Here is a 1153433-nt window from a genome sequence, read left to right on the forward strand (position 1 = left end):
ATTTATTCATTTTTTAATCACTCGAAGTTAATATCTACTGCTCACCTCCTGCCTACAGGGGCATCACAACTATTCATCCAGCTTCCTTCCTCTCCCCTCCTGCCAGCTTTATCTCCTTTCCTGCCTCTCTTGTCAAATCCCACACAGCTCCCCCCTGTATTAAAATAAATCTTACTGATTAAAGCCGTTTTCTCACTCAAAACTGAGGTTAGACTGTATTTCTAGGTGTACCGTGGGGGATGAGATTGGTCTATAAACTGTAGGAGGAGATGTACTGCCTGCTTGAATAGTCCCCAGCATCTCCAGGTACGGGTTGGGAAAGACTCCCTTCCTGATGTCCTGGAGAACTTCTGCCAGTCAGTGCAGGTAATACAGGCCTAGATGGACCAAAGGTCTAAGGCAGCTTCCTATTTTTACCAATATGCTACTGATAAAGGCTGATGTGCCTTAGGTCAAGGGAATCCAGAGTCTGTGAGTTCAAATCCCCGCTCCTGTCTCCTGGCTGTCAAGGGCCAGCTAAAGATCATCCCACAGTGAGCGTCTCAGGGGTTACGTGCCCTGCCACCTGTGCAGCCGTGGGCAAGCTGCATAGTCCCAAGGAGCACAGTTGCCCCCCAGCTGGCAGTTGGGGACAAGGAAGGGGCTGGCTTCTGCAGCTGTGGCAAGCTGAGCAGGCCCTAACCAGCTGGGGAGGACTAGCCTCCGAGGGAGGCAATAGTAAACCCCCTCTGAATACTGCTTACCATGAAAACCCTATTCATAGGGTAGCCATAAGTCGGGATCAACTTGAAGGCAGGCCATTTCCATTTCAAGAAGTCCGCAGTTCAAATCTTTCCACAGTCACACACTCACAACCTTTGGCAACCCATTCTTCTCTCAGCCCTGGCTTTAAGAGAGGAAGAGGGCAACAATGCTGGCCAAGGACTACTGAGATAATGCAACATTTGAAAACTGTAGGAGTGTATCAGTAAGAGCACTGCAGCAGCAACAACACTACTCAGCATTTATATAGCACTGTAGAGTGCTAAAAATACCCACTGCACTTACATTAAAACCAGCTCTGGTAAGTTTAGCTTCTGTGCAAGTTAAGATAAGCAAGAGAAATCATGTTGCAAAAGAAGAGGTCAACTGCCTTAAGCAATGCAAGAACACAAGAAGATGTGTCTGCTGGGCAGCTTAAAATACAAAGGCAAAATGTTTTAAACTTTTTTTTTTACTGATACCATGTATTTAAGGTGAGCTTCAAAGTGCCAACATTTTCTTAAACGTGACCAAATTTAATTGTTCAATCCTATACATCCTATATATGTCTATTCAGATGTCTCATTGGGTTCATTAAGACTTACTCCCAGGTACATGTTTACAGAATTGCAGCCTGGATCTGTTTCAGCCTAGTAGTTCAAAGAGCAGTTTATGGTAGGAAATTTCTAAGTCTGGTGGTAGCTGATCAACTACTTGTGAATTTTCATTTAGGCACGAAGGGCACTGGAGCTTGCACAGAAGAACTTCCCAACTGATTGGGCCCATTGTTAGTAGAGTTATTTATAATAAGTATTTTTGTAAACATCTGATGGTGCATATTTTTGTCTTTTTGACAAGCTGCACCTGTTCACTTTTTAAAAAATGAAACTTCTTGTAACATTCCCAAGTCTGTCACAGATGTCTAAGGAGAATTTTTAATACAATTTGATCCCCAATTTTATTCTCATTCTGAAAGTCAGGAAAAAAAGTGGGGGAATGTATTGGCCACTACCTACTACAATAAAATTCAGTGTGTCTTGAGACACTTTGTATACTACTTTTTGGCCACTAGTAGCAAGAAGTCTGAGATCAAGACTGGAAGTTCTGATAACAGGAATCCAAATAATGAACTCATTGATGGTTGATATGTTTTTACTCCTTGTGGCCCTCTAGCTGTTAATCTGTGACTAACCTGTGGCCCTCCAGCTGTTGTTGGTCTGCAGCTCCTATGAGTCCAAGCCACTATGGCCAATTGTTGGGGATGGTGGGAGTTGTAGTCCAACAACAGCTGGAGGGCCACAGGTTAGTTCAGCCTTTCCCAACCAGTGTGCCTCCAGATGTTGTTGGACCACAACTTCCAGCTGCCTCAGCCAGCATTGCCAATGGCTGAGGCTGATGGGAGTTGTGGTCCAATAACATTTGGAGGCACACTGGTTGGGAAAGGCTAGGTTAGTTACTCCTGACTTAAAGATTGTACCCCTTCCCATTTTCCTACATGATGAAATATTTAAAAAGAACACAGAGTTATTTCACAATTAGATTAAAGTCAGTTGCATATGTTTGGACTGATGGACAAAGGTTGTATATTTTATTGGTTGATTCATTCTAATAAAATCTCTTTCTTGTCTCTAACATACATGCTTCATCTCCTGTAGAAGCCAAGGGATTGTGTCACCCCTTTTTGTGAGATATTTATAATTTTTACCTTGGCTCATTGCTATTTTTCTTGTGTGATTCTTACACACTCTTCAGTTTTGGTCTGTCTCATCTGCCATCTACAGCAGTTATAGATAAAAACTGGAGCATAATTCACTGAATTTTCAGCATGAAAATGTGTGACTTTTGAATGGTTACCTTTGGCTAGACAACTATCCAACTAGTCATGAGACTGTTTTTTTTTTAGTATATAAATAGCTTTAAGAAACCATAACATAGCTGCTTGTGTGTTCTATATGTTCTGTATAAATGTGCAACCCTCATAATTCCTATATGGATACAGATATATCCTTGCAAAAAGTGAGCACAGGAATAAGAAAGGAGATCAAGTCTGAAACATGATGGCATGGTCTGCAGGTGTTTTTAGAAGGTTGGCAAAATGAATGCCTTAATTGCAGTGAGAGCTGTACTATGTGGTTAAAAAGTCACATGTAATTTCAGTTACCTAGAGCGATACGATGAATCACCAAAAGCAGGCAATCAGTAGCTAGAACTGAAGTTATCAGCTGATATCCAGAATCCCCCCCCCATATCTGTCCTCAGAAACTATGGGTAGGCAAATGCGTGTACTATGTGGTATGACAAAATGCACTCTCTATTCTGGCTGGAACAGTTTACTTGTTTTTATAAATGCAACTGTTTTATCTGTTTTTATAACTGTATGTTATATTGTTGTAACAGGCCCTAGGACCTAATGGTGAAGGGCAGGTAAGAAATCTTGTAAATAAAAGTAAATGAGTAAATATATGTCAGAGGTGGGGAACCTGTGGGACCTCCAGATGTTGTTTGACTCTAACTCCCATCAGCTCCAGTCAACCTGGCCAATGGTCAGGAATGATGGGAGCTGTAGTCCACGAACATCTGGAGAGCCACAGGTTCCCACCCCTGTAATACATGAACAGCTCACTGTGCACAGCAGCCACTAAACAACTGGATTTTTAGGAGTCACAATGCAGCCATTTCTTCCTTTAAATTGACTATGTGCTATATGCAGGACTATTCATATGAAAGCTGCCTTACACCAAGTCAGACCATTGGTCCATCCAGCTCAGTATTGTTTGTTCTGAGTGGCAGTGGCTCTCAAGCAGGAGTCTTTCCTATAATCTACTCTTTGATTTCCCACCCCCTTTAACTGAAGATGCTGGGGATTGAACCTGGGACTTTCTGCCTGCAAAGCACATGCTCAGCCAATGAGCTGTGGCTCTTCCAATTTATACTTTCTGTTTCAAATTCTGCACCAGAATAAATCATGAAACTCTCTCTCCACAGCCATGAGAATGATAAAGTTGTCTTTAAAGAATGAGAACTGAGATCTTCTGGAATCTAATTTATGTGGCAGATTTTACATGGGATTCCATGCAAGAGGAATCACAGAAAAAGAACAGCTGTGTGTGACTGTAGGGCACCATCTAGTATAGAATAGAATAGATATCTTCATTAGTCATGTATATGCTTTACTTTCTCTTTGTTGGCTATATAGAGTTAAAGTCTTTTACCCAACTTCCAGTAGGTACCTGCTCTGCCTTGGAATCCACATGCCTGGAGATGTATCTAATGGAAGCCAGCTGTGAAGGTGGCTGCTAGGGGCAACTAGGCTTGATCTGGATCTGGATTCTGCTTTTCCACTGACTTCAGCAAGAGCTCCACTTACAAAGGGGAGAGAAGATTGGTCCATTCGTGTTATTTTTGCTGGAATGTAAAGGATCAGCAAATGTTCTCAACACGTTACTGGAACTAGTAGCCTCCCTTCCTCACCCACCCCCATTTCAGTATATGAGAAACATCCATAAAACCTCGCTGAAAATAGGACAATCTGTAATTTAATTGCTCTTTAATAGTTTGTTTACTTCGCCATCTGCATTAAATTTGCTTGGAAGGATTTCACAGATGAAGTGCTGGCCATAGTTTGCATGGGATGGAATTTCTTCTTACTGGTGGGGGCAATGTTTCTTCAAATAAGGAACCTATTTCCCCCCTTTATTCTCTATTCCTGTCTTGACAGAAAGGATTTCCTCTGTCAACATCTCACCTTTCCTTTCTTCCTGTCCCTTAAGTAGCTGTTATTATTTTTTGTTTGAGTGGTGCAATGGACTTATTTGCGAATGGTGCCTTGCCTCTGGGTGATCTCACTTGATAAAGACAGAAAGTTGTATTCATGGAAACTCTAATCATTATATCATATCTATCTATCTCTATACATATAGTATTTTTGTAAGACATCACCCAGCTTGTACACTGACAGTACATGGGGTGCAGCATGCCAGTGGGATGCAGTGGGTGAGAGGCAAGGGCTTGAGGAAAGCAAGGATGTGGGGTGAGTGAGGCAGGTGGGTGCAGCGCAAGCGAGGCAGGCTACTGTGCGGCCTAGGTGCAATACATGGTGGCAGTGTTTGTCCAGGGTGATGTGGGGCAGCAGTGTGGGGTGGTAGAGGAATAGGTGAGGCAAACAGGTTGGCAAGGGGAGTAGGGTTGCCTGGCCGGGGGTGCAAGCGGGGGTTGGCAAGCAGAGTGAGCCAGGGGCACAGCCCTCCTAGTTGTATTAATGTAAAATGCTAAAACAGAAATGGGAAACCTGTTGTTCTCCAGATGTTGTTAGACTCCAGTTCCTATCAGCCCCTGCTTGGTCATCCATCCTCTTGAATGATCAAGAGATGGATGTCACTGTAAATTGGCCCGATCAGCATGGTACAAGCAAGATGGAAGGGGCCGTCCCTCCTTTGCTTGACCCATGAGGCTGTGGCGTTGCTAAACAGGAACACTGCAGCACCGGAAGATCTGGGCAAATTGTAAATTGTAAATTTGTAAATTGTAAATTTAATTTTTAGGTCGCCTATCTGGCCAAAGCCACTCTAGGCGACGTACATATCAAATTTCAATAAAATACAATAAAATACAGTAAATACAATAAAATACAATACAGTCAGCAGTAATAAAGCAACAGCATATACAGTACAAAACAACGGGCATTCAGTATGTAATTAGCCCATCCTGGTGGTCCCAAAGGCCTGTCCAAACAGCCAAGTTTTTAAGGCTCGGCGGAAGGTGTCTAGGGAAGGGGCATGCCGAAGATCAGACAGGAGGGAATTCCAGAGAGTGGGGGCCGCCACCGAAAAAGCCCTCTCTCTAGTCCCCACCAATCTAGCTGCTTTTGTTGGTGGGATTGAGAGAAGGCCTTGCGTGGCTGATCTTGTCGGGCGGCATAATTGGTGATGCTGGAGGTGCTCCTTCAGATACACTGGGCCGAGACCGTATAGGGATTTAAAGGTTAACACCAACACCTTGAATTGGGCCCGGAAAACTACTGGAAGCCAGTGTAGATTAAATAATACTGGCGTAATGTGATCACGGTGACGACTGTTTGTAAGTAAACGAGCCGCCGCATTCTGTACCATTTGAAGTTTCCGGACCGTTTTCAAGGGTAACCCCACGTAGAGCGCATTGCAGTAGTCTAATCGAGAGGTGACCAGGGCATGAACTACCAGTGGGAGCTGATGAACAGGGAGGTAGGGTTGCAGCCTATGTATGAGGTGTAATTGGTACCAGGCTGCCCGGCTCACTGCCGAAATCTGAGCCTCCATGGACAGCCTGGAGTCAAGAACAACCCCAAGGCTGAGGACCTGGTCCTTCAGGGGTAATTGTACCCCATTAAACCTCAGGTCAACAGGACCCAACAAAGGTTGCATTGCCTGTCTGTGGAGTCACTACGACCACATCATCCAAGCACCTACCAAAGCTTCCTTGAAGTAGCAGTGGTGGAAGTGGAAGACCCTGGAATACTGTAAATTGCCCCAGATTACCCCTCTAAGCACTGGCTCTGCTTTCCCTGGCTACCTGCCCAAACAGGAAAGAAGAAGCCTGAGAAAAATGAAAGAACTGGATTGGAAGTATAGAGGGTCTTTTCCCAACCTGGTGCCCTCCAAACATTATTGGTCTCCAGACTCCTATCATCCACAGCCAGCATGGCCAATAGTGAGTGATGATGTAAGCCATATTCCAGTGACATCTGGAGGGCATCAGGTTGAGAATGTTTGGGATAGAACAAGGAACTGAAACTTGTGGGCTGAAAGGAGGAAGGAGCAGGAGTCCTCCCCACCCATCAAACCACCCCCCCCCGTTTGCTATTTTGGTATTCTAACATTTCACTGTGGCGCTTAGGGTGGCATTTTAACTGCACATATAAAATAAGTTCAGCCACAGAGTACTTACAGAAATCAGGAATACTTTGTGTGTTTCAAGGCCTCTGAGCTCAGACAAGCCATGTTCTTTTCACCACTGTTACATCACACCACATATTGTTTCTATCACAGATCCTTGACATCATTCCAAGGAAGCAAAATGGCAGGGCTGAGATTAGCACTCCTCAAAGCCAAACACAAGGTTCATTTGGCCACAAAAATGCGCCGAGTTAAAACTTCTCCCTCTGGCAAGGAATCAGAAACAATGTAGTGGTGAGAGCACAAGGCAATAAGCCAATGGCAAAATTATGGCTTTCGCGTCATCATCTAACCTTGGGTCCACTGTGTGAGCTTAAATATCAACAGCCTCTGCCTATGAAAAAAGATCTAAAGCAACTGAGTTCCCCCACTAAGCACACATAGATCATAATGCAATATGTAAGGGAGTACCTTTTACTGGAGCAACTCATAGTGTAGGAATATCAAAGCAGATAGGTACAAAAACAATAACCACCCTAAAAATAAGGACTAAACATGCTACCATCCCACCCACCTGCACTGTACTGTTCTATCAAGAAAGCTTGAACAGAAGACCTGACAAAGGACTCATCCAGGGTGAAAAAATACATTACTTATCTGGACAGGAGGTAAACTGCAAGGCTGATTGAAATTTTCCAATGAAGAGTTGTGTGCATAACTTGAAAGGCGGCACACTCTTATACCAACTAGTAATGCCCCAAATTCCCTGAATAACTAGGCTGAAATGCAGATTTGGGGAGTCAGGATGAAGGAAAGCATCTTGCCCCCCCTCCATGCACTCTCACTGACATCATTGGGGGAACACTGGGGTTTAGAGCCCTTGCCAATTCTTAACAGGCTCATTTTTAAAAAAACAAGTTAATTTGGAGTGTCCCGCAGATGACCTCTTAATTAAAACAATTTAAATGGGCCAGTTATGAATCAGATTCAGGGAAGTCTGCTCATCTCTGTTCACCATCTGTAGTTGATCCTATAAAAATGTAACATTAGTTTCTTTGAATTCCCACCTACTGCTGTAGTGGTGTGCAGTGGTTAGGAATGATGGACTAGAAGTGGGGAGATCCAGGTTCAAATTCCCACTCAATCATGAAACTCCCTGGGTGACTTGAACCTATCAATCTCTCTCAGCCTAACCTACTTCACAGGGTTGTTGTGAGGATAAAAGGGAGGAGAGCCTTCAGTTCTTTGTGGGAAAGACAGGATATATATTTGATAAAGAAAACAAGTAACGAATGTGGATCTACATGGGAACAACTACTGATAAGGAGCTGTTATCCTTGGCCAAACGCAAGCATGCCGAAAGTTGTAATGACAGATCATTCCCCAACAAATTCCTACTTAGATAGGGTCAGATTTCTCACTTGGGGAAATTTAAACATAAGGATAGATAGAATGCAGAGAGAGAAAGGGAGTTGCTTGACACAATTGGTTTCCTCCTAAACTTGCAAACAGCTGTCAGCTTAATTAGCACCTTGGATGGTTAGCCATTGTTCCACCTGTAAAATCAATAGCTTTGAGTCTGGGAAAGGGGAGCAAAAGGGAGGTGAGGAGGAAAGTAGAAGGAAGTGACCTTCTGGTTCTGAAGAGGTTTCAGAGTGGGCCAAATTAACAGCCCGCTTTCAGTCTTGGTTGTCTTCACACCTACATGGTAGTGGAGCTGCTTTGGAGGCTCATACATGACACATACCGTGCCTGTTAACAAGTCTGGACAGCCTTTTATTGCATTGCCTTTCATTTTTTTCAAGACACATTTAAACCTATTTGATACTATTATGTCAGTCGCAATGCGATATTGTTGTTCATATAAGATTTTAGCTGGTAACCAATACTTTGTTTTATATTACAGATAACACGATGGATCCTAAAATCTGTGTTTTGATGCTTAACCAGCTTCATTGTGACATAATTAAATACCTGGCATCTATAGAGCACTTAACGATTTGTGGAAAGCATCTCACATACATTATCTTCTTGTAACCCTTACATCATTCCTGTGAGGTTAGCCAATATTATTATACCCATATTGCAGCAAGGGGGGTACTGAGGCTGAAAGTGAGTAGCTTGCCTAAGGCCACCTGGTAATGCCAGAACTGAACAGAGGACTTCTCCTAAGCCAGCATGTTCCATCAGCTCTAAGCATGTAATATTTACTTGTAGGTTACGCTTGTAACTCACTTTTCCTCCTGGAAGCTTAGAGTGGCATTTGTAGCCTCAGAATTCTGAGGTGAGTCAGGCAGAAACAGACAGTGATTTGCCAAAGGCCGGCTAGCCAACTTTGTAGCTGCGTGGGAACTTGGATTACCATTTCCCATGCCAGGCTAGCTAGCCCTGATTTACTGGGGTTCTGGATGACCAGGAAGCCCTCATCTCCTGGATGCCACTCCAGGTCAGGTGTGCTCCCGCTTCCTTCCTTGTAATGTTTGTTATTAAATAAACTAAAGATCGGGTTTTTAAAAGCTACATCCGAATACAGGGTCTCATATTCAGATTAATCAGCATTATTATAAAACCATGACAAGCAGATTCTTCTCTCTCAATCTCCCGCCCCTCCTTCCCCATTGCTTTAAAGCTGTAATGTGTCTGAGAACCATCAGGGGGCAGCTGTGACCAGAAAAGCAAAATCAGAAGAATTCAGCGCGAGAAGAGAGAGCGAGAGAATAAAAAGGAGGAACTGTTTAAAAAAGGAAGGGACAAAGTTTTTTTAAAAAATGGCACGGGGACAATCTACTGAAAGAGCAGATGGAGAGAGGTAGAGAGAGGCAGAGATAACACAGAGATAAGACACAAGTGAAGAAAATAAACTAAAAAATAAGCAAATTAATAAAAGATAAAATTTAAAAAGCCAATTTAATCAGGTTGAAATACGCAACCATATTAGGAAGGGAATTAAGCACTGCAGAGCTGAGAAGGCGTAAACCTTTCGAACGTTCCTGCGCGAGGGGGGGGATTGGGAGGGCGCCCCATCTTTAGAGTTAATAAAAAAAGCTTTCAGAATCTCAGCAAGCTGACTCAAGAGGCCTGAATATAAAGGTGCCAATATTATTTCTCTCAATAGCAGCAAAAAAGGAGGCAATGGATCTCTTTCTTTTTAAAAAGCCGCTTCGGTATAATCTGAGGCTTTCAAGGTGCACTTCATCCCAACCGCTCTCTTGGTTCCAGCAGGTTAACTCCCATCAGCCGCTTTCATGTTTGCTGGGATCCCCTACTGGGTGGCTACATTAGGCAGAGAAAACCCCTCTGCGGGAGGATTGTAAGCGGATGTTTTACACCGGCGAATGGAATGCATGGGCGGGGATTTCGGGGGGGGAGGGGAGAGAGAAGAGGCCTTGGCCAGGAGACGGATCTTTCAGGAGCTGTCAATTATACTCCGCACCTCAAGGCCCACACCCGGGGGGCGGGGGGAAGAGAACACGACCCAGCCTTGGGGATTTGAAACGCAACTGGATGAGAATCTGAGAAACCTGGATTCTGAGGAAGAGACGCGCTATGTAGTCTGCTGCCACTGACCTCTCTGTCATAAGGAATCTAAATGGATGGTACTTCCCTTCTAGTTCCATCGCTTATTATGCAGCAGCTGGTGTCTCAAAGCTTTATCACCGGGCTCCCCCCGCCGCCGCCTCCTTCTTGCAGAGATTGGAGGAGTCACTCGAGTGAAGTTTTCCTCTTGTGTTCAAAATTCATTACATTCCTCCAAGGATGGGGCCGAAATCAAAGGGCTTGACAGGACTAGTAAATTAGTCCCCAGGTACACAGAGGAGAAGAGAGAGAGAGAGCTGCCCAAACATGTATTAGCCCCAGGTTATTTCATGCACTCCAGCTCTATTTGCCAGGGACAGTTACCTCCCCCACCCACCCCACTTTCTAAGGTTACATTTTATCCCCATTTTTGTCTTTTGGAGATGGTGTGTAAACATTTTGTTGGCATCAGTTACTCAAGTTGTTGTGCAGGATTCATGGTCTTAGATTAAATCTCTGGCCATACCCACATGCCACAAAAAGCTAGAGTTGCTGGCTTATCAGGGTTTACTGTGCACAAGCAGCATGCCTGTGCACACTGCCCAACTGCTCCCACTTTGCTTCTCCCCTGGCACAAGTGGGACAACCAGGAAACCGCAGTTCAGCTTGGCTTCCCAACAAATCAGGATTCTTAGTGTTGATGTCACAGGAAGCCAAGCATAGCTGCAGTTTCTTAGTTTGCTTCTCACACTTGTGCCGGGGGACCAGCAAAGAGGAAGTGATTGGGCAATGTGCACCAGGGTGCTGCTCATTCTTCATAAATCATGGTTAGCCAGCAATCCTTTCTTATCTTGATAGGTTAACACAGCCTCTGGGCCAGGTGGATGCATCTAATCTCTAGTGCACATGCACATAAATGGGTGCATATGAACACTTAAGTGGCCTGCAACGCACAGCCTCCCATTTGACGAACTGCAGTTTCTAAGGCGGAGATTCTTAACCTTTTTTGGGTCATGGACCCCTTTGAGAATCTGATGAAAGCTATGGACTCCCATAATAAATATAATTTATTTTATTGCATTGATTTTTTGTGGCACCCAGTTCACAGACTCTTTGAAGCCCATTCATGGGCCCCCAAGGGGTCCATGGACCACAGGTTAAAAACCCCTGAACTGAGATGCCATATTGTTTAGGCAATTATATTTTTCTAATATATCTGTAACCAGAAGAGCAAACATAATCTTGGCTTTCAAATCAGTGAATAGGCAAAGTAAAGGAATACAGCCATGAGTAATTTGGAAAAGGGGATCACCAATGCATAATATAACCATCCTACTTTCCCCCCAAGGAGCCCAAGGAGATATACATGGTTTTCCCCTAATTTAATTCTCACAGTTATCCTTGGTGGTAGATTACGCTGAGAGATAAGGACTGGGGGGGTGGCTCAGGCCCAGGGGCTGCATGCAGTCCTCCAGCCTCTCCACCGGGCCACCCAGCCTTTCCCAGGCCACACACCCCTATCCTCAGGCAACACCCCTCAATGGCCCTGCTCTGTGCCTTCCTTGAGTATTTGTGCCTGGCTGAAAGGTATCCTAGGACTGTTACAATGCCTCTTGCTTGGACGGAGGACAGAGAGGTTTGGGGGAGAGGGAGTATGTAGAGTCCTCTGGCTTTTACTGCACAAAGGTCCCAGGTTATGGTCTGGTGGCACATGAGACCAGCACCTGCTGAAACTAAGCAGGATCTGGTCTGGTCAGTGCCTGGATGGGAGACCGCCTGGGAACCCTATGTAAGCCGCCTTGGGTTTTTATCGTGAAAAGAAAGGCAGGGTATAAATGTAATAAATAAATAAATAAAACAACTAGGAGTCACACCTGCCACTTCACTCACGTTTGCCTCTGGCCCAGCATCTTGAAAGTGGAAGGCAATTTTAATCTGTAAGCCACGGGGTTAATCTGCGCCTCCACCTCGAAAGGCCCTACACGCCGATCCTGCAGCTTATGACACCGGCCAGGCATAGGTAAATAGCGTGTAGACACTCACACCTTGTCTCCCGCTTGAATGAGGACTCCCTCTTGCCGATGCTGGTTGGCTGCACGTTTGTAATCCGTCTTGGCTGGTTCCAGTTATTCCTGGAGTAGATGTTGCATAGAGTGAAGTTCTTGCAGGAAATCCTTGGTGGCTGGGATGGAGAGGTTGTCCTTTGGGGCAGGGAACGCTCGGGGGTGGTAGCCAAAGTTGGCAAAGAAAGGAGTCTGTTGCGTGTGCGAACGCACAGCATTATTATAGGCAAATTCTGCTAAAGGCAGGTAGTGTCATGAACCTGTAATGGTCATGAGTTATTAAAAATCTAATAGCAATACTTTGGCTCCAGTAAGGGACTCTGGGAGATGGTTACAGTTAGAAAAGACAAGCCTTTGCCAATTTGCAAATTTGAGTTTCACTTCCCAGCTGAAGATGGTTAGAGAAGCCTTAACAAGCTGCACCTGTTTATCTTTGCTGATTAGCAAGTGCCTGGTACCCAAGGTCATCCTTGGCCTGTACAGTTGGAAAACACAGTTGGGAGGGGGGCCTGAAGGCGCGAAAATGTGAGAAACATCGAGAAGAAAGTTACATCAGCCAATTCCTGATTGGTCAATTAATTTTGGACCGTTAGGATCCTTTTCCCTTAAGTATAGGGCTAGAGACCCATAGCCTTTGTTCTCTGTTCTCTGCCTATGCTGACTGGCACCAGAGTTCCAAACCTTTCTGCCTTATGGTTCCAGGGGTTGCTTATGGGAAGGCAACCTATGTCTGGTTCCATTGCTTTATGTTGAACATCCATCTCTCTTAGGAGAGGTGCCACGCAACCAACTACCTCGTGTGTAAGTAGTTAGGTGAGTTAGTTTGTTATTTTCTTGTTGTGTGTATGAATTCTCTTGTAAGAACCTAAACCCCTGTTGGGTGAATGGTCTTAAAGGATTACTTGCTGCTATATGTTATGTGCACTTATATATCTTAATAAAGCTACTTCTATTTAACCTGGTGTGTTCAATTGAGAGAAGGGGTGGTTCTGGATTCAGTAACTTGACCAATCTCAGTCACTAACTACCAAAGAGGGTTAAGAAGTTAAAGGCTTGGGTTTTAAGTGTTAAACCAGAGGTGCCTGGCAAGGAGTGTAACTGTGACTCTTGCCTTTTAGGACCTTGGTTTTATATATCTTTTGGGCTCAGAGATCCCCTGGCTCTGAGTGGACCAGTATACAGGGGTGGTGGCAGCCTACCTTCTACCTTGCAGGGTTGTTGTGAGCGTACACAGCCTTGGCAAGGGTGAAGTAATAGCTTTTTGGTTCCAGTCTCATTTCCCTAAGGGTGGGGGTCTGAGTCTGATGCATGAACCCAGTACCTTGAGGGTCTGGGGGTCATGACAGGTAGGACATCCAATTGTCCTGCTGGTAACCCACGTAACAACGTAAATATTGTTCCAAGATTGCATTCACCCTCTCGGTCTGCCCATCCGTTTGAGGATGATGAGCGGACGACAGTCTTAATTCACTCTGCAGTACCTTCCACAATGCTTGCCAAAAACACGCAGTAAATTGTGTTCCCCGGTCGGAAACCAAGCTGTCTGGCAGTCTGTGCAGCCGGTACACATTTTGAACGTACAACTTGGCGGTGTCTTGAGCGTTTGGGAGCCCAAGCGTATGAAATGAAGTGAGCCGTTTTTGCGAAGGCATCAACTACCACCAAAACTGGTTTTCCTTTGAGAAGGGGGAAGATCTGTAATAAAATCCATGGTAATCATCCACCAGGGTCCTGGTGGAGTAGGAAGGGGTTCCAACAGCCCCGACGGCTTCCCAGTGGCATGTTTGGCCCTCATGCAAGTGGGACAGGAGCGGACGTAATGCTCTACATCCTTCTTCACCTTGGGCCACCAGAACTCCTGGGTGACAGCTTGAATGGTCTTAAAGACCCCGAAGTGGCCTGCTGTGGGGGAGTCATGTCAGTGACGTAGTACTCTGGCTCTCAGTTCTCTGGGGGGCACATAATTAGCCTCCTGATGGCGCAGTATGTCATCCTTCCATGTAAAGTCATTATCTGTTTCGGGCTGTGCGCCCACTCCGGCCCGCTGTCCCTGTGTGAAGGGGTCCTGTTTTTGCACCTCATGCACTTCAGCATCCCAGGAGTCTTGGCAGGCCTCAACCACTCCCCTCTCAGGGGGAATAATGTACTGTAACAGTCTTGGGGTGGGATCCTCCAGATATTCCGGTTTCCGGGACAGGGCGTCAGCCCTCTTATTCTGCGTTTGGGATACATAATGGATTTTGAAATGGAACCATGTGAAGAACTGGGCCCAGCGCACTTGCCGTTGATTGAGTTTGCAGGCGGTGTGTAGACTCTCTAGATTACGATGGTCCATGCACACCTCAGTTTCATGCTGCGCCCCTTCCAGATGGTGTCTCCAGGCTTCAAAAGCATCTCTAATGGCCAACAGCTCCTTTTCCCACACGGTGTAGTTTTGTTCAGAGTTGGTTAACTTTCTGGAAAAGTAGGCACAAGGTTTCAGTCCTCCCCCTTTCTGGGCAGGTTGCAAAAGGACGCCTCCAGTTGCTATCTCTGATGCATCTGTCTCTACCACAAAAGGGAGTGCCGGATCTGCATGTTGTAGAATGGGTTCGGTAGCAAACCTTCGCTTCAGGCTCTCGAGGGCCTCCTGGGCAGCTTCTGTCCAGCGGAAAGGTCCTGAGCCCTTTAGGCAATCCGTGAGCGGCGCAGTCTGCTTGGAGTAATTGGCTATGAACCGATGGTAATAATTGGCAAACCCCAAGAAGCGCTGCAAATCCTTCTTGGTCTTGGGGGGCTGCCACGTGAGTATGCAACGGACCTTCTGTGGGTCCATTTCTACTCCTGCTGGAGAGACCCGATACCCCAGAAAGTCCAAAGTGGTCAGGTCAAACCCACATTTCTCCAGCTTAACGTAAAGGCGGTGTTCCCATAACTTCTGCAACACTGCATGCACATGTGCGTCGTGTTCTTCTGGGGTATCCAAGTAGATCAAGATATCATCCAGGTACACGGTCATAAAGCGGTCCACAAAGTCCCTGAAGATGTCATTCATGAAATTCTGGAAGACTCCAGGGACCCCCGACAATCCAAATGGCATGACTACATACTCATACTGACCGCAACGGGTCTTGAACACAGTCTTCCACTCATCCCCCTCCTTGATCCGCACCAAGTTATAAGCTCCTCTCAAGTCCAGTTTTCTGTAAATTTTGGCGGAATGTAGCTGCTCCAGCATTTCCCTGATGAGCGGCAACGGGTAACTGCTGGGGATTGTGATCTGGTTGAGGGCTCTATAGTCATTACACGGGCGGAGCTCCCCCCTTTTCTTAACAAACAGCAGGGGTGCACCGGCTGGGGACTGTGAAGGGCGAATGAAGCCTTTCTTCAAGTTGGTGTCCAGAAACTCCCTTAGCGCTGCCAACTCTGGTTCGGATAGAGAGTAGATCCGCCCGGCGGGGATGCGCACCCCAGGCATCAAATCAATGGCACAATCATAGGGCCGGTGAGGAGGGAGTTGTTCCGCTTCCTTTTTGTTGAATACGTCCCGAAAGCCCCCATACTTGGCGGGCAAAGTTATCTCCCTTGGGGAAGGCACCCCTGCCAACATCTCTGGCTTCTCCTCGGGCTGGCAGTGTTGATGGCAGTAAGTGGAGGTTAAAAACCACCACAGCTTCATCCCAAAAGATTGTGGGGTTGTGCCGGACCAACCAAGGCATGCCCAGCACCACCAGAAAGCAAGGATGCTACGTAGAACGACAGGTCTTCCTGATGTCCAGGGACCATCACTTCCAAAGCCTCAGTCACTCGGGTTACTTCCCCAGACTTCAGAGGCCAGCCATCTATAGTTTCCACTGCCAACGGCTGACTCAGTTCTCGTGTGGGGATGGCGTGATGTCATGCCAATTCTCAGTCCATGAAACAAGATGCTCCGCTGTCAATCATAGCCTTGGCTGAGAAACTCTTGCCCGAGGGTAGGGTGATGCGAATGGGTAACAGGAAGGCACCTTGGGACGGAAGGGGTCGTGGCAGAGGCTCAGTGTCTGTGGCACCCCCCAACTCTCTAGCCTCTACGAGAGCTGGGATGTGAAGTTTTCCGGCAGCTGGGGTCTCCCGGTCTTGGCTGCACAGTTTCAAGCGAGGTGTCCCGGCTTCCTGCAGTACAGCCACAAGCCTTCCCTCTCCTCCTCCATCAACCGCGGTCTAGCCCCCCCAATCTGCATGGGCTCCTCTCCCGAGAGCATAGGGACGCCCAGGTTGGGTACAGAATGCGTGCAGGGCAGTGGAGCAGTAACATGGGTCCGGGAAGGTTCCATCCGCCGTTCCAACTTCCTCCCTTCCAGACAACTGTCTATCTGCAGACTCAGTTGAATCAAACCCCTCAGGGTGTGGAGTGCACCAGTTTGTCCAAAACTTCTGAACTCAGTCCATTTCTGTAAAAGTACATCAAGGTGGGGTCGTTGTACCCTGTTTCTTGCGACAAGACATGAAAAGCATTGGTGTACGCTCCCACGGACCCCTTTCCCTGTCTCAGGGTCTCTAGTTGGCGGGCTGCCATTTCCTTCCTCTGGGGGTCTCGGAACATTTCCCCCATTGCGTTCTTAAAGGCATCAAACTGTTGCAATATCTGGTCATTGCGAATCAGATACGGGGTGGCCCATTTGGCCGCTTCACCTTCCAGTAAACTGATGATGAATGCCACCTGCACATCATCGGTCGGGAACTCAGCTCTGCGCACCTGAATGTACAACTCACATTGGGCTAGAAACGTCGCAAACTGTTCACTCTGGCCCCCGTATTGAACGGGGAGCCTCACCAGAGATTTGACAGGGGCTGCCGCCGCCCCGGGCGGCACAGCCTGGACTTGGGCAATCAAGGCTCAGAGATTCTGGTTATCCACTTGCATGGCTTGCGTTGTGGTTCCGAGGTTCTGGTTCTTGGTTTGCAGGGCTTGCATAGTCGCTCAGAGGTTCTGGATCTCGGTATACAAGGTTTCCATGGTTATGGGTATTCCCCCTCTTGCTCCATCCAGGTCCATGTCATCTGCCATGGAAACAGATTCGAGTAGGGATGGTGGCTGAGTCAAACTGTCCTGTCCAGAGCTGGAACTACGAGGCTGAGACACGGGTGCAATTAAATATTTTATTAAAGTAATGGATACATCAAAGGCATTGCGCTTCATAGAAAAACCTGCACTAACTCACTAAAATCCCTAACTACACTCTAGACATGCTCTGCGGTGTATGAAGGAAGTTGACTCAGCAGCTCCCCACTGTGAGCGGCAAGCTTAAGTAGGGAACGTCTTCGATCGTAATCTCTGACTCCTTTGCAAGTCCTGTCTCTGCCAGTCCGTTTCTCATGGCGGCGGGGGCGTGTCTCTAACGGCTCATCGGAAGACACCTGCTCCTGAGTAACGGGCTTGAGGTCAGGGGGCTGCATCATGCTGGTGGCATCCTGGGAACTGCTTGGTAAGGGAGGAGTTGGCACTTTTGCCGGAGCCTCCCCCAACAGGTCTTCAGCAGCAACTGAGGGCGGCGCGCTCTCCTCCTCGGAGATTGCGCCATCCGTGGGAACTGGCTGGAATTCAGGCTCGCTTCCTCCCCCAAGGTCCCACACGGACTCAACAACTCCCAAGTCTTCTGCGTCTTCTGGCAGTGGAGGCGCCTGAAACTCATGCCTCCCCCCTTGCTGTCCCTTCTGGGAGAGCTGAGGCTCAACAACCGTAGAGGGGAGGGTGGGGAATCTGGGCTAAACAACAGTGCATTCTCATCCCTGAGACGTCTTTGAGCCTAAATTCCCCCTTCTCCATTGTCTTGGCAGGAAAAGGAGGGCTCTATCCAATAGGAGCCATGTATCCTGTTTTGCAGAGGACTATTCCTCTATTTGAAGAGCTACCCAGTCCAAACAGGGACCTTGAAATGGCCCATCAACAGTTAGCACCTGGATGGCAGAATGAGCACACACACGAGTAATCTTTACTGTCTTCCCCATTATGGTGAGATGTATTTTTATTTAAAGTATAGTAATTATTTCAAAAATTGGCACCTATACATATAAATTTAGTTGTGCAAATATTACGCAGATCAGTGTGCTTTTGTTTTTGGTGATGGATTACTGGCCTCCCTACTTCATCAAGGCAACCCTTGTAGGGAGATAATTCCTCTGCAGTGTCCCCCGCTCTCCCCAGGGAATTGCACAGGGTCCTCAAGCACTTCCATCCCCGATTCTTTAAAATACTCTGGTTTTTGTTTTGTTTTGTGTTTTAATACTGAATATACTTAAGGGCAGACAGCCAAGAAATTACACCCGAGTGGAAAAGGGTGGATGCCTTCACCAACACTTTCTATTGATACCCTGGAGGTGCAAAGCAGAGACATTGATAAATTTTGGTCTGAATGATGATGTGGATCACAGCAGCACACTTACCAAGATTTGAAAGGGGAAAATAGGCCATAGTAGAACACAGTTTTCCCAGTATGTGAGAGAAACATTCCACATGTTAATGTTAGGAACACAGGAAGCTACCTTATACCAAGTCAGACCAATGATCTATACTGACTGGCAGTGGCTCTCCAGAGTTTCAGACAGGGGTCTTTCCTAGCTCCACCTGGAGATGCCAGGGATTGGACTGGGGACCTTCTGCATGTAAAGCGGATGTTCTACCACTGAGCTATGGCCCACTGGTCATTTCTTTTGGGGTTTTGAATGTTAATACCACACCTCTGTCTCCATGGTTGTCAAATTCTTACACTTAGATGTTTCCAACTCAAGTATATATCCTGATCAACTTGAGGGAAAGGGGTGGTGGAATCTGTTTGTATGGCAAAAATGCATACACTTCCAGCCCCTGGATCAACACAAAACCTTGTCATGCCATCCTAGATTTAAGGCACAAACTAGGCAAAGTTTTAGAGTCTCACTCATTCAAGCCATTGCTTAATTCCCCATTTGGAATCAGGTAGACTCCAAAAGGAATAACGTTAAATAAGCACATCCATTTTCCTACATCAAATATTGGAGTGAATGTGTGGCTTTTGTAGTTTTCCTACATCAAATATTGGAGTGAATGTGTGGCTTTTGTAGTTTTGATTTTGCCAGCTGAATATGACTTGGCTCACTTGCATGAATAACCACAAGCTATTGCACTATATGAGAAACACCTCTTGACATGCACTGGCTCTTTGCTTGTGTCTAAGCTTAATTTCAACATCAGAAAATGGAGGCTTTCAGATTTTGCAGTTTGTGGAAAACAGCCAGGGGGAGAAGACTGAAATAAGTCCCCCTCTATCTTTCACCTCATGAAATGAAAATCAGCGAAGGGAGTGAGCAAACAGAGTCCAACTAACCTGCACCGCCCACCACGGCTGCCAGCTTCTCCATCCAGCCCAGCCGGCTAGCGAGGCCAAGACGTCTGGATAATCCTTGCCGCCGCCGCCGGGCTCTCTCCAAGCCGGAGGAGGAAGAGGAGGCCGGCGGTTGCTCCGCCGTCTCCACCTCACTGTTCTCCTCCTGGCTGTGGAACCCCAATCAGCCTACAGCACCCACCATACGGTCGCCGGCCTCTTCGTCCATCTTAGCCTGCCAACGAGAGAGAACTTTTGCCGCTGCTGCTGCCAGGCCCTCATCAAGCCAGAGGAGGAGGAGGAGAAGGAGAAGATCGGCGGCAGATCCACACTGCAGCCGCCCGTGGCACTGGCCTTAATCCCAGTGGGTTTACTCTGTGCGGAGCAGCATCGCCTCCCTTTTGTTGGAGGGCCTTCTGAAGGGACCTGGCGGCGCTGCCATTCAACCCCGCCACTTTTTGGGAGGGCAGTTTAACGGCGGCGGAAGCTAACATTGGGGCATGTGCTACTCACAGGGGAGTGAGGGGGAAAGGGTGGGAGGCCAATGTATACCGAGGCTGAGCGGCAGACGCTGGTGGGGAGCTAGGGGCAGGTCATGTCAGGTAAGAGGAATCAGAGAGAGATGCGTAATATCTGTCCCTCGTTCCAGACCTGCCCGGAACCAACAGATAGCTGGGGGATGCTTGACTCCATACTCCGGCCTTCGAGTGCTGCTGTGCAATGCCAGGTCTGTCGCCCAAAAAACATCCCTCATCCATGATATGATACTGGATGAGGGCGCAGACCTAGCACGTATTACGGAAACCTGGCTGGATGAAGCTTCCGCTCCTATTCTGGCTGCCATGTGCCCAGCTGGGCTTTCGTATGCACAGCAGCCGAGGGTCGGTAGTCGGGGAGTGGCAGTTATTTATCGAAGGTCCTTGGTTCTCACCAGACCCCCACTCTGTGAGACCAAGGTGGCCGATTGCATGTACTGGAGGTTGGGACCAAAGGGCAGTTTAGGGATTCTGCTCGTGTACCGTCCACCCCGCTGCACGACGGACTCTCTGGCCGAGGTGCTGGGGGTGGTCTCGGATGTACGGATGCAGTCCCCAAACCTTTTGGTATTGGGGGACTTCAACGTGCATTCGGAGACCAGTCTCACTGGAGCAGCTCGGGACTTCTTGGAAACCATGGCTTCCTGGGAGCTGCACCTTATTTCAATGGGTCCCACCCATGTAGCCGGTCATGCACTCGACCTTATGTTTGTCTCGGGAGAAGAGGGGAGTGGTCTGAAAATTGGGGATACATCCATCATCCCCTTGTCATGGTCAGAACACTACCTGGTGAGGATGGACCTTTTGTTGCCGCAAACCCTCTGTGGGGTTGAAGGGCCCATTAAGATGGTCCGCTGCAGGCGTCTGATGGATCCTGATGGATTCCTGAATGCGCTTGGGGATACTTTGGAGCAAGCACACAGCCACTCGGCTGAAGCCCTGGTGGAGGGGTGGAATGCTGCGATCACCGGGGCACTAAACCAAGTGGCTCCAAAACGCCCTCTCCCCCTGAATAGAACTCAGATGGCACCGTGGTTTACCCCACGGTTGCGAACTCTGAGGCGGGAGGTGAGACGGCTAGAGCGCCGGTGGCGAAAGTCTCGCTCTGAGGATGATCGAACACTGGTTAGAGCTGTTGTTGCAGCCTATCATGTGGCAATAAGGGCAACAAAAAAGGATTTTTATGCTGCCTCTATTGCATCTGCAGAGTGCTGTCTCAGGAGACTATTCCAAGTGGTCCAGAGCCTGGTCGGTCCAGTTGCTCAGGAACCGATGGAACATGATAAGGTCTCCTGTGACGAGTTTGCTAAACGCTTTGCGGATAAAATCGATCGTATTAAAAGCGATATTCCGTACACTGTGGATACAGGGAGTGAGCCAGAGGTGATCTGTGTTGCGTCGGTGGCATGGGATCGGTTCTAGCTTCTTCCTTCTGATGAAGTGGGCAAGGTGCTTTCAACTCTAAAGCTGACCACCTGCCTACTTGAACCTTGCCCTTCGTGGCTCATTATGAGCTGCAAAGATAGACTGGGAGAGAGGATCAAGCTGATGGTAAATGCATCGCTTGAAGAGGGAGTAATGCCATCTGCGCTCAAGGAGGCGACAATAAAACCAATCTTAAAAAAGCCCTCCTTGAACCCTCAAGATTTGAACAACTTTCGCCCAGTCTCAAATGTGCCATTCTTAGGCAAGGCAGTTGAGCGGGTGGTGGCTAAACAGCTGCAAGCACACTTGGAAGAAGCGGATTATCTGGATCCATTTCAGTCAGGCTTCAGACCGGGACATGGGACTGAAACAGCCTTGGTCGCCTTGGTAGATGATATGAGAAGGGCATGGTATAGAGGTGAATGCACCTTCCTTGTCCTCCTCGATCTCTCAGCGGCTTTTGATACCGTTGACCACGCTATCCTCTTGGACCGCCTGCAGAGGTTAGGTATTGGGGGCACTGTATTGCAGTGGTTCCATTCCTTCCTCTCTGGGAGATACCAAAGAGTAGCACTGGAGGAGGAGGTTTCAGATCCCTGGCCCCTCATTTGTGGGGTGCCACAGGGTTCTATCCTTTCTCCAATGCTTTTTAACATCTATATAAAGCCGCTGGGAGCAATCGTCAGATTTGGGCTGCAGTGTCATCAGTATGCGGATGACACGCAGCTCTATCTCTCATTTAAATCTTCACCAAGGTTGGCTGTGGAAACCATGTCCAAGTGTCTGGAGTCGGTGAGTGGCTGGATGGGAAGGAATAAGCTGAAGCTGAATCCTGACAAAACCGAAGTGCTGTTTGTGGGAAACAAGGGAAGGCTGGGAGATATAGACCTGGTGCTTAACGGGGTACGACTGCCCCTGAAAGACCAGGTCCGTAGCCTGGGGGTCATTCTTGACTCCCAGCTGTCCATGGAGGCTCAAGTGTCGGCTGTGACCCGGGCAGCTCTGTATCAACTTCATCTGATACGGAGGCTACGCCCCTACCTTCCCAATCATCTGCTCCCACCGGTGGTGCATGCCCTGATCACCACTCGCCTAGAGTACTGTAATGCGCTCTATGTGGGGTTACCCTTGAAAATCGTTTGGAAGTTACAGCTGGTACAGAATGCAGCGGCACTTCTGATTGCAGGCAGCCGCCGTAGAGATCACATCACTCCTGTGCTGAAGGAGTTGCACTGGTTACCGGTTGTGTACCAAGCCCAATTCAAGGTGTTGGTCTTAACCTTTAAAACCCTATACGGTTGTGGCCCAGCTTATCTGAAGGAGCACCTCCAGCATTGACAGCTCAACAAGATCAGCCTCAGAAGACCTTCTCTGGATCCCACCAGTCAAAACAGCTAGATTGGTGAGGACTCGAGAGAGGGCCTTCTCAATAATAGCCCCCACCCTATGGAATTTTCTCCCAAATAATCTACGCCATGCCCCGTCTATAATGAGCTTCCGCCGGACCCTGAAGACCTGGTTTTTTAGGCAGGCTTTTGGGACGGATTAGTTTTTACTGTTTTTTAAATTTTTAACTGTTTATGTACTGTTTTATCTTGTACGTCGCCCAGAGTGGCTGGACAACTAGCCAGATGGGTGACTAACAAATTTAATAATAAATAATAAAAAAATAGGATTGCATAAGTTGATGTGTGAAGGGATGACCAGCGAGCAGTTTTTGGGTGGAAGAGGGAAGAAGTTGGAGTATCTAGTTTTCCCATATTGATTTCCATGGCCTAAAGGCAGCTTAAAAATGTAAATGCACTGCCTTCAAGTCAATTCTGACTTATGGCGACCCTATGAACAGGGTTTTCATGAGGCTGAGAGGCAGTGACTGGCCCAAGGTCACCCAGTGAGCTAAGATTTATCTTTGTGAATCACTACACTTTTAATAATAAAGGAATTTTCAGAGCATCAGTCATTGGTTGCCAGTACAGATGCTGTTACCGGGTCATTGACCAGCTGAATATTACTGTTTAACCCATTAGTATTTTCATTAAAAAATATCACTCAGAATAACTCAGCTTCTTCTTAGGGCAAAAGAAACATGCAATCTGTCTCTGCAATTACAGTTGCTAAGGAATTGGAATGGAAGCTGCTGTAACTCATTACGGCTACTAATTGGACACTCATCTGACAAGTACCTTATTGCTTTGCTAGGGAAAAAAGACAATTAGAGACAAAACAAAATTAAAAATCTCTTTATGGCTGTAGGTTCAATCAGATTGTTGGGGTTTTTTGCATAGCTACATACTTGTACATTAAGAAGCAACAGCTAATCAAATCTTGTTTAGCTTTTTTGTCTTGGATGCTTGAATCCTTCATGCAACCCCCCCATAGTGTCACAGCATGAGAGATAAAGCAACAGTGAGGTTCAAAGGTGCTGATTGCCATCAAAGGACCATTGACTCATCAGGAATTGCTGGTTCCCAACACATGTGAAAACCAGTCTAGAAAACCTTTGAAGAGTTTTCAAAACAAGTATGTACCTTTATTTTTCTTGGCTTAAGGTACCATCCCCTTACTATAAAAATTAAAAGACTTGTTTTTTTCTGCCATAATTCACCAAATATCCCACACCAGAGTTACCAGTAATCAATTTTAGTTCTATGGCACGTATCCCTGGCTGTGTGAAACACACAAACAGCTGTCATTCCAATGGATATTAATTTATATTGTTTTTCATTCTAACCCTTGGTGCACCAGCATACAAAGGGAACGGGGTGGCAGTGTGAGCTTTGCATAAAGACATCTGCTTAAAAGGCGCACAGTAGCTGTAATGGAAAAACTGCACCTGGACTTCCGCTTAATTTTTTTTAAAAATGCTGTAAGTGTGTTGCTTCTTGGCTCTGGGCTTTGCAACCCACCTCAGCTTTCAGTCCTTCTATACTGCTGCTGCCCCTCTCTCTTTCTTTTTGATCAGCCAGAAGGAAATTAAGTTCCAGAATGTGTTCTGGTGCCACGTGTAAATGAAAGCCAGGATTTTAGTGCCATGTGGATTTGATTCAAAACAAACCGATAAAAAAGAGGGGGGGAGGGAAAGGAGGGGGGAAAGCTGGTTATCTGGAAATCAGCCGTGTCCATCTGACATAAAAAGGCTTTCCAATAAATAAGCTCTTGAATATTCCCATGGTGGTGGTGATGACCAGATCAGTAGCCTGACCAGCTGTTTTGCATTTCAGGAAAAAAAGTATTTCTTTTTGTATCCCACACACACCTCCCTTTCCTTGGGTTTAGGATGTACATATTTTCATGGGCAGAATTAAAATCTCATTGCCTGTCAACCTACAGCAGGAAATAGGGAGGAAAACATAACAGCACCTGATCATTGGGCTTGTATGAGGACTTGCTCTGGGCCACTGGCTTCAAGTGGGGAACAGGGAGACTGCAGATTCCACTGCTGCTGGAATCCCTTTGATCTCCAGAGATTCGGATTAGGAGGCTCAGGATGTGTGCACAAAGCTTCTTCCGATTCTGCACTCCAGTAGATTCTTTTGGTACCCCAACAAGGGAACCATTAATGTGGTATGGAAAGAAGAGAGAAGACAAAGAGAAGACAAATCCTGGACCAGGTTAATTTCCTTGGTGCATTTGTAACAGGCAGTTGTGTCATCAGGGCAGGACTTTGGGGCATACATCTAGGACCCTCACTCAGTAAAAAGAGCAGGAGGGCCCTCAAACGTACCACATTTTGTAATAACCAAAATAATTTACACTGTCATCTAAACAGGTGGCCTCTCATAAGACAATTAAGACTTTAAAAACCACCTATTGGCACCACCGATAGGGATTAATTAACTGGAGGGCCCAGGGCCTAAGTACCATCTGTGCCCCACTTGCCAACCCCAAAAGCAAAATGTTTTTGTGGAGCAAGATGAGACTAGATGCTGGCAGTCAATTTAGGGTGGAAATGGGGGCAGGCTGGCTTGCTACCTTCAATCTGCTCCTCTAGTTCAACATCACTGGTAGGCATGGCTGACCACTGCCAGCCCAGGGATCACATGAAACTCCTCCTCCTTGCAGCTCTCTTCTGCATTGCACTGAGTGGAGTTGACCATTCTCCTCTGTTGGCCATAGTGACTATAAGAGCTGCTTCACATCCATGTGCCACGGTGGCAATGGTGATCCTCCTTTCTCGTTGGTCCCTGCCAGTGGAGTTGCCCAGGGTGCAGAACAGGGTGGTGGGATGCTTTCTGACAGCCCCACTGGTGAAACAACTCAGCAGAGCCCATAGGACAAAATTCAATGCTTCTGCTGCCACTACCGCCACTATGCAGCTCAGACTGGGAATTGGGGCTGAGGGGCAGCACTCAAGGAGTTCCTTCATTCACGATCAGCAGCATTAAATGTTGCAATCCCGGCAACAATACATGTAGCAGCCAGTGGCTGCGTTCTCTTGATGCTCTTCTCAGAGACAGGAGAAGGGTGATGGATCCTGATTTGGGGAGGAGGGTTGTTTTCAAAGACCATTCATTACTAAATAGGTAATCAGCCCAGCCTCACGCATGAATAGTCAGCTCCCTCTAAACCAGGCCGGGGGTCCAAATGCAGCCATGCATGCCCCCTCCCCCCAGGTCATACCCCTCACTGTTCTTGCCTCACACCCAGCCTCTCGCTTGAGAGATGTGTGAGGGTGTGTAGAAAATAGCCTACTGTACAAAGGTCAAATGTTCATTTGTTGCTGCATCCATTTTTCACTCTGACTGAGCTCACCACCAGCATGTGGCCCCTGGAAGATTGCTCAGCAGGGAAAGTGGCCCTTTGGCTTAAAAAGGTTCCCTGCCCCAATCTGCCCTGAGCCAGAAGATGGAGGCACCACGGGAATGGAGGGAGTTTAGGGGAAAATGAATCTCACCTCAGTTTTTTTCAGTTGTTCTTTCTGTGTGCTTGGCTTAAAAGGAAAATTCTGAACAAAAATCCTGCATCGTGATCTGGGCATTTTAATCCTGAAAGAGAGACACACTGTTAATACCGGGGGGGGGGGGCTGGCTTTGGGATTTGTGTTTGTAACCCAATCTTATCTGTACAAATTTACTTGGAAGGAATCCTTTCCTGAGCTCAGTGGGGCTTACTTCCAAGACACTGTGTGTAGGCATGGAGCCCTAACTCTTATGACAAATTGTCACCTTAGTAGCAAAGGTGAGAAAGAGGTAGAGGAGGAGCCCCATGGTGAGAAAGGGCTGATAATAAGAGGGTGGACAGTAGTGATGAGGACAACTGAGAGCCCACACAAACCTAGCGCTAGCTTTACCTGTCTTCAGAATGGCCCTATCTACTCTTTAGTTTTCCTGTTCTGTATCAAACCCGTCTCTGGCTGAAGGTTTGCCAGCAACCTATGGATTGGCTCTTGTACACAGAGGTCCCACAAGGAGAGGCCAGAGTGAATAATAAATGATAGCACAGCTGGGAGCTGCTTAGGTAAGCTACAGATTTATTAATTGCAAGGGGCCTGGGTCAAAGTGTGCAGTCTTTGCAGAGAAATGCTTCCAGGCATCCCAAGTGCAGCCTCCCCTGCACTGACCCACCTACCTTCTGTCTTGTGTTTTCATTCCTAATTTCCCAACCCACATTTTACTCATATGGGATTGAGGGGAGGGGACCATCTGCAGGGGAAATGGGGGGCAGGAGAGGGCATAACTTCCCCCCTTCCACCAATTCTCCTCTGCACATGTCTCCCCCAGGGCAATTTGGGAGCCAGCATGTTGTGGTTAGTGTTGCTGGACTTGGACTGGGGAGAGACTCAGGTTCAAATCCCCACTTAGTCACAAAGCTCACAGGGTGACTTGAGCCAGTCATCATATCTCAGCCTAACCTACCTTACAAGAATAAAAAGAGAAGACCCTCATGAGCTCCTTGGAGGAAAGGCAGGATTTAAATCTAATTATTAAAGTGTTTTTTTAAAGTCTTTAACCTAGCCAGGCTCTGGAAGCAAAATCAACTCCAGCTTTTCTCTTTTGTTTGTGTGTGTGTGTGTGGGGGGGGATGACTGGGGAGGGAAGAATAAATAGATGGAGGATTTGAGAACAAGCATCTCCTGAGGCAGCATGTAGTTCTGCCCTGATGATTTCTTGCATGTTTACTTTGTTTTGTCAGTTTATTCCAATGGTAGGATTTGGGTTGCTTTAAAAAAAGAATTTTGCCTCAGGCTTGCGAAAGTAGGTGTGACACCAAAGGGCCTTATACCTCCCCTTTCCAGCCTAGGCCTCACCTCTGTTAATGATTGCTCCAATTAGTGACAGCGTACAGCAGAGGCCCGTTGGTATACAAGCGCTAAGATCCTCGGAGGAATAGTTCAAAATGGCCTGCTGGCAGGGGAATGTCGACAGACCACGATGGGGTAATGGGGGTGGGGAGATGGGATCCCTCCTGTGTTGTTTTTGTGTGGGGGCAGGAAGGAGGCGGGAGGGTTGTAATAGAGAGGGAAGCAACAAATCAGAAAGAAAACACCAGCCTGTGTCTACTATGAACAGATGACTGGAGCCCTCTCGGAGGTGGAAGACACCCTCCCCGCATTCCCCGCTCCGCTTTCCCCCTGCCGCCAATCTGGTACCAAATTAGAATCAAACTTGGCCCTAGCACGTTAAAGTCTCCCTGTTTGAGATTATTACGGTAAAGGGATAATGAGTGGATGAAAGGGGCCTCTTTAGCTGAGCTTGTTTTCAAGGAGACATAAGACGAATTAACTTCAGAAGCAGGGAGAGCATTTTGCAATGCCCTGTTCACGGGGGCTGAGAACAGAGGGCACCCGGCTGGTGTTTGCCTGCCGTAGTGTATTAGAGGGGGACTCCACGGGGGCCGCAAGGAAGGAAGGAAGTTCACAGGGAAGCTTCATTGCCAGCTGCTGTGAAGCCAAGAGCTTCATCGGTGGGAGATTTCAAAAGGGGAGGTGAAGTGGGGGTGAGGACCGGGACAGAGAAAGTGCGGCCCTGTTGGGTAACCACATTCTTCTCAAATTTGCAGAAATGTGAAGCGGTTGTCGGCATATCAATAATATAATGGCTGATCAAAGTGTCTGTGAATCAGCGCCCTTTCTCATTCCAGCTTGCAGCCAGCGGTCTCTTCCCATTCAGGAGGTCCTCAGGCTGTGTACACTGGTTCCTCTCTTCCCCCCAGGCCTTTAGCTTGAAGCCTTCTTCAAAAGGGCTCCATTTTCCAGGCAATTCCTGCTTTATTTTATTTATTTGTTGTTATGTGCCTCCAAGTCGACTATGACTTATGGCGACCCTATGAATCAGTGACCTCCAAGAGCATCTGTCATGAACCACCCTGTTCAGATCTTGTAAATTCAGGTCTGTGGCTTCCTTTATGAAATCAATCCATCTCTTGTTTGGCCTTCCTCTTTTTCTACTTCCTTCTGTTTTCCCCAGCATTATTATCTTTCCTAATGAATCATGTCTTCTCATGATGTGTCCAAAGTATGATAACCTTAGTTTCATCATTTTAGCTTCTAGTGATAGTTCTGGTTTCATTTGTTCTAACACCCAATTATTTGTCTTTTTTGCAGTCCATTGTATCCGCAAAGCTCTTCTCCAACACCAGATTTCAAAGGAGTTGATTTTTCTCTTACCAGCATTTTGCACTGTCCAACTTTATTTATTTATTATTTGATTTATATACTGCCGTTCCTCCCAGCAGGAGCCCAGGGCGGCAAACAAAAGTGCGAAAAACACATCAAAATATCATAAAAACAGACCTTAAAATACAGTAAAACAAAACAACTTTAAAAACCTTTTTTTAAAAGCTTTAAAAACATCTTTTAAAAAGGATTAAGAAACATATTGTTTTTAAAAAAACATATTAAAAGCAATTCCAACACAGAGGCAGACTGGGATAGGTCAAAAGACTTGTTCAAAGAGGAAAGTCTTCAAAAGGCAGCAAAAAGATAACAGATGGCGCCTGCCTAATATTTAATATTTAATCTTGAAATGCCTGAGTGGGATCTTGAGTCCCTAGGCTTTGTTTAATCTTATAGGGGAACAGAACGGAACCCCGCCCCACAATATAATGGGGGATATTGTTGTGTACCACCCCAATCTCCAATCGGTGATAGATCTCCAGGGTTTGCTTTCATTGGAAAGAAGGCCAGCAGAGGCTGTGGTGTCTTTATGAAATATTGTTTATTTATTTACACACATTCCAACCTGAACTTAAGATGGAGGGGTTCAAAGTATCAGCAGTACAATAGATCTTGCATTTTCCATCAGGCTTACAGGAGGCACCCTAAAGCCATGGTGCACAGAGCCAGCCTCTCTGTCTATCTCTAGCTCCCAGCCTTTCCTCAGACTCAACTAAAAACAAGGCTCTCCTAGGCAGGGCCAGCCCCAGGCATGCCGGGGCCCTTGGGCACCAGCCTACCCTGGCACATGCACGCATGCCCCACCTACCTACCTACCTACTAGGCAGGCAGAGGAGCAGAAGGTCGGGTGAGCAAGCAGGTAGGTGGGTGAGTGGGTGGGCGGGGGTGGGCCAGCAAGTTGGTTGGCAGCTCCCTCCCTGCAATCCATGGCAGGAAGCCTGCCACGAAGGGGAGCATTACTCCCCCAACATAACGAGGGGCCCTTGGGCGGGCGGGCGGCTGGGGGAAGGATGAGCAGGGGGGCAGCTCCCTCCCTGCGATCCTTCCTCACAACAATGAGGGGCCCTTGGGACAGTGAGCGAGGGAGCTGGCAGGGGCAGAGGGCAAGCGAGCGGCGTGGGTGGGACAGCGGGCGAATGAAGGAGCTGGCAGGGGCAGAGGGCAAGCGAGCGGCGTGGGTGGGACAGCGGGCGAATGAAGGAGCTGGCAGGGGCAGAGGGGGGGAGAGGGGGAGCGAGGGAGCCGGCAGGTGCAGAGGGTGAGTGAGGGAGTGAGCAGAGCAGGGGGTGGAGGGCTGGCCCGGGGTAGAGCGGACGTGGGCAAGCAGGCGGGCAGCTCCCTCTTTGTGATCCGCGGCAGGAAGCCTGCTGCAGAAGGGGAGTGCTGCTCCCCCACCACAACGAGGGGCCCTTCAGGGGGCCCTGTGTGCTGCAGGGCCCTCAGCCGGGGCCCCACCTGGCCACCCTTTGGAGTTGGCCCTGCTCCTAGGCTCCAAGAGGGGGAGGCTCTCCTGAAGAGTTTCAACAACAATAGGATCTCTTTGGCCCATTCACCAGTTAATGGGTGCTTGACAGACCCATTAACCCACCTGGCCATTCTATTCGATTAACAAAAGAGACTCATCTGACCAGGAGCAGGTTTCTCTGCTGCAGAGCCCACCTCCAAGTACAGGGTTCCAAATCAGAGGCTGGAAGGGGCACTCATAGAAATCATCCATCCCAAACCTATAACAATATATTCAGCAACACTATACTTTAAAGCACATTTTCCCCCTCAAAGAATTCTTGGGCACTCTAGTTTACGGCTTGCTGGGAGTCATAACTGTGAGGAGTAAACTACAGTGCCCAAAATTCTTTGGGGGAAGCTGTGTGCTTTAAGTATCTAGCCTGTATGCTAATTAAGACTTACTCCAACCTGTAGCTGTTTTGCAGGTGAGGTTCAGTTGAACACCGGAAAATTTGGGTTGCACCATTAAAGTAGTTTTGGTATTCTTGTGCAACAAACCTGCTTCGAGAAAGAAAACAAAAACCCGGACTTTCTGCAGTAATGAAAGTGTACAAGAAAGTGTGGGCTAACAGCTGACGTGATGTGGTATAGCCTCCCCTCCAACAAATCAGAATTAATGTTCAATAAGCAGTTGATGTTCTATTACCTTTCCACAAACGATGTGCAAACAAACTAGGATGAATGCCAAATGAAAAGTTAGTCTGAAAGTGATCTGTGTTTACCTGTTGAGGGAAGGAAAAGTGATCTGTGTTTACTTGTTGGGGGAGGAGCTTGTGCGTGTGTAATAACCATTCCTTGCTGTCAGGGTCTGATTCTCCCTTCCATTTTTCTCTTCCTCATCAACTTGTTCTTGATTGGCCAGTGTAGTTTGTTTCAGTCTAGAGATGATCTCAGCAGAGTGCAACTGGCTGGAAAAGTAAAAGCTATAAAGCAGAAATCTGTGAATGTCAGTCCTATTGCTAGTTTTTTTTATTTTGGTATCAGTGTGCTATATGTTTTTACTTACAGATGTGGTATGTACTGCACAAATGCTTGTTAAAATCAGAAGTTGTTGTGATGTGAAGTCACACTTGTTCCACATGATATAGTGTGTACCTTTTGATGATAATCCTTGGGATCTTTTCAGATGTTGTTTTGAAGACTCTCCTGTTTTCTTTTGTGTCTTGTCCTAAAAGGCAGCACAGGTGAATAGATAGGTCCATATAGGCTTAGCAATGCAACACTGATTTCTTGTGTTGCCTTCTCTATCTATAGGCGCCAGGCAAAGACCTTCCTTTTCACTCAGGCTATGCGATCTTAGGCCTTTTTGTCTGGGTTTTAAATTTTGTATATTGCAGGTTTTTAAAACATGTAAGTCACCTAGAGACCACTGGGTATGAGGTGACTAACAAATTAAATAAATAATATTAAAATAATAATGTCTTCCCATCCTGTTGCCAAGGGCAGGAAGGAAGCTAACAACACAAAAACTGCCTTGCCAGAGGCTCCTTTATCCAGCATTTCCATTTTTAAAAATGGCAGGCCAGGTTTCTGGGCACTCATAAGCAGGGCTGCCCGTTTTCTGTCCCCAGCATCTAGCATTCAGAGGCACAGTGCATCACACCATCTAAGGCTCCTCCAGTTGACCTGCTTATTCAGCATTCATCCTGATTTGCTTGTACAAAGCTTACACAGTGCTTAGACAATACCTGGTCTTTATTGAGCATTCCTTCTTCTTTGTTTACAGGGTGGTTATATGACAATGAACATTCAATCTGATTTGCTTGTGGGGGTGTTTATACATCTTTCTGTTAACAGTTCATTCATTCCATGCTTTTCAGTACATTTCTCTGTCACTTCCTTAACTGCAAAAAGTCAGTTTTTTAAAAATTGGTATGCACTTGAATCCCTCCTATAAGACAGTGACAGCCTGAAGGTACCCTAGGCAAGTGATCATATTCTGCAGTCAGTACAATATATTGATTATATGAAAAAGGAGAGGGGTGAGTTGGCCAATATCTACCCATTTTGGTTGGTGGCCAACCATGTGGCCAATTGCTCCACAGACAAAGACAAGGTTGGTTTAAATCGCTCAGCCTGAGAAATAGTTCTTTATGGCTCTGTATTGTAGCATTTTAACGAATGGTTGATTCAATGAAAGGTAAATGTCTCGAAATGGCTGTGTGTTATCTAGATGGAGGGCAGAAGAGTGAGTGGGCTGAGCTTTCTCTTTGCATGCAGCTGATGTAACAGTTGAAAAGAAACATTTGTGGGAGAGATGTATGAACTCTCTTCTGCCTCGGGTGTGTGCACATGGGTCCCTGACTCCCTGCAAATTTATTTTCAGACCATTACAAAGGCTGTGCAAAAACAGGAAGTGCAGCTCACCCATGGTTCCCCTTTTCCTCATCCAATGTCCTCTTTCCTTGTCTGGGTTTCATATCTTGCAGGAACAACATGGTTATAAAGACTTTGCAAGGACATTCCAAAGGTATCTGCCAGGGAATAAGAAATGGAGAAGCAGATCCATTCATAAAGTCTGGGCTGCACCTGAAGCAAGTCAAATATACCCAAAACCCTCAAGTCAAGACTTATAAGGCCTGTCACACCCTTGAATTGACATTGCTCTGCACTGTGAGATGGTTGTTTCCATTTCTCTCCCCACCCCCTCAGTGTAGAGGGAACAGCACTTTTCCTGTCCTCTGCAGAGGAGTATTGCAGTATAAGCAACTTCCTAAAAAACAACAGCCTCCCCCACAAAGCATTGTAATCACAAAGCATCCCACTGTGAGCTCCTACCATTGATGTAAGATAAGACTTGTATCCAGACCTTCCTATTGTTTTTCTGTCATCACCCCTGCTGGGATTTAGCAGGCAGTTGTGGGATAAGAATGGATACGCAGGTGGTACAATATGATAGAATAATGCCCTTAAGTGGTTAGCCACTTTGAAGCTAGGCAAAGAGCAATGCTTAGGATAGCTTAGTTCCATCCCCCACCCAAACCTCAGTGGGGAGTCTGTGCTCTGTACCAAAAAGATGTTAACCCACAAGGAGGGCAAAGAAAGTGTGGCCCTACCCCCTGAGCTTCCTCCCTTCCAGCACAAACACCATGAACTAGGAGACATCATCATCATCTATGTGGTTTGCTGCAACAAGCCAAAAGCCTTGCCTCCTGAGTAAAATTCTTCAAGGCAGAAACGATTATTACTTATAGTGACCCTATGAATCAGTGACCTCCAATAGCATCTGTTATAATCCACCCTGTTCAGATCTTGTAAGTTCAGGTGTGGCCTCCTTTATGGAATCGATCTATCTGTTGTTTGGTCTTCCTCTTTTTTTTACACCCTTCTGTTTTTCCCAGCATTATTGTCTTTTCTAGTGAATCATGTCTTCTCATGATCTGTCCAAAGTATGATAACCTCAGTTTCATCATTTTAGCTTCTAGTGATAGTTCTGGTTTAATTTGTTCTAACACCCAATTATTTGTCTTTTTCGCAGTCTATGGTATGTGCAAAGCTCTCCTCCAACACCACATTTCAAATGAGTTAATGATTTTCTTATCTACTTTTTTCCATTTTGGTTAATGACTGTGCCAAGGTATTGATAATCCTTGACAAGTTCAATGTTCTTGTTGTCAACTTTAAAGTTACAGAAATCTTCTGATGTCATTACTTTAGTCGTCTTGACGTTGAGCTGTAGCCCTGCTTTTGTGCTTTCCTCTTGAACTTTCATCAGCATTCGTTTCAAATCATTACTGGTTTCTGCTAGTAGTATGGTATCTTCTGTATATCTTAAATTATTGATATTTCTCCCTCCAATTTTCACACCTTCATCTTGGTCCAATCCTGCTTTCCGTATGATATATTCTGCATATAGAGTAAACAAATAGGGTGATAAAATACACTTCTGTCTCATACCCTTTCTGATTGGAACCAATTGGTTTCTCCATATTCTGTCCTCACAGTATCCACTTGTCCAGAGTATAAGTTGCGCATCAGGACAATCAAGCATTCCATAGTTTTTCATGATCGACACAATGAAAGGCTTTGCTGTAATCTATAAAGCACAGGGTGATTTTCTTCTGAAATTCCTTGGTCCGGAAGGCTCACAAAATGGTAGGGCACATAGGTGAGGACTAGGGAAGCAACCTTGGTTCTCTTTAGAGCTGTTTGTTTATCTGCGGAAAAAAAAATACTTAAATGCTGTTCACAAACTGGTATGGGGGAAGGGATCAGGGTCAGTGGTCATCAGTGATGGCACAAGCACTATTCCATAGGTGCCTCTGATAATGGTGCAGCAACCTTCCACACATTTTATAATTTTAACAAACCTGCGGGGAGGGGGAGGAATCACATTTTCTCACTAACAAATGTGTATGAGTGAAGGAATCACATTTCCCCATTGACAAATCCCACATTCATCCTTCATTTCTCTGCAAGTAGAGGGCCAAGAACAACCTCTTCAAGCTGAGTGCCCTCTCTCTTCCTCTCGTAGTCTTAAAAACTTTCCCCCAAATAAAAGCATGGTCTGTTAAGCAACAATAATTCTACATGGCCCATTAACACAGCATATTTTGAACTCACAGGCCAAACATCTATCTTCTGAACTCAGACTTGTTTCGTTTCCAGTGAAATTAGCACTGCCTCATCTGGTGCTATGTGGCCTGGTACCCTGAGTTTTAAGTTCCCAGATTGCCTAATGGCATTTTAAATTCTTTTAACACATATGTGCCTAAAATTATAAGACTGTATCCAGTTAGGAAAATAAATGTCCTGGCAAAAATAACACCATCCTGAATTCGTTTTCATCTTGAACTTTTCCTATGTTTACAGTCCTACAATCAGAGCTTGGCAAAGTTACTTTTTTGAACTACAACTCCCATCAGGCCCAGCCAGCATGGCCACTGGATTGGGTTGATGGGAGTTGTAGTCCAAAAAAGTAACTTTTCCAAGCTCTGCCTACAATGCAATGTTTATGCACTGGATGATCAGGACAAAGCAAAATCTCTTGGTTTGAGAATGCTGGCAGAAGGAGAACGCTCTCACTGGAGAGACTCCACACCCAAGTGAGCCATCAAAACACTTTCTAGCACACATGAAAAATGTGCCACAAACAAAGGCAGCTGGAGAAAAGTCTCAAATAAGGTTTCCAATGCAAAATGCCCCAAATTGTGAACTAGGATTGCACATCCCCAAGCTAACATGCTTTGAAATCTATATTTTAAAAATGGGTATTCCTTTGATTATTCTGCATATGCATTACCTAGCTTTTGAAGAGTCCAGGGGGGAAAACTACAAAATCTTTTTGAGGAACTTAGCCAGGTGTGGGTGTGCAGAGATGATACTTTCAGCTAAGAATCAGGGTTCAAGCTAAATCTTTTTATTTATTTGTTCAATTTATATCCTGCCCTGCCTCCCAAAGGATCCCAGGATCTAATGGATGTGGCAGTTGCTACAGGAGGTGTCAAAATGCGAGAAGGAAATGGCAAAAGGTAACAGGTGGGAAGCAACGAGAAAGCAAGATGAACAGACAGCTCAGGATATTCAGGGACCCAAGTGGAACACTCAAAAGGCTTGGTGCCACCCCCTATTATCATAAAAATATGATTTTTGTCTATATTTTCTTAAAAAGAGTAATTCAAGTGCTTGTTTTGACCTTTAAAGCTTGGTACCAATGTACCTGAGGGGCTGCTTATGCCCATACGTACCTGCCCGTGATTTAAGATCAGCTAGTTCTGGTCTCCTATGCGTGCCTGGAATGAAAGATATTAGACTGGCAGACACGTGGGAGGTAGCCTTTTCAGCTGTGGCCCCCAAACTCTAGAATACCTTACCGCAAGAAGCCTGCTCTGCTCCCTCCCTGATGGTGTTTCAGAGACTTCTGAAAACCATCTTGTTCCAAAGAGCCTTTGGGAGGGATTGAAGGTATAGCTTGAAAATGATGTTATTCCCCCACTTTCTAGTTTCACCTCTTAAGCGCCCTTTTAATATCACTCCCCTTGAATTGTTAACTGTACTTTATGTATTTTGAATCTATTTTAATGTTTTATTGTGTTTTTATTTACTGTGTACGATTCCATTCTGAGTCACCCTGAGTGCTCCATTGTAGGGTAGAAGGGTGGAAAAGAAAACTTTTAAATCAATAAATTGCTGTCATTTAATGGTATTGTGAAAACTACAAGTAAATTGCCTTATCCTACCTAACAATAGGCCCAGCTCTAGTGCTGGAACAGGGAGCAGCCTCTTTCAGAGGAGAGAGGGAGAGAGCGCGAGAGAGCATAGGCACAGAATGTTGGCAACAGGCTCCGCCCTCATCCTACATACATTCATGTGGAATTCTGGAGTGAGCCTTCGCATTCAAAAACCCTTTTCATCACATCTTTTAATCAAAATGTAATTAATAGTATTAAAATTACTTTCATATATTCAGCATAAACGTCTTGTTCTAACTTTCAAAGCCTTACATGATCCAGATTCCCCTTATCCCCCAGCCCTTATTTCTTATTACAGCCCTACTTGGGATCTTCATTCTTTGAATTCTATGCTTCCTGCCCATCCTGGGGTTTTTTGTTCCCTAGCTTGGCTTTGTCCATTTCCCCTTGCCGCTCCATACTCCTGGAATCATCTCCTGGAGCACTTGTGGACTGCTCCTTCAGTTACTGCTTGTCTCTTTTCCAAAGCCTATGGAATTTGGCTTTAGGTTTTACTTTTATAATTCTGCATTTGCAAAGTATGTGTGTCTGAAGAGTTTATCTTGATCCCTTCCTGTTTTAGTCCCTTCCCTTCTCTCTGTGGTCCCCCTTTATTTTATTTAGATTGTACGCTTCTTAGTAGGGACGTGTTTTTACTGTTTTATTTTTTCTGTATGTGCATTGATCGGACTAAATAATAATAACAATAATAAAACAATACATCATCTTTGATTTGTTTTGGTTGTAGTAGGGAGTCTTTTTGTGTGCTGATGTTGTACGTATTAGCAGGAGATTTTCCAGAAGAAGTCTATAATAACATATCAGCAGTTTGCTTTTCTTGCAGACAAAACCTCAAATGTCATTATTTTTGTCAGTATTGCTGTCATCTAACGTGAGCCTGTGGCACAGGGAAGGCTATAAATTTGAATTTAACCCTTACATTTGCTTGGACTTTCTGAGGCCACTGCTCACTGTGACGGTAGAGATAGCCATTGTGACTAGCAATGCCCCCAGAGCAGTCATTTTGTGACTAGCTGTGCTCTCGTGGCTATCATTTTGTGGTAGTGCTCACAACATACTTTTTCACAACACTGTTTCTCAAATTTCCAAATGTGCCCACAGACCCCAAAGGGTAAGGATTCCATCATATCCTCATCTAGGCCCAAGCCTGATACACTGTTTAACATTCTCCTTAGATATATATATCCTGTGATATCATCTCAAACCTTGTGCTATTTTGTTTTTGGGAAACTGAAGTTATATACATTTAGCACTTCTTGTATGCTGCCTACAAGAAGCCGGAGTCACAGTGGAAAATTGCCAGATACTTTCTGCTTAGTTGAACTAGGCAAATGATTACTGACTGAGCCAAGGAACCAGCCAGATGTTCTCCTCATACTGGCATTGCGGGAATTTGCCTTGGAATGGTACCTCAGCCACTAGCCTGATATCTACGAACACTTCATCTGTATAAAATGATAGGGATGACAGGCTTTTAAAAATTATCTACAAGGAAAAAGTGACTCCAGATTAGAGCTTCAGGGGTCATCATGCAAAGTTCAAATTGTCTGGTCCAGCATTGTAAATACTTCCTTCCTTCAGGAAACAACTTGTCTGTGAACTGCAGAACATTCTGGGGCATTTTCTAAAGTTCTTTTAAAAATATATATTTTATTCCTTTTGCAGTAACAATATTTCAATCATCAAGTATAAATAAAATGCAGAGAACAGGTATCACACCAATCCCCGATATCAAGCCATATTCATGTAAGCAGAGACCAATAACATTAAAGAAGCTGACTGCCAGAGCTACCCACTTCACTGTGTAAAACTGCTAGATACATTCTAGCCTAGGATTCTTAATTCATACAGAGAACTGGCTTGGGTGTATTCAGCCTCATCATTGTCACACAGGAACAGAAGGGATCACTCATAGTCTGCACACAACAGACCCTGTGGTTGTGCATTACAAGGAAACCTTGGTTGAAACTAGTTTGTTGTTGTTATGTGCCTTCAAGTCGATTCATTCATTCATTGGCGATCACTTGTGGCTGAGTAAGATTGTCTTCCAAGATAAGGTCTTTAATGGTGGGTCCATAAGTGACTGTGGAGGCCAATTCTGGATCCACACAGCCTCCCACAGTGAGGACATAGGTTTCCAGATGGAAAATGGTCACGATGAGGATTTGTTTGACATGCCTTCTGCTTAGCTCATTTGTCCCATTCGCCCTCTATTCATGCTTCTTTGAAGTCCACAGCACCTTTGATAATAGTTGACCTCCATTTGGGACGTTCCTGGGCCAAGACTTCCCAGTTCTTGATGCTCATGTTACATTTTTTTAGATTCACTTTAAGAACATATTTAAACCTCTTTTGCTGTCCACTGATATTCCATTTTCCATCCTTAAGTTGGGAGTAAAGTAGCTGTTTTGGAAGACGGTGATCAGGCATTCGAACAACATGGCCAGTCCAGTGAAGTTGATGTTGAAGGATCATTGTTTGAACACTGGTAGTCTTTGCTTCTTCCAAAATGCTAACATTAGTCCATCTGTCTTTCCATGTAATTTGCAGAATTTTCCTGAGGCAGCGTTGGTGGAATCCTTCAAGAAGTTGGGAGTGGCGTTTATAAATGGTCCATGTTTCACAGACGTACAGTAAGGTCAGTAGTACAATGGCTTTGTAAATAAGCATGTTGGTCTCCCTGCGAATATTCCGATCCTCAAACACTCTACACTTCATTCGGGAAAATGTGGCACTCACAGAGCTCATATGATGTTGAATTTCAGCATTGATGTCAGCTTTTACAGAGAGATTGCTGCCAAGATAGGGGAAGTGATCAACATTCTCCAGTGTCACACCATTAAGCTGGATTGATGGTGCTACAGAGGGACTAGTTCTCACCTGTTGATGAAGCACTTTGGTTTTTTTAGTATTAAGTGAGAGCCCAAGCTTTCCATATGCTTCTGCAAAGACATTTAAGATAGTTTGAAGATCTTTCTCTGAATGTGCAGAGACTACATTATCATTGTCGTATTGAAGTTCTATGACAGAGGTTAACATTACCTTTTTGCTTTCAGCCTACTGAGATTAAAAAACTTTCCATCTGTTTGATATATGATTTCCACACCAGTAGGATGTTTCCCCTCAATAAGGTGTAGAATCATAGCAATGAAGATAGCAAATAAGATAGGAGCAATGACATATCCCTGTTTTACGCCTGATCCAACTCTGAATGGATCGCTTTGAAAGCCATTGTTATCCAAAATTGTTGCTGTCATGTTGTCATGAAGGAGTCACAAAATATTCACAAATTTATCAGGGCATCCAGTTTTCAGAAGGATGGTCCAGAAAGCAGTTCGATTCACAGTATCAAAGGCCTTAGTCAGATCAATAAACGCTATATATAAAGGTCAATTCTGCTCCCTGCATTTTTCTTGAACCTGTCGTGCAGTGAAGATCATGTCCACTGTCCCCCTGAAAGGGCGGAAACCATTTTGAGAATCGGGAGGGCATCCTCTGAGATCGGTAGGAGGTGAATTGCGAAGATCCTTGTAAGGATTTTACCTGCAGTAGCAAGAAGAAAGATACCTCAATAGTTCCCACAATCTCTTCTATCACCCTTCTTGAAAAGGGTCATAGTTATGATGTTCTTAAAGTTTCAGTGACCTCCAGTAGCATCTGTCATGAACCACCCTGTTCAGATCTTGTAAGTTCAGGTCTGTGGCTTCCTTTTGTTTAGTTTTTCATACTTGTTGACAATTTTTTGTCAAAATGTGGACAGATTCAGTCTCAGTTGAAACTAGGTGTGACCTTAAATGTGTCTTTGCATTTGACATGCAATTTTTTCCCAAAGGGAATAGGATCAGATGGGGGAAGACTGATAACTATCAGGATTAAAGCAAGCATGGAGGGGGGATTTAACCCTTTCCTCCCCTGATGTGCTCCTGAGGACATTTTCTCTCCACTGAAGTTGATGCCTATAGGGATTTCCTTCCAATGCAAATAGGTTGTTCAGAAGACACACTTAATATAGCAAGGGCTGCTTTAGGCCAGGGTATAAAGGAAGCCACAGACCTGAACTTACATCTGAACAGGATGGTTTATAACAGATGCTATTGGAGGTCGCTGATTCAGAGGGTTGCCAGAAGTCGTGATTGACTTGAAGGCATATAACAACAACAACATGAAGAAGGTAGATCAGGACCTACTGATAGATTTCTGGGTGATTTGCAAAGATTTCTGACTCCCACTTGTTTAACAATAGCTGCAACAAATAACCTCCAAATTAGACTGCTGAATGAAGGAAGATTGAAGGAACCAGAAATGGATTTTGTTTGGAAGAACGGTGGGCTCAGAAACAAATCCCTGTGCTCAGCAGCACCCTGCTCTTTAAATTTAGATATATGTCTTTTGTATCTGGCTGCAGTTGGTGAATCTCAGACTTTGACTAAAACCCGTAGTGTAGTGGCAAATTCAGGAGTGCAGGGTCCCTTCATGATTGATACTCCACACCCCTCACAGCCACACCCCCAGGATTCACTGGCTCTTCTGCAATTACAGAATCATAGAACTAGAATAAAACTGCTGTGTGCATAGACACCCCCTCACCATTCTCTCTCTCTCTCTCTGGGAGCTAAATGTTGCCAGATACCTTTTGATTTTAAGAATTCTGAAATCAAGTCAAGTGTGGGACTAGGGTTAGGGAGACCAAGGTACTTTGTCATGAAGTTCACTTCTCACCTAGGAGCCAATCAGCATGCAAGAAGAGTCTTCTCAGTGACTGACTAACCTCCTTTCACTCTGATTGGTGGCTAATATGCTTCCCCTTTACACTGATTGGCTTGTACATAGGGACTCTGTTTCCAAAAAAGTAAGGGGTTTATGACCCCCTGCAACCTTGGATGACTATACTCCTGACTAAAACACACAAGTAGATCCTGCAAGTCTGAAATCCCTTCCCCCACTCTCGGCTACTGGGAGAGTCAGATACATGTTAAAGGCATCTTGGCAGACCAGAGCTACCTCAGGGCAAGTTCGTGACCACTGGACTAGTTTCTGATCTTATCAGAAGAAGCTCAGGGCAGCAGACATGGGGCATCACCCCTTTGTTCTGATTTTGTCCTAATAACCCAGGTCGTAGTTCAACACCTTAACCACTACACCACACTGGCTCTCTTTCCATTTTGTCAACCTGATAACGTAGATTTGGCTGAGATTGACCCAAGGTCACCCAGTAAGCTTTAGGACCAAGTGGGATTTGCCGTTGGATGTCCCCAGTTCATGTCTTTATCAGTTATACTACACCTTCTGGACCCCTTATAGTTCTGTACTGGTAAAGCCCATTACAGCTAGTTGTGGGTAAAAGATGTGTAATATGGGATCTATACTATAATTTGCTAACAAGTCCATTTTTCCTTGCATCAGTACTTTGAGCTATAATAAAACAAAAAGATAAAGGGAGAGTTGCTGATGGAAATTGTTTCGGTATCTTAGGTTTTACATCTCTACAGCCACTTTGTGCCGGGTCTGAAAATGAAGCTGTAATGCTTTATGATATCAGAGTCATTTTTATTGCGGTAGATGGTGGGGGAATTGCTGGAGAAAGGTTAACCATATGCCACTTTTTAATTAGGAGTCACCTCCAAGTAACTGATGGCTCTGCTTGGATATCTGTCTGAATTTTTCTGGCATTTTCTTTCAGGTTCTCTGGAAAGCTCAGGCAATGGGCTGTGTCACTATCCACTCCCCATGCAAGAGGGTGCAAAACAGAGACTTTTGTTTGTTTGAGCTGGTAATTCAGGAATGATGAACAGTTCTACTACTCTATAATGTCTTCAAAACAAGCAAAGGGATTAAGGACGACTCTTGTTATTATTGCTCCTAAAGAAAACAAGCCGAATGAAATACCTTCTCATTTTTATGCTCCAGTATCCCCAATTAGGTATGCTAAGCTCATTTCAAGAGTCTGTGTTGTTCTACATCTGAAATTAAGCAAGTTCCCATCATTAGAATCCCATGGAGACTTTTGCAATTGAAATGAATAGAAGTGAGGTCAGGGTGAGGCTAGCTCCAGTTTGTAATGATATCCCAACACAGGGTGTAGAATATGTGTTACTAGATCTAATTGTTGTGTATGGAGTGTAGGTTCTAAATGCCTGGAAATTAAAGGCACTCTATCACCCCGAGAATGATGTCTCAATACAGCAAATGCTTGTCATCATTTTGACAGTGTGCACAATGCTATAGGCACTGTAGTTACCAGTGTTGCTAATAGCAGGGATCCCAACCACCATACGCAGTTTTCTACACATGGTTTGTTGCTTCAGCCCCCCACATTTTAGCAGCAGCTCCCATGCCCACCTCCAGTTGTGCAATACCCCAAAATCCGAGCAGTGCGAGACTTCCAGGGGTCCCTGCGCTTTCCCAGGGTTTGGTTTCCTTGGAAAGAAAGATCAGCAGAGATGATGGTATCTTATAACACATATGGTTTTTATTTACACACATTCCAATCTGAACTTAAGATGGAGTGTGCAGAAGAGCTTTCTGCTTGTGCACAGGGCGGAGCTGGTTGAATCTTGCACAATGTCCTGGGTGTTTCCATAAGAAGGCGCTATTGGGTGAGATCTCAATGCTGATCTCACTGTGCCACCTTCCCCAGGTAGGACACGAGCTGGAATTGAACCCTGAATCAGGTGAGGAAGGAAAACCCATCCAAACACAATAGAACTTTGATCAAAGGTTCTAACTGCCCCAAAGAAGCTCTCAGTCCAACCGAGAGTGCAACCTTGGTCAGAAAGACAACTTTATTCAGGAAATAGCAACAATTTATAGATCAACATGGCATGGCAAGCAGTAAACATTGCAAAAGACAGAGTCATCAAACAAGGATGTAAACAGATGTAATATAGGGAACATATGTATTCAAAAGAAACAGAAGGTAAAGTCTCATCCTTTCTGTCTTCCTGTTCTTGTTAGATCTTACCCTAATGTTATCACCCCTTCTGTGATCAGTACAGTGGAAGAGCATGTTTAGTTATTTTCCAGGGTCAAATACCCATTTGAAATGCATATCTGAAAGTCACACATTCCATTCTCTGCCTTTGCCCCAGAGGGAGGAAGGCCACTTCAATGAATCCTAATTGCCAGTACCTTTACGAATGAATTTGCACAACACTGGGAAAGTCTTTTCTTTTTTAGAGAGAAACACTTTTGTTAGAACAGAAGTCAGAAAGGGAAAGCTTTTTAGATCCAGTAAAATAGCTTCTAAGGCGCTAATATTTTTCACGCCAACAGCGCCACAATGTGTGCATTTGCCATGAATTGGAGTAGGAAACTCTTTCCATTACTTGCAAATGAAGCAGTAGTTTGCATTTTCACCAGTCAACAGAGCTTACCTTAATTTACCACTGAAATTTTTATTGCTGATGGTGTTAACTCCTTCAACCATTATCAACACAGGGGTGGCCTATTCCTCTGTGCTGCTATACAAAGCATCCCCTTCATGGGTTAATGATAAGCAGGGATCTTGTGAGCATTCATGGACTGAATAAGCAGAATCAAGGCATGCAGGAACCCGCAGCTTGCTATGAGTCCCACTGTCCCGGCTTTCTTCTCTCCCCAGCTCTGAGGCTTCCTTTGAAGAACTTTCCGGACTTGCATTGGGGAACTGGAAGGAGGCACAAGGTGGGCAGCAGTGGTGGACATTCCCAGAGCCCCAGCGTCAAGTACCTTCTGCTGTCAGGGATGGTACTCAACCCACCTGCCCCAGGGCTCTATATGCATCATTTCTGTTTGGGGGAAAGGCCTTTTGGAGGACAAGAGCGGTCGCCTGGAGCAGGGGAAGAAAGGGACAGTGGGAAAAGGTCAGGAAGGCAAGAAATCGAAGAGCAGCAGAGAGGAAGAGGAAAGGTAGGGATGGAAAGAGCTGTCCATTTCGCTTCTCTGTTTCTCATTTTTCCAATCTTAAATTCAGTTCTCTACATTTCTGCAGCAACTTGCAATTTTTTTAAAAAAATCCTCATGAAAGTTCTCCACCATTTTAGTGTGAATTTCTCCTAATAAACACATTTTTGTAGGCAGTTTTGACTCATGTGCACATTTTGTAAGCCATTTCTCAATGCATTTTTGCATGCTATTTTCACTCATATACTCATTTTTATCCATACTTTCCCCTAACAGATGTGTGTTTGTAAACATTGGTTGGCTGGCAAACTGCATTGCCAAATTAAAAAAAGGGCACATCTGAAAGGATGGCTGTGTATCGGTTCTCATATTTATTTGGAAAGTGCAAATTTGATAGATTCCTCTTGAAATGCAAACTGCATCAAAATTCTCACCCTTTCCTATGTGGAGCTGAAGGATGACAGCAGGGAGAAGTGGCCAAAAAGGAACACAGGCACAAACAAGGGGGAAATAGACACAGGGAGAGGACAAATCCCTTTAAAAGGATTTATACACAGAATTGGGTGGCTCCAACCTGAATGAGCTTTGCCCACATCAGACCCCTCTTGCATTGAGCACCACCTGTCTGAGCCACTTGTGCGTTTTTTTTAAAAAGTCCAAGTAATTATAAACATACATATAATACCTATAAAAGAGTCAAGCCCCATGCAATGCTATGCTTTTGCAGAATACTTTTGCAAGTAGTGATATGCAAGTTATGCAGTTATATATAGTGTTGTATGTATCTGTTTATGTGTCGGTTACTTTAGGAAACCTGGAGGGTATAGGCACATAATTATTATTATTATTTATTATTTATTATTTATTAAATTTATATACCGCCCGACTAGCAATAGCTCTCTGGGCGGTGAACATAAAACAGCATAAAAATACAATAAATAACAAAACAATACTAAAATACAAGCAACAATCCAACACAATAAACATTTTTAAAATTAAATCAGTGTAATTTAAAATGCTTCAGAGAATAGGAAGGTTTTGACCTGGCGCCGGAAGGAGAGCAGAGTCGGCGCCAGGCGTACTTCCTCGGGGAGACTGTTCCATAGTTCGGGGGCCATATAATATTATAATAATATAATATTATATATATAATAATGTGTGTAATGATGCATAATACATGTGAGAATTGTTCACATTTTTAGCAGAACCCATTTTTTTAAAAAAATTGCTTCTCATTGAGATCAAAGAGTGAACTGGACATTAGAAAAATTCTGTGGAGGCTTTCACAAAATTCCATCCCTACCCAGGATCAGCTTAGGCAGGAGTCAGCATATTAATTGACCTGCGCAGGGGATTTCTATTCATTTGTTTTATTTATTTTAAATTATGGGACTCAGTGAGAAGTTGGGGAAAAGAAGGGAGGCCCCAGAGATGTTACTTCCTAATGCCTGAGCCCAGGGTGGTGGTGGTGGAGGAGGAGAAGCTGGAGTAGGAGCTCTAGGCAGACTTTTCATCTCCACCTTTTAGGAAACAGCTCACATAGAGCTCTACACCTTCCTAGCATTCTCTGCGATGGAAGGTCTTTTGTTGACTGTAGCCCAATATAGACATGTGTGCCTCTTGGGCAGTCTGTGGGCACCCCATAGAACTCAATAGGACTTCCGAGTAGATAGGGTTAGGCTTGTGCTGTTAGTAAGGCTTGACTAGGGGATTCTCTGCAGAGATATCTGTACCCAAGCAGGGTTGGCTACCCCTGCATGGAATACCCTGCCTGCCTTTTAACATGGCTGCTCCAAACTTCTTTACAGACTTGACCTTTCATTGCAGAGAGTGGTTTGAGAAAGAAGATTCTTTACCCTTTCCTGCCTACCCTGTAGGCTGCTTAAAACTCACTTTGACAGCCAACCCTATTCCAGTGAGTAATTGACAAAGAGAAAACACACATGGTTTGATCTATCTTCACAGGCAGTAGCTTGGAAACAACAGCAATTGCAGTCACACTTCCCAGTATGTGAATTCTCTTTTACCACTATTGGGCAAGAAACACACCATTGTGCAACCAACAAGGTGCATCATTAGTGGGTTTAAGAGGGTTGAACTGAGGGCATGAAACCACTGTTGTTGCTTCTATGGACATAAAGGAGTGAGGTCAGAGGTAAATGAAATGCAAATAGAAAAAGAAAAACAAGACCGTGCTGATTTCCTGAAATTATTCTTTTCAATTCACTAATGAATGCACAGCATACCTAGGGCAGATCCACACCCTGCACATTCAACACACATTTGAAATCTCACCACAGATCAGTGGGAACCATACCTTGTAAAGGGTGGTGGGAACTATAACTGTGAAGGGAAAATTACACTCTTTGGGGGAAGTAATGTGCTTCAAATGCGAGTTGGATGTGCGTTAAATGTATAGTGTGGATCTGTGTTTACTTCATCTGCATATGAATAGTTTTAATTAATTTTTAAAAATGGAAATCAGCTACAAAGTTTACTAGGTGACCATGAGCTACTCTCCATCTCTTAGCCTAATCTTCCCCTCATGGTGAAAACAACAGAGGGGGACCATGACCACCCCAAGGAAGAGGAGCACCCTTAGAGGAAATAATAATGTACAACCATATTGTGAAATCAGATACTTATCGAGACATAATATGAAGAAGTATTGATATAAGCATGACTGTCAAAATGTTATTATTTACACAACTGTAAATATATTTGTAGTGCAATCCTATGCAAGTTTACTGAGAAGCAAGTCCCAATGTATTCAGTGGGGTTTACTTAAACAGGGAAGAAACAGGACTGCAACCTCACCCAACCTTCACTCACCCAACCCCAAATTCAGAATCATGCCGCTTTAAGCTGTTTAAACTGTTTCATACTTGTTTTTATGGTTATTGGATTTTAAATGGATTTGTTTCTCCTTGTAAGCTGTCTTGGTTTCTAGTCAGCAACCCTACCTCACAGGGTTGTTGGAAAGAAAACACACACACACGTCTCTCTTAAAAAATAGGATTGGAAGAGAAGAGAAAGATTTACAACACAATCTTTTGCTATGTTCACTCAAAAGTCCCATTGATTTACAACACAATCCTAACTATGTCTACTCTAAAGTAAGTCCTATTGAATTCAATTGGGTTTACTCTCAGGTATGTGGGATTAGCATTGCAGCTTTACTCCCAGAAAAGTGAGTATAGGATTAAAGCTTCGTATTGGGAAGATTTTCAAAACAAGCTGTGAATTAGTCAAATAAACTGCCTTCTTCAACAGCCCAGGAAAATTTAAACTTGTTTGACTCCTTATAATTAGAAAAGTATAACACATTGTAGTGGCATCACAAGATGTATGTACAGTACACTTTTTAAACATTTCTGTTCAAAAATATTTGAAATATAAAATGTATAATATGCCATTTTTGTAAGTAATGAAAAACCTGCTTGTACATTTATTATAATCATAACTGAAATTGTTCACTGTGCATGCCTACCAAGATCCTGATGTGATCTTCAGTTCTAGATCTCCTGCTCAATTATTGTGCAATATATGCACACAGAGAAAAAGGCACTGTTCCTGCTGCTGAAAGCTATAAACTTACTCAACTTGTGATGTGCAGATAAGCAGGAAAAGGAAGCAGCTATTTTCAGGACTTGCAATGGGTTCTAGCTATTGCCTGGATGTCAACAAGCCCCTTGAAAATCACAATGCTGACTTCACTTATTGGCTAAAAACCTGAAAGGGTGGGGATTCAAGCAGCAGGCTATTAGCTCATTTTACAGATGTTGCTGGGGGGATGACATTTTGGTGTATGTCTTTTGAACCAGACCACCTAGAAACTTAATTTTTTTAAAATGAAAGTTAACAGGCCAGCGCTTGGGGTGACTCACCCAAGACCTGAAGGGTACCCCCAAAAACCAGAATCTCCAGGTGAAAACCATATTAAGTTACTATTGTTACTAAAATTTCTCTCCCCCACCTTATCCTCCCCCATTAGATTTCATGAGATTTTCCACTTCTGCTTTTCATGCCGCTTATGCTTTCCACACTCAGGTCAGATGATGCCACACGGGCGAACTACAAAAAGGAATGAAGAAGGAAAATAAATACATAAAAATGCCCACCCTGTTGCTAACTTGGCTACGCTCCACGTGAAGTGAAAGGTGCCTTATCGCCCCCTTAGAAACCGTGTTAGAGAAAATCCTTTTGCTGAGCACCTGGGGCCATTGCTCTCTAAGGTGTGGGTAGTTGGGAGATAGGACTGGATCTCTTTCATCCTATAGGTCAACTTCCCCCAACCAGGTGCCGCCAGATGTTGTTGGACCCAATTCCCATCACAACCCTTGGCCGTGCTTTCTGGGGGTTTATGGGAGTTGTGAGCCCAGCAACATCTGGAAGGCTCCAGGCAAGGGAAAGCTGCTGCAAGTAGGAAGAGGGAGGAATTCCTTTGGGCCACATTTTGCAGCAGACTCTGCCAATCTGATGTTCCTGAACTTGTTTGTGGATTGGAGCACAACTATCAGTTAGACTATGCTGTTCTCTGGATTTTGTGATGCTGTTTTGGCCCCTCAAAATTCACAAACAAATACATATTTTACATTGAAATGGGGAACATAATGCCTATTTTAGGTGTGCAATGCATTGAAATGCTTTGGGAAATACTGTTTTCATGCAAAGATTACATACCATTTACATGAGGATTTTTGAGTGTATTCTTTTGGAAAGTCTGGAAAAACCTGATGGAATGGACCATGGAAGAGACTTAGGCTGGCCTGTCCATCCCTAGTTGTAGGTAGTTGTCTGCCTAGGTTACAAGGATGTTCCTGCTACCAAAATAGATCTCCACTTCACTGCAAGCCATGAACTAGGCAAATTACACCACTTTCCCACTTACTTATATGGTTGAAATTACATCAGTACTAAATAGGATGCGCTGATTCAGTGAGAAAAACAGCGGCAGCTCTCACCTGCTTCTCTCCCCCCCCCCCGCCACCACTTGCCCCGCTTGGATAAGCAAGCAATTTGGGCCCAAAGTGACAAATATGCAGTGAGACATTTATTTCCCTTCTTATTATTTTAAAGCCATCTTTTCAAACCACCTTTCTCTTTACAGAGAAGGAAAACTACCCTCTGGTGCTGCTGTGAAACAGAAGAAACTCCAAGTTCATGGCATTTCTTCTGTGTAGATGATCACTCGGTGCAGGTGAAGCTTGGCAGGAGGAAGGCCATCTCACTCTCCTACAAGTTCAAGAAGTTTGGAAAGAACAGAGCAGATTCTAATGCAAGTTTACTTTTCCTGTTCTAATGAATTTTCATGGCGGTGTTCACCCTGGCTGCTGCAATTCATAAGAGAAAATTAAAAACCTGCCTTGAAACCTGGATGACAATGCAGCTAACATCTTGCAGTTGCTGGCATTATCCTTTGAGAACCTTTCAGCTCCATTTCTATGCCACATTGTTTTCCCTCACAAAAACATATTTTAAATATGAAACATTGAATGTTCATTGCTTCTTTATATCATTTTTTATTCATTGTGTGTTGGAGGCAAAGGCCATGGGTTTTATACAGCAGAATGTCTGATTTTGCCATTTTATTTGACGGCACAGATTCCCTAAGAAATCTATTTTCTTTTAGGTGCAGATGTTCTTCTGGGGATGGGGATTGCAAGTTTCTACTAGGGGCTACCAGATCTCCACGGATTCTGAGATAAGGGGGCAGGGTCCAGTAGTTACTGGCAGGTTAACAAGGTGGGACAGTTGCAGAAGCTCTTTCTTCAGCCTGCTATTGCCAACTTCTCATAAGCCCCATGCCAAATGGTACCACTCACATATAATATCAGCCCAAGACCAGCTCCAGGTTTGGGGGGGGGGCTGGCAAAGTGCCCTCCTTCATCAGTGGGTCCTCAACAGCCATGGGCTTATTTAGTGGCAATAGCAAGCAGCCACAAAGTATCATTTTAAGCTTTCTACAATGCTCAGGTGCTCTGGGGCACTGTGGGAAATTTAAAACAGCAGCTCATAGCATCCCAGTACCAAGGGGCTCAAGGCATGGGTTAGTGCTGGAAGGCTTTGGCAGGGTACCCAAGGGTGCCAGGTGCTGATGCTGGGCCTAGAGCAGACTTCCACAAACAAACCAGCACAGTTCAGAATACCTGTGTGCTGCAAGCAGAAATCAATAGCTAATAAAGGGCGTGCATGGTAAATCATTCCTAATGACACCACACTCTTCTGAGTTAAGCTACAGATGACAGGGCATATCAAAATACATGTATGCACACATATATGTAGCATATTGGTAAGGAAATAAGCTAGGCTTGCAAACTGAACTACAGAAGCTGCAAGCCCCACTTTTTACAAATAGCCCACGTTTATTATTATTTTATTATATTAAATTTATTAGATGGTTGCTATCCGAAGGTCTCCAAGTGGCTTACAACATAATTAAAACCGCAAATAATATATCATATATAAAACAAAAGGAAAATAAAATAAAAAATAACCACCCCCATACAGCTACAGAAAGCTTTAGCAGCACACTAATCCTAGCTGCCAAAGCAAATAACAATAAGAATGATAATAATGATACTCTTCATCCACTCTCCAGCAGATAAAAAATAAAAAGCACAAACATAAACACACACAAAAACATATCTCCCCTGCCCAAGGTCAGGTGTGTTATTCTGGGAATTTGCTACCCCTCCCCACCCAGGAATCTTTGCTTCAAAGCCAGCTGCTTCATTCACTGGGGAAGTGGGTTTTCCTCCAGGGATGGGCTGATAGCTCTCCTCTCCTTTCAGAGAGGGCAGTAGCAACATGCAGAGCGGTAGCAGGTGGCAAGAAGTTTGTTCTGCAGATGTTCTGGCTACTGTACCTCTCCTGTTGCTGATAATCTGTGCCAGCCTTTGAGTCATAGTATTTGGTATCTTCCTCCACTCATAATCACTTGATTTCTGTTCTCATATCTGACAGACATGTGAATCATGGCAATTTCTGCTCCGATTTCTGTTTCTGATGGCATTTTCCAACACTCATTAATGTTGTCTTGCCAACTATGGGCTTTCTGAAACTTTTTTGCTTCATCAGTCAGTCTCTTTAATCCCTGGACTTGCTTAGCCAACAGACCCTCAATGTCCTCTGTCACTTTTCCCCACTATTTTCTCTGGGATGTTCTCTTACTTCGAACAGGTTCTTTTTTTCATTGTAGATCCATTTGAGCCACCAAATAGCCTCATCACTCCATCAGTCTCTTGCTCTAGCCTTCTGGCCCAGTACTGCATTTTTCTCCTCCCTCAAGAGGCATCCTCTTCCATACACTTGCATACCAAAACAAGTAATTTGCGGCATGCCAAAAGTCTGAACAAAACAAAAATACTGTATCTCCTCTCATCCAGTTTCCAAAAAATGGCCTTATTTGTTCAATGAAAGCAAGTAAAAGCAGGGCAATCTTTATAAGTCTGAATCCAGCATTTCCTATACCCGCCAAATGTTGGAGATGTGTATGGCTAAGCTGTACTTAGTTTCACCTCTGTATGCCCCAATGCATCCTTGATCTTTTGTTTCCTGGTCTATTAAAGCCTGTCAGACTTTGTCTTTTTTCTTAGTGATTGTGTGTCTGTGGCAAAAAACCAACAAACTCTCAATAATACCCATAAGAATAGTGGTAGCCAATGTGGTGCCTTCCAGATGTTGCTGGACCACAACCCCCATTATCCCTAACCATTGACCATTCTGGCTGCAGCTGATGGGAGTTATAGCCCAACGTAATCTGGAGGACACTGTGTTGGCTACCCCTACATTAGAGAATTCATGATTCAGCTCCGGTGCCTAGGCCATTTGGACTGCTTGGGTGGGAGTGGAACAGTGCCCTCCCCATGCACGCACAACCACATAGCTGAGGTGACATCCACATAAACACCCAATTGTGCAGAGGCTCCATTTATGTGCTTCTCTTCTCCTTTTCGGAGGAAAAGATGTTACTCAAGTGGCGTGGCATTCATATGGAGATCCTGGTTCTGTGGTGGGAAATAGAGTGCCCGTTGGCCTCCCGGTGCCCCAGGGGGCTGCCATGGTGCCCATGAGGCTATCAGCTCCCCTCTGTGCCATATTCCCCCTTTCTTCCCAAACTGGATTAAAATGGTCTTCCTGTGCTTCTAGCAGCTTGAAGTACCTTGCCAGGCCTTTGCTGCAAATAAGAAATAAATACGCTTACGGCATTTGGGGATTTTTTCCCTCCTACTTTTTTGCGCCTTGCTGCAAATACCCACATTCTGATTGGATGGCAGCAGGCCTCTGGAATGGTTGGAAGGAAGAGGAATAGACCAGTGGTGGCTGAGCTGGGGGCCTAGAAAGTGAAAACACATGGGAGAAAGGGCAGGAAAGAGGGAAACCGGAGCAATGGGGTGGGTGGGAGGTAAGAAAATGAGAAGGTTGAAGCCCTTGGAGAGAGGACGAAGAGAAGTGTGCATGTGTATTAGAGGAACTGGGTGAATGGATGGGTGGGGTGTGAGGCGTGTGCATATAAGAGAGTATAGGTGAGAGTGGGGTGATCCTGAAAAAGAATGGGATTGTGGAAATAAATTTATTTAGAGGTATTTACACCACCATGGGTGTTCACTGTGCAGCAGAAAACTGGTATTTTTCCAGTTTTTTTCCAGAGTGGCAAGATCCCAGCTCTGCCTTGAACTTAATTTTTTGGCCCAGTTGCCTCACCAGTTAGCCACCTTTGAAATGGTTTTTCACAGTTGCAGCAGAGGACTGGGGCCAAAGGACCCCAGGCTCTGTGTTCTGGGGTGGAGACACCAGCTGTATCTTGTACACCGTTTCTTGGGCAATTTACGCGTCCTTTGGGATTAGCCAGGCCCCCACAGCAGCCATTTTGTGGTGGTGCCCATTATATCATCTGTGCATTACATCATACATTACATCATCTGTGCAGTGGAGGGGAGGGGATGGGCCCTTCCACTAGAACACAAACGCCCCAGCAAATGATGTTTGACTGCATCACTGACACAAGATTATTTTCTCCTGGATTTGGAACAGCATGGTGCATACCTTTTGGGGCCCAGTTTCCTATAAGTCAATTCTTATGCATGCACACACATCCACATAGTATAGTGTATGTTTACAATAGGTAGTATTCTCCATCTCCTGGAAGAAGATCTGTCTTCTGGAGAACAAGGATGTTGAGTGCCTTTTGTAAGGAAAGCCAAAGTATACCTTCTGTGTACCTCACTTACTGTGCATATGTTTTTGCATGGTATTCTTCCTCCCTCTCTCTACAGTGTATAGGTTTGTATTTTGCAACAGGTGAGATTATTGAATTCCTTTTCTCCTGGATTTCAATCTGCAAGAGCACGCACCATGCAATTAAGCATTTGGATCAGATCAGCCAGTGGAACACACCATTCAACTAAAGGTGGAAGTACAATGGATATAACAGTATGCTTGCATGGTTCATGCTTTTGTATGTTTCGTCTTCCAACCCCCCCCCCTTTTTCTACTTCAGATGTCATTCTCCATCTGGAGTTAGAACTGCAAAGGCATGTTCCATACATTTCAAGAAGTAAGACGGGCCCTGCCTGCAGACCCACAATCTAATTAATGGCAGCACACAAGACAGAGGAAAGGGAAAGGAGGGTAAGTCAAGAACCGCTAGGGAGAAGAGAGACCTCTTAAGGAGGTGCATGCCATTGATAAGAGAGAAGGAAGCAGGGTGAATGTCCAGTCGTGGAGCTTCCCAGTAATGGGAAGCTGCAATGGGAAAGGAATGGTGGCAGAAAATAGAAGTCCTGGTCTAAGGTTTAACTAAGAGTTTGGTGCCAGCTGAGTGAAGGGTCCAGAAAAAGGCATATAGAGTAAGAGAAGAAAAAAATACAGATGTATGCCATATCTGAAAGTACACACAGGACATTTAGAGTGAAGACAAGCAGAAAGAGAAAGTCACTTGAAAATAATTATTATCAACTTCCTAATTTTCCAAGCAATCAGACGTTTCAAGGGAAGCACTACATTTGTTTAGTTTTCTTTGGATGAGAGCAAACTGGAGACAAATGTCATCTTTGTAATATTTGCTTGATTTTCTAGGAGTGTGGATTGAATTTGGACAAATCCCAAATTCCAAGGTGAAGGGGGTGCCTCTGAGTGATTTTTGGTTTGTTAGATTTGAAGCAGGATCTGTACAAGGTGGCATGAATTGAAATGGGGACTCCTGAAGCAGTTTGTGGTGCCTTGGTGATCCAGATAGTTTTTTAAAAATGCTGCAGGCAAGGATTAGCTGAAAGCAAAAGTAACGGGTTGTAGTAAACTAAGTTCTACTCAGAGTAGACCTATTGAAATTAATGAACAGGAAAGGGCTTAAGCAGTTTCTTAAAAATAAAGGGTGCTGTCATTAGGCATATTTTCCCAGCAAAAACTTTGTGTACAGTCATGTGTGAAAATGGTACAAGTGTCCATTGTGCAATGATTACACACAGTGTACTGAATTGCTTTCATTTTTGATGGGATTCTAAATACAACCCTTGTCTTGCTAATAAAGACAATTTTCAGGGATTCCTTCCTCTCCCAACATCCCCCATCCATATTGTTCAGGACACCTTGACCCTGTGGGGAGGCTTTTTGGCTGTGCAGGGTTCAGGAAGTTTCCTTCTATGAAATTCCTCGTTAACTAATCTTAGGATCCAAGCTTCTGTGTTTAGAAAGCTGTTGTGGCAGCAGCACGAAGAACAGAAGATTTAAGAGCAGCTTTAAAAAAAAACACAGTCACCAGGAACTTTGTGCTTAAAAGACTCGTTTCTAGTTCTTTTGATTCATCTGTTTATATCATTAGCAAGAAAGGGGGAATTAAAGCATTAGAGCTTTATCTACCTATGTAGATTTAGCTAAAAGTGAAACACATTTGACAGAAATCCCCTTCAAAATTGCTGTCTACATGGATTATCATTTAATATGTGCTAAAACCAACGTAATGTTCCCTGTGCCTTGGGTATAAATGTCAAACTCTGCATATATATGTCCTGGATTTTCTTGAGCACTGAATAAGTTTGAATGAATCCAGTCACAACCTTGATGGATTTGAAGACCTTATCATGTTCCAGTGTTGAGGTTTTGTCATCATTCCTTTTTTTTCTATTTAATATCATAAAGGAATGCTTTATTTAGAGTGGAATAATCTCTTTAGTGGCTGCTACCCAAGAATTCTATTTTCTTTCTTTTTTGTTTCTTTGTTTTGCCAGGCCACATCATCTCAAATAGCGGCTCTAAGCGCTCAAAGATGAGGACCTGTATCAAACATTCCTTTGACTCAAGTCTGATTACTTCACCTTAATGTTTTGAAAGCAGATGTAGGAAAGGACAGCCTTCCCACTGACAACCTTGGTTGGTGAGTTTACTTATTACAAACAGCAGATCAGAAGCTACAAGACTGGAAGGGAAGTAATCTATATGTAACTGAGACTACATAAGGGATTGGGGTAGATAAAAAGGTGCCCCATACTGGACCATGCTAGACCACATCTAAACTCCTATAAAAAGTGACAGCAGCTTAGGGTAAGTGAGCTAAACTTGGCAACCACTCAGGTTAGAAATGCAATGTGTCTGTCATATTAAGCCCATTCCATTATTTTGGAAGAGTGAACTGGTAGTTCTGAAACTAAGCATGATAGCTGCATAGAAGGAAACAATATCTTGTACATGAAAACAGTGACACCCTGTTGAGTACTTCTAACACCACTGTTCTCACTGTCTGATTACTCTGCCTCCAAACACATACACACTATTGCACATTGTTACAGGCTTGCTGCTTTTCTCTGCTTGACATATGTTGCATTTATTTATTCTTTAATAGTCTGTCTCAAACTACCTTCTGAAGCAGAGTCATGTATTTAAACTGACTATAATTTTCATTTTTCTCTCCTAACAAGCAAGCAAGCAAACAAAAACAAATGAAAAACCCAGCACTTAAAGGTATCTATTCTCCCAAGGGATCTGGTTGTCCTTATAGAACAGGAGCAACTCGAACATATTCGGTAACATTTACTATCACAGTATGTACTTTTTGGGTTTCACATTGGCTGGAAGACAAACAGTAGTTTGGCATTTTGGATTTAGACAACCAAAAAATAATAGCCGCAGCTCATCTGATTTAAAAGTAAATACTGTGTTTATTTTTGGTTGTAGTAGGAACAATTTTTGTCGTAGGCTAGACTGTCCTTCTTAAGCCCTCTCCTGCTGTTGTTCCTCAGTGACTGATATTTGGAGGTATGTTGCCTCTAAACCTGAAGGTACAGGAAGGCCATGTGCCCTCCTTTACAGAGGACAGTCAGACAACAACCCTCCATCGGAAGAGCTATCTGGTACAAGCCTGGTTGAAGGAACCTTAAGAAGGGACAGGAGAAGTTGCTCATCAACACCTAGCACACGATAGCAGACCTATGTGGTCACTGGCACATAAGTCACCTAGTCAGCCTTCCCCACTATGGGGAGATGTATTTCTATTGAAATTCTAATAATTATTTCTAAATTGGCATCTATACATATACCAGGGCCCACCAGCTTCAGGTGAATGTTGTTCCAAGTATGTATACTTAGGTTTGCTTGGTATCTTTATATGTCTTCATAGACATTTACAAAAGCCGCTCTGGGCCAGTCCTTCCATGGGATAAATGCAGCCTGAAAGTTTGTGGCATGCAAAACAGTGACAAGAAAGAAACTAACTACTACCACATCTGCCTGCATCCCCTTGTGTTTCTTCTCAAAGAGTGTCTGCTAAGGTCTGACCACAACTGAAGGGAATCAAAAACTCGAAAAAGGGCCCTTGGCAGTTGTTCTTAAAGCCTTTATTTTAATGCAAAATAAAACTGTTCAGCATTTACAAGGTGATATGTAACCAAAAAAAAGCCAAACTTTATCTTGTGGTACCAAATGATCACTTAACTGTCTCCTCTCCAGCCAATTTCCCAAATTTTTAAACAATTCAAAACACACAAATATAGGTATGTGTGTGTATCCATATCCATCCATACACACACACCCAACAACACCAAGAAAATACAGGAAAGGGCAGCAGTAGTGTGCAAATAACAGCAATTCCCATTACAGTTCAACTGCTGAAGTCAGTGGCATTGCACCAGAAATAATCTGAAATGGATGGCTTGTGAATTAATGATTTTTTAAAAAAAGGACAGAAAAAAGGTTCTGCCCTCAAGTAAGTGCACAGATGGTTGGAATCGTTTTGCAAAGAGTTATATACTCAAGAGCCTGATCTGGGAAAGCTGTACAAGCATCTTAGCTCCCACAAGGGAGCTGAAGTTCATCTTGGAGCACACATATAGAACACCTAGCGTTTAAAAGGTAGAAAGGAGGATGGTAGCATTTTCAACACTATACCAAAATTAGGCAGCACATGAAGCCGTCTCTAGTTAAGGGCATTTCTTGGAATGTGAAGTTTTTGAAGAGAATCTGGAAAGTTGTCTCCAGTTCTCTTCCTTGGCCTTTTTCAGTTGCTGCAATCAGAGTTAATTCTCCTCCCAACCATGAGCTTAATCTCAATAGATGGTTCAGGAAACTGCTGGTGTCTATATTAAATATTTAGTCACTCAACAGTTAGCACATACAATCCAGTTTTTGTAAAAACAATAAAAACATTTTTAAAAAAGCAACCAGAATTTGATCCAAAGTACACTGACGTTTCCAGTAAGTTCTATGGGCTTTCAGTCAGGCTTTTGTTGCAAATGCAATACTTAAGCCAAGCTCATTATTCAGGGAATAAATGTACAAAGCCGTATCTAGGGCCTTTGACTGCTCTGGTCTGAAACTACTGTTTGCAGCCCATCCCTTGTGCTGTCCTTATGATTTCTCCACCAACATGCACAAAATGTTTGCTCTCTTTACTTTGGAGTGTTGTTCTTCAAACAGCCAGCTGTCAAAGAAAGCACATAATGGTTGGCTAGCATCTGCAGTGTGCTCCTTAGCCTTTTTTGAGTTAAGAGCTCATGAGGTGGGTAGGTACAGATGACCACTGCAGCCTGATGACTGGTAGGTAACATTCTTCCTACCTCTTGTCAGGAAGATACAGACATTAGTTTGTCATTTGTACAGATTTGTTCTCTTGTGCTTTCTGCTTTATACCCTTACTGCTTAAAGCAGGGAGAAACGGGTTGTAGCAGGAGGCATCTATTTGCTTAGTGCGCCAGATAAACATCCCATTTCTTCATAGGGTGGGCCAACACTGTGAACCTATTCAACAAGGGTAACCTATTGAGTCCCATCCTTAAACTTGGTGTGAAAATGCAGCAAAGTGTTCTACTCACAGGGGCAGATCAAAGCTACACAGAAAACCCCAAATCGCTTTGGGGATGGCTCCTGCTGGATTGGCATATTTTTACAGAAGTTTTGTGGGAGGCATTTGTGACTATAAAAGGACCCATTCAGATCCATAATATTCACAAACATATGGGCACATGGGGAAAAAGAGCAACTTGTTTCTTAATGGCTCGTGGGGGGGGGTTGTGAGCAAGTGATATATTTTCATCCATCAACTACAGCACCTTGTGATATATGTATGTGCTACACATTTGCATGCAATATGGTGCTGAGACAGTTTGTTTTACATTATTGCAGAGAAGCAGGCTCTCTCTATATTTACATACGTACACATGCACATATACACACCTCTGTGAGTCAATTAAAGCAGCCAACTGCTTCTCCCTGCCCCCCCCCCCGCCCTCCCCATCAGAATCATGGCACTTTACACTGATTGGGAATGACATACCTTTGGCTCCTGTCCCCAAAGGCAGGCCAAGAGTTTTAGTCCCCTTCAGAGCTACCCGTAGAGTATGAAGGATCTACACACTGTACTGTATCTGATTTGGGTTTTTTTAAAGGGGAAAAAGTCTCCTGTAGATCTGAAAGCAGAAGTATTGTTTAATAAGGCATTGGCTAAGATTAACATCTGAGAAGGGTCTTCTGGTGACCTGCTTTGCCCTACCAAATGGAGCTGCTGCAGTCACTAGGAGTTTTACGGGGGTGTTTTAGGTTACATGGAAACAATTGAACACAAGCTTCAAAGGCCATAAATAACCCAGACAGGCTCTTTCCATTCAATTTGGATTTATCCCTAGCTCCTGAAATGCTGTCAGTTATCTTTGTAAACGGGAATGAAATGGCACAAAAAAGGGGTTAGGAGACAGGTGATTTATAAGGCGGGAGCTTATCTTCCAAAGCTCCCCTTAATTGTGATCAGGAGAGATAAAGAGATAAAGCCACCGTCATCAACATTCGTTTCTTCCATTGAAGGATCCAGTGTGTCATAGGTTATATTTGTACAAAAACAATGTACATTTAAAAAATTTCATCTCAATCCTAGTGGCTGTTCTGCACCCCTTGAATATCTGCCAAATCTTTGTTCATCTGAGGATCCTTCAGCTTATATGGTTTATTTTACAGAAGTAGAATGCTTTGGGGAAATAAGCACATGCACTATGCCCCAAAGGTGAAAGGGATGCTTTTTTTTGGGAATGGCCTCCCCAGTATCAATCTTGCTTCAAATTCAAAGTTGACACAGTCTCAATTAACTGCTTACCTGCATACATCCAAGACAAATTTCCACACCTGTGCTCTCCAAAGAGGCGAGGGATAAAGTGAAGGAGGATTTCATCACAGAGGATTTCCCCACAGGCTGGGTTAGATGACCAGGATCAGTTCTGACTGGCATCTTGTTTGGGACCCAGCATGCACTCTAGAAATGTCATGTACTGGCAGTTCAAAGTAGATTAAGACTGGGGTTTGGGGTAACTTTCACTGTTGCTGGTAAACTGTAAACAATCCCAAAATGCCTGGCACAGACTGTAATGCTATAGAAAGTGGAAAGCAAAAAAGCTTCCTATGTTTCTTCATAATGCACTGCATACATCACAACAAGAAATAGCTTTGTACCCCCACTAAAGAACCACAAATCAGGCCAGAAGGATGAAAGTAAAGTTGAAACATGATTGAATCAAGTCACTATACATCAGTGATCACAATATGCCGTTATTTGCTGTCCTCCTTGTGGCAGCTTACCTCACTTCAGATATTCAACAAGATATAAGAACTTAGGCTTAGCAAGTAGTAAACAACTCAACATCCACTCCTTATTTAAACCTGCAATTGTTAAGGAATACCTGACTGCACTGGGGGAAGTGGTGGAGGGACTAGCTGCTCACTTGAAAGTAGAATGGACAAGATTTAAGCACGTTTATATAGATATAGTTTCCAGAGAAATGTCAACATCTGACAATTCCTTGCAATTCTTCCCTGGTTACTTGTTCACAGCCACCTGAAATTCATCCACCAGAAATAGATATTGGCCTTTACGTGGCTGTGTTACTATTTACCATTTTTAGGAAGACATAATCAGAATAATTACAGGGAAAAGTCACTTCTTGGTGACATTTTCTTGTTAAAATTAATAATAGAAACACAATTGGTATCTCTCCTCACTAAAGTTGTTTCCTGCTCAGTCCTATCTAGAAAGTATAGGACATACAGTCCTAGGAAAGGATATGATCCAAAGCCTGCTAATTCTCACTGAGTGATTCCGAGGCTGTGAGGTTTTTTAAAAAATAATTATCTGAATATTAATACTTGCAACAACAATATTGAGCCTGTAGATTCCATACCAAACCCTCAAATCTTTCATGGGCACTGGAGCAGCTGGTACTTGGAAATGCAGCAACACAAATTTGTGTGTGAGAGAGATTCACTACGCACTAAGTCTCTGGAGGCCACCCAGTATAATAAAGCCATTTCAGAAAGGGTAAATGATAAATGGCTCTGCCTGGCAGATGACCCCTCTGTGCCATATATAATAATTATGAGACGACCTGTGCAATGAATCCCGTTAATTTGCTGCATACCAAAAGAAAACCAACAGATCCTTCTGCGGCCAAGCCCAAGGTCTTTCCCTTGAAGGGAAAAGGGCTAAAGAACAGCCTTGAAATGCATCCAAAGGATGTAAAAACATGGGGAATTCAAAAGACATGCTGGAGCAGCTCAAAATTCCTAGCTGAAATAAGTTTCAGAAGCTTCATTAGATGGGGTGGCAAATAAAAAGCTACAGAACTTTAAGGACACCCCCCCGCCATACACACAAAGTAAGCAACCTGCAGGTACTACCATCTCCCCCACTCCTTCCTCCCTTCCCTCCCTCCCCAACTCTGACCTCCCTTCCAGACGTGCAAATTGGAGCACCAAGAAATCATCTGAGTAAAACCGCAGCATCCTCTCCTCTGCCCTCATTGTTTGCACAAGATTGGAAATTATTAAAACATGATTGTAATCCTGCATCCCCTAACCTTTGGTATTTTTTTTCTTTTTAAAAACAGTATCCTATCTGACACCCACACTATTATCCATCATTCTAAAAACAGTAGAAGCCTCCCCTCCCCCCCAAACCCCCAAGTGTGGCGGTCCTGCAGAATTTCTGCCATGCAACAGTGAGCACTGTTTGGCTCTTAGCATCCACCAGCCCTTCAAGAGCCTGACCATCCTTTCTGAGATGGGATCTGCAGAAGAATGGCTTTCACAGGCGACATTTTCCAGAAAAAAAAAGCAATGGAATCAGATACTCAGGTTGCACACACTTGGTCAGCAAGTAGTTTTATGGGAGGATCAGACTCCCGCGCTCACTCCCCCAAAGTGGGCTGCTGTTGGTGAGTTTCCACTGCCTCCCTCCCTACAACTCTCCCACCAGTTGGTATCTGTGGAGGAGACTTAAGAAGATCCTTCAAGGGTTAGGCCTGGTCCTCTAGTTGCTGCCCCCTAGCTTACAATTATTAACTGATATGCGGCAGGCACTTCTGACAACATTACCAATAGGAAACCGGCTCTTTCCAGATATATACACAATTGCCAAATGCGCTAAAACTCCCTACTGTTGGGAAACTAGAGGCAAGGCAAGATCCAGGATCCCTTACAATACAACACTCTGAGGCATTTCTATGAACTATTAAGTACGACATTTTCCCATTTGTCCATCTGTACTCTTTGTAATTAGAAAAATAAAAAAGAAATCTTGACATTAAAAAAATGAAAAGGAGGATACAAAATGGAATATCTCAAGGGGCAATTAAAAATATTACTGAGGTGAGATTAAAATGAGAGAAAAATACAGTATTTCCCCACCATGATAGCAAATACAAATGACAGGTCACACCATGAGCACATCTCTGAGGACAATGAAGCTCTTTGTAAACTTGCCAGGAAACACAGGATATTACTCTAATTTCTCCAATTATAGAAGATCTTAGTAAAGAAAAGTCTGCCATACTGAGTGCACACACAGTGGTACCAAGACGATACCTTTTCTGAAACTATTTCCAAAACAGATTCCTGCAATATAGGCGTCTTGTATGTGCCTGTGTTGTTGGTTGCAAATCGCCCTGAGTGGTACTTTATGGGGTGCTTAGAAATTCTGCTCACTCTTCATCTCCCACCTTCTACATTCAAGCAAGCTTTTTTTTGTTTCAAACAACACTCTGATACAATGATACCCAAAAGTCACTGTACCGCTTTTTATGAGCTTGTACTATGTTTAGGAATGTGTCCTGGATGCAAACTGGCCAGACTTAAGTGACGTCTGCCCTGGGATAGAAAGGCTCAGTGGTACCAGCTGCAAGATAACAATATCAACAACAGTCTAGCTTTAGGCTATACAGCTGCAGTCATGGGGTCCTTCTGCCTGGGATCTTCATGTCTGTATTGGGATTGATCAGGGCCGGTTCGACGATAGCCAGGTCTGCCCATTTCATTATAAGGCAGACCTCTGTGGCCCTGAGGTGGTGATGGTGGTACATCTTGGCGGAAGGGTCCTTTGTGCTGGCCTACTGGCTGCGGTGGGATACCATACTGAGGATACCACAACTCTGTTGTTCTTGGGCCATCTTGTGGATGAGCGTAGCTCCCTTTGGTAGGATGAATTGCAGGTTGGCCTCCTTGACAGTAAGGAAGATCTCTCTCTTTATATGCTACCCGTAGTCCTGTTAAATACTCCACTGGTTCTATAGGTCCATGCCTGGGAGACGAAATAAAAAGAAAAGAGCTGTAAATAGAAAGACTTGCATCACTTTCATTTAAAGTTCTCCATTTGTTTGGGACAAGAAATGCCACTCGCTCTAACAAACTGGCCAGCATGAGTCCAAACAGAAGAAAGACTTCCCCAGCTGCACGCTGCTAGATTGGTAAACCACGCACAGGATGTTGGCGCAAAGGTCCAGCACACATCACAGCTCCTTTACAAAAAGGCACCCTTGGAATCCTCCGGCTCACAATGCAAGCTACTCATGATCCATTTGCAATAATGGAAAACAAAGACCCTTTCAATGATGTGCGTTTGACTGTGTCTTATCTAGCCTGAGGATAAACAGATGAGTTCCGTCTGTATCCCAGCAAGCCCCAGAAGGCTCACATACACCAATATTCACACCTCAAAGCTGTTTTGCCAATTTTCTTGTTTCAAACATGTCAGTCCATAAAACTCTCTAAGTCTTACAGTTGGAAAGCCCTGGAACTCCCCGAAGAAAACATTAAGGATATGAGAATTCAGTCTCTATGCTTACTGGGCCATCTGCCAATAACATTTCAGGGGGGGAAAGAATGCACGCATGCGCACGCACGCACACACACACTCGCATACACACATGCACCTGAGTAGGAGAATCTTAGAGCCAGCTCTGTAACTTGTTTGCCTCAATAAGGATTTGACAAGCTCTGGTGCATGTGAAAAGCAACATGTGTGACCATGTAATGTCAAGGGGCCTGATTATGGAGTCATTTCTGTAGTTTTCTCTCTCTTAATTCCAGGATTTACATTAATGAGGGATTCTCCCTAATAAGGGTAAAGCCAGGATAAGTGTTACATGGAATAAATAACTGTTTTATGTAGATGTCAATGCAGAAGCCACAAAGACTCAATATGATTAGGGGTTGTTCTCTTCAGACAGAAATATTTATTCAGATATAGAAAGAATACTGACTAGTTCTTCAGAGAACTGCGAACTGCAATATTTTTGTAAGATGCAAAACAAAAATAGATACCATGATTTCTCAAGTGTCTCAGTGCAAGGTTCCAACATCAACCTGCAATACATGATTGCATATTTTCCACACCTATGAGCTTTCCTTCTTGGACCTGCAGCATTTTTTTTTTTTTTAAAACCATTCTTCTTAATAAATACTGAATCTGTGCAATTACACCCCTTCTCCTCTCCCCTCAAAATTTAATCCAGCCTCCCAGAGAAAGGGGTAGAACCTTGGAAGGCAGCCAGATTTAGCTCCTGCTGTAAGCAACCTCGGTACATGGATACTCAGATATAAGGATGTCAATTCATCACAAGTAAATAGGAAGCAGACTCTAATAATATGGAGGACTTTTGCCAGAAAGAAAGCTCACTTTTTTTGTTTTGTTTAACCAATTGTGGAAAAGCTTGTTTCTTCTCAAATCCCTCACAAGATTAACACAAACAACCTGGAAGTAGAACTTCAAAAGGGACAGATCTCCAAACTGTTCATCCTTATTGGCAGATTCTGGGGAAAACAAAAACAACCCAGAAACAAAGCCCTGATGTTCTGGATGCATCTTAAAAGCATCTCTTGGGGATACATATGACTTTGGTGCAACTAGACAGAGCCTTATACATTCCTTATTTGGTGCTATAGCATGCAGCTAAACACACATTAACTGTACAATCCTATACCTATTTACGCAGAAGTCCAATTGAATTCAAGGAGACTTACTCCCAGTGAAGTGTGTGTATAGGACTGCAGCCAGCTGTCCCAGGAAAAGGCCACCAGGACACCCTTGCACTCATTGTGAGAAACTGCATCCTATAGCTATCTGGGCCAGCTCGTCATCTGCTGGGAACCAATGCAGCCAGAGGCATCACTAGGCGGGTGCGGGGTGTGTGCACCGCACCCAGGTGACACCATGAGAGGGGTGACAACCAGATCCGCCCCCATCGCGGGGCAGGGCGCCGTTGCCCGGCAAAGGAGCCAAGAAGCGCTCCGGGTCGGCATCGGAGCAGCCAACTCCTCCTCCCCAGAGTCAGGCAGGCAGGCTGCAGGCGGACGGGTGAGACCAGGAGCAGTGTCGGCGGGGCGAGGGAGGTGCGCTGGCATTCCCAGGCCTGCTTCTCGTGCCAAGGGGGCGCAGAAAGTGGTGGGCGAGTGCGCGTGCACCATGGAGGAGCCGGGCAAGGGCGCGATCCCAAACAGTAACTATGGTGGTCTTCAATGGGGAAGGCAGGAAGTGAGCAAAAACAATGAATAATTAAGTGAGCTTAAAATGGAAAGTGCACGTGCTCAGACTATTATCTTTTTCTTTGTTAAAGTTGGTAGACTAGTTTCGTTTTTGTTTTTGCTGTAAGTTGTGAAACAACAGGTGCTCAGAAGGTTGGGTTTTTTTGGTAATCCATAAAAGCTTATGCCACAATAAACTTTTATGCCTAAACTTAAGGTACCACAATGCTTTCTTTGAGGCACCTTATTTCATGCTTTTCTATCTGTGGGAGGGGAGGTTCTATTTTGGAAATTAGATCAGGACCCTCCAACTGTCTTAATCTGGGGGTGGTCTGTTTTATTGAGACTTGCCCTTTTGATGCCTGTTGCAAGATGTAATTGTGACTACAAGTTTAGATAGGTTTAAATGAGGATTAGACAAATTCATGGAGGAAAAATATATCCGTGGTTATAAGTCATGAGGACTAGAACCTCCAGATTCAGAGGTGGTATTGTTGATGAACAAAAGCAGTTCTATTGCACTCATGTCCTGGGGGTGAGCTTCCCGGAGACACCTGATCAGCTTTTGTGGTAAACATAGTGCTGGACTAGATAGATGCAGGTCTGATCAGAACAGAGCTTGGAAGTAACTCGTTATTTTTAACGAGTTACTTGTAATTCGTTACAATTTTAAATAACGAGTGGGTAATTCCATTACATTTGGCAAGTAACGGAACGACTAGTAATTTCCCTACTTTTCAGCTGCAACTTTAACGTTTCCACGTTAGGTTGGACGTTACTTGGGGGTGGGAACAAGGGGAAGTCAGCTCCTGGCTGTGATTGGTTAACACAAGACATGTGCCTCACACTGATTGGACCTCTGCGCAGACTGTCTCTTCCCTCGTGATCAGTGTTAGGAGGCACGAGGGAAGAGGTGAATAGGCAGGGCCTGCTAGCGTCTGAGAGGAAAAAATGGATGCCGGAGGAAAAAGCCAGGGCAAGGACAACGGAGAAGGCAGCAGCAGAATGGCGAAGACCTGTAGAGGTGAGTGACGATGATTTGTGTGTGTGTGTGTGTGTGTGTGCCCCCCCACGGCCCCTTCCGCCCCCATGGCATTTTTGCCCCCCCACCCCCCCACGGCCCCTTCTGCCCCCCCACTGCCTCTCCTTGCCTCGTTGCCGCCCCCTCCATCAATCACAAGTCACTTCTGAAACTTCGGCCGCCCTACTTCTCTTCCTTTCCCCCCTTTTTGAACTCTCCCCCTTGTTCCCATGCATACTGTGCTGTATTTATCCAGACAGAGCACTCCTGCCTTTTAAAATGCCGGCTAGCTTTTTATTGTATATTTATTTGAACTCCATCTTTCTTTTTATTTGTATTTTTGTCCTGTTTAATCACAAGACTGAATTGTATGTGGGACAAAAACTGTCTCAGTAATAAAAATAATAATAATAAAAATAAAAAATCATTAGGCGTATAATAAATGGCTTAAGGCTGATTTTTTTGTTCTTGGCAGAGATGAGGTGAGAAGTAGGGTCCTTGCAGCTCCTCCTCTCAGTCCCCCAGCTCTCAAACTCATGTTCTGTGAGAAAGAGAGAGATTCCCAGTCCCAGAGAGAGATAGACTGTTGACAATCTCTGCTAATATCTATACAAATGTACATAACATGCATCACCTCATTGCAAATGAGAAGCAATAGGGTTTTATATTAGTTCTGATTGTCTATTGGGCTATCATAGGTTATATGTTTTTTTCATTTTCTATGGCAAAAACTCCAACTTCAGTGGAATTTATGTGATGTGTTCTAATCATTTGAATTTGGCTAATGAATGCTTTATTCTTTCATCAGAACTTTAGCAGTAGTACTAAAATATTAATAAAAAAGAAAAGGGAAAGAAAAAATACTTTACATACATCATTCAGCTGTATTGCTAATTATAGATATAGATATAAAAGATAAACGGCATTTTGTCAAAAGTATTTTTGTCTACATTTTATACCTCATCCTTGGTTTTCCAAGCTTGGCATGGAATGCTTCTCATACAGAATTAATTTGAAATGCTGCATATTTATTATCATAATCATCATATTCAAAATAAAAAATATATGTACCGCCTTCAAGTTGATTCCAACTTATGGTGACCCTATGAATAGGGTTTTCATGAGGCTGAGAGGCAGTGACTGGCCCAAGGTCACCCAGTGAGCTTCATGGCTATGTGGGGATTTGAATCCTAGTCTCATTTTGTTCTCACAACAACCCTGTGAGATAGTAGGTTAGACTGGCCCAGGCAGGGTTATTCAGTGAGCAAAAATGATGCAAATAGGATCTCTTTTAATTGTGCTATCGACCTGCTTACTTCCACTCTGACTGGGGCATCTTGCAGCATGGGGAAGAGATGGGGGCACATCACAGCTGAAGTTCACCCATATAGGAGCATTATCTCTTGTTTATTACAGAGACGCCTGTTGCAGGTTTTGCTGCTGAGAGCAGCAGTCAGTTAGTGCGGCCACTTGAGTCACAGCTTGTTGATCCTGAGGAGGCAAAACTAGAAAGTGAGGTTCAGAAAGGAGGCCCTGTGCATGAGGAGGAGGAGGGCATGAAGCAGTGCCGGTTGCCCACAGCCACATCTGCAGAACAGCAAGTACCATGGTTTGGCTTTGAGAAAGCTTGTACATTTGTGAGCCAGAGTGGGGAAAATGTTGTTGTACGATGCAATTACTGCCTTCCAAGGATCAAAAATCTGAGATCAGCTGTTTCCTCCTCATCCAATGTGAAGAAACATTTTGAGGTAAGCCTTTGTCATGCTGGTTCTCAAAGAGTGTCCATTGTCTATTTATGTTTAAATTGTGAAGTTCCTCTTCCATTTTTTCTTGGATTCATGCTTTGTTCTTCTTCCTCAGAGGGCACACCCTGAGAAGCTGAGAGCAATTGAAGAAGCAATAAAGGCAAGGAGACGTGGCCTTCCTGAACCAATGCATGACACCCCTCCTCCCAAAATGCTGAAGCAGCAGCAGACAACCCTTGAGAGGTGGGGATCTGGCAGGAAGCCTGTCACCCAGAGTAATCTCGACAGGAGAATCATTGATTTTTTGTAGAGGAGACATTACCACTTCAGACTGTGGACAAACCATCATTCATTAATCTGGTTCGCATTGGACTCCCCAAAGATCTCACCATCATATGTGCCAAGACTCTGAGAGACAGAATTGAGAAGAGAGCATGCCACATGAGAGAAACTCTTGCAAACCGAATGGGTGCTGTGGCATATATAGCAACCACTGCAGATTGTTGGACCAATGGCAAGAAGAGTTACTTTGGGGTAACAGCCCACTGGATCAACCCAACTACCCTGAAACGTGAGGTCGGGGCCTTGGCTTGTAAGCGTCTGAAGGGGCGCCATACATACGATCTCCTTTCAAAAGCACTGCATGATGTACATGTGCAGTACAGGATCCACAACAAAGTTATGTGCACTACTACAGACAATGGCTCCAACTTTGTGAAAGCGTTCAGAGTTTTCATGGCCAAAGAACCAGTGGAAGCTGCAGGCACCAGTGACGATGATGGTGATAACCAGGAGGAGGAGGAGGCTGAGGTGGAGTTTGTGCCTATCTGTGAGATCCTGGACACAGGACCTGAGGCAGAGGAAGAAGCTGCAGACTCAGGAGAGGATTTTGTTTTACCACCACACCAGAGATGTGCTAGCCACACCCTCAACCTTGTGGCAACACAAGACATAGAGGCCATGCTTTCTGACTCCTCCAAAAGTAGTCTTCTTGGTCCTTTCAAGAAACAGTTTCGTTCCTTGATGGGAAAGTGCAGCAAGTTGTGGTCCAAGCAGAACCAGTCAGCCCAGATTGCTGAGTATATCCGTGCGCAATGTGGTGTGTATCTGAAGGTACCGAATAAGACCAGGTGGAATTCCACCTTTGATGCGTTGAAGCAACTACATGAGCTCCTGTCAACTGTGCCACTAAAAATGCATGCCATAATGGACCGCTGCTCCTTGTCCAGGATCACAGCTGCTGAGATTGAAGTGGTACAGAAATACACAGAGATTACGGAGCCACTAGCCCAGTCCCTAGATATCCTGCAACGGGAGAACGGCATGTTCATGGGGTATTTGCTACCAATGCTCTGCAATCTGGACCGCAAGTTAGAAGGACTGGAAAACAAACCTGAGAGGTACACATACTGTTTTCAGCTGCTGAGAGGTGTGCGCGAAGCCCTAAGAAAGCGGTTTGCAGCTATCTGGGAGGACAAGAGGCTTCTTCTGGCAGCCTGCCTACACCCTCGCTTCAAACTAGATTGGCTGGAATCGTGTCAGGCCACCACCCATACCAACAAGTAAGAACATTAGGGAAGCCCTTTGGGTGGATTACTCCAAGGGAAATGTTGTCTCAAGGGAGGCATCAGAGGGCTTAAGGTGGTAGGCAGGGGCTGGGCCTTTTCTTCCTGGGGCTCCTCATCACAACCTTGGGTTGCTGCAGGTAATTTTTAAGGGTCTGCTGTGCTGCCCCATGAGTGTGGTGACTTGGTCACCTTCCTACCTTCCATGTCATCATCCACAGGCTCAGGCTGGACCCTGAACCAGGGGACATGACAAGCATCAGGAAATGAAGAGCAGATGATGGTTTCCTAACATATATGTGTTAACATATCCTCTCTCTTTCTTAGATACACAATGGAAGCCTTGTTGAAAGCTGAAATAAAGATGGGTGTACTTAATGAGGACAGTGATCAGTCTTCAGATAAAGACCAGGAAGGAGATGACTTAGAAGATGACTTCTTTAACTTTCTGCCCCAGGGCAAGAAGTCAGCAGTGGACACTGCTGAGGAGGAACTGGTGAGGTACCTGAGGTCTCCCAGCAGGGAAGTGTCATCACTCCATGGCTTTCCACGTGTGCTGCGGTGTTTTTTGCAGCACAACACAGGCATGCCTTCAAGCGCCGCAGTAGAACGCCTGTTCAGTACTGGTGGCAACATGACTGTAAAAAGACATTCCTTGTCTGACATGCTCTTTGAGCATCTTGTTCTTTTGAGACATAACAGAAACGTATTATAAAAGCATTTCAAGTGTAAAATTTGATTTCAAGAGTTGGGGTATCTTCATTGCTTGGGGGGATGTGAGATTCTGTTATGCCATTATGTTAATCTTATGGATAAATTTTTTTATTCTACTACCCCCTGTGTGTGTGTGTTTATTTTTAATATTGTTTTAGGCTTCTTAGATGTGCAGCAGCCAAGGCCAGCACCTTGTAGGAGTTTTTTTAAAAAAGTAGCTGAAATGTAATTGTAGTGATTACGTCTGAGAAAAAGTAAAGTAATCAGTTACTTTCAGAGCAATTGTAATTGCAACGGTAATCACTACTTTTTTGGGCCAAGCAATTGTAACTGTAATTTATTACTTTTTAAAAGTAATCTTCCAAGCTCTGGATCAGAACTCCTTATGTTTGTACTTAACACATTATTTGCCTGACTTAGCTTACTACAGTAGTAAACCAGTGAAGCTTCAAGGATTCTACAGCACTCTTGGGAGTAGAGATGTGGAAACTGGAACATTTTGGGGGGGGAAGTTCTTTTCCCATATTGGGGAGGAACTGGAAAAAATTGGAGGGACAGTTTTTCCCCAACCGACTTCACAACATTATTTGGGAGGCACACCAGTTAATTCTGGTAATATCACAAAGGTTCAGTCCTACGATAGAATCTTCCTCAAGTGAGTGCCACTGGTATTTTCCCTCTTTGACCACATTTGCATAGTAATATTCTTGCTAATAAGGCAAGTAGCTGAACACACAAACCACTTTCCACAGGCTCAGCAGTTCCCTATCCATGTAGCTATTGGTGAATGAGACTTCCCAGACTTTCTCTTGGTGCCTCAGGCAATTCTGAAAAGCAGGATGCTTTCCCCCAGATCTGCTTTATTCTATTGGAAAAAAGAAAGGGGGTGGGGAGGTAGGATGATCCCAAGCCATTGAAAGAGATTCTTCTAGAACTGTTTTACAGCAGCTGATGGGTGGTAGAGGTCAGCCTCCAGCCTGCTTCCTAAGAGGAGGATCCATCTCCAATCTCCTTTTGCACTCATACCTGAAGTGTAATACAGCCCTTCTCCAGGTGTATACACACAGCGGTTTAGTGTGTATTTGATGCTACCCATGTGTGCATGTTTTCATGTTGTCCTCAACACCATCCCCATCCAAAGCCAGCCCATACTTTCCCCCCAATTTTGACACTTTTTCCTCATATGATAATCTGATAAGAAAATAAAAGATCAATTTGCACTGAAAAGTAAGATCAGTATAAGTGTGGACCCCAAAGCGCAATCTGAAATAATGTTTATGTGGGTGTCATCACATTCTTGGTGTTCTTGTTCACCATCTGTTTTCATCTGAGGAGACCTCAACCATTTTCTTTCTAGGGACCTCAGCCTTGTTGTTGTTATGTGCCTTCAAGTTGATTACGACCTATGGCAACCCTATGAATCAGTGACCTCCAATAGCATCTGTCATGAACCACCCTGCTCAGATCTTGTAAGTTCAGGTCTGTGGTTTCCTTTATGGAGTCAATCCAACTCTTGTTTGGTCTTCCTCTTTTTCTACTCCCTTCTGTTCTTCCCAGCATTATATTTTCTAGTGAATCATGTCTTCTCATGATGTGTCCTAAGTATGAAAACCTCAGTTTCATCATTTTAGCTTCTAGTGATAGTTCTGCTTTAATTTGTTCTAACACGCAATTATTTGTCTTTTTACAGTACCACACCACATTTCAGATGAGTTGATTTTTCTCTTATCCACTTTTTTTCACTGTCCAACTTTCACATCCATACATAGAGATCGGGAATACCATGGTCTGAATTTTCCTGACTTTAGTGTTCAGTGATCCATCTTTGCATTTGAGGACCTTTTCTAGTTCTCTCATAGCTGCCCTCCCCAGTCCTAGCCACCTTCTAATTTCTTGACTATTGTTTCCATTTGGGTTAATGACTGTGCCAAAGCATTGATAATCCTTGACAAGTTCAGTGTCCTTGTTGTCAACTTTAAAGTTACATAAATCTTCTGTTGTCATTACTTTAGTCTTATTGAAGTTCATCTGTACTTGTGCTTTTGTGCTTTCCTCTTTAACTTTCATCAGCATTCGTTTCAAATCATTACTGGTTTCTGCTAGTAGTATGGTTGAATATCTTAAATTATTGATATTTCTCCCTCAAATTTTCACACCTACTTCATCTTGGTCCAATCCCGCTTTCCGTATGATATGTTCTGCATATAGATTAAACAAATAGGGTGATGAAATACACCCCTGTCAGACACCCTTTCCAATTGGGAACCAATCAGTTTGTCCATTTTCTGTCCTTACAGTTGCCTCTTGTCCAGAGTAAAGGTTGCACATCAGGACAATCAGATGCTGTGGCACCCCCATTTCTTTTTAAGCATTCCATAGTTTTTCATGATCTACACAGTCAAAGGCTTTGCTATACTCTATAAAGCACAGGGTGATTTTCTTCTGTAATTCTTTGGTCCATTCCATTATCCAACGTATGTTTGCGATATGATCTCTGGTACCTCTTCCCTTTCTAAATCCAGCTTGAATGTCTGGCATTTCTCACTCCATATATGGTAAGAGCCTTTGTTGTAGAATCTTGAGCATTACTTTACTTGCATGGGATATGAAGGCAATAGTTCAATAATTACGGCATTCCCTGGGATCACCTTTCTTTGGAATTGGGATGTATATGGAACTCTTCCAGTGATATACGGGAATTACGATTTACAAGTAACATTAGTACAAAAAACATTACTAAGGATTTTGTATGGTCTGGTACGGGAGGAGGTCCATGGGGGTGACACCATGAGTTACCACACCGGGTGACACCAACCCTAGTGACACCACTGAATGCAGCCTGCATATAAAGACCACAGAAGGACAGGGGATGCTGAACACAGTGGTAATAACTGGGGGAGTTTTCACATTCATAATTTCATTTCTATTTTTAGAATTTTAAGTTTATGTCATATGGTTGCCAGGTCAGAAGCATCCCAAACCCTGAGATTTAAGGGGCGGGCCCAAGTGATGTCATGGGGCGGCCCTGAGTAATGTCATTAAGCATGATACATTAAACATCAACCACAGTTGCTTGGCGCATACAATTCAAACAAAAACATTTCTCTGATTGGAAATTAAGATAGAAATTTAGCTAAATGATGGAGCCTGGGTAAGGAACATTTAATCTAGCCTATTAGCTTCTGGCAAAAAGGGTTTAAATGCCCTCAGGCCAGTCCAGTCCCCAGAAGGCCATTGTAGGAAGCATGGAGCCTAGTGTTGTGGAGATATTAGATGGGAGCACTCAGGAATAAAGATGGATGCCCCTGAAGGCTGCAATTCTAAACACACTTACTAAGGGACTAAGCCCCATAGAACTGAACAGGACTTACTTGTGAGTAGATATAGTTTTGATTGTGCTATTGGTAAAACTTAACTAGGGATCCTCTGCAAAGATATCCATATCCCAGCAGGGTTGGCAACCCCCTGCCTGGAATGCCCTACCCCTGCCTTTTAACATGGCTGCTCCAAATTTCTTTACAGATTTGACCCTTCACTTCAAAAAGAGGTTTGAGAAATGAGTAAGAGTAAGAAGATTCTCTATCCTTTTCTGTCTAACCTGTGGGCTGTTATAAACTCACTTTGACAGCCAACCCAATTCCAGTGAATAATAATTGACAGAGAGAAAACACACATGGTTTAGTCTACCTTCACAGGCAGTAGATTGGGAACAACAATTGCAGCCACACTTCCAAATATGTGAATTCTCTTTTACCACTATTGGGCAAGAAACAAACCATCATGCAACCAACAAGGTGCATCATCAAGGTTTAAGAGGGTTGAGCTGAGCACATGGAATCACTGTTGTTGCTCATATGGATGTAAGGGAGTGAAGGTAAAGATAAATGAAATGCAAACAGAAAAGAAAAACAAAAGACAGTAATGATTTCCTAAAGGCAATACTATACCAACCATGTCCGTTGGCCATGTTCTATTGCAGTGGTTCCCAGCCTAGGGGCTGGGACCCCCAGGGGGCCCGTGAAGTAATCCAGAGGGGGCCATGAACAGTAAAGAAATGAATTATATATTAATTTTTTTAAAAAAGTCTTCACTCCCTCTTCATTGTCTGCTTTCCACTGCGGCTGCAGATGACACCTCCCCCTTGCTCCAAACAAGAGGGGAGGCCTTTTCTGAAGCTCCAGAGCGTCTTTCAGGCGCACTAAGGGCAAGCATCTGCCTATAAAATACATGGCAGATGCCAAAGGAGGCTGAGGGTGGAGCTACCAGGAAGAAGAGGGGATTACTATCACTGATTCCCGTCTCCTTGCACTGCCGCTACTGGCAACAACCTTACTTAGAATGAGAGGAGAGTGCTTTTTGTGAAGCAAAAAGAAGCAACCCTGCAAAGAAAGGCTGCTTTCCCCCCTTCCTTCCTGGCAGCCAGCCTGCCTCCCTGGGGGGAGGGGGTGACATTTTTTTCAGCTTATAAAGGGGGTCCCATGCTCATAAAGGTTGGGAACCACTGTTCTATCGGTTTGTGTTTTCTATCATGACCTTCGACTTTCACTTATTTCCCCGATTTTACAAAAAATCCCAGGCAGGGACGCTGCATTTTATGTTAGATACCTTTTAGCCGACCAAATTCCCCAAGCCTTAAGTAAGGTTGTGAGTTTCTGTGCTGCAGCTATCACACGTCGAAGAGCACTGCTAACTCAACAGCTCACACAGACTTGAGAATCGGCTTTTAAATAGATTTAGCATGAAAAATGTTTGTATTGCACTAATATTTCTATAATGTTTTGATCTTTTGTAATTTTATGCTGGTCTCCGCCCGTAATAAATCATAATGCAAAATTCAAATTCATACCAACCACAAGAAAATTCCTGTGAGTAAGACAGAAAACTCAGCATCCCACAAACAGTCAGGATTCATAACCAAAAACCAAAACTAAAGAAATCCTGGCAGCCAGTCAGCCAAGAAACTAGAAAAACAAGGAATTGAGAACCAAAAAAATAGACTCAAAGCGAGTCAGCCAAGGTCACAGAAATCCCCATGCAGCACAGCCTGACCCGGGGGCTGCAGTTAATGCAGAATGCTGCGGCACAATTGCTGACATGAGTGAGACCCTATCAGCACATAATACCTCTGCTCTGAAATCTGCACTGGTTGTTGTTGATTTGCTACCAAATGAAGTTCAAGGTGTGCTTTCCATGTTACGGGTGCCACAAAGTACTTCTTCTGCTCTTGGTAGAAATGAGTCCTTTAGTGTGGCAGCACCTATACTTTGGAACTCTCTGCCTATTGACAGTAGGCATATGCCTTCATTGTACTCTTTTCAGCACCTGCTAAAACCATTTTTGTTTAGGCAAGCCTATCCAGGCATGTAGACACTGTTATGTTTTTTATCTGTTTTTAACTCATTGTTGGTTTTATTATTTTGAATGTTTTTAAATACCTGTCTTTAACTGGTTTTGCCAATAATTTTATTGTTTTAATTCCTCCTGTAAACCACGTTGAGATTTTTTACAGTAAAGCGGTATGTAAATGTTTAGGAACAAAGGAATATGCCTTATACTGACTCAGGCCATTTGGTACCATCCAGCTCAGTACTGATGACATGGACTAGCATTGGCTCTCCAGGATTCCAGGCAATAGTCTTTTCCAGAAATTGAATTTTGGACCTTTGCATGCAAAACTGAGTGCCCTACCAGTGAACATAAGAACATAAGAAGAGCTTGCTGGATCAGGCCAGTGGCCCATCTAGTCCAGCATCCTGTTCTCACAGTGGCCAACCAGGTGCCTGGGGGAAGCCCGCAAGCAGGACCCGAGTGCAAGAACACTCTCCCCTCCTGAGGCTTCCGGCAACTGGTTTTCAGAAGCATGCTGCCTCTGACTAGGGTGGCAGAGCACAGCCATCATGGCTAGTAGCCATTGATAGCCCTGTCCTCCATGAATTGGTCTAATCTTCTTTTAAAACCATCCAAGTTGGTGGCCATTACTGCATCTTGTGGGAGCAAATTCCATAGTTTAACTATGCGCTGTGTAAAGAGTACTTCCTTTTGTCTGTCCTGAATCTTCCAACATTCAGCTTCTTTGAATGCCCACAAGTTCTAGTATTATGAGAGAGGGAGAAGAACTTTTTTCTATCCACTTTCTCAATGCCATCCATAATTTTATACACTTCTATCATGTCTCCTCTGACCCGCCTTTTCTCTAAAGTAAAAAGCCCCAAATGCTGCAACCTTTCCTCATAAGGGAGTCGCTCCATCCCCTTGATCATTCTGGTTGCCCTCTTCTGAACCTTTTCCAACTCTTGAGCTCATGTTTGCCAATGGCAGCAAAGGGTCTCACCGCTCTGAAAATTCAATCCCATCCTAATTTAAATTCTTGCAGAAAATACACTGTGTTTTCCAGTTAGAGGACAGAAGCAAATACCAATGCAGGTAGCAGGAGACCACCACCAATCACAGATGCTGTGTGAGTGCATCATTGGGATATATGCATCCAGAAGGTGGGCATGCACAGCAATTTTATAGATACATGTAAAATGTTTTTACTTGTATAAATAAAGAGAGAGAAAAGGTGTGAAGCAGCTCTTAAAATACCAGTATTTAGCTGATTCAGTTCCAGCTCATTTTAATTTGGTTGGGAAAGGGTTACACTTAGAAAGGACACTTCTGCTTTTAATGTCTAAAATTAAATATAAAATTAAGAGCTCATATATGTGTATAAGCACCATGCCATCACTCGGATACCACAGGTATTATATATCTCCAGTTCCTAGTGCTTTGCTTCTGTAAATGCCCAGATTCCAAGGTAGAGTCATCTTCATTAGGTGTTGACCACTGACATCTCAGTGGTATAAGTATGACTGGAGAAACAAAACAAAAATGATAGCAAGGCAGAAAATAAAAAAGCCACAGGACAATTGAAGCAGACTCGCGCTTTAATGCAATTCCACTCATGGAGCTACCTGCACAGCCTCGCAAGCCTGCTGGTGTCAAAGCACAGCAGGCAAGACTATAGTATGAGCCCTGCTGCCACTCTTTCTTCTGCAGTCCCAGCAGCACATTATCTCAGAAAAAAGGCCCATACTCCCACCTTCCAGCTCAGGTTTAGTCATCACTAAAGCGACAGCTTCTACTTGACAGATCTGAGACTGGTCCACTGATTGAGCCAGAGAGGCTACAAATAGGAGTGGATGCATGTCACTATGCCTATGGAGGGCAAAGTCTCAAAATAGTATAAATTGGTTAGAGCAGAGAACGGTCCGTCTGGCATTCAGAATATCAGGGGAAAGCACATCATTCTGTTATTTAACACCTCAGTGGTTTTAGTCATAAACTGTCAGAGAGGAATGAGATTGGCTCTTTTGCCAGTGAAGCAAATGTGCTCTCAAACCAAAATGATTCCTTCCTATTGTCTGTTAAAGAACCCCAGGAGAGGGACTTTGAAAGGAGCTCAGTCACCAAAGACTGTATTCAGAGGAATGATCCCAAATCTAGAGATCTTCCAGATGATTATGATCATAGCCATGTCAGTCATTGACATTTTTCATAGCCCCACATAATGATGAGATCAGAAAATGTTGGGGAAGGGCAGTGAAAATACAAGTATGATATACCAGTAACCACAAGCTCTGGTTAGCCGTTTCTCCTGTCATTCTACCAACAGCAAGCCAGACCACTCACTGCCAAGGTAACTGGGATAACTCCCATGCACATCCACGGTACAAAGTTCAGCTGATGATCAGGCAGTGAAGATCTGGCACAAAAGCCTACTATGCTTATCCTGGCAAAGGGAGATCTTTTTACCAGAGTGTGAAGACCCCGACTAGAACTTATGGCCTTAGTGCAAGCACCACTCAAGCCATTGGGCCTGGCATTGTTCCTGATGGCCTACAATATTAAGCAAACTCTCATGGGACTAAGCCCCAAATAGGACTTGGTCCTTCTGAGGAAGCAAGCAAAGATTTCCTAATGTTTAATAAATCATTTTATTTGGTCAAATATTGTCTGCCCATGGTTACAATAATATTTTTAATCAACATATCAATACTATCCAGATCCATAATAGTTAAAAAAATCTTTATGACAGTCATATGTCTATGATGTAACAGTCTTGGTCAATAAACCAATGTTTATTTGACTGAGAATGAGCTTTGTGTCCACATAGTCCTTCCTCCCTTTTTTCTCAGACCTCAACTCAATACTTCTGGGATTTGTTAGACAAGTTTCTTGCTGCAGCTGAACTGTGAAACTGTGGTTTAATCTTGGACTACAAACCAGGTTATCAATCCATTTGATACCCTGTCTTGTAGTCTGAAATTAAACCAGTTTCCCGGTTCAGATGTAATGAGAAAGTGGATTAGCAAACCCCAGAAATCTTGAATTCTGGTGTTAGAGGAGAGAGTGCATGGGCACAATGTTACTACTCAGTCTAATTTTATTTATTTATTTATAAATATATTTGTATATCATTTAAAAAATCAAAGTGGTTACACGTTTTTAAAAAAACACATGCAGTAAAACCATTAAAATACAGTAAAAACAGAGGTCACCTTTTGCAAAAAGACACCTTCTTAATTGCCTGCTTAAGCCTGGCGGAACAGTAAGATTTTCAGCAGGCGTTTAAAAGCTAAAACAGAAGGTGCCTGCTGAATTCAGACATCAATCCACAATAATTAGACCACAATACAGTCCACACTAAATATACCCATCCTCCAGCAAAGGGAACAAAACAAACAGGCAGGCATCCCACCTCATCTCTCACCTGGGGCATATACAATCACCATAATAAACCATAGGTTATATTATCAAGTCTATTATGTCCAATCTGACTCCGAGGTTAAGGAGCCAGTCTAGGGTACTGCACTACAGCACTTCCCCATTATTTTGTATGTAAGCATAGAACAGCTGTAAATGTTACCTTCCTTGCATATAATACAAGCTTCTAATCTTAAAGAAAAGGATCTAAAATGCAAGCAAAAATACGACTAGGCAATATACTGATTTGGTCCACTTTTTGTATGCGATAGAAACAGAACAATATCCAGACTGCTTCTCAAATGTGGGTTTTGTAGGGGTGCAAGCAAGCGATAGTAGCTGTCTCAACACGGGTGCGTTAGGAGTCCTTTTAGTATCTCTCAGGGTAGCTGCAGGCCCTTCAGCACTTTGTCTGGAGTTTCTCATGCAGAACTGGGAAGGCCTGTCTTTTATAATGTTCTGTTTTTAAAGTGAAAAATATCTAGGGAAGGACAAGGGTCCTGAAAGTCCAAGGTCTGGAATTCTTTCTTGCTTTCTTTCCACATTAAACAGGAAACATTTGCACTACGCAATTCCAGGGGGAGAGTGTAGGTTCATTTCATGGCAGATAATGTTAGTACACTGCCTACAACAGTGATTTGTCCTATGGACTTTAGTGAGCGGGGCGGGGGGGGAAATGCACATTGTGTTTCACTTCATGCCAAACAATTCTTAGTGAGACTGAAGCACAGGTTAGATACTAGTAGATTCGCTCATGGGGGGGGCACTATACCAACCTGACTTAGCTCTCAAATATACGGGGGGGGGTGTTCCTAGACAGAAAAACCAACAACTTGCCTTTTAGTAAAATTATTATGTTGTCAGCTACAGAACAGCTTAAATTTCACAAGCCAAAAATAATTTATAATGGATCTAAGTGGGGACATGACTGGCTCATAACTATATTCTCAAATCAGAGATCATCTAGATTGGTTACTTGCACCAAACTGCACTCTGCAGGTGGTTTGAGGAGAGAGCACTAAGTCCCCCTAGAGTCTAATCAGGTGGATGACAAAAGACCAGGCAGCAGGATTAACAGGATTTATGGTTGTTTATATGTGAAGCACAAAAATTGACCTTGTTTGGGTTTTTGTTTAAATGGAATAGAGCAAGGAAGGATATTTAAGCCTACTGAGACTAGGAAGGCTCCCAGGATGGACTTTGTAATCCTCCTCTTGAAGGGTTTGATCAAAATTTTGCTGAGGCTCTGGAGATCCAGAATTAACCTACTTGTTTTTATTTCTCTCTGGGACCATAAATTAGGCTGAGTGTACACCTGAGCTAATTTGGGGAGGAAGTGTATCTATTAACCTTTGCTGCTTGGAAGGTGTTGGGATTGCTACTGTCATTACAAACATGTATTGTAAAGGAACATGACACAATAGGGCATCTTAATTCTGGCTGGCTCCTTCGGCACAGACAATATGGACCTCTGAGAGTTTACTGTGACTGTGTTGAATTCCAACTCTTGTTGAGGCCATGGCTAACCCACACACACAAAAAAATATTCTGCTTTTAAATATAAATTCTCCATCAAAATAATCTTGTATAAATTATGCCCATTTTAATTGCATCATGATACTATTAAAACACATTTCTATTGAAAATAGCCTTGGTGCACTCTGTGTGAAAAGGGCAGATGTAAATTATATATATATATATATATTCACTAATAGGCAAAAAACCCTTAGGGTTTAAGAACATAGCCAACAGATATTTCTATCAAACTTTAAAAAGCAGGGAAATTGGGCAGCTATACTGAATGCACCAGGGGAGCAGGAGACCTGACCTCTCTGAGATATTGTAATGCCCTACAAATGTGTCAAAATGCAAACACAATTTGGATTGGTCTTTCACAGTCCAATCCACTTCCTGTGTAGCTTGTAGGAATTTGGTAATGTGCCTCTGAGCATATGGTGAGTGGTGGCAACACCTGCAATCAGCTCAAATAACAGAAACGAGACATGTGCTGTGCTGATCTTGTTTTAGCAGAGAGGAAGCAGGGAGGAGGGGAGGTTTGATCATTTGCATGTTTATTGAATTCAGTGGGATTTACTCCTGTGCAATCATGCTTAGGATAGGTAAAATTGACCATGGGGAGGGAAGCCTGGAGTGAGCAGGGGAAGATGAAGAAGGAAGAGGGGAGGAGAAGAAGAAGGGAGGAGGAAGGGAGAGGAGAGGGTAAGGGGGATAAAGGCAGGTCTGACCATTTGCATAGTTATTGAGTTCAATGGGATTTACTCATTCCCTAGCAATCATGGCTAGGATAGGTAAAACTCACCATAGGGGAGGAGGAGGGGGAGGGGAGAGTAGAGGGAAGGAAGAAGGGGGAGGGGAGCAGAAGTGGGAGAGGGAAGGAGGGGACTGGAAGGGGCAAAAGGGAGGTGATGGGAGGGAGGAGAAGGAAAAGGCAGGTTTGATCATTTGCATACTTATTGAGTTCAATGGGATTTACTCCCGTGCAATCATGCTTGAAAATGAAATGGACTGCCTTCAAGTCAATTCCGACTTATGGCAAACCCTATGAATAGGTTTTCATGGTACAGCGGTATTCAGAGGTGGTTTACCATCGTCTTCCTCTGAGGCTGAGAGGCAGTGACTGGCCCAAGGTCACCCAGTGAGCTTCATGGCTGTGTGGGGATTTGAACCCTGGTCTCCCAGGTCATAGTCCTAGGATAGGTAAAACTGACCATGGGGGAGGATGAGGGGGAGGGCAGAGGGAAAGGAAAGGAGGAGGAGGGGATTGGAAGGGGTTAGAGAGGGGAAGGGAGGGGTGAAGGAAGCGAGAGGGAAGGGGCAAGAGGAAGGGGATAAGAGGGAGGAGGAGGGGAGGCCAGGTTTGATCATTTGCATGCTTTTTGTGTTCATTGGGATTTACTCCTGTGCAATTATGCTTAGAATAGGTGAAACTGACCTGGGGGAGGAGGGCAGGAAGGGGAGGGGGAGGAAATTGGATGGGTGGGCACTGGGCAGAGGGGAAGCCCCTTTCCTTTCCAAAATGAAAATATTGTGAACAGTATCATTATTTTTCAGGGTTTCCCCACCTTTTTATTCTACAGCAGGCACATGTAGCCTCCCATCCAAATTTAAACCAAGCTGTCACTGGCCACATCCACACCAGACCTTTCTTTCACTTTAGACAGTCATGGCTTCTTTCAAAGAATCCTGGGAAGTGCAGTTAGCGAAGGGCGCTGAGAGTTGCTAGGAGAGGCCCTGTTCTCCTCACACAGTCAGAGTGGCTGACTATTAAACCACTCTGGCCACTTGAACTCTCTCAGGGGAATAGGAGTCTCCTCTCAGCACCCTTCACAAACTACACTTCTCAGGATTCTTTGGGGGGAGCCATGACTGTCTCAAGTGAAATAAAGGTCTGGTGTGGGTGTGGCCCCCTGATTAGCCAAGCCCAGAAGCTGTGAGTCTGGCTTTTAGAACACTGACAGTTGGTTCTTACTGAGAGTGTCCAACATTATCATTCAGTTCAATGCAAAATTTCTTAAATTAATTAAAAATCAGCCAAGCATTTTTTAAACTTTTAAACTGCAGAAGATGAAGGTCAGAGTATGGGGTACTCTGTGATTTTTTAATTCGTTTAAACAGATTAGGAGAACTCTGACAGAAAAAAAGTCCAAAAGGGGTCTGGTTTATTTTATTTATTTATTTATTTATTTATTAAATTTATATACCGCCCGACTAGCAATAGCTCTCTGTCTCTTTTTACACTTTGAACTCTTGATTCTCTCTGACTGTTTTGTGCATCACCATGAAAATTGAGAGGGTTGTTAAGCAAGTGTTTCTGAGCAGGAGTATAAATTTTGTAAAGTTTTGTTCTGAAATGAATTTATGGGAAGCATCAGAACGGCATGGGGGTATTTTCAATTTAACATTGTAGAATGTGAAAAATCCATGCTGACTATAGTATACAGCCACTCTCGTGTCTGTATAATATATGGGGAGACACAAAAAGCTACAAAGAACACTGAAGCTCTACTCCCCAGCCCTTACTCTGCAGTATTAAGGGTGATTTGAAAAAAAAGTGAAAATGGAGATTATCCTTGGAATGCTAAATTCTGTAAAGAAAAGAGCTGAAGAGCTATGGCAAGGCAACCCCCCCAATGACAATCAGAGGGCTAGATTATGTGAGGAAAAATCCAGAGGGAGACAACTTTACCCTCCCCATATTTTTATTTTCAAAATCACATATTTTTGGTCAGAGTTGTGAGTTGCTGAGCTATGGCTTCTAGCAATGTTGTGAAGGTAAAACAGAAATATCTAAATTTGCAATTGGAGCGGTTTGCCAGCTCTCATGTGATACGTTTTCCTGCCCTTGTCACAGGCAGCAAATGATGCAAAGGGGTTGGGGAAGTGCACATGATGATATCAGGGCATGCTGCAGCACAGTAATCCTTCTAAATTTTAAGAAAGGGACCTCGATACAGGGATGTTGCTTTCTGCTGCACTATGTTGACCGTAACATGCAGTCATGCCCTCAGATATCAGACTGAAGACTGAGATCACACCCCACTAAAACTAGAGTAAGTGCTGGGATAGATTTACAAGCAATGCCCACCCCCAGGTAAAAACTGCTAAAACATTTTAAGTAAACATTATCCTAGTTTGAATCTGTATTGGAATGTTTTTAAAGGTCCTTCTAATATGTTTTTATTGTTTATTGCTTGTTTTCCACCCTGAGCTGCTTTGGAAGAGCGGGATATACATTGAATAAAACAAATAAATAAATCGAAGAAATTACAGCTGTGCACACTATCACTGGTCCTTACACAAAGCCTAACTTGTTACTGCTTTTCCTAAAAACCAAACTCACTCTGAGAGAGAGAGAGAGAGAGAGACAGAGTGTTCACGTGCATGCCGTGGTGACCCCTTTTCTCAACATAAGCAAACAATACTGCATTTTGTCTCTGACAAGACCTAATGAATTTTGTTCCCCCCTCTTCTTGTTTTTGTTGACTCCTGAGGAGCTCAGAGTTCAGAACCTGGTTCATGCCTCCCCAGTGACCCATGGTTTGGAGGGTACACATGTCTGTCAGACCAACAGTGAGAAGCAGAAACTGAGTGACCCCTGGGACACGCTGAGTGTTGCATGGCCAGCCCCTCCCAAAACCATGTGGGGAACTCTCCTCATAACAGGTTTCTTAGGGTTCCCTCATTGAAGCCTGAAAAGGAACAGAACGCAGGCCAGAGAGGATTTAGGAACATAGGAAGCTGCCTTCTACAGAGTGACATTCATGGTCTATCTAACTCCGTATTGCCCACACTAACTGGCAGCAGCTCTCCCGGGTTTCAGGCACAGCGTCTTGCCCAGCCCTTTGTTCAAATGCAAGAGATTGAACCTGGGACCTTCCGCATGCAAAGCATGTCCTCCGCCACTGAGCTTCACCCATTCTAGATTTGACTGTCCAAAAGGATGGTGGAAAACTGAGAGGCGGTTTGATGTACGTTGTTATATCCATAGAATCACTTCTCTCTCAGGGCTGGCAATCTAGAGTCAAGCTAGCAGATGCAGCAAGTTTCTGAGATTAAGGAAAGCTATCATGATGGTGGAGAGACAAAGGTCACATCCACACCATACATTTAAAGCACATGGCTTCCCCCAAAGAATTCTGGAAATGGGAGTTTATCCTTCACAGAGCTACAATTGCCAGCAACCCTAACAAACTATAGTTCCCAAGATTCTATGCAGGGTGAGGGGAAGTCATGTGTTTTATATGTATGGTGCAGATGTGACCCTTAGTGCCTGGATCTGCTGTCAGAGTCTTCCGGTTTGAGGCACCAGGCACTTTTCACTGTCCTGTTGTAACAAAGGTTGGCCCCGCAGACTCCCAATTGAGATGTGCAGGCAGAAAATCCAGAGGTGCAGTTTCCCCAGCACTGTGATGAATTGAGGAAAGAATCGTGCTGCCATGAAAAGCATCAGACCTGTAATGTGAGTAGGAACTCAAGAGAATTAGATACGGTTGTATGGGGAATCAGTTGGGGATGGGACCAGTTGGAAAATGAAAGCAGAGCTCTTGGTTATGCTGCACACACTGTTAAGTAAAGTTTGTTCCTTCTAACCTGCATTTGTGGTTCATTTCAAGACTTGCAAATATACCATGGTGTCAGAAGACTACCTAAAAACATAAGGCAGTGAAAAATGGACCAGCTGAAGCCTCCAGGAAAGTTGGTGTTTGAAGGAAATGCAGCGGAGAACTGGAGAAGAAGGAAGCAAGGGTTTGAATTATACTGCATTGCAAGTAGAGCAGATAAGAAAGATGAGAGACTCCAGACAGCATTATTTCTGCATGTAGCAGGTAAAGAAGCAAGAGGTATTTAATACTTTCCAGTTTGATGATGATGCAGATAAATATAAAATTCAAGTTTTGATGAATAAATTTGAAGCATATTGTGTGCCCAGAAGAAATGTTACTTATGAAAGGCACAGGTTCTTCACTAGAATACAGAGTGAAGGAGAAAGTATAGACCAATATGTGACTGATTTGAAGCTTTTGGCTCAGACCTGTGAATCTGGGGAGCTGTGTGATTCTCTTATTAAGGATCACATAGTGTGTGGCATTCAGACAGACTGATTGAGAGCCAAGTTACTGAGAGAGAGTGATTTAACCCTTGAGTGTGCAGTGAATATATACAGGGCAGAAGAAGTGGCTGCAAAACAGATGAAAGATTTTGGGGCAACAGAAAAACAAATGGATGCCTTACAGGGCAAAAGTACCTTTGAAAAGCTAAAAGTAAGCCAGCCTCAGAGCAAATGGAGCCCTGGCACTACTACCAGCCCCCAAGAAAAGGAAATGCCACAGAGGCCTGTAGTAGCAGCAAAGGCCTGCTCCAAGTGTGGTATCAGTCATCATGACATAAATGTTTGTCCTGCATATGGGAAGGAATGCAGAAGATGTGGCAAACTTAATCATTTTGCTAAAAAGTGTAAAACTAGAGATAGAAAACGTCAAGGCAGACAAATGTTCTCAGTAGCAGATACAACTAAAAATGCTCATGATTTCTTCATTGGCACATTGAATTCTACAGCTCTGGAACATGAATGGTGTGTGGATCTTCTCATAAATGATCACAAGTATGTGACCTTTAAGAATGACACAGGAGCACAGGCTAATGCAATGTCTTTAAAAACATACAAAGCCTTGCAAGCTGAACCACTTCAGCATTCAAATACCAGATTAATAACCTACTCTGGAGAAAGACTACATGTGTCTGGTAAACGTAACCTGGATTGCAAATATAAAGATCAAAGAGCTGAGTTGGAATTTCACATAGTAGACTGTGATGCACAAGCTGTACTCGGTCTCCGGGCTGTGACTAATTTAAATTTGGTGCAAAGAGGTAATATAATGAAAAGAGCTTCAGTAGATCAATAGGATGTTGCAGTTGAATACAAAGATATATTTGAAGGCTTAAGTTGCTTACCAGAGAAATACACCATCAAAATCAACCACAGGTTCCACCTGTAATTCATGCACTTCGGAAGGTTCCAGTGGCACTAAGAGATAAAGTCCAAAAGGAACTGACTCGTATGGAGCAATTAAAAGTCATAGTTAAGGTAGAAGAACCTACAGAGTGGGTGAATTCAATTGTGGTTGTAGACAAGCCTGGCCGGGACCAGATAAGAATATGTTTAGATCCAAGAGATATGAACAAGGCAATTTTAAGAGAACATTTTCAATTGCCTACTGTAGAAGTAATTACCAGTAAGCTAGCAGAAGCAGAATTGTTTACTGTTCTTGATGCCAGTAGTGGATTCTGTCAAATTCAGCTAGATGACAACAGTTCCAGGCTATGCACATTTAATACACCTTTTGGCAGGTACCGATTTACAGGAATGCCATTTGGTATCTCTTCAGCTCCTGAGGTCTATCAGAGGATGATCCAACAGACATTTGAGGGTATTGATGGGATCACATGCTACATAGATGATATTCTGGTGTGGGGGAAGACCAAACAGGAACATAATGAGAGACTGAAGAGAGTTCTGGACAGGTGCCGAGAGAGGAATCTGAAATTGAACAAAGTGAAATGCAAATTTGCCATGACTGAAATAAAATATCTAGGACACATCTTAACCAAAGAAGGGCTAAAACCTGATTCATCTAAAATAGAGGCCATCACTGAAATGCCCAGCCCAAGTAACAAAGCTGATCTTCACAGATTTCTAGGAATGGTGACTTACCTAGCAAAGTTTATCCCAAATTTATCAACAGTAACAACCCCTTTAAGACAGTTGTTGGCCCAAGATGTTGAATTTTGCTGGATGTCAGTTCATGAAACAGCATTCACACATTTGAAAGAACTATTAACAAAAGCTCCTGTTTTGAAATATAACGTGAAAGAACCTGTAACTCTGTCAGTGGACGCTAGTTCTACAGGCTTAGGTGCTATACTATTGCAAAGAGGTGCACCTGTTGCATATGCTTCTAAAGCAATGACTGCGGCCCAATAGAACTATGCTCAAATAGAAAAGGAAATGTTGGCAATAGTGATTGGATGCACAAGATTCCATCAGTTTCTCTATGGCAAAAAAGTGACTGTGGAAACAGACCACAAACCATTGGAGGCAATTTTCAGAAAACCTTTGCATAATGCACCTCCAAGAATACAAAGATGGCAGTTAACACTGCAGAAATATCAATTACAAGTGCACTATAGACCAGGCAAAGAATTAGTCATTGCTGATACCCTGTCCAGAGCATATCTTGAACAGGGTGAAGGAATAAGTTTTGAAGAAGTTGAGGTTGCTGTTAACCTCATGTTATCTTATTTACCAATCTCCGAATCAAAACTGAAAGAATTTCAGGTGGCTACTGAAAATGATAGCATTTTGCAAATCCTGAAAAATGCTATTTTGCAGGGGTGGCCAGATAGAAGAGCAGAAGTTCCAGAGTGTATACGTGTTTATTGGAATTACAGAGAGGAATTAAGTGTTCATGATGGACTCATTTTTAAAAGTGACAGAATCGTAGTACCACAAGATTTGAGGAAAGAGATATTGAATATTATACATGAGAGTCATCTGGGTGTAGAATTATGTAAAAAGCAGGCACGAGAAGCTGTATATTGGCCAGGTATGTGTGCCCAAATTGAAGAATTGGTACTGTCATGTACCACATGTCAAACCTTCAGAAATAAAAACCAAAAAGAACCAATGGTACCTCATGAAATTCCAAGAAGACCTTGGCAGAAGCTAGGAATGGACTTGTTTGCATTTCAAAGAAATGACTATCTACTTTTGGTTATTATTCAAAATATGTGGAAATATGTTTGCTTGAGGACACTACAAGTAGGTCAGTAATTTTACACTGCAACTCTATATTTGCAAGACATGGTATACCTGAAGAGGTTGTCAGTGATAATGGCCCTCAATTTTGCTCTAGAGACTTTAAAATGTTTGCCAAAGGTTGGAACTTTGTTCACACAACATCCAGTCCACTATTTCCTCAATCAAATGGAATGGCAGAAAGAGCGATCCAAACAGTAAAGAGGATTCTTAAGAAATCTAGTCAGAATAACACAGATCCTTATCTTAGTTTATTGGATTACAGAAATATGCCTACAGTAGATACAGCCTCACCTGCACAACTTTTAATGGGGAGACATTTAAGAAGCAGGTTGCCTACCTCAGCACCGTTGTTACTACCTCAGCAGGTAAAAGGTGACATACAGACACATCTGAAGAGAAGACAAGAAAAACAGAAACTTTACTTTGACAAAGGTTCAAAGCCTTTACCACCTTTGCAAGTTGGTGATTCTGTTAATGTTTGGGAAGATGGAGTGTGGAAACCAGCGAGAGTGACTGAACAAAACATGACTCCAAGATCGTATTCGGTTCAGACGAATGATTTAGCTGTCTACTGAAGGAACAGAAGAGATCTTCAAAGCACTCCAAGTTGTGAACCAAAAATGGATGAGACTACTGAGACTGCAACTGCACCTCCATCAGAGGTAGACCTATCAGAGTCTCAAGGCAACAAAAGTGGAACAGCTGTAGCACAAAGTGCCAGTGATATACCAGAAAAGATTTTGGACTCTGAGTTACCTGTTACTACATCAAGAGGCAGAGTGATCAGAAAACCAATTCGATATAGATAATAGTTTCTATTTTTTTTGTCTTTATAAAAAAAGGGAGATGTAATGTGAGTAGGAACTCAAGAGAATTAGATACGGTTGTATGGGGAATCAGTTGGGGATGGGACCAGTTGGAAAATGAAAGCAGAGCTCTTGGTTATGCTGCACACACTGTTAAGTAAAGTTTGTTCCTTCTAACCTGCATTTGTGGTTCATTTCAAGACTTGCAAACATAACAAGACCCATGTACTGAAAAGAGTGGTGGATGACTGACTGATCTGAAGATGTGCTTATAACGTCAAGATTATTCACATGGGCAAAGGAAAAATCCCCCAAACTCCTGTAGCAATTTTCTCAATAGCTTTCGATTCAGTACTATTTCTTCCAATACATGAATCTACAATGATAAAAACACAAGGAAAACTACTAACCCTATACATTCTTTCTTCCTATGAAAGATTCTGGTGGAATGGGCATTAAGCAATATGGAGAGAATATGGTGCCATCTCTATTATCTTCTCTGTGCCCTAATGAAAACCTTCCTTTCCCAACAAACCCTTTAAGCGGAGTTTTTTTTATCCCAGCGTGTATCAGTATTGGACTTGAAACTGGTTTTAATATATGTTTTTATTGTTGATACTTTTATCATTAAATCGCTGCAGGATGTTTACAACCAAGAACTGTGCTTTCTTGACCAAAAGTCTTAATGGAAAAGCTGCAGGCCTGATTCACCTAATCATTCATTTCAAGGAAGTAAAATTTGTGTGTGTGTGTGCACGTGTGTGTGAAAGAGAGAATGACTGATTTTGTGAATGCACCAGAAAGTGTTGAGATCTTGACTATCCCTTTTTTTCAAACAGCATTAAAAAAAACCTTTAAGGCATTTTCAAAAAATCAATTACATTAAAATGGTACGCGTTACCATTTACTACAGCATTCATAATTAATGGTTATATTTTAAAGGACATTCAGTACCATGTCAAAAATGTTCATGTAGACTGGACCTCTTCGCATAAACTGCAAGATCATATCTAGTAAGCAGTTGTAAAACCAAATCAGAGGGAAAAGTGGCATAGGCCCATAAAACCATTTGCAATAATGTATTCATGCAAAAGTGCTAAAAAGAATGTGAACGCATGGTGTATAGCTACTATCACCCAAGAGAAAGAGCTTTGATCCTGGATCCGGATGACCTTGCTTCAAGCCCTACCTGGGTCACAGAGTCACTATGGGGCCTCAGTATCAATTTTTCTCTCATCTTCCATCCCCCATTTGTAAAATGGGATATCTCAGAGGCTTGTGAGGGCAACCTCACTAAAAATTATAAAGCACTTTGCAAATTAACAATGTTATAGAAATATTGGTTTTTCAGTGGTATTTCTAATGTGGATTTGTGAATGTGAAAATCTGTACTAGCTTGCAACGTCATATGGATGACGGTGAATTAATGAGGACACAAAGCAATAACATTGCAGATTATACAGTCATATGGATGGGCCCCTTTGTCACCCCCCAATCCCAGTTCATTTTTTCAGAAAACCATCAGGGCGATTATATGGTTTCTATCATGAAAAGGCGGGTATAAATGAAATAATAAATAAATAAATAAATATGTATCTGTGATGTTTACTTCTTGGTATAATCAAGAACAATGGATGGCATTCAATGTTAGTCCTGCTCAGAGTAGACCCATGGAAATTAATAGACATGACTAACGTAGGTTCATTCATTTCAATGGGTCTACTCTGAGTAAGTTGCATACAACCCTAAACTGATATAACCAACAGTTATATCACAAGGGAAGAATTTATATTAGGCCTAGTTCCCACTGAGGTAGTAAACTTGCACATTAGTTGTTTCATAACGGCATGCTAAAACAAAAACTCCCTGTGCACAGAACACTAGATATTATGGAAAAGTACTCTAGCCTTGTCTTTTCCTTAAGAAAATAGTCTTCCATGTACAGGGATTATTTTTCAGTTGGAGAGAGATTCAATCACATGAGCTGCACTTGAAGTCAAAACACTTGAAGTCAAAATATCCTAGTGAATACTGGACCTTAGATTAGTGCTACTTGCAATTTGTAGTACTGGTTCTCAAGGCATTCTTCCTTATATTGTGCAAAATTGCTGAAGCAGCAGCAGTTACAGATATTCAGTTAGGAAATCATGTTTCTAAACTGGTGATATTGTATAACCTTGTGCATGATCAGGTGCAACCATTCCTATGCTAACTAGACTCCACCCTTTTAAAAATGAAATTGGGTTCTCAGATAATCCATTACCACCCCAATGGGAGTGGTAAGGAATGCCTACAATAAACATGTGTCTCTGCACTATCCATACCCTACAGAAAGCAGGCATATTGTTCAAAACACAGACTATACCAGCAGGCTTGCAGAGTGAAGAGATGGTTGCTTCCATCACACAGTTCCTAAGAATATCAGGGAAGCTGACAGTCAATGCAAATGTGGAAATTCTGGCTCAGGCAAAATCTTAGGAATACTGAAGTAACTTAAAAAGGGACATTATCCTACCTAAACTGCACTATCTGAGTGTCTTCAGGTTAGATGTTTAGTATTATAATTTGCTCAAATAAGCCCAAGTTCAGAGGGGGGGGGGGAAACTAGTGAACAAAAAAATTGCAGGAACATAAATGAACCTTGGTGCTAAAAGAAAAACACAGCCTATGATGCATTGTTCTTTTTGCTACTGCTGATATCCAAGAAAGACTGTTGTACCTCCTGGTACAAAACAGATACCTAGCAATGTAATCCTAACCTCAAGCACACGCCACACACATATTATTTATGGGCTCCTCTGATACAGGTACTTTCTTCTCCTGTACTTTATCACCAATGAATGGCTAACCCCCCACTCCCGCTATTAATGTAAACTAATGTAATGTAAACTAATACAAACCCAGGGCTCTCACACAGTACAGGCCAGGCAGTAGGGGAGCTGTTTTTAGTCTGAGGATTGTGCTTGGGATTCTTACAGTGTCAGATTTCCCGTTACCAGACCTAGAATCCTGGGTCCAGGCACGACTGCGGTTGAGCAGTATTCACAGACCACTCTGCGACTTTATGTATTACATAGCTCTGACTTCTCAAGGCTTTACAGATCCACAAAAAAATAATGATTTTATGACCTAGGTTACTGAGTGGAAAAAGAAAAGCCTTCACATATCCTACCTATATTTGCTTTGGACTGCATGAAGCTGTAGTTCCTTTACTGTCTGCCGGCAGTGTAATTAATTCAAGCAAGGGCACAGTTTTTGCAAAGTTGAGAGATAAGTGGCTGACTCCTCATTCACACACCTGCACACAGCTATAACTCCAACACCACCATGGCCATCCCCAATTCATCTTCAGTGTGAAAAAAAATCCGAGATGCTGTGCAGATCCAAAATATTTTGCATCCTTTTTCTGTTCCTGTCTACAGAAAGAAAACGAGTGCTGAAAAACTTCACCTATGCTTACTGGGAATAGCCGGTGCCTGATTAAAACTTCCTAAAATGGCAAGCGGAATTCATTCTTAATATTAAGGGCTGTCAAATAAAAATCATTTAACGTGGCTGTTTTAACTAGTCGGCACCATTTGATTTGAAAACTCAATGCTAACCTACTTAAGGACATGGACAGACTGCTCCAGCAAAGTAATGAGATGCAAAGGAGAACCAGGGCTCTTGTCAATTTAAAAGTTGTGTAGAATAATTTCCCTCTTCCAGACAACCATTATTATTAAGCTATTGGAGATATTAGTCTACACCCGGTTACCCTGTCCCCCAGAGATGTTAAGTATCCAGTTATGAAAAGTATGCACAGGCGCACAAAGATATTTTGGCCATTGTACTTTACCATTGGTTTACTGCTGGAACTAATGAGTTCTCCTGCCACTTTAGTGCACTCCGCCAGTAGTTTGATATTAAATCAAATGTGTTTTCAACTGGAAAATCAAGCAGTAGTATCCCTGGGGAACAAACATTAAAGAGGCTGCACAGACAGTTCTTAGATTTAATTGTAACCTACTTCTGTCCTGCCACAGTGCCATAGCTGTCTAAGGTGTCTTGTGTCACATGTTGCTTAGTGTATGCTCCTTTCATTTCTTTCTCACTACAGGGGTATGTGAGAGAACCATTCCAAAATATGAGAATGGAGGGAGAGAGAAAAGAGTGCAAACAGAAAACAACTGTATCAGAGTATTTGCCACATAACAGGTGAAGCTCAAAACTCATTACTGGGTGAACTGAATCAGATTAGCAAGGGCCATAGCTCAGTGGCAGAGGACATGCTTTGCATGCAAAAGGTCTCAGGCTCAATTCCTGGCACCTCAGGTTAGGGCCAGGAGATATCTCCATCTGAAACACCAGAGAGCTGCAGCCAGTCAATGTGAACAATATTGAGCTAGATGGATCAATGGTCTGACTCCCTGTAAGGCAGTTTCCCCCATGTTCCTACATGTAAACTACTCCAGGAGAAAAACATTATGAGTAATGTTGCATTTATTTGGAAATATCCCATCGAAATATCCCATTGAACCAAATGTGGCTTCCTTGTGAAGAAACATACCTTGGGTTGGACTGTAAATGCACCCGGTGCTCACTCCACATACCCTAGGACTCCACCCAAAACATCTCAACACAAAAGTGACCAAACCCAAGAAGTCAGAAAGACACCTTTTATTTAATACTAACATTTTTTCTTGTGTTCAAGCTGGACCTCAATGGTGGCTGCCATGCTATTGTGATCCTTAGTGAAATAAAGGCAAGAATAAGACATGAATGACATAATAGATTTTGGACTAAGGCACAAAAGAAAGGGACCATTCGGATGACTTTCTTTAGCCTACCGACTCTTTATATTCAGATCATCCCATGCAATGCTAGCTTCTTCTCTAAGAGGGTCTGTGGAATTAAAGAACCTATGCAGCTATTTTGTGACCTTTTCAAGACGGAAAGGGGCAAAAGTAGATTGTATTGACTTACTACTTAAATTAACAACATGTGTCATTATGTATGTTGCACATTATTCCACCCTGCATAATACCTTGAGAGTCATTAACCTCTTGCCACCAACAGCTCCCATCTCCATACTAACTAGTCAAGCTTTTGTGTTACAACCCCTTTACCCTATTTAGACGAGCCAGGATTAGGATTGGGGTCTCTCTCTGGCCTTTTGTTCCTTGGATCAGCATGGTTGAGGCCTTTATGTAGAGAAAAACACTCAGCTGTGTGGAAATAGTGCTTTGCATCTCATTGAATTAACCTTTCTGCTCAGTCTAGAGATGGGGCTATGAAAGAAATCTTACCCAATCTCTTTTGGCCACAAAGGAGGCATTTTTGCTTCACATTTTGGTGGGGTGGTGATGATTCTCTGGCCGCTTTTATCACAGCAGCAGATGGAGGACACTTTCCCATCTCAATCTGGGCTTGCGACATGTGATTTGGTTGCTCACGATGGATGGACAGAGGGCCTGACGAGATTGGGGACAGGCAACCACCAGTCAGCAGCAGGAAATGTAGGTGAGGCCTGGAGCCCGCTTTTTGGTACTATATTTATAAACATGAAATTGTCAGTAGCAGGCAGGAGACAATGGCAACCTATTGGGATCTAGGTTCTGGAGGGATCACAGATAAATTCACTAGGCAAGTCCTAGTGAATGGGGAAAAAAGTAGAAAAGATTCTTATTTGGGAGGAGGAATCACTGCTGTAAAATTCTCATCTTGGAGATGTTGAAATGGAGGAGAGGAGGTAGCAATGAGGATAATGCAGCAGCCTGAAGAAAACCAAACAGATCTCTAGAGCTCACTTGGTCGCCCTACAATAGCGCAATGGGCAAGGGGTGCAGGAGAACACGAGATGTAATTGCAAGAAAAACAAGCCACTACTGTGCCAGAATGAAGCCTAGATCCCAACAGGTTGCCATTGTCTCCTGCCTGCTACTGACTTCCCCCTTGCTGTGCGAGTAACTAAACAGCTAAATAGAAAAGGCTATAGGAAGGAGGATAAATTGGGCTAGTACGTGGGGTACATCTTGCATAAAATCAAACTAAGTCAGCAAAGAATCAGATGACAGAAAATTAGTCCAACAGGCTAGAATTCTGTATGCTGGGAACTGCCAAGATCCCAAGATGATGTTGTTTCTGTTTTTAAAATAAGTAATTCTGGTGTGTGGACAAAAATATCTACTCTCACACACAAAGGAAAAGAGCAGCTCTGGCTCTAAGGAATGGGACTGCAGAAGAACTATTGCAATGTATGTAATAATTCTCCCTTTTGTCTGTGCATTCACTACATTATTAGTATCCAAATCATTCTATAAAGCACTTTGAAAGTCACATAAAAAACACATTTTAATCAGTTCTCATTTTACACATGAAATGAATTTAAAACACAATGAACATTCAGCCACATTGTTAAAATGATTTTCAACAAATAGAAGCCATTAGAGAGTCTCCTTAAGTAATGACAACTGGTGCAGAGGCTCTAGCTATTCAAATATTGTATTATTATTAATACACAGCCTGATATTTAGAAGCTGCATAAAACACTATAAGAGGTTATTAATGCTATTACATAACGTTTATTTTTAACATTATCTTTCATCTAAATTAAAGCATTTTTTGCTGTTTTCCCTCCTTGCTGTCAGTGCTCTCCCTCCTTGGCTATATTCTGTGATTAAAAGAAATATGCCTCAATAAATCACAAACATACAGGGACAGAACAGATTGTATTTTCCCTCTGCTTTATTATTTTATTTCTAGATATAGTAAACTCAATCAAACTCATTGAAATCTACCCTCTTATTTTCCATCTTTGCAGTAAAAAAACAAAACAGCTTAAGCTCAAAGGGAGGTCACTTTTTTTTTTTAAAAAAGAAGCTTTGTCATTGGTTTTATTTAGATATTTCAATGCATGCTTTTGCCTAGGTCTCACTGTACAGCTATGCCCTTAAGCAGGTAACAAAAACAATTAATCATGTTTCTATTTCTGCTAGTTCATGTGTCACTCCTATCTGCACACATAAAGGTGTTTATGTAAATACGAAGGTATTTTGGAAGGTAACAGCAATCTCAGCTTTATACTCTTGGCAGTCATTTTGCTGGTGTCCAAAATCTTATTGTGGACTCCTAAGTTCACATGACTTCACCAGTCGAGTAACCAACTTCCCCCATACTTTAATTTTATTTTTTTTAAAAAGATGTTTTAAAGATTTATTTTTAAAGATGTTTTAAATGTGTGGTTTTTTTAAGCTGTTTTAAAGATGTTCTTAGTGATTTTGTTTGCTGCCCTGGGCTCCTTCTGGGAGGAAGGGCAGGATAATAAATAAATTAATAAATAATACTACTTCAAGAGAAACCAGTTCCAATGAAAGCCAAGCAATTTGATGAAAGTAAACATTGTTGCTGGCATCCTTTCTTTGCCTATCAGAGAATTATGATTCCCATCAAGAACTTCTACTTTCATACCAGAAAAGCTTTCATAGCTATAGCAACTGAAGAATAGATTACTATTTTCCTCTTAATCAGACAAAACTCAGATGGTAGATTTGAAGGGAGGGAGCCATTCACCTTTGATAATTCACTGATATTTACAGAGCTTAATTTGTTAAAGAAAACTGATTGCATTAATTAGCAATGATATACCGGTGTTAATAACTACAATCAAGAGGCATTAAGTACACCAGTGATTCATGATTGGTACATTTAACCTCTATGGTCATCAGTATGCATCTTTGCACTAACCAGAGGACACAGCTGGAGGTTTCTTGCATTCCTAGATCCAGAGAAGGCAGAAACTCTAATTGTATATTGGTTGGCACAGAAATGCAGTATCTCTGATCTTCATAGTCACTAACAGAGGTTGGGAAAGCATTCCTACCTGCCCCCCGCCACCAATATTGCTGTACCTTCATGGTTATTTGACGGAAATACACTTTTCATACAGAGTGCTTTTCTTTATTGTCCACCCACCAATTCATCCATGTATATGTGTGGATAAAAGAGCAGTTCTCCATGGGCTAACTTTAGTCTGTCAGTAAAAGACAGGGTGTCCGCTCTGTCCTCTATCACCTGGTTCACCCTCCTTTTTTGTGGATTGGTAGCACTCCCTCCCCGCCATCTGCTCAATTGGAAGTTTCATCACAGAATGATTAGTTGCATTTTGAGATTATTTTGGTCTGATTTTTTAAGCTATTTTTGAAAAGGTGGAGCAGAAATAGTTAACGAGGTGGTAATTTTAACCTCAAGAACCTGTTCGAAGATCATGAAATATGTGACGTAAGTGTGTTTCTGAGTATGTTTTGAGTGCTAAATGTCTGTTCAGTGGTAATAGGTAATAAAGGATGTCTTCTAATCAAAGACTTGCTTTGCATTGTGAGCTTTAAGGCATAAACGAGTTGCCATTTTTCACTTTTGATACTGAAGAGGGATTAGTGCTACAAGGTATAAAGCTCGCCCCTGTCCCGAAATGATATTTGCTCCTTCTATAGTCCTCTCTTACTCTCTCCACACACAGAGCTTGGAAGTAATTAACTAGGGAAAACGAATTACTTGTAATTTATTACTTTTTTGAGGAACGAGTGGGTAATTCCTTTACATTTTGATTGTAATAGAATAAGGAGTGATTTTATTACTTTTGAGGTGTAATTGTAATGTTCCCAGCATTACTTTTGGGCATTACTGGGGGGGGACAAGGGAAGTCTTCTGCTTCTCTGATTCATGGATAAAAATCATGTGGGTCAAACTGGGCTTCTGGGCTGCGTTGCTCTTCCCTTGTGCTCTGTGGATGTTTAGGAGGCAACAAGGCAGGAGGTGGAGAGCAAGATGGGGGGGAGTGGAGAGAAAAAATTGTTAAAATGGACAGTGGTGGTGAGAAAGAAGCTGGAGGGCAAGGATGTGGATGAAGGAGGCAGCAGCAGAATGGATATGAAGAACTGTGGAGGTGGGAGACAAGGCGTGCGTGCGTGTGTGTTAATACTGTGTTTGTACTTGGTGTGCCAAGCAGCCCGTGCTGCCCTCCCTGGCTTCTTTGCTACATTTGCAGTGTTTTAACTTCTTTGCACCCCAGGGGAAAATGTCTGCTTGGGTGGGTGTGCCTTAGTTGGTGGCAGGGCAGGATCCGGGAGGTGGTTGAGTGAGGGAGACGATGCTTGCTGGCTGATTGTGTGTGTATGGGGGTGTGTGTGTACTTGGTTTGACATGCAAAGAGGTGGCCTCTGCCTCCCTCCCCATTTCCCTTACCAGCAGAGAGGCCACCGCTGCTATCATGTATTTAAACATTTATTCTATTACCCCCCTTGTTTATTTTAATGTTGTTTTAGGCTATTTAGGTGTGCGGCAGCCAAGGTCAGTACCTTTTATAAAGTAACTTAACTATAATTGTAGCGATTACTTTTTAGTACTGTAACAGTAAAGTAATCACTTCTGTTCAGAACAATTGTAATTGTAATTTATTCCTTTTTGAGGCCATGTGACAGTAATTGTAATTTATTCATTTTTAAAAATAATATTCCAAGCTCTCTCTCTCTCTATATATATATGTATATATTCTGGGGCTGCAACTGGTGATCTTTCCTGATGCTTCCTGCTTCTAAGCAGGAAACATCAGAGAGGGTGTGTGAGTGTGTGTGTGTGTGAGAGAGAGTGGGTGTGTGTTTGACAGACTGAGAGAAGAAGACTGAGACTGAGTGAAGGGATGCACATTGATGCACTCCCTTCAAGGTGCATCTTCCCTCTACAATTGCTCTGATGCCCTCCCATTTAGAAAGACCAGATGGAATCAAGGTTCCAGCATGCTCTGGAAAGTAACTTGGCTCTCTGCTGCATGGAGCATTGGACTTAGGAGGATACAGTAGTAAAGATGTTCCCAAGGTGTCTCCAGCCTTGACTCTTCATGACCTTGATGCACAGTTTGCGAGTTTCCTTGCAAATTTGCATATAAATAGTTGCTATGCGTTATCTGAGTTATTTATTGTTTTCTTGGTATGAGTTTGGTTTTGTGTGTGGATTTACGTATTTATTTTAAAAATTATATCCCACTATCTTAAAAATTAATTAAAAAGTGATTAAAAGTCCCCTAAATCCAAGCGTTAAAATGGAATGTCACAACAAGAGACAATAAAGCAGTGTTATCAGAACAACCAAGTCCTTATCAATACACGATAATAGCAATAAAAAGGGTGGGTGGGTAGCAGTAGGAATCAACAGCAGCAGGAGACCATCAAACTGACATTCATCAACCAACTCTGACCTTCTGGAAGAGTCAGGTCTTTGGCAGACATCAGAAGACACCAACTCAGTAAGTGAGCCTCCCTGAGAAGAACATTCCATATGACTCTGCTTCTTGTAGCCAATGACCAAACTTCAGTTGGTAAGGGAATGTGGTTAAGGACCTCAGATGCTGAGTGGATTGCACAGGGGGTACATATATGATGAAGTGGTCCTCAAGATATCCAGGCCCCAAGCTGCTTAGGGCTTTAATGGTAAGAACCAGCAGCACCTTCAATTGAGCCCAGAAACAAGTGCAGGTTGAACAGCACTGAAGAAATGTCTTCTGAACACCCAAGTCCCAAACAACAGTATGGTGGTGGCATCTTGAACTAACTGACCCTTTTTAAGGGTAGCCCTATGTATGGCATATTATAGTACTCCAGTCATCACTTCCATCCAGAGCTTGGAAGTAACTAGTTACAAGTAACGAATTACTTGTAATTCATTACTTTTTTGAGCAACAAGCGGGTAATTTCTTTACATTTTGATTGTAATAGAACTAGGAGTAATTTTACTACTTTTGTGGAGTAATTGTAACGTTTCCGGAATTACTTTTGGGCATTACTTGGGGAGGAGCAAGGGAAGTCTTCTGCTCCTCTGATTTGTGGATGAAAATCATGTGCCTCCAACTGGACTTCTGCGCAGTGTTGCTCTTTCCTCATGCACTGTGGATGGGTAGGAGGCGACGAGGGAGGAGGCAGAGAGTGAGACGGGGTGGAGTGGAGAAAACAATTATTTTAAAAAACGGATAGTGGTGGTGAAGAATGGAGTGGACGGGGAAAGGATCCGGAGGTCAAGAACATGGATAAAGAAAAAGGAGGCAGCAGCAGAATGGAGACAAAGAACTGTGGAGGTGAAAGATGACAACGTGTGTGTGTGTGTGTGTGTGTGTGTGTGTGAGAGAGAGAGAGAGAGAGAGAGAGAGAGAGAGAGAATACTGTGTTTGCACTTGGCACACAAAGTGGCCTCCAACACCCTCTCCAGCTACTGTGCTGCATTTGCAGTATTTTAAATTTTTTGCACCTCAGGGGAAAATGTGTGTTTGGGTGACTGTCCCTTAGTTGGTGGCAGGGCAGGGTCTGGGAGGTGGTTAAGTGAGAGAGATTATGCTGGCTGGCTGAGTGGGGGGGATTGCACTTGGTTTGACATGCAAAGATCTGAGTAGTGGCCTCAGCCTCCCTCCCCATCACCCTTACCAGCGGAGAGACCACCATTGCTATCTTATGAATAAAAATAATTATTTTACTATCTCTGTATGTGTTTGTTTATTTTTAATGTTGTTTTAGGCTACTTAGATGTGCAGCAGCCAAGGCCAGCACCTTGTAGGCATTTTTTTAAAGCAACTGAAATGTAATTGCAGTGATTACTTTGGAGGAAAAATAAAGTAATCAGTTACTTTCACAGCAATTGTAATTGTAACGGTAATTACTACTTTTTAGGCCATGTAACTGTAACTTGTAATTTATTACTTTTTAAAAGTAATCTTCCAAGCTCTGCTTCCATCAGATCGTATCACTTCCAATCTTTGAGCCTACCATTTCACGGAGTACGCCCTTGTTATGTATTGGCCCTCCAGGCTTGCCATACCAGGAACAGCTGAATCTGTCCAAGGGTATCGCAGTTTTGTTTCAGTTCTGAGTTGCAGTTTTGGCCTACGAGCAGCACCATGCTGTGGGCCTTGTTCTCTTCATATCTTTAGTTATAGTAAAGTTCTTGTATATACTCTGTGTGGCCTTTTCCCTTCAGAATACTTTTTAGACCTCATCCAGGGCTGGCTATACATCTATCCCTAGATCAACAAGCCCACCAACCCATATTTCATTTGGGTTGTTTCAGTTTGTTTCCCCAAATCAGATTCTTCACCATCACCAGACATGAACTGCGAATACCAAGAGCTACAGCCCTAATATCAAAATCTGAATGCATAACAGCCAATCCAAAATATATATCTACAATATTGATAATCAGCACCAATCAAGTAACAATCAGATAGCATTTGTGTATCCCAAATGGCAAGAAGCAGTTTTCACCTCAGCCAGCTAGGCACTGCACTCTAAATATTACGTTAACAGGCTTGCGTATAACTCTTCTTCAACAAAAAGACAGATCTCTGGCAGCCAAAGTTAAGACCTTCTAGGTCCTATCCATATGAGAGAGCTTTGCTTAAGTACATGGGACTCTTTCATGGAAATAAACAGAATATAAAAGTAATTAACTCTGTCTGGTTTGTCTTGTTCATGAGATTGCAATCCTGTTCTCTTGATATGGCTTTGAAGAGATTCTCTTATGCCAGTGTGTGGTGTTGTTTTAACCCCACCTAAAAGCAGAGCTTGGAAAAGTTACTTTTTTGAACTATAATTCCCACCAGCCCAATCCAGTGGCCATGCTGGCTGGGGCTGATGGGAGTTGTAGTCTAAAAAAAAGTAACTTTTCCAAGCTCTGCCTAAAAGATACACATTTGCCTACATTTTCCTACCTCACACATTTTATAAATACTCCATCTAATAACTCTTCCCAGATTGTAAATGAAATGTGAATGTAACATTCCCATTATCTTCTGTGTTTACAAAGTTCTGGCAACATGGGATGATCTCCTTATTTCATTCTGTGAAGAAGATATGCAGTGCAATCTTATGCATGTCTACTCAGACATAAGTCCCATTGAGCTCAGTGAGAATCCTAAGTCCATTTACCTGGGAGTGCTGCTACTCCTGGGTAAGTGTATATAGGACTGCAGCCTTACAAAGCTATTCTGTAGATGTCTGCTCAGAAATAAATTCCACAGAATTCAATGGGGCTTACTCCAAGGTAAGTGGCTATAGAATCAGCCTTAGAAACCAGTGAGAATAAGACTCCTCATGATACTAGGTGGAAAAAGCCCTGAACCCACCTTAATTCCTTAGTTAACTTCCAAATGTTCCTATTATATATTAAATGCACTACATTACATTAGGCTCTCCTTCATTCCTGTTTATTAATGTTTAGATACAAATTGCTCAATCACAAATATTTTGTACATTCTCTGGCCAATATGCTTAATTTCCTAGGGGAATGTGCTTATCTCAACTGCATTTGGTATAGTCTCTAGTCTGATTAGATTTAATTGTGTTTTTATTATGTGAACCACTTTGATAATTCCTTATGGAAGTGAAAAGCTGTATATAAAATCTTTTAATAAATAAATAAAATATGTAAATTGTATTAACAAAATGTTAACTCAAATTAAAATAAAATTCACCAAACTCAAGCTGTACTGCCCAAGTCAACTGGCTCCTTATGTGAATATACTATTTTATTGTAATATGTGATATAAATATAGGCCAGGATCCAATCACCAGTCAAATGCAAGTAGGAAATGCTTCTGCATGCACAAGAGGGGAAATATTTCCTTCCATGGACAGCCCCCCACACCTCTTGGATGACACTCCAGAGGGGCCCTCGCCTGACCTTGAAAGGGCTTTTTGGGAGTATGGGGGGCTGCAGCTGGAAGGGGAAGCTGAAAAGCCACCATGCACAAGTAGACCACCACCTTTGGTGTGGATCTGATCTCTCTCTCTCTCTCTCTCTCTCTCTCTCTCTCTCTCTCTCTCTCTCCAAACACACACATTGTATCTCAAACTCCTATGGATAAGATCCAGTCACACGTGTGTGCAAAAAGTATGGCCTATTCACAGATAGGAAAACTAGTATCACTGATTTTTTAAATGTATATTTTATTATTTTTGCAACAACCAAAAAACAGAACAAACAAAATTGGAGTACTTAATAAAACAAACAAACATATCAAGGACTCCCAGAGGATGTTAAGACACAAGGTATAGATAACAAGATAACAAAAAGAGCTTCTTGCTCAGGCAACCTCCAGTGGCGCACCGAGCCTCTCCAAAGGGATACATGGGATATTGGAGGCAGAATAATATGCGAGTCGCAGTTTACAAAGCACAAAAAGGGATACCAAACAATATCAAACTTGTTTTTCTTAGATCCCACCCCCGTTTACCTTGCTATGTTGCATTAAACGTTCTGATAAAGCAATATCCCATCCCATACCCTATCAAACCAATTTTTGCAAGGTGAGGTCACTCCCAGATTTCCACTGAAGGGAAATTTCCATCTGGGCAGCTGACATTAAGAAAGCCACTAATTCCCTATGGAGTACCTTAGGGTTGCTACCATTCTCTCTGATAACAATGCAAGTGCTGAGTTGGAGGATAGGTGTTGGCTTGCAATATCTGAAACAGTATCAAAAATCAAGTCTCAGGAGGCTTTAATAGGGACCCATTCCCACCATAGAATAATTGATTTTTCAATGTGCTTAAAATCATTGCATTGGTCCCATTAAGAAATGTTTGATCTTCTCAAGGAAATGTTAATCTATAAGTCATGCTCATTATCAGCCTCATCAGGTCCTAAGCACTTCAGGACAGCAAGTGGATTTCTTTCTTGTGCAGAGTAGCCATAAAAATTGTGATGTAAAAAAGAAAATAAATTTGTCACCCAGAAACAACAACTGTGCTACTGCTAAACCTTTCTTTCAATACCAGCAGTGTGCTGTGTATTTAGATTACAAAACATGGATCAGCATTCCAGAGTGCTGGCTAAGACCACGGTTTCATGTAATTTGGGAACAGGTCCAAGCTTTTTTCTCATACCTGAATAGTGCCAGCAAATGTATGATGCCAACATTTTCCTTCCCACATCATCTTCCTTCTCAATCAGCAGATATAAACAATTTAAAACTCTTTTGCAATAGCGTAATGTTGTACAAAACCTTGTTTGATGTAACTTCTAATTACAAAAATAATTTATTTCTCTGTTATGTGGCTTTCTTTAGATAGAAACAGTCTTTGTGCGGGTTATATTTATGTTGTACAAATTAACAATAGTTAATATAAACATAAAACAGGATCAAAATCTCAATCCCTATTTTCTGTTTAGCTTTTACAAGCTTTCTTTTCCATATTGTCTTTTGTCCTTGTTGAGCCCCAGTCCTCTTGCGAGGGCCTGGAGGGGGGGGAGATATGAGTTTCAGGCTTCTCAGCTGTCAGAGGGCGAGGATGGCCCAGAAGTTGTTGAGATTCCGCCAGACCTTGAGAGAGGGAGTAAGGAGGAGGATTTCAGGCCAATTCCCACGGACTATGCTGTCCCAGCCGGGGAGACCACGCAGCCCCCAGACATGTTGGAGGAGCAGCTGGATGCTGAGCTGGAGCGGGCATTAACTCCCCCTTCACCCAGTGGCTCGCGGGATGAGTCCAATCCTTCGGGCCCCCCTGCCCTTGAATCTCTGGCTAAGGAGCAGGTTCCTTCAGATGAGGTGTTGGAAGCATGCCCCCCTTCACCCCACTCTCGACGCAGGGAGAAACGGACAGGTCAAAGGCAAGAATTGCACAGGAGCCAGAGAGTACGCTCCAAGACCATGCCTATTTAAGCCTGCCACTTCCGGGTTGGAGCTGCTGAGTCAACTTTCTTTCAACATTGCAGAGCATGCCTAGAGTGCAGTTAAGGTATTCTAGTGAGATAACTTAGGGGTTCTATGAAGCGCACTGCTTTTGATGTTTCCATTACTTTAATAAAACACGATTTAATTGCACCAGCGTCTCAGTCTCGTGGATCCTGCTCAGAACCGGACAGTTTGACTCAGCCCGCAGCTCTCCTTGACTCTGTTCCCATGACGGATGACATGGACCAGAACAGGGCAGCAGGGGGAAGACAAATAACCATGGAAACCCTGTACGCCGAGATCCAGAACCTCTGAGTGACCACTCAAGCCCTGCAAGTTGACAACCAGAACCTTCAAGCCCTGATTGCCCAAGTGCAAGCGGTGCTGCCAGGGGCAGCGCCGGCTCCAGTCAAATCTCCAGTGGGGCTCCCCATTCGCTACGGGGGCCAGAGCGAACAATTTGCTATGTTTCTAGCCCAATGTGAGTTGTACATTCAAGTGCGCCAAGCGGAGTTCCCGATCGATGATGCGAAGGTGGCGTTCATCATTAGCCTCCTGGAAGGAGAGGCGGCCAAATGGGCCACCCCTTATTTGATTCGCAATGATCCTGTACTGCGACAGTTTGTGGCTTTTAAGGACACCATGGCTGAGATGTTCTGAAATCCACAGAGGAAAGAGACAGTAGCCCGCCAACTGGGAACCCTAAGACAGGGATGAGGCTCAGTACACTAATTCCTTTCGCGTCTTGTCCCAAGAAACGGAGTACAATGACCCAGCCTTGATGTATTATTACAGAAATGGACTTAGTTCGGAAGTTTTGGATGAGCTGGCATGCTCCACGCCGCCAGGCACTCTGAGGGTCCTGATCCAACTGAGTCTGCAAATCGATAGCTGCCTGGAAGGGAGAAAGCTGGAACGGAGGATGGAACCATCCTGTGTGTTGGCGTCTGCACCTCTTCCCCGCGTGGGCCCCTCGCCCAGCATGGGAGTCCTGGCTTCGTTGGGGGAAGAGCCCATGCAGATTGGGACCCCCCGGCTGCATTTAACGGAAGAGGAGAGGAAGAGGCGCAGAAGAGAGGGGTTGTGCCTGTACTGTGGGAAGCCAGGCCACATAGCCTGAACCTGTTTGGCCATGACAGGGGCGGAAAACTTCACATCCCAGCACTCGTAGAGGCCAGAGAGCTGGGGGGCACTACAGACGCTGGGCCTCTGCCACGACCCCTTCCATCCCAAGGCGCTCTTCTGCTACCCATCCAAATCACCCTGCCCTCGGGCCAGAGCTTCCTGCCCAAAGCTATGATTGACAGTGGAGCATCTTCTTGTTTCATGCACAGGGATCTGGCGCGACAGTATGCTATCCCCACCCGCGAACTGAATCAGTCCTTGGCCGTGGAAACGATTGATGGTCGGCCCCTGAAGGAAGGGGGAGTGACCCGGGTGACGGATGGGCTGGAGGTGGCAGTCCTGGGGCATCGGGAAAGCCTGTCATTCTATGTGGCATCCTTACCGCGCTTCCCGGTTGTGCTGGGAATGCCGTGGCTGGTACAACACAACCCCACCATCTTTTGGGAGGAAGCAGTGGTGTCCTTTACCTCCAAATACTGTCATCAACACTGCCAGCCCGTGGAGAAACCGGAGGTGGTGGCAGGAGCACTTACAGCAGGGGAAATAATTTTACCCGCTAAATATGGGGAGTTTCAGGATGTCTTCAACAAAAAGGAAGCAGAGCAGCTACCCTCCCACCAGCCCTATGATTGTGCCATAGACTTGATGCCAGGGGCACGCATCCCCGCCAGCCGGATTTACTCTCTGTCAGAACCGGAGTTAGCTGCGCTTAGAGAGTTCCTGGACACCAACTTGAGGAAGGGCTCCATCCGCCCCCTGAAGTCCCCTGCCGGGGCGCCGCTGTTGTTTATGAAGAAAAAGGGAGGGGAGCTACGCCCGTGTAATGATTACCGAGCCCTCAATCAGATCACGATCCCCAACAGTTACCCCCTGCCACTCATCAGAGAGATGCTGGAGAGGTTGCGATCCGCCAAGATCTACATGAAACTGGACTTGAGAGGGGCTTACAATTTGGTGCGGATCAAGGAGGGGGATGAGTGGAAGATTGCCTTTAAGACCCGCTATGGGCAGTATGAGTACCTAGTCATGCCTTACAGATTGTCGGAAGCACCTGGAGTCTTCCAAAATCTTTAGGGACTTTGTCGACCGCTTTATGATTGTGTATCCGGATGATATCTTGATATATTCAGTCTCCCCCAAGGAGCACGAGGTACACATGCGAGCCGTGTTGCAGAGGCTGCGAGATCACCATCTTTATGTGAAGCTAGAGAAGTGTGGATTTGATCTGACCAGTATAGATTTTTTGGGGTATCGCATTTCACCAGCAGGAGTAGAGATGGACCCCGGGAAGGTCCGTTGCGTACTCACTTGGCAGCCCCCCAAGACAAAAAAGGACTTGCAGCACTTTTTGGGATTTGCTAACTACTACCATTGCTTCATAGCTAACTACTCAAGGCAGACTGCGCCTCTCACTGACTGCCTGAAGGGCTCCGGACCCTTCTGCTGGACAGAAGCCGCTCAGGAAGCCTTCGAGCAGCTGAAGCAGATGTTTGCGACAGAGCCCATTCTGCAGCACGTAGATCATATGCACCCTTTCATGGTGGAGACTGATGCATCGGATGTAGCGATCGGAGGCGTCCTTTTGCAATCAGCGGTGAGAGGGGGACGGCTGAAGCCTTGCACTTACTTCTCAAGGAAATTAACTGACTCTGAACGAAACTACACCGTGTGGGAAAAGGAACTGTTAGCCATCAAAGATGCTTTTGAAGCCTGGAGGCACCATCTGCAGCATGAAATCGAGGTGCGCACGGATCATCGCAATCTAGAGAGCTTGCACACCGCTCACAAACTCAATCAGAGGCAAGTGCGCTGGGCCCAGTTTTTTGCACACTTCCACTTCAAAATCCATTATGTTTCCACAGCTCAGAACAAGAGGGCGGACACCTTATCTAGAAAACCTGAGTATTTTCAGAACCTCACCCCTAAACCACTGCAGTTCATTATTCCTCCCGAGAAGGGAGTAGTGGGGGCATGTCAAGACTCCTGGGAGTCGGAATTGAGTGAGGCGCAAAAACAGGACCCGTTTGTCAAGACGTGTCGGCCGGACTTAGCTGCGCAGTCTGAGGTAGCACAGGAGGTTTTTACATGGAAAGGAGACTTACTGTATCATAAGGATGCGGTCTATATACCCCCTGGGGAGTTAAGGGCCAGGGTCCTACAGCAATGTCATGACACCTCCATGGCAGGACACTTAGGAGTATTTAAGACTATACAAGCAGTAACCCCGGAATTCTGGTGGCCCAGACTGAAGAAGGATGTGGAGCACTATGTTCGTTCTTGCCCCATTTGTATGATAGCCAAACATGCCACCGGGAGACTGGTGGGGCTATTGGAACCCCTTCCTACTCCACAAGGACCATGGCAGATGGTCACTATGGACTTTAGTACAGATCTCCCTTCTTCTCAAGGGAAAACCACAGTCTTGGTAGTGGTAGATGCCTTCTCGAAAATGGCTCACTTCATTCCATGCGCTGGGCTCCCAAACGCTCAAGAAACTGCCAGTTTGTATGTGCAACATGTATACAGGCTACACGGACTGCCAGACAGCCTGGTCTCGGATAGAGGAACCCAGTTTACAGCATGTTTCTGGCAAGCGTTGTGGAGACTATTACAGAGTGAACTAAGACTGTCTTCTGCATATCATCCCCAAACAGATGGGCAGATGGAAAGGGTGAACACGGTTTTGGAACAGTACCTACGTTGTTACATCAGTTACCAACAAGACAATTGGATTGCTTACTTGCCTTTAGCAGAGTTCGCTTACAACAATGCTGTGCATTTGCACACGCAACAAACTCCTTTCTTTGCCAACTTAGGATACCACCTCCGAGCGTTCCCGCTTCCCCAGAGCAATCCTTCAGTCCCTGCAGCCAAGGACTTTATGCAAGAACTTCAAGCTATGCAACAGTTGCTCAAGGAACACTTGGACTGCACCAAGGCGGATTACAAGCGAGTAGCGGACCAGCATAGTCAAGAGGGGCCCCTCATACAAGTGGGGGACAAGGTCTGGGTCTCCACGCGTTATTTACCCATGCCATGCCAGTGTCGTAAGCTACAGGACCGCAGACTGGGTCCTTTTGAGGTAGAAGCATAGATCAACCCAGTGGCTTACGGGCTTAAGCTGCCTCCCACCTTCAAAATACACCCGGTGTTCCACCTGGCGTTGCTGACAAAGGACTGTCATCCCGACCCTCACCGTCCGCAGGCCAAGCCCTCCCCTCCCCTCCTGGTGGATGGAGAGGAGGAATACGAGGTGGAACAGATGTTGGACTCACGAAAGTGCCAGGGCGCCTTCAGTACCTGATCCATTGGAAGGGGTATGATCCATCTGAACACTCATGGGAAACTGCAGAGGATGTGCACTCCCCAGAGTTGGTGAGAGACTTTCATGAGGCATACACAGAGAAGCCCAGACACCAGGGGTGGGAGAGATTAAGGCATGGAGAGGGAGATGATGTTGAGCCCCAGTCCTCTTGCGAGGGCCTGGAGGGGGGGAGATATGAGTTTCAGGCTTCTCAGTTATCAGAGGGCAAGGATGGCCCAGAAGTTGTTAAGACTCCGCCAGACCTTGAGAGAGAGTAAGGAGGATTTCAGGCCAATTCTCATGGACTACGCTGTCCCAGCCGGGGAGACCGCGTAGCCCCCAGACATGTTGGAGGAGCAGCTGGATGCTGAGCTGGAGCGGGCATTAACTCCCCCTTCACCCAGTGGCTCGCAGGATGAGTCCAACCCTTCGGGCCCCCCTGCCCTTGAATCTCTGGCTAAGGAGCAGATTCCTTCGGACAAGGTGTTGGAAGCACGCCCTGTGATGTTCCTGTATTAGTGTAAATAGGGTAAGTGCTGTTTGTATAGGAGATACATGGTAAGTAGAATGAAAGAGGAAGGCGGAGTGAATGGGCAGTAGAATGCTGGATGATTGGCTGAATGTTTAAAATGGCTGACAGTATAAAAGGAAGAATGACAGGTAAATCTGAGTGGACGTTGGTGGACTTGAGAGGGTTGTTTTGGTGGGTTTTGAGAGGAGATTGTGTGGAGAGTTGGTGGATGTGAGGAGAGGGTGGAGTTCGGATTAATACTAAGACCAGTACCTCAGGAATAGATGTAACCATATGCTTAAGTGCCTTTTAAAGAAATCTTGTTAACTTTGTTATTCAATAAATACTTTTGGTTTACCAAAGGCCTGATCCTTGGCTGGGGTTTCAGAGACCAGAAGGGAGGGTAAGGTAAATACCAAGGCTGAAGGATAACAAATGGTGGCAGCGGGGAAGGGAAGAATAACACCACAAGCAGTCTGAGTAAATCAAAGGGATTGGGACAGCTTAAGCACGCAGTCACAGAGGTAACCTAATTGAGGGAGACTCAGGCCGAGTCTCTGGGACTACTGGTTATAGGACATGACTGGTGGTGCTGCCTAGCAGGGGGATCTGTTGAGATCTATGCTAGAGCGGGGAGAGAAACCATAAAAAAGGACAGTCCGGACTGGTGGAGTCCCTGGTGGTGCCTAGTGACAGGCAGTAACCACGAGCAGGTAGGAACCTGACAGGGAGAGCCAGGGAAGGGTGTCACACGCCCCCCTTCACCCTGCTCTCGACGCAGGGAGAAACGGACAGGTCAAAGGCAAGAATTGAGCAGGAGCCAGAGAGTACGCTCCAAGACCATGCCTATTTAAGCCTGCCGCTTCCGGGTTGGAGCTGCTGAGTCAACTTTCTTTCAATGTTGCAGAGCATGCCTAGAGTGCAGTTAGGGTATTCTAGTGAGATAACTTAGGGGTTCTATGAAGCGCACTGCTTTTGATGTTTCCATTACTTTAATAAAACACGATTTAATTGCACCAGCGTCTCAGTCTCGTGGATCCCGCTCAGAACCGGACAGTCCCCTAGTAAAATCTTAATTGTTTTAATATACCTCAGACCCATGTTTACTATGGAACAGTATTTTTCTGTTTTATGTATCAGAAAAACATTTATTCTACTTTGTAAAATCTAATAAATACAATCTACTTTGAAAGGCCTGGAACAGAGATGACATATCCTCAGCAAATAATGGTATACAGCTAATGCATCAGTGCAAACCCTCAGTGTTGCAGGGGGCTGTTCTCCTTGGCATGCTTAAAACCAGCTCAACCCACAAGGGGGGCAGTTCACATAAGCTGCTAACTGTGTCATTTGTCTTTTAGAGAAGGGTTGCAACTCCATGGCAGAGCACATGCTTTTCACACAAGGGTCCCACACTGAATCCCTGGCTTCTCCAGGTATGACAGGGCAAGATGCCTGTCTGATACCCTGGGGAGCTGCTGCTAATCAGATTTCGATCAATACTACGCTAGAGAGATCAGTGGTCTGTATAAGGCCAATTCCTATCGGTCTCCTTGACTGTATTGCAACCAGGTTGCTAATGTAATTTACAGTATGCATGAAGAATGAGGAACATATTGTATTCCCAAATACAGTGGTCTGCTGTACTACTGGATGTTCTTCTGTATTCCACTTAAATGAATGCCTCTCTGCTTATGTCAGGCCATTCATCTCCCATGAAAGTATTGGGCATTTCTGATGACTTTGGAGAGAAACCTGAAAAACTGAAGACACCCCCCCTACGAAAAAAAAGGGGATTTCCCCCCTGTTTTTTTTTTTCTGGTTTTCTAATTGCAGGTTTTCAGTAGCAAAACATTTTTTAGCAGTTCAAAGGCTGACTACAACCCACTGCCCCCTTTACCTATCAGATAAGCCCACACCCCAAATATTTAAGAAATTTCCCCAAGTCTCGGAAGCTCACAAAAATTGCCCAACCTACAAAAATTACTTGGTAAAGTACTTCAGCTCAGTGTTAATTCTACATGCTTTGATTTGCATTGATGACAATGGTGCTGTTGTTATTGCATTATTATCTATAACTTTGCATGCTCCCTTATCAAATGTAATTTCCCCCTGCTATCTCCAGTCTCTGTGTTGGAGAGGTACCAATGCAGTCCCGAGAAGCATAGGGAATGTTTTCCTGTTGTCACACTCCTAAGTAGCCTTTAAAAAAATAAATCACAATTAATTGTGCTACAGTAAAAATGGATCATATTAGAACAGTGGTATCACATGAAAAATAAGCAGAAGAGACACATTTCTAACTCTCCTCTCTACTACTAGAATGTGGGGGCGGGGAGGCACATGAAGACTTTGAAATCTGATTCTGGCACCTAGAAGAATTCATAATGCTTTGCCTGACATGCCCCAAGAAAGGATTCAAGGAAACAATCAGCTCTGATCAAAAAGAAAAGTTGCAGGAGTTTTTGATTGCACATAATTTAGCTTCTTTTGAAGGAATTTTGACTTTCTTCAACATAGTGTAACTTTCACTGCCCTAACATTGATTTCCAGATGTCTTGAGGGCAGACCAAAAAGATCCATATTGCAAACACCTCAACTCTCACTGAAGCACTTAGCACCTAGTGCAGTCAATTGGCTGTGATTGGCTATTCCAGATTATTTAGACAGAGGCTTCTATATAAATGTCAGGTGATCTGATTTGAATTATTTGTGTTTTTAAAAAATATGTTGTTAAGTGGCAGGAATTATTCAAAGCCAGAAGTTGCACATCACTGATCAGTGCATTTCCTTCTTTTTACCAGGTCTTGAATACTATCCACAAAAATCCATATCAAAGTGCACAACATTCTTTTTCTCGTGTTTATTTTTCTCCTACTTCAATAAAAAGCTCTACTTTAAAAAAAAAATGAAAATTGATAACGCAAATGTCAAATGCTGTAATATAATACAGGTACTGTACTGTATCACCTCGATCCAAGTAAAAAGTCATTTGCACGGAGTTTCAAATGTGAAATCTCACTGAGATTTCTTGTGCTTGCCAAATTTTGTTGCTATCTGTAGTAGAAAGTACAGAGCACCTTGTTTCACCAAGAAAGCAAAAGGCTCTAAATAAAAACATGAGGCTTCCATTTAGTATCTCATGATACACCCCTGATTCCCTGGGTGCTCCTCTAAGCCATTCTCTGTATCAGGAGCCACTCTGATTTAATACATGATTTTGCTTTCTGGGCTCCATAGATTATGCAGTATAGCCATTTCTAAAACATGGCCTAAAAGATAGCTGAATGTGCAGTCCCCATTCTCCATACTAAATTAACTTTGAAGTGGAACAAAACTGGTAGGTAGCTCACTTTCCTTCAAGGGTAACACCCTCTTTCGTCTCACTTCCTATGGCTGTTAAGTCGTGTACAGCATGTTCTGATGTTTTTTCAGCTGTTGCAAAAGTACCGGATATCAATTACTTTGCTTATGGAGGATGCTGACCTAAATAAGGGCTCTCCGTTTAACATTACTTCTCACCTCCCTATCAACTACTCTTTAAATTTAAATGCATTTAAATCCATGCCTTCTGGACACCTCTTGAATCAGGGCTTCATGACTTCCCTTTCCCTTTTATTTTATTGGTTCAGAGGAGATTGACTCTTTTAAAACTAACATTTGTGCAAGAGTCTCATAGGACTGCATGCATTTCAGTCTTTTGAGGAAAAATAAGGAGTGAAAGGCTAGTAATGTGAGATTCGCATTACTATTACAGATGAAAGTTAAGCAGCAAGAAAGAATTTTGTTAAACACACCAACACTTTATCCATAAGTGGATAAAGATGCATTTTAATTTAGTTATATATCACATAAAGCTTTTCAGATCATACTACCGCCACCATTACAAGCTCTTAAACATTTATTAATTTCTGTCTTTTGTACAGGAAAAAGCTAAAAAGGTCAGTGTAATTGAAAGTAGTACACAATACCACATGCATGCTCAGAAACATATACGACAGCAATGACATTCAGGAATCACAGGAATATTTACAAAACAGAAAGCTGTATTCTCAAGCAAGCTAAGTACTTTTGTCAATTGTTTCCCCATGTGTCTCAATTTGTAAAAGAAAGCCATTTCTGAATGCTCTGGATGCCTTACTTCCCCCTCCCCTTTGTCTATTGACAATGGTTTAACATGTAGTCTGATAATGCACAGGATTCCCCACCCTCTGCAAAAGTTATTAACATAAAGTGTTATTTGGGGTGATAACTTCACATAATGCAAGTGTCTAAATCAGGGCAGATTATTTATTTGTGGGGTGAGGGGTTGCATACTTAAGCACCCATCATTTCAAGGGGCAGGATATTTGCATGCTCCATCGTGCATGAAGGATAGGATAATGTGTATGAAGTGCCCTTTCCTCACCAACAAATAAATACAGACATCCTCCAATAGTTCTCTACTTTTAAAATTACAAGTGCATCTCTCTAGTCCCACATGCCTATCAGCTCTCTCTCTCTCTCTCTCTCACACACACACACACACACACACCTCTCCTTGTGTGCCTTGTGACTCCCTGCCTCCACTCTTTCATCCACATGTCTCCTCACTTTCTTCTCTATTCTGGTCAGCATTCTGGACTTCATTATTCAGACTGCCCCTTGCTATGGTCTTATCTCACAATGCCTCCAGCAGTCACAAATGAATCTCTCTCACCTCATGTTTACCCAGCAACGGAACAATATATTTACTACAAGAATTGCCTCCACCCAGCAGTTCACTGGGTGCTTCCAGACCGTCACTATTTTCAGGTGGGATTCAATCACATCCCAGGAAATTCAGGCTGCACAACTGAAGCTGATTTGGAGCTCTTGCGAAACCCACTTCCTTCCAAAGATCAGATAATTCTAATAAGGGAAGTGTCAAGAAAATGCATTGGAAAGCATGGGATAACACTTAACTTTGATGCTGAATCATCTTTTCTTCCCAAAATAAAGCGGGATGAATGCTCATTAAATAGCCAGCCTCGTCTAAACTCTCTGCCAACAAATCAGGCTGAATGTTCATTAAACAGGTTGTCTGGAAGCAACCATTGTCTCTCACATGGAAGAACGTAAGAGCTGAGAAAGAACTAGTTGATATGTTTAAAAGTCCCTGTGTGCTCATTTGTTATACAAGGCTATCGCCCTCATAGATTTGTGGTCTAAAGAACTGCATAGGAGATAATATCAACCAGTGCCTCCATGTAGAGCTGTTGATAAATTTCCCAACATTTGTGATGATGACTGCTCAAAAAATGGTAACTGAACATTGGAATGGCAAGGGTCATGTAGACTGCTTCATACATTCAGTGCTACAAACTTAGCAGCTGAAGGCAGTGAACATCGGGTGGGGATGGTATCCTATTTTATCCTTATGACAACTCTAGAAGGTAGCTTTGGCTAAGAGCATGTGACTAGTCCAAAGTTAACTAGTGAACTTCATGAAAACACTAATCCAGTGTGCAGCAGCTGTGAAAAAAGTGTTAGGGGTCATTTTAAAAGGGATCAAACTTAAATTGCCAATATCATAGTGCCTTTATATAAATCTATTGTGTGGCCATACTTGAAACACTGTGTACAATTCTGGTCACCACACCTCAAAAGGAGTATTGTAGAGCTGAAAAAGGTGCAGGACAGTGAACAGGACTGGAGCAACACCCTTAATGAAGATAGGTTACAACCTTTGAGACTTTTTAGGTTAGAAAAAAGATGAGAGTTTTTTTGGGGGGGACATGATAGAGGTTGATAAAATCATGTATGGTGTGGAGATAATAGAGAGAGAGGTTTTTCTCCCTCTGTCATAAGACTAGAACCCAGGGTCATCAAATGAAACTGAATGATGGGAGATTCAGAATACACAAAAGTAGTGTTAGCTCCATGTTTTGAAGCCTTCAGGGAGTCTACCTCCTCACTGCAGTGGGTCTAGGGGGCTCTTGTCAGTGGGGTGTGTCAGCCTGCACAAATGAAAGTAATTCCTTAAACAATGTGTATTTAATCTAGCCCAATGGCAGCCCAATGGCTGCCAACTTGGACACATTTAAAAGGAAATTAGACAAATTTATGGAAGATAAGGCTATCAAATGTCATGAGAACTATATGTTACCAAATTCTTCCAAGCTACACAGGAAGTGGATTGGACTGTGAAAGACCAACCCAAATTGTGTTTGCATTTTGACAAATTTGTAGGGCAGTACAATATCTCAGAGAGGAGGTCAGTTCTCCTGCTCCCTTGGTGCATTCACTATAGCATGCCCAATTTCCCTGCTTTTGAAAGTTTGATAGAAATATTTGTTGGCTATGGGTACGTTCTTAAACCGCAAGGTTATTTGCCTATTAGTGAATCTATTTCTGAGTTGGTCTATGCACTCTGTTTCGATCTATAATGTCACTCCTAAGCTGCTCTGCATAAAATGAAACTCTGTGTATCCTAGTCACTATAACGATGAATCTAAATGTGGTAGTAACTTTTCTCCCTTTTGTTAAAAGTGGATAAAAGGTACAGGCACAGGAGCCCCTCCAGAGTAGATTAAGTCTGCCAAATTGCAGACAAATAGTTCCAGAGGCTTTTTTGCTGGGGAAATAAAAGAGATTCATTTCCCTCCATAATTCCTTATGAGGTGAGGGGAAAGTATTTGTCATGTGCTCTTTCTTATCTTAAAATAATTAAGATGTGTCCAAGGGGTGTGTATTCTTGCTATTGCATTTTACAAAAATGTTGCAGCTTCACACTGGCCGTAGTTTCCGAAGTCCTCCAATAGGCCTTACAGGCCTTATCTGTGTCCTCCAATCAGCCACAGGCCTTGGATGCAGACCTTACAACATGGCGCTGTCTAGAACTCTTGATGGTTTCTTTTGTTGTTGTTTAAGCAGACAAATTAGGATTTTTTAAAAAAAACTTACATGAATCTTTTAGCTTCCTTTAAATAAAAAAAAAAACTTCTGCTATCCGGAGCTGTTCAGTGCTTTACATTTTAGAAAGACTCTTTGAAAGCTCATGAACCTAGAGAAACAAAGAGATACACGAAAACACACAGCTATTCTGTATAAAACGTGCAGAAAAATGGAGCGACAAAGCGCTAAATAGTTTTGTGGGAGTCCTGATCTGACTCGTGGTGACAGTGGTTACTGACACTGTACTTAAACTGGGGGGGGGAGAAGAGAAGACCCCCTGAATCATTCTGATTTGCTTCATTATTTGGTCCTCATTCAGATCTGATGCACACCTCTATTAAATGTGTCTTTGGTCTGATCCAGCAGGTCTCTTCTTACATATGTAGGGGACCCAGGCCTCCTGGGTCCAACACCCATCCTCCACCTCAATGCTCTAGACCAGCCTTTCCCAACCAGTGTGCCTTCAGATGTTGTTGGACCACAACTCCCATCAGTCTCCCATTGGCAATGCTGGCTGAGGCTGATGGGAGTTGTGGTCCAACAACATCTGGAGACACACTGGTTGGGAAAGGCTGCTCTCCTCCAATTTTACACATACCCTTCAAGCAAGCCAGCTGAGCGTCTCAATCTGTTATCTCCTGTACAATTTCAATATCTATGTTGACAATGCCAAGGCTGATTTTGTAGCAAAACTCTATTTTTTCTCCGCATGCCAACCTGTTGATATGTTCTATGGGACAAATACTTTTGTTTTTAATGTAATATCACCCTTTTTAATTAGCATCTAATTATCTATTTTTCAGAGATCCTTCCTTTTGACCAAAAACATCTTCTATTAATATCCGTGTTTTTTTCTCTGCAATTAATGTTTTGTTTTCAAAAATGATTTTGTTCCTGCACTTCTGTGGTTACATGCTATTCTTCTCTTAATGATTTAATGCTTCTATAATTTCTCTGTTTATATGTTCTAACATGCCTTTTCAGGGAGTGTGGTTTTTCCTACATCTCTTCAGGGCTGTCTTTCCTCCTACCTGTAGTTAACAGTTTGCTCTGACTGAGAGGGCCATATGCCAACATAGATAAAACTCTATGTCACCCAAGAGTTTTGTTTTATACTACTGTACCACTTAGGGAACAATTTTTAAAATTTATCCCTTTTTCTATTTACTTAACTGTTTAGTTACAAGAAAGCAATTGACTTTTAAACCATTCCATTTATATCAACTGGTTCTTGAGAGAGCAACTGACAAAATCCAATTCTCTCTGTTCCTTTCTGATCTTCGTCTACATCTCCGAAGTATTCTTTTGGAACAACTGGTTTTAAAGGTTTCAGGGGGGTTTGCTTTGGTATAAAGGAAATGTCCTCATTGATACTAAGTCCCCCCTTCCTGAAATTTCTTTAGTTACTCCCTTGGAGATTACAGATCTGGTTGAACAGCTGCACTCCATGACTTGACACTTTGACCTTGTGACCTCCTTGACTTCCTTAAAAAGAATGCTTTTCAGTATAAAAGACCTAATTCAGCTTTCAGAAAAAGCAATTTGTTAATTACAGGCTTTGTTCCACTTTACATTAAAGGAAGCGCAAATTATTATTCTTTCATTATCAGGCAAACCCTTTTGCTTTTTGTATTTCTACGCTATATCAAATTTCCACTTCTCCTTAAAAGAGAAAGTCTTTTGAATTTCAAACACCTCGTAATATATGCAACAAGTGTCTTTCCAGTTTTATGTTTGATTTGAATACGTTGTTCTAAGGGAACTTCATTTCAAGAAAATCCAGAAAGTTTGATCATGGTGCAATCCAGAACCAGGTGTCCTCCACACTTATGCAAGTGGTTCATTTGGACACTGGTTCATTTGAACACTGTAAAAGACTGGAAAGGGGAAGTAAGATTAGTATTACCCATAGCAGGGGTAGCCAAACTAGAGATGAGGTTACTTGCATGAATGCAATTTAACATGATTTGTTTTAAAAGTTTAAACAGCAGCTGGGTGTGGTGGCAATGTCAGGATTAAGGCTGCGATGTACAGCAAAGTTTTTAACTTTCCTCCACACACACTGTGTCTGAATGAAAACCATCACCCTCAAAACTGCTATTCACCCCAGGAAGAAAGATTGCTTTGTAGGGAAAGGAATGTTTTTAGCCTGGACAGTGGTGGGAGAAGGGTAAAACCTCACTCTTAGTATGCTGCAGTCCTGATCCTAATTTGGGGGCTCTGCAGCTGCAGCTGGTGCAAAATGCAGTGGTGAGACTGCTCACTGGGGCAGGGTATCGCCAACATGTCACTCCACTGCTGAAAGAATTGCACTGGCTGCCCATTTGCTACCGGGCCAAGTTCAAGGTTCTGGTTTTGGTGTACAAAGCCCTATACAGCTTGGGACCAGGATACCTGAAAAACTGTCTTATCCCTTACATACCCAGTCGATCACTGTGCTATGCAGGTGAGGGCCCTTATCAGCAGGTCTGTTCTCCACAACATAGGAAACAGACCTTTAATGTGGCGGCACCTACCCTGTGGAATTCCCTCCCCTTAAATATTAGACAGGCGCCATCTCTGTTATCTTTTTGGTGCCTACTGAAGACCATCCTCTGACAACAAGCATTTTAAGTAGAGGCCTTATCCTCTACTGTGTCAGTGTTGGAATTGCTTTTTAATATGTTTTTACAGCTTTTTTAAAAAAGATGTTTTGAAAGCTTTTTTAAAAAAAAGATGTTTTGTTTTAATATGTTTGTAAGGATGTATTGTTGTCATATATTTTAAAGTCTGTTTTTATGATGTTTTAGAGTGTTTTTAGCGCTTCTGTTTGCCACCCTGGGCTCCTACTGGGAGGAAGGGCAGGATACAATGTAAATCTAATAAATAAATTGTAAATAAATACGTTCCAGCCATGCAAAAGTCAGAGGCATCTATGCCCACAGCTCTCCATCCAGGCAAGCATGAGGCATTATCAGAGTTTGAGGACCCCTTCCATCCAGGCAAAAGCATGCAAGGAAGGCGCAGAGCAGGGTCAGTGCTGGGTGTGTGTGGTGTGTGGTTTGGGAACAGTCCTGGGAACTGGATAGAGAGGCTTGGAGGGTCCTACATCCTGGTTTGCATAAAAATCTCTTGAAATAATTCACATTTGCATTGTTCTTCCCCTCAGGCCTTTCCCGTTCTTTAAACTTTAGCAAAACTTAGGTGTAAGTCTGCATTATAGCAAATGTTTCTTTAATTCTTTGCCCCTTACATCACTTGTTGCAATCTTTATTCTCCTTCTGCTGGTGGGCTGTTATCTTTTCCATGCCTTTCACAATGAGATGGTGGGTAGCTAAGTTTTGTAATTACAATGAGTTTCTTATCAAAGGCATTTTTCCCTACAACAGGCAACTTGTCTTAAACTGACATGTTACACTTTCAGTTTAAAGGATTATTCACACTACCCATCTATCATTTCACTAAATGTAAATGTACTGCCTTCAAGTTGATTCTGACTTATGGCGACCCTATGAACAGGGTTTTCATAGTAAGTAGTATTCAGAGGTGGTTTACCATTGCCTCCCTCGGAGGCTGAGAGGCAGTAACTTTATGATATACCAAAGATAAGGTGGTAATCAGAGAATAAATGGTTTTCTTAAGAAGTACTTTATTTAATATGAAGTAATCCACATAATGAAGTTTAATTGAAAAATGATATTCATCCCTCAAAGTCAATGAGATGAATGTGTTTTTGCTGAATCCAGAAACACAGAACAATGTGGACTTCTCAGACAAAATCTAGGAAAAACTCATTTATACAGGTCTTTAGACAGTGACTGTATGTCATACATTTCTAGGATGACCTAAGGTAGAAAATTAGTTAAAATTGGTCACAACAGTCATTGATCAAATTTCTGTTCATGCTTACATTTCCTTGGCTGCATCCAAAACCTGACATGTTCTGATAGTAGAGATCACTTGCATAAAGGCCCCTTGATGGCCTCCAAGTCTTACGGATAAAAAAATCCTCACGTCACAGCTGAAATTCAAATGTATAATCCATATTGGTTGGAATTTACATTGGATGGGTTTCAGAGTTTCTGTAAGCGGAACTCTGTCCTGCTGGCAGAAGAATGGGCGGGGAGAGAGTGATTTTTGCCTATTCCTCCATCTCCCCGGAGCCTCCTAAAAGTGTGCTCTGGAGGGTTGTGGGACCCCTGGAACAGCATGAAAAGTGGTGTAGGGGGCTGCAAGGGAAAGAGGGGGTGCACAGAATCCTTCAAAATCAGCTAAAAAGTGTGTGTGTGTGAGTGTCTTCAAGATGCAACTCATTATATTTAAAACTAGCTATCCTCCTGTTTCAGCCCAGCATTAACAAAGGTACACAAGAGGCCATTATATACTGAAAAGCATCCCTTGTATCACTAAAATCAAGGTAGGGACAAAAATTATAACTCCAGCTTATATAAGTACCAGATGACAGTTGCTCATGATATACTAATCTTCTTACGACTGATGAATAGCATTGCTTTTACCATTTAGATTCAAAACAAATCTAGATTGCTTCCTGTTTCTGGTAGTTTGATTGTAGCCTTAATAACTGGCACAATTCTCACACCAGGTCCTTACATTTCTTTCCCTTCAGCAACAATTTATTTCTTTTTATTTATTTAGACAATTTATATATTGCTTATATTTAAATGAAACTACAATGGAAATCTATAAAACAAAACTAATTACTGAACAGAACATCCTCTTTAATATCAACATTTAGTTAAACATTGTAAAACAATTAAAACTGCCAGATCCCTTTATAATAGCAAACAGAACGTCATCTAGCTATAGTTGGAAATAGGTATCATTCAGTTTACTCAAGCACACCCTTACAAGATCAGCACGCCCACGTTAATCAAACGTATCAAACATATTAACATTCTAAATCAATGCACTCAAATCTACTATTTTAGCACACCTCAAATCACAACTCCCTCACATGTCCACAGCATAAGAACCAGTCAAATCTAAATACATACAAACAAGCAACAATACACACACACAAAATAAAACATTCATACCAAGCACTTCCTCTCGTTTCTCACTCAAGGGGCAGAAACTATCACCAATACACTCTCACCTTGGGGGTACAGAAACCACTTTTTCTAACACAGTAGGCAATGACACTTCCCTCCTCTCTCACCCAAAGAACCAAAAATTATTCAAGTATCAAGTTTTCACCTAAAAAAGTAAAAATTGCTCTTCTTTGCACTGTAGACTTAGTTCTTGCTAGCAGATGAAGGGCTAAAGTTTTTTTTTTAATTACTAGGGCTCTGTCCCTGTGTTCACATGCTGATCCCACCACTGAACCCCAGGCATCCATCACCCACAGTGCCAAATTGCCCAGTGGCACTAGGTGCTGCTGCGTGGCCACCAAGGCCTCACTTGCCTGATGCTGGTTGCTTCCCCCAGGTTGCCAAGGCACTTTCCCCCACCCCAACCATCTCCTGCAGAAAAGAAAGGAGGCATGCAGCAGAGGCAAGTTACACAGAAAGGGCAGGTGACACAGGCCTGGGCAGCTTTGCAGCAACCACCCTGCTCTCCTGCCGATTTCCTCCTCCTTGCCCTTCACTGGTGAAGTAGATAGTTATGGTGGTGGTGATGATGGCGGTGGTGCCGGCGGCAGCAGCAAAGCAGCATGCTTGCTGAGGAGCTGCCCTGCACCTTGCCAGGCTGCCGCCCACTGCTCATTTGCTCTCCCGCTTCCCACCCAGTCTCACCTCTCTGCCCCCACACTCCCTCCCTCTTCATTCAGTCACCGGCCTCAGTATCTTCAGCTGGCCTTGGCAGTAGCAGCAAAGCAGGATGCTTGCTGAGGAGCTGCCCCAGCCTGTTGCTCCATGGCTCACCCAGCCCACAGCCCCCCACTGCTGCCTGGTCTCTCTCTCCTCCCTCCCTCTTCGCTCAGTCGCCAGCCTTGGTTCCCACCACTGCCATGTACCCACAGCAGTTAGAAGGCTCACATGACTACAGGTGATGCCTTACAAGAATATTATATAGGTAGAAAGATAGTGCTTCAGACTCTAGGTGTGATGTCACAAAATTAAGTGTTCCTCTACTGCCCTGTACATAGAAAACTGCTATGTCCAGAGAAGATGAGCATAAACCACTTTTCTCTGATATCTCTGTCTAATAGGATAATATTAAGGCTAGAACATTCCTCATAGCAGGACAGATCTGCTTATGCCTTAGTTCAGGGGATGGGAAACCTCAAATGGGGGCAGCATGTGGCCCTTGAGACTCTCTCTATGCCATGCACCCTCCTCAGGCCATACCCCTCACTAGCCCTGTTCCACACCCTCCTCAAGAGCTTTTGCCTAGTTGCAACATGTACTTGAACCTTGATGCCTCTTGTCTGCCTGGACGGAGGTGGGAAAACCTCTGGCTTTTGGGGGCTAGAACACAGTCAGATGCATAAAGATAAGGGTCACATCCATTCCTCTGCCCTCTACTGGTATGCAACCCCCAGAAGGTTGCTCATGCAGTAATGCAGCTCTTGGTCTGAAAAAGGTTCCTCAACCCTGCCTTAGCCACATCCTGATTAGATAACAGCCAAGCACTCTGTATGGGCTGCCTTTGAAGGGTTTCTGGAAACTTCAACTGGTCCAGAATACAGCAGCAAGTCCTGGTGGGCGCTTATCCTTGGGAGAAAACGATGTCCAAATTACAACAGGTGCACTGGCTCCAGTTAATCTCTGGGCCCAGTTCAAAGTGCTGGTTATCATTTTTAATAACATAAATAGCTCAGGCCCATGTTATTAAAGGACTGCTTCCTCTCATTTGAAGTTGACTTCTTGTTAAGATCTAAAAGAAAAGCCCTTCTCTGTGTTCTGCCAGTGACAAAGAGGTGAGACTGGATGGGACATGGGAAAAGAGCCTTCCCTGTGGCTTTACCAGGCTGTGAACATATTTGGTCCCTTTTGTGGAGTCTCCCGGATTTCTGTTTTATCTGCTGTGATCTGCCCATAATTCTCTCCCCCCCCCCTCTCTCTGTGTGAACATTTCTATGTTTTTCTTCTTTGGGTAGGGGTAATATTAATATTAGCTGCCTTGAATGTGGTGGTTACACTCTAAGGGTGGGATATAAATCTAATCTCCATTTGAAGGGCCGTCTTGTTCAAGTCTGATTTCAAGATAAAGAACCCTTAGAAGGGAGGACAGGTGCCTATAAGTTGCCTATCAACAGCTATTTATCTATTTAAGGTATTTATATATAGCTCAACATTCAGAATGTCTAAGCAGTGCACATATAATATTTTTAAACACACAAAGAATAAGAACAATTAAAAATCATCATAGAAACAAAAGCTATATTAAAATGCCTGCTGAAATAGGAAAGTCTTTGTCAAGTGCTTGAAGTTCAGCAGGGAGGGCCCCCACCTAATCTCAGTCGGGAGGGAGTTTCACAGGTTTGGGCCTACAATACTGAATGCAGTGCTTCTGGTATTTACAAGCCGTGCATTTGAACAATGGGGGACCACTAACACAGCCTCCACCAAAGATCTCAGTGATCGGGCAGGTATATAAAGGATCAGGTGAACCTTAAGGTATCCTGTACCCAAGCTGTTAAAGGCCCTGTAGATTAATACAAGAACCTTGAACCTGAGTCGGTAAAATGGGGCAGCTAGTGCAATTACCAGTGTTATGTGCTGGTAGTAGTCTGTTCATAGTTAGCACAACACCAATATCTGATGTAAGCAGCCAAGAAGAACCCTCTCTCCTTCAAACATGGTACAGTCAGGTGTCTCAGGGACAAAGCTACAAATCAGCAAGTTCATAGCTTAAATCTTGCCCCTACCATAAACATATCTGGTGGCTTTAAGCAAGCTACTTTTTCTAGCTCCAGCCCCTCCCTCCATCTGCTAATATGATCTGCTAATTAAACAAGAAGCAGTTTGCAGATGGCTAGCCATGCTAATCTCTTGCAAGAAAAGCAAAAAGGACTAACAAACATATTATGAGATAGGCTTTCAAGGACTACAAGCATCTCATGAAATGGACTAGTCTACCAGACTTTATGCCATAATACATTAGTTAGTCTTTAAGGTGCCACAAGACTCTTTGTTGTTTTTACAACAAGAAGCAGTTTGAACACACTAAAGCTCTGTCTCTCTATACTTAATAATAAATAATGTTTTTTAAAAGGACTGCAAAGCTCCTATTCCAGATGGGCTGTTGCCTTGAATATGAGCACCCTTAGGGGTGGGGATCACTGCAACACTGTGTTGCAGGTTCCACTAATTATAATGATGTAGTCAGTTCACCATCTGCCATCACTACTGCTAATTTCAGAGAACAACAAATGCAAACAGCAGAGAGAGAGAGAGCTGGGCTAAGCCATTATTATGGCTTGCAATTGTAAGACTCATGTGTGTGTTATGACCCACCACCTTGGGGGAGGGGCTTCAGGGAGGGGGATTCTGACTTTGAGGACTGGGGAGATGACTTGAGGGAGGAGGGCTCACAGCGCACCCAGTCACCTGCCCCCCTGCAGAAGTGCAGCCTGGGCAGTCAGAGACTGCTCCTTTGGACACTCCCCCCTTGCCCGCACCTGAAGCGCCTCCTTGCTGATCCCCAGCTGGGCACCCAGCCGCTTCCCACACCTGAACAGATTGTTAGCCCCCATCATTTGGAGGGGGAAGCTAAGGGCCAGCCCCTTTCACCCCGTTCCCGCTTCTGAGACGCGAAGCGCAACGGTCAGGATTAAGGAGGAGCCGTCATCTTCGTGCAAAAGAGAAACCTATTAAGTGGGCACTGAAGGGGGGTAAGTTGCTACGTCAACATCTGTGATGTTCCTGTATGTGAATGTAATGTAAATATGGTAAGTGCAGGTTTATTATAGGAAATATGGTAAGTGGAGTGAGTGAGAAGGGGGAGTACATGGGCTGTAGAATGCTGGATGATGATTGGCTGTGTGCTTGAATGGCTGAAGGTATAAATGAGAGGATGACAGTTGAGTCGTGGTGGGGGTTGGACAGGGTGGTTGTGGACAGGGAGGCTGATGTGGAGAATAAGAGGTGGCTGTTGAGATATTGGATTGGGAGTTCTGAGGCAAACAGTAGGAATTAGGAACATAAGAGAAACATATATAAAACCATATGCTTGTCAATGAAATCTATAAGTAATCTTGTTATTCTTAGTGTTATCAATAAATATTTTCTTGGTTTACTTAAAGCCTGATTCCTCAGCTGGGGGGGCACAGACCAGGGGGGAGGCAGAGTAACCAAGGCTGAAGAAGAAATAGTATCGAATGGTGGCAGCGGTGAAGGAAGAGATATTGTATCAACATCCAGTACCAAAGAGCAACCCAGAGCTGTGAGGTTCATAGGCAAGAGGCTTTAGGGGGGTTGGGAATTACCTATAAACACAGACACAAGGTATCAGAATAACCAGGAAGAGACTATGGCACAGTCTAGAGGTTATATTGGATACACAGAGTGTTGGGTAGTGTGGCCTAGCAGGGGGATCTTTTGAGATCTGTGCTAGAGCGGAGACAGGTAAAAATAAACACGACGATCCTGACTGCTGGTAGCCACAAGTGAGAGCAACACAGGTGGTGCCAGGGAAGGACGTCACAGCTACGTCAACATCTGTGGCTGCAAAGCCATGCTTAGTCAGTGTTAGAGAGGGAATTAATTCCTAGAAAGCATAGTTAGGTGATGAGTCCAAAAGCTTTTGACATAACTGTAACCTTAATAACCATCACCGCCCAGGGAGGGAGAGCCATCTGCCTGCTTTGCTGCTGCTGCTGCTTGGCCAACATCTCTGCTCTCTCCTTCTTGGGCTCTTGCTCTGCACGTGGGCACCTTGCAGGACCAGGCTCCAGGTACTCAGCCAGCTGTGCCTGATACTGTTCCATCTGTCCCTTCTTTGGAGGGGATATATAAGCCGACTGGCTGAGGGGGCTTGGGAGACCCATTGCCTGCTGTCCATCGCTTTTGGGGCCCTATTACATCAGCTACTACGGACTGCCGGTTGCTGAAGCCCCTCGGATGCTGCTGTGCTGTCTGAATGTATGAGTGGGTTGTATGAGTGAGTGTGTGATTGTGTGTATATGCCATGAGTTTTATTATTTATTTTATTTTTATTATGTGCCTGGGCGAGAGGACAGTGTTGTGGGAGGGTGGACCAAAGGGGGCCCCTATTAGTGTAGTGACGGGTAATGGGAGGTATGGCGCTGTGAGTAGGACATGCCAGTTAAGGGGAACTCACCCCAGACAACTGGTGGCTGTGACGTGTTCCGGTCCTCCCCACACCCACAGGATTGCTGGTAGTTCTATCAGCCAACCCTCGGATCTCCAGTTGCTGCTTTTCAATGCCAGATCAGTAAATAATAAAACCTCCCTCATCCATGACCTAATTGTGGATGAGGCGGCTGATCTGGCATGTATTACCGAGACCTGGGTGAACGATCTGGGAGGTATTAATCTCTCCCAGTTGTGCCCACCTGGGTATTCGGTTCAGCATCTGGGTAGATCCGAGGGTCGGGGAGGGGGAATTGCTGTGGTCTATAGAAGTTCCATCCCTCTTGTTAGGCACCCTATCCAGGTGGCTAATGGTTTAGAGTGTCTACACATAACGTTGGGTCAGCGAGACAGACTGGGAATACTGTTGGTGTACCGTCCACCCTGCTGCCCAACAGCCTCCCTAACTGAGCTGACAGAGGTGGTCTCGGATCTATTGTTGCGTTCCCCCAAACTTTTGGTATTGGGGGATCTCAACATTCATGCTGAGGCCGCTTTATCTGGAGCAGCTCAGGACTTCATGACCTCCATGACAGCCATGGGGCTGTCTCAATTTGCTACTGGCCCTACGCATGTGTTGGGGCACACTCTGGACTTGATTTTTGCCTCTGGATTAGGGGATGGTGATCTGAGAGTGAGGAATTTTACATCTATTCCTTTGTCATGGTCAGATCACCGCCTATTAAGGTTTAGACTCACATTGTCTTCTCCCCTCTGCAAGGGTGGAGGACCAATTAAGATGGTCTGTCCCCGGAGACTAATGAATCCTGAGGGTTTTCTGATGGCTCTAGGGAATTTTCCGGCTGATAGAATTGACGGTCCTGTCGAAACCCTGGCCATGCTGTGGAATACAGAAATGGCCCGGGCAGTTGACACGATCGCCCCGGTGCGCCCTCTCCGTTGCAGAGCTCAATTGGCTCCCTGGTTTACCCCGGAGCTAAGAGTGATGAAGCAAGAAAGGAGACGGCTTGAGTGCAAATGGAGGCGAACTCCCGATGGCTGTAATCATGCACTTGTGAGGGTCTCTACCAAACTCTATGTGAAGGCAGTGAGAGCAGCAAAGAAGCAATACTTTGCTGTCTCTATTCAGTCATCTCTTAACCGCCCAGCGGAACTTTATAAAGTTGTCCGGGGACTTTTACACTCTGGTCCCCAGGACGCAATAACACCATCAATTGCCCGCTGTAATGAGTTTGCGCGACACTTTCGTGATAAGATCATGAACATCCGCCGGGACCTTGACTCCATTATTGTAGCAGTTGATCCTAATGAGGTGTCCAGAGCACAGTCTTGTCCTGTTTTACTGGATGAGTTTCAGTTGGTACAGCTCGAGGATGTGGACAAGGTGCTTGGACAGGTGCGGGCGACCACTTCTGCTCTGGATCCTTGCCCCTCATGGCTAATAAAAGCTAGCAGGAATGGAACAGCCGGCTGGGCCAAGGAGGTGATTAATGCCTCTTTACGAGAGGGAGTGGTCCCACCCTGCCTGAAACAGGCGGTGGTGAGACCGCTCCTAAAAAAACCCTCCTTGGACCCTGATAATTTGGACAACTATAGGCCGGTAGCAAATGTTCCATTCCTGGGCAAGGTCCTAGAGCGTGTGGTCGCTCGCCAACTCCAGGCTCTCTTGGATGAAACTGATTATCTGGACCCATTTCAATCGGGCTTTCGGCCGGGGTTTGGTACAGAAACGGCCTTGGTCGCCCTGTATGATGACCTCTGTCGGGAGAAAGACAGAGGGAGTGTAACTCTGTTGGTTCTCCTTGATCTCTCAGCGGCGTTCGATACCATCGACCATGGTATCCTTCTGGAGCGACTTACGGATTTAGGAGTGGGAGGCACTGCTTGGCGGTGGCTCTGCTCCTATCTCGGGAATCGTCTCCAGAAGGTGATGCTGGGGGAACATTACTCGAGTCCCTGGGTACTCCAATATGGAGTCCCGCAGGGTTCAGTTCTGTCCCCCATGCTTTTCAATATCTATATGAAGCCGCTGGGTGAGGTCATCAGGAGTTTTGGAGTGCGTTTCCAGCAATATGCTGATGATACGCAGCTCTACTACTCCTTTTCATCTTCGTCAGGTGAGGCTGTTGATGTACTACACCGCTGCCTGGCCGCGATAATGGGCTGGATGAGAGCTAATAAACTGAAACTCAATCCTAACAAGACTGAGATGGTGTTGGTGGGAGGGCCCTCTGCCCAGATGGTTGACGTTCGACCTGCCCTAGATGGGGTTACACTCCCCCTAAAGGGGCAGGTACGTAGTTTGGGGGTCTTATTAGATCCTCTCCTGTCACTTGAGGCTCAGGTAGCCTCGGTGGCACGGAATGCATTCTACCAGCTTCGGCTGGTAGCCCAACTACGACCCTATCTGGACAGGGAGAATCGCACCTCAGTTATCCATGCTATGGTAACCTCTAGATTGGACTACTGTAATGCACTCTACGTGGGGCTACCTGTGAAGACGGTTCAGAAACTTCAGCTAGTGCAAAATGCTGCGGCCAGAGTTCTCACTGGGACAAAGAAATTTGACCATATAACACCTGTCCTGGCGCAGCTGCACTGGCTACCGATATGTTTCCGGGCCAGATTCAAAGTGTTGGTTCTTACCTATAAAGCCCTAAACGGCATCGGACTGCAATACCTGGTGGAACGCCTCTCTCGCTATGTACCTACCCGTTCACTACGCTCGACGTCGAAGGCCCTTCTCCGGGTCCCAACTCATAAAGAGGCCCGGAGATCAACAACTAGATCTAGGGCCTTCTCGGTGGTGGCCCCCGAACTATGGAATGCCCTCCCAGATGAGATACGCCTGGCGCCTTCTTTGTTATCTTTTCGGCGCCAGGTAAAAACCTACCTTTTCGCCCAGGCTTTTTAAACATTTTAAATTTAATTTTAAACCTAATATGGATTTTAATTTATAAACTCAATGGCAATTCTATTTTGGATTTTTATCATGTTTAATGTTTTTATAATTGTATTATATTTTTCACACTTGCTCATATTTTAATTGTGATTTTATTTGTTGTACACCGCCCTGAGAGCTTTCTGCTATAGGGCGGTCTAGAAATGTAATTAAATAAATAAATAAATAATAAATAAAAATAGAAAACCTCACAGAAACATGTGCGTCTGCATCTCTCATGTTCAGACAGGACAATGTGTCAGAATTGTTGTTGTTGTTTGTACCCACTTTCTCCATCTTGATTTTGCTATCTCCCTTGAGCATTGTAACAGAAAAGTGGGTTCTAAACCAACCATAACAAACAAACATCATACAGCTGCTCTAAACAACCATGATGTGGCCCTTGCTGGGAGAACTGAATTGAGCAGAAAGTAACAATTCCTTGTACTGAGTTTAAGAGACAAAGGCTCAACAAAAAGAGATACAAAACATAAAAATTGTGGTATGCCCAATATGATGAATGAAACATCCTAGTGAAAGCAAAATCAATCTGTCCTTGAGCTCATAAATTTGACCTATGCAGAAAAACGATGACATCAAAAGCTGCAGCTGGACTGCAACATCATCTCATATGAACAACTGTTGAAATGACTTGGTTAAGAATGCAATTCTATGATGACAGTGTAGTCTCATGTACAGATGTTCCCCATCACGACTACAGAGAAGTGTAGGATGCTAGTTTATATTAAGTCAGAATATACTGTAGATCCATCTAGCTCAGTATTGTCTTCACTGCCCAGAAGGATAAGTAGCTTCCTCCTGCCCCACTGTGTGGCTAAGGATTCGTCATGGGGCAAGGCCCAGGCCCCCAATCCCGAGCTCCTGCAGCCGCCGCCCAACATGAACCATCACCACCAGCAGCAGCAGAAGCCTGGGGAGCAGCAGCTGAGCGAGCCCGAGGACATGGAGATGGAAGTAGGACTAATTTCCCCAGAATGCTCAACAAGGACAAGATCATTGATCAAGATCAATCAATCAATCATTTATTGCTGTCTGGCCATAGGCCGCAGACCGATAATACACTTTTAAAATCAATTAAAATCATAGATGTTATTACATACAATGTTGCCTCTTAAAAGTCTAACTGGCGTGCCCTAGTTCAAGTAGACACTTCCTTCTCAGCTTCTGCGCTGCTAGGGCAAATAAAGCTACCCTATAAGTAATTCCAGGGTCTCTGTCTGAAAGAAGAAAGATAATGCGTGAGGGTATGTCTTCAGGTGCGTGAATCAATGCCTCATCCAAGAATTTGGCCCGGGGATGTTTGTAAAGAGAGCAATTTAACAGATAATGTGGTAGATCCTCCACCTCGAGAGCTTTACAAATGCACAGTCTTTGATCATGGGGAATGCCGTTATGGCGACCGGCCAAATAAGCCATGGACATTGACTGAAATCTCAGGGCTGTATAGGCGTGACGCAGATTTACTGAGGTGAGGAAATCTAAATAGTTTGCTTTTGTTTGATCAGTTTTAAATAGATTGTACCATATTGAAAAGTTGGAGTTTGTTAAAGCTAATCTGTCTATCCAGGCTGTGTGGAGAAGGATGGCCTCCTTAAAGCTGGTTTTATTAAGGGAATCTTGTAACGCTTTGCGGTCAATATGATACAGTTGGCAAATTTTCGTGAGTTGGGCAGACAAAAATTTGTCCGACCATGTGTCTGATACACTGATTTTTAGAGTTTGACGTGGGAGGGGTTGTTTGTCTACTTTCCAAAAATTTATCAGGGCAGAATGGATCATTGCTCTGACTGGCGGGGTCCCAGTTTCTGCCCGGATTAGAGCCGCTGGAGTGGCTGAAGGGAGAAGCAGGATTTTTTAAAAAAAATTATTTTGAACTGTCTCTAGGTGATCGAGTAGCGGATTTTCCCATCCCCAGATTGGGGCTCCATATTGGAACATCGGTATAACTTTACTCTGGAATAATTTTAAAGCTGGAGAGACTAGATTGCCCCCTGATGTACGATAGAAGTTCAGAATAGAACCACTAATTCTTAGTGCGGCTAATTTTATGTGTTCAATATGTTTTCTCCAAGAGAGAGAATCGGCAAAGAGTATACCAAGATATTTAAAGGTCCGACACTGCTCGATTGGATGTCCATTTATTGACCATTTATGTATTGGTGACCTATTGCCAAACACCATGATTTTTGTCTTGGCACAATTTATTTGTAAATTTTCAGTGGTACAATAAGATGAAAGCCTTGCCAGGGCCCTCCTGAGACCATTGCGGGTTATTGATAATAGGGCCATGTCATCCGCATATAAAAGTAGGGAAACTTTTCTTAGGCCCAGGGAAGGAGGATCAAGACAACAAGGACAAAAGCAGCAACTGCTGAAAGGATGAGAAGCCATCTTGTTACTAGACCTGAAAGACCTGCTGCTCAGGATGTCTATAGGCTACTGGGGATATATTTCTAAGGAGTTCTTTGGGGGGTCAAGGTCTAATTTTAGAGGTTCACTTTTGCTGTTTTAGGGGGTATAGCTTTGTATTTTTATTGTCAGACATTATTATGAAGTATGTGGAGATTGCTTAATTTTATTGTATATTTATAGAGATGTTTTCATTAGTTTATTGCTTATGACTGTGGTTTGACTATATTTTGTTTTACTTTTGTAACTGTTAGAATGAATCATGTAATCTTTCGATGTTGTAAGCAGCCTTGAGCATGGCTCAGCTGTGGAGAGGCAGCATACAAATAAATGATGATGATGATGATGATGATGATGAAGAAGAAGAAGTGCCCCTCCAGGTTTTCAGATGGAAGCCTTTCTCAATGTAGAGACATACTCCATGTTCTGCTGGTTCTAGTGCACCTCTCTTTTCTGAAAATGGGGGTACACAATGCTAGTCAAACCCCATCCCTTTTTACTGTAAAACCTGGTGGGAGCAGCTCAAGTGCGTTTTTTAAAATCAGCTTCAAACAGATCTTGCTACTGATGGGCAGATCAATGCGTTGCCCCTCCAGGTGTGGCCCACGGAAATATCTTGCTGTAGGCAGCTAGTGTGCTTACAGCCTCAGTCCTACCTAGAGATGTTGGGAACTAAATTTGGGACTTTTTGCATACAAAGAAAGTGCTCAACTGTTGAGCTACAGCTCCTTCTCAACAAGTAGAGGTGAGGATGAATGTCTTGCAAACATTCCTTCCCAGTAGTTACATCTAGCCCAGATATTGGTGAAAAGTGTCTTAGGTATCACTTTTCAGACAGGAATATGACTTCAATAAGTAGAGAAATGCAGAATTGGCTTGTCAGCATGAGGATCAATGGAAGGATAAGAGAGCTTAATCTCACAGGGCGGTATCCGACACAACAGCTCTGCTAATGGAAGCATTTTTGGCTGCACAAAGGAACTTCCCCTCCCTCTCCACACGTGCCCCCTAAAATTGCTCCATAGGGTTGGGGGATCCTAAAAACATATTTAGGGGGCATGATGGAAGATGCATGGGAAGAGGAGAACTAAGCACATAGAAGAACAAGCCTTGCTGAAGCAGAGCCAGCATGGCTTCTGCAAGGGAAAGTCCTCTCTCAGTAACCTATTAGAATTCTTTGAGAGTGTCAACAAGCATATAGATAGAGGTGATCCAGTGGACATAGTGTATTTAGACTTTCAAAAAGCGTTTGACAAGGTACCTCACCAAAGGCTTCTGAGGAAGCTTAGCAGTCATGGAATAAGAGGAGAGGTCCTCTTGTGGATAAGGAATTGGTTAAGAAGCAGAAAGCAGAGAGTAGGAATAAACGGACAGTTCTCCCAATGGAGGGCTGTAGAAAGTGGAGTCCCTCAAGGATCGGTATTGGGACCTGTACTTTTCAACTTGTTCATTAATGACCTACAATTAGGAGTGAGCAGTGAAGTGGCCAAGTTTGCTGATGACACTAAATTGTTCAGGGTTGTTAAAACAAAAAGGGATTGCGAAGAGCTCCAAAAAGACCTCTCCAAACTGAGTGAATGGGCAGAAAAATGGCCAATGCAATTCAATATAAACAAGTGTAAAATTATGCATATTGGAGCAAAAAATCTGAATTTCACATATACGCTCATGGGGTCTGAACTAGCGGTGACCGACCAGGAGAGAGACCTCGAGGTTGTAGTGGACAGCATGATGAAAATGTCGACCCAGTGTGCGGCAGCTGTGAAAAAGGCAAATTCCATGCTAGCGATAATTAGGAAAGGTATTGAAAATAAAACAGCCGATATCATAATGCCGTTGTATAAATCTATGGTGCGGCCGCATTTGGAATACTGTGTACAGTTCTGGTCGCCTCATCTCAAAAAGGATATTATAGAGTTGGAAAAGGTTCAGAAGAGGGCAACCAGAATGATCAAGGGGATGGAGCGACTCCCTTACGAGGAAAGGTTGCAGCATTTAGGGCTTTTTAGTTTAGAGAAAAGGCGGGTCAGAGGAGACATGATAGAAGTGTATAAAATTATGCATGGCATTGAGAAAGTGGATAGAGAAAAGTTCTTCTCCCTCTCTCATAATACTAGAACTTGTGGACATTCAAAGAAGCTGAATGTTGGAAGATTCAGGACAGACAAAAGGAAGTACTTTTTTACTCAGCGCATAGTTAAACTATGGAATTTGCTCCCACAAGATGCAGTAATGGCCACCAGCTTGGACGGCTTTAAAAGAAGATTAGACAAATTCATGGAGGACAGGGCTATCAATGGCTACTAGCCATGATGGCTGTGCTGTGCCACCCTAGCCAGAGGCAGCATGCTTCTGAGAACCAGTTGCCGGAAGCCTCAGGAGGGGAGAGTGTTCTTGCACTCGGGTCCTGCTTGCGGGCTTCCCCCAGGCACCTGGTTGGCCACTGTGAGAACAGGATGCTGGACTAGATGGGCCACTGGCCTGATCCAGCAGGCTCTTCTTATGTTCTTATAAGTCCTGTTGCAGAGCCGAAAGTGCTTGTGCTAGCAGAACTGTTGAGTTGGATACTACCCCAAAATGTCCGTGAACATAGTTTTCAAATAGAAGCCCCAGCATTTACTGGGGTGAAAAAGCTGATCAATTATAAATGTCTTGCCCAGCAATTTATCAAGCCTAATAAACAAACAAAAATTAGTCATGTATATATCTTCTAAGGCAGATCTAAAACAGCCTGGTAAGTTAGGGGATGGCAATGAAGCACAGACTAGCAGCTGTTATCACAAACTTACATCTACATGTAACCTTGCAAGAAAAAAAGTAATTGCAGACTCTGCATCTTGTTCAACTTCAAGGGGAATATTCAGAATGGTAAGGTGACTCCAGAAGACAAATGCCTTCTACAGAGCAAATTAATTTTGCACAATAGCATGGGAGAGGCTGGTTGGGAAGGGTGTATATGTAAGAGAAAGAACATGAATCTAACAAATCTCAGGGTGATTACAGACATGAATTAATGTATTATTTCAGGGCTTGGCAAGGATGTCCCATTTATGCAAATACAGCAGCTGTATAATAGTGTTGACTCCCCCTTTTGTCAAGTTATTACTTAATCTCCCCCCCCTTAAATTACAATAACAAATTATGCTGCAGGGAAGCCTGTGGTCCCCTGGGACATTCACTAAACTTACCTTATTTAGTAGCCAGGAAAAAAACAGAACAGCATGGCATATCCTGAATGTCAAACGCATTAGCTACTGCAAGACAAACTGTTTATCTGAGTCTGGATGTTCTTCTTAAGGCCCACTTTAAACTTAACATTTAATGAACCTGTGAAGATGGGAGTGTCACCCTCCCTAGGACCTCTCCTCCTTTTCTTCACTGCTCCAGAAGTGATTTGAACAATGAGATCTCACCCCCAGTGTCCTTTATGGTACAACACGTTGTTCTTGAATCAACACAAGGCGAATCGAACATTGATTTTTTAAGAATCAGCATTTCTTGCTAGAAAGGTGCCTGAGGCTCAGGAGATATATCATATTAATACCAATCATTAAATGTCTTAGTGACTGACCTCTGCTTCTGGTCAAGAGTCTATTTCTGGGTCCAGAAGGAGAAACTTTTCATATCCAAAGACATCAACACTTCTCTACCTCGGGATGCTCCTGATAAAATTGTCCCTTGTATTAAAGGAGTTGGCAATGAAACCAAAATGGGAAAACAAGCCAAATTTATCTAGGGATAAAGACCAGGTACTATCCATAATTAGTCATATCAAAGAGTAAACCCACTGAAATCAATGGACTTCAATGGGTGTATTCTGAGTTTGACAAACATTAGATTTTACTCATTAAATGGAAATCGTTTTCACGTATTTACATGCCACTGATAGAACTAGAAAAAAGTTACAAGTTATTTTTGGGGGCAGGGGGAAGATATTTTTACAGCCTTATGGTCAAATTCCTAGGGTCAAAATAGCACTGCAGAATTGGCAAGAATCATGCTATTTTCTTTCTAAGTGAGAAGCTTTAACATTATTGAATACTATTCAGCAATGGTTCACCTTAGAGCCCTAGAGCTACTACTGAGCACAAAGAACTCTTTTCTGCAAATCCTTTGCTTTTGCTTTTACTCTTTTCCAGGGGTGTAGTCATCCAGGGTCTCGGGGGGTCTTAGACCCTTTACTTTTTTGGGAGCAGGATCCCAGTGGGGTCCCTATATCTCCAGCATCCTATGAGCCAATCAGCATGAAAGGGGAGTGTGTTAGTCACTGAGAAGAGTCTTCTAACATGTTCCCCTGTCTTTTTCTGTTGATTGGAGCCAATCAGAGCGAAAGGAGTTGAGTCAGCCACTGACAAGACACTTTTCAGTAGCTAACACTCTTCCCTTTCATGCTTATTGGCTCCTAGGGACGTCTGTTGCTTTGGGAGAAGGCATTAACAAGGATTTCATTTTCAACCCTGCAGCAAAAAGGGGAAAGGTATGTGGCTGTGACTATCATGAAGGGATCCTGCATTTCTCAATTTGCCACTGCGCTACTGCTCTTTCCCTTTCCCTCTGGACATTAAATAACACAATTCAGTATGAGAATGAGTACCCATCACTTCTGAACCCTTGGGAAGATCTGAATGTTTTCCACAAAAGTTTGCCAAATAACGACTGTACATTTTGATTATTGTTCTTTTTTTTAAGTTATGTGATTGATTTTATTCACTCCTGGTTATTTTCCTTTACAGCTTTTTATAACAATAGAGAATTCACACCAGCTTAGGAGCCATGTTCCATTAACTCTGATGCTTAGAAAGTCACCATTAATTAACAACAAAAACTTCAAAAGGAATTGCCAAAGCAAAGCATTTATCTCTGAACTGAATTTATCTGTTGGTTTGAGTCTATTCGTTTAGGGAGAAGAGGTTTCTGCCACCTTTCTGGCCCCCACACCATAACTATTAAATTAAGATAGCAAAGCTAGGAAGATTGTGCCCTTGCCTATTACTGAGATTGTGAATGGCCACTATGTTTATCTTGTGTACATTTGAACTTTGTATAGGAGTATCACAGGCTGACCCAATGGCATTGCATGAATTTTGGCCTTACTACATTCCCTCCCTCCTCACCCCCACCCCCGCTCTGTAATAGAGTGTGTTTGAACACATTCATACACATATTCACACTTTCCATTTTGTCAGCTGAGGATAACACTTCATGGATTTGATGAAGTAAGCTCCAGTCTATCAATGCTTATGACAACACAATAAATCTGTTGTTCAAAGTACCACAAGACTCCTTTTTGGTTTGATTCAGTTAAATTGAATTTAGTTTTGAATCAAGTAAACCCCTTAAAACAAGGGGTAGGGAGGAACATATATCTAAAATACACCCATTTATTTTTATTTTCTGATTTATTTTTTTAAAAAAGAATCTTACTGATTTTAAGGTTTGTTACACTATCAAATGAGGGACACCACACCTTTATGAGGTGGTCACATATGTCATGGCTATGTTTATGCTACACCAGTGTTTACACAAAAATGTGAATGGCAGATGTGCATTATTAAAATCTATATACAGTGCATGTGTGTGTGCAGGGAGCATACCACAGCTAAAACCAGGTTCTCAACTGAGTGTACAAATGTGCATAAGAATATGTATATTCCATTCACACATTATGGGTTTGTTGCAGTTAACTCCCGTATACAGCAGGCAAACATGATTCCAGTGTAAAATGTGAAGTGGCCCTTGAATGCCTCAGATTGCTAATGCAGGCTACTGTATCAGTGAAATGATACAACCCATGGCATGAGAGTAAGGATGTTACTGTGGTATTGTAGGCATTCTGTTTTCTTGCTCTTTTCATTTCTCTAGGAATTAGAAATTTATGGGATAAGCAATGCTATTCTCATTTACATTTATTATTTATTTATTATTTATTTCTATCCTGCCCTTCCTCCCAGCAGGAGCCTAGAGCGGCATTTACATCTGAGCCATAATGCCCTAGGTCACTCAAACGCCATGAACTAAAATTGTAAATATAAGGCAAATCCTTTATATTTGTAGGAAAAACTATGGAGTCAAATCTGGGCAATATTTCAGATAATTATGTCTCTCCTTCTCTCTTGTCTGCTCTCAGCCCATTATTGGAGCCAACAGACAAATACATTTCAGAGGGTTGCTAATGTTTTCTTCTCGATACTTTCTGTCCTGTATTGCTTCCGAGCATGATTCCTGACAGGTACCAGCAATTCATGTACATCTCATTATTGCTGCAAATGTGCAAATATCCACCACTTCCCTGCACTCCTCCATGTAATGGGTCAACTCAGCTAAACTCAGGATCAGTTTAAGCATATAAAATGCAACAGCAGCAGCAGAGGCAGACCAATGGCCTCCATCTAGGCTGGTGCTGTCAAATTTGGATGAGCAACAGGTCTTGCATCAAGTTCTCAGGCAAAGAGCTTTCCCAGCACAAGATTTTATCCTGGCAATCAAAGAATCCTCTAGTTCTAACCTGGTCCTCTATAAGATGCAGAATGCCATCCTATTGCATTCATGGGGATTCTGTGGCCTTTCTAACACTGATTACGACTACCTCTAGTGTGTGCACAGCCTCGAGGGAGAGTGTGGGGTATTCTTCTCCCAAAGAAAGTGGGGCTTAGGTATTCTCCTCACACATCTTCAATCAGAGTGGCTGACTGTTAAACCAGTCTGGCCACTGGAGCTCTCTCAGTGGAACAGGAGTCTCCTCTCAGTACCCTTCACAAACTACACTTCCCAGGATTCCCTGAAGGAAGCCATGACTGTCTCAAGTGAAATCAAAGTCTGGTATGGGTATGGCCCCCTGATTAGCCAAGCCCAGCAGCTGTGAGTCTGGCTTTTAGAACACTGACAGTTGGTTCTTACTGAGCATGCCTGATGTTATAATTGGGTTCTAGCCAAAATTTCTTAAATTAATTAAAAATCAGCCAGGGATTTTTTTAACTTGTAAACTGCAGAAGATGAAGGTCAGAGCATGGGGCAAGGTTATTAACAGGATTACAGGTACTCTGTGAATGTGGCTGACTTTTGATGAATTTCAACAGATTATGAGAACTCTGACAGAAAAAAGTCCAAAAGGGTTCTGGGTTTTTCCCCATTCTTTTTAGACTTTGACCTCTCTATTCTCTCTGACTGTTTTGTGTATTGCCATGAAAATTGAGAGGGTTGTTATGCAAGCATTTCTGAGTTCAGGACTATAAGTCATGTAAGGTTTTGTTTTGAAATGAGCTTATGGGAAGCATCTGAATGGCATGGGGGTATTTTCAATTTAACATTGCGGAATGTGAAAAATCCACGCTGTGGATAGCCACTCTTGTGCCTATATAATATTCAGGAATAAGTGTGCAAACTGAATAGGTTTATGTAATATAAATTCACCTAAGATTGATTTGCTAATTTTATTTAAAGAACAGTGTTTCAGATATTCTTATGTAAACTAGAGGCTGGCACATTCACTAGCTCTAATCTTACAGCTGACTGAGCTGAAATGAAACCCCTTTTACCCTCACAAATGCAAAGGCTGTGGAAGATCTTGATTGCTTCTTAAATCCTTTCCAAAAACATATCCCAAATAGAGATAAAACTGAAATTTGGAAAAGCAGAGTGTAAGATTAATGACCTCATTTAGATAGAGGGGTGATTAGTTGATTATTGAGTGTGGTTTGTACTGGTTTTATATTGTATTTTATTTTATTATGTCAATGTACGTCGCCTAGAGTGGCCGTTAATTCGGCCAGATAGGCGACTCAAAAATAAAATTGTATTATTTATTATTATAGAATCTATCAGGAAAGGAGATCTTTTGGTTCATGTGAACAGTTCAATGTAAGTCTACTAAATGTTCAGCAGAGCTGCAGTCAAAGTAGTAAACAAGGTAGAGAAGAAGTGAATGGAAAATAATATTTAAAAAGCTCTAATGTAATATTGGGCTCCTGCTGGGAGGAAGGGTGGGATATAAATCAAATAATAAACAAACAAACAAATAAACAAATAAATAGTACATGCACAACTGGGTACTGTACTCTGTTCTGATGATCTATTACAGAGCAGATGTAAAAGAAATAGAGGAGATTCAGAGATGAGATGGAAGACAGCAGTGGCTACAGGCTTAGAAAAGACTTGAACTTGAAGGCAGAGATTGAACGGAACAGACCTGTTATAACCAGAGAGAGGAAATGAGTGAGAGTATGCAATCAAAGAGCAGAAGGAAAGAACTAGGCAGAGGGGTATATTTGGTTCTGTGTTTTAAGCTGCTCCTTTATGGAAACTTAAAGTGTGGTAACTTGTTACAATGTATAATCAGACAGTGGAACTTGCTGCTCAAATGGACAGTAGCAGAAAAGAATTTTTGAAGATTAAAATGAGTCTTGAAAATATCCTCATTACCTGAGGCATGAGGGAAAACTGCGGGGAGCCAAACTAAAGTTTTAAGAAAGATAGCTCTTCTGATTTTGTTAGCAAATTATGGCCCACATTAGTCACAGACGTGAATTAAAGAGATTGCTTGAAATGCAAATATCCCCTTTAAACTAGAGAACATTATGAACAGTTCCAATATATATTTAAAGAATGTTAAAGCCTGGGAAAACTTTTCTTATAGGAGAGACCTAATAAATCAATCTGATATTCTTAATATTGTTTAATATAAGCCATAGGCTTTGGGAAACCTTATTCAACCCAAAGAAATGTAATGAAACATGACTTACAACTGATATACTTATAAAAAACATACACAACTAAAATAATGCTGTACATCGCCACTGCCTCTAAATTTAAATTTATTTTTGGATTACTTCTAAAAGGTAGGGATTTATTTCTTATTGTGAGCTGCCTTGGTTTCCATTCACCAGTCCTACCTCACAGGGTTGTTGGAAAGACTCCACATATATATACACACACTGCAGATGTAAAAATACATACATCCCATATAATAGTTTATTGTCAAAACCAGTTGGTCATTTTTTGGGGAAAAAAATAAAATCAGTATTAGTTTCCTACATAATAAAAGCAGTGATACGTATGTAAGCACTGCCTAATTGCTTTAAAAATAGGATTGGAGGGGGAGAGAGATTTACAATACAAAGATAATTCTTTGCTATGTTCACTCACAAGTCCCATTAACTTACAGCACAATCCTAATCATGTCTACTCAAAAGTAAGTCCTATTGAATTCAGTGGGGTTTACTCTGGGAATGTGGGATTAGCATTGCAGCTTTACTCCCAGAAAAGCAAGTATTGGATTAAAGCTTCATATTGGGAAGGTTTTCAAAACCCTGCCCTCTTCAACAGCCCAGGGAAATTTAAACTTGTTTGACTTCTGCACACAAGAGAGAAAAATACTGAAAACTATATAGTTACTCAGTTTATGAAACAACCATTTTCAGGCCTTGCAACATGATCTTTGTAATGCCTGGAGGTCAACACTTATTGGCTACAAACCTGAATGGGTGGGGGCTAGCTACAAGCTCGTGTAACAGACGTTAGTGGGGTGGCTGACGTTTTGGTGTATATCTCGAGAACCAGGCCACCTAGAAACTTAATATTTTTTAAATGAAAGCTAAGAGTCTGGAGATTAAGGTGACTTACCTGGAGACCCGGAGAGGACCCTCAAAATCCAGAGTCTCTGGGCAAAAACTGGACATCTGGCAACCGTAGAACATTTTGTCAACCTGGACTATGGGCAAAGGGCATAGCTCACTGGCAAAGAACATGTGATCCATGCAGAAGGTCACAGGTTCAGTCTCTAGCATCTTCAATTAAAAAAAGGACCAGGTAGCAGCTACTGGGCAAGACCCCTGCCTGAGAGTTAGCGCCAGTCAGAATAGACAATGATGAACTAATAGTCTAACCTGGTATGAGGCACGTTCTTATGGTGTACTGCCACAGTTGTTTTAACTACCATAATCTAAGATGTAAGGTGAGAAACAGGACTGACCCCTTTTGTATGTGAAAGGGTGCGTGGCACTCCCACCTCACCAAAGGAGGTGTGTCTATTCTCTATCAGTATCTGTACAGCTGTTCTATCATGAGTGCAATGAACCCAAGGTATTAGGCTGTGATGCAAATAGTATGTCTTTGTGATTTTTGACAGGAGATATGCCCCTCTAAAAGAGGAATGCTGTCAGAAACACAATTTAAACACAAGCATCACCTGACTTCTAATTCTGCTCTACTCCTTTAACTCCATCAGATTTGTAACAATAGAACTTTAAAAAGCTGCCGCTTCCCATCTGTATTTCTGGATCCATTTACGTTTTAGCAAAGTTAGACAGGCAAATAATTTATATTTCCCTTATCCCTGTTCTTAATTTCCTTTCCAACTTCGCTAATTTTTGTATGCTGTTATTATGACTTGCACCAAAGAACCGTATGACACAATTCCTAAAAGTCTTGATTTTTTGTCCTGCCTCACCAATTCCTTACAAAAACAACTCTCTCTTTTATGCTTTCCTAAACTAGGAATGCCCTGCCTGCTATAATGGACATGAGAAGCTGGCAGCAGGGAAGGTGATGGAGAACAAATTGTAGGAAATTGTTGCTGACTTGCCCATGAACATCACCAAGAACAACTACAGGGGTAGTTTACTGATACTTGGAGGTGGCACTACAGAGCTGTTTTTGTTTAGAGGACATACATCAATTTAGCATGTGCCGCTGTGACCTCTGGTCAAACCAGTTTTATAGGGTTTTGTAGCACTTCCGAAATTATCCTAGGAAAGCAGAAACAACACAGATGTGAGACTAGGCATGTGGTAGTCATAGAATCATAGAATAGTATAGCTGGAAGGGGCGTATAAGGCCATCAAGTCCAATCTCCTGCTCAGTGCAGGGATCTAACTTAAAGCATACCCGACAGGTGGCTGTCTAGTCATGAGTACTATCCAATAGGTGCCTGTTATGAATATCATTCAGTATGCCTAGAGCACTTTGGAACTGATTTGTGAAGGAATAGAGTGATTGTGTAACCCTTTAAGAATTAAAAAGTGCAAAGTTTTGCTTAGGAACGCAAGTGACTAGACCAGAAAGTGTTTGTGACCTGGTCTAGTCAATTCATGTCTCCTTTGAATTCTATGGGACATAAGAAAATAAGAACATAAGAAGAGCCTGCTGGATCAGGCCACTGGCCCATCTAGTCCAGCATCCTGTTCTCACAGTGGCCAACCAGGTGCCTGGGGGAAGCCCGCAAGCAGGACCTGAGTGCAAGAACACTCTCCCCTCCTGAGGCTTCCGGCAACTGGTTTTCAGAAGCATGCTGCCTCTGACTAGGGTGACAGAGCACAGCCATCATGCCTAGTAGCCATTGATAGCCCTGTCCTCCATGAATTTGCCTAATCTTCTTTTAAAGCCATCCAAGCTGGTGGCCATTACTGCATCTTGTGGGAGCAAATTCCATAGTTTAACTATGCGCTGAGTAAAGAAGTACTTCCTTTTGTCTGTCCTGAATCTTCCAACATTCAGCTTCTTTGAATGTCCACGAGTTCTAGTATTATGAGAGAGGGAGAAGAACCTTTCTCTATCCACCCTCTCAATGCCATGCATAATTTTATACACTTCTATCATGTCTCCTCTGACCCGCCTTTTCTCTAAACTAAAAAGCCCCAAATGCTGCAACCTTTCCTCGTAAGGGAGTTGCTCCATCCCCTTGATAATTCTGGTTGCCCTCTTCTGAACCTTTTCCAACTCTAGAATATCCTTTTTGAGATGAGGCGACCAGAACTGTACACAGTATTCCAAGTGCGGCCGCACCATAGATTTATACAACGGCATTATGATATCGGCTGTTTTATTTTCAATACCTTTCCTAATTATCGCTAGCATGGAATTTGCCTTTTTCACAGCTGCCGCACACTGGGTCGACATTTTCATCGTGCTGTCCACTACAACCCCGAGGTCTCTCTCCTGGTCGGTCACTGCCAGTTCAGACCCCATGAGCGTATATGTGAAATTAAGATTTTTTGCTCCAATATGCATAATTTTACACTTGTTTATATTGAATTGCATTTGCCATTTTTCCGCCCATTCACTCAGTTTGGAGAGGTCTTTTTGGAGCTCTTCGCAATCCCTTTCTGTTTTAACAACCCTGAACAATTTAGTGTCGTCAGCAAACTTGGCCACTTCACTGCTCACTCCTAATTCTAGGTCATTAATGAACAAGTTGAAAAGTACAGGTCCCAATACCGATCCCTGAGGGACTCCACTTTCTACAGCCCTCCATTGGGAGAACTGTCCGTTTATTCCTACTCTCTGCTTTCTGCTTCTTAACCAATTCCTTATCCACAAGAGGACCTCTCCTCTTATTCCATGACTGCTAAGCTTCCTCAGAAGCCTTTGGTGAGGTACCTTGTCAAATGCTTTTTGAAAGTCTAAGTACACTATGTCCACTGGATCACCTCTATCTATATGCTTGTTGACACTCTCAAAGAATTCTAATAGGTTACTGAGACAGGACTTTCCCTTGCAGAAGCCATGCTGGCTCTGTTTCAGCAAGGCTTGTTCTTCTATGTGCTTAGTTAATCTAGCTTTAATCATACTTTCTACCAGTTTTCCAGGGACAGAAGTTAAGCTAACTGGCCTGTAATTTCCGGGATCCCCTCTGGATCCCTTTTTGAAGATTGGCGTTACATTTGCCACTTTCCAGTCCTCAGGCACGGAGGAGGACCCGAGGGACAAGTTACATATTTTAGTTAGCAGATCAGCAATTTCACCTTTGAGTTCTTTGAGAACTCTCGGGTGGATGCCATCCGGGCCCGGTGATTTGTCAGTTTTTATATTGTCCATTAAGCTTAGAACTTCCTCTCTCGTTACCACTATTTGTCTTAGTTCCTCAGAATCCCTTCCTGCAAATGTTAGTTCAGGTTCAGGGATCTGCCCTATATCTTCCACTGTGAAGACAGATGCAAAGAATTCATTTAGCTTCTCTGCAATCTCCTTATCGTTCTTTAGTACACCTTTGACTCCCTTATCATCCAAGGGTCCAATTGTCTCCCTAGATGGTCTCCTGCTTTGAACCTTAAAACTGTCCTGCCTGAAAGCAAGCCTCCTATTGCAATGTACCATTATTAAGCTAACATGCTGGATCAGGGCTAGTGCAGGGGTACAAATAAGAAGAAGTCTTTTGCTGGTCTTCAAAAGAGTTTGGAAATGGAAAAAACAAGTTCTAACAATCCTCCTCGCTAGCAATGCTCTTTAGTCACAGAGCACACTTAACAGTGCAATCCTGTGTAGGTCTGCTGGGAACTTATTCCCAGGTAAGTGGGTATAGGACTGCAGTACTGGAGAAAGACACTGAGAATCAAGTTTCATTCATGCAGCTCTGGAGACATGAACTGCTGCACTGGGGATTCTTCACAGCATCATTCTGTCATTGCTAGATATGACTGTTATCATTGCAAACTCTGTCTCAGTTAGGCCTAGCTAAGACCTGTTATAACTCTTGCAGAATAAGCTTCCTCAATGTCATGTTCTTCCCATGCAGATCATGACTCTTGCTGACATATTAACTGAGAGAGACTTTATGCCCCCCTCCCAATTTGCTGGCTAAATTATTAACACAGCTATAAAGATGCCACTAAATCATCAGCAGAAGAGCAGCACGACAACATTGCAGCACAATCTCTCGTTTCATTCCCAGATGTCTAACGCGGATTTTGCCGAACAATGCTACAGTTCAGGAAAATCTCCCTGTATGTGGAAGGAGTGTGTATCGTGCATGTGTGCATTGACACAAGAGAGTATGTAAATCTAAAATAAAAGTTACCTGGGTAAGGAGGCATATTGTCTTTCTATTCCCTCAAATTGAAGATGGTGTGAAGTCCCATCTGGACTTTTTCCAGACACCTGTGGAGAATAGCATAATTAGAGATCAATTATTCAATTCAACTACTGACAATGTTTCTCAAATTGATAATCAGAGAACAAATGGTGCTCCAGCGTGCCAAAATCAACAAAGAAGAAATGCTGAGGTTCAAGAGGAATCCACATTAATCTTACCACTATTAATATTTTAAAAACCCACAGCAAAAAAATATTTGTGTTTTTATTGCTATTCCTTTTGCAGTCCAGAAGAGATGCTGTAGATTTGCACAGAACATGGGGCAATACAAAATATGTTCTATATCCTAAAGTCCATAATAAATAAGAAAAAGAAATCAAGAAAAATATTGGATGAATTGAAAACAATCCTTGAATGTTATGGGCCAAGTTAAGACTTGGGCCCCCAACAGCTGTATCTGAATCTTGATGCAGGCAATCGATAGGATGCACAAGTCTCTCTGCCTCAGTTCTCCAATTTACCACTGGGAAAATGGTTGGAATGGCTGCATAAAGGAATGCAAAAGATTTTGTATCCCAAAAGTATTACAGGAATGAATAAATCAACAGAAACATGAATGGATCTAATTACTACAGGCTGAAATGTTCACTAGTATTTGAAAATCCTGCTGCAAATAAAAGCCCCTTCCCTCCTTTCAAAGCAGTTGCAAAACTAAGGAATAAACAAGATCTTTTGTGTACATTTATCATGTATTGCAGAGTTGATACAAGCTACTGGGACTGAATCTGTCCAAATTTTGACTAAATTCTGTCAAGAAATATGGAAAACTAAACAATGGCCCACAGACTGGAAGCGTTCAATATACATTCCAATTCCAAAGAAAGGGGATCCCAGGGAATGAAGTAATTATCAAACTATTGCCTTAATATCCCATGCAAGTAAAGTAATGCTCAAGATTCTACAACAAAGACTCTTACCATATATGGAGCGAGAAATGCCAGACGTCCAAGCTGGATTTAGAAAGGGAAGAAGTAGCAGAGATAATATCACAAACATATGCTGGATAATGGAACAGACCAAGGAATTTCAGAAGAAAATCACTCTGTGCTTTATAGATTACAGCAAAGCCTTTGACTGTGTAGATCATGAAAAACTATGGAATGCTTTAAAAGAAATGGGGGTGCCACAGCATCTGATTGTCCTGATGTGCAACCTATACTCTGGACAAGAGGCTACTGTAAGAACAGAATATGGAGAAACCAATTGGTTCCCCATCGGAAAGGGTGTGAGACAAGGGTGTATTTTATCACCCTATTTATTTAATCTGTACGCAGAACATATCATACGGAAAGCAGGATTGGACCAAGATGAAGGAGGTGTGAAAATTGGAGGGAGAAATATCAATAATTTAAGATATGCAGACGATACCATACTACTAGCAGAAACCAGTAATGATTTGAAACAAATGCTGGTGAAAGTTAGAGGAAAGCACAAAAACAGGACTACAGCTGAACGTCAAAAAGACTAAAGTAATGACAACAGAAGATTTATGTAACTTTAAAGTTGACAATGAGGACATTGAACTTGTCAAGGATTATCAATACCTTGGCACAATCATTAACCAAAGTGGAGACAATAGTCAAGAAATCAGAAGAAGGCTAGCACTGGGGAGGGCAGCTGTGAGAGAACTAGAAAAGTTCTTCAAATGTAAAGATGTATCACTGAACACTAAAGTCGGGATCATTCAGACCATGGTATTTCCGATCTCTATGTATGGATGTGAAAGTTGGACAGTGAAAAAAGCTGATAAGAGAAAAATCAACTCATTTGAAATGTGGTGTTGGAGAAGAGCTTTGTGGATACCATGGACTGTGAAAAAGACAATAATTGGGTCAGCCTTTCCCAACCAGTGTGCCTCCAGATGTTGTTGGACCACAACTCCCATCAGCCTCAGCCAGCATTGCCAATGGTCAGGAAAGATGGGAATTGTGGTCCAACAACATCTGGAGGCACACTGGTTGGGAAAGGCTGAATTGGGTGTTAGAACAAATTAAACCAGAACTATCACTAGAAGCTAAAATGATGAAACTGAGGTTATCATACTTTGGACACATAATGAGAAGACATGATTCATTAGAAAAGATAATAATGCTTGGAAAAACAGAAGGAAGTAGAAAAAGAGGAAAGCCAAACAAGAGATGGATTGATTCCATAAAGGAAGCCACAGACCTGAACTTACAAGATCTGAACAGGGTGGTTCATGACAGATGCTCTTGGAGGTCACTGATTTATAGCGTCGCCATAAGTCGTAGTCAACTTGGAGGCACATAACAACAACAAAAAATCATGTATTGCAGCTGTTTAATCAGTAATAGCACAATTTCTTTGCTAGGAAAAATTCCACTACGGAATTTTATCCAGAAAATGCAAGGAGAGTAGGTTGCTGAATTGAGATGCTCTGAGTTCAGAAGGGTCTTTTCAGTTTCATCCACTCAGTGTCTCAGTCAAAATGTCACATCAAATTCTGGTTTGCTTTACATAGCTCAGAGTCCAAACTATGATTTAGAGCTACACATCTGCTTTTACTTTCCATCTCCTCGTAACTCCCCCCCCTTTTTTTTACAAGGCAGCAGCCTCTGGAGGTATGGCTGAAGCTATGGTTTGTCAATTCAGACATGAAAGCCATGGTTTCCAAACCATGGTTTGGAAACTCACTTCAAACCATGGTTTCTGATTCTGGTTTGCTGGTTGATTTCAAAGCATGACTTGTCAATTCGGCTTTCTTAACTATGGATTGGCACAATGTCTTAACTGAGACAATGGCCTCATTCAGATGTATGGGTTATCATAATGTGAAGCAACCTCAGGCTCATGAGCCCCTCCCCTTTTTCTCTGTCATGGCCACAATGAGATCAGAAGCTTTTGCTTCCATTTTAAACTAATTGTGGTTACTTATGTCTGAATCCTGATGTTATTTATTTATTTGTTTGTTTGTTTGTTTGTTTAAAATGTTTATAGCCTGCCTTTTATTTGGAGATCTCAGGGATGGAAATAATAAAACTACATTTAAAAACAGCGATCTGTAAAACATAAGAGCAGACTAAAATTCACATTACAATCAATCATAAAATTGCAGAACATCTACAAATTTTAGCAGAACATTAATATCTTCCAAAGTGATGGTCATGTTTTATGCTGGTGTCAAAGTGAAAATGGGGGGGGGCTGTCAGATTTCATAGAGGGAGGGAGTTTCACACCTGGGACACCATCATAGAGAAGGGCCCCTCTCGCATCATTGTGTCATGTAGGACTCCTGGTGGCAGGATGCTAAGGAGGGCCTCCCCAGCTGTCTTAACATCAAGGCAGAAGTATATAGGCACTCCTTCAAGTATTTAAGTCCCAAGTGATTCAGGGCTTTATAAGTCATCAGCAATACATTGAATCCAGACTGGAACTGTATTGGCAGCCAGTGCAACTCTTTAAGAACCAGTGCAATATGGCTTTGACTGGTTATTTCACTCCACCAAGCTGCTGCATTTTGCACCAGCTTCAGTTTCTGAGTTGTCCTCAAAGACAGCCCCACACATTTATATCCCACTTTTCTTCCATCATGGGATCCAAGATGGAGTACATGGGTTTCCCAAACAACTTCAAATCATGGCTTACAATACTGGCTTGTTTCCCCAAACCAGCATTCCCTAACCTGATGCCCTCCAGATGTTGTTAAAGCCAACTCTCATCAGCCCTAGCCAGCATGGCCAATGGTCAGCATTAATGGGAGTTGTATTTCAAAAAATCTGGAGGGCACTAGGTTTGGCAAGGCTCTCCTAAACTATAGTTAAAATTAATGACAGTTTTAAGCTTTGACATAATGAAGGATCATGGTTAATTTAAAATGGAAGTGAAACCTTTTAATCTCCTCAGCAGAAAGGGGGCAGATGAGCTGGGGTTTATGCATGTAACACTAAACCACAGTTTACCACTCTGAAGCAGATCAATGTTTCAACGCACAAAGGAAGTTGTAATTCTTCTCCAGCAAATGCAGGAGTTGAAGTGACTGGATTCCCTGTTTCTTACATTAGTATGTGTGCCTATTCTCATAATGCTTGAATCAGCAATTTCACAAAGCAATGTACTAAGGGGCCATTTAAAATCTTTCTCTTTTACTCCCATGTCCCTGTTCTAGTGCAGATTAATGGAAGAAGAAGAGGAGATGACTGAATGTATTTAAAAACATTGTTAACAATTTCTGCAAACTGATTTTTATATTGTATTTATTTCCTCCCTGTATATATTACACAGTGCACGCACAATCTAAAATTAATATGTCCTCATGTTCTACAGGTTAGACAACACTTCTACTACTCTTGTAATTTATGCACATTTTGTCAAGTTTTTCTGAAGACATTTAAAAGCTGCTGTGATGGAAAGGCAACACACTCCACAAGGGATTACTCCTCTGTATGTAAAGGTTTCCTGCACAAATGCTTCTGGACACATTTACCTGGACACCAACACCACCAATACATTATTCTGTTAAAGCAGTGGTACCCTGTGAGACAAACCAAAGTGAGATGATGGTGGTGGTGATGGAAAAAGAACCCAAGACATTGTGGCTGTGTACACACCTGAGTGGTAATGCGCACATGGGTTGCAGAGATCTGAGGTTTCCTAGGTATGCTTTTGCGCATGTTCATCTGCACATGAGCACTTTCAATTGAACTCTGTATCCACGTTTCCTGTCCACACTACTGGGTGGTGCTTGATGGGAAGTATTTGCACTGTGTGTTGATATTCCCTCTCCTCTGTTAGTAATTCCCTACCCTCCCTGAGTTTTGGACATGAGATCCATTGTGGATGTGAGCACGAGCACAGGTATTTATTTATCTGGGTGCACAACCTTTTTTTTTTTTGAGGTACAAGTTTTCCAATATACCAGAATTGTACAAAACAGCAGGTTAAATAAACAAACAACTATATGCATGTTGGGCCAGGCCCCACCAGCAGCCCACCAAGGAGTGTCTTGTCAATGGATGTAGGGAGTGTGGTGATAGATGGCACCTGCAGACATAAAAACTCTAGCCAATACAATGCACTTCAGTACGTCCACAGTTGGGTATCGTGATTTTTTGTTGGATTCCTCCTCCCCTTACAGCATTATCCATGGATTGGGAAAATCCCAATTAAACCAGTGAGGGTAGTATGGGCTGTTATCTGGATGAGGACATCATGTGGATAATGTGAAAAACATGCACATGTGTGATGCATTGAATCCACTTTAAACTGACATATGGACACAGCCTGGGAGAGTTCTTGAGGCTCCATGAAGGGAGAGGATTCTGCACTAGAGTCACCTTTCTCCCATCAGCAGAAGCTGAGCCCTGCAGCCATCAAAACGGCTAACATAATCATGGAAGCTTCAGAAAGGCAGGACTCACAGCAGCTTCTCCTTGATTGGCTGGGTTGTTTTCAAAGGGACTTTCTATTCTAATACTCTCTGAATGTTAGTGTTGGATTAGGGCCACAATGAGTGAGGGTGCCAAAATTTAGAAGCAACATTCATTCATAACAGTGAACCGATTATGAGCAAACTCCAACAAAGTTCTGGTTTAGCTTATAAACCAGTGTTAGCACCCAGCGTCCTTGAACAACTGCCAAGGCCTCAGCAATGCCAATGCCTGCCCTGGCCCCCCTTTTTTATTACAAAAATAAAAACAAAAATCTGGCCCAAGAGCACCAGTCAGCTAGATCTAGCTTCCATTTGAGTTTTCCACCATGCCACAAAATTTCACTGAGGAAAATTGAGAAGGGCAACCTCTAGCACTGCTGGGAGCTTAGCTGCTTGAGGATAGCTGCTTTATGCTTAAGCCTGTATTTTATCTTTGAGATAAAAATTAAAACAATTCTAATATCTGAACAAGAGCTTTTTGAGGAATGGAACAACAGAAGTAGCCTCTGCTATCCACATTCCCATTCCAAAAAACTGAGCAGGCAGGCACCAGCACTGCTGCTTGTCCATAGCACATGGGCAGGGAGGGACACTGCCTCTCTCCTTCCAGAGCATGCTAGGAAGTCCCATTGAGGCACACAGAGGGACATTCTCGTATGTGAAGCTGCAAAGAACGCATATGGTAGAGATGCAAGAGAACAAGCTGCCTTGGGAGGGCGTGGGAGCTCCTTCCTTAGAGGATCAGGGATTCTTAAGTGCAGGAATAACAGAGGTTACAAAACCTTTGTTCAGATTCAATCTCATTATCTAAATCACATCTCATCCATTCATTTAATTCCTTGCATTTCACAATTCCCACCAACCACGACCATTGCCAACCAACAGTTGCATTAACAAACCTGTAGGCAAGCATGTCAATACCTAGTGATGCTTCATCTTTCAACTTATGGTCATTTCATGGAACAATGACAGCAGAAGGTATTATAGTAGGTGTTCATTAAGAAATCTGATTGCATTTTACAGGGCTTGAACAAGCATTATGGAGTTATTATGGAGTTATTCCCCTACTATAAAAAGTAACCATGCTTGCTTATTGTGTTCATGGTATGTTTAATATAACCAAAGCCATCCAAGGAACGTTTAGGAGTCCTTTATCAGCTTGATGATCAAAGTATACTTCACTTTGAGATGACACTATTTTTCTACCATTATATATTATTAATCACTTTTGTCTTCTGCATTTCTTCCAAGAAGCTCAGGATGGCTTACATGGGGCTGCCCATCATACCCTCACAACAAACCTGAGATGTAGGTGAGACTGAGAGATTGTGATTGGCCCAAAGTCATTCCTGAAGAGGTCAAAGCCCAGGTTTCCAACACTGTGTCTGCTACATGTGTGGCCTTCAACCCTGTCAAACTTGGAGCCCATCCTTCAACCCAACCGCTATATGGAACTTAGTTTTCATTTCTTATCATATATGTCCAACCTTCTATTGCTTTCTCTTTTCCCTTTCTCCTTATCTCCTCTTTCCCCTATTCTTAATTGGGGAATCCTAAAGAAAAGAACAGTTGCACTCCTGGTGTGATGAACCTAAGGTTGGCTCACAACACAGCCTTTGGTCTCCAACCCTCTAATTGAGGACTCCAGTGTGCCACATCTTACCGGCTTTCTGTCTTAACAAAATCCTGACTGAGGGTCAGAAGATAACCAACTTCTTGGATAATTATTTCACCAGAAAAGCAACAGGTGTTTCTAGGGTGCAAAAACAATGAAAAACACAGTCACTGGTACTTATCACACTTCCAATTTAAGGAGTTAAAATGCTTTACATAACCGGGAATGCTACTGACAGACTGTACGCTATTGTACTCATTTTTGTTGCATGGGGGCTTGTTTTGTGGAAAAGGAAAACAATCCCATGTTCTATAAGCCAAGGGAACAAGGAAAGCAAGGAAATATTGTCTACCTGTTTGATCAGGAACACCCAATTAATAACATGCAATGGCAGAAGATTTGCAAGGAAAATGGTCTACAAAGTCACTAATAATGCATTCTAAAGCAGAACAGTAGTTTGGCGATATTATTACTTCTCAAATCTACCAAGAATAAGAAGTCCATTAGTGTACAGAAACACTAAAAACATGAGAAATGTATTGTTGCTTACCAAGGCAAGCCTACACAGCTGCCATGTAAGAAAAAAGTGCTTACATTACCCGCATGCTTTGTAAAAGCCTGTACCATCCAATTTCTGATTGTTTCTTACTGAGGAAAAAGAAGTGGGGGGGAATCCCCCTGCCAGTTCTGTTTGTGTATGTGCTCTCAGTTACAGTTGCCATAGAAACTGATTGTAGATACAGTTTTATGAAATTTGGCTCTACATGGCTGATAGATTGTTTACCAGCCAATGAGCTCAAAGAGTAGACTAAGGTTCCTTGTCTCTCATTAGAGGCTCAACCAAGCCTTCTTCCACTCACCATCTGTCTAGACACAAGTCAATGAATCAGGAGTAAAAGAATATCTGACCTGAAAGGGGGGGGGACAGAATAATTTATGGAATTGGAAGCATCTGTCTACTTAGGCTGTCATTATGGCTACTTGTGCTAATAACTGACTTTTACATGGGGCATTCACAGGTTTATCTTTGAGGTGGAGGTCAACCACACAAGAGATATTAGCATAATGAGTTTAGAACCTTGTTTAGTTTAGAGATTTTTCTTCTCCCATCTCCTTTATGGAAGTGGTTAGCTGAATCCCCAAACACTAAGGTAGTTCCCTCTGATTTACCCCCCTGGCCGCCAGTTACATGTGCAGATATTGGAGACTTAATATCCTCTCTCCGACCAGGGAAAGCCCCAGGAGAGGACATGATTCCATCTGAGTTATTTTTACTCGATCCCTTATGGTGCAGCCCCATTCTCGCAATACTCTTCACAAAGATCAATGACACCGGTACCATTCCCCCAGGCTGGCACACCAGCATTGTGATACCCATATTTAAAAAAGGCAACCCCTCTGATCCATGTAACTATAGACCGATCAGCTTGCTGGACGTGACATCTAAATTATATGGGCGATTCTTACTAAATAAATTACTTGAGTGGGAAAATAGCCGTGTTTGTATTACAGCACCTTATAAGCAAGATCAAAACAGGGGCGTTTAAGTCCCTATATTTGGCATTTATCGATTTCTCAGCGGCCTTTGACTCTATCAACAGGACACTACTATGGCAGAAACTCAATCAGGCAGGTATCGAGAAGAGATTACTGTGGCTCCTCCAAGTCCTGCACCAGGATACATTCCTAAGGATCCGCTTAGGTCTAAACGGATCCCTCTCCCACAAAATCCCCGTTAAAAGAGGCGTAAAGCAAGGATGTATCCTGGCCCCTTTTTTGTTTAACTTCTTCATTAATGATATTATTCCCTCAATGACCTCCCCTGCCTTTCCCCCCCCACAGTAAAGCTCAGGAAGATCTCGGCATTACTTTATGCCGATGACCTGGTTCTCCTTTCATTAAATAAGATTGGACTCAAAAGAATGCTGTCTCGACTGCAAGAATATAGTGGGGCCCAACATTTACAGGTCAATCATACTAAATCTAAAATCATGGTCTGTGGGAAGTATAATAGAACAATGTCAATTTGGACCCTAGATGGTCAGCCATTAGAACAGGTAAATACCTTTAAATATCTTGGTATTTGTTTCAGCAATAATCTGGTGTGGACCCCCCACTTGGAATGCGCTAAGCTTCAGGCCTCCAGATCTTGCGGCCAACTAAAGAAATTCTTTTATTCCCATGGTGGCCAATTAATAAGACCAATGACCAAACTCTTTGTGGCCAAAATTCTCCCCAAAATCCTTTATGGGATAGAACTGTGGGGGTACCCTGTATGCCCTAATCTTGAAGTTCTTCAGAATTCTTTTTTGAAACAGATTATGGGGCTTCCTAAAGGCACCCCCTCAGCACACATCAGGGCTGAGCTTGGCCTACCATCTTTACTGGCCCGGACTGACCTTGCATTCCTTCGTTTTTGGAAAAAAATGTCCTTGTTGGAGACCCCATCTCCTGTGAAACTGTGTTGGGAAGACCAATTGGAGAAAGGGGGTTGGGCAGCTAAATTGGATGAGCTAGCATCCCGCTACGATCTCACTCATAATAATCTTAAGAACTTTAACCATGCTGAACTGCGCTATAGGATCTTTGATTATGATGCGCAGCAAGACAGGGCTTTGATAGCCACTGCACCCTTTTCCTTATGGTTCCCATACATTAAACCTAACCACGCTTGGGCTCCCTATCTTGATATTTTGACATGTGCACCTCTCCGCAGGGCCTTCACGGAATTAAGATTCCAAACCATGCCGACTGCATTTTTACAAGGCAGGTATGATGGCACACCACATGCAGAACGTCACTGTATCAATGGCTGTACGGTCCCCGAAGATCTAGTCCATTACATGTTTTTCTGCCCTTTATACCAGTCTCCGAGAGAGAAATTTATAGTCCCTCTCATAGATACGGTAGAAGGGATTCCCATTGCCCAACTGGTAATTAGTTTATTGTCGGCCCCACATAAGCAAATCATAATTGCAGTTGCTAATTTTGCGTTGGCTGCTAAAAAGATTAAAGCTGCATTTGTTAAAACTATCTGAGATGTACAGAATTCTTCTCTCATGCTGCAAATTTTACTCTGTATAGATGTTTTTAACCTTGTTGTGTTGTTTTATTTTTATCTGTTTATGTTGCAATGGCTTTTTGGCTATATGCAATAAATATACTTTACACAAATCTTTTGATATATGGTTTTCTAGTCACTGAACAAATCACTTATATATAAGAAAGAAAACTCCAAACGCCAAATTTCTACATCCAAGCCCGTGTAGAGAGAGAAAAAAAGTATGACAACACTCAATGATGGGTCTGTCCATGTGGCACAGTATACAGCCTTTAAAAACTTCCCTCTTCTTGCCTTATTTAAATTAACCTTTGTTGCGATTTTGCTACCCCTCTCCTGCTAAATGCTGGACATACTTTACAGAAGGTACCATTTCAGATTGGGGTAAGCTCTTGGAGAAAAGTGTGAGTAATATGAATTGTACAGTGAGTCTTACAGGACATAAAGCTACTATTCACATACTATCGAACTATTGCCTTAATATCCCATGCAAGTAAAGTAATACACACAATTCTACAACAAAGGCTCTTACCATATATGGAGCGAGAAATGTCAGATGTCAAACCTAGATATAGAAAAGGAAGACGTACCAGAGATCATATCGCAAACATAAATTGGATAATGGAACGGACCAAGGAATTTCAGAAGGAAATCACCCTGTGCTTTATAGATTACAGCAAAGTGTTTGACTGTGTAGATCATGAAAAACTATGGAATGCTTTAAAAGAAATGGGGGTGCCACAGCATCTGATTGTCCTGATGCGCAACCTATACTCTGGACAAGAGGCTACTGTAAGGTCAGAATATGGACAATCTGATTGGTTTCCCATCAGAAAGGATGTGAGACAGGGGTGTATTTTATCACCCTGTTTGTTTAAACTATATGCAGAACATATCATACGTAAAGCAGGATTAGACCAAGATGAAGGAGGTATGAAAACTGGAGGGAGAAAGATCAATAATTTAAGATATGCAGACGATACCATACTACTAGCAGAAACCAGTAATGATTTGAAACGAATGCTGATGAAAGTTCAAGAGGAAAGCACAAAAACAGGACTACAGCTGAACATCAAGAAGACTAAATCAATGATAACAGAAGATTTATGTAACTTTAAAGCTGACAACGGGGACATTGAACTTGTCAAGGGTTATCAATACCTTGGCACAGTCTATAACCAAAATGGAGACAATAGTCAAGAAATCAGAAGAAGGCTAGGACTGGGAAGGGCAGCTATGAGAGAACTAGAAAAGGTCCTCAAATGCAAAAATATATCACTGAACACTAAAGTCAGGATCATTCGTACCATGGTTTTCCTGATATCTATGTATGGATGTGAAAGTTGGACAGTGAAAAAAGTGGATAAGAGAAAAATCAACGCCTTTGAAATGTGGTGTTGGAGGAGAGCTTTGTGCACACCATGGACTGCGAAAAAGACAAATAATTGGGTGTTAGAACAAATTAAAGCAGAACTGTCACTAGAATCTAAAATGATGAAACTGAGATTATCATACTTTGGACACATCATGAGAAGACAGGATTCACTAGAAAAGACAATAATGCTGGGAAAAACAGCAGGGAGTAGAAAAAGAGGAAGGCCAAACAAGAGATGGATTGATTCCATAAAGGAAGCCACAGACCTGAACTTACAAGATCTGAACAGGGTGGCTCATGACAGAGGCCGCCGATTCATAGGGTCGCCATAAGTCGTAATCAACTTGAAGGCACATAACAACAAAACAAAAATTCACATTTGTGCAGAATGCAACAGAACCTTTTTATTTTAAGAGCCTTAAAGCTGACACTGACACACTTGACTGGATTCTAAATAAAGCAGTTACCTCAGGGAAAATGGGTTGGGCTACTCTGAGCAGAGTAGAGTGGCGCAGAGTGGTAAGCGGCGGTAACACAGCCGAAGCTCTGCTCACGGCCAGAGTTCGATTCCAACGGAAGGAGGAAGTCGAATCTCCAGTAAAAGGGGTCGAGGTCCACTCAGCCCTCCATCCATCTGTGGTCGGTAAAATGAGTACCCGGCATATGCTGGGGGGTAAAGAGTAGTGCGAGTCGTTCCTTCCCCGGCCTTTCTTTCTTTACCTCCCAGCATATGCCGGGTACTCATTTTACCAACCACGGATGGATGGAAGGCTGAGTGGACCTTGACCACTTTTACCAGAGATTCGACTTCCTCCTTCCGTTGGAATCGAACTCTGGACGTGAGCAGAGCTTCGACTGCGTTACCGCTGCTTACCACTCTGCGCCACGGAGGGGAGATAAAAATAATAATGGGTGCAATCCAACTGCTGTTTATGCCAGGCTGAGGTGAGTTGCATCTGGCAGACTACCAGCTAAGCTGGCTGGGTCTCACCTCAGCTGGGCCCCATCAGGCTCCGCTGGCATCAGTCCCTCGTCCTAGCACAGCTGGAGGTCCACTGAGGAAGCCCGGCGTACAGGGCGCTGACAGATGCTGGTGGAAGGCCTGCAAAAAGGAGCGTTCCAGGAATGTGTCGGAGGAGGGACACGATATCCAGGTCCCATTAATTATGACATGAAGCTTTCAAGGCAAAGTAGTTAAGAATATGCAACTAAAGGCCTAACATTTTGCTTCACTCAAATTAATGTTTCTTGCACTGGTTTTTGCAAAGCAGTAAAGAGGGATCCACAGATGGGAGATCATACCACAGGCAACATGAACAGGATCAGCATCCAAATCTGGAATGATAACTGCAAGCCTCGGGCCAGGCCAACTTGTTTTCTGCATGATTAATACTACTATTGCTTTTGGAGTATCATTTCAGATCACCAGCCATTTTCATCAACAGTTTTTATTATTGTGGCACTATAACTTTTTGCAATAAAAATGGACATTTTCAGAAAAAAATCAATAATGCTTTAACACCATTTAATAATAAAAATAACAAAATGGCAATAGACTAGAGGTAGATACGGAAGAAGTAAGATGGGAAGAAGTGAATGGACAATCTGTCTTGCAATGACTTTGAGTCTATGAGCATTACCATGAGAAAGAGAGAAAACAGTAAAGTGTTGGTGTCATGGAGCACAAGATTCTAATTCCTCAAGAGGTGGAGGAATCAGAAATGGATCTCTATTGCACATTATATAATTCAATCCAAGAGAAATTGCGCAAAATAAAAGAGAGTGAGAGAGAGAGGTGCAGGTGTAAATGTAAGGTATGGCCCTGTCAACTGTGATAACTGTATGGTGCTTTAGCTGAGGCCTGTAATAAGAGGAGGTGATAGTCTGGTTGTAAATAATCTCTCACAGCCTGACAATTCTCTCTATGAAACCTCCCCAGGAAAAAAAACAAAACCATGCAATATGAATGTATGAGAAGAAGGATCTGTACACTAAGTGGAAAATACTGCATATCAACTGAGGTTGAATGCAGAAATATTATGGTGCAAGGGCAACAGGCCTTGACCACTAAATACAGAATAAGACAGGTCTCTTCTACATTTTGAGGTGCAAGCTAAATTGAGTTAAGTTTGTTTAAGTTCGTTTGAAATCAATAGGACTGAGGTATACACAACATTTTCTGGAATGAGCCAATGGAGATTAGGTTATTTGGGGAAAAATTAGTCATGGACTGACTTCAAGTTGATCCCGACTTATGACGACCCTACGAATAGGGATTTCATGGTAAGTGGTATTCAGAGGAGGTTTACCATTTCCTCCCTCTGAGGCTAGTCCTCCCCAGCTGGCTAGGGCCTGCTCAGCTTGCCACAGCTGCACAAGCCAGCCCCTTCCTTGTCCACAACTGCAAGCTGGGCTCCTTGGGACTATGCAGCTTGCCCACGGCTGCACAGATGGCAGGGCACATAACCCCTGAGCCACTCACTGTGGGGGTGATCTTTAGCTGGCCCTTGACACGCAGAAGGCACAAGCAGGGATTTGAACTCACAGACAATAATTTGTGGGAGGATCATCCTGCTGAACATTTGGTTGGCACTGTCATGTTTGGCAGCACCACACACCAAGGAGAGCAGGCATGTGGGTGATAGTCCTTTCCCAAAACTGATAGCGCCAGCCATCTATCAGCAGACATGCACACAATGGCAATCTAGGCCAATGATAGTTCACCCCAGGAGCCAATGTGGTTTTGTACATTTTGCACATACATGCCCAGCAAGGCGAGCTGACCTTGACCTACAGGAAAATTGCCCTTGTTGAACTGTGATGAAAATGGTGTTCCCGCAGCCTTTATAACAGGGTAGTTGCTGCATGCTCTAGTATTACGCAAGAGAAGGATTAGAGCTGCCCACTGCAAGGCTCTTGCTTACTTATAGTGAAATAGCTCTAGCAGCTGCTTATAACTATTTTTGCAACTACCTAGTGATAGACAGCTATTACCTCTAGGTATTAAATCTAAGGGTAAAAAGCAATGTGCAGCTTCCCCACACCCAGCATCAAAAAAACTGTATCTCTACTTCATTTCTACGCAGCTTGTGCTGTGTAGTGCCAAGGTCAAAGGACTCAAAGGTCAAAGGACTTAATCCAAAGGAGTACTGATGCTCAGTGAAGCACTGTTTCCATATCACCTCAAACTTTTATTTAGCAAACCTAGAAAGATGGAGTATAAGAAAACTGCAATTTGGAGGGAAAGAAATGGACTGGCAGACCCGAGCTATCCAGAAGGGCTACGTGCATTTGTTTGCTTTTTAGACCCACTACTGCAATATTTTGCAAGGGCATGATGAGGAACATATTCTGCAAAAAGCAAATCTAGTCAGGGCTTTCAGATTGCCATAGGTAGCAGAAACCAAGAAACCATTCCACATGAGAAGCTGTTTAAATGCCACTGACTTCATGGGTGTTTAAGCAATTTAACTGTGCACAGGACTGTGGTCATGACAGGCATCACTTACTAACTCTATCGACCTTACAGTTCTCAAATCTACCAGCTGCTCTTTTGTGTTGAAGTGTCATCTTCCTGGCAGTGAAAGGTGACATTTGCAATTCTTCCAGTATCTTCTTTACCTTTGCCAGACACAATAACACTGCCCTTTCTAGCAAAGTTTCACTGGTTTTTACTGCCCATCCTCATTGTGGTAAGGGGTTTAGCCACAGAAGGCCTCCTGACCTATCTTCTTCAGTACCCTTACCCCCCCCACTGCAACCCCTCCACACTTCTGATCAAAAGGTGAAAAGAAAAGGCATGAAAAGAACTATGAAACTATGCAGAATTTGCTCTTTGCCATCTCCTCTCTTAGTTTTTATTTTCCACTTAGGGAATGTTGGTGAGAGTGGACACGGAGGTAGATTAAAACAAAAAGGTACCTTGCCCTGCCCACCCAAAGGTACACTAACCTATGGAAAAAGGAAAAAGAACATGTTGAATTTATCATAAATATTCCTGACAATTGCATAGTAACATAAATAGCAGTCTTGAAATGAAATGCTATTTCTTCATGTATGTGTTTTTGTACCATGGAAAAGTACAGACTGAATCGATGCTTTTTCTCTATCTTTAGATTCCATGACACATTGTTTACTAAATCCTTCAGGGTTGGTCCACTTGCCTTTTTATTTAATCAAAAAGATGCAAATTAAAATTTCAAACATTTTGTGTTCATAAAAAAAGAGAAAAGATAGAAAGAAAATAATGCTGGTGTTTTCTTTACACTGGGGAGGGGTGCATTTTTACCATCCTGCTTCTTATGATCAAAGTTGAAACAGTGATTTGGCATTATTATAACACTCATCATTTCTGCCTCTAATTTGGATGGTTTTTAATAAAGCTCCATTGATTCCACTGAATGAAATCCCTCTTGGCAAATGCAGAACACACACACTGATTACTAAATATGCAGCAATTATCATATTGAGCAGCGCACTTTAATATCTTATTTATAGATGTATCTGTCTATAATTTGCTTTAATTAAGTTGCATTGATTTTAATGACAGGAGTCATCTCTTGAAGATGAAGCTAGCGTTATGTGAACCCACCAATACTGTTGTGCCATTGTTTGATGACACGTTTCATACTATTCAACTGCATACTGTAACTTGCCCTTTCCTTGTTGAAGGTGCACAAAAAAAGGTAAGAGGAACACTTTTAATTGGAGCAATTATTGTCAACAGAGACATTTTTGAGTTACATAAAACTAGGTCTGCATACTTAGTCAACAGATGAACCATATAGACCAGCTTTGGTTATCTAACGGAAAGAATTAGACCTGAGAGGACTATGGATTAAGCTAATGTAAATGTACTGCCTTCAAGTCGATCCTGATTTATGGCGACCCTATGATTAAGGTTTTCATGGTAAGCTGTATCCAGAGAGGGTTTACCATTGCCTTCCTCTGAGGCTGAGAGGCAGTGACTGGCCTGAGGTCACCCAGTGAGCTTCATGGTTGTATGGGGATCCGAACCCTGGTCTCCCAGGTCCTAGTCCAACACCTTAACCACTATGCCACACATTTTGTTTTAAGCTCTCATCTATATGTCAGAGATTACATGGGTACATGAACAACACATGTTTGGGTCTTTAATCAAGAGTCAAGGTGTGCCATTGAAATTGGGCCTCTTAATTATAATATTTTAAGAGACATGAGTCAAAGATTAGAATAATCCAATATGTAGTTTATTACAGAACTAGAACACAGAGTAGGTCAGCAACTATTTTGTTAAATCATAGAATCATAGAGTTGGAAGGGGCCTTGTAGGCCATCGAGTTCAACCCCCTGCTCACAGCAGGGAATCCACAGCTAGAGCATCTCCCGCAGATAGCTGTCCAGCCTCTGCTTGAAGACATCCAGCGAAGGGGATCCCACCACCCCCCTAGGCAGTCGGTTCCATTGCCGAACCGCCCTTACTGTCAAGAAGTTCCTTCTAATGTCCAATCTGAATCTACGCTCCTGCAACTTAAAACCACTAGACCTAGTCCTACCCTCTGGGGCAGCAGAGAACAAATCTGTACCCTCCTCTATGTGACAGCCCTTCAGGTACTTAAAGAGTGCAATCATGTCACCCCTCAGCCTTCTCTTCACCAGACTGAACATGCCAAGTTGCTTCAACCTTTCCTCATAAGACTTATTCTCCATACTGGCTATCATCCTTGTCGCCCTCTTCTGAACCTGCTCCAACTTGTCTATATCTTTCTGAAAATGAGGCGCCCAGAACTGAACACAGTATTCCAGATGAGGCCTGACTAATGCAGAATATAGTGGGACTATTACTTCCCTCGACCTGGAAACTATAGCTCTGTTTATGCAGCCCAAAACCACGTTTGCCTTTTTTGCCTTAGCATCACACTGCTGGGTCATGTTCAACTTGCAATCCACTACAATTCCAAGGTCCTTCTCACACGCACTACTGCTAAGCCGGGTATTTCCCATCCTGTATCCGTGCATTTTGTTTTTGTGGCCTAAATGCAGAATCTTGCATTTGTCTTTATTGAATGTCATTTTATTAATTTCAGCCCAATTTTCTAGTCTATCCAGGTCCCTTTGGATTTTATTCCTGTCTTCCATTGCGTTAGCTATCCCTCCCAGTTTCGTATCATCCTCAAACTTCATAAGCCTTCCCTCCACCCTGTCATCTAAGTCATTGATAAAAATGTTGAAGAGTATCGGCCCCAGGACAGAACCCAGTGGCACTCCACTCGAAACCTCCTTCCAGTCCGAAGCAGAGCCACCGATGACCACTCTTTCAGTACGGGTTTCCAACCAGTTGTGAATCCACCTGATAGTATTTCCATGTAGTCCGCATTTGACCAGTTTGCTAATCCAAAGGTCGTGGGGGACTTTGTCAAATGCTTTGCTGAAATCTAGATAGATGACATCTACAGCATTTCCACCATCTACTAAGCATCAAAAAAAGAGATGAGATTAGTTTGACAGGATTTTTTCTTGACAAACCCATGCTGGCTCCTACTAATCACAGCATTGTCATCTAGATAGTTGCCAATGGACTCTTTTATTATCTGTTCTAATATCTTTCCCGGTATTGAAGTCAGACTGACCGGCCTGTAATTCCCCGGATCTTCTTTTTTACCCTTTTTAAAGAGCGGGACGATGTTTGCCCATCTCCAATCCTCCGGCACTTCTCCCGTTCTCCAGGATTTCTCAAAGATGATGGCAAGAGGTTCCGAGAGTACATCCGCAAGTTCCTTCAATACTCTGGGATGCAGTTCATCAGGCCCTGGAGATTTGAACTCATTTAGGTTAACTAGGTATTTCCTGACTATCTCCTTATCAATCTTGAACTGCAATCCCGACCCCTTACTGAGATTGCTACCAATGCAAGGTTGCACACTGTTCCCTTTTTGGGAGAAAATGGAGGCAAAATAGGCGTTGAGCAGTTCTGCCTTTTCCTTGTTATCTGTCAACATTTTGCCATCCTCATTGAGCAGCAGTTCCACTGTTTCCTTGGTCTTTCTCTTGCTTCGAACATATCTGAAAAACCCCTTTTTGTTGTTCCTCGCTTCCCTCACCAGCCTCAGCTCATTCTGGGTTTTAGCTTTCCTTACGCTATTCCTGCAAGCCCGAGCCGCTCGTCGGTACTCTTCCTTGGTGATGCGTCCTTCCTTCCATTCTTTATACATACTCTTTTTTATTTTTACCTCCTCCACCAGTCTTCCGTGTAGCCACATTGGCTTTTTCCAATGTCTTCCATTTTTCTTCCTCTTTGGAATTGTTTGCCATTGCACTTTTTGTAATACCTTCTTCATGAACTTCCACGCTTCTGGGGCTCCTTTTTTCTTTAGTCTATCTAGCCACGGGATCCTACCCATCATTTCCCTGAGCTTGCTAAAATCGGCTTTCCTGAAATCCAAGGTCCATATTTGACTATATTCTTCTTTGGGTTTCCCCAGAATCACAAATTCCAGCATTACGTGGTCACTTTCCCCCAAGGTACTGACCGCTTTAATTCCCGTGACCAATTCGTCCCTGTTAGTTAAGATCAGGTCCAGGTCCCTTGTTCCTTCTTCTACTTTTTGAAAGAGGAAATTATCAGCAAGGCCCATCAGGAATTTGTTGGAGGTTTTGTGCTTCACAGAGTTTGTCTCCCAGCAGATATCCGGGTAGTTGAAGTCCCCCATCACTACTACTTCTTGCCTCCTTGAGATTTCAGAGATTTGTTTGAGAAAGGCCTTATCTACCACCTCTTCTTGGTCAGGGGGTCTGTAGTAGACACCTACTACCATGTCGGTTTTATTTGTTTCTCCATTTATTTTTACCCAAATGGTCTCTACCGGACCACAGATCTGGGGTGTGAAAACTTTTTTTTTTTGGACTGAGGATTGCATTAGCCTCTGTCAGGGGCTGCACTCCAAAGGAGGTGTGACCAGACCCACACAGTCACAAGCAGACAGTCACATAGCCCCTCCCAGACTCTTCAGCTGATTTGTGTAGCTCATTTCAGGGGTATTTTAATCCCTATTGCAGGGCTGGCTTGGGTGGGGAGTTCAAAACCTCTTCACCCAGACCCACAATAAGGATGAAAATCATACCTTCTCACCTTTTCAGATGACTGATCTGAGGAGCAGGGAGGACCCTATTTTCAATTGCATCATGGCACTAGGCTCGATGGAGAGGTTGAAACATTTCAGCCTAGCCCTGCAGTGAGGAGCCCTGCACTTGGGCAACAGTGGGAGTAGGAAGTGGCAAACACTCCTCCTTCCTGACAGATGGGGCAAGAAGCAAGTGCTGGTGGTATGGCAAGGCTGGAGAGAAGAGGGAGGGAGGGAGCTATAGGTGTCAGATAGAGATAGGGAACTCACTTGGTTAGTAGGACGTAAATAGCACACTGCTGGTAGACAGCATGGGTAACTTGCCTAAGAAAGTCAAAAGGGAAGAAAAGAAGCAGACTTAGAGAAGGAAAAGATACCAGTGTGCAGTTACAAGCTATCCCAAAATGGAGGAGGAAAGGGGTCTCTTTTTCTTTAAGGGGAGCTGTAGATCAGGAAAACTGTGTGCAAGAGGAGCTTTTGCAGAAGCCTTTTACCTAGTACATTATTAGGAGGCCTTTTAGGTAAAAGCTTGGTGGAGGAACATGAGGTTGTATATTCCTTTGGAATCATGATTAAAACTGAGAACAAAATAATAAAAATGGAGGTGAGGAAGGAGAACAAGGGTAGGAGGGTGAGCAAAACTAATGAACATTACTACAGTCCAGAAGGACTGGTCGAATGTTTACGTTTGAGATCCTTCTTGAAAGGTTTGATTACATGAGGGAGGATCTTTTCCTAGCTGAAAGAGGGAGTGTTTTATAATAGAGGAGTTTTTTAAAAAATTATATATTGGAATAAAAAGTACAAGATAATGCAGATCCACATGTGTTAGTTGGTATTACATAATATGACTTTCAAATGCATTATATATTCATGAGAAATTATCATCATCATCAATGGGAAATCCTATGTTTCTAATTCTTAATATTGATGTTTATAAACTGATGTTTATTGCTTTAAAATTGTTTATTTTGTTTAAAACAATTTTGTTTTTTTTAAAAAGAGATACCTAAAAAAGTAAGGTCTCACCATTGGTGATGAGTACTACAGTGTGTGTGGTACAAGTGGGGCTCCATGTGTGCAATTTGGCTGGAAATCTCTAACCTTGACTGGTGCTCATGTTTTTACCAGTAGTTGGCATAGTGCTTCAGGCATGGAACATCTCCTGGTCAGGGCTCTGAAACCAGTCAGGAGGTGTGCCATGATGGCTTCATTGCATTAGGAATCAGGCAAAGAGAAAGGTATCTGCATATCCCAGAGGTCTCACACCTTTTTGCATAATGAGCGAAAGTCATTCCTATGATGAATGTTAACAGAGGGGCATCAATATGCAATGCTACTTTCCTGTAGCCTGGATTCTTGAGCTTGGGCTTAGCATGGTCTTCTAGGTTAAATAAGATTTCTTGGGTTCAAGGTTCTAGGCGGACATTCAAAGTGACAGTGAGGCTGAACCTTTGAGTAGCCAATGGTAGTCTTTGTTTAATAATTTGTCATCTTACACTTCCTTCAGTATATAAAAAGGCCACTAATAATGTGGCATTTTTACTAAGCAAACATATTCATTCTGTTAAAGGGTAGATGATTAATCAACTAAACATTATTTAGTCATCTGACAGCTCTATACAAAACTCTTTGCTGGGCACAATGGAAAAGAAGTTAGTTAGCAAAATCAAGAGAGAATAGGTCATAAATGCAAATATTTTAGTCACTTCAAATAGATTAAGGTCTAATCACAAAAACAGTGTTCACCTCCATTATATATTAAAAAACACACATACTAAATGAAAGTTACAGAATACTGTCATGAGCAAAGAAGTTAAAAAATCTCTCTCTCAGCCCAGTTTGTGAAGCTTGATCCTAAACATTTTTAGGAAATCAGTTCAACTGTCCAATGGGGCTTACTCCCAGGTACCTGTTTAAAGGATTGGAGCACAAATCTTTTACTTTTGAAGAATCAGGACTGCAACAATGATTCATGATTATAAAGTGGATGTGACATCAGAGCAAAATGGTGTTCAACAGAAACCATTTTTATTGTATCTTTTTATTTGCTTGATATCACCATTACATTCTAAAAGGTAAAGGTGTCCCCGCACTTGTAGCGCGAGTCATTTCCGACTCTTAGGGTGACGTCTTGCGATGTTTACTAGGCAGACCATATATATGGGGTGGGATTGCCAGTTCCTTCCCCGGCCTTTCTTTACTCCCCAGCATATGCCGGGTACTCATTTTACCGACCACGGATGTATGGAAGGCTGAGTGGACCTCGACCCCTTTTACCGGAGATTCAACTTCCTCCTTCCGTTGGAATCGAACTCCGGCCGTGAGCAGAGCTTCGGCTGCGTTACCGCCGCTTACCACTCTGCGCCACGGAGGATCTAGGGATACATAAAACAGTGTTTTAGAATTCAACACGACCCCCCCCCAAAAAACACCTCCATCTGAACAAAATTTAAGCTATAAAAAAAATGAACATTGTAGCATCTTATAGAAAGCTTTCTACAAAAGAGCACAAGTTTATTGGGGAATCAGTTTTAGTGGCCCAGAACCCACTGACATCAGATGCATGAAGTATTATTATTCTTATTGTTATTATAATCATACCAAAGGTCCCAGGGCGGATTACAACAATTTTAAAATACAACATTAAAAACACTTGAAAAATAAGCTATTGTCTTTGTTACTCCTCGTTGGTGCATATTACCATCAGCTGTGCTAGCTGAGGCTGATGAGAGCTGTAGTCCAAAACGACTAGAGGGCACCAAGGTGGCAAAGGCCAATGGAAAGAAAATATGTACATATGGGTAGTGGGGAACTGTGTAAAACGTGTGATGATGAAAATACTATTAAATGTAAGAAACAACAGTAGATATTTTTCAGACGTAACTCCACAACTTTCATAGCTTTTTAACCCCACTGTTTACAATCCTAAACCCTGTAAGTTTATTCCACAATATATCTGTTACTTTAAAAGACAAGAAAGCTCTTTTTTTTGCTGCCCCCCCAAACAACAACAACACTTATCCCTCTGAATATATGATAGGTTTATCAGTGAATCATTCCTGCACTTGTACGAGAGGGGAAAAATCAATTACCACCACACCAAATTATTTGAGGGTCCAATGTGCCTACAAGCTCCAGGCACGCAGGAGATAACCCAGCTGAATTCAATATTGGGTGAAACCATGTGTGAGTATCCCCAGTAGGCATACAAATCTTTGCCTGGCACTACGGCACTACAGCAGCCTCTAATTAAGCAGCGCTCTATGTTGTGAACACATGGAAGCTGCTTTATTGGACCTAATGTGTGTGTATGTGCGTGCACGTGCATTCACTTTGGATGAATCCCAAATCAAGAACCAAAGCAAGAGAGTTTTTGAAGCAAAGGAGATTCCCTATGAAACAGTCCAAAGTGAATCAGGCTGCTGTTCTCAAAGTTCCATCACCGAATCAGAGGCAAAGTGTCTCCCCCCATCTATAATACCATGAATAGGAAGGGAGAGGAGGTTTGTTACTGACAGTTCTACCTTCCAACCAGGGAAGGATTTTACTGGGGTACTTCTTTCCTGGTTATTTCCAATCATAGTGCTTCTGGGAGAGACACAGAAGGAACTTACCTGAATTGTTCCAGCATTTTTCACTGTTTTTTTGTGTTTGTGTGACTGTGTGGTGGCCAGAGCTTGTAAGTAACTCGTTATTTTTAATGAGCTACTTGTAATTCGTTACAATTTTAAATAACGAGTGGGTAATTCCATTACATTTGGCAAGTAACGGAACGACTAGTAATTTCCCTACTTTTCAGCTGCAACTTTAACGTTTCCACGTTAGGTTGGACGTTACTTGGGGGCAGGAACAAGGGGAAGTCAGCTCCTGGCTGTGATTGGTTAACACAAGACATGTGCCTCACACTGATTGGACCTCTGCGCAGACTGTCTCTTCCCTCGTGATCTGTGTTAGGAGGCACGAGGGAAGAGGTGAATAGGCAGGGCCTGCTAGCATCTGAGAGGAAAAAATGGACGCCGGAGGAAAAAGCCAGGGCAAGGACAACGGAGGAGAAGGCAGCAGCAGAATGGCGAAGACCTGTGGAGGTGAGTGATGATGATTTGTGTGTGTGTGTGCCCCCCCATGGCCCCTTCTGCCCCATGGCATTTTTGCCCCCCTGCCCCCCCATGGCCCCTTCTGCCCCCCCACTGCCTCTCCTTGCCTCGTTGCCGCCCCATCAATCACAAGGCACTTCTGAAACTTTGGCCTACTCAGAGCTTGGAAAAGTTACTTTTTTGAACTACAACTCCCATCAGCCCTAGGCAACATGGCCACTGGATTAGGCTGATGGGAGCTGTAGTTCAAAAAAGTAACTTTTCCAAGCTCTGGCCTACTTCTCTTCCTTTCCCCCCTTTTTGAACTCTCCCCCTTGTTCCCATGCATACTGTGCTGTATTTATCCAGACAGAGCACTCCTGCCTTTTAAAATGCCGGCTAGCTTTTTATTGTATATTTATTTGAACTCCATCTTTCTTTTTATTTTTATTTTTGTCCTGTTTAATCACAAGACTGAATTGTATGTGGGACAAAAACTGTCTCAGTAATAATAATAATAATAATAATAATAAAAATAAAAAATCATTAGGCGTATAATAAATGGCTTAAGGCTGATTTTTTTGTTCTTGGCAGAGATGAGGTGAGAAGTAGGGTCCTTGCAGCTCCTCCTCTCAGTCCCCCAGCTCTCAAACTCATGTTCTGTGAGAAAGAGAGAGATTCCCAGTCCCAGAGAGAGATAGACTGTTGACAATCTCTGCTAATATCTATACAAATGTACATAACATGCATCACCTGAACTCACATGATCTAGAGTTACCTTAGATCTTGCAAGATTTGCAAATGAGAAGCAATAGGGTTTATATTAGTTCTGATTGTCTATTGGGCTATCATAGGTTATATGTTTTTTTCATTTTCTATGGCAAAAACTCCAACTTCAGTGGAATTTATGTGATGTGTTCTAATCATTTGAATTTGGCTAATGAATGCTTTATTCTTTCATCAGAACTTTAGCAGTAGTACTAAAATATTAATAAAAAAGAAAAGGGAAAGAAAAAATACTTTACATACATCATTCAGCTGTATTGCTAATTATAGATATAGATATAAAAGATAAACGGCATTTTGTCAAAAGTATTTTTGTCTACATTTTATACCTCATCCTTGGTTTTCCAAGCTTGGCATGGAATGCTACTCATACAGAATTAATTTGAAATGCTGCATATTTATTATCATAATCATCATATTCAAAATAAAAAATATATGTACCGCCTTCAAGTTGATTCCAACTTATGGTGACCCTATGAATAGGGTTTTCATGAGGCTGAGAGGCAGTGACTGGCCCAAGGTCACCCAGTGAGCTTCATGGCTATGTGGGGATTTGAACCCTAGTCTCATTTTGTTCTCACAACAACCCTGTGAGATAGTAGGTTAGACTGGCCCAGGCAGGGTTATTCAGTGAGCAAAAATGATGCAAATAGGATCTCTTTTAATTGTGCTATCGACCTGCTTACTTCCACTCTGACTGGGGCATCTTGCAGCATAGGGAAGAGATGGGGGCACATCACAGCTGAAGTTCACCCATATAGGAGCATTATCTCTTGTTTATTACAGAGACGCCTGTTGCAGGTTTTGCTGCTGAGAGCAGCAGTCAGTTAGTGCGGCCACTTGAGTCACAGCTTGTTGATCCTGAGGAGGCAAAACTAGAAAGTGAGGTTCAGAAAGGAGGCCCTGTGCATGAGGAGGAGGAGGGCATGAAGCAGTGCCAGTTGCCCACAGCCACATCTGCAGAACAGCAAGTACCATGGTTTGGCTTTGAGAAAGCTTGTACATTTGTGAGCCAGAGTGGGGAAAATGTTGTTGTACAATGCAATTACTGCCTTCCAAGGATCAAAAATCTGAGATCAGCTGTTTCCTCCTCATCCAATGTGAAGAAACATTTTGAGGTAAGCCTTTGTCATGCTGGTCCTCAAAGAGTGTCCATTGTCTATTTATGTTTAAATTGTGAAGTTCCTCTTCCATTTTTTCTTGGATTCATGCTTTGTTCTTCTTCCTCAGAGGGCACACCCTGAGAAGCTGAGAGCAATTGAAGAAGCAATAAAGGCAAGGAGACGTGGCCTTCCTGAACCAATGCATGACACCCCTCCTCCCGAAATGCTGAAGCAGCAGCAGACAACCCTTGAGAGGTGGGGATCTGGCAGGAAGCCTGTCACCCAGAGCAATCTCGACAGGAGAATCATTGATTTCATTGTAGAGGAGACATTACCGCTTCAGACTGTGGACAAACCATCATTCATTAATCTGGTTCGCATTGGACTCCCCAAAGATCTCACCATCATATGTGCCAAGACTCTGAGAGACAAAATTGAGAAGAGAGCATGCCACATGAGAGAAACTCTTGCAAACCGAATGGGTGCTGTGGCATATATAGCAACCACTGCAGATTGTTGGACCAATGGCAAGAAGAGTTACTTTGGGGTAACAGCCCACTGGATCAACCCAACTACCCTGAAACGTGAGGTCGGGGCCTTGGCTTGTAAGCGTCTGAAGGGGCGCCATACATACAATGTCCTTTCAAAAGCACTGCATGATGTACATGTGCAGTACAGGATCCACAACAAAGTTATGTGCACTACTACAGACAATGGCTCCAACTTTGTGAAAGCGTTCAGAGTTTTCATGGCCAAAGAACCAGTGGAAGCTGCAGGCACCAGTGACGATGATTTTATTTATTTATTTATTTATTTATTTAATTACGCTTTTAAACCGCCCTATAGCAACGAGCTCTCAGGGCGGTGTACAGCAAAATAAAACCACATTTAAAAACGAACAAGTGTGGATTAAAACATACAATATAAAACATATTTAAAAACAAAATTAAAATACGAATAAAATAAAAATACAATTACAGTTAAGTTTAAAATAAAATTAAATTTAAGTTTAAAAGTTTAAAATGCCTGGGCGAAGAGGTAGATTTTTACCTGGCGCCGAAAAGATAACAAAGAAGGCGCCAGGCGTATCTCATCTGGGAGGGCATTCCATAATTCGGGGGCCCTAGATCTAATTGTTGTTCTCCGGGCCTCCCTATGAGTTGGGACCCGGAGAAGGGCCTTAGATGTCGAGCGCAGTGAAAGGGTAGGTACATAGCGAGAGAGGCGTTCCATCATGGTGGAACCATGATGGTGATAACCAGGAGGAGGAGGAGGCTGAGGTGGAGTTTGTGCCTATCTGTGAGATCCTGGACACAGGACCTGAGGCAGAGGAAGAAGCTGCAGACTCAGCAGAGGATTTTGTTTTACCACCACACCAGAGATGTGCTAGCCACACCCTCAACCTTGTGGCAACACAAGACATAGAGGCCATGCTTTCTGACTCCTCCAAAAGTAGTCTTCTTGGTCCTTTCAAGAAACAGTTTCGTTCCTTGATGGGAAAGTGCAGCAAGTTGTGGTCCAAGCAGAACCAGTTAGCCCAGATTGCTGAGTATATCCGTGCACAATGTGGTGTGTATCTGAAGGTACCGAATAAGACCAGGTGGAATTCCACCTTTGATGCGTTGAAGCAACTACATGAGCTCCTGTCAACTGTGCCACTAAAAATGCATGCCATAATGGACCGCTGCTCCTTGTCCAGGATCACAGCTGCTGAGACTGAAGTGGTACAGGAATACACAGAGATTACGGAGCCACTAGCCCAGTCCCTAGATATCCTGCAACGGGAGAACGGCATGTTCATGGGGTATTTGCTACCAATGCTCTGCAATCTGGACCGCAAGTCAGAAGGACTGGAAAACAAACCTGAGAGGTACACATACTGTTTTCAGCTGCTGAGAGGTGTGCGCGAAGCCCTAAGAAAGCGGTTTGCAGCTATCTGGGAGGACAAGAGGCTTCTTCTGGCAGCCTGCCTACACCCTCGCTTCAAACTAGATTGGCTGGAATCGTGTCAGGCCGCCACCCATACCAACAAATAAGAACATTAGGGAAGCCCTTTGGGTGGATTACTCCAAGGGAAATGTTGTCTCAAGGGAGGCATCAGAGGGCTTAAGGTGGTAGGCAGGGGCTGGGTCTTTTCTTCCTGGGGCTCCTCATCACAACCTTGGGTTGCTGCAGGTAATCCTTAAGGGTCTGCTGTGCTGCCCCATGAGTGTGGTGACTTGGTCACCTTCCTACCTTCCATGTCATCATCCACAGGCTCAGGCTGGACCCTGAACCAGGGGACATGACAAGCATCAGGAAATGAAGAGCAGATGATGGTTTCCTAACATATATGTGTTAACATATCCTCTCTCTTTCTTAGATACACAATGGAAGCCTTGTTGAAAGCTGAAATAAAGATGGGTGTACTTAATGAGGACAGTGATCAGTCTTCAGATAAAGACCAGGAAGGAGATGACTTAGAAGATGACTTCTTTAACTTTCTGCCCCAGGGCAAGAAGTCAGCAGTGGACACTGCTGAGGAGGAACTGGTGAGGTACCTGAGGTCTCCCAGCAGGGAAGTGTCATCACTCCATGGCTTTCCACGTGTGCTGCGGTGTTTTTTGCAGCACAACACAGGCATGCCTTCAAGCGCCGCAGTAGAACGCCTGTTCAGTACTGGTGGCAACATGACTGTAAAAAGACATTCCTTGTCTGACATGCTCTTTGAGCATCTTGCTCTTTTGAGACATAACAGAAACATATTATAAAAGCATTTCAAGTGTAAAATTTGATTTCAAGAGTTGGGGTATCTTCATTGCTTGGGGGGATGTGAGATTCTGTTATGCCATTATGTTAATCTTATGGATAAATTTTTTTATTCTACTACCCCCTGTGTGTGTGTGTTTATTTTTAATATTGTTTTAGGCTTCTTAGATGTGCAGCAGCCACGGCCAGCACCTTGTAGGAGTTTTTTTAAAAAAGTAACTGAAATGTAATTTTTTAATAAAAGATTTCTCACATCTTTCCCCAGTTTTTGGTGGTAATTCCTAGGCACAAAAACAAAACAACTGGACAATCCAAATATCAATATGCAAATAAATTTCATAATATGCAAATAATATGCAAATACTTTGCATAATATGCATAATATGCAAATTAGCCTGCCCAGATTTGTGGAACTGGAATATGGCAACCCTATGTACTGTACATAGGGAGCCTTGCCTCCATGTGAGAAGGCTGGAGTGCAGAAATTGCCCTTGTGTCAGGCAGAGAAAGGCTTCTAAATAGGGGTATGATCAAAGGGCAGGTGGCAGTTAGAACAAAGAAAGAAAGGGAGGAAGAGATGAATCAAGGGGTGTGGCTGGCAGGGAAGAGATACCATTTCCAAGGGAGAGGAAAGGTTGTACTGGGGACTGAAAGAGAGGGAGGGAGCAATAAAGGGGTGTTGTTTAATCAAGAAACATGGGAGACAAAGGACAAGTAGCTGCAGAGCATAGTTACAGGAGGGGGTGGAGGTGGGGGAAGGCCCACACAGCATTATAGGCTGGGGGGAGCTTGTCACCTTCCTGAGCTTAGCAGTACTCCAATTTGTTCTCCAAATGTGAAGACCTTACCTAGAAGGAAGGGAAGGGAAATATTTCTCCTGGGCCACAAGAATCTTTCCCAATACTAGACTTTAGTTTTGGTTTTGCTCACTGTATGAGGGAGAAACATTCAACCAGGAACTTTATCCAAGTAAGGCTACAATCCTAAATGCGCCTACTAGGGAACGCTTATTATTTCTTAGTATTATTTCTGAGTAATCCTCCACTTGTGCTGTAAGTACAGCAGAGAGAATCTAGGATCCCTCTACTTTCTGGCCAAACCAAACCCACATTGTAATAGGCCAGTTTGAAAATGAAAGACCTGTGGTGGGTTTATTAAAAGTAGCCCGGCTCTTAATATGCCCAGTGTGCAAATCTAATATAAGAATAGACAATGAATACAGCTAGCTCAGACTTGGCATCCAGAAGTGCATGCACATTTCCTAGGTGTGTCTTGGACATATCATTCCTATGATGTGTTTAAAAATAAGGGAAAGTGACTCATGAAATGTTCGTCCAAGTCTTTGAATCTAGTCCTCAGCTGGCTGCTCAAACACTTGAGTAAGGAAGCATGCACCTTCATGGAAAAATCTGTCCTATCTTGGTTCAGTGTTTCAGCGCCAAATCTGTAAGCATTTACAGGAAAAAAATAGGAACAATATAAGCACTACAGAATTCTGTGTCAGCACTGCATGGTTGCTATGACAGCTTAGCCTGCACCATCTCTATCTGCTATGCAGACATATAAGGAACTAGCAATGGATTAGTTCAGGGAGCACATGGAGTGGGGCAGTTAGTACATTTAGTTGCTGAAAAGTCCCCTGTGTCCTTGTGTCCTAAGTCAAAGATGAGTTCATGTTTGCTCTGTAGATGTGTGCCATTTGGTACCAGGCACAGAATTCAGCATCTTCACAGTCTCATTTTAAGAAACAGACAGTTCCAGCCCTTGTGGCTACAAAAATACGCTTGTGTCTTTGACCCTGCAGATGTCGCTGGACTACAGGTCCCATCATCCTTGACTACTGGGCATGCTGGCTAAGTTGGAGTCCAACAACATAGGCCTTGCGACATCTCAGCACAGGCCAAGGCTGGGGGGATGGAGAGGATTTCTAGTGGTGAGTCACCAAATTCATCTGCTGGGCACAGAATTATTATTACTACCGTTATTATTACTGCACACAACTCTTCCTGAAGTCAGTAGAAATGTCTTTTAAATAACCAGCTATAGTGATTACAAAGCTTCATTCTGCAATGCTTGTTTTAAAAAGGGATGGATCTGACTATTTCTTGAAATCACTGCATTATAGAATGTATCAACATATCTGTGTAAGCATTATCCATCTAAAAATGCATGGGCATGAACACTAAAGTCAGGATCATTCAGACCATGGTATTCCCAATTTCTATGTATGGATGTGAACGTTGGACAGCAAAAAAAGAGGATACGAGAAAAATCAACTCATTTGAAATGTGGTGTTGGAGGAGAGCTTTGCTCATACCATGGACTGTGAAAACGACAAATAAATGGGTGTCAGAACAAATTAAACCAGAATTATCGATAGTAGATAAAATGGTGAAACTAAGGTTATCATACTTTGGATACATAATGAGAAGACGTGATTCACTCGAAAAGACAATAATGCTGGGAAAAACCAGAAGGGAGTAGAAAAAGAGGAAGACCAAACAAGAGATGGATTGATTCCATAAAGGAAGCCACAGACTTGAACTTACAAGATCTGAACAGGGTGGTTCATGATAGATGCTGTTGGAGGTCACTGATTCATAGGGTCACCATAAGTCGTAATCGACTTGAAGGCACATAACAACAACAATGATCTCAAAGGGAGAAAAAAAACTTGCTAAGGCAGTTTTATTGGTGCATTTTCAGTTTCTCATTTTTCATTCACTGATTACCGCTATAAGTGTTGATTAATAAATAGATTCATGTCAATAGAACACACTTTCTATGGGTCAGGAAAATATCCTTGAATAAAGTATCTCAACAGAATAATCACACCATCCTTCTAGTTTGCCATAAAAGACTGACAACAGACTTGTGCATTGAAGTTACTGATGATCTTGGTGTCTCCGGTTAGCAGTTCTGAACTCTTCTACTGAAAAGCAAAGTGTCCCTTTAATCTCCGTCTCCCACATTTTGAGAAAGCAAGACAGTGAAAAAAATACATAGAGTAGTGCTAATAATGACATTTCTAATATATTTAAATTTCAGCTTTTTTCTCTGTACCAGAATTATTATTATTATTATCTTTATTTATACCCTGCCCTTTTCCCAAACAGGAACTCAAGGCGGCTTCCAGATAAAAATAAGTACATATCATTTAAGAACCTATAAAAATATAAAACATATAAACATATAAAATCAGCATTAAAACAGGATTAAACTATTAAGATGTTAAAACCAATTAGATATACACTTAAAATACTGCAACCCAGTTTAGGAGCATACAAGCAAAACAATAACATACAGCATCCTCTTCAGTTGCTACCCTTAAAGCCTTCAGTTCCAAAGGCCTGCCGGAAGAAAAAAGTCTTTAGCTGTCGGCGGAAGGACTGCACAGAGGAGGCCATTCTTGCCTCCCTAGGGAGGGAGTTCCGGAGCCTAGGGGCAGGCACTGAAAAGGCCCTATCTCGTGTCCCCACCAGTAGCACTTGTGAACGTGTTGGGATTGTGAGAAGGGTCTCTCCTGAAGATCCAGCAGCATGAAGCTTCTGAAACCATAGTATGCCAACTTTATTCTTTCAATATTTCAGCATTTCTCATTAATGCAATATCTAGACTTGGACAGAGAGCAGTTCTGAAGAAAGAAAGCAAAATGCACATGGGAATTTATGGCAGGAAAAATAAGAGGAAAACCCAGTGCCTAAAATTGTATCAGTTGCCAGTAGAATAGCTGAGGGCTAGGTGTATAACCCTATATAAAATATTCAGCTTAACGGATTATATAGCAAATCCAGATGCAGGTGTATGCAAAACGCAACCGAAAAGATCTAATTCCTGAGTATATTGGCTATTCTGCCCAAAATCTCAAGTTTAATAAGGTTCTGAGTCAAGATCCTTATAGGTTGTCTCTGTTTCTTTTATCTATTACAGATGAGATCATGGGCTCCTCGTGCCCTTCTCTCTGGGTGGCTTTTCTTCCCATTAATCCAATAATTTGTTTTTGTTAATTTGACCCCTTGATTGTTTTAAATGCACACCAGATTGGTGAGCCTCTCACACTTGCAATCCAACCCTAAGATAAACTAGAAAAGCAAACAGGAGACACCTTCAGCTTAATGCAAAAAGTACTTCTATTTCAAACAAATAGAAAGGTTTACATATACTGTTCCCCCTTTTCTTCAGACCACATTAGTAATATTTTAGCATCTTAACAGAACATGGAACTCAGACAAAACAATTAGCCTCTTTCGAGGCATCTAAAAGAGCAGCAATCACTCAGAATGGCCAGCTTTTGTTTATTTCTTTTAACTGGATGGACATAGTTTATTTAATACAGCCATGACAATCTGCCCCTTTGGCTCATACATAATATGAAAACCAACCTTTTGGCATTGCCTGTGACTGAGAATGAACCCCTTTTGTTCCTCCACAGTCTTGCATTCTTCTCTCCTCCTTTTTCTTCAATTAGTTTACTATACAATTTATCCAGATAACTGCTGCTTTCAGATTACAGACTGCTCCCTCTTCCAAGTCAGCTCATTGTCTTGGTAACATTTGGAATTGTTATCTGTACTTCCAGGCTCTTATAAGGCATTTCCTCCCATTACATTAGCTTTTAACCAAAATCACCTCGAGCTCTCAGCACTCAGTGCTATCTCCCAGGCTCTTAATTTTTCAGTCCAAGCCATGCAAAAGATCTTTAGAAAAGTCAGCAGAGAAGTAAAAAATGGTGGGGGGGGATAGGGAGAGGAAGGGCACTAAAATGCTTCTGTTCATTAACTTGGGGGTGGCCAACTGAAGCATTTATTCCATTTTAAATAGCTAGCACAATTTTGATGTACTGCCATACCTATCGTGGAAATGCTGCTGTGAGAATATGTACACACACCTACATACATGTGCATACAATGTAATAACAGGGCATAGGACAAAATGTCAAATCTAGTACTAAGGGGAAAAAATGAAAATATCCCTATAGCTAGGAATGCACACAAGGGAGCCAGCACCTTTCATTGACTGAAGCAGGAGAGTCTAAACTAAGGGCCTCTAAATGTTGCTGGACTACAATGCCCATCATCCATGAACATTGACTATGCTGGCTTGATGGTCCACAACATCGGAAGGGCACCATGTTGGCTACCCTTAGCCTAAAGTAATCTTGCCTTGCTGGAAGCTCTCATGAGTAGCATTAACTCAAAGAGGCAAACCCTTCATGACTATAGTGATACTTTCTAAATATTTAGGAATTGCACAAATCGGGAAAGAAAAGAAAAAAACAGCTGAACACAGAACTCCAAATTCTTTATGCATGCACTGCCTGCAAGTCGATGCCAACTTATGGCAACCCTATGCATAGGGTTTTCATGGTAAGCCATATTCAGAGGGGGTTTACGATTGCCTCCCTCTGAGGCTGAGAGGCAGTGACTGGCCCAAGGTCACCCAGTGAGCTTCATGGCTGTGTGGGGATTCGAACCCTGGTCTCCCAGGTCGTAGTGCAACACCTCAACCACTACACCACACTGGCTCTCAAATTCCTTAAACAGTGATAAAAAAACACCTGTATTTTGGGGCAGGGGGAAAAACTTCAGCCAAAGATTTGCTGTTAAATTTTAACCCCGTATGTTTTTATTCTAATCTAACAACAAACCAGACCAGCGCTGAAGGAATGTTAACGGCTAGAGAAGTAAATCCACCTTAATCCTAAAAAAAAGAAGAAGTAAGAAATGCTCCCTCTTCTCACTCTGCTTCCCACCTTAAATAATGGTGAAAAAACTCTCCAAACTTCACCTACAGTGTGTCAACAAAACACGAACAAAATCCCGCAATTCTGCATTAACATTTATCAAGGCCATCAGCAGAAGATGAATTTGAGAATAGTTGTATTCCATATGCCACACCATTCGGCCTTTTTTCTTTTTTTGTGGATCTTCTTGGTCCCAGCTTTCCAAATGATAGATATAATTCCCTTAAGCTTGCTGCCATCATTGGGAGGCAACCTTCCTTTCCTTGCAGATACCAATTTGGCAGTTGGTATAGTATTTCTGCGATCTGGTACTATCTGTCATTTGTTGGTACCAGATGGATGCCAGATGGGCAATACTGGGCTAAGCCTTCTTTGGCACTCCAGTTCTAAAAAACACCACAGACAGGGTCAAGTCTTGTCAGCTGGTTGACTCAAATGGCACTTCAAAGTAAGACAACTGGGGGAGGGGATTTACAACAACTGCTCCTTACTCCTAAGAACCCTAAAAAAAAAGATGATGGGTAGCCAAGCTCCCTTTTAGCCAGAAGTTAGTATCCAGATGCAGAAAAAAGTACAAGCTTCCAGCTGATACACTTTGCCTAGTAACTGGCATGCTTTTCAACCACCAGCGTCAGCTCTGAACGCGAAGTATAATCAATATACTTTTCTCTTGTGATTGAACCACAAAAGGCCCAGAGACTGAGCAGGGCAGCTTTCAAACTCAATGTGTGTGTGTGTTGGTGTGTGGGTGGCAAAATAGAACAACAAGAAAACAAAAGTTTTAACTGCTTTTGAAAAAGCTTTTGAAAAGCTTGAGACAGCATGGGGCAAGCAGGGTCTGGAGGAAGAAAGCAGTAGAAGAGGCCTGTTAGAGGTATTCATTTTTATTTATTCTTTCAGAAGGCTGACTGTCTTTTAAACTGGAATGGAAACATAGAAAAGGTCATTTAATGGTTCTGAATGAAGCCTGAGGCAGCTAACTCAAATGCAGTTCTGCAAAATGTCCCATTCCCCCCACTTTCTTTATGTATAAATGAAAAAGTTTAAGAGTATTGAGTTAAATTGTCTTTAAGTTTAGAAGGTTGTCTGCAGGAAAATACAGCTAACATCAAAGCATGCTTTCCACTCTGCAATTTGCTTCGTGGAGAAGTTATAAACAGGTTATGTGGTTCCCTAAAGTTACCATGGAAACCTTTTCTTTTCAGCCCATCATTTCCAAAGGTACAATTTGCATTAAAATGACATAACTTGATTCCCCCCCCAAGACTCAAGAGGGGTCATGGTATCACATATTATAACTATTATTTCAAAACTCACGAACATACTGTTCAAGGGAAAGATCTATTAATCCACGTAAACACCTTGGTGACCATAGTACACTTTAATTGCTGGCTTGTCAGGTATTTCCCTGATAAATTATCAGGGAATATTAAACTTCGAATGCAAGAATAAAATTAAAGATAATTCATTGGTTGTATCTAACAACTACTTTTTATTCTATTACCATGTTGAAGTTTTCAAAAACCCATATGAGCTTTGGAGTTTGGATGATGGCAGGTCAGTCATGTAAAATATGACTTCATATGTCTCACAGAGCTTCACATTTCTGAATCAATAAGTTAAAAACACTTCTTAAAATGGCAAATGAGAGCAATACGAAGTCATTGTGATATGAGAACTCTGAGGCCTTTGCTGGTCTCTTTCTTCTGTAGCTCTGAATTGTTCAGGTGCGTTATATACAAAACACACAGATTTTTAAAAAAATACATAATCACTAGTAAAATGATCACCTCTGTGTTTTTTACATAAGTGATTAACAGCTCAACAGATTTTCAAATGCAACAGTTTCCCTAAACACACAGAAACAGCTTCTCTTGATCCAGCTTATAGTTGCAGTTTTATTTATTTATTTATTAGATTTGTATCCTGTCTGTCCTCCCAGTAGGAGCACAGGGTGGCAAACAAAAGCACTAAAAACACCCTAAAACGTCATAAAAACAGACTTTAAAATATATGACAACAAAATATCCTTAAAAACATATTAAAACATCTTTAAAAACATCTTTTTTAAAAAAGCTTAAAAACCATCTTTTTTAAAAAAGCTTTGTTGTTGTTATGTGCCTTCAAGCTGATTATAACTTATGGTGACCCTATGAATCAGCGACCTTCAATAGCATCTGTCGTTAACCACCCTGTTCAGATCTTGTAAGTTCAGGTTTGTGGCTTCCTTTATGAAATCAATCCATCTCTTGTTTGGCCTTCCTCTTGTTCTACTCCCTTCTGTTCTTCCCAGCATTATTGTCTTCTCTAGCGAATTATGTCTTCTCATTATGTGTCCAAAGTATGATAACCTCAGTTTCATCATTTTAGCTTCCAGTGATAGTTCTGGTTTAATTTGTTCTAACACCCAATTATTTGTCTTCTTCACAGTCCATGGTATGCACAAAGCTCTTCTCTAACACCACATTTCAAATGCGTTGATTTTTCTCTTATCCACTTTTTTCACTGCCCAACTTTCACAACCATACATAGAGATTGGGAATACCATGGTCTGAATGATCCTGATTTTAGTGTTCAGTGATACATCTTTGGAAAGGACCTTTTCTAGTTCTCTCATAGCTGCCTTCCCCAGTCCTAGCCTTCTCCTGATTTCTTGACTATTGTCTCCGTTTTGGTTAATGACTGTGCCAAGGTATTGATAATCCTTGACAAGCTCAATGTCCTCGTTGTCAACTTTAAAGTTACATAAATCTTCTGTTGTCATTACTTTAGTCATTTTTACATTCAGCTGTAGTCCTGCTTTTGTGCTTTCCCCTTTAACTTTTATCAGCATTTTTTTCAAATCATTACTGGTATGGTATCGTCTGCATATCTTAAATTATTGATATTTCTCCCTCCAATTTTCACACCTCCTTCATCTTGGTCCAATCCCGCTTTCCGGATGATATGTTCTGTGTATAGATTAAACAAGTAGGGCAATAAAATACACCCTGTCTCACACCCTTTCCGACTGGGAACCAATTGGTCTCTCCATATTCTGTCCTTACAGTAACCTCTTGTCCAGAGTGTAGTTTGAGCATTAGGACAATCAGATGCTGTGGCACATCCATTTCTTTTAAGGCATTCCATAGTTTTTCATGATCTACACAGTCAAAGGCTTTGCTGTAATCTATAAAGCACAGGGTGATTTTCTTCTGAAATTCCTTGGTCCGTTCCATTATCCAATGTATGTTTGTGATATGATCTCTGGTAGCTCTTTCTTTTCTAATTCCAGCTTGGACGTCTGGCATTTCTCGCTCCACATATGGTAAGAGCCTTTGTTGTAGAATCTAAAGCATTACTTTACTTGCATGGGATATTAAGGCCATAGTTTGATAATTACTGCATTCCCTGAGATCTTCTTTCTTTGGAATTGGGATGTATATTGAATGCTTCCAGTCTGTGGGCCATTGTTTAATTTTCCATATTTGTTGACACATTTTTGTCAAAATTTGGACAGATTCAGTTACTTGTAGCAACTCTATTTGTATGCCATCTGTTCCTGGTGATTTGTTTCTTCCAAGTATTTTAAGAGCAGCTTTCACCTCACATTCTAACGTTTCTGGTTCTTCATTATGTGGTTCCTCCGTGAATGAATCTGTCATCCTTGTGTCTCTTTCATAGAGTTCTTCAGTGTGTTGCTTCCATCTTCCTTTTATTTCATCTCAGTCAGTCAGTATGTTCCCCTGTTGATTATTCAACATTCCTACTTTGGTTTAAATTTCCCTTTAATTTCTCTAAACTTTTGGAATAGGGCTCTTGTTCTACCCTTTTTGTTGTCCTCTTCTATTTCCATACAATAACTACTGTAACAGTTCTCTTTGTCTCTATGTACTAGTTGCTGTATTGTTGCATTTAGGGTTCTAACCGTGCTTCTGTCTCCTTTTGCTTTTGCCTTCCTTCTCTCTTTAATCATTTTAAGAGTTAGTCAGTCATCCATTAAGGTCTTTCTTTTAAACTAGAGATCTTTTTGCATTCTTCCCTGATAATGTCTCTGACTTCACTCCATAGTTCTTCTGGTTCTCTGTCAACTAAGTTTAAAGCCTCAAATCTGTTCCTTATTTGATCTATATATTCTTCTGGGATGTTATTTAAATTGAATTTTGGCATTATGATTGCTTTGTTGTTGTTGTTTTTAGCTTTACTGTGATTTTCGATATGACCAGGTCATGATCTGTACCACACTCTGCTCCTGATCTTGTTTTTGCAGAAAGTGTGGTACTTCTCCATCTTCTGCTGCCAATTATATAATCGATTTGATTCCTATATTGACCATTTGGTGAGGTCCACGTGTACAGTCGCCTTTTTGGTTGCTCAAAAAATGTGTTTGCGAGAAACAAATTATTGGCTTCAGGGCTGGCGCCAGGTATGCCAGACCCCTTGGGCACCAGCCTGCTCCTGGGCCCTGGCACCTGCACGCATGCACGCCCCACCTAGCTACCTACCTACCTATCAGGCGGGGGACAGGACGGCAGGCTGGTGAGTGAGCGAGCGGGCCAGGGGGCGGGATGGCAGGTGAGTGGGCCAGGGGATGGGATGGTGGGCAAGGAGGCAAGCAGGCATGGGGGAGGGCAAGCAAGCGTGCGGAGGGGAGGGCGAGTGGGCAGATACGAGCAAGCTGGCAGACAGCTCTCTCCCTGTGATCCTTGGCAGGTACCCTGCCACGGATCGTAGAAGGGGAGTGCTACTCCCCCACCCTAATGAGGAGCCCTTCAGTGGCCCAAGTGGGCTGCGGGGCCCTCAGCCAGGGCACCACCTGGCCGCCCTTTGGTGCCGGCCCTGATTGGCTTCATAGAATTCAGTAAGCCTTTCTGCTACTTCATTTCATCTAACCCATTGTCATGGACAGATCACCGCTTGCTGAAGTTTAGGCTCACAGCGACCCTTTCCCTCTGCAAGGGTGGGGGACCTATTAAATTGGTCCGCCCCTGGAGACTAATGGATCCTGAGGGTTTCCAAAGGGCTCTGGGGGATTTCCCGACTGAGAAGACTGGCGCTCCTGTCGAAGCCCTGGTCAGATTGTGGAATACGGAGATGACCCGGGCGGTTGACACGATCGCTCCCATGCGCCCCCTCCTATGTAGAGCTCATACAGCTCCATGGTATACCGTGGAGCTGAGAGTGATGAAGCAAGAGAGGAGGAGGCTTGAGTGCAGATGGAGGCGAACTCCTGACGAATGCAATTATGCCTTGGTGAGTGCCTCTTCTAAGCGGTATATAGTAGCGGTGAGGGCAGCAAAAAAGAGATATTTTGCTGCCACAATTAAGGCATCTCTCTCCCGCCCGGCGGAGCTCTTTAAAATCGTACGAGGGCTTTTACATTCTGGCCCTTGGGACATCATAGATTCATCTGTAGCCCGCTGTGATGAGTTCGCGAGGCACTTCCAGGATAAGATCGCATGCATTCGCCGGGACTTAGACTCCAATATTATGGCAGTGGGATCTAATGAAGCATCCAGAACACGGTCTTGTCCTTGTTTATTGGATGAGTTTCAGTCTGTACAGCTTGAGGATGTTGACAAGATCCTTGGACTGGTGCGGGCGACCACATCTGTGCTGGACCCTTGCCCCTCTTGGCTGGTGAAAGCTGGCAGGACCGGAACCGCTGGCTGGGCCAAGGAGATAATAAACGCCTCTCTGAGAGAGGGAGTGGTCCCTGACTGCCTAAAAGAGGCGGTTGTGAGACCGCTCCTGAAGAAACCCTCTTTGGACCCAGATAACCTGAACAACTATAGACCTGTGGCGAATGTTCCGTTCCTGGGCAAGGTGCTAGAACGGGTGGCTGCCGGCTAGCTCCAGGGGCTCTTGGATGACACTGATTATCTTGATCCATTTCAATCCGGTTTCAGGCCCAGTTTTGGCACCGAAACAGCATTGGTCGCCCTGTATGATGACCTTTGTCGGGAGAGGGACAGGGGGAGTGTGACCCTGTTGATTCTCCTTGATCTCTCAGCTGCTTTTGATACCATCGACCATGGTATCCTTCTGGGAAGACTCACGGAGTTGGGAGTTGGGGGTACTGCTTGGCAGTGGCTCCGCTCCTACTTGGTGGGTCGCCACCAGAAGGTAGTGTTTGGGGAACATTGCTCGATGCCCTGGGCTCTCCATTGTGGAGTCCCGCAGGGATCAGTACTGTCCCCCATGCTTTTCAACATCTACATGAAGCCGCTGGGTGTGGTCATCAGGAGTTTTGGGGTGCGTTGCCATCAGTACGCTGATGACACGCAGCTCTGTTTCTCCTTTTCATCCTCTTCAGGTGAGGCTGTTAACGTGCTAAACTGCTGCCTGGCCGCGATAATGGACTGGATGGGAGCTAACAGACTGAAGCTCAATCCAGACAAGACTGAGACGCTGTTGGTGGGTGCCTTCTCTGCCCAGATGGAGAATGTTCATCCTGTTCTTGATGGGGTTACACTCCCCTTGAAGGAACAGGTGCGTAGCTTGGGGGTTCTTTTTGATCCTTCCTTGTCTCTTGAGGCCCAGGTGGCCTCGGTGGCACGGAATGCTTTCTACCATCTTCGCCTGGTAGCCCAGCTATGTCCCTATCTGGACAGTGACGACCTCGCCTCAGTTGTTCATGCTCTGGTAACTTCTAGACTGGACTACTGCAATGCGCTCTACGTTGGGCTGCCCTTGAAGACTGTTCGGAAACTACAACTAGTCCAGAATGCAGCGGCCAGATTGCTGACGTGGACCAGAAGGTCCGCTCATATAACACCTGTTCTGGCCCGTCTGCACTGGCTTCCTGTTTGTTTCCGGGCTAGATTCAAAGTGCTGGTTTTGACCTATAAAGCCCTACACGGCATGGGACCGCAATACCTGGTGGACCGCCTCTCCCAATATGAACCTACCCGGACACTACGCTCAACATCTAAGGCCCTCCTCCGAGTGCCATCCCATCGAGAAGCTCGGAGGGTGGTGACTAGAACCAGGGCCTTTTCCGTGGTGGCCCCTGAACTGTGGAACAGCCTCCCCGATGAGGTGCGCCTGGCGCCGACGCTACTATCTTTCCGGCGCCAGGTGAAAACCTTTTTATACTCCCAGGCATTTTAAAGTGTGTTTTAATAGCATTTTCATCATTATTTGTATTTTGGATGTTGTTTGGTTCTTTTATTGTTTGTTTGTTTTGTTTTCTTGATTTATTGTATTTATTGTATTTATACATTGCTTGTTTTTTATCTTTTTGTACACCGCCCAGAGAGCCTTTGGGCTTAGGGCGGTATATAAATAAAATAAAATAATAATAATAATAATTTCTATCTCCTAAGCCCCATTTCCCCACAATTCCTAGTTCTTCTGTGTTCCCTGCTTTTGCATTCCAGTCCCCTATGATTGTCAGCACATCTTGTTTTGGTGTGTGATCAATTTCTTCCTGTACTTCTGCGTAAAATCTCTCCAATTCCTCTTCTTCTGTATTTGTGGATGGAGCTTAGACTTGGATGATGGTTATGTTAATAGGTTTCCCATTAAATCTCATTATAGCTCTAAGTTGGTTTTGCTATGTCACTTCTCACTATTAAACCAACCCCATTTCTTCTTAATTTCTCATTTCCTGCATAAAATATTTTGTAGTTGCCTGACTGAAAATGTCCCATTCCCGTCCATTTTAATTCACTCACAGCAAGTATCATAATGTTGATACATTCTATTTCTTGCTTGACAATTTCTAACTTTCCCTGGTTCATGTTTCTCACATTCCATGTTCCTATTGTGTGCGTCGTACAACTCCGGACTCTCCTTTTGCATCTGTGCGCATCAGCCTCTGGGCTTCATAGATCATAGAATAGTAGAATTGGAAGAGGCCTATAAGGCCATCAAGTCCAACCTCCTGATCAATGCAGGAATCCAAATCAAAGCATCCCCCACAGATGGCTGTCCAGCTGCCTCTTGAATGCCTCCAGGTTCGGATAGCCCGCTATTATTATTATTATTATTTATTATTTATTAAATTTATATACCGCCCAACTAGCATAGCTCTCTGGGCGGTGAACAACAAATCAATACAAAATACAATAAAATCCAATAAAAACGAACCACAAAATATAGAGAATGGGAGATCTAAAAACAATTACAATACAGTTTAAAACAGAATTAAGTTAGATTAAAAGCCCTGGAAAAGAGGAAGGTTTTAACCTGGCGCCAAAAAGACAACAGCGTCGGCGCCAGGCGTACCTCATCGGGGAGACTGTTCCACAGTTCGGGGGCCACCACCGAGAAGGCCCTAGTTCTTGTAACCACCCTCCGAGCCTCCCTGTGGGTCGGAGCTCGGAGGAGGGCCTTTGATGAAGAGCGCAGTGTACGGGCAGGTTCGTATTGGGAGAGGCGTTCCAACAGGTATTGTGGTCCCACGCCGTATAAGGCTTTATAGGTCAAAACCAGCACTTTGAATTTAGCCCGGAAGCAAATTGGAAGCCAGTGCAAGCGGGCCAGAACAGGTGTTATATGTTCGGACCGCTTAGTTCTTGTTATCAGTCTGGCAGCCGCATTTTGCACGAGCTGTAGCTTCCAAACTGTTTTCAAAGGCAGCCCTACGTAGAGCGCATTGCAGTAGTCCAGTTGCGAGGTTACCAGAGCATGTACCACTGCTGTAAGGTCCTCCCTGCTCAGATAGGGACGTAGGTGGGCCACCAACCGAAGATGGTAGAACGCATTCCGTGCCACCGAGACTACTTGATCCTCTAGTGACAAGGAAGGATCTAAAAGGACTCCCAAACTATGAATCCGCTCCTTTAGGGGGAGTGTAACCCCATCCAGGACAGGGTATATATCCACCATCTGATCAGAGAAACCCCTCACCAACAGCATCTCAGTCTTGTCAGGATTGAGTCTGAGTTTGTTAGCTCTCATCCAGTCCATTATCGAGGCCAGGCAACGGTTCAGCACATCGACAGCCTCACCTGAAGAAGATGAAAAGGAGAAATAGAGTTGCGTGTCATCAGCATACTGATGGCAGCGCACTCCAAAACTCCTGATGACCGCTCCCAACGGCTTCATGTAGATGTTGAAAAGCATTGGAGACAAGACCGACCCCTGCGGGACTCCACATTGGAGAACCCACGGTGTCGAGCAATGTTCCCCAAGCACTACCTTGTGGAGACGACCCGCCAAGTAGGAGCGGAATCACTGCCAAGCAGTACCACCAACTCCCAACTCCGTGAGCCTCTCCAGAAGGATACCATGGTCGATGGTATCAAAAGCCGCTGAGAGATCAAAGAGAATCAACAGAGTTACACTCCCTCTGTCTCTCTCCCGACATAGGTCATCATACAGGGCGACCAAGGCTGTCTTGGTGCCGAAACCAGGCCTGAAACCCGATTGAAATGGATCTAGAAAATCGGTTTCATCCAACAGTGCCTGCAGCTGGCCAGCAACCACTCGTTCCAAGATCTTGCCCAGGAATGGAACATGCGCTACTGGTCTGTAGCTGTTCAAATTATCTGGGTCCAAGGAAGGTTTTTTCAGAAGTGGTCTCACTGCCGCCTCTTTCAGGGGGCCAGGGACCACTCCCTCTCGTAAAGAGGCATTTATCAACTCCCTGGCCCAACTAGCTGTTCCATCCCTGCTAGATTTTATTAGCCAAGAGGGGCAAGGATCCAGTATCGAAGTGGTTGCACGCACCTGTCCAAGCACCTTGTCCACGTCCTCGAGCTGAATGAACTGAAACTCATCCAATAAAACATGACAAGACTGTGCTCCAGACACCTCATTTGGATCAACTGCTATAAACTGGGAGTCTAAGTCCCGACGGATGCAGGAGATCTTATTTTGCAAGTGTCCAGCAAACTCTTCACAGCGGACCACCGATGACTCAGACATGTCCTGAGGGCCAGGATACAGTAGCTCGGACAATTCTGAAGAGTTCCGCTGGGCGGCAGAGAAATGACCTAATAGTGGCTGCATAATGTTGTTTTTTTGCCGCCCGCACCGCCTTTGAATACAGTCTGGTGGAAGCACTTACCAAATCATAATTGCATCCATCGGGAGTTTGCCTCCACTTCCGCTCAAGCCGTCTCCTATCTTGTTTCATTGTTCTCAGCTCCGGGGTATACCATGGAGCTGTATGAACTCTACACGGGAGAGGGCACGCAGGAGCGATCGTGTCAACAGCTCTGGTCATCTCTGCATTCCACAGTTCGACCAGGGCTTCGACAGGAGCGTCAGTCTTATCAGCCGGAAAAGCCCCAAGAGCCCTTTGGAAACCTTGAGGATCCATTAGTCTCTGTGGGCGGACCAATTTAATAGGTCCCCCACCCTTGCAGAGGGGAAAAGCCACTGAAAGTCTGAACCTCAGCAAGCGGTGATCTGTCCATGACAAAGGGAGAGATGTAAAACTCACCACATCCAGATCACCATCCCCATGTCCTGTAGCAAAAATAAGATCTAGAGTATGCCCTGATATATGTGTTGGGCCACTAACATATTGGGACAGCCCCATGGTTGTCATGGAGTCCATGAAGTCCTGAGCTGCCCCAGCTAAAGTAGCCTCGGCATGGATGTTGAGATCCCCCAGTACTAATAGTCTAGGGGATCTCAGCAATACCTCCGAGACCACTTCCGTCAGCCCAGTTAGGGAAGCCGTTGGGCAGCAAGGTGGGCGGTACACCAACAAGATTCCCAGTCTGTCCCTGAGACCCAACACAAGGTGCAAACACTCCAGACCAGTAGCTACATGGACACGGTGCTTGATGAGTGAGATGGAACTCTTATAGACCACAGTGACCCCACCTCCCCGACCCTCGGTTCTACCATGATGCTGAACCGAATACCCTGGTGGGCAGAGCTGGGCGAGGCTAACTCCTCCCTGTTCGCCCACCCAGGTTTCAGTTATGCATGCCAGATCGGCTGCCTCATGCACAATTAGATCATGGACGAGGGAGGTTTTATTATGTACCGATCTGGCATTTAGGTAATTGGTTCCATTGTTGTATGGCTCCAACAGTTAGGACGTTTTTCCTGATGTTCTGTCAAAATCTGGCTTCCTGCAGCTTGAGCCCATTATTCCGTGTCCTGCGCTCTGGGACGATCAAGAAGAGATCCCGGCCCTCCTCTGTGTGACAACCTTTCATGTACTTGAAGAGTGCTATCATATCTCCCCTTAGTCTTCTCTTCTCCAGGCTAAACATGCCCAGTTCTTTCAGTCTCTCCTCATAGGGCTTTGTTTCCAGTCTCCTGATCATCCTTGTTGCCCTCCTCTGAACCCGTTCCAGTTTGTCTGCATCCTTCTTGAAGTGAGGAAACCAGAACTGGGCACAGTATTCAGGATGAGGCCTAACCAGTGCTGAATAGAGGGGAACAAATACTTCACGCGATTTGGAAACTATACTTCTGTTAACGCAGAAGCATTTGCCTTTTTTTCAGTCACATCGCACTGTTAACTCATATTCAGCTTTTGATCAACAACAATTCCAAGATCCTTCTCACATGTATTGTTGAGCCAAGTATCCTCCATCTTCTAACTGTGCATTTCGTTTCTTTTTCCTAGGTGTAGAACTTTGCATTTATTCCTGTTGAATTTCATTCTCTTATTTTTCAGCCCAATGCTCCAGCTTATCAAGATCCCTTTGAATTTTGTTTCTGTCTTCCACGGTATTAGCTGTGCCCCCCAATTTTGCATCATCTGCAAATTTGATAAGCATGCTCTGTACCTCCTCATCCAAGTCATTAATACAAATGTTGAAGAGCACTGGGCCCAGGACCGAGCCCTGTGGTACCTCACTCTTTACTTCTGCCCAGTTTGAGAAGGAACCATTAATAAGCACTCTTTGAGTACGATTCTGGAGCCAACTGTGGATCCACCTGATACTTGTTCCATCCAGCCCACACTTAGCTAGCTTGCTAATCAGAAGATCATGGAGCACTTTGTCAAAAGCTTTGTTGAAGTCGAGATATAATGTCCACAGCATTCCCACAGTCTACAAGGGACTTCCTTTCTGCATCAATGTCACAGCACTACTTGTACTTGTCCTTTGTTCTTCCCCAGTAGCTCAGTGAGTGCCTTCTGATCTGGGGGTCTCATCTTCCAGCACTATCTCGTGTTGCATTTTGGATACTCTGTTCATAGGGTTTTTGTGGCAAGAAATATTCAGAGGTGATTTACCACTGCCTTACTCTGAGTTTGGATGCATCTTAGTTTGGTGTCTCAGCTTTGACCATTCTGCCTTGGGTGCCCCTGCTAGGAGTCTAGCCTCTTGGTCTATACATGTCTCACTAGAAAGAAAATGGTTTCATGTGAAAAGGCCAAAATATTGCAAGAATATACATGGTTTGACATTGACACATGCATGTTTCGCTTGTTATAGACAATTTAGCACAAATATTTTGAAGTATCTCATGAATGCAAGATGGCTTTGCTTGAAAAGACTAAAATATTGTAAAAATGCAGATCATCATAAAAAAATTCAAAGAAATGATTCATAGGCATATCATTGAAAGCATGGCAGATTTTGGAGTGATTTTGAGTGGTTAGGAGAATCTTTGAACTAAGTGACAGACTTGCAACATTCAGCCTGAATACATTTGTTCAAATTCAGCAGTAACTCTGAGAATGTGTGTGTTGAGCTGCTGAGCAAATTCCAGAAGTTGGCATTTTAGCCTATGGCTAACCTCTTCAAATAATCAACAGAAAGAAGCAGATGGTGTACTGTGGGAGTGGCATGGAATAATTCCCTCCACCTTGCTGTGGTACTCAACAAAATAAAAGAACAAAATAAAAATTAAACAAAAGAGCAAAAATAAAAATTCTATAACCACTTTCAATACTAAACAAAATTTCACTGTGGGGACCTGAAGCCCCACAAATGAATGGGCTTCTTATTCACTCATGTAAGGACAAAATGGTCTGCAACTGACTAGAGATGGTGGATTGCAGCCAAGGGGAGCAAAGCTGGGACAATGGCACACACTTTTTGAAGTCAATGAGCCTTGGATTCTCAACTACTTGTCGTATTTATGGCTCTATCACAGCCAATTATAAAATCCTAGAACAGTTTCCCGAAATACTTTATTTACTATGACTGTGATTGTTTACAATGATTTTATTTACACAATGCTTTTTGGGGTTAGGATGAATAATTTCACTCACATATATATTTTGCTACTACAAATAATACTATATATTCATTCCACTGCTCTGGCCATTTTTTAAAAAGAGAAAATTATTATTTTTAAAAAACATTGCTTTTGGAACAGTTACCACAAGAGCAAGGCCAATTTCTTTCACAGTTGAATTGACAGCTTTTGCCTATCTGATCCTGCCAAAAAAACTCCACCCCCACATAAATCACAAGGCTCTGTCCCTGATTCCATCCTAGACTTGTTCTGTGGTCTGCCTCAAGCCTCAAATAGGTACTAAAATTTATTTTAGAAGTTAGCAATCCTACTCAGGTGGGCTTCTCAGGTCCTTACTGACCCAACATCAGATACTTTTGATCCTCTTCCCTCTAATTTGCTATCAGATTCTAGTAATTTCCAGAATTCAGAGGCAACTCTAATAAATATATAGGTCTCTCATACCTTTTCTCAACATAGTAAGAACAATGGGAAAATTAAGTGCGGATCAAGCCATCTACCATGCTAACTTGCCAAGATTATACATCATATAGGGCTGCAGAGTCGTGCAAAATATGGTTAATACCCTTGACACAAAACACTACAAATAAAAGCTTAACATCATAGTCCATCCTTTAAATGAGGTTGTATTGTTAAAGTGTAGGTACTTATGATTCTACTGTAGTTAATCTCCCCCTCTCTCTTGAGCTGGAAAAGTGTCAAAAGCACAATATACAGAGGCACATCTAAAAAGATTTTTAAAATTACAAGTACAAACAAAATGGAATTACCTCAGAACCCGAACAAATGCTTTTAACACAAAGCATTTGTTGGGTAGAATAAATCACATTTCCATCATTAAAAATGGTGGGGTCAAAATACCTTTTCAAATTTTCACTAGGTATTAACGCCATGGGCAGGAAATTGAAAAAAAGAGAGAAAGACACACACAGAGAGACTTTTTTGACAGAAGATCTAAGTTTGTATAATGCCAGGGGTTGATTTACCAAATGAAGTTTTCTTCTCTCCTATTTTGTTCTGTACTTTAATGCATTCTTATTAGATTAGCATCTGCACTGCAGACCCTGAAGTGGGAACTAATAAAGTTATCCACACAATCTCTAGGTGTCTGTGCCACTGACTTTATTTTTCATTTAAAATAATTATAACAATGCCACTTGTTTGTTAAAAAGCCTTTTTATATTCACAGATAATTGCCTTATACAACACCCAGGAATACATTCTAATTTTCACATCTTTGCTGAGAAGGGGGGGGGATCACACTCTTTAGAGTTTGCAACAACTTGACAACAATGTAGCCACCACACTTTTAAGCCTTGAAGTTAAACAAGAGCAGCAGCTCTGTCGATTAACAAGCAGCTGGCAGTTGCAGAACACCTTTGGTGGTAATATATTTTATCAGCCACGGGACTATTACCACTGGAAATGTACGGCCTGACCTATTCCAAGGAGTTAGAAAGTATATATGATAAACATGCACAGTACACATGTAGGGAAAGTATATATGATAAACATATATAACCTACTGTGTCACTGGAGCTGATGTTCTGTAGCACCCCATTTATCTAAGTGAGTCAAGTTAGCACAACGGTGGACTCCATGCAATACTATCTGCACCATCAGTTCAGGTTGAGAATCATGACAACAGCAACACAGTCTATATTATTTAGCAAATCTTGCTTGATTTAAAGCAGGGGTAGGGAACCAGTGGCCCTCCAGATGTTGCTGGACTACAACCCCATCATCATTGACCATTGGCCATGCTGGCTGGGGCTGGTGGTTGGTTGTTGGGTTACAACAACATCTGGAGGCTCTCCACTCCTGCTCAAAAGAGAGGAGGTATCAAGCTAGAGCTTCTTTTATTCAATGCCTACAGAGACCAAAAAGGCTCTTCCCTGAACTTCCTGCCTCTTCCAGCAACCCAGCTGAGATGGGGCAAAGGCTATGGCCTCTATTATGTTCTGGCTGTCTGCCAGCTTCACCTCTGTGCTTATCATGCAGTGCTCTGGCTTCCTGTCAATCATCTGTTATCCTCAAATCATCATGCTAATTAAAAAGTATGTATAATTGTTAGCCACAGTGAAAGTATGGGAGAAGTTTCATCCCTAGCTAGTTCTGCATTCAAACATGTAGATGAATCCTAGATTTCATTCTTAACTTTGCATAGAAAGCAGTAGTCATGATGGTTTACACACACACACACACACACACACACAAAATCCCTCCAAAATCCACAGTTGGGCAATGCCTTTATTGGGAACAACCTAAAAGTCATAAACCTATGCCTTTTGAGTTCTCCATTGCTTCTTCATCCAAGAAACTTAGGTGTGTAACCTGATACCTGTAGCACCTGGGAGGGACTTCTTCAGCCTGCAATCTCTGTCTTGGAACTGAGTCTACAAACTGACCTCATGCTGCTTATTTTTGGAGTGAAATTCCACCCCCTACTCCCTGCTTTGTCTAACATCTTGCCTGATGAAGAATTCTGGAGAGCCTGAATGTTTGCCAGCCTTTTGTGCCACTTTGGTTGGTCCCAATAAAAGATATTGCCCAACTGTGGATTTTGGAGTTTATTCTTAATTTCAATATTTTAGGGCTTATTCACATGACTTTTTAAACCAGCGGCACCTGGGGGAGGGGGAATCAGCTGATGCAGACTTTCATGCACATTAGCCTGCAACAAGCAACTACCATATACTAAATGCAGCCAGGGTTGTTTTTACATAGCATCTCAAATATTCAAAAAAGGTACATTTGACATGACATGAAAAAGAAAAACTTGGGCTAAACTCAGCATATCTGATGAAGTGTACATGCATGGCTTAGCATGAGGAAACATGGTTTCAAGTCAGCAAGGACTGTCTTTCCCCCCTACAGCTGCCTTAAAATTTGGACTAAAACAGGGATGGGGCACTTGTGGCTCCTCAGATGCTGTTGGACTCCCCCTCTCATCATCCCTGACATTGACCATGCTGGCTGGGGCTGATGGGAGCTGGAGTCCAGCAACATCTGATGAGCCAAAGGTTCCCCATAACTGCACTGAGGCAAAAGGATTTTTAGAGAAACCCCCCCCCGACTTCAGAATAGTCTAGTCTGGAATGGGATCTTACCTATTTTGTGTGCTCTATTTTGGACTAGAGGTGTTCCTTTGATAAGAGAAAGGAAACGGACAAATGTCTGATCACGGCATATTCCAACCCGGGTCTGTATGGAAGAGTACCTTCTCCGGCAAACTACCTGCAAAATTTAACTGTTCCCAAATATAGAAAAGCGTTTTCCTCAGCTAGGCACAATGTACTTCCCTCTGCCTTATGTCATGGCCCCGTCGGAGGACTCATCAGATGAGGATGACTCGGGAGTAACAACAGCAGACCCAGAAGTAGCAGACCCAGGAGGAGAAATGGAGGAAACTCCTGAGAACCCAGCTCCTTCTCCCCCTCAGCTGCAGAGCACCCCAGACACAGCTGAAGCCCTTCAGCCAGACGCAGACAATGAACAGGATACTCCCCCCTCACCTGCAGAATGTAGACAGCAGAAGGTCAGGCAGAAGAGGGGCAGGCCTGTCCACTTAAGGCCAAAACGCTGAGGGCTCACACCTGCTGACAAACCTGCTCCTTAAAGACAAACCTTGGGTTCAGCTTGTTGCTGACTACAGCGTCAGGCGTGGCTTTGTGGGTTTCCAGATTCCCTGAACCTTACCTTGGACTGACCCCTTGGCAATTGAACCCGGACCTCTACTGACCTCGCTCCTGGACTTCTGGCTTGGCATGTAAGCTTGGAAAGGGCCTTGCCCTTATCACGCTTCATCCTCGTTAGCCTGCCAGATTTACGACCAGGCTGCCAGCTAAGGACTTTCCTGCCCTTGTAAATACCCAGGAATTTCCAGCCCCCACCAGCACTGCTGTCTTGGTGCAGAGCTGACACCTTACTGGAAGGTAGATACCATAGGATTCCATACTCTGAGCGGGCTTGCCCTTGTGGGTCTGGGGAGGTGGAATCAGTAAGTCATGTACTTTTGCACTGCTCCCTTTACCGCGACCTGCGGCAAGTTTTTATTACCCCCATTCTACAAGCCCTTCCAGCAGAATCTGTAGCAGGTTATTTGAATTATTTGTTGGCGGATTGTGATCCTGTGGTCACTATTAGTGTAGCAAAAGTTTGTGCAGCAGCTATTATTTGCAGGAAAAAGTTACTACAGACAGAGTTAATATTTTAATTGTATTTTAACCTTTTATATTATTCAGTTCCTAGTTTTAAATTTTCCTGGTACTGCTCTTGTTTACTTTGTATTTTGTACTTGTACTACTCTGGCTGGTCGGTGACCGAAATATATATTGATTGAGGCTTACACGTTACAGTATAATGAAAACTGCACTGTAAGAGCTAAAGACAGTGAGTACTGAATACTGTTTCCTAGAGCGGCAAAAACTGCTGCTGCTGAGGAACTGAGCAGGAAGTAAGAAGCAGAGAGAAATGGAAATGATTTTTAAAACCCTCTGCCAACAATAATCTAAGACCTTAAAGAAGAATCCCATAGAAAAAAGTGCCAGGAAGGAAAAGAGCAGGAGGGAAAGAGATATCAGGAAACAGATTTTGAAAAAGAACACTGAGAGGAAAAAAGGCTCAGAAACCTTCTGGGGATACAAACAGAAGATTCACCAAGAACAATTGTGTTTGTAATTGTGTTTCAAATAGGCAAGTGAAGGCTTAAATGGAGAAACATCAGGAATACATCTTGTTGATTTTCAGGAAGACAATGTTAAAAGCCTGACCAACTTTTGCTATTTCTTGGATTCATGCTCTTTTGGAATATACGGAAATGTGTGCTTCAATTATGTTAACACATGTAGGCTGAGCTCTGAAAAGCTGGTATATAGAGAGCTTTGGATTTTGGCCTTCAAATACACAAAAAGTTCTTAGGGGCTCATCTAATCATGAAAATGTACATGGAGCAACAAATCATAAAAGAGGGCAAGAAGGCTCTGTTTGGTCAGACCTGGCTCCATCTGAGTGCTGGTGCAACATTTACCATTGAATAAGTGAGTGGCACTTGCTGATGTGGTGCATGTATATGGAACTCAATTGACCTGGTTTGGTCTCTCTTGTGGTCAGTGACTCTGTTCTCCTTTGTTAAGTAAAAGGGGTTGGATAGGACTCATTACAAAGCTTTGAGGAAACAAAACAAAATAAAATATGACTTATTGATCTGTGGTTACAATTTGTGGGTGGAAGGAAATAGTTAAATAGAAACTGGTAAATAATTAAAAAGCAAATCTGTGGATTCCTTTTAGCATTGCTGTTTTGGAAAACTATGAACTGTGGGGAACGGAGCACAGCTCAGGATCAGGACTTTGTTGCACAGGGAGGGAATTAACTGTTTCTTCTGTACTGTGTGACCCTGATTAAAATCCCCTCCCACAAAAAAACTGTGATTTGCCAAAGTAAGAGGGAAGCTGTATCAGTATCAATAGTAGCTCCCTTTCCACAGCAGAAAGCAACTTGGAGAGGGGGATGTTCATCAGAAACATGGCATGAGGGAAAGAGTTAATTTCTCTCTCTGTTCATCATGGTCCTGATACTGACCATCTCACAACCCATGGTAGCTAATGGGGCCAAGGAGGTAATAAATGCCTCTTTAAGAGAGGGAGTGGTCCCTGACTGCCTAAAAGAGGCGGTGGTGAGACCGCTCCTGAAGAAACCCTCCTTGGACCCAGATAACTTGAACAACTATAGACCTGTGGCGAATGTTCCGTTCCTGGGCAAGGTTCTGGAACGGGTGGTTGCCGGCCAGTTCCAGGGGCTCCTGGATGACACTGATTATCTTGATCCATTTCAATCCGGTTTTAGGCCCGGTTTTGGCACCGAAACAGCCTTGGTCGCCCTGTATGATGACCTTTGTTGGGAGAGGGACAGGGGGAGTGTGACTCTGTTGATTCTCCTTGATCTCTCAGCTGCTTTTGATACCATCGACCATGGTATCCTTCTGGGGAGACTCACGGAGTTGGGAGTTGGGGGTACAGCTTGGCAGTGGCTCCGCTCCTACTTGGTGGGTCGTCACCAGAAGGTAGTGCTTGGGGAACATTGCTCGACACCCTGGACTCTCCATTGTGGAGTCCCGCAGGGATCGGTACTGTCCCCCATGCTTTTTAACATCTACATGAAGCCACTGGGTGTGGTCATCAGGAGTTTTGGGGTGCGTTGTCATCAGTATGCTGATGACACGCAACTCTATTTCTCCTTTTCATCCCCTTCAGGTGAGGCTGTTAACGTGCCAAACCGCTGCCTGGCCGCGATAATGGACTGGATGGGGGCTAACAAACTGAAGCTCAATCCAGACAAGACCGAGATGCTGTTGGTGAGTGCCTTCACTGCCCAGATGGAGGATGTTCATCCTGTTCTTGATGGGGTTACACTCCCCTTGAAGGAACAGGTTCGTAGCTCGGGAGTCCTTTTCGATCCTTCCTTGTCTCTCGAGGCCCAGGTGGCCTCGGTGGCACGGAACGCTTTTTACCATCTTCGACTGGTAGCCCAGCTACGTCCCTATCTGGACAGTGATGACCTCGCCTCAGTTGTTCACGCTCTGGTAATTTCTAGGTTGGACTACTGCAATGCGCTCTACGTTGGGCTGCCCTTGAAGACTGTTCGGAAACTACAGCTAGTCCAGAATGCAGCGGCCAGACTACTGACATGGACCAGAAGGTCTGCTCATATAACACCCGTTCTGGGCCGTCTGCACTGGCTTCCTATTTGTTTCTGGGCTAAATTCAAAGTGCTGGTTTTGACCTATAAAGCCCTACACGGCATGGGACTGCAATACCTGGTGGAACGCCTCTCCCAATACGAACCTACCCGTACACTGCGCTTGACATCTAAGGCCCTCCTCCGAGTGCCATCCCATCGAGAAGCTCGGAGGGTGGTGACCAGAACTAGGGCCTTCTCGGTGGTGGCCCCCGAATTGTGGAATAGTCTCCCCGATGAGGTACGCCTGGCGCCGACGCTGCTATCTTTTCGGCGCCAGGTGAAAACCTTTTTATACTCCCAGGCATTTTAAAATGTATCTTAATAATTGTTTTTATCGTGTATTTTAAACAGTATCTTATTGTTATATTTTGATGTTGCTTGGTTGTTGTTGTTTGTTGTTTTGACTTTTGATTCTGTTATATTTACTGTATTTATAAATTTTGCTTGTTTTATCTTTTATGTACACCAGCCAGAGAGCCTTTTTGGCTTAGGGCGGTATATAAATAAAATAAAATAAATAAATAAATAAATAAATAAAAAGATACACTATATGTGACCACATATTTAATGTTAATACAGTTGGGCCCCGCTTTATGGTGCTTCACTTTATGGTGCTTCGCTAATGCGGCGGTCTCAATTACACGCAATTAGAATAAAGCCCCACTCATACGATGCTTGTTCCACTTTTACGGCGGTTTTTGGGCGTCGCACACCATTCTATTCAATGAGTTCCGCTTTTTGGTGGTTTTTGCTTTTAGGCAGGGGTCCGGAACGTAACCCGCTGTATGAATGGGGCCCTATTGTATAGTTTGGTCCTAAGATTCTTATTAGACACCTATATTTCCAGAGCAGAGCTTGGAAAAGTTACTTTTTTGAACTACAACTCCCATCAGCCCCAGCCAGCGTTATGCTTTAACGTTATGCATAACGCTGGCTGGGGCTGATGGGAGTTGTAGTTCAAAAAAGTAACTTTTCCAAGCTCTGATCCAGAGGAAGCATCAAGTGAGCTAGCAGTGATGGTACTGCAAGGAGTACTCGGGGGGGAGAAGGACAATTGGGAAGAGGATGGGCCTAGAGATCTGGGGGGCTCACACCTCCCAGAGGGTCCAAAGAGCCAGATCTTCAGTTGGCAGCGGTGGCTGCTGCTTCTTCAATTAATTAATTAATTTTTATCCTGCCTTTCCTCTCAGTACGAGCCTGGGGTGGCAAACATAAGCACTAAAAACACTTTAAAACATCACAAAAATAGACTTTGAAATATATTAAAACAAAACATCTTTTAAAACTTTTTTTAAAAAAGGTTTAAAAACATCTTAAAAGGTTTAAAAATATCTATATTTTAAAAAGTTTAAAAACATTAAAAAGCAATTTCAACACAGACGCAGACTGAGATAAGGTCTCAACTTGAAAGGTTTGTTGAAAGAGGAAGGTCTTCAGTAGGCTCTGAAAAGATAACAGAGATGGCGCCTGTCTAATATTTAAGGGGAGGGAATTCCACAGGGTAGGTGCCGCTACACTAAAGGTCCGTATCCTATGTTGTGCAGAACAGTCCTCCTGATAAGATGGTATCTGCAGGAGGCCCTCACTTGCAGAACGCAGTGATCGACTGGGTATATAAGGGATAAAACAGTCCCCAGACTACGGACCTGCTCTTTCAGAGGGAGTACGACCCCATCCAAAGCAGGCAACTGACCAGTTATCTGAACTTGGGAACCACCAACCCACAGTGCCTCTGTCTTGCCAGGATTCAGACTCAGTTTATTGGCCCTCATCCAGCCCACCACCGAGTCCAGGCAGCGGTCCAGGGCTTGCACAGCCTCACCCAATTCAGATGTCACAGGGAAATAGAGCTGGGTATCATCAGCATACTGCTGACACCTCTCCCCAAATCTCCTGATGACCGCTCCCAAGGGCTTCATACAGATGTTAAACAGCATGGGGACAGGATGGTACCCTGTGGCACCCCACAGCACAACTGCCAGAGAGCTGAAAGACAATCACCCAATGCTATTCTCTGAAAATGACCTTGGAGATAATAAACTAATATTAGTTTTCCCAAAACGAAAGGACCTGTCTGCCCCTCCTCCTAATTTGTTTTGTTCTAGCTGTTGCAAAAAAGCTTCCTTCGTTTCTCTTTCTCTAGTCAGCATTTCTTCTTTTCCCACCCACTCTCTCCTTGCCACACAAAAATTCAAGCTGAGGACTGGTCTCCTGTCCAGAAGACCAACTTCCCACCAGTGCTTTTCAAACAGGTGTTGTCACCCGCTAGAGAAAAGCTCATGGCTTCTCTTTGCTGGCAGGCAAGGATAGCATGCCCTATAATATCATTTTGGAGCAATGCAAGTCATAACATATCTTCATTAAAGGAATACTGCTATGGCACATTTCAGAATTGAAGGGTTCAACATTACTCTTCTAAAAATGAGTTAAGGAGGAGTAAAAGGAATAAGGACAGTACAATTGACTTTACCTGCCAAAAGGCTTTTAGAAATGCTTGAATTCATAGGGTAGTACTGCAATGGCTTCCAGTATCACATAAAGTTGTCATTTCCCTCATCACACAAGAAGAGAGGAATGCCATTACTCTCCCAGAGCGGGAATGCCCTTTTTAAAAACTATGATCCAATGCAAATGTTTGTGGCTTTGGGGAGCCTAACCTCCTTGAAACTCAACATCCTAAAGCTGGAATTAATTGTTCATTAAATGCACAAAGAGCTCTTTTCTCAGTCCAAAGTAAGCATAGAACCTTTTGACATGTTATGGAAAAAGAATGCAGTTCTCAGGCTTCTTTTTCTCAGTTTTATTTTTTTGGGCATCTGGATCTGTGCCAGATGCACAATAAACTCTTTGGCCTTTCATACAAACTAGCATGATCCTTCCTCGTTTTGTAACCTTAATTGGGAACTGACAAAGCTGAGTATGTTACCAAAGTGTTTCTGTCAAAAACCTGTTGACAGACCATATGTTTGGGCCAAACTACACAGATTTGACACTGGGAACGGCTGAAAGTAGATCAAATAACAAAACATGTGATTATTTTTAAAGATGTTATTTATCAACATTTAAATCTTACTTGCAAAAGAGAAAGAAAAAAGAGTTATGAGACTGGATATAAACAAGGCATTATAAGAGGAAATTGCCATGCTGACTGCATCTACCCTTCCAGTGAAGAACTACACAATTACTGTGTTTTATGCAGTTCTTGAAGACGAAAAGATAAGCAAGGGAGGAAATTAATGCCACACCGAAGGACAGGGCTTAAGATTATAAAGTAACCAAATCTTTGTGTGAAATCTGTAAACCAATTCCCACAAACATGCAAAGAGATTACTAATTCCTAGTTATTTTAGGATTAGTGGGTGTGTGCAGATATGCACATGTATATTCAGTGGTTCCAATCTAACAAACTATGCAGGGAGCAGCTAGGGCTCTGTAAATGGATCACTTTTCAAAAAGGGCAGCTGTTGGATTGAGTACATACAGTATATCTCCCCCCACTGTCTTTCTCTCTTTGGTACCCAGCCAGGAATAGGTGTGTGGAAGAGTACTTCAGTGAGTGGATAGTCCCTAGCTGGATTATGGCAACAAATACCATCTTCAGCTTACAATGCTTCTCTTAACTTCACCATAATGTCCTGAGCAGGAACACAGAAATCCTCCCAAATATACCAAGGCACCAATATACTCTCAATTTCCTGTAATTTTCTATTTGTTTGTGGTCTAAGTTAATAGAAGGAAGTACATTGAAATTAATAGGAAATTCTGTGTTTGACTTCAAAGGATTTTAGATCAGATCCCTAAAAGCAGAGACAAAAGGCTGCCTTAAATTATTACAGAGCTATCAGAGCACAATATACAAAACATATTGATACCAGACTAGTATATTTTTAAATAAATCATTTGTACCTGGGAACACATCTTGATTTTTATTTTTAAAAGCAAGTATTAAATTTATAACAACACCCTTGCCTGCTCTGAATTACAGAGATGGCCAAAGGTTAGCTAAAATAAATTAATTATCCAGATCAAGAAATGGTACAAGCACTTCCATAATTCCATTTCTCTTCACACAAAGAAAGCAGAAGTGGTACAGGAGAGAAAGGGCGGTGTAAATAAGAAAGCAAGCAAAGAAAGAGTAAGTAAATGTCAGCCTTCATTTGGGGGTTCTTCACTACTAGACTTTCTTACTGGTACTGATCACATCAAAATTCTGAAGTTTTGTTTTCAAAAAATAATAATCCAGAATCTGTGCATTAACAGAAAGGAAAGTTTAAAACAACAAAAAACACCCTCAATGGAATAAACATTTCATTTATTTCTAGGGAACTGAGATCTTTTAAAATAAGAAATGTGTACTTTAAATACAATAGAGATCCTCTGCTACAATTTCTGCCACCTAAAACTTGGACACCGAACATTAACAGGAATCCAGTCCTAGAAACCTTTCTCTTATCAATAAACAGAGTCATCAACAACCACACACCAACTCCTACTCACGACAACCTTTCAAAAGAAGAAAGAATAGCCCTAAGGAACCTTCAGATGAGAAGGGATGTTGTCATCAAGCCTGCAGATAAGGGTGGTGCTGTTGTGGTACTTAACACTACAGACTATATAGCAGAAGGTCAAAGACAACTAAAGGATGAAACAACATATAGATTTCTTGACAAAGACATCACCACAGATCTCAATACTTGTATCATTACATCTATACAAAACCTTACAAGTAGGAAACTTCTTAAAGAGGAAACTGCTGATCTCCTTGTTAATCCAAATCCCACCCCTGGAAGGTTTTACATGCTGCCTAAAATCCACAAAGGCAACAATCCTGGTCGCCCAATTGTCTCAGGTAACAACACAGCTACTGAAAGGATTTCTCTGTACATTGTCTTAAATTTACAAAACATGGTGCAAAACCTCCCATCGTATATCAAAGACACCAAGGACTTCTTGCTTAAAATTGAGTCTTTAAACAAGCAGTATCAATTCCACAACAATACTATACTAGCTACTTTAGATGTCACATCTCTTTATACCAATATACCACATAATGATGGGATTCAGGCTTTAAATGAGTTCCTTAACACCAGAGATATGAACAATCCTCCAACAGAGGTTCTCACAACTTTAGCTACGCTAGTCCTGACTTGTAACAACTTTACATTCAATGGAGAACACTACCTGCAACTACAAGGCACAGGTATGGGGACTCGCATGGCTCCATCATGTGCAAATCTCTTTATAGGTAAACTGGAACAGGAGATCCTCAAAAAGGCCATCAACAAACCACTTATATGGTGGCGATACATTGACGACATCTTTATGGTCTGGACGTATGGTAAAGAGAGTTTGGAACAATTTAAAAATTACATCAACTCTATCCATCCCTCTATTAAGTTTACATTTAATAGTACAAATGACAATCTGCACATCCCTTTTCTGGATGTCCTTCTTACCATTGAAAACAACAAAATAGCCACTGATCTGTACAGCAAACCCACTGATGCCCACACCTATTTAAACTGGAAATCCTGCCATCCTAAGCATATAAAGAAGAACATTGTGTATAGCTTAGCTCTGAGAATCAAACTTATTTGCAACACTGAAGATAAATACCAGAGAAGGATCAGTGAACTTAAAGAACACCTTCTTCGAAGAGGATATTCTCCACATATTATGAATTGCAACGTCCACCGAGCCTCCATTCTGTCCAGAGAAAACCTCATCCATCATACTGAGGTGTCAAAGAGCAGAGAGAAACGGATTCCATTTGTGGTAGAATTCCATCCAGCATCTCCTAACTATCACCGAGCAATCAAGGAGAGCTACCCATTGCTGGCAAACTCTGAACATCTTACCAGAGCCATCAGCAGGCCTCCTGTTATAGCATTTCGCCAACCTCCTAATTTGTGCAGACTGTTGGTGAGAGCTGTGCTTGAGCCACCTATCACCAATCCAGGGTCTCATCCTTGTCACTCCAAACACTGTATCACCTGTGTGTACCTCAGGGAGACAGCCACTTTTACAAGCACTAGGACAGGCAGGACATATTACATCAAAGAGAACATCACCTGCAGGTCCTGCAATATAGTTTACATCATCGAGTGCAAAAGACCAGGATGTCATATCCAATACGTAAGAAAGACCACAACTGACCTACACACGCGCTTCACGAACCACAAGTCGGCAATTTTGACAAAAAAAGTGGAGCAACCAGTTGCAAAGCATTTTAACATCGAGGGTCACAGCCTGTTGGACTTTTCCATTACAGCAATAGAGATGCCAGCAGATCCAGCAGCATTGACCAAAAGGGAGAACTTTTGGATTTACTCTCTGGACACATTGGCACCACATGGCCTGAACCTGGAGGACAGTACCACCACTATTTAGCTTCTGCCAATGAAGCCCCTCTGAGCATTCCATCCTCAAAGCTCTATAACTGCCACCTTGGTAACAGCATTTGTATGTTGGCAGCTGATGAAGGCGGAAGCTGAAACGTTTTGTTAATATAATAAAAACCTCTGTTTGGTTAATCACAATTACGTTCATATATATATTTTAGGTGATTAATGGAATCCTTATAGGGATCCAGAGCAAGCTTCAGTGTAGTTCTGTTTGTTGCTTTCAAAACTGTCTTATATATATATATATATATATATATTGAGCTAGAGTGGTGAGGCACACTTGCAGAAAGAAAGCCTAAAAAAAACCTAAAAGGAATATACATTATTTTTCTTCCAGGCAAGCATGATGTATTTATTTATTGGAAAATTACAATGTTGATGGAGGGGGGAGGCGGAATTACAATTTTCAACTTTTTATTTTTATGTTCTGGAGTGTTCCTTTGAGTTATATTTTTATGTTGCTCAAAGGAATGAAAATTTATTTTCTTCCAGGCTGCAGAATAAAACAAGCAAGAACAATCTCCAAAGGGATAAGCACTTTTTTCCTTCAGGGAAATAGGGAACTTTTCTTTTGTGCATGCGTAAAAATGTACAATCAATATTCCAAAATTCTCCTTTCTTACTAAAAGACTGGGGTGGAAGCCAGAGTATAACAGAATGGTGGAACAATGGGGTGGAACTGGGGAAATTCATTCATCCTTAGAAAAAATCTATACAATAACAAAAGTATTATTATGATTACTACTACTTATACCCCGCCCTTTCCTCTCATGAGAGTCCAGGGTGGCTAACACTAAGAATATACACCATTAAAAGCAAAAGTAGAACCACAATACAAAATTCAACATGCAATAATAATAAAAGTTACAATATACAAATGATGTCATTCCTGTTAGGCTCCAAAGGCCTGCTGAAACAAATAGGTTCTGAAGCTGCTACCTGACTGAACATAGTGTGGCAGAATGGAATCTTTAGAACTATGTAGAATCATGGAATCTTTTCCTTTTATAAAACTGGATTTTCAGCTGGCACTTTTAACTTGATGTATCCAGAACGTTCTTTAAAAAGTGATTGTTAGAAGTACTTCTTCTGTCAAAAACCCTAACCTATTATGTTGTCAGCAAAACACCAGTTGTTAACATCAGTTTATTATTATTAATAATAATAATTAGATTTATATCCTGGCCTTCCTCCCAATAGGAGCCCAGGGCATCAAACAAAAGCACTAAAAACACTCTAAAACATCATAAAAACATACTTTAAAATATATTACAACAAAACATCCTTAAAAACATATTAAAACAAAACATCTTTAAAAACATCTTTTAAAAAAGCTTTAAAAACATCTTTTTTTAAAAAAAGCTTTAAAGTTTTATCCTTGGGTTCCCACAACGACACACATTTTTATTTGTGTGTCTGCACATAAACAACGTTCTAATGTATTTGAAAGAAGACCCATTTTGAGTCTGTGGATTTATGGCAGATACCATCCAATCTGAACACTTTGTTAGATAATAAATAGTGATTACAGCGGTTGCTATACATTAGCAAGACATTACAAAGGAAAGCTGGCTTAGGTAACATGGCTAACTGACAAAACACAGGGAGAACCTAGCTAGTAATAACAATACATATGAGGAGGTCACCAGCTGCATTCTCCCAAGTGAATCCCCTATACAGGGAAAGGGAAAACTTCTTAACAGCAGGATTTCCTCCTGTCTCAGTATTATGTGCCTTCTTCAGAACAAAGACCTGGAACAATGTAAAACTACAGTAAGTTTTCATCACAATTCTGGAATGAGCTTTTCTTTTCCCTTATACGAAACAAGTCAGCTGTTCCTCAATCCCTGTTCCCTAGTCAGAAAATCTGTCTGCTAGTGATCATGGTCTACTGTGCAGATATTATCAAACCAGGTCCTTTACCACATGGGACAGAGAAATATCTACACAAGAAAGTACAAAGTGTTTAATTATGGGGGGGTTGCAGCTGGATGCAGCAAAGGCAGCAAAGAAGCATATACAAGAATGTTGCCATCTGCATGTAGTTCAATGGCTTATATGAATCTAATGACCTTGCGTTTAAACAGAGACCATAAATAGGACCTTGTGGGAAAACTAGTGCCTTTAATCCAGGTAGGTAGGATGCGTGACAGAAGTAATGAAGTGTTGGGCACCAACATGAAAGGCCTAAGATGAGTAATGAGAAATGGAGGGCAGGCCAGAGCTGCAACAGCCAGGTTTCTGTTCTAATCCTCCAAGCAGAAGAAACAGCTGATAAAAGAATTCTATATAGTCTTATGTGAAAAGTAAAACCGGTGTGACTGTATCACTTCTAATTGTAGCTGTGGACTGGTTGGGCTCTAACAGTGGAGAGGGCCAAAAGGAGATGTTTGAGGGTCATGCTGGGGGCGAATCATTCCAATACATTCCCAGAATAAGGGGAGGGGAGAGCGAGAGCGAGAGAAAGCATCACTGACATAAGTGTTTTCTCCCTCATTGGGGGAAAAAATCCTGTTTTAAAAAAAGTCTCCAAAGGAAGGAAAAAAGGAAGACTTACAACCCCTCCAACTTACAACTTGTCTCTGTGAGCTCAACAGGGCTTTGGAGGTTCATCTGCCAGCTACATCTTTCCCCTCCACCTAGTAGCATGGCTGTGCCCAGCTGCAATCCCAGGCCTAGTTTCCTGGGACGAAACCTCAATTGAACTTACTTTTGTGTAAACATGCCAGGATTGCACAGTTGCTGTTTTATACATTGTAGTTTTACAGTTTATAATTATGCTTAATATTATTTTTTTATTTTTAAATATGTAGTTAGCCCTGAAAGGCAGCCTATAAATATTTAAATGAAATAAACAAATTACAGCAAGGTGGACTCTCCTTTGTTAGAGGCTTTGGACACCTGTCAGGGATGGCATGGTAAAAGATTTCCTGCACTGGCAGGCGGCGGGACTAGATGGGTTTTGAAGTCTAATCTATGATTTTATGAAATGTTCTCTCTCTTCAGAGTATGCTTGTGTTGCTGTTAGTTTTTGATATAACATCAAATAGCACTGAGAGTGAGGAGAACCTATGCACTTTAGAGTGTGCTCAAGAAGCAACTGAACACCTTAAAAAAAGAACATGCTGGTAAAGTTTTGTGAGTGTGTGTGTGTGTGTGTCCTGACTGCCCTTCTTGCATCAGAGCCATAAAGCTAATGTTAGCACAAATGCATTTGAATGAAAAATGGAAACAATCTTGAGACTTCTGATATTAATCCAAGGGACTGAGAGCTTTAAAGCTATCTTGGGTCCTTTGATTAACAACTTCTTCTCTCACAGAAAATGTGTAGCCTTGGGAATCTGTAATCTTAGGGTATTACACTAATAGAAACAGCTTAAAGGGGATTACCCAGAAGAGACCTTTGTGAATCTTTGGAGACTATATAGGGCTATAAGTCTGAGTTGCCTCAGCCAGGTAATAAAGCCCTTCAAGGTTTGATAAGAAATGGGAACCCTCAGCCTGCTCCCAAAGCTTCATTGACCAGCTCTGGGATTATTTGCTGGGATATCAATTATTCTTTAAACATCTACCTTGGAGCACAGTCATGTTATTTATGAGCATGTTTTGGTGAACAGCTTTTAAAAACCTAAGTGTTAAACTTTTGTAGATTTGCCAAATAAGGTTGACTTAATAAAGGAGTGTGTTAAACTGATTCATTTAGCAGGCATCCCAACAAGAACATCTCTATTAAGACCAACTAAAAAGTCATTATACAGTGAGCTAGTTCACTGGGCAAATATCTGCTTAATTCTGGCCCCGGCCTCGTAGTCAAAATTAAGCAATTTTTCACACATCCCAGCCTGAAGCCTGCCTTTTGCCCAGTGGTGTGGCACCGTCTTTTCCTGTTCCTCTTCCTCCTCTGCAGGCTAGCCCTGCTTGGGGAGGCTGTTGCCAAGGCCTCTGCTCTATTGTTCATCCTGGACACTCCTCTCCTGCCTACTTCTCTGTGCTGGCAGGGGTAGTGAATTGGAGGGGACCAGGAGGGGGCTGCCTGCAAAAAAAGTAATGGGACAGGACTACACACCTGATACCCATAGCACAGACAAATGTAGCTTTAGCAATGAACAATTTTGATTTTTTATACAGTTTCATAGCTGGATAATTACTTGTTCCATTAGACTGTTTTTGTGACATTTGGACTTCAATAAACCTAAACATACTGCTTGACTTATAAAGCAGATTCCAAAATCGCTGTAATTCAGAAGAAGAGTCTAGTACAAAGATAACACAAAGGCTCCATACAGAAACAGCATATTAAAGGGATGACAAAATGTTTCACATATAAAATGGATCACGAACTGTTTGAGATATAAAAACACGTTAAGACTTCCAGGGACTATTTAATCATAGTTAATGACGTACAAAATTACGCAGTGATTCAGCATAGGTCCAATCTGTGTCAATTTGATCTACCAACAGTGAAAAGCATAGTACAGATACTGAGGTCAATGGATGAGGGGGGTGGTAGGATTTTTTTGCAAACAGTTTTGCCCCTTTGAAAAGTGCTCCATCTTTTGATGATTTGGTAGAGAGGCTGTAAACAGATCACTCTGAATTGGCTTGTGATGTCACACCACCATATTTTATTGGCTATGTTGTATGGTGGCATCATCATGCTAACAGCATGACCCCTAATTATCTGGGATCATGTTGCCAGCAAGAAGAATTCAATATATTGGTTAAAAATGATGGCAAAGCAGCTGCTAATTTATTTATTTATTTTTATTTTATTCAATTTTTATACCACCCACAGCCAGAAGGCTCTCTGGGTGGTGCACAACAGTAAGTAAAATAGAATAAAATCACATGAAAAACACTAAAAGGTGAACATATTAAACAATTAAACAATCTGGTACATATTAAAAACTAATAAAATATATTAAAATGCCTGGGAAAATAAAAAGGTTTTGACCTGGCGCCGGAAAGATAGAAGTGTAGGCGCCAGGCATACCTCGTCGGGGAGACTGTTCCATAATTTGGGGGCCACCACTGAAAAGGCCCTGGATCTTGTTACAACCCTCCGAGCCTCTCTATGGGTCAGAACTCGGAGGAGGGCCTTTGATGTTGAACGTAGTGAGCGGGTAGGTTCGTATCGGGAGAGGCGTTCCGCCAGGTACTGTGGTCCCGCGCCGTGTAAGGCTTTATAAGTCAAAACTAGCACCTTGAATCTGGCCCGGAAACGAACAGGTAGCCAGTGCAAACGAGCCAGAACAGGTGTTATATGTGCGGACCGTCTCATCCTCGTCAACAGTCTGGCTGCCGCGTTTTGCACTAGCTGTAGTTTCTGAACTGTCTTCAAAGGCAGCCCCAGGTAGAGTGCATTGCAGTAGTCCAATCTAGAGGTTACCAGAGCATGCACAACTGAGGTGAGGTCATCGCTGTCCAGGTAGGGGCGTAGCTAGGCTACCATCCAAAGATGGTAGAACGCATTCTGTGCCACCGAGGCTACCTGAGCCTCGAGGGACAGGAATGGATCGAAAAGAACCCCCAGACTATGAACCTGTTCCTTCAGGGGGAGTGTAACCCCATCCAGAACAGGTTGGACATCCACCATCTGGGCCGAGAAGGCATTCACCAACAGCGTCTCAGTCTTGTCAGGACTGAGCCTAAGTTTGTTAGCTCTCATCCAGTCCATTATCGTGGCCAGGCAACGGTTCAGCACATTAACAGCCTCACCTGAAGAAGATGAAAAGGAGAAATAGAGTTGTGTGTCATCAGCATACTGGTGACAACGCACTCCAAAACTCCTGATGACCGCACCCAGCGGCTTCATGTAGATGTTAAAAAGCATGGGGGACAGAACCGATCCCTGCGGGACTCCACAATGGAGAGTCCAGGGTATCGAGCAGTGCTCCCCAAGCCCTACCTTCTGGAGACGATCCACCAAGTAAGAGCGGAGCCACTGCCAAGCAGTACCTCCAACTCCCAACTCCATGAGTCTCCCCAGAAGGATACCATGGTCGATGGTATCAAAAGCAGCTGAGAGATCAAGGAGAATCAACAGAGTTACACTCCCCCTGTCCCTCTCCCGACATAGGTCATCAAGAGGGACAGCAAAAACCATGAGAAAGGCAAAGACCTCCATAGCATTAACTAGTTGGGAGTCTTTCAGGAAAAGTTTGGTCCCACAAAATTCCCCCTCTTTCATATAAAATGTTTGCTTTATGAACATTCAGAACAGCCTTAATGTTAAATCAACTTTAGTTTTGGCAATATGTTTGTGTAATAGCTGCAGAATCCTCCAGGATACTTCTCTGAGGGTATTTACAACTTCAAATGTTATGGTATCATAACAATCAGGAGAAATTGTTTTAACAATTTCAGTAATCTCCACTCTTCTATAATGTGACAAGAGAACAGCCATGTGAGTTTAAGACTGGGAGAATTTAGGAGTCTAGCACAAGGTGCAGAATCAGAGATGCTCCTTTATGCCTACACAATCACAGGGGCTCTATAGCTTATTTAGCATAATGCCCAATTTAGTCCTGAAAGCTTCTGAGAGTTTCACAGGCCAGTTATAAACTTTGGGCAGGAAAGAGGGCTGATCGTAGATCTAGAGCAGCCTTTCCCAACCAGTGTGACTCCAGATGTTGTTGGACCACAGCTCCCATCTTTCCTGACCGTTGGCAATGCTGGCTGAGGCTGATGGGAGTTGTGCTCCAACAACATCTGGAGGCACACTGGTTGGGAAAGGCTGATCTAGAGAAAGGAAATAAAATGTCATTACTTACTTTCATATGAACATGTAGAAACATGGCACATAAAGGATTTTTTATTTTTATTTTTAATAGTCTTAGAAAAACTTGCTAAGACAAAGGGGTAAAAAAGTTGTCACATGACCACTGCAGATCCCTGGGTGAGGTTGCCTACTGTCTTCCTTCATTTGAACCTGTGACCATTGGCCTAATTGAACATGCAATGAACAAAAGCAAAAAAATAAAAATAAAAAAATGGAATACATTAATGTAATGTTCAACCATTAAACCATGGGGTGGTAACAATGGCTGTTCCTTAGCTACCAATATCTACACACCAGCCTTGTATTTATGCACTCGCATAGTAGCCATAGGCTACAAAAAATAGTCCAGGGAGTCCCATCTAGATGATTGAGAAAACAGGTAGAAAGCGTGGGCTACCAGAAGAGGGAAGCCCCCTTCCTTCCACACCTAGCATAGAACTGCAGTAGAGTGGTGGAGGAGAGATGGCACTCTCTGTCCTTACTCTGCTAGCTCCCAGGAGGCTAGTAATTTTTTTTCACAGGTTAGTAACTTTTATAAGCTTATTTACATGGCTGGCCAACATATACTTCTCAATGAATTATTTGGAAAATACAACAAATTCTTTACGTTGTCACTTAGAACTCAATTAATATTTATTGATTAGACTTCAGCTGAGCACCTACCCAGTGCTGATCATAATCAGATGGCCTTCCTCTGCCTTCCTCTTCATCATAGAAAGATAAGCCTTCCCGCCTTGCCTGATGGTATTCCTTCCGCAACTTCTGGATACGGTCTGCCGTTCCAACAGTCAAATGGTCACTGGATGAGGAAGAAAATGTGGCATAAGTATCTGAGTGCATTTCATCTTCAGAAGATGTAAGCACATGATTGAACTTATTCAACAGATGGATTTTTTTCACTTCAGGTTGTAGTGAAAACTTTTGTTTTGGAAACATACATGTGCATGCTAGTGAGGGCTCCTGCTTGTATCATTATACTTTACATCCAAGCCACAAATTTCAGAAAATAAAATATTTAGGAACTTAAATGGAATAGTAGTTAATATTTATTTCAGTTTGTTTACATTACAAGTTTATTATGGGTTACTGCAAAGCTTAACCTGAAGCATCTACATTCAAGACATTTGGAAATAACTGCAGGCATCTGGGTTCAAGTTATTCCTCTTGGAGGGGGAGGAGTCAATTTTCCTGCTACAGCTTATAACCTGCTACTTAAAACAAATGCGTATTTTTATGAAAAATTCTCCAGCTTGGCTGCAATGATTGCTATGACTCGGCTAGCTACTTCATGAGCCCCCTTGACTTTTCCTCCAGCTCTGTTTGCCAGTTCCACATGGTACTTGTGCCACGTTGTTGATTTTATCAATTTAGTTATCCCTTCCCTATGTCTTTCATTATTCTCACTTAACAAATTTGTCCACAGTTAAAATTTTGGAGGAAGTTATATAGTTTAAAGGACTGAGAAATCACTGGTAGGCTGAAGGAGGTGCATGATCTGTGGTGCCTCTAAATTACAGTAATGTTAAGCTTGCATTGGTTAAGACGCATAAAGCAAAAAAGAAACAAAAGCAGCAGAACAGAAAAAAAGACTTATGTGGCTGAAAGTTACATTTCTTGTGTTATGTGGGCTTAAATATAAAAATACTAAACCAATTCGATTCTCAACGACATTTATGAACACCATATATACATTTCCTACATCTGCCCCATGTAGGGATTAAATTTCAAGGAAGAGGGAAAGGTTTTGTGCAGGATGAAGGAGACCTTATTGGGGAAATAATATAGCCACACTGTGGAAAAAAGTTCCAGAATATAAACTATATAAATGGAATGTACAAAGAACTCCAATGTATACAACAGAATTGAATGAATTGTTAAACAAAAAAGATCACCTGTTTCATAGCACCCTACAGAGGCAAGCAGAAAAAGTTCCATTCTTTCTAATATTTTGCAACATATCCTATCTGGATCTTGAAGTGGCTTCCTAAGGTGTACAAACAGTAAAAACCAAATGTGTGCAATTGTCACATGTAATAATCAAATGTTAGTTTCAAAAATATCCACATGGAAGTGCTTCCTAGAAAATTTGCAATACTTGGAAGTGTCTTTCTCAGTGTTTTCATGGTTTACTGACACAACTTTTATTTGAGCTGGTTAATGCAATTCCTCTCCTTAGAAACCACAGGGATGTATCCAGTGCCTTAGCGAAAAGCTCATCAGCTTCTGCAAGACTGAGCACCCCTTTTTTTGCTGATTTGCCTTATCCAGTTAAGCTCTGCAGCTCCCTGAAAACAAGTTTCTGAGGTTTGGGGTACCCTCCTGAACAGAGCGGGATATAGCATGGAGAAGCCCTGCAGTGTGTGTGTGGGGGAAGTCCATGAAAATTGGATGCCCTGATTTCCATAAGTGAGAGCACTTTTCACTAAGGCATACAGCTTTTCGTGTTCAGACACCAGACTGACTGTATAAGGTTGCAGGCACCCACATCTTCACATTATATTGTGAGAAGCTGTACTGGGTGGAAAGGCTGTCCGTAAAATATGAAGATCTCTCAGAAAATCTATGACAAAATAGTAAGTTGGCTTTGCTGGCAATTTTTGGGGGGCAGCAAACCTCTTCTGAGATATCCTCTGCAGGATAATTGCAAGCTTACCCTGGTCCATAGCCTTAAATACTAGGGGCTATATAAAAATCCAGCTGCTGTATGCTTTAAATGAATTGAGTGACCTTTCATCAGCAAATCACCCATAACTTAGCTGCAAGTTAGAGCTATGAAGCTTCACACTAAAATAAGAACTAAACTTTTCTGAAAGGGGTGGGTGGAAACTATTTATCTGATGAAGGCCAAGCTTTGCAGTATACCCCATTTTATCCCCCGAGCACAAAATACCCGACACAGCCTTTCAGGGATTTTTCTCTATCTGTCCTCACCAATACAGTACTGGCCTTTTAAAGAGTTAAGTATAATTGAGGCAAGGAATATGAACTGAGTATCCAAAGTGAAAAAATCCCACTTTCAGTCCCAAGCAATGTGAAATGACTGTGATGCCCAATCATTTAACTGTTCTGAATTTCAACTTGGCTCCTGAAAATTACATGAATATAAGAACCACATTCAAACTCCCCAGATGAATTCAATCAGGGCCAGGCAAATATCGCATACATAATCTATTAGTTTACCCCAAAGAAACCGAAGCATTGAATTCAAACAGAATGAAGTCATCAGTAATAAAAAAAGCAACTGATAAGGCAATATTAAGAAAAGGATCACAACTTTCTCACATTTTCAAGAAAAATCATACTTTGACTGCAACCTATTCTCTCATCTGACTATAAATACATATATTTAAAAGTATAGGTTTGGTCAGATAGCCTTTCTAGAACAAAGGAATGGAGGGAAAAACAAATTTCAGCTGCATCGGATAAACAAATGTCCTGAAAAGAACCCAGATTTTACAAAAGAAAAATATATTAAAAATGCCAACTTCAAAAAATAACTTTATATAATAGTGTCTCACTGGAATGCATCAGTAAGACTTGCGATCAGTGTTTAATTATAAGATGGTTAAGGGAGCTGCATTATCTCTTTTCTTCTAAGGCTGCCATGAAATGACAGTTTTGGAATGGAAAGGGGATGGGGCACAATTGAACCCATCACTGCCTGTATCCCTGAATTGCCTTTATCTCTTCCTAGTGGCAAACTCTCATTGTTCAACTGGTCAGACCACAAAACCAACAAGGTCTAAGACTCCAAACATAGTGAATGAACAGTTCATGCAGTTCCATACTCAAGCACAGATGCAACTCAAAAGGTTCCAAGAGTCAGCAACCAAGAGACACAGTAGGACCCCCGGCAGTGGTCCCCAAGGACAGGAGCTCACACCTCAGGACCACCTGCACAGTGGGGTTGTTGCTTTGCCAGCAGTTGCCCCCCTGTCCCAAAAGCACAAAGGAACACTGGCTACTTTAGGGAAGATGTCTTACTTCTGAGTGGGCCATAATTCCACAGTGAGCAGTCGGACAGAGTTCAGAATTTTATTAGAGCCAAGGCTAAGCTTCTTCTGGAGTCTGCCTGGGCATAACTACCAATGACAAACAAGAGAAAGTAAAGTGAAACCGAAGTAACTGTTTTCAAAGGGAAACTGAAGGACAATATTACTAAACTGTGTCATTAGGGAACATCCCCAAATGCCATCAAGAAACAGACATCGCAATATAACATCCTCCTCTATTTTAGATCCAATTTACAGATTTAATCTGGTGGGTGCCATAGTCGGCTCAGTCTCCACAGGCCAGTCACCTTATTAATTTATTACGTTTCTATCCCACTTTTCCTCCCAAGAGAGTTGGCCAGTGGATGTTCTTCGCCTCCATTTCCTTGGGGCTCTTGCTCCTCAATCACTTCTTGTGTATGGGGCTCTATGGGGGTTGTTTCTGTCATCATCTGATGCCTTGCGCCCCCACATCTCCTCTGTTTTTGTGGATGCTGCAGATCTGGTTCCATCCCATTTCCTTCTAGGTGCTCTAATGGTGCCCTTTGGATGTGATCCAAATGTCTTTTAATTTTCAGTCCTGAAGAGAGACCACCCCTGTTTGCCTTCTTATCACCCCAGAAGGCAGATACCCAGACTTGCTTATTCAGTTTAAGGGTACATGGAGCAGATCTATGGAACTGTCCTAAGTGCATAGCTGCCTGGCCTTGCCACAATTGAGTGGGCCAATACTGAAGACTACTGTATTTAGGCAAAAACTAGTAATTCTGGAGGCCCAAATAGGCTTTTAACTCTGAAACTGGTTGAAGTTTTGGCACTTCTATGATGGTACATACATCTTCTCAAACACTGGATAGAAAGTTTCTGCATCAATAATGTGCCACAAATACTCTACAAAGGGGACTATAGAGAAATACTTATGCTTACATACAGCCTTCTGACAATGTTCCAGGACCTCCTGCAGCATTTCTAAATAGGATTCCTGATCTTCCCTTAATAACAGAATATCATCTAAAAGATCCGTGTTTGGGGAATTCTCTGTAACACCTGTCCATTGCCCTATGAAAAATCTCAGGGCAGAAGACACTCCAAAAAGCAGGGGTTCTCAAAGTTTCTACCCCAGGGCCCATTGGCAATGGCTGAAAATTGCTGAAGCCCACCAATTACAAAATGGTGGCAGATGAAAGCAGAGTTTGGCATAATCAGCTGGCAATTACTGGCATCATTTTCTTTTATATTTTCTCCTTCCCACTACCACCTGCCTCTCAGAGCATTTTTACCCATCTATAATTTCTTCTCTCACTCTTGTTTCACTCAACTTGTACCTTATTCCCTCCTTCCCCACCCTCCAAAACTCGGCCAGGTTTTTTTTATCCTTCCCTCATTTCCTCCTTGAATAACAGCTTTCCTCTCACCCCTTCTTTTCTATTCCTAGTTTATTTATATATATATTATTAATACATAATAATAAATAATAATCCGTTATCACTCTTTCTAATTTCCTTCAACACCTCCTCTGGCCCTCCTCCCCCCTTTCCTCCCATGCCTTCTGGACACCTTCACTCAGCATGCAAGGAGTTGCTGGTGCTGGATTAGTCCAACCAAAAGGCAAGAGGATAGGGCAGGCAAGTGAGGAGGCTGTGGCACTGAGGCCCACTAGAAAGTGCCCCAAAGGCCTGCTGTTTGAGAGAAAATGCCTTAAAGTAATGTTCCAGACCACACAAATACAGGCATCACACTGTTGCCATGGTCACTGTACAATAGTTTTATTCACATCACCAGTATAATAATGTATAACACATTACCATGATCACTGTAATTTTATCCACGTCACCAGTATAATAATTCCACAGGCAGGCAGTCAAACTGGGTTGAGAACTTAATCAAAACCAAGTTTGGGCTTCTTCTGGTGCCTGCCTGGGCATAACTACCAACCACAAGCAACAGAAAGGGATATGAAACTAAACTAAAATAACAGCTGTTTCCTTACTAAACTGTAGTTGGGGAGCATCCCCAAATTCCCAAATGTCAACAAGAAATATGTATCACAACAATGTAACACTCTTCATGCTAGTTGTTCCATGCACTATCTCTGATATTTTGTGAGAATGCACAGAAGGCCATGGATGTCATATAAGCTGGTTCAGTTAGACTCCTTCAGTATTTGTAATGCATATCATTACTAAGTGTGTAAAAAAACTTTAATCTAGTGCTTAATATTTCTAGGAAGCAATCAACAAAGGAAGGAAAAAACATTCTTTAACTCCGTTGTAGTATTATGAGATGTCATTTCATTTTGAAGCATTTTGAGCACTCGGAGAAATAATCAGTGGGCCAATGGCACTTTCATAACACAGATGCTTTTCTTTCATGTTATCAGTTCAATATCAGTGGCATACAATATATATCGCTATGCCTCAGGTACCACACAAAGATACCTTGGCTGCTTCACCTCTGAGAATCTCATCTGGATGTCAATCAACAGAGCAACATCTGATGTCTTACTGGACTCTCTATAGCAAAACAATGTTCAATCAAATGGGCTCAGCTACATCTTATAGACGTAAACGTCGCAAGACGTCACCCTAAGAGTCGGAAACAACTCACACTATAAGTGCGGGGACACCTTTACCTTTTTTTTACATCTTATAGAGACATATGTGTTTTTCAAAGTAAATATTTTGCTCCTGGATATTTCCAATCTAGATTCATATTATTGAACTCATACTTTCAGGCTCAAATTACAGATTTACAGCAGAACTCTTGGTTTAAAGTTAGGTCTACCCCGGTCATGTATCAAGTGAGGGTTGGAGGGGCAATTTCATAGCAAAAGAGGAGCATGGGTGAAATGGATTAAAGCCTCTCCCTGCCTGTAGGGTACCTCTCTGGACCTCTTCCCTAATGACACCTCTATTCCAGCTGGGCTCTGACACCAGAATTGAGTCCACCTAAGAGAAAAGCACCTGGCTGGGGAAGCTATAAGGAGATTTCACTCTTCATCAGCAGTGCAGCCTTCTTACTCTAAAACAGTGTTGTTTTTGAAACCGTGGGGCAGGTTCTCAAGGGTGTGTGAAGTTCCATGGAGGGAGAGGGATCCTGCCCAGGTCTGGCTCTACCAGTAGGCAGAGTGAGGTGGCTGCCTCAGGGGAAGAGGGACTAAACTTGGGGGGCATTTCATTAATCTTGCTGGAATTTGTACAGGTTTAAACGTTGATGACATTTTATAGCACGTAAGTGTTCATATTTTAAGTTTTAACTGTGGTGGATGTTGTGGTGGGACGGTAGCGCTCATCTGCCTCCTGGCAGCTGAGTTGCTCCTGCTTACTGGGAAGGGAAGGGGCGAGGCAGTGGGGAGTTTGGTGCAGTGGCAATGTACCAGCAAGAGCTGGATGCTTATTATTAACAACTAATTAATTAATTAATTAATATACTGCTTATTTGCCAAAATAGCCACTAAGTGGTTTACAAGTGAAAAACCAATTGTAATCATCAAGCTGCATCAAAACTAACCAGGTTCCATTTGCTGATATTAATGCCCTTACCAGAGAGTTGAGGGGAAGATGGTTTTTCAGGTAACCAGGTCCAGAGTTGTTTAGGCCTTTATATGCAAGTTGCAGGATCTTGAAAGTCAACTGGTAGCTCATAGGCAGCTGCCAAAGATCCCTTAGGGCTATGGCATTTTGCACCAGCTGTAGCCTTTGGACCACTCTCAAGGGAAACTCCACATAAAGCACATTACAATAGTCTAAATGTGAGGTTACATGTCACAGTGGCCAAATTATTCCTGTCCAGAAAAGGGTGCACTTGATGCACTAGCTGAAGCTGGTGATAGATGCTCTTTACCATCCATGGACAAAGTTGGCTCCAAGAGTACCATGCCCACCCCCTGGCTTGCCTTGCCCCTCTCCTTCTTAGTAAGAAACAGTGACTCCGCTGTCGGGAGGTCAGGTGAGTACCAATGCCCCACCATTTTTAAATATGGTGTAACCAATCAGAGATTTTAAAAACCACCATAAAAAAATAAAAAAATAAAACAGTTGTGTAGTCATTAAAGGAACATGCCGATTCCACCAGTAACAATGCTGTAAAAGTAAAAACAGAACAATATCTACATATAGGAATGTGTTTGTCTTGTAAGTACATAAAATGTGTGGGAAAGCACTACTGAGTAGTGTTGTTCATTTATATATTTCTCACTTAAGAAATCAAGACCAATGTATTTCAAAGGGTTGTTACAAAGGCTACATTATAATGCCAGCTAAGTTTATTTCAGAAATCTTGACTTAGCAGCTTCAATAATGTTGTTGTTGTTATGTGCCTTCAAGTCGATTATGACTTACGGTGACCCTATGAATCAGTGACCTCCAAGAGCACCTGTCATGAACCACCCTGTTCAGATCTTGTAAGTTTAGGTCTGCGGCTTCCTTTGTGGAATCAATCCATCTCTTATTTGGCCTTCTTTTTCTATTTCCTTCTGTTTTTCCCAGCATTATTGTCTTTTCTAGTGAATCATGTCTTCTCATTATGTGTCCAAAGTATGATAACCTCAGTTTCATCATTTTAGCGTCTAGTGACAGTTCTGGTTTAATTTGTTCTAGCACCCACTTATTTGTCTTTTTCACAGTCCATGGTATGTGCAAAGCTCTCCTCCAACACCACATTTCAAATGTTGATTTTTCTCTTATCCGCTTTTTTCACTGCCCAACTTTCACATCCATACATAGAGATCGGGAATAGCATGGTCTGAATAATCCTGACTTTAGTGTTCAGTGATACATCTTTGCATTTGAGGCCCTTCAATAATAGGATAATAATAGCTTCAAAAATAGGAGGAAAGAAAAAGAACAGTCAAAGAAAAATGTTAAAAATAAAGCCCACAGTAAAAAAAAAAAACACAAAAAAACTCTCCAATATTTCAAGCTTTCATCTTTGTCAGCCATAGAGAGAAAAGATAGTTTACAAGGAAATGAGCTTTTGATGTTTACATCTCTACTTGAGCAAATGAATGATATTCCAATAGAAGAGCTCTTTGAAAATTCTGTAAGATAACTGAAGTTAAAATTAAAATAAAGAGTACTTTCACATTTCACAGCGAAAATCTGCTACAGGCTTCTCTCTTTTTTTAACCAGGAAAAATCCATGAACTAGTGAAAAAAGAGGCAAAAAAGAGTGAAGGAATCACATTACCAAAATGGAGATTCCATGCCATACCTCATTACTGCAATGGCAAAACAAATGCTTGTAAATTTAGGCATTTGCGATGCAACAGTCCAGCAAGGCACTACGTTATCTAGGCCTAATCCAGCAAAGAACATGATCCTTGAACACCGTTGGAAATATGCCTGGCAGTAGACTAAAATGGCAAGGCTTTTTGGCCCAAGGGCTGCATTCAAGACTCACCAACTCTTTGCATGACACATTCCAATGGCGACTGCAGCAAGAGTGGCCACTGAGCATGTACTCAGTCTTGCACATGTACACTACTCATCATGTATAGAGACCAAGCTCACCACACATAAAGACCGCAAAGACCACACACACTCACCACTAATGCAGACCATACACACACACAGAGGAACACGTCTCTCTCTCTCTCTCTCTCTCTCTCTCTCTCTCACACACACACACACACACACATACAAACCACTTTCTCTTCCTTCTTCACATGTGCCGGCACTCACCACACTCATCCCCATCACTGCTGTGGGCTCAGAGAAGATGTTTAAAAAACCTCTTTATTTAGCCCAGCACTGTGATGGGAAAATCACTCCAATGTTTAGCAGCTAACCATAGTTTGTTTCAAATCAAGATGCCTGGTTCTCACATAACACTAAACTGAGATTCTTTGAAAATAAAAATAAACTCAGCAGAAATTCTCCTCCTGTGTGAATGGGAGAGGGGAATGTGGAAGCCTGTTTGGGCTCTCTGATGCTCACCTGTATAGTAGTAGCTAAACCATGGTGAGAGGTATTATATAGGAACATGTGGAACACTTTATTAGTGAACACTTTACTAGTGTTTCCAACGCATCACCTATGCTTTTTATTGTAGAATAGCTCTAGTGTGATGATGGGTATGGGGAAGGGGCAGCATACTCTGAAAAAGCATTTTGAAAGGCAAATTTAGACAAAATACTTTGGGCACTTGGGGAGCTGCTGAAAGGGAAACTAGGAGGGGAAGGCATTTGCAGAGGCTCTCTTTCAGCTGCTCTTGAGTACTCAGAGTGCTTTTTAACTCTGGAGAGTACAGAGGAATGTGGTGCTGTGGGGTGATTGCTGAAAGAGAACCTCTTAGAAAACTGGCGTACTCACCGCAAAATCACAATTGCTGTCAGCAGCATTTGAAAATGTATCTCTGTAACCATGAGACCAATAAAGTTTTAAAAATGGAAACCTGAGAGTATTCAGAACACTATTGTGGGTGAAATTCTTTTCAAGTAGAGTCACAAAGCTAGACATCCCTGAAAATTGGAGCTGACAGAAAGGTAACCCTATATTTAGTCATATGAATGAACACAAAATGAATAAAAAAATAAAGAGAAGATTATGCATAGAGATTTGTTTGTAAATAGATGTTGGCTTTAACTTGCACTGGAAAAACACAAACAGATCATGATCTAAATTTAAATACTTTCCAAAACCAAAAACAAATGTGGCACCTTTTAACCCTACAAACGTGCATAAAAGCATTAGAGCCACTTTGGTCCAAAAGGTTAAGGATTCCTAAAGCTACACATGACTGTCATTTATCTGGATGAAAATTGAGCCCCAGTGACCCTCAGGATCACTTGTGACTCTTTGACTTTAAGAGGCAGCTTAGTGGAAATGCAGCAGCTAATATTATTATGGCTCCCAGGGATTAATTAAAAAACTATAAGGCTCTTCTTTTACCTGAGAAGAATTAAATGTCAGCTGCCTGAACTAGTTGGCAGCAGTGTTTTTGCAAACATCTCAGGATCTTTGTATAACTTAATGTGCTTGAATAATATTCTCAAGTGCTTTCTCAGTACTAATACACCATGAACTTCTTCCTTCAAGCTTTTTTCCTACTCTGCCTCTGCTCCAACCCATGCCCCCTTGATTCTGTAACCCACAGCTGGCCATAGACTTCTCTTACAACTGATACCTCTAAGAGAAGTCTGCAGGAAAACATATGTCAAGATTGGCTTAGGTTAAATGAGTTCTACGTCCTGAAGACCAAAGGGTAGATCATCTTTTTTTGAGGGGAAAACCCTTAATTTTAAAATGGGATGAAGTCCACAGGAATGTAGGAAGCTGCCATATACTGGGTCAGATCATTGGTTCACCTAGCTCAGTACTGTCTAAAGTGACTGGCACTGGTTTTAACCTTCCCCAACAAGGTGCCCTCCAGATGATTTGGACTACAAGTCCCATCAGCCCCAGTCAGCATGGCCAAAGGTTGGGGTGAGGGGAGTTTATCATCATTTATTTTGTATGACACCTTTCCATAGTTAAAACCATGCTCAAGGTGGCTTGTAGGTGGGAGTTGTAGTCCAAACCTTCTGGATGGAACCAAATTGGAGACAGCTGCTCTAGGGTTGTCTTCCCAGCACCACCTGGAACATTCTGAATGTTTTTGATTTCAGATTTAGAAGGAGGTTTTAATTTCAGATTAAGAAGGAGTAAATGGCAATAATGGAAGTGACAGAAGTGTCTACATCTGATTGGTAACATCGATGTATTGGCTCTATAGATGCATTTTATTGCAGTGTTTTCTATATCTCATTTAATAAAGGTTAAAGAAGATGCACAGAATGGAGGATTTCAACTGGTAAAACTTTTTAAGCACTAGGATGGACAAAAATTACTCCTTGCAATTTTTACTATGAACAGCACAAGGGAGCCTGTTCCATAGTGAATAGGGCAAGCCTGCTTGAAAACCAGTAAGGTCCTGGGAAGGTACACTAGAAAAAGGATAACCCAGCCTGCCTTACTTCACTGAATGCAGTATTTGGTATAACAAATGTTTAATTTTTAGCCTCATCAGACCACTAAGCACCAAAGAGGGGAAAATGTGATTACTGAGTAAATTGGCTGCTTGTGGTCATATGGATGAGAGAAAGAGTCATTTGGTAAAAGACACTTCTTGGGCTGAAAGATTCTTAGCAAAAATGTGCCTGTTAGGGGGAAACAGAAGATTTTCATTAAAAATAATATGAAAGGGGTGAAGTTTGAGCTAGTTAAGGGAAATGTCTGAGGCATGAATGTTCTCGCTGGTTGTTCTACTATGAATGAATATGTAAAGGACTACAAAGAGCATGATGATGAAGGGACTCAGGTGCTGTCAACAACTGAACTTTCCATAGCCAATGAACAATGGCAAATAACAAAAGAGTGACTCGGATTTTTTTTTTCTCCCAGGCAATGCTTCAGTTTCTGTTTTATACTATAAAAATGGCATCAATGATCTTAATGAGATACAATAGTGGATGGCAATCTCTGTATGGCGGTTTCCTTAAGATACACACGGCAGAATACTTAAAATTGCCTTATTCTGGCACCCTCTCATTTTACATTTTTTAAAATTATTATTATTATTATTATTATTTTAAAAAACTTTACTGAGAGAAAGCAGCTGGCACATTCATAACATACAGGTCACACCAACACAGAGTGCAGATTTTCAATCCTCCCACTCAATTTACAACAGCTGTAACAACTCAACCAAGCAAACACTGAATGCTAATTATTGCAAAAGGTTGCTATTGCATTTCTTACACCTCTCCCCTAAGAACATTTATTGAGGCTGCAATCCTATACACACTTACTTGGGAGCAAATCCCACTGGACTCCATAGGACTTGCTTCTGAATAGAAATGCATAAGATTGCACTGTTACAAGTCAACATAATCTGCTCTCACGTATGTGAACTTAGTGTTTCAGCCTTAATGCATATTGCTCCTGTATATCATTATATGCTAACTTTGAGAAGTTTTTATTTCCAATTTAAATTTTAAGAAATTGAGTCTAATACCTTTAAGATGTAACAGAGATAAAATTTTGATGTAGGAAGCCAGCAGTGCATAGAAGGGATTTTCTCACTGTATAACCCCAAATAGTTAGGGATCACATAGTGAATGTGATGACACCAGAATATTACATAGCCAATTCAGATGAGCCCCGGTATTGCCCTCATTCTGAATGGAGGAAGATGCACAGCTCCATCCAGGTTTCATACTCTGTGTGACTAGAATTGGTTTTAAGATGAACAGACATCCTGGTGCACATGGCTAGTAGGCAGTGTAACCACCAACCTGCCAAGATTGGGGTGGTCCAGTTGCATGGAGGAAAAAATTGAATTTTGTCTTGCCATGAATTTCTGTTTACTGGGATGACATTCTTGATAGGGATGATGCTTCCTATTGGAAGAAACAGGCAGGGTCCACTTAAGCCTTTTGCCTCCTCTCCAGTGGGAGGAGTCATCCCTTTTACCAGACCGACTGGCAGAGCAGACAACTCCTCGACCCCATACCAACATTCCAACTTCAACTCTGTTGATCACTGAAACCTAACTTTGAGAAACTGTATGAAACAGAAAAAGAGAAACCAACAAGGAACAGAGAAGCAGAGCAAAAAAGGGCTTAACCACACCTAAGCAGAACAGCCACCCCTAAAGCCCAATGGAGCACACACATGTAGAAAGGACAGAAAAATGCCTAACCATTTGTACAGCAGTGGCGGGAGCCGTAAACCACACTCCTCGGGTTACCTTAGGAAGGAGAGGTGGGTGGAATGTCATCCATCATTCTCAGTAAACAGAAATTCACAGCAAGACAAATTTCCATTTTTACCTGAGGATGGTGGATGGCGTTCTTCATAGGGATATTACAGAGAAGTCTCCAAGACCTGGGTGGGCTTCCTCTGCTCCTCTCCTCACTGCCTTACAGCTTTCTGAAGGACCTTCCTATCAAAGGCTACAGATGATAACAAAAATGCACCAAGTTTATAGCCTCTCAACAAAGTGGGAAGCCCAAATTGCTGCTCTAGAAATTTCCAGCACAGGAAAGCTACCCTAACTGGCTAGAATGCTGATTAAAACGGCAGCCTCTATTTTAATGGTGCTGTAGCCCAGCCCCTTATTTACCCCCTCCTGGAGAAAACCTCCCAGCACATTAACCTCTTGAGTTGATGGATCAGCCTCAGAAGAGAAAACACCTCAAGGTGGAGCTGGATACCCCACCCTGTTTGAAGCTCATTTCGAGACAAGTAGTGTGTCTAAACCTTGGATCAACAAATGAGCACCTTGAACATCCAGAGTGAAGGACTTCAGGCAAATGACCCAAAACCCTTGGCCGCTGTCCCCAGGGTGACTATTTGGGTGGGAAGACCACCCCAATTGAACAGACTGGCATCTGTGGTCAGGATCAGTCTCCGCAGCTCCTCCCACTCACACACTCCATTAACTGGAGAGAAAACAACTACCATTGTACGTCTGGAATGGGCACCTGAATTATTACCTTTGCTGGTGAGAATGGAATCTTAGAATGGAAGCTGCTGAAAAGACCAGGAGAGAAACCACAACCATCAGACCAGCTTATAGCCCAACATCATGAGGTGTTGAGACGCCAGGTCATATCCTATGATCAGATGAGAAAGAACATGCCTAATAGACACTAGTAAAGTTAGCTAACTATACTCCAGAATGGTTTATCATCAGCCAAAGCTCTGAAAAAGAAGTTTCTCCAGCTAGATGAAGCTTCTCAAATGTATGTGTGCTGGCAGAAACTTGCCATGCCATGGAAACCTGTGCAATGCCAGTCATCTCCATAATCAAACTTTAGTGGTTCTTAACCTGGGATGCATGCACCCTGGGGGTGTGAGACACCTTTTCTAGGCGTGCGAGGCCCAACCAAAGATTTTGGAAAACTGTCATTTATCTTAGCTAAGTTAGGCTAAAACAACATTAAAATTAAATTAAATTTAAAAATGAATGGTATTTTTTCAGGGGGTGCGAGAGAATATTTTGGAAATCCAAGGGGTGCTGGCAGTGGAAAAGGTTAAGAACCACTGGTTTAAAGGGACATAAAGAACTAGAAGGATTAAGGCTCCTTTTCTTTTTAATTAGACAATATAGAAATAGGCATCTTCTTTTCCTTGATTCTATTAAACCTATCCTCAGAAAGGGATTATCTGTGAAAGAAAGGAATTAAAAAAAATGTTATATTTAAAGCATACATTTTATTCAATACCAAACTGTCAAGGTTTAGGCAGAAAAAAAAGAATAGCATCTGAGGTTGTATGGGCCATCATGTGCAAGCCAAGTTACACCTATGGTATAGAACAGTGTTTCCCAAACTGTCAACATGCGCGTACCCCTTTTGAGACATTGATTTTACCAGCGTACACAACTTTCACAAAAATAATTGGGAGAGGGGTAAGGTATTATAACACATTCGTAATTCCTATAATTTTATATGAAATGTTTGTAAAAAAAATAAATACAAATTAAACATTTTAATAATAGAAATAATATTTATATAACAAAAATATATAATCAAAAATATAGAAATAATTCATATACTAATAATTAAAATAACTATTATTCAAACAAAAAAACCCATTATGGAAAAAAAGACACGGAGGAGAGCCCCCAAAACCGGAAACTCCAGCTGAAAATCATGCAGCGGGTTTACAGAGGCAGCGCTTGCCTGGGCTGGAGGTTTGAATCTCCCGCTCTTTGGCTGCAGAGCGGTTTTTCCCCCATCCTGCCTGGGAAGCCACTCAGGCACGCAGCCCAAGAGCAGGCAGGGGATTCAAACCTCCCACCTAAAATTCACAGCTGATGAGCGGGCAGGCCAGGCAGGATGGGGGAAAAACCGCTCTGCAGCCGAAGAGCAGGAGATTCCCCAAGAGAGAAGTGGCTGGCGAGATGGCCGCTGCAGGGCTGAAGATAGAGGAAAACTCCACTTCCCCGCTTCCCGGTGTGAACATTTTTGTAGTCGAGCATACGCATAAATATCTTTGTGGCGCCATCTGTCTGTTTATAGAAGCGTTTTTTGGTGGCCAAAGTCATTGCGAGGGAGTCCGAGTCTTATGAGAAACTGGAGGGGTGCACGAAAAGACAAGGAATGCATTGAGAGCAAAAGAGACTACATGTTGAATAACATTGGGATAAACCACTGTTATATTGATCTTCCCTCACATGATTGTGTGAGAAACTGGAAAAATCACAAGAACTGTATTTTCTCTTAAAAGAACACACACACACATTTTTTGCCACTAAAACCCAATGATAAAGTACAAAAAAACCATTCAGCCGCATACCCCTTGAAACCCTTTCGCGTACCACCAGGGGTACGCGTACCACACTTTGGGAAACACTGGTATAGAAAATTGAGCTGTTCTGAATCTGTGTATACCTTAAGCCAATATATTGAAACCCTAATAAAATAGAGGCAAATGTGCCTTTTCAATGGCTAAGGACAGAGCCTCATGAAACCAGAAAAAAGAACAAGCCCATATTTCAGTTTCATGCACCAGGATAACTAACCACTAGGGGAGGCAATCATCTGAATTTATTCCATACTGTAGCTATTGAGAAGAGCCAACTGCTCTTGTTAGTACTTCCACATATAAGTATTGCAGGGCCTTCTCCAGGGTGTCTAGGGTAATATCTTTTTGAATCCTCAAGAAAAAACTTGGGAGATTTCCATTTATATATAGTATTTACAGACTGTGGCCACCTAGAAGAGCCAACAGGCTCTTCTGCTGTTGTCTTGGAAACACTCCCTGGGCCCTGACTTTTCAAGACTTGAAAGTCAGCTCTCTAAAATGTGTTGAAACTTTTAAAAAATCTTTTTTCATATTGTATTTTAGATTTTGTAACCTGCCGCGGGACCTATTAGTGAAGCTTGGGCAATAAATAGAATTGGGAAGCAATTTGATACTATATTCTAGCACCTCCAGGGAAAATGAGCTAGAAAACTCCTCAGCTAGGGCCTGCTACCAGATTACACACATCCCTGACTGTTCTGAGGAACTATATCTGGAACAGGAGGGAACAGACTTAGCCAACCTGAAGGTTGACAAGGTTGAGGAAATCACTTTGTGTAATCCCTCCACACAGAGGAAACACACTGGGCCTTCAGATAACCACAGTGTGCCATGATATATGGCCCTTCTCCAGTGAGTACACTACATATATCCACAGCCGCATGCCTTGACCTAAACCCCTCGCATCAGGGCTAGAACACAAGGAATAGGGGATACATTGCCACCTATAGTGGGTTCTAATTTTAGGGATTACAAACTTGAGTGATTAACACAATCTCCCAAATCTTGATTAGCGCTGTTTGCTCCAGCTGACAAACTCTGGGTAAAGGGACCCCACATCAGCTATCAAGGCAGAAACAAGGGGAAACTAAACCATTTCAAAAATTGGAGAGAACTCTCAGCCCTCAAACTCTATTGAAGGGTTGTAGGAAAAATAAACAAGCACTGTAGGCTTTTATTTTATTTTATTTAAGCACCTGTAGCCAGTAACTGAGATGAGGACTCAGGTGCCACAGACTGTTCCTTAATTTACAGCAAAATCTGCCTGGCCATAGCCAAGGAGGCAGGGGAAAATTTTCAGGTACAGATTCCAATTCCTCCCCTGAAAACTCAAAGCAGAAGCAGCCTCAGACTTCTTACTGGCTGGTTCCACATAAACTGGAGAAAAACTGCTAAGAAAAGCTGCTGCAGGAGATAAAATAAAATGGCCGCTTGAAGGAGATCTGTGGGATCTCCTCCAAATATGACTTGTAGATCCAAGTACCCTTTGCCCCTATGTCTCCTTCACATGGGATATCTCCCCCAAGGGGGAGGCCCCTTAATTTCCTGGGAATATAAATAACCCCTAACCAGGACAGAGATTTAGGAAAATACCTTCTGCAGGGAAGGACACTGGCACACCAAAAAGGGCAAAGGTACTCACTCCTCCATGCTGATAATAGCACAACTGATTCATGATCAGGCAGCAAAATTATCATGTTTTGCAGCTATCCTAGAATCTATTTAGCCTTGTTAGGATTAGCCCATTCAGCTTTCCAGATAGCAACAAAAGCCAGAGGAAAAGAAACTGTGATAGGTTTACTAGAAGTGGACAGGAAGTCTTCTCTGTACCCATAGCTGGGGACTGAGAGGAGGCATCCTTCAACATCAGTAAGCTGTAAGGCTCCATGCTTTTGCCAGTAAGGGCTGAAGAAACGTCAGCATGGTTGAGGCTGAACCAGTTGCACATCTTCCTCAGAAAGCCCACCCTGCTCTCCAGATGGTTCAGAGAATGAATGATGAGTCAAGGCAGTGCTTCCTCTCCCCTTCAGGAAACCACTGAAGGAGAAAGCATGATTAGCACCATCCACCCTCTCAGCATGTTTCTTAGCTGGCTCCAGAAAGACAGGAGCTCAGAATAGGTGGAGGAAGGAGAAGCCACAGAATTGCTGCTTGTGGGATCTCTTTCTCTTATGTCTCCTGGAATGGTGCCTTACTCACCCCTTGCACCCACATTCTTTCTTTTATGGGCTTTCTATGAAGAAGACCTCCCCCTTCTCTGCTACTATGAAGGGGGAGTCTTTAACTCTTTAAAGAAGAGGGCAACCAGAATAATCAAGGGGATGGAGCGACTCCCTTACGAGGAAAGGTTGCAGCATTTGGGGCTTTTTAGTTTAGAGAAAAGGCGGGTCAGAGGAGACATGATAGAAGTGTATAAAATTATGCATGGCATTGAGAAAGTGGATAGAGAAAAGTTCTTCTCCCTCTCTCATAATACTAGAACTCGTGGACATTCAAAGAAGCTGAATGTTGGAAGATTCAGGACAGACAAAAGGAAGTACTTCTTTACTTAGCGCATAGTTAAACTATGGAATTTGCTCCCACAAGATGCAGTAATGGCCACCAGCTTGGATGGCTTTAAAAGAAGATTAGACCAATTCATGGAGGACAGGGCTATCAGTGGCTACTAGCCGTGATGGCTGTGCTGTGCCACCCTAGTCAGAGGCAGCATGCTTCTGAAAACCAGTTGCCGGAAGCCTCAGGAGGGGAGAGTGTTCTTGCACTTGGGTCCTGCTTGCGGGCTTCCCCCGGACACCTGGTTGGCCACTGTGAGAACAGGATGCTGGACTAGATGGGCCACTGGCCTGATCCAGCAGGCTCTTCTTATGTTCTTAACCTCTTGGAAAAGCATGGGCATACCCATGAGAGAAATACTGGCAGAAAACCCCATGACTAACATAGGAAGCAGCGTGACTCATTCCATCTGCAGAAGCTCCTGCCTCAGAGCACCAGGTACTGTCAGAGAAGGAGGCATTTGAGTCTGACCAGTTCCCTCATGGACAGCCACTGAGGCCAGTGGCGGCAAAAGCAACAGGCAAAGCCATCGAGGCTATGGCACAGCTCTCCCTGCATAGCCAGTAGCGGGGAGCAGCAGCCATGTGGGGACGCTGTCTGCACGATGCTCAATCTCCTAGCAATTCTCAAGCCTGAGGATGTGGAAAGGGCAAGAGAATGCTGAAATTCAAAGCCTCGCTGATTGAAGATGCAGGAAGGGGGGAGCAATCAAGCAATCTTGCAGGGATCTGGTATGCTCAAATGCTTGATTAATGGAGCAGTTGGAGCAACATGATAATCAAATAGAAATGGCGCTCCCACTTAGCTAGATTCTTTGCGGGACTCGCCAAGCTCCATGCCCTTCAGGAACCAAAATCAAGCAATCTTGCAGGGATTGTATACTCAAACACTCGATTAACGGATCAGTTAGGGCAGGTGAGGTCAGCTCAAAGAGATGGCAGTCACACTCAGTAATTATTATGGGACCCACCAAGCTCCATGCCCTTCAGGAACTGAGAGAAGAGCTCCCTCCAGGGAACTCTGATGAAGGCAAAATGCCCCTTGCAGTGACCTGACACTTCCCCCCAGACCACACAGGGAAAACAGGGGGAAGGGAATAAAAAAGCCACGAGATGCACACACAGACACAGGACAAATGAAGGAGTAATGTACTGAGGTACTGCACCCAGTATAACAAAAACTGTAATAACATCAAAGGGGGAGAGGAGGAAGGATAGTAAAAAAACACAGACTCAGAAAACAGATGATAGGAAAGGCACAAGACCAAGAAAAGGCAAATAAGAACAAGAGGACCTAACCATCACCAACAGCAGGCAGGGTCGGTCTGGGGAGAGGGATGACTCTTCCCCCTGGAGAGGAGGCAAAAGGCTTTAGCGGATCCTTCCTGTTCCTTCCTGTAGGAGGCATCATCCCTATCAGGAATGTCATCCATCATCCTCAGGTAAAGGAGTATGTTCCAGGGGGGAACATATTCCTTTTAGCTTCATATTGCCATCCACATTCAGTCATGACTAGCCAATCAATGCCACTAGATCCGGGTGGCAGGGGCTGCAGGATGGAAACATACCCAGCAACCAACAGCAATATCATACCTCAGAGAAATCAGTCTGGAAGAGAACTTTTGCTCCCTTCTGAGTGAAACTGACTGGACCTGAAGCTGCTTTCCAGTTTCTTCTGGTGAAGTAAAACAACAGTCCTTCCCCTTGTGCATATCTGCCATGACAGAGTTCTCTGGCTAACTTCCTAGATGTTGGTCTAGGATACCTACCTGTGAGTGGCTCTTTTAATAAATAAGCAACCTACGCTGCCTTTTCAAGCAGCAAGCTTGGTAGGTGCAATGCTTTTGCCCAGTCATCATGAGAAACACTGCAGGGGGAATCAGCATTCTGTTAAAGAGACACCCAGCTGCTCAGCTGCAAATCCTGGACAGAACCCTAATCAAGAGACACCATCTAAGGATGTGGTGTGGATAACATGATATATCCCAGGGACAGCTCAAGAAAAACAGCTGCTGTAGACATACCTCCAAGAGTTCAGTCACAGAGGGAGGCAGAGAATCTTTAATAAATTGCTGAAACAGTAAACATACAGTGTAGGATTTTGTTTTTCCACCATGGGAAAAAAAAACTCTAGGTCAATTTGTATGATGTGTTGAGATCATAAATTCCAAACGATCACATATCAAACAGTTTCTTTTGCCTTGTCAAAAATTATATTCAGGCAGAAGTGCTGTTCATGGTAGCAGGAATTACCATGTGATATATAGGGATATGTAAATAAAGGAATGTCATGCTAATCTCAGGAGTTATGGCTATACCTGAAAGTACTTGAAAATGAAAGTGTGAATACTCCTACATTTGGGATGGAAACCGTACATTTTGCTAGTTATGAACCCATAAATCAATGTCACTAGAAGAAGTTTAGTGTCCCATTATATCATGTTCCATCATTTTATAATAATCCCTAAGTAGAAATATCATATGCATATACGGCCATAGCAAAGTATTCTTAAATTTTAAATTAGTAATCCTGAAGAAATAATTTGCTTCTCTCTTCTGTAAAGGTTATTTATAGGCTGCCTAGGATGTCAGAGGAAAGTAGATAGCTCATATGGTCAAAAAGCATCATAATAAAAGAAAGCTTTTAATGGATGATGGCTACTGGGATAACATTAATCCAGTATTAGGACTTTTCCGGGAAAACATACAAATGTAATTTATCTTTTTACCTGTCAGCTGCATTTCTTTAAAATCTGTAGCTTCCAGGGGCCCTTTGTCTTTCTGCCATGGCAGGAATATCTTGGACAGCTGTAAGAGCTTTGTAAGCTATCTTTCTCAAAATCCATTAGCGAATTCAAGGAACCTAATTAGAGCTGCCATTTTGATGAAGCATACCAAGTCCTTAATACAAACTAGTAACACCATCAGTGTTTATTAGAAGTCCACAGGAAACAAAACTCCACTGAATATAATAAAAACGTGATAGACATAAGCACAGAATTTGTAAAAACATGCATGTTAATGACTATAGAAATGGATACAAAGGAAATGAATGTACATCTCTTGGTGGAGTAGAGTCACACACTAAAATGCACAATTTTATATAAATTAGGAATCTTGGTGGGGTACTGTGGCAAAAAGAGGAGTCTCCTTGCTGCCATTTATGACTGTTTTTCCTTTTTAAATATGTAATTTAAAGATCTAATTTATAAAAATTGTATATCACCCATATAGCATAGCATTCTGGGCAGTTTACAAATCTATTAAAAGTACAACAAACCAAAACCTGTAGGGGGATAATTTGGTGGAAGAATGGAGAAGCACCAGATGATTACTGTAATTTAAAGGTCTACATTGACAGAGCAGGAACATTTAGGATTAAATGTTAGCAAAGAATGTAAAGCTCCAAATTTTTTAAAGGTCACAAAACGGACTACAACTGTAGATTGGAGGGAGGGCAGTTGTGATGCTCATCAGTGATGCCATGAGCCGCAGCCCAATGATGCTCATGTAGTTGATTGTAGTTGATTGACTGGAAAACCCTCATATTTACATATTATAGTAAATTGCCATGAGCTCTTAATTAGGGTACACATCAAACCTCAATGTCTATACTGTCTATTTTATTGTAAAACAAAACAGTACTAAATATATCAATTCATTGAAGGGAGCTATGGTTCACAAAAGCTTATGCCACAATAGCCTTGCTAGTTTTTAAAGTGTTACAAGACTGTTTTTTGTTGTTGTAACAGACTCAGGATTAAATTACATGTGACATAGGAGAAATTTGTGACTGGGTCTTCTAGCATCTTTTTAGCTTTAAAAGCAATGGTGTGGAGGTGATTTAGATTGGCAAGCTGAGAGAGGTTAGTTAACCCTGTTTGCCTCCCCCATTCCAGCTGCTTGCTAAGGCTAAAAGGGGGGGGGAGAATTATTATACGCTGGAACTTACACAGCAATTCCTTAGGAAATTTTTATTAAATCTATGACTCACTCTATAACACAGATCTAATTAGATAAAACTCTTATTTATTGCACTTTAATGAAAAAAGTGATTTGGATTATTTTTTAACATATGTTTTCAAATTCAGACCCCTAACATTGCAAACAATGGAAGGCCTGGCATACCATATCAGAGTATGCAGAGATGCATTTCGAAACAAACATCTAATTATATCTCAATTCCGCTTATATGTTCAACCAAACAGATGTAAAAACAAAATCAGCATCTTTTCTACAGAAAGAGAGCAGATGTTCTAGTTAAGCCACTAGTGAGCAGGAGGTGAAAGGTGCAAGCCTTACAAGGAAAGAATGAAGCATTCTAACTGCAATTTAACAAGGAATAGCATAAACAGCAAATGAAATAATCTGTAAAGTATTTCATTAGCTGTCAGCATAAGACGTGAGGCAGGATGAAAGCGTGCCAGGTAGTAGCTGCGCATGGCAGAATAGCTCTTACAGAATACAGAGCTCCTCAGAGTATTTAATCAGTATTATAATTATTGTGATACTGCCTCAGGAGTCTTAAGCATAGGGACCAGAAGCCACTCTTTTAGGCATTACTCAAAGATATCACCAGTACAGTTCTTAAGTAGATGGTGGTACATACCATTTTCAAGGAGCCTTTGAAATTGATGAAACATCACACGATAGAAAAAAGACGAGCAACCTTTCAATCATTAAGGAAATTATAAATCTGTGGAATGCAGAGATGACCCGGGCAGTGGACACGATCGCTCCTGCGCGCCCTCTCCTTTGTAGAGCTCATACAGCTCCTTGGTATACTCCAGAGCTAAGAGCGATGAAGCAAGAGAGGAGACGGCTTGAGCGGAGTTGGAGACGAACTCCCGATGAATGCAATTATGCACTGGTTTGTGCTTCTACCAAGCTGTATGTAGGAGCGGTGAGGGCGGTGAAGAAACAACATTTCGCCGCCACTATTAAGTCATCTCTCTCCCACCCAGCGGAGCTTTTTAGAGTTGTCCGAGGGCTACTCCATCCCGGCCCACAGGACATGGCAGATACATGTTTCCGGGCCAGATTCAAAGTGTTGGTTCTTACCTATAAAGCCCTTAACGGCATCGGACCGCAATACCTGGTGGAACGCCTCTCCCGCTATGTACCTACCCATTCGCTACGCTCGACGTTGAAGGCCCTTCTCCGGGTCCCAACTCATAGGGAGGCCCGGAGAGCAATAACTAGATCTAGGGCCTTCTCAGTGGTGGCCCCCAAATTATGGAACACCCTCCCTGACGAGATACGCCTGGCGCCTTCTTTGTTATCTTTTCGGCGCCAGGTAAAGACCTACCTCTTTGCCCAGGCATTTTAATTTTAATTTTAATTTTAATTTTATTTTAATTTTTGTCTTAACTGTGTTTTTAAAATGTTTTTATAGTTGTATTGTACCCACATTCACCTGTATTTTAATGTGGTTTTATTCTGCTGTACACCGCCCTGAGAGCTTGTCGCTAAAGGGCGGTCTAAAAGTACAATAAATAAATAAATAAATAAATCGGTAGCCCGCTGTAATGAGTTTGCTGAGCACTTCCAGCATAAGATCTTATGCATTCGCCGGGACCTAGACTCCCATTTTATGACAGCTAGTCCTAATGAGGTGTCTGGAGCACAGTCTTGTCATGTTTTGTTGGATGAGTTTCAGTCGGTTCAGTTCGAGGACGTGGACAAGGTGCTTGGACAGGTACGTGCAACCACTTCGGTACTTGATCCTTGCCCCTCTTGGCTTATAAAAACTAGCAAGGATGGAACAGCTGGCTGGGCCAAGGAAGTGATAAATGCCTGTTTACGAGAGGGAGTGGTCCCTGGCTGTCTGAAAGAAGCGGCGGTGAGACCACTCCTGAAAAAACCTTCCTTGGACCCAGAGGACTTTAACAGCTATAGACCAGTGGCGAATGTTCCATTCTTGGGCAAGATCTTGGAATGAGTGGTTGCTGACCAGCTCCAGGCGCTATTGGATGAAACCGATTATCTAGACCCATTTCAGTCGGGTTTCAGACCTGGTTTTGGCACTGAGACGGCCTTGGTCGCCCTGTACGATGACCTATGTCGGGAGAGAGACAGAGGGAGTGTAACTCTGTTGATTCTCCTTGACCTCTCAGCGGCTTTTGATACCATCGGCCATGGTATCCTTCTGGAGAGGCTTGCGGAGTTGGGTGTTGGAGGCACTGCTTGGCAGTGGTTCCGCTCCTACTTGGCGGGCCGTCTCCAGAAGATAATACTTGGGGAACATTGCTCGACCCCGTGGGTTCTCCAATATGGGGTCCCGCAGGGTTCGGTCTTGTCTCCCATGCTTTTTAACATCTATATGAAGCCGTTGGGTGCGGTCATCTGGAGTTTTGGAGTGCGTTGTCATCAGTACGCTGATGACATGCAGCTCTACTTCTCCTTCTCATCTTCTTCAGGTGAGGCGGTCGATGTGCTGAACCGTTGCCTGGCCGCGACAATGGACTGGATGAGAACTAACAAACTGAGACTCAATCCTGATAAGACTGAGATGCTGCTGGTGGATGGTTTCTCTGGTCAGATGGTGGATACATACCCTGTCCTGGACGGGGTTACACTCCCCCTAAAGGAGCAGGTTCGTAGTCTGGGAGTCATTTTAGACTCTTCCCTATCACTCGAGGCCCATGTAGCCTCAGTGGCACGGAATGCGTTCTACCAACTTCGGTTGGTAGCCCAGCTACGTCCCTATCTGAGTAAGGAGGACCTTACATCAGTGGTTCATGCTCTGGTAACCTCACGTTTGGACTACTGCAACGCGCTCTACGTAGGGCTACCTCTGAAGACGGTTCGGAAGCTACAGCTAGTGCAAAATACGGTGGCCAGACTGCTAACAAGAACTAAGCGGTCTGAGCATATAACACCTGTTCTGGCTCGCCTGCACTGGCTTCCAATATGCTACCGGGCCACATTCAAAGTGTTGGTACTAATCTATAAAGCCTTATACAGCACGGGACCACAATACCTGCAGGAACGCCTCTCCCGATACGAACCGGCTCGTACACTACGGTCTTCTATGAAGGCCCTCCTCCGGGTCCCGACTCATAGGGAGGCCCGGAGGGTAGTAACAAGATCTAGGGCCTTCTCAGTGGCAGCCCCTAAATTGTGGAATAGTCTCCCCGAGGAGGTGCGCCTGGCGCCGACACTATTATCTTTTCGGCGCCAGGTTAAAACCTTTCTCTTCTCTGAGGCATTTTAATCTTAGTTAATTTAAGTAAATGTTGTAATTTTATTTTAGATGGTGTATTTTTATATATTGGTTATATTGATCCTGTAATTTTATTATTGTACATGTTTCTATGTTCACCGCCCAGAGAGCTGTTTGCTAGTCGGGCGGGATATAAGCTGAATAAAATAAATAAATAAATAAAATATTCAAGTGGAGTTTTGACATCCATAGAATAAGTATAATAATGCAGTTAATATGGAGGCCAACTTGTGGTTCACTAACCTGACTAAAATTCAAATTTCCCTGTATGGTGGCCAAACAGAGGCTTGATAATCACCCTAGTTTTTGACACCCAGCTGGTGCTGCCAAGCAGCAGATAGGCCACCATCCACAACTGATGGGCTGCCATGGGCTTGGTGGGTCCCAAGCTGAGTAAGCCTCATGTAGACTCTGAAGAGGGCTTTTAAGACAACATTTTATTAGAGTTGCCTCCAAAACTGGCTTATTTATAATTATACCTTCCCTGCATTGAGGGTCCAGGATGTCATATCAGTTTTCATCACAGTTGTCATTGGGTGGTATTCAACGCTAGCTCTACTCAGAGTAGGCCCACTGAAGTTAACAGACATGACTAAAGCCCTAAACAACTTAGGTCCCAAATATCTGAAAGACTGCCTCCTTTCCTACAGACCTTTTCTGGTGATGAGATCAGCAGAGGAGTCCCTTTCAGTAGCTCACAAGTTCAGGGGTGGTGGTGGCCCAGGAGGGCATTCTCTGTGGCAGCCCCAAAGTTGTGGAACTCCCTTATCACTGAGGTGTGTCTGGCAACTTCACTGTCCACCTTTAGGCGAATGCTGAAGATGCACCTCTTTACCCTGGCCTTTGACACCTGAGGTGTACATATTTTAGGACCCACCATATTTTTTATATTTTTTAGGGCCCACCATACTTTGTGCTTCCAGTTGTTTAACACTGTATTTTAAGGTTGCTGTAACCCACCCTGGAACCCCTGGGTGAAGGGCGCTCAATAAATGCTAATAATAACAATTTAGGGTCATTCATTTCAGTGGATCTACTCTGAGTAGGACTTGGTTGAATACAACCCATGGTTTCTAACAAGCTCACTTGGTGAGGTCATCAGGGAGGTTGCAGTTGGCCGCCATCAGTATGCTTCATATTGATTTGACAAAGGCTCTGTGGCCCGTATCCAGGATTTAGGAAGATTACTTGCTCTAAACACGGTTGTATTGCCCTTGAAGGACAGTGCACAGTTCCAAAGGACTTCACTGTCACTGAAGGCCTTCATGGCCCAGAGTGTTTCAGTTAGTCCACCAGCTACAACCATTCTTAGACAGGCTACACTCTGATAACCTCTTGATTGGATTATTGCAATTATTTGCTATATGTGGGGCTGCCCTTTGAAGATGACACAGAATCATAGAATAGTAAAGTTGGAAGGGGCCTATAAAGAAAGTTGAAAGGCGAAGTCCAGAGGGTCAAATCACTCTAAAATTCTTGGGAGTTGTTTAAAAACACAATATTAAAGCTCAATTGGAGTGTAAACCACAGATCAGGAGAGGTACCACCAGAGGCGATGCCAGCATGGTTAATGAGCAAAATAAAATACGCTATTAGAGACAAGAAGGCTTCCTTCAAAAAATGGAAGTCTTGTCAAAATGAGGAGAAGAAAAAAGGCAAAAGAAATGCAAGCAGACAATAAGGGATGATAAAAGGCACTTGAGTACATTGCTAAAAACATAAAGACCAACAACAACAAAAATCATTAATACATTAAAAGCAGGAGACCATCTAGGGAGGCAGTTGGATCCTTGGATGACAAGGGAGTCAAAGGTGTGCTAAAGCAGGTTAAGAAGACTGCAGAGAAGCTCAATGAATTCTTTGCATCTGTCTTCACAGTGGAGGATATAGGACAGATCCCTGTGCCTGAACTAACTTTTGCAGGAAGGGAGTCACAAGAACCTAAGAAGAGCTTGCTGAATCAGGCCAGTGGCCCATCTAGTTCAGCATCTTCTTTTTATAATGGCCAACCAAATGTGTACAGGAAGCCCGCATGCAGGACCTGAGTGCAAGAGCACTCTCCCCTCCTGCGGTTTACAGCAGCTGACAGAGCATATCTATAATGGCTAATTAGCCATTGATAGTCTTATCCTCCATGAGTTTGTCTAATCCTCTTTTAAAGCCATCCAAGTTGGTGGCCATCATTGCCTCCTGTGGAAGAGAATTCTATAGTGTAACTATGTGCTGTTTTACTTTTGCAGGAAGTGAGTCTGAAGAACTGAGGCAAACAGTGGTGATGAGAGATGACGTTCTAGGCTTAAAAGACAAAATAAAAATGGACAAATCACTGGGTTCTGATGGCATCCACTTGGAGTTCTCACAGAACTTAAATGCAAAACTGCTGATCTTCTAACAAAAATATGTAACTTGTCCCTCAGATCCACCTCCATACCTGAGAACTGGAAAGTGGCCAATGTAACACCAATCTTTAAAAAGGGATCCAGGGGGAATTCCAGAAATTAAGGCCAGTTAGCTTAATGTCTATTCCAGGAAAATGGGTGAAAAGTATTGGTGAAGATAAAATAACCAAGCTTATAGAATAATGAGCCTTGCTGAAGCAGAACCAGCATGGCTAGAACTCTTAGAGTTCTTTACATATAGATAGAGGTGATCCAGTAGACATAGTGTACTTGGCATTTCAAAAAGCTTTCGACAAGGTACCTCACCAAAGACTCCTGAGTAAGCTTAGCAGTCATGGAATAAGAGGAGAGGTTCTTTTGTGGATCAAGAACTGGTTAAGTAATTTCTTCATAAACGATTTAGAGTTAGGGGTGATCAGTGAGGTGGCTAAATTTGCTGATGATACTAGTTTGTTCAGGGTTGTTAAAACAAAAAGGGATTGTGAAGACCTAACAGGATCTCTACAAACTAAGTAAATGGCTGATAAAATGGCAAATGCAGTTCAATTCAAACAAATGTAATGTTATATGTATTGGGGCAAAAAAAATCTTAATTTCACATATACGCTCATGAGGTCTGAAATGGCAGTGATTGACCAGGAACAAGACCTTGACAGCTTGATGAAGATGTTGATCCAGTGTGTGGCAGCTGTGCAAAAGGCAAATTCCCTGCTAGGATCATTAGGACAGGAACTGAAAATACAACTGCCAATATCATAATGGCATGATATAAATCTGGAATGACTGTGTTTGGAATACTGTGTACAGTTCTGGTCACCTCACCTCAAAAAGGATACTGTAGGTTCAGAAAAGGTTCAGAAAAGGGCAACCAGAATGATCAAGGGAATGGAATGACTCCCCTATGAGGAAAGGTTTCAAGATTTGGGCTTTTTCATTTACAGAAAAGGTGAGTAAGAGGTGACAAGATAGAAGTGTATAAAATGATGCATGGCATGAAGAAAGTGGATAATGAAAAGTTTTTCTCTTCCTCTCATAACACTAGAACTCATGGACATCCAATGAAGCTGAATGTTGGAAGACTCAGGACAGATAAAAGAAAGTACTTCTTCACACAGCGCATAGTTAAACTGTGTAATTCGCTCTCACAAGAGGCAGTGATGGCCACCAACTTGGATGGCTTTAAAAAAGGATTAGACAAATTCATGGAGGATAAAGCTACCAGTGGCTACTTGCCATAATGGCTATGCTCTGTCTCCATGGTCGGAGGCAGTATATTTACAAATACCAGTTGCTGGAAGCCGCAGGAGGAGAGGATGCTCTTAGGTCTTGCAGGCTTCCCACAGGCATCTGGTTGGCTACTGTGAGAAGAAGCTGCACAACTGGCCTGATCCCGCAGGTTCTTCTTAGGTTCCGATACCTGATAGAGCACCTGTTCCCATTCTGTCCTGCCTGAGCATTAATATCTGCTGGGAGGGGGAGAGGGCTCTTCTTTGTGCCCTGTGGAGATGTAGAAGAGGACCTTCTCTGCTGCAGTGCTGTTGTGGAATTTTCCTCCTCATGGAAGCTTAGGCAGAAGCCAAGAACAGCTTCTTTTTTAAACTAAACTAAAACCAGGCTGTTCATGCAGGCATTTGGGAGTTGCTGCTGAAATTACTGGGTTGGGATTTGCCTATTAGTCTGCTTGACAGTTGACCGATTGTGATTTTGTGCTGTGATTTTCTATTGTAGGAGCTGTATTTCATGAATGTGCACCCCACCCTGAGATCAAGTGATATAGGGAGGGGCAGAAATATTTTAAATAAATAGTAAGAATCTTCTTGGATACATCCAATGTACAAAATGCATAAGTGTGGGGTAGACATTTGCATGGAACTTGTAGTGGGCAAGCATGTGTTTAACCCTTCTTGCACCTCCCACTATTCCTCTCTCCCCAGCAGCTTCCCCCTGTTTGACTGTGAAACCTGGCCTTGGAGAAAGCTATGGGAAAAACTGCCTGGGAAGGGATTGCAGAAGAAAAGCAATGACCAGGGGAAGGATTATTCCTCCTTTGCAAACTGGAGCCAAATCCACAGTTCCTCATTTGGTGTCAAATATCTAGTTTCACCCTTAAATGCCAGTCTTTTAAAAAATAACAATGAGTTTATATTTTTTCTGTCATTTTAAGAATGGGTTTTTATTGTTGATTTTTTTTATCTAGTGTTTGTTTTTATGGGTACTATTTAACTGAGCAGAATAGCAAGGGCAGAAATTTCAAAAACCAAAACAAATAAATGAATAATATAAATATACACACTGAGATCTTTATTTCATTTCACTGGCTGTAAGGTAAGAACACCAAACACCACATGCTTGCATACTGTTTTGAATATTATGTATTGTGCATGTTCATATGAACTTCTAAACAACCAATGAAAAATAGAATCGCCTCCTCCTGTGCCCTGAAATAGAGTCAAATTATATGCTGGACGATGCTCATATCTGAAATCCTTTGTAGCACCAGGGATTATGAAATGCATGCACACTGTCCAGTCTCAAGGATACACTAGAAAATTAAACTGACAATTAAAATTCATTATAGCATTATCAACTGGGGGGGGGGTCTGGGGTGAGGCAAAGGGTGAAATAACAAAAATGGCTTTGCTCTGCCTGATATGGAACTGACCCAGCTTGGCAACTTCTATAGTAGCTCATGTAGTAACAAGACCAGGAACGATGCATAAACAACCATTCAGATGCTCTTCATGTTATTTCTCATTCCACAAACAGAAAATATACCTCAGATCCTGACTAGAACCCTCAACTCTTGCTGTTATGTAGCTCAGAAGCTCTGTGTTTAAAAGCCTTCTTCCCTTTCTGCTTTGTTATTTATGCACTCAGCAATGTGCTCTTGCTAAGCAAAAAATAATGGTAAATGGCATTGACTAGTTGCTGGTCAAAGAAGTGTTTGTTTCTTTTTGCTTGTACTGAAGTTTGCTCCTGCTGACTTAACCCAGAATATGTTGGACCCTTTGTGTTTGCTAGAAAGCCAGTTGAATGAATTCTGATTTTGCAGGACAGTCTATGAATCCCTGGTTTAGCTTTGCTAGCTGTTAGGAGTCAGGACTTTGTGGTATAGCCACACACAGATGGGAAATTGGAAATGGGAAGTATTAGCTGAAGTATATACCGAAGGAGGCATGGCTTTGTTTTAGATTACTGAAAAAAGCATTGCTGATTTTCCATAGATAGATGAAGTACATGGGCAACCGTTTCCGGCAATAAGATGCTTTGAAAGGGGAAAATGTTTACTTTTTGCCTTTAAACAGTTTTCATTTTGAAATGCATCTTAGAACATATTTTAAAAAGTTAAAAGTGTGCTCCCTTTTACGTTCCACAATGTTGTACATTCAAGGGAGGAAGAAGCTAATATTAACTCCAGCTCTCTCATTTCAACCCAGACTTTACTGCTTTCAGACTATTTATCTTTTTTTATAACCAGAATAGTTGTCACATCCCCGTTCCGCGCCCACTTACCGGGCGAAGGGGCGTGTTTGCAGCCGCCGCCGAAGCCGGGCCGCCATCTTGGGGTGTGTGCGTGCACGCAGCACGCAGGCGAGCTGACGTAGCATGCAGCGAGGGGGCGGGGCGGCAGACAGCCATTTAAGGCCGTGCCGCCAGGCGCCCTCCCTCACTGCAAGCTTGGCGGCAAATTCAAATGGCGGCAGGCTCCGGCATCGGCGGCGCGACTCATCGATTCGCTCGCCGACGCATGCGGCTCTTCAAGGCTCCTACGGGCCAGGCCTTGGTGCTGGGTGGCTGGCGGCGAGGAGCGGTCGGCGCGCCTTGATCGCGGCGCGGCGAGGATGGCGGAGAGGCCCGGGCGCCCTGGAGGGGCAGTTGGGACTAGGCCTCCGGAGGGGTAAAGGGAGACTAAGCAGAGGCTTGTCCCCCTTTTGTGGCAAGGAAGCGTGGGGGAAAGGTTAAAAGGGAAAGGGCAGCTAGGTGACACCTTTAGGCACCTTTGGGGGTGATTGGCTGTCCGGGAGCCTGCACCTCAGGGCTATACGGCCCGGGAGCAGAACACGGGCCGCTTTTGGGGCCAATGTGCCTCATCCGCTCGGAGTTTTAGGGCTCCGGGGGGCGGTGATGCGGGTTGGACCCCCTACACATCTTCAGGGTGTGGCCAGAGCTGGGGCCTGGCACAGGGCAGCCCCAGGCTCAGGCAAGGTTTGGTTGCCCTATAGCTGCAAGCAGGCTTCGCCTGGATCAGCAGAATTCCCCCTCACTTGATTGTCCCTCTGCAGGTTCATTGGTTATAATTGACTCTGTTTTAATAAAGTGGCCCATGATTTAACCCAGTGAATGGTGTCTGTGTTTATTTCGGCAATAGGCCGCAAACAAATAATACTTGGACCTTATATGTTAAGCTACAGTTAATTAATTTAACAATCTATTTATTTAGCATTTATATACCTGGGAGGTAGACCTTAAATGGCTAGTGGGTTTTGACAGAGGCAGCTGATATCATGCTGGTGCAGCATATATAACAGACCAGCGCATGGAATAAAAGAGCCCTCTGAACATGGCTACAATGAGCAGAGCTTGGAAAAGTTACTTTTTTGAACTACAACTCCCATCAGCCCCAGCCAGCATGTGCTGGCTGAGGCTGATGGGAGTTGTAGTTCAAAAAAGTAACTTTTCCAAGCTCTGACAATGAGTACATACATAAGTCCTTTTTGGTGGCTGCGATACAACTATCCACTCACTTAGAAACAGGATGAATACACAGTTTGGCTTCTGCCCTCCTCGAAGATCATCTTCTTTTAACAAAACCTCTCATGATAATCACACAGTAGCACACTTACCATTAAGTAAACATCTTTTTTCTGATCACTGCCTCCCCATCCCCATCATGGAGTCCATTAAGAGTGACCCACAGTAAACAAAGAAACAAAAACAACAGAAGAAGACATTTTAGGCTACACATGTTTGTACAAACTCAGTGTGACATTGATTTCCCCCCCCATAAAGCCTCCCCTACTGCAATGCTGCATTTGAAACTACTTTCAAGTTAGAAAGAAGCTACAGATGGAAACCCATTCTGTTGCAGCAACTCCTAATAAGATCCCTTCATAGGCCCTTGGTACCAAGAAGACTAATTTGAAGACAAGCAAAAATATAATATATTCTATCCTGTAGCTTTTCAAAAGGCCTGGAGTACTTAATTCCGAAATAGGCTTAATTGTTTGTAGTGTGGTCATTCAAGCTTCACCAAAGAGGGGAGAAATGACACATCTGTGCATAAAGTGTGCATGTGCTGCATCACATACATACATATATATACACATGCAGATGTAGAAATGATGACTATATATATATATTAAAATACTAAATATAGCCACCATAGTGGGGGTGGCGACCAAGTAACCCGTGTGCCTGCTCAGCCTGTTGTCCAAGTGCCCAGTGCTGAAAGGCAACTTCAAGGCCTCTCCTGCTCTCTCTTCTTAGGATTCTTTTATCTTTAAACCAGGCTTGGGCTGAGCAGTCCTTCAAACAGAGGGCTCCTTCAGCTAGAGGACTATTCTCTGAAAAGCAGGACACTTGGCCACTATAATTGTATGGGGCAGTCACAGCTCTATGCATGTAATTCTCCATTTTAGAATATTTTCTGCAGGAAAACTAGGACTACTTCAGGGGATCACACAGTATCTTTTTTTGCACCAGAGGGCACTGACCTGGGATGGGGCCTTTGAACACTCACGTAGTGTAACTATCAAACAGCCATAGTTCTGTTTTGAGGCTTTGTGAGTAGATAGCTCTTGTGCTTCGAATGAAGCTGCAGCCAGCTTAATGAGATGGCTAATTGATAAGCACCACTTCCTTCTCTTGTCCATTAAGGTAAATAGAACACGTGGGCATCTCAGCTCATCAAAGACAAGAAAAAAACATTAATCTAGAGAGTTGGGGAGGTGTTAATAACAAATCTGACACTGTCTGGCAGTTTTTCTTCATTTCCTTTTCTTTGATGGACACTGCGCTCACAAGTTACAGAAGATCTATTTTCTCCTACAAAATTGCTACTTGAGTGTGTGCGTGGTACATAAAAGAGCATGAGGAAGCATCAAAATACAGCAACAAGTTATTTTATTTCACTTAGGAAGCCTACTCCGTGAATATTGGCTAGTGTGAGCAAGCTACTCATTCAAACCTGCACTGTGCTGTATTCATGAATTTTATTATAAGAAAGAAACATGCTGGCTGCTTGTTTGGTGTCGTTGGTATTCTGTTCAGGGGCACTCCTCATTGTAAATCCCTTTTACTATCCTTTTCTCCCTCCAACTGAAATTTGTACAGGCTCAACTGAGCTACTTCTAATAATTTTTCATCACTAACAGATTTTCATGTGTGTGGGTGTTATGCCTTTGCCTTTGGGATGGGGAAAGGCAAAGGGCAGAAGGCAAAGCCGCTTTAACTGCCCTGAAAATGATCTTCCTGAATCTGGGCCTCATAAATCCTATTAAATGTTATATTTCATCAGCAGACTGGGAAAAAAGGCTTTCTTTCTTTCTTCTTCTAGGCAATGATGAAACCTAGCCTTTAAATTTATGGTTTCATTTTAGAAATGGACTATAAAGAGAGCCTGGCTTTGCTGTCTATCAAAGTGACTCCAACACGAGCAAGTTTTTTTTTTTAAACCATGTATTGTGTGGCCCCTGGGCATAGTCCACACTGGGAATGATAACTTACTTACAGACATACCTATAGAAAATATTCTTGTCCAAAGGACTGTGCTCTGCTTGTGCCAGTAAGGAGCCTTCTACAATAATTCCATTGTTTACTCAAGTAATAAATGGGGGAAAATCTTAGTTTTCTCTTTCAGTCTGTCACTTCTATCTGCCTTTTTCACATGACAGCCTCTTGAACCTCTCTAGAATGTTCCTGCATCATTGATATTTACAGGCTCTGCCCTTTTCCTTGGACTGCCTCATGAACGCTGCCTCTAAAAACTACTTCGTAGTTTATTGAGCAATTGTGATTGCCATGACTACACCAATGTACACAGTAAACACGTAATGTGTGGAAGGGCGGTGCACTTTGCTAAACCACCAGGAGCAGACAGTGGAGGATCACTGATTTGCCATGGCTCCTAGGCACTGCATGCAGCCACTGCCAACAGGATTGCTGGATAAAGTGGCTCTAACTGTCTTCAGATTTTGTTACCCACCTGAAGAATGTTTAAGGAATGTCCATGGGTGTGTGTGTGGGGGGGGGTGACAAAAGGAAACCAGTATTTGGGCTTGGAGTAAGCTCCGTGTTCCTGCACCCCTTGGGCTTCTTGCCTGTACTGTGGTTGCTCTAAGGCAGGGATGGGGAACCCCTTTCAGCCCAAGGGCCACATTTCCTATTTGGCCAGTGTTCCATGACAGTGGCGGAATGGTACAGAGGCAAATGTGGGTGGAGCATCAGATGTGACACACACCCACGCACACACAGTCCTCTATGCAGGCAAGCAAGAGGCATTGTCACAAGTCACGAACACATTCCAGTCAAGCAAAAGCACTCAAGGGCATGGAGCAGAGCCAGGGAGAGATGTGGGCATGCGGAGAGTCACAAGGGATGGATAGAGAGGATGAAGGGCTTCATTTGGCACCCAGATCTGAGTTTCCCAAGATAGGGCACAGAATTGAAAAAGACTAAAAGATTTTTGGGGGGGGAGAAACTATGGTGGTGTCATGCCAAAGTCCAGACTCTTACATGCCATTCTTTTTCCTCCCAGAAATAAAGGCTATTTTTTTTCAAACCCATGTATTCAAAGTAGTAACACTGCCAGAAGAGGACACATTAGCATGATAAAATAATGTTGATGGTCTTGCAGATGAAGGATTTCTATGCTTGGCTTATAATTTTGGGAGAATTCAGCAATTTACATCCAATTGTTGCTAGGTGAACAAAGAACCTCATGCACTGGCATCACAATGGAAGTGGAAAAGAAATTCATATAGGAACAGAAAATAATGTAGAAAATAATTCCCTTTTGTTATTGACATACTCCCCACTCGGTTAAAAAGTAAAGAGTGGTTGTGGTGGCACATAAAGGCTGTGGGTCTTATTCTTCATTATAACACAGTGTGAAAGTTAGCCCCAGGGAGCCACTGGTTGAAGGTGAATAGTGAAGAGAGATAGACAATAGTACTGCTGGGGGGAAATGTCCTTGGGCAAGAGTCAGAAAACAAGGAGCAGCTTCTCTCTTCGTTGCTAGAGGGGGTGTCAAAGCTGAAATTAAATACTGAAAACTACATGGAGACAGTGTGGAAGATCATACGTAGATTTAAAAAATCTACTAAATGAAATGGAGGATCCTGACCAGTGCTATGCAAATTTATTCTTAGAGTTACAAGCAGCTCATTTTCTCAGTCCTTGAGCAAATCCAAACCAGCCCATATATTTAGAAGCTGAACAATTGGTCAGGACCAAATCTTCCAGAGCTGGACTTTGACTGAACAAAAGTGGGTATCGGGGTACATTAAAGATTGGACAAAGTTGGGAAAATTGCAGTAGCTTTATGCCACATTTAAGCCCATATATTCTAAACAAAAGTGTTTACTTCCCTTTCCTTAAACATGAAAAGAACATGATAATGGAGTCACTGGTATTCAGATTTTGAAGAATTTGCTGTCAGTTTTCAAGTGACAACAGAATTCTTCTGAAACTCCTGCAGCAGGTGGCAAATCACTCATAACAAGATCAGTTTCACACAGGTTTGATAGCAAGTCTCTTCCTGCGTAAGCCCAGAAAAGACCCAAGACACATATAATCAATGCACTGAAGTAGAACTCTGAATCATTCCAGGCGCTATTCCTTTTCCGTGGAAGCCATTTGAGAGTGTCTCACAGTGCATCTTAATGAAGGCATCATTTTTGTATCAAAATGTTTACACGCTCAGTATTCATTAATAGTATGATATTCTCCATCCCTCCCTGCAAATGAAACTGAAGGCAAGGATGGAAGCCAAATCAGCTGGTTTCTTCCTTGAAGAAATAATTTGATATTTTATTGTAATTAAGCACACTTCTCATGAAGATGCTTTAATGTGTACTATCCACCCTATATTATTGGCTAAAGGTAAACAGTCATTCTGATGAGTAAATACCGAGTAATCTATCTGCACTTTCCACAACAAAGGAGTAGAAAATCTGGTTAAAATGATATTTAAAGCCTTCTTGAATGCAACATAAAGTGGATTCTAGAATTTCTTGGCAGCACAGCATCCATTCCTCCATTTCCAAATAGCTGTGCATATCAGCATGTTAGTGATGCTTTCGCAAAGAAGGTTTGACAACAATAGAGAGTTCCCCGCCTGCTGAACAAGAAGTGACAACTCCATTTGAAAGCTGTCCCTGGATGTGTTTTATGTACAGAAATTATCTGTGACAGTTCAAATCAAAACAGAGTTTTCATTTCTCATGGGAGGTAAATGGACGATAGAATAGATTGCTTTAAATGCTATGGTCTAGTGCAGCGTTACCCAACCTTTTTTGACCCAACGCACCTTTGCAAAATCTTTTTGTGCCCAACGCCCCCCTCAGATTAAGTATATGCCAATGCTTCCTATTCTTCTCTTAAAATATGAGTAATGCATAAAAGGTATTTTCAATGATTATTACTGTTTTTATCATGCCTTTTTATTGCACTTAGATTACACATTGAATTCTTAGTATGATTTATTAATATACATACATAGTTATAGTTATAGAAAAGTAAATAAAATGAGATTTATTATAAAATACTAGTGTGATCCTTGAACTTGATGAGTTTTGGCTAACTTCACAATATCTGGAGTATACTTGGATAGTAATAGTCTTACACTGTGTTACTTAACAACAAACTCATTCAGTTTACCGGCATTGTTTTGTTAAACAAGTTCATTTAAACATCACAGAAACGACAGGTAGCGAGTGTGTCCCATTCCTGAAGAAAACCAGCAAATAACTGACTGTCTGCGTCACCCGTTTGCACACGGCACTCATCCGTTGGAAGAATGTGCCCTCCACCAGTACACCCAGCTTATCAAACACTCTGTCGTGATTGGTTCCAACATCCCTCAAGACAGCATCGGAACATTACCTAGTGCCGGGGCGTGGCTAATATCCTCATTGCTTGATATGACATTGGCCGCTATTCAGAATTTCTTTACTAAAAAGCACACACTATTTATAGTGTTATTTCCATGAATTGAGACTATTAAATACATTCTAACTGGGGACAAAACAGTTTAAAAATTAATGATTTGTGTATTAAATAAAATTAAACTTAAATGCTTCAACTGTCACATCAGACCGCCAAATGTCAACGCCCCCTAATGAACCCAAACGCCCCCTATTATTATTATTATTTATTATTATTTATTAGATTTTTATACCGCCCGACTAGCAATAGCTCTCTGGGCAGTGAACAACAGAAATACAATAAAATCACACAATATAATACAACAAAGCATATAAAAATAAAACAATCTAAGAACAGTTACAACGCATTTAAAACTAAATAACTTAAATTAAAATGCCTCAGAGAAGAGGAAGGTTTTAACTTGGTGCCGAAAGGATAACAATGTCGGCGCCAAGCACACCTCCTCGGGGAGACTATTCCACAATTCGGGGGCCACCACTGAGAAGGCCCTAGATCTTGTCACCACCCTCCGGGCCTCCCTATAAGTCGGAACCCGGAGGAGGGCCTTCGTAGTAGACCGTAGTGTACGGGTCGGTTCATATCGGAAGAGGCGTTCCGACAGGTTTCGTGGTCCTGCGCCGTATAAGGCTTTATAGGTTAATACCAACACTTTGAATCTGGCCCGGAAGCATATTGGCAACCAGTGCAGGCGAGCCAGAACCCCCTAAAGTTTGTAGTCACGCCAACGCCTCCCTGAAAGGCTGTAACACCCCCCAGGGGGGCGCTACCGCCCACATTGGGAATCGCTGGTCTAGTGCAATTAACGTTGCAGAAAATTTCTTTTGGGGAGACTGCTCATTGCTAGCTCTGAACTTTGAGGAAAAGAATGTTAAAAGTTATTCTCTCTAAAGGCTACACTTTGAAAAATCAAACCAGAATAAAATATAACTACCAAAAACGAGGCACAAACTTTCTGCTTCTGTGCCAAAGCAGTGACATTAATCATAGAGATAAAGAAGAAAGCAACTTCATTATTATTTTAACAATTACTTTCTCAGTCTAACTTTCCAATCTACTATTTGAGTTACAAATACATGTGCAATTCTAGAAATATCAGCTACTTTTTCAAGGACTTGAATACAATAAATTAGAAAAGAATATGATTTCATTCTGTGTGGGACTGTAACAGTATGGTAGAACAATACCTTTCATGGAGAAGGTGCCCGGGTTCAATTCTGGGCATCTCTAGCTAAAGGGACCGCAGGTAGCAGAGCTGAGAAAAACTAACCTCAGACCTGCCAGTCAGAGTAGACAGAACTGGGCTGGCTGGAATATTGATATGCTTCATATGTTACACTTCTTATTAATATACAGGTGTATAAAATGTGTTATACAAATATTCAAATAATGAATATTTGTACTTCTATGGAATTAACACTCTCGCTTAATGTATACCCTTGTCTATGAAATTTTAGACCAACAGATTGGGTTTTCTAATATTTCACATAGTTACTATAACTGGGGAGATATCCTTGTTCCAGTTTCCATCCATGTTTTAAAGTTTTTCAACTTCTCTGATTACTCTTGCCATACCTCATAATACAGGATTGATGCTCTGGATGACAATAGTGAATGCCACTCCATGCAGTTCTCCAAGGGGACTAGCTGCAAATTAATAATTTGTTGGTTTGTAAATGTGTAAGTGCTTCATAAACATTATATGTTATTAGATAAGTTGTGAAACAGCATCTTAGGCTATCTGTTGCAAACAACAACAGAGCCTTACAGTATTATTTTCATTGTTATCTCATTTAAGAAAAAACATTCTTAAATGTTCTACCACTTTAACTATGTACCTGTGAAACATAATGTCTTCACGGAGGACACTTCGAAATAGCAGCTTTCTCTGCCTTCAATTTTCCACTATAATTAAAGATGTAAGAGTGTAAGAAATACTTTGCTGGATTGTATTAAAGGTTTATTTAGCCCAGCATCCTGTTGCTGGCAGAGATCCACAGTGACCCACCTCCCAAATGAATTACTGTAATGTGTGGTGCTGCCGTGGAAGACAACTCGGAAACCTCAATTAGTGCAGAATGCAATAGCCAGTATTTTTACATTACGCCAATCCTAAAGGAATTACATTGGCTGCCTAACTTGGATGGAGGAAGGGGTGGTCTGGAGATAGGAGGGGGTCACCCATTGTCATGGTCAGATCACTTCCTGGTGAAGTTTAGACTTATGGCTCCGATCCTTCCCTGCAGGGGTGGTGGACAGATTAAGATGGTCCGCCCCCAGAGACTAATGGAATCCACTGGATTCCTGAATGTCCTGGGGGAGTTCCCAGTAGATAGAGCAGGTGACCCTGTTAAAGCCCTTGTCACACTGTGGAACAGCGAAGTGCATTGGGCTCTTGACACAGTTGCCCCCGAGCGCCCTCTCCAGCACTGTGGAGCCCAGCTTGCACCGTGGTACACCAGTGAGCTAAGGGCAATGAAACAGGCTGGACGACGGCTAGAGTGTAAGTGGCGAAAGACGTGCTGTGAGGCTGATCAGGCACAAGTAAAACATCATAACAATGCCTACTGTGTGGCGGTGAGAGTGGCGAAGAAGGCGCACTTCTCTGCCTCCATCGCATCCTCAAGTAGCCATCCTGTGGAGCTCTTCCGTATTGTCAGATGTCTCTTGACATCAACTCCAGGAAATGGAGTCTTAGACCCTTCAGAGGCCCACTGTGAATTATTTGCAAGGCACTTTGAGGGTAAAGTTGCTCGCCTCCATAGCAGTCTTGATGCCCCCTCCATATCTACTGTAGTCCCCAATGAGGTGTCCAGTGCAATGTTCTTGGGAACGGTTTCAGTTGATGCGGCCTGATGACATGGACAAGGTACCTGTGATGATGCGGCCAGCAACATGTCCTCTCGACCCTTGTCCTCCTTGGCTTATTAAAGCTTGCCGAGGGGGTCTGACCGAGTGGATCCAGGATGTGGTAAACGCATCATTGCGGGAGGGAGTGGTTCCAGCCACCTTGAAAGAGGCGGTGATCCAACCACTCCTGAAAAAGCCCACCCTGGACCCATTGGTTTGTGACAACTACCAACTTGTTGCAAATACCCCCTTCTTAGGGAAGGTGATTGAGAGGGTTGTGGCGCAGCAACTGCAAGTACTCTTGGATGAAACAGATTATCTTGACCCATCCCAGTCTGGGTTCAGGCCTGGTTATGGGACTGAATCGGCTTTGGTCGCCCTGATGGATGACCTTTATCGGGAGAAGGATAGGGGGAGTGTGACCCTGTTCTTCTTACTTGATCTCTCAGTGGCTTTTGATACCATTGACCATGGTATCCTTCTGGGCCAACTTGGTGAGATGGGTATTGGAGACACTGTTTTACCGTGGTTCCGATCCTATCTCCAGGGTCGCTCTCAGAGAATAGCACTGGGTGCCTGTCTTTTGGCCCCCTGGCAGCTGTGCTGTGGGGTGCCGCAGGGCACCATCTTGTCCCCCATGCTGTTTAACATCTATATGAAGCCCTTGGGAGCAGTCATCAGGAGTTTTGGGGCGAGGTGTCAGCAGTATGCTGATGATACCCAGCTATACTTCTCCATAACATTTGAATCGGGAGAGGCTGTGCAAGCCCTGGACCGCTGTCTGGACTCGGTGGTGGGCTGGATGAGGGCCAATAAATGGAGTCTGAATCCTAGCAAGATGGAGGCGCTGTGGGTTGGTGGTTCCTGAGTTCGGATAATTGGTCAGTTGCCTGCTTTGGACGTGGTCGTACTCCCTCTGAAAGAGCAGGTCCATAGCCTGGGGGTGCTCCTGTATCCATCTTTGTTGGTGGAGGCCCAGGTGACCTCAGTGACTAGGAGTGCCTTTTACCAGCTTCGGCTGGTAAGACAGCTGCGGCCGTTTCTGGACCAGGATAGCCTGACCACTGTTGTCCACGCACTGGTAACGTCCAGGCTGGACTACTGTAATGCGCTCTATGGGGGGCTGCCCTTGAGGTTGGTCCAGAAGCTGTAGCTGGTGCAGAATGCGGCGTCAAGACTGCTCACTGGGGCAGGATATCACCAACATGTCACCCCGCTGCTGAAAGAATTGCACTGGCTGCCCATTTGCTACCGGGCCAAGTTCAAAGTTCTAGTTTTGGTGTACAAAGCCCTATACAGCTTGGGACAAGGATATCTGAAAGACCGTCTTACCCCTTATATACCCAGTCTATCACTGCACTCTGCAGGTGAGGGCCTCCTGCAGATACCATCTTATCAGGAGGTCCGTTCCGCACAACATAGGAAACGGACCTTTAGTGTGGCAACACCTTCCCTGTGGAATTCCCTCCCCTTAAATATTAGGCAGACGCCATCTCTGTTATCTTTTTAGTGCCTATTGAAGACTTTCCTCTTTCAACAAGCCTTTTAAGTTGAGACCTATCCCAGTCTGTGTTGGATTTGCTTTTAATATGTTCTTAAACCTTCTTTTAATAATGTTTTTAATCTTAGATGTTTTGAAAGCTTTTTTTAAGTAACATTTTTGAAGATGTTTTGTTTTAATGTGTTTTAAAGTCTGTTTTTATAATGTTTAAATGTTTTTGGTGCTGTTGTTTGCCACCCTGAGCTCCTGTTGGGAGGAAGGGCGGGAAATAAACAACAACAAAAATAATAATTTAGCACAGGATTTTTCAGTGGTCCGCACATTCTCCATCTTTGCTTCATATTTCAGCAGCTTTCCACTGGCACTGGATTTTTTTACCCCTCAAATATATTGTTCTTTAATTGATTTTAGTCACAGCATAGCACAGCAATACAGCTCTGTGTGTGTGTGTGTGTGTGTGTGTTTGCGTGCGTGCGTGCGTGTCATTCCCTTCCACTTTAATAATCCAAGCTCCAGGGAGGAAGCAAACTAAGCCTATAATAGTGATGGAGGAATTACCATCATCATCATCATCTTTATTTATACCCCGCCATTTTTCCAAACTGGAACTCAAGGCGGCTTCCAGATAAAAGTAAGTACATATCATTAAGAACATATGAACATATAAAACATATAAACGTATAAAAATCAGGGAAGCCACTTCCCTTTCAAAATATCGATAATTCCTTTCAAAATATCTATAGTTTCTTTCAAATTTCAATAGTTTCTTTCAAAATATTGATAATTCCGTTCAAAAATATTTTCTTTCAAAGCATAGATATTAATGTTGATTTTTTTTAGGAGAAAAAATCAGACCGGTAAAAGCAATGTCTAGCACATGAAGAATCAATGTGATTTGATACTGCCTGTTAGGTTGGAATATTTTCATAGTGGTACTGGCCAATGGATCCCTATACATTGATAGACCTATCCTCCAATGAATTGCCCTAATGCCACCACTACCACCACAAGAAATTGGTCTGTAAACTCAAGGCTGGGCATTACTTTTATTAAGGACAAGACCAATCCAAATGTCACAAAACAGTGAGCAAGGTTTTGAGTTCAGGCTGGATGTGAAGCAAAGTGGAAGTGACAGTGGGTGGAGAGAAGAAAAAAGATGACTTGATGCTGAAGCCACAAACTCTGCATTTAGTCACAGTCTCAAGATGGGAATGAAGGACAAGAGAGCAGATTTGTTGAGCAATCTTATATCACATCTTACTATTTTGTCTAAGATCAAGTTGACTGAGCAATCCTATGCATCTTTTCTCAAAAGTAAATTCTCAAGTAAGTGTGCATAGGACTCCAGCCTTATTTGGACAAGGCTCCACTAGATGCTACACAGGTTTCAGAATATATTTAGATTGCTGGGACACACATTATTTCCATTTCTGGAATCGTCCAAATGTTACCCAGATCTGCCTCTAGCCTTAAGTGAAACATATAGATTCCTTGTTAAGCTTAGAAATGACATTGGCGATCACTCGTGGCCGAGTAAAATTGTCTTCCAAGATAAGGTCTTTAACAGTGGATCTGTAAGTGACTGTGGAGGCCAATTCTGGATCCACACAGCCTCCTACAGTGAGGACATAGGTTTCCAGATGGAAGATTGTCGCAATGAGGATTTGCTTGATGTGCCTTCCGCTTAGCACGTTTGTCCTGTTCACCCTGTATTCATGCTTCTTCAAAGTCCACAGCACCTTTGATAATAGCCGACCTCCATTTGGGACGTTCATGGGCCAAGAGTTCCCAGTTGTCGATGTTCATGTTACTTTTTTTAGATCGCTTTAAGAACATCTGTAAACCACTTTTGCTGTCCACCAATGTTCCTTTTTCCATCCTTAAGCTGGGAGTAAAGTAGCTGCTTTGGAAGACGGCGATTAGGCATTCGAACAACATGGCTGGTCCAGCAAAGTTGATGTTGAAGGATCATTGTTTCAACACTGGCAGTCTTTGCTTCTTCCAAAATGCTAACATTAGTCGTCTTTCTTCCCAAGTAATTCACAGAATTTTCCAGAGGCAGCGTTGGTGGAATCTTTCAAGAAGTTGGGAGTGGTGTTTATAAATGGTCCATGTTTCACAGACATATAATAAGGTCGGTAGTACAATGGCTTTGTAGATAAGCATTTTGGTCTCCCTGCAAATATCCCGATCCTCGAACACTCTACGCTTCATTCGGGAGAATGCGGCACTCACAGAGCTCAGACGATGTTGAATTTCAGAATCGATGTCAGCTTTTACAGAGAGATGGCTGCCGAGATAGGGAAAGTGATCAATGTCCTCCAATGTCACACCACTAACCAGGATTGATGGTGCTACAGAGGGACTAGTTCCCACCTGTTGATGAAGCACTTTGGTTTTTTTAGTATTAAGTGAGAGCCCAAGCTTTCCATATGCTTCTGCAAAGACATTTAGGATAGTTTGAAGATCTTTCTCTGAATGTGCAGAGACTACAGTATCATCGGCATATTGAAATTATATGACAGAGGTTGACATTACATTACTTTTTGCTTTCAGCCTACTGAGATTAAAAAGCTTTCCATCTGTTCGATATATGATTTCCACACCAGTAGGAAGTTTCCCCTCAATAAGGTGTAGAATCATAGCAATGAAGATAGCAAATAAGGTAGGAGCAATTACGCATCTCTGTTTTACACCTGATCCGACTCTGAATGGATTGCTCTGAAAGCCATTGTTGTACAAAATTGTTGCTGTCATGTTGTTATGAAGGAGTCGCAAAACATTCACAAATTTATCAGGGCATCCAGTTTTCAGAAGGATGGTCCAGAGAGCGGTTCGATTCACAGTGTCAAAGGCCTTAGTCAGATCAATAAACCCCATATATAAAGGTTGATTCTGCTCCCTGCATTTTTCTTGAACCTGTCGTGCAGTGAATATCATGTCCACTGTCCCCCTGAAAGGGTGGAAACCATTTTGAGATTTGGGGAGGACATCCTCTGAGATCGGTAGGAAGTGATTTGCAAGGATCCTTGCAAGGATTTTACCTGTGGTAGCAAGAAGAGAGATACCTCAATAGTTCCCGCAATCTGTTCTATTACCCTTCTTAAAAAGGGTGATAATTATGGCATCCCTAAAGTCTTCCAGGATCTCCTCCCTCATCCAGATTTTTTCGATGAGCTTATGAAGTTGTTGTGTAAGTTCAGGCCCATCTTCTTTAAAGACTTCAGCAGGAATCCCATCAGGTCCACTAGCTTTGTTCTTCATTTGATTGATGGCTTTAATGACTTCATCCAAATTAGGGGATACTGCAAGCTTGTCTCTAGTTTGTTGCTGTGGAATTTGCGAGAAGACCTCATCAGCCACAATAGTTACAATTAAGGAGGTCATGGTAATGCTCTTTCCAGCACAGTGCAATAGACTCTTTATCCTTAAGAAGTTTGCTACCATCCATTGAACATAAGGGATTTGTACCGTAATTTGTTGGTCCATAGATGGCCTTTGTGGCATTAAAAAAGCCCTGTGCATTGTGAGCATCTGCAAAGTGCTGTATTTCTTGAGCTTTCTTTATCCACCAGGCATTCTTAAGTTCTCTAGTTCTTCTTTGGACTTCAGCCTTTGCACTGGCATAATTTTTTTCTTAACAGCACAGTTAATGTCTTTCTGCCATATCTGGAAGGCTTTCCTTTTCTTGTCAATGATATGTTCAATCTCACTATCATTCTCATCAAACCAATCCTGATGTTTCTTAGTTTGGTATCCAATAGTTTGTTCACATGCTGCAATGATGGATGTCTTCAGCTTAATCCAGTGATCCTTGACATTTTCAGGGAGTTCCATAGGTAGATGTTTCTTGAGAGTTGTTTGAAAGCAGGCTCGCTTAATAGGATCTTGAAGGGCATGGATGTTCATTTTACACCTTGGTTTTCTTCCTCGGAGCCTACATTGAGGAACAATATTAATGGCCATAGTGGATGAAATTAATCGATGATCTGTCTAGCACTCGTCATGGCCCTAGTGAGGAGTACATCACGACGATCTCTGGCACGGGCAATTATGTAATCCAGGAGATGCCAGTGTTTTGACCGAGGGTGCTTCCATTATGTTTTAAATGTATTTTTCTGATGAAAGAGTGTGTTTGTAATAACAAGATTATGCTCTGCACATTTAGTCAGAAGTAGAATGCCATTCAGGTTGCTATTGCCAATTCCTTCTTTCCCAATGGTTTCTGGCCGTAAATCGAAATCACGCCCAACTCTTGCATTGAAATCACCCAAGAGGATAAATTTATTCTCCTTAGGTATCTCTGATAAGATGGTGTGCAGCTGGTTATAAAAATTTTCCTAATGTTGGTGCATAATAAGCACTTAGAATAGTCGCCTGCTGGTTTTTGGCAAGTTTTAACCAGAGAGTTGAGAGTCATTCATTAATGCCAATAGGAACTTCTGACAAGAGCTTCAGAAGATCATTTTTAATAGCAAAGCCTACTCCATGTATTTGTCATTCTTGTTCAGGCAGTTCTTTCCACAAGAAGGTATAACCTCCTTTTTCTTCCTTCAGTTGTCCTTCTCCTGCTCTTCGAGTTTCTTGGAGTGCCGCTATGTCAATGTTAAAACATCTCAACTCCCTCGCGATGATGGCAGTCCTGCGTTCAGGACGTTCACTATCTGTATTGTATAGCAATGTCCGTATATTCCATGTTCCAAAATTCAATTGTCTTTTGTGACTGCTAAGTGGTGACCCCACTGGATGCGGTAATCCAGTCAGGGAGAGAGATGAGGCAGACTATGTTTAGGGAACCTTTTCTAGCCCCCTCTCCATATGGGGTGAGCAGAGTGGATCCTGAATAGGACTGCTCAGTTGTGGATGTAGCTGCCGAACTACTCAACTGCCTCAGTCCTTGAGCCAGGACAACTGAGTCTGTATGCACCGCCCATATGCCAGTCCATGACTAGGGGCTTCCAGATTTCACAGTCCTGCCCCCGTCGCCATTCGCTGATCGCCATGGGACTTTTGGTTTGGTTTGCTTGGAAGATGCCTGTGCGTGAGTTTGTTTTATGTGAGATCGGCGCACGACGATCAACACACAATCTTGACAGAAAAAGGCTTTGATCCAATGGCATGGGATACCACAGTGACTGGAAGTCTTTTATCTGCTGCAGCCTTCATCTGCCTTCACAGCTGTTGTAATGTACACATTGTTATCCTCCGCCTGTTCTGCCATTGAGGACTTTCTTGGATCGTTCTTTGTCTGGTTCCTCTCCCTTGACGTAACCGCCATGGGTGACCCTGCTGGGAGTACATGATTCCCAATGGCATTGCTCACAGGGTTCATTGGAACAAACAAGCCCACTCACCACTACAAGGTGACGATCCAGTGAGGGGCTTAGAAATGTAAGAGAAGCATGTAAAGAGTTTTTATTAAAGAGTTTTTAAGCTGGAGGTTAATTTTAGGTGGTGTAAAAAAAGTCAACAGAAATCAAACTGGGTAGCATTACCTTGTCTTTATTTTTTGATGGTCACATTCCCTCTAAAGTCTTATCTTCAGGTGGTAGAAAATTACCTCTCTCCAGTTTTAATAACAACATAGCTCTTTAGAGCATTTAAAGCATTTCCCAAGAATCCTTAGAACAATTTTGGAAAGTAGGTCAGTATCATTCCAAGACTGTAGATTTTTGGGAGTGGAATTGGGGAAGTGAACCTGAAATAAAAGCTTCTCTATTGTCACCTAGTGAGTTGATGAAAAAAGCATGATTTGGAATTGTGGACTTGCCAATGCTCATTCCTAGATAAAAAGCTAATGCAACTATAGCTATCTAAAGCTAGTGATCATCTCTAGATTGTAAGGCAGTAACTTCCAAAAGTTAGTTACATGCAGGATGAAGCAGTTATTTCCTTCTGTCTATCCTGAGCATGGCAGCAATCAGTTGCATTGGAGTGGCATAAGGTCATAGTCTCTTAGTTTAATCTGCCTCACAAATTTGACGGGAGGACTAAAAGGGACTGGAAGCATGTATCATGTACTGAAGTTCAAAACACATTATGTGTATAGCAATAGCCTGATGATTCCATTAAATGAGAAAAATCTCCTTCTAGGAAGAGAGGAGATATGTGTATGTGTGTGCATGTGCGTGCGTGAGACAGAGAGAGACTTCACCCTTTTCCTGCCCAAAATTTCTTTGCTCCAGAACACTTCTCTGCCCCCAGCATTCTTTTTTCAAACATGATTTTAAATGCACGTTTTCCCAGAAGTGACTTTTCCTTATGCAAAGAGACTATTGTGTATGTAATATGGAGTTTGAGCCTTGGCTCCTTGCATGAAGGGTGGGAGCAGAATGTAACAAATAAGCAATAAAACAAATTACAGTACCTGCAGTGTCTAAAATCGGTTTTGCTTTGTTAAATAGTTGGTGGCCACAGAGTTGACTTTTTAAATGACCTTTTTCTCCTGTGGTCCCAGGATAAGAATGTAAGAACATAAGAGCAGCCCAGGTTCAAAGGTCCATCTAGTCCAGCCACCTGTTCTCACAGTGGCCAACCAGATACCTATGGGGAGCCCACAAGCAGAAAACGAATGAAGCAGCACTCTCCCCACTAGGGCTACCCACTAGGCTACCTACCCTAGTCCTACTGCCTCTGATACTGAAGGTAATACACAGCCTCCATCATGGCTAGTAGCCATTTACAGGATTATCCTTTTTTCCCCATATTCACCACAGGAGACCAGCTGTGGGGCCATGCAGTATGCAATAGTTCCCATTAACCACACAGACCAGTAAAGTGCCAAACCATGCTGGTTGTTTGTACTGAAACATCACCATTTCCTGAGCACCTGCTATGGGCCACTGAGTCACTCTTTGGAGCAGGGATGACCATACATGTTGTGGGGTTTAGCTTTGCTTAGTTCTATGGCAGGGTAGAGTCTGGACATGGTGGCATGCAGTGTATGGCAAATGTTCCCAAGCTGAAACAGCTTGCCCCTCAATTTTGGCCCATGATCCTAAGATTTTACTTTATTTGAAGGGCTCTCCAGTTGAAAGATAAAGAACAAACCATGAGAAGGGAGAGCAGGAGGGGCCTCAATGTTACCCATCAACACTTGGCACCTGGACAGCAGACTGAGAAGACACACAGATCACCTTGTCACTGTCTTCCTCACTGTGGTGGCATGTATTGTATTTCTATTTAAATCATAGCAATTATTTCTTAATTTGCCTCTATACATATAAATCAATCCTGACTATGATTATTTGAACAGAGCAACTTGTTTTTCTGAGCCAAAGCCCTCCAACTTCAGGCAACTTTCTTCTTCTCCCAGGCATTTTAGCATGTGTTTTTAAATTGTTTTTTATTTTTTTTAACATTGTGTTTTTAAATTGTTTTTTGTCTTTTAAAATTTGTATATTTGTTTTTATTGTTTGTAATTGCTGTAAACTGCCCAGAGAGCTTCGGCTATGGGGCGGTATATAAATGTAATAAATGAATGAATGAATGAATGAATGAATGAATGAATGAATAAAACACTAAAACCCAAGAATCCCAAGGAAATGTTCAAGTAACAATCTTAAAGAACCTTATTTCCTGTGTATCTCTCCCCTTTTGGAGCAGGAGAGTAGCTATACAAATGTCTTAACCAAATCATGTTCAACCCCAAGTTTGCAAAAATGTGTAGGATTTTGAGCACTTGAGGGCTGCTTGTCACACTATGTTTTAAATTCACACTGAGACACCGTGCTGGTTCTTTCTATGCCTACACAAAGTTGCAAACATCTTGTTTGAATGCACACCCAATTAGTTTCTCAATAGATCTATGCACCATAAGACTCCTGAAGTGGCTTTGTGCTCTGAAATAGTTTAATAAGATAGGAAACGAAATGAAAAAATGAAAGAGAGCAGATCAAAGAAACGAAGCTCCGCTCGCCGCGCAGCTGACGAGCGGGGCATGATTGCAGGTGGGGGTGAAGACGCTGCCCCCATCTGTTAATGGGGCAACGTCGCACGTCGCGCCCGTGACGTCAGCACGACGTGCAGCGTAAGGGGCGGGGTCTATAGGACTATTTGAGTCCAGCCGCCCCTTCCACCTTCCTCTTCTGCTGCTCGACGAGATATTCCAAGGGGGCACTTGTTCCTTCCTGGGTGAATAATGCTCCCAGCTTTCATTTAAAAAATAAAAATAAAAATAGTACGTTTCTAGCATTTGTAGAACCTGAGACAAAACGTACAAGGGAAAACAAGTGAACAGGCAGAGGCTGATCTCTGGCAGCAGCATAGGGCCTAGTCCTCAGCATGTGCTGTCTGGGGTTATACTCTTTTCCCCTGCCTCCTTTCTCTCTAGATGCCCCTTTGTCCCAAGTTCTCTTTGCCATGCCAACTAGAGGGGGGGGCAGAGGCAAGAGCAGTTGCCACCTCCTCTTCCTCATTTGCATTGTCTCCCGTGGCAGTTCAGTGCTCCTCATCCTTGCTGTTACACAGCCAGGCCTAGAGCAAGAGGGCAGGCGTGGCACTGGAGGCAGTGGCAACTGCTCCTTGCAACACTACTCACTTTCTGAGGCGCGAGAGCAGCAATTGCCCTGTGCCACCGGACTTCTGAGAAGGAGGTGTTGCTGTGCATGGCACAAAGTGGGGGGGAGGCATAGCAGACAACCACCCACCCACGCAATGGGGCTTGTAACTCCAAGGAGCTGCTGCTCCCAAGTAGTGTCTGTGAGTTTACCTGAGGCAGTGAGATCTTAGCAGCTGCCTTACAGTGCCAATCCCTGGAAAAAAGGGTTGATGCTAGCACCATAGAATCATAGAGTTGGAAGGGGCCTTGTAGGCCATCGAGTCCAACCCCCTGCCCACAGCAGGAAATCCACAGCTAGAGCATCTCCCGCAGATAGCTGTCCAGCCTCTGCTTGAAGACATTCAGCGAAGGGGATCCCACCACCTCCCTAGGCAGTCAGTTCCATTGCCGAACTGCTCTTACTGTCAAGAAGTTCCTTCTAATGTCCAATCTGAATCTACGCTCCTGCAACTTAAAACCATTAGACCTAGCCCTACCCTCTGGGGCAGCAGAGAACAAATCTGTACCCTCCTCTATGTGACAGCCCTTCAGGTACTTAAAGAGTGCAATCATGTCACCCCTCAGCCTTCTCTTCACCAGACTGAACATGCCAAGTTCCTTCAACCTTTCCTCATAAGACTTGTTCTCCATACCGGCTATCATCCTCGTCGCCCTCTTCTGAACCCGCTCTAACTTGTCTATATCTTTCTTAAAATGAGGCGCCCAGAACTGAACGCAGTATTCCAGATGAGGCCTGACTAATGCAGAATATAGTGGGACTATTACTTCCCTTGACCTGGAAACTATAGCTCTGTTTATGCAGCCCAAAACCGCGTTTGCCCTTTTTGCTGCAGCATCACACTGCTGGGTCATGTTCAACGGATATGTGCAACAGGGAGATAGGAGGCAAGAGGCCTTCAAAAGGGTAAGAAGGAGCCACCGGCTGCTTAGGGACAGGTGTCCCTTCTCCAGTTAGACTCCGGGTACTATGAACTTGGTTAGCAGGCTACCCGGTTTAAGGGGAGGTTTGTTATGTTATGGTGTTTGCCTTTTGTTTCCCAGTCTCATACCCCAACTCCTGGCTGGCCTTCATGGCCTCCAACTCACGGCTGGCCCTCATGGCCTACAATCTTCACCCCGTTTAGTCATGGCAATAACGGCTGTGGTCAGAATGTACAGAAGTACACTTGGTCACGCCAGTTTTATTCAAAGGGGCAGGCAGTGAGGGGTCCACACTAGTTAGTCTAGGATCAGTGAGCTGCACTCCATCATAATAATGCGCGCATATGCCTTATGCATTTGTAGTGGCAGAACATTACCTACGGAATGCTATAATTCTCGCATGGAGTGCTTCAGAGCCTTCCGTGAGGGGGCAGTCAGGAGACAAGTGGGCTCCTAAGCAGTGGGGCACTATCTGTCTGAGTGGATGTTCATAGGTATGGCAGCTTGTGGGAGGCATGTTAGCACCTGAGGTTTCAGCTTATAGTATGAAGGATCCTGCCCCGGTGTTCACATTTCTGTAACAAGATTGACTCTTGCCCAGGGCTGAAAGCTGCACAGGGGCAAGCTTGAACCGTCCCAGATGAGATTCTGGATTGGGACCATGAAGTGTTTCCTTTCGGCCCTCTTGATGTTAGGGGTCTTTTAATGGGGTTATTATGCTATGATGGGGCTTGAACACCCATACTACGAATTCAGGGTTATGGTTGCCTTATGCACCGACCTGGCCGTGTGGTTCCCTTTCCTGCGGTTGCAAGCCTGGATTCGGGAAGGGGTTTTAACTATGAATGTTACCTTTCATTAACTCTTTTCCGGGGTTGGAAGGTGACTTTTGGACAGAAGAGCTCATGGCCTGGGGTCGGGTCTCATAACTCTCTTATAATTAGGAACACTAGAATTCATGGCCCTTGCCTGTCCCGTTGTTCTGGGAGAAGTTTATGCAGGGAGTCAGAGAAGGCCATAAGCCTATCTATTGCCCTAGCATGATCACCAGCTATCAGAATGCAGAATAGGGCAGCAGGGGCAGTGTGAAGGGAGGCTAATCCCGTGAGCTGCGCGCTGGAATTCCCTTGGATTCAATGGGTTACATTGCCCCCAGCATGCTCGCCAGCTTCCAGAAACAGGTATTCAGGAATTCTGGGCCGGCAAGGGCTATATGCCAGAGTGGCCTTTCCGGTGACTCACCTGCTGATATTCCTGATAGACGGCACGGCAGGAGAAGGGGCACGGCAGTGGGAACACTTAGAGGTAAGCTTTCTTAGCCAGGCTGGCGGTTTTTTCCCTATCCCCATCGACCCTTCTCGCTGGACATTTTATGGGTGTTAGTGGACCAGTGGGAAACGGTCTGTTCCTTCAGTGAAGACCCAAGCTATTCCAGGCAGTGGCTCATACACTGTTTTGAGGCTTTCAGGAGAAAAGAGGTGGTGGCTGGCTCTACGTGAGACCTCTCTCGACATCCCCTCCAGTTTTGATGTTTCCAGGGAGGGGGGGTTATGCTTGCTCAACGTGGAAGGTCTAGAACGGACCAGAGGTGTAAGGGAAGGCACGTACGGTTGACCTTGCCTCAGCGCCCAACCTCTGCCGAAGGATATTTATTCACCCAGGCTAATCTGGAGCCCCTAGCTATAGGCCATATATGCCTGTCTGGGTCAACAATACCAGTTTTGGCGTTAACAAAACAAGCATTGCAGGGGCTGGGGTATGACCCCTTCCAGTCTGGAACCTATTCAATTAAAATGGGAGCTGCTTCTATGGCAGCAGGTTTTTGGTTTCCTCCCGGCACTGGTACAGGATGTGGGACTTTGGGCCTCTGATGCATATAATGGCTATATTCCCCCCTTTTAGAGGGCAGGGGGATGCGGCAGCCTCACAAAGGAGCATTGTAGGGGCTGGGGTACGACACCTTACAGTTGGAACCTATTCATCTCGAATTGGGGCTGCTTTTACGGCAGCAGGTTTTAGTTTCCCACAGGCACTGGTACAGGGCGTGGGACTTTGGTCCTCTGATGCGTACAAGGGCTATATTCCCCACTTTTAGAGGGCAAGGGAATGTAGCGGCCTCACAATCTTCATTGTTTTGATAGGTTGCTGGACAGGGATAGAGCAGATGCACATCCTAATATGCGGCCACAGCATGGTCTTCCGGGCACCCTGGAGGGCAGCGAATTCGAGCATGGGCTCGCAGTTGGGCCTCAGTAGAGGGGCTGTTGTGCAGTGGCTGGACTGGCAAGGAATGCATGGGGAGTGGCTCCTACCCGCTCTGTTCCAGCAAGGTGTGGTGCGGATATTTCCGCAGGCAATGGTCATCCACCTCGGTGGTAATGACCGCGGCGTGAAGCAGGGCAAGGCCCTCAGCGTACAGGCATGTAAGGACATGCAAGTGATAAGGCAGCGTTGGCCTTTGGTGCGTCTGATGTGGTCAGACATGGCGCGGCATATGGGATCCAGCTGGAATTGATCATGCATGGAAGAAGGTCAACCGGCAAATTCGGTGGGCTCTTCTTGGGCAGGGGGGGTTGGCCATTCCGCATCCCCGCATTCAGCACTGGAAGGGTGAACTGTACAGGGCCGATGGCGTTCACCCGTCTCATGCAGGTAATGACTTATTTTGGGCGACCTGCAGGGGTGTCTGCGAGAGATGTTTCTCGGCAGTGGGGTAAAGGGGGACTAAATAGAGATTTGTCCCTTTTGTGGCGGGAAGGTGCGGGAAGGGAAATAGGTAAGGACAGCTAGGTGGCCCCCTTAGGCACCTTTGGAGGTGACTGGCAGTTCCAGAGGCCTGTCTCTCAGGGCTTTACAGCTCAAGGGCAGGATATGGGCTGCTTCTGGGGCCAACTTCTGGGACCGCAATACCTGGTGGAGCGCCTCTCTCAATATGAAACTACCCGTACACTGCACTCAACATCTAAGGCCCTCCTCCGAGTACCATCCCATCAAGAAGCTCGGAGGATGGTGACTAGAAATAGGGCCTTTTCGGTTGTGGCTCCCGAACTGTGGAATTGTCTCCCCGATGAGGTGCGCCTGGCGCCGACGCTGCTATCTTTTCGGCGCCAGGTGAAAACCTTTTTATACTCCCAGGCATTTTAAAGTGTATTTTTACAGTATTTTATTACTATGTTGTATTCTGGATGTTGTTTGGTTCTCGTATTGTTTGTGTGTTTTTGTTTTTTTGAGTTATTATATTTATTGTATTTATATATTGTGCCTGCTTTTACCTTTTATGTACACCGCCCAGAGAGCCTTCGGGCTTAGGGCGGTATATAAATAAAATAAATAAATAAATAAATAAATAAATAACTTATCCTCATCTACCCAGGGGTTATACGGCCCTGGGTGGGGATGATGTGGGAAGGCCCCCCTACTCACCTGCAGGGTGTGGCTGGGGTAAAGGGTAAGCAGATGGGCTTGCCCTTGCCCCAGCAGGGACTGGTCGCCCGAGAGCTGTATGGCAAGCTACTTGCTTATAGACAGTTCCCGCACCTAGGTTTCCCTCTGCAGGTCACTTTAAATTGGGTTTTGTTTACTATAATTTAAATAAAGTGGCCCTTGTTCAACCCAAGCTGACGTCTCTGTGTTTTATTTCACCCCTCAACTGCAAACAAAATGAAAAGTGACTTAATAGGACATTTTAAGTGGCACCACAACCTTAGAAGACATTTACATGGTGACATACAATTCATTATAATGGAACTTCCTTTATAGCAAAACATGCCAAGGATGGCAACTTGAAGCAGGTTTAACTTGAAACAGTTGAGCAGTAGTTGCAGTTAAACAGACCAAGATATTTAAAAGTTGGCATCAGCACTCAAGGCATGAGAATGAGATTTTCTGATTGTTCGGCTCTACAGGCAGTGACTATTGCTCAAGATGGAAAAGGCTTTTTAGTCTCTGGAGCATGGAGGTCAAAGCATCAACAGTGATGCAGACAGTAGCATTTACTGGGAAAGGAGGAAAATATCAGTTTCCCCTCCCCTCCTTTTAGTGGCAGCAGCTGCATAAACATCACTATTTGTTATACAGGTGCAAAATAGCTGCCTCTGTATTCTTACAAATGAGCAGCACTTGCTGAAAATATCAAAGGAAGAAAACTAGACTTCCTTCAGGTGAGGCAGTTGCATGGGCTACTGCCCCACAATTTGTGCACTTAACAATCAATAACAATTAGGGACAGGCTTGTTGCTGATTTAATACTGCTCCCTAAAGCCCCCTTCCTGACTCCTCTCACCACTAACCCATACCCCTCCATCACACTGCAGAAGTAGCTGCTGATTTGTAAAGCAAGGACTTGCCTTGCAACAAGCCGTCTCTATCATTACCTGCGAATGGATCAGAAGCACTTCAGGTTCCCTGGTTAGCACAACACTTACTGCATAGAAGTGCTCAATTAAAGCAGTCCATTCAGGCAATTATTGAGCATTACAGTGGCTCAGACACAGAAAATAGCACTCCCTTTTACTCTGAAAGAGTGAATTTTTTGCCCCTTCCATCAGTGCATTATACTCTCTCCTTTTTTAAAAACTACATATGTTGCAGCCACTTTCAAAACTCAAAAGATTATTTATAAACACTTTTGGCTTATATCCTTAAACAAACTGCACATACAGGCTATCCCCCCACTCCATTAATAAATTAAATGTATTCCCTTTGACACATTTTAATCATTATATAAGGGTCCTACCTACTTATGAGGTAAATGCATCTTGGGCTGAATATGCTTGAAAGCCCAAAGGCAGAACTGTTTAAAGGCGATAAATTCAGAAGCTAGTACAGGCTATGTTTTCACAAATTACTGAGTTGACAGACAACACCCTGAAGAAACTATTACACTGAAAATTAAAATTTAAATGAATCAAGCACAACAGTGGACTGTCAAAAGGGCTGATTATTCAGATTATTTGTAAAGACGGTAAAAATATTGGCACCTCACTGCCCTTTCCTCCGTTGTTATTGTACTCTCATCTAACACCTTCCTGGCAAGATTTGAAAGCTCGGATTCCCTCAGAGATGAATCAAAAGGGAGGGACACACACTGTGATAATAATATGTGACAGTTGTACAATGGAGAGTGTGGAGACTTTTGTCCGCTGGGGTTGGGGAGGGGGGCTGTGAGGGGGGCAGTGAAGAAGAGGGAGCATGGAAAGAGGAGTGGAGGAGGCATTAAAATAAAGAACAGTGCCTCAATAATGTCCTGTGGCTTCAAGTGTACATGGCATCACCCTACTACTGGAGCTAAGCAGGTCTGGCCCTGTAAGTTATTTTTATGCCTATAACAGTTTTCTCCTCAAATAAAGAATTTGAGCAGCAAATTGTTAAAAGACATTGAAAACCCTCAACAAGTGTTCCTTTAAACACACCAGGAGAAGAAAATCAGCCAGGAAGGTGTTACAACGTTGCCACACCTTAGCCCCCTTCACATGTTAATTGTGTAAAGGGGTTCCATGTAATTCAGGTAAGTGCAGAATGCACTGCTAGGCTGCCCCAAACATTGCCTCACTTTTCCGTCCACATCTTCTTCATTTATAAAAACATTTGTATATCACTATTCGTAATTTTTTTACAACAAACATAGATATGCATAATAAAAACAACATAAAAATTTAAAATGAGAAATCATTAACTATTACAGAAATATATTTTCTTAATTGTCTGCACAAGCTTGGAGACACAGAAAAGTTTTCAGCAGACATTTCAAAGTTAAAACAGAAGGTGCCTGCATTCTTGACTGTTTGTGTGTGTGAAAAGCCTGTGCACATAGATTAGGATTCAAGCTCATAGTGATATTGAAATGCATAGCCCCTCACCCCAGACATCTATGCTCAATGCATGGATGTTGGAAATTGGGAACTAGGGTTGCCAGGTCAGAAGTATCCCAAACCCTGCAATTTCAGGTGTGGGCCCTAATGATGTCACAGGGCCAGGCTCTACTGACGTCAGCGGAGAGGGCCCTAGTGATATCAAGCATGATATATTATACAGCCTTATAGTCAGCATGGATTTTTCACATTCTGCAATGTTAAATAGAAAATACCCCCCATGCCATTCTGATGCTTCCCATAAGCTCATTTCAAAACAAAACCTCACAAATCTTACAGTCCTGAACTCAAAAACGCTTGCTTAACAACTCTCTAAATTTTCATGGCGACACACAAAACAGTCAGAGAGAAACAAGAGTTCAAAGTGTAAAAAGAGAGAGAGAGAAACCATACCCCCTTTGGACTTTTTTCTGTCAAGAGTTCTTATAATCTGTTGAAATTAATTAAAAATCAGCCATGTTCACAGAGTACCTACAATCCTATTACTGATCTTGCCCCATACTCTGACCTTCATCTTCTGCAGTTTAAAAGTTAAAAAAAATGTCTGGCTGATTTGTAATTAATTTAAGAAATTTTACATTGAACTCAATGATAATGTTGGGCATGCTCAGTAAGAACCAACTGTCAGTGTTCTAAAAGCCAGACTCACAGCTGCTGGGCTTGGCTAATCAGGGGACCACGCTCACACCAGACCTTTGTTTTACTTGAGACAGTCATGGCTTCCCCCAAACAATCCTGGGAAGTGTAAGTTGTGAAGCATGCTGAGAGGAGACTCCTATTCCCCTGACAGAGCTTCAGTGGCCAGAATGGTTTAACAGTCAGCCGCTCTGACTGAAGTTCTGTGAGGGGGGCAGGGCCTCTCCTAGCAACTCTCAGCACTCTTCACTAAATACACTTCCCAGGATTCTTTGGGAGAAGCGATGACTGTCTCAAGTGAAATAAAGGTCTGGTATAGATGTGGCCAGGGACAGCCTTGGTTTAAATTTGGGTGGGAGGCTACATGTGCCTGCTGTAGAATAAAAAGGTGGGGGGAAACCCTGAAAAAGAATAATACTGTTCACAATGTTCACAAGGAGCTTCACCTCTGCCCAGTGCCCACCCACCCAATCTCCTCATGATTTCAGCCTGCTATGCTTAAACTATTCCACTTAAGGAAAGTTGGGCACGGTCAATTAAAAACATAGAGCACACCTAGAATTGTACCAGAATATATTTCACCTCCCACTGTTTTATCTTGTGCAAACTGAGACACTCCTCATGTCCATTGGAAACTATTATGCAGAACGCTCAGTGCCATTGTTCCACAACTGTTTTTGGAGCTTTTTTTTTAGTGTTGCAAAGTGTTGATGTACTTCACATATTCACAGAAACAGAAGCAAAAGAGAATGATTTACTATAGGAAATTTCATTAAAATTGCAAAGTAAATCAAACATATTTAAAGTGACTATCTGAACTCTATCAACTGTTTTAATATTGTTGCTTCCTCCCCGCTAAAACAAGATCAGCACAGCACATGGCTTGTTTCTCTTATTTGGGCTGATTGCAGGTGTTGCCACCACTCACCATATGCTCACAGGCACGTTACCAAATTCTTCCAAGCTACACAGGAAGTGGATTGGACCAATTTCCCTGCTTTTTAAAATTTGATAGAAATATCTGTTGGCTATAGGTACGTTCTTAAACCGTGTTTTTTGCCTATTAGTGAATTAAGCATCAACCACAGTTGCTTTGAGCATACCACTCAAACAAAAAAATAGTCTGACTGAAATTAAGATAGAAATCTTAGCTAAATGAGTGTGCTCCCAGGTCCAGCTGAAATGATGGAATCATTCCTTCTTACCTGCTTAGGGAGTCTGGGTAGGGAACATTTAATCTAGCCTACTTGCTTCTGGCAAAAAGGGTTGAAGTGCCCTCAGGCCAGCCAGTCACCAGAAAGAAATTACAGGAAAAAGGGAGCTAGTGTTGTGAGATGTTAGATGGGAGCACTCAGGAGTAAAGATGGATGCCCCTGAAGGCTGCAATTCTAAGCACATTTATTAAAGGACATTTACTAACCCCCATGGAACTCAATAGGACTTACTTCTGAGTAGATATGGTTAGGATTGTGCTGTTGGTGCGGCTTGACTAGGGATCCTCTGCAAAGTTATACATATCAAGGCAGGGTTGGCAACCTTCTGCCTGGAATGCCCTGCCTGCCTTTTAACATGGCTGCTCCAAACTTCTTACAGACTTGACCCTTCACTGCAGAGAGAGGTTTGAGAAATGAGTAAGAGTTAAGAAGATTCTCTACCCTTTTCTGCCTACCCTATGGACTGCTATAAACACACTTTGACAGCCAACCCAATTCCAGTAAGTAGAACTGTCAGAGAGAAAACACATGTGGTTTGTCTACCTTCAAAGGTAGTAGCTTGGGAACAACAGCAACTGAGGCCACACTCCCCAGTATGTGAATTCTCTTTTACCACTATTGAACAAGAAAGAAACCATCATGCAACCAACAAGGTGCATCATCAGTGGGTTTAAAGCACATGGAACCACTGTTGTTGCTTCTGTGGATGTAATGGAGTGAAGTCAGAGATAAATGAAATGCAAATAGAAAAACAAAACCAAAAAAACAGTGATGATTTCCTAAATGGAATACCATACCAACCACAACAAGATTTCTGTAAGACAGAAAACAACCCACAACCAGTCAGGATTCCTAACCAAAAACCAAAACAAAGAAAACTGGCAGCCAGTCTGCCAAGGTCACAGATATCCCCATGCAGCACAACCTGACCCAGGGGCTGGTTAGTGCAAAATGCTGTGGCACGATTGCTGACATGAGTGAGACCCTGTCAGCACATAATACCTCTGCTCTGAAATTTGTACTGGTTGCCGATTTCCTACCAGGCCGAGTTCAAGATGCGTTTTCCATGTTATGGGTGCCACACAGTACTTGTTTTGCTCTTGTAAGAAATGAATTCTTTAGTGTGGCAGCACCTATGCTTTGGAATTCTCTGCCCATTGACATTAGGCAGACACCTTAATTGTACTTCTAGCACCTGCTAAAAACATTTTTTGTTTAGGCAAGCCTACCCGGGCATGTAGAAGATATTATGCTTTTTATCTGTTTTTAACTCATTGTTAGTTTTATTATTTTGAATGTTTTTATATATCTGTTTTTAACTGTTTTGCCAATAATTTTATTGTTTTAATTCCACCTGGAAACTGCTTTGAGTTTTTTGAAATAAATTGATATATGGTCTGCGCATATAACACCTGTCCTGGCCCGTTTGCACTGGCTACCTATTTGTTTCCAAGCCAGATTCAAGGTGCTGGTTTTGACCTATAAAGCCTTACACGGTGTGGGACCACAGTACCTTGTGGAACGCCTCTCCCGCTATGAACCTACCCGTTCACTTCGTTCAGTATCTAAGGCCCTCCTCCGGGTACCATCTCACCAGGATGCCCGGAGGATTGTTACCAGATCTAGGGCCTTTTCTGTAGTGGCCCCCGAATTGTGGAACAGCTTACCTGAAGAGATACGCCTGGCGCCTACGGTGCTTTCTTTTAGGCGCCAGGTTAAGACCTGGCTGTACTCCCAGGCTTTTTAATGTTTTTAATGTTAATGTTTATGTCTACGTTTTATTTTAATATTGTTGTTGATATATGTGATTGATTTTATTATAATATTGTATTTTTAATCTGTTTTGTACACCACCCAGAGAGCTACTAGCTATGGGCGGTCTAAAAATGAAACAAATAAATAAAATAAATAAAAATAAATATAAATGTTGAAAGTAAAATACATAAATAAATGTCATAGTCACTGTGGCCCTTGGGTCTCTGTCCTCTTCTGCCTTATATGGACTCAGACCATTTGGTACAATCTAGCTCAGCATTGATGACATGGACTAGCATTGGCTCTCCAGGATTCCAGGCAACAGTCTTTTCCAGAGACTGGATTTTGGACCTTTGCATGCAAAGCATATGCCCTACACTGAGCTACAGCCCTTCCCCTGTTTAAAAATTATCTTTTAAAATTTATTTATTTATTTTATTTGTTTCATTTATAGACCGCCCATAGCGAGTGGCTCTCTGGGCGGTGTACAGAAAGGTTAAAATACAAAATATCAACAATAAAATCAGACAACACACAATAAACACAAGCAGCAACTAAAGAAAAAAATAAAAAAGAAAAAATTTAAATTATAACATAAACGCTTAAAATGCCTGGGAGCATACCAGGTCTTAACCTGGCGCCAAAAAGATAGAAGCGTAGGCGCCAGGCGTACTTCTTCGGGGAGGCTGTTCCACAGTTCGGGGGCCACTACAGAAAAGGCCCTAGATCGAATGGCTCTTTTCAATTCCCTAATGAATGCAGAACATACCTAGGGGAGATCCATACCATGCATTTAAAGCACATTCAACATACATTTTGAAGCACATGAATCCCAACACAGAATCATGGGAACTGTAGCTTAAGGGTGGTGGGAATTATAACTGCGAGGGGGAAACTACACTTCCCAGGATTCTTTGGGGGAAGTCACGAGCTTTAAATGCAAGTTGGATTTGCTTTAAATGTATTATGTGGATCTGCATTACTTCATAAACTTTGCCTGCATATAAATAATTTTAATTAATTTTTAGAGAGCCAGTGTGGCGTAGTGGTTAGAGTGTTGGACTACGACCTGGGGGACCAGGGTTCGAATCCCCACACAGCCATGAAGCTCACTGGGTGACCTTGGGCCAGTCACTGCCTCTCAGCCTCAGAGGAAGGCAATGGTAAACCCCCTCTGAATACTGCTTACCATGAAAACCCTATTCACAGGGTCACCATAAGACGGAATCGACTTGAAGGCAGTCCAGTTCCATTTCAATTAATTTTTAAAATGGAAATTAGCTACAAAGTTTACTTGGTATGGGCTACTCACCATCTCTCAGCATCATCTGCCACTTGGGGTGAAAGCAATAGAGGGGGACCATGACCACCTCAAGCAAGAAGAGCACACTTAAAATGTAGAGGAAATAATAATGTACAACCATAGTATAAAATCAGATACATATCAAAAAATAGTATGAAGAAATATTTGTATAAGTATGAATGTAAAAGATGTTTATTATTTACATAAACTATAAAGGCATTTATAGTGCAATCCTATGTTTGTTTACTCAGAAGCAAGTCCCAATGTATTCAATGGGAGTTACTGAAACAGGGAAGCATGCACAGGATTGCAGCCTCACCCAATCCAAAATCCAAAATAATTGCACTTTAAACTGTTTTGCAACTGTTTTATACTTGTTTCATGATTATTGGATTTTAAATGGATTTATTTATTATGAGCTGTCTTGGTTTCCAGCCCTAACTCACAGGGTTGTTGAAAATATTCCATATACACAGACACTGCAGATGTAAAAATACATATACCCCATATAATAGTTTATTGTCAAAACCAGTTGGTCATAAAGCTGATTTTTTTAAAAAAACACAGCATTAGTTTCCTACCAAATAAAAGCAGTGACACCTAAGTAAGCCCTGCCTAATTGCTTAAAAGAAGGATTGGAGGGGGAGAGAAAGACTTATACACAATCTTTTGCTATGTTCACTCAAAAGTCCCATTGATTTACAGCACAATCTTAACCATTTCTACTCAAAAGTAAGTGCTACTGAATTCAATGGGGTTTACTCCCAGGTATGTGGGAATAGCATGTCAACTTTACTCCCAGAAATGTGTATATAGGATTAAAGCTTCATATCGGGAAGGTTTTCAAAACAAGGCCATCTTTGACAGCCCAGGAAAATGTAAACTTGTTTGCCTCCTGCACACAAGAGAGAAAAATAATACTTTTGCTACTGCTGGAACTTACTCAGTTTCAGATTTACAGACAAGCAGGAAAAACAATTTTCTGGTCTTGCAATGGGTTCTAGCTATTGCCTGGAGGTCAACAAATCTGGATTTGTTGAGTCAGGCAGGGATTTTCTCTGAATCCAAGGTCAGGCAGCAGGTTCCAGTCCTTGCACCACTTACCAGGGACCTCAGCTGTCTTCAGAGACAGCAACCCAGAGCAGCAAGCAAACAAACACCCAGATGCTCAATTATTCACTTCCAGGGCAACTCCCCAGTCCTGCAGCTATTCTCTGTTGCCCAGTGCTCTTATAAGTGGGGCTGCCATTGAAGACGGTTCAGAAACTGCAACTAGTGCAGCATTCAGTGGCCAGATTGTTGACTGGAGATAGGGAGTTGATCATATATTAGTGATCCTGGCCTACCTATATTGGCTACCAATTAGTTTCCAGGATCAATTCAAAGTACTAGTTTGGACCTATAAAACTTTATGTGGCTCAGGACTCCAATACCGCAGGGACCACCTTTCCCCATATAAACCTACCTAGATCTTGCATTCATCATTTGAGGGAGTTGAGGAGGGTGGTAACACAAGATTGGGCCTTTTCAGTGGTGGCTCCTTAACTGTGGAATGCTCTCTCCAGGGTAATGCACCTGACACCATCACTATCAATCTTTAGGTGCCAGGTGAAGACTTTTTATTCACCCAGGTATTTGGCTCTTAATTGGTGTTCATTTTTTAGTTGGGTGGGGTAGGATATGTCCTTTTTGTGTTGCTGTAGCATGAACACTTTTAGTTAATAAAGTTCTTTTGTCTTTTGATGTGTTTTAAATTTTCACACTGGATGCTTTTTTAAAAATTGCAAGTCACTGTGAAACAAAAAAAATGTATAAACAAACACAACTCCCATCATCCCTGACCACTGCCAATCATGGCTTGAGTCCCACAAGATCTGGAGAGCCACAAATTTCCATCCCTGTAAAAGCTTTATAAAATTATGAAAGGTATGGCAAAAGTTGATGGAGATATTTTATTTTTTATTATGATATGAAGTAAGATAACAAAAATAGGATTGTAAATAAAAGGAATTTTTCAGTTCTTACAGCTTAATCACGAACATGAAAATAGATTAAGAGACTGTATTCCAAAGTTATATTTCCAAAGTTACATTTCCTTATTTCTACAATACTTTTTCCCTATCATTCTTCAAATCACAAGGTTAAGTGAAAGGCAAACAATATTGAATAGAATGAATGAAGAGATTTTATTCCTCTATATTGTTAAATTTGGGGTTACTCAAATTTGTGGCTGGGAGTAGTAGTTTGGAAGCTTCTGCTTTTGATTAACCACAACTTCCTGTGATGGCCAGACCTAGAACTCTGCCCAATCTTAACTAAAACAAGCAGCTTCAGTCAGGGGCGTCAGTCAGGGTGCGGGGGGTGCGGATCGCACCCGGGTGACACCATGAGGGGGGTGACACCCAGAGCTGCCCCGCCCCATGCTGTTGCCCGGCAAAGGAGCTGAGAAGCGCTCCGGGTCAGTCAGAGCAACCAACTCCTCCTCGGAGGCACGCAGGCGGGCGGGCGAGACTGGGAGCAGCGTCGGCGGGGTGAGGGAGGCATGCCAGCATTCCCAGGCCTGCTTCTCTGGCTGGGTGCCCCTCCGGCGCGCACCCTCCCAGGGGCATGGACGGGGGTGGCTGGCCTCGCATGCATGTGCGTGCTCAGCACAAGATTTGGGGGCTCGCCAAGGGTCCCCCGGCACCCAGTCCGGTGTGCACCAAAAGCAGGCACCCGCTTGCTGGCGGTGAAGCCTGGATGGGCCTTCCACCATGAGGACTGGGAAGAATCTCTTTGGCAGAAGTATGGCGAAACTCATCAAGAGGGCTTTAAACTAAAGCCTCTGGGGGATGGAGATGATAGCTTAAATACCGATCCAAAGACAGAGGGTTGTAAACACAAGGATTTGAAGGGTACAGGAGACACTGGGAGAGAGAAAGGGATGCATGGCAAAGCTCATGGTATATTAATGGAGGAATCCAATCAGGACAAAAGAGACTTCTGGTGTCTATATACCAACGCACGAAGCTTGGGAAACAAGGAAGAGGAGCTTGAAGTCTTAGTGCATCAAGGCAAATATGACTTCATAGGGATAACAGACTTGGTGGGATGACTCCCATGATTGGAATATAGCCATTCAAGGATATAAACTCTACAGAAAGAATAGAAGCAACAGAAAAGGAGGGGGAGTAGCGTTATACGTCAAAGACAAATACACCTCTATGGAAATCCAAGACAGCGAACAAAGTAGTCCGGTAGAGACCATTTGGGTAAAAATAAATGGAGAAACAAATAAAACCGACATGGTAGTAGGTGTCTACTACAGACCCCCTGGCCAAGAAGAGGTGGTAGATAAGGCCTTTCTCAAACAAATCTCTGAAATCTCAAGGAGGCAAGAAGTAGTAGTGATGGGGGACTTCAACTACCCGGATATCTGCTGGGAGACAAACTCTGCAAAGCACAAAACCTCCAACAAATTCCTGATGGGCCTTGCTGATAATTTCCTCTTTCAAAAAGTAGAAGAAGGAACAAGGGACCTGGACCTGATCTTAACTAACAGGGACGAATTGGTCACGGGAATTAAAGCGGTCGGTACCTTGGGGGAAAGTGACCACGTAATGCTGGAATTCGTGATTCTGGGAAACCCAAAGAAGAATATAGTCAAATATGGACCTTGGATTTCAGGAAAGCCGATTTTAGCAAGCTCAGGGAAATGATGGGTAGGATCCCGTGGCTAGATAGACTAAAGAAAAAAGGAGCCCCAGAAGCGTGGAAGTTCATGAAGAAGGTATTACAAAAAGTGCAATCGCAAACAATTCCAAAGAGGAAGAAAAACGGAAGACATCGGAAAAAGCCAATGTGGCTACACGGAAGACTGGTGGAGGAGGTAAAAATAAAAAAGAGTATGTATAAAGAATGGAAGGAAGGACGCATCACCAAGGAAGAGTACCGACGAGCGGCTCGGGCTTGCAGGAATAGCGTAAGGAAAGCTAAAACCCAGAATGAGCTGAGGCTGGTGAGGGAAGCGAGGAACAACAAAAAGAGGTTTTTCAGATATGTTCGAAGCAAGAGAAAGACCAAGGAAACGGTGGAACTGCTGCTCAATGAGGATGGCAAAATGTTGACAGATAACAAGGAAAAGGAAGAACTGCTCAATGCCTATTTTGCCTCCGTTTTCTCCCAAAAAGGGAACAGTGTGCAACCTTGCATCGGTAGCAATCTCAGTAAGGGGTCGGGATTGCAGTTCAAGATTGATAAGGAGATAGTCAGGAAATACCTAGTTAACCTAAATGAGTTCAAATCTCCAGGGCCTGATGAACTGCATCCCAGAGTATTGAAGGAACTTGCGGATGTACTCTCGGAACCTCTTGCCATCACCTTTGAGAAATCCTGGAGAACGGGAAAAGTGCCGGAGGATTGGAGACAGGCAAACGTCATCCCGCTCTTTAAAAAGGGTAAAAAAGAAGATCCGGGGAATTACAGGCCAGTCAGTCTGACTTCAATACCGGGAAAGATATTAGAACAGATAATAAAAGAGTCCATTGGCAACTATCTAGATGACAATGCTGTGATTAGTAGGAGCCAGCATGGGTTTGTCAAGAAAAAATCCTGTCAAACTAATCTCATCTCTTTTTTTGATCGGGTCACTAGCTTAGTAGATGGTGGAAATGCTGTAGATGTCATCTATCTAGATTTCAGCAAAGCGTTTGACAAAGTCCCCCACGACCTTTGGATTAGCAAACTGGTCAAATGCAGACTAGATGGAAATACTGTCAGGTGGATTCACAACTCGTTGGAAAACCGTACTCAAAGAGTGGTCGTTGCTGGCTCTGCTTCGGACTGGAAGGAGGTTTCGAGTGGAGTGCCACTGGGTTCTGTCCTGGGGCCGATACTCTTCAACATTTTTATCAATGACTTAGATGACAGGGTGGAGGGAAGGCTTATGAAGTTTGCGGATTATACGAAACTGGGAGGGATAGCTAACACAATGGAAGACAGGAATAAAATCCAAAGGGATCTGGATATTTTAGAAAATTGGGCTGAAATTAATAAAATGGAATTCAATAAAGACAAATGCAAGATTCTGCATTTAGGCCACAAAAACAAAATGCACGGATACAGGATGGGAAATACCTGGCTTAGCAGTAGTGCGTGTGAGAAGGACCTTGGAATTGTAGTGGATCGCAAGTTGAACATGACCCAGCAGTGTGATGCTACGGCAAAAAAGGCAAACGTGGTTTTGGGCTGCATAAACAGAGCTATAGTTTCCAGGTCGAGGGAAGTAATAGTCCCACTATATTCTGCATTAGTCAGGCCTCATCTGGAATACTGCGTTCAGTTCTGGGCGCCTCATTTTCAGAAAGATATAGACAAGTTGGAGCAGGTTTAGAAGAGGGCGACGAGGATGATAGCCGGTATGGAGAACAAGTCTTATGAGGAAAGGTTGAAGGAACTTGGCATGTTCAGTCTGGTGATTGCACTCTTTAAGTACCTGAAGGGCTGTCACATAGAAGAGGGTACAGATTTGTTCTCTGCTGCCCCAGAGGGTAGGACTAGGTCTAATGGTTTTAAGTTGCAGGAGCGTAGATTCAGATTGGACATTAGAAGGAACTTCTTGAAAGTAAGGGCAGTTCAGCAATGGAACCGACTGCCTAGGGAGGTGGTGGGATCCCCTTCGCTGGATGTCTTTAAGCAGAGGCTGGACGGCTATCTGTGAGAGATGCTCTAGCTGTGGATTTCCTGCTGTGAGCAGGGGGTTGGACTCGATGGCCTACAAGGCCCCTTCCAACTCTATGATTCTATGATTCTATGAGCCTAGAGTGTGTGGTGAGTGTGCACGCACGCACGTGAGACCAGCCACTCCTGTCCATGCCCCTGGGACGGCGCGCGCCGGAGGTCCGCACCCCACCGCACTCCCGCTAGTGACGCTGCTGGCTTCAGTAACTATAGTTTGAAGTTGCCTGTTTGAAACCAGCCATAGTTAATAAGTTTGTCAGTCAGGAGGACACAACAAATCATGGTTAAACTAAAGGAGAAGTGAAACCTTCTGAACTCCTCCTGGCTCTGTGGGAGGAGGAAGTGCACATGCTGAAGGCTTGCTGTTGCTCATTCCTGCTCATTCACATTGTGCCATGATGGTCTTATTTAGATATAAAATGTTGATAATCAGAGATGGTAGTGGAAATATATATAAGGAAGCTCTCTTTTAAGCCACCTAGACTAAGAGAGCTTGAATGGACCATGGGCAAAATTGAGGACATTTGGTGTTATGCCTGGTTGCAAATAAACACACATCTGTAAACCCCATAATTCCACAAATCAGGAAAAAGATGCTTGCTATTCAGGGTTCAAATGACTGACAATACCTAATCTACTCTGGAGATGTCAGTACATTTGTGTGTGTGTGTGTGTGTGTAATATGAATTGTCTGAGGAGTGAATTGGTGAAGACCACAACACTTCTCTGCATATGCTGGATTGATGCAGTGCCTCTCTGCTTATTCACATAATACTTTGATGTCAATGTCTGTTTGTCCATTGTTGTCCATCACTACAGGTGCCAAAGATATTGGTGCATTTCTAACTGCCCTCACAGTTCCAGCACATTGATGTGAAGAGCTTTTACCTTTTTAGGCTATCTCCTATTGATCAAGTGCCTTGGACAATAAGCTCCCCACCACCATCTTCCAATAGTCAAACTCAGTGGAACAATCTTTGTAGCAGATGCTGAGTCTCACATCAGTATCTCAGGAGGAATTTCCTGTGGTGTTGATGTGTTGCAATATAAGCATGAGCTCTTTTAAACTCATAATGGATTTTGGCTACCAGAATTGGTTGCTATGTCTGAAGATTCTATTGTTGCTGTCTAATTTGTTGTATTCTACCTTGGTACCCATGTGGATGAAGGGTGGTTTATAAATAATTTTAATAATTTTAAAAAGTCTATAAAAGTGGTACAATTTCCCACAAAGATAACCATGCAGACTTTTGCAACTGTGACACACTTGTTCAGTGCCCTCGAGTCCAGTGTAGACTCTTTCCTTCTTTGTTGATCAGAAAATACCTCAAATTTATCAGGTAGGCACTGATTTAATAATTAGGCAATGGTTTATTTATTTTATTTTATTTATTAAATTTATTAGTCGCCCATCTGGCTGGTTATGATGGATTCCACAGCTCTTTCATCCTGCTGGAACCGAGGGTGATCACCTAAAATAATTGTCAGTGAATCAGGAAGAATATGAACAAACTTATTTAACTTCCAGAAATTATTCAGAGAACCCACTAGTTTGATGTCATTTTTGTCCGAAGGTCTCAAAATGGGATATCTTGTTGCTGAAAGATAGGTAGGCAACACATCTGTTGTGAATCATAGTCAAAAGGTCAGCTTAGAAATCAAGGAAACCTCTCCAGGGGAGTCTGAATGTTATTCCCCTTTAGGTTTCTGGATCTGACAGCAGCCCTGTTGCTGGTGGCCATACTGAGATTTATAATGGATATTATATTGCATGAATATCTGTTCTGTCTAGAATGATGAATCTGAGGTGTGATAAAACACCTCAAATTTTGTACTAGTGGAAGAGGAGTTGTAATCTTTAAGGACTGAGCTGTAAGCCTTAAGAACTGAGCGATGAACCTATTTTTCCTGATCTTTTCCAGAGACTCATCTTTTTGGGACACTAAACAGTAAGATCTTCCATCTTTGCCTTCAGTGAACTTCAGCCAAACATGCCTTCTCAAAAACACAGCTGTTGCAGTATTTCTTACAGTACAATCCACAACCTGGCAGGGCATATTAATTTGTTATTCTAACAAGAGGATTGCCCCTCTACTTATAAAAATTAGCCCATTGCCTTTTTGTCCCAGGAATGAGATCTAGCTAAGATGACACACACTTCTGCAAAAATACGAGATACCTCCCAATAATTAGCTATATTGATTATCTTGTTAAGTTGGTACAGAGAAGAACATATTTCTCCCTATCAAGTCCAGTGTTTTCCTTCCTTCTCTCTCTACAGGACCAGACTGAGCACATCTGTTTTCCTTGCATGCTGCTTACTATATAGTCCTCACTGAATGGTACAATTAGTTAGGACCCCTCCTCTTTGCATTGTGTCATCAGGCAATGATTCAGAGGACAAATCTGATTCTGACATAAATCACTTTCATGCTCCACCCACCAACTGCAGCTGAGGTTGGATATTTGGATCTAGTGCAATGTCTTATCCATGCTGATCTTCCTTAGATTCCACAGCAGCCCCACAGCACACTCAAAGCTTTCCTAGGTCTTGAAAGCGAATCTTTCTGCTTGGATTTGAATTTAATTTTATGTATGTGGTGGTGTTGTTTTAAACTGTTTTTATATTTATAAATGTTTCTTAAAACAGTGTTTTAACTGTTTTTATATATGTAACATAGATATAGTATTATATTGTAAATTGCTTTGGGATGCCTCATAGCAAGCGATTCATAAATGAAATTATTAGTATTAATAATACTAAAATCGACTATAAGATCTTTAGAAATACTGACGTGGAAAATGATAACATTAAACCATGTCTCAGCCTTTCTAATTTAGTTATCATACTATAGAGAATGATGATATTGAGGTTCAGCATAAGGATCCCACACTGTCTGATTAGCTCTATATTCTACATAAGGGCTGTCAACTGACTAACTTCCACCAGCACCACCAGATTTATAAGGCTGCCTTTGAGGTCTGGAAGTTGCAGCTAGTGAAAAATGCAGCAGCTCAACTGCTCACTAGGGCAGGATATCACCACCATGTGATGCTGCTGCTGAAAGAATTGCACTGACTGCCAATTAGCTAGTGGGCTAAGTTCAAGGTCTTGATTTTGGTGTATAAACCTTGGGACCAGGATACGTGAAAGATCATCTAGCCCCTTATATTCAATCACTGTGCTCAGCATGTGAGGGCCTCTTGCAAATACTATCTTATCAGTAAGTCCATTCCACACAACACAGGAAGCAAACCTTTAGTGTGGTAGAACTTACCCTTTGGAATTCCCTCCCCCGTCACCTTTTCAGCACCTACTGGAGACCTTCCTCTTTCAACAAGCCTTTTAATAGGGACCTTTATCCCAGTCTGCATCTGTATTGGAATTGTTTTTAGATCTTTTAATTGTTTGTATGTTGCTTCCCTGGGCTCTCTTTGGAAACAAGAAAGGGACAGAAATGTAATTTATCATCATCATCAAGTACAACTACCACTACACTACTATTACTATCCTCAGAACTGAGCATAAGACTGAGCTTGCTCAGCCTTAGATACAAATATTCATGCCTTTGTGCTGTTCAAATGTTTCATCAGAAATAACTTGTCCATAGCTGATGCACCCTCAAACTTCAATCTCCTCTCATACACAATTTCAGTGTCAAAAGCAAATTTTAAAAACAGCAGCCCTAAAATGTGGAAATGGTGTTCTTGGCAAAGGAATAATGTCTCTTATCTTGTTTAACACCCATTTGTTACTTTATCTCTAATTGTGAGAACTCAGCTCTTTTGCAGACTTGGATTTCTTCTTTTCTGATGGTTCCAAAGGTGATCACTCCTGACCTTTGCCCTACTCTGAGGAAATGAAGGGGACCACACGTTATGCTTACCTTTAGCTCCTTCTATAGCACAATTCAAATAGGCAAGGGATATAACTGTATTGCCCTGTTTTTGTACCACACCAGGCATACCTTTGCTAAAGTCACATTTGTGCCATAAAATCCTGCAGTCAACGCCAATGGACCAAAATCACAAATTTGGACGGCCACCTCTTTTAAAGAACAAATGAAACCAAAGTAAACTAAAGAGAATCCTGTTAAGCCTGAAGTTATCAGAAAACACAGCCAATCATTCAAATGCCAGAGGGACACTCAGGAGCTCTTTCCCAAAGGTGGCAATATAAAAAACTGAAGAAGGTAGTGTGCTTATTTTTCCCTCCGCAAGAAGGAAAGAGAGTGAAAATTGGGCTGGGGGTGGGTGGGGGGAAGAGTGAGAATGAGAGAACTCTGTACATTTCCATGGCTGGCATGTACATGCATGGTTCCTAGTGTTGGACTGTACAGAAGAACTGTTTCACATGATGCATAGCTAACTTATAATATCCTCTGCCACAAGTGGTAATGGAGTTACATCGACCAATTGCTGTTAGCCATCATGGCCAAATAACACCCATGTTCAGAAGCAGTGTACCTCTGAACACTGGGAAACAAAGAGCATGTAAAGGCTACTGCCTTCCTATCCTGGCTGTGGGCTTCCTGGAGGCATCTGCCTGGGAAACAGGCTGCTATATTAGACAGAGCATTTGGATGTTCCCTCCAGCCTGGCTCTTATCTTCTTATATATGCATTTTTTTTGAAATATGACTCAGTTTGCACACAGCATATATCAGTAACACTATATACACAAAACACATATAGTAAAAGTAATAACTTCAGACATTTGCGGCAGACATTAACAATGATTTGCTTCTGTCAAAAACTGAAGCACAAAAATGCATACAGTGGGAAAATGCTACACACTCCTCTACCTCTCTTTAAAATCAGACACAGTAGCCAGCTCAGGTGGCCTTCATTGTAGCAGTGCAGGATCCAGGGTGGGTGTTGCAGCTGTTTCCAGCTCACTGTCATCTTAATCATCATTGTATGTGTCTTCCTCCTCCACTTCATGCATTAAGACTTTCCATCACTGTCTAACAAATCTTTTGGAGTAAGCGGCATGTAATAATTGCCAGGGGAGCTCTCTTGGTTGCTCCACACTGACCTCACGCTTATGAGGTCACCTGGTCAACCAAAGTATTTATTTTGATATAGATGGGAGAATGAGGCCTGACATCCCTGCTTAATAATGCTAATCACTGTAGGAAAGAACTCAAGATTGGAAATGGCTTGGAAGGCTTTGTATTTTGCTTCTCCATCAGACTGGAGGTTTATGATGTTATCTGTGTCCACAAACTCTTCATAGCCACTACCTGTTGGGAATGGGAATATCTACTTTTTAATTTTCATGACTATAATTTGTTTGCTGCATCACAGACTGACTTGGAGACCATTCAGGTGTGACAGTTACAATGAATTTTGTTAAGGGATAAGCTTGTTAGGCATGCTCTGCCATTGACAGGTATGGTATCAATGGGGTAAGAAAGTTTTAGCAGATTATAGTTTTCAGTTTGTCAGTTCAACTTGTAACCATGGTTCAACATAAAAATCAACACTCTCTGGCATGGCTTCAAACAGAATACAAGTAACTCACAATACAAGTAACAACAAAATAATATTCAGGCTACACAGTAGGAATGAATGATTTTACCCCAGTTGTACCCAAGTCAAAATGCTTCTTTGGGTGCTCTAGCTACTCTCACTGTGCACTATGATGAACTACATGCTTGGAATGAAAACTGTACATTAAGGTCTTTCCAGAAGATCATTTTATTTTATTACACCAAAAAATTAAATAAAAATAAAAATGTGCAGCTGCCTTGCAATCCAAACCTTGTTTCCCCAAGCTAGCACTTTTTGCGAGAACACTGCATTTTCCAGCTTTGAAAAATAGCAGATTTTATTGCTGAGAAAATGTGATTCTTATCCCCATCCTCAGAACACACGTTAGCTGAATACTGATGGAACAATGAATTCAAAGTTTTATCATTTATTGTATGACATTTATTTAGTATTAATGTATCCTGTATTAAAACCTTTCTGACCATGCATGTATGCACTATGCTAGAAAGATGTATTTTTTTTGTTTGAGGGGGAAATGCTCTATATGGCTTGCTAGATGGAAATATCACAGCCTTTCAGGCTCGCACTTTCACTATAGAAGCAACTGGCCTATAAACAAGATTTCAGCAGGTTCGCTTTTGAACAACTCTGACTATTTAATTAATCTTCAAGCCATTAACCATTCATTTAAAATGCCACTTACAAAATCTTCATTTTGCACATTATCAGCTGGTTTGCAAATAGCTATCCATGAGCAGAGGTGTAATGATCTCCCTCTCCCATTCTTAGAGCGCACCAGCTTCATAGTCAATTTTGGCTTCTTAATTGCCCACACACATATTAGCATTTAAAATTAAGTGGCAGGTTTTTAAAAACTTAATGTGCACATGCACAAAAAACTTAACATTTTTATTACTGGGCTGCCTATTAAAGGAAGCACAACCTATTTTTGATTAAAGGACGTGTCACTGTGGAATTTTCTTCACAATGAAAAAATATACAGGGAGAGAAACCATGGCTTGGAGAGGGTTTGCATCATTTGCCTGGAAATTCTAAAGTTCAAACTATGGATTGGGATCAAAACAATGGTTATCAGAAACCATGATCATGGAGTGATGTCTGAAGTAAGCTACTGTATGCTTGTAAGTAAATTACAGTTACGCTTATTATTACTGTTTGGCATAGTGCTGGCCATACATGTGATATGAGGAACTACACTGACCCATTTCTATGCATTTCCTGCTCATATCCTGTGCTGTTGCCCATGCCAGCAGAACAGAAGGCAGTCGAATTCTGTAGTGGGAGGTCTTTTTGTGCTGCTAAGCCTTTCATATTTGTGAAATGACTAAGGGCTACACACACCCGGCCCCCAAAACCTCAAATGTAGTGCGTTAACAGCAACAGCCATTCACACACTGCATTCCACTCACTTTTCCTTAAGCAAGTATTGAGCTCCATATGGGGATTGTTTAATTGTATATTGAGATGTTCTCATTAGTTTGTTGTTTATTATTATTGTTTGGCTACTTATATACTGTGTATATTTATATGTTAAAAATAAAAATGCTACTTATTTGCTGGGAAATTGAAGATTTTTATCTAGGCCTTTTTATAAAGTGTTTGGTTCTCTTATTGTGACACATTTAAATGTTTTTTCATTTCTTTTAATAATGTTATTTGTTATTTAATTTTGAGAATTGCATTATTGTATTTATGCTTTATGATGTGTTATATTCATGTTTTTGTAAGCCGCCTTGAGGGCCTTTTGGCCATAAGGCGGGATATAAATTTAATAAATAAATAAATAAATAAATATGGGGAAAATCACATGTGAAGTGGCATTGAGATGAAGACAGTCATGCATTTTCCAGCTAAGATTGAGAAACAGAATGATTCATCACATATATTTGTATTACACCCTTCCTCAAATAAGCAGCATCCACCTAATAAAGAGAGGGCCAACCCGCCCTATTTTAGTGCTAAAACCTCCTGTAGCTAAGCATATCTATAGAGGGGTGTGTGTGTGAGAGAGTGTGTGTGTGTGTGAGAGTGTGTGTGTGTGAAAGTGTGAGTGTGAGAGTGAGTGAGTGAGTGAGTGAGAGAGAGAGAGTGAGAGAGAGAGAGAGAGAGAGAGAGAGAGAAGTTGATACACAACAGGAAACAGGTTTAGTAAAAAATGAAAGGAATTCCTTTTATTCTCCTTTTGTGCGTAAGAGAAGGGGAACATGTGAGCCCAAGGGCTTCCTGTGGTTCATTTGAGGTCATCTTCATTTGAGATTCTAAAACAATGTTTAGAAACCTAAAGTTTAGATTATTGTCTGAACGTTCCTTTGGCAAATTGGGAATGCTTAGGTTCATCAGTCTCTGCTTTGCTCCTTTAAAGGGTGTGACTGGAAGCAGGTATTTGCCTCTATTCCCAGAATGGAACCAGTGTGGAATTTGCCTGACAAGGAAGGAAAGTAGCATGTATAGCACCACTCTTAACTGAAATTAGTGTAAGTGCTTGGTGAACACATATAGGCCTAACACTGAGTCAGATAATTGGTCCTTCAACAGACAGACTCTCTTTAAACTCTGTATTTTCCAGTCGAAGTATCTTTTCACTGGACATGCCAGGGATTAAACCTGCATGCAAAGGGATCTATCACTGAGCTGTGGCCCTTCTACAATGAGGTTTCAAAGAATGTGAAGAGTGCCTTAGCTAGATGGAATATAATAACCCACCAAAGCCCAGATAACTGAATTTTTACAGACTGTATATCTTCCTCCAGTTATACACCATGGGATTGCATTGAAATAAAACAGGACTAAGGTGTACAGAATAAGGCTCAGGTCTGTATGCAAAATGGTAGTCCTGCTTCTCTGTCAGGAATTTGGATGAGCTAAAGAGAACCTAAATAATTTATTTATCAGATCCTTACATTTTGTGTCACAGATTGTGAGTCAAATGGGGAAAACACATACAACTGTGAAAAAAATTAATTTTGGCCTCTCTGGAATGCTATCTTGTGCCCCTGTACTCACAGTGTCTAAGCCTACCTCATTTAAAATGTCATCATTTTTGGGGTCTTTATCCCAGGGGGAGATTTGTTCCAAACCGGGCACTCCTCAGCTCCTGTCGGCTTTCCCCCCTAAATCAGTTTAAAGCTGCTCTGCCACCTTTTCGATTTTAAGTGCCAGCAGTCTGGTTCCATCTCAGTTCAAGTGCAGCCTGCCCCTGTTGTATAGGCCTGGCTTGTCCCAAAATGCTCCCCAGTGCCTAACAAATCCAAACCCCAAAACCACTGCCTCATCCACACATTGAGATTACAAAGCTGTACCTGTTTATCTGGCCCTGCGGATGGAACCGGTAACATTTCAGAAAAAGCTACCTTGGATGTCCTGGCTTTCTGCATCCTACCTAGCAACCTAATTTTTGCTTCCAGAACCCCACAACTGCATTTCCCCATGTCATTGGTGCCATCATGCTCAACAACCACTGACTCCTGCCCAGCACTATTTACCAAGGAACCTAGCCAACAGGCAACATCTGTAAACTTCGCGTCAGGCAGGCAATTCACCTTGTGGTCTTGCATGCCCATCATAGACCCCAGTATCTATATTCCTAATGATTTAATCACCCACTACCAAGATCCCTCCACCCCCTGGAGAAGTACCTTTGGCATGAGAGGTTATCTGCTCATCCTCCAAAGAATGGGTCTTTTCTAAGGGATCGTTTCCCTCTTCCTCGGTTAGATGCTTTCCTTCCCTGAGAGCCTCATTCTCCATGATAGCAGGAGAACTGTCATCCTATACACAGCTATAATGTCCCCAAAGGCCTCATCCACAAACTTCTTATTTATTTATTTATTTATTTCATTAAACTTATAGACCGCCCCATAGCCGAAGCTCTCTGGGCGGTTCACAAGAACAAGAACAACTTCTCTGCTCCTCTCAGCTTTTCCAGGTCTGCCACCTTGGCCTCAAGGAAACAAACTTGCTTCCAGAGAGCCAGGAGCTCATTGCACTGAGGTCATACCCACGACTTCTGTCCAACAGGCAAATAGTCATACATGTTACTGACAGTGCAAAACACTGGAAACAATTTTTAATTTTCTTACAGAGAAAAGTCTCCCTTTCTGCAGCCGTCTTCATTTTCAAAGGAACCATTTGGTAAAGATTTAAGGCTGTGGTACAAATATATAAAAAACTTTCAATATAGTCCAGTTTTCAAACAGATTTAGGCTACTACCAAGAACAAAACAACAACCATAGAAACAGCAATCTGCCATAAGACAGACACAAGCAATAGTATGCATCTAGATATCAAGTTTTTAAAAATTCAGGGTGCTGGTAAAGAAAGAAAGAAAGAAAGAAAGAAAGAAAGAAAAAGAAAGAAAAAGAAAGAAAAAGAAAGAAAGAGAAAGAAAGAGAAAGAAAGAAAGAAAGAAAGAAAGAAAGAAAGAAACTTGAGGGTTCACAGCCTGAGATTCTGCTAGGAAAAAAATGGCCTGATAGACCCTGGCCTCTCATTTGCATCACATCTTTATGATAATATACTCATCCTATTTCATCCTCTAGCCTAGCCTAGCCGGCATTATAAAACACAGCAATAAAGCTCTGCGAAGAAGTTCCTAGCTTGGAAGTACTGATGCAGAATGAAAGACTGGGATCACTGATGAACAACATTGCACTATTTAGGTCACCAATGTTAGTTTCTTTTAATTATCAGTACTGATTTTAAGATGCTGAATTACAATATATTATCAAAATTATCATTCAGGATGTTGAGTCCATACAGCACACATACACAAATATTGGGTATGAATAATTTAATGTTGATTTATTTATTTATGGCACCTCCTTATGGTCCCATAACATAAAGTTCTCTGTATATCTTACAGTGTTACTGGATTTAATATGGGCATTTGCTGGCTATTTCTAATTTAAAAATAACACACTTAAAAAAATATTGAAATTTGTATTTCATACACTATTAGCCTCAGAAACTGACAATATTTGACCCAGAAAGAAGTTTTGAACTTCTTTCAAATTTGACACTTTAGCAGACAAAAGGAGTTCTAAACTGGTTGATTCCTGTGAAACAGTCTTAAACAAATGCATATGGGTTCATGTCCTGGCTCTTGTTTTACCTTCCATTGATTATGAGTGTGTGTGTTTGTGTGTCAAACACACCTTGATAATATTGTAAAAAATTCACCAAAGTGGTGTAAATCTTCCACAACTCCATTTTTGAGATAGTTCCCAACCACTCTGGGGCATAAAATTGTCACATGGTGTCTCAGAGCCCTTCTCCTTAAGTTAGTGAAAAACGAATGCTTTTATTCTTATGGGTTTTTGGATCTATTCTATTGGAACTACTGAGAAAACAGAAAAAGCATTTAAGGAGCTGGGGTCAAAGTGACCCCACAAAATGCTGTTTAACCTTGTTAGCTACTAGTCATGTCTACAGATGCTTACCCCAGAATCTATTTTTTCTCATAAGAAATGAGGATGTAGAGCATGAAAAAACACTATTTTGTCCTTTCCCCCCAAAAGAGATAAATTGTTTCCCTTATCATCATCACAAACATATCAGGTGTCAATGATACCCCACAGGTTTACAAAAGCCCTTTATGAACTCAAACTGTTCAAACATTTTTGTTCCAGTTAGTGGAACATCTAACCAGCAAAACCTTTTTCCCAATCACAACCATAATTTTATGTAAAACTTACCAGTTCAGCTTTTGGGGTCACTGAGATTCCAGCTACATCTCAAAGCAACCAGCACTCTAACTTCCAGGTGGCCAGACTTAATAGCAACTCTGAGTCAAGGATGTACAGGTGATAATTCTTCTCTGTTCATGGAAAGATCTTTGCAAAATGTGTTATCAGGGGTTGCCCTCAACACTATCAGGGCACAATGTCACTGGCTTCCTTCAAAAGTTTTGATTATTGGCTTCAACATCAAACTACCAATGTGTGAGACTGTTGGAATGGAAAACAACAATGCTTATACTTAGTTACCTGAACCAGTGGGCGGTGATGGACAGAAAAAGTAAACCTTGTGTCCCTCTCACTGACTTCCTCTTTTGCAACTAAGAAAGCTACATTTTTTTTGCCCCATTTTCCCTTCTTCACTAAATCACTTTCTTCTTTGGTCTCTGTCATGTGTACAGACATGCTACCCTGAGCTTCTACACAGAGACGGTTTTCTGAGCTAGAAGCAAATAAACCTTTAACTTTCTTTCTCATCTTCACCAGTGGTATTAACAGACAGTTTATTGTTTGCTGACTTGCAATAGAGACGAGCTTGTCCCTATGAGCAACCTGTGGGATATGTTTACCCCTCCCCCCAATGCTTCAGGTCATATGAGAATCTTACAGTTGATGAACAATTAGTGCAATTCAAAGAAAGACTTTCACTGAAGCGGTATAAACTAACCAAACCCATAAAGCATGGCATACAATTCTGGCTGTGTTGTGATACATTTTATGATGCAGACATATACATGGAGAATGAAGAAGGTGCCCCAGAAGCACAAAACTAAGGCTAGACAGTGGCTGAGAAATTTACAACCATTTACAGGGTTTTGGATGGAAAATAAAAATTGCCAGAGGATTAGCTAAGAAAAACCTGATTCTGGTTGGCAGATAGAAAACCCAACATACCAGAAATTTATCCAGAGTTCTTATCCACCAACCAGAAATATCAACAATAATATTTTTCATATTCACTTGTTTGTGCCAAAAACAGGAAGGATAGTGATTCTCCTTTCTTCAGTACATAATGATGCAGCAACCTCAGATCAGGATTCTATGCTTGAAATAATTCTTTATAATGTGGTGGACAGATTAAGATGGTCCGCCTATGGAGACTAATGGAATCCATTGGATTCCTGAAAGCCTGAGGGGAGTTTCCAGTAGATAGAGCAAGCGTCTCTGTTGAAGCCCTTGTCACACTGTGGAACAACCAGATGTGTCGGGCTCTTAACCCAGTTGTCCCTGAGTGCCGTCTCCAGCATTGTGGAGCCCAGTTTGCACCTTGGTACACCAGTAAACAACCAAAAAGTGAGCAACCAAACAGATAACTGTACATGTGGACATCACCAAATGGTCAATATAGGAATCAAATTGATTATATAATTGGTAGCAGAACTGAATTGAATTGAAACTTTATTTTTTCCCTCCCCTTTTTCCAAACTGGAACTCAGGGCAGCTTACAAATAAAACTACATGTAGTTAAAAACAGAAGATGGAGAAACTCCATAGTTTCTGCGAAAACAAGACGAGGAGCAGACTGCGGTACAGATCATGAACTGATAATATCGAAAATCAGAGTAAAGCTAAAGAAGAACAACAAAGCAATCATAATGCCAAAATACAATTTAAATAACATCCCAGAAGAACATAAAGATCAAATAAGGAACAGATTTGAGGCTTTAAACTTAGCTTACAGAGAACCAGAAGAACTATGGAGCGAAGTCAGAGACATTATCAGAGAAGAATGCAAAAAGACAATACCTCTAGTTAAAAAGAGAGAAAGACCTCAATGGATGACTGAAGAAACTCTTCAAATGGTTAAAGAGAGAAGGAAAGCAAAAGCAAAAGGAGATAGAAACACAGTTAGAACCCTAAATGCAACAATACAGTGACTAGCACAGAGGGACAAAGAGAACTATTACAACAGTTATTGTATAGAAATAGAAGAGGACAACAAAAAGGGAAGAACGAGAGCCCTATTGCAAAAGATTAGAGAAATGAAAGGGAAATTTAAACAAAGAATAGGGATGTTGAATAATCAATAGGGGAACATACTGACTGACCAAGATGAAATAAAAGGAAGATGGAAGCAATACACTGAAGCACTCTATAAAGGAGATGCAAGGATGACAGATTCATTCATGAAGGGACTGTATGATGAAGAACCAGAAATTTTAGAATGTGACGTGAAAGCTGCTCTTAAAATACTTGGAAGAAACAAATCACCAGGAACAGATGGCATACCAATAGAGTTGCTACAAGCAACTGAGACTGAATTTGTACAAAATTTTGACAAAAATGTGTCACAAATATGGAAAACTAAACAATGGCCCACAGACTGAAGTGTTCAATATACATCCCAATTCCAAAGAAAGGAGATCCCAAGGAATGCAATAATTATCAAACAATTGCCTTAATATCCTATGCAAGTAAAGTGATGCTCTAGATTCTACAACCAAGGCTCTTACCATATATGGAGCAAGAAATGCCAGATGTCCAAGCTAGATTTGGAAAGGGAAAAGGCACCAGAGATCATCTTGCAAACATACGTTGGATAATGGAATGGACCAAGGAATTTCAGAAGGAAATCACCCTGCGCTTTATAGATTACCGCAAAGCCTTTGATTGTGTAGATCATGAAAAACTATGGAATGCTCTAAAAGAAATGGGGGTGCTACAACCTATACTCTGGACAAGAGGCTACTGTAAAGACAGAATATGGAGAAACCGATTGGTTCCCAATCGGAAAGGGGGTGAGACAGGGGTGTATTTTATCACCCTATATGTTTAATCTATATGCAGAACATATCATACGGAAAGCAGGATTGGACCAAGATGAAGGAGGTATAAAAATTGGAGGGAGAAAGATCAATAATTTGAGACATGCAGACGATACCATACTACTAGCAGAAACCAGTAATGATTTGAAATGAATACTGATGAAAGTTAAAGAGGAAAGCACAAAAGCAGGACTACAGCTGCATGTCAAGAAGACTAAAGTAAAGACAACAGAAGATTTCTGTAACTTTAAAGTTGACAACGAGGACATTGAATTTGTCAAGGATTATCAATACCTTGGCATAGTCATTAACCAAAATGGAGACAATAGTCAAGAAATCAGAAGAAGGCTAGGACTGGGGAGGGCAGCTATGAGAGAACTAGAAAAGGTCCTCAAATGAAAAGATGTATCACTGAACACTAAAGTCAAGATCATTCAGACCATGGTATTCTTGATCTCTATGTATGGAAGTTGGAGAGTGAAAAAAGCGGATAAGAGAAAAATCAACGCATTTGAAATGCGTTGTTGGAGGAGAGTTTGCGCATACCATGGACTACGAAAAAGACAAATAATTGGATAAAAATGGTTATAATTGGGTGTTAGAACAAATTAAACCAGAACTGTCACTAGAAGCTAAAATGATGAAACTGAGGTTATCATACTTGGGACACATAATGAGAAGACATGATTCGCTAGAAAAGAAAATAATGCTGGGAAAAACAGAAGGGAGTAGAAAAAGAGGAAGGCCAAACACGAGGTGGACTGATTCCATAAAGCCACAGACCTGAACTTACAAGATCTGAACAGGGTTTATGACATAGGGTTCATAAGGTTGCTGTAAGTCGTAATCGACTTGAAGGCACATAACATCAACAACAACAAAACACAAATGAGCTAAGGGCTATGTGTGTAAGTGAGGGCGGCATAGAAGGCCCACTTCTCTGCCTCCATCACATCCTCAAGTAGTCACCAAGTGGAGCTTTTTTGATTGTCACAAGTTTGTTGACATCAATTCCAGGAAATGGAGTTTTAGACCCTTCAGAGGCCTACTGTGAATTGTTTGGAAGGTACTTGGAGAGTAAAGTTGCTTACCTCCACACCAATCGTGATGCTCCATTCACATCTACTGTAGTTCCCAGAGAGGTGTCCAGTGCAACATCTGCTGCAAACTCTTGGGATACGTTTCAGCTGATGTGGCCTGATGATATGTGGCCAAGAACATGTCCTCCTGACCCGTGCCCTTCTTGGATTATTAAAACTTGCCGAGGGGGTATGACTGAGTGCATCCGGTGTGTGGTCAACGTGTCTTTGTGGGAGGTAGAGATTCTAGCCACCCTAAAAGAGGCAGTGATCTGACTGCTCCCGAGAAAGGCCACCCTGGGCCCTTTGGTTTGTGACAACTACTGCCCAGTCACAAATACCCCCTTTTTAGGTAAGATGATCAAGAGGTTTGTGGTGCAGCCATTGTAAGTACTCTTGGATGAAACAGATTATCTTGACCCATCCCAATCTGTCTTCAGGCCTGGTTATGGGACTGAATCAGCCTTGGTCACCCTGATGGATGACCTTTATCAGGAGAAGGACAAAGGAAGTGTGGCCCTGTTATTCTTACTTGATCTCTCAGCAGCTTTTGATTCCATTGACCATGGTAACCTTCTGAGCCAACTTGGTGAGATGGGTATCAGAGGCACTGGTTCCGATCCTATCTCCAGGGTTGTTTTCAGATAATAGAACTGGGTTATTGTCTTTCAGCTCCCTGACAGTTGTGTTGTGGGGTGCCACAGGGTACTATCTTGTCCCCGATGCTGTTTAACATCTACATGAAGCCCTTGGGAGCAGTCATCAGGAGATTTGGGGTGAGGTGTCAGCAGTACGCTGATCATACCGAGCTCTATTACTCTGTCACATCTGAATTGGCAGAGGCCATGCAAGCAATGGACTAGTGCCTGGACTCAGTGGTACGCTGGATGAGGACCAATAAACTGAGTCTGAATCCTAGCAAGACACAGGCACTGTGGGTTGGTAGTTCCCAAGTTCAGGTAACTGATCAGTTGCCTGCTTTGGATGGGGTCACACTCCCTCTGCAAGAGCAGGCCCATAGTCTGGGGGTGCTCCTGGATTCATCTTTGTCACTAGAGGCCCAGGTGACCTCAGTGGTTAGGAGTGTCTTTTACCAGCTTCGGCTAGTAAGACAGCTGTGGCTGTTTCTGGACCAGGATAGCTTGACCACTGTTTTCCATGCACTGGTAACCTTCAGGCTTACTCTAATGCGCTCTATGTGGGGCTGCCCTTGAGGTTGGTTTGGAAGTTGCAGCTGGTGCAAAATGCGGTGGTGGGACTGTTCACTGGGGCAGGGTATTGCCAATATGTTACCCTGCTGCTAAAAAGAATTGCACTGGATGCCCATTAGCTACCAAGCCAAGTTCAAAATAATGGTTTTAGTGTACACAGTCCTATGCTGCTTGGGATACCTGAAAAATCATTGTACCCCTTATATACCCAGTCTATCACTGTGCTCTGCAAGTGAGGGTCTGCAAATACCATCTTATCAGGAGGTCTGTTCTGCACAACACAGGAAACAAACCTTTAGTGTTGTGGTACCTACCCTGTGGAATTCCCTCCCCTTAAATATTTCACAGGCACCATCTCTGTTCTCTTTCTCTTTCAACAGTCTTTTGTTTTTAAGATGTTTTCGAGTGTTTTTAGTGTTTTTGTTTGACCCCCCCCCCGGACTCCTTCTGGAAGGAAGGGTGGGATATAAATTCAATAATAAATAAATAATAAAATGAAAAGGTGAAATGGACAACTTCCAAATGCATGATCAAATATTAGCCAATAGTGGATTTTTTCAAATATGGTTGACATTGTCTCCTTTGAAATTGGTTTTTATACAAGTAGTAAAAACAAAATTATCCCACCAGGTGTTTTATAACCTGCGATCAGTGACAATTACAAATGTTGCTATACAGTTTTTAAATGTACAGATGTTGGTCTGCTTCTTTGTCCTGATTTGGTTGTGTTTGGATTTTAATGGCTGTATGTTTCATTTTTCTGAAGTTTCTTTGTTGTATATGTATGTGTAGGATCTGCCTTGTGTTTGAAATGCCAGAATTTCTCACACGAGGGAAAGTCCACAAGATCGAGCAATGATTCCACCTTGGATCCCAACTTATGACCTCACTTTGCAATATTTCATGGAAAATTACATATTTTCTGTAATTTTATCTAAAGGAGCGCCTACAACGCCACCAATTATGCCGCCCAACAAGATCGGCCACACAAGGCCTTCTCTCAGTCCCGCCAACCAAATCAGCTAAGCTGGTGGGAACTAAAGAGAGGGCCTTTTCACTGGCGGCCCCCACCCTCTGGAACTTCCTCCCACAAGATCTTCGGCACGTCTCTTCCCTGAATATGTTCCGCAAGGCCATAAAGACCTGGCTTTTTCAACAGGCTTTTGGGACTTCTGGGGAGGCTTAATGTTCTTATGTTTGAAATGCTTCCTACTCTGTATTCTGCTGCTATTATAATTTATAATTTATATTGTTATAGTGTATTTTAGTGTATTGTATTTCGCTGTATTTACTATATGTACGTCGCCTAGAGTGGCCATTGGCCAGATAAGCGACACACAAATTAAATTTTATTATTTTATTATTTATTATTATTATTATTTCTTGCCTAGTTAACTAAAACACCAACTCTACAACATGAACATTGGTGATAGGATGAACAAAGACAACAGCCATATCTAAAGCTTCCTGCTCACTGAAGTTATGAAGATCACAAAGATTGATTATACGGGAGAACTGGAGAGTTGTCTCTCCAAGAACAAATCTCCCTCCAATGCTCCTGGCAACAATGACCAAGCCAAAGCCTATTTAAAGCCATACTATTTTGTAAAAAACATTTGTATATACATTGTAGGGCTAAGTGACAGGGCTGGCAAACCAAATTATATAAGTCTTAGTAACAATTACCCCTTCTTACTCTTCCATTATGTTCAGCTATTTGTCTTGGTTACACATTCACATACTGCCTCCCCCCCCCCAGATGTCTTGATTTATTTTAACACACAAGAAACCTAGTCAAGCACTGTATTTCTTTGTATTCTCAAATGCCAGCTTTCAGAATCTCATGGTGATGGCTCCATGGCTGCGCCTAGGAATGTGTGTTTTCTTTTTTAACTTATATATATAGAGAAAAATACTGTATTTCTTATTGCTATCAACCTGGAAGTTTGACAGTAAGGATTAAAAATGGCTCCTTTCTCCCCACTTGATTATTGGAAAGACCTGAAAGGTAATCTGTCTTGCAAAGCCACGCTTTACAGTCTGCATAAAAGTGCCATGATTCTCAGTCCTCCCTCCAACTTAATTGAAAGTGCATAATTTCACACAACAGGGGAAATGTAAACTGTAAGCATACATAGTAAATCACTGCATATGGTACAAAAGCTGGTTGCTAATGGCACCAAGTGATCACGGGGTCCAAAAAACCGATTTGAACACACAAGTCTTTTACACTGCAAAACAGCAACCTCTTAAGAGCAGGAAAAAAACCATTTATTTGGTAGCGCTGCAATTGGATTGGAGTCAGGTCAATTCAGTCAATTTGTGAAGTAGGAGCCTTTTTATAAAGATTTCAATTTTATCATGATCTTGAGTAGTGAGACTGATACTGGTGGAAATGTAAAGGAAATATATATATATATATATATATTTAAGCAAATATTCCTTGATCATTCAAAACCACTCAACCAATCTGAGTACAATTACAGAATTGCTTACGCAAATTTAATAATCTGGATCTCTTTTTTTGTAAAAAGTAGATTTAGGAATTATGGAATCTGAAGCTTAGTTTCTTAACATTCTGATCATAACCATGCCCACTAGTTTATTTCCCTAGCATGATAAAGTTCTCATCATGCTGGCAGAATGTTACAGTTTGCAGTGGTGTTGCAATGGTACTACTATCCATGTGCACTATCCAAAGTACTGATATACTCATGCAACAAGACTTAGGGGCAGGGCATTAGACACATAACTAGTCTTCAAATAATAATATGGGTGCTATGCTATTTAGTTACATTTGTAAATTTTGACAGATGCATTAATTTCCACAATGTGACAATTACCTCTCAAGAGGAGCATGCTGATAAGGTGGCTTGTTTATCCTTGCATACAGTCCTTCCAGGTGGTCCCTGTCCATTGGAGGGTTATCGCACCTAAACTTTTCTGACACAGGTGGAGAAGATGGCCCATAAGCACTGACAACTGGATACATTTCTCGGAAGTGATTCACTCGTGCATAATTTGGGTCTGTCTCATCATCGTCAATATCTGGTGGTGGACCCACAGGGCCAGTGGAATACTCAGGAAGTCCTCTGGCCTGCTTCTGCCGTAGCTCCTGATGCTTTGCACCAATCCTAAGAGATGAAACCACCAAGGTTAGTATTCACTTCAACGTCTAGTAAAGTAAAAAGAGCCTATTTCAAGTTAGTTTGTGTACTGCATATACAACAAAAATACCAGCTAAAACGTTAGGGAACGTTTTATTCTTTATAATCATGCTCTGACATTTAACAGAACATATCAAGCAAGCATGTCAATCACAAACCCACCACGCTTCACAACAGATAAGCACCCAATCCACATCCAAGTATTTGCAAAGTGGTAGCACATGTGCTCATATACATTACCAATAACTGCACAAACATGCATTACTTTGAGCATTATGAAAAAGGCATCTCTACACCAGCTCCATATTAAATCATAGATGCCTATCGAAAACATCTTTTTTTTTGCATCTGAATTAACCAATAACATTATCAGTGGCATTTTCTCCATAGCTTCTCCCAAATACATTCATTTATAAGAAGTGCAATAATATGGAAATATAAATGCAGAGGGGGCTTGGTTGTCTGAAGTGTCAAAGACCAGAGGCAGTTTACTTGGGATTTCTGCAGTTCTCTCCCCCACTTAAGTGGGGGACATCATACCTCATTATACAGAGGCTAGGGACAGAGTAAGATAGGGAAGAAATGAACAGAAGCTTGACAGAGATGAATTGGTACATATAAGTGAATTAAAGACTATTACTGGGAGTACTCCACTGTGATAAAGCTTTAAGTGGTATTACAAAATGCTGCTGCTAATCAGTGCCATTGTGTAATCTGCTGGGAATAGGAATAGTAAAAACATACCTAGGTATAATTTCAAACCTTGCCAAATTCAGATGATTCAACATTTGCTTTGCAACTGAAAACTTTAAACAAGGCACTATTCATAATATGAAACTTAAACGTTCAGCTGCCTTACTCCATAATTAAAGCAACAGAAAAGATCACAGCAGCAAGATGAGCCTGGTATAGAGAGAGCAGGGAATGAAAAGCAAGAGGGGGATTAAGGCATAGGAAAGCTGCCAATTAAAACACCAGGATTTACCCACCATTATTACATTCTGAAGAACAGAAGACGCTCCTGGAAGCAAACAGGTATAGAGGATGTATAAAAAGAATGGCAAGAGAATAATAAATGTTTTAAAACCACCAACTTTTGCAGTTGGAAAAAAAATAAGAAGAGTAAAGTCATAACTGGATGGCAGCTAGGCAGAGACAGCGAAGAAGGAAAATAGTTGACACAGAAAAATGCCCATGGAACATGAGCACACATGAGAAGGAATGAAGACATCAAGGTCCATTCAACACTTGCTACCCAGTAAAATAAATAAATAAATACATAGAAAAAGTGCTTTAAAATAATTATACAAAAGTGTCTTTTACTAAGAATTGGGTGTTGCAATTTTTATCGTATTGTTCTATTTATTGTATTGAGTTTTGCTTGGTATGCTTTTGTACTGTTATCTTGTGTATATGTTTTTGAGATTTTTCTTTTTTGTAAGTCGCTTTGAGTTTCATTTTGGAAAAAAACGACTAATAAATATAATAAATAAATAAGAATGAATGTGAAATCAGAGGACCTCTTGGCACATTAGAGACTTTAGATATATGACAAAGATTTTTGTTGTTATGTGCCTTCAAGTCGATTATGACTTACGGTGATCGTATGAATCAGCAACCTGCAATAGCATCTGTCACAAACCACCCTGTTCAGATCTTGTAAGTTCAGGTCAGTGGCTTCCATTATGGAATCAATCTATCTCTTGATTATGTACATCTAAAATTGAATGTGTGGACCTCAGGTTACAGATGTTTGCAACCCATGCATGACACAGGTACACTATGTCAGACAGCCTTGACCAGCACCAGCTCTGTAGGGTGTACACTCAGTGGGAAACTTAGGTTTACTGTTGTGAGAATAGCCAGAGTACAAATTGCAGTATCTGATTATTTTGCATGCCAGTTTCTCATTAGGTGCTGGGAAACTGGAGGTGAGTGCAGGTTATCTAACTTATGCAGAGGCATAGAACCCCATGTGTGCAATCGTCACATGCAGGGATCCATAAATTTTTAGAGAAAGTGGAGTGGGGAAGAGAAAACCACAGTTTCTCAGTAACTAAATATTATACTTGTGCAAATATCTCTGCAAAAAAAAAAAAGCTGCTTCAAGAAGTCCATATTTTCTGTAAGAAAAAAGTAACAACTGTGCATTTTTATAAGATCTTTCTAGACAAAATTAATTTATCCAGCATTCTCTACCTTTTAACTAATATCTAAGTTCTTTCTTGAACATTTCTTAATCTTAACTACACACTTTGACCCCCCTGCACCTAGTAGTCTAAAACTCCAGCATAGTAGTGTCATACAATGGTCCATCACGATTTTGAATGGGCTGCAGGATTGTGTGGCATCTTTTTCAGTACCCTGTCAGGTTTGAAAGCTTGTTTCCAACACCTGTTTAACAGAGAGCCCAAGTAAGCTCTAACCCATGGTAAGGCCAGTGCCGACATAAAGGCAGTTGGAGCTTGATATAGAAGCAAATAAATCCTTTAATCATGAAACCCCCCTTCCCCAATTACTGTAATGCCCTTAACTGGAGGCAAGAACAAGCCTCCAGGATGGGTGGGGAATGGGGGCACATTCTTCAGATGCAAGTAATCCCCAGAAAGTTGGAAGAGCTGTAAAAAAACAAAAATAGGATTAAGCAGAGGCTCTGAGGTTACCACAGATGAAAATAAAGAATGAGCATTTCCTTTTATTTCTTTAATGTAACAATCCCTAGCACACAAGCAATTAGTGAACAGAGTTAAAAACTGCAAGAAGCTTAATTCTCCAAGGGTCTGAAAGAAAGATGAAAGGAAGGTCACATAACAGGGAGACAGAAGTAGAGGCCCAGCCTGCCCATTCAATGTCCTCATGCAACAAACACATGGATATATATGTGAAAAGTTAAAACCCAATCAATTTTTGTCAACAAAATGTGAGAGTGCAGGTTATGGATCCCATTGTCAGAGAATGCCTGATGCATGGCAACAACCAAGATAGATTTCCATTGCAAATAAAGGTAAAAACATAAATACAGAAGGAGATTGGCGGTGTGTGTATGTGTGTAGGTGAGGGCAATTGAATGGATGCTCTCTATGTCTTCTCTTATACATGGAGTGCTTTCAAGATAAATTATGAAAAAAATGGACTGCCTTCAACTCGATCCCGACTTATGGCTACCCTATGAATAGGGTGTTCATGGTAAGCGGTATTCAGAGGCGGTTTACCATTGCCTCCCCCTCTGAGGCTAGTCCTCCCCAGCTGGTTAGGGCCTGCTCAGCTTGCCACAGCTGCAGAAGCCAGCCCCTTCCTTGTCCCCAACTGCCAGCTGGGGGACAACTGGGCTCCTTGGGACTATGCAGCTTGCCCACGGCTGCACAGGTGGCAGGGCACGTAACCCCTGAGCCACTCACTGTGGGATGATCTTTAGCTGGCCCTGGACACCCAGGAGACACGAGCAGGGATTTGAACTCACAGACTCTGGACTCCCAGCCAGGCTCTCCTCCCCACTGTGCTATTCCAGCTGTTATAAGATAAATTATAATGTAGAAAAATTAATATTTTACACACTCTACTATGAGGCTGTTTAGAAATAAAGTTTAATTTAATCTGACTTAATTTTATATATCAGTTCATTAGCATCTGTTTCTGAAAGCTTCAGTTTTCTGCCATCAGAGTTTTGCATGGTAACTGAAGGGGGCAAAAAGTATCTGGCTGCCTGAGGTCTGAAGGTCAGAGTTTTAGTTGACTTCCACTGAATTACCTCCACTGACTCATGTATTATACTTTATATCAAGAGAGAATCTTGTCCATTTACTACATAGTGTCAGCTCTGCACCGAGACAGCAGTGCAGGCGGGGGCTGGAAATTCCTGGGTATTTACAAGGGCAGGAAAGTCCTTAGCTGGCAGCCTGGTTGTAAATCTGGCAGGCTAACGAGGATGAAGCGTGATAAGGGCAAGGCCCTTTCCAAGCTTACGTGCCAAGCCAGAAGTCCAGGAGCGAGGTCAGTAGAGGTCCGGGTTCAATTGCCAAGGGGTCAGTCCAAGGTAAGGTTCAGGGAATCTGGAAACACACAAAGCCACGCCTGACGCTGTAGTCAGCAACAAGCTGAACCCAAGGTTTGTCTTTAAGGAGCAGGTTTGTCAGCAGGTGTGAGCCATCAGCGTTTGGGCCTTAAGGGGCCAGGCCTGCCTCTCTTCTGCCTGACCTTCTGTTGTCTACGTTCTGCAGGTGAGGGGGGAGTATCCTGTTCATTGTCTGCGTCTGGCTGAAGGGCTTCAGCTGTGTCTGGGGTGCTCTGCAGCTGAGGGGGAGAAGGAGCTGGGTTCTCAGGAGTTTCCTCCATTTCTCCTTCTGGGTCTGCTGCTGTTACTCCCGAGTCATCCTCATCTGATGAGTCCTCCGACGGGGCCATGACACATAGTTTTTGTCAGAGCTTGGAAAAGTTACTTTTTTGAACTGCAACTCCCATCAGCCCCAACCAGCATGGTCACTGGATTGGGCTGATGGGGGTTGTAGTTCAAAAAAGTAACTTTTCCAAGCTCTGGTTTTTGTGCTAATTCAAGAAAAACTTACACGTATTAGAAAATTCTCTACTAATATTAAAAATGTATATTTTGTGCTGCAAATTACACAACCGAAAATGTAATGATGGAACTATATACTAGGTTAATTTCTAAAATCAAGAAAGAGCTCTTGGATGGTTACAAGTATGGGAAGAGTCAAACTAACAAATTGGATAAGAATCCAACAAGGTAGATGAAGTTGTAACAATAATCAGAAATGGCTATTTTGGAGGAGGAATGTGATGTCTTCTTAATAATATATCATTTTACTCTTTCTAGATTTATCTTCTTGATAGTTTTGAAATGCAATCTTAAAAGAGGATTAATAAAAATAGGAACTCCTGCCTAATTATATTATCCACCCATTAGATCTGTACAACAAGGGCACAAAGAGATGGTTTTCTGTGCTTGGTCCACTGTAATGGAACTGCTTCCCAAGTGGCCTTGTATGACAAACATATCAGCAAATGATTTTACAGCTTGCATCATTTAATATGCCAGTTTACCCTGTCATACAGGTACATTGGAATTTCCTTCATAGGGCTCTGATCGAATCATTCCACACCAACATGCATATTATTGAGCAGGCATTGCTGCTTTATTTTATTTATTTTAATTATAACAGCACTTCACTCTAGAGTAGTGCCCCTGATAGAAGAAAACTAAAACTATTCCAAAACTAAGTAGCTGGGAAAACTGACACCTTAGGAGAAGAACCCAAACATGCATCTGAATGCACACGATACTCACAACTCAAGAAATGGGATTTCATGTTCATTTGAGAATAAGCTGCTTAGGGTGATGGCTCAGTAAATACTGCCTGAAAAAGGGGAAATGGGAGAATATGTCTTGGAAAGGCCAGGTGATGCTTTATCAATATGAAACATGTCATCCTTTGGTCAAACTCATGTTTCACTGACAGCCACTGTCTACGTTACATTTGATTGGATAACTTTCCTGGTAGACTGTGGGAATGTTGTGGATGTAATATATCTTAACTTTACAAAGGACCCCATGATTAGCAAACTAGCTGAATGTGGGCTGGATGGAACAACTATCAGTTGAATCCACAGTTGGATACAGAATTGTACTCAAAGAGTGCTTATCAATGGTTCCTTCTGAAACTGGCGTGTGGTAATGAGCGGGGCACTGCAGGGCTTAGTCCTGGGCCCAGTGCTCTTCAACATTTTTATTAATGACTTGGATGAGGAGGTGCAGGGAATGCTTATCAAATTTGCAGATGATACAAAATTGGGAGGAATAGCTGATACCCTGGAGAACAGAAACAAAATTCAAAGGGATCTTGATAGGCTGAAGCACTGGGCTGAAAACAACAGAATGAAATTTAACAGGGATAAGTGCAAAGTTCTACTTTCCCAAGTGAACAGTTATAAGATGGGGGATACTTGGCTCAGCAATACCTCATGCAAGAATGATCTTGGGATTGTTGTTGATCACAATCTGAATATGAGTCAACAGTGTGACAGGCCGCAAAAAAGGCAAATGGTATTCTATGATTACCACCAACTAACTTTACATTGTATTTGGACTTTGGTACATGCACATGCATTTCAAACAATGCTATCAAATTCCATCCATGCCATGGGAACTATATGAGTTAGGGTGTTTTCTCCCTCCTGCTTTTGCTCACTGCAGTGGCGTCACTAGGGTTGGTGTCACCCAGTGCAGGAGGGAGGGAGGGGCGTGGTTGCCAGGCAACAAGGAGAGCTCTTCCTCCCTCCCTCCATGCCCCCCCCTGCTCTTTTAATCTCTCTCACACAGACCTACCCGGGCGGGCCAGTGCGGGTATCCCTTCATCTTGGCGAAGACGAGGTCTCCGGCCTTGAAGCCGTGCGGCATCTTGGCAGGCGTCAAGTGGCGAGCAGGCCCCAGCCAGGCCTCAGGCTTCATCAGGCAACCAGGAGGGGGGGTGGATGCCGGCCTCGCAGGGGGAGGGAAGGGAGGCCAAAGGTAAAATGGGAGGGCACAGCCGAGTGGCCCTGCAGACTGCCTCTCCTCTGGGGGTGGGCCCACACTGGCTTATTGGCTGGGGGCCGCTTATCTCTCTCTCCCCCTCTCTGGCACGCCCTTTGTCATTGCTGCTACTGACTCCGTGGGTCAACTGCCCTGCTTCCTGGTGCCTAGGGGCGGGGTGGCTCTGGGTGTCACTCTCTCGGATGGTGTCACCCGGTGCGGTCCGCACCCCCCTAGTGACACCACTGGCTCACTGCCTCCCTCTTTGGTCTCCCTAACAGTAGCTCAAATCTAAATGATCTAAATCATTATTCGGCAAGTGCATCCAACTGTCTGAATGGCTCATGTACACTTTGGTATTAGTTTTGCTGCTAGGAGGAATTGCTAGCCAGTTGCTGATATGAGAAAATGTGTGTTGAAGTGTAGGTCAACATTTAAGTCCTAAGCAGCGTCCTTTGTCTACACAATAATTCACAAGATCAATTACAAACTAATGGAGAATGTAGTACAGGGCACAGCATTCAGGATTATGAGAATTTCAGTCTTTAACTAAAAATCTAGATTCTAGCTGTTCTGTCTGGAACGAAATGCTGAAAGCCAATGGGTAATGCTTGCTGAAAAGTCAAGGCACCACAGCATGGTGGTGGGGCACCACTGCCCCTTGCAACGTGTTCCTTCTGGACTACAAAAACAGAATTAAAAATTATGCAAAATTAGAGAAATCATGCACATTTGTTCAATTTGCATAAGTTATGCATGTTGTGAAATAAAGCTTTCCTTAGCACCTAATTTGGATTGCCTAGGCACAGCTTTTAATTAAGATAATAGTAATTATTATTTAGTGTGGAGTAAAAGTATCAAATAAGTGCCAAAAGGCAGCATACCTCTTTTTGCATGTTATTTATTTTTATATTTCTAGTTTGCCTTTTGACCAAGCTGGGTCTTCAATATGGCCCTCAGCTATACTGAATATATAATTAGTTAATACTGGATCTTTTAAAGAATTTTGCTGAAGGCAGTACTGGAACATACATTAAAAGGTGCTATCAGTGATCTCAATTCCGTTCATAACAAACTTGTATTGAAAACAATTATTTTATATTGGAGCTCAATTGCCCAATGGCTATTTCTTCCAAGAAAAGGCATGGCCAAATTTGTTGGTGCTACTGCCAAAAGACTCTGATCCAGTGGGGGCTTTCAATAGCAGAAAGAAAGGAGAAGAGATGTTTCACTAATTCTGTTCCAGAAGGGCTGGAAGAGTCTTTGGAATAGAATGGAATGTGGCACAGGGGACTGTAGGAGAAAGGGAAAATTCACAAAAATCATCTCCCCTTTCTTCAGCTATCACAGCCTTTCCCAACCGGTGTGCCTCCAGATGTTGTTGGACCACAACTCCCATCAGCCTCAGCCATTGGCAATGCTTGCTGAGGCTGATGGGAGTTGTGGTCCAACAACATCTGGAGGCACACTGGTTGGGAAAGGCTGAGCTATCAGAAGCTTCCATTGGATCAAAGAGCCTCCCATCAGCAGAGGGACACAACCGGTTACAGCCATATGTATGAAGTATTCTGAAGTCCTTTTAGTAGCTAAAGTGAAACTTGCGTTACAAGAATAAAGTTAATATGCTGTTGAGTATTTTATAGATTGTTATTATGTGTGTATGCTCAGAAGCCAGTTCACTAAATTCAATAGGGCTTACTCTCAAGCACATGTAGTTAAGGAGTAAATGTTAAGTAAGAGGTGTTAGAGAGTGGGTGTGAATATTGTTATGTGCCCCGAGTCTTTGGGATACGGGGACTAAAATAGGGAAAGGACATTTAAGTAGTGATGCCATAGTTGGCCATAAGAGGAAGGTGAGAGAAACCCAGCAGAACCTACACCTGGTTGCTGTGGCCTCCTGCAAAACTCCATCTGCAGGCTTCCTCAAGTGTCAACTGCTAACCCCTTGCAAGGCCTGGGTGCCAGCTGAAGCCAGTTGGGGCTAACAAGGGAGAAGACAACTGCCAGAGGGTGGGGAAGAGAGCTCCCCTTCATGAGAGCCACTTCTAGCCAAGGCTTCCCTCCCCCCAGTGTCAGGCTTCTTTTAACATGTGCCGGGGTAGGAGTAGCTGGGGGACTGCTATTGAGGTAATACTGGGCAGGGGGTGTAATAGTGGTGGGAGGCAGACTGGCCATTACAGGGGAAGGGATATAAGACATCTTTGTGCTTGCTTCCCTTCTGGCTCCCCTTCCATCCCTTGGGACACTGGTAGCTATGCTGGGAACTCCCTGGATCTTACTGTCCTCCTGATGAATGCAAGGTCAGTGACTAATAAAACCACTTTAATTCAGGACTTAATCCTGGATGAATGCGCTGACCTTGCTTGTATTACCAAAACCTGGCTAAATGCCCAAGGCGGAGTAGGTCTCTCCCAGCTCTGCCCACCATGTTTTGTGGCACTCCAGCGGTCTAGATCCAGGGGACGGGGAGGTGGGGTCGCAATTGTCTGCAGGGAATCTATCTCCCCTGTCAGGTACCCTGTCCCTAACACCTCCAGCTTTGAGTGTGTGTGCCTGACATTGGGTCAGAGAGACAGAGTGGGGATTCTGTTGGTGTACCGTCCACACCGCTGCCCAACAGTCTCCCTCCCTGAGCTGGTGGAACTGGTCTCGGCATTGGTGTTGCAATTCCCCAGGTTGATGGTCCTGGGTGACTTCAACATAAATTGCTGAGATTAGACTCACCGGTCCAGCTCAGGACTTCATGGCTGCCATGACAACCATGGGGCTGTCTCTAATATCATCTGGACCAACGCATGTGGCAGGACACACACTTGATCTTGTGTTCTGTTTGGGACAGGAAGAAGGTGATCTGAGGGTGGAGGAGTTCTTAGTGACTCCATTGTCATTGATAGATCACCACCTGACAAGGTTTAGACTTTGTGCCCTCGGTAACCTTCGCAGGGGTGAAGGGCCTATTAAGATGGTCCGCCCCCGGTGACTCATGGATCCAGATGGTTTCCTGAATGCTCTGGGGGATACTCCCAGCATGGCTGGCGATACTGCCGAAGCCCTGGTCAATCTCTGGAATATGGAGGTGACCAGGGCGGTAGACACTATTGCTCCAAAGTGCCCTATCCCACCAGGGAAGGCCCATGATACACCTTGGTTTACTCAAACCTTGGGCCTGATGAAACGGCTGGGACGACGGCTAAAGCGATGATGGAGAAAAACTCAGTCCACTTCCGATCAAACACAGGCTAGAGCTCATTTTTGAGCCTATCATGTGGCAGCGATGGCAGCGAAGAAAGTGCACTTCTGTGCCACCATTGTGTCTGCTCAGTGTCATCCGGCGATGCTTTTCTGGGTGGTCTGGGTCTTTTGGGTTCTGGCCCTACATTCGACTCTGAGCCGCCAGTCGCTTGCTGTGACATGTTTGCGAGGCAATTTGCAGATAAAATTGCTTGCATTCAGACTGACTTGGACTCCTCATTAACTACAGTTGTACCAGTTGTCCCTGAAGCTTCCTCTGGTCATTTTTCTATGGATACTTTTCAGCTTGTAAAGCCTGAGGATGTGGACAGGATTCTGGGAGAATCGAGGGCCACTACTTGTTCCCTTGACCCTTGCCCATCCTGGTTAATCAAATCTCCCAGTGGCTGACTGGTTGGCATGTTTAATTACCACCTCCTAAGGGAAGGTTCTATGCCAACATTGTTGAGGGTGATAAGACCTTTGTTAAAAAAGTCTTTGTTAGACCCTGTGGATCTTAACAACTTCTGCCCAGTCTCTAATCTCCCCTTTCTGGGCAAGGTGATTGAGCGGGTAGTGGCTGCTCAGCTCTAAGTTTTCCTGGATGAATCGGACTATCTAGACCCTTTTCAATCAGGCTTCAGGCCCAGTCATGGGACAGAGACTGCCTTGGTTGCCCTGCATGATGACCTACGCAGGGCATCAGACAGGGGAAGTGCATCCCTGTTGGTGCTGCTGGACCCCTTGGCGGCCTTTGATACAATCGACCATGGTATCCTTCTGGGCCGTCTAGCTGGGATGGGATTGGGAGGCACTGTTTTACGGTGGCTCTGGTCCTACCTGATGGACAGGACTCAGAAAGTGGAGCTGGGAAACTACTGCTCGACCCCCTGGCCATTGGCCTGTGGGGTACCGCAAGGTTCCATTCTGTCCCCCATGCTCTTTAACATTTATATGAAACCGCTAAGAAAAGTCATCAGGGGATTTGGAGTACAATGTCATCAATATGCTGATGACACTCAGCTCTATCTCTCCCTACCACCTGATTGCAGGGAGGGAGTGCTCATCCTAAACCGGTGTCTGGAGGCTGTGAAGGGCTGAATATGGGCTAAAAACTGAAACTTAATCCAGACAAGACAGAAGTACTGCTAGTCAAGGGAAAAACTGTACCAGAGACGGGGCTGCAACCTGTTCTGGATGGGGTTGCACTCCCCTTGAAGGAGCAGGTCCGCAGTTTGGGAGTCCTCCTGGATCCTGCCCTGCTGCTTGAATGTCAGGTGGCTGCGGTAGCCAGGAATGCTTCTGGCCAACTCAAACTGGTCTACCAGCTGTGTCCGTTCCTGTAGGCAGTTGACTTGGCCAGTGACACATGCATTGGTGACATGGATATATGTTGCCCTACACTCTACTGGGGTTAGCCAACAAACAAGCAGACTGTTTAACTTTAGGATTGTGACAGCACCCCAGCCACCTTGGGTCTTGTGCCACCAGAGAAGGGAGACATGGCCAAAGAGCGTGCTCTGGCCACCTTTCCCTTTAGACTTTGCTGCCACTGGATGTTTGGTTTTTCTCCTGCAAGAATGCCAATAATCAATCAGCCTAGGATTTCCTTGGGTCTCTCTGAAGCCTCTCAAGTAGCATAGCTAATGGCTTCTAGGTGTGTGGGGTGTTTAAAATAGAGACCACAACAATTTTATGAACAAAATAAAGTTTACTAAAAGATTTTAAAAATAAGTTCTTAGAATATAGGCATACAGGGAAGGGTTGCTAGCATACAAGCAGCTTTCCAATGGATAAATATTAAAATGCCACCAATTTCCCCTGAAACTAAGCAGACCTTTACCATACCATTCTCTGTAGAATCTTCTTTAGAATCACAGCCCTTCCTTCTTTGTTCTTATCATGCTGAGTTCCACCTTGAGCTAACTCTCAATAGGCCAGCTACCTCTAAAAATAGCCTCTGCCTACCTGCCCCTGTCAATCATAGGCTCTGCTCAGCTAGAGGCACCAGGAAGTATTGGAGCCCAGGTTATAGGCACCAGGAAATACTGGAGCCTTTAATTCCAAGCTCTCAGACAAGACAAGGAACATGACATTCTCTCTACATCCTCAACTGAGTTCTCACTTCCCATTTGAGCCCCAAGGCAGGGCAGGTATGGCAAGTTAACCCTATAATCCCTAAAACAACATACAGGCAAGAGTTTACATGTTCATGTAACACAAATGATCTTATAAAAGTTTGGTCCATACAAAGTCCATTCCAGCAAAGTCAATTTCCTTCACAAGGATGAACTCTATCTGTCTTTTCTTACGGTAACCCGTATATAGCAGTCTTCAAAAGAACTAATATCTTGAATCCCCAGCCCACTGGTTCTGTCTTCCTGCATAACTTTGTAGTCTATGGCAAGTTCCCAGATAAGCTTACCATAAAAAAATACTGCCGAAGTCTTTAAAAAGAAGGAAAAAGCTATCCTGGCTGGATTTCACTCTGTGTTTTTTGTCAAAGAGGTAGAGAGACAGCTTGGATTTTTTTAATCTGCAGGAGTAATTTATGCTCACAACAGATCTCCTGTAATCAAGTTAGCTATAAGTCCCCCAACTATAAGCTATGTCATCCAGGGAAGATGTTAAGCTTTGAAACATTTTCTTCTTCTTCTTCTTATGTGTAAGTAACCTACCACCCCATAGCTAAGATAACCTGCATGTTTTGATCTGGGAAAATTCTAACAAGCTCATTTTATTTTACATGAGTACGGTTTACCCTTTTGGTCAGATTTATTAATGAAGTGTACTACAATGTATTGCAATAGATTTGTGTTGCATGGTGCTGATATGTGGTTAGCAGTTGGAACCTAAAGACTCAACAGATGGACACTGAAACCAACACAACTAAAAAAATGAAATCAAAATATCAGAGTCCTGCTGCTTTAGAGTTTTTTTTTTAAAAAAAGCAGATGGTGGCAAACTGCCAATTTATAATGTGTTTTTGTGTGGCTATAATCCCAGCAAACCCTGTCATAACCAGGCTGTGGGTGGAAAGTACGGTCTTGGATAGGACTGGAATGGGAGACAGGACAGCTTAGTTAACATTAGGAAGCAGTTGTATCAAAGTAGCCCCAGAGAGTCAACCTGGAGTCCAAGTTTATCATAGGCCAGGGGCCCAGAAGAGGAATCTACTTGAGGGAAATTAGAAGAGAAATGCAGGGGAGGATCAGACAGAAACAGAGGCAGCTAGCAAAAAAAAAAAAACTGGGAAGGGAAAGGCATGTGCAGATGCACCTAGAAAGAGACAAATTCAGATTATCTTTTACTCAGGCAATGGCTTCACCAACAAGCATTTATAGCCAAATTAAGTCAAGGAGAACAATTCCCACATTTGTGTGAGGGGGAGCCATGCTGGCATCTAAAAACAATTACTATCCGTTCTTCATGTCCCTTGGAAACTGAACTGTTTCATCATAAGACCATCACAATACTACAAGATGCCTGGTATAAGTCCTGGCTGATACTGAAAACCTCTGCATTAAGTCTGTCTTTGACTTGAGTTTGGAGATCCTCATACTCTATGCAATAATTCATAATGTATTTATTTATTACATTTATATCCTGCCCTTCCTCCCAAAGGGAGCCCAGTAAAGCAAACAAATGATAAAGCCCTAAAAACATCTTAAAAAACCAAACTTCTCAATGCATAGAGTCTTTATGTGTATCTTTAAGACCTGATACAATAATGTAAACTACGTAGCTGACCTCTTTTTTCTGAGCACTAATCAGCACAAAATTATTGACCAATGTAAACTATATAACATTTAGCCAAATATTTGTTTAAGATTTGATTCTATGTTCCATTTTTACACTTCATGGTGTACTGCCTATTTGTGAACTGCTCTGAGAACTTTTTGTTAATGGGTGGCATAGAAATGTAAATAAACTCCAAGTGAGGAAAGAGATACATTGTTTCAAATTTCATAGTTTTGTGGAGTGGTTAACAAAATCAAGTTAGCTGCCATTTGTTAATGAAAATATGGAGAAGGGAGGGAAATCCTGTCATATGGAACGTATTTTGAAAATTTAGTTGTAGCTACACAGACCCAGGTTATGCGTATGTCATGAAACCAACGATATGATGCCGTTCCAAAAATCATCAGGTGGGCACCAAGAGAAGTGTTTGTAGGTACGCCTGTGGGTTGATGAGCAACATGGTCTTTTTCTTTTTTTAAAAAAAGAAAAGAAGAATGTTAGGGTACAAATCCCCTCTATTTCCATCCCTACTGAAGATGTATGAGAAAGGTGATCTGTGGTGAAGTGACCCATTAAATATTCATCGTGAGGCTAGAGAAATAAGAGTACCAAAACAGGAGGCTGAAAGTAGTGCTCTATATTGCAACAGTATAAAAGATTTATCACCAGTTAAACACACACAGTGTGATATATCTCCCAGTTTTGTAAAACATTTTGGGCTTTAACAGGAGCACCAACAGAGCTGCCTTTGCAAGGTTCGGAATGTCATATTCTCTTCTGATTTACAATTACTATAAATCATCATTGTTTATTTTCAAAGTGAGAGTACTATGGAGGAAGATACCTGACAAGTGAAAGATCAATAGAAAAGTGATCTACTGCACACATCCGTTTTAATTCAATTCAAATGCAAGCACAATTATCTTAACTCTCACAAGCATTTCCCAGGTATAGGTCTCTGATGAAGTGTGTTGAATTCACAAATGATGCTGGGAAAATGCCTTGGATGGAGTACTAGTGAATACTGTTAATGTGGGATGGAAAACTGGAAGACTCACACTTGGGGAAAAAAAGTATATTCCAATAAACATAAGTTTTCCATTCCTGGATTACAGAGACAATGCAAAAATACAACACAAGTAAAATTGATTAAGAGGAATGTAGTACATCTTTCAAATCCCAACTCTGCTTTAGTCAGCCCAGAGGCTACTACTTTATTCTAAATGCTGTGTCATGATCTATGGAGAGAAAGGCACTGAATAGTTTACAATGGTCTGTACGTTGACTGTTTTCCATAAATGACCAATGGGGAAGTGAAACTGCCGTTACACATCCTGGTGTATACACTAGCAGAAGATCTAAAATGAGAATTGTCAGTCAGAACTATACTATCCTTTTGTCCAGTGTTACTGCTGTCTCTTTGGAAACCAGGAATCTGATAACTTCGTGTAGTCAGCATAAAATACGACAACCTTATTTAGCACACCATCCAGTATTTTTCCATGAATTGCACACACATAACTATGCTGCTATGATCTAATAAAAATCTAAAAGTAATTAACTGATTTTTTAAAAACAAAAACCAGTGCCTTAATCAAATATGTATTCTTATCAGGGTTCTAAGGCAGCAGTAAATTGGGACATTTAAAAAACTGGGACCTCATCCAATCAGTTCTGATCAGGGTTCAATGGCTATAATAAATTGGGACTATTAAAACTGGGATCTCATCCAACATTTTATTTTGTCTAAACCACAGAACCTAGCAGTGCTGCTAAGTCAGGAATATTCAAATGAACAGAAATGCCGTGTTGAATTCTCTTAGCAAATATAATGCAAAATATACAAGAGTTTCAACACAGATACACTCATCCTAAAGCTGAATTGCAGTTATAATGATGTTAGTTAGGTCTGATTAGGAATTCAATAATGAAAATAAAATTTTCTATTATAATATCCGTCTAAAATATCAGTCTACTTTATATAATCCTAAATGGTTATGCTGACATAAATTACAATGATTTGCTTAGGCTATAAACATAAGTAACTTTGGATTACAACCCTGTTGTTTTGCCTGTCCTCACCCAAATTTCAACAGATAGAATATTGAAACAGAGCTTCATAAGGTATACAAGTTCAAATTTTAGAATTTACTATATAATTTTATTTTAGAAACAAAAAAAAAATCTATTACTGCTTCTCTTTCCATACACAACCTCAAGGATGGTTTGCCTTAATACTGATTTCCAGTATCACCTAATATTTTTGGAACATTTAACAGAATAGAAATAGAGTTTCTAGTGATCTTTCAAATATATAGGCTTGATTCACACACCACAATAAGCCAAACTGTGACTTATTACCCCAATATCTGTTGGGAGACATATTCTCCCAAAGACAACCTCTCCAAGAAATTCCTGACTTGTGTTGGAGATAACTTCCTCCTACAGAATGTAGAGCAAGCAACTAGAGGATCAGCTGTCCTTGACATGATTCTAACTAATAGAGATGACTTGGTAAATGAAGTGGCAGCTACGGGAACTCTGGGGGAAGTGACCATGCTATACTTGAGTTCTTGATTTTAAAGGAAGCAAAAGCTGAGAGTAGTCATATGTATACCCTGGACTTCAGGAAAGCCGTTTTTAATAAACCCAGAACAATGGTAAGGTTCCGTGGCAAGTGACCCTAATGAGAAAAGGAATCCAAAATGGGTGGGAGTTTCTAAAAGAGGAAATACTAAAGGCAAATTGCAAACAATTCCATCAAGGAAAAAAGTGGAAAGGCTGCCAAAGAAGCCAATGTGGCTTCACAGAAAGCTTAGAGATGACTGAAAACAAAAAAGGACACATACAGGAAGTGGAAGGAAGGCCAGACCACAAACGAAGAGTACAGACAGGGTAGTATGGAATTGCAGGGATGGTGTCAGGAAGGCAAAAGCTGAGAATGAGCTGAGGTTAGCGAGGGATGCTAAAAGCAACAAAAAAGCTTTCTTCAGGTATGTCCATAGTAAAAGACAAAGAAAAGAAACAGTGGCACAGCTACTCAATGAGGATGGCAAAATGATAACAGATGACAAAGAAAGGGCAGAAGTGCTCAATTCCTACTTCGGCTCAGTCTTCTCCCAAAAGAGTGTCTATGACCCTCCCGGAAAACATGAAGTAGTAGGGGCAGGATGCCAGCTTGAGATTGATAGACAAATGGTCAAGGAATACGTAATCACTTTGAACGAGTTCAAATCTGCAGGGCCCGATGAACTGCATCCTAGAGTATTAAAGGAACTGGCTGAAGAACTCTCAGAATCGCTGTCTATTATCTTTGCAAAATCATAGACAATGAGTGAAGTGCCGGATGACTGGAGGAGGGCTAATGTTGTCCCTATCTTCAAAAAGGGCAAAAAGGAGGAACCGGGAACTACAGACCAGTCAGTCTGACATTGATCCCTGGAAAATTCTGGAGCAGATTATAAAGCGGTCAATTTGTAAGCACCTTGAAAACAATGCAGTGATTTCTGGAAGGCAACATTGATTCATCGAGAACAAATTCTGCCAGACAAATCTTATCTCATTTTTTCATTGGGTACCCTCCCTAGTAGAGTGTGGGAATGCTGTGGACATAAAAATCTCGAATTCAGCAAAGGTTTTGACAAAGTGCCCCATGACAGTCTGATTAGCAAGCTAGCTAAATGTGGGCTGGATGGGACAACTGTCAGGTGGATCCACAATTGGCTACAGAATCGTACACAGAGAGTGCTTATCTATAGCTCCTTCTCAAACTGGGGGGAGGTAATGAGCAGGTTACCACAGGACTGAGAACTGGGCCCAGTGCTCTTCAACATTTTTATTAAAATAGATGAGGAGGTGCAGAGAATGCTTATCAGATTTGCAGATGATACAAAATTGGGAGGGATAGCTAATATCCTGGAGGACAGAAACAAAATTCAAAGTGATCTTGATAGACTGGAGCACTGGGCTGAAAACAACATAATGAATTTTAACAAGGATAAGTGCAATGTTCTACGACTATGACCTGGGAGACCAGGGTTCAAATTCCCACACAGCCATGAAGCTCACTGGATGACCTTGGGCCAGTCACTCCCTCTCAGCCTCAGAGGAAGGCAATGGTAAACCCCCTCTGAATACCGATTACCATAAAAACCCTATTCATAGGGTCACCATAAGTCGGAATTGACTTGAAGGAAGTCCATTTCCATTTTTCCAAGAGAAGTAGTTTCCAACTCATGTGAAGTATTGGTTCCCCTCTATTAAGCACTGGTTAGACTTCATCTTGAGTACTGCATCCAGTTCTGGACACCACACTTTCAGAAGGATGCAGACAAACTGGAGTGGGTTCAGAAGAGGGCATCAAGGATTAGGGAACTAGAAAAAACGCCCTATGAGACTGAAAGATCTGGACATGGTTAGCCTTGAGAAGAGAAGAGTGAGGGAAGATATCACACTGTGAAAGGTTGCCACACAGAGAAGGGCCAGGATCTCTTCTCAATCACTCCAGAGTGCAGGTCATGGAATAATGGCATCAAGTTATAGGAAGCCAGATTTCAACTGAACATCAGGAAAAAAGTCCTAACTGTCAGAATGGTACAACAATGGAACCAATTACCTAGGGAGGTGGTGGGCTCTCCAACACTGGAGGCATTCAAGAGGCAGCTAGACAGCCACCTGTCGGGTCTGCTTTAAGTTGGGATTCCTGCATTCAGCAGGGGGTTGGACTTAATGGTCTTATAGGCCCCTGACAACTCTATGATTCCATGTGAATGTGCAGGCTTTCAGAGAGGAGCTCTTGGACACTTTGCTGCTCCCTGGTCTTTTTAACCTGCACGACACACTGAGCCTAGCCAAGATGTGGCTTAGCAGGGTGTCTGAACCCATGCTTGCGGTTAATCTTTACCCTCACAAGTTGTAGCCAAGATTGGTGCAGGAGTACAAAAGACCAAGCAGGAGCAAAGTGGCTGTGAGGTCCTCTTGGGAAGGCCGCAAGCTCATGTAGTCCTGGTAAGCTATAGTTTGGCTTACTGTGCCGTGCAAACCAGGTCACGGTGTGTGTGTGTGTGTGCATGTATGCACACGCAAAACATACACATATTCACTAACAGGCAAAAAAGCCTTACAGTTTAAGAAAGTACCTATAGCTCACAGATATTTCTATCAAATTTTAAAAAGCAGGGAAATTGGACAGCTACAGTGAATGCACCCAGGGAGCAGGAGACCTGACCTCCTCTCTGAGATATTGTACTACCCTACAAAATTGTAAAAATGCAACACAATTTGGGTTGGTCTTTCACAGTGCAATGTGCTTCCTGTGCAGCTTGGAAGAATTTGGTAACGTGTCTCTGAGCATATGGTGAACATATGTTTAAGGGCAGGTTTGATCATTTGTATCCTGATTGAGTTTAGTGGGGTTTACTCCTACGCAATTATGCTTAGGATAGGTGAAGCTGACCTGGGGGAGGTGGAAAAGGGGGAGTGGAGGAGGAGATGGGGAGAAGAGAAGGGGGAGTGGAAGAGGAGGAGGGGAGAAGAGAAGGGGGAGTGAGAGAGGGGAAGGGGAAGTGAGAGAGGAGCAGGGGAGAGGAGAAGAGGAAGGGAGGGGAGAGGAGGAGGGGGCGGGAAGGGGGAGGGGATGAGGGGGCAGGAAGAAGGGGTAGGATGGAGGGAGAAGGGTTTGATCATTTACTTGCTTATTGAGTTCAATGGGATTTACTCCTATGCAATCATGCTTAGGATAGGTGATGCTGACCTTGGTGAGGGGCGGGGAGAGGAAGGGAAGAAGGAGGAGGGGAGAGGAACGGAGGGAGGCGAGGAGATTGGGTGAGTGGGCAATGGGCAGAGGGAAAGCCCCTTTCCTTTCTAAAAGGAGAACACTGTTAACAGCATCATTATTTTTTGGAATTCCCTCCACATTTTTATTCTACAGCATGTAGAACAGTCTTCCACCCAAATTTAAATCAAAGCTTTCCCTGGCCACATCCACACCAGAAATTTATTCCACTTTACACAATCTGGCTTCCCCCAAAGAATCCTGGGAAGTGTAGTTTATGGAAGGGTGTTGAGAGTTGTTAGGAGACACCCTATTCCCCTCACAGAGCTACAGTCACCAGAAGAGGGGCTGACTGCTAAACCTTTGTGGCCGCTAGAGCTCTGTGAGGGGAATAGGAGTCTCCCAACAACCCTCAGCACCCTTTCACAAACTACACTTCCCAGGATTCTTTGGGGAAGCCATGACTGTTTAAAGTGGAACAAATGTCTGCCTGTGAGTGTGGCCCCCTGATTAGCCAAGCCAAACAGCTCTTAGTCGGGCTTTTAGAACACAGAGAGTTGGGGAGACTCACGGAGTTGGGAGTTGGAGGCACTGCTTGACAGTGGTTCCGCTCCTACTTGGCGGATCATCGCCAGAAGGTAGTACTTGGGGAACATTGCTCGACACCTTGGACTCTCCATTGTGGAGTCCCTCAGGGGTCGGTTTTGTCCTCCATGCTTTTTAACATCTACATGCAGCCGCTGGGTGCCGTCATCAGGAGTTTTGGAGTGCGTTGCCACCAGTACGTTGATGACACGCAGCTCTATTTCTCCTTTTCATCCTCTACAGATGAGTCTGTGGATGTGCTGAACCACTGCCTGACCGCGATAATGGACTGGATGAGAGCTAATAAACTGAGACTCAATCCAGACAAGACTGAGACACTGTTGGTGAGTGCCTTCCCTGTTCAGATGGTGGATGTTTACCCTGTTCTAGATGGGGTTACACTCCCCTTGAAGGAACAGGTTCATAGTCTCGGGGTTCTTTTCGATCCTTCCTTGTCTCTTGAGGCGCAAGTGGCCTCGGTGGCAAGGAATGCATTCTACCACCTTCGGTTGGTAGCCCAGCTACGCCCCTATCTGGACAGGGATGACCTCGCCTCAGTTGTTCATGCTCTGGTAACTTCTAGGTTGGATTACTGTAATGCGCTCTACGTAGGGCTGCCCTTGAAGACAGTTCGGAAGCTTCAGCTAGTGCAAAATGCAGCAGCCAGACTGCTGACGAGGACCAGCCGGTCAGCGCATATAACACCGGTTCTGGCCTGTTTGCACTGGCTACCCATTTGTTTCCGAGCCAGATTCAAGGTGCTGGTTTTGACCTATAAAGCCTTACACGGCATGGGACCGCAATATCTTGTGGAACGCCTCTCCCGCTATGAACCAACCCGGTCACTTTGCTCAGCATCTAAGGCCCTCCTCCGGGTACCAACCCATCGGGAAGCCCGGAGGACAGTTACTTGATCTAGGGCCTTTTCTGTAGTGGCCCCCGAACTGTGGAACAGCCTCCCCGAAGAAGTACGCCTGGCGCCGAAGCTTCTATCTTTTCGGCGCCAGGTTAAGACCTGGCTATGCTCCCAGGCATTTTAAGCGTTTAATGTTATAACTTTAAATCTTTTATTTTTTTGTTTGCTGCTTATGTTTACTGTTGGTAGTTGATTTTATTGTGATATTCTGTATTTTAACCTTTTTGTACACCGCCCAGAGAGCCACTCGCTATGGGCGGTTTATAAATGAAACAAATAAAATAAATAAATAAATTCTTACTGGGCATGCCTGCGCTGTCATAGACTCTGATATTAAATTCCTTAAATTAATTAAAATTCAGCTCTGCAGTTTTTTAACTTTTAAACTGCAGAGGATGAAGGTCAGAGTACGGGGCAAGGTTAGTAATACTCTGTAAACATTGCTGATTTTTAATTAATTTCAACAAATTATGGGACCACTGACAGAAAAAATTCCAACAGGGATCTGTTTCCCCCCCCCCCATACTTTACACTTTGAACTCTAGATTCTCTCTGAGTGTTTTGTGTATCACCATATAAACTTGGAGGGTTGTTAAGCAAGCATCCAGGACTATACATATTGTAAGATTTTGTTTTGAAATGAGCTTATGGGAAACAACAGAATGGCATGGGGGTATTTTCAATTTAACATGGCAGAATGTGAAAAATCCCTGTTGGCTATAGTATACAGCCACTCTTGTTGCTGTATAATTCAGGAGAGAGTTAAAGTGTTTTCATTTCTGTGGGATGAATTTAGCTTGTGCAGGATGCTCACAGCTGCAATATTAAATTGAACTTTCTAAAACATATGTATTGATTTAAAGTATATTAGCATGCAGCAAGGCTCAAGGTTGATAAGACAGGGGAGAACAATTCTACAGTGTTGGAAGGCTTCCTAGAAGTAAACCACAAACTTGAAATCATTTACAAAGTCCTAAGTATGAGATTCACTCTCTTAAATACTCATTTCTTGCCAGCTGCTGAAAATGAGACCCAGATGCACATTTAACTTACTTTTCTGTTTGTAGACTTATTTTCTCCAGTGAGAACCCAAAGAGACAAGTATTTTTATTAATATAATGAGCACTCCACATATCACAAATGAACCAGCATGAAGATGTAACTAGGCCTATAGAGCAACTTTGGGTTGTATCCAATACTGTGCCAGTGGGGTTGTGCTAGCTCAACAGGACTTGTGCTTCCTCTTCTTTCCCTGCGAGCCCTCCAAATATGCTCCAGAGGATCCCCAACTCTATAGAGCTAATTTTGAGGGGGCACAAAGGGACAGGAAGCTCTAATTAGAAGTTAGTAGTGGCAGTGGTACTGCAGCATTGGCTGTAGCCCATTTACAACTTATATTCTATTGTACTTTTCATGAAAAAAAATCAATCAATTACTACAAACATACATTCATGTGTGTGTGTCCATCTATATCTATATGGGGAGAAATTACTTTTTATAATATGTTTCCCGAGACATAGTTTGTGTTATATGCAACTGTAATGTTCCTCCCCTGGCACCACCTGTGATACTCCCACTCGTGGCTACTACCAGGGAGAAACGTAGTTTTTATTTTTCTTTAGCTCACCCTAGCACATATCTCACAAGATTGCACTGCTAGGCAGCACCACCAGCCACTCCCTGTTTCACAATATTGCCTTAGGACTTTGCCTTAGTCCCCTTCCGGCTTATTGCTACTCTGTGTCTGGGTGCACTTGTAGGCCACAACCCCCCTGTACCTTTGTCTATAAAGCATACAGCCCTGGGTTGCCCTAGATACTTGATGATATACTATCTCTTCACCGCTGCCACCATTTGATACTGTTTCCCTCCAGCCTTGGTAATTACCCTGCCCTCCTTTCTGGTCTGTGAATCCCCCCCTAGCCAAGGATCAGGCTTTTGGTAAACCAATAAAAGTATTTATTTGATAACACCAGGAAATACCAAGATTACTTTAGGAATGTTCAACAAGTGTATGGTTTCATTTAGTGTCACTCTTTATGTTTCCAGTCTTATATTCTGCCTAAATACCAGCCAAATATAATCCAACCCACAACCAACTTCAATCCACACTCCACAACCAACCGCCCACAACTCCCCCACCAAACAGAACCCTGAACCAACTGTCATCCTCTCATTTATACCTTCAGCCACTCAAACGCTCAGCCAATCATCATACAGCATTCTCCAGCATTCTAACCCATGTACTCCCCCCTCTAACTCAATCCACTTACCATAAATACCTTAATAAACCTGCACTTACCATATTTACAGTCATAAAAATACAGGGGCATCCCATTTCCCCCCTCTTTAGATAAAAGCAAAGTATTACTCCTGTACCCAGGAATAACATGACGTGTTATATATAAGTGCATGTCACTCAGGGTTAGAGTGTCCTTTCAGTCACACATCTTGATCACGTGACTGCAGTATCAGCAACCTGCCTTGAAAGTCTGTCCGCCAACACATTGTCCTTTCCTTTGATGAAAACGAAGTTCAAGTGATATTCCTGCAACGCTGAGAACCACCTTTGCAGCATGGTGTTGTTGTTTCTCATGGTGTTCAGCCACAGCAGCGCTCGATGATCCGTGATGACCGTGCATCTTCTTCCCCACATGTAGGGACTCAGCTTGCTCAGGCCCCAGACTACCGCCAAACACTCTTTCTGTACAGATGAGTAGTTCCGTTCTCTCACTGACAGTTTTTGACTCAGATATGCAATAGGATGCTTGATGCCATCCTTCTCTTGCATCAGCACAACTCCAAGAGCTAGATCAGACACATCTGTCACCACAATGAATGGCTGCTCAAAGTCCGGAGCTATCAACACTGGACTCTGGCACAGTGCTTGCTTCAGCTGGTCAAAAGCTTTTTGACACCTTTCATCCCATCTCACGCACTCAGCACACTTTTTCTGCGTTAACTCATGCAGTGGGGTTGCTATTTCTCCAAACCCCTTTATAAACTTTCCATAAAATCCAGCCATACCTGGAAATGCTCTCACTTGTTTCTTGTTTATGGGAACAGGCCAAGATTGGATAGCCTCTACTTTATCCCATAAGGGAGTGATCTTTCCACTCCCCACCTTATGCCCTAGGTAAATTACTTTGTGTAACCCAAACTGGCATTTTTTTACTTTGATGGTTAAACCAGCATTTTTAAGTGCCTCCAACACTGCTGTTAAATGTTGAACATGTTCAGGCACCAACTTGCTGAATATAGCTATGTTGTCTATGTATACTACAGCAAAATCTGACATGCCTCTTAAAATAGTATTAATTAATCTTTGAAAGGAACTTGGTGAGTTTCTAAGCCCCATAGGTAGTGTTGTAAATTCATACAACCCATCAGGTGTGTTAAAAGCAGTTTTAGCCCTGGATTGCTCTTCCAACTCCATCTGCCAAAACCCTTTGCACAGATCTATTATGGAGATGATTGTGGCTGTCCCCAACAGTTCTAACATGGTGTCTACCCTAGGCATGGGGTACGCATCCAGAACTGTGATTTTATTTATAGCTCTATAATCAATACAAAATCTGATTGTCCCATCTTTCTTTGGTATCAGCACTATACTAGAGGACCAGGGACTAATTGATTCCCAAATCACACCCAGCTATAGCATATCTCTTACTTCCTTTCTGATTTCATCCAGCACTCTTCCATTCACTCTATAAGGGGTAGATCTAATTGGGGGGTGATTTCCAGTGTCAATAATATGTTTTGCTACACTGGTTCCACCAGGTCTAACATTAAAGAGATCCTTATGTTTGCTCAGAACACTTTGGATTCCCCCTTTGACCTTGTCATCCACCTCCTCTGCCTTGCTTTTTTGTACCAAGACTGGCAAATTAGGACCACTCCCTTTCAGCATTCTGTCAAATCTTTCTGTTAACCTATTGGTTGCTGGATGGTATGTGGTGGTTTTTAAATGTTCAATCCACAACACTTCCACATACATTGCATCCCTTCTCCCATAAATACACTGCCTTGATCAGTCAAAACCTCATGTGGAAAACCCAGCCTCATAAAGATTTTCAGCAATGCCTCTGCCACTACAGGGGTTTCCACTGACCTCAGGGCCTCAGCATCCGGGCACCTCGTTGCAAAATCCACCACCACTAATATATATTTCCTGCCATGCCTTGTGGGTTTAGAAAAAGGACCCACCAAGCCTATTCCCACTCTATAAAATGCTTGTCCTATTATAGGAAGGGGCTTCAATTGAGCTTTTGTTTTTACCCCACATTTTGGCATAGTTCTCTCTCTCCTTAGGTAACCACAGTCTATACAGTACACCATTCTCCCACACAGTTTGATCCCTCAGGGTCTCTGTAAATGGGATTCTTTGTGTAAGGGCTTGTTCCTTTGTTGGATTCAAACTGCTATCCTTCTCCAACTCATCCCTGAACTGTTGTGTTTCTGCAGGAGAAAACATCCATAACAAAGTTTCATTCACTCCAGGCACACTAGTGGTTTCCATGGTGACCTCAGGCTCGGTTAGAGGTTCCACCCTGTTCTGTTCAGCGTCAGATAAAATGGCTTCTGCTGCTTTACACATAGATTTTTCCTTGGGATCCCATAACATCTCTGCCCAAAATTACAGGTTCATGTTGCTGGGCATTGATACCCACTTTATAAGTCTCTTCTTTTCCTCTCCAGTTTAATTTTATTAGGGCCATGGGAATGCTTTCTGGCTCACCTCTCACACCTTGGATTACCAACTTTTCCTGAGGTAAAATTTCTTTAGATCTTATCAAATCTGGCCTCAGTAAGGTCTGAGCAGCACCAGTGTCCAGCAAAGCCCAATATTTTGCCCCTTGCACACATACTTCTTCTCTCAAGCTTGAGTCAAAATCTTGAACATTTGACTAGCTTATTTGACAGAATTGTACTTTCTTTATTTCACCCTCTCTCAGTTCACTTTTCACTGCTCTTCCTTGAACAGGATTACTGATAGGGTTTGTAGCTTCACATTGAAAATGGAGATGTCCTGGCTTACCACATTTGTAGCAGAGTTTCTCCTCCCTTTTAGGATACACAGACCCAGACTGAGGTGTCCTGTGCCCTTCTGATTTTATTTGAGGGTTTAGTCTCTGTGGTACCACATCTTTTCTGCCATTATTATTTGGTTTTGATTTAAATTCTCTTGGTGTTTTCCCCATCCAACCAGATCAGTTTGAGGTAAAATGGTCTGCCAGTTCTGCTGCCTCCTGCACAGACTTAGGGGAACGATCTTTGACCAGCAATCTAATTTCTGATGGCAGTTGATGATATAATTGGTCTAATATCATGAGGCTTTTCACCTCTTCCACAGACTGAGCTTTAGCACTTGTCAGCCATTTTTCAAATATGTCCATCAGTTTTGCTACCAACTCCACGAAAGACCTCCATGTCTGTATCTGGCAGTTTCTGAAAAGTTTTCTGAAGTAATCAGGCCCCAGTCTAAATCTTTTAAACACTGCTTCTTTGAATTCAGCATATATGTCACTGGCCTGTCTGAGGGGAAATACTGATACACTTCAGCCAAATCCCCTTTAATTAAATTTGATAAATACTGCATGTATTTATCTTCAGGTAGCCCCCACATCTGAGCTGCCTTTTCAAACGTTGTGAGGTAAATTTGTGGATCTTGACCAGGCTCATACACAGCAAAGTATTTTGGAGTGACTTTTATTTTTGCTTCATCTCTCTTTTCTTGTCTCCTCATAATGAATTTTCTCTCTTTCTAATTCCAACCTTTCAGACTCCAACATTCACTGCCTTTCCTTCTCCTCAGCCTCCATTCTCACTCTTTCAGTATCCATTCTCAACCTTTCAGTCTCCAACATTCGCTGCCCAGACTTCCGGTTGCCGTGGGATCCAGTAAGACGCCGTTTATCTTGACCCTTACTGTTTGTAATCTAAAAATTCCTAAAGTTCCTTCTTTTCTACGCTAACCCAACTTGATATGAACCTGACATTGAAGGCAAAAGACTGCAGCACATTTTGAGACTGCTTTGTTTAGTACTAAAGCTGCCTAGCTGATACAGCAAACATAACAAAGATAACAACTGCTTTCGGCTTTTGCTCTAACAGCTGTCTCCCAGCAATAATATAGCCATTAACAAGACGAGTGACAGAGAACAAACAGGCCATAACAGTGAGAAATTATATCTCCTGACCTGACACCCAAACTAAGACAGAGTGAATTTTAAGTGATATTTCCAAACAGAACAAAACAGTCTATACGGAAATTTAAAAAAACTGGTTCTAAGGCCTTAAGCCTCTGGCTTTGAATCTGGCGGCTGTGTCCGCTTTAAGACCCACCTTAAAGTTGTCTCAATGGTACTTACAAGAAAGAAATGCCAAGAACTTAGCATATTGGTAGACCTGGAAAAATTCTCTCCTTTAATCTCGCAAGTGAAGATAACACAATTTTTCCATTCGAAGTCAGATACTCCCGTCCCCCCACCCACCTTATTAAGCATCTCAAAGACTAATTTCCAGTGCTCAAGCCTGCATGATTGGTCATTGGATCATCAGCTAAAAACCCATCCTGTCAAAGAGAATAAGCTCCACAGAAATTTAGCTGAAGAGCTACAGGATGCCGGCTTCAATTGTTCCCTCCCTTCTGAGGAGTTTGAATATCCTTCAGAAATAATCACAATTGATTCTCTAGCCGAATCCCAGGAATCCAAGGTATTTACATCAGAAAACTGCCAGACAAATAAACCATTAAATAATTCGAATGCCAACGGCATCAATTTACCATCGCTGGGATGGGCGAGGGCAGTAATGGAAGAACTGACCCTTATTAAAGCTTTTATATCCGAAACGAACAACTTATTAACAACGTTGACAAAGTCCATGGCACAACTCCACTCTATGAAATTTAATTCTGATGATACCGATAGTGCCTGTAACTTCTGGGTTTCTTCACCTCAGGTACCCGGATCAAAAAGAAGTGGTGCCAAGAAAATAGGCCGGCCTTCTCCAAAAGCTAAAATACAAAGAAAATCGAAGAACATCAACAACCCTAAGCCTGCCCTAATAAGGAAAATGAATTTCAATCCTTTATTTAAACTCTTGGATGATCCATCTAAACAAAAGAAAGCAACCACAAGAATAAACATCTCGAACCCGAATATATCGTCTTCCTCCACTCGAAGTGACCAAGCTCTAGCTATGACCGTCACTGAACCGACAGAAAATGTCACTCACAGTCAAGACTCGTATAAGCTTCACAAAGCCTCCCCTCATCAAGCCACCCTCGGCAATGCTTCAGATTGGAATTTACAATTGATAAGAAACAAGCTAGCGGTCACATTTCACCTCAAGACTCAAGAATATTGGCCAACTTCTTCAATAAGACAGTTTTTTGAAAACTGTCTACAGTCACATCTACCGGTTTTACAGCGGAAGAACTACATTAAACATGTTACTCACCTGTTTTCATATAATTTTGAAAAACGTGTAATTTTGACCATACATTCGGCACATATTGCAGACCAGATTTATAAATTCAAAGATGAATTACGTAGCCAAGGGATCTTGGTGCATCGCTATTTTGCAAACAAGGCTCCACCAAATCCGCTTTTTGGCTACTCTCAGACTCAACCGGTATATGAAGAAGCACGTCCACAAGTCCTCAATAGTAGCATTAGAAGCCAGGGACATTTATCTACCCCTCACTGGAGTAATCAAGTTCAACATCTGGCGGCTAATACTGTAGTTGCGGAAGGAGCATTGAAACATGAGGATTATTTTCCTGAAGAACACCTACTTTTGAAATCATACGGCCGTCTGCCCCAGATTGAACAGAGACAAATTGTTAATAGATTACTTCATCTTATTCAAAAATTAATGAAGGAACATTTTGACGTGAAAGGAACCGTCTGCCCGCATTGTCTTCCCACAGACTTAGAGGATCTTATCGATTTGACATCCACAAATTTAGAAAAACAATCTCCTTCGCAACCTTCAACATCAAATAATAATAATGGCCCTCCAATTTCTGATAGGAAGATCTGTCCATCTTGCTTCCAGTATAGCAAAACAACATCAAGCCCCTCGGTGCCTACGTCAAGTCCCACCTGGCTTGAGATGCGCCAATTACAACTGTCAGAACTGGGCACCCCAGACAAAACTTGAAAGACCAAATCTGACTCCCTGAGGGAAATAACTCAAGCTACTCGAGTCAACTCAATGTTAGTGTATTATCTCCACTTGTAAAAATTATCACCCCATGTCCATGACAACGGCAAAATACACTAATCAATGTAAATGACTCCGCGTTTATTCTAAGACCTGGCAATGAGCCCAACGAGCTGAACCTGTTGTCCTCGAGATCCTTATTGTCTGTATTATCCCGGAACATAGCAGGCTGGAAGAATAAAATGGCAGATCCGTCATTTCTACAGTTTTTAAAATCCTTTGACATCATTCTTCTTCAGGAAACATGGCTTACCTCTGAGGAATTAATTGGACTGAGGGGCTTCAAATCTTGGTGGAAACTTGCAACAAAATCAGCCCTAAAAGGCCGAGGGAGAGGTGGATTGGCAAACTTGATTGCTACCCACCTCACTGGCCATGTAATAGAGTTAAACGCAGAGACCCCAGTTTGTGCTTTAGCATTGGGCCTGAGGATCCCTGGCTTTCCGCCCCTTATTTGTCTAAACATTTATATCCCTCCGTCAAATTCCTCTCAACCAGAGTCCCCCTGGATCTTGCTAGAATCTTACATGGATTTGCTCCAAGCTAGATATCCTTCTTACGAATTCCTTCTTGGTGGAGATTTCAATGTCAGGATGGGACCAATTTTCCCTAAGGCCGATGACAACTCTAGCGAACTGTGTTTGGATATTCCTTTTTTGAATAGATCTGTCAGAGATCTCATAACCAATAAATATGGGCTTGCTCTTCACCAATTAATACAAAAATTTCAGCTGGCCTGCCTAAACGGATCCTCCCTGGACCTCTCGAAAGGCAATTTCACATACCTAGCAAGAGCTGGGACCAGCTTAGTCGATTACTTTATAGGCTCCCAGTTATTAATAAACAGGATAAACCATTTGGAAGTACTCTCGAGACCAGAAAGTGATAATCTCCCCTTAAAGTTAACCCTTAAGGGCTACAGTAACAGTAACGTGGTCCTCTCAAAAATTTCTGACATTGATTCCCAGCCCGGCCATAAACGCCTTAAGTGGTCACAGGAGATAGGAACAAGGGCCCATAATATGTTGCTAGTAAGCCCCTTCCCCTCCTTGCACCATATGGCTATAACAACTTCTCAGATTTGCCTTAGAGCATACGAATCTATAATAGCTGAACTCAGCCCTCGTATGACAGCCATAACAGTCGTTCCAGCTCCCTTACACTCAAGAACTTGGTTCGACAAAGAATGTAGGACTTCAAAGAAACATCTTATTAATTTAATCAAATTATTCCGAGAAAATAATAACCCTACCACTTTTCATCAGCTAATAATACAAAGAAGGGCCTATAAAACATTACTCAAAATTAAAAAACAACTTTTCTATCCGGCAAATTGGAGGGCACTTGCAAAAGCCGCTCTTGCGAAGAACGAGTCAGAATTTTGGAGACTCTTGAAGGGGAACTTAGAGCCAGCGTCCCACATATCCATCCCCCCTATTGTACAAGAAGAATGGGTGGCCCATTTCTCCACTATCTTTGGCTGTCTACCACCTCCAAGCCCAGTCGAGATAACTATGGAATTGGCCGACCTCCCGTCCTGGCCACCAATAACTCCTGAGGAAGTCGGCAAGCTCATATCTTCCCTGAAAAAAGGGAAAGCTCCCGGGGAAGATATGTTACCCCCAGATTTCATATTACAAGATTCTTCATGGTGGGCGCCTTTACTTGCTGCACTTTTTACCTATATAAACAATACAGGCAGCATCCCACAGGGCTGGTTAACTAGCATTGTGGTCCCAATCTTTAAAAAAGGGGACCCGACCAAACCAGCAAACTACCGCCACATAAGCCTCCTTAACGTAACATCGAAGCTGTATAGCAGATTACTCCTAAATAAGTTAAAGGATTGGGACCTGTCCAACTCGATCATATGTGAAGAACAAGCAGGTTTTAGACCCAAGAGGAATACAGTTGACCAGATCTACACTCTATACCATCTTATGAAAAAAACAAGAGCTAAAGTCTATCCATCTCTATATCTAGCTTTCGTGGACTTCTCCGCGGCTTTTGATTCAGTGGACAGGGAGCTTCTTTGGCAAAAACTGGCCAAAACAAACATAGACAAAAGGGTATATTGGCTGATTAGGGCCCTATATCAATCTAATGTGGCCCGGGTGAGACAAGGGAGTAATGGCTCCTTGTCAACTAAAATTCCAGTCCAAAGGGGTTTGGCTGTCTATTGGCTCCTTTTTTATTCAATTTCTTCATAAATGATATCGTGGGAACACTATCTTCGCCTTCCTTCCCCCCCCCCCGCTATTGGGAATAAAAAGATCGCCACTCTCATATATGCTGATGATGTGGTTCTATGTTCCTTAACAAAAATCGGGCTCAGGCGAATGATCCGCAAACTGGAAGAATATTGAGACTCCCAGAATCTGAAAATTAACCAAACTAAATCTAAAATCATGATATGCGGAAAATTCATGAAAGCTAAGAACAGCTGGCCTCTGGATGGAGCTCAAATAGACCAAGTTTCAACCTTCAAATATCTCGGTATCCATTTGTCTAATAGCCTTTCTTGGACTTCACAAATTAAAGCAGCATCCCTTGCTGGTACCCGAGTTCTGGGCTCAGCTAAAAAGTTCTTTTTCACTCGAGGGGGACAACAAGTTCCCCCAATGTTAAAAATAATGAAAACCGAAATATTGCCCAAAATATTATATGGGGTTGAGCTATGGGGAACCACTGCCAGAACCAAACTAGAGACCATCTGTCGGAAGGCAGAGCTGGGGTCCCAATCCCGGGGAGCTGGATCCCGGAGAGTTGGGAGAAGAGTATTCGGATGGATGGCAGAGGGAAGGGGGAGGAACTTCCCCCCTTTGGAGCGAAGATGAAACAGAGGAACTGCCAGTGATAAGGTCGCTTAGCAACGGGGAGCCTGAGCCCTCCCTGGACATTCTCACGCCTCCCCCTCTTTCAGGCTCAGAGCAAGAGGGGAAAGAGGGAGGGCTGCTCACAGCCGAAAAGCAGGGAGGCAGTTTACCATCAGCCCCTCCCCTATCCCCCATCCTGGAATCGGAAACTTCAGAAGAGGAGGGGGTGATGCTTCCCCCCTCACCGCGCACACGCAGACAGCTGAAAAGACAGGAGAGAAGGGGGGGAAGGCGGGCAGTACCTGAGGGGCAGTTAAGGAGGAGCGAAAGATTGCGCGCCCGTTTGGCCCCTTCTTAAAGAACAGGCGGGAAGAAGTCCCTTGCTCTGTCAACTTTCTCCCAATGCCGCAGGACCTGTATCCCTGTATTGCTTCATGAGAAAATGCAGTCTTTGTTTGGACATTACACTAATAAAACACGAATTAACTACAGCCGTTGGTCTGGTTCCTGAGTCACATCCTGGGCCTGACAGCTTGACAGAGCCACCTAAATCACCCTCAACGCTCTCTTCACTTGACTGGGACAAGATGTCAAAGGGAGCAGCGGGGGGGACGAACCCCACTTCTGAGATGGAAGAAGTGGAACTCTTGAGGACTAAGGTAGCTGATTTGCAGACGGATGTTCAAGCCTTGCTAGCAGCAGTCAAGGCGCTGAAGACGGATAATCAAACCTTGAAGGCCACGATAGACCAGATGCGAACAGCCCCTCCAGCTGCCGTAGTAAAGGTTCCCATTGGATTGCCCCCAAAATACGCGGGACAAAGTGATCAGTTGGCAACCTTCGTGGCTCAATGTGAGTTATATCTGGATGTCAGGCACACGGAATTTCCAGACGATGGGGCTAAAGTAGCTTTCGTGATTAGCCTCCTGGAGGGAGAAGCTGCAAAATGGGTGACTCCGTATCTCGTGAGAAAGGATACTGTCTTAGGAAGGTACAGAGGATTTATACAGGAGATGACCGAGATGTTTCAAGACCCGCAAAGGGCTGAAACAGTAGCGCGGCAACTAGGCGCTCTGAAGCAAGCTAAAGGGACTGTTTCCGAGTACACTAACGCTTTTAAAATTCTGTCCCAGGAAACTGGTTACAATGACGCCACCCTGATGTTTATGTACCGGAGTGGATTAAATGCTGAAATCCTGGATGAGTTGGCCAGGACCTCCCCCCCCCGCTGACCTACCAGGGCTCATCCGGCTATGCCTACAGATAGATCACCGGATGGAAGGAAGGTGCCTGGAAAGGAAGCAGGAGGTCCCGAGATACTCAGCCTTGGCATCCCGCAACAAGACCCTTCCCACTGCAGGGATGGCAGGTAATGCAACTGAGGGACAGGGAGGGGCTAGGCCAAGACTGTCGGAAGAAGAAAAGGAAAGACGATGCCGGGAACGTTTATGCTTTTATTGTTCAAAGCCGGGCCATGTGGCCAGAGACTGTGGACTGAAAGGGGGGAAAGCCGAGCCGTCGGGAAACTAGAACACCCAGTCCACGTGCAGGCCGGTGGACTGGGGGCAGCGTTGTATAAAGGCCCCCCAACGATCCAACCTCCCTCAAAGGGGGTGTTGGTCTTGCCTATTCGGATTACAACTTCCAGAGGAGTGGTGTTTAATTCCACTGCCTTAATTGACAGTGGAGCCTCCACAAATTTTATTGATGCAAAGTTAGTCAAGCGTCATGGAATTTCCCGGTGGAAACTGGACGCTCCCCTAGCTGTGGAGACTATCGATGGGAGACCCCTGAAGTCAGGAGGGGTGACACAAGCCACGGAGGAAGTGAAACTTCAAATCCCTGGGCACGAAGAGTTCATTTCGCTATATGTGTCAGATCTCTCGAACTTTGAGGTGATTCTGGGAATGCCCTGGCTAGCAAAGCATGAACCCAAAATAAGTTGGAAGGAGGCGGTGGTGTGGTTCACCTCACAGTATTGCCAGGAGAACTGTCAACCTGAAGGAATCAAGAACACCTTAGCGGGGGCAGTGCAAGAGATCGAGCAAGTGACCCTGCCGCCAAAGTATGAAGAATTCAAAGATGTGTTTGATGAAAAAGAGGCAGAGACTTTACCCCCCCACCGCCCTTACGACTGTGTGATTGACCTAGTGCCAGGAGCCAGCATCCCATCAGGGAGAATCTACTCTCTCACAGATAATGAGAGGGAGGCCCTGAAGGAATTCCTGGATAAAAATCTGAGGCGAGGATTCATACGCCCCTCACAATCCCCTGCTGGAGCGCCACTATTGTTTGTGAAAAAGAAGGGGGGGGACTCAGACCCTGTAACGACTATCGCGCATTGAACCAGATCACCATCCCCAACAGCTACCCGCTGCCCCTGATCTCAGAGTTGCTGGACCGACTGCGCTCTGCAAAAATCTTCACGAAGTTGGATTTGAGAGGAGCGTACAATCTGATCAGAATGAAGGAGGGAGATGAATGGAAAACAGGATTCTTGACCGCTTACGGACAGTATGAATACCTGGTCATGCCGTTCGGGCTTTGTGGAAGTCCAGGAATTTTTCAAAAATTCATGAACGACGTGTTTAGAGACTTGTTGGACACGTATGTAATCTGTTACTTAGATGATATCCTGGTGTTCTCAAAGAACCAGGAAGACCATGACCAGCATGTGAAGACGGTGTTGAAGAGACTGAGAGAAAATCACCTGTATGCTAAATTAGAGAAATGTGGATTTGACCTCAAGTCTCTAGACTTCCTTGGATATCGAATCTCAGCGGAAGGCGTGGAGATGGACTCAGGGAAAGTAAGCTGCATATTGGACTGGGGCCAACCTGTCACCAAAAAGGATGTACAACGGTTTTTGGGGTTTGCCAATTATTACAGAAAGTTCATTCCAGGGTTTTCCAAATTAACAGCTCCTCTGACTGACTGTTTAAGGGAGAAGAAGAAGTTTCAATGGACAGAGAACGCCACCGAGGCCTTTGAGGAGCTGAAGAGAAGGTTTGCTACTGAGCCCATTCTGCGCTTTGCTGATCCGAACCGCCCTTTCGTAGTGGAAGCAGATGCTTCAGATTTTGCCATCGGGGGGGTCCTGCTACAATTAGACCAAGAAGGGAAGGAGCTGCACCCCTGTGCGTACTTCTCTCGGAAGTTAAAGCCTGCAGAGAAGAACTACACAGTTTGGGAGAAGGAGCTGCTGGCCATCAAGGACTCTTTTGAAAACTGGAGACAATACCTAGAGGGGACCTCTCATCGAATTGAAGTGCGCTCCGACCACAAGAATCTTGAAAGCCTCCAAACAGCCAGAAAGCTGAACCAGAGACAGATAAGATGGTCCCAGTTCTTCACTAGGTTTAACTTCCAGATTACTTACCATGCCCAAGCCAAAAACCAGAGAGCGGATGCCTTATCCAGACAGCCACAATACAAAGCAAGTGAATCCGAGGACCAGCCTCAGTACGTAATCCCGCCAGAGAAATTAACGTTGGGAGTATGCCAGCCTTCATGGGAAGAGGAACTCAAAAAGGCACAACAAGAAGATGCAGACATGCTAAAATATCAGCAGGAGACGGGACAAGGTTACTCAGAAGTAACCTTTCACTGGAGAAATGGACTGTTATGGTTCAAAACCACCAGATATGTGCCAGAAGGGGAATTAAGGCTCAGAATCCTACGCCAGTGTCATGATTCCATCACAGCGGGACACTTTGGGATTTACAAGACCACTCAGAACGTGGCCAAGGACTTCTGGTGGCCTAAAATGCGTCGGGATATTGAGAGTTATGTAAAGTCCTGCTCTGTCTGTCTGCGGACAAAAACACAAACAGGGACACCAGCAGGACTGTTACAACCGTTGTCTGTCCCACACGAACCCTGGAAGGACCTCTCCATGGATTTTATAACTGATCTACCCAAGTCCCAAGGAATGACAGCCATCTTAGTAGTGGTGGATCTACTTACCAAAATGGCACACTTTCTTCCTTGTGCAGGGGCCTTAGAGGCTAAAGAAACGGCCAAGTTATTCATAAAAGAAGTCTACCGGCTGCATGGATTGCCAAACAGCGTAGTCTCAGACCAAGGAACTCAGTTCACAGCCAAATTTTGGAGAGCAATGTGGAAACAGTTGCAGACGGAATTAAAACTCTCCTCCGCCCATCACCCCCAGACAGATGGGCAGACGGAACGCTTGAACGCCGTTTTGGAAAGATATTTACGAAGTTATGTGTCCTATCAACAGACTGACTGGGTATCATATTTGCATTTTGCAGAGTTCGCCTACAACAATTCTCTGCACTCCAGCACTCAACAAACCCCGTTCTTCGCAAATTATGGATTCCATCCTAAAGTCTTTCCAAGCAGCTCAGAAGGAATGCTGGTACCGGCAGCTGAGAACTTCCTTAAGGAATTGCAAGCGGCGCAACAGACACTGAAACAGCAGTTAAACGAAGCCAAAACTGAGTACAAGCGAGTTGCTGACCTGCACAGGAAGGAGGGGGCCCCCCTTCAACCGGGAGACCAGGTATGGCTGTCCACCCGCTTCCTCCAGATGCCGGGCAAATGTAGAAAATTACAAGACAAGAGGGTGGGTCCTTTCGAAATAGAAACTCAAATCAATCCCGTGGCGTACCGACTGAAGCTGCCTGACACGTTTAAAATACATCCTGTGTTCCATCGATCCCTCTTAACGAAAGCCGCCCCTCCCAGTGAGTTACGGCCGGAGGAACCTCCCGGAGCTCCACTCCTGGTAAATGAGCAGCTTGAGTTTGAAGTTGAGGAGATCTTAGATTCCAGGATCAGACGCCACAAGCTGCAGTACTTGATTCACTGGAAAGGCTATGGGGTGGCTGACAGATCATGGGAAGATGCAGCTGATGTGCATGCTCCAGAATTGGTAAAACTTTTCCATCAACGTTTTCCCCACCGTCCCAAGCCAGACAAGGGGAGGGGGGCACAGCCTGGGAGGGGGGATGGTGTCGGAAGGCAGAGCTGGGGTCCCAATCCCGGGGAGCTGGATCCCGGAGAGTTGGGAGAAGAGTATTCGGATGGATGGCAGAGGGAAGGGGGAGGAACTTCCCCCCTTTGGAGTGAAGACGAAACAGAGGAACTGCCAGTGATAAGGTCGCTTAGCAACGGGGAGCCTGAGCCCTCCCTGGACATTCTCACGCCTCCCCCTCTTTCAGGCTCAGAGCAAGAGGGGGAAGAGGGAGGGCTGCTCACAGCCGAAAAGCAGGGAGGCAGTTTACCATCAGCCCCTCCCCTATCCCCCATCCTGGAATCGGAAACTTCAGAAGAGGAGGGGGTGATGCTTCCCCCCTCACCGCGCACACGCAGACAGCTGAAAAGACAGGAGAGAAGGGGGGGAAGGCGGGCAGTACCTGAGGGGCAGTTAAGGAGGAGCGAAAGATTGCGCGCCCGTTTGGCCCCTTCTTAAAGAACAGGCGGGAAGAAGTCCCTTTTCTGTCAACTTTCTCCCAATGCCGCAGGACCTGTATCCCTGTATTGCTTCATGAGAAAACACAGTCTCTGTTTGGACATTACCCTAATAAAACACGAATTAACTACAGCCGTTGGTCTGGTTCCTGAGTCACATCCTGGGCCTGACACCATCCAAAATGTCTTTATGAGGCAAATACTGGGGCTCCCGCAGGGGACTCCAGCCGCCCACCTTAGAGCCGAATTGGGTTTGCCTTCAATAGCAGCTTGCATTGACTTAGCCTACTTGAGGTATAGGCTACGTCTCATTAACATGGACGATACAACTCTGGCCAAGAAATGTTGGCAAGAACAAATGCAGTCAGCTAAGGAAGCTATAGAATGGCAGACGAAACTTTCCAAATATGACCTCTCTCCATCAAATTTGCTGGAGCTAAGTAAGATTGCCCTCCAAAAATGGATTTTTGACTATGATGCTGCCCAGGATCGAGCATCTATAGAGATGGCCCCCTTTTCAAGATGGTACCCTAATATCAAATTAAATCATTTCATGTCAAATTATTTAGAAGTTCTGGATCGAGCACCCATTAGAAGAGCATTTTCAACCCTTTGCTTCCAAGTAATGCCTACGGCTTACTTAGAAGGGCGATTCCTTGGCATCCCAGCTGCCCAGCGTCATTGCATCTATGGCTGTAAGGCCATTGAGGAGATCGCGCATTATTTACTTCACTGCCCTCTCTATGACGATCCTAGACAAAAGTTCTTATCCCCAATTTTAATTTTTTTAAGCACTTCCACTGATAGAGAAATGATAATTGCCCTTCTAGTTGACAACTCAAACTTAGTAACTACCGCTACCGCTAATTTTGCAGTAGCGGCCCAAAAACTGCGAGAGTCTTTTGTTTCAGTGATGACAGCCAGGACAAAATCAACACAAGATGTTCTGACCCATGATATGTCTTTTAAAAATGTTTGTTTGTATTTTGCACATGGCTTATGGCTAAGTTTGCAATAAAGTTTTACTTACTTACTTAAAAAAAAAAAACATTCGCTGCTTTTCCTTTTCCTCAATCTCCATCCTCAGTTTCATCATCTCAATCTCTCTGTCCTTATCTTTTTCCTCACGTTCCCATCTTAACTTCTCTCAAATACTCCACATAGGCAGGATTACTTAAGCACCCTTCTGGGGTCTCCTCTCTCACAGGTTCTTTGGTTTGGACTGACATATACATTATTAATGCCACCCCCAATTCATCCACCCCTTTACCCTCATGAGGTAAATGAACAGCTATACATTTTCCCACCAGCTCCTCTCTTTTCATTTTCATGAACTCAGCCATGTTTCTTAGAGCTCAGACACTTTTACCACACACTCACAAGTAATCTTTATTTGTTATTCCTTTCACAGTCACACCACTTTTTAGGGACTCTCTTTGGTTCGTATCCCACCCCTACAGCCACCACATGTAATGTTCCTCCCCTGGCACCACCTGTGATACTCTCACCCGTGGCTACCACCAGGGAGAAATGTAGTTTTTATTTTTCTTTAGCTCACCCTAGCACAGATCTCACAAGATCCCACTGCTAGGCAGCACCACCAGCCACTCCCTGTTTCACAATATTGCCTTAGGACTTAGCTTTAGTCCCCTTCCGGCTTATTGCTACTCTGTGTCTGGGTGCACTTGTAGGCCACAACCCTCCTGTATTGTTGTCTATAAAGCATACAGCCCTGGGTTGCCCTGGATTGCCCTGGATACTTGATGATACACTATCTCTTCACCGCTGCCACCATTTGATACTGTTTCCCTCCAGCCTTGGTAATTTCCCTGCCCTCCTTTCTGGTCTGTGAATCCCCCTAGCCAAGGATCAGGCTTTTGGTAAACCAATAAAAGTATTTATTTGATAACACCAGGAAATAACAAGATTACTTTAGGAATGTTCAACAAGTGTATGGTTTCATTTAGTGTCACTCTTTATGTTTCCAGTCTTATATTCTGCCTAAATACCAACCAAATATAATCCAACCCACAACCAACTCCAATCCACACTCCACAACCAACCGCCCACAACTCCCTCACCAAACAGAACCCTGAACCAACTGTCATCCTCTCATTTATACCTTCAGCCACTCAAACGCTCAGCCAATCATCATACAGCATTCTCCAGCATTCTAACCCATGTACTCCACCCTCTAACTCAATCCACTTACCATATATATCTTAATAAACCTGCACTTACCTTATTTACAGTCATAAAAATACAGGGGCATCACAGCAACATCTAAGAATTTACAGTGTATGTGGGTTTATATAAAGGGTTAAGTTCAAAATACAAAGTATCCGCTGGTGGCTGGCAGTTGGCAATTATAACTTAGTTCCATCAGACTGACTTGGGAAGCAGGTTTCTTTTTATATTGTGTTAAAGACTATTGTAAAATTTCACTTATGCTTGGCTAGCTGGGTAGAAATTCTTGGTCAGTCATTGGATGGGAAAAGTGGTCTGATGAGATGGGAGAATTCTATGCCACTCAGGCTGGCTGGAACATAAAAAGGACAGTTCTGCCACTGCGCTGTTCAGGGTCAGAGTGAGACAAAAGGGAAGACTGCTGACCAGAAGAAGAGGAAGAAAAAGGAGGAAGAGAAGCAGCAGCTGGGAAAGGAGTCTGAAGTCTGGAGCTGAGGCAGGTAGAAGACAGACAAGAGCCTACTGAAGAGCCAGGAAAAGCCTGGAAGTATAGTCTGCCTCAAAAGAGATGAATCACCGGCTTAAGCTGAAGATTGGCAGAGAGGCTGTTAAAGTGCTGTGAGCAGTGAGGAGAGTTCAGCAAGGAACTTCCAGAGTCAGCCAGAGAAAGAACTTCCTGCAGGCCTGGCTCACAGAAAACCAACAGAAGTCCTCTGTACAGTAGGGCCCCACTCATACAGCTGGTTACGTTCCAGACCCCTGCCAAAAAGAGAAACCTGCTGAAAAGCAGAACTCTGTCAATAAAATGGTGCCCGACGCCTAAAAAACGCTATAAAAGTGGAACAAGTGCTAAATTAGTGGGGCCTTACTCTAATTGAAAGCTGCCATATTAGTGGAATGCCGGAAAGCGGGCCTCCGAAAAGCGGGGCCCTACTGTACTTGGTTGTGGTGAGACTGACTGACTAGGGAAGAGGGACTAAGGGAAATAGACAGATACGTTTGATAGGGGGAGGAGCTAAGCCTTACCAGTCAGTCCTGCATAAGCTTCTGAATTTACAAGCAACTGCCATTTGCTAGATAGTGCTGGAGGACATTCCTCAATAGGGATGACTCCTCCTACTGGTCGTGACAGGCAGGGTCTCTAAGCTTCTTGGTATCCACTCCTGGAGGAGGAGTCGTCCCTCTCTCCAGACCGGCCCTGCCTGCGGTCAGTGAAGGTCGGGAGTTATTCTCTCCTCTCTAATCTCAGAACTTCTGCCTTTTGTTTTCTGCTTCTCCCTCTTAGCGTCTTTTCCTATGCTAATCTTCTCCTCTCCTTACGTTTGTTTTACATTCTCCCTGCCTGTTTCCCTCCCCTTCCCTACCTTCCCTCCATGGGTCTGGGGCTTGTGAGGTTAGGCTGAACCCGGCTGGGTTCACAGGCGTCGGAATGGAGGCCGAAGAAGGGCAGAGCACGGCTAGCTGCAGCGTACCAGCAGTAGCAGCAGTCGCCCAGACGGTAGACTCTCCCCTCGCTCTGTGAAGCCGCGTTTCTGCAACACTTGCATTTAGCGGGATCGCGGCTCCTGGCTCCCCCCATCACCAAAGGCTTGCCTCATCATCAGAGAAAGTCTCAGCAGGGGGTTGAGCGGCGCCCGCTAACACAGTTCGCCTGTGAAGCGACTTCCCGCGCTTTCCCCTCATCATCAGGGAGTCAAGGCCACCATATTATGGCCTCACCCACTTCCTCCCTGCCTTCCCCCCAAGAGCCCTGCCACGTGGGGGAGGCAACGGACCTAGTGGACTCACAACAATCAGTCTTCTCTCCGTCCCAGAGCTTAGACAGCGGGGGGATGAATCTCCTAGAAGAAGGTATGGATGTTTCCCCCCCCCACTCTCAGTTTCCCAAATTTATGACCTGGGTTAAAGAGCTCATTGCCTCTGAAGTCAGTGGCTCTCTCTCACACGCACGTAAAAGTAAGAAGCGTAAACATTCGAGGAAGCGTTCCCACAGGGGAAAGCGGAGGCGCTTATCCTCCTCCACAGACTCTAGCAGGGAGGACGGACATGGCAGCTCACCTTTGAGAGAAAGCCATTCCAGGTCCTCTTCCCTTTCCAATCAAGCCATGAGGCAGGCGGGCTCGCCCCCACCCTCCTGCATTTTACACAGTGAGCCGGCTAAGGATGCACCAAGGGGTGACAAGGAGCTCCCTGGTCATAGCGCTTTGGGGGGGTAGCAAGGCGATCCTCCTCACAGACTCATGCAGGTCCCTCATCCTCTATGGCTCCGGCTCAGCAGGCGCAGGCACAGTCACCCAGGCAGGCCCCTATCCAACAGGCGGTGCTGTCAGATTCTGAAGACCTACTTGAGCAGGACAGGGAAGAGGGGGAGCTTTCTGGTGAGGAAACAGAGGTCACCCAGATGCAACCCAGACTCTTTGATCCAGAGGTTTTTCAGCCGCTCCTTTCCAAGGCCTGCAGAGTGCTGCAACTGCCAGGGACTGAGGTGGGAGGCGATGCACCCACTCAGTCAGCCTCGGCAGGTGCAAAAAAAGCCTTCCCCTCCATGGACACTAAGCAGGCTTCAGTTCCCTTTCCCCAGGCGTTTGATGACATGTGGGATGCTGAATGGTCATCACCATGCAAACCAAAGCCACCTGCCAAGTGGGCAAAGAAACATTACGTCTTTGCCGACAGGATCATGGCAAGACTGCGTTTTCCCACAGTGGACCCGCCTATTGCTGCACTTGCTAGCTCTGCAGTGATCCCAACAGAAGGGGAGGGGGGGGCCTAAGGACCAGTGTGACAAGCGAGTCGAAGGGGCTCTTCGCAGGAGCTTTGAAGCAGATGCAGTCGGCTTCAGAGCTGCAGCCACTTCCTCCGTTCCTCCGACAGTAAGAACAGAGCTCTGGTGGTGGCTGGAGCCTCAGAGGTTGGTCCATGGCGTTAGCCTGGAAGATCCTCCACGCATAATCATGACCTCAGATGCGAGCTTGTACGGATGGGGGGCTCACCAGGACCACAATGTAGCCCAGGGGACATGGTCTGCAAAGGAGGCGGAGCTCAATATAAATATATTGGAGTTACGGGCCATCAGACTGGGCCTACAGGTCTTCGCCCCAGAGATCAAGGGGAAGCATCTCCTCATACACACCGACAACTCATCTGCGAAAGCTTATGTCAACAGACAAGGGGGCACGAGATCGAAGGGCCTAATGTTCGAGGCGGAGCGTCTGTTCAAATGGGCGGAGAGGCATCTTGCCTCTCTGAAGGCCGAACACCTGGCGGGCACAAACAACTTTGTAGCCGACTGGCTCAGCAGGACAGCCATCAAGGAGGCAGAATGGCAACTGAACCCAGAAGTTTTCCAACAGGTGGTGCGCAGGTGAGGAGAACCAGTAGTGGATCTCTTTGCCACACCCGCAAAAACACAGCTAGACAGGTTCTTCACAAGAAATCCATGTCACCAGGCTCAGGGCACAAACACACTAGTCACACAGTGGCCACAAGCTCTCCTGTACGCCTTTCCTCCATTTGGGCTGATACAATGCACGATCCAGCGGGTTCGGACATTGAAGGCAGAAATTATTCTAGCGACACCCTATTGGCCTCGACGTCCCTGGTTTCCGGACCTACTGAGCATGTCAGTCGAGACACCCTGGCAGGTACCCTTTCAAACGGATCTTCTGATTCAGGGACCAGTCTGCCATCCTCGACCAGAGCTGTTCTGGCTAACAGCTTGGAGACTGAGCAGTTGTGGTTGAGCGATAAGGGCTTTAAGGGGAAAGTGTTTGACATGCTACTAGCCTCGCGTAAACAGTCCACAAACAGGGTTTACTCCACATTGAAGGTTTTCTTGTCCTGGTGCTCTGCAAACACGGTGGAACCTTGGTCTCGAGACGTCAGGGGTCCCCTAGGGTTCCTCCAATCGGGCCTAGATAAGGGTCTCAGCGCAGCCACAATCAAGAGACAAGCAGCAGCTCTTAGTAGCATTTTGTTATGCCTGGGGGGGGCGCTTTCCTCCAACCCATTCCTTAAAAGTTTTTTGAGAGGGGTGACGCTGGTTTCCCCACCAATGATTCACAGGTTTCCAAACTGGAACCTTACCTGGGTGCTGATGGCGTTAACAGGACCTCCATTTGAACCAATGCCTACCTGCCCCCTGAACCTCTTGACATTCAAAACAGTTTTTCTGGTTTCCATTACATCGGCACGCAGAGTTTCCGAGTTGAGGGCATTATCTTCGGACCCTCAACTGTGCGTGTTCCACCAGGACAAGGTGGTCCTCCGACCAGACCTGGCATTCCTACCTAAAATCAATCCTGTTTTCCATAGGTCACAGGAAGTGGTTCTCCCTTCATTCTGCCCCTCTCCCTCCTGTGCCCAGGAACGTAGGTGGCACTCCCGTGATGTGAGGAGGGCTCTTTGTTTCTACCTGGATCGTACCTTAGAGTTCAGGAGGTCTGAGGCCCTCTTTGTGGCCTTCTCTGGGAAATCAAAGGGGTGTAAGGTGACGACCTACTCTATCTCACGCTGGCTCAGAGCGGCTATAGCACATGCATATGAAGCACTGGGTAAGGAACCTCCACTGGGTACCACAGCACACTCAATTAGGGGGGCGGGGCTTCAGCAGCATTTAAGGGGGGGTTCCCCATAATGGATATCTGTAGGGCGGCTACGTGGGCTTCCCCACACACTTTTATCAGGCACTACAAAATAGGCTCATTCTCATCAGCCGATGCTGCATGTGGCAGGAAGGTGCTCCAGAAGGTGTTGCCCCCTAACTAGAGGAATCCCACCCAGAGTTCTAGTACACTGCTCAGTCATACCCCTACTGAGGAATGTCCTCCAGCACTATCTAGCAAAAATGGAAATTTTACTCACCGTGAATTTCTATTTGTAGATAGTGCTGGAGGACATTCCACCCACCTCTCATTCCTCTGCTTCAACCTTCTGGAGCGGGAGGGGGAGTGGGGGAGTTAGGGCTTCTGCCAGCACCTTACATTTGCACACGTTGTTTAGTATTGTGTGTCTTCCTTCATGTGTGACCTTTCCTCCAGCACGTTGGTTCCGTGTTGGTCTGTCTCTTTTCTTCAGCTATTTCCTAGTATAGGCTTCCACTTTAGGGACGTCTGAAAAGCTGCGGATATGGGGCCTGAGGAGTGTTCTTGGCTCTGTTAGTTTGGTCTGGAGAGAGGGATGACTCCTCCCCCAGGAGAGGATACCAAGAAGCTTAGAGACCCTGCCTGTCATGACCAGTAGGAGGAGTCATCCCTACTGAGGAATGTCCTCCAGCACTATCTACAAATAGAAATTCACGGTGAGTAAAAATTCCATTTTTAAAGTGACAGCAAGCATAAAGCTGAAAGCAACAGTAATCAAATATCAGATCTTGGAAAAGTTACTTTTTTGAACTACAGTAGGGCCCCACTCATATGGCAGGTTACGTTCCAGGCCCCTGACAAAAAGTGAAAACCACTGGATTAGGCTGATGGGAGTTGTAGTTCAAAAAATAACTTTTCCAAGCTCTGTCAAATTATATATATAATTTGAGGTTTTTATTGTAATACCAAAACGTTTCGGCTTCCGCCTTCATCAGCTGCTAACATACAAATGCTGTTACTAAGGTGGCAGTTATAGAGCTTCGAGGATGGAATGCTCAGAGGGGCTTCCTTTGCACAAGCTAAGAAATGTTTGTACTGTCCTCCAGGTTCAGGCCATGTGGTGCCGATGTGTCCAGGGAGTATATCCAAAAGTTCTCCCTTTTAGTCAATGCTGCTGGATCTGTTGGCATCCCTATAGCTGTTATAGAAAAGTCCAACAGGTTGTGACCCTCAATGCTGAAATGTTTTACAACTGGTTGCTCCACTTTTTTTTGTTAAGATTGCCGATTTGTGGTTTCTGAAGCGTGTGGATAGGTCAGTTGTGGTTTTTCCTACGTATTGGATATGACATCCTGGTCTTTTCCATTCAATGACATAAATATTTATTTCATTTATAGGTGATCTTTCCTTCAAGGAGATCAAGGTGGCATACAAACATGGTCCTCCCCTCCCAATTTTATCATCAAAACAGTCCTGCAAGGTAGGTTAAGCTGGGAGACAGTGACTTGGCCCAAGGTCACCCAGTGAGCTTCCTGGCCGAGGGGTGATTTGAACACTGTTCTCCCAGGTCCCAGTCCAGCACTCTAACCACTATAGTACACTGGTCCTTATTTTATTAGTTTTAAATTTTATTAGTATTTACTCTATTTTACCTTTATTGTTTATTTACTTATAAAGTGAGCCTGGCTGGTTTTGTGTCATGTCTCAAGTACCACAGCTACTAGGTTAGAGATTAAGGCTTTAGTAAATAGCATAGTGTAGTATGGTGGCAGTGGTTAGAAGGATGTGGAATATATGTACAACGGTGGAAGTGAGACTGAGTAAAATAGGCACTCTTCTGCACATGGTGAATCAGCTGTGGTAAATAGAAGCTGGTTCTCTGCATGTTTAGTGGTGTTATGGAGAGATGAGGAGTAGAAAGGATCAATATATCTCTTCCTTCACAGACAGTTCCTCTACACTATTTATCAACAGTAATAAGGCTCTCCTGAAAAAAAAATTCTCAGTAGGAATGCATAGGTGAAAAAGATAATTAACCAGGAAAAACAGCTGTCTTTCAGAAGATACTAATATTAAATATAGTTAAAAAGGACATAAATTATGGCAAAGCACAAGCTACTTGATACATCTGTTTTCTTTAGAAAGATCTTCAAAGGCAAGAATATTAAAAAGCAACATGAGTTGCCTTATAGGTAGGAATGAAGGAGGCATTTTTCATTTTAGAAAAGGGAAGTCTGCCCTTTTCCATAATGAATGTCAAATCTGTAGTGTTTAACTTTAAGTCTGAATCATCTCAATTAAAAAAAAATTATAGTGAAAACAATGTTTTCTTTTTATGGATAGAGTATTAAGCCTTTGAAGATGATCTAGCCAAATTTTGAAAAGCAGGAGCTACATGGTGACTTTATATATACTATAAAACAGAGATCCAGTCTGATGGGTTGATAACTTGGATTAGGAAGGGCTAACAATCTGCACTCTGGATTGATTCCATTTATAGCCCTGCAAAATGAAAACAGTAGTGGCTTCCTTAGGGGGAACTGTTTTTTTGGCCACGTCACTGATGTGTTAAGTGTGTTATCCAAACTTTTTCCAGCATATTGTTAGCTGAACCAATCAATGTTCTCCAGTCTCAATGACTAGCCAATTGTCATTTGACTGGTTGGACCTGACCCTTGACTCCCAAAGATGAGCAGCCTCTTCTAAGCATAACATGCACTGAACATTTACCTGTAGCTTTAAATGACTGTAGCTTAGCTATGTTTCCAATGATGATCACACAGTCTGTGCCAGCATCTCCACAGTGACCTCTAAAGCAGAACAAGTCAATACTGGCGGGGTAAGGAGGAGAAGAAATTTGCACAGTTGAATTTTGGCTGAAAAGAAAGCCAGATCCAACCACAATCCCAAAGACAGGTAAATACAGAAAGGCATAGAAAAATGTGATGTCTGTGACTATGAGGGATGTAGAAATAAGAAAAATCTAAAGAATACCCACATAGTAGTATTGCACCTAAAGAATACCCACGTTGTGGTGTAGTCATGCATTTAAATAAATAAAGGAACAATTTTCTGTAGCTGTTTTTGTCATGGAACTGTTTATCATGGAAATGCTGCTGCTGAGCCCAGTCGAAACCAAGATGACTGCTTTCAGCACAGTCCTCTCCTCTTTGCGCTTTGGAGGCATTTGCTTCTCTGAAGGAATTGCTTTGAGTGAGAGCAAGAGTTGGTTCTGACTTTAGGGGCTTTTCTGAATGATTTCACTCCTCATTTCTTGACAAGCAAGGCAGGAATGAGGGAGAGCTGATCAGACAGGAAGAGCCAATTCCCTCTTTCTGCAGTCATCTCCCCATTAACACAATTGGGTGGGGAATAAAGGAAGATAGCAAGTTGCTTTTTCACACTTTTCTGGTGTTCATGTTAGACCAAGGCATCTTCCTGTCTCAATGGCTGCCTGGACTGGCCAATTGTCATCTGACTAGTTAGGCCTGCCTCCTACCACCCAAGGAGCAGCTTCTTCTTTGAGGCTTCTCTCTCCTCAGTGGACAGTAATTGCGCTTTCTGTCCGAAATGCAGTTTCTATCTAGCAGTAATCTAGGAACAGGGGTCTTTGATATCTGAAAGGCTGCTAGACGTGCAATGCATGTGAAACTATGCAGAGGTCAGAGCAACTAGCATGTCAAAATGACTTGAATCTTTAATCCTATGACACCCACATACAAAATCAGCTACACTATCATCTTCCATCAGTCCCTTTTAGCAGCGGTCTCCGTCTGGGGGGCGGGGGTTAGGGGTATTGGAACCTTTCTTCTGAAAAACAGCCCCGAGTTAGGTCAGAATGCCTGGCCTTGGAATAATCCTCTCCCTTTACCAATACAATAACAACAAAATCTCTCATGTTATTATGCATGGAAAGTTAGCAGTAGAAAGCTAATGAACTTTTATCAATGACAGTAATTAGAAGAGCAATTAAAATCGCATACAAGGCCAAGTTGTTTGTGTGGCTTTTGCTCACCATATGATTCTCCTTCCATCTCTAGGCACTCCAATTGTTAGTTTTACTATAAATTAATTTCTCTCCTAATAAGGAATGAGCAGCTGAGTATGCAGAATCTACATTCTACTAAATCTTTTCTGAAGCTCAGTCCATTCGGAAGGCAAGTTGAAGTATGCAGCTAGTGAAGTCATAGTGGCAGCAAGATCTATGGCACAGACTCACTGTAGTTGTCGTTGCCAATATGTGCATTAAAATCTTAGGCCTGAATTACATTATACATTATGGGATTAGTGAATCTTGGGACAGAATTATAAAACTCATCTTTACTGTCTATGTAAGTCATCATTAGATTAACAGTCAATAACAACATAAAGCACTAAAGTTCCACTCAACTGGATAACTTGGAACTTATCTTGCAAACACTCCTGCAATTGTTTTCCATAGTAATATGTCACAAGGAAAGCAGCTTTCTTTTTTTATTATTGATAAAAACATCTGCTCCCTTTTCAAACGCTGAGCAATAAATTATTTTTATCTGCCCAAACTAGGCTCCTGAGTTACTCCAGACTTGTTTTCCCTAGGGACTGGTTCACATATGCATGTTCATCATTTGATGACTAAAGCATCATGTAGGCGATTTGTATCTGTAAATGAGCTATCAGAGGTAATGGTCTTCATGACTTATTTTATATCCCATCCTTCCTCCTGTAGGAGCCGAGGGCAGCTAACAAGAAATATACAAGTACAGTCAGCATAAAATAATCATTGGGTGGTTGCGGGCAGCAGGGATTTGAAGCACACCTGGATAGGAGCAAGGTGGCTGCCAAGTCCAGTTATTTATTTGTTTATATATATTAAATTTATATCCCACCTTTCCTCCCAAACAAGCACAGCATGACATAAATCAGGTGTGGGGAATCTTTGGTCCACCAGATGTTGCTGAACTACAACTCCCATCAGCCCCAGAAAGCATGGCCATTGGCCAAGGATGATGGGAGTTGTTGTTCAAACATTTGGAGGGCCAAAGGTTCCCCACACCTGGCCTAAATGAATTCCTGCTGCTCCCCCACATAGCTGCCTGGCTCAGTAGTTAGAGGACAAACTGTGGAGCTGCATGTGTAGTGACGTATGCACTAGAATGAGGCATTCATATACTTTGGAATGGAACTGTGACACAGTTGTTAGCCACCACTGCTCTAAGCCTTGTGAACCACCATTGTGAACTTGAAGTAAGGTTAACATGGTATGTAGGTGTGGCAGAGAAAAAAGAAGTAACCTGCTCGCCTATGCGGTGTAATCTCAAGGCATCCTTTGGGAATTCATAGGATAAACATTTTTCTTCTTAAAATAGAATTAAAGGATATGAAATTGCCCAGTGGAAAAAGGTGGTATTTCAGCTTTTGTTAATTGTGAGATAAGAATTAAATATATGAGTTAAAAATATCATCTAGGTTCATCAGCTTCTAAGCACACCTGCTGTTCTCCATTTCAGTCTCAAACATTTCCAGGTCAGAAAGGTGAATAATTATTAGAGAAGATAAACCAGAATTATAAAGGAATTGAACTGACTGTTTTTAATAGGTTCTTACCAATTAACTGTCACTCCAGGGAATACATTCAATTTCGAAAGAGAATTTATCACTAAAAGAAATGTTAACAACAATTACTCCATGTTCAGCTGGAACATTAGCCCTAGAAACAGACGGAAGCATTCCTTTAAGTCTGCCAACATTTTAGCAAATGACACTGGCCCTTTAACAGATGGGAGACATACTTCTTAGCTTGCCAGGATCCTAATAAAAGACATTAGCTTCTGTAAATGAAGGACACATACCTCTCATATTGCCAGCATCCAAACTGGGAGTCAGAAGTTTAAAATAAAGAAGGGACCCAGGCTAGCAATACCAGACATATGTTACAGAAATTTCAGTTCCACTGGTGCAAACCTTGGCCAAACCCTAATTAATTCGTAAAAACCACTGAGCATGTATATTCTGAATAAAAGTACCATCTTTACCAGACAGGCTGACACGTTGTGCCACAATAGATGCTGGGGGTAGTGTTTTGCTTCTCAGCTTGTTTTGGAATGACTGCTGATATTGTGCTTGTCAGATATTGTTGACTGTTTTCATCAGTCTATAATGCTTTGCTCATATTTTTATTTAGTAAATTATTTTATAAATAAATCAAAATAAAACAATTTGCTGCACTGAGCAACCAGAATTAATTATCAGGTTTAATTCTGTTTATTCTTGGTGATTTGGTCTTGTATTTTATGTTTCTATGATGTTATGATATTTTAATAATTTTATTGTACTTTTTGGTGCTCACTGCTGCAATATTTTTCTTATGAGTTGGCAGTATATAAATATGCTTTCAAATAAAACAAAAAGCAACCATTAGCCTTACAGACACAGCTTGTGAGCCACCAAGCCAAATACAGTGCATCATCTAGACCAGCCTTTCCCAACCAGTGTGCCTCCAGGTGTTGTTGGACCACAATTCCCATCTTTCCTGACCATTGGCAATGCTGGCTGAGGCTGATGGGAGTTGTGGTCCAACAACATCTGGAGGCACACTGGTTGGGAAAGGCTGATCTAGGCACAATAAAGAACCTTTTTTGCTCCCTGGAAGATCAGGGTTCTAAATCATATATGAAGCCTAGATACTTACAGCAGACTCCTGGCTGCAGACATTACATTTACAACACCCGGTCCGCAGCCTAGGGGTCATTCTTGACTCCCAGCTGTCCATGGAGGCTCAGGTTTCGGCAGTGAGCCGGGCAGCTTGGTATCAATTACATCTGATACAGAGGCTGCGACCCTACCTTCCTGTACATCTGCTCCCACGAGTGATACATGCCCTGGTCTCCTCTCGCTTAGACTACTGTAATGCGCTCTACGTGGGGTTACCCTTGAAAACGGTCCGGAAATTGTAGCTGGTATAGAACGCGGCGGCACGCTTGATAAAGCAGAGCCATCGCCGGGATCATATCACCCCAGTGTTGGTAGACCTACACTGGTTACCAGTTGTTTACCGGGCCCAGTTCAAGGTGTTGGTATTGACCTTTAAAACCCTATACGGTTTCAGCCCAGTTTATCTGAAGGAACGCCTCCAGTATCACCAATTATGCCGCCAAACAAGATCAGCCTCACAAGACCTTCTCTCGGTCCCACCGGTCAAAACAACTAGGCTGGTATGGACCAGAGAGAGGGCATTTTTGATCATGACCCCCACCCTCTGGAACTCGCTCCCTTTTGACCTTCGACGTCTCCTCCCTGATGGGTTTTTGCCGAGCCTTAAAGACCTGGCTATTCAGGCAGGCCTATGGGGTTTCTGGGGTGGATTAGTTTTATGGTGTTTTAATTGAAGGAGGGTTTTAAATGGACTGATGTTGTAATTTGTTGATTTGTATATTGATTTATGTATTTTGCATTGTTGTACGTTGCCTAGAGTGTCCGTTAACTCGGACAGATAGGCGACTAACAAATAAATTTTTATTTATTTTATTTTATTATTTTACATGAGTGGTGAATGGACCAGGTGACTGTTATGTGACAAAGGAAGGAAGGCCCAGGAAGCATGACCCCACTCTCCCACCCTCACATGACTGCAATTGTGTGATGGGGAACAATTACCTGTACTGGGGATTTATATAGCACCCTCCCCCCATGCTGTTTCAGTTTAGAAAAATACACAGTGCTTGAATAATGGGTGCATTTTTACTTGAATTTTGTTGTATTTGTGTGTTACCCTCTGTGAGTTGCCTTGAGGGCCTGGTTTGGCTGACAGGCAACACAGAATAAAGAATAACTATTAGGGGCAGAGTTAAGGAAGGCAAATTCTAGCTGCAGTCAGTGAAAAATCTCCCAGTTCAGCTGATATGTGAATGCAATAGATAAGTTGTTTAAGAGTCATGCCATGGGCAAATAGGATCTGTCCAGATTTCTAGACTTGCAAAAAAAATAATGCTGCACATGTATTTGCCGGATGCCCGCAACTTTGATCATCCCATTTTTGCACAGAACCCTTAACCAACTCATTTTTCTGGCTGTTCTAGTGAAGGGAAGATATAAATACTGCATAGCATGTTTTACAACCATCTCCAAATTATTCACCATTTGGACTGAAATGGCAAAGCATGCAATCAGAGATGCAGCACTGTGACAGTTACTATATGGCTGCACAGAAATGAACATGGGGTTTGAGGGTGAAAGGAACTATTCCCCCTTTCCCATGAAGACATCAAGGACTAGTCTTATTAATGCTGTAGTGAATGGTAGCTAACAAAGGAAACAAGACAATAAAAGCCATGTGAAGGGAAAGCAAAATGTGACTTATTATGGTGCAAGAGACCAACAAGAGATGGAAGAAAGGTAAATTACATGCTTGTCTTAATAAGAGTAATGACTGGCAATAATGGCTGCAGGATGACTGGGATGCTATTTTAGGTGTTACTGCTCTGCCCATCCCCTCCCCATCCCCTCTCTTCACTGAACATTGGACAAAATGATACATCTTTGCTCATCTCACCTTTCACGCTCCTCCTTCATCTTTTCCAGGTCCTCCTCTTTAAGAGTGCCATGCTTGGAGTTTCCCTTCTGGTCACCTTTTGCACCTCTCTCCTCTTTTTTCTTGCCAAACCTTATTAAGAAATTAGGAAAGGTAATATTAAAAGAGACCAGGAATAATATAGAAAATAGGGAAATAATAGTGGAGTGCAATGGGCTTCTGTTTCTGCTATGACTTCTAAGAGAAAGCTGATACACAACTAAAAATTCTTCCGAGTATGAATTAACTAATTTTCCATACACTTGGAAGTTAATTTTTCCAAGACACATGAGTAATGCATGCTAGAAATTTCTCAAGATGTGAAATGAATGGAGTTTTCAATGTTAAACTATTATTAGCATAAATTTTAAAGCAGCTGAAGGGTCTTCTTTCCTCAAGGACAGCTTGTGTATCAGTAATGCTTGGCTACCTTCAGGCTAACACAAGGAACTACCACAGCATATTCTAGTCTCATCAGTAAAATTTGCTACTCATCATGCTCAGCCTAGATTACACTCAGCATATCTTTAAAATAAAACTAGCATCAAAATAAATAATACTACATTGCATGGACAAAACAATGCTACTTTAGGAAAACCACTTTGCTAAACCCAAGACTTCATTATGGACAAATGACTTGAATACAGTAATGACTTAAAAGGTCCTGCAAATCGTAGTTTTCAAGTTTGATAAAATCGATATCCCACATTGCAAAACCTGCTAAGCAGTATGGAACAGAACAACACCTTTTATTATCAAAACTAATGCCTACAGTTTGAACACCATATCTTCTTATTCAGATATATGCATTATGCTACTTTTGCTGACTCAAATTTGGATGCAGGACTGTTTCTTTGAAATTTTGACCAAACAATACAGGATTTTAAATGAAGGAATGCAAATGATATGGATAATACAAATCAATAAGTAATTTGTGCCAGTACCTCTCAGGCCAGAGGACATTGGGGTGCTCTTCAGAATGACAATTTGATTTTTATAGCAAGAATCACAACATTGGAAACTCATGGAACAGACTCAATTCAACAAGGAAAACAAATGTCACAGATAAAATAAGATTTTAGGAATCAGTTATTTGCATAGCTCAATACATGTTGAAAATTTCATATTTTATCCACCCTTTTAAGGGAAGGCATTTGTCCTCCTGCTTTTCATAAAACTAGGAATTAGAATTGAGGTGTAATAGATGTGAACCACCGTCTCCCTTCGTCCAAATGCTAGCTTCTGCCTACAGTTCCCTTGCAGATAACTTTACATAAAACTACAAGTCCCCAAAATTACCCAATTTCATATTCTTTAGATGATTTTTCAAATACTTTTTTTGTCTGTCTAGAAAACGTTTTTATTCCTTAAGTAGCATGTTGGCTGAACTACATTTCTCATATATATTGGCATTTCTCCAGTGACCAACGCTGGGTTTCATTGCAACCTTACAAAACTCAAATTACTAATGAATTCAAGCAGCAAGACTACAGAACAAAAATCTAGCTCCTAAAAGGCAACATGCTACCACAGACAATTCCCCAAGTGTTTATAAATGTCTCGCTAGAAAGAAAAAAATGCCACATCTCAATGGGTGTACAATACCTGTACAAGATGGACATCATATTGCACAAATGGAATGTGTGTGTGGTGGATAATCCATATCCTGAGTGGTGTGCAGCCTGCTCTAGATGAGGTCACACCCCATTGGAAAGAGTAGGTCTGTAGAGGTCCTCCTGGATCCAGTGCTGTCACGTGAAGCACAAAGACCTAGGTGGCATGAAGTACCTTCTTACCAGCTTAGACTAGGGGTCCAACTACCACCCTATCTGAATAGGGATAACTTGTCTTCAGTAATCTATAGGCTGGTAAGCTCAGGAATGAATTACTGCAATGCAAGTTACATGGAGCTGTCTTTAAAGCCAGTTTGTAAGCTGCAGCTAGTGCAGAATGTGGCTGCCCAATTGCTGACAGGCTTGAGGCAGGCTGACCATATCCCATTGATCCTGGCATACCTGCCCTGGCAGCTGGTATTTTTCTGAGCCCAATTCAAAGGGCTGGCTGTGACCCGTAAAGCCCTGTATCTCCAAGGATTCCCAATATCTTTCAGAGTGCCTCATGCAATATGAACCTACTTAGACCCTTAAGTCTTTATCTGAAGCCCTCTTCTGGATGCTCTCTCTGAGGGAGGTTTGGAGGCTGATGACAAGAGACTGGGACTTTTCAGCTATGGCTCCCCATTTGTGGAATACTCTCCCCAGTGAGGTCTGCCTGGGGTCATCATTAACCTATTTCTGGTGCCTGGTAATAACCTACTTCTCCCAGGTATTTTGCAGGTTATGTTAACTGTTCTGTTGTTCACTGATTAAATGTTTTCTGCTGCTGAAGTTTTCTGTTATTGCTGTGTCGGTTGTATGAGTTTGCAATATTTTTATTTTAACATTTTGTTGTCTCTTTACACACACCTATGACTCTCAATTTTTTGTAAGCTGCTTAGAGACTTTTTAGACATTTAGAGTACAACTAGGGACAACACTCCTTTCTTGCCTGTCTCTCACACCCTCACTGTCCATGCTTGGAATTATTCCAGTACCATTAGGTAGGGCGAGTCTGCTTCTCTCATGACAAAAGATGTGAAGCACCTGAACAGATTATTTATTTATTATTTGATTTATATCCCGTCCTTCCACCCAGCAGGAGCCCACCGCGGCAAACAAAAGCACTAAAAACACTTTAAAACATCATAAGAACAGACTTTAAAATACATTAAAAAACAACTTTAAAAACATTTTTTAAAAGCTTTCAGGACATCTTTTTAAAAAAGAGGTTAAAAGCATATTGTTTAAAAACACAAAAAAGTTTTAAAAAATATTAAAAAGCAATTCCAACACAGACGCAGACTGGGATCTCAACTTAAAAGGCTTTTTGAAAGAGGAAGGTCTTCAATAGGCAGTGGCGTCACTAGGGTTGGTGTCACCCGGTACAGTAACTCATGGTGTCACCTCCATGGACCTCCTCCCGTACCAGACCATACAGAATCCTTAGTAATGTTTTTTGTACTAATGTTACTCGTAAATCATAATCCCCGTATATCACTGAATGTAATGGCAATAATAGTGACATAAACAACTAGCAAAATTAAAATTACACCTTTAAATTACAATATCATACGCGCAGCCTAAATGTATTTACATTTATACATAGTCTCATGTGGTTAAAGTGAAAATTCGGTAAGAAAATAATAGAATTCAAAGTAAAAACATTTAAGAACTACATCAAAATTATGTTCATTTTAACACAAACACAATTCTTTGTTATGTTTACTCAGAAGTCCCATTAATTTACAGCACAATCCTAACCACGTCTACTCAAAAGTAAGTCCTAATGAATTCAATGAGGTACATGGGATCAGCATTCCTTTACTCCCAGAAAAGCAAGTATTGGATTAAAGCTTTCATATTGGAAAGGTTTTCAAAGCACTGCCCTCTCCAACAGCCCAGGATCTGACTGTGTGCTACACACAAGAGAAAAAACACTTTAACCCAAATTCTTATTATGTGGCCCTGGGTAGATCTATTGCCTTGTTAAGCTGAGTTGGGACTCTGAAAAATGCTTGTCAAAGTTGACTTTGAAAACTGGGCAGCACTTGACAGTGAAGAACTTGGAGGTGTGTGTCTCTGTGTGGTCACTTCTACTCCTTGTTTTTGAAGTATCCTGACAAAAGTGGTGACTTCCTCTTCAGTGCACAGTTAAACTGGATTTGCCCACAGATGTAGTTATGGCCATCAACTTTGGTGGCTTTAAAAGAGGATTGGACAAATTCATGCAGGATAAGGCTGTCAACAGCTACTAGTCCTGATGACTATTTATGACTTCCAGTATCAGAGGCAGTATGCCTCTGAACACCAGTTGCTGGGAATCACAAGTAGGGGGAGAGGGCTACTACAGACAGGTCCTGCTTGTGGGCTTCCACTAGGGTTGCCAGGTCCATGGCCTGAGACTGATCCTGTATCTTTAGGACAGCCTTTCCCAACTAGTGGGCCACCAGATGTTGTTGGACCACAACTCCCATCAGCCTCAGCCAGCATTGCCAATGGTCAGGAAAGATGGGAATTGCGGTCGAACAACATCTGGTGGCCCACTAGTTGGGAAAGGCTGCTTTAGAAGAAGAGAAGGTCAGCCAAGTGCAGGTGTTCTTGCAACTCTGTAATGGGAAAAACCACAAGGTGGTCTCCCTCTCCCCTCCACAACTTTTAAAGATACAGAAGACCTCTTGGTTGCCAGGCCCGGCCTCCAAGAGGTCTTCTGTATCTTTAAAAGTTGTGGAAGGGGGAGGGAGAATTCCACCTTGTGGTTTTTCCCATTACAGAGTTGCAAGAACACCTGCACTTGGCTAACCTTCTCTTCTCCTAAAGATACAGGATCATTCTCAGGCCATGGACCTGGCAACCCTAGCTTCCACAGGCATCTGGTTGGCCGCTATGAGAACAAGATGCTGAATTAGATGGGCCTTTGCCCTGATCCAGCAGGGCTCTTCATATATCATATATTCATATATGTTGTCCAACCAGCAAGCAAGAAGCAATCATCAGTTTTTCTGGGGTCAGAGCACCTCAGACAGCCTCAATCATGAACTTCTTAAGATGTACTGATGTCTGGAGCTAAGCTTGGAGTTCATTTGTTTTTTCATGTTCTTTCCTGCAGTGCTGTCCCATAATGGCTCACTTGCGGCTCTCAGAAGTGTAGCCCTGCAAAGAGACTATTAAGTTGCAGAAGCCCAAGGCAGTGCCTAGCAACCATTTGCTGTACCCTGCGAGTACTTACCTGTTTTTATCGGCCTACCTGCTTGTCAGTCTGTTTTCAGGCAGAATTGTTTCCACCTGCAGCTCTCAGAGGTGTGGCCTAGCAAGAGGATATGTAGCTGCAGAAGCCCAAAGCAGTGGCTAAAGGACAGTGCCTGTTTGGTGCCAATGAGGGACCATGCTTATACAAAGCTGGCAGGGTCTACCTCAGCTGGGGTGAGGGGCTTCTGCTGGTGTAGGTATATCCTAGTTCCCTCAGCCTGGCATAAATACAAGTTGGATTGCACCTTAATTTGTCTAAATGTATGTCCATTTAAAACTGCCTTGAATATTGAGGATAAAAAACAAGCAATAACAATGAGGGAGATAAAGATGAAAAAGAGGACAGACCTCCTGTACCTTTAATTAGTATCATTTGTAGACCACTTCCCATCCAGGATCCCAAAGTGGCATACAGAATAAAATCCAACATTAATATGTTAAAAACATATAAAATCAAACAAGTACTGAAATATATATAATATTAAAATATCAACAGCAAAGAACAAACAAATGCCAGGGATATGCACAGTATCTAAAATGGGCCAGTGACCCAGCTGGGGAAAGCCTGAGCAATCCAATGTGCTTTTCACACTTTTTCAGAAGCACTCTACTGTGGATGCCTCCCCTATAGGAGTGGGGGAAAGAGCATTCCAAAGCATGAGTGCCACTACAGAGAAGGCTTGTTTCTAGGTCATCAACAAGCAACACATCATAAAGTGGGATGACCCTAACAAGGCCTCTTCTGATGACCTTTATGTCCTAGCAGGTCTGTATAAGGTGCTCTTCTAGGTATCCAAGTCCCGGGTTCTTTAGGGCTTCATACATCAGCAACAAAACTTTTAAAATGGTTCAATAGCTAATAGGCAGCCAGTGCAGTGCTTTTAGCACAGGCGTAACATGTGCACGACTGGATTACAACAAACATCTTGTCTGTGCCCTCAAGCCTCAAAAACTGAAACAGATCCCATAAAACTAGGTAAGACTCCATTGGACATCCATCTGATACTGTATCAATAGTATCAATTCAAGTTGGCATAGGTTTTATCTTCAAAGTGTTTTAAAATTTGTTACAGCATGATTCAAGAGTGCAAGCATTCAATTTGCTGGGGTATATGAGAATAATCACCGTACCACTCGGAAAAGCAATGCTGGATGGCTACTCAAGGCTGTCATGGAAGCAGCAAAACAAGCTTCTCTGCAGCTTTCACTGCCATGCAGTAGGTGCAATTATGCGCTCTAGCACATGTCCAGTTGGCTTCACTTTGAATCTTACACCACTTGCACTTTAGTTTTCGTTGTTCTGGTATACCGCAGAAAACCAGGAAGCAATCTGGGCTCTACAGTGCAGGACAGGACAATTGGGAGCAATCATGTCAAGTGCCCACCCCATCTGCATTCCATAGTGACACAAAGACCTCAACAGGATCACCACCGGCTTTGGTTTTGGATTCCATACGTCTCCAAGGGCAGACCATCTTAATAGGTCCCCCAATTCTACCGAAGGTGACTAATACTATAAGTACAAGCTTTACCAGAGAGTGGTCTGACAGTAACAATGGGGTGAGTTAAGTCCCCCTCAATGCCCAGATTGCCCTGTTCGCACACTGAGGCAAAGACCAAAACAAAGGTATGCCCTTCCTTACACTTTTGGCCCAGACAGACAGCCCCATGGTTGCAGGCCATGAAATTCCAATGCAGCTTCAGTGTGGATACTTAAGTCCCTCAAAACAAATGTAATGGGGTTCTCAAGCTTGAGACCATCTCTGCCTGCTCAGTTAGGGTGGACAGTACACCAACAGCATCCCCAGTCTGTCTCATTGCCCCAGTGTCATGTACAGGCCCTCATAGCCAACAGCAAGCCCCCCCCACGCGTCTCTCTTACAGCCCTGCCTCCAACAATGGCCCAATATAGAAGGCTGCTGGAAACTGCTGATTCACTTGTAGTCCCCTCCAACAGAAGCCCTCTGACCAGTTCAGTAAGTCTACTCAAGAGGAAGAAGATGCCACAAAGAGGTAGCAAGCAAATAACAAGCACAGTCTCTCAGTTCAGGCGGCTGGTCTTACTTCTTTCCCTCCTGCTGCTCTGGCTTGAAGCTACACCTGCTGAAATTCCTTCTTTTACACAACTTTTAAAGGTGACATAACCCTGCCCTTTATTTTGGATCTGGCTACTCTAGTGACAAAATGAAATGTAAAAATCAAACAGATTTATAACTGGTTTTCAAAGCACTGCTCTGTCCAACAGCCCAGGGTCTGACTGCGTGTTACACACAACAGAAAAAAAATCTTTAACCCATATTCTTACTTACTCAAACTGAAGACCTCAAAACTACCATTTTGACGTTGTAATGAAGCCTAAGCACTGCCTGGGTCAACAAATCACAAGCCTGGCTCCCCTTATTGGCTACAATCCTGAAAGGGCGGGATTAGAGGCCAGAGCCTGGAAAAGTTATTTTTTGAACTATAACTCCAATCAGCCCAATCCAGTGGCCATGCTGGCTGGGGCTGATGGGAGCTGTAGTTTAAAAAAGTAACTTTTCCAAGCTCTGGCTAAAAGCTAAATACAGATCGGTTAAAAAACAGATTAAACAGTCGCGGGGGGGCTGACGTTTTGGTGTATATCTCGGGAAGCTGAGAGTCCGGAGATTAAGGTAGGGGCGGCTCTGGGCGTCACCCCCCTCTCGGTGTCACCTGGGTGTGGTCTGCACCCCCCGCACCTGCTTAGTGACGCCCCTGTCAATAGGCACTGAAAAGATAACAGAGATGGTGCCTATCTAATATTTAAGGGGAGGGAATTCCACAGGGTAGGTCCCACCACACAAAAGGTCCATTTCCTATGTTGTGCAGAACGGACCTCCTGATAAGATGGTATCTGCAGGATAGATTGATAAACTTGATTGATTGATTGATTGGTATCTGCAGGAGGCCCTCACCTGCAGACATCTCACCCTTCCTCCCAGAAGGAACCAAGGAAGGTAAACAAAACGCTAAAAACCCTCTAAAACGTCTTTAAAACAAAAGCCTTTAGAATATATTAAAACAAATCAGGAATGTTGTGGGTTTTAGTAGAAGGTATAAAATGATGTGAGAAAAGGGTTGATCACTCAACATTTCTCTTCAAAGGAGTATGAGTTAGCTGCAACAGGGGCAAATTGTTTGAAACTGAAAGCTTGGGAGAGCACTGTCAAGAACTCAAGGTCAGACTCCTCTTCTTTAGGAGATAAAGCTGGGGATTCAGAGTGGGAGATGGAATTAATCTCAGGGTCAGTCCCAGATGTACATAACTAACCAGAAGCATTTATGCAAGAGGAGCCCATTCTGCCACTGCCTCTCTCCCTCTCACTCAGAACCCCAGCTCAAAAGTTCTAGTATAACCATAGTGAAACTACTGGTCCATCAGGGTCAATGACTGTTAAAGCAGTCTGGGCTCCTTTAAATGAAAGTCTCACTGAAGGCACAGCTAGCAACTGGTAGAGGGGTAGCTTCTATTTAAGACTCAGTCTGAGGACAACTGCTGCTGAAGCAACATCTGAAGTCTGCTCTTAAGGAGTCTCCACCTAAGCCTTGCAAGAAGCTGTCCAGCGTACTACTGAAGCCTAACCTCTGTACTGCTGAGGCCATCATTCAAAACCTTAGGCACAGCAAATTGTTTATTACTATTGTATTTTTACTGATAGGGAGTGGGAGATGTACTTGTGAGATTTTTTGCCTCAGGTACTAGAAAATAACTTTTCCTGTCTTGAGTACTATGCACCTTGACTGGTGTGTGTATGTGTGAGAAGGTTGGTCCTGCACTTCAAGCAACAAAATATCTTGAGTTGGCCATGCTAAGTGTGTGCGCATCTATGGGTGCATATATACACATTGGGGAACTCATTGCTACTTACTGTATGCTGTGATGTTTAGGCTGTTGCAGATTTTTTATTAAATGTATAGCTGCTTAAGTCGTTGGACAGGTTTTTCAGGGTTCTGTCACTTCTTATACCGCAATTGAAAAATGGGAGAACCTCTGGCCTTCCTGATGTTGCTGGACTACAACTCCCATAATCCTTTACCATGGGCAATGCTGAGGCACTGGGACTTGTAGTCCAACATATGAAGGACCACAGGTTCCTCATTCCTGGTCTATGTGCTACTCCTCTCTTTGGTAGCAGACATGGAAAATAATTATCTACCTGTAAAGCAGGGGTGTATTCGTCCAGAGTCTCAGGGAGTCCTAGACCCCTTGCTTTTTTTGGGAGCCAGGTCCCAGAAGGGTCCCTATGTCTCCAGCATCCTATGAGCCAAACAGCATGAACGTGTTAGCCACTGAGAAGAATCTTCTAACTTGCTTCCTTGCTGTTTCCTGCTGATTGGAGCCAATCAGAGTGAAAGGAGTTCCTATTATTTCCTACTTCAAAAAGCCAAGCTGTGGAGAGTGAGAATTCTGTAATTGCAGATAAAATACAGTGAATCCTGATGGTAGCATCCCATCTACATCATCATGCAGTTTGGTAGCAGGAGATAAACATGTAGACAATGAATTCAGGAATTCAATCAATATCTGTGACAGTGAGAAAGGACAGACAAATGGTGACAGTGACAGAGAAGCAGAAAACACTATTCAAGCTTGGTCAGATTATTCTATAATATTAGAAGGTCGTACAATCTTAGAAGGGGACATGGCTGTGACTATCATGAAAAGACACTTCACTTCTGAATTTGCCACTACGCTACTGCTGTAATGTCTCTGCAGACGTTTTCAGTGGCTCTCCTCCTTTCACTTGCCTTCCTTTAAATGTGGGGTTCTTGCCTGCCTTTGTTCAGGCAAACTGAGGCACTCTTTTCTAGATTTCCCACCAAGTGGAGTGCTTGCTGAGCACAAGGAATGGAGGAAAAAAACCATCAGAGAAACACCAACAGAAAACATAAAGAGAATGAATCAGTGGAAGGAGAGTACTTTCCAACTTGAGCAGGAAAACCACCTCCCCCCCCTTTCCTTTTGTGCCTCAAAACAGAAGGGGAAAAATCAATGAAACGCAGAGTAAATCCGCTTTGCCTTGAAAGATCATCAGAAGATTAAGTGTTTTGAAAATGCTCCAGATCAACATACACTCCCCCTCTAAGGGATATGGGAAGCTCACACTTCAGCAGAGTACTCAGAATACATCCTTTCACCATTTTATATATTTCATGAACACAAGGAGATTATAAACTACACATGCTTATGTCTACAGCTTTCTATGCTCAGACTCCTATTATATGTCAAAACGTAAACACAGAAAAGAGAATTTGAACGTAACCATATCATACAACTGTGCAAGTATTATGAAACGCATAGTGTAAAATAGTCCTCAAACCAATTGTGGAAAAGTCTGAATCTAATAGCAGCTAGGAAGAGAGCTTTTTTGTCTAATGCATACATATTCAGTGGAAATCTCATTTGTTTCTAGACAGTCCACATTATTCCTTGCCCCCTGGCCATGTTCCAGAACATACATTTGTTCTACCTGCCTTCATTTCCTTCATAGTTTTATTTAAAAAAGCCCAGAGTCCAGTATTTGATTTTGCATTTATAGATTTTTAAAGAGTTATTATTGCTTTGGTGTTTTATATTATGATAGGGGATAAGGCAAACATAATAATATATATTAACACATGAAGGAACATGTTGCATAATAAAAAGTCATGCAACAGCTACAGTTTACTTTTGCTGCCTCTTCAAATCTGAATACCGTTTTTTGCATAGAAGAAAAAAGCTTTATTTTAAAAGATGACAATTTTAATTGTAATAACTTCTGTGCAGAAGCATTGCTGCCTGGTGGTATAGTATCTGTTGTCAGAAGAAACTGCTAAGTTCAAATGAGATCATAAACTAACATGTGGTTAGTAAATCTAGAAGAAAATGCATCTCACTGCTATTTTTGGCTTCACACTGGAGCTGTGTGAAGATGTACAGCACACTTGCTCTATTAAATATACAATCTGTATTTGTCTTTTACTAAACCCTTAAAAAGTTATTCCTTTTAACTTTACATCAGAGCAGAAAAGTGGACAAACATCTGAAAACATGTCAAACCTCCTTTCATTCTAGTTCAGAATCTGAAGGGTTGGATCTAAGCTTAGAATAGGTCCATTGACATTGCACAAGATAGTCATGACCAACTCATATCCCACTGATTTCAGTTAAATAGGTCTGGATTGAACTCACAGTATTACCTTACCCCCTTTCCCTTATTCCACACTTCGTTGCATCCTTTGTGCAATGGAAGCAAAGAACTCCCTTAATTTATTTATTTATTTATTTCATTTTTAAACCGCCCATAGCGAATAGCTCTCTGGGCGGTGAACAAAACAAGATTAAAATACAATATTACAATAAAATTACAATAAAATCAGCAACAAGTTAAACGGAAAAAAAAATTAAATGAAACACATTGAACATTAAAATGCCTGGGAGTATAGCCAGGTCTTAACCTGGCGCCTAAAAGAAAGTACCGAAGGCGCCAGGCGTATCTCCACAGGTAGGCTGTTCCACAGTTCGGGGGCCACTACAGAAAAGGCCCTAGATCTAATAACAATCCCCCGGGCATCCTGATGAGTTGGTACCCGGAGGAGGGGCTTGGATATTGAACGAAGTGAACGGGTAGGTTCATAGCGGGAGAGGCGTTCCACAAGGTATTGTGGTCCCACACCGTGTAAGGCTTTATAGGTCAAAACCAGCACCTTGAATCTGGCTCGGAAACAAATAGGCAGCCAGTGCAGGCGGGCCAGGACAGGTGTTATATGCGCAGACCAGCGGGTCCTCGTTAACAACCTGGCTGCCGCATTTCGCACTAGCTGAAGTTTCCGAACGGTCTTCACATGTGATGCGTCCTTCCCTGGCTCTCCCTGTCAGGTTCCTACCTGCGCGTGGCTACTGCCTGTCACTAGGCACCACCAGGGACTCCACCAGTCCGGACCGCTCTCTCTTATGGTTTCCCTATCCGCTCTAGCACAGATCTCAACAGATCCCCCTGCTAAGCAACCACCAGTAACGTCCCAATACTAGTATTCCCAGAGACTCTGAATACTGGTATTGTTACTCTCTTCACTGCTGCCACCATTTGTTACAGTTCCCCTTCAGCCTTGGTCATTACCTTACCCTCCCTTCTGGTCTGTGAAACCCCAGCCAAGGATCAGGCCTTTGGTAAACCAAATTAAGTATTTATTAAAGATAACAAAGCTAACAAGATTAACAAGATTTCTTCTTAAGGCACATAAGCATATGGTTTTACTCAATACTAATCCGAACTCCACCTCCCTCCTTCTCCACGCTCTCCTTAAAAAATATTGTATACTACATGCAGGAAGTATGATGCATAGCTCATAAATACATTCAGAAGTGTAAACTGTTTTGGTCTGTTGCAACAAATGTGAAGGAGTCCTGGGGCATATCTTTAAGATGCAACAGGACTCTGGGGTGTCATGTATGGAAGGATATTAACCGCCTATGGAAGGCAGCCCAGAAACAGTAAAAGGAACTGACTGTTTTGAACAGCTACAGCGGACAGGTCTCTTCATCTGGTGGCCTTTTTGTCACTGGTCAAATTAGAAGGACAGAACTTCATTATACAGTATCGTTATACAGAACAGAGATGTTAAGATGGTATGCTGAACAACAGTAGATTTCTGAAAGGCAGCTTGTTGCATGAACATGGTTGGAACTAAAAGGAAGCAGCAGAATTGGGGTCAAACTGTAGACTACATTGTCTGGTAGATTTTGCCCAATGTTCCAAATATTGTCCATGGTGTCTACTTCCTCTCTGGAATAATGCAATCAGAGTCATTTTCATGATCAGTGCAAGCATAGTGGCATATGATGGGTGCACTTATCAAGTGTAAGTGCAGCCAATATTTAAGGTTCCAATAGGGACCAGGAATCAGAGTGCCCTCTGATGTTGATGGGAAGGGGGTGCTCTTGAAAAGGATGGGAGTTGTGAGCAGCAGAGCGGAGGAGGTGAGGAGGTGAGTTGGGGAAGAATTGTGCATATCCAGAAAAGGGGCACAATTTTTAAATGGTGGGAGACAATTCACTGCAATGTCAAATATAAACAAAAAACTTTTGTGTTTTCAGAGTATTTATTGTTATTTTAAAAAGACACAATAACCAGAGATATAAATATTCCTGAACTATGGGAGGAGTGGCAGAAGGGAAGGGGGATTGGTAACTGCCCCTTGGTCTCCCCCTAAATGGTACCCTTGCAGTCAACTCTTCAGCCAGAAATTGCTAATTCTATGATCAGAGAAGAGACTTAGAAAAGATGAATAAATCAGTTGGACGTTTAATATGTTAAATATTTCAGAACTGCTTTTTAAAAACTACATTAAAAAGAGGGGAATATAAAGTTATGAGTGTTATGGCCTCATGCCATTCTGTACAGTGTTTTGGTGACACAGAATGATGTTTGTAATGCACTATGAAGGCAGCTGTAGCTATAAAGCCATTAGTATGCTGCCTACAATGGAAGGGCAATATTCCAAATGCATTGTGCATACAAGGTACGCATACAGAAGCAGGATGGGTTTTCTTTTATGTGGCTGGCCACTAGGAAATAAAAAATGGGAGTCATCCTCATGGGAAAACCAGTGGTGTATTGTACTTAGAAATAAGTAATGCTCACCATTCCCATTTTTGATATTAGCTTTAACACCAAGACCTTGAGAACAAGAATTAACCCAAGTTCTGAAGGTCCACTTTTGGCTACAGGAATACAAATCAGTGGTACATGTCACAACAACTTAAGTAGTAGCTCAAGCCAGCCTTCCCCAATCTAGTGCCCTCTACTTGTTGTTGAACCACATCATACAGCCCTGGCATCATACGATTGGAGATGGTTGCCTTACACATATCACCTAAAACAGAGATTCCCAAACTGTGGTCCGCAGACCACCAATGGTCCACAAGCTTCATTCAGGTGGTACAAGGAATGTCTGTTGATTGAAGGTTGTGGTTGAAGATAGAGGTGGAACATCCATTGCATTAAATATTCACTTTGATTTTTAATTGTATTCTGTTGCTTCTTTTATTTCTTATACATTTTATTTATCACAATTTGAATTTCCATGAATTTCCATATATTGCATTTTATTGTGTTACAATTTGAATTTCAAAAATTTCAAACTGTAATACAGTAAAATACAATATATAATAAATAAAAGAAATAACAATTTAAAATTTAAATTTAAAAATCATACAGCAGCTAGCACAGTGCACTGCAATTGCTAAAACAGGCAGAAAAAACATGAAGTGGTCCACCAAGACCCTCAGTGAATTTCAAGTGGTCCATGGGAAAAAAAGTTGGGGAGCCATTGACCTAAACCCCTTGATTATGCTCTAAAAAGCAGGGTTGTTCCAATGCATTCTGCACATTCTGGGTATAAGGCACCGGAAGATGCTATGTTAGCAACAGTCACCTCCCCATCCTGCCCAAACTGCAGTTGGATCACCGAGTTCAGGCTACAAGCATAAGAGGCTCATAGGATGAAAGCTTCAAGATCTTCCCCCACTCCATTGCCATGTAATGGGTTTGGCTTTCTCTGCTATTGCACCCTGATAATGAAATGCCCTCCTTTGGAAGGCCCACTTGCCGATGACACTGGCTTCATTCCAATGTCAAGTCATGACATGGCTGTTTATTAGAGCATTTGGGTCTTGCTGACTGTTGTTCAGTATCTCTGCTTGTGTTTACTGCTTCTGCTGATTGTTTGATTTTATGATATGATTATTGCTTTATGATTATATATGTTGAACTGTGGTTTTACTGACTGTGCCCCAGTCTTAGATCAACTGATATGGGGGTGGGGGTTAGAAATATTTTAATAAAATAATAAATACCAATCTGAATACCAAATACATGATTGAGTACAAGAATATTTGTTATTCTGCCTTACTGATGTACATGGAGACAGTATTTCTGTTTCTGTGTCGACTGTCCGGACGATGCGAAGAGCTGATTATTATTCACCCCAGTGACATCATCCTTTATTTGTTTCCTTTGTAATTTTGAGGCAGGCTTAATATGAACTTGCTGCTCTGTGAACTTATTTTGTTGCTCCCGCAATGAATTTCTTACACGCAAGACCCAAGAGCGGTGGCCATGGTTACATTTCACTTCTGTGCTGAAGAGCCAGTTTCCACATCTCGAATGTGTTGATATTTACTTTGAGGATTAAAGAGCAGGGAGGTCTACGAAGTCCCCAGACTTCTAATGCAGGAAAAACATCTGCTGGACAGAGTCCTAAACAGATTGCTAGCTAAATTCAGCAAGTGAGAATTCTTTTGGTTAATTAGGTCTCCCGTATCAGTAGATGTCACAGCAGCTATCTGAGAACACAATGGCATTTGAAGCATTTTGTGAGAAAGGAACATTAATTCAAAAGGTCACACAATAATGGGACGGGAGGGGGAGCAGCAACATCAACAACAGAGCTCACACTTAAATGGTGTCATCTGTAGAAGTGATCTGTGCTTTAATAAACTCAAAGTGATTTGTAAATTACATCAAGCAAAATAAATAAATAAAGGGGTAGGTTGGAGGGAGAACACCATCAAACTTATAATCACACCTGCTCCCTGTTTCATTTGGGACTGGCTTTATCAATGGTAGGCTTTTAAAGGCTCCATAATCCTAATGTAAAACTGTGGAAATGGCCTCTGGCCAGCTGATAACAAAAGGATTTTCTACCCTTTTTTATTGGTAGATTCATGTGACACGTGCTGCAGGGCTTAGACTAGAAGGCCTATGAGTCAGGTGCCACTGGAACCACCCGTTAGAGGAGGAACAGCTGACAATTCTACCTGGGATACTAACACCACAGGGCGGTAAACTCAGAGCTTGGGGATTCAAGTTTTCCAAGATGACAAATCCCTTACAGCTGCTGCTATATTGCTCCAACAAAATTTGTTGCACTTTATTAGTCTGGCCAACTTGTTACAGAAGACACTGGGCCACCTTTCTGCAGCTCCAGATCTGTCATCCAGAAACCCAGTCTACTGTATATACGTACCAGTTCTCTAGTTGTCAGGAGATGGGCCTTGCTGTCAAGTCTCTGCTGGCTGCATGAGGTGATATTATGATGCTGTAAAACAATTAGCCGGTAGCTGCCTATGCAGGGACATCGTTGTAAAACAGATAAGCAAGGGAGAGGGTCAAGGAGTCTCAGTGCCCATACAAGGTCATCTTCCAAAAGGCAAAGTCAGTGAACAAAGCAAGGTTCGATATTCTAACAAAGGTAATCCGGGTTTTGAAGCATGGCTGGTGAAGGTCTGACACTGGCATCTTGATGTTGCTTCCAGCAAAGGGCAATCAGTATCTCACTGCCTTTTAAGCTCCCTTCCCTGGTTCAGGTGCTAGCAATCAGCCCTCCAACTCCCAGGAGCTTGTAGCCTTAAATGGCCAGGACGCCTGCATTGTTCTGCTACTCGCAGATATCTTTGCTCTACAGGGAGTGGAGGGGCCTCCTGTTTACTCTCTGAGTCTAACTGAGGGGCCCCAGCTGTATCCTGAACATCTTCCAGTGGTGGGAGGTCTGGAGGTGCTTCTGGGGTCAATCTGCTTATTCCCTCTCCTGGGTCTGCTGTGCGAATCCCCTGCTCATCTGATGGAGGCATGACACTTGCCAGCACTCAGACTTCAGTGTGGTAACAGGGATCCTGATATTTGTGAGCTTTGGAAGTAGCCAAGCTGGGCAGAGTGCATGCACATCTATGCACACATACTAAGGGATGGATAAGTACAAATTTAAATTTGTGTGCCCCCAACACACAGTGGAGTGCTGAGTAGGAAAGAACACTGGATGATTTTTGATTGCACATGTTATTCTCAGTACATTCATGCCTGGTTCAGGCTTGTTGTGTCCTCTACATTATCGCCTATAGGAATGTTCAGGCTTGTGATCTGAAGGGGAACACAGGGAGGCCCTGATTTTATAACTGGGACTCCCTCATGGGGCCTACAATCCAAAGACTACAATATATAGGCAGTCATCTGGGAGATACATATTCTGTAAAAATGCCTGGCACAGACATTTCTTTTGAGGGCAGAAGTCAGGGTGGTATCTAACTAACTTGTTCCATCAGTGAACATAAGAACATAAGAAGAGCCTGCTGGAGCAGGCCAGTGGCCCATCTAGTCCAGCATCCTGTTCTCACAGTGGCCTACCAGGTGCCCGGGGGAAGCCCGCAAGCAGGACCCGAGTGCAAGAACACTCTCCCCTCCTGAGGCTTCCGGCAACTGGTTTTCAGAAGCATGCTGCCTCTGACTAGGGTGGCAGTGCACAGCCATCATGGCTAGTAGCCATTGATAGCCCTGTCCTCCATGAATTTGTCTAATCTTCTTTTAAAGCCATCCAAGCTGGTGGCCATTACTGCATCTTGTGGGAGCAAATTCCATAGTTTAACTATGCGCTGAGTAAAGAAGTACTTCCTTTTGTCTGTCCTGAATCTTCCAACATTCAGCTTCTTTGAATGTCCACGAGTTCTTGTATTATGAGAGAGGGAGAAGAACTTTTCTCTATCCACTTTCTCAATGCCATGCATAATTTTATACACTTCTATCATGTCTCCTCTGACCCGCCTTTTCTCTAAACTGAAAAGCCCCAAATGCTGCAACCTTTCCTCGTAAGGGAGTCGCTCCATCCCCTTGATCATTCTGGTTGCCCTCTTCTGAACCTTTTCCAACTCTATAATATCCTTTCTGAGATGAGGCGACCAGAACTGTACACAGTATTTCAAATGCGGCCGCACCATAGATTTATACAACGGCATTATGATATCGGCTGTTTTATTTTCAATACCTTTCCTAATTATTGCTAGCATGGAATTTGCCTTTTTCACAGCTGCCGCACACTGGGTCGACATTTTCATCGTGCTGTCCACCACAACCCCTAGGTCTCTCTCCTGGTCGGTCACCGCCAGTTCAGACCCCATGAGCGTATATGTGAAATTCAGATTTTTTGCTCCAATATGCATAATTTTACACTTGTTTATATTGAATTGCATTGGCCATTTTTCCGCCCATTCACTCAGTTTGGAGAGATCTTTTTGGAGCTCTTCGCAATCCCTTTTTGTTTTAACAACCCTGAACAATTTAGTGTCGTCAGCAAACTTGGCCACTTCACTGCTCACTCCTAATTCTAGGTCATTAATGAACAAGTTGAAAAGTACAGGTCCCAATACCGATCCTTGAGGGACTCCACTTTCTACAGCCCTCCATTGGGAGAACTGTCCGTTTATTCCTACTCTCTGCTTTCTGCTTCTTAACCAATTCCTTATCCACAAGAGGACCTCTCCTCTTATTCCATGACTGCTAAGCTTCCTCAGAAGCCTTTGGTGAGGTACCTTGTCAAATGCTTTTTGAAAGTCTAAGTACACTATGTCCACTGGATCACCTCTATCTATATGCTTGTTGACACTCTCAAAGAATTCTAATAGGTTACTGAGACAGGACTTTCCCTTGCAGAAGCCATGCTGGCTCTGCTTCAGCAAGGCTTGTTCTTCTATGTGCTTAGTTAATCTAGCTTTAAGAATACTTTCTACCAGTTTTCCAGGGACAGAAGTTAAGCTAACTGGCCTGTAATTTCCGGGATCCCCTCTGGATCCCTTTTTGAAGATTGGCGTTACATTTGCCACTTTCCAGTCCTCAGGCACGGAGGAGGACCCGAGGGACAAGTTACATATTTTAGTCAGCAGAGTGCAAGGATTTGTGCATGTATAAGAAGAACTTCCCCCTCCACCCTGCCCAAATCTGCTCTGGAGAGTTGTGGAATCTCCCAGAACAGATTTCGGGGTGTGCAGGGGGAGGAGAAGGATAGAGTTCTGTTGTGCAAGCATAAATCCTTGTGCTGATGGAGCACGTTAAATGGATACCACCCTCCCCTCAGTCTCTAGTAATAGTTTTGTGTCTCACATTGAGTCTTTCAAGTTAAGATTGATTATAGTCAAAAACTATAAACACGAAGTTTCTTGTAAATATTAGCTAGGTTAAAACTAAGTAACTGATATAAGCATATTAGTCCTACAGTTAATGTCAAATCTGAACCAGTGCCTCTACAAAATACACTGAATTAAATGACATATTTCTATGTACATGAAGAACTAATTTGATCATTTCTCAGATATGAATATTTATACTCCATCTACCTATCATAGGCATTTCATTTTCACCTGATGAAAATAAACTGCTTTAGTTTGCCCAGTATCTAATCAGACCTTATTCTGTCTGTTCAGTCATGAACATTTCAATTTTGTTTGCTGAAAAGATGACAAAATCTCCCAGCGCACAAGTCCCTATACTTTGATACTTAACCTCACAAACTGTCATGGGGGCTGGTTATTAAGACAGACCCTATGGTAGAATATTTTGAAGACACTCCCTATATAGGTAAAGAAAAGTAAGGCTTTAAAAATATACACTGTGAGATACAAGACCTGGTTGTAAAAAAAGACAACAAAAGAAACATTACTTTATTTAGTTATAAATTACCATGGTTTAGTAGTCATGTTTGCACTGTTGTTCAGGAAATATATCCACGGGAAGCTCGATTGAAATCAATCCATTCTTTTCTATTTCTAGGCAAGCGAAATAAAAATACACCAAAACAATTTCAATATTTAGAAAAAAATGTATATAGAAAAAAACCCCATTGTAAAATGTAAGTAAAAAGTGAGTGAGAAAGATAAAGATACTAATAAGGTATGATTTTCAGGTCCACACAGGGACTATAAAAAGCTTATTAACTGCCACTACTGCCGTGTGTTTTAAGTTATTTTATCACTCTGTTTTACAGCAGGAGAAATATTCTCTTGGAGCGGCACCACACTTTGATTAATTACTTTCATACATAGGCTTTTACAGGGTATTACTGCAGGAGTGAGTCAGACTGGCTGCCTGTGATTACCAGCTCAGACTCATTTTACATTTATGTTAATAGGAGTGTTAATGAAAGAAATCTTTTACATTTTTAGTGTTTTTCTAACTACCTAAAAGCTTTCTGGTTATATTCTTACTTATTGGACAGAAATTACGGGTGATGTGCGCTGTAATTCTATGGTTCTTGCTGGAATTATTGCATTGGGGAGGGTGGTGGCAGAGAATATGCACAGTAAATCACAGTGAAACCTGCTCACATTCTGGGAACAACTGACCAGACATCCAATCCTTCACCTTAGGTGAGAACTATAATACGATAACATAAAAATGAAAGCTATATAAGCTACTCATTGTTCAAAATAAAGCATGGCCAGACAACACTTAAATTTCTAGATTTCTTCAGCTATGGCAAATATATTGCCATCTTCCTTCATTCTGAGGTCTGAAGCTAACACAAACAATTGTTTCTCAAAATGCCAGGCAGCTGTTTATAGTCAAATTAAATGTCAGTAGAATGTTTTTTTTGGGTCAATTCACTTTATTCTAGTGAATTTTGGAGAACTGGGTTCAGTTCTAGCTCAAGTTAAATACTGAGGTCGGCACTACATGTGGGTGCTGCCAAAACCAACAGACCCTCTTTCATCTAGTAATACAAAACATGGGATGTGCCATAATCACATTGCCAAGCTCCTTCATCCCCCTTCCATACATACTTATGAGGGCAGAAAACATTGCAACACATTACCAGAGGAGTCATGGGGCTGTTGGTTTTAGGTGACAGGCATGTGAATGCTAGAACTAGATACTCCCCCCCCTCCAAGTAATATAAAAGGAAGTGCCTGGGCAGAGGTGCAAGCAGAAGGATGAGACTTAATGGGTTCTTGCTCTGTGTCTCTTACCCTGTGACACAAAATTTAGGTGATCTGTCCAAGACCAGCAAAGATAGGAGCTGTTGCTGTTTCTATAGCTGCCCCATCCCTCCCAGCCCACAAAAAGCTCTAGCCCAGTGGATGCTAACTCTTTGCCCATTAAAAAGGTAAGTTTCTAGCCCTCCAAGAAAGAAAGTTATGGAGCAAAATGTGCTGACAAAGTTCTAAGCGATTTCTGTGAAATAAGACAGCCTGGCTGCTCCTACCTATCAGTGTTATTAACCAATGAGCAAAGTCAGAGCTGTGATTGACAAGTGAATTATTTGGACACTAGACATCAGGAATCCCTGGGGTCCTAAACAACGGCTGTTTTGCTCTCTCCTTTAATGAACTTTTCCTGCTTCTATCTTCTTTTTTAAAGTCCTTGGAATCTCCATAGTTTGCCCTTCCTTTCCTTTAGCAACCAGGATACATCTTTCCTGTGCTGGATTTGCCTGAGATAAGGTAATACCTAGGAATTATTTTCTGCAACTACTACTATTACTACTACTACTACTAAGTGAGGGTAAATATAAAAAAATTCCCCTGCCCCCAAAAGGCAAATGTGAAAACCTTGTAAAGACGCTTAGACATGTCTCCTGTTTTACAGGACTAAAGACTGGGAGTCACTAAGAATTCACTGTAAAGTTAACTTACAGTACAATGTATATATGTCTACTCAGAAGTAAGTCTCTTTTTATTTAAAGGGGCTTACTTCCAGGTAAGTGGGTATAGGATGGCAGCCTTAGCTATAGTTTAGGGGTAGCATTGGGGGAAAATTGGGTTTTTGTGCCTTTAACAGCTGTATGGCAGGCAGAAATTATATAGAATGTAATGTTCCCCCAGGCCCTGGCCCTGCTTTACCTATGGACTGACTGGATCTCAACCTTGGACTGATCTGACTTTGCCTCTTGCCTAACCTTTTGTTGTGAACTCTGCTTGTCTGTACTCTGACTTTGGACCAGCCCTAGAATTGCTTTGATAGTTGTCCACACTGATGTTGCTGCTGGCAAGTCTCCTCTTTATTCAGGAGCCCTGTCAGAACAGGGTGATCTCTAACCCTGATACGTTTATCCTACAAAAAAGGATAAAATAATGACCAACACCACTTTGATCAACCATATGAGAGAATGAAAAAGAGCAAGACATTTCACATTTTGAATGAGCTGTATTGGGGGGGGATATACTGAAATAGTGTGGCAGCTAGAAAATATAAGAATGAAAGAAAATTAAATGATCCAGTCCCCTATGGTTAAATCTTATTACTGCTTTCAGTAAATCACACTAAAGATATACAATAAATACACATTCAGTGATGCCAAAAAAAGCCCTCTTTTGAGAGCTGGTGTAGCTAAATGTCTGAGCAAGGCATCTCCCATTTCAAATTTCACCTCAGTCATAGGGGTTACTGAATTATAGTAGAGGTTGCTGAGCCAATGTTTGTGAAGAACTTTAAACACTCAAAGCATTATATATCTGGTAAGATTTCTTCTGGAAACTCAAAGACTGTATAGCTTATGCAGCTTCCAATTTTCAGATGCATTACAAGAATGGTGCTTCAAGTGTATGAATGTTCAGTAGATGAAGTCAAGACACATGCTACACATGCTACAGAAATAAAAGTATCAAAGAATTCAACTGGGCAAGTTGAAACAACTGTATTGGAAGAAGCTTATCACCATTTGATTAAAGCATTTAAAAACAGAGTTTCCAAGCAGAAATGCACCTATTGACTCTCTGCATATTTTAAAAAGGATGGAGGACAGAATGCGATGAACCAACGAGGCCAAAACTGGAGAGACATGAAACTCAGCTAAAAAAGAAAGAAAAGAGAAAAAAACTATGTATTAACACTATATAATTGGAATAAGTGGGACTTGAAACAGAATGTTACTATGTATGGGACCCCCTCTCTGTTCCAAGAATGGTAGTCCTGTCCAGGACTCCAGCCAATCTGGAACAGGAGCCTTGTAGTGCTGTTCAGGCCCAGTGTGTGACTTTAAGGATATGGGGTGGGGGTGGGAGGAAAGGCAGGAAGGACCCTCTTTTTCTTTCCACCTCCCAGAAGTCTTCTCTTGCAATCTTATATAAAATCAGAGTAGTGATCTGAGAGAAATACATTGTGTCCCAAAATACTTAAGGATTACTCTTTGTGGCATAACAAACTAATGAGACAGGAACCTAGGTTCTGGACTCTCTGACAAACGTCAGCATCCTTAAGTCAAACAAAAATGGTATTTAATGACCACTAGCTAAAGAGGGATTATATTATCATGTCCAGGCAAGGATATGTATGATGAGGCATTGAATGTATACTCTTGGAAAATACAGCGCTGTATGATAAATTTGTTCTTTAACTATTTCTTCCAAATGAGCTGTAGATTCTTATAGATAAAATAGATTTTCAAAACAGGAGCAGTATTACTTTGATGGACAAAAAATTCAACTATATGCAATAATAATAGATATCTCTCTTCCACTCTCATGAAATACAAAGACAACAAAACATAAAACAAATTAAAATATCAAAGCCTAGCAATGTAGATTAAGAGAGTATTGAAACAAAAACAAGCTGAAATGTTTATTCTCTCAACTACTGGCATCATCCCCTTATCACTGAAATGTAATTACGAAAGAATTCTGATCTCTCAATGCATTGCAACAATTTAAAATAAAAAAACTCTCCAAATTTGCCATCAGACAGTGGTATTCTTAGGGAACACATGACAATTAGACTCATATTTAACTTGCTGGAGAGCTGCATCCCTAGACTGTTATTTAATCCACTGAACAATAGAAAAACAATTAAAGTATGGCCCTTACAGTGCATCTCTGCCCATATTATGCCTATTCTTGCATGCATTCACTTATTTTATCATTTTTAGAGACAGAAATTAAAAACTAGTATTGATTATAGCAGTAAAAACAAACAAACCCCACCCCACTGTACTAGATAGCAACCATTCCCTGTGTGTGTGTGTGTGTGAGAGAGAGAGAGAGAGAGAGAGAGAGAGAATGAGAATGTGCAGTAAGTTCCAGTCCCTTATGAACTTGTTGTGGAGTTGATGGGACCTTTATGGGAGCCCACGCCTCCCATGTTTTAATAAAACAAATAAACAAAACTCTTGACAGGATGACAGGAAAAATACTAAATAATCATTAACAAAGCAATAAGTAAATAAGTCCTCCTTTCAATAGTGCAGCCATTTCGAGTAATCTAGTGGCTATAAAAATCAGGTTGAAATTTCTGCTTGAGTCTTGTGACACTGTGGCCCAGTTTCAATGAAATGAAAAAATCTTACTTAATAAACCGAAATATGTATGAGCCTTGGTCCTATACACTTTATTCTTACACTGGCCTTTCTCTTGACACACTGAAATGAACCTAGGCAGTCTTTCATTTAACCATAGTCACATTCAAAGCACGTAACTATGATCTGAAGTTGGTTTAAGACTAGTGTGTTCCAAACCTGGTACAAGGTGAGATTTGTATGCCTGAACTGTAGCGTTGCCATATTGTCCGGTTAGCCAGGTTTTATCCGGATTCTTTGTATGCCACCCAGCACCCGTTTAGCTCCTTAGGTGGCCCGGATTCTCAGCTTTAATTTTTAAAAAAAACGTTTCTAGGTGGTCCGGTTCTTGACATATACATAAAAACGTCAGCCACCCCCCACTTTTAAATCTTTTTTTAAAAAACAAATCTGTCCTGTATTAGTACTTCGTAGCTCAGTCTAACCCCGCCCATTCAGGATTGCAGCCAATCAGTGTGAAGCCAGTTTGGTTGACCTGGGCAGTGTCTAGAAAACCTCATTGCAATGCCAGAAAATTGTGGTTCCCCCCCTCCCTTTTATCTGAAAATCTCATAAATTGGGTAAGTATATACATTTTAGGTTTTTTTCCTCTTGTGTGCAGGAGTCAGATCCTGGGCAGTCTTTTCAAAACCTTCCCAATACTTGCTTTTGTGGAAGTAAAAGCATGCTAATCCCATATGCCCAGAGTAAATCCCATTGAATTCAATAGGACTTACTTTTGAGTAGACATGGTTATGAATGTGCTGTACATTAATGGAACTTTTGAGTGAATGTAAAAAAGAATTGTGTTTGTGTTCTAACTATTTCTGTCCCCCCTCCAGTCCTATTTTAAAGCACGTAGGCAGGTATTACAGTTTTTATTCTGTAGGAAACTAATACTGATTTTTTTAAACTAATACTGATTTTTCTGCAATGACCAACTGGTTTGACAATAAACTATTATATGGGCTGTATGTATTTATACATCTGCAGTGTGTGTGTGTGTGTGTAGTCTTTCCAACAACCCTGTGAGGTAGGGGTGGGCAACCAAGGCAACTCACAAAAAGAAATAAATCCCTTTAAAATCCAATAACCATAAAGCAAGAATAAACAGTTGGAAAACAGCCTAAAGAGGCATGATTCTGAATTCTTGGGTGAATGAAGTTTATTTATGTATTATTTGATTTATATCCTGCCCTTCCTCCCAGTAGGAGCCCAGGGCGGCAAACAAAAGCACTAAAAGCACTTTAAAACATCATAAAAGACTTTAAAATATATTAAAACATCTTGGAAAATGTTTTTAAAAGCTTTAAAAAAATCTTTTTTTTAAAAAAAAGAAAAGGCTTAAAAACATATTAAAAAGCAATTCCAACACAGACTCAGACTGGGATAAAGTCTCAACTTAAAAGAACAAGTTGAAAGAACAAGTTCCTTATCACTTGAGGCTGTAGTTCTCTGCACACTTCCCAGTTTGAGTAAGCCCCATTGAATACATTGGGACTTGCTTCTGAGTAAACAAACATCGGATTGCACTATAAATATCTTTACAGATTGTGTAATTCATAAACATATTTGATAGTCATGTTTATATGAATATTTCTTCATACTGTGTCCCAATAAGTATTCTATTTCACACTATGGTTGTAGATGATTTTTTCCTCTACGTTTTAAGTGTGCCCTTCTTCCTGGGGGTGGTCATGGTCAGAGCTTGGAAAAGTTATTTTTTTGAACTTCAACTCCCTTCAGCCCAATCCAGTGGCCATGCTGGCTGGGAGCTGATGGGAGTTGTAGTTCAAAAAAGTAACTTTTCCAAGGTCTGGTCATGGTTTTCCATTGTTTTCATCCTGAGGGGAGGATAGGCTGAGAGATGGGGAGTAGCACATTTAAGGTCTCGTCACCTCCCCCCCCCTTTTTTATTTGTATTTATTTTATATTTCTCCAATATCTTCCCCTGGCTGTTTTTATGTATTTTAAATATTTTTAGATTAAATAAATAGGAAATCATAATTGTGAACCTTCCTAAAAGCAATTTACCTATCCTTATGTTTTGGCAAAGTGATGGTGTGAAGGCATGCTGGTAGAACAAGAGACCATGTCTGAGGCATGTTATAAGGTGTTTGAGAACTTTGTCACACATTACTTTTTGAGACCTGTAGATTCATGTTGGAAAGAAAACGTGAATGTATTGAATGGTGGCTTGGGTGCTGTTTTTTCAGTCTACGCTGCATGCGTAGGGAAGGTGATACATCATCTGGCAGCTAGCTTCATAATGAAAAACATTTGGATCACCATTCACTTGTTTACTTTTCTCACTATTGAGACCACTTCACATATTACTTTTTCATACAGAGAAATATAATATTTGTATAGGAAAAAGTATTTTGTAAAATATGAAGGACAGTGGCTGCCCAGTCAGTATAACCACTGTACAAGATCTACTCAACCACTGTAATTACCTTTTTGTTTTGAGTGCCCTGCTGTCTGGGTCTTGGTTCAGGTGTGTATCCAACTTTGATGTGATTATGGAAGGGGTGTGCAAGTAGTGCCCCCCCCAAGTGTGTTATGGAAAACCAAAGTCTGTGTGAAAGTACATATTTGGGAATGCCATCAGTGTAATCCTAAGCACACTTAATAAATAATGTCATATTGAACTTGCATGTCACAAAATATTTTAAGGTCATGTCCATAAGCACCAGGAGGGTAGTCGCCCAGGGTGTCTTAGTCCCTCTGCTTTTTTGGGAGCAGGGTCCCTATGTCTTCAAGCATCCTACAATCAGCATGAAAAGGAAGTGTGTTAGTCACTGAGAAGAGTCTTGTAATATGCTTCCTTGCCTTTCCTGCGGATTGGAGCCAATCAGAGTGAAAGGAGGTGAGTCAGCCACTGAGAAGACTCTTCTCAGTTGCTAACGCTCTCCACTTACATGCTGATTGGCTCCTAGAGATGTTTGTTATTGTGAGAGAATGCATTAACAAAGATCTCATTCTTAATCCAGGAGCAAAAAAGGGTGTATGTGGCTGCAACTGTCATGAAGGGACTCTGCACTTCTGAATTTTCTACTGAACAACTGATAAATACCTATGTAACTTTGTGTCTGGAGACTTATTATTAAGAATCACTTTCCATAATTGTTAGGAGGTATGTCCACACGCATGCATCCCAGGCACCTAAATGAGGGGAGAGAGCAGCATAGGGACATAAGCAGATGTCTTATACCAGGGGTTCCCAAACTTTTCTTCTACATAGACCACTTGAAAATGGCTGAGGGTCTGAAAGTATCTGAAAATTTACTATGGGCATATGCAAGATAATTAACTCCCATTAGTGATAAGAGCAAGAATGTATAATTATTATTTTAATTAAACAAGAGGCTTATCAGTACTTTGAAGAGGTTGTTGTTGTTGTTATGTGCCTTCAAGTTGACTATGACTTATGGCGACCCTATGAATCAGCGACCTCCAAGAGCATCTGTCATGTACCACCCTGTTCAGATCTTGCAAGTTCAGGTCTGTGGCTTTGTTTATGGAATCAATACATCTCTTGTTTGGTCTTCTTCTTTTTCTACTCCCTTCTGTTTTTCCCAGCATTATTGTCTTTTCTAGTGAATCATGTCTTCTCATGATGTGTCCAAAGTATGATAACCTCAGTTTCATCATTTTAGCTTCTAGTGATAGTTCTGGTTTAATTTGTTCTAACACCCAATTACTGGTCTTTTTCACAGTCCATGGTATGCGCAAAGCTCTTCTCCAACACCACATTTCAAATGAGTGGATTTTTCTCTTATCCACTTTTTTCACTGTCCAACTTTCACATCCAGGACTGGGTCTTTCATGATGCCTGGTGGGGGGGGGAGCAGGAGAGTAGTCGATAAGACAGACATCCTGGCATTGGTAATCTAATTAGCAAGGTATGTGTGGGGTTGTTGCACACTTCCAGGCCCAGTTTCATTTTGAGTAGGGAGGTGCAACCTGTGAAGATGTGGTTGATCAAAGGGAGAAGAAATTTTGAGTTAAGCAAAGCCCAATTCAAGGTGTTGGTTTTGACCTTTAAATCCCTATATGGTTTCGGCCCAGTCTATCTAAAGGAGCGCCTCCAGTATCATGAGCTATGCTGCCCAACAAGATCAGTCTCAAAAGACCTTCTCTCCATCCCATCAGTCAAAACAGCCAAACTGGTGAGGACTAGAGAGAGGGCTTTTTCAGTTGTGGCCCCCACCCTGTGGAACTCCCTCCCAAATGATCTCCGCCATGCCCCTTCCATGATGAGTTTCCGCAAGGCCTTGAAGACCTGGCTCTTCAGGCAGGCTGTTGGGGTTGGCTAGATTTTATCTTCATTGTTTTTAGTTTTTTAATGTCTAGGTATTGTATGCCAATTTTGTATGTCGCCCAGAGTGGCTGGACAGCCAGCCAGATGGGCGACTAATAAATTCAATAAATAAAATTCAATAAATAAATAAATAAAACCTAAGAAACATACAGATACTTTGAATGTCTGAATGCCTGCACCAGTGGAATACTGGAGGAACTTGTAAAACTTGCTGTAACAGTATTTAGAACTGTATTTAGTATTTAGAGTATTTCATGTGGTGTGAAAGACTCCTTTTTCTAACATTGTGGCTTCTTGTTTTTCTCCACCCACCACATCTCTGAAATATATCATATATGTAATGGTTAACCAGACTGGTGCCCTGACTTACTTTATGTTTGTTGCTATTTTGTGTTTTTATTGTGTTTTTATATTGATTATGTATTTTTATTGTTTTTATTATATTTGTAAGCTGTGCTGAGCTCTGTTTTTAACAGCAGAAAGGCAGGATATAAATCCTCTTAATCAATCAATAAATATTCCATAGTGTTGGAAACTAGGGTCTCAGCATTTAAGGCTGAAAATGTAATTTTTTTAAAAAAAGATTTCTCACATCTTTCCCCAATTTTTGGTGGTAATTCCTAGGCATAAAATCAAAACAACTGGACAATCCAAATATTAATATGCAAATAATATGCAAATATTTGCATAATATGCAAATTAGCATGCCCAGATTTGTGGAATTGGAATATGGCAACCCTACTGAACTGGGCCATTCCATATATCTCAGCAAAAAAATCTCAATAGGCTACTGTTAAAATTTAACTAGACAGGATATATTTTAATCAGCCCTGAATCCTTGGTATAGGGCACAGAAAATCTAAACAGGAGCCTTCCAAACTCATGTTTTCTAAGAATATGTTTAAAAAGCAACCCAACAGCTGACTCAGGCTTTTTAGATTTGTTGTTAATTATTTCAAAAGTTAGAACATATGCATTGAGACCACCAACTGAGATATTGCATCTGCTGTGGTTATGAAAATAATATAAGTCAACATGAAAAACATGCACGAGTACCATGGCTGTACTGAAAGCTCACTGGGGGGAAAAGCTCTGGATGATGCAGCAATGAAAAAGTTAGTATTAGGCATTAATAGGAAAGGAATTTAAGATATAACAGCAGTTCATCACAATGCCATTTTTAAAATCAGGTTGGCTCACCTGTCGTCCTCCAGGTGTTGCTGAACTACAGATCCCATCATCCCTGACCACTGGCCGTTCCAGCTGGGGTTACTGGGAGTTGTAGTTCAGCAACTTCTGTAAGGCCATACTTTTAGCCCCCCTCCCCCCATTTAAATCTATAAAAATCCACATTTAGAATATCATTGTTAAAAACATGCTGCATGGTATTAGAATTATCATATTGAGCTCTTATATTTCTGTAAGGACAGGAGACAAGCACATCCATCTGCTTCTATCATTATCTTAATCTTCTTGACCTGCTACATACAAGTAGACTCTCGTATGTAAATTATATAAATTAAGCTCAATGATCTTGCTTCAAATATTCTGAATTTCTGATCGGGCAACTTTGTGTTCACAAAGGTAAACAAACATACAGTTCTTGCTGCCTATAACTCAAAAAGATATGTTAGAGCAAGAAAAGGTACGCAAAGGGCAACTGAAATGACCAAGGAATTGGAAGCATCTTCTTTGTCATGACACACAAAAGTCATGATAATTTATAATTGAATTGAATTGAAACTTTATTTTTACCCCGCCCTTTTTCCAGACTGGAACTCAGGGCGGCTTACAAATAGAACTACATGTAGTTAAAAACATAGAAAAACATACAATTAAAATACAATTAAACTATGCACAACCTCAAAACCATGAAAGGCACTTAAAAATCTAAAAACAATTTAAAATAATACAAATAATAATATAAAACAATAAAACAAGCCTTGTAAAGCCCAATCCTAAAAACCTTCTATCCCAAAAGCCTGTCGGAATAAAAAAGTTTTTACCTGCCAACAGAAGGATGGCATGGAGGGGGCCATTCGTGCCTCCCTAGGAAGGGAGTTCCAGAACCTAGGAGCAGCCACCGAGAAGGCCCTATCTCGCATCCCCACCAATCGCACTTGCGATGTTGTTGGGACTGAGAGAAGGGCCTCTCCTGAAGATCTCAGGGCCCAGGCAGGCTCATATAGGGAGATATGGTCTGATAAATAGCCTGGACCTGGGCCGTATAGGGCTTTATAAGTCAAAACCAGCACTTTGAATTGTGACCGGAAACAAACTGGCAGCCAGTGGAGCTTGTTGTAACAAGGGAGTTGTATGGTTCCTGTAACCAGCCCCTGTTAATACTCTGGCTGCAGCTTTTTGTACCAGTTTAAGTTTCCGAACATTCTTCAAAGGCAGCCCCACGTAGAGCGCATTACAGTAGTCTAAATGGGATGTAACTAAGGCATGCATCACCATAGTCAAATCAGGCATTTGCAGGAATGGACGCAGCTGGCGCCCTAGTCTTAACTGGGCAAAGGCACTCCTGGCCATAGCCGAGACCTGGGCCTCCAAGTTCAGAGCTGAGTCCAAGAGCACACCCAAACTGCGAACCTGTGTCTTCAGGGGGAGTGTAACCCCATCCAGCACAGGCTGAATCCCTATTCCCTGATCTGCCCTTCGACTGACCAGGAGCACCTCTGTCTTGTCTGGATTTAGTTTCAATTTGTTCGCCCTCATCCAGTCCATCACTCATGCCAGGCACTGGTTCAGGACCAGGACAGCTTCCTTGGCTTTAGGAATTAATTAATTTATGTAATATGTTACTGCTAGCTTAGACAGCTACAAAAAAGGATTAGACAAATTAATGAAAAATAGGCCTTCTATGTAAGTCAACTAAACTGAATCTCTGTCTTCCAAGACAGAAAAACTTATGAGTGCTCGATTCTGAGAACGAAACCGCAGAGGAAGGTCATCAGCAGTGGACTGAATCCCCCAAACCATGAAAAAATGGAGAAAATGTATTTGTGCTGTTCCGTGAACTCTTGCGCAACCAGCAGAAGACTTCTAACAGTGCAGTACTATAAAGTACCTGGGGTTGTGTTGTTCTATGAGAAATGGGAGGTGAATAAGAAAGGTAACAAGGTTAGGAGAAAGGTCTTGAGAAAGAGCATAGCACAAGGGCCTGTGCAAACAGAATAACTTATCTGGATTTGAGGTCACTTTTCTCACACATCATCCTTCCACTAGGTTGGGAACTGACTTTCCATGAATGGAAGAGCACCTTTGGATCCAAGCTAATATGCTTTTGCTAGTGAGTTTCAGAGATATCTTATCAGCCACTTCTGTAGGCAAAATGCTGGACTCTATAGGCTTTTAGTCTCATCCATCAAGGCAATTCTTTTTATGTCAAATATACTGAGTGATTTATTGTGTTTGATTGGTAATACAATTCTAATATTCCTCAGTTCTCACCCATGACTTAGGTGGAGTCATTTCTAAGTAGGAGGTGTAAAACTTCAGGACTGACAACATCTAAGACACAATCACTCAACTGCTTGATTATCACTCAATAATCAGTTTTGTGAGCAATTACAACCTGACTGGAATTAATTAAGGAAACTGAAAAGTCATGGTGGCATTTCAGTATCTCAAATTCATGCATTATCAAATCATTTTTAGAAAGAAACCGGTTGCAGTAATAATATTTACTATTTATCAAGAAAAACTGAAAAAGGAACAGTTAAGCAATTCAAAATATGATCTGAAGATCTATAAAATTTGAAGCAGCCTCATTAAAAATAATCCTCATTATCATCATCAATATTGGCTGGCACCATGTCTTATAACAAGAAGATAGCAATCCTTCCCCACTCCACATTCAGTTGTGGGGAACAAGACCAAAATGACTAAGTTCCTAGAAAGTCCAATGGGAGTTACATCTTTTTCAAAAACTCTGATTAAACAAAAAGAAACTACTACAGTACTTTGATGCTCAAATTAGAATATTTTCAACAAGCTATATTAATTAATAGAATGACAAAAGAATTAGTCCAGATAGGATCAAAGCTGGAACTATATTTATTTAGAATTTTAAATGAAAAACACAGAACATTAACTCTGTAAATCCCATCCTATCATGTTTGTTTAAGTGTGCAGAATATGTTACAAACAGAACCATCAGACTGTTGCCAGTGGTCTTCTGAAAACATATCAATTCAGCAAGAAATCTTTGGAGTCAGGGTGGGTGGTATGGAGTTGTTGAGGGGTTTTTTTGGTCTTCTTGTTAAGTAATTTCAAAAGCATCAATATAATTGAGCAACGGAGATCTCATGAAGAATACTTAATTTGAACGATTGCTCAGATCATTATTTTAATTAGATCTTAGGCCCAATTTTAGCAACCCTCTTTTTCTCATGTGATAGTTACAACCATATTTTAGTTATAACTGCCTAGTTGTGTGAAATGGCTGTCACGGATTTTAACTTTATGGCTCAAAATAGCATTGTTCAGTGTGTGTGTCATTTATATATGTTTACATTTTGCATGTTCAAATGTGATTTCACGCATCGTCTCATGCCTACATTTGTTTTCTTAATAGATATAAGCCATGGGTTTAGGCTCCTCTGCATCTAAAAATGCTTCCACCCAATCATAGGCACAGAGCAATAGACATAACTAGTTGGCATCAATACATGTTGCTGTAACCCTGAATGAGGGCATCTGGGAAGTAAACTTGATTTAAAAACCACATACAGATGGAAATATTGGTATAAAGTAGGATAATATAGGCTTGATGTCCCAATAGCATTATAACAAACGTGGGTGTCTGCAGGAACTTTTCTAGGAGGGTGGGACAAAGTTTATACATATATCAGAGAGCATAAGTGTCAGAGAACAGGTCTCAAATTTCTGGAGAAGACTAAAGCCTAAAGGAAGCCCCACTGCTGCAGCAAGTGATGAATGAGTCAAGGTGTGACCTGGCCAACAAAATGACACTCTTGCTGAGCAGCTTTGTGAGCTAAACAGAACGTGAGGAAAACAAACAAATACTGAAACTAAGAATAGGAATAAAAAGGATATTAGGGATAAACAAAGAGAGGAGACAATGAGAAAAACACACAACAAAAATCAGGAGCTCTGAAGTAGACTGTACCAGCTCCAACCTGGATGGTGTGGGGAGTGGGATGGCTCCTCCCCTTAGTGAGAAGGTAGAAGATTACTGATTACCCTGCCTGCTCCATTTAGGGAATATATAAGAATGAGGCCCATCAGCCTCAGGTAATCTTGTATACTAGATCCACCTTTCCATTGTTTCTCAAAGGATAGTTCTAGTGCCTATATAATGTCCTTCCACCTGTAGCTGACACCCTGAATTATTTTCCTGACTCCCTTTACCCCATACAACTCTTAATTAATTGCGCTATTGCTACAATCGACTTCACGGTGCCCTCCTGCATTTCCCTTAAACCTTTTTTTAGGAGACTCGTTAACACTGGACTACACTGCAGGCTTGTCATATGCTACTGTGGCCTTAAGGTGAAGGCCGGGATACAAATCCTAATTCTCTTGCCCCTAAGGAAAATGGGTATAATAGTGGGCCACTTTGCAGGACTGGCATAACTAACATAACTTCTACAAGGGCCACCCATGGGTATCACATTTATCTGCAGACGCCTTCCTTGACACCTTCACAACTCCCACCCCCATGCTGAAATTAGACTTGAAACAGGCATTCTATTATAGAAAACAAAATAGGTTGCAGTGTGTGTGGTGCCCAGGGCATTTTCTTCAACTTGCAAATATGCCCACAGGGCACATTTGGGCCTATAGACACAAAATGGTTGTTGATCCCCGGGCTAGGGACTTGTGTTTTTTTTAAAAAAAGTTTGGAATCTTTTTTAGGGATTACTGCCTATTGGGGGGGCAAGTGCACTCATTGCCACCACCCAAACACCCTTAATATTTAAAAAATGATATAGGCTAGGATATAAGAAAATTCTTATTACTTCATCAAGTTGCATAAAATGGATGTCAGTCAGGAAGAGTAATGGTACCAGAAGCTCTGAGGATTTATTAAATGAAAAATTGTCATTAAACATGTCAAGAATCAGAAAAAGAAGCCAACTTACTCTTCGTGTCTATCTCCATCAACACTTTGGAGGGAATAGCATGTTTCCTACACCAACATATTTTCTCACTTGTTTTCCCTTGTAGTACTCTGCAGTACATCTGGTATGCCAGGCACAGCCATCATCTGGTTCAGGATAATTTAGCCATTGTCGTCCATGCACTGGTAACCTCGAGACAGCATTATTGCAATGTGCTCTATGTGGGGCTGCCCTTGGGACTGGTCCACAAGCTCCAGCTGGTCACAATGCAGTAGCTAGATTGCTGATGGAGGCAGATGGCCAGCAGCATGTGACACTGTTGCTAAAACATCTGCATTGGCTGCTCGTATCCTAGCAGGCCAGGTTCAAGTCTGTTGTGTTGATATACACAGCCCTGAAAAATGTGGGTCCAGGATCTTAAGGATCGCCTGAGCTCATATGTAGCCATGAATCACTGAGATCATCTGGAGGAGCACTGTTAGTTGTCCCCTGTGTTACAGAGGTCTGACTGGTCTCAACCAGAAGTCAGGCATTTAGTGTTGCTGGACCCATGCTAGGGAACACTCTTCCAGCAGGCATTCAGCATCCATCCTTGCTTTTGACTTTTAGGTATCTTTTTTTCTGTCAGTCATTTTAATTATTGTTTCGTATTGTTTATGAATGTTGCTGTACGCCACCACGATATTGCAAGAGGACAATATATAAATACTTTTATAAATAAAGAAAGAAATCACAAGTTGCCTCAGATGTATGCTGTAAGGTCTCTTTACTCAGGTTGGTATAGATCTTTGTGTGTTATCTTCAACAGCTGCCTCACTATGGTATTGTTGTGCACCACCCCAATCTCCAAGCGGTGAGATTTCCAGGGGTCCCTGAGCTTGCCCAGGGTTTGGTTTCCTTGGGAAGAAGGTCAGCAGAGACTGTGGTGTCTTTATGAAATATGGTTTATTTATTTACACACATTCCAACCTGAGCTAAGGATGGAGGGGTTCAAGGCATCAGCAGTCCAATACCCAGCTTTTCCATCAGGGTTACAGGAGGCACCCCAAAGCCATGATGCAGAGAGCCAGTCTCTCTGTCTGCCTCCAGTTCCCAGCCTTTCTCAGCCACAACTCACTACACAAGCCTCTCCTCGGACCCAGGAGGGGGGTGGAGGCTCTCCTAAAGAGTTTCAATGACAAAAGGATCTCCCTGGCCCATTCACCCGTTGATGGGCACCTGATAGACCCATTAACCCACCTAAACACCTAGATTAACAAAAGAAACTCATCTGACCAGAGCGGCTTTCTCACCTCCAGGTGCAAGTCTCCAAATCAGAGGCTGGAAGGGGACTCATAGAAATTATCCATCTCAACCCCAAACCCACAACAGCATGTTTTCTCTTTGCTCTCTCATCTTTTTGCGTTATTGTTTATCTAAGGCAGTGGGAGTGGGGGAGTGGAAGGGAGACGTGCCTTTGGTGTAAGATAGTGAGTTTATCTCTTAAGCCTATGCTTTGGGGTAGTGTCCACTGCACCCATGCAATCTTTCCTGCTCGTGGGTCTTTTGCCTCAGCTCTCCCGGCTGCCTCATTCTGGCCAGGATTCTTGTTGCTCTTCCTTTCCTTCCCACATGCCATTTTCCCTTCATCCTGGATGTTTTAATGCCCCATTGCCCCCTCCTTTTCTATCATGCTTCTCTCCAGAATGGATAAAACATTGAGACCAAAGATTGGCCTTCTATGTTCCAAAGAAACACTAGAAGCAGAAACACAAGTGAAGTGTTTCTTTTAAAGTAACATATGAGGAGAATTTTTGTGCAGATGTGCACAGTGCAAACCCTGATCACCTTTTTAAAATGAAAAAACCTTCTCTGAGCAATGTTAGAACTCTGGAGAAAAAGAACCCATATTAGCATTCACAGTGGAGCTCTGTAGTTTATCTGTAATTAATCTGAACCTTGTTTAAGTCCAAGCTCTCTGAGCTTGTTTATATGTAGCAAAGTAAAACAAAACAAAAAATAAAAAATTATATATATATTTAAAAATCCCACACATTGTTCTAATGCAAATGACATGTCTCAATACCATAAACATCTAATCTTTTAGCAGCCTGGGAGTTGTTCTTGATTCATCCCTGTCACTTGAGGCTCAGGTAGCCTCGGTGGCCCGGAATGCTTTCTACCAACTTCGGTTGGTGGCCCAGCTGCGCCCCTATCTGGACAGGGAAAATCTCACTGCAGTTGTCCATGCTCTGGTAACCTCCAGATTAGATCACTGCAATGTGCTCTACGTGGGGCTGCCTTTGAAGACGGTTCGGAAATTGCAGCTCGTGCAAAATGCAGCGGCCAGACTATTGACACGGACAAGGCGGTCCGAACACATAACACCGATTCTGGCCCGCTTGCATTGGCTGCCTATATGTTTCCGGGCTCGATTCAAAGTGCTGGTTTTAACCTATAAAGCCTTACATGGCTTGGGACCACACTACCTGATGGAACGCCTCTCCCGGTATGAACCTACCCGTACACTGCGCTCAACATCAAAGGCCCTCCTCCGGGTGCCTCCTCAGAGGGAGTCTCGGAGGATGACAACAAGAAAGAGGGCCTTCTCAGTGGTGGCTCCCGAATTGTGGAATGATCTTCCTGACAAGGCACGCCTGGTGCCAACATTACTATCCTTTCGGCGTCAGGTTAAAACTTTCCTCTTCTCCCAGGCATTTTAGTATTTTGTATTTTAATATGTGTTTTCGTCTGTCTTAAAATGTTACAATTTTGAAATTTGGATGTAGTTTTAAAATTGTTTAAATATGTGTTTTAATTGTAGATGGAAGTTTTAGTTTGTGCACCACCCAGAGAGCTTCGGCTATGGGGCGGTATAGAAATTTAATAAAATAAATAAATAAAAAGGCTGCATGATAAATAATATCTTCCATCCCTGGCTATAACCATGGCACTATCATACATTTCTAATTAGACACAGTAGAATGTGGTTAATATCATTCCCATGAGATTTATTGTTAGTTTGTAGATTTTTCTCCAGTTGAATTCTGCTAATGCTGAGGACCACTGGAGTCCAATCACTTGAAGCACTGGCAAGACAAATCTGTGCACCTGTCAAAAGGGTGACTATCAATTATAATAAACTGTAAATGTATTTTTCTTACATTTTCTTTTATTGGTAGCTGAGTTTTTAAGTGATGCATGTGGGATTTGAGAGACTGATTTTGTATTAAACTAGAGAATCTTAAAATAAAGAACTGATCTACCTATAAGGGGTGCGGAAGTGAATGCTACATACACACATGTTTAGAATAATTGTGTTGAAAATACTAGAGTGCTAATTTATACATGCATCCAAATTATTTTAGAAATCCACTGAATGCGACATATTAACAAATCTCGGTCAGGCTCACTCTCGTTAGATGGCTTAGCAAAAATTGCAAGACAGCTGCTAAATAGAACAGGAAATAATGAAACAGTTGAAAAACACAGTATATAAAAGCTAGCAGAAGGATGCAATTATACTGCTCAGCAGAAGAATCTAATTTAGGGAAAAACTCAGGAGCAAAAGTAGTTGTTTTTTCTTTGATACAAGCACACAACTCTCATTAGTGTTAATAAGACTTATGTGCACATATCAAGGGGAGTATGCTTTTCCAGAGATTAACGCTATATTGTTATGTGGACTAAAGGAGGTTCTGTCACTCAAAGACTGTGTCTCTGCTGGTTAATTAAGCAAGAGCCTCTGTTGTCAATCTTGGGAGGATGCACTTCCTCTTCTACTTCCAGTCAGGTTGACACAAAACCGATTGTCAAATGTCAGGAACAACAAAATGGATAATAGCAGAATTAAAATAAAAGTATTAGAGACAAGCTCCAACCTCTCACTGCCCTAGGCTGAACTGAGATGGGCTTCGACACAGTTACTAGAATACATATTGATTTCTTACAGATAAATTTGGGCTGTGGACATAACGGCTAAAGCTAGCTTCCAAAAAAAGAATTTATTAAATAGCAACGTTGAATATTCATTATCTTGTCTCAGGGATAGGCCAAGATGTATGAATAAGGATCAAGCCAGTCTAAGATAACAAAGATTCTTCCCCTTCTGAATGTCTGGTACAAATATTATGCCAGGAAAATGTCCAGTCAATAAAAACAAAAGCCCAGGACAATGCTCTATAATCAACAAGATGACTTTCTGCTCTGAAAGTGAAGAGCTCCAAGACATGGATGAATTTGTTCATCTGCTACATACAGAGACTTCTCCAGGATGTCAAGAAATGTAAAATTTTAACCATTCTACCAGAACAAGCTTATATGTTTAAAAATGCATCTCAAAACAACAAAGAACTACAGTAGTGAATAGTTTTTAATAAAGATTGATGCTTTTTAGATGCTATATTTTAACATTTCATGAATGAATAAAAATAATGACACAATAACCTGGGAACAAACAAGCCATATATAGAGATTTAGAAAATTAAAGATGGTTGAATAAAGGACTGCAGGATTAGTATTTTTTCAGCGTTAAAAATAATATAGGAAGAAAGTGATCTGTGGAGCTAGTGTACCATACTGCTTTGTACCAGCAGTTAAAAAGTAGTAAGCATTCAAAAACAATTCACATATTACATTCTTTCTGTGCTAAAAGATCTGATTCATACCAAAACATTACTGGCAGCCATAGGCAGCCAATGGAAACAGATGGCCCTAGTGACATAAGCTGTAGATGTTTGTTACAGACTAGAAAGGGTCTATGGGTCTGGCTCTCATGCAGAGTCAGCACTGTGCTCCAGGGCTCAGTAGACTAGAGGAAAACTATCCACAAACCAGAAGCACTCCATATGTACAGTAGTGTGGCATTATCTCATCCTTTGAATTACATTTGTCAAGAAGCACAGCTTTAGAAAGAAGTGAGAAGGGAAGGGAAGGGGCAAGGAGGACCAAACAGGCACATGGACCATTCCTAGTCCAATAAACACGAATGGAGCCTGATTTGGGGGGGGGAGTGAAATCTTTATAACACAGCACAGCAAAACACACAAACCCCTTGGGATAGAATGTGACAATAAAACCCAGAGAGATATTTTAAACAAATACACAGTATGCTACTGTGACAGAAAAATCAATATTCTAGATGAATGAGAATTTGTTGATAAATACCACACATCTGAAACCAATTTGTTCATAATTCAGCCCCTGAACAGAGCTCTTCTCTCTATTGTCGGTCTGCCTATGTATTAACAACCAAAGTTCTGAATCTGCTCATGATTAGCATCTGCACCTCAAATCCATTGGGCGGCGGCGGAGGGGGGAGGAGAGGGCAGTAATAATCTAAAAGAAACCTTCCCCTCTCCTTCCATGAGCCCAACATTTGCTATACAAGCAAAGCTGTTTGGAGAATGGTATAATGATACAAAATGGTTGAGACAAGGCAGGCAACCAACAACAACATATACGGCTGCTAGTAAATTGTGCCAGCATAATTCAGGTCAAGATAATGCAATTGCATCAAATGAGAATATTGTTCTGAAATTGCAGGCAGTATTACTGAAATCTGCAATGCTTTTGTCAATGCTGCTAGTGTTCCTCTATGAAGTGTTAGAGCTTTCAATGCTACACAACCAATGTTCTGTATTTTTAAAAATATTTTAACCCATTTATGTCAAACCATCTCATATAAATCACATCCAATCTCACATCATCTTTCTGTGCCAAACATCAGTTGAAAACTTTGAAAATTTACTTCCTTCTGTTATCACAGATTAGAGGCCAGAAGCTTCAATACAGCAAAACCATGATGAAACATAAGTGAAATACACATGAGCAAACATTTATCAGATCCTGAATAAAAATGAACCTAGAAAGCACTAAAGGTTTTAAGCACACACAGAAATGGGTCATGAGGGCTTTCTCAGTGGTAGCCCCCAAATTATGGCATGATCTTTATGCCGAGGTGCGCCTGGCGCCAACACTGTTATCTTTTTGGTGCCGAGTCAAAACTTTCCTCTTCTCCCAGGCATTTTAGCATGTGTTTTAAAAACTTTTTTTGAATTGTTTTTAAATTTGTATATTTGTGCATTTGTTTTTAATATTTTTAATTGTTGTAAACTGTCCAGAGAGCTTCGGCTATGGGGCGGTATACAAATGTAATAAATAAATAAATAAATAAATAAATAAATAAAAATAATGAAAAGTTTGGCAAAAGTCTGTTACTCAAGTCCATGGACATGTAATTGGCAATAGAATTACTCCTGTGGGTTTTGCACATCCCTAGAATATGCTTAAGTACAACTGACAAGTAACTGAGAAAGTCTGTTCTTACGATAAAGTCTGGTTTTATGATGTTTTAAAGTGTTTTTAGTGCTTTTGTTTGCCGCCCTGAACGCCTACTGGGAGAAAAGGTGGGATATAAATCAAATCAAATAAATAAATAAATAAATAAATAAAGCCAACTTGAAGCTGCACTCATTTACCTGGGAGTAAACCTCACTGAACTCAATGGGACTGACCTCGGAATAGACAGCTAAAAAAATGTACTGTAAAACGCTTTATATGCTGCAGTGCAGAAAGAAAAAGCCTTGATCCTACAACAGAATGAAGTCTTTCATCTGCTGTGTCCAATGGCCTGGTGTGTTTTATACGATATCAGTTCATACTGCTTCGCTTGCTATCACCTCTTATTAATTTAACTAGCCTCATTTTTTTTCTGTCACTCCCTCCATGTAGACTAATATTCTATGGGCTTTGTATGGCTAATATTTGTTCATCTCTTGACCCCTTCTGTTTCAGTTTTCCTGGTGAAAGCATACTATTGATTTATATATGAGTTTAACATTTCCAGCATTATTTTTTCAAGCTATAAATCTCAGTCATATTCTCTTCTCTCCCCCACTAATAAAGATGGGAATGAAATCCCTTTTTCATTCTTTTCCTTCAGTCATACAATTTCCTGTCACCTTAATACTCCAGTTCTATGACCATACTGGTGGGAATTGTGAATAAATTGGCCAGTGATATTTAGCGGTAAAGAACAGCAGGATATAGGAGCAGAAAGTGGAAATCATGATAAAATCCAAGAGCCTAAAAATGCAACAGATGGAAGCTTTATGTCCTGAGATATGGGAAGTAACCTTGGTCAGTCATAAAACCTGAGATTTAACAAACGTCTCCAAAATATCAAGATTTTTCCCTCCACTGTTTTTGAAATAAAGAACAATAATGAAATGGTTCCGCTTTCATCGTCATTAGGTTGTTCTGAAACCCAAGTCAATTTTTTGACATTTGAAACAGCAACAATTGGAAAGACTTTATTTCTGAAACATTGAATCGGTACATTTTGTACACCCTTATTTAGAGATTATTACCATGCAGAGATGCTAGCTACCCCTCACCATGAGTCCACTGCATGTGTCACCAATGTGCCCCACAATGTATATATATTAAGAATTGCACTTTTGTATTTTGTACTTTAAAGACACAACCCTAATAATCCATGGGTGGGGAACTGCGGCCCTCCAGATGTTGTTAGACTCCCATCACCCATCAGCCCCATTGGATAAAGGAGAATTTAATTGCAATTCCCATTTAAAAGTGAACCTATCTAATCTGCAGTTTTTGAAACAATATGAGAACCAAAACAAAGCCATCCTTCAAAATTTGCACTTCTCCACATTTTGCAATGCATTTCTTCAGCCAAATAATTTGGACATATATCCTGGGGGGAAAGCGTCCATAAAATATATACAAAAAAAGGTCCAAAATACATTACTTCAGGGCAGGGGTGGGGAACCTTTGGCCCTCCAGATATTTAATTATTTATATTTCATGTTTACATGTACAGCCCATATTTCCTCGAGGAGCTCAAGGTGACATACAAACATGATTCTCCCCCTCCTGAATTTATCCTCACAACAATTCTGTGAGGTAGGTTAGGCTGAGAGACTGACTGGCCCAAGGTCACCCAGTGAGTTTCATGGCCAAACAGGGATTTGAACTTTGGTGTCATGGGCCCCAAAGAGAAACTTTGGCAAGATTGAGAGGATGAACAGTGGGTTACAGATGTTATGGAGGGGACTGGGGAAAACACAGGATAAATGTTTCCAGAAGTCTCTGGCAACTCTGAATTTAGTGAAGTTACTATAGCCCCCCCCAATCTCTGACAACTGACACATGCCCTCACTGGCACCCAGCCCAGACCTAGCTGCTGAACAGATAAAAATTAATGAACAACCTGGAGTCTTCAAGAGAGAGGAAAACAAAAGCAGTCTGTCAGAGCCTGAGTTTACGCTTTTGCCAAGATCATGGAGATTCAGAAAATGCTCTCAGCTCCTAGAAGGAGCCTTCGCCTTGCAGCAACAGCAAGAAAATACTAGAGAATGTTTGGACTAGTATGTGACTGCCCATCTCTCTTACATTAGTTTGGGGGAGAAGGGCCATTTTCTGGCTGAACCTTGCTTTTCATCATATAAAGTTTTTGTTTGTTTTTTACTTTTTTTTTGAGTTGCTGAATCCAAATCTGAAGAGTGCCACTCTCTAAACCTTGGGGAAATTTCACATTTCAATTCTAAATTTCTCAGTATAGCAGATTGAACCTTTTTGTTTTTCTTTTATACTTCATTTCATTCAACTGCATGAGGACAATCTAATTTGGATTATAAGCATCTTTAAGAATGTTGAGGACATTGATCAGCAGTAGATCCAAGGATTCTGTTGGGGGGGGGGGTTACACTTTTCCGGCAGTACTATTTTAAGCATTAGAAAGTAGTTTTGTTAATATATTTAAGCATTAAATTACTATAGTTATTTCTATTATTAATTTTAGATATCTGCACAAATATCTTTATCACTGTCATCCAGATCATCATGCATAATTCCACTGCTGCATTCACCTTGGCAAGTGGAGAATGTTGTACACCTTAATGGGACTTTACTGCACGCACATGCAGAACTACAACCTTTGGTGCATGAACATTTGATAAGATTCAGTATCATGTTAGAGGGGTACTTCGAGGCAGCTTGCAAGGTGTGTACTCCTCTGTCGTGGCTGACAAAACCTCCCATCCAAAATCCAGAGGGTCCATTGGAGGTTAACTAATTAGATAGGCTGACTTCCATAGTGCTGTTTGGAGGTGTGCTCGTTCATAGTGTTGCTGCAGCGCACCGGGTGTTGGAGGCAACTTAGAAAGTGTTTGTTACTGTTTTGCTGGCCATATGCTTCTTCCACAAATGAGCATGCAAGCCTTCTGTCAAGGTCTCCCCTTGGCTGTATAAGTCAGCAACAAAGGTGTCATGCTTTTTCATTACAAATGTTTCTTCTGAAGCAGTCACCAACAGTTTTAAATGTCCCTTTAAACTTTTGGGGAATGTTTAGCATGCGACCTTTACCAATCCCAGAAAGAGTTAGAGCATGGACAGCTAGCATATGTTATATATGGGTTGTGAGCTTTAACAACATCACTTATTTATTATTTTATTTGATTTATATACTGCCCTTTCTCCCAGCAGGAGCCCTACTTATGTCAGTTATTGATTTGGACTCACAACATTCTTCCACTGTAATTAGTGTTAATATGTGTTGGGTATATGCATTATGCTAGCAGCAGTAAGACATCAGTGTTATCACACTTCACTCATATTGGACAATCTGGGGTATCTGCCACCTCCCGCACGGCTATGTACACAATATTTAAATCAGCTTCCTCGTGTCTTGTTGATGGGCCCCATAATCCAGCATCGACTTCCATTGGTGATGGCTTTGAACCAGGTAACATCAGTCTGTGAATTTCTTTTTGGTAGTGGGGAACCCAGAGAGAGAGGTATTGCATAGAATTTGCCACGACATACACCACAGCATGGCACAGCCAGAAAAAAATAATTGTGTGGGTTAGAGAATGGATCGTTTCGATCACTTCTTGTGACAGCAACTTTTCCTTTGAGCACATTCATAGGTGGTGGCCGCATCTCACCATCTTCATTGAAGAAAGCAGTAGGCACTGGGGCACATTCATGACTAAGTACATCATCCATGTTGATGTTTTGAGATGATAAGAACAATCCCATTGTGCAAGCATAAATTAGAGTATGATCCACAACCACTTCATGACTACCTGCTGCTCCCAGCTTCATGGATTTGGGGACTGCCATTATTGTTTTAATTTTTGTTGTAATAGCTCCATGAAAACCAGAGGACGTGTGGCTCACAAATTAACTGTACTAACTACTCCCTACAGCTACTGCATTATGCACATTTAATGAGCAATCTTTCAGAATTTGGCCACAGCTATGTTTGTTAAACCATTCACTGGGTTACTACTTTATTCAAGTAGATTGATACATATTGATAAACAATCCCAAATCTTCATGAGATCTGCACAGTCAACCTTGATACATAGATCAGCCTTTTCTTTGTGATAGGTCATGACATTCTCAACATTCTCTTTCTTCCATGTCTTCCAAGTCTTTTAAAATCTGACCAAAAATGTGTTGTCATAAAGCCCAAACAGCCAAAATCTTTGGTTTCAGAGTGAATCCAATAATGCCTCCAGGATCATGACCATACTGCATGTATGTTGATAAAATGATTGATCTATAGCCCATTCCAAACACATTTCTTGCAGCTGACTATATGTTCACCCGCCATGAACTTTATATATAACTTCTGATCAAGTTTTTGCATAGCTTTCAAGTAGTAGGAATCATATCGTGTATAGCTGACATGGTCTGTAGTGAAGAAATATGGGAGCATTGACTACTGCATATAAATGCAGTAACCACCTTCTCTCTCTGCACAGATAAAATTAATCATAATAAAAACAGGCTTCAGAAAGTAGTAAACCCATATCTTTGACGTCTGGCTACTTTCAGACTTCTTATCAATTAGTTCCACCATATCATTCATAGATGCATCATCTGAGAGGTCACTAATAACTCCCCACAATATTTCTTCTGCGATCATCCTAAGAGCTCTCATGTTTTGAGGAAACTTATGTTCTGAAAGCATCTTTAGTACCCCAGCAAGCACACATCTTCTAGTTCACTACCATTCATTAGTGTACCGACAAAGAACATAAGCCTCAGTAAGACATAATTAAGTAATGGCCGCTCTACCCAAGTTAAATTGATAGCAACTTTACAAAGTTGTTGATCAGTGGTGAAGATAGTCCATTTCTGACCTGCTGTTTCAGTTATTTGCATTGCCTAAGGTTGAAGGTTCAGTCTGCTATGCCTCCATCTGCTAGTTTGTATCCTGAGATATGTAGTCTGCTATTGCTTCAATTTGCCAAGTTTGTATCTGGAGAGATGCCTAGCCTGTTCCAGAGATATGCTGTCGAGCCCCAGCTCTCTCTGGAAGGGCAGGGAGGGGGAAGGCATGAGTTGCAGATGCCTCAACTGCCAGAAGGTTCAGAAGATCCAGCTGTTATTGTGTCTATTCCAGACATTAGGGAAAGGAGTGTGTTAGATGCGCCGCCAATTCCCACGGGTGACCCAGCCCCCCTTGGGGACAGCACTCAGCCTTCAACCATCCCAACGGATCAGTTAGGGGAGGATTCTGAAAGAGCAGTAACTCCTCCTTCACCAAGCCGTGAATTAGCAGTAACCCCCCTTTCGTCCCGCAGTAACTTAGAGACGCCTGACGCTTCTCAGCCCTCTACTTCCTGGACTGCTGATAAGGACCCTGTTTCGTCTGATGAGCCCATGGAAGCTCGCCCCCCCCTTGCTCTCGGCAGTGGGAAAAGCATACCGGGCAGAGGGCAGGTGTGCGAAGGAATGAGAGATTGCGCTCAAAACCTTTCCCTATATAAGTCTGCTGAGTATTGAAGGGGGTGTTGAGTCAACTTTCTTCTTACATCGCAGAGCATGTCAAGAGTGTAGTTAGGGATTCCTAGTGAGTTAATGTAAGGTTTTCTATGAAGCGCACTGCTTTTGATGTATCCGTTACTCTAATAAAATGAGATTTACTTGCACCAGCATCTTAGTCTCCTGATATCGACTCTGGATGGGACAGTTTGACTCAACCACCATCCCTACTTGACTCTGTTCCCATGATGGAAGGCATGGATCAGAACGGAGCAACAGGGGGTATAGCAATAACCATGGAAACCTTGTATGTCGAGATCCAGAACCTCCGAGTCACCACGCAAGCCTTGCAAGCCGAGAACCAGAACCTTCAACCCTTGATTGCCCAAGTTCAAGCTGCGCCGCCTGGAGCAGCACCAGCCCCTGTAAAGTCTCCGGTGGGGCTTCCCGTTCGGTACAGGGGCCAAAGCGAACAGTTTGCCACGTTTCTAGCCCAGTGTGAGTTGTACATCCAGGTTCGCCAAGCTGAGTTCCCAACTGATGATGCGAAGGTGGAGTTCATCATCAGCCTGCTGGAGGGGGAAGTGGCCAAATAGGCTACCCCATACTTGATTCGTGGAGATCCTGTACTACGACAGTTTGATGCTTTTAAGAATGTGATGGGGGAGATGTTTCGAGACCCCCAGAGGAAGGAGACGGTGGCCCGCCAGCTAGGGACCCTAAGACAGGGCAGAGGCTCTGTGGGAGCGTACACCAATGTCTTTCGTGTCTTATCTCAAGAAACGGAATACAACGACCCAGCCTTGATGTATTTCTATCGAAATGGACTTAGTTCCGAGGTTTTGGATGAACTGGCACGCTCCACGCCTCCCAACACCCTACGAGGCTTGATCCAATTGTGTTTGCAAATAGACAGCCGCCTGGAGGGGAGGAAGTTGGAAAGACGGATGGAACCTTCCCGGGCTCAGGCTGCTGCCCCGCTACCTCGCGCAAGCCCCGCACCCAGCACGGGCGTCCCAGCTCTCTTGGGAGAGGAGCCCATGCAGATTGGGGGGGCCAGACCGCGTTTGACGGAGGAGGAATGGGAGAGGCACCGGAGGGAAGGACTGTGCCTGTACTGTGGAAGGCTGGGCCACCTAGCCCGAAACTGTCCAGCCAAGATAGGAAAGCCTCAGCTGCTGGAAAACTCCACATCCCAGCTCTCGTAGAGGCCAGAGAGTTGGGGGGGTGCCTCAAACTCTGAGCCTCTGCCACAACCCCTTCCGTCCCAAGAGGCTCTCCTGTTACCCATTCACATAGCCCTGCCCTCAGGCGAGAGTTTCCTAGCCAAAGCTATGATTGACAGCAGAGCATCCTTGTTTCATGGACCAAAGTTTGGTGCAACACCATGCGATCTCCATGTGCGAATTGAGCCAGGCGTTGGCAGTGGAAACTATAGACGGACGGCCCCTGAAGTCCAGGGGGGTAACCAGGGCAACCGAGGGTTTAGAAGTGTCGGTCCCTGGACATCGAGAAGACCTGTCGTTCTATGTGGCTTCCTTGCCTCGCTTCCCAGTGGTGCTGGGTATGCCCTGGTTGGTCCGGCATACCCCCACAATCTTTTGGGATGAAGCTGTGGTGGTGTTTACCTCCAAGTATTGCCAGTGACACTGTCAGCCTGTGGAGGAGCGGGAGGTAGTGGCAGGAGTGCCTGGCCTTGGAGAAATAACTTTGCCCGCCAAGTACGGTGAGTATCGGGATGTCTTTGACAAAAAAGAAGCAGATTAACTCCCTCCTCACCGGCCCTATGATTGTTTGATTGACTTGATGCCCAGGGTGTGCATTCTTGCTGGGCGAATCTACTCTCTGTCCGAGCCGGAGCTAGCAGCACTAAGAGAGTTTCTCGACACCAATTTGAAGAAAGGGTTCATTCGCCCTTCGCAGTCCCCAGCTGGGTCGCCACTGCTGTTTGTCAAGAAAAAAGGGAGTGAGCTCTGCCTGTGTAATGATTACAGGGCCCTCAACCAGATAACGATCCCCAACAGCTACCCCTTGCCGCTCAGATGCTGGAGCGACTGCGATCCGTGCAAATTTACACAAAACTGGACTTGAGAGGCGCTTACAACTTGGTGCGAATAAAGGAAGGGGACAATGGAAGACCGCTTTTAAGACCCGTTATGGTCAGTTTGAGTACTTAGTAATGCCATTCGGATTGTCGGGCGCATCCGGAGTGTTCCAGAATTTCATGAATGACATCTTCAGGGACTTTGTGGACCGCTTTATGATTGTGTATCTGGATGATATCTTGATATACTTGGACACCCCCGAAGAACACGACGCACATATGTGCGCAGTGCTACAAAAGTTGCGAGACCATCGCCTGTATGCTAAGCTAGAAAAATGTGGGTTTGACCTGACCACTCTCGACTTTTTGGGGTGTCGTGTCTCCCCGGCAGGGGTAGAAATGGACCCAGACAAGGTCCGTTGCATACTCATGTGGCAACCCCCCAAGACAAAGAAAGATTTGCAGGGCTTTCTGGGGTTTGCTAATTACTACCATCGGTTCATAGCCAACTACTCCAAGCAGACTGCACTGCTTACGGACTGCCTGAAGGGCTCAGGACCTTTCCGTTGGATGGAAGCCGCTCAAGAGGCGTTCGAGAGCTTGAAATGGAGATTTGCTACCGAGCCCATTTTACAACATGCAGATCCCACGCTCCCTTTTGTGGTAGAGACTGACGCATCGGACGTAGCAACGGGAGGAGTTCTTTTGCAACCGTCGCAGAAGGGAGGGGGGTTGAAGCCTTGTGCGTATTTCTCAAGAAAGTTGACAGACTCAGAACAAAACTACACGGTGTGGGAGAAAGAGCTATTAGCCATCAGAGATGCTTTTGAAGCTTGGAGGCATCCCCTGGAAGGGGCGCAGCATGAAATCGAGGTGTGCACGGACCATCGTAATCTAGAGAGTCTACACACCGCCCATAAACTCAATCAATGGCAAGTGTGCTGGGCCAAGTTTTTTGCACGGTTTCATTTCAAAATCCACTACATCTCCCAAGCACAAAATAAGCGGGCTGATGCCCTGTCCAGGAAGCCGGAATATATGGGGAACCCCACCCCAAGACCCTTACAGTTTGTGATTCCTCCTGAGAAGGGAGTAGTCTGGGCTTGCCAAGACTCTTGGGAGGATGAGGTGCGTGAGGTGCAAAAACAGGATCCTTTCACCCAGGCGGAGCGGGCTGGAGTGGCCACACAGGGCGAGGCAGAACAGAAGTATTTCCCATGGAAGGGATATATATTGCACCATCAAGAGGCTATTTACGTGCCCCCAGGAGACTTGAGAGCCAGAGTGCTATGTCAATGCCATGATTCCCCCACAGCCAGGCACTTTGGGGTCTTTAAGACTATTCAAGTTGTCACCAAGAAATTCTGGTGGCCCAAGGTGAGAAAGGACGTAGAGTATTATGTCCGTTCCTGTCCTACCTGCATGAGAGCCAAATATGCCACTGGGAAGCCAGCAGGGTTGTTGGAGCCCCTCCCTACTCCTTCGGGTCCTTGGCAGATGATCACTATGGACTTTATTACAGATCTCCCTCCTTCTCAGGGGAAAACCAGTTTTGGTGGTGGTCGATGCCTTCTCAAAAATGGCTCCCTTCATTCCATGCACTGGGCTTCCGAATGCTCAAGACACAGCCAAGTTGTACATTCAACACGTGTACCGGCTGCACGGACTGCCAGACAGTCTGGTCTCTGACAGAGGAACACAGTTTACCGCGCGTTTTTGGCAAGCGCTGTGGAAGTTACTACAAAGTGAATTAAGACTGTCAACTGCTCATCTTTCTCAAATGGATGGGCAAACTGAGAGAGTAAACTCGGTCTTGGAACAGTATTCACGCTGTTATGTGGGTTACCAGCAGGACAATTGGATGTCTTACTTGCCTTTAGTGGAATTTGCCTACAATAATGCTGTGCATTCACACACACAACAGACCCCATTCTTTTCCAACCTCGGCTACTACCCCAGGGAGTTCCCTGCTCCACAGGACACTCTCTCCGTTCCCGCTGCTGAGGATTTCATGCAAGAACTTCACGCTATGCAGCAATTGCTTCGGGAGCAGTCAGAACGAGCAAAAACGGATTACAAGAGAGCCGCTGATCAGCATCGTCAAGAGGGGCCCCTCATACAAGTGGGAGACAAGGTATGGGTGTCTACACGTTATTTACCTATGCCTGGCCGGTGCCGCAAGTTGCAGGACCGGCGTGCAGGACCCTTTGAGGTGGAGGCACAGATAAACCCAGTGGCTTACAGACTCAAACTCCCTATCACTTTTAAAATGCATCCAGTTTTTCATCGTGCATTACTGACGAAAGACTCTCTTCCCAACCCGCACTGCCTGTGGGTCGAGCCAGGACCACCGGTGTTAATTGAAGGGGAGGAGGAATATGAAGTGGAGCAGATACTGGACGCGAGGAAGAGATGCGGGCACCTCCAATATCTCATTCATTGGAAAGCGTACGGTCGATCAGAACATTCGTGGGAATCAGCGGAGGATGTGCATGCACTGGCTTTGGTGAGAGAATCCATGAAGCTTATCCCGCAAAACCCAGACCTCGGGGGTGGGAAGGGTTAAAGCATGGAGAGGGGGATGATGTCAAGCCCCAGCTCTCTCTGGAAGGGCAGGGAGGGGGAAGGCATGAGTTCCAGACAGCTGTCCGGTTCAGAGCCGGAAGGACGAGGTGGGAGCATAGGTGCGAGCAAATATCGTTTTATTAGAGTAATGGATACATCAAAGGCAGTGCGCTTCATAGAAAACCCTGCGCTAGCTCACTAGAATTCCTAACTACACTCTAGACATGCTCTGCAACGTGTGAAGGAAGTTGACTCAACGACTTCACACTGTAAGCGGCAAGCTTATGAAGGGAATGTTTTCGCACGTAATCTCTGACTCCTACGTAATTCCTGTCTTTGCCCTGTCCGTTTCTCGCGGCAGCGGGCGCACAGGGACAGAGGGCGTGCTTCCAACGGCTCATCGGAAGACACCTGCTCCTAAACAACAGGCTCAAGATCAGGGGGCTGTGCCACACTGGAATCCTCCTGGGAACTGCTTGGCAAGGGAGGAGCTGGCGTTGTCTCTGGAGCTTCCCCCAACACATCTTCTGCATCAGCCAGGGGCGGTGCTCCATTCCTCGGAGAGTGCGGTAACCGTGGGAATTGGCTGGTGTGCATGCTGACCCCCACCTGCAAGGTCCTGTTCAGACTCAACAATTCCCAACTCCGCTTCCTCTGGCGGCGGAGGCACCTGAAACTCATGCCTCCCCCTTCCCTGTCCATTCTGGTTTAGCTGAGGCTCAACATCATCCCCCCCTCCATGCATTAACCCTTCCCACCCCCGAGGTCTAGGTTTCGCTGGATAAGCCTCATGAAATTCTCTCACCAAAGTCGGAGCGTGCACATTCTCCTCTGTTTCCCAGGAACGTTCAGTTGGAGCGTAACCCTTCCAATGAATCAGGTACTGAATACGCCCTCAGCGTTTTCGCGAGTCCAAAATCTGTTCTACTTCATATTCCTCCTCCCCCTCTACCCACAAGGGCGGTGCGGGCTCCACTTGCAGCCGGTGAGGGTTGGGGGGAGAGTCCTTGGTCAACAATGCCCTGTGAAAGACTGGGTGTATCTTGAAAGCTGACGGCAACTTTTGTCTGTAAACCACGGGGTTAATCTGTGCCTCCACCTCAAACGGCCCTACATGCCGATCCTGCAGCTTATGACATCGGCCAGGCATAGATAAAAACCGTGTAGAGAGCCAGACCTTGTCTCCCGCTTGAATGAGGTCTCCCTCTCGCCGATGCTGGTCAGCCATGCATTTGTAATCCGCCTTAGCCCGTTCCAGTTGCTCTTGGAGTAGCTGTTGCATAGCGTGAAGTTCCTGCAAGAAATCCTCAGCGGCTGGGACTGAGAGACTGTCCTTTGGGGCAGGGAAGGCTCGGGGGTGGTAGCCAAAATTGGCGAAGAAAGGAGTCTGTTGCGTGTGCGAATGCACAGCATTATTATAAGCAAATTCAGCTAAATGCAGGTACCCCTGCTGATACCCCACAAAACAATGTAAATATTGTTCCAAAAGTGCATTCACCCGCTCGGACTGTCCATCCGTTTGGGGATGATGGGTAGATGACAGTCTTAGCTCGCTTTGTAGCAACTTCCACAACGCTTGCCAAAAACACGTGGTGAATTGTGTGCCCCGATCGGAAACCAGGCTGTCTGGCAGTACGTGCAGCCGATACACATTTTGCACGTACAACTTGGTCGTGTCTTGAGCGCTTGGGAGCCCTGCGCACGGTATGAAGGGAGCCATTTTCGAGAAGGCATCGACTACCACCAAGACTGTGGTTTTCCCTTGCGAAGGGGGAAGGTCTGTTATAAAGTCCATAGTAATTATTCGCCAAGGTCCTGCGGGAGTAGGAAGGGGTTCCAACAGCCCCGGTGGCTTCCCAGTGGCATGTTTGGCCCCCATGCAAGTGGGACAAGGGCGAACATAATGCTCTACATCCTTCTTTACCTTGGGCCACCAAAACTCCCGGGTAACAGCTTGAATAGTCTTAAAGACCCCAAAGTGCCCGGCAGTGGGGGCGTCATGGCACTGACGAAGTACTCTCGCTTGCAGTTCTCTGGGGGGCACATAAATAGCTTCCTGATGGTGCAGTATGCCATCCTTCCATATAAAGTCCTTCTGATCTGCCTTGGGTGGCATGTCCTCTTCGACCCGCTGCTCCTGCACGAAAGGGTCCTCTTGTTGCGCCTCACGCACTTCATCTCCCCTAGAGTCTTGGCAGGCCCCTACCACTTCCCTGTCGGGAGGAATAATGTACTGTAACGGTCTTGGGGTGCGACATCTGCCCGTTTATTTTGCGCTTGGGAGATATAAAGAATTTTGAAATGGAACCGCGTGAAGAACTGAGCCCAGCGCACTTGCCGTTGATTGAGTTTTCGGGCGGTATGGAGACTCTCTAGATTACGATGGTCCGTGCGCACCTCAATTTCATGCTGTGCCCCTTCCAGATGGTGTCTCCAGGCTTCAAAGACATCTCTAATGGCTAACAGCTCCTTTTCCCACACAGTGTAATTTTGTTCAGAGTCGGTTAACTTTCTGGAAAAGTAGACACAAGGTTTCAGTCCTCCCCCTTTCTGGGCAGGTTGCAAAAGAACTGCTCCGATCGCTACGTCTGACGCATCCGACTCTACCACAAAAGGGAGCGCGGGATCGGCATGCTGTAGGATGGGTTCAGTAGCAAACCTTCGCTTCAGGCTCTCAAACGCCTCTTGCGCAGCTTCTGTCCATTGGAACGGTCCTGAGCCCTTCAGGCAATCTGTGAGCGGAGCAGTCTTATGGGAGTAATTGGCTATGAACCGATGGTAGTAATTGGCAAACCCCAAGAAGCGTTGCAAGTCCTTCTTGGTCTTAGGGGGTTGCCACGTGAGTACACAACGAACCTTTTCTGGGTCCATCTCTACTCCTGCCAGAGAGACCCGATACCCCAGAAAGTCCAACGTGGTTAGGTCAAACCCACACTTTTCCAGCTTCGCGTAAAGGTGGTGTTCCCGTAACTTCTGCAGCACTGCACACACATGTGCGTCGTGTTCTTCGGGAGTATTTGAATAAATCAGAATATCATCCAGATACACTATCATGAAGCGGTCCACAAAGTCCCGGAAGATGTCATTCACGAAGTTTTGGAAGACTCCAGGAGCTCCCGACAGCCCATATGGCATTACTAAATACTCGAACTGACTGTAATGGGTCTTAAGCGCAGTCTTCCACTCATGCTCCTCTCTAATCAGACCAAGTTGTAAGCTCCTCTTAAATCCAGTTTCGTGAAAATTTTGGCAGAGCGCAACTGCTCCAACATTTCCCTGATGAGCAGCAGCGGGTAACTGTTGGGGATTGTGAGCTGGTTTAGGGCTCGATAATCATTACAGGGACGGAGCTCCCCCCCTTTTTTCTTCACAAACAGCAGGGGTGCTCCATCTGGGGATTGCGAAGGGCGAATGAAACCTTTCTTCAAATTGGCATCCAGAAACTCTCTTAATGCTGCCAACTCTGGTTCAGATAGAGTAGATCCGCCCGGTGGGGATGCGTGCCCCAGGCACCAAATCAATGGCACAATCATAGGGCCGATGAGGAGGGAGTTGTGGGGTTGTGCCTAACCAACCAAGGCATGCCCAACACCACCGGGAAGTGCGGCAAGGACGCCACATAGAACGACAGGTCTTCCCTATGTCCAGGGACCATCACTTCCACGGCCTCAGTCACCCGGGTCACCCCCCCAGACTTCAGAGACCAGCCATCGATAGTTTCCACTGCCAACGGCTGACTCAGTTCTCATGTGGGAATAGCGTGGTGTAGCGCCAACTCTCGGTCTATGAAACAAGAAGATGCTCCGCTGTCAATCATAGCCTTGGCCGAGAAGCTCTTGCCTGAGGGTAGGGTGATGCGAATGGGCAACAGGAGAGCCCCTTGGGATGGAAGGTGTCGTGGCGGAGGCTCAGTGTCTGTGGCACCCGCCAACTCTCTAGCCTCTACGACAGCTGGGATGTGAAGTTTTCCAGCGGCTGGGGTCTTCCGGTTTTGGCTGCACAATTTCGGGCGTGGTGGCCCGGCTTCCCGCAGTAGAGACACAGTCCTTCTCTCCGGCGCCTTTCCCTCTCCTCTTCTGTCAAACGCGGTCTAGCCCCCCCAATCTGCATGGGCTCCTCTCCCAAGACAGTAGGGACGCCAGGATTGGGCACTGGTTGCACACGGGGCAGCGGAGTAGCAACCTGGCTCCGGGAAGGTTCCATTCTCTGCTCTAACTTCCTTCCTTCTAGGCGGCTGTCTATCTGCAGACTCAGTTGCATCAAACCCCTCAGTGAGTCTGGGGGGGTGGAGCGCGCCAGTTCATCCAACACTGCTGGACTCAGTCCATTTCTGTAAAAGTACATCAAAGCTGGATCATTGTACTCTGTCTCCTGAGACAAAACACGAAAAGCATTGGTGTACAATCCCACGGACCCCTTTCCCTGTCTCAGGGTCCCTAGTTGGCGGGCGACCGTCTCCTTCCTCTGGGGGTCTCGGAACATGTCCCCCATCGCATTTTTAAATGCGTCAAACTGGCACAATATCTGGTCGTTGCGAATCAAATATGGGGTGGCCCATTTTGCCGCTTCCCCTTCCAATAAACTGATGATGAACGCCACCTTCGCATCATCAGTTGGGAACTCAGCTCTGCGCACCTGAATATACAACTCACATTGGGCTAGAAACATGGTAAACTGTTCAGTCTGGCCACCGTATTGCACGGGGAGCCCCACTGGAGACTTCACAGGGGCTGCTGCCCCATGGGGCGCAGCCTGGACTTGGGCAATCAAGGCTCGGAGATTCTGGTTATCCACTTGCAAGGCTTGCGTTGCGGCTCTGAGGTTCTGGTTCTCGGTTTGTAGGGCTTGCGTAGTCACTCGGAGGTTCTGGATCTCTGCATACAATGTTTCCATGGTAATGGGTACTCCCCCTCTTGCTCCGTTCTGGTCCATGTCATCCGCCATGGGAACAGATTCGAGTAGGGATGTTGGTTGAGTCAAACTGTCCCGTTCAGAGCCAGAAGGATGAGGCGGGAGCGTAGGTGCGAGCAAATCTCATTTTATTAGAGTAATGGATACATCAAAGGCAGTGCGCTTCATAGAAAACCCTGCGCTAGCTCACTAGAATTCCTAACTACACTCTAGACATGCTCCGCAACGTGTGAAGGAAGTTGACTCAACGACTTCACACTGTAAGTGGCAAGCTTATGAAGGGAATGTTTTCGCACGTAATCCCTGACTCCTACGTAATTCCTGTCTTTGCCCTGTCCGTTTCTTGCGGCGGCAGGCGCGCAGGGACAGAGGGCGTGCTTCCAATGGCTCATCGGAAGACACCTGCTCCTAAACAACAGGCTCAAGATCAGGGGGCTGTGCCACACTGGAATCCTCCTGGGAACTGCTTGGCAAGGGAGGAGCTGGCACTGTCTCTGGAGCTTCCCCCAACACGTCTTCTGCATCAGCCAGGGGCAGCGCTCCCTGTTCCTCAGAGAGTGCGGTAACCGTGGGAATTGGCTGGTGTGCATGCTGACCCCCACCTGCAAGGTCCTGTTCAGACTCAACAATTCCCAACTCCGCTTCCTCCTCATTCTGGTTTAGCTGAGGCTCAACAACGCCTCAACTGCCAGAAGGCGCAGAAGATCCAGCTGTTGTTGTGTCTATTCCAGACATTAAGGAAAGGAGTGTGTTAGATGCACCACCAATTCCCACGGGTGACCCAGCCCCCCTTGGGGACAGCGCTCAGCCTTCAACCATCCCAATGGATCAGTTAGGGGAGGATTCTGAAAGAGCAGTAACTCCTCCTTCACCAAGCCATGAATTAGCAGTAACCCCCCCCCTTAGTCCTGCAGTAACTTAGAGACGCCTGACGCTTCTCAGCCCTCCACTTCCTGGACTGTTGATAAGGACCCTGTTTTGTCTGATGAGCCCATGGAGGCTAACCCCCCCTCACCTCACTCTCGGCGGCGGGAAAAGCATACCGGGCAGAGGGCAGGTGTGCGAAGGAATGAGAGATTGCGCTCAAAACCTTTCCCTATATAAGTCTGCTGAGTATTGAAGGGGGTGTTGAGTCAACTTTCTTCTTACATCGCAGAGCATGTCAAGAGTGTAGTTAGGGATTCCTAGTGAGTTAATGTAGGGTTTTCTATGAAGCGCACTACTTTTGATGTATCCATTACTCTAATAAAACGAGATTTACTTGCACCAGCGTCTCAGTCTCCTCGTATCGACTCTGGACGGGACATATGCCTAGTTAGTGTTTTGTATCCTGAATCATGCCTAGAATTGCATGCTGCATTTTTGTACTGACTTCTGGAATAAAGCTTTGTGTAAAATCCAGACACGGAGTCCTGAGTCTGCTTCTCTGGTTGGGAGCCAGGACACCAGGTCCCAGTCCAACCACCACACTCTGCTGGCTGAACTATATCTCCCATCAGCCCCATCAAGCATGTAATATGGATAGGGATTATTGGAAGTTGCAGTTCAGCAACATCTGGAAGGCCAAACATTCTCCAAAACCGTTTCAGGGGAAATTGCATTGCAAAAATGTGTGTATTAAGATAAATTCACACTAAAGCACTGACAAATTTTCATGAGGAATCTTTTTTTTTTAATTGCAGTTTGTTTCAGAACTGTAGAGAACTGGATTTAAGACTGGAAAAATACAAACTGGGAGAACCAAAATTGGCAGCTTCATCCATTCCTAGCCACCATGGCCAATGGTCAGGATGATGAGAGTTATAGTCCAGCAACATCTGGAGGACTACAGGTACCCCACCCCTACAAGGTATCCTTAGAGCCCACAGCGTAGAATGGATCTTCCTCTACACCTGTGGAAAGGGGGCCCACTGCAGAGAAAGAGATCTGGGATAATGGGAGGGAAAATCCAAAGGAAAAATAAAACATCAGGGAGAAGATGGTGAAAATAAAAATAAAAAAATGTTGTTCCCCACCTTCTGCCCTGCTAGCATGCGACTAGTAGAGCTTTGGATGTGGCAGTTCCCCCACAATTTTTGATTCTCCCCACTCCTTGATAGCATTGCCTTTCTCCAAAACTGTCATCAACCTCTTACTATTGAAGGGACTTGATTAGTATTAACTAGCTGTGTAATTTGAAAGAGCAACAGACCTCCTTAGTGGCTACCAGTATTCTCCATTCAAACATCACTAGGAACAGAGGAAGAGGTGCTGTATAAGATTTCGTCACTAGAACAAAGAACAGCCTGAAATATGTAATGTTTAGTCCAGGGTATGGTCAGAAGGCACATGAAGCCACCACCTTGCTGAAGCTAAGCAGGTCTGGGTCTAGCCTGTGCCATGATGGTAGGCCACCTGGGAACCATATGTAGGCCACCTTGGGTTCTATGATAAAAGAATATAAATGTAATAAATAAAGAATATGTTTTAGCAAAGAATATATTAAATACAACCACAAACTGGAGATGAGAGGAAAAATTATGAAGGTGTGATCTTGCTTAAACTAGCTGTTACCAGCAGCCGTGAAGCCAGAAGCCTCAAACCAGCCGTTGGGGGGATTGTTATGATCTTGCTTAAACCGGCTGCTAAAAGCCGCCGGGAAACAGAAACCTCAAGCCAGCAGGGGGTGAGTGAGTTCCATCCCTGTCAAGCCTTGCAGGCCTCGCTCATGAGGCCCGCTCCAGCCGCAGCCGCTCCTTCTACAGCACCCCCAAGCCGGAGCCGGCTCCACCCCCCCATGGGGAAGCAAAGCAGCTGAAATCGGCCCCTAATGAGGCCCATGTGCTGCAGAAACCAAGCGCCTAAAATGGCGCCGACCGTGTGGCCTTAACAGAACAGCCGCTGCCATTTCACCGCGCTGCGTTCCCCTCTGTCCCTCGTCGTCCATGTCGTCCACGTCGAGCAGCAGAAGAGGAAGTTGGAAGGGGCGGCTGGACTTAAACAGTCCTATAGTCCCCGCCCCTTACGCTGCACGTCGCGCTGATGTCACGGGCACGATGCACGACATTGCCCCATTAACAGATGGGGGCAGCGTCTTCACCCCCACCTGCAATCATGCCCCGCTCGTCAGCTGCGCGGCGAGCGGAGCTTCGTATCTGCCTAGAGTCAACAGCTTAGTATGCCCTGGACTCTGGCCACTGGAGAGGAAGGACAATAAGAGGTCTTCCTGAGGTCTTCCTGAGCTGTGGCATGTTCCTGTATTTTCTTTATTGACTTCTGGCTTGTTCTTCTATCCTGCCTCTCAGTTTGTCCTTTAGTTCTGACAAACTACTGGCTGTCCCATGTTTCCTAGTTCCTGGCTGACCTTGGATTGCTTTTCATGGCCCAGCCCTAACACTCTGAAAGCATAGAGTTCACCCACTCCCTTTACAAGTGAAGGTTAGCATAGCTAGAATGTTATGGCTGGTACGCTGCAGGGTTCTACTTTGTTTGTAAGGGTTTAGGGGGCAAGGGTTAATCAGAGCCTAAAGGGAAAGTGGCAGCTCTCCAGAATAAAATGAAAAGCTGGTTTAGAGGCATTTGAAGATATGCTCATGTACCCTGGCATGAACTGCAACAGGGGCCTTGGAATTATTTTGAGGGTGGAAGGTGAATCAAAGCCTGTTTCTGAGTGAGTGGAGGTTCTGAAATTTGATTTGCTGAGAACATATGGAAGGAGGAACAGTGGCTGATTTTTTAAAAAGAGAAGTAACGGGATGAAACCCTGCTTGCAAGTTATACTCTGGTTATCTTCATAAATAACAGCAATATGGAACCTGCTTCTTTGTAGTGAGGTACCAAAACAAAACAAAACTGACAGAGGCCATGATCAATGGTCACATTAATTATATTAATTCACCAACAGCATGGTATTACACTATCTGAAATGTCTACCCATGCCACTAGGTGGCCATATGTCCAGATAATAGTGGGTTGGCTTGTGAGGAAAAGACACTCAGCAGATTTTCAGAAGCCTTCCAGCCTTTGGGCCATTTTCTTTAAAAAGCAAAAGCTGGCAAATCAAAAAGCACACTTAGTCTTGGCTATAGCCAGTTCTTCACCGACATATCAAGACAAACAGCCTTGTCTTAAAAAACAAAATAAATCCCCAGCACATTTTTTGTAGCTTTTAACTAATAACTTCCAATAAGTACGTTTATTTTTCCAATGCAGTTCATAAAATAAAGCTCATGTTTAGGGAGAAATGTTAAAAGAATTCTACATCCCTTCGTAAGCTGTTTTGTTACGGCTGCCGGGAGAGAAATTCTAGGAAATAGCTTTCTAGCTTTCTTTGAAGGACTCTTATCCTAGACCTCTGAGAGTCCTTTTACAATTGCCCAACTCTTAATGCTTTAATGCATTTGAATGGACCTGATATATGGATGAATATATATAGAAAGAACCAAATGAAGTCGATAGGATTTCTGATTCTCTGAAATGTAACATACATCTGGAATCCTCATGTCATTAGAAAACAACAGTTTGGCTGGTAGATTAAGAGTTTCTTTTCTAAATGCACATAGGAAAACTAAAACAAAACATTCTTTCTGCTAAATCAGATTAGTTTATTGCCAACCACAGAACTCTTTGATTAGAAGCCATATGTCACTGAGTTTAATTGGCAGTCTCTAAAAAGCACATATTGCTACCACACAGAATTAGAGTTTTTGTGCAGCGTGCACCTAATGTATAAACCTGATCCTCTTTGATATTCAGATGTTGGCAGACTGAGAAAACATTGCCAAAGCTGTTTGAGCTTCACTGACAGCAACTGAGTTGCTTATGGGGCCAGCCAAGACCAGAAAGGGGAAGCAGAGACCACGTCTTGCTTTTCTAAAGAGAAGACAGTTATACCTGTTCAATGCTGAGAAGGTTTTTCCTACAGGCAGCCCTGGCTACAAACACACACTCTGCACTCTCTTTTGAAAGCCCCACAGAATAAGGCTGTAGTGGTAAATTAGGATGTGTCTGGTGGTAGAGGTGAAGAATGAGAAATGACTTTTCTCTCACATCCAAAACCAGAATCTTGTATATCATTAAGAATCCTTATTTTCTATTTTCTCATGTTTCATTTCCTGAGAGAGAGAGAGAGAGGGAGGGAGGGAGGGAGGGAGGGAGGGAGAGAGGGAGAGAGAGAGAGAGAGAGAGAGAGAGAGAGAGAGAGAGAGAAATGTGTTAGCTGTTCCTGCTGATGTGCAATAAATCAGGCAGGACTGGAGTGAGACTTCCATCGTCAGCAGGCAAAACTTCACCCAGCCACATTCTTACTCCTTCTCTTATATTATCTTTCCTGATTCTCCCACAGAGCAAAAGGTGCATTTACCTATGAGAAAAGGGAGCATCTTATTATTATTACTGATAAGACCAAACTTTTTCTATAAGTTAGTAGAATAAGCCAGTGTTCTGTCAACATTAAATTAAATATGTAAATCACTCTGCAATACATATTCATAAGTGGATAGTGATACACTCATGGTGCCAGAGGAGGAGATTTATAATCTTCATATACAGAGCTGGCAAGGATACTGGAGTACGTTATTGATAACTGATATCAGGCACACTGTGGAACATTTAGCTATAAATTTGTTGACATTTTTCCTGTTTATGTTTTCTGCTTTAACCTCTGAAGGCTATTGGTCTAGTTGCTTGGGGAATATAAATATAACCTGTTACTAAGTCCTTCTCCCTAATGCACAAATCTTATCATTATGAAGATGAACCTTCATTTGTGATATTGCCATGGTTAGCGTCACAACCCCTTTCATAAAGGGAATTAGCTATCTTGAAACAAGAAAGTTTGACAACTGATTTGGTTATAACTGCAGCCCTAGATTATGGGAACTATTCAGTGTCTGCAGGGTGGCTCTCAGCAATGCACTTATAAGCAATATACTGCAAATTAGGATTGCTAAACTGATATGGAAGTCAGTGCTGTTGTAATATATATGGAATAAAAATAAAATTGTTATTGCTTAAAGTCTCTTCAAGTTTTAACATGTCTTTCAAGGCATAACAATAAAAACTGAAAACAACAGCACTAAAGTTTAAGAACCGACTCAAGGCTACCAATTATAAAAGCTCTCTATAAACCATTTGTCTCACTTTTACCTGATTAATTAATGAATTAAAATATTATAGAATCTCATCACATATGATTTGAGAATATGTAATGAAGACAATAGATTCAACTAATTTTAAACACATTGCTTGGATTAAAGGAAAGAAGAAAGAGGGCTTCTGTCACTAGCACTAAAAGTCTTTATAAATGGAACAGATCCAATTCACATCTGAAAGTCTGTGGTTAATGAATTAACTAACTTGATTCCAACTTTCATATTTAGTCTTTCCCCTTTCAAGCCTGATTTAAGGAAATGAATGTATATTCTGCCCACTCATTTTTAAGCTCCTGAGTCACCCCAGGACCTCGGGTATCAATTCAAAACTGAAGGGACCTTTACAAGCCATCTTAGCTGCTGAAGCAGCTTGCTCTCCAGCAGCCCATGCCATGCCAACCTCCCAACTGCCCCCCTGCATTGTGGCTCTGCCCCACCAGGGAAACTGCATCTACTTAGATGCATAAGATCAACTTTTCTGCTAGCAGCTCCCATACCACTGGGGTAACTTTTCAATAACTAAACTATGTGAGTGATAGCAAGCATCAAGTATATGGATCCTAATCATGAAATCAGCACTCCAGCAGAAAGGATTATCAATTCTTTTGGAAAGATGTAGCCATTAGACCCTACCCTGGTTGCCGAGTCATCCAACCATTACCTCAGCTGTATGGGAGCTGCTTGTAGAGCAGCAGCTCTCTGTTCCCACACAGTTTAGATGACATGTAAAGTGGTGCTGCATATAAGACCGCAGTTACTAGCTTGTTGTTTTTACTAACCTGCCAAGAGTTTAGTAGTTTGCATTTCCATGCTGGCCATGGAGGAGGGGAAGCCCCTTCTGCAGCCAGCGTAGAAACCAAGTGGACTGGCAGAGGAGGGATAAAGTCTGTCCCTCTGCCATCTTGCTTACTCACCTACATAGAACTCCTTGTCACCTACAAAGACCAGGTGAGCTCTAAAATTCAAGGCTGATGTAAAGGGCATCAAAGAGTCAGGAGGGGGAAAAGGAGAAAAATAAAAGTTCAGAAGAAATCAAGACAAATATTCATTCTGCATGGTATTAAGGGCCCAACTAAAACTGTGACAGAGTTTCAAAGTTATAAGTAACCATGTGAAAGCTATTTATCCAGGACACAGAAAATCAGAGGGGCCTGCAATCAATCCGTCAATCAATCATCTATCTATCTATCTATGGCCACAAAAGATAACCTATAGATGTGCATTGCAAAATAAAGATCATCTCCAATTTTGCTCCTGCACATATGGTCTAAATACCTAGCCCTATGTGCATGCAAACCTCATACATAGTCACACAAGAATATTACTAGACAACATGCAGAAGTTCCCAGCAGTTGCAAATTTTCCTCCAGCTATTACAATGTAATAGAATTGTTTCCTGTTACAGAAAAATCTTGTTCTTCATCAAACACCTACTAATGTCTTCTCGAGAAAACCGTGTTCACATATGTAAACCAGCAGCTTGATCTAAAGTACCTGGAAATGTGTTTTGACTCCTAGATATTTAGAGTGTAAGCCATCCTAGCATTTTCCTAATTAAACAACACAGGAGAAATGATTTCTGTATGGGAAAATGATCAAGCATTACAGGGAAATATTTGGAGAAAGCAATGGGCCCCTCTGCATTGCAAATGCACCAGAATGTACCACATATTTTAATTTATCAGTCACACTGTTCAGGTGTCATGGAAATGCACAACAGATTATGTTCAGTTTGATCCTATACATTAAAAATTAACTCATTCTCTGAGTGTGGATCCTTATGCAGCCAAAGCAGCACCATCTATGCACAAGAAAGAAACATTAGCAAGCTTGGTTTGCAGAAGTACAACAACATATTTAAGAGGGGAAAACATGAACAGTGTGTGTGTATGTAATGAGAATGTGATCCATGTAGTATCTAGTAAATACCAAAGCTTCATCATACAGTATTCTTGCAATTCAACCATCTTTTACAAAAGCAAAGCCCAACCCAGTTTCAGTAGCAGCAGTAACTGTGGGCTTAAAATGTCTAACTCCCTGCCCTTCAGCACCACCCCTAAACTCAGGGCAACATCTTACCAGCAAGTGGGTGTCCGTGATAGTGTTAATTAGTTACTGCTGCAGCTGCTGTATAGAGGCAGGGCAGCTGGACTCTATTCACCGTGAAGTTGTATTTTGAGATAGAGAGAGCTAAGCTGGGCACCCTGCAGGCATGGGAAGCCCCTTTGTGGGGCAACTGGAGGCGGGATGCTCCTCCCCCTAAGTGGCAGTGGATGGCAGAAGGACCCTGAGTGAGAGACAGTAAAGGGGAACTCTCCCAGGGTGAAAGACTGGGACAGGAAAGGAAAGCTCTCAGCTGAGAGCTGGGACGGTCCATCATTTTGTGCATGTGTTCGGGTGGGTGGATTAAGAGCTAGTACAGAGAGAATTATAAGCACTTTGTGCATTGTTTCTGCAGTTTAGATATGCAGCTACTTTTTCTAATTTTTCATAATGCTGCTGTTGTTAAATATGCATTATATACTGCATGCATTATATATATATTATGTACAAGCATTATATATATATATATATATATATATATATATTATGTACATAATACACCTTCTGGGAGGAAGGGCGGGATACAGATTGAATAAATAAATAAATTATGTTTTATAGTTGTACCTGAAAAGAGTAAGGGCCAAGTTCAAGGTTCTAGTTTTGGTGTACAAAGCCCTATACAGCTCGGGACCAGGATACCTGAAAGACCGTCTTACCCCTTATATACCCAGTCGATCACTGCGCTCTGCAGGTGAGGGCCTCCTGCAGATACCATCTTATGAGGAGGTTCGTTCTGCACAATATAGGAAACGGACCTTTAGTGTGGTGGCATCTACCTGGTGGAATTCCCTCCCCTTAAATATTAATTATTTAATTAATTAAATAATTAAAAATTAGGCGCCATCTCTGCTATCTTTTTGGCGCCTTTTGAACACTCCTCTTTCACAAGCCTTTTAAGTTGAGACCTATCCCAGTCTGCATCTGTGTCAGAATTGTTTAATATGTTTTTAATAATGTTTTAACCCTTTTTTTAAAGTTGTTTTTTTAAAAACAATGTTTTTAATGTTGTTTTGTTTTAATGTATTTTAAGATCTGTTTTTATGATGTTTTAAAGTGTTTTAGTGCTTTGTTTGCCGCCCTGGGCTCCTGCTGGGAGGAAGGGCGGGATACAAATTAAATAAATAAATAAACAAACAAATAAATAAATAACAACTTACATTATTAGACTGTTATATTTCATAGGGATTGAGTTGTGGTGTTTATTGCTCAGTTGGCATTGTGAATAATTTAATACTGCTACTGATTATGTATTGATTATTATTATGGAATGTACTTATAGCTTTTCATTTTTTGTATATTATGGATATTATGTTATCCATTTACACTACGTTGTTTGTTATGTTATTATGTTGTAAACCATCATGTAGCCTTTTGACAGAGGGGAATATATAAATGTATTAAATAAATACATAGCCTGATAGGGTTCCCAGGTGAGAAGCATCCCAAACCCTGAGATTTTGGGGGCAGGCCTGAGTGATGTCATGGGACAGGTCCAAGTGACATCATGGGACGGGTCCAAGTGATGTCATTAAGCATTATACATTAAGCATCAACCACAGTTGCTTGGCACATACAATTCATAGAAAATTTTTTATCTAATTGGAAATTAAGATATCTTAGCTAAAAGATGGAGCCTAGATAGGGAACATTTAATCTAGCCAATTCGCTTCTAGCAAAAAGGGTTCAAGTGCCCTCAGGCCAGGCCAGGCCAGTCATCAGAAGCCCATTGTAGGAAGAAACGAGCCTAGTGTTGTGGAGATGTTAGATGGGAGCACTCAGGAGTAAAGATGGATGCCCGTGAAGAGCTGCAATTCTAAACACACTTACTGAGGGACTAAGCCCCATAGAACTCAATAGGACTTACTTCTCAGTAGATATGGTTTGGATTGTGTTGTTGATAAAGCTTGACTAGGGATCCTCTGCAAAGATATCCATATCCAAGTAGGGTAGGCAACCCCCTGCCTGGAATGCCCTGCCCCTACCTTTTAGCATCCAAATTTCTTTACAGATGTGACCCTTCACTTCAGAAAGAGGTCTGAGTAATGAGTAAGAAGATTCTCTGCCCTCTTCTGTCTCTCCTGTGGGCTGCTATAAACGCACTTTATCAGCCAACCCAATTCCAGTGAATATAATTCACAGAGAGAAAGCACACATGATTGGTCGACCTTCATAGGCAGCAGCTTGGGAACAACAATTTCAGCCACACTTTCAAATATGTAAATTCTCTTTTACCACTATTGGGTAAGAAACAAACAACAAGGTGCATCATCAGTGGGTTTAAGAAGGTTGAACGGAGCGCATGGAACCACTGTTGTTGCTTCTATGGATGAAAGGTAGTGAGGATAATGTAAATGAAATGCAAATAGAAAAGAAGAACAAAAGACAGTGATGATTTCTTAAATGCAATACCATACCAACTACCACAAGATTCCTACGAGTAAGGCAGAAAACTAAGCATCTCACAACCGGTCAGGATTCCTAACCAAAAATATGAAAAATGAAGGAGTATTTGTATAAGCATGACTATCAAATATATTTATTATTTACACAACCTGCAAAGATATTTACAGTGCAAACCTACCTTTATTTATTCAGAAGCAAGTCCCAATGTATTCAGTGGGGCTTTCTCAAACAGGGACAGAACTGTAACCTCAAGAGATAAGCAACTTCATTCACACAACCCAAAATTCAGAATCATGCCACTTTAAGCTGTTTTGCAACGTTTATACTTGTTCTTATGGTTATTGGATTTTAAAGGGATTTATTTCTTGTTGTGAGCTGCCTTGGTTTCCAGACTGCAATGCTACCTCACAGGGTGGTTGGAAAGATTCCCATATACACACATACACTGGAGATGTAAAGATACATACACCCCATATAACAGTTTATTGTCAAAACCAGTTGATCATTGCAGAACATGAAAAAAAAATCAGTATTAGTTTCCTACATAATAAAAACAGTGATACTTAAGTAAGCCCTGCCCTAATTGCTTTAAAAATAGAATTGGAGAGGAAGAGAAAGACATACAACACAAACACAATTCTTTCCTATGTTCACTCAAAAGTCCCATCAATTCACAGCACAATCCTAACCATGTCTACTGAAAAGGAAGTCCTATTGAATTCAATGAAGTCCAATTGAATTCTGGGTATGTTTATTCTGGAAAAGCAAGTACTGTACTGATTATTATTATTATTATTATTATTACTACTACTACTACTACTACTACTACTACTACTACTACTACTACTACTACAGTGGGGCCCCACTCATATGGCAGGTTAGCTTCCAGACCCCCGCCAAAAAGCGAAAACCGCCGAAAAGATCAGCTGAAGCACGGGGGTCTGGAACCTAACCCGTTGACTGCGCCGGAGAAGATCAGCTCGAGCGTGGGAGTCTGATCGCGCCAGAAGAGGAGATCAGCTGTAGTGCTCTACAGCTGATCTTCCCCTCCTCCGGTGAGATCAGCTGGAGCACGGGGAGCTCCAGCCCCCCCTTCAGCTGATTGCTCCGCTGGCGCCATATTAGCAGAACGCCGAGAAGCAGGGCGCCGGGAAGCAGGGCCCTACTGTATTTATTACATTTATATACCGCCCCACAGCTGAATCTCTCTGGGTGGTTTACAACAATTAAAAACATTAAAAACAAGTATACAAATTTAAACCATTAAAACTCATAAAAACAGATAAGCAAGTTAAAAACACATGTTGTTCAAATGCTGTTAAAATGCCTGGGAGAAGAGGAAAGAGGATTAAAGCTTCAATTTGAGAAGTTTGCAAAACACTGCCCTCTTCAAAATTTAAACCTGACTCCTACACACAAGAGAGAAAAAGACTGAAAGCTTAGTTATTCAGAAAAGCAGGAAAAAACACATTTCTGAGTCTTAGGCCAGTCACTGCCTCTCAGCCTCAGAGGAAGGCAATGGTAAGCCCCCTCTGAATACTGCTTACCATGAAAACCCTATTCATAGGGTCGCCATAAGTCAGAATCGACTTGAAGACAGTCCATTTCCATTTCCAGGTCACCATAAGTCAGAATCGACTTGAAGGCAGACAATTAAATTTGACTCTACATTTTTGCCTCTATAGTTCCTTGTCAATCACAATCCTGATTTCTTATTGGCTAAAAACCTGAATGGGCAGGGATTAGAGCAGAACTTAGAGCAACTAAGAAGTTGTGGGGGGGTGGCTGACATTTTGGTGTATATCTCTGGAACCAGACCACCTAGTAACTTAATTTTTTTTAAATGGAAGCTGAAAGTCCGGAGATTAAGGTGAGTCACCAGGAGACCCTGAGGGGATCCCCAAAAACCAGAGTCTCTGGCTGAAAAATGGAGGTCCGGTAACCCTATAAAGTAATCCTACATGAGGTGGGCATTAGAGGTCCTAATTTTGGTTCCGTTGTCAGTTTTTATAACCAACAGCTTCAGTTTTATGCTGGACTTCTGGATTTTGGGCTGCTGTATTTTTATTGTTACACTGATTTGATCAATTTAAAATTTACTTATATAGCTGTTTTACTTGGTTTTGTGAGATGCTTTATAAAAAAAATTATATTGAAAAGTGGAGTACTTGAAATTACATAATAATTAATCCTACAATTTCTTCAGCATATCCCTAACTTACACATATATACTTCACTCACATTCATAATGTGTCAACTGATCATGCTAAGATTAGCTCTAATTCCCAAGATGAACGTCAGCAAGAAAGAGCAACAAATATCTCAAGTTCTTTCTCAAACTAATCACAATGAATGCATCTGGAACATTCTATGGTAATTCCAGAGGCAGACATGGGAAACATAGGCTCTCAATATCAGGACTCAAGGGGAACACTCTCCTGTTTCTATGTTGCCCCAAAGTTAACAGTATGTTTCAAAGTGATCCATCTGCTTATATGAAAAGTTTTGTGGTATACCTCCAAGCTGAAAACTGGAGGCAAGCAAACTATCTGAGATAACAGGATGGGGAAACACAGCAATATTTTGTTAAGATTAATTAACGGTCTGCACCATAACGTTTAAAGAGCTCAGCTCAAGTGAAGTGGAAATTAAAATGGAGAGTACATTTGGGCTTCATAGCCTGCCAGTTACAGATCCTCCACAAGTTTTATTAGTGTTAAAAAGGTACAAAGTACATTCTCAGGCTAAGAGGCTTCTGTTTCAGAGACTCAAGGAACATTTGAAATGAAATACTGGTAAGTTGCGGGCAGGGTGAAACAAGGACTCTGCTGAGTGTATATTACCATATCAGTAAGAAAAAAGATTTGATAATATATCAATAGCCAATTATGATTTGAACCTATAGCTTATACAAAGAAAAATGCATAGAAAGATTGGTCTTCAAAAACCCTAGGAAAAACGAAAAAAAAGAAAAAAGACTGGTGCAGCACAGCCAGTCTTGGAGTATGTGCAGCTGAAGTTGTAAATTGATACCACATGCTGTTTTGCCTGTAACAGTCTGATTAGAATCCTTTTGGTGTAAAATTATACATAGGATTAATATGGTGCTAAGTGGTAAATGCTCATTCAATTTTAGTATATTAATATTAGGCTGTGTACCAATTGCATGGAATCAGAGCTTGGAAGTAACTAGCTACAAGTAACGAATTACTTGTAATTCATTACTTTTTTGAGTAACGAGTGGGCAATTCCTTTACATTTTGATTGTAATAGAACTAGGAGTAATTTTACTATTTTTGTGGAGTAATTGTAACGTTTCCAGAATTACTTTTGGGCATTACTTGGGGGGGAGCAAGGGAAGTCTTCTGCTCCTCCGATTTGTGGATGAAAATCATGTGCCTCAAACTGGGCTTCTGTGCAGTGTTGCTCATTCCTCATGCTCTGTGAATGGGTAGGAGGCGACGAGGGAGGAGGCGGAGAGTGAGATGGGGTGGAGTGGAGAAAACAATTATTTTAAAAAACGGATAGTGGTGGTGAAGAATGGAGTGGACGGGGAAAGGATCCGGAGGTCAAGAACATGGATAAAGGAGAAGGAGGCAGCAGCAGAATGGAGATAAAGAACTGTGGAGGTGAAAGATGACAATGTGTGTGTGTGTGAATACTGTGTTGGCACTTGGCACACAAAGTGGCCTCCACCACCCTCTCTGGCTACTGTGCTGCATTTGCAGTATTTTAACTTTTTTGCATCTCAGGGGAGAATGTGTGCTTGGGTGAGGGTTCCTTAGTTGGTGGCAGGGTAGGGTCCAGGAGGTGGTTAAGTGAGAGAGATTATGCTGGCTGGCTGAGTGGGGGGGGGGTTGCACTTGGTTTGATGTGCAAAGATCTGAGTAGTGGCCTCAGCCTCCCTCCTCACCACCCTTACCAGCGCAGAGACCACCATTGATATCTTATGAATAAAAATAATTATTCTACTACCTCTGTATGTGTTTGTTTATTTTTAATGTTGTTTTAGGCTACTTAGATGTGCAGCAGCCAAGGCCAGCACCTTGTAGACTTTTTTAAAAGTAACTGAAATGTAATTGCAGTGATTACTTTGGAGGAAAAATAAAGTAATCAGTTACTTTCAGAGCAATTGTAATCGCAACGGTAATTACTACTTTTTGGGGCCACGTAACTGTAACTGTAATTTATTACTTTTTAAAAGTAATCTTCCAAGCTCTGCATGGAATCTCTTAGACCAGGAGATTTTATGGCTAATGTAGGGCTTCTCTCGTGGCAATATGTTCGGTGCTAGAAAAATCCTGTGCCTTCATTTGCTACAACCTGGGCAAGGCAGATGGCAGTGTTGGCTGTGCATGAAAGGATTATTCATAAACAAAACTTGAACAGTTTCCAAACTTCTGGGGCACTGTAGATTTTTTGAGTAGTATGTGGAATTTGGGTTCACTCTCCCCTATATCTTATCTTGCTTTATTATCTTATTTTATTTTTGGCTGACCATTATGTTCTATAGTGCAGTGGTTCTCAACCTTTGAGTATGGGACCCCCTTTGTAAGCTCAAAATTTTTTGTGACCCCACCATGCTAATTGTAATTTTAGTCTCTGTTAATTGAAAGAATGGTGCAGGGCAAAATCATATCTCCAAATATCCCTTTCCATTACAAGTTCCCTGCAGATAGGGAGGTGTTGCTTTCTTTTCTTAATGCAAAGATCCAATTAAATTGGATTGGGAGCGGTCATCAGGAGATTTGGGGCGAGGAGTCAACAGTATGCTGACAATACCCAGCCCTATAACATCTGAATCGGGAGAGGCCGTGCAAGCCCTGGAACGCTGCCTGGACTCAGTGGTGGGCTGGATGAGGGCCAATAAACTAAGTCTGAATCCTAGCAAGATTGAGGCACTGTGGGTTGGTGGTTCCTGAGTTTGGATAATTGGTCAGTTGCCTGCTTTGGATGGGGTTGTACTCCCTCTGAAAGATCAGGTCCATAGTCTGGGGGTGCTCCTAGATCTTTGTCGCTAGAGACCCAGGTGACCTTAGTGGCTAGGAGTGCCTTTTACCAGCTTTGGCTGATAAGACAGCTGTGGATGTTTCTGGACTGGGATAGCCTGACCACTGTTGTCCACACACTGGTAACCTCCAGGCTGGATTACAGTAATATGCTCTATGTGGGGCTGCCCTTGAGGTTGGTCCGGAAGTTGCAGCTGGTGCAAAATGCGGCGGCGAGACTGCTCAATGGGGCAGGATATTGCCAACATGTCACCCCGCTGCTGAAAGAATTGCACTGGCTGCCCATTTCCTACCGAGCCAAGTTCAAGGTTCTAGTTTTGGAGTACAAAGCCCTATATCGCTTGGGACCAGGATACTTGAAAGACCGTCTTATTTATTTATTTATTTATATTTATTTATTACACTTTTATACTGCCCGACTAGCAATAGCTCTCTGGGCAGTGAACACAAGAGTACAATAAAATCACACAATATAATACAATAGAGCATATAAAAACAACATAATCTAAAATCAATTACAACACATTTAAAATTAAGTTAACTTAAATTAAAATGCCTCGGAAAAGAGGAAGGTTTTAACTTGGCGCCGAAAGGATAATAGTGTTGGCGCCAAGCGCACCTCCTCGGGGAGACTGTTCCACAATTCGGGGGCCACCACTGAGAAGGCCCTAGATCTTGTCACCACCCTCCGGGCCTCCTTATGAGACAGAACCCGGAGGAGGGCCTTCGTAGTAGACCGTAGTGTACGGGCCGGTTCATATCGGGAGAGGCGTTCCGACAGATATCGTGGTCCCGTGCCATATAAGGCTTTATAGGTCAACACCAACACTTTGAATCTGGCCCGGAAGCATATTGGGAGCCAGTGCAGGCGAGCCAGAACAGGTGTTATATGCTCGGACCGCTTGGTCCTTATTAGCAATCTGGCCGCCGCATTTTGCACTAGCTGTAGCTTCCAAATTGTCTTCAAAGGTAGCCCTACGTAGAGCGTGTTGCAGTAGTCCAAACGCGAGGTTACCGGAGCATGTACAACTGATGTGAGGTCCTCCTTACTCAAATAGGGACGTAGCTGGGCTATCAACTGAAGTTGGTAGAACGCATTCTGTGCCACCGAGGCTACATGAGCCTCAAGTGAGAGGGAAGAGTCTAAGAGGACTCCCAAACTACGGACCTGCTCCTTTAGGGGGAGTGTAACCCCATCCAGGACAGGATATGTATCCACCATCCGATCAGAGAAACCATCCAACAGCAGCATCTCAGTCTTGTCAGGATTGAGCCTCAGTTTGTTAGTTCTCATCCAGTCCATTGTCGCGGCCAGGCAACGGTTCAGCACATCGAAAGCCTCACCTGAGGATGATGAAAAGGAGAAGTAGAGCTGCGTGTCATCAGCATACTGATGACAACGCACTCTAAAACTCCTGATGACCGCGCCCAACAGCTTCATATAGATGTTAAAAAGCATGGGAGACAAAACCGACCCCTGCGGGACCCCACATTGGAGAACCCACGGTGTCGAGCAATGTTCCCCAAGCACTACCTTCTGGAGACGGCCCGCCAAGTAGGAGCGAAACCACTGCCAAGCAATGCCTCCAACTCCCAACTCCGCGAGCCTCTCCAGAAGGATACCATGGTCGATGGCATCAAAAGCCGCTGAGAGATCAAGGAGAATCAACATAGTTACACTCCCTCTGTCTCTCTTCCGACATAGGTCATCAAACAGGGCAACCAAGGCCATCTCAGTGCCAAAACCAGGCCTAAAACCCGATTGAAATGGATCTAGATAATCGGTTTCATCCAATAACGCCTGGAGCTGGTCAGCAACCACTCGTTCCAAGATCTTGCCCAGGAATGGAACATTTGCTACTGGTCTGTAGCTGCTGAAATTTTCTGGGTCCAAGGAAGGTTTTTTCAGGAGTGGTCTCACCGCCGCCTCTTTCAGACAGCCAGGGACCACTCCCTCTCGTAAAGAGGCATTTATCACTTCCTTGGCCCAGCCAACTGTTCCATCCCTGCTAGCTTTTATTAGCCAAGAGGAGCAAGGATCGAGTACCGAGATGGTTGCACCTACCTGTCCAAGCACCTTGTCCACGTCCTTGAGCTGAACCAACTGAAACTCATCCAATAAAACATGACAAGACTGTGCTCCGGACACCTCACTAGGATCAACTGCTATAAAATAGGAGTCTAAGTCCCGGCGGATGCATGAGATCTTATGCTGGAAGTGCTCAGCAAACTCATTACAGCGGGCCACCGATGTATCTACCGTATCCTGTAGGCCTGGATGGAGTAGCCCTCGGAGAACTCAAAAAAGCTCCGCTGGCCGGGAGAGGGATGACTTAATAGTGGCGGCGAAATGTTGTTTTTGCGCCACCCTCACCGCTGCTACATACAGCTTGGTAGAAGCACAAACCAGCACATAATTGCATTCGTCGGGAGTTCGTCTCCATCTCCGCTCAAGCCGCCTCCTGTCTTGTTTCATTGCTCTCAGCTCTGGAGTATACCAAAGAGCTGTATGAGCTCTACACAGGAGAGGGCGTGCAGGAGCGATCGTGTCAACAGCCCGGGTCATCTCTGCATTCCACAGATCAGCCAGGGCTTCAACAGGAGCGTCAGTCCCATCAGCCGGAAAATCCCCCAGAGCCCTTTGAAAACCTTCAGGATTCATTAGTCTCCGGGGGCGGACCAATTTAATAGGTCCCCCACCCTTGCAGAGGGGAAAGGCCACTGAAAGTCTAAACTTCAACAAGCAGTGATCTGTCCATGAGAAAGGGAGAGATGTAAGACTCCCCACATCCAGATCACTATCCCCATGTCCAGTAGCAAAGATAAGGTCTAGAGTATGTCCCGATATATGTGTTGGACCACTAACATATTGAGACAGCCCCATGGTTGTCATGGCAGCCATGAAGTCCTGAGCTGCCCCGGACAGAGTAGCCTTGGCATGGATGTTGACATCCCCCAGTACTAATAGTCTGGGGGATCTCAACAATACCTCCGAGACCACTTCCATCAGCTCAGTTAGGGAAGCCATTGGGCAACAAGGTGGGCGGTACACCAAAAGGATTCCCACCCTGTCTCTCTGGCCCAGCATAAGGTGCAAACACTCCAGACCGGTAACTGCATGGACATGGTGCTTGGTGAGTGAGACGGAACTCTTATAGACCACAGCAACCCCACCTCCCCGACCCTCAGATCTACCATGATGCTGGACCAGGTACCCCGGTGGGCAGAGCTGGGAGAGACTAACTCCTCCCTGCTCACCCACCCAGGTCTCGGTTATGCATGCCAGATCGGCTGCCTCGTCCACAATCAAATCGTGGACGAGATAGGTTTTATTATGTACCGATCTGGCATTTAAGAGCAGCAACTGGAGATCTGAGAGTTGGCTGAGAGGACAACCAACGACCCTGCGGGTATGGGAAGGACCGGGACAAGGCACAGCCACTACATGTCTGGGCCGCGTTCCCCTTACCTGGCATGTCCTTCTCATAACGCCATACCTCCCTCTGCCCGTCACTACAGCAATTGGGGCCCCCTCAAGTCTCCCCACTTGATGAAAAAACCTCTTCCCCAGGCACATAATAAACTATAAGTACAAAAAACTTATATACACAAACATACACACTCACTCACAACACACACTCATACACACACCCACTCATCCAAGTCAAACCAACACAGCAGACATAGTTCCGCACTCTGTGCACGCAGACGCCAGCTCTAAACCTCTCTTCTTCCCACGAAAAACGCCACCCTCGAAAAGTCCAGATGATAATGATGACGAAGAGACATGGGCCGTCAAGGTAGAGCATGAAACCACAGCGGCGGAGATGGAAAGCGCAGGCCGCAACAGCGGCAAGGAAGACACCAGCTGCAGTGAAAAAGAAGACGCCGTAGCAGCAACAGAGCCCAGGCCACGACAAGGACAAAGCGTAGCAACAGCAGCAGCAATAAAGGGCACAGTCACGGGAGCGATGAAAAAGCACAAACAGCGGCGAAAAATGCCGCGGCTGCAAACGACGGCAGAAAAGAACAGCCGCCCAGCAACGAACAGCCACAGCCCCGACAAACAACAGGGGCAACCCAGGCCACACGAGGAAGAAAAAGGGAGCCCAATAGCAGCGGCAGCAAGGGCACAGCAGCAGCGACGACGAAGGTAGCAACAGAAAACACAGTGACAGCAGCAACAAAACGAGGAAAGAAAGTGGAATCTGGCAACGGCGGCAGCGAAGGGCGCAGCAGCAGCGGCGGCGGGGCGGCAACAAGGAGCACAGCGACGGAGGCAACAAGAACAGCAAAAGCGACGTCAGCAGGCGACCGCAGACAGAACCCACACAAGCCGCAGCAGAGAGCAGCGGCAGCAAAAGGCACAGCCACAGCAGGAAGCGCAACGCGGTGCAGCACGATACCAGCAGAGAGGTAAGAGGCCTCGCTCATCCCCGGCTTCGATTTTACATCTCCCGATTCGAGATCCAGCCGTCCACAGCATCCACAACGCAATCCCTGTTCCACTATTCCAAGCTTACCAGGGAGAGGTGGGTAACATAAAAAAAAAAGCATTCACCCATCCACCTACTCCCATAAAAGCACGGACAATGTTAAAAAGATGTTAAAATAGGTGTTAAAGAAGGTAAACGGCAGGAGCTCCAAACGCAAGCTCCTACACCTAAGCCACCATTTTTGATTCCTTATCCCTTATATACCCAGTCAATCATTGCGGTCTGCAGGTGAGGGCCTCCTGCAGATACCATGTTATCAGGAGGTCCGTTCTGCACAACATAGGATACGGACCTTTAGTGTGGCGGCACCTCCCCTGTGGAATTCCCTCCCCTTAAATATTAGACAGGCGCCATCTCTGTTATCTTTTTGGAGCCTATTCAGGACTTTCCTCTTTCAACAAGCCTTTTAAGTTGAGACCTATCCAGTCTGCGTCTGTGTTGGAATTGCTTTTTAATTTTTTTAAAAACCTTTTTCTTCTAAACAATGTTTTTTTAACCCTTTTTATTGAATATGTTTTTAAAGCTTTTTAATTTTTTTTTTTAAAGTTGTTTTGCTTTAATGTATTTTAAGGTCTGTGTTATGATGTTTTTAAAGTGTTTTTAGTGCTTTTGTTTGCCGCCCTGGGCTCCTGCTGGGAGGAAGGGCGGGATACAAATTAAATAATAAATAAATAAATTGGTATCCCCTCCCTCCCCTGTCTGAAGATGTACAGTCCTGTCTCCCAACACCAGTGGGTTACAGTGTTGGACTAAGAACCAGGTTCAAATCCCCACCTAGCCATGAAGCCCACTGGGTGACCTTGGACCAAACTGACTTATCTTACAGGGTCTGTGTAAAGATAAAATGGAAAGCGGGGGGGATGGGACCATGTGCACCACTATGAGCAACTTGGAAAAAAAGTGGGATATAAATGCAATCATAATTAAATAAATACATTTCTGCTGCAATACCAGGGTCCCAGCCTCAGCCAACCTGCTGAGCTTTTTTTTCCTTTTTAATAATCAAGAAGCAGCAATGTGTTGGTGATTGGGATGCTAGATTGTGCACTGCAGACAAGAAGCCGCAAAGACTGAGGAGGGGGGTTAGTGCTTTTAGGCCTTGGGATGATCAGCAGAACTGATAACTTAGTTAGCGTGCGCTTGGGGAATGAAAGAGGAGCAGAAGACAGATGAGTGCACATTAGGGATGGGGTTTGCTGCATGGTGCCAATCTGCATGCAGTTTGATGGTCTGTCATTTCTTTACAGGTCCATCCTCTTTTAATTTCCGCTTTCTCTGGCACTTGCCAATTTGATCTGCTGCACATGTTTTGGGGTGAATTGATCTGCAGGGTTTTTTTCTGGTTGCAAAATTTAGTAATTATTTTCGTAGATACTTACGTAAATGACAGCATTTCAAGTAGTTTTTGGGTGGTGGAGAAAAACAATGCATAATTTTTAGGTCGCTTACATGAATGATCAGAGCGTTACACGTGTTTTTTTAGCGATGGGAAAAACATTGCACAATTTTTAGGTAGCTGCCATGAATGAATGATCAGATCACAGTGTTCCACGTGGTTTTTTGGCAACGGGAAAAACGCTGTATAATTTTTAGGTAGCTGCCATAAAGGAATCCTGTGGTTCACACAACAGGAATCCTGTGGTCTGCCATATCCAACTCTCCCCAACAAGTTAGATTGTGCCCTTAGCCTGCTCTTTGACACTGATCAGGGTTTGACCATGTCTCTACTATGGTAACATTCCTGGTGTAAAATGATGCTGTCCCCACTTCATCTGTCACCACAGTTCCTTCCAATTAAATGAGCTTTAAAATGGGAGGTGGGGTAGGTACCATTTTGAGAGATTAAACTAGGTGCTATTTTCTTTATAGCCTATGACTAGTAAAACTATTAGCCACTATGGTAGTCAGTAATAAATAGCTTTTATTGGACCCCTTCCTCTGTCCCAGTTGTATATATATAAAAGTTGAAAATACAGAATATTCAAACTTAAGCAACAAAATGACAAACCAACTTGAAAAATGCAATGTATTCTATATGAAATAAAATAAGAGATAAAATTAGAGAATTTAATTCCATGACAATTTTTATTATGCTTTTATGTTGCTACCATACCTTCATTCACAAATCCACAAATCCAGCAAACCTGAATTACAATTTTTTTCTCAAACTTTTAAACTAATCATAGAAGTAATTGCCCTCAACAGCCAACATAGCTGATAATTTTACTACAGTCATAGGCTATAAAAAGGGGGGGAGGCTTTCTTGTTTATTTACCACATATGACTCCTTTGTGGCCCATAAATTACATGCATCTTCCTAAAAAAAACATGCACAGGTAGGAATGACTGTTTGTGAAGATTTAAAATTTCAAAAAACATGATGCAGTATAATTCACATCAATGTTAATGTGGCACTTAACCATGCTGATGCCAGGTAGGATGGAGAGAAACCATGTGATCTTACAGCCAGAATTACCATGGTTAACCAATCAATAGTGATGTCTGAACTGGCAGAAGGAATTTATTTTAACGAAGCAGGTAGAAATGTGGTACTTTTACCTTAAACAACATGAAACAAAGGGCTCATCTACACAGGGGTTTACTGCATGTCTGGTGCTACTCACATCCCCTTTTAATTCACATGGTTCACATGATGTTACTGGCAAACAGAAGCTATCACAGTTTCCTCCCGGGAAATCTATACTAACCCACTCCTCTGATAATCCGAAAAAGGAAGGGAAAAAGTCTTCACTCTGTATCTCTAGGGCTTGCAGACACTTTGCTCTGGTGCGTTTAGGTGGGTGTATCAATAGTTCCCCTCTCCCCATCCACTCCCTCCTCCTTCCTTCCTTCATTTCATTTCCTGTGGGCTGAAGAGAAACTTCCGCTGCTCTCTCCCATTCTGCAAGCCTTTTTTATGTTGCTGCAAACAATGCCTAATTTTTCTTTTCCTCCTAACTTGTGCACAAAAGCATAACACTGCTCAAACAAAGAATTGTATTTCAGTGAAAATACAAATATCAGTAGATAGTGCTGGAGGACATTCCTCAGTACTGGTCGTGACAGGCAGGGTCTCTAAGCTTCTTGGTATCCTCTCCTGGGGGAGGAGTCGTCCCTCTCTCCAGACAGAACTGACAGAACCAAGAACACCCCTCAGGCCCCATATCCACAGCTTTTCAGACGTCCCTAAAGTGGAAGCCTATACTAGGAAATAGCTGAAGAAAAGTGACAGACCAACACGGAACCAACGTGCTGGAGGAAAGGTCACACGTGAAGGAAGACACACAATACTAAACAACGTGTGCAAATGTAAGGTGCTGGCAGAAGCCCTAACTCCCCCACTCCCCCTCCCGCTCCAGAAGGTTGAAGCAGAGGAATGAGAGGTGGGTGGAATGTCCTCCAGCACTATCTACAAATAGAAATTCACGGTGAGTAAAATTTCCATTTTTGCTAGATAGTGCTGGAGGACATTCCTCAGTAGGGGTATGACTGAGCAGTGTACTAGAACTCTGGGTGGGATTCCTCTAGTTAGGGGACAACACCTTCTGGAGCACCTTCCTGCCACATGCAGCATCGGCTGATCAGAATGAGCCTATTTTGTAGTGCCTGATAAAAGTGTGTGGGGAAGCCCACGTAGCCGCCCTACAGATATCCATTATGGGGAACCCCCCCTTAAACGCTACTGAAGCCGCCGCCCCCCTAATTGAGTGTGCTGTGGTACCCAATGGAGGTTCCTTACCCAGTGCTTCATATGCATGTGCTATAGCCGCTCTGAGCCAGCGTGAGATAGAGTAGGTCGTCACCTTACACCCCTTTGATTTCCCAGAGAAGGCCACAAAGAGGGCCTCAGACCTCCTGAACTCTAAGGTACGATCCAGGTAGAAACGAAGAGCCCTCCTCACATCCAGGGAGTGCCACCTACGTTCCTGGGCACAGGAGGGAGAGGGGCAAAATGGAGAACCACTTCCTGTGACCTATGGAAAACAGGATTGATTTTAGGTAGGAATGCCAGGTCTGGTCGGAGGACCACTTTGTCCTGGTGGAACACGCACAGTTGAGGGTCCGAAGATAATGCCCTCAACTTGGAAACTTTGCGTGCCGATGTAATGGAAACCAGAAAAACTGTTTTGAATGTCAAGAGGTTCAGGGGGCAGGTAGCCATTGGTTCAAATGGGGGTCCTGTTAACGCCATCAGCACCCAGGTAAGGTTCCAGTTTGGAAACCTGTGAATCATTGGTGGGGAAACCAGCGTCACCCCTCTCAAAAAACGTTTAAGGAATGGGTTGGAGGAAAGCGCCCCCCCCAGGCATAACAAAATGCTACTAAGAGCTGCTGCTTGTCTCTTGATTGTGGCTGCGCTGAGACCCTTATCTAGGCCCGACTGTAGGAACCCTAGGGGACCCCTGACGTCTCGAGACCAAGGTTCCACCGTATTTGCAGAGCACCAGGACAAGAAAACCTTCCACGTGGACGAGTAAACCCGGTTCGTGGACTGTTTACGCGAGGCTAGTAGTGTGTCATACACTTTCCCCTTAAAGCCCTTATCGCTCAACCACAACCGCTCAGTCTCCAAGCTGTTAGCCGGAACAGCTCTGGTTGAGGATGGCAGACTGGTCCCTGAATCAGAAGATCCGTTCGAGAGGGTACCTGCCAGGGTGTCTCGACTGACATGTTCAGTAGGTCCGGAAACCAGGGACGTCGAGGCCAATAGGGTGTCACTATAATAATTTCCGCCTTCAATGTCCGAACCCACTGGATCATGCATTGTATCAGCCCAAACGGAGGAAAGGCGTACAGGAGGCCTTGTGGCCACGGTGTGACTAGTGCGTTTGTGCCCTGAGCCTGGTGACACGGATTTCTTGTGAAGAACCTGTCTAGCTGTGTGTTTGCGGGTGTGGCAAAGAGATCCACTACCGGTTCTCCTCACCTGTGCACCACCTGTTGGAAAACTTCTGGGTTCAGTTGCCATTCTGCCTCCTTGATGGCTGTCCTGCTGAGCCAGTCGGCTACAAAGTTGTTTGTGCCCGCCAGGTGTTCGGCCTTCAGAGAGGCAAGATGCCTCTCCGCCCATTTGAACAGATGCTCTGCCTTGAGCATTAGGCCCTTCGATCTCGTGCCCCCTTGTCTGTTGACATAAGCTTTTGCAGATGAGTTGTCGGTGTGTATGAGGAGATGCTTCCCCTTGATCTCTGGGGCGAAGGCCTGTAGGCCCAGTCTGATGGCCCGTAACTCCAATATATTTATATTGAGCTCCGCCTCCTTTGCAGACCATGTCCCCTGGGCTACATTGTGGTCCTGGTGAGCCCCCCATCCGTACAAGCTCGCATCTGAGGTCATGATTATGCGTGGAGGATCTTCCAGGCTGACTCCGTGGGCCAACCTCTGAGGCTCCAGCCACCACCAGAGCTCTGTTCTTACTGTCGGAGGAACGGGGACCAAGCATCTGTGTCGTAGGAAAATTGCCTCCTGGTAGGGCAGAAGGATCTGTTGTAGAGTTCTTGAGTGAAATTGGGCCCACTGAACTAGGTCGTATGCCAACACCATGGACCCCAAAAGCCGAGCTAGCCTCATCAGGTCCAATGTTGGTGCAGCAACTGCTTCCCGAAGCAACAGCTGAAGTCTCAAGGCCCTTTCTTCAGTGAGCCTCATGCAGAAAAGTTGCATGTCCAGGACCACCCCTAAGTGCAGAATAGCTTGGGATGGGGTCAGCATGCTCTTCTCCAAGTTCACTATGAATCCCAGCCCTTGGAGCCATGCTACAGTGAGATGGGTATCTGTGTGTGACTGGTCCCTGGATGGTGCTCTCACCAAGATGTCGTCCATATGCACGCATATCCCCATGGTTCTGAGATGTGCCACCAGAACCACCAGCACCTTGGTGAAAACCCTTGGTGCTGAGGAAAGGCCAAACGGCAAGGCCCTGTACTGGAAGTGTCTGTTGTCGTATGAAAACCGGAGAAAGCGCCTGTGTTTTCTGCAGATTGGAATGTGTAGATACACCTCAGAGAGGTCCACAGAGGTCAGCCAATCCCCTTTTCTTAGGGCTGCAGTTATGGAACAAAGGGTTTCCATTTTGAAGTGTTTTTTGGCCACCCACCTGTTGATCCATTTGAGATCCAAAATAGCCCTTGTGTCGCCATTCTTTTTGTCGACTAACAAAAAAATTGAATATACCCCTGATTTCCTCTCTGAGGGAACTACTGGCTCTATTGCCCGGATGTTCAGCAGGTGCTGAATAGCTTCCAGGTAGCGCAGGTGCTTCTCCGGCCTTTGAGACCTTGGGGTGGGTCGAAACTGGTCGTGTGGAATGCGAACAAACTCTATGGCATATCCCATGGACACCGTGTCCAGCACCCATTTGTCTGAGGTGATGCCTCTCCAGCGGGAGGCAAACTCTAGAAGCCTTGCTCCCACTCCGCGAGAGGCTTCTGGCAACCGCCAGTCAGGAGGAGGAGCCCTTTTGGACTCCCTTCTGGTTCCTGCCTGAGGAGAATGGGGTGCCCCCCGGTTTAGTGGAGGAAGCGTGTCCACCCCCTTTGTCTTGTCTGCCCCAGCGAAGCCTGTTGGTAGGCTGACTGCGAAATCTAGAGAGCTGTTTTGAGGAACAAAAAAACTGGTTCTGCCTGCCCTTCCGTTCCTCTCTTCTGGCCATAGGGAGTGCTTTCTTCTTGTCCCTAGTTTCCACCAGGTGGGCCTCTAGAGGCTCCCCGAATAGCTTAGAACCTGAAAAAGGTAGGGCAGTGAGGCGGGTCTGTGACCCTGAGTCCACAGACCACTGCCTGAGCCAAATGTTACGCCATACCACAGTGGAGGCAGCCATAGAGCACACTGCAGACTGTAGGGCATCCATGGATGCGTCGGCTGACAGGGCCGAGGCATACGCCATTTTCTTTAACCCATCCTTTACAAATTTTGGGACATCGTCCCGTGCCGCAAACTCTTCGGCCCACATAAAAACCACTCTGGAGAAAACTGAGGAAGTAGCTGCGGCTCTGAAGCCGACTGCATCTGCCTCAAAGCTCCTGCGAAGAGCCCCTTCGACTCGCTTGTCGCACTGGTCCTTAGGCCCCCCCTCCCCTTCTGTTGGGATCACTGCAGAGCTAACAAGTGCAGCAATAGGCGGGTCCACTGTGGGAAAATGCAGTCTTGCCATGATCCTGTCGGCAAAGACGTAATGTTTCTTTGCCCACTTGGCAGGTGGCTTTGGTTTGAATGGTGATGACCATTCAGCATCCCACACGTCATCAAACGCCTGGGGAAAGGGAACTTAAGCCTTCTTAGTGTCCATGGAGGGGAAGGCCTTTTTTTGCACCTGCCGAGGCTGACTGAGTGGGTGCATCGCCTCCCACCTCAGTCTCTGGCAGTTGCAGCACTCTGCGGGCCTTGGAAAGGAGCGGCTGAAAAACCCCTGGAGCAAAGAGTCTGGGTTGCGTCTGGGTGACCTCTATTTCCTCACCAGAAAGCTCCCCCTCTTCCCTGTCCTGCTCGAGTAGGTCTTCAGAATCTGACAGTACCACCTGTTGGACAGGGGCCTGCCTGGGTGACTGTGCCTGCACCTGCCGAGCCCGAATCATAGAGGATGAGGGACCTGCATGAGTCTGTGAGGAGGATCGCCTTGCTACCCCCCAACACGCTATGACCAGGGGGCTCCTTGTCACCCCTTGGTGCATCCTTAGCCGGCTCACTGTGTAAAATGCAGGAGGGTGGGGGCGAGCCCCCCCACCTCATGGCTTGATTGGAAAGGGAAGAGGACCTGGAATGGCTTTCTCTCAAAGGTGAGCTGCCATGTCCGTCCTCCCTGCTAGAGTCTGCGGAGGAGGATAAGCGCCCCCGCTTTCCCCTGTGGGAACGCTTCCTCGAATGTTTGCGCTTCTTACTTTTACGTGCGTGTGAGAGAGAGCCACTGACTTCAGAGGCAATGAGCTCTTTAACCCAGGTCATAAATTTGGGAAACTGAGAGTGGGGAGGGGAAACATCCATACCTTCTTCTAGGAGATTCATCCCCCCACTGTCTACGCTCTGTGACGGAGAGAAGACTGGTTGCCGTGACTCCTCTAGGTCCCTTGCCTCCCCCACGTGGCAGGGCTCTTGGCGGGAAGGCGGAGAGGAAGTGGGTGAGCCGCGTTAGCAGGCACTGCTCAACCCCCTGCTGAGACGTTTTCCCACGACGAGGCAAGCCTTTGGTGATGGGGGGGAGCCAGGAGCCATGATCCCACTGAACGCAAGGGTTGCAGAAACGCGGCTCCATGGAGAGAGGGGAGAGACTCCCATCTGGGCGGCTGCTGCTACTGCTGGTACGCTGCAGTTAGCCGCGCTCCGCCCTTCTTTGGCCTCCTTTCCGACGCCTGTGAACCCAGACGGGTTCAGCCTAGCCTCACAAACCCCAGACCCACGGAGTGAAGGTAGGGAAGGGGAGGGAAACAGGCAGGGAGGAAATAAAACAACGATTAGCATAAGAAAAGACGCTAAGAGGGAGAAGCAGAAAACGAAAGAAAGAAGCTCTAGATTAGAGAGGAAAGAATAACTCCCGACCTTCACTGACCGCAGGCAGGGCCGGTCTGGGGAGAGGGATGACTCCTCCCGCAGGAGGGGATACCAAGAAGCTTAGAGACCCTGCCTGTCACGACCAGTAGGAGGAGTCATCCCTACTGAGGAATGTCCTCCAGCACTATCGAGCAAATACAAATAATTGCACTTCCAGGTTGTTTTTTAAATGAAACTTACTGGTAGAATAAACTGAGCATTCTAGTTTGCCAGGTAACCAGAGGGAGTGGAAATGTTAAATTACAGGGTATGGTCTTGGGGAAACTGCGTGATTGATGCTTCCCCTCAAGTGTGACTGGAAAACATTGTGTTTGCAGCTGGCATTGAGCCCTTCCTGTGGACGCTGCGAACAGAAGACAGAGGTAAAAACAGCGTCTTTAGCACAAGGTTATGTTCCCATGTAGATAAGGCCAAAGTAGACATTCACTTTTAAAAAGTATCTTCAGATGTGCTTTGCCATAAAGGAACAGGATGATCAGCACTAGAAGCTTCAGTAAAATTATGAGGTACAGCTCGCTCGCTCTTTTTTAAGCTAAGGCTCATATTGACTTTACAAAAAGAAACTCCTTACCAAATAACTTGAAATATTCTATTTAAGAGGCCCAGGTTCACTGGGCATTATGAACCGACAAGACAAGCAAAACAATGTGCAGGGATAAAATGTTACAGCATTATCAGTTTCTCTGCTGACATCTTAAAGATCATTTCCAGACCCTCCTTCTGTGCACAAAGTAGAGGCTTGCTCATTAAAGGTAGACAGAGCACAAGATTTTTAACAGAGGCTAGTTGCTCAGGAAATAGCTACCATTTGGCAAATGGCACAGCACACACTTTACATTCCTTGATGCAAGTGATAATGCCCTAGCTTGCAATCCCACAGCCAGTTGTGCTAAGTCTACTGTCTTCAAACAAGACTGAAGCATATGAAATTGTAACTATATGCAACCATAAGTACATGCTTCATGTTGATACTACATACACTCTAAATTTTCATCTTCCCTCTGGCCCTTCACTTGCTTGTTTTGCTGTTTGCAAGCAAAATTCCATTCATAAATCATAGCAAATATTGTTTCATTTCCCTTACATTGTATCCCTACGTTAACCAATACCTTAATATATTTTTGCATGCTTTTTGTTCTACACAGACCATATTCTGAAGTATTGTGGATCCAAAAGTAAATCTTTGAAAATCACCACCATCACCTAGTTCACATAGGGGAAGGCAATTTAAATCCCTAGTCTTTTCTCCTTGCTCTCATGGGAGATAATGAAAGCCCAGAATTGACATAACATTTCCCATTCATACTATAACTGATGGGATAATGAATGATAATGATAATTATGTTACTCACCATTAAAAGATTACTTTAGCAGAAACTGAAAGGCTTTGTAGATGCATACGGAGCAAGGAGATAGATCACATATTACAACCCTCCAGCATACAGTTTTGAACACCAGCATTTAAAAAACTTGAATAAATTCTACTTCACATCACCTACTCCAAACATAATGCATTCTATGTATACCGTATGTACTTAGCAGAGATAGCTCTTTACACCAGACACAAACTGGAGATTTGCCATAGATGTCTAAAGGCCAGTTTATACATTATATGTCCAGTGTGCTCAAGTACACTGGCTACCCAGCAGGTGCATGATGAGACTCCTGCAGCCTTCTCTTCCTGGCAGTGTTTCTCCATGTTTTTCACGGAAGCCCATCAGATTCAGCCAGATGGGGAAATGGACAGAGGAGGGGAAGCCATGGACATCTGTCTCTTTCTGATCTACCACAACTGAAAGCAAAAGAAACTTGCAGACAAGCAGAAAGGATGCCAGACACTCTTGCACAGCAATTCATTTCCCTTCCACAACCCAGGAATGCTGGCAACCCAGATTTATGGGAAATAAGATCCCCTTGCTATTGCTCACAGCCATGCAGTTCTCTTCCTCATATCTACTCAGTACCCACAACAGCAACAGTGCCAAAGCTGGTTTAAATCAGGTTTCCATGATGGACACATTGTCGGCCACTATGCATTGCTGCCTATTCACATCTCTTTAACTTTTGTCAAATGAAAATTCTGCACTGGGGTAATATGTGCTGATTACCCCAGCGAATTGGTTCTTTGTACAGCAATTAAGCTACTTCCATGGGAATGGGTAACATATATGCACCACTAAGGAATTTTACAAACTACATTCCAATTTTTCAACCTTCTCCAACATATTTTAATTGTTGCCTTACAAACCTAGCTTTTAAATACCACAGGATTTTAAGATCTTAAAGTTTAGCATATAAAACAACAATGTTCAGTCTACTCTGGGAATACAAGATCAATAAAAAGATGAAGGGCAAACAAGGAGCTAAGTGTGATGACGCTTAGGGGGAAAAGATGATGGGTGAGATCCAATTATGTCTGGCAGGTTGTGCAAAAGGGACTCTGCTGGCTAAATGAGACTTCTGGTTTCTCCCCTCCAATCCCCCCCACATCTGCTCCAGATGGTTCCTCAACCCTCCAGAGCAGAGTTTGGGGCATGCAGGGGGCTGGAGGAGGGGAGGACAGAGAAGCCCCATTGTGATAGCGGATGTCTGCTTGTACTACATTGGATCTTATCTGATAGCTTTTATTTTGAATTTGTTGATGGGCAGTGGAGAGAAAGGGCCAGGGAGAAGCGATACGCACATCAATTTTGATACAGTTCAAGTTATTCTGACACACATATGGAAGAAACAGCACAGGTCTCTGAATTATCAACTCAAAAGTAACCCCAAAACAACAAAGAGTCTTGTGGCACCTTAAAGATTGGCAAATTTATTATGGCATAACCTTTTATAGACTATATCAGAAGTGGATTGTAATACACAAAAGCTTTTGCCATAATCAATGAAGATACTCAGAGTAGACTCATTGACATCAACTTGTTAGTCAAATTCACTGATTTCAATGGGCCGACTATGATTATATAATTGAACACAACCCTTAGTCTTTAAGGTGCGGTAAGACTCTTTACTGCTTTTGCTGCAAGAGACTGACATAGTTTCTCCTCTGGAAGATGTATTACACATACATTCTGTATTAGCTTACCCAACTGTATACAGCTGGGAAAATGAAGGGTTTGGGGGTTTTTGCCTGTTGTTACTCAATTATTAGACACTCTATTCTTTTGTTGAAACAGCAGGGCTATCTTTACAGAAAGCCAGTCTGTGTTCTTCCAAGGTTACAGGTTAGTTTTGTTACAAATGAGGAATGTGTAGGGCTGAAATATAGCAGTCCTCATGCACCAAAGGTAAACAAACATTTCCACAGGAGAGTACTCAGTCACTAAGCCCAGGAGCACAACTGTATAAAGGGATTTGTTAATACATACCATCTGCAACCACTCCATCAACTTCAAAGTACATGCATAAAGTCAATTAAAAATCCCTAAAAGTTTGATTCACCTTCTTGCCTCTTCTTTCAAGTGCACCTCTACTCTCTACACAGAATACAGGGAGAAGGGAGAGAGGAGTCCAAGGCAGGTGTCAAAAAAGCAAACCTTCTAAACAATTTAAAACGTCTGCTTCAAACTGAAGAACAAGCACAATGTCACATTTTATTTTAGCAGGCCTTTATGTCGCAGTACAACAAAGCAAAGCATGTACATCCATCAACTGAAAGATTCAGACCCTAGATTAAAAAACATGAGACCCTAGAAATCTGGTTCCTCAGCATTCCAAAACCATTTTTCAAATAAGGATTGGGAACATTGGGATGAGGGCAATATATTTTCAACAGCTTACAGAAAAATCAGTGGACAAGAACTTGCCCACCTCCATGACTAGGGGAAAAATACCTTTCGCTCAGGCATGGAGAAGTGAGCTGATACTTCCTTTCCATCAGCAGCTCCTCATGTGTCATTTGCTGATGCTCCAGAGATCCCTTGGTCTTGGAGGTAGCTTTTCAGGGACACATGAGACTGCATCTGGAAAGGCAGCTGAAAATCCCCCATCGCAAGGGCAATACTGCATGAGACAGAATCCCATTGACTTTTAAAATATTTAGGAAAGATTTAGAAGATAAAATTCTCTCTGGTATATTATCTTTCTACATACCCACCAAACTCTGCAAAGGGTAATAAAAGTGAGGCATTAATTTATGGAGTGTTCAGAATGTTACCACCTCTTATGATCTTACATGTGCATAGGAGAGGAAGGAAAAAAGCAGCAACATACAAGCAATTTTAACTCTCCTATGCGCTGACCTCAAGGTTCTCCTGATCTATGCCACTTCATACTCTATGGAATCTCCTAGAATGAAGAGGTTCTGACCCATCTCCATATTGTGGGTATTCACATGCACTAAAAGGGTGCTGGACCCCAATTACAGGGAATGGAACTTTCAGCCCAAACAGCTGAAATCTCAACACAATAGCTACTCTAAACTGTTGCAATATCTAAAATGAAGAGGCATTAACTATTTTTAAAAACCACTTTTAAAAACATATCACCACTAGGAGTTTTTGAGTTGGAAAGGAGGAAAAACTACAAGAATAAGATATCAAGAATCTGTGAGACCACAAAGGAATTAACACTGGAATCATTACATACTTCAGATGGCACCCATGCATAATTGCAGTCTCAATAATTCTTTTCATTTTTTTACATTGGAACAACTGGAATAATTGTAAACACATCTAATTTTTTTTAAAAAAGTGTCTCATTGGTGTTTATTTGTCCTCGATATAATAATAACAAAAATAAAAAAGTGATGATGATGGAAGCAGGGCAGGCCCCCAGCCCTGGCCCCGATGCCCCACCTACCTACCTTTTCCTTGGTGAATGCTGCCCGCGCTGTGCGTGCATGCCTGTCATCAACCAAGTTGGCGGTCGAGGCATCAGCCCCTTAGGGAAACCTCAGCTGCCATCTTGGTTGATGGCAGGCTTCCATTTACGTCAAGGAAGAGGTAGGGGACATGCAGGTGGGTGTTGCGGGCCTACATGGCAGTAGAAGGGTTGCCTGGGAGCTCCCTCTCATGATCTGCGCAGGGTTGGGCTGACGCTGTCACGGATCACAGAAGAGAGTGCTACCCACCCACCCACCCTAAGGAGGGGCCCTTCAGGGGCCCTCAGCCAGGCCCGACCTGGCTGCCCTCTGGCACCGGCCCTGGATGGAAGGTCCTCTAAATGCTAGCCCCTGCTTTTTTGCAGGCTATAGCAAGCACTCTATTTTCTTTCCACACTTTGCAAATTGTTGTTCCTTCACATCAGCCATAATGGACTGGCATTTAGAAGAATATGTAAAATCTTTTTTTTAAAAAAAATTGGGTGGGTAGGTTAATTTCCAGACTAGGAAGTGAAACTTCTAAGCATGTGGCTGGATCCTGAGAATCTCATCCACAGTACCTTTCAAGGGAGCTGACTATTTATGAACCAATGCAAAATGTTGGCTAAGTTCCTCCATTTTAACTTAACTTCTCCAGTTTCAAACTCAAAGAGAAATAGGAATGAATTACCAAGTAACACACACATTTGACTGGCTTTTCTCTTTTCGCCATGATTTTTATCAGACAGTAGCTCTTTGAAACTGTTTCATTCCACACTATTGTTTGATCATAACCACAATTTAAAACTCCCCTTTGGCTCTGCTCAAGATTTAAATAACATTGTCATAGGTCAGGAGCTTAGTATTAATAGTAATGATTTTATAAATGAAATTTTTCAAGTATTTGCAGAGTATTCATACAGATCATTTTTGAGTTTCAGATATACAGTATCAGAGAAGCTGACTGTCATTTCCAATATTCTCAAGTTTTACATTCTAGGGGGGACGAAAGGGAACATACCGTATTTAGCAGGTTTTCGTTCTTTTGTTCATTCACTTATCTTTCTTTAAAAAAAATTTTTTTTTGCAACCATAAACTTATAAAATTATTGTAACCACTCTGGCTGGTATCCCATTCTAACCATGTGCACTGGCAGATTTGTGAGCAGTGCAGTTGCCAACATAACATCAAGTTTCATTAATATGTGCCACTTTTAACTACTAGATTGCTGGGGCTGCAATCTATAGAGTATACCATGAAATTCATTTTGGGTCTGACAGTTCTTTATGGTAATTGTGAATGTATTCTCCAAATGTGGATATTTATATCGCCAAACTAGTATCATCCATGTACACAAGGGAGGTATCAGCAGCTTTGAGGGAACCCCAAAGTTTGCAGAGGTACAAAAATCCCTAAGGGAGAAACAACAACAACAAAAAACCAGCACAATGAGGATCAATTGTTCTCCAAGACCACAGAATACTGGCTGACTATTGGAAGAAGGAATGGAAAACCAGGGGAAGGGGGAATGGAATGGAGTGTCCTGGAAGAGAACATGGCTGGTTGGAATCCTGAACAGGAACACTGCACATTGCAACACTTTGTTGCAGATCCCACTTGTATCCATATAGCTCTAATTTTAACTATGTGAAAAATTATACATAGAAGTCATGTGCAGTGTTCACATTTGAGCAATTTGATGATCCATGTCAGTATTCATGTATGCCACATGGAGATAACCCTATTCCAGGATACTGTAGCCCATTCACACTCAACCACATCCCATCCCTACATGAGGCCTACATCCCACCCCTGTAAGAAGTCTGAAGCTGGGCTGCTGCATTCTGAACTAAATGAAATGTCCAAACAGTCTGTAGGTAGCCCCACACAGAGCATACTACAATAATAAAGATGGAAGTTGACTAAGGCATAGATCACCATACCTGGATCAGAAGATTCTAGGAAGGATGCAGCATGTTCATCAGTCCTTACATTGTGCAAAGGTGCTCCTGGCCATAACTGAGGTTGAAGATCCAGGTCTAAGGTTGAGTTCCAGAGAACTCCCAAGCTAAATGCCTGCATTTTCAGAGGGATTGCAATCCTTTACAACACTAGTTTAACATTTAAACTGAACTCTTCCAACTGACTGGAAGAACGTTTGTCTTGCCCAGATTTAGTTTCATAACTTTGGTTGGTTGCTCTGAACATGGAAGAGTGAGGTGGGATGTAGGAGGACAGAGTGGAGAAAAGATTACTTCTCTAGGTTACTTAAGAAGCGAGGTCCTAAGGAGTGTTTCAGTTGCTACTATCTACCTTAAGAACTGTGTAAAAATTAGTTATATCCCTGAGGCTAAAAAAATATAGCATCAATTTTATAAGCTTTGCTTCAAGACCACTGATTCCAGTTTTAAGACTCTTAAGCAATCCATAACTGCTTGCTAATTTCCTGAGTAATGAGAAAGGATCTTCAGCAAGCTCTCTAGTATATTAAGAATATTATTCAATATCAAACTTGTTGATAGTTTCTTGTACAACTTTCTGGATATTTTACTCAGCTTCAGTTTGCATTTCTACAATCAAGATACTTACTTACTGATTATAGTTTTAGGATTTAAAAAACCCTTTATTGTCTGCTATGTTCAAGTCAATATTAATTGCACCAGGTTCCCAGATCTTAATATGCATTGTTCAACCAAATTATATTTCGAAAGTAGAGAATTACAGCAAACTTCATAGATGGAAAAATAAACTATTATTGACTGAACATTGTTTCTTCAAGACCAGCTAAGTACAAAAAATGTGGATTTCTAAATATATAATCAACAGGAACTAAAGCCCTGTACTGATCTTTCTGCCAGTTGGTCAAATGTATTGTTGTCCATATTTATTCCAATTAACCTGCCTATAATGTTAAAAACAGTTCACCACATGATGATTTACAGAACATTTGAAATAATCTCTAGACTTCTCATTCTCATGGTTTAAATTGTTTAAAATCCCTGTGTAATTCACAGTAAAACTAGATCATTTTTTTCTTATTCTGCCATTAAAATCCCCATAGATATTCAATAAATATTTGCTGGGAGTCCTATACTTTATTCTTGAGAGAACAGCAGCTATTCTGTACTATTTTAATTACATCTCATGGCTTTAATTATCTATATGCAGATGCTGTATAAATTTTCTGTACTTTGCAGTCCTCTTTCACAGATGTTTGCAGAATTGTTAAGTCTAAAAATATATTTGCATAATTCACTCACACAGTTTTCCCCACCAATGTGCACACGCAGTGAAACAGACATGGACCTTGGAAGTGTTTTTAAGATGGAGTCGGTGTATGTGTGAAGGCAGTTCAATGTTAAATTAAAAATTAAATTCAGAAAGGACCCTAACAGTACTTAAATGACACATATAGAGTGCTAGAAGAATGAGAAGCTCACTTTCAGGGTTCACCCTCTTCATGTTCACTTCAGCTCTGTCACACACACTCTCTACACCAGGGTGGCCCTCCAGATGATGTTGAACTCCATCTCCTATCATAAGAACATAAGAACATAAGAAGACCCTGCTAGATCAGGCCAGTGGCCCATCTAGTCCAGCATCCTGTTCTCACAGTGGCCAACCAGGTGCCTGGGGGAAGCCCGCAAGCAGGACCCGAGTGCAAGAACACTCTCCCCTCCTGAGGCTTCCGGCAACTGGTTTTCAGAAGCATGCTGCCTCTGACTAGGGTGGCAGAGCACAGCCATCACGGCTAGTAGCCATTGATAGCCCTGTCCTCCATGAATTGGTCTAATCTTCTTTTAAAACCATCCAAGCTGGTGGCCATTACTGCATCTTGTGGGAGCAAATTCCATAGTTTAACTATGCGCTGAGTAAAGAAGTACTTCCTTTTGTCTGTCCTGAATCTTCCAACATTCAGCTTCTTTGAATGTCCACGAGTTCTAGTATTATGAGGGAGGGAGAAGAACTTTTCTCTATCCACTTTCTCAATGCCATGCATAATTTTATACACTTCTATCATGTCTCCTCTGACCTGCCTTTTCTCTAAACTAAAAAGCCCCAAATGCTGCAACCTTTCCTCGTAAGGGAGTCGCTCCATCCCCTTGATTATTCTGGTTGCCCTCTTCTGAACCTTTTCCAACTCTATAATATCCTTTTTGAGATGAGGTGACCAGAACTGTACACAGTATTCCAAATGCGGCCGCACCATAGATTTATACAACGGCATTATGATATCGGCTGTTTCATTTTCAATACCTTTCCTAATTATCCCTAGCATGGAATTTGCCTTTTTCACAGCTGCCGCACACTGGGTCGACATTTTCATCGTGCTGTCCACTACAACCCTGAAGTCTCTCTCCTGGTCGGTCACTGCCAGTTCAGACCCCATGAGCGTATATGTGAAATTCAGATTTTTTGCTCCAATATGCATAATTTTACATTTGTTTATATTGAATTGCATTTGCCATTTTCCACCCATTCACTCAGTTTGGAGAGCTCTTTTTGGAGCTCTTTGCAATCCCTTTTTGTTTTAACAACCCTGAACAATTTAGTGTCGTCAGCAAACTTGGCCACTTCACTGCTCACTCCTAATTCTAGGTCATTAATGAACAAGTTGAAAAGTACAGGTCCCAATACTGATCCTTGAGGAACTCCACATTCTACAGCCCTCCACTGGAAGAACTGTCCGTTTATTCCTACTCTCTGCTTTCTGCTTAACCAATTCCTTATCCACAAGAGGACCTCTCCTCTTATTCCATGACCGCTAAGCTTCCTCAGAAGTCTTTGGTGAGGTACCTTGTCAAAAGGTTTTTGAAAGTCTAAGTACACTGTGTCCACTGGATCACCTCTATCTATATAAAAGTGGTTGTTGTCAGCAAATAAAATAAAAATAGAGTAAAAGCTAGTTAACCTTTCTTAGTACCACTAGTCAAAGTCCTTAAATGGCCCCGCCCCTCGCTAAGGAAGGAAGCCTGCCTTCAAAGGAAAGAAGCCTGAGATAATCCTAAGGAGTTAAGCCCCAGCTGATAGTTGAGCCATCAGCCTCAATTAACACATCATTGGCTGGCAGCAGTAGCTGGGAGGAACCAGCCACACATATAAATTCAGAGCACCCTAGCGAGGGAACCTGCTCCATGAGCTAGAGGGAGCCCCAGCTGATGAAGCATCAAGGCCCCAGCTGACAAAGCGTCAAGGAGAGTTAAGCAGCAGAGCCAATTCGGCAGCAGGGCAAGGAGGCCAGGGCCCCCCACTCTGCCCATCTGTTCCCTGACCTCAACTAAACCGCAGTTTCCAACCCATTGACGTAATAAACCTCAAACAAAACTATGCAGGTAAGAAGACAGCAGGGGTGTGGGGGCTTTCCAGTGTTTTGCACAGCCTGCAGCATGTACGACTATCTGCCTGTTGGACAGCAGTCGTGGGTGTGCTCTCGGTGCAATGAGCTCCTGGCTCTCCGGGAACGACTTCATTTCCTTGAGGCCAAGGTGGCAGACCTGGAAAAGCTGAGAGAGGCAGAGAGGTGTGTGGAGGAGGCCTCAAGGGACGTTATAGCTGTGTCCCACTCCAGCGATGATAGCTCTCCTGCTATCATGGAGAACGATGGTCTCGGGGAAGGAGAGCATTCAGCCGAGGAAGAGGGAAACAATCCCTTAGAAGGGACCCATTCCTTGGGGGATGAGCAGCTATCCTCTCATGCCGAGGATATATCTCCAGGGGGTGGAGGGATCCTTGTAGTGGGTGATTCGATCATTAGGAACATAGACAGTGGGGTGTGTGATGGGCGTGCAGACCGCAAGGTGTTTTGCCTGCCTGGTGCGAAGGTTGCGGATATCGCCCATCATTTAGATAGTTTGGAAGACAGTGCTGGGGAGGAGTCAGTGGTCATGGTGCACACTGGCACCAACGACATGGGGAAATGCAGCCGTGAGGTCCTGGAAGCAAAATTTAGGTTGCTAGGTAGGATGCTGAAAGCCAGGACCTCCAAGGTGGCTTTCTCTGAAATGCTACCAGTTCCACGAGCAGGACCAGCCAGACAGGCCCAGCTTTGCAGTCTCAATGCGTGGATGAGACGATGGTGTTGGGTGGAAGGGTTTGGATTTGTTAGGCACTGGGGAACATTTTGGGACAAGCCGGGCCTGTACAAAAGGGACGGGCTCCACCTGAACCAGAATGGAACCAGATTGCTGGCACTTAAAATTAAAAAGGTGGCAGAGCAGCTTTTAAACTGACTGAGGGGGGAAACCTGACAGGAGCTGAGGATGGTCTGGTTCGGAATAAACCTCCCCCCTGGGATAAAGACCAAAGGAATGATGAAATTTTAAAAGGGGTAGGCCTAGAAGTAGGCATTGTGAGAGCAGAGGCACAGGATATAAATTCAGAAGGGCAAAATTACCACAGGCCAAACCACAAGTGCCAAAGACACTTAAAGAGAGACACTGCTTACAAGTGCCTGTCTGCTAATGCTAGGAGCCCCCGAACCAAGATGGGAGAACTGGAGTGCTTGGTCTTAGAGAAGAACATTGATATAGTGAGCATAACGGAGACCTGGTGGAATGTAGAAAACTAAATTGTTCAGGGTTGTTAAAACAAAAAGGGATTGCAAAGAGCTCCAAAAAGACCTCTCCAAACTGAGTGAATGGGCGGAAAAATGGCAAATGCAATTCAATATAAACAAGTGTAAAATTATGCATATTGGAGCAAAAAATATGAATTTCACATATACGCTCATGGGGTCTGAACTGGTGGTGACCGACCAGGAGAGACACCTCGGGGTTGTAGTGGACAGCATGATGAAAATGTCCACCCAGTGTGCGGCAGCTGTGAAAAAGGCAAATTCCATGCTAGCGATAATTAGGAAAGGTATTGAAAATAAAACAGCCGATATCATAATGCCGTTGTATAAATCTATGGTGCGGCCACATTTGGAATACTGTGTATAGTTCTGGTTGCCTCATCTCAAAAAGGATATTATAGAGTTGGAAAAGGTTCAGAAGAGGGCAACCAGAATGATCAAGGGGATGGAGCGACTCCCTTACGAGGAAAGGTTGCAGCATTTGGGGCTTTTTAGTTTAGAGAAAAGGCGGGTCAGAGGAGACATGATAGAAGTGTATAAAATTATGCATGGCATTGAGAAAGTGGATAGAGAAAAGTTCTTCTCCCTCTCTCATAATACTAGAACTCGTGGACATTCAAAGAAGCTGAATGTTGGAAGATTCAGGACAGACAAAAGGAAGTACTTCTTTACTCAGCGTGATGCTTACAGGCCAGGCAGATAAGGAGAGGCAAACTTCAGCAGTGGAGGGGAGGTGGTGGTGGCTGCCAACAGTGATAAGATGGGCAGCGGGGGGGCATGGAGGCAGGGCCTAGCCAGGGCCTAGCAGGCAGATGAGCAAGCAGCAGCAACAACAATGCTGTAAGGAAAGTGGAGAGTGGTTTAGAGACCCATGGGGAGGGGGGAGAATTTTGGTGGCCCATGGGGGGTCGGTGGAGGTTTGGAGGCCTGTGGAGTGGTTTGGGATTGGTGAAGGGATGGGAGAAGGACTAGGGGTCACCTGGCAGAAGTGGTGTGTGTGGGAGTGCTATAGGTGCCTAGCAGAGGGGATGGAAGGATGGCTAGGGGACGCCTGGTAGAGGAGGGTGGGGGAGGCCTTGGGGGTGCTGTTGAGTGGGGTGTGGATGGGGTTGGCAAGTTAAGTGAGCAGGGGTGGCATATTGTTAAGTATTAATATATCTATATATATCATCCTTGAACTTTCCCTGTCAGACTTGGAAATTCTCTGATAAAGTATTTCTGACAGCCTGATAATGATATTTTAGGTACCTGTATATATTTTCTTTAACAAGGTAGGTAAACTATAGCTTGTGGGCATTGGAGCGACTGGAAAAAATACTGGGGACAGCACAGAATACTCCTCCCCTCAACCTCCAGCTCCACTCCTCTGATCTAATCCAGAGATCCAACAGCTGCTTTTAAGAGAAATAAAATGTTGGGAGATCCTATCACACAACTTGTTTTGTTTTGGCCAATATTCATCCTCATTGCTCTAAGAATTTAACTTCTAATTTATCATTCCAAGCACTTTTATTCATACCAGTACCAATCTAGTAAGTCTCTTGTACTTAGGAGATTAAAATGGTATGGAAATGGAATACTCAAACCCATATGCTGCTTTCTCCAGAGGGTGGGCTAAATGTTTCCATGCCCTTTTATTATGTGTGAAATGTACTGCTTTAATAAAGATTCAGACAAAAAGAAAGAAAGAAAAAGGTAGGTAAAGGTGTCCCCGCACTCGTAGTGCAAGTCGTTTCCGTCTTGCGACGTTTACTAGGCAGGCCGTTTTGTATGGGGTGGGATTGCCAGTTCCTTCCCTGGACTTTCTTTACCCCCCAGCATATGCCGGGTACTCATTTTACCGACCACGGATGGATGGAAGGCTGAGTGGACCTTGACCCCTTTTACCGGACATCCTCCTTCCTCCTTCCGTTGGAATCGAACTCCGGCCATGAGCAGAGCTTCGGCTATGTTACCGCCGCTTACCACTCTGTGCCACGGAGGACCTCTAAGAAAAAGGTAGATAGCATATTTGTAGTGTAGGCAGAGTTTATTGAGATTCTTTGGTGAACATTGGTCTCTTAACAGTTATTAAACTGCAGATGCGATTCATTATGCTGAGCTTTGGTCTATTTGTATCACCTTTTTCCAACAGTTTAAATGTATTCCAATAAAAGATTAATTTTCCTTGGTCCTTTTGAAAGAAGGACACATCATCAAGAGCACAGGGACACCATGTTTCACAAAGAGGAATACACAGCTCCTCCTTGCTTCTCCAGGTCACTTTCTGGATATGCTCATGTGAACTGGACCAGAAAGAAGATGGACAAGGCTGGCTGCCTTCGGGCTCTTAGTGATGAAAAAAGCACAGAGCAGATGGGTTTTGTCTCTTCATTCTGCTAATAACATTTTCTTATTACACAAAGTTATATACTGCTTACCATAAAAATACCAAAGCAGTGCACAACATAAGAACACAATATACCATAAAAACAATATAAAATTCAGTATAAAAATTAGATCACATTAATCAATTGTACATACAGCCAGGTCACAATTTAGGAAAAGTCTGTGTGAGCCAAAAAAGAGTTAAACAAGTGTACGAAACTTAAAACTGTTGGCATTTGCCTGATAGCAATACGAAGTTCCGTAAGCCAAGCACATTGGTGCATGAACTGCTCATCCTTGCCTTTTATCCCCGGCAGCAAAACATAGACATCATCATGGAAACTCTGCTTGATTCATATTTGGAATTGGCACATAACAACAACAGGGGGTTGAGGTTGGTAATAGTGGCAGCTACTTGGTTTTAACCTGGCAGATAACAATTTGTATAAGTAGATGCCAAGCAAGAACATCATGAGGCACCTGCAACTGCACTTATCTCACTTATTTATTTACTTATTTGGTTTATATCCCACCCTTCCTCCCAGCAGGAGCCCAGGACAGCAAACAAAAGCGCTAAAAACACTTTAAAACATCATAAAAACAGACTTTAAAATACATTAAAACAAAACTTCTTTAAAAACATTTTTAAAAGCTTTCAAGACTTAAAAAAAGGTTAAAAAATATTGTTTTTTTTAAAAAAAAAAGGTTTAAAAACATATAAAAAAGAAATTCCGACACAGACTGGGATAAAGACTAAAAAAGCTTGTTTAAAGAGAAAGGTTTTCAATTGGTGCCGAAAAGATAACACAGATGGTGCCTATCTAATATTTAAGGGGAGGGAATTCCACAGGGAAGGTGCCACCACACTAAAGGTCCATTTCCTATGTTGTGTGGAATGGACTTCCTGATAAGATGGTATCTTCAGGAGGCCCTCACCTGCAGAGCGCAGTGATTGACTGGGTATATAAGGGATAAGACGGTCTTTCAGGTATCCTGGTCCCAAGCTGTATAGGGCTTTGTACAGCAAGACTAGAACCTTGAATTTGGCCTGGTAGCAAAACGGCAGCCAGTGCAATTCTTTCAGCAGCAGGGTGACATGTTGGCAATACCCTGAAGTCTCACCGCTGCATTTCGCACCAGCTGCAGCTTCCGGACCAACCGCAAGAGCAGCCCAACATAGAGCGCATTACAGTAACTGAGCCTAGAAGTTACCAGTGCATGGACAACAGTAGTCAGGATATCCTGGTCCAGAAACGGCCACAGCTGTCTTACCAGCCGAAGCTGGTAAAAGGCACTCCTACCCACGGAGGTCACCTGGACCTCTGGTGACAAAGATGCATCCAGGAGCACTCCCAGACTACGGACCTGCTCTTTCAAAGGGAGCACAACCCCATCCAAAGCAGGCAACTGACCAATTATCTGAACTCGGGAACCACCAATCCACAGAGCCTCTGTCTTGCTAGGATTCAAACTCAGTTTATTGGCCCTCATCCAGCCCACTACAGAGTCCAGGCAGCAGTCCAGGGCTTGCAAGGTCTCTCCCGATTCAGATGTTACGGAGAAATAGATCTGGGTATCATCAGCGTACTGCTGACACCTCTCCCCAAATCTCCCGATGACCACTCCCTAGGGCTTCATATAGATGTTAAACAGGATGGCGGACAAGAGGGTACTCTGCGGCACTCCAAAGCACAACTGCCAGGGGGCCGAAAGATAATTACCCAATGCTATTCTCTGAAAACGACCTTGGAGAGAAGATCGGAACCACTGTAAAACAGTGCCTCCAATACTCATCTCACCAAGGTGGCCCAGAAGGATACCATGGTCAATGGTATCAAAAGCCACTGAGAGATCAAGTAAGAGTAAAAGGGTCGCATTTCCCCTGTCCTTTTCCTGATAAAGGTCATCTATTAGGGCGACCAAAGCCGATTCAGTCCCATAACCAGGCCTGAACCCGGACTGGAATGGGTCAAGATAATCTGTTTCATCCAAGAGTACTTGCAATTGCTGCGCCACAACCCTCTCAATCACCTTCCCTAAGAAGAGGGTATTTGCAACTGGGCTGTAATTGTCACAGACCAAGGGGTCAAGGGTGGGCTTTTTCAGGAGTGGTCAGATCACTGCCTCTTTCAGGGAGGCTGGAACCTCTCCTTCCCGCAATGATGCATTGACCACACCCTGGATCCACTTGGTCAAACTGCCTCGGCAAGCTTTAATAAGCCAAGAAGGGCAAGGGTCGAGAGGAGACATTGCTGGCTGCATCATCAGAAGCACCTTGTCTATGTCATCAGGCAGCATCAACTGAAACCCTTCCCAAGATGTTGCAGCAGACATTGCACTGGACACCTCATTGGGGACTACAGTAGATGTGGATGGGGCATCAAGACTGCTACAGAGGCAAGCAACTCAACCCTCAAAGTGTCTTGCAAACAGTTCACAGTGGGCCTTCCAATGGTTTGGATGAAGGAGGTGCTGAAGTCAACTGCGCAGATCAGAAAAGCACAAGGTTGAACCAAGAAACACGAAATTTGAAATTGGTTTGCTTTTATTTAATTTATCAGTGCCCATGATCTATGGAGCCATTCTCCCAGTACACACGGCCATTTATGGAGGTCTACTTTGGGATGATGATTAGTCTTTTGTTTGCCAATTTCCAAATGTCTAGTTTATGACTGGATTTGTCTCTTTCCACAATTCCTGTCTGTTGTTTGTATTCCTGTTATACAACATGTTAATAAAAATATTTTTTTTAAAAAGGCAGGGCTGTAAACCATAGTGCCCACAATCACAAATGGGAATGTGCATTAGTTGCAGTGCCCCCAGCTCAGCATCAGGTAAGCAAATATTTGTTGGAGCTGCCCAACACTCCCATTCTGTACTACACTAGTTCACCACTCTTATACTAAAGAGCTATGGCACACTATTTGAAATGCACTGATGCATGTAAATCAAACACAACAAAAAAGTAAAATTGGGTTCTAACAATGAAATTTTTTAACAGTTTGCCTCTGCCTCAGTTCAGAATCTAGTGATGAAAGGAGAATCAGAGTAACCTGCCAAATAAAAGTTATCCAGAGACAGTTCATGATTACAAATCTCATTTCTCCAGTGCAACATTTTCAAAGCATATTTTACATAGTTGTAAAATTTTAGATGCTGCTAAAAGCTTTTTAAAAGAATGTTTTAAAAGTTGTTTTGTTTTAATGTATTTTAAAGTCTGTTTTTATGATGTTTTAAAGTGTTTTCAGCGCTTTGGTTTGCTGCCCTGGGCTCCTGCTGGGAAGAAGGGCGGGATATAAATCAAATAATAAATAAATAAATAATGGAGCAGACATCACAAAATGCCTAGCGGTGTTGGTCCTCCAGGAAAAATTCAGGCATGTACAAAACTGTAAAATAAGGAATATCTCTACAAGAAATCCCCCTCTAGGATTCACACCTTAACGTGGTGAGGTGGTTTGAGAGTGTTGAAGAAGCTGACAGCAATGCCGTCAGGAGTCTAGACCAAGAGGCTAGACTCCTAGCAGGGGCATCCAAGGCGGAATGGTCAAAGCTGAGACACCAGACTAAGATGCATCCAAACTCAGAGGAAGGCAATGGTAAACTATCTCTGAATACCTCTTACCATGAAAGCCCTATGAACAGAGTATCCAAAATACAACACAAGATAGTGTTGGAAGATGAGACCCCAGGTCAGAAGGCACTCACCGAGCTACTGGGGAAGAACAAAGGACAAGTACGAGTAGCGCTGTGACTAATGACGCAGCTGGGTCAAAGCTGAAAGGAAGCCCAGAGGCTGATGTGCACAGACGTGAAATGAGAGTCTGGAGTTGTATGACGCACACAATAGGAACATGGAATGTGAGAAGCATGAACCAGGGAAAGTTAGAAATTGTCAAGAAAGAAATGGAATGTATCAACATTAAAATCCTTGATGTGAGTGAATTAAAATGGATGGGAATGGAACATTTTCAATCAGGTAATTACAAAATATTTTATGCAGGAAATGAGAAATTAAGAAGACACAGGGTTGGTTTAACAGTGAGAAGTGATTTAGCAAAAACAATTAGGAGCTATAACATAAGGTCTGAGCAAGTGATATCAATGAGATTTAACGGGAAACCTATTAACATAACCATCATCCAAGTCTATGCTCCAACAGCAAATGCAGAAGGAGAGGAATTGGAGAGATTTTATGCAGAAGTACAGGAAGAAATTGATCACACACCAAAGCAAGATGTGCTGATAATCATAGGGGACTGGAATGCAAAAGTAGGGAACACAGAAGAACTAGGAATTGTGGGGAAATGGGGCTTAGGAGATAGAAATGAAGCAGGAGAAAAAATTATTGAATTCTGTGAAGCCAATAATTTGTTTCTTGCACACACATTTTTTGAGCAACCGAAAAGACGACTGTACACGTGGATATCACCAGATGGTCAATATAGGAATCAAATTGATTATATAATTGGTAACAGAAGATGGAGAAGTTCCATACTTTCTGCGAAAACAAGACCAGGAGCAGACTGTGGTACAGATCATGAATTGGTCGTATCGAAAATCAGAGTACAGCTAAAGAAGACCAAAAAAGCAATCATAATGCCAAAATACAATTTAAATAACATCCCAGAAAAATATAAAGATCAAATAAGGAACAGATTTGACACTTTAAACTTAGTTGATAGAGAACCAGAAGAACAATGCAATGGAGTCAGAGACGTTATCAGGGAAGAATGCAAAAAGACAATACCTCTAGCTAAAAGAGAGAAAGACCTCAATAGATGACTGAAGAAACTCTTCAAATGGTTAAAGAGAGAAGGAAAGCAAAAGCAAAAGGAGACACAGACATGGTTAGAACCCTAAATGCAACAATATAGCGACTGGTATGTAAGGACAAAGAGAACTATTACAATAGTTATTGTATAGAAATAGAAGAGGACAACAAAAAGGGTAGAACAAGAGCCCTATTCCAAAAAGTTAGAGAAATGAAAGGGAAATTTAAACCACGAGTAGCAATGTTGAATAATCAACAGGGGAACACACTGACTGACCGAGATGAAATAAAAGGAAAATGGAAGCAATACACTGAAGAACTCTATAAAAGAGATGCCTGAATGACAGATTCATTCATGGAGGAACCGTATGATGAAGAACCAGAAATTTTAGAATGTGAGGTGAAAGCTGCTCTTAAAATACTTGGAAGAAACAAATCACCAGGAACAGATGGCATACCAATAGAGTTGCTACAAGCTACTGAGACTGAATCTGTCCAAAGTTTGATAAAAAATTGTCAACAAATATGGAAAACTAAACAGTGGCCCACTGACTGGAAGTGTTCAATATACATCCCAATTTCGAAGAAAGGAGATCTCAGGGAATGCAGTAATTATCAAACTATTGCCTTAATATTCCATGCAAGTAAAATAATGCTCAAAACTCTACAACAAAGGCTCTCACCGTATATGGAGCGAGAAATGCCAGATGTCCAAGCTGGATTTAGAAAGGGAAGAGGCAACACAGATCTTATTGCAAACATACATTGGATAATGGAATGGAGCAAGGAATTTCAGAAGAATATCACCCTGTGCTTTATAGATTACAGCAAAGCCTTTGATTGTGTAGATCATGAAAAACTATGGAATGCTCTAAAAGAAATGGGGGTGCCACAGCATCTGATTGTGAGCTTGGAAAAGTTACTTTTTTGAACTACAACTCCCATCAGCCCAATCCAGTGGCCATGCTGGCTGGGGCTGATGGGAGTTGTAGTTCAAAAAAGTAACTTTTCCAAGCTCTAGTTCTGATGCACAACGTATACTGTGGACAAGAGGCTACTGTAAGGGCAGAATATGGAGAAATTGATGGGTTCCCCATTGGAAAGGGTGTGAGACAGGGGTGTATTTTAACACCCTACTTGTTTAATCTATATGCAGAACATATCATATGGAAAGCGGGATTGGACCAAGATGAAGGAGGTTTGAAAATTTGAGGGAGAAATATCAATAATTTAACATATGCAGACGATACCATACCACTAGCAGAAACCAGTAATGATTTGAAACAAAAACTGATGAAAATTAAAGAAAAAAGCACAAAAGCAGGACCACAGGTAATGACAACAGAAGATTTATGTAATTTTAAAGTTGACAATGAGGACATAGAACTTGTCAAGGATTATCAATACCTTGGCACAGTCCTTAACGAAGGGAGACAATAGTCAAGAAATCAGAAGAAGGCTAGGACTGGGGAGGGCAGCTTTGAGAGAACTAGAAAAGGTCCTCAAATGCAAAGATGTATCACTGAACACTAAAGTCAGGATCATTCAGACCATGGTATTCCCAACTCTATGTATGGATGTGAAAGTTGGACAGTGAAAAAAGCAGATAAGAGGAAAATAAACTCATTTGAAATGTGGTGTTGGAGAGCTTTGTGCATACCATGGACTGCGAAAAAGACAAATAATTGGGTGTTAGAACAAATTAAACCAGAACTATCACTAGAAGCTAAAATGATGAAACTGAGGTTAGCATACTTTGGACACATAATGAAAAGACACGATTCACTAGAAAAGACAATAATGCTGGGAAAAACAGAAGGGAGCAGAAAAAGAGGAAGGCCAAACACGAGGTGGACTGATTCCATAATGGAAGCCACAGACCTGAACCTGAACACAGATCTGAACAGGGTGGTTCATAACAGATGCTATTGGAGGTCGCTGATTCATAGGGTTGCCATAAGTCGTGATCAACTTGAAGGCCCATAACAGTAACTACAAGAAATATTTATAATAGCAATTTCTGAACAGGATCTATAAGAGAACAAATTCTTTGTTATTATGGTAGTAGGGACTAAAGCCAGTTATCCACTCAGAAATAGGAAGCTGTGTGTCATATCGGTTTTTACCACCCAGTGGGTATAACACACTTCTCACGCAAATAGAGAAATTAAATGGCTTACACAGAGCCATTGCTGTAAAATTGACAAGAGTCACAATAGGACTTCTGAACAAAAAAGTGGTTTATGTTTCAAGAGTTAATGATTTACTAGCATTGTACAGGATTCTGTAGTTTGTAGTTTGTTATCATTACTGCTTGGGCCAAAGGCCATTGCAGATACAAACAAAAGGATTAACAGAGTTAAACACAGAGCTATTTCCACAGATATAACATATAAAATGAGAAATCTAAACACTTAAATAAAATTAACAGGGAATTTGATCACTTATAAAATTAAAATAAGCTATAATATAAAATCAGAGCATTTAGCAAAAACATTAAATCAAGGCATCCCCCAAAGAGGAGAGTACAATATCAGCAATACATTTTTTGTGAATTCTTGATGCTGCCAGAGTGAGACTCTATAAGTATAGTAAAGTCTGCATCAGACAAGAGCAGAAAAATGTTCTCTGGCACAGAGTTAAAAAGCAGGCAAGACAAAATAAAAGCCAGAAATTTAGATCAAGGTTCTGAATACAATAGACAAAACAGCAAGTAGTGAGGGAGGTCTTCAATCTCTGGAGCTCCACATATACAGAGGCAGAAAGCCAAAGGAGTCTGGAGTATCTACTGTCAATCAAAGCTGTTGGGATTGTTTGGAAATGAAGGGCCATAAAAGCTTGTCTAAGTCTTGAAAAGGTAAGCATTTACAAATAGGCAGCTTTTTGATGATCACATAAATAAAGTCTGTACCATTTTGAAAATTTTGAATAGCTTGTCTGTCTAAAAAATACACTATGCCTAATAACATCATAAAGCCTGTCTTTTAACTTTCTGTCAGAAAATGTCTCAACCAGGGTAAAGTAAGTCTGAAGCAAATTGTGATACCTTATTGTTCAAGAATTGCACTTCAGCAAGTGGTTGTAACACAACTTGGGAAAAACCGTGGCTGAGGATTCTAATAAAGTTCTCCAATAATTAATCAAGGAGCAGTGGGCACGGGCTCTAATGGAGGGAAGACCTACCTCTGCCTGAATCAGAGCTGCAGGTGTGCCAGGCGGCAAAATTAAAAGTTTCCAAAGAAAATTGTTTTGAAGAACCTCTAATTTACTTAGTAAAAGATCATCCCACCCACAAACTGCCATACCATATAAAATTTGGACAACTACCATACTCTGGTAAATTTTCAGAGCTGACTCAACTGAGAATTTAGTTGTGTGAAAGAATTTAAGGATGGCTCCAATAGTTCTTAAGGCCATTCCTTTACCTGCTTCCACATGAGCTTGCCAAGAGAGGTTTTCTGTAAAGTGAATGCCAAGGTATTTAAATTCCTTGTATTGCTCAATCCGATGACCGTCAATAAACCATCAAGAAGGTGAGTGTCTCTTTCCAAATACCATCACTTTCATTTTGGCATAATTGATATTAAACTTTTCTTTTGTGCAATAGTCACTAAGTTTAGACAACAGCCTTCCTAGGCCTATTTCAATAATTGATAATAAAATCATATCAGCATACAAAAGAATGGAAACCTTTCTTTACCCTGTTGAAGGAGGAAAGAATTCTGAACAAGATAACTTTGGAGATATCATTTAAATATAGAATAAACAGTGATGGGGCCAGAAGGCACCCTTGTTTTACACCTTTGGTGGTGGCAATAGATTCACTTAAAGAACCAGAAATCCCAACTTTTACTCTAGCAAATGTGTTAGTATAGTGTTAGTATAGAGTTCTTTACAGCTGGTATAGCACAGTGGGGAGGAGAGCCTGGCTGGGAGTCCAGAGTCTGTGAGTTCAAATCCCCACTCGTGTCTCCTGGGTGTCAAGGGCCACCTAAAGATCACCCCCACAGTGAGTGGCTCAGAGGTTACATGCCCTGCCACCTGTGCAGCCGTGGGCAAGCTGCATAGTCCCAAGGAGCCCAGTTGCCCCCCAGCTGGCAGTTGCGGACAAGGAAGGGGCTGGCTTGTGCAGCTGTGGCAAGCTGAGTAGGCCCTAGCCAGCTGGGGAGGACTAGCCTCAGAGGGAGGCAATGGTAAACCCCTTCTGAATACCACTTACCATGAAAACCCTATTCATAGGGTCTCCATAAGTCGGGACTGATTTGAAGGCAGTTCATTTCATTTTCAGAGTTCTTTAATCAAGAACAAGAATTGATAGTAGTACCGGCCAATTTAAGTCACAACTGGTTTCTATCAATTGAATCAAAGGCCACAGCAAGGTCGACAAACTGATTGGTGGGGCCTGCAATGGCTTGCCAAACTAAAAAATAAAGGGTTAAGGAATGATCAATAGTACTTTGGCCTTTTCTAAAGCCAAGCTGTTCAGTGTGAATGATATGATTAGAAGTTTCTCAATCCTCTAGCTTGTTTAAGAGAAATTTGCTGTATAATTTAGAATCCATGTCCAAAAGATGTATTGGTGGGTAGTTGTTAGGATCCCTTCTATCACCCTTCTTACAAATGGGGAAAACAATGCTCTGTTTCCAACCAGCTGGAAATATACTTGAATAAACACTTTAGCCAAAAAGAGGCCCACCAATCAGAGAAATACTTGGATATTTCAGGAGGCATCATGTCTTCACCTGGGGCCTTGTCAGGCTTGAGAGACGTAATAAGATTCTTTGTCTCAAATTCAAAGACAGAAGGCCACTGGGGCAGATTAGATGCTGCAAAGGAAATAGGACTAAACTCTGTACCAGTAGTCCCATAAAGCATACTCGAGTGTACCATTCACTTGCACTTATTTGCCCGACCAATATGGGTCTCTCATATTGAATGAAACAATGTCCCAGAACCAGGACTCTTCCTTTTCCAGCACTGCCAGGCCTAATTGTTGCCATTGTAATTTGGCACTTTTCTTTTTTGTTTGTTTTAAGTGTCTTATAAGACAACCTCAGAGACACTAAATATTCAGGGGAGATGTTTCCTCTGCTCCTAAGCAGCCTGGCACAAATAGTTCATAAGTATTTTCCTGGCAGCTCTGCATTTTTTTTTGTGAAACCGTCTATTAGTTGTTGGTCTATTAAAATTAGGCTGTTTGTTACAAACCAACATAAGTCTAAAATTTTGTGTAATTGTTTGGTAAGCTTGTAATGTGTTTGAATCAGAAACCAAGATATCTTGACAGAGAGATTTAAAGATATTAATCTTAAATGTCTGGGAACTACGGGGACACAGTTTACTTGACTGATGTATCCTCTGTTCCCCAAGATGAATTCCATTCAATTTTTGGTGGAAACAGGGGGAACAGAGGTTTGAAAGGCTGATTATCAACAGCAAAGGAAAGTGGTCACTTTCAACTCTGTTGTCAACCTCAAAGCTTTTTTTCTCAGGCAGCAAGGTATTAGAAACGACCATGTAATCTATTGTGCTGGCACCTCTGTTGGTAAGATACTGTGAGTGTATGTGCCCTTAGTCTTATCAAAACAAGTGCCATGAAGACACTGTAGATGGATGGAGGGACAAGACATCTAGGAGCCTCAGGCCTGGTTTGTTAATAATTTTATCCTAGGAGTTTCTATCTATGATTAAATCTTGTGAACCTGCTCCATGATTAGTACAGTCCACTTGATTGGTCAGGTCAGCACTAATTCTAGTATTAAAATCTCCACATAGCAAAAATCTAGTATTAGAATATTGAGACTCCAGAAGTACCAGAGTTTCAGATAAACTATCCCAGATACTATTAGTGCCAGAATCTTTAGAAATATTAGGTGGAAAATAGACATTTATGCAAATAAGAGGGTCTATTTGCTTGCCCTTAATATAAAAGGTTTGAATATATTGCTCAGAGGCTCTATTCAGCAACTGCAAATCAACTGAAATAAATATAGTAAGACCACTGCTGGTCCGACCTTTTACACTTGTTTTAAGAGCAGGAGTACAAAATGAATAAAAACCCTGGAGCAACGGTAAATTTGTTTCAAGGGCCCAAGTTTTCTGCAAGCAAAGAATCATAAATTTTTGTAAATAGGTTACAAAGTCAGCATCACAGAATTTGTTTCCCCTATCCCATAATACTCCAATAAAGTACAATTGGTTGTCAGGCTAGAATAATGATATACATATCTTTCTATACAGCCATTACTTGTGAGTCATGGATGAACAAAAACCACAGAGCTAGGAGATTTACCTAAACGTTCTGGGCCAAGTTCATGGGGTTCTAAGAATCGACGTGCTGTCCAGTCCTGTGCTAATGTATGGTCATGGGTAAACTTCCTGAAGTTAAATTCCTTGGCTGGCTGAATTTTATCAGAAATGCCAAGATTAACAGGAAAGTTAGCATTTTGAAGTTGAATTGCAGGAAGCCAAGGTGGACTGTGTACCAATTGGGAGTTTAACTCTTGTGTAACTACAGAAGTAGGTCTAATATTTGTTTTGATCAGAAGAATGCTTCTTAAAAGATCCCAACCTGTCTATTATAGCAGATTGCTCAGTAGTAGGGAGTGCAGCAAAAGAATCAATCAAGTTTTCTTCTAAAGCTTTCTTAAAATGCCTTGTTGGTAAATCTGTGCTCTTAAGCAACTGTGTTGCTGCAACATCATCACTGCTAATTTGGTCACAAATGAAGTCTACTGACTGCCTGGGCTTTCTTGTCACAGCAGGTAAATTGAGGTTAAGAAGCTGTTTGGTCTGTGACTCCAGTAAAGGCAATTGAACATTATTCCAAAATACCAGGCTAGCAACTACCCCTTCTCCTTAACAGACTCTCTCTTTTCATAATTAAAGATGGAATTGTTGGTGTAGCAAAGACAAGATGATATTTTTTGACATAAGAGGGGCTATAGAGAATCTTGATATTTTGAAAGGAAGTTAACAGGTTTAACTCTTTTCTTGGAGAACAGAAGCTTATCCTGCTTCATGTTAATTCCATTTAAAGTGTAAAATAACATTTGAACCATTTTTGCAACCAAACCAAACAGAACTGGTCAATTACAATCTTTCTCAGGTCAAGCACAGAGTCCACAATATCATTTTTGCCAGTGAAACTGTCAACATGATTGTCAACAGGCAGCTTATCCTTGCCAGGATTATGCAATAGCATTTCATCTACATTCAGACATTCGAATCTGTTGCATACTGGTATTGCAAACTCTTCAGGTGGCAACAATTTGTTGTAACCATGAAATCATAAATTTTTGGTTGCTTAGGATCAGTAACTTGAAATGAATCAGAGGAACTTCTAGTTCGCTTTCTGAGACCCATAGTGTACATTTCGAGATTCCTTGATAAGATGAAACATAGTCTGAAATATCTCGATGGAGTATAGTCTCAGGTGACAATACCTAAAGTCCTATTTGGAAGAGAACTAGTAAAATTAGGCACTGAAGCCTAACCAGTTCCGCTGCTACGGCAGCTTCTTATGTGATTTTTCACTCTTTCACTGGTTTAGTTGTTTGCTTGGTGTTGGAGGAGGGGGGCTAATAAAACAATTATCATTGCTCACCCCTACTCATTGTTTAAATTAGATTGAGAGGTAAATTGGAGGGGTACGACTTCAGATCTGCATAACTAAAAGGTCACTGTTGTTGTTTCTACTTTCCCTTGCTGTTGATGGTTGGACTGTAAGGATGTAAATATAATGTAACCAGACCTCGGTCACATATGAGACTTCTCCACCAGTTCTCTCAAAACAAAACAGGAAGGTTTCCTTTGCTTGAGATAGAGAGGATTCCGTTTCTCACTTCTACCCACTGCTTACCCTCCTTAATCAGCTCCTTTCGGTGGTCACGGGCTGTTGCTTTGCCTACGCTCTTCCTTTTCAAAAGACTCCCTCCTCCACTGATAAAATACCAGCAGAACACCACAGATAAACAAACTCCAAGGTCTGTTTTGTTTTGTCCTGTCTTTGTCTAAACCTAAATAAAATTAGAAATACTAAACAGGGAGTGGGAGCTTGACAATAACACCGCCATTGCCAGAAACTAGAAGCAGGATTCTGAAAACTACTTGTTTGAATTTGCAGTTGAAATTAATATAGCAAAGATGGAGCTTATGAAAAGGAAAACAAGCCCAAAACTACTGGAAGAATGCTATACCCAACCACACCACTTCAATTATCAACAGAATGAGTCCTTGGAGGATTCAGCATGAAAGTTAGGAACGTAATTTCTGTCTTAATCTGCAGCTAAATTCCTCACTTCCTTTGAGCATACTGAACCATTTCATGTGACTATGAGCCTAACACTAGAATCACCATGTTAGAGACACAAAATATGTTTGCAGATGAATTGTACAATTGCCTCACATTTACTTGAAGATTCATATATGATGTTCAAAATGGTGACACCCATAAATTCTATCCTGACACCCCTGTAGACCAAGTCCAACTATATATGCTTGGAAAACAGTTGTGGCATATTTTGTTGGGGCTGAAACAAGTGAAGCATTTAATTATTTTGGTCAATCTGTATTCAGTGGTCTCTCCTGTGGTGTCCAGAAAGCACTTTGATCTAACACACTTCACTGTTATTTCTTACATCCAAGCAGCTGTTACATTAATAGATAATGGCTGAACAAAAGAAAAATCTCTTGACTGATTTTGCTCTAACATATCCCTTGTATGAGGGCTACTTGCTTAAAAAAGATAATGCAATACATAACAGCCGAGAGAGAACAAACTACAATTCAGACACCATAGGTATGGGCACCTTTTCTTATCAATCACATGGTTGTGACCCTGGGGACTTGCATTTTAAATATGATCTACCCTATGATAGAGAGTGGGCCTCTACAAAAATGTAACATAAAATTTCTAGGGTTATAATAATGTTAGTGGATACACTGGTGATAGATAATGCAGCTTTGCTACAAACGTCCAAGCATCAACTAACTTAAACCATGGCTTAGAGCATGGGTTCTCAACAAGGGGGGAATTCCCCCCCGGGGGGAATTTTAGGGTTCCAGGGGGGGAATTGGGACAACTATTCAGCAAAGTGTGATGTCCTGTAGATTATGTACAATCTGTAAAACTGTAGTTTGTTTTTAATTTAATCTGCGACATTCAATAAAGTTTATTGAATGTCACAGATTAAAATCGATTCTTGAACATGCAGCATTATTTTCATTTGCAAAATTAAATTATTATTTAAAGACCAGAAAGTGCTCCAAGAAATTCTGTTATAATATAAACTAAGAAATTCTTCTCTCACGAGAAACACCACCGTCACTCGCGAAACGTCAACACGCTATGAGAGACTATCTTGGGAAGGGGGTCCTCTTTTCCCACACAGATGGGTGAAGGAATTTACTTTGCTTTCAAAGAACTTTGGCTCAGATTAACATATGAATTTGGGATTGTGGTTAACAAACAATGGTTAAATACGCCAGCTTCAATGGTCTCTACTTGGTTAGTACAGCAGCTGACCATTGTTTGTTGCAAACCATGACCCTCAATTTCATATATCATTTAGTTTAAATTCTTTGAATGCAAAACTAAACTCAGCAAAAATCCTCCTCCCAGCCATGCATGGTTTGGTGTTAGAAAAAACATGATTTAGTTGGAGCTTGGAAGATTACTTTTAAAAAGTAATAAATTACAGTTACAGTTACATGGCCCAAAAGTAGTAACTACCGTTACAATCACAATAGCTCTGAAAGTAACTGATTACTTTACTTTTTCTCAAAAGTAATCACTACAGTTACATTTTAGTTAACTTTTTTTTAAAAAAAAATGCCTACAAGGTGCTGGCTTTGGCTGCTGCACATCTAAGTAGCCTAAAACAACATTAAAAACAAGCACACACACACACAGAGGGTAGTAGAACCAGGGACAAGACAAGCAGGCAGAAAGAGCCACTCAGGGCCAATTTAATCTACACATTACATTGATCATATAGTTTGTCCTTGAGTGCACTTTATTATTTCAGAAATAGCCAGTGTGGTGGTCTGACATGGATTGGGAGCCTGGTGTGGTAGTGGAGGCATTTAGCCATTTGAGTCCTGAACTGCATCACTCCTGCCCCTGTAAGTTGCAGTGGGAGCACAAAGGCAAAACCAATTTTAGGCTGCATTCATTAGAACTGGAGTTTGCAAGTCATAAGAAGTAAACGTTCACATAAGTCTGCACTAGTCAGGCCTCAGTTAGAGCATTGCATTCAGTTCTGGGTGCTGATCTAAACAAATTGGAATGGGTTCAGAGGACAACAATGGGGAACAGCAGGGGTTTGGAAAACAAATTCTATGATGAAAGTTTAAGTGAACTGCGTAGGTTTATTCTGGAAAAGGCTTGATTGGGGTACATGATGGTAGTCTTCAGGTAACTCCAGGGTTGCCACATAGAAGAGTATAAAGACCTCTGGATTAAGACTAGATCTAATGGGCTTAAGTTACAGGAGGGTAGATTTTAGTTGATGGGGAAATGTCCCCAAAAGAGTGGCTTAACAGTTGGACCATGTACCCAAGGTCAGCTTCCCTCCCCATTTTGAAGCAATTTTTTCTCTGTCGCTCCGCTCCATGACCGTCTGGCTCTCCACCTCTTCCCTCGTGGCCTCCTAACACAGAGCATGAGGGAAGGGCAACACTGCACAGAAGCCCAGTGTGAGGCACATGTCCTTTGTCCACCAATCAGAGGAGCAGAAGACTTTCCCGGCTCCCCCCCAAGTAATGCCCAATAGTAATGCTGGAAACATTACAGTTGCAGCTCAAAAGTAAGGAAATGACTACTCGTTCTATTACTAGCAAAATGTAACGAAATTTTCCACTTGTTTCTAAAAAAAGTAATAAATTACAAGTAACTCATTATTTGCAATGAGTTACCTCCAAGCTCTGAGTCTACAAGCGACAACAGTGAGACTGAGGAGGAGGAAGCTGACAGCCAGGGCCACCCCTGTGAGAAGGCAGACGGGGGAGCTGAGGGCAGATTGAGATTGGTGGGGCAGTGGCCCATTTGCCCTAATGGGCCAGCCACCACTAATCCCCTTCCCTGAGAGGCTTATAATTTAAATTTCAACAGCCACCTTGAATGGTGCATTTAAAAAAATATTAATATAAACAAGCAATCAAGCAAACAAGCAGTTGGGGAGACAGCAGGGGGAGAGTAGCAAAGATAACAAGGGATGAGGATGAGCACATTCAGTTACACATACTGTAGATTGTGTTTCATTTGTGGAGGAGGACCAAATCTGTAGGTTTTGAGAAGGAATTTGGGGGGAGGGAAGAGAAAGGTAGTGCCAACTTTGGTGTCATGGGATGGCTCCTAGCACTGAGTTTTATGTTCTTTGCTCATTAGGAGATGTTTTTATTTACTAGGACTTCTGGTATTCTGCATAGCAGGTTTAGCCAATGATTCCCACTGATTTTAGTTGCTCTGATATGTGTTTACTGTTTCTGTTGGGTCAATTTTAAATCCTGTTTTATTTTAAGGATTCATGCTGTTTAACCTTGTTGGGAATTTTGGTAAACTGAAGGGCAGCATATAAATGCTTTAAGCAAACAAACAAAAAATCTTGCAACATCAGCTGGTTAGGGTGGAGGATCAGTTCAGAAATGTATGATAGTACTTAAGTCTCCTTGAACTCAGTGAAATTCAGGTGCACTCCACAATATCTACACCTCAAAAAAACACCTTCCTTCAGAAGTACAGTATGCTATATATAAAAGCTTTCAATTTACAAACAAACAAGCCCCTCACACAACAATCACTGAAGGAGGCCTTTCCCTCCTTTTTGCAATTTGAGGCTGAGGAGCTGAGCATCAAGAGGTCCATGACAGGAATTTTCAAAAGCACAATAGAAGCCATGGGGTGTTGAATTGGGGGGTGGGGAGAAAATGCAGCCTTTCTCCCTTGTACTGTTTTCCCCAATAAAAATAGCACATCCCACCACCACTCCCAGCTGCTATTGTCTCTTTGGACAAATGTATACACATACCAATCTAGGTACAGTCAGTTTTGGCCCACTGTTTGTTGTAGTAAAACTATGCAAGTTTTCAATTTACAAATTATCCTTCTGCTTGATGATTCTCTTAAACATGAACACTCTAAAAGTGATCACATAGCATACAACCTAGTATGTATGTATGTATGTATGTATGTATGTATGTATTGTATTTATATACTGCCCCATAGCCGAAGCTCTCTGGGCGGTTTACAGTAACTAAAAACATTACAAACAAATATACAAATTTAAAACACATATTTTAAAAACAATTTAAAACACAATTAAAAAAAATTAAAACAATTTTTCATAGTAGTGCAATTAATCAACTTTTTTCAAATACAGTATTCACCTCTTCCCACACAATGCACAAAAAAAAAAGTCCTGAGAGCTGCCTCTCTGGGTTTGATAAGACTACCTCAGTCACTGCAGGGCCTGTGCTCTATGGGCACAGCTCCAGCCTTGAGATCATTCTCAGCTTCTAGAGAGTAAGGGAGTGAGCGAGTGGGGGGGTGAGTGAGTGGGGAATGGTAGGGAAAGTGAGGAGATGGGGGCAGTAGGGTGAGCGAGCGGGGGATGGGGTGATAGGGCGAGTGAGTGAGCAGGGGGTGAGAGAGTGGGGGGTGGTAGGGCAAGTGAGTGAGCAGGGGGTGAGAGAGTGGGGGGTGGTAGATCGAGTGAGTGAGCAGGGGGTGAGAGAGTACGGGGTGGTAGATCGAGTGAGTGAGCAGGGGGTGAGAGAGTGGGGGTGGTAGGGCAAGTGAGTGGGTGACCGACCGAGCGGGGGGTGAGAGGAGTGGGTGGGGGAGGTAGGGTGAGTGAGAGAGTGGGGGGGAGGGGCAGTAGGGCAAGTGAGAGTGGGGGAGAGGCAGTAGGGTGAGTGAGAGAGTGGGGGGAGGGGCGGTAGGACGAGTGAGCAAGCGGGAGGTGGGGGCAGTAGGGTGAGTGAGTGGGTGAGAAAGCGGGGGTTACGGGAATGGTAGGGTGGGTGAGGGAGTGAGTGAGCGGGCTTGCAGGTGGGTGAGGAGAGGGCAGGCAAGCAGAGATCCACCATCTGGAAATCCTAATTCACACACACACACGTCATAGTCACTCACTTCCACAGCTCTTCATCTCCATTCTGCTGCTGCCTTCTCCTCTTTCATCTTTGGCCTCTGGCTTTCTCCACCATCCATTTTTGAAGAAATTTCTGTCTCTCTTCCTCCCCATCTCCTCCCTCGTTGCCTCCTAACACAGATCACAAGGGAAGAACAATGCTGCGCAGAAGCCCAGTGTGAGGCACATGTCCTTTGTCCACCAATCAGAGGAGCAGAAGACTTCCCCTGCTCCCCCCAAGTAACGCTCAAAAGTAACACTGGAAACGTTAGTTTCAGCTCAAAAGTAAGGAAATGACCACTCGTTCTATTACCAGCAAAATGTAACAAAGTTACCCACTCGTTCCTCAAAAAAGTAATAAATTACAAGTAACTCGTTATTTATAACGAGTTACTTCCAAGCTCTGGATTTAAACCAGGCATTTCAACTCAGATTAAGATACAAGCCATGGAGAGAAAAAGATGGCGGCCGGGGGAAGGTACTGTTTTACGAGCTCCGTTTCCAAGTTCATAAATTTGCTTTTTAAGGGCTTCTAGCACCACGAACTTTATCAACTATATAATGAATTCCAACTCCTGTCTCACTTGTGATAAATTTAAAAGCAAATTAGACTCTGGCAGAGTGCCTGTTGAAGAGTCGTGTTTTGAGTGCTCTACCTACGCACATCTGTTTTGTAATCTTCTCTGGCTGAGAAATCCCCGTCTGAGCTTTCTACAAGCAAATTCTTTTCACAAACGTAAAAGCCTCTGTGTATATTAAGTTCGATTGTTTTGTGCAGTTTTCCTCATATTACAAGGAAACAGTTAAGCGCTACTAGCTTTGAGCGGTGAGCTGTCTTTTTAAGATTAGCTGTGTTCTGGACTGTTAACCCTTGGTCAGCTAAATCTTGGGAACCGTAACCACTCCATCGATGCTTCCAAGTTTTTTGAGACTCCTTTTTTCTTTTTCTCCTACATTTGTCCAAAAGTAAAACATAATCGGATGAAACTAGAGTGCCTCACTTCAAGATAAGGACTGTTACATAAAAAGTCAAACTCCAGGATACAATTAGTGGCTCATTTTAACCTAAACATAACATCTACAATCTAGGGCTGTATAGTCAATAAACCTCTTAATATTCTACAAGATGGTGCAAACAAGGAATAAGTGCTATGATATAGTTAACAAAATGGAAGAACTTTCCGGGGGTTCTAGTAAAGAAGGACTCCAATCAAAAATTACACAATTTTTTCCAATAAAAAACCTCTCAAAGCTTAAAAATAACATCAGAGTTTCCAACAATTCTGACACACCGCAAACAAATTTGTCTTGCTCCAATTTAAGCGAGGATTTCAGAGCTGGAGATGCTGTTGACAATTGGGATGATGAACAAATTCCGGTCTTCCTCTATACCCCATCCCTACAAACAGTCCCAAACGGTGGTCAGCAACTGGAATCAGAGGCAAATCTATCGCAACTTTCGATTGATCCCAATAATCCGAGTGAATTAAAAAATCACTCCATTTCAGATAGTGAGAGCTTGCTATCCTCTCACCAAAGTAGAATAGAGAGTCTTCCATCAAGCTCAGACAACAATTTAAAATTTCCTATAGAATGCCAAGGTTCTGCTTTAAATATCTCGCAAACAGACTCACTGTCAAAAAATTTTTTAAGAGCTGCAGATTCAGCAGCAATGGAGGACCTAGGTCACAAACTACTGTTAACGGGGCAGCAGTGCCTGAAACTCAAAATGGACATTGCAACTAAAGAGATTGAGAATATTAAAAACTACATTACTGAGGTAAATACATTATTAATGCTTCTGTTGGAAGAGCAATCTTCATTAAGTTTGTTAGTAAAAAACCTTAGGCCCCCACATAAAGGGGAACAACATCAAAAGGGACCAAAAGGAAAAAATCTTAAACCGATTTGCAAAAGAAAGAAACCCAAAAATACCATTAAAGGAATTTCTAGAAGAAAGAGTAAGATGAATTTTCAGAGGCTCTTTAAAATACTAGACAAGGAGGAACAACTACAGCAGTTGCTACCAAAACAGTGTGGACCTAAAGCAAAAGTGACATCTCCTACAGACATGGAAGCTGCTCAGGATTTACAAAAAGAGGCACCTCCAGCCTGCTCTTCTGGAAATTTATCTGGAACTACCTTAAACAATCAGACCCAGAAGAGTGTTCTTCGGAAGACTTTGAGTCGGAGCTCTGGGAATGTTTCTCGGTCCAATACAGAATTAGTTTCTTGGAATTTAAAATATAACTCTGATAAACTGGCACTACTGAACCTTCCTTGGTCTAGAACTAAAGTGAGCCCCGATATTTGGAAACAAAAAATCTGCAACTTTCTTCTGTCATTGGGGCTAAGGATCATCTGGCCAGATGACATTACAAACGTGAAGTTTTTATACAATTCATCTCCAAATTCATCAGTTATTCTCACTCTCAATTCTTCGGTTATGGCGGCCCGATTGTTTGCCAAAAGAGCCTTCCTAGACAATTATGGAATTTCGGTTCAGAGATGCTTTACAAATATAGCGAAGCCTTTCCCCCTGTTTATTAGGAATGTCTCTTCAAACAACTCCTCGATTATAGAAAAGAAGAATTCTTCTCAGAGGTCAGAAAATGTCTCCTCGTGTAATAAAATCTCTACAGTAAGTAAAAAGCAATTGTCAAATATAAATCAAACTTTATCTAAAAATCCTCCTAAGTCTTCTTTGCCAAAGGAACCAAAGAAACCTGCTGCCCCTATATCGCCTTTATCGTTGAGGCAACTTGAATTTGCAAGTCCAAACTCTATAAATTCCATCGGCTCTAACTTCCTCACTATTGATGCGACTACTTTCCACTCTTCAAACTCTTCTATTGAAGCCTCAGCTTCAATACCCTTGAGTCGGCAAATAGCAACTCAATTCAGGAATTTTTTGATTTTACATGTGAGGGGGAGGAAGAACTGATAAATAGTTTCCCCTCCTTCGAGGATGCTGAACAGACTGAGGTAATTAATAAGCTACAACATTTGTTAAACAAATTAAGGGCCAGAAGAACCGGTTCTAGTTATCTGGAGCCTTATGAACTGGGATCACCGCCTAAAATACAATCAATAAGTCTGAAGAACTCTGTGAGCAACATGCTTCCGAGATACTCAAATGTTTGCAGACCAAATTCATCTTGGGATACTTTAATTCAAACGGATGCCGATGAAAACTGACAATCTTCTTCTCATAGTAATCTAGTATCACTTAAGCTTTTTGAGACCACACCAGAAGGCTGATCCATGTTACTCTTCTTCAGATCTGCTTATCTCTATTGTATGTGATCCATTCAGCTTTTGAGGCTGAACTTTCCTGCTGCATGGATGACCCCTGCCACCTGGTCCGAGAGTCCCAACTCTTCCTCATCTCCAGATCTCGTCAGGTTCTGGGCTTCATTACTGTACATAACAGGGGCTCCAAGTTATCCTTTGATCAGAAATCTTCCCACTGAGGCATGCCATTATTCTTACCTCTATATAATTTTATTATTTCACTCAAAAAGATCATAGCCACAGCCACAGTGTGGTGAGTACAGGCTTTCCAGAGCAAGCACATAAATACTACTTGTCATTGGCAATTTCTAAATCTCTCAAAGTAAGCAAGATCATTATAGCCAATGAAATCCTGCCTATAGTATTATTGCTAATTTCTGAAATCAGCATTTTCCATGAACATACATGAAAGATATGGGTTCACATGCATGTATGTGCTACAGATACACTAACAGATCTGGTAAGAGACATGTCTCAAATTTCATTCTAAGTTTTTTGTGAAACTTGCCCCGTACACCGCAAATGTTTATTTGATGACTCTTATGCAGCACAACGACTCTGCCTTAAGATCTTCTAGGATAAGCATTTCTATATTTTCATTTTATGTATATATGTAAGATAATACTGTCGTTTTACTTCCCCTTTGTATTTTATGCTTATAACAAGACGGGTCAATGACCGTAAAATAAACTGATTTGATTTGATTTGAAGATACAAGCCAGACTTGTTTAGGAACAAGTAGAGAAATCTAAAAAGGGAAGACTTATAGTGCTAAGGAAAAATAAGGAGGGATGAGTGAGAAAATGTGGAAAATCTGACAGACTGCACTGAAGCAAACAAGAGGTCTATCTACACCCATAACAATTTACATACAGCCTTAACATAAAAGGGATGTAGGATTGCATCCTACCTATGGGCATCACAGTGCATTAGAAGTTTACAGCAGGAAGTAGGAACCTTTGCCCTCTAGATGTTGCTGAACTATAACTCCCATTAGCCCTAGCAAGCATGGCCAATGGCCAGGGATGATGGGATTTGTAGTTCAGCAACATCTAAAGGGCCAAAGGTTCCCCATGCCTGATTTAGGATATAATTTGCACAGGCTTGATCTGAATAATTTCTGTCCCCAGAATTTGAGGAGTAGAGAGTGCATGGACTGGGCCTATGAACACTTTGTCCTGGCTCCCACCAACAGAATCAGATGCAGGATTCTTGGCTCAGTTATTGCCAATGGCTTAGGGATTGCCTGAATCCTTATGTCCCAGCTCGATCAGTGAGATCACCTGCAGGAGCATTGTAGGTACTGTCCCTGTGCTGGTGAGGCTCATTAGCTACAAGAAATCAAGCCTTTAGTGTTGTCAGCCCAATCGTGTGAAATGCTCTGCCAACAGAGATTCTGTTTTGACTTTTAAATGTCTGCTGAAAACGTTTCTATGCTGCCGAGCTTATGCAGGCAATTGAGAAGACATCTTTCTGTAATAGTCAACAATTTCTGATTTTAAATTTTATATGGTTTTATTGTGTGTGAGTGCATCTATCTATACATATATGATTGTTGTGAACCACTTTGATTTTTTATGAATAGTGGTATACAAGTATTTTTATAAATAAGTGTAAGGAAAATAGCATCCTACAAGAACAATATACAAAGTAGATAGGTTGTACCAATTTTCTGCGTAAAGGTTACTAGCTTTGCACACTCAGGAAGGATGCTTATTGGTTTCTGGTGTACAGTTTGTTTTCAATCATCATCATATTTAAAGTTCTCTTCCTCCCTCCCCCCCTTTTTTTCTTGGTAATGGCACAACAAAAGGTCAACCTACTGAAATATTTGCTAGGTCTTATTTTCATCCTTGAAAACAGCAAATGTATTTTAAATGACTGGATTAATGACTGTATATCTGTAATGATCTTTGCTTAAAATGTCAACTAGATTTGAAATGACTGTTTCATTTTATCACCGTCAGGGCACTATAATATAAATATTGCTTCGATCTGATTCCACTACCTAGAGTGGCTCAATATAACAGATATCTCTCTTTCTACAGAAGGGTATGAATGGCAATACTTATTGACACTTGTACTTAATGGAGAACCCATTTGCATAGGTGTTGCACTTCTGTCTCTAACTTAATCACCAACTGATTGGGCATAGGAGAGACATTCTGAAAGAAAGGCTCCTACAATCCCTAAAATGCAAAATAATGTTGCTATTTAAAATGAAACAAGATAAGCTCTAATATCCCTTCCCCACCCTGGCTACCTGAGAGGCATCTTGTATGTAGAGAGCAATGACTGTTCACAGTGATCCATAATAGAACATGGTATTATACAGGAGTTTACCATGGAAAGAACTTTGGGATGATCCAAAACTGCTCACCGTTTTTGTGTGTGTGTGTGCCTGTAGTTAGGAGTGTCAAAATGCCCTTCCACGCCTGCAGTTTTTTGCCACTCATTGTGAACTCATTTGTATCATTTTGTTGTTGAGATATATTTCTCTTCTTTACTCACTGATGCTGTTGACCTCATTTGTCCGCACTGCCATTTAATACATGGTTTTTAAAAATAATTTTAAATACTGCATCTGATGTTGTGATTTCATTGGTGTGATTTCACACAAAAACACATGGGTTATCCTAGTCAGGAAAATTAAGCAGAACTGAGAGCAAAGGAGGAGGAAAATGGTGTCAAGAAGCAGGAGCAGCTTCAAAATAATGTGAATATTTAGCAAGGTGAGCATTTTCTTGGTAATTGGCTCAGCTGCATTGTATGTGCTACTATCAAAGCATGAGTCAAAAAGAGAACTCTACCTCAAACTGTACTAAGCCCTAAACTTACCACAGCCATTTCCGCGATTGCAAAATCAGGTGAGAATTGGGATCCCACTTGTACCCTCTAGGTCCTCTTCTGTATTGCATTCCTTCCTGAAAACCTCTGTGCTAGTCTTTCTTAAAATACCCATGACAATGAAGGAAATGGAGGTGGCAGACCCCAGGGGATCTCAAGAGCAGTGAACCAATGGGCAGCAGGCAAAATACTTCCATAGCATGAATCACTGTTGCACCCTTGCACCAATATTGCACTTTTGGCAGGTGATACCATCCTTAAGATTTTTTTCCAAGCAACAGCAACATAGGATTATGCTACAATAAAATAGTAAAAGCAGAACAATGATTTGAGTAGTAAGGAGATAATTCAACTGTAGAATCTGCGAGTCTTCCTGTGGGATAGCTTGAGAAAGAAGGAATAAAGAAGCAGGAAAGCATGTGGGAAATGCGCAAAGATTTGAAAGCAAAGTATCTGTTCCTTGAAAAGGTTTTTTTTGTAAAAAAAAAAAAAAAAAAGGATATTATACAGTCTCCTAGAGCCTCCAATTTAAAATAGAAAATTATTTAATAAATGTATATGGCAGTTCCATCAATAGTTCCACACATTCATGAATCCTTAAAAAGAGAATGTATGCATACACACAGACACACACACATCATGCTCTGTCTCTTTCAAAGTTCAAGCTTTCAGTCTCCATACCTTGCCTTTCTATCCAAAAGAAGTTGGAAGCTTGACTATGGTTTGCTCCACAAATATAGGTCATCTTATTATCTTATTACATTAATGAGTTAGAAGGCTATATTCCCCTATGGTGCACTGGCCCAACTCATTAACATTAATGAGATTTATGCATGTATGCTAAGAGAAGAATAGAACCCTAATTAAACAAATAAACCTTTAGCAATGTGTACATGAGCATTTTCAATATGAAAATATTCCTCTTGTCTTTGCTTTTGACATACGCTAAGCTCATCTAATGACTAATCAAAATTGCAGGACTAAGAAGAGGGCGTCATATAGCAGCCAGTATTTTTTTTTATGATGTGACAAATGGGTTACACATATATACTGAGATTAATTATTACACGCAGCCCATTTGCCTGCAATCACTAAAATATGGTAGGCCAGTTATTTAACAACTGACAGTTTTGTACAGTAGATATCAATCAGTTGAGAAAAATTAAAAATGAAGGCCTCACAAAACCTTTTAAACAGCTGTTTTTCATTTAGCTTTGTCTTTGCAGTACCAATGCATGCATTTATTGCCATTACCACTTTCCTACCTACATTAAGTGGTACTAAAACAATTATGCAGGAAGAGAAAGAGAGTGCGTGTAAATGAATGCACACACAGAAATTCAGGCTTCCATGTGGGCATCCTCTTCTGGATTGATGACTGGTTCATGCAACCATGTATTGGTCCCATGGTTCCCAGTGCTGGATCACTTCACCTGTTTTCATTTTATTTATTAATTAAAATATGTATATAAAATATTAGACCGGTATTCAGAAATGTAGACAATAAAATGTAATTTGCCACTTAAAACAACACAAAATAATGATTAAAATAACTGGCCAAATAAGAAAATTAAGAATGCTTTAAACAACTACATAGGCCTGATAGCATAAAAAGGTCTGCAAGAGACGCCTGGAAGTTAAAGCAAGGATGCTTGTTGAATCTCTGCTGGAAGTGTTTGACAGTATGGGACCAGTGATACTAAATGCCCACCTTCTGGTTGAGGCCAGTCAGGCCTCTGTAACATGGATGACAACTAGCAGCACTCCTCTGGATGATCTCAGTGACTGAGCTGGGATGCAAGAACCCAAGTGATCCTTAGGGTAACCTGGACCCAAGTTGTACAGGGTTTTGTATATCAACACAAAAGCCTTGCACCTGGCCAGATATTGCTAGGGGCAAGACACCAAACACTGAATCTGCAATGGTGTATGTATCAACCATATGAAGATAGTGGGGAACTGAATCCGGAAAGGGGGAGAGAGAGAAGGAAAGGGATCTGCACACACCTTATCCAGGTTCCCCATCCATCCAGACCGCTGATGGATAAGGTGTGTGCAGTACATGTTCCTTCCCCACCCCAATTCACTCTTCCAAAGAGGTGGCAGCTCTGATGACCTGTGACAATCTGGTAAGGCACATACAGATACACACACAAAGCACTGCATGACCAGCCCACTGCTGGTGTGTACCTATTGACTGAAGATTGTAGAAGCCAGGCATTAATGTAAGTCAACAAATAAACATTATTCTATCTGCTTAGCAATACAGTTACAGAGTCAATACTGCTGGTCATACAGAGTACAGGTGAAAAAAGAGGCTTCATTTAATAACGAAAATGGTTCTCTTCTAGCTAAAATGAAAAATTAAAATCATTTAGGCACTTAGCTCAAAGCAATACTGGCAAATTAGGTAGACAAAAAGCGCCTCACACTCTGAAAAGGAGAGAAAATACTCTTAAGATTAATTGTTAGTAGGAAAATGTAATATTTCCAAAGAAGAAAATAGTGTTAGGTACTATATTAACTGCTCCTGCACACCTAATAGAGTAACATATAACAGAAAGCAGTTTCCCACTGAAATACAACTCTACTATGTACTATGTACATACTATGTATGTATACTGTCTATTAATGTTCCCCCAGAAGCGCCATCATCACCACTAACAAACTCAGGCTAATTCAACTGTAGAAAGAGATATGGTGCTACACTAAAGGCATTTCAAATATGAAAATATGAGATATACAATATATACAATATAAATATACAATATGCCTGGTTTTTCGTTTTTCTTCTTTCCACTGAAAATGCCAGATACACAGTTGATCTGTACTTTATAAAACCAAAACCTCATGACTCCAACCTATTGGCTGCCTATAGGGAGCCAGCTATTAAAAATTTCATTGGAATGGCTGCAGTCCATTAGCTAACGTACCTTCATACCCATAAAAAGTGAAGGGTAAACCCAGGAATTTTACAGCCACTATCCGAAAAAGGTAATAACAGGGCTACAGTCACATTACATTTATTATACACCATGACTCTAACAACTGCTCTGGGATCAGGCCACTAAGCAACACTGTACCATGACAGACGTCGTTTTCTCTTGCTGATTTAAAAGGTCCAGCTTTTATTTAACTTAATTTAAAAATGAAGTCAAACTTCGACTTTGCAGTAAGAAAATACATTGACTGAGATGATTTCAGGTCAGGTAACTAGACTAAGGGGGCCACAAATTAAGAACTTAATACCCAGCATCCAATTCAGCAAACTCAATAATATGCTTTCACATAATACTCTTTTGGATGAGCAAGCACTTTGTTAAGCACTGTGTTAAGCACAGTTAAGCACTAAGAAAGTGACAAACAGATTACCATCTTCACACTGACCCAAATTGCTTTGGATGGGCTTGTGCTAAGAATATAAAGTTCCTGCTTTGCTATGTAGAAACACAACATGCATTTTGCATGGTTGTCACAGCATGATTGTATAATGTTTTTTCTGAAAAACTACATTCACCTTTACAAAACCTACAAAAACTTTTAGCAAGGAAGCAAAATATCTTACAAAGTAATGCCCAGAGCTTTGAATTCCACTCATTTGTAAGGCTCTAGAAACTTGATAATCAGTCCAGCCAAACATTCACTTCTTTAAAATTCAATTTATTCACAGAGAAAAATAACATTCATTGGCATTGGTACAGCTCGAGGATGTGGACAAGGTGCTTGGACAGGTGCGGGCGACCACTTCTGCTCTGGACCCTTGCCCCTTGTGGCTAATAAAAGCTAGCAGGAACGGAACAGGCGGATGGGCCAAGGAGGTGATCAATGCCTCTTTACGAGAGGGAGTGGTACCACCCTGCTTGAAACAGGCGGTGGTGAGACCGCTCCTAAAAAAATCCTCCTTGGACCCTGAAAACCTTGACAACTATAGACCGGTAGCAAATGTTCCATTCCTGGGCAAGGTTTTAGAGCGTGTGGTCGCTCGCCAGCTCCAGGCTCTCTTGGATGAAACTGATTATCTAGATCCATTTCAATTGGGCTTTCGGCCGGGGTTTGGTACAGAAACAGCCTTGGTCGCCCTGTATGATGACCTCTGTCGGGAGAAAGACAGAGGGAGTGTAACTCTGTTGGTTCTCCTTGATCTCTCAGCGGCTTTTGATACCATCGACCATGGTATCCTTCTGGGGCGACTTGCGGATTTGGGAGTTGGAGGCACTGCTTGGCAGTGGCTGCACTCCTATCTCGAGAATCGTCTCCAGAAGTTGGTGCTTGGGGAGCATTACTCGAATCCCTGGGTACTTCAATATGGGGTCCCGCAGGGTTCAGTTCTGTCCCCATGCTCTTTAATATCTATATGAAGCCGCTGGGTGAGGTCATAAGGAGATTTGGAGTGCGTTTCCAGCAATATGCTGATGATACGCAACTCTACTTCTCCTTTTCATCTTCTTCAGGTGAGGCTGTTGATGTACTAAACCGCTGCCTGGCCGCGATAATGGACTGGATGAGAGCTAACAAACTGAGACTCAATCCTGACAAGACTGAGATGCTGTTGGTGGAGGGGCTCTCTGCCCAGATGGTTGATGTCCGACCTGCCCTAGACGGGCTTACACTCCCCCTAAAAGAGCAGGTCCGTAGTTTGGGGGTCTTATTAGATCCGCTCCTGTCACTGGAGGCTCAGGTAGCCTCGGTGGCACGGAATGCATTCTACCAGCTTCGGCTGGTGGCCCAACTACGACCCTACCTGGACAGGGAGAACCTCGCCACAGTTATCCATGCTCTGGTAACCTCTAGATTGGATTACTGTAATGCACTCTACGTAGGGCTACCTTTGAAGACGGTTCAGAAACTTCAGCTGGTGCAGAATGCTGCGGCCAGAGTTCTTACTGGGACGAAGAAATTTGACCATATAACACCTATTCTGGCCCAACTGCACTGGCTACCGATATGTTTCCGGGCCAGATTCAAAGTGTTGGTTCTTACCTATAAAGCCCTTAACGGCATCGGACCGCAATACCTGGCGGAACGCCTCTCCCACTATGTATCTACCCGCTCGCTGCGCTTGACGTCGAAGGCCCTTCTCCGGGTCCCAACGCATAGCGAGGCCCGGAGAGCAATAACTAGAACTAGGGCCTTCTCAGTAGTGGCCCCCGAATTATGGAACGACCTCCCTGACGAGATATGCCTGGCGCCTTCTTTGTTATCTTTTCGGCGCCAGGTAAAGACCTACCTCTTTGCCCAGGCTTTTTAAATTTAAATTTTAAATTTCAAATGTTAATTTTAATTTTTTTTGTTGCAATCTTGTTTTCACATATGTTTTATAGTGCATTTTATTTATACTCACTTGTATTTTAACCTGTTTTTATTGTTGTACACCACCCTGAGAGCTTATTGCTAAAGGGCGGTATAAAAGCACAATAAATAAATAAATAAATAAATAAATTTATTTATAGCTAAGCCTTTCTTCATGTCAGCCCAAATGTAATGAACTGTAGCTCTGGAAAGGAAGTCTCAAGGAGGACCCCCTTCCTTCTTGCAGCATGCCGAAGACAGACTTGTAACAGTATAGCACAAAACACAGTATGAATGTCTTTCCTCTGTCTCAATGGGAGCAAGTGCTTTGCTTTAACAAAACAGGAACTACAGAAAACAGAAGTTACAAACCAATAGAGCTAATTCTCAAATAATAAAGGATACAGCTGTCGTGTCATGTTTCTTTGGATAGTCATTTGGCTCTTTTTCTGCGGCCAGCACAGTACCATGAAACACCCCCAACTGTTTGGGGTTCTCCTAGAGACTTGGTACCCCTCTCACTAACCATTCTCAAAGTCCCTGTGTTTGCCTTTATCAGTGGCTGGGGAGATTTTAATTATGGCATAGCTATTTTGCCCTTGACATGAATGGCAAACTTGTTTGCTGCCTAACATGTGTATCACTCCCAACACCTTCACAGCTGACATTCAGACATAATAAATATGCCACTTAAGGGTTGGAGCAGAGTTGCTGAAGGGGTACAGGTGGCTAAAGTGATAAGCAAATGCTGAAGATGAAAAGTCAATCAAATTACAAATAAAATGCTGAAGTGAAATGAATCAACTAAATGTGTAGATGGGCAGAAAAAACAGACATTTCATAAAACCCAGAGGACATCTGTGCAGTGATTGCTAGTACTTTCTCTGGGACCAGGGTCAACAAATGCAGAAGCTGGCAACACATGCAGTGTGTGAAAACAATCTGTGCCAAGTAGCCTGTGGTCATGCACACTATATATATCTGTCTACAACAAAGAAAGGACAGAGAGCCAATTCAATGCTTCACAGAGAACAAAACAGTGGGAGAACATGAATTACACACCCAAAAAGCAAAATAGTGACATTTAGAAGCACAAACTTCATGTCTGAAATGCTGGGTATTTTATACAGCAAGCATCCAGAGATGCCCATGCATATGGGAAAACTACTGAGAACTAGGAGCAATCAATGTTTCCTTCTTATGGTAGCACATTGCTGTTCATTGAGTTCTGGTCCAGAGGATTCCTAACCATGTATGTGTATGTGCAACATGCATGCATTTCAGGGCTGCTGTTGGAATACGAAGAGTTTGGCTCCTAACTTTTGCACAGAGCAGATCAGCTATAAGGATCACAGTTGGTAATGTCCTTCCAATATGAAGACCATAATCACAAAAGTGTAGTCTAAAGGTCTATGTGTAAAATCATCTCCTTATGGACACTTTCTATGTTATTTCTTACATTGAAAAACATTGAACGTATATTATCTATGGCAGACTTTGAATTTTCCTGTCTTGTCAAATTACAGAATGAACACTCCTTTCTGAGCTTCCTGCTGCCCTTAGATCACATGGACATGACTGGTTTTATTGGATAATGTTAACTACTTTTATTGTTTTATCTGATTTAGCAATACTTGGCTTTATATAGTTTATATTACAGTCTATGCAGGTAGAATTCAGGGCTGTGGAGTTGGAGTTGTGGAGTCGGAAGCAATTTTGGGTGGAGTTGGAGTCGGTAGAAATGTACCAACTCCGACTCCGATTACGACTCCTTCATAAATGGCAAATGTATATTAATTAGTAGTAACAAATTTACTGTAGTAAAATGGTAGCACAATGCATTTCATCACCGCCACGTGAATCCGGAGCTTGGAAAAGTTACTTGTTTGAACTACAACTTCCACGAGCCCAATCCCTGAGGCTGATGGGAGTTGTAGTTTAAAAAAGTAACTTTTCCAAGCTCTGGATGCCTTGTGCTACCATTTTACTACAGTAAATTTGTTATTACTAGTTAATATACATTTGCCATTTATGAAGGAGTCGGAGTCAGACAGTAGAAAAATAGAGAAGATGGAGTCGGAGTCGAAGGTCTGGCGTACCGACTCCACAGCCCTGTTAGAATTAATGTCTTTATTTGTTGTGACCTGTCTTGAGTTCTTTCTGAAGAAAAGTAGAAAACAGTTTTTTAAAAAATAATTTAAAAGTTCATCATTCCTCATTCCCCCTGTACAGAGTTTAACTGCTGTATAAAGAAAATGAGCATTCAAAGTCATCCTTGGGCAATAGCAAATGTGGTTCTATGGGTACAATGCTTGCCTTGCACATGGAAAACCATCAGTTGCAAACCTGTTTGGGGAAGGCTATCGTTCACTGATAGAGCACCTGCTTTGTATGCAAAAGGGTCCCAGTTCAATCCCTGGCATCTAGAGCTAGGTCAGGGTAAGACTTCTCTTTGAAACCCTAGAAATATGCTCCCAGCTAGCGTAGACAATACTGAGCATAGGTGACTAATAATCTGATTATTTTCCTAATTCCTTGACTGGGCCATAAAATAAATAAATATCCATTTGACATAACGTTAATTGGTGGGGATGGGAATGGGTAGATAAACAAAGTATTTTACCTCAACATGGCACCCAAACTTTTCTTTTTTGTTTTTCTCTCTGGATCTTCATTTTCTTCTTTCTTGTCCTTTTCTTTAATTTTAGATTTGTTCTTCAGATTTGCTTTTTTATTTTTATCTTTTATTTTCATTTTTTCTTTTGCCTTCTTGTGTTTCTTTGTCCTGCCTTCCACATCCTCTAATTCTGCCTTAAGGTGAAGAAGGGCCGATTCAAAGTTATGAGTTTCCTGACCAGAGAATGAGCTTTTATCAGACAGACCATCTACAGAAGGAGAAAGAAAATCAGTAAGTACAAACCAGGTATGTTTATGACAAACATTTAAAAATGGAAATGGTAGGGCTGTTGTCCATATATGGTGTCCTATAATATATTTTAACTGAACTGTATACATCAAAATGGGTTATGAAACATATCAAGCTAATTTCAACTGGACTTTGTTACTAATTAAGAAATGACACATTATAGGTTCTTATTTTCTAGTCAGTCATTTGGTAACAGGTAGGTATGGAAAGGTGCAACTGGTGCTGATTCTAGTCATGTCTAGCTTTGTATGTTTTTAAAATATATAAATATTTCCTATTGGAACACCACAGCCAGAGATTATTTCAGTCAAATAGACCACAACTGAACTGAACTTCAAAATTTATCAGCACACATTTTGTGTAGAGACTAGTAGAGAAACATTTGGCAGCTTTCCAAAACTCTTGGATGGGTGTTGCAGTGCACTGTTTGTCATCTGGTGGGTTGTGTCTCTCAGCTAGACCAAGATGTGACCTAAGGCAGAGAGCACCATTACCATCATCGTCATTTACTTGTGCTTAAGTCTTCCCTGCCCTCGACCCCCCTTCCACCTTGGTGAAGAAAGGAGAAAAAGGGCAGAGATAGACATATGCATCAAAATTAAAAGCGTCTCAGAATTTTTTCTGGTAGTGCACAACTGGGAACATGAGAGATGTCACAGGGAAATGGAAGGGGCACAGAAGGACGCACAGACACACTGTGGAAAGCCATCCAATTCAGGGTCTGAATTCATGTTCAGGACATACTCAGCGAAGGATGAAGCAACAGGAATATCTCAATTCTAGCCATGCCTCCAGATTATTTATTTATGAGGTTTCTTGCACATCTTTCACCATATGGTTCCAGGGTGGATTACAGCATTGAAATCTGATTTCCAACTAAGCTACTCAGAGTAGACCCATCGGAATTAATGGATCAAAGACAGTCATGTCCCATAATTTCAATGGGTCTACTCTGAGTATAACATTGGATACAATCCATACAATTAAAAACAATTAGAACAGTTTATATACAGTTAAAAAACTAGTATAACAATCCCAAGCAAATGTGGCACAGTATAGATTAAAGAAATCCTAAGAGGTGGGTCCCACAAAAATACCTTAATGCTCAAAGGCCAGGGTAAAGAGGTGTGTCTTCAGGACACGACAGAAGCTGTATAAAAGAAGAACTCACCTCTGTGGAGAATGAGTTCTGCAGTTCAGATGCTGCCACAGAAAGCCCTTGCCCTGGCTGCCATTCCCTGCATTTCTGAGGGTGGGAAAACTACAAGTCCCCTCTGCCAATCTTAATACCCAGGAGGGTCTGTCGGGATGGAGGCGGTCTTTCAGCAGTTGGGATGAGCCCTAAGACCAGGATTCCAGTATAGCTCCTGCAATAATCCCACTATCATATCAGGAAAGCTTACTCAGCACCCACAAGAACATATACTGGATTTAGGTCTTCATTCAAAGCTCCTAAGCATTTTAGTAGACACTACAGTACACTAAAATGGAGCAGAAAGCTGCAAAGAGAAGAAAAATTCTCAAATAATACCTTCAGCCATATCTGCAGGTCCATCATAAGATTTGTCAATGGCAGCTCGGAAACTCTCGTTGCACCCTCTACCACGGACCATGTAAGGCCTGGGCCTATAGAAAGGAAGCTCATTCTTTTTCACTTCAGCAACAGCTGTCTGAAGACTCTCCAGGGAGCTTGACTTCTTTAAACCCAGGGTGGGACCAATATCCTTGCCAGGAGATGCTGAAGAGAGAGAATGGGACAGAAATATTTAAACTACAGTAGGGCCCCACTGATACAGCGGGTTACTTTCTGGATCCCCACTGAAAAGTGGAAGTCATTGAATAGAATGGTGTGCGATGCCCGAAAACCGCCATAAAAGTGGAACAAGCGCCGTATGAATGGGGCTTTAGTCTAATTGCATCTAAATGAGATTGACGCATTAGCGAAGCACCATAAAGCGGGTCCCTACTGTATATGAAATAGTAATAATAAAATTATAAACATACACATGATTTAAAGAAGGGTTCTACTTGGTACACTTATGTTAGATTCTGCAGTTGCACAACTGGAAGTCACCTCTTGTTCTCCAAAATTAACCAGAGCTTTTAAGTCTAATAAATTAGATTTGTAAACCTAAGTATAGAAAACATAAACCATGAAGGCTAAAAGCACATGTAACTCAAAAACAGTTCCACTATTCTGAGCCTTTAGAGAATTCAAAATAGAAGGGGCTAAAAGGAGTTATTCCTTTAGGATCCCAATCTAATTCCACAACTGACATGGAATTTTGTTAAGATGAATGAATACTGGTTTTTCAAAGGAAGTCACTCTTCTGCTATATAGGTACAGAAATCCTAATGCTGTTTGCAAGATATAATGGCACATGTATGTGATCCTCTTTTATTGCTCAGTCTTTTCCTTTAAGAAAAGATTTCTTTTAATTCCTTTCCATTAAGCAATTTTAACCATCCATTTTTGGCGCAGAAGAATATTAATCAGAAAGCAAGTCAGCATTCCTATACATGGAAGCCTCACTGTTAGCTTGTTTGAGCCAGCAAAGATTACCTTATGAGGTCTCTGAAGAATAGAGCCCTTTGAAGACTGGGGGGGGGGGTGAGGGAGAGAGACAAGTTAAATGGATCACAGGACAAGTTGCTACATGAAAAGAGCAATATGAGAGAAGCTATAGAGCAGGCCTGCAGAACATAAGCTACATGAATGAAGAGCAGAGGAAGCCTGAAAAGGTGCTTTTAAAACCGTTTATTGAGCCCCAACATGTTTTAAGTCTGATGACTCTGCATCAACGCAAACCAATTTCCTTAAGACAACTAAAGCATATCTGCATGCTATCTGCTAAAGCAGGGGTGGGGAACTGCCAGCCCATCAAGCCTTGCCCAGTGCCGCCCCCAAGCCACGTCCCAATTTTATGGTGGTGGTAGCAGCAGCACCAGGAAAAAAAACCCATACATCACACTCTATATGGGGCTACTCTTGGTTCTGGTATGGAAGCTTCAGATAGTGGAGAATGCAGCAGCTAGACCGGTGATAGGAACAGACTATAGGAATAGGCATGACACCAGGTGATAAAAGACCTTCACTGGATTCTTGTCTGCTACTGGGCCAGGTTCAACGTTCTTGTACTGACTTCAAGTCGATTCTGACTTATGGTGACCCTATGAATAGGGTTTTCATGAGGCTGAGAGGCAGTGACTGGCCCAAGGTCACCCAGTGAGCTTCATGTCTATGTGAGGATTCGAACCCTGGTCTCCCAGGTCATAGTCCAACACCTTAACCACTACACCACACTGGCTATGAGATCAGCCAACAGTGAACCTATTTTCTCTGAGCTGTAAAAATATGTTTACGTACACTTGCCTAAGAGTTTGCCCTCCGCCCTTCTTTATGTCTGTGAGTTTAGAATCATCTTTATTTGCAACTTTCCTGAATAAATCACCTCAAAAAATGACCTTGCTACTCCAATTGATCAATAAGCTGAACATTAATTAAAAAATGAAATAAGAATCAAACACTTAATGGGGGTAGCTTTGAGTGACTAAACCCTGGTTTAGGTGAAGTCCTGAATAACTTAACCCCAGGATGCATTAAGAACCGCCTTACCCTGTATGCCCCAAGTCCATCACTGAGATCTTCTGTGGGAGCACTATTCAAGGTCCTCCATGGGCCAGAAGCATGAATCATGTCAACAAGAAATAGTGACTTCTGTGTTGTGGACACAACTCTGTGTAAGTCCCTCCCATTAGAAGTCTGATAGACACCACAGATGCTTGGTTAAAACAGTTGTATTTCAGGAGGCCTTCACATCATCTATGCTTCTCTGTTGTTTTAAAATTTCCTCATGTTTTTGTTTACATTTTTGATCCTTTGAATTTCTGAGGTTTAATTTTTTAACATATTATGTATATTGTACATTGTATATTGTACATTTTAAATGTTGTAAGCTGCTTGGAGACCTAGATGATGAAAAGTGGGATATATTTTTTTAAAAAAACAAACAAACAAACAATAAATAAATAATAAATAAAATGCATACTCAAGCAGGAGAAGGTGATTTTCCCTTCCACTGTAGCAATTTTCACCCCAAGAGTTTAACATTTCCACCCAGCCCAGCCCAGTGCTGCAAAGGAGATGAAAATCACCCCCTTCTGGATTTTCCTATCAGAACTTTAACAAAGTTTCCTTTTGTGTGTACATGTACCGGCTGCTAATGGAAATGGAAATGGACTGCCTTCAAGTTGATCCCGACTTATGGCTACCCTAGGAATAGGGATTTCATGGTAAGCAGTATTCAGAGGGGCTTTACCATTGCCTCCCTCTGAGGCTAGTCCTCCCCATCTGGTTAGGGCCTGCTCAGCTTGCTGCAGCTGCACAAGCCAGCCCCTTCCTTGTCTGCAACTGTGAGCTGGGGGGCAACTGGGCTCCTTGGGACTATGTAGCTTGCCCACGACCGCACAGGTGGCAGGGCACATAACCCCCTATGTAGAAAAAGGGGGCCAAAGACCAGAATGCTGAAGTATTTTATAGAAAACTGGTTTTATTGCGAGATTTTTTTCAAAGAAGCCCAAACTGGTTTTATTGCAGAATATTTTTCAAAGAAGCCCAACGCGTTTCAGCCTGTATACAGGACCAAAATTGTTTGGTTAACCATTGTAAAAGTTCATTATTCCCTGATGAAGGCCTGTGATTACAGGCTGAAATGCGTTGGGCTTCTTTGAAAAATATTCTGCAATAAAACCAATTTGGGCTTCTTTGAAAAAAATCTCGCAATAAAACCAGTTTTCTATAAAATACTTCAGCATTCTGGTCTTTGACCCCCCCCTTTTTCTACATATCGAATTGGATGCTCACCACTTTTTATCCATATAACCCCCTAGCTACTCACTGTGGGGGTGATCTTTAGCTGGCCCTTGACACCAGGGCCGGCTCCAGGCATGTGGGGGCCCTTGGGCATCAGCTTGCCCTGCCCCCCTGGTGGGTGGGTGGGTGTACGCACTGCAGCCCCCCGTGCACCCCCACGGCCCCCCTACCTGTCTAGTCTTTACCATTGCCCTCAATGAAGATGGCGGCCGCAGGTTCCCTAAGGGGAATGAAGCCTCTGCCGCCATCTTTGTTGATGGCACACGTGCATGCTATGCACACACATCTCTGCCATCAACTAAGATGGCGGCAGCGGCTTCAGTACCTTAGGGAAGCTGCGGCCACCATCTTCATTAAGGGCAATGCTAAAAAGCTGGCTGACAGGTAAGTGGGGGGCGTGGGGGCGCGGATCATGGAAGGGGAGCGGAGGGCCCCTCAGGGGCTCCTGTAGCTCCGGGGCCCTCAGGCCAGTGCCCAACCTGGCCGCTCTTTAGAACCGGCCCTGCTTGACACCCAGGAGACACGAGCGGGGATGTGAACTCACAGACTCTGGATTCCCAGCCAGGCTCTCCTCCCCACTGTGCTATACCAGGTGTTGGCTGCTAATAGAAATGTAGAATTATTTCTCAAGAGTAATGTTTTGTTTTTAGCATGGATCAGAATTAGCAAACCTGTGAATTCTTGCAAAGTCTTCAATAACTCACTCTGAGCTATGCCTGCTAAACATAGTGCTATGGTATCAAATTATTAGCATGGTCTCCATGAATTAAACATAAATATTTCTAGCAAGATACTGATTAATACACATTTCATTGCACTTTATGAGCCAGGTTTTAAAAATAAATAAAGAACCGTAGGTATATTTTCTTCACTGCCACCTTCTTTTTGCACATGAGCTGAATGGCCCAGAATGGAATTACAGCAAGAAATTGTCATTAGGAGTTTGGGGACAAGGTGCCAATCAATATACTGATGTCACTCTGATCTATTTCTTCATAACATCTTAACTGGAAGAGCCTGTGTGGGCCCTGTAATTGTATATGGACACAATAGTGGGATAGTTGGAAAATAAGCTGAGCTTGAATCCTGGCAAGATGGAGGCACAGTGGGTGAGTGGTTCTTGTGTATGAGAAAATGGTCAACTGCCTGCCCTGGATGGGCTGCCTCCCCTTGAAGGATCAGGTACACAATCTGGGTATGCTTTTGGATCCACCTCTGTCCCTGGAGGCCCAGGCAGCCTCAGTAGTTAGAGTGCCTTTTACCAGCTGTAACTGGTACGGTAACTATGGCCATTCCTGGTCTGGGAGAGCCTGACCACAGTAGTTCAGGCATTGGTGACTTCAAGGTTGGATTACTGCAATACATTTTATATGGTGCTTCCCTTGCACTTGATCCAGAAGCTGCAGCTAGTGTGGAAGGCAGTGAGCATGGTTGCTGATAGCAGTGAGACCCTACTCTTCCATCTTTTTTAAAGGGCTGGATTTTGATATGAGCAGTGATATAATGGGCAGGTGAACCAACCCCAGCTCAGCACACATTTACTATAACATTTACAGTAGGCACCACTTTATCACCCCATTTATATTATCTGAATTGACCTTTTAATTAGTGCTAATCCACTTTTTAGTTATAGTGTTATAGCTGCTAATTATAAAAAAGATGAGGGAAACACCTTTCTGGGTCACTGCTATTAACCACCTTGCTAAAATGGCAGTGACTAGAAAAAGTCCCTCCAATCATATAATAAAATTAGTATTATAGTACTATGTAAGATAAGATAATAAAAATTGAGTAATAAAATGGCACCAGCCACAAAAAAATATAAAGTTTCCTTAGTTTCAAATGGCTGTTTGGGTAAATTGGACCTTTCCCACCCTCAGCAGCTATGTCACCCCTACTGATGTGGACAGAACATAGCAAAATATACACACAGAAGAGTGAAACATACCCAACAGCATGGAAAGTCAACTGCAGTTCTGTTTGTTGCTTACGACAAACAATAATTGGGTAGTTCTAGGAGTAACCCATCTGGAGGCAATGGAAGACTTTTCAACTTGCAAGTCATACAAGAAAGTGAATAGCTATCTATAGAGGATATATGAAGCTTAAGTGAAAAGAAGTGTGCATATCTACAACTGTGAAATTAGTTTATGAAATTTTAAGATGGGTGGAGGTCAGGAAAACAATTATATACCCAGGCTCCTCCATAAGATAGATAAAAAGCAAACACTGAAAATATTGCAAGGATTGCTTTTTCTCAAGATACTTGGTACCGACACATAGCTAGACATTTTTGCTGTTTGGCATATCTTAAATATAAGATATTAAGCAATACCGTGAAAATTATCTAAAATAAAACCAAAAGCCCAGGAAAAGGGTGGGAAGGAAAGATAAGTATTGCCATCAAATGAAACAACATCAGCTACACACAAAGTAATTTAACATTACTATTCCCTGGGGCTTTGACATCTAGTGTACAATGGTGAGAGAGAGAGACCTAGACTGAGACCGAGACCTTTAAAGGGAAACCTGGTTGCTAGGTCACAAAGTGCAAGCTTCCTTTGTTCATTAATTGCCATTGTGGAGACTACCATTATTGCCAAATTAGCAACTACTGAAATGGATTTTGAGCACTGCCTTGCTTGCAACATAAAGGTGCTTAAAATTATTTGAGGTGTAAGCATCAGTGAGAGCTACAGCAGTGTCCATTTGAGGCTTGAAAAGAAGAGCAGAAAAGAGGAGCGTAATCACCAAAGAAGAAATAGATAAAGTAAAAGCTTTTCTGATCAGCAGAGAAAAAGTCGGACTGCTTTTCAGTGAGGGAACAGCTTTGATTGCTAGCTTTTGACGGGAAAATCACTATACAAGTCAAAATATAAGATTCTCTTGGAGGGCTTAATCTGAGCCAAGGCTGAGCCTTGAGACCTGCTTTCAATGTTCAGGCTCATCTTTGAGATACATATTTGAAATATATACATATGGATATTAAGAAGAGTGCCTCTGAACATGTACAATGTGTTTTCCATGAATGTAGTCTTCTTTGGAGAAATACACAAACTAGCATGATTGATAAGACTACAGTGAAATACCATTGAAAACACTACTTATGAACAAAATATATGCAACCACATATGATTAAGACCATAAGACCTAAGGAGAAATAGAGGATGGAGAAAGGAGGCACAGAGATTTACTGAGGATGAGGGATGGCGTTCCTGATAGGGATGACACCTCCTACTGGTAGGAAGAGGTAGGGTCCACTAAAACCCTTTACCTCCTCTGCAGGGGGAGGAGTCATCCCTGTCACCAGAGCAATCCTGCCTGCGATTGGTGACGGTTGGGTCTTTCATTCTGTTTTTAGACAGACTTTTCCCCCTAGTTGTACCTCTTGAATTGTTTTTTTTCTCTTCCTCCTCCTATTCTGCTCTCAGGATGCTTTATGTTCCTGCGAGAGTTCCCTGTGTTTCTCCCTTCACTTGGGACCTTGGCTTTTCTCTCTGTCTTTGCCACACCTGTTCTTGCCTTTTTTACCTCACTGTGTGTTCTTACAGCTATCGTTATTTATCCCCTCCATTGCTGAATGTAGGTCCTGGGAACGGAGAGTATGCAGTAGGATTGTCTGCCTTGGTATGAGTGGGCTGTTATCAAGAGCATGGAGGGCACTAAGTTTGGCATGCCTCACATCTCTATAGCTCTAGCAGGGCCACCATATTGATTTTAGCTTATAGCCATACCTTTGCCCAACAGCTCCGTGGAGGCTGCAAGTTTCGTAAGAGTCGTTCCAAGCGGGATCACAATTCTGCAGCTCTCCCATCATTTTCTGTTATCATTGGGGCTTCAGCACTTTCTTTAATATTGGGCAGGCAGAGTTGGTCCCAGGGGGCAACAATTTCCCACCCTTTTTGTCCTGACACAGGGTTACTGCAGATTCCATTAAATGGCTACTCTTGCCAATTCTTCACTGTCTCACCATGACATGAGTCATGCATGCAACGTTTCTGATGCTAATGGCTCCTTATCCAGGAATGCTCTAGCTGCTAAGAGAGCGAGGAGGTAACCTGCTTCTACACAGCACTCTAGTGCATAACAGCTTGTGTTTGATGCTCAACAGACACAGTCTCCCATTCCAGTGGGGGAGCCTGCAGCAAAAGAACTCACAGTAGTGCAGGGTTTTTGTTTTTTTAAAATCAGACTCTGCCACCTCTCCTAGTAAGCCTGACAGGAAGGAGAACAGTAGAAGAGACAGAGGTGGTTCAGCCACAACCTAGCTTAAAAGACTTTCCCCTCTGCTTCTGGTAAACCTGTCACAGTTTCTTTTCCTCAAGCTTTTGGTGCCGTCAAAAGCTGAATGGGCTAACCCTAATGAGGCCAAATTAGTTTCTAGGGTGGCTACAAAGCATTATAACATCTGATTTGATCAATAATCAGTTGTACTATCAGCATGGAGGGGTGGGTAACTCTGCCCTTTCTGATGTGCCAGTGTCCTTCCCAGCAGAAGCTTTCCCCCGTTTCCTCTAAGGTTAGAGGTTATATATTTCTAGGAGATTAAGGAGTCTTCCTCTTCAAATTTGTCCTAGGGGGAGATCTTCTATATGCAGAAGGGCTAGAGGCAACTCAGATCCAAAAGTCACAAAAGGAGATCCCGCAGATCTCCTTCAAGCGGCCCTTCTGTGGAATCCTCTCCTTTATGCTGCTATAGTAGTTTTCTCCAGTTTATGTGGAACAACCAGTAAGGCTGCCTCTGTTACAAGTTTTCAAGGGAAGAGTTGGAATCTGCGTCTGAATTTTCTTCTGCCTCCTTGATTATGGCCAGGCCAATTTTGCATTTAATTGAAGAATAGCCTGTGGAGCCTGAGTCCTCATCCCAAACCTTGGCTACCAGTGCGAAAGTTTTCCTTCTGGTCCTGCCAAATTGCTTACAGTGTTTCCCAGGGCTGTGGAGTCGGAGTCGGAAGCAATTTTGGGTGGAGTCGGAGTCGGTAGAAATGTACCGACTCTGACTTCAAAATAAATTTTGATTGACAAATCTTTTAAAATATAAATTCAAAATGTCAAAGAAGCTCCCCATGAAGTCAGCTGTAGTTGAGCATTTCACCATAACTCAAGATGAAAAACATTTTGTGTGTCAGTGTATGACACAGGACCCAGATGAAGACAAATGCTGTGATGCCAAGATCAGCGCATATTCAGGCAGTGATAAAAATGCTCCTACGAGAGTTTCCAATTTAAAAAGACATTTACAGCCCTTTCCAGGGCTGTGGAGTTGGAAGCAATTTTGGGTGGAGTCGGACAGTAGAAAAATAGAGGAGTCGGAGTCGAAGGTTGGGCGTACCAACTCCACAGGCTTGGTGTTTCCTCCCCCCCCCCCACATACACAAGCCTTCAATACTGTTCGGAAGACTGGGTGGGCTCTTTCCATTAAGTTTAAAATTGGTCTTGTTCTCCTTTATTCCTGACTTGATGGCCACTGTTAGGTCCCTTTACCCAGAGTTTGTCAGCTGGAGCAAAGGATACCAATGAAGACGAGGGAGATCATGTCAATCACTCAAGACTGTATCTCCTCTTCCTTGTGTTCCAGCCTTGACAAGCCAGGGTAATGCACACTTTTAGGAGCAAATAGCGTAAAAACATTTCACTTCCAGCTACTAGCTCCAAATTGCTGATTATAGTTATATATGTATTATACTTTGAAAATCATCCAGGGCACACTCCCAGAAAAAGATTACGTCTGGCTGTGATGATGCCATCAAAATGTCCACTATGCTATATGCTTTGTCTGTAAATAAGCCAAGAACTACTTGATCAATTTTAATGTGCAAAATGGAAATGGACTGCCTTCAAGTCGATTCCGACTTATGGCAACTCTATGAATAGGGCTTTCACGGTAAGCGGTGTTCAGAGGGGGTTTACCATTGCCTTCCTCTGAGGCTGAGAGGCAGTGACCAGCCCAAGGTCACCCAGTGAGCTTCATGGCTGTGTGAGGATTCGAACCCTGGTTACCCAGGTCATAGTCTAGCACCTTAACCACTACAAACTACCTTTGAAAAGGTAATTAAATTTTCTAAAACAAACCTTAGAAGTAATTATGCCTTCATATACCTCTTACTTTATCTGCATGACAACATAAAATATGGGTAATTATGGTTCTTTGTTTAAAAAAATACAGAAACTTTTACAAGTATAAAGCACTATAAATTTATCATTGCTGAGTTCTGTATCACACTTCTCAATACGACCATCAATGATCGCAATATGAACCGTTTTGCATGGTCATTTGCATGGCTGCAATATTTTCTGATAGTTCAATTATGATTTCTTGAGCAATGTTCACTTTTAACACAATGACATCCAGTGAATATTTCCTTACACTTGCAAATCACTAATTCTTGAACGGATGTGTGCTTGCACCCAGAAATGTTGTCCGGTCAGGTTTATATGTTAAATCATCACTGTTTTCCTATGCCCCGTCACATGGATTCTGTAACCTGAGGCTTGCTGGTCAAGCAATTTCTCTAGATGTTACATTGGAAAATTGCTCTGCTGTTGGTGGGTTCAGTTCATCTGTGCAAATAGGATTCATTTACATTTGCAAATAGGGTTTATTTACATTTTCGGCAGCCTAAGTAGCATTGTACATTAGGGATGCAACAAATCTGGATGTATTTAAGGGTAGCTTTCCTGTGCTGGAAATTTGTAGAGCTGCAATTTGGGCATCTGCTCACACTTCCCTGAGACACTACAAACTAGGTACATTTTTACCATCATCTGAAGTCTTTTGGTAGGAAGGTCCTTCGGAAGATTGTAAGGCAATGCAGAGTGTTTTAATAGTGCTTTCTTTGCTGAGAGAAGATAGAAACCTGCTTGCTATAACTAAAGCTTTATTAAGACAATGCTTACAAGATCTACCGTGCTTGCTCAGGCTCCTCCCACCTGACCTTTACACTAGAGCTCAGCCTCCAGATCTCCATGGCAGTCTCCCTACAGTTCCCCCTGCTGGATGGAACTGCTACCTATTATAACATCCCCAATGTCATGTTTGTTATAAGAACATGCAAACAACGTAAGTATAACTTCTCGAACTAAACAATTACAGTAGGGCCCTGCTTACCGGCGCTCCGCTTACTGGTGTTCTGCTAATGCGGCGGCTTTCCTCCCCTCTTTAAAAGCCGCTTTTGCGGCATTTTCGCAAGTCAATGGGGTTCTGCCTTACGGCGATTTCTGCTTTATGGCGGGGGTCCGGAACAGAGCCCACCGTATAAGCGGGGCCCTACTGTAACTTCAAAGTAGTGCTGGTTCTGAATGACTGATAATTAAACTGCCTCTCAGTCATCTAATACAAAATCTGCGTATCGTTTAGGTGGTTTGATATGATTGTGGGTACATGTGCTCTTGACAAGGTCACTGTTCGGTGTTGGTGATACAGTTACGTGTCTATTTTGTGGTTAAGGGCCTGGAGTATGGTGTGCATCTTCATGAGCACATGGAATGATGGAATTATCCTGTATATCATCATCCACCACATCTGAGGTGTCTTTAAGTCCAGGAGGACTCATTAGGAGAATGAACTTGAGCACCCATTGACTTCAACAATATAAGTCCAAGGACTTATTTGTCCCATGCATGTTCCTTTCATCCAAGGACATGTCTTGTCTTGAGGAAATAATTGGACACGTACAGAATCTCCAGTGTGCAGAGGTGGTAGCTCTTTTGAATCCCTGTCATAATAGCTTTTAGTGTGATTGTGTTTGTGTTGCAGCTGATCTGTGACTTTCACTGCAATTTTGCATTTCAATAATGCAAGAGCTGTAGGTAGAAAGGATTGTGTGTGTCTGGGCATAAGTCTTTGCACTGGGCTGCTATTCATGCCAGCAGTTGGAGTATTTCTCTACTCCAAGATAGCTTACTATATGTTTTCTTTAGTTCTTGCTGTTTTCTTTAATAGTGTTTTTGCAATTTTGACGGCTGATTCACTTTTGCCGTTAGACTGACTGTTATAGGGAGATGACATTATGTGGTGAAATTCCGAGTCTTTTGAAAATGTGGCAAATTCTTTGGATGTGAACTGTGGTCCACCATCTGAAATCATACAGTCAGGTCTGCTGAAGTGGTTCATGATTCTTTCTATTACAGTTGCTGATGTTGTATCTGGCAGTTTATCCATTTCCCAGAAGTCTGAATGGTAGTCTACTAGAATGATAATTGCTGCCATTTTCTGTGAAAAGGTCCATTCCTACCTTACTCCATGGTCTGTTAGGAATGTTGTGTATCACCAATGGTTCTTTTTGCTGACTGGCTTGGAACTCAGCACACACATCACAGTTGCGTACAAGGTCTCTGATGTCATTAGTAAAGTTTGGCCAGTATACCACATCTCTAGCTTTCTGGAAACATGCTTCTATTCCAGAATGACTGCAGTGTATTCTTGATAATATGTCTTTTCTCATGGCCTTTGGAATGAGTATTCAGTGTCCTTTGAATATGATGCCATCTTGGACATTTAATTCATCATGATAGTTCCAGTATTCTTGAGTAGACACTGGAGCTTTGTCCTGGGTGTCTGGCCAACCTGCTAAGACAACAGAAATCAACATTTGCAGCTCTTTGTCCTGTAAAGTATGTTCCTGGACTCTTTGAAGTCCTTAATGTGAGATGGGCATATAAGCAACTTGATTAATGCTTTCTAGTTCCTTTTGTGTGGCATGCACTTCAAGGGAATTGAGTATCTCATAATCTTGCTTGTCAGTGTGCCTGTCATGTGGCAAGGGTGCTCTGGATAGGAGATCTGCTATGTACATATCAGCTCCTTTTTTATATTGTACCTTTAAAGGATAGCATTGTAGCCTAAGAAGCATGTGTTGGAGGCATTTTGGAGCGGATAGCAATGACTTCTTCAAAATAACTTCTAGAGGCTTATGATCGCTGTCAACCTTAATGCATTTCTGACCTTATATATATTGGTCAAATTTTTCACAAGCAAATACTATTCCTAAGCATTCTTTTTCAATTTGGGCATAATGCAGTTCAGTCTGTGATAAAGACCTTGATGCAAAAATAATAGGCTGTCCTTTTTGCAAAAGTACAGCACCCAGGCCGGTTTCACTGGCGTCACATTGGATGGTGACATCTTCATTCATGTCATAATACTTCAACACGGGATGTCTAGCAACCAAGTCTTTGCATCATGTTGAGGTAGCCACACCCAAGTTGCACCCATGTCCAACAGTCGTCTGAGAGGCTCACAAACATCAGAAAGGCAAGGAAGAAATTTAGTCAGATAATTAACAAATCCCAGTAACTGCTGAAGAGATTTGGTATTGGATGGTTTAGGCATCTGCTGGATAGCTCTCACCTTTTCTAGATCTGGTTGTAAGCCATGCGATGTTAGGAGGTGTCCCATATAGGATACTGCTGTCAGTCATAGCCTCATCTTATTTTTATTAGAGTTTCAGATTGACTTTTCTCGCCCTTTCCAGGAGAGAGATGAGGTTGCAATCATGGTCAGCTACAGCATTCTCCATTGACTCTCCACAGCCATATACCAAAATGTCATCTGCAATTACCCTGATTCCTTTGAGACTCACCAATGCATCTTGTTGGCGGTGCTGATACTCTTCTGCTGCTGGTTTTATTCCAAAGGGCATTCTCAGCCACCTATAACGTCCTTCTGGGGTCCAAAATGTAGTAAGGTGGCTGCTTTCCTCATCTAATAAGATTTGCCAATACCCATCTTTTGCATCTAAGACAGAGAATATTTTTGCCTTGGCAAGGTCTGGTAAGATTTCTTCTATGGTGGGCATCTGGTAGTGAGCTCATAATAACGCCTTGTTTAAATTACTTGGATCTATACAGATGCAAAGTTTACCAGCATTTTCTATGGCTACCGTGCTGCTTATCCACTTGGTAGGCTCTGTCACTTTGGCAATTATTCCATCTTTTTTCCATCTGTCTTATTGCAGTTATGATTTTTTCTTTTAATGTGACAGGGACTCTACGTGGCATATGTTGCACTGGTTGCACAGTGTCACCTACTTTGAAATGTGCCTGGAAGACAGCCACGTCCCTCAAAGACATCACGGTAATTTTTAAGAATTTGTGCCTTTGCTATGCTGCCTTGTACTTCTCCCATGCCAAGGTACTGTTGGATTAAAGTCTGAGTGTACGGATGTCTTGTGTAGTATTTAATGTTACCAGTTTCATACGTTCACGGTGCTTGCTGAGAGGAGGGGCTTTTGCCTGGAATTCACAGTCTGGAATTCTAGCTCATATCTTTTTCCTTGATATTCTGCCTGCAGCACACATTGACCTAGTTGTGTGAGAATTGTGCCATCACATAGTCTCAGCTTAGCTTTGCTTGGTGATGGCTTTGCCTCTCCATCTTGCATAATATTGAGATAATCTCTCTAACACATTACATTTACAGATGCACCACTGTCTATTTGACATTCAGTGTCTTGCTTGAGCCAGGACTGCAATGTTTATGGGCAAGGTGCTAATACAAGTTTGACAAACCACTTTTGTGTCTTAGTATGCACTGTTTTGATGTCATGCATGTAGAAAATATCACTGTCTGACTTACTGCATAGATCATCATTGCCTATCTGTTTCACATGCTGTGCAGATTTTTTCTGTTTAGATTGTTTGTGAACTGTTACATAATGATTTCTTTTACCACAGATTTTGCAAATAGTTCCCAAGGATGGGCATTTGCCAGGATCATGAATTTTGCCACAGTATCCACAACTCTCACTTTGAAATCTTCTGGGCTCAGCACTGTTTTTGCATGATGCCACAAGCATGTTAGAACATTTATTTTTGCTGATATAATGCATGCTATCAGCTTCTGAAGGGTGCATTTCTTGCATTTGCACAAGGGTTTGTTCACTAGCCTTGCATATGTCTATGGCTTCCTGCAGAGTTAGGCAGGCTTTTGGAGCATTCTCATCTGTGCTCCCTTGTCCTTAATGCCTATAACCAATCTGTCTCTAATCAATTCTTCTTTCAAAGTGCTATATGCACATGAATCTGCCTTTTTGCGTAATTTAGTTACATACTGATCTCTAGTTTCATCAGGTTCTTGGGCACATTTGTTAAAGAGATAGCGTTCATATATATAATTCCTAGTAGGTTCAAAATGCCTTTGAAGAGCTTCTAGTAATTTGCAAGGATCTTGTCTGTCTGCTGCTGTAGTATCAAGGTGCTGCTGGAGCAAATAACATTCTTTTCCCAGTGCAGTGCAGTGCAGTGTTGCAACCCTAATCTTTTTATCTTTGCCGTCCAATCCTGTTGCTATTTCATAATTCTCCCACTGCGCTTTGAAAAACATCCAATTATGAAAAATATCACCTGTCATGTCCATGGGCCCTGGAACTGGAATCATGCTGGCTGCCATTGCCAAAGTATCTTCTTCTGCCACCAGTGTGCTTGTTGCCTTTGCAAGCAGTGGTGCTTGAGCCCTCCTTTTCTTCAGAAAACTAGATTCACTTCTGACACCATGTTTTAATAGTGCTTTCTTTGCTGAGAGAAGACAGAAACCTGCTTGCTGTAACTAAAACTTTATTAAGAGAATGCTTACAAGATCTACCGTGCTTTCTCAAGCTCCTCCCACCTGATCTTTACACTAGAGCTCAGCCTCCAGATCTCCATGGCAGTCTCCCTGCAGTTCCTCCTGCTGGATGGAACTGCTTACCTATTATAACACAGAGAGGGGCAGAAGAAGCCCACCCAAGTCTTGGAGACTGCTCTGCTTTTATCCCTATCAGGACTGTCATCCATCATCCTCAGGTAAAAATTGAACTTTCTTACAGTGAATTTCTGTTTTCTAGGGATGATGGATGACATTCCACCTACCTCTTCTTCCTCTGCTGGAAACCTGAGGGGAGTAGTTTATGACTCAGGCCCCTGCTGTTTATATGGCTAGGGACCCAGGAGAAAAAGGCCATACCTTTAGTACCAATTTAAAGCAGATACTGATAAATGTTCAGAATAGCTTCAGATCTATGGTATTCCAAACTGTATGTGGAATGTCGATTGTGATGTTTTGGCTCATGTTCGTAGGAAATTGCATGGTCCCAGGGTATGGTCTGAAGGCACATTAGGTCACCACCTTGCTGAAGCTAACCAGGTTTGAGGCTGGTCAATGTCTGAATGGATAACCAGCTGGGAACCACATGTATACTCCCTTGAGTTCCATGGCTGAAAAAAGGTGGGATACAAATTTAAGAAAATAATGTATGCAAACATTACACCCACACAAAAATGTATGATAAGGTGGGAGCAGGAGGGTGTGATCTCAGTCCCTCACGATATGTAGCCTCTCTAAGTTTTCCCAAAATGGCCCCATAAACAATATATGAAGTAGGAGCAACCTACTCGGTTTGTCTTTGCACCTGAATGGATCTTTCCCCTGATAAATCTAGGTAGTGGTATTTACTGTGATGCTTTGGCACCATGCAATGGGTTAAATTAAGACTAATGGAGAGCAAATGTGAAATTTGTTTCATATATCAAGTTAAGTTGATAAATGTGTGAAGACAGAACAAAGGCATGTGGCATTAAAAGATGACATATAGATGGATGCCATATGTGTTCACAGTGACACTTGGGAGTCTTAGCTTCCATTAAAATAAATGCCATTTTTGCCTTTGAAAATATAACTCAAGGATAATTATTTATTTATTGAATTTATCATTGCTGATGCACTAATATGGGCAGATGGCTATGATCAGGTATCCTAGGTTCTATTATCAATTCTGTTTGACATTTCCGTGGATTTCACAGCTAGCTCAGACAGGTTACAAATAGGATAGAACTGAATAAAATTACCACAAAAATGCAGAAAGACCACTTAATTGACACAATCACAAGCCACAAAATGATGTCTGGCCATCATATCCTAGATGTTGTATCTAGGGATGGAAAACCCAGGAACTGAAGATGCCTCAGTTTTCATAAGCACTGGCAAAACTCCATGAACGTGAACTATGAGTGTTTATTACTATTGTTATTTGAAGCTTAAAGTGTCTTGGGTTTGATTTCAAACAAAAAATATTAGCAAAGTATGTTCATTATTTTAGAAATATTCAATGCCTAAAAGCCTAAAAGGGAGGAATTAATTTTAGAAATTGCAATATGCTTCTGGTTCTTAACATTTCATAACACCCTTCCTATGAACTTTTTTAAAAGAGGAAAGAGAAAAACATCACAGTTACAAGTAAACTCAATCAAACACTTCATTAGATCATTTAAGTTCCTGTTAATGCACCTAAAATTAGAGAACAAGTTGAAGTCTTACATTCAGTTTATAGCCTAACAGCATTTTATAGGGATCCTGTCAAAATATGGAGTGAAGTAGCAAAGATTAACTATACATTCTATGCACTTGAAATGAAAGTGAAATTTCCCCTGTCATCTCTGTCACTTCTGCCATTTAAGAACTATCCTCGTTTATTCAAAAAATCTTACTGAGGATTTTCTTCGGTAGATTAATAGTTGAACATTTAGTTCAACCTTAGTTTAGCCTTTTCCTCAGGCTATATAATTATTTAATCTGATTTTTTATTTTATTTTATTGGCAACATTGGAAATTTCCAAAATTAAACCTTCCAATGAGAGGTTATTTTGGAATATATATATAGGCTTGGTATATTGTTTAAATGTGTTGACTGGTTATTAATTGTGTAAGCAAATCAAAAGAAAAAAGTTAACAGAAAAAGAAAATCTAAGTAATACTCTGAAGCAACCATACTATATTATTACAGAGATTCTAATGTGGCAACCAAGTGTGGCTTGGCTCAAATAGTCAAAGAGGCTATCCACCCTTGGTAAGGGCCACACTATAGACAGTCAGATTCTGGACCAGAAGGAAATTGTCCTGACTCCCAACCACAGAAGCAGACTCAGGATTCAAAGACTGGGTTTTTTTGGCATGAAGCTTTATTCCAGAAAGTACAGGAAAACAACGTCACACTCTAGGCTTCAATCAGTATACAGAACTGGAACAAACCAAGCATGTCTCAGGATACAACACTAGGCATATCTCAGGAACATACTAAGTGCATGAAGGCAACAACATGACAAGTTGTTGCAACAGCTCTAAACAGGCTTCAATACACATTTATATCAGAGAGCAGGAGGGCATTTACTTGTACAGGTTAATTCTGGCACTTTCTCACAAGTGATGTAAGGCGAGAACTTTTTTTAGGAGCAGTACGCAATTGACCAATTAAGCATCTTTTTTCCAGCCTTCTTGACCTTGGATATATTGTTATCTCTGACTCTGACAAGTTGCTTTCACTATGCTTTCTTTGGGAGAATCCCAGCCATTTGTTATAACTTATCTGTTCAACAGCTAGGTCTGGGCTGGTGCAAGTGAGAATTCTTCACTGGCCAGTTCAGGTGAGGGGGGTGTTCTGGGCTTTTCTCAGCAATTCTATTAGCAGGCCCAGAGGCTTCTCAAGGCCTTTCCTCCATGACTTCTTCATTCCTTTCATCAGTATTTGCAACTCCCTCCCAAATATCTGTACGCCACTCTTCATCCTCCCAATCTTGCCAAAGGTTCTCCTTGAGACCCATGACAGAAATGGATACTCAAAAAGGAGGAGGAGCCACTGCCATTGCCCGTGCCAGTCTCCAGTCCCCTGATGGAGCCCATTGTGTGCTGCAGCGCACTGGGCGTTGCCAACATGGGCCACCTCATGGAGGCCTGCCAGCCCCGCAGGAAGGTCTGGAGGGAGCAGTTCCGACTCAGTCCTGCGCAGTGTCTTTGTGTCCCCTGCACCTGGTCTTCCTCTGCCCCGGCCCTTGCCACGCCCTTCCCCAGGAAGCGAGATGCATCACACCATGCTGGCACAACCCCCAGGGAGTTTCGCTCAAGAAGAGAAGCCCCGACGGAGCTCAGGACTGCGAGCAGTGCCCAGCCATCTACCACTTCACTGCCGAGGAGCTCCATGCCATCCTTTACGGGTGCATGCCAAGCATGATGCAGCAGCGCACCAACTGAGGAGTTGGGACATCCTCCCCGCAGCCCAGGCAGGTGGACCAGCTTACAGCTTACAAACAACAAGGGCCGTGTGAAGGAGCAGAGGGACAACTTGGCCAACAACATTATGCACTTCCAAGAAAAGAAGGAATGCCTCTCCTAAGGACACGTCTGCTGTGGCAACTGTGTGCATCATTTGAAAACAAAGAAAACATTTTTTTTGTTTCAATTTTTTTTTACTTTGTTCTTCTTTCATTGTTCTTGTTGCATTGTATTTTTACTGTATATTTTTATTTCTTATGTAATTTTTTTTGTAATACGTTTTAATATGTTGTTCACCACTTTGGGGGCCTTTTGGCCAAAAAGTGGTATATAAATAAACTATAAACTAAACTATTTCCACAGAAATAAAGAGGACTCAGAGGCAGGTGTGCAGTAAAACCAAGTAGGGGTCAAGATTCAAGGCAGGAACAGAAGATCAGAAAGGGTAGAAACAGTTGATTTCAGCCAATCCAATAAAAGTGGCATCTCTGACTCACCAGACACCAATATGTAAAGCTAGGAGCTATAATAATAAAACAATACAAATACTAATTATTATTATATAATGAACACTATTATATATTAATGACTAGCCAATCCCTGTAGATTACCAACATCCAATAAGAGTAGGGTTGCCAGGTCAGAAGCATCCCAAAACCTGAAATTTTAGGGGCGGTCCCGAGTGATGTCATGGGGCAGGCCCGAGTGATGTCATGGGGGCGGGCCTGAGTAATGTCATTAAGCATGATACATTAAGCATCAATCACAGTTGCTTGGAGCATACAATTTAAAAAAATCTGATTGGAAATCAAGCTAGAAATCTTAGCTAAAAGATAGAGGCTGGGTAGGGAACATTTAATCTAGCCTACTTGCTTTTGGCAAGAAGAGTTTAAGTACCGCCAGGCCAGGCCAGTCACCAGGAGGTCACTGTAGGAAGAAAGGAGCCTAGTGGTTTCAGACCCTTGGCTTTTCACCTGTGGGGTGCCGCAGGGCTCCATACTCTCCCTGATGTTATTTAACATCTATACAAAGCCGCTGGGGGCTACCATCAGGAGATTTGGGATGCAGTGTCACCAACATGCGGATGACACACAGCTCTATCATTTAAATCTTCACCGAGGTTGGCTGTAGAAACCCTGTCCAAGTGCCTGGAGTCGGTGAGTGCCTGGATGGGAAGGAATAAACTGAAACTGAACCCTGACAAAACTGAGGTACTGGAGACAAGGGAAGGTTAGGGGACTTGGACCTGGTGCTAAGTGGGGTACAACTGCCCCTAAAAGACCAGGTCCACAGCGTCGGGGTCATTCTTGACTCCCAACTGTCCATGGAAGCTCAAGTTTCGGCTGTGAGCCGGGCAACACTGTATCAACTCCATCTGATACGGAGGCTACGCCCCTACCTTCCCAATCATCTGCTCCCATCAGTGGTACATGCCCTGGTCTCCTCTCGCCTTGACTATTGTAATGCGCTCTATGTAGGGCTACCCCTTGAAAACGGTCCGGAAGCTGACTTCCGGGAAGGGTGACTTCGCTTGTGCCTGCTTTTGAGACGGGCTCCCGCCTCAAAAGAAGCTTATTCAGATATAAATCAGTCAGAACATTTTTTTTTTGACTGATGAAATTTCTCCCGGGCAGGGAGAAACGTAGAGATCAACCTCAAAAGCCTGTTTTTGTTGGGAGGACTGGATTTCATTAATTTATGAGAAAAGGTCCAGCCAGCAATGCCGGACGGACTTCCGAACAAGCTCTATCTGTTTAATGCGATACGTTTATCTTTTCTTCAAAGAGAAAACAGACTAACAGACAAGCACCCTTCTTTCTATTATTTTTTTTACTTGGTTTAAATTGTTGCAGCAAAAAGAGATTTGTCAAATTAATCAGCTTTACAGAACTTCTGGGTGAGCTATAACTCTTCTCTGTTATTCACGAAATTAACAGCTTATCTCTGTTTCTATTGCAAAAAGCTGTCCTGGAAGTGCATTCTAAAGATATAAACAGAAGAGGGATTTCTATTCCGAGGAACATTATATTGTCTGGGACTATTCTCTTTTTGGTCTATTTTATTTTGACGAATCTGCTTCTTCACGACGCCACTAACTGTTTTGATGCTGGGAACTAAATTTGTTTTGTATTTTTGAACATAGAGAGATAAGGCAGGCTGCTCTGTTTATACTGTGATGTCATCAAGCCTGGAATATTAACCCAATTGTTGCTGAAATAAGAAGTGGTTCTTCTTTATTTTTGTTTTGTTTTGTTTTCGTGGTTTTAAAAATGGCAATCAAGAAAGTGGCTGAGAATCTGGAAGTAATTATGTTTCAGAAAATAATGGATGAGATTGAGATAACGAAACAAACCCTGCGACAGGGCAGTAAGGAGCTGAAAATTGAACTGAGCAAAATGACGCAGGAGCTTAAAGAAACAGGGGATCCTGTGAGAGAGGAGAATGAGATCAGAGATGAGAAAAGAAAAAATAAAGGGAAGATACAAGCCCTGGAGATTCGAACAAATGTGGAATTGGAAAAAGATCTGGAGTTTATGGATATTAGAAATAAAATCTACTGTTTGGAATTTAACGTTATCTCTGAAGAAATTAATGAAGATATTAGAGATAAAGTTATCAATGGCTTGGATAATCTTCTGGACTGGAATGACGTGATGGAGCTTGATATAGAGAAAATCTATGGAATTAACTGCAGCCATGTGACAATGGAAAAACTCTCAAGAGATGAGCCAGTGCATTTTGTCAAAAAGAAGAACAGAGATATGACTTTACAACAATATTTCAGCAACTTATTCAGAATCGATGGCAAGAAAATATTTGGGATAGAGGAAATTCCCATCAGACTCTTATTATATGACTATGGTTATGACAGCAAGATTATTATGGAATACTGATAATGGAAGATTGGACACTGAAATTACTGGACTTAACAGGACTATTGAAGATGGAAGATGGAATTAATATGGATAATGGAATAATGGCTATTGAAATTATTGGACCTAACAGATTTTGATGAGATGGATTAATCGATATGTTTATTTGGACTATGGTTATGACAATAAGATTATTATTATTATTAACGAGATGGATTAATTGACATGTTTATTAGGAGAAAAATTGATAGATATATTTCTTAAAGAATTGAAACCTCTCTTTGACTTTTTGTGGAAAGAATAAAGTAATGTTTATGAGATTTGATGATTAATTAAGATAACTACTGGAGGAAAGTGATTTTATAATATAATTTAAGAGACAGGATTGTTATATATTGTAGACCTATAACTGATTTGATCTGCGACAAATGGGAAGTCAACTTTTTATTTTTTTGTTTAATCATTTTTGTTTTGTTTTGTTTTTTGTCTTTGAATGTTTTATGATTTTGTTTTGTATGTTTTATGAAAATTTGAATAAAAATTATTGTAAAAAAAAAAAGAAAACGGTCCGGAAGCTGCAACTGGTACAGAATGTGGCAGCGTGCCTGATTAAAGGCAGCCACCGGCAAGATCACATAGCTCCAGTGCTCAAACAGTGGCACTGGCTACCAGTTGCTTGCCGGGCCCAATTCAAGGTGTTGGTTTTGACCTTTAAATCCCTACATGGTTTCGGCCCAGCCTATCTGAAGGAGCGCTTCCAGCATCATCAGCTATGCCGCCTAACAAGATCGGCCTCAAAAGACCTTCTCTCTATCCCACCAGTCAAAACAGCTAGACTGGTGAGGACTAGAGAAAGGGCTTTTTCAATTGTGGCCCCCACCCTATGGAACTCCCTTCCAAATGATCTCTGCCAGGCCTCCTCTACAATGAGTTTCCACCGGGCCGTGAAGACTTGGCTGGGGTGGACTAGATTTTAACATCATTGCTTTTAGATTTTAATGTTATTGTATTGATGTAACGGATTTTGTAGTTGCTCATGGAGGCATTTTTTAGGCAGCTGAGAAAGATCCATGGCAGTTAATCTGTATTTTGTAAGTGAGTAGTGGGATTTCATATAAAAAATACAAGAAAATAAGAAGCCCTATAGCAATGTAATAGAGGTGTTGTGTTCATGAACTTCCAGTCACTCTAAGATGAACCAAACTCAGCCTTGCATCATGGTATTACTTAAGGAACATGTTGTAATGGGTCAGCTTGACCAATCAGGAGCCATGAAGGTACACATGAAGGCCCACTCATGATAAGTAGAATGAAGTGTATGGTACAAACTGGTCTCAACTGACCTAAAACCATTAGTAACGTGAGACAGAAGAATAGTGGTAACATCGGTCAAGGAGACAGTGGAATATTGGAAATATTAGTCAAGGGGACAGATTGACATTAGTCAAAGAAGACAGCAGGACAATGGGATGGGAGGTGATTACAATTTATGAATTTACATATACTCGTTTTAATAAAAGTATCCGATTGGTTAGAAATATTGCAGGGAGGAAGAGTTGTTAAGTTATGTGGAGAGGAACTTATGGGATTGGTGAACTTGTCACATGTGTATTTAGTACTGTATAAAAGATCTATGCAGACTGCCTCATTGCAGTCCTCTCCAGACTTTCTGGGAGACTGACCCTGCATATGCTTGTAAAGAATAAAGGCCTATCTTTTTGCTTCAAGCCTGTGTCTTAAAATTTGTTCAAGGACCCCTAGCAAAAGATCCCATAGGAGAACAATTCTCCATCACATGCAGTTAAGCGAAAGAGCTCAGGACATGGATGAAGAACTGGTCCCTGCCTCAGCAGGTCTGGTCTGATAGGAAGACGCCATGGTTCCTGAACAGACAGGTGGAAAAACTCCAGAAACCAGGGTCTCCTTGGTCAATACAGTGCTACTAAGATCACCTCGGCCTGCAACTGTTGGATGCGTCTTACAGCCTGTAACAGTAGAGGAAAGGGTGGAAAGGCATAAAGTAACTCCCTCGACCAAACTGTTGTTAGAGCATCCCATCCCCGTGCCTCCGGATGCTGAAAATATGAGAAGAACTTTGCGAGTTGGGAGTTCTGATATGTTGCAAAAAGATCCACTTGTGGGACCCTGAAAAGTCTGATGATCTGGCAGAATACTTGGGGATGAAGTTGTCACTCCACCTCCAGGAGGGATGTCCTGCTCAGCCAGTTTGCTGTCACATTTTGAATTCCAGCTATGTGTTCTGCCTTCAGTGACCTGAGGTGAGACTCTGCCCATTGGAACAGAAGGTGAGCTTCCTTCGCCAGGGCCCTCAACTTTGTTCCTCCGTGATGGTTGATGTATGCCTTTGTTGCCATGTTGTCGGTCCGCACCTGGACATGGGACCCTATGACATGTGGAGCAAACTTCAGTAGCACCAGTCTCACTGCTTGGAGCTCCAGCCAGTTGATGCTCTGGTCCAGTTCCCTGGCCTTCCACACACCCTGTGCCACGTGTGACTCCAGGTGTGCCCCCCAGCCATAAACCTGGCATTTGTCATGAGTACCTTCCTTACAGGCGTCTCCAGGCTCACTCCCCTGAGTAGCGTCTGAGGAGACTGCCACCACCTCAGTTCTTGGAGCAGAGACGAGCTGATTAGAACCTGCATCCTGTGGGATTAAGCAGTTTGGTCCTGGAAGGCTATGAGTGCTTGCAGCAGGGGTCAAGAATGAAAATGGGCCCAGCTCACTAGGTCCTGGCAGGATACCAGCATCCCCTGGAGTTTTGCCAGTTCCATCAGCTCTACCGCTCTGGACGAGGTCACTTTTAATGTGAGCTTCTGGATCTTGGCCACCCACTCCTGAGTGAGCCTCATGCAGTAGTAGACTGAATCTATTTGCACCCCCAGATGGGTAATTTTCTGTGTGGGCTCCAGGGTACTCTTTTCGAAGTTCACCACAAATCCCTGGCTGGTAAGGCAGGACAGAGTGGTCTGAATGTCCTTCCTGCACTGGTTCCTCAATGGGGCCCAGACAAGAATATCATCGAGATACGGGTGAACCTGCACCCCCAGGGTCCTCAGATGAGCCATCAGTGCCACCAGGACCTTTGTGAAAACCCTGAGGGCAGATGTCAGCTTGAATGGATGAGCCCTGTATTGGTAATGCTTGTTGGCATAACAGAAACAAAGGAATTTTCTGTGCTCCTGTCGTATTGGAACATGGAGGCATGCCTCTGACAGGTCTATGGAGGCCATCCAATCACCTTGGTTGATGGCCTCTGAGATGGATTTCAAGGTTTCCATTTTGAATTTCTTGTAGGCCATTCTCCGGTTGAGCTATCTGAGGTCTAAAATAGCCCTTGTCTGTCCATTCTTTTTCAAGATGAGAAAGAAAATTGAGTAGACTCCCCTGTTCCTTTCCCGAGCTGGTACTGGTTCCACTGCGCTGATGTCCAGTAGATTTTGTATGGCCATGAGAAAGGCCCTGTGTTTGTCCGACTTGGTCGGCTTCAAGGTCCTGATGAATTTCTTTCTGGGGCACCTTGAAAATGCCAAGAAATACCCTGAGGAAACTGTTGCCAGGACCCAGCAATCAGACATTGTAACGGTCCAGACTGTCTTGAAGTCAAGCAGGCATCCCCCTGTGGCTCCCTGGGGTGCCAATTACGTGACGTCAGGATGACTGTCCCTTCTTCTCTCCCTTATGGAACTTAGATTGCGAGGGATGAGGAGGTGAATGGGATCTTGACTGGTTGGAACTTGTGTATCTATCTTGTCTCCCCCACCGGGCCTTGTATCCTGATGATGTGCTTTGGCGATGGAAAGGCTTTGAGCTCCGAAAGGACTGAATTACGTTCATTCTTCTTTGCCCCTGGCAGAGCCTTCTGCTTGTCCCTAGTTTCAACAAGGACCTTTTCCAGTGGTTCCCCAAAAAGCTTGGCCCCCCTGAAGGGAGAGTTGGCCAGACGCCCCTGGGATCCTGCGTCCATGTCCCAATGACGGAGCCACAGGTTACATCTTGCCACTGTGCTGGAGGCCATTGCCCTGGCATTAAATATCATAGCGTCCCATGTGGCATCTGCTTGGAAGGCTGCTGCCAAAGAAATCTTCTTCAGACCATCTTTGATGCTCTTGGGAACATCCTCTCTGCTAGCCAGCTCATCTGCCCACATCATGTTTGCTCTGGCGAACACTGACGCAGCCGCTGAGGCTCTGAAAGCAACCCTTTGTGCCTCAAAGTCTCTGCACAGTGCCACCTCGACCCTCTTATCACAAGCATCCTTAGCCCCCCCCTTCCCCCTCTGTTGGAAGAACTGCAGGGCAAGAGAGAGCAACCACTGGCTGGTCCACTGCTGGCGTTCTGAGCTGTTCCATCACCATGAGGGTAAAGGAGTAATGCTTGCTAACCAGCTTGTGCAGTGGTTTATGTTTAGTAAAAGTAAGTAAAAAAGTAAGTAAAATTTAATTTTTGTGTCGCCTATCTGGCCGAAGCCACTCTAGGCGATGTACACCTTAAAGTTTGATAAAATACAATATAAATACAGAATAAAATACAATGCAGTCAACAATATCCAGTCTAAATAGCAGCAATATAGAACAACATAGGGCAATCAATAAACAATTTTAAACCATGGAAAAATTAGCCCACCCCGGAGATCCCGAAGGCCTGTCCAAAGAGCCAGGTTTTTAATGCTCGGCGGAATGTATCCAGGGAAGGGGCATGGCGAAGATCAAACGGGAGGGAGTTCCAGAGAGTGGGGGCCGCCACTGAGAATGCCCTCTCTCTAGTCCCTACCAACCTAGCTGTTTTCGTTGGTGGGACTGAGAGAAGGCCCTGCGTGGCTGATCTAGTCGGGCGGCTTAATTGGTGGTACTGGAGGTGCTCCTTCAGGTAAACTGGGCCGAGACCGTATAGGGATTTAAAGGTTAACACCAACACCTTGAATTGGGCCCGGAAAACAACTGGAAGCCAATGTAGGTGAAATAACACTGGCGTGATGTGATCACGGCGGCGGCTGTTTGTAAGCAAACGAGCCGCCGCATTCTGCACCAGTTGTAGTTTCCGGACCGTTTTCAAGGGCAACCCCACGTAGAGCGCATTGCAGTAGTCTAGTCGAGAGGTGACCAGGGCATGTACCACCAGTGGGAGCTGATGAATAGGGAGGTAGGGTTGCAGCCTCCGTATGAGGTGTAGTTGATACCAAGCCGAAATCTGAGCCTCCATGGTCAGCTTGGAATCAAGAACAACCCCGAGGCTGTGGACCTGATCTGTTTACCTGGAGTTGCCCACTCTGCTGACCCAGCTCCTGGAAAGAGACTGGGAAAGGGAGAGTAGCTATTCTGGGGTGACCTGAAGGCTGATTTAGACCCCTTGAAGGAAGCAGAAGCAACTGGATCAGCTTCCTTAGGTTGCTCTTCTGGTAATTCCAGGATCAGCCTAGTTTTGGCAAGAATTGCAGGAAAAACCTCTGCTGGGAAGAGTTTCCCCCTTGGGGGAGGGGCTTCCAATTCCACCTCAGATAGTTCCCCTTCCTCCCTGTCTGATGAGGATGAGGAGTGCCCCGAACCTGGGATAAGCCCCAAGGCAGTGGCGGCCTTATTACTAAATCTCATTTTGGCCCCATGTCTCCCCTTCTGACTATGGGAAGAATGGGTCCTCTTACACCAATGCCTGCCCTCCTGGTTCCTCCTATACACTGGTGAGGAAGAAGAGGCAGATGAAATGGATGTGGAGAGAGATGAGGAGGAAGGTGTAGGGGAGGGTGACTTTGTCCGTCTCCTCTTTTTGTGCCCCTTTTGGGGGTGATGTCTTCTCTTTGGAGGAGTGGACAACTGGGAAGTGCAGGGCCTGGGGCTGGTTCCTGACCGAGCAGTCTTTTGCCACGACCCCTCTGACCCAACTGAGAAACTTTAGGAAATCTTCCTGCCCTGGAATGGAGGGTCACCCCAAAGAGCTACTTACCCCTCCATCTGGTGCTCCCATGCTCTCAAAGCATGCTCCAAGTGGTGGGAGAGAGATGGTGACTGCTCTTCCTCCATCTCGCTAGTTTGCACGTGTTCACACCCTTCCATAAGGCTCCTAGCCATCAGGGGTGAACTTTACCAGGCCCTTTCATCCTATGGTGGGGATAGGAGAGGCCTGAACTGGCGTAGGGGTGTAGAGGGGCTTTTCCCGCCTTTCCTGCTACTCTGCGTGACAAAGCCAGAGCGCACGTCCTCTCACTTCTGCCCTCCTACACGCGGTCGCACCTCCCTTAGATTTAAGGAAAGGGTGCGAATCGCCAAAGACCAGCTGCTGCCGCTGCCTCTGTGCCTCTTCTTTTAGGCAAGAAGGCTAACTCCCTCGTGGTGGGCTCCTAGGCCCTCTAATTGTTCTGACACTCCCCATCCTTATCTAAAGAGTTTGGCGAGGGAAGGGGGAGGGAGGGGAAAAAGTCTAAGAGAAAAGATAAGCGGATTAGCCAGAACATTGAAAGTCAGGATCCATCTGTCATTTGCATATTTACATAGTGACAATGCACTTACATAATGAAATGAAAACACTATGGGAACATAACATTATTACTGATTTTAGAATGGTGTTGAAAGGGCTAGTATTCCTCTATCTACTAGCAGTAATTAATGAATTAGCACCCTTTCAGTATTACTCCAGAAAAAAGAAAACAGATTCCAGAGAAAAAGGAAAGAAGTACCATGTTGGGCTATTCGTTAATAGCCTGACTGCAGATTCCTCGCCTTCCCATGCCACTACTAATTAATCTATAAATTAGGACCTGGTTTATGCTTCAAATCATAACCTTGCACTTCGACTAGCAGATTTCAACTAGACTTCAGTAGGAATTAACCATCCTAACTGCAGACATACCAGTTTATAGATTGCACAGAAAGTAAAACAAAAAAAGCATCTGATCTTAAGAAATTAAGGTCAGAAATTAAGGTCAGTTTCTTTAATGAGACAGAGACAGCTTATTCAAAAGGGCATTTTGACTAGCGTCACTTGCAGTGGTCTATCCGTTGATATTTTCAAACCAAAAATACATGCTGGGAAGATGGCACATCTATTTATTTGTATTGGAGATTGTCTTTCCGGCGCCAGGTCAAAACTTTTTTATTCTCCCAGGCATTTTAATATTCTTAATATTTTTAATACTTGAACTTATTTTAACATATTTCACTTGTAGCTAATAATGTTTTAGGATGTTGAATGTTTGAAATGTATGTTTTGATGTTTTTATTGTGATTTTATTGTATTTTATAGTTGTAATAATTTTATGCTGTGCACCGCCCAGAGAGCCTTTGGGCTTTGGGCAGTATAAAAATTGAACAAAATAAATAAATAATAAATAAACAGGAATGGGGAACACGGAACCCCCCAGATGATGCTGGACTCCAGCTTCCATTATCCCTAACCAACAATGATGGGAGTTGAGAGTCCAATGTCATCTGGAGCATAAGAGGTGTAGTTATTGATGGTTCGAAATAAGAGACAAACTTCCAGGTAAGGTAATTTAATTAAACTGGTATAAGCAGACAAGTAGCCTACAACTACAGACTTCTGATCATTGTATGCTTTCTTTCCTTTTGCACATGTAGAAAAATCTTCATTCACACATATGTCAGCTAGATACATTTGGATTCACTTATGGCTCTCTCAGTACTGCCCTACATCTATTTTGCAGCCCTGGGCGCCTTCTAGAAGGAAGTGCAGGATATAAATTCAAATAAACAAATAATAAATAAATGTGTGCCTATTCAGGAGATTTAAATTATGTGCAGCTCTATCACTTGTGTTGAGTCACATGTCCTAGCAGTGACAACTGCTTTTTCTTTTCAAGTTGCTTCTCTCTCTCTCTCTCTCTCTCACTCACTCACTCACTCACTCACTCACTCTCTCTCTCTCAATACATCTGGTCATGCCCACCATGCTAGACTGGCAAATACACAAGTGCTAGAATGAAAAAAGAAAGGAGGCAGCCCATACTATGAGAGTGACAGAGAATGCTACCTGAAGAAATAGAAACATAAGACCAGTGGGCAGCTAGAGTGGTGGAGCTAATGAGTGAGAAACTAAACAGAGTAAATTAGCAAGTGTTAGAAATACTGACATTTTAATTTATCTTATACGGTAATTTCTTTGTGTACTCAAAACAGTCACAGAGAATAGAGAGTTCAAAGTCTAAAAAGAGAGAGAAAAAAACCAGAGCCCTTTTGGACTTTTTTCTCTGAGAGTTCTCATAATCTGTTGAAATTCATTAAAAATCAGCCAGATTCAGAGAGTACCTGTAATCCTAATACTGACCTTGCCCCATACTCTGACCTTCATCTGCTGCAGTTTAAAAGTTTAAAAAATGCCTGGCTGATTTTTAATTAATTTTAGAAATTTTGGCTGGGGCCCTATGCTAATGCGGGGCATGCTCAGTAAGAACCAACTGTCAGTGTTCTAAAAGCCTTACAGCTGCTGGGCTTGCCTAATCAGGGGGCCACACCCACACCAGACTTGGATTTCACTTGAGACAGTCATGGCTTCCTATGGGAATCCTGGGAAGTGTAGTTTGTGAAGGGTGCTGAGAGGAGACCTGTTCCACTGAGAGAGCTCCAGTGGCCAGACTGGTTTAACAGTCAGCCACTCTGATTGAAGGTCTGTGAGGGGAACAGGGCATCTCCTAGCAACTCTCAGCACCCTTCACTAACTAACTTCCTAGGACTCTTTGAGAGAAGCCATGACTGTCCAAAGTGAAATAAGAGCCTGGTATGGATGTAGCCTGGGAAAGCTTGGGTTTAAATTTGGGTGGGAGGCTACATGTGCCTGCTGTAGAATAAAAAGGTGGGGGAAACCCTGAAAAAGAATGATGCTGTTCACAATGTTTTCCTTTTGGAAAGGGGCTTCCCTTCTGCCCAGTGCTCACCCACCCAATCTCCTCTCCCTCCCCTCCCTGCCCCTTCCCTGGGTCAGTGTTGGACTATGACCTGGGAGCAGAGCTTGGAAGTAACTTGTTAGAATTAATGAGTTAATTGTAATTCACTCCTTTTTTGAGTAACGAATGGGTAACTTCATTACATTTTGCTGATAAAGAACGAGGAGTAACTTCATTACTTTTGAGCTGTAACTTTAACGTTTCCAGCGACGTTACAGGGGGGGGGAGCAGGGGAAAGTCTTCGGCTCCTCTGATTTGTGGATAAAAACCATGTGCTTCCAATTGGGCTTCTGTGAGATGAGAGAGGAGGTGGAGAGCGAAACGGGACTGAAAAAGCAATTGTTTAAAAATGGAGTGAGGGAGAAAAGAGCTGGAGAGCAAAGAGGCATTAGTAAAATAGGCACGAAGAACTGGCTGCAGAGGTGAGAGACAACAATGTGTGTGTGTTTGGCACGCAAAGCTTGTGTGTGTGTGTTTGGCGCACAAAGCTCCCTCTCTTACCAGCGGAGAGAGCAGAGCAGAGGCAAAAGCAGGGCTTCAGGGTGGCAGGCAGAAGTTGCCACAGTGTCCTAAAGAGCTGCTGCTTTGTGTCCTGCCCTTCCTTTCCCCAACAAGCAGAATGGCATCTTCGTCTTGTAAGGAAGATATTCCCTGGAAGCTCTTTTGTGTAAATCCTTCTCCCCATGGCAAATGCAAAGAGTTTCAAACAGGCACTTGTTAAAAATGACTGTATAGCTGACTTACAGTACAATATATACCAGTCTACTCAGAAGTAAGTCTCTTTATGTTTAATGCAGCTTACTCCCAGGTAAATCAAATTGGGTATAGGATTGCACTAATTAGGCAACATGAGGACTGGATGAAGCTGTACCAATCTGCGGGGGGGGGGGAGAGAGAGAAATATGACCCTTTATAGCACAAAGATGCATCAATCTGGTTAAGGCAAGTAAAATTTGATGCATGTAATACAAGGACTAACCTGCAATCCAGTACCTGTCTACTCAGAAGTAAGTCCCACTGAGTTTAATGGGACTTACTCTCAGGCAAGTGTGTATTGAGTACACACTTACATGGGAGTAAGTCCCATTGAACCCAATAAAGCTTACTTCTGAGTAGACATGTATTGGATTGCAGCCTTAGTTTCCTTTTTCTCCCATTTTAATTCTGCCTTCTGTATCTTCACAACAGCCCTGTGAGGTAGGTTAGGCTGAGAGTTAGGGACTGGCCCAAGGCAATAAATAAGAAAAAACGATGAGTAAAAATTTAAAATGTGAAAATGCTCATGCTCAGAGTATTTTTGTTGCTCTTTATCAATGCTTTGTGTGTGGGTTTTTATGTCTACTGTCTCATAACTTCTTTTTTCCTGAGAATGTCGTATTTCTTACTGTTACAGATGTTCTTTTTTTAAAAAAAAATTGCCCAAATTCTGTGGTGTTTATTTTTTAACTTGAGTTCTTTGCATGGTTTAGGGGTGGCATTGCAGGAGATCAGGCTGTTATGGACAGCTGTGGGGCAGGTAGAAATTAAATGGAGTAAGCCTTTTTTGTACGAAAATACAATTATGAGGACAGCTTCACCTGTTAACATTCTATCTGTCAGACATCTTATTACTCGTGTGTGCCCCCCTTCCCAGATTTATTTTTGATTTGTGAATGCCATGACCATTGCCATTCCCTCCCCCTGTTTATGTTTGCAACAACCCTGTGAGGTAGCTTAGGCTGAGACAATATATGTACATAAGCAGCAGTTGGTAGTTGTAGTTGGTACAGCATTAATAAAGTATAGTCCCTGAAATGTATTCTGGTAGAGTCCAGTCCTATATATGTCTGCTGCAAATTAAGCCTCATTGGGTTAAATGGATAAGTATATAAGATTGCAGATTAATTTTTACCTCTGAAGGGAACGCACTGTCAGACATAGAATTTAAGAGACATACTTTTCTGGATGTGTTTGAAACAGATGGGTAGGTGGGAAGAGAGTTGGATCTTCAACATAGTGCCCTCCAGATGTTGTTGGACTACAACTCTCATCAGTCTCAGATAACATAATGATGCTGAAGTTGGTTCCTAGTTCCCAGTTCCAAGTTCACAGCTACAGTAACTCCAAGCCAAAGTTAACATGTCTCTAAACCCCAAAATATATGTTGGAGTACCCCATATCATATATTGTGGTGATCTGGGGAGTCTCCCCGTCAAGAATAACAACAAATTTATTCAATCAAAATTATCAGGCTTCTGAAATGCTCATAAATGCATAATGATGTCATAAAATCATAAAAAATAAGTATCTGGGTGTGCCCACCCCATAGTCTGTTCTGGGCCAGGACAACTCATACAACCCAGGGAAGGGGAGGGTGTCTTCTACAAGATGCCAGTACATCCTGCCTGGCCCAGAGCTTTTGCTGGGTGCAGGGCAGGGATAAGTGCATATATGTACAACCCAAAGCGACAAAAATCTGCAGAAAACAGTAAGAAACTGGGGGTGCCCACCCAAAAATCTGCACTGTGCCAGGCAGTAGTATAGTGGCAAATTCAGAAGTGCAAGGTCCCTTCATGATAGTATCAGCCATAGCCAGACCCCCCCTCTCCCCTTATTTTGCTCCTGGGTTGAGAATGAGGTCCTTGTTAATGCCTACTCCCATAACAACTGATGTCCCTAGGAGACGATCAGTATGAAAGGGGAGAGTATTAGCTACTGAAAAGAGTCTTCTCAGTGGGTGACTCACCTCCTTTCACTCTGATTGGCTCCAATCAGCAGGAAAGCACAAGGAAGTATATTAGAAGACTCTTCTCAGTGGCTAACACACTTCCCTTTCATGCTGATCAGCTCATATGATACTGGAGACATAGGGACCCTGCTTCCAAAAAAGTAAGGGGCAACTCACTGGACACCTACACCCCTGCTGCCTTGACAAATCATACATCCCAGGAAGGGGAAGGGTGGCCTCTACAAGATGCCAGTACTTCCCACCTGGCCTATAGTTTCTGCTGGGTGCAGGGCACCCATAAGGTCATCTGTGCAGAACTAAAATAATGAAAAGTAGAGAAAAATATGTAATTTGGGGTGACCACTCCAAAATCTGCTGTGGGCCATGAAATATTCACCTGAGCAAAGGAGAGAGTGTCCTCAACGAGATGCCACTGCATCCTGCCTGGAATTGATTTTCTTGTGGACACATGAAACAGATATGTGCATCTATGTACAACAAGCAATGTAGGAACGTATATAAGGAACTGCGGGTTCCCACCCCGAAACATGCTTTGGGCACTACAAGTCATACGTCCATGCATGCAGGAGAGGGTTCCTACCCAGTTCAGAGCTTCTCTTGTATGTATGCTACAGACAAGGGCATATATGTATTAGAAAAATAGTGAGTATGTAGAGGAAAGAAAATCAGAAACGGGAGTGCCCATCCTAAAAGATGATTTGGGGCACCACATATCATACTTCCATGCATCTGGGAGAGTGTGTTCTATGAGATGCCATCCATGCATACTTTAGAGTATCATCTATTAAATTACATCTTCTTCAAGAAATCATTGTTTGTTGACCCTGCTGCAAGTCCTTCTGTCACCAACATCAGTGGCTTTTAAAAATAATAACAACTGAGCTATAACAAAGTAAGTAACAGGGAAGACCAATACAAAATTTTAAAAAATCCACATAGATCATAAGCACTGGCCATAAGCAGTGGCATAGCATAGAAGACACCCTATCATTTTCTGGGGTGTCTGATTTATCTTGGCCCAGAGAAGATTTTGTGGTGAACACCCCCAGATATTTATTCTTTGCTTTCCTTTTTGTCTCTTTTGGTTGTGCATAGATGCTCTTATACACGCCCTGAATCGAACAGAAACTTTGGGCTAGGTGGGAAGCATTGGCATCTTGTAGAAGATATCCTCCACTTTCCTGTATGATTTGTTCTGGCCCAGAACAGATTGTGGGGTGGGCACCCTCAGTTTCTTATTTTTTTCTGCATCTTTTTGTCAATTTTGGTTGTGCATAGATGCCCTTATCCCTGCCCTGCACCCAGCAAACGTTGTGGGCCAGGCGGGACGTACTGGCATCTCGTAGAGGACACCCTCCTCTTTCCTGGGGTGTATGATTTGTCCCGGCCCAGAGCAGATTTTGTCTGATGTGCTCTTTGAGCATCCTGTTCTTTTGAGACATAACAGAAATGTATTGTAAAAGCAACATTTCAAGTGTAAAATTTGATTTGAAGTGAATTATATGTATGTTGGGGTATCACCATTGCTGGTGGTGGGGTGGGAGGATGTGAGATTCTGTTAATCTTACAGATAAAAAAAATATTCTACTACCCTCTGTGTGTGTGTTCTTGTTTTTAATGTTGTTTTAGGCTACTTAGATGTGCAGCAGCCAAGGCCAGCACCTTGTAGGCAATTTTTTAAAAAAGTAACTAAAATGTAATTGTAGTGATTACTTTTGAGTAAAAGTAAAGTAATCAGTTACTTTCAGAGCAATTGTAATTGTAACCATTACTACTTTTTTGGGCCATGTAACTATAACTGTAATTTATTAATTTTTAACAGTAATCTTTCAAGCTCTGCCTGGGAGACCAGGGTTCAAATCCCCACACACCCATGAAGCTTCCTGGGTGACCTTGGGCCAGTCACTGCCTCTCAGCCTCAGAGGAAGACAATGGTGAAACCACCTCTAAATACTGTTTACCCTATTCAAAGGGTCGCCATAGGTGGGGATTGACTTGAAGGCAGTCCATTTTCATTTTCAAACATGATTGCATAGAAATAAATCCCACTGAACTCAAAAAGTATGCAATTGTTCAAACCCACTCTTCCTTCTCCTCCCTCCTATCCCCTCCCTCTTGCCCCTCCCTTCCTTTGCCCCTCCCTCCCCTCCCCCTCCCCCTCCCCCTCCCCTTCCAATCCCCTCCTTCCCCTTCCCCCTTCCCTTCCTCCTCCCCATGGTCAGTTTTACCTATCTTAAGCATGACTGCACGGAAGTAAATACCACTGAACTCTATAAGCATGCAAATAATCAAACCTGCCCTCCCCTCCCCCTTCCTTTGCCCCCCTCCAATCCACTCCTTTCCCTTCCTCCTCTCCCATGGTCAGTTTTACCTATCCTAACCATGATTACATAGGAGTAAATCCCATTGAAATCAATAAGAATGCAAATGATCTGACCTGGCTTTCCTCTCCTTCCTCTCCCCTCTCCCTTCTTCCTCCTTCCCTGCCCACTCCAGCCATCACTCCCCCCCTCCCCTGGTCAGTTTACCTATCCTGATTGCATGGGGGTAAATCCCACTGAACTCAGTAAACATGCAAATGATCAATCCATTCTCTGCAAGCTTGCCCAGGATCCCTTTTCTTACCTCCTGGATTAAAAAGCAGAGAAATTCACTAATAGGCAAAAAACCTTGCCTTTTAAGAACGTACCTATATCCCACAGATATTTCTATCAAAGTTTAAAAAGCATGGAAATTGGGCAGCTATAGTGAATGTACCAGGGGAGCAGGAGACTTGACCTCCTCTCTGAGATATTGTACTGCTCTACAAAATTGTCAAAATGCCAACACAATTTGGGTTGGTCTTTCAAAGTCCAATCCACTTGCTGTGTAGCTTGGATGAATTTGGTAACGTGTCTCTGAGCATATGGTGAATATTAGTGAATATTCACTAATAAGCAAAAAACATTGCAGTTTAAGAGCATACCTATAGCTCACAGCTATTTCTATCAAACTTTAAAAAGCAAGGAAATTGGGCAGCTATAGTGAATGCACCAGGGAAGCAGGAGACCTGACCTCCTCCCTGAGATATTGGACTGCCCTACAAATATGTCAAAATACAAACACAATTTGGGTTGGTCTTTCACAGTCCAATCCACTTCCTGTGTAGCTTGGAAGAATTTGGTAAAATGTGCAAAAATTTTTAAACTGGAAACAGAAATAAAAGGTCAGAATGCCTGCCAAAAATATTCAAATAGAAAATAAAAATCAGAACTCATCATCTATGGAATCTGATAAGTCCTCTGATTAAAACCTCTTCTTACCGATTTCAGATTTACTAATATTTAAATTGTTTCTACCACCTACCTATTCATTCATGAATAGTGATTGCTTGTGACCTGGAAGTAGAGATGTGAAGGCCCTGAAAGAAACAGAAAAATGGGGGGGGGGGGAAGGGGGCGCGGCGGTTTGTTTTTTTCAATTTTTTCAAAAAGTTTCCACCCCACCCGCCAGGCCTTCACATCTCTTCCTAGAAGGCCAGGAAAATTCCACTCTACTCAGATGAGAAGGAAATATATGGGCTAATTTAACAGTCATTTTACACTGCAGTCATGTGAGAACTCACAAGGAAAAAATATGCTGATGTTCTCCAACCTACTATTGGTAAACTTTTTTTTAAAAAAAACTAACACACTTTTTTTAACCACCTGAAATCCTTCAACAACTAAAAGTACCTGTCACCAAAGCTGAGCTGTTTTACGTCTCTTGTCCACTGCTAATGAGATCCAAGCACTTGCAGAGTTAAAATCGCAAGAAAAAATAACTTTAAAACTAAAGGTAGGGTAAAATGTGTTTGCATGCTTTTAGGCTCCACAAAAATTTGTATCACAGGTTAGGGTGGGGGGAGTACTTTATCTGAGATTTCTTGTTAGTGTATTTAAATGTGGAAGCTCGGAAATCCTTCTCAGACTGTTTTTGTTTTTTAGGATGTCATTTTCTTTGAATTCCCAAACATATATAGTTCTACATTCCTAGGGAGTTCCATTAATATACAGAAACCATTACATTATTTTGGGGTGGTCCAATTTCACTTCCAACTGATAGGCACTTGGCCACTTGAGTTCGCTATTAGAGGGAACTGTATAGAGAAAATATTGTAAACAGTGGATCCAAAAGGCCATGAGATGTAAGACATTTTGAATACAAGATAAAAACAGTGACCAATCCATAACAGCAGTAACTGGTGATAATACTGGCTGGGTTTGGACAGTCTTTCCCAGCTTAATGTGAATGAACACCAGGGTTGAGCATTCTTACCTCTCCTTCCCCCCACGCTTATTATTCTGGTTAGTTAACTGAAAGTAAATAAGTGTACCCCAGTTAGGACATAATGGGGTAGTCTTAATACAGGAATAAAATGCTGAAGCTGGCATGTAAGCGGGAGAAGAGGAGGGATGAGGGAGGAGTATCTGGCTCAAAGATGTGTTTCCTGCATTCATAAACCTTGGTTTATAAAGCCAGGTAAGATGCTCCGAAACCAGTCCATTGGCCTCACCTGAAGGGTGGTTTTCCCAGGTATCATGCCATCATGTGGGTAATACTGCCACCTAGTGTCCAAAGGCAAGAATGCACCAAAGTCAAGACCTAGGGCAACCATGCCCCTCCCACTCCAGTTCATTCATGACAAATCAGAAGTGAGATATCTGAGAAATACAATAGCCAACTGGCCTACCAGCAAGGAAAATACAGGAACTAACCACGTAGGAGCAACACGTATAATCTTAACATAGTAAAGGATCTTGACTTAATGCATAAAGAAACCCCGATTAATGGGGAATAGTAATCTGTAAAAGATGGTAGAAAACACCCCAGCATCCTCCAAGAGGGAGGGCCATGATGGCATGATACCTGGGAAAACCACCCTTCAGGGGAGGCCAATGGACTGTTTTCCCCAGGTAGCATGCCATCATGTGGGATGTACCAAAGCAGCCCTAATAGGGAGGGACCACCACTGATCAGTCATGAGAAGTAACCTGTTGCAGAACACGCCTCCCAAAGGAAGCATCAGCGGAGGTGTACCGGTTTATCTTATAATGCTTAATAAAGGAGTCCGGAGTAGACCAAACAGCAGCTCTACAGATATCTGCAAGAGGTGTGTTGGTTGCAAATTTATTTATTTATTTATTTAATTAAGGTTATATACCGCCCGACTAGCAACAGCTCTCTGGGCGGTGAACATTAAAAATACAATAAAAATAACACAAAACTGTACACAAAACTGTACAGTCTAAAATCAAAATATAATAATTTAGAATTAACAGGAATTAAAATGCCTCAGAGAAGAGAAAGGTTTTAACCTGGTGCCGAAAAGATGATAGTGTCGGCGCCAGGCGCACCTCCTCAGGGACACCATTCCATAGTTCGGGGGCCACCACTGAGAAGGCCCTAGATCTTGTCACCACTCTCCGGGCTTCCCTATGAGTTGGAACCCGGAGGAGGGCCTTCGTAGTAGACCGTAGTATATGGGCCGGTTCATATCGGGAGAGGCGTTCCGACAGATAATCGTGGTCCCGCGCCGTATAAGGCTTTATAGGTAAGTACCAACACTTTGAATCTGGCCCGGAAGCATATTGGAAGCCAGTGCAAACGGGCTAGCACAGGTGTTATATGCTCAGACCGCTTAGTTCTTGTTAGCAGTCTGGCCGCCGCATTTTGCACTAGCTGTAGCTTCCAAATCGTCTTCAAAGGTAGCCCTACGTAAAGCGCATTGCAGTAGTCCAGATGCGAGGTTACCATAGCATGTACCACTGATGAGAGGTCCTCCTTACTCAGATAGGGACGTAGCTGGGCTACCAACCGAAGTTGGTAGAACGCATTCCGGGCCACCGAGGCTACATGAGCCTCAAGTGTGAGGGAAGAGTCTAAGATGACTCCCAGACTACGCACCTGTTCCTTTAGGGGGAGTGTAACCCCATCCAGGACAGGGTATATCCACCATCCGATCAGAGAAACCATCCACCAACAGCATCTCAGTCTTGTCAGGATTGAGTCTCAGTTTGTTAGTTCTCATCCAGCCCATTGTCGCAGCCAGGCAACGGTTCAGCACGTTGACTGCAAAGGCAGCCATAGTGGCGGCTGACCTAGTGGAATGCGCCGTTATCTTAGTAGGCACTGGAAGGTTAAGTGACTCATACGCTAGAGTAATACAAGTTCGCAACCATCAAGACAAAGTGGATTTAGAGACCTTTTTTCCCAAGGTCCTAGGGTGAAAGGATACAAATAATGAATCAGTTATAGTCTGATATCCTGGGTGCGAGATAGGTAGATCTTGAGAGCTCTCTGAACATCTACCGAATGCCAGGCCTTCTCTAGTGAATGGACAGACTTCATGCAGAATGATGGAAGAACAATGTCCTGGTTACAGTGGAACACTGAATTGACCTTGGGGCAGAAGGATGGATCTGGCCGCAACACAACTGAGTCCTTATGGAAGATGCAGAGATGGTGGGCCGATGACAAGACTTCCAGCTCTGAGACTCTTCTCGCCGATGTTATCGCGGAACCTTGAAGGACAACAGTCGGAGAGGCACTGAAGGAAGGGGTTCAAATGGAGGGCGCCGCAGGGCTTGTAGGACCTTCAATAGACTCCAGGAAGGGAAGTGGTGATGCACGGCTGGAGAAAGGCAGGCAGCCTCTTTCAGAAAGCGTTTGATGAGCGGGTGACAGCCCACAGGAACGGCAGATGAGGAGATGGACAGGACTGAGGAGATAGTGGAAGCATGACAATGCAAGGTGTTCGCTTTTATTCCCATTTCAGCCCTCTATATAGGAACTGCAGAACCTGTGGTACAGTGACTTGTGAAGGCAGGAAGCCCTGGGAGGTGCACCAGCTGGAAAAGGCAAGCCAAGTACTCTGGTAAATGCGATTTGTCAAAGGTCTCCTAGATGCTAGAATTGTGTTGACCACCCCTGAGGCAGTCCTGTGCTACTCAGCTGCGTCCGTTCAATTGCCAGGCCATCAGACTCAGCCACTCTGGATCCGGATGCCAGATCGATCCCTGTGAGAGTAGATCCAGCCTGACAGGCAGTCTCCAGGGGTCTGTTACTGACAGGGAGAGAAAATCCGAAAACCATGGTCGGCGAGGCCAGTATGGGGCTATCAGGAGTAGCTGAGCTCCTTTGTGCCACAGTTTTCTCAGCATCCTGCCCAGGAGAGATATTGGGGGAAAGGCATACAGTAGACCGTCTGGCCAGGGTGCTGTCAGCACATCCACTGCTTCTGCAGTCTATTCCAGATACCTCCAGAAGTAGCGGGGCAGCTGGCAATTGTGGCTCGAGGTGAAGAGGTCCACCAAGAGGGTGCTGAACCGGTGCTGGAGAAGGTCTAACAGCACTGGATGAAATTTCCATTCTCCCGGATTTACATGCTGCCTGCTGAGCCAATCAGCCATCACATTCAGAACCCCACTGAGATGTTCTGCCCTTAGCGACAGCAGATGATTCTCGGCCCAGTAGAAGATTCGGGTCACCTCTGCCTGGAGAACTTGAGACCTGGTACTCCCCTGCCTGTTCAAATGCGATTTTACGCATGTGTTGTCTATTCTGATTAGCACATGCTGCAGCGACAATAATGGCTGGAATTGCTGAAGGGCGAGGTGGACAGCTCTGAGTTCCAGCCAATTTATATTCTGACATTGTTCTGTTCTGGACCACATGCTCTGGACAAAGCGGGAATTGCATTGGGGGGCCCAGTCGGTCAGGCTGGCATCTGTGGTTATTATGGCTCTGTCTGGCTCCCGAAACGGAGTACCCCTGCTGAGGTGTGGCATCATTGCACACCAGCGGAAGGACGCATGCAGTGATGGCTCCAGGTGGGTCGCGTGATTGTTGGAATTGGCAATGTCCACCTGAAATGGTAATAGGGCCCACTGGAGTGGTCGAGTGTGATGTCGGGCCCATGGAACAATGTGAATAAATGGTGGAGACTAACGTCCCAGTAACTTTTGCCAGAAACATGATGTCCACCCTTGAGCATTGCGTCAGCAGGGTTGCCATGTCTCGGATGGTTGAAATACGCTCTGGAGACAGGAAGACCATGGCCTGCATAGTATCCAGTATTGCTCCCAGATGCTGTAGTCGCTGGGTTGGCTCTAGGTGACTCTTTTCAATGTTGACTAGCCAACCATGGGTCCTTAGGACCTCAAGAGTGTAGTGAATCTGTCTTTTGGCCTGGTCCTTGGAATCCGCCTGAAGTAAAAGGTCGTCCAAGTAAGGATAGATATGGACTCCCTGTAGACGGAGGAAGGACACGAGGGTGACCATCACTTTGGTAAATACCCTTGGGGCTGACGCAAGGCCGAACGGCATGGCCCGGTGTTGAAAATGATGCTGACCTAACGAAAACCTGAGGAATCGTCGATGGTTGGGACAGATCGGGATGTGGAGGTAAGCATCTTTCAGGTCGATGGATGCCAGAAAGTCCCCCTGTTGCAGTGCTTCCACAATTGATGCCAGGCTCTCCATTTTGAACCAACGGTACTTTACAAAGCAGTGGACGAACTTGAGGTCTAAGACCGCCCTCCATGACAAATTTCACTTGGGAACCGCAAAGAGAACGGAGTAAATGCCCTCCAACCTTTCTGCTGGCGGTACTGGTTCTATTGTGGCTATGTCGAGAAGATGACCTATGGCATCCCGCATGACCCTCCTCCATTCTTGCAGTCTGGATATGGGAGAAAAGCAAAATCTGTGTGGAGGAGTCAACACAAACTCTATGTTGTAGCCATGGGGGAAAAGATTTCTGACCCAATAGACCTGTGTTAAGGGAAGCCAGGATCTTGCGTAGAGGAGTAGCCTGCCTCCAACAGGGATGGCGTCAGAACTGTCTGCGCTAATGACCTCCTCTGCCGCATGATGAAGAAGACGGACCTTGTCATCCCTGGTACTGAGCTCTGCCCTGGAATCACTGTCTGGGCCAGGCTGCCCTGGAGGAATGGAAATCGGCAACTCGAGAATCTTGGCCTCGCCCCCCAGGCCGCGCCTCCCGAAAGGGCTGGAAAGAATGATATGGGGCAAACCTTCGAAATGGTCTGCGGTCATCTCTCTTGGCTGTGGTTAAAGCTGACTTTCGGTTGTCCTTAGGGTCTATCAAAACCACTTTAAGGGCGTCCTCTCCGAACAGCAAGGACCTCAAGTATGAAGCCATAGACAAGTTGGCCCTGGCTGTGGTGTCAGCATCTCAGTGTCGGAGCCAGAGAGTTCGCCAAGCCACTATTTCTGCAGCTAGAGCCTGTGCTCCTTGGAGGGTTGCATCCAGAGTGGCGTGCACCACAAATGCAGCTGCTTTGTGTAACTTAACTAGCCCTTTTCGAAGTTTTACTGGATCCGGATTGGGATCGTCCAAAAGGTCATCCAGCTACATCACAGAGGCTCTAGCGAAGATAGAGGTGACAGTAGAAGCTCAAATGGAATAGGCAGTGGCCTCGTGATTCTTGCGCAGAGCAAAGTCCAACCGCCGTTCAGAGGAGTTTTTAAACTGGGAGTCTCCTTCCTTCGGAAGGAGAGACCTAGATACCAAGTTCAAAATTGGTTGATCCACTCCAGGGACATTCAAGAAAGTCATGAATTCCGGGGCCAAGGTATAGAGTCTGTTGGCTAAAGGCGAGAAGCGACATGGGCGCAGTGGGCGGATCCATTTGTCCTTAGTCAGCTTGTTGATGGGATCTGGCACAGGAATAGAGTGATCTGCTAATCTGGGGCACTTGAGAACCCTGGCGCCTTTCACAGGAGGAGCTGTAGGTTGCGGTTGTAAAGGTTGGATGCCGAGGGTGTCCATCACTCTGTGGCAGAGAGGAAGGTAATCAGCCAAGTCAAAAAGGCGATAGGAGTAGTCCTCTTCCAGATCAGAGTCCCCACTCCATTCATCAATTTCTGCCTGCATAAAGAACAAATAGTCGTCTATCCCTGAGGGTTCACCGCCCATTCTGCCTCTGGAAATATTGAAGGGATTTGGCGAAGAGGGTGGAGCCTCATCGTTACAGCCATGTAGCCCTGTAGAACTGGACTGCCATGGAGCTGTTTGCTGAGGTGATAGGTTGGGCTGAGATGGAGGCTGTGCTTGGGAGAGAAACCCCAGTAAATCTCATAGCTGGGACAGAAATTCTGGAGTTAACTGTAACCCCATAGGGGGATCAGAGGGTACAGTGTGTTCTTGTGGAGGCAGATGTGGCTGAACTGGTTGAGGCAATGAAGCCAGAGTAATATCAGAGTGGCGAGATGCTGCTGGCATTGGATGAGAAGGGCAGTTCAAGGATGTTTGGCTGGGAAACCCTTCAAACTTGTCCTCTGATGATGCAGTAGGAGAGTGAAAAAGAGTAGTTAATGCTTCCTGAGCAGGCTCTTCTGAGGCCAGGACTGAGATGTATCGGGCTCGCTTGGAAATGCTTAGTTTTGGTGACAGCCTTGGAATGCATCTTGGAATGCTTATGCTTTGTGTTGCACCAGGGCCTTGCGCTGTTGGTTTGGTCCTGAGGTCTGCGCTGCCTCTGGTCGCTGCTCTGCCATGTCAAGATCTAGATACATGCACACAATGGGGAAGGTACAGTATAACTCCTGTGCAGTATGACGATGAGGAAGAGGATGCACTATTCAGGCTAGGGCGCCCAGAGAAAATAGTCTTGATTCACTATGGCACCAAAATAGCTAGGTACACGCACACAATGGGGAAGGTGCGGGACCGCTACTGTGCACTGTCCAGGTCAGGGCACCAAAGGAAATAGTTTTGAATCAGTATGGCCCACAAGTTAGATACATGCACACAATGGGGAAGGTGCGGTACTACTACTGTGTACTGTCCAGGCTAGGGCGTCAAAAGAAATAGTTTTGATTCAGTATGGCCCCAACACAGGTAGATACACGCACACAATGGGGAAGGTGCGGTATCACCTTAGTGCTCTGTATCTCGGGCTGTCCAGCTTCTACAGAGCTATATTAGATAGTAGAGACATGTAAATTATAGAATTTATAAAATATATAAATTATAGAAGGAATAAACTAACTAGCCCTCACACAGCCAAAGGAGAGGGCAGTATAAGCAAAAACGAAGGGAAGGCTTTAGAGAAGCGGGGGTGGGGACAAAAAATGGCGGGAAACCAGGGAACCAAAAATGGCAAACGGGAAAATAGAGAGGGAAAGCAAGGGCTAATGGCAGCTGCGAAAAAAGCAGCCGCTCAGAGCAGGTTACGTTCTGAGCAGCTCCTTACCGCCTCAGTGAAAAAGCCGGGCAGAGGACAGGAGCACCGCTGACATGAGCCGCAGCTAAGCCAGCTCCGAAGAGGCCAGCCACTCCAAGTCCCGTGAGGGGGAGGAAGAGCCGGTGCCACTTGGGACGGCACAGCCAGGAAGGAGGCGCCATGAGCACCAACTGGCACGAGCCCTGGCCAAGCCGGCTCCGAGAAGCCAGCCACTCTGGGCGAGAAGCAAAGCCGGCGCTGCTTAGAGCAGCAGAGGAAGCAAGGCAGAGCTGCGAGCTCCAAAGTGCTATAGAGGGAGGAGCCACAGCCAGCACCGCTTAGGAAAAAACCTCAAAGAAAAGGCTCTTTAACGAGCTGGGAAGGTAGCGGCACAAGCTTCTGAAGGTCAGGGGAGGACAGAAGCCGCAGCCAAGCTCTTGGTGGGGGAGGACGCAAGAAGCGGCATCGCATAAAGTGGCTGCTGCAAGCAGAAGGGAAGAGGGAAGAGGCTGAGGGGGAGGAGAGACAAACAATACACCACCACCTCAAGCGGATAGAAGAGGGAGGAAGGAAAAAGAGGCAAAGGCTGGAAAAAGAAAGGAGCATACCAAGAGAGAAGCACACCAGAGAGAAGAGAGAGGAAAAAACAGAGGGAAGCAGAGAGGCCCCCAGTTACACACAATCCCTCACACACACACATACACTAAATCTTAAACTAATTCCTCACGCTATGGAGATACAACCAGCCTCGGATGAAGGCAAGAATGAACTGGAGTGGGAGGGGCATAGTTGCCCTAGGTCTTGACTTCGGTGCATTCTTGCCTTCGGACGCTAGATGGCAGTATTACCCACATGATGGCATGCTACCTGGGGAAAATGGCTAATATCTTTCCAACTGTACTATGATAATATAACCCCTGTAGAGTATAAGAACAACAAAACAAAAACAATCTGGTTCTGATTAAACCCAAACTGAATAAAATCAAATTTACGGATAGATTCCAGACCAGCAATTCATGCCAGAATTTCCCTATGAAGTCTTTTTGTTGCTGTTACTGTCACTCTGAAGTCTGAAACAGAGAGTCACAGGAGAATCAACTGATATACCAATGGTTTCTGATTGCTGCCATTTTAAAGGCTGGATTTTTATTATTTCAAAAATCACTTAATCAACATCTAACTGATAACCATGGCTATTACAATGGTATTTAGAAACAAAGGGCACACAATTAGAGCCACATAAGAAAGATGTGGTGCTGCGTTTCATGATGGCTGCTTTGATAGTAAAATATAGCAAAACAAGATCCTTGCAAGCGTGCTTCAATTGAGACTAACAAAAACTTGGTAAATTTGCTCTTGGTAAGTTTGCCACCCTGGGCTCCTGCTGGGAGGAAGGGCAGGATTTAAATCAAACAACAACAACAACAACAAGAAGAAGAAGTTTCCCTGCTGCTAAACTATCTCAATGGCACTCAAAACACAAGATTAAATATTACCAACTTTCGATAACCTTGAATCATGTTTTTGGCTGAATTGGGGACTTATATCAGCCTTTCCCAACCAGTGTGCCTCCAGATGTTGTTGGACCACAACTCCCATCAGCCTCAGCCAGCATTGCCAATGGTCAGGAAAGATGGGAATTGTAGTTCAACAACATCTGGAGGCACACTGGTTGGGAAAGGCTGACTTATATGTAGGCACAAATATAACTCTTGACTGTACCTATTTTAAAAAGGATTTATATCTTTGATATAGTACTGAAACAACCAATTAAAATGATGATTTCCAATGTCAAGATTTCCATTTTTGTTTTATTGAGCTATTTGCTAGGGTAGGGATATCTGCTCTCCCTAAAATAGTTATTTAACACACAACTGATTGTATAAATTCATTCTACCAATTTTCAAAGAACGTTGAACTTAAACATTTCTTTCAAACCACACGAATGGCTGTGGAAGAAAGGATGCTTCAAGCGCTGTTTGGAGGAATTATAAAAATATTATCACAATGTGGAAAATTAACATAAAGGGGAGGGAATATGAGCTTAAGAGAATTCAATTTTCATTTTTGAAGCCACAATTTAAAAAACAAAACAATTCTGTCACTCATTAGGGCTGTAAAGCTACTAGGAAAAAAACAGATGTAGCAAAATGAATTAGGAGGAAATCTTATGATTTCGTACACCTGTTGACTCTCAGTCCAACTGAGATGTGTGCAGTCCAATTGCACACTTGAGATGTTTATGAGTTGTTTATTGGGGCTCCCCCTGAAGCTGCCCAACATCTTCAACCCTAATTTAAGTAGCTTTAAATACTGTTGCCATGGGCTACCCAAGAACATAGAACAAGGCAAGACTCCATGAATAAAAAGGCTTTCACAGCATTTCAGCCCTTGCTCACAACTAAAGTTGAAATTTACTGCTTTTAAAATGCTGGATCTGGGTGAGGTCAGGTAATATGACTTACAGTAATACTTTGTCTTTATTACAGATTGCAGGGCCTTAGGCCATCACAAGATAAATAGTATACAACAAAATTTAATTATACAATTTAAAACAAGTACTAATAAATTTTAAAGCATAATAGAACAATAACTGTTCAATAAAAGAGCTTCTATTTTATATAACGTTCTGAGATAAATTTAACTCGTAATTTCTGGGCAGCTATCACAAACAGGGATACTCTATGAGTTACCTCTGGATTTGAATCAGACATTAATAAAAGTATGTTATCAGCTTCGGTAGACAGCCCGTTGTTGTCTAACCACATCTTTAAGAGCTTAGTTCTAAGATTCTGATAAATTGAGCAGTGGAACAATATGTGTGGAAGATCCTCCTCCCCGTTAGAGCCACAAATACATTTTCTTTGATTCTTTGGAATACCAGATATCCGTCCTTCTCTATCAGTATTAGGCAGAGTGAAAAAGCATAATGCTGTAAATGCGTGTCTAAAGCTAATGGGGAGGGGCTGTGTCAGGTAAGAACAGCAATTGTGGTCAGTTTTAAACCTCCAATACCATGGAGTCACTCGTGAGTTTAGTAAAGTTAGATGGTCTAAATACTCGCAATGTTGGAAAACAGCCTCACGTAATCTTTTGTTTGGACATAGAGAGTTAAATTCCTGTGTTGTTATATGGTATCTGTGTAATAGGTCATCTAATTTACTCCCCCAAAGGTTAAGCATAAATGGATGTTCAAGGCAAAGATTTAAAATTTCCTTCTTCTGCAGTGTATTAAGTGATCTCAAAAACTTCAAAAGTGAAAAATGAATGTGCGCACTCAGCGGAGGAAGACCAGTCTCAGCTCGAAGCATTGCAGCTGAAGTTCCTGGGGGAAGGAATAATAGACGCCTAAGAAAGTTAGTCTGAATGGTCTCTAAGGATGAGATAACTTCGTTATCCCATCCCCAAACTGATACACCATACAGAACCTATGGAATTACTTTAGACTTAAAATTTTTTATAGCTGGTAAAATCAGATTACCTCCAACAGAATGATAAAACTTTAAAATTGCTCCCACCGTTTTAGCCGCAGTTAGCTTTATAGATTGCAGATGACTTTTCCAAGAGAGGGTATCTGAAAAGTTTACTCCCAGATACTTATATACACGGCACTGTTCCAACTGATGGTCTGCCATTGACCATCAGTGTCTAACGTACCGCTTACCAAAAACTAAGACTTTCATTTTCCCATAGTTTACATTCAGCCTTTCTTTTATACAGAGATCCTGGAGTCTTCTCATCAGCTTTCTCAAGCCGATAGGGACTAATGAGAGGAGAACCATATCGTCGGCATAAAATAATGTGGACACCTTCCTTTGCCCGATAGAGGGAGGGAAATATTGAGAGTCAGATAGATCAGAAATAATATTGTTTAAAAACAAATTGAAAAGCAAGGGAGCTAAAAGACACCCTTGCTTAACGCCCCTCTCTACCGCTATTGGGTTCGTCATATTTCCATGTTGGTTTACTCTAACCAGGGCATTGGTGTTAGTATATAAAGCCCTTATAAGATATAATAAACAGCGATCTATTTTCATATTATATAATTTGGTCCAAAGGATATTCCTATCAACAGAATCAAAAGCTGCGGCCAAATCGACAAATGCCACATACAGATGTCTTGTAGGGCCAATCATATTCTGTTTTGCCAAAAAATAAAGAGTTAGACAATGGTCTATCGGAGAAGAACCTTTTCTGAAACCGACCTGTTCAGAATGTATAAGCTAATTTAAATCCACCCATTGTTCTAACTTTTGTAGAAGAAATTTGCTATAGAGTTTAGACACCACGTTTAATAAACTAATTGGGCGGTAATTAGAGGGTTCAGAAGGGTCACTTTTTTTGTAAATTGGGACTATGATATTCCGTCTCCACCCTTCAGGAATAATTCCAGATTCGTTGATTCTGGAAAATAAACGTGCCAGGATAGGAGCCCACCATTCCGGAAATTGCTTAAATATTTCAGGCAGGAGAAAATCCTCCCCGGGAGATTTACCGTTTTTCAAAGAATCAATGAGAGATCTAATTTCTTCAGTAGTAACTGGGGGCCACACTGGGACCTTCATAATATCAATGTCTGGTATAATAGAGTCAGGAGGAGATATTGAGGTATAGAGTCTATGAAAGTGGGCATACCATACTGGGGTCAGGATTCATTGCACCTTTATAAGGTTAAACGAACCCAATTTAACTAAGTGCCAAAATTGATGCTCTTGTTTTGCAGAAACCGCTCTGGCTAGCTGCTGCCAGCGGGATACTGCAAAATCTATTTTCTTATGTCGCAGGAGGCCTCTGTAAGAGGCCTTCATTGAATTAAAAGAATTACAAGAGTGGTCGCTTGGATACTTAAGTGTTAACCGTCATAATGACCTAAGTTTTCTTTTGGCTACTCTGCATTCTTGGTCAAACCATGAAAGCGGGGAGTATAACCTAGTGGCGGTATGAGTCTTTTGAGTCAAAATAGGTTTAAGTAAAAAAAGAATAGTTTGAAAAGCCTGTATTGGGTCCAGAGTGTCCTCTAAAACTCCTAAAGTCCTCTAAAACTTCCAACAATTTGTACAACAAATTGGGAGGAGAATCTAACTAAAGCACGAGCATTAAATCCATTAAAATATAAGTATTGGACCTGAAAAATATCTGAAGAAGACAACGCCGCTTTTGGTTTTAGAAGGTTGCAGAAATGGAAAATACGATCACAGTGGGGTAATAAACCCATTGGTTTCGGAAAATTCTCAAATACTAATTGCAATGGGTCCAAAACCAAATTCCATTGGTTCAACTTAGGTGTAGGTGGAGAAGGGGGTCTCAGCAGTATATCAGTCCAAGGATCTTGAGGGTGTTCAGAGTATTCTTGAGCTCCATTCTGAAAAGTGGAGGAAATGTTAAAAGATAAATGGTCCTTATTCAAGGAATTGAATGATAGGTCAGATAAAAAAATATTTCCTTTGGCTGTCGTAACCAATGCATTCTGACCCTCACCAGATTTCCGAGGAGAAGAAACTAAAAGTTTGGATGGATCAGAATGATTGTTTGAAGTTAAGGTTTGTTCCAGGAGCGCAAACAGCTTCTTAAAATTCATGTTTTTCCTGTGAGGGTGTTTATAATTTTTGACATTACTAGATTTTTTTGTGTTTTTCCGTACTAAATTGTACTTTTGTTTATATATATTTTTTGAAGGATTAATTACCCTAAAATTACTATTTACAGAGGTCGCTTTGATATGCGAGGGTGGAGAAGAAGAGGTAGGAGGCTGATTAGCTGGTACAGCCAGCTCCCTGTTTTTAAGTATATTAACTACCGGTGTTAGTAACCGGTTGCTTTCAAGAAGAGAGGTCTTCATGGCATCTAAATCAAAGGCAAGCATAAGAAGCCACCCCCTTACTGTATGACTGATTTCTTCTGCATTCTGGCCTGGTTCGGCCTGATTACTGGTACATTCTTCCCTCTCTTCTAGGGGGAGCTCCCCTTCTGTCAGACCGAGGCTGCTTAACTCCTGTAGAGTATGAGGAAACACTGACAAATTGCAGTGAATACCCTCTTTGAGTGAATAGTCTGTAGTCCCCAATTGGTGATGTAGCTTATTTTCATCAGTATTATCGTTAATTTCCACCACAGTACTAATTGGTTGAGTTGTTTGGGCTGGAATTTGTAGATTAAGCTTGTCTCGATGGAAGGGACACTCATCGGTGAGCGAGACCGCTGCAGCTATTTCCTCTACCAGACTCGGAGCACAATTGACATTAGATGTATTAAAGTCCTTAGCTGAGATATGTGAAATAGACCAATCGTGGTTTGAGGAGATGTTATAAGAAGATGATTTCTTCTGAAGGTATCCATTCTTAGGGGAGACAAAAAACTGGGTGATTTGTTGTTGGCCCTTTAAATCCCTGGGTTGTTGAAATGCTTGCTGCTGAGTTGGTGATGAACGGCCTTGACACAGCTGGATCTTATTTTTAGCTTTCTTTTTCTTCTGTTTGTTCTTCAAGGGCCAAGGTTGCAGAGAAATGTTGGCTACTAAACCGAGAAAGCAGAGGTTAAATTTCCACAAGTGAGCTACGTGACTTAGAAGCGAAAGTTGGCAGAGCTCGAGCCATCTTCAAGGACACGTTGCTATGCAACCTAGGCTCAGGCAGCTGGCCTTATCTATATAGAGGGCCAGCAGACACTTGTGAGTGTGGGGGTCGAGGAGTTTGTACAGAGAGAGCTGTGATATATTGTCAGTAAAGTAACTCTTAAAACTTATTGCTTGTCTGGCTCATTGCTTCAACTGGCATCTAGCCTGTCACTATACTGTTCTGCATCCTGGGCATCTGCTTGCGCCAGATACAACATCCAACAAGTGGTAGCAGAGGATGGTTACCTGGTGCTGATGGTTACCTGGTGCTGAGGATTGCAGAAAAGCGGCAGAGAAAAGCCAGAACTGCAGACCAGCGAATAAAACAGCAGAGATGGAGAATCCGAAAGCTGAGCTAAAAGCTGTGAGAGAGCCGTGGGAAAAACTGACTGAAGGACAGAGGTGAGAAGCTCTAATTACAAAGGCGGTGAACTGTGAAAAGTGAAAGTATGTCTGTTACGTTATCGGCCGGGATTCCCTTGGAAAGGCTGACAGGGAAAAATTATGGCACTTGGAAACAGAGAATGCAGGCTTTTCTAGTGAAAGAAGACCTGTGGAAAGCTATCGCAGAAGACCCACCCGCCGGGGTGCCTATTCCAGCAGATTGGAGAAGGCTGGATGAGAGGGCAAAGGCGTTAATTGTTCTTGCTATTGATGATTCTCAATTACTGCACGTGCGTGATGCAACAACAGCTAAGGAAACCTGGGAAACTTTAAGAAATATTCATGTGAAAAAGACTGCCAGTTCTAAAATATATCTTGCCAGAAGATTGTATCAGATGCGCTTATCTGGAGATACAACCATGTCAGAGCATTTGTTGGAAATAAACAGACTGTTTACTGAGTTGTCAGAACGTGAAATTGAACATTCTCAAACGCAAAAAGTGTATATCACATTAGCTTCACTAGATTCAAGTTATGATAGTCTGGTGAGCTCTTTGGAAGCAATGGACGATGCAAATCTCAATATGGATTATATAGAAGGCAAACTTTTACAAGAATTTCAAAGGAGGCAGGAAATGGCAAAGCAGGAAAAGACTGAGTCTAAACACAACATGGAAAAGCAGAACAACAAAGCTGCACAAGAGAGACTGTATGGACAAAAGGCATGTTATTTTTGTGGTTCCAAGCAACATCTTCAAAGGAATTGTGAAGCAAGAAGAAGAGGAAGAGGAAGAAAACCATGTGTACAGGTGATCTATGCTAGTAAGAATAAGCAATGTATTAACAATGAGCAGGGAAACAACTGCAAAGATTTATGGGCAATTGACAGTGGGGCAACAAATAGTATAATCAAAGATAAATCTATGTTTCATACATTTTGTGACGTAGAGGATCATGTGATAATGGCTGATGGATCTAAGAAACTTATCAAAAGTAGAGGAACAGTGAAATTAGCAGGTTTCAATACCATTATGACAGATGTGCTGTTTGTTCCTGACATTGAAGTCAACATTATGGCTGTGTCGAAACAATGAAATGGGGTTCATTGTAATGTTCAAAAGGGGTTCAGTGCATATTATGAGAGGAGAAAAAATATTCATGAAAGGGATAGTAAAGAAGTCACTGTTCTATATGCAGCTGAGAGTCCTCAGTAAAGACACAGACAGGACACATAGAGGTTCAATAGGGATTAACCTAACGCAGTCAGTGAAAGCACAGACACCAGTGATTGATGCTGATGTTGTGGCTAATAAAACAGAGCAGGACAAAGAGCCCTCAAGCCTCGGGGATATAAAACAATTACCCATAGCCGAACAGAATGAATGGCATGCAGTGATGAAAGAGGAGCTGGAAGCAATGCGAAAAAATGGCACATGGACGCTAGTACCTCTGCCCCCAGGGAAGAAAGCTATAGGGTGTAAGTGGATATTTAAACGTAAGCGGTCGAGTACAGGACAGATACAAAGGTATAGGGCACGCCTAGTAGCTAAGGGCTTTACACAGCAATTCGGGACGGACTACGATGCAGTTTTCGCTCCCGTGGTGAAACATGAGTCAATCAGGGTTTTGCTAAAAATAGCTGCCATAGAAAACATGCATGTAAGCCACTATGACATCGGCACGGCGTTTTTACATGGGGAGTTAAAAGACGAAATCTATATGGAACAGCCTCCCGGATGTGAAACACAGCCAGGTCTAGTTTGCAAGTTACAGAAATCCCTTTATGGTCTGCGCCAGAGTGCGCGCTGTTGGAACGAAAAATTAGATGATGTTCTGCAGTCAATGAATTTCAAGCGTTGTGTGGCAGACCCCTGTGTGTATGTGAAAGAAACAAAGGGGGGGCTCACATACTGCCTAGTTTATGTAGATGACATCCTGTACTTTTCCCATGGGGAGGAAGACGAAAGAGAGTTCCATAATAGTCTGAAACAACATGTGGTAACGAAAAGTTTGGGACCTGTAAGTCATTATTTAGGTACAGAGGTCATACGGGGTTCAGACGGGAGTTTCGTGTTAAAACAGGAAGGAAAGATAAAACAAATACTAGCAGAATGTGGGATGTCTGAATGTAAGGCAGTAGGGACTCCCATGACAACATCATTTCAACAAGAAACCACAGAGACAGCTTGTGAAAACCCTGCTAGGTACAGACACATCATAGGACAGTTGCAATATCTTGTTAAGGTAACAAGACCTGACATTTGTAATGCTGTTAGCATCTTAAGTCGAAAAGTAGAACAGCCTACTGAGACAGATTGGCAAGGAATAAAACGAGTCCTGAGGTATTTGCAAGGTACTAGCAGTAAAGGTCTAGTGTTGTCCAGCAGTAAACACGGGAGTATGTGCTGCTATGTAGATGCGGATCATGCTGGCGATCCCAGTAGCCGCAAGTCTACTACTGGTGTTGTCATTCTATTATATGATTCAGTGATTGATTGGTGCAGCAAGAGGCAAACTATAGTGGCAACATCAAGTTCAGAAGCTGAATATATAGCGTTGTCTCTGGTTTGTAACGAACTTACCTGGTTCGACCATCTACTGTTTGAAATTGGAAAAGGCATAGACAAACCAATCAAAATATATGAGGACAATCAGACCTGCATTAAGCTAGCTCAGTCAGAAGCACACACCAAGAGAACCAAGCATATCAGCATCAAATATCACCATGTCAGAGAAATGATTAAACAAGGGTTTGTGGAATTAACTTACTGTAACACTGCTGATATGCTGGCTGATGTTATGACAAAACCACTAAGTGAAGACAAGTTCTTAAAACTGATAAATCAAGTAGGTATGACAGCGAAAGTGGGATGATGGGAATCATGAAGAATAATTGCTGTAATAAATGTATGTAATAAAAATGATGCTGAGATTCTAATGAAATGTAATGGCTGTAAAACCAGATGATGCAAATGTAAATATGAAATGTAACACATGTAAATGGAAAAGAAATGCAACTGGCTGAATGTGGAAATTTAAGGTGGGGGATTGTTGGCTACTAAACCAAGAAAGCAGAGGTTAAATTTCCACAAGTGAGCTACGTGACTTAGAAGCGAAAGTTGGCAGAGCTCGAGCCATCTTCAAGGACACGTTGCTATGCAACCTAGGCTCGGGCAGCTGGCCTTATCTATATAGAGGGCCAGCAGACACTTGTGAATGTGGGGGTCGAGGAGTTTGTACAGAGAGAGCTGTGATATATTGTCAGTAAAGTAACTCTTAAAACTTATTGCTTGTCCGGCTCATTGCTTCAACTGGCATCTAGCCTGTCACTATACTGTTCTGCATCCTGGGCATCTGCTTGCGCCAGATACAACATCCAACAAGAAATCCCCAAAGCCCTCCTTACGCTCCTCGTTAGTGCCATTTATCACCGTTTTATCATAGTATTTAGCTTGGATGCTTATTAAAGTTATTCACCCTTCGAAGCAACGTTCCTTCCAATGTAACTGCCAAACCAGAGGAGCAGTAATAAAAAAAACCCAATATGGCAGCATCTGAAGAAGACAGCACACTAAATACTTCATCCAAATCCATTTGGACCCAAATTAAGAGAACATAAAGTAACATGTTTGTTTTGTTTGCCCTTTATCATCCAGATAGTTTGCATTGCCTGAGTTCCCATGGTTTGAAACCAGGTGAGACACTAATATTTGCCAGCCAAGGGATAACTAAACTGCATTTCAAATCCGAGCCATAAACCACATCAGAGATCCATTTGCGCATTAGTACGTTACAAATATATCCAAGACTAGGAAAGTGACCAGGTCCATAGTACATTAAAGCTGCTTAATACACAGATACCCAATTCATACAGCACAGTGGTTTGGAAGCCATCAAAACAATACTTTCTTTAATTCTGCTTCCTAACTTGGTCATGTGTGGTGCATCAGATCTTGTTGGGTCACTCCTACACCCCTTTAGTCCATTAAAACTGTGGATAAGGATGACTCCATACAACTGGCCTTTCCACACACACTAAGATGATAGTTTCTCCCTATCCGTGAGATTCATTTGACTCCCATACAAGCTCCCAGTCCTGGATCTGGACACAATATGGAAGTGTGAAACAGGAAGTTGTTCTCATTGCTCCAGAGAGTCTGAATCTCATAAAATCAAGGGGAAGGAAGTTCCCCTTGTGTGCATAAGAAAAGTGCACACGAGAAACTCCTGAACTCCTGCTCATTTTGGCATCCCTAACTTGCCTGTTAAGACAAGGTTGGGTAGTGAGAGCTCTACCGAAGATGGTGTTACAGTTTGAAAAGTGGAGTAACCCAATCTTGTTGGGATTACTAGAGAAGCACACAAGGTGCCTGTGAACTGAGAAAGTTGTAAACCTACATGGCAGGATTGGTGAGTGCCTGTTGGGCCCCGTAGTGGCTCCGCTTCTTCTCTTAGTATGCATAATATGCACACACAGGGACCTGTGAAAATTTCATTGATTGTATTAGAATCCCGCCTGCTCTCTAGGCAGTTCAAATGTAAAGCTCATGGGATTTGTTCTGAGAACAACCCTGTGAGCAATATTGTGTGGATAAAGAGACTAGTCCAGGATCACTTAGTGGGATTCATGACTGAGGAGGGATTTATGCCCAGGTCTCTCCAAGTCCAACACACTGCCCACTGTACTACACTAGCTCTTTTGGAGCTGAAGCTGGGGGTGGGAGTGCTGAACCCAGATAACAGGTTCTCTCCAAGGCACTCATCCCCTTTAACTCTCAGGCTGCTTGCTTCTGTTCTGCCTACATCTGGGTCCATTAGTCATGTTTTCCTGGCAGCACTTTGGCCCCTGGCAGTTTTGGGTATGGGAAGGCTGGCCCACCAATACCTTTTTGCAAGGACAGTTGGCCATTCTCCTACGCTCAAAGTTCAGCAAACGAAATCGTATTAAGATTAAGAACACCCAAGACAGATGCAAGCACTTTACCTGAAATTGATCAGAACAATTACAAGATAGCAGACAAAATTCATGAGGAAGAATGCTTTAATATTTATATACTGCCAGCCAGAGAGTTTGATTTAGCAGCCCTTCATCAATAGAATCATCTTCCCATAACCAAATGGTAATGGCTGTTTTTAGTCCACATTTTTGTAACTATGCTGTCTAAGCAGAGAGTCTGGTATCTGGCACAGATTCCAACATCTTGAGAAACTGAGCTTGCTTTTGCTTAAAATAATAATAAAAACCCTTGCACAGCTCTTGGTCCCATGACAACTGAAAAGAATTACAAACTTGGAGACACGTAGGCAGTATCAGCTGAAGGACTGGAAATTAGCCCTGGCAGAGGTTTCAGTGGCAATGTGTGGAGCTTTAGCAACCTGCAGAAAATCTCTGTAATCCTCCAAGACAGCTAAAAAAACATGTTAATTGTTACAGACACTTCTTTAAGAGTCTTTTGCCACAACAAGAAACTCTACTATGTCCAATTCTGGGGGTAAATAGAAAGAAAAGAACAATAGTTTCTCTCACCATTAACTACGTAAATTACTTTGTTAATGTAACTTTAGAAGAGCATGGGCACTGATAGGAACATACGAAGTGGCTTTATACCAGCTAAGACCATTGGTCTATTTAGCTCAGTGTCATCTACTTTTGCTGGCTGCAGCTCCCCAGGGTTTCAGGCAGGAGCTTTTCCCAGTTCTACCTGGAAACACCAGAGATTGAACCTTGGACCTTCTGTATGCAAGGCAGATGCTCTTATCACTGAGCTGCTGTGCTTCTCAAAAGGACTTATGTAAACATTTCAGTCTGGAAAATGAGTTAGCGTTAGCAGCTTCTATTAAAATAAACCACAGCTGCATATACCTCTGTGCGGAATTAAATAACAACAAAAATCCCACCAATTTTTTTTTTTAAAAAAAATCCCCCAAACCTTCTTTCCAATGTTACTTTCCTAAAGACTATAAAGCAGGGCTGGGAAACCCGTGGCACTCCAGATGTTGTTGTACTGCTTCCATCATCCCAGTGGCCATGGTGTTAGAGCTGATGGAAGTTGGAGGTCAACAACATTTGAAGGGCTACCTTTTTCCCATCCCTACTAGAGAGGTTACCAATTTCTTTCTTCCTCCACCACCTTCCTCTTCAAGATCAATGGAGCTTAGCCAACAATAATACTGCCAAGGGCTCTTTTCCTCCCCCTACCTCAAAAAAACCTGTTTCACCAGAGCAGGTACTATTTTCCCCTCCTTAAAGAGGTGCTGTGTTAGGTCTGTCATGGGAAAAACAACATCTGATGGTATCTTAAAGACTAACAAATAGACTGTGTCATACGCTTTCATGAACTCAAATCCAATTCTGGCCCACATTAGCTTTTGCTACTATAAATCTCGTATGCTGCAACCCCTATACCCTGTCTCCTAGGAGTAAATCCTGATGAACTTACTTTTGAGTAAACATGTATTGCACTGTGCTATTAGCAGAGAGTAAACTCCATTGAACACAGTGCTAAGTAAAGACACAGAGGATCACACTGCAAGTCTTTTAAGGGGCCATAACATCCTATTATTATCCTCCTGATCACCAGAGCAGTCCAAGGTAGCACTACAACATCTAAAACTTTGTTAGAAGCAAGAATCATTGTCCTGGATGGCTTTTGGGAACTCTTTTTGAACTGAAACTGTTTATCAGTCTATACACAGTTTAAAGGAAGTTCCTCATCTTTTGTGAGCTGTGGTTCTTGGAAGTAAGAGCAAGTATAATTTGATCAGAAGCAGCCATAATGTAAGAACTTTTACCTACTCTTCTCACCTAGAAGAGCTACAATTCCTTTGCAGTAAATATTGTATCAATGTTTCAGTAATCTATTCACAATGACAGACACAGATGTAGTGAGTTATGTTCCAGCACATTTATAAAGTATCTAGAAATACTAAGAAAAGATCTGAATTACTTCCTCAACTGACATTACATGTATACATTAATGTATTTGTTGGGGCAACTCCATTTCTCTGTTAGAGAATATGAACAGGCAGTGTCATTTATGCTGCAATGTTCACATTAATGTAGTTGGAAGCCATATCTTTGAGCAATTTCACTGCATTTATACAAATACTCTCCTAACCATTATGAGGCAGTCACGTTAGAATTCAGATCAATTCCACATAACAACAAGAGGTCAACTAAATTGTGCTTCAGCATCAGATTATTTTATTATGCCTTTTGTAGTTTTGAACAATGCTGCAGTTTAAATATACACTGTAGAAGAGGAACAGCAGCTATTTTCTTTATTTTATGAATACCCTGATTAACCCTTTTTGCAAAATCTGTTGAATTACATTCATATTTTCACACTGTCTCTTCTGTATATCTGAACTAAATATCTGGACTTGTGTCACTTTTGCCCTGCATATTATTTGAAGCAGTTTGCTTTTCCCTTGACCCCAATCATCAACCAGTTCTTTTTGAATTCTAAATTGTAGACATTTTTTGCTAAGATAAAACACATATAGTCTGCTTATTTTGCATACATGATAAGTAGCTGACACTAAAATGAGCAATTAATGTGGAACTGTGTCAAAAGGCTTTATTGATGGATGCCTGGCTGTTGCCTCCCCTCCTCCTGACCACAGAAGTTTCAGAATGGAAGGTGCTTTCTGGAAGGTTCTCAGCTGGAACTAGGTCTAGGAAGGATGGCAGTGGGCCCTCCCAATTACCCATATCTCAAATGTATTAGTGACTAAATACTACAGAATACATTTACTTCTTCCAAATCTTGTTATGTTTAATAAGCAGTGCTTGATATTTTCTCTTTATTTAAGACTGATAAATATCCATACAAGAATTTTGCCTCACCTTGAAAAGCTAAACTAACATGTTTGGCTGTCAATAATATGTCTCATAACATGCAGCATCATTTCCTTTTCCATAGAAGCAAGTTTGTATACCTCTGGGCAAGAGAACTGGAAGGAGGTAGCAAGACAGATATAAAGGGAAAATGCCAAACAATATAAAATAGTGTGAGAAAGGAAAAACAAACAGAGAGCGAGAGCTTTTCCCATGAACCTGCATAGGCACTTGCGGACTAATATTATTTCTAGGCCTTTAAGGGGGAAGCACAGAGTAGAAAAGTGATATCCCTGTTTCCAGTACAACCGGGTGAGACCACAACCTGGCGCAAGCAGTGTTCTCTGGGAGACGAGCATGGCAGATTTACATTCAGATCTTAGTACAGGAAGGGGCTCCTTGGCTGACCTTTAGTTCCATTTCCATCAAATGGGACAAATGATGACTTGTCTCATAAGCCTTAGGAATAATTTGGGTTATACATCTACACATTTGTGGGTACTCCCTCTTCACATGGATCAAAGTCTGCATCTGAATAAAACTAGTGATATATGACTAAACCATAGGCCAGCATCAGTCAGGTGCATGTACTGGTTATAGACTAGCGTCTCCTACAGATACCTAGTAGTTGCACACCTCTGTGTAAATGCAAAAAGCTAAGCAATATCTGGGAAAGTGAGCTTTGGTAATGCTTCATATAGACCACCTGGCAACCGGATTGCCATTTTTACACAGAACCTCACAGTGCAATCCTGAACAAGTCTACTCTAAAGCAAATCCCAGTGAGTTCATTGGGGCTTACTTCCAGGTTTTTAAGTTTTCATGTGTTTGACATCTAGCGGAAAAGGTTCAGAGGTTTTGCTTTTTCTAAATTTCTTAGCTCTGTGTAGATAGAACGAAAAAAACTAATTGAAAGATATGTGGAATCATCCACCGACACCTTGTAAAGACTTGAGAAAGGGTATGATTTCTTTCTGAGATTGACCACAATGAAATTCTAAGATTATCTTTTGCCTGAAGCCAGCACCACATAACCATCATCTTATATTTTTGGCAGACATTACGAACTCCAAGGCAGCATTCCAACAGACAGATGGTTGGCAGGAGGTCCTTCCTCAAAGCTCAAATGGCTTATCTGTGGTCATGATTATCTTGATGTGGTCCATCAAGATAAGGGGAGGAAAGAAACAAAACTTATGCATGCTGCAAATTCCTACTGACCATTTTCAATCACCATATAGAGCATGTTATACTATCCTTTAAAGAAAATAAGCCAGACAGCAAAGTACACAAACTATGGGATAAAATATGCCCATAGTTCCTGCTGTAGCTTCCTGAAGCAGTATATTGGATAGCAAAATATTTGTGAATGAGATGTGCTAAATGTCAGAAGTTGAATGTCGACATTTACTTCTACTTACTTCTAACTTCTTAATATACAAGGCTACCTATACAGTATCCTAAATAGCTTGATTCCTTCTACAATATGAAAAAAATGGAAATGGACTGGCTTCAAGTGGATTCCAACTTATGGTGACACTATGAATAGGGTTTTCATGGTAAGTGGTATTCAGAGGGGGTTTACCATTGTCTTCCTCTGAGGCTGAGAGGCAGTGACTGGCCCAAGGTGAGCTTCATGGCTGTGTGGGGATTCGAACCCTGGTCTCCCAGGTTGTAGTCCAAAACTCTAACCACTACGCCACACCGGCTCTCTCTTCTACAATATAGCTTCCTATATATTCTTAGAGCGCAATGACCACAACTTTAAGCTGTTTTTCCCCAAAGAGACAACAAACTCTACTAACTTTTCATTTCTGTGATCATTTTGTTTGTCCTGAACATACTGCCAAAGGATGGCATCTAAAAATGAAGTACTTCTCAAGACAATCCCATGATCCAATGACAGCTACTACTTAAATGTCTTTCAAAATGGATTAGACAAATTCGAGACTAGTGGCTATTAGTCTGGATGTTAGTTCAATGAATTTCCATGCTGAGATGCAGTTTTCTTCTGTATATAGGTGCTGGGAGACAAAACCATAACTGCCCAATACAATGATATCCATGGTCTCAGCAAATATCCCCTCAAAAATCCAGAATGCACAAGTGACAGTTTGCTCTTTCTGCTCAGTTCCTGTTTTCACTAGCTTGGACTCTCCTACATTGAACATGCCCCTTGAAAAAGGCCAACATTTCAATGGATGCAAGGATTGGACACCCATCCTCCCTTGCCTTCTGAACAAAGGAGAAGTGCAAAGAGCTCTCTTTCCATGAGCGAGCACAGTGGTAGCTGATGTAAATGCCTTTGTTCCCATTGTGGAGCAGCATATCCTCATCATTTTGTGGTCCTGTCACTTCTTATGTTTTTATAGATGTGGCATCCATTTTGTGTTATGCCATGCACCCCATGGTAGCCATTTTGTGATTGGTGCCTGTGGCACTTTCTCAAAATTCCAAATGAACTCACAAGTCCAAAAAGGTTGGTGACCCCTGGTATATATTCCATGTGTATCAACACTTCTGTCTCTTATCTCATTAGATTAGAAAATCCATGGCTTTCTGCCCTATTAAAACCTTTTTGCTGCTTAAGAGTTTGCATCAAGGGCTGGGATTTTAAAAAACCCAATAAAAGAGTCTCTCAGAAATGTCTGTCCCTAAAAAATAATTTATCACACCCATGTAAGTATGCTTTCTTCCTTATACTATTGTAGTACTTACTTGGCTCAGTTCATTGTATTCCCTTTTGAGCAGGTTCACCTCATCCTTCTTGTATGAGTTTCTTTACCATTTATTGTTCAGTATGCTGTCTGAGGCTTAAGTATTACATGAAGAACAATTTCTCTTTTTGATGTGTAGGATTCCTCAAGCATGTTCCTGTCTCCTTTTTCCAATCCACTTAGATGTTCCCTTTTATAAGTGAAAATAAGCAGCTGATCTGATGTAAAATTAAATTCCTGTAGATATGTACTCAATCCCGCCTGAACTTGAATTGTGGAGATAAGTATAGTAATTCAGATGAATGCTGTGTGTTTTGGCCTGTAATTGAGTTGGAGTCAGCTCCTTGTAGTAACTTTAGCTGAAGAGACTAGAAGTACAATCTACTTCGCTCCTCAAAGACTTGTTCACTGTATTCATTGTGCAACTGGGATAAGTGTATTTTGAATGCTACTTGAATCTTGCTTCTGCTTTCTTACATTCTATAAGAAAAACATACAGTTCCCCAACTGCACATTAAACATATTTTGTTGACAATAGTCAATTATATTTTGACAAGGTATTAACATGTCATTGCTGTGTAGTTCTTTATCATTATGTTTTGGTACACCAATCTTAATGACTGGTGTATGCTGAAGGTCATATGCCTGAATGTTAATCTGGAACAAAGTATTTGATTAATAAAGTTTGATGCCAACAAAAAAGTATGGCTGTTATTAATCTAAAGATTGCCTTAACTAATTTTTAAAACTAAACTAGTTATCTGTAAAATGTCAGGCTTCTAGGTAATGTAAAAATGCTTGAAAATTATAATCTCAAATTAAAACAAATTATTTATAAAAGATAATACATGAATGAGGTCCTAAAGCCACATTCTTCAGGGTTATTTGCCATTCTAGAATTTGTATTTTTTATTCATTCCTGCTGCTCTTCTACCTATTTCTGTTAATGCACTGGAAATGGGGGAGAATATCCACTAAATCAGACTTAGTACCAGATTCCGACTGAATTTGACAGTCCACTATCTTTTTGGATCAGCACTGATTTCTTGTGGCAGGCTGTGGCTGGAATCAGCATGGATTTTTTTGCGGTGGGCTGTGGCTGTAATTGGCACAGATTGTTTTTTTACCGCCCCCCCCGAGTTTACATAATTATCTAAGTAATTTCTTCTAAATTGATGCATTTGTAACAGTGTGTAGGTGTGATAAATAGGAAAAAATAAACCACGTGGAACAGTGATCATTTACATAAGGATTTATGTTAAAAATTATGCATTTTTTTCGTAACTGAAAAACAACAAAAGCAGATTGAAACGGCAACTGCCAAAGCAAGCAGGAACAAGAAAAGAGTGGTTCAGGATCAAATAGCGAACTATCAGAATATAAGCAGATCGGAACTAGGCAGCAAACCCCATCCCTATAACACACACGCACACCACAGATAACCTTTATCACTAAAGTAATCACTTTATGTGCCTTAACCTGCTTCCACCACCACCCCAGTATCAATCTGCTACTAGGGTCCCAAAAACCACATTTAAAGTCCTAGCTAGGGGAAAAAAGCAGTTTAACAGGGAAGAAAAGCTTTATTGGTATCACATTCCAAAAACATAGTGTAACACAGTAACTACTGGAGTAAGTTACTCCAATAAGTTAGATATATTTTATGATGTATATACTCATGGGTGTTTTTCCTTTAGAAGAGGCATATAATGCTTCTAAGCAGCTTCCTTTATTCTTATGTTATGGTTTTCCCTATCTATTTTGAGAAGCTGCTAGAGATAGAATGCGTCTCAGTTACTTGAGGTATTTTGTAGTTTCACTTTCCCAATCATTTCAACAGGAATAAACCAGGCTCCTAATAACTTAGTAAGTTACAACACCAGGCAACAACTGACACCATAACTGTTGAGGAGCACATTGGAGTATAAAGTGGTTCAGGTTCGCAAAGAGAATTTTACTAATATTTCAGACAGTTGCTGGGATCAACAACGATCCCATTAACAAGTTCAAGTTCAAGTTTATTATTTGCAATCATAGATCCAAATACATACAAAAAATAAGTTAAAAACACGTAAAAACTATAATAGTTTACTCAGTAGGGCATAGGGATAATACCTGGATTTTTCGAATAGATTGGGCAATGTATAGAAATTTTGCTATTTGCACAGTCTTAGCTTTATCATTATCTGACAGAAGATATTGTAATAGCCACTCTGTGGTGCTGCCTGGATATCCTGATGTTAATGGGAGAATAAATTTTTCCCTTATTTCTTTATACAGCTCACAGAAAAAAACACATGTTCCACTGTTTCAACCATTTGTAACTTGCAAATACATATCCGATTTGCCTTCGGAATACCTTGGAAACGACCTGTTAAAACTGCAGAGGGTAAACAGTTGAATCTTGCTCTGGAAAATAAAAACCTGTAGTGTGGAAAAGTTAACTCTTGTAAATATAACGCATGGAGAGGAAAACGAAAACTTAGGCCAAAATAGGAAGGAGAACAAGACGTACATGCCTTAGACAGTAGGTATTGGCGATCTATATCCTCTATCCGTTGTCTAATAGTATGTTTTGCTTGCTCAAGATCCCATAGGGCCAAAAGGTCTAAAGATAGGCCTATATAGTTTAGTTTTTCCTTGAAAATCTTGGACCAGGAGCTCTCAAAAGTATCCTTCCATATTAAATGAAGGTATCCCGATGAGGGGCCAGAATATGCCAGTCTAACCCAGAAATTGAAAGCCAATAGCCATGCTGAGCATGCAATTGAAACAGTTCCCGCCTCAAGATGGAGTCCAGCAAACGAAACACATCTTGGTAGACCAAATATATCCCATAAAAAACTAGTTAAGACAGATTCTATTTTGTCATTAAAGTTTGTTATCCAAATCGGGATACCATACAAAAGTTGTGGGAGTATTTTGATTTTAAAAATTTTTATAGCAGCAGGAATATAACATCCACCACTTGTGTAGAAAAATCGTGCAGTAGCTTTCGAGATATTATGCGCTGCAAGGATTACAGACCGACTATGAGTCCAAGAGAGGGAGGAGCAGAATGTTACGCCAAGGTATTTGAATTTTTTAACCAGCTCAATTGATTTACCTTTTATTTTCCAGTATTTTTTTTATTTTTTACGGGAGAAAACCATTATTTTGGACTTTGAGAAATTTATAGTGAGAGAGTTGTTTTCACAATAAATCATAAAAGCACGAAGTGATCGTTTTAGTCCAATTTCCGAGAAGGATAACAGAACAGTGTCATCTGCATAGAGTAACAACGGACATCTCTTCTCAGCAATTTTGGGAGAATGTAAATTTTCAGCAGAGAATTTAGTACTTAGATCGTTAATAAAGAGATTAAATAAAACAGGAGCCAAAACACAGCCTTGACTAACTCCAATATTTGCAGGTATAGCATTTGTCATGTTGCCTTTCAATCCATAACGCACCGGAAAGGAGGTACTATGGTAAAGTTGACTAATTAAAAATATGAGACGCTTATCAATCGAGGTCTTATTGAGTTTGGCCCATAATAGTACTCGAGGGATTGAATCAAACGCTGTTTTGAGATCCATAAAGGCAACATACAAATTCCTACTGTTTCCACTTGTATATTTTTCGGCCAAGAATCTTAAAAGTAAACAGTGATCAATGGTGGATCTGTTTTTACAGAAACCTGCTTGTTCTTGGCCTAATATTTCTTCCTCCTCTAGCCATTGTTGAAGTCTTACCTTTAAAAAGCTCGCATAAACCTTGCCCACAACAGAAAGAAGACTAATGGGCCTATAATTTGCCGGGTTACCCCTATCTCCTTTTTTGTAAATTGGAATTACTACTGCCTCTAGCCAGGATTTAGGGATTTTCCCGGTCAAATTTATGAACGTGAAAAGAGATGAAAGCAAAGGTGCCCACCAATTGGTATTTGCTTTCAGCATTTCGGGTAAAATTTCATCAATTCCTGGGGCCTTTCCATTTTTAAGATTTACTATCAGAGAGACAATTTCGGTTTGCTCTACTGGAGGCCATTCAGGAAGAGTAATGGATTCTGTGAAAGACAAAGAGCAACAGGTATTATTATAGTAATTATCGAATTGGGTGGAAAAATGATGTTTCCAAACATCTGGGGAGATGGTACAATGAAGTGGCTCAGCAGAGCTCAAGGCATTTGTAACTAATGCCCAGAAAAGTTTGGAATCATTATTTAAAGAGGCATTAAACAGCAGCTTCCAGCCATCTTGTATTGCTGTTTTCTTTTTAGAGGCTATTAATTTTTATAGGATTTTTTTGCTAAAAAAATATTCAGAAGGAAGAATTTTTATTCCTAGCTTTCTATACTTAAGATAGATTTTTTTACCTTCATCTCAGATTCCCTACATTCTTTATCAAACCATTTTGGATACTTTGCATTGATCTGGGTACAAAGACGAGGGGATACTTTCATAGATTTAATTAAGTCAGAAATTAGAAGAGAATATTCAGAGACAGCCTCTGAGATTTCATGTGTCTCTAATATATGAGTTTTAAAAGTTAAAGCCAATGTAGATGCCAAATTTTTTTCCATCTGAGAGAGAGCACGATTATTCCAGTGGGCTCTCTTATAACAGTTTGCAGATGGAGTGTTATCGCATACAGGGTCTGTTGTTGCTCGGCAAATCTCTGAGATAGATAAATTGAATGTTAAAGGAAGATGATTGCTTTCTATCCTATCACCAACTAGAAAGTTGTGAATAGATGTAAGCAGTAAGGGGGATATTATTAAATAGTCTATCACACTATTTCCCCGTTCTGATAGGTATGTAAACTCTGCCAAATTGTCTACTGTTTCATGTCTGTTAACAATTTCTAAATTTAATCGCATTACTAGTTGAGTCAAACATATTCCAGCGTAGTTAATTTTATAATCCTTTAAACTTCTAACATTTCTCGGGATTAGATTTTCCGGGTCCATTTCACCCCACAAGGGGGATAAGTTTAAGGTATCATTGTCTGGGCCTATTCTAGCGTTTAAGTCACCCATGATTATAAATTGAGCTTTCGGGTATATTTGTTCCAAATTTATTATATATTTTTCCAGGAGTTGCCAAGCTGGTATTTGATCTTTCTCTAAGGATAATGGTGGAATATATACATTTAGTATTATAATAGATAATAAATTCCATTTAAGCAACATTGCAATGGCTAAGTTTTCGCAGGGAGCAAGGGTCTTAATTTGCGCATCCAGTGCAGTGGAGATCAGAGTAACCAGACCAGCCCTTGGTCTGCCCCTATTTTTTGATGGTACAGCAGGAAGTTCGAAGGATAGAAAACCATGCAAAAGAATATTTTTAACAGACCAGGTTTCCTGCAAGGAAATCACATCATAGGATCCCATTAACAGAGAAAGGTTAAAACCCAAAAAGAGCTGCTATATGGCTGGCTTTGTATATCTGAAGCTAATAACTGTAGACCCACTGATGCAATGGGAAAGTTAAGAATATGCTTACATTTTACCCACTGAAATGAATTGGGCTAAAGCGTGCTTAAGATTTGGCTCGATTGTGCCCACAGATTTTTAAAATACTGCTGTCTTCCATTTCCACCCCAATTCAGGAAACTGTGTGATAAGGAACAGACTGACCTCAGTTGACCAAGTGATTATTTGCACACTTTTAAAGTTCCTGGTGCTAATCATGATTTGTAACAAAACATCCATGCATCCATCATAATTGTTTTTGAAAAAGTCTACAGCAGTGCTGTCTATGCTGCTGTGCATATAGAAAAGTGCAGGTACTTTTAACACAAGCCCTTATACGCTGCTACGTAAACATGATAACCCATGGCTCTTCCCCAATGCTGCAGATCTCTACAAACTAGAGAAAGGTATTATGCAACGCAAGGGGATTGACAGATTTTCAGATGTAACACAGTACAAATATAACTGGAACAGGTTATCTTCTCTTGCTTTACTGAAGACGGCCACGTATAATATCACCTTGGGTGGTTCTCATGCACTTATAAAGTGAACAAGGAAGGAGGACACTACATACTACACGGAAGTTAAACTAAAAGTCAGTTCAGAATGTGAATGACAGAACTGCATGATTATTGCCTCCATGTTAAAAAAAATACTGCTTGTTAATTTATTTATCTCAATATAGAAAACTGTTGTATTATATTATTACGCTTAAATATGAAGGGGTAAGAAGTTAACCTTAATAATTACTTATTATTACTTTTGTTCATTTCATATTTTGTTGTTGTTGTTGCTTTATTTTGTAATGCTTCTATGTAATCGAATTGGAACATTTTGTACTTTTACTTTATCTTGAATATTTTTTTAAAAAAAATACTGCTTGTGAGGAGGTAGCTTATCAGGGAGAAGGCTGCAATAAGATGTTTAACATCAAGGTATTAGCTTTCCACAAGTAGGGGCATCAGTGAGGGATGGAGGGAAAAGGAAATGGGGAGTGATGAGCACAGGTAATGGGAGCCAACCAACTCTCCCTCCCTCTTTTTGGTGCATTTGACAGTAGCCAATTCTTCACATGTGCATCATAACTAGAATAAAGAAGTAGTTTGCTAATCTTCCTCCCTATCCTCTGAGGTATAAAATAGGAGGGCAGATGTATTATCTGGGAAGTGTTCCAACTTCATTAAGTCCAAGGCATCAATGGTTCCAGCATGCCCACTGCCAGAAGTGTGTCATAAGCAGAAAAATCTAGCATCTGGAGGGAAAGGATTAAGGAAAATTAGGAACTCATCAGTAACTGCAGGTTTCTTGACATGCAGTAACTCGCAGCATTTGCCAGTGACAACAGCCAACTTTTCAAGTCTCTATGGAACAGGAGTGCCCTCCACCCGGGCCCTGCTTTCCTCCTATACATCTACTGACCTCTCAACAAGGACAGAGGGTTTGAAAAGACATTCATTGACTAGAAATATAGAGCTAGGAGTCAGAACCAATGGTGGGGTAATGCAGAGCAAATTAAAAAGCACTCCACATTTCTATATAGCTTTGCTGTGACATAAGGATGTTCTAACATAGGATGAAAAGTCTCAAGGCCATTTTCTCTGCTTCCTTAATTTCCTTGTTGCCTTAAAGTCAGCAGGTTTGAATATGGTGTGCAATTCCTTAAAAGACTCTAAAAGGCAATCGAACAGCAGAGGAATTTTAAAAATACATCCACAAAATCCAAGTCTTTTTGAATCAGACAATTTCAATGCAGAAATGCAAATGTTATTTGCCAAGCTGAGATCTTCTGGGAATTTTGCATGTGCTTTACAGCAACATGCTGTGATAGTTTCTCCTTCAAGTGCCTTTTATAAGCAGAATTACATATCATGCATGATTTCCAAGAAATTGAGCTTTTGAAGTTGTTTGGGCTCTTTTGACATCTGCTTCAGTTCATGAAGCACTAGATCCTTCAGTTGCCCAGTGAGACTTGTTTACAAAGCACTTTGAGGGTGAAATTGTTCGACTTCACAGTGACCTTGATGCTGATAGTATAACAAGTTCAGATGAGGTGCGCAATAAGCCATTTAACCGAGTTTTGTGGGAACAGTTACTGTTAATGCAGCCTGAGAACATGGACTAGGTATTTGACTAGTATGCATCTGTCCAACATGTGCTCTTGCCCAGGTTGACTGACTAAAACTAGCCATGACTTTAAAAGAGACTGTTATATGACTGTTTCTAAAGACAATGACTTTAGATCAAATCAGCCAGTTGCTAATACTCCTTTAGGAGAAAATTGATAGAATAGTGGTCATGCAGCTACAGACATTCTTGGAAGATACAGATCATCTTGACCCATTTCAGTCTGATTTCAGGACCAAACTGGCCTTGGTCACCCTGATGGACGATCTTCACTGGGAGAGGGATGGAGGGAATGTGATACTGTTGTTGTTACGCCATCTCTCAGAGGCATCAGCCATGGTATGCTACTGGACCAGCTCTGTAAGATAGGAATTGGCGGCACTGTACTGTGGTTCTGTTCCTGCCTAGAGGGACAATCACAGAGAGTGACTTTGGTTAACTATCTGTCAGCCCCCTGGCACTTGTGGTATGGGGCCCCTTGGGATACCATCCTGTCTCCAGTGCTTTTTTACATTTATTTGAAGCCTCTGGGAGCAGTCATTAGGTGATCAGAAGCATGGTGTGAACAATATGCTGACGACATGCAGCAATGCTTCTCTGTAACACCTGAATCAGGTGAGACTAGGGATAGGGGAGACTATTTGAAAAAATCGAACCTGGTACCAGATCCTGACTGAATTTGCTAGTTCGCTATTCCTTCTGAGCGGCACTATCTCTTGCAGCGGGTCATGGCTATAATCGGCACAGATTTTGCAGATGCAACTGCAATCGACAAGATTCCCCCTCCGAAATTCTCCCCCTATTTTACATATTTTTTTCGTAATTAAGATGTTGTGTCAACCACAGGATTTCCAGTTGTCCATTATATATTAGGAAAAAAATGTTATTATCACATTGTTATTATCTCTTCTCTCAAAGGGTTCTTCAGGACCCCCCTTTCTTTTGTAAAAAGAGATTATGAACAACACACATACACACTGTGCTGCCCACCAACCACACAGTTCGGTGCAAGTAGCAATCAATCATTCACCCCGGGGAAAGGGGTGGGTGTATTGTCCTCTCCTCTATGAGATATCAGTGCTTCCAAACTGGCACAGACCATATCCAAAAGAGAGTAACCCTGAGGCAAGACAGACTCAAAGGCAATTATCTGCCTCATTGATATGTAAAAATAGGAAAAAACACCACGTGGAACACTGTGATCAATCATTCACGTAAGCGACCTAAAAATTACGCAATGTTTTACCCCACTGCCAAAAAACCACATGGAACACTGGGATCATTCATTCACGGCAGCTACCTAGAAACTACACATTTTTTCCCCGCTGCCAATAAATCCATGTGGAATGCCATGATCATTCATTCACGTCAGCAACCTGAAAATTATGCAATGTTTTTCTCTGCTGCCAGAAAACTACGTGGAATGCTGTCATTTACATAAGTATCTACAAAAATAATTATGTAATTTTCACAACCCCCCCCCCCAAAAAAAACCTGTGGATTGAATCACCAAAAAATGCAAGCAGCAGATCGAATTGGCAAGATTACTGTAATGCGCTCTACGTGGGGTTACCCTTGAAAACGGTCCGGAAACTACAACTTATACAAAACGCGGCGGCTCGACTACTTACGAATAGTCGCCACCGGGATCACATCACAACAGCGTCATTCAATCTACACTGGCTTCCAGTTGTCTTCCGGGCCCAATTCAAGGTGTTGGTATTAACCTTTAAATCCCTATACGGTCTCGGCCCAGTTTATCTAAAGGAGCGCCTTCAACGCCACCAACTATGCCGCCCAACAAGATCAGCCACACAGGGCCTTCTCTCAATCCCGCCGACAAAAACAGCTAGATTGGCGGGAACTAGAGAGAGGGCATTCTCAGTGGCGGCCCCCACCCTTTGGAACTCCCTCCCACAAGATCTACGGCACGCCTCTTCCCTAAATGTATTCCGTAAAGCCTTAAAGACCTGGCTCTTTCAACAGGCCTTTGGGATTTCTGGGGAGGGTTAACTTTTATGACTGAAATGCCTCCTACCCTGCACTAGTATTGTTATCGCTCCTGTATTGCTGTACTGTTCATATATTGTATTATTGTATTATACTGTATGGTGTTTTAACTGCTACATGTACGTCGCCTAGAGTGGCCATCGGCCAGATAGGTGACACATAAATTAAATTTTATTATTATTATTATTATTATTATTAAAGTGAAAACAAAAAAAAAGGATGGACCGGTAAAGAAACAACAGACTATCAAACTGCATGCAGATCGGCACCATACAGTGAACCCCATCCCTGGGTGAGACTGTGAAAGTCCTGGACCAGTGTTTAGAGTCAGTGATGAGCTGGATGAGGGCTGAGGCAGAAGCCCTATGGATGAGCAGTTGCAAGTTTGGGAAATTATTTGGTTATCTGTTCTTGATGGGGTTGCACTCTCCCTGAAGGAGCATGTATGTACTTTAAGAGTGCTGTTAGATCTATCATTGTCACTGGAGGCACAGACTTCCTCAGTGGCTAAGAGTGTTTTTTTTCCAGCTTTGGATTCCATTCCTGAAGAGGGATCGCTTGGCACAGCGGTGCAGGCTTTGATAACCGCTAGACTGGACTATTGCAATGTGCTCTACATGGGGCTACCCTTGAGGTCAGTTCAGAAATTGCAGCTAATGCAGAATACTGCAGCCTGGCTTTCTGGCTGGAACAGCTCCACATTTACATATTACACCAATGCTGAAAACTCTGCACTGGCTGAGCTAGGCTCAATGTATTATTGTTAGTGCAAAAAAGCCCCAATTTGCCTATTAGCAGATTGTATGAAGGACCACTTTGTCCTTATACACCAGCCAGATTACTGCGATCATCTGGAGAAGCCCTCCTGACTGTCCCACAGTTATCTTACATTCATTTGGTTTCTATGTGAACCAAGGCTTGTAGCATAGTGGCACCAGTGATGTGAAACACTGTTTCTATGGAAATCAGAGGTACCTACAATCCTGATATTTTCATCACCTGCTGAAAATGTATTTGTTTCGTCAAGCATTTTTACAGAATTAATCTGATACAGTGTTGGCAATTCATTCTGTATTTTATGATATTATAATTTTATACTTTTATGATGTTTGAATTATTGTACACCACCTTGATTTTTTATGAATTGGCAGTTTATAAACATTCGTACGATATAAATAATTTTGTCTTGCTGTCGCCTGGAAGTGTGAGGTTGACATAAACTCAACACACATTTATAAGCACACAGTTCTAACAACAGGTGCCAGTTAAGAACTAAACATTCTAGGTTCCTTTGCTTATGCATAAAGACAATGAGCCAGAGTTCTTTAAAATAATTGGTACTGTATCTGCAAGACCAACAGAATTGTGATGATGATGATGATGATGATGAAGAAGAAGAATTACCCACCCTTCACCTAAAGGTCCCAGGGCGAGTTACAACAATTTTAAAATTAGCTAGGCCATTACAAACAGTAAAGTTATCCCCTATGTAACATTACAGAGGTTGAACACCAGTCTGCAAAGGCTGGATATGCCTGAGACTATCAACATCTATGGATTACTCTTATTTGTTTCATCTAATTCACTGGCTCCCAAACTATTTTCCCCACGGACAACTCAAAAATTGCTGCTGATTTTGATGGATCACAATGATTTTTCTGCTGTAGCAATTGTAATGCACTGCACTTGATCCTGTATGATTTTTACTTACTGCTTCTTGTATTTGTAATATTAAGTTTTGCATTCCACATAATTCAAATTGTGATACAAAAACATAAAATAAAATAAAAGCAATAAAAATGCAGTTAAAATCAATATGAATATTTTATTAAACTTGAACAACCTGAATGAAGCTTGCGGATCACTGATGGTCCACGGACCACAGTTTGGGAACTCCTGATCTAATTGATTCAAGTTTGGAAGTGCACTTTCAAAATATTTCCTCTTATCTTTTAATCATACCCTGCATAACCATCTCTACCCTATACCAACACTCCAACTTCAGCTCAGGGATGGGGAATTTGCCACCCCCTCAGATGTTGTGGGGTTCCATCTCCCACCAGCCCCAGCCCCAGCCCAGCCAATGGTCAGGGATTATGATGGGAGGTATAGTCCAGCAACCCTTAGAAGGCTATAGCTTCCCTCCCAGCCATGCTTTAACCCATGTGTACATGTAACATTCAGTGCAACTAGTGTCTTCTTTATGCATCAGACACAGTACGATCTGGCTTACAAGCTAATGTCAATTCTGTTAGTCTTTACGATACCACAAAACGATTATTCTTAGGGCAAACTATATGCAACAAATGCATGGTTTCTACAGAAAAGTGTGTCTGCTCTACCTTTTTGCCACACAACAGAATTCACCCATTTCCTCACATCACAATGTTCAGTGTCTCCTCCTCCCACCTCCTGCAAGCAATTGCCAATGAAGTATCTTGTGGAAAAATACTTTATGAACATTTCATGGATACTTCTACAGCAACTTCCATTAGTATGGTGGCATTTTTTGAAGCTGACATGATCCATGAACTTGTAATGGGAGTACCAGTTCATATAATGTACTTGCGGGTATGATACCTATATGTGAAGTGTAGAGTATGAACTGACCTCAGTCTCAGGTGCCACAGCTACTTCAGAGCCTCTTTCCCCAGAAAATTGAGAAAAGAAAATGAATTCCCCTTCTTGGCTAGTTGGTTCCTTACTTTGAATGATTGCTACAAATGATTTCCTGGTATTATACCCCTTGACTTGAATGCAAACCTAACTTCTGTCTTTCTGTCTTCCCAACATTTGGTAGTTATCCCTTTATTCCTCCTCCCCTTCTCTTTATCACTCAACATCTGTACCACTTGCTTTTTGCTTTGGTACAAGCGTTTATGATTTCAAGCAGGACATCAGTCTCCAAGGCAGCTGTTTTCCCTGAACATCTTACAGACAGTGATGGCTATGAGGATGGAAGCCCCAAAGCAGGATTCTGAAATCAAGCCCTGACAAAAGTTTAGGAATATAGAAAGCTATTATCCTGATCATATCCTGATCACGACTATTATCAGACCAGTGATTCCTCTAGCTCAGTACTGTCCAGGCTGACTGGCAGCTGCTCCCCAGCATTTGGGAAAAGGGTCTCTCCCAGCCCTATCTGGAGATGCCGGGGATAGAATCTAGGGCTTGCTGCATGTAACCCATGTCCTCTACCACTGAACCACGGCCCTTCCACTGTTCCAGTAAGTAGCAGCAGCATTTTTGCACTGGGAGTAATAAGAAATTGTGACTAACATGCACACATACTTCATATTCATTTATTTTGCATTAGTTTGCATACTGACTTTGCTTTCAAGATTCAAACTTGTGACTAAGGTCATGGCTAGGATGGTTAGAATGGCAGGGACAGAACCCCATGGGGATCTGTGTAGTTTTGGATAACGTCTATCAGCCCCAGGCAACATGGCCAATGGACAGGGATGATGAGAGCTGTAGTCCAACAACATCTGGAGGATACCACGTCAGAGAAGGCTGATTTAGACAATTGCTCTAGTCCCACCTTCCCACACTATTATCATTCATAAATAGAAAGTTCCCGGGAAAGTCCAACACAGTCACATTTTATTTCAAAAAGGAGAAGATTATTTAGAAGGAAGCTGAAAGGGAGAACTAGGAGGGTCAAATTTCTCCAAAATGCTTGGAGGCTATTTAAAGCCATGATGATATAAGCTCAGCTAGAATGTATATCACAAATTAGGAAAGCTACTGACAAATCCAAGAGGATGCCAGTGTGATTAATGAACAGGGCAAAGAAGCTATAAAAAGCAGTAAGGCTTACTTCAGAAAATGGAAGTGTTCCCCAATTGAGAAAAGAAAGGAACACAAACTCTGCCAAAACAAAATGTATGTTGATGATAAAGCATATAAAAAAATAATTTGAGGGACATAGTGCTAAAAACATTAGACCAACAAATGAAAAATATTTAAAATATATCTGGAGAAGCAAGCTAGTCAGGGAGGTGGTTGGAGCATTAGATGACAAAGCAGTAGAAAAGGTTCAAAGGAAGGATAAGGAGACTACAGAGAAACCAAAAGAATTCTTTTTGTGTGACTTCATTGTGGAAGATGTAGAACAAATATCAGTGCCTGAACTATTCTTTTTTTCTTCAGGAATGGAATCTGAAGAACAAGGTCATATAAAGACGAGAAGAGATGGATTTCGTTAAAGATGAACAAGTCTCTAGGTCCGGATGGCACCAACCTGAAAGTTCTTAAAGAAAAATAATCCAAATATGAAACTGTTAATCTTCTAACAAAAATATGTGACTTGTCCCTAGTCTCCATACCAGGGAACTGGAATGCAGACAACCTAATGAGGTTTTAAAAGATGGGATGGGGGGGGAATCCAAGCAATCACAGCCAGTTAGCTGCACTTCAGTTCTGGATAAAGTGGCAGGAAGCATTACGGTTAGAATTATTAAGCACAGATAACAGATGATGCCAAAGAAACATCAGCATGGCTTCTTCAAAGGGAAGTCCTGCCTCTCTGACTTTTTGGAGTTCTTTGATAGTATCAACAAGCATGTGAACATTGGTGATCCAGTATCTGTTAATATACTAGGACAGCACCTTTACCTGGCCATCCACCTGGCCATACTCCCATATCCAAAAATAAACCAAATGAAACTAATGAAACTAGTGAGCACCAAGCAAGGACCACCACATTAGAGAAATTCAAACAGTTATTTTCAACAATATTTTACAGGGATCAACAATCAAGAGCAGGGAAGTGGAATGCAAAAGAAAATATCCAGCAACCAATGTGATTTTCTGTTTCCTACAAATCTGAGATTAAATCACTGCATATGGTAGGATAAATTCTCAGGATATTTTTTCAAAAGAACTGCTAACGCTTGAAAGACAAAAATGATGGAAAAGATAAAAACTAATCAGGCACTTAATACAGGTCTCATTTTTTTTCTTCAGATGAGTGCCCTGAAAGATGAGCTTATAATAAATGAAGCCTGCAACTATGTAATCAATAATTTACCACCTAATACAAATTAAGGAAACAAGAAAGAATTTTGCCTAATTATGGTCACAATTTGCTATAGTAAACATGTACTCATGGTTTACCATTACATAGATGAGTCACAGTGAGCCCTGGGAACATATGTTCTCTCCCTCCTCTGTCACCCTACATTGTCCTGAAGAGAAGATTGGAAGCTTCTGTTTTAGCCACAGTTAACTTTATAATCAAACCCTAAAATGTGATTAATCTTAGTTGTGGCTAGTGAAAAGAAGCCAGCTTAGTAAATAATGGTTTTCACTAAGTATTGCTAAGATTAATTACAGTTTGTCCAGTTAACTGTGGTTAGTCTAAAATGAAAGTGAAAACGTTCAAACTCCTTGTTGCGGCCATGCTGGAAGAGGATAAAGGAAGGGTGACCACATGAGCACAGGATTCACCTTTAATGCTAAACATTGCAAATACAGCCAATGTGTCATGGCTTTGAATGGAGATGTCAAATAGTATTTCATGAGTTACATTCAACTTCATAATCCTGAAAAATCAACTTTTATTGATTGATTGATTGAAGAGAGTGACCCACTTTTGCTGCTAGACTGTCCTTCATGTTCTTGCACGGACAGATGGGCTTGTGTTCAAGGTGCAGAGCTGGCCAGGCAGGAATCTCTCCCAAATTGTATTTTTTAAGTGTTTTTAAATTTGTATATTTGTTTTTAATGTTTTTAATTGTAAACCGCCCAGAGAGCTTCAGCTATGGGGCGGTATACAAATGTTAATAATAATAATAATAATAATAATAATAATAATAATAATAATAATTGACTGATTGATTGATATATATCCCGCCCTTCCTCCCAGCAGGAGCCCAGGGCGGCAAACAGAAACGCTAAAAACACTTTAAAACACCATACAAACAGACCTTAAAATACATTAAAACAAAACTTTAAAAACATTTTTTTTAAAAAGCTTTAAAATCATCTTTTAAAAAAGGGTTAAAAACATATTATTAAAAAAACACATATTAACAAACCTCCTGATAAGATGGTGCAGGAGGCCCTCACCTGCAGAGCGCAGTGATCGACTAGGTATATAAGGGGTAAGACAGTCTTTCAGGTAACCTGGTCCCGAGCTGTATAGGGCTTTGGACACCAAAACTAGAACCTTGAACTTGGCCCGGTAGCAAATGGGAAGCCAGTGCAATTCTTTCAGCAGCAGGGTGATATGTTGGCAATACCCTGCCCTAGTGGGCAGTCTCGCCACCACATTTTGCACCAACTGCAGCTTCCGGATCAACCTCAAGGGCAGCCCAACATACAGCACATTACAGTAATCCAGCCTGGAGGTTACCAGTGCGTGGACAACAGTGGTCAGGCTATCCCAGTCCAGAAAAAGCCAAAGCTGGAAAAAGGCACTCCTAGCCACGGAGGTCACCTGGGCCTCTAGTGACTAAGATGGATCTAGGAGCACCCCCAGACTACAGTCCTGCTCTTTCAGAGGGAATACGACCCCATCCAAAGCAGGCAACTGACCAATTATCCAAACTGGAGAACCACCAACCCACAGTGCCTCAGTCTTGCTAGGATTCAGACTTAGTTTATTGGCCCTCATCCAGCACACCACTGAGTCCAGACAGCGTTCCAGGGCTTGCACAGCCTCTCCTGATTCAGATGTTTTGGAGAAATAGAGCTGGGTATCAACAGCATACTGCTGACACCTCGCCCCAAAGCTCCTGGTGACTGCTCCCAAGGGCTTCATATAGATGTTAAACAGCATAGGGGACAAGATGGTACCCTGTGGCACCCCACGGCACAACTGCCAGGGGGTCAAAAGACAGTCACCCAATGCTATTCTCTGAAAGCGACCTTGGAAATAGGATCGGAACTACTGTAAAACAGTGCCTCCAATACCCATCTCACCAAGTTGGCCCAGAAGGATACCATGGTCAATGGTATCAAAAGCCACTGAAAGATCAAGTGAGAAGAACAGGGTCACATTCTCTCTGTCCTTCTCCCAATAAAGGTCATCCATCAGGGCGACCAAGGCTGATTCAGTCCCATAACCAGGCCTGAACCCAGACTGGGATGGGTCAAGATAATCTGTTCCCTCCAAGAGTACTTGCAATTGCTGCACCACAACACTCTCAATCATCTTCCCTAAAAAGTGGGTATTTGCAACTGGTCGGTAGTCACAAACTAATGGGTCAAGGGTGGGCTTTTTCAGGAGTGGTCAGAACACCGTCTCTTTCAAGGTGGCTGGAACCACTCCCTCCCACAATGATGTGTTGACCACACCCTGGATCCACTTGGTCAGACCCCCTCGGCAAGCTTTAATAAGCCAAGAAGGGCAAGGGTCTACGTGCTGGCCGCATTATCGCAACCACTTTGTCTACATCATCAGGCCACATCAACTGAAACCATTCCCAAGAAGTTGCAGCAGATGTTGCACTGGACACCTCATTGGGGATTACAGTAGATGTGGATGGGGCATCAAGACTGCTATGGAGGCAAGCAACTTTATCCTGAAAGTGCCTTGCAAACAATTCACAGTGGGTCTCCAAAGGGTCTAAAACTCTATTTCCTGAAGTTGCTGTCAACAGACCCCTGACAATACAAAAAGCTCCACAGGATGGCTACTTGAGGATGCGATGGAGGCAGAGAAGTGGGCCTTCTTCACCGCCCTCACCACTACACAGTAGGCATGGTTATGATGCTTTACTTGTGCCTGATCAGCCTCACAGCACGTTTTTTGCCACTTGCGTTCTAGCCGTCGTCCAGCCTGTTTTACTGCCTTTAGCTCACTGGTGTACCAAGGTGCAAGCCGGGCTCCACAATGCCAGAGAGGGCACTCGGGGGCAACCATGTCAACAGCCCAACGCGCTTCGCTGTTCCACAGTACAACAAGGGTTTCAACAGGGTCACCTGCTCTATCTACTGGGAACTCCCCCAGGGCATTCAGGAATCCTGCGGATTCCACTAGGCTGCAGGGGTGGACCATTTTAATCTGTCCACCACCCCTGCAGGGAAGGATTGGAGCCATAAGTCTAAACTTCACCAGGAAGTGGTCTGACCATGATAATGGGGTGACATTCACCCCCCTATCTCCAGACCACCCCTTCCTCCATCTAGAGCAAAAACCAAGTCGAGGGTGTGCCCTGCCCTATGTGTTGGGCCGTGACAACTTGAGACAACCCCATGGTCATCATGGAGACCATGAAGTCCCAAGCCAGAACACTAGAGGCAGCCTCAGCATGGACACTGAAATCACCCAGCACTATTGTTCTGGGCTCCTCCAACACCACAGCCGAGATGGCCTATGCCAGCTCAGTCAGAGAAGCTGCCGGGCAGCAGGGTGGAGAATATACCAGCAGCAACCCTAGTTTACTATCTCCTTGTCCTGACACCAGGTGCAGGCCCTCACAGCCAACTCCAAGACAAAGTGGTTTCCTGGTGACAGAGAGGGAAGTTCTGTAGACCACAGCAACTCCTCCCCCACTCCTGCAGCCTATGCTGGTGTTGCACCGAGTATCCAGGTGGGCAAAGTTGGGTGAGATCAACTCCTTCAAGCGCACCCACCCAGGTCTCGGTAATGCACACCAAATCGGCACCTTCATCCACAATCAAATCATGGATGAGAGTGGTCTTATTGTGTACCGATTTTACTGGTATTCGTGTAACAAATGTTATGGATAACATTATCAGACTCCTACAAGAGGAGACTTTCTTGTTCATTCAAGAAGAGCATGATCAGGCAACCAGCAGGCTCTTAAGAGGTGAAAAAGATCATTGTGTTAACCTGCTGGAATGTGGAACTTTCCCGACACACATTAGTCCTTTGATGGGAGCTATTGGTTTAAAATCTCAATATATATGTGTTTTAGAAAATTAAAATAGAAAATAGCAATGGTTTCTTTCTTTTAGTCCATTTTGCTAATTAATATGTCAAAGCTCGTAAAGAAGGACTCATCAGTTTTTCTCCAGTACTGCATCATTTTAAAGAGCTGTGTCAGCAGAGACCTCAGCAGACAGTCAATACATATTAAGAGAGTCTCAAGCATTAAATCAAAACAAAAAAGAGAGCCCCATATGAAAAATGAAAATAAAGCAAATAGCTGTAAGGCTAATGGAATACCATTTGTGACTTTGCATAAAAGAGGGGAAAGGGCAGTATTTGTCCAATATAAACAATAACATGCACATAAATCCTTGTTACCAATTCTATTATAACTACTGTAACACACAATGGTTACTTACACTTTTATACTAGTTTAAATTAAGATGGGCATCTCATGTGTTTTTGTGGCAAATGTACTATCCAGAGCTTGGAAAAGTTACTTTTTTGAACTACAACTCCCATCAGCCCAATCCAGTGGCCATGCTGGCTGGGGCTGATGGGAATTGTCGTTCAAAAAAGTAACTTTTCCAAGCTCTGCACTAACCACCATTTTCTTCCCATAGCAAAAAAACTACAGGTAACAAGCTTGCTTGCATATTCTGTCAAAGTGGAGGATTGGGGCTCAATAACCTCACTACTATCCCAACACTATGCCACATACTAAGTTCTCAGGATATCCAAAGGGCTTAGTATCCCACTTTAGCTACCACACATTGGAAGGAATGACTAGAAATGTAGCAGATTGGTTTTTTTGGGGGAGGGGGGAGATTTACCTCTAATTTTAATCTTCAACTTACTTCCCAATTTACTTCACAATACTCACAGCTGTCAGTTCGTTGTGTGTTTAATATTAAGCTGTCTAGCCAGGTGAAACTGCCTAATAAATATTAATAAGGATTATTTCCATCAGGCTGCTGCACTGGGCCAAATTTATTTAGTTATTAAATTTATATCCCAGCCTTCCTCCCAGAAGGAGCCCAGATGAGGCTGCAGTATCATTTTACTGGTTCTGCTGAGACCAGCTTCATTTTGGCTCCCTCTCTTCCTTAACTGTTTCTATTCAAATTAGTCTCTGTAAGAACTTTGGACCTTTAAGAATTGGTGTTTGTGTTTGCTTGATGTCCTCTTCCCTCCTCAATTCCTTTTATGTTACCTTTTAGACTCTAGGTCTTGAGGCAAGAGCTGTCTTGTTTAAAAAACAAAACAGAACAAAAAATTATATTAATATTTTACTGAGTTTTGAGTGGTTGTTTGTATCAATACAACACACAACAACCCCAAAGCCAGGTCTGGCTCCAGCAGTGGCCCAGGTAGGGCACTTGCCGAGGGCCCAGGAGTGCACAGGGCCCTCCACTGGCCCCAGTGGAATGGGAACTGCTGCTTGTTGCCGACCCTATCCTATTCCAAGAGGCAGGTAGTGTTTTTCCTTCTCTAGTTTCTTTTTATCTGATTCACAATTCACAAGGGTGGAGAGAATTGAAGGGTTAATACCACAGAGATGAAAAGCTGAGCCCCAGAGGATCTCCTCAACTTGGCAACTGTCTCTCTCTCAGTGCCCTTGAGATTGTCTAGGCTAGTTGCCTCCTCCAGCAGAAGAGCAGAAGGAAATAGCAGTGACAGCAGCTCTGAGCCGAGTTGGAACATGAGGGAGCAAAGGAGGAAGAAGAGGTTTCCTTATATGGCATGCTCTGCTGCAGGCCAAGCAGCAGGGACTTGGCGGCAGCAGCAGCAGCAGCAGCAGCACAGGCTCCAGAACCAGGGCAGGAATGCCCCCAATGCACTTACAGGTAGAGGTCTCTCTCTCTCTCTCTCCTGTCTGATTCCTCTGTCAACCAAGTCTTTCTGTTTTGTTCCATTTTAAAAGGGTGTGGCCAAGAGGGAGGAGGAGTGTGGTTTGAGAAAAGTGAGAGGGAAAGGGGGCCCTGATAGTCTTTGTCCATGGGCCCCCAGCTGGCCCTGACCAAAGCAAACTAAAATAACCCCAGAAGGGGGGGGGAGGAAGGAAAAGGGGGAGAAGAATGGGTCAGCGTTCATAGGTTTTGCTCACTTCAATTTATGGGGTGTCATAAAATGCCATTATGTTCAGACAGAGAGAAAAGCCAGTAAAGGTGTGCCAAAGTATCTAATTTCTGTAACCTACAATATGCAACTAGTCCATGTATGCTGAGTAAGGACAAGTCCAGTGTCTACTGATGAATTGTTGGGCTGTTCTTATTTTTCCAATGTTGTAAAATGATACATTTGGCAACCAACACAGCTTGACTAATCCACTCTCTGTAAATTTTATATTTGTCTCCAGGACCAAGTTGATATGAACAGTGACCTCTGTCCAGAAAAGAAGAAGAACAGGGCGGTACCATATTATGCATGTTAAGAAGCCTTCTGTATCATTTCATTGCCAGCAATTGGAGGAGGAAAACATATTCTTCTTAAATATGCAGCTTGAGGACATTGACAAGGTGCTTGGACAGGTTTGTGCAACCACTTCTGTGCTGGATCCTAGCCCTTCTTGACTAGTAAAAGCTAGCAGGGATGGAACAGCCGGCTGGGCCAGGGAAGTGATTAATGCCTCTGAGAGAGGGGGTGGTCCCTGGCTGCCTGAAAGAGGCGGTAGTGAGACCACTCCTGAAGAGACCCTCCCTGGACCCGGAAAATTTTTAATAACTATAGGCTGGTAGGAAATGTTCCATTCCTGGGCAAGGTCCTGGAACGAGTGGTTGCAGGCCAGCTCCAGACACTCTTCGATGAGACCGATTATCTGGATGCATTTCAGTCGGGTTTCAGGCCTGGTTTTGGCACGGAAACAGCTTTGGTCGCCCTGTATGATGACCTTTGTCGGGAGAGAGACAGGGGGAGTGTGACTCTGTTGATTTTCCTTGATCTCTTAGCGGCTTTCGATACCATCAACCATGGTATCCTTCTGGGGAGACTAGCTGAGTTGGGAGTGGGAGGTACTGCATTGCGGTGGTTCCACTCCTACTTGGCAGGTCGCCTCCAGAAGGTGGTGCTTGGGGAACATTGCTCGGCACCCTGGACTCTCCAGTATGGGGTTCCGCAGGGGTCAGTTCTGTCCCCCATGCTGTTCAACATCTACATGAAACCGTTGGGTGCAGTCATCCGGAGCTTTGGAGTGCATTGCCATCAGTATGCTGATGACACACAGCTCTATTTCTCCTTTTCACCTTCTTCAGGTGAGGCTGTCAATGTGCTGAACCGGTGCCTGGCTGCGACAATGGACTGGATGAGGGCTAATAAACTGAGGCTCCATCCAGACAAGACTGAGTTGCTGCTAGTGGGTGGTTCTTCTGACCAGATGGTGGATGTCCAACCTGTTCTGGATAGGGTTGCACTCCCCCTGAAGGAGCAGGTTCGTAGCTTGGGGGTTCTCCTAGAACCATGTCTGTCACTTGAGGCTCAGGTAGCCTCGGTGGCACGGAGTGCCTTCTACCAACTTCAGTTGGTGGTCCAACTACATCCCTATCTAGACAGAGAACCTGGCTTCAGTTGTCCATGCTCTGCTAACCTTCAAATTAGATTACTGCAATGCACTCTACGTGGGGCTGCCTTTGAAGACGGTTCGGAAACTGCAGCTTGTGCAAAATGCAGCAGCCAGATTGGTAACAGGGACCAGACGGTCCGAACATATAAAACCGATTCTGGCCCACTTGCATTGGCTGCCTGTATGTTTCCGAGCTCGATTCAAGGTGCTGGTTTTGACCTATAAAGCCTTACACAGCTTGGGACCACAATACCTGATGGAACGACTCTTCCAACACAAACCCACCGATACACTACGTTCAAGATCAAAGGCCCTCCTCCGGGTGCCTACTCCAAGGGAAGTTCGGAGGGTGGCAACAAAGGAGAAGGCCTTCTCAGTGGTGGCCCCCAAATTATGGAATGATTTTCCTGACGAGGTGCGCCTGGCGCTAACACTGTTATCTTTTCAGCGCCAGGTCAAGACTTTCCTCTTCTCCCAGGCATTTTAGCATGTGTTTTAAATTGTTTTTATATTGTTTTAAATTTTAAAATTGTGTTTTAAATTGTTTTTAGAATACGGTATATTCCGGTGTATAAGACGACTTTTTAACCCTGGAAAATCTTCTCCAAAGTCGGGGGTCGTCTTATACGCCGGGTGTCGTCTTATTAGGGTTGCCATATTGCCCGGATAGCCGGGTTTTATCCGGATTCTAAGCATGCCACCCGGCGCCGCTAGCCCCTTAGGTGGCCCGGATTCTCAGCTTTCATTAAAAAAAAAAATTAAGTTTCTAGGTGGTGCGGTTCTCGAGATATATATAAAAACGTCAGGCACCCCCCCCCCGGTTAAATCTTTTTTTAAACTACTGTATAGCACTTCGTAGCTTTAACCCCGCCCGTTCAGGATTTCAGCCAATCAGTGAAGTGTTTGTTTGGTGGCAGTGTCTGCAAAACTTCATTGCGAGGCCAGAAAATGGTGGTTTCCCCTCCTGTTTATCTGAAAATCTCATAAATTGGGTAGGTATATACATTTCAGTTTTTCCCCCTGTTGTGTGTAGGAGTCAGATCCTGGGCAGTGTTTTGAAAACCTTCCCAATAGTTGCTTTTGGGGTTAAAAACAGTGCTAATCCCATATGTCCAGAGTAAATCCTATTGAATTCAGTAGGAATTACTTTTGAGTAGACATGATTATGAATGTGCTGAAAATCAATGGGACTTTGGAGTGAATGTAAAAAAGAATTGTGTTTGTGTTCTCTTTCTGCCCCCCCCCAAGTCCTATTTTAAAGCAAGTAGGCAGGGCTTACTTAGGTATTGCAGTTTTTATTCTGTAGGAAACTAATACTGATTTTTAAAAAACTAATACTGATTTTTCTGCAATGACCAATTGGTTTGACAATAAACTATTATATGGGCTGTATGTATTTATACATCTGCAGTGTGTGCATGTGTGTATGGAGTCTTTCCAACACCCCTGTGAGGTAGGGTTGGAAACCAAGGCAGCTCACAACAAGAAATAAAGCCATTTAAAATCCAATAACCATAAAAACAAGTATAAAGAGTTGCAAAACAGTGTAAATAATAATAAATAATAATACTTTAATTTATAGGCCGCCTATCTAGCCAATGGCCACTCTAGGCGGCTTACAATAAAACATGATAAAATACAATAAACAATAAACAATATAGCCAGTAGAGTGTAATACAAAAATTACAGTATTTAGTAGATTGTTTTTACAGTTCTAGGACTAGTTCACCTTGGAAGTCTCAAAGGTCGTAAAGGCCTGATGGAATAGCCAAGTTTTCAGACCTCGGCGAAATATAGCTAGGGAAGGGGCATGACGAAGATCCATTGCGAGGGAGTTCCAGATCGTGGGGGCCGCCACAGAAAAAGCCCTCTCGAGTCCTCACCAACCTAGCCACTTTAGTCGGCGGAACCGAGAGAAGGCCCTGAGTGGCCGATCTTGTAGGGCGGCACACTTTATGACGGTGGAGGCGCTCCTTCAGGTATACTGGGCCGAAACTGTGTAGGGATTTAAAGGTTAATACCAACACCTTGAATTGAGCCCGGAAAATAACTGGAAGCCAGTGAAGATTGTATAACACTGGGGTAATATGATCATAACGGCGGCTTTTCGTAAGTAAACGAGCCGCCGTGTTTTGTACCAGTTGTAATTTCCGGACTGTTTTCAAGGGTAACCCCACGTAGAGCGCATTGCAGTAGTCTAAACGAGAGGTGACCAGAGCATGCACTATGAGTGGGAGCTGATGGATAGGAAGATAGGGTTGCAGCCTTCGGATGAGACGCAATTGACCCCAAGCTGCCTGGCACACCGATGAAACCTGGGCCTCCATGGACAGCCCGGAGTCAAGGATCACCCCAAGGCTGCGGACCTGGTCCTTCAGGGGCAGTTTTACCCCATTAAACACCAGGTCAATATTTCCCAACCCTCCTTTGTCTCCCACGAGCAGTACTTCCGTTTTATCAGGATTCAGCTTTAGCCTGTTTCTTCCCATCCATCCACTCACGGATTCCAGACACTTGGACATGGTCTCCACAGCCAACTCTGGTGAGGACTTGAATGAGAGGTAGAGCTGAGTGTCATCCGCATATTGGTGGCACTGCAGCCCAAACCTCCTGATGATAGCTCCCAGCGGTTTTACATAAATGTTAAATAGCATGGGAGAGAGGATAGAGCCCTGTGGCACACCACATTTGAGGGGCCAAGGGTCTGAAACCTCATCTCCCAATGCCACCTGCTGGTGTCTATCGGAGAGAAAGGAACGGAACCAGTTTAATACTGTACCTCCTATTCCCAATCCCTCCAGACGATCCAGCAAGATACCGTGGTCGATGGTATCAAAAGCCGCTGAGAGATCAAGGAGGACCAGAAAGGTGAATTCTCCCCTATCTAATGCCCTCCTCATATCATCCACCAGAGCGACCAAGGCTGTTTCAGTTCCATGTCCAGTCTTGAAACCCGATTGGTATGGATCTAAATAATCCGTTTCATCCAAGTGCGTTGACAGCTGATTGGCCACCACTCGCTCAGTGACCTTGCCCAAGAATGGTAAATTTGAAATTGGGCGAAAGTTGTTTAGATCTTGGGGATCCAAGGAGGGCTTTTTCAAGATGGGCTTTATAATTGCCTCCTTGAGGGCTAATGGCAATACACCCTCATTCAAGGATGCATTTACCACCGCCTTGATCCCTTCGCCCAATTTCTCTTTACAGCTCATCACGAGCCATGATGGGCATGGATCAAGGAGACAGGTGGTAGGCTTCACAGTTGACAACACCTTGTCCACATCCTCAGAGGAAAGAGGCCAAAACCGATCCCATTGGATCACATTATGACTGGTCAACTCTGGTCCACTATCTGCATTCACGGTATGCGAAATCGAGCTTCTCAGATGTTCGATTTTATCGGCAAAGTGTTTTGCTAAATTGTCACAGGAGGCCTTCGAATATTCCAAGGGTTCCTGAGCAACTGGACCGACCAGGCTTCGGACCACTTGGAATAACCTCCTGGGACAGCACTCTGCTGATGCAATAGAGGCAGCAAAGTAATCTTTCTTTGTTGCCTTTATTGCCACATGATAGGCAGCTACTGCTGCTCTAACTTGTGTCCGAGCATCTTCGGAGCGGGACTTACGCCACCGGCGTTCTAGTCGTCTCACCTCCTGCCTCAGAACACGCAACCGTGGTGTAAAGTGGCATGATTCCGAATTTTGGGTTGTGTGAATGAAGTTGCTTATCACTTGAGGTTGCATTTCTGTCCCTGTTTGAGTAAGCCCCATTGAATACGCTGGGACTTGCTTCTGAATAAATAAATTTAGGATTGCACTATAAATATCTTTACAGTTTGTGTAAATAATAAATATATTTGATAGTTATGCTTATATAAATATTTCTTCATTTATCATATTTTTGGTTTTTGGTTAGGAATCCTGACTGATTGTGAGATGCTTAGTTTTTTGCCTTATAGGAATCTTGTTGTGGTTGGTATGGTATTACATTTAGGAAAGTGTTACTGCCTTCTGTATTTTTTTTCCTATTTGCATTTCACTTATCTTTAACCTCACTCCGTTACAGCCATAGAAGCAACAGCAGCATATGCAAGATAATTAACTCCCATTAGTGATAAGAACAAGAATTTATAATTATTATTTCAATTAAAACAAGAGGCTTATCAATACTTTGAAGAGGACCAGATATTTATTTTCTTTCTGAGCCCAGGACTGGGTCTTTCATGATGCCTGGTGTGTGTGTGTGGGGGGGGAGCAGGAGAGTAGTCGATAAGACAGACATCCTGGCATTGATAATCGAATTAGCAAGGTATGTGTGGGGTTGTTGTACACTTCCAGGCTCAGTTTCATTTTGAGTATGGAGGTGGAACCTGTGTAGATGTGGTTATCAAAGGGAGAGGAAATTTTGAGTTAAGCAAAGCTCTGCTTTTATAAAACCTAAGATACATACAGTACTTTGAATGTCTGAGTGCCTGCACCAGTGGAATACTGGAGGAACTTGTAAAACTTGCTGCAACAGTATTTAGAACTGAGCATGTGGTGTGAAAGACTCCTTTTCCTAACATTTTGGCTTGTTTTTCTCTGATTGTGTATTTTTATTGTTTTTACTATATTTGTAAGCTGTGCTGAGCTCTGTTTTTAACAGCAAAAGGGCAGGATATAAATTCTCTTAATCAATCAATAAATACTCCATAGTGTTGGAAACTAGGCATTTAAGGCTGAAAATGTTGCTTAAAAAAAAAGATTTCTCACATCTTTCCCCAGTTTTTGGTGGTAATTCCTAGGCACAAAAACAAAACAACTGGACAATCCAAATATTAATATTTATAAGTTTATAAGTGACAGTTTTCCTGCTAAGTACCTGCATGTCATAAGCAGGGGTAGTCTTATACGGCGAGTATATCCCAAACTCTATATTTTAACTGGAAAAGTTGGGGGTCGTCTTATACGCCCAGTCGTCTTATACGCCGGAATATACGGTATGTGTTTTAAATTGTATATTTGTTTTAATGTTTTTGATTGCTGTAAACCGCCCAGAGAGCTTCGGCTATGGGACGGTATACAAGTGCAATAAATAAATAATTGTATACATTTCTGCTGCATGTGGTGCAATCTCAAATCAAGAACTGAGGTTTTAATTGAAAACTGTGCACCCTTCCATTAGTTTGGTAGGATTCACTTCTCCAGTTCCTTGTTTCATTCTGCATACATGGATGTTTTATCAAATCTAGCTCTAATCAGCAGTCAACATTAAAATGCTATAGTTGCTTTGGGTAATGATTGCGAGCAAAGTGGAACCATATAGACAGACAGATATAGATATAATTTGGGGATGGGGTTTCAGAAGCCCTGGGGGTAGGAGAATCAAATTTAGAATACATCTTTCAGTTGCAAATGCTCCCACTCAGATTTCAGGCAATTCATATGTTTCTTAAAGGTAAGAAGGGTGACAATATTACTTCCCTGTTAATTGATTCAAAGAGATACAGTGCCTTGCAAAAGTAATCAGACCCCTGACCAATGCTCTCATATTACTGAATTACAAATGGTACGTTGTAATTTTGTTCTGTATGATAGTTTAGTTTGAAACACTGAAATGCAAAATCAGTTATTGTAAGGTGATATTGGTTTTATGTTGGGAAATGTTTGCAACAAACATAAAAACTGAAACATGTTGCTTGCATAAGTATTCAGCCCCTGTGCTGTGGAAGCTCCCAGTTTACACAGATTAAAGAAATTGCCCTATCAAGGATACAATTACCTTACCATTGGCCTCCAGCTGCAAACCATTAAAGTTGCTGTCACATTGTCAGATAAAACCCCACTGTTGAAGGATCATTGGTCAGGCTGTGGATCGGAAGGAAAATGAAGACCAAAGAGCATACAGAAGTAAGAGATCATGTAATACAAATGCATAGAGTAGGAAAAGGGTAGAAAATAATAACCAAGTGTTTGGATATCCCAGTGAGCACAGTTGGATCAATAATCAGGAAGTGGAAGCTGCATCACATCACCCAGGCACTGCCAACAAAAGGCTGTCTCTCAAAACTCAGCGCTCAAACAAGGAGACTTGTGAGAGAAGCCACAGAGAGGCCAACAATCACTTTGAAGGAGCTACAGAGTTCTGTGGCTTGGAGTGGAGTAATGGTGCACCAGTCAACCATATCAAGAGTTCTGCATAACACTGGCCTGTATGGGAGGGTGGCAAGAAAGAAGCTATTACTCAAAAAGTACCATCTGAAAACACATCTGGAGTTTGCCAGTAAGCATGAGAGTGCCCCAGCTGCAATGTGAGGAAAGGTTTTGTGGTCAGATGAGACCAAGATAGAACTTTTTGCCCAAAACTTAAAGCACTATGTGTGACACAAACCTAATGCTACCCATGCCTCAAGACATACAGTGAAGTATGGTGGTGGCAGCATCATGCTGTGGGGATGCTTCTCATCAGCAGGGACTGGGCATCTTGTTAAAATTGAAGAAAGAATGGATGGAGCAAAATACAGGGAAATATTACAAGAGAAAATACAGGGAAATACTACTGCTTCAGTCCACTAAAAAACTGAAGCTTAGGAGGAAATTCACTTTTCAGCAGGACAATGATCCCAAGCACAAGGCCAAATCAACACTGGAGTGGCTCAAGAACAAAAAGGGGAATGTCCTACAGTGGCCCACTCAAAGTTCTGATCTCAGTCCCACTGAGAATCTGTGGTGCTCTTTGAAAATTGCAGTCCATAAGTAATGTCCAACCAACCTGAACTGGAGCAAATATGTCAAGAAGAATGGGCCAAAATTCTTCCGACACTGTGCAAAGATAATACAAAAGACTTAATGCTGTTATTGCAGCGAAAGGTGGAGGTTGGATACTTATGCAAGCAACACATTTCAGTATTTTATGTTTCTTACAAACATTTCCCAACATAAAACCAAGGTCACTTAAAATAATTGATGTTAAGTTTAAGTGTTTCAAACTAAACTATCATACAGAACCGAAATTACAACATACCATTTGTAATTCAGTAATATGAGAGCATTGGTCAGGGGACTGATTACTTTTGCAAGGCACTGTAATTTGAGAATCCTTCCATAAAAAAAAATGTGTGACCAGAAATTTAAAGAACTCTTTCACAAAAATATGTGAACAGCAAGTTTGAGTTCTGGGTTATGTCAAATTGTTAATTTTTTCTTGGGTGCAAGGGTCAAATTTGTGTGGACAGCATAGAACACACCATGCTACTGAAAGTGGGGGGGCAGGGATAGTGGAAATTTTATCATCAGAATTGTGGTTATGTTTAAAGGCAAAGGCTGTCCACCCTGTCAATGGAGAATAGGAAAGGTGATCTATTGTCCAGGCTGCAGCTTGATAAGGAGGATTCTGAGTACCATTCATATACTCTGGAAAGGAGAAAAACTTCATTGTATAACAGGAGTCCTGGGGAGTTAAAGCCTCTTTCTTGGATTCTAGCTGAAATTTATATAATGAAAATTGGGTTGCTGCATGCTTCACATAAGGTTTCTAAAAAGTGTAAAATGGGAGCCTAGAATGTATATTGGTAAGTCACATAAAATATAAATGAAGTATAGCACCACAATGTCGAGACCCAGGGGACCCAAGGGGGCCTGGATCCAGGGCTGGGGAAGCCCCAGGACCCCTTCCCAGCGCAGAGTGACTCTGGGGGCGAATGCACAACCCCAGCTCCACAGATGGGAGAGGTGTCAGATGGGGAGGATGCTCCTGAAGATCTGGGGGGGAGGAGACATGCCCAACTGCTCTCCAATTCCCATGGGAATGTCACCAGCTCATGCGGAGATCCCGCCTTTGCCGAGCGTCCCAGGAGAGCCGTTGGAGCAAGACCTCTCACGTACAGTAACTCCACCCCCCCAGGAGTCCTTGGCTGGCCCTTCAAACGCCTCCCCACCAGAAACATCTCCTCCCCCTTCGATGGAGCCAGCACCTGAGGAGTCTAGACTGTCTGATGAACAGACATGTGCGTGCCCTCTGTCACCCCATGCGCGACGCCAAGACAAGAGGCTTGGTCAGAAGGAGGCACCTCGCAGGAGTCAGAGATTGTGAGCGAAAACCTTTCCTATATAAGCCTGCGCCCCCCTGTTGTGGGTGCTGAGTCAACTTCCCTTACATGCTGCAGAGTAAGCCTGAGTAGTTAGTTAGGGATTACAGTGAGCTAGTTAGTGACCTCTATGAGATGCCTTGCCTTTGATGTTACTTTAATAAAACAAGAATTGATTCCAGTCTCGCCTCCGTTTCATGATTTTTACTCTGGGCAGGACACACATTCATTTTAATTATGTAAATTTAGGTCCTTACATTTAATGTAGTTCCCCTACCCAGGGCCGGTACTAAGCGTGACTGGGCCCCTGGGCACCAGCCTGCCCATTCACCTCAACACCCCATCCCAATACAGGTGATGCTGGCTAATATAGGCCTGCCTGCTCTCCCTACCTCTAGCGTCAGTTTGTGCACACATGTCTGCCATCACTCAAGACACCAATGGGGGCATCAACTCCTTAGGGATGCCCCCCCATCTTGGGTTATGGCAGGCATGCACGCACACTGCCGTGTTAACGCAACAGGTAGGTGAGGCAGGCGAGCTTATTTAAGCCAGCGCCAATTGTATCAGGGGGTGCCTGGGAGCTCCTGCTCTGTGATCTGTAGCAGCATTGGGTAGCATGACCCTTCCACCCTAAGGAGAGGCCCCTTTGGGTTGCAGGGGTCCTCGACCATGGCCCAACCTGGCTGAGTACTGGTGTCGGGCCTGCACCTACGCAAGTCATATATATTTTTTTTAGCAGGGTGTGATGCAAGTTACCATGGAGGTAATATTGTGTGTAATTTTGATTTCTAGAGGTATTAGACCTCTGGGTTGGATGCTGAAGCCCCCAGAAACATAGAGGAAGTAAAGAGGTATACTATTCTAATGGCATTAATTCTAATTTGGGCTGATTCATAGTATATCCCAAAAGGTTGCCAAATTTGTGAATCAAATTGGTTAAAACTAGGACTGAAGGTCATCCAGAAATAGTATGGCATCATCAGATTATAAATCAATCTTGAGCACAGAACCTTTAAATTTTAATCCTGTAATTCTGTGGTTTTGTCGAATTGCACAGACTGGGGCTGCAATTAAATAAAAGAGAGAAGTCTCACCTGGTGCCTTCGTATAGGCTGAAAGGCTGTGATATTACCCCATTAGTGATGATGTGAGACTTACTTATCCATGTTGTGCACCGCCCTGAGAGCCCTTGGGTTGTGGGCAGTATATAAATCGAATAAAATAAATAAAATAAATAAATACAAGTAGCAATAGAAAATATGTATTCATTTTTCAAATCTATGGGGATATTAAATGATTGGAGGGCTGAGAAAAGAACATTTCCAACAGACCTTATCAAAAGCTTTCTTGGCATCTAATGCCAATCATTTCATTTATATTTTGTGTGAATGCTACAAGATCAATCAAAAAGTGCTTATTATCTGCTCCTGGTCATTTCTTGATGAACCCTACCTCATTTGGGTGAATTAGAGATTACCCCCTGCAATCCATTTGCCATCTGTCTTGCTTTTATTGATCTTACACAAGCTGTTTCGGGAGCCTTTTTCTAAGATTAAAGGTGGGGCAAAAATGCTTTAAATAAAACATTCATTTTCTGGTCAAGGAGGCATCATGGGCTACTAGGCTAACACCATGCAGTCTGGTCCCCTCCAGCTTTTTACCTGTGAGTTTACATCATGGACCTTTTCTTTAATTTACACAATATGATGAATGTAGGAGTGATCAAAAGTACTCCATAGTGAGTCACTATGTAGAATAGGGCTGGGCCCTCCAGATGTCACTGGGACTCCAACTCCTAGCAGTCCCAACCAGCATGGGGCAATGATCAGGGATGACGGGGGCTGCAGTCCAGCAACACCTTGAGGGCCACAGGTACCCCAACCCTGAAGTAGAGTCACTATGCTTGAATCTTGGTACTCCACTGCCTCCCTACCCTTCATGGGTGCTAAAAAAAGGATGGCATGCTAGCTAGAACATGTACTGGAAAAAGATTGGTGACCTGGTACAGTGAGGTTGTTAAGAATGTGACCCAGAAAGTCCCTGGATCAAACCTCACCTCAACCATGAAGTCCTTATGCAGTCTATGGCAAACTGCTCTCAGCCTTACTCTCCTATGTGGGGATAGTGCTACTCTGATAAAATATAAGTTTAGTAAGATGATGTACAGCACAGAACAGCAGCAACAGCATGCTGAAGCTGTGTGTGTAGGAATGAATGAATAAAATGGAAGCAGAGGCCCATCACAGGGCGCTATGAAACTCAGAGCTGGCCCTTACAGAGCTTTTATTGCAGCCTGTTTTTAACTGAGTAAGAGACTCAGAGTTGTTGTCACTACTATTTGTTTTTGACACTTCTGTGTGAGCCTCCAGACAGAAAGATTCTGGAACGTTCTGGAGGCTGGTCTCTAGGGGGTGCAAGTTTACACCGTCGTGTATTGATTACCATATATCGGCTAGTGAGTGGGAATCCTACTTTGCTGGCATTTTTGCTAAGAGCCAAAATATTAATAGCCTACCGTAGGACAATTTTAATACTCTACCAAGTTGGCCCCCAGTTTCCACCTTTGAAATAACAGCACTTATTAACAAGCTCAAGATGGCCAAAGCGCCTGGTGTCGACAATGTCCCTCCGGAATTCCTCAAGAAACACGTAGATTGGTGGGTGCCCATTCTGGCGGCACTGTTTACTGCCATCGATCAATCGGCTTGTATCCCTGAGGACTGGCGGATGGCCATTGTTGTCCCCATTTATAAAAAAGGTAAAAGATCGGATCCATCAAATTATAGACCTATTAGTTTACTAAGTGTCATCAGCAAACTATATGCTAGCCATCTCCTTGAGAAGCTATCCACTTGGATGGAGAACAAAAATATTTTGGCAGACGAACAAGCCGGTTTCAGACTAGGGCGTTCTACCGTGGACCAGGGCCTCGTCCTCCAGCACTTAGCGGAAAAATGTTCCTCCCACAAGGTGGGAGCACTTTTCACTGCCTTTATCGATCTTAAATCAGCATTCGATCTTATACCTCAGGAGAGACTTTGGGAAAAACTACAGGCCACGAATATTGATAGACGCCTGCTGTGCTTAATTCGTTGTCTACATGAGAAGACCCACCTACGGGTCAGATGTAATAGAGCAGGACATTTACCTGCACCTATTCCAACTTTTAACGGAGTGAAACAGGGTTGCATTCTCGCACCCTCCTTATTTAATCTTTATATCAACTCTTTAGTTAAACAGCTGGAGGGAGTAAATTCCCATCCCCCCAACTTGGCGAAGAGGCACGTGTTTTCACTCCTGTATGCTGATGACACTGTCCTTCTGTCTCAAACGACCGTTGGTTTGCGCCATCTGTTGAGAGAGCTCGCCTCCTTTTGTACAGAAGAACTACTAAAAATCAATTATGCCAAATGTAAGGTATTAGTATTTTCCAGAAGAACACGTAAACAACGGTGGCAAATCGATGATCACCTTATTGACCAAGTCACTGCTTTCAGATACCTGGGAATTTTGTTTCACTCCTCAGGCACCTGGAAGGCACACCTGAGCAGGTCTGCCGAGACTGCTCAGAGAATGGTCAAGGCATTGCTTTCATTCTTCTGTACAAAAGGCGGCCAATACATCCCCTCGGCTGTACAGGTATTTAATGCCAAGGTCATTGCTCAATTACTCTATGGGACTCAGATCTGTAGCGGTGGTAATTATGCCCTGCTGGAATCTATCCAATCCAAGTTCCTGAGGTCGATAATGGGTGTCCCTAGTTGTGTCTCCAACATGGCCTTATGTTTAGAACTGGGAACCCTATTAATTGAGACCCGCGCCTGGATGCACAGATTCAGCTATTGGCTGAAGTTGTTATTTGCCCCTACTGGACTGGCCCCTCTGATGCTGGTGGATATTTTCCAGTCCAAATGGAAGCAGGTAATGACTAAAAAATTGGAGGCCCTAGGATTCTCGCTCCAGGCGGTCGGGGCTCTAGGCTATTCAAAGGCAAAATTAGCCATTATCCAACATCTTAAAGACATAGAACTTCAAAATAACTTGAGCCTGGCCGCTGCCTACTCTTACTATTGTACCAATACGAAACCTTTTGTATCTGCCAATTATTTAACAAACTTGCACATCCCTAAACATAGGAAATCGTTCACTCTAGCAAGATTTAACGTCCTCCCTTCAGCACTCCTGGAGGGCAGGTATAAGGGCGTGCCCCTCTGCGAACGGGTTTGCCCCTGTGGGGCTAGGGAGGTGGAGTCAGTGCGCCATGTATTGTTACACTGCCCCTTCTACTTGGACCTCCGCTCTAATTTTATCTCCCCAAATTTGCCTAAACCTCACTCAGGTCCTGAGACTGACCTTGTATATCGCCTACTGGCCGATCAGGACCACCGAATCACTGTGAAGGTCGCCTCATTCTGTGTAGCTGCTATAGCTCGCAGGAGAAATCTTATGGGTTCTTCGTAATAAATTTGAAGATGTATATTACTTGAGCTTTGCCTAATGTCTTGAGACTTGTGATGTAGACCAATTTTTTTATTATTATTATTATTTTTAACTTTTGTATTCATTGTTTTTTTACCATTCTTGTAGTCATTTACCCTATACCTTGCTGCACTGTTGTACCCTGACTGGTCATGGACCGAAATAAATTTTCATTCATTTACTTCTGTGTGGGGAAAAACCCCTAATTCACATCCACACTTGGAACTGGAACTGGTAGCTTCTTAACATCTCTTTGCCAACTATTATGATTGCAGCGGGCTTTGTTCCCATGTGGACTGAAAGGAAAGGCTTCCATTTATCTTTGGCAAACTAAATGCAGCTGCTGCAATGTTTGCAAGCCTCCTTCTGAGTAATAACAGGGCATACCTTTCCAACTGATGAGTCACTTTTTGGAAAGTTTTTCATACTCTCCTCAATAAAGATGAAACAGAAATTTCAGATGTAAAGAAAACAGAAGGTAGCACCTGAGATCCTCAATTTCAAATAGAAAATATATTTAGTATACAGGTAAAGAACAGGATCGGAAGGGGTTCTTGAGGAAAAACATTAAAAGGATATCTACTGATGAAACAAAACAGCCTAAGTATAATACAGTCTGAATAGAAATGCCATTTATTTTTCATTATTTGGATATATTTTCATTATTAGGAGATATGACTATGATTACAGTGAAGGCTATAGTTTTCTAATTTTTACAAACTATCTTTGTTAAGAGGACATGGTTTCTGAAGATAAGTAGGAAAGGTACCAAAATATTTCTCTCTAACATTTTGTTTGCAGAATGACAGTCTTTGAGTTTTCCACTTGAAGGGAAATTAAGTAGTTTTTTAATTTGCACAAGAGAGTGCTCTTGCATTCAGGTCCTGCTTCCCAGCTTCCCATGGACATCTTGTTGGCCATTGTGAGACCAGGACACTAAATAGATGGGCTCTTGGCCTGATTCAGCAGGGCTCTTCTTAGGAGAACCTAGAAATGGTTTCCTAACACGTAAACCTCTGATGCAATCAAGAGTAACTCTTGATTGGAATGCTTCCAGCTTGCAAAAAGGTTACTCCTGATATGGGCTGAAGAGTACCTGACTACATCTTATGTTGCATGACCACTTTGAATCCAACAGATATGAAATACTTTGGGAGAGAAAAGTAAGGACCATAGAGAAAAAAGCATGGACTCTAAAATTCTTCTCTGCATGATCCATGGATTCACTTGAATAAGTGTAAAGTGTAAAATCTTTATTACGGTCCAAGACCAGCGGTACTTGAATAAGTGAATTCAAGCCAACTCAAACTATGAAGTTCAATCAACTTTGAGAGATCCAGAAATGACTTCTTGTTCCATTCAATGAATGAAAACACATATGTAAGAACCAAGTTTTACATTTCTATATGGCACTATTTCAGAACTGAGAAGCAACAACTAGGGTATCCCAGAGGGATTCCACAATATATGTACATGGAGGAAGGTCCAAAACTCAAAACTAGCAAAAGAACCCTCAAATGCTTTCTGTGCATAGTGTAGCATCTGCAGAAGCCCAGAAACTAGGCATCCATCATACAATGTCAGGTGAAAAGGTGGCAGAAGCCCCTGTACAAGACCTGCTTCTACTTTTTCAGCTCAAATGGGAACCTGACATATCATTGCTCCAATTTGCTGCAAGATAAAAGAGAGAAATCCAAACAAAGAGGCTCAGTTGAACTAACAGTGCAGCCCAGGTTTGGAACTGGGATTTCTAAGTACAAATTTCAGATTCACCTAACAATTAATTAGGACCTGGCCCCGTATCAGCCTAATCAAGTTCATGTACAGTTTCAAATAGTAAGATCTTATAACTTGGCCAGGAGTCCCAGTGGCAGGTGACTTACATCTGATAATTGAAGGTCTGTCATTCTGACTTCCGGGAAGGGTGACTTAGCCTGTGCCTGCTTTTGAGACGGGCTCCTGCCTCAAAAGAAGCTTATTCAGATATATCAGTCAGTTTTTTCTTTTTTTTTTGACTGATTAAACTTCTCCCGGGTAGGGAGAAACGAAGAGATTAACCTCAAAGCCTATTTTTGTTGGGACGACCAGATCTCATTAATTTATGGGACGAGGTCCAGCCGACGAAGGTGGGACGGATTTTTAACAGCAAGCTCTATCTGATAAAGCGAACGTTCACCTTATCTTCTAAGAGAGAACGCACTAACAGGCAAGCACCCTTCTTTCTATATTTTTCTTTTACTTGACTTAAATTGTTGCTGTTTAAAAGAGATTTGCCAGATTGATCAGTTTTTGACATCTCACTGGGGAGCCATAACTTCTCTCTGCTACGCACTAATTAATAGCTTATCTCTGTTTTTGTTGCAAAAAGCTGTCCTGGATTTGCATTCTAAAGATATACACAGAAGAGGGATTTCTATTCCAGATTTTTATTTTGAAAAATATTATACTGTTTTGAGACTACTCTCTTTTTGGTCTATTTTATTTTGACGAATCTGTTTCTTGACGATTGCCATTAATTGTTTCGATCCTGGGAACTGCATTTTGTTTACTTAACTATTGGAGAGATAAGGCTGTCTGCTCTGTTTATACTGTGATGTCACCAAGTTTGGAGTATTAACCCAATTGTTGCTGAAATAAGAAGTGGTTTTCCTATATTTTTTTTTTTTAAAATGGCAATTAAGAAAGTGGCTGAAAATCTGGAAATAACTATGTTTCAGAAAATAATGGATGAGATTGAGATAATGAAAATTGAATTGAGTAAAATGAAGCAGGAGATTAAAGATATAAGGGTCCCTGTGAGAGAGGTGACCCTGGAAGGGGTCCCTGTGAGAGAGGAGATCCCGGAGATTGGAACGGGGGTCCCTGTGAGAGAGGTGACCCTGGAGACTGGAATAGGGGTCCCTGTGAGAGAGGAGATCCCGGAGATTGGAACCAACGTGGAACAGGAACAAGATTTGGAGTCTATGGACTTTAGAAATAAAATCTATTGTTTGGAACTCAATGTTATCTCTGAAGAAATGAATGAAGATTCTAGAGATAAAGTTATCAATGGCATGGATAATCTTCTGGACTGGAATGATGTGATGGAGCCCAATATAGAGAAAATCTATGGAATTAACTGCAGCCATGTGACAATGGAAAAACTTTTAAGAGATGACCCAGTGTATTTTGAAAAAAAGAACAGAGATATGATTTTACAGCAGTATTTCAGCAACCTATTCAGAATGGATGGCAAGAAAATATTTGGGATAGAGGTAATCCCCATCAGACTCTTACTATATGACTATGGCTTTGACAGCAAGATTATTATGGAATACTGATAATGGAAGATTGGATATTGAAATTACTGGACTTAACAAGACTACTGAAGATGGAAGATGGAAAATGGAACTAATAGAGATAATAGAACAATGGCTACTGAAATTATTGAACCTAACAGATTCTGATGTGATGGATTAATTGAAATGTTTATTTTGACTATGGTTATGACAATAAGATTATCATAATTAGTAATGAGATGGATTAATCGATATGCTTATCTGGAAAAAAAAAATTGATAGATATATTTCTTAAAGAATTGAAACCTCTCTTTGACTTTTTGTGGAAAGAATAAAGTAATGTTTATGAGATTTGATGATTAAGTAAGATAACTACTGGAGGAAAGTGATTTTATAATATGACTTAAGAGACAGGATTGTTATATATTATAGACTTATAACTGATTTGATCTTTGACAAATGGGAAGTCAATATTTTACTCTTTATTTTTTATTTTTGTTTTTTTTTTCTTTTTTTCTTTTTGTTTAACTATTTTTGATTTTGTTTTTTGTCTTTGAATGTTTTATGATTTTGTCTTGTATGTTTTATGAAAATCTGAATAAAAATTATTGAAAAAAAAAAAAAAGATAATTGAAGGTCTGGGTGCTGCCTCGTAACCCAAGAATTATTCTCTTGCATGTTCAGTGAATGCCAATTGTGAAACTGTTCCCCTGTGGCATGTCTGACACATCCCAACAGTAAAGCAGGCCATACGGTGGGGTGTTGCTTTACTCATTTATTGGCCCAAATATATGTTGTTTTCTGGCCATTAATGTTAGGCAGGTGCCTTTTCTGCATTGTTTTCAGAGTCTGATTTTTTTTCTTTCAGCAAGCCTACCAAGGCATGTTGTTTTAAAATGCAATTTTAACATGTAGTTTAATTTTGTTGTATTCAACTAAGTCTTATGCAGATTAAGACCCACTGAAATTCAGGAGCCTAAGTTAGTCATGTCTATTAACTTTAATGGATTTACTCTGAGTAAGACTAGTGTTGAATACCACCCATTATTTACAATTGTTTTAACACTGCAGATTTTATTTATATTTACAAATTTTGATGTTAAATTGTTTTTAACGTTTGCTTTTACCCGCATTTTTAATGAATATTTTTGATTGTTCTTTGTAAACTGCTTTCCGCTTCTGTCAAGGAGGAACAATATAAATCTTGTTAAATAAAAATAAAATAAATAAGAAATAGTGCAAGGTAAGTCTTTCAGAAGTGCCAGATTCCATCAACTGTCCCAAGAGGTAATATGACATTATTTGTTAAATAATGTAATAAAAATAGCAAAAACAGAAAGAAAATCAGTAAGCTCCTAACTTGTCTACCATAGCTGAGACTAAGAAAGTAACCTGTAATATGACACCAGGCATTTCCCTTCCTCTCTAGCTTCTCTTAGATTTAATGCCAGCTTTCTTCAGACATTTGTCTGAACTCATGTGGGTTAAAAATGTGTAGAGGGGTATTGGCATGCATAAGAGAATATACTTAGAAGCCTCTGTGTGACCAGGAGTCAGAATAAGGCAGGCTTACAAATCTGGTGGAGGCTTATAAACACGTCAGTTGAATGCAGGTAGAAGCACCCTTAACACCTTCACACCCAGAAACATTGAGGTGGGGGATGCACGTGTGCCCCCACCCCTCCATGCACTTTTAACGAGCACGCTCAGGCAAATGACTGAAGAGGGCCTGTGTCTTTTATTAGTTAGAAAAAGAGACCATTCCAATTAAAGTCTAAAGTGTCTTGCCTTTTATTTTTTTTACTCTGCTTTCCTAATCATGTATCATTGAAAAGCCGTATTATTGTTGTTCCTAAAAATGATTCAATTTTCTGTGTAATGCCAAGGAACAAATCTTAATTTATCACTGAAGAGTTGAGAGAAATTGTGTATTTATTTTTTATTTTTTTTAAATAACTTCAGTTTCGGCAAAATAATCAAGTAAGGCAAACCAAGAATCTCTTACCTAGTTTGTGCCCAGTCAACAAGCTAACTTTGCTTTCATCTGCCACTGGAAAAGAAAAAAGAGAAGCAAATATCAGATATTGCCCTAAATGAAACAAGTTTGGGACCATTTCTGTGGCATACACACTCCACCAGTGAATAATAATTTATCTTACTATTTTATGAAAAGATTCACACAAGTCTCATTCAAACATTTTGGAAACCCTACAGAACTTTTAACATGCAGGAGGCCTATGAGCACTTGCCCTGCTTCTGGCACATGTCCTGATCTATACACATTTAATATGCATGACCATGAAACTCCCTATTTTGAATCCTACACACCATCAAGATGTAGGAAGATCACAGTCAACTGGCATGATCCTGCAATGCCACCATTCTGCCTCACATTGAACTTTCCCAATAAGCCCACTGCCTGTGCTCAGAATATTTAAATCTAAAGAAATGTTCATAGTTTTCTTACTCAAGCTTCCCAGCACACATCACAACTTATGAATGCATGTCATTTCAAAGGATTGTATGACTGAACTAGTCACCATTACTTAAAACAAAATTTGGTGTCTCCCCCCCCAGGAAGAACTATTGAATACCAAGGAGCTAACACTTCATCCATTTCAGTTTAAATATGGTATTTTCTGGTTTCCTCTAAGATCAGGGGTGAGGAACCAGTGACACTTCAGATGACAGAATGGCCAATGGAAGTTGTAGTTAAGCAACATCTGGAGGGCCACAATTTCCCACCTCTGCTCCAGATGTTCAGTAATTGTTTTTCTAGGTTACCTTAGATCTAACTATCCCATTGTAGAACACTGGAGAAGGAAGATAATATACTCTGGACTGTGGGACGTGAACAAATGTAGGGAGATAATAAAATAGAGAGTATTGGCAGTACTGAAGTAAAAGTATTTTACTACTTAAGCAAACCACGGCTGCTTAGAACACAGGTGCAACCATACTCTCAGGTGACATTCTAAGCTATAGATCTCTTCTTCATCCTATACCAACATGTTATAAAGCAGCTGTGGCTCCTAAATAAGCTCACATGAAAATAGAAGATATAGGTTTATGTAGGTTTATAGGTCATCCATATTTTCTTAGGGCCAAACTAGATGTGATGTTTTTCACATGGTTTGGCGTTACATGGGCAATTACTGTTTTTTAGACACATTTGGTGCAGGGAACTGGATCAGGGCTGTATGTGCGCGTGCGTGTTAACCTCTCCCCACCCCCAGAGTCCTGATCAGAATCACCCAAATCATGCCTGCTATTTATTAGTAATGGGAGAAAAGTACCCACTGTTGCCTGTTTCTGGGGGGAAATGATTTGATCCACAGCAATGCTACAATCCCACATGGAACACCTGCAGCCAGAGGCATTTGTTTGACATCATTAACACTGAACTATATTAATGTTCAGATGAAACACAGGAAAGGGGTTGGTAGAAATCGGTTTAACACAATTAGTCAGGCCTCCAAGAATATGCAGTCAACAGACACCCTAGAACAAAATGCTTTTAACATGATAAATTTGGCAGTCCAAGATTTATTCATTACATTCAAAATTGCCATAGTATTGCTCTTCAGTAGACGGCAATTTTTATATCTCTGTTACATTTTGTGTGTGGGATTTTGGGAGGGGGGTAATAGAGAAGCCAAGTGTAGATGAGCTATAATACAAACAGATTTAGACAAGCTACACCACAATGAAAAATAACTAGCACCCCCAAAACCTCAATAAAGTTCACAAGAAGTATTCTATCTGTAGAAACCTAACTGAAAACATTTAAAAAGCAAATTAATCAGCCAAGATCCTGTTTCCAAACACAAACATTTCTTGCATGCTTTTAAGGATCTAAATAAATTACTTTCCCTGATCTAAACATATTTGCAGGCAGGGGGGGAAATCAGTTGCTAGCTCTCCAGATGGATATTATCCTTACACAGCCCTTTCAGCATAATAAAGATATAGCACCATCAATTAATTTTAAGTCAATGATTGTGCCAATAACATGTCTCCAGCAGCTCTTATTTCTCCACTGCAGTCTTTCCTCATTTAGGGATGGCTGCATATTACTCAGTAACATGTCAAATTCTGGTTCGAAACCATCCTTTATCATAAAATGTTTAGATGTTTTATTTTTGAGTGGGAACTCTTTCTATTGTAAGTGGACATTCTTCATCTCTAATGTAATGAATTAATGTTACAGTTAAACACTAAAGTAAGTATTTATAAACCTAGGATAACTTCCAAAAAATACTGCAATGATCTTTCATAACCGCTCTAGACACAAATTTTGAAATTAAAATGCAAAAACAAGGTGGACCAGAAATTTATTCAACATGTTTTCTAAAAGTTCCTAAGAGCATGGTAGCTACAGTAAAAAGGATGCACGCAGTTCCATGTATGTGCCACTTTTTAAGACTGTGGCTGATCCATTTAATCCTGCATGCTTCCATGTGACTGGAATCATATTCAAAAACATAGCATTACTGCATTAATTGATGAATGAAAACAAGGTGTAATTACACATTACAGAACTAGGGCATACACTGGCCCTGTACATTATAGCCTGATTCAGATATAACACTAAACCATGGACTAGCATTACAGGAATAAGACCATATGCTTATCATTCAACTGTCCTCCTCATTCTTGCCTGCAAGAAGAATGAAAGCTTCTGCCTCCTAATTAGAACTATCTTGGTATGTTAAAACTAATTGTAGGCTGTGGTCACACATAATGCTAAACCATGGTTTAGCACTTTATGGATGAGACTGAATGAGCCCAAGCGAAACATTTGGTTCACGTGTTCCCTCCTCCCATACAGGTGGGAGAAGGAACAGTTCTGCATTACTTTTACCAATCATGGCTTAGTTTCATGACAGTATCGTCCACAAGGATGTCTGTTCATTCTTTCCTCACTTGGGCTGCACAAAATATAATCTTTGTAATAATGCAAATTGTTCCTTTTCTTTTATAGCACCTGCACCTCTCATTCCTAAGTAATTCATTGTTAATTAAGGCGACTGTAGCTTATTTTACACTTTTGGTGCTGGACCTACTTCTCTACACACTAAATGAAGCAGATTAATCCCCTTCCAATGAAATACTGTAAAACATTAATAAACTAAATCCTATCTGAACTTGTGGAGTGCCATTATCACTTTGGCTCAGTTTCCATGACATAACAACAACCACTTTGTTATCAAAACTTCTCACTGAACAGAGCTTAGGAAGGAATATCTTTCTTCTTCATGCTGAATATTCAGCATTGCCATGCCATTCTTAGATGCTATACTAAAATAATTTATATTTTCCATTATTCCAATGCGAGACCCAGCAGCTTTTCAGTCTAGATTTTTCCTTAAGAACTCCTGTTCTACAATAGATACTAAAGAATATTGTACACTGAAGCCAACAATAGCGTTTTTTATTTTATTCACAATATTGTTGCAATCTAGATTTCCACATTCCCCATCTTTTCAGCAGAAGGAACCAATAAACTTGCTCTCCTACCCCAAGCTTCCTCACCTCTAAATGAACCTAGCAAATATACCACTTCTCTAAATAGCAAAAAGTGTAGACACTGAAAAACCAGGAGAGAATGGGCTGTATTCAACATAGCACTAAAGTGAACATTCTCCCCCTTTCCCGCCCCCTCTAAATCTATTCTGGAATTCCCCCAGCCCTCTGGAGCAGATTTAGCAATGGCACGGGGCTCACACAAAGGAGAAGATGGGATGAAGTCCCATTGTCCTAGTAATAATTCTTGTGCTGGTACAATTATTGCTTTGAATACCACCCAATATGCTTGAGGAAACCCAAAGTTTACAGATGCAAAAAAAGCCACCCCTATTAAAACCTAACATGGCAAACCTGCCAGAAAACAGCAAAATGAAGACTGAGCATGCCATGGAATGTAACTTGTAAAAGCACAATGAAGTCAAATGTCCTGCTTAGAATGAAGGAGGGAGGAAACACTACATCAGATTCCACTTGCAAATTCCAAATACACACTTTGTCTAAGCCCAGCTACTGGTTTTTATTTTTGTTATTACTCAAAAAGAATAACAGCCATATTATGACGAAAGTGTCTGTGTTGCCTTTCTATTGTTTGTAATTCTCTCCCTGATTGCTAACATACTTAAATCTAAACTGCAGTGTTCACGGGATGGTGAATAAAAAGAAATGTAATACTAGCTTGCTATTAATTGAGGATCAATATGGTTCTACGTACCCATGTATTGTGGTATACTTTCAGAGACAGAAAAAGCTGTAAAAGTCACAAAAGGAGTAACTAATGGAGTAAACCTATGCATGTCTAGGATGCATGCAGAAGCTAGTCCAACTGAGTTCAATTATATTCTACTCTGATAAGTGTGCATAGGACTGCAGCAGCCTAGAGAGGATGCCCAATGATCAAACACAGTCACTTTTTTAAAAAAGTATCTCCATAGATGTTATGCCTTAATTTATTTTGAGAGAACGCGTGGGAACAATTTCTTGAATTTCCATAAATGTAAATGGACTGCCTTCAAGTTGATTCCAACTTATGGCGACCCTATGAATAGGGTTTTCATGGTAAGCAGTATTCAGAGGGGGTTTACCATTGCCTTCCTCTGAGGCTGAGAGGCAGTGACTGGCCCAAGGTCACCCAGTGTGTTTCACATGGGGATTCGAACCCTAGTCTCCCAGGTCGTAGTCCAGCACCTTCTATACCACCGTTCAATTTAGATTCTCACAGTGTGGATTAAAATAAAAGCAGATGTTAAAAATGTTCAAAGTAATAAGAGCCTAGAAAAATTAATAGGCCTCTGCCTTTTGCTTGCCTAGATAGAGGAAGGAGAGCTGGAGGCGGGGCAGGGCGTGCACAGAAAACCTCTGACTGGAAATGTAGCACACTTAACTGTCCAAGTTAAGAGTCACACCCACGCTGCCAAATTTTGCCTCTCTCTCCCCCCCCCGGTACTGGAATGCAGCTTGCAGAAGGTTGCCATGAGGGAATGTAGCCATTGGGCTGAAAAAGGTTCCCCAGACCTGTTCTATGGAGACATGTCAAGAACTCTCAGCACTTCCTCTTACTTTTTGCATTCATTATGGTTAGAAACAATGTGAAACTAAAATATACTAAATTTGAATATTAACCAGTCAGGGAAGAACCAGCAAACAACACTTGCAATGGAATAAATTAAATTATAAACTTTAAAAGGGGGTGGGCGAATATTCCTACTTTTAATTAAAAATCTTACAGGTTCAAACTATGAGAAATGTATGCAATACCACAATCTGTGCAATACCATATAACAGCATAGTCTGAGGAAATAAATGTAAGTATAAATCCTCAAATACTCCCCAGAAGAAATAATACATTTGTATATAATTGGTCAGATGGAGGACAACTCTCCCTTACCTCACTTATTGCGATTTGACAGCCCAGTAACATCCCTACACATGCATACCCAACCAGATGAAGTGGACTCAATGCCATAATTAACAGCAAAGCAGCAGCAGCAGCAACAACAATGTATTAAATGTATATTCCACCCTTCTTCCCAGGGCAGCAAAGAAATGAAAAAAACACTACATGAAAAACAAAACATCTTAAAAACAGAACTTCTTAATTTAATCTTCCGTCGTCATTACTTTAGTGTTCTTGACATTCAGCTGTAGTCCTGATTTTGTGCTTTCCTCTTTAACTTTAATCAGCATTTACTTCAAATTGTTACTGGTTTCTGCTACGGGTATGGTATTGTCTGCATTTCTTAAATTACTGATATTTCTCCCTCCAATTTTTATACCTCCTTCATCTTGGTCAAATCCCGCTTTCTGAATGATATGTTCTGCGTATAGATTAAACAAATAGGGTGAAAAAATACATCCCTGTCTCACACCCTTTCCGATTGGGAACCAATCGGTTTCTCCATATTCTGCCCTTACAGTAGTCTCTTGTCCAGAGTATAGGTTGCGCATCAGGACAATCAGATGCTGTGTAGCACCCCCATTACTTTTCAAGCATTCCACAGTTTTTCATGATCTACACAATCAAAGGCTTTGCTGTAATCTATAAAGCACAGGGTGATTTCCTTCTGAAATTCCTTGGTCCGTTCCATTATCCAACGTATGTTTGCGATATCATCTTTGGTACCTCCTCCCTTTCTAAATCCAGCTTGGATTTAGATAAATAAGCTCCCTTAACCCTACTAAGCTTAATATCACCACTCCTCCATGGTGATTTGTCCAAGGCTTTGCATGGTGCTGCTGCACTACAGCAGTTGCTCAATCCTAAATTCACAGGTGAAGTAGCATCTTACATGTTTTATAGTGCAAATCCACAGCACAATAGAGGTACCAATTGTACTGTTTGCTTTCGGCAGCAAGATGGAATCAGGTACAGAGTTTTAAACAAATATATGCATAATTAGACTGCTGGGCAGAGAGCTACGCCCTGAACAATGGAAAAACCATGAAAAATGTGTGTCCATCAGTTTGTTTCATAGAAACATAGGAAGCTGACTTATACTAAGACAGGCCATTGGTCCATCTAGCCCAGTACTGTCGACACTGAAGTGAAGCAGCTCTACAGGATTTCAGGAAGGTTCTTTCCCTGCTCTACCTGGAGTTGCCAGTGATTGAACCTGGAAACTTTTTTGCATGCAAAGAATGTGCTCTACTACTGATGTAGGTCTCTTCCCATTTCATGAGAGCAAATGTTTTCTAAAAGTAGTACATGAATGATATATCACTCTTGCTCTCACAGATATAAAAGAAAAAGATTCAGTCAGTTGTACAAGACCTTGGTGAAACACTGGAATATATTTTTTTCAAAAATATATTGGGCATTTTTAATTTTTTTAATAATCAAAATCAAAAACCCTTGTAGACTTTTCAGTTTACTCTCCAATTACAAGACAGCACTACATGGGTGAAAATCATATTAGTCATTTACTAGTAGCAGCCAAATGTACAACAGCATTTTTCTGCTCATATGGCTTGCTAAAGTACATGGGCACATTAATAATGGACAAGTTTATACAAGAAATAAAGCAATTTGTTTTTATATAGTATGTCTTCCAATTCCTGAAATGAGCTAGAGAAAAAATCACTAGGAAAGTAAGAACTAGAACTAAATAAGTTTTAAACACACATGCATGTTAAAAAAAAATCACCTTTCAATTGAAAAGTCAAAATATGACAGTCTCTCTCTCTCTCACACACACACACACACATATATCACACTCTCCTATATATACAGAACGGACATTTTTCTACCTTAAACAGACATTTTGTTTGAGTAGATGTACAACAAAACTGCTATATGTTAATATTACTCAATTCCCTATTTAACTTCAAGCTAAAGCTAACACGGGTTTTATGTTTTTAATGCATTTTTCCATGGCTATAGATTACTTATGCAAGACCCAAGTAGGAACTGTGTACATAAGTTTATGAAAAACAGTTAAGTGATATTAATATAAATAATAAAATACTAAGCTTTTAAAAATGGTGCTTGTCTTCTATAACAACGTGGAAATATTCATTTTGTCATGCAGCTGGAGAAAAACACTGGTGCACACGTGACCAGTTAATGCATTTTTAGTGCATAATGTGGCAATTATTGTCTATACAGCTATCCTATTGTGCATGAATAGGAAGTGGCATCATCCTTACAATAAATTGTACTGTAATTAGTCATTTCCCCTCATTTCCTTTCTGAACTCCGATAACACTGAGATGTATCATCTGTCTTGCTTATTTGCAAAAGTAAGAACAAGCCATCTGTACTGCCACTGTTCTAAATGAGATGGACTGTAATTTCCAGGTCTGTAAAGCAAAGGCTAGAAGTTCAAACTTTGGAATTGTTTGCTGAGGGTCAGATTGCATTTAATTTAGGTACCCTAAGAGATTTCATGCATAAAGAAAAATGTAATAACTGAACTATCAGCCAGTTTTATAGGAGAAAAAATACAGTCAACATAATCCAGTTATATAGGGTTTGTTAACAAAATCAAGCAACCCATCTCAGTCACAAAGGATGGGAGGCTGCTTTAGCCACCTGCCACTTTTTCAGTCTCCTTGCAGCCCCTCTCAGGTCAGTGGCTTCTGAACTCCATCCATTTACATATTCCAAATAGAGATCATACTATTGTTTGCATAATTACTTATACCAAGGAACAGCAGATGCCAAGAACCCATAATTAACCAAGAGCAACCTTCCCTCAGTTTCAACTCATTCATCTTGATTTCACTCCTTTTATCAGCCTGGCTAGCTCAGTCATTTGAACAAACTCTCACCATCAGCAGTATTTTTACCTGATATTCCTGTTCTTATAAGCTTGGTACAATGTGTTTCTGCCTGACGTTAGATCACCAGGCTGCAGATGAGTTAAAACCAAAGTAACAATCAGGTGGATTTCATATCTATGATCTTGAATGACCAAGGAAGCTGTGCCAAGACCAGGTGTTGTGTCCTTGTCTGTTACCATGATTTCAGTGACCCAATACAGTGTTCCATGTGCATACTGAACATCAATGAGATGGGAAAGAACATAATAGGAGAAGATGCACTGGAGATAATGGAGAAATGGAAACATGGGTCTCCTCTGCTAAGAACAAACATGGTGCTATCATTTTTTTTCCTCTAAAAAATCTAGCAACATTATGGAAAGCAAGCTCCATGACAACAATCTTTCTCCACAATAAAGTTTGAAAGCCAGCTGGTAAAACTGGCTAGGAAATCCAGCCTCATAACTGGATTTTTTTGAGCAAGGGCCAAATGAATGAATATTTGAAATCAGAAATCTCTTGTCCTTTGAGCAGCAGAGGATCCAGCTTAATCAGGACGGATTCCATCAGCAAAGATAGTCATGGATACATCTGTCAGCTGTGCCTCATATATCACACCAAGCAAATCTCTACATCAATGGCTGATAGTGTCAGAAACTGATCCACATGAACCACACAAGACTGAAAGACCTCCATACAAAATCTTTTATTATAAAGAAGCATCAAGTTCTGTTAGCCCCATCTAGCAATGGTATGGGTCAGTCAACTGAGTTTATTAATTCAGTGAGAATTATGTTGAACTCTGAGGGCAGATTTACACACTCCCCCCCTTCCAAGCATGTAGGCTCTTGGGCATGCGCCTTCCCCTCCCTTCCCCTCCAGCCCAACGTAAACATTACACGTGATACAATCAGTCTGCAAATCACATCTATACACATGATCTAGGCAGCAGGGGAGGTGAATGGGCTGCATGTGTAGCCATGTATGTGAAGAAACATGTGCATATACACCCAAAATCACCACCAGAGCCAAAAGGATGTCAGTATGGTTAATGAGCAGAGTCAAAGAAGCTATTAGAGTCAAGAAGGCTTCCTTCAAAAAATGGAAGTATTGTCCGAATGAGAATAGAAAGGAACACAAACTCTGGCAAAAGAAATGTAAGACAATAAAGGATGCTAAAAAAGAATTTGAGAAGCACAAGAACATAACTAACTAACAACAAAATGTTTCAACAATACATTCAAAGCAGGAGACCATCTAGGGAGGCTTTTGGACCCTTGGATGATAAAGGAGTCAAAGGTGTACTAAAGCAGGATAAGGAGTTTGAAGAGAAGCCAGATGATTTTTTTTGCATCTGTCTTCATATTAGAAGATACAGGGCAGATCCCTGAACCTGAACTAACATTTGCAGGAAGGGAGTCTGAGAAACTGGGGCAAATAGTGGTGGGGAGAGATGAAATTCTAGGCTTAGTGACAAAATAAAAATGGACAAATTGCTAGGTCCAGATGGCATCCACCCAAGAGTTCTCAAAGAACTCAAATGTGAGATTGCTGACCTTCTAACAAAAATATGTAACCTGTCCCTCAGATTAGCCTCCATACCTGAGGAATGGAAAGTGGCCAGTGTAATGCCGATCTTTAAAAAGGGATCCCAGAAATTACAGGCTGGTTAGTTTAACATCTGTCCCAGGAAAACTGGCAGAAAGTATTATTAAAGATAATATAATCAAGCATATAGAAGAACAAGCCTTGCTGAAGCGGAGCCAGCATGGCTTCTGCAAGTGAAAGTCCTGTCTTGCTAACCTATTATAATTCTTTGAGAGTGTCAACAAGCATACAGATAGAGGTGATCCAGTGGACACAGTGTACTTAGACTTTCAAAAAGCTTTTGACAAGGTACCTCACCAAAGACTCCTGAGTAAGCTCAGCAGTCACAGAATAAGGGGAGAGGTCCTCATGTGGATCAGGAATTGGTTAAGTAGCAGGAAGCAGAGAGTAGGAATAAATAGACAGTTCCTCCAATGGACGGCTGTAGAAAGTGGAGTCCTTCAAGGATCAGTATTGAGACCTGTGCCTTTTAACTTGTTCATAAACAACCTAGAGTTAGGAGTGAGCAGTGAGGGGGCCACGTTTGCTGATACTAAATTGTTCAGAGTTGTTAAAACAAAAAAAAGACTGTGAAGAGCTCCAAAACTACCTCTTCAAACTGAGAGGATGGATGGTAAAATGATAAGTGTGTGCACAGTGTGTGGGATGTACACACTAACATGACAGGTAGGTGGGGCAGGCTGGCTTATTTAAGCTGCGTGCCACCTGTACCAGGAAGGGGTGTTTGGCCTTACAGCACTGCGGCCCCAGTCATGCCTGTCGCTAGTTGTGAATAGAAGTGTATAAAATTATGAATGGGATGGAGAGAGTGGAGAAAGGTTTTTCTCTTTCTCTCATAAGACTAGAAGTGGAAATTCAGTGAAGGTGAATGTTGAAAGATTCAGGACAGATAAAAGAAAGTACTTCACGCAGCACTATGGAATTCGCTCCCACAAGAGGCAGTGATAGCCACCAACCTGGAGGGCTTTAAAAAAAAGGATTAGACAAATTCATGGAAAATAATGCTATTAATGGCTACTAGCCATGATGGCTGTGATTTGCCACCATATTCAGCAGTATACTTTTGAAAACCAGTTGCCAGAAGCCACAGGAGGGCAAAGTACTCTTGCACTCAGATCCTGCTTGTGAGCTTCCCATGGGCATCTTGTTGGCTGCTATGAGAAGAGGATGCTGGACTAGATGGGCCACTGGCCTGATCCAGCAAGGTCTTCTTATGTTCTTAAATTACTCACCTTGCTCATGCAAGGGGGGAGGCGAACACATGAGCCCAAGAATGGAGAATATGTGAACCAGCACCTTAGTTTCTACATAAAAACAGTTTTGTAACCTCTTTCTATGGCAAGTTCATCATCATGGGAACAACAGGACCACTCATTGAGAATTGGTATTCTGGACTGCATTTGATGTAGCAAAATTAATTCCCCTTTTTTTCCTTCTCCAAGGATGAAAGTAACAGTAGCATGAAAATGACCAAGACATTTTTAAATGCTCCATACTATTGGAGTACCCACCTTCTGCGGAAACAAATTTTAATTAAACATTGTTTAATTACATGTATCAAAAATTAATTGGAAACTGATTTTTTAATAACCAACAAGGGGATTTGCAGATGGAGACAAGGAAGAGGTGAAGAGAAAGGAGTAAATTTATCCATAGTTTGACTCAAAGCAGTGCCAAAATGTAAAAAATAAAACAGCCCATACATACACAGCAGATTAACTTCACAAATATTTTCAGTTGTGAAAAAAGCATCAAGAGATTTACGCTCATCATTACCCTTCTGAACAATTTAAATGCAGAAGCAAAATGAACTGGTAGCTATGTTACACCCCCCTCCCTTTTATCCCATTCTACTGCAAATGAATATGGTGCTGACAGCTTTATGACAACTAATGAGTGATGCTTGGGCAATCACAGAAGACACCATGTTGGAAGGTCTGCTTTCTGTCACCAAATAAGCTCACTGAACTCTTTACCCGGCAAGAGAAGCTCATGTTCTGTGCATGTGTACAGCAACACACACTCAGAAATATGTGGCAAGTGGCTTCCAACTCAGAGAAAATGAACGGTGGAACAATTCAATGCTAAGGAGCTACTGTTATTAAAAAAAACTAATGTTCATACATAAAAAAGCCTTACTTGACTAAGGACTACTGCTTATATATTTTCAGACTTACTGCCAGAATAATGAGGGCCAGATTTTTTTTCCCCCAGGAATGAAAAGGAGAGACTCTAGGACAGGTACTAAACTGCAGAGTAATAAAGTATGATTGTATTGTAGAAGAACAGTGGCTTAACTCTAAAGATGGGCTGGGGTGGTGGCTTTTTGGCTCCATGGGCCAGATCCTTTACCAGGATCAGCCTTGCAGGCCAAATTTGCCAGGTGGGTCATCAATCACCTGACATCACAATGACTTCAACTGTAACACTGCTAAAACCAAGATTTTTTCCTCCGATTTAGCAGGGGTTTCCATGCAACCCCCTACACGAATCATGTAATCCTGCCAAGCTGAACAGGGTTTAACCCCTCACTTTTCAGCTGATGAGGGGGCTTAAATCCTGCTGCTTTGGCTGTGTGCCCCTGAACCCTGTTTGGAACAGGTGAGTGCAGCCAGCACAGGATTCAACCCTGCCTTCCTGCCCATCAGATGACATAATGAGTGACATCAGCTAATGGGGTGGTTGGGCATGGTTTGGGGAAAATGGCCTTGCAAGCCAACCTGGAGCCTCTAGCAGGCCAAGATTAGTCCACGGATCGAAAGTTCCCCCATCTCTGCTCTAAAGAATCTCCAATAGTTGTTATTTTCAAACTTTAAAAAAATCCTCATATTTGTTTATTATTTTGTAATATACATATCTGCTCTTTCTTTTTTTAAAAGAAGCAGCCAAAGCTACGGTGGGACACAATATTTCATACATCCAAGTCAAAAGGGAAAGCACCAGCCTTTACATAATAGAGACACAAGTAAGATTTTCATCTCATTTTCTGGACGGTTAGAATATCATGCATACATGAAAAGGCCTGATTCCTGATGGAAAGCATCCTAGAAGGGCAGAAACCAAGAGACTAATAGGTGGGGGCGTCATTGTTAACCTGTCTCTTCCTATGAGCTGCAGAACACCATAGAATGCACACTTTAGTTTTCATGCATCTCTCTATTTTCCTGATATTTAGGAAAGTTCCTGAAGGGAGCAACTTCATTTTTCCCTCTTGTACCATTCTCCAAAACAAATATCCTGCTTTACATGTGCTAAATACATCCCTCCCTACAACATTCATTTCTCCAGCTCCACAACCCTCAGCTGTCCAAAGGTCTTCTGCTCCCTCAAATTACTCTATCCTTTCTCCCTTGCAAGGCACTACCTTTCAGAACATATGCATGCTGCCACCTTTCTTCCTTCAACAAATCTCTCCTCAAAAACCTCCCATTTCCGTGATGCCCTACTAAAGTGATTCCCAAACTTTTTTTTAGGGGAAGGGCTGTAGCTCAGTGGAGAGCATCTGCTTTGCATGCAAATGTCCCAGGTTCAACCCTTGGCATTTTATTTATTTATTTATAATTTTATTTATATCCCGCCCTTCCTCCCAGCAGGAGCCCAGGGCGGCAAACAAAAGCACTAAAAACTTTAAAACATCATAAAAACAAACTTTAAAACACATTAAAACAAAGCATCTTTACAAACGTTTCTTAAAAAAAGCTTTCAAAACATCGTCTAAGATTAACCAATTCCAACACAGACACAGGTAAGGTTGGGAGAGACTGCTGCTTGAAATCATGGATAGTTGCTACCAGTCGATGTATATAATACTGAGCTAGATGAACCAATGGTCTGACACAGTATAAGGCAACTTCCTATGTTTTTTCACCATAACCACTCAAAAATTGCTGAGGGTCTTGGTGGGCCCCTTAACTATTTTTCTGCCTACTGTAGCAATTGTAATGCACTGTGCTAGATTGCAATTGTTATAGATCACCTGAATGGTCATGGACCACTGGTGGGAATCCTACTTTGGGAACCCCTGCCCTCTATAATTATGCCTAAGTACATGCAACTGAAGCAATCACATATTAATTTCCTTTTTTACCCCTTTCCCCACTCACCTTCTTCCGCTTGTTCCAAAGTACAGACTGTAATCTTCTATGCACAGCCTGTCCTCTTTTACTCTAGAGACCACCATGTATATTGATGGAGCTATATAAATAAATAAATACCTAGAAGAGAACACTGCCTCTAAGTAAGTGACACAAAACCATACTAGATGGATGCCATAGCATAACATACATTTAGCTGGCATTTTCTTTTTCATATTATTAGGCTGTCCTATGCTCAGACAGCATAGATGTACCACATGCAGAAAGATATAAAGCAAGTAAAAACTTCAAATAAAGATAAAGCACAGAATTATTCCAAACACAAATTGGCCAACCTGGTAAACCTTTCAGAGGAATTTAACAGAGTCCAGACAGTTTACCCAAATGGTCCTCTAACGTGAAGGTACTACCTCACGGTGTTGCCTTTAAGGAAGGTCTGGGGGAGACAGCTCTGTAAACTGACTACTTTAAAGGAAGACTTTATTTTGAACAATTAAGGGAGCTGTTATTTCCCCTTATCCAGATATACATGTTGCACTAAATCCAGCTACAGTCACAGGTTGATTTCTTCAGCAAAACTAGGGGAAATGATTAGGCCCAGTACAGAAAAAAAAAATCCAGGTCACTAAACCATAGTAAGATCCTGGGTAGTAAACTAATAGTAACTCACAGATCTCCATAATGGAAGTTTAAGCTTGACCAGCTCTGTAGCCAGCTTTCCTCGTTAGGTGGCAGTTACATTTCTAGATGGTGGCAGTCACATTTCTAGATGGGGGCACTTTTTTGGGGGGAGGCACATGATACAAGCCAATCCCCACCCCACTTACTGGTGGAGAGAATGTGAGGGCCAGGCCAGGGAAAGGCTGTAACCTCCCCCCTCATTCCTCCTCCATGCACAGTGTGTGTTAACATGAATGAAGTTTAATCTGTTGAATGGTCTCAGTCTTATTAATTAATTAATTAATATCCCGCCCTTCCTCCCAGCAGGAGCCCAGGGCAGATCTTTTTTGAGAGATCCCCAGCAATACCAGACTCAAAAGCTTTCTATGTCTATAGCTATAGTCCTCTTTACCTGTGGCCTGTCCCTGTGTTGATGGAGAAATTATTATATACAAACAATAAGCAAAAACATTCCTTTATAAAGCTATAAAGGTTTATAACAGTTAAAAGAATTGATGATAGCAACATGAAAAAGTGCATAGTAGAGGAATATGCTAAGGTGAAGACTTTACAGACTGAATGGGCAAGAATGAATAAAATAAAATAAATAAAATAAAATAGAATGTGTGAATCTAGTGTTAAAGCTAGCTTCAAAGCGGGAAACTGATGAAGAAATTATTATATACAGACAATAAGCAAAAACATTCCTTTATAAAGCTATAAAGGTTTATAACATTTTAATAGTTTAATTTAACATTTAATAAATTTAGCAGCCTGCCAGAACCTTTTCTTCTTCTTCTTCTTGAAGCTGTCTTACCTGACTGTGCTGGTTTGTTTGGAACTACTTGTACTCAAAACAATTGATAACACTGTGCTGAACATCTCAGTATCTCCAAGACGTAGAAAGAATTGCAGTCACTAAAATGCTTAGCTCATTAGCTGGAGTGCTTAGGTCACTGTGAAAATGTACTTTTATGTGAAGTACTGAACATTGCCAAATTCACTAAGAACATGATGCAGAAAGTACAGTACCTATGGAAATACCTGTGCAATACTGTAATGCCTATGTCAAACTGTGTCATACTGATGTGTTAAATCCTGATTGGTAGATGCTAAAGTCTTTGTCCTGAAATGTATAAAAACCCCATGCAACCAGTGCCACGTTGCAGTTTTCCACTCACTATGAGGGAGACTGACCAAGCATATGCTTGTCATCCAATAAAGGCCTACCTTTTTGCTGCAAACCTGTGAGTTTACTCAAGGACCCCCAGTCCAACAAGCTACAGAATTCCCCATCAATGTACTGATTCTTCATGAACTGAAGTACTTTTGTAATGACAGTGAGTTGACTTTGATTAGGTATCTCAGTTTTAGATTCCACCTGAAAAACAAACTTGTTCGTACTACAAGTTTAAGGAAGGGCAGAGAGAAAATAAATACTTTAGGGTGTGTTTGTTAACTCCTCCTTGAGGGTTCCTCCTTCTAGTCTTGTTCTTGACTTTTAGATTATCCCTCCTGTTGGACAATCAAGGGAAAACATTTTAACTGTTTGCTATATAAAGGATTAATGAAGCGACTGGAAATTAATTGTGGAAAGCAATTGGTTGTTTGTTCATTTTTAGCTGGTTGCTGGGTTGATTTTTTCTGCCTAGAAACCCTGAAAAGGTCTCATGCTGAGCTGTACATACTGGGAAAATCAGACCTGAGTTACAGCCCAGGTGTCCAGCCAGCCAGCTAACTGTAGTACGCACCATAATGTTTCTACGGCTGCTTTCATCCTTTGCAGAAAAAGAAGAAAAAATAGCTGCTATGATTGTGACTATTCTGAGTGCTTTGAAAGAATAAAGGGTAACTTAGGGTAGATATTTTTTCAGATCACTTTAAGTTATCTCTTTATTTCACCCTTTAGCAAAAAGCACCCAATCCTTGGGTATAATAAACAAACTCTTCTTACAAACATGGTTTAGTTTTGCTGGCTGGGTAGAGAACACAACTAAAACTGAAACAGAAAAGCAGAGCAAAGGAAAGACCAAGGGCTGGAGTCTGACTGTAGCCCATAATATAAAATTCGAATATTTAAGTCTTCAAGAGTTATGGCACTAAGCCTGTATACAGGCTGTTTTTTTCAGGATCACTGAAATTCTAGTCAGACTGTGATCATGAAAAATCCACCCTTAGTTGGAAAGTGAGCAAAGTCTGAGTGAGCACTTTTGTGGATTCTTCCAGATGAGGCTTTTGTTGTGCACTCACCCTGCCTTATTCACTGAATTTTTCAGAGGGTCCTACTCGTAAATTGAGCCGGCTCTTAAAACAAACTTTCATTATTTAAATGGAGGCTATCATAGTCTGTCATATCACAAATTAAAGAAAAAATAAAAAAAAAATCCTGGGAGGCTGGGAGAAGCACAGCGTGGGGAGGGGGCAGTATACCCATTTACCCCACTCTGGCTACATAGCTGATACCCAGGTCAGTGTATCAATGGAGGGAAGAGGCAAAGGGAGTGCTCACAGGCCCAAAACTCTGCTCCTAAACTATAGTTTAGCAAGCCAGGAATTTATGTCCAAGCTGGGCCTTAGTATGACTTTCTCTCCTCACAGGGCCAACTTCATATAAGGTTCAAGTGAATTCTAAGAGTGCATTTGAACCTACTTTTCCTTTTGGCAAAATAAGAACATCTGGTACTACTTCTCTAGAAATTTATCCTGCTAAGAGGAAAATGGTAAAAGCATTCCAGACCAGCAAGCACAGCCTGCTCCTGTCTTAAGAATTGCCATTACCATTTTGATAGTGATTCAAATAACTCTCTCTTTGATTTCAGGAATTACTATAATTTTAGAACTACGCTTATAATTACAATAAACTGTTTTGAAGAGGAGAATTATTAGAGGTGCTTTGTGGGGAAATTGATTGTTTCAGGTAATATTTTAGATTTTATTATGTCTTTTATATGAAATGACTTTATGTAAGATTGTAGATTACAATTAGATACTGGCTATGTATGCAGTCAAGCATTTGGCTGAGCTAGACGTGATGTTATACAAGGTTCATAGTCATTCTAACTGATCAGAGTCAATGTTAGCAAAACACAAAAGCATTTTACTCTACCTGTTGCAGCCCGAAAAAACTAGCAATGGAAGACACACTGATGTGTGAATGTGACATTGAAAAGCCTTCCCTTTAGCAGCAGCACCAAAAAGTTCAGCAACAGAGTACATGCTTTATATGCAAAAGGCCCCAGGCTCAATCCCTGGCATCTCCAGGTAGCGCTGGGAAAGATTTCTGTGTAGAAATCCTAGAGACCACTCTCAATTAGTGTCAACAATACCAAGTTAGATGGATCAATGCTGTGGACTCATTATAAGGCAACTTTCTATGTTCCAAACGCACCACATACCCTTCACCCAATTATCATTATTATTTATATTACAAACTGATGTGATGGGGCTTCCAGCCAGAGCACCCATCATCTACTACACTCACCCCTGCTTCTCACAGACCTATATGACCATAGCTTCATCACATTCACAGATAGGAAGAAGCTGTCAAGGCAGGGCTATGGTGCCAATCACTAAGGAGTTTAACCCTTACTGTGCCTCAGCTGCCACTTGTAAGGAGCCAAAGGGGAACTTGAACCAGGGCCTCCAGCAGCATCTTATATCCTGTGCCATTGCTTGGTCTCTCAACAAAGCAGGTAGATTAGGCTCTGTGGATTAAGAGTTCCCCTGAATACAATCATCTGACATCACAGACCAAATGGGGATATATCAATCTACATAAATCTCTCTATCATCCAAGTCACCTCCTGAGTGACTCGTCGCACCAAATAACCTCCCAGACTCCTGCGCCTTTCCTTTCTAAGTCTGCCTAATCTGGAACCTGACCACCAGCCTATCTCTGATTATGTCCTCTGCCTTTGAGCTTTTTGATCCTCATGTGTCATCTACTTTATAGAAAAAAGTTAGGCTGAAACACAGGACAAAAATGGAATTGACCCAGAACATACATAAAAAAGTGGTGCATTTCAGACTTCAGATTAACACTCAGGGCACCTGAACAGTCGAGACAAAGGGCAGCACTCAGTCCTGAGAAGCATGAAGCTAGAAAGATAAATATGCTATGTCAAAGTTTTATTCTTATTTATTTATTTATATTTATTTATTTTATTATTTGATTTATATCCTGCCCTTCCTCCCAGCAACAGCCCAGGGCGGCAAATCTTTATAAAAAGATTTTGTTTGTTTACACTAAAGCTGCAATTCAATGCACACTTACTTGGAAGTAAGCTCCACTGAATGTAAAATGATGGATTTTGAGTAAGCATGCCTAAATGACAATACGTTAGGTCAGTGAGGACTGAGGTGTGGCTTGAGGTGTGGCAATCATATGCACACAAAAGCAGTATTCAGGATGTTTGGGACTAGAGTCTAGCTTAGAAAATGGCTGCAGCTGCTGCCTTAGGACACAAATCTGATTCATTTATATGTGCTACAAACATCTCGGTAATACCCAAGATCATTAAGAGTGGCTAATGGCTGTTTGCATGTAAAAAGGTGAGAAATGCTTATATAAAAGGTTTAATTTGTCTAGTATTAAAACAGTGGACAAATACAGCCCCGCTCATACAGCAGGTTACGTTGTAAAGCGAAAACCGCTGTAAAGCGGATCCCATTGACTTACATTGACCAAAATGGCGCCCAGTGGCAAAAAAACACCGTAAAAGCAGAACAGCGCTGTAAAGCAGGGGTTTTCTACAATTCACAACCGCTGTGTTAGCGGAACGCTGTAAAGCAAAGCGCTGTAAAGCGGGTCCTTACTGTACATCATAACTGGTAATGATTGCATGGTATAGGAGCAAAGGGTTAACATTGCTTATTTTATAGAAAATGAAGAAATGTCAGTTTATTATTTTCAATAAGTAATCTTTAATAAAATGACGGCTTCAAGCATGACAGATAGTTTGACATGTCAAAGTAACAAAGTTCTCTAACTACTAGCTCCAATAAACCAGATTATTAATTATATTCTTTTTTAAGGATTGGATATGAAATAACTTGAACTTGCGTTCAATATCAAACTGTAACCAGCACAGTTTCTCTTTTTTATGCCACTGGGAAAATAAAGCTAAATTAACTGCCTAGTCTGGATGATCATATCTCAACTTTCTAAGCTGAGATGCAGATAACCCTTATTCAGAATACAAGACTGTGGTTACCAGTTTCAGAACAAGCCATGATATTAAACACAGTTTGAAGTTGGTTTAAATCCTGCCTTTTCCAAAGTTGGTAACCATAGTTTCCAAATTTAGATTAAACAGGAAACTTTGGCTAATTAAAAGAGTTCCCGATTTGATTGCTGCACACCGCAAGAAGAGAAGAACTGCATGCTCTGGGAAAAGGCTTATGCATATCTTGGCTTAATAAGCAAATATATGATCATGTGAACATGCCCAACGTTTTCTCAGATAAAGTCACTAGACTTTTAATGCTTTATTCTATTGAATCTTACGGATGATCTAATAAGTTTACCAAACCACAAAACCTAGTAAATTACCTAAACAACTTCTCACTAGAAAGCCAAGCTGATATTGCAGCTATGAGCCTGTCTCCATCAATTATCAGGAATACTGGCACACTGATTATACAAGAACAAAACCTCATTGTTGCATTTGGGAATCAATAATCATTTTGTAAGGAGCTTTACACTTGTTGTGCATCATTACAATATTTCTGTGAGGTAAAATGTAAATGTACTGCCTTCAAGTCAATTCTGACTTATGGCGACCCTATGAATAGGGTTTTCATGAGGCTGAGAGGCAGTGACTGTCCCAAAGTCACCTAGTGAGCTTCATGGCTATGTGGAGATTCAATCCCTGGTCTCCCAGGTCGTAGTCCAACACCTTAACTACTACACCACAGGTATCTCTATATTACTGCTGAACAACAAAGGCTGAGAGGTTAGTGATCAGAGGTAGTTAACATATGGCTAAAATCCCAAGTCTCTGAAACTATCATAAATGCTTTAATTTTGCTAAACTAGTGTTTGATATATAAATAATTAGCATTAACAAGAAATAGTGAAAATGTCCATTTTGAATATTATTTTGCCTAACGGAAAAAAATACTGATATATATGCATATTCAGTTACTTTGTTGGTCACTCCTTCAAGAGCAAGATATTTATACCACCAGTTGAACCTGACTGAGCACTTGAATTGGATTACCCTGTCAGCCATCTTCAAAGTATTAGGAGGACAGCTACTTTGTCATGCTGAAAAATATTTTTACCAATATCTAACTTTTGATTCCCCATTCCCCACCCCTAAATGTTCAAAAGCCTAATCTTTTAAAGCTTCTGGGATGAGAACTTCCTTTTACAAGATAAATATTTGCACATATAAAAGCAGAAAGAAGGTGAAACAAGAATTGTATGTATATGCTTTGTAATTTTTTAAAAAATGAATACCTTAGTCTTTCAGAAATGCTGACTATTCTGGATTGTCCATCATTTCATTGTTCAGAGTTTATTCTTAAAGCCTTAGGAGGAGAACATTATGGATATAAACCTAGCTATACAAATGCTTTATGTTTGCTGATCATGCGTGGAATTCAGAATCCAGCACAGAATCTGGAGAATCTTAGTTGTGTAGTTTTGTTTGTTTGTTTGTTTGTTGTGGATAAAAATAGCTGAATTTCATACGGTGATATTCAACTAACATGTTCTACAAGTGAAAGAATTAGCACTAGCGCAACAGGACTCCCCCCCTTCTCCCCAATCAATTCCCAAATGTGCTCCTGAGGGTTGAGGGAACCTTGGGCCAACAGACCCCTGGCTCTTAACAAGGGTTCAATAGTTCTGCAGGGTATATTAATGTGGTAATTATATGATAAGCAGTCATCTGTTTTCATCAAGTGTTTGCATCTTAACACTGGATATGCTATTTCACAAGTTTCACACATTATGGCAATGATGAGTTTCTCCACTGTCCACTAAATCTCTGTAACAAACACACTAAAACATGTGGGGGAGACCCATTCCTAAATATATGCAGTAAACACAAGTCCAGGAGCCATGGTAGTCTCTTTTTCATATTAATGTACAGTATTCTCTGCAGAGAAATATGCTCTATAACATTTGAATCAGTTCCATTGCCAAGGTAGCACAGCAGGATTTAGGAACAAGCCAAGTAAGCCATGGCTTAGGACCTCACATTATGACACTCCCCCCAATATGTTGGAGATAACAAAGAAGTTTTATTATAATTGAAATTGCTTTGGCTTAAATAACCTTTCACCACCACCCAAATTCTGAACCCTGACCTCCCCATCCCAATCAACACCCAACCCCATCAACTTCCTTTCTAGGGCTTCTGGACTTCTTGCATCTTCCACAGGTTGCCTAACCTCACCTAAGACCTCAACAGGAGACAACGAGAGCTAGCCTACCAACACATTCTAAAGTTCCTTTCCACATCAGACATCATTTCTGCTATTTCCCTCCTCGCCACTTTCCTCTCTTTTTTTATGGTATGGGGCCTCTGAATTTTGACATGGCTTATGTCTCAGTCTGGCCCTGGAAGGTAAGGAGCCTTGAGATACATTTAAAGTACAGCAGTAGCAGAGATCATCTTGAAATCATTCTATAAACCTTAGTTAGCTTCCTGGTTCACCTTCAGAAAGCTATCTGCAATCTAAACATGCGTACTACTGTAGTACGATTGTGGTTCTGCCTGAAGTGCCTAGGTGGTACTAAACCCTCATGTTTCAGGCAGGTTGAAAAAGCACAGTGTCTCTCAACATTTCATTTTGGCTGGCACCAAAACAAAAGCCCAGGCTGAAATATCCATCTACAATCTACAATAAACTGTGTGCAAAAGATCTGCCACCTTTCTCCACAGAAAGCAATTTCAGAAGAGATTGTTCTATGCTGTGCTTACAGAGTGGAAACTATTTTCAACCACACTTCAATATATTCTGCACAGCTCTGACTGCTAGCAAGGCACAATATTGCCACCAATCACATGTCTGCAAAAGTGAACCAGGAAGTTCTCAACTTTTATTAGTTCTTACTACTGATGAGGACACATTTTCCCAGGCAACCAAATACTGACTATATTTTAAAAGAAATGTTAAATTGTTAGAAGAAAGTTTGCTATCTGCTCAAATGAACATTCAGATGCATACATTTCACAAAGAAACTTTGCAATTTTTCTGCCTCAGGTCTTTATAACAATTTTCTTTTATGTGACACACTTTAAAACTGCACTGACAGACGTTATCCATGTGATGCAAAGTGTATCATGAATAGTGCAAATTTTACTCACCGTGAATTTCTATTTGTAGATAGTGCTGGAGGACATTCCTCAGTAGGGATGACTCCTCCTACTGGTCATGACAGGCAGGGTCTCTAAGCTTCTTGGTATCCTCTCCTGGGGGAGGAGTCATCCCTCTCTCCAGACCGAACTGACAGAGCCAAGAACACTCCTCAGGCCCCATATCCACAGCTTTTCAGATGTCCCTAAAGTGGAAGCCTATACTAGGAAATAGCTGAAGAAAAGTGACAGACCAACACGGAACCAACGTGCTGGAGGAAAGGTCACACATGAAGGAAGACACACAATACTAAACAACGTGTGCAAATGTAAGGCGCTGGCAGAAGCCCTAACTCCCCCACTCCCCCTCCCTCTCCAGAAGGTTGAAGCAGAGGAATGAGAGGTGGGTGGAATGTCCTCCAGCACTATCTACAAATAGAAATTCACGGTGAGTAAAATTTCCATTTTTGCTATATAGTGCTGGAGGACATTCCTCAGTAGGGGTATGACTGAGCAGTGTACTAGAACTCCGGGTGGGATTCCTCTAGTTAGGGGGCAACACCTTCTGGACACCTTCCTGCCACATGCAGCATCGGCTGATGAGAATGAGCCTATTTTGTAGTGCCTGATAAAAGTGTGTGGGGAAGCCCACGTAGCCGCCCTACAGATATCCATTATGGGGAACCCCCTCTTAAATGCTGCTGAAGCCGCCGCCCCCCAATTGAGTGTGCTGTGGTACCCAATGGAGGTTCCTTACCCAGTGCTTCATATGCATGTGCTATAGCCGCTCTGAGCCAGCGTGAGATAGAGTAGGTCGTCACCTTACACCCCTTTGATTTCCCAGAGAAGGACACAAAGAGGGCCTCAGACCTCCTGAACTCTAAGGTACGATCCAGGTAAAAACGAAGAGCCCTCCTCACATCCAGGGAGTGCCACCTACGTTCCTGGGCACAGGAGGGAGAGGGGCAGAATGAAGGGAGAACCACTTCCTGTGACCTATGGAAAACAGGATTGATTTTAGGTAGGAATGCCAGGTCTGGTCGGAGGACCACCTTGTCCTGGTGGAACACGCACAGTTGAGGGTCCGAAGATAATGCCCTCAACTCGGAAACTCTGCGTGCCGATGTAATGGAAACCAGAAAAACTGTTTTGAATGTCAAGAGGTTCAGGGGGCAGGTAGCCATTGGTTCAAACGGAGGTCCTGTTAACGCCATCAGCACCCAGGTAAGGTTCCAGTTTGGAAACCTGTGAACCATTGATGGGGAAACCAGCATCACCCCTCTCAAAAAACCTTTAAGGAATGGGTTGGAGGAAAGCGGGGGCCCCTCCCAGGCATAACAAAATGCTACTAAGAGCTGCTGCTTGTCTCTTGATTGTGGCTGCGCTGAGACCCTTATCTAGGCCCGACTGGAGGAACCCTAGGGGACCCCTGACATCTCGAAACCAAGGTTCCACCGTGTTTGCAGAGCACCAGGACAAGAAAACCTTCAATGTGGACGAGTAAACCCTGTTTGTGGACTGTTTACGTGAGGCCAGTAGCGTGTCAAGCACTTTCCCCTTAAAGCCCTTATCGCTCAACCACAACCGCTCAGTCTCCAAGCTGTTAGCCGGAACAGCTCTGGTTGAGGATGGCAGACTGGTCCCTGAATCAGAAGATCCGTTCGAGAGGGTACCTGCCAGGGTGTCTCGACTGACATGTTCAGTAGGTCCGGAAACCAGGGACGTCGAGGCCAATAGGGTGTTGCTAGAATAATTTCCGCCTTCAATGTCCGAACCCGCCCAAACAGAGGAAAGGCGTACAGGAGGCCTTGCGGCCACGGTGTGACTAGTGCGTTTGTGCCCTGAGCCTGGTGACACGGATTTCTTGTGAAGAACCTGTCTAGCTGTGTGTTTGCGGGTGTGGCAAAGAGATCCACTACCAGTTCTTCCCACCTGTGCACCACCTGTTGGAAAACTTCTGGGTTCAGTTGCCATTCTGCCTCCTTGATGGCTGTCCTGCTGAGCCAGTCGGCTACAAAGTTGTTTGTGCCCACCAGATGTTCAGCCTTCAGAGAGGCAAGATGCCTCTCCGCCCATTTGAACAGACGCTCCGCCTCGAGCATTAGGCCCTTCGATCTCATGCCCCCTTGTCTGTTGACATAAGCTTTCGCAGATGAGTTGTCGGTGCGTATGAGGAGATGCTTCCCCTTGATCTCTGGAACAAAGGCCTGTAGCCCAGTATGATGGCCCGTAACTCCAATATACTTATATTGAGCTCCGCCTCCTTTGCAGACCATGTCCCCTGGGCTACATTGTGGTCCTGGTGAGCCCCCCATCCGTACAAGCTCGCGTCTGAGGTCATGATTATGTGTGGAGGATCTTCCAGGCTGACTCCGTGGGCCAACCTCTGAGGCTCCAGCCACCACCAGAGCTCTGTTCTTACTGTCGGAGGAACGGGGACCAAGCATCTGTGTCATAGGAGAATTGCCTCCTGGTAGGGCAGGAGGATCTGTTGTAGAGTTCTTGAGTGAAATTGGGCCCACTGAACTAGGTCGTATGCCAACACCATGGACCCCAAAAGCTGAGCTAGCCTCATCAGGTCCAATGCTGATGAAGCAACTGCTTCCTGAAGCAACAGCTGAAGTCTCAAGGCCCTTTCTTCGGTGAGCCTCATGCGGAAAAGTTGCATGTCCAGGACCACCCCCAAGTGCAGAATAGATTGGGATGGGGTCAGCATGCTCTTCTCCAAGTTCACTATGAATCCCAGCCCTTGGAGCCATGCTACAGTGAGATGGGTATCTGTGTGTGACTGGTCCCTGGATGGTGCTCTCACCAAGATGTCGTCCATATGCACGCATATCCCCATGGTTCTGAGATGTGCCACCAGAACCACCAGCACCTTGGTGAAAACCCTTGGTGCTGAGGAAAGGCCAAACGGCAAGGCCCTGTACTGGAAGCGTCTGTTGTCGTACGAAAACCGGAGAAAGAGTCTGTACTGTCTGCAGATTGGAATGTGTAGATACACCTCGGAGAGGTCCACAGAGGTCAGCCAATCCCCTTTTCTTAGGGCTGCAGTTATGGAATGAAGGGTTTCCATTTTGAAGTGTTTCCTGGCCACCCACCTGTTGATCCATTTGAGATCCAAAATAGCCCTTGTATCGCCATTCTTTTTGTCGACTAAGAAAAAAATTGAATATACCCCTGATTTCCTCTCTGAGGGAACTACTGGCTCTATTGCCCGGATGTTCAGCAGGTGCTGAATAGCTTCCAGGTAGCGCAGGTGCTTCTCCGGCCTTCGAGACCTTGGGTGGGTCGAAACCGGTCGAGTGGAATACGAACAAACTCTATGGCATATCCCATGGACACCGTGTCCAGCACCCATTTGTCTGAGGTGATGCCTCTCCAGTGGGGGGCAAACTCTAGAAGCCTTGCTCCCACTCCGCGAGAGGCCTCTGGCAACCACCAGTCAGGAGGAGGAGCCCTTTTGGACTCCCTTCTGGTTCCTCCCTGAGGAGAATGATGTGCCTCCTGATTTAGTGGAGGAAGCGTGTCCACCCCCTCTGTCTTTGTCTGCCCCAGTGAGGACTGTTGGAAGGCTGACTGCGAAATCTAGAGAGCTGTTTTGAGGAACGAACAAACTGGTTCTGCCTGCCCATCTGTTCCTCTCTTCTGGTCATAGGGAGTGCTTTCTTGTCCCTAGTTTCCACCAGGTGGGCCTCTAGAGGCTCCCCAAATAGCTTAGAACCTGAAAAAGGTAGGGCAGTGAGGCGGGTCTGTGACCCTGAGTCCACAGACCACTGCCTGAGCCAAATGTTACGCCATACCACAGTGGAGGCAGCCATAGAGCGCACTGCAGACTGTAGGGCATCCATGGATGCGTCGGCTGACAGGGCCGAGGCATACGCCATTTTCTTTAACCCATCCTTTACAAATTTTGGGACATCGTCCCGTGCCGCAAACTCTTCGGCCCACATAAAAACCACTCTGGAGAAAACTGAGGAAGTAGCTGCGGCTCTGAAGCCGACTGCATCTGCTTCAAAGCTCCTGCGAAGAGCCCCTTCGACTCGCTTGTCGCACTGGTCCTTAGGCCCCCCCTCCCCTTCTGTTGGGATCACTGCAGAGCTAGCAAGTGCAGCAATAGGCGGGTCCACTGTGGGAAAACACAGTCTTGCCATGATTCTGTCGGCAAAGACGTAAAGTTTCTTTGCCCACTTGGCAGGTGGCTTTGGTTTGCATGGTGATGACCATTCAGCATCCCACACGTCATCAAACGCCTGGGGAAAGGGAACTGAAGCCTGCTTAGTGTCCATGGAGGGGAAGGCCTTTTTTGCACCTGCCGAGGCTGACTGAGTGGGTGCATCACCTCTCACCTAAGTCTCTGGCAGTTGCAGCACTCTGCAGGCCTTGGAAAGGAGCAGCTGAAAAACCCCTGGAGCAAAGAGTCTGGGTTGCGTCTGGGTGACCTCTGTTTCCTCAGCAGAAAGCTCCCCCTCTTCCCTGTCCTGCTCGAGTAGGTCCTCAGAATCTGACAGTACCACCTGTTGGATAGGGGCCTGCCTGGGTGACTGTGCCTGCACCTGCCGAGCCTGAGCCATAGAAGATGAGGGACCTGCATGAGTCTGTGAGGAGGATCGCCTTGCTACCCCCCAACACGCTATGACCAGGGGGCTCCTTGTCACCCCTTGGTGCATCCTTAGCCGGCTCACTGTGTAAAATGCAGGAGGGTGGGGGCGAGCCCCCCACCTCATGGCTTGATTGGAAAGGGAAGAGGACCTGGAATGGCTTTCTCTCAAAGGTGAGCTGCCATGTCCGTCCTCCCTGCTAGAGTCTGTGGAGGAGGATAAGCGCCTCCGCTTTCCCCTGTGGGAACGCTTCCTCGAATGTTTGCGCTTCTTACTTTTACGTGCGTGTGAGAGAGAGCCACTGATTTCAGAAGCAATGAGCTCTTTAACCCAGGTCATAAACTTGGGAAACTGAGAGTGTGGGGGGGAAACATCCATACCTTCTTCTAGGAGATTCATCCCCCCGCTGTCTACGCTCTGTGACGGAGAGAAGACTGGTTGCCGTGACTCCTCTAGGTCCCTTGCCTCCCCCACGTGGCAAGGCTCTTGGCGGGAAGGTGGAGAGGAAGTGGGTGAGGCCATAATATGGTGGCCTTGACTCCCTGATGCTGAGGGAAAAGCGCGGGAAGTCGCTTCACAGGCGAACTGTGTTAGCGGGCGCCGCTCAACCCCCTGCTGAGACTTTCTCTGATGATGAGGCAAGCCTTTGGTGATTGGGGGGAGCCAGGAGCCGCGATCCCGCTAAACGCAAGTGTTGCAGAAACGCGGCTCCACAGAGCAGGGAGTAAGTAAAACAAACGTAAGGAGAGGAGAAGATTAGCATAGGAAAAGACGCTAAGAGGGAGAAGCAGAAAACAAAAGGCAGAAGTTCTGAGATTAGAGAGGAGAGAATAACACCCGACCTTCACTGACCGCAGGCAGGGCCGGTCTGGAGAGAGGGACGACTCCTCCCGCAGGAGGGGATACCAAGAAGGTTAGAGACCCTGCCTGTCACGACCAGTAGGAGGAGTCATCCCTACTGAGGAATGTCCTCCAGCACTATCGAGCAAAAACCCTGTTTCCCATAGCGTATGCATCATTTCTAACAGGGAAACAAAACATTGCAAGGAACTTCAGTGCATAAGATCTTTGACAATGCTGTTTTCTCTTCTTCACAGAAACATGCAAATGGTTCCATGCTTACAATTTGTATTACAAAAATAAGGTGGTTTCACTGTCTTGAGTTCAACTTTTCAAAAGACAGTTCCCCTAAGGCCATATGACAACTATTAATGTAACACTTGCATTTAAAAATAAATACCAAAAAAGTGCTGCAAGGTTTCTTTTAACTTACTAAATAGAACTGCAACTCCATGTCACTGTATACACATGGTAGCCCCTGATGGCAGAATCTTCATGTTTCCTTCTCATATCGCCCCCAAAATACCCCAATTAGAGAAGGTGATATGGAGGGCTATAAGTGAAGCAGTTGCAAATGTTCCTAGATGCCACTGTTTACCTGAACCCGTCTGGGTTCACCCTGGTTTCTGAACTGAATCAGGCCTGGTGACCCTAATGGATGACCTTTATTAAGAGAGAACAGGGAGAGTGCGACCCTGTTACTTTTACTCAAACTCTCAGGAGTTTTTGATACCATTGATTATGGTATCCTCTGGACAAACTGTTCAGGATTGTTACTGGAGGTAATGCATTACAGTGGTTTCATTCATACCTGTGCAATCAAATCCAAAGGGTAGCATTGGGGACGTACTCTTCCGTTCCCTGGCACTTATGCTGTGGAGTTCTGAAGAGCACTAGTTTGACCCCAGTGCTATTTAATATCTATATGAAGCTGTTGGAAGTGGTCACTAGGAGTTTTGGTGCATGGTGTCATCAGTATGCTGAGGACATGCAGGTCTATTTCTCCACAATATTTGAATCAGCAGTGGTGGTGCAAGCCCTGCAACAGTGCCTCACTGCAGTGGTGGACTGGATGAGGGCCAATAAACTGAGTTTGAATCCTGGGAAGACTGAGGCTCTGTAAGTAGGTGGTTCCCATGTCTGGAAGATACGTCCACTGCCTGTTCTGGACAGGATCATACTCCTGAAGGAGCAGGTATATAGCTTGGGGTACTCATGCCTACATCTTTGGTGTTAGAGGCCCAAGTGACCTCTGTCGCTAAGACTACATTTTACCAGCTTCATCTGGTACACCAGCTGTGGTTGTACCTGGATCAAGATAGCCTTGCCACTGTAGTCCATGAATTGGTAACCTCAAGACTGGACTGCTGCAAAGCTCTCTATGGGGGACTCACCTTGGGACTGGTCCAGAAGTTCTGAAAGCTCCAGCTAGTGCAAAATGCAGTGGCCAGACTGCTGATGGGGGCAGACAGCCAACAGCATGTGACACCTCTGCAAAAACATCTCCACTGGCTGCCCATACACTACTGAGCCAGGGGCTTCCAACAGAGATTTGGCAGGGCACTTCACTGCTAACTTTCAGACACCTCTCAAAGATGTTACGTTGACAGGCCAATTATATTGTTTTAAAGATTGCCCAGAGAGTCTCATGATTATTTTGTATTGTTTTATGGTATCTTATGTTTCATTGTATTCGTATATATTGTTGTACACTGTGTTGATATTATATATCAAATAAACAAATGACATCTTTGCACTGCAAGGTTACCTATCCTACTTCATTGGCTGCTGTTTATAGTGGCAGGAAAACTTACTATGTGATACCATCGTAACGTTTTTTATGGTACTACATTTTAGCAGGTGAGACAGGAGGTGGTGGTAACGGTGATGTGAGGGTGCTAATTTTCATTGTGGCCACATGTGCAATAGCACCTTCTTTGCTGTTTTTCTGCTCAAATATGCTCCCTGCCCCCACTAAATATTGTGTCCAAAACCTTGAATCCTGGCAGGAGAAAAGCAGTGGTTTCTGTGCTTGTATATTTGTGTGTGTGGGAGAGATTTTGAGCAGACAATTAGATGGAAGGAAAACTGACTAGTCCCTGCTAAAACTGAGCCTCTGACAGCTGTTTTCAGTAAAAATAAAATGCAGAGAACATACTCATGCATTTCCTACACAGTCTCTTGTTGAGTCCCAGTAACATTTTTCTTCAGAGTTATGTGTGTTTAAGAAACAAAAGCACAAAATAAATGGTGAGACTAAAAAGAATTATTACTATCTTCCCACCCCATCTTACCAAGATCCATGCTTTTGGAGGATTTCAGATTAATTGATTCTGTCTGCTTTGCCAATGTCAAAGATCTGAAGTTGATGTGCTGATCTGGTAAATATGTTGCTGAATCTGCTACTGAGCTGTGGAAAGAAGTCATAGCAAAAATAAAACAAAATAGGCACCAGCTCAAAAACAAATGAAGCAATTAAACACCATGCAATAGAAACAAATTCCCCTTCTCAGTTATGTAATTCAAATTTCTGATGCGAGTCATTGCTTGTATTAAATCTTATTTAGTCAGGAGACTTATAATCAGAGCAAAAAAGTACTAGTTTTTATCCTGTCTGTCTACATTGTGGACCATTTCAGTAATTAATAAGGTTTGTTAAAGGTTTGTTCAGTGAAGGGCATTCACTGAAACATCAGAAGACAGAAAAGAGTGCTACTATCTAATACATATCTTCACCATAATTTATGTATGATGTGTATACAGTTGCTATGTGTCATAGAATAGATGCTTCATTCCAAAGTAAAGGTAATGTGAATATCCAATCAGCAAGAAACAAACTTAGCAGGAAAATTAAGCCCATACTCCTGAGATATCTTATCTTCAGGTGAGAAGATTACAATTTTATCCTTTACAATTTCAGACTAAGTTTTAAAATCATTAGCAGCACCGCTAATGCTGCAGACTACAGATTTACATTAAACTTTCCACATGGAATTTCTCTCACTTCAGTTATAAACAGCCCTTCCTCCAAACTTCCCCCTGCAAATGCGCGCACACACGTACACACGTACACACACACAGACACACACCTACCTCTATCTAGAAGCAGAGCCATTGACATGCTCATACATATAGAGATGACATATGGGACAACCAGTGTACACACAGGGGCAGTTACTCTCTACAGGTCTCTACCATCAGCTAAAGAACATTTTCATGGGAAGAACATTTGGCCAGAATCACACTTGGGGATTTGGACGCACCTGAGCAACTACGGTGAAACTGTAAGCGGACTGGCATGCCTCTGCTTTTGTCCAAGTCTATAGTCCTACATAAACTTGGGGATCAGCCTCTTGGAACTCAACGAGTCTTACTTCTGAGTAAACACCATTTAGAATAACCTTGCACATCACACTTTCAGACAAGGACAGAAAACTCAAACCACAGGTCAGCTGCAGCTCTTACCACCTGCTACATTTCGCCTTGCAGCCTCACAGAACTTCTCTCCAAATGTAAAGTCCTGCCAGAGATAAAACTAGTTCTTCAGGACATTTTTAGAATACTGAGAGGGACATAAGGTATGAGGGAAGCCATCAAGACACTTAAAAGTTACTGAACCCTCAAGCGTAAGCTTAGGCAGGATTCCACCAAGGCAGGATTCTCTTCCCCACCTCTGCATCCAATTTTGAGATCTATTGGCCATTCTCAAACAGTGAGCAAAATAAAATTAAATTGCTTTCATTTTCCTGAAACTTTAATATATATCCGCAATGCCACATCTTCAAACTTGCTCTCTCTTCTAATCCCCTTTCAACTATAGTTATTGACACTTTGCTCCATGTTTCTACCTATCCTTTTTTTTAATCACAACCTCCTTCCACCCTTTCTCCTCTGCTCCAACAACTAAATTTGCTCATTCCAACTGTAGCTAAGGCCAAATAGATTTCCCAATTAACTGGGATTCTTAACCACTTTCAAACCCCATTCAAGAATATTGGTGAAACAGGGGATATTATTATTAGCCTTAATCAAAGATAATGTTGGTGCTATATCCCATTATAACCCTTAAAGATTAGAAAAGCTGCACATCTGAGCAATAAATAAATGTGTTCTGATGCAAATGAAATGTCATAAAGCAACATGCTTTTCACATATTATGTAGGAAAAGCATTCCTAACACCAAAAATAAGGTTATAAATAGAAAACATCTTCAAACCTTTGATTATAATCTGCAAGCAGCTCATCAGAAGGATGTGGAGGCAGAGGTGGTGGGATTTCATTTTCAGCCATGCCATTCTCAAATGTATAAAACTCTGAAATTAAGGGGGGGATAATAAACTATAGCACCACAAATATATTACACCTGTTTGCTGAACAAGAAATGGCCTGCATGTCTCTTGAAACTAATAACAAATTATAAAAATGTCCAAAACTAGAATTAAAATTACACCAAGCAGAAAATACATGCTTAGGATTTTCTAAAGATCCGATTTTCCCATTTGCACATGCATAATTAAAGATAAACACATTGAAATCCTTCTTACGGTGGAGAAGAGTCAAAGTTTATATTGGTTTTATTAATTTCAGTGGATATTATCCCACACAAAAAACTTATGCTTGAACTAAGACTTGAATAAAACTTTCAATAGGTGCATAGCTGCAGCATCAACTGTACTGTAACATGCTTAGCATTTATCTGTTCTCTTTCTTATCCACAAACTGGGGTCAGCTTTAGGGTTTTGGTGGACCCCCAAACAGAACGGCATCAGGGCTTCCCCATTCATCTAACTAGGGCAAGCAGAAATGAGAACATTTCAGGAGTTTCTTGCACTACCCCCAATTCTAAGCCTTGGCAAGAAATTAAGTCTGCCAACTCTATTCAAAAAATCTTGCACATTTTTTTCTCAGAAATGAAAGCACATAAGCAAAGTGATCCTTACTCTCCCTACTAAGAGATAATACCTTTTATTCCATTTTCAGTTCACTAAAAAAGAGAAAAAACTGTTTGCAACCACAGGGAAGAAAAATATTATTTGGGACACTGTGTAGGCTTCCTACCCCATTCAGAACTGGGGACTTGATCAAGCTACAGCTTCTTTCAATGCAGGAAGTACAACGTTTCTGGGATATAGGAACAACACATGCAGTCCTTGCCATCATGCTGTTAAAGCACCAAGAGTCAAAGAAAACCCTTGATTAACTAATCTCTGCAGTAAAAAAAATGGAAATGGACTGCCTTCAAGTCAATACCGATTTATGGCAACCATAAGAACAGGGTTTTCATGGTAAGCAATATTCAGAGGTGGTTTACCATTGCCTTCCTCTGAGGCCGAGAGGCAGTGACTGGCCCAAGGTTACCCAGTTTCGATTTGAACCCTGGTCTCCCAGGTCTAATTCTTTAGTTTTTGAATCTGTTATGTTAACTGCACACCATGTTCTAAACAACCTGTATAGCAGAACTGAAAGAGGAACTCTATCTACCTGTGCTGCTAGCAGCTTTTAAAACAATTCTCTGCTGGTTGCTAGAATTAAATTTGTATGTGTATTATTATAGCCATCCTGCATTCATCACCTAAGGCTTATGTATATGATCTATTATCCCGAGCCAAAACTGTACACGAAAGCCCATTTCACTCCGTGATTTGATCTGGGGCTGAAGTAGTCTGAATGTGAGATGAGACCTGGATAAATAGAAGCTCTTGTCTACAAAAGTGCAAAGTGGTAATAAACTTAGAGATGTAAAAATGGATGCAGATATTTTGGTAACATTATCAGAGCTTGGAAGTAACTAGTTACAAGTAACAAATTACTTGTAATTCATTACTTTTTTGAGTAATGAGTGGGTAATTCCTTTACATTTTGATTGTAATAGAACTAGGAGTAATTTTACTACTTTTGTGGAGTAATTGTAACATTTCCAGAATTACTTTTGGGCATTACTTTGGGGGGGGAGCAAGGGAAGTTTTCTGCTCCTCTGATTTGTGGATGAAAATCATGTGCCTCAAACTGGGCTTCTGTGCAGTGTTGCTCATTCCTCATGCTCTGTGGATGGGTAGGAGGTGACGAGGGAGGAGGCAGAGAGTGAGACGGGGTGGAGTGGAGAAAACAATTATTTAAAAAAACAGATAGTGGTGGTGAAGAATGGAGAGGAGGGAAAAAGGATCTGGAGGTCAAGAACATGGATAAAGGAGGAGAAGGAGGCAGCAGCAGAGTGAAGATAAAGAACTGTGGAGGTGAAAGACGACTCTGTGTGTGTGTGTGTGTGTGTGTGTGTGTGTGTGTGTGTGTGAGAGAGAGAGAGAGAGAGAGAGAGAGAGAGAGAGAGAGAGAGAGAGAGAGAGAGAGAGAGAGAGAGAGAATACTGTGTTTGCACTTGGCACACAAAGTGCCCTCCAACACCCTCTCTGGCTACTGTGCTGCATTTGCAGTATTTTAACTTTTTTGCATCTCAGGGGAAAATGTTTGCTTGAGTGAGTGTCCCTTAGTTGGTGGCAGGGCAGGGTCCATGAGGTAGTGAAATGAGAGAGATTATGCTGGCTGGCTGAGTGGGGGGGTGCTGCACTTGGTTTGACGTGCAAAGATCTGAGTAGTGGCCTCAGCCTCCCTCCCCACCACCCTTACCAGCGGAGAGACCACCATTGCTATCTTATGAATAAAAATAATTATTCTACTACCTCTGTATGTGTGTGTTTATTTTTAATGTTGTTTTAGGCTACTTAGATGTGCAGCAGCCAAGGCCAGCGCCTTGTAGGCATTTTTTTAAGTAACTGAAATGTAATTGTAGTGATTACTTTGGAGGAAAAGTAAAGTAATCAGCTACTTTCAGAGCAATTGTAATCGCAACGGTAATTACTACTTTTTTGGGTCATGTAACTGTAACTGTAATTTATTACTTTTTAAAAGTAATCTTCCAAGCTCTGAACATTATTGCTAATAATTTAGGTTAAAACATCCTAAATATTTTCCAGTCCTGTTTGATTCTTTAGTCCAGGCAAGCAAACAATGGTAGGGAGCAAAGGTGGACTGCTCTTATACAACGGAACTCCCTGTACGCATGAACAAATGTGAATTAATTGTATCTGGGAACATTACTGTAGTCTGATGAAACTGAGGCTAGAACAACATGGACTACAAAATGTAATTATTTTAAATTGGTAGATCAATCAACAAAAGCTTTAGTTGATTAATCAGTGGGGACCAATTTTAAGCAGTAGAGCTGCAAGTTAAAAAGACATGTTATTTCCATTCTAGACAATGAAGAAAAATATTCAATATAGCCCTTCATTGTAGAATGAATAGCAGCTTTTTTAAAAAAGTAAATGCTATGTTTTCTTATATTTGCCTTTACACCTGAAAAAGCCACCTATTATGACAGGCAAGTAACATACATATTTAAATGTAATCAGTTAATCAATTGGTTAAGTGATAGATGGTTGACTGCTAAAATTCTTTATTTAATTGACAGCCCTAGTATGAAGTAACATTTCTTTCTGTAGTGTTTGTACTTATTTCCAGATGCAATAAACTGAGCCATTTCTTAGGGCAAACATTAGAACAAAAACCAGTTAGTTAGCCATAAAGATGATAGCAAATCCCTTGGGAGCCTGATAATTTTTGGGGGAAGTTACAAACCTTCTGATGAGGCATATTCCAGTAATCTTTCAGCAACAGAAATGTGAAATTGCTGGTACCAAAGTAAGACTTCTTTGAAGAGGTTGTACTAAAAATGCTGTCTCTGCACAACAGTTTGGCAGGGGAACAAACTGAGGATCTCTGGGTGGCAAGTATTAGATTATTCATATAAAAATAGAGTGAATGCTGGCATTTCAATATTGGATTTTAAAGTATCTTCGATTCAACTACCCACAGGCAAAGCAAAATTGTTTTCTAAAAATCTCTTAACAGCTTTTTAAACTTATGCTTTATATTTTCTCTTTTACAAGAATATTAGATAACTTTTAAAACCCAAGATAAGGTGGTAGCCTATGTAAGGAGAGCATCAATTAGGCATTTATACTTTCTGTTCAAGGAAATTCAGAGTGGTATGTTCCAAACTAATATTACTCGGCCTTAATATCTAAGACTGAAGTTCTGACCTCTCTAGCTCAAAATCCAGTTTCTTCATTCAATTACAAATGTCTGTAACATTTCATATACCCAGTATCTTTAGGATCAATTTTCCCCACCCCCCACAGACCACACCACATACTCTGTTGGGAATTCTCCTGTTTTGTCCTGCCTAGAGAGCTAGTATGGTGTAGTGGTTAAGGTGTTGGACTACGACCTGGGAGACCAGGGTTCAAATCCCCACATAGCCATGAAGCTCACTGGGTGACCTTGGGACAGTCACTGCCTCTCAGCCTCATGAAAACCCTGTTCATAGGGTCACCATAAGCCGGAATCGACATGAAGGTAGTACATTTACATTTATTCTAATGTTCTACTTTCTTGGCTACTTGTATCTCATCAGAAAAATCTCACTTTTATACTTTACTGTCCATCAACTTTATCATCTCCTGCCTGACTAATTTTCTTCACTGCCTCTCCTTCCCAATCGAGATGAATGAGATATTCACTTCTAGTTAAGTATGGACGAATCTGTCAATTCTGATTTCTCTCAGTTTCTCATTTTTCCAGTATTAAGTTTACTTTGCCACACTTCCACAGCAGTTTGCAATTTTTTTTAAAAAGTCCTCATGAAAATTCATCAGCATTTTAGTGCTCGTCTCCTAATATAAGTATTTTCTTATGCAATAATAGCATGCATTTTTAATGTTACTTTTCCTATTATATGAATTTTTATACACTCCCCCCCCGGCCAATATACACAGTTTTGGTTGGAGAACTGCATCACAAAATTTGGAGAAGGGTGAATTTCAAAGGATGGTTGCATTTCAGTTTCCATGGGGTTTTGGGAAGTGTGAACTAGGTAGATTAAATGCAAACTGAAGCAAACGTCTCCATCTAGCTTCCACTTTTGACCAATAAGCACTGTTATGACTGTTGCTTCATTTTTTCTTCTCATCTTTCTTCTGCTCCACACTGCTCCCTTTACTACGAAGATGCCCCTCTTTCCGGGTCTATTATTTTTAACACTCGTGTTTTTTACAACTTCTGTAGGTCATTACACTGAACTGATAGAAATCATCAACACATTAAACCAAAGGGACATTCATCATGCTGTTTACATACCATGATCCTAAGACATTTATCAAGACAGAAAAAAACCCACAAATATATAATGCCATTATTTGAGAACATGCTAACATGGATTAGGCTGTTTGTTGCCATATGTCTTCAATTACATAAATCTGAATTTTAATCCCACATATTGTAAATGGAGTTTCTATTTCTACAATTTTAGCTATCTTTTGCTTTGCCATGTTTTCTCTTTTTTATTGTATTTTAACCATTCTTTTTAACTTTTCACCACTGGTATTAAACACCAGTTTGGAGAGGGGCAAATTACCATGTAGGTTCTTACTTTTCTATTGTTTTGCATTTATCAAATGGGTAAAACAGGAACTAAATGGCGTGACATCCCCTTCCCAAGATTAAAGAGTGACCAGTCTCTGATATTGCTACTGCTTTAAAATATTACAGTGAAAATAGTGAAAAGATATTATTTTAATCACAACCTAAATGTATTCATCACATTAGGAAAGAAAACAGCAGATACAACATTTGATATTCTAATTAATAGCAATAATATATAAATGAAACTTGTGTGATGTATGAATTTCAGTAAGATGATCCTAAAATATCAAAACACTTGTTGTTTGGGCTTATAAGAACTACACAAATGTTTAAACTTGCATACTGACAGTGATTTTCACACCTCACATCATACCATCTATCTGAAGTAACAGTGTTAGATGTACTTGGCATCTGTTTATCTCCCAAGTTGTGAGGTACACAACGGACTAATAGTATATTTCTTGAAGTATACTGATAGTGGCCTGGTTCACATCTCAGGCCTTGCCCAGGGATTTAATTATGGTTTGTTTACTGCCACAGTATGTAGACATGGTTTGTTGCTGGGCTTATGAACTTTTAGCAATGGCTTGGTGAACCAACACCCTTCCTAAACCATGATTTGTTTGGCCATCCATCCCAGAAGCCCACCAAGCTACAAAGACATGAGGCAACAGCATCTGAACAACAAACCAAACTTTTGAGGGGAAAAACATGATTTGAATAACTGAGCTTATAGGACAACTCATGCGGCTTAGTGTTATGTGCAAAACAAGGTGTGCTCTCTCAGTGGCCTCATCTGCATATCACAACAAGCCAAACTATGGCTTATCAGAACCAGAGCTTGGAAAAGTTACTTTTTTGAACTAAAACTCCCATCAGCCCCTGCCAGCATGGCCACTGGATTGGGCTGATGGGAGTTGTAGTTCAAAAAAGTAACTTTTCCAAGCTCTGATCAGAACTGTGTGAATGTGCTGGCTCCCAGAGAGGAATACAGAACATGGTTAAGGAGGAGAGAGTATAACCATGATCCTGGGTTTGGATGACACTTTAAGCCAAACCCTGCCATAGCTGCCATGCCACAATGAACTAAAAGGATCAGGCAGGAGCAAAGTGGCTCCTTCCTCAGGGCCAGCACATTCATGTGTTCTCACTAAACCATTGTTTGGCTTAGCGAATGTGGCCAGTGTTTTAGATATCATCTTCCAACATTCCATATTATTGGAAGTCTGCAATTCTGTGAATAAATGCAAGCTAATCTTTGTAGCTGAATGGGCTTTGCATCAATATAACAATATGAACAATGATAGTCATATTATTATTATTATTATTATTATTATTATTATTATTATTATTATTATTATTATTATTATTTATATTCCGCCCCATAGCCGAAGCTCTCTGGGCAGTTTACAGCAGTTAAAACAATAAAAAATATACAAATTTTAAAACACAAAAAACAATTTAAAAACAATTTTTTTAAAAAAAATTAAAAACAATTTAAAAACAAAATTTATTAATTTATTCATGCATTCATTTGAGGAATTTAAAATCTGCCATATAATTCAGGTCGTTTTTAAAGTACTGTACATCTAACAAAACAAACAATAAATGTAAAATATTAAAAACAGATAACTAAAAATACAACCATAAAACAATAAAATACCACATTAGAACCAGATACCTAAGTTTAAGAACATAGGGATCATTTTAATATCTGTAGGAAACAAACACTATAGCTACAATTTGCACATGTGATTTGTTTTATATCCAGCCTTATCTGTTAGGCCAACAAGCTAGAAACTGTCACTTAAAAATGGAATTTGTGCCAAGAATCTAATTCACAGGTTCTGAGTCAGCTCTTCCAACTTCCCTGAAATCTTCATGTCTTACAAAGTCTGTACTTACTCTAATTAGCTGTCTTCCAAGTTGAAGCTAGTTTCTGAAAACAAAGCAACACCCACAAAAAGTTAAAAAGCAGAAGCAGAACGTAAAGCAGGGTTCACAGCACTCACCTTCCAACCTCTCCTGAGGGCAATACGGTACAAAACACTGCAGAGCAGCATCACTACATCTCGGAACAGTTGTAAAATTAACATTTCCCTCAAGCTCCAGTTTTGGAAATAAAACAGCAGGTTCTGTGCGCTCCTGAGAGGAAAAAGAATTGTATGTATTGATGTAAAAATACAGCTAAAAATTGTACTTAAAAATATCAGTCTCTCTTATATGGTACTGAATTTCTGCATTATTTATGAAATGTTTATTGTATATTATTAATGCTTAGAGCTGTAAGAGTAAAACAGCGTTTAAAAACTAATTATCAATATTTATTGACAAAGAAACAAGAGATCTCTAGCTAGAAACAAGTCCTAGAATTCAGTCCACTAGGAAATGCTCCCGATTACTGCAGTAGCCTTCCAGGAATCCCACTCACTTCAGCTGGATTTGTGAATAAGTGACTGGAGATTTATACTAGGACTGAACTCAAATTTCTTACAGTTAAGGCTGAGCCGTAACTTCTTTCACCTCTAATTTGGAGGAAAGTTGGGGGCAGAAGGGAGACAAAAATGACCTACTTCTTTTGACCATTTTTTTGGGCCACTTGTCACTTTTAGCATCCACAAACTGGAAGTCACCATATTTATGCCCTGCAATCCCCCCTAAAATAGGGTTGCCAGATCTCCGGTTTTCAGCTGGAGTCTTCGGCAAAAGGGAGCCGTCTCCAGTCTCCAGCCATATTCTACTTAAACACATGGATCTCCAGTTTTCCAGCGCCCCCCCCCAGCCACGCATGCGTGATCACGCACGCATACGCCGAAGGCTCTGGCCGCCCGCCCTTTCCCAGTCAGCCATCCTCTGCTTGCTGCTTGCTGCCTCCCCTCCCTCCTTCCTTCCTGCCCAGGTGCCGCCAAGGAGCAGCACCACCACCAGTTGCCGCCACTGTTGACTCGGGAATCAATTCGGGAATCAAGATTGGGACCAGAGCCGCGGCGCTCGCGGCCCTGGTTGGCATGATCCTGCAGCTGTGGCCCTGAGGAGAAGGAGGCACTCCTGCACCTCGACGGCCGGCTCCAAGTCCCGGGAGTCTTTGATCCACACCACACGGCCGTCTTTGCAGCACCTGGCCAGCCCAACGGCGCCCTTGAGCTCCAGCGTGTCACCAGCAGCATCTCAGCCCTCGGGTGAGAGCGGCTGCAGGAACAGAGCCTGATTAATTTGTTGCAATGCTAGTCCTGTCCTAGTCAGAGTAGTTCCATTGGAATTAATGGATCTAAGTTAGCCATGTCTATTAATTTCAATGGGTCTACTCTGAGTAGCACTAGCATTGAAAACCCATTTTATCTCATATCAGGTAGAATTATGGAGAATGCATTAATCAGGTCTTGCTGTGTTTTATTATGCTATATACAGTGTGTTTATTTTACTTTATTTAAACTTGTTAACCAGCTTGAGAACTTTTGATCAAAAAAGTAATGTATAAAAATTAAAAAAATACAGCAATACTGGTCAACACTAATTTTATTGCCAATGATGTTTGATCGATTTTAGGGTAACTTTATGTCGCTGATTCCGAATATGGCATCGGTTTTGCTAGATTGGCTCTAATTTTTGAGATAATGGATGCCCCCATTGAAAAACATAACAAATTCAAAAAATTTAATGGTCAGGCATAGCCTACCCACAAATGACATGGAAAGTGTCTCAAATCATACAAAAGTAAACACATGAAATACCTAATGGCGTTGTATTCAGTACAATAACATTAAAACAAAGTAAGCTGATTCAGATAATCACAATTAATGCATAGAAAAACGCTGTGTGTACGATTTTCTTTTATGTGGGGCATCAGGACAATCACGTTGGAGGCTCCAGCAGTAGTCTGCCATCATGTGTCTGTCCCATCTGCCTTGATACCTTTCCTCCATCACCTTTATATCCTGATGGAACCTCTCCCCTTGTTCCTCACTAAAATCACCAAGATTATCTGGAAATCTGTCTAAGTGGCTATGGAGATAGTGTACCTTTATGCTCATATTAGTACCCAAATGTTTAAAGTTAGCGAGCATGTTTTGCACCAATTCTTCATAATTGTCTGCTTTGTGGTTACCCAAGGAGTTCTTGACAACTGAGACATAACTGCACCAGGCAGAAGCTTCAACATCATTCATAAATTTAGTGAAATTCAAATCATTGATGAGTTTACGAATTTTAGGACCATCAAAGATTCCTGCTTTTAGTTTTTCCATAGTCAGTCCAAGGAACGATCTACAAATGTATTTGAAGCAATCACCATCTTTGTCCAAGGCCTTAACAAATTGCTTCATCAGTCCAAGCTTGATATGGAGTGGTGGGAGAATGATTTTTTCTCTGACAACCAATGGCTTGTTAATGATGTTCGCTGCACCTACAGTCATGTGTTCCCTTGAAGGCCATGTCACTTTTTTCCAATGATCTCGCTTTGCCCTACTATCCCACAAGCAGATGAAACAAGGGTACTTCATGTATCCACTTTGCTGCCCAAGCAAGAAGTTCACCATCTTTAGATCAACACAAATACACCACCGGTGCTCATGATAGCAGAGCTTCTGCAAGACCATTTTGATATTTTCATATTCTTTAAGTTTTGTTGAGTGACCAATTGGAAGAGATGCATAGCGGTTACCATTGTGCAATAAAACACATTTCAAGCTTCTGGTGGAGCTGTCTATAAAAAGCTGCCAATCTTCTGGTCGATATTCCGGTAGTCCCATTTGGAGAAGAAGTCCAGGAATATTATTGCAGTATACAAGTTCTTCATCTTGGCTGAAGTATGGAAGAAGTCCCTCCTCTCTTGTCCGATAAGCTGTTATGTTAGCTTCCGGCTGTAGACAGTTCTTTTCCATTAGCCTGGATGCTAAAAGTTCAGATGCTTGCTTTGACAGACTGAGGTCTTGTATCAGATCATTGAGTTCTTTTTGGGAGAACTGCTCAGGTGTTGAAAAGCTTTCTTCATATCCACTTCCAGTGCTACCACCTGTGCTACACTCCACGTCCAGCATTTCTTCAACATCTGACAATGGAAGGTCAGGCAGTGAGGTAAACACTGGTATGGGAACGTCTTCGCTGTGTGGCACAGGTCGCCTTGCTGAGTCCAAATCAGGATACTCCCACTTATGTTTCTTGTAGCGATTGAAGCCTTTCACATTCACAACACAAAAATAACAATCATCGTGATGATTTTGCGGCTCTCTCCACACCATAGGCACACCGAAGTTTAAATGTTTCCTTTCTCCATTTTTCCACTGTCGTAGGCACTCTACACAGGTTTTGCAAACCTTATGGGGAGCCCAAGACTTATCTTGATCTCCAAGCTTCACTCCAAAATAAGCAAGATATGCTTGTTTTACAAAGTCAGTGATGTTTTTTCTTTGTTTTTGCAGAGTGTATTTGCCACAAATGTACAGTAGGCCCCTGCTTACCAGTGCTCCGCTTACCGGCGTTCCACTAATGCGGCGGCTTTTGTTTTCAATTTTAAAGCCGCTTTTGCGGCATTTTGCAGCATTTTCGCACGACGCGCCCCATTAAAGTCAATAGGGTTCCGCTTTACTGCGTTTTCTGCTTTACGGCAGGGGTCCGGAACGGAACCCGCCGTATAAGCAGGGCCCTACTGTAGCAGAATGCATTAGGATTGTTTAAGCAGCCTCTTCGTAACGAATTCATATTCTTCTTCTTCTTCAAAAAAAAGTATCAATATGATATTATATGCAATGGATAAACTTGCAAAACAGTGTTCAAGAGTAAAAAGACAGACCAAACCCTGCTGCATATGTCAGCAGCTACAGGTCGTATTGGGGTACAATCGTCATTTGAGGGGTATCCATTATCTCAAAAACTAGAGCCAATTTGGCAAAACTAATGTCATTTTTGGATTTAGCACCCCCCCAAATACCCTAAAGTCATTCAAACATCCTTGGCAACTAAAAAAAAATTTTTTTTGTTGGGCTGTGGGAAGTTTTGGGGTGTGATCCTTCAGTGCACTTAAGACCTGCAAGCTACAAAGCTTGTCCTGAGGGCTGGTTGTTCATAGGGAAGACCTGGACAATCCCAAATTCTGCACAAAAGTGCTACCATCAGAAAGGTAAATGCCACACTTCCCTAAGAGGTTAGCCTGTCTCCCATGTTGCCAGTGTCTCGTTGCCACCAGAAGACTTTCTTTTCCAGTAATGTTTATCATCCTGACTTTTTTTCATATTCTTTTATTTTGTTATTTCAACATTACATCCTCTTTTTTAATGTTTCCATTTTAATGTGCAACTGCTGCCTTTTTGTAATTTACTGTTTTTTAAAGTTGTTATTATTGATTGTACATGTTTCTTTGTGAGCTGCTTTGGGCCCCTTCATTTGTGGGTAAGGGTGTGGGGGGAATGTGATATAAATTTCTATGTAAATGCACACGGGTGTCAGAAACCTTGAGCTCTATATCTTTCCTTGCCCTGGTACAGCCAGTGAACTGGAAACACAATAAATGCTCTGTGGGGATGTGTAAAATATAAGCAGAACGGGCTCAGATGCTATGCATGCCCAGAGTCAATTCTTCTTGTTTAACACATCCTGTGTGACTCACCACCTCCCCACCCCATCCCACCCTGAGTCCAGCATCAGAGGCTGGCTGCCATAGGGAGCTGCCCCACCACTGGTGCCTGGCCTGGGGCCCTTGTAAAAAAAACCAAATATTCTGACTGCTAATAAAACCAACATTCAAACCATTCAAAATAATAAAACCAACAATCAGTTAAAAATAGATTTAAAAACTCAATAGCTTCTACATGCCTGGATAGGCTTGCCTAAACAAAAATGATCTTAGCAGATGCTGAACAGAGGCGTCTGCCTAATGTCGATAGGCAAGGAGTTCCAAAGCATAGGTGCTGCCACTTTACAGGACTGATTTCTTACAAGAGCAGAACAAGTACTATGTGGCACCCATAACATGGAAAGCACACATTGAACTTGGCCTGGTAGCAAATCAGCAGCCAATGCAGATTTCAATGCAATACCATACCAACCACAACAAGATTCCTATGAGTAAGGCAGACAACTCAGCATCCCACAACTAGTCAGGATTCATAACCAAAAACCCAAACTAAAAAAATCCTGGCAACCTGTCACTTAATGCAGAATGCTGCAGCACGATTTCTGACATGAGTGAGATCCTATCAGCACACGATACCTCTGCTCTGAAATCTTGTTGTGGTTGGTATGGTATTGCATTCAGGAAAGCATCACTGTCTTTTGTTTTTCATTTTCTGTTTGCATTTCATGTACCTTTAACCTCACTCCCTTACAGCTATAGAAGCAACAGCAGTGGTTCCATGCACTCAGCTCAACCCCCTAAAACCCACTGATGATGCACCTTGTTGGTTTCATGGCAGTTTGTTTCTTTCCCAATAGTGGTAAACGAGAATTCACATGTTTGAAAGTGTGGCTGCAGTTGTTGTTCCCAAGCTGCTGCCTGTGAAGATAGACCAAACCATGGGTGTTTTCTCTCTGTCAATTATTACTCACTAGATTTGGGTTGTCTTTCAAAGTGAGTTTATAGCTGCCCACAACAGGGTAGCCAAGAAATTGTAGAGAATCTTCTTAACCATTACTCATTCCTGTCTCTGCAGCGAAGGATAGTCTGTGAAGTTTAGAGGATCATTTGACTGACTTTGAAGCACAGTCAAGAGCACTGTTGTGAGTTTTTAAAATTATTATTACTATGATGATGGAACTCTCACCAGGTAGCCTGATCCTATGCATGCTGGCTTCAGCATATTCTTACTACATTTAGTAACACAACCTAAAAACCACATAGCATCCAATTAGTCCAACTACCCAGCTTCAATCCTAAACACATTTACTATGTTACATTAAATGCAATGAGATTTGCAAAGTAATCAAAAGTAACTGTGTAATCCCCTATATGTCTGGTCAGAAGTAAGTCTCATTGACTTGAATGGGGCTTTTTGGCAAGTAAGTTAGAGGGCAGTCTAAGGATGCAAGCCTAACTCCACTTATTTAGGGGTAAGCCCCATTGAATTCAGCAGGACTTACTTCTGAGTTTAGGATTGTGCTGCTAGTCTGCTATCTCTGTCCTGGGCTCCTACTGGGAAAAAGGGCTGTATATAAACCTAATAAATAAAATAAATAAATAAAATAAAATCTCCTCTTCCTACACTCCGTCCAGACTGCGACCAGATGTAGACACTGTGGCAACAACAGCAAGCCAGCTTTGCCATACAGCTTGGTAAAGGATTCTGGAGAACTTGAAAGTTTGCTTCCTAGTCTGTGACATTTTGGTTGGTCTTAACAAAGGTATTGCTTGGCTGTGGATTTAGGCATTTTTCTTATGAACCCTCTCTTCTTCCTGTACAGGTGCTGTTGTGCTGCACATCTGTTGTATCTGCAACTCTGCTATTGGTTTCAATGCAGCCAGAAGGAGAGAAGCAGAAGAAGAAATATGCAGCATCATTTCAGACTGAATGGTTGCAGAATGATAATTTCAAAGACTGGATCGTAAAAGTAGATGACTCTCTTGCCAGATGTAAGTACTGTCATTCTACTTTCACTGTGAAATATGATGGTATCAGGGGCATTCGGAGACACAAGCAAAATGGTGCACACATTAGAGCCTCAAGAATGGTGAAGCAGAGTGCTGCCATGACATCCTTCTTTGCAAAGGAAAGTACACCAGAAATGCTCCGTGTTGCTGCTATAGAGGTTAGCAACGTGTATCATGCAGTTATGCACCAGCACAGTTACATGAGCATGGATTGTGGAATAAAACTGATTTCTACAATGATCGAGGACTCTGCTCTTGTTAAAAAACTGCACTGTGGAAGAACCAAGGCAGAGTGCGTTGTTGAAAACGTGTTTGGATCAAAATCAGTAGAAAATGTGGTGCGGGCACTGGGTGGACGTTCCGCTAAAAAAGTTCATTTTTCAGTTGCCACGGATGCCTCTAACAAAGGCAACCATAAAATGTTTTCTGTGGCTGTGCGTTACTTTGATGCTGACCTTGGAGTCCAAGAGAAACTGCTGGGCTTCTATAAGTTACCATCAGAGACTGCTGTTGCCATCAGCAATAGCCTTCTGAAGACTGTGACTGCTCTGGGATTATCTGCTGAAAATATAGTGGCTTACACAGCAGACAATGCTGCTGTCAATTACAGTGTAAGGAACTCTGTATTCCAGCTCCTAAAGAAACAGAAAAGTTCCACTGTGAAGGCAAACTGTTTTTGCCATGTTCTACACAATGCTGCCAGGCACGGCAGGTTTAACAAGAAGTACGATGTTGAGTATCTGGTTCATAAGGTATACACAGAGTTCTCCAGGAGCACCCTTAAAAATGAGAAACTCAGAGAATGCTTTGATGAGCTAGGCATGCAGTATCATGCACTAATTAGACATGGAAACACACGGTGGCTCTCTCTTTTCCCAGCTGTTGAGCGGCTACTCCATTGTGGCCTGCTATAAAATCCTATTTCCTGGAGCTTGGGGAAGAGCAGACCAGTGAGATGATATGGAACTTTATTGGAGACCAGGCAGATGAGGCAACTAGTGACACAACTGAAAAGATTTCTGTCCCAGAATGTTACCTCTACTTTGTGCATCACTACATGCAACTGTTTCATGAGACTATTAGTGTTTTGGAAAGAAAGCACTCAGTAAGTCCACACCTCCACACCTTCATGAGCAGCTTGAGGGAGAAGCTGGTAAATCGTGTGGACAACAGATTTTTTGGAGCAAAGGTGCTTTCTGGTCTAAAACACCTCCCTGAATCTCAACGTGCATCTTTCACTACAGATGCTCTCCAGATGTACAATCGGGCAATAGCATACCTTGATAAATGGTATGATTTTGAGAACTCACAATTAAAAGACTTCACAGCCTTTGATCTCGACAGAGAGTCAGAGGAGCTAACAGTGGACCACGTTAGTAAAGTGGCTTCAAATCTGGGCATTGAAGTCAATGTTGATGGACATTTTGATGGACTTTGCCTGTTTAAAAGGTTTGTGCCTGAGGTCAGAACATCTGATCTTCCTCTGGATGAGAAATGGGTGCAGTTGCTAAAGAGCATCAGATCAAGAATTCTGGTGAAGGTTGTCAGTGCAGTGTTTGCCATCCCAGTAAGCAATGCTTTCGTGGAGAGAGTGTTTTCACTCATGGGCAACGCATGGACTGACAACAGGAACCGTATGTTATCTTCCCCTGTCAAAGCAGAGCTTTCTGTCAAATTAAACTTTGGCATGAACTGTGCTGATTTTTTCAAATATGTGAAGGAAGAGCAAAGGTTGCCTAAAGCTTGTGTTTCAAAGGAGAAGTACAAATTCTAAACTCAGCCTTGTTTGTTCTTTAACACCAGTTCCTACAGTGAAAGCACCTTGTTTATTATTTCTGTTTTTCTTTTATAAAGAGTAATACTGTTTGTAATGTTTGAGAACATCCCTTGGATGTCATCCACTTCTCTTTTGTAAGAGAGATAAATGTCTAAATCCAGCTGCTAGTCCCAACTGGAGTAGACCCATTGAATCGATGGGAACTTGGTTAATTGACACCATGTAAATTCCATTGCTTCAGTGGGTCTCTACTCTAGTTGGGACTAGCAATTGGATTATGATTAGCAGTTTGATTGGTGATGTAACCTGCCTTTGTTCTCTGAAAGACAGTGTTTGTTAATAAAAAAAATTGTTTGTAATCTGGTGCTATTGGTTTTATTTCTCTCTCACGTTTTTACCTTTACCTTAATACTAGAGGTAATTGTATAATTGTGATTGTTCGATTTCTTTGAATAGAGACGGAAAGAACAGTAGTCAGCCAACACGTAAAGTTGCAGTGGCCTATGGATAACTTTGTGGACGATCCCCAGTCAAGTCTTAGCAACAGCACCATGCTGACAGGCAGTTGCCAACTGCTTGCCTAGAATGCCCTCCCTTGTCCTTAACATGGCTGCAACCATATCTACTCAGAAGTAAGTCCTATTGAATTCTATGGGGCTTAGTTCCTTAATAAGCATGTTTATGTTTAGAACTGCTGCCTTCAGGAGCATCCATCTGTGCTCCCATCTAACATCTCTGCAACACTAAGCTCCTTTCTTACAATAATGGCCTGGCCTGAGGGCATGTAAACCCTTCTTGCCAGAAGCAAGTAAGCTAGATTAAATGTTCCCTAAAGGCATTGAACTGTGACCTGGCAGACCAGGGTTCGAATCCTCACACAGCCATGAAGTTCCCTGGGTGACCTTGGGCCAGTCACTGCCTCTCAGACTCAAAGGAAGGCAATGGTAAAACCACCTCTGAATACCGCTTACCATGAAAACCCTATTCAGGATCAACTTGAAGGCAGTCCATTTCCATTTTGCATCCATGCTCCCTAAGCTTGTGAGAAGGAATGACCTTGTCACTTCAGATGGACCTGGGAACACCCTATTTTAGGTAAGATTTCTATTTCAATTTCTAATCAGAGAATTTTTTTTTGAATGGTATGCTCCAAGCAACTGTGGTCAATACTTAATGTATCATGCTTAATGACATAATTAGGGCCTGCCCCGTGATGTCACTAGGGCCCGCCCCCATTTTCTCCGGGTTTTGGTTGGTTCCAACCTGGCAACCCTACCCTAAAATCATGTGGCGTGATGTCATTGCACAGTGTTAATCTGAGCATAATTCTGGGACATAAAAATTGCATCCACCAGCTGGCCACTGCTAGGAGCAGCACCAGTGAGTTCCTTCCCCCAAATCTCCAAAACCTGTCAACAGGGCTGAGAAAGTGAAGCCAGGGATTTCAGCCTTGCCTTATAAGGCCGAATGCCTTGCAAATCTCTTCAGCTATGAAATACCTCCCTTTTCTGATTATGTTTGGCATTCCTTGCCAAAAAAAGAACTATTCATTTAAACCTCTCTTTCTCTCAACTGACTATCCTGTTTTCAGTGACATCATATTATATGTAGTCAATTGCTTACAAATCAATTACATATCACTGTGGCATCATTCAGTTCACTGTGTGATTCCTGATTAGTTGTGATAATCTATGAGTAATTCAGGAAAAAAGGCATTTTGAGAACAAGCAGCACTGAACTAGCAGCATCCAGAAAACAATGGCACCAACTAGGACTAGGGAAAAGAAGCAGCCATTCGCAGAATCCAAATGTTTTTTGGAAAATATTTCTACCACAACAATATTTTGGCCTGAAAATAAAAGCTAGAGAATATTCGGCACTGCCCCTAATTATGCCCATCAAAAGCAGAATGCAGAATGGAGTTTCTTCTGACCACAACTGGCTCCCCATTATTACTCCATCTGTGAAGGCAGCTTGTAGCCTTGTCAAGACAAGAAAAACTCTGCCAATGGTAATTTTTTGACAGCCAGCTGGTTCCCTTCTCTCAGTGGCTGCCACATATGCTCTGTAATGAATGCACACCAGAATGGCTTTGGAAGTAAATGGCAAACCCTTTGGCTTTATAAAGTTTCTCTCATTCCCATCAATAACAATACCAAATTTGTTCTGACATTTTCTTTTGATCGCATATGACTGAAGCAGTTTTATAAAAAACTGATTTTGCATGTGATCCTTAGCCCACAAAAAAGGGAATGTGGTTGCATTTTAGTATAATAATCATCACCCAATACTGGACTATCATCAACACTTATAATGTGCCTAATATATACTAGGTACTCGACAATTATTACTATTTTAAATGTCTCTGTTGATATGTTCACTATTTTAAAAATATTACAAAAAATGGGTGGAGTTGGAAAGATATAGAAAAACCTGATACAAACCTGGAGAGTATGGAAGGTGGACAGAATTAAAGAATACAAGAATTAACCTAAGATTAGGAATGAAACAATGAATGAAGCAAATAAGTCAAATAGTACATCAGGAGAGAAATGAAAGAAATTGTCCATCTTCAATAATCCCTTAGAGTGAGATACAGAAGAGGCCATCTTCTTTTAAAAAAGGTTTAAAGGAAGAGAGTAACATTATTACAGCTCAAAGAAATATTAAAGAACAGAAGAATTGACAACAGCTGATTGACAGAAAGCCTGAGAAATGAATCACTACAGTAGTCAACATGAGGCAGAACAAGAATATGAATAAGAGTTTTAGTAGAGCTGCCACCACTCACCATATGCTCAGAGGCACGTTACCAAATTCTTCCAAGCTACACAGGAAGTGGATTGGACTGTGAAAGACCAACTCAAATGGTGTTTGCATTTTGACAAATGTATAGGGCAGTACAGTATCTCAGAGAGGAGGTCAGGTCTCCTGCTCCCCTAGTGCATTCACTATAGCTGCCCAATTTCCCTGATTTTTAAAGTTTGATAGAAATATCCGTTGGCTATAGGTACATTCTTAAACCACAAAGGGTTTGGGTTTTTTTTGCCTATTTGAATTTCTCTGCTTTTTAATCCAGGAGGTAAGAAATGGGATCCTGTGCAAGTTTGCTGGGAATGGATTGATCATTTGCATGCTTATTCAGTTCATGCTTAGGATATCATGCTTAGGATAGATGACTGACCACGGGGAAGGGAGGGCTGGAGTGGGCAGGGGAGGAGGAAGAAGGAAGAGGGAGAAGAGAGGAAGAAGGGAGGGGAGAGGCAGGTCTGATAATTTGTATGCTGAGGTCAATGGGATTTCCTCCCGTGCAATCATGCTTAGGATGGGTAACTGACCATGGGGGAGGGGGGAGGAAGAAGGAGAGAGCGGGAGGGGGGAGGGAAGTGGCAGAAGGAAGGAGATACGAGGGAGGTAGGGAGGGCAGGGCAGGCAGGTTTGGTAATTTGCATGCTTTTTGAGTTCAATGAGATTTACTCCTGCACAATCATGCTTAGGATAGGTGAAACTGACCTAGAGGAGAGGAAGGGAGGAAAGGAAGGTGGAAGGAGGGGGGAGGGGAGAAGGTTGGGTGGGTGGGCACTGGGCAGAGGGAAAGCCCTTTCCTTTCCAAAATGAAAACATTGTGAACAGTACTGTTGTTTTTCAGCATTTGCCCCACCTTTTTATTCTATAGCAGGCACATGTAGTCTCCCACCCAAATTTAAACCAAAGCTGTCACTGGCTACATCCACACCAGATATTTATTCCACTTTAAACAATCATGGTTTCCCCCCCCAAATCCTGGGAAGTACAGTTTGTGAAGGGTGCTGAGAGTTGTTAAGAGATGCCCTATTCCCCTGACACAGCTACACCAGAAGAGGGGCTGACTGCTAAACCATTCTGGCCACTGGAGCTCTGTCAGGGAAATAGGAGTCTCCTAGCAACTCTCAGAACCCTTCACAATCTACATTTCCCAGGATTCTTTGGGTGAAGCCATGACTGTTTAAAGTGGAATAAATGACTGGCATGGGTATGGCCCCCTGATTAGCCAAGCCACTGCAAGTCTGACTTTTAGAACACTGACAGTTGGTTCTTAATTAGCATACCTGTGCTGTCATAGACTCCAATGTTAAATTTCTTAAATTAATTTAAAAACAGCTATGCATTTTTAAAAACTTTTAAACTGCAAATGAAGGTCAGAGTATGGGTCAAGGTCAGTAAAAGGAATACTCTGTGAAAAAGGCTGATTTTTAATAAATTTCAACAAATGTTGAGACCAGACAGAAAAAAGTCCAACAGGGGTCTGGGTTTTTTCCCTTGTTTTACATTCTGAACTCTAGATTCGCTGAGTGTTTTGTGTATCACCAAGAAAACTGAGAGGGTTGTTAAGCAAGCGTTTATGAGTTCAGGACTATAAAGTTTTGTAAGGTTTTATTTTGAAATGAGCTTATGGGAAGCAACAGAATGGCATGGATTACTGCAACGAGCTCTATGCGTGCTCCCCTTGAGGATAAGTCAGAAAACATCAACTGGTCCAAAATGCAGCAGCCAGATTACTGGATGGGAAGCAATTTAATACTCACCTAACCCCTGTTCTAGAACAGCTACACTGATTGTCAGTTCATTTCCAGGCCCAATTCAAGGCGCTCATGTTAGGGTTTAAAGTCCTGAATGACTTGGGCCACAATTATCTGAAAGGCTGCCTCCTTCCCTACAGACCCTCTCAGGTATTAAGTTCGGCAGATGGGGCTATCTTGATATTTCTGCTGCCCTCCGAATTGTTGGGCAGGGGGATGGTAGCCTGGGAGAGGGCATTCTCTGTGGCAGCCCCTAACTTGTGGAATTCCCTCCCCACAGAGATGCATGCAGCATTTTCATTATATAGTTTTCATCATATACTGAAAGCACACGTATTCAGCTTGGGCTTTGACATCTGGGATACATATTTTAAGGACCAATCCTATTTGTCTGATGTAAATTGTCTTAACTGATTTTAATGCTGTGTTATTGCATTGTTGTAACCTAGCCTAGAACCTTATGGTGGAAAGGAAATATCAATATTTTTAAAACAAACTCTATCCTTTATACTACAACTACTAATTCTCTTATACAGTTCTGAATGAATCACAGGGACAAACTAATGCTAAACACAGATACCAAATGGGAGAGGCAACTCTAAATTAACAGCAACAGGGAGAAAATCTGCTTTTCTAGCTCTTTGATAAACAACAGAATCAATAGCTCAACAACTGATCAGTACACTACCTAATTAGAGTATTCAGCTAGTGAAACAGAGCTGTCATGAAAAGGTTCCATTAGTGTCCCAGCCAATAAAAAAATAATGGATTTTTAAACATATCCTGCTATACCAAGCTGGGATGCAGCATGGAGGATAGTAGTTCAGGTAAAAAGGGTCATGCCTGGTTTTGCTATAGTCTTCAGCTGCAAATGGAATTACAATTGAACTGCAAGCACATCCTATAAAAATTAATTTCTGGTTAAAATGAGTTTCATTCAATAACGAGCTGATTGTGTATTCTTCACAGGACATGTGTTGGAAGTGTGTGTGCATTTCATACATCTGAATGATGTACAAAACCATATGGGGAAAAAACAAACAGCTTTTAGTATAGGATTACAACAGGATATTCAATGTAGGGGTGGGAAGGAAAACCTCCTTGGAAAAATGTTGTGAAGGCCATTTTTCCTGTTTCAGCAGACCAGCAGGACTCTAATTTATTTATGAAAATTGCACACAATTATACCTCAAATGTACAGTTGTTTTTCTTTTTAATTCAGAGATAGAAGAGCCTATGTCCATTTTTTCCGCATAAATAGCCAGAGAACCAATTGTTGCACTATAGTAAGTAAGGATTTACTCAATACAATATTTTGTTTCATTTCTCCAATATAAACATTGGGGCAAATGAAGTAAAGCACAAGACTTCCTGCTCCACAGTGTTACCTCAGCAGTTAGTTACTGCAGAAACATTTACATTACATATAGAATTCAAATTGTTTTTTTAAATAATTATTTTCTCTATGATGTATTTCCAAAATATTCATACTTTTTAACTCATAATGACTCAAAATCCAGAAAGCAGAATAGGAAGATTGTTTTTTTAATTACAGAAATTTTTTAATTGTAGAAATTTAACTGTGGTTTATTTGTATGTTCAAACACGGTTAAGCTATAAAAACCACAGTTTAGCATTCTGCCCAAATGAAGCCATTGCCTTTCACATGTTCTTTTCCTGGCTAACCTGTAAAGTTACTTAATGAACCAAAACTCGTTATCTTAATTGCACCAGCAGGTAAGTGTCTGAGAAGGGCGGGATTCAGGGACTGGTCCTCAAAGTTGGGTTATCTTTCAATTATGTTCAAGTGTGCTATAGTGGCTGGTATTTGTGGATGCAAACATGGTCTATGGAAACAGTTAATCTTCCTTGGATTACAGCTGGGGAGTTGGTGCTAATCAGCAGGCCAGAGGCTCTCTCCTGGGGCAGAAATCAGGTTAAGAGCCATCTAGTTTTACCAGGTGATCAGTAAAGCCAGTGGATGGGAATTGCCTCTGCAATCAGTGCTGGGTGGCTGAGTATTCAACTGAGCATTCATACATACTCCTTAGCTGCTGATCAATTACCTTTTCAGGCATCCAGTAAATTTAATAAAACAGCCATGAGAAGGGTAGGAATCAGGGACTGGTCCTCAGGAAGTTGGGTTATGCGCCCTGGGCTCTTTCTAGGAGGAAGGGCAGGATATAAATTTAATAAATAACTAAAATAATAAATTATCCTGGGACTGCAGACAGACATCATGCAGCAAGAATTTCATTTGTTCAGAAGGATTAAAAGAAAAGGATTAAGAAAGAATGGCAGCAATCCCCTGTACAGCACATCTAGGAACATGGGAAGGAAAGGAAGCTTTAGGACTATGCTTGGCTTGGGGTGTAGCAAGAGTGTCCAAAGAGATCAGGGAAGGAGAGGGTTTTCATTGTGTTCCCTTCCCCATTTCTGTAACTCACCAGTGATAACAGAACTGGTGTCACAGTAGGCAGCGCTAGTCCTTGGCCACCATAAATGTTTCTGGAAAAAAAAGAGATAAATGCTTCTCATACCACTTCAGTTTGCCTATCCAGCCGTCTAAGAATCACTAGTTGGATCATTCCACGAATGTTTCCTTCCATGGACATGGATCGCCTCAAGGTCTCCATGGCTTCATGGTTTGATTTTCCAAGCAGGGATTCTCCATTCACTGCAATAAGCTGATCATTTATTCGCAGCCGGCTATCCTACAAAGTACAAAGATATTAAATATATTAAAGTAAAAAATACCAGAGAGCAAGAAATTGAAAAAAATTCCTTTTAGGAGGAAGAGGAGGAAGAGAAGGGCAATTTTATTCCATATTGTGTGTGAACTCTTAAAGCACAAACTGACAAATATCCAATTATATATTATTAAGTATAACATGGAAAACATTGTGAATGTGATATATGGAAATGTGAAAGACAAATAGCATCTTGGTCATTGGCTATTTCAAAGTGCAGTGGTAAATCTTGTCAGAAACAAGGCACTAGAGCAGCCTTTCCCAACCAGTGTGCCTCCAGATGTTGTTGGACCACAACTCCCATCAGCCTCAGCCAATGGCTGAGGCTGATGGGAGTTGTGGTCCAACAACATCTGGTTGGGAAAGGCTGCACTAGAGGCAAGTTTAGCAGACGTTTCAATTATTATTCTTGCAAGCAGCATTAGTTTCTTCCAAAATCTGTTCCTTACAACGGATCAATGGATACTAAGTCCGCTTCAACTAATGCAAACTAACAGGCCAAGGTCAACCTCCAAAGGGCCATGCAGCGTTTTCTGAGCACAAAGCAGGATTTCTGAGCCCCATTCTGAAAGGCATCCCTTCCACTGTCAAACAAGCTACACCTAATGCCTGTCAAAAAGTTTGCAGTTAGCCTGGCACAATATGAAGAGCTGCAAAACTGAAGAAAAATGGGAGATCCTCAGTGTACATCTAGACAATTTGCACACATCCAAGGAAATATGTGGATCATGTCTCAAATGTGTAACATATTGCACATCAATCGTATCCCCACAATACTGTGATCTGTATGGTCCTGTATGGATTGTTCCCGCTTCATAAGTCAATTGGAGCCCATTTAGAAGCAACTGCCCATTCATTGAACAAGATACAGTAATCCATATTTCATTTTAAAGCAATTAAGATGATATCAATGATCAGTTATTTAATTTATTATTTAACATTTTAAAACGACTTTTCATAAAAAGATTTCAGAGAGATACACAAAAGCATGACTAAAAACAAACAGAATACATAACAGAAACATAAATGTAAACTGGGGGCGGAAGCAGAATAGCAGGAAAAAGAATATAACATCGGAATGGTTACATTATCTAGACAATTTGGAAAATCTTTGCCTAGCTCATAATATTGATGGCAGGAGAATCTCCTTGGGGAGGTTATCTCAAAATTAGGGTGCCACCATAGAAAAGACCTTGTGCTTTCTACAAACACAGCATACCTCCACTAAACAGAATACTTACAGCACTGCCTTTCAAGAAGATCTTAAGACACAGGCACATTGGTACAGGAAGAAGTGCTCCTTCAGGTATTTGGGTCCCCAGGCATTTGGGGCTTAAAAATAAAGTTAGCACCAGCACCTTAAATTGGCCTTGTAAGTGAAGAGGAACCAGGAACAGATGACATACCAATAGAGTTGCTACAAGTTACTGAGACTGAATCTGTTCAAATTTTGACAAATATTTGTTAACAAATATGGAAAACTAAACAATGGCCCATAGACTGGAAGCGTTCAATATATATCCCAATTCCAAAGAAAGGGGATCCCAGGGAATACAGTAATTATCGAACTACTGCCTTAATATGCCATCTAAGTAAACTATTGCCTTAATATCCCATGCAAATAAAGTAATGCTCAAGATTCTACAACAAAGGCTCTTACCATATATGGAGTGAGAAATGCCAGATGTCCAAACTGGAGTTAGAAAAGGAAGAGGCACCAGAGATCATGTTGCAAACAAACATTGGATAATGGAATGAATCAAGGGATTTCAGAAGAAAATCACCCTGTGCTTTTCATTATGTTGATCATGAAAAACTATAGAATGCTTTAAAAGAAATAGGGGTGCCACAGCATCTGATTGTCCTGATGCACAACCTATACTCTGGACAAGAGGCTACTGTAAGGACAGAATATGGAGAAGGCAATTAGTTCCCAGTTGGAAAGGGTGTGAGACAGGGGTGTATTTCATCACCCCATTTGTTTAATCTATATGCAGAACATATCATACAGAAACTGGGATTGGACCAAGATGAAGGAGGTGTGAAAATTGGGAGAAATATCAATAATTTAAGATGTGCAGAAGATACCATACTCTTAGCAGAAACCAGTAATGATTTGAAATGAATGCTGATGAAAGTTAAAGAGGAAAGCACAAAAGCAGGACTACAGCTGAACGTCAAGAAGACTAAAGCAATGACAACAGAAGATTTATGTAACTTTGAACTTGTCAAGGACATTGAACTTGTCAAGGGTTATCAATACCTTTGCACAGTCATTAATCAAAATGGAGGCAATAGTTAAGGAATTAGAAGAAGACTAGAACTTGGGAGGGCAGCTGTGAGAGAACTAGAAAAGATCATCAAATGCAAAGATGTATCACTGAACACCAAAGTCAGGATCATTCAGACCATGGTATTCCTGTTCTCTATGTATGGATATGAAAGTTGGACAGTGAAAAAAGCAGATAAGAGAAAAATCAACGCCTTTGAAATGTGGTGTCGGAGGAGAATTTTGTGCATATCATGGACTGCAAAGATGACCAATAATTGGATGTTAGAACAAATTAAAGCATAACTGTCACTAGAAGCTAAAAGGATGAAGTTGAGTTATTATACTTTGGACACATAATGAGAAGACCTGATTCCCTAGAAAAGACAATAATGCTGGGAAAAACAGAAGGGAGTAGAAAAAGAGGAAGACCAAACAAGAGATGGATTGATTCCATAAAGGAAGCCACAGACCTGAACTCACAAGATCTGAACAGGGTGGTTTACAACAGATGCTCTTGGAGGTCACTGATTCATAGGGTCGCCGTAAGTTGTAATCGACTTGAAGGAACATAACAAGAAGTGAAAAGGTAGCCAATGTAGATCTTTCAAGTTAGGTGCAATTTGTAGAGGGTCAGCATCAAAAGCCTAGCACCCAAGTTCTGCACTAGCTGAAGCTTTTTAGGTCAGCTTTAATGGGAGCCTTCTCAACCAAGAAAACTGCTTTCTATAGTTGCTCACATCTCTCATTGGCTGGGTTTTCACATAACCCTAAGCCATGGCTGATATAAGCCAAAGTTTATAACTATGGCTTACGAGTTTGGTTTCTGACTAATAAACCACAATTAAACCACTGGGCTTGGTTCAGACAGTCAGAATAGACAGTCAAAATAAATGATGGCTTAGTGTTACATTCGAACTAGGCCATTGGATGACTCACTCATTTTCTTCATACAGGTGAAAATGGGGAATACAGATGCCATTTTCCCCATTTTTGGCAGGTCCATTGTGTAACTTTTTAAGGTTAGCCATGCATTCACTTAGCAGGTTTCTGAGGCAGTCAGGAATATTGTTCTAATAAATCCATCAATCAACATTAACCAAATTTGCATACATTTCTTTTGTAATTAGTTTGAGACTTTCATATTTTTAGCACACAACAAATACCCGTCCTTTTCCCCGCCTTCTCCTCCTCCTCTCCCTCCACTGAACAAAAAATACTTTCCCACAAGTTAAAGTTATATAAGCTTTAACATATAAAAACCAAAGGAAAAAGAAAAGGGGGGCTATGTTCCATTTATTTGTGATGTACCTCTCATTCTATTGGGCTTCATGTATTGTTCTTCAACAACTCTAGGAACTCTTATAAAATATTATGAAAGTAGAAGGAAGAGAGATTTCATAATATTTTATACGAGTTCCTAGTGTTGTTGAAGAACAATACAGGAAGCCCAATAGAATGAGAGGTAGAATTATCAGTAGGATTATTAAATAGCACCTGCTCATTACCAACTGCTGTTTACGCTGGGCTGAGTGGCGTTGGATATGGTGGACCACCAGCTGAGTCCTAGCTCAGAAGGGCTACGCTGGGCTATGCCGGCATAAGTCCTGGCTCAGATGGAGAAGCCCAGCCCAGTGTAAAGGAAGCTGGTGGAAGGCCTACATAGGGGAAGTTCCAGGGGCGTGTTGGAGGAACGGCTAAGGGGAGGGGCCTGGATGTGGTGGTCCCTTCCACTAGCTCCGCCTCTGCTGGCTTCACTCCCGCTGGCCTCCAGCAAGTTGGATTGTTCTGCCTGTGGTGTTCCATCCATCACTCGGTGTTTGGCATATTATGAGATTTCCAGTGCTGGGGGATTATTTGTTTTGGTTTCAATGTAGCCCTGTGAAGCCATCACCCCCTGTTCTTCCTCCAGCTTCCATTGGAGGACTAAGACCTGGGAGACCAAGGTTCAAATCCCCACTCAGCCATGAAGCTCACTGGGTGACCTTGGGCCAGTCACTGTCTCTCAGCCTAACCCACCTCACAGGGTTACTGTGAGGATAAAATGGGGAGGGGGAGAAACATATATGCCACCTTGAGCTTCATGGGGAAAAGGTGGGATATAAAAATAATAATTAAATATAATGTAATAAATAAATGTCATATTTCATTAGTTCATTAATTCAGATAATAAAGTGCCAATCAGGATATAAATACGTTAGATTTAAGTTCACAGAACAAATATGATGTACAGTAGGGGTAGCCAACATGGTGCCCTCCAGATGCTGTTGGACTGCAACTCCTATCAGTCACACCCAGCATGGCCAATAGTCGGGGATAATTGGAATTGTAGTCCAACCACATCTGGAAGGCACCATGTTGGCTGCCCCTAACATACAGTTTACCACATGAGATCCCTTCATAGTGTTCTGTGTATTGAACATTGACCCCAATCATGTTCTCTCTGGGGTAGGTATGGAATAAAACTAAACCATGAAATATGTTTCTAGTATTTCTATTCTTCCTTTTTCATACCTGCTTTTGTTAATTTTTTCATCAAGACTATGAACCATACCTAGTTATACAACTCATTCATCATATTCCCCCTTACACCAGTGTTTTGCAACTACAGTTGTTGCAGCCAAAAAGAAAACTCACAGGTCCTGGCCAGGTGCATCAGATCCTTCTCCATCCTATATTGACAGGAGTGCCATCAAGGGATTAGGTGGTGATGACTGATACATTTTTAGTCCAGCTTTATGGAATATCTGTGTCCAGAAATCTGGATCACTTGACAGGTCTACCACATATGGTAAATGTACGTGTCTCCCATACCCTCTCCAGCAGAGAGGACTGGTGTGTTTTTTGCAATTCTGCTAACAGTATAGCAAATCAGATACTACCTATGGATCAACGTAAAGGAGTTCTTGAACCTTGCTGAAACTGAGTGGAATGGCACTTTGACCCCACACTCTATTCTACTTGGCTGGATCAATGACAATGTTCAGATCACGTTCCCAGGTTTGTTTGAGGCTGTCCAGGGACCCAGTCATTTCAAACAGCAAAATTTTGAATAACAGCCCTTTGTCTGTAACTGTTCATTGGGAAATAACAATTTCAAAACCTGTTAATGGTCTGGTTGCTTCTTGCATGATTGACATGGAAACAACATGTATCTGATGACACTGTAGCTCCACTTTCCGGCGTTCCGCTGATGCGGTGGCTTTCAATCAGGGGAAATTCCGTTTTAAAGCCGATTTTGCCGTTTGGCGGCGTTTTGCGGCATTTTCGCGCAATGCAACCCATTAAAGTCAATGGGTTCCGCTTTACGGCGATTTCTGCTTTACGGTGGGGGCCTGGTCCCTAACCCGCCGTATAAGCAGGGCCCTACTGTATCTATTTTTCCCCTCCAGATTGGTGTTTGACATGGGATTTATCCCAGCGAATTTGTTTAAAGTATAAAGACCTTGTTTCTGCCAGTCTTTGAACTGTTTACATTTATTCTTACTATAGAAGAGTAGGAGGTTTAAGAGGGGTATCAAATGAGAGCTTGTTAAGCTTTTAGGCTATTCCTTCCAAATTTGCAGGCCTGCTAGAAGAAAGTGATTAAAAAGGGGAGAATATTATTTCAAGTAGAAGGGTGATCTACAGTGAGCAAGGAGCATCTTTGGCCATCATTTATAGCAGGAATCAATTTTTTTTAGGAGTACTGCTTCATGGTAAACATTTAAATTAGGTATACCCAAGTCCCCATTCATAGTTTCTTTATGTAGAATTTTGTTTTGCAATCTGGATTTTGTTTGAGAGTCTATGAAGGAGTTTAATAATTTCTGCCATTGTTTCAATTTGAGGGGATAAATAGTAATTGGAAGAACTTGGAAAAGGAGTAAATGTTTTTGGCAATATAATCATTTTGACAGCCGCTGATTTGCCAAGCCAAGAAGGCTGCACGTTCCTCCAATTGTGAAGTGTTTTTAAATCCCTTTCAGAACAGGAGTGAAATTTAATCTGTATATTTTAAAATCCTTGGGTATCAAGACACCCAGATATTTTAAGGCATCAGGGCAAATTTTAAGACCTGTTTCTAGTTGTAATTTTTGCTGCACTGCTAATGGTAGGTTTACTGACATTTCTGATATGTCAAAGTTCATTTTTAAACCAGCCAGTTTGCCATAGTTCTCAATTAGCTCTATTAATTTAGGAATTGCTTCTTCAGGTTAGTAGTTATCACAACTATGTCATCTGCAAACAATTTAATTAATGTTCCTATCCATTTACACGTAGTCACATATGACTTCTGCTGATCTTAATGCTCTAAGTCAATGTTCCAATGCCAAAGCAAAAAGCAGGGGCAATACAGGGCATCCCTGCTTTTTGCATATACCAGTTAAAGTATGAGGAGTCTTGCATATCACATACCCTTGTTCCACCACAGAGACATTGGACTGTAGAGATGAAATAATCACCCATGTTCATCTTATTTAGAACTGTAAAAAGAAACTGCCAGGTAAGTTTGTTGAATGCGTTGCTGGCATTCTCCAGGAACATGATTGCTGAGTGGCTTTCTTTTCCAAAGGCACCACACTGAATAGTCTCCTTATCAGGTCAACTATTGTCCTACCTCTAAGAATGTCTACTTAGTGTACGTAATGTGGAACTCCAGTGACCAACCTTTCAGGCAGTATGGCTGTGAAGAGTTTTGCATCAATAGTAAACAGAGTAAAAATGGCTGATATGGCTCCACTACCTCTCTGCTTTTATTTGGTTTTAAGAAGGTTACTACATATGAGTATTTCCAAGCCTCTGGTATTTTGCTACCCTGTTGTATATTAGTAAACAATCTATGTAAGAATGGCAACATTTCATTCCTAAACATTTTATAGAAACTGCCCATCTATACCTGTGGATTGTCCTGGTTTTAAATTTTTGATGGCTGGGTTAATTTCATCAATAGTCATTGGTGAGTTTAAGTCTTCCATATTTTCCCATGACAAGGAGTCAACTCCAGTTTTAGTTAAATACTTATCAGTTCTCTATCTCTTGACACAAAAGTGTACAAAGAACCATAGAATTGTTCAAATTGTCAGGTTTTTCATTATCCTGTACAACTCTTTTCCTAGTCACAGTTAGTAAGGAGGTTATATTATTTCATTGACACTTGTTTCTAAGTCTGTTTGCAAGAAGTTTTGAGTTTGTTAGCAAATTCATAGAAATGTTGGTTTACATATTACAATGAATTTGAGATGAGGTTAATTTCCAAGGAACTGAGTTGTTAGTTTTCTGGTAAGTATCTTGAATACTCTAGTGCTGCTGTTTCATTTTATGTCTTTCTTCCAGAGACCGTATGTCTGGCACAGCTTGTCTCTCTTATTTGTAATGAAAGACTCTTAGAACCACTTTTAATGTGTTCCACAATAATGAAGGATCATAATGTTCAAAGCTATGAATTTGGGGGTGGGATTCTGTCACCATATTCATTCAACTTGGACCTCCTTTGAAAAATGTATAACGCTTGCAGCTGTCCACACCTCCCAATGATCATCATCAAGCAATTTCACTAGATAGTTAAAATCTGTTTGGAGTCCAATATGCTCACTGCAAAACCTTTTGCTGGATTAGCCTTAACCTTGTATCTAAAAATGGCATACTTGACAGTACTGGAGACTGCTTTTCAAAGCTGTAAGAGGCCTGGATGGCATGCAGAACTGAGGACATCAGGCCCAAATTTTGCATCTATGCTATGTTTGAGTTGCATATACTAAATTGCTGCTTTAGAGGAAAGCTGGAACTCTTCCTGGAGCATCCCAAAAGGCCTTAAACTTATTATCCTGGGTCAAAATCTGGAACAATACAAAATGACTTATCTATTGCTTTTTGATAGTATTGTCTTGCAGGCTGTAATATAAGGGTTACCCCAAAAGTCCGTATGGGCATATGGATCAAAGTGAACCTGGACTGTTGTTTGAAGAGAATTTTGGGTGGGGTGATAAGCATTATGCTAAATGGTTCCATTTATATATATATTGGAAAGTGTGTTTAACCTCATAGAACATGGGGAAAAGGTATGTGAAAAGATGGAAGAACAAGAATGAGTTCATAAATGACCTTCTGTGATTATAGCAGGTAATGCTGATTCTAATCTAGACACTGAACATTTAAGCTTAAATTGCTGTAATGCACATAACAAAAATGGGGGTTAATTTGCCTTTTAAAAAAATGAAATTTCTGATCACAAACCAGATTTTGTGTAGCACCCCTATAATACGCCAGAGATGAGGAATCTGTGGCCTTCCAGATGTTGCTTCATTACAACTCCCATCATCCTTGACCATTGCCCATCCTGTTTGGTGGCTGATGGAAGTTGGGAGCCCAACAACTTCTGGAGGGCCACAGGTTCCCTAACCCTGCTGTACACAGATGATACAACAATGCCAAAGCACCAAGCACATTCTCAAATCCCTATCTATTGGTACGTATCCAATATTTTTGTTCATGGGTTTGTTACACTGAAATTTAAGCCCTTGGTTTCTTCAGGGTTATCAAGAAAGATAAATTAAGTGGTTCTGGTCCTATCTCCAGGGCTGGTTTCAGAGAACAGCATTGGATTATTGTCTTTTGGTCCACTGGCAGTTGTGTTGTAGGGTGCCCCAAAGTACTATATTGTCCCCAGCACTGTTTAACATGTATATGAAACCATTGGGAGTGGTCATGAGAAGATTTGGGGCAAAGTGTCAGCAGTATGCTGATGATACCCAGCTCTGTTCCTCTGTAACATCTGGATCAGGAGAGGCCATGCAAGACCTGGATTGGTGCCTCAACTCAATAGTGGGCTAGATGAGGGCCAATAAATTGAGGCTGAATCTTAGCAAGATGGAGTCACTGTGGGTATGTGGTTCCTGACTTGAGATAATTGGTCAGTTGCCTGCTTTGGATGGGGTCATAGTCTCTCTGAAAGAGCAGGTTCATAGTCTAGGGGTGCTCCTGGACCCATGTTTGTCACTTGAGGCCCAGGTGACCTTAGTGGCTATAACTAGCTTGCCTTTTACTAACTCTGGCTGGTAAGCTGCGGCCATTTCTGGACCAGGATTTATTTATTTTATTTATTTATTAAATTTATATACCGCCCGACTAGCAATAGCTCTCTGGGCGGTGAACATAAAACAGCATAAAAATACAATAAATAACAAAACAATACTAAAATACAAGCAACAATCCAACACAATAAACATTTTTAAAATTAAATCAGTGTAATTTAAAATGCTTCAGAGAATAGGAAGGTTTTGACCTGGCGCCGGAAGGAGAGCAGAGTCGGCGCCAGGCGTACTTCCTCGGGGAGACTGTTCCATAGTTCGGGGGCCACCACTGAGAAGGCCCTAGATCTTGTCATCACCCTCCGGGCCTCCCTGTGAGTTGGAACCCGGAGGAGGGCCTTCGTAGCAGAACGTAGTGCACGGGCCGGTTCATATCGGAAGAGGCGTTCCGCAAGGTATCGTGGTCCCGCACCGTATAAGGCTTTATAGGTTAATACCAACACTTTGAATCTAGCCCAGAAACATATTGGCAACCAGTGCAAGCTGGCCAGAACAGGTGTTATATGCTCGGACCGCTTGGTCCTTGTCAGCAATCTGGCCGCCGCATTTTGCACTAGTTGTAGCTTCCGAACTGTCTTCAAAGGTAGCCCTACGTAAAGCGCATTACAGTAATCCAAACGTGAGGTTACCAGAGCATGTACCACTGATGTAAGGTCCTCTTTACTCAAATAGGGACGTAGCTGGGCTACCAACCGAAGTTGGTAAAACGCATTCCTAACCACCGAGGCTACTTGAGCCTCAAGTGAGAGGGAAGAGTCTAAAAAGACTCCCAGACTACGAACCCGGTCCTTTAGGGGGAGTGTAACCCCGTCCAGGACAGGGTATATATCCACCATCCGATCAGAGAACCCGTCCACCAACAGCATCTCAGTCTTGTCTGGATTGAGCTTCAGTTTGTTAACTCTCATCCAGTCCATTGTCGAGGCCAGGCAACGGTTCAGCAAATCGACAGCCTCACCTGAAGAAGATGAAAAGGAGAAGTAGAGCTGCGTGTCATCAGCATACTGATGACAACGCACTCCAAAACTCCTGATGACCTCTCCCAACGGCTTCATGTAGATATTAAAAAGCAGGGGGGACAAAACTGACCCCTGCGGGACCCCATATTGGAGAGCCCGCGGTGTCGAGCAATGTTCCCCAAGCACTACCTTCTGGAGACGACCCGCCAAGTAGGAGCGGAACCACTGCCAAGCAGTACCTCCAACTCCCAACTCCGCGAGCCTCTCCAGAAGGATACCATGGTCGATGGTATCAAAAGCCGCTGAGAGATCAAGGAGAATCAACAGAGTTACACTCCCTCTGTCTCTTTCCCGACATAGGTCATCGTACAGGGCGACCAAGGCTGTCTCAGTGCCAAAACCGGGCCTAAAACCCGATTGAAATGGATCTAGATAATCAGTTTCATCCAATAGCGCCTGGAGCTGGCCAGCCACCAGCCGTTCCAAGACCTTGCCCAGGAATGGAACATTCGCCACTGGCCTGTAGCTGTTAAAATTGTCTGGGTCCAAGGAAGGCTTTTTCAGGAGTGGTCTCACCACTGCCTCTTTCAGACAGCCTGGGACCACTCCCTCTCGTAAAGAGGCATTTATCACTTCCTTGGCCCAGCTACCTGTTCCATTCCTACTAGTTTTTATCAGCCAGGAGGGGCAAGGATCCAGTACCGAAGTGGTTGCACGTACCTGTCCAAGCACCTTGTCCACGTCCTCGAGTTGAACCAACTGAAGCTCATCCAACAAAACAGGACAAGACTGTGCTCCGGACATCTCACTAGGATCTACTGCTATAACTTGAGAGTCTAGGTCCTGGCGGATACATGAGATCTTATTCTGGAAGTGATCGGCAAACTGATTACAGCGGATATCCTGACTATTGTCGTCCATGTACTGGTAACCTCCGTCCTAGATTACTGTAATGTGCTCTATGTAGGACTGCCCTTGAGGTTGGTCCAGAAGCTGCAGCTAGTGCAAAAAGCAGCAGTGCAACTGCTCACTGGGGTAGGACATAAGCAATATGTTTTCCAGCTGCTGGGCTAAGTTCAAGGGTCTGGTTTTTGTGTATAAAGCCCTATACAGCTTGGGACCAGAATACCTGAAATATCACCTTGCCTTTTATATACCCAGTTGGTCACTGCACTCTTCAGGTGAGGGCCTCCTGCAGATACCATTTTATCAGGAGGTCCATTCCACATAACACAGGAAGTGGATCTTTAGTGTGTGGTACCTACCCTTTGAAATTAACTACCTTTAAATATTAGATGTGCCATCTCTATTGTCATTTCTGTGCCTACTGAAGACCTTCATCTTTCAACAATCCTTTTAAGTAGAGACCTTACCCCAGTTTGCATCTGTTTTGGAAGTGTATTTTAAGATGTTTTTAATTTTTAAAAAAACACACACAGATGTTTTAAGATTTTTTAAACTTGTTTGGGGACATTTTGTTACTTGTTTGCCTTCTGGGCTCCTTCTGGGAGGAAGGGCGGGATAGAAATTTAATAAATAAAAAAATAATGGGAGTGAACCATGTATTGCAAAAACAGGATTTCAAGGTGTATGCCATTTCAAAATGTAGTATCTGCAACTGATTAATGGATACCCAACAGTATACAATCTCCCCCTTAATCATAAAGATACAGTAGTACTTATTTATTTATTTATTTATTATTTATTTTATTTTATTCAGCTTATATCCCGCCCGACTAGCAAACAGCTCTCTGGGCGGCAAACATAGAAACATATACAATAATAAAATTACAAGATCAATATAACAATATACTTATTAAGGAAGTGATTTTTTTTATCTGAGAGACATCTTAGCTCAAGTCATTCATGTCGATGCCATAAACCTAAAGAAACCTAATATGGGCTGAAAGGGTTTGTGGTAAAAAAAGATTCACAGTAGAAGAAGCAGAATTGAAAAACCATTAGCCTGCTTGCAGTGAATTTGATTCAATCATACACTCATTAAGAGTTTTCTATAGGCATTCATCAGAGTTGCTTACATCTCTCATATGTCTTACTGATCCATAATATGTATATTTTCAATTCTGATCCCCCATAATTAAAGCACTCAATATATTCAATGTTACATCGATGCCAAGTCTAACTGAACATTTTCTCCCTATAAATAGTGATGAAAGCAATTACAAAAATAGGGTACAGAACAGTAAGCACTAACACAAAGGAAAAGTGGGTATGAATAGGATGGAAAAATAAACCAAAATTAGTGAGACAAGAGATGGCAGCTTACAGTAAACACAAGAATTCTAATCTAAAAAGTTTTGTGAGGGTGCAACATCATGCACGAAAGGAATCTCACTCTTGGATACAATAAGAATACTTACAGACATTTGGAGCATGTTTAATACTAATACAGTATCAGTAATACATTTTTAAGATCCAAGACTGCAAAGGACCTTTACATAAATATTCTATTTAAAATTTAGCAAATGTTTACAACAAAGGCTTCAGAGACACTTTATGGGTGGTAAACAATATTACCTTCTGAAGAAACATGTATTAAAAATTATATATTTTATTATTGTTATTCTTTAGAAAAATACAAATATAAAAACATTTATATAAATATACAAACATGTCATCATCAATATCAATTATCCAATATATCATCATATAAAAACTGAAAACATTTTAAATATTTTAACTGTCTGTTTTGTAAAACTTGTGCGTACAATCACTTTATTACTAATATAGTCCAATCTAATTTTATTTCAGCAGCAAGAAGAATCTATTTTAAATTCTTTTCACATATACATTGTAGGACATATTTTGGCATTCTCTTTTATATTTCTCCTCCATTCAGTAAATTTGGACAATTTTACTGCTACAGTTTTTTAGGATTGGTATTTATTATAATTTCCCCCCCACCCTTCATTTGTAAGAATCTTGGGGCATGTTACAAAGCAATCAAATAAAAAGGCATGCATCATACAACCATATTAGAATAATAAAGCATCATATAAAATAAATTAGAGTAATAAACAATTCAATACAGCAGCAGCAAATTATCCACTATTGTCTAAGACCTCATCAAGCCAGAGAACAGAGGATCTAGTGAACCAAGATGAGGCACACAAAGCCCAGACAGAGTAAGCAGTGAGATCATGAGTGTTCCTGAGGGCAAAAACCAATCTCCATTCATAAGCATTCTTAAACTGAGAGTCCCCTTCTTTGGGAAGGAGAGATTTGGAAACCAAAGTAGAAGTGGGTGTATCCATTGCTGGGTCTTTCAACAGACTCATGAACTCACGATCCAACAAATGGTACTTGTTAGCGAAAGCTGTCACCCAGCAGGCATGAAGTGGACAAGCCTATTCATCCTTTGCCCAATCTGTCCATGGGAATAGGAACTGAAATTGAATGAACAGCAGACCTGGGTGCCTTTAAAACTTTGGCACCCTTAACCAGGTCTGGAGCAGGTTCTGATGAAGGCGTCTCAAGACCTAAAACGTCAACTGTTCTCCAGAACAGAGGCAGAAAGTTGACTCACTCAAAAAGATGATGAGAGGAATCCTCCACCTCAGATTCACTGCACCTCCCTCAGGAGTAATAAATGGATTGTGTGGGTCTGCCCCCTCATCCAGGGAACTCTGATGGTGGTCCCTGCCCCTTGGGACATCAAAAGTATTCAAAGAAGCATCACAAAGCTCCTTGGACTGATGGTACAGGCTAGCAACCTGAGCTGGAGGCTGAGGTGTCACAGCAGACCTCCTCAGTTCAGAAGAAATTGAACTTAAAAGAGAAACAAATTCGGGAGTAAACTGGAAATCCACAAGAACATGTGCAGGAGGCAAAGATGACTCCAGTTGAACTGTATCAGTAAAAGGCCTAAGTTGCTGAGGAGAAGTGAAAGAAGCTGGAACAGAAGAAGGCACTGTTTGAACGGAAACTTAAGATAATCCAGGATTCTCAGATACTGGGGGTGGGGGGGCTGGGCTGAAAAGCCACCATTTCTCATCTGAAGAGACAGACTGTGAGTGAACAGGGCCACCAATCTCTCTCAGACACAGACATCTTCCTCAGACAGTGGCTTCTCCTTGACTGCAACATCATAAGCAGGTAACCCCCCCCCAAGAGGGCAGGAATGCCCATGCAGCAGGCCCACCTGGCAGCCATCTGTGTTTGGAATGCTTAGATTTTGAAATTGATTTAGAAGGCCCTTGCTTGGTAACTTTATGCTTAGAAGCAGGTGTGGGTTGAGAAGGAAGAGTGTGCGATGTGGCCTTCTGTGTCACTTCACAGGTCTGGGTAATAAGATCTGCAGGTACAGCTGGACCCACCATGGTATGTACACACATGGTAGAGGGGTGTGGTATCCAAGTATCAACACACGCACAAGATGGGGAGTACGGTGGAAAAAACAGGAGCCAAAAGCACACACACACTGGGGTGGGGGGTTGCTGTCAGACTTCAAGTAAAAGATTGAAATTCACATCGGAATTGGTTAAAAGAGAGGGATAAGAGAAATAAAGGAGAAAATAGTTTGACAGTCTAAAGATAAGACAAAGGGACATTAAAAGACAAAGAGAAAAAGCACAAGAAAAGATGTGAAAAACAAAATGGTAGGCAGAGGACAGAAGAAAGAAGAAACTGATGACAGACAGCAAAAAAGGCAGGAATTTGCAGCAGAGACAAAAAGAACCAGGCAGCAAGCTAATGGACATCTCCCTGAAAACAAAGCTGTGAGCTTTACACCAGGAAGCCTTGAGCTACTGCCACAAGCTCCATCTGAGAGAAGTCAGGTGAGGGGAGAATAATTGCTGCCACAAAGGGCTGTAACTGCGAGCTCTGTGGAGGAGGGCAAAGGCTAGGAGCCACAACAGCCGACTTTGCTAATGAGCTGGGGTCATAGCCATGAGCCCCACTGACAAAGGTAGAGGGGGAGAAACTGCAGGGGCTGCAGCCTCAAGCCCCTTAAGGAGAGAAGGAAGCCAAAGGTCAAAAATGACAGCTGTGAACTTGATAAAAATTGGCTAGGAGCTGCAGCCACAAGCTCCATAGGTTGGTGGGAAGGCCAAAGCGGAGTTCACAAATCAAGGGAAACCTCACATCCCCACTCAATAGACATGTGAAAGCTGGACAGTGAAAAAAGCAGGTAAGAGAAAAATCAACTCATTAAAAATGTGGTGTTGGAGGAGAGCTTTGCGCATACCATTGACTGCAAAAAAGACCAATAATTGGATGTTAGAACAAATTAAACCAGAACTATCACTAGAAGCTAAAATGATGAAATTGAGTTATCATACTTTGGACACATCATGAGAAGACCTGATTCACTAGAAAAGACAATAATGCTGGGAAAAACAGAAGGGAGTAGAAAAAGAGGAAGACCAAACAAGAGATGGATTGATTCCATAAAGGAAGCCACAGACCTGAACTTACAAGATCTGAACAGGGTGGTTTATAACAGATGCTATTGGAGGTCACTGTTTCATAGGGTTGCCATAAGTCGTAATCGACTTGAAGTCATATAACAACAACAACAACAAACTCACAACCAAAGCAAGACAACACAAGAGAGTTAGCAACGCTAAGGCTAGGAGAGAACTCCCTCGGACGACAGCAGGAATGGACTGGAGTGAGGACCAGAAGTAGCAGCTCAAGTCTTGACTCCTGTGCATTCCTGCCTTCGGATGTTAGGCAGTCCACCTGATGGTATGATACCCGAGGGAAAAAATGCTTACCAGACTTTGGTATTTATTTTATGAGCCATTACTCAGCTTGTAGGGAAGAATTCAGATATCCTTAAAATATATCATCTTTTATAAGAATACTATTTAAAATACATTCTACCTATTCTAAAAATTAATTAAATATATTTTTATTTAATTATTTATTTAATTTATTAGTCGCCCATCTGGCTGGTTGTCCAGCCACTCTGGGCGACGTACAAGATAAAACAATACATTAAAACATTAAAATTTAAAACCATAACAGTAAGAAACCTAACCCACCCCAAAAGCCTGCCTGAAGAGCCAGGTCTTCAAGGCCCGGCGGAAGCTTATCATAGAAGGGGCATGGCGGAGATCATTTGGGAGAGAGTTCCACAGAGTGGGGGCCACTATTGAAAAAGCCCTCTCTCTAGTCCTCACCAGTCTAGCTGTTTTAACCGGTGGGATAGAGAGAAGGTCTTCTGAGGCTGATCTTGTTGAGCGGCATCCCTGACGATGCTGGAGGCGCTCCTTCAGATAGACTGGGCTAAAACCGTATAGGGTTTTAAAGGTCAAAACCAACACCTTGAATTGGGCCTGGTAAACAACAATAATTTAGAGATGTGGTATTTACATAACTTCTAGTTTAGTATTAATTTGGATTTAACTGGATCTGCTGACTGTCCAATTTTTTCTGCTAGGCCAGGAATGAAGAACTTGTGGCCTTTGATATGTATTGGACTCCAATTCCCATTAGCCCCAGTCAGTATTGCCAACAGTCAGGGATGATGAGTAACAATATCTGGAGGGCCAGGGCTTCTCCATGCCTGTTCTTGGCTCTACCACCAAAATCCTCAGAGCAAGCAGCAATTTACATCAGCACTGTGCAGACTCCAGGCTTTCACGATCTACATTTTAAAACCAGAACCCTAAGATCCACTAACTGGATCCAGGTGCAAAAGACAAGCACTTAGAATTAGATAATGCTGAGCCTGGGAGTTTTTGCAGAACTGAATGGAGCTCACAATAGTTCCACAAACAAATCAATTCCTGGTTCCCATCCACCTGGCTTTCTTCATTTCAGTAGCATAATTTAGGGTGGGGAGGTCTATTTTTATGCTTCCATAAGAGTGTGAGAAATCTTTGCCAATCTACTTCAAATAATGTGGAGATCTACCAGTAGATCCTAATCTACCTTCTGCTCAGCCCCTGGTTTGCACATACCTCAGGAAGAGATTATGGAGGGAGAAGGGAGAGGCCCATCTATACCGTGTACTGCCTTCAAGTCGATTCCGACTTATGGCGACCCTCTGAATAGGGTTTTCATGAGGCTGAGAGGCAGTGACTGGCCCAAGGTCACCCAGTGAGCTTCATGGCTATATGGGGATTCGAAACCTCGTCTTCCAGGTCGTAGTCCAACACCTTAACCAGTACACCATGCAGGCTTGAATAGAAGCCTCAAGTTCATAGTGCTCACTGCTAAAACAGATGAAGCTCATAACCTCATAGTCAGCATTTGAACACTACTTCTCCTTCACTAGAGTAAGCTTTAGATTCTGAGTGTTGGGAAAGTCATTCCCTACAATTGCTAAAGCACTATACTGTCATTTTACAGAGCAGTCAATTCCCCTTTATAACTAAGAACAGTATTTCTAGTACAATATTACAGTGGGAAAACAATTGAATTTGCTTCAATATTAACCTCTTTCCTGAATGCTATCCCAAGGCATATTTGAAACTCATTTATTAGACCAGCTTCACACTCACATTCTGTCCTCTTGATTATCACAATCTATCTGTAAAGGGGCTATCCTTATAAAAGGAGTGATTTTATATGTAATAAGTTTCACAGCAGAACTTCAGTTCACTTAAATTCAATGTATATCCTTAAGCAAACAACATTTATAACTCTAGGAAGAAGTAGAATGTACTTAAAGGGACAAATGCATAAAATTAAGAACAGCAACAAAAATTAAAGATATATAATTTTCATGCTAACAATGTGACCCTACCCTGATGTTGAGTGTGTGTGTGTGTGTGTGTGTATAAGATATATATCAAACCCACAGATGTGCATATTCATGTGAACTATTAATTTTGTTTGTACCTAGTTGGAAGTTTTTATAGCAGAAACTAATACTATACAAGGTAGACCCCCCCCCAAAAAAAACTATTCCGAACAACAGGAATGGAATTTCAAAGCTTTTTCCACCCCAGGCGACCAATGTCCCCCATGAATACATGCTGTGCTGCCTCCTAGGGGGCTTGCTGCACAACATACATAGAGAAGTAGAAAGAGCAGGAAATGCTTTCAGCTTACATGTTTTCTCTCTGTCCTTGCCCCACAACTTTCACCATTGTACTAAGTAATGCCCAAATTGCAAAGTGGGGGCGGCTCTATTTCAATGGATCATGGGTCAGGGTAGATCAGATCCCATAGTGAGACAAATGTGAGTTCTCCCAATTTAGTCAATATCTACTAAACTTGATTGGAATAAAATGCACTCAAGTCCAAGACCTGTATGTGGAAATAGAAGGGCAAAGGGAGAGAAGTATAATGCAAACAAACTATTGAAATGAAGACACAGTTGTTCAAGGGAAAAAGAAAAGGAGTCCATCAGTAATCACCAAAGCTTTGTTTTGCAGCGTTGTTTTTTAAAAATCTCCATCTCAGGCTAAGTCCTGCTTTTTAAATATTGCCAAATATATCCTCGACAAAATAAATAATCTTTTAAAAATGTATACAAGAAACAAGGAAAGCTATATATGTTGTATATGCAGATCTAGCTTCATTAACTTACAGCTGCAAGGTCCAAATTTTAAATTTAATTTGTGCTTGGAAGGAAATAATGCAATTAACAACTAAAATTCAGGTGCTAAAAACGCCACCATTTTCATATAAATGAAAGGAATGGCCTTTTCCCTCTAAGAAAGGGAATAAAGGCAACTCAGTGCTGAATATTTACCATGCTTGCCAATACCTTGATTAATATATATTCAATAACGCATATATCAGCCATGCTGCAAAATGTCCTACTTAGAGGAGTACCAGGAGATGAAGGTATATAAATTGATGAAAAAGTGTTTCTTCAGGGAAAGAATCTTTAGGAATTTACTTTAAAAAATAATGTTCATTTAGGAAAAAGGGAGTGTACTGTTAAATAATTAGATAGTATTTTTGAATTTTTAGTTGTTTACATATTCTCAAATCTTATAGATTAAAACAAGTGTAGCATATTAATTGTATTACAACATGATGGAAAAATCCAGAGGCACTCTCTGTCAGAGACTCCTTGTCTTTTTTTCCTGGGTTCAACCCCCAACCCCCTGGGCAATTGTTCCTGGGCAGGCACTCCCAGTGCCTCACCTTACCAAGGCTGAGTTACGAGCAACACCAACCTTATATGGTAGGGAGACTGCCACCACCCCTTAACCTGGCTTCCCACTCTGAGCAAGAGGAACTCAGAGCACCCATTAGAATGGCAGAGACTCCTAAGGGAAGAACTCTGGTTACACTCCTGGAGCCTTTAGCCAACCCCAAAAACAGTAGTCAGTAGTGTTGTGGTCAAGCTACTAGATTCAGAGCCAAAGCCCCAAAGCAACACAAACCAAATAATATGAGGTATATTATTAAATATGTGTATATAAAAAGAGAACAGCATATAAATTCCTTTAAGCCCAATCACCTTAGCAGGGCTAGGCATAGTCAACACTTACATAAACACAGTGAGAGGATCAAACAGACAAAACATAACAAAAAATGCTAGCCTAAGTTAATACTCACTTCATAGAAGTATAAAAGCCTGGTTCCCTTTGGCTCCATATACCACAGAACATCTTATAGATGAGTCAAGATGGAATAGGAACTAACTGAACAATCACCCCTCTTTTTATGGGGTTTTGCCTGGCAACAGCAAGAGGGCCAATTAGCCAATTAAGGCACCTCTTTACTGATGGAATAGCCTCGAAAGTTCACAGCAAGGGCAAGACCACCAATTTATAGCAACTCAGACCTCCTGACCTTAGTGCCAGGCTGTGTAGATAAGGTTCAGCTCCCTCCCTTTAGAATAACAATCTGCAGCTGGATGGTACGAGAAGCCCTAATTTTTCTCAGCACAGAGCATCCTAGGAACCTATGCAAAATATTCCCCACAATTCTCTCTGGTTTAAGCATTTTACTTTGGTCAGTCTTAGCTATTCTTGACACTTTCTTTTATTGATTTGTTTAGCTCAGAAATAATTAAGTTTTATACAACTGATACACCTCCTGCCAAGTCAAACATTGTTGTCCATAATACTGTTTTAAGTATGCCACAAAAATATGGTCAAGCCATTTTTAATTTCTTGTATAAACTGAATATACTTTCTTTCAACTCATAGACAGTGAATATTTATTCCTACAATCAAGAAATGTGTCTCTTTATTGCTTTTGTGCTACTTTATAGGGTCCACCTGTGTTGCCTGGGGACTATGTAAAGCAGTGCAGAAAGACTGCTAAATGGCAGTGTGTTGTTACGGAGGCCCCCTTGCGGCTTAGCAGTTAACGTTGCCACATAAAGCGAAGTGTGAATCCCTTAATTAAGATGTGAAAATTCAAGGAAGTCATTCTAAAAATGTGAGTATTTTCAAGAACTGGTTTTCTAATGTACTTTTCATACTCTACAAATGAGGGTTTTTTTGTAGAAACAACTAATAATGTACATTCCTTCTAAAATATTATCTCTATAATCACTTTTTTAATGGTGCAATGAGAAAATATATGTAAGATTCAGAAATCTGCAATAGTTTCACTCAGTATTAAGAAATTAGAAGAACTCATTGTAAGGTAAGAAAAAAGTATCTCTAGAAATATAGGAAATATAATCCCCCTTCCCTAGACACTTCTATCATTTAAGCAGTTTAAGTGTAAATTGAAACATGCAAACAATATGCAATATTCCCAACACCCATGTAGTGGGTGGGCCATTGTTTGGTGTTAGACCATTTGGCCTGTACATGAAAAAGATCCCAGGCTCAATCCCCAGGAAGGGCTGGGAGACTCCTGCCTGAAACCCTGGAGAGCCACAGCCAGTCAGTGTAGACAAAATTGAGCTAGATGGGCCAATGGGTCCGACTTAGTACAAGGCAGCTTCTTGTTTAAATGCATTCTGAACAGATGTCTGATAAGCTTTCACAGTAGAGACAGAACACGGTGTTCAATTTTTCATAAAGATTTTGAATATTCATGTATAAATTAATTATTTCCATGCAACCTTAAAATAAACTTTTGAGGTTTCTGTTCCTTAACTCACTTACAGAAAGTCAATTAATTCATTTTGATAATTGGCTCATATTCTATGATATCATTTGGAATGGTCAATCCTCCAAACAAAGCATTCTGATTCATCATATTCTTAAAAGATGACAGGGAGCTAATCTATTGTTTGTTTCTTTTGCCAAGTTTATTGTAGCTGAAGTCAGGTTTGCCTCCTCTATGGATTTAATCTTTAAGAGACCAGTTATCTTATCCCCCTTATGAAGCCTTCAAGTTTCATAAGAATTTGGACAATTTGATAGGAGTAGAGGAAAAGGTTGCTCTCATTGCAACTAGTCTAAGTTTTCAAAAGCGAAAACAGGAGACTTAATTCTCAAGCTATTGGATGTTAAGAGTAAGCAATGCTTTATACATGACCTACAAGGTGGGGAACCTACAGACACCATGCCAATCATGGCCTCCCAAGGGGTCCAATTTGACCTGTGAGGTAATTTTTCCCAAACCACACTAGCAACAAGACCTGATGGACGGGAGAACAGGGCTTAATCCTGCATAGAATGCACAATCCTGTTCCCAGCAGGAAACAAGATTGCGCAGACAAGGCGGCAAGATTCAATCCCCGGTCATCAGCTGAGCGGGGATTAAAGCCCTGTGCAAAAGTGCCCTTTGAAGCAGTGTACTCTACTTCAAACAGGCTTTTACAAAGGTTTTAAGACAGCTCCTGTTCACCTCTCCTAAAAAGAGATGCTTCATATGAATGAAGAGAGGGTGACAGAGATCCATATGCACATTTCGAAAGTTATCCTAATGGTTTTCCTTCAGTAATTCCTACCGCGGCTGAATTGTATCACCCATCAAAAGTTTTTGTCTCTCCCCAAAAGAAAGGGATCCCCCCGCAAAAAAACAGCTCACATTAGTAAGCCATACTAGAAATTGTTGTCAGAGGGAAGCTGTGAAAATAATCTTAAGTACATGCAGTGTTCTGTATAAACAGATTCTTATGTTCTTCAGTATATATACTACTCTGATATAAACAAAAATCCAGTTTTCCCATACCTTGTAAGCAGCACCTCCATGAATGATAGATTTGATAAAAATCCCAAGGTCAGCCCCCGTCTCTCGAGATTTGTTGCCCTTTAAGCTCACACCAAGTCCAGCTGAACCAGAGTCATTCAGAGGGATCTCAAAGGTCAATTGCTCTGTAGTGTCCAGGGAAAGAACATTGCAGTAGGGCTCTCCTTTCTGTTGAATGAACAGATAAAGAAGCAGAACATCTACATATTAACAGGAGTTAAATAAATACTTACTCCTCGGGTACCCTGATCTGCATTTCACAAGTTAAAGATCCGAGAGGCAAACAATGAGGAACAGAATGCATGTCCTTTGCTTTTTTAACATAGTCAACTGGAAATCAGCATGAAAGAACTGCCCCCAAAACATGGAACAGAGAGTATTTATATTAACATATTTGAAAATATATATGATTTCAAGGCTTCTGTAAACAGAAGTGATATACAGACAAGAATTGGGGAGTAAAGGCAAGCTATCCCTTAATGCAGTCCCTAAAGGAATCCCTCAAACATGTTGCCCATCCCCAATTTTATTCACAGTACTGTACTCCTGTGTGCTGTCTCTTTCACATAATTTTTGACTTCTCTCCTTCAGTGTCTTAATACTCTCTAACTGATCCCAAGCAATCAGGGTGCATGTAATCAAGATAACATCACAGTATAACTGTGCCAATATTTGTAAAAAAACCAAAACCCACCTATTCAGGAGAAAGTTGCTTTGTAGGTTCTCCATCTGATTGGAAATCTGGTAAGATTTGTGTTGCTAGCCACATGGAAGAAATTCCAATCAATGGACACTGAAGAGGCAGACACATGGGCACTGGAGGGGGGCAGATGACCACAGTCCCACTTCTCCCACACCGTGTACAGTATATGTGTGCAGTGTGTATGGAGAATGCAATGTAATCAAACAGATTTGGCTATGCAATGGTGTCAGAAAAATGATCCAGAAGTTAACATAATGGTACCTGTCTTCACACTAAAGGGGCAAATATTTCATCCCTATTTGCAGCCAAATTACCAACACAAGAAGCACTTGTCATTCATTAAAACACACACATGTATAAACAAACTTTGACTTGGCCCTAGTCAAGAGCACCAGTCTGGATGCTTTACATAATTTCTTTTGTGAAGCACCACTGAAATGTGAGCTATAGATGAAAGTAGTTTTTCCCCCTTAAACACTTAATCATAATCTCCCATAATGCAATTAAAACTTAATGGTTTTAGTCCTCTGAAAAATTAAAATAAATAGTATACTTTTAGTCTGGAAGCCACCATATTATTGGGAAGGGGGAAGGGAAGACAAAATACAGGGTCTACTGAACCTCAATTCCAATATGTTTCAAGAGCAAATATTTAATATATTTAATAATATGACTGAGTTAATGCATTTCATTTAATCTGAAAACATAAAAGTGGCCTGATGTTGACATTAATAATTTTTGTCTGATCTAGCAGTCAATTTCCCTTATTTTTCCTATACCTACAAGCTTGTCTGGGTTAACTTTTCCATTTTTAAAAAAATACAATAAAAGATGCACACGTGCAAGTTTAAGTCCTTCAAAACAGGACTGCCAAACTAGTACAATTGGAAAATGAACAGTACACTGCAAACAGTGATGCATAAAATCTCCCTCTTACGAGCAAATAACAAAATTCTAATAAAGGCAACTTGCCTAAGATTATATCCCAGGACCTATTTTAGAATAAAAGAATACCAAGTCAGACATTCTAGTTTCTAAGTCTTTGACTCTAAGCTTTTGCATCACAAACCCAGCTCTATATTACTACAACTACAGGGAGTTTTGTACAACTAAAAATATGAGGCAAAATGGTGATCTGTTGAAAGTGAATAAATCAAAAAATACGCATGCAGAGTTTACTGGTGTGATGTTGACAGAATTTTGTACATTTTGTTAGAATGTATAAATATTATATGGGAGGGCTGTATCTAGCACTGTCCAGGTTCAAGCAGAGCAGACTTCACCTTCTCCTCCCCGCCATCTGCACCCCCTCAAAATCTGCTCTGGTTAAGCATCCTCTCTTCTCTGTCCCTAACATATTAATCCTTCCCCCAGAAGTTCTGGTTCCTTTCAGCTCACTGATTTCTCTGATACAGTCTTCTTTAGCCATGCATCATCCACATCTTCAGTTCCCCCATTCATATCCAATAGTGCTGAGCTTCTTTCATCTCCCAGCACTGTGTATGTCCCTTGGTTAGTGCAACCAACTTTCCTTTTTTCCTTTATATCTCCTTAATTGATTGGCAATATTCCTTCCTTCTCAGCAGTCAGAACGTTCAAGGTAAATGCAAGATATTTGTGATTTCATTATTAACATGCCTCAAGACAAGAACCAGGATGTAAATAGCTTCTTTTGTACCTAAGAGACTGGGCATAGTCACTGGGATTTTTTGTCCCTTTTAAAATCAGAACGCATATACTATCCCACCCCAAGGCAACTTTCATATGTTTCATAATGCTTCTGCTCACTGTTGGAGGGGGTAGGCAGTGAGTGGAACATATTTTTCACCTGTGGTGGGAATGCCCAGAGGTGGTGGCCTTATGGGGGCAGGTATTGGAAGAAATACAGGGGGGGAAATAAATCAATCTGTGCAGCTTTCCCTTCAATTGCCATTACTCAATTCGTTTGTAGATGAGCAAAAGGACTTAAACAGTAAACCTTTGATCAGACATGTATTAATAGCGGCACACTTAACATGCCATTGGAGGGATCTTACTGTGGCAACAATTGTTGGTATCACAAGGTGTGGTATTTGGTTTTAGTTTATTTATTTATTTATTTTGGTAATGAGGGGACAACAAAAAAGCTATGCCCTGATTGGGGAATGGTTTGACTTTATTAAGTATGTAGATATGAGAGAACACAATCGGACACCCCCCCTCCAATTATGTTCACTATTGCTTCTTCTGCAAACTGAACTTGATTTGGAGTTGGTTCTCACTTTCTTTCTGTTTGACATGCCCATCTTATCTGGACTGGAATCTTACTGGATTTGAGCGCCCCATTTTGGACTAGAGGTGTGCCTGTGATAAGTGAAAGGAAAAGGAGCAATGTAATATTTGTCGTATCTGTTTTTAATGTGTTTTATATTTATATGTCGTATTCACATTTGCTGGTTTTAAATGTGTTTTTATCTTGTTGTACACCGCCCTGAGAGCCTGTTGCTATAGGGCGGTCTAAAAGTGCAATAAATAAATAAATAAAATAAAAAATAATATCCAATAAATTTGAGTGTCTTTATAGTAGTTGGCCTGTAGCTTTTAGTTATTGTTATTTTCAGTTTATTTTGTACTGAATATATGTTGATACATCTGTATCTTTCATTACGTTTATGTATATACATAAATCTAAACAAATATGTATACAAAAAAGTGGAACCCATACACACCACACACACAAATATCACAAACTGCTTTTCAAAGTCCTTTCCATCCAACTATATGGATTCAGCTACATTGCATGCTGGGATACTATTCAAGTAACAACCTTCTAGCACCCTTGGGTATCTTTAAATCCTGGCCAGGAGATGTTTCTTTCTTTCTAACCTACTTACTTGGGGGTTTCTTAATACCACCTCCCACAACAGTCTTGAGATGATGTGCAAAATTAAAAATATAATACATTAATAAAAACACAATGCAATAAAACAAATGCAGCTGAAAACAGGCATCAATTCAGTAAGATCAGAAATGGAAACTAAACACCAGCAAAGGCCTGGATACATACATAAGTCTAAAGGAGTTGTAGTGATTATACCCTGAAAGTCTGTCCAATCTTTTTTTTTAGTCTCTTAAACAAAAAGCAAAGCAAGAGTGGGAAAGCCATCTTAAATTCAAGATAATACAACCCTATATATTGTCATATTTCAAGAAAAATGGGAGCTGCTCTGATCTGTCTGCAGCTGCAGTGACGGTGGTGCCACTTGGGACTGAAGGCAAGGGCAGAAGGCAAGGCACCAACAGTAGGTGGAGCCAGAACCAACTAATTCTAGTTTTGCCTCCATCCTCCTCCCTGTGGAGTTCTACAAGGGCAACACTGAGCCTAAGGAAGAGGAAGCTTAAATATAGGGTCACACACTGGACTGGTTGGAAGTAAGAAAGCAGGCAAATGAGGGCTGGCAAAGGGCATACTACTGGTGAAGCAGAGCCCCATTTGCCCTAATGGACCAGCCTCTACTATGCAGCTGGTACCCATAAGTCAAGGTAGTGAGGCAAGCACGACAGGCAAAGCAGCATGCCAGGCTAAGCAATAATGCAGGCCAATGACTACACCACTATGGACAGCTCCCATTGAGTACCATGTCTAAAGAGTGCTGAAGAACTGGTGGGCCTGTGTTCCACTCCACCTTCTTGTTTGAAGAATGTGGATGCTTAAAAGATCAATCCCCTCAACCTAAACGCAAGTAGTCTTCTCCTTTCTGCAGTGTCCTACCTGGTATGCTCCCTGTGCCATCGGGAAGGTGTGGCAGTGGAGAAGGAAAGGAGGATGTTCAGTAGTAGAGCATCTGCTTTGCACGCAGAAGGTACCAGTTTCAATCCCCAACATCTTCAGGTAGGGTTGGGGGAGAACCCCATCTGAAATCCTGCAAAACTGCTGCCAGTCATTATGGATGATGCTATACTAGATGGACCAGTGGTCTGGTTCGGTATAAGACAATTTCCTATGTTTCTAAGAAACCCCATGCCTTTTTGATTTACACTATAGTCTGTCTTCTATAAACTGATATTCTGTTCAGTCTATTAAGTATTTTCAGTTGTCTCACAAGAACATGATCATGTTTCCCCTGTAAAAAACAAACTGCCATGTTATGATGAATTGCAGAGAGAGGTGTTATCAGATAATTAAGGGCTATAGCACCACTGTGACACAGATTTTGCCTCATAGCGTATTTCCCTCACAGTTCATTTCTTCCATTAACATATAAACAATACAATATCAGCTCCTTGGGAAACTTTTGGACATAGCTGTACCAAGTGTCAATGCACCACACCTAGATCTTCATATAGACAAGTGCACCTGTGTTTTTGCCAAGTTTTTATTGTACCAAATTGCTAACTTCCCATTTCCAATGGAGCAACAGAATTAATTGGAATAAAGCAATTATTTCAATTTATATAAATGCTTGTGTAATAACAAATATTCTGTGCACCTGTTCATATCTATCTCCAGAATGTTCTCAATTTCCATCTGCAACAATTTTATTATGGGTATTTTAATAAATACTTACTTCGAACATGAAAAACCCTTGATCACAACCAACTCAATGTAGCAGAATCTGTTGTGGTTGGCTTCCTCCCAAAACAGCAACAATACAGGAGACTGTTATTTTTTTACACACACGCAGAGAGAGAGAGAGAGACAGACAGAAAGACACACACACACACACACACACACACACACACACACACACACACACACACACAATTTAGAGGATTGAGGACAGTTCTAAGCCTAACTATACTCCTACATAAATACATAGCTAAATGACTGGATTACTAAAACAAACACACCACCAAAAACATGACAAACACATTTACGTGCTCAAGTGTTTCATGCTTTTCCAAAGATTTATTAGTTTATTAAAAGGGAGTTACTGCAAGTATTAGTTCTTTGCGCCAGTCTGCTGGGTTATCATCAGACTGCGTGGGCATGCTATCTGTATCAAAATAGATACAGTTAAAATGTGTTGAAGTGAGACGACAGATAAAAATATACTAAATCATTTTCAAGTATTAGGTTTCCCACTGCTCTCCGCTGACATCCAGTTTGGAATCCATAGCATTTCACAGCTATTTACCCCACTAGAGCTCCTTGGAAATCAGGTAAGGGCTTAAAGATGCACCTCTTTACTCTGGCCTTTGACATCTGAGACATATTTCAATGATCCACCCTATTTTTTGTGATATGATTTTAGGTTGGTTTTAACTTTCTATTGATGTATTTTTAAACGGTTGTGACCCGCCCAGGAACCTTTGGTTGAAGGATGGGCAATAAATCAAAATACTAATACTACTAATAATTGTGCAACTCTTTAAAATTTAGAGTGGACACTTTCACAGTGCCAAAAATAATAAATGCATCACATATACAAACAAAAAACCACCAGAGGATGCATTTGAATAAAATGTGCATGTACAGATGCACATTTGGAAATAATGATGTATTTAAGTAGAAATACTTCTGGCCATAGTGGGGAAAGCTGTGACTAGTGACCCATACTTCTACTCAGTCTGCTGAGAATGGACAACTCCAAAGCTCTCCCTTCTTATGGCTATTTATATCTAAGCTGGTCAGTCCTTCAAATAGAGGGTTATCTCTGTAAGGTAGGATACATAATCATCCCATTTAAATTTCTGGAAGTTAAAAAAAACTTTGTACAGCAACTAGTTTAGGAAGAATCCATTCTGATCACATCTCTTCACATCAGGTCTTCAAATCAGTGGAAAGTAACACACTTCTGTATTCTCACAAATGATATCAGTTTTACTACCTTCACAGTTTACTGTAATGCCCTGCAAAATCTGTAGTAAAAATAAGAAATAAAATCAGGCTTGATCTGCTTTAGCTTAAGGAATAGAAAGCCATTAGTAGTATCTCAACAAAGATGCTGCTCATGCATACAGCACCTAATTGTTTAGGGTGTGTTTGCTCTGACCATTTGGTGACAGTAGCACTGTGGGAAACTGTTATACTGCTTGCTGTGCAGAAGTAATCTATTCCCGCATGAAAGGGAAGATGATAGGAATAAATCCTTCATCATTCCTCATCCTCCCCCCGGAATGGTTAAGAAAATAAGAACACAAGAAGAGTCCTGCTGGATCTGAGGAAAGGCCCATCTAATCCACCATCCTGTTGTTGCAGTGGCCAACCAGATGCCCATGGGAAGCCTTCAAGCAGGACCTGAATGCAACAGTGCTCTCCCCACTTGTGATTCCCAGCAACTGGTATTCAGAGGCACACTACCTCTGACAGTGGAGATGAAATAGTGGAGGAAGAACATAGCCATTGTGGCTAGTAGCCATTGATAGCCTTATCCTTCATGGTTGTCTGTCACAACGCCTGGAAAGGGGTGGCATATACTGTACATTGTTGTGTTAACAGTGGAATAGCGAACTGGGCCACTTGTTCCAGGAAACCAGGGCAGTAAATCAGCAAGGATTGGACTTTATGCTCACCTCCTGCTCTCTTAGCTGCTAGGAGAAACAAGGTCTGCCAACTCCTCACACAACACAACAGGATTCCTACACCAACCCTGTTTTGTGAGCAGAAGAGAGAAGGTGTTGAGCTGCCTGCTGGCAGAATAAATGGGTGGAGACCAGATGGGAGTGTGATCACCTATCTATGTCCCTTGCACCTGCTTGCCCTTGCTGTAAACCAGGGCAGATAAACCAGCACCGATATGCGATACAGCCAGCAAGGAGACACTAGACTGTTTTACCTAACTATTTACTTAAGTACTGCAATGTGCATTCAAATGCTAACTAGCTTTAAAGCTTTTGCAGGAATATCCAATTGTAGTTTAGCATATGCCTGGGAATATATTATTATTTTTATTTATTAAATTTATATGCCGCACCTTCCTCCAAAGGAATCCAGGGCAGCATTACTGCTGGACTTGTTTGAATCCACATAATGTAGGAGTAGTACATCAACACAATTGCTCCTGAGTGCCTTCACTGTTGTTGTGGTGCACGCAGGTCACCCTGGTATTCTAGTGACCTGCATGCGATGAAACAGGAGGATCAATGGCTGGAATGCAGGTGGTGTAAATCTCAGTCCAAATAAATAACTTTTTTTGTTAAACTTATATCCTCCCCTTCCTCCCAGAAGGAGCCCAGGGTTGTAAACAAGCATGGATAAGGTCGCACTACCATGCCTACTATGTGGCAGTGCTAGTGGCGGCAAAGAAAGCTTATTCTTGCACCACCACTACGTCCGCAAGTAACCATCCAGCAGAGCTTATCCGAGTGGTGAATGGGCTCTTATTATCTGGCCTAGAGAGCATTGCTCTGACACTCTTGGAAGCCAGATGTAACAACTTTGAGAGGTACTTTAGGGGCACTATCATTCAGATTCGGACAGAGTTGAATGCCATAGTTAGAGCAGGTCCAATGGGGGAGTCCAGTGCACTGTCTATCCCATCTGCACTGGGTCAGTTTTGATTATTGTGGTCTGAGGAAGTGGACAAACTGTTGAAGAAATGTGGCTGTCCACCTGCCCCCTTGATCCTTGCACTTCTTACAGATAGCCACAGAGGGCTAAATGAGTGGGTCCAGCGAGTGATTAATGCTTCACTAGAGGAGTCTTGAAGGACTGTCTTGAAGGAGATGATAGTAAGTTCCTTTCTTAAGAGGACCTTCTTGGACCCAGAAGTGTTAAACTATCACCCAGTAGCAAATATCCCCTTGTTGGGCAAGGTGCTCAAGAAGGAAGCGGCAGTCCAGCTCCAGGCATGCTTGAGGAGACTGAATATCTGGATTCATTTCAGTCTGGCTTCAGGCCTAGTCATGGCACTGAAATTGCCTTGGTCACCCTGGTTGATGACATTTGTCAGGAGAGAGAAAAGGAGAGTGTAACCCTGCCCATTCTTCTTGACCTCTTGGTGGCTTTTGATACCATTGACCACAGTATGCTTCTGGGATAGCTCAGGGAGGTGGAGGTTGGGGATACTGCACTTTAGTGGTTCTGCTCAGACTTCCATGGCAGTTTCCACAAAGTATGTATGGGAGGCTACTGTCTGTGGTGTCCCCCAGGGTATCATCTTATTCTCCATGCTATTTAACATCTAAATGAAGCCTCTAGGAGCTGTCATCAGGAGTTTTAAAGTGAAGAATCACCAATATGCAGAAGACACCGAACTATTTCTTTGTTCTATCTGAATCAGAAGAGGCAATTGTGGTGATAGACAGGTGTTTGGAAGCAGTGATGGGCCGGATGTAGACCAACAAAATGAAAATGAATCCTGAAAAGGCAGAGATATGTGACCCAAGTTGTTGAGTCGAGGAAGTGGGGAGACAGCCTGTTGTAGAAGGGGTTTGTAGCTTGGAGGTACTCATACATCCAACATTGTCTGTTGAGGCCCAGGTGGCCTTGGTAGCTAGGACTGCCTATTTCTAGCTACAGCTGCTTCATCATCTATGGTCCTTTTTAGACAGAGATGACTTGGTCGTGGTACTCTATGCTCTGGTAACTTCCAGAATGGATTATTGCAATACAGGAATACCCCGCTATACGGACCTTCACTTTAAGGACACTCGCGAGTACGGACATACTTACAGTAGCACCATTCCCGTTTACGTACGCTTGCTCCGCAAGAATGGACACTTAACCTTTGGTTGTGGTATGGTGGGTTGGAAAGAGACGCGATCGCGCGATCGCGATCAGCTGGGAGGCGCGGCAGCGCAGCAGCAGAGGCTTTAGCGCAGGGCTTTGAGGCTCCGCATGAAGGAGAGGTGGCACAGTGGCGGCGCAAGTGAAAAAAGGTAGTGCTTCACTTTAAATACATTTTCAGTTTACGTACTCGCTCTGGACCCATTGCGTACGTTAACGCGGGGTATTCCTGTACACTCTATGTTGGGCTGCCCCTCAAGATGACTCAGAAACTTAAACTGGTCCAACTAAGGAGCGGCCAGACTACTGGCTGGGGTTGCTCATATATCTGTAACACAGTTGCATTGGTTGACAGTGCGTTTCTGGGCCCAATTCGCAATGCTCATGTTACTGTTTAAAGCTCTAAACAACTTAGACCCCAAATATCTGAGAGATCGTCTTCTTCCCTACAGACCCTCTTGGGTGTTAAGATCAGCAAAGGGAATCCTCTTAGTAGTTCTGCCACCTTCTGAAGTCTGGGCGAGGGTGGCTGGGAGGGGACATTCTCTGTGGCAGCCCCTAAGTTGTGGAATTCCCTCCCCACAGAGGTGCATCTGGCATCTTCACCGTACAGTTTTCTTTTTTTTTTTTCAATAATTTTTATTCAGATTTTCATAAAACATACAAGACGAAATCATAAAACATTCAAAGACAAAAAACAAAATCAAAAATAGTTAAACAAAAACAAAAAAAAAAAAGAAAAAAAAAACAAAAATAAAAAATAAAGAGTAAAATATTGACTTCCCATTTGTCAAAGATCAAATCAGTTATAAGTCTATAATATATAACAATCCTGTCTCTTAAGTCATATTATAAAATCACTTTCCTCCAGTAGTTATCTTACTTAATCATCAAATCTCATAAACATTACTTTATTCTTTCCACAAAAAGTCAAAGAGAGGTTTCAATTCTTTAAGAAATATATCTATCAATTTTTTTTTTCCAGATAAGCATATCGATTAATCCATCTCATTACTAATTATGATAATCTTATTGTCATAACCATAGTCAAAATAAACATTTCAATTAATCCATCACATCAGAATCTGTTAGGTTCAGTAATTTCAGTAGCCATTGTTCTATTATCCCTATTAGTTCCATTTTCCATCTTCCATCTTCAGTAGTCTTGTTAAGTCCAGTAATTTCAGTATCCAATCTTCCATTATCAGTATTCCATAATAATCTTGCTGTCAAAGCCATAGTCATATAGTAAGAGTCTGATGGGAATTACCTCTATCCCAAATATTTTCTTGCCATCCATTCTGAATAGGTTGCTGAAATACTGCTGTAAAATCATATCTCTGTTCTTTTTTTCAAAATACACTGGGTCATCTCTTGAAAGTTTTTCCATTGTCACATGGCTGCAGTTAATTCCATAGATTTTCTCTATATTGGGCTCCATCACATCATTCCAGTCCAGAAGATTATCCATGCCATTGATAACTTTATCTCTAGAATCTTCATTAATTTCTTCAGAGATAACATTGAGTTCCAAACAATAGATTTTATTTCTAAAGTCCATAGACTCCAAATCTTGTTCCTGTTCCACGTTTGTTCCAATCTCCGGGATCTCCTCTCTCACAGGGACCCCTGTTCCAGTCTCCAGGGTCTCCTCTCTCACAGGGACCCCTGTTCCAGTCTCCAGGGTCTCCTCTCTCACAAGGACCCCTATGTCTTTAATCTCCTGTGTCTCCAAACAATAGATTTTGTTTCTAAAGTCCATAGACTCCAAATCTTTTTCCTGTTCCACGTTTGTTCCAATCTCCGGGGTCTCCTCTCTCACAGGGACCCCTTCCAGGGTCACCTCTCTCACAGGGACCCCTATATCTTTAATCTCCTGCTTCATTTTACTCAATTCAATTTTCAGCTCCTTACAACCCTGTCGCAGGTTTTGTTTCGTTATCTCAATCTCATCCATTATTTTCTGAAACATAGTTATTTCCAGATTCTCAGCCACTTTCTTAATTGCCATTTTAAAACAAAAGTATAGAAAAACCACTTCTTATTTCAGCAACAATTGGGTTAATACTCCAAACTTGGTGACATCACAGTATAAACAGAGCAGACAGCCTTATCTCTCCATGCTTAAGTAAACAAAATGCAGTTCCCAGGATCGAAACAATTAATGGCGGTCGTCAGGAAACAGATTCGTCAAAATAAAATAGACCAAAAAGAGAGTAGTCTCAGACAATATAATATTCTTCAAAATAAAAATCTGGAATAGAAATCCCTCTTCTGTGTATATCTTTAGAATGCAAATCCAGGACAGCTTTTTGCAACAAAAACAGAGATAAGCTATTAATTAGTGAGTAGCAGAGAGAAGTTATGGCTCCCCAGTGAGATGTCAAAAACCGATCAATCTGGCAAATCTCTTTTAAACAGCAACAATTTAAGTCAAGTAAAAGAAAAATATAGAAAGAAGGGTGCTTGCCTGTTAGTGCGTTCTCTCTTAGAAGATAAGATGAACGTTCGCTTTATCAGATAGAGCTTGTTGTTGAAAATCCGTCCCACCTTCGTCGGCTGGACCTCGTCCCATAAATTAATGAGATCTGGTCGTCCCAACAAAAATAGGCTTTGAGGTTAATCTCTTCGTTTCTCCCTACCCGGGAGAAGTTTAATCAGTCAAAAAAAAGAAAAAATCTGACTGATATATCTGAATAAGCTTCTTTTGAGGCAGGAGCCCGTCTCAAAAGCAGGCACAGGCTAAGTCACCCTTCCCGGAAGTCTTCACCGTACAGTTTTCAGCGAATGCTGAAGACGCCCCTCTTTCTCCTGGCCTTTGACACCTTAGATGTATGTTTTCAGGACCCACCCTATTCCTGTGATTGTACTTTGTTTTAACTATTTTTAATATTGAATTTTAAACTGTTGTAACCTGCCCTGGGACCTGCTGGTTAAGGTCTTATTAGATTTGTTAGTCATGTGATACCCAAAGATGTCTAAGCAACTTACAATAATGTTAAAAACAAAAACAAATATATCATACTATAAAAACAAAACACCACCCCCATTTAATAAATTTAATAACAACAGCTACAACTACTACTATGACTACTACAGTAAATCCCACATTAGCTACTGGTACAAAGACAGTATTCAGATATCAGGTCCTGCCCTCAGTATTGCATTTCCCACCCCCACCTGTTCTCCTCCAGTCCTGTGCTTATTCCCCACACCAGCCCCTTGGGGCAAATCCACAACCATACATTTAAATCACATGCAACACATATTTAAAACACATGACTTCTCCCAAAGACTCCTGGGAACTATGGTGTCTCTCTCACAGAGATACAACTTCACAGCATCCTTAACAAACTGCAGCTATTATTATGTTTTGGGGAAAATAATGTGCTTTAAATGTGTGTTGGATGTGCTTTCAATGTGCAGTATCTGCCCTTGCTTTCTCAGTACTCTTGTCACGACTCATCTTTCCCATTGTCTTCCGGGCACAATTCAAAGGGCTACCTGCAGTCTATGAAACCTATGTTCTGGATCCTGCACATACGTAAGGATCATCCCATATCTACATCCCACTGAAACCTCTAGATCTACCAAGAACATAATCCCATTCAGTCCATCTGCCTTCCAGGAAAGCAAAACAGGGCGATGCAGAAAGGTGCTACCCACTGGCCTATCCACACTTGGAGGAGCTCCCTTCTATCAACAGACTCATCCAATTATGAGCCTGAGTCTTTTCTTAAAACACTGTGCGTCTTCTTCCCCAGCCAGAAACACAGGGAGCTGCAATATATCAGATCAGAATATGTGTCCATTGAGCCCAATGTTGTCTACTCTGGCTGGCAGTAATTCTCTGGGATCAGCACTCAATATCTGATACCCTTCTAACTGGAAATGCCAGGTATTCAACCTGGGACCTTCTACATGCAAAGCATGTGCTTTGTCATTAAACAATTATCCCTCTCTGAGGGATGGTTCAAGCAATTGCTGTTTATCCAGTGAGGAGCATATTTGGACCTAGAATATAGTGAATATGTTATTCCAGTTTAATTTTGTAAGCATTGTGAACCCTTGGGACAAGATTAAAATTAATGGATTAAAATTAATGGGGCAAGTAATAAAAGGAATGTGGTGCTTGGAGTCTATTACCGACCACACCATCAAGGAGAAGATGAGAATGTAACTTTTGAAAAGCAAACTGCCAATGTTTCGAGGAGGCATGATGTAGTAGTAATGGGGGATTTCAATTAACCCGCTATCTGTTGGGAGACAAATTCTGCCAGACATGGCCCCTCCAAAAAATTTCTGACTTGCGTTGAAGATAACTTTCTCCTACAGAAAAGGAGGAAGCAACCAGAGGATCAGCTGTCCTTGACTTGGTTCTAACCAATAGAGATGATTTGGTGGATGAAGTGGCAGTTACGGGAACTCTGGGGGAAGGTGACCACACCGTACTTGAATTCTTGATTTTAACAGAAGCAAAAGCTGAGAGGAGGTGGGGGTGGGAAATGTGATTTGGATTCCTGCACTGTGCCAGGGGTTGGACTTGATGGCCTTATAGGCCCCTTCCAACTCTACTATTCTGATAGATTACATTATGAAAATATAAACAAAAACAAAATTAAATCCCCATCCCTCCTCTCCTCTGCCCCTTCTCCTTAAAATGTTATTATTGCTGACCAGAAGTGTTTAAGATGAAACAGCATTTGGGGATGGCAGCTTGTAGCTAGTTATTTCACAATGAAAACAAAAAGTAAAAACTCAAGTTGGCACGAAAACACTAATTTAATGCACACCATGACATGATATATGGAAATAACAATAGTGTCATATACAGGGAAAAGTACTTTTCTCTTATTACAAAAGCAGCAATGCAATATAATCAGACCTGCTGGGAAACTCTATGCATGTTCACTGACAGTCCAAGTGCAACAACTCAATTACGAGGGTCTTGACTAACCAGATGTGTCACCAAGAAATGTCCCAAGGCAGGAAGATTTGCAAGTACATCTCTGACACCTGTTTTCAAGGATGCATAGCTTCTCAATCAATTTTATGACAGCTGGCATTAGTTAGCAACTCTAGAATACTAAACAACTAAAAACAGTAATTTTACTAAATTTAAGCACTTGCTGCAGTCAAATGTTTTGCCCCTACTTATCGCAGATGCCTGCAAATTCATCATATATAAGATACGATATATCAAACCTAATAACTGGACATGAATGTGTAGCTGAATCAATAATCTCAAAATAGAATTGGATTTGACATATGTCAGTAAAACAAAATGCCAACATGAAAATTTTTGTTCTCTCTCTTGGCAGCAATCTATCAAAGTATCCATAATTTATCAAAAGATTTAAAGAACTGAAGAAATCCTGATGCACTATGAGTAAAGACATTTTTAAAAATAAACATATTTAAAAGCACTGCAAGTTTTAAAAACTGGGGGACAGTGTGAGCACAACAGTGCAAAACAAACAACGAATAAACCAGTGACTATAGTCCCTTCCTCCTCTTCTTAAAGCTACAACGAGCTACTACGGCTCTTTTTGTGTTTTCAGTTAGAGGTCCTTCATTTTTCCTTTCTGTCCCAGCATATTCCTCTCTAACCTGTGATCCTTCGCACAAGGCTGAATCATGATTGGTTACTTGTCAGCCACACCCTGTTCTATCTATCCTGAATGCTCACATGTTCCTTTACAGGCACTGGCTGTTTATTATAAAAATTTTCTATTTACTTTGTCCCCATTTGTCTCTGAAGAAGATACAGTTAAAGAGCAGAATTTTGTCTAACCAGGAATTTCTAGTCTCTCCCCCCCCCCCAACTCTTATTTAATCTGGGCTATGAACGTCTTGAAAATTCCACAAAGATCACTAGAGATGAAGGCCACAGAACTGTATCCAGTTTTCACAGCTGCTAACACTTTAGTGTTGGTTTCCTAACCAATCCTTAACGGTTCAAAACAGAATTTTCTTTGGATCATTAGTTCATATTGCTGTTCCTCAAAGTTTTCCCTTGTTCTGGACCTATATCATGGCAAACCAACAGGGAATATGCCGACTCTTATCTAACACAGACTTGTACAGTTGGGAATGGCATGGTCCTAATGCTGTTAATTTTACTGAAACTGAACTCACATGTGTGTGGGGTGGGAGGGGGACACAAATGAAAAAAACTATCCCCATGCTTAAAAGTAGGAAGCTAACCTTGATATGTACTTTCCATGCATGTCTAATGCCAGTAAAATGTGCCTTTGGCCTTCCCTACTGCCTAAGTTAGGAACTCTTATAGTAAACACACACAAAAAGTATTGAGATTGTTTTCCCCCCATAAATTCTTCTCAGTCCAGCTGATGTTAATATATGCTCCATCTTGTCTCAAGCCTCTCCCTCTCCTGAGATGCCTTTTCAATTAAACTCTGTTATTTAATCTAAGAATGCCAACACTCATTGACCACTGCACTTTCTATCTGTGGATTTATGATAATCTAATGCACATCTCCCTTGACAGAAAGGCTGTCTCAGTTATCCCTATTGTTCTGTGGCCAAAAAAAGAACCTTACGAAAAGAAAAACATTAGCTCTCACTGAAGCCAGGAAGGAAAGATCATTTATTTAACATAGCAAGAGACCTTTCACTAACTGTCAGATGTCCTTGACCAGCACGCACCATCATGGCCTCTCCAATGTGTGCCAGCTGCCCCCTTGCCTGGCTGTTCAGTACTGATAAGAGGAACATACTCCCCTAAGTGCCATTCAGATCTGAGAGCAAGAGGCAATGGACTTAGAAGGGATCATTTTCAAAGGCTTATGAATTTACATTCTCCCAGTGCTCTTTCAAGAAAAGAATCAGGTTAAGATTAAAGAGCAATATCTTGGTGCCACATAACCTTTATCTGACAGAAATATTTGAAAATAAGATGCTTTGTAGTTTATATTTATTATAATTAAAATAATTAAAAAATAGCCTCCCACCCCACCCCCAACATACAGTTTGGTGATATCCATAAAACATTGCACTAATATTAAAAATGACAACAAGGCTAACCTCAAAATAAAGTTCACATTCAGCTTAGTGAATTAAGGTTCCACTTGATTATACTGTAACCTCATATAGTATGCTTAATAGTTACTTGATAGTGTGATTCCAGATTGAATACCCCAAATAATTAAACATTGGCTAGCTTTTGTGAGGTACAGTACTACTGCTGGACAGAAGAAGGTGCATTGCTCCATGTTGTTAGGACTTCACTTAAAACCATGTTTTCAGCTGGTTTTTCAATTCTGAAAAAAAGAGAGTAGTTGCTGATAGGGCCGAGTGCTGATTTTAGATGTTTGTTGATTTGGTGCTTCTTTATTTGATTTCATAAAGGCAGCTGTCCTTCATTGTGCATGTGAAATAGTTATAATAAAGGAAATTGCATATGCACTCATCTTTTAATTGATCCACACTTTAAAGCACTGACTTTTATCTGTTCCTTTGATAACACCAGCATATTTTTCAATGAAATTCTCTGCATCCCATAACTTATCTATCCAGTATGCACACACTTACCTGAAAATCCTTGCTTAGATTCTTGCATACTCATATTACTTTGTTGTAACTTTAGTCCATTTCAGACTTGTCCTTAGATGAGTGGTACTGAGGGCTTTAAAACTACTAGTTTACCTCTATTATGTTGCCAGTTCTAAATGGATTAGCTTGGGGGTTCTCCTAGAATCATCTCTGTCACTTGAGGCTCAGGTAGCCTCGGTGGCATGGAGTGCCTTCTACCAACTTCGGTTGGTGGCCCAACTACGTCCCTATCTGGACAGAGATAACCTGGCTTCAGCTTGTGCAAAATGCAGCGGCCAGATTGGTAACAGGGATCAGACGGTCCGAATATATAAAACTGATTCTGGCCTGCTTGCATTGGCTGCCTGTATGTTTCCGAGCTCGATTCAAGGTGCTGGTTTTGACCTATAAAGCCTTCCATGGCTTGGGACCACAATACCTGATGGAACGCCTCTCCCGATACAAACCCACCTGTACACTACATTCAAGATCAAAGGCCCTCCTCCGGGTGCCTACTCTAAGGGAAGCTCGGAGGCTAGCAACAAGGGAGAGGGCCTTCTCAATGGTGGCCCCCAAATTATGGAATGATTTAGCTGACGAGGTGCTCCTGGCGCCAACACTGTTATCTTTTCGGTGCCAGGTCAAGACTTTCCTCTTCTCCCACGCATGTTAGCATGTGTTTTATACTGTTTAAATTTTTTAATTGTGTTTTAAATTGTTTTTATAAGATCTGTTTTAAATTGTATTTGTTTTAATGTTTTTAGTTACTGTAAACCGCCCAGAGAGCTTCGGCTATGGGGCGGTATACAAGTATAATAAAATAAATAAATAAATAGAAATAGCCGCGTTACCAAATTGTAGCACTCTTTCCCACCTATTTATAGACTCAGGATAAAGGGATTTAATGCAGGCTTGAAAATAAATTTTGCAATATTTTCTCTCAAGCTACTCTGGATGTCTTTCCTGTTCAAGCATTAAGCGAAGGTTACACTCAATTTTTGATCTCATTTTACTTTCACAACAAACCAATGAGATAGGTTATGTTGAGAGATTCTTGCTTGCCAAAGGCCACTCACCCAGCAAACTTCACAGCTAAACAAGAGGTTTTAACTGGGGCCTACAGCACTGAAGCCTAACACTATGCATTGGGTTGGACAATCAGCTTCAGCCAAAGTGTTTCAGCTTAATTAAACTGGGCTGTGTCTGGCCAGCTTCTATGGTACATCAAGCAGTTGAGTTGCTCTCTGTGTCAAGGACACCAGATATTTACATAACTGTGAGTTGTTTACACAAAACCAGCATGTTTTAAAGCGAACACATGTTTGAAAACATCTAATTTACAAGGAAAAATGTGCATTCCAGCTGTCTGCTTTCTTGGCCTTTCCAGAGACATACACTTGTCTAGGAGTTGAGATCTCTAATGACAGAAAACTCCTGAGACAACACATAATGTATCTGTATACGTAAGCATATAAAGCACTCAAACAATTTAGAAAGGTTTTGTTTTTTTTACAATCAAGCGGTATAAATTTTGCTAAATAAAATAAAAAATACAGCACATTACATGCATCCTTAATTTTTTTAAAAAAATCTGCATCATAGGTTCACAACTTGATTACATTAAAGGATTAAGAACTTGAAGATTCTGCTGTGCACAGTACAAAATACACAAATTGCACGAACTTCTATAGTTAAAGATCACCATATAATCTCCTTTTTTGTCCACCGCTAGGGAAGCAGATGATTTTATGAACTGATATCTGGAGGCAGTAACAGAATAGATGAGGGCAAATAAACTGAAACATATTCCATTCAAGGCAGAGATTCTTCTGATCAGGAGGCAGCCAGACTCTGGGATAGGAATTCATCCTGTATGGGATGAGGTAGCACTCCCCTCGAAGTATCAGTCTGCAGGTTGGGAATGCTTTTAGACTTGGTTTTGTATCTAGATGCTCAGTTGGTGGCTATAACCAGAAGCTTAAACTGGTGCACCAAGAGGGTTTGTTCCAGATGAGGTTAGACCTGAACATGGTTACATCTAGACTGGATTACTGCAATTTGAACTGTAAAAGCTACCTTTGAAGATGCTTTAGAAACTGCAATTGGTCCAGAACGTAGCAGCAAGAATGCTGATTAATGCATGTTTACAGGGTCATATTACTCCTGTCCTGAGAGGCCTCCACTGTTTGTTTCCAGGCTCAATTCAAAGTGTTTGTGATGATATTTAAAGCCTCAAATGTCCTAGGTCCAGCATAACTTATAACTTCCTCCTTTCATACCAGCCTGCCTGCACTGTCCAATGACAGAGAGGCCCATCTCTATGTTCCATCTATGGCAGATGCTCAGCTTATGGGGATTAGAGAAAGAACATTCTTTGTGGCCACACCTAAATTGGGCTTCCCTGGGGGAGGAGGCAGGGGGGCTTCAGTTGCTTTTCCCCTTGTGGTATTTGTTATATTAGATAGATAAATTTTAATCAAATGCTTTAGTTTTAATTTGCTGTACTTGTCACTGTTTTTGTTATACTGTATTTTTTTGGAATTGTATTGTATTTTACGGTTGGTTTTAATTTCTGTTAGCTGCCCTGAGTGGTACACATGCATCAGAAGGGCAGGATATATATTTTTATATAAATAAACTATATAAATATGCATTAATTAATAAGGGGGGGATCTTCATCTTCCTTCCAAGAATTAAGAGAAAATGAAACATCAAAGAAACAACTGAAATTAAAACAAAAATGGATGATTGAAAGCCATCTTAAATAGCTACAGGATATTGACATGTGTCTGTGTGTGTGCGCGCACGTGCGCAATAACAAGCATAGGCATATATACTATCATTTCTTTCTTTTTAACTTTTTATTATTTGTGATATTTAGCTAAGGACCAGTCTTCTGCCTTTGTGCGTACATGCAGCACACACACTTCTATCTATCCATCTCCAAGCCTCTGGACTCTCATTAAAACAACAAAAACATCTTTCATAGTTAATTTTGCAGAGGGAATGCACACAGCTGCAGCCCAGTGTGGGTTAAACAGCAACTGTTTCCATTAAAGTAGCTTGCTTACTTGCCAGCATGACAAAAAATGATCTTTAAGTTAGTTTACAAAGTGTGGGCTCATCAGCAGGCCTTTTGGGGAATGGTAGATGAGAAGAGGTGGCACCAGGCACAATCAAACCTTTCAGTGTTTCCAGAAACAGGTAGAACAGTAGCATGTGTTCATGTATTCCGTTTACATTTAAAGCAGTCAGAAAATACAAACCAGATCACTATCAGAAAATCCCCCCTTCCTACTGATCTTTAAACAATCTTCAGAGAAGTCAGCACAGTATTTACTACATAGCTTAAAACCCAAATGTATCTTATAAAATATACTAATCACAAGGCAGCCTGTAGAGTCTGGTAATTAAGCAAATCAAGATAATCCCCCTGTGTTTTGCAACCAGCTCCTTACCCCAGCTGTTACACTGTCAACAGCTGGCATGAATTACTAGTAACATTTGGCTAACTGGATAATGAGGACAGTCTGTGGTTGGTCCCAATTCTACTTTGTTGATCCACTTCACAAAAGAATCTCCTTAAGATTCACTTATTCCCTTCTGAAGCAATGACAATACCTCAAAGAGTAGGCTGGGTTTCACTTCACTTATAATATGAAAATGTTAAGTACACAGCTCTTTGATATTAGTTTAAGAGTTGCACTTAACTATGCCCCAATATCCTGTAATCCAATCAACAGCCATTATACCCTATGCCTTCCCAAGAGCAGGAACATTCATAAAACCATATGGTAAAATTCTGTTTGCTGTGATACCTTCAGATATGACAAGCCTAACACAGGTATCAGCTCTATCTACATATACTTAGGAACTGTGGGTCATCCAAATTGTTTCAGGGTCAGCTGGAGAGGAATTGCTACAAGTGGTTGGCAGGTGCTCAAACAAATTACATATTATGACCTTGTGATAGCGATATTTCATGTGGTACTCCTAAATAGAAGGCTGACACCAGAATGGAACTCTAGACTATTCTGCAACAATCTCTGAAACTACATGAATGCTACCAATGAGTTTTCTACAACACACTTTTGCAATATTAAACTAGTACAGAAATAAATACCACAAAAAATTGAAATCAGATTAATATCCCACATTTTAAATAGATGAATTAAGCATCTAAGAGAATGGCCCTATGCTAAATGAAAACCTTGTAATGAAATCTACATTGCAGAGTTCTGAAATCCAGATTTTCCATCACAAAATAATTCAGAATCCAAAATTCATGCCACAATTCAAAATGTTCAGTGTTATTTTTATTCAAAGTTTAAAACTATTTTTAATTATTTCAGCCATTGTTTAAAACCAGAATGAATAATAGATGTGTTAAACCATGGCAACTGTGCCAGACCATTCCACCACTGGGCACATTGGAGAGTCATCTACACAAAAATGCAGGTTTCAACACTGAATATTCAACACCTAACTATTATAATAGATGTAGAGTGGGATAAAACCTAAGATACAAATCTGCCACTTTTTAGGTCAGCGTGTTCAACTGCCAGGCTCCTATTGGGAGATTGGGAAAGTGTGCCATATACACACCAACTAGCACTGTCTAATGTGATCGCTGCGGCCACATTAATTGCTTGGACCACTCTAGGTTGGCCTTGTCATCCACCTCACAGCTTTCAGTAAATGAACCAAGGCTTCTCCAACTCTCCCTCCTTAGTTGGGGCTGGCAATGCACAACCACCAGTGCATTGGGATTGCTAAACTACAGCTATATGGATACAGTCAAATAGGAGCAGCCTATGTGCAAAGGCCCAAGCTGCTGGTTTCCCAAAGGTAGGGACAAAACAGTCCTTGTCTGCCCTTGCCTTCCCACTACATGCCACACAGGAAGTTTCTACGAGCCATCTATGAGCTTATTGTACATTAGGAGCAACTGTTAAAGTTTTCCGCACCCAGATCCCAGAGTGTTATAGTTAACAGAGAAGCTATACCTTGCCACCCGTGCACACCAGGTAGAGGCATGATCATTCCCTTTGCTTTCTAGACCATTTCTGTCCACCATAATTATGATCTATACTAGACTAAATTATACTCCAGTAGTCAGAAGACTAGTCAACTAAAACAACAGTAAAGCAGGACTCAATATTTGTTTCTTTTGTAAAGTTCATAATAGTCCTGGAATAGCACAAGAAAAGAATACGGCAATATTTAAAGAAGAAAACCAAGAGTAGCATTAACAATATTTGGAGGTTGGGATGGAGGATAAGCTTTAGACAAATTGCTATGAGGCCTACCAGCCATGCATCATTCTTTCAAGAAAGAAAGCCATTTAACTCAAGGTCAGCCCCAAACTATAAAATGTCCCTGTCTTTTGGGATCTCAGTCAAACCAGTCAGGAGCAACTAGCCCTCAAGATGGTTAATTCTTGATAGAGAGGTGTAGGATTTAATACTAGAACCTTTTGAAGGCAGAGATCATAATCATGTTTACAATTCTAAATACCTTGCCTTACCCTTCTAAAAATGCAATGATTTCCAGGGCAGTTTAAAAACAGCAAGGCAGCAGAATAAGCTGTAATGTTAATGGTCTTTGGGAGGAGTAAAGATACTGGGTATAGAAATTTCCCCCAAAAATATTTCATTATCAGCAATATTTTCTAGAGCATAACCATTTGTGTTAAATGTGCTAAGAGGATAGGGTTCCAGCCCAACAGGTTCCTGCTAAGGTGAAATCATCAGAGAGTATGCTTACTTAGTTTCATTAGAATGTCTTCCATAGTGATATTTCCAAGAAAATTCTGTGGATTGGGAGGGGGATGCACATGCGTGCATGCATGCGCGCACACACAAATCATGGGCATTGAATGCAGGCAATGAAATCTCAGAACATGGCTCAGCATGCAGTTCCCACATCCTTGAATTTAGTTTTAGGCTATCTTAAATGGAACAACAGAACGAAGGGAAGAAATCTATATTTATTTATTTTTATTTATTTATTGTACTTATATAACGCCCCATAGCTGAAGCTCTCTGGGTGGTTTACAGTAACTAAAAAGAAAGTCACAGAAAGAAAATGAATATGCAGTTTTAATCCCAGAAAGTATGACGGACATTTAGAGGATGCACCTAAACACCGTATGCCGAGGGATGATGGGATAAGTACAATTCTGCGTATTTTGATTTTTAACCTGCATGACTATTAGGGATTGTATTAGAAAGCTCTGAGCTGGTTGCGCAGTCGGCTCAGCGTCTCTTCTAGCCCTCAATAGTTGCTCTTAGGCTAAATGAGGAATGGGTTGCAAGAACATCCTGTATGGAATAACATATTTTGCCCCATAGGTATTGTTCACCCAAGGGAAGCTGGTGTGGGGCAGAATTACAAGTAGGTGAGACATTAGAAATGTTTCTAAAACCCCTACAACCCCTACAATAGTGTTCTGGAAAGCACATGACAAAGTAAAACTTCGCTCCCACCCCACAAAAAGAGGATTAAGCTAAGCACACTTATTGCAGTCTAGCCTTATCAGGAACAGAGTTCAGGAAACAGTGAGAGAAGCTGTGAAAAGATAAGGGGGCCACTTCACAACAATTAAACCTACGCTAGGGTTTCCTGTACACTGGCTAACCAACCAACCATGGGTTCTAATTGCCAAAACCTCCAGTCCAACAAGGAGAGAAGTGCTAAAAGGAAACAAAAGGGGGAAATATGAGAAAATCAGGCTCAGGGCAGTCATTTCGGTATCAGGTGATGCCAGCGACACAGAACACAGAACTAAAAGAAAGCTCTTGACAAGAGTAAAAGTAAAAGTTACCAGAACCAGAAACAAAGACTTTTTTTTCTTCCAAGAGGAGAAAATGAGACAAAGGCAGGAAGTGTTGTCCTTCCTTGTCCTACTAAATTCGGAGCTGTTTTTTTTTAAAAAAAATAGACACATCTATCAAGATAATAGGGAGGAGACCAAAGAGGTTACATTTTTTTCTGAGGCAGCGTATATTCCAGAAAAGTGCCTTCTATATATTAATAAACCTCTTTATGTAGATGTTTCCAAATTAAAGCATTCTCTAACTTTGCACAATCATTCTTCAATATATCGTTGCCGAGTTGACAAATGGGAAGCTAATAAATATTTTAAGACACTCTCAAAATACACTTTAAAACATCTAGAGGCTTTGGGAGTTCTTTCACTAACAACTCACAATTGCTGTATATGCACAGCCCTCTGTTTCTGGTACAATTTGGTCTGTATTATGTCAATGGCTGTGGGTGGATGGGGTAGACAGAAGGTCTTCCAATTCTGTGTCTGCATAAGCAACACACTAGCCAGGAAAATAAAATTGTCATCTAACTTAGCTGGGTAGAGCAGAGCTTGTTAAGCATCACTAGTTAAATGACGTTGAAATATGTAGTCCTGTAACCACTTGTCTAGTGTGTTGCAGTAGTTAAGAGTATGACATTATCACAGGGAAAACCCAGCTTCAAATCCCTGCTGAACTATGAAGCTTGCTGGTTGAATTCTGGAGCTATCATGATCTCAGAGGTCAACCTAACTTTGAGGGTTGTTATAAGGATAAAATCATAGTAGGAGCATGCCAACTGCCCTGTGATTATTGGAGGAAAGCTGGGATAAATGTAATAAATAGTATGGACTCATCTAAAGAGATTTTTATTACTAAAGTGCATGGATATTTTGTCATCATTATGGAGGACAGTCAATCTTGCTATTAATAATCATCATTAGGTTGGTAACTTCACAAGCCGTAAATGCCTAACTTTAAAAGAGTGCTTCTAATTTATTTATTTTTTTAAATGATGAACAATATATTTTTAGTCATTCTCTGGGCAACATCCACTTGCACAATGAAAATCCACTTCTGCAATGGGACTTCTGGTTTATCTTCTCCTCTCTCCCCCCAACCACACCCCAAAAATCTGCTCCAAAGGATCTCCCAGTCACCCTCTGGATTTCACCCTCTAACTTTATAGAGAGCAAAATGCATGTATCATATCTGTTGGCTATGTTTTTTCTGGTATGAAGATAAAACTTACCTAAATCTAACTGCTTTGAATCTGAAAAAATTATCATCTAATACTGATACCATAAAAAATTAAGATATCCCAAGTCAGCCATCAAAGAAACAATAATATTTCTCCTGTACATGTTGTTATGCAAAGATTATTACCAGTTCTCGGGGCAGAAAGCTTTCCTCCTGGCGAGCAACAGTGATGAAGACAACCTCTCCTTGCTTTGTGCTCCTCAGCATAGCTACAAGCTCTTCCTGGGTTCTGCCAGTGATGTCTATACCATTCACCTAATAGATGCAAAGAGACAAGCAAAACTAGTCAGCAAAATAATTCACTAGCACATGTTTATAGCCTGTCGAAAAATTGTTAGTGCTGTCTGGTTACAATGTGGAGTGGTGGCCCTCAATGTGGATGGTTATCACAGGTGCTGCATCCTCAACCAGCTAATGAATTCATGGATGTCTGGATCTAGCCCAGAACAGCATAAAATATTATCTTCTACCTTGCACCAATGTAGCCTCTTAAGTGTGCTTGTGTTTGTTGTATTTTTCACTCCACCAGTTATTGTTCACTGGATCAAAACAATTACCCTAACTTTGTGTGTGTGAGTGTTGAGGGAAGGGGTCGGATGAAGAGGAGTATTAGTGGTCTTAGAACAGAACTAAGAGCCACCAATACCTGAGTTTTAATCATACAAAGTTACAATATTCAGCACATTTGCTTTGGAATAGATCATAGTGAACTCAGGGGGAATAACTTCTGAACAAACACACATAATACCATCAGTGGTGGTGGTGATCAATTAACATCACAACACAATCATGCAAGTACCTTATACGCATAGTATGTGTAAGTTTTGATTGGTTGCTTACACAAACATATACACACACACTTCAAGAATATTTTTATCATTATGAAATTTGACCAACCTGAAATTGGTCTACATTAGTTGACACAACAGGGAGCATTTCTTACCATGCAACAAGGTGACATGTAATATATCCCCAGAATTTAGCAAACTACCTGGCAACTCTGGTCAGCATAGCTTAGGTTGAACAGGATTATGTGCTGGAGCATTTTGAGATTTTACTTGTACCAATGTGCCATAGTTAAGGTCAAGGGCTTAGGGCTGATGCTCTAATTTGCAAGCACTTTGTAAATGAAGGTATTAATACGTGGAGTGAGGGCATTTTGTGCAGTAAGAATTCTTTCAGACTTGTGAAAAAAGGGTCCTCACATTTTATGCAATAACTATGTGGAAGATTTAAAGTGAAGAAATAAAATCAATAAAGAGCACCCCCAATAGCCACATGATGGAGGTTCATGAAAAGTGGCTTCGGCCAGGATCAAGAGAGCTATGCAACTAGTCCCATATACCCAAAGAGGCTTTATGCTTCCACTTATGTTCCTCAGGCATCCTATTTCATATCCCAAAAAAGATTAAACATTAAGAATCAAAAGAGAATAGATTATCACCTGTCCTTGGGGTGAATGAGGAAGTTACCTTTTATCCAGTGTTCTTTGTCAACATTAATAATCATGCTGAAATTCTCATACCTAGCGCCCGACTGAAACAGGACTCTACTCACAGTAGACCCACTGAAATTACTGAACCTAACTTGTCATGTCTATTTATTTCAGTGGGTCATCTCTGAGTATGACAAACATTGTACACAATCCATTGTATTTGTTAAAATGGTACACTATATTTAAACCCAATGAATAGTAAATTTTGTGGTGAGTTGCAAAATAATAGTTTCCAAACCTCCAGTATTCTGTCTCCTGACTGCAAACGGCCATCTTTAACTGCTGCACCTCGTGGTAAAATATTCTTTACAAATATAGGACCGGGACCATGTATTGAAGAGTCTCTGGTAACCACAGTGAAACCAAGTCCTTCTGGACCTAAAGCGCAGACACAAAAAATCTTTGTAGTTGAGATAACTAAGAGCACCAAAAATGTTATTATCAAAAGCCGTTTAAGGACTGAACATTTAGATTCAAGTGTGCTCCAATCACCTGCTTCATTTTAGTAGTGAATTAAGGTCACATTTTCAACTTCCTCTGAACAGCTGCTAGCTTTCCCCCTTCAGGTATCTAACTAGAAAGAGTCATGGGCATCATTTAATATTTTTCCCCTTCCTCCTCTGTTCTGTAAATATTTCTTAGGTAAGAAATGTAGCAACAAAATTAATGACCTCCAAAAATGACACATTATGATACAAAATGACAACAGTATAGGAATATACCTCCAGAAGTTCTTCAAACCACACAGTCATTGCTCTTTTACTACATGGAAACAAATCTTTAGAAGCTGTTCCATTTGAAAATTATTTTTTCCTTATAAAAAATGTAAATGTACTGCCTTCAAGTTGATTCTGACTTATGGCGACCCTCTGAATAGGGTTTTCATGAGGGTGAGAGGCAGTGACTGGCCCAAGGTCACCCAGTGAGTTTCATGGCTATGTGGGGATTCGAACCCTGGTCTCCCAGGTCGGAGTCCAACACCTTAACCACTACGCCACGCTTGAAAATTGGTGCCAGATTGAGCTGGGAGTTTACACTTAAAATGCTGAATGGCATCCTGTTATTCCACAATTTCAATGCTCAGCTAAAGGGATTCAAGATGTTTGACCAAATTTCCCTTAATTCCACTCTGCTACTGAAGATCTATCATATAACTGTGCCATGCATTAGTATACTAAGAAACTCATCAAAGCCTTATTCAGTTCCTAGCAGCCAATGCTGCTCAGTAGAATTAAAAAGCTAGGTCATCAATATTCAATGGACTTCAAGTCACAAGTTACCTTAAACCTGATTCATGTTACAGCGGTGTTGCATTTGCTATTTGCAATGGAGTTGTGTTTGTGACATGAAAAATGGAAATGGACTGCCTTCAAGTTGATCCCGACTTATGGAGACCCTATGAATAGGGTTTTCATGATAAGGTATTCCGAGGGGGTTACCATTGCCTCCCTCTGAGGCTAGGCCTCCCCACCTGGCTAGGGCCTGCTCAGCTTGCCACAGCTGCACAAGCCAGCCCTTGTCCACAACTGCCAGCTGGGGGGCAAATGGGCTCCTTGGGACTGTGCAGCTTGCCCACGGCTGCACAGGTGGCAGAGCACGTAACCCAAGCCACTCATTGTGGGGGTGATCTTTAGCTGTCCCAACACCCAGAAGACACAAGAAGGGATTTGAACTCACAGACTCTGGACTCCCAGTCAGGCTCTCCTCCTAGGAAGCAGAATTTCTACGTGGAAAGCTATTTGGGCAAAGCAACTCCATGGGCAATTGCAGTTATTTTCAAATATGCAGACACAACTCCTCTTTATCAAACACCTGCAATCTTCCAGGGAGCTTCTTTGTAAAACAGTCTCCCAACTGTTCAGCTGGTTGTGTCTTCAAGTAGCAAAGACACTACTTTTGTAAAGTTTGATTCAAACCTAAGCACCTGTACTGTGACTATAAGCTGTGTAAGTAATGTCTAAAAATATTAGGAAAGGTTTAACAGACCTTTCTTGAGATCTATCCTTATCCTCTTTGCATTTTTCTTGCTGCCGAAACCCATTAATGGTGATAAAGATGGTGATGATGACTTCCTACTAACTCTTGGAAAGTTAGGACTCTTGGCAGGATGTAGTATTGTCCGCCCACCAGTCTCCAGATTGTTTGTTCCGGACAAGTCCACTTCCTTTGTCATTGGCTTTGGATGGATGGGAGGTGGAACCTTTGCCTTTGAAATATGTTCAGTGTTATCTGGGGAATATAAAGGTGCGATGACAGACTTTTCATATTGTTCACGGCTGTAGGGAGGAACTACTTCCAAAATGATGTTCTGAGATTTCATAGCTTGCCGAAAGATGTCTTGCGCTCTTGAAAAACAGATATAAGAGAAACATATAAAGATCTGAAAAGTGTAAGCGATGCTAAAAGTGAACAAGAACAGATTTGAAGTTATTTAGTGGAAAGGCTTTTAATGATCCTCTCCAAATATCTCCTTTTCACTCTTGTAAAGTGGCACACAAGTGGGTTTCTTTTCCTTCCGTATACATTATTTTCCACTTTTATAGCACTTCAGTTTAAAAAAGACTTATAAAGTTTTAGTCTCACTTTTCCCTCACAATTGTGAGATAAGTGTTCCTCACTGTGAGAGTGAGACTGGCTTACCTATCGCCATCCAGTGAGCTCCATAGCTGAGCAGGGATTTCAACCTAGGCCTTCCATACAAAACCAGTAACTGTTTCCACTGTACCATAATAATTTCCCCCAAATACTACTGTGTTTGTGTGCATCTTTGTGCTCTGTTTTTTTAAATTAAATCTTTTAACATGAGTAAAAGTGAACAATTCTGAAGAAACACGTTTTAGGATGATGCCTATGCTTCATCTTAGTGAAGGCTTTCTTTTGAACACACATGTGTATGTGTCTTGTCTTTTCTTGCTCACAAGGTGCAGTATTCTACTAACGAATCCTGTCAGCGCAAGATTAACACTAGCACAATGGGACTTTCCCCCCTCTCCTCCTCCCACACTCTCCTCAAATCTGCTCAGGAGAGTTGAGGGAACCCATAGAATCAGTTTGGGGGGGGGAGGAAGGGGGAAAAGTTCCATTGCACTAGCAGCAATCCTTCTGCTGACGGAACTACTTATTTAGTGCTACACTGAACACAACCTGTGGAATTTATTTTGACAGTTAAAAATACGAAGAACAAAAAGAGCACACAACATGTTATACACGATCACTGAGAAAAAGGAAATTCATTATATCATAGGTAAAAAAAGGCTCTTCGAAGATGTCATCAGCCACCAACATATTTAATAAATACTTTTATTACGGGTAACTTATTTTGCATTTTGTATATATGAGCATATTCCTTACAAATAATAAAGAACAATAATTTAGCATTTTTAAAAATTCCACTTGAATACTTAGAGAAGCATTTTCAACAAAATATTTTTAAATCTAACCAACTGATTAAGGGTGCAATCCAAGTCATATTTGTGCCTGGCTGGGGGGTAGATGTGGTGCAAATCTGGCTAAGCTGGCAGGTTCCCAGTGCTGCTGGGCTCTGCCAACAGAAGCCCCCTATCTCAGCTGATCCGTGCCGCTGCCAGGACCCTGCTGGTGTCATCGGGGGTTAGCCATGGAAGGCCAGCCCAGCGGACAGAGTGCCAGCAGAAGCCAGTGGTAGCCCCCAAAATGGGGCATTCTGGGGGTGTGGTAGGGAGGAGCAGCAGGGGGGGGACATATGTGACATTCAAGTCCCCCTCGGAGCATTCCTGTGGGTCCCAATCCCCACAAGCATTCTGCCGGCTAATAGGCTGGCACACTAAAAATATTCCTATGGTAGCCTTACAGGGACTGCTTACTCCCCAGTAAGCCTGTTCATGGAAGCTGGCTCTTCCCTGCTGGCTCAGATGCACAGCTCCGGATGGAACCAACATTCAGCTGGGCCGGCAGCTCCTGAAAGGGGAATGGATGCTGCGGAGCTTTCCACCACCTCTTCCTCCACTGGCTCCCCATCATTTGGACTGCGCTGCCCATGTTGTATCCCTAATTATAATATTTGCATACAAAAAATGTAATAAAAAATAGAGATCAGCAGCAATCCTCTGAACAACTCTAAAAACAATCAAGAATAAAGGAACTGGCCATGCTTTAAAAAGGAATAGATAGATTTACTGGCCTGAGAGACCTAAAAACTCTTTCAAAAACAAACTTCTGGTTATCTAGAGCAGGGCTTTTTTTTGTGACAGTACTGGCACCTCTTTTTTTCTTTTTTTGGTTGCCTATGGCAGCCTTTTGTGCTGACACCAAAGCAGTCTGATCAAGAACCTCATTTTTTTAACCAAAAAAGCACTACTTCTAGTATATATAAGTAACTCATCTAGAAAGGATTTTCTCATATTCAGTATTTTTCTTTAAATCAAAAGAGTCTGATTAATGAAATTATTTATAGTTCTCACTCAGATCAGGCTGTAAGGTTGTTAGCTTGATTATAAATAGTACTTTTCCAAGCGCTGGTAAAATGTTCAGGTCAAGATCTGGCTCTACAGCAACAGGATGTAAAATATCATATGCCAAATGTGACTATACTAGAATTTTATTTATGCTTTTACTACATAAGCTCCAAAGGCAGAATTGAAGTATTTTAATTATATGCAACACTGTAAAACTATTGGAGTTTTGAAAGTCTGGATTGATCTGCACTGCATAAATTCCTCAGGTTAACAGAATAAAACAATTCAGGAAAACTCACTGTGCAAAGGTTTTATCAGCAAGTTCTATGTTGTTAATTTTCACAATGCATTCGTTTTCAAAGAAAAGTCCACCCCTCTTAGTTCGGCTATTCTCCTCAATGCCACGGATAAAAAGCCCTAGAATCCTGGGGGTGGCAATACAAAATACAGTTATTTGGTGTTACCTTGATTAGATAATGCAATGGTTCTCAAACTTTTTGCAGTGGCGGAACCCTTCACTTTAAACAAAACTTTGGTGGAACTCTTCCAGTAAAATATTTATAATTTGTTTTTAAAGAAGTGGAAAGTTGAAAAGAAGGAAGTTGATTACTGGAAGAGCAAGCAGGGAAAGCCAGCCAGAGCAGCAACTTTTAAAAGCAGCAGCTTTGAGAGTTTGAAAAACTTTGCTATCTGTCTATCGTTCTCCTCTGATGGGAGAACTATCTTTGTTTCATTTATTTATTTATTTATTTTACTTATTAAATTTATATACCGCCCCATAACCAAAGCTCCCTGGGCGGTTCACAACAGACAATATCAAAATACAATAAAACACATATTTAAAACAATTCAAACAACATTAAAAATGGGCTTCCTTAACATTTTTTAAATTTAAAACGTTTATAACACATATTAAAACACTTATTAAAATGCCTGGGAGAAGAGGAAGGTTTTGACATGGCGCCGAAAAGATAGTAATGTTGGCGCCAGGCGTACCTCATCAGGAAGACTATTCCACAATTCGGGGGCCACCACTGAGAAGGCCCTTTTTTTTGTTGCCACCCTCCGAGCTTCCCTTTGAGTAGGCACCCGGAGGAGGGTCTTTGATGTTGAGCGTAGCGTACGGGTAGGTTCGTATTGGGAGATGCGTTCCACCAGATATTGTGGTCCCGCGCCGTGTAAGGCTTTATAGGTTAAAACCAGCACCTTGAACCAGGCCCGGAAACATACAGGCAGCCAATGCAGGCGGGCCAGAATCGGTGTTATATGTTCGGACCGCCTGGCCGCCGTTATCAGTCTGGCCACTGCATTTTGCACGAGCTGCAGTTTCCGAACCGTCTTCAAAGGCAGCCCCACATAGAGCGCATTGCAGTAATCTAATTTAGAGGTTACCAGAGCATGGACAACTGAAGCCAGGTTCTCCCTATCCAGATAGGGGCATAGTTGGGCCACCAAACGAAGTTGGTAAAAGGCACTCCATGCCACCAAGGCTACCTGAGCCTCAAGTGACAAGGATGGTTCTAAAAGAACTCCCAAACTACGAACCTGCTCCTTCAGGGGGAGTGTAACCCCATCCAGAACAGGTTGAACATCCACCATCCGGTCGGGAGAACCACCCACTAACAGCATCTCAGTCTTGTCTGGATTGAGCCTCAGTTTATTAGCTCTCATCCAGTCCATTGTCGCAGCTAGGCAACGGTTCAGCACATTGACAGCCTCACCTGAAAAAGATGTAAAGGAGAAGTAGAGCTGCGTGTCATCAGCATACTGATGGCAATGCACTCCAAAACTCCTGATGACCGCACCCAGGGGCTTCATATAGATGTTAAAAAGCATGGGGGACAGAACTGACCCCTGCGGAACTCCATACTGGAGGACCCAGGGTGCCGAGCAGTGCTCCCCAAGTGCTAGCCTCTGGAGACGTCCTGCCAAGTAGGAGCGGAACCACTGCCAAGCAGTACCGCTAACTCCCAAATCAGCGAGTCTCCCCAGAAGGATACCATGGTCGATGGTATCAAAAGCTGCTGAGAGATCAAGGAGAATCAACAGAGTCACACTCCCCCTGTCTTTTTCCCGACAAAGGTCATCATACAGGGCAACCAAGGCTGTCTCCATGCCGAAACCGGGCCTAAAACCCGACTGAAATGGATCCAGATAATCGGTTTCATCCAAGAGTGTCTGGAGCTGCCCGGCAACCACTCGTTCTAGGACCTTGCCCAGAAATGGGACATTTGCTACCGGCCTGTAGTTATTAAGGTTTTCTGGGTCCAGGGATGATTTCTTCAGAAGTGGTCTTACTACCGCCTCTTTCAGGCAGCTAGGGACCACTCCCTCTCGCAATGAGGCATTAATCACTTCCCTGGCCCAGCCGGCTGTTCCATCCCTGCTAGCTTTTATTAGCCAAGAGGGGCAAGGATCCAATCTAGAAGTGGTTGCACGTACCATTCCAAGCACCTTGTCAACATCCTCAAGCTGTACCAACTGAAACTCATCCAAAAAATCAAGGCAAGACCGTGCTCTGGACACCTCATTCGATTCAGCTGCTACAACATTGGAGTCCAAGTCCTGGCGGATGCAAAGGATTTTATCCTGGAAGTGCCTAGCAAATTCATTACAGCGGGCCTCAGATGATTCCACCGTGTCCCTAGGGCCAGAAAGCAATAGCCCTCGGACAATTTTAAAAAGCTCCGCTGGACGGCAGATCGATGATTTGATAGTGGCAGCAAAATATTGCTTTTTTGCTGCCCTCACCGCCCCTAAGTACAACTTAGTGTAGGCACTTACCAGTGCATGATTGCATCCATCAGGAGTTCGCCTCCATTTGCACTCCAGCCGTCTCCTATACTGTTTCATCGCTCTCAGCTCCAGAGTATACCATGGGGCTGTATGAGCTCTACACAGGAGAGGGCGCGCAGGAGCGATCATGTAAACTGCCCGGGTCATTTCTCCATTCCACAGTTCCACCAGGGTTTCGACAGGAGCTCCAGCCCTATCAGCCGGAAAGCTCCCCAGAGCCCTTTGAAAATCATCAGAAGTCATTAGTCTCTGGGGGCGGACCATCTTAACAGATCCCCCACCCTTGCAGAGGGAAAGAGCTGCTGTAAGTCTAAACCTCAGCAAGCGATGATCTGTCCATGACAGAGGGACTGATGTAAGGCTCCCTACCTTCAGATCATCATCTCCATGTCCAGTTGCGAAAACCAAATCCAGAGTATGGCCTGCTACATGCGTCGGACCAATAGCATGTTGGGACAGCCCCATGGTTGTCATGGAAACCATGAAGTCCTGAGCCGCTCCAGACAAGGCGGCCTCGGCATGAATGTCGACATCCCCCAGTACCAACAGTCTGGGAGATCTCAACAGTACATCCGAGACCACCTCTGTCAGCTCAGTTAGGGTGTCCGTTGGGCAGCGGGGTGGGTGGTACACCACAAGAATCCCTAATCTGTCCCACTGACCCAATACAAGATGCAAACACTCCAGACCAGTAGTCATATGGACAGGGTGCTTGGAGAGGGAGATGGAACTCCTATAGACCACAGCAACCCCCCCTCCCCGACCCTCAGATCTACCCTGATGCTGGACCAAGTACCCCGGTGGGCACAGCTGGGAGAGGGCAACTCCTCCCTGCTCACCCACCCAGGTCTCAGTTATACACACCAGATCGGCTGCCTCATCCACAATTAAATCATGGATGAGGGAGATATTATTATGTACCGATCTGGCGTTTAAAAGCAGCATCCGGAGATCCGAGAGCTGGCTGATAGGGCAACCAACAAGCTTGTGGGTGTGGGGAAGACTGGAACGAGGCACAGCCATTAACTGTCTGGGCTGAGTTCCCCTCACCTGACAAGTCTTCTGCCCAACGCCATATCTCCCTCTACCCGTCACTACACCAATTGGGGCCCTCTCGAATCTTCCCACTTGGCTCATCCATTTGTCATCCTTAAAGCTTTGCCTCTTATCAGAGAGAGTTCTTATCAGCATTAAAGGTGCAGCATATTTAACCTTAGCTGCCAGACTGAAGCTCAGCGGAAGGGAGGGACAAGGGATTCCCATGACAAATGCTTAAACAGCACATTCAGCCCAATAGTGGGGTGGGGCAGCGTGGGCAGGCAGGTGTTGCTTACCTGGGTTCCCAATGCTGTGTATCACTGCTGGTTACCAAAAGGGCGGGGGAACAAGGCAGCAGGGAAGGCAGGGAAGGCACATTAGCTCCACAGCTGTGCCCACATGGTGCTCCCTGCTGCCTCACCCCTCCCTCTAAAGGTAATTGGCAGCGATGCACAACATCACCTTAAGTAACACATCCTGGCTGTGCTGCCCTGCTACTGAAATTTAAGCCTTGGAAAGCATGTTGAGGGAAGGAAAGAAAGAGAAGGGATTCCCAGGACAGCTCCTTCAGTAGTGCATTTAATCCCCATGGCTGCAGCTCAGTGGAAATGACAGTGTGCACATTTGCCTGTCGTTACAACTTTTTTCTTCAAAGAACCCCTTGGGCTGCTTTGCAGAACTCCAGGGTTTCGTGGAGCAAAGTTTGAGAAAAGCTGAGATAATGTATTTTCAAGTTATTTTCCCAGGAGGCATCTGGTTGGCCACTGTGGGGAAAAAGGCTACTGGACTAATGCAGTAGGTCTCTTACATAGTACAAAATGTATTCAATGCAGTAATGGGGAAGAAACACGTACATCAGCAAAAGCATACATTTCCAAAGTCAGGAAGTCAGAGTAGCTTACCTTTATTTTATCATTTATTTCATTTCATTTCAACTCTGTTATTGTTGTTGTTAGCAATAATATTAAGGAGACACAAAGCTACTTACATTAGCCAGTTTAAAACACTTTATGAATCACTTCTCATGAGATATCCTGAAACATCCATTAACTGTTACTCTCTGAGTGTGGTAGTTAGTGCAATAATGCATATGGGATTGTGCAGAGCAGACTAACGGTAAGTTTCAGAAGCCTTTCCCTTGCCCATGAACTTCTGTGCCTGCTCTATGGGGCAAATGGAGGGTTAGTCAGTTTCTCTCATTAGCTGCAAGCCCACTCAGCATTTTCCATCGTACAGATGGACGCAAAGGAACATAGGAAGCTGCCTTATACTAAGTCAGATTCTAGGGACATCTAGTTCTGTACTATCTACGCTGAATAGCAATGGCTCTGCAGGGTTTCAGGCAGGAGACATTCCCAGCCCTACCTGGAGATGCCAGGGGGATGGAACCTGAGGCCTTCTTCCATTGAGCTACACCCATTCCCATATAATAATATATTGCATACCATATTTTTAACATGTTAAGAATAACATATTCTTATTAATGGCATCTTAAGAAATGCTGTGTATGGTCCTCTGGCATGGAGCCAAAGTTTCCTTTCCTCTCTTGGAGGAATGGTCCTTCTGTTCTAGGTGGAATCTGTGGATAGGAGTGCTGTACTCATTCCTGGAAGACACAGATGTGGCTATAGAGACACACACAGAGACACACACGTTACTTTATGTTTGGACTACAAATAAGTCAGTTTTAAATGCTTATTTTTTTGTTTCTACCTGCTGTCTCCGCCTCCTAAACTTTTGCTATTATTGTCTCTTAGGGTGGTATCCAACTAACATGTCCTATCAGTGCAAGGGATTCCACTTGCGAAAACGGACATCCCCCTTCTTCTCTCCCCACGTGCACCTTTTGCCCTCCCCAAATCTGCTCCAGAGGGTTGGTTATAACAGGTTTAGGGGACATGCAGGTGGAGGAGAAGGAGTGGGGAGTTCTACTGCATAAGCAGAAATCTTTGAGCTGACAGGACCATGACGCAGTGCTATTTTGGATACAACTCTTGATATGTTTTGTGCTGAAAGCAGTCTTGAACATTTTAAAGGTAAAAATAGCTTTGTTCATTTAAATGTCCTATAATATGTATTTTGAAGTTAGATTTGTTATGCTTGTTTAATACTGATTGTATATCAACATTATTTATTGTATATATTGATTGTGACAATGCACAATAAGTTTTCTTTTTAGTAAGAATTTCTGTTATATTTGTCTACTCTACATTTATACTCTGATTCAAAATTCTTTTGAAATAATTTTCAAAACAACTGAATTTGTGTAGTGATCAGAAAGATCCTATTAAACTGAACACACAAGAAATCAACAGTAAACGTAATCATGGTGGGTGGGTGGGTCTCAAAAGAAAGGAATCTTCAAAACGATGTGTTATATAAACCCTACTGTGACCAACATAACAATCCTATAGATTTATATGGTAACCCTCTATTTTAAATTTTCATTTAAGCTATAGAATACAGACATGTGGATTGAGTCAAGTCTGTTCTGGCAACATAAACTCGTTCCTTCATTACTTTTATAATGTAGTGTCTCAACATTAACACTGTTTTAATGTGCTTTTAAAAAATTAATTTCCTCTCTTTTATTACAGACTTATGAGTAAAATTTATTTATTTATTTATTTATTTATTACATTTATACCCCGCCTTTCTTTTTTCATGATACCCAAGGCAGCTTACATATGGTTCCCAGGCGGTCTCCCATCCAGGCACTGACCAGACCTGACCCTACTTAGCTTCAGCAGGGTGCAAGACAGAAGTAGGATGCTGGTTGTGTACCAATACCTAGACCAAACCTTTTTAAAGTAGACACAATTTCTTTAACAAATATCTCTATCAGTATTGTAGTGCAGGGAGACAAAAAATGCTGAAGATATTTTTGAAATATTAAGCAATATATATTTTTTTTTCCAATAATTTTTATTCAGATTTTCATAAAACATACAAGACAAAATCATAAAACATTCAAAGACAAAAAACAAAATCAAAAATAGTTAAACAAAAAGAAAAAAAGAAAAGAAGAAAAAAAAAAAAACAAAAATAAAAAATAAAGAGTAAAATATTGACTTCCCATTTGTCAAAGATCAAATCAGTTATAAGTCTATAATATATAGCAATCCTGTCTCTTAAGTCATATTATAAAATCACTTTCCTCCAGTAGTTATCTTACTTAATCATCAAATCTCATAAACATTACTTTATTCTTTCCACAAAAAGTCAAAGAGAGGTTTCAATTCTTTAAGAAATATATCTATCAATTTTTTTTTTCCAGATAAGCATATCGATTAATCCATCTCATTACTAATTATGATAATCTTATTGTCATAACCATAGTCAAAATAAACATTTCAATTAATCCATCACATCAGAATCTGTTAGGTTCAGTAATTTCAGTAGCCATTGTTCTATTATCTCTATTAGTTCCATTTTCCATCTTCCATCTTCAGTAGTCTTGTTAAGTCCAGTAATTTCAATATCCAATCTTCCATTATCAGTATTCCATAATAATCTTGCTGTCAAAGCCATAGTCATATAATAAGAGTCTGATGGGAATTACCTCTATCCCAAATATTTTCTTGCCATCCATTCTGAATAAGTTGCTGAAATACTGCTGTAAAATCATATCTCTGTTCTTTTTTTCAAAATACACTGGGTCATCTCTTAAAAGTTTTTCCATTGTCACATGGCTGCAGTTAATTCCATAGATTTTCTCTATATTGGGCTCCATCACATCATTCCAGTCCAGAAGATAATCCATGCCATTGATAACTTTATCTCTAGAATCTTCATTAATTTCTTCAGAGATAACATTGAGTTCCAAACAATAGATTTTATTTCTAAAGTCCATAGACTCCAAATCTTGTTCCTGTTCCACGTTTGTTCCAATCTCCGGGATCTCCTCTCTCACAGGGACCCCTATTCCAGTCTCCAGGGTCTCCTCTCTCACAGGGACCCCTATTCCAATCTCCGGGGTCTCCTCTCTCACAGGGACCCCTTCCAGGGTCACCTCTCTCACAGGGACCCTTATATCTTTAATCTCCTGCTTCATTTTACTCAATTCAATTTTCGTTATCTCAATCTCATTCATTATTCTCTGAAACATAGTTATTTCCAGATTCTCAGCCACTTTCTTAATTGCCATTTTAAAAGAAAAATATAGGAAAACCACTTCTTATTTCAGCAACAATTGGGTTAATACTCCAAACTTGGTGACATCACAGTATAAACAGAGCAGACAGCCTTATCTCTCCAATAGTTAAGTAAACAAAATGCAGTTCCCAGGATCGAAGCAATTAATGGCAATCGTCAAGAAACAGATTCGTCAAAATAAAATAGACCAAAAAGAGAGTAGTCTCAAAACAGTATAATATTTTTCAAAATAAAAATCTGGAATAGAAATCCCTCTTCTGTGTGTATCTTTAGAATGCAAATCCAGGACAGCTTTTTGCAACAAAAACAGAGATAAGCTATTAATTAGTGCGTAGCAGAGAGAAGTTACGGCTCCCCAGTGAGATGTCAAAAACCGATCAATCTGGCAAATCTCTTTTAAACAGCAACAATTTAAGTCAAGTAAAAGAAAAATATAGAAAGAAGGGTGCTTGCCTGTTAGTGCGTTCTCTCTTAGAAGATAAGATGAACGTTCGCTTTAACAGATAGAGCTTGCTGTTGAAAATCCGTCCCACCTTCGTCGGCTGGACCTCGTCCCATAAATTAATGAGATCTGGTCGTCCCAACAAAAATAGGCTTTGAGGTTAATCTCTTCGTTTCTCCCTACCCGGGAGAAGTTTAATCAGTCAAAAAAAAAAGAAAAAACTGACTGATATATCTGAATAAGCTTCTTTTGAGGCAGGAGCCCGTCTCAAAAGCAGGCACAGGCTAAGTCACCCTTCCCGGAAGTCCGAAATATTAAGCAATATATAAATGCTTTTAATAAAATTAATAAAATGCCCCTCAGTATTAGAGCGAGGAGCCAAAAAAACTTTAATGCCTCCTGTTGTCCAGTTTAAAATCTATTCAGAGCTAAACAATGTCTACAATCCAGGTTGTAAATATGCTTGATTTGTTTCAAGAATGAGAAGACAATACTTCTGTTCTGTAAAAATGACAGTATAATTTCAGCGGAAAGTCATTGAAATCCTTCATTCAAGACAATTACGTAAACATTCTGCTTGCTTGTCAAAGATGTAACTTTGCCAAGTCAGACCTTAAAGCACTTGTCAACAAGAATATTAAAAGACAGAAAAATTAGGCCAGGGAACATAATAGGCTTTTTGGACAATTCTTTTTAAGAGACATCTTTGCTTTGGGAGATATTTTATATATTGGCTGCATTCAGACCTAACACTGGTCATAATCCATTATTACAGATATTAACCTGTGTATGAGCTATGTGCTGGTGCACCTCCCTTCTTTGAGTGAGGAAACAAACCATGAGAGCTGGCTCACATGTAATGCTAAGGTCAGCCAACTCTGTGATTTGTTTCCTCACTCTAGGAAGAGAGGGGCAATGTGGGAGGTGCTCAAGCTGATTGCACCAGCACACAGCTCATCCACATACTAATTCCCCTAACCACAGTTTATGACCAGTGCTAAATCTGGATGCGGCTACTGAGTGTGTTAACAGGTAAACTACCCAGAATATTTTTTTAAGAAGTATGCCACCTTTCACTTGAAAATATAATACTTAATCAAAGGCTTTCCCGTGTTGATTTAAATTATTCACTCTCTGCATTTACTTATCTATAAGGAAGAAGAAGAACTGAATTATCACTTTCCACATGACTGACTTACAAAAATGTAGGAGTAGTCCCCACAAAGATGCAACAAACTGCTTCATACTAACATTATGCAAGTATCCTGTAGACTTGCATACTCCCTTTCCTCGGCACTGCATGCACTTGTCCCTCCCTTCCATTTTCAGTGTTAATCATAAGTCTCATTTGAGTATTCTCCCTCATGCAATTGCAACTGCACAGTATTCTAAATCACATGGGGAGCCTTCTTCAAAACTTCCCCTTCCAACACAGGACGCTGAGGATACATGTAAGACCATGGCTAAGAGACTGGGAAATGTAATGTCTTCACAGACCAACATATCATGAAAAGAATATCTAGAAGTAAAAAAGTTTATAGTCTTCAACTAAATGCATGGGCATTAATCTGTCAGTATAAGACATCTGTGCAACTGCTAACCACCATATTAAAATAATTAAAATCAGATATTCAAGAAAAGAAATGATATGGTATTTTCATTATATGACAAACATTCTGCAAGAGGAACACAATTTAATTTACAATGTGGCTTGAACAAATTAATTATCACAAGACGACCAAGTTGCTTTTGAAAATGTATGAAGCTTGACTTCCATTTAAGGAGTGAGAAGAGTAGATCTAAGTGAGAGACCCAAAAGAAAAAGAAAAACCTTCTCCCATCTTCTCACACTGCAAGACACACTGAACTTTGAGCCACTTCAGCAGATCTACAATTAACATCTTAACAGAGTTCATATGCAACAAAATGGCAATGGTTAGAGGAAGGATGCAGTAATGACAGAGGACTACTCTGAACACTTCCAATTCTCCCTGAGGTTTTTGTTACTAATATTTAAGGCAGGGGCATTGCTGAACTCCAACTCTCATCTTTGGCCAATAATAAGAGGTTATGGGAGTTGGAGTCCAGCAACATCTGGAGTACCTATGGCTAGCCACCCCTAATTTAAAGAAAGTGATAGAGGACTTTTTCACTGGCATGCTTTGCTTTTCACTGGCATAAGGAAAACCCTTACCTTCCACTTAATGATGAAAAATATGGTACCACATGAATCCCCAGTGGGCCGCCTTCCCCAGAAATCTCCACGATTCTTGTCACACCACTAAGAGAGAGGATGGAGAAAACATACACAATTAACTTCAACAAAAATGACATGGGAATGCTCTTTCCAACCTTGTCATTGTTTCAGTGCCCAACAAAGATATTTTTGTTTTCTTGGGCATTTCGGTGGCACCAATGATATGATATGATATTGTTAAACCTCTTTTTAATATGTTTATGCAATTTTATCATTGTATTTTTTTATTTGGCTATAAATTGCTTTGGGACTTTTTTAGTTGGAAGAGATACATTAATTTAAAAAACCTAAAACTTCAAAAGAGATCAAGACTGAAACAGAAACATGATCTTACACGTTTTAGCTGTCATAGATGAACTTACTGCAGCATCCATTATCAATTACTTACAGTACTCAGAATACATTTCCCTTTCCCATTACTCACATTTCTACAAAATGCTTCTCCAGCAGACACAAAAACATTAAAACTGTGCTCCCTGTCCTCTATAGCAGTGGTTCCTAACGTTGGGGCCATGACTGCCGGGGGGCAATGAAGTAATCTTGGGGGGCACAAACAGTAAAAAAAATGCATTATTTTTTTATTTAGTTATTAAAAGTCTTCCTTCCCTGGATACTGCCTGCTCCCCACTGCCGCTGCAGACGACACCTCCCCCTTGCTCCAAACAAGAGGGGAGGACTTTTCTGAAGCAGCAGAGTGTCTTTCAGGCATGCCGAGGGCAGGTGTCTGCCTATAAAACATGTGGCAGATGCTGAAGGAAACTGAGGGCGCAGCTACCAGGAAGAAGAGGGGATTACTATCACTGACTCCCATCTCCTCGCAATGCCGCTGCTGACAACATCCATACTCGAATGAGAGGAGAGGGCTTTTCGTGGAACAAAAAGAAGGAAGGCTGCAAGGAAAGGCTGTTTTCCCCCTTCCTTCCTGGCAGCCAGCCTGCCTGCCTTTCTTGGCTCCTGCTTTGCTGCCACTGCCTTTTTTGGGTTGGTGGTTTCCGAGTTCAGATAATTGGTCAGTTGCCTGCTTTGGATGGGGTTGCACTCCCTCTGAAAGAACAGGTCCATAGTCTGGGGATGCTCCTGGATCCATCTTTGTTGCTAGAAGCCCAGGTGATCTCAGTGGCTAGGAGTGCCTTTTATCAGCTTCGGCTGGTAAGACAGCTGTGGCCATTTCTGGACCGGGACAGCCTGACCACTGTTGTCCACGCACTGGTAACCTCTAGGCTCAATTACTGCAATGCACTCTATGTTGGGCTGCCCTTGAGGTTGGTCAGGAAGTTGCAGCTGGTGCAGAATGCGGTGGTGAGACTGCTCACTGGGGCATGGTATCGCCAACATGTCACCCCGCTGCTGAAAGAACTGCCCTGGCTGCCCATTTGCTACAGGCCAAGGCCAAGGTTCTAATTTTGGTGTACAAAGCCCTATACAGCTTGGGACCAGGATACCTGAAAGACCGTCTTACCCCTTATATATGAAATCAATCACTGTGCTCTGCAGGTGAGGGCCTCCTGCAGATACCATCTTATCAGGAGGTCCGTTCTGCACAACATAGGAAACGGACCTTTAGTGTGGCAGCACCTACCCTGTGGAATTCTCTCCCCTGAAATATTAGACAGGCGCCATCTCTGTTATCTTTTCGGCACCTATTGAAGATCTTCCTCTTTCAACAAGCCTTTTATGTTGAGACCTTATCCCAGCCTGTGTCTGTGTTGGAATTGCTTTTTAATATGTTTTTAAAACTGTTTTTAAAACAATATGCTTTTAAACTTTTTTAAAACATGCCTTGAAAGCTTTTTAAAAATGATTTTAAAGATGTTTTGTTTTAATGTATTTTAAAGTCTGTTTTTATGATGTTTTAAAGTGTTTTTAGTGCTTTTGTTTGCCACCCTGGGCTCCTGCCGGGAGGAAGGGCAGGATATAAATCTAAATAATAAATAAATAAGTCAGTCATCCAGTGAGCTTCATGACTGATTGAATCTTAGTCTTCCTGATTTAAGTCCAGCACTCTGTCCACTACAATATACTGGCATTCTCCCATTATGTGTATGTGTGGGGCATGTCTGTCTGTATCCCAGCATGTATGTAACTTTAATTCTCTCTCACTGTTTATTGATTTGTAGCTTTCGTTCTTTGCTATGCTTTCCTCTGTTCCTTCTATACATTATCATATCATTCTGCTTCAGCTAAACCAAATTGAGAACAGCAGGGTCCAAATGAGAGCATTAGTTTTGGTGGGTGGTGGATTAAAGATGGAGTAGCTGATCCCTGACCCACTGATGACTTTGAACTGCAGGAGAAGTGATACTAAGAAATAGGGTGATGTTTGTGGTAACCTTTCTGCATGGCTGCCACCTTCAATTATACTATGTTAGCATTATTTGTTTTGGCGTTTTTGAATTCAAGGATCTTTGTAGCCACATCACTAACTGGCAGGAAGAAATGAGTTTCCTAATCAGATAAAGACTTGCCAAATAAAATATTCTGGTAGAAGGTACCTTGTTCTCATTCATATCTGATATTTTAACCTGCTTGCGATGGCAATTGTGAGGCAGTCAAAACACATTTTTAGAAACAATAAAATTGGGAGCATACTCTCAAATTCAAAACTATTTACAATTTTTGCACTATTGATGGTTTTAAGGAAGTCTCAGTAGCAGTATTGAAAACGATAGATGCCTGATAACTAGGTAAATTTAGATTTAGAACTTTGAGACCTTAAACCAAAGCATTTTTGTCATGTGTTTTTACAAAGATTTTAGAGAGGTTTACAAAATCCTTTCAATATAGGCCTGCCTGCCATATCCTCACAGTTTCATACGTCTGTCTTGTTAAAATTATTATATGTAGCAAGAATACAGAATAAATAAAATATATTTCATTTTGTCTCAAAGCAGAGAATAGAATATCATCTGATTTTTCCTCTGAAACATGAGAATATTTATTTCCTTGTTTCCAAAATGATGGGAAATATGTGGGGGGAGAGAGAGAGAGAGAGGTGTTTTGTTTATTGCCAGTGTAGCAAAACTAGTTCTATAGAAAAGGCATATTTTCTTATTTAACAATAAAGAAATGCAGGCATAAGAAGAGTGCTTTAAATAGTAAGTTCAATAAAATCATACACCCTTGCATAGAATTTTAATATCCTCAATAATAGCTAATGATTGGAGGCATTCTTTTCTTTTTTTACTTTTTCATTTCTTAACATTCCTATTTCCTGCCCAAAACCTCTTAATTGGAAGATGTTAAAAATAACACAGTATTATACTGTAGTTTAGGAATGTATCACCAGCCATGAAGAACCACCCCATAACACAACATTTGGAAACACAAATGTTTTTGGAAGCCTCAATTTTTAAATACATTTTTCCATAGTAAACATAGCTCTGTTAATGAAAAATTAAACCTAGACCATTAGAAAGTAGATACTTGGTTTATTAACACTTCATTACTTGGAATTCTGAAATTAAATTGTGCATAGGTTACTCATTTAAACGTTCCATCATATGCACTACCACTTTTAAGTTCTGTGTTGCAGCCAGGGTTGTATCAGGCCAGTTCTGGAACCAGTTGACTTAAATACACTCCCTACATTAACAAAACATAAGTGTAATAATAAAAAGCACAGATTTTAGTTCATTTTCAGCACATTTAGTTCATTTTCCCTTTCCACCAGCTTTGGGGTCAAAAGATGCCTTATGTATTAATACGTAATTTGCAGCTACATATATGTGGGGGTTTTTTTTGTCTTCCTCAAAAGTGGGGCCTCCTGATCAGGATTGAAATTGCAGCACATGGGGATCCTTTTCTCCCTAGCTACAATCTCACGCTGTACAGCAGGTACTGATGATGATGATGATGATAAAACCCATTGGCCTTTTAAAAATTATTCTTGTTTGCAAGGTTGCTCAGATCTCACCTTCAGCCCAGACAGAGCCAAGAAGCAGTGAGGAAGCACAGGACTTGCTCACCCTCCATTTCTGAGGCTAAGTGTGTGTGCCAGCATCCCTCCTTTCTTCCACCTACACTCTGCCCCCCCCATCTCTCCCTCTAAGATACTGCAGCAGTTGAGGGCTTCCCCCTTCCCATGTCCCCAAATGCTTGCAGGAGAGAAAGGCGTGTGTGCACGTGCGCGAGCTGCTCTGTCTTCTGCTCTGCTTTCATTCCCCAAGTGCATGCTAACCAAGTCATCAGTTCCAATGATCATCTCAAGGCCTAAAAGCACTAACCCCCCTCCTCAGTCTGTGCACCTTGTTGTCTGCAGTGCACAATATAGCATCCCCATCATCAACACATTGCTGCTTCTTGATTATTATTTAAAACAAGAAAAAGGAAAAAAACCTCAGCAGGTTGGCTGAAGCTGGGATCCTGGTATTGCAGCAGAAATATATTTGTTATTGCATTTATATCCCACTTTTTCTCCAAGTTGCTCAAGGTGGTGCACATGGTTCCCCCCCCCCACTTTCCATTTTATTTTTACACAGACCCTGTGAGATAAGTCAGTCTGAGAGACTGTGTTTGGTCCAAGGTCACCCAGTGGGCTTCATGGCTGGGTGGGGATTTGAACCTGTTTCTTAGTGCAACACTGTAACCCACTGGTGTTGGGAGACAGGACTGTACATCTTCAGACTGTGTGTGTGGGGGGGAAGGGGGATACGAATTTGATTGGACCTTTGCATTAAGAAAAGAAAGCAACACCTCCCTCCTTGCAGGGAGCTTTTAATGGAAAGGGATATTTGGAGATATGATTTTGCCATGCTTTGCCAGTTTTTCAATTAACAGAGACTAAAATTACAGTTATCATGGGGAGGGTGTCATCAAATTTTTTGAGCTTACGAAGGAGGTCCCATACTCAAAGGTTGGGAACCACTATTCTAATGTAAGTTCTGCAGTTTGGGCCTTTTCTACTCGTGGAAGCTCCCTGTGTGGTTATGAATCCCGGAACCTATGTGTGCAACAACAGGGGAAGTTGGGGTATAAAGGCACAGGCCTGAAGGTCTTTTCTACTTGTGTTGCTCCTTCATGGTTACAGCACATGAAGGGGGTTCATATGGAGGTGCTTCTTATCTGATTATGTCCCCATTTTAATGAAGTAGGAATAATAGCCTGCTTGTGATCTGCATTATCTAGACATAGTGATTGCATCTCTTCTACAAACATACTCAGCTCAGTATGAGATGTGTTTCAAATCTGAAACATTACTTCAGCCTCTGTGTGATGTCTGGTACTTGTCTGGACAGCCACAGATTATTGCACACTTGACCACAACAGCTCTTCTTCCTGTTTTGTTGCCTGTTTAATTTCCTGCAGTGTTGTGGGTTTAATCAGTAGATAATGTTCTGTGTTGATTGACTCAATTTCCTGATTACCTTGTTATCACCTTCCCTGTGTTGCCATATGCCATGCTCGAATGTCAGCCATTTAATAATTTTCTTGGGTTGTATCTGATCCTCCACTGGGTACAGGATGGGATACGCATTGACAGCTAACTAAAAAAATTTGTGGAGTGAAGTATACCTTTTACCAGAATAGATTATGTCCTGATAGTACTATTATGTGTTAAAACATGAGTGTGATAATCTCTAAGGTGCTGTTAGAGTGGTGATCCCATGCTACTACCTTGTGAGCACTGTTGAGGGATGATCACTTCTGGGCTTTTAGCTTATCCTCATGCAGTGTTTTGCAAAAGTGATAAGAAATAGCCTAGTGGCTAATTCAAATATGCACAATGTATTCAATATGTACAAATTAACAGAAGGTTTCCATCTAATTGTTGCCCCAGCACTTGGGAATGCTCTTCCTTCTGCTATACAGGATGCTTCTTCTTTTATCTGCTTAGATGTCTTTTAAAGACACATAATAAAAATATTTTGGAAGATTCTTCTATTATTATTTTAAAAATCTTTGGTAAAAATTCACCATTACAGCCTACATACAGACACAGTTCAGACATAGCTGCAAACCATAGTTTAGCATTGCACAACTGAGTCTTCTCAGGCCTTGGACTTGCACCTTCCCCTTCCCCTGTTCTCCTCTGGGGTGGTTTATTGAAGTGAGTCAAGCTGAAACTGGTTTTCTGATACTAGTTTGTTAATAAACCATAACATACACTAACTGTCCTTTTGAGACCTAATGATAAATCAGAATTAAAGTTGAGTAGGAAGTGGTTGCTTCCAATCTCTTCCTTCTGACCATGCTGATGGGGATGGGGAATGTGCAAGCCTGAGGTTGAGCAAGCTTAATGTAATGCTAAACTATGGTACAGTGTTGTATCTGAATTCGGTCACAGTGTGGGATTTGGTTAAGTCTTGCCCACATTTCAGCTGGACTGCCCTGGAGTAACTACCAAGGTAACAAAGGTATCATTTAAGCATGTGATCTCAACTGCATAGTGTTGGGTATAGCTGCCCAATTTCCCTGCTTTTCAAAGTTCACTAAAAATATCACTTGGCTATAGGTATGTTCTCAAACTGCAAGTTGGTTCTTCCCCCCCCCCGCAATTAGTGAATTTCTTTGCTTTTTAATCTGGGAGGAAAGAAATAGGATCCTGTGCAAGTTTGTTGAGAATGGATTGATCATTTGCATGCTTATTGAGTTCAAGGAGATTTACTCCCCTGCAATTATGGTTAGGATAGGTGAAACTGACATGGGGAGGAGAAAGGAGAGTAGGGGAAGGAGAGGAACAGGCAGGAGGGGGAGGAGAGGAACAGGCAGGAGGGGGAGGGGAGGAAGAGGGCAGGTTTGATCATTCGCATGCTTATTGAGTTCAGTGGGATTTACTCCTGTGCAATCATGCTTATGACAGGTAAAACTGACCATAGGGGAGGGGGAGTGAGTGAGGGCTGGAGTGGGCAGGAGGGGGGAGAGGAGGGGATAAGGGGAGAGGAAAGATGAGAGAGGGAAGGGAAAGGCAGGTCTGACCATTTGCATGCCTATTGTGTTCAGTGGGATTTAATCCCATGCAGTCATGCTTAGGATAGGTGAAACTGAACTGGGGGGGGGAGAGGAGAAAGGGGAAAAGGGAGGGGAGAGAATTTGAAGGGGAGACAGGATGGGATGGGAGGGGGAAGGAAAGGGGAAAGGCAGGAGGGAGGAGGACAAGAGGGGAGGTTTGATCAATTGCATGCTTATTGAGTTTAGTGGGATTTACTCCATGCAATCATTCTTAGGATAGGTGAAGGGGGAGAGAAAGGAAGGTAGGATAAGGGGAGGGAGGGAGGAAGGTAGGGGAGAGGGGGAGGGAGGGGAGGAGATTGGATGAGGGGCACTGGGCAGAGGGAAAGCCTCTTTCCTTTCCAAAAGGAAATAATAATAATAATAATAATAATAATAATAATAATAATAATAAATTTTATTTTTCAGCCGCCTATCTGTCCGGGTTAGGGACACTCTAGGCGACGAACAACAAGAATAAAAACAATACATATAGATCAACATAATCAAATTTTAAGCTAAAAAACCATTCATTAATTCAATTGTAACATAAGTTAATCTGTCCCAATCTTGTAGGCCTGCCTGAACAGCCAGGTCTTCAAGGCTTGGCGATAGCTGGGCAGGGAGGGAGCATGTCTGAGATCGAAAGGGAGAGAGTTCCAGAGGGTGGGGGCCACAACAGAGAATGCCCTCTCTCTGGTCCGTACCAGCCTAGCTGTTCTCACCGGTGGGACTGAGAGAAGGTCTTGCGAGGCTGATCTCGTCAGGCGGCACAATCGGTGATTCTGGAGGCGTTCCTTCAGATATACTGGGCCGAAACCATATAGGGTTTTAAAGGTCAACACCAACACCTTGAATTGGGCCCGGTAGACAACTGGTAGCCAGTGAAGATCTAATAACACTGGGGTGATATGATCCCAGCGACCGCTATGCGTAATCAAGCGTGCCGCCGCGTTCTGTACCAGCTGTAATTTCCGGACCGTTTTCAAGGGTAACCCCACGTAGAGCGCATTGCAGTAGTCTAAGCGAGAGGAGACCAGGGCATGTATCACCTGAGGGAGCAGGTGAACAGGAAGATAGGGACGCAGTCTCCGTATCAGATGTAATTGATACCAAGCTGCCCGGCTCACTGCTGTAATCTGAGCCTCCATGGACAGCTGGGAGTCAAGTATGACCCCAAGACTGCGGACCTGGTCCTTCAGGGGTAAACTTACCCCATCAAGCATCAGGTCAGTAATTCCTAACTTCCTTTTATCTCCCACAAGTAATACCTCAGTCTTGTCGGGGTTCAGCTTCAGCCTATTCTCTCCCATCCATCCACTTACGGATTCTAGGCACTTGGACATGGTATTCACAGCCAACTCCGGTGAGGACTTAAAGGAGAGATAGAGCTGAGTGTCATCTGCGTACTGATGGCACTGCAACCCAAAACTCCTGATGATTGCTCCCAGCGGTTTCACATAGATGTTGAATAGCATGGGAGAGAGGATAGAACCCTGTGGAACTCCACAATGAAGAGGCCAAGGGTCTGAAACCTCATCTCCCAATGCCACCCGTTGCTGCCTATCCGAGAGATAGGAACGGAACCACCGTAAAACAGTGCCTCCTATTCCTAATCCCTCTAGGCGGGTTAAAAGGATACCGTGGTCAATGGTATCGAAAGCCGCTGAGAGGTCCAGGAGGACAAGGAAGGTGTATTCACCCCTATCCAATGCCCTCCGCATATCATCTACCAGAGCGACCAAGGCTGTTTCCGTACCATGACCTGTCCTAAAACCCGATTGGTATGGATCTAAATAATCTGTTTCCTCCAAGTGTGTCTGTAATTGCGCAGCCACCACCCTCTCAATCACCTTGCCCAAGAATGGTAAATTAGAGACTGGGCGAAAGTTGTTTAACTCTTGGGGATCCAAGGACGGTTTTTTTAAGATGGGCTTTATTACCGCTTCCTTGAGGGCTGATGGCATTGCACCCTCTTGCAAGGATGCATTCACCACCGCCTTGATCCCTTCGCCCAGTCTCTCTTTACAGCTCATGATGAGCCATGATGGGCAAGGATCAACCAGACAGGTGGTCGGCTTCACAGTACAGAGCACCTTGTCCACTTCCTCAGAGAGAAGAGGCTGAAACCGATCCCAACAGACCGGAATGCAACTGGCTGACTCTGGCCCACTTCCTGTCTCCACGGCGAGCGGAAGCGTGCTCTTCAGACGTTCGATTTTATCGGCAAAGTGTTTAGCAAAAGTATCACAGGAGATTTTAGAATGTTCCATGGGTTCCTGAGCAACTGGACCGACCAGGCTTCGGACCACTTGGAACAATCTCCTGGGACAACACTCTGCCGTCGCAATAGAGGCAGCAAAGAAATTTTTCTTTGCTGCCTTTGTTGCCACCTGGTAGGCAGCTATTGCTGCTCTAACCCGTGTCCGATCATCTTCAGTGCAAGATTTCCGCCACCAGCGCTCAAGTCGTCTCACTTCCTGTCTCAGACCCCGCAGCCGTGGTGTATACCAAGGTGCTGTCTGAGTTCTGTTCAGGGGGAGAGGACGTTTCGGAGCCACCCAGTCCACCGCCCTGGCGATCTCCTTATTCCACTCCATCACCAGGGATTCGACCGGGCGACCTTCAGTCAGCTCCATATCCCCCAGCGCATTCAGGAATCCTTTGGGCTCCATCAGGCGTCTGGGGCGGACCATTCTAATAGGTCCTTGTCCCCTGCGGAGGGCATGCGGCATCAAGAGATCTGTATTCACCAGATAGTGATCTGACCATGACACGGGGTTAGAAGAATTCACCCCCATTTTCAGAGCACTATCCTCCCCTCCTGAGACAAACACAAGGTCAAGAGCATGACCGGCTACATGGGTAGGCCCTATATTACTAAGGTGCAGATCCCAGGAAGTCATGGTTTCCATGAAATCCCGAGGGGCTCCTGTGAGGACAGCCTCGGCATGTACGTTGAAATCCCCCATCACCACAAGATTGGGGGAGAGCAATCGCACAGCCGAGACTACCTCAAGCACCTCAGTCAGGGATTCTGCTGCACAGCGGGGTGAGCAGTGTACAAGCAGAATCCCTAAACTGCCCTTTGGGCCCAACCTCCAGTACATGCAATCAACAAACTTGGTCTCGTGGAGAGGGGGTCTGGCGAAACACAAAGATTCCCAGTAGATAACTGCCACTCCCCCTCCCCACCTCCCAATCCTCGGCTGCTGTGCATATCGGAAACCGGCTGGACACATGGCCTCAAGTATAGGAGCTGAGGCCTCATCCAGCCATGTCTCCGTAATACACACCAGGTCTGCGTCCTCATCCAGAATCATATCCTGGATGAGTGATGTTTTCTGTACCACAGACCTGGCGTTACACAACAGCAATCGAAGACTGGATGGAGTTCTGCTTTCCCCAGTTATCTTCTGGTGGTAAACAGGCCCGGAACAAGGGATGGATATTAAGCATCTATCCCTAGTTCCCCGATGCCGGCTTGGCCTGCTACCCACGCCCCTACAGAATCTGCCTACAGAAAACACTGTGAACAGAATCATTATTTTTCAGGGTTTCCCCAACCTTTTTATTCTACAGCAGACACATGAAGTCTCCCACACCAATTTAAGCCAAAGGTGTCCCTGGCCACATCCACACCAGACCTTTATTTCACTTTAAACAGTCATGGCTTCCCCCAAAGAATCCTGGGAAGTGTAGTTTGTGAACAGTGCTGAGAGTTGCTAGAAGAGGCCCTATTTCCCTGACAGCTACAATCACCAGAAGAGGGGCTGACTGTTACCACTCTGGCCACTGGAGCGCTGTCAGAGGAATAGGAGTCTCCTAACAATTCTCAGCACCCTTCACAAGCTACACTTCCCAGGATTCTTCGGGGGAAGCCATGACTGTTTAAAGTGGAAAAATGTCTGATGTGGGTGTGGCCCCCTAATTAGCCAAGCCAAACAGCTGTGAGTTTGCTTTTAGAACACTGACAGTTGGTTCTTACTGAGCATGCCTGCGCTATCATAGACTCCAATGTTAAATTTCTTAAATTAATTAAAAATCAGCCAGGCATATTTTTAAACTTTTAAACTGCAGGAGATGAAGGTAAGAGTACGGCGCAAGATCAGTAATAGGATTACAGATACTCTGTGAACATGGCTGATTTTTAATTAATTTTAACAAATTATGAGACCACTGACAAAAAAAAATCCAACAGGGGTCTGGATTTTTTTTCTTTGGTTTATACTTTGAACTCTGGTTTCTCTCTGAGTGTTTTGTGTACCGCCATGAAAACGTAGATGGTTGTTAAGCAAGCATATCTGAGTTCAAATTTTGTAAGATTTTATTTTGAAATGAGCTTATGGGAAGCAGCAGAATGGCATGGGAGTTATTTTCAATTTAACATGGCAGAACGTGAAAAATCCATGCTGTGGCTATAGTATACAGCCACTCTTGCGGCTGTATAATATGGCATGAGAGATCCATGAGTGGACTCACAATATCTTCTTCTGTGATTAAAAGCAGTTACAAGGATATGTAGGTGAGTTTCACTTGGGGTCACCCAATGGAGGGAGTTAACCCTTTATTCTTTCCCCCAACAATGCTGTATCCTCACGGTAAAATGCCACCACGGTTGCTATTAGACAAAAGGTGGAAAAATATAAGGCATCATATTATACAGAACTTTTTTTTTCTCCTTCCAGGGTGAGGATAAGCTCAGAGATTGGGGAAATGGCTCCAGGAAGTAAGTAAAAATCCTCTCCCCCAGCTGCGCAGGCCCAATTTAGCCCGTTCACTTCCCACAACTACTTTAAGTGATGAACAGTTGTTGGAAGATCTGATCACAGATCTCCCATGTCATGTCTAGTTTTGCCCCAGGTAAAATGACAATAGAGAGATTTTCAAGCCTGCTTGAACTCTACCAAATGTTCATATTTACCAATAAATTGTTTCAAGGGGAAATATTATTTAATCAACAACAGGCATGATATCATGATGCGTGGATGAGACGATGGTGTCGGGTGGAAGGGTTTGGATTTGTTAGGCACTGGGGAACATTTTGGGACAAGCCGGGCCTGTACAAAAGGGACGGGCTCCACTTGAACCAGAATGGAACCAGACTGCTGGCACTTAAAATTAAAAAGGTAGCAGAGCAGCTTTTAAACTGACTGAGGGGGGAAACCCGACAGGAGCTGAGAAAGGTCCGGTTCGGAATAAACCTCCCCCCTGGGATAAAAACCAAAGAAATGATGAAATTTTAAAAGGGGTAGGCCTAGAAGTAGGCATTGTGAGAGCAGGGGCACAGGATATAAATTCAGAAGAGCAAAATTACCACAGGCCTAACCACCAGTGCCAAAGACACTTGAAGAGAGACACTGCTTACAAGTGCCTGTACGCTAATGCTAGGAGCCTCCGAACCAAGATGGGAGAACTGGAGTGCTTGGTCTTAGAGGAGAGCATTGATATAGTGAGCATAACCGAGACCTGGTGGAATGGAGAAAACCAGTGGAATACGGTTATCCCTGGATATAAACTATATCGGAAGGACAGGGAAGGACGTATTGGTGGCGGAGTCGCTCTATACGTGAAAGAAGGCATTGAATCCAGCAAGCTCGAAACCCCAAAAGAGGCAGACTCCTCCACAGAATCATTGTGGGTGGTGATACCGTGCCCCAGGAGGGACTTAATACTGGGAACGATCTATCGTCCCCCTGATCAAAATGCTCAGGGAGACCTTGAGATGAGATATGAAATTGAGGAAGCATCCAAACTAGGAAATGTAGTAGTAATGGGTGACTTCAACTACCCGGACATAGACTGGCTGCATATGTGTTCCAGTCATGACAAAGAAGCAAAGTTTCTAGATATTCTAAATGACTATTCCCTAGATCAGTTGGTCATGGAACCGACCAGAGGGACGGCAACCCTGGACTTAATCCTCAGTGGGGACCGGGACCTGGTGCGAGATGTAAGTGTTGTTGAACCGATTGGGAGCAGTGACCACAGTGCTATTAAATTAAACGTACATGTAAATGGCCAATTGCCAAGAAAATCCAACACGGTCACATTTGACTTCAAAAGAGGAAACTTCACAAAAATGAGGGGATTGGTAAAAATAAAGCTGAAAAACAAAGTCCAGAGGGTCACATCACTCGAAAATGCTTGGAAGTTGTTTAAAAACACTATATTAGAAGCTCAACTGGAGTGCATACCGCAGATCAGAAAAGGTACCACCAGGGCCAAGAAGATGCCAGCATGGTTAACGAGCAAAGTCAAGGAAGCTCTTAGAGGCAAAAAGTCTTCCTTCAGAAAATGGAAGTCTTGTCCGAATGAAGAAAATAAAAAAGAACATAAACTCTGGCAAAAGAAATGCAAGAAGACAATAAGGGATGCTAAAAAAGATTTTGAGGAGCACATTGCTAAGAACATAAAAACCAACAACAAAAAATTCTATAAATACATTCAAAGCAGGAGACCATCTAGGGAGACAATTGGACCCTTGGATGATAAGGGAGTCAAAGGTGTACTAAAGAACGATAAGGAGATCGCAGAGAAGCTAAGTGAATTCTTTGCATCTGTCTTCACAGTGGAAGATATAGGGCAGATCCCTGAACCTGAATTAACATTTGCAGGAAGGGATTCTGAGGAACTGAGACAAATAGTGGTAACGAGAGAGGAAGTTCTAAGCTTAATGGACAATATAAAAACTGACAAATCACCGGGCCCGGATGGCATCCACCCGAGAGTTCTCAAAGAACTCAAAGGTGAAATTGCTGATCTGCTAACTAAAATACGTAACTTGTCCCTTGGGTCCTCCTCCGTGCCTGAGGACTGGAAAGTGGCAAGTGTAACACCAATCTTCAAAAAGGGATCCAGAGGGGATCCTGGAAATTACAGGCCAGTTAGCTTAACTTCTGTCCCTGGAAAACTGGTAGAAAGTATTCTTAAAGCTAGATTAACTAAGCACATAGAAGAACAAGCCTTGCTGAAGCAGAGCCAGCATGGCTTCTGCAAGGGAAAGTCCTGTCTCAGTAACCTATTAGAATTCTTTGAGAGTGTCAACAAGCATATAGATAGAGGTGATCCAGTGGACATAGTGTACTTAGACTTTCAAAAAGCATTTGACAAGGTACCTCACCAAAGGCTTCTGAGGAAGCTTAGCAGTCATGGAATAAGAGGAGAGGTCCTCTTGTGGATAAGGAATTGGTTAAGAAGCAGAAAGCAGAGAGTAGGAATAAACGGACAGTTCTCCCAATGGAGGGCTGTAGAAAGTGGAGTCCCTCAAGGATCGGTATTGGGACCTGTACTTTTCAACTTGTTCATTAATGACTTAGAATTAGGAGTGAGCAATGAAGTGGCCAAGTTTGCTGACGACACTAAATTGTTCAGGGTTGTTAAAACAAAAAGGGATTGCGAAGAGCTCCAAAAAGACCTCTCCAAACTGAGTGAATGGGCGGAAAAATGGCAAATGCAATTCAATATAAACAAGTGTAAAATTATGCATATTGGAGCAAAAAATATGAATTTCACATATACGCTCATGGGGTCTGAACTGGCGGTGACCGACCAGGAGAGAGACCTCGGGGTTGTAGTGGACAGCACAATGAAAATGTCAACCCAGTGTGCGACAGCTGTGAAAAAGGCAAATTCCATGCTAGCGATCATTAGGAAAGGTATTGAAAATAAAACAGCCGATATCATAATGCCGTTATATAAATCTATGGTGCGGCCGCATTTGGAATACTGTGTACAGTTCTGGTCGCCTCATCTCAAAAAGGATATTATAGAGTTGGAAAAGGTTGAGAAGAGGGCAACCAGAATGATCAAGGGGATGGAGCGACTCCCTTACGAGGAAAGGTTGCAGCATTTGGGGCTTTTTAGTTTAGAGAAAAGGCAGGTCAGAGGAGACATGATAGAAGTGTATAAAATTATGCATGGCATTGAGAAAGTGGATAGAGAAAAGTTCTTCTCCCTCTCTCATAATACTAGAACTCGTGGACATTCAAAGAAGCTGAATGTTGGAAGATTCAGGACAGACAAAAGGAAGTACTTCTTTACTCAGCGCATAGTTAAACTATGGAATTTGCTCCCACAAGATGCAGTAATGGCCACCAGCTTGGATGGCTTTAAAAGAAGATTAGACAAATTCATGGAGGACAGGGCTATCAATGGCTACTAGCCGTGATGGCTGTGCTCTGCCACCCTAGTCAGAGGCAGCATGCTTCTGAAAACCAGTTGCCGGAAGCCTCAGGAGGGGAGAGTGTTCTTGCACTCGGGTCCTGCTTGCGGGCTTCCCCCAGGCACCTGGTTGGCCACTGTGAGAACAGGATGCTGGACTAGATGGGCCACTGGCATGATCCAGCAGGTTCTTCTTATGTTCTTATGATGCGTATGTGTATACATAAACACACACAAAATACACAGATGTATGGGATTTATTTTAAGTCTAAAAGAGGTAAGGTACAATAAAACTGGAAATAAAATATAAATGTGTTCATACCTGATAATGAATTTTGTTTTCTGAGATGTCAGCACTTCATCGTGTGCAGCAAGATCCCAGTCTTCTGAAGATGAGCGTGCTAAACCCTAAAGAGATTTGTATTTTAAAGTTAAATATTATAATCTGGATTTAGAACATTTGTTACTATTACAAATTATATTCCAAACAAAAAGCAAATACCTAGGAATTCCAGCCACACTGTTACCAAGCAAGTCCTCTATATCTCTGTTCCAATGAGACTTGAAAAAGGTAGTACGTAACGTTGGGGCTCAAATACATGACCTGATGTTACTTTAGTTACCCTGTTTTATGAGGAAGTTAGTTATAAAGGCAACTCTAGAAAAGGGAGAAGTAACTGAGACATTTTTGACCTTGTACATTTATTGGCCTATGGCCATACTACCCTGAACACGCCCAATCTCATCTGATCTCGGAAGCTAAGAAGGGTCAGGCTTGGTCAGTACTTGGATGGGAGACTACCTGGGAATACCAGATGCTGTAGGCTTAGAGGAAGGCAATGGTAAACCACCTCTGAATACCTTTTACCATGAAAACCCTATGAATAAATCCGAAAGATTCATAAGGTCACCAGAAGTTGTAATCAACTTGAAGGCATATAACAACCATCACCATTTATTGGACAGACACACACACTACCCACATGTGAGCAGGAAGTGCTTCTGCTAATGCGTCTCATAAGTGCCCCCTAACTCTGAAAGACCAGAACAGAAATGGGGTGCTTGAAATCCCCTGTGCATAATTAAAGAAACCATATATACTGGTTTAAATACTGTTTAGCTAGTTTGATTAGCTAGGTCAAACATTCTAGGAAGACGTTAAGCTATATGTTACGCCAAAAGGAGAACATATAGTATCAAGTGGTGAAGGAAAAGATTTAAGGAACAAATGAGTTGTATTATGTTAAGCTACAGTGAGTCACAGATGAATTTAAATAGACCAAGAGAACTACCGTTGGTAACTTATAAAGACCCATACAACTAAGGTTCAGGTTACCTAAAACACCGCCTTCCCCTACCATTAGATCACTAAGACTGTCAGAAGACACAATGTTAGTGAAACCACATCTTGTAGAAGCTGTACTTCCTCCTGTATTCAGGAAGCTGCTATTTAATATATAAAGCTACCGAAATGTGTGGGAGGAACACACTTTAGAACCCTCTCCCTCATTGCAACTGGTGCTTCTAAACTTGCTTCTCACTATGTTGCTGACACAGTAAATGTGGACATATTTTATTTTTATAAGAACCAGCTAAGATATAATTTGGGAAAACACAAATGAAAATCCCTATTTACTTTTATTTACTTATTTAATGTTTATTTAGAACTATTTCTAAATCACTTATTAAAATAATCTCAAAGCAGCGAACAATATACGCATAAAATCAACAATAAAATCAGCGTAAGTCCTGTAATAAAATATCAGAGAGAAAAAGCCTATACAGGGCTACAAGGTCCAGCATTAATGGTCAGGGAAAGCCTGCTGAAAAGTGTATATCTTCAAAAGATATCTGAAGCATACAATCCAATAGATGTTGTTTCCTAAAGGAAGGGCATTCTTGAATTTTTCCCCTTTGTCAGCTTTGCCACTCCATTGCTCTTCATGCACTTCTGCTGTCTCCTCCACTGTCAAAAATTAGACTGCAGGGATCCATCCTTTTAAAAACTTATTTTATTCTGTGAACTCTCTTGCTGAATATTATTGGAGTTTTGGAATGGAACACTTGTGTCTTCCAGTTGTACCAATTCATTTTTTGAACGAGTAGAAAGAACCTTTTTAGTGAAAGTCTGTGTTATGAATTTTGTTCTATTTAGTATTTACATTTGTACTATTAGGGTCATAGAGATGAACTCTACATGGAAGTCAATGTATCACCTGCTGACAATGTTCTTATCTGTTTGGTAATACTTCAGTGGTTAACTGTTCATTTAAAGAACTAGGACAGTTTGGATATATCTGTTTTATTAAGACACAAACACACAGTTTTAACAAAATTTCACAATTATTATTTACAGAGCACTGTCAATGCACAGGAGCTCTTTTCACCAATCCACCTAATATTAACACATCTGCATACCTGCTAACCCATAAACGATTTGCACAATTCACAAGAGGTCACTTCAATCTATAAATTCTATCATAGTCTTTAAAAATCAGCTCTGTACTCTCATCCAATTGTCTTCCTTGATCCTTATTAGCACAGCACAGCAAGAATTGTTTTTTGGGGAATTGCCACAGAGACCTGCCAAAAAGCAATCCTGAAAAAAATTACATAAATGCCGTAGGACGCTTACAAGCTATACACCATGCAAAGAAGGGTAAAAAAACAAAGTGAAGTCTATAAAACAAATAAATTAATGTTTGACTGACTTTTAATGAACAGGACCGAACAGGGCAAATTACAGGCATACCCCGCTTAACGTCACTTCACTTAACGTCGCCTGGCTATAACGTACATGCTCCATATGCTTGTATTTCTCCAGAAACGCAGCGCAGCAGCAGAGGCTTTAGCGCACGGGGGTGAAATAGACGCGATTGCGCCACCGCAAATCAGCTGGGAGGCGCGATCGCAATCAGCTGGGAGGTGCGGCAGTGCAGCAGCAGAGGCTTTAGCGCAGGGCTTTGAGGCTCCGCATGAAGGAGAGGTAAAAAAAGTTTTAAAAGGCAGTGCTTCACTTTAAGGACATTTTTGGTTTACGTACTGACTCTGGTCCCATTGAGTACGTTAATGCGAGGTATTACTGTAGTTAGGGATAGCTACTGGGCTTAGATTACTGTTAAATCACATTATTTATTTATTTATTTATTTGATTTATATCCCGACCTTCCTCCCAGCATGAGCCCAGGGCAGCAATTATTAGTGTGGTCATCAACCTGAGAGCATTTTGAATAGAGCCAAGTGAAGCCAAAGGCCAAATTTTCACTGGTCTGAATTGAGCTACATTGAACCTCAAAACCCCAACATGAATCTTCATACTAGCAAGGCTCCAGTGTCACTTTGTAATACTTGCACTCAAACAGTGGTTGATATCCAACAACCTCCCCCCTCCAAAAAAGCCTGGCACAGCCTGTCCTACAATCAAGCTATGAGGCAGTCATTATACTTTATGGGAGCTGCAGTTCAAAACATCTGGAGAGCACCAGATTGGCAAAGGCTGAAATAGAGATTAGACATGAAAACTCTCCTCAGGTGTGTCTGTATGCACAACACACACACACACAGTGCACCTTTCTGAACAAGGAAAAACTATTACTTACACTAGGATTGAATTCTAGAATGTAGCATGGAATATTTTAATATCACTGCCATAATCATCATAATAGGGTCAGAAAAAACAGTTACCCCATGAGAAGAATTTAGAGTAGTATTTCTGAATAAGCTGTACTAAATCTTCCACCACAGGTTTAGGCCCATGACCTTTCAGCCCGTATGTGAAATTTCCAGCACAGTAAATCTACTGCAGAACAGAGGCACTCTACAACAGTTTTCCTTTTTTTACTGCAATGAGACAAGTGCTTCGACAGTGTCAGAAGAAACAAACTTGCCATCATACAATTTTCTCATCTGTGATCAACAGACAAAATAATAACACAAAAGCACTGAAGCTTTGACTTTGCAAATAATGAGCATAACATGCTAAATTATGTGAGAAAAGGGAAAGCCATGAAGTCACACATAACTCAGAACAGCAATAATATTTTTACTTTAAGCCAATTTAGGTAATTGACAGAAAGTGCTGTGAAAAACAGGCCCTTCAATTTAGGGCAATGGAGGAAAGGGAGGAAAGCAAGGTAGAGCCTTTTACAGTAACAGGATGATACTTGAAGCACATCTCTAAGGACAGTCTTCAACACCCCTATACAAAACAAAGGCTTGGGAAACTTTATCATTCTCCCCCAATGCTTCATGACTGCAAATTGTCCTATGTAAAAGACAGGTGTCTACAAAAATTTATCATGTTACCTGCTCTGGGATCACAAAAGTGACTGCCACCCTGGGCTCCTTTGGAAGGAAGGGAAGGATCTAAATTTAGTAAATAACAAATAAACTAACTGCAGGATATAAATCTAAATAACAAATACATTGAAAATAGAATTTTGTAATGGTTGCCCTATTTTATTATATGAACTGTTTTGAGTACTTTTTGTTGGTAAATATTCTCAATCAACACATAAGACAATTCATCATATGGCCTTATTGTCTTAATTGTAAATGTCAATGATATAATTTTTCCATAACCTGTAATATTCAAAGAGCAACTCTGTTTGAATAAACTAAATGATTTTTTTTAAAACTGTAGTTAGACAAAATTCTGTTATAAAGGGGGCTGGCTGTTTTAATTGTTTTGCTTTTTATTATACTATGATTAAGAAATGAGCTGATTTGTTTAATCTATTATGTTTAAAAATAAGCTTGTTTTAACTTGGGGTTTTTTCCTCCTTGAAACTTAGGGAATATTCTGTTTAGTCTATTATGTATATTATGGTGTTTTTTTCTTGTATTTCTTGTACTTAATTTTATATGCAACATTTATATTATGTTGATACTAAAGAGGATGTTTTGTTCAGTTAATTGTATTTTATTGGTTGTTTTTTGTAGTTGATGTTTTGACTTCTTGTATACCACTTACAGTTTTATTTACATACAAGTGGTATATAAATGGTTTAAATAAAGAAAGAAATTAAATAAACTTATATATCTGCTCATTCCTGGCCATACAGTTGTTGTTATTGCCAGATGAGGCCTGCTGAGCAAGGAGCCCAAGGAATACAAGATGCTAATTTCCAAAGAGGAAAGGGGCTCCTCCTCACCTTGGCAAATACTGGTCTCCTTTCTCCTTGCATTAGAAATCTCATAGCAGACAATTTAAAGTACTTTTTAGCATTGTGAGGTTATATGAAAATATAAGGGAAATCGTAATATATTTAATAATTTAACCTATTAAATCTTTACACATTAAGAATATTTTCCTTGAATATCTTATCACACACACACATTTGCAAGAAACCCCATCAGCTCAATGTGAAAGTGATTGCACATTCAGATGGCAATTCTTATTTGCTAGCAGCCAAAGCTGTTCTAATTTTATGAAGCCCTTGAGTTTAGGAACTTTCACAGCTGATATTATGTTAAAGCAATGGTTAGCAGAAGTATCTGTATCTTCACCTGTGATGCTAATCCCTCCCCACCATTCTGCTAGCCTCTACCTACTATTTCAAAGCTGTGTTTTCCTTCTTCATAATAACAAGGCTGCCTCAGCTGCACCTCTCTCTCCCTCCACCTCTCATTTTTACAAAGGCATGATCCATCACCTCAAGCACAAATAAGATCTGGGTACTGGAATTTTTCTACTCACTTTCAGTATTTATCAGCATTCCCTTCCACTAAAAACTCAAAACTGCTTTACAAATGTACTCAGTATAAAGTGCACTGAAAAGGCTTGGCACAGAAATTGATGAAAATGAAACTGGCTATTTAAAAGTGTGCTATCACACCCTGGGAGTAGAAGTAGGAACAGAACAGATGAACTTGGTCATTTCAGCTAAGTATTTTAATTCAACTAAATATTAAAGACACATGCCTTATGAACTCAAAGAATACACATTTCTCAAAAAAAGGGGGGGTTTGAATTGCCTTTCTGATGGAAGAGAATCTAACTTGACATAGATGGTGTGAGATTCACATGGTCAGGAAGGAGAAATATTTAGTCAAAAATAAAAGGGCAAATTCTTAACCGAGAAGAATATTAACCACTGAAGTACAACTCTTAACGAGATTTTAAGGACTAAAACTGGAGATTGTTCTAGGATGTATACTACAGTTTATCCAACTATTCAATGTAACCAAATCAATGAATTAGTTGGTGAAGCTCTAGGATTATGTTTCTAAAGACTTGTGAAGTCTGTAATCTGCCCTGTACCTCAGATAACATACCCTAAACTAGAAGTATTAATCTTCAGAAAAATAATTCATCTTTCATACAAGTTTCAGCTATTAGGTATATCATGTCTTCCTTAAACACAATGTAAAAGGGCAGACCATCATGCTCTTTCTACACAACTACTCATCGCTCACCATAAAATCACTATCCAAAGTGACTACGAATGCCACATTACTTTGAATTAATGTAATTTTATTGGATATGTTCCTGATTTACCGCTTTGTTGCTGTGGTTTATGATTATAATTTTATGCTGGCTGTTTCATATTTTAAAATGTTCCGTGCCTTTGAATTTTGCAATTTAAAAAATTTGAATAATGGTATATTGAATTAAACAATGTCACACAATCCTACATGTGTTGATGCCAGAGAGCATGTTTCCTAATTTTTGTACAGTGCCTAGACATTTTAGGTGAATTATTATGATTAATAAATACCAACAATAATAACTCCCATATTCAGAAACCCCTTTTTACCCAGGGATATCTTCCTAAATCACTGCAAAAGATAAAATGCTGGGCTGGTCTAAATGAGCCTTTCAAGACTGAACCAGCATGGCAATTCTTATGCATGTTTGCAAGATAAGGGGGATTTTAAAGCGGGCACATGTAAAACACCTACTGCCCAGTACACATCCAATCCCCTATCCTGCGTCATCCCATACTAAACACATTCCTTTCATCCCTGTTCAGAGGAGCGGGCAGATTTGATGAATAATTAGATGAATAATAACTAGAGAATATTGATGGCATCCAATACTTCAATATACTTCGCCTGGTAATTTTCACACAAATCCTGGAATTCCATATATGTTGACTTTGTACGTTTAAGCAGATGCTCAGGACTTTTTCACTGCTTTTTAAGAAGGATTAGACAAATTTCATGGAGGATCAGTATATTCAATCAACAGCTACTGGCCTTGGAACCTCCATGTCCAGAGGGATAAATAATAGGGGAAATTTATCACATGCAGGTCTTGCTTGTGCGCTTCATGGCCACTGACATTCTAAAGTCACTGCTGGATCCTGGGGTAGATAGCCCAATTCAGCAGAGCTCTTATGTTCTTACTTTCAAGTAAATATGTTGAGAATTGCAATCTGTGTCCTGCTCTACACCCCCATCTGAATACTTAGGATGCAGCATAATGCCTGCTACGCAGATGCAATGTTCCGAACAATGTGCCTGATCTTGTATTCTTTGCAGAGAAAAATTTCCCACTGGATTGTGCATTCCACTGCTCCATCTGTCCTTCAGTAGCTCTTGTTTTTAAAAGCAAGCCCCAGTCTCCCCAAAACCTTTTAAGAAGGCATTTGCTGCTGGCTGGCAGCCTGAGCTTGCAGCAATATCCCTCCCTTATCCAGCTGGGCCCAGCTGTTTCTTTTTTTTAAAGTAAGTCGGAGGGGAAAGGAGGTATGGACCACAGTTTGGGAACCTCTGCCTAAGGAATTAAAGAAAAAAGATACTTGGGCCTGGCTGTCCACCGTCCTCCTCCTCCTCCATGTAACTTCTTGCACACACATACTGTTGATCCTCCTTGTGACTCCCCCTTCACACAACAGACAGTGGGAGCCAATCAGCATGAAAGGGGATTCATGCGGATTGCTGATTGGCTGTAGCATGGAGACAGAGGGACCCAGAAGGGGGCTGACTCCAAAGAAAGTAAAGGGATGGTATCCCTGACTGACCAGATCGTATTACACAGCTGCTGATGAGTAGAGTAATAATCCTGCAAGCAGTTTTTCAGTTTTGTTGTTTATATTAATGTATGCTGCCTTGAGAAGACTTACTCCAAAAAGGCAGCCTAAACAATATTTAAAATGAATAAATGTTAATGTTTTCAACCACTTTTCTTACTTTGCTTTCAATATTTTGAAGGGAAATTACTGCAGCTTGATTGATTTCCCCTAGACAATTTTACAGTATTTAAAGCAGAGCCCTGGAAAACAACACTATTATGAACTTCTATTAATCCCAACTACAACATTGCAAGTGTGCATAGAAGGAGAATATAGAGAGGGTTGTGAGTTAAAAAAATATTGTAACTGGAAAGCTAATTTATCTAGACCAAGGATTGTATTCAGTGTAATGCTAAGCAGATTGTTCCATCAGTGCAAGGATTTCTCCTTGCACAACAGAATCATCTTCCCCTTTCCTCCCCCACATGTGCCCCCTAAATCTGTTTTGGGGTTTTCCCCAACCCTACAGAGCAGATTTGGGGACAATGCAGGGGAAGAGAGAGGAGAAATCCCCTTGCATGCCTGCTAATACTTGTGCTAGCACAAAAATGTAGCTGAATATCACCCAAAGTGTTTATCAGCCACACTAATATCATGTTAAAAATCTTCATAGTTTTAGTCTTAACATCTTTGAACCATGAATGGCTAGCGACTTTCCATTTATCAGTCATACTTTAACACAAGACATTGTACCTAAGAAGCTATGGCTGGGATACTTTTTGGAACAAATTTTAGCACTTGCAAGAGAGAAATAAAATGTTTCTCAATACAGTGATCTGGGTGTGGGGTGGGAAGTAACCGCACAGAAAAATAGTCCACAGAAAGCCACCACCATATCATGAGAGATAAGCAATCTTTGTCTCATCTTTAATCATTACATCCAAAATATCCAAAATAGGATTATATGCATACCCACTTCAACTTTCTAAAATCTCCTCACAAAAGTAATTAAACATGACAGGTTGGATTAAGACATGCCCTTTTGTAAGGGACTCCAATCCAACAGTGGAAGAGTGAGGGGGTGGGACGGCTGGTTTTTTGTGATTTCCCCTCCCCACATGATACCTCTCAGGTGTTCTGCAGGGTCTCCCAGCCTTCCAGAGAAGATTTTTAGAGGGTTGTGAGGAAGAAGAGGAAATTGCCCCCTTCCCTGTGAGCAGAGCTTAATTTATGGGACATCTGGATCAAACCCCTATTACAGTGGTCCCCCAACTTTTTTTCCCATGGACCACTTGAAAATTGCTGAGAGTTTTGGTTGACCACTTAATATTTTTCTGCCTGTTCAGCAATTGTAATGTGCTGTACTAGGTGCTGTATGATTTTTAATTGTATTTTTATGGACATGCAGTGGACCACCTGATTGAGGCTCATGGACCACTGCTTTGGGAAGAAACAGTGTCCAAGAGTGGACTCAGCATATACCAAAATGTGTGTAGGGAGATCAGAAATATGTCCTACTGCTGAGAAGGATCCAGGAGGAAAATACTGGAATTGCAGGGAAATCGTGGTTAAAACAGCAATACACCCACATTATTTTTAACAAAAGACTAAAATGGAAACATCAGGCTGACCATGAAACTAAACCTATTTCAATATGGCAATACTTTCATACTTGTAAGGATGTTTTAAAATGGACATGTCTAGCGTCTTGGAAGGGGGATACATACTTGACTATTCATTACTTTTTGGTATTTGGTTGGGGTTGCTTAAATTTGAATGTTACTATCTGGTTAAAGCCACTTTATATAAGAAAATAGTTGTGACTGAAAATGTCAAGATTAATTAGTGAAGCTCTGTTTCATCTAGAGTACCAACAGTAATACAAAGTGATCTAATTTTCAGCAACAAATGATGTAATCTGAACTAATAACACAGCAAAAAATAACAGCTGAATAAATGGCTTTTTGTCACAAGGGATTTCAGGATGGTATAATGCTTTTAGATGAGCCAATACATCTTATCTATGTGTGCTTGTGCTTATGCAGCTAAAACCCTATATATGCATGATCTTGAAGGAGGTTTCAAAAATCAAGTTCACAACAAACCCTGATCTTGCGGGGAAAAAGCCCTCCTTGGGCCCCAAGGATTGTAAAGCTAGTTTAGAACACAGCTGCAAGGCTTCTGACTGAGACTAATCGGTGAAATCACATTTCACCAATTCTCAAAGAGCTTCACGGATTAGTGATCTGTTTCAAAGCACAATTTGAAGTAATAGTTCTTACTTTTAAAGCCATATTCAGCTTGGAATCAAGATACAGTTAGTATTACCTAACATAACTCCCCATCAACTGCCTGCCCACTGATATGAGACCAGGAGCTCCCATCATTAAATGTTAGATAGGAAGAGGATCATCTCAACTGTGTCACCCTGTTTATGGAGCTCTGTTTACAGAGGCTTGCCTGGCATATATTTTCCCCTTTGGGGCACCAGGTGATGACCTATTTATTCTCATAGGTTTTTAATTTGTAAATTTGTGATGAAATTTTGCTGTTTGTTTTATACACTGTTCTAATTTTTTGGTGCTTATTGCATGTTTTATTTGTTCTGTTCATGTGATCAAACCTGTCCTGAGCTTATATATATGAAGGCTGACATACAAATGTTTTAAATAAACACATTTTGAAAATGCATTGATTTCAATGGCACAGAAAAACACATGCTTAAATCTTCCTATGACATCAACTTGAGTGTTAGAGCTTAACTTTGGACAGTTGGACTGTGCTTTTCATTTGATGCATTACAAATCAGATGCATAACCCAACTTTGCTCTGTTAATAAACCTAGTGTTTTTGCTATCTTCGGATTTTTTTAAAAAAATTATTGGTTGACCTTTAAACTCATAAGTTAATTTGGAACCATAGATACTGATTACCAGAGAAAACATCACTATTTCTAACAAACCCAGATGAACACACACACACACACACAGAGAGAGAGAGAGAGAGACGAAAAACAATATTTAGCAAAATGTGGTTTATGCTATTAATTTAGTATGGAATTCACTGAAATCAGTACTAAAGTAGTGAGTTATGCTTTGAATACATAAGTGACTGGATGATTTGATAAAATGGTGGCATAACCTGCGATGAAATAAAGCAAAATAATTATTAAAGAAAAAAATAATGAGAAAAGCAGGATGTATTAACATTCATAAGAAATGAGATCACAATATAGAAATTCACTGGACAAAAAACAGCACAACTACAAGAACCCAATAAAAGGTTAATTAAAGAACATGATAAAATACATCCTCAGAATTATAAAATTATTAAGGCAGCAACCACAAACATAAAAGCTACCACTAATATTCATAATGTGTAATTTATTCCAAAAAAATAACATCATGAACCCCACAGCAGACTTTATTTCATATTACGAGAAATGCTTATTGACAGCAATAATGTCTTCAGGGGTACAGAAGGTTTAATTGAACTATAGCTGTAAAATAATGGCTGCACACTTAATTAGAAGAATAAGAGTAGTTGCTTAGGTAACTGCGACATGTACACACTAAAATAAGACAGGCAGAAGACAAGGTATTAGATCTTCCCAGACTTATAAGAAGAATGTTTTTTAGAACAGGACTCTTAGTGGTCTCCTATGCAAATGCTAAAAAGGTCCACACCTCTTTACTTTCACCATTGCAAAGAACCCTTATCTGCCCAACTCATGTTACCTGGCTCAAACAGGAAAATAACAGATATGAAGTGTGATGGATCTGAGCTTGATGTTACCTTCATTTTTAAAAGTACAAAACTTCATTTTGAGATGTTGCAGTCTGTCAACACATAGGCTTTGTAGCTATGTTTTATTGCCTTTGCCTGATTCAGTATCCCCAAGACCATCCCCCAAATCAGAGCTAGTCAATTTTTTCTGATGCTCAGGCTTCTCAATTAAAATGCATTCCCCCCTGCTTTGTTTTTTATTTATTTATCAAATTTATAATCAGCCCTCAGGGTGGAGATATATAACAGAATAAAACATCGTATTAAAACCCAACATTAAAAATAAACAAAATACACAACAGTGAATTACTAAACAAATAAATATTGTTCTATACTGTGAATCTATAATTTTAAACAATACATTTTGACTGATTGATTGATTGAATATTAAAATGACTGATTAGTTAAAATGCCTTTGGAGTTGTGGTTGCCCAGTTTTGGTGCCATAGTTTAGTGCTGCCTTCCCCACCTCATGCCCTCCACAAGTTTTGGACTAGAACCTCCATCATTCCTGAACTTTAGCTCTGGTGGCTTGGGCTGTTGGGAGTTGTAATGCAACAGCACTTGGAGGACACCAGGTTGGGGAATGCTAGTTTAGTGCACCATGAACAAGGCACAACAAGCCTGACATGCTCTTCCTTCTTCCTATGTCCCCAGTTGTTGGCAGGCTGGCTACGAGTCTATAAACCTGAGAGACACTCCACCCCAACATGGCCTATATGTTTTTTAAAATAGCTTCAGTTTGGTTCATTTTACAAAGCTGCTGCTTGAGACCTGATGGGAAAAGTAGCTGAAAGAGTTAAGTCTGTCATTTCAACCGAGAGGATGATGCCAGTCATATGCACAGGACAGGACCTTTGGCAATCCACAATCAATGCAATCCCAAAAGTAACTGTAAAAGTTTGGCCCTCCAGAGAAGAGCCCATTGCTCAGAACTTATCAAGCGAGCTAAAAGGTGAATGCCACCACCTGTCTTCACAAAAGAAAGGCCCATCACCCTGACCATACAACTCATAATAGGTATGGAAATTAAGGAAGGATACCTGCCTGATCCAATTCATTCTGTATTTTCCTTTGAGGCTTTTGTCCAGAAAGGTATAAAAACTGGACTCCTAGAGCCATTTTCTGGGTTCTGGGTTCTAGTTACCTAGTTCCACTATGAAATCACCTGCTGAATCGCTGTTCTGGGCTCTGGGTCTTGGTCACCCATCCTACTGAGTATCACTGTACCTGAAATTGCCTGCTGAATCACTTAGCCAGCCAGAACCCAGAGATCTGACTCTTCCCTGCTCTTCCTTCACTATCTGTGGACCTCTGCCTGCTGAAACAGAGGTCCCTGCTTGCTGAAGCTGCTTCAGAAGCTCTTTTCAGGGCTCCATTACTTTTCCTGCTTTGCTCTGGACCTTTGCTAGCCAAAGCAGAGACCCAAGAAGCCATTTCAGGACCCCTGCCTGCTGCACCTGCTGTTTCCCTGTGTGAGCCAGGTCCAGTTCGATTTCTAGATTGCCCATTAGGGCTGGGAAAGGCTCTCTATCCTGCCTTCTGGAGGTCCTTTCCCTACCAGTCTCCATATGTGCTCCCTCTGCCTATCTTTGACTCGTGTGTGTGTGTGTGTGTGTTTTCAGAAGCCACGCTCTGGTCCTCCTTGCCCAGCTGCACATGACTGAGGCCTAGTCTGCAAAGTGAGCCCAGAGAGAGAGAGTGCAGGCTAGTGTACCTTCCTCAGTTGGGCTGAACTCAACTTCTCCCCCTTCTCCTCTTGTGCCTTATGTGTTTACTCCTGTCTGTGTGTGTGTGTGTGTCTGCGTATATTTTGAGTGTGTATGTGAGTTTAATTAAGCTAATTTCCTCACACATATTGTTAGTCAAGGAAATGACACAGCTTTTTGGAGACTTGTCCACCGGGATAATTCTCATTGGGAAAATGTCCCAATCCCTCCAATCTTGCCGGAATCATGGGTAGCTCATTTTAGTACCATATTCGGTGCCTCTTCGTTAACCACTCCACTATCCACTCCAATCCCGTCAGATTTGCCTTGCTGGCCCCCAGTTTCAACTTCAGAGATTGGTGACTTAATCCTAACCCTCCGTAAAAACAAAGCACCAGGGGAAGATCTGATGCCCCCGGAGATTTTCCTGATGGAAATGTCATGGTGGTGCCCTATTCTAGCAGCCCTTTTCTCCCATATTAACATCACGGGAGACTTTCCGCAAGGCTGGCGTACGAGTATAATTGTCCCCATTTTTAAGAAAGGGGACCCAGCAGACCTCCGTAACTATAGGCCTATTAGCCTACTTGACATTTCTGCCAAACTTTACGGGCGATTTCTACTTAACAAACTAGTGGAATGGGATGTAAAATATTTGATTATTCACCAAGAACAGGCCGGCTTTAGAAAGGGCAAGTCCACCAGGGACCAAGCATTTATTTTACAACATTTAATAAATAAAGCCGCGAAAGGGCCGAGCTTATCACTGTATATAGCCTCCATAGATTTCGTGGCGGCATTCGACTCAGTCGACAGGGAAATTCTCTGGCATAAGCTGGAACAGTCAAATGCAGACAAGCGATTGGTGTGGCTCATTAAAACCCTCCATCAATCCAACCTCTCAAGAGTCCGTTTAGGAAGAAACGGGGCCCTATCGAGTAACATCCCAACTTTGAAAGGTGTGAAGTAAGGGTGCATTTTGGCTCCCTTCCTTTTTAATTTTTTTATAAATGATATAATTCCTTCATTTTCTTCTCCTAAGTTTTTTCCTCCTTCCGTAGGCACAAAAAAAATTTCTGTATTATTATATGCGGATGATCTGGTTTTATTTTCCATGACCAAAATTGGCTTAAAAAGAATGTTGGTCCACTTAGAAGAATATTGTAAAGCACAGCACCTCCAGGTAAACCATGCCAAATCAAAAATCATGGTGTGTGGTAGGCACAGGAAGGCCAAAAATACTTGGACTCTGAATGGAGCCCGATTGGAACAAGTGCAGTCCTTTAAGTACCTTGGAATTTCCTTTACTAACACACTTACGTGGAAAACACAGGCGGAAGCCATTAAATTAGCTACTGCCAGATCTCTGGGCCAAATAAAAAGGTTTTACTATACTAGAGGAGGCCAATTAATTACCCCCATGTTAAAAATCTATAGAGCCATAGTAATATCTAAAGCTCTTTATGGGGCAGAAATTTGGGGACATTCTCTTAAACGCATCTTAGAGCCCCTCCAAAATTCCTTCTTAAAACACCTCTTGGGCCTGCCATGTGGCACTCCTTTGGCCCACGTCAGAGCCGAGCTGGGTATGCATTCATTAACCGCTAAAATTGATCTGGCAGTCTTAAGATTTTGGAGGAAAATCCTACTGTTGAAGGACTCCTCAATAGTCAAATGCTGCTGGCATGAACAACTTCTCAAAGGGGGGTGGGCTCAATCCACGAAATTGTTAATTGACCATTATAATCTATCAGCGTATGACATCAAATTATTCTCTCCAAGGGAACTCTGCAACTGGGTCTTTAACTTTGATGAGGTGCAAGATAGATCTCACATCATGATCGCGCCGTTCTCGAGTTGGTTCCCCTACTTCAAAACAAATCACTCCGTTGCCTCTTACTTGACTACCTTTCGCTGCCCTCAAAAACGTAGAGCCTTTACAGAGCTAAGGTTCCAGACAATGCCTACAGCATTTCTAGAGGGTAGATACAAGGACCTCCCAAAAAATAAACGTTTTTGTATTTGTGGGGACAAGGTGATAGAGGACTTTGTCCACTATATACTTTATTGCCCTCTTTATAACAGCCCACAACGGAAATTTTTAGATCCTTTCATTAAGCCCAGGATGGGCCTCGGCCCAGAAATTATAATTACGGATCTTTTGGCAGACAACTATAACAAGGTCACCTTTGCGATTACCAACTTTGCCATGGCTGCGAAGCACATTAGAGCCCAACTCTTTAAAGTTAATAGCACAAATCCTTTAACTTGTAGGCCCAGGCTATGACTGATTAAAAATGTTGTTTTATTGTAATGTTTTACTGGTTTTAAATTGTAATGTAATGGCCAATGGCTAGAGACATTAAAGACATTCTTCTTCTTCTACTGAGCAAATCCCCACTGATGTCAATAGACATGTATTGGTGCTGAGCAAATTCCCCATTGAAATGTTAAATGTGTATATTTTGATTCTATGTGTCTATAGTCAATAAAAATCCCCATGTTTAAGATCTGTATGAGTGTAAGTTACTGGGTAAATCTGCCAAGACGCACTATTGCCAACGTCTAAAGAACCTAATTCACAAGACTTGTAGAATATGTGAATGCAAAACATGTGTCTACAGAGGAGTCTTGCTAACACAGGAGGATGAGTTCTAAAGCTTTTGCTTCCACTTTTGAGTAAGAACAGATTGTCATGTTGTCTGGACCCAGAATTGTAGTTAATCTTAACCATGGTTAATTTGAACAAGTCAGCTTCAGTAGGAATGATTTGATACTTTTTTTAAACTAACCAGTGTTAATTTAAACCATAGTTTAATCAAAAGTGGAAGCAAAAGCTTCAGATCTCCTCCTCCCAGTTGCATGAGAGAGGGGGGCAGGAAAGCACACAAGCCCAAGGCTTGCTGTCACTTGTCCCTGTTCACATATGCTGCTCTAAACTGAGATTTAGTGTGATACGTGAACACAACCAAGGTTTATTCATCTCAAATTTGGTAGGAACTTTATTTGGATAACAGTGACTCAGTTCACACATTACTGTAAACAATAGTCAGCAAACCTTGGCTTAACATCATGGTTTGAAACCAAACAAATCACGAACCCCCAGGTTGGATATAACACTAAGCCAGGAATCATGGTTTGTTGCTCCTCCTGCTAGCTAGAGGGGAGGAACAAAGCAAGAGCCATCTGTGTGCTTATGGTAAACCATTACTATAATGTACCATGGCATGTGAATTCTGCCAGTGTAAAGCATAATACGCATGATGATGAAACACTGTAGCATCCAACTTGCATTTATTAAAAGCCAGTCTGAACTAAAGAATGAACAAATTATATTCCTTCAACATAAAGCACAAAAGAAGTGAGGAGTTATGCAGGCTTCTACCAGCAGATTAGTGTCAGAATAGGGTACTTCTTGTGTGAGTTGGTGAGTTTTAAGAACATAAGAAGAGCCTACTGGATCAGGCCAATGGCCCATATAAACCAGCATCCTTTTCTCACACACAGGAACTGAGTGCAAGAGCACTCTCCCCTCCTGCATTTTCTAGCAACTGGTATTCAGAACCATACTGCCTCTGACTGTGGGGTCAGAGCATAGCCATCATATTTAATAATCATTGATGATTAATCCTCCATGTCTAATTGTCTAATTCTCTTTTAAAGCCATCCAAGTTGGTGGCCATCACTGCCTCCTGTGGCAGCAAATTCCATAGTTTATGTACTGCATAAAGAAGTAATTTCTTTTGTCTGTCCTAATCTTCCAACATCAGCTTCATTGGATGTCCACAAGTTCTACCTCTATGAGAGTCGGTTAAAAACTTTTCTCAATCCACTTTTTCCATGCAATGCATAATTTTATACACTTCTATCATGTCACCTTTTACTCTCTTTTTTTTTATAGCCACACTGAGCAAAATGAGGAAAAGGTAATCCAAGAGCATAGTTCCTAACTTGTCCTCTATGTATTTTAATACATTACAGTTGGTATCGAAAGAGCTGTATTTCAGGCACACCAAAAGACTTAAGACACAGTCTTTCCTTTTAACAGCAGACACATACCCCATATCCATGCTACATTAAAATCAATTATGAAAGTCACCCTTGTTTCAAAAGTTTTTATATAGCATATGAGGACAGGGAAGGCTGTTGTTTAAGTGACATCACCCAAGGGCTCCTTGGGAGAGTGTAACTAGATGCACAGTTCTTTGGCTCCCAATCCATATTTTTGTTTCTCCAAGTTACTAAAAAAAAATTCAACAAATCAGTCTCTTAAACATTTTGGAAAATTTGGGTTTGCCTTGACTGTGGCTAGGAAGCATCACACCTCATCTACATGTATGTACTTTCATCAAACTAGAAGTTAATACTTCAGCTTTTTTTAAAAAACAGAAAAAAGCAGCAGCTACTTTTGTAAAATTAATAGAGTTGTAAAATAAAATGAAGAAAAGTCTGTGTTCATTTTAGGCGTTTAACATCTAGCTTACATTCATTGCTAATAGAAGGCCAGTTGCTTTTTTTAAAAAATGGAAAAAATAAAAAAGGATTATTTCCAAGTTAGTTCTGGTCCCCCTGTGTAGACATACTAGAAGGATGGAGCTGATTGACAGGTGAATTATGCACACAAGCAATGACAGATATATAATGAAGTCTTTACACAAAAATGGAACTTACATCTCTCAGTAACCATTCCATTCTTCAAAAATTTTTACCAAGTAAGACTTTTTCTTTCTTCAAAGTCTGTTATCTGTTATTACCACCTTACAGGGCTGCACAGCAGGAGTTAAGGTTGAATGTGTGACTAATTGTAGGAAATTGGACACATGCAGACTCGAAATGACAAGCAATTTGAGTGTTTGAGTATTTAAGAGTGTTTTTAAATAAAGTATTTCAATTTAATTTCTCCAAATATTAATGTTGCTTTAACATACAATTTCCTTTAATTATTGCAGCTGTGAGAAAATCAGGTGAACAACTTCAGATGTGTGAATTATTTAGTTCTCAGAACTACTGGTTTATAAGGCTGAATATGGTAGAGCAGTTTTGTTGACCATTTTAAACATCTCAAAACATCATCTCTACAGAAAGGCTGAATATTACTTTTCCAGATCTGGATAAAATTAGATGTTTTTGTACTTTACGTTTAGAAGTAACTTCAATGCAAGTACCAAAGGTGCTCAATAGAGTGAAAAGCTTAACAAAATATTTTACATAATGTGTGATTTTCCCCAACTTGTCAATGATTTCAAATATACTGCCTCACTATTCTAATTCTGAAACCCTCAGATCAAGCTAAATAAGCTGAAATGACTGCAAGCTGCTCAATATCCTTTGTCCCACTGATGATGACAGATTAAATTAATAATTTTGAACCTGTTTTGCTAAAACTGTTTTATGGCTAACAGCATTTCATACAAGAATTATTGCAACTGTGTGAAAGTTTTCTTGGACACTGAAACTCAGGAGTTCAAATCTCTGCTCATCCATAAGACTCCTAGGAAGGTGGACTGTTGTCCCATGGCTATTTCACAAGTTATGTAGGCCAAACACAAGTCAGCCACCAAAGTCAGCCAATCATGATTCACTGTTTGCAAACACACATTCTTAGGTATATACCCAAAAACATAACGAGTGAAACATTTAAGTTGCAGTTCCCTATCAATATATTAAAGTTACTAAGTGTAAGGCGAAGCATCTTTTTTTAAAGTATGAAAAAAGATTGCACATTAGGGGAATTATTAAGGGAACAATTCAGGAAAAAAGTGATAAAATGTATAATAATCAATGTGATAATGCCCCAGCAATGCTAAATTATTGTGGGAAGCAAGGATGAATTTATTTATGTTCACAGATTTATCTAAATGTCACTTCAAAAGGTACATTTTAAAAGACAAGGTACATGAGTCATTACCATTGCCTTGGATCCTAAGCATCTTTCATGAACAGAAGGGCTTCTAAGGATCATGGAAAAACTTTTGATCTAGTGACCGCTGGAAGGAGAGAGACAATTTTCATTTATTTTCCCTCTCCCTTGAACAGCCCCCTTCAGCACGGTCCTGAAACTCTCCTGTGAACTTTTTGGAGGGCACAGGGAGCAATCTTCCTCTTTCCATTAGTGGTAGTGACCTGTAAGTGGAGTACCACTCAGATGTTCTTAGGACCAAAGCCAATGTTTGAAGAAATGGAAAAACTATAGGTACTAAAACGTTATGAGTGTTATGTGGAAAGAAGACCTGTAATTTGTTTTAAAATGTTTTTAATAATGTATTTTATATTGCTGTGATCCTGGGACCTACTGGTGAAGGGCAGGTAACAAATTTAGTGATGATGATGATGATGATGATGATAACAATAACAAGCATGAAACAAAAACCTAGAGCTGGTTCAAATTCTGCTCAATTCACCAAACAAGTCTTAATGGTCCTGACATTTTTTCTGCACTCTGGCCTGTTTTCTAACACAGGTTTGATATGAGTTTACAGTCTGATAGATGAGAGAAAAGGAGAAAGAGAGATATACACAGATTAGTATTTGGTAACAGGCAGCAGGTTCACCCACATACAGCAGGTGGGAAGATAGACTTTACATCACATCTGTACTTGGCTTTCATCTGCTGTTATTCTGCCTTTGCTTTTGTTTAAGGAATTTTGATTTCATTTATTGCATTATTTATTGTTGTTGCATTTCATTTGTTTCAATGTATGTCAGCTGCCTTGAGTATTTTTAAATGGAAAGGTAGGATATACATGTTTTTAATAAACAAAAGTGAGTATGTTACATATTAGCTCACAAATCTTTAAACATGAACTTAGATGGTGTCTTTAAAACCAACAGAAAAGCATTTCTACATTCATTACATTTAGTACAAGCAGTTTGGGTAGGAAGCCATAGTATTATACTGTCTGCTGCACGGTATAAAAACAGTGCTATTCCTTCAGTAATTCTAGTAAACAGGACTAGAGCAGATGTAATGCTGGCAATATCAACCTCAGTTGAGAAATATTGGAAGCAGCCCATGAGGACCACACACACACACACTGCCTCTCTATTCTTCTCCAAAGTGAATCCCTCCTTAACTGCAGTCAAGAGATATGTCAACAAAGGCATTAATCACAGTTTATGCTAAGTTGCCCCCTTTAGGATGCACACCTTAATGTGGTGTAGGGGTTTGAGAGTGTTGAAGAAGCTGAGAGCAATGCCATCAGGAGTCTAGACCAAGAGGCTAGACTCCTAGCAGGGGCAGCCAAGGCAGGACAGTCAAAGCTGAGACACCAGACTAAGAGGAAGGCAATAGTAAATCATCTCTGAATACCTCTTACCACGAAAACCCTATGAACAGACTACCCAAAATGCAACCTGAGATAGTGCTGGAAGATGAGACCCCCAGGTCAGAAGGCACTCACTGAGCTACTGAGGAAGAACAAATGACAAGTACGAGTAGCGCTGTGACTAATGATGCAGCTGGGTCAAAGCCGAAAGGAAGCCCAGAGGCTGATGCGCACAAATGCAAAAGGAGAGTCTGGAGTTGTACAACACACGCAATAGGAACATGGAATGTGAGAAGCATGAACCTGGGGAAGTTACAAATTGTCAAGCAAGAAATGGAATGTATACCCATTACAATACTTGGTGTGAATGAATTAAAATGGACGGGAATAGGACATTTTCAATCAGGCAATTACAAAATATTTTATGCAGGAAATGAGAAATCAAGAAGAAACGGGGTTGCATTAATAGTGAGAAGTGATGTAGGAAAAGCAATTAAGAGGTATAACACAAGGTCTGAGCGAGTGATATCAAAGAGATTAATTGGGAAACCTATTAACATAACCATCATCCAAGTCTATGCTCCAACGGCAAACGCAGAAGAAGAAGAACTGGAGAGATTTTACACAGAAGTACAGGAAGAAATTGATCACACATCAAAACAAGATATGATGATAATAATGGGGGACTGGAATGCAAAAGTAGGGAACAGAGAAGAACTAGGAATCATGGGGAAATGGGGCTTAGGAGACACAAATGAAGCAGAAGAAAGGCTTCTTGAATTCTGTGAAGCCAATAATTTGTTTCTTGTGAACACATTTTTTGAGCAACCAAAAAGACGACTGTACACATGGACATCACCAAATGGTCAATATAGGAATCAAATTGATTATATAATTGGTAGCAGAAGATGGAGAAGTTCCATACTTTCTGCGAAAACAAGACCAGGAGCAGACTGCGGTACAGATCAGGAACAGGTCGTATCGAAAATCAGAGTAAAGCTAAAGAAGAAGAACAAAGCAATCATAATGCCAAAATACAATTTAAACAACATCCCAGAAGAATATAAAGATCAAATAAGGAACAGACTTGAGGCTTTAAACATAGTTGACAGAGAACTAGAAGAACTGTGGAATGAAGTCAGAGACATTATCAGGGAAGAATGCAAAAAGACAATACCTCTAGTTAAAGAGAGAGAAAGACAATGGATGACTGAAGAAACTCTTCAAATGGTTAAAGAGAGAAGGGAAAGCAAAAGCAAAAGGAGATAGAAACATGGTCAGAACCCTAAGTGCAACAATATAGCGACTAGTACGTAGAGACAACAAAAAGAGTAGAACCAAAGCCCTATTCCAAAAGATTAGAGAAATGAAAGGGAAATGTAAACCACGAGTAGCAATGTTGAATAATCAACAGGGGAACACACTGACTGACCGAGATGAAATAAAAGGAAGATGGAAGCAATACACTGAAGCACTCTATAAAAAAGATGCAAGGATGACAGATTCATTCACAGAGGAACCATATGATAAAGAACCAGAAATTTTAAAATGTGAGGTAAAAGCTGCTCTTAAAATACTTGGAAGAAACAAATCACCAGGAATAGATGGTGTCGTAACCAGGTTGGGACTCAGGAACCAGAGCAATTGGTGAAAGCAATTCAGTTTTTATTAAAGTAATATCCAGACAAAGACTGCGCCTTCTCATGAAGTTCACTACAAAACATAACCTGCGACTTGAAAGAGAGTTGACAGAACAAGGAACCACTATTCCCCCTGTCCCTTAAGAAGGGTGCAATCGAGCACGAATTCTCTCACTCTGCCTCAAAGTGCTCTCATCCACTGTCCTCCTCTCCCCCTTCTTTTGTTGTCTCTTTTGCTGTCTCCTTGTACGTTGTGAAGGAGGTGCTACTGCCCCCTCCCCTTCTGAAGACTCTGATTCAGGTATGGGGGAAAGCGGGGGGGGGGCAAAGCTCAAATCCTCTGGCTGCTTCTCTTTGCTTTTCCCTGAATCAGGAGGAGGCTGGATTCCTCCTTGTCCTCCCTCCTTCTCCAACTGCTCTAAGCTCGAAGGGGGAGGGGGTGTGGGAAACTCCTGGGAGGGATATGTGTCTGTTGGACATTCAAGGTCTTTGCTGCCAGACAGTTCTATCTCTGAGATTCCCTCCCCCTCCTCTGCGTCTTTTTCACACGGCTCTGACCAAATGACCCCCTCCCTCTCTTCATCTTCTGAAATATCAGGGTCCCAATCCTGCATCCTGACAGATGGCATACCAATAGAGTTGCTACAAGCTACTGAGACTGAATCTGTCCAAATTTTGACAAACATCTGTCAAGAAATTTGGAAAACTAAACAATGGCCCACAGTCTGGAAGCGTTCAATATACATATCAATTCCAGTTTCCAGTTTCCAGTTTATTAAGTTGAATTGCAGGGCCGGAGGCCAACGCAAGTAATACAGTAAAAATACAATACAAACATGATATAAATACAATAATTTATAATCAAACAAGGGGAATTAAAAACGTGCCTAGATGATATTTGTTGAGGCGATGTGATTTGCCCGAAGTTTTCTGGCTGCTATTATAAACAGGGATACATTATGGGTTACTTCTCGGATATGGTCAGCTATTAAGAAAATATTTTTTTCATCAGGTGAGATAAGCCAGGGAATGTCTAGCCATTTCTTAAGGAATCTAGATCTTGGTTGGATATATATTGGGCAATAGAGCAATACATGAGGGAGGTCCTCCAGTGTAGGAGAACCACAGAAGCAAATCCTTTGATCCTTAGGGACACCAGCTAATCGACCTTCCCTATCAGCATTTGGTAGGGAAAAAAAGCGTAAGGCTGTAAAAGCCTGTCTAAGAGCAGAGGGTATAGGTTGTGTGAGGTACGTAGCGCATTGAGGGACGAATTTAAAACGCCAGAACCAAGGAGAAACCTTTGAGTTGGTAAGAGTTGGCATATCTAATTTCAGGGAGTAAAGAAATATACGTTCACATAAAGATTTGTTGTTTAGGTCTGAGTTAAACTCCAACGCTGAGAGATGGTATGTAGATAACAAGTTATTTAGCTTAGAGCCCCATAGGGCAAAAGCAAAAGAGTGTTTAAGGCACAACTGAAGTAATGCCATAGACTGAGGCTCTTTAGTAGATCTTAGAAACTTCAAAAGAGTGAAATGTATATGTGCTATAAGGGGAGGGGAGCCAGTCTCAGCTCGTATCATTGCTGCTGAGGTACCCATCGGGATAGTAAGCGCCTGAGAAAACTGTTTTGTATAGTTTCTAGGGCTTTAACAATGTGGTTATCCCAACCCCATACTGAGGCTCCATATAAGGTCTGTGGGATCAACTTGGCGTTATAAATTTTTAATGCTGGGTGGATCTGATTGCCACCCATAGTGCGAAAAAAATTTAGTATTGACCCTGCTGTCTTAGACGCGAGCAGTTTAGTATATTGTCGATGGTATTGCCAAGAGAGGGTGTCCGAAAAGTAAATTCCTAGATATTTGAATTCACGAGGTTGCTCTAGCTGATGTTCACCTATATGCCAACGATGGCCTTGGAATTTCTTCCCAAATACTAAAACTTTGGTTTTAGCGTAGTTTATGTTCAAGTTTTCCTTTGAACAATAGGTCTGTAGAGATCTCAATAACTTTCTAAGTCCGATAGGGACTAAGGAAAGGAGGACCATGTCATCGGCGTAAAGAAGTGTCGAGACTTTCCTTTGGCCAATACAGGGGGGAAAAAATTGAGGTCCTGATAAGAAAGGGATAATATCATTTAAAAACAGGTTAAAAAGCAGGGGGGCTAACAAGCAACCTTGCTTAACACCTCTCTCTACCTCGATCGGGTCGGTGAGGGCTCCAGAAAAGGGAATTCTTACCAGTGCAAATGTATTGACATATAGAATACGAATTAAATATAGAAGGCGGGGGTCAATGTTCAGTTTGTACAGCTTGTGCCACAGAGCGTTCCTGTCAATCGAATCGAACGCTGCGGCCAGGTCAACAAATGCTGCGTATAAATGTCGGGTGGGACCGGCGATGGACTGTTTTGCCAAAAAATGGAGAGTTAGGCAGTGATCGATCGGGGAGGACCCTTTACAGAAGCCTACCTGCTCTGGATGAATGATCTGTTGTGTCAGAGCCAAGTCTTCTAATTTAATTAAAAGAAATTTGGCGTAGAGTTTAGAAACTATGTTCAGCAGGCTGATTGGCCGGAAGTTGGCAGGGTTAGAGGGATCACCCTTTTTATAAATAGGGATGATGATGTTACATCTCCAGCCCTCGGGGATTGCACCAGTGTCATTTATTTTAGTAAATAAGCGGGCCAAAAATGGGGCCCACCCGTCGGAGAATTGTTTAATGACCTCTGGTAAGAGAAAATCTTCACCCGGGGCTTTTCCATTTTTTAATGAGTCGATCAGTGATTTTATTTCTTGGATTGAAACTGGGGGCCATGGCGGCAAATTCTTGATTTCTGACATTGGGAGAATATTGTGTGGAGACGAGATTGAGGAATAGAGGTTTTGAAAGTGAGCTTGCCAAGTTGAAATCGAAATTATGTCGGGCTTAAGAATATTGCTCAGCCCTTGTCCCGACTTTACTAAAGTCCAGAACTGGCGTTCTTGGTTCTCATTTATCGACTTTATTAAAAGATTCCAACGAGATTCAGCAAAGTCTAGTTTTTTTTCCTTCAAAAAGGCTCTGTAAGAGGCCTTCTTTAATTTGAAGGCCATAAGAGATTGGGGGGACAGGAACTTGATTGACCACTGGAGAGATTTTTTTAGAATTTTTTTGGCCTCTCTACAGCCTTGATCGAACCATTGGCTCGGTTGGAATTTACTAGAAGGAGTGTTATTTTTATTGATCATATAAGGCCTGAGTAAAGATAGAACGGATTGAAATGCCAATAAAGGGTCTTGAATTTTGTTCAGAACCTCATACCGTATTAATTGAAATGTGTCACTCTCCAGTAGATGAGCGACTGATTTGCACCTCCTGTCTGACCAAAAGACTCTTTTTTCAGGGGCAGCTGGCTTTATAGATAGAGGGTATATCGGGCTACTCTTAGGAGCCTTAAGTCTGAGTGAGAGCGGGAAGTGGTCGCTCTCAGTCCTTATGTTGACTTTAAAGTCTATAATATATTTTAGCATCAGCTGAGAGACCAGTATATAGTCAATCACACTAGAGCCACGTGGTGTCCAATAGGTGAAGGAGCCCGAGGATTGGTCATATATAGAGCCATTTAGTATTTCCAGAAGGTGTGCTGATACGAGTTCAATTAGTAAGGAGCCTTGCTTGTTTGACTTTAGGTCTTGTATTGAATTATGGGAGGGCAGGTTTTGAATGAGGGGGGCTTGATTAGAGGAGTTGATATTAAGCTGCCAGGAGTTGCCTATTCTGGCGTTGAAGTCCCCACATAAAATGATTCTGTCATATGGGTACTGAGTCTCTATATGAGAGAGGGCTTCATCCATCCTAACCCACAGATCAGTAAAGTCATGCAGAGGAGGTAGATAAATGTTAATGCAAATCACGGGGCCGCCGCTTATGCCCTTTATCCTAAGGGCCAGCATAAAGGTTGGAAGTATTAGTGGAAGCTGAGCAGTTGTCACTGCCAAGGAACTAGTGACAAAAGTTATGAGGCCCCCACTAGGGCGGCCTTGCTTAGTATTCTTGGTCGCCGAGATTGAAAAGGGTACACAATCTGGTAGGATCATTTTGTCTGGGGAAGTAATCCAGGTTTCCTGCAGGCAGATGATCATAAATTTATTTAGATATTCTTTAAAATCAATGTCGAAGCATTTATTCTCCCAACCGCTGATGTTCCAGGACAAAATAGTTATGGGTCATATAGAGATGATTTCATCAAAGAAAATGGGCTGTACAACAAAGCCATTTTTCCTTGATGGTCCTGGTGGGGGTTGTACTTGTGGGTCAAGATTGTTCATTGCGGGGATCGGGGGGGAGACACTCTTTCCTCTGGGTCCAGGAATCGCATTTTTGTCCAAAACCCAGGGGAGTCAATTTTTGCCCGTTTAGCTAGCTCATAGGAGGAGAAATTTTTGGGAGTAAGGCCTTCTGAAGGTAGGATAGGAGGGAATTCATGCAAAGTCCTCTGCTCAATCTGTTGATGAGGGGGCTGAAAAGGAAGGAAAGCGGTCTCCAAATTAATCTGTGGTTCCCCAGGGGTGCTGGTATTAGGAGCTTGTCCAAAATCTAGAGTTTTAACTTGTGGCTCCTTAATGGTGGAGGGGATGAAGTTCGGTGATGGTAAACGAGGTGGACTACTTTTCTTGAGTGAGATAAGATAGATTTTCAATTGTTCTAAGTGGTCTAATATCTCTTTCTGGTTGGAGACCGGTAGGGAGCTATAGGTTTCTATGAGCAGTAGCTCTTCTGGAGTAAATAAGTTCAGAGGGGCCTGCCGGGGAAGAGGTAGGTTTAATAGCGAAAGACCTTTAGAGATCTGTGCCATTGGGGGGGAAATAGAAATAAGGGGAACTAGGGGTTCGTGAGTCGAGGGGTTAAGCAGTGAGGAAATGTGGGATCTGGGATTAGAGAGACTACTAATTAAAGGTTTAGGAGCTATTCTATTTTCAAAATATCTATGGAGGGTTATTCCCTGGTCAGCTAATAATGGTCTGATAGACAGAAATTTGCAGGGTATGTTACGGGAAGAAAATTGAATTAATGCACGTGCCTTATAGCCGTTGTAGAATAAATATTTAACATTAGATATATCTGTTATAGATAAAGACAGTTTTGCTCTAAATAAATTGCAAAAATGTTGAATCCGTTCTGATTGAGAAAGTAATCCAGGCGGTTTCGGGTAGTTTTCAAATATTAGATGGGAAGGGTTCAAAACTAAGTTCCATTGATTAACCTTATTAATGGGGATCCTTTTGGGTTTTGTGAGTGCTTCAGCCCACGGGTCTTGTGGGAAATTAGTAAATGTGTTTGCCTGCTTCTGAAAGGAAAGTGATAAATCAAAAGCGTCCAGAGTTGGGGTGAAATGTTCAGTCAACGGGCAATTATGTTGTTCAGAAGAGATGGTATCTACATTAGGTGCTTTCTTAGAATTATTCAATGGCACATTGATGCGGTGGAGTGGAGGCTTCGCATTTTTTTTCCCTTGGGGGGATACTCCTTTGTTTTCCCAATAGACCTTGTGGTTGCACTACCCTCCAAGAGGGCAAATAACTTATTAAAGTTCATTTTTCTCCCGGGTGAATGTTTGTAGTTCTTCACGTTGCCAGATTTCTTTTTCTTAGGTAGTGGCGGTAGACAGTGGCGTCGTTTTAATTTCCTGGGTTTTGCTCTGTGCTTATTGTTTCCCAATTTCCCTTGTTTGCTATGAAGAGAAACAGAGGGAGTGATTGGTAGATGGATGAACGTGTTCGTGACTGAAACGTAGGTTAACCAACGAGGTTAGCAGGCGGTTGGATTCAAGTATTAAGGAGTTGATAGAGTCTAAATCAAGGGCTATCATAAAAAGACAGCCTAGTAGAGTAGGACTAATTTCCTTAAGTGCTGCTGGAACCTCCGAGGTCTTACAAGGCGGTGGGACTTCGGCCTCCTCAGAGGGTGAGTCCACCTTCGTCCCTTCGTGACAAGATGGCTTCGTCGTTCTGCGCAGGAGCTGGGATGATGTGTTTAAGGGTTGGTCGTTATGCAAGCATGGTGAAAGTTCAGCTGAGTTCTGTATAAAATGCTCAGGATCATCCATGCTAATATCCAATGGTGTTTTGCGAGAATGGGTGGTTTCATCCGATGAATCAGATCTCTTTCCAGATTTTGATTCCACTATGACAATCTCTTCTCCGAGGGTTAAAGCCGTTGGAGCAACTATTTTGTAATCAACCGGATCTTTAAAGGAAAAATGTGAGATGGACCAATCATGATTCTGCAAAGGATCAGGAGAAGTGTTCTTTGGGACGGGTTTTGATTCCACTATGGTGATCTCTTCTGCGAGGGTTAAAACCGTTGGAGCAGTTATATTGTAATCAACCGTATCTTTAGAAGAATAATGTGAGATGGACCAGTCATGGTTCTGCGAAGGATCAGGAGAAGTGTTCTTTAAGACGGATTTTGAGGAAGCTAGATACTGAGTAATGTGTTGCTGAGTCATTAGGTTTGTTGAAGGTTGCTGCAGATAGTAAGGATCTGGTAAGGTAAGGGAGGTCGTCAAAGCTAAGGGTTTGGGGTTTTTTGCCCTTTTACCCTTTTCCTGAGTATTTTGTTTATTTTGTTTATGTTTTTGTTTCAAAACCTGGGAGGAAAGGGATTTTCCTGATGTTTTCCATTGACTTCTCGTCACTACCATTCTGATTTAGTGCAATAAAAGGTTATCTCCTTTTTCCAGATGAGCCACAAATCACGTTCCTTTTGAAGGGAATTTTATAATTAAAGGCTGTGTCTTGGTATTTGGAGTGTTATCATGTTCCAATTACGTTCTTGTTTGTTTTGCATTAACTGCGTTTATCTTAGGTTGAGGAGCTGCAGCCGATTATAGCTGATGCTGATAAAGAGCTCTTCTTTTAAGCAGAAAAATACCCCCACAGCTTTTGGGATCGGATTTCCCAGATATCTTCAGCAGAGAGGAGATAGTAAATAAAATGTTCCAATTAAGGAACTTTAATACAAACTTTATGTGAGGCAGAGGATAGAGAGTTGAACGGAGCTTCTCATATCACCGCCATCTTGAATCAATTCCAAAGAAAGGGGATCCCAGGGAATGCAGTAAATATTGAACTATTGCCTTATTATCCCATGCAAGCAAAGTAATGCTCAACATTCTACAACAAAGGCTCTTACCATATACAAAGCGAGAAGTGCCAGATGTCCAAACTGGATTTAGAAAGGGAAGAGGCACCAGAGATCATATTGCAAACATACGTTGGACAATGGAACGGACCAAGGAATTTCAGAAGAAAATCACCCTGTGCTTTATAGATTAGAGCAACACTTTTGACTGTGTAGATCATGAAAAACTATGGAAGGCATGAAAAGAAATGGGGGTGCCACAGCATCTGATTGTCCTGATGTGAAACCTATACTTTGGACAAGAGGCTACTGTAAGGAATGAATATGGAGAAACCGATTGGTTCCCCATCGGAAAGGGTGTGAGACAAGGGTGTATTTTATAACCCTATTTGTTTAATCTGTACACAGAACATATCATACGGAAAGCAGGATTGGACCAAGATGAAGGTGTGAAAATTGGAGGGAGAAATATCAATAATTTAAGATATGCAGACGATACCATACTCTTAGCAGAAACCAGTAATGATTTGAAACGAATGCTGATGAAAGTTAAAGAGGAAAGCACAAAAGCAGGACTACAGCTGAACGTCAAAAAGAGTAAAGTAGAAGATTTCTGTAACTTTAAAGTTGACAATGAGGACATTAAACTTGTCAAGGATTATCAATACCTTGGCACAGTCATTAACCAAAATGGAGACAAAAGTCAAGAAATCAGGCTAGGACTGGGGAGGGCAGCTATGAGAGAACTAGAAAAGATCCTCAAAGGCAAAGATGTATAAGTTGGACAGTGAAAAAGTGGATAAGAGAAAAATCAACTCATTTGAAATGTGGTGTTGAAGGAGAGCTTTGTGCATACCATGGACTGCAAAAAAAGACCAATAACTGGGTGTTAGAACAAATAAAACCAGAACTGTCACTAGAAGCTAAAATGATGAAACTGAGGTTATCATATTTTGGACACAAAATGAGAAGACCTGATTCACTAGAAAAGACAATAATACTGGGGAAAACAGAAGGGAGTAAAAAAGAGGAAGGCCAAACAAGAGATGGACTGATTCCATAAAGGAAGCCACAGTCCTAAAATTACAAGATCTGGACAGGGTGGTTCATGACATATGCTCTTGGAGGTCACTGATTCATAGGGTTGCCATAAGTCGTAATCGACTTGAAGGCACATAACAACAACAAATGCTAAGTTGGTTCCCTCCTAATCAGGGGTTATTAACCAGCTTTGTTCCCTGGTTTCAAATTCGATTCACTCCTACTAGCACTAACTGTGGTTAACAACATCACCCATAATATCTGTTATGTGTCGTTATGGTGAAAGGGGACAATATGTTTTGAGGGAGAAGGAACTGGAGGAAGCCTATGTTTCCATGGCCCACTCCCAATCAGAAGAATTATATCAGCACTAATTCTTAAATCTCTAAATAAAACCTATTTTGATAGCTGATGCTTATAATAATTATTAGGGGATGGAATACTATGTCTCTCCCTTCCATTTTAGGATGGAGTATTACTGACATGTTCATCCCACAACATTACTACAGTCTATTTCAGAGTATGGAGCAGGCCGCAGGATTGTGTACATTTGCTTGTGTGTCCACCACCAACAACTTGTTATACATTATCCAGATGCTCCATCTCGGCATCCTTGCAATTGTGAAAAGGATGTGCGTGCATGCTGATACCCAGGTTCCACATGACATGCTATGTGCAGTGTCATACAAGGTCTATCCCCAAAACTCCCATCAGGTGTAGGCTGTTAATGGGAGCATCAATATGTGAACCAACCTAAAAGACCAAACATACAATATGAAAACAATGTCTATTAATGGGCCGGCAGAAGCTTTAAAGTTTCCTATAATTATACAGAAGGAGAGAAGTTTCAAATTTATTAATAAATGAGAATTTACCAGTGAAGAACTTGGAATGTTTAGAACATGAATATTACAGAACAAATCCTGAACAGATGTTGCAGTCTCTGGGGCCAAGTCTTCCAAAACATCATTTTGATGTTTGATACTGTTGACCACGGTATCCTTTTAGATCGCCTGGAGGGATTGGGAATAGGGGGCACTGTTTTACAGTAGCTCCGTTCCTATCTCTCAGACAGGCGTCAACGGGTGGCATTGGGGGATGAGGTGTCAAACCCTTGGCCTCTCAACTGTGGAGTACCACAGGGTTCTATCCTCTCCCCCATGCTATTCAACATCTACGTAAAGCCACTGGGGGGCATCATCAGGAGTTTTGGGCTGCAGTGTCACCAATATGCGGATGACACTCAGCTCTATCTCTCCTTTAAGTCCTCACCAGAGTTGGCTGTGAAGACCATGTCCAAATGCCTGGAATCCGTAAGTGGTTGGATGGGAAGGAATAGGCTGAAACTAAACCCCGATAAGACGGAGGTGTTGCTCGTGGGAGACAAGGGAAGGTTGGGAGATATAGACCTGATGTTCGATGGGGTAAGATTGCCCCTGAAAGACCAGGTCCGCAGCCTCAGGGTCATTCTTGACTCCCAGCTGTCCATGGAGGCTCAGATTTCGGCAGTGAGCCGGGCAGCTTGGTATCAATTACATCTGATACGAAAGCTGCAACCCTACCTTCCTGTCCATTTGCTCCCAAGGGTAATACATGCCCTGGTCTCCTCCCACTTAGACTACTGTAATGCGCTCTACGTGGGGTTACCCTTGAAAACGGTCTGGAAACTACAGCTGGTACAGAATGCGGTGGCACGTTTGAGTAAGAATAGCCGTCGCCGTGATCACATTACTCCGGTGTTAATAGATCTACACTGGTTACCAGTTGTTTACCAAGCCCAATTCAAGGTGTTGGTATTGACCTTTAAAACCCTATACAGTTTCGGCCCAGTTTATCTGAAGGAGCGCCTCCAGCATCACCAATTATGCCGCCTGACAAGATCAGCCACACAAGACCTTCTCTCGGTCCCACCAGTTAAACTAGCTAGGCTGGTGCGGACTAGAGAGAGGGCATTCTCGATCGTGGCTCCCACCCTCTGGAATTCCCTCCCATTTGATCTTCGCCATGCCCCCTCCCTGTCAAGTTTCCGCCGGACCTTAAAGACCTGGTTGTTCAGGCAGGCCTATGGGATTTCTGGGGTGGGTTAGTCTTTTAACTGTTGTTATTAACTGGTGTTTTATTAATTATTGATTATGGTCCTTCTTGGTTTTTATATTATATGTTATTGTATTATTGTATTTTGTACGTCGCCTAGAGTGGCTGTTCATTTGGCCAGATAGGCAACTCAAAAATAAAATTTTATTATTATTATTTATTATTATCACATCAGACATCATCTCTGTAAGACTTTGTAATCCAATGGTTACAGAACTGACAGGAAATATTTTAAGCCAATGCTGGGCTATGATCACAATTGTAAAAACAACGGAGAAATTAGGCTGCTTACAACTGTAAGCAGAATTAAAATAACTGTTCACATTTTAGTTGTTCGAGCACCCTTTGATTTTTGACCTATACTAGGTCTTCATCTTCCTTCAATATTTGGATCAGACTGCACACTTTCATTTGCACCTTCACATCATTTTCAACTTTAAAGCTATGAAAGCTGAAGAACACATTCTGCCACCTCCCATCTGAGGGTTGGTGGAGAGGAGAGAATAAAAACAATAATCAGGTCAAAAAACCTAGTTTATGTTGCAATGTTCAAAGGAAACAAAGTCTGGAACAGATAAACTAATTTCCACCTGTTTCTGCTTACTGAATATACAGTAACTCAATTTAGATTGATCGGATAATGTTTGCAGACTTACTACACTGGCACAAGACTACTATATCCATTCAGATTATTTCAAAAGCACCAAGATGAAATGCTGTTTGTGCTCCTTTTAATTTTGTTTTAGCTCTTTGTTTATCTCCCTACTTCAAAGCACTTCTACATCTGACAACTATGTAAAATTAAAACAGAAAAAGGTGCCAGGCTCAATCTGCTTTACCATGCAAGGCATTAGCAGCTTGATTCAGATGTGATGCCTTATGAAGCATCCTCTAAAAATAAGCACAGCCATGTGCCATATATGACTGGGAACTACATAAAAAAAACCCTCAACATTTCTAGTAGTGCTAATTTTATTCAGGAGGAATCCTCTGTATTCCCAGATGTGCAAGCTTTTACAGTTCCTAGAGAACAACTTTGCCAATAAGGATTGAGAAAGTAGTCATTCACACTATTCTGCAGTTACATCTTCCTCACAACCTTCATCAGGAGGACGAAATCTCTGTCACCAAGTTCCCAGATGTTGAAGTGCTTCTAACATTTACCACAACATATATTTAGTACATGCCCTCTAACATATTTGTTTTAAGTTACAAACATCAAATTTGTTGTTCAACATGAAACAATTTGTGTCAATCAGGACAGCTGAGGAACAATTACCTCATTGAGTTAACTAAGCCAGTGCCTCTCATTCACTTGAACAATACACATTTGTTAAGGGCTGGGCTATGGACAGAAATACTATGAATTCTTAAAATGCAGAGTTGATGGCAAAGCAGTGCCCCTCACACATTACAGGGTACATACATTTTTCCTAACAGAGATTAATCTCAGCTATAGGAGGCATTAAAATGTATAGCAGCAAAGACATCCTAAAAATTAGCTATTCACAACGTGTCTCCCTGAAGCAAGCGTTTGTGCTTTTGTTCTTTCTATTTTCTACTAAGCTGACAGTGAAAAGCACAAATAAAACAGGAAAAACACAATCAAACAAGTGCTGTACAGATTAACGAACTGAAAGCAGGTCACAGAAAGGACATAAACTATTATAGTACACTTTGATCTTTCCATGATTTGACTTTACCCCAGATCCCCAAGCCGATGGATTCAACATACTGAAGTCATAAAACACATTCCATTTAAATATTGCCTTTTCCCTTAAGCTGACAATTTTACATTATGTGTTCATATTCACTGCATCTTTGTAATCTAAAATAGCAGAAAATGATACTATAGTTGGTCACATAAGAGAACAAGAAGTTGGCAGTCCTTTATTTGTGTATTATGCAGTAGCGGGAAACTTTTTTTAAAAAAAGCACATCCTTCCCCCCTCCCCCGCATCCCGCCCCACGGATTAAGACTGCTAGATAGGCTTGGTTTCTGCAGTGCATCAGAGCAACAGCTCCAAAACTAACTCGCTCCAGATGTCCCTGTGATCATTTAATCAGACATCAAAAGCAGTACCCTGACAAGCTCTCATACTGATTATAAGTATTCTATATATATGTTCCCACAGCATAAATACATACGGTAGCTACTTGGGTGTTGTGGTTTCTTGTTTTTTGCTTGGTTTTTTTAATTGACTCATCTAAATCAGAATTCTATTTAAACATATACAAGCAGTTAAGGAAAGAATGTTCTACCTTCTAAATGACAGAAAATCCTTCCATTCATCCCCAAAAAGGTGTTTTTTCATGCAATGCAAATGTATGCATTTCAAAGTAGTGACAAAAGCTTGATAGCTAATAAATATTTTTCTCAGGGCTCACAGCTGCTGAGCCAAATGCAGATCTCCTACACAGAAGATATGTAGGGCAGTAGCCATGTGGCCATCTATTCACACATTCAGCAGACATTATAAAATTCAGAAGTACTCCTCTGCTGATGTGGCCAGAGGACATTCTAATTAGCTGGTACCTGGGAACAGATTCCTCCTTGGATTAGTAGGCAGAGCCAAAAATCCTACTATATCTCCTGCAAGAGGAAGAGTGGGCCCTGTTTCCCCAGACTATAAAAGAAGTAGAATTCCTCTATACAAAAAAACCCTTCCAAAAGATAAATTAAGACTACAAATAATGACAATTATGCTGTATTTGTTAAAAACTTAATTGGAAATAACTTGATGCCAATGGTAGCAGGAATATATCCCCAGAGATACCAAGTTACCACCCCCAGATGTGCAGCAAGGGCAGAGGTGCAGAGGGCCAGATGTGCAGCAAGGGCAGCTAAAGGTCAACTTTAGCTGACCTGGACTGAAGAGGTATGGAAAATGCCCTCTTGGAGAACATGAATTAACTGTAAGAATTTCCTTTTCTTTCAGGACTTCTGGAAGTCATTCTGATTTGTGAATCCCACTTCAAGGTTGCAATGCTTCCTGGGACACTCTTGTACTGAGGGCCACTTCAGCAGGAATACTGATCAGTTTTGTAATGCCTGGCGATTGGGTGAACACACTCCACATGGCTATTCTCCTCACATATCTCCTCTAGCTTGAGAACAAGCTTTGACACGCAAGAAGGGCTGTTTCTCCAAGGCTGTTGTGCACTAAGGGAACACAGTCTCTCAATCACCTGAAAATAGTGGCTGTCAATTTTTGCCAAATGACTCAACCTAGAATGACGTACACGGATTTGGACATGCAGGGTGAGACTAACTTGTCCAGGTAAAAATAAAGGCATCTCCTTCTGACAGACCAGGTTAGGGCAAAACGATGGGAGAATTACCTCTTGCGACCTATCAAGACTAATCTTATGCATGAATTATGGTCTCTGGATGTAGCACCATCTTTTCCTCATGGAAAACACAAAACTGAGGGTGAGAGTATAACGCTTCCAATTCTGACACCCTGCATATTGATGTGACAGCCATCAGTAATACCATATTAAGACAAAAACATTTTAACAACATTCCCGTTTGGCTCAAAGGGAGGACCTATGAACACTGTGAGATCCCAGTTTAAATTCCAGTCAGGTAATCTGTGGGCAGGCAAGGAGAGGAGAGGTTCAGAGCAACTGCCCCCTTTAGAAACCTGCAAACATTAGGGTGGCTGGACACAGCTTCCTGCAATCCAGTATGCTGTTCAAGGCCACAGATTGCCTTTTAAGCACCACCACCTGCTATATCACCTCGCCCCCAAAAAGGCAAATTATAGACCAGATGGCAGTTGTCCATGACCAAAATATCTAAATGTGGCTTTCTTGAGAGTGACATCACTATGGCCTCCTTCAGGCAGACAGGAACCACTCCCTCTCTCAAGGAGGCATTCACTACTTCTGAGCTCCAATCATCCAAACCCGATCTGGCCGATCTCAACAGCCATGAACGGCAAAGGTCAAGTAAGAATTGACCTCACTGCTCCAAAACAATTTCTCCATCTCCTCAGGCTAAAGCAAGCTGAAAGGTCTCTGTCCTAACAGTCTTAGATGGTCCCATCCATCTCTGACTCTGTCACAACAGCAGCATTAAGGTCAGCACGGATGCAAGTGATTTTATCTGTGAAGTGATTAGCAAATTGGTCACTGAGGGTTCCTGAGGGCTCCAGATGTTGCTGCTTCAAATCCATACCCAACAGGCCCTTTATGGAGTCATTTCTGGCTCCCCCATCCAACAATTACTTTCCTCCATATCTGCACAAAAAGCCAGATCCATAGGAACATAGGAAGCTGCCCTTATACTGAGTCAAACCCACTGGTCCATCTAGCTCAGTACTGTCTATACTGACTGGCAGCGGCTTTTCAAGGTTTCGGATAGGGAGTTCCTTCCAGTCCTCTCTGGAGGTGCTGGGGTTGAACCTGGGACCTTTTGCATGCATGGCAGATGTTCTACCACTGAGCTTCAGCCCTTCCCCATATAAAAGTAACACTTCTCCCCATCAGGAGATAATGTTGGGCTTATTATTTAAGACAGTCCTATGGTTCAAGTCCTGACTATTCCAGGGAAGGTAGCCTCAGTGTCATCACTGAAGTTCTCAACACCAAAAGTCTTGGGGTCCTCCACACCACACCTGAGACCACCTCTGTCAGCTCAGTTAGAGAAACTGTTAGGCAGCAGCGTGGCCACCTGCCTACCTGACATTAAGGAGAAGCATCTACAGGCTGTCCATAACTGCAGATAAGCTTCCACAGCTGTACAGGCTGGGAGAATGGTTGGAGGGTGGCAAGAACCAGACTTAATTACCCAGCTTTCATTACCAATAATTTGCTGATGAATATGTCAACGTAAGAAGGAAAGTATTGAAAAAGAGGTGTGAGAAGTTATGTAAAACCTTTAGTGTGGTAGCTCACATCTTTATAAATTTTTAATTTTATTTTTAATATTTTAAATTACAAACGCAGAAGCAAGATGGCAAGCAAAAACAAAAAGAACTACATAGCACAAGAAGATTTTCCAATTCTCCATTGAGAAAGCTCCATTTGTGGCTGGAGACAGATAACAGATGTTTAAGATGCACAGGTTATCACTAAGTTACAATTAAGCCAACAATTAACTTTTAATTATGAGAACAGGTGTGTAGATGTGAACAACTTGTAACTTATATACAACAGAATGTCAAAACAAGTGATGAAAACTAAGTATATGCTATAAAATGGAAACATTGCCCCCCATGTTCCATAACACTGGCAGCCTAAGAATCACTGCACTGAGTTCTTCCCAGTGCTATCAGAGTAGCATGACAAGGACTGGCCCCAAATGGGAGGCACCCACTAAGCGACTTATCCCCATAATGGTGTTACTTCATTTCCTGGGAGGAGCCACAGCACAGGATCCTCACACCACTACTGCAAGACCTCCTCCTATGCCACCAATATAAGGTAAGAAGTAAGCCATAACAATGTTACTAGATCCTTAAATTTATTATTTAAATTGTCAAGAAAAAGCCAAACTGCACATCAAAGTTGCAGGCTTGATTTTAATATCACACAACAATTAAGCATAGAACACTTCTATATAGTTCATTAATTACAGCCTACTAATATATAATGTAACATTTCTATCAATAATGTAACATTCTACATACATCTTTACAATGAATGATGAATACATGGGCAAGGATGCAGCACCTCCCAGAACAACAGTGAGCGTGGGGGGGGGGGGAACCTAGCGAAAGATACAGCATTTTGAAAACACAGCCACATATAACAATTTAGACTTCCAACCACGGCCTAACTAAACAGCTGAAGGTACGAATGTATAACTATTAATTCTATGGGTCAAGAAACACTCCATCCATATGTGTGATTTAATGGCTTAAAACTGAAATTATGCTATGTAAAATGTAATTTCCTTCCCCTTTTTTGAAATATATTTTTTGTGTGTGTGTGTATTTAGTGGATAAGTAATTGATACAGCTTTAGCTCAAATATAATCTTTTGAACTGCAACACTTTTTCAACTCCAACTACCCAGTCATATGAAATTACGTACAATGGTATTAGTTGGACTAGTACATGATACTATTATGCTAATATGAAAACACCTAAATCACAATATCTAATACTTTAAAATTACAATTAGCAGCATAAGAACCAGAGGGTTGACCTTTTTTTAAAAAAAACCTTGAAACATAAAAAGCTTCTGATTGAGTACAAACCTTTTCCAAATTACAAATTATATATCCACAGTACATAAAAGACAACCAATTTTGATAAGCATATTTTATATATAATTTATGTATAGTTTATGTATAAATTCAAAGTAGGTGGAGCTATTAGAGCTTACTTATATTTACTGCTATATATTATAAGAGATTAAAGTGTAATTTACATCTAGTGTAGTTATATTTCCAGTAATCAAATCTAACCGTGAGACAAAACTTCTGAAAGAACAGTTTTTATGTTGAGCTAGATCCAAAATTTTTCACCTTGCAAGTGCAAGGAAACCGCTATTCAAGGACAGTCCATCTTACATCTTGTGGGAGAAAAGTGAAACTAAATCCAAAGATAGGAACCCTTACACCAAGTTCTGGCAGAACTGCACCAGCTGCTGTTTTCCTTCTACTCATGGTTCACTGAATATACACCTACATGTTGTGCATGCAAATTAGCTTACAAAGATAAAAAGTTGCGTGGTAAAGTGTAAACCTGAAAAAGGTCTGAGGTTCAGGATGATGTCCTCAATAATATTAATTTATTCCAAACTCTCAACACTGGAAGATATTTTCCTTTCCTTTCTAATTTTTTTAAACTTATAAGCTAACTACAACATTTAAAACAAAAGGCAACTCTACTCATTTCACGAACAGTGCTTCCGTAAGTCACAATAAAGTGTCTATTTATTGCCACATATTTTAGTTCATGTATTACACATACAAATATTTATAACAATCTTCTACCCTTGGCTTGAGCTTTAAAATTAGTGCCACAGTTAATATAACTGCTAATCGTTAGTATAAGGAAATACTACATGATATGCCTGCAACATAATTTCCAATGCAACTTTTTAGCAATATATGTTGATTAATCCATGGGCATGTTCAAGTTAATTGAAATATTAGTTCATATCTCAGAGCAACATCGCACCTGAAATGTATTAATTTCAAGAAAACAATATAGTTGAATTTAGAAGACTAGATTGAAAATACTTCTTGCTTGAACAAACGTTGCAACATCCTCTGTCGGTAAACATGCTCTGTAAAGTGTTCATTTCTTACTAGCCTATTTAATGTATTTACATAGCCAAATTTAGATCATGTGCAATTTAGTTTTCCAATTATTTGTGACTGTATATGTAAGACATAAAAAACCCTATGTAATATAATATTACAGTGAATCACTACAGACAAATTTTGCTAAAGCAAAGTGTCAACTCATACATTTTCTGCCTATTATGGCCCACTGATCTAAAAACCTACACTACAGAACTCTTCTTTAAAAATGATTAACAAATGTGATCACTCCCTTAAAATTGTTTAGCAACCCAGGTACATAAAAGTACAGTAGGACCCCGGTTCTTGGCGCCCCGCTTTTCAGTGTTCCGGTAATATGGCGCCAGCAGGGCGATCAGCTGGAGGGGGGGCTGGAGCTCCCCACTTTCCAGCTGATCTCGCTGGAGGAGGAGAAGATCAGCTGTAGAGCGCTACAGCTGATCTCCTCTTCTGGCGTGATCAGTCTCCCACACTCGATCTGATCGCACCGGTGGAGGAGATCAGCTGTAAAGCACTACAGCTGATCTCCTCTTCTGGCGTGATCAGACTCCTGCACTCGATCTGATCACGCCGGAGGAGGGGAAGATCAGCTGTAGTGCACTCCAGCTGATCTTCTCCTCCTTGGGGCGATCAGACTCCCGCACTCCAGCTGATTGCGGCGGAGGAGGGGAAGAACATCTGTAGAGCACTACAGCTGATCTCCTCCTCTTCTGGTGCGATCAGACCCCCGCGCTCGATCTGATCGCGCCGGAGGAGGGAAGATCAGCGGGTTAGGTTCCAGACCCTCACGCTACAGCTGATCCGCTTTTCAGCACTTTGCTCTTTTCGGCGGGGGTCTGGAACCTAACCTGCCGTATAAGTGGGGCCCTACTGTACTCTTATTTTATTTAAAGTTGTACATATTTCTAATCTTTTGCTCACAATTTTTACAATGTAGGAAAGTGTAATGAGCATCTGTGATGGAAACACAAATGTCTGTTCTGCATATAATTCTACAGCTAACTTGGTTAGAGAAGTTGCAAAAGGTCCAGAACTCATTCTCTTAGACCTACTTGATTCTTTCTCCCTCAAATATCTATCCAGGTAATCCTAACCTTTACTTTACCTTCTTCTTTGAACTAAATCTGAGCTTTCTTGTGTTTCCCTTTGAGCATCTTTCTGGAGGTATAACCTAACAGTGCAAGATTAATTATTTCAATTCCAAGCCAAGCTTAATGTGTAAGATGCATATTAATGAACTCATTATTACTAACTATTTGATTTCTGTCCATACTTGTTCTAAGCTACATTAGGAAACATCCAATTTCACTGGAAAATCTGACCTACTATTTCATCAGAACCTGCTGTTTTGCAAAGATAATGCCAGGCCATACACTGAATTCTACCTTCCTAAAGAATTCTCCATAAATATCGACTCCAATATTTAATAGCTCTACACAGAATATTATCTTAAAGTGGGCAGGTGCAGGAGACGTTAATATTTGGGCCAGCAAGACTCATGCCACTTAGAACGGACACAATTAATTAGGAAGAACATCTATCTATTCTTGCAGTTATTTGTCATCCACCACGACTTTTTTGCTGTCAAAGATCAATAACAGTAAGAGCTTATATAACACCTTTAGAAAGTTGCACAGAGTTCTAGGAGGAGGAGCAGAATATAAATTTAATATATAAGTAAATAGCTGCCAATTCAGTACTATTTGGCAGCAAGCGTCTCATTTTATAATACTCCTCTCTTCCTCCAAGGAACTCAGAGTGGTTTCCGTATGTTTTTCAGGTAATTTTCCCATCCAGACTAGAGGGATAGGCATGCTTAGCTTCAGCAACAGAATTGTTGATGCAACAGAACTACATCATGGATAATGAGACAGACTAGTATGGGTATATGCATGAAAAAAGACTCTACGTACTTGACAATTTTTGTTTGCTGTCAGTACACAAATATTATACTAGTATTTCCCATAACATACATGGAAAGCACAAATGACAGATTCTTAAACATCCAATTAGAGCCCCAATTGGACCCTGTGCCTGCAGCAACAGGTTTATTACATATCAGCAATGTACAAATGATGGGAGGATTTATTTATTTTAAGACTTAAACAATCACATCTTACAGAGTTGAAGCATGTGAGATATATATCTGCTGTTGTTATAGTAAACTTTAAATGCAGCACCAAAAGGTTCTGGATTCTGTATAGTGATAAAAATGATGCTGCCAAAAATGGCAACCCAACACACATACACAATCGTACAAGAGAGGGGAACAGAGAGTAAGAACAAGCCAGTCTCCCAGTGTCTTTCATTATGACGATTGTGTTTACTTGACATTCTTTTATTTAAATGAAAACATATAAAGACACCTACATCTACTCAAAAGTATATACTTTATGAATGGGTGAATAAGATTATGCCTATCCCAGGTGGCTTTTTCCAGGAAGTGTCTCAAGACATATATTAGTAGTAGCAGTAGCTTGGATCCAAAGATGTGCTTGCTCACAAGGTACCTCTGATTCCTCCCATATCTACAGCAGGCCCTGCCACATTCCACATACCCTTTAGGAGATGCCCTCAACCCTCAGGAGGAGCTTTTCAGATAGCATGAAGGGTTGCTATGGAAAAGGGGGATCAGGAAAGCCCATTTGCTCTAGTATGAACAGGGACACCCACCATTTGCCCAGATCATGCCAATCAATGGCTCCAGCCATGGTCACTGGCATGTGGCTCCCACCCATGCACCCACCGCTATATGTCGCCCTCAAGGACAAAATGGTTTCCTACCCTGGCCCAAAGAATCCTATGATTGTTTTGAACCAAGCTACTACCTGCTACTAATTAACATAAATGTCTAAGTAGCCTAATATTTATAGCAACAACAGTAACAGAATTCAGAAGCACAAGATACCTACTAACACAGAAGTCTTCAGATCACCGTCATTAGCATGCAAAGATCCTGCAGGAAAGTCAGCAGGTGGGCCTAGTGCTGGATCACTGCTCCTTCTCACCAAAAGTGGTGTCCCTAAAAACACAAACATGTGACATTAAGCAATTTGATTAATTATCATAACGTTCCCTGCATACACTCTAGCTAGGTTACACAACTACCTCACACTTCTTCACAATATCAATATAAAACAAAGACCGAGTAGATGACATGCTAAAAGTTAATCCGGCAGTTAGGAGAACAAAAATAAAAATATTTCAGATGAGTTCATGGAAATTGATTAGTCTTTTTTTTCCCACTATAGAAGAAAACTGGAAAATAAAACCAATCTGGCTGGAATTGAGAGAGTGATGCAACCTAACTCTTCTTCACAAGTCTAAAAAAATCAGTACTTTTCAGGAGTCCTCAAACAATCACCTCCAGTTTTGTTATTGCAATTGGCTATAATACAGTCACACATATTGCATATCCTAACGATTGCAAAGATCATGCATGCCAAAGCATGGAAGAGTATACAGAAACCAGGTAAGTTAGATATAATTGAGAAAATGTGAGAACAACTGAATGTGATCATACTAACAACTATGTTGAAGGATAAGTATGTAGCAGTGTTAAATCAATGGAATCTGGTAACGATACATATTAAAAGGGAATTAGGAATATTCAGAAATGGAATAAAGTATTTGTTATTATAATTGATAATTGAAGCTGTATGAATTTAATACACAGACAGTTCCACTTTTAGGGTAAAAATAAATATGTAAATAAAGATAGGTAACTTTTTATGTAAGGCCATATTCACACCATACATTTATTCCACTATTATTCTACTCTAAGCAGTCATAGCCTCCTACAAAGAATCCTGGGAACTATAGCTTGTGAAGGATGCTGAGAGTTACTAGGAGACGCCTATTCCTCTCACACAGCTGCAATTGCCAGAGTGGTTTAACAATCATGTCTGAGAATGGTAGTTCTATGAGGGAAATAGGGGTAGGTCTCCTAACAACTCTCAGCATCCTTCACAAACCACAGTTCAAAGGATTCTATGGGGGAAGCTATGACTGTTTAAGGTAGAATAATAATCAAATAAATGTATAGTGTGAATGTGGCTTACATTTCTTTTACATCTTTTTTAAAATTCTGTATGACTAATAACATTTTAATAAATTATGTGTTGATATGAGCTGGTTCACATGACACTGTAAGCCAAACTATGGCTTAACAGTACCATGTGAATGAGCAGGCTCTAGGAAAGGTGCTCTCAGTCACTTTGTTCCTCCCTGCTTGGCAGTAAAAAGGTCTGGGTAGGACAAAAGTCATTGGAAGCTCCTCTCTGAAAGCCTACATGGTCTCACCAAGCCATAACTTGCCTTACCGTATCATGCGAGCCAGCTCAAAGACTAACAAAATAAAATAAATTTAAAACTACTGTTGCATGTCTCCAACAGATCTTCAAATTTGTTCATACTTTTATCATTGCCAATGCATTCATCATTCATCTTCAAGACCAGCTAAAAACTGCAGATAATTCAGAAAAGCAGCTACCATGCTGTGTCAACTGAAGTCTTGTAAAATGGGGGGGGACTGTATAATGTGGTAAATGGGGTGATTTTTTTAAAAAAAAACTTAACTTAAAACACTAGAAACGAGGTTTTTTTTCCTTTCACCTGTTTCCAAATTAATTTATCCTTAGAGTAGGGCCAAGAATGAAGACTAATTAGTCCAAAATCATTTTCTATTATTTACAAACACATGGAAAGAGGATTATAAAACTGGAACACCTCTGTAATATTATTTAGATGGCTACAAAATTCATTTTTCTGTATTTGACTATAAATGTACTTGAATTTGGTATGTAACATGGTATGTAATAAAACGTATGTCTGTATGTATGAGCATTTACGTTTAAAATACGCTGAAAGAAAACTAATTCAGATTGGCTCTCTGATCAAACTGCATGGTCATCAATACACAGATTCCAGATAGTTTTGGCTTGTCATGGTTTATTAGGATCAGTCAGCATGCTAGTATACGCTGCCCAGTCACTCCTACTTCACTTCTTCTGAGACACAATTGGGAGAAACAAACCAAGAAGCCACAATTAATATTGGCTTTCCCTTACATCTGAACCACGGATTGTTGTTTGTCGTTCCCTAACAAGCCACAATTGTTAGTCAGCATTAAGCCATGGTTTATTTGTTTATTATTAAATGTGTATCTTGTCTTTCCTCCCAAAGGAGCACAGGATGGCAAACATACAAATAATAAACAATCTAAAACAACTAAAAACAATTGCAAGAAATATACAGACTGGCAAAGCTCTCTACATAAAAGAGGTTCTTGGCTTATTTGTTGTTGGCTTACGGATCATCAAACTACGATCCTGGTTTGGGATCAAATGGGAAGGCAAGCTCATTTGTAGCTTCCAGGCTCGTTTCTTTCGCTTGTACCAGAGAAGGAGCAAACGGGGGCCAATTTGACAGTGTGCACCAAGACGTTCCTTGAGCCAGAGAAATCACAATAAGCAGTAACCCTTGGCTATTGTGACATATGAATACAGTCAGTACAATCTTATATATGCCTACGCAGAACTAAGACCCTTTAAATTCAGTGGGGCTTACTCCCAGGCAGGTGGGTATAGGATTGCAGTTCATTCCACACTCTTAGCAAACACCCATTATCCACAAGCTCTCAATTACAACAAAATGGTTTTTGTTCCTAACCCCATCCTTTTTTTTCTTTTACAGGTGCCATTCGGACGCCACTGACAGGTCAACAAAGCAAATACCATCTTTTTCCTTTATGGTATAATTTGTAAGCCAAATGTTTTATTGCTTGGGTGTGCACGCCAGGGGAGATTGAGTTCTTGTGCCAAGGAGCAAATTTTGGTCAGGCCATTGTGTTTTATGATTTCCTACTAAAACAAACAGGATCCAACCTACAGACATGCCTCCTGCTTTTAGAGACACTACCAGACTAGCAAGAAATTCTGTTGAAAAGTTTAGTGTGGCAGAGACCAAGAAATGTAATGCAGTGCTTCAGCTTCCTTTTCTAATTGAGAAACTGCTGCTGATGCCAGCTCTAGTTACCTAATTCCACATCAAGCACTAGACACTTGACACACTTTTTTAAAAAAATTGCCTGAATAAATCCCACTTTCTATATAGCCTGATTTTTTTCTTAGCTTGTGCTTAAATTATTCAGTAGTCATTGTGTCACATTACGTTATGGAGCCCAGTAGAAGATCTGGTGCTTATGATCAAGGATAAGGGCAACTAGACTAAAACAGAGCACCCAGATTTACACTTGGAAAGGGCAGAAGGTGTGTCTACTCCTTTTCAGAGGAAATCATAAAACACAATGTAGCAATAAGGTTAAAGGAAGGACTTGATTCTTTCTCTGAAATTTATTTACTTATTTATTATTTGATTTATATCCCACCCTTCCTCCCAGCAGGAGGGTGGCAAAACTAACTAAAAATCAAAACTAATACTCTAAAAACATTTCTTCCAATTTCCTTTTTATTTAAAAAACAGGAAACATGTTTTACAAAATCTTAAACCAAAGCTGTTAAAGTATTTTTCACTTTTAAACATTCATTAAAATATATTTTTGTACTGCTCCATGAGGTCTTCATTATTTGAACATTTCATGTAACGTGCTTATAAAAGAAAAGTTTGCAATCTGACATAAATCCCAAGCAAGCAAACAAAAACCTATTTACTCTGACAGCTGTCTTCCAACATTGCCCAAACCAAGATGCCATCAGTGCTGTTAATACTTCCATATCTAGTTCATATCTGTCCAACCACCTACCACTTACCCTGCAGTGTCTGCCATCTCTAATCTTTGCTTCCTCACTAAAGTGCTCAAGATTGTAGCCTTCCTTCATATTTCTCAATAACTTTGACAGAAATATTCGGTATAAATTCTAGGTCAACCAATACCATTCAATTCCAGGAAGTCAGAAAATCACATTTCTGCTCACGACAACAGTCTAATCCCCTTCCGCAACCCCCAACTTTCAGTCTTGGCGAAAGCTCTATCTTTGAAGAAAACAATTACTAATCAAGTGGTTTTCTAACCCATTTTTCTTTTTTGCTTTATAATCTTACCCATGTTAGTGGCTAAATCTTACTCTATAGTGTACTTATTAGTGATGCTGATTATGCTTATTAGTAAAGTTCAGAACTGGGGCTTTAGAAATGAATCTTCTCTGGCCAACTTTGGCATATATTCTCTGCTGCCTTTTCCCACCAAAACATTACTTGCCAACAGCAGTGTGGGATGCTTTCAGTGGGAGCCTCTAGCAGCACTTAGGGTACTGCCCAGCAGCAGCCTGAGTGTTTGGAGCCGTGGAAAGTATGAAGCCATGCTCCTGAAGTCCCTTACTAAGATCATCAGGAGCCATCAGGCCTTCATTCCCCCCTACCCCATAAATTCTTGATGTCCAAGCACTGCCAGGACAGTACTAATAAGAACATAAGAAGAGCCTGCTGGATCAGGCCAGTGGCTCATCTAGTCCAGCATCCTGTTCTCACAGTGGCCAACCAGGTGCCTGGGGGAAGCCCGCAAGCAGGACCCGAGTGCAAGAACACTCTCCCCTCCTGAGGCTTCCGGCAACTGGTTTTCAGAAGCATGCTGCCTCTGACTAGGGTGGCACAGCACAGCCATCACGGCTAGTAGCCATTGATAGCCCTGTCCTCCATGAATTTGTCTAATCTTCTTTTAAAGCCATCCAAGCTGGTGGCCATTACTGCATCTTGTGGGAGCAAATTCCATAGTTTAACTATGCGCTGAGTAAAGAAGTACTTCCTTTTGTCTGTCCTGAATCTTCCAACATTCAGCTTCTTTGAATGTCCACGAGTTCTAGTATTATGAGAGAGGGAGAAGAACTTTTCTCTATCCACTTTCTCAATGCCATGCATAATTTTATACACTTCTATCATGTCTCCTCTGACCCGCCTTTTCTCTAAACTAAAAAGCCCCAAATGCTGCAACCTTTCCTCGTAAGGGAGTCGCTCCATCCCCTTGATCATTCTGGTTGCCCTCTTCTCAACCTTTTCCAACTCTATAATATACTTTTTGAGATGAGGTGACCAGAACTGTACACAGTATTCCAAATGTGGCCGCACCATAGATTTATACAACGGCATTATGATATCGGCTGTTTTATTTTCAATACCTTTCCTAATGATCGCTAGCATGGAATTTGCCTTTTTCACAGCTGCCGCACACTGGGTCGACATTTTCATCGTGCTGTCCACTACAACCCCGAGGTCTCTCTCCTGGTCAGTCACCGCCAGTTCAGACCCCATGAGCGTATATGTGAAATTCAGATTTTTTGCTCCAATATGCATCATTTTACACTTGTTTATATTGAATTGCATTTGCCATTTTTCCGCCCATTCACTCAGTTTGGAGAGGTCTTTTTGGAGCTCTTTGCAATCCCTTTTTAACAACCCTGAACAATTTAGTGTCGTCAGCAAACTTGGCCACTTCACTGCTCACTCCTAATTCTAGGTCATTAATGAACAAGTTGAAAAGTACAGGTCCCAATACGGATCCTTGAGGGACTCCACTTTCTACAGCCCTCCATTGCGAGAACTGTCCGTTTATTCCTACTCTCTGCTTTCTGCTTCTTAACCAATTCCTTATCCACAAGAGGACCTCTCCTCTTATTCCATGACTGCTAAGCTTCCTCAGAAGTCTTTGGTGAGGTACCTTGTCAAACGCTTTTTGAAAGTCTAAGTACACTATGTCCACTGGATCACCTCTATCTATATGCTTGTTGACACTCTCAAAGAATTCTAATAGGTTACTGAGACAGGACTTTCCCTTGCAGAAGCCATGCTGGCTCTGCTGCAGCAAGGCTTGTTCTTCTATGTGCTTAGTTAATCTAGCTTTAAGAATACTTTCTACCAGTTTTCCAGGGACAGAAGTTAAGCTAACTGGCCTGTAATTTCCGGGATCCCCCCTGGATCCCTTTTTGAAGATTGGTGTTACATTTGCCACTTTCCAGTCCTCAGGCACGGAGGAGGACCCAAGGGACAAGTTACATATTTTAGTTAGCAGATCAGCAATTTCACCTTTGAGTTCTTTGAGAACTCTCGGGTGGATGCCATCCGGGCCCGGTGATTTGTCAGTTTTTATATTGTCCATTAAGCTTAGAACTTCCTCTCTCGTTACCACTATTTGTCTCAGTTCCTCAGAATCCCTTCCTGCAAATGTTAGTTCAGGTTCAGGGATCTGCCCTATATCTTCCACTGTGAAGACAGATGCAAAGAATTCATTTAGCTTCTCTGCAATCTCCTTATCGTTCTTTAGTACACCTTTGACTCCCTTATCATCCAAGGGTCCAATTGTCTCCCTAGATGGTCTCCTGCTTTGAATGTATTTATAGAATTTTTTGTTGTTGGTTTTTATGTTCTTAGCAATGTGCTCCTCAAATTCTTTTTTAGCATCCCTTATTGTCTTCTTGCATTTCTTTTGCCAGAGTTTGTGTTCTTTTTTATTTTCTTCATTCGGACAAGACTTCCATTTTCTGAAGGAAGACTTTTTGCCTCTAAGAGCTTCCTTGACTTTGCTCGTTAACCATGCTGGCATCTTCTTGGCCCTGGCGGTACCTTTTCTGATCTGCGGTATGCACTCCAGTTCAGCTTCTAATATAGTGTTTTTAAACAACTTCCAAGCATTTTCGAGTGATGTGACCCTCTGGACTTTGTTTTTCAGCTTTCTTTTTACCAATCCCCTCATTTTTGTGAAGTTTCCTCTTTTGAAGTCAAATGTGACCGTGTTGGATTTTCTTGGCAATCGGCCAGTTACATGTATGTTTAATTTAATAGCACTGTGGTCACTGCTCCCAATCAGTTCAACAACACTGTCTACCAAACTATCTAAACGACGGGCGATATCCGCAACCTTCGCACCAGGCAGGCAAAACACCTTGCGGTCTACACGCCCATCACACACCCCACTGTCTATGTTCCTAATGATCGAATCACCCACTACAAGGATCCCTCCACCCCCTGGAGATATATCCTTAGCACGAGAGGATAGCTGCTCATCCCCCAAGGAATGGGTCCCTTCTAAGGGATCGTTTCCCTCTTCCTCAGCTGGATGCTCTCCTTCCGAGACCATCGTTCTCCATGATAGCAGGAGAGCTATCATCGTTGGAGTGGGACACAGCTATAACGTCCCTGAAGGCCTCCTCCACACACCTCTCTGCCTCTCTCAGCTTTTCCAGGTCCGCCACCTTGGCCTCAAGGAAATGAAGTTGTTCCCGGAGAGCCAGGAGCTCATTGCACCGAGAGCACACCCACGACTTCTGTCCAACAGGCAGATAGTTGTACATGCTGCAGGCGGTGCAAAACACTGGAAAGCCCCCACACCCCTGCTGGCTTCTTACCTGCATAGTTTTGTTTAAGGTTTATTACGTCAATGGGTTGGAGACTGCGGTTTAGTTGAGGTCAGGGAACAGACGGGCAGAGTGGGTGGCCCTGGCCTCCTCGCCCTGCTGCCGAACTCGCTCTGCTGCTTAACTCGCCTTGACGCTTTGACTGGAAACTTAACCAGAAATCTACTGACTGGTTAAAATGTTGGAAGGTAAAGTGAAAATATTTTATATAAGTCAAACTTATCTGTCTGTGGCACCCAGCACTTTGGCCAGCTACCAGGGGGCACGTAGGGAACTGTCCAGCTTCAGGGAGGCCAGAGGCTATGCCCAGGAGTGGCCCATCCCCGTGGAGCATCTTATGGAGTTCTGCGTGGAAGGGAAGCTGAGGAGCCTTTCAGTCAGGACCATCAGAGGTAAGCTCTCGGGTCTCTCCTTCCTAGCGAGGGCACGGGGTCTTCCGGACTACTCGGGTGACTTTAGGGTCCGTCATATGCTGGAGGGGTGGTCCTGCGAGCACCCGCACACCCCGGATGCCTGCCTCCCCTTTTCCCCAGAACTGCTGGTTGGTCTGCAGGGACTGTGGATGGGGTTATGTTCTTCCCCTTTTGAGGTGCTGTTATATTATGCTGCAGCCCTCACCCTATTTTGGGGGGCCTTCTGAATAGGGGAAGTGGTGGCAGGTTCTAAGATGGACAACTCCCTCCGGGTCCTTCTGGTTTCCAACCTCAGCTGGGAGGCAGGGTGGGCCCTCCTGCAACTTAGGCGGTCAAAGATGGACCAACACCAGAAGGGGCGCCTGATTGTGTTATCCCCATGCTGGCAAGAGGAGCTCTGCCCGGTGAGGGCCCTGCACACTTTTCTGGCAGCCCGGGGGCTGCAGCCGGGGTACCTATTCAGGCACATGGACTCCCAGCCCCTTACCAAGTACCAGTTTTGGTGTGTGACAAAGGCCACGCTGTGGAAACTGGGAGTGGACCCCCGTAAGTTCGGGACCCACTCCTTCCGGAAAGGGGTGGCCACCACTGCAGCCCAGCTGGGTTTTTCCAAGAGGAGGCTACAGGCAGTGGGCAGATGGTCCTCTGACGCGTACAAGGCTTATGTTAGACCACTCACTGGGATGCACTAGGCCAGCGGCTAATGCTTTCCCCCCATACCCTGATGTTGTTGTCATCTTGACAGGCTGCAGGGACAGATCGGAGCAGGTGCGCATCCTTCTCTGCGGCCACAGCATGGTTTTCTGGGCTGGCTGCAGGGCAGCGAAGTCTCGGGTAGGAACGCAGCTGTGCCTCAGTCAATGGGCCTCAACACGGTGGCTGGGACGCCAGGGGAGGCGTTGCGACGGCCTCCTACCTGCCTTGTTTCAGCCAGCAATGGACCGGGCGGTGCCCCAGGTACTGGTTATCCACCTGGGAGGTAACGACTTGGGTTTGTTGAAGGGCAAGGCCCTGATTGAGCAGGCTGGTAGTGACCTCCGGGCCATTGCACGGCGCTGGCCGGGGGTGCATTTGGTGTGGTCGGACATCCTGCCACTCAGGAGGTGGAATTGTGCTGGTGACCTACGGGGAATGGACAGGGCCCGAAAAAAGGTTAATAGGCAAATTCAGAAGGCCATCTGGGACTTGGGGGGTTCGGTCATCCACCACCCAGAGATCAAACACGACAGGTTGGAACTGTTTCGGCCAGATGGTGTGCATCTGACTGACAGGGCCAATGACATCTTCCTGATGGACCTGCAGAGGGGTTTGCACCAGATTTTTATCGGGTGTGCGGTAAGGGGAGACTAAGCAGAGGCTTGTCCCCCTTTTGTGGCAAGGAAGTGCGGGGGAAAGGTTAAAAGGGAAAGGGCAGCTAGGTGACACCTTCAGGCACCTTTGGGGGTGATAGGCGGTCCGGGAACCTGCAGCTCAGGGCTATACGGCCCGGGGGCAGAACATTGTCCGTCTTTGGGGCCAACGTGCCACATCCGCTCAGAGTTTCAGGGCTCCGGGGGGTGGTGACGCAGGTTGGACCCCCTACACATCTTCAGGGTGTGGCCTGACCTGGGGCCTGGCACAGGGCAGCCCCGGGCTCAGGCAAGGTTTGGTTGCCCTATAGCTACAAGCAGGCTTTGCCTGAATCAACAGAATTCCCCGCACTTAATTTTTCTCCCTCTGCAGGTTCATTATTCTAATTGATTCTGTATAATAAAGTGGCCCATGATTCAACCCAATGAATGGTGTCTGTGGTTTATTTCGGCAGTAGGCCGCAAAGAGACTTGAAGAGCTAGAACTGAAGAACTTTAAGACAGAAAAGGGTTTGAAACACTTTAAGAGAGCTGGAACACTTGAAAATATTAGTGAACACAGTTCAGTACTGCAGCAGAAATGAACCAGGAAAACACTGCAAAGTGACTCAGAAGCTGAAAGTGTGGGACTTAGTATCTATGAATAAGCTAACACGATACAGGTAAGAGAAAGCTATGATAACTTCATTAAAAAAAAGTTTTTTTATCATATCCTGGTCAGGGGTCAGGATTTATTTGATTTATGTATCAGACCTAAGTTTAATTTTTAAGCTTAATTTTTAATTTTGACTGTTAGTAACTTGATAATCAACTGTGTTCTACTGTATATTCTTATTATTTGTATAATCATTTTGATTGAGGTAATCCTTTCTTTTTTTAGGTGATATACCTGCTAATTTTATTCTTTTTCAATAAATTCAATTTTAAAAATTAAGTGGAAAAAAGCTGAAATGAGGGATGCAAATTGACATGGTTAGTGTAACACTGGCTTGGTTAATGTAATATAGATGGATACATTTATCTCTGTTTATTTTTCATTTGCTGTCATGGGTAACTACTCAAACTAAAATTAACTTTTTTCTAAATTTATTCTCTCAAAAACTGTTTAGTTTGTTACCTTATTAAACCTTAGGAAAAAGTAGAGTTTGTTTTTTTGGGGAAAAATGGTCTGAGACCACACCTCATTACTATGTGCCACAGCACTCAACCCAGTATAGGTTGAGCCACTTAAAGCCAAAAAGGTCAATGGCTGTTTAGTAGAGGCAGCCAGAAGGAAAAATGGTATCAACAACGGCACTGGTGAAGTTAACAAAAAGGTTGGTTTGCTTGTCTCCCTACCCTTTTATAGTGTAGGGTACCAACTGTGCTGTCACAGAAAGCCCTAAACAGATCGGGAGACAAGAACTGGAAGGAGCATCTCCTCCCATATCAACCCAGCTCGATGCTAAGGTCATCAGTTGACACCCTTCTCCAAATACCAGTTCCATCACAGGCAAGGTTTGTTTCAATAAGGGAGGGAGCTTTCTTGGCAGTGGGGTCCCAGCTACGGAATATCCTTTGCAGGATGGTACAGGTGCAGCCAACTTTGCTGTGGTTAGGCACCAGGCAAAAACCTGCTGAGGTGCTGGGCCCTGGCAGCTGTTCAGGGATGCCATGTTCTAACCCTGGGCCTGCAAGAATTATCCAGTTATTAAAAGTATTTTTAAACCACACTTCATCTCCAGATAGTTAAGCATGTTATCTGAGCTCCTACTGGAAGGAAAGACAGGATATAAATCTAATAAAAATATAGATAAATATCTTCCACTGATGAGACTTGAAAAGGATTAATATTGGTTGAATCAGCCATTATGTTTCCTGGCTGAGATTTTTACCTGGACAAAATTTATAATATAATTTGGCAATGACCATCAGATCCTGTGTGTTGCATGTGCAAACTCAGTGTAGGATTTCCCCTTAGTCTTCCCCTGACAAGAGTTTCCACAAGCTGTTAGACACCTACTCTGAACAAGTTTTAAAAATAGATTGGTGATTTCCATGAAGGACCCATGTTCAGATGGGGAGAACTGTAAGGGCACCTTCATGCTTTATATGGCCAATGTATTTCCTGCATGTACATCATGTACTTTTTTGGTAAACATGGAAAGTGCTAACAAAAGATACATGTACGTATGAATCTCAGAAACCCAAGTGGGACTCTGTCCCCAGAAGTATGTTAACAGGTGTATGCCATTCACACTCCAAATGTTTGGCATGGGACTCATCACTAACACTGATGTACAAGCAGCAAAAAAGTAAATCTCATTTAGTGTGGAACTGCCCTAAGGAGAAAGTTTCCAAAGTACACAAGAATATTATGTGCATGTGAAAGCAACATCTCTGGATCACAGTGTTTAAAAGTAACCAAAGAAGATGCACAGTAGATCTTCTATTCCAATCACGCTTTTCTCTCCTCTGTATCTGTGATATGATTGTGCATTAGTCACATATCTTTTCTAATTAAAACCACTCTCCAGCACTTTGGGTTTTTTTAAAAAAATTCCTAAGCAGGGTCAGTTCATCTATAATTTAGCAAGCCAGATTGTATTCCAGTCATGCAGGAAAAGGACAAGATATTTTAATTTGCATTATGGATTTAAACTGTTATATTGGAGGCCAACATGGAGTTGCAGAGATGTAAACAACTGCAGAATATTTATTAACAGTGAGATACAATAGCCAGAAATCAGCCAATATGATTTTCAGATCCAAGGTAGGCTTTATATCACACCTTCAATATAACAAAAAACTGAGTAATTCAGGGAAAAGGCCTTGAGTCCACTTGCATACACACATCAGAGTTTGTAGTAACCAAAATCTTTTCATAGTTCCATAGAATGAGTAACAGAAGCAACTAGTTGTGGCCATATGAATGGCTCCCAGTACCTGATGCTGTACAGAAATACCCCGCATTAACGTACGCAATGGGTCCAGAGTGAGTACGTAAACCAAAAATGTATTTAAAGTGAAGCACTACCTTTTTTCACTGGTGCTGCCAATGTGCCACCTCTCCTTCACGCGGAGCCTCAAAGCCCCGTGCTAAAGCCGCTGCGCTGCAGCGCCTCTGCTGCTGCGCTGCAGCGCCTCTGCTGCTGCGCTGCAGCGCCTCTGCTGCTGCGCCGCCACTCCTCTCAGCTGATCGCGATCCCGCAATCGCATCGCGCAATCGCATCTCTTTCCAGCACCCCCACACACCGAAAGAACAGGCCACAACCAAAGGTTAAGTGTCCATTCTTGCGAAGCAAGCATATGTAAACAGGGGAATGGTGCTACTGTAAGTATGTCCATACTCGCGAGTGTCCTTAAAGTGAAGGTCCGTATAGCGGGGCATTCCTGTACCACTGTTGAAACAGGAGGCATGGATTTGGATAGTTCTCGAATTTGAGAGGCCAACTTCTAGTACTATTTTTTCTATTCACATTTTAAAAATATGTAGGGAAGTGAACAAGTGAAATAGCACCAAGCCTAATGCTAAATCTTGGAAGACTCTCCCATCTCCTTACTTACCTTCATTGCTAGAACTGTCTCTTTACTCCTCTGTATCTTATTAGTTTCCAGTCCATTAAGAGGTTTCTGCCTTATCCTATGACAGTTAGCTCTCCACAGAAGCCTTTGATGAGGGATATTTTGGAAGTCTAAGTATATAGAGTGGTATTCAACTAATGCATCCAGTTAGTGCAAAGATTTCCACTTGTGCAATGGGACTTCCCCCTTCCTCTGTGTGCTGCTCACCTTCCCCAAAACTGCTCCAGAGAGTTGAGGGAACCCCTAGAACAGATTTAGAGGACATGCAGTGCAAAGGAGATGGGGAAAACATTTTGTTGTGCAAACAGAAATCCTTAGGCTGATGGATCGTTCACATAGCTCTATACTGGATACAACCTATAACATCTATTGGATCACCCCATCCGTGAGCTTGTTGACACTGTGAAAGAACACCAAAAAGTTATTGAGGCAAGACTTCCATTTATAAAGACATGTTGACACTTCCTCAGAAACCTTATTCCTTTATATATAATTCTATATTTAATATTTTCCGCCAATTTCTGCTTTCCAAGAATGAATAATGTTTTTCATCTCACACAGACATTATTTAACTAGCCTGTAATTGCCTGGATCAGCTTTGGATCCCTTTTCAATAATCAGTGTTATGCTGGACTTTCCAATTCTCTGTAATGGAGGCTGATTTTCCAGAAAGTTACATTTTTTTAACAAGATCAGCAATTTCATATTTGAATTATTTTCTTTATGAGCTCTCAGGTAGGTGTTATCTGGACCTAGTGACTGACCCATATTATTTCTCAATAAAGCCTAAAACCTCTTCACTTGTCAGTTTTATTTGATGCAACTCTTCAGACTTCTTTCCTGAAAAAGTCAGTTCAGGCGAGGTATCTGTCCTATGTTTCCACAGTGAAGACAGACACAGATAACTCATTTCACTTCACTGCAGTCTCCCTCTAATTGTTCTCTGGCTAGCTTCCTGCTTCTGATGTATTTAAATAATTTTATATTGTTAGTCTTAATGTTTTTAGCAATATGTTCCCTGAATTTTTTTCATTTTCCTAATTGTCAACTTAAATTTTTTTGGCAGAGTTTGTGCTCCTCTTTCCTCTCCTCAATTTTCTTGCCTTTTATAGCTTTCTTCGCTGTTCAAGAATTATGCTGGCATCCTTTTGGATTTGGTGGTTCCATTTCTAATTTGTGATACCCATTCTAGCTGAGCTTCTATCATCATGGTTTAAAACAGCCTCCCAGCATCTTGGAGAGAGATTTGGCCCTCTTGACTTTCCCTTTCAATAATTTTCTATATAATCTTCTCATTCTTAAGAAGTTTTTATCTTTTGAAATTGAATGTTACTGTGCTGACAACTTTCTGCTTCCACTTTCCAACATTCCACACTATGATTGCTGATCCCAATTGAGTTAATATCACTATTATCTTGCACCAGGTTCTCAGCATCACTCCAGAGTAAGTGTTGTATCCAATTATTCAGTTATACTTATTATAATAAAATAACTGTGCACACAGGACAACTCCAAACTGCTTTGAGGACAATGGAACTTTCCTTCCCTCTCCTCCCCCTGCATGCTCCCCAAATCTGAAACGAACGTAATAGGCAGTGATGAATGGTAAAAAAATAATTAATTTATGGCTCAGACCCTCAAGCATAAAATGCCGCTATGGCAGCCTTTCCCAACCAGTGTGCCTCCAGATGTTGTTGGACCACAATTCCCAACTTTCCTGACCATTGGCAATGCTGGCTGAGGCTGATGGGAGTTGTGGTCCAACATCATCTGGAGGCACACTGGTTGGGAAAGGCTGTGCTGTAGGAGAGAATGAAATATGTGCATTAAGCAGTCCTAGATTCTGGACATGTGTCACTTTAAAGAATACTACAAATGCCTCCTTTGTCTTCACAATGAATAATTAACCACATACTAAAATATGGGAACAAATTATTGCTTCCCAAAGTTAAATCGTTTCATTTGTTTTATTAGGCAGATGGGGGAGGTAAAGTTTTATCAGCCATTTCTGACAAGGACTCCTGCTGTTTTATCAACTTGACAGGGACTAGACAGGAAGTACAGCAGAATATTTTCTTCAGGTCATTAGCATCATTCATATATGTGAAAGATTATCAGAGATCTATGTATTCTACAATCCTATAGAAGCACAAAAAATCCACAGAATATGGTATCGGTAACGTAGTTCAACTTCTTAAGAGTGTCAACTTCAATTTTGTTTACTTCAGAAGGTTTCTTATGGCAATGGAAATGCCTGTTAGTTGTTTGCTGAGATTTCAGAAGCCAGGGGTTTTGCTAAAGTAAGAAACCACAATGACTTGCATATAGCTCCCATACCTTTCCCACAACTTCAAAACAGAAATAGTTCAATAAATTATTTATAAGAGAAATGACATGTCTTATAGGATTTTACTATTTTGTTTATTGAAAGCATTTATATGGAGCCTTTTAATTAATTATTTCAAGGCAGATTACACAAATGACAAGTCAAACAACAACAAAACACATATAAAGCAACCAGCAGATAAAAGCAAAATTGAAGATCAGAGTGTTTAGAATATCTAAAAAGCAACTAAGTTGATGCCAGATGCACCTCCTTAGGGACAGCATATCATCACATAGCTGTGGCATCAGTTTTGTTTTTAAAAAAACCTCTCCTTTCTTGTTTCATCTGTAATAGTGGTAGTATTAGGAAAACTGCATTAGTCAATGAGGCTAGCACACGGGCAGAAGGATATGGAAGGAGGTGTTTCTTTAAGTACATTTTTATCAGTGCACACAAACCCTGAAGATGAAAAATGTGCCAACCGAACTGCAGAAACAGTGCATACATCTCATCCAAGGTAACAATCAATCTAAAAGAGTAAAATGTATATGCACATACCTAGCTTCAGAGCAGAGGGTGTCACTTCAATCTCTCCTCCAATTGGCTGAAATGCAGCCAGCTGGGCAGCTACATCAGTCTCAAAAGCATCTGGGCTGTTTCCATTTGTCAAACTAACACTGGTGTGCTCAGACTTGGGGATTGAATCTTGCTCATCATACACAGCAATCAGCTGTAAAATGAAATAATATTTTATTAAACTTTTGTAACAAAGATGGGATCCCTTCATGCATACATAAAATCCAAATGACAGCATAGATCTAAAGAACTATGTGCAAAGGTTTATGTATGCCATGGTGATTTCCTCACACACTCTTAACGCTTCCAATCCTGCCACAAGGGTTCCCAAGAAGGGTTAGAAGGGACTCTCTGGAATAGCATGTATATCCTACAAGTATCTCAAAGCTACTGAAACAACAAAAATATTAAAATAACAAAGCTTTACCTTGAAAAATCAGAAGAAGGAAAACCAGCAGCAGAGCGGAGAATAACATGAAGCATATCAGTAGAAAACCTAACAACCCACACAGGAGGGCAAGACAACTGAATCAAAAGGACTTGTTAAAGAGCAAACTTTTTACCAGGTATTTTAAGGCATACAGTGTTGGGGCCAGGGGTGCTTCTCTGGCCTGGGAGTTCCACAGGGTTGTCACTACTGAGAACACTCAGTAGAAACATCTGATGAAATTCAGTTGGTGGGGTCACAGCAGGATCTCAGATGCTGAACAGACATGCAATGGCTCCAAGTCATAAAGATGGATGGCTAACCTGCGACCCTCCAATGTTGTTTGACTTCAGCTCCCATCGTCCCTGATCATTGGGCCATGCTGGCTGGGGCTGATGGGAGTTGGTGTCCAACAACATCTTGCCCAGGCCTTTGGGGAGGGGTGATGTTCACTTTGGATGTGAAAATGTTGTTCCTGCTACTATTTGAATTTCAGTGAATTCAGCTATTAAGAGAATTGTATAAAAATTGCCATTCAATGGCACTAGATACCTCACAAGCTCAAACAAAAAACTGGAAAAAGAGATGACAAATGCTGCCACTATGGCAGGGATAAACGGGATTTCATCCACTGTGGTGGCAGTGCAATAAGCCTCAGGAATTTTGGCCAATAGTTGCTAAAGTCCTCAAAGAAATTTTCAGATACGAAATTCCATTAGATTTGCTCTCTTTATTTCTTAATTAATGTTAAAGAACAAATAGAGTAAATCCATCAGATTCAAGGGTTATATATTATAACAATGGCTAGAATTCCACATGCAAAATCAGAGAAATGCTTGGATTTACTAAGTAAACTTTGGGAACAACTAAGGCTGCAATCCAATACATGTCTCCTCAGAAGTATGCTTCATTGGGTTCAATTGGACTTACTCCCAGCTAAGTGTGCATTGGAATGCAGCATAATATATAAGCATAATATAACTAATTGCAATAACTAAAAATAGGGAAAGATTCATTGATGTTATAAACAGTTACCTAATATGTTAAAAATGAATTAGAAATCTCATAGAAAGGTTTAGATTACATGAATTTATAATGTAGAAAAGTGATATGTGTATAATGTAATGTATTATATTAATGACAGATGCTATTGGAGGTCGCTGATTCATAGGGTCAGGGCCAGCTCTAGGAACGCAGGGGCCCTTGGGCATCAGCTTGCCCTGGGCCCCGGCGTGTGTGCGCATGCGTGTTCGCGCTCACGCTCACACAGCCCACCCCACCCCTACCTACCTGTCTCCTGTCTTTTACTATTGCCATTAACCAAGATGGCAGCCACGGTTTCCCTAAGGGGATGAAGCCTCCACAGCCATCTTTGTTGATGGCATGCATGCGTGCAACACGCGAGCATCTCTGCCATCAACGAAGATGGCGGCAGGGGCTTCAGTACCTTAGGGAAACCGTGGCCACCATCTTTGTTAAGGGCAATGGTAAAAGATAGCAGACAGGTAAGTGGGGAGGCATGGGGGGCCGTGGATCACAGAAGGGGAGCGGAGGGGCCCCCTGTAGCTCCAGGGGCCGTCAGGCCAGTGCCCAACCTGGCCACCCTTTAGAACAGGCTCTGCATAGGGTCACCATAAGTCGTAATTGACTTGAAGGCACATAACAACAACAACAATGTATTATATAGAAAATCATGATCAGATTCTTTTTATATAGATTACTAACTGTCGATTTATATAGAAGATGACTATATTTATAGATTGAACCTATTTATATATTTGTAATAATTTATAAAGATGTATATTAAATTGTATTTTTCTATTCTGCATTTTAAACTTTTTTCTATTATACTTACAGATAAATAATATTATATTATAGGGGGTCACCAATTCTGAGCTTTCATTTAAAAAAGTAAGTCTCTAGCCCTCCTAAAAAGAAAGAAAGATATGGAGCAAAATGTGCATGTACCCTTCTAAGTGATTTCTGTGAAATGAGCCAGCCTGCTACTCCCACCTACCACCTACTCCCACCTGCCTACTCCGACCTATCCCACCTTTAGCCAATGAGTGAAGTCAGAGCTTGATTGATAAGTGAGTTGTTTGGACACCAGGCAAGAGAAATCCTTGTGGTCCTAAAGAGCTGTCGTTTTCCCCCTCCCCTTCAGTGCAATTTTCCTGCTTTTGTCTCTTTTTCTAGTGCTTTTGTTTGGTAGTACTTTTCATAGACAGCACCAGGGGACGCCACAGGTGAGGGGGTGCACCATGTTTGAATGTTCCTCATGGAAAAATGCCTTCCTATGTGACAGAGAAGGGTTTGACGAGTCATCTCCTTAGCATGCTATTTTTCTATATGTTGTGAGGTTCCCCTCTGCTCAAATGGGGAGCATGAAATAATGGGATCCCTCTCAGGTGCAGTCCAGGAAAAGCTAGTCCATGATTCTGCTGAGCACATAAACTGGCCCAAACACAAACACCTGAATATTTGAAATACAGATCCCAAGAGAAACATATTTAGGCCTATTATTTTGTCAAAACCTGTATTTAGGTCCTATGAGCCACCTTAGGTCAATAAGGGCCAGTTCAAATGTGCTCTTCTTGGCTGTTGCAAATATGACTTCCCAATGATGAGAGTTTGGGCATAAGGAATAATGTTTGATCTTCTCCCTACATGCAAGTCCAGTTCTGTACAGCATTAGCACCTAACCTAGAGATGTAAAATTTCCAGAAATGTTGAAGCCATGGGGAAAAAATGTGTTTTTTTCTAGGTTCTTTTTCAGAAAAAAACAGAAATTTTTGGTGAAATTGAAAAATGCAGTATTAGCACATTTACAGATTCAAAGTCACTTTCTTACTTCAGGAACATCAAATGTAATTACATACAAGATGGTTGGCATAAAATCATCACATTTGGTATATTAAAAGTACATTTTATTCCAACAATTATTACAGACTGAATTTACTTTTTTAAACTTTTACCTTTTTTTTTGTAACAAATGGTAAGGAACACCTGAACTGTAAGGAACCTCTTTCATTTTGCCAGTTTATAAGGAGCAGGCAAAAAACCATTCAGAAAAAAAATAGAAGAAAATCAACAATAACAAAGAAAATTATTTATGTCTCCGCTAGTCCTACAGTGTCAAGCAGACATAAAGCATCCGTTCCCATAATAAGAACTGGGGGGGGGGGAAGGGGGGAACCAAGATTCAATGAAGCATTTTATTCATCATGCTAAAATAAAACATTCCATAATCAATTTTTCTTCATTTTTCCAATTTTTTGGGGAAAAGAACACAAAAAAGGCTTTGGAAAAAAAGTGGAAAAACCCAGACTCCCTAAAAGACACATACAATTGGCATCCAAATATGACAGGAGGACAGAACTGGAGAAGGGCTTGCATGAGTGGAAGTGCCTCTCGCTCAAAAAGGGGAATGCCTGGATTCCAGTCAACGACTATTTCAGCTAAATTAAGTGGACTGAAACACTGTATGTCCAAATTTAACTCTCTTCAGATGCTTGCATAAGAAGAAAAAAATGTAAGAGGTAGAGTGCTCCTTCATCACATTTAAAATACTTCTGTAACATCTGATTCTCTTTGTCACTTTGAATATTTATGTCAAAATGATACACCAAGGTTAGTAAAATAACAGCAAAAAGACAAATATTTAAAGGAACTCATTTGCCTAAGGCAAGAAAATAATGTGAAAGAAGGAAATGAATGGAAAAATAAACATGGCGGGGAAATTAACTGCTTGAAAGAAACTGACAGTTTTAGGTCTTCTATGCATTTATAATTTGGTTGTGGAAAAGGTGTCAGCTGATGTTCACAAATATATATTTTGGCAGCATCCACATGCATAATAATTAGGACAGTAACACTGTGCCCCTTTTTAAATAAAACACACATTCTTTCAGCCAGCCCCTTACCATGCAATTCAAGTTCTGTTTGTTATTTATTTTTATTTAATACTTTTTGTACCCTGCCCTTCCTCATAAAAAGCTGAAGGCTAGCAGCAACATCAAACCATAAAGCAACAATTTAAAACATCTGTTACAAAAAATGAACGTATTAAATATAGCAGTAGAAAAACAAAAAAAAACACCAACAGCAGCAATCAGAATTATTCCAAATAAGCAGACTGTTAAACCAGTACAAATCAAACAACCACATACAAGCCACAGAAGATACAGTTACCACCAATAGTTTTGACAGCTGCTTAAAGAAAAAGGGCCCAGGTGTATCAAAGTTTTGCCTTAGCAATCCAAAGCACCTGGTTTCTGGGTAATTGCAGCTTAAGGCCTGGAAAATTGGTGTAATGGCTGGGCTGAACCTTTCACTAAGCAGAAAGGACAGAAGTCCATTTTGAAAGACAGTTAAGCTATCCCAGCTTTACCCATTCTACTACCACCCAGATGGCTTGAAACTCCCTTCATCTCTGACCATTATCCATTCTGGCTGGGTCTGATGGACAGGACTAGGAACTTAGGACTAGGATCCTAGTATTACAGCATCATTAAGGCCCAGTGTTGCAGAATCATTTCCAGTCGATATGGCCAGGATACATACAGTAATGCATCCAACCACATGCCCTCTGGTGCCCTGCCCTTCCTGGCTGCTTAAACCTAGCCAGGGTGGGGTGGCCAAGTGGGTCCAGGATATTGTGAACACATCATTGCATGATGGAACAGTGTCTGCCACCCTTAAAGAAGTGGTGGTGCATCCACTCATTAAAAAGCCCACTCTGGACCCAATGATGTGTAATAACTAGCAGCCAGTCATCTTTATTCCGTTTTTAAAGAAAGTGTTGGAGAGGGTTGTGGCATAACAACTAATGGTTCTCCATGACACTGATTACCTAGATCCATTTCAATCTGGGTTCAGGACTGTTTGATCACTCTGATGACTGACCTGTATCAAGACAGGAACAGGGGGACTGCAACCCTGGCATTCTTACTTGATCTGCCAACATATTTTACCATACTATCCTCCCGGATCAAGTGTTCACAATGGTTATTGGAGGTACTGCATTACAGAGGTTTCATTCTTACCTACGCAGTCAACTCCAGAGAGTAGTACTTGAGAAGTGCTCAGGGCCGGCACCAGAAAGTGGTGAGGTTAGGCCCTGGCTGAGGGCTCCTGAAGGGCCCCTCATCAGGGTGGGAGGGTAGCACTCCCGTTCCGCAATCTGCAGCATTGCAGAGAGGGAACTCCCAGGCCCCCCCATACAGACTGTGGGCCCACAATGCCCACCCCACCTACCTTTCCTGTAGTCTTGAATGCTGTACACACATGGCTGCCATCAACCAAGATGGCAGTGGAGGCTTCCCTAAGGGGCTGATGCCCCTGCCAGTATCTTGGTTGATGGCTGGCATGTGTGCGTGTAGTGTGGCGTGCATATGTGCCATCAACCAAGATGGTGGCAGGGGCATCAGCCCCTTAGGGAAGCCCCCACCGCCATCTTGGTTGATGGCAGCCATGTGTGCACAGCATTCAAGACAACAGGAAAGGTAGGTGGGGCATGCGGGCGAGTGCTGTGGGCCCAGGGCAGGCTGGTGCCCAAGGCCCAGTCATGCATGGTGCCAGCCCTGGAAATGCTCTTCAGCCTCCTGTCACTTGAGCTATGAAGTTCTGCAGGTCACTATTTTCTCCCCACTATTTAACATCTACATGATTGCCGCCCTAGGATCCTACTGCGAGGAAGGGCGGGATATAAATTTAATAAATAAATAATAAGTCATTGGGAGTGGTCACTAGGAATTTTGGATCATGGTGTCATCAGTATGTTGATGACATGCAGCTCTATTTCCCCATGGAAATCTGGATGATGAGTGACAGAGCAAGCCCTGCACCAGCATCTGAATGCAGTGGTGGACTGGATAAGGACCTATACATTTGAGTTTGAATTATGGGAAGACAGAGGCTCTGTGGGTAGGCAGCTCCTGCATCTAGAAAACAGGCCAACTGCTTCTCCTAGATGGGGTTGCACTTTCTGTGTAGGAGCAGATATGTAGCTTGGGGGTATCATGAATACATATTTGCTGTTAAGAGGCCCAAGTGACCTCTAAGGCTAGGATTGCCTTTTACCAGCTTTGCCTGATATGCTAGCTACAACCATAAGTGGATCGGAATAGCCTGGCCACTGTAGTCCAAGCAGTGGTAACCTCGAGACTGAATTACTGCAATGCACTCTATGTGGTGCTACCCTTGGAACTTGTCGAGAAACTTCAGCTAGTGCAGAATGCAGTGGCTAGACTGCAAATGGGGGCAGATGGCTGACAGGATGTGACACCTCTGCTTAGGCTGCCCATATGCTACTGCTACACATCTGCACAGGCTGCCCATATGCTACTGTCCCATCCAGAGCCGGAACTACGAGGCTGAGACACGGGTGCAATTAAATCTCGTTTTATTAAAGTAATGGATACATCAAAGGCATTGCGCTTCATAGAAAAACCTGCACTTGCTCACTAAAATCCCTAACTACACTCTAGACATACTCTGTGGCATATGAAGGAAGTTGACACAGCAGCTCCCCACTGTAAGTGGCAAGCTTAAGTAGGGAACGTTTTCGATCGTAATCTCTGACTCCTCTGCAAGTCCTGTCTCTGCCCTGTCCGTTTCTCACAGCGGTGGGAGCGAGATGACGGGGGCGTGTCTCTAACGGCTCATCGGAAGACACCTGCTCCTGAGTAACGGATTCGAGGTCAGGGGGCTGCGTCCCGCTGGTGGCATCCTGGGAACTGCTTGGTAAGGGAGGAGTTGGCACTTTTGCTGGAGCTTCCCCCAACAGGTCCTCAGCAGCAACTGGGGGCAGCGCACTCTCCTCCTGGGAGATTGTATCTTCCGTGGGAACTGACTGGAATTCAGGCTCACTTCCCTCCCCAAGGTCTTGCTCAGACTCAACAACTCCCAAGTCTCCTGTGTCTCCTGGCAGCAGAGGCACCTGAAATTCATGCCTCCCTCCTTCCTGTCCCTTCTGGGAGAGCTGAGGCTCAACATCATCCCCCCCTCCATGCATTAACCCTTCCCACCCCGAGGTCTGGGTTTTGCAGGGTAAGCCTCATGGAATTCTCTCACCAAAGTGCACGTTCTCCTCTGTTTCCCACGAACGTTCTGATGGATTGTAACCCTTCCAATGAATCAAGTACTGAAGGCGCCCGCGGCGTTTTCTCAAATCCAATATCTGTTCTACCTCATACTCCTCCTCCCCATCTACCACCAGCGGCGGAGCGGGCTCGACTCATGGGCAGTGAGGGTCGGGAGGGGCGTCCTTCATCAGTAATGCCCAGTGAAAGACTGGGTGCATCTTTAAATTGGAAGGCAATTTTAGTCTGTAAGCCACGGGGTTAATCTGCGCCTCCACCTCGCAAGGACCTACACCAGTGGTTCTCAACCTTTTTTGCTCCATTCCCCCCTTTCACCATTGTTCAGAATATAATTCCCCCCTTCCCAAGATAGTCTCTCATAGCGTGTTGACGTTTCGCGAGTGACGGTGGTGTTTCTCATGAGAGAAAAATGTCTTAGTTTATATTATAACAGAATTTCTTGGAGCACTTTCTGGTCTTTAAATAATAATTTAATTTTGCAAATGAAAATAATGCTGCATGTTCAAGAATCGATTTTAATCTGTGACATTCAATAAACTTTATTGAATGTCGCAGATTAAATTAAAAACAAACTACAGTTTTACAGATTGTACATAATCTACAGGACATCACACTTTGCTGAATAGTGGTCCCAATTCCCCCCCTGGAACCCTAAAATTGCCCCCGGGGGGGAATTCCCCCCTTGTTGAGAACCCATGCCCTACATGCAGATCCTGCAACTAACGACACCGACCAGGCATAGGTAAATAGCGTGTAGACACTCACACCTTGTCTCCCGCTTGAATGAGGGCTCCCTCTTGCCGATGCTGGTCGGCTGCGCGTTTGTAATCCGCCTTGGCTTGTTCCACTTCTTCCTGGAGTAGCTGTTGCATAGCGTGAAGTTTTTGCAGGAAATCCTCAGTGGCTGGGACGGAGAGGTTATTCTTTGGGGCAGGGAACGCTCGGGGGTGGTAGCCAAAGTTGGCGAAGAAAGGAGTCTGTTGCGTGTGCGAATGCACAGCATTATTATAGGCAAATTCTGCTAAAGGCAGGTAGGACATCCAATTATCCTGCTGGTAACCCACGTAACAACGTAAATATTGTTCTAAGATTGCGTTCAACCTCTCGGTCTGCCCATCCGTTTGATGATAATGAGCGGACGACAGTCTTAATTCACTTTGCAGTAACTTCCACAATGCTTGCCAAAAACACGCAGTAAATTGTGTTCCCCGGTCGGAAACCAAGCTGTGTGGCAGTCCGTGCAACTGGTACATGTTTTGAACGTACAACTTGGCGGTGTCTTCAGCATTTGGGAGCCCAGCGCATGAAATGAAGTGAGCCATTTTTGAGAAGGCATCAACTACCACCAAAACTGTGGTTTTCCCCTGAGAAGGGGGAAAATCTGTAATAAAATCCATAGTAATCATCCACCAGGGTGCCCCGACAGCTTCCCAGTGGCATGTTTGGCCCTCATGCAAGTGGGACAGGAGCAGATGTAATGCTCTATGTCCTTCACCTTGGGCCACCAGAATTCCTGGGTGACAGCTTGAATGGTCTTAAAGACCCCGAAGTGGCCGGCCGTGGGGGAGTCATGACACTGACATAGCACTCTGCCTCTCAGTTCTCCGGAGGACACATAAATAGCCTCCTGATGGTACAGTATGTCATCCTTCCATGTGAAGCCCTTCTGATCTGTTTCGGGCTGTGCACCCACTCCTACCCGCTGCCCCTGTGCGAAGGGTTCCTGTTTTTGCACCTCACGCACTTCAGCCTCCCAGGAGTCTTGGCAGGCCCCAACCACTCCCCTCTCAGGGGGATTAATGTATTGTAGCGGTCTTGGGGTGGGATCCCTCAGATACTCAGGTTTCCGAGACAAGGTGTCAGCCCTCTTATTCTGCGCTTGGGATATATAATGGATTTTGAAATGGAACCATGCGAAGAACTGAGCCCAGCGCACTTGCCGTTGATTGAGTTTGCGGGTGGTGTGTAGACTCTCTAGATTATGATGGTCCGTGATGACCTCAATTTCATGCTGCGCCCCTTCCAGACAGTGCTCCAGGCTTCAAAGGCATCTCTAATGGCCAACAGCTCCTTTTCCCACACGGTGTAGTTTTGTTCAGAGTCGGTTAACTTTCTGGAAAAGTAGGCACAAGGTTTCAGTCCTCCCCCTTTCTGGGCAGGTTGCAAAAGGACGCCTCCGATTGCTATGTCTGAGGCATCTGTCTCTACCACAAAAGGGAGTGCCAGATCTGCATGTTGTAGAATGGGTTCCGTGGCAAACCTTTGCTTCAGGTTCTCGAAGGCCTCCTGGGCAGCTTCTGTCCAGCGGAAAGGTCCTGAGCCCTTCAGGCAATCCGTGAGCGGCGCAGTCTGCTTGGAGTAATTTGCTATGAACCGATGGTAATAATTGGCAAACCCCAAGAAGCGCTGCAAATCCTTCTTGGTCTTGGGGGGCTGCCACATGAGAATGCAACAGACCTTCTCTGAGTCCATTTCTAATCCTGCTGGAGAGACCCGATACCCCAGAAAGTCCAAAGTGGTCAGGTCAAACCCACATTTCTCCAGCTTAACGTAAAGGCGGTGTTCCCGTAACTTCTGCAACACTGCATGCACATGTGCACCGTGTTCTTCTGGGGTATCCGAGTAAATCAAGATATCATCCAGATACACGATCATAAAGCGGTCCACAAAGTCCCTGAAGATGTCATTCATGAAACTCTGGAAGACTCCAGGGACCCCCGACAATCCGAATGGCATAACTAGATACTCATACTGACCGTAACGGGTCTTGAACGCAGTCTTCCACTCATCGCCCTCCTTGATCTGCACCAAATTGTAAGCTCCTCTCAAGTCCAGTTTCGTGTAAATTTTGGCGGAACGCAGCCACTCCAGCATTTCCCTGAGGAGCGGCAAGGGGTAACTGTTGGGGATCGTGATCTGGTTGAGGGCTCTATAATCACTGCACGGATGGAGCTCCCCCCCTCCTTTTTCTTAACAAACAGCAGTGGCGACCCAGCTGGGGACTGCGAAGGGCGAATGAAGCCTTTCTTCAAGTTGGTGTCCAGAAACTCCCTTAACACTGCCAACTCTGGTTCGGATAGAGAGTAGATCCGCCCGGCAGGGATGCACGCCCCAGGCATCAAATCAATGGCACAATCATAGGGCCGGTGAGGAGGGAGTTGTTCCGCTTCCTTTTTGTCGAATACGTCCCGAAAGCCCCCATACTTGGCAGGCAAAGTTATCTTCCTTGGGGAAGGCACCCCTGCTAACACCTCTGGCTTGTCTTCAGGCTGGCAGTGTTGATGGCAGTACTTGGAGGTAAAAACCACCACAGCTTCATCCCAAAAGATTGTGGGGTTGTGCCAGACCAACCAAGGCATGCCCAGCACCACCGGAAAGCGAGGGAAGGACGCCACATAGAACAACAGGTCTTCCCGATGTCCAGGGACCATCACTTCCAAAGCCTCAGTCACTCAGGTTACTCCCCCAGACTTCAGAGGCCAGCCATCTATAGTTTCCACTGCCAACGGCTGACTCAGTTCTCATGTGGGGATAGCGTGGTGTCGTGCCAATTCTCGGTCCATGAAACAAGAAGATGCTCCGCTGTCAATCATAGCCTTGGCAGAGAAACTCTCGCCTGAGGGTAGGGTGATGCGAATGGGTAACAGGAGGGCACCTTGGGATGGAAGGGGTCGTGGTGGAGGCTCAGTGTCTGTGGCACCCCAAACTCTCTAGCCTCTATGAGAGCTGGGATGTGTTTTCTGGCGGCTGGGGTCTCCCGGTCTTGGCTGCACAGTTTTGAGCGAGGTGTCCCGGCTTCCCGCAGTACATCCACAAGCCTTCCCTCCGGCGCCTCTCCCTCTCCTCCTCCATCAACTGCACTCTAGCCCCCCCAATCTGCATGGGCTCCTCTCCCGAGACAGTAGTGACACCCGGGTTGGGTACAGGATGCGCATGGGGCAGTGGAGCAGCAACCTGGGCCCAGGAAGTTTCCATCCGCCGTTCCAACCTCCTTCTTTCCAGACGGCTGTCTATCTGCAGGCTCAGTTGAATCAAAACCCTCAGGGTGTCGAGGTGTGTGGAGCGCACCAGTTCGTCCAAAACTTCTGAACTCAGTCCATTTCTATAAAAGTACATCAAAGTGGGGTCGTTGTACTCTGTTTCTTGCGACAAGATGCGAAAAGCATTGGTGTACGCTCCCAAGGATCCCTTTCTCTGTCTCAGGGTCCCTAGCTGGCAGACTACCATCTCTTTCCTCTGGGGGTCTCAGAACATCTCCCCCATCACATTCTTAAAGGCATCAAACTGTCACAGTATCTGGTTGTTGCGGATCAGATACGGGGTAGCCCATTTGGCCGCTTCACCTTCTAGTAAACTGATGATGAACGCCACCTTCGCATCATCAGTCAGGAACTCAGCTCTGCGCACCTGAATGTACATCTCACATTGGGCTAGAAACGTGGCAAACTGTTCACTCTGGCCCCCGTATCGAACGGGGAGTCTCACTGGAGATTTGACAGGGGCTGCCGACGCCCCTAGCAGCGCAGTCTGAACTAGCGCAATCAAGGCTCGGAGATTCTGGTTATCCGCTTGCAGGGCTTGTGTCGCAGTTCTAAGGTTCTGGTTCTCGGTTTGCAGGGCTTGCGTAGTCACTCGGAGGTTCTGGATCTCGGTATACAAGGTTTCCATCGTTATAGGCATTCCCCCACTTGCTCCATCTAGTGTCCAAATATAACACTCATCAAGGAATGATGCAAAGCTCAACTCAAGTTCAATACTACTTTTGCACTTATAGAATCAACACAAAAGACTAGAAGACTACCCTATTTTCAAAGTAAGATGATATAATGGAGAAGCTGAACACAATTATCTATTGTAACAAATCACGCCTATGTAAAGCCCGCAGAGGAGTTAAGATCTTACAGTGTCATGCAAACCATATCAGTGTAAGCCAAATAATGACTTACTGGGACTGCATGAACTTGCAGGCTCCTGGAGAAGAGCTTGCAGCCACTTTGCTCCTTCCATCCTTCTTCCAGCTGTGCCACGTTGAGCTAAACCTAGGTTTAGTTTAGCATGTAGTCCGAACCCAGGCTAGGCTTTCCTCACCAACCCACAACCTATAGCCAAGGTTTGTACAATGAGAAGGGTATGTGTGAAGAGGATGGTATTGACACGAGATAGAAACCATTTGCAGGTAAACTCCCTTTGCCTAAGGGCATCACTTCTTAGCCTGAAGATAGTTTAAAATACTAGTGCACAGCAGGGGTGTGCTTCTTTCCTTCCAAGGACCACATTCTCCTTGGCAATCTGTCAGGGGCTGTGTGATGGCAGTGGGCAGAGCCACCCCATTTATTTCACTTTGTCTGGCACCCTCTTATCTGTCTCTCTCTCTCTCACTGACTTTCTGCCACCCCCTTTCCTGCTTCCCAGAGACATGGCCTCTTCCAGCCCCCAAGCCCAAGAGATCCTTCCTTTCCCCCTTACAGGAAAGTTTATCCGTCCCCTTTTCAACATTTTTGCCTTTTTCTTTTGATAAAAAGGGGACTGATCTTTGTATGCCCCTACTATATTCCTTTCACTATTATGTTTTATGGGACTCTGGTACTTCCAGCAATGCAAACTAAGGGCAGTTTTCCTCCATCAGTTATTTTATCTGATTAAAACTATTATTTTCATGTTGTGTAACACCTCTTCTGGGCTAGACTTAACTGTCTATAAAAGCCTCCAAGCTAAAAGCTACCAGCCACACAACACATGCCATCTCTTTTAACCCTCATTGCTACTCAAAGGTGTTGATGTTTGAGGCTCCTTCCTTCTACGAAAAGTTCTGCCCATCTAAGTCTGTCTCCAAAACTGCCCGAAAAGTAGTCTTGGCTACAGTGCCACTGCCTACATGCATGCAGCAAACTTCTTCTGTCCTCTGAGCCAACTTGGAGCAAGTATGCAGCTACAAACAGCCAAATAAGCTTGGCACTCCTATAGGAAAAACAGCTACAATACAGAGCTATAAAAGAGCAAGGGCTTGCACTGCGGACAAGGCTGAGTGTACATGCACATTTGCTGCCTCAAACAGAGTCCCCCAGCAAGTCAGCATAGGTAACAGGATAGATGGGAGCAAGGCCAAAGACAAGAGGCAATGCAGACCACACCTACAAGCCTGGTTGGCATACAACACCCACTCCCCTCATATCTCACCTGTGGGGGGGGCAAGATCAACAACAGTAGGGTGGAACATGTATAGGGCTGTTCTGTCAGGGCAGAATTCAGCCTTGAAACATATAAGAAGACTATGAATGAAGTTGCACTAGTGAAAGAAGGCTGGATCCACAAGCGCGCATATTCAAATGAAGGAGGAGGGAAAGGGGTTCCACCGGCTGCACCATGAAGACCAGCAACATCTGTAGGGCCTCTGTTCTCTGGAGCGAGACGGGAGAAGGAGCCGCTTGAAATAGAGCTGCCAACAACGAGGCTCCTCCGCCAGGCGCCATGGAGACATCATCGACCTTGCCTTCCTCCTCCAGCCCGCGGTGCTTTCCTCGCTGACATCGCCAAGCCCAGCTGCGGGAGGAGGCGGCCTACCTGCGTGAGGCTCCCCGGCCGAGCCGCTCTTCTCTTGGCATCATGCCACCTTGGTGCACTGGCTGGAGGCCCACCTGAGCAGCGGGGGAGTACACCGTCAGCCTCAAGCAGCCCATACACCAGGCCTGCCCAAGCCACCGCCGCCGCCGCCGCCGGGGCAGGAGGAGATGCAGGAGCTGGAGAGGAAGCCGCAGCAGCTGCTGCAACCGCTGACTACCCCGGAGCAAAGAGACTGGTGCCCTTTGATAATCTGGGTTGGGGCAATCAGTGGTGGCTGGACTAAAATCCACTCTGACTGGTATGGCGTCGCTAACCCATCATCTTGGTCATCATGGAGAAAGGATCTCTCCTCTAGGTCTTTCCCTCAAGATCCATTTCTTTGGACTTCTGTGTCCATCCTTCTTCTCACCCACATTTATTTATTTATGTATTGGCTACTGTAAATTGTATTGTTTTATTGATGTATTTTGATGTATTTATGTATTTTATTGATGTACTGATCTATTTTTATATTTGTGTTTTTTTGTAAGCCGCCTTGAGGGTCTTTTGGCTGAAAGGCAGGGTAGAAATAAACAACAATAATAAAATAACAATAATAACACCTGGCCACGTGAGCAAAGGTTGCCCACTACAGTGTAGAAAGTAACTTAGAGACCAAGGCCACAGTGCTTGATAAGGCCTTGTGCTTCAAAGCTCCAAGCTGTGTTCAAGTGGCTCCAAGCTTGGTCTTTATGTAACAAAAGAAACACATGCACATTTTTAAAAACTCATGAGTACATAAGTTGTCCTAATTTTCAACGTTACCATTAGAGGATGCACATTTTGCTGGACTCCTCCATAACACCTGGGGAATAATGTTAAGAGGAGCCAAGTAGCAGTACTTTTAGGAAAATGCAAACTATGCAGAAACCTTTAAAAAGACTTAAAAGTAGTTCATATTCATTTCCCCCCTATATCCTACAACAAACAGTGCTTCATACTTAAAAGCCAAGAGACTTCTATTTCTTTTTGTAGTAAGAAATATAAAGAAAAGTGTACTTAGTCAAATTGAAAATGTGTATTAAACAGTCTCTCCAAAATCCTCTTTGTAATCTTTCCTACAGGACTGCAACAGATATAGGACATCCACAGCATCTACTACAGGGGTGGGGAACCTTTGACCCTCCAGACTACAACTCCCATCGCCCCAGCAAACATGGCTAATAGCCAGGGACAGTGGGAGTTTGTAGTTCAGCAACATCTGGAGGGCCAAAGGTTCCCCACACCTGATCAACTGTATTAAAATTATGACAGCATACCATTATTGTGAGACCTTTTAATATTAGTGTACAATAATCTGTACACACGAGATGTAAGAAGAAAGCTGCAAAACAATTCAAAATGTGAAAAATGTTTGATTTTTATCTCAAATATGTACAGATCTCTTTTTAGGGTAAAACTGCATTATCAGCCCACTCACAAGATGCCTAGCAGTAAATATAGGCATGTTATGTTTTAACAATTAATTGCATGCATTTCTAAAACTGAGAAGTTAATTCTTTCATGTTTTGACCACACAGAAAGAATTCTATCATTAACAATTGAGCGCTAATGAACCAGCACTGATTGCAGCTTCCATTTTTAAAGGAGGTATTCACAAAACTGATAAATAAAATGCAGCAGAGCTTGGTAAAGATCACTAGTTGAACCTCACTTATCTATTGCACATCTGCCACACCACATTATCTTACTGTTCAAGCATCAATTTTGCATTTCAATGCAGCAGCTCCATCAGATTAATACCCAAGACATTTCAGCTGCATGGCACATAAGTAAGTGGACGCAGAGGAATATTATGCATGGTCTGTATCATTGACACTAAGCAAAGGAAATGTGATTAGTACCAAATTGCTTGTGACAGGGGAATCGGAAAGCTGTCAAACACAATGACATGGATTCAGTATTTAGAAGGTAGAATGGGGAAAACAAAAAGGAGCTGGCCAGTCTGGCACAGAGACAGCAATAACACACAGCCGCTATGATAAATTAATTCATTTACTTATGAAAAATTAGAGGCTTCCACACACAGCTCTCATTTATAATCCTGTCAATCAGGCTAAGTAAATAAAAAGCCTATAAGATTCAGCATACTGCACATAAGAAAATGGAAAAAAATTGTTTGCATTTAATGTTAGACTAGTTTCTTCATTTTTAAAAAAATCATTAGATTGTGCATTTTATAGTTACTAATGCAAAGATATATCACAACATTTTCTATTTCGATGGTTAGCACTAGCCTTTTTTTTAAACTAGAAGACTGTGAAATCAAACACACAGTATCCACATAAACAGAATTTCTGTGCAGTGTTGACACCATTGGGATGTCTAACATAGTCAAAGCAGATACCTGTCCACTGCCAAGTTGTTAACATTATATCCCAATACATGAGAAAAAACTGTATCAAGATTATCATGAGTGGCAACAGTATGGTTATCACAACACAGCTGACACTTGAACAAACCATGTCCTTTCAACTAAGAGAGAATCACATTTTTTAAAAGTCCCAAGCACTTCTCTTCCTAAGATTGCCAACCAGCTGGAAAACTACTGGGCAAGTTGGTTTCAGAAAGTCTGCCTCTCCCTGCTCCTCATGCGAGGAAAGGGAGGGAACAGATAGTGTTTCCTGCCCAGTTCCACTGGTTTTCTTTTCAAGGCCACTCTCGACTGCCACCAGCAGAGCAGCAGAAGCAAGGACATTCGGTCTACCAGCATCAATAGAATAGTGCAGAAAGCATGCCTGTCTGCCTGCCTTGCTCACATGCAGCCACCATTAAGCCAACCCAGCCCCTGCTATGCCGAATCTGTTTTGTCCATCATTTTCAGAGACTCCCACAGCACAGCAGCAAAGTTTGAGAAAGAAACAAGTGTATCATCTGTGGGTATGTAAGATTCTGACAGCAAGTATGTGGGTATATAGGTATAACAGGATATGTGAAAGCGCATGCATGTTTATGAAGCATGCGTGCTTCCTAGGATGCTTAATGCTTGACTGTATATTTCTTTTTAAAAAACCTGTAGCTAAGTTCATTTTCTTGCACTGATTGCTTAGCATAGATTTTAAGTTCTCCTTCCTTCAGACTACACTCTTCCTTTAGTCACATGCCAATGGTAGGTAAGGCCAGAAGCAAAAGTGAGTGGAGCAACCGATGTCACTCTTTACTACATACACATTTGTATATAATGTAGATACTATTGATACTGCTCAGTATTAGTATCACATAGCTACATTCAAGCCAGGCAAAAAAGTCAGAGGTCAACACACACACACACACACACACACACACACAGCGCCATCCAGACAATCAAAAGGGCATTATCACAGTTCAAGGATACATTTCAGCCATTAATAAGCACTCAAGGAGGGCATGGAGCATGGGCAGTGAGGGGTGTGGTCTGGGGAGAATCCCAAGAGACAGACAGAAAGGCGTATAGGTTCTTCACTCATGGACTAGATTCTCAGCCTCAGCATTTCCCATCTGTAAAATGAGTAAACATTTTTGAGAATACCTTCTAAATGCTTAATCTCATAATTGTATTATCTGTGTCATGATTAGGGATTGCTGAGAATTTTGATTCAGTTTGCATTTCAAGCAGAATTTATCAAATTTGCACTTTCCAAAACAATATGAGAACCGAAATGCAGCCATCCTTCGAAATTCGCATTTATTAGAATTTTGGGATGCAGCTCGCCAACTAAGCAATATTTACAAAAATGCATATATTAGGGGAAAGTGTGCATAAAAATGAGTGAAAATAACATGGAAAAAGGCATATGATGAGAAATGGCTTCCAAAAATGTGTACCTCTGTCAAAACTGCCTACAAAAATGTGTTTATTTGGAAAAATTCTGACTAAAATGATGGAGACTTGTTGTGAGGATTTTTTTAAAAACTGCAGATTGCTGCAGAAATTGCTGTAGGACTGAATTTAACATTAGAAACCTGAGAAACAGAGAACCAAAATTGACAGATCTTTCCATCCCTAGTCATGATTTGATATTTATTTATTTATTTAATTTATTTAATTTAATTTATATACCGCCCTAAGCCCAAAGGCTCTCTGGGCGGTGTACAAAAAGATAAAAACAAGCAATGTATAAATACAATAAATACAATAAATCAAAAAACAAAACAAACAAATAATAAAGAAACCAAACAACATCCAGGATACAAAATAATAATGAAAATGCTATTAAAACACACTTTAAAATGCCTGGGAGTATAAAAAGGTTTTCACCTGGCACCGAAAAGATAGTAGCGTCGGCACCAGGCGCACCTCATCAGGGAGGCTGTTCCACAGTTCGGGGGCCACCACAGAAAAGGCCCTGGTTCTAGTCACCACCCTCCGAGCTTCTCGATGGGATGGCACCCGGAGGAGGGCCTTAGATGTTGAGCGCAGTGTCCGGGTAGGTTCATATTGGGAGAGGCGTTCCACCAGGTATTGCGGTCCCATGCCGTGTAGGGCTTTATAGGTCAAAACCAGCACTTTGAATCTAGCCCGGAAACAAATAGGAAGCCAGTGCAGACGGGCCAGAACAGGTGTTATATGAGCGGACTACACTTGATTCTCCAGTTTGAGATGCATTTAAAGCTTTTGCTGGACTTATAATATAGATGGAATCTTAATTGTGCTGGCTTGGAATCATGTATAGATATATTACTTTGCTACAGGTTATCTGAAACAACATAAAACAGATGTGTACCCTGATGAACACAGCCTATTACATAGCCCTTTCCAATGTGCCCAGCTCCAACCTTTGACATCATTGAAGTGCCAAAAGTTTGCATTTCAGGAGTTGTATTTTGCATTTCAGGAGGTAATAACTCTCTTTCCCTTTCATTTACTGGACATCACTTGAAAGTCAATTGACAAAACTGAAAATTAGTTTAACTAACCAATATATGCTTGTCTCAAATGAGGATTGCCCCAACTTTGTTTAACATCAAATTGGTAAAGAGACCTGGTCTCAGACAAAACAAATATAATTAATAAATAGCTGAGATTTATTTGTATTTGATATATAGGATATTGTACACCAACATGCTTCCTTGGATTATTTGCCTTGGCATGACATTTTGTGTGTTAGACACACACACACACTGTTTACAGGAACTTAGGAAGCTGCCTATACTGTAGCAGACCATTAGTGCAACTAGTTCAAAATTTTCTATACTAGAGGTGGGGAACCTGTCCCATCCCTTGTCTACACTGATCAGCAATGGCTCGCTAGGTTCAGACAGGATTCTCCCCCAGTCCTACTTGAAGATGTCCTACTGGGGATTGGACTTGGTACCTTTTATTTTTTAAAGCATGCACTCCACCACTGAGTCGCAACCCTTCCCCGAATATAATGTGTGTGTGTGTGTGTGTATGTGTCTGTTCTAGATATACAGATACACACAGCACAGCACAGCACACTTCCATGAGCAATAAAGTCCTTAAAAGACTGTTAGAAGTACAAAAATGTCATTTCCTACTTCTTTCTTTTGCTGAAAGAAGTTACAGTAATTGGGTTTAAGGACAAATATTAAAAATTAAGAGTATCTGAGGAACGTCTGAGGTAAAAGCTTTAAAACTGGCAGTTCTGCATACACACTGACACATTTAAATCCCTGCAAGATGGGCAGAACACAACATTTGTTAATTTTTAAAGTGCAGGCTATTTACTGAGACTGAACACACCAATCAAGCGTAATGATTGTTTATAATAATTTTAGAAGATGATATGAGAAACACATTTTCATAAGCTGATTGTGTATATGCTTCGAAATATATGTTTATTGATATTTTTCTGTGTCCCCAATATTTGTGCTCTAATTTGTGTTCCGAGTTTGCAAACCAGTGTAAATGGTATTTTAAGTCCATTATGTACTTATACCTGCCCTTCTCCTCGCTGTCCCAAATGGGTGGAAACAAACCAGAGCACTGGTTAGTATTACGCGCAAACCAACACTCATGGTTTGTTTCTTCTCAAAAAACACAAGAGCACATGAGATCTGGTTCAGTTCTATTTAGTTTTTGTGCTGCTAGAATTTGTTAAACAATGCATAACTTATTGTTAAAATATTAATTTAAGCATATATTGGAGGAGTGGTTAAAGAATACTTTGTTCTATATTTATTACCTTCTGTTACCTGCCTTCAGTCTTGCTGAAGACTGGCTTCTTCCTGTGGTTTGTCTGAAGAGAAACAAACCACAAACTAGTTCACATAATACAAAAATTACAGAAAATAAGTTGGGAAATTAAATATGTTAAAAAGCCTTCCCAAGTACTGTCCAGCTAAATATGAAATTTTATAACCACAAAAAATTAAAAACGAATACCTTGATACATGAAGAATAGGCAAACAAATGTTTATATATGATAAAGACCAACATACAACCCAAACCAAATGTGTTTAAGCCTGAACTCAGTGGTATAATGCAAATACTAGTTCTGGATGTTATTATTTCAGTGAACATGATCACAGTTTGGACAAAACAAGTTTGGTTGTGTTATACATGAGTGTTTATCATGTATAACAGCTTGTTTCTCTATTTTTCAGGTATTATGGTTAGTTTTTACATTTTGTGGTTATAAATTTGAAATATTTAGCTGTACAGTATTTGAGAAGTCTTGGTTACATATTTCATTTCTCAACTTGTTTGCCGTTATGGTTTTTGAGATTGGAGTATATGCAGCTTTCTTGTTTTGTCACATGTAATGCTTCCCTGTAGCTCAGTGGTAGGGTCCCAGGTTTAATCCCTAGCACCTCCAGGCGGGGCTGGGAATATCTCCTCCCTGAAATCCCAGAGAGCTGCTAACAGGAGGTGCTAACCTTTTTAGACCAGAGGGCACATTTCAACTTTTGATAGACTGCTGCAGGCACCAGTCACAAAATGGCTGTCATGGGGCATGGCTTAACACAAAATGGGGTTGGCGGAGTAACAAAATAAGAGAGTACTCATGGTGAAGCTTTTCCTATAATTTTATTTCCATATGAGAAAGGGCTTGATCAGTTGAATTTCTGCCTGCCATACAGCTGTTAAAGGCTCGGTCCTGTTTTCCCCAATGCCAACCCTAAACTGAAGCCTAGGTTGTCATCCTTATCCGCTTATCAGGAAGTAAATCCCATTAAACACAAATAGACTTACTTCTGAGTAGACATGTGTACCATTGTACTGTAAGTTAACCATTCATTCATTCATTCGTAAGTTAACTATCTATTGAATTTTAATTACTCGCTAGTCTTTAGTTCCTGCAAATGTTTTTATATTTGCCTTTTGCAGGGAGAGGGATTCTTTAACATTCATCCACACTTAACTGTGTAGTAGTATTTGCAGAAAATAATTTCTAGGCACTATCTGTCCTCATGCAAACCCAGGACAAGAAGATGCATCCTGGCTGCTAGGGAAAAAAGAAAGGCAAACTATGGAGATTCCAATGACTAAGAAAAAAGAGCAAAACAGCTCTTTAAGACCCCAGGTTTTCTGTTACCTGGTGTCCAAACAACTCACTTATCAATCACAGCTCTGACTTCACTTGTTGGTTAGAAAACAATGAGAGGCAGGAGCAGGCAGGCTGGCTCACTTCACATAAATCACTTAGAAGGGTATCTGCACATTTTGCTCCATAATTTTCTTTCTAGGAGGGTTAGATACTTTTTTTTAAAAAAAAAAATGAAGCTCAGTTTCTGAGCTACCTGCTGAGGGTGCCACTGAAAGCCTTTCAAGGCACCACATGCCTATGAATGACGGGTTGGTGACCCTTGATGTAAGCAACACCTGTAAACAATGGAACTATGTTCAAACTCTATATAAGGCAGATTCCTGTGTTCCTTCCTTGTTCCTAAGCCAACACGCTGGTTTTTTTTCCACCCAGCTTCTGAAGGAGATAGGAGGGTAGACATTATTTCCTTGTTCCCAGTAAGCCACCTTTTCGCTTATCACAACGTGCCAACTGGTTCTCAGTCTCAATCCAACCCTACAACTTTGCATTCTGAAGGTCAATTATCTTAAACAAATTGAATGTTCTCCTCTCAGTAGTTGCCACAATGTAGCAAGTTGTAAATTCTTTGCTGAAGTCTAAGGGAAGTGGCAGCCTTCACACCCTACTCTGTTTTCTATCAAGGAGACAGATATGCGCAAATCTTTATACCTTAAGACAGCCTTTCCCAACCAGTGTGCCTCCAGATGTTGTTGGACCACAATTCCCATCTTTCCTGACCATTGGCAATGCTGGCTGAGGCTGATGGGAGTTGTGGTCCAACAGCATCTGGAGGCACACTGGTCGGGAAAGGCTGCCTTAAGATGAATCCTAGTTAACAGTTGATTTGACCTTCTCACCCCAACCACAACTGGTGATGGGGGGGGGAGATTTTAACCCTGCACCCAATGTTACTAAAGCACCTTTCAAATTCCAAATTTCTTTCTCCGAACAGGTTAACACTGAGCAAGATACATGTCTATTCTATGAAGTCTGAAGATCACAAGCTGGTGAGTCATCAAAGGCATGACTAACTTAGGTCCATTAATTTCAATAGGTTTACTCTAAGAACCCACAGTGTCTGTAGAGGCAAGTTTTTGATCTTGAAAAGTGGCAAACGTAGACACCAACACTAGCTGTGCATCCTCTTTTTGGGGATGTGTCAGGTATTTTGGATGAACTGTAGCATCTTCATACTTTGAGTAACAGGATCCTAGGAGGGAACCAAAATAGTTTCATGATTGTATCAAGATTATCAGAAACTCAGGAATCAGGGCTGGCTAATTTGTGCAGCCACTGAAAGCCAAGAATACTTCTCAATAGTCCCAAAATTCAGTGCCAGAGTGCCCCCCCCCAACTATCACTCACAACAGGACCTACCAACTGGAACTCTATTTCTGACTGAAGTGTCAATATATAAATTTTATAACCACTGCAAATACGAAACTGGCAGAGAGTTAAAGATTCTGCCTTACGCCTTCCTTTCTCCCTGCAAGAAGACAGATTATTTTTCCCCTTACCTGCCTTTAATTTAAATACAACTGAAGTATCATACAACCTATCAGATGCCATTCCTAGTCCCCACCCCAATGTGCTGCTAAGGTGTGTGTATTAGTGATGTCATGGAGGGATTTACCTCTCAAAAAGAAGAGGTCTAATGTGGCTCCATCATCAGATCTCTGCTTCCATTCTCATAGGACAACTTCAGAGAAACCCTACTGACTGCATGCACAGAACTAACACTGGCTGCACACTTTAAGAATGGGCTAGGATAGCAATGTATTGAACCGCCATCAATTAATCTCTCCCAAGTCAGAAAACTAGTCAAAGTAAACATAAATTTGTTATATTTTTGAACACATTTTATTTTTAACTGCTTCATTGTTTGTCCCTGGATTTTTCAAATAATTTGTCACTAATTCTTCTTAGAATCTAAAATAATCAGATAACAATACACGGTGGAGGCTGGTCCACTACGGCTACAGGGGGCATAGCCCTCCCAATGAGAATGTCAAACAATTTTTATATTTCCCCCTCCAAAAAAATCTCAAAGGCACACACTCTATCTTATTCCACACACAATTTATACTTCTATTTGAACTCAGAGAATCTCTGCAAACATTTGTGTCAATCTACTGTTCTCTTACCAATCAGCTCTGTGCACCACTCAGCCAATCCTAATCCAAAAGTGTAGCTATGGCAAAGAGGTCCCTCCCCTTGGTCTGCTGCCTTGTCAGCCCTCTTAGAAGGCTTGTACTCCATCTGTTATTAAGAGGCTTCTCTAGCACAGCCACTATATCAAATTAGGGAAGAGTTTAGACTACTTCAAGAGCAGCTGACTTAGTAGTCTTAGCCTGTATCAGAATCATACTTTGGTTCTGAGCAGGATGCTCAAATATATAGAGACATATCAGTGAGAGGACTGGTGGTAAACTACTCTAAAAGCAGGTCTGGTTTCTTCATAGGTCAAAGTGGGCCCTATTTATTGTGGGGGTTAGAAAGAGAGACGATTCTTCTTGGTGGCAAATGGCCTCTAAAAATGTTTGGCTAGCATCACAAGAGGGAGGGGGGAAACCTGGTTTCGTCATGGGCCAAAATAGGCCTTTTTATTGTCAGGGTGAGGGAAGAGATTCTTGGTGGCAAACTGCCCCCCCCCCCATGTTTGGCTGGCATCATAGCTGTGTGGCATGGAGGCAATCCATTTTTTCCATGGGCTGGACCGGAACTATATTTTTTATTGTCAGGGTGGGAGGGAGAAGAGATTCTTGGTAGCAAATTGCCCGAAGAATGGACTGGGCTGGACTAGACCTTTTTAATTTATTTTCATTTGTTTAAAGTATCTGAAAATTTGATATAGGTTTTTACAAGATAATTAACCCCCATAGGCATAACAGCAAGAACTTATAATTATTTTAATTAAAACAAAAACCTTAGGAGTACTTTGAAGAAGACCAGATGTTTATTTTCTTTCTGAACCCAGGACTGTGTCTTTCATGATGGGGGCTAGGGGAGAACAGAGCAGGAGAGTAGTTGACAACACAGATATCCTGACACTGGTAATCCAATTACAGGGCATGTGTGGGAAGAGGTATGATTTAGCTATAGTAACTCAATAATCCTATTATTTTTACTTAGAAGTAAGCCCCACTGTGTTTATATAAGTGGGTATAGAATTGAACCCTGTCTTCCAGGTCCTAGTCCCAACAACCTAACCATTACATTTATGTAATTGCAGGTGCTCATTTTAAATAAGCTTTTACTTTAAAATATATTATCAAGTTGCCCAAATGTGTGTCTTCTTTTCTTTTCACTCTTCACTAGAGTTCTTTGTATGGTTTAGGGTTGGTATTGGGGGAGAGCAGCACTCTTGTGCCTTTAACAGCTGTTAAACTAAGTGAACTAAAAGTATATTTGGATGAACTTGAACTATTTTGTTCCTTTTTAAAATGAATTTTCCAAGCACTGCTGTTTACTAACACAATCTTCTTCATCTGATTCAGAAGTAAATCCTACTGTATTCTGTGGAACTAGTGCCTACTAAATGTGAGTTTCCAGCAACTCACTTTGTGTGCGGTTCTTTTAAAAAAAAAACAGGATTAAGAGAGCATTACTGAATGAGCAAGGATCTAGTTTTCTGTTCACTGCTGAGGAGGTATGACTTAACTGTGTGTACATTCATGAGAGCAAGCATAGGACGTCAGCTCTGTTAGGTGCTCAATATAATTAAAACAGCAATGTTTAAGTGTCCACTATTTCTTTGCACAGCAGGAGCACAGGGACAGCAGCCAGAATCCATCTGAACCAAAGTGAGACACGTTACAGTTTATTTAGGTGCTATATGCAAAACTAGAATGCTATAGTATCCACAGTATGCTTGCAAGGGGAGGAGAATGGTGAGAAAATAAAAACTTGGCCACTTCCCCATAGCAGTCCTACTAGGTCTAGTGGGCACCAGCCACCACTGACAATACACTCAGCAGAACACCCAATAAACAGTAGAAAGCCACTTGAGTTAAGTCCAGTTCACCTATGTTTGCTTATAAGTGCTGAAACCAATAAAGAGCACTTCTCCAAGTGGCGAGTAGTTGGGGAAACCCAGAGCAGCCTTTGGGCTATGATAGGAGCCCCCTGTTATCAACAAGTTGGAGGTTACCGATCTCCAGGAGAATACTGGTTAGCATTCCATCTAGTCATTTTGCCCATCATTCAGCAACCAGAAGATGTGGCACATTTTGCAAGGCTGAAGACTCTGTAGGACTTGGTTGTGTTATTTCAGCAAAACCCAGTCTCAGCTTTCTAGAAATGGATGTTGGCAGGATACCAGTGACAAGTAGGGTGCCCAAGCTGCAACAGGGGCTATGAAAACATGGGAGAGACGAGCAGGATGAAGGTAGTGAAGAGCAGAAACTAGCAGTCTGTGTGAAGAGTGATGAAGTGACCTAGGCAGTGGGGAAGGTTCCAGAACTAGACGGCAGGTTTACTGAGCTGGGAAGTGGTCATAGCGAAAACTTTGTGATGAGTCAGTACTCCCTAAGCCAAAGTCAAGCTTGGAAAATATTTAGCTCTCTCAGGGATTGCAGAGTGTTCCTTTCAAAAAGGGAGTTTCACACACAGGGATTAACATACTGATGGCCAATGTGAGCCACAAGCCAAGCCTTAAGTATGCTATAGTAGCACTCCAGTGCATCTATGATTTGAATGAAGCCTTCATATGACTTAGGATCTAGTTTTCTGAGCTGAAAGAGGTGGGCAGGAAATGTGAGTCTCTATGGCAGGGATAGGGAGCCTGTGGCCCCTAGATGCTGATGGACTGCATCACCTATCAGCCTCAGCCAGCATGGCCAAATGTCTGGGATGATAGAAGCTTTTGTTCAACAACATCTGAAAGGCCACAAGGTCCTCACCCCTGGTAGCCGTTTGATTCTGTACTGCGCAGGATTTCTTGCTCTCCTTCCACTGAGTGCCAGAAATATCTGCTCCTGCATCATACATGGGGCAGGGTGTGTTTGTTCAATTCATCACAAGCAAGGCCATAAAATCTCCCCCTCTCCACTTCCCTCCCAAACACAAAGAGGAACCCACCTCCTATATAGGCAGGACTTTACTTGAACACTACCCATGTAAAATGAGTCTCCATCATAATGGCAAACTGCATGAAAAGGCAGAGCTTGGGCACTGCAAAACAGCATCTGAACCTGACAGTCTGTTTGCCAACAAGACAACAGGTTCACAATTTCAGAAGTGAACAGAAAGATAAAGACAGCTGATATCAAAGATTCTAACACAAAAAAGTAAAGCAGCCAATTCCCCTTTTCATTTTATGGCCATCTGGATTTACACTCCAGAAGTAACATTATTAGACAAAAAACACTGGGGTTACTGACTAACATTTTAGAACCATCTACGCAAACTAGTCCACAAGATTCATGGCTGTTAGGCTATAACAATTTTATCTGATGCATATTTAATTTCAGATGCTATGAGACAGGCATTTATAAATGGCACTTTGATTTAACAATGTTACAAAATGTAATCAATCAAAGGCTTTAAAATTAGATTTACTAGTAGTCTTAATCTGTACTGCCAAATTTTCAGCTGATGGCTATTTTTCCTACTTACAACTAACATATATTTGCATATATAGATGGTCCATATGGAAAGCTTTCCAGCAAAACACAAATCCAAACTGATCTGGAACAACATGCTCCCCCTGAAAAATACACCAGGAGTTATAGTATTGAGGGATGCTTTGCAATTCAAGTTACCAGCAGGGCTGTGGAGTCGGTACGTCAAACCTTCAACACTGACTCTTCTGTTTTTCTACTATCTGACTCCGACTCCTCTATTTTTCTACTGTCCGATTCTGACTCCTTCATAAATGGCAAATGTATATTGAGTTATGTTAAAATATTAATATTAAAATATTAATTTTATTTTGAAGCCGGAGTCGGTACATTTCTATCGACTCTGACTCCACCCAAAATTGCTTCCAACTCCGACTCCACAGCCTTGATGGGAAGTATCAGAATGGCATGGGTGGTATTTTCAGTTTAACATTGCGGAATGTGAAAAATCCATGCTGACTATAGTATACAGCCACTCTCAAGGCTGTATAATACATAAAGCAATTGATTTACAATGGGAACTGAGAGAGGAACACTCTACAAGCAAATGTATAGTGGTGGTTGGAAGAAAAGGACCTGGAGTTTGTGTTGAATTAGATTGGTGGATGAAGGTTAAAATTTGAACAACACTTTAGACGGGTGGTGTTGGCAGTAATTAACTTTGTTCTACAGACACGGCACTTTCTGAATAAGGGCCCTCACCCTATTATGGCTGACTTAAGTCGTAGTGCCTGTAACTGCTGGATGTTACAAAAATGAATAATAATTCCATTGTCTGTTATCTAGCAGTTGTCTGCTTATGAGACTGAGCAAACATGGAGAGTGAGATTTGAAGTTGGTCTTTACGTGTGTGGGTTGTTTAAAATATAACCTGGGTGATATAGCATCTGCCTCTGATGCTATGAAAATGGGTTCATAGAGCAGTGTGTGTGTGTGTGTGTGTGTGTGTGTGCACGTGCGTGTGCGAGAGAGAGAGAGAGAGGAGATTTGTTGGCAGATCTACCCATCAACAGAGTTGCATCTGATAGTAATCCTAGGTACTTTACTAATGTGCTAAATTCTGCTGCTCAAGAATAGTCTGTCAGAAAATAATTTTCTTTTATGGCAAGAGATTTGTGGAAAAGTAGTAGTTAAGTGGATCACGTCACATAAGATTTTAAACAAGTAGTTCCTATCTAGATAAATGATTATTGAAAATGTCACTTGATTATTTAAATTAGGCAATTGAAATGTTCTTGCCTTGGGTTTTTTTTATGAATCAATTCTGTTGTAAGGCAGTGTTTCAAATTCCTGCATTTTGAAACAGAGTTGTTACAAAGGGAGGTAGAAAGGGAGATTAAGACATTTTGTTGGAAGACTAAAATAGGAGGAGTTGGCAGCATCAGCAGTCCTTAGAAAAATATTAGCAAGAAAGCTTTTCTTGTAGTTCTGTCATACTTTATATCCCGCAAAAACTGGTGTGTTGGAAAACTTGCCAAAACCAGAAATAATTCCATTCCAAGGTGGGTGAAGTCTGCCTATATCATCCTTTGATTCAAAAGTTGCCAGAATGTAGCTTACAAAAAATGTAGTAATCCAGGAGTCAGAGGGGTTGTTTGGTAGTACCCAAGGGGACAAAAGCTCATTATTATTTTTGACAAAATAAAGGAGAATTCTTGGCTTTCTCTGTGGTGTTATATTTTCAGCCATATATTTTCATTTGCCATTAGTTAGGTGGGGAACCTTTTTCAGCCCAAGGGGAACATTCCCTTGTGGGCAACCTTCTGAGGGTCACATGCCAGTGATAGATGAAGCCAGAGGCAAAGTAGTCAGAGCAATGAATGTAAATTTTACTTTTGGACAGTAGGATAGTTTCCACATACATCCTCCTCTCTATCTTCCATCCAAACAAGCTAGAGGCATTTTCAGATGTCAAGGAATACATTCCAGCCTGGCAAAAATGCTTGGGGTATGAAGCAGGGCCAATGAGAGTTGTGGCCTAGGGGTAGATAGAGAAGCCTGGAGGGCCACATTTGGCCCCCAAGTCTGAGGTTCCTCACCTCTCAGTTAGAACATGTGGGACTTACAGCAAAGCATTGCAGCGTGGAGTGCTTCTGTTCAAGGTTTCATGCCCTTTTTCAGGATGCTATACTACACTGGATATTCGCCACAAGGCTATGAAGTGAGGATACTCCATTCCATCATCCCTCTCCAGTTTTGTATTCCCCTTCCCCCCCCAAAAAAGTATCTGAGGATCCTGTGGCTGCTGAGCATGCTCAGCTTCTTTCAACTGTGTTTACATTTCCCCAGCTCCCACTTAGGTTTCTGTCTCTAAAGGTTTTTCCTCTTTATGAAAACTTTGGGTTTTCCATCCCTCTTATTTTTCTTGTTTTCACTACATAGCCATTATAACTCAATACCCCAGTTGAATATTAGCATATATTATGAATTCTGTAATTGTGTCAGGGAATCTATACCAATTTCCTATAAAATATTTTATTGGTTAAGTCAGGGCTCTCAGATTAAGAGCTAAAATTACCAGGCATTTGCTGCTTTACTTAACTGCAATCAGTTAGCATCACTGGTTTCACTGACAGTTTCTTTAGTCTACTTGCCAAGTTAGAAAACAAAGAAACAATGAAATCTAAAACATCAACAGAACCACACAACATGAAACAATAGATAAAAGGCAGAACTGAAACAATTTCAGCAAAGGTTAAACAACCTTGGGAGAAATCCAAAAGGTCTTTGCTTGATCTACTCAAGAGAATGACGCAGGTGCCAGGCAAGCCTCCCTTGGGACAGCACTACACAAACGGAGTGTGCCACCACTGAGAAAGCAGAGGAGGCAGGTGGGTTCTTCAAGGCAAGAATGAAGTGGGCATGTATGCTGGTGAAATATATTCTAGCAAAATTCTAGGTTTGCTCTATGTTTTTAATTGACCATGTCCACCTTGCCTTACGTGGAGTAGTTTAAGCATAACAAGCTGAAATGCATCTTGGGCAGGCTAAGTTTGGTTTTTTCCAACAGCTAGAGTCATTCCTGAAGTAGCAACATATTGTAATCAGTCTGATTTTACATCAAACTGCAGGTTCAGATTCAACTGTTAATGCACCCAAAATAGAAATAGAGCATAACCTCCAGTTTGAAACACAAAAGGCTGTCTTCACCATCATATGACATTGACCAATAAAAAGGCTTTGAAATTAATAAAAATAAATTTGACACAGATTTCTAGGATGAATAATGAGAGAAATATAATTTTCTAGGTTAGATTCTCTGTAGAAACAGTAGTAACACAGAAAAGAAGTAAAGAAGTTCGGCTGGTAGCCCAACTACGACCCTATCTGGACAGGGAGAACCTCGCCACAGTTATCCATGCTCTGGTAACCTCTAGATTGGACTACTGTAATGCACTCTACGTTGGGTTACCTTTGAAGACGGTTCGGAAACTTCAGCTGGTGAAGAATGCTGCGGCCAGAGTTCTTACTTGGACTAAAAAATCTGACCATATAACACCTGTCCTGGCCCAACTGCACTGGCTACCAATATGTTTCCGGGCCAGATTCAAAGTGTTGGTTCTTACCTATAAAGCCCTTAACAGCATCGGACCGCAATACCTGGTGGAACGCCTCTCCCGCTATGTACCTACCCGTTCGCTACACTCAACGTCGAAGGCCCTTCTCCGGGTTCCAACTCATAGGGAGGCCCGGAGAGCAATAACTAGATCTAGGGCCTTCTCAGTGGTGGCCCCCGAATTATGGAACGCCCTCCCTGACGAGATACGCCTGGCACCTTCTTTGTTATCTTTTCGGCGCCAGGTAAAGACCTACCTCTTTGCCCAGGCATTTTAATCTTAATTTTAATTGTAATTGTAATCTTATTTTAATCTTTGTCTTCACCTTGCTTTTAAAATGTTTTTATAGTTGTATTGTACCCTCATTCACCTCTATTTTAATGTGGTTTTATTCTGTTGTACACCGCCCTGAGAGCTTGTCGCTAAACGGCGGTCTAAAAGTACAATAAATAAATAAATAAAAAATAAAACTCCAACAAACATACAAAACTGTAATTCTCCATCTTTGGAGATGGCAGGTGTTGTCACCACTCACCATATGCTCAGAGGCACACACTACCAAATTCTTCCAAGCTACACATAAAGTGGATTGGATTGTGAAAGACTAACCCAAATGGTGTTCACATTTTGACAAATTTGTAGGAGAGTACAACATCTCAGAGAGGAGGTCAGGTCTCCTGCTCCCCTGGTGCATTCAATATAGCTGCCCAATTTCCCTGCTTCTTAAAGTTTGATAGAAATATCTGTGGGCTACATGTACGTTCTTAAACCACAATTTTTTTTGCCTATTACTGAATCACTTCTAAAATATTATGGGAATTGCACAACATTTTGTTGTTATTTAAAATATTACTATCTAGGGAGTGAGACTTCCTCTGCAGCCCTTTTTGCCTGCCCAAATCCAGTGGAAATTTGTGCTCTGCATATTGCTCAGAGCACCAAAATTAAAATTTTGTCCAAGTCTGGATGTCATGGCAAGTCCAATCCAACATCTGGGGCTGGCACAGGGTTGGAACACACAAAATGAGGTCAGAGATAAGGTGGTCTAGATCAGGGCTTGGGAAATTGTGGCCCTCCAGGTGTTGTTGGGAGTTAAAGGAGAGCACCCAGTTTGTACAGAAGTACTGGTGTAACATAATATGCAGTTCTAGTCTAATCTTGCTCGGGACAAGGGAGACATTTGTTCATTCCATATCTGGGAGCATACTGACTTGATCTGCACTTCCTGGACAACTGTGCAGATCAGAATGCATTTGTACATAGAATCACAGAATAGTAGAGTTGGAAGGGGCCTATAAGGCCATCAAGTCAAACTCCCTGATCAATGCAGGAATCCAAATCAAAGCATTCCTGACAGATGGCTGTCCAGCTGCCTCTTGAATGCCTCCAGTGTCGGAGAGCCCACTACATCTCTAGGTAATTGGTTCCATTGTCATACGGCTCTAACAGTTAGGAAGTTTTTTCTGATGTTCAGTCGAAATCTGGCTTCCTGCAACCTGAGCCTATTATTCCGTGTCCTGCACTCTGAGATGATCGAGATCCCGGCCCTCCTATGTGTGGCAACCTTTCATGTACTTGAAGAGTGCTATCATATCTCCCCTCAGTCTTCTGTTCTCCAGGCTAACATGCCCAGTTCTTTCAGTCTCTCCTCATAGGGCTTTGTTTCCAGTCCCCTGATCATCTTTGCTGCCTACAGATTAGTTAATACTTCTTTGAGCTGCTACTTACAATTCAATGATGTGGTCCAAAGGTTGCCTTCAACTTTTTTCCACCTCTCTCTTAATTTATAGTTTTTACATGCTTGGCAATGCTCGAAGCAGCTAAAAATCCAACTACTGCTGCACCACCTGCATGGTTCAAAAATGGTACTGAACATTTCCCTTGAATAGGGCAAGGTGACATCCCCACTCTCCCAGACACTTTGGACATTTATTTAAAAAAGTGATACCATGGGGGGAATCGGGGCTTTTGGTGCATTTTTTTAAAAAATGCACATTTATGCAGAACAGGATGCAGCAGGTTGAGGAAGGAACAAATACAAATAGGAAACAGAATGGCAGGAGGCTGATCCATCCCTAAGTCTCACTGTTTTTCTGTCTACATTCCCATGTGGTTTGGTGGACAACCTGAATTCTTGGAAGTTATTTTACTAGAGACCAGTACGTTTTTAAAAACGGTTCTCTATGGACAGATTCAAGTTGTTATATTATTCATCATATCAGTTTAGTACTTTGAGGGGTTTACCATATGGTGACATTGCACGAGTTTTCCTCTCTAGTCCTGCAATTTTAATTCTACTGCTATTGGCTTTGCTCAGTAAGTGATGTGAATCCTCTCCAGATTCAAAGTGGCAGCAACTAATGATGTAAGCAGCAATGAAGATTGTATAAAAGCGGAACTTAGTGCAGATGAACCCAGGGAGGATTGTCCATTAGAGCAGGGATTCCCAAACTGTGCTCCATGGATGACCAGGGATCCATGAGCTTCATTCAAGAGGTCCGCGGCATGTCCACATTAAATATTCATATTGATTTTAATTGTTTTTATTGCTTTTTTCATTTCTTATATTTTATTTTATTGTATTACAATTTGAGTTCTAGGGAATATGAACAGGAATACAATTCAAAACAATACAAGAAATAAAAGAAGCAATAAAAATACAATTGAAGATGATACAGCATCTAGCACAGCACATTGCAGCTGCAACAGGCAGAAAAATTATTAAGTGGTTCACCAAGACCCTCAGCAATTTTCAAGTCTGTGGTGGAAAAACGTTTAAGAACCACTGCATTAGAGCAAACAGGACATTGCCCCATTAGGCTTAGGCTGCCCCCAACCACCCCACCCCCAATGCGTGCCTCCTTATCATGAGTCCAGGTAGTGGCACTGCCTGTCAGCCTCCTTCTTTGTCAGTCTTGCACTTGTAGAAATGAGAAGCAGCCCACAAAGTCTCACAGGCACAGTATTTTCTCCCCCCTCCAACAAAAAGTACAGAAGGCTCTTTATGGGTGATTGTAGCAGAGTGGTGAAGTCCCCAGAGGAGAGGAGGAAATGCACTGGTTCTGGAGAACGGATTCTTATGAAATCCACTGACAAGTCTTCACACAATGGCCAATGAGCTAGCATGCTGGTGCCTGGGCTCGGTGAATGGCTTAGTCTAACTGAGTTTTTTCCACTTTGCTTTTGCTTTGTGCCAGAGAACGTGAAGCAGTTTTTCTCCTGTGGAGTTCAAGGGCATAGAAAAAAGGGAAGATGCCTTGAGGAGCATTTCCTCACATTTGCGGAGGGGAAGAGGAAAACATTTTAAAACCTTCAAGGGAAGCACAAGGAATTTTGACAGATAGGTGGCCCCGCCCACCAGTCAATCATGTGGTATTATAATGTTATGTGATTGACAGCCCCACTCCTTCAAACTTGGCCCTTGAGGCAGACCCTGGAGGTTCTTTACCCCACCATAAGTATACGTCTCACTTCAACATATACGCATGACTTCAAAGATCAACAACATTGACCTGTCTTAAAAGGTTGCTGTAAGCATTACTGAAATAATGTACATGAAATGTTTCCAATGCTATATAAATGCTAAGTGTTACTAGAGATATTAAATATATTCTACTAAAAGTAATTAAGAGATTTTATTGTATTCTAGAGAGCAAAATATTCTTCAGTTCTTATGTCCTCCATTAACTAAGCACCTGAATATTCTCCTTTTTAAAATCCACACTCTCTCTCCTTTAATAAATAAAGCATATATTACAGAATGGGAAAGCGGATTACCTGGCACTGAATTTACATTCACTGTTTTCGCTAACCTGGCCATATAAGAGCAAAACATTCTTCCTTGCCTGTTTCTGTAGTTATTTAATATTTATGCAACATGCAAAATGTTTTGGATCAGATAAGAGCTTAACCTGAACTATTTGTCTTATATAAAATTCAGTCAAAAAAAGAAAACCCAGCTAGCGTAATATGCCTCAGACTTGTTAGAAAACAGCTGCAGACAGCAAGGAGTAAAATTTCAATGGGGATATTCTTTTGATTATGCAGACAGAGGATCTAGAAGTCTCCAGGATTGCAATTACACCACAGCTTGGCTCTCTGAACTTTTTTCGAGATGCTAAAACTCAGAGTTAATTTAAAATGTGTCTCAACCTCATGACTGCCATGCAAATTTTGAAGAAGCCACATCTGGGTGGGAGTACCATTACTTTCTCTTATTATTTATTGTGTATTAAACTATTGTTTTAGAAATAAAGATGCAAAAGATCTGCCTCTTTCTCTCATCCATTAAACTGCCGCTCCAAGCTCACCTCTTCCATTGCACCTCTTACTGAAACCCTTCCCCTTACCCTCAACTGCAATGAAGTCTAAGGGCATCATTGCATTTGCACACATTCATCCCTGCTTGCTTGTCTCTCTTCCTGTTCCTCTACCTTCTCCCACGCCTAAGCAGTAGCCTTTATTTTGATTACCAAACAACATTTGAAAATAAGGACATATAAACACACCTCTGTTCCCTCAACTCATGTTAGTGCAGGCAACCCTTACCTCCACAACTACTCGTGGCAGTTAGAGTGGGTGGAGTCCCCAGAGAAGAGAAGAAAATGCCCCAGTTCTGGAGAATGGATTCTTATGAGTAGATGTTTAACACCAGATTGTTACACAATAAGACCACATTCATCCATGATCTGATCACGGATGAGGGTGCCAATTTGCTATGTGTTACTGAGACCTGAGTGGATCAGCTGGGAGGAATTGATCTGACACAGCTTTGCCCACCTGGATACTCGGTGCAACAACACCACAGGCTGCAGGGACAATGGGGGATGAATTTCTGTGGTCTACAGAACTTCCATCTCTGTCACCAGAACACCACTCTATCTTGGAGCTGGCTCAGAGGGCCTGCACCTATTGTCAGGCTAAGGAGACAGTAAACTAGGGTTGCTGCTGGTGTACTGTCCACCTGTGTTGCCCATCAGCTTCTCTGACTGAGCTGGCAGAGGCTGTCCCAGCTGTGGTACAGGAGGAGCCCAGAACGACAGTCCTGGGTGATTTCAATGCCCATGCTGAGGCTGCCTCTAGTGGTCCACCTTGGGAATTTATGGTCTCCATGACTACCATGGGGCTGTCTCAAGTTGTCACCGGCCTGACCCTCGACTTAGTTTTTGCTCCAAATGGAGGAAAGGGAATTCCCAGTTGATAGAGCAGATGACCCTGCTGAAGCCCTTGTCACACTGTGGAACATTGAGATGCTTCGGGTTCTTAACACGGTTGCCCCCGAGTGCCCTCTCCAGCATTGTGGAGCCCGGTCTGCACTTTAGTACACCAGTGAACTAAGGGCAATGAAACAGGATGGATTACAGCTATAGCGCAAGTGGTGAAAGACCTGCTGTGAGGTTGATCAGGCATGAGTAAAACATCATAACCATGCCTACTGTGTGGCAATGAGGGCGGCGAAGAAGGCCCACCTCTGCCACCATCGCATCCTCAAATAGCTGTCCATTGGAGCTTTTCCATATTGTCAGGAGTCTGTTGACATCAACTCCAGGAAATGGAGTTTTAGACGCTTCGCAGGCCCACTGTGAGTTATTTGCAAGGCACTTCATGGGTAAAGTTGCTCGCCTCTGTATTAATCTTGATGCCCCATCCACATCTACTGTAGTACCCAGTGAGGTGTCCAGTGCAACATCTGATGCAACATCTTGGGATCGGTTTCAGTTGATGTGGCCTGATAACATGGAAAGGGTGCTTGCAAAAATGTGGCCAACAACATGTCCTCTCAACCCTTGCTCTTCTTGGCTTATTGAAGATTGCTGAGGGGCTTTGACCAAGTGGATCCAGGGTGTTGTCAATTCATCGTTGCAGAAGGGAATGGTCCCAACAACCTGAAAGAGGCAGTGATCCGACCGCTCCAGAAAAAGCCCACCCTGGATCCGTTAGTTTGTGACAACTTCCTCCCGGTCGCAAATAGGGAAGGTGATTGAGAGGGTTGTAGCACAGCAACTGCAGTACTCATGAATGAAACCGATTGTCTTGAACCATTCCAGTATGGGTTCAGGCCTGCTTATGGGACTGAATCGCCTTGTTTGCCATGATGGATTACCTTTATTGGGAGAATGACAGGGGGAGTGTGACCCTGTTATTTTTACTTGATCTCTTGTCAGCTTTTGATACCATTGACCATGGCATCCTTCTGGGCCAACTTGGTGAGATGGGTATTGGAGGCACTGTTTTACAGTGGTTCCAATCCTATCTCCAAGGTCATTTTCAGAGAATAGCATTGGGTGATTGTCTTTTGGCCCCCTGGCAGTTGTGCTGTGGAGTGCCACAGGGTACCATCTTGTCCCCAATGCTGTTTAACATCTATATGGAGTTCTTGGGAGTAGTCATCAGGAGATCCGGGGCGAGGTGTCAGCAGTACACTGATGATACCCAGCTCTATTTCTGTGTAACATTTAAATCAGGAGAGGCCATGTAAGCCCTGGACCACTGCCTGGACATGGTGGTGGGCTGGATGAGGGCCAATAAACTGAGTCTGAATCCTAGAAAGACAGAGGCACTGTGGATTGGTGGTTCCCGAGTTCAGATAATTGATCAGTTGCCTGCTTTGAATGGGGTTGCACTCCCTCTGAAAAAGCAGGTTCGTAGTCTGGGGGTGCTCCTGGATCAATATTTGTCATTAGAAGCCCAGGTGACCTCAGCAGCTAGGAGTGCCTTTTACCAGCTTCGGCCGTTTCTGGACCAGGATAGCCTGACCATTGTTGTCAATGCACTGGTAAGCTCCAGTCTAGATTACTGTAATGAGCTCTATGTGGGGCTGCCCTTGAGGTTGGTCCGGAAGCTACAGCTGCTGCAAAATGTGGCAGAGAGACTGCTCATTGGAGCTGGGTATCACCAACACGTCATCCCGCTGCTCAAAGAATTGCACTGGCTGCCCATTAGCTACCAGGCGAGTTCAAGGTTCTGGTTTTGGTGTACAAAGCCCTATATAGCTTGGGCCCAGGATACCTAAAGGGCCATCCTACCCCTTATATACCCAGTCGATCACTCCACTCTGCATGTGAGGGCATCCTGCAGATACCATTTTATCAGGAGGTGCGTTCCACACAATATAGGAAGCAGGCCTTTAGTGTTGTTTAGACAGGCACCATCTCTGTTATCTTTTCGGCACCTACTGAAGACCCTCTTTCAACAAGCCTTTTAAGTAGAGACCTTATCCCAGTCTGTGTCTGTGTTGGAATTGCTTTTTAAGATGTTTTCTAAGTTTTAAAGTTTTTAAAGTTTTTCTTTAAAAATGTCTTTAAAGATGTTTTGTTTTAATATATTTTAAAATCTTTTTAAAGATGTTCTAGAGTGTTTTTAGTGATTTTGTTTCCCGCCCTGAGCTCCGACTGGAAGGAAGGGCAGGATATAAATTTTATTAATATTAATCTTATTATTAACAACAACAACAACAACAACAGCAACAGCTCTGGATGACATTTTCTATTAATCCACTCCATAACTGCCTGTTCTGGAACAGGCAGTGATGTGGGGTAGAACATTTTTCAATGCTTTATTTTTCTGCGGAAAATTTTCCGTTTCATAAGTTTATTTTATCAGTGAATGAATGTCATCTGCAAATGAATATTATGCAAGCTTGGCAGTTTTAAAGTTTTTGGCTTTATTCACTAAATATAAGTAAAATAAATATACTAAATTGTTTGATCTCTAGGGTGTCAAGAAATGTTCTGATGCAAACTTTTGCTATACAAAATAGCAAACTTTCCTATGCAAATTTAAGTAACTCCAATGTTTTAAGAAAACCTCCATCATTGGGAACAAACAGTTGGTCATATTTAATTGGATTGAGGAGAATGCTTCTGTAGAACAAAAGCCTTTACTCAAGGTCTTGTTGACTGAGGCTAGAATAGTTTGGCCTCAAATGGAAAGTTCCCCAAGCTCCATCTGTACGGAAATGGCTAGTGACATGTCTAGAATTAGCAGAAATGGACAAATTAATAGATTTGGCTTGTAAGAGAAATGGAATAGTCTATAATGCAAAATTTGCTGAGAAGCGGAAATGTTTTGTGAGATCTAGAAGCATTAGACTTGAAAGAAATTTATTTTTGTAAATTTTAATTTATGTGTTAAAGTTAAATTTTACAACTTTTTTTTAAAGAAAACCTACATCATTGGGAATAAACATGTTATAGTTTCATTTTTTAAAGTCTAAGAAACTTCAATAAAAGATTTAATTTTAGAAGGGGCCTAGCTATAATTATTGAAAAATAGTTGCAATTCAACAAGTCTAATAACATTTACTATCTGTATAGGAATAATCATGGGGGATTGGAATGCAAAAGAAGGGAACACAGAAGAACTAGGAATTGTGGGGAAATGGGGCGTAGGAGAGAGAAATGAAGTAGGAGAAAGACTTATTGAATTCTGTGAAGCCAATAATTTGTTTCTTGCAACCACATTTTTTGAGCAACTGAAAAGATGACTGTACACATGGACATCACCAAATCGTCAATACAGGAATCAAATTGATTATATAATTGGTAGCAGAAGATGGAGAAGTTCCATACTTTCTGCAAAAACAAGACCAGGAGCAGACTGCAGTACAGATCATGAACTGATAATATCGAAAATCGGAGTAAAGCTAAAGAAGAACAACAAATCAATCTTAATGTTAAAATACAATGTAAATAACATCCCAGAAGAATATAAAGATCAAATAAGGAACAGATTTGAGGCTTTAAACTTAGTTGACAGAGAACCAGAAGAACTATGGAATGAAGTCAGAGACATTACCATGGAAGAATGCAAAAAGACAATACCTCTAGTTAAAAACAGAGAAAGACCTCAATGAATGACTGAAGAAACTCTTAAAATGGTTAAAGAGAGAAGGAAAGCAAAAGCAAAAGGAGACAGAAATACAGTCAGAACCCTAAATGCAACAATACAGCGACTAGTACGTAGGGACAAAGAGAACTATTACAATAGTTACTGTACAGAAATAGAAGAGGACAACAAAAAAGGAAGAACAAGAGCCCTATTCCAAAACATTAGAGAAATGAGAAGGAAATTTAAACCAAGAGTAGGGATGTTGAATAATCAACAGGGGAACACACTGACTGACCGAGATGAAATAAAAGGAAGATGGAAGCAATACACTGAAGAACTCTATAAAAGAGATGCCCGGATGACAGATTCATTCATGGAGGAACCGTATGATGAAGAACCAGACATTTTAGAATGCGAAGTGAAAGCTGCTCTTAAAATACTTGGAAGAAACAAATCACCAGGAACAGATGGCATACCAATAGAGTTGCTACAAGCTACTGAGACTGAATCTGTCGAAATTTTGACAAACATCTGTCAAGAAATTTGGAAAACTAAACAATGGCCCACAGACTGGAAGCGTTACATATACATCCCAATTCCAAAGAAAGGGGATCCCAGGGAATGCAGTACTTATCGAACTATTGCCTTAATATCCCACGCAAGTAAAGTAATGCTCAAGATTCTACAACAAAGGCTCTTACCATATATGGAGCGAGAAATGCCAGACGTCCAAGCTAGATTTAGAAAGGGAAGAGGCACCAGATATCACATTGCAAACATATGTTGGATAATGGAACAGAGCAAGGAATTTCAGAAGAAAATCGCTCTATGCTCTATAGATTACAGCAAAGTGTTTGACTGTGTCGATCATGAAAAACTATGGAATGCTTTAAAAGAAATGGGGGTGCCACAGCATTTGATTGTCCTGATGCACAATCTATACTCTGTACAAGAGGCTACTGTAAGGACAGAATATGGAGAAACTGACTGGTTCCCCATCGGAAAGGGTGTGAGACAGGGGTGTATTTTATCACCCTATTTATTTAATCTATACGCAGAACATATTGTACGGAAAGCAGGATTGGACCAAGATGAAGGAGGTGTGAAAATTGGAGGGAGAAATATCAATAATTTAAGATACGCAAACAATACCATACTACTGGCAGAAACCAGTAATGATTTGAAACGAATGCTGATGAAAGTTAAAGAGGAAAGCACAAAAGCAGGACTACAGCTGAACGTTAAAAAGACTAAAGTAGTGACAACAGAAGACGTATGTAACTTTACAGCTGACAATGAGGACATTGAACTTGTCAAGGATTATCAGTACCTTGGCACAGTCATTAACCAAAATGGAGGCAATAGTCAAGAAATCAGAAGAAGGCTACGACTGGGGAGGGCAGCTGTGAGAGAACTAGAAAAGGTCCTCAAATGCAAAGATGTATCACTGAACACTAAAGTCAGGATAAGAACATAAGAACATAAGAAGAGCCTGCTGGATCAGGCCAGTGGCCCATCTAGTCCAGCATCCTGTTCTCACAGTGGCCAACCAGGTGCCTGGGGGAAGCCCGCAAGCAGGACCCGAGTGCAAGAACACTCTCCCCTCCTGAGGCTTCCGGCAACTGGTTTTCAGAAGCATGCTGCCTCTGACTAGGGTGGCACAGCACAGCCATCACGGCTAGTAGCCATTGATAGCCCTGTCCTCCATGAATTTGTCTAATCTTCTTTTAAAGCCATCCAAGCTGGTGGCCATTACTGCATCTTGTGGGAGCAAATTCCATAGTTTAACTATGCGCTGAATAAAGAAGTACTTCCTTTTGTCTGTCCTGAATCTTCCAACATTCAGCTTCTTTGAATGTCCACGAGTTCTAGTATTATGAGAGAGGGAGAAGAACTTTTCTCTATCCACTTTCTCAATGCCATGCATAATTTTATACACTTCTATCATGTCTCCTCTGACCCGCCTTTTCTCTAAACTAAAAAGCCCCAAATGCTGCAACCTTTCCTCGTAAGGGAGTCGCTCCATCCCCTTGATCATTCTGGTTGCCCTCTTCTGAACCTTTTCCAACTCTATAATATCCTTTTTGAGATGAGGCGACCAGAACTGTACACAGTATTCCAAATGCGGCCGCACCATAGATTTATATAACGGCATTATGATATCGGCTGTTTTATTTTCAATACCTTTCCTAATTATCCCTAGCATGGAATTTGCCTTTTTCACAGCTGCCGCACACTGGGTTGACATTTTCATCGTGCTGTCCACTACAACCCCGAGGTCTCTCTCCTGGTCAGTCACCGCCAGTTCAGACCCCATGAGCGTATATGTGAAATTCAGATTTTTTGCTCCAATATGCATAATTTTACACTTGTTTATATTGAATTGCATTTGCCATTTTTCCGCCCATTCACTCAGTTTGGAGAGGTCTTTTTGGAGCTCTTCGCAATCCCTTTTTGTTTTAACAACCCTGAACAATTTAGTGTCATCAGCAAACTTGGCCACTTCACTGCTCACTCCTAATTCTAGGTCATTAATGAACAAGTTGAAAAGTACAGGTCCCAATACCGATCCTTGAGGGACTCCACTTTCTACAGCCCTCCATTGGGAGAACTGTCCGTTTATTCCTACTCTCTGCTTTCTGCTTCTTAACCAATTCCTTATCCACAAGAGGACCTCTCCTCTTATTCCATGACTGCTAAGCTTCCTCAGAAGCCTTTGGTGAGGGTACCTTGTCAAACGCTTTTTGAAAGTCTAAGTACACTATGTCCACTGGATCACCTCTATCTATATGCTTGTTGACACTCTCAAAGAATTCTAATAGGTTACTGAGACAGGACTTTCCCTTGCAGAAGCCATGCTGGCTCTGCTGCAGCAAGGCTTGTTCTTCTATGTGCTTAGTTAATCTAGCTTTAAGAATACTTTCTACCAGTTTTCCAGGGACAGAAGTTAAGCTAACTGGCCTGTAATTTCCAGGATCCCCTCTGGATCCTTTTTTGAAGATTGGCGTTACATTTGCCACTTTCCAGTCCTCAGGCACAGAGGAGGACCCAAGGGACAAGTTACATATTTTAGTTAGCAGATCAGCAATTTCACATTTGAGTTCTTTGAGAACTGTCGGGTGGATGCCATCCGGGCCCGGTGATTTGTCAGTTTTTATATTGTCCATTAAGCTTAGAACTTCCTCTCTCGTTACCACTATTTGTCTCAGTTCCTCAGAATCCCTTCCTGCAAATGTTAATTCAGGTTCAGGGATCTGCCCTATATCTTCCACTGTGAAGACAGATGCAAAGAATTCATTTAGCTTCTCTGCAATCTCCTTATCGTTCTTTAGTACACCTTTGACTCCCTTATCATCCAAGGGTCCAATCGTCTCCCTAGATGGTCTCCTGCTTTGAATGTATTTATAGAATTTTTTGTTGTTGGTTTTTATGTTCTTAGCAATGTGCTCCTCAAATTCTTTTTTAGCATCCCTTATTGTCTTCTTGCATTTCTTTTGCCAGAGTTTGTGTTCTTTATTTTCTTCATTCGGACAAGACTTCCATTTTTTGAAGGAAGACTTTTTGCCTCTAAGAGCTTCCTTGACTTTGCTCGTTAACCATGCTGGCATCTTCTTGGCCCTGGCGGTACCTTTTCTGATCTGCGGTATGTCCTCCAGTTGAGCTTCTAATATAGTGTTTTTAAACAACTTCCAAGCATTTTCGAGTGATGTGACCCTCTGGACTTTGTTTTTCAGCTTTCTTTTTACCAATCCCCTCATTTTTGTGAAGTTTCCTCTTTTGAAGTCAAATGTGACCGTGTTGGATTTTCTTGGCAATTGGCCAGTTACATGTATGTTTAATTTAATAGCACTGTGGTCACTGCTCCCAATCGGTTCAACAACACTTACATCTCGCACCAGGTCCCGGTCCCCACTGAGGATTAAGTCCAGGGTTGCCGTCCCTCTGGTCGGTTCCATGACCAACTGGTCTAGGGAATAGTCATTTAGAATATCTAGAAACTTTGCTTCTTTGTCATGACTGGAACACATCATACAGATCATACAGACCATGGTATTTCTGATCTCTATGTATGGATGTAAAAATTGGACAGTGAAAAAAGCGGATAAGAGAAAAATCAACTCATTTGAAATGTGGTGTCGGAGGAGAGCTTTGTGCATACCATGGACTGCGAAAAAGACAAATAATTGGGTGTTAGAACAAATTAAACCAAAACTATAACTAGAAGCTAAAATGATGAAACTGAGGTTATCATACTTTGGACACATCATGAGAAGACATGATTCATTCGAAAAACAGAAGGGAGTAGAAAAAGAGGAAGGCCAAACAAGAGATGGATTGATTCCATAAAGGAAGCCACAGACCTGAACTGAACAGGGTGGTTCATGACAGATGCTCTTGGAGGTCGCTGATTCATAGGGTCACCATAAGTCGCAGTCGACAGGCACATAACAACAACAACATAGGAAGTTACAGGAGCGGCAGAAGAGAAGCAAGCTGTCTGAACTGTAGCAATATAATTAACACAGGAAGCCAGATCTCTTGAAAGGGAGGGATTCATCAGACGCAAGTGCTTAAATCAGAGACTATTCCAATAAGGATATTTGGAGCATTTCTTTGTATTCAATTTTACAGTGAAACATCCCATTAACACTGAAGTAGCAGATACAGTAACCATAGTTTCGCACACTGTAGTGTATGTTACATCACCCTCTGACAAGCATGGCAAGCCTCAGAATCCCTTAATCAGACCCAGGGTTGGAAGGAAAGCTGGGGCATGTCACACTTTCCAAAGGGAGTGGAGGCATCCCTGTAAGGGCAGGCCCTAGTGGATCAGACCAACGGCCTGTCTAGTCCAAAATACTGATTCATACAATGACAAACCAGATGCCAGATGGGAGGCCCACAAACAGGCAATGAGGATAATAATCCTTTCCTGCTTCTATAACCCCAGCAACAGACATTCAGAGGCATACAACTTTTAAGTATGAATATTCGAAAATACCGACGGAGTGGTCTGACACGATATTTATAGAAATTGTTCTGTATTCCCAAATTTGATGGAAAAATAAAATATATGCTGATTTGAACTATTATTTTAAAATTCTTACTCTCAGCTCCATTTGTTTCAGACAACTCAAAAAGCAGTTTCAATGAAATTTTATGATTTCAATTAGATAATTGTTTGACAATAGGAGAGTTCACTCTCTTAAAGTTTGTGAATATGCCATCTGTGCTAGTTTGTATATATACTGCATTTTAAAATTGTAAACCACACTGGAATCTATTTCTTTGTATTAAAATAAATTAAAATATTGTCAATAAATAAATGCTCTTGTTCCCTCTCTTTATTATGCAGTTAATGGAAATATTCCAAAGTAGTTATTTGGCTTCTAATCTCTAACAGAGAATGGCTGGACCACTGACGCTTGAAAAGATAAGGCAATCTCTTTCCTTGTTCATCACCTTGCTAAACAAGTGATCAAAGTATCACTCCCATTTTTGGACTACTGAACATTTTGCTCATGAAAGATTATAAAACATTAATTTAAAATTCAGAAGAACATAATCACAGTCACACTTTTACACATCTGCTGTAATGTAACCACCTGATGGTAGCTCTGCTCCAAAGTAATTAGTACATCAGTTATCTTCCTGTTCCTATGGGTTTATTGCAAAGAGGGGGAGATCAGGAAAACATATCCCCTCCATGGCAAAGTAACTTTTGTACAAATCAAACAGCTGTATATTTTGCTGAACAACACTTTTTTATACACTTCCTAACACACTATATATAAGGAAGGGGGGCACAACTGAGCATGTTTTTCTTCTCCCCAAGGATGACACTATTCATCTTTGTTTACATGTTTTCAATTTTAAAAACTTGCTATTCTTAGGAAGAAAGGATATTAAAAGCAGGGGGTAGATGAAATAAGGTACATGAATGAAAGATTTAATGTGGAAAGTATATTTGGTGCAAATAGATTAAACATCCATGCTTCCTACAAGGAAGATAATTTATTTCCAAGTGAATTTTTTATGTAGCAAAACTTATCAAATCTACCACAATTACAATAGTTTCATTTTAGCAACTATGCTATGCTTCCAGTGATATTATTTTATTATTATTATTATTTTATTCAATTTCTATACCGCCCACAGCCAACGGCTCTCTGGGTGGTGTACAACATAAATATAAAAATACAGTAATATAATAAAATCACATAGTAAATACAAACATACCACAAAAATTCCCCAGATCTAAAAATGTATTACACAATTTAAATTTAGAATACCAGAATGTGCTAAATATGCTAAAATATGTTAAAATGCCTGGGAAAAGAGGAAGGTTTTAACCTGGCACCGAAAGGATAACAAAGTTGGTGCCAGGCGCACCTCGTCACAAAAACTATTCCATAGTTCGGGGGCCACCACTGAGAAGGCCCTAGTTCTTGTTGTCATCCTCCGGGCCTCTTTATAAGTCGGTACCCGGAGGAGGACCTTCGATGTTGCACGTAGTGTACGGGTAGGTTCATATTGGGAGAGGCGTTCCACCAGGTATTGCGGACCCGCGCCGTGTAAGGCTTTATAGGTCAAAACCAACACTTTGAATCTTGCCCGGAAACGTATAGGCAACCAGTGCAAACGGGCCAGAACAGGTGTTATATGTTCTGATCGTTTGGTCCTTGTCAACAGTCGAGTCGCTGCGTTTTGCACTAGTTGCAGTTTCCGAACCGTCTTCAAAGGCAGCCCCATGATATTACAACATGACCGGGACAACTACTCACAGAGCCTGTGGGCATATAAACTATATGTGCTTCAGCTCTGAACACACAACCAGGGACCTTGGACAGTAGCGTGCATGTAGGTTTTTATACAGGTTAGGTTAAGCATGTGTAGCGGCCAGGGAGTGTGATCTCTCTCTCTCTCTCTCTCTCTCTCTCTCTCTCTCTCACACACACACACACACACACACACAAAATAAATGTCCCTTCAATGTAACATGTAATCAGTCACTTAGTATCTTTGCAATCTAAAATAGTAAATTGGACTATTTCATAGCATTACAATAATGTAAATATAGCAATTTTTGCAAGTTTGATATACACATTCAATGTAACACGTGGCCAGTCCACAAACTGGTTCTGAAATTAGGAATTCATATTAGATGCAAATACACATCCAATAAAATCTTACCTAAGAACTGTTCAAACACACAGGGTAAATGCATCTAAAATTAATCTAGAATTGCTGACTATACTCTAGCTCTGCCCATTATCCTCATGCTGAATTGCAAAATGGAATTTCATTTACGAAAAACTGTATTTCCTTCAACAATTTAGTATATTACATAAATTAGACAGGCAGGCTCAGATCATGAGAAGCTGTATAAATGGCTTGGAATGGTGCTCAGGGAGGCTGCTGGAGGAGGGACAAACTGACCCTTTATCAGGCAGATACACCTTGAAATGAATGGACAACTTGACAAATAACCCTCTGAAGTGATACGTGAGGGTGAGTTGGTGGCAGAAAAGTCCTCATTCATGAGTTTCTTTTTGCTCACAGATATATTGTTGCTTGCCACTGGAAGTCTTCTACAAATGTAGGAATGATTTAGAACGTGCATAGTCCAATGTTTCATGCCAACTTAGTCTGATTGTTTTTTTTTAATTGTCAAAGGAGCACAGGGCAAGATTAATGTTTCTCCCACCACCAACACTTTATCCTCACAACAGCCCTGCGGGGTAGGTTAAGATAACACAGGGATGGCTAATCTGTAGCCCTCCAAATGTTATTGAATTCCAACCGTGATCAGCCTCAGCCAGCATGGTCTATGCTCAGGGATGATGGGAACTGTAGTGCAGCAACTTCTGGAGGGCCACTGGTTAGCCACCCCTGAGTTAATAGATTGTGACTGTCTCAAGGTCACCAAGAAACCTTCATTGCTCTTTGGAGATTTGAACCTGTCTCTCCATCATTCTTGTATGGCACCCTACCCCACTGACTCTCACCTAGGCTTGTTGTGTAGGACAGTTGGTTTCTGTTAAGGAGTAATCTTCATATACTGCATCCTTTTTTTTAGGAAAAAATATTATTAATGACCAATTTTTAGGTGTATCTAGTAATCAGGACATTTTGCAAATAGATGTGAATAATGAGTTCTCTCTACTTGTCAGGTATTCTATGAGTTATAACTTTACTATTAGGAAAGCCTTCTCCCCCCCCCAAAAAAAAAATTAAAAACTTATTCTGGTAAACCTAAAAATGTGTAACATCCTGCAATATTTTTTGGTAGTTCAATAACTTTTGCTTAATGCAGAGGAAACCCAGAACTGGTAATCATGCAGTCCATCAGAGTACAATTAAATACAAGCAGTTCATCTTGTCTAGGACTTTCTTACCCAACACCTACAATTAGAATGCTGCTACACCACATTATATTATGCCACCCACCAAGCAACTAAAAGCAATGTAAATTCTTAAGACCCATTCTAGGCAAGTTATTGTCTAAGGTCAATATTTTGAGATGTGTGCATATATAGAGACAGGATATACATACACAGAGAGAGAAATCTGTATTTATGTACCTCTTTCTATACAATTACAATATTGCCAAGGTATGTGACTGTGGGTGGTCAATGCTTCTATAACTATAAAAAAAGCAAGCCATTTATTTTTGGTGCCTACATAGGTATTTGACTGCTTAATAGTGAAAGCAACAAGTCTGAAGTTGGAGTAACTTGCAAATCCTAAGACAAACATCTTTATTAAATAAATTCACTTCAAAATTAACATTTCTCCCCACTGCTTGCATACTACAGCAACAAATCAGAAACCCTGTAGTCAGTCAACAAACCTATTTAGAAATAAGTTAAAGATACCTATTAGCATCTAAAAAGTGAACAATTTCTATGCTATCAAGTCTTCTCAGAAGTGAGTCCTGCTCAGTTTGAAATACTGATGAAAACTAGAACTGGTAGCCTCTTTACCACACAAAAATATTAACAAGGGTCAGATACCCAGGAAACATTTTTTCAGGCTCAGATATCCTTCTAAAGAGTTCATATATGGAGGAACAATTTCAACCAAATATTTTCAGGGCTATTCATTTGGAACCAATATTTATGGTTCTGGTTAAATTCTTACCTCAATACTTCATATTCAAAATATACAGTATATAGCATTTTCCTCCATAGCCACAAGGAAGAGCCAGGTATGACCTACACACCTAAGTACTCAGTGTGTCTTGGCTCCCACTAGAAGCAGACTCAGGACTCTTGGCTTGATTAAGTCTAGCATCCCTACAAGGAATGAAACAGCATGGCTAACTCAAGCAAAGTCATTGCTGCAACACTTGATACACACTCACAATCCCCTTAAATAGAGGATGAGCTGGGTACAACTACTTTTGCAGGCCTTTTCTCTCAGCTTGGGACCTGGCAAACAAGTGGCCACTGCTACAGGTAGGCTGGCTAACTGACTCAATTTGTTCATGCCTGAGCCACGAACAGTGGGTCTATGGTGACTTTGCCAGATCCTCCTTCAACCCTGCTTCTCACATCTCTTCCTGAGCTACAGGCAGACTCGCCACAGGGGATGGACTTGGCTGCAAATCTGTCACTGCAAGCTGTGAGATCAAAGGGGCTCAATTCCTTCACCTACATCAGCCCCTCCCTCGGGGCAATGCTGTCAATGAGCAGACTATTGGGCCCCTCCCCATCATCCTCTTCCATGGTGCCCAAACCACTGGGCCCCTCCCCTGGATCCCAAGCTGCCTCCTCCTCAGACCAGTCCTGCCAAGAGTTCTCCACGGGACACATAATAAAGCATACTTATCTATAAGACATTTTATGACAGTGGTGGCCAAGGTCTTTGCCACCTGTACCACAAGTCAAGCCCAAATTATGAGAAAGTGCCATCCTAGTGTGTACTGCCATAAGTATGTGTGCCCCCCTTGCTTTAGTGAGATTTAATCTAGTCAGCCAAGGAAGAGGCAGCAGCATGGTCTGCAAGGGCAGGAAAGAATGAAGAACTGACTATGCCATAACTGTTTTGACCCACTGCCCACATCCATGCATGCCTAAAGTCATTTTATCAAAGACTGGCCATTTACGTTTAATATCTTCCATTTACCACAGATTGGCATGTACACAGGGCAACTACTCAGTGGGTGATACTGAAGCTCTGCCTTTCTAGTTGTTAAATAGCCACAGTAAAAGCACATTTTTTGGTCAAAAGGATGAAGGGGGTGGAATTTATATACCTGTACACATATAACAGCATTTGTGAAAAGAAGAAGAGGTTGCATCAGTAAGCAAGTGCATACACAGACTTGAACACTTTCATTTCAAATAATATGTAGGCAGCGTAAGCTAATACAAATAATTATCTTTATTTTAAGGTGTATTATACAAAAACATGCCTAGCCAAATAGCAAATTACACTTAAAAATATGCCCCATTGAATCACTGCTTTGTTGCTTTCCAAAGCTGTTTTTAGAGTTGTGGTGGATGGATAAATTCAAAGTACAATTTTCGTGGTAGGTGCCACAAATATATTTGGGCCTTAACCATTTATGATAGATCTTACAGCTCCATCTAGCTCTGTACAATGGAACTCTGTGTTAATGACAAAAACTAAACTTTCACTACAGGAACATGTATTGTTAGCAACTTTTGAAATTAACACAGTACAGCTATTGGCTTCCAGACTAATAGTTTCATGTTTAGTTCCATTAATAAAGAAAACTAGTAACTTCCCCATGTAAAGGCAAAGTCCTTGACTAAAATGAGGTCCCTCCCATTATTGTGACTTCCTTTCATTTTATTTTTAATTTATATACAGCTTTTCTATATTGCTATACACAAGGCAGTTTACAAGCCATAGAAATAACAAAATGTACAACAAAGATCACACTCTATAATAATCTGATCTAATGCAAAGTAATAATGAAAAAATAATTATCACAATAACAAATGAAATCAACACTAAATCATCCATTTCAAATATAGTATTACATTGGGAGCTCTCTGACTTTGGGTTCTTGTGGGATTCTCTTCTCCTCCATTGGGACAGCTCAGAGAGATCATATAGGTAAGGGGTGTCAAGGGGGGGTTGGTTTTTACTGAAAGGCTAGCTGTAGCTCCTTGGAACTCTAAAAAAATAAGCTTTTGACATGTATTTTGTTACTAGTACCACTAATCATGTTCTATGCTCGTATAACATATTTTATTATCATGTAAATGCTGTTTTATATTTTTAAGTAAATTAGTTTTTATAAAGCCTTTTTCTTGAGTCTTTTTCCTTAAAAGTTTTGTTGCCAGTGTAAAACCTGTCAGAATCCACAATAAGATGATGCAGGTGCTCTGCCTTCACAGAAGAGGTTACATTGCCTACTTAGGTTGCAATCCAATACCGGTCCACTCAGAAGTAAGCACCACTGGGTTAAATGGGTATTACTCCCGGGTACCTGTGTACTGGACTGCAGCCTTAGCTGATAACCTGGTGTTATCTAAATACCGGGGGATGAAACTCTCCTAAGAGGGGAAGAAATGTGTCAAGACCACTACCAAGAGCCAACACAAAAATAGCAAAATAGCCCAGCATAACTTAAACATATAAAACCAGATGACAACACAGCTAACCACTGGATCAAAAACATGTCAACAACATGGATCTTCAAGGACTGTTTAAAAGTACTGAGGGATGAAACAGCAAGAAGTAAGTTGGTAAACCACCATGAAAACCCTATTCATAGGGTTGCCATAAATCGGAACCGACTTGAAGGCAGTCCATTTCCATTTCAGGGAACTTGTTTAGTACCAGAAGTACCAGAGATGGTCTTTATTGGACATTTAATGTCTACGTCTAATTCATAGGGTCGCCATAAGTCGAGATCGACTTGAAGGCAGTCCATTTCCATTTTTCAATGTCTACGTCAGTTCAGCAGTTCTTCATATAGGTGTGCTCAAGTTTGGAAGATGTTAAACGGGAGGCGCTACTTATTTCAGAAGTCAAAGCATTCAGAACAGATTAATGATCAAATATTTCCTGTTAGTAACCTCTAGACCATGCTTTTGAAATTGCAGGGGACTTAGCTTAATCCGCATCTGTTTTAATGCTTGTAATACTTGATTTGTAATAAAACAATTTCAGGAACAGCAACTTCAACTTTTAGTTTTTACATTCAGATGAAAAATATCCCTGTATAGTCCATTTAAGCTTATGCTTTGTTTGATGTGACTAGAGTCTGGCAATGTAGTTTTCCTCCAGATTCAGCATTACTTCTGTAATCCATGCATGCCTCCACTGTGATCTGTGGCATGCCTGGACAGGAGCAAAACCACTACAGTTCTCCTATACAATAGCTGAGGTTGCTAACAGGGCACCTACAACTGCATGTCCATCCACAAAGGCCTTCCTGGCACCCCCAGGATCCCCTCCTCTTACTGAAATTAGACTTGAAAGAGGCATTTTATCACAGCCAGTAGAATAGATTGTGGTGTATATGTCGTGCCCATGACAGTTGCTCCAGTGTGCAAATGTACCCATGGGCCTAAAACCATTGGTGACCCCTGTGCTGTAGCATAGTCAGACCTAAACTCCTGACTACTTCGTTAATGCCACCTGCTTCCTGGCTTAGCATATTAAAAGGAATAGCCAAAGCAGGGCTGTAAGTACCATGTCTTACTTTTAACTTGCTGCACTCTGACTGGAGACTGGCCTCCACTGCTATAGGGCAGATGTGGAAAACCTTCGGCCCTCCAGATGTTGCTGAAGTACATCATCCCTGCCACTGGCCATGCTTGGTGGGTCTGACAGGAGTTATAATTCAGCAACATCTGGAGGGCCAAAAGTTCCCCTATACCTGCTTTATACAGTAGGCTAGTTTCTACACGCACTTACACACAAAGAGGAATTATTAGAGTTCAAGAACGCATCTCAGCCAGGCAAAGGGAAGGGAAAAGGGGAAGGTCACCTGAACATTTAGATCCTCATTCTCACTATGATGGTAAAACTTCTCTCTACTTCAGATGGGAGTTCACATGACCGTTCTTTATACAAAAAAAAATAAATGGGGGGGATAATAGAAACCCCTCCACATAGAAAACAAGTCAGAAAGAAGTGTTGTAAGATAGCCTTTTCCTGACATGGAAGAATTCAATTTGTTTTGATTTTTCCATGCAAGGGAGATTGAAAGCTGTAGCATAAAGCCAGATATAAGTTTACACTTTCGTGAGAACAAGGCCTTAGAAAATAAGGAAGGAAGGAAGACTTAAAACGACTTCATAGCCCTGTTAAACGTGACAATTAAGTATTGGACCAAGAACTGTGTGTGCAAGTAGTTTTGTCTGAAGTTAACTGTATACTCTACCTTGAGCTCCTTGGAGGAAAGGCAGGATATAAATTAAAACAACAACAAATAAATAAATAAAATTAAGAGGAAGTGGTTATTCCATTGTTTGAAAATGGAATAAGTTAACTTAATAGATATCAAGTGAGCTAACAGTCATTTATTTTTACTGATGTTTTTACCTGCCTGCTTTTATTCTTTGTACTTCGTGTTTTATTAATGTTGATTGCATTTGTTAGTGGCCTTGAGCATCATTTGACGAATTTGACAAATACTTTGTAAAACATTCAAATAGTTAATAGAGGAAGAAACTAATCGGTCTGGTGCCACACAGGCACTGAACAGTTCTGCTGTCTTAATGGCACAATGGGACAGCTTTGCTGTCACATTCTCCATAGCAATACTAAAAAAGGGAAGGGACAGTGGAAGGTTGCTCCAAGTAAAACTATCCCAGGTCTTCCTAAAACAGCTTACTCCCTCTCCCACTTTCCTGTGGCTCCTATTTCTTTGTATGTTAACAAAATAGCTTTGGAGAGGAACAGCAAAGTACAGAAAGATTTATCACTGTGGATAATTATATAGATATATTAACAGTGGTAGACTTTTTGAACCGTGATGCTTTCTCCAACATCTTTACAGCTTTGCTTTTACAGTGTGATGAGTAAGGATTGCACAAAAGTTTGTTCATGAGATTAAGGATAATAGACTCCGAGTTTCCCTAACGCTATCAAGAAATCCCATGAAGTCAGAATTAGACTTTGCTATGGTTTATTGTCCTGGCTTCTTTGTTGTTGTTGTTGGTTACTATAATAAACTTATCTAATGTCCACATCACAGTATCTATTTAGGGGCCTTCTAAGCTTATTAGTGTCATAATCTTAAAGAGTGTAAAATCAAGGAAAAATTATCTTTCTGTTATAATATATTATATCTAAATAGTTCAGGGCATTAGAGTTGATTGAAAAAGATATATTATATTTCTTTCTCAAGTTCACATATTTAGAAGCAGACTTATCTCTATAAAAATATGTGGTTTAATATTAAAGAAATCATATTTGTATCTTCACAGTTGTCATGGTACAGCTTCCTAATTTCAATGACCTCTTACCTTTTCTTTTCTTGTAAAGGAACTTGGAAATGGTCCTTTAAAAGAACTGTTCTCTAAAAGCAAATATATAAAGCTAAACAAACAAGTTTTCTATTACAAATAGCACATAGCCCTTATTTTCATAAGAACATTTTTGTTTCGTTTTTTAAGAAAAGCTTTCTTTTTGATACTGTATTTTGACCCATGTAAGAGATCTATAAAACAGTATTGAAATAACTACTACAGTAGGGCCCCGCTTATATGGAGTGTTAGGGACCAGCCCCCCCCCCGTAAAGCGGAAATCACCGTAAAGTGGAACCCACTGACTTTAATGGGTCGCATAATGCGAAAATGACGTGAAAATGCGGCAAAATGCCGCAAAACCGGCTTTAAAACGGGGAATTTCCCCTGATTGAAAGCTGCCGTATCAGCAGAACACCGGAAAGCGGAACGCCGCCCTACTGTACAAGCATTACCTTGTATAGTATCCCTCTATTCTTCTCTCTCATCCTTCATCACTTCCAGGCAAAACCTTAAACAATCAAGAGGATGGAGGGGGGTAGCTTGAAAGCTCTTCATCCTAGCAGGATAGTTTGTTTCAAGTCTCATTTCAGAACCTTAAAACGAGGGTGAGGAACCTCAGGTCCAGGGACCAAATGCAGCCCTCTGAGCCTCTCTATCTGGCCCTCAGGACACTTCCCAGACCACACCCTTCATCTGTCTTGCAACGTGCCTTCCTTGAGTGTTTTTGTTTGGCTGAAATGTGTCCTTGATCTCTAATAATGACTCTTGCTTGTCTGGATGGAGTATACAGGGGGATATGTAAGCGTTTGTAGAAACTAGACTATTGTATAAAGCAGGTGTGGAGGAATCTTTGGCCCTCCAAATGTTGCTGAACTACAATTCCTGTCAGCCCCCAGCAAACATGGCCAATGGCCAGAAATGATGGAGTTCAGCAGGACAATACTGGTACTTTCTCCAGTTCAAGACAAGGGATTGAAATTCCTTTATACGTCTGTTGCCTTGAGGACTTGGTTTTTTAAATGGCAACATAAAATTACTTGATAGTTGCTCAGTATTTATGAAGCTCTGCATAGTTTATGACGCTTTGTTGCATGTGTTGATGTATTTATTATGCATTTTAAAATACACACATACAACTGAAATGGTACTGGTACTGGTGATCTGAGGGTGGAGGGGTTCTTAGTGACTCTGTTGTCATGGACAGATCACCACCTCATCAGGTTTAGACTTTGTGCCCCCAGTATCCTCTGCAGGAGTGAAGGGCCAATTAAGATGGTCCACCCCCGGAGACATATGGATCCTGATGGTTTCCTGAATGCTCTGGGGGATGTTCCCAGCATGGCTGGCGATACTACCAAAGCCCTGGTCAATCTCTGAAATATGGAGATGTCCCGGGAGATGGACACTATTGCCACAAACTGCCCTCTCCCACCAGAGAAGGCCCGTAATTCACCTTGGTTTACTCAAACCTTGGGCCTGATCAAATGCCAGTGACAACAGCTAGAGAATCACTGGTTAAAAACTCAGTCTGTTTTTGACCAAACGCCGGCTAGAGCTAATTTTCAAGCCTATCATGTGATGGTGATGGCAGCAAAGAAAGCTTTCTTCTCTGCCTCCATTGCATCTACTCAATGTCGTCCAGCGATGCTTTTCCGGGTGGTCCGGGGTCTTTTGGGCTCTGGCCCCATATTAGACTCTGATCCCTCAGTAGCTCATTGTGACATGTTTGCGAGGCACTTTGCAGATAAAATTACTCTCATTCGGACTGGTTTGGACTCCTTATTAATTACAGTTGTGCCACATGTCCCTGAGGCCTCCTCTGGTCAGTTTTCTATGGATAGTTTTCAGCTTGTAAAGCCTGAGGATGTGGACAGGATTCTGGGAGAAATGAGGGCCACTACCTGCTCTCTTGAGCCTTGCCCATCCTGCCTTGCTGGCTTTATTTATTTATTTATTTATATGCAGCCCCATAGCCGAAGCTCTCTGGGCGGATCAATTAAATGTGCCAGATAAGGAGTGGCTGGCTAGCTGGCACATTTGATTAACACTTCCCTAAGGGAAGGTTCTATGCCAACATTGAAGGAGGCTGTGATAAGACCTTTGTTAAAGAAGCCATTGTTAGATCCTGCAGATCTTAACTTCCACCCCGTCTCTAATCTCCCTTTTCTTGGCAAGGTGATTGAAAGGATGGTGGCTGCTCAACTCCAAGTTTTCCAGGATGAATCAGATTATCTAGACCCTTTTCAATCAGGCTTCAGGCCCGGTCATGGGACAGCGACTGCCTTGGTCTCCCTGCTTAATGAGTGCATCCCTGTTGGTGCTGCTGGACCTATCGGCAGCCTTTGATACCATCGACCATGGTATCCTTCTGTGCTGTCTAGCTGGGATCAGTTTGGGAGGCACTGTTATGCTGTGGTTTTGATCTTGCCTGATGGACAGGACCCAGAAAATAGTGATGGGAGACTACTGCTCATCCTCCTTGCCTTTGGCCTATGGGGTCCTGCAGGGTTCTGTCTCCCATGCTTTTCAACATCTATATGAAACCACTAGGAGAGATCATCCGGAGATTTGGAGTACAATGTCATCAATTTGTTGATGACACTCAACTCTATCTCTCCTTACCTTCTGACTGCAGGGAAGGAGTGCTCATCCAAAACCGGTGCCTGGGGCTGTGAAAGGCTGGATGTTGGTGAACAAACTGAAACTTAATCCAGATAAGACAGAAGTGTTGCTGGCCAAGGGGAAAGCTGCACCACGGATAGGGTTGCAACCTATTCTGGATGAGGTTGCACTTCCCCTGAAGGAGCAGGTTTGCAGTTTGGGAGTTCTCTTGGATCATGCCCTGCTGCTTGAATCTCAGGTGGCTGCGGTGGCTAGGAGTGCTTTTGGCCATCTTAAAATGGTCTACCAGCTGCATCCATTCCTAGAAGCAGTTGACTTGGCCACAGTGACCCATGCTTTGGTGACATCGAGGCTTGACTAGTGTAACACACTCTACACTGGGCTGCCCTTGAAAATGGTTTGGAAACTACAATTGGTTCAAAATGCTGCAGCCAGAATGTTAACTGGAGCACAGCACAGGGAGCATATTACCCTGTACTTTACCAACTCCACTGGCTTCCAATTTGTTTCCAGGCCCAATTCAAAGTGCTGGCTTTGACCTTTAAATCCCTAACCGGCCTTGGACCAGTGTATCTAAAAGACCGCTTGCACTCATATGCTCCTACTCTGGATTTAAGATCATCTGCCTCTGGTCACCTCTGCATGCCTGGAATTAAAGATGTCAGACTGACAGGCACGCAAGAGAGAGCCTTTTCAGTTGTGGCTCTTAGGCTTTGGAATTCACTGCCTCAAGAAGCCCATTCTGCTCCCTCCCTGATGGTTTTCCAGAAACTCATAAAAAACTATCTTGTTCCGAAGAGCCTCTGAGAGGGTCTGATGGGTGAGTCTGACACTGTTTCTACATTTAGTATTTTTAATTTTTCTTTTGTTGTTTTTACTACTATTTCCCCACACATATACTCACATATATATACTCACATATATACATGTAGGTTTCTCAGTTTGTTTGTATCAGAGCTTGGAAGTAACTCGTTAAAAATAACGAGTTACTTGTAATTCACTACATTTTTGCGTAACGAGAGAGTAATTTCGTTACATTTGCTTGTAACAGAACGAGTGGTAACTTAATTACTTTTCAGCTGTAACTGTAACGTTTCCAACGTTCCATTTACCATTACTTGGGGGGAGGGGAAGTCTGCTCCTGTGATTGGTGGCCAAAAGAATGTGCCTCACACATGGCGAGCCAGACTACAGAAGCAGAATGGAGGTGAAGAACTGAGATGAGTGGCGATGGTGTGTGCGCGTGCGCATGCGTGCGCCTCCACCGCTTGTCTTGCCGCCCCTTCCTTCCTACTTGCCTCCACCTCTCCTCTCATGCCGGCCGCCGGCCACCGGCCGCCTCTCCCCTCCCTGCCTGTCGCCGCCTCTCCCCTCCCTGCCTGTCGCCGCCTCTCCCCTCCCTGCCTGTCGCCGCCTCTCCCCTCCCTGCCTGTCGCCGCCTCTCCCCTCCCTGCCTGTCGCCGCCTCTCCCCTCCCTGCCTGTCGCCGCCTCTCCCCTCCCTGCCTGTCGCCGCCTCTCCCCTCCCTGCCTGTCGCCGCCTCTCCCCTCCCTGCCTGTCGCCGCCTCTCCCCTCCCTGCCTGTCGCCGCCTCTCCCCTCCCTGCCTGTCGCCGCCTCTCCCCTCCCTGGGTGTCGCCGCCTCTCCCCTCCCTGGGTGTCGCCGCCTCTCCCCTCCCTGGGTGTCGCCGCCTCTCCCCTCCCTGGGTGTCGCCGCCTCTCCCCTCCCTGGGTGTCGCCGCCTCTCCCCTCCCTGGGTGTCGCCGCCTCTCCCCTCCCTGGGTGTCGCCGCCTCTCCCCTCCCTGGGTGTCGCCGCCTCTCCCCTCCCTGGGTGTCGCCGCCTCTCCCCTCCCTGGGTGTCGCCGCCTCTCCCCTCCCTGGGTGTCGCCGCCTCTCCCCTCCCTGGGTGTCGCCGCCTCTCCCCTCCCTGGGTGTCGCCGCCTCTCCCCTCCCTGGGTGTCGCCGCCTCTCCCCTCCCTGGGTGTCGCCGCCTCTCCCCTCCCTGCCTGTCGCCGCCTCTCCCCTCCCTGCCTGTCGCCGCCTCTCCCCTCCCTGCCTGTCGTTGCCTCTTCCCCTTGCCTGTTGTTGCCTCTTCCCCTTGCCTGTTGTTGCCTCTCTCCCTGGGTGTCGTTGCCTCTTCCCTGTGCCTGTCGTTGCCTCTCTCCTCCCTGGGTGTCGTTGTTGCCTCTCCCCACCCTGCTTCTCATTGCTTCTCCCCTCCCTGCGTCTCGTTGCCTCTCCCCTCAGCACAGAGGAAAGGGTCCCCAAATTATGCAAGAACAGACAAAGTCAATACTACAAGAGTAAGTAATTGTATTGGTAGAAATTATGATAGTACATAAGAAACAAAAGGTATACATACATACATACATACATACATACATATATATATATATATATATATATATATACATATATATATATATATATATATATGAAATAGAGCAATATTAACAAAATATGTGCAAGAAAGACTCAGGGAACTTCCAGAAGATTTGTTTATTGAACGTTCAACCTGATTTGTTTGCAGGGAGATTTGATGGCATTGCATCAAAACAAGCCTTGTCCCTTTCCAGTGTATTTTCCTGTTACTTTTCTCATTGCAAAAAAATCTGATCTTCATTGGAAGGTTTGTGGCGCAATTGTATTACCTGAGTTTGCTGGTATGTGACTGAGTCCCACCCAAAACTAGTGGCAGTCTGAAAGTGCCTTCATGTAGTAGCCAAAAAATATATTGGAAATGCAAATATTCTTTTCAAGCTGAAGCTAAGAAGAATGTATTACAGAGTTGTTGGACGAGATCTCCAGATTACATTCTGTTCCTTTGCTTCATCAAAACCAATTCAGAAACGAGTGTGTAAATGTAACTCACATATAATAAATGAGTTCTTCTACATATCTTAGAGCACTATCACTTCTGCAAATATATCTCGATGTCTACTATGCAGGAAGTGAGTTGCTCTTGCCCCACTTCCAACATTCTCATGATGTGTCCAAAGTATGATAACCTCAGTTTCATCATTTTAGCTTCTAGTGACAGTTCTGGTTTAATTTGTTCTGACACCCAATTATTTGTCTTTTTCGCAGTCCATGGTATGCACAAAGTTCTCCTCCAACACCACATTTCAAATGAGTTGATTTTTCTCTTATCCACTTTTTTCACTGTCCAACTTTTACATCCATACATAGAGATTGGGAATATCATGGTCTGAATGATCCTGACTTTAGTGTTCAGTGATACATCTTTGCATTTGAGGACCTTTTCTAGTTCTCTCATAGCTGCGCTCCCCAGTCCTAGTCTTCTAATTTCTTGACTATTGTCTCCATTTTGGTTAATGGCTGTGCTGAGGTATTGATAATCCTTGACAAGTTCAAAGTCCTCATTGTCAACTTTAAAGTTACATAAATCTTTTGTTGTCATTATTTTAGTCTTCTTGACGTTCAGCTGTCGTCCTGCTTTTGTGCTTTCCTCTTTAACTTTCATTATTGTCATGATCTGTGGGTGGGTAGGAGGCAACAAGGGAGGAGGTGGAGAGTGAGACGGGGTGGAGTGGAGAAAACAATTTTAAAAAATGGAGTGGAGGGGAAAAGGAGCCAGAGGGCAAGAACACGGATAAAGGAGGAGAAGGAGGCAGAAGCAGAATGGAGATAAAGAACTGTGGAGGTGAAAGATGACAACATGTCTGTGTGTGTGTTTGCACTTGGCACATAAAGTGGCTTCCACCACCCTCTCTGGCTACTGTGCTGCATTTGCAGTATTTTAACTTTTTTGCATCTCAGGGGAAAATGTTTGCTTGGGTGAGTATCCCTTAGTTGGTGGCAGGGCAGGCTCCGGGAGTTGGTTAAGTGAGAGAGATTATGCTGGCTGGCTGAGTGGGGGGGAGGGGGGTTGCACTTGGATTGACGTGCAAAGATCTGAGTAGTGGCCTCTGCCTCCCTCCCCACCTCCCTTACCAGTGGAGAGACCACCATTGCTATCTTATGGATAAAAAGTATTATTCTACTACCTCTGTATGTGTGTGTTTATTTTTAATGTTGTTTTAGGCTACTTAGATGTGCAGCAGCCAAGGCCAGCACCGAAATGTAACTGTAGTGATTACTTTTGAGAAAAGTAAAGTAATCAGTTACTTTCAGAGCCATTGTAATTGTAACTGTAATTACTACTTTTTGGGCCATGTAACTGTAACTGTAATTTATTACTTTTTAAAAGTAATCTTCCAAGCTCCGTTTGTATATATTTGCTTATTGTATTTTATGCATTTTAAATAATTGTATTTTATGTATTTTAACTTACTGTTTTGTCTTGTGTTTTTATTCTGTATAATTTTTTTATGTATGTGTGTGATTTTATTGTAAGCTGCCCTGAGTGCCCCATTGTGGGGTAGAAGGGTGGGATAGAAATGTTTTAAATAAATAAATTAAATAAATACTGAAAAAGTAAATAGACAAGAAGTGCATCAAACCTTTTGTGCAGCTTTAAAAATATGGATGCAGGTTTTTAATCAGTTTTCTCTCCCATGTACAACTGTTTATATGATACATTGACATTTTTCAACTGCATATCTTGACAATTCCCAACAAAGAAGAATATTGCTGGGCATACAGAAGTTGTTTTATTCAGAAAGAAATTGATTGGTATACATAGATGGAGCCTCTTTTCTTCACTATAACCCTCTTCCTGTGAAGCAAAAGTACCTCAATTAAGTTATTTCAGTACACATCCAATCCCATTAAGGAAAAGAAGAAGGAAGAGTAATTTGATCCGCCTAAGAGTAGTCAATATATTCCATGAAGGCTAGTATCAAAGAAAAATAAATTAAAAGTAATAAAGGTCTGCAGGAGGGGAACTGTTACATATGAAAATGTATAAACTGTTCACACAAACAGCTGTCAAAAAATAATGACTTCTGGGTTTTGTACTACTTTTCTGCTCCCTACTGAACCCCAAAATGTGGCCAATCCTAGTCGGCATCATTAGGACGTCCCTGTTACCAAAAAGGAGAGGGGGCAAGCAGGAGTCACAGGGCCCACATTTGAATCTCTATGTTACATTAGAAAATCAGTAAGATAATATAAACCACAAGCCTAAAATGCAGGCTTTTCTAAACTAAACTAAAATATTAAAACAGATTAATGCCACATTAAAACCAGAAGAATGCTCCATTGATACTAAGCACTCCACTAGCTAATATATTTTGTTAAGATGACCCTGTAACTCTCTTAACAAAGGACACAGGCCCATTTTTAAAAAATTTCAAGCAAAACTGAAGCTTAATCTAAAAAAAATGCAGTCCTGACTTCCAAGAAAAAGGAGCATTCACTATAATAACACAGGGACATTCCATCAAAGAATAAGCAATGCTGTATAAAACAAAACAAGGACAGTGTTAAAAAAAATCCAAGATGAACCATGCTAAAGATGCTTGTTGTGGCTGCAGGGACTCCAAGTCATGCTCTCCCTCACTACTGCAACAGCAGGCAGATAACTTCCAACATGTGCACTAAAATGTCTCTTAATGGCTTCATGAATTCATTGATCTAAAAAATCACCCTTGGTTTTATGGATCTGGATCCCAATTGTGCATAGGTTTTCAGCAGTAGCCCCCAGATCATCAAATACCTTATCCACAGGTCAAAGGGCCTAATGAAATGGCATTCCACTAAGCATGAGCGGCTGGCCACTAGAAGGAAATTTTGCCCCTCCTTCTGCAAGTAAGCAGAAGTGTTTTCCACTCACATACTTGGGTTAGATCTCATCCAGTGTGTAATGTGAACAAACAATTGATAAGTTGGCAATGAGCCTTCCCCTCTTAAAGCCAGGATCAGACAGAAGGTGGCAGCTGCAGAAGGAAATAACTCTTCTCACCACCACCACCACCACCACCACTCTGGTCTTCCTCCTATCTGTTGTCAAAGACCCATTCATTTTTTTTATCTTCTACTTTTCAGCAAAGCTCTCAGAGTGGCTTACAATAATATAATGAAGATACAATTTAAAAATAATGAATCATAAACACAGCAAAAAAACAAAAGAAAGCAAAGAACTAAAAAAAAAAGATGCAAGTGCCAGCATAAAACCTCAAAAGACACTATGCAAATAAAAAGGTTTTCACCTGGTGCCAAAAATAAACAAAGACTGAGGCCAGGCATGCCTCGTATGTGACAGAAATCCAGAGATCGGGTGTCACAACAGAAAAGGCAATTTCCTATCAGCACCCAGCTCACCTCAGGAGGCAGTGGGGTCTACAGCAGAGCCTCGAGGGCTGATCTCAACACTGAGGAAGTTCATGTGAAACATGTGATTTCTCAAATAATTTGGTCCCATGTTTTAATTGTAAGGATTTATACAGAAGCAGTTGTATTTTTTTAATGTTGTGAACTGCTTTGGGGGGCTCTAGCCAAAAAACAGGATTCAAATATAAAAGTAAGATTAATTCAAATAAATGAAAACAGAAAAAGGAATGGAGAGAATAGGCTGGTCAGTGATACCTTTTTGTGTGGCTCATGACTGGGAGTGGGGGAAGAGAACTGGACGTGATATGTTAATCATCGGTGTAGAAGGTAGGAATAACAATACTTGGTAACCTTGCCTACAACAATTCCAACAGGATTTTCTGGGCCCAGTACACTATATGCGGATTGAATCCTCCAACCCATTGGCAAGAGGACACAGATTTGCATATCCTTTCTATCATATGCAAATTTTGCCTTCTTTTGCAGGTAAAATAGAAAGCCCCAAGAATAAATCAGTGGCTATACACATCAATAATAAAATGTCTGATAGAAATAATGTAAACAGAGATACTTTTCCCATAATTGTATTTCCATACTAGAAAAGGTTTAACCTGTTGAATTTCTGTCTGCCACACAGCTTTTAAAGGCACAAGAACCCAGCTTTTCCACAATGTTAACCTTAAACCAAAGCCCAGGCTACCCACCTACCCAGGAGTAAGCCCTCATTAAACAAAAAGAGACTTACTTCTGAGTAGGCATGTACTGTATACCAACCCTTCAGTGAATTATTGATGAGTGCCTGGTCTTCAGGCTCCTGCATAGCAGGTTACATGCTTAAGCCTCTTTGCATGTTTTCACATTTTGCATTTGCCATTGAGTGGGTGGACACTGAATGGGTAGACAGAATTCTTTAACGTCCGCCCGAACTTATAGTGTAGTAGTAGTATTTGCAGAATATAACTTCTAGGGAGTACCTGATCTTAAATGAAGACATAATAGCAAAGATGCAACCTGATTGTAAGGAAAAAAGGAAGTATGAACAACAGAGATTCCAAGGACTAGAAAATGAGAAGCAGGAAAAGTGCAGTTAAGGTGAGGGGGAAGCAAAAAAACTTTAGGATTCCAGGGATTCCTGTTGCCTGGCATCCACACACAAGTCACTCACCAATCATAGCTCTGACAATACTCATTGACTAAAAACACTGAATAAAAAGCAGGAACAGCCAGGCTGGCTCATCTCACAGAAATTGCTTAGAAGGGTACCTCAACATACATACATTAGATTAGGATGGATGGATAGATAAGATGGACAGACAGACAGACAGACCAGGGTCTGGGGTCCCTGCTTGCTATGGGCTCAGTATATCAGTATCCACCTCTCAGTAGCCCTGGCTGAGAGGACTGATCTGTCTGTGGATCCAGGGAAAAGATAGTGGGTAGAAAGAGCGATTTGGTTACCATCAGCTGCAAGTTCAACATAAATACATCATATACATCTTAGGCAGGTTACAACTGACTTCTTCCACTGAATTCTCCACGTACTTGCGACACTGAAGGAGTTATGAATTTGTGCCTTTCAAACCCTGGCCTGGCAATATCTCAAAACTGGATTGTTCATGCCAGTCCAGACCCATGTCTATGTATTTTAAATTCATATCAAACCCTCCTAACTCTCTCCCCCGCCCAGTCCAACTCATAATCATAAAGAATGTTCTTATTCCAATTAAACTATATGCAGAATTTAAATAAGTCAGCACTTAAAAATAGACTAATTAGAACTCTAAGACACTCTAGGGCACTGTATTCTGGTAAAATTATTACTTGTCTCTGGAACATTAAAGCACAAACCAAAGACAAATTGACGTAGCCTCTTGGGTAATGCAACATCTCAAGAAATTCTGTATTTAAAACTCATCTCTTACTAGGCATTGTGTATAACTCTCTTTTACTTAAAGGTCATTTTAAATGAACTCAGTGTAATTATTTTTTTAAAAAATTGACTTATTTCATGAAAGGTTTTCTTTATTAAAAAGATAAGCACTATATTTAGGTGAGGTGCTATTGACAACTTCAGAGCATCACCAATTCTATTTTTTAGGAGTATGCTAGGTTGTACTTGCTGTCAACTATCTAATTTCCATGGTGAACCATTTTTTCAATCCATAAAAAATTGTACTCTAAATTTAATCACCCAATTTTAGTGTAACATAAAAGCAGAACTGTGAACACAGCTCAATTTAAAGCTAATAGCTGACTTTTCACAAACCAAAGGCAGCATATAAGCCCTAAAAAAGTTTTGCAAGTGAATTTTCCTTTTGTAATTGTATATGCTGTAGCCTCATTTAGTGTTACAGATCTATTAATATCATAACCAGCAGGTCTTGTGGATCTGATAATTGAAACTGTACTTAAGGAAATAAAAATAATTCATTCTGTATTCTCTCAAAGCTTGGAGATATGAGGTAAAGGATTTTTGTAGCATGTGTGGTATGTGACTTGATGTTTAAAAGCAGAAAACACAATCAGTTTTAATTATTTATTATTGTTACACATTTCCCTCCTAGCATTCCTCTTACTGGAGCTCAAGAGATCATGCAACAAACCAAATATCTAGTTTTTACTGACTTTTAATGAAGGAAATACAGCTTTCAATTACCAAATGCAGAAAATGGCCATAAAATGAAAACGCAAGTATTACCAATATCAATGAAATCTCAAGTATTACTGATATAAACAATATTTATGTTTCTGGAATGCAACCAACAGTTAATACCTATCTGTGTTTTTTGCACTTAAATTCTAAAGTCATCCTGTTTTCTTAAGTGGGGCTCAAACAATCCCTCCATATATACATCTTATGTCCAGAAGAAGAAAAGGACCATGCCCACTAGCCCATACATTTATCATGACATCTGAAAGGGCATCCTACACATGAAGATTGTCCATCCAAATCAGGAACCCTTTAGTGGCCATTTCATCTGAGGCAATATTATACTACATACCATCAACACTACTTTAGTAACTGAAACTATCATTACTAACTATGGTAAAATACACGCAAACAGTACCGTGGTGAGCAGAAGAGCTAATATTTGGAGGAGCCATTTGCCTTCCAAGGCCACTGTGGGAAGAAGAACCCTTTGTGGTAGTGATAGTAGCATTATTACCTTTAAATTGCTGACTGAACATCAAGGCTTTAGGCTTCAATTGTGTTTTGAACCAAAAGTAAAATAACTTCAGGTCTTCCACAAGTTCTTGGTGGAAATCAGAGAATACCTCTGAATCTCTATAAGCTAAGTCAAGAGTCACCAACCAGGTGCCCACAAAGGCCTTCAGTGCACACACACCCCAGCAGGTGGCCCAGAATCTAAGCTTTCGTTTTTTAAAAAAAGTTTATCTCCAGCCCTCCTAGAGAGAAAGTTATGGAGCAAATATATGTGAAATAAGCAAGTCTGGCTGCTCCTGCCTGTCAGTGTTATTAGACAATGAGCCAGAGCTGTCCTTGCTAAGTGAGTTGTTTGGACACCAAGCAATATAAATCCCAGGTGTTCTAAACAGCTGTTTTCCCCCTTCCTTTTAGTGCACTTTTTTGCTCCTTCTGACTTCCCCCCCCCCAGTCATTGGAATCTCCATAATTTGTCCTTCCTTTTTCCCTAGCATACAGGATACATATTTCTTTGCTTGGTTCAGGTGAGATCAGGTAATGCCTCAAAATTATTTTCTGTAAATACTACTAAACATTAAGTGTGGGTGAATGTTAAAGAGTCCCCTTCCCTCCCCCAAAGGCAAATGCAAAAACTTTGTAAAGAGGCTCAAGCTTTGGTTTAGGGTTTACACTGGGGAAAAACAAGGTTTTGTGTTTTTAACAGCTTATGGCAGGCAGAAATTCAACAGGTCAAGTCTTTTCCAGTATGGAAATACAGTTATAAATATTTACCACGACTGCTAATTTTGTGGCATGCCACACCCCATGGCAGCCATTTTGTAACTGGTGACCCCAGCACACTTTCAAAATAAGAAATGTGCTCTCTGGTCCAAAAAGGTTGGCAACCCCTGTGCTAAGTGAAAAGTATGTTGAGTGTTAATAAGTAATTAGCCTAAAAGAATTAGCAGGCATGAATTATTAGTTGAATTTCATTCAATGTGAGCCAATGACAAGAGATCTTTTTCCTGAATCCTAAGCTGGGACTAATATTAATGCCTTGTTTGTGTGGCAGAAAAGAAAGAGGCCTAAGGAAAAGATGAAGGGCCGAGAGTTTTTAGCTGGAACTGTCTAAGGCATACTTGAGATATAGTTGCTCCGTTGGAAATCCTGATATAGGATTAGTAACTGCACTGTTTGTTTTTCCACCCATAGACTCTACTTACATATTTGTAAATTTAAATATATAAATATATTTTACACTCTGCAGTACCCTCTCATCAAAAGGAAACTAAACCTTGTAAGCGCAACCCCAGGACTTTTTGCAAGCTCCAGAAAGTTATATTGCCATGATTTTTTATAGCAGTACAATCTCATTAATTCTCTGCGACAAGAGCAGTGAATAGATGCTGCTGGGCACACAGAATCCTATCAGTCTCTGTATAAAGATATTGTCTTCTGCCTTTAAAGAAGAGTGAGCTTTGTTGTGCTAGAACATACACTGCTTGCCAGAGATAACGTATCTGGGTATTTGGGTTTCAAGATGAGGAGTTAATATTGTTTAACAATAGATATTTACCATAGATATCAACCAAAAATATACAATTTAAGGAGACCAAAGAAAAACTGGAATCCATGATTACATGTTTCTATTTCTTCAGTAGTGTTAGATAAAGTTATTACTTTGTCAGCAATGGGCAGTCTCAACCTATCCAGAACATCAGCTACTTTGGTGGAAGCAGATGAAATATCTCCCACAGCACAGTACATGGAGCAGAACCAAATAAAAGCAGCTGTCTGAGCTATACAGCTCAATCACATCATTCCATTGCCATCTTCTAGATCAGCCTTCCCCAGCTTGATACCTTCAAGATTTTTTGGACTTCAACTCCTACCAGCCCCAATCATCATGGCCACCAGTCAGGGATGATGACAGTTGTAGTCGAAAATAGCTGGAAGGCATCAGGTTAGAGAACAACGATCTTAGCACAAATATCCACTAGCATTAATAGATGGAGTGGCTTCCATGGCCAACTGTATTTGAAACTTTATGAGGTTTGGTCAATGGATCATTGTTTTCCACTACTATCCAAAAAGATCTTTGGCCTGTGTTCCTGCACCACCTAAGGTCTTTTCCCGTCCCCCTCCCCAACAGTGCTCGCAAACAGTGGTACAGAGCATAAAGACAGAGAAAATAAGGTTTTCTATTTTAACAGCAGAAAGGGGAGATTTGATTAACCATACTCTTGAAAAAAGAGTAGCTTGAAAATGTAACTACATTTTAGGCTACTCTTTCAGAGAGGTTGGTTATTCAACAGATAACTAGCATTGCTCTTATACATTTATGAAAAGTCATTTGACATCAAGGTGGCAAATGAAATATATCAATGGAGCTTAAACCTGACGTATAATATACATAAATGGAAACAAAATTGGAATCGTATTGCTATTTTTAAAAACTCAGGAAACATTCATGTTACTTTGCTTCAAGAAGTTCAATTAATGTCAGGAATTTGCATAGCACTTCCAATAAAAGAAGAAATGCTATTAGAAGTGATAAAAATGTGTATCCTGTAATGCAAAAATGGGAAGGCACTAATCTTTAGTACAATTTATTGTCATATCAGTGTATAGTTAACATTCAACATTTTAATTAGGCATGCATCCTTCAAGCATCAGAAATATGCTTTTCATCATTTTAAGAGAAAAGCTGGTTTCATGAAGTTGATTCAGCATTCTGGAGCAGAATATTAAGGGGAGACATACTACATGTTTATTATTAATGGTGTTATTATATACTGTTCACTGACCTATTAGTAAATGTTATGTTTAAACTAATAATGAACTGTTGAACTGCTCTACTGTAAAGTACTATAACTGTTATTGTATTTTATTTTTATTGTATACACTATGGTGATACATGTGATTGTTGTATTCATATTTTTGTGTGAGTCCCCCTGAACACAATGTATTTGTGCAAAACGTTAAGACTAGAATATAAGATGTTAGCCCAAACCACTGCACTGAGAATCACATTCATTTCCCAAGAACAGACTAACATGCGAGTTACAGCAGAGAACAGAGTCTTCATTAAACTACAGTAGGGCCCCACTCATACGGTGGGTTACGTTCCGGACTCCCACTGAAAAGCAAAAACTGCTGAAAAGCGGAACTCATTGAATAGAATGGCGTGTGACGCCCGAAAACTTCCGTAAAAACGGAACAAGCGCCGTATGAGTGGGGCTTTAATCTAATTGAGAACGCCGCATTAGCAAAGCGCCATAAAGTGAAGCGCCGTAAAGCGGGGCCCTACTGTACTATGAAAGAGCATGATAGGCAAGACATTCTACGGATACCCTTGTTCCAGCATGTTTGTCCCCTGCATTCCATACAGAATCAATTTGCAAGAAGATACCAAAACCCAAGAATCCTTCCCTCTAAAGGCACTGCACACACCACTTCTCACAACAGTGTGAGGCTTCTTTAAAAAAAAAAATATTAACCATCGAGATTGAACCACTGAAGGCATATTTCAAATTGTATAGAAAAATCTGTGAACCCTTGAGTGATACAGAATTTATTTCCTAATCTATACCAGCATTAAAAAAGGTAGTCACCCCAATTAAAATAGCTAGCAATCAGCGCTTTTTTAAAAGTTACTCGTATTTGAGGCTTCTACAATTATTTCCTAATTGTATGCTTGAAATAACGGCATTATCAAGGTGTGCCTTTGCAATGCTTTTCTTGGCATGGGAAGATTAAACTGGGCTAGAATGAAGGGTGTCTGAAAAATCAACAGCTACTTTTGAAATTGAGCCTACTATCTGTTATTGTACAGCTTAAAACCTATTCACATTCAGCACAGTGAAGGAATGAACAAGGTGAGAGCCTGAAGGCAGATAACATACAAAAGAAAATATTTTCAAAGCGAGTGCTACAAACAAAAGAGTGTTTTTTATATATATAAAAAAAACATGGCTTGACATATTAATTCTTCAATGAACAGTAGGCTTCCTTCATCCACAAAATACGTTATCTCTAGGATCAATCTTAATAGCTGTGTGTTGTAATAAAGAATCCAGGGTAGTGAAAAGCCAAGGGACCATAGACTTAAATATAGATTGGCAGAATCCTTTGCAGTTCCCCTTCTCAAGACAAATCCAAATCTAATTTAACAGAAACAAATCCCTAAGAAGAAAGCACTTCAAATTTGACTCTTCTCAACAACTGCTAGTAACTTGGATTTTACAACAGGTAACTGTTTTACCTTTAGCAAACTTTTTTTAAAAATGTGTGCTTTAGTACTGCGCTGTTGGTATTTTTAAAAAGTACGTACAGGAAGGTTTTAATTAATAACAATACAATTGCCAAGATCCAAACAATCATGAATCTATTTCTGCATATCCAAGGTTGTGTTTATTCCTCAAGAGCAGTCTCTCCCCAATGGTTTGTGATATTGCAGGAGGTCTATAGTTCACAAAAAAATGTTTTTTAACGTTTTTAAAACCTTCCACTGAATATACTCAGACACATCTAAAGCAGCTGTTTGAATCCTATCCAGTATGTGAACATTTTAGATGTGAGGTCACTGTTGCCATTTTGCAGTACAGAAAATATCCTCAATTTCTATTTTGGTCCACTTGATTAACAGTTGTGATAATAAAAAATATATATTTTTTCCAAACCTGAACTTAAACATCTAGCAAGTTAAAATGAAGTCCCTTTCACAGGAATGCTCATTTTAAGTTTTTGACTGAAATTAAGAAAAACATGACTTCAGTTAATCAAGTAAAAGGCATTAAGAAGAGCTCTTGTTATGAGGTTTCAAATGTATTTACTCACACAGAACATTCCCATTCCCATCTTGTTTTATTCACTGGCTGGCGCTATGTGTTTTTTCTTGTCAAGTGGCAAATTATGTCGTTGCTAAACCATGTTTCCCAATACTACTAACTAACAAGGGCAACTTGTGCTTGAATAGTAGAAAACACTTGGATTCCAAGATGTATGGCAAGATTTTTCCTGTTATTATCCTTTATCTTATGAAGCTCCTCAAAGAATCATTAAAAAATTTGCTTAATTCAGTTTGACAATATATCTTATAGATGCAACTTGAATTTTCTATAACTCTCAAGGGAAAGGAGGTGGAAACTAAAAGGTAGACAATTTCTCGTTAGATTGCATTTACTCTACTTATGAGCATACTTGGAAAGTAATTCCATTTGCTATGCTATGACTAGGATGCATTTTTATTAAAAACAAGTACATTAATTACTTCTTCTCAAAAAGCTCTGCTTAATGCAGTTATAGGACAAGTGTGGAAATCCTCTGGCCTTCCACATGTTGTTTGATTCAGCCCCAACCAACTTGGCCAATGGCCAGGGATGACAGGAATGTGGTGACACTCTAGAAGTCCAGAAGTTCCCCACTTCACACATTTAACTCCCTTCTATTTATTCCTCACTTTCCAGTAAGAAATTTCAAGCCAGTATTAGCACCTGACTTTCACACACAAACTTGACCTACACTGCAGGGCAAGACAAAAAGTTAGCGAATTGGGACTGTGTTTATTTGAATGCAGTATGTTCCTAACCACCTGATCTATCTATATTTATTTACTGATGAGATTTCACACACACTGTTCCTCACACTGTAACCCCCAAGTAGGGTAAAAGTATATAAGTACTTGCCGCCCTGGGCTCCTACTGGGAGGAAGGGCGGGATATAAATCAAGTAATAAATAAATAATAAGTAACAATACATAACGTACAATAGCACAATCCAATAAAAAACAATAACAATTGAAGAAAAAAGTCAATACACAACCAGCACAGGCAAAAATTCAAACCAAGCCCTTATCTAGGAAGAATGGGGGTTTGATTGGATGGCATCCATATTCTATAACACAGGGCTATCCTAAGACGTTATGTTGTCTGAGGCACAGCAGCAAATGTGCCCCCCCCACACACACACACACAAGTCAAAAGACCCAAAGCTGATCAAGGTATTTTGGCACCTGAAACCAGCATGACATAGTGGTCAGTGTTCCTGAATAGGACCTGGGAGACGAGACTATTTTTTTGGAGGGGGTAACCATGTATACCACCTTGAGCTCCTTGGATGAAAGGTGGGATATAAATGTAATAAATAAATAAATACATTCCCACACGCACCTCCCTCAATAAAAATACATCAAATAATTAACCATTTGCTGCCCTTCAATAGCCACCTCACTCTCCTTAACTGCAGGGGCTGCTAAATAAGGTGGCACAAACTGGTTCACTCATAACCAACACTCATCACTGCACAAAAAAGTAACATGCATGTCTCAAGCCTGCACAGTGTTGTAGTTCTTCCCAGATAGGAAAACGTGAATAGGATATTTCAATCTCTCATTTGTAGAAATGGGATTTTTTGTAAATGTTTTCAATGTGTATTTGAAATTGAGCATAAAAAAAGCAGAGGCCTTATGTCATGTCACAAAGAATTCAAAAGGATTTCATGATGTTTTGGACATCTTGGTGTCTGCTGAAAGGATTACAGCCTTACAGACAATGACATTGCAATGCGAAGGGAGACCTCAAGGAGACTTCACTCCCAGCTGCCTTTATACCCAACAGGAAATATGAATCCCTATAATGTGGGGAGGGGAAGTTTTCAGCAAAGAAATGGCATGAGGGAAAGAGGTGCAGAAGCCCCCATGCAGTCTCCTTCCTTCAAACCCCAGCAACTACGTTAATGGAAAACCACAGAATCACATCAATATCTGGTTCTAGCCTCACTCTTAGGCCACTGCATGTGGCTTGTACTGTTATATATCACAAGAAATAGCAGGCAGATCACACAGATGAACGTGGTGTTCTGCTTCATTGGGAGGGAGCACATGTGAGAGACTTACTTATACAACCAACTACATGGAGTCTACAGACAAAGTGAAGGTGTGAATCTGCCCCCAAGTTGCAATTATTTCAAACAAACAGTGGGGATTTAATTGCAATGTCCTCCTTACATCAGTGTCTTTAAAATTGTTTTGATTTATGTTTTCAAAAGTGTAATGAATAGGAAAAAGCCTATTAAGGCTTTCCATATCTCCCTCTCCTTTATGTTGCTGTGAACAATGCAAGAATGTTAGTCCAGAAGCCACTTGCTTCTCATCAGCTCCATCAGTGATCCCTAATGATTCTGCTACGTACCCCCACTGCCCCTCCAAGGTACTCATCTTGTATGTAATTGTTCACTATACCTTCCAAGTACAAATGTCTCTTTGTGGTTCTTTCTTGAATTATGTAAAATGAGGACCATTAGCTAAGATTTGCATTATGTTTTTACTCAGAGCTTGGAAAAGTTACTTTTTTGAACTACAGCCCAATCCAGTGGCCATGCTGGCTGGGGCTGATGGGAGTTGTAATTTTAAAAAGTAACTTTTCCAAGCTCTGGTTTTACTATGTTTTAATAACACATACAGCTCTTTTAAATATATATATATTAGTGCTGAGAAATCTGGCTCTAACCAACATGATGAGGCTACCATGGATTTTGAAAGCAGCTGAAAATTCCAGACAAACAACAGAATAAACCTTTTACACTATGGTACTAACTGCAGATTCTACATCTATGCTAAAGTCCTCTGAAATCTTTTTAGAGCCACTATTATTGATTGATTGATTGATTGATTGCACTTGTATACCGCCCCATTATTAAAAAGTCTAAATCAACCAGGTCTTCATCCCGATTACTGGATTGAATTCCCAATTTAACCATGGACTTACTGGAAGTATCACACACCTAGCACCATCTTCTTATTTGTAACATGGGAACAGAACCAGCCTACCTCACAGGACAATTGTTGTGGTGACAGATGAAATAACGCAACAGTGTTACTGACATTCTGCCTTAAAAAAAGGAAAAATTTAAAAAAACAAACAGAAGTGAAGAAAACAAGGCAAGAATTGGAAATTAGTTGGAAATGGTGCATAGTTTTGACAAGAACCAAGATTTGCTACAGCCAAAAGTTGTTTACAGCCAAGAGGTCTTGCCTTGTATTTGACATACTGATAAATCTGTTCTGTTCTTCAGAAATCTAGGGTGGGCAATTTCTTAACAAGCTTACTGATGTCTGCCAAGTAAGCTTCCAGGAGAGAAAGAATTTACCTGACAAAGATTGAATGGGCTTATGTATTTATGATAAAGCTCTCCTTACTCTGATTCAGCACTAAGATTAACTTTTTAAATCTTTGAGAGCAAGTGGCACATTATTGATGCTTACTATAAGCATGCCGTACCTGCGAAAACATGCTCTATTCACAAAAGCAGCAAAAGCCTATAAAACTTACCTTTATTCCTTTTTATATTATAAAGAATAGCCTTTTTCATTAGCTAAAGCCCATGATACACTTCTTTAAAAACTGAATTTTTGACAAGTGAAGAGGCCCTTGATAACCATCATATTCCTTCATATAACCAGAAATTTTAGGATTCTACTTTTTTTAAAAAATCAACCATAATTTTTCACTGGTTCATAACCAATCAGATCTATAACGAGGCTCACAATACACAAGAACGAAAAACTCACAATATTGCATGAAAACCACAAATACAGCAGCAAGAGCATAAAAGTAAGATAAAAATCAAGCATCAAATTGAGTTCAAAGCATCAGAAAAAGTACCTAAGTGTTTTATAAAATGCACCAGAAGGGGGCCTGAGAGAGAACAAGGGTGTTCCCACGGTGAGGCACCAAACCAGAGAGACCTTGTTGCCACCACCACAAGTAAGAGGAACCTGTGGCCCTTCTAACATTGTTGGGCTTCAACTCCCATCAGTCCTGCACATTGGCTGGGGCTAATGGGAGCTGGAGTCCAACAACGTCTGGAGAGTCACAGGTTCCCCATCCCTGACCTATCATTTGGATAAGACCAGCTGCAAAGTGATGTATATATGTTTGTCAGGTATGTTGTTAATATCCTTAATATAGGTGGATTTTAATATTGGTTTTAAAGTGTTATTGGAATTGTATTGTTTTAGTGTATCAATGTTCAACTGTAAACTGACCCAGGATCATTAGTGATGAAGGGCAGTCTAGAAATCAACAGTATATTTCAGAGGACAGGGGTAATTCTGAGCAGGGCCTCCTGACAAAAGTCTTAAAGGCTGGACAAGCTTTCATATGAGCAGGTGGTCCTTCAAGTACATTCAAATCACAAGACGTTTAGGGCTCTAAAGGTAAAACAAGCAGTCTAAATTGTGCTAAGAAATAAACTGGCAGCCAGTGATACTATTTTATTAAAAAACAACAGAGACAAAACAGAACACAGCAAAAAGTCATAGTGTAAATGCCACAGAACAGAGCAGCAGTTTCCCAACCACACCAAGAAAAGATCAGAAAGTTGGGAGCCCAGCCATGGCACCACCAAATCCTCTTCCATCTATGAGGGATACCATGACCCTAAAAGGTCCAAAACACACAACAAGGGTACTCTCCCCACCACTTTTCCAGCAAAGACCACCACAAATACAACAATAAAAATAATATATCCCTAAATATAAGCAATTCATAGTAAGCAGCACTGCTTTAAACAAACAGGTTAGCAGAGAAATCAGTCATAAAAAGCCTTCTGATATAAGAATGGTTTTCAAAGCATGCTTAAAAGCACAAAGAGAGGGAGCTTGATAGATTATTTGGGAGATGTAAAAGGCCTCTCTCGCCAACTGAAAAAGCTCTGCTAGACAGTCTGCAAAGAAGAAATGGCAAAAGGAATAATAGTTCACTTCATTGTCATCAGGAAAACACACAACAGTCTCAATCCTAAAAATGTATAAAAGGATTGAGTAAGTGTATATGCGTGCATGAGAAAGATTTCTTTTTACATTATCGGCTTACCTGGTTGCCTTCTTAACATTCCAAGTAAAATGAATTAAAATGTTAAAAAAGCATTCAGATAACTGGTTCTTCCCTGTATTGTAAGTCTGCTAACTAGAGCATGGAAAGATGTCTCAAAATTTCATAGTTGCCAAGAGATGAGAAAAACAAAATTGTATGTCACCTGTGCTAAAGAGCTCCCCAGCACGATACAGCATTAATGCCCTTAAGCACAGCAAAAAAGTTTGTTTGTTTATTAAACCAACTCCCCTTACAGGGTATGCTCTGGGGACAGCAGAAGAACAAAAACCTAAAATTCCACTGGGGGTTCCCATTTAAACGTATAGTTCCCTACAAAGGGATTACACACATGGCTTCAACAGAAAAAGAGGTAACAAATATATTCAAAATATTACAGTTGGAACAACCAGAAGGAGAAAGAGAATCAGAAAAAGGGGATCAGGTTGGAGAAGCAGAATTAGAAGAGGACAACAAGGATTTTGAACCGATCAGACGAAAAAGGCAGAACAGAGGGAGACTGGAAAACAAAGGAAAAGGAATGCGCCCCCTATTTGAGAATTCTAATCTGCAATGCAGTGTTCAAAATCTTCCAAACAGATGCAGATGAGAAGGAACATCAGATCATCATAATAGTTTCAAGCAGAGTTATATCTAAGTTGAGTTAGGGCAAAATGTAAACTAAAGGTCCAGGTTGGTTTATGTGAATATGAACCATTCCCCCTCATTAATATTAGTTTAGTTTACTCCCCTTCCCCCTTTTTATTTTTTATTTTTTAAGGGCATATACAAATAATAATGAAAATAAGGGGTGGGATGAGGTCTTGTCCCACATTATCGTCCTATGAGGTAATAGGTCAAATCCCTGCGAGGTGTAATTATTTTTCAAATACTTAAAAAACTGGAAGTAGTAAGTAATTCACTGAGTGACACAGAAAAGTGTACCGGGGGGGGGAGAATTAGGTCTTCAGGGAAAGATTAAATTGTTTTAAATTGTTTAAATTGTGTTTTAAATTGTTTTTAAAAGATGTGTTTTAAATTTGTATGTTTGTTTTTGATGTTTTTATTTCCTGTAAACCGCCCAGAGAGCTTCAACTATGGGGCGGTATACAAATACAAACAATAAATAAATAAATAAAGGGGAATAGGAAAAGAAGGGAAAAGAGGGAGGGGGAGTAAAAGAAGGAAGGCACAGGAAGGAATTATATAGTTAAGTCATAGTTCAGTGAAAAGAGTTAAATTAGAAGGATAGGTGAGGTTATATTCAAGATTAGTATTATAACATGAGAATCTCAACACCTAATATTAGAGGAATGGGCACGGTCATTAAAAGAAATAGATAAGAAACTAATAGGAGACTTACAACCTAATGTACTGATGTTACAAGAGACACATAAGGCCAAGTTAACAGATGGATTTCTAAAAGGTACTCAATGGAAACATAAATTCCTGGCAAAAGGGATCAGCAAGGCCAGAAGAGTAGCACTTCTCTTTCATGAAAGTCTTGATTTTGAACCTAGTAGACAAATGCTAGACCCTCAGGGTAGATTTATCTTTGTAGAAGGAATATTGGAAGGGAGCATGAAAACTACATTTGTGACATGCTATGCTCTAAACAAAGGACAAATGCAATTCTTCCAAAAATTGTTGAGAAAACTACACAAATTCACAGAGGCAATTATAATTCTAGGATGAGACTTGAATTTGAATATGCAGGCGCAGAGTGGTAAGCAGCGGTAACGCAGCCGAAGCTCTCTCACGGCCGGAGTTCGATTCCAACGGAAGGAGGAAGTCAAATCTCCGGTAAAAGGGGTTGAGGTCCACTCAGCCTTCCATCCATCTGTGGTCGGTAAAATGAGGCATACGCTGGGGGATAAAGAAAGGCCTGGGAAGAAACTGGCAATCCCACCCCATATATATGGTCTGCCTAGTAAACGTCGCAAGACATCACCCTAAGAGTCAGAAACGACTCGCACTATAAGTGCAGGGACACCTTTACCTTTTAATCCAAATAAACTGATACAAGGACAGGACACTTTAAGAATTTCCAAAAACTTAATGATAGGGAAAAAAACGACCCCCAATTTAAAGCAGGTTATACATTTCTATACTCTCTGATACATAAAGCAGACTTAAGAGAAGTATGGTCAGAGACTCATCCAGAAGATTTTAGCCATTCTTTTTACTCAAGACCATATGGAATTTTCTATGTTGGATGCCATTATAGTCTCAGAAGAAGTACTACCACTAGTACAACAAATAGAGAGAGAAGCAATTAAAGTCACTGACCACGCTCCAGTAACGGTGGAAATCATGAGTAAAAAATCTGAAAAACAAATCTGTCCAAAATGGAAGTTGCACCCAACACTTCTCTCCTCTCTTCAAAGTAGAAATAAAATTCAAGAAGGGCTAGAGAACTATTTTAAAGGTAATATGGATGAAGGAATCAGGGAAGAAACAAGATGGGAAGCAATGAAAGCAGTGAACAGGGGGCAGTATATAAGCGAGTGGGGGTTTATTCAACATACACGCAAAGAACAAAAAAAGAGATTAGAGAGGAAACTACAAGACTTAGTGGCTCGTTATAAAGCAACGGGTTCGCAAAAAATCAGACAAGAGATGGAAAAGAAACGATCAGAGATTGATCTAGCTGAAATAGATAAAACAATGGTAAACATGATTTATTGTAAACAAAAATATTACGAAAATGAAGGCAAAGGAACAAAACATTTAGCTAAGAGTTAAAGACATGAGGGAAAACTGTATCAGCTGTTTAAAATTAAGAGAATCTAATGCCCTAACAAATAATAATACACAAATAGGAGAGGAACTAGCTAAATTCTATGAGGAGCCATATAGCAAAAAAAAAAAAGTGGAGGAGCAGACTATACAAGACTACATGGACAGGGTCAGACTTCCAACATTAACAGAGACAGACAGTAATGTTTGAAGATCCAATCTCAGAAGAAGAAATAGGGGCAGCAATAAAGGCATTAAAAGTAAACAAAGCACCAGGACCCAATGGATTCATCAATAGTTTTTATAAACTTTATGGTACCATTCTCATCCCTAATATGACTAGATTATACAATACAATAATGACAGGGGCAAGGATGCCCCCAACTTGGTCTGCATAGCACACTGTATTGCTACTGAAACCAGGAAAAAATCCAACTCTTCCAGAATCATACCGTCCAATATCTTTATTAAACACTGATTACAAAATGTTTGCATCAGTTCTTGCTAATAGACTGAAAGCAGTGATTACCAAATTGGTTCATGCAGATCAATACGGTTTTATACCTGGAAGATACATAGCAGACCCAGTACGCAGTCTATTTAGTATAATAAAAATATGCCGACTCAAGGGGGCTCCTTTGGCCATAGCGACACTGGATATTTATAAAGCATTTGACAGCGTGAATTGGAAATTCTTATTAAAAGCACTGAAAAAAATTCAATTTGGCCCTAAATTCATCTCAGCAATGCAGGCCATCTACAGTTTGTCCACCGCAAATATAAAATATAATGGGATGGAATCCAAAACTATAGAGTTACAAGCAGGTACAAAACAAGGCTACCCACTTTGCTTTTTACCCTTGTGATGGAATTTCTGGCTAGTAGACTTAGGGAGACTAACAAAATAGCTGGAATTAAGAGTGGCTCAAGAAGAACATCTTATCAGCTTATATGCAGATGATATGTTGCTTATGCTATCCAATCCAAAAGAAGCTCTGCCATACCTTCAAAAAGAACTGGAGAATTGGCAGGTCTAAAGATAAATTTTATAAAATCAGACCTCATATCCCACCTAAAGCACAAATTCAGATATCTCAGGTTTTAGGAATTCCATTGGTATAGTCCCACCTTAACTACCTGGGAGTGAACATACCCAGAAACCCCCCCCAAAATATTCCAAATTAATTATACAAAAATATGGCAACAGGTAAATGAAGATCTTAAATGGGCAAAACTGAATATGTCACTATCCAGCAAAATAGCAGTTGTCAAAATGATGATAGTCCCGAAGTTTACATATCTCTTCTATGTTATCTCAATGCAAATTCAAAAACAAGATTGACAATCTGGCAGCAGAAAATTGAACAATTTATTTTTAAATCAAAAAAGCCCAGAACAGCAAAAAAATATAGATATAAGGGAATAAGAGAGGGGGTGGGGAATCCCAAATTTATTTCTTTATTATGAAGTATTTCAGATTTGTCACTTAATCTCGTTTATGGATATCAAATCTGAAAAACATTGGGTACACATAGAGAGAGATATTTACTAAAACTTCACAATCCTAAAGGCTTGCCTTTTATTAAACAGGAAATAAGAAAAAGCGCCAAAAACATAAATACAACTATGACACCAATTTTTGGAGTATGAAATATAGGAAAGAGATCTTACTTCCAGGAATTTCCCCCTTAATCCCTATTTGCAATCACCCCGAGTTTTACAGGTCAGACAGAGAAATAGAGGATAAAAGCCTAATTGACAATAATATATACAGATTGAAGGATTTTTATACAAATGGACTACCTTTATCACAAGATGAATGGAAAAATAAATTTAAGGAGATGGGTGTGTCATGGATTTGCTGGTATCAACTTAGTACTTTTATTAGGAAATATATTATAATACAGGATACTAGACAATTATTAACAGAAGATGAGAAACTAATGTTAAGTATGGAGGGACTGGAAAAGGGGGTGATTTCAAAATTATATAGATTTTTGGTAAAGAAGGGTATGGGTTCCAACTCAATTTTAAAACAAGTATGGGAATCAGACCTGAAATGCCAGATTGAAGAAGAGGTAGGGTTGCCATATTGCCCAGTTAGCCGGGTTTTACCCGGATTCTTTGCATGCCACCCAGCACCCGTTTAGCCCCTTAGGTGGCCCGGATTCTCAGCTTTAATTTTTTTAAAAAATTAAGTTTCTAGGTGGTCCAGTTCTCGAGATATACATAGAAACATCAGCCACCCCCCTGACTGTTAAATCTTTCTTTAAACAGTACTGTATAGCACTTCGTAGCTTTAACCCTGCCCGTTCAGGATTGCAGCCAATCAGTGAAGCCAGGGTTGCATTTGGTTGACCTGAGGCAGTGTCACTCTAAAAAACCTCATTGCAATGCCAGAAAATGGTGGTTCCCCCCCCGTTTATCTGAAAATCTCATAAATTGGGTAAGTATATACATTTCAGTTTTTTTTCTCTTGTGTGCAGGAGTCAGATCCTGGGCAGTCTTTTCAAAACCTTCCCAATACTTGCTTTTGTAATAGCAATGCTAATGCCATATGCCCAGAGTAAATCCCATTGAATTTAATAGGACTTACTTTTGAGTAGACATAGTTATGAATGTGCTGAAAATCAATGGGACTTTGGAGTGAATGTAAAAAAGAATTGTGTTTGTGTTCTAACTCTTTCTGTCCCCCCTTCCAGTCCTATCTTCCAGTGCTCTTTTAAAGCAAGTAGGCAGGGCTTACTTAGGTATTACAGTTTTTATTCTGTAGGAAACTAATACTGATTTTTTAAAAACTAATACTGATTTTTCTGCAATGACCAACTGGTTTGACAATAAACTATTATATGGGCTGTACGTATTTATACATCTGCAGTGTGTGTGTGTGCGTGTATGGAGTGTTTCCAACAACCCTATGAGGTAGGGTTGAAACCAAGGCAGCTCACAACAAGAAATAAAGCCATTTAAAATCCAATAACCATAAAAACAAGTATAAAAAGTTGCAAAACAGTGTAAAGTGGCATGATTCGGAATTTTGGGTTGTGTGAATGAAGTTGCTTATCACTTGAGGTTGCATTTCTGTCCCTGTTTGAGTAAGCCCCACTGAATACACTGGGACTTGCTTCTGAATAAATTAACCTAGGATTGCACTATAAATATCTTTACAGTCTGTGTCAATAATATTATTTGATAGTCATGCTCATATAAATTTTTCTTCATTTATCATATTTTTGGTTTTTGGTTAGGAATCCTGACTGGTTGTGAGATGCTTAGTTTTCTGCCTTACTCATAGGAATCTTGTTGTGGTTGGTATGGTGTTGCATTTAAGAAATCATGGTACGAAATGGCCTGAATCAGTATAAGGCAGATTCCTTGGTTCCTAAAAGTGGGAAGAGACTCAAGGGCGACAGTGACTTCAACATTTATTTATGTATTTTTATTTACAACATTTATATACTGCTTTATTGTAAAAAATCTCAAAGCGGTTTACAGAAAGAATTAAAACAATAAAATTATTGGCAAAAGCGTTAAGGACAGATACTTAAAAACATTCAAAATAATAAAACCAACAATGAGTTAAAAACAGATTTAAAAACACAATAGCTTCCACATGCCTGGAGAGGCTTGCCTCAAGAAAACTGATTTTAGCAGGTGCTGAAAAGAGGCGTCTGCCTAATGTCAATAGGCAAGGAGTTCCAAAGCGTAGGTGCTGCCACTTTACAGGACTGATTTCTTACAACAGCAGAACAAGTACTGTACTATGTGGCACCCATAACACGGAAAACACAGCTTGAACTTGGCCTGGTAGCAAATCAGCAACCAATGCAGATTTCAGAGCAGAGGTACTATGCGCTGATAGTATCTTACTCATGTCAACAATTGTGCTGCAGCACATGCATTAACTGCAGTCCCCAGGTCAGGTTGTGCTGCATGGGGATTTCTGTGACCTTGGCTGACTGGCTGCTAGGATTTTTTTAGTTTGGTTTTTGGTTATGAATCCTGACTGGTTGTGGGATACTGAGTTTTCTGCCTTACTCATAGGAATCCTGTTGTGGTTGGTATAGTATTACATTTAGGAAAGTGTTACTGCCTTTTGTGTTTTTTTTTCCTATTTGCATTTCATTTATCTTTAACCTCACTCCGTTACAGCCATAGAAGCAACAGCAGCATATAAAAGATAATTAACTCCCATTAGTGATAAGAGCAAGAATTTATAATTATTATTTTAATTAAAACAGGAAGCATATCAGTACTTTGAAGAGGCCAAGATATTTATTTTCTTTCTGAGCCCAGGACTGGGTCTTTCATGATGCTCGGGGAGGGGGGGAGCAGGAGAGCAGTCGATAAGACAGACATCCTGGCATTGGTAATCTAATTAGCAAGGTATGTGTGGGGTTGTTGCACACTTCCAGGCCCAGTTTCATTTTGAGTAGGGAGGTGGAACCTGTGTAGGTGTGGTTGATCAAAGGGAGAAGAAATTTTGAGTTAAGCAAAGCTCTGCTTTTATAAAACCTAAGAAACATACAGATACTTTGAACGTCTGAGTGCCTGCACCAGTGGAATACTGGAGGAACTTGTAAAACTTGCTGCAACAGTATTTAGAACTGAGCATGTGGTGTGAAAGACTCCTTTTCCTAACATTTTGGCTTCTTGTTTTTCTCCACCCACCACATCTCTGAAATATATCGTATATGTAATGGTTAACCATACTAAAAAATGTAAATAAGTTTGGTTAACCATACTGCTGCCCTGACTTACTTTGTTTGTTGCTATTTAGTGTTTTTATTATGTTTTTATATTGATTGTGTATTTTTATTTTATTTTTATTTTAGGGGGAGGGAGTCAGAGGGAGAAGGAGGGGAGGGGCAGGTTTGATCATTTGCATGCTTATTCAGGGATTTACTCCTGTGCAATCATGCTTAGGATAGGGGAAACAGATCTAGGGGAGGGGCAGGAGGGAGGGGAAGGAGAGGAGATTGGGCTAGTGGACACTGGGCAGAGGGAAAGCCTCTTTCCTTTCCAAAAGGAAAACTTTGTGAATAGTATCATTATTTGGGGGGATTTCCCCCATCTTTTTATTCTACAGCAGAAACATGTAGACTCCCACCCAAATTTAAACCAAAGCTATCCCTAGCCACATTTATTCCACTTTAAACAGTCATGGCTTTCCCCCCCCAAAAAAATCCTGGGAAGTGCAGTTTGTGAAGGGTGCTGAGAGGAGATGCCCTATTCCCCTCATAGAGCTACAATCCTCAGAATTATCTGGGAAGAGGGCTGACTGTTAAACCACTCTGGCTGCTCAGGAGCTCTGTCAAAGGAATAGGAGTCTCCTAATGACTCTCAGCACCCTTTACAAACTAAACTTCTCAAGAAACTTTTGGGGAAGCCATGACTGTTTAAAGTGGAATAAATGTTTGGTGTGGATGCAGCCCCCTGATTAGCCAAGCCAAACAGCTGTTAGTCTGGCTTTTAGAACGCTGATAGTTGGTTCCTACTGAGCATGCCTGCACTATCATTGATTCCAATGTTAATTTTCTTAAATTAATTAAAAGTCAGCCAGGCATTTTTTTAACTTTTAAATTACAGAAGATGGGGGGCAGACTATAGTAATAGGATTACAGTAATAGGATTACAGGTACTCTGTGAACATGGATGATTTTTAATTAATTTCAACAAATTATGAGACCAGAGTCCAACAGGGGGTCTGGATTATTTTACTCTTATTTTATACTTTGAACTCTGGATTCTCTGAGTGTTTTGTGTATTGCCATGAAAACTTAGAGGGTTGTTAAAGAAGTGTTTCTGAGTTCAGGACTATAAGTTTTGTAAGATTTTGTTTTGCAATGAGCTTATGGGAAGCAACAGAATGGCATGGGGGTATTTTCAGTTTAACATGGCGGAATGTCAAAAATCCATGCTGGTTAGAGTATACAGCCACTCTAGTGACTGTATAATTATGTTTTTAGAAATGATGGTTGGATTTTCCACCTCAGACACAAAAATGCTGGGCAGCCTTGCTTTCTGCCTCCCATTTCACCCCCTACCTCCACTTTGTTTCTGAGATTGTACCGTTCATTCCCCCCACAAATAAGTCTGCTTTTACAGCTGCAAGGTTTGAAACTTACTTCCCTTCTCCTGCCCCAAAATATCAAATTCTGCGCTCATCCTGAATTGCAGAATACAGAGCTGTGAAGAAAGCAACTGTTTATTCCCTAGTCAGAAGTATTACCAATTCATGCAGTAACATGCATAAGTTATCCTTTCCTTTTTATCAATTGTGGATTTGTGATCACTCTGGGCATACTCTTCTGGTTTACATGTTTAAGATGAATACGATAAAATGGAATTGGAATTGTTAATTTTAGGCTTGCATCCTGTTTCACACAAATTCATGTTTATTCACCATGCACACAAAAATCATAATAAAATGGCATTTTGCTCTTGTGCTCTCTCCATACCCTTTTTACATTTTTATTTTAAAAAAGGAAAGTTTTACAAGCTAACTTCCAACAAGCTTGTATTATATAAACTTGTATTATATAATTAAGCTACAAGAAAGTGCCATTTATCATGTCTAATATCTCAAGTGTTCTGTCAGTCTTCTGAAAGCATTTTCAAGCAGCCAAAATGCATGGAGACATTTGAGAATCCTCTTTACTGAAATGCAAGATTAATATAAGTGAACACTGAAAGTAGAGCGTATACAAGGCTGTGCCACAGTTTCATTTTAACTTGCCAAAGCTACTGTTAACATTCTAACCTCTCTTTACCAGGGTAATAGATGTAGGGCAGTACAATATCTCAGACAGGAGATCAGATCTCCTGCTCCTCTGGTTCATTCACTATAGCTGCCCAATTTCCCTGCTTTTTAAAGTTTGATAGAAATATCTGTTGGCTATAGGTATGTTCTTAAACTGTAAGGTTTTTTGCATATTCATGAATAGCTAAATAATACTTTGTAGCTAGATGGAATCACGGTTAGGAACGATGATCCCAGGGCAACAGTTAATAGGTTCATGGATAACTGGCTGTTCAGCACCCCTGGCACACAATTACCAATTTATACAAGCGGTTAACACATGGGCATGGTTGAAATTTGATTAATCATGACCAAGCAAATGCACTCACCACGTGCCATCTTATCTTTTTGGCGCCTTTTGAAGACTTTCCTCTTTCAACAAGACTTTTAAGCTGAGACCTGTCCCAGTCTGCGTCTGTGTTGGAATTGCTTTTAATATGTTTTCTTTAGAAAACAATGTTTTAACCCTTTTTTAAAGATTTTTAAAGCTTTTAAAAAAAATGTTTTTAAAGTTGTTTTGTTTTGGTGCATTTTAAGGTCTGTTTTTATTATGTTTTGATGTGTTTTTAGTGCTTTTGTTTGCTGTCCTGGGCTCCTTCTGGGAGAAAGGGCAGGATATAAATCAAATAATAAATAACAAATAAATAAATAATGGTGCACTACCCATGCACATAAAGGAAAAAATGAGCTGCCTCTCCAGGCTTTCAGTCTGGTTATGGAAAAGAGATAGCATTAGTAGCCCTGGTAGATTATCTTTGTCTGGAGATTTGGAAGCAGGAATAGCTTTCTGCTAGTATAGTTGGACCCCTCTGTAGCTACCTTTGTTATCCTTAGTCAAGCTAAAATGGTTCAACCAGAGAGAATTCTGGGAACGCTGTGGATGCCTGGGACACCCCGTTGAAAAAGAGCCACGCCTCAGTGTCAGACAGGCAATTTACAAATGTCAAGAAGATGCAACTGAACCTTGCTGTTATCTCTTATCTAATTGCTGAGATCAAAAGTCAGGAAGAGGGGGTATTGTAGATCAGGACCCCTGGGTGGGGCTGTCTAGTCCCCTTATTTTCAGATAAGCTGATCACGGCAGGGATGCCAAATATTTTTTTTTTTTTAATAATTTTTATTCAAATTTTTCCAAAAACAAACAAAACAAAGTCAAAAAGACATAACAATACATCAACAAAAAAATGAAAATAAAATAGTTGACTTCCGATTTGTCGCAGATCAGCTATAAGTATATAATATACATCAAACCTGTCCCTTAATGTATACATACAGAGTCCCTTTTCTCCATAGGCTGTCTTAATTAATCGTCAAATCCCAGTATCATCATTTTATTTTGATCTTTCAACAAAAAGTCTAAGAGAGGTTTCCATTCCTTAAGAAATGTATCTGTCGATTTTTCTCTAAGTAAACATGTCAATTTATCCATTTCTACTAAGTCCATTAATTTCAATAACCATTCTTCCATTGTTGGTGTTGATTCCATTTTCCACTTTTGTGCATATAATAATCTTGCTGCCGTAATCATATATAATATTATTCTTCCATATTTCTTTTCTATTTGTTTATCCATAAAACCCAATAAGAAAAATTCTGGTTTTGACCGAATATTTATCTTTAGAATTTTTTGCATCTTCCTACCTATCTGTGCCCAAAATAATTTCGCCTTTTTACATGACCACCACATATGATAAAAAGATCCTTCTTGTTGTTTACATTTCCAACAAACATTAGAGACATTACTATACATTTTTGACAGCTTTTCTGGAGTCATGTACCAACGGTACATCATTTTATAAAAATTTTCTTTAAGATTATAACATAATGTAAATTTCAAGCCTTTTTTCCACATATTTTCCCATTGATCCATTTGTATGTTATGACCAAAATTTTTTGCCCACTTTACCATGCACTCTTTTACTTGTTCTTCCTCCATATCCATTTTCAATAAAAGTTTATACATTTTTGCAATTATGTTTTCATCATTTGTACACAAACCTATTTCAAAATCAGATTTATTTATTTCAAACCCATACATTTTCTTGTCCATTTTATATCTTTCTAACAATTGTAAATAGGCAAACCAATGAAAACTATATCCTTCCTTTATCAATTGTTCTCTCTCTTTCATTATGTATTCTCCATGTACATTTTCTAATAGTTCTTGATAAGTTAACCATTTCTCTTTTCCAGACATTTCTCTTCTATAAAAAGCTTCTTGACTTGAGGCACATAATGGTATTTTCGAATAAAACCTTGGTTTGTATCTATTCCATATTTTCAACAGAGGACGTCTTATAAAATGATTATTAAAGTCTACATTTACTTTTACTTTGTCATACCATAGATATCCATGCCATCCCCACTTCAGATTGTGGCCCTCCAAATCCAATAGTCTTTTATTCCTCAATAAGATCCATTCCTTTATCCAGACTAAACAGCAGGCAGCAAAATAAAGTCTCAAATTTGGTAATCCCAGTCCTCCTCTTTCTTTAGCGTCTTGAAGTAATTTAAATTTAACCCTTGGTTTTTTTGGCAGGGATGCCAAATATGACTAATCGGCGCCCCTCCCTGTTGACCGATAAGCTCCATAAAAATGAAGGATGTTCCCTCAGTTGTTGTTCCCTGTTTCTATCTACCTTGACTCATCTAAGGATTTCCAGTAAAAAGCCATTGGGAACCAGGCTACAGTACCCTGAGTAGAAAATCTTAGACTATGAACTTTTGTTATGTTCTTTTGTCTGTATTGAACCTCTCACTTTGTTATGCCAATGTATCTCCCGTAGCCCAGCTGATGGTGACTAGCTTTAAGGAAACAATTGCTGCTCTCTTTTTGCAGATACCTTTCTTTTCTTTTAAATCAACTACACTTTTATAAATGGTGTGTAGTGCTTGAAGCTAATGATTCTAAATCCAATCTTTGATCGCTGAACGCTACTGATTAAGGTTGATTAGTGTGGTTTAATGCTCCAGAGTAGAGGCTACAACAAGTAGTCTGGTCGTGGAATTCTGTTGGTGCTCTGAGGTCCCCCTTCTCAGAGTAGAAATCTGGAAAAGGGGGGGGTGGCAGTTACTACCATGAACTTAATCCTGAAAGGAGGGAGAGTTTGCCTGGGGAGCAGAGACCCAAAGGTGTTGGGACTGTTCTCGGAAGCAAAGAAATCCCCCCTTGGGGTGCTGAGGTCAAGGGACCCCAGGAGGCCAATCTTTGACAGACTCAGAGGTTTATTATTGGGTATGTTAGGTCAGCCTCCTAAACTGTGGGTGTTAGTATCAGCTGTGGTATTGGGGTCATCAACATGCTCACAACAACTAATCTACATATATATTTAACTAAGCTCCAAAAAGCAGCACTTTCTGTGTCCTAAACCAATGTCTGGAAGCTGTGGTCAAATGTATGAGAGGGGACAGATTGACGTTTAATCCAGACAAAGACATAGGTCAAACTGTCATCAGAATGCTTGAAATGGCCACGATCCCGAGGGAATACACTCATATATGACAGAGGCAACCCAGCCTGATCAGATAAAAGTACACCTGGATCAGCCAGATCTACTTCCTGAGAAGCAGGTCAGAGTTGTTGTGAGGAGTGCCTTTTTCTATCTGTACAAATACAGAAGCTCTTTTCCTCCTTACTACATTGATGGATGCTTCTGTAACTTATAGACCTCATAACTGCAATGAGCTTGATGACTTAGAAGTATCAATTAATATAAACACAGGTTCACATCTCCTATCAAACACTGAAATATTCAGTCTACAAGACATTGGTAGCCATAGTGCTTCTGGAACCAATTTCAAGGTGCTGGTTTTGATTATAAAGCTCTGCTTTTATGACTGTCTCGTCCCATACAAGCCCTCCTGCCAGCTAAGGTCTGGACAACAGGTACTGCTCACCATCCCAGCTTTTTTTTTTTTTTAGATAGAAGACCATACAGAGATCACATACAAAAGCAATAACTGAAAAGCACTTCAAATACCCATTAACATCTTCGAATTAGACCAGACTAGCTGACCAGGTGGTCTGCAGGATGGCAACTGGAGCTTTCTTCAGAATTAGCATGTCAACAAAGTCCACCAACACTCAGTAAAGTTGTCAGACTTAATTATAACTCTACTCAATCTGTTCTGCTATGTCCATTTTCCCCAACATAGCAACATCCCACACTTTAGCCCACCACCTGAATAATGTAACTGAGCATCATGTTTCCAATGCTGAGCAGTTTCCAGCCACACAGCTGATAGCAAAAGCATTATTAGTAATTTATATTGCAATTTTTGTAAATGCCGTGTGAAGAGCAATTTTAGAGAAGGAGGAATAATCTGCGAAACTGTAGCAGAGACCTCTTGAAAGATCTGGGTCCAGAAAGAATACACTATTGGACAAGACCACCGCATGTGGTGGTACATTCCCGTGATGTGGCAGCCCTGCCAACAGTCTACAGAGAGCATCCGATTTATCTTTCCCAGCCTGAGAGGCATGTAATACCAGCACAAAATGCTGGTATTGTATGGCTCTAACAGTTAGGAAGTTTTTTCTGATGTCCAGTCGAAATCTGGCTTCCTGCAATTTGAGCCCATTATTCCGTGTGGAATAATACATAAAGTATTAAAACATTTTATACAAGTCAGGTAGTCTTTTGCTTATGTTGAATCAATACAATTTAGACAGACATCAAGAAGTTAGCTACAAACCATTTCAGAACAAACCACATTAGAGCAACCACTAGCTTCTTCTAAAAATCAATTTGCAATACCAATGGCAGGAATCTTTTTACATAGCACAACTTCTATCCACTCAGTGTGACTTTGAACAAGCCAGAGAGCTAACTACAGCTATAATATTCAACCTTCACTTGAAATTTATCTCCAGGGCAGAAAATAATTGGATGTCGCACCTATTAACTCAGCTTCATTCTGCTAATTATCCTTTAGCAATCATCTTGGAGGTTTTTCCCCCCTCACTACTGTATTTTGAGCAGAATTAATATAATGCACTAGTGAAATTATTTTGAAGGCTATCAAATAATACAGTAAATCAAGTTTCTATAACCATATCTATTTCTGTTAGTGCCAAGGACAGCTTCGATACAGAATCCTTTATACTGAATTTAGAAATAGCTCAAGAGCAGCATTTCTTCCTCAATTTTTCACTTAATCCACAAATTAGCCTTTTCCAATCTTCTCTTCATTGTTACATCCTGGTTTTATTTTAATAGACCGTGAATATTGGCTGATGTATTGTATGAAGACTGAAGACATCAACTGTCACACGGTAGCAGCTGTACCATAAGGATACAGCAGAGGGAGATATGGGAAGCAGAGCAACTGTATTGGCTCTGCAGTGAGACGACCAACATTTTACTTCTCTCACTAAATCTGTTTCTCTTCCAGATAGTCATAATAAGAACTATTATTTTAGAATTCGTGCTTACTTTCCTTTCCCTCCCAATCCTTTTTCCTTTTGTGTCGTATCTTTTTGATTATAAACTCAACACCAGAGACTTCTTATTGATGTTTACAAGGCTCCCTGAGAGCCTTTTTTAGATTAACAGCAGGGTAAAACATACATTTTTGACGTAATTTTTTTTTTTACTGCACAGTTCTAGATCAAATACACTTGTGGCACAATACTCAAATACTACAAACATCTACAAAATTATTTGTCATTATAGAACAAAATACACTCCTGTAAAACTCAGTTTAAAAAGATTTGTGTGGTGGCAGAAAAACACATTTAAACCTATGCACAGTGCAGGGAGAGCAAGACATACCAAAGTGACAAAGAATCGTAGTATCTTCGGGGGGGGGGGTTAAGGCACAAAAAGACTCAAAAGTAAGCACTTCAACTGAAGCATCTAATAAATGTAAGAATTTATTCGTGGCTTGTTTTTATGTCCATAGTGGCAGGGGAGGGGGAGAAGGGGTGAAATTGATTATTTGCTACTTACTGTTGTTTACCACTGAAAAAACTCAAAAATATAACAAAAAAGAATTTATTTATGAAAATTAAGAATATGTCTATATAAAAAGGAGATTACCAACTTTTTCATTTGTGTTTGCTAACTGAAGAAAACTGTTTAATTCAGGATTATAATTCAGACTTGGGAAAACACACACAAACGCTCCCCCCCATATGTTCAATAACTCACTAATACAGAAAGGGAGAAGCAGACCAACAATATAATGCTTAGTTTTCATATCTCAAATTAATTGTGTGATGTTTTTTTAAAAAACTTTGGGGCATATGGTTTATCAGCACAATTATGAAAATGTTATGATTTCTAAATAAAATACACCATTTATAGCAGTGTCCCCAACCTGATGCACCCTCCAGATGTTTTGGACTACAGTTCCCCTTGGTCTCAACCACCATGGCCAATGATCAGGGATGATGGGAACTGTAATCCAAAACATCTGGAGGGCACTGGCTTGAGGAAGGCTAATCTATATAGTACTGTACTTGTGGCCAAGGCATGTAACGTTCACAAACATTCCAACTTCTCGGAGGGGGGCAGTAATAACGCACCAAAACATTTACAAGGGGCATGATACCATTCTGCAAAACAGAAATCAAACACATGCCTCTAACCTAGTGATTCTGCTTATTTTTTCTGATGCTGAATAGCTTCTTTACCTGACACAATTAACATACCTACTGATATTCAGTATCACTTATATGTTTTCCACTGACAGAAGTTATGCATATGTCATGTTCATGCCACTACAGGAACCAAGGTATGAACAGGATGACAAACTTAGCATGTCACCATCTCAAGATTACTGCCTCAAAGATCTGGATAAGCACAAGCTTCACATGCTCAATGCACCATAAAACATGGACCTCTCAGGTTAAAAAAAACTAGTAAAATGCAGAAAAATCTTTGTATAGCATTTCAACTAAACATTAGGGAGATTACTAGGAATGGGAGGAAACACGAACACTATGATTTGCTATTAATTTCAGCTCTCCTATCCCAATTCAAATCAAGAAAATGCAACTAATCTGAAAAACTAATCAAGAATGCAGTGAAACAACCTGAACAGCCTCTTTCCTATAACTGCACAGAATCAAGGGTTTTCACATTCTCCCCTTTGCCCTGAGGCTATTCCAATTCCTTATATGTCAGACATTATGAAAACCTAAGCATACTCTCTTACCAACAGCAGTTGTCTGAATAGGCAGGCTAGTGGTTGGGATCCTGCCCAAGAATTCTTGGGACGTGGTAAGTATCAGGAAAAATCATGGGAGTTCAACAGCAGATTGTCTTTATAATTCTTATAATATTCATTCCTTAAACATATTACATCTTTACTAATAATGCATACAGTGGCCTTAGCCATCAAGTCAGAATCAATCAGGTTATGTTATATTTACCTATCAGTTCAGCTCTGTTAGTGCATTTTCACATCAATACATTTCAGTACATTTCTATATCCAGAAAGAGAGTGAAATATCTCACCTTGTGTATGAGGCAGACCTCAGCCTCAGACCAAGCTAATAAGCACTGTTAGCTTGCTGTACAAACTCCTCTCCTTTCATACACTTTATATCAGTCCCCCTGACCTTGCTTATCAGGGTCATCAGTCCAAATGGCTTCTGTGAGAGATAGCAGGAGAGAACCAACCAACTAGTTTAGCTTCACCCAGGTGTGGCTGGACCTGTTCCTGGTAGTCTTATCTATTGTTTATCTTTAACTTGGCAGACTGCCTGGAACTCAACCTTCAGGCCAAGAAGCAGAGCAGGGAGACATGCCCAAGGCTTGTCTAGGTAAATTAACCCTACACTGCATTTTAATGGTTCATGTGATAAAAAAAAATAACTTTACTAAAGAGGTCTTGTGGTAAAATATACAAAAATATTGGGGTCTGGCCCATAACAGAAGGTTGGCATCTAACATGAAAATAATACCACAAGACAGGTGAAGGAATACACAAGGAATATCATTCAGCTGTCAAAGGAGGAAAAGATATAGAACAAGGGAGTTAGAAGATAATTGTCCATTGATCATTAAGGCTGAGAGATAAACCTAAAGGTCAGCCTGCGAACTCATGGCAGAGAAGGACTGACACAGCCTTTTGTTCATCACTATTATGATAATTGTACTAATCCAGATTAAAGGATCCTGAGTATCCACACCTATGTTACACTGTAGTCTGCTACAGCAGAATCAAGATGACCATCTGCCCTAATTAATTCCCAAATAGCTACTTTCCCCAGGTTTCATGCTCACACTCACCAATGCATCCTGGAATCCCCAACTTCAGCCTCAGGGTAAGTTACCAGACAGCAGGAATAGTGTACAACCACGGTGGGGAAACTCCAGCCAGTGGACCTAATTAGTTCCACCAGGCCTCTCTATTTGGCCCACAAGGCTGCTCTAGGTAAATCACCCCACCTACCAATCATCTGTTGTCAGGGGCAGGACAGTTAAAAGAAACTCTTTTATCTCCTATCTAAGCACCACAGCACTAAGATTGGAGATAAGCCCTCTTTGAGAGAAAACTGCAGCAGAGGGAAGCCTTCTGGCTGCTCTTTGGCAGTAACAGGCAGAGTTTGTCCTTAGCACCGCTCCAGATTTGGGTGGAAATGCTGCTTTTACTATTAAGGAGCAGGCAGAGGCTTTATTTCTGATCTTCATGCTGTGGTGTTTGGTGTTAAGATCAAAGATCCCTCTCTCTACATAGAGAGGATCTCTCTGACTCTGGAGTTCTGTACCCTAATTTCAGATATAAAGGAGCCAGTTATGGCTACTTTTGCATACAAATATAGGGTGATATTGTTTGAGGCAACAGAACTGAGAATTTATTTATTTTTATTTATTTATTAAACTTGTATACCGCCCCATAGCCAAAGCTCTCTGGGTGGTTTACAATAACTAAAAACAAATACAATTTAAAATACATCTTTTAAAAAACAATATAAAACACAATTTAAAAATTAAAAAACAATATAGAACACATGCTAAAATGCCTGGGAGAAGAGGAAAGTCTTGACCTGGCGCCGAAAAGATAATAGTGTTGGCGCCAGGCGCACCTCGTCATATAGGTCATTCAATAATTTGGGGGCCACCACTGAGAAAGCCCTCTCCCTTGTTGCCATTCTCCGAGCTTCCCTCGGAGTAGGCACCCGGAGGAGGGCCTTTGATCTTGAACGTAGTGTATGGGTGGGTTCGTATCAGGAGAGGCGTTCCATCAGGTATTGTGGTCCCAAGCCATGGAAGGCTTTGTAGGTCAAAACCAGCACCTTGAATTGTGCTCGGAAACATACAAGCAGCCAATGCAAGCGAGCCAGAATCGGTTTTATATGTTCGGACCATCTGGTCCCTGTTACCAATCTGGCTGCTGCATTTTGCACAAGCTGCAGTTTCCGAACTGTCTTCAAAGGCAGCCCCATGTAGAGTGCATTGCTGTAATCTAATTTAGAGGTTACCAGAGCATGGACAACTGAAGCCAAGTTATCCCTGTACAGATAGGGGCGTAGCTGGGCTACCAACCGAAGTTGGTAGAAGGCACTCCGTGCCACTGAGGCTACCTGAGCCTCAAGTGACAGAGATGATTCTAGGAGAACCCCCAAGCTACGAACCTGCTCCTTCAGGGGGAGTGCAACCCCATCCAGGACAGGTTGATCATCCACCATTCAGTCAGAAGAACAACCCACTAGCAGCATCTCAGTCTTGTCTGGATTGAGCCTCAGTTTATTAGCCCTCATCCAGTCCATTGTCGCAGCCAGATACCGGTTCAGCACATTGACAGCCTCACCTGAAGAAGATGAAAAGGAGAAATAGAGCTGTGTGTCATCAGCATACTGATGGCAATGCACTCCAAAGCTCCGGATGACCGCACCCAACGGTTTCATGTAGATGTTGAATAGCATGGGGGACAGAACTGACCCCTGCGGAACCCCATACTGGAGAGTCCAGGGTGCTGAGCAACGTTCCCCAAGCACCACCTTCTGGAGGCGACCTGCCAAGTAGGAGCGGAACCACCTGTTATGAGGTGTCAAATATTGGGAATTTTTAATCTTTGATTCATCTCAGTGAACCAGAGTTTGGAAAGGTCTGCAACAGCAAAGATTCCTGGGAAACAGCCCCTCTGTGACCTCTGAGTACATATCTTGCAAATGCCTGAAGGTATAGACTTCCTGACTCATGGAAATTTGGGATTTGTCACCCAGTAAGAATAGGCGCTCCTTTCAAACAAAGGAAATGTTTATGATAGTCTAGGCCATCAGGAGGAAACAGAATAGCTCCTTGCAAACTAGGAAGTGTTGTGCATTTCTAAGCCTTTGGAGAAGACAGGATAAACTCCTGCCAAACAAAGAAACTGTTTTACACAAGGATTATGATAATCTTAACCTTGAGGAATCATCAGGAATCTACAGCAGGAGATCACACCTATTTTCTGGGAATTTATCAGGAAATGAGTGGGTCCACATCCTCCTGGAGACATTTACTTTGGGTTTACTTTGGGGTCAGTTTAGTTAGGAAAAGGTATAAAACATGAGGAGTGAGAAGGGGAGTTCAGTTCCTCAGCTGGGGGGCTGCGACAACTGCTTTTCTTATCAACGCACGCTAGCATCTTTGGGACAATTTCAGAGCTATGGATTTGGGTGAGAACTTTCAGATCTGGCGCTGGTTACAAAGGGTGTAGCTTTTGCTCATTGGGCTAGATACGAAAGTCTCTCTCTCTCAGCTTTAGGCTTGCAGCAACTCTCCAGGAAAGGTATATGCAACTATCTGGGCTTTTTCCTTCCTTTTTCTTCTTTCTTTCTGTGTGGGTGAGCTTAATGTGAACGTGTTTATAGGGCTAGTCTCTTTGCTTTAGTCTATCCAGTGTTGCTGAATGAATGAATGAATGAATGAATGAATGAATGAATGGATAATAGTTAGAAAACTACTCATTGTTAACTGCAATTGTAAACTGCAATATTTTTCCTTGTTCCTTCTCTTAATAAAACCACTCTTTATTTTACTTGCAGAGTATGTGTTATTAAGGGTAAAATTATACATGTTCTGGGGGTGACGTGCAGGTAACTCCAGCAAAAGATCCTGCTGCTCTCTTTTGGGAAATTTGGATTTCTAGTGAGCTCTGCTCATGAGGAAGTTCAAGGTCCCTTCGTAACACACCACAATGCAGTACCTCCCACTCCCAACTCAGCCACTCTCCCCAGAAGGACACCATGGTCGATGGTATTGAAAGCCACTGAGAGATCAAGGAGAATCAACAGAGTCACACTTCCCTTGTCTCTCTCCCAATAAAAATCATCATACAGGGCAACCAAGGCTGTTTCTGTGCCAAATCCAGGCCTGAAACCCGACTGAAATGCATCCAGATAATCGGTCTCATCCAAGAGCGTCTGGAGCTGGCCCGCAACCACTCATTCAAGGACCTTGCCCAGCAATGGAACATTTGCTACCGGCCTATAGTTATTAAGATTCTGGGTCCAGGGAGGGTCTCTTCAGGAGTGGTCTCACTACCGCCTCTTTCAGGCAGCCAGGGACCACCTCTTCTCGCAGAGAGGCATTAATCACCTCCCTGGCCCAGCCGGCTGTTCCATCCCTGCTAGCTTTTATTAGCCAAGAAGGGCAAGGATCCAGCACAGAAGTGGTTGCACGAACCTGTCCAAGCACCTTGTCAACGTGCTCAAGCTGCACCAACTGAAACTCATCCAAGAAACTGGGACAAGGCTGTGCTCTGGATACCTCGCTTGATTCACCTGCTATAACACTGGAGTCCAAGTCCTGGCGGATGCTAAAGGTTTTTATCCTGGAAGTGCCTAGCAAATTCATTACAGCGGGCCTCAGATGGTTCTACCATGTCCCTGGGGCCAGAGTGTAATAGCCCCTGGACAATTCTGAAGAGCTCCGCTGGGCGGCAGATTGATGATTTGATAGTGGCAGCAAAATATTGTTTTTTTGCTGCCCTTACTGCCCCTAAATACAGCTTACCATAGGCACTTACCAGTATATAATTGCATCCACTAGGAGTTCGTCTCCATCTGCACTCAAGCCGTCTCCAATATTGTTTAATCGCTCTCAACTCTGGGGTATACCATGGAGCCTGGTACTCAAGGTCATGCAGGCCTGAGAAGGATGAGATCAGAGATGGGAGGGGGGCCTGCAAGGCACAAAAAAGTGAAGAAGCTTCGGGAAGAGGATTACATCAGAAAGCCCCTGATTGGTTAATTCATCTTGGACCATTAGGATTCTTTTTCCTTAAGTATAGGGTCTGAGACCCATAGCCTTTGTTCCCCCTGAATGGTTCCCCCTGAATGGTTCCCCTGGGTTTCCATCTGGATGGGTGGTTACCTATGTGGAGTTCCACTGATTCTTACCTGATGCTATTCTCTCTGAGGAGAGATGAGACTTACCAATGACTACCTCTTAAGTAAGTAGACAGACTAGATAGTTTGTTATTTTCTGTTGTGTGTTGAACTCTCTTATGTTATACCTGAACCCCTGGTTGGGTGTGGTTTTTGAGGAATTGTATTGCTGCTATATATATTAATGTGCACTTATATTTTAATAAAGCTACTTCTTATTAACCTGGTGTATTCATTGAGGGGGAAGGGTTGGTTCTGAATCCAGCACCTTGACCATTTGACCACAAAACTACCAAAAGGTTAAGCCTGAGTGTATCTTGGTTTTACCACAGGTTTCTGGACAAGGAGTGTAAGTTTGGCTCTTGTCTCACTGAACCTTGGTTTACCTATTTCTGGGCTCTGAGTTCCTATAGCTCAGAGTTGAACCAGTGAAGGGGTGGTGGCAGCCTATGCAGGGTTGGTGTTGGTTTGCACAGCCTTGGCAAGGGGAATTTGGTGACTGGGTTCCAGATCAATTGCCCTAAGGGTGGGAATTGGGTCTGAAGCATGCAAATCGTGGCTCTTGGGGGCCAGATAAGGCCACGATTTGCATGCTTCAGACCCAATTCCCACCCTTAGGGCAATTGATCTGGAACCCAGTCACCAAATTCCCCTTGCCAAGGCTGTGCAAACCAACACCAACCCTGCAAGGTAGAAGATAGGCTGCCACCACCCCTGGGGAACCATTCAGGGGGAACAAAGTCTATGATCTCAACCTTCTCAGGCCCGCATGACCTTGAGTACCAGGCTCGCAGCAGATTAGCAGAGATAAACAGGTGTTTCTGTTCAGGCCTCCCCAACTGCTTGCAGCTGGAAACAAAACTTAAAATTTTCCACTCACAGAGGCCTGTCTCCTTCCAAGATGTAATTCCCATAGTTCCTTGTAACTGAGCCATGATACACAAACCAGGTTAACAAATGCACAGAAATCTATAACTTCATGACACGCCCCTTTTTCTTGAAGATGACGTCAGAACTCGAACAGTTCTGCTTCATTGCTGACACCAGACAAGGAAAAGAAGCACAAAATAACCATAAACAATACAACAATATAAACACTGCATTAAAAGGGAAATATTTCATAAATGTTCCAAGCAGGTGCGCTACTTCCAGACTTATGCTTTCTAAAATAAGTTCCAAAAAATAAGCAAAAGACAAATAAAAAATCAACAATATCTAAGAGGAAAAAAGGACCCCTAAAATACCCACAAAATTGAAACAAAAGGAAAAAGACTTTATTTCAAAAATAAAGAGATAGTATAAAGATAGGCAATGCAAAAGCTGGCCCAAAATCCAAAACAAGGTCATAAGCCATAAAATCAGGTCCAAAATCCAAAAAAAATGTTAAAATCTTAAAACAGTAAAATCAGCGTCAGAACAAGCCATATGTCATCAGAGCCAAAAAATCAATCATCTGGAATGGGAGCACGAGATAATGCATCAGCGACCACATTATCTCGTCCCTTTATATGTGTGATTGAGAAATTGGTATTCAAAACAGGTTTGAGGGATGAATTTGATTAGCTCAGCCTTTTAAGTAAGGGGTTAATAAATCACCTCAAAATATCTGACAAGAGGTCACACAAGACACGTCTTACAAATGAAAAGTCGGTTTTCAAAACTGAAGCCACACTAAACAGAACAATCCCTCTTTAGAACCTTACACAACAAAAACCAAATGAGCCAGAAATTAAATTTTTATAACAGCTTTTCATTATTTTAGACTGCTTCAAATTACGAGAGACTGGCTCTCTCAGTCTGAATTTATTAAAATATAAGTTACATAGTATTTAGCAAAGATGTTTATTAGCTTACTTTCCTATACTTATTCATGAAAGGCTAATTACAGTTTGAAATGTATACAGTCTGTGTCATAATTAACCAGATTGTGATAGTCTAATTAATCATTATAGTCTGAGGTCTCATTTTTAATGCAGGAAATTAAGTGAAGAATTCTACAGCATAGAGAACACTCTTGAAGCTACAAGGAATACCAAGAGATCCAACGTTTGAAATGTAGTCTTCAAATAAGCTAGACAAGCACAAACCAGAATGCCATTAATCATCATCTGCAGCCATGTAGATCTTCTAAAAACCTGCAAATTGGCTACCATGAATTTCAGAATGCTCTCTCAAAAAGTGATGGAGGCCCACTAACCCACACCCAACACCACCAATAGCCTGGAGGTTCTCAACACCAAGTCCTGGATTATGTCTGCAAACTCAGCCAGAGAGGCTTGAACAGCAATGCCATCCATAATACCCAAGCCTATCCCCAACATCCCTGCAGCTTCTCCAACCTGGTGCCCTCCAGATGTTTAGACTCCTATCAGCCCTCCAGCATTAACAATAGTCAAAGATGATGGGGGCTTTAGTCAAAACATATCTGGAGGACAACAAATTGGAGAAAGGTGTGCTAGACAACTCTGGTTTAGATGGTACTATTAAGTATAAGGCCAGCTTCATATTTCATGCTCTGATTACTTGTCAATAGATCTGAATGGGAAAGAAAAGATTCAGAGCATTCACAGGAGATGGAATGGGCAAGAAGTACTCCTGCCTACTAATATAACCTGAAGACCGGGATGTAACAGCAGATCCAGCATACTCTATTATGTATCTGCATAACATATTTTAATGGTAACAATTTTTTAAACTTTCAACTGAAGTACTGAAGAGTTCATCATTCAAACCAATATTCAAATCTGTTACAATGATGCCAGTGATTCTTGGTGTTAGATTTAGAGTCCTAGTGAGATGTGTACACTTAAAGAAAAACCAAACATATAAGAGAAAGTTAACTATTCCCAATACAAGGAAATCAGCCATACATTACCCTGCAGTGTTTCTTAACTGACATGTACAGCCATAAACAGCCCTAATTTTCTTGGTATGGTTTAAGGCTTTAATGTAGCTTAAATATACTTGTTGTCAAAAATAAGCTAAGCTTATTTATTTTTTATTATTATTATATTATATTAAATGTTTTCTCTGAAGGGAAACAGCATAGATATAATTTATTAACAGACTAGTGCTAGTAAGAACATGTATTATGCTGTCAGCATTTATAACTGCTCAACAATGCTCTGGCTGAAAAAGCATGTAGAGCAATAATCAGCATCACCGTTAATGTTTTAAAAGTAAAAATCCATAGGCACAAAACGATGGTTTTAAAACTGTCTCACTATAATGGGGTATGACAGACCATGATTCACTATCAAGTCATACTACAGAAAAGAAAGAATTAGTACAGACATGAAGTTCTGGGTTGGGTATCAGGCTACAGGAAACATATATCACCCCTCCCCCTTCAAAATGCCCACACTCACCCCCACTCCAATCTTAACATTAACTACAGATAAAACTTCTTCAGAGTTTGAAGCTGGTAAACAGGTGGCTTCTTTTGCATATAATGATAAGTAATGGCTAATGGACCATCGGGATTAAGCAGCTCAATCACTCCCCACATTGCTCCTCTCTAAGAGTCAGCAACTAGCCATGAACTCTTATGTTGTTGTTACATCCAAACCCAGGATGGTGGCTTGCTTACCCCGAACAAAACACGACCATGAAGCTACAATTTGTTTTTTTGCTCGATCAGGTTGTTCAAACTAAACAACCTGGGTTTGGATGTAACAACACAACAAGGCTTCATGGGTTGTTGCTCTCATGACAGGGAAGGAGAAAAGTGGAATTAATTATACTTGTATGCTGCTCAGACCCAATAAGCCATTAAGCATGTTTTATTATGTGCAAACTGGACTGGAGGGGAGAGTGTCCATGGCTGTGTAAAACAGAGTTAGTATAAGAAAGACAAGGAGTATGCAACATTACAGCCCTCTCCCAGCTGCTTAATTACTGTAGTATTACATCCGACACGATCTTAAAAATGCACTTTACTGCCACCAGTTAGAATAAGGCACAGTTACATTTGCATCTACCATTCAACTGTAGTATTAGTGGCATTAGATCTTTGTGTATGAATCAACCACTACAGGAATCTCATATACTCTCACATCTCAAAACACAAGGTACGTTAATGGAAACCCCTCAACAAGTAATGAGAATTCAAAATATACAGTGCCTTGCGAAAGTAATAGACCCCTGACCAATGCTCTCATATTACTGAATTACAAATGGTATATTGCAATTTCGTTCTGTATGGTATTTTATTTTGAAACACTGAAACTCAAAATCAATTATTGTAAGGTAACATTGGTTTTATGTTGGGAAATGTTTGTAAGAAACATAAACTGAAACATGTTGCTTGCATAAGTATTCAACCCCTGTGCTGTGGAAGCTCCCAGTTTACACAGATGAAAGAAATTGCCCTATCAAAGACACAATTATCTTACCAATGGCCTCCACCTATGAACCATTAAAGTTGCTGTCACATTGTCAGGATAAAACCCCCGCTGTTGAAGGATCATTGGTCAGGCTGTTGATCGGAAGGAAAATGAAGACCAAAGAGCATTCTACAGAAGTGAGAGATAATGGACTGGATGAGAGCTAACAAACTGAGGCTCAATCCTGACAAGACTGAGACGCTGTTGGTGAGTACCTTCTCGGCCCAGATGATGGATGTTCAGCCTGTTCTGGATGGGGTTACACTCCCCCTGAAGGAACAGGTCCGTAGCTTGGGGGTTCTTTTCGATCCGTTCCTGTCTCTTGAGGCTCAGGTAGCCTCAGTGGCACGGAATGCGTTCTACCATCTTCGGTTGGTAGCCCAGCTACGCCCATATCTGGACGGCAACGACCTCGCTTCAGTTGTGCACGCTCTGGTAACCTCTAGACTGGATTACTGCAATGCGCTCTACGTGGGGCTGCCTTTGAAGACAGTCCGGAAACTTCAGCTAGTGCAAAACGCTGCAGCCAGACTGCTGACGAAGACCAGGCGGTCCGCGCATATTACACCTGTTCTGGTGCATTTGCACTGGCTGCCTATTTGTTTCCGGGCTAGATTCAAAGTGCTAGTTTTGACTTATAAAGCCTTACACGGTGTGGGGGCGGAACGCCTCTCCCGATACAAACCTACCCGCTCACTACGTTCAACATCAAAGGCCCTCCTCCGAGTTCCGACCCACAGAGAGGCTCGGAGGGTTGCAACGAGATCTAGGGCCTTTTCAGTGGTGGCCCCCGAATTATGGAACAGTCTTCCTGACGAAGTGCGCCTGGCGCCCACTCTTTTATCTTTCCGGCGCCAGGTCAAAACTTTTTTATTCTCCCAGGCATTTTAATATTCTTAATATTTCTAATACTTGAACTTATTTTAACTTATTTCACTTGTAGCTAATAATGTTTTAGGATGTTGAATGTTTGAAATGTATGTTTTGATGTTTTTATTGTGGTTTTATTGTACTTTATAGTTGTAATAATTTTATGCTGTGCACCGCCCAGAGAGCCTTCGGGCTTTGGGCGGTATAAAAATTGAACAAAATAAATAAATAAATAATGTGATTTTTAAAATTTATTTATTATTTGATTTATATCCTGCCCTTCCTCCCAGCAGGAGCCCAGGGTGGCAAACAAAAGCACTAAAAACACTTTAAAACACCATAAAAACAGACTTTAAAAAACATTAAAACAAAACAACTTTAAAAACATTTTTTTTAAAAAGCTTTAAAAACATCTTAAATAAAAAGAGTTAAAAAACATATTGCTTAGGGGGGAAAGCTTTAAAAAAACATATTAAAAAGCAATTCCAACACAGACGCAGACTGGGATAGGTCTCAACTTAAAAGGCTCGTTGAAAGAGGAAAGTCTTCAAAAGGCGCCAAAGAGATAACAGAGCCTGCCTAATATTTAAGGGGAGGGAATTCCACAGGGAAGGTGTTGCCACGCTAAAGGTCCGTTTCCTATGTTGTGCAGAACGGACCTCCTGATAAGATGGTATCTGCAGGAGGCCCTCACTTGCAGAGTGCAGTGATCGACTGGGTATATAAGGGGTAAGACGGTCTTTCAGGTATCCTGGTCCCGAGCTGTATAGGGCTTTGTACACCAAAACTAGAACCTTGAACTTGGCCCGGTAGCAAATAGGCAGCCAGTGCAATTCTTTCAGCAGCAGGGTGACATGTTGGTGATACCCTGCCCCAGTGAACAGTCACGCCACCACATTTTGCACCACCTGCAACTTCTGGACCAACTTCAAGGGCAGCCCCACATAGAGCGCATTACAGTAATCCAGCCTGGAGGTTACCAGTGCATGGACAACAGTGGTCAGGCTATCCCGGTCCAGAAATGGCCACAGCTGTCTTATCAGCCGAAGCTGGTAAAAGGCACTCCTAGCCATGGAGGTCACCTGGGCCTCTAGCGACAAAGATGGATCCAGGAACACCCCCAGATGCCGAACCTGCTATTTCAGAGGGAGCACAACCCCGTCCAAAGCAGGCAATTGACCAATTATCCGAACTCAGGAACCATCAGCCCACAGTGCCTCCGTCTTGCTAGAATTCAGACTCAGTTTATTGGCCCTCATCCAGCCCACCACCAAGTCCGGTCCAGGGCTTGCACGGCCTCTCCCAATTCAGATGTTACAGAGAAATAGAGCTGGGTATCATCAGCATACTGCTGACACCTCGCCCCAGATCTCTTGATGACCACTCCCAAGGGCTTCACATAGATGTTAAACAGCATGGGGAACAAGATGGTACTCTGTGGCACCCCACAGCATAACTACCAGGGGGCCAAAAGACAGTCACTCAATGCTATTCTCTGAGAGTGACGGAGATAGGATTGGAACCACTGTAAAACAGTGCCTCCAACACCCATCTCACCAAGTTGGCCCAGAAGGGGTATCAAAAGCCGCTGAGAGATCAAGTAAGAATAACACGCTCGCACTTCACCTGATAGGGCAACCAAGGCCAATTCAGTCCCATAAGCAGGCCTGAACCCAGACTGGGATGGGTCAAGATAATCTGTTTCATCCAACAGTACTTGCAATTGCTGTGCCACAACCCTCTCAATCACTGTCCCTAAAAAGGGGGTATTTGCTACCGGTCGGTAGTTGTCACAAACTAATGGGTCCAGGGTGGGCTTTTTCAGGAGTGGTCTGATTGCCTCTTCTTTCAAGGCGGCTGGAACCACTGTCTCCCACAATGATGCGTTGACCACACCCTGGATCCACTCGGTCAAACCCCCTTGGCAAGCTTTAATAAGCGAAGAAGGGCAAGGGTTGAGAGGACACGTTGCTGGCTGCATCATCGCAAGCACCTTGTCTACGTCATCAGGCCACATCAACTGAAACCGTTCCCAAGAAGTTGCAGCAGATATTGCACTAGACCCCTCATTGGGGACTACAGTAGATATGGAGGGGGCATCAAGACTGCTACGGAGGCGAGCAACTTTACCCTCAAAGTGCCTTGCAAACAATTCACAGTGGGCCTCTGAAGGGTCTAAAACTCCATTTCCTGGAGATGATGTCAACAGACTCCTGACAATATGGAAAAGCTCTACTGGACGGCTCCTTGAAGATGCGATAGAGGCAGAGAAGTGGGCCTTCTTCGCCGCCCTCACCACCACACAGTAGGCACGGTTATGATGTTTTACTCATGTCCGATCAGCCTCACAGCACATCTTCCGCCACTTGTGCTCTAATACAAATGTATAGATTAGGAAAAGGGTACAAAATAATATCCAAGTGTTTGGATATTCCAGTGAGCACAGTTGGATCAATAATGAGGAAGTGGAAGCTGTATCACACTACCAAGGCACGGCAAAGAAAAGGCTGTCCCTCAAAACTCAGCACTCAAACAAGGAGGAGACTTGTAAGAGAAGCCACGGGGAGGCTAACAATCACTTTGAAGGAGCTACAGAGTTCAGTGGCTAGGAGTGGAGTAATGGTGCATCAGCCAACCATATCAAGAGCTCTGCATAACACTGGCCTGTATGGGAGGGTGGCAAGAAAATACCATCTGAAAGTATGTCTGGAGTTTGCCAGAAAGCATGAGACTGCCCCAGCTGTGATGTGGGAAAAGGTTTTGTGATCACATGAGACCAAGATAGAGGTTTTTGGCCAAAACTCAAAGCGCTATGTGTGGCACAAACCTAACACTGCCCATGCCTCAAGACACACCATCCCTACAGTGAAGTATGGTGGTGGCAGCATCATGCTGTGGGGATGCTTCTCATCAGCAGGACTGGGCATCTTGTTAAAATTGAAAAAGAATGGATGGACCAAATTACAGGGAAATACCGCATGAGAACCTGCTTCAGTCCACTAAAAAATTGAAGCTTGGGAGGAAATTCCCCTTTCCAGCAGGACAATGATCCCAAGCACAATGCCAAAGCAACATTGCAGTGGTTTAAGAAAAAAAAAGGTGACTGTGAATGTTCTACAGTGGCCCAGTCAAAGTCCTGATCTCAATCTCATTGAGCATCTGTGGCGCTCTTTGAAAATTGCGGTCCACAAGTGACACCCAACCAATCTGAACAACCTGGTGCGAATCTGCCAAGAAGAATGGGCCAAAATCGCTCCGACACTGTGGCAAAGCTGGCACATACCTATCCCAAAAGACTTCAAGCTGTTATTGCAGTGAAAGGTGGCTCTACTAAATATTAATGTGTGAGGCTTGAATACTTATGCAAGCAACATGTTTCAGTTTTTTGTTTCTTACAAACATTTTCCAATATAAAACCAATGTCACCTGACAATAATTGATTTTGAGTTTCAGTGTTTCAACTAAAATATCATACAGAACAAAATTACCATGTACTATTCGTAATTCAGTAATACGAGAGCATTGGTCAGGGGTCTGATTACTTTCACAACGCACTGTATATATATATTCATGTTTGACCTGGTGCAAACATTCTGCATCTAAACATACTGCCGACACATAATAAAAGCAGTCAAAGAAAATGCAATAGGCAAAAAAACATTGTGGGGAAAAAGCTCAGATGAAAATATGAGAACATAAAAGTGAAAAATGCACACTATAAAATTATCATTGATTTAACAACAACCTGAGAGAGGGTAACAAATCCATTTTTAACATTTATACTTTACTGATCCACATAAGAACAATGGCAGCTTTCTATAGTTCCTGTCTTACACTAGTTGTTTGTTGAATAAGCTTATATAATTTTTATGTTTTTATTGCCTTTCTTCCCTTCTTACTACTAAAAAAAGAACAAGACAACTTACTATCCTCAAAATACCCCATGTCATCCGGATGCACTTTTTAAAATTAAAGTTTAAAGGGGGAGGAATTATGATTTTCTACGCCAATTTCAAAATATATTGACAGAAGATGAAAACACCACAGAAGAGAATAGAACACAAAGATTTATTTTGCTGGGGAAGGGGGACATTTCCAACAGATGACATCATTTAAGGGAAGAGCTGTAGCTCAGTGGTAGAGCATCTGCCTTGCGTGCAGAAGGTCTCAAGTTCAATCCTCAGCACTTCCAGAAAGGGCTGGGAGAGATTCCTCCCTGAAACTCGTGAGAGCCATTGCCAGTCAATGTAGACAATACTGAGGTAAATAGACCAGCAGGTCTGACGCAGTATAATGCAGATTCCTATTTTCCTATTAAAGGCTCAAGTAACAACAATGAGCAAATGGAGCAGGTTAACAGACCACAACGTGAAGCCACAGTTTCTTCATGGCTTCGCAATCCTGGTTTGTCTGCGTGAAATAAACCATGATCCCTGGGTTCAACATAATGCTAAACTATTCCTACTCACACTAGTGTAGAAGTGAAGCAATAACAATCCCTGTAGTCACAGTAAACCAATAACTATGATTTACCATACAAACACAGCCATTGTCTCCATAAATAAAATACTGGATATATAAATGTCACACAACTTTATTTCTACAATGTTCAGGTGGACAAAGGAATAAACAAGGATGGCTAACCCCAGGTGTTGGGCTGTATATGGCCCCCAGACCACCCAAAAGTGGAAACTCTTTTCCCCCCCTTGGGAAAAAAATACCTTCACCCTTACCACAGTGCTCCACAATCCCCCAAAAATCTGTTTGCTTTACACTTAGCAGCAGAAGAGCAAGTGGTACGAATGCTGCCAGTAGCAACTCTTCTCACCCTGATGCTACACCACTGCTAGAAGGCCTTAGTGTTCAAGAAACAAGAAAGAGCTCTCCTTCCTGTTTCATGAATACTAATAAGACCTTCTAGTAACAGAGCTGCTCTAGAGGAAGAAGAGGCACCTTAGTACCTCTCTGGAACTCCCTCCCGTTTGATCTTCGCCATGCCCCTTCCCTGAATACATTCCGCCGAGCCTTAAAAACTTGGCTCTTTGGACAGGCCTTTGGGATCTCCGGGGTGGGCTAATTTTTTTCTGTGATTGTTTATTGTTTTTGTGGAAATTGTTTATTGATTGCCCTACATAATTTATGCCTGCATCATTGCTGACTGCATTGTATTTTGTTTTGTAATCATCGCGTGTTTTATTGAATTTTAATGTGTACGTCGCCTAGAGTGGCTTCGGCCAGATAGGCGACACAAAAATTAAATTTTATTATTATTTATTATTATTTCTCTCCTCCTGAGGGCTGCAATGAGTGAGTCAAAAAGCTTTTCCTTTTTATATTGGGATTTGGACCCCAGGCCAAACACAACAAACAAAGTATTGCGGACCAAATCATGCCCCTTTCCAAAATGCCGAAGCAGGATCTGAACTGAATCTTGTTGCTACTGCAGACCCCTCATCTACACATCCAAACTTCTGGATATATTACTCAATACAGTATTTTAAGAAAACTAGGGAAAAGAGATAAAAGCCAGGACTGCACCCCAGTGTGGCATACCTTTTAGTGCTTTGTTTTCTTTTTTTATAATCCAAATAGAACAGTGGCACTACTCTAAATGCTTAAATCACAGGTCAAGTTACAGGTCTTGCACACTAAGTACCGCTAAGATCATTCTCCAGCCTTCTAAAAAAAGGATATTCCTACCCAAATACCTCTTTGTATGGCTCTCAGAGATGTGTTTATCATAGCAGTTGACAAGGCAGCCTAGGTGTTTTATAGGCACTAAGCTGTTTCTCCTAGTATGAGTTTGCTGCCTGAGGACAACTGCCAACAATGTTCTTTCCACCTCCCACATGCCTCTTAGAAGCAGCGAACACTGCATCATTTTTCTGTAGGGTTGTTCCTTTTACTTTTAGCGAGTGGTGGGAGGCAAATTGAGGAGTGCAGCTCTGACGAAATAAAGGCAATTCTGTAATTTTAAAATTACCACTGCCCATTGCCTCAAGGGGAAAAATAGCCAAGACTATATGAATTACAACTACCCAAAAAATATTTGGAAAATAAGACCATGTTTTACCCTGAAGGTGTATGAATAAGCTTACTCTTCTCATCCATCAGTGAATTCTTCTGGGTGTAGTAATCCTATAATACTGAAAATTTTGCTTTGTAATGTTTGCTTAGCCAAAACACCTGGGCAGTGTTCAAGCACCATATATAACCATTCGAATGGACACTGAATATACATCAATCCTCCTGGAAAATGCCTGGCTTTTTATCTGGTGTATTATTGTAGAAACATTTATAGAACTTGCAGTGCAATCCTAATCATGTCTACTCACAAGTCAGTCCTATTGAATTCAGTGGAGTTTATTTCCAGTTGAATGGAATTAGGATTGCAGCCTAAGCAGGCTAAATAGATCTTTATTATTATATACTAACCTGTCTTATTTGTACACTTGTTGAAATATCTCTAATTGGTACCTAGTTATGGAAGATAGCCACCACAATACTGTCTGTCTTATGGGGGACTGGGTTTACTGCTTTGCAACTGTATACAGAGTTTAAAGATTTGGAACAACAGATGTACAAGTTTACCAAATATAGGTTGTACCAATACATATGTATTTCAGAAATTATTTGGAGGGGCATTATACTCTAACCCATGAAAACATCTTGTTCGTTACCATGCTATGAACCACTTGGGTAAGTATAAACAGAACAGATATACCTGGTTTCCTGTAGCAAATGCTGGAAATACCCTACTACTTCAGCATCATCCTTTTGAGCAACATTCCAATGTAAATTGGAATTATACTCTCTTTTTATTGAGTCAGCAGAAGATTCAGCTTCATTGCGTTTATGTGTTACTTATTTCATTCCATTAATAAACTTAAACCCTCCCAAGTTGGCTTACAAAAATACAAGATATATTTGAAATCCAATTTAAAACATCCAAAAAACTAAAAACTATTAACCAGCACCAGCTCACATACCAAACCAGCATAAAATCAAGAAAATAAAAACTCTGGCATTTTCTTATATAAATCAGCTATGTTAATTTGTTTATTTATTAGGGAACTGTCATTTCAGAAGTCAGGACACGATGTTTGAAAGACACATAAGTAAGTTGTAAATGCCAGCATAATTTGTTAAGCAAGATTTATACTAAAACTCCCAAATTCTTAATTTCTTCATTAATTCCTTCATTTTCTGTTTATCACTAGTGACTGGTGTCATGGGGCAGAGATGTGGAGCTGCTTCCTAACACCAGCGTCACTACAACTTATCTGGATGAGGCAGGGCGCTGTCGAGGTTGGAGCTATGTGGGCACACTATGGAGAGCTCAGGATCGGCACAACCCTGATCTCAATGCTGCCCTGCCCAGACTGATCTAGGTAAGCTGTAGCTACAGTGTCAGGAGAGTGGCTCTGCCACACCACACTGGCTGCTACTGATACTTACTTAGAAATAAGTCCCATGTGTTCAACAGATCTTACCCCAAGTTAAGTGTGTACTGGATGCAATTTAATTCTGAGTGGAGATAGGACTGCACTGCAAGATAACCTATGACTAGTTGTTAGAAAGACAGAGAATGAATAAACAGTTCAAACTCTTTTCTATATCCTGCTACAGGTAGGAAACAAAACAACTGACACCTAAAATCCACAGTTGGACCATACCTTTATTAGGACCAACAAAATGTAACAAAATTGGCAAAAATTGGTATTCCTCAACTGTGGATTTTGAAAGGGGGGGTTCCCTTACAGACTAACACAACTACCTTTGCTTCTTATGAACCAGCATCTAGTGACTCGCATTACAAAGGAGAAAAACTAGAACCCCAATAGAGATTTATAGAGATTTTAAAGAAGAGATTGTGCTCAAATTACAAAACTGTATGTGAAAATTTTGAAGGCACCGTGAAATTTTACATTCCTATACTAGGTCATGATTAACATGGGGGGATGAACTTCTCCTCTGAGCAATTATCATGGCTCAACACTTGCGCATGTTGAATTTTATTTCCACATTCCAGAAAAAGAGACTGTAACAAATACGTTGGGGGGAAATCTGTAAGACAGTTATTCCCTGTGCATCAAAATATTCAACCAATGAAAAAATGCATCAGTAAAGTGACACAACATATTTTAAATATACCCAAAAGAAAATTAAGAGAAAGTCTTTCACTGTTTATAGATCATCAAATATCCATTTCATTCATAAAAACAGTAAACTATTTTTGCCATCACATAAATATTCAGTATTTGTTTGTAAAAAATATGGAAATACATTATTTAACCTGAAGGAAGGATAGCGGTGCAAAAGCTACTGGCCCTTGTTAGCACAAGAAGCTTTGTTCTCCTCCCACCTACTGCACAAAACCATACCTAATAATTCATGAATGTTGACTATGCCTAAGCTTTCCTTTGAAAAATTGTTCTCTATCAAAGCTCTCTCCCTTTCACACATTTCAACCCAATTAGAGACAAGACAGATTAGTGTGAAAAAGGCAGTTAATTTTAGAAAATGTATGCATAAAAGTCAAATGTGTTTAATTATTTCTATATTTCTAACATGTGACAGATTTTTAAATGACAATGAAATAATGTTTTATAAAGTAGAATGAGAACAGTAGATTGACCAGTATAGGTCTTTACAGTATTTTAAATGTGTGATGGTTTTATTTGTCTTTCATTCGAGTTCTGTATTAGATTTTACTCATTATACACTACCAGAACTGCAAATTCTGAACCACTCACAGTTTTTCCATGTATACTCAACGGATATTTTTTGCCATTTATACAGTTAACTATCAACCCATAGATCCTCCGTGGCAGAGAGTGGTAAGCGGCGGTAACGCAGCCGAAGCTCTGCTCACGGCCAGAGTTCAATTCCAACGGAAGGAGGAAGTCGAATCTCCTGTAAAAGGGGTCGAGGTCCACTCAGCCTTCCATCCATCCGTGGCCGGTAAAATGAGTACCCAGCATATGCTGGGGAGTAAAGAAAGGCCGGGGAAGGAACTGGTAATCCCACCCCATATATATGGTCTGCCTAGTAAACGTCGCAAGACGTCACCCTAAGAGTCGGAAACGACTCGCATTACAAGTGCGGGGACACCTTTACTTTTTATCAACCCATATGTTTTGTGATATATAGGCTGATATCTGTTAACTGTAAATTAATAGAAAATGTTTAATCATAAAATATTTAAATGTATTACTATGCTAGTAACATATATCTTCTTAGCGTACAAAATCTTCATGAAAGAAACAAGAGCCCTCAGACCTGAAAAGCAGCATAAAAATGGTGTACACACACAATGGCGCACAGTTACAAACTCCAACATTGTGCTTTCATAGACTTCTTAATGACAAGAGTGTCTCCAAAAGTTTTTGTTACTTATTATGAATGTATCTCTGGGCAGGAGAAACACAATACAGAAGGATAAAAACACTGGTTATTTGTAAGCATCCTTGGATTCTTTTTTTTAAAAAAAACCTGAACAATCATGGTTAATTAAAAAAAATTAAGGCTGCAATCTTAATCCTACTTATGTGTGAGCAAGCTTTATTAAAAATCAATCAAAATAACTAAGGAGTAGACATGGTTAGGATTGCCTTTTAAGGGATATTTTGAACACTTTATAGAGCATTTCACATATATTAGATCAACATCTTTACAACAGCCTTGCAAGGGAAATTCAATGTTATTATCCCCATACCACGGATGAGGTGCTGTAGCTGAACAAGAGTGGCTTGCCTAAGTTCCACGGTGGAGCGACCCGATCTAAAGCCAGCTTCTTCATCAGCCAGAAGGTTTTCATCATCCATCCAAGAGCTCAACTTCTCAAGGATGTGGCTAGTATAGAGTTTGCTGATGACACTAAGACTAATAGGTCTGTAATTTGATGGATCTGCTCTTTTACCTTTCTTATATATGGGGACAACAACAGCCATCCGCCAGTCATCAGGAATACAGATTGATTGATCTATGGCTGTAAACAAGGCCGCCAGGATAGGTGCCCACCAATCTAGATGTTCTTTAAGAAATTCCGGGGGGATGTTGTCGACACCTGGCGCTTTGCCCGTCTTTAGTTTATTAATGAGCACGGTTATCTCACAGATGGAAACTGGGGGCCAGCTGAGTAAGTTATTGAAATCGTCCCACAATAAACTATTAGTATTGTAGCTCTTGGCAAAAATGCCAGCAAAATAGGATTCCCATTTGCTGGCCGGTATATGATATTCAATACATGGCGGAACAGACTGGCATCCTCTGGAAACCAGCCTCCAAAACCTTCCTGAGTCTTTTAGTCTAGAGGCTTCTATCAATCTTTGCCAGGTTTCCCTTTGGTGTAATTTCTTTTTCTGTTTAATTAAGATTTTATAGCATCTTCTGATATCTAGATATTCTGCGGGGAGTGCTGGTAATTCAGAAGTTCTATATCTCCTATAGATGTCCATAAGGGTATTCTTCAGTAAGACACAATCCTGGTCAAACCAAGGCTTGGACACCCTCCCAATGGCATGAGATCTTATCTGCTTTTTATTTATTTATTTTATTTTTATTTTATTTATTACATTTTTAGACCGCCCTATAGCAATAAGCTCCCAGGGCGGTGCACAGCATAATAAAACAGGTTAAAATACAAAAACACAATAAAACATAATTAAAAATTTTCAATTTTAAATTCAAATTTTAAAATTTTTAAAATGCCTGGGCGAAGAGATAGGTCTTTACCTGGCGCCGAAAAGATAGCAAAGAAGGCGCCAGGCGTATCTCATCAGGGAGGGCGTTCCATAGTTCGGGGGCCACCACTGAGAAGGCCCTAGCTCTAGTTATCGTTCTCCGTGCCTCCCTATGCGTTGGGACACGGAGAAGGGCCTTCGACGTCGAGCGCAGCGACCGGGTAGGTACATAGCGGGAGAGGCGTTCCGCCAGGTATTGCGGTCCGATGCCGTGAAGGGCTTTATAAGTAAGAACCAACACTTTGAATCTGGCCCGGAAACATATTGGTAGCCAGTGCAGCTGGGCCAGGACAGGTGTTATATGATCAAATTTTTTTGTCCCAGTAAGAACTCTGGCCGCAGCATTCTGCACCAGCTGAAGTTTCCGAACCGTCTTCAGAGGTAACCCTACGTAGAGTGCATTACAGTAGTCCAATCTAGAGGTTACCAGAGCATGGATAACTGTGGCAAGGTTCTCCCTATCCAGATAGGGTCGTAGTTGGGCTACCAGCCGAAGCTGGTAGAACGCATTCCGTGCCACCGAGGCTACTTGAGCCTCCAGTGACAGGAGCGGATCTAATAAGACCCCCAAACTACGGACCTGCTCCTTTAGGGGGAGTGTAACCCCATCTAGGGCAGGTCGGGCATCAACCATCTGGGCAGAGAGCCCTCCCACCAACAGCATCTCAGTCTTGTCAGGATTGAGTCTCAGTTTATTAGCTCTCATCCAGTCCATTATCGCGGCCAGGCAGTGGTTTAGTACATTAACAGCCTCACCTGAAGAAGATGAAAAGGAGAAGTAGAGCTGCGTATCATCAGCATATTGCTGGAAACGCACTCCAAATCTCCTAATGACCTCGCCCAGCGGCTTCATATAGATATTAAAGAGCATGGGGGACAGAACTGAACCCTGTGGGACCCCATATTGGAGTATCCAGGGACTCGAGTAATGCTCCCCAAGCACCAGCTTCTGGAGACGATTCTTGAGGTAGGAGCACAGCCACCGCCAAGCAGTGCCTCCAACTCCTAAGTCCGCAAGACGTCCCAGAAGGATATCATGGTCGATGGTATCAAAAGCCGCTGAGAGATCAAGGAGAACCAACAGAGTTACACTCCCTCTGTCTTTCTCCCGACAGAGGTCATCATACAGGGCGACCAAGGCTGTTTCTGTACCAAACCCCGGCCGAAAGCCCGATTGACATGGATCCAGATAATCAGTTTCATCCAAGAGAGCCTGGAGCTGGTGAGCGACCACACGCTCTAAAACCTTGCCCAGGAACGGAACATTTGCTACCGGTCTATAGTTGTCAAGATTTTCAGGGTCCAAGGAGGTTTTCTTTAGGAGCGGTCTCACCACCGCCTGTTTCAGGCAGGGTGGTACCACTCCCTCTCGTAAAGAGGCATTGATCACCTCCTTGGCCCATCCGGCTGTTCCGTTCCTGCTAGCTTTTATTAGCCATGAGGGGCAAGGATCCAGAGCAGAAGTGGTCGCCCGCACCTGTCCAAGCACCTTGTCCACGTCCTCGAGCTGAACCAAACTAAACTAAAGTTTGGGGAATTATTTATGGATCTCAACAAATCCTGATACAGTATACAGATAGACTCTGGGGCAGTTTCAGATGAAAACCTGTCCCTGAGGCTAAGTATGTCTGCAGAATAGAGAAATTTAGAAATCTTATTGGCTGTAGTGGGAGTCCACCTAATACGGGCAATTCTTCTCTCCGCTGCTAGATTGTGCAAGGGTTCACAAGCCAATAATAGTTTCCCATATCCCAGATTTAGTGTGAGAATCAGGGGGAAATGATCGCTCTCATCCCTTATATCTATGTTACATCTTGAGACATACTGCAGCAGGTTCGGTGAAACCATAAAATAATCAATAGTGGATGCCCCATGGCATGTTACATTCGCCGTGCAAATCTCCTGCCATGCCTCCATTTAAAACAATCAAGTCAAGAGCATGGGTCATCTGTAGTAGGCAAAGGCCAGCAAAATTACAACCTTTGTCCTTAGATTGCCTACAATGAAAGGAGGGAGGCAATTTCACTGTTGGAGGGACTAGCTGGAAATGTTCATATAAGGCTTCATAATTAACCCCGGTCCTTGCATTAAGATCCCCCGCCAAAATAATATGAGCTAAGGGATACTTGGTCATAAGGTTGATAACATACTCCTGCAACCTAGCCCATAGCTCTCTAACTGGTTGTTTTTTAGTTGCGGGGGGGGGAGGTAAGCATTAATCACCACAAAAAGATCAGTTTGCAGGGTGAATGATACCGCAAGTGCTGTATCCTCCAACCCCTCTATTCTCTTCGTCATTAAACCTAATTTAGTTGAAATCATGGTTACTAAGCCACCTTTTGGACAGCTGCCTTTAATGCTTGGGACAGCCTCAAGTGAGTAATTTACAAATCCACTTAGGTGTAGTTCCTCAGTGAGCCAGGTCTCTTGATGCTTATTAAGGAATGTAAGGAATTCAGGGATAAAGCACTTATTGGACCAGCCCGCCACATTCCAGGAGATTGATAACAAATCGTCTGACCAAAGTGCCTTGTGTCAGACCATGGAACACAGTACATTACCTACTGAAGAAGAATTAGTGCCAGGATGGCCAGGAGGAATTTGTAAGAAGCCTATGTGGGCAGAATTATCCAGCATCACATTTGGGACATTAGGTGTAAAGGAGGAGGCACCCTGCAGAGTATGAGCTTTCATCTCCCTCGCTTTACTCGAACTCCTATTAGATAACATTATGGCCTCCTGGGCCTCATTAGGTCCCTCAAAAGGTAGGATCTCCTCTAACGAAGGGCTCCACCAACTAACGTTAGAAATGATCCTAGTGGGCAGCTTCTCCAGAGGAACAGGGCAAGAGGTAACAATTTCAAAATTATCAGAATTATCCTGCGTGATGGCCTCCATGTCCCTTGAACCCAGCAGATTAGGGGGATTGGGCAGAAGGGGGGGGGAAACCATCCACCACATTGCACTCAGGGGAGTTCAGCAAATCCGGGGTGGAGAAATTGTCTATGGGAAAGTTAATTTCTGCCACCATCTGTACATCCGGCTTATTCCGTCGAGGCAAAGAGTTAACTTTGTTATTTGATGGTAGAACGGTTTCTGTAACCCAGCAGCCACTATGACTAGCAGGTTCCTTGGTGGCTTGAACAGATGAAAGCAATTGGGATTTAAGAAGGTCTAGTCTCGATATTATGTCTTTTTGGGCATGAGTTGGGAGAGGCCCAAAGGACTCAAATAGTCTGTACTCCTCCATGTCAAATGAATCGTTAGCCAGTTCATTATTCAGCGATACAGACGCCACAGCTTGGGAATGCTCCACATGTACTTGGTCTTCTTTCACGTTGTAAACAGGAGCAATCAACTCCTCGGTTGAAACCCCAGCACAGTGTTCAGGTAAGTACTTGGCTTCACTAGGGTGGAAACAGTCGCTCGAGTGGAGTACTAGAGGCATAGGTGCTGCCACATTATCAAAGACTCTTCACACCGCGATGTTATAGGTAGACAGAGCATCCCTACAAGCGTATAATTTCTTTGCTGCACTGTCCCTCTTTGAAGGATATCATTGCCCGGGCAGCAGCCCCAGAGTAGTATAAGTATTCCACATGCTCAATATCTTCAGTGGAAAGAGAACTTAAAGGGATCCCCCTCAAGAGATCTAAGAGATGTCTTTTTCCGTTGCGACTGTGAGAGGAGACCCCACGGTTTAGGGTAATTGCAAAGGGCAAGCTTTTTGCTATTTAAAGCCAAGTTCCAATTATTAACTTTGTGAGGCTTCTTCCGACCAGCAGTTGCTATTAAAAACGGGATCAATCTTGAGGTTTTGTTCTTAAACTTGTCATCCAGAGTTTGAGAAAAAGACGTATCCGGGAAAGCCGCACTCGCTGTCTTCAAAGCCTGGGGAACCGCAAGTTCAATGAGTACATCCTTTTTTGGCAAAACTGTACTGTTTTGAATCGTCACTTTAGGAGGAGGGCTCGCATCAAGGAGTCTAAAAAGTTTACCAAATTGCATTTTTTTGTAATTAGGGGCCTTTGGATTTTTTATATTTTTACTTTTCTTACACTTTTTGACCACTAGCTTAGAATTACGTCTCTTAAACCCCCTGGAAGTCGCTACCTTAGCATTTTTTGTTTGGGTCTTATTCGTATTAGTTTGTATATCCATATTCCTTTTGGGTCACCCGCTACACTTTATAGCTCATTTCCATTTTGAAAAATTAATTTAAACAATTTACATACAGGCAAAATTTATTAAGTGGATCCACATAATACATTTACAGCACATCCAACTCGCATTTAAAGCGCATGACTTCCCCTAAAGAATCCTGGGAAGTATCGTTTCCCCCTCACAGTTATATTTCTCACCACTCTTAATAAACTGCAGTTCCCATGATTCTGTGGTGGGATTCATGTGCTTCAAATGTGTGTTTAATGTGCTTTAAATGAATGGTGTGGGTCTGCCCTAGGTATGATGTGCGTTCAAGAGTGAATTGAAAAGAACAATTTTAAAGAATAGGCTTTTTTAAAACCCTTTTTATTTAAGATGTTTTTAAAGCTTTTTTAAAGAATGTTTTTAAAGATGTTTTGTTACATGTATTTTAAGGTCTGTTTTTATGATGCTTTAAAGTGTTTTTATTGCCGCCCTGGGCTCCTGCTGGAAGGAAGGGCAGGATATAAATTAATAAATTAATAAATAAAAGTTACTTTTTTAAACAGGGGAAGGGTTGTAGCTCATTGGTAGGGCATATGCTTTGCATGGAAAGGTCCAGAATTCAATTTCTGGAAAAGACTATTGCCTGGAATCCTGGAGAGCCAATGCTAGTCTTTGTCATCAGTACTGAGCTATGTAGTACCAAATGGCCTGAGTCAGTATAAGGCAGATTCCTTTGTTCCTAAAAGTGGGAAGAGACTCAAGGGCCACAGTGACTCCAAAATTTATTTATGTATTTTATTTACAACATTTATATACCACTTTATTGTAAAAATCTCAAAGCGGTTTACAGAAAGAATTAAAACAATAAAATTCTTGGCAAAAACAGTTAAAGACGTGTATTTTAAAACATTCAAAATAATAAAACTAACAATGAGTTAAAAACATTTAAAAACACAATAGCTTCTACATGCCTGGATAGGCTTGCCTAAACAAAAATGATATTAGCAGGTGCTGAAAGGAGGTGTCTGCCTAATGTCAATAGGCAAGGAGTTCCAAAGAGTAGGTGCTGCCACGTTGTTGTTGTTGTTGTTGTTGTTATGGGCCTTCAAGTCAATTTCAACTTATGGCAACCCTATGAATCAGTGACCTCCAAGAGCATCTGTCATGAACCACCCTGTTCAGATCTTGTAAGTTCAGGTCTGTGGCTTCCTTTATGGAATCAATCCATCTCTAGTTTGGTATTCCTCTTTTTCTACTCCCTTCTGTTTTTCCCAGCATTATTGTCTTTTCTAATGAATCATGTTTTCTCATTACATGTCCAAAGTATGATATGTGTCCAAATTCAGAGGAAGGCAATGGTAAACCACCTCTGAATACCTCTTACCACAAAAACCCTATGAACAGAGTATCCAAAATGCTGCCACTTTACAGGACTGATTTCTTACAAGAGCAGAACAAGTACTATGCCTGCGGGCACTTGAACCCTTTTTGCTAGAAGTGAATTGGCTAGATTAAATGTTCCCTATCCAGGCTCAATCTTTTAGCTAAGATTTCTATCTTAATTTCCAATTAGATAAATGTTTTTGTATGAATTGTATGCGCCAGCAACTGTGGTTAATGCTTAATGTATCATGCTTAATGATATCACTTGGACCCGCCCCGTGATGTCACTTGGATCTGCCCCATGACGTCACTCAGACCCACCCCCAAAATCTCAGGCTTTGGGATGCTTCTGACCTGGCAATCCTAAACTGAAAGAGGATGTGGGAAACAGCTTATTCCTTCCAACTTCCTCCTTCAGCTCTATGTATATATCAACGCAGAAAAAGGTAACCCACCCTCAACACATCATGACCAAGGAAGCAATATGTTGGTAGGGGCAGGGCTCAGAAGCTTTGCAGGCACCAGGCAATGACTCCAAGGGCACCACTGCTCAGATGCTGGCAACCCACAGCCTTATGAAAAATGCTATCTTCTAACCTCCCATTTGAAATAAAAGCATAATACAGGGATGTATAGGAATATTGTAAAGATTGTAAAGTACACTGTGCTTTTAGTATTTGTATAGGGCCATTTTCTAAATATTATGATGATTACACTGTTATAAATCTAACTGTTATGAGAGACAAGCATGGAAGCGGGCTAGATTATTATTCAACACTGTGAAAAGGAACAACACATTCTTTGCCCAGTGGGCCAAACATTCTAGGCAGTGAAGACAGAAGAAAGATGAAAGGAGAAAGGACTTGAGAAAGAAGCAAGGAGGATGCAAAACATAAGGCAAGTTTAACAAGGAGCTGGTAGAACAGACCAACTGCATCTATGGTGGCCCATGGTAGTCATTGCCCATGAAGTAGAAGGGCTACAGATTTGGGGACCTTCAAAAAAACAGCAAACTGTTTTAATTATACACAGGGGAAGGCTGGTCCAGGAAGCAAGGGAAAAAAGCTACATAGGCAGAATGCAAAGCTCCCAGAGTTCAGGAACTAAAAGGTACATTGTTAACCTCCTCTTTGATCTAACATCTTTACCATTCTCCTCAAAAGAACAGCATACAAGAATAGTTGGTTCCTCAAAAGGACGGAAAAGCTGTAGACCACATATGAGTTTCATTTTACAAGAATACTTTGTTTTGCTCATCACTACCAAAGTACTCCTTATTCCTATTACCTCAAACAGCTGTTAGCCAGCTCATCTCTAAAATTCCAAGCGTTAATTAGCAACAAGAAACTCTAAACATGTACAGCATGCCACATTTAATTATACTGTAATTTTCTTAAGTTAGAAATAGTGCATTATTCAAATTTCCTTTTTTTCCAAGAAAAAGAAAGCAAATGTTTAACCTTACAACTAAAAACACCTCTTAAGTTTCTATCTTTGACAAATCAAAGATTATTAAATTGCTTGAAATGCCCACCATACCTTCACAAAGTGCAAGTACAGTAAAGAACTAACAGACATTTCAAAATCCCCTATATTTTACTTTAAAATGTGATAAATGAAGTGGGTGATGCCTCCTTTTCTCAGCCTTGAGAAACAATAGGATGATATACTACTTTACGATATTCTATTTGAAGAATTGTTGTGTGTTAGTGTAGTAAAAGCATTGCTTGCAGAATTGCTGGAGAATTCCACAGAGGGGAAGGCATATAAGGATTCACCAGCCAGAACCAGTTCCCCACCCCGCCAAAAACCCAAACACAAGCACACAACAGCTTGTATGTGACAAAGAATATCTTATCTGCACGGTGTTCAATTCACTCAAATGCCTTCTGCAGATGCTTCAGAGCTACTGGCCTACCAAGAGAATGCTAGTTCTGTAATGTTCTTTCTCCCCTTTAACATGCTATTCACTGTTTAAAAAAAACCAATGGGGGATGTCAAACTGTGCTGAGTATAAATTTTAAGAGTTGAACACTACAAATTACAGAATAACAGAAAGCTGAAATGGCATGGAACCAATTACCTACAGAAGTCTTGGGCTCTCCAACACTGGAGGCATTCAAGAGGCAGCTGGAGAGCCATCTGTCAGGAATGCTTTGATTTGGATTCCTGCATTGAGCAGGATGGCCCCTTCCAACTCTACTATTCTATGATTCTATGAAATAAATTGGTGTCAAAGTCTAGTATACTATGACATCATGAAAACAAAAATTAAGGCATTGCAAAGATTAGTCAAACAGTTCACTCTACTGAATAGTATAAGGCATTATTTAAAAACTCCCCCTACCGCACCTCAGAAGAGAAAAATTACATCACATTCTAAGCACTACCAAGGTATCTTGAGTTTAATGAAATAGTTATTTTATTTACAGGATTTTTAAAACCTCAGTCTTTAAAGTAGCACAGAAATAAGGATAATATTCAACTAAGTCATAGAGTAGATCAGAGTTGATAAAAAAACAATGATTTTTTAAAAATTGGGTTTTTTCAATTTAAATCAGATTTTGTTTATTTAAATCAGATTCCAATTTTTTCTTAAAACAATTAGTAAAAAAGGAGCAGAGGTCAAAGATATCATCATGAACATTAATTACACAACTTCTAATTATATTCTATGAATATGTTAACAGCTGTTTATGGAGATAGGAGATAATCTGATCAGTCCTATTCTACAGATGGTGTACATGAAGTTCATGCTCTCACTCACTCACTCACTCACTCACTCACTCACTCACTCACTCACTCACTCACTCACTCACTCACTCACTCACTCACTCACTCACTCACTCACTCACTCACTCACTCACTCACTCACTCACTCACTCACTCTTTCTCTCAAGGCCTTGCCTCTAAGTGCAAAGATAAAGAAGGTCAATGAATAGAGGATTTGGGGAGGAGGAGACTACTGAAGTAGTAATCCAGCTCTTAACAGCAGTAGTCTCTTCTGCAGGTATAGAGATAATTTTTTTCTTCCTTTGGACTAATTCTAAAAAAAAAAATTTAAAACTATGCGGCGAGCAGGCCTTCAGAGATAGACTCTGGAGTGAAAAGATCTCTGGCATTTACCATCTGTACCACATCTCCCCAGCCGACTCAGTTGCCCACGACAGAACAAGGCTGAAAGAGTCGATTCTCTTGCACTGTCACTGGCTGGATAGACTGGAGATTACCAATTCCAAATCTTTAGGATGGTTTGGGGTTATAAAAAAAGACCATCACAGGGCAAATTATCTGGCCCACCCAATGACACCAAATCTCAGACAAGCTTTTACTGCACTCCGGTTCCAGTCAATGCCGAACGCCGTTCTGATGGGACGTTATAATCAGATTCCGTGGAGTCAGCGACTCTGCATATGTGGGGCTAATAAGGTGGAGGACCTCCCGCACTATTTGCTAGAATGCCCCCTATATGCACATCTGCAGACCAATATACTGAGCGAATTGATGGCAAGGGGGAGGTCTTTGCAGGATACCATTGTCTTTCTCTTAGCCGATGAAGACCCTATGGTCACATACAGGGTTGCTCTTTTCGCCTGTGTGGCGCAAAAGATTTGGGCAACACAGGTAGCCCAACTGCTCGAGTAATCTTTAGGCGAGTTTTAAGGCAGCCATCTTGTATATCTCATGAAACTTATCGTTGTATGTTTTAAATCATTGTTTTATATAACTTTTGTAATTGTGCAACTTGCAATGGCCTATGGCTAGGCAATAAAGATTGATTGAATTCTAAATTGAGAAATAAGTTGGGAATTGAAAAAGCAGGACAGCTTTTGTTTCTTCAGACAACGAACAAGGAAGTAAACGTAAAGAAGACTGAGTTAACTCTATCATCCAATATTTTCAGTTTCTCATGTTGCCTAAATTTGCCTAAATTTTATATTTTAAAGAACTTTATATTTATCTAAAACCTGAAATAGTTAACCATTCAAAAATCCATGTGCATGTTTTGTTAAAGTTGTTGGTTCTTGAAGAAGAAAACTAACCAGAAGAATAAACAATCATTTTGGTACAATTTAAAAGCCTATTTGGTGGTGGTGGTGATTCTGGCACATCATGACAAAAATATCATGATCAATTGAACAGTTGGAGCTGGTTCATCTCCTGAATGTCTTCACAAGTTCATTCTGCTGTAGGACTAAAGTAACAAAATTATCATCCCATTTTTGATGAAAATTAATCTGAAAACAATTCAGAATAATTGCTTAGCATGTACCTACCTTCTAATGAAGGCTACATATCTGAATATGTATTAAGGTTATATTAAACAACAATGTACTTCTACTAAAAAAAGTATGATTAAATAGAATCATCCTCACTAGTGATTTACAGTAAATTGAGATTTAAATCATTAAAATTGAGTCTTTCTGAGAAATGGTTTAAATCATTTTTTAAATCAAATCAACCCTGGAGTAGATCAAGTGTAATCAATTGACTCAAGACTACTTATTATAGTGGGTCATCTCTTAGTACAAATTAGATATTACCCTAAAAAATTAACACACTTTAGGGGTGCACATCTGATATGTTTATAACTCAATACATAAAAACAGCAACATTAACTAGGCTCAGAAATCAACAATATAAATCTTATGCAAAGATCTGGAGGCAAACTACTGTTTAGAAAAAATGGAATGGGCAAGAACACAGAGTTTGCTTTATATAAAGTAGTTTCCATAGTTCAGGAAATTCCCTGGAATTTCCAGCTAAAGGATCTGAAGTAACAAGCCTGGAAAGATCTTTCCATCGAAGACTTTGGAGAGCCACTGGCAGTCTGCAGACAGTACTAGATGGCCGGACTCAGTATATAGCAGACTGATGTGTTCAGAAGCAATCAATTACATTTGCCATACTGATGCCAGGGAATAGAAGAATACAAAACAATGAACATAGAAAACAATGAACAAGAAAAGCTTGCCAGCTCACCCCATCCCACCATCCTCTCAACCAGTAGCTCTTCATCTAAGCCACGGCCTGTTGTTGCACCCAGACTCCAGCATTGTCCCTCCCAGAAGCCACATCATGTCCCTTCCCTATCAACTATTAAGAAAAATGGTGAAGACTATCCTGTTTCAATTGGCGCTCTGTACTGAAGGATTGTTATACTGTTGGTGCTTTCTGTGTCCTATTCTATTGCTACTTAATTGCCTATTTGATTTTTTCTTGTTTTGATTTTGTTTTTAAAACTGGTTGTTTTAACCAGTGCCTTCCCCCCCCTCAAAAAAAGCAACATATACATGGTAATATAAACAGTCATGATTCTCAGTTGTTGTGTATGTAATGCTCCCAGGGACACAGCAACAGACATCATAGAATTACTTGTGAGGGCAGGTTGACTGCCCACTGCACACACATTTATTGTTAAAGACCCCACCTACCCTTAGCTAAGATAGAGGCCCTGGTAATCTAGGTTGTAACAAAAAACTATAATTCAGCTAAATAACTTAAGAATCTTTGGACAGCAACTAATTGTGTGATATGGCTACTTTCTGACATAAAAAAATCCAACTAAGTGTGTGATATGGCTACTTTCTGACATAAAAAAATCCAACTAAGTGTGTGATATGGCTACTTTCTGACATAAAAAAATCCAAAACCAAAAATGTAACTCAGAACCCACCCCTGCTTGGTCTAAAGCAGCCTTTCCCAACCAGTATGCCTTCAGATGTTGTTAGACCACAATTCCCATCTTTCCTGACCATTGGCAATGCTGGCTGAGGCTGATGGGAGTTGTAGTCCAACAACATCTGGAGGCACACTGGTTGGGAAAGGCTGGTCTAAAGCAATACATCTCAAGCAGTCTGCTGGGACTCACCAGTGAGCCTTATGCTACGTTTAAGTGGATCTCAGTGCCACAGCCTGCCCAGTAGCTCCTCATTTGTGTGCCCCACCCCCTAGCCATGCCATATCTTTTCAGTTTGTTGGACCAGTGCCAGCATTAATAACTTCTTGCAAGCTGAGTAAAGTTGGCCAGGAGACAGAAAAGTGGGGTTTGGGGGGGGCTTGTTTTGGGAGGTAAGAGAAGGAAGGTCTCCCTCCTCTGAGGGAAAAGGGCTAGAAGAGGTGCTGAAGGAATTCTAAAGTGAGATAAAAGTTGTTAAGAACTAAATAAACAAATAAATCTGGGAATAGAAAGGAAGGGGATAAAAGAGGAAAATGGTTATAGGAGGAAGAAGTGAATGGAAAAGAATCAGGGAGGAGGGATGAAAGAAACTGGCAGTTTGGGGGAGGAGATTAAGCTACAAATCGAGTGTGAAAGGAGAATGGGAGAAGAAATTACGGGAGATGGGTAAAACTACTTTGAAAGACATGTGGGGGTAGGAAGGGAAAAAGAAAAAGTCTTCTCCAATTATTGGTTCTGGACCAACAAAAATGGGGAGGCTGAACCACAATACTTCCACAGCAAATGTCTGTACTTAGCTTAAGAAAAGCTAAACTATGGAACTAATTGGAGAAGGCTTTTTCTTGCCACAAGAAAAACACGGTTGCAAATAATTCAGCAATTTCTTAATTATCAGCAGAAAATTCAGTAATTGTCAGATTATAGCATCTGGTGTGGGGCAGATGGGCGTGGTACAGGGGGAAACTGCTTCACAGAGCCAATTGGGACCTGGGCAAGACCTAATTAGGCCCTTAGGCTGGAGGCTTCCCACCCATGTACTAGAAGATAAGATTTAGGACTGCTGAATAAACATTCCCCGATACTTGCAGCACACCAGATGTTTATTCAAATGCTATATGAAAGTAAAGAGAAGTATGTTTTATGCAATTTGTGAATAAAAACATAAATGCAGCGGACACACTCTAAAAAGATAAAACAGATCTACAAGATTATCATCTATGTCTGTTCATTTTTCCTTGCAAAAAACCATGAGGAATGTAATGAAGAAAGAAAATAATTCATCATAACTTTTCATAAATTCCAACTTTTAAATACAGCAGCAACTTCTCTTTTCCTTAGGTGACTAACTATGCATCTTTCCGTTTCTGCCCAAACAACTTAACTTCAGTTCCTTGAAGACACAGCAGAATGGCTTAACAGGTCTGGTCCTTGCCTCAGTTCTCTTGCCAAGCATTACCCAACTTCCTGGTTATAGGAGACATTTGCAAATCTCACTATTTACCACCATGGGATTCAATGACTAAGCAGAACCAGGCTGTAATATCTGTTTTAAGTCTGAACTCTCTCCCCCCACCCCACGCTGGTCCCCCACTAAGGAAGAAGAAAGCTGAAAACTGGTGCCTACAGTTTCTCCACTAGGTGGTTAGGCAATCCATAGAGACCGATGGGGAAAAGGCAGCAAGTCACTCGCAAAGGAAAATCTGCTTGCACTCATTCCATGTGAGAGAACAGATATATGTGGTCAACTGGAAGCAGCAGCATAATAAAAATTCACCTGAAACTGGATACAATATGTTTTGTTAAACTGCCCTTCAGATTTCCCCATACAAGGTATTACACAAGAACAGGAACAAGCAGGTGCAGCTGGTTCAATGAATGATTTTCTGTGCTGCTGTAGTAGGCAAACTGTAAACTATCAAGGGCATATTGCACCAGGCAACAGTATACTGATTGAAGCTTGATATTTATGAGCTTACCTGTTATATCAAGTCACAAGTGAATAACAATATACTTGTCATTTTGCTTTAATTAAGTTAAAAATACATCAGTTGCAAATATTTGTATTTGTTTATAGTTCATTTACCCATTGGGGGTAAATCAAGATGTCAACGCCTGAAAACACTTATTCTCTTAGGGCAGACAGGGGAGTGAATACTTGTGTAACTTCAACTGAATAAATGTGAAGGAGGTTATACAGCAAGGATGTTAAGGTTAATACAGAAGTTGCCTGCTGAATCTCTATTGGAAGAGCATTCCACAGGAGTGGGTCAATAACACTGAAGGCTTGGTTTCACGACAATGCCAAATGAGCCTCACTGGGGATCAAGGGATAAACAGCAATATGCCTACCAATGATCCAGTGATCAAACTTGGATATCAGGGTTCAAGTGATCCCAAACATACCCTGGACACAAGTCATTCAGGACTAAATTAATACAAGGATCTTGAAACTGGCTCAGTAGTAGATGGAAAACCAGTGCAAGTGTTTTAATAATGGTGTCACATGTTAGTAGCTGTGTGCCACCATCACAGTCTGGCTGCCACATTCTGCACCAGGTGGAGCTTCCAGATAGAGCATGCTGCAGTAATCCAGCCTTAAAGTTACCAACACATGGACTACTGTGGTCAGGCTATCCCTGTCCAGGAATGGCTGTAGCTGGCGAACCAGACAAAGCTTGTAAAAGGCACTCCTAACCACAAATGACACTTATAGTGACAACAATGTATCCAGGAATACCCCCAAGCTATATAGCCCCAAGCTCTGTACCTTCAGATGGAGTACAACCCTGTCCAGAATGGGTAACCTGCCTATCTCCTGGACACAGGAACCACCCACTCAAAGAGCTTCCATCTCCCCAAGATTCAAAGATAGTTAATTGGCCCCCATCCAAATGCATCCAAACCCCAGTCCAGAGCTTTCACAGACTCTCCTGATTCAGATGTTATGGAAAAATAGGGCTGCATGTCATCAACTTACTGATGTTACTCTGTCCAAAACTCTAATGACCACTCCCAATGGCTTCATATAGATGTTAAATAGCACTGGAGATAGGATAGTATCCTGTGGAAGCCCATAGCATGATGGCATATCATCAGATACCATCATTCTCGGGGGAAATGACTGCATTATTTTCAATCCATATAGCAGCAGCAGCCCCACCACTAACTGCTTCTCTAGGTGGCTAGTGTTATCTGTTTAAAAAAAGAGAGGCAGCCCTTGGGTCACCTTGCCATGTAATCTGGCAGCAGTGTAGATTCTGATCTGCACATTGGTCCAGGTGATGTGGATCATATAAGTTCACTTCAGAAACAAAGTTTGTCAGATGCTTCCACTATCACCATGTGAAGAAATGAATGGGAAGGGCAGTGACTGAAAACAAAAATCAGGCAGCAACATCTTTTTTGAGCCCTCTTTTCCCTGCATCACAACTCACCCCATTCAGAAGGGTCCCCAACCCTCAGGAGAGACTTTTCCGAAAACTCAGATGACTGCTTGAGGGTGGGGGTGGGGAGAGGATAGGATGGTGGAAGTCACAGTCTACAAGTGAAAGGAGCTTCCTAAATTTTCACTGCATGAACAGAAGGAGACTCCACTCACAGAAGGATCCCTTCCATACATGTTACTCTCCTCCAGAATGAAAATTTAGTATCCAAGACTATATAAATAATATTTATTTATTTTATTATACTTGTATACCGCCCTGTAGCCGAAGCTCTCTGGGCGGTTTACAGTAACTAAAAACATTAAAACAAATACAATTTAAAACAGATCTTATAAAAACAATTTAAAACACAATTTAAAAATTTAAACAGTATAAAACACATGCTAAAATGCCTGGGAGAAGAGGAAAGTCTTGACCTGGTGCCGAAAAGATAACAGTGTTGGTGCCAGGCGCACCTCATCAGCTAAATCATTCCATAATTTGGGGGCCACCATTGAGAAGGCCCTCTCCCTTGTTGCTAGCCTCCGAGCTTCCCTTGGAGTAGGCACCCGGAGGAGGGCCTTTGATCTTGAATGTAGTGTACAGGTGGGTTTGTATCGGGAGAGGCGTTCCATCAGGTATTGTGGTCCCAAGCCATGGAAGGCTTTATAGGTCAAAACCAGCACCTTGAATCGAGCTCGGAAACATACAGGCAGCCAGTGAAAGCGGGCCAGAATCGGTTTTATATGTTCGGACCGTCTGGTCCCTGTTACCAATCTGGCCGCTGCATTTTGCACAAGCTGCAGTTTCCGAACCATCTTCAAAGGCAGCCCCACGTAGAGTGCATTGCAGTAATCTAATTTGGAGGTTACCAGAGCATGGACAACTGAAGCCTGGTTATCTCTGTCCAGATAGGGACGTAGTTGGGCCACCAACCGAAGTTGGTAGAAGGCACTCCATGCCACCGAGGCTACCTGAGCCTCAAGTGACAGAGATGATTCTAGGAGAACCCCCAAGCTAATCCATTTAGAACTGGCAACATAACAGAGGTAAACTAGTAGTTTTAAAGCCCTCAGTACCACTCATCTAAGAACAAGTCTGAAATGGACCAAAGTCACAACAAAGTAATATGAGTATGCAAGAATCTAAGCAAGGATTTTAAGGCAAGTGTATGCATACTGGATAGATAAGTTATGGGATGCAGAGAATTTCATTGAAAAATACACTGGTGTTATCAAAGGAACAGATAAAAGTCAGTGCTTTAAAGTGTGGATCAATTAAAAGATGAGTGCATATGCAATTTCCTTTATTATAACTATTTCACATGCACAATGAAGGACAGCTGTCTTTATGAAATCAAATAAAGAAGCACCAAATCAACAAACATCTAAAATCAGCACTCGGCCCTATCAGCAACTACTCTCTTTTTTTCAGAATTGAAAAACCAGCTGAAAACATGGTTTTAAGTGAAGTCCTAACAGCATGGAGCAATGCACCTTCTTCTGTCCAGCAGTAGTACTGTACCTCACAAAAGCTAGCCAATGTTTAATTATTTGGAGTATTCAATCTGGAATCACACTATCAAGTAACTATTAAGCATACTATATGAGGTTACAGTATAATCAAGTGGAACCTTAATTCAATCTGACAATTTCTAGTTAAAAATAGAACATTATTCTCCATCAACCTTATCTTTGTCTTCCACCACATCTGCCAGGATGTCATCTGGATCCAGGATTCCCCCATCTGTGTACTCCAGATGGTGTATATTCACCCAATACGAAGGATCCTGCAAATGAAACATAAGTAAATTTTCTCCTTAATTCACCACTTTAGCACACTTTAGTCAGAAACAGAACATCAAAATACTTAGTTAGAAACTATTTTAAAATATGGTCATAAATCAAATAATCTTAAAATATAAAATATTTAAATATAAAAGATCACAATATTCTTTATTAGCTGGAGATTAAAAAGCAAAGCTACTATTTTAGTATTCATATTGGGTTGGAACCAGAGATGCAAGCGCAGAAAAAAATTCTGACAGCAGTGGTGCTATTCTGTGAGGTTGAGCAAAAGCTAGCAGGAGACATTTGTGTGACACTGCAGCACCTTGAGTTTGAGACATCAGATAAAACCTTCTGCAAGAGATTACACATTGCCTTGCCAAACAGAAGCACAGCTCTGGCTTTCAGTTCCCTTTTCTTGCACAAAGATTTTAGTCCAAGTACAGGACACCTCTGGATCCAATCCATTAAATTGTATATATCACCCATTTTTCAACACACTATGACACCCCAACACCAAGTTCTGGATATTAACAAGAGACTTATGCATCCTCCCGACTTCATATATGTTGTCACAACAGGTGGCCTATATTTTTTAAAAGCTGTTCCCAGACTTTGGTTTTCTTTCCCTATCCTTTGGAAGGGCCTCTGCTTTTCCATCACTTTTTATCCTTTTTTTTTAAGTACATAAATGTATTACAAAATGTGCAAAGTTATAGGAGAATAATCTTATCTGGTACCTTTTCCACCAGGCAGAACAGACAATGGATGGCACAAGACCACACCAGCTTTGCTGTTCCACAGTTGTCATTAATGCTAGTACCATGTTAGAAAGCTCTGCACTTTTGTACAAATCAACTTTTAGCCAGAATATTTGTCCCTCTTCAAGCTTTGCAACTTGTATCAAATTCTTTTTGATTGTGAAACAGCAGTTTTCATATGCAATAGCAAACCAAGTGCTTGGCTTCTGTACTCCCTCCTCCCGTTCCACCATGTATGAAGGGAGGTTTATCAGAAGATTATATTCCAAATAACAGGCTGCCATTATGTCCAAAGCTGGCAAAGCAGGACTGTGGAGTCGGAGTCGTGGAGTCGGAAGCAATTTTGGGTGGAGTCGGAGTCAGTAGAAATGTACCAACTCCGACTCCAATTCCTTCATAAATGGCAAATGTATATTAACTAGTAATAACAAATTTACTGTAGTAAAATGGTAGCACAAGGCATTTCATCACCACCACGTGAATCCAGAGCTTGGAAAAGTTACTTTTTTGAACTACAACTCCCACGAGCCCAATCCCTGAGTCGGAGTCGGACAGTAGAAAAATAGAGGAGTCGGAGTTGGAGTCAAAGGTCTGGCATACCGACTCCAGAGCTCTGTGGCAAAGTATAGCCTAAGCGAACCAGTACCCCAAACCAGGATGAGATCCATAGTTTGCCATCATATCTGAATGCAATAATTGATTCCCAGGTGTTTCCAATGTTGATCCTGATGGCTAAAATGAAACAAGCGCTTCCTCGCAATGATTCAGTACTATAGAGAAGCTGCATTTTGACCTGAAGAGCTACCTTACAAAGCCCTGCGGTAGCAACAGCAGTTCATAAAATTCACAAACTATCTGAATATGGACAAGATATAGTAACATTCGCAAATAATTACACACAAAATATTTCCAACTAACTATATTAGCACCAAAAGCTTCCAGGGCCCCAACCAAACCCATCACTCTAGATCAAGTTGGCACAAATAACTTCTCACTACAACTGAGTGATATATACTGACTGAACAACTTAACTGTGCTTCAGTTTCTGCCAGGCATACCAGAAAATGCATCAAGAAATGCCCAAGGTTATTTATCATACCAGCACCTTTTCATTTCCAATCTTTTCGTAGTGCAGCATTTCAGTCTACTTGGCCATTACAGGTCTGTCTGGCAACTATTTCCATTTTCATGTTTGCATTGAGAAGTGGGTGCTACACCTATCTGATAAAACCTACACGTTAGAATTCACTAAGAACCTAACCAATTCTTTCCCGCCAGTGTTTAAAGAAGGTATTTACTCCTTTTTCTACAAGTTGTAATCTAGACTGATTTTAATTAATAACATTTATAAACACAGAAGAATATGCTTTGTTAAAAATCAAGCCAAGCCGGTATGCTTTCTTTCTCCTACAACAGTTCCACCATTTACTATACACCATCTCTAAATTATTTCAGCTTTTAGCAATTCCTTGGGTAAGCTGGTGGGAGTGTCATTTCAAATGTTTCTACTCATATTAACATGTCTATAGGCAGTTAAAACTGTTGACCTTATGCAGTCAATACTATTTTAAAAACACAGATGCAATACTGCCCTTTTGCTGCACACTACACACACTTTTCTTTGCATAATAGTTTTTTATAGTTCCATCACTGTCGGACTCTTTTTTATATGTTTTTATAATGCTTCATGTGTTATTTATTTATTTATTATTTATTTATTAAATTTATATCCCGCCCCATAGCCGAAGCTCTCTGGGCGGTTCACAACATCCAATATACAATTAAAACATATGTTAAACAAATTAAAAACTAAACCTAATCAAACACAGAAGCAACTACAAAACTCAATACTAAATATTAAATGTTAAAAAAGTATTAAATTGATTGAAATATTAAGATGTTAAGAAATCAAATATCAGAATGTTAAAATACTAAAATGTTAAAATGCCTGAGAGAAGAGGAAGGTTTTTACCTGGCGCCGAAAAGATAACAATGTTGGCACCAGGCGTACCTCATCAGGGAACGAATTCCATAATTCGGGGGCCACCACTGAGAAAGCCCATTTTCTCGTTGTCACCTTCCGGGCTTCTCTCTGAGTAGGCCCCCGTAGGAGGGCCTTTGATGTTCATCTTGAGATGACTCTTTTGAAAATAAGATATTGACATGACCCCTAAGAGCTCTGAAATTTAAATCTTACAGTAAATGCATGACTATCATACATCTAACTTTTACCTCCTCTGTAACACTGATTATTTTATTTAAAGCATTTCCGTTAAAAAAAAAGGGGGGGGGGAAAGGCTCCCAGAGCAGCTTAGAGCAATCCATGATGGCTCTACCTTCAGGCTTTCACTCATAAATCTTCCCCTCTGAATCATCTTCTGACTTTGTATGGCCAGTCAGAGGCACACTGAAGTTCATTCTCATGTTGGTTTCTTTCCTTCAACTAGATAGGAGTGCATGAAAATATTAAGGGAAACTGTTCTGTGCATACGTCTTTTATAGGTAGGTGCTGTTAGCAGTGCCTATTTACAGAAAGAAGCTGCATATGAAATATTTGATTACTACACAATCACACAGGCATTTTGATCCTTTTAAGCACTGCAGCCTGCAAAAGTGATTCTTCATAGCAGGGATTCCTAGAGCTGCACTTTCTGAAGAGTTTCTGTTGCAGCACACCACCGTTGTAATTGTTATTATTGTCCTCAGTCCTTAACTGCTTTTGCATTTATTTCCTGTTGCTCGAGTTGTTTTAGTATGCTCCTGTTTTGAAAATAGTGATATACTCTGAAACTACACAGGTAGCCACCATACAAAGTAAGGAGCATCATGGAGCAAGAGAATGCCTTGTAGCCAAAATCAGCAAGCTGCTTTCCAGAAACCATTATTGTTTCTGCTTACAATGTATGTTACAATCGTGCGCAGCGCCTGCTAAATTCCAGAACTTCATGTCTAGAAGAAGCTAATTCAGAACCATGGTGAATCAGTGATACAGGTTTACATATAAGATTGTGCCAAAATCACCAAGTACAAATTCTTCCTCAAACAGCTCCAAAATCCTCCTACTAAGTAACTCAATGAGAAGGTGAAGACAGCACTCACTAGACTCACAATTAAGCACTGTTTCCTCTATTAACCCTTCATTTGTGTCCCTCCATTTTTCCAGTGAGTGCAGGCACCCCAACCCTGCTGTGTTCTTAGGACCTCACCACATTTGTCAGCTCTGAGCCTTGGTACTGAAAAAGAGTTTTGGGGAGTAGAATGTCCAGCCATGGTGAGCATTTTATGATTAGCCACTGAAAGGGCAAAGGTTGTGCACACACACATCAGTTTCCTGTACTGAGTTATATCTGCGGCATTCTTTTTATTCAGAAAAAAACACCCAGAGAGCTTCGGCTATGGGGCGGTATATAAATGTAATAAATAAATAAAGGAACCAAACCTCTTTTCCTTTCAAGCAATCCTCTCTTAGAGGAACCTACTATTCCTTTAAGAGAAAAGTTGAAGCAAAACTGGTCTAGATTTTCACCTTCTAACAGAACAGGCATAGCCGACCTTTTTGAACCAGAGGTCACATTTTAAATTTTTAAACAATGCTGAGGGCGCCAGTCACAAAATTGCTGCCATGGGGGCATGGCATAAAACAAAAAGACTGCCATGGGAGGCATGGCATAACACAAAATTAGACAAAGTGCAGTCATTGTTGCTTTCCACCCACCCCAACAATTTCACATTTTAGCATGGGGCGTCAGCTATGCCCTATTGGTCCAGATTGTGGAGATAACAGCCGTTACTAAGGCAAAAACCCTGTTTTCCCCAATCTCAATCCTAAAATGAAACCTAGGCTGTTATTCTGTACCCACTTAAACAGTAAGCCCCATTAAACTTACTTCTGAAGTAGACATGTATACCATTGTACTGCAAGTTAACTATACAGTGAATTCTTAAAGAGTGCCTAGACATCAGTTAAGTCTCCTACGTGGCACAGAGTGGTAAGCGGCGGTAACGCAGCCGAAGCTCTGCTCATGGCCAGAGTTCGATTCCAACGGAAGGAGGAAATCGAATCTCCGTTAAAAAGGGTCGAGGTACACTCAGCCTTCCTCCATCCGTGGTCGGTAAAATGAGTACCCGGCATATGCTGGGGGGTAAAGAAAGGCCGGGGAAGGAACTGGCAAACCCACCCCATATATATGGTCTGCCTAGTAAACGTTGCAAGACGTCACCCTAAGAGTTGAAAACGACTCGCACTATAAGTGCAGGGACACCTTTACCTTTAGACATCAGTTCCTGCACAGCAGGAGACATGCCTAAGCCTCTTGCAAAGTTTTCACATTTTGCATTTGCCATTTGGGGAGAGGATTCTTTAACATCCACCCACATTTGTTTTGTAGTAGTATTTGCACACACACAAAAATTCTAGAAAGCACCTGATCTCCGTCTAGCCCACTACAGAAAAGATACATCTTGGTTGCTGGTAAAAACGACAAGGACTACTAGAAAATAAGGCAGAAGCAGGAAAAGTGCACTAAAAGGAAGGGGGAAACAGAGGTTCTTTAGGACTCCAGGGATTCCTAATGTCCAATATCCAAACAGCTCGATTATCAACCACATCTCTGACTTCGCTCATTGGCTAGAAACACTGATAGGTGGGAGAAGCCAGGCTGACTCCTTTAACAGAAGTCACTTTAAAGGGCACCTTTTGTTTCATAACTTTCTTTCTAGAAGGGCTAGAGACTTACTTTTTTAAAAAAAGGGTCAGAGTCTGGGAGTACCAATGAAGGTCTTCACAAGGTTGGCAATGCTTGCCATAGAAAATTAGTCTTTAGGCCAGCAAAATACTCAAAATGGAATATAGAAGTAGACAGTGAGGATGCATGGCAAGATATGAAACTCATGTTCTGCTAAAAAGAAATACAGGCATCTCGTTTACCTAGGACGGTAGTTTATTTAGGCAGCCTGTGAGAAGATGAAGTGGTACTATTCAACTTAAATGCACAAAATTAACATTTTTAAATTATTTTCCCATAGGCTAGTTATTTCAAATAACGAATTAAAAGGGAATAATTGAAGAACAGAGGTTTCCAACACAAAGAAGTTCTGGCCGTTGGAAACAGTAAATAGCAATTTGTCTCCCTCTGAAATAGGCTCAAAATTATAATATATTACAAATATTGAACATTCTATTGTAATCATAAATCTTGCGACCATGATATCTTACATGAAGCTAAAAATATTTTCAATAGAACTTGGGAGAAAGGGTGTGAGCCTTTTTTCTGCTGAAAAACAGTAAAAATACTTTCTTTTACACATAAAGAAGCTGGAATTGAAAAGCTTGAATTGGTGTTTTCAAGGAACTACAGGCTCAAACTAGAATACAAATTAAAACAACACAAGGCTTGTTTCTTTTAAGTCATAATTTTAAGCCAATTTCATGGAGGGGTTGAACATGTTAAGATTAAAAATTATAGTTTTGGCTAACAATTAATGAGGTCATGAATAAAGTTCCCACTTAGCGGTTCAGGATCAGACCCAGAAAGAACAAGATTACACACAATTCCTTTCAAGTCCAAAGTATGTGCAGAATAATGTGCCTTTAATGGCCTCACTGACTCTTCAGCAGTGAGATTTTGACATGCAGGAGCCCTTAGGATCCAGCTCTCAAGAAGAATTACACAGGTGATTTAACTTTAAACATTTTTTAAATTAAATGCTGCCTGATATATGAAAGTTTAAAGCTACAAATTGCCTGAGTCACTGCAGTATAGGGTTGCTATATTCCAGTTCCACAAATCTGGGCAGGCTAATTTGCATATTATGCAAAGTATTTGTGTATTGTCTGCATATTATGCAAATATTTGCATATTAATATTTGGATTGTCCAGTTGTTTTGTTTTTGTGCCTAGGAATTACCACCAAAAGCTGGGGAAAGATGTGAGAAATCTTTTTTTTTAAAGCAACATTTTCAGCCTTAAATGCCTAGACTCTAGTTTCCAACACTATGGAATATTTACTGATTAAGAGGATTTATATCCCGCCCTTCTGCTGTTAAAAACAGAGCTCAGCACAGCTTACAAATATAATAAAAACAATAAAAATACACAATCAATATAAAAACATAATAAAAACACAAAATAGCAACAAACATAAAGTAAGTCAGGGCAGCAGTATGGTTAACCAAACTTATTTACATTTTTTAGTATGGTTAACCATTACATATATGATATATTTCAGAGATGTGGTGGGTGGAGAAAAACAAGAAGCCAAAATGTTAGAAAAAGGAGTCTTTCACACCACATGCTCAGTTCTAAATACTGTAGCAGCAAGTTTTACAAGTTCCTCCAGTATTCCACTGGTGCAGGCACTCAGACATTCAAAGTATCTGTATGTTTCTTAGGTTTTATAAAAGCAGAGCTTTGCTTAACTCAAAATTTCTTCTCCCTTTGATCAACCACATCTACACAGGTTCCACCTCCCTACTCAAAATGAAACTGGGCCTGGAAGTGTGCAACAACCCACACATACCTTGCTAATTAGATTACCAATGCCAGGATGTCTGTCTTCTTGACTACTCTCCTGCTACCCCCCCCCGCCCACAGGGCATCATGAAAGACCCAGTCCTGGGCTCAGAAAGACAATAAATAACTGGTCCTCTTCAAAGTACTGATAAGCCTCCTGTTTTAATTAAAATAATAATTATACATTCTTGCTCTTATTACTAATGGGAGTTAATTATCTTTTATATGCTGCTGTTGCTTCTATGGCTGTAACGGAGTGAGGTTAAAGATAAGTGAAATGCAAATAGGAAAAAAACAACACAAAAGGCTGTAACACTTTCCTAAATGTAATACCATACCAACCACAACAAAATTCCTATGAGTAAGGCAGAAAACTCAGCATCTCACAACCAGTCAGGATTCCTAACCAAAAACCAAAAATATGATAAATGAAGAAATATTTATATAAGCATGACTATCAAATATATTTATTATTTACACAAACTGTGAAGATATTTATAGTGCAATCCTAGGTTTATTTATTCAGAAGCAAGTCCCAGTGTATTCAATGGGGCTTACTCAAACAGGGACAGAAATGCAACCTCAAGTGATAAGCAACTTCATTCACACAACCCAAAATTCCAAATCATAAGACTCCATACATGCACACACACACACACTGCAGGTGTATGAATACATACAGCCCATATAATAGTTTATTGTCAAACCAGTTGGTCATTGCAGAAAAATCAGCATTAGTTTTTAAAAAATCAGTATTAGTTTCCTACAGAATAAAAACTGTAATACCTAAGTAAGCCCTGCCTACTTGCTTTAAAAGAGGACTGGAGATGGGACAGAAAGACACAATGCTTTTTTACATTCACTCCAAAATCCCATTGATTTTCAGCACATTCATAACCATGTCTACTCAAAAGTAAGTCCTATTGAATTCAGTGGGATTTTCTCTGGGCATATGGGATTAGCAATGCTTTTACAAAAGCAAGTATTGGGAAGTTTTTCAAAACACTGCTCAGGATCTGACTCCTGCACATAAGAGGGGAAAAAACTGAAATGTATATACTTACCCAATTTATGAGATTTTCATATAAACGGGGGGAAACCACCATTTTCTGGCATTGCAATGAGGTTTTCTAGACACTGCCTCAGGTCAATGAAACTGAAACACAACCCTGGCTTCACTGATTGGCTGCAATCCTGAACGGGCAGGGTTAAAGCTACGAAGTACTATACTGTACAGTACTGTTTAAAGAAAGATTTAACAGTCGGGGCGGCTGATGTTTTTATGTATAACTTGAGAACCGGACCACCTAGAAACTTAATTTTTTTTTTTAATTAAAGCTGAGAATCTGGGCCACCTAAGGGGCTAATCGGGCGCTGGGTGGCATGCAAAGAATCCGGGTAAAACCTGGCTAACCAGACAATATGGCAACCCTACTGCAGTATTAACAGCCCATGAGAAGATAGGAAATTTGCTAAGGCTGCTATCAGAAGTTCTTTTATTAAATAGCTAAATGCTAATTTGAGAATTTTAGAGTTATTGAATAAATTAAAGTGTATTGCCTAAGCCACATAATTTACCATACATTTGTTAACAGGCTTTTTAAGTCTAAATGCCATTTTTATGCCTGTGTGTGTACATGCACATGTGTGCACATATATATATGTACACATACACACACATATAATGTGCACACACATGCGCATACACACACATGTAATTTTTGCTAATCTTATAATTTTAGCATTTTATTTGCCAAAACACAAATACAAGAGTATTTGTTCTACATTTTTTCAAATTGCTAATACAATTCAAAGAACTAATATCATGAGCAAGAACCAGAAAAAAGTAAGCATTTGAACTTCTCTGTGCACACACTAGATTGATCATTTTCACCCAAAATAGCACGCTCAAAGCCAAACTCAAAAAAGAATTCTTGCATCCACACATCCACAGGTTTGTTGGATGTCCTATCAGCCAGCTCTTTGATCTCCGGATGCTGCTCCTAAATGCCAGATCGGTACACAATAAGATCTCCCTCATCCACGATTTAATTGTGGATGAGGCAGCCGATTTGGCATGTATAACTGAGACCTGGGTGGGTGAGCAGGGAGGAGTTGGTCTCTCCCAGCTGTGCCCACCGGGGTACTTGGTTCAGCATCACGGTAGATCTGAGGGCAGGGGAGGGGGGGTTGCTGTGGTCTATAGGAGTTCCATCCCTCTCTCCAAGCACCATGTCCATGTAATTACCGGTCTGGAGTGTTTGCACCTTGTGTTGGGCCAGGGGGACAGATTGGGGATTCTGTTAGTGTACCGCCCACCCCGCTGCCTAACAGACTCCCTAACTGAGCTGACGGAGGTTGTCTCGGATGTTCTGTTGAGATCCCCTAGACTACTGGTACTGGGGGATCTCAACATTCATGCCGAGGCCGTCTTATCTGGGGCAGCTCAGGACTTCATGGTCTCCATGACAACCATGGGGCTGTCCCAATATGCTACCGGCCCAACACATGTGGCAGGGCACTCTCTAGACCTGATTTTCGCAACTAGACATGGAGATGGTGATCTGCATGTATCGAGCCTTACATCAGCTCCTCTGTCATGGACAGATCACCGCTTGTTGAAGTTTAGACTTACGGCGGCTTTTCCCCTCTGCAAGGGTGGGGGACCTATTAAGATGGTCTGCCCCCGGAGACTAATGAATCCAGATGGTTTTCAAAAGGCTCTGGGGAGTTTTCCGGCTTATAGGACTGGCGCTCCTGTCGACACCCTGGTCGAATTGTGGAATACTGAAATGACCCGGGCAGCTGACATGATCGCTCCTGCGATCCTCTCTTATGTAGAGCTCATACAGCTCCATGGTACACCTCAGAGCTGAGAGCGATGAAACAACATAGGAGACGGCTTGAGTGCAGATGGAGACGGACTCCTGATGAATGCAACTTTGCACTGGTAAGTGCCTATAACAAGCTGTATTTTGGGGCAGTGCAGGCAGCAAAGAAACAACATTTTGTTGCCACTATTAAAGCTTCTATCTGCCGTCCGGCGGAGCTTTTTCAAACTGTCAGAGGGCTATTACATTCTGGCCCTAGAGACATGATTGAACCTTCTGAAGCACGCTGTAATGAATTTGCTAGGCACTTCCAGGATAAAATCTCTTGCATCCATCAGGACTTGGACTCCAATGTTATAGCAGTTGAATCAAACGAGGTCTCCAGAGCACAGTCTGGTCATGATTTTTTGGATGAGTTTCAATTGGTGCAGCTTGAGGACGTTGACAAGGTGCTTGGACAGGTGCGAGCAACCACTTCTGTGTTGGATCCTTGCCCCTCTTGGCTAATAAAAGCTAGCAGGGATGGCACTGCCGGCTGGGCTAGGGAAGTGATCAATGCCTCACTGCATGAGGGAGTGGTCCCGAGCTGCCTAAAGGCGGCGGTAGTGAGACCACTTCTGAATAAATCTTCCCTGGACCCAGAAAATCTTAACAACTATAGGCCGGTAGCAAATGTTTCATTTCTGGGCAAGGTCCTAGAAAGAGTGGTTGCAGCCCAGCTCCAGGTGCTCTTGGATAAGACCGATTATCTGGATCCATTTCAATCGGGTTTCAGGCCCGGTTTTGGCATGGAGACGGCCTTGGTCACCCTGTATGATGACCTATGTCGGGAGAAAGACAGAGGGAGTGTAACTCTGTTGATTCTCCTTGACCTCTCAGCGGCTTTTGATACCATCGACCATGGTATTCTTCTGGGGAGGCTTGCGGATTTGGGAGGTGGAGGTACTGCTTGGCAGTGGTTCTGCTCCTATCTGGCGGGTCATCTCCAGAAGGTAGTGCTTGGGGAGCATTACTCGACGCCCTGGGCTCTCCAATATGGAGTTCCGCAGGTGTCAGTTCTGTCCTCCATGCTCTTTAACATCTATATGAAGCCGCTGGGTGCTGTCATCAGGAGTTTTGGAGTGCGTTCTCATCAGTATGCTGATGACACGCAGCTCTACTTCTCCTTTTCATCTTCGTCAGGTAAGGCTATCAATGTGTTAAACCGATGCTTGGCTGCGATAATGGACTGGATGAGAGCGAATAAATTGAAGCTCAATCCAGACAAGACTGAGAAGCTGTTAGTAGGTGGCTCTCCTGACCAGATGGTGGATGTTCAACCTGTCCTGGATGGGGTGGCACTCCCCCTGAAGGAGCAGGTTCGTAGCTTGGGAGCTCTTTTAGACCCATCCCTGTCACTTGAGGTTCAGGTAGCCTCGGTGGCACGGAGTGCTTTTTACCAACTTAGGCTGGTGGCCCAGCTACGCTCCTATCTGGACAGGGAAAACCTTGCTTCAGTGGTTCATGCTCTGGTAACCTCTAGATTAGATTAATGCAATGCACTCTACATGGGGCTGCCCTTGAAGACGGTTCGGAAACTACAACTCGTGCAAAATGCGGCAGCCAGACTGTTAACTGGGACCAAGCAGTCCAAACATATAACACCAATTCTGGCCCACTTGCACTGGTTGCCTATATGTTTCTGGGCTCGATTCAAGGTGCTGGTTTTAACCTATAAAGCCTTACACGGCACGGGTCCGCAATACCTGATGGAACGCCTCTCCCGATATGAACCTACCCGTACACTGCGCTCAACATCGAAGGCCCTCCTCCGGGTGCCTACTCAGAGAGAAGCCCGGAAGGTGACATCAAGAAGGAGGGCCTTCTCAGTGGTGGCCCCCGAACTATGGAACACCCTTCCTGATGAGGTACGCCTGGCGCCAACATTACTATCTTTTCGGCGCCAGGTAAAAACCTTTCTCTTCTCCCAGGCATTTTAGTATTTTAATACTTTAGTAGTATTTAATTTTAACAGGTATTCCAGTATATGTATAAATATAAATATGTTTTAAATTTTTTCAGATTTTAATGTATGTTTAAATTGTTGGATGTGTGGTTTTTAATTGTATATTAGATGTTTTATTTGTTGTGCACCGCCCAGAGAGCTTCGGCTTTGGGCGGTATATAAATTTAATAAATAAATAAATAAATAAATAAAATTTATAGGATCTAATAAATCACTGATGCTAAAGACCTTGAAGAAAAGATATGCACTCTTCAGGAATGCATCTTGATGCCAGAAGTTAAGACCACCCTTCTTGTAAATACATACCACACAGACTCCTTACTCAGGACTACAAAAGAATGAATTTGCAAGTACACTGTTTGCATGTATAAAAGCACAGCTCAGCAAAGTTTTACTCAAAAAGGCAAACTATAATAATTTGTCTTGAAGCAAGTAAAGTCAACATGAATCCAAATTCAGAATGGAATCTGAAATCTCACTAAATTGGAGGAGGGAGTTTCAATCATATGTTACACTGCGAATAATAAGACTACTCAAGCACTAACATTAGCAAACTCCACTATTGCTAGAACTTTATTAACAGTATTTGCACATCATAGTAAACCACAGTTAACCGCTTACGGTGAATGTGAACATCACTCCTCTTTCCCCCTAGGGTGAATGGGAACAACAAACCATAATCCCTGACTTAGTGTTGCATCCTAACCAGGGCCGGTTCCAAGGGATTACTGAATTACTGGCCCAAGGGCCCCTCTGTTCCCCTTCCACGATTCGCAGCAGGATCACTGCCGCAGATCGCACGGCAAGAGATTTGGGGCTCCACCATTCCCTTTCTTAGCTTACCTTGTTCTGTGGTTGCACACACAGTGGTGCCCTGAAGAAAGATGGTGGCTGAGGTTTTCCTAAGGGGCTGAAGCCTCTGCCACCATCTTGGCTGATAGTGCTCGCATCCCTGCCATGAACCAAGATGGCGGCAGAGGCTTCAGCTCCTTAGGGAAACCTCAGCCACCATCTTTCTTAAGGGCACTGCTGCGTGCACAACTGCAGAACAAGGTATGTTAAGCAAGGGAATGGAGGAGTCCCAAAGCTCTCACTGTGCGTGAATCGCGGAAGGGGAGCACTGGGGCCTGGGGCAGGCTTTTGCCCAAGGGCTCCAGCATGTCTGGGGCTGGCCCTGGGTGCGCACATGCATGTATGTGTGCATGCGCACATGCATGCCAGGGCCCAGGCCAAGCTGGTACCCAAGGGCCCTGGCATGTCTGGAGCCGGCCCTGATCCTAACCAAGGATTGTTTCACTGAAGCAAACTACGATTGGTAAGCCAAGAATAAATCTTGGTTTCACATTGTTTGGAAAGAAACGAACCATATTCCCTGTTTGGATATAATTCTAAGTCAAAATTTATTGCTGCTGTTCACACCAGGCAAGAAGCAACGCAGGAGCCATCTGCATGTTTGCAGTAAAATATTAAGTATGGCATACCATGATGTGCAGATGCAGCCTTCTTGGCTTAGTACTGAAGTTTGTTAAGCACTGGTTCACATGTAATGGCAAGGCAGCCTCTGGTTTCCTTATACACGAGAAAGGAAGGCACAGGGGAAGTGCACCACAGAAACTTCTGAGGAATACACACCAACACACTGCTCATTCGCATTAAACCATAGTTTGATTTAGACTGTGATTTGATGTCACGTGCAAACCAAGCCAGAGAAGTATCCCCTCCCCCCCCCCAAGAAACCTGTAATTCCACAGACATTCTTTGGCAACTGCTTAAACACTTAGTTGGTTGCCACTGCATTTCAGAGTTAATAGGGTTATTCAGTTACAGCATTTTATAGACAATCCTTTTGAATAACTGCTTAACTCCTAATTATGGAGATGGCAATTATCTCCTGCAGGATAACGTATGTTAAAATATATGCTAAGTTGTAGTTCTATCTATAGTTTCAATCAAGATATCATACTACATATTTAAAAGAGGAGAATGGGGGGGAGTCTATTTAGTTTAATTCACCTGAGCATTTCTCAAATGAATATTGAACAGCAATATTTAATGTACATGTGCTATTTGCCTAAGGGCTGCAACACATGTTTAGCATCAAACCATTCCAAGGTTGTTTATGATCACATTCTTTATGCAAACAGCAATGCTTTCAATATTATTATGCAAATGTTTTCCTAATCATTTTCTTTAGAAAAAACTAGTCATTTGAATAAAAAATGTGGATTAGGCACCACAGTAGCTTATTTTGACCAACTTAAGTCACACTTTGCAGTAAAGATTGATCAAGAAAATCAAATTACCACCAATAATTTTACCTCTCCTCTAAGCAAAGTTCATTACTAAACTCACAACACAGCAAAGGAATATGAGGGTAAGGAGACATTTACAAAACACAGTTTTCCATGCTAAGTACAAGTCAATGATATTTGACAGAAGACGAAACAGATTAAATACCAGAATACTAAGAATGTCTATGTTAGGGGTGCACAATGTGTGGCCTACCAAGCCAAACCTGAACATCAGCCATATACAACAGTCAACCAGGGGTTCAATAAACTTGTAAATGTTGCCTCAAAATGTTGGGGACTGCCAAGTGCCTGACACGCCACACATGGCAAATGGGTCAGATTCCACTTGGTGAGTCACAGGTTGTATAAGATTGGTCTACCCATTTTTGTCAATTGCTAGAACTTTGTTGTTTTTGCTAGAAAACTGCTAAATTTTGTGCTTTTGACTTCAAACAAACCGTTTAGAAAGAAAGGAATAGATATCTTTGAAACTCCCTACTAAAATCAGGCAGGACACCTTTGTTCTAGTGTTTTAGATGCCCGTTAAAAAAATTTATTTCAGCAACCCTGCATTATTTAGTCATGTATACTTGTTTTTAAATTCTGCTGATTTTCTTTATATATTATTGATAGCTGTTTTACTGTTTTATGTCCACATCAAGTTTTGATTAGCCGTTTATAAAATGTCTTAAATAAAAATAAAGGAAGCAATTATTTACAACATTTATATAGGCTGCCTAATAACACTTTTCTCTGAGTGTCTCAGAGTAAAATATACAATACAATATTCATAAAAAAATCAAATTGCTAGCAGAAAAAGAGAGGGAAATAAAACAGTTTCACAATACACCTATAAATACACAAGGTATAAAACAGGGGGTTACAATACAAAACTTTGAAGATCACATATTTTAAAAGGCCTAGAAGATAAAGCAGTCTTCACCTAGTGCCAAAATAACCATAAAGAAGGTATAAGGTGACACTGTTTGGAGAAAGCCACCCTGGGTTCTTTTTGGGAGGAAGGGAGGATATAAATTTAATAATAAATAAAATTTCAAAACCAGAGTTCTACCACGAAGAAGGCTGTAGCCATCTACCTCTACTGGGGCATTCAAGGTTGGGGCCTCTGAAGAGGATCAAAACTGAATCTTAAGTATATGTGAAAGAAGGCAATCTTTCAGGTACTCTGGTCCCAAGTTGTTAAGCGTTTAAAAGTCAGAAACACCACTTTGAATTGGACCCAGAGATGTAGCCAATCAAGCACTTGTGTAATATGATCAAATATGCCAGACCCGACTCATAGTATTGCAGCCTTATTTTGCACAAGATGTAGTTTTCAGACCATTTTCAAAAGGCAGTCCAACCTACAGCACATTACAATAGTCTAAATGGGAGATTACCAGAGCATCAATAACTGTGGCCAAACTATCTCCATTCTGGGGGGCTTACAACTGGCATATTAACCAAAACTGATAAAAGGTGCCTTCAGCCATAGAAGCCCACAAGTCTCCAATGACCATGCTGGACAAAAAAGCACCCACAAGCTGCAAACCTGACCCTTTTGCTCACCTCTTCCAGAACAGGATGAATACCATTCAACTGTATTGACAAGCCACCTCTATTATGCATGGACTGAGTTTCAGTTTATTAGACCTTATCCAATCTATTATCACATCCAAACACTGACTCAGAACACTCTCCACCATCTGAATTACATGAAAAAGCTGTGTCATCTGCATACTGGTGACACAGAATAACCTCTCCCAATAATTTCATGAGGCTGTTAAAACAGCATGAAGGAAGGAATCGATCCCTATGGGTCCCCAAAGCATAACCACTATGGGGTCAAGCAATGGTCCACCAGTACCATCCTATGGAACTGTCCATTCAAACAGCAGCAGAACAGGTGTCACCAACACCCAACTCAAACAGCATTTCCAGGTACTACTGGCCGATGTACTGAAAGACAGAGTACTAGAAAAGTCCAAGAGAATCAAATGGGGAGGCATCTCGCACTCCTTCTCCCTCATCTTTAGGCAAGGCAGCCAAAGCAATTTCTGTCCCAAAGATAGGCCTGAAACCCAATCCTAGAAAATGTGAAACAGAAAAGTAGTAATATAGCAAAAAAACAGACTCTGTCTCTGCTCAAGACAATTTAAAATATTTAGCATGAAGAACAAAAACCAATAGGTATCAACAATTAACACAACTGCAGAAAGAATAAATACAGAATTATACAGCCACGAGAGTGGCTGTATACTATAGACAGTGGGGATTTTTCACATTCCGCAATGTTAAATGGAAAATATCCCCCCATGCCATTCTGAGGCTTCCCATAAGCTCATTTCAAAACAAAACCTTACAACACTTATAGTTCTGAACTCAGAAACGCTTGCTTAACAACCCTGTCAATTTTCATGGCGATACACAAAACAGTCAGAGAGAATCGAGAGTTCAAAGTTTAAAAAGAGAGAAAAAAACTCAGAGCCCTTTTGGACTTTTTTCTGCGAGTTCTCATAATCTGTTGAAATTCATTAAAAATCAGCCATGTTCACAGAGTACCTGTAATCCTAATACTGACCTTGCCCCATACTCTGACCTTCATCTACTGCAGTTTAAAAGTTAAAAAAAATGCCTGGTTGATTTTTAATTAATTTAAGAAATTTTGGCTGGAAGCCTATTATAACACAGGGCATGCTCAGTAAGGACCAACTGTCAGTGTTCTAAAAGCCTCACAGCTGCTGGGCTTGGCTAATAAGAGGGCCACACCCACACCAGACTTGATTTCACTTGAGACAGTCATGGCTTCCCTCAAAGAATCCTGGGAAGTGTAGTTTGTGAAGGATGCTGAGAGGAGACTCCTATTCCCCTGAGAGAATGGTTTAACAGTCAGCCACTCTGATTAAAGGTCTGTGAGAGGAACAGGGCGTCTCCTAGCAACTCTCAGCACCCTTCACTAACTACACTTCCCAGGATTCTTTGAGAGAAGCTATGATTGGCTTTGAGCCATGGCTTTGAGAGAAGCCATGATAAATTGTTTTAAATTGCCTTTAAAATATGTGTTTTTAAATTTGTATATTTGTTTTTAATGTTTTTAGTTATTGTAAACCGCCCAGAGAGCTTACGCTATGGGGCGGTATATAAATACACTAAATAAATAGATAAATAAATAATGATTGTCCAAAGTGTAATAGAGGCCTGGTGTGGATGTAGCCAGGGAAAGCTTTGTTTTAAATTTGGGTGGGAGGTAGGGTTACCAGGTTCAGGGCCTGAGACTGATCCTGTATCTTTAGGAGAAGAGAAAGTCAGCCAAGTGCCGGTGTTCTTGCAACATTGTAATGGCAAAAACCACAAGGTAGAATTGTCCCTTCCCCCTGCCCAACTGTGAAAGATACAGAAGACGTCTTGGTTGGCAGGCCCAGCCTGGTCAGCTTTACCTATCCTAATTATGATTGCATAGGAGTATATCCGATTCAACTCTGTAATTATACAAATGATCAGACCTGCCTTTTCCCTCCTTCCCCTTTCCTCTCCCTTTCTCCTCCCCTCTTCCTTCTTCCGCCTTCTCTGCCCACTCCAGCCCTCCGTCCCTCCCCCCAGTCAGTTTTACCTATCCTAAGCATGATTGCACGGGAGTAAATCCCACTGAACTCAATAAACATGCAAATGACCACATCTGTCCTTCTCCCCTCCCCCTCCTGCCTCCTCCCATCCCAGTCCTCCCCTCTGCCTTTCCACCGCTCCCTCCTCCCCCTCCTCCCTTCCCCATCCCCTGTGGTCAGTTTCACCTATCCTAAGCATGATTGCCTGGTGTGTGTGTGTGTAAATCGCATGCAAATGATCAATCCATTCTCAGCAAACTTGCACAGGATCCCATTTCTTACCTCCCGGATTAAAAAGCAGGGAAATTCACTAATAGGCAAAAAACCTTGCGGTTTAAGAATGTACCTATAGCCCACAGATATTTCTACCAAACTTTAAAAGGCATGGAAATTGGGCAGCTATAGTGAATGCACCAGGGGAGCAGGAGACCTGAACTCCTCTCTGAGATATTGGACTGCCCTACAAAGTTGTCAAAATGCAAACACAATTTGGGTTGGTCTTTCACAGTCCAATCCACTTGCTGTGTAGCTTGGAAGAATTTGGTAACATGTGCCAGCAGTCTTGCCTGGAAGCCTTTTTGGATGAAGAGTGGGCAAGATGCTTTGAAAAATAAGTAATAAACAGTGAGCGAGTATTACAAGACCTACAGTTATCATAAGCAGGGCCCCGGGCCCATGGCGCCATAGCCCAACACAATACAAGCAGCATGGGGCTAATAAGCCTGCCCGCATGCCCTACCTACATGTGATGTGAATGTCATGCACGCTATGCGTGTATGCCTGCCACCAACCAAGATGGCAGCAGAGGTGTCAGCCTCTTAAGGAAGCCCCCACCGCTATCTTGGGTGATAGTAAGCATGTGCGCACAGCATTCACACTGATGGGAGAGGTAGATGGGGCGTGCAGACAGGCTTATTGAAGCCCACACTGTCTGCATTAGATGCCTGGGACCTGCCTCTATGCAATCTGCAGCAGGATCAGGTTGCAGGACCCAATGCTGCCACGGATCACAGAACGGAAGTGCCATCCTCTCACCCTAAGGCAGCCTTTCCCAACCAGTGTGCCTCCAGATGTTGTTGGACCACAATTCCCACCTTTCCTGACCATTGGCAATGCTGGCTGAGGCTGATGGGAGTTGTAGTCCAACAACATCTGGAGGCACACTGGTTGGGAAAGGCTGCCCTAAGGAGAGGCCCTTCAAGGGCCCCTCTGGGCCGCAGAAACCTTCAGCCAGGGTCCAGACTGTCTGCCCTCTGGTGCCAGCCCTAGTCATGAGCAGGCTGTGTCAGGTATTCCTATGACATTATTCAGGATGGCATACTTTGCTTTTGTACTGAATAGATTAGGAATTTTAACCATCACTCGCAACTTCAGACATAATAACATTAATTTAATCTCCAATCTCTCTATAGGTTTCAAGCCTTACTTTATAACGGTAAGCCAAAGTTGTTACAGGAAGAAGTGGCATAAACACCAGGCACCAACTCACATAATATCCCTCCTTCCCTATCATACAAGCATGGGGAGGGCACTGAAAGCTTCCACTTTAAAATTATCATTCATTCTCCTGTGACATCCAAACTCTGGCAACAATTCCATGTCTGTGTGCAGATCATTAAGCCTGGACAGGAAGCTGATTTGCAGCTGGGGGGGAGAGATACACGAGGGGGGATATCATTTCTAAAATTTCTAAAATGCAGCTTTTCTCATTTTCCTTTGAGAGTCCATGAAAAAGTAGAAAATCCCAACCCTCAAAGAAGTCTTCACTTCTGAAGACTAGCAGAATATGTTTGGGGGACTGTTCTTCATGTTTTTAATTTCCAACTTTTGTATGAAACCATTTCTGGATTTTAATATTTTGTGAGTGATCATCTCCCCTGCACCCCAGGAGGAAACAGGGATGTGAAATATCCAACAAGGCAAATATATCAACTTGAAATATAGACTTATGTCCCATACATGCATATCTAATTTTTATTGCTCTGTCTAGTCCAAGTCCTAAACAACAAAACAGAAAATTCTGAAAACATGACTTAATTCATGGCCTCACTTGACAGCTAAATTGCAATCCCTTAGAAACAAAGAATTTCCCTCTTCCAAGCATAACATAAGAACAAACATTTGAGCTTATGGAATACAGAAAATTAAAGTAATACCCATTGTGTATCTTGGTATTAAACAGCTCTTGCTGTGTTAGCCCCAAAGTATCAGAAATAAAAATAGGCAAGTTGGTTTCTTTTCTTGGCTCAGCAAATGCTGGGAAAATAAGGAATGTGTACACACATTAAACAAAGATAAAAGTAGCCATCAGTTTTTTATGGCTGAAATGGAGCAAATATGTTTAGAATCTGCTCCCTTCATAGAAGTACGAATAAAGCCACCATTTATGACACAGGCTTTATGGATAAGATCACTATAACACGTGATCTACATATGCCTTTTAAAAGATAAACAAAACCCAATCCAAAACCAGGAAACATGCCAAAATCATGAAAAATAAAATCACTCTACATAATGTGTATGTGATGCTTGAATTTCAGCCAAGAAAAAGTCTTCAGTTTCCTGCAAAATTATTAAGTGGTTTCATTATTGCAAAAGGCATGACTTAGTAAGAAAAAATGGAATTCCCCATAACCTCCAAGTAAAATGATATAAAACTGGTCTTGATTTCAGCAGAAGTTCAATAATGCACTTCTAAACAGATATTCAGCAGCAACTTGATAGTGCTAAACATCTGTTTGGATGAGTTTGTCATGAAAATCCCATTTACACTACTTAATCTACATATTGCGTTTGCAGCAAATTTTCAAAAATTCTCAATATGCAGCTAGACACACCATCCACACTTTTGGAATTTCAAATGAACACTAACAGCCAAGGTGACAGTTTCCACAAAATAATAGTTAAGTAATATGGCATGTGCAGGAGTTGTTGTTGTTTAAGAAACCAAAGGCTACATAGAAATTGTCTTCCAGATTAAGCCCATGGAGTATTTGGTCCTGATGTCTGCATACATCCAGTACCTCTGAATTTGATAGATGCTCTATATAGGAAATATTTTCAAGCCAGAGAGTGTGTAGAATGAAAATGTTTTGAAACAGGATTATTGTTGTTGTTGGCTGTTATTAGTCAAGATAAAAAGTTTATTACATTGCAAAACCTTTAGGTGATGTTCTGCTTAATGAAATAAATCTTGCTAATTCTACTTTTAGGCTGCAATCCAATACATGTCTACTCAGAAGTAAGCTCCATTGGGTTCAGTGGGACTTACTCCCAGGTAAGTATTGGATTGCAGCCTTAATTGTAGTTGTTTCTCCAACAAAAGTGCAGGTGATACAACTGGATTAACAATTATGCACCCCTGAATACTGATGGGCTCTTATTTCAGCTCTCACCAGTAACTGTCACAGACTTGGTAGAAAACAATGAACAGAGAAAACTGATGGCTTTTACAAGGTGTTGCAATATAAATTGTCTACCAAATGGATAGCTCTCTCAATAACCAGGTGGAAGTTGGGAGGGAGCCCCAGCTCACAAAGCGTCAAGGCCCAGGCTGACAAAGCGTCAAGGCGAGTTAAGCAGCAGGGCGAGGAGGCCAGGGCCCCCCACTCTGCCCGTCTGTTCCCTGACCTCAACTAAACCGCAGTTTCCAACCCATTGACGTAATAAACCTTAAACAAAACTATGCAGGTAAGAAGCCAGCAGGGGTGTGGGGGCTTTCCAGTGTTTTGCACTGCCTGCAGCATGTACGACTATCTGCCTGTTGGACAGAAGTTGTGGGTGTGCTCTCGGTGCAATATGCCCCTGGCTCTCTGGGAACGACTTCATTTCCTTGAGGCCAAGGTGGCTGACCTGGAAAAGCTGAGAGGCAGAGAGGTGTGTGGAGGAGGCCTTCAGGGACGTTATAGCTGTGTCCCACTCCAAGGACGATAGCTCTTCTGCTATCATGGAGAACGATGGTCTCAGGGAAGGAGAGCATCCAGCTGAGGAAGAGGGAAACAATCCCTTAGAAGGGACCCATTCCTTGGGGGATGAGCAGCTATCCTCTCGTGCTAAGGATATATCTCCAGGGGGTGGAGGGATCCTTGTAGTGGGTGATTCGATCATTAGGAACATAGACAGTGGGGTGTGTGATGGGCGTGTAGACCGCAAGGTGTTTTGCCTGCCTGGGGCGAAGGTTGCAGATATCGCCTGTCCTTTAGATAGTTTGGTAGACAGTGCTGGGGAGGAGTCAGTGGTCGTGGTGCACGTTGGCACCAACGACATGGGGAAATGCAGCCGTGAGGTCCTGGAAGCAAAATTTAGGTTGCTAGGTAGGATGCTGAAAGCCAGGACCTCCAAGGTGGCTTTCTCTGAAATGCTACCGGTTCCACGCACAGGACCAGCCAGACAGGCACAGCTTTGCAGTCTCAATGCGTGGATGAAACGATGGTGTCGGGTGGAAGGGTTTGGATTTGTTAGGCACTGGAGAACATTTTGGGACAAGCCGGGCCTGTACAAAAGGGACGGGCTCCACTTGAACCAGAATGGAACCAGACTGCTGGCACTTAAAATTAAAAAGGTGGCAGAGCAGCTTTTAAACTGACTGAGGGGGGAAACCCGACAGGAGCTGAGGAAGGTCCGGTTCGGAATAAACCTCCGCCCTGAGATAAAGACCAAAGAAATGATGAAATTTTAAAAGAGGTAGGCCTAGAAGTAGGCATTGTGAGAGCAGGGGCACAGGATATAAATTCAGAAGGGCAAAATTTCCACAGGCCAAACCACAAGTGCCAAAGACACTTGAAGAGAGACACTGCTTACAAGTGCCTGTACGCTAATGCTAGGAGCCTCCAAACCAAGATGGGAGAACTGGAGTGTTAGAGAAGAGCATTGATATAGTGAGCATAACGGAGACCTGGTGGAATGGAGAAAACCAGTGGGATATGGTTATCCCTGGATATAAACTATATCGGAAGGACGTATTGGTGGCGGAGTCGCTCTATACGTGAAAGAAGGCATTGAATCCAGCAAGCTCAAAACCCCAAAAGAGGCAGACTCCTCCACAGAATCGTTGTGGGTGGTGATACCATGCCCCAGGAGGGATTTAATACTGGAAACGATCTATCGTCCCCCTGATCAAAATGCTCAGGGAGACCTTGAGATGAGATATGAAATTGAGGAAGCATCCAAACTAGGAAATGTGGTAGTAATGGGTGACTTCAACTACCCAGACACAGACTGGCATATTTGTTCCAGTCATGACAAAGAAGCAAAATTTCTAGATATTCTAAATGACTATTCCCTAGACCAGTTGGTCATGGAACAGACCAGAGGGATGGCAACCCTGGACTTAATCCTCAGTGGGGACCGGGACCTGGTGCGAGATGTAAGTGTTGTTGAACCGACTGGGAGCAGTGACCATAGTGCTATTAAATTAAACATACATGTAAATGGCCAATTGCCAAGAAAATCCAACACGGTCACATTTGACTTCAAAAGAGGAAACTTCACAGAGGGGATTGGTAAAAAGAAAGCTGAAAAACAAAGTCCAGAGGATCACATCACTCAAAAATGCTTGGAAGTTGTTTAAAAACACTCTATTAGAAGCTCAACTGGAGTGCATACCGCAGATCAGAAAAGGTACCACCAGGGCCAAGAAGATGCCAGCATGGTTAACGAGCAAAGTCAAAGAAGCTCTTAGAGGCAAAAAGTCTTCCTCCAGAAAATGGAAGTCTTGTCCGAATGAAGAAAATAAAAAAGAACACAAGCTCTGGCAAAAGAAATGCAAGAAGACAATAAGGGATGCTAAAAAAGAATTTGAAGAGCACATTGCTAAGAACATAAAAACCAACAACAAAAAATTCTATAAATACATTCAAAGCAGGAGACCATCTAGGGAGGCGATTGGACCCTTGGATGATAAGGGAGTCAAAGGTGTACTAAAGAACAATAAGGAGATTGTAGAGAAGCTAAATGAATTCTTTGCATCTGTCTTCACAGTGGAAGATATAGGGTAGATCCCTGAACCTGAACTAACATTTGCGGGAAGGGATTCTGAGGAACTGAGACAAATAGTGGTAACGAGAGAGGAAGTTCTAGGTTTAATGGACAATATAAAAACTGACAAATCACCAGGCCCGGATGGCATCCACCCAAGAGTTCTCAAAGAACTCAAATGGGAAATTGCTGATCTGCTAACTAAAATATGTAACTTGTCCCTCAGGTCCTCCTCCGTGCCTGAGGACTGGAAAGTGGCAAATGTAACACCAATCTTCAAAAAGGGATCCAGGGGGGATCCCGGAAATTACAGGCCAGTTAGCTTAACTTCTGTCCCTGGAAAACTGGTAGAAAGTATTATTAAAGCTAGATTAACTAAGCATACAGAAGAACAAGCCTTGCTGAAGCAGAGCCAGCATGGCTTCTGCAAGGGAAAGTCCTGTCTCAGTAACCTATTAGAATTCTTTGAGAGCGTCAACAAGCATATAGATAGAGGTGATCCAGCAGACATAGTGTACTTAGACTTTCAAAAAGCGTTTGACAAGGTACCTCACCAAAGACTTCTGAGGAAGCTTAGCAGTCATGGAATAAGAGGAGAGGTCCTCTTGTGGATAAGAAATTGGTTAAGAAGCAGAAAGCAGAGAGTAGGAATAAACGGACAGTTCTCCCAATGGAGGGCTGTAGAAAGTGGAGTCCCTCAAGGATCAGTATTGGGACCTGTACTTTTCAACTTGTTCATTAATGACCTAGAATTAGGAGTGAGCAGTGAAGTGGCCAAGTTTGCTGATGACACTGGATTGTTCAGAGTTGTTAAAACAAAAAGGGATTGCGAAGAGCTCCAAAAAGACCTCTCCAAACTGAGTGAATGGGCGGAAAAATGGCAAATGCAATTCAATATAAACAAGTGTAAAATTATGCATATTGGAGCAAAAAATCTTAATTTCACATATACGCTCATGGGGTCTGAACTGGCGGTGACCGACCAGGAGAGAGACCTCGGGGTTGTAGTGGACAGCACGATGAAAATGTCGACCCAGTGTGCGGCAGCTGTGAAAAAGGCAAATTCCATGCTAGCAATAATTAGGAAAGGTATTGAAAATAAAACAGCCGATATCATAATGCCGTTGTATAAATCTATGGTGCGGCCACATTTGGAATACTGTGTACAGTTCTGGTCGCCTCATCTCAAAAAGGATATTATAGAGTTGGAAAAGGTTCAGAAGAGGGCAACCAGAAGGATCAAGGGGATGGAGCGACTCCCTTACGAGGAAAGGTTGCAGCATTTGGGGCTTTTTAGTTTAGAGAAAAGGCGGGTCAGAGGAGACATGATAGAAGTGTATAAAATTATGCATGGCATTGAGAAAGTGGATAGAGAAAAGTTCTTCTCCTTCTCTCATAATACTAGAACTCGTGGACATTCAAAGAAGCTGAATGTTGGAAGATTCAGGACAGACAAAAGGAAGTACTTCTTTACTCAGCGCATAGTTAAACTATGGAATTTGCTCCCACAAGATGCAGTAATGGCCACCAGCCTGGATGGCTTTAAAAGAAGATTAGACAAATTCATGGAGGACAGGGCTATCAATGGCTACTAGCCGTGATGGCTGTGCTCTGCCACCCTAGTCAGAGGCAGCATGCTTCTGAAAACCAGTTGCCGGAAGCCTCTGGAGGGGAGAGTGTTCTTGCACTCAGGTCCTGCTTGCGGGCTTCCCCCAGGCACCTGGCTGGCCACTGTGAGAACAGGATGCTGGACTAGATGGGCCACTGGCCTGATCCAGCAGGCTCTTCTTATGTTCTTATGAGGGCAGCCACAAAAGGAATATGCTTTGCTAACATCTTGCCTTGTGTCTGTGGAGAAAAAGTCTCCCTGAATATAGATGTCTAGTGAATGATTCAATCAGTGACATGCAGAGGATATCCTCCATGTAGTAGATATTCTTTTGAGTTCATTTGATTGTTTTGAAATAGTTAGCACTGTTGGTGTAATTATTTATTTAATCCTGAAAATCAAATCTGTTGTTTCTCTTGATGTATTTTGGATGACAAGAATTCATTCCAGCATGGCATCAGTTGACTTGCTGTAGAATCTGTGACCAGACAGGGTACTACAGCCAAAAATACATTCCCAGAGACTGGTATCAGTTAGGATTTTAGCAGGTACATTATGTAGCAACTGAAGTGTCCAGCAATCTTTAAGGACGGCCCCACATATAGCACATTTCTGTAGTCTAAACAACAGGTTTACTCATATGAAGACCTTGTTAGAAAGAAGTAATGAGTAATTCCCTTTGTTCCATTTTTTTCTGTTAAGACCCTAGTTTCAAGATAAACTATAGCAAGTGTGTTTAAGAAGAGAAACAAAATGTGAACAGATAACAATGGGTACAAATAAAGAGATATTGTCAGAAACAGAAATTATGGGTACAAAGAACAATTACTATTGTTTAAAATGGAATTCCAGCATGGCATCTACTGATTTACAAATAAGAACACCATGTTTAGGCTTTTATATGGGAGAATGGAATGAAAATGTTGCCATGTATTAGTTTAACTGACAGCTATTTTTAACATATTCACACAACAGCATCCAACTCTATGAAGGCTAACACACACACACACACAACTTTAATATTTCTTCTAGTTGTGGGCAATATGGTCATATAAAGACAGATGTTATGCACATGTAGTGGATGTGTTAGACTTTTTAAACATGCCAGAGGTAAAAGCAGTATAAAGTAGTAAAAAATAAAACGGTCCCTTGTCCACTGTGTCAACAATCAGAGTAGAAAGCTATTGTAAAATATTTTAGAAAATTAATTGTTGCCACTGAAGTAAAATAACTATCTTTTGCCTTTTGTAATTAAATGCACTTGATTACAGAATTATTAAGTGCCTGCAAGGAAGTTTTAGGAGTATACAGACTAATCTGTAAAAGGAATTACCATTAACAGAACTTTCTTGTGAATCCAAGTACGTAATTTGAGCATCAGGTACCTCGTAAATCTATTAAGAAAAGCAGTAAGCTTTGTTTTACTAGAAGGCTCACACTAGTCTAATGCAGAAAGAATAAGTGTTGGAATGACAACATGCATGCTTTAAAGCATGTAATCTACTTGCAAAACTGTCAAAAACTCAAAAGAATTTCAATTCTGACCAGAACAACTGCTCTGGCAACATCAAGAGTTCATTCTACAACTCCAATTTATTTACTTTATTTCATATCATATACTATTAATACCAAGGCAGATTATGCCATATACACATGAATTATTATTATTCATTTTAGATTAACAACATACATAAAACCAAACATAACAAATACATCATTTCAAATACATAAAGGGTTCAGGCAATTTGGGGGTGGGGGGTTGAGAACAGTATATTCTTATTCCGTGGTTTCTTCCAGATGTACCCAGCAGTTAGTGCAGGTCAGTTAGGAACATAGGAAGCTGCCTCATACCAAGTCAGACCATTTAATGAGCTTGTAAGTGTAGGTTTAGCATGTTTGTAATAAGATAGAATTGAATGAGACAGAAATTTAGTATTTTATTAATTGGTTTTTTTAATAAAATCAAAAAATCCAATTTAAATTTAAAACATCTTTTTTTATTATTTTTAAAAATCACAGATTTTTATCCACCCTGGACTAAGATTCCTTATCCACCCTGGATTAAGATTTCATTTTGTAAAATGCTAATTTCAAAGTCACAGCCATTAAAAATAAAATCTGTCAGGATCATAAAAAAGAGAACAGTTAATCAACTGGTTTACCTTCTCCAAATTCTGAAGTATACTTTTATCACACAGACATACAATGTGTATCTACGTAAGGTCAAGCACTTTATCAAAACAAGCCACAGGAGGGGGGAGTAAAAATATAGATGCAAATTTATATTACATATCTATAAAAAGGCTTTAGCATTTTACAAAAAATTGGAGAATAGTAATTGGAAAACTAGGAGTAAGGATTTTATCAGCAGAAAAGACTTACATTCATGTCAGCAAGAATTAGGGAAAACCACAGCAGTTATTAAGAGGAGGGGGAAATGTATGCTAGAAAAGTAAACAAAGGCAATCATTGTGGTTTACCAAACAACACTATAGGAAATTCCAGGTTTGAGATCATTTTGTGGTATCATTCTATTTTTTAAAAATAGCTACACTTTACAAAGCATATGAAATTTTTCTCTGTTCATTCAATATTGTGGGATAAAGTCTTCTTTCATCTATGGGATTGTAGCCTGAGATGAGATTATTGTAATCTGAGATACAGAGGATAGCTATAAGAAAGGGACTTTTCAGTAATGTCCCCAGTCACAGAATATCCTCCCCACAGAGATTTGTCCAGTATTGATATTGTCTTTTCAGCATCCAACAAAGGCTTTTCCCCCCCCAGGCCATTTAAAACCAGTCTGCAAACTGGTTTAAAGTTTTATTAACATCATAATTGCTGCATTTCACAACTGATGTGTGGTTTTAGTTTTATGAGAATGTTTTAGGATTTTGTCATTTTAAGTTTAGGATAGAATTAATTTTATTCTTCATATTATCAGGTTTTATAGTTTCTGCTGATTATTCATGAATATTTTGTTGAACTTTATTATTTTTAAATTGTTTTAATTGTTCCTTGTCCAAAGAAATTTGTTATGGAGCAATTAATACATGCAATAAAATAAGTAAATAGATAATAAAATTCATAATGTGAAAAGGGTTCTCCCCAAAACCTGGCAATCAATCATCAATAACTCCCACAATAGCATGAGGAGCTGATGTACAAAAATGATACTTGAGCTTATTAATATGCTTGTCATGATGAACAAACCTGAATGCTGTACAGCTTAATTAAGATTTTCTATTCAAGAAAACATATTGATGCAGGGGGAAATTAGAGGATTGTTAATGAACTCTGATTCATAAAAGGATAAATTAATATTTAGTTAGATATGAGAAAGTATTGTTTTGAATATATCTGAATAAGTGCATCTAAAAGCTCCGTTTGCAGCTTCTCCTGCTATAAACACACAAATAATCTCGTTCACCAGGAAAATTAAAAGCAACTCTCTTCGGCCAAGCTAGGAAACACTATTCATAGCTAACTAAAGGAAATAATTATACACCAATCCCAGTTATTACAAGCATTAATTTCACCCTTTTTAACAGATATATCACATTGCTTTAACAACACTGTTTGATTTTCTTAAAGAAATGTCTACTGGAAAACCAACGTCCAAGACCAACCAGAGGTCAAAGCAATCAGCAGGCCAACTCAGAACCTAGCACAAGACTAAAATATGTGTGTCTCTCCCCCTCCTCCTCCCCTTCAGGATATTGGAAGACCACCAATAAGTGCTCTGTTTGATCTGGGAGTGAGGGGGACTGCAGGAAATGTGTAGGAAACATGTAGAACATACACCTCTTCTGACAATTTAAACTTTCCCCTGAAGCCAGGCTTTCAGTTAATGAAAATGGGGAAAAGAGAAGAGTTTGGCTCATAAGCTGCCAACAAGTCATTTGCTGCTTGATCCTGTGTATGTTTACTCAGCAGCTAGTCCTCCTGATTTCATATGACACTTCTTCTAAAGTAAGTGTCTATAAGACTGGATCAGTTTCAGAAGGTAATATTTCTGAATCTGAGCAAGAAGTAAATTTTAAAATCTCTGTTGTACCCATTGCAGAAAACACTTATTCACACTACTGAACAAGAGCAGGGCCCTACTCTGCATATGGAGTTGTGTGATACAGCAGACCTGAATAGAGCTGTCAAGAATGGGAGATTAAAAATAGCAAGAGTTCAATGTAGCACTAAGGTAAACGTTTGTTGCCAATGAAACATCCCCTGGAGCAGATTTGGCAATGGCGTGAGGCATAGGGTTGCCATATTCCAGTTCAGAACTGGTTCCAGGTGCCTGAGAGTCCCTGGACATAGGCAACCAGTAGGCCCTTTGTCACTTACCTCCTCAAATCACACTCCTGCTCCCTCTTGGCCCCAGCTCTTTTAAGTACAGTAAAACAAATATTGACCAATAGAGAAACCCTGTTGTCAAAGTAAAACAATAGATTTTGAGTATCACTGGTTGACTTTTTAACTTTTTGTGAATGATATAATTTGTAGTTATAGATTAATCTATATACTTCCTTACCTGGAAATAAGTCCCACTGAACTCAGTGGGGCTTACCTTTGAGTACGCATGTCATTTATTGGAATTGTTTACTTCTCTCAGAAATCCAAATTGGGGAGCAAAATGTGAATAATCTCCCCTTCTCTGTAGCAAAGTCTCAGTTGTTCCAAAATCATTTTGGGGAAGGGCCATAGTTCAGTGGTAGAACACCTGCTTTGCATGCAGATGTCAGTCCCTGGCATCTCCAGGCAGAGCTGGGAGAGCTGCTGTAAGTCAGTGCTGAGAATATTGAGCTAGGTCTTACTGGGTATAAGGCAGCTTCTTGTGCCCCTATGTCCTCGCTTTTTTAAAAAAAAAGATTATTAATATTCTTAAAAACAAAATGCAGATAATCTGCCTCGTTTTCTAATTTGGGAAAGTGGGAGGGCTGGAGAGAAAAGATGGAAAACATGGAAATCCAAGGGGTAAAATGATGAGGGAGAGAGAAGGATAGGGGAAAATATGCCAAAAAAATAATATCTGTATAGAGCTGAATGTGTGATAGACTTTACAGTGCAAGAAGTGACTGTGGGAAGCATCAGCCACCAGCCCCAAAGTCCACACACACACACACACACACACCCCTCCATTCTGTTTTTCAGAATATGCCAGCAAAGCAGTATGTGGAATGGGAAATGTGATAGGTGTCTAGTCTTTAAGTTTCCATCACTGTGGAATATTTATTTATTTATTTACTAAGAGAATTTATATCCTCAGTGGGAGAAAGTTATACTCTGTTAGAGTAGATGAGTGCACAACCATGCCTATGGCATAGCATGCACAGTTTTCAGTGCTTTTGTGGGGTTTTTTCCTATTATCTTTAAATTTTAGAAGTGTTATTCCAATAAAAATAATATCAACATGAAGGTTTGGATTTGTTTGAATCTAACATTGAAACCACATTAAGTGCACTCAATTTAATTTTTTCCTCATTAAATATTTCAGTTCAAATACTTGCGACTACTGGGACATAAAATTAACTTTTAAAGTGTTGTTTACTAAATATGAATCTATTAAACATGCTAAATCAGATCACACTCTAGGGTATTAGACAATTTTCCTGAAAACCCACATCACTGCTTAAAGCACTGAAGAGCTTATTTTGTCCCCGGGTCACCCCAGAACCTCTCTCAATACTACTGGGACACTAACCTGTACTATGTGAAATAATAGAGTAGTATCTGAGCATGTGAAAATTGTTTTTAGTAAACCAATTCTCACATACATGATCAGGAACAATGGAAACAGCCTTCTACGATAAAGGCTGGAACTTGATGGAGACTTACGTACTGGCACCTCTTTTTTAAAAAATAAATAAAAAATGCAGTGAATTCTAGAGACCAGACAAGCTGTGCTAGCATTAGACAGGGCAGCTTATAGTGAGAAAGTACCTTATCCACCCAGCCATTTTCTGCCTTTCATGACAGTGGGCCTGCATTCCAATGCATCTTTACTTGGGAGTAAGTATTATTTAACAGGGTGGGGACAGGACAAAAAAAATGAAAATGCTAATACCACAGCTTTTTCTACAGGTTTGCTTTTATATCTTGTATTTCTTCAGGGGAGGAGGTGTTTGGTGGATTCAAACCCCTTTACTGCATCCTCCACGCCATTGCATTCATCATTTAAAGACACATTCCCTGAGGGGCCATTGAAACTGATCAAGTGAGCATATGCAGTTTTCTAAACTGCCTAGGTTTTCCCAGGACAGCTGTGGTGTCCCTCATTGGCTAAGAACAATGGAAGGTGGGAGTGAACCGATTCCTCACAAAATGATTGGGCAGAAAACTGTCTCCAAAGTTTGCCTTGTGTCTCTGATTCTACAGGGGCTAGAGGCATGATTTTTTAAAAAAGAAATGAAAGCTGGGGATCCGGGACACCTAATGGGCTAAGTGGGCACTGGGTAGCATGACTAGAATCCAGGTAAAACCTGGCTAACTGTACAATATGGCAACCCTATCCCAGGTTCAATCCCTAGCATCTCTAGATAGGGCTGGGAAAGGTCAATCCCTGAAACTACAGAGAGCTGCTGTCAATGTAGACAATACTAAGCTATACAGTATGGCAATATTGCAACCCTAGTGAGGCATGTACAGCAGGAGGAGGGGGGAATACCATTGCACTAGCACTAATCTTTGCCCTAGCCCAACTATTTAGCTGAATACCACCATCCTAAGTCTTTATCACCAGGTTCATATCATTTCTAAACGAAGTTAAACTTGCCTAGGGGAAACCCAAATGATATGCATAGCAGGTCAGATGCATGCAAATCAAGAAAGTGTAGCAGGACTGGAAGCTGCCATGTTCTGGCTTTAAAGGCATTTTGAAGCTCTGTTTTTTGAAACTAAAAGCCATATACACAGCTGAGATACTAGAGCAGTGATTCTCAAACGTTGCGCACACTGGTGCGCCGCAAGAGGTGGCTAGGTGTGCTGCGAATATTATGAAAGTATATTATTATTAAGTTATTTTTATTCATAGTTTAAAATATATAATATTTTTAATTTTGTACACGAAGTGCGCCAGAAAATTTTTATATATTTTACAGTGCGCCGCGAACCAAAAAAGTTTGAGAACCACTGTACTAGAGGCTAATCTTTGGTCTCTCCCATTATCACTTCCTTTGCCGCCCTATCAGGTCCAAAAGGAAGGGCAATAGGAAAACAATCACTAGGCTGTCTCCCCACCACTAGTTCCCCGGCCACCAACAAAAATTGTCATGGGGGAAAAAAAGTATGATCTAATTATTAGAATTTATTTTCAGAAGTAGTCTAGTTCACTTCTATTTTTTTATGTTCAGTACAGTACTCTAATTTTCCAGGTCATTTCTCTAGTGTTCAATTCCTCCTAGTTCAGTCCCTCACACAGAGGCCTGGTTCACACATGACACTAAGCCATGGTTTACTTAACAACGCACAAATTGTCCCACAGATGATCAAACCAACCATGGGTTGTTTCTCCAAAGTTTGGTTTCTTTTTCAGCTACTCTTACCTTACACCTCTGTAGCTTGATGAGCTTCCCGGGAGGAGGGTGGGAGTAAGCACAATTCAGGAAGGGTGCTAAATTTGCATGCAATGCTAAGCTATAGTTAAAACAAACCAAAATCTGTACGCCATCAACAAGCCTTGACTTCAGATTGGGGCTTGCTGACAGAAACCAAAATACTTAAGCAACTGGGCAAAGTTCATACATAACACTAAAATTACAGCTTATATACTACCTAGGCCACACACACTCCCTCACCTGTCTCATTACTTAACTTTTTTGCATAGCACTTGCATACTTTCTCCTTACCTCCCTCAGGATTTAGCTCAAAAGCAGATTCAGAGACAACTCAACTAAATAAAGATATGCATATTATCTATCATACAACAACTTGATAGAGGGCCCAGTATAGATAGGACACACAATGGAAATAGGGACACACAATGGAAATGGCACAATTAAAAACAAAACACAGTATTATTAAAATTACCAGAAGTCCCTACAAATTACTACTCCTCTTTCAATATCAGCGGCAAGGTATGTTTCCTGCAGTTATAGTTGAGGGAAACTCTCCATCCATTATATTCCCTAATGAATTCTCTCCTATTCTTCAAAGCAGTGGTACAAAAAGGAGAGGCAAAATAATAAGAAAAAACACTGAAACAAAAACACAGCTGACAGAATGTGTTTGTTAAGTAAACCCAGAAATGATCATACCCCTTATCATTTATGAATAATTTACTTTCCTGAGCTAAGCTGTTCAGGGTTTAAAATTAAATTCTTCCTAGCTAGGCTTAATCGTTCCTACTAGGCCTGATCCCCACAGGAACACCTGAAAGATGAAGTCAACACTCAGAACTCTTCTAAACAGAAAAACACTGAACATGTACAGTTCAAAGTGCTACTGCTTTCTGTAATTAAAGGGCCATACTTGCACCTAGCAGGAAGTCAGGACACCACCTGCTACTATCGCTGCTTGAGAACAGTTCACTGATTTACATTCCCAGTGGGGGAAAAAGTCACTCGGCCAAAAAATAAAAGCTAGGTTGTTTTGGCATTTGTTTTTGAAAATCCATGTTAACTACTATTAATCATCTTATTTTCCTTAAAATGCTTACAAAATATGTTACAAACTACATCCATGCAGCATTAGCTTTGCTGGATGTGTGACATCTCTCTAACTGGATTACAGGTTGTAAGCAACTCTCATTTCTTTTTTCAAAAAAACACTAAATCATTAATACAGACATTTCCGATTGTTTTGAGATGAGAATATTAGAGATAAGAGCTTTGAAGAGAATAAAATTTTAGCCACAGGAAAATGTAGCCCAAGTCATCACATAGGACTACATAAATTTAAATCCAAGCCTTGTGATTTAATTTGTTTCTTAATGGTTGGTAATCAAAGGCTTTTTAGTCAACCCTTCTAATTCTTATCTAACCAAGTTTCTTGGAAACAACTTCCCATTAAGTTAACTGCTAAGAAGATATTCTTAGGATTGCAGCCATGCAGCACAATCCTGTGTATGTTTACTTATGAGTAAGCCTCACAATTCAGTCGGGCAATCTCCCAAGTAAGTGTGCCAGGAATTGCAACCTTAATGTGTAAGAATCTAAAAGACTTAATAACATACTGAACTCTATGTGGCTCTATCACCGTCCATGACAATGTGGAATAGAAATGCCATATACATCATGAGACTTATTTACTAAATTTGCATCCTACTCCCAAAAGAGCACAAATAAGAAAAAGACACAATTCCCACTCTGCTGCATAGATCTTTTGGGAAAAGTGGGTTTCCTAGAACAGAGCAGCTTCAAGACTTATCAGGGTCACTGCTCTACAAGGCTCACACATGACATAAATATTTGTTCGTATCATCTATCCCATTTTCCCATACTTAAGTTTTATCATAACCACAACCATTTTAGAAAGCCTTCCACAAACAGCTGATAACCAAACACCATTTCAGTAAGACATTTTCTAAACAGGCAACATTGTTTCCCTTCTATTGCCACAATCCTCCCTGCACCATCTTCTAATCTCTTTATTCTTATAGATGAACAGCTAATTGAACATAGGCCTACTATCAACCACTACCCCCAAACCCAGCAGGAAAGCTTGATTTTTAAACTGATACCAAGTATTGATTGATTGTTTGATTGATTGATTGATTGATGTCCCACCCTTCCTTCCAGCAGGAGCTATTATTTAGCATCACAGTCATGCACATACATCTATGCATAAAGAACTTCATACAGCATAAGCATTACGGATGCTCTTTTGAGACAGATATTACAGAACAGTGATGAGAACAATTTTAAGCAACATTAAAAACAAGACTGTTAGAAAAAGGGCTATCAGACTTACAAGTCAGTCTCACTTTTGACTTGACGTCTGAAAAGACTGGCTGGTAGCCTCCTCCAGGTTTAGAATCATGTCTCTAAACTGTGAATATTATTTAATCACAGATAATGACATTTGGGTTTTTTGTGTCTTAAAATGTGAGGAAAGCCTAACAAGGGGAGGAGTGAGCAGTAGGGATGAGATCTTCTGTGGCCCTTCTCACGACTCATTTTGTGAAAACAAGTTATTGGCTGAGACCCAAATCATAGGTGCATGTGCAAATAAATACATGCAATGTGCTACAGGAAAATGCTTTCACATGTGCATATAACATACAAAATGCACATTACATACTGAACATGGTAAAAACACAACAATTTAAAAATAGGAAAAAAAATGGTAAAACAAGCTTAAACAAGACATCTATAGTTATATCAAGTTTACACATATTTAAGTCAAAGAGTACACCCTTCTAATTTTGTAGTTTACCCCAGTCACCAATTTTTTAAATAATTGTTACTTTGCATTTCATTAACAATTTCAGAAAAGTAACCTCTTCAAAAATGTTGTCTATCCAATCACCTTTGATTGATTTTTCTTTTTTTCATAAATCCCTACAGGAAGCATATGGGTGCTAATCCAAAAAGCCCTGACTTTGGAAGAGCTTCAGGAGGACTGGATGTATCCCCTAGTGTGAACAGAATAGTGCCCACAACATTCTGGATTCCAGTCCATACCTTGTCTACATAAGGAAGCATGCTACCGACTATTCTGCTTCTAAGTGCCCCACTATTTGTTATGGTTAATAGCAACACACATACCACTGTTCATGTGGCTTTTCCTTTCACATAGACCTTTCCTATTCAGTACATATTTCTAAACCTTTCTTTTGTTTAATATGTATGTATGCCTTATGCCAGGGATGATCAAGAGCTCAAACTGCCAATGCATCCATTTAAATTTAGTATGGCTTTAAACAATTTAATCCTTTCTTGTTTGAGGAACACTCTGTCTGACCTCAAAAAAGAAGTTGTAACTTGATATTAAAGACAGGAACACTGGCAGCTTTCCACTGATCCCCATCCATGATCAGTTGAGGATATAAGCAGAGCAGCATCCAAGTTAACATTTCAGTTGTTCAATCTTACAAGTTCGCTGTTAATTTCGTGAAGTCTTGGAGTTGGCAATGAGAATCTCATACTATTCAAAGTTTAGCCTAAAAGCAATGACAGCTTCCCATTCAAATACTTTAAAGTGTGTAATGCGCCCCATACTTCTCCCTGAATTACAAATGGTAATTTTATCTGTTAAAGACCACCAGGGATTAGTTTAGATCAGAGACAGCTAACTTCAGTTTTCTTAGAGGCCATTCTATTTTCCAAAGAGTGGTTGTGAGCCAAAAGTGTATACAAAACTGATTGTCAGACAGGTAGTCGGGCTCCACAAAAAAACAAGCGCTTCTATTTATTACATATTGAGAACATTTTAAACACAGCTTTATTAAACTTTGGTAAAGCTACCTTAAGAGTGCAGATCTGAGTCACCAATTAAAATCTCCTGGTCGAGATGATGGGTCTCAACTTTAAGAACAGTTACTCAGCTTTTTCTATTAAATGCTGGAGGGGTTATGGTCAATTGGGCACATACCTATAACATGTGATAGACCTGCCCTGTGGTCTCAAAATTCTGGACTCATGTTAGTATAATCGCAGCTCATCGCCCCTGATCAGTTAGCACTAATATCTGTCTTTCCAGCTCAAATGCATAAGGTGGTTTATAAAGATCTTTTTTATATTTGCTAGCAGCAGCCAAACTAGAAATCATTCACCACTGGTACTTTTAGTCCTCCTTTACAATAAAAGTCTGGCAGGGCCAAGTATGGAACAGCTGATGGAACAGCTTGTGCACCAAATCCAGCAGTATAGAGGGACAACCAAAACAGGTAATTTTGCAGGTATATGATGGCCTCCCATAACATTTGTGGGATAAGGGCTTTCTACAATTCAACTTCCTACATCACAAACTAACTTTTGGGAGAACCTGGTTCATGCTTAAAGGATTAGTATTATTGGAAGAATTAATTCAGTATCTAGGTTTGATTGTGATTTTATTTTTCCTTTCAAAGGCTGCTTTTCATTTTTTTATTCCACTGTACACAACTGTTGTTACTTTTGTTCCCCTCTTTTTATTGTGTTCCTGTTAAATCCAATAAAGAAATTTTTTTAAAAAAAAAAAAGCTCCTCACTCATGTCTCCTTTACTTGACAAGAGGTTTCATTTCAATTTTTTTTTTCTTTCAGAGTTTGTTTTCATACAGAGCTTACAAGAGAAGGGGCCATCTGTATTAAACTGAACAATGTGTTTTTGCAAAACCTCTCACACTAGAAGCTTGACCAGAATTTTACAGGTCTTTGGAATGTTTGTTTTGGGTTCGAACTTCTTGCTTTCTTTTGAAACAAACTAAAGAAGTTTGGCTGTTTGCTTTACCATCATAATTAACAGTGTTAATTTAGGCTTAGATAAATAATCCAGCATTTTGGATGCTGTACACTAATAACTCAAAACATTTATCAAAGACAAAAGAAGCTGAATCCTCATCTTTCCTCCACTGAAAACACTGCTTAAGAGGAACATTTAATTGAGTGAAACTTCCCACACACGTAACTCAGGCTGCATCCCAGATTCTTGTAAGTAGATATACATTTGCAACCAGTAAGAAGTACAGTAGGGCCCCACTCATACAGCGGGTTATGTTCTAGACCCCTGCCTAAAAGCGAAACCCGCCTAAAACTGGAACTCCATCAATAGAATGGCGCCCAGTGCCCAAAAACCACTGTAAAAGCAGAACAAGCACCGTATGAGTGGGGCCTTACTCTAATTGAAAAACGCCATATTAGCGGAACGCCAAAAAGCAGGCCACTGAAAAGCGGTGCCTTACTGTATACTAAATTGGACAACACCTAACCTCTAGAGCAGCCATCCCCACAGTGCTGGCTGGAGCTGATGGGAGCTGTAATCCAAAATATCTGAAGGTCCACAGGTTCCCCACCACTATTCTAGAACAACAAATTAATTACCTGGACTTTTATCACAGAGTAACAAAATCATACAAACCTTTCAAGTGTCTTATTTCTTTCATAGATGGCTTATGTAAAACATTTGACACATCACCAAAACTAGAATTGTAAGGTAAGTTCTTAAAAGAGTTTAAACTCTTCAGAACTCAGAAATAGCCAGTCATTACAATATGTTGTTCCATATGCAAATTCTTTGTGTGGCAATTTTAATGTATTGTAATCAGTACAAAATGCAAGGTATTTCCTTGTCAACAGAAAGAAATAACTCAAGTATGTTTCCTAGGGCTCTTTCTCAAATATCTACATTGATAGAATATCTTGTGGAAGAAAGAACTCTCAGATTATGAAGCAGCATTATCAAGAAAGAAAATGTGTCTGCAATCAGCTCTCTTCTAAATCAATCATATGACACACAGGTGCCTAGGTTTTATGGTGTTAACAGAGCAATAAAAAGGAAACACTTGCAGAGTATCTGATTTACATCATCACCTTCTGCTTGTGTTTTTTTTTTAAAAAAAAGCAAGTGCTGATAGCAGCTTGGTAAGGCCACACTAGCCAAAACACATCCAATTGGGAACAAAGTCCTTTGAGAATCATTTGAGGAGCAAGTACATCATACCATCACAATCAAATACAACCATCCCTTTTATGCTTTATCAACTTTATTCATCTTTTACACCCTTCCTGAAATAGTGATCACCTAAGTATGGGTGTGGGGAAGAGGTCTGGGACGCAAAAAAAATGTGTTTACAATGCATCATGAAAAACATCCAGGCAGGAAGCTTACTTATACAGCAGAGCCAGTTTTGGAAGGCCAAAATTAACCACAGTCCTCTTGAATCTCTAGATTGTTCATGCACAAATTCCACTTTTCCTACTCGAGGGCTTGTTTTTAAATTAGTGTGCTATTTTTATTACAAGCATAGCTGTGAGATGAACATATGAAGCTGCCCAATCCATTTAACCCTATATTATCTATTAAACCTGGAAAGGTATTGCCAGTCATTGAGCAGAGGTATTTTCCAACCCCAAAAACATCTAATCCTTTTTTATTCAGAGTTGCCAGGCACTAGACTTGGGATGTTTTATAAAGCATACATTCTATCACTGAGCTATGGTCTGTCCCCAGCACAAAACACTCTCCACTGGTGAATCAAACCCTGGTTTCCCACATGACAGAAAAGCATGTTTGCCACTGTACTAACAATGAGAAGGGCTCTTCATTGGTCAAGACCAGTAATCCATAGTAGTTTAATCTTTTTTTGAATGACTTGGCTCCCACCTGTCTGGCGCCTGACTTCCACTCTCCCAAAATCAAAGGTAGCAGATGCCCCCTTTTGCTCTATGCCGACGATGCGGCCTTGCTCTCCTTTTCTAAAGTTGGCCTTACCCGTCTGATTCGAGCCTTTATGACCTATTGTTCAGAAAACTCATTAACAATTAATTTTACTAAAACCAAAATATTAGTGTTTAAAAAATCCTGTCCGACTTACAGATGGAAAATCAACGGCCATTATATTGAACAAGTTAGAGCTTACAAATACTTGGGCATTATTTTCCAATCCTCCCTTTCGTGGGCGCTTCATATCCGTGCGGCAGTTGACTCGGCTCAGACAACGTTGAAGGGCATCATACGTTACCACTACAACAATGGAGGTCAATTTATTCCAGCAGCCTTACAGGTTTTCAGAGCCAAAGTTCTAGCACAATTACTATACGGTGTCTCATTATGGATATATGCCTTTAATGCCTCAGTTGAAGTAGTTTTGTCTATCTTTTTACGCCGAATCTTTGGAGTGCCAAAATGCGTCCCAAATGCGGCTCTAAGATTGGAAGCTGGCCTATGCTCGGCTGAATGCCAAGCATGGACTCTTGCCTTCAATTTTTGGGCCAAAATTCATTATGTCTGTCCGCTGGGCTATATGTCGCTCCTTGTGGAAGAAACGTTCCTCTCAACTTGGAAGAAATCTTTTATAGCTAAGCTTCCCTATTTAGGCCTTTCTCTAGAGTTTCTTTCTATCCTAGATTTTAGTAAGGCCAGACAGATTATTAACTCTCGGCTCCAGGACATCGATAGGCAATCTTCGATACAAGCAGCAGCCAACCCCTGCTCACCCCTTCACCATAACCTGAGCATAAACTACGCAAAGTATGCCCCATACATGGAGGTCCTAACGAATCCCAAATATCGTTTAGCCTTTTCTAAGGCACGTTTTAATTGTTTAGATTCAGCTCTCTTGGAGGGTAGATATCGGGGCATTCCTCGAGACCAACGTATCTGTCCGTGTAGGGAAGGCCACATAGAATCACTTCCTCATGTTCTATTCGTTTGCTCGTTATACTCCTTGGAAAGGAATTTATATATCTTACCCTTCATGGAAAAGTATTACAACAGTTCCTTAGAGCATTGGATGTCTAGACTGCTGTCGGGTAATAATAATCAATATCTGATTCCAGTGGCCAAGTTTTTATATATATGCCAGTGCAAACGACTATCTCTTCGTCTCTAATATGCGACCCATGCAGTTTGAGTTTTATCATTTTACCAGTTCTACTGTAAAAATGCCTAGATGTTATGTGTAACTGTTTAGGAAGACTTTATGGTAAAGTTTTTGACGGGTCATTGACCGCAATAAAGATTTTGATTTGATTTAGTAGTAAAGTAGCTCTTTGGTGTAAGGCATGCCATGAATAACAGAGACACTTCACAAACAATAAAGCTTTACAAGCTGGAAGGCAACTATCATACAATTCCAAGTGCAAGACAGCAAAATGTGAAGATGCTCATAGGGCAAAGATGGGGAACCAGTAGTTGTCCAGATGTTAAAGCTCCCACCATCCTAACCCTTAGCTTTGCTGATTTGGGTTGATGGAATAAGGCAGCCTTTCCCAACCTTTGGGTCCCCAGATGTTGCTGGACTACAATTCCCATCATTCCCTGACCACTGGCCATACTGGCTGAGGCTGATGGGAGTTGTAGTCCAACAACATCTGGGGGCCCAAAGGTTGGGAAAGGCTGGAATAGGGAGTCCAACATCATCTGGTGGACCATGCATTCCCCATCCTGCTCCTAGAGTATATGTGTACCAGACGTATGTAGATTCATAGAATAGTAGAGTTGGAAGGGGTCTATAAGGCCAGCGAATCCAACCCCCTGCTCAAAGCAGGAATTCAAATTAAAGTATACCTGACAGGTGGCTGTCCAGCTACCTCCTGAATGCCTCCAGTGTTGGAAAGCCCACCACTTCCCTAGGAACTCTAACAGTTAGGAAATTTTTCCTGGTGTTCAGTTGAAATCTGGCTTCCTGTAACTTAAGCCCATTGTCTTGCACTGTGTGGAACGGACCTCCTGATAAGATGGTATCTGCAAGAGCCCTCACCTGCAGAACGCAGTGATTGACTGGGTATATAAGGGATAAGACAGTCTTTCAGGTATCCTGGTCCCAAGCTGTATAGGGCTTTGTAAACCAAGACTAGAACCTTGAACTTGGCCCAGTAGCAAATGGGCAGCCAGTGCAATTCCTTCAGCAGTGGAGTGACATATTATTGTTATGTTGGCGATACCATGCCCCAGTGAGCAGTCTCGCCACTGCATTTTGCACCAGCTGCAGCTTCCGGACCAACCTCAAGGGCAGCCCTACATACAGCACATTACAGTAATCAAGCCTAGAGGTTACCAGTGAGTGGACAACAGTGGTTAGGCTATCCCGGTCCAGAAATGTCCACAGCTGTCTTACCAGCCAAAGCTGGTAAAAGGCACTCCTAGCCACTGAGGTCACCTGGGCCTCTAGCAACAACGATGGATCCAGGAGCACCCCCAGAGACTATGGACCTGCTCTTTCAGCGGGAGTACAACTCCATCCAAAGCAGGCAACTGACAGATTATCTGAACTCAGGAACCACCAACCCACAGCACCTCCATCTTGCTAGGATTCATACTCAATTTATTGGTCCTCATCCAGTCCACCACTGGCTTGCACGGCCTCTCCCAATTCAGATGTTACAGAGAAACAGAATGTTTTAAATGTTTTTATGTTATTATACACCACCCTGCTGTTTGCAAGAGGGTGGTATATAAATACTTTTATGAACAAATAAAAATAAATAAGAAAACAGCATAGGACTGGAGTATCTGTTACATCTGTCACATGGATGTCAATGAAAGCAACTCTCTCCAAGTGAATGGTCTCCACCAATCCTGCAACATTAAGAGACACATGGAGCTCAGCTATAGCATTGTTGGCCTCTTCTCCATACCTCCTCCAGCAGCAGCATGAGAACTCAAAATGGGACAGCTGGCCCTACATAATCATCGCTACTTGATATTACAGGGTGGGTGAAGATTACTCACCACAAGGAAGCTGGTTTGGGTGGCCATCACCTTGGCAATTGTAACAGATGTTCTGAACCCTGGGATGCTAAGAAGTGACAGATACAAGAATGAAGTGATGCAGACCTTAGCAAGTCTATAGATGTTCAGTTTAGTAACCTTTGGCCACTTCTGGTATTTAGCTTGGAAATAAAGAAAAACTGCTCAGTTAACATTGAAGTTTGTGACACAGGAAAATCTAGGGAAACGTTTAAATGAGAAACTGCAAGTCTAACCTTCCAATTGCAGCAATTCATGCAAAATATTTGGCAGTGGTGTTCAGAGTATTACTACAAGTTCTTGCCTTCAGTATATCCTAAAGCCACTGTCGGCTGGGCAACATCTCACAAACTCTAGACCACATCAGTCTACAAGTTCCAAGTTTGACATTCCTGTTTGCAACAAACATTTTCCCTTTAAAAGTATATCCACCACACATGACACTAGTTTTTTTCCTTAAAGGAAGTCATACAATATGACTTCAATATTTTTGAAGGGAAACTGACATAGAACATCACAATCCCACCTCTCAGCTTACACTGTAGTGTTATTTCTGACAGCAGTCTACCATCTCTCATCTACATAAAAAGGCCACTCAGCTAAGCACAATATGTTTCACCTTCAAAATATGTATGCAGGTAACAGAAAAATGCACCCAATCACCTTGCAGGCAGGAGTTGCACCAGGTGACTTTGCCTATAATGGTACAGGTGATGACATTCCTTACCTTTTCTTTGGTTCTCAGGTATCTCTGGAGAGCCTGTTGCGTTAAGTCTCTAACCCGAATCTGTCCATCCTTACAGGGAACCACAATCCCTGTCTTGCCAAAACAAACGGTCACTTTCATCTCATCCAGATAAAAATAAATTTAGATGAGGGCTATGTTTTTAATGAGGGATTCAAAAGGAAAGGGGGGAAGTCGTGGAGGGCTTTGCTAGCAAAGGAAACAGAATAAAATTAATCCTTCAAAAAAGAAAGGAAAACTCTAAAACAAAACCCAAAAGCCATGATGGGGAAGAGGGGAGAACAAAACTGAAAACTCCTCTCAGCAGCAGGTGTTTACATTTGACCGGGGCGGGGAGAAATAGGAAAAGAGGGCAAAACCTGCTTGAGAACGGAAAGGAAGCAGGCCCTGGAGATGAAGGCAGGCCAATCAGCCCTTGTGTTTGAGACCAGCGAAACGGTATCAAAGATCATACACACAACTTTGCCAGGGAGGAGGAATTACGCCAAACTAGGTCTACTCCATGGAAGGTAGAAGCCGAAACCCAACCACACACACCAGAAGGATGAAGAGAAAGAGTTGAGCGAGGGGTAGGTAAGCAAGCAGCCTCCTTCTCCTACACAAACCAGATATGTGAGAGTTTGGAAGAAGCAGGCAGATACGACCCCGAGGCTAGGTAAAAGGTCGAGCCTCCCCCCCCCCCGGGCTGTTCCCTTGAGGAGGCGGCAAAAGCCGGAAGAGAGAAGAGGAAGCGCCTGCTCTCTAGGGAAAGGCGCAGGCCGAGCCTGGGGATACAGCAAAGCAGACACGGCCGTTGCAATAGCTACGGCCGCCCCGCTTCTTGCCCGGGCTGAGCTCGGGGAATGCAGATAGGGTTTCTTCCCGCTCCACTCTCTCTCTTTCTCTGTGGGATGGCTGCCGTTGCTGAGTGCGGGCCCTGCCGCCGCCTTTTCGACTCCCGCCCCTTCTCCCGCGCGCGCACACGCTGCCCGGGTCTCTTCCCCTCGCCCGCGCGACTCAGCGCTCAGGCATCCCGGGAACGAATGTAAGCTGTGTGCCTGTTTTGCTTCCACCCCAACAACCGAGCTCGGCCAGACTCTTAAAGGGGCCGCAGCATCGCCTAACCAGCCCTCCACCGAGTGCTATGAGGGGACCGCGCCGCACAACACAACAGCAACAAGTACTCTCGCCTGGAAGACGGGGAAAAGAAAACTACGCGAGATATCCCCTCCCCGCTCCTGACCAAGTTGTCTTGGAGTAGTTAGCGTGTTCTCCGTGCTCTTCTTTAAAATGCCGGGATGGGACTAACTGAGAATCTGTGCATGTTTACGCGGGAAATGAGTGCCACCGAATTCACCAGATTGCCTGCTTACAATTTTATGTATACTTCCATGCCAATAAGACTCACTAAAGTCTCCGAAAGGTTTGCTTCTTCCCGAGTAAATATGCACAGGAACGGGACTGTAAAGGCTGTTCTGGTAAAAAAAAAAGGGGGGGGGAATGACGCGCACCAACTTTTTGGATTGATTTATTACTTCAGATTACTTGATCTGGAAAAAATGTTGCCTTTTGCGTCACTTACGCAGATCAGAACCGTTGCTTCTCAGGCTGAAATAAACGTACTGAAGGAGGGGAGGGTTATTCTTCTAGAATTCTTCAAATATTCCATGTAAGTGATCAAGGCGAGTTGAAAGAGTGATGAGAAATCCAATCTTACGTATGCTTTGCTCGGAAGTAAATCCCACTGTTGAAGGGGGCTTACTCCCGGATAATTCGTAATTACAACATCTCTAAACCGTATGAATCGAGTTTGCCTGTGCCATCTCTGACTTTTTAAAGTCTAGATTAGTTACCATCCCACATTATTTCATTTAATTTGCTTTAAATGTTTGAGGTGGCTAACAGTCAACTAATAATACAAAGAACAAAATTCCAGAATAAAATAGCAGTAATAGAAAGCAGATCATTAAAATCACAGGAGAGTAACAGTGTCTTAACCTGATGTTGGAAGATTATAAGGCTGGTGACACAGATGTCTCTCCAAAGCCCATATTCATCAGCTAGACTGTGCCACCACAGCAGAGTTTATTCCAACCTGCTGCTAGACACACTTTGAGCAGTGTAAAAAAATGTGTGCAGTGTGAAATACGTTTTTGTGCAGTTCAGTATATAAGGTTTAATAATAAACTAGAATAAAATTAATTTTCTAAAATAAGAGAAAGAAAATTAAGATAAATACTGGTTCCTTTCAAATTTCATAACCTTTTACTAATAGTCAGCACCTTTTTGGTTAAAATAAAAAAGTGCTGTGGGAGCCAGCACAAAATGGTTGGCATGGGCAGCAAAAAAGAGGGGCCAGTACTCCGTTCCAGTGAGTTTTATCACAAAATTTGTTGTTGTTGTTGTTGTTATGTGCCTTCAAGTCTACTACGACTTGTGGGGACCCTATGAATCAGCAATCTCCAAGAGCATCTGTCGTGAACCACCCTGTTCAGATCTTGTAAGTTCAGGTTTGGCCTTCCTCTTTTTTTACTCCCTTCTGTTTTTCCCAGCATTATTTTCTTTTCTAGTGAATCAGGTCTTCTCATTATGTGTCCAAAGTATGATAACCTCAGTTTCATCATTTTAGCTTCTAATGATAGTTCTGGTTTAATTTGTTCTAACACCCAATTCTTTTTCACAGTCCATGTATGAACAAAGCTCTCCTCTAACACCACAATTCAAATGAGTTGATTTTTCTCTTATCCACTGTTTTCACTCCCCAACTTTGACATCCGTACATAGAGATTGGGAATACCATGGTCTGAATGATCCTGACTTTAGTGTTCAGTGATACATCTTTGCATTTGAGGACCTCTTCTAGTTCTCTCACAGCTCCCCTCCCCACTCCTAGCCTTCTTCTGATTTCTTGACTGTTGTCTCTGTTTTGGTTAATGACTGTGCCAAGGTATTGATAATCCTTGACAAGTTCAATGTCCTCATTGTCAGCTTTAAAGTTACATAAATCTTCTGTTGTCATTACTTTAGTCTTCTTGACGTTGAGCTATAGTCCTGCTTTTGTGCTTTCCTATTTAACTTTCATCAGCATTCATTTCAAATCATTACTGGTTTCTGGTAGTAGTATGGTATCATCTCCATATCTTAAATTATTGATATTTCTCACTCCAGTTTTCACACCTCCTTCATCTCGGTCCAATCCTGCTTTCCGTATAATATGTTCTGCATATAGATGAAATAAATTTCCATTCCAAAGCTGATCTATCCGTGAGCTGTTTGATTGCCTCTGCTGAGCAACTAGCTGCCCTTGCCCTCTCCAGTAGCCACCATGCTATCAGGCTACCTGCTTCCATTCCAGCGGGTCATGATAAGAACTGTAATTTAAGAACTGGCACCTGAGAGTGCTTTTTTCCTTGTTCTTCCCTGTCCCTTTCCCCTCATGTGTCATGCATTTACATTGTTAGCCTAAGAGCAGTTATTTAACTTTTGTAAATTGTATTTTATTGAGGTATTTTATATTGTATCTTTATATATGTGTTTTTTGTAAGCCGCCTTGAGGGCCTTTGGCCAAAAGGCAGGGTATAAATAAATAATAATAATAATAAAATTGGGTGACAAAATACACCCGTCTCACACCCTTTCCAATGGGGAACCAATCAGTTTCTCCATATTCTGTCCTTACAGTAGCCTCTTGTCCAGAGTATAGGTTGCGCATAAGGACAATCAGATGCTGTGGTACCCCCATTTCTTTTAAAGCATTCCATCGTTTTTCATGATCTACACAGTCAAAGGTTTTGCTGTACAGGGTGATTTTCTTCTGAAATTCCTTGGTCTGTTCCATTATCCAACGTATGTTTGCGATATGATCTCTGGTGCCTCTTCCCTTTCTAACCCAGCTTGGACATCTGGCATTTCTCGCTCTATATATGGTAAGAGCCTTTATTGTAGAATCTTGAGCATTACTTTACTAGCATGGGATATTAAGGCAATAGTTCAATAATTACTGCATTCCCTCGGATCCCCTTTCTTTGGAATTGGGATGTATATTGAATGCTTCCAGCCATTGTTTAGTTTTCCATATTTCTTGACAGATTTTAGTCAAAATTTGGACAGATTCAGTCTCAGTAGCTTGTACCAACTCTGTTGATATGCCATCTGTTCCTGGTGATTTGTTTCTTCCGAGTATTTTAAGAGCAGCTTTCACCTCACATTCTAAAATTTCTTGTTCTTCATCATATGGTTCCTCCGTGAATGAATCTGTCATCCTGGCATCTCTTTTATAGAGGTCTTCAGTGTATTGCTTCCATCTACCTTTTATTTCATCTCAGTCAGTCAGTGTGTTCCCCTGTTGATTATTCAACATCCCTGCTCTTGGTTTAAATCCCTACTCTTGGTTTAAATTTCCCTTTCATTTCTCTAATCTTTTGGAACAGGGCTCTTGTTCTACTCTTTCTGTTGTCCTCTTCTATTTCTATACAATAACTATTGTAATAGGTCTCTTTGTCCCTACGTATTAGTTGCTGTATGGTTGCATTTAGGGTTCTGAACATATTTCTATCTCCTTTTGTTTTTGCTTTCCTTCTCTCTTTAACCATTTGAAGAGTTTTGTCAATCATCGAGGTCTTTCTTTTTAACTAGATATATGGTCTTTTTGCATTCTTCCCTGATAATGTCTCTGACTTCACTCCATATTTCTTCTAGTTCTCTGTCAGCTAAGTTTAAAGCCTCAAACCTGTTCCTTATTTGATCTTTATATTCTTCTGAGATGTTATTTAAATTGTATTTTGGCATTATGATTGCTTTGTTGTTCTTCTTTAGCTTTACTCTGATTTTCGATACGACCAGTTCATGATCTGTACCGCACTCTGCTCTTGGTCTTGATTTAGTAGAAAGTATGGAACTTTTCCATCTTCTGCTACCAATTATATAATCCATTTGATTCCTATATTGACCATTTGGTGATGTCCACGTCTACAGTCGTCTTTTTGGTTGCCCAAAAAATGTGTTTGCAAGAAACAAATTATTGGCTTCACAGAATTCAATAAGTCTCCTGCTTCATTTGTCTCTCCTAAGCCCCATTTCCCCACAATTCCTAGTTCTTCTCTGTTCCCTACTTTTGCATTCCAGTCCCCCATGATTATCAGCACATCTTGTTTTGGTGTGTGATCAATTTCTTCCTGCACTTCTGCATACAATTTTTCCAAGTCCTCTTCTTCTGCGTTGCTGTTGGAACATAGACTTGGATGATGGTTATGTTAATAGGTTTCCCGTTTAATCTCATTGATATAACTCGCTCAGACCTTGCGTTGTAGCTCCTAATTGCTTTTGCTACATCACTACTCATTATTAAAGCAACCCCATTTCTTCTTAATTTCTCATTTCCTGCATAAAATATTTTGTAGTTGCCTGATTGAAAATGTCCCATTCCCATCCATTTTAATTCACTCACACCAAGTATTATAATGTTGATACGTTCCATTTCTTGCTTGACAATTTGTAACTTTCCCTGGTTCATGCTTCTCACATTCCATGTTCCTATTGTGTGCGTCGTACAGACTGACATATCTATTGCAGTAGGTAAGTGACAATCTGAATCCACCTATGGAGCCAGCCCCCACCCAATTCAACTAGCTTTTAAGTAGCTATGTCATCTGAATCCACCCTAAGTGGAGGAGTAACTAATTCAGTGAGGGGGAATCACAGCTTTGGAGTTCTATGCCTATTCTAATGTGGATTTATCTAAACCAGGGATGGTCAGGCAAAAGACAGCCAGTTAGCTCACTGTGACTCCCACATGCATTTTATTTGGGCCCTTCTGATAAAAAACAGTTTCCACACATCAGGTTGCACCTCTTCTTTCAAAGACTTTGCATCCAATATGAAAATGAACATATTTGTATGCAAAACTAGGTCTAAGCATAAGAGTTTCATATCTTCATATCATACTGCAGATGGTGCCAACTTTCTTACAGAGCTGGCCATTTCCCATCCTGTGAAATAGGGTGGCCAAGACTACAAACACTGGCCAGTTCTACTCTAGTTTAGTCAATTGGATCAAAACATCTCCCTATTGCCTTTTATCCTTCAATCCTTCATTGAAGGCAATGTGCTTTCTGGAAAAAATAATAATGGATGGAGGATAGCTTTGCTGCTGTGCTGTTGTCTCCTTCCTAGCGCTGGATGATGTTTGCTCAAGATTTGCATGGAAGTGGAACCTGACATTGCTCTGCAGTCTAGCTAAAATCTCAAAAGAAAGTGGGAAGACTAGCTGCTGAGGCATATCTACCAAGGAACTTCTCCTTTGCCAGTGTTAGCTCAAGTAGGATTTTTCTCTTTCACAAGCTGAAGACTAGATCACAACTGGGTGCAGGCATGTTAAATCCAATATCCTCAGCAGGATATCTTTAAAAATAAGAATAAAAAATAAACCCTATTGTGAATCCAGCACAATGTGACACAAGAGAGCTGTGATGTTTATAATCAGTGATGACATTTGCACAACTTTGTTCTAGAAACCATTGCAAATTTCACTTCTCCCATTCACTGGTGGGGGGGGAGAGATACACATTTTCTCAGAACAATTGTGGTTGGTTTATGTGCTGGGAACCATATCCCTAACAGAAGTCAGTACTAGTATTCCTTACAAGTAATGAATAACTGTACATTTGAGGTTCTAGAAATTGATATTCTAGAAAGACTTCCAAATCTCTCTCCACCATGTTTACTCTAAGAAGTAAAAATAAATACATTAGCTGTGGTGACATGTGCCTGTAATTAGCTATTACTGAGGCTGGTGGATCACTTGAGGTCAGGAGTTCGCAGGTGCTATGGGCTATGCCCATTGATGGCCACACTAAATTTATCATCAATATACTGATCCCCGGGGAGCTGGAGGCCACCAGGTTGCCCAAGGAGGAGTGAACCAGCCCAGGTCAGAGACGGAGTAGGTCATGCTGATCAGTACTGGGATTGTGCCTCTGAATAGCCGCTGCAGCCTTACCTGAGCAAGACAGTGAGAACCAGACTTAAAAAAAAAGCAAATATATTCTAATTAATGCAAATATGACCTTGTCTGTCTTCAGCCACTCACAGCAATCAGCTTATGTGTTCCTCTCTGGCCTCCACCACTCACTAAGATATTGTATAAGTTCTATTTTTAAGGCTATCTTTTGCTGCCATTGTTAGACCTCTGATTTTTTTTACATTTCTATATAACAATTATGCATTATAAATTGTGTGTGTATATATGTGTGTATATATGTGTGTATATATGTATATATGTATGTACCGGAAACATTTGGATTGGAAGTGTATGTAAAATGAAATATCAGTGGCTATTCTATCTTTTAGCTTTTAATGTATATCAGGTCGTTTAATTGTTTAATATGTATGCTTTTACTGTTTTTGTGATTCTATTGTATTTTATCCTATGTTGTGCACCGCCCTGAGAGCCTTCGGGCTGTGGGCAGTATAGAAATCGAATAAAATAAATAAATAATAAATATTAATCAAAGAAGTCTGCATATACAGCATCTGGCCAAAGTATTCTTACTCATCATTAGGCTGCCAGAACAAGTGGTTCTCGTTGATCTTCAGCTGTTGCTGGAAGTGAGGCATGGTGGCTCATGGTGCTAAGTCAAATATTCTTCATGTTCATAAAAAGAGCAAAATCCTCTGAAAAAACTCTTTATCCCATCCTTCTCCATGGCTGTTTACAACAGTTTTCAGCTACTTATTTCCCACTGTTTAATGCTTCTATCACAGCTTTGGAAGTCATTTTTTCTGTTTCACGCCTTGTTGGATCTTCCCAGTCAATCAAGGATCATGTAATGGGGGTAATGATGTCACAACACCATATAATCAAATAGATTTAGCTATGTTTTGGTGTCACTAAGGGAAATGTAGCCCATTAGAATGGGGACAATGGTTCCTGTCCTAGGTTACTCAGGGGAGCCTAGACAATCAAGGTTTACTCTAAGACTTATTTCTCTGCCAGTTTGCAACAATCCCAAAAAATTCTGAAGGGGGCTTTTTGATTCTGACAAAAATTTTAGTGAAACTATCTCTTCTTTTAGTTCAGTACTGGTGGTTGGATGTACTGCTACAGCAAAGTCTACTTCTTCACATGTTCTTTTAAGATCCTCCACAAAGGAACCATTAGGAAGCAGCCCTTGCCTCTTGGGAGATGTATTTAATTCACCTAGAACCACTAAGTTGGAGTAAAAGTGTATCTTTTCAGTTAATTTTCACCATGTAGAAGAGCTTTCTTTATGTATTGTATCGTTCCAATTAAATCTTCACAGAAATTTCACCATACAGATGCATCACATCAGTGTTTTAAGAGCCTTAAATGTCCCATTCCATAAGTAGGTTACTTGACTCTAGAAGGGGGAAGGACCAAAATACAAAAATTAATACATAGCCAATAGGAATTAGCATGTATAAAATCAAGCAAATTCAGGATGAATACTGAAGAGGAAAAGGATGTCTGGTTAATTGTACCCAGTTAGACATAGCTGATAAGGACCTGTAGACATTCCCATTTTCCTTAGCCTAGTTGTACACGGCCATCTGAAATAGCCTTGCTGAATTTCCTACTTCTCCACCTTTTTTTTAAACCAGGGACACTCCCTTACATTATCCTTTCTCCAGATGGTACTTGTTTCTTGCACATACTTAAAATATGCCAAGTTCCCTCTCTTTTTAACTTCTGCAACTATTTATGTATGAGCAACAAAATATGTAACATCATAATTTTAACAGTGTCTTCTCTGTTTCCAGCCATGTTGCCCTACCCTACCCCCTCATCTTCTTTACTTAATAGTGCAACATTCTGGAATTATACAGCCACGAGAGTGGCTGTATACTATAGTCAGCAGGGATTTTTCACATTCCGCAATGTTAAATGGAAAATATCCCCCCATGCCATTCTGAGGCTTCCCCATAAGCTCATTTCAAAACAAAACCTTACAAAACTTATAGTTCTGAACTCAGAAACGCTTGCTTAACAACCCTGTCAATTTTCATGGCGATACACAAAACAGTCACAGAGAATAGAGAGTTCAAAGTCTAAAAAGAGAGAAAAAAACTCAGAGCCCTTTTGGACTTTTTTCTGCGAGTTCTCATAATCTGTTGAAATTCATTAAAAATCAGCCATGTTCACAGAGTACCTGTAATCCTAATACTGACCTTGCCCCATACTCTGACCTTCATCTACTGCAGTTTAAAAGTTAAAAAAAAATGCCTGGTTGATTTTTAATTAATTTAAGAAATTTTGGCTGGAAGCCTATTATAACACGGGGCATGCTCAGTAAGGACCAACTGTCAGTGTTCTAAAAGCCTCACAGCTGCTGGGCTTGGCTAATCAGAGGGCCACACCCACACCAGACTTGATTTCACTTGAGACAGTCATGGCTTCCCTCAAAGAATCCTGGGAAGTGTAGTTTGTGAAGGATGCTGAGAGGAGACTCCTATTCCCCTGAGAGAATGGTTTAACAGTCAGCCACTCTGATTAAAGGTCTGTGAGAGGAACAGGGCATCTCCTAGCAGCGGCATCACTAGTGGGAGTGTGGGGGGGTGCGGACCTCCGGTGCGCGCTCTCCCAGGGGCATGGACGAGGTGGCTGGACTTGCGTGTGCACGCGCTTGCACATCCGCGCTCAACGTCAGCCACCCCCGTCCATGCCCCTGGGAGGACGCACGCCGGAGGAGCACTCAGCCGGGGAATGCCGGTGCGCCTCCCTCACCCCTCCGACGCTGCTCATGGTCTCGCCCACCTCCAAGGAGGAGTTGGAGCAGCCTTGCTGGGCAACAGCGTGGGGCGGGGCAGCTCTGGGTGTCACCCCCCTCATGGTGACACCCGGGTGCAGGCCGCACCCTCCGCACCCCAGTAGTGACGCCCCGTCCCCTAGCAACTCTCAGCACCCTTCACTAACTACACTTCCCAGGATTCTTTGAGAGAAGCCATGATTCGCTTTGAACCATGGCTTTGAGAGAAGCCATGATAAATTGTTTTAAATTGTTTTTAAAAGATGTGTTTTTAAATTTGTATATTTGTTTTTAATGTTTTTAGTTATTGTAAACCGCCCAGAGAGCTTCGGCTATGGGGCGGTATATAAATACACTAAATAAATAGATAAATAAATAATGATTGTCCAAAGTGTAATAGAGGCCTGGTGTGGATGTGGCCAGGGACAGCTTTGTTTTAAATTTGGGTGGGAGGTAGGGTTACCAGGTTCAGGGCCTGAGACTGATCCTGTATCTTTAGGAGAAGAGAAAGTCAGCCAAGTGCCGGTGTTCTTGCAACATTGTAATGGGAAAAACCACAAGGTAGAATTGTCCCTTCCCCCTGCCCAACTGTGAAAGATACAGAAGACGTCTTGGTTGGCAGGCCCAGCCTGGTCAGTTCTACCTATCGTAATCATGATTGCATAGGAGTATATCCGATTCAACTCAATAATCATACAAATGATCAGACCTGCCTTTTCCCTCCTTCCCCTTTCCTCTCCCTTTCTCCTCGCCTCTTCCTTCCTCCGCCTTCCCTGCCCACTCCAGCCCTCCATCCCTCCCCCCCAGTCAGTTTTACCTATCCTAAGCATGATTGCACGGGAGTAAATCCCACTGAACTCAATAAACATGCAAATGACCACATCTGTCCTTCTTCTCCCCTCCCCCTCTTGCCTGCTCCCATCCCAGTCCTCCCCTCTGCCTTTCCACCCCTCCCTCCTCACATCCCCTGTGGTCAGTTTCACCTATCCTAAGCATGATTGCCTGGTGTGTGTGTGTGTAAATCCCACTTAATAAGCATGCAAATGATCAATCCATTCTCAGCAAACTTGCACAGGATCCCATTTCTTACCTCCCAGATTTAAAAGCAGGGAAATTCACTACAAATACCCTCCCCTCTCCCTTCCTCCTCCCCTCACCCTTCTTCCTCCTTCCCTGCCCACTCCAGCCATCCCTTCCCCACTCTCCTGGTCAGTTTTACCTATTCTAAGCATGATTGCACAGGAGTAAATCCCACTGAACTCAATAAACATGCAAATGATCAATCCATTCTCGGCAAGCTTGCACAGGATTCCATTTCTTACCTCCTGGATTAAAAAGCAGAGAAATTCACTAATAGGCAAAAATCCTTGTGGTTTAAATATGTACCTATAGCCCACAGATATTTCTATCCAACTTTAAAAAGCAGGGAAATTGGGCAGCTATAGTCAATGCACCAGGGGAGCAGGAGACCTGACGACCTCTCTGAGATATTGTACTGCTCTACAAATTTGTCAAAATGCAAACACAATTTGGGTTGGTCTTTCACAGTCCAATCCACTTGCTGTGTAGCTTGGAAGAATTTGGTAACATGTGCCTCTGAGCATATGGTGAGTGGTGGCAACACCTGTAATCAGCCCAAAGAATAGAAAGAAGATATGTCCTGTGCTGATCTTGTTTTAGCCGGGAGGAAGCAACATTATTAAGGCAGTTGATATAGTTCATTTGGTCACTTTATATATGTCTGATTTACTTTGCAATTTTAGTGAAGTTTTCTATAGGAAATCATTTTCTTTTGCTTTTGTTTCGATGAATATGTGAAGTACAGCAACACTTTGCAAAATTTATACTAAAAAAACTCCAAACATAATTGTGGAGTAATGGCACTAACTTCTGCAAAATAGTCTCCAGTGGACCTCAGAAGTGTCTCAATTTGCACAAGACAAAACAGTGGGAGGTGAAATATATTCTAGCAAAATTCTAGGTGTGCTTTATGTTTTTAATTGATCATGAACACCTTGCCTTAAATAAAGTGGTTTAAACAGAGCAGGCTGAAAACATGCATCCTCTTTTTTCCAACAACTAGAGTCATTGCTAAAGTAGCAGCATATTGTAATCAGTCTGATTTTACATTAAACTGAAGTTTCAGGTCCAACTGTTAATGCACCCAAAATAGAAATAGACCATAACCTCCAGTTTGAAACAAAAAAGGCTATCTTCACCATCATATGACATTGACCAATAAAAAGGCTTTGAAATTAATAAAAATAAATTTGACACAGATTTCTAGGATGAATAATGAGGGAAATACAATTTTCTAGTTTAGATTCTCTGTAGAAACATTAGTAACACAGGAAAGAAGCAAAGTAAGAACACCAACAAACATACAAAAATATAATTCTCCATCTTTGGAGATGGCATGTGTTGCCACCACTCACCATATGCTCAGAGGCACATGTTACCAAATTCTTCCAAGCTACACAGCAAGTGGATTGGACTGTGAAAGACCAACCCAAATTGTGTTTGCATTTTGACAACTTTGTAGGGCAGTCCAATATCTCAGAGAGGAGTTCAGGTCTCCTGCTCCCCTGGTGCATTGACTATAGCTGCCCAATTTCCCTGCTTTTTAAAGTTTGGTAGAAATATCTGTGGGCTATAGGTACATTCTTAAACTGCAAGGTTTTTTTGCCTATTAGTGAATTGTCCCTGTATTCTGTTGCCATCTGTGTTTGCCCCAATTTTTCTGAAGGGAACTGCATGACCTATTTGGTTTTTGTCATAATTGATTGCACTCCTCCCTAATATTTTTACACACAACGAAGTTATATTGCTGAAAGAAATGACATAAATTGTGTATTCAGAAGAAAAATAGATGATTGCATAACAGAAAGATTGATGTATGAAGATTTTAGAGCTTGCATCTAGAGACTTCTAATCCAATTAAATCCTATCCGTGATTACGCAGAAGTGAGTGCCACTGATGTAAAAGTATGTACGTGGTTATAGCAGGGAGCAAATGATACATGGAGCATGCACACATAGTATCCTGGCATTTGTTTTAAACTGAAAAGCCATCTGTCTTTCTGTTACTGCCTGCAGTTTTCCTCCACAAAATCACTCTTCCCCTTCACCTGCTTTTCCAAATGAATGGGAGTAGATGCCAACTACAGCATCAAGTGCTATTTTGCTGCTGCTGTTATTAAATGCCAAGAAACAATTCATGTGTCTCCCACGTGCCATTGAGGCCCCATCTGCATTGTGCAGGGCTTCCTAGGAACTGTAGTTTGTTAAGGGTGCTGAGAGTTGTTAGGGGACTCCTATTTCCCTCAGAGAGCTGCAATTCTCAGAGTAGTTTAACAATCCCTCTTCTCAGCGAACTCTGGGAATTGAAGGATATTTTGGGGAAAGTCATGACTAAAGGGTATAATTGTGCAAATGGAGCCCTAGTTCGGTCCTTAGGCTACCATCCTGTGTGCATTTCCTTCAAGCCTGAGTAGTCTGTAGGCCAGGGCCTTATGGAGAAGCAGGGCTTCTGGATCTACATATAGGAGCTGTGCATGGCCCTCACAAAAAAAAAAGTGGATATTTGGTTAAAATTGATTTTGTTTCTTGATACCAACTACAGACTGGCAGGAAAGAGGCAGGGAAATAAAGCAACTTCAGGGAAACAATTTAATGCCCTATGGAGGTCTCCTCTTATAGATTATTGTGCTTTCAAGTACAAGAACATTTACAGTGCAGTCTTATACTTGTCTACTACGAAATAAGGCTACATTCACACTGTACATGTGTTATGCTTTAAACAGTCATGGCTCCCCCCCCCCAAGAATCCTGGGAAGTGTAGTTTGTGAAGGGTGCTGAGAGTTGTTAGGAGACTCCTCCATACAGAGCTACAACTGTCTGAATGGTTCAACAGTCAGTCCCTCTTACCAGAGAACTCTGAAACTGGTAGCTCTATTTATTTTATTTATTTTTATTTATTCAACTTTTATACCACCCGACTAGCAATAGCTCTCTGGGCGGTGAACACAAATACAATAAAATCACAAGTACAATAAAATCACACAATACAATACAATAGAGCGTATAAAAACAACACAAACTAAAAGCAATTAACAAACTAAAACCAATTAAGGGGAATAAGGGTCTCGTAACAATTCTCAGCACCCTTCACAAATTGAAAATGGAAATGGACTGCCTTCAAGTCGATCCCAACTTATGGCGACTCTATGAATAGGGTTTTCATGGTGAATGGTATTCAGAGGGGGTTTACCATTGCCTCCCTCTGAGGCTGAGAGGCAGTGACTGGCCCAAGGTCACCCAGTGAGCTTCATGGCTATGTGGGGATTTGAACCCTGGTCTCCTAGTAAGTAGAATTGTCAATGCTTAAACCAGCTGCTGTAGCTGTGTCTTTAACATCCGCTTGATGTGTAGGCATTAGGAGGTGACAACATTAATATTCATGCTGTGAAAAGCTGTTCCACAGAAATTCCACAACCAGCTATCTGAATTTAGAACTAGCAATATTAAGCTCTACTGTATTTATTTAGTGATCAAAACCATGTAATAAATTACTGGGCTTGGATATAATACTATATTATAGTACAGAAATGGGGAATCTCAGATATTGTTGGACTTCAGCTCCCATCAGCCACAGCCAGCATGGCAAAAGGTCAAGGATGATGGGGGTTTTAGTCCAACAACATCTGGAGGCCCACAGGTTCCCTACTCCTGGTTTAGCATTGTTGCATGAACCTGCAGCAACTCTGAAAATCATGGAGAGCACTTAGCTTAAAAAAAAATTGGAAGATTTCACACTTTGTCAACTGAATGAAAACCTTATTCATAGGGTCGCCATAAGTCGGAATCGACTTGAAGGCAGTACACATCACACTTTGTAAATGGAGTTCCAGTGGTACTGCTCAAGGGCCAAAAATTACCCTGAGGATTCCAGCTGCTGATCCCAGAATACATACACTTCTTTAATCCTACTGTCATCTCTGATCAAGTGGGTGGCTCTCCCACACCACCTTCAATACTTGGGAATAACTATTTTCTGTCTACAGGTAAACCTGTTTGTCTGACAAGTCCACGGTTGGTTACACTTAATGTGTTCATTAAAGGTCATGCACATGTTAATTTAGAAGTGTTTTGCACAGCAGCAAGTAGTTATCACAATTAAAAAATAAATTATGGTATCGGCAAAGCAAGTTAGCTAGCAATGGATTATGTTGGTAGTTATCAGTGAAATATATTACACAGAGAATAAAAAATATAAGATATAATAGTATTATAAAATAAGATGCACTAAAGCAAACATTTGGAATGAAATGCACAATAATAAAAATCAGCTTTGTGTACAAGACCCCCAGGTTTTACATTAGGAGGATTTTCTTGCCATCCATCACAGTAGGGAGTATACTTCAAAAACTGATGACATTATTTTAATTATGCTGATGTTTCACAGTGCTCCCTGTTTTACCTGAACAGAGTATTAATACCCTGCAGAGGTGGTTATGCACAAGAAAACTACAGAACATAGAAAGATGATCAATTGAGAACATATATTTAGCAAGATTCTAAAGAAAAGAGTGTTGATTAGTAGTGATTAACTATACAAGTAGGGAAAATGCAGTGATTAGAGTTCAGAGAATTGATATACAAGAAGCTGTGTTTCATATTTTGGGGAGCTGGAATGTGCTTGATATGCAAATTTATCTATGCTATTTATTTCGATTTTCAGTGCTTGCTTCAGTAAATGAAAAATCTGAAGGCAATGATTTTTGTGCCAAACTTGTTTATTTGAAATGTGATCTGTAAGTGAAAAAATAGATTCTCTGCCTTTTAGCAATTAATGTTCTCAGAGTCATTAAACTTTCTAAAAATAATCTCCAAAGGAGATATCTTTTGCTTATTCATTTCTCAGTCTTTAGTTAAAGGAATTCTAATGTTATTATTACAGTTTTGAGACCTACTTCCAAATATAAAACAACCAACATAAGCATTATTTACCAGAACTTCACCACTATTACTGTTAAGATATCACTGTAGTTTATAGGTCCAATTCAGAGGTGATACCAAATTATAGTTTGAACTATACCTATGCCAGATTTGGATATAACATCAGATTATACACCATAATGAGCCTTGAGCTCCCTTTGAGCACAAGGGGAGGAAATGTGAAGCTACTAGTTGCGATTTGCAACAAATCACAGTTTTCTAATTCATCCAAATACTATATGGAAATTGTAGGACTGTGAAAACCATAGTTAGTTAAAATACCAGGATATCAAACCAAGTTAGGATGTGGTCACTGTGGGGATGTGGTCATAGTTTATAACCCAAATCATGATTTGAGATTCCAAATCCAACATGCAAAACATATTTTAGAGCAACTTGTTTGTTTTCATTTTCTGTTTTCACAGCATTCAGCTTCAAAAGTTTGTAAATTCACTTCTATCTCCTTGGTAAGAGAAGCCTCTGGAGACAAAACTAGGGGATAAGTATGACTTCTCAATTTAGACAGTGCACCAAATCATGACTGGCTGTGCATATGATATTGTAATTTAAAGGTGTAAAGGTTAGTGTCCCTAACCCGGACAGATAGGCGGCTGAAAAATAAAATTTATTATTTATTATTATTATAATTTTAATTTTGCTAGTTGTTTATGTCACTACTATTGCAATTACATTCAGTGATATACGGGAATTACGATTTACGAGTAACATTAGTACAAAAAATTACTAAGGATTCTGTATGGTCTGGTACAGGAGGAGGTTCATGGGCGTGACACCATGAGTTACCGCTCTGGGTGACACCAACCCTAGTGACGCCACTGCTTCCCAGGATTCTTTGGGAGAAGCCATAACTATCTAAAGTGAAATAAAGGTCTGGTGTGGATGTGGCCAGGGACATCTTTAGTTTAAATTTGGATGGGAGGCTACATGTGCCTGCTGTAGAATAAAAAGGTTGGGGAAACGCTGAAAAGCAATGATACTGTTCACAATGTTTTCCTTTTGGAAAGGAAAGGGGCTTGCCCTCTGCCCAGTGCCCACCCACGCAATCTCCTCCCCTCCACCTCCTCCCCTCCCTGCCCCTACCCCATGTCAGTGTTGGACTACGACCTGGTAGACCAGGGTTCAAATCCGCACACAGCCATGAAGCTCACTGGGTGACCTTGGGCCAGTCACTGCCTCTCAGCCTCAGAGGAAGGCAATGGTGAACCCCCTCTGAATACTGTTTACCATGAAAACTATTCATAGGGTCGCCATAAGTCAGGATCAACTTGAAGGAAGTCCATTTCCATTTTCAAACATGATTGCACAGAAATAAATCCCATTGAACTCAAAAAGTATGCAAATGATAAAACCCACCCTCCCTTCTCCTCCCTCCTATCCCCTCCCTCTTGCCCCTTCTCTCCCATTTCCCCCTCCTCCCCCTCCCCTTCCTCCTCCCCATGGTCAGTTTTACCTATCTTAAGCATGATTGCACAGGAGTAAATACTATTGAACTCTACAAGCATGCAAATGATCAAACCTGCCCTCCCCTCCCCCTTCCTTTGCCCCCCTCCAATCCACTCCTTTCCCTTCCTCCTCCCCCTGGTCAGTTTTACCTATCCTAACCATGATTACATAGGAGTAATCAATAAGCATGAAATCAATAAGCATGCAAAGACCTGGCTTTCCTCTCCTTCCCCTCCCCTCTCCCTTCCTCCTCCCCTCACCCTTCTTCCTCCTTCCCTGCCCACTCCAGCCATCCCTTCCCCACTCTCCTGGTCAGTTTTACCTATTCTAAGCATGATTGCACAGGAGTAAATCCCACTGAACTCAATAAACATGCAAATGATCAATCCATTCTCGGCAAGCTTGCACAGGATTCCATTTCTTACCTCCTGGATTAAAAAGCAGAGAAATTCACTAATAGGCAAAAATCCTTGTGGTTTAAATATGTACCTATAGCCCACAGATATTTCTATCCAACTTTAAAAAGCAGGGAAATTGGGCAGCTATAGTCAATGCACCAGGGGAGCAGGAGACCTGACGACCTCTCTGAGATATTGTACTGCTCTACAAATTTGTCAAAATGCAAACACAATTTGGGTTGGTCTTTCACAGTCCAATCCACTTGCTGTGTAACTTGGAAGAATTTGGTAACATGTGCCTCTTAGCATATGGTGACTGGTGGCAACACCTGCAATCAGCCCAAATAATAGAAAGAAGACATGTGCTGTGGTGATCATGTTTTAGCAGGGAGGAAGCAACATTATTAAGACAGTTGACAAAGTTCAGATAGTCACTTTAAATATGTTTGATTTCCTTTGCAATTTTAGTGAAGTTTCCTATATAAATTCTTTTTCTTTTGCTTCTATTTCTGTGAATATGTGAAGTACAGCAACACTTTGCAAAATTTACACGAAAAAGCTCCAAAAATAATTGTGGAATAATGGCACTGACTCTTCTGCAGAATAGTCTCCAGTGGCCATCAGGAGTGTCTCAGTTTGCACAAGATAAAAAAGTGGGAGGTGAAATATGTTCTAGCAAAAGGTGTGCTCTATGTTTTTAATTGACCATGCCCACCTTGCCTTAAATGAAGTGGTTTAAACAGCAGGCTGAAAACATGCATCTGGGGTGGGCTAAGTTTGTTTTTTCCAACAGCTAGAGTCATTCCTGAAGTAGCAACATATTGTAATCAGTCTGATTTTACATAAAACTGCAGTTTCAGATTCAACTGTTAATGCACTCAAAATAGTAATAGACAGGGCCGGCTCCAGGCATGCAGGGGCCCTTGGGCATCAGCTTGCCCTGGCCCCCCAGTGGGTGGGTGCATGCAGCCCCCCCACGCAGCCTCCTACCTGTCTAGTCTTTACCATTGCCCTTAATGAAGATGGCGGCCGTGGTTTCCCTAAGGGGAATGAAGCCTCTGCCGCCATCTTTGTTGATGGCACACGTGCGTGCTATGCACGCACATCTCTGCCATCAACTAACATGGCAGCAGCGGCTTCAGTACCTCAGGGAAGCTGCGGCCGCCATCTTCATTAAGGGCAATGCTAAAAAGCCAGCTGACAGGTAAGTGGGGGGCGTGGGGGGGCACGGATCACGGAAGGGGAGCGGAGGGCCCCTCAGGGGCTCCTGTAGCTCTGGGGCCCTTGGGCCAGTGCCCAACCTGGCCACCCTTTAGAACCAGCCCCGGTAATAGAACATAACCTCCAATTTGAAACACAAAAGGCTATTTTCACCATCATATGACACTGACCAATAAAAAGGCTTTGAAATTAATAAAAACAAATTTGACACAGGTTTCTAGGATGAATAATAAGTTTGATAGAAATATCTGTGAACTATAGGTACACTCCTAAACAGCAAGGTTTTTTGCCTATTAGTGAATCATTTTATATGGACGCATCATCTTATGCAGAGGTTTTCTTTCTCATCACCTGCTGCTGCACAACTCTTATAAGTGGTAATGTCAAGGACTGGACCTGTAACTTTCTGCATGCAAATCATGTGCTGTACTACTGACCTATAGTCCCAGCTGAGGGCTTCTATCCCAAACACTGGAATCTAATAATCTTTTCAAAATCACAAATACCAAAGGTGCTATACATTTAAAGGGGAAGCTACAGCTGTTTATTTTCCTAGAGAGGGATAAAATACAAACTAATTATCCTGGATATGTGGTATTGCCTTTCTGGCCCTTTTTAAATTTTTGTGGCATGGTTTGCTGACTGTGACACTGTTGTTTCATTCAGTATAAAGCTAACAAAACTCAACATTTTGAAGAGCAAACAAAGCCTCTAGTTCGCTTCTTATTAGTTTGTGTTAGGTCTTACATATTTCTGTGAGGTTGTTTGTATAAGGATCATCCCTACTCTACATGAGAATCTCCCATTAAGGGGCAGTTCTTCCTAGTTTATAATTGCCTATCATAATGTGAAGTGCTCATCTCATCCCTTTTCTTCTTCCCTGAATAATCTGTATATACTTGGCTAGCTCTCCTTAAAACCCAGCACATTTAAATCCAATTATTTGGTGTGTGTTTTTAATTGCCAAGGGACAAGGTGGATTGTTTCTACAGATAAACATGCCTGTAAAAAAAAAGCCTAAATAACATTCAGTTCCATGCTGTCATGAATACTTTCACTTTAAGGCTAGCACTGTTTGGGGTTGTTTTTTTCCTGGCCTTGCTCTATTTATTATCTATGTATTATTTGATTTATATCCCCCCTTCCTCCCAGCAGAAGCATCTACTGCCTTTTAACAATTGGCTGACAGAGATATTTAGCAGCTGAAGCTTTTCCTTGTGGGGAAATAAACTGGTGGGAAACACTTCATCTGTTTAATGTCAGTATGTTTGTTTGGTTCCAGTTATTAACTTCTTCAACAAGGACAGCAAAACTAGTTTACATGTCTACATTTGGGACATTTTACCATTTCAAGCCAAGTATGAATGTATCTTGGGGTACTGAAATGACTTAAAGCAAAACTAATGTGTGCTGTGTCAGAAGAAGGGAATTTAATTCTGCTTTCCTGGATTAGTTTTTGTTTTAAAAACTCAACATACGCATGCTACACACATACATTTTACTTCTAACAACTGCCCAATCTTGGAGGCCTGGCCTCCAAGAGGTCTTCTGTATCTTTAAAAGTTGTGGAAGGGGGAGGGAGAATTCCACCTTGTGTTTTTCCCCATTACAGAGTTGCAAGAACACTGGCATTTGGCTGACCTTCTCTTCTCCTAAAGATACAGGATCAGTCTCAGGCCATGGACCTGGCAACCCTACGTGGAATCAAAGGAAATCAAGGATTACCTAAAAATAGAGATTTGACCTAATAAAGAATGAGAGCCCATAAATGCAAATAATAACAATTATAATAAATCTTTAATAATGTATACAAGGGAATATCACTGTACACAATTGAAGGAGGATTGTTTTTATATAGAAATTTATTTCTTCAGAGAACTAGAATTTTTCTAATATTTTGTATTATAAAAATTCCCTCATTCTCTCAGCTAAAATCCTCTCATTCTTGCTTTGGTGTCGTCTCCTTGGAACTGGCCTCTCTGCCTGTATCCATGGTAACTGGTATGTTTTGACTCCAGAGATAAGATAAATGGAACAGAACTTGTACTGAACATCCCAGCTCTCCAAGGCCTGGCACAAAATAACATTGTAATGTAGATAGCTCATAGCTGAAATGTGCTGGTATTAGAATTACTGAGACATTACCTGATTGGCCAGAAGTTAATGTAGACAGTGTAATCACTATGTAACAACTATGTAATGCTCATGTATAACCCCCTTGATTGCATATGCTAATGTTTTTGTTCTAAAATGTATAAAAACCCTATGCAAGCAGTGCCATGTTGCAGAGCTCCACCAAACATCAAGGAAAACTGACTGTGTGCACGTAACCAATAAAGGCCTACCTTTGCACACCTGTGTTTTCAATTTCCTTAAGGATCCCCGATCCAACGAATCCCCAAATTCCCTGTCACAATAATAATAAGGACTAGGGTTGCCAAGTCAGAAGCATTCCAAACCCTGAAATTTCTGGGGCGAGTCCTAGTGATGTCACAGGGGCAGGCCTGAGTGATGTCATTAATCGTGATACATTAAGCATCAACCACAGTTGCTTGGAACATACAGTTCAAACAAAAACATTTCTCTGATTGGAAATTAACACACACACCGCAGATGTAAAAATACATTCACCCCATATAATGGTTTATTGTCAAACCAGTTGGTCATTGCAGAACAATTTTAAAAAATCAGTAGTAGTTTCCTAAGTAATAAAAGCAATGAAAGGGTGGTGGGAACTATAACTGTGAGGGAGAAGCTACACTTCCTGCGATTCTTTAGGGGGAGTCATGCACGAGTTGGATGTGCTTTAAATGTATTGTGTGGATCTACTTAATAAACCTTGCCTGCATTTAAACCATTTTAATTAACTTTTTAAAATGGAAATGAGCTATAAAGTTTACTTGGTGACCATGGGCTACTCACCATCTCTCAGCCTAATCTGCCCCTCAGGATGGAAACAGCAGAGGGGAACCATGACCACCCCAAGGAAGAAGGGCACACTTAAAATCTAGAGGAAATAGTAATGTACAACCATTGAGTGAAATCAGATACTTATTTGGACATAGTATGAAGAAATATTTCTATAAACATGACTGTCAAATTAGGGTTGCCAGGCTCAGGGCCTGAGACTGATCCTGTATCTTTAGGAGAAGAGAAAGTCAGCCAAGTGCAGGTGTTCTTACAACACTGTAATGGGAAAAACCACAAGGTGGAATTCTCCCCCCTGCACAACTTTTAAAGATACAGAAGACCCCTTGGTTGCCAGGCCTGGCCTCCAAGAGGTCTTTTGTATCTTTAAAAGTTGTGCAGGGGGGAGGGAGAATTTCACCTTGTGGTTTTTCCCATTACAGTGTTGCAAGAAAACCCATACTTGGCTGAACTTTCTCTTCTCTTAAAGATACAAAATCATTCTCAGACCCTGAACCTGGCAACCCTATGTCAAATATGTTTATTATTTACACAACCTGTAAAGATATTTATAGTTCAATCCTGTTTGTTTACTCAGAAGCAAGTCCCAATGTATTAAATGGGGCTTACTAACACTGGGAAGCATGCATAGGACTGTGCACAGGACTGCAACCTCAAGTGTGCACAGGACTGCAACCTCAAGTGATAAGGAACTTCACTCACCCAACCCAAAATTCAGAATGCCACTTTAAGCTGTTTTGCAACTTTTTATACTTGTTTTTATTGCTATTTGATTTTAAACAGATTTCTTGCTGTGTGCTGCCTTGGTTTCCAATCACCAACCCTATCTCACAAGGTTGTTGGGAAGACTCCATACACACACACACACACACTGGAGATATAAAATTACATTCTCCTCATATAAATAATTTATTGTTAAAACCAGTTGGTCATTGCAGAACTTTTTTAAAAAAATCAGTATTAGTTTCCTACATAATAAAAGCAGTGATACCTATATAAGCCTTGCCTAATTGCTTTAAAAATAGGATTGGAGGGGGAGAGAAAGATTTACAACACAAACAATCCTTTGTTATGTTCACTCAAAAGTCCCATTAATTTACAGCACAATCCTAACCATGTCTACTCAAAAGTAAGTCCTATTGAATCCAACTACTGCCTGGAGGTCAACAAATCCCATGTTAATCACAACCCTGACTTCACTTATTTGCTATAAACCTGAAAAGGCAGGGTTAAAGCAGCCAGCTAGGAGCTCATTTAACAAAAGTTGGGGGGCTGCATTTTAGTGTATATCTCTTGAACCAGACCACCTAGAAACCTAATTCTGTTTTTAAATGAAAGCTGAGAGTCCAGAGATTAAGGTGACTCACCCAGAGACCTGGAGAGGACCCCAAAAATGTGGAGTCTCCAGGTGAAAACCTGACAACCTTAGTACTGAACTAAATGGATCAATGGTCTGATTTGGTAAACAGCAGTTTCCCATGTTCCTAAAGCTGTTGAAAACTGGCAGGAAATACAGTGTAATGGGGGGAAGGGCAGAGACTGGCGGAAATGTCATGGTCACTGCCCACCACCATGATTTAGGAGTGCTCGGTCTCAATATTTGACTGATATTCCAGAATTTTAACCTCCTCAAGGTCTCTAGGGGAAGAAGTAAACTTTGAGGCCTTGGTGCCAAAACCAAAGGGGTGGGCTATTTTCTATTTGACTTGAGATATTTTTTTCCTATTACCATCTCTTCCAGCTCCATCACGCAAAACCACTTAGCCACCAGCTTTGGCTTCTAATCAGGTGTGCAGTCGTCCAGAGTTGTGGGAGGGTCATAGACCCATTACTTTTTGGGGACCAGAGTCTCAGCCAGATCCTTATGTATGAGCTAATCAACATGAAAAGGGAGTGTGTTAGTGACTGAGAAGAGTCCTTGTTCTTTTGTGCTAACTGGAGCCTATCAGTGTGAAAGGAGATTAGACAGCCACTGAGAAGGCTCTTCTCAGTAGCTAACACACAGCCTCCCATTTTATGGCAATAAGCTCCTAGGGATGTATGTTGTAGTGGAGCATACACTTGCAAGATGACAGAGAGAGCAAGGGAGATGAGGGAAAGTGGAAAAGGGGGCATGGCTGTGAAGGGGTATTGGGTGACTATTATGAAGGGATCCTGCACTTCTGAATTTGCCACTATACTGCTGCTTCCAATCCACAGTTGCCACACACCCCATCTATGCACTGCCAAACTCTGCTGCTTGACTTGCTAGGTATCACTTCTATCTCCCAGGCAGGGCCGGTTCTAAAGGGTGGCCAGGTTGGGCACTGGCCCGAGGGCCCCGGAGCTACAGGAGCCCCTGAGGGGCCCTCCGCTCCCTTCCGTGATCCGTGCCCCCCCACGCCCCCCACTTACCTGTCAGCCGGCTTTTTAGCATTGCCGTTAATGAAGATGGCGGCTGCAGCTTCCCTAAGGTACTGAAGCCGCTGCTGCCATGTTAGTTGATGGCAGAGATGTGCGTGCATAGCACACACGTGTGCCATCAACGAAGATGACGGCAGAGGCTTCATTCCCCTTAGGGAAACCATGGCCGCCATCTTCATTAAGGGCAATGGTAAAGACTAGACAGGTAGGGGGGCTGTGGGGGGTGTGCACACACATGCGTGCATGCACATGCACACACACACCAACCCACCGGGGGGCCAGGGCAAGCTGATGCTCAAGGGGCACCCCATGCCCAGAACTGGCCCTGCTCCCGGGATCCTCTTCCTGAATATCAGGAGCAAAGCAATGCCATTTTCCATTCGTGTACTTTCCCAAGACAAGAATAATTATTTTATCACTCTGCTGTTAGTGCTTTAAGAGCTGGTAAATGGTGATTCTCCCACAACAGGAATTTTTGATAGGGGAATGCAGACTCCATAGTCCCATGGATAAACCATAGCATCTAGAAAGGCCTTTGTATGTTTCTATGGATAAAATCAATCAAAGACAAAAAGTAAGTAAAAAGAAAAGAAAAGCCTTTGATGATAAGCTAGTGAATCAATAACTTTTTAGAGCAAACGTGAAGTTAGGAAGGTAGATTGATGGGAAAGAACGCCTGTCAGCCAAGAAGGTTACATAAGTACAAAATGACAACCACCTGTGGGGAATCTATCTGTCCCTCCTTACACGAAGAGAACATTACTGTAGGAGGTTTTATTTTTTACTTCCAATATTTATCTGTTTCAGTGATTTTGGAGACAAGTGTCCCAGCAGGCATTCTGCACTGCCATCAGTTACTAAGAAAATTGTAGTGCATTTTCCCTTCTGCATTTTGACATGGTGTGTCTGCCCAGGACAAGTGGCATTGTCAAGGATAAGGGGCAATCCTTGGTGTAACTATCAGTTTGAATACATTGTTGGCTTCACTTGTCATGTATCGACACCACTATAGTTTTTTTTTTAAAAAAATATATAAATGAAATTTTTGCCTCATAATTATTCTTGCGTGGACATTTTTTTAAAAAAACAAGCAACAGTTTCCACACATGCTGCTTTTCCTCATACTTATTCAAACAAGATGTGTCTGTTTGATCTTAAACCATGCAAAGTTACAAAATCATAAAATGGAAAGGAACAAAAATGGAACCAAGCCCAACTCTTGCAGCATACACACCATACATTTAAAGCACATTTGAACCACATTCACACACACACCTTAAATCTTTGGAACTGTAGTTTGTTAAGGGTGCTGGGAATTGTAGATCTGTGAGGGGTAAACTACAGATCCCAGATTCTTGGGAGGGGGGATATGCTTTAAATGTATAGTGTGTACGCAGTCTCATCTCCCAAAGCTTGGATCTTCTTCTTCTTGTTCTTGTTGGTCAGCTACATTTGTATGACTGCCTAGTAACATATGTTGTTTGGGCAGCTCACAAAAATTACAATAAACAAAATTAAAATGCAATAGAAAACAATATAAGCAGCATAAACATTTGTTATTTCTGATAGGTATACAGTAAAACACAAATAATAAAACCGAGAAGCCGAGATTATAAAATGGTAAGTTGTTTAAAAGGTTTGGGTGAATCAAAAGGTCTTCACCTCTTGCCAAAAAGACCATAAACATTGGACCTATTGAATCTCTCTAATAAAGGTATTCATAACTAGGGTGCCACCAGCAATTATTATTATTATTATTTATTATATTATATTTATTAGTCGCCCATCTGGCTGGTTGACCAGCCACTCTGGGCGACATACAAGATAAAATACATTGAACATTAAAAATTAAAATTTAAGAACCCAACAGTAAAACTTAACCCATTCCAAAGGCCTGCCGGAAAAGCCAAGTCTTCAAAGTCCGGCGGAAGCTCATCAGAGAAGGGGCATGGCGGAGATCATTTGGGACTTTGTCCCTTACCCAACCAACTCCATTTGATGGGGGCCCTATGAGCAGGGCCTCTAATGAGGATCTTAAGGTTCTGGTAGTAACCTGGTTGAAGGTGTTATGCAATATTTAGCACTATCATCCAGTTTATTATTTTGATTTGCAGTATGTTCTGGCATGTCTGGAAAGATGACTCATGAGTTTTATAAGCAAACCAGTGCTGGTAGTGAGCTGCCTGGAAGGGCAGCAGGAAGCATCACATTGAGTTGGTACTTCCTGTCATATTGCTGTTCAAGGAGGCACTCAAATCCATCTTCACTCCTATTGAAGTTAGCTGGTACTCAAGAACATAAAGATTTGTTTGGACTGGTGTTTTGAATGAGAGTGATTCGTGATAACTCTCCCTCCAGTTTTCCTTGTGCTTATCAAAGGCAGATGTTTGTACATCCCACACATTTCTTGTCAGCAACTCATGAATGCATTTGCTTTTCTCCATGGATACTCCGCCATTTGAAAAAAACTTCTCATACAGTTCATGTTTTCTTAGAACTTAAAATGCTTAGCTGATGGCACATTTACATTCTTTAAAGCTGTCAGCCTCATACACACAGATTGGCACTCAGTTATCACCCCCTCTGGCAACATGGAGGAACAATTTTCCCATCCACCCCCATTCTCTGTGCGTGTTTCTTGCCGTTTGGAAATTAATTTACCTGTTTAGGGCCACTATAGCATAGATAAAGCTGTCTGACACATGAAATCCAGATATGAGGGGAGGAATACCATTTACCTTTTGGTTATTAATTTCACTTATTGTAGATACAAAAACAAGTCTCTGCATTTTGCATTTCTTTACCACATATATTCTTTTATTTAAACTGCTCTCTGCCGCCTAGTCTCTCTGTTTCTTCAGTTTTTCAGCTGCTCAGTTGTTATGTTTCACAACATAAGAGCTTGGAAAAGTTACTTTTTTTGAACTACAACTCCCATCAGCCCAATCCAGTGGCCATGCTGGTTGAGGCTTATGGGAGTTGTAGTTCAAAAAAGTAACTTTTCCAAGCTCTGGAATACTATAGTATCTGTTCTTTGTGGTGTGTTGAAATAACACTCAATATTCATGCTTTAGAGACTAAGATTTCTCCATTAGAACCCCTGTTATCTGAATCTCTACTAGCCAGGGTATTTGTATATTCAGATTCACTATGTGACCTCAACACAGTCCACCTGTCTGGGTAATGGAGTTGCATGATGTGCCTGAAGAATGAAACACAAACAGCTGATGAACTAAAATATAGTCAATACACTGGCCTGAGTCACACTCAAGCCCCACTGAAATTGCTGTACCTTCACTCTGTCTTCAACATAAATCTTAATGAAGTATGGTCAGAGCCCAATCCTATCCATGTTTATGCAGAATAGGGTTGCCAGGCTCAGGGCCTGAGACTGATCCTGTATCTTTAGGAGAAGAGAAAGTCAGCCAAGTGCAGATGTTCTTGCAACACTGTAATGAGAAAAACCACATGGTGGAATTCTCCCTTCCCCCTGCACACCTTTTAAAGATACAGAAGATCTCTTGGTTGCCAGGCCCAGCCTCCAAGAGGTCTTCTGTATCTTTAAAAGTTGTGCAGGGGAAAGAGAGAATTCCACCTTGTGGTTTTTCCCATTACAGAGTTGCAAGAACACCTGCACTTGGCTGACTTTCTCTTCTCCTAAAGATACAGGATCAGTCTCAGGCCCTGAACCTGGCAACCCTAAATTGCAGAAGCAAGTCCAATGGTGTGTGTATACTATTGCACTTACTTGGGAATTGCTAGCTGCTAGAGCCAGACTAAGGGGCACAGATCCAATGCCCTGGGCTGCCCAGAAGGACTTGCGAAGCCTAAGACCCCCACCTCTTTTATCCAAATACAAGGATTTTGCTGCATGCCACCATGCTCTTTCTCCTCTCCCCCCCCTCCCCCCAGTGTACTTCAACATTATTTTTGCTGCTGGAATTTTGGAGACAGCAAGGTTGCTCTCTCTCCCATATTCTGAGGAAGGAGGTCCTTTCTTACAGTGAGGTGATACAGTAGAGTGCTTGCACCGCCACCACTTTGGCACAGTGGCTAGAAGGGGCTCTCCAGGACCACCTCTCTCTAAGGAAAGACAACTTCCTCAAAGTGAGGGAGAAGGAGCAACTACACTGTTGCTGCTAATGTAGAGGGGGAAACAATTAGAAAATAAAGAGGGTTGATGACGAGAGGAGGAGCGGTGGCACGTCCCTCAGCACCTCAGTATTTAAAGTAAATGCAGGGTCTAGAGCAGCTGGAAAAGCATGAAAAGCACCTGATCAGGCGGGCCCAAACCTGGCAGGCCTCTTACTTCCAAGTAAACATGCATGCGATTGACCCACAGCTTTCTTTGCTAGGGCCATGCTTTGCTGTTTTCTGCTATACAGACATATTTTTCGGAGCTGACCCACTCAGCATCCTGATTTTAATGAAACAGCTCTATTTCATTCTTTTTTGCTCTGCTATATGCCCATGGCAGTTAAAGCTGAAACCCTAGGATAGATGTCACAGCTACTAATGCGGAATTTAAACATCTCTATATATTTGACCCTATTAACGCAATTCCATAAACTATCATTGTTGATCAGATCAAAGTTCTCACTGAACCAAGCAAATAAAATGGCACATTCTTTTATATGCAATTCCTGAGTGCATTTGCCCCTCTGAATTCCACCCTCCCCCTGCAAAAAAAAATGCAAAGTGAGTACTTCTATTCCTTGCTAGTTCTCCCTTTGTCTGCTAAGCCAGCCAGAGTCTTAATAGAAGTCTGCAAGTGTGGCAGATGTATGTGTAATTCGAAGGAGGAAAGAGGGCCCACCTTGGGGGGTGGGGAGGGTTGCCATATTGCCCGGTTAGCCAGGTTTTACCCAGATTATTTGCATGCCACCACGCGCCCATTTAGCCCCTTAGGTGGCCCGGATTCTCAGCTTTAATTTTTTAAAAAATTAAGTTTCTAGGTGGTCCAGTTCTCGAGATATACATAAAAAGTCAGCCACCCCCCGACTGTTAAATCTTTTTTTAAAACAAATATGTCCTGTATAGCACTACGTAGCTCAGTCTAACGTCACCCATTCAGGATTGCAGCCAATCAGTGTGAAGCCAATTTGGTTGACCTGGGCAGTGTCTAGAAAACTTCATTGCAATGCCAGAAAATGGTGGTTCCCCCCCCCCGTTTATCTGAAAATCTCATAAATTGGGTAAGTATATACATTTCAGTTTTTTTTCCCTCTTGTGTGCAGGAGTCAGATCCTGGGTAGTGTTTTCAAAACCTTCCCAATACTTGCTTTTGTGGGGGTGCCCAGAGTAAATCCCATTGAATTCAATAGGACTTACTTTTGAGTAGACATGGTTATGAATGTGCTGTAAATTAATGGGACTTTTGAGTGAATGTAAAAAAGAATTGTGTTTGTGTTCTAACTCTTTCTGTCCCCCTCCAGTCTTATTTTAAAGCAAGTAGGCAGATATTACAGTTTTTATTCTGTAGGAAACTAATACTGATTTTTTTAAAACTAATACTGATTTTTCTGCAATAACCAACTGGTTTGACAATAAACTATTATATGGGCTGTATGTATTTATACATCTGCAGTGTGTGTGTGTGTATGGAGTCTTTCCAACAACCCTGTGAGGTAGGGTTGGGAAACCAAGGCAACTCACAATAAGAAATAAATCCCTTTAAAATCCAATAACCATAAAGCAAGAATAAACAGTTGGAAAACAGCCTTAAAGAGGCATGACTCTGAATTTTGGGTTGGGTGAATGAAGTTTATTTATTTATTATTTGATTTATATCCCACCCTTCCTCCCATTAGGAGCCCAGGGCGGCAAACAAAGCACTAAAAGCACTTTAAAACATCATAAAAAGCAGACTTTAAAATATATTAAAACATCTTTGAAAATCTTTTTGAAAAGCTTTAAAAAAACATCTTTTTTTTTAAAAAAGAAAAGGCTTAAAAACATATTAAAAAGCAATTCCAACACAGACTCAATCTGGGATAAGGTCTCAACTTAAAATAACAAGTTGAAAGAACAAATTCCTTATCACTTGAGGCTGTAGTTCTCTGCACACTTCCCAGTTTGAGTAAGCCCCATTGAATACATTGGGACTTGCTTATGAGTAAACAAACATCGGATTGCACTATAAATATATTTACAGATTGTGTAATTCATAAACATATTTGATAGTCATGTTTATATAAATATTTCTTCATACTGTGTCCCAATAAGTATTTGATTTCACGCTATGGTTGTAGATGATTTTTTCCTGTACATTTTAAGTGTGCCCTTCTTCCTGGAAGTGGTCATGGTTCTCCGTTGTTTTCATCCTGAGGGGAGGATATGCAAATTAGCCTGCCCAGATTTGTGGAACTGGAATATGGCAACCCTAGGGAGGGGGGATTCTGAGGACGATATGAGAGTTCCAAGATGGTTGGTGAGGGAAACTGATGCTTCGGTGATTATGGATTAATAAGTGTTATGTTTATTGACTGTTCCTTTACCAAATAATTATTTATATGGGTTTAAAAAAAAGCCTTCCTGCCTGTTAATCTGGAATGTAATTAACTGTTATTGGGGAGCACAGGGAGCAGTTTCTCATCAGAAAGCAACAGCTAATACGGGTTCCTGGAAACTTCTTACCCATTTTGGAAACACCACTGGGATCCCAAGTTACTTCACCTTATTTTATACACCATGGAAAGAGGGCAACCATTAAAGTGTTGTAAGGAGGAGGAAACGGAGTCAAGACAAATCATGCTTATCGGAGTCTTTGATAACAGTCCTTCCCAGGAACAGATTATCCAGGATGTAAGCAGAGTAGATAATGTAGGGCATGTCACTTATACTATGGTCAAACTTTTCAAAAGACAGACCAAAAATGATATGCTTTATATTCTGGGTTTGATGTGTACCTACTGAGATGGTTGTGGATGAAAGCAGCACTAAATGGATTTTGCCAGCAGTTGCTATTATGTCTGCTAAAACACTCACTCTAAAGGCTGAGGGGATGGATTTGCCACAAGAGGTACATCAGTTGCTGCATACAACAGTGAAAAGTGAAGTCCTCTGATATAAGAGACTTTTTTAAAAGCCATTACCCAGATCATGGGACAATAGGGGAAAGTTTTCAGGGACAAAGACTACTCAAGAGAGTAAGTAGAAGAAGAATTTGAAGACTGATAATCTTATGCTGAGAGCCAGTGTGGTGTAGTAGTTAAGGTGCTGGACTACAACCTGGGAGACCAGGGCTCGAATCCCCACACAGCCATGAAGCTCACTGGATGACCTTGGGCCAGAGCAAGAGTGGACTTATACAGTACTGAGAGAGAAGAATAGTGGAGAGCCCGAGAGGACATGCTGTTGAGGTGATTAGGTCACTGTGAGCTAGGGCTTCTCCAAATTGGTGTTTTATTGTGGGTGTATTCAGCAGCATGTCCTTGATGCAATAATAATGCATTTGTGGTGGTTTTATTCTGCTTTATTGGATGTTCTGCGATTCTTCCCCAGTGCTACCACATTATTGCTGTCCAGAGGGGCTATAGTGCCCCTCAAAAAAGCAGTGCAACAAAAGCAGGACAACCTCCCTCCACCACAAACATCTGTGGTATGAAAAATTGTGGGATTTCAGCAGGAGCTTACAGGGCATGCACTGATTGGAAATAGAGCAGTATCCATGCCAAAAATTTTGCAGGTGCAAAAAGTATTGAAAGTGGGATCAAGTGTAACTGCCCAATAGCACTATAAGCACAAATAATCATGAATGTGCAATAAAAAGGATATCTGGAGGGGCCCCTAGTAACCCGGATGCCACTGCAGTGGAGTATGTTGATGCCTTACAGAGTGCATTTGGGAGCCCGGAATGTGGAGAAGAGCTTCCCTTGAAATTCCAGACTACCTGTCAGGAACCAGGAGAGAATCTTTTGCAGGTAGCTCATATAGAACAACTCCTGCAAAGAGCTTACCACAGGAAGGGAGTAGCAGTGCGTGACTGACATCAAGGCAAGTGCTTTTTTTTTTTTAAATAATTTTTATTCAAATTTTTCAAAAGACAAACAAAACAAAGTCAAAAAACATAACAATACAACAACAAAAAAATAGTTGACTTCCGATTTGTCGCAGATCAGCTATAAGTATATAATATACATCAAACCTGTCCCTTAATATATACATACATGATCACTTTTCTCCATAGGCTGTCTTAGTTAATCGTCAAATCCCAATATCATCATTTTGTTTTGATCTTTCAACAAAAAGTCTAAGAGAGGCTTCCATTCCTTAAGAAATGTGTCTGTCGATTTTTCTCTAAGTAGACATGTCAATTTATCCATCTCTACTAAGTCCATTAATTTCAATAGCCATTCTTCCGTTGTTGGTGTTGATTCCATTTTCCACTTTTGTGCATATAATAATCTTGCTGCCGTAATCATATATAATATTATTCTTCCATATTTCTTTTCTATTTGTTTATCCATAAAACCCAATAAAAAAAATTCTGGTTTTGACTGAATATTTATCTTTAGAATTTTTTGCATCATCCTACCTATCTGTGCCCAAAATGATTTTGCCTTTTTACACAGCCACCACATATGATAAAATGATCCTTCTTGTTGTTTACATTTCCAACAAACATTAGAAACATTACTATACATTTTTGACAACTTTTCTGGAGTCATGTACCAACGGTACATCATTTTATAGAAATTTTCTTTAAGATTATAACATAATGTAAATCTCAAGCCTTTTTTCCACATATTTTCCCATTGATCCATTTGTATGTTATAACCAAAATTTTTTGCCCACTTTACCATACACTCTTTTACTTGTTCTTCTTCCATATCCATTTTCAGTAAGAGTTTATACATTTTCGCAATTATATTTTTATCATTTGTACACAAACCTATTTCAAAATCAGATTTACTTATTTCAAACCCATACATTTTCTTGTCCATTTTATGTCTTTCTAACAATTGTAAATAGGCAAACCATTGAGAACTATATCCTTTCTTTATCAGTTGTTCTCTCTCTTTCATTATATATTCTCCATGTACATTTTCTAATAGTTCTTGATAAGTTAACCATTTCTCTTTTCCGGCCATTTCTCTTCTGTAGAACGCTTCTTGACTTGAGACACATAATGGTATTTTCGAATAGAACCTTGGTTTATATCTATTCCATATTTTCAACAGAGGACGTCTTATAAAATGATTATTAAAGTCTACATTTACTTTTACTTTGTCATACCATAGATATCCATGCCATCCCCACTTCAGGTTATGGCCCTCCAAATCCAATAGTCTTTTATTCCTCAATAAAATCCATTCCTTTATCCAGACTAAACAGCAGGCAGCAAAATAAAGTCTCAGATTTGGTAATCCCAGTCCTCCTCTTTCTTTGGCGTCTTGTAGTAATTTAAATTTAACTCTTGGTTTTTTTCCTTGCCATACAAATTTAGAGATATCTTTTTGCCATTGTTTAAAAGGTAAATCAGAGGATATTACAGGTATTGTTTGAAACAAAAACATCATTCTCGGTAATACATTCATTTTTATCACAGATATTCTACCCATTAATGACAATTGTTGTTTATCCCATCTTAACAGATCTTTCTTAATCTCTGTCCATAATTTTTCATAATTATTATGAAACAACTTTGAATTTTTATTTGTCATAATGATACCTAAATATTTCAACTTTTTCTCTATTGTAAAATCTGTCTTGTCCATTAACTCTTTCTGTTCCCTTAAAGTTAAATTTTTCACCAACATCTTTGTTTTTTGATTGTTGATCTTAAATCCTGCTAACGGTCCAAATTCTTTTAATTTGTCCATCAATATATTAATTCCTTCCAAAGGGTTTTCTAATACAATTATCAAATCATCAGCAAATGCTCTCAGTTTATATTCTTCTTTTTTTATCTTTAATCCCGAAATCCTTTTATCTTGCCTTATATCTCTAAGCAGCACTTCTAAGACCAGAATAAATAGAAGGGGAGATAATGGACATCCCTGTCTTGTACCCTTTTGTATTTCACATGAATCCGTTAAATCTCCATTAACAATTATCTGAGCCTTCTGAGATGTATAAATTGATCTAATCCATTTTATAAAATTGTCTCCAAAATCCATTTGCTCCAAAACCTGAAACATAAATTTCCAATTCAAATTATCAAATGCTTTCTCAGCATCTAAGAAAATCAAAGCTGCTTGTTTATCATTTCGTTGTTCTAAATATTCCAACACATTCAAGACATTCCTGACGTTGTCACGTAATTGTCTTTTAGGTAAAAACCCCGATTGATCTTCCTGGATAAATTGTTGCAATATTATTTTCATTCTTTCTGCCAAGATCATTGTAAAAATTTTATAGTCATTCAATAGAGATATCGGCCGATAATTTTTTGTTTTAGTTAAATCTTGCTCCTCTTTAGGTATTAATGTTATGTTAGCATTTTTCCAACTATCTGGTATCTTTCCCTCTTGCAAAATAGAATTCATTGTATACTGTAAAGGTAGCAAGAGTTCTTCCTCCAAACATTTATAGTACATTGCAGATAACCCATCTGGTCCTGGCGCCTTTCCTGATTTAATTTTATTTATAGCTTCAGATATCTCTCTTGACGTGATAGGGCCATTAATAGCTTGTCTCTGAAAGTCTGTAATTTTAGGCAAATTCTGTTTAGATATATACTCTTCTATTTTTTCAGATGGGATTTCCTGACACTTGTACAATGTTGAATAATATTGATGAAAAATCTTTTTGATTTTTACATTATCTGTCAGCATCTCATCTCCTTCTTGTATCTTTAAAATAATATTTTTTTGACGTTCTTTTCTTAATTTATATGCTAACCATTTCCCCGGTTTATTTGCAAATTCAAAAGTCCTTTGTTTAGCAAAATTTAGTTTCCTTTCAATTTCTCTAACTGTCAGCATTGATACTTGATTCTGTAACATTTTAATTTGATTTACAATAGAAACTTTAGTTGGATTCTTTTTCAATTCTTCCTCTTTTTGTTTTATTTCTTCCAAAATTAATTGCATTTTCTGTTGTTTCTTTTTTTTTAATTCAGAGTTACATTTAATAAAATATCCCCTCATAAATGCCTTACTTGTATCCCAAACAATATTTTCGTTTGTTCCTTTATGTAAATTATATTCAAAAAACTCTTTTAATTTCTTCTTACATTCTTGTACTACTTTGTCATTCTGTAATAAAGATTCATTTAGTCTCCATCTAAATCCAAGATTTTTTTTTTTTAAAGTTAATATCACAGGATTGTGGTCCAAAAAATTTTTTGGTAATATATCCATTTTAAAAATATCTTTCACTAGATTTTTAGACATCCAAATCATATCAATCCTCGAGAATGTTTTATGTCTTTCTGAAAAATAAGTAAATTCCTTTGCGTTATCATTTATATATCTCCAGGTATCCACCACTTCTAAATTTTCCATCAGTTCAAAGCAAATCTTCGGTAATTTACCCTGTGTCTCTTTAATATTTTTTTCAGAAAGTCTATCAATTTTTGGTGAGATTACCCCATTCCAATCACCCATGACACACCAATGATCATATGAAAACTCTGACAATTTTTCCATAAGTCCTGTTTTGTTTTATCTTCATTGGGGGCATAAATACCCACTATCAAAATTTTTATGCCCTGTAAAGTAATTTCAACCCCCACAAATCTACCACTATCATCCAGTAATATCAATTTAGGAAGCAATTGTGGGTTAATGTAAAGAACAACATTTTTTTTTTGATCCAGCCGAAATAAATTCTTCACCCAAATTTTTACAAATCAAATATTTGGAATCTTTCTTCTTAATATGAATTTCTTGTAAACAAATTATATCCAATTTTAATTTTTTCAAATAATGAAACACTTTCTCTTCTGCGCCGTGTTGGCTCCATTTATATTCCAAGTTAGATATTTGTAATCCATCTTTAAGCGTGTATTTTAAAATGTACCTGATGCTCCCTTTAATCCCTCATCTTCCTTCTCCTCCTCTGCATGTTCCTGTTGACTTTGTTTCCCAGGAATTATATCCATATCTTTGAGTTTATCTTCTTCCATGTCTTTTGAAGCTTTTCTCAAGAAATCCCTTGCTTTTTGAACAGTATTCAATCAATATTTCTGTTGTCTGAATGTAAAAATCACTCCTTCTGGAACATCCCATCTAAATTGAATTTTGCATTGCTTAAGTTTTTCTGTAAAGAAAGCATATTCTTTTCTCTTACGTAAAAGTCTAATAGGAATTTCTTTCATCACCAGTATTTCCTTACCATCAATTTTAAAGGTATTGTTGAAGTGTTGTTGTAATACCATATCTCTGGTCGTCTTTTTTATAAAGTGAACAAGCACATCTCTTGGAATTTTTTTCATTGTTGCATATCTGGAATTAATTCTTTTTTTTTTTTCAATAATTTTTATTCAGATTTTCATAAAACATACAAGACAAAATCATAAAACATTCAAAGACAAAAAACAAAATCAAAAATAATTAAACAAAAAGAAAAAAAAAATAAAAAAATAAAAAATAAAGAGTAAAATATTGACTTCCCATTTGTCAAAGATCAAATCAGTTATAAGTCTATAATATATAACAATCCTGTCTCTTAAGTCATATTATAAAATCACTTTCCTCCAGTAGTTATCTTACTTAATCATCAAATCTCATAAACATTACTTTATTCTTTCCACAAAAAGTCAAAGAGAGGTTTCAATTCTTTAAGAAATATATCTATCAATTTTTTTTTTCCAGATAAGCATATCGATTAATCCATCTCATTACTAATTATGATAATCTTATTGTCATAACCATAGTCAAAATAAACATTTCAATTAATCCATCACATCAGAATCTGTTAGGTTCAATAATTTCAGTAGCCATTGTTCTATTATCTCTATTAGTTCCATTTTCCATCTTCCATCTTCAGTAGTCTTGTTAAGTCCAGTAATTTCAATATCCAATCTTCCATTATCAATATTCCATAATAATCTTGCTGTCAAAGCCATAGTCATATAGTAAGAGTCTGATGGGAATTACCTCTATCCCAAATATTTTCTTGCCATCCATTCTGAATAGGTTGCTGAAATACTGCTGTAAAATCATATCTCTGTTCTTTTTTTCAAAATACACTGGGTCATCTCTTAAAAGTTTTTCCATTGTCACATGGCTGCAGTTAATTCCATAGATTTTCTCTATATTGGGCTCCATCACATCATTCCAGTCCAGAAGATTATCCATGCCATTGATAACTTTATCTCTAGAATCTTCATTCATTTCTTCAGAGATAACATTGAGTTCCAAACAATAGATTTTATTTCTAAAGTCCATAGACTCCAAATCTTGTTCCTGTTCCACGTTGGTTCCAATCTCCGGGATCTCCTCTCTCACAGGGACCCCTATTCCAGTCTCCAGGGTCTCCTCTCTCACAGGGACCCCTGTTCCAATCTCCGGGGTCTCCTCTCTCACAGGGACCCCTTCCAGGGTCACCTCTCTCACAGGGACCCTTATATCTTTAATCTCCTGCTTCATTTTACTCAATTCAATTTTCGTTATCTCAATCTCATCCATTATTTTCTGAAACATAGTTATTTCCAGATTTTCAGCCACTTTCTTAATTGCCATTTTAAAAGAAAAATATAGGAAAACCACTTCTTATTTCAGCAACAATTGGGTTAATACTCCAAACTTGGTGACATCACAGTATAAACAGAGCAGACAGCCTTATCTCTCCAATAGTTAAGTAAACAAAATGCAGTTCCCAGGATCGAAACAATTAATGGCAATCGTCAAGAAACAGATTCGTCAAAATAAAATAGACCAAAAAGAGAGTAGTCTCAAAACAGTATAATATTTTTCAAAATAAAAATCTGGAATAGAAATCCCTCTTCTGTGTATATCTTTAGAATGCAAATCCAGGACAGCTTTTTGCAACAAAAACAGAGATAAGCTATTAATTAGTGCGTAGCAGAGAGAAGTTATGGCTCCCCAGTGAGATGTCAAAAACTGATCAATCTGGCAAATCTCTTTTAAACAGCAACAATTTAAGTCAAGTAAAAGAAAAATATAGAAAGAAGGGTGCTTGCCTGTTAGTGCGTTCTCTCTTAGAAGATAAGATGAACGTTCGCTTTAACAGATAGAGCTTGCTGTTGAAAATCCGTCCCACCTTCGTCGGCTGGACCTCGTCCCATAAATTAATGAGATCTGGTCGTCCCAACAAAAATAGGCTTTGAGGTTAATCTCTTCGTTTCTCCCTACCCGGGAGAAGTTTAATCAGTCAAAAAAAAAAGAAAAAACTGACTGATATATCTGAATAAGCTTCTTTTGAGGCAGGAGCCCGTCTCAAAAGCAGGCACAGGCTAAGTCACCCTTCCCGGAAGTCCATATCTGGAATTAATTCTATAAACTTTATCTATTTCAAATTTCATCCGATCTTCATTCAAATCCAGAATTTTTACTAAAGCATTAACAATTTTATCTCTGATGTCTTCACCTGTTTCCTCAGGGATTGCACGGAATCTCAAACAATGTTCTTTATTTCTCATTTCAGTCACAGCCGTGTAGTCCAATTTTTTTTCTAATTCCAGATTTAATATATCTGTTCTATTCTCCAAGATTTGTACCTTTTCTTTAGTATTTTTTGCATCCTCCTTTATTTGCCCAATTGTCCCTTTAATCTCATCCACTTGTGTTTTAATATAGTCTTTTATATCTATCAATTCAGTTTTCATTTCCTGTTTTAGATCACTAATCCCTTCCATTATTTTTTGAAACATATCTGGGGGTAAAGCCCCTTCCTGTGGATCAATTGAACCTCCTGAGCCTTAGCTGCTTTTCTAGTTGTCATTCTCAAAAGAAGCCTTTAATTTCTGATATTAACCACTGTTCCAAAACCTAGAGGCAGTCTATTTCTTTTTTTTCCCTCCACCAACAAAAGAGTTAATATTCCAGGCCTGTTATTGTAGTCCGGCCAGCACAGTTCTTATCTACGTCCAGGAATGCAAAACAATTCTGGTTCACAACACCAAGCGATTAGTAACATATACGAACAGCAGATTCGTCCAAAAAGAAATAATCCAAGGAGAAAAATAGTCCAAAATATATTTCCATCAAATAATAATTACCTCTCATCCGTTTTTAATCTTTAAAACTCCAAATTCAGGCCAGCTTTTTGTCGTAAAAAAAATATATAAATTGTTTACATTTTCTTTCTTCCTTAATTATATTTAAAAGAGAAAAGTATGACTCACCCAGATTTCTCAGTTGCTACCCGTACACTACACTCAACATCTAAGGCCCTCCTCCGAGTACCATCCCATCGAGAGGCTCGGAGGGTGATGACTAGAACCAGGGCCTTTTCAGTAGTGGCCCCCGAACTGTGGAACAGTCTCCCTGATGAGGTGCGCCTGGCGCTGACGCTACTATCTTCCCAGCGCCAGGTGAAAACCTTTTTATACTCCCAGGCATTTTAAAGTGTATTTTAAACAGCATTTCCGTATTTTGGATGTTGTTTGGTTCGTTATTGTTTGTTTGTTTGTTTGTTTTTTATTATTATTTATTGTATTTATTGTATTTATATATTGTGCTTGTTTTTATCTTTTTGTACACCGCCCAGAGAGCCTTCGGGCTTAGGGCGGTATATAAATTAAACTAAATAAAATAAATAAATAAATAAATAAAATAAATAAATAAATAAATAAATAAATAAATAAATAAATAAGAAAAAAAACGCTTCGCTTTTTTTCAGTACAGCTTGTTGGAAGTCCTGACTCCGTCTTCAGCCGATCGGTATGCCTTCTTATCTCAGGGAATTCCTGATCAATTCCAGCAGCCGACAGCTCAACGAAGTCCTGTGGAAAATCTGATCGGTTCACCTATACCTTGGAGAACATTTAAGCCAGTCAAAGTTTCCTCTTGGCTGGCTTTTAAACTGAAAATAGCTTCCTCTGAGGCAGAGATCTCTCAGGGACAACCACCAGCTGGGCACTCACTTCCGGGAAGTCATCAAGGCAAGTGCTTAAGGGTGCCAGGTATGCTGGACTAATGTTACCGTTGAAACTGGAAGACAGGAAAGATAATCCCCCATCATATGCAACTCTGGTGAGAGATATTAGAGAGAGAAGTTATCGGATGATATTTCATTTAGAAAAGCTATTGTGGTAACTATATGCTATCTTGAAGCTAAAAAAGACAGTTCGGAGTAGGGAAACTCCAGAGGGCCCAGGGTAAGGGAAATTAAACTGTACTACTTTCCAAGGAGATATAAGAATACGTTGTCCTGAAAACTTTTACCTCCTGGGTTATGCAACTCGAAATTTGAATCTGAGATAGTTATTAAAGGAACAGAGTGTGTTGATTGTAGATAGTGGCTTTCAAGTTGTGCTAATCTTTGAATCTTTTCAAATATCTTTCACACCTGCCCTTTACAGTCCTTAAATGGCTTAGCAGTATGGGGTTTAAGAGAAAAGCTGTGCTCATATTTGGGATACATGTTGGTGAAGTCGACATTTTTCAAATATTTAGGGGAACAGAAAAAGAAACTGAGACACTTTAATTTGTCCATCCATTAGGTACACCGATCAAGAGCCCAGTCATAGACAACAATTCTGCCATGTTTCAAGCTTTGGGAAAATTAAACAAAGAATTTGCTGGACATAAGTGTTCTCAACATTCCTCAACCACACTTTATGTATAAAAGCCTATGAAGATAGGACACTGGAGTGAAGTAAGTGTTTGGCTGAAGGCTTTATGGCAGCAGTGAGGAAACACCTAATAAGGGCTGCCCATCCTTCTTATTTTGCCCGCAAATCCATGGTCACCTATCCTAGCAAATCTGAGGTCATATATGATGTCAATTAAGAGGCACGAGGCAGGCAAAATTGTGGCTGGGCCAAAAAGGGATTTGCTGCCACTGTCAATTAGCTGATTGGTGGTGCCTGCAAATCCCTGTGCATAGTGCTGCACAGTGCTTTGAAGCCACAACTATCAGCTGATTCTGCAAGCGCCAATAGAATAGGTTGTGGTGTGTGTTTGGTTGCGTGCGTGCAGTGCCCATGACAATTTCTCTATTTTGTAATGTGTCTGTGGGCCCCCAAAGGTCTGCAATTCTGTCTTGTTGGCACAAATGTATCAGGCTGAGACTGTGTCATATACTTGCTCCTAGGCATAAGAAATTACCACTATCTGATTGTGAAAAGTTAAATTTGGGGGATTCTCCTGTCCCTCACATTTGGAGAGAAAGAATAAAGATGGAATTGGCTAAGAGGGCCAAGGTTTCCTAGGAATATAGGAAGCTGCCTTATGCTGAGTCAGACCATTGCTCCACCTAGCTCCGTATTGCCTATGCTGACTGCCAGAGGTTCTCCAAGGTTTCAGGCAGGGAGTCTCTCCCAGTCCTACCTGGAGATGCCAGGGATTGAACTCAGGACCTTCTGCATGCAAGGCAGATGCTCTGCCACTGAGCTATAGCCCTTCCCCAGTACCAATGAATTGGATGAGGCTGCGCTAAACACAATATCAGAATAAAGATAAACCATTTCACAAAAGATCTAGAAGGTTGGCCCCTGATAATGTTGAAGAGGTACTGAAAAACAGTCAAGGAATAAAGTCACCTGGAATTAAGGTTTGTCAAAATATTTAGTCATTGCCAGTTGTGGTTACACTGAAGAAGAAAAGGGAGATGCATGTATAGTATGTATTGTACATTAAATAGTAATACAATGTATTATCAGTGCAGAGCTCCTAGAGTGGATGATGCATTAGATAGTTCAACAGGGCAATTCCTGATTTTCTATTCTGGATCAGAGGAGAAGATATTATCGGATACCTAAAAGTGCTCAGGACATATGCCCTTTAGGATTTTAGGATTTCCTGAGAATCTCCCTCATCGACTGTCTTAGAATTATCACGTTCTCCACCAATCCCCTTACAATCTTCACCCCCTCCCTTGGGAAGGCAGGAATACATTTTACATGGATATATACCCGGAATATGGTGGTTCTAGCCTGATCTAGTTTTACCCAGATCCAACTGCAATTTGCATCGAGCACCTACTTATGTTCGAGCTGCTCATGCATTTTTTTTAAAAAGCCCAACAAATTGTATGCAAAATTATAAGGAAAAAATCACATATATGTTTACTACATCAAGCCTCATGTAGAATCATAGAATCGCAGAGTTGGAAGGGGCCTATGCCATCGAGTCGAACCCCCGCTCAATGCAGGAATCCAAATTAAAGCATGCATTTAATTGCTTAGGAATCAAAAGCTTATACATCTTGGAAAGCTGTTGTGTTATATTATGGGATGCGCAAATCTGGAAGAAACACCTAATATTTACATCATTTTTTCAATATCAGACCTCTGAATAAACTGGCCATATATCAGTAGCATCATCTGAAATCTGTTCAGGCACCTGTCAGTGTGTGTGCATATGCATGTACACACTCTTTCATTGGAGAAAATTATAGGAGGGAGGGAGGGAGCTGCAGTTGGACAGCCTTTGAAGACCCTCAACCATGAGGCAGAGGAAGGGGGTGCTGGTGTCAGCCAGCACCTCCCGCTTGCTTGCAAATTACTCAGCACAACAACCTTCCAGACAGCTTGTTTGGTGAGAGGGAGGGTGGAGCCGGAGTAGAAAGCTCCTGGAGAACATAGTCAGTTCCATGTTATCACATACATACCAAAGAGCCTCCTGTGAGAATGCAAGGGTGGGATCCCAGCTTACATCCCACACACACATTTGGGCCATCAGGACAAGCACAGCATGCCGAAGGCTCACATACTACTTTGAAAGTCCAGTCCAGAAAGCCCATTCATTGATTTCTCTGCAACTTGCAAGAAAAGCCATACAGACTATATCAGATATTGTGGCCTCTGAGACACAGTTATAAATGTATAATTATAAGCTTTGAACTGAACTGGATTAGCCACACAGAGAGCAAATGACAGAGAATATAAAATCAACAGCCAAGAGGAAGCATCCTTGTCCTCATGCACAGGTGGGGAAGGAGAGAGGCAAGAGGAGGAGGAGGAGGAGGAGGAAGGGTGGGCGGCAGATCAGTCCTCAGAGCTGAGCTAGCAGCTGGTAGCTCCTTGTTCTTTGGCAGAAAGAATCCTAGCCGAAACAATACAGAGATGAACAGTCAGGTGCTCCTTCCACCTGTGCCATTGCACAAGGTGAGAATAGAGGCTTCTCTGTGTAGCAGAGCTGGGGAACTCTGAGCGGGGAGGGGCTAGGGTGCTAGAGTTGCAAGGGATATGCTGTGCTCCTGAAATCACAGCTGCTCAGCAGAAAGACCTGAGCCTCTTTGCATCAGGATGGCCATTAGTAGAGGGGGGTCTGAAAGACATCCTCTCCTAGAAAGACAAATGGGGGCATTACAGCACTTGAGGGCTTCCTCTGGACTCTGGAGCATCCAGGGGCTGCTGTCCTCAGATGGTGCAAAGGAGGACTTCAAGCTACCCAACACAAATGGGAGCTCAGGCAAGGCGGCACCTGTAGACAAACCGCAAAAGCCCTGGAGCAAAACCCCCTTGGGTGCCTGGCCTGATCTTGGCACCAAACCTTTTTATTTTTTGGCCCTTCCAGCCTATCCATTATTGGCACATTTTAAAAACAAAATGCCGGTGTTTTTGTGTAAGTATTGTAATGTATTTTACCTTATGCTTTTAAATATGGTGTAGGCCACGTGGGGACATATTTGTGTAACATTTTTTACTAACAAGTTGTTAATATTATTTTACACTGCAGCAAAAACCTGAGGGGACAGAGGGGATCCCTTCAAAAAAACCAAGCACTGGCCATTTGGGGATAGAGCAGTTCCCAAGAGGGTCTCCGTCACTCCTTTGTCAACCTCCTCCTCTCAGTCTCCCAAGTCAAGCAAGCAGTTACGAACACCCAAGGGATCTCCTTTCCCATCAGCGACCTCCTCCTCCTGAGAGTCCCTGGCTCCTGAACAAGGCAAGGCTGAGGTTTCCTCAGTGCTCCCCCCCCCGGCACAGAAACATTACAAGCCCCTCGAGCCTCCAAATCTCTCTTGGGAAAATTTGCCCAGAGGTGGACAGTCTCTGCTCTGAGTGGTTCCTTGCAGGGAACGTTTGTGGCAACTCTCCCCTCAGGCAGTCTCTAAGAATTCCACCAGGGTGTCCCAGGAGGGAATTGGAAAGCCCCTGCTCTGACTCACCTGGGACAAGCTTTTACTGAGGGAAAGGAGGGCAGTAATACTCTGAGTGCTTCCGCCCAAAGCTGGAGAAAGTCTTCTAATCCCAGGGGGTCAGAATCAAATTTTGGATAGTACTGATATTCCTGCAGCTAGTACTAATGCATAAATATTATTATACAGTTATATGCATCCTTGGATTGATTGATTGATTGATTGATTGATTGATTGTACTTATATACCGCCCCATAGCTGAAGCTCTCTGGGTGGTTTACAGTAACATTAAAACAAATATACAAATTTAAAAACACATCTTTTAAAAACACATCTTTTAAAACACAATTTAAAAATTTTAAACAATTTAAAACACATGCTAAAATGCCTGGGAGAAGAGGAAAGTCTGTTTATGTGTTGGTTATTTTAGGACGTTTGGAGTATAAAATATAATACATATGATGATGCATATAATATGTGATAATTATTTGTATTTTTAGCAGAACCAGTAAAAAAAGAACTCACTTCAAGATCAAGGAGCAAGACACGAATTAGAAAAAATGTATGCAGATAAACTCAGTATTAAGATTTTAGAAAAATCCAGCCCTACTGATTCCCTACAAAACAAACACTAAAATGAATATTTGCCGATAGATTACATCAAAACGAACATTACAAATGAAGAAGGTTCTCTTTGCACTGTGCTGGTGTTTTTTTTAAATAAGGTGGGGAGACATATTTAGGATTGTATCCAACAAAGTTCTCCTCTTTGTGCCAGGGCTTCTGCTTATGCAACAGAACTTTCCCTCCTTCTCCTCCTCTGTCCCCAAATCTATTCTGGGGTTTCCCCCAACTTGGGGGGCACAAGCGTGTGTATTGAAAAGAGGAGGTTCCATAGCACAAGCAGAAGTCCTTGCATAAATGGGACAACTTCATTGGATACTATGCATTATTTCTAATTTGGGCTGCTGGACCTAGGAAAGAGAGGAGGGAGGAATGAAACTAGATTTAAAAAATTGTGTTAAAAAAACCCTTGTGGGCTCAGCCCTTAAAATCCTTCTTAAGCATGTGAAAACCTACAAATATGATTGGGGGAAAGGGCAGGAGTTGTCTAGTGGTGATGGAAAAGCATTCTGTACATGCTCTGAAGTACTAATATTCCTGGACTCTGTTCTGGTTTGAAAGCAGATTAGTGGGTGGAGCTCAGCGAAGGTCTTGGAACAAATGGAGTAGTGGAGTTACTAAGCAAAGGGAGCTTGTGTATAACAGGAAAGGGGGAGATAGTTGTGATGGGTGGATGGAAACAGAATCTGTTTTTGCTGGAAGGAGGGGGAGAATTAGGAGTGGATGATTAAGAGTGGAGATGGAATTGGAATTATGAGTTTTCTAGCTCTAGTTTGGAGCAATAGAGGTATGGTAACTCTTTTTCAAAAAAAGATTTGCTAGGGTTTGAATCAGTGTGAGACATCACTCTAGAAGTCTTTCTTTGTATTCTAAGTGTGTGGGGAAGAGAAGGTCTGCAGTTTTTCAGTGGTGAGGGAAAACACTCTGTATATACTCAAAGACTCTCTATACCAGTTGCATATGTGTGGTGGGGAACAGCCATGGAGCTGCCCCTCCTGATACTGGTGTCACTGCTCCTTACCTGGCTGGGGGAATAGCAGTGAGGACAGGAACTCACTTGATTGGCAGCAATCCCACCAGTGCAACTGCACAGCCCTGACCTCGCCATTTCCCTGACCCAGCCCAGTCCAGGTAAGCAGCTAACAAGCTGGTATCAGGAGGGTGGCCTCACTGCACACACCACTACTGCTCTTTATTATTAACTGTTATTTGTGCTTAAGATTTCTGTGCCATGATCTTGGGCAAGTCACATATTTCTATGCCTCATTATTCCTCAGCTTTAACATTCTTCAAATCTTATAAATGCTATGTAACATACGCATGCATCTTATATTTGGGGTGAGCACATGCAAAAGAGGATAGTGCTCCTGTCCCTTTAATAGCTGTGTAGAATTTCAGCAGATGTCCCTTGTTATGTCCTTTTAAATCCAGCAATCCTATTTGTTGTATGTCACACACCTGTGGCTGTTATGCCTTTAAGCTAACACACACTATATCTTGCACACTGACAACATCTGAAATGATTCAGTATTGATTGCAGAAGCTTAACCAGTAATCCCCCAATGAATGATTCCTCAGTATTCCAGCTTAACTGGCTTGAAAATAGGCTATCCAAGAGGTAAGTCTCACAACAACTTAAATATTGTACAAGTTTTTTCTGTTGCTTCATCCACTTGCATTCCTAGCCAGGGTCTTAGTTAGAAGAAAGCCCTGGTGATTCCAACAGGACTTACTTTCAAGTGAGCATGTTTAAGGTGGTGGCCTTGGGCTCCAGCAAATAACTGTACAACAAATCAAATAGCAATAGAATGATCTTTTTAGCCGTGAGACCAGAGAGCATTTGTATGTATAAATTCCCCATATTGCTGGAACCAGCAGAGAATAAGATGGTAGCACTCAGCTGAATTATACTGCCACAGTAATTTTATTTATTTATTTATTTGATTTATATCCCATCCTTCCTCCCAGCAGGAGCCCAGGGCAGCAAACAAAAGCACTAAAAACACTTTAAAACATCATAAAAACAGACTTTAAAATACATTAAAATAAACATCTTTAAATACATTTTTTAGAAAAGCTTTCCAAACAACTTTTTTTTAAAAAAAAAAGGTTCAAAACATTTAAAAAAAAAAAAAAAGGTTTAAAGACATACTAAAAAGCAATTCCAACACAGATGCAGACTGGGACAAGGTCCCACCTTAAAAGGCTTGTTGAAAGAGCAGTATCGTCAATAGGGTCCGAAAAGATAACAGAGATGGTGCCTGTCTAATATTTAAGGGGAGGGAATTCCACATGGTAGGTGTCGCCACACTAAATGTCCGTTTCCCATGTTATACAGAATGGACCTCCTGATAAGATGGTATCTGCAGGAGGCCCTCACCTGCAGAGCGCAGTGATTGACTGGGTATATAAGGGATAAGACAGTCTTTCAGGTATCCTGGTCCCAAGCTGTATAGGGCTTTGTACACCACAACTAGAACCTTGAACTTGGCCCGGTAGCAAATGGGCAGCTAGTGCAATTCTTTCAGCAGCAGGGTGACATGTTGGTGATACCCTGCCCCAATGAGCAATTTCGCCACTGCATTTTGCACCAGTTGCAGCTTCCAGACCAACCTCAAGGGCAGCCCCACGTAGAGAGCATTACATAATCCAGCCTGGAGATTACCAGTGTGTGGACGACAGTGGTCAGGCTATCCTGGTCCAGAAATGGCTGCAGCTGTCTTACCAGACAAAGCTGGTAAAAGGACTCCTAGCCACTGAGGTCACCTGGGCCTCTAGCAACAAAGATGCATCCGGAAGCACTCCCAGACTACGGACCTGCTCTTTCAGAGGAAGTACAACCCCATCCAAAGCAGGCAACTGACTAATTATCTGAACTCAGGGACCACCAACCCACAGCACCTCCGTCTTGTTAGGATTCAGACTCAGTTTATTGGCCCTCATCCAGCCCACTACTGAGTCCAGGCACCGGTCCAGGGCTTGCACGGCCTCTCCCAATTCAGATGTTACAGAGAAATAGAGCTGGGTATTGTCAGCGTACTGCTGACACCTCACCCCAAATCTCCTGATGACTGCTCCCAAGGGCTTCATATAGATGTTAAACACCATGGGGGACAAGATGATACCCTACGACACCCCACAGCACAACTGCCAGGGGGCCGAAAGACAATCACCCAATTCTATTCTTTGAAAATGACCTTGGAGATAGGATTGGAACCACTGTAAAACAGTGCCTCCAATACCCATCTCACCAAGTTGGCCCAGAAGGATATCGTGGTCAATGGTATCAAAAGCCACTGAGAGATCAAGTAAGAGTAACAGGGTCGTACTCCCCCTGTCCTCCCGATCAAGGTCATCCATCAGGGTGACCAAAGCTGATTCAGTCCCATAACCAAACTGGAATGTGTCAAGATAATCTGTTTCATCCAAGAGTACTTGCAATTGCTGCACAACCCTCTCAATCACCTTCCCTAAGAAGGAGGTATTTGTGACTGGTTGGTAATTAAACCAACGGGTCCAGGGTGGGCTTTTTCAGGAGAGGTGGGTGTTATGGAAATTTGTATATTATGCAGATTTCGTCAGTGGTCTAAGCTGCTTATGTGATAGTGTGTGTATTTACCTAAGTAGCAGGCTTTTATCTTGCACTTAGATCACTGAGACTTAAGACTTAGTAAAATAAGAAAAAGCTACTTTATTTATAGAAATACATATTAGATAGGAAAGGCATACCTAGTTCTAGCTAACTAAGTTAGAGGCGCAATGCCCAGACATGGGTATTGCCCTCATGGCTCAGGAGAGAGAACAAAAACAAAGATGTCTCCTCTCTCCTTGGACAGTTGAAGAAGAAGAGAAAGAAAGGGGGGGCAGATAAGCTTCCCTGAGCGTATCAGTTTACAGCTGAAGGAAGTCAGGTAGAGAATAGCACAGGTAAAGGTAGGCAAGCTTAGCCAGCTGGAGGACCCTAACTCCACCTTCCCTTTGGAATGCAAATAAAAGAACCCAAACAGAAGTTGCTCTTGCCCCACTTCCAACAATCGGATTACCGCCTCTTTCAGGGTGGCTGGAACCACTCCCTCCCGCAATGATGTGTTGACCACAACCTGGATCCACTCGGTCAAACCCTCTCAGCAAGCTTTAATAAGCGAAGGAGGGCAAGGGTCAAGAGGACATGTTGATGGCCGCATCATCGCAAGCACCTTGTCTATGTCATCAGCATCAACTGAAACCAAAGAAGTTGCAGCAGACACTGCACTGGACACTTCACTGGGGACTACAGTAGATGTGGATGGGGCATCAAGATTGCTACAAAGGCGAGCAACTTTACCCTCAAAGTACCTTGCAAACAATTCACAGTGGGCCTCCAAAGGGTATAAAACTCCAGTTCCTGAAGCTGATGTCAACAGACCCCTGACAATATGGAAAAGCTCCACTGGACAGCTACTTAAGGATGCAGTGGTGGCAGAGAAGTGGGTCGCCTTCACTGCCCTCACCACCACACAGTAGCCACAGTTGTGATGCTTTACTCGTGCCCGATCAGCCTCACAGCACATCTTTCACCACTTGCGCTCTAGCTATCGTCCAGCCTCTTTCATTGCCCTTATTTCACTGGTGTACCAAGGGGCAAACCAGGCTCCACAATGCCGGAGAGGGCGTTCGGGGGCAAACGTGTCAAGCGCCCGACATGCCTCACTGTTCCACAGAGTGACAAGGGCTTCAACAGGGTCACCTGCTCTATCTACTGGGAAGTCCCCCAGGGCATTCAGGAATCCTGTGGATTCCATTAGTTTCCAGGGGCGCCCAACACTAACAATAAGAAATCATCTTCAAGATCAGGTTGGGCTGTTCCAGCTGTATCATGCTGCAACGCTGGCTCCCTCCTAACTGTGGCTAGGAAACTGGAAGCCAGTCTCAGAAATTCATGTTCCTTCCTCCCTTGCTGCTCTGGAGTAAATTTTTTCCTCCTGCTTTAATGCAGTTAAATGCAGGAAGGATTGGCACCCATCTTATCTGTAGTGGATGCTGATCAGGGTCCCTATTTGATCAGGATCTATAACTGTGATGTAAAAGGGATTTCAAAGCGTGTGTCCAAGAGAATCCTGTTAGCACCAAATATGGTTAAAGTTAATGCTGATGTTTCCCTTAATCAGGGGTAAAAAAAATCAAACTTAGGTTTCTCTCAGTTTCTCATTACTCCAGTCTTCAATTCAGGTCTTCACATTTCTGCATCAGTTTACAATTAAAAAAAAATCCTTCTGACAATTCATCAGCATTTTAGTGCAATTTTTTCAAAATATATGCATTTTTTATCCAATTTTGCCTGATAAACACATTTTTGCAAGCAATTTCCCCAAACATAATGTGTTTTATATGTTTTTTCACTAATATATCCATGTTTATAGACACTTTCCCATAACATACACATTTTGTACACATTATTTGGTTGGAGAACTGCATCCCAAAATTTGGAGAAGTGTGAATTCTGAAGGATGGCTCTGTTTCGGTTCCCATATTGTTTCACTGCCCCAAGTGGCAAAGTGTGAATTTAGGTAGGTTTGCCCTTAAATGCAAACTGAATTGGATTTCCCCACATACCTGCCTCCAAGCCTCTTTGGCTGCAAACACACCATACATTTAAAGCACAAGATACCCCCCCCCAATGCTGGGTATGTTACTTTGTTAAAGGTGTTGAGAACGGTAGCTCTGTGAGGGGTAGACTACAGTTCCCATGATTCTTTGGGGGTAAATAATGTGCTTTAAATGCATGGTGTGTATGCTTTTCATACTTCTTATTGGTCCTGCTTTGCCCTCTCTGTGAGTGTTGTTGCCTGGCTGGAATGTGTCCCTGAACTCTTGCTAATACCTGTTGCTTTCCTAGATGGAGGACTGAGAAGAGTGTGTGAGTGTCTATGCAGGAACTAGCCTGCTGTAGAAAGACAAGCTTTACATTCATTGCTCTGCCGGCTTTTGCCTCTGGCCCTGCCCACCACTGGCATGTGGTCTCTGGAAGTTTGCGCAGAAGGGCTAATCATAGTTAAGGCTGGAAGAAGAAATTTGTCTGGGGGTTGGAGAGATGGAAGGAGTGCATGGTTTAAAAACTTAACCATATTGGATTCTGGGTTCTGATATTATGAGACCGGAATATCAAAACTTTTTCTCCCTCATCCTCCTAGGGTGATTCATCCTGAATCAGACACTCCCCGGCTCCGGTGAGCTTTTCCCAGGGATCAACTTAAAAGCTGTTCTACTACAGACACAGTAATGGCCACCAGCTTGGATGGCTTTAAAAGAAGATTAGACAAATTCATGGAGGACAGGGCTATCAATGGCTACTAACCATGATGGCTGTGCTCTGCCACCCTAGTCAGAGGCAGTATGCTTCTGAAAACCAGTTGCCGGAAGCCTCAGGAGGGGAGAGTGTTCTTGCACTCAGGTCCTGCTTGTGGGCTTCCCCCAAGCACCTGGTTGGCCACTGTGAGAACAGGATGCTGGACTAGATGGGCCACTGGCCTGATCCAGCAGGCTCTTCTTATGTTCTTACTACCTTTTTGATGTTAAATGCCAGTAGTCTGGTTCCATTCTGGTTCAGATGGAGCCCATCCATGTTGTGCAGGTCTATCAAAAAATGACCAGAGCCTAACAAATTTAGACCCTACCTCCCTACACCATCATCTTATCTATGCACTGAACCCCCTAGCTTCACCTGTCTAGCTGGCCCTGCATATGGTAGCTGGTGGCTTCATGAAAATGTGGTAGTGGAATCTACTCTGGGTTTTAATCTGAACTTTCAAGGAGATGTCTGAGGTGCAGATTGTAGGTTCAGCACCTTGGGCAGTTTTTCAAAAGTTCAGACTAAAACCCAGAGTGGATTCCCCTGCACCACTGACATGGAGCCACCAGCAGCCACAGAGAGAAAGCTGCCTTGGAGGCCCTGCCTTTTAACTCCCTACCTAAACTTGGCTTCCAGGTTCTCATGCAGAGCTTGGAAAAGTTACTTGTTTGAACTACAACTCCCATCAGCCCCAGCCAGCGCCATGCTGGCTGGGGCTGATGGGAGTTGTAGTTCAAAAAAGTAACTTTTCCAAGCTCTGTTCTCATGACTACATTGTTGGGGCCAATGTGCACCATAACCACTGTTTCCTCTTCAGCACTATCTATCTACACAATGTATGGTACCCACAATCTTCATATGAGGTAGGCAAGTCAGCATGCAGTCTACTTGGCTGTTACAAACCCAGCTATCTGTGTTTCTATTGAATGAATCGCCCACTACTAGGGACTCACCAACCTTTGGAGGATATCCGTTTGTCCCCCAAGGAATGGGTCCTTTTCCTTTTCCTTGTAGTGTCACCCTCCTTTCTCCCAAACCCTCAGTCTCTATGACAGCAGAGGATCTGTCATCCAGGAAGTGGAACTATCACAGCCTTTAAGGCCTCATCCACTAGTCTTTCTGCTTGTCTCAGCACCTTCAGGTCAGCTACCTTGGCTTCTATGGATCAAACTTTCCCCCTGAAACCAGGAACTTTGCACTGAACACATATCCATGACTTCTGTCCAGGTAATTCTGTCCCTTCCATCTCTGCTGGTGTTTTACCTTCATTACTGGGCTCCTGCTGGGAGGAAGGGTGGGATATAAATTAATTAATTAAATAAATAACTGTTTTTCTTTGGGGGGCAGTTGTTTACCTGGAAAGGTAAGTTAGTGACCATCAGGAGGAGGGGTGGGTTGACTGCCCTGGCCTCTTCACCCTGCTACTGAACTGACACAGGTGCTTAACCTCGCCTGTTTGCTTAACTTCTTTTAACCATGACACTGTCATTGTGGCTGAGATGTTTCATCACCTGGGGCTCTCCTCATATTTGTAGATCTGGGCTGTCTTACAAGTTTGTCTCACTTTTATATTCCTGTACAGTGCAAGAGAACACAGGCAGAGGAGATGGGTGGAAGACACAAAGATAATAAGAAACTGATGTATACCTTGGTGCACCACATTTTTTAATTTCTAGTTTGCTGAAGTCTGAAAATATCTTAAAACTGGAAGTAAAAGATGGCCACGTTTTAAAAGCCTCATGTTAGTTAAATAAAGAAATAAGAATAAATTGTACCTGGCAAACCAATGTTTTCCCTAGGATCTGAAAAAAATACTTAATAACTAACAATTCCTATTCCACAGCAAAGCCATAATTTAAGGCTAAATTTACATTGTAATTAGCTTCTCAGAAATGTGAAGAACTTCAATAAAGTTGTCCATTAATAATTTCACTGCTGTTGGAAAGCCTGTCCCACCCACATGTGCTACTTAATTAAACTCAGTGTTCCTCATTCGTATAAGACAGTTATGAAGAACAGGTGGTACCTAATTTGAAGATAATGGATGTATGGATCTCAGTATAATTTCATCATCCTAAGTGAAATTATCTGACACCTTGCTTGAACCTGTACTTTCAAAGATTGCAAAAATCTTTAGGGTGATATAAATGTGCATGGTGTAGTAATCCACTGTCATGACAAAGTAGGTTTGCACAGCAAAAGTATGGCTGAAGTAACTGTGTTACGGTGGTTTGCTACCAGTTTATGTGTTCCTGAATGCTTTGTGGATAATAGCTTTTTCACAATTGTGAAATTCACAGCCTAGGACTTCATTTTGCTTGGAACCTCTACCCGCCCTCCTCCAATTACTCTGTATTCATGTAAATACCCTATCATTACTAAGAGGCTTAGAAAATTCACTCTTCACGTGTTTAGAGATACTTTAAAAAAAAAAACCCAGGAGGTTCCATTTTTTCTTCTCTTGACTGTTAGAAGCAAAGCTGGAATTTTGAAGGAAGGTCTAGACTAATCTTTCCCAATCTGGTGCCCTCCCAGTATTGTGAACTGCAGTTCCCATCAGCCATCTTAGAAGTACATTGAGGAGAGCTTGGGTACACATTATGCATTTTAGATAAAAATATAAACCATTACTATGGGTTAGATTCTGTGAATGCAACAATGCAACATTTCTGTTTCCTGATTCCTAACTGAGCAGAGCAGAGGGAGCTGTCTCAGCTGGTCCACAGGAGAGGAGATATAAGCAAGCCAGCTTTCAGAGAGCGAGCAAACAGGAGTTTGACAAAGGAGGTTGACAAGGGAGGTCAAGGGGGAGGTCCCTAAAACAAAACAAAAAAAGCCCAAACAGATTACTAATTCTCCTTGTACAGCACACCACATACCTCAGGTTTACCTGTAGTAGGCAGGGCAAAGCACAGGCCACTCCAAAACAAGTAGTTAGAAAGAAACAGAAGATAGAAGAGAGTATGAACGGGAAGGATTCTCCAGTGGTTGTGACCTGCAAGGTGTGTGCCATGTTTGTTTTCTTGCCTGAGAACAACATGGCATACACGTGCAACAAGTGCAAGCTCGTGGCACTGTTGGAAGAAAAAGTGAGAGGCCTGTAATGGCGAGTGGTCACACTGAGGACTATAAGAGAAGATGAAGAGTTCTTAGACAGAACTCTGGAACAGCAGCAACAAAGAAAAGTGGAAATTGGAAGAGCATCAGCATGTGGTAGCAGAAGAGGAGACTGCTTTGGAGAGGAACAACGAAGTGGAGGAAACTCCGTGGGAAAGAGTGACAGTTAGGAGCAGAAGAGCTAAAAGACACCCTTCACCAGTGGAACTATGGAACTGCTTTCAACCAGTCGAGGATGACACTGGAGGGCAGCTTGTGGTGGAAGAATTACAAGAGACCCTGTGTGACAACGAGCAAGAGGCTGAAGCTCAATCAAGCAGGGCCAATGAAACCTCACCCCCCAACAACAAAAGAAGAGTACTAGTAGTGGGAGACTCCCTACGGCGAGGGATCGAAACCCAAGTATGCCAAGAAGATCCGTGGACTCACCAGGTATGCTGTCTACCAGGAGGACGGATTGGAGATGTGACAGAAAGGTTGCCATCACTCATCAAGCGCACCGACAAGTATCCCTTTCTCCTCATCCATGTGGGAACAAATAATACTGCCAAAGGGAGCTATGAAGAAATCACATCAGACTTTGAAGTTCTGGGAAGGAAACTCAAGGACTTTGGGGACCAGATAGTTTTTTCATCCATCCTTCCAGTACTTAGAAGAGTAGAAAGGGAAAGAAAAATACTCCATGTGAATGAATGGCTACGAAGGTGGTGCCGACGTGAGAGATTTGGATTCTGGGACCACGGGCTATGCTTCCTGGAAGATGGATTGCTGGCAAGTGATGGGTTGCATCTCACAAGGACTGGGAAGAATGTGTTTGGCCACAGCATGGAGAAGTTCATCAGGAGGGCTTTAAACAGAATCCTAAGGGGGAGGAAGACGTAAACTTGGTGGTAACGACTGATGAAGGCTTGTGCACAGTAACGGGACCAAAGAGATTGGCTCTAATAGGGCCCAGTAACAGTCCTCAGAAAAATGTAGTAAGGAAGCCAAGCCATAAATCACATGGTCTTCAATGCCTGTATACTAATGCACAGAGCATGGGAAACAAGCAGAACAAACTGTTTTGAGGAGGCATGATGTAGTAGTAATAGGGGATTTCAATTATCCCGATATCTGTTGGGAGACAAATTCTGCCAAACATGGCCCCTCCAAGAAATTTCTGACTTGCGTTGAAGATAACTTTCTCCTACATAAAGTGGAGGAAGCAACCAGAGGATCAGCTATCCTGGACTTGATTCTAACCAATAGAGATGATTTGGTGGATGAAGTGGCATTTACAGGAACTCTGGGGGAAAGTGACCACACCGTACTTGAATTCTTGATTTTAACAGAAGCAAAAGCTGAGAGTAGCCATACGTGCACCCTGGACTTCAGGAAAGCTGATTTTAATAAACTCAGAACAATTTTAAGTACGGTTCCATGGCAAGCCACCCTAATGAGAAAAGGAGTCCAAGATGGGTGGGAGTTTCTAAAAAAGGAAATTCTAAAAGCGCAATGGCAAGCAATTCCAACAAGGAAAAGGGGGGGGGAACAACAGAAGAAGCCAATGTGGCTTCACAAAAAGCTTAGAGAGGACGTGAAAACAAAAAAGGACACATACAGGAAGTGGAAAGAAGGCCAGGCCGCAAAGGAAGAGTACAGGCAGGTATCACGGAATTGCAGGGATGGTGTCAGGAAGGCTAAAGCTGAGAATGAGCTGAGGTTAGCGAGGGATGCTAAAAGCAACAAAAAAGCTTTCTTCAGGTATGTCCATAGTAAAAGACAGAGAAAAGAAACAGTGGCACAGCTACTCAATGAGGATGGCAAAATGATAACAGATGACAAAGAAAAGGCAGAAGTCTTCAATTCCTACTTTGGCTTAGTCTTCTCCCCAAAAAAGGATCTGTGACCCACCCGGGAAACATGAAGTAGAAGGGGCAGGGTTGGACCTTGAGATTGATCGACAAATGGTCAAGGAATACCTAATCACTTTGAACGAGTTCAAATTGGCAGGGCCCAATAAACTGTATCCTAGAGTATTGAAGGAACTGGCTGAAGATCTCTCAGAACCGCTGTCTATTATCCTTGCGAAATCATGAAGGACTGGTGAAATGCTGGGTGACTGGAGGAGAGCTAATGTTGTCCTTATCTTCAAAAAAGGGAAAAAGGAGGAACCGGGGAACTACTGACCAGTCAGCCTAACATCAATCCCTGGAAAAACTCTGGAGCAGATTATAAAGCAGCCAATCGGTGAGCACCTTGAAAACAATGCAGTGATTACTAGGAGCCAACATGAATTTATGAAGAACAAATTCTGCCACACTAATCTTATCTCATTTTTTGATGTAGTAACCTCCCTTGTAGACTGTGGGAATGCTGTGGACATAATATATCTTGACTTCAGCAAAGCTTTTGACAAAGTGCCCCATGATATTCTGATTAGCAAGCTAGCTAAATGTGGGCTGAATGGAACAACTATCAGTTGGATCCACAGTTGGCTCCAGAATAGTACTCAAAGAGTGTTTATCAATGGTTTCTTCTCAAACTGGGCGGAAGTAACGAGTTGGGTACCACAGGGCTCAGCGCTCTTCAACATTTTTATTAACGACCTGGATGAGGAGGTACAGAGCATGCTTATTAAATTTGCAGATGATACAAAATTGGGGGGCATAGCTAATACCATGGAAGACAGAAAGAAAATTCAAATGGACCTTGATAGGCTGGAGCATTGGGCTGAAAACAACAGAATGCAATTCAATGGGGATAAACGCAAAGTTCTACACGTAGGAAAAAGAAACCAAATGCACAGTTATAAGATGGGGGATAGTTCACTCAGCAATACGACATGTGAGAAGGATCTTGGAATTGTCGTTGATCACAAGCTGAATATGAGCCAACACTGTGATGTGGCTGCAAAAAAAGGCAAATGCTATATTAGGCTGCATTAACAGAAGTATAGTTTCCAAATCGCGTGAAGTATTAGTTCCCCTCTATTCAGCACTGGTTAGGCCTCATCTTGAATACTGCGTCCAGTTCTGGTCTCTGCACTTCAAGAAGGATGCAGACAAACTGGAAGAGGTTCAGAGGAGGGCAACAAGGATGATCAAGAGACTGGAAACCAAGCCCTATGAGGAGAGACTAAAAGAACTGGGCATGTTTAGCCTGGAGAAGAGAAGACTGAGGGGAGATATGATAGCACTCTTCAAGTACATGAAAGGTTGTCACATAGAGGAGGGCCGAGATCTCTTCTCGATTGTCCCAGAGTGCAGGACACTGAACAATGGGCTCAAGTTGCAAGAAGCCAGATTTTAACTGGACATCAGGAAAAACTTCCTAACTGTTAGAGCCATACGACAATGGAATCAATTACCTAGAGAAGTAGTGGACTCTCCGACCCTGGAGGCAGTCAAGAGGCAGCTGGACAGCCATCTGTCGGGAATGTTTTGATTTGGATTCCTGCATTGTGCAGGGGGTTGGACTTGATGGCCTTATAGGCCCCTTCCAACTCTAGTATTCTATGATTCTATGTTCATATTCACAGAATGGGGCTTTCCTGCTTCCTTCATCCCTTTGCAGCCTCCTGCATCTCCTGAAAATCTGACCCTGGGATTGTGTAGGATATGATAAGGTAGGAGCAAATATATGGAGGGAGGGAGGAGGAAGCCATATGAATGGAAGAGAAACTTAAGGTTCCAAGTCATGAGTACAAACACTAATGTGAAAATAAAATATTTTTGTGACTTTTTAATCTGGGTGTACATGCATATGTGTGCATCACATGCTCACAACCTTTAGCCAAAGCTCTGGAAGTAGTTTACATTTGGAAATGGAAGATTTCCTTGCTGTGTTGTGTTGCATGGCCAATTTCTCGTTAGCTTCAAGGGAGTGAAGATTCTGTCTGTAGAAAACAATGGGCTGGATCCAGGGATGTGCTAGCAGAAGGAATTCAGGCCACAATGCATTCCCATGAACTGTTGTGCAGGAGCTACTAGAAAGGCACTTCTGATCAAACTGATTGCCTTCTGGCAAATTACCCAATTCCACATGCAAAGGACACCTTAGACATAAACTTTACAGCTTGCTCATAGTCTATTCAGGTGGATATGTGAAGCCTAAAAGCGTAAAATGCAGCACAATTTGGTTTGTCCTTAATGTTACTTGCATTAAAATCCTGATCCAATCGATAGGGCTTAATCACAACCGAGTTTTGCTTGGTTCTACTCAGAACACTGTGTTGAATGGTTTTAATAATTTCTGATCATTCTGATACAAATGATGATCCAGATGCTGAAGAGGAAACATTAACTATTTACAAAGATATTTATAGACATTTAGCACCTGTATCTGAATTTTCAATGACTAATTAAGAGGCAGAGAATCTGGCAGATACTCTGCTTTACGTTTTGACTTCACAGACCACAGCGACTTACTAAAACAATGACACATTTGAAAGTCTGGAAGATTATTTAGAGGAGAAACAAATAGCTCTTTTAAAACCTGATTCTAACGGCCATTTAAAAGAGAAAATATAATCACAGTATAATCAATGCAGTGAGTTATATTTAGTGGTGAAATGATGAATGGCACTCTTGGGGAGAAGGAATATTTTTATGTATGAGTTCTGACAGCTAAGGTAGCCTTAAGCAGCAGCAGGTTGCAATAAATATTTTATTTTGAGCAAGCTGGAGCCTTCAAACAGGGCAAGCAAATTTACTGTTGCCTACATATGCTGCTCACTTTCTAGATATTTCTTCTGCTGGTTCACAAAATTAAAGCCGTAGCTTGCTTTTCCACCATATCTGATTTCAATTTTCACTTTTTAGGAGAAATGTCTTTGATAACCTGCAGCAGTCGATTTTAGTGCAAGGTATAGATGTTATTCTGGGTGTAAAAAGACTATCCTCAGTTTTATTCTGTGCTAAAGCAGTGAAATTGCTTCATTTGTGAAACGAGCCAAAATACCACATTTGTGAAAGAGGCAGTGTCTTTGCCAAATTCATAAAATAAAATAGGTATTCAGTTTTGCCTAATCCCTGTATTTTTCAGCTATACAAGCCAATAACATTTATTTTGATTTGCTGACTAGCTAAAGGATTCTATGAAATCTTTCACCCTGGTTTACTATCTCCAATTGAATGATATCTTGCATGATCCAATCTGTAACATCAAATGTGGAGTATGAATCACTTCCCCCACCAGAAGCTGAGTAAGTGTCAGATGCAGAGAGAGCTTCAGGTGTTACATAGGAAGGGTAAGTAGATGTGGTCATGCTTTCTTCCCTCTTCCCTCTCAATGCATTATTCAATGTCTGAAGTCATTCTCAGTCCCTGTTGAGGTATATTTTAATGTATTGCATGGGAAACTCATACATTTTAGAATACATTGTCTGATTTTGTGCATTGTCTTTAGTGATGATTGTGCAGTAGCCAGTGTTCAATAGGAATAGTCCAGTGTTTATGATGGGTCCATTCCTTAGACATTATTCCAGAGTAGAAAAATGACCACAAACCTGGGGATGGAGGTGAAGGGTTATTACAGGCCAGGCACATGACAGAATAATAATTCCAGGGCTCGTTTGGTATAGTGGTTTCCATCAAGCACGTGTACCACTATATTAACTCCTGTGTATTTCAGAGTAGCCTGAATATTTGCAGACTAGTACATCCCAGACAATACCTCTACTTAAAAAGAGAGAAAGACCTCAATGGATGACTGAAGAAACTCTTCAAATGGTTAAAGAGAGAAGGAAAGCAAAAGCAAAAGGAGATAGAAACATGGTCAGAACCCTAAATGCAACAATACAGTGACTAATAGGTAGGGAAAAGGACAACTATTACAATAGTTATTGTATAGAAATAGAAGAGGACAACAAAAAGGGTAGAACGAGAACTCTATTCCAAACAATTAGAGAAATTAAAGGGAAATTTAAACCAAGAGTAGGGATGTTGAATGATCAACAGGGGAACACACTGACTGACTGAGATGAAATAAAAGGAAGATGGAAGCAATACACTGAAGAACTCTATAAAAGAGATGACAGATTCATTCATGAAGGAACCACATGATGAAGAACCAGAAATTTTAGAATGTGAGGTGAAAGCTGCTCTTAAAATACTTGAAAGAAACAAATCACCAGGAACAGATGGCATACCAATAGAGTTGCTACAAGCTACTGAGACTGAATCTGTCCAAATTTTGACAAAAATTTGTCGAGAAATATGGAAAACTAAACAATGACCCACAGACTGGAAGTGTTCAATATACATCCCAATTCCAAAGAAGGGGTCAAATTCAAGGTGTGCTTTCCATGTTATGGGTGCCACATAGTACGTGCTTGTTCTGCTCTTGTAAGAAATCAGTCCTGTAGTGTGGCAGCACCTACACTTTGGAACTCTTTGCCTATTGACATTAAGCCTTTATTGTATTCTTTTTAGCACCTGCTAAAAACATTTTTGTGTAGCCTACCCAGGCATGTAGAAGCTATTGTGTTTTTTAATCTGTTTTTAACTTGTTGGGTTTATTATTTTAAAATACCTGTCTAACTGTTTTTGCCAGTAATTTTATTGTTTTAATTTCTTCTGTAAGCCACTTTGAGATTTTTTACAATAAAGTGGTATATAAATGTAAATATAATACATAAATAAATTTTAGAGTCACTGTGGCCCTTGGGTCTCTTTCCACTTTTACCGACTCATGCCATTTGGTACCGTCTAGCTCAGCACTGATGACATGGAGTAGTATTCCAGGATTCCAGGCAATAGTCTTTCCCAGATATTGGATTTTGGACCTTTGCATGCAAAGCATATGCCCTACCACTGAGCTACAGCCCTTCCCGTTTAAAAAAGTATCTTTTAAAATTGCTCTTTTCAATTCATAATGAGTGCATAGCATACCTAGGGCAGATCCACACCATTCATTTAAAGTACATTCAACACACATTTGAAGTACATGAATCACACCACAGAATCATGAGAACTGTTGTTTGTTAATGGTGGTGGGAACTATAACTGTGAGGGGGAAGATACACTTCCCAGGATTCTTTGGGGGAAGTCATGCACTTTAAATGTGAGTTGGATATGCTTTAAATGTATTGTGTGGATCTACTTCATAGACATTGCCTGAATGTAAATCATTTTAAGTAATTTTTTAAAATAGAAATCACTATAAAGTTTTCTTGGTGACCATGGGCTACTCACAATCTCTCATTCTAATCTGCCCCTCAAGATGAAAACAACCAAGGGTAACCATGACCATCCCAAGGAAGAAGGGCACACTTAAAATGTAGAGGAAATAATGTACAGACCATAGTGTGAAATCAGATACTTATCAGGACATAGTATGAAGAAATATTTATATAAGCATGACTATCAAAGATATTTATTGTTTACACAACCTGTAAAGATATTTATAGTGCAATCTAATGCATGTTTACTTAGAAGCAAGTCTCAGTGTATTCAACAGGGCTTATTCAAACATGGAAGTGTGCACAGGACTGCAACCTCACTCACCCATCCCAAAATTCAGAGTCATGTCACTTTAAGCTGTTTTGCAACTGTTTATACTTGTTTATATGGTTATTGGATTTTAAAGGGATTATTTCTTATTGTGAGCTGTCTTGGTTTCCAATCACCAACCCTACCTCACAGGGTTGTTGGAAAGACTCCATATATACACACACATTGGAGATGCAAAAATACATATACCCCTTATAATAGTTTGTTGTCAAAACCAGTTGGTCAGTGCAGAACATTTCTTTAAAAAAAACAAAATCAAAAACAAAATTGTTATTTGTCTTAGTTTCCTACAAAATAAATGCAGTGATACCTAAGTAAGCCCTGCCTAATTGCTTTAAAAAGTAGGATTGGAGGGAGAGAGAAAGGTTTACAACACAATTTTTTGCTATGTTCACTCAGAAGTCCCATTAATTCACAGCACAATCCTAACCATGTGTACTCAACAGTAAGTCCTATTGAACTCAATGGGGTTTACTCCAAGTATGTGGGATTAGAGTTGCAGCTTTACTCCCAGAAAAGTGAGTATTGGATTAAAGCTTCATATTAGGAAGGCTTTCAAAACACTGCCCCCTTCAACAGTCCAGGAAAATTTAAATTTGTTTGACTCCTGAACACAAGAGAGAAAAAGACTGAAAGCTATATACTTACTGAATTTATGAGATTTTCAGATAAACAGGAAAAAAAACAATTTTTTGGCCTTGTGATGGGGTCTCGCTACTGCCTTGTCAATCACAACCCTGACTTCACTTATTGGCTACAAATATGAAAGGGTGGGGTTACAGTAGTCAGCTATGAGCTCATTTAACAGAAGTTACAGGGGCGGCGGCTGACGTTTTAGAGTATATCTCTTGAACCAGACCACCTAGAAACTTAATTTTTTTTAAAAAAATTAACACCTGGGAGTCCACCCAGAGACGACCCAAAATGTCCACCCAGAGAGGACCCAAAATAGGCAAAACCCAGAGACCTGGCAACCCCAGTCATGACATAGAAGGCCTGATTCAAACATTCAGTCTGTAGCATGGTTACTGCCAGAAGTCTTTACGGTGGTCTGGTTTCCAAACAAATTCAAGCATGTTTACTCTGCTTCCCATATAGGTCAGATTAACATCACCATTCCAGAGAGGAGAGACACAAATATTTTCTACATGATTCAGCAAATTCACATGGGAAGAAGATTCAAATGTCTTTGCTCCTGAGCCAGTGTTTTTTAGAGGCAAGCAGGCCTTACAGATTTATTTATTGCAGTTTTATAATGCTGTTCATCCAAAAGGACCACAAGATAGTTTACAGTATTCATGTTAAAACAGTAAAACTGCTAATAAAAACATAAATTTCAACTAATCAATATAATCATAACATTAAAACAGTTCCATGTCTCCAACAATGGAGAATTTCCTCCAAACATCCAGGTGAAGAATTGGGTCTTGGTCCTGAAACCCCAGCAGTGATTATGTTGTATGTACCTGCACAGGGAGGGAGTTTAATAAATAGGGTGCCACTACAGAGAAGGCCCTCTTCCGTATCACACCCGTTGGGCTGGACCTATTGGTGAGATGACACGAAGTAGATCATAAGAACTGAATAGCCTGCTATACAGAGATGCATCTCTTTCACATATTTGGGTCCCAGACAGGTAAATTGTCCTGTAGACAAAATATTTTACATAGATCTTTGTTTATGTTTTTGCTCAACAGTGTATTCACTGGGTAGCCTTGGAATAAAGAGCCAGTGTTCTTTCAGCTTTAGTTTTCTCAACTGATATGTTAGCAATCATCATAGCCTCCCTTGCAGGACTATTGTATGGATGGCTGAGATAACTAACATAAAGCACTTTATCCACTCAAGTGATAGAAAGCCAGTTTAGAGCAATCCATTATTATGGCAGGGGGAGGTCCCTAAAGATTTGGGGTAAGCAGTTGATACTCTGGGTTGTGACTCATACTGCTGGTTCTGCATATAGAAGTAGGCTTTCATATACTGAGCAGCTAATTTGTTTTTCAAGTATCCTGACCAGGAACATATTCAAAGAACATAACTGCATCCAAATGAGCTGTTCTGTGGGTGAAATCTATTCCACAGAGGTAAAAACAAACAACCTCCCAACAACTCCTGTTGTAGAATAAGGACATGTACATCTTGAAGCTCGTATGATTTGTCCTTAGGTTGCCATATTTTGGTTTCTAAAACTTATGGACCTGGATGCCTCTGAGCATGCACAGAATTTTTATTTTTTCCAAAGGGAAAATTTCAAAAAGTATCCATTGGCAAATTACTCCCGAGCATCTTTCTTTTGCAGAGGGATATTTCTTCTTGTAGCTATAGACTGGTTGGATGTGCTGTGGAATCTGGTGTCCTGTGCAGCACACACTGTCCTTTTGCCTAGGGTTTGCTGTGGCCCCACGGATTCTGCATTCCCTATGAAATAGCCCAGGATGAGATAACAAGCAGTGACTAGATTAGTGCACTACGTTAGAAATGTAGCCATCACGCCCCCCATGTGACACATTAATGCACAGTGTGCACTATGACAGCAAACACATGCACGAAGAGCATTTTTTTTAAGCTTTGCATTCTCCAATTCTGGCAATTGGTGAAAGGGATAAAATTCAGGCTAGGTGGCTACCTATACATAGCCATCTGGACTACAGCCCTGGCACCAATTTTAAATATATTTGTCAGCCCCTTCCATTTTTGTGAAGTGTCTTTCTCGTATTCCTGTTTTGAGAGAGCACACCATCACCCTAACCCTTAATACTTTTTTCTCACTTTGGGGGAAAAGAGATATCAACAGTCTAGTTAGAATTAATGACAGGCTGACATAATCTATATTAGTTTGTTCAGAGAACCTCTTTGTAACTGCTGCCACATGGCCGTGGAGTACACTGTCAATTCCTTGGAAAGATTGAAGAATGCTGCCAGTACATTCTCCTCTGCCAGATGTTTCATTTATTACAGAGCCTCTACACAGACAAACATCCTTCTCCTGTGCCAGCTCACTACCGTGATATCTCCTTGCAGTACTTTGTTCCCTAACTAGCTTTTCACCGTTCTTGTTCTAACAAGAAGGACAGGCACTTAGTGAATGAGTGTAATTAGCTTGATGATGTGTCAGCAGGCTGGCACGGTGGCAGCACACTAAATTGCTAGGCAGGATTTGCAATAAAAGGGCTCCTACACTTTGGCTGGTGATAAATATGCCAAAGACAAGAGGATTTCTGGTCTCTTGTAACATTTCTCTTTCCCCCCACTCCCTTTGAGCTTCACATTTGGAGATGGCAACAGTGTTTCCAGAAACCTTGTTTTCTAAACTAGCTAACTGAAGAAAGTGATGACATTTTATGATATCGTGTACTGGAAAAGCCATCATGGTGTGTCAAGCGAGGAGGGCAACTGAGTTTTGCTTAGCTTCCTTGCTTATTAATGATCACTTTCTAGAGGTATCTCAATTACTTTTGATGGATGGAAAATTTGTTTGATTTTGAAAACTTATATCTTATTTTATAGCTTCAAGTAGATCCCCCCCCCGACTTTCACAATATAGTCACAGTCAAATGCAGTATAAGGAACAGAAATAACAGTGTTCATTTGGCACCAAGATTATTCAGGCAACATTTCTGTCCTTGTCCTTGGTCTTCCCTGCTGTCACCTTTTCATCACCACCTACTATGCAGCTGAGCCCACTGAGGACCTCAGAGGCTCAGCCGGTGGTGAAGGCAGGGCTTTCCTCCTTCAATGAGCCCTGATAGTTGGCGAATACTGAGCTAGGACACAGTCTACACGGACTAGGGTTTGCAAGTTGAAACACAGCCAACGAAAGGGGGAGGACAGGACAGTTGGCTTGGAAAAGAGACCTTTTCTGTGGTGGGGTGATGTTTGCTGAAAGTGATGCTGATTTGCAAACTAGCATTGTCTGTGTGTTTCCCTGCCCTTCCTCCCAACCATGCACAATATGCATAACGTAACATGTATATTCACCAACATGTTCACAAATACAACAAAACATGCTATAACTCTCTAGGACTCTCTCTTTACAGGAAAATAGTACCTATAATAGCGTCCCGAAAACTTCCTGTTGCCAGTGCTAGCTCTGTGTGAATTATGCTTGCTTTTAACCATTCCCTCTTCATTTTCCTTCTTGTCTTCATTGTGGACTAGCAGTAGAGACGGACAAATCTGTCAATTTTGGTTTCTCTCCGTTTCTCATTGTTCTATTCACATTTCCACATCAGTTCACTTAAAAAAAAAGCTCTTCATGAAAATTAATGAGCATTTTAGTTTTATTTTCTCCTAATATACACATTTTGCTGCAGTTCTCCCCAATATAGAGAATTTTTGTATGTTATTTTCACTAGTATATACATTTTTGTACACGTTATTTGGAGAACTACATCACAAAATGTGTAGAAGTGCACATTTTGAAGGATAGCTGCATTTTGGTTAGCATATTGTCTCAAGAAGTGCAGATTAGGTAAATTGCATTAAACTGAACCAAATTTCTCCTATCTCTAAGCCAGCCTTTCCCAACCAGTGTGCCTCCAGATGTGTTGGACCACAATTCCCATCTTTCCTGACCATTGGCAATGCTGGCTGAGGCTGATGGGAGTTGTGGTCCAACAACATCTGGAGGCACACTGGTTGGGAAAGGCTGCTCTAACTAGCAGAGAGTCATAGTAGGTTGTGAACAACTACAGCAGGTTTTGCATGGATTGGATGTGCCAAGAGCCCCCCGCCCCAGCTCAGTGTTGGTATGCCCATAGATACAAATGCACATCCCTTTTCATTCTGTTAACCTCATCCCAGTAGCCACATTCAAAGGAGCTAGTCCAGTGTTTGGCACAATATAGTTTAACTGCGGCACTTTGCCATAAAACTCCTCATTGACCTAGCTCACAACACACAGAATGCTTAGTATTCTGAACATTGGGCCCAGCAAGGAAGTGCACTAACATTTCCCAAGGCTAGGAATATTGGCCAACTGTTCATTTTTGATTATGTTCTTAGCTGTGGGAAATTTTATAAGGATCTCAGTGCGCACAGAGAGTAGGGTAGCCCCCTGACCATACATTGCTTTATTTTATGGGGAACATATTGCACCCTTTGGATAAATAAATACTAAGTCATTGCCAGATAACTACATAACAGCATGGATCCTGTTCTATAGCAAGCCTAGCTTAATAGTAATTTTAGTTCTGCATTACACAAACTCCTTGTAAAAATGGGTCAATTAACTACGAGAAGATGGCAGAAAAGCAAATTAGCCTCTCGGGGTTGTTGTTTGGAAAAACTAAGGGTTTGTACCTTTTTGAAACTCTGTGTAAGAGATTGAATGTTGGATTTGGGTCAGGGAGACATGGATTCAGATCCCTGCTGTTGCTGCTGCTTCTCCTCTTGTTGTTATTGTGTTTATAAATCACCCATCCTGCAGCAGAGGTCAGGTGTCTTACAACAAAGGATAAACAACAGAATCACATAAATGGTTAAAACAAATACAGAAATAAAATATTCATAAAATAACAATTAACACTTTGCTGTCCAGGGCAAACACTACCATATTGAACTGAAAAGGCCCAGGTAAATTGAAATGTCTTTAGTTGACATCTGAATCCCCAAGACGAAGGAGGCAAACACAATTCCAGGAGGAGATCATTCCAGAGTCAAGTCCCCACTATGAAGAAGGTCCATCTATTTGTCCCTCACTGTGGATTCTTGTGGGGACTACAAGCAGAGCCCTCCACCACTAATCTTAAGAACTGTGAGAAGGTGAAAAAGACCTTCATGATTTCCTCCCACCCAGCTAGTTTTAATCTTTAGACATACTCTTTCATGCAGATGTGGCTTCACACAGTTAATGGGTTTATGTGGTGGGGACCACAAACAAAGTTAGTCACATCATGAGCTCTGCCCCGCACTATATCTTTTGGCAAAGGAGATAAAATCCCCCCTTCTACCATGCTTAGTCATTCTGTTTGAACAAAAAAGTGGATAAGGCTTGTTAAGGGATAATTAATATCCATTAAGAGATCTGATGAAAACCACCTACAAAAAACTTGCATAGGCACCAGTTCTAAACATATTTGTCAGTCCTATTGAAATGAATGAATCACAGCCTAAAACCTGCCTGTCTTTTCTAGATTCATAGTCCGTTGGATTTAGAAAATTGGAAGCACATGTCTCAATTAAGAACCAATTAGTATGACATCCCAGTAGGAAAGAGGTGTTCTGAAAAGGCAACCTGCTGCAAATTAGGCAATTTAAAATTCCACAGACTTTTAAAACCAGTGTTTCATAAAACTACTAAATGTTTAACAATTAAGCTACACTGGCCTAAAAGTTAACATTGCTTCTCTAAGGCTGTAATCCTAGATGCTCTTACCTTGGTGTAAGCTTCATTGCATGTACTTTTCAATAAACATGGATAGTCTTGCATGCTTGCATGTTGATCAGGGCCCAGCAGGTTGATGGATAGTGCATCTTCAAGATCCCCAGCCTAGATAGAACTGATAATAGATTCTTGCATTTTGACTGGGGTAAATCATAAAGCCATGATATCCCAAATGACTGAACATGAATTATTAATAACTAGAAGTTGTTATTAGCTGTGCTGTAAAAACCTATTTAACTGTATAAATAATTAGACTTTAAATGCTCTTGCCTGGACTGTTGCAACATAATGGATCTCTGAAGATGATATCCTGACTCTGGATTAATGCCACCTAAGCACTGCAAGCATGTCTCATAATACAAATATTCAGGATCAATTGTGTTTGTTACAGTGAATGTCAGAAATGTGGCAAACATTGATGTTTGCTACTAACTATAAGATTAAAAAGGGAAATGTCTGTGTTAGAATTGCTTGTTAATATGTATTTTGTAATGTTTTTAACCCTTTCTAAAAATGTTTTTAAAGCTTTTTTTTAAAAAAAATGTTTTTAATGTTAGTTAGTTAGTTGGTTGGTTATTCTTTATTTATATCCCGCCATCCTTCCAATACTGGAACTCACGGTGGCTTCCGGATAAAAGTACATATAATTAAAACATACAGAATCTACATTAAAATGAAATTAAAATACATCCAATAATGTTGTTTTGTTTTAATGTACTTTAAGGCCTGTTTTTATGAAGTTTTAAAGTGTTTTTAGCGCTTCTGTTTGCCGCCCTGGGCTCCTGCTGGGAGGAAGGGCGGGATATAAATCTAATAATAAATAAATAAATAAATGTTACACAAAGCAAGAAATGTTAGAAATCTTTGAGAACTCATGGTAAATATGTTTTGTTTTGTGTTTCTTATATGTACCTGGTTTTTAAATGTATGATAAATAGATTTTTTAAAAAAAAAAAATTCATCAGTTGTTTTGAGACATTTTTGTAACATTTCTTTCTTTATTTATTCATTCAATTTATATCCTGCCCTTCCTCCAGAAGGAGCCAAGAACAGCAAACACATCATCATATTCATATCATCATCATCATGATATCATCATCATATTCATATCATCATCATCATGATATCATCATCAACATTTTTTTAAAAAATCATTCAAAAAGCAGTTAAAAACATTTTAAAAAGTGGTGAACAGATATAAATAAATACATAAATAATAATGCCTGTGCATAATGGATTTTCTCAAGACAGTCTGTTGCTCATGTCATTACTGATAAAAGACAGACTTTTCTGATGTTTCTCTCTAGTTCTTCTCAAACCTTATGACTTGCTGGAAAATGCCAGCATTTACCATGTTTCTAACAATACCACAGCAGATGCATTGTTAAATATATACTACTGAGTTATATAGTTTGGCCATTAATGTTGCCAAGCAACAATGGTGCTTTGTATGTATATAACTAACACAGCAGGTGGGAAACCTGTAGCCTTATAAGATGTTGTTTGACACAAACTTCCATCAGCCCCAGCCAGCGTTGCAAATTGTCAGAGATGATGGGCGTTGTACTCCAACAACATATGGAGTGCCACAGATTTCCCCCACCCTGTTTTAATCGTAGTACAGCTGATCAACTGATCATAGTACAGAAACTGACTATCCTGTGATAGCGATGAGAGCAAAGAAAGTATCAGTTCTCAACATTTTGTTTTAAAAAATACTTGTTAAAATTCTTCAGCATTTTAGTGCAAATTTCTCCTAATAAGCCCATTTTTGTATGCAATTTTAACAAATGTACACATTTTGCAAGCAATTTCTCATAATATAGTGCATTTGTATATTTTCACTAATATGTTCATTTTTATGCACATTTCGCTTAATTTATGCATTGTTGTAATCATTGGTTGGAGAACTGCATCACAACATTCGTATAAGTGCAAATTTTGAAGGATGGCTGTGTTTCAGTTCTTGTATTGTCTCAGAAAATGCAAATTTCATAGATTCAACTTTAAATGTGAACTGAATTGACTTTCTTCCCTATCCCTACCCACAATACAAAGTTAGATTGGGCTTATACTAACTAGCTTTACACTTGTGGATTTCCCCAAAGGATCCTGGGAAATGTAATTTGGGGAAGTTATTGAGGATTCCCCATTAGAGGTTTCTAGAACCCCCCCCCAGAACAACAGTTCCAAGGGGTCTCTAGGGAGAAGCAATTGAAATCTGGAGTACAGATACATAAATCCTGAGTGGCCTGGTGAATCTGGGCCAAGGTGGGTCCACCATGGTGGAACTGAACCTACTTCCGACAGTGTGTATATGTTTGGCATGATTTTGGTTTGACCCCTTTTCCTAGCAGCTGTCCTGAACTTTTAAAAAGGGCCTGATGGGGTGATATGCGTATAGCTGGTCTACATAGCAGCAGAATGAACCACTTTATGCTGCAGGTGAGAGATGATACTATGATCCCTTGTGTAAAAGACTCTTCCCTCGCACAGGAGGAAATGGGTTACGCTAGAACTATTTCCCCAGGTGCACTAGAACTCGGTTTTTTACTGACCAACAGGGGAATTTTTTTACAAAGGGGAGCATTAAAGAGGGCATAACCCACCCTGCAGCTTTATAGACTCAAGAATGCATAGACATGGGGAACATTTTTAGATATTTTTAAAAATTTTAAACCTTTAGCTCACCTTTGACCCAAATCAAGCTCTTGAGTTGGCTTACAATAAGTTGTTCTCCACCAAAGGATTGCTAGATATCTTTTCTTTTATTTGACAGGTTGCATTGCCAGAAGTTCTGGAAGGGTTGGGTTCTAGTTAGATTGTGAGCATGGCAATATTCTGTTTCTGAAGCAATGTGGATCACTACATTCTATGCCATTCTGATATTTTTGAAGTGAGATATCTGGTGAACCTATTCTGAAGATCTGTTCCTTCTTTATTGTCTCTCCTTTCCATCACTTACAGAGTTTGAAACTATCATTACAGTGGTTGGTCAGACAGAATAACAGTTGTGGAAAAACCCATCCTTTTCACACACCTGTGTCCCCATTACAGAAAAAGGAGAACAAGAGTACATTCTTAAAGATAGTAAAAAGAATATTTGATGTGTGCATACTTCCATCTTGATTGTTGTGTTTGCCATAAAGATGAGTTACTGTGGTACCATTTTCAATTCTCATTGTAATTCTTTACCATGAGATGAAATATTGGACTTCTAATGGTTATATGAATTACAGCAGTTTGCTGTACTATGTTAACCTTTTCAATATTCTGTGATTTCTCTGGCTGGCATTTCCACACCTCCTCTTTGTGTACAACAGAGCTTGGAAAAGTTACTTTTTTTGGACTACAACTCCCATCAGCCCACTCCAGTGGCCATGGTGGCTGGGAGTGATGGGAGTTGTAGTTGGCTAATAAAAACTAGCAGGGATGGAACAGTTGACTGGGCCAAGGAAGTGATAAACGCCTCTTTACGAGAGGGAGTGGTCCCTGGCCATCTGAAAGAGGCAGTGGTGAGACCACTTCTGAAAAAACCTTCCTTGGACCCAGAAAATTTCAACAGCTACAGACCAGTAGCAAATGTTCCATTCCTAGGCAAGGTCTTGGAACAAGTGGTTGCTAGCCAGCTCCAGGCGCTATTGGATGAAACTGATTATCTAGATCCATTTCAATCGGGTTTTAGGCCTGGTTTTGGCACCGAGATGGCCTTGGTCGCCCTGTATGATGACCTATGTCGGGAGAGGGACAGAGGGAGTGTAACTCTGTTGATTCTCCTTGATCTCTCAGCGGCTTTTGATACCATCGACCACGGTATCCTTCTGGGGAGGCTCGCAGAGTTGGGAGTCGGAGGTACTGCTTGGCAGTGGTTCTGCTCCTACTTGGCTGGCCGTCTCCAGAAGGTAGTGCTTGGGGAACATTGCTCGACACCGTGGGCTCTCCAATGTGGAGTTCCGCAGGGGTTGGTCTTGTCTCCCATGCTTTTTAACATCTACATGAAGCCGTTGGGTGCGGTCATCAGGAGTTTTGGAGTGCGTTGTCATCAGTATGCTGATGACACGCAGCTCTACTTCTCCTTTTCATCTTCCTCAGGTGAGGCTATCGATGTGCTGAACCGTTGCCTGGCCGCGACAATGGACTGGATGAGAGCTAAGAAACTGAGGCTCAATCCTGACAAGACTGAGATGCTGTTGGTGGATGGTTTCTCTGATCGGATGGTGGATTCATACCCTATCCTGGATGGGGTTACACTCCCCCTAAAGGAGCGGGTTTGTAGCTTGGGAGTCATTTTGGACTCTTCCCTTTCACTTGAGGCTCAAGTAGCCTTGGTGGCATGGAATGCATTCTACCAACTTCGGTTGGTAGCCCAGTTACGTCCCTATATGAGTAAGGAGGACCTTACATCAGTAGTACATGCTCTGGTAACCTCGCGTTTGGATTACTGCAATGCGCTCTACATAGGGCTGCCTTTGAAGACAGTTCGGAAGCTACAGCTCGTGCAAAATGCGGCTGCCAGATTGTTAACAAGGACCAAGCGGTCCGATCACATAACACCTGTTCTGGCCCACTTGTACTGGCTACCAATATGCTTCCGGGCCAGATTCAAAGTGTTGGTATTAACCTATAAAGCCTTATATGGCACGGGACCACGATACCTGTTGGAACGCCTCTCCCGATACGAACCGGCCCATACACTACGTTCTGCTACGAAGGCCCTCCTCCGGGTTCCGACTCATAGAGAGGCCCGGAGGGTGGTGACAAGATCTAGGGCCTTCACAGTGGTGGCCTCTGAACTGTGGAACAGTGTACCCGAGGAGGTGCGCCTGGCGCCGACATTGATATCCTTTCGGCGCCAGGTTAAAACCTTCCTCTTTTCCAAAGCATTTTAATTTAAATTAACCTGATTTTCATATTTGTTGTATTGATTTTTAATTGTTCTTATTTTATATGTTCTTATTGTATTATATTGTGTATTTTATTGTATTCTTTGTGTTCACCGCCCAGAGAGCTATTGTCAGGCCCAGGATGTGACTCAGGAACCAGACCAACGATTGTAATTAATTCGTGTTTTATACTCTTCTCCCAACTCTCCGGGATCCAGCTCCCCAGGATTGGGACCCCAGCTCTGCCTTCTGACACCATCCCCCCTCCCAGGCTGTGCCCCCGTCCCCTTGTCTGGCTTGGGACGGTGGGGAAAACGTTGATGGAAAAGTTTTACCAATTCTGGAGCATGCACATCAGCTGCATCTTCCCATGATCTGTCAGCCACCCCATAGCCTTTCCAGTGAATCAAGTACTGCAGCTTGTGGCGTCTGATCCTGGAATCTAAGATCTCCTCAACTTCAAACTCAAGCTGCTCATTTACCAGGAGTGGAGCTCCGGGAGGTTCCTCTGGCCGTAACTCACTGGGAGGGGCGGCTTTCGTTAAGAGGGATCGATGGAACACAGGATGTATTTTAAACGTGTCAGGCAGCTTCAGTCGGTACGCCACGGGATTGATTTGAGTTTCTATTTCGAAAGGACCCACCCTCTTGTCTTGTAATTTTCTACATTTGCCCGGCATCTGGAGGAAGCGGGTGGACAGCCGTACCTGGTCTCCCGGTTGAAGGGGGGGGCCCTCCTTCCTGTGCAGGTCAGCAACTCGCTTGTACTCCGTTTTGGCTTCGTTTAACTGCTGTTTCAGTGTCTGTTGCGCCGCTTGCAATTCCTTAAGGAAGTTCTCAGCTGCCGGTACCAGCATTCCTTCTGAGCTGCTTGGAAAGACTTTAGGATGGAATCCATAATTAGCGAAGAACGGGGTTTGTTGAGTGCTGGAGTGCAGAGAATTGTTGTAGGCGAACTCTGCAAAATGCAAATATGATACCCAGTCAGTCTGTTGATAGGACACATAACTTCGTAAATATCTTTCCAAAACGGCGTTCAAGCGTTCCGTCTGCCCATCTGTCTGGGGGTGATGGGCGGAGGAGTTTTAATTCCGTCTGCAACTGTTTCCACATTGCTCTCCAAAATTTGGCTGTGAACTGAGTTCCTCGGTCTGAGACTACGCTGTTTGGCAATCCATGCAGCCGGTAGACTTCTTTTATGAATAACTTGGCCGTTTCTTTAGCCTCTAAGGCCCCTGCACAAGGAAGAAAGTGTGCCATTTTGGTAAGTAGATCCACCACTACTAAGATGGCTGTCATTCCTTGGGACTTGGGTAGATCAGTTATAAAATCCATGGAGAGGTCCTTCCAGGGTTCGTGTGGGACAGACAACGGTTGTAACAGTCCTGCTGGTGTCCCTGTTTGTGTTTTTGTCCGCAGACAGACAGAGCAGGACTTTACATAACTCTCAATATCCCGACGCATTTTAGGCCACCAGAAGTCCTTGGCCACGTTCTGAATGGTCTTGTAAATCCCAAAGTGTCCCGCTGTGATGGAATCATGACACTGGTGTAGGATTCTGAGCCTTAATTCCCCTTCTGGCACATATCTGGCGGTTTTGAACCATAACAGTCCATTTCTCCAGTGAAAGGTTACTTCTGAGTCTTGACCTTGTCCCGTCTCCTGCTGATATTTTAGCATGTCTGCATCTTCTTGTTGTGCCTTTTTGAGTTCCTCTTCCCATGAAGGCTGGCATACTCCCAACGTTAATTTCTCTGGCGGGATTACGTACTGAGGCTGGTCCTCGGATTCACTTTCTTTGTATTGTGGCTGTCTGGATAAGGCATCCGCTCTCTGGGTTTTGGCTTGGGCATGGTAAGTAATCTGGAAGTTAAACCTAGTGAAGAACTGGGACCATCTTATCTGTCTCTGGTTCAGCTTTCTGGCGGTTTGGAGGCTTTCAAGATTCTTGTGGTCGGAGCGCACTTCAATTCGATGAGAGGTCCCCTCTAGGTATTGTCTCCAGTTTTCAAAAGAGTCCTTGATGGCCAGCAGCTCCTTCTCCCAAACTGTGTAGTTCTTCTCTGCAGGCTTTAACTTCCGAGAGAAGTACGCACAGGGGTGCAGCTCCTTCCCTTCTTGGTCTAATTGTAGCAGGACCCCCCCGATGGCAAAATCTGAAGCATCTGCTTCCACTACGAAAGGGCGGTTCGGATCAGCAAAGCGCAGAATGGGCTCAGTAGCAAACCTTCTCTTCAGCTCCTCAAAGGCCTCGGTGGTGTTCTCTGTCCATTGAAACTTCTTCTTCCCCCTTAAACAGTCAGTCAGAGGAGCTGTTAATTTGGAAAACCCTGGAATGAACTTTCTGTAATAATTGGCAAACCCCAAAAACCGTTGTACATCCTTTTTGGTGACAGGTTGGCCCCAGTCCAATATGCAGCTTACTTTCCCTGGGTCCATCTCCACGCCTTCCGCTGAGATTCGATATCCAAGGAAGTCTAGAGACTTGAGGTCAAATCCACATTTCTCTAATTTAGCATACAGGTGATTTTCTCTCAGTCTCTTCAACACCGTCTTCACATGCTGGTTATGGTCTTCCTGGTTCTTTGAGAACACCAGGATATCATCTAAGTAACAGATTACATACATGTCCAACAAGTCTCTAAACACGTCGTTCATGAATTTTTGAAAAATTCCTGGACTTCCACAAAGCCCGAACGGCATGACCAGGTATTCATATTGTCCGTAAGCGATCAAGAATCCTGTTTTCCATTCATCTCCCTCCTTCATTCTGATCAGATTGTACGCTCCTCTCAAATCCAACTTCGTGAAGATTTTTGCAGAGCGCAGTCGGTCCAGCAACTCTGAGATCAGGGGCAGAGGGTAGCTGTTGGGGATGGTGATCTGGTTCAATGCGCGATAGTCGTTACAGGGTCTGAGTTCCCCCCCCTTCTTTTTCACAAACAATAGTGGCGCTCCAGCAGGGGATTGTGAGGGGCGTATGAATCCTCGCCTCAGGTTTTTATCCAGGAATTCCTTCAGGGCCTCCCTCTCATTCTCTGTGAGAGAGTAGATTCTCTCTGATGGGATGCTGGCTCCTGGCACTAGATCAATCGCACAGTCGTAAGGGCGGTGGGGGGGTAAAGTCTCTGCCTCTTTTTCATCAAACACATCTTTGAATTCTTCATACTTTGGCGGCAGGGTCACTTGCTCGATCTCTTGCACTGCCCCCGCTAAGGTGTTCTTGATTCCTTCAGGTTGACAGTTCTCCTGGCAATACTGTGAGGTGAACCACACCACCGCCTCCTTCCAACTTATTTTGGGTTCATGCTTTGCTAGCCAGGGCATTCCCAGAATCACCTCAAAGTTCGAGAGATCTGACACATATAGCGAAATGAACTCTTCGTGCTCAGGGATTTGAAGTTTCACTTCCTCCGTGGCTTGTGTCACCCCTCCTGACTTCAGGGGTCTCCCATCGATAGTCTCCACAGCTAGGGGAGCGTCCAGTTTCCACTGGGAAATTCCATGATGCTTGACTAACTTTGCATCAATAAAATTTGTGGAGGCTCCACTGTCAATTAAGGCAGTGGAATTAAACACCACTCCTCTGGAAGTTGTAATCCGAATAGGCAAGACCAACACCCCCTTTGAGGGAGGTTGGATCGTTGGGGGGTCTTTATACAACGCTGCCTCCAGTCCACCAGCCTGCACGTGGACTGGGTGTTCTAGTTTCCCAACGGCTCGGCTTTCCCCCCTTTCAGTCCACAGTCTCTGGCCACATGGCCCGGCTTTGAACAATAAAAGCATAAATGTTCCCGGCGTCGTCTTTCCTTTTCTTCTTCCGACAGTCTTGGCCTAGCCCCTCCCTGTCCCTCAGTTGCATTACCTGCCATCCCTGCAGTGGGAAGGGTCTTGTTGCGGGATGCCGAGGCTGAGTATCTCGGGACCTCCTGCTTCCTTTCCAGGCACCTTCCTTCCATCCGGTGATCTATCTGTAGGCATAGCCGGATGAGCCCTGGTAGGTCAGTGGGGGGGGAGGTCCTGGCCAAGTCATCCAGGATTTCAGCATTTAATCCACTCCGGTACATAAACATCAGGGCGGCGTCATTGTAACCAGTTTCCTGGGACAGAATTTTAAAAGCGTTAGTGTACTCGGAAACAGTCCCTTTAGCTTGCTTCAGAGCGCCTAGTTGCCGCGCTACTGTTTCAGCCCTTTGCGGGTCTTGAAACATCTCGGTCATCTCCTGTATAAATCCTCTGTACCTTCCTAAGACAGTATCCTTTCTCACGAGATACGGAGTCACCCATTTTGCAGCTTCTCCCTCCAGGAGGCTAATCACGAAAGCTACTTTAGCCCCATCGTCTGGAAATTCCGTGTGCCTGACATCCAGATATAACTCACATTGAGCCACGAAGGTTGCCAACTGATCACTTTGTCCCACGTATTTTGGGGGCAATCCAATGGGAACCTTTACTACGGCAGCTGGAGGGGCTGTTTGCATCTGGTCTATCGTGGCCTTCAAGGTTTGATTATCCGTCTTCAGCGCCTTGACTGCTGCTAGCAGGGCTTGAACATCTGTCTGCAAATCAGCTACCTTAGTCCTCAGGAGTTCCACTTCTTCCGTCTCAGAAGTGGGGTTCGTCCCCCCCGCTGCTCCCTTTGACATCTTGTCCCAGTCAAGTGAAGAGAGCGTTGAGGGTGATTTAGGTGGCTCTGTCAAGCTGTCAGGCCCAGGATGTGACTCAGGAACCAGACCAACGATTGTAGTTAATTCGTGTTTTATTAGGGTAATGTCCAAACAAAGACTGCGTTTTCTCATGAAGCAATACAGGGATACAGGTCCTGCGGCATTGGGAGAAAGTTGACAGAGCAAGGGACTTCTTCCCGCCTGTTCTTTAAGAAGGGGCCAAACGGGCATGCAATCTTTCGCTCCTCCTTAACTGCCCCTCAGGTACTGCCCGCCTTCCCCCCCTTGTCTCCTGTCTTTTCAGCTGTCTGCGTGTGCGCGGTGAGGGGGGAAGCATCACCCCCTCCTCTTCTGAAGTTTCCGATTCCAGGATGGGGGATAGGGGAGGGGCTGATGGTAAACTGCCTCCCCGCTTTTCGGCTGTGAGCAGCCCTCCCTCTTCCCCCTCTTGCTCTGAGCCTGAAAGAGGGGGAGGCGTGAGAATGTCCAGGGAGGGCTCAGGCTCCCCGTTGCTAAGCGACCTTATCACTGGCAGTTCCTCTGTTTCGTCTTCGCTCCAAAGGGGGGAAGTTCCTCCCCCTTCCCTCTGCCATCCATCCGAATACTCTTCTCCCAACTCTCCGGGATCCAGCTCCCCGGGATTGGGACCCCAGCTCTGCCTTCCGACAGCTATTGCTAGTCGGGCGGTATATATGTCTAATAAATAAACAAATAAATAAATAAAAATTTAAAAAGTTAACTTTGCCAAGCTCTGTGTGACAATGGCACTAAACTTGCTGGAACTTCTTGAAGAGAGAGCCAATGAAAACTGAGAATATTGAAAAGGTCAGTGTTACGCAGTCACTCCCATATTTCACTCTATAGGTGCGCACAACACAGTGCAAGACAGCACTGAAAAATGATATTGTTCAACCCCTACTCTCATTAGTCTATTACAAGAGTCTAGTGAGGTTTTGTGATACAATGAACAAGCTCGCCGACGGGAAGCTTGAGGAGGATAATTTTTACAACATTGACACCCAGCTGTGGATGAGGGTGAGGACGAGGCTGTACCTTTTGGACCGGTCTGGGTTGGGCAGGTGGAAGGGCCTGCTGTTGGGTCGACGGGCTGTGTTGCGCCTCTGCTCCCCTTGTTCCCTTCGCGATTGCTGTTGTTCTCTTTTTTGGACTTTTGGATTTTGGCGCCACTGGATTCCCCACCTGGCTTCCGTTGTCGTCTGTGTCGTTTCTCTCGGTGCTGCGGCTTGTGGGGAGAGGGTGGCTGTGTGTGCATCGCTGCCCTTACATCTTTTGCGGCTGTTGCTTGCACGCTCGCACGCTTGCCTGCTACGCTTTCCTGTTTGACTCAAAACGCACTGCGGGGAGACCCTAGGACGACGGAGACGCTGCCGCTGCTACTGCTGTTGCTGAGGGATAAAGCTGTGCGATTTATCTGTGATTGTTGTTGCTGCTTTCTCGGAATCGTTTATCATCAATATTTCCCTGGTCGGGCTGCTGTAGTCTGGCTGGTGTGGTGTTTTACAGGACTGAGCCCTGGTCGCCTGCCAGCCGTGACTAATTCTCTACACCTGCTTGTCGGGAAGGGATATTATTATCATCTGAGGAGGAAGAGCCATGACTGTTGCTGGTTGTCGCTGCTGTTTGTTCTCTGGCTGTTAACATCGCCCAACGCATCTCTTTAGGAGAAGAGTACTTAATAGGGTTTTGTCAGCACATGTTTACAGCTTTGTTTCTGTGCGAGTGTGATGGTATGAGTGTGTGATGAGAGTGTATGTGTATGAGAACTGCGTGTACGTTTAAGGTTTTACATTATGTGCCTGGGTGAGAGGTTTCAGGGCTGTGTGGGGAGATCTGAGGGGGCCCCAATTGTTGTGGTGACGGGCAGAGGGAGATATGGCATTGTGAGGAAGTCTGGCCAGGTAAGGGGAACTCGGCCCAGGCAGCTAACGACTGTGCCTTGTTCCGGTCTTCCTCGCACCCACGGGTTTTGTGGTTGTTCTATCGGCCAGCCCTTAGGTCTTTGGATGCTGCTCTTAAATGCCAGATCGGTTCAAAATAAGACGGCCCTCATCCACGATTTAATTGTGGATGAGGGAGCCGACCTGATGTGCATTACAGAGACCTGGGTGGGTGAGCAGGGAGGAGTTAGTCTCTCCCAGCTATGCCCACCGGGATATCTGGTTCAGCATCAAGGTAGATCTGAGGGTCGGGGAGGGGGGGTAGCTGTGGTCTATAGGAGTTCCATCTCCCTCTCCAGGCACCCTGTCCAAGTGGCTACTGGTTTGGAGTGCTTGCATCTTGTGTTGGGTCAACGTGACAGATTGGCGATTCTGCTGGTGTACTGCCCACCCAGCTGCCCAACGGTCTCCCTAACTGAGCTGACGGAGGTGGTCTCGGATGTACTGTTGAGATCCCCTAGACTTTTGGTGCTGGGGGATGTCAACATTCATGCCGAGACCACCTTGTCTGGGGCGGCTCAGGACTTCATGGCTTCCATGACAACCATGGGGCTGTCTCAGTACGCTGCTGGCCCAACACATACAGCGGGACACACTCTAGATCTAATTTTTGCCACTGGACTGGGGGATGGTGATCTGTACGTAGGGGATTTTACATCAGTCCCTTTGTCATGGACAGATCACAGCTTGTTGAGGTTTAGACTCACAGTGACCTCTTCCCTCTGCAAGGGTGGGGGACCCATTAAGATGGTCCACCCCCAGAGACTAATGATTCCTGAGGATTTTCAAAAGGCTCTGGGGAGTTTTTCGGCTGATAAGGCTGGTGCTCCTGTCGAAGCCCTGGTGGAACTGTGGAATGCAGAAATGACCCGGGCGGTTGACACGATTGCCCCTGTGCGCCCTCTTCGGTGTAGAGCTCATGCAGCTCCATGGTATACTCTGGAGCTGAGAGCGATGAAACAGCATAGAAGACGGCTTGAGTGCAGATGGAGGCGAACTCCTGATGGATGCAATGATGCACTGGTAAGTGCCTACACTAAGCTGTATTTAGAGGCAGTGAGGGCAGCAAAGAAGCAACATTTTGCTGCCACCATTAAATCATCGATCTGCCGTCCAGCGGAGCTTTTTAAAATAGTCCGAGGGCTATTACATTCTGGCCCTACGAACATGGTGGAGTCATCGCAGATGCGCTGTAATGAATTTGCTAGGCACTTCCAGGATAAAATCTCTTGCATCCGCCAGGACTTAGACTCCAAGGTTGTAGCAGTAGAATTGAATGAGGTGTCCAGCGCACAGTCTCGTCCTAATTTTTTGGATGAGTTTCAGTTGGTACAGCTTGAGGACGTTGACAAGGTGCTTGGACTGGTGCGTGCGACCACTTCTAAGTTGGATCCTTGCCCTTCTTGGCTAATAAAAGCTAGCAGGAATGGAACAGCCGGCTGGGCCAGGGCAGTGATTAACGCTTCACTGCGGGAAGGAGTGGTCCCTGGCCTCCTGAAAGAGGCGATTGTAAGACCACTCCTGAAGAAAACGTCCCTGGACCAGGAAAACCTTAATAACTATAGGCCGGTAGCTAACGTTCCATTCCTTGACAAGGTCCTGGAACGAGTGGTTGCCAACCAGCTCCAGACACTCTTGGATGACACCGATTATCTGGACCCATTTCAGTTGGGTTTTAGACCCGGTTTTGGCACGGAGACAGCCTTGGTCGCCCTGTATGATGACCTCTGTCCGGAGACAGACAGAGGGAGTGTGACCCTGTTGATTCTCCTTGATCTCTCAGCGGCTTTCGATACCATCGACCATGGTATTCTTCTGGGACAACTCACTGATTTGGGAGTGGGCGGTACTGTATGGCAATGGTTCCGCTCCTACCTGATGGGTCGTCTCCAGAGGGTAGTGCTTGGGGAGCATTGCTTGGCACCCTGGGATCTCCAGTATGGGGTCCCGCAGGGGTCAGTTCTGTCCCCCATGCTTTTTAATATCTATATGAAGCCGCTGGGTGTGGTCATTAGGAGCTTTGGAGTGCGTTGCCATCAGTACGCTGATGACACGCAGCTCTATTTCTCCTTTTCATCTTCTCCAGGTGAGTCTGTCGGTGTGCTGAACCAATGTCTAGCTGCAACAATGGACTGGATGAGAGCTAACAAACTGAGGCTTAATCCAGACAAGACTGAGATGCTGCTGGTGGGTGGTTCTCCTGACAGGATGGGGGATGTTCGACCTGTTCTGGAGGGGGTTGCACTCCCCCTGAAGGAACAGGTTCATAGCTTGGGAGTTCTTTTAGATCCATCCCTGTCACTTGAGGCTCAGATAGCCTCGGTGGCACGGGGTGCTTTTTACCAACTTCGGCTGGTGGCCCAGCTACGCCCCTATCTGGACAGAGAGAACCTCGCTTCAGTAGTTCATGCGCTGGTAACCTCAAAATTAGATTACTGCAATGCGCTCTATGTGGGGCTGCCTATGAAGACGGTTCGGAAACTGCAGCTTGTGCAGAATGCAGCGGCCAGACTGCTCACGGGGACCAGACGGTTCGACCACATAACACCGATTCTGGCCCGCTTGCACTGGCTGCCTATTTGTTTCCGGGCCCTGTTCAAAGTGCTGGTTCTGACCTACAAAGCCTTACATGGCACAGGACCACAATACCTGTTGGAACGCCTCCCCCATTACGAACCTGCCCGTACACTACGCTCATCATCAAAGACCCTCCTCCGAGTTCCTACTTATAGGGAAGCTCGGAGGGTGGCAACGCGGAAAAAGGCTTTTTTGTGGTGGCTCCCGAACTGTGGAACGATCTCCCAGAGGAGATACGCCTGGCGCCAACGTTACTATCTTTCCGGCGCCAGGTTAAAACTTTTCTCTTCACCCATGTCATACATGTTTGTATGCGCTGATATTGTTTTAATTTTTAACATTTTAAACTTTTAATGTGTTTATATTGGTACACGTTTCTTGTATTTTTGATGTTTCTTGTCTTGTGAACCACCCAGAGAGCTTCGGCTATGGGGCGGTCTATACGTTTAATGAAATAAATAAAGAAATAAACAAACAAAAGTGTTGCTTTTTAACAGTTGTAAACCATAAACACAGTGTGGTTTAAAACAAAAAGTAAAAGAGCTCCTCCTGCATGTTCTAGCAAATTCTGGGATGCATACCCTTGTATGCAATGGCACTACAGCCAGCTAACGGTGTCCTTATCTATAGCTGTTTAAATATTGAGGCAGAGGTTGGTAGTAGTGGCCTTCAAATGTCACCCTGTTCTGTTGGACACTTTCCACAAAGAAAGTCTGTTTGAGTTATGTTCATACCTGCAATCACGCAGTGGTTGTTTCCGTTCATTCGGCCAGATAGGCGGCCTAAAAATAGAATGTTAGTATTATTGTTATTCCTTCTCAGTGCTGATTGCCACTGACATAAGTGTCTGGTGGAATCCAGAGGAAGTGGCTCAGGCAACAGTCTAGAGCATATAGCCAGAAATGTAGGGGTTTGGCAGGCAGGCACTGGTTATCTGCTCAGGGCCAATCTATTAATTTTATTTTATTTTTTAAACATTTATATACCACTTGAATGTGAAGACATCTAAGCAGTTTACCAAAACAAAACAAAGCACCTAGCTAGATGTTACTTGTCTAGTTGCACGTTTAGCAACCACATCTGGGTTTCTTTTTACTTTGATAACGGGCACCCCCATTGGTGCCAATGGGAGCTTTTTCCGCTAAGGCTAGTTACGGCACAATTGTTTTCAGTATCATTATTGGGGAGGGAAGACTTAAACCTACCATCCCTGTGTACTGCAGTACAAAGGAAAATTGCCTCTCCATACAAAGTATTTTTAAAAAACAAATCATGCAATTGGAGTAGTGTCTAGTTTGGCCTGAAAAGCCAAGAATGAGAATGCAAGAACACCACTGTGAGAACAGGATGCTGGACTAGATGGGCCACTGGCCTGATCCAGCAGGCTCTTCTTATGTTCTTATGTCAGATGTAGGTCTTTCAGAACCACAGACAGATCCCAGAGAAGGGAGATTTATCCCCAGGAGTGCTGGGTACTAAAGCTGTTAAGTATAACTTCTGACTTCCCCTCCCAGGCTCTACTCTTTTGCTGGAGAAAGGAAATCCTCTAGCCTGCAGCCCATCACACTACCCCTCCCCCATTATCTCTGTCCAGGCATGTTGCCTGTGGTAGTTTCATCTTGGAAGGTCTTTGGTGGCAATATAACTTTGGCCCTGCAGTGGGTCCTGACTCAAGATGCTCCTAGTTTCTGGACTTGGTTTCAGGGTCCTACTCCAGAACTGCTGCATTTTGTGCCACCAGCCCACCTGCCTCAGCTAGTCCCTCTCCCTTTGAGTCAGTTTCCAGGTCTGCTTCATGACATAAATAGGTTGGGATAGAGTCAGTCCATGCCATATATTTTGAATTGTTAAGATAATGTTACATTTATGTAATCTTTAATGACTGTTGGATTTGTTACTCTGTGTTTTATTGTCCTGGCTTTCATTTGGATTTTCTTAATATATTGTATTGTAATTTAACCAGTTAACTACCTTGAGCTTCCTTGGAACATAAGGTTAGATAGATTTTTTTTTAAAAATGGATATAGATTCACTAATAGGCAAAAAACCTTGCGGTTTAAGAACGTACCTATAGCCCACAGCTATTTCTACCAAACTTTAAAAAGCAGGGAAATTGGGCAGCTATAGTGAATGCACCAGGGGAGCAGGAGACCTGAACTCCTCTCTGAGATATTGGACTGCCCTACAAAGTTGTCAAAATGCAAACACCATTTGGGTTGGTCTTTCACAGTCCAATCCACTTGCTGTGTAGCTTGGAAGAATTTGGTAACATGTGCCTCTGAGCATATGGTGAGTGGTGGCAACACTTGCCATCTCCAAAGAAAGAGAATTATATTTTTGTATGTTTGCTGGTGTTCTTCTTACTTTGCTTCTTTCCTGTGTTATTAATGTTTCTACAGAGATTCTACACTAGAAAATTTTATTTCCCTCATTATTCATCCTAGAAATCTGTGTCAAATTTATTTTTATTAATTTCAAAGCCTTTTTATTGGTCAGTGTCATATGATGGTGAAGACAGCCTTTTGTGTTTCAAATTGGAGGTTATGTTCTATTTCTATTTTGGGTGCATTAACAGTGGAATTTGGTGTTGGCATGTGTGCGTTGTGTGAAACAGCATACATTACGTTGGAGTTAAGTTGAGCAAAAAACTTCTTCAGAGCATGTTAAGAGTCTTTATTGAAAGACATTAAGGCCAGAGGCTTAAGAGTAAATACATGTAGAGATTCTTCAGTCACCCCCCTTCTGGTACATCTCTCTCCATAGATAAACACAAAAGACAGCCTCTCAGCTCAGAGGCATAATTCAGAAGACGACAACACACAGACTCTGTTAGAACTTTCCCAGTCGCTATCAGATGGCTACCATAGCAACGGCCCTGGCAGTCCGTTCCCAGACAGGGCATAGACATAACTCCCCCTTAACCACAGTTACGTCTTCAAACTTGCAGGCTTCATGGAAAACAACTAGAGACAGTAATGCCTACTGGTCACCAGCCCAACATTTGGACCTGCAGTTTGATGAAAAATCTGACTGATTACAATATGCTGCTACTTTAGCAATGACTCTAGTTGTTGGAAAAAAGAGGATGCATATTTTCAGCCTGCTATGTTTAAACCACTTCATTTAAGGCAAGGTGGGCACAGTCAATTAAAAACATAGAACACACCTAGCATTTTGCTAGAATATATTTCACCTCCCACTGTTTTATCTTGTGCAAATTGAGACACTCCTGAGGTCCACTGGAGACTATTCTGCAGAAGTCAGTGCCATTATTCCACAATTATGTTTGGAATTTTTTTAGTATAAATTTTGCAAAGAGTTGCTGTGCTTCACATATTCACAGAAATAGAAACAAAAGAAAATGATTTCCTATAGGAAACGTCACTAAAATTGCAAAGGAAATCAGACATATTCAGTGACCATCTGAACTACATCAACTGTTTTAATAATGTTGCTTCCTCCCTGCTAAAACAAGATCAGCACAGCACATGTCTTCTTTCTATTATTTGGGCTGATTGCAGGTATTGCCACCACTCACCATATGCTCAGAGGCACATGTTACCAAATTCTTCCAAGCTACACAGCAAGTGGATTGGACTGTGAAAGACCAACCCAAATGGTGTTTGCATTTTGACCAATTTGTAGGGCAGTCCAATATCTCAGAGAGGAGTTCAGGTTTCCTGCTCCCCTGGTGCATTGACTATAGCTGCCCAATTTCCCTGCTTTTTAAAGTTTGATAGAATAGCTATGGGCTATAGGTATGTTCTTAAACCGCAAGGTTTTTTGCCTATTAGTGAATTTCCCTGCTTTTTAATCCGGGAGGTAAGAAATGGGATCCTGTGCAAGTTTGCTGGGAATGGATGGATCGTTTGCATGCTTATTGAGTTCAATGGGATTTACTCCCCTGCAATCATGCTTAGGATAGGTGAAACTGACCACAGAGAAAGGGGAGGGGAGGAGGAGGAGGAGGGAGGGGAGGAAATGCAGAGGGGAGGACTGGGAGGGGAGGAGGCAGGATGGAGAGGGGAGGAGAAGGACATCTTTGATCATTTGCACGTTTATTAAATTCAGTGTGATTTACTCCCATGCAATCATGCTTAGGATAGGTAAAACTGACCGGGGGAGGGAGGGAGGGAGGGCTGGAGTGGGCCGGGGAGGAGGAAGGGAGAGGAGAGGAGAGGGGAAAAGCAGGTGTGATCATTTGCATGCTTATTTTCAATGGGATTTACTCCTATGCAATCTTGGTTAGGATAGGAAACACTGACCATGGGGGAGGGGGAGGGGGAGTGGGAAGGAGTGTATTGGAGAGGGGCAAAGGAAGGTGGAGGGGAGAGCAGGTTTGATCATTTGCATGCTTATAGAGTTCAATAGTATTTACTTCTGTGCAATCATGCTTAAGATAGGTAAAACTGACCATGGGGAGGAGGAAGGGGAGGAGGGGGAAGGGGAAGGGGAAAGAGGGGATTGGAAGGGGATGGGGAGTGAGGGGCAAAGGAAGGGGGAGGGGAGGGGCAAGAGGAGGGGATAGGAGGAAAGAGAAGGGAGGGTGGGTTTGATCATCTGAATATTTTTTGAGTTCAGTGGGATTTATTTCTATGCAATCAAGTTTGAAAATGAAAATGGACTGCCTTCAAGTCAATCCCCACCTATTGCGACCCTTTGAATAGGGTTTTCATGGTAAACGGTATTCAGAGGTGATTTCATCATTGCCTTCCTCTGAGGCTGAGAGGCAGTGACTGGCCCAAGGTCACCCAGTGAGCTTCATGGCTGTGTGGGGATTTGAACCCTGGTCTCCCAGGTCGTAGTCCAACACTGACCCAGGGAAGGGGCAGGGAGTGGGAGGGGAGGAGATTGGGTGGGTGGGCACTGGGCAGAAGGGAAGCCCCTTTCCTTTCCAAAAGGAAAACATTGTGAACAGAATCATTCTTTTTCAGGCTTTCCCCCACCTTTTTATTCTACAGCAGACACATGTAGCCTCCCATCCAAATTTAAACCAAAGCTTTTCCTGGCCACATCCACACCAGGCCTTTATTTCACTTTGGATAGTCATGGCTTCTCTCAAAGAATCCTGGGAAGTGTAGTTCATGAAGGGTGTTGAGAGTTGCTAGGAGACGCCCTGTTCCCCTCACAGACCTTCAATCAGAGTGGCTGACTGTTAAACCATTCTCTCAGGGGAATAGGAGTCTGTTAGCACCCTTCACAAACTACACTTCCCAGGATTCTTTGAGGGAAGCCATGCCTGTCTCACATGAAATCCAAGTCTGGTGTGTGTGTGGCCCCCTGATTAGGCAAGCCCAGCAGCTGTGAGGCTTTTAGAACTGTGACAGTTGGTTCTTACTGAGCATGCTCCGCGTTATCATTGGGTCCCAGCCAAAATTTATTAAATTAATTAAAAATCAGCCAGGCATTTTTTAAACTTTTAAACTGCAGCAGATGAAGGTCAGAGTATGGGGCAACGTCAGTATTAGGATTACAGGTACTCTGTGAACATGGCTGATTTTTAATGAATTTCAACAGATTATGAGAACTCTCAGAGAAAAAAGTCCAAAAGGACTCTGAGGTTTCTCTCTCTCTTTTTACACTTTGAACTGTCTATTCTCTCTGACTGTTTTGTGTATTGCCATGAAAATTTACAGGGTTGTTAAGCAAGCGTTTCTGAGTTCAGAACTATAAGTTATGTAAGGTTTTGTTTTGAAATGAGCTTATGGGAAGCCTCAGAATGGCATGAGGGGTATTTTCCATTTAACATTGCGGAATGTGAAAAATCCCCGCTGGCTATAGTATACAGCCACTCTCATGGCTGTATAATATAAATAAATAAATGGTGTTGGATGAAAATATCAACTTTTTTCTTAGTGTGGGCACCAGACTAGATAGTGTTACCCATAATACAGCTCCTCATTGGTTCTGTACTTGCAGCGTAAAACAGCACAGACATTAACAGTCATTAAAATATGGCTGGACGTGGAGGAGACCACTGGAACTATGTGACTATGAACACTTCTTATTGTTCATAAGTAGGGATGGGATCTGTTGGTTGATGCTGGTTCAAAAGCATTCCATTGACCTAACAATTCAAGTTTGTTCTTGTCCACTAGCTGTTGCTTTCACCAGCCCATTTTCCCTTATAAAAATGATCTTAATATTGATATTTTGAAAGGAAATCAATAAATGAAAGAAAATATCAATAAAATTATTGTTCTTAATATCAATATTGTAGAGATGGATTTTTTTTAAAAAAAAATCTGTTTTCGAACACAGCTGCAGAAAATCACTGCATAAAAATCCAATCTGAAATAATAGAAAATAAGCAAATTAATGGAATATTCGGTACCAAACCAAACTGGGTGAAATTTTAGCACAGCCCTATTAGATAGTAGTGTGTTTTGTATTACAGCTTTTGTGCTGAAGCCCAAACTACACATATTAAATACAAACATTAGAAGAGCTCTACAGGTTCAGACCAGCATCCTTTTTCCCGGCAGTGGCCAATCCAGTGTCTGTGGGAAGCCCACAAGCAGGACATGAGGACAAAAATTATGCAGGTTCCTAAAAATGCCTCTTGCAACACCGGGGGGGGGGCACTGATACTTAATGGAATCATGGAAAGGATTTCCTCACTTGCTATAGTCCTGAGAAAATCCCTCTTCCTTTCTATTTGCTTTGAGAGAAAATCTCCCATTGGTGTCAATGTAGAACATTTTTTATAAAGCAGTGAGTCAGACAGGTTCCTGCCTCTATACACCTGCATGTGAACAGCCAGAAGAACAGGGATTAGACTGGCATGAGGTTCACAAATCAGTTCAGTGCAGCAGTTCCTTCCATGACTTAATTCCATGCGTTTTTGGATTGTGCTTTGGATTGTGTTTTTGGATTCTGCCCATGCTGTCTGTCAAAAACCTAAGTGCCTTCCCTCTAGCTGCCTTGCATTTTAAGCCTTGTGGAAGTTCTTTGTTGAAACTCACGTTATCACCAGTCAGAGCCAGACAATTTGGTGTGTGCATCAATCTTAGCGACAGTGATCGTCAAGGGAGAGCTTAGAAACACCCTCCAAACTCTTGTTAATGAAATTATGGCAGATGCAGTGGCAGAAATGGCAACTGTTAACTCCTTCAGCCCTAATTTTGGTCTTCCCATTCAGATATATTTGATATTTCTTTGCCATACAGTTGTCCACTTAATAGTGTTTTAATTTAATTTACAATTAACATGCCATTGGCATGTTTTGCTAAAACAGGATTTAGAGTCTTGCAGGAACTCTGATGGAGTGAAGAATGTAGTGGATCTTGCCTTGTTGGGAGGCTCCTGAAGGTTGGTGCCGAATGCTCTTAAGAGTTCCTTCAGAGTCTACAATTCCTGTGACCTTTTGTGTTAATAAAGTGCTGTGTTCAGTAACAGGGCTCTGCAATTATTTCTAATAATATCATAGCATGAGCGAGTGTCAGATGATGTGGGGAACTAATGCACATTTAGATGCTTCGAGTCTGCCAAGTAATTAAAAGACAATTTAAGAGAGAATGAAATAATGAATAGTTTAGCTGAAAATGAGAATAGCTAGGCTATAATAAATGAGAAAGGGTAGTGAGTAAAGATGAGAATCTTTTGCCGGTGGCAGAAAGAAATTGCCAGACAAAATATATAAAGAGCTTCCTGCCTTTATTCTGCAGTGTTTATGGGAAAGAGGCACATAAACAACATTCCGTAGCTTTGCCTGAGGGTAGAATTTGTGCTGTGCCATTTACTTGGGGGTGATTCTTGCTTGGCGTTCACAATTCCAGTTCAAATGGGAGTAGTAAGAAATATTTTGTCAGCTCAACATTAACCGTTTCATACTGTACCTCTCATGAAACTGCCTCATACAAACTGTGCAGATGTTATGAGCCACATAAATGAAAGCCTACTTTTGTACAGGACTGACACAATATATTTGGCTGCCTGAGGCAAAGGACAAGATGGCACCCTCTTGTTCCATGTACAAAAGCCAACAACTAAACTGGCAACTAAATCCTACTTCAACAGGAGACAAAAGAACATAGTAAGCTGCCTTATACCAAAGCAGACCCTTGGCCTAGCTTAGTATTGTCTATGTTGACTGTCAGTAGCTCTCTATGGTTTCAGGGACGGACCTTTCCTAGCCCTATCTAGAGATGTTGGGGATTGAACCTGGGGCCTTCTGTACTACTGAGATACGGCCTTTCCCCAACAGCAGTGTCCAGGCCAGGAGGCTTCTTATTTGAGCCTTGGCTGATTCTGAATCTGAGAGATGCCTGCTAGTATTGTATCACTGTTCTGAAATTCATACTTTTCTTTGATGATGTGGCACTGCCAAGGGAATAAAGAGCTCTGACTTGCTTGTGCTGGAGTAAGCAGAGCATAACCACTGGGTGCTGCCCCTCTGAGCTAGATCATAGAACTAGTCTGTGAAGGAAAGGCCTTTAATTCTGTTTGGAACCCTTGCTTATTTTGATAAAACACATTCTTACCTGTTATATCATAGAGACTGTCTCTAGTTTTCTTTATGTTGAGAGAGAAAATAAATAAATATAAACTCATCCAAATGCAGACATTAAATGATCTTGAAAATACACATCATTCCTTCCCACAAGTCAGAATAATGGCAAGCAGCATGGCTCTTTGCAAATATTATAAGGACAAACAGGTGTCAAGGCTGGGTGAACCGGATTTGTGAAGTGAGCACAAATCAATTTGTGTGTGTGTGCATTGTGATGTCCCTGAGATTGAAGGGAAATCCACCAGTCAAATGGATACAGTTTGGGGGTGGGGGTGGGGAAACATACTTGCAAAAATAGAGATCAGCCTGCTAGATTTTTCCACTCCGATTCCTCTGACAAAGATTTCACCATAAAAAAAAGGGCGGAGGTGGGGGAAAGCTTGTTAGCTTGCAGGCTTTGTTTCTCCCCCTCCCCTTTCTCATGGCTTCTGTTCTCCCCCTGCCCCTTCACACAGTTGCCAAATATGCAGTTTGGGGTGCAAATGGTATTTTCTTGGTTTAAAGGATAATTGTTATGACATTGGAGGTTGGTTAGTTAGTTAATGAATTAATCAATGGAAATATTTCTGTCCTGCCCTATCACTGCATTTGCAGAGTATAGGGTGGCATACAACAGTTTTTTAAAAAAAACATGCAACAGAAATGAACAGCAGTAGAAATAGAAACATAGAATGTAAATCCAATCTAAAAAAAAATTCAGAGGGGCTACCACAAAGCAGCAGGTCACATTAACCCAGGTCACGTTAACTCATCAGGTGACATACCTGCCAAAATAAAAAACAACAGCAAAATCAAGTGGCAAAAAGTAAGGAGAGTGAGGGCCAGATGGACCTCCTGAGCTAGGAAGTTCTAATCTGGGCATAGTCCTCCCTTGCATCCCAAACAGCCATGTCTTGGACACCGTTGGGACATAAAGTAGAGTCTCTCCCCAGCAGATCTTAGGTAGATGGGCAGGCTGATGTGGGTGAATGCAGTCCTTTAGCTGTCATGGCCCAGCCATAAACACTTTGAATTACACCCAGAAACAAACTGACAAAGCACCCACTAGCTTCCTTGCTTTGACACATTCTGGACCAAATGAAGTTCCCACAAACTCTTCAAAAGTAGGGCAGGATATAAATTTAATAAATAAAATAAAATAAACAATAGTTCTGATTTAGGGTTGCCAGATCAGAAGCATCCAGAACCCTGAGATTTCATGGGCAAGCCCTAGTGATGTCATAGGGTGGGCCCTAGTGATGTCATTAAGCATAATACATTAAGCATCAACCACAGCTGCTTGGAGCATAACACTCAAACAAACAAAAATCTGTGACTGGAAATTAAGATAGAAATCTTAGCTAAAAGAGGGTGTTCCCAGGTCCACCTGAAGTGACAGGATCATTCCTTCTCATCTGTTTAGGGAGCCTGGGAACATTTAATCTAGCCTACTTGATCTTGGCAAGGAGGGTTTAAGTGCTCTCAGGCCAGGCCAGTCACCAGAAGGCCACTGTAGGAAGAAGGGAGGCTAGTGTTATGGAGATGTTAGATGGGAGCACTCAGGAGTAAAGATGGATGACCTTCAATGCTGCAATTCTAAGCATATCTACTTCTGAGTAGATGTGGTTAGGGTTAGCCAGTCAGGCTAAGGTCACAGAAATTCCCATGCAGCACAACCCAACCCGTATTAGTGCAGAATACTGTGGCACAATTGCTGATGTGAGTGAGATCCTGTCAGCACATAATACCTCTGCTTTGAAATCTATACTGGTTGCTGATTTACTAGCAAGCCAAGTTCACGGTGTGCTTTCCATGTTACAGGTGCCACATAGTACTTGTTCTGCTCTTGTAAGAAATCAGTCCTTTAGTGTGGCAGCACCTATGCTTTGGAACTCCCTGCCTATTGACACTAGGCAGATGCCTTCATTGTACTCTTTTCAGCACCTGCCTAAAACATTTTTGTTTAGGCAAGCCTACCTAGGCATTTAGAAGCTATTGTGTTTTTTTATCTGTTTTTAACTCATTGTTTGTTTGTTTTGAATGTTTTTCAATACCTGTATTTAACTGTTTTTGCCAGTAATTTTATTGTTTTAATTCCTTCTGTAAACCTTTTTACAGTATATAAATATTATAAATAAAATACATAAATAAATCTTGGAGTCACTGTGGGCCTTGGGTCTCTTTCCTCTTTTAGGAACAAAGGAATCTGCCTTATACTGACTCAGGCCATTTGATACCATCTAGCTGAAGGATCCTCCGTGGTGCAGAGTGGTAAGCGGCGGTAACGCAGCCGAAGCTCTGCTCACGGCCAGAGTTCGATTCCAACGAAAGGAGGAAGTTGAATCTCCGGTAAAAGGGGTCGAGGTACACTCAGCCTTCCATACATCCGTGGTCGGTAAAATGAGTACCCGGCATATGCTGGGGGGTAAAGAAAGGCCGGGGAAGGAACTGGTAATCCCACCCCATATATATGGTCTGCCTAGTAAACATCGCAAGACGTCACCCTAAGAGTCAGAAACGACTCGCACTACAAGTGCAGGGACACTTTTTCCTTTTACCTATTTGGTCAGTTCATAGAGCTGCTTTGAATAACCTATAAATAGTTTAGGATGTGGGTACATAAGAGATTGCCATGTCACCCAGGGGACTCCAGAGGATGTTGATCAAAGGCCTTGTTCCAGGTACCTCTGGTGAATAATAATAATAATAATAATAATAATAACCTTCCTGTCCCAAGGCGGTATACAAAATATGATAAAGACAGCTAAACAAACAGTTGCAAAACAGCACAAAAATAACAAACGGTGCAAATTGAAAGGAGAAATAACAGCCGCTATTGGAGGATATGTACTGCCGCATCACAAAGCTGGATTTGCGTGAAGCTAGAGCTCAGGCCCCGTGGGAGGATTTGTAGTGCTTTACCTTCAAACTGGGCTTCTGTGCAGTGTTGCTCTTTCCTCATGCTCTGTGGATGGGTAGGAGGTGACGAGGGAGGAGGCGCAGAGTGAGATGGGGTGGACTGGAGAAAACAATTATTTTAAAAAATGGATAGTGGTGGTGAAGAATGGAGTGGAGGGGAAAAGGATCCAGAGGTCAAGAACATGGATAGAGGAGGAGAAGGAGGCAGCTGCAGAATGGAGATAAAGAACTGTGGAGGTGAAAGATGACAACATGTGTGTGTGTGTGTGTGTGTGTGTGTGTGTGTGTGTGTGTGTGTGTGTGTGTGTGAGAGAGAGAGAGAGAGAGAGAGAGAGAGAGAGAGAGAATACTGTGTTTGCACTTGGTACACAAGCTGGTCTCCACCACCTTCTCTGGCTACTGTGCTGCATTTGCAGTATTTTAACTTTTTTTGCATCTCAGGGAAAAATGTTGGTTTGAGTGAGTGTCCCTTAGTTGGTGGCAGGGCAGGGTCCATGAGGTAGTGAAATGAGAGAGATTATGCTGGCTGGCTGAGTGGAGGGGGATAGCACTTGGTTTGACGTGCAAAGATCTGAGTAGTGGCCTCAGCCTCCCTCTTACCAGCGGAGAGACCACCATTGCTATCTTATGAATAAAAATAATTATTCTACTACCTCTGTATGTGTTTGATTATTTTTAATGTTGTTTTAGGCTACTTAGATGTGCAGTAGCCAAGGCCAGCACCTTGTAGGTCTTTTTTTTTAAGTAACTGAAATGTAATTGTAGTGATTACTTTGGAGGAAAAGTAAAGTAATCAGTTACTTTCAGAGCAATTGTAATTGTAACGGTGGTAATGATGGTAATGCAGTTTTGGCATGTGCTGAAAGCTTACCTGTTTACTCAGGCCTTTGCTGGCTATTGATGCCAGTCATTTGTTCTAATGTTTTAAGTTAAAATTTGTGCCAGCTGTTCATGCTGCTGAATTAATTTTGTTATTATTGTATTTGAATTGTTTTTATTGTAAACCACCTTGGATGTTTTAATAACTGATGGTATATAAATATTTAGAATAAATACTTTAAATAAATATTTCCCATAAAGGTTTACTTCACCAACACAATATATAAATTCACCAATAATTTTTTTTAAAAAAACCAAAAACTAGGGCACAATCCAACTTTACGCCAGGCTGAGGGGTTCTTAGGTGTGAAATAGCTGTGGAGGAGGAACGGTATTGGTGCCACTGGGCTCCACTTGGCTGTGCTGGCAGGAGCCCCTCTGGGTGCTCCAGCAGTGCTGCCAGGGAACTCCACTGCCACCCAGAGGCTGCCATGGCTCAGCTGAGATCACTGCAAATGAAGCTGGTGGAAGGCCTGAAAAAGAGGCATTCTGGGGGCAGAACCGAGAGGAGGGGCTCTTACACCACATCCAGAGTCCGTTTGGCTCAATCCTGTGGCCCTCCATCCCAGCAGCCGCTGGGGTGGTGGAAGGAAATATGCATTTTGTTCCCGTCTGCCGTGCCTTGCCAGCGCAGCCGGTGTCCTTCCCGCTGAGCAGCTTCTGAATTGGATACGGAGGCCCCTTCTGCCGGCTCCGCTCCCACTGGCTCTGTTTCCACCAGCCTTTGATGAGTAGGCTTGCTCTACCCATGAGGTTTACTTCACCAATATATTACTCCATATGCTCTGGATCCGCCCTCGCTCCGCTCCGGGATTTCCTTGCGGCTCTGCCTGCTTTTCTCTTGTCGGCGTTCTGCTTCTTGTATCAGCTTGCCTGTAACGTAATTTATGGTGAGCTCCGCATCTGGCAGTGATTCCAGCGCGCTGACTACACCGTCCCAGGAAGAACTCAATGTTGATAGCATGATGTATACTTGCTGTTGCGGTGTATGTTGCACATCCAGCTCCTGCAGGTCAGCAAACAAACGTTGTAATTTTTGTAAATGCTCCTGCATGGACTCACCCTCCTGGTAACATGTTTGATACAGTCTCCTTGCAAGTAGGACCTTGCTTCCTGCTGTATTCCTTACGTGCGCATTTCTCAAAGCAGCCCACACTTCCTTCGCGGTTGGTATTCCTCTCACAAGTATTAACTGTTCGTTCTCCAGAGACAAGATTATTAGAGTTCTTGCTTTTTCTTCAGCTCTTATCCACTCTGGCGGTGGGGGTGCAAGGGGGTCATCTCCTGACACTGTGTGCCATATGCCCTCCTTCACTAGAAGCATTTCAGTCTTTACCTTCCAATATACATAGTTGGTGCTTCCTAGCTGTTCCAAGGGAATGGATGCACCTCCAAACACTGCCATCCCATCACCCTTCGGCCTCCTTTTACTTGTTAGGGTATAGTTGCACCCTCGGTATTTCTGCCGCTGTCTCACTGTGCCAAACACTCCGAGATGGCTGGGCCCATAACCCTTGTTAGGCTCTATGTCCCGAACCAACAGGCCAATCAATGCTAGTTGCTTGGAGAACACAGAGGTGTGCGTTTGCCCGGATAGCTTGGCTAATAAGAGCAGCAAAAATCACTTCCACACACAAAGGCTTTGTGCAAGTAAAACAAACTTTATCAGACCTCTAAAGAGTCGTCACCAACATATACTTCTTTCTTTCTTCCCCCCACACAAACTGAACTCTGTGCTTGGGGTTTATAGCCAAGCCCTTTGATGCAGTACAGCTGTGTGACCTTCACACATTTACAGTGCTTAGTTTAACCCATTCCCAACTCGGGGAATGACTCAGCATCTCGAGCCAGTGGCAGTCGCCATATTTTTTATGGACTCGGGGTCAAAAGCTCGATAATTTCACACTCCCTTTGGAGAGAGTATTCAGAATTCTGATACCAGGGAATACCACACCCAAGTAGCAGGATCCTTGTGCCCCTTTGGGCAGATGCTTCCAAGCTTTATGACCATAGATCCACCACCATGCACTGCGATTTCTCAAGCCTTTGGGCTCTTTGTATTGGAACATGACCAAATTACTTGACGTGTTCCTGCAAGGGTTATACACACTAAAAATTTGCTCCAGCTGCTCAGAAAACTCAGTGGGAGCCTCCCTTAGCTTAGGAAATGTTTTGGACCAAGATATAAGATCAGCTGTGGTCCAGGGGATGTGGATGAAGGTGGTAGCCCTAGCCTGGGTGGGAGAGGGATACTCTCACAATGGTGCTAACAGTCCAGAGTCCTCAAAAGCTGCCTGAAAGTACCGGCGGCAAAATGGGAGGTCATAAAACACAGGGTGTGTGCGGGGAGGCTGTCCAATTTGGTCTAAGGGTATGTGCTTTTGAATATGGCAGATGGGAGTCCTGTGGGAGTTCAGGCCCGATTCTATGACCTCATAGTGTTCATTGAGGTCAGACTGGAGCTTATTGGTCAATTGGCGGATAGTAAATTTAGGGAGCAGTTTTGTTGCCTCAGACTGCTCTTCAGGAGTTAAATCTAATTTTCGGGGTTTAGGAGTGGCTAGCTGAAATGGGGTAGGTATCATTTCGTCTGGGATAAAGGGAGCGCTCGGAACTGGACTGGAATTGTCAGCAGTACTAGCAGGAATGAGAGGCGATGGGGAAGGGGTCAGCCCTCTAACAGATCTTCTGGGTCATAAGAGGGTGGTCCAGCAGACAGCACTGGGTATAAGCATTGGCATGCACTCGCACAGGAACCTTGGGTGGGGCCCGTGAGCTCTTGTAGCTTGGATTCTAATTCTTTCCTGCTGCTAATTTAGAATTTGTGTCCCTGAGGCTGGCCATTATTGACTTCATCCTACACTTCACTCCTTCTTCCTCCCAAAGATACCAAAATTCCATCTGGCAGGGGTGAGTGGATTCTAAAATGCTCCGCAAGTACTTCAACTTATCCAGATCAAAAGTACTCATGTCTGGAAATTGCAAGTCAGGTTTATCATATGTGAACCCATTCCATTGGTGTGCCAAATCAACCAGTTTCTGTCCCGTTTTGGGGCCCAGTCTGGTACCATAATGCTTACACATATACCCCCAGGGGTGTTCCAGGATTGGGGCAAGAGAAACTTGACCCCATTGTAGGCTGTCTAGCAGTCAAGAAAAGAGAGAAAGCAGAGAGAAAGTGGAAACCGGGTGTCCCTGGAAGACAGGACAGAGGAACAGTACTGCTGACACATTCCTTAAGGGAGACCCACGCCTAGGCATAAACCAGCAGAAATTTCAGAACGGAGGCCAAATTCAGTCCCACAAATTCAACCCATAACCCCTCGTTTACTTACTGCCACCGGAAGGGTTGCTGCCTATTGGAGCCAGGAGACAAAAAGGGGTCTCGACCAAATGGCATGCCATCCGGCTGTTAAAACAGGAACTGCTTTTCTGGCAGAGCACCTTGAATCCGAGTCAAGGCACCAAATTGTTGTGGAGAAATGAACCCTACTGACTCAGTTCTTTGTTCAGGAACGCGTCGGAACACAGGTTGAAGGCTAAATACAACTGTTTTATTTTACTTATGATTGCAAGGAGCTAAAATGGTGGTACAGGAGGAGCTGCTCTGTATTCGGCAACTCAACCTTATATACTTTTCTTTGCCAATAAACCCACATGACCACTTTGAACCAATCCATGAATTTCAAGCTGCAACATGCTCAGATGTCATGTGCACATTACTAGTACTTTTCCATAGGTCACACTTTTCCTGACTCGCTCCACTCCCTCCACCCTTCTTTTTAACTGTCTAGGTGCAGTTTCAATCTTATCACTGGGGGTGGGCGTATCTTTCCACCTCACCTGCTCTGGTGCAAGATCTTACACAGCCTTCAAAACCTAGAACAGAACAGAGAAAAGATGAGTAATCGGGTTTGTAGTACCCTCTAAGCTCCATGTGCTTACACTGAGTTTGTCCATTTCAAGTCCTAGGTAAATAATAATGGGTATTTTGTGAAGAGAGAGCTTGATTGTCTAGATCAGGGGGAGCCAACATTGTGCCCTCAAGATGTTGTTGAAAAATACTTAAACAGAGGCTGGATGGCTATCTGTCTGAAAGACTGTGATGCAACATACATTATGGATCCTGTGCTTGAGCAGGTATGGGACTAAATAATCACCAAGATCTCTTCCAACTCTATCATTCTGTGGTAGTTCTACTGCCCAAATTTCTGCTTTATAGCTGCTTATTGTCATTCAGCAGTTAATGTTTTCACCAACTGGACACATTCACTGTTATGTCCCACTTGTGTTATGTTTATCTATCCACTGGTTGATGAAATACTGGTTGATGTTTGGTATTCTAGATTTTTGCTTATTCTGAATTTCACCATCTATATCTGACTGAGTACAGATATAAAACTGCCAAGCCCATGTGACAAAAATGAGAGTCTGATTTTAAACTCTACAGAGTGACGGGGTTATCTAGTGAACCCACTTTCATTGGCCTAAAAACAGTGTCCATTTGCAAGGCATGGTATCTTGGTCGTTCCTTTTCCTAAAGACCTTCCTCTTTTCCCAGGCATTTTAGGCTGTGTTTTAAAATTGCTTTTTAAAATGTTTTTTTTAATTTGTATATTTGTTTTTAATGTATTTAATTGTTGTAAATCGCCCAGAGAGCTTCGGCTATGGGGCGGTATATAAATGCAATAAATAAATAAATAAAGAGTAAATTGCATCCTCAGCCCTGACACTTCAGTGGCTGGAATGTTGAAGGTGCCCACAATGTTTTACTGAAACATATAAAGTATTCCTGATCTTAATCTGTTTAAAGATAACCCTGTCATGCCTGGGGGGAAGGAGCCCCCTTCATGATGATGGAACCAGAATGCAGAAGCTGCTAAGATTATCCTACTTACATTTTGTTCCTGCTCTGCTTCCCTCTCATGCTTGCATTTTTGTTCACTCTCTCAGTCACTTTTTTGTTCACTCTGCAATAAGAAACCCACTATCTGTCCGTTACCACTTGTGGTCAGTAGATAAAAGTTCTCCTAAAACACCTCTGCCCAGTTGGAGGGAGAGTGTCACAATGGAGAGTGTGTCACAATGACCTTAGCAAACTGGCAACCAGGGCCATTGAGCAAGCTAGCCACCAGGGGGACTTTTCCTCTGGGGTAACACTATTATATTTGTATATATGGCTTTCCCACTATATTAATCCTTTTTTGTATGTGCTTTAGAGTCAGGCTAGATTTCTTCATGCACCAACTATACATAGCACTTTCTATGTATCTATTTTCCTGTCACTTTTGCCAAATCTCAGAGGGATTCAATGCACCTCAAAAGTAGCTATATCCCTGCTTTTCAGTGTCATATTGCTATGTGGGTCACTCAAAAAACCAGAAATGACTTTTCAGGTGGGCATCTTCAGGCATGGTGGATCATATCACTGTACACAGGAAAACAAAATATAAAATTATGTGTGGCAGGGGCGCATGAAAATATCCCTCCCCCATATCATATGTTGTGTTTACATTACTAGCCTCTGGCAATGTAACACTATCTTCTAAATATATGTATCTTCTTAAATTATTTTCTTCCTTCTTTCTTTCTTGCATAATAGCTAGATGCTTTACAAGAAACCATACAAGACAACACGTTTACCGAATCGTGAATAGCCATTTTGTGTAGAGAAAAAAAATTGTGAGGGAACTTTTCACTAGAGAAGGTGGAAGAGCAGGTGCTTAATCAAGTGTGTTGAATCATGAAAAGGATTAAACAGTGGCTCCCTCTGCAACTTCAACTCCATCCTTTCCCAACATGACTGTTCCATGACAAAAGCAGCTGTTGGGATTTATTTACACTTGTTTGCACATAATTTTGCTCTAAGGCAGTGGTTTTCAAATGGTGCGCCACGGCACACTGGTGCGCCACAAGAGGTGACTAGGTGTGCCGTGAATATTATGAAAGTATATTTTAAAAATGAGAAGAAACCCATTTGTATTTAAGTTATTTATTTATTTTATTATTTATTTATTATTTCAATTTATACACCGCCCTTAGCAGAATAGCTCTCAGGGCGGTGAACAAACAAGATAAAATACAATATATCATAATAAAAATCATAAAAACATATACAAACAAACAACAAAAAACACTACAAAAACACAATACGACAAAAATTAAAAATACGGATTAAAAGATTAAAATGGTTAAGAAAAGTTATTTTTATTCATAGTTTAAAATATATTAATATATTTTTAATTGTGTACATGAAGTGTGCCAGAAAATTTTAATATGTTTTACAGTGCGCCACGAACCAAAAAAGTTTGAGAACCACTGCTCTAAGGTAATAAAGCCAAGGTTCATTCAATGGAGGCTCCTGGAGGGCATTAAAGACTGTTGGGATGGTGCCCCCTGCAGGATCTAACTGGCAGAGCCAATTGACTTCCGCAGATGAAGGGGGGAGCCATCCCCTAGCTTTCCAGACCAGCTGTGCCTGTGGAGCTGATAGATGGTGCTTGGTTGGGCTCTTAAAGCCCAACGAGTATTTAGGCTTCCTTTATGTTAAGAACAGTATTGTGTGTGTGTTTAATGTCATTGGTATCCCCACTATACACCCTGTGAAGAGCCCATTTCCTGTTACTTCTGCCAATGTTGACAAGATCCTTGGACTGGTGCGGGCGACCACGTCGGTGCTGGATCCTTGCCCCTCTTGGCTGGTGAAAGCTGGTAGGACCGGAACTGCCGACTGGGCCAAGGAGGTAATCAATGCCTCTTTGCGAGAGGGAGTGGTCCCTGACTGCCTAAAAGTGGCGGTAGTGAGACCACTCCTGAAGAAACCCTCCTTGGACCCAGATAACTTGAACAACTATAGACCTGTGGCGAATGTTCCATTCCTGGGCAAGGTTCTGGAGCGGCTGGTGGCCGACCAGCTCCAGGGGCTCTTGGATGACACTGATTATCTTGATCCGTTTCAATCCGGTTTTAGGCCTGGGTTTGGTACCGAAACAGCCTTGGTCGCCCTGAATGATGACCTTTGTCGGGAGAGGGACAGGGGGAGTGTGACCCTGTTGATTCTCCTTGATCTCTCAGCTGCTTTTGATACCATCGACCATGGTATCCTTCTGGGAAGGCTCACGGAGTTGGGAGTTGGGGGTAATGCTTGGCAGTGGCTCCGCTCCTACTTGGTGGGTCGTCAACAGAAGGTGGTGCTTGGGGAACACTGCTCGACACCCTGGACTCTCCATTGTGGAGTCCCACAGGGATCGGTACTGTCCCCCATGCTTTTCAACATCTATATGAAGCCGCTGGGTGCAGTCATCAGGAGTTTTGGAGTGCGTTGTCACCAGTATGCTGATGACACGCAACTCTATTTCTCCTTTTCATCTTCCTCAGGTGAGGCTGTTAACGTACTAAACCGTTGCCTGGCTGCGATAATGGATTGGATGGGAGCTAACAGACTGAAGCTTAATCCAGACAAGACCGAGACGCTGTTAGTGAGTGCCTTCTCTGCCCAGATGGTGGATGTTCACCCTGTTCTGGATGGGGTTACACTCCCCTTGAAAGAACAGGTTCGTAGCTTGGGAGTTCTTATCGACTCTTCCTTGTCTCTTGAGGCTCAGGTAGCCTCAGTGGCAAGGAATGCTTTCTACCATCTCCGATTGGTAGCCCAGCTACGTCCCTATCTGGACCGTGACGACCTCGCCTCAGTCGTTCATGCTCTGGTAACTTCTAGATTGGACTACTGCAATGCGCTCTACGTTGGGCTGCCCTTGAAGACAGTTCGGAAACTACAGTTAGTCCAGAATGCAGCAGCCAGATTGTTGATGCGGACAAGAAGGTCCGCTCATATTACACCCGTTCTGGCTCGTCTGCACTGGCTTCCTATTTGTTTCCGGGCTAAATTCAAAGTGCTGGTTTTGACCTATAAAGCCTTACATGGCATGGGACCGCAATACCTGGTGGAGCGCCTCTCCCAATATGAAACTACCCATACACTGCGCTCAACATCTAAGGCCCTCCTCCGAGTACCATCCCATCGAGAAGCTTGGAGGGTGGTGACTAGAAATAGGGCCTTTTCGGTTGTGGCTCCCGAATTATGGAATGGTCTCTCCGATGAGGTGCGCCTGGCGCCGACGCTGCTATCTTTTCGGCGCCAGGTGAAAACCTTTTTATATTCCCAGGCATTTTAATGCGTATTATTATGTGTATTGTTGTATTTTGTTACTGTTTGATTATTTTTGTTTACCTTTGTTGGTTTGATTCTATTGTATTATTGTATTTATATATTCCTGATTGCTTTATTTTATGTACACCGCCCAGAGAGCCCTTGGGCTTAGGGCGGTATATAAATTAAATAAATAAATAAATAAATAAATGCACGTCACAATTCAGTGCGCCCTGAAGCAGCCATCTCTTTGCTTGCTTGCTTTGTGAACATAGAAAATGTACCAAAAAACCATAAATTGAACAAGGAAAAACCCAAGGAAAAACCCAAGGAAAATGTAATAAAATTTCTTCTAACATATTCTCTTTTCAATGTTTCTTACATTATCTCACCTCAATATGAATTTCAAATAATTAACTTGTATAAATGCTATTTCTCACAATCCTAACATGCCGAGAATCAGGCTTTCTGAATCCTCATTCCACTGATAACTGACGTTAAAGCAACTAGTACAAAAAGTTCTTTTATTCTTAGCCTAATGTTAGATTCAGCAAAATAGTATTATCCTCATAGCTTCATATTAGGCACCTGTATGGCTCACTTCAATTCATCATTAAGTTCATCCAAATATTTATCCTAAATGCATGATACTTTTCCCTATCCAACATTCTGATTTTCAGTATATTTCCTGCCCCCTGATTATAATGATCATATGACTTAGTTTTAATCATTTTAGGAATGACCAGCATTTTTCTCATTGTTTTGTCAATGGAACTTCTACTCCCCCCCCCCAAAAAAAAACCTGGCCAAGCAATCTTTATCTAGTGAGAAATTAACTCAGTTTTATGGATTAGATTCAACTAAGTCCTATTCAGAGTAGATCCATTAAAATGTATAAACCTTAGTTAGACATGTCTATTAACTTCAATGAGTCTACTTTGAGTAGGATTAGCACTGAATATCAGCCTGTGTCTTTAACCAAGCTCTTCAATGTAACCTGAAATCACTATAATCCGATTCAAATGTATATAAACAACTGTTCAATTCCCTCCACAACTTGCATTACCCCCCCTCCCTGAATACTTGGATATGTCCATCACAGACAATTTGTATATGCCTCTCATATCCACATCTCCAACATGCCAGACACATATTCAGATAAATCAGTTTTCATCTACATGAGATTATTGGAAGTCAACAGAGTTACATAACAGTTGCAACAAATTTGATCTATTAAAACCACTGGTAAAGGTGAGAAAGAAAAGGTAAGGTTTATTATACAGCCACAAGAGTGGCTATATACTATAGCCAGCATGGATTTTTCTCATTCCACAATGTTAAATTGAAAATACCCCCATGCCATTCTGATGCTTCCCATAAGCTCATTTCAAAACAAAACCCTACAAAACCTGTAGTCCTGAAATCAGAAATGCTTGCTTAAAGCCCTCTTAAGTTTTCATGGTGATACACAAAACAGAGAGAATTGAGAGTTCAAAGTATAAAAAGGGAGAGATAAACCAGACCCCGTTGGATGTTTTTCTGTTGGAGTTCTCATGAAATTCATTAAAAATCAGCCATGTTCACAGAGTACCTGTAATCCTATTGCTGACCTTGCCCCATACTCTGACCTTTATCTTCTGTAGTTTAAAAGTTAAAAAAATGCCTGGCTGATTTTTAACTAGTTTACGAAATTTAGCATTGAACTCAATGAAAAGCACGGGCATGCTCAGTAAGAATCAATTGTCAGTGTTCTAAAAGCCAGACTCATAGCTGCTTGGCTTACCTAATCGGGGGCGCACCCAGGCCAGGTCTTTATTTCATTTGAGACAGTCATGGCTTCCCCCAAAGAATCCTGGGAAGTGTAGTTTGTGAAGGGTGCTGAGAGTAGACTCCTATTCCGCTGACAGAGCTCCAGTGGCCAGAGTGGTTTAACAGTCAGCAGCTCCGATTGAAGCTCTGTAAGGGGAACAGGGCATCTCCTAGCAACTCTCAGCACCCTTCACTAACTGCACTTCCCAGGATTCTTTGGGAGAAGCCATGACTGTCTAAAGTGAAATAAGGGTCTGGTGTGCATGTGGTGAGTGACAGCTTTGGTTTAAATTTGTGTGGGAGACTACATGTTCCTGCTGTAGAATAAAAAGATGGGGGAAACGCTGACAAATGATACTGTTAAAAATGATTTTCCTTTGGCAAGGAAAGGGGCTTCCCCTCTGCCCAGTGCCCACTCACCCAATCTCTTATTATTCCCCTCCCCTCCCTGCCCCTCCCCCAGGTCGGTTTCCCCTATCCTAGGCATGATTGTACAGGAGTAAATCCCACTGAATTCAAAAAGCCTGCAAATGATCAAACCTGCCCTCCTGTCCTCCTTCCTATCTCCTACCACTTGCCCCCTCCCCCTCCACTATCCCCTTCCAATCCCCTCCTTCCCCCTCCTCCTCCTTCCCCTTCCCTCCCTCATCACCCCCATGGTCAGTTTTACCTATCTTAAGCATGATTGCACAGGAGTAAATCCCATTGAACTCAGTAAGCATTCAAATTATGAAACCTGCCCTCCCCTCCTCCTCCCTTCCATCACCTCCCTTTTGCCCCTTCCCACCCCTTCCTTCACCCCTCCCCCTCTAATCCCCTCCTTCCCACTCCTGCTCCCCTCTCCCTTCCCTTCTTCCTTTCCTCTCCTCTCCCCTCCTTCTCACCCCCATGAACAGTTTTCCCTAACCTAACCATGAGAGTATGGAAGTAAATCCCATTGAACTCAATAAGCATGCTAATGATCAGACCTGCCTTTCTCCTCCTTCCCCTCCCTTCTCCCTTTCCCCCTCCCCTCTTCCTTCTCCTCTGCCCACTCCAGTCCTCCTTCCCCCCCTCCCCCTCATGGTCAGTTTTACCTATCCTAAGCATGATTGCATGGGAGTAAATCCCACTGAACTCAGTAAACATGCAAATGATCAAACCTGCTCTCCTCCTCCTCCCCTCCTCCTCCTGCCTACTCCTATTCACCTCCTCCCCTCTGCCCTTCCTCCCCTCCTCTTCCTCCTTCTCCCCTCCCCATCCCCTGTGCTCAGTTTCACCTATCCTGACCATGATTGCAGGGGAGTAAATCCCACTGAACTCAATAAGCATGCAAATGATCAATCCATTCTCAGCAAACTTGCACAGGATCCCATTTCTTACCTCCCGGATTAAAAAGCAGAGAAATTCACTAATAAGCAAAAAACCTTGCCGGTTAAGAAAGTACCTATAGCCAACAGATATTTCTATCAAACTTTAAAAAGCAGAGAAATTGGGCAGCTATAGTGAATGCACCAGGGGAACAGGAGATCTGACCACCTCTCTGAGATATTGTACTGCCCTACACATTTGTCAAAATGCAAACACCATTTGGGTTGGTCTTTCACAGTCCAATCCACTTCCTGTGTAGCTTGGAAGAATTTGGTAACATGTGTCTCTGAGCATATGGTGAGTGGTGGCAACATCTGCAATCAGCCCAAATAAGAGAAACAAGCCATGTGCTGTGCTGATCTTGTTTTAGCAGGGAGGAAGCAACAATATTAAAACAGTTGATAGAGCTCAGACAGTCACTTTAAATATGTTTGATTTACTTTGCCATTTTAGTAAAGTTTCCTATAGTAAATCATTTTTTTTTTGCTTCTGTTTCTGTGAATATGTGAAGTACAGCAAAAAAAAAAACAATTGTGGAATAATGGCACTGACTTTTCTGCAAATAGTTTCCAATGGACATGAGGAGTGCCTCAGTTTGCACAAGATAAAACAGTGGGAGGAGAAATATATTCTAGCAAAATTCTAGTGCACTCTATGTTTTTAATTGACCATGCCCACCTTTCCTTAAGTGGAGTAGTTTAAGCATAGCAGGCTGAAAACATGAATCTTGGGCAGCCCAAGTTTGTTTTTTCCAACAGCTAGAGTCATTGCTGAAGTACAACATATTGTAATCAGTCTGATTTTACATCAAACTGCAGTTTCAGATTATTTATTTATTTATTAAATTTATTTATTTAATAATAAATAATTTATTTTATTTATTATTTTATTTATTTAATTAATTAATTTTAATTTATTTAATTTCAACTGTTAATGCACCCAAAATAGAAGTAGAACAAAACCTCCAATTTGAAACACAAAAGGATGTCTTCACCATCATATGGCATGACCAATAAAAAGGCTTTGAAATTAATAAAAATAAATTTGACACAGATTTCTAGGATGAAGAATGAGAGAAATATAATTTTCTAGGTTAGATTTTTCTGTAGAAAAATTAGTAACACAGGAAAGAAGCAAAGTAAGAAGAATACCAACAAACATACAAAAATGTAATTCTCCATCTTTGGAGATGGCCTGTTGCCACCACTCACTGTATGCTCAAAGGCACATGTTACCAAATTCTTCCAAGCTACACAGGAAGTGGATTGGACTGTGAAAAACCAGCCCAATTTGTATTTGCATTTTGACAAATATTTAGGGGAGTGCATTCAATAATGCTGCCCAATTTCCCTGCTTTTTAATGTTTGATAGAAATATTGGTTATAGGTACATTGTTAAACTGCAAGGTTTATTTTGCCTATTAGTGAATTTACTGCTAGTGAGTGGAATTATGTGGATGGGTATCAGGGAGAAAGGAAAGGGTGTGGCAGAGAAAGAGAGAGAGAAGATAAATGTCTTTGGCCAATTTTGGCTTTTGCCGTCATATGCAGCCCACAACCACTTTTGCCTGAGAGAATGCAGCACTTGACTTGGTTCACCACCCCTACTCTAGCCATTGCATCACTTTGCCTCTCTTGCTGAGTTAACTAATAGTTACCAAGAGCATAGGAGATGTTTTGATGTCATTTGCCTGGCAAGGCAAGCGTGAAGTGACTCTGCAAGGAACAGTCACTTTACAGCCAATTCCCTGAGCCTGTGGACTGACAGAACTGTTGAATTTACATTATGAAATACATAGAGAAGGAAATACACTTGCCGAAATAGCTAAGACAAGCAGAATATCATGCTCTGTGTGATAATGTGGTTCTTGTATGTTCCATATTTTGGTATATATGTGGCTTGGGAAATCTTTCTTTACAATTGTTCCATCTTGGAGCTATTGCGTCATTATTCCATCTTTTTTTCTTTTAATTGAAATATTCCTATCTGGTAAGCAATACACTTATACATAACAGTAATAAAGAACAACTTTTCAAAAATCAGGTTGCAATCTCATACACATTTAATTGGGAGCAAGTCTCACAGAATTCTTTAAAAATATACATGCTTTTTGGCATTTTCTGTCCCATTCATCTAAGTAATATATGGAAAATAGTTGAAGTATGTTGAAATATGTTGGAACAATTACCCTTAATAGGGCAAATGTCTCTCTCCCCACAACACCCATATTCTCAATATTCCAAGCTTTAAAATACAATGTTTAAAATGGTCTCTTTATATCTGCCCATCAAATCTTTCTTTTCTTCTTGATGCAGGGGATTAAGCTTTTTTCTGTCATGCAACAATGAAATACGAAGGCATACACGAGGCTGACATGGATTTGACAAAAAATTAATGATTTGTATATCACTTTAATGCTCTGAATCTGCATTTCATGTATGCTAATTAGCTTGTAATGGGCCTGCTTGAGAACTGAACTGCCATCATGCCACTGTGCAGGTTTCTGGAAGTGAAGATAGAGCTGCCTTCCCCCAGTTGGGTCTGTGCTTGTGTGCTGTAACCTGGCAGATCTGTGAGCCCTGCTTCTTGCCATCCCTTCCATTTTACACACAGTTTGAAGGATGTGGGGCTTTCATCTATCAGGGTTATAATAGCATATCTCAAACAGCTAGCGCCTGGACTCTGCAATACATCCTAGCAGGAAGAGAGTACAGTAGCTACATCTAAATGATTGATTCGCAGACTTTTTAAGCTGTCATAGTATATCTCGTAGGGCAGCTGTCAGCTTCTCAGATACATGAAGCTGTATTTATGCAGCACATTAGGGGGGGAATCTAACTCTCTTATTTATGGACAAGGAAGGCTGTAAAGCTTACTGAATAACAACGAAGAATCCAAACTGGGGCTATATATTATTTCCTTATTGAAAAGTCTTGCCTATCTGGTTGCTGCAGGAAAATAACATCTCTGCCTTTTCATGCAGATCTCTCTAAGGCAGGAGCAGTGCCAGTGTTTCTAAAACAAAGGTAGGGACAACAAAGAGCTTGAGAGAGAGACGGTTGCCAATCTAGCAAAAGGAAGCAATGCACCTAATGATAACATTATAAGGCACCTTTCTCTGGTCATAGTGACAACTGATTTTGAGGGATTCAGTAAAACTCAAAGCGAAACCCAGGCAACATCCTACAATTAGTGTACGCAAAGCATTAGTCAGCTTTTATGGACATTATGCTTTTGCCAGGCTTATTTATGAAGAAAATTCAAATGGAGATCTATCATGATGCCCAGGATGAACGCAAACCAAGTCTGCTTTAGCACAGATCAGTAGGCTTCAGAGCTCTAGGGCTGGCCCAAGACATTTTGTTGCCTGTGGTGAATAGCAACCAAAAGTATCATAAAAAGAATTTGAAACAGATATGCTTAAACATAACACTTACCTAGTTTAAAAGAGCAGCATAAAAGCAATTGACAGAGGGTTTTTTTAAAATACAAAGCAGTGTAAAAGTGATCAGCTGCAGAAAGATGCATTTTAAAAGCTGGGGAAATAAAATAAGATCAAAGTATACACCAGATGAGCATCCCTGAGGAGCATTCTCTAGTCTGACAGCCACCACTGAGAAGTCCTTGTCCCTGGTAGGCCCCTGCTACACTTTTTAGATGGAAGGGTATAGAACGAAGGCCCTCTGTTGAAGAGCTTTGTGTATGCTCAGGCACATGTTGAGACAAGCAGCCCTTCAGGTATTTCATTTCTAATAAAAAGTCTTTAAAATCAAATCTGGAAGCAGTGGGTTTGGTTGGTTTGCTTAACCGCCTTTTCTTTTTCTGGCCAAGGTTAACTTCAGGTCTCTGCAGTGTATGCTCTAATACTATCTTAAGGTTTCTGTCTATTGAGATTCTATTTTTAAAACCTGAGAACCACAGGCATATGGAACATATATGCAGTTCACGCATGTGTGTGTATATATATGTATACACTTCCCCCCCTTCTTCCTCCTGATCCTTTTTTGTGGTGTGCCTTTCAGATAGTAAGCCTGAGGATCGGGACTGTTATTACTGATATTTATAAGTCCCCGTGGGAGCCTTTTTTCCAGCTAAACAGTAAGGTAAAAATGCTTCAGATCAATAAATAAATAGGTAGAAAGTCCCTGGTTGGAATGGCTTCACCTATTTTTAGGACCTGAAGTTCAGCTTTGTTTTTTCTCCTATGTGTCTTTGCTCTTTTTGGATGCCTTCAGAGTGTAACATTAATGCATGCCTGAAGCAAGCATATAGTTCTTTTTTCCTCCTACATATAAATGTGTTCATACCTACCTTGAGCAATTACCTTCAGCAAGGCTGCTTTGACACAGAATGCCCGTTGGCTATATTTTTCTTGATGCATATATAGTGTCCCTAGAGGTTGTTGCAGGATTTGAAGGTATATTTTGAAATATAATTTATGTGAGTGGCAGCAACAAATGTCTGAGTGTCTTGTCTTTGTCCTACCAGAGGTTGACACCATAAACAATCTAAGTGTGGCATTTGATCAGTTCAAAACAGCAGCAACAACAATAACAGAACACTTGGCCAACTGAGCTGTCTTATCACAGTCAGCTATTTATAGCAGGGTCAGAGAATTTGCTGGTTTCCATATGTTGTTGGACTACATCATCCCTGACCATTGGCCATCCTGGCTAGGACTGATGGGAGTTAAAGTCCAGGACCATCTGGAGGGCACAGGTTCCCCACTCTTGATTTAAAGCATTTATTAGAACATTAACAACAATATAGAAGAACTGCACTGGTGAAACAATGACTGTTTTATAGAAGACTCTTGAATCCAGTTGCTCCCACAATCTTTGCAGAGGACCATGTCAATTAATATGGAAGCACCACCTTCCAATGGGAAATAAAGTGTCTCTGGGGCAGACCTCATCCTGTACACGTATAACTTGTTCCTCTGTGATGATTACTTGTGTCTCTATGTTTCCTCTTCAGTGTGCTGTTGGCACATGTGACCAGTAGGAAAACTTAGGCCATAGGATGGTAGAGGGCAGGGTATGCTGTTTTGCGGAGTGTTACAGGATGGAGGGCAGGGGGCAGGAAACTAACATAGGAAGCCGCCTCATACCAAAAGTGTTGATACCAAGTCAGATCACTGATCCATTATCATCATAATCATCACTGAAATAAAATAATTTCCTTTGTATCATGCTCTACAGAGTGTTGAAGGTTATAAATGATAAGCATTTCCCCTCCCCCCTGCTCCACAAAACTTGCTAACTCAGAAGCTGGGTCATCCCCTTGGAGCCAAGTCCACAGCCGAGTTTCAGCTTGGACTCTGACCTGTCCACATTTCTGGAACAATGAGCAAAAAGGCAGTTGGAATACGTGTCAGTTGAGCTATCACGTTGCCTGTGGATTGCTGCACAGATTCCCCATGTTATGCTGCTTGTTGGGTTTTTGAAGTGTCCTCACTTCTTTTCCAATTTTATGGCCATTGGATATTATCCCTTGTAGATCCCACTGGGATTTTAAACCTGCCGCCTTTGCCGACAGGGGCTTCTTTCATCGGTGCTGCTCAGTTTCAAGAGAATCTTTTGGACAGATGGATGACTGCTCCTCTAATTCGGAAGAATGACTTCTCAGCAGGAAGTAATGGGTGCTGTAGCAAATCTATTCTGACAGCCGACAAGCATAGAGAATGGGCTTTGCTCTGCCCACTTTAACAGAATGTGGTAGAATGAGAAAGCCAGAGGAGTGTTTTCAGTTCTGAATGGACAGCACAACATTTGTTTGTGTAACTGGATACGTCCCTGGCAAATGCCAAATGAACTCTACATCATAGACTGAGGCCAATTCAACTTGCTGTCTACATACAGCTTAGGAACCTGACATACTGTGGCTTTTTTAAAGCTCTGTTGAAATCCTGTGAAATAGTCAATAACCTAAGGCTGGGTTGTTGGTGAAAGCCTTTGGGATGGGGTGAAAAAGAAATATGCATAGAGTCTTAGGAAAAAATGTCAGGTTGGTTCTGGTTTCATGTTTAGGGGCTAACTCAGAACCATGTTTAGCAATGCTTAGCCTCTTTCCTCCCTCCCTTCCCGATTGATGATGATTTAGTACAATTATACACTGTCCATCTTCCCAAGTTCTGTGTAGTCCTGATGTTTTGCATAGTGGGTATTGCTTGCCCCATTCTCTTCAGCACACTGGAATTTGTTCTTTGTGCATTTGTTTCTTGACCAGCCATGGTCTACTGTATCCCAGCCTTTTTCAAAGCAGGAGGCAACTGAAATTACTGCAAATCTAAAAGACATTCTTCCACTGTCAAAAGTAGGCCATTGCAATGGTCTTGGACCTTGAGTTCCCAGACTCAGAGTCTCCAAGCAATAGCAGCTCTGTGGAGGAGATGGACACACTCCCCAGCTCATCCTTCATTGATCCACTGGCACCAGCTTCTATAGCTAGCTCTTGAAACCTCAAGGATGTACCTTAGCCTAAGAGCTCTGATGAATGGACTACTGATTCCTCTGAGGACCGAGAAAGTCCTGCACAGCATCCTTGAATCAAGTCTCTACAGCCCAAACCCCTGCTCCCATGAAGAAGCCAATGGCTGCATCAAAAGGTGCTGGCCCTTTAACTAGCAGGCTGCAGCAAACAGAAGGCGGAGCTATGAAGTCTATGAAGCCAGTCTATGAAGCTGCTGCAGGTGCAACAAGTCATGCTGAGCAATTTGATTATTTATTTAAGACCATTTCTATACTCCTTAAATATGAAAAACTCTTAAGTGGTGTACAACAACTAAAGCCACAGTTTTACAAATATACAGCAAAACCATTAAAACAGCAGTAAAAATGCAAGAAATCAGTGTAATATGCAAAAAGACAGGGTCTAGCTTAATGATCAGATCAGGCCTGGGGAAAAAGATGTATCTTCAAAAGATGCCTAAAACAGGCAACTGATAGTGCTTTCTGTCTGGGAGGGGAAAGAGCATTCGAAAGAACAGGGGCAACAGCAGACCCATAAACAGCTTTTATGGGTCACTGGCATACAATGGTATTTAACATGTGGTGTCGCTAGCAAGAGCTCCACAGATAATCTCAGCAGTCTACCAGGTCTGCGTAGGGGCTGGTGGTCATTGGGTTACCAGATCCCAAGTTATTCAGGGCTTTATATGTTAGTAACAATATCTTGGACATGGCTTAGTAGCTAATCAGCAGCCAATGCAGTTTTTTCAGCACAGGTATAGTACATGCACAACTGGGTGGCCCACTTAACACCCTGGCTGCCCCATGCTGCACCCACTGCAGCTTCTGGACCAATCTCAAGAAAAGCCCCATATAGAGTGCATTACAGTAATCCAGTCAGGAAGTTACCCATGCATGAATTACAATGGCCAGGTTATCCCTGCCCAGGAAATGGCATGGATGGCATACCAGTGGCGTCACTAGGGTTGGTGTCACCCAGTGTGGTAACTCATGGTGTCACCCCCATGGACCTCCTCCCGTACCATACCATACAGAATCCTTAGTAATGTTTTTTGTACTAATGTTACTTGTAAATCGTAATTCCCGTATATCACTGAATGTAATGGCAATAGTAGTGACATAAACAACTAGCAAAATTAAAATTACACCTTTAAATTACAATATCTTACGCACAGCCTAAATGTATTTACATTTATACATACTGCCTAATTGTTTTAAAATAGGATTGGGGAGGAGGGAAAGATTTACAACACAAACACAATTCTTTGTTATGTTTACTCAGAAGTCCCATTAATTTACAGCACAATCCTAACCATGTCTACTCAAAAGTAAGTCCTAATGAATTCAATGGGGTTTACTCCAGGTACATGGGATCAGCATTCCTTTACTCCCAGAAAAGCAAGTATTGGATTAAAGCTTTCATATTGGAAAGGTTTTCAAAGCACTGCCCTTTCCAACAGCCCAGGGTCTGACTGCGTGCTACACACAAGAGAAAAAAAACTTTAACCCATATTCTTACTTACTCAAACTGAAGACCTCAAAACCACCATTTTGACATTGTAATGAAGCCTAAGCACTGCCTGGGTCAACAAATCACAAGCATGGCTCCCCTTATTGGCTACAATCCTGAAAGGGCGGGATTAGAGGCCAGAGCTTTTTTAACTATAACTCCCATCAGCCCAATCCAGTGGCCATGCTGGCTGGGGCAGATTGGAGCTGTAGTTTAAAAAAGTAACTTTTCCAAGCTCTGGCTAAAAGCTGCTATACAGATCGGTTAAAAAACAAATTAAACAGTCGCCGGGGGGCTGACGTTTTGGTGTATATCTCAAGAACCAGATGACCTAGAGACTTAGGGTTTCTTTTAAATTGAAGCTGAGAGTCCGGAGATTAAGGTAAATTAGCTGGAGACCCAGAGGGGACCCCCCAAAACCGGAAACTCCAGCCAAAAATTGGACACCTGGTAATCCTACTCCATCTTGCACCCCCTGATTGACTGAACCCCGCCCCCTTGGTACACCACTGGCGCTGCCTCTGTAAACCCACTACATGCAGCGGGTTTACAGAGGCAGCGCTCACCTGGGCTGGAGGTTTGAATCTCCTGCTCTTTGGCTGCAGAGCAGTATTTCCCCCATCCTGCCTGGGAAGCCACTCAGGCACGCAGCCCAAGAGCAGGCAGGAGACTCAAACCTCCAGCCTAAAATTCACAGCTGATGAGCGGGCAGGCCAGGCAGGATGGGGGAAAAACCGCTCTGCAGCTGAAGAGCGGGAGATTCCCCAAGAGGGAAGTGGCTGGCGAGATGGCTGCTGCAGGGCTGAAGATAGAGAAAAAACCCCACCGCAGCCCAGCTTCTCTATATCGCCAAGCGTGGGGCCCTCCAAAGCGCGGGGCTCAGGGCAACTGCCCCGCTTACCAGTGCCTAGGGTCGGCTCTGGGTATTACCCAGTGGTGTGCTGGTAAATATTTAACAACCGGCTCTCCAGAAAAAAAAATCCAAGCTGGATTTAGAAAGGGAAGAGGCACCAGAGATCATATTGCAAGCATATGCTGGATAATGAAATGGACCAACGTATTTCAGAAGAAAATCACCCTGTGCTTTACAGATTACAGCAAAGTCTTTGATTGTGTAGATCATGAAAAACTATGGAATGGTTTTAAAAGAAATGGGGGTACCACAGTATCTGCCTGTTCTGATGCACAACCTATACTCTGGACAAGAGGCTAGTGTAAGGACAGAATATGGAGAAACCAATTAGTTCCCCATCGGAAAAGGTGTGTATTTTATCATGCTATTTGTTTAATCTATATGCAGAACACATCATGTGGAAAGCGAGATTGGCCCAAGATGAGGAGGTGTGAAAATTGAGGGAGAAATATCAGTAATTTAAGATTTGTAGATGATACCATACTCTTAGCAGAAACCAGTAATGATCTGAAACGAATGCTGATAAAAGTTAAAGAGGAAAGCACAAAAGCAGGACTACAGCTGAACGTCAAGAAGACTAAAGTAATGATAACAGAAGATTTATGTAACTTCAAAGTTGATAATGAGGACATTGAACTTGTCAAGGATTATCAATACCTTGGCACAGTCATTAACCAAAATGGAGACAATAGTCAAGAAATCAGAAGAAGGCTAGAACTGGGGAGGGCAGTTATGAGAGAACTAGAAAAGGTCCTCAAATGCAAAGATGTATCACTGAACACTAAAGTGAGGATCATTCAGACCATGGTATTCCCAATCTATATATGTGGATGTGAAAGTTGGACAGTGAAAAAAGCGGATAAGAGAAAAATCATCTCATTTGAAATGTGGTGTTCGAGGAGTGCTTTGTGCATACTGTGGACTGCAAAAAGACAAATAATTGTGTGTTAGAACAAATTAAACCAGAACTGTCACTAGAAGCTAAGATGGTGAAACCGAGGTTGTCATACTTTGGACACATAATGAGAAGACATGATTCACTAGAAAAGACAATAATGCTGGGAAAAACAGAAGGGAGTAGAAAGAGAGGAAGACCAAAAAAGAGATGGATTGATCCCATAAAGGAAGCCACAGACCTGAACTTACAAGATCTGAACAGGGTGGTACATGACAGATGTTATTGGAGGTCACTGATTCATACGATCGGCATAAGTCATAATTGACTTGAAGGCACATAATGAATAAATGATTGGACACAGACTTAAAAAAAAAAAGACACAGGAGAAAACCATAAGTCATAGTTGACTTGGAGGCACATAACAACAACAACCTCTTCAAAGTACTGATAAGCCTCTTGTTTTAATTAAAATAATAATTATACATTCTTCCTCTTATCACTAATGGGAGTTAATTATCTTGCATATGCCCATAGTAAATTTTCAGATAGTTTCAGACGCTCAGCAATTTTCAAGTGGTCTGTGTAGAAGAAAAGTTTGGGAACCCCTGGTATAAGACATCTGCTTATGTCCCTATGCTGCTCTCACCCCTCATTTAGGTGCCTGGGATGCATGCGTGTGGACATACCTCCTTACAATTATGGAAAGTGATTCTTAATAATAAGTCTCCAGACACAAAGTTACATAGGTATTTATCAGTTATTCAGTAGAAAATTCAGAAGTGCAGAGTCCCTTCATGATAGTTGCAGCCACGTACACCCTTTTTTGCTCCTGGATTAAAAATGAGATCTTTGTTAATGCATTCTCTTACAATAACAAACATCTCTAGGAGCCAATCAGCATGTAAGTGGAGAGCGTTAGCAGCTGAGAAGAGTCTTCTCAGTGGCTGACTCACCTCCTTTCACTCTGATTGGCTCCAATCAGCAGGAAAGGCAAGGAAGCATATTAGAAGACTCTTCTCAGTGACTAACACACTCCCTTTTCATGATGATTGTAGGATGCTTGAAGACATAGGGACCCTGCTCCCCAAAAAGCAGAGGGACTAAGACCCCCTGGGCGACTACCCTCCTGGTGCTTATGGACATGACCATAAAATATGTTGTGACGTGCAAGTTTGATAATATTTATTAAGTGTGTTTAGGATTACGCTGATAGCAATCCCAAATATGTACTTTCACACAGACTTTGGTTTTCCATAACACAATGTTCGTCCAAGCCTCCACACTTTGGGGGGGGGGCACTACTTGCACACCCCTTCTATAAGCACATCAAAGTTGGATACACACCTGAGTCAAGACCCAGACAACAGGGCACTCAAAACAAAAAGGTAATTACAGTGGCTGAGTAGATCTTGTACAGTGGTTATACTGACTGGGCAGCCACTGTCCTTCATATTTTACAAAATACTTTTTCCTATACAAATATTACATTTCTCTGTATGAAAAAGTAATATATGAAGTGGTCTCAATAGTGAGAAAAGTAAACAAGTGAATGGTGATCCAAATTATTATGAAGCTAGCTGCCAGATGATGTATCACCTTCCCTACACATGCAGTGTAGACTGAAAAAACAGCACCCAAGCCACCATTCAATATGTGCACGTGTTCTTTCCAACATGAATCTACAGGTCTCAAAAGGTAATGTGTGACAAAGTCCTCAAACACCTTATAACATGCCTCAGTCATGGTCTCTTGTTCTACCAGCATGCCTTCACACCATCACTTTACCAAAACATAAGGATAGGTAAATTGCTTTTAGGGAGGTTCACAATTATGATTTCCTATTTATTTAATCTAAAAATATTTAAAATACATAAAAACAGCCAGGGGAAGATATTGGAGAAATATAAAATAAATACAAATAAAAAGGGGGGGGGGGAGGTGAAGAGACCTTAAATGTGCTATTCACCATCTCTCAGCCTATCCTCCCCTCAGGATGAAAACAACGGAGAACCACGACCACCCCCAGGAAGAAGGGCACACTTAAAATGTAGAGGAAAAAATCATCTACAACCATAGCGTGAAATCAAATACTTATTGGGACACAGTATGAAGAAATGTTTATATAAACATGACTATCAAATATGTTTATGAATTACACATTCTGTAAATATATTTATAGTGCAATCCGATGTTTGTTTACTCATAAGCAAGTCCCATTGTATTCAATGGGGCTTACTCAAACTGAGAAGTGTGCAGAGAACTGCAGCCTCAAGTGATAAGGAATTTGTTCTTTCAACTTGTTCTTTTAAGTTGAGACCTTATCCCAGTCTGAGTCTGTGTTGGAATTGCTTTTTAATATGTTTTTAAGCCTTTTCATTTTTTAAAAAAGATGTTTTTTTAAAGCTTTTAAAAAATATTTTCAAAGATGTTTTAATATATTTTAAAGTCTGCTTTTTATGATGTTTTAAAGTGCTTTTAGTGCTTTTGTTTCCCGCCCTGGGCTCCTACTGGGAGGAAGGGCGGGATATAAATCAAATAATTAATAAATAAACTTCATTCACCCAACCCAAAATTCAGAATCATGCCTCTTTAGGCTGTTTCCCAACTGTTTATTCTTGCTTTATGGTTATTGGATTTTAAAGGGATTTATTTCTTATTGTGAGTTGCCTTGGTTTCCCAACCCTACCTCACAGGGTTGTTGGAAAGACTCCATACACACACACACACTGCAGATGTCTAAATACATACAGCCCATATAATAGTTTATTGTCAAACCAGTTGGTCATTGCAGAAAAATCAGTATTATTTTTAAAAAAATCAGTATTAGTTTCCTACAGAATACAAACTGTAATACCTGCCTACTTGCTTTAAAATAAGACTGGAGAGGGAACAGAAAGAGACTGGAGGGGGACAGAAAGAGTTAGAACACAAACACAATTCTTTTTTACATTCACTCAAAAGTCCCATTAATTTACAGCACATTCATAACCATGTCTACTCAAAAGTAAGTCCTATTGAATTCAATGGGATTTACTCTGGGCATATGGGATTAGCATGCTTTTAGCCCCACAAAAGCAAGTATTGGGAAGGTTTTCAAAACACTGCCCTGGATCTGACTCCTGCACACAAGAGGGAAAAAAACCTGAAATGTATATACTTACCCAATTTATGAGATTTTCAGATAAACGGGGGGGGGGGGAACCACCATTTTCTGGCATTGCAATGAGGTTTTCTAGACACTGCCCAGGTCAACCAAACTGGCTTCACACTGATTGGCAGCAATCCTGAACGGGCGGGGTTAGACTGAGCTACGAAGTGCTATAGAGGACAAAGTTGTTTTTTTAAAAAAAGATTTAACAGTTGGGGGGTGGCTGATGTTTTTGTGTATATCTCGAGAACCGGACCACCTAGAAACTTAATTAAAAAAAAAATTAAAGCTGAGAATCCGGGCCACCTAAGGGGCTAAATAGGCGTCTGGTGGCATGGAAAGAATCCAGGTAAAACCTGGCTAACTGGGCAATATGGCAACCCTAACTACAACTCCCATCAGCCCCAGCCAGCATGGCCACTGGTTTGGGCTGATGGGAGTTGCAGTTCAAACAAGTAACTTTTCTAAGCTCTGCGCAGAAGCCCATGCTTCTGGCACATGTCTTTCGTCCACCAATCAGAGGAGCAGAAGACTTCCCCTGCTCCCTCTGTTAACAAACGGCTCGCAAAATTCTTGAAACTTTAACAATCGGCTCTCGCGAGCCAGTATGAGCTGGTTCCAGCACACCGCTGGTGTCACTCTCTCTGATGGTGTCACCCAGTGTGGTCCGCACCCCCTGCACCCCCCTAGTGATGCAGCAGGCATTCCTCGCCATGGAAGACCCTTGATTCTCCAAGAACACTAATGGATCTAGGAACTCCTCCAAAGTATGTACCTGTTATTTTAGAGGGAGTACCCCAACCTCCTTCCATTGTCTCATTTGTTGCCCTCTTGAAGTAATGGGCAAAGTTACAGATGAGGACAAACATCTTTTCCGCTCTTTTATTCTGAACCTTTCAAACATTTGATCTTGGCCAGAAAGCTAACAATTTCCTTTCCTTTTCAAGTGTAGCCTTATTGTTACAGAATTACCTCAGTGTACTTGTAGACTGACACTATTTTTGTACTAGTTACATGGAAAGTTGAAGCGCTGTGTTGACTATGCCCATGATAAGTGAGATAGTGATTAGAACTGCATAATATTTAAATCATGAAATGTAATTTCTCAGTTATGTAGGACCTTGTGATCAGCTTTACTAATGAAAATCTCCTGCAAGATAGCTAGCAGACTCAAACTAGGGACTCTAGCAGAGGACCCCAGACTCCTTATCCTCTGCACCACCAGGACAGATCAGTGAGACAGACTGATTAGCCTGAGACTTGTTACTTGACAAGGTCCTCTGAATGAAGAAGGGAAACCAGCTAGTCAACCAAAGAAGATTCAGATGCCCTACGAGGAGCGATAGAACCCCAGCTTGCCATGTATAACATAATTCCTGGTTATTGGTTTAATAATCTGGCCACTAGTCTCATTTCAATATTATATTTTTAACTGCTGTAACCTCCCCTGGGACCTTGTGGTGAATGGTGTGTAACACATAGATGATTATGATGATAATGGTGATGATAATAGTTGATAGAAAAATTGCCTCGTTTTGCCTCCTCTCATTTGGTGACTTGACTGTCAGCCCATCCTTGTCAATGTCTTCTGCCTCTGGCTTTCTTGATCCTCATCTGCTTGCCTGTCATGACCCAGGACTCTAACTCTCCATCCTTAGGTGAAGAGGTTGGAGATACAAAGGACCTCTTGGACTGGGAGGAGGATTTGCCCTCAGAATCAGCCTCTGACATCCCAGCCTCCTCAGGAATTCCAGCGTCAGAGGAGTCCATGATGCCAGTAACTCTCCAGCTTGAAGAGGTCACATTGCCTTCCTCAGACTCTTGCTCAAAGGCTGTAGTAGAACTCCAGCCTCTCCCCTGCTACTAGAGTCATAAAATAGTCTGGGCCTCTTTAAGAGTAGAGCCTGCACTCCTCTGAATGGGGCTAGCAGCTCAGAGGAAGCTGTAGTCCCGTTAAAGGCTCAGTTGGGGGTTGCTGGTGTTGGAGCAACATTCAAGTCTGCCTTGTCTGATTGTCAGACTAGGAGCTACTTGGAGCTATCTGCTCACCTGCTTTCTGGTCCTTGAGCTCTGCTTTGCCTGCTCTTGCTATCTGGACCTACCCTCTGGTTTGTCTGACCTTTTGCTGTGCTGGACCTGACTTTGTTTTCTGGGATCCCTGAACTGAGATCACTGTCTGGGACAGAACACTTCATTGGAACCTGTGTTGACCACACCTTTTGCCTTGGACCTTGATAGGGCCTGACACCTCCTTAGCACCCCAGTATCGCTAAAGCAAGGCAACTGATATTTCATGCTAGGTTTCTTGTCTTGTTTGTTACATTTGACATCATCCTTCTGCACTACACTGCTCTGCAGGACGATGTCCAACATCTGCTTGGTAACAGGTTTTTTTTTGTCTGACATGTGCAGTTTCTTACCACTATTTGCAAGCCTCTTGTAGTTACTACAAACTGAATAAAGAAAATATGGCAAACACCTTCATGGAGCCAGACTTCTCTCCTGAGCCCAGAATCCCATGGAACCACTGAAGCAAGATCAGAACAAAGGGCTTGCTAATGAAGTGGAGGGGGGGGAGTCCAGGAGTAAGCCATCTGGCCTTGGGGACCTGTTTAATTTCATTAGTTCGAGAGGAGCTGCCTCATCTTGAGCAGTAATTGGTGTGCTGAGCATGTCCCTGTGTACTTGCATGAGAGAGAATGATAATGATGATATCCCAGGGTCCATATTTCTTGGCCCTGTGTTGCTTTTTCAAGAGGACGAATATAGTGCATTATTTACAAAGTAGCATTCTGGGAGACTGTGCAGGCCACACCCATAGTGCTTGCTTGTACCTCATGGTGTGCAGTTTTAAGTAGGTTGTAGATAATGTGTGTCTGGGATTCTCACAAAAACAATTAGTTTTAGTAATAATTAATCCTCTACATCTGCTACTATATGAACAGAATTTACCTACAAATACATTGATTTGGAACATAAATAAAGTGAAGCAACATCTTTTCCTTATTCCTCTACTATATAAATTATCCACATTACAACCATTTAAAACAACAGTCAACTCCATTTTAAGATGCCTAACAATATCCTGTTTAAATACCCAGGATTTCCTGTCCGGTTTTAAGTGTTATCCTATCTGTGCCTTTTGCATGGAATTTTGTTGTTGTCATGTGCCTTCAAGTCGATTACGACTTATGGTGACCCTATGAATCAGTGACCTCCAAGAGCACCTGTCATGAACCACCCTGTAAAGCCAAATAAAACTTTTCCAAATAATAGGTAATAATAATAGTGTTATCCTCTCTGTGCCTTTTGCATGGAATAAAAAGCCAAATAAAACTTTTCCAAATAACAGGAGCTCAAATAAAGATTTTTTTTTTTTTAAATTATCTGTCAATCCTAAGGCTTTTCAGGTATGGAGGAGATAAGGCAAGGGAGGCAGATTAGCTAGGCATTCAAATTAGCTGGCAAGGAGTCAGGTTGGTAGGAAAGTGAGAAGGGAGCTGAAAGTGAGAGAAGCAGTTAAGGGCAGTCTGATGACATATTTTCTTTAAAGGCAAGTTGCTCCGATTGAGGAGCCAGGGCTGTTAGAGGCTTTAGAAGGCCAGGGAGAACCCTTCTGGCTTCCTATGTCAGTGGACTCTCTCTGATCTAATAGCTGCAGCAGTACCACACTCTGGCCATTTGCCATGGTGGTCCCTAAGTGGATCAGCCCGAGCAAACAGGTTGATCTTAACTAGAGCCAAAATGCCTGAAGTGTTGATACCAGGCTTGAACTGGTCAGTCATTCAAATAAAGAACTCCTTCAGATAGAGGACTGCCCTTTGTCAAGTTTTTGGGTCATAAAAATACAGTTTATTAAAGTGCTACACTGTTTTTATTTTTTTTTAAGTAATTCTTGTTATAGGACACAGAGTATAACTTCATTACCTTCCTGCTGTGTTTGTGCCAGGCCTCTCTGCCTGGCCCTTGCAAATCTCCACACTTAGGAGTGCCATATTCCAGTTCCACAAATCCAGGCAGGTTTTGCATATTATGTAAATTATTGGCTAATTATGAAAATTAATATATCAGTGGTTGCATTGTCCAGTTGTTTTGTTTTTGTGTCTAGTAATTATCACAGGGAGGATGGGAGGAATTTTTTTTAAAAAAACCTTACATTTTCAGCCTTAAATGCCTAGACTCTGGTTTCCAACATTATGGAATATTTATTTTTTAAGAGGATTTATATCTTGCCCTTCCACTGTTAAAAACAGAGCTCAAGGCAGCTTACAAACATAATAAAAACAATAAAAATACACAATCAATATAAAAACATAATAAAACACAAAATAGAAACAAAACTAAAACAAGTCAATGCAGCAGTATAAAAAGCTAACATAAAACAAAAAGTCAGCAAAGCATCAAGTAAAAGCAGTATTGTGACCAAGAGGTTGTCTGTACGAACAATTAGGAAATGTGAAATGAACACACCACTACAACTTGTAACACAGATAAAAACAAAGATTTCAGTATCAGTTCAGTCAGTAAGTACTCTGTCTAAAGAGAATAGTGTCAGAGCATGTGAAAAGTGTGTTTAGTACACTGATTCTCACATACTAGATCAGGGAGAAGGGAAACACAGCCTTCTATGATAAAGGCTGGAACATGATCGAAACTTGAGTGCTGGCACCTCTGTTTTAAAAAATAAAATAAAAAATGCAGTGAATTCTAGAGACCTGGCAAGCTGTGCTAGCATTAGACAAGGCAGCTGTTATATTCCAGTTGGTTATAAGGGGGAGGGGGGAAGCCATTCCTATTGGTCCTAAGGGGGGGAAAGGTTGCATCCCCACTGCATTGAATATCTCTCTCTATTTCTATCTCTATCTCTAGTCTCTGTATGTGCATGTTTATATGTACATATGTGTAATATATGTACACACACAAACACACCCACCCATCCATTCATCCCTGGGGAGGAAATGGAATAGGGTGATCTTTGGTGGGGAGATGCCGGCCAGTCATTTTGAAGAAGGATATGTATTAAAAATACTTTTGAGCCTTTTCTGAATTGCTGAAAAGAGGCTCTGTTGGGCAACAGGGTGAGTGAGGCTGCATTCCAATGCAACTTTATTTGGGAGTAAGCACCATTTAACAGGGTGGGGCAGGGCTGAAAAGTGGAAATGCTAATACCACAGCCTATTCTACAGAGAGGTTGCTTTTAGATCTTGTATTTGTTCAGAGAATGGAGTGTTTGCTAGATTCATACCCCTTTATTCCATCCTCCATTATGGCAGGCAGACCCTCCCATTGCATTCACTACTCAAGTCACATACCCCGAGACACAGAGGCAATTGAGATGAAAGCAGCTTCTTCTTGCTCACTCAACCCAAAAGTCTATGGATAAGGGGCGGAGCTGCATGTGTTGATCAAGTGAGCGCATGGTTTTCTAATCTGCTAGATTCTGCAAATGCTGCAGGCAGGCAGACGAAAATTCTTCATTTCCCCAGGATAGCTGTGATGTCCCTCATTGGAATAGGCTGATTTTTCACAAAATGGTCAGAAAACTGCACCCACATTTTGCCTTGTATCTCTGAATTCACAAGGGCTAGAGACTTGCTTTTTTAAATATTGAAAACTGGGGATCCTAGGGGCTAAGTGGGCACTAGGTAACATGGCTAGAATCCAGGTAAAACCCAGCTAACCGGGCAATATGGCAATCCTGTCCCTAGGCCATACCCTCTCACTGGCCCCATTTGCATCCCAAATGTTGTTGCCGGGCATGTGCCCTTGAACTCTGACAATGCCTCTTGCTTGTCTGGATGGAGAATAGAGAAGGCTGTGTGAGTATGTGTAGAAACTAGCCTACTGCACAAAGGTAGAATTTACATGCATTGCTCTGCCAACTTTTGCCTCTGGCCCTGCCCACCACTGGCATGTGGCCCTTGGAAGGTGGCCCAGAAAGGAGTGTGGCCCTTGGGCTGAAAAAGATTCCCCTCCCCTGTGGTAGGCGGTAGACATGAGGCTGGAAACCTCAAGGCTTTTTTACTGTAGCGCCTATTATGTGGGGTTGCCCTTTTATCTGGTCCGGAAGCTTCAGCTAGTGCAGAATGCAGCAGCCAGCCAGCTTACAGGAGCAGATTACTGTCAACATGACACTCCCCTGCTGAGAGAACTACCCTGGCTGCCAATTTGCTACCAGGTCAGGTTCAAGGTATGTGTGTTAATTCACAAAGCCCTAAACAACTTGGGCCCAAAGTACCTTAAGGACCGTCTGATTCCTTATGCTCCATCTTGATCTTCTAATGGAACACTTCTGCTGGTCCCCCGTGCCACTGAGGTTCTCTTGGCTATATGACAAAAGCCTTGCAATGAAATTGGATGGTAGGCAGCTGGAGTGCAGGTGGTGTGCATCTCAGTCTGAATCTGACGTGACAGCAGCAGCATCAAATAAAACCTACTTCACCACCACCATTGCGTCCACAAGTAGCCATCCGGCAGAACTTTTCAGAGCGATAAATGAGGTTTTGTGATACCCTTGGAGGCCTGCTGTAACAACTATGCAAGGCGCTTTAGGGACAAAATTGCTCAGATTCAGACACATGGCACAGTTAGAGCAAATCCAAGGGAGGTGTCCAGAACACTGTGTGTTCCAGCTATATGGATCAGTTTCAATTATTGCGGCCTGAGGGTGTGGACAAGCTGTTTGAAGAAGTACGGCTGACCACCTGCTTGACCCTTGTCCATCTTGGCTTCTTAAAACTAGCCATAGGAGTTGACTGGGTGGGTCCAGGGAGTGATTAATGCTTCACTGAAGGAGGAGAAGGTACAATCTGCTTTGAAGGAGGCATCCCCTCCTTAAGAGAATTTCCCTGGATCCGGAGGTGTTAAACAACTATTGCACGGTGGCAATATGTCCTTTTTGGGGCACGGTGCTTGAGAAGGTGTTGGCGGTCTAGCTTCATGCACGCTTGGAGGGAACTGATTACTTGGAGTCATTCCAGTCTGGCTTCAAGCCTGGTCATGGCACTGAAACTGCCTTGATCACCCTGATTGATGACATCTGTTGGGAGAGAGATAGGGGGAGTGTGACCCTGCTAGTTCTCCTTGATCTCTCAACGCCTTTTGATACTGTTGACCAAAGAATCCTTTTGGAACGTCTCAGGGAGATGAGGTTGGGAGCAATGTGCTTCAGTGGTTTTGGTCATACCTCCAGGGCCGCTTCCAAAAAGTAGTCATAGGAGGCTACTATTCAGCACCATGGGAGCTGACCTGTGGTGTTCTGCAGGGATCCATCTTATTCCTTATGCTATTTAACATCTGAAGCCACTGTGAGCTGTCAATATGAAATTTGGAATGAGGTGCCATCAGTATGCAGATAACACCCAACTCTATCTGTCTGCTCCATCTGAATTAGGAGACACAGTTGAATCACTGGACCGGTGCTTGGAGGCAGTGATGGGCTGGCTGTGGGCCAATAAATTGAGGCTAAATCTTGAAAAGTCAGAGGTGTTATGTGTCCACAGTTCTCATGTCTGGGAGGTGGGGAGATGTCTTGTTCTGTATGGGGTAGCAATCCCCTGGAAGGAGCTGGCCCGCAGCTTGGGGGTACTCCTGGATCCAGTATTGTCACTGGAGGCTCAAGCGGCTTCGGTGCCTAGGAGTGACTTTTTCCAGCTCTAGATGGTTCACCAGCTTCAGCACCTTTTGGACAGAGATGACTTGGCCACAGTACTTCATGCTCCGTTAAGTTCTGTATTGGATTATTGCAATGAGCTCTATCTGGGGCTGCCCTTGAAGATGACTTGAAAACTTCAACTGGTTCAAAATGCAGCAGCCAGATTACTGGCTGCAGTTCCCTTTAGATCTCTTAGAATCCTGTTTTAAAACAGCTGCATTGGTTGCAAGTTTGTTTCTGGGCCTAATTCAAGGTGTTCACGCTAGTGTTTAAAGTCCTAAATGCCTTAGGGCCCAAATATCTGAAAGACTGCCTCCCTCCCTATAGGCCTCCTTTGGTATTAAGATCAGCAGGGTGGCATTTTGATTGTTCCACCACCCTTGGAAGCACAGGGGGTGGTGATGGCCCGGGAGAGGACATTATCTGTGGTGGCCCCTAAGGTGTGGAACTCCCTTCCCACCGAGGTGCATTTGTCAACTTCACTGTACAGTTTTAGGTGAATGCTGAAGACGCACCTCTTTACCCTGTCCTTTGAGACCTGAGATGTATATTTTGTGATTTTAGGTTGTTTTTAATTGTTTTTAATGCTGTATTTTAAAATAGTTTTAAGCTGTCCTGGGACATTTGGGTGAAGGTCTGGTAATACATGTTAATAATAATAGTAATAATATCTAATAAAGTGCACAAGAAAGCATTACACATATAAAAAGCAGTACATAAATCTTTTATAAATAAAGTAAATAAATACATTTTAAAACTGTACCACAGCCAACATTGTTTGTGGAAACCCCAGCTAAATAGAATAGTTTTGATCCAGACCTTAAAACGTCACAAGGGAAGCATCAGGCAAATTTTGGGGGGAGGGATGTCAGAGTGCCATCGCCTGCGTCTCCTTTTCCCGATTGTCAGCTTCCTAAGCTCAGAAGGAGGTGGGCATGCCTCAGAAAGAGCCTCTGAAAAACATTTCATAGGGAGGTGATGGGTGGCGGAAGGGTTAAGCACCCCTTCCCTGTCTGCTGTTTTTCAATAGCAATTTGCACCCTCCCTTTGCTGTTTTATAGCAACCAGCCCCCACCTCTGCTGGCAAACATCTGTTTTGGTGCTCAGAATGCATAACTCTGTATCCCATACCAGTTTCTGCAGTGTGCTGTAGAAAATTTGGCCCTACATAACCTTGGCATCAACATGCCTTTAGTTGCCAAAAAGCTTTGTATTCTTGTTTTTCTAAGGTGCTTTTAAAAAAAGTGTGTGTCACTGCAAAAAAACAAAACCTAAACAAATACCCCCCTTTGCTTTAATGCATGCCAAGGAGGATAGAAGCCTCTCCCCCCCCCTGAACAGTTCACAAAGCTGCTTGTAGCCATAATACCAGAAAATTCTGAATGGTGCTTATGAGCTTAAAATGTTTCTTCTTGCTATGAAATATTTAAGATTACTTTGTGGATGTCAGGCATGAAGGAAAAATATAATGTGTCTGTGTTTGTTGGTTGTGATTGTGTGTGTGTGTCAAAAAAAGAGGATATGGCAACCTTGGGCAGACTGGTCCTTGGAGCATACTTTTGATGCAGGTGCTGTGAAATAAGCATGACTTATGTCCGCAGAGTAGTTTGAGGCCTGCATCCCAAATATTTTGTGTAGAACTATTTTCATCAAGGGCTGGAATTATGCAGCAGCTTTCAAATAGGATCAAGTTCACTCAGAATGCAGTTGACAGATACATAGAAGGTTTGATGAAAATATATTCATTTGAAAATATAATTTCTCTGTTGGTTGCTGTGTTCTTGAGCTTCAGACTGCCTGGACCTCTGGGAGAGGCTACAGAGCAATGAACGCTGCTTCCAGCCCCTTTCTCTCAAATTACTTCTGAAGTAGCAGAGGAGCTAATATGTTATATATTCAAATGAAAGGTTTTGAAAAACAGAGTTCAGCTGAACTGCAAATTCAAATCACAAGGGTGATGGGCTTAGAATTGACCTTTATCTTGTCTGTCTGTCAGGAATTTTCACTAAGAATAAAAAATGCAAAATACGCTCACTCTTTCACTCTCACCCCAAAGCTATCACATAAACCCAAACTGCAGTTGCCTGTGGATGGGGATGGAGAGGAGGAGGAGATGTTTGGGTACTGGTGAGAGATGTTTTTTAATTCAGGAAAGGAAGCAGCTGAAATTATTTTAGGCTGCAATCCAATACACACTTACCTGGGAATAAGTCCCATTGAACCCAATGGAGTTTACTTCTGAGTAGACATGTATTGGATTGCACTGTCAGTCATTTGAATCCATTGCACTGCTTGTAGCGTTGCAAGTTTTGATCGATTCAAGCAGTGCAATGAATCAACTAAAGCTTTAATTGTGCAGATTGAAATTTACCCTTTGATTAATTAGTGTAGCAGCTCACAATCTGAAGCAACCTTGTAGAATGCAAAACAAGTTTGGAATTCTTAAGCATCTCATGTTTATGTCTTGTATTACGAAAACGTTTTTGGACAGAAATATATCACAAAATCTATTCCTAATTAATGCCAGTGAGCATTAATAATGCCCAGTCTGGGTTACTGGTATGCTGCCGCTCCCTTCTTTCATTTGTCCCAAGACAACAGACGCGGCATTTTATAGCTGCTTTCCTTCACTATAGCAGTACAGAGCCATTTAGAGCATTACATAATATGAATTGAGAGATTGCTATATGCAGAATAACTCTTAGAATATAGTTTTTCATGAATGATAAACTAAGCAGAGCCCCTTTCTTCCTGACACTATTTATATCCGTGTGGTTATCATATGGTATATTGTTCAAAACTTATTTTCAACAGCACTTCATGAAAATTGTATGTATACATTTTAGTGCACACTGTGTACTAACTACTGCCACACGGTAAAACACCATTGGTTGATCTTCATAAAATAATAACTGTTGCTGATACAGTGACTCTGTTTGTCAGTGAAGAACACTGTGCAAAAACTAAAGGGGAAGCATGGAAATTGGGAAGCCGCCTTATATTAGGACTGATCCTGCCTCGGTCCATACTAAACTAGATGGACCAATGGTCTGACTCAATATAAGGCAGCTTTCTTTGTCCTGGGTTTCAGACAGCAGCCTTTTCCCCAGCCCTACCTGGAGATGTCAGGGATGAATCTAGGACCTTCTGCATGCAAAACATGAGCTCTGCCATTGAGCTATAGAAAAAAAGATCCAAGCAACCCTCATTTACTCAAGTCGGTATTGTGGGCATGGGGATTAGGAATATGCATATGAAAAAATGTGCTCTGATCAAGAATTGGATGGCTGCAAAAAACCCCACTGAATTTGATAAGCTCTCATTATTAAGGGGGTTTGAGAATTTGTAACCCTGAGTAATGTGCACAGGTCTGAGGATGGCTGGGGAGGAGTCAGGCTCCAGCCCTACTCAGACTGTGATTCTGAGTTTCCTTCATATGAGGAGCAAGGGGAACGGGAGGATCCTCCAGATCTCCATGCTGGTATTTAACTCTGAGGAGCCTGAAGATCTGGCCTTCCCTACCCCAGGCCTCTAGGCCCTCATCCCAGCTGTGTACATTCATGGCTGGCTCTCAGACCCCCATCCCAATCTCTCCCAAGGCCACAGGTACAGAGGAGGCAATTTGCCAGGCAGGGACTTCAGAGCAACGGCTGAATCACCCCACTAGCTTTATGTGAGGCTGCTCAGGAGGATGAGGAAGTACATAGAAACACATGCTCAGCTCAGGGTCTGAGAGTCAGAAAGGGGTTGAGCCTCCATCTCTTATATATGTTCCCAGTCATAGCTGCTCCATTGCTGAAGCAACAGTTCTCATCTGTGGTCTAGTCTGCCTGACCTGAAGAAATGCACGTTTATGCATCAGGAGGTATGGCAACTTTAATCAGCATAATGTCTTGCACTGTCCATTCCTCAGACCCCAGCTGATTCCTCTACTTGCCTATTGGCTTTCCAGTATTTTGAGGGCCAGTCTTCAGGTCACAAAAGTAAGATATTTCGGACTCAACCCCGTTATGTCTCATCATGCCCCATGTATATGCACATTTCCACACATCGACATAAACAGTTTGGACTGTCTCACTATAGAATCGATCAATCTGTTTATTGAACCAATCAACAGACCTTACGTTATAGCAGCCTTCACCACCTGATGCCCACCAGATATTTTGGACTACAACTCCCATCAGCCCAGCCAGCATGGATTAGACAGGGTCTAATCTTATGGGCTATGGCAAACTTGGGCAAAAAGATACATCTTTACAAAACATCTGAAGCAACCACTGGATGATGCTTCACATTTAGTAGAGGGAAGATCATTCCAGAGTACAGGAATATTGGCAGAGGAAAATGCCTGTTTTGGGGTCCTCACCCAAAATGAAACAACAGTGACAATAAGGGTAAGAGATAGGATTCATTGTCAAGGTTTCAGGCCCAAACACTTTGAAAGCCAGTGTATTTACTATGGTTGAAATGCCCCCTCTCAAAGTTCATGAACCACGAAAATGTAAGTCACAGCTGCACCTATGCAGTCACTCTCTGGTCATTGTCTTGTTCTCTTCTTGGTGTTTGCCTGTAAAAGGCATCTTGTCAAAACACTAGCTCTGTTACGGCCATTTAAAGTACATTTAGACAAGTGGCATTGTAACCTTTCCTAGTACTTTCAGTCTTTCCTCTTCTTTTCCTTCTATAATATTCATGAATAGGCAAAAAAAACAAACCTTGCCACTTGAAAACGTACCTATAGCCCACAGATATTTCTATCAAACTTTAAAAAGCAGGGAAATTGGGCAGCTATAGTGAATGCACCAGGGGAGCAGGAGACCTGACCTCCTCTCTGAGATATTGGACTGCCCTACAAAGTTGTCAAAATGCAAACACAATTTGGGTTGGTCTTTCACAGTCCAATCCACTTCCTTGGAAGAATTTGGTAACATGTGCCTCTGAGCATATGGTGAGTGGTGGCAACACCTGTAGTCAGTCCAAATAACAGAAACATGCACTGCACTGTGCTGATCTTGTTTCAGCAGGGAGGAAGCAACAATAATAAGACAGTTGATATAGTTCAGATGTTATGTGCCTTCAAGTCGATCACGACTTATGGCGACCCTATGAATCAGTGACCTCCATCTGTCATGAACCACCCTGTTCAGATCTCGTAAGTTCAGGTCTGTGGCTTCCTTTATGGAATCAGTCCATCTCTTGTTTGCCCTTCCTCTTTTTCTACTTCCTTCTGTTTTTCCCAGCATTATTGTCTTTTCTAGTGAATCAGGTCTTCTCATGATGTGTCCAAAGTATGATAACCTCAGTTTCATCATTTTAGCTTCTAGTGACGGTTCTGGTTTAATTTGTTCTAACACTCAATTATTTGTCTTTTTCACAGTCCATGCGAAAGCTCTCTTCCAGTGCCAGATTTCAAATGAGTTGATTTTTCTCTTATCTGTTTTTTTTCACTGTCCAACTTTCACATCCATCCATACAGATTGGGAATACCATGGTCTGAATGATCCTGACTTTGGTGTTCAGTGATACAACTTTGCATTTGAGGACCTTTTCTAGTTCTCTCATAGCTGCCCTACCCAGTCCTAGCCTTCTTCTGATAGTTCAGATAGCCACTTGAAATATGTTTGATTTACTTTGCAGTTTTAGTGAAATTTCCTATAGTAAATCATTTTCTTTTGCTTCTGTTTCTGTGAATATGTGAAGTACAGCAACAGTTTGCAACACTAAAAAAAAGCTCCAAAAACAATTGTGGAATAATGGCACTGACTGTTCTGCAGAATAGTTTCCAGTGGACATGAGGAGTGCTTCAGTTTGCACAAGATAAAACAGTGGGAGGTGAAATATATTCTATTATTATCTTTATTTTTATCCCGCTCTCTTTCCAAGGACTGGAACTCAAGGCGGCTTCCAAATATAAAAGTACATATAATTACAAGCAAACGAAAAATCTACATTAAGATACAATCAGACTATGTGCAATAATAAAACCATTTAAATATACAATTGGAGTAATTTAAAACTCACTTTAGGATAGTATAGATAAAACAGTAAAACAATACAGAAAAACAATACTAGAAAATTTCTAGGTGTACTCTATGTTTTTAATTGACCATGCCTACCCTTCCTTAAGTGGAGTGGTTTAATCATAGAAGGCTTAACACATACATCTTGGGGAGGCCAACTTTGTTGTTTCTCACAGCTGGATTTATTGCTTACATAGCAACATATTGTAATCAGTCTATATCAAACTGATTACACCAAACGGCAGTTTGAGATTCAACTATTAGTGCACCCAAACAGAAATAGAATATAACCTCTAGTTTGAAACACAAAAGGTTGTTTTCATCATCATATGACGCTGATCAATAAAAAAGCTTTGAAACAATAAAAATAAGTTTGACACAGATTTCTAGGATGAATAATGAGTGAAATACAATTTTCTAGGTTAGATTCTCTGTAGAAACAGTAGTAACACAGGAAAGAAGCAAAGTAAGAACACCAATAAACATACACAAATGTAATTTTCCATCTTTGGAGATCCAGTCCTGATTGCAGGTGTTGCCATCACTCACCATATGCTCAGAGGCACATGTTACTAAATTCTTCCAAGCTACACAGGAAGTGGGTTGGACTGTGAACGATTAACCCACATTGTGTTTGCATTTGTACAAATTTGTAGGACAGTATGATATCTCAGAGAGGTCAGGTTTCCTGCTCCTCTAGTGCAATCATTATAGCTGCCCAATTTCCCTGCTTCTTAAAGTTTGATAGAAATATCTGTGGGCTATAGATACATTCTCAAACTGCAAGGGTTTTTTGCCTGTTAGTGAATGTCTCTGCTTTTTAATCCAGGAGGTAAGAAAAGGAATCCTGTGCAGATTTACTGAGAATAGATTGATCATTTGCATGCTTATTGAGTTCAATGGGATTTACTCCCCTGCAATCATGCTTAGGATACATGAAACTGACCATGGGGCAGGAGGAGAGAAGGTAGAGGGTAGGGCAGGAAGAAGGGGGAGGAGAGAGGGCAAAGGGGAAGAGGGGGATGGGAGCGAGGGGGAGGGCAGGTTTGATTATTTGCGTGCTTATTGAGTTTAATGGGATTTACTGCTCTGCCATCTTGCTTAGGATAGGTGAAACTAACCACAAGAGAGGAGGGGGAGGGGGAGAGGGCTGGAGTGGATGGCGGGAGGGAGAGGGAGAGGGGCAGAGTGAGGGGAAAGACAGGTTCGATCATGATTATTGAGTTCAGTGGGATTTACTTCTATGCAATCATGCTTAGGATAGGTGAAACTGACCATGGGGAGAGGAGGAGGAAGGGAGGGAGGGGAGAGGGGGAGGGGGCAGGATGGAGGAGGAGGGGAGAGCAGGTTTTATTATTTGCATGCTTATTGAGTTCAATGGGATTTACTCCTGTGCAATCATGCTTAGGATAGGTGAAACTGACCTGGGGGAGGGGCAGAGAGGGGGCCGGGGGGTTGGGGGAGGGAGGGGTGGTACAGGAAGGAAGATGGAGGGGAGGAGAGGTGATTGGGTGGATAGGCACTGGGCATATGGAAAGCCCTTTTCCTTTCCAAAAGAAAAAAATTGTTAATAGATCATTGTTTTTAGGGTTTCCCCCACCTTTTTATTCTACAGCATGTAGAATAGTCTTGCACCCAAATGCAAACCAAAGCTGACCCTGGCCACATACATACCAGATCTTTATTCCAGTTTAAACAGTCATGGCTCCCCCCACAAAAGGATCATGGGAAGTGTAGTTTGTGGAGGCGGCTGAGAGTCGCTAGGAGACACCCTATTCCCCTCACAGAGCTATAATCCTTACAGTTCTCTGGGAAGAGGGGCTCCCTGTTAAACCACTGGAGCTCTGTCAAGGGAGTAGGAGTCTCCTATCCGCTCTCAGCATCACAAACTACCCTTCCCAGGATTCTTTGGGGAAACCATAACTGTTTAAAGTGGAAAAAATGTCTGCCATGGGTGTGGCCCCCTGATTAGTCAAGCCAAACAGCTGTGAGCCTGGCTTTTAGAACACTGACAGTTGGTTCTTAGTGAGCATGCCTGCACTTATAATTGACTTCAATGTTAAATTTCTTAAATTAATTAAAAATAAGCCAGGCATTTTTTTTAACTTTTAAACTGCAGACGATGAAGGTCAGAGTATGGGACAAGTAATAGGATTGCAGGTATTCTGTGAACATGACTGATTTTTAATTAATCTCAACAGATAAGGAGACCGCTGACAGAAGAAAGTCCAACAGGGGTCTGGGTTGTTTCCTCTTGTTTTATACTAAAACAGTATAAAACTTATAATGTGAACTCAGGATTCTCTCTGAGTGTTTTGTGTATTGCCATGAAAACTCAGAGGGTTGTTAGGCAAGCATTTCTGAGTTCAGGACTATAATAATAAATAATAATAATAATAAATTTAATTTCTTCGTCGCCTATCTGGCCGATGGCCACTCTAGGCGACTTACAAATTTGTTAGAATACAATTGATAAAATATAATAATGCAATATAAAAACAATACATCTGCAGCAACAATATTAAAACTGGGCAGGAGGCATTACAGTTATAACAATTAACCCTCCCCGGATACCCCAAAGGCCTGCTGAAAGAGCCAGGTCTTTAAGGCTTTCCGAAACACATTTAGGGAAGAGGCGTGCCGGAGATCTTGTGGGAGGGAGTTCCAAAGAGTGGGGGCCGCCACTGAGAATGCCCTCTCTCTAGTACCCGCCAATCTGGCTGTTTTTGTTGGCGGGATTGAGAGAAGGCCCTGTGTGGCCGATCTTGTCGGGCGGCATAATTGGTGGCGTTGAAGGCGCTCCGTGAGATAAACTGGGCCGAAACCGTGTAGAGATTTAAAGGTCAATACCAACACCTTGAATTGGGCTCAGAAAACAACTGGTAGCCAGTGTAGGTCGAACAACACTGGTGTGATGTGATCTCGGCGGCGACTATTCGTAAGTAGTCGAGCCGCCGCATTTTGTATCAGTTGTAATTTCCGGACCGTTTTCAAGGGTAACCCCACGTAGAGCACATTACAGTAGTCCAAATGAGAGGTGACCAGGGCGTGTACCACTAGTGGGAGCTGGTGAACAGGAAGGTAGGGTTGCAGCCTTCGTATGAGGTGTAGTTGGTACCAGGCTGCCCGGCTCACTGCCGAAATCTGAGCCTCCATGGACAGCCTGGAATCAAGCACAACCCCAAGGCTGCGGACCTGGTCCTTTAGGGGTAGACTCACCCCGTTGAACTTCAGGTCAATGTCGCCCAACCTTCTCTTGTCCCCCACAAGTAGTACCTCGGTCTTATCAGGGTTCAACTTCAGCTTGTTCCTTCCCATCCATCCACTCACGGATTCCAGGCACTTGGACAAGGTCTCCACAGCCAACTCTGGTGAAGATTTAAACGAGAGATAGAGCTGAGTGTCATCCGCATATTGATGACACTGCAGCCCAAATCTCCTGATGATTGCCCCCAGCGGCTTCATATAGATGTTAAATAGCATGGGAGAGAGGATAGAGCCCTGTGGCACACCACAATTGAGAGGCCAAGGGTCTGATACCTCCTCCCCCAATGCTACCTGTTGGTACCTGTCGGAGAGAAAGGAATGGAACCACTGTAATACAGTGCCTCCAATTCCCAATCCCTCCAGGCGAAGCAGAAGGATACTGTTGTCGACAGTATCAAAAGCCGCTGAGAGATCGAGGAGGACAAGAAAGGTGGATTCTCCCCTATCTAATGCCCTCCTCAAATCATCTACCAGAGCGACCAAGGCTGTTTCAGTTCCGTGACCAGTCCTGAAACCCGATTGGTATGGATCCAAATAATCCGTTTCATCCAAGTGGGCTGACAACTGGTTGGCCACCACTCGCTCAATGACCTTGCCCAGAAATGGTAGATTCGAAATTGGGCGGAAGTTATCGAATACTTGGGGATCCAAGGAGGGCTTCTTTAAGATGGGCTTTACAATTGCCTCCTTGAAGGCTGATGGCATCACACCCTCTTTCAAGGATGCGTTTACCACCGCTTTGATCCCCTCGCCCAATTTCTCTCTGCAGCTCACAAGGAGCCACGAAGGGCAAGGATCAGTAAGACAAGTGGTTGGCTTCACAGATGAAAGCACCTTGTCCACTTCCTCAGAAAGGAGAAGCCGAAACCGATCCCAATTTACCGGCATGCAACTGGCCAACTCTGGTTCATCCACTGTGTCCACGGCGCACGGGATCGAGCTCCGTAAGTGTTCGATTTTATCGGCGAAGTGTTTTGCTAATAAGTCACAGGAGGCCTTTGACTATTCCAAGGGTTCCTGAGCAACTGGACCGACCAGGCTTCGGACCACCTGGAACAGCCTCCTGGGACAGCACTCCGCAGATGCAATAGAGGCAGCAAAGAAAGCCTTCTTTCCTACCTTTATTGCCACTTGGTAGGCAGCTACTGCTGCTCTAACCTGTGTCCGGACATCTTCGGAGCGGGATTTCCGCCACCGGCGCTCTAGTCGTCTCACCTCCTGTCTCAGACTATAAGGTTTGTAAGATTTTGTTTTGAAATGAGTTTATGGGAAGCATTAGAATGGCATGGGGGTATTCTCAATTTAATATGGTGGAATGTGAAAAATCCATGCTGGCTATAGTATACAGCCACTCTGTGGCTGTTTAATATACTGCCCACATAGTATCAAGATACATGATTTATGAGGTGCATTTCTTTCCCCCTCAAAATAAGATACAGAACATAAAACATGCAGAAATATGTGGTTGATGAGGAGGACACAAACAATAAATGGTTATCTGAGCTAAGGAAGGAACCCTGAAGGCTAATCCAAAACTAATGTTTGGAAAATAATTCAGAAACATGGTTTGTTCCTGTGGTTTTAAAAGCTGATACTATGAGTTCCTCCACCAACTCATAAGTACTTCAGATGGTGTATCAAATCTAATAGCTTCAGAAGGACAGCGTTGCAAATGTTTAGCTATGCTGATATTTCAGGGTCATTATGAACATATATTGAAAATATACAGAATAGACCAGGAGCACAGATGTGTATTGGATGGCCTGAAATAGCTGCACATTCAAAATACAGTTTATTTTATTTAACATTTGTATACTGCTTAATTGTAATTAAAACCTCTAATGAATGAATGATCATTATTATTTATTTAAAGCATATTTGTGCTTTCCAGCCTAAAAGATTTGAGAAATGGCTTTACAGATCAATAGCAAAATCCCTGTCCTTGGGTTTAGAATCATGTCCAGTTTGATTCTAGTAGAACTATACCTTTCCCACATTCATCATGTGACTGATGAAGACAAATCTAGATTTGTAAGTTTGTGCCTTCCATTTATCTCTTTATGTGCTTCTTATGAGTAGATATGTGCCATCGTGTTAAACTCCCAGCTGAGTGTAATAAGAATCAGATTTGTAATACACTAGTAAGTTGGATTTCATTTCCTGTCCTCTGGGCATCCTTTCCATGTGCCAAGGAACATCGGTGCATTTGTTAAGGGGATGCTGTCAGGGATGTTGGGGCACCTTCTAGGGCACATGCTTAGGTCAGTTCTCACTGAAGTAGCCATTTTACATACACTTAAATGGTACAGCAATTCATACCACTGCTGGTGAAGGTTCACATGATGGAATAGTCCTATACACCTACACCCACTCATACCCAAAATTCATGCACAAAGAAAACCAGCACATTGGGACTCTTCTCCCTCACCTGATTGTTTTTCTTTCAGCACGAAATTCTATGATATGAACCCTCACCTGTAACACCTCTGTTTGTACCTGCAGCTAACCTGGCCTGTTGAACCCAGCTCCCGCTCTGTGTGAACTGAGAATCCACTAAAGATATGTTCAATGCTCCCTTGCAGTCCTACATTAGAGTGAAAGCATGGTATTGGGAGATCAATAATGACATTCAGAGTATTTTTTGTTAACTTCACTAGAATGATTCCTGTGTGATGATGATTAATTCCTGTAGAATTTCAGTGTTTGGGGGGTATAAGGTAGAGAAAGCTGAATATGAGTTTGCGATCTCAGAAGGGAAGTGCCAGATGTATTACTTGAGGAACAAGATGTGCCACTAATTTGGAGTGCATTTGGAGGAAGCGGATTATCTGGATCCATTTCAATCAGGCTTCAGGCCTGGACATGGGACTGAAACAGCCTTGGTCGCCTTGGTGGATTATATGAGAAGGGTGTTGGATAGGGGCGAATGCACCTTCCTTGTCCTCCTTGATCTCTCAGCGGCTTTTGATACCGTTGACCACGGTATCCTTCTGGACCGCCTGAAAAGGTTAGGCATAGGGGGCACTGTATTGCAGCGGTTCCATTCCTTCCTCTCTGGTAGGTACCTGAGAGTGGCATTGGGGGATGAGGTTTTGGATCCTTGGCCTCTCACTTGTGGGGTGCCACGGGGTTCCATCCTCTCCCCGATGCTGTTCAACATCTATATAAAGCCGCTGGGGGCTATCATCAGAGGATTTGGGCTGCAATGTCACCAGTATGCGGATGACACGCAGCTCTATCTCTCATTCAAATCTTCACCGAGGTTGGCTGTAGAAACCCTATCCAAGTGCCTGGAGTCGGTGAGTGGCTGGATGGGAAGGAATAAGCTGAAGCTGAACCCTGACAAAACTGAGGTACTGTTTGTGGGAGACAAGGGAAGGTTGGGGGATGTTGACCTGGTGCTCAATGGGGTACAACTGCCCCTGAAAGACCAGGTCCGCAGCCTGGGGGTCCTTCTTGACTTCCAGCTGTCCATGGAGGCTCAGGTCTCGGCTGTGAGCCAGGCAGCACTGTATCAACTCCATCTGATACGGAGGCTGCGCCCCTACCTTCCCAATTGTCTGCTCCCATCGGTGGTACATGCCCTGGTCTCCTCTCGCCTAGACTACTGTAATGTGCTCTACGTGGGGTTACCCTTGAAAGCGGTCTGGAAGCTGCAACTGGGACAGAATGTGGCGGCTCGCCTGATTAAAGGCAGCCACCGGCGAGATCACATCACTCCAGTGCTAAAGGAGTTGCACTGGTTACCGGTTGTTTTCCGGGCCCAAGTAAAGGTGTTGGTTCTGACCTTTAAAACCCTATACAGTTTCGGCCCAGTCTATCTGAAGGAGCGCCTCCAGCATCAGCAGCAATGCCGCCCAACAAGATCAGCCTCAAAAGGCCTTCTCTCTATCCCACCAGTTAAAACAGCTAGACTGGTGAGGAGTAGGGAGAGGGCTTTTTCAATTGTGGCCCCCACTTTGTGGAATTCCCTCCCTAATGATCTCTGCCATGCCCCCTCTATGATGAGCTTCCGCCGGGCCTTGAAAACCTGGCTCTTCAGGCAGGCTTTTGGGGTGGACTAGGTTTTATTATTGTTGTTGAGATTTTTAATGTTTTAATGTATTTGTATGTTTTTATTTTGTACGTCGCCCAGAGTGGCTGGACAACCAGCCAGATGGGCGACTAATAAATTTAATAAATTAATAAATAAATAAATAATTCATTGTGTACTCTTGGTGTTTGCTAGCCTCCCAAAAAAGAATGATCACCTAGCCAGCAGAGCCAAGATAAATGATGCCATTCAAGAGATAGCATGCATGTTTATGTAGGGGACTGGGGAATAAGAATTATGAGTGGGAGATGGATTATAAAAATGTGTAGAAAGGCAATATTACTTACTTGGCAGGTTCATTTTCACCATCAAATAAATACACAGTCTGCTGGTATGTTTATCACAGGACCTAACTAACACCATCTGTATGGATCTGTGTTAAATTCCTGATCACTAAATTGTGCAGGGAAGGGAAGGGAAAGAACGGGGGCAGGGAAGGAAGAATTGCGAGAGAAACAGCTCCTTTCTCAAGCATACTCAAGCATAGTTGCACTCACACCCAAATCGGAAGACAATGCATTTTTTCTTCTACATCTCAATTCATATATCTATAACTATATCTGAGCCAATATGGCATGCATCCAGGTGGTCAAAGGTCTACAATAAAAATGATGTTGAAACAATAATTAATTAGCTGTCTTCAGAATATTTGCTTTGGGAGAACTGTAGTAAATTAAGATGCTCATTCCCGAATGACATGTGGAATGACAGGAAAAAGATACGAAGAACGTGGAAATGGTGCAGTGGTAATAATCCTTGAAAGAGCCTGGTTGCATTTAAACTTTTCAAGTGTATTGGATTCGCCTCAGCCAATGCATTTGGTTTCAGCCAGGATTTTTTCTGGTAAATAACTTCAAGCTGTTGCTGGTGACTAGATAACAAATCATTCCATCCAGAGTCAACATTAATTTACTGTATGTAAAATAAATGGATAGGCTGATGGTGCTGTTACAAGCCATTCTTCCATTTGAACAAAACCTGAACTAAAGTTCACTAAGACAAAAGTATGGAGTTCTAAGAAAATATAGTGTCAAGTTTTTAAGAAAAAGTTACAGAAAATCAGTATATTCCCTTTGTAGCAAACCAAACCAAACAGAGCATTAAATGCAACCCCGCTGGGTCTGATTACATAGACAGCCCAATCTGTTCTAGAGTTGCAGCCCTTCTTTATTTGTTCTTACCGTGCTGAGATCCACCTTGCTCTAACCTGCCTTCAGACTGTCCACCTGTACATAGCATCTCTGTTTACCCACCCCAGGCCAATCCCACCTCTGCAAAGCATGATTCAGCCAGCAGGACATATTGGTGCCCAGGTTACAGACAACAGAAAGTAGTAGTGCCTTTAATTTTTCCACCCTCAGGCAAGAGGCATGGCATCTTTCTGTTATACAATGGAGTTTTACTGCCTTCTCATTTGAGTTTCAGGGCAGGTCATTTGAGCAGCCCGACCAGGTCATTTGAGCAGGTTAACCCTATAACCTCCCAATGAAGAGACAAGAAAGATATGCAGCTGACCAGAAAGATATGCATCCCCATATAATACACAGCAGTTAGGGTTGCCAGGTCAGAATCATCCCAAATCCTGAGATTTCAGGGGTGGGCCCTAGTGATGTCATTAAGCATGATACATTAAGCATCAACCACAGTTGCTTGGAGCATACCACTAAAACAAAATTCTCTGCTAAATTAATCTGAGCTAAATGCGGGTGTTCCCAGGTCCAGCTGAAGTGACAGGATCATTATTTCTTACCTGCTTAGGGAGCCTGGGTAGGGAACATTTAATCTAGTCTACTTGCTTCTGGGAAGAAGGGTTTAAATGCCCTCAGGCCAGTCCAGTCCCCAGAAGGCCATTGTAGGAAGAATGGAGCCTAGTGTTGTGGAGATGTTAGATGGGAGCACTCAGGAATAAAGATGGATGCCCCTGAAGGCTGCAATTCTAAACACACTTACTAAGGGACTAAGCCCCATAGAACTCAACAGGACTTACTTCTGAGTAGATAGGGCTGTGCTGTTGGTCAGGCTTGACTAGGGATCCTCTTCAAAGATATTGATATCAAAGCAGGGTTGGTAACCCCTGCCTGGAATGCCCTGCCTGCCTTTTAACATGGCTGCTCCAAACGTCTTTACAGACTTCACTGCAGAGAGGTTTGAGAAATGAGTAAGAGTTAAGAAGATTCTCTAACTCTTTCCTCCCTATCCTGTGGGTTGCTATACACTCACTTTGACAGCCAACCCAATTCCAGTGAGTAATAATTGCCAGAGAAAAAACACACATGGTTTGGGAACAGTAGCTTGGGAACCACAGCAATTGAGGCCACACTTCCAAGTATGTGAATTCTCTTTTACTACTGTTGGACAAGAAACAAACTGTTGTGCAACCAACAAGGTGCATCAGTGGGTTTAAGGAGGTTGAGCCTAGTGCATGGAACCGCTGTTGTTGCTTCTATGGATGCAAGGAAGTGAGGTCAGAGGTAAACGAAATGCAAATAGAAAAAGGAAAACAAAAGACAATGAAGATTTCTAAATGCAACACCATACCAACCACAACATGATTCTTACAAGTAAAGCAGAAAACTCAGCATCCCACAAACTAACCAAAACTAAAAAAATGCAGGTAGTCAGTCAGCCAAGGTCACAGAAAGCACAACCTGACCCAGGAGTTGCAGTTAGTGTAGAATGCTGTGGCACGATTGTTGACATGGGTGAGATCCTATCTGCTCTGAAATCTGCACTGGTTGCTGATTTGCTACCAGGCAAACCTCAATGTGTGCTTTCCATGTTACGAGTACCACATAGTACTTGTTCTGCTCTTGCAAGAAATCAATCCTTTAGTGTGGCAGCACCTACACTTTGGAACTCTCTGCCTATTGACATTAGGCAGGCACCTTCATTGTACTTTTTTTTGGCACCTGCTAAAAACATTTTTTGTTTAGGCAAGCCTACCCAGGCATGTAGAAGCTATTGTGTTTTGTATCTGTTTTTAACTCATTCTTGTTTTTATTATTTTGAATGTTTTTAAATATCTGTCTTAACCTGGTTTTGCTAATAATTTTATTGTTTTATTTCCTTCTGTTAACCGCTTTGAGGTTTTTTTTACAATAAAGTGGTATATAAATGTTGTAAATAAAATACATAAATAAATTTCAATTTGACTGGAGCCCTTGGGTCTCTTTCCTCTTTTAGGAACAAAGGAATCTGCCTTATAACTGAGTCAGGCCATTTGGTACTGTCTAGCTCAGCACTGATGACACCGACTAGCACTGGCTCTCCAGGATTCCAGGCAATAGTCTTTCCCAGAAATTGGATTTTGGACCTTTGCATGCAAAGCATGTGCCCTACCATTGAGCTATAATGAAATAAATAGCCCTTCCCCTGTTTAAAAAAGTATCTTTTAAAATTGTTGTTTTCAATTCACTAATAAATGCAGAGCATACCTAGGGCAGATCCACACCATTCATTTAAAGTGCATTCAACACACATTTGAAGCACATGAATCCCACCACAGAATCATGGGCACTGTAGTTTGTTAAGGGTGGTGGGAACTATAACTGTGAGGGGAAAACTACACTTCCCAGGATTCTTTGGGGGAAGCCATGCACTTTAAATGCGAGTTGGATGTGCTTTAAATGTATTGTGTGAATCTACTTCATAAGGTTTGCCTGCATGTAAATCATTTTAATTAATGTTTTTAAATGAAAATCAGCAATAAAGTTTTCTTGGTGACCATGAGCTACGTATCATCTCTAAGCCTGCACCTCAGAGTGAAAACAACAGAGGGGGACCATGACCACCCAAAGGAAGGACACATTTAAAATGTAGAGGAAATAATAATGTACCACCATAGTGTGAAATCAGATACTTATTGGGACATAGTATGAAGATATATTTGTATAAGCATGAATGTCAAAGATGTTTATTATTTACATAACCTGCAAAGATAATTATAATGCAATCCTATGCATGTTTACTCAGAAGCAAGTCCCAATGTATTCAGCCTCAAGTGATAAGGAACTTTACTCACCCAACCCAAAATTCAGAATCACACCACTTTAAGCTGTTGTGCAACTGTTTTATACTTGTTTTATGGTTATTGGATTTTAAATGGATTTATTTTTTGTTGCGAGCTGCCTTAATTTCCAATTGGCAACCCTATCTCACAGGGTTGTTGGAAAAATACCATATGTAGACATGCTGGAAATGTAAAAATACATACACCCCATATAATAATTTATTGTCAAAGCCAGTCGGTCATTGCAGAACATTTAAAAAAAATAAAAAATAAAATCAGTATTAGTTTCCTACTGTATAAAAGCAGTGATACCCAAGAAAGCTCTGCCTAATTGCTTTAAAAAGAGGATTGGTGGGGGAGACAAAGATTTACAACAGAAACACAGTTCTTTCCTATGTTCACTCATAAGTCCCACTGATTAACTGCACAGTCCTTAACATGTCTACTCAAAAGTAAGCCCTGCTGAATTTAGTGGGGTTTACTCTAAGTCAGTGGTTCCCATCCTGGCGGCTGTGACCCTCCAGGGGCGCGCACAAAGTAATCTGGGGGAGAGCGCAAACAGTAAAGAAATGAATTATTTATTTATTTATTTTAAAAAAACTCTTCACTCCCTGGACGCTGTCTACTCCCCACTGCCGCTGCAGATGACACCTCCCCCTTGCTCCAAATGAGAGGGGAGGACTTTTGCTGAAACTCCAGAGCATTTTCAGGCACGCCAAGGGCAGGCATCTGCCTATAAAACATGTGGCAGACGCCAAAGGAGGCTGAGGGTGGAGCTACCAGGAAGAAGAAGGGATTACTATAGCTGACTCCTGTCTCCTAGCACTGCCACTGCTGATGATGCCTGTACTCAGAATGAGAGAAGAGGGCTTTTTGTGAAGCAAAAAGAAGCAACACTGCAAGGAAATGCTGCTTTCCCCCTCCCTTCCTGCCTGCCTGCTTTTCTTGGCTCCTGCTTCACTGCCACTTCCTTTTAAAAATTATTCTTATTTGCGAGGCTGTCCAGATCTCGCCTTTGGTCCAGATGGAGTCACGGTGCAGTGAGGAAGCAGAGGACTTGCTCGCCCCCCATCTCTGAGGCTAAGTGTGTGTGCCAGCTTTCCCCCTTTCTTCCACCTACACTCTGCCTCCCTAGTCTCTCTCCCTAAGATGATGCGGCAGTTGAGGGCTGCCTCCCTCCCATGTGCCCAAGTGCATGCATGTCTGCAGATGCTTGCAGGAGGGGCAGGTGTGTTTGTCTGCATGTAGTGATCTGTCTTCTGCTGCACTCTCATACCCCAAGTGCACGCTAACCAAGTCATCAGTTCTGATGATCATCCCAAGGCCTAATAGCACTAACCCCCCTCCTCAATCTATCCACCCTTTTGTCTTCAAAATCTAGCATCCCTACCACTATCACATTGCTGCTTTTTGATTATCATTATCATTATTATTTTCAAAAGGTCAGCAGGTTGGCTGAGGCTGGGATCCTGGTATTGCAGCAGAAATGTATTTATTTATTTAACTATTAGTGCATTTGTATCCCACCTTTCCTCCAAGTTGCTCAAGGTGGTGCACATGGTTCTCCCCCTTTCCATTTCATCCTTACACAGACGCTGTGAAATAGGTCAGGCTGAGAGACTGTGTCTGATCCAAGGTCACCCAGTGGGCTTCATGGAGGGGTGTGGATTTGGACATGGATCTTAGTCCAACACTGTAACCCACTGGTGTTGGGAGACAGGACTGTACATCTTAAGAAAAGAAAGCGACACCTCCCTGTCTGCAGGGAGCTTTTAATGGAAAAGGATATTTGGAGATGTGATTTTGCCATGCACCATTTTTTTTTCAATTAACAGAGACTAAAATTGCAATTAGTTTTTTGGGGGGTCACAAAAGTTTTTGAGCTTACAAAGGGGGTCCCATACTCATAAAGCTTGAGAACCACTGGTGTAAGGTATGTGGGATTAGCATTGCAGCTGTATTCCCAGAAAAGCGAGTATAGGATTAAAACATACTGAGAAGGTTTTCAAAATAGGCTATGAATTAGACAAATAAACTGCCCTCTTTAACAGCCAAAGAAAATTTAAACTGACTCTTCATAATTAGAAAAGTATAATACATCGTAATAGCATCATAAGTTGCATGTACACTTCTTTTAAATTTCTGTTCAAAAATTATTTGAAAGATAAAATATATAATGTTATTTTTGCAAGTAATTTAAAAAACCATTCATGTACACTTTTATTATAATCATAACTGAAATTGATTACTGTAAACAATTGCCTACCAAGATCCTGCTGTGATTTTTTGTTCTACATCTCCTCCACACACTGAGAAAGGGTCTTAAGCTACTGCTGAGGCGATAAACTTACTCAATTGTTGAGATTTTCAGACAAGCAGGAAAAGACAAGTTTTCTGGCCTTGCAATGTGTTCTAGCTATTGCCTGGACGTCAACAAATCCCTTGTCAATCACAACCCTGACTTCACTTATTGGCTACAAACCTGAAAGGGCAGGGTAAAAGCAGCCAGCTAGGAGCTCATTTAACAGAAGTTGGGGGGCGGCAGCTGATATTTTGGTGTATATCTCTTGAACCAGACCACCTAGAAACTTAAATGTTTTTTCAATGAAAAAAAATGAGAAAAGATTGGGGTGACTCACCTGGAGACCCGGAAAAGACCCCAAAAATCCAGAGTGTCTGTGCGAAAACCGGAGACCTGACAATCCTAAGAGCAGTCCATATAAAAGTAGGGCCCATACAAACAGTTCAGGGCAGTAAAGTTGAATTCCTTCACACTTACATTTAAATGATTTTCTTCTAGGGAACCTCCCTCAGTGCTGGGTTGTATGGGGTGACCACTGCTGACAGAAGGCTCCTGTATCTTTCAGTGATTATGTAAATGAGGGGATTTTAGGAGGCACACCTTTTCTGGCCTCTGCATTACAACTTGAGTCTCAACAAACTATCTGTTCTATTCACATTAAGGCCTCCTCTTTTTAATTTGTTTAAAACATTAGGAAACTTGTATGTTCACACTTTCTATCTCAAAAGAGACACTCATGGAGGCCTACAAAAAATGCATGAGAAAACAATTACAACAATATAACCTTTAATCCTTCGCCACCGCCATTTTATCCTCACAGCAACCCCTTGAGATATCTTAGGCTGTGAGGTAGTGACTAGCCCAAGCCCACTCTGTGTGCCCTTTATGGCCCTGGACTTCCCTGTTCATAGCTTTCCACCCTAACAACTATACCAAACTGGCTTTCAACTTTAGCAGTATTCAACCTGCCCACTATGATGCATTTGTGGTGATGCCCCTTAAGATGATCCACACAAGGTGGCTAAGTGGAGGAAGAAGGGCCAATGTTGTCTTCCCAGGTCCCAGTACAGACCCTCTCCTTCAGACCCAATGCCAGCACGGGACATACCTGGGCAAATGCAGGGCCCCCATCAGGGCTCACCACTGCTGACTTTGGACTTGGTATATATCAAATAGTAGCAGATCCGAGTGCCAGGCCGGCATGGCTGGAACAGCTCCTGCCACCATTTTAATTCCCCCAGAGTGTAATAACATATGTACACCAGCAGCAGGGGATAGGGGGATATGCCAGCCTGCTGTGGGGATCCCACTGAAAGTACCCTCAAATATGGCGGCAGCTCTGGGTCCCTTCTGCCCTGGCTATAAATATTTGAACGTTAGGACTTGGATGATGATGATGAATATTAATATTTTGTTTAGGCAACTGTCAAACCCTGGCTATGCTATGGCTTCCTAATCTTGTTCCTGGTATTACTGCCTATCACCCTGCCTGTTCCCTTTGCAGCCTGCCAATATCTTCATCTGCTGTGCCTGCCTGTTTGCCTTCTTGTGTCTGCCTGCTTTAGCAATCAGAGGGACAATGGACATTACAGCTCAGATGCAGGGCTGCAATGGACTTGGCCTCTGGATCCCCCCCGCGGCCCCTTCTTGTGACTGCGCCAGGGCTTCTTCCAGTTCAGGGTCCAAGCCTGCTGGTTCTGGTTTTGGCTCTTTGTGTGTTTGGTGGTCTGTGGCCCTACGCTAGTTTTAGGATGAGAAACTGAAGCTGGGGAAGAAAGATGCATGGTGCTGGGTTGGGATTTAATCCCTCAAAGCTCTTGTATTGGTAGTAACCCTAGGGAAATAAAAGGGCTTCTTCTAATTGAGGATTGTGAAGCCTGGATCCTTAGCAGTGTTTCCCTAGACTCCTGACAGAAATAATAGTTTTTCTAAGACATCAGATGCTTACGGTCTCTCGACAGAAGTCGGTAGTAAATATTCTGCTCCAGAGTGTGCTTTTTCGCATGCAAACAGACATCCGTTTTGGTGTTATAAGGAGGGCCGCAGGACAGAACTCTGGGGACGCAGCTCTAATAGATTCACAAGGCTGCCTTGTTTAAATAGGATTTCATTGTATTACACAGAGGGTTTTTTTCCCCTAAGGATGTGATTATTCCAGGCCTTATCCTCTTGCTGTGATATGACCACTTTTGGCACCATGCGGTATGGCGTGGGATTAGTCTGCCAGCATTGTACAAAGTGACTTAGACATGTTGTCTTTCTTATTAGCATGTTGGTATTGTAGATCATTTTACAGAGGCAACAACTGCAGCCGTTATTCCCACTATTATGTCATCATTTGGTATGTGGGCTGCTGCTGGCAGTGCAAATGATTCAACTTGCTTATCGATATGCTGAATTCTCCCAACCCTCAAGCTGTTCACGCTCTCCTCCTCCCCACCCCACCCTCTCCACCACAGCAATAAAAATAGGTAAGTGGCTACTCCAAAGGATTAGCAATGAGAAAACTGGTAACTGTGAAATATATGCCATATATAGGATTGAAGCCTGAAATAATAATTATTAGTAATAACAAGAGTGGGAGAGTAGCCGTGTGTGTGCATGCAGCACGTGCGCACATGCATGCACAGACACACACTCACTCTCTTCCATTCTTGTTATTGCTAATAATTGAGACTAATCCTAAATGCCTTGTAACATTTGCTTAGGTCCTCTGAAGTTCATCACCTCTCTCCAGTGGTTTTGCAGGATATACAGGTGGAACTCCTATGGAGACAGGGGTGTCCCCTATTCCCTTCATGTGACAAGGTAAAGAACTGCAAACTATTCTGAATTGATTTTAGCTATGTAAATTACACCACAATGTAAAAACTGAGGTTGGAGTCTCTAAAACTGGGTTTGCCTGGCAAAAATATACAGAAACAATAGCAACAACCCTGGAACTCTCCATTCCAGTCAAGCCATTGTGCCTGGTCAGTGGGCCAGCCTCACCATTTGGCACAGTGAGGGGCTGATTTTGGCTGTCATGAAAAGGCAGCAAATTATTGTGTTCTCATTCCCAAATGGAAATGGACTGCCTTCAAGTCGATTCTGACTTATGGTGACCCTATGAATAGAGTTTTCATGGTAAGCGGTATTCAGAGGGGGTTTACCATTTGAGGCTGAGAGGCAGTGCATTTCCATTCCCAAGGAAAGGCTTATCACTGAATTTTTTGCCTCAGGTGCCAAAATCAGGTACCATGCACCTTGGCTGGAGGGGGGAGGGGTGCCATTTCCTGTTTTGCCACTGGCAGCAAAATGTCTTGGAGCAACCCTAATGACATCATTCAAAATCCTTTCACAATTTAGTTCTAGTTGGCCTGATGAGAATATTGCCCCAAAGCAAAAGTTTGCAGTTAAGACCAAAGGCCTTGGAATAATTATTTGTGGCTCTTCACCTACTTTATTCAAGTCCTGTTCAGATATTGATGGCATGGAGCAGAGGAGTGGGGCCTCCAAATGTTTATTATGGATTCTGAAAGACCCCTCCCCCAGTGCACGCCAAGTGGGTAACTTGACAAAGCAGGGTCCCTCAGCACATGGAGAGAGCACTCTGCTTATAAAATATATTTTAGACATATTCAGGTGGTAGTTCGGTTTGCACGATCCTGTTCCCCTGCCCTCATGTATTCTTTTAATGACCTGGTTCCCACATCACATTAAACCAAACCATGGCTTAGAGTGATTGCGGCTGCTTTGGTCCTCCCTAGTCATTCTGCTGCTGCACTGTGGTGCAATAAACCATGTTATCTGAACTCAGGCTCATGGTTTTGTTCTGAACACACCACCATAAACGAAAGGATAACTATAGTTACAGGTTGTGGTGAGTCTGGAGAGAGCTCACTCATGAGGCTGGATTTGGACAACACACTAAGCCTGTGGTTCCCAACCTGGGGCCCGTGATCCCCAGGTGGCGCACCAAGTAATCAGAGGGGGCCACGAATAGTAAAGAAATGAATTTTTTTTTTAGTCTTCACTCCCTGGACACTTTCTGCTTCCCACTGCAGCTGCAGATGACACCTCCCCCTTGCCCCAAACAAGAGGGGAGGATTTTTGCTGAAGTGCCAGAGTGTCTTTCAGGCACACCAAGGGCAGGCATCTGCCTATAGAACACATGGCAGATGCCAAAGGAGGCTGAGGGTGGAGCTACCAGGAAGAAGAGGGGAATACTATCACTGACTCCCATCTCCTTGCACTGCTGCTGCTGACGACACCCTTACTCAGAATGAGAGGAGACGGCTTTTTTTGTGAAGCAAAAAGAAGCAAGGCTGCAAAGAAAGGCTGCTTTTCCCCTTCCTTATTTATTTATTTATTTATTTAAAACATTTCTATGCCGCTCTATCTTCCTGGAAAGCTCAGAGCGGCGGACAACTCTATAATAAAAGAACATAGACCGAGAATACCTTATAAAAGCAAGACATACACCGTAGATACAAACTTATAAGATAAGATTAAAATAGTAAAAAGTGTATACAATACAATAAACACATAATTACTCCATAATCTCTCATGGTCAAGAGACCATTCCTCAGTCCATGTTAAACGCAAGACGGAAAAGGAACGTCTTGACCTGGCGACGGAATGCCGGAAGCGAGGAGGCCGACCAGACCTCTATTGGCAGGGAATTCCAGAGTCTAGGGGCGATAACAGAGAACGCCCTATCTCTGGTTCCTGCAAGATGAACTTGTGAGGTTGAGGGTATCCTAAGGAGCAAATTATCGGAGGACCTGAGAGAACGGGGGGGTTCATAAGAAGACAACCAATCAGACAGATAGACAGGGCCCAAGCCGTGAAGGGTTTTAAAGGACAACACCAGCACCTTGAATTGAGTCCGGAAGCAAATTGGCAACCAGTGGAGCTGTTGCAACAGGGGGGTTGTATGGGCACGAATGTCAGCCCCTGTCAGCATTCTTACTGCTGCACGTTGAACCAATTTAAGCTTCCGAACTGTCTTCAAAGGCAGCCCCACGTACAGTGCTTTGCAGTAGTCAAGCCGGGATGTAACTAGGGCGTGAGTTACCTTAGTCAGATCAGACATCTCTAAAAACGGGCGCAGCTGGCGAACCAGTCTTAACTGGGCAAAAGCGCTCCTGGACACAGCAGAAACCTGAACTTCCAGGTTCAAAGCCGAGTCCAGAAGCACACCCAAGCTGCGGACTTGAGTCTTCAGGGGGAGTGTAACCCCGTCTAACACAGGTACATTCCACATTTCTAGTTTGGCCCCACGACTGACGAAGAGCATTTCTGTCTTGTCTGGATTTAATTTCAACTTGTTCACCTTCATCCAATCCATCACTGAGGACTTACTTCCTGGCAGCCAGCCTGCCTCCCTGGGGGGAGGTGGTCACAAAAGGTTTTAACCTTATAAAGGGGGTCCTGTACTCATAAAGGTTGGGAACCACTGCACTAAGCCAAACTATGGCTTAGCTCAGTGCAGTGCAGCAGCAGAATGACCAGGTAGGAGTAAAGTGGCTGTGATTTCCTCTCCCAGAGCCCACACTCTAGTACATTTGTGCTAAGCCATGGTTTGGCTTCCTGTGATGTGCAAACCAAATAAATGTCTGAATAGGCTTTCTTGCTCTACAAGAAGGTGAATGCTGTTGCCTTAAGCAGAGCTAAATTATACGTGACACAGCTTGAAATGGAAACCCCAACAATTTCACATTGCCCCTATAAGGCACAGGACATTGTACTCACGTAGAAACAAATTGAACTTGTAATGGAATAAAAAACTCCTATAGAAGGAAAAGTATCCTTTCTGATACTTATATATAGTATATATATATTCTGATACTGATACTTATATATAGACCTAAATAAACTATCAACGGCTAGATTGGCCCCATATAAAGGTGTATAGTGTATAACATCTGCTGTATGGTGTCTAAGAAAAGCAACTAGGAAAGTGAAACTGCTAATACTCAAGGCAGAATTAGTTTACAGCTTTATTGCTAGACTTAAGGGGTTGACCCACATAAGGGAATTCTCACCGTTCATCAGATTGAAGCAAGGACTTAGCATGAAGTTTTATAATATGATGTCCATCGATGTAATGCTGTAGAGGGTACATACATCGTGCATCCTATAAGAGCCCCACTTTTTCCCTCATGTGATGAAAGAAAAGAAATGAATCCCAAAATCATTGCCAAGGCACTTTTAACTGGGACAAGAAAATAAAATGTCTTGATTGCTTCTTGTTGCTGTGAGGGAACTTTCCCCTTTCTAACAAATTAAAAAGTGATATTCTTTGCATCAGGAATAACCATTGCTGAAGAGAAAACTTTTTTTCAAAAAAATTGTGCAGCATTTGGAGACTTTGGCTTATGAGATCTAATGGGAAGAAGCAAAGATGGATGAGCAGAAGCTGGCATTTTATAGCAGCTTTTGTTTGTTTGTTCTCGTGAAAGGGCAAAAGAAGGGACAAGGAGAATCCAGCTTGTTAACCTGTGGCAGCTGACATTTTTATTGGTTTTTAATTAAATGCCCCCTCCCCCACCACACCACACCAGCACGCACAACGTGGACCCTCCCGCCCCCATTCTGCCACCTCCTCTTGAAACTTCATTAAGAGAGAGGGCTGCAATTATGCCTGGAATCCAGGGTCACCTCTCCCAGTTCCACTCTATTGTCTGGTCTTCTTTGTATGGGCAAAGGGCAGCACTGAGCAATGCAATATATACAACATTCTCTTCTGAATCTCTGGACGAAAGGGCAAATGCTTGAGGCATTCAATACGGATCTTTCTCTCGACATCCAGCAGGCAAAAGAGACAACTGTCATTCATTCTGGATAAAGGACAGATGCAGCTCTTCAGGAGAATTAAGATGCTGAGCCTGTTACAGTAGTTGCAATTGTAGCTTTTGATCGCAGCGAGAATTAGGATTAAATGACAAAACTGAGCACCATGACAGAAGTAAATGGGAACATGTTATGAGTGGCTACATTCTTTCCTGTTAGCAGTCCCAGTGGGCTGTATTGGAAAATTAATTAGCCATCCCGAGTGTATTTTCATGCAGCAAATCAAATAGCTGGTCATCTTATGTTTTAGATGCACTGGATAGGGGAAGTAGGGCTACAGTATGGGATGCTGTGATACCAGTGACTGAAAGATGCATAGCCAGGGACCAAAACTATGCAACAAGAAAATGTAACTCCTGCAAGCTGAAAATTATACAGCCACAAGAGTGGCTGTATACTATAGCCAGCATGGATTTTTCACATTCTACCATGTTACATTGAAAATACCCCCATGCCATTCTGCTGCTACCTATAAGCTCATTTCAAACAAAATCTTACAAAACTCATAGTCCTGAACTCTAAAACGCTTGCTTAACTACTCTCTTCATTATGATACACAACACACTTACAGAGAATTGAGAGTTTATTTATTTTATTTATTTATTACATTTATACCCCACTTTTCTTTTCATGATAGAAACCCAAGGTGGCTTACATATGGTTCTCAGGTGGTCTCCCATCCAGGCACTGACCAGACCTGACCCTGCGTAGCTTCAGCAGGAAGCTGGCCTTATGTGCCTTCAGACCATAGCCAAAGTGTAAAACAAAATAAATAAAAGAAACATAGACCCCTGTTGAACTTTTTTCTATCAGTGGACTCACAATTTGTTGAAATTCATTAAAAATCAGCCATGTTCACAAAGTACTTGTAATCCTATTACTGACCTTGCCCCATACTCTGACCTTCATCTTCTGCAGTTTAAAAGTTTAAAAAATGCCTGGCTGATTTTTAATTAATTTAAGAAATTTAACATTGGAGTATATGACAGTGCAGGCATGCTCAGTAAGAACCAACTATCAGTGTTCTAACAGCCAGACTCACCGCTGTTTAGCTTGGCTAATCAGGGGGCCACACCCACTCCAGACATTTTTTCCACTTTAGATAGTCATGGCTTCCCCCAAAGAATTCTGGGAAGTGTAGTTTGTGAAGGGTGCTGAAAATTGTTAGCCCCTCTTCTGGGGATTGTAGCTTTGTGAGGGGGAAAGGGTGTCTCCTCACCACCTTTCACAAACTACACTTCCCAGGTTTCTTTGAGGGAAGCCATGACTGTTTAAAGTGGAATAAATGTCTGGTGTAGATGTGGCCAGGGACACCTTTGGTTTTAAATTTGGTGGGAGACGACACATGTCTGCTGTAGAATAAAAAGATGGGGGAAACCCCGAAACATAATGATACTGTTAACAATGTTTTCCTTTTGGAAAGGAAAGGGGTTTTCCTCTGCTCAGTACCCACCCACCCAATCTCCTCCTCTTCCCTCTCCCTCCTCCCCCTCCCTGACCTTCCCCAGGTCATTTTCACTTATCCTGATTCCACAGGAGTAAACCCCAATGAACTCAGTAAGCATGCAAATGATCAAGCGTACCCTACCCTACCCTTCCCCACCCTCCTATACCCTCCCTCCCCCTTCCTTCCCCCTCCTGCCCCTAAACCAATTCCCTTCCAGTCCTGCCCCCCTCTTCCTCCTCCCCCTCTTTCCTCTTCCTCCTGCTCCCTCCCTCCCCCTTCTCCCCCCCATGGTTAACTTCACCTATCCTAAGCATGATTGAAGGGGAGTAAATCCCATGGAACTCAATAAGCATGCAAATGATCAAACCTGCCTTTCCTTTTCTCTCCCATCCCCTACTTCTCTTCCTTTTCTCTTCTCCCCCTGCCCACTCCAGCCATCCCTCCCCCTTCTCCTTCCCAGGTCAGTTTCACCTATCCTAAGCATGATTGCATAGGAATTAGGGATGGGGTTTGCTGCATGGTGCCAATTTGCAAGCATTTCAACAGTCTGTCATTTATTCACCAGTCCTCCTTTCTTTGTTTCCACTTTCTCTGGCACTTGCCAATTTGATCTGCTGCACATGGTTTTGGGTGATTCAATCGGCAGGTTTTTTTGGAGGGGGGTTGCAAAAATTATGTAATTGTTTTCATAGGCACTTATGTAAATGACAGCATTCCACATAGTTTTTTGGCGGTGGAGAAAAACATTGTGTAATTTTTAGGTTGCTTATGTGAATGATCACAATGTTCCACGTGGCTTTTTGGCAGAGGGGAAAAGCATTGCAGAAAATAATTATGAAAAACTTACGTAAAACGGGGAGGATGTTGAAAAAAAATCTTGCCAATTGCAGTCGTGGCCACAAAATCCATGCTGATTATAGCCATGGCCCGCCGCATGAGATCTGTACTGCTCTGAAGGGATAGTGAACTAGCGAATTCAGTTGGGATTCCGTACCAGGTTCGATTTTGTTGGATATTCTCCCACATCCCTAATAGGAATAGATCCCACTGAACTGAATGAGCATGCAAATGATCAAACCTGTCCTCCCCTTCTCCTGCCCCTCCCACCTGCTCCAATTCCCCTTCCTCCCCTCAGAGGCAAGTTACCAAATTCTTCCAAGCCACACAGGAAGTGGGTTGGACTGTGAAAGACCAACCCAAATTGTGTTTGCATTTTGACAAATTTGTAGGGCAGTACAATATCTCAGAGAGGAGGTCAGATCTCCTGCTCCCCTGGTGCATTCACTATAGCTGCCCAATTTCTTTTGGAATAGGGCTCTTGTTCTTCCCTTTCAGTTGTCCTCTTCTATTTCTATACAATAACTGTTGTAATAGTTCTCTTTGTCCCTACGTACAAGTTGCTGTATTGTTGCATTTAGGGTTTGAACCATGTTTCTATCTCCTTTTGCTTTTGCTTTCCTTCTCTCTTTAACCATTTGAAGAGTTTCTTCAGTCATCCATTGAGGTCTTTCTCTCTTTTTAATGAGAGGTATTGTCTTTTTGCATTCTTCCCTGATAATGTCTCTGACTTCAGTCCATAGTTCTTCTGGTTCTCTGTCAACTAAGTTTAAAGCCATAAATCTGTTCCTTATTTGATCTTTATATTCTTTTGGGATGTTATTTAAATTGTATTTTGGCATTATGATTGCTTTGTTCTTCTTCTTTAGCTTTACTCTGATTTTCGATACGACCAGTTCATGATCTGTACCGCAGTCTGCTCCTGGTCTTGTTTTTGCAGAAAGTATGGAACTTCTCCATCTTCTGTTGACAATTATATAATCAATTTGATTCCTATATTGACCATCTGGTGATGTCCACGTGTACAGTCGTATAGGTTCATTCTTAAACTGCAAGGGTTTTCTTTTGCCTATTAGTGAGTTATGATATATATGAAATCAATTGTAGAAATTATACTGGATTGGTAAATTAATTCATTTTATGCCAAGTATCTAATTTTCATTGTTCTTTGTAAACGACTTGGCAGTTTTTGAGAGGGGCTGATGGGAGGTTGGTGGGGCAGTGAAAGTATTAAAATGTTGGAGACATTATGGGGAAAAGGAGGGAGACAACGAGGTTTCATAGAAGTGGGGACTTACATTTGTTAGGAAAACATGTTTCCAGCCATTCTCTGAACTGTGGAAAAAAACCCTGAATCTGCAAAGGTTCAGGTCAGGATGGAACTGAGTGACAGTATTCTAGTGTTACCAAATTTATCCTTGCACATTTTGGCCGTGGAACTCCAGGCTTTGATGTTTTGTGACTCCAGGCCTTGGGTGGCCACTGATGAGCTTTTAACACATGTTCACCACTTGCACACCTGCAGCCACAATATGCATGCATTCATGTGGATAACTAGTTATCAGTGATCCGTAGTCATGTTAGTTAGTTGCAAGCAAACAGAAATCCAGGAAATCAAGGGTTTGCTTAAAATGTTATTTGCCACATGGTCAAATGCAACAAGCTGCCAGCTTCCTGTCTAGTTATATTGTAAACCAGGGCACATTTTCTAATAGCAACCATATGGCTTCTTTGGGCCTTTTCTAATGTTATCTTAATACTGGGGAAGCCACTATACCACAGCTAAGATCAGAAGCTCTGGAGTATGTCACAGGAGTCCACGATGGTTCTCTTTCCCATGCCAGCATCACTCCTTCCCAAACTCATGGAAGGCTTCCTTTCACATGACCAGGGCAGTGCAAGGCAATGTACTGTTTATTATAGATAGGACTGTTCCACTTTCTGTTTGTTTCACCATAGGGGTGGGGAAGATGTAGTCCTCCAGATGTTGCTGGACTCCAACTCCCATGAGTCCCAGCCAGCATGGCCAATGGTCAGGCATGTTGGGAGTTGTAGTGCAACAACATCTGAAGAACCACTGGTTCCCTACCCCTGTATTTAGTACAAGCCAAAAGTAATGCATTCCAGACTAGAACAGGCCACTTAGCATTGTTTGTGAAAACTCCCTGAAGTCATCTTTCTCCCTGCTTTCCCAAGGTTATCATATTTCTATCCCACTCTTCGGGTGCTTCCAGAATGAGGGCTTTTAGTGCTCCCAGTGCCCACATATTGTTCTCCCACTGCAAGGTATGTCACTGTCCATGCTTTGCTGGGCACATCCCCGTCTTCCATTGTGTCGATGTTCACTCATGTTCACTTTTACAAGGCAAAGGTGGCAATTCCACATTAAAACACCTAGAGTTTTCTTCAAGGAAGAAGACATCAGGGCTATCACACTTCATCATGACAAGAACCCAGTGAGGTGGGCAATAGCTTGCCGAAGGACACATGAGCCTTATGGCTGAGTAGGAACTTCCCCAGTCCCTGCCTGATTGCAGCATTAGCAATCCAGAGTAATAAAAAAGGAAAACAGTCCAGAGTAAATGAAATGGACCTTTGTGTTATTCTTATGGTGTTTTGACAGTTCATCATGCTGCTGCTGCCCATTACGCCCACTTCCTACTTGATTGATAAATATTCAACTTGAGCAATGCTGGGACATCTTGAGCTTGTCATATAAAAGAAGATCCATCCATTCCTTTGCCCCCAGTGAGCCTTAAATAAATAAATAAACACACAATTATGTGACCATTTGTGGCGTTCAATTCCTATTTTATCCTATTTTGATTGTCTCTAAAGGAACAACAACACATTTTAACTCTATGCAAAGAAAGAGAATGAAAGAACAGGAGCTGGCTTCCAGTTGTTATGGCAACGAAACTTCTAAAAATAATGTAAAGAAAAGACCACCTTTAATATTGCAAGAAGTTGTTATGGTAACTTGAATTTTTAAAGTAACTAGGTTAAACTACACTTTTTATTCACAGCTTTGCATAAACAAATTCTGATTAAAATATCAGGTTTAATTTAATCAGTTAATTAATGTCACAAAATGTCATTTATCTTATAACTCATTCATATTCAATGCAAAATTACCCAACTTACTGAGTTCTAGCTATTCTGTCATCAATCTGATATTTTGGAAAAGAAATATATGTTTATTTTGACTTCCCATGCCCCCAACAGTGCAATCAGAACTTTCACTGTTTTGATGCTACAAGTGTCCTAGTATAAATGTGATAAAGCTCCATGAAATATGCTTCTGTAATTTAGTGCTAATAAGACTGAAGGTTGTGTGAGGCTAGGACTTCATTCACATGTAACATTAAACTAAACCATGGCTTACCATGGACTAATAAACATGCATGCTCCCAGAGAAGAGATTGTACTTCTTCTCAAGTCATTCTGTTAGTGTGCTGCACAGATAACCGAAGCCATGGTTGGGCTTGGTGTGTCATCTGAACTTGGACTCATGGTTTGGCTCTCCCAGACAAATGGTGAGCTGTAAACCACAGGACAAATCTTGGTTATGGTTTGTGGCTTTTCAAGAGAGCTAAGCCATGAGCAGGGGTCCAGATGACACACGAAGCCAGCAGCTGAAAGACTGGAGCAAAGTGGCCGTGATCTCCTCTCCAGGAGCCTGGACATTTACTTGCTTACCCTAAATCATGGTTTGACTTAGCATTGTGTGTGTGAACTGGGTCAATAGCTCTAAGACAGTACATTGTGGCTTTCTTCTGTCTTTTTAGCAAGAACAACACTTCGACCCTTTGACTTCTAATATCATCAAAACATGTGATTCCTCTATCGGACAGCCTTCAATGAATGTGAGCGGAAGTTCCCTTTTTGAAAGCAGAACACTGACATAATCTACTGCATGGCCTGGGCCTCATTCACCTACTTTTTCAGTGGAGTTAAGGCATTCTGGCAGTAAAATGACAGCTGCAATCCTAACCCAAACATTCTCTGTTGGAAGGAGTTAGGATTTTCACGGACATTCCCGTGACAACCTAAACAACAATGCCTGGAATGGAGGTCCATGGTACTTAGGAAGACTTAGGCTGCCATCCTATACCCACTTACCTTGGAAGAAGCCTCACTGAACTCAATGGTGCTTACTTCTGAGTAAACATTTGTAGAACTGTACTGTTAGTCTTGCTCAGAACTTGACCTACTGCTAGTCTAGCTGTTTTGTGTATTGTGTGTGAAGAAGACAGATACAGCATAAAAAGGAAACTCACAGCATCCCCTCCCCCCAGTTTCTTACTAAAATGACAACCAAGATAAACCTCTCCTGCCATGTTGCAGGTGGGCTGTCTGCTTTTAAAATTTTTATTTATTCACTCATCGTTAAAAAAAATTAAAACTGAAATATTAAAAAAGCTGCAAAACTGTTCAAGGAATATGCTTCCTCATTGCCATCACCTTGGGGCTTAGCCAATCAAGGCCACCTACAGCTGGCCTCAAACTTGTGGAAGTGACCCTGGAGAGGACCAGGTACAGTCTAGACTGGGTGGCAGCAGGTAAGGGCATTTCCAGAGAAGCTCCACTCCTCAAAAAATGTGGCCTTTGTCTTCTCCCATTGGGTGCATTTCCTTCTTCCTGGAAAGAGGAACACATTATTATCACCTTATTGTCAACTTCAGCTGTGTTATTAGGAATGCAAATTACCTAGAATTGCCAGAGATTATTACATCAGACAAGCACTTAGGAGTATTGATCAGACTTGACTCTAGCAACTAGGCAGCACTAGTGCACAGCTGCCAGCTTTGTAGTGGGAAGCTGGAGACAGGCAGGAGAAGCCAGGAAGTACTCTGCTGTAGCTTCTCTAAACTATTTTGGACATGTCATTTATCTTCTTCTTCAGAGAGGACAAGGAAGGGTGAGAAGGCCCACAGGAGAATGAAGAATGCACAACTGAACACTTGTGGGGAAACACTCCCATAAAGGTCTTCCGATCACCTCTGCAAGTTAGTGACTGCATGGTAGTGCCAGAGCTTGATACAGCAGGTTCAGCTCACAAATGAGAAGCCTCTTTCAGCAGGACTGTCTGGCTTTACAACTAGGGCTGTGCACTGTATTTGTACAAATCACAAATTACAAGCCAAATAGGGCCAATTTGGGCTAATTTGTGTCCTGTCCAAATCAGATTGAAGTAGCTACAAATCTTTACAGAGTGGATTGGCTAGTCCCAAATCGATTTGTAGAGATTTGTGCAGATCTGTAGGTCAAAACAGTCTCTAATGAACCCAGACAGGGTGTCTCTGAAATGGAGCAATTATAACACCATAAAGGAGAACATCAGAGTGAGGAGAGAAGGAGGAAGGCTAGAATGCTATCACCCCACCCAACACTCTCCAATCACAGTGCTTGGAAAGGGTAAAGTCTTAAAATGCAGAAATCTTTTTAAAGTTCTGTCTCTTAGAGACTTTTGGTGGCGGGGTGGCAATTGTTCAGCTTGTGTATGTTTTCTATTCTTTCCTCATCAATCCCAGCCCCATCCTTATTTACATATTCTTAAAAAATGTTTGTTTTTATTTTGTTTTGTTCAATTTCATGGCTCAGAATTATTATTAAATCTTATGGGTGTATTTAGCCACAGCTTTCTGAATTCAGTATGATGATGATCATGATGATTTTCCAGTTGCTACACATAAACAATAAGCAGTCAGCATGTGAGGTTTCACATTTTTATTATTATTATTATTAGCTAGCCAAACCTTGTGGGCATATTAGCCAGCATTCTGAATTAAGAATTATTATTAATATTATTTCCAATTGCTAACCACAGTGAATATTATTAAATAGTATTTTTATTTTGCCCTCACTCACTACTGCTGTTGGCAATCTGCCCTCTATATGATAGGGATTTTTTTAAAAAAAAAATTATTAGAAAAAGCAAATTTTAAAAGTGGCTAGCATGAAACCCCCTGGAGCTACTAACCTGAAATTTGGCAGGGTTAATCTCCTCTATAGGGGCTGCTGTGTCCCCAGATTTCACATTCCCATATGCATATTATCTCCATGGTGTTGCCAGTCCATGCCTGCTTGATTCTACCCACTTGTGTCTAGTATCATAAACCTAATTTTAAAAAACCTTGTTTTTTCCCAAAATTTTTGAAGAAAGGGACAAGGGAAACACAGGTACATGAGAATTGGCATGACTGAGCAAACCTTTGGAAAAAGCAAACCTTAGAAGTGGCTGGAGTGAAAATCCATGCAATTATTCAGTGTTACTTCCCTCTGTAGGGGCTAGCATGTCACCAAATTTCATGTCCCTGTGTGAAAAAAACCCATGATGTCTGTTTTAATTTTAAAACATTTTACACATTAAAGATGGCTAGCATGAAAATCCCTCAATCTGTCCACCTGCAACTTGGCAGGTTTCTATATAGCAGCTACCATGGCTCCAAAATTTGTGTCTCTAGGTCAAAAAACAAGAAAGTTATGCCCATTTCAGTTTTGCAATGTAAGTCAATGGGATTTCAAGAGATTTGTAATGTCCATATTGTAACCTGGATTTGGATCTGAATTGGGTCTGATCGGGTCCAAATCTGTCCAGACTGGATTGGGCCTGATCTATATTTACAAATTGGAGCCACAAATCTGATCAGAGGGTACATGCACAGTCCTATTTGCATCTGTGTTATAATTGGTATTTATAGCATTAAAAGACTATGGTGGAGGGGGCTTTGGGGACCAAAAGGCAGTAATGTTCTTTTAAGAACATAAAGAAATGTTATTTTAAGTAAATAAAATAGCTTCCTCAGAGAAGTGGTGGACTCTGGGCCAGTAAGCTTTAGGAGTTCCTGCCATGTTTCACTGAGTTTGCGCGGATCTCTTGAATTTAAGACGAGAAGGGGAATAAATGACTTCTGTGAGGACACCATGGCATGCATCTTGAGGAATGCAGCACTGCCTGTCCTCTTTTTGTGACTTGGGCCAGTTAGAGATTCTGTGTCTCATTTTAAGTTACGGCTGATGTTCCTATGTGTGAGTTCATTTTTTTTCTGTTTAGGGTGGCCAGATGCAAAAGGGGACAATAGTTGTGTAGAAGAGGGTCTTCAGCTGCTGGAGCTTGTATGACGCTACACCGGTTCTTCACAGCTTTTAAACTTTTTACCTTTCCTCTTCTTCACCTGACCACTCATCACTTCTGCTTTTAATGATAGTTGCTGTTATATTATCCTAATTACTATTAATGGTGTTAAGTGAGCAGTGAGAAGTCCAGGGCAAGTGCTTCAGGGCTTAATTTCCTATTGAAGAGACTGTGCTGGAGGCTTATAGTTTTTTCCTAGTACTGTGAAAAATACTGTCCCACAGTGTCCAACAGGATTTACTCGCCACCTAGGAAGTAAGTTTAGAACTTACTCTTTACCATCTAGCCTGATGAAGAGTTCTGGTGAACTCAAAAGCTTGAACAATTTTTTGTGGTATTTTGGTTGGCCTAATAAAGGTATTAATTGCCCTAAAATAGATTTTGGAATGTTGTTATGGGTCAACATAGCTACTTTTTGTGTAACTTGAAAAATACTGAATTCAACCTTTTACAGCAGGATCCTAAACTAAAGGAAGATAATTTTGCATCACCTGACGAGGGGACTTTATTCTCTGAGAGAACATTTATCCCCAACTGCTCAGTAAAACTACCCAATATGGCTTCTATTGATTGTAGCAAACATCCTAAAATAAATTTCTGTCTTTGCTAACATAATGACTGCCTAGTTCCTCTTGATTTCTACTTACTTACCACCTACCAAGGAGCCTATGTGCTTCACTTAAGAATACAGACCTGGGTAAGAGTCAGCTCTTGGGATTTCAGAGGAGGGGAATCAGCCATTTTTATGCTTCTTTTTCCAAAAAGGGACATACTGTATTGCACCTAAATAGCCTGATTTGAATGTCTGCAACTTCGTCTCCCAGTCCAACTTAAGACTGTGACTGGATGCAGACTCCACAGGTTCCATATCAGCTAAAAGAGATCCCCTCCCCAGCCATTGCTCTGTTTACTATCTAGCCCAGCCTTCCCGAGCCTGGTGCCCTACAGATATTTTCGACTACATCTCCCATCAACCCCAACCAACATAGCCAACAGCTTGCATGCTGTTGTGATATGTTTGTTGACCTGTTAAAGGTATTGCCCTCAGATGGATTTTGAAATTTTCTTATGGGCCAACGCAGCTACCTTTGCTTTTGGGTTTTTTTTAGAACTGGAGCCTTGGTAATATTTGCTTTGTTACAAATATATAACCAGAGAATAGTAGAAGCAAATAACATCTGATCCTGGGGGGAACCTCTCTGTCCAGACACCATTTGACAGCTCTCTGTCTCTGAATTCGTATTGTATACTGGCTCCAGGAACTGTTTCTCCCCCTTCCCCCCCCCCGTGTGAAGGTGTTATCTTTCTTAACTCTGATGGGTTATACATTCCATGGCTGGAGAGATTCCTCGCTATCATGAGAACATTGTTTATAATTCATTTGCATTGATTAAACGTTCACTGATTATCCTGGACTATTGGAAAACCATAAGCTTAAAAAAGTGATCTCTCAGGTTTTAAGTAACAGTAATATTCTTTTGTGAATTCCCTGGCGACTCATTCATAATAATCCTTTAGGGACATGAATCCTGTATGTCATTTTCTGCCTCTTTTTGTTAACCGCCAACAAATATTTTTTTTCTTAGAAGAGTCTGGCCATTTGCTAATCAAGATTATCTAGTGCCCATAGAGAATGCTTTCTGTCAAAACAATAATAGAAGAGCATGGGCAGTCAACCTGTGGCATAAGCCTCATTAATTTAGCCAGGCACCACCGATGGAGAACTTGACTTAGGGTCCCCTCATGGCTGGGCCCTTACCACAAGGGCTGCTGATCAAAATAATGAACTAGAGGCAGTTGCACCTAGGATATTATTCACATTGCAGCCTAAAATCCTCCTTATCTGGGAATCAGATGACAGCAGAGGATCAAACCTGTCCTGTTGTCTGCTGTAATTATCCTAAGTTGTTGCCTTTCCTCAGTCTGGACGACTTGCTGCTGATGAAGCTGCCCATTTTTCCTTTGGTATCAATAGACTACAAACCTTCAGCTTCCCTCGGGCTTGATAGGACTTGTGCAATGACACACTGGCCCCCAAGCTTGGCCATGGATGGTGTAGAGTTAGGGCTCCTTTGTCTATGACTGCCAGCATACTGTAGTGGCTATACTTAGACCAGAGCCATTCAGGTTCAAATCTCTGTTCAGCCATGAAGTTCACTGGGTGACCTTGGGCCAGTTGCTTTCTCTCAGCCTGACCTATTTCACAGGTCTGTTGTGGAGTTAAAATCAAATAGAAGGAAATGTGTATGCCAGCTTGACATTAAAGGGCATGGTTTGATAAGTAGACAAATAAATAAATGGCATTTCCCCTCCACAGTCTGAAGATAGCACAGATGTTTGTCTATTTTGCCATGATTGCTACTCCTTCTAGAAGTTGTTGCGTGCAGGAAAAATGTCATGCATGAAGTGCCTTGTAGCAGAGTAAGGATACCTACAAGGGATTATTTGTTGCCATCTATGAATGCTTGACTAAAGAAGAAGAAGAAATCCACAGAGCTAAAGAGCCACAGACAGCGTTCAATGCTGTTGAAAAGAGTGGGTTTTTCAATCTATGGCGCTCAAAGGGCTTATCCCTTTGTATTTATGAGGTGTATTCAGCTGGTGTGAGCAAGAGAATTTAAAAGTTAATTAAAATGTTTACAGTTCTTACAATGGCTAGCCATGAACAAAAAAGGCAAGCTGCCCTTTATAAAGGGGTGCCCTTGATACTGCACATTCATTTGTTATAAAGCATGAAATAAGACAATTTGAGGGAAATTAGAATTAATATGAAACATGTGTCCCCAGCCTTGCTTAAATAGTAACACGAAACAGCCTAACCTGATAGTCAAAGAATACAGTGTTGTGCGATAAGCTGAAACTAAACTGTGCAGCACCATGTAATCTCCTGTTTGAAGAGAGCAGTTTGATGCAAAATATCTTTAAACGTTTTCATAATGGAAAACAGATAAGGAAAGTGATAGGGAGGTTGCTGTAAATATAATGCCACAGCACCAAAGCACATTGTTCATCACAAATCCTCTTTGCCATTTCCCCAGTTCTTCTCCTCTTTCCCGATCTGTGATCACATTGCTAACATCCGCCCGGGACCCAATTACCCAAGTGGAGCTCCACCCAAGCTCAATTATGTGTGGCCAGCTTCTGACATGGATTGGTATATGTATATATTGGGATCTTAAGATTGTCCTGGTGTTGTCCCCCCATCCCCATGGTACAGTTCCCACTGGCACCAGCAGGTTAGTATTTATTTCACCATCTTGCAGCCATATGAAAAGCTTTCAACTCCTTGGCCCCCATTGTGCATTCTTTACATATTGTAACTCTAAAGTCACAGGGAGAGGTTTTTGTTTGTTCATCATGATGCTGATGTGAGCTCTAATCCTCAGCAAATATCCATGTGGATAAGGTGAAAACCTCTGACAGGTTTTGTGTTGATGAAAAGTATGTATAGTTCTTGAATTGTGTGGAAGTTTTAAGAAGGCTTGAACCCAGGGCCAGATTATCCATTAGGCTTAGTAGGCTGAAGCCTAGGGGCCCAGAGCTCTGGGGGCCCGTGATCTGCGGAAGCAGGACAGGAGCCGCAGATCGCGGGACAAGAGCTTCTGAACTGCCCATCATCCCCCCGCTTCACTTACTTTTTTCTCCGCTTTTTTTTGCAGTTTGCCATCAATCAAGATGGCGGCCAAGGTTTCCCTAAGGGGCTGACGCCTCTGCCGCCATCTTGGTTGATGGCACGCATGCGTGCTACACGCGCGCATTGCTGCCATCAACCAAGATGGCGGCAGAGGCGTCAGCCCCTAAGGGAAACCTCGGCCACCATCTTGATTGATGGCAAACCTGTGTGCACAGTGCGCGCAGCCGCAAAAAAAGCGGAAAGGTAGGTGAAGCGGGGGGATGGGATGGGACAGGACGAGACGGCGGGCGGCTCAGAATCATCCTAGGGGCCCTCCTCAGCTTAATCCAGCCCTGCTTGAACCTGCTGTTACCCACTGACAAAGGATTCTTCGTAACTCAAACAGCTACAGATTTCTTCAAAGAAATTAGCCCAATATAGTCATCTTACCTAATTTGTATATTTCATCTTCTGGTATTGCATTTTAACAGTGATTTCCAACAAACACAGGTTAATGTTATGAACCGCACTAACTGAGACATTGGAATGAAAGTGATTCAACAGTTCTTCTCTTGCTTCTTTGGTATCTTCAAGGTTTGCATCTGAGGTGCATAGCAGAAAATATCAACTGTGCAATCTACACTTGAATATTGAGGTAGAGCAGCCTTTCCCAACCAGTGTGCCTCCAGATGTTGTTGGACTACAACTCCCAATGGGAGCATTGGCAATGCTGGCTGAGGCTGATGGGAGTTGTGGTCCAACAACATCTGGAGGCACACTGGTTGGGAAAGGCTGAGGTAGAGATTCGGTGCACCAAGTAATGTGAAAGATGAGAGGGTGCCATTTTCCTGCCTTCAACAATTGCATCTCTGTGCCATTAAAACGATGAACAGGGAGGCTGCAATTTTATTTTGATATGTTGCTTAAAGTGCAAAAGTATCTTAGGCTGGTTTTGCTGAGGTGTTTGCTATCACCCACTCTTGAAGACCATCTTTTTAGGCAGCCAGTGGTACACTGTGTTTGACAGAACATATGTCAGGGTGTGGAATCTGTCAAGAGAGAGAAGGAGCACAGTTTGACTTTCAGGACCCAGCTGGAAGCCACTATGTTCATCAGTCTCTCACTTTCAATGTTCACCTGGTGTATGAAGTAATATCATTACTTCAGTTTCTGCACTTGTGAGAAGACGAAAAAGCACAATTACAGCCAGACTGGTGGCTCCTTGGCCTATGGGAGATGCATGAAAGTACCTCTAGGGCAAAGTATGTTGACCCATGAGAATTGTACTATTGGCCAGTTGGCCTTACTGAACCATTAAAGCTACTTAAAGTGAGTTACTAAGCTACATTTGCTATATCAGAGGGGGCAGGATTTTCTGCTGCAGAAAAATTGCCTGTCTGAAATACCTGCGTAGATATAACTTCATTTGGTCATACTGGTGACTGGCAAAAATTGAAACTGCAAAAATGTATTAATCATTGGATGTCTTCAGGCCTCTGTCAAGAAAAACTCCTTAATGGTGTTTCTATTTTTCAGAATTGGTACTTGTTTGTCTCAAACCTTAAATCAACAGTGTGATCCTCAGTTCTACAGAGGTCATTGGGACTGCAACCCTACAAAGACTTGCTTGCAAATACACCCTATTGAAAGCAATGAATAGACATGCACTGTTAGGGTCTTAACTCAATTTTTGTGAGGGTTTTTTTAAAAACAATTAAGAGGTGTAATATTTTTTAAAACCACTTGCAGGAATGCAGACATATATAGCTTTAAAAAAGAAAACAAAAAGGAAGTATGTGTGGTAGGCAGTCTCATGACTCTGAGTAGTATTTTGATTTAAATACCCAATGTGATGTTCAGCAAATACCCTTTTTGGCACCTGCAAAAGTATCCATTAACTACTTCATGGCCCAAGGGATAATTATGTTGCTCCCTGTTCTAACACCTGCAGGTTTGGCAAGGAAGGCGTTACAGCCCCAGGCCAGCATGAGCATTTTCCCAGGGAAGTTTGCTGGGAGCTACCTAGAGCTTCCTTTTACCCTCTGCTCAAATACATCCTGTTCATGTTGTCCTGTGGGTGGGATTGATACAGTGACCAGTTACCGCTTTCCAAAAAACAAGATTTGCATCACCAAAAACAGAGAACACCAATTTACATGTGGTGAATTACATGTATAGGTACAAATTTAGAAATTATTGCTATAATTTCAATAGAAATACTGTGCATCTCATCGTAGTGTGGAAGGCACCAGATGACTTGTGTGCCTGCTCAGTCTGTTGACCAGGTGCTGTTGTCAATTAGCAACTTCAAGGCTCCTGCTCTCCCATTTTATGGTTAACTTTAAACCAGACTTGGACCAGACAGTCTTCAGAGAACACCCTTCAAAATAGAGGACTATCCTCTGTAACGTAGGACACATGGCCACCCTAGTGGTTGCCAATGGTTGCATTCTACACTATGGGTCGAGACACACTGACTGTTCTTCTGTTTCCAGTGTGTTTCCACCTCTCTTGTCTGAAAACAGGGGTGTACAACGCTAGTCAAACCCTGCCCCTTTTTATTGTAAAACCTGGTGGGAGCAGTTTGAGTGAGGTTTTAAAAAAATTCAGCTTCAAACAGATTTCACAACGGATTGGCAGTTCACCCCATTGGCCCTCCAGGTTGGCCAAAGGAAACGCTTTGCTGTAGGTGACTAGTGTGCTCACAGCCTATATTGCTGATACATGCGTCAGTGGGACACTTTCAGGGCAGTCCTTCTCTTGGGGCAAATGATACAGGCAAGGAAAACAAGGAGGCAGTTCATAAGTACTATCTTTGCTATCTAATTACAGGCAATTATTCACATGTATTGATTCTGTTGTTTTTAACTGGTTAATGTAAGTCGCTTTGGGTCACCTTGGTGAGAAAAGCAACTAACAAATATAATAATAACTCTGTGGTAGAGCACACCCTTTTGCATTGATGAGGTACCAGGTTCAAACCCTGGTGTCTCCTGTAACAAGAACCCTAGTAGTAAGGATGGAACTAACCTCTTGCCTCTTGAGAGAGCCACTGCCAGTCAGAGCCTACAGGAGATGGATCACATGCTTACTCAGTATAAGGTAGCTTCATATGATTCGTAATCGTGTTTTGGGTGATAAACACAGGCAGGGTTTACATGTGCTATTGGTGTAAACTTGGGTCCTAGCTGTGGGAAAGTATCCATTTGATGTGGTGGTTTGGTACATGTCTCAGGTTAATTGGGCTTGGTTTGCATCACGAGAGTCAGAAGAACTCAGAATGCATTGGGTTGGGGGCAATTTATGCGGGGCCTTGCATTACTGCTTGGGTTATCGTACTGGCCAGTAAATATACCAAATATACCACAATACCATACTACTAGCAGAAGTCAGTAATGGTTTAAACCGAATGCTGATGAAAGTTAAAGAAGGAAGCACAAAAGCAGGGCTACAGCTGAACGTCAAAAAGACTAAAGTAATGACAACAGAAGATTTATATAACTTTAAAGTTGACAATGAGGACATTGAACTTGTCAAGGATTATCAATACCTCAGCACAGTCATTAACCAAACTGGAGACAATAGTCAAGAAATCAGAAGAAGGCTAGAACTGGGGAGGGCAGCTGTGAGAGAACTAGAAAAGGTCCTCAAATGCAAAGATGTATCACTGAACACTAAAGTCAGGATCATTCAAACCGTGGTATTCCCGATCTCTATATATGGATGTGAAAGTTGGATAGTGAAAAAAGTGGATAAGAGAAAAATCAACTCCTTTGAAATGTGGTGTTGGAGGGGGCTTCCGGGAAGGGTTGCTTTGCCTGTGCTGCCTCTGAGACGAGCTCTTGTCTCAGAAGAAGCTTTTTCAGCTTTAAAATCAGTCACAACGCTCTTTTTGACTGATAAAGATTTTCTCCCAGTCAGGGAGAAACATAGAGATTAACCATAAAGCCTGTTTTTGTGGGGAGGACTGGATTTCATTTATTTATGAGAGAAGGTTCAAACTGCAATGCCGGACGGACTTTCATCAAGCTCTTGCTGATTACAGCGACACGTTTACCTTTTCTTTAAAGAAAAACGGACTTCAACAGGCAGATAAGCATCCTTCTTTCTATTTTCTTTTTTTACTTGGTTTAAATTGGTGTAGCAAAAAAGAGATTTGTCAATGAATCAGCTGTGAAGAATTTCTAGGTGAGGTTATGGCTTTTCTCTTTCACTAACGAAATTAAGGAGGAAAGAAATCGAAAAAGCTTATCTTTGTTTTTATCGCAAAAAGCTGTCCTGGAGGTGCATTCTAAAGATACCAACGGAAGAGGGATTTCTATTTCGAGGAGGGGGGAACAAAAACTTTTTTTTTGGCCTATTTCATTTTGACGAATCTGCTTATTCACGACGCCACTAATTGTTTTGATGTTGGGAACTAAGTTTGTTTTTGTATTCCTGAATACACTGAGATAAGGCAGGCTGTATTGTCTACACTGATATAAGCAAGCCTGGAACATTAACCCAATTGTGGCTGAAATAATTTTTGTTTCTGTGGTTTTAAGAAAGACAACCAGGAAAGTGATTGAGACCATGGAAGAAATTATGTTTCAGAAAATAATGGGTGAGATTGAGATAACGAAACAAACCCTGAGACAGGGTAGACAGGAGATGAAAATTGAATTTAACAAAATGACGCAGGAGCTTAAAGAAACAATGGATTTTGTGAGAAAGGAGTTTGATGGGATAGGGAAGCTACAAGCCCTGGAGATTGGAACAAATGTGAAATTGGAAAAAGATTTGGAGTTTATGGATGTTAGAAATAAAGTTTACTGTTTGGAATTCAATGTTGTCTCTGAAGAAATTAATGAAGATTTTGGTTGTAAAGTTATCAATGTCTTGGATAATTTTCTGGACTGGAATGATGTGATGGAGCTTGACATAGAAAAAATCTATGGAGTTGGCTACAGATATGTGACAGTGGAGAAACTCTTAAGAAATGAGCCAGTGCATTTTGTAAAAAAGAAGAACAGAGATATGACTTTGCAGCAATATTTCAGCAACATATTCAGAATTCTTGACTGGAATGATGTGATGGGGCTTGACATAGAAAAAAGTTATGGAATTAACTACAAATATGTGACAGAGCAGAGATGCACCCAGAGCAGAGATGTGACGTTACAACAATATTTCAACAACATATTCAGAATTGATGGCAAGGACATATTTGTGATGGGGGAAATTCCCATCAGACTCTTGTTATATGACTATGGCTATGACAGCAAGATCATCATGGGATACTGATAATGGATGAATGGATACTGAAACCACTGGATTTAACAGGACTATTGAAGATGGAAGATGGAATTAATATTGATAATGGAAGAATGGTTATGGAAATTATTGGACTTAACAGATTTGACGAGATGGATTAATTGATATGTTTACTTGGACTATGGCTATGACAACAAGATTATTATGGGATACTGATAACGGAAGAATGGCTACTGAAATTACTGGACTTAACAGGATTATTGAAGATGGAAGATGGAATTAATATAGATAATGGAAGAATGGCTATTGAAATTATTGGGCCTAACATATTTGAATTAGATGGATTAAGCGATATGTTTATTTGGAGAAAAATTGAAAGATATATCTCTCAAGGAATTGAAACCTCTCTTGGACTTTTTGTGGAAAGAATAAAATAATGTTTATGAGATTTGATGATTAATTAAGATAACTACTGGAGGAAAGTGATTTTATAATATAATTTTAGAGATAGGATTGTTATATATTGTAGACCTATAACTGATCTGCGACAAATCGGAAGTCAGCATTTTATTTTATTGTTTGGTTGTTTTTGTTTTGTTTTGTTTCTTGTCTTTGAAAATTTGAATAAAAATTAATGATAAAAAAAGAAATGTGGTGTTGGAGGAGAGCTTTGCACATACAATGGACTGCAAAAAAGACAAATAATTGGGTGTTAGAACAAATTAAACCAGAACTACCATTAGAAGCTAAAATGATGAAACTGAGGTTATCATACTTTCGACACATCATGAGAAGACATGATTCATTAGAAAAGATAATAATGCTGGGGAAAACAGAAGGAAGTAGAAAAAGAGGAAGGCCAAACAAGAAATGGATTGATTCCATAAAGGAAGCCACAGACCTGAACAGGGTGGTTTACAACAGATGCTCTTGGAGGTCGCTAATTCATAGGGTGGCCATAAGTCGTAGTCGACTTGAAGGCACATAACAACAACAACAACACACACACACTTATAGCCTTTTAAAATTTTCCTGATTGGTCTGGTCAATCCTTCTTACCCATTGCTGCCTCCCTTCTCCAGGAGACATTCTTAGTGGACCTTTCATACTTCAGGGCAAAATAATAATGCTGTACTTCTAACAGCTTTCCAGTGCCCTTTAATTTATCTTTCCTGTTGCTTATAATTGTTCTGTGAATAATACACAGCCAACTAGGGTTGCCAGGTCAGAAGCATCCCAAAACCTGAGATTTGAGGGGCGGGCCCGAGTGATGTCACGGGGCAGCCCGAGTGATGTCACGGGGCGGCCTGAGTGATGTCACAGGGCGGGCCTGAGTGATGTCATTAAGCATGATACATTAAGCATCATTCACAGTTGCTTGGAGCATACAATTAAAAAAAATATCTGATTGGAAATTAAGATAGAAATCTTAGCTAAAAGATGGAGCCTGGGTAGGGAACATTTAATCTAGCCTACTTGCTTTCAGCAAGAAGGGTTAAGTGCCTTCAGGCCAGGGCAGTCACCAGAAGGCCACTGCAGAGACAAAGGAGCCTAGTGTTGTGGAGATGTTAGATGGGAGCTTTGGGGAGTAAAGATGGAGGCTCCCGAAGGCTGCAATTCTAAACACACTTACTAAGGAATTAAGCCCCATAGAACTCAACAGGACTGACTTCTAAGTAGATATAGTTTGGACTGTGCTGTTGGTAAACTTTGACTAGGGTTCTTCTGCAAAGACATCCATATCCAAGCAGGGTTGGCAACCCCCTGCCTGGAATACCCTGCCCTTATCTTTTAACGTGGCTGCTCCAAACGTTTTTACAGATTTGACCCTTTACTTCAGAAAGAGGTCTGAAAAATGAGTAAGAGTAAGAAGTATCTTTCAAAATTGTTCTTTTCAATTCACTCTTGAATGAACATCATACCTAGGGCAGATCCACACCATTCATTTAAAGCACATTCAACACCCATTTGAAGCACATGAATCCCACCACAGAATCATGGGAACTGCAGTTTGTTAAGAGTGGTGAGAACTATAACTGTGAGGGGGAAATGACACTTCCCAGAATTCTTTAGGGGAAGTCATGCGCTTTAAATGCGAGTTGGATGTGCTTTACACATATTGTGCGAATCCACTTAACAAATTTTGCCTGCATGTAAATTGTTTTAATTAATTTTTCAAAATGGAAATGAGCTATAAACTGTAGTGGGTGACCATGGGCTACTCACCATCTCTCAGCCTATCTGCCCCTCAGGATGAATACAATGGAGAACCATGACTACCCCAAGGCATACTTAAAATGTAAAGGTATTGTACAACCATAGTATGAAATCGGATACTTATAGGGACACAGCATGACAAAACTGGGTGGAAGTAACGAGTGGGGTACCACAGGGCTCGGTCCTGGGCCCAGTGCTCTTCAACATTTTTATTAACTACTTGGATAAGGAGGTACAGAGCATGCTTATCAAATTTGCAGATGATACAAAATTGGGGGACATAGCTAATACTGTGGAAGACAGAAAGAAAATTCAAAGGGACCTTGATAGGCTGGAGCATTGGGCTGAAAACAACAGAATGAAATTCAACAGGGATAAATGCAAAGTTCTACACTTAGGAAAAAGAAACCAAATGCAGTTATAAGATGGGGGATACTTGGCTCAGCAGTACGACATGCGAGAAGGATCTTGGAATTGTCATTGATCACAAGCTGAATATGAGCCAACACTGTGATGTGGCTGCAAAAAAGGCAAATGCTATATCAGGCTGCATTAACAGAAGTATAGTTTTCAAATCATGTGAAGTATTAGTTCCCCTCTATTCAGCACTGGTTAGGCCTCATCTTGAGTGCTGCGTCCAGTTCTGGTCTACGCACTTCAAGAAGGATGCAGACAAACTGGAACAGGTTCAGAGGAGGGCAACAAGGATGATCAGGGGACTGGAAACAAAGTCCTATGAGGAGAGACTGAAGGAACTGGGCATGTTTAACCTGGAGAAGAGAAGACTGAGGGGAGATATGATAGCACTCTTCAAGTACTTGAAAGGTTGCCACACAGAGGAGGGCCGGGATCTCTTCTCGATGGTCCCAGAGTGCAAGACACAGAATAATGGGCTCAAGTTGCAAGAAGCCAGATTTCGACTGGACATCAGGAAAAGCTTCCTAACTGTTAGAGCCATATGACAATGGAACCAATTACTAGAGAGGTAGTGGGCTCTCCAACACTGGAGGCATTCAAGAGGCAGCTGGACAGCTATCTGTCGGGAATGCTTTGATTTGGATTCCTGCATTGACTTGATGGCCTTATAGGCCCCTTTCAACTCTACTATTCTATGATTCTATGAAAATATTTATATAAGCATGACTATCAAATATGTTTATTATTTATACAACCTGTAAAGATATTTATAGTGCAATCCTATGTTTGTTTACTCAGAAGCAAGTCCCAATGTATTCAATGGGGCTTACTCAACCAGGGAAAACTGTACCCTGAAGTGATAAGGAACTTGTTCTTTTAACAAGTCTTTTACATGGAGACCTTATCCCAGTCTGCGTCTGTGTTGGAATTGCTTTTTAATATGTTTTTAAACCTTTTCTTAAAAAAAATGTTTTTAAAGCTTTTAAAAATGTTTTTAAAGATGTTTTGTTTTAATATATTTTAAAGTCTGTTTTTATGATTTTTAAAGTGTTTTTAGTGCTTTTGTTTGCCGCCCTGGGCTCCTACTGGGAGGAAGGGCGGGATATAAATAAAATAATAAATAAATAAAAATAAATAAATAAACTTCATTCATTTATTTAAAAAATCAGTATTAGTTTCCTACATAATAAAAACTGTGATAAACCCTGCCTAATTTCTTTAAAAATAGGGTTGGAGGGAGAGAGAAAGATTTACAACACAAACACAAGTCTGTGCTATGTTTACTCACAAGTCCCATTAATTTACAGCACAATCCTAACCATGTCTACTCAAAAGTAAGTCCTAATGGAGTTCAATAGGGTTTACTCCAGGTACATGCTTTACTCCCGGAAAAGCAGATATTGGATTAAATACTTTCATATTTCATAGCCCAGGGTCTGACTCTTGGACAGGAGATGGAAAAAAACATTAAGCCATATTACTTATGCAAACTGCAAAAATCTTAAAGCCACCATTTTCTGACATTCAGCCTAGGCATGCCTGGATCAACAAGTCACAACTCTGGCTTCATTGGCTACAATCCTGAAAGGGCAGGGTTACAGCCAGAGCTTTGAAAAGTTTTTTTTTTAAACTACAACTCCCATCAGCCCCAGCCAGCATGGCCACTGGATTGGGCTGATGGGCGTTGTAGCTAGAGCAAGGATCTGTAAAAAAAAAGTCACGCAGGGGGGTTGACGTTTTGGTGTATATCTCGCGAACTAGACCACCTAGAAACTTACTTTTTAAAAAAATTGAAGCTGAGAGTCCGGAGATTAAGGGGTGGTAGCTGGAGAGCCGGAGGGCCCCCCAAAACCAGAGACTCCAGCTGAAAACCGGAGATTACACAACATGGAGGCAATTCTGGCCGGAGGTGAGAAAGGCAAGGGCGGGGCCGGAGACTCCGGCCATTTGCTGGAGATCTGGCAACCCTACAGCCAACACAGGAGTGGTAGCTGTGGGCTGAGTCTAATCAGTGTCCCTGTGTGTTACTCTGTCTAGTTAGCCAGAGTCTAATATTAATTTGGGTAATATTTTTCCTCGTTTGCTATCTAATTACAGGCATTTATTAAAAGGCTGGAGTGTGCAGCCAGAATTATTTTTTTGGGGGGGGGGAGAAATCAAGTATAATGTGTTGCCTTTGCCCCCCACCAAATTAAGTGCGTGGACCCTTTTAAAAGGCTACATTTAGTTCCTCTTTATTAGCGGAAATATTCTGCAAACTAGAATCAGGCTGCAAGTACAGTGGCACCGCTAACTTCACTCCCACTGTTGGATCAATGGGCTGGCAGGGTTCCACTGCCAAGCAGCTTAAAGGATCCTTGGGCTCTGCAGCAGGTAACGGTCTCATTTCTGAATTTGAAAACAAAAATGAAGCAAGTGCAAGGGAGCGGAACACAACAACAATATATTTTTAAGACAATTCACTTATAATAGCAACTTATTTAAGAATGTGGTGAAAGACAGAAAAATAGATATCGTTGGTTCCCCTTCTATGCTTAATTGCTGAAAGTTAGATACGGCATGTGATTCTCTCTCTGTGTGTGTTTTTAAATAGCAGATGTGAAGAGGTGAGAGCTAGTCAGCTTAGAGATGTTGACACTCCATTTCTCCAGGTCTTGTTGAATAATATGCAAAAGCCCTGGGTGATTAATCTCTCCATTTCAATTAACACAATCAAGTCCTCATAAAATATTCTAAACAATGCTGGACTTTTCTTCTGGCTTTACATTATTTATGTAGGGCTCTTATTATACTTGTCCTTAAAGCAAATTTGGAAAGTGTGCTTCATGTCTCAGTCGGGAATACAAAGTTGTCTGTAGAGTTAGGGGAGCATTCTGTTAGCAGGTCTCTGCTGCTGTCACATCCTACACACACAGAGCGCCCTTTAGAGGTGGAATCCTGTCATGACCACTGGTGGTGATGGAGAATTCCTCTATTGCAATGATGCTTCATGACGTTTTTGCCATTTTAATAGAGATGGTTAGAGCCTGGGTGCTGCTGTAAAATAAGGAAGGCGTAGTATCCTTTACCACTTGTTTATTGGTTTATGATTATCTACTTCTGACACTAATTAGCCTGTTTGGAATGTTGGCATCAGATCAGATCATGTTTTGTGATGCACAGTGCAAAGCGATTCCACAGAGCATTTATTTTATGTCAGCTTTCACTTTGCCTCATTCCTAGGCCTTGGGGCAGATAAGATTTCCTTTTAACATCCTGATGAAATCAGGCATAAACCAAAGATGCCATTGAGAGGACAAGGAGGGTAGCCACCCTTGTGTTTCAGACTCCATGTGACTATTCTTGTGTTTCTTACATTTCATTTTATTCTGTGTTTCCTCCAATTAGTTCAGGGCAATACACATGGGTCTCCCTCTTTTATCTTCACAACAACCTTGAGAGGTAGGTAAGGGTGAGAGAGATTTACTGACCTAAGGTGAACCAAGGAACTTCAGGACTGACCAGGGCTTTGAAACCTGGGTCTCCCCAAAGTCCCATACCCTAACTTTCCAGTACACGCCATCTCTCAGAAACACCTATTTTACCAGATACCATAGTGTGATGAATGTGTACACTGTACACTATGGACAGCAATGCTTCTTCAGTTGTTCCACCGGGTATGTTAACCTGGGAAAGAGAAGACAGACGGACAACATGAAAGGACTCTTTAGATACCTGAATAGGTATCACACAGAAGAGGGCAAAGGGTGGTATTCAATGCTAGTCCCACTCAGAGTAGATACACTGAAGTTAATAGACATGGATAACTTAGGTTCATTAATTTCAGTGGGTCTGCTCTGAGTAGGAGTTCACTAAATACAAATACTTGTTTCTGCTGCCCCAGAGGGCAGGATTAGACTGAGTGGGCTTAAGTTACAGGATGTTATTTCAGTTGAACATTAGGAGCAACTCTTGATGGTAAGGGTAATTTCACCATGGAACCAATTACCTAGAGGAGGAGTAGGTTCTCCCTTGCTGAGGCGCTTCAAGCAGAGGTGGGATAGCCATCCGTTGGGGATGCTCTAGCAGTTTTCAAGATCCTTTCAACTCTAGGATGCCAAGATCCAGTTCTCTCAGAGTCTCTTATTTATTACCAATATTATTGCTAGGTTACTTTTTTATTCACTATAAAACCCTGTTCTTTTCCTTGTTGGGGAACAACACAGATTCTTCATCTTCAGGGATCATGTGACTATGATGACAGCCCAGCCATTCCTTGGCCTCCCCAAGGGAGGCTTTCTTATATCAATCCCTTTCCTGTCCTCTTCCCTAATTGAATTTTTAAAAAACCTGCTGTCTTACTTGGTTTATCAGCCAGCTGCCTCACATCCCAAGGAACTTTGAGCAGGAGACGGTGCCACTTATATGCAGAGGGAGGGAGGGAGAATGAATGCGTAATTCAGGGCCACTGAGCCGTTTCTCATCTGTACTTCTTTGGTTCAACTCTTGTTTTCTTGTTCAGCATTATATGTTAAATGGGGCAGTGTGTGTATGTGATACAGGAGCATTAAGTTGTAGAAGATGCAAAGCCATAACAATATATAGATGGACAGAGTAGAATTGCTTTTTAATTTTAAAAAGGGATGAACGAGCCACACTGAGAACTGATGTTTGTGCAAAAGGCAAGCTAACTCTGACGTGAATGAAACATGGTCATGATAGTGGGTAGGGATACCTGTTTCCAGAAGTCAGTGTGCTTTAGACAAAGCTGCCTACCTAGAAAGAGAGAGGTGGTGTGTGTGCCTTGTCCTAGGGAAACGTGGACATTTAGCCAGGTCAATTTTCTGTATGTTGTCAGTGCTGCCTTAGGATAGCTTGTGATGTCATTGCCAACACTGGGCTGAGGCCTGCTGCCACTATCTATTTATGTTTAAGCTCATAAGCAAGCACATGGAAGATGCCAAGAGAGCTGAAAATTGCTCATCCAAGCTGCGTGCATCCTCTGCATGACTGTCACTCTGAATATACTTGATTACTGGTGCTCACATCTTATTTAGTGCTAAAGGCCACTGAGGAGTTTTGTAAGCCTCAATGCATGTATTCTCTGCTTTTGAATATTTACAGGAAACCTCTTGGCAAAGTTGCCCAGGAACATGGGTTGAAGAATCATCAGTATACTGACCTGGATGATACCCAGCTCTGTTTCTTATTTATGTCTGGTCCTGGGGAGGCAGTGGAAACCTATGATTAGGTTAAATGCTTGGAGGTGGTCCCTGATCCAGCACTGTTGCTAGAGGCTCAGATGGCAGCAGTGACTAGGAGTGTCATTTACCAGCTTCAGGTGGTATGCCAGCTATGCCCTCTCCTGGGAAAGTGAGTTCAGACTTCACTACTGATGTTTGTTCATGCCTGAATAATCTCCAAGCTTGATTAGTATAATGCTGTCTAAGTGAGGGTGCTCTAGAAAAGGGCAGCAGTCCCAAACTCCAATTGGTACAGAATGCTACCACCAGGTTGCTAGCAGATACTCGCTGATCAGAACACATTGCACCAGTATTATTTGGTTGACACTGGTTTCCTATCTGGTTTCCTATTTCAACAAGAGTTGAACCAAAGAAGTACAGATTTGGTTCTCCGTGGCGCAGAGAGGTAAGCGGCAGTAACGCAGCCAAAGCTCTGCTCACGGCCGGAGTTCGATTCCAACGGAAGAAGTCAAATCTCCGAGTTGTGGAATAGCCTCCCCGAAGAGGTCCGCCTGGCGCCTACATGACTATCTTTTCGGCGCCAGGTAAAAGACCTTTTTATGCTCCCAGGCATTTTAATCATTTTTAATCATTTTAATCATATCGTTTGAATCGTGTTACACTAATCCTAATTATCTCCTATTTTGTTTCATTGCACTTTTTTTCTTTTGTATTGTATATGTTTAGTGATTTATTGTTATGATCTATGTATTTTATCTCATGTTGTCAACCGCCCTGAGAGCTATTTTGCTAAGGGCGGTATACAAACCCAACTAACTAACTAACTAACTAACTAACTAACTAATAAAAAAAAGGGGTCGAGGTCCACTCAGCCTTCCATCCATCCGTGGTTGGTAAAATGAGTACCCGGCATATGCTGGGGGGTAAAGAAAGGCCGGGGAAGGAACTGGCAATCCCACCCCATATATACGGTCTGCCTAGTAAACATCGCAAGACGTCACCCAAAGAGTCGGAAACGACTCGCACTACAAGTGCGGGGACACTTTTTCCTTTTACCTATTTGGTCAGTTCATAGAGCTGCTTTGAATAACCTATAAATAGTTTAGGATGTGGGTACATAAGAAATTGCCATGTCACCCAGGGGACTCCAGAGGATGTTGATCAAAGGCCTTGTTCCAGGTACCTCTGGTGAATAATAATAATAATAATAATAATAATAATAATAATAACCTTCCTGTCCCAAGGCGGTATACAAAATATGATAAAGACAGCTAAACAAACAGTTGCAAAACAGCACAAAAATAACAAACGGTGCAAATTGAAAGGAGAAATAACAGCCGCTATTGGAGGATAAGTACTGCGGCATCACAAAGCTGGATTTGCGTGAAGCTAGGCCCCGTGGGAGGATTTGTAGTGCCTCATCAGTCCTTTATTTGCATGAAGTCAGGGTGAAGTAGGGGAGAAAAGGGAAGGCAGGTTGCACAACAGAAGTGGCCATAGCAAGGGAGTGAGAAGGGAGGGACATTGACGGGGGAAAGTGGTAGTTTCGAACAGTGAGAAAGGCCTGAATAGATTTGGAAGAGAGGAACATTGAGATTTCTTTTTTTAAAATTTTAACATGAAGAATAGCAGAGATGGGTCCAACAATGACACTAGCACAACAGAGCCTTTCTTAACTCCCTTCTTGCTGTACTAAAACCCCTGCTCACTCTACTCAAACCTGTCACTTTTTAAAACAGTCACTTTTTTCTTTTAACGTCTTTCCTTTCTCTCTGGACTCAAATATCTTCCATTCTTCAGTTGCCTCACGTGATAGAGATAAAGGATGTAGAGATATTCCATCATACCTGCACACAATATATTTCACTCCTGGTACCATGTGTTGTCTTCAACATGAAGATCCAGACTCAATGTAGCAATTTAGAACAGGTATTTTATTAACAAGCAAACAACCATATATGCACAACATCCATCAACTGAACTTAACCTTTTTTAATGGAACTTGCTTGCTCTTTAGTTTGTTTCATCTTAAAGATACAGTAACATATATCATTACGGGGGGGTATCATATAAAGCATAGGAAGGAGGAGGAGGCATGGAAATGGGGATAGTCTGTGTGCAAGAGGGACTTGAGAAAAAGGAAGGAAAGGGGGATGAAGGTGAAAATGGGGGTGCAAGGTGGAATTGCGAAAAGGAGGGATTAGGAGACATGGGGATGGCGGTGAAGATGAAAGCAGGGGTATGAAAAGGGCTGCAGAATAGGAGGGGTTGTGGCTTCATAACTGGGTGGAAAGGGAAAAGAGTGATTAGTAATTGCAGTGTGTGGGAGGAGGAAGATGAAGAAGGTCACCATGGGATGGTCTGTGTGCAAGGGGAAGTTGCACAAAAGGAGGGGCAGGAGGAGGCATGGACATGGGGTGAAGGTGAAAACAGGTGTAAAGTGGAGCTGCAGAATGTAAGAGAAATGGCTGCAGAAATGGGGTTGGGAAGGTGAAAAGGGAGCTTAGTAGTTTCATGAAGTGGGAAGGGTAAGCTCTAGGGGTTAATATGGGGAACAGGTGAAGGGTTGGTGAGCAGAGTGAGCAGGGGCACAGTCCCTAGTACTATTATATTATTTAAACAGTATTTTTGTTTCTCATTAATGATGTATGTACATATAGAGGTAAAAATAAAACACCTCTTCATCTGATCTGATGTCAGAGCTCAGGAGATGATTCATGCCCTCTGCTGCTATTGGCTTAGCTGCTTTGATGTCACATTACCTGGGGTATATGATAGTGACTACCCATGTGTCACTCTCACTTTTTCTGTTTGATGTGCCCTTTTGTTCTCATGGTATGGCACAAGCAGAAATACACAGATCTATATAGTTAGCAATAAAAGCTTTAAAAAGTTGGGAAACTCTTCATGAGCGAGACAGAACCTAGGTAATCATAAGCATAAATTTTGGGTGATAGTTGCATTTGTCTATTTTGGTTCTGATCCAGCTGCACAAAGAAAAATAAATGGAACATTTCTGAAGTTGCTAAGAAAAATGATGCAAATTGAAAGGAGAAAAAAGTAAGCAAGTAAGAAGTCCCAGAACAGTGAATGCGTTTATGCCACATGCAAACTGTGGCCATCCAGATGTTGTTAAGACTCCTGCTTCCATCAGCCTTAGCCAACATGGCTAGTGGTCAGGGAAATGGGAGCTGGGTTTGTATCCAATGCTGTTGTTCCACTCACGTAACAGACTTCCACTTGCGCAATGAAACGTCCTTTTCCTCCTCCCTGCAGTGTTCCCACCTATATCCTCAAAATCTGCTCTAGAGGGTCGGGGAACCTCCCAGAGCAGATTTTGAGGGTTTAGGGCAGAGGAGAGGCAGGGGAACTCTACTTGTGCTGTGTTGGATACTATCCTTGGAATCCAAAAATATCTAGAGGGCTACAGGTTAGCCACCTGTAAGCTAAGGAGTTGTTTGTGATTATGTGTGCGTGTGTATGGGGGAGGGTCATATTAGCCAGTACTTGTCTCCCACTTAAGTCATTCCATGTACACCAGGGTTGCCTCTGCACTGGCAATCAAGAGATAAGTAACTGTGTGTTCTGCAGCTATTTGTAAGGAATTCTGTCAGAAGGTCTTACAGTGGTATTACCTGCTGGACACATGTCCTAGTTACTTTGTCCACCATGAATCCTGACTAATCTAAATGCCATCAGTTGGAATCCAGAGCTCAGTTATGGATTGCACCCTCTGAAACATCAGTGCTTTAGAAAGGTCCTGTGGCAGGGTAGCATACAGATTATGGAACCCACTAGAAAGTTTTGGAGGTGGGTGGCATAAGCAGAATCTAGTCAGAATTAAGCGGGTTTATGTCCCATTGACTTCAGTAGCAGAGGGTTAAGGGCATGCCTTAAATCTCCTATAGAAACCAGCACTCATCTATGATTGGATTGTGCCTCAAGGTGTTTACAGAACTGTTTTGTATTGTAAATAATTTCTGCCTACCTTATGTAATCTTTTGCCTAATGACAGAGATCTTCATACATACTGGGAATATAGGCCCTGCAGTAAATTACTGGTCTGGGAGAGAAAAGTGTATATGGGAGGTGTGCACTGAAAAGGGCTGGTGATTTTACTATTAGCCTTCTGTGATGTACTTATTAGATGACTTTAATTAGTAATTATGTTATGGGCAATTGTAGCACTTCTGGAAATTAACCTTCAGCAGGGCTCCAAAGAAAGGTCAGCAAAGAGATGATCTCGGCAGATTCCTTCCCCCCGTGAAGGAGATGCTTTGTGTCATATAATGCTGACTGCCTTCCATTTGGCTGAGGAATTTTGCTGTAAAGGTTTTCAGACCAATATTTTCTGTATTTTTGTGAAAGTATCTGCCCCCCCCCTCCGGCCTCTGCTTCCTCTCTTCCTGTGGTAGGAGTGATGCTGTTCCCAAATAATACCCTTATGAAAATACAGGATTTGGAGTGAGGTGATGTGAAAAATATTTCATGACCTGAACAAAAGCAGTTGGGTTGTTTTTCTGATAAAGATGTCTTGGCACAGGAAAGATGGGTGGATATGCCACTGACGCCTCTTCACAGCAAGCACAATCAATCTCTCCCTTCAGAAGCCCATTTGCAGACACTGGTTTTAGTGTACTAGTAGGAAGACTACCTGAGGTCACTTTACAGGATTGTTTACCATTAAAAGGAAAGATGACCCAAATGCATTTTCCCAGCCGCAGCAATATAGAAGATTGCCAATACCCAATTTGTAGCATTAGTCTGGTCGGATGTCCCTTCATTTCTCCAGCTGCTGTTCTACTGTAAGGAAGTGATTTCATCCAAAGTGATTTTCTAAACATTTTTGTTTGTTGGCAGCTTCTCTTGAGTGGGAAATGACGGTCATGGTTGTGTTGTTGGAATGGTGTGAGGCATAGAGATTAATCATGGAGTTAAGAACAGAAGAAGACTCATATAATCCAGCTTCCTGTCCTTGTGGCCTGTACCTACTAGGATCTCAACAAGATGCCTGTCCAGCCTTTTCTCAATTTCTTTGTGTACATTTGTTCATTTGTTTTTCAAAAAACAAAACAAAAACCACCAAGGGACATGCATATGAATACATAGTAAAATGTATGCAGAGATTACACATTTTAATGAGGGCTAACACTTTGGACGCGATATCTCCTTCCTTCTTCAAAAATGGACCCAATTTCTTCTCTCTGAAGCCCTCCTAATCCAGAGAGACTATGGATATTTAAGAGCCTACTGTGGCTCTATCCTTACCAGCTAGACAGAGAAGTGGGACCTGTCACACAACATTGCATTGTCTTCTCAACCCCTATGAAGAATGCTCCTATTCAAAGCTTCAGACAGTCTGGAAAAGAAGCCTACAGTTCTATCTGGGCCTCTTGGATCAGAGGTTTAGCAGCAGGGAAGGGACAAACTACACTTTTCCTCTCCTCCCTTGCTTTCCTTTGACCTTTGCTCTGCTATGTTACCTTAGACAGCTGCCAGCTCCAATCCTGACCATTGTATAGACTAGCTGTGTGCGTCTGCATGTTCTTTTTCCTTTCCTCTCCTTCTGATGCCCATCCCTGAGTACTGCATTCCTCCAATCCTAATCTACCTACTTCCTATAGGCTGTCAGGGGTTTAAGCAGGCAGTTTCCTCTCTACAATCTGTGCTACATTGCTCCTTTTTCTTTTTGGAGTGGAGGTGGAATTGTTTTCAACTCACACCCAAACATAGATATAATTGATACACTCACCCAGTTTGCTTGGCTTATCTTTAGACCAAGGGTGAGGAACCTGTGGCCTTCCAGATGTTGTTGGATTCCAACTCCCATCAGCCTCAGCCAGCGTGGCCAATGGTCAGGAATGATGGAAGTTGAACTCCAGCAATATATGGAGGGCCACAGGCTAGCTATCCTTGCTTGAGACCCCCACAACAGCCATCAGCTTTCTGTAAGCAAACAGGTTATTGTTGGGTAGTTTTGGGTTTAAAATGTTCTTACTATTTAAAACTATTCATTTCTAGTGAGTCTTTTCTAAACTGACTGGAGCTCAACCATCAGAATATGCAATGGGGGGACAAGTGGGATGTGCAACAAAATGTTGCAGAGTACAATTCCCTTTGACTTATTCTAGCCACTCCACTTCATTCCCCTCTTCCCTTTTTTCCTCCCCTCCCCCCAACAGTCACCTGGTATCCCCCCTTTACATTTTTTCCTAAATATATTTTTTCACTTCTGAAAGTGGTTCCCCCAAGCCCATTGCTAGATACCTCCTTTTTGTGTGGATTGTTTTGGCAACATAAGCCACAGACTCTCCCCCTGAAAATAGTAATTAGAATATGATGATGACTGTTCCCCATCCCCATCCCTTTTTCACCCAAAGCCCTGGGCATCTTGTTACCTGTAGACGGGCATTTATTAGTTTTGATCCTATGTTTTGTCAGTGCAACTGATGCTTTCCCATCTGGAGGCCTTCTTTGGAGAGATCGACCCTCTTATTGACTCTGGCTTTTTCTGGAAGCATGTGTTCCTGGGACCAGATATTTTTATGTTTCAGAGGAACTCCTGGGCTTGTTTGTTTTTTTAACATGCGTTAAAAACAGAGATGGATTTCTTCCCTCTACAATAGATGAATTGTGGAAGAAGTGAGAGTGAGCCTTCCTCCTCATCTTTCGGCTTGGGGTGTATTTTATTCTTTCTGTAGAAAGGTGCAAGCTGCCAATCCCTAGGATGGGCACTTGAAGAATCTGCAACACCTCTAACTTGGTTGCTGCTTCCTCCTCCTAGAACAGTGGGGAGATGGCAAATGGGGCTTGCAATACCTCTGGCTCCGTGTACCTAGTTTCAGTATCTGTAGCTATGCTGGGATCTCTCTCTCTCTCTCTCTAGAGGAGAGAGCTCTCAAGTTCAGAGTCAGAAATGAGAACTCTGCTTTCCAGTTCCAATGTTCAGAGCTCCTCATTATTAGTCAGCAGTTAATGCTTTCACCAACTGGGCACATGTTCTCTGTTGTGTTTTGTTTATCTACCTACTTGCTAATGAAACGGGTTCATTGCCATTTTAGGGTTTTGCTTATTATGTTCGTTCTGCTTACTGCCTTACTAAGAAAGTGCCAAGTCAGCACATATTTAAAATAGCTAAGATAAGGTAGACCTTCAGAATGAAGGCCATATGATATTTTAGAAGTTGGACAGTCCAATTTTAAACTGTCCATCAGGCAATGTTATACCAATGTGATGGGTGTTCATTGACTTTCACTGGGCTTTTGTTGACTTGGACCTTAACAACCATGGGCATGGCTCCTCTTGAGTGACACTGATGATTCACTGAGACATTCATGGATGCCTCCCAGGACTCATCGTCTTATTGGCCAGTGCAGAAAAGATTATAAATTGGTCAGGGTTGTACTCTTTAGAAGAGCACATTTTCATGCACTCTCTCTTTGACCTATCACTCTGGGCCTGTCCCATAATCTCTGGCCCTGCCTTTGGGATGTAAGTCAGCCCAGGTGAGGCACTGACATTTTCTGTCTTCTTCTCTGAAGCCATCTGTGCCTGGCAGAAGCCTAAAGGGTCCAGGTTTTCCACCCAAAAAGAGGCAGGTGTGGCAGTAGCATCAGCATCATTCTCAGGAACCTGGAGAGCACATAGCAAAGGAAAATACAAGAGTATTGGCAGGAAGAGACTATGAATGTGTCCTCAAGAGTGAAGGAGAGATGGACCCTCCTAGCTCTCCTTTACTGCTAATGCGCGCACACAAAATGGAAAAGATGTGAGCTGAGAAATTTGACTTGAAGAACCATTGCTGGAAACATGGGAAACAAAGGCTGTGGGCACACTAGTTGCTTCAAAAGTAGTGAGTATGGTTTTTCTGGCTGCTTTTTGAAGTGACTCTGCCCTCGGCTTGACACACCTCCCTTCCCCACGGCTGACTTCAGATCTTTCAGGACTACCCACAGCAAAGTGTTGGACCTGAGCCTACAGCAAAGTATTTCCATTGGCCACACCTGGAGGAAAAATGGGCTGATCTACCAATCCGTTGCAAAATCTGTCTGAAACTGAATTCTGAGCTGATCCGAACAGGTTTTAGAATAAAAAGAGTGGAGTTTGACTAGCACCGTATGCTCCCGTTTTCAATAAACAGAGGTAGAGATGCACTGGGACTGGCACAACAGTGTGTCTCTACCCAAAATTTCCTGAGTGCTTACTCATGTAATTGGAAGCAGCAGGCAGCTTACTCGAGATGTTGCTGCTGCCTGCAATTATTTTTGGAGGATTTTAGAGATGTTGTGACATCATTGAATGCCACTGCATTACAATGGGGAACAGAGAAGGGAGTGGTCAGTTGTTTTTTTTTAAATTACTTCTTAAAAAACATTGCCACTAACAAATTGTTGGGGAGGCACATACAATTTTTTTTTGGGGGGGTGGATATGGCCCACAGGCTAGCCACCCCAGCTTACACACTCATGAACTCCTTCACCTGCAAAATCAAAAATCCAGACATTGCCCCAGATTCATCCACAACTGTGAAATTTTAGTTCACAGTAGAAATCCAAGGAACCCCTTCTTTTCTCTGGTGTAAGACAGGAAATGTTTCACTTCTCTTTCTAATTTCACAGATTTTACTAACTTACAGCTCTCGCAAGAGTTGCATCCCAGCTATTTGCACATGAACTTTCCCCCTTCCTGGTGTATTCAGCCTCTTTGTAGTCCTATTGGGTTTCTAACTGCCCCCCCTTCCATTTAAGACATATCTACACCTATTTCGGTATCACTGTGTTTAAGCTGACGGTTCAGGGAATGTGGGTGAGTAGCTTGTGTAACTTGCAACTTAACTAATCATTTTACTCTTTTTTATTTCTGGACTTGTACTTTAAGCCATGTAAGCCATTTTATTCTCTGTCAGCCATTTTGGGTAAATAAATGTTTTTATTTTTTAAATGTATTTATTAAAATCTCAAGAAAATTTTACATCGTATACCAGATTAGAGTTCTAAACTGAAAGCAAGTCTGGTTCTGCACAGAAGAGTTATCATAGTTCTGTACATTCAAGCTGTTAAGAGTCCAAACTAGATTTCACCCAGTAAACTATATGGATTGGATGCACGTTGACCTTTGTTGGGCTAATAAAGCATGGATCAGCTGGGTGTGTGTGTGTGTCTGCACATGTGAGAGTGTGGGGTGGAGTGGCCATATCCACTGTTGTCCTGCAGCCCCTGGAAAGTTGGCCAAGGGTGAACGTGGCTCTTGTCTTGAGCCAAAAAAGGTTAGCCAATCCAGCAGTGAAGAATAGACAAACTGTATTTCTCGATAAACTTGTTGTCTCATTGTCTTTCTTCTCTGACCTAGAAAGAGTCGGGCAGAGAGACTAACTCCACCCATTGTGGGCTCTGTCCTTGACTACCTTGAAGGTAGGAAAAGGGGAAGGCAGGCACCTGGAGGAAACATATTGAAGAGGGGAAGGGAAGGGAGGTAGAAAGACAGTATAGGAACAAAGAAAATAAAGAATGAAAGAAAGGCTGATGAGAGAGAGAGAACAGAAAGCAGAGAAAAAGATGGAAAGATGTGGGAGGTTGTTTTAAGGTTCTACATCACACCAAGGTCCTTGATCAGCATGTCTCCTGAATGGACCACAAAATACACTTATACCAGCTACATTTGCTGGGAGGAGAGATCACTGTAGATACTATTATCGTCATAATTTTTATCCCACCCTTCCTCTAAGGAGCTCAGAGCAATAAAAATAATCCTCCCCCCTTTTTGTATCTTCCCAATTACCCTGTGAGGTAGGTTAAGTTGAAAGATACTAATGGGTCCAAGATCACCCAGGGAATTTTGGGGCTAAGTGGAAATTTAAGCTGGGTCTCCCTGGTCCTTTTCCAGCATTCTAACCAGTACACCACACTGGATCTATGTTGAAAAGTGCAGCATTTTTGGGGGGGTCAATGTTAGCATTAGAGCTCCCAAAGTAGCTGGTAATTACTGCTTCCAAACCTGCACTTTGGTTATAGGGACTTTCTCAGAAAGAATCATATTTCCCCTTTGGCATCACTGGCATTTCATCTAGTATAACATAGCATGGTGTAGCATAGTACAATGCATTGTATACAGAAACATTTTAGGCTACAAAATGCAAAAAGGGGAGCTGGAGAGGGAATTAAAAGGACATCTTGCAGCAACTAGTACAGAGGTTAATTGGGGATGGGTAGATCATCCAAAATCTTCTCTGAAAATAATCCTACATTTTCCAGCGAGGCATCTAGAATCTTCATTCAAACTCTGTATTAAATTGTCCAGGATGGACATCTAGGCCATGGAAGGCAAAAAGGATGGCTGCGAGGGCTACATTCACACTGGGGTGCGCTCAACAGGATCTGAGGCCACTGGACGCTGCCCTCTGTCTATGATGTACCCACAAAAGCTAAGAGCCATGGTAACTTAAATTTTTAAAATTTTAAAATTGTGTTTCAACTTGTTTTTAAAATATGTTTTAAATTGTATATTTGTTTTAATGTTTTTGATTGCTGTAAACTGCCCAGAGAGCTTAGGCTATGGGGCGGTATACAAGTGCAATAAATAGACTTACCAGCCATGTTTCCAGGCTTGTCTGGATGTGCTGGATATCCATGGGGTCAAATAAGGACCTCATCTACTAAGAACCTGAAAAGTAATAAAGGCTATTAGAGGGGACGAGTTGGACCTGCAAGAAAATGTTGCAGTGTCAAGTCCTTCCTGTTCAAGATTCCAGCCACTCTGTTCCATTGTCTTCCTGCTGGAAAACTGCCTCCCCATCCCCCTATAGCCACTGGGGATTCCCTCCACATTAGTTTTTTCCTTAAAGGATTTTTGTTGTTCTGCATACCTTGAGATTTCTCCAAGCCTGCTGATATCTACCTCCTGTGCGGGGCTGATGGCTATTTTGGCTACATAAGCAATGGCACTCTCTCTTTAAGACTGGAATTAGTATATATGATGATCCCCTTCTCCCCAAAGCTCTGAGCATCTCCTTACCTGCATATCGCCGTTTGTGATCCCATTCAGAGACCTTTAGAGTGGGCCAATTCCTCAGCTCTGACTGTCCCCTGGTCTCTTCCTCAGACCGCAATTCAGATGTTCTCCAGCAATGCCATTCAACTTAGGCCTTCCCTTATTTTCTCCAATTCGCCGCAGCAACAGATTCCTTTTCTCTGTAGAGATAACACTTTCTTTTGAGAAGGGGAGGGAGTGTGACTTTCCTCTCATCAGCTGGCAGCATATTTTACTCTTTTGTGGAATAGACTGAATTTGAGCCATTCAAGCCTCAAAGCTTTATATTATTTCACTGTCTTAGGCAAATAATAATGGGTATCTTGTGAAGAGATTGCTTGACTTTCTAGATCGGGGTAGCCAACATGTTGCCCTCCTTGTGTTGTTGGACTATAACTCCCATCATCCCTTAGTCAGTCTGAATAGTCATTCTGGCTGAATGGAGTTGTGGTCCAACAGTATCTGGTCGGGGAGCATTATGTTGGCTACTCCTGGTCTAGATTACGTACAATTGGGGATCTCTACCTGTTGCGGAATCTCTCTCTGCACAGAGGCAAAAGTTCTCACACTCAGGGCAGAAATGGAAACCCTGGTTTATGGTTGAACAAGTGTACTCAATGAGGGCTCATTAATGACCTTGCATTAGACTGGAGAGAGATCTTGAGTGGAGTGCCTCAAGGCTCTGCCCAAGGCTCTGAGCTGTTCAGTATTTTTCTAAATGACTTTGTGTGAGAGTTATCAAATTTGCAGATGACACAAGAATGGGAGGGACAGTTAAAACCATAAAAGACAAAATTAAGATTCAGAATGATCTGGACAGGCTGGAACACAGGGCCAAAACCAACAAAAAAGTCAAGAGATTTCTTTATTTAGGCACATAACTAAATAAACAGTTTTGATGCCATTAAGCAAACTTTTTAAAGTAAGTTTATGTAAGGCCAACACATAGTGAAGTTTCCACCAAATATATGCCTATGTCTTCCCTGTTATCTTCTTATTTATGCCTAAAGTTGACTTCAGATTACACAAGTTCTTATTTTCCCCTACACAGCTTTAACCTATAGATGTGATGCAATATGATGCACTCCAGATGCCTACAGCTTCCATCACCCCTGACCATTGGCCATTCTGGCTGGGGTGGATGGGAGTTGTGAGCCAACAACATCTGGAGGAGAGCTCCTTGTGGAAAGGTAACATATAGCTTTGAAAACAGTCCTTTATTCTTATCCATTATAATTTTATTCAAATCTTGTTCCATGCTTTAAATATTCTCCCCTAATCCTACCCTGCACCCAATGTGCCAATTGAAAAAATGAAAAGAGAGCCATTTATTATTCTATCCCCAAAAAAGTTCTTCAAAAGCAAAGCTTACCCCCTCCTTAACAAACTGCTTTAAGCTACCCAAGTGATTTTCTCCTGTGTACATGGATGCCTCACAAGACTCACAGTTATATTGCCCTCTGCAGAAAAAGGCTAAAAACAGCTTGGCTAGAGTGTCTACCATGCCTGCAAATTTCATTCATTCTGCCAAAAAATAAAAATAGACAACTCCTTTTTAATTTTGTTAAGGTGCTAAGCACAAAAATCCCCTGAGCATATTTGCCTGTAAACTGGGAAGCTTTATCCACTCAGGAGGGGCAGCTATGGGAAAAAAGTTATAGCTATTTAAATTTTTCCCCATAATAATGAATGAGGGAGGCACAAAGATTTTCCTAAGTGGAATAATGTGGCTTTGGATGCTGAGTTGCATTGTACAGTCGAAGAGCTTCAGACCAAAGTGGGCTGTTTTCCAAAGTGCCAAATCGAGCTCAGAACTGAATCTTGTGGTTGGTGTACACTACTATGACAAAGCAGGCTTAACTTTAAACCCCCATTCAGCTATGAGACTTGCTAGGTAGTTTGGGGCAAGCTATTGTTCCAAGCCATTGCCCAAGCAAACCTACCTATTTGTGTTGCTAAAATACTGTTCTGAGCTCCTTAGAGGAAGGGCAGAGTGCAAATAAATAAGAATTAGTCAAAAACAAAAAGCAGAAATGCCTATGTAATTCTCATATCAGTTGCGCTTGTAGAACAAGCATACAACTGAATACAATACAAATAATGAATCACTGCATAATAATCAGAATCCCCCATTTTCAATCATAGATTTAACTGCCTAATGGAATAGGCCATTAAAAAAACTTAATGCCTTGTATGAGAAATATTTCCATACATAATGCGCGTGATGTCTTCAATTTCATTCAATCCACATGCACATTTTCTACTCTGAAGAGGTGTTCTGTTTCATTGACTCAAAATTACAGCGGTTTTCATCTGACTAAAACATAAAATGTGCAATTGTTTTGTTTAGCTTAAAATGCAAAACACTTGTTAAGTAACATTCCACAGTAAAAGGTACATTAAAAGTGGAGCAGGACACGATGGGTTTAAAATGACTAGCACAGTGTTCTGCATGCTGATATCAATATGCCTTTTTTTCCTTTTCACCGTCTGTTTCTATGTGTTCTTCTCCAAATAGGAAACCTTATAAACAGAGTTTTCTGTTTTTGAACTGCTCTCAACGAGGTCCTCCTGATGTCTAATCTATCTGCCTGCAATGCAAATCCATTCCTTCTTGTACTGCCCCAGCATTTATTTATTTATCAAATTTACCTAGCTGCCTATCAATAAATATTTCAATGGAGATTTAAAAGCAAAACAATGTTAAAATGCAAACTATAATAGTTAAAACAAACCAAGAGCAACAAAGACATTTTCGTTTGCAACAGATACAACATAAAACATCCCATATTCTAAACACAATTAAAAAGCCTGAGTGGATAAAAAGGTCCGCACCTAGTGCCATAAAGACCATAGTCAGGCAAGACTCTTTGGGGCGGCTATTCCACAGCTGAGATGCCACTGCCAAGAAGGCCTTCTCACTAGTAGCCACCCATTACATTTCACTCCATGGAGGCACCCAGGACATCAGCAGCAGATAATGGTACCTTTGGGCCACAACATTAATTTTGCCCATGATCCATGGATTAGTACAGCAGTTCTCAAACACTTTTTTATGCTGACTACTTGAAATTGCTGGGGATCTCAGCATATCACTTAAACAATTCTTTTGGTCTACAAATCAAACATGTAACTCATAACTGAATTCAATTAACAAAAACCTTTTGGTTTAACATATCATGCATACTCAAACTCCAAAATGTTGGGAAATTTTGATGGACAATGTCCTTAACAGACACATTATTTAGGCAATATTGATATGGCATGGTATCCTATCTCCTGGTTACTGCCACCACTACCTTGCAGCTGGATGGCTGCCAGTGGCAGAGTAGTGGACTTAAGTCACAGATTTATTTGTTCACTGGAATAGACACATGGAATCTATTTTACTATCATGCAATTGAAACTACCATTCCACATTACAAGTACCCAACTGGCAAGCAATACCATCCACATAGAATGATAAGAGTTGGAAGGGACTTTGCTTGAGATGCATGATAGTTTCAGTTGCACTGACTATTCTATGCTTCTCAAACTAATTTTACTCATCTCCTATTATTTCTTCTCTCCATCTCCTTTCACACCTACCTTCTAACCTCTTGGCCTACCTGAACTGTAAACTCTTCAACGCTGAGACCTGGTCTGTGAGAATCTTACCTAGCAACAGCAAGCTTCGATACTTCCAGAGAATAACATTGGCCAGAAACCAACAGCACAATGTAATGTTGGGCTTACAATGATACGTTCATTTTCTGTAGAGAATGGAGGGGATCCTTGGATGGGTTGCCCCTCCCACCTGCTCCACTAGGCAGGCTGATTACAAGTTAGAGAGGCTTACTGGTGGTCTAGGAGGGGCAACCCCTTCAGTTCCAAGTAGCATAGTAACACCCAGGAGCAAGATGAAAAACTCAGGGCAACAGCAAGAAAAAGAGAAAAAAGGAATGAACAACAATTCAGACAACAAGAGGAAGAACAACACTCCAGAGGAACCTGGCTGTCACCCAGAGAAAAAATAATGAGCAGCATAATTCAACTATGTACAAGTCCCTCAGGAAGACTCCAAAACCATCACAAAGACCCACCTTCAGGGGAGCTCTCATTCCAGCAGCAATACAAGTGGACAGATCCTCTCCATCTTATACAGAAAATGGACTTATCACAGTAAGTCCAATGTTACATTTTCCTGTAGTAGATGAAGGGGAATATTGGATGGGATTTACAAAAACTTCCAATTGAGGGAAGAAACTAAGGCCCTCCCCATCACAGACCTGAACTACTTCTGCAGTACTTGTTGGCTTAAAGAGGTGTCAGTCATAGAGAAAGAATCTAGCCTATAGTGTTTGACAAACATGTGTAGAGAGCACCCATGTTGCCACATGAAAGATGTCCCGCAGAGGGGCGTTGGTGGCAAAGGTAGCTGAAGTGCAGATACTTCTAGTGAAGTGAGCAGTTACTGGCCTAGTAGTAGAGAACTAGAGATCTTATATCACTTGGCAATGCAGGCACGGATCCATGGGCCCAGAGTTGCAGAGGAAACTTTGCGTCCCATAGACCTAGGCTGAAAGGAGACAAAGAGTCAGAAAGGTAAAACTCATTAGTCCTTTTCAAGCAGACACACACAGCTCTTCAGACATCCAGAAAATACAATTCTTTCTCCTTGGAGGTCCTGGGATTTGGATGGATAGAAGGAAGAAATATGTGGAACACAGAATTAATTTGGGGCATGAAAGATGGATCAACCATCACCAGAACACAATCTTTCTGAAGAATGCAAAGCTCTCCACAACAAGAAAGAGCACTTACCTTGGAAATCCACCTAGTGGTAGTTATGGCAATTAGGAACAGAACCTTCCAAATACCAAACATAGAGGCTCAAAGGGAGACTTGGAGAGAGCCTTCAGCACTACATGAAGGTCCCCTGACAGGAAATGAGGAAATGCCTTTTTAATAAAAACTACACACATGTTACACTACTATTACATAAAAATACACATTAACACAGCAAACCATTTCCCAGAAGGCATAGTAGAAATGAAGAAACATTTCTGGAAAAAACATCCCAGCAAATCTATGGATGAAAAATACACAGCATGCCAGACATTTAACTCATTGAAAATAAGCAATTTCTTATCTTTTCTACCCCATGCTCAACTTACCTCTCCTATGATAACAAGTTTCAAATCAGTCCATTGAACTATTTTCTAACTATAAGCCATAGAACCTGCACTCCCGCAATTTCACATTATAATGGTGGAATGAAATTCAGCAGACTCACCCATAGCACAGGATCACAACTGTGGTCCTATAATAACCATAGTCTCTCTCTCTCTCTCTCTCTCTCTCTCTCTCTCTCTTTCTTTCAAGAATAAACAAACAACAAATACAGGTCACAAAAAGGAGGAAAGAAGGTCATAGTACAAAGTATGGCAGAAGGAAAACAATACGTCAAAAGCAGGAAGATAAATCAACCAAATTTCATTCTATAAAATCACACCATAAAGAAGTATGTGATGCTGGGGGCCTAATACCATTAGAAGATGAATTAATAAAGGAAATAGAAGGTCAGGTTTGGCCTGACCTTTTGCCAGATATACAGAGTGAGTCAACTTTTCCATCAATGCTAAGCGCCAAACACACGTGAACTAGTTTCCAAGAAAGACAGCAGTAGAAGACCAAATTCTTCCAAGCTACACAGGAAGTGGATTGGACTGTGAAAGACCAACCCAAATGGTGTTTGCATTTTGACCAATTTGTAGGGCAGTCCAATATCTCAGAGAGGAGGTCAGGTCTCCTGCTCCCCTGGTGCATTGACTATAGCTGCCCAATTTCCCTGCTTTTTAAAGTTTGGTAGAAATATCTGTGGGCTATAGGTACGTTCTTAAACTGCAAGGTTTTTCGCCTATTAGTGAATATCTTTATAAAGCAGACAAGGACCAATAAAAACTGAGAGAAGGGCTATGGCAGGGGATTTAGGAACAGTCTGTCCCATAGTTTTAGAGATGTGGTGAAACATAAGATCCCAAAACTCAGAAACAAAGGAGCAAGTCCACCATATATGGATATACATTCCCTTTTCATTGCACCCCCTCAACCAATTGGGAGAAAAGGAGGGATTCATGTAGGTAAGTTTAATCAGGGTTAGACAGCATCAGTGTGTGATTTTTAAGGTCGCCTCTCTCACAGAAGCTGAGTTTGAAATGGTGCTGAGGACCCACTGAATCAGCAAGAGGTTCCCTTATATCAGCTTCCCATAGTAAACAGAGACCTTGAAATTGTCCAAATTTAACATCTAGAAGAATGTGGTAATGGGTGAAGTAATCTCTTTTCCATGAGTAGAGCCCTGCAAACACTCTTTTTTACAAGGTGTCAGTTGCTGAGAAAAATCATAACTGGATCATAGTATTTTAGCAAGACTACACAACTGAATATCATGTAATCAGTGCCTTTGAGGATCTCAAAATACAGTAGGGCCCCGCTTTACAGCGCTTCACTTTACAGTGTTCCGCTAATACAGTGTTTGTGAATTGTAGAAAGGCCCCGCTTTACAGCGCTTGTTCCGCTTTTATGGCATTTTTTTTGCCGCCAGGTGCCATTTTGGTCAATGTAAGTCAATGGGATCCGCTTTACAGCGGGGGTCTGGAACGTAACCTGCTGTATGAGCGGGGCCCTACTGTGCCAGCAAAAGCTGGTCAAGAGACTTGGGCTTACTCTCCTCAGTAAGATCTCTTAGATGTGCCACTCCCACACCTGAAATTGCAAAAAACGTACTGGTTTAACCTTCATCTAGACTGTTAAAAAAATCACACTTGCCTGACTTGGGGGTATATTTGGACCCCAACAAGATTTCCAATGGAAGGATGGGGTCATTTTGTACTCCAGAGACCTTTTTTTGTGTGTGGTCACCACAAGTGTGCTTGACACAACCAAAGTACCTTGAGCCAAAAAACACTTTCAGAGGAGGTAGAATTTTTCTGAGCGTTAGACATTGGCTCCTCCCTGCATATTGAGTATTTTGGAGCCCAGTGTTTTTTTATTTGTTTTGTTTCCAGGAGGAAAATGTAAGTGGTAACTGGCTGAAAATTGAGGACATTGAACAGGTGACAGTTTGTGACAATGTCCGGCAACCCTGTAGGTCTACTTGTGTAAATTACGCAGTAAAAAGCAGAAATTTGCCCCCAGGGCTGTTTGCTGGGGTATTTTTGGACTCATGGTTTTGTTTCTAGAAGGAAAATGGTAAGTGGTAACTGGCTGAACTTTGGGGACGTTATATGGATGACACTTTGTGACAATGTCCTAGGACAACCCTGTAGGTCTACTCATGCATAAATTACACAATGAAGTGCGCCTGGAGTTGAGATGTACCCCAGAGGTCAGGATGAATGCTACGGAACTCTGGATGATCTAATGTGATGGATGTACTTGTTTTTGTGAGCAAATGTTGACAAAGTCAATCACCATTGTCAGAAAAAATAAATCAAATGCGGGGCCAAATACATAGTGTTCCATGGACCACCTGATTGGAGCTTGCAGACCATAGGGAATTTCTGGATGAGTGTACTTAAAGAAGTTGAGGCTCCATGATTTAGGTCAGGCTCTCAGTGCCTGCCTTCACTGGTTCTTGGTTGACATTCTGTAGCTCTCCTCATTGGGAGGAACCAAGACTTGGGCCTTAGAATTTTTTGTGAGGAGCACTATAGTTTAGGAGTAAAACACATGCATTCATAATGTTCTAGTTCAATCTGTGGCACCTCTGGTGAAAGAATGGCAGATAGGAGCAAGACTGGAAAAGATTCCTCTCCCTGAAATGTTGGAGAGCCAATACCATTTGAAATAGACAATGCTGAGCTAGATGGGCTGTTATGGCTTGATTGCGTATAAGACAGCTTCGTATGTTGGACAAGGCATCCAAGCTAGGGGGAAAATATAATTCACTGGCTGTGTTCAGACACAAGGCTAAAGCATACTGCATAACCTATGGTTTGAAGGTCACTATGTGTGAAGGTAGAAAGAAACTGCTCTTTCAGACTTGGAGGCCTTTGCATCTGATGTTCCCTTTTTCACTTATGTGCCCTCAAGTCATAAGAACATAAGAA

At 42.1% G+C, this 1153433-nt stretch overlaps 1 protein-coding gene, 3 long non-coding RNA genes and 2 pseudogenes across 9 annotated transcripts; 3 read left to right on the forward strand and 3 right to left on the reverse strand.

Annotated features, from left to right (window-relative positions):
* Positions 1-27735: 27735 nt before the first annotated feature.
* LOC133376228 (uncharacterized) lies at positions 27736-52240 on the forward strand. 2 transcript variants are annotated; one of them, XR_009760431.1, is made up of 5 exons: positions 27736-27849; positions 39336-39423; positions 42466-42705; positions 44386-44672; positions 49777-52240. It is a non-coding gene; the product is annotated as an uncharacterized LOC133376228 (long non-coding RNA). The 2 variants fall into 2 exon arrangements; XR_009760432.1 differs by having other exon boundaries at positions 44386-44626.
* Positions 52241-62082: 9842 nt separating this feature from the next.
* PARD3B (par-3 family cell polarity regulator beta) lies at positions 62083-956262 on the reverse strand. Of its 4 annotated transcripts, none has more exons than XM_061607918.1 (23): positions 955129-956262; positions 911388-911489; positions 781244-781415; positions 765582-765691; positions 723108-723193; positions 707633-707719; positions 697307-697432; positions 694561-694919; positions 692813-692952; positions 691206-691334; positions 666086-666271; positions 643560-643733; positions 628118-628250; positions 620845-620941; positions 618923-619038; positions 588235-588279; positions 486770-486976; positions 484936-485197; positions 354882-354992; positions 302002-302292; positions 214562-214697; positions 146796-146875; positions 62083-63711 (listed from the first exon to the last, which is right to left on the reverse strand). In XM_061607918.1, exons 1-23 carry the CDS (start codon positions 955246-955248, stop codon positions 63348-63350), a joined length of 3633 nt encoding a protein of 1210 aa, XP_061463902.1. In that variant the 5' UTR covers positions 955249-956262; the 3' UTR covers positions 62083-63347. The 4 variants fall into 4 exon arrangements, with proteins under 4 accessions (XP_061463902.1, XP_061463903.1, XP_061463904.1 ...); XM_061607919.1 differs by lacking the exon at positions 62083-63711 and adding an exon at positions 87654-87782 and having other exon boundaries at positions 955129-956261; XM_061607920.1 differs by lacking the exon at positions 62083-63711 and adding an exon at positions 89403-89452 and having other exon boundaries at positions 955129-956261.
* LOC133376066 (uncharacterized) lies at positions 405901-413595 on the reverse strand (annotated as a pseudogene).
* LOC133378474 (5S ribosomal RNA) lies at positions 723494-723612 on the forward strand (annotated as a pseudogene).
* Positions 956263-1001606: 45344 nt separating the features above from the next.
* On the forward strand, positions 1001607-1008257 carry LOC133378081 (uncharacterized). Its single transcript, XR_009760846.1, has 3 exons — positions 1001607-1001702; positions 1007545-1007639; positions 1007995-1008257. It is a non-coding gene; the product is annotated as an uncharacterized LOC133378081 (long non-coding RNA).
* Positions 1008258-1018435: 10178 nt separating this feature from the next.
* Positions 1018436-1023105, reverse strand: LOC133378079 (uncharacterized). Of its 2 annotated transcripts, none has more exons than XR_009760845.1 (3): positions 1023066-1023105; positions 1022324-1022464; positions 1018436-1019440 (listed from the first exon to the last, which is right to left on the reverse strand). It is a non-coding gene; the product is annotated as an uncharacterized LOC133378079 (long non-coding RNA). The 2 variants fall into 2 exon arrangements; XR_009760844.1 differs by lacking the exon at positions 1023066-1023105 and adding an exon at positions 1022843-1022886.
* Positions 1023106-1153433: the final 130328 nt, after the last annotated feature.

The sequence above is a fragment of the Rhineura floridana genome, chromosome 2 (assembly GCF_030035675.1).
Source record: "Rhineura floridana isolate rRhiFlo1 chromosome 2, rRhiFlo1.hap2, whole genome shotgun sequence".
NCBI lineage: Eukaryota > Metazoa > Chordata > Lepidosauria > Squamata > Rhineuridae > Rhineura > Rhineura floridana.

Coding starts and splice junctions, on each gene's coding strand:
- PARD3B (XM_061607918.1), bottom strand. CDS start 955,248: ATGAAAGTGACCGTTTGTTTTGGCAAGACAGGGATTGTGGTTCCCTGT. Junction 911,490..955,128: donor ACCTGAGAACCAAAGAAAAG/GTAAGGAATGTC, acceptor TTTCATTTGCAG/GATCCTTCGTATTGGGTGAA. Junction 694,920..697,306: donor GCTGATAAAACCTTTGCACA/GTGAGTTTTCCT, acceptor CTGTTTTTCAAG/AGCGCAAGACATCTTTCGGC.